Genomic DNA, 890,626 nt, shown 5'->3' on the forward strand with positions numbered 1-890,626 from the left:
CTGTACTGCATGCACATCTAATGACATCACTGTCCCTGGCACTATCTCTGGGCGTGCTATGGGACGGAAAACAAATTCTGCAGGCACCCTCCATTCCTAGCGCTTCAATTCTGGGACCACTTGTGCCAGTGTTTTCAACCCCTGAATAAACATGTCTGGGTCCACTGGTATTCCGTGTACTTCTGGCGCTGTTGCTCGTGTGTGTACTAACAACATCACTCGCAATGGGCAGATCCTGGGTGTCGAGAAAACTATCCCCCTTTTGGTAAAATAAATAGTCATGTTGAGCTTGCTGAGGAAGTCCCTCCCCAGCAAGTTTATCGGAGATTGTTCATAACACAACAGGGGAGCTAGTACTGTTTTACCCCCAACTGTTACATCCAAATCTTCTGTATAAGGAACTTCGACCACCGCCCCAGAGAACCCCTGCATCTCCAATTTACGATTAGATAGAAGAAACCTGCCTTCACGTAGGCATGATTTTTCAGCTCCCGAAACTACCATAAAAATGAATTGTTTGTTCCCTATCTCCGCCCCTATCAATGGTTCCTCTGATGCATCGAAGGTAGTCGATAGTACTGGACATGTAAGTGCTCTCTGTGGGCTGTCCTATGCCGGGTGTTTCGTGGTACCCTCTTGGCTGAAAACATTTCCTGATACCATGGCCACCCCTCCAAAGGGGGCAGGTACACCATTTGCGGTTGTGGCAAAAGGGTTGCCTTGGGTGTATGCCATGTGCTCGCGGCATTGTGGGTGTTGCTGGACATTATGTGTCTGCTCCCTACGTTCCTCTGGGCACCTTTGATCTTGCTGTCCTCGTCCCCCTCCACCACCCATTGGTAGCCCGTGTGGGCTCCCCGGGTGGGGGTGGCCATACTGCGGTTCATTTTGGTAATTATTAATTGGCTTGCTCCTACACTCTCGTGGGAAATGCCCCCACCTCCCGCAATTCCAACAATTTCCTTGTCCTCCCCTGGGTCCTGGTCGTCCATACCCGCCATTCCCTCCGTATCCTGGACTACCCCCTCTGTGCCCTCTGTACCCACCTCTTCCTCCCCAGTCGCTCCACACTTGCCACTGCGGTCCTCGTACTGTTCTTGTCCATTCCACTGTGACTGCCCGTTGCCTGCCCAATTTGCTGCCATTCTCCCTTGTATTGCTACTGACCCCTCCTCCTCCTCCGCGTCCCTATCTGTAGGGAGTGCAGCTACAGCTGCTGCGACCTTCACCAGTTTCGTTTGTATTCATTTTGCCTCGTCTGCCAACCTTCTGTGTGCTATCTCCTTCTCCCTTTCCTTGATCCTCTTGCAGTGGTGTACCATTATACTTTGTATTTCAGGGCAACCTTTTGCTTCAATCCCTGCTATTTTGTCAAGCGCTTTCTGAACTTCTTTTCGAAGCCCTCTCTTTATTATAAAGTCAAACAAAGATGTCGATTTATCCCAGGCCGTACCCGTTTCCGGTCTCCATATCTCCTGCACCCGTAAAACGAAATCCATGGCATCTTCCCCATCATTCATTGTACATTGCATTACTGACTGTAAATCTGGTGTGTCTGGGAAAGGTGTCTCTCAAGGATCCTTGCCCGTACTGTATTGAAAGAGGCACCATCATGGCAGTCACAATCTAATGTTATCTCTCGGAATCCGGCCTTTGCCCAAACCCTGTCAGCTTGATCACCCACTGCAGATACCAACAAACTTTTAACATCACCAACAGCTAGTGGAACCCCTGCTGTGTGATTCTCGAATGCATATATCCATTTACTTGCTCCCCCCGACAGCGGGGGCAGTAATTTCAACAAGTTGGCCTTATCCATCTGAGCCCAGGGTATGTTGTTTGGCCTCCCTCCTCCTCCTCTATGTATCAGGGGCAGCTGTAACCTATTTTTTGTTCCTTTCCCAATACTCATCTTTGACCCTTTCTTTCCTAATGCTGCCATTCTTCCCACTCTGTTCCTCAATATCCCAGACCATTCTTCTTTCATGGCCCTCCCCAGAGGTGTTTCATTTAGCCTCACTGGCATCCCTCCTGTTGCCAATCCCAGTCTTCTCCCTTGTAACTCATCTTCCGCTATGTCACACCACAACTCCTCCATTCCTCCTGTGGCCATTCCCTCGTCCCCTGTGTTTTCTCCGGGCGTGTGTTGTTCTGTCTCTATTATTCTGGTTGGCTCTTCCTGTATTCGGAATAGTATCTCCCCCTTTTTCCACCCTTCCTCTATGGACCAGTCAGGTGTCTGCACCCTCTGTGTTTGCTTGTTCCTGGACGTGCCTGATCCACTTTGCTCACATATATCTCGTAGCCTAGACAGTTCACTTCGGGCCATTAAGATTCGGGAATCTAAGTCTTCTGTTAATTTTTCAATATCTATTGTAGGAGTACTTACCTGTCCACTTGTTCTGGGGCAATCATATGGTGGGGCTGGAGTGGGTTGTAAGACAACTACGGGAGTTGGTGTGGACACATACACGGAATCACTATCTCCCTCAGCGGGCACTGGCTTATCTAGGAGGGGATACAACCGTGTTACCTCTATTGAGCCTTCCTTCCCTTTGCCCTATCTTTCACCTTCTTCTGCTGCCAGGGGAGATGTAGTTTGTTCTTGCACCATTTCCTTTCTTTTGATTGGGGGCACTTCTTCGAATAGCCTCTATAAGTCTAATATTTCTCTTCTATTGTGAAATTGTTTTCCTTTGTACTTTATGAACAAGCATGTGGCCACCATGTCCAACACGCTTTTATCAAACAACCCTCCTTGAGGCCATACCTGCGGTAGCCCTTCCCCCTTTAATTCTGTGACCCATTGGTCATGGTACTTGGTTATGCGTTCTGCATAGCCTGGTAAATTTTTACAAATATGGGCCAAGGGTGTTTCAGCCCCCATGCTGTTCCCCTATCGTCCACCCACTTGTGTCACCCTACGTTAATCGGGATACCTTGTGCGCACACTTATAATGATGGCAAATCTTAAATAGTTATATGTCTCTGTTACAACCTGGGTACTTAATTTCAAAAGGTCGCACTTACCATGACCATTTTTCACCAAATCCTGATACAATCAATTTATCACTTTGTCACAATATTGGCAGTTAAAAAAGGGAGCATAACATATTCAATACATGACGTTTTACTTACAACACATAACATATACCTCCCTTTCCTTCCTTCACAGTTTTCTTATTCAAAGGATCCCCTTTTACTCTGACCCATTTCACCCTGTGCCCCTTGAAATGTCGGAAATTCCCCTTATAGGTTAGAAAAGATGAGAAAGAAAAAGCGTTTTCTAACTTATACACCGAGTTTTCTACTCCACTGAGACTTACTTATATTTTCCCTTGTTTCACTTATTCCCAGTACTAGTCAAGATAGCACTATGCAGCGCCGCCTTCTACCCCCTTGCAGATCTAGGTTCCCGTCTTCCTCTTTCACCTTGTAATCTCCTTAACTTATCCTAATTGCCATATGCAACAGAAAAGGGAAAAGTATGAAATCAACAGTCAATTTACCCCTAAAAGAACCCTCTTTGGCTTAGCTTAACCTCGTACACTCCTATCAATATCCGACTCCTTTTAATGTCACTTGCACTTAATACTCGGTCCGTCCAAGCGGCGCTGCCTCACACTCAATGGACGCCCACGGCTCCGGCGAGCTGTACTAAGGGTTTTCTGAAGTGGGACCCGTACCCTCTTGCCCTACTTTGTGCGCACGTCTAAGCGTACCAGTTGCTGTAGGCAGGCAGCTCTCTTGAGGGGGCACGCCGTGTGTCTCCGCTGTGGCCGGGGACGTCTCGTGCCAAAAAAGGGACAAAAAGATGAATCATGTCTAAGGGGTCACCACTTGAAAGTGAGCATCCCCAATAAGGCAGTTAACCCCCTTCAATGAGAGGCAATAATGGACACACCCCAGCAAGGAATGAGACTAAGACCAAGTGCGGGTGAGATATAAAAGGCTTTATCTAAATCAATATAGGGCATGCAAAGGACTCTGCAAACTCTGAGAGCGCTCTGTCTGACAATAGCAAAGACAGTCATATTTATTATAAAAACACGTCATGCGCGAGATAAGCTATATGGGGCACATAGTCTTGGGGATTGGGTGGCGATGACTAGCTACTATGTATAATGTAGGTGCGGTGCTCCATGATTGGCGGAGATCCACGTGGTGGAATCACGGAGTGCTTGGGTCAGCTGGGCTCATCGAGGTGGAGTGTCAGGGTGCGAGCTGTCCATGTGGATACATTGCAGCAGTGCTAACAATTTGCCCTTGTGGCCATTCGTACACATTCATCACAAACTTCTATGTCAAGTTACCATATAAATCCTAAAGCACATCAATCTAATGCCAGGGAGGAGACACAAAAAAACAGTATGCATACGAGGCTTCCTTAATACATCATCATAAAGTTTCCATTAACAGAGGACCCAGTCTTGTGAGTCCAGGTGTCTTATCAGGGGGCACGAGTTAGGCACCTTTATCATTCTATTCTGTTAGATGTAGTGAGTGATAGTTTTACGTTATGTTAGTACAGGGGTGAATAACTGTCTCCATGGCCCATTAAGCTTAGAGTGAACTGATGGGACAGTAGGGGCACATAGCTGGCACCTCAAAAGGCGGTGGGATTTGGGACCGGGTGGCTCATAATTCTTCTCGGCCTGATCATGGTGGCACACAGTGATTTTATGATGGCATCAGGTGTCGGAGGTATGGGGGGAGGTAAATACTTGGTGCGGGCCCAGTAGGAATGCGGGAAGGTGTAGCTGTAATGTTCCAACAACAGAAAACCAGGGACCTTCAAGCGCGACCAAGCCTTGGGGGGAGGAAGGGGGTTGGATATGCAGCTCTCTAGAAGGAGGGGGAGATGGCCTTGTAACTTTTCGCGGGTCCCTGTTTATTGAGCAGCATTAATACCATTATAGAGACAGGTTGCTTAGACTTGGGGGCATTATGTAAATTGCACATCTCTACGACTCACATGTGCTCATGTTTACTGGATCAATAGAGAGGAAGTTTTCATTGGCATTATATCATACAACGTTCTTCATTCGGTTGCTTGGAGCCCATGAGTAAAGTTGACAAAAACGTGAGGTAGAACCAGGTTGATGAATGCATCGATTTCAGTGGCAAATTACAACATTATGCTTATGATCAGACTTGTGTACATACTCAAGAACGAGGAAACTACGAGTTCAACTAACATTTCAATCAACAGCAGGTGTGGTTCAGTACTTTAAATGGCTCACATGTGTCACAACACTTACAGTCATATCATACACGGGCATTTAAACATTGCTTTTTTAACCATTTTACAATAGCAGCAACCATTGGTCAGTAAATGGCAAGTCCGAGTGTACATGCGTTTGACACCATTATACAGCGATGTCCTGGGGTGGGCAAGGGTCGTATCATTTTAATATGAGCAATCAGCATTATGGGTTTTAAACCTTTTCACAAATGGCTTAGCAGCATAGATGAGACTGGGAGTCACAGGGGTTTAACATTCATGTTTACACTTCAGCCTGGGGAACAGGGTTGGGGGTCATGAGCACCATATATTATGGATGTGGGTGTCTGTGGGGGGTTGAGGTACACTTGATAGGGACAACTTTGTTCTTTCCCAGACTCCAACTAAAAGTCTGGTCACCACCAGGACACTGATGTACTGCAGAAGGTAAATGATACAGTGTTTGTTCTGTTACTTGTTCCCATCTAGCCGCTCGTGAGAACGGGCCTTCAGCAGAGCTGCCATGGGGAGGAGGCTGGGGAAGAGCAGGCTCGCTGTGCACGCTCAAGTGGGGGGTGAGCTGCAGCTTCTGCAGGCGGCCTGTTCCACAGAGGCCTTGGTTTAGTATACTCAAAATGGAGTCTAAGTGTATTATAAAATGGAGTCTATGTTATGCTACAAGGTGAGCCGTGCAGCCTCACGTATCGATCCGTAGCCATCCTGCATCTCGGGCCCAGGTGCATAGGTGGCTGCCGACGAGTCATAAGCCTCACGTAGGAGAGGGATGTGAGGGAGGGGGGTCCTTAAGACCTGTCCTCCCCCCTCAATTACAAAAATGGGCATTTAGGCCGCCCTTCCACCACTCGTAATCCCATGGAAAATTCATGGAGTGGCAGAAACAGTAATAGATTTTGTCGGTAATTTGGCAGATTTACCAGGAAATTGCTGCCAAATTCGTATTTAGTTTCTTTGTTCTGCACATTTCTGTTTTACACGCAAAAACTCAAGTAAACATAATTTAACAAACAACTTCTCCATTCCAGAACTATTGCCAATTCTTCAACTATTGTGCTCTAAAAATGAGATATTTCAGCATCTGGCTAAATATTACATCCGGTAATGTGAATTTCTTAATCAGTTTCCCACTTCTCCCGCTCTTTAATCAATGAAGAACAAGATCCATGCCCCGTATGACTCATGTTCAACAGATCATAAATCAATCCCTTAATGGTGACATTTAACCGGGTGTTCAGTCGGCTTCTGCAGTCACCCAGGTAAGCCTTCCTAACCACAGTGTCAAACTTTCCATATTCCCGAAAATGTTATTAAACCTGGGGTGTGTTGTTCCATACTTGTTGAAAGACATATATCTATTTCTCACACATAACCGTCCCATTCAATCTATTCCCTTGGCTCGGCTAACCTCTCACAGGAAACAGCGTAAACCAGTTATAAATATACAATTGCCCTCAATGGACTCGCAGGAAGACGCATTATCCTTTGCTCGCCTGCCTTTACCATTCATCCCAAACTGTTCAGATTGTAGCCAGAGCCAATGGGAGTTGCCCATTCACACCCCTTTCCTAACTTTGAGATCCCTACCAAGGATACTTCTGAATAACCTCTACTATCTGATTCATCCAGCCAGTAGTAAACATGGCCGTACCCACTGAAATACAGACGCTCTGTAATACGTCCTGATGGAAAACTTCTGCGTGAACATGGGCATTGCCTGGACAATATACAATTCCAGTCCTCCACATTCAGAGCATGCAACAACTATGCTAAAATTGCACAGGTCTGATCTTATTCTGACTGCATTCTGTTGGTATACTGCCTCGACACTGAAAACCTCCCGAGTGAAGTCAGAAATCCATGTATGGCTAATTTTGATTAACCTTCTTGACCCCTAGATTTCTTTCTGACATTTGATGTTCTGATCTCTTTTTTACCCCAGGGAGGTTTAATCCAAAACCTCAATGCAGTAAGCAAAGTATTTATTGTTTTGTGTCATAAAGCTACCAAGTACTTAAGTAGAGCTCCATTTTTATCCCAGGTCAGTCTCCTCACTGATATAATTTGTGAGTGTTGCAGGCTGGTGGAAGCTATTTACTTATTACTAAGTTGAAACACAGTTTTCCCTTTTTACTGATGTGGTAACAACATGCTCCCATCAAAAAAAGCAATAGGGGTACCTCATAACTATAGTCCATGTGGGTCTATGGCCCTTTGGGTGTCGTGCATGCAATGGATGGGTTGCAGAATAACCCAGACACCAACTCAGGAAGATGGCAAAGGTTGCCGTTTTATTAACAATTATCTAAATCAGGGAGTTACAACGGACATCAATAGACGTTCGCATGAGCTCTCAGTGAATTTTGCATAAAAACAACCTTATGTACAAGATATATGTCAGATGTGACATCACACTACGAGACAATTAAGAAAAACGTCTGAGGGGTTGTGATAGGCTGAAGGGGAACATCTAAGTATACTTTCTATAAGGCGGTGTTAGGGAGAATTCACCAGAATGGCTAATTTCCCTTACCTACTGAGTCCCTCAGCAGCTTTGCTGGATTTCTAGGATATATTTTTTTCACCTTACGTGTTGTTTGCTGTGTGTGTTTAACATTTTTTGTGTTCATAGATTGTGGAGCCTCACCTTCTCCATATGCATCATCTTTTTACTGTGTGTTACACAGCACCTTCAGTGCAGTAACACAGGGTTGTCTTTTTGGCTTCCCAACTTCAACTCCATTTTCTGGGACTGACTACTGTCTCCCAGAACATGTAAAGTTGCCATTGACTTTATTAGTCCCTTTTAAAAACTCACAGACCCAGTACAAACTATCTTAAATAGAGTTCTGGAAAGGGTTAATACTTATCCCTTTTTGTCTGTTTCTCTTGTCTGTTTCTCTTGGAGCATTGTGTTGCTCCCTTTTCATTAAGACTTGGCTGGTGGCAGTGGTTACTACCCTATTTTTCCTACCACGGTTATCTTAAATAGTCCTGGTATTGTTTTAGGCTCTCTTGGTAGCCTCGAACTTAAACCCGCTAGGCCATATACGTTTTTATACGGTTCCAGCTTGGTTTAGTCACCATTTATTTTTGTAAAAGTCTTTCTCATGTTTTACTCTGCGCGCCAAACCAAGTTTGGTTCCTTTGTAGGCCGTCCTTTTGCGAGCTTCTGCACAGAAGTCCTCCTTAGGCACCTGTATGTCTGGGGGGGACAGGATGTGAGGGAGGGGTTTAGGACTCCCTGCACAGGGTCTCCTTGAAGACCCATGTTGCACTCTGAACTGATTGGCTGTGGTGACTGTCCGGGCGGGACAGCCACCCTGCTGTGTGATTCACAGCCAGGCTGTGTGAATGGGGGGAAACTGCATAAAAAGCAGGTCTCTGGGGCTGGAAAGGCAGAGTCGCCACTGGAACAAAAGAACAGAAGAGGACCCCTGCAACGACTGAACCACCCGGTGAAGCCCTGCTGCAGGTCCGAATCTTCATACTCCAACAACAGGGAACATCTTCAAGGAATCTTCTCCTCTTGAGCTGGTGGGAACAACCAGTTTACCAAACTTCTCGCCAGGTCTCCTTTCTCTGGTTGAATTTGCTGTACAGAGCTACAGTGAACCGGATAGCCAGGTGGAACGGACGCTGCTTGCGTTTTAAGGAACGCACCTTTTATTTGTTGCTTTGCTCTGCTGCTGGTATCTTCCCTTGGCAGTGCAGGACCCTTCAGTCTTCCTACTTCGTGTCAGTCCGACAGTCGCTTCAGGAACCGTGAGCCTGCAGGACCTGCCAGGAATGTCTACCTCAGCTACAGCCTTCTTCTCCATTTAAGGTACTGTTTAAATCCGGTTGTTCGTTTTGTCCAGCCGCGGTGAAGGTGCGTGAAACCTTTTGCCAATCCAAGGGCTTGTCGTTCTCCATTCTTTAAACAAACTATTTGTCTGACCAACTTCGTCCTGAACTCTTGGCAAAGACTTAACCGCAAACTACCCTGAACTGTGTGATCTTGATCAAAGACTTTGGTCCATTGATTTTGGGCTAGGCCTCTTTAATTTGATTTCCTCACTGTAGTTCCTTTTTCTAGATTGCCCTGCTTACTTACTTGTTGGTGCTGCTCAATTCTTGTCTAACTTTGTCTTTCCATCCCTTTTGAATTACTGAAGTGCCATTTTGCTCAGACTTCATTTTGAGCCTAACTTGTTCAGAATCTATTGGGTGTGGTGTAGTGTATTAAGAGTGTGATTTTTCAACTGCTTTACTTTAGTGAAATGTTAAATCTACTTCCCACTCTAGAGATTTTGGCCTCTAGATATAGAGAAAGGAAAATAGACCCATACTGTGACAAATGGGTCTTGCAATCTTCTTAACATCTACTATCTAATTGCCAGGGTACTTGGAGTATGAGGGCCAGAAGATTTAGTAGGTTTGTCCATCAGCTATCCTGGCTTTGATTCTGATGAATTCTGGGGAAGAGTATCCTCCTGCCATGAATCTGCTCTCTCAATGGAACTTGCCAGAGCTTTGAGAGAAATTAATTTGATCGGTGAGCCAGTTTTGGATTCAAATTAATTTAGTCCTTAGTAACTAGAGTCATCATGGTCCGACCCAGTGTTTGAGGGTCTCTAATGGACTTTGTATAATGAAATTATTTTTCTGTATAGGTGATTTTTCTTTTTTGGAACCTGGATCCACTGATTATTTTTTTCTATGTCTGGTATTGCTTAACGTAGTCACAGTAGTCTTGTTTTTTTAATATATAATACATTTTAGTGTTTGTGATAAAAGTTAGTTTTTTCTTCTTCTCTTAATCTTTTTGTTTTAAAAGATGAAGATTTTACAGACATGAATTTTGAAAATTGATTGAAGTATTTTAGTTCTATTATTCTGTTGAATGATTATAAAGGTGTTAAAAGTCAACTATTGGCTATTGCATAATAAATAAAATAAAAATGTTTTACAACTGATGTGTAAATAAATGTATATTCTTTTACTCAGAAACCTTGAGTAAGTGTTTGTTTGAATCATCGTAATTGCTGTCCTTTGTGTAACTATTGATACTGTTGACTTACACTTGAGATAAGTCTGGCTGCTCAGCCATCGCTACCACTTTACTGTGTAGTACAGGCTTGTACCAAAGGTAAATTTGTACTGTCACTTGTAGTCTTAATTGTGTGTGGTGTTCCCAAAGGGTACTGCATATAATTCTACCTAACAGGCGGGGATTGTGATTGGTTATCTACTGTCAGGTAAGCAATTTATGCCTACCTCTAAAACATGTCACCTTCAACACTATTAAGTACACAATATATAATTGGTCTTCAAACTATAAGGCCCTTCGTTATACGGCACTGTACAATTGGTTGGCATGCTCGTGCCATGTCTGGAACATTCGGTTCACTAAGCAGCACATAAGCTCTGACCCAGGTGCCAGGAGGTGGCCTTGAGTTTACCTCCCCACCCAATTAGCCCATCCTCTCTCATCCCGCATGCCTTCTGCCATGAAGATTGTGTTTGAACTTGGCCTTGCAAAGTATTCTTGTCTCTGGGAACATAAGGGAGTGCGAGCATGCACTATCGATGTTCTAGGACTCCAAGCTCAACTCTCTTTCCATCCTTGACTCACATGACAGGAGACCACGATTTGGTCCATTTTGCAGCATTTAAATGTCTTAAATTAATACAACTTGGCATGCTTGGTGTTCTTTCTTTGTACCTTAACAAGGGATGATTCAGCTTCTCATGTTCATTGCCTTCAAGAATAGATAACTGACCTTGGCTTGCTTGTGCTTTGACACCAGGCCAGACAGATTTGCCATTCATTTCTACAATCTTAGCTTATTCTTGCTGCAACACAGTTCTCGGCCTTTCCTCTCCATGGATCTGGGCTTACTAAATTCATGACACCAATGTCCAATTTCTTTAAAATGGTGGCTTTGCCTGCAGTCTATATACTTCATATAGCCAGCTTCTATGATCACTTAGTCTACTTACATTACAGCATGTGTAATCATATTGAACGGCTTGGATTTTTGGCAGTGTTTCACACATGTGCAATCCTCTTTTTGCATATGAAAGTTTACTCAATTCTTAACTTTGTCATCAATTTCTGTAAGATCCATGCATTCTCTTCAGTCAGTATCCTCAGAGCGCCCTTCTCGTTTCTTGTGACGTCACTGGCTTCTCTTTTCCTCTTTTTCATATTCCTTCAGGGAGTTACTCCCTCAGATTGTCACTTCTTTGGGGATACATTTGATAAGGTATTCTCAGTGAGTATCTTCTTTCGAATATTCACTGTGGTATGGTCACAATAGCTGGTGTTAAGCATGGCACAATCTCAGGCTTCCAACATACAGGAGGTAGGGTGGCAGGATTTCCTGCAGAAGCATGTTATTGCTCCTCTACATTCCCCCCTCTGGTCGAGTGCTTGATATTTTCTCTTGAAGAAGCACTTCTTTGGAGTCCTGATCTTCATCACTGCCCTCAGGGTGCCAGCTGATTTGACATGCTCATCTACACTCCAGGTCATGTAGTTGCACTGTCCATTCAGATTACAATAGGCCCACCGTCCCACGTACTTATTATGATTCTTTGGATACAGGAACTTTGTTCCTTCAGGTGCTACAATACTGCCCTCTATGTATTTTCTGACTACTTCATCAGTCAACTCCTTGGGTCCAAACCCAGGTTCGACATGGATCATGATCTTCATTAGTACTGCTTTCTTTGCCATCTTCTTACATTGTGCAATTATTATTCTAATCACACAGAATCCAAACATCACCATGACCAATATTGCTTGAAGATGTTTGCCATCCATTGCAGAATCCATTGGAATATGGATGCAAACCAACTGTCAGCTATAATGTCCTCTGTCTCATATTCCATCGTGTTATGCAGGTTTGTTAGCAAAGTTATGGCCTATGCCAAGTTCCCATTCTTGTCATCATGAGAAGGTGTGAATGTGCAACATGATGGCCCGATTGTGGCACTAACTCCTCCTTCCATCACTGTGATCATGTCAAGGACATATCTATTCTGCAGGGGTCATTAATCGTATGGCCCTCAACTCTTCCTTGATAGCATTACATTCCTTTATGGTGGTGTTGATTGTCTGCAGAAGCTCCCATCTCGTAATTTGCAACTACTTGGAATTGGCCATTGTCTGAATCCCAGGCATGAATATAGTCGTAAATATTGAAGCAGTCTTGCTGAACAACTTTTGTTCATGCGGAATGAAGTGATACGCTTCTATTGACTTGGCTGAGAAGTCATTCCCTCTTCTGGTTCGATTGAGGAATTCAAGCGACCTTCTTTTTCTCAAAAGGGCATCTACCTTTGGAAATTCTCCAATGTTCAAGTCACTCTGAGGAATTACAAATGCTGGAACATGGATGAGCACCAAGGAACACATTCCTCCCCAATCCTTGGGTAGCTTCATGTAGGCCTTAGGCCCACAAGCCCAATATCAATCCATGAGGACAGCTGTCCTTGCTCCCATCCTGGAAACATCAACTGTAGGTTTGCAGTCTTTTTTTATCTCCCACATGATTCTTTTCATGTCTCCGGAAGTACAATGTTGCATTCGCCAATGGGATCACAACCATTGGACCTGATTCATCTACTACACATGTCAGTAGTATGGCATGTTTGGCCTTTGACTTCAAACATCCACCGTTCACTCTCTGCACCTCTTGTACATATTCTGGCTTCAGTAGAAGAGCTGCACAGGACATCAGTCCTTCTTCTCGTCCATAGACTAAGACTTGAGTTTGTTGCCAACAACCAGGCGATCCAGCTATTTCTGTCACATCAGGGCAGTTAATTTTCTTCATCTCTTCAAAGACCACCTCATCATGTCCTGCTGCGGGATACACAAGCACCTTGCTCTTCCATCCAGGTTCCTTTTCCATCTGTGTAGACTTGATATAATCATCATGGAATGAAAACAACCATTTTGACCTTCATCGCAAAGTGTTCCTGAAATTGTCCTCTGATCATACATGCTGCAAGATTAATAAGGCAACTAGCATTGTGTTCTGGCACTTCTCTGGAAATGGAAGTTCACACTGTATTCATAGCATAGGTTATGAGAGCACTATTCACAAATGGCAAGAATCAAGCTGGGAGGATCGTACACTTCTTACCACATGAGTAAGATATACATTCCACAAAAAGAAAATGTACTGAATAGTGTCTAAACCAACAAGGGTAAGATAACACACAATTAATGATATATATAATATCCAATTTTCATACATAGAAAAAACAACTTTTATTAAACACTTGAAACATGTTTGCACTCATAAAATGATCACATTACATAAAAAGAGATAAAAAACAACATATAAAACAATGTACAAAAACACAAGGGATACAGAAATGTGGGTTCACTTTTCTAATGTATTTGTCAACACTCTGTGTGATTCTTCACACTGGAGTTATTTTTCTTATTTTGAGAGGTTTATTACTATTCTCTAAAACCCAACTTGCACAAGTTTCTGACCATAAGCCACAAATAAATGTAGGACATTCATCAGGGGTGAAGTGTTTCTTGTCTTTATAATGGTGATAAGTCTTCTCTATTTTGACTTCTTATCTTCCCAACGTATTCAACAACACGATACCCTTTTGGTTAAAGACACTTATTTTGATATTTAACTATTGATAATTGATCTTATAAATAGATCTTTGAAGACCCCGATCCTCGTAGATCGCTAGATATGTTATAATCGTACATACCTTTTTGAAGTGGGGGAATTAGTCTACACAGTCTAGTAAACACCACAAATGGTTGTCAAGGTGATTTCCTTCTAATTGGGAATATCTACACAAAAGCCTTCTTCTATTCAACAATAAAAAAACACAGAGAGGAACACTATGTTGGATCTGCTGTATACCAACTTGTTTAAAATCCTGTATCCTATTATGGAAGGAACTTTTTACTTGGAGGGATTGCAAGGAACATCTTCTCCACACTTATAGTATGTCGGTAATTGTAGGGTCAGAGAAAAGGTGCTGTTGCTCCTATCTGCGGACAGGCTAGGAGAAAAACAGAGGGGAACACAAAAATGTGCGGAGGTTCCAAAAACGCTCTCCTAAGTATCATCATCAGTATTAACACTTTTTTCCATTATGGAAATAGCAATAGCATAAAGTCTCTCAAAACACTTACTTGGGCAGGCTTCCTGTGTATAGCTCTACCTCTCTGAATAAAGAGGGACAGGGGCCTCAAATCCACAAGATTTCCTGCCTGTTTGACAGTGATAAAAATTCTCCTTGTACCCAGATCTAGAGATAAAAAATCCCAAAACAACCTATTAATGGGAGTCTCCAGGGACATATGGTGTGACAAACAAAGGTAAACCTGAAAAATTGAAAGAAATAAGCACAGCCCACCTCAACCCGCATTTTCTCAAAGTGGAATGGCCATTGGAAAATAAGAAGTCAAAATAGAGAAGACTTATCACCAGTATAAACACAAGAAACACTTCACCCAGATGAATTTCCTACATTTATCTCCAGTGTGAAGAATCAAATGGAGAGTTGACAAATACATTAGAAAAGTGAACCCACATTCCTGTAACTCTGTGATCATTTTATGAGTGCGAAAAATATCTAAGTGTTTAATAAAAGTTGTTTTTTCTATGTGTGAAATTGGATATTAGATATATCATTAATTGTGTGTTATCTTTCTCTTGTTGGTTTAGAAACTATTCAGTACATTTTCTTTTTGTAGAAAGTATATAGGGTATGAGAACGCAGATGTAGCAACTCTCCTTAGATGTTCTCTCTCCCACCTTTCTCGTGTGCTGATACCACATGTTATTACCCAAGTGTGCTGCATTGTCTAGATATGTATTTATCCCCTCATTATCTTCCCCTGCATTTCTCTTATGTCTCCCATATTCAAATATTGTGTAATAATCATGAAACAAGTCAAAAGCAGTTCCCACAGTAGGGAGAACCATATGGGCCTCTTCCTCAGCGAGAGTAGTAACATGATAGAGACTGTGAAAATGAGGAACAGAAAGACAAAGAGTTTAATCGTGCTTGCATATATTATGCACAAAAACATTGGCATCCACTTTTCGCATCGTCCAGGTACTTGTTGAGCTTGTTCATTCTCTAGAACGTGCCAGCTTCTAAATTGTTCATCTTTAATATAATCATCACATTTCTTTATACTTGCAACTGTAAAATTTGCTTTATTATTGCAATGAGAAGCCTTCTTATTACTGGGCCATTTTTAAGATCCTGTAAAAAAGTGTGAATATCAACAGCTCTTGTGACAAGAGCAGGATAAGCTTGAAGTATAAACATAAAAACACCAAGTCGATGGACGTCACTGTTTGTAAGTGCCATATGGTTAGCTACTTAGAACAGGTATTTGCCATGAAATTAATTTGGATACTGATTTATTTTCCAATTTCTGATAAGAACTGAAGTTTAGTCTTAAGTTTGGTGCTTCAATGTATATTTCTAAAGTTCATTTTTCAGAGTTCCTGAAATTCTCAGCAAGTCTTTGCACTCCTGCATAATTATCTCTAATGAGTGTCCATTCGAATAACAGTTCAAATGCAAAATCTGCATTATTCACTGCTAATTGCTTAACGTCCTTCTTCTTCGTCATCAATCGAGTCTGCACAGGCTGAAATTCTTCTTCTTGTCTTGCTTCTGGGTCAGTAACGGTGGGAGTGCGGGTCTCACCTTTATAGGCTTTTACATCCCCTCGGTTGAAGCCAAGTTCATCTTCATTGGACCTTTACAGCTATAGGGTTTATATTCTCTTCGCAAAAGGGACCATTGAATCGTGGCTCATGCCACTTTATAGTAAAGTTTTTTTTATCAGCACTAGGTCGCTAACATATAACTTGGGTGCCAGTAGAAGTTGAGTTGGGTTGGTTGTTGAATTGTCTTCATCTGTGTTCTGAGACCAACACCCCTTGCGCTTAACTTTATCTGAAATAAGAGAGATGCTAGAGGTCATACATGTCAAACCGTCAATTCATCACCTAAAGTTTTAGCTATGCTCTGGGCATCACTTCTACTCCTAGATGGAGGTGTGAGAGGCGTTCTCATTTGCCACCCTGTCACTAGCTTGTAAGAGGTGAGGTGATGCCTGATCTGGGCTGATTCTGAACGACATATAAAGCTAAAGGTAGGCAATATATCCATCCCTTCTTCAAAGTCAATTTAATCTTAGCAATCCTTTCTTTAAGGAGGCCGTTGAGTCTCTCACATAGTCCATTCGCTTGCGGGTGATAAGCAGAAGAAAACCTGTGTTTTATATTCAAAAGAATTTGTTCAAATAGCTCATTAACAAAATGCGGCCCATTGTCGTATATCAGCACTTCAAACACAACCCATCTCAGAAAGACTCCATGCACTAAAACTTCACTGTGCAAGTGGCATCAGGGTGGGTACATGGACCTGCCTCGATCCACCTAGAAAAGAGACCCACCACCACTAATAGATACCTATATCCATTACACACCTGCAGCATATCGACATAATCGATATACAAATGCTGAAACAGACCATTCTGTCGAGGTATTACCCCTGTAATTGTTCTCAATGTAAGCCCAGCAGTAAACATTTGACACACAATGCAGTTTACCATAAATAATGCAACATGCTCCAACACATTTGGAATGAATCAGTCTTCTGCAATTATAGCAGCAAGACTCTTCCTATTTACATGCGCCGAGTAATGCAGCTGTTCAAGCACGACATTTAATAACGCTACTGGCATCACCAGTTTTCGAGTGTTGTCTTGTCGCCATAATGTTTCTGTGGGGGATAAAGAACACCCTCTTCGCTTCCATAATTCCTGCTCTTACTGCGGTGCACTTTCTTGAATTTCTATTAATTGGGTTATCAACAATTTATTAAACCCTTCTTCACTAACATGGTTGTAACTACTTTTTCCTTAATACTCTTAGTATCAAAATTTAAAATGTCTGGGGAATATGCAACCCATTTGGCTTCTTCCTCTGCGGCTTTGTTCCCGCAAGAGATACAATCTGTTTGCTTAGTATGAGCTGCACATTCAATGACTGTCATGGCCACTGGGAGTTGTAGTGCCTTAATAAGCCTGTCCAATAAGGATGCGTGCAGTACTGGAGAGCCATCCGCATGGTGGTAGCCCCTCCTTTTCCATCGTGCTAATCCTGCGTGTATGGTTGTCGTCATGTAGGCAAAGTCACGGTACACTGTCACTTCCTGTGACAATAAGTGCTACTAATTCTGCTGCTTGTGCTGAAAAGTGAGACAGTAGTCTTGCACTCGCTACAACTTCACATTTTCCATTTAATCTGTGTCTTACGTCTGCTGTGCCTGAATGCCTTTCCCACTAGTCTGATCAATTTTTAAAAAACCATCAAAAGAGAATTTCCCCTCCCGCCAAAGCATTTACCTCCACTCGAGGTATCTCATCATAAAATTCAACATAATTGCCACAGTCATGCACATGATCAACTTCTTTTAAGCGTGGCAGGATTCACTATTTTACATCTTACAGTCTTAATCATCGTATTAGAAATCATTACCCCATAAACTGAAGCTCTTTGGGTTGTCAATGTGCCTTAGGATTTCTCTAAAATGGCAAACAGAGCATGCTCCACGAAGAGGGCCATAGAGCAGCCCATAACAATACTTGTAGACTTCTCAATTGCGAATGCGGCAGATGTCAATGACTTTTCGCAGAGGAAGTGTCCTCTCATAGCTGGGTCTAAAATCCCACTGTAATACGCTAAAGACTCCAATATAGTTCTCTGTGTAAGCACTGCTCTCATGACTGTCCCATTTGTGTGCAGAAACAAATAAAATTCCTCAGCATAATTGGAAATTCCTAAAACAGGGGCTGTACACCTTTCTTTTTTCAGCTCCTCAAACCCATCCTCCATTTCTTCAGTCCATTATATTTTTACTTTATCCACTTGTGATTTCTTTAAAGCCTGCAAATGGGGTCTTGTGTATTTACTGTAATCAAACACCCAGAGGAACCCCAAAAACGGTTGCATTGTTGCATATGTTTCACTGTATTTGGCTTTGAGGTCTTCATAATTGCCTCAGCTCTTTCAGGTATCACCTTCTTTCCTTCATGTGAATCAACTGTCCTATGTACAACACCTTTTCTTGGCAGTATTGTAACTTCTCCTTGTCTACCTTATATCATTTGTCTGCTAGAATAGTCATCAACTGAATAGAATCTTGTCTGCACTCATCTTCCGGGGTGCTACAAATTAAAATGTCATTGATGTATTGTATCACTGCACTCTTATGATAACTATTGCCTAAATCCAACTGTAGGACTTTGTTAAAGATCAATGGGGACTCACAGTACCCATGGGGCAAAGGAGTATGTTTCAGTTGAGTTTGGCGGAACATAAAGGAAGACAAGTCTTGTGAATCTTTGTGCAATGGGATTGAGAAAAACGCATTTTCAAATCGATCACTGTGAACTATTGAGCTTCCCCCGGGATACTGCATAGTATTGTTGCCTGATTAGGATCTAAAGGAAACTCTACATGCCTGATTAGGATCTAAAGGAAACTCTACATCTACAATCTGGTTAATCAAACTCATATCTTGTATACATCTCCACACCCTCCTTTACATTTTTTGATCGGATACACTGCAGTGTTACATAACGATTTCGATGGCACTAGAATCCCTTGTTTCATCTGTGCCAAAATAGTCTGGAATATACCTTCATTAGCCGCTCGAGACATGGGGTACTGTTTTGCTCGAGGTAAAATCGCTCCTAGCTTCACCATTATTTTAACTTCTGCTGTTCCCTTTAATAAACCTACATCATAGGGGCCTGTGGTCCAAAGGACACTCAGCACCTTTTCCAAGTCTTCCTGATATAATGCCCGCCGCTGCTGCATTATCATCTTTCCCTGGGGGACTTCCCACTTTTCTATCCTTATCCAGTATGTTATGCTCATAAAGAACACCACTTCATCATTTTTCTGGTCTTCCCTGAATGTGTCGTCATCAGTTATGTCAGTCAATCTGTACCCTTCCTCGATAGCTATTCCTGTTCTCCATGGTCTACCCTCATCATCTACTCCTTCGAGCACTGCCATTTCCCTTGGTACTATGGCTGCTTCAAATTCTACAGGAATAATCTGTCCCCCCTCTTCGTCCATAGATATTCGTGGTCTAAACAAAAACTCATCAGGTATCCTCACAATTGTTCACACTATGCCAGGTAGCCATCTCAGTTGAATGCTCACTCCATACAGAAAAATCTCTGGATCTACTGGAACACCTCACAGAGCCACTTGCCCTGTGAACGCCAGTATACATTCGCCCACGTTTAACTAGTGTATTCCTGGAGTGGAACACACTATTCCTTGATCAGTAAATGAAATAGTCATGTTTAGTTTTGTCATCAAATCTCTTCCTAAAATATTAACCAGTGTCTGTCATGAATATAGCAAAGGAACAGGCATGTCACACTCTCCTATACAGACTGGCAATTCATTAGTAAAAGAAACTCAACTCGTAGCTAAAGAGAACCCTTGAGCATTCTTGGCAATTCCTGACATTGGATATTTTCCCTCTCTTATACATGAATGAGTATCTCCAGTGTCAACAAGAAAATAAAAGGATTTGCCTCCTATCGTCACATCGACCCTTGGTTCCTCTTGGGGGTCTGGTGTTACAGATAGTACTGAACACATCAAGTCACCCTGTGATCTGTCCTATTTTGGGTACAGGCTCATCCCTGTCCCTCTGAAAGGATTCCCTCCTACCACAGTGACACCTCCTATTCTGGGTGTCAGCACTTGTTCTGTGTTTGCATACTGCTTTGTCTGCATAGGAGCTTGTCGCGACTGCCCTTGTGGTGGATTCATTTTCACTCGCTCTTGTTGCTGCACCTGCTGTACTCGTGGTGCTTATGTCTGATAAACTGTGTGATCTTGGGCAAACCCTTCTCTAGTTTGTGTACTATATGGTGGAGGATAAGCCATCTTCCTCTTGGAAATGTGCCATTCTGTACATTCCCTTGCTCCCGCATATGCCTGCAATGTGCCCTGTCATACCACAAGTCCAACATACTGGGGGTGCTTGTCTGACAAGTCTGCCTTGGTTAAAGTCTCCCTGTGTACTCTGATTCTCATTTTGTGTATTCTGAAACCCACCTTGATTATATTGGAATCCACCTCCTCTTCCTCTATAGCCCATACCTGTGCCTCGTGGCACGAACCCATATCCACCTTGGTCCATCGGGCACTGATTACTCGCCTGTGATGCACCCATTGCTTCCTGCATTTCCAATCCTTCTCCACTTGTCAATACTGCCCCTTCTATAGAAAATGTTGACAATTGTTTCTGAACTAATTTGGCTTCCTCAATTTTCCTAGTCTCATCTTTCTTCTTATTTTTCTCTTGTAGGAACAGACAATGTTGTACTATCGTCAGCTGTATCTCAGCCCAAGACTTCACTTCCATCCCCACTTGTTTCTTCATCTGTCTCTGTACTGATACAGGCAACCCCTGACATAAAATGTGGTAAAATAATGCCACCGTCTTTTCCCACAGCTTGCGAGTTTCAAGTTAGCATTTCTCCTCAATGTCCTGATTGTAAGCAATAGGGTCTTCATCTTCCTTCATCTTACGTGTCAGATTTGCTCCTATATCTGATGTGTCGGGGTACTGTACCCTAAGATCCATCCACATGTCTGCTTTACAATTATTAAACGGTACTCCGTCATGCGCTGTGTTCTGTGCTGTCACACTTGAATATCCTTTTTTGTAATTCATATATCCATTTCCCAGCACCAGAAGTCAAACTCGGGAGCTTGCACCTTAAATTATCCTTGTTCATCTGCGGCCATGTGATATACTGTGGTCTTGCTCTCCCTTTTTCCAATAAGGGAAACTGCATAAACCCTGCCCCACAGTCGTATCCTACTATTAGTCTATCCATGGCAGGGAGAATCGTCGCTGTCTGTCTCCTTGGTGGTAGTGTAGAGGAGGAGCCAAGTACCCCTACTCCAACTGCCCTGCCCCCATTGCCTATAGAGTGGGAACCAAAGTATGTGACGTATGCTAAACAGTTGAACAGTTGAACCAACAAAGGGCAGAGCGTGGACTCTGTGCAGTACCATTTAGAATACCAATACCTAAGAGAATCTGGGAGGCAAGGCACTGATTGAGAAAGCCGTCCCTGCATACAAGACAATATGATGACCATTTGAATGTGATTCCTGAAGAAGCAGAGCAGATGAATGGCAAAGGAAAATGGTGACGTCACACAGAGAGAGATGACACACACAGGGGTCATTACAAGATGGGCGGTAGCCATGGTGCTGTTAGCACCATGGCTGCCTCCCATTACGTGTCCGAGTCTGGTCTTGTTCAATGGGGACTTAACAGTCCATCCCGATCCTGGAGGGACCGGTAAGTCCCCATTGAACAAACCATTCCCCATTCCCATTTGAGCCCCCATAGGGCTCAATGGGAATGGGGAGGGCGCTAATAATAGGCTTGTGACTAGCAAGCCCGTTATTAGCGCCCTGGTCCCTTAGCACCCTGGTCCCTTAGCCGGACCCATAAAGGATGTGTGGTCAGACCACACGTTCTTTGATGCTCCAGCTAAGGGACCTTGGAATTGGGCGGTAAGGGATTACCGGCACCGGTCTCCTTAACGGTGCCCGGTATCCCTTACCGCCCAACTCGGAATGACCCCCACAGAAGAGATGCAGAGATCAGAGATTGCAGATATTCTATAATGCATCGAGAAAGTACCAAGGATAAGTGACATCTTGGGATCAAGGTGAAGAAGCTTATGCCACAGAAACAGATGATATTAAGCTAGTTTATACATGTACAGATGCAACAGAAAAGCAAGTAGACAAAGTAATCATGAGGCTAGCTTTATAGTAAATAGATTGCGGTAAGCGCCAATATATATAGATGCATACGAACGAGTCAAGGATGGATGTTTCCACTACGCATTATAAGCAGTGCTGAACATTAAGCAAAAAGGCCATGTTTCAGTGTGTCGCAGTTAAAAAGCAAATTGAATTACAAATGAATCTCAGCAAAAGGAGTTGGATGAGCCAAGAAGCCATGGTCTTATCAAACTGGAATGGGCTGGCATTGGATACAAATCGTGTGGAAGAACAGAGACTCCAGTTCAGAAGGCTTGAGCAAAACAAAAGACGTCAGAGGATTATTAGAAAATAATATTAAATACACTAAAAGGCTTGATTCCATGGTCTCCAGTCACGTGGAAGAATGAAGTTGGATGATCGAGGGGGTCACACCTACGCATGAGGGCAGGCAGTGCCCACACTCCTTCAATTTCTCAGAGTACAGTACAAACTCAAGGCCAATTGTAGGGTACCACGTGATTAAGGGTCCTATAGTTTGTGTGGCCAATGGAATGTTGTGTATTTAGTGACGTTCATAGTGGCCATTTTGAGGGGAGGGCTTAGTTGCCCCACCTGATGTTAAGTACCCTGTCACTTTCCTTCATTGTTCTATACTGATATAGACATATACTTAGATATTCACTAATCTAGGTGGGCTCTTGCACTACATTAACACCATAAAATGCTATTAAAACAAGCAAAATATGGGGCATTTAGCAGAGTAACAGGTATTTTCACAGAGGTCGTGCTTCATGGGGTTTATTTTCCTCACATTTCTCAAATTTCAGTTAAAATCGATTTTAAAAAAGTCAGTAGTGGGTGTTAAATTGAGAGGAGTTCTCTCCCACCCTCCCATCCCTTTAGCTCCTGCTACCTGCATTGGCTGTTCTCTGGCTCTTGCCAAATCGGCTCTTTGGTTGCCTGTTATTCTATCCATGGTTTTCTGGCAGCTCTTCCAGAGACACTACAATTGGTCTGTGGATTTCTTCTGTGACTGGAACACTTACAAAAGAGGCTTCGGGAGCAAGATGACAGAGTTCTGGTTGGGCAACGACAATCTTTACCATCCAACGGCAACCATTAACGTCTTACTCACTTTCAACACCTTTCACTAATCTGTTTTCTATCTAATTTGTTCATTCCCTTTTGAGTTACTGGTCCAACAGGAGAATTGATGCATGGGAATCATTTAGGGGTTGCTTGGTTCATCAATTGCTGCCCCTATGATGCTTCTTGCAACCCCTGAATGCTAACCAAATTCATCTATTCAAAGTAAGACTTTCTAAACCAGCTCAAGTCTAATTAGATTTCATCTAAACAATGAGTGTTAGACTGATTTGAATCACTTGGTGCTGAAACTTGAAATGATTCAAAAGATTTAAAGGCAGATTCGAGTATCTCGGATTGTTGGCTAAACCAAGTTTGAAGTTTCTTCATATTTGTATGTTTTTATTTGATTTGGGCTTGTTCTTTTGAGCTTGTTTGATTTCATGTGTTATTTTTCCTGTATTATTCTGGTGTCAGACCAAGTGAATCAATTTGAGTTTGATTTAAGCCAATAGACATCTATAGTTCAAAGTGGTTCAGTTCAATTTGATACACAAATCAGACATAGCAGGTATGTTAATGCTCAATTCAAAACCTTTGCTGGATCACTAATATAGGGGGTTATACTGATTCTAAATGGTACAAACCTTTATTTTAATGATTCAATCCACGATTCAAGTCAAGCATGTTATGACGTGCTCACCACTAATATAAAGAAATACAGCTCTTGGTAGATTTAGTCCCTTTGTCGTTGCTCGCTGTCAGTCATTGTTTATTAAGCTGCAGCATCCTCAAGTTTTCAACCAAAAGACCTTGTGGTGTCACTTTCTATGATGTCTCTCATGACTCATGACCCAGCTACATCCACCTTTTTCTGACTAATTACCTCCCACTAGAGTCCTTCGATCCTTTAGTGCCAACTCTCTGCAGGTCAGATGTTTCTCCAAAGAGAGAGTGGGGGGTAGATCTCTTTTTTTTTCCAGCAGGTGCTTCCCTCTGGAATGGCCTCCTAGCCCCTCTCAGACTTGAGCCAGATCTCCTTAAGATCCAGAAGCTCCTCAGGACCTTCCTTTTCTCCTCCTGCTTCGCCCTCCCCTTCCCTTGCTGAAGACCCCTGTCATTGCAATTGGTTCCTGGTACCTTATGAGTCTTTGGGGCCAGGCCCTCCTCAATGAGTCCCCTCCAAACCCACTTAATCCGTACTTGCCCTCAGGTACCCTTCCCCGACTAGCCTACTGAGTCTGGTCCCCCTTACTCGCACTCGAATACCCCACGCCTGTTCCCCTGGCACTTGCCCTCCTGGCTCCCTTAGCACTTGCCTAGCCCCCGGGGTCCGTTCCACCCTGCAGTCACCCCTCCCCTTCCCTCATCCATCCTTCAACCCTGTCCTACCCACCCTTTATGCATTTCCTTTTCTGCACTTGCACGATCCGAATGTCACAAGGCCTAGTAAGGCCATTATTGTTTTTCTCCTGGTCCCCCAACCCTGTCTCGTGCTGCTTGGAAACTCCTTGGCTGTATAGGCGCCATACAAACGTCCAATAAATACATAAAATAAATAAAATTGAGAGCAGTCTAATGTCATTTCATGAACCCCATATGTTGTGTAAACTGATTCCACTGGAGGGATGACCAAGAAACATGGTTGGAGGTTGAGAATCAGTGTAACACCATGGAAAGGAGACCCAGTGAACTTGAGGGGATACATGTTTTTCAAGAGGAATATTTCACAAATCCTGGCGTAGAAAGGCAGTGAAACAAGCTGTACAGGGCCCGATGCCATACCTCCAATGAAGCAGTCATCAAGTGATGGAGAATAGTGTACGCCTATTGTAGCGTCCATGTACAAAATGCAGCTCAGGAAAATGACTGAAATAACTTTATGCCATGCCTCCCATTCTTGCCATGGTGATGGAGTAAAGCCAGTTTTGGGTGACTACATACATTAAAAACACGCAGAGTAAAAAAGAACAGATAGAACAATTAGACCATTGCACGTTAAAAGTTAATCAACAACTTTAAGTATTGATCATTTGATAATCATGAATCACTCACCCTATTGATTTTGATAGGGCGGCAGTCAGTGATATGGCCCTGATACGGAAAATAGAAGAAAAACAGCATAGAAAAACATGTGGATTTTGCATTCAAAATGGTTATAGTTGACACAATGTGCCCAACAAGTGCCAGTCTATTTATTTCATATTGACAAGAATCAGGCAAAGTCTTTTGAAATCTAACATAAATCTTGCACAGGATTGCGATTATTTCCTAAAGGTAATGAAATGGTGCAGTAAAAAACAACCATTGGCAAAGCCAACAGCTTTTCTAAAGACCGGCATGCCCCCTTAATCATATATTTATAACATTACAACTTTTATTCATTACAATTTGGTAAAACTCATCACCATAAAATGAATAACATGTTGCTGCAAGCCTTTACTTTTTGTAAACAAAAGAAAAATAATACAGTCATCCTCTCCTGTCATTTGCCCTACAGTATACCAACGGCAAAACTACTGACTTTTCAAATGCTTGCTATCATTTGAAGCAGTCAGAAGCAATGATGGTGAGGTGTATTCTGATAAAAAAAGACTAATTTACCTTTAGAAATCCGGGTCAATATATCTAAGTTTAAAAACCTCACATAGCCATTACCTTTGCACTTAGCTCTCTTACAATGGAACGAGCAGATGAAAAGCACTCTCGACCATGGAGTTTTTATTACACCGGAATCATGTTAGCATCCCAGTTACCCAATACATTTTTGGTAGTTGCTTTGCAGGAAGAAATGGCTGCTCAAAATGACGTTAATAGAACATGAAAGTAAATAACGGGGAAATGCCACAAGTCATTTGACTGGTGTGGAAAAGGCCCCTATGTTGCGTGGCCAGATGCCAGGACCAGAGCGGCGGGTGGGGGAGGGGGCATAGTAGATAAATGGAAAAGGCAGACCTGAGATGATATGCAATCTGCACAAACAGTGTGAAATCAGTAAAGAAAAAAAGCATGAAAAAACATACGACCAGCAACTGCCACAAGTGAGCATGTGTACAACCAACAATCAGAATCTTTAAGCTGATGCTAAGAAGATGTATCGAACAAGACTGCTAACCAATACCCATCAGCGACTACACAACGTCTGAACAAGGCATACATTGAAAAGGCTAAACAACTAGGTGGCATTTGGAATTTGATCAAATTAAATGCAAATGTAAAATAAAGGTAATTAGGGATTACTGCTTTATGGTCATTACACATTCAGACATGGGGCCTCATTACAACTCAGGCGGTAAGGGGTTTACGGCGCCGTAAACAGCGCCGACCCTTACCGCCTGAGTACGAGGTCCCTTAGCGCCATGGAGATCTTAACGGCTGATTTTTGCAGCCGTTAAGATCCATGGCGCTAAGGGACCATGGAGTTAATTACGCCACCGTAATTTACGGTGGCGTAATTAACGCCTTCCCCACTCCCATTATGCCCTATGGGGCAAAAATGGGAATGGGGAAGGGTAAATGGGGATTGGGGACTTACCGCCCCGCCAAGGTCGGAATGGGGCGATAAGTCCGCCAACCACCATGGCGTAAACATAGTTTACGCCATGGTGGTAAAGTCACGGCCCAGGCGGTAACTTACCGCCTGGGTCGTAATGAGGCCCATGGACTTCCAAAGAGGACAACAGTACCATGAGCAATGCTGAACAACTTCAGAGGGCATGAAAAACAATTAAACCTGTACTGTGGTTGCCTGGTGTTGATTACTGGGCCCGGGTGAACCACTTGGGGCAACCACTTTAGATCTTTCCCTTCTCCTTTTTGTCTCACCCCATCCCCTCTCCCCAGTCCCACTTTTCCTCATACTGATCTCACTCCTGCTCCTTCACTGTCTGCTTTTACTCTTCCTCCCCCTCCTCCATCCTCTCCCTCTCTCTTCCCTTTGCACTTTCCTCCTCATCCTGTCGCTCTCCAGCTTTTCTCTTTCTTTCTTGCTCCAACTCTCTGGAACACTGTCCCCTCTTCCACAAAGCTAGTGGAGACTGACTGCATTTCATTTTCTGCTTAATGGAGTGAGTGGATGAATAAAGGGGCTGATTGGCTCTGCTGTTTATTTATTTTTATTTGTCAGGCGCTTATATAACAAGTAAATTAAAGCGCCCACATGGCAACAGGTAGAGAACGTGGGATTGAAAACAATATATACACAGGAAGATAAAGACAAACCTAGTATGCCTTGTGAGTATTCAGAACGTGCAAGTGCAGAGAGAAGAGGGGAGAAGGGAGTGGGGGTAAGTGCAGGCATGTTGGTGCTCATAGGTGAGCAACAGATGTAAGTGCCTAGTATAGTAAAGTGCTAGCGAAGAGTAGAGCTGCAATATTGGGTAAGTGCAGGACTACAGTAGGCCAGTGGGTGCCGGGCAAGTGCTGTGTGTGGGTAAAAGCTGAGCCGATTGGGTGTGGGAGGCCAGGGTCTGAGGATAGACAAGGGCACAGGTCACCAATCATAGCGACTGTGAGGTTAGCAGAGGAGGGAAGGAGGAAGTGAAAATGAAAGTCTTCAGGACCATCTGGAATTTGAGGAGGTCCAGCTTAAGATGAAGAGGAAGGGGGAGGCTGTTCTACAAGAGGGAGCCTGCAGAAGCAAGAGAGTGGTCTCTGGCCGTCTGTTTGGCGAAATGCTTCTCACACACAGAGTTGGTGCCAGAGGAACGTAGAGGTCTAGAGGGAGAATATTTAGTAATAGCAAGTTGCAGATTGTCTGGTCCATGGCCCCAGACAGCCTTATGGATGATGCACAGGGATTTGAAATTAATCCGTGCAGCAACAGGGAGCCAGTGCAGAGTTTTTAGGGCAGGAGAGATGCGGTCCCTGGGCTTGAGGCCAAGAATAAGTCTTGCTCCCCTATTCTGGATTAGCTGGAGGGGTCGTAGAGAGGAAGATGGTAGGTTCAAGAGTAGGCTGTTGCACTAGTCAATCCTAGAGAGAACCAGATCTCGGGTAACATTGAGCTTCTGGGGGAAAGTAAGAAAAGGGAGAATTCCTTTGAGAATGAAGAGTTGAAATTTGGACTTCTTGGCAATGTCCTGGATGTGAGGGAGGAAGGAGAGAGAGGAGTCGAAGATGACTATCAGGTTTTTGGCTTCGGATCAAGGAGAATGGGGGGCATAGAGGATGGCCAGAGTGAGGGGAAGAAAGAGGGAGCAGGTGTCCCCATAGGAAGGATCTCAGTCTCGCTGGCATTGAGGCAAAGATCATTGAAAGTGCACCAGGACTGGATAGCAGACAGGCAGTCCGGGATTATGGAAGAAGCAAGAGGGTCATTCTCTGTTGCATTCTGATTTGCCATAGCCCCGATAGGCCCTGACCCTGAGTGCCCACCTCCTCCCTTTGTGCATAGACCCTACCCCTTCTTAACACCAGGTTAGGGGATTTCGCTAAAAGTTTATTTTGAGCACCAGGAACACCAAATCAGGGTCATGCAGGATTGTCGGGTCCTTTTCTGAGCCAGTGCTCTACCTGTCATTTTAATTGGGAAATGTCTCTCTAATACTAATAAGCATTCCAACTGGCAGGTTTTCAGGAAACTGGCACATGTTTCTAAGTATTTTCTAGTAATGGTTAACACACTCAACGTCAACATCCTCTTCCTGCAAATGTATAGGTGCCAAAGGTTTTGTTTTTGTCAATGCTTCACAGCTAATTCCTGTGTTGGGTCAGCCGACGTGTGCTGATGATTGAGTCCGATTACATGTACAGAACTGAAAACAGACTCTAAAGCATTGGGAAACCCCTGGTTTGCTCCTTGGGTTCCTACAATGCTCTGTGGGCCTAGATCTATTGGGGGGCTCTCTGTCATGGTCACCATAAGATCCCTGAACCCAGCCCTAGACCCTTTCTACCAGGATCTTGGTGGCAACTTTCTCTCTCATTGAAGCTCTTTCTCTGGCATGGATAATGGCCCATCCTCAGTGTCAACCAAGGTAGGACTAGGGCAGGTCTGGGGTATCGCTCATGTACTCCTTTCAAGTGTTGCACCACAGAGCGGGTAGCTCTCTTTGGCACCCAGGGTTCCTCAGTCTTCTCTGACTAGCAAGTGAATTCTAAAACAGGTAGTCAAAATAACTAAGCTTTCAACAGGCAAATACATTCTTTACACTACACCTTTACACTAAAATCAGGGAATTGGAGTGGATTCCCCAAAGAATCATCCTGTCTACACAGGTTTTATCATTTCTTTCGCCAGTTCGCTACACTGCGCTTCCTCCTTTTTCCCACAGCCATGCTGCTATTATTGTTATTGGTTTTCTTTTCCTCGTGATCTTTACTTCTCTCCAGTCTTCATCCAGCAAACTGTGAAGAAGTTCCAGGCACTGCTCCATTTCCAGGATTGTCTTAAATGCTTTTCCACTATTGAAAGTAACGAAATACACTGCTAGTTTGTGCTGTCCAAACAGGCACTGACGATTCACCTCATCCATTAAAGTATTTAGCATCACAGTATTCATTTGGTCTGTGCAATCATTTTGAATGGGGACAATGCTTGTAACAGAGCCCCTGTGCCACAGTGAGTGAGCAGAGGTATAATAGTTATGTGATTTGGGAACAGAGGTGCATATCTTAAATGAGGCCTCTGTGCCGGAGTGACTTGGCTGTCGCTGCAGCTGTCAAGAAGTCACACCTGCAATGTGCCCCTGGAGAGCAGGTGCTGCAGATCAGAATACTGATTCAGAAGGGTACAGGTGTACACTATGTTTTGGCATGGGGTTTGCTGAAAGGGGAGCCTGGTTCGTAGGCCCTTCTTTCTTAGACAGAATTACCTGCATCATTTTCTTATTAATAAAAATCGGAAAAAGCCAGGGCTTCTCCATCCGTGCCAGATGGCAATTCTTCACATTACTATACATGCTACAGAATCCTGTGTCCAGCAAAAATCACAGGTTATTATGCATTATTTTACACATCTGGTGTCAGCCACATATCAATTTCTTTTCACTCCGGTTCTTACTAAGAGAGCCACTTCTACAAGATCTCAAAGATGCAGGATGTGAATTGCAAAGAGTCATCTGAGGTGTGCACCATTAACCTGGGAGGAGCACATAATGAAAACCTGACATGGTCATGTTTGTGAAAGTTTAATTTAATGCCGGCTAATTACTCTGTTTGCTAACTTTGTTTCGTTTAGTTTTTCTGGCCCACGTTTAGAATGCAGTTTCACTCATATCTCAACCTACTCCTGATTTCCATGCCAATTTGAGTCTATGGGCCTCATTACAGGTCGGGCGGTCCGGAAATAACGGAGGCGTTAAACCCAGCCGCCACCGTTGTTTCCGGACCGCCTGATCCCGACTCCTGCAGGCGGGAGGTGATGTTCCCGCCAGGTTTGACCTGGCGGGTTTAACACCGCCCGCCTGCAGGCGGACGAGGAAACACCGGCAGCATTACGAGATGCTGCTGGTGTTTCCATGATCCCCATTCCCATTGAGTCCCATAGGATTCAATGGGAATGGGGATCGTATACCATTCCGCCTCCGTGATTACCGGAAAACCGGGGTTGTAAAGCCCCGGTAATTCCAGGAATCATGGAGGCGAATGGTAATACGAGTCCGGCGGTAACAAGGCGGTTTTATCGCCTCGGTTACCGCCGGACTCGTAATGAGGCCCTATGGCTCGTTTACTATTGACATCCTGAAGCCACAGTAGATATAAATGTGCATTCATGAACTTTGCTGCAGTTGAAATCAGCAAGATCTTTTGAGAAATCTTCATATTTGAAAACCACAGGCAGGGCCACAAAATCAACAAGCCCTGATTAGACCTCATTAAAAGTTTGTCAGTACTGGTGAACACAAGTGATAATAACGTTACCACCTGTTTTACCACTTGGTTGATTCTGGGTTTTGAAATCCCTTGGCAAGAAAGCCACCTACTTTTAATTGGAAGTATTCATTCCACTTAATATAACTGTAGTAACGGTGATGGCGGTAATGGACCATCTCCGCAGAATGGTGAGCAACAAGCACCTACAATCAGGCAATAACTGTAATTAATGCATGGAAACTGTTATTGACCTCCTCTCACCAATCCTAGTGTTTTGAGTGCAGTCAATAACTAATGCTATTGACTGCGCTCTGAACATTCTGGGGGTAATTCATGGAATAAATGTGCGCCGAAATCAGTGGCGCAAGCAGGCGCAAGCGTGAAAAAGCCAGCGCACGCGTGTGAATCGCACGCGTGTGATTCATGGAAGGACCTGCGCGTGTAATTTCTGGGATGTGCGCCAAATCCGCACGTGGTCACACCGGCGCATGCGTCATTTCCACATCCCGAACGCCGTGCGGAACGCGCACAGCGAAAGCGCACAATGTCATCGCACACATCAAAAAGGGGGCGGAACAACGGGCGGAACACGCAGAATGGGGAACAGCGCATGAAAATAAGGGCATAACAGGGGAAGTACCGCTGGGAAGTACACGGAACGCCCACACGAACGCGAACTACACGTATTCATGGAATCGAATAGGCAAAACCCGTGCACGTCAAAACACACGCACACGCACAATTATGTCCGTCACACGAAAGCAGGCGGAAGTGCCCTCGTGCAGCATAAAAGTGCGCACAAACAACAAACAAGCATATACAGCTACGATGAATGTCCCGTTCCTCGCAGCAGTGATCGTGGGACACCGCAGGAGGAGGAGAATAGCCAGGACCCGCATTTCTTTGCCCAGGACCAGCCTTTTTGGGATGCCTGATGACCAGGTCTATGATAGGTACAGGTTTCCACCTCATATCATCCTAGAGCTGGTCAGGGAGGGGGAGGATGAACTCACATCGCCCACTCTGTGCTCGAAAGCACTGAGCCCCTTGGAGAAGGTGCTCAATGTACTGCATTTTTTGGCCACTGGGTCATTTCAGCGGCACACTTCCCCAAAGTGCATGGTGCCATAGATTGCACCCATATGGCCCTAGGTCCACCTAGGGCCACAGAGCCCTAGGGCCACAGAGCACATCTATCGAAACCACAAGCACTGGCATTCCATCAATGTGCAGGTGGTATGCAATGCCAAGGGGATCATCACCTCTGTATATGCAAACTTTTCTGGGTCCACCCATGATAGTTTCATATTCAGAATGTCTGCCCTGAGCCGGGCCCTGGAAGCTGGGAAGCATGGCGACACATGGCTCCTATGTGAGTACAAATGCATGTGCACATGCATACATGTCACATACAGACAAATACAAAAGCCCCACTAATGACAACTATTATCACCTTACCAGGGGACAGTGCTCTGAGCACCTACATGATGACGCCCATACGGAACCCCACCACACCACCCCAGTTAAGATACAACACAGCCCATATTGCAACTAGGGCCATAGTGGAGCGCACATTCGGAGTGCTCAAGTCACGCTTTCGCTCCCTTGACCGCTCTGGTGGACAGCTACTATATGCACCCCCAGTAGTGTGCAGGATCATTGTGGCAGCATGTGTCCTGCACAACCTTGCAACACGGCTTGGCGTACCGGTGCACATGGTGGTGCCCCCACATCCCCAACCACACGTACGGCCGCTGCGCATAGGAGGGGAAAGGGCATGTGGCGAGGCAGCCTGTACCCAGCTTGTGGCCACATTTTCACCTAAACTCCAACCCCTGCAGAGTACACACAGGACTGGCACATACCAGGTCACAATCGATGATGATAAAGGGACAGTTAACTGTCACTACCTTAGCACCCTGAGAATGTGTCCACGGAAGTGCCACATTGTGTGCATTCATAGATACTTAAACACAAACAATCCCATGTGACCAAAGGGAATACATTCAAGGGATTCCCCCTCCGCCCCCCCTTGCTAAACAGGGCATGAAAGGACTGGCATGCCACCCAAACCCTCCCAACACTCCTTAACCCTGACTGCCACACCATAGCATGGCATGCAACGGCAAAACATCCAACCATATGCACAACACATGACACAACAGTCATGAAGTGCTGTTAGGAAAGATTTCTTAATTGTAGGTAATTTTCCTTCCATGTGGCAACCCCTAAACTTTTTGCTGTTGTTTTCACCCTGATCTAGACTTTGCCAGAGAAGCGCAGCCTTCTGCCGCACTCCTCTGGGCTTTCGCTCCATTCTTACGGGGAAACTGACATGCCCTTAAGACAGTCAATACCAGGGAACGTTGTTTTCCGTAGTTCTTTTATCATGTTGCAGCTTTCGCGCAACATGACACAAGAGGGCACTGTAAGCTAAGTTACTGCTCTCTTGGGTCTCTAATCACTCTACAGGCCCTAGACACTCTCTTTGGATTGTTAACGAATTGTGCAAGTGAATCACAGATGGAACTGGTGGCAGCGATCGTTTCTTTGTGTTTTGAGCTCCTTTTGGCTCTTTAAGCGTGTTTCTCGCGCTTAGCCCAAAATGGTGGCCTGGCTTCCAAAATGGCCAGACCACGAGGCTCTTTGTCCTGCCCGCTGACCGTCTTGCCCCCTTCACCTTCCCCAGGTCGAGCCGACCCAGGGCCTTCCTTATTTGGGCATGTACTTTACCGCGAAACACAGATGCTTTCGCGGGCTTCTACAGGCCTTGTGTGTGCCTCCAGGATGTGGGCTGGGATGTCTGGCCCCAATACACATCCTGGGTGCCACAGAGTCTAGTGTGTCTTGAATGCCTGGGACCACCGTGGTCTGTGATAGGTCCACGTATCGTGTGAGTGTTTTGTGAGCAGATCTCCCATTGGGTCCCCTCCGTTTTGGCACGAAGGGAACTCTGGATAAGAGGAGGCTGGAAACACCACTACCATGTCGATTTCCTGAGTTCTCACGAACGACAGAGACAGGAGCCTAGTATCCTGCAACTAAGAGGCTGAACTGAGGAATCGCTGGTGACCTGCTGAAGGACTGCTCCTCTGCACTGCTGTCGCTCTTGCTCTGTTACCGCCGTCAGGTTGTGTTGTATTCCGAGTCTTTAGCACTCTCACACGATTCGTACACTGGGCATTCCCAGGTCTGAAGTGAGAAGTGTCCATTGGGCTGAAATAAACACGGCCGCTTCGTTGCCCTGCTGTGGTAACAATCTGTGCAGATTCACTGCGTTTGGGACATCATCAACTCTAACTTTTGCTGCCGCGGAATCTACGCGACGCCGAGACGTCCCCTGCTCGTATCTGAACCTGCCAGCACTGAAAATGACGCGGATGAAGCCTGGGTCTGCCTGCATCGGGGACCGGTGAGTAGCAACGCTAGGAACTGGTCACCCTCCTGCAGTAGCCCGTAGCTTTTCCTCGCTGTGTTGAACAGCACACCTTTTTCACACTCGCGCTCTGCTTCTGCCCACAAGTGAAGGCCGCGCTTGAGTAGCGGAGATCTGTTCGCCCTTCTTTGTTCACCAGTCTGAACTGCCTGACTTCCTTGAAGAGACTCCCCTTGGCCCATTGGCACCAGCGTGTGCAGGTACTTTTGAGCACAAGGCTCCACTCTTCGTAGGGCTCGGACTTCCTTCTGGTTAGGTGGCCTCTGAAGGTGAACTGGGTCTAAACGATTACTTGCACTGCCTGTTTTCCTCCCCATCTAGGTGGTCTGCATATTTTGTGCTTCTATGCTTCTAACTCTTTAGACCCTTCGGTAATTGTATATATATTGTATTTGATGGTGATGTGGTGGTTTACTTGAGTTTTATTGTGATTCTTTGCTATGGTCGATATTAGAAAGGCCTTGTGATAAATGTGTCTATATTTTTAATATAACACCTGCTTGGAGTAATTTGCAAGCGTACTTGCTTTGTGTGCTCATTGCGGGCTTTCAGTCACCCTCACCCCTCTTGAGACCTAGTCTTGACTGCCGTGATCGCTAACTTGATTGGTCTGGCTTGTCCAGAGGTTACCCTGTTCCAAGAAACTAGGCTGGCCTTCTGAACCTCTGCCCCTCCAGGACAGAGTTCAGAAATCCATCTGAACAAATTGGTGTACAGCGGTGGGATACGACTGAAGGTATCCAGTGTTGCGCACGAGCGAAGGCATTTCAAGTTATTCCTACCAGGACACGTAGTGAATTGTCGTAGTATAACTTTTAAAAGGCCATAGTCCTATCTAACAGTATTGAAACAAATACCCTGTTAACTTTAAATGCTTCTAAATCCGAAACATTGAAAAAGATGTGTGCGGAGAGAGGTGTCTCCTCTCAAGGCACCAAATTGGATATGATCCAAAGAATCGTGGCGTGGCAAGAAGCTCAGCTTGATGCTATAACTTCTGAGGACAGTGCAGAAGGAGGTGGGGCTGCTCTCACTGGTAGAACCGACGGTTCTGCCACTGCACTGGTCCACCGCGACCCTGAGGACAGGGAGGATGAGATGTCTAATGTTTCCTCTGCCAGTGTCGATGGGGAGGCCATGCTTGAATTCAAGAAGCAAGAGCTGCTGGTTAGGCAGAAGAGGCTTGATTTCAACATGGCCAAACTAAAAATCGAACAGGCAGAAGAACAGAAAGGCAGGGATCACCAGTTGGAACTGGCCAAGCGTCAGGTTGCAAATGGATCCAAGTGTCCTGGACATGGGTCTGGGGCCTCCTCTCATCCAAGGTTTCCAAAAGATCTGCTCAGTGTGTATGAGGAAAAGAATGACATTATGGACTGGTTGAATACGTTTGAGTATGCATAGTTGACAATGATGATAAGATTGCCTGGTTACTCAGCAGACTGCCCCATTCTGGCTGCAGTGCCATTATGGAAATGTCGAAGGCTGAGCGAGCAGATTTTGCAATGTTGAAGCAAACTCTCATTTTAAAGCTTGGAAAGACTCCTGCCCAATATTTAAAACGATTCTGAGAGTATAAGAAAAAAGAAGGTGGTACTTGGGTATCTTATGTAACCGAATCCTTAAAAAACTTGACTGGCTGGGTCGAAGGTCATAAGGTTTCTATGTTTGAAGGCATGATAAGTCTTGTCATGCTGGAACATATTTTTGCATCTTCTTCCCCGGAGCTTAAGCAACATTTGGCAGATTCAAAGGAGATAGATCCTAAGAAGCTTGCCATTGCACCAGATTTATGGGTGTCACATCGAGTGTCCCATAAGGACAAAACTCATCCTGGTAAGCAGGAGGAAGGGAAAAAGTCCAAAGATAAGGAGGGTGGAGATCTGATAAATCTTCTTCTCAAAAGGGCCACAAAAAGAAAAATAAGGGTAAGACACAAGAGAACTCACAGGGTAGTGGAGGTCAGCCTCCGAAACAGAACTCTGGTTACAATAAGCCTCCCTATGTAAACAGACCCAATGGATCTTGTTTTGCTTGTGGAGCAACTGACCATGTGAAGGGGGATCCCCGGTGTAAGGTTAAACCTTTGGGGGTCCACTCCGCTAATCTGGCCTTCTCCTCCTACGAGGAAGAAGTGATTACAGGAGCATCCTTCCCCTCAGACTCCTTCCCCAGTGGGATAGAAGCTGAGGTAGTTTTAGTTTCCCTGGGTTCCTGGGAGCCTAAAGTGGCAGAGGCTTATGCTAGGATTCCAGATAACACCAAGCACTACTTTAAAGACAGTGTGTTGATCAATGGAGTAGATACTCGAGCTCCTAGGGATAGTGGGTGCAGTCGAACTGTAGTGGATTCTACCTTGGTAGACTCAGAGGAAGTTGCCAGAGCTACTCTGATGCCCACTAAGTTGGCTGACGGCCCACCTCGCATGTTTCCAGTAATACCTGTAAATCTTACTTTAAATGGTACAGCAGTCAGGATTCCAGTGAGCATTTAGAGAAACGTCCCAGGAAAGGTCTTGTTGGGCAACGATCTCAGAGCTTTAGGGCTCATAGGAGACACTGCTGACAGACCCTGCACACAGTCTCAAACACAGGCAGCATTGGCCAAGACCAATGCGCGGCCCCAGCCAAAGGGGAAACCCAAGGCTAAAGGAGTACGAAAACCAAAACGAGGGAAAGAAAATATTCCCCCGAACTCACCTACCACTGCGGTGGAGGAAGTTGGTCAATCTCCCGGGCCTGACGAGGAGGCGGCGATACATGAAGTATTTGATCCCAATGACCATCCTGAACTAAAAGACTTGTTAGTAGAAGGTGGTCCTGACAGGGAAGAATTCAGGAGAGGCCAACGTGAGTGCCCATCTCTGGAAGGCCTAAGGAGACAGGCCTGCTCCCAGCTTGAGGGTGAACCTCCTGGGAAGCATCGGATTTATTGGGAAGGTGGACTCCTGTACAGTGAACCCACAGAGTCTACAGAAGGAGACCATAAGAGGTTGGTGGTTCCCCTTGCTGTAAGACCCTTCCTCCTGCAGCTGGTGCATGAAGTGCCCCTTGCTGGTCACCTTGGTATTAAGAGGACCAAGCAAAGGTCATCCATGCACTTCTACTGGCTCAAGATGGGGGTGCAAGTAGAAAGTCACTGCAGGAGTTGTGCCTCCTGCCAGTTATCTGGTAAGAGTGGCTCAACAATCCTAGCTCCATTGGTACCACTCCCAGTTTTGGGAATACCATTCGAAAGGGTAGGGATCGACATCGTTGGTCCCCTTGACCCGCAGACATCCTCAGGCAATAGGTTTATCCTGGTGCTAGTCGACTATGCTACCAGATATCCTGAGGCCATCCTGTTGAAAACTGTAACTGCCAAGTCAGTTGCAAAAGCGTTACTTGGCATCTTTACTAGGGTGGGCTTCCCTAAAGAAGTTGTGTCTGACAGAGGCAGCAACTTTATGTCAAAGTATATGCAGGCTATGTGGAAAGAATGTGGGGTCACCTACAAGTTCTCTTCTGCATACCACCCCCAGACCAATGGTCTGGTGGAACGTTTCAACAGAACGATAAAGAGCATGATTTGGGCTCTGGAAGAACCTCAGAGAAGAAAATGGGATTTTCTTTTACCATGCTTACTGTTTGCCTACTGAGAGGTACCACAGGAGGGTGCTGGCTTCAGCCCCTTCGAACTTCTGTTTGGTCACCCTGTGCAGGGACCCTTAGCCATAGTCAAGGAGGGATGGGAGATGCCCACTCCCCCTATTACTACCAACGTAGTCGACTATGTGTTAGGGCTTAGAAAACGGATGGTACTTCTGATGGGTCTGGCTAGTGACAAGTTGAAGGCAGGACAAGCGCTGGTGAAACATTGGTACGACCAGAAAGCTTCCCTCATCAACTTTACACCTGGTCAGCAAGTCCTGATCATGAATCCCATAAGGCCTAGAGCTTTGCAGGACAAATGGTCAGGCCCTTACAAAGTGGTGGAGCCCCTGGGTGATTTTAACTATTTAGTGGACTTGGAAGGCCGGGACAGGCTCCAAAAATGTTCCACGTAAATAGGCTGAAGGCTTTCATCCCAAGAGTCGAAATTGCAGCACTGCTACTGGCTTCAGATGTTGAGGAAGAGGAGTCTGAACCTGTCATGATGCCTACCTCCAAGGAGCCAGGTCCGACCGAGCAACCCCAGAGGCAGACATCATTCCCCCCAGGGAAGTTCCAGCGGGCCCAAGCTGGGGCCCTTTGGACGCAGTCCTGGCGCCTTAGGCGCCAGGCTCATGTTGGACCCCAGTCCTGGCGCCTTAGGCGCCAGGCTCATAAAGCTGGACATGTGTTCAAGTGTTTTTATGTGCACTTACCTGATGCAGACCATGCTGCTACATCCAGGCCCTCTTGAGGCCTGAATGGGACTACTTTACCTGTGGGACTACTTTCCACCCGGGTGTGGTCGGGGAAGGATACATACCTGATCGGTGGAAGGATACATACCTCGAACTTCTTCCGAAGCTATTTAAACCCCACCCGAACAGCCACACGTGCTTCGCGTTGTTCTGCACCTAGCAGCTGGATGCTCACCGTGTCAGCTCCTGCTTCTGGACTTCAGCCACGCCTGTCAGCATCCTGGGACACCTGCAAAGGGTGATAAGAAGAGAATTGGGGAGGAAGAAGGCCTTACCTGCTAAACCTGCATCACGGAGACATCTCACCGACGATCCTGAAAATGAAGACATCATTTTTAAAAGCATTTCGCTCCGATCGCTGCAGCGCTGCATTTCACTCAGCTTTCTTGGGCGCCTCCATCTTCAGCAGCGATCATCTGGATTCGCAGCCACTTCCCAGAGCCTAGAGAGAAAAAGCCAAGAACACAAGGTGAGAGAAGGAAGGGAATAGGAAAAGCTCAGTTTCCTTCTAAGACTTACCTGTTGGGTCATTCCCATTTCATTTCGGGTCTTGCTGCTTCCAGGCATTTTCCGGACCCCGGCCCCTATGGGGAAAAAAGACAAAGACATCAATATGAGCGAATGCAAAAACATTACCTGAGCGCTCATCTAGGACTTACCAGATCTTTACTGGAACTGCACTTTTCATTTCGGGTCGGCGCCATATCTCCGACATTCCGAACCCCGGCCCCTATGGGGAAAAGACATCAACATTAGCGCTTTGTTGCAAGAAGTCTCCAAAGGAATCTTCTTTCATCACCTGAAAAAGACAATGAACATTATTATTTAAAGCTTGAACTTTTGAACTTGCAACAGAACTTTTACAGCGCCTTACCAGTATAATCAAGCTTACCTGAACTCCCATCCAACCTCAATCCAGTGAAGTAACTGGGTTCAACGCGCCCCTGCGTCAGAAGCAGGATGGAGAGCTCGTCCTTTCAGACCTTAAGGTGAGACTTCACGGGGGATCGTGGAAGGATATCGAGGAGGGTTGGAAGGATGTGGGAGGCTCGAGCATTATTCCATCAGATTGTAATACTCCCTTTTCACGTACAGGAGGATATTCCTGCGAGCCAGATTAGCCAGAGTAGAGGGGCCCGTCCTATCCATCTTCAGAGCCCTGCGCTTCACCATTGAAGAGGCATCAGCACTCGAAACCAGGCCAGCGCCCCCGTGGGAATCAGGTGAGCGTGACAGAGCGCGAAGCCTACCCACAATTTCCCACCCGGGCGCTATGGAGACTTCCGAGACTGACCAGCTGGCCCAGCTTTTGGGGGAATTACGGGCAGAGGTGCACTCAGCCCGCCAGGAGACTAACGCTCTCAAAAGAGAACTGATCCTATCCAAGGAAAGAACAGATGACCTGGCCAAAAGGTTATTGCAGGCCCAGGCAGGGCACATTCCTTTACCGAATTCCGGTGGTACTTCCACATCAATGGGTTTGAATAACCCGGTACAAATCAATCTACCTGGACACATGCCTTTGGCCCCGCCTGAACGTTTTGCGGGGGATCCCAAGAAATATGCCGTCTTTATGAACCAATGTCGTTTACACTTTCTATGAAGACCCGGGGGCTTCCCTAACGACCAGACCAAGGTAGCCTTTATACTATCTTACCTCAGTGGCAGTGCTGCCGATTGGTCTATTCCTTTGGTAAATCAGGATGATCCCATTCTCCAGGATTTTCAGAGCTTCCAGGCCAGCATGGAAAGATTGTTTGCTCGACACTCTCAAGGACAGGCCCTTGATAACAAACTGCTATCCTTACGACAAGGTAATCAGGATCTCCTGTCCTACATTGCCACCTTTAATAGACTGGTTGTGGAAACTGGATGGCCAGAAAATAAAAGGATCACATTGTTTCATCGAGGCCTGCGCGGGGAGATTAAAGATGTTCTCGCTCAGATAGTAAATCCACCCCAGGTCTGCGCAGACTACATAGACTTTGTGGTTCAACTTGATCACAGACTTCAAAATAGAAAAGCAGATCGGTTCAAGTACGAAACTCGAGTACCGATCAAAACCCACACTAACTCCAAGAGCGCCGATGTATCCGAACCTATGCAAATCGGCGGTGTTACAGGACCATTAACGCAGAAGGAACGAGAGAGAAGGCGGCAAATGCAACTTTGTCTGTATTGCGGGGCTTCCAGTCACTTTCTTCGAAATTGTCCGGTTAAACCACCTAAGAAGGTGGTTGGAGCCACTGATAACGATTTATTGACACCTGATTCGGGAAACGACTGTCATGATCTCTGCTTCCAAAAGGTCAGGGTTTTCCCAACTCCCTTGGAAGCAGATCCATAACCCAGGTTCCGAGTGCCAACCAGTCCCAATTGGGACCTTTTGGACCCAGTCCTGGCGCCAGTGGCACCAGGCTCATAAATATGCCCAGTCCCAGCGCTGGAAGCGCCGGGCTCATAATGCTTGGGTGGACTTACCTGCAGCAGACCATGCTGCTTACTTGCCTGCCAGTTGAGCCTCTGATCCTCTTCTGTTTGGAACTACTTTTCCTGTTGGGTGGGGCAGGAGCCACTCCCTAGGTTCAGAACACTGGAACTCTTCTGGAAAGCAGGAACTCTTTTCTTACCTAGGCGTGGCTGTGGAAGGAGACACCTAAGCACTACAGGAGGCTATTTAAACCACACCCGATGGATGAATCTTGCTTTGCGTTATTCTGCATCCTCTGCAGCAGAACGCTCATCGTGTCTTCTGCATCTGATCCTGGGCCTAAGAAAAAAGGCTTACCATCCTGAATCCAGTCTTCAGCAACACCTATAAAGACAAGAAAGAACAGGTTAGCATTACGGTCTTCAGTGACAGCGCTTCACTTACCTGGTCCATCGGCTGTCACCAACGCCTCGCGCTGCATTCCGGCATCTGAAAGACAAAGGCTTACCTACTCTTCGTGCGCTCCGGAGGTCTTCGCACTGCATTCCGGCATCTGAAAGACAAAAGCTTACCAACTCTTCGCACGCTCCGGAGGCCTTCGGCGCTGCATCCCGCATCTGAAAGAAAAAACAAGGTGCGTTTAAAGACATTGGGGAACTTTAATACTCACGTGCCATTACTCCTTTCCACATCTAACCCAGTGGGTATTCCGGCACCCTGCAGCCGCTCCGAACTTGTACCTGCAAGATAAAAAGACAGTTAGAGCGCATCGTGAAGCAGGCAACAAGCGCTTACTTACGTGCTTCCAGGCGCTTCTATTCATCACACGGGCTCCATCTTCAACTCACTTCAGCCCGTCATCCGCCATCGCCGGAACCCTGCAAAACAAGAGACATCATTACTAAAGACTTTTAAAGACATTAGAATTACTCGAAACTTACCGTTCGTGCAGTAAACGACGGACAGCAGTCCTCTGAAGTCAAGAGGCCTGCTCCCCTTATCCAGTGAAGAAACTGGTTACAGCACCCTGCCCCGAGGCAGATGGAGAGCACGGCGTTCACTTACCTAAGGTGAGAGCGTTAACCTTTGGGGTTCTACAGGAGAAGAGAAAGGGAAGAAGAGAGAGACATTCAATAACCCAGTTCATTAATCCCATATTTTCTATCTGCAGACATCTTACCCTTCGAGTCAGACATACAGTGCACAGAGGTCCAGCCCAAAGAGCCAGCCGTGTGTTACACATCACCTTTGAAGATACGGTATACGCCCAGTCAAGACCGGCGCCTCTACGGGAATCAGGTGAGCGTTACAGAACGCAAAGCCTACCGCAAAACTCCCGTCCAGGCGCTATGGAAACCTCGGATACCGACCAGCTAGCCCAGTTACTTGGGGAACTAAGGGCAGAAGTGCATGCAGCCCGTCAGGAAACGAACGCTCTAAGAAGGCGCACCGTGGAAGTACTTTTGAAGTACTGTTGACTGGTGCAGGGTGCTGACGGACGCTGCCGAAGTGGTGTGTGGAAGCTGTGCGAGCCCGCGCAGCCTGCAACTGACAGGAAGTCTTTATCGGTTGCACATACTCTGCCTGACCAAGGAAGGAAAAAGGAAGGAAAGAAAGGAAAAAAAAAAAAAGGTGTGTTTTCGTGGCGCTCCCCGCCCCTTGTTGTGGGCACACCTCCCGGCCTGCATAAAGAACGCGCACCTAGCGCACCCGCGCGCGCACCGTGGAAGTACTTTTGAAGTACTGTTGACTGTTCACGGTTCACGGGTCGCGGTGCGCGGGGCGTTATATGCGCACTAAGAGCTGAGTATTGGCAACTATTGAAGTTTACTCCTACAATACAAAACCAAGGTTGCTCTTCCAGGCTTTTTGGACGTAGATAAAATTGCTCTCAAAGGATGGTCTCTTCCTTCTAAAGCTACAGTGATTTTGCACTTAATACGTAAGTTTTTTGTAAGTTCACATTCTTCTAAAGGGCAGTGATACACTCGCAGCATAGTCCCTATGGTTTATTCCTTACGTAGTGGATGCCCCCGTTGTAAAACTGAAGACAACAAAAAATATTTAAAAAAACCAAAAAAAACAATAGCCTTAACCAATTTGGTACCAATTGTTGAGACGACTATTATGGACCAAAACCAGGTCGCAGTAACTAATCCATCTGGCCGATCACTCGAAGTGGTTAATGACACAATTTGCCACGAAGTGGCATTTGCATATGCACGATCACACTGCATGGGGGACGTAGAAACGTCAGTTATGCCGAAATTATCAAATGACACTGGAGAGGGTGGTCCAGGTTACTTGCACTATTCTAGGAAGAGTTTCATGAGTATGCGAATGGATGAACCAACAAGCATGGGGGAGGATAATGTAGGGAACATCTCACCATCTGACAATTCCATTCTTGCCCCGGCAGTTCTTGCGGCCCTTGAAAAACGGGTCAGCCTGTCCGATGGTCCTTCCACGCCGGTTAACGTACAGAGCTATAAAAGAGCTGATGTTCACCTGCATTGCAGAGAAAAGGCGTCTTTGGACACCTCTAATTTCATCCCCTGCACTGTGAGGTCTAGTAATCCCGCAACCAAAATGGAACCCCTTATGGAGCTACCTCTGTTGTTTTCAAAATCAGCTCAAATGGCTGCAGCAGCATCCTCTTCTCCTACCTTGAAGCCTGATATGCCTCCTTTAGGTTTTGATCTACTGGATCCCTCAGATGACCTGCAATCCTTAGAGGCCTCTTATCCAGTTCTAACACGCATACTGAATTTACTGGACAAGGGTCACGACTACACTCATTATGAGCTTAGGGATTGCAAGTCATCGCTGAATCAAATATTATTCAAACTTAACAAATTAGAGGGATACATTTTTGCTGAATCTCTCCGAAATGAGGGTACATATCCTAGTAATATTGCACAATCATCTGTAAAAACTGATACCATATCAAAGGTAGAAACCGAAAACATAGCTACACAAACTGAAACGAACGAACAAGGGGAAGTTGGAGCCACCATGCCCTCAACTCGGTTGCATAAATATTTATTTCCGCAATCCTTTGCCCAAACTGTTGCCAATTCTCAGGCGACGACGCAGTGTCACATCCTCACTCATGCCCAGTTATGTCAAATGGTTAGCAAGAATTCTGAAAAAATAGAACAATTACTCTTTTTTGTTCAAACTAATCCGGCTGAAAGCGCAATGGAGGAAAAAGAAATGCCAAAGAACTTAGAGGTAGAGTCAATTTGTCATCCGGATAGCCCTTCGGCCCTGACCAACCTCTTTATGGAGTCTGACATTGATCAAATGGGCCCAAATGGAAAAAGCAAGGCTAAGATGGGTGACTCAGCTAGTGCTGGAAAATTCTTTACCTCACGAAAAGAAAAGCGCCTATTTCTTAGAGCCCTAAAGCGAAAGGAAGGAAGGCAATCTCTGTTGTCCGAGGAGAAACTCCCTATTCCAAAAATAAACCCAAAAAAGAAAAATGATAATAACCAAAATAAAAATAATAGTGCAGTACAAAGTGTCACTCCTATTCATGAAGTCAAACAACCTTCAGTAAATGACTTGGGTACTCCTAAACATGCCTCCACAGACACACTAAAGGAAGCATTACAGTCCCCCCCTAAAAGCAGAGAGATGGGCACGCCATTTATAAGCAATAAGGGAAGAAAAGATGTGTGTAATCGCAAAGAATCAAAAGGAAGTACTCTTTGTGGACCTCCTGTGCCCCAATCCAAGCCAATAAATACTGCTCAAACACAATTATCAGCTTTTTTTAAGCCCATTCCGACCAAAGTATCATTGGCAGGCAATAAATTACCACATCCTTCTTCCACACACAGTGTATCAGAAACACAAAGTACAGAACTAGAGGAAAAAAATGCTCACTTTTATCCTATTCATCCCATGGGAAGGGAGTTAAATTCTGAGGAGCATGAGAGGATAAACATACACAATGTCTCGCAAAAGGAATGTCCAATGGTGGGCGAGCTACCTTCTGACGGTACAGACACCCTAAAATATAGGACCGATACCAATATATTGATACCTACCATTCTTGGATGGGAAACTGATCCCAACACATATGGAAATAAGCGTCTAAATCGCACTGCCTTGCTGAAAATATTCAAACAAATTCCAGCTTTTAGGACGCTGCAGTCCGAAGATATAGAATGGATCACTCTGCCCCAAATCCAAAACTTTAGGATGGTATGTAAGGTACAATCCACCATTATCTCAAATCTGATTTGGCAACATAGGACTGAACTCACCATGATTGGACTCCAACTTACACCATTCGAAATCCTTGATGAGGCAATAGTGTTTAATGAAACACCCTTGAGAGAACCCTCTCCACCCCCTAGGAACGAAATACCCCTCAAAGATCAGGGTGGTATTCATCCGGAAGTAATTAACCAACTGGTTGCCTTATCCAATGCTAGTAAGGACTGGTCCTGGCTAACCTCACTGGCTACCTCACTAAATCCTGCAATGGACAATATTCCCAAGCACTAAGCCTTACAGATTTACAGATTTACTATAATTTCATGGAACCCATGTGGTTTTTCTAATCTCTTTTCTTGGTTTAATAACAAATCCAACGACACAAACTGTGATATATTGCTATGTCAAGAAACTATGGCATTACATAATATCTCACTGTCTGGCTTTTTAGTACTGCAAAAAAAGGCTGAACGAGGTCCCAGTGGTCGTCCATATGGTGGTACTGCTATTTGTATTAATACTCAACTACACTTTCATATCCAGGAAGTGTATGAATCACCTTTGTATATAGCTGTTGTTATATCCTTTCAATCCTCTCCGGAGGACTTTTTTTTATGTGTTTCCCTATATCATAACCCAAACAGTGTTAACATTAATGACGCATTTGACCACTTGGACAAGCTCCTAGACAAAGTACTGATCAAATACATGACATGTAGGATAATCATTGGCGGTGACTTTAACGCTGAATGTCAGATGAAATCGGTTCACAGTTCAGCTAACGAACCATCCCAAACAGCATATGGAAGAGGAGAAAAGTGGAATCTGCACTTGGAATCTTGGGATATAACATTTGTTTCTTTCCAAAACACACGGCTTGATTATACTTGGAAGAGAGGCACACTCAGATCCAGGATAGACTATTTTGCTATTTCTGCAAATCTGTTAAACTGTTGTTCAGACACTCTTATAACTGACCCTGGACTCGGAGATCATATGTTAATTTCATTCACTTTATTTATAAATATGACCAAACTGGCTCAGGATCCGTAACAGGGACTATTGGAATGCGATAGACCACAACTTTCTATAAGATGGAATAATCGCTTATGCGATAGGGTCAATGCCCATATGGACAAATGGCTTGACGACTCGCTGGACAGTCATGGAATGTTGCAATTAAACTACAAAGATCTAGTAAACTATGTGCAGACACTAATGCAACTACTGGCTCGAACACATAGTGCAAACAGTAATGCGAACACAACAATCTCATCTAAGAGATGTTCAGATATTATAGTAGCAAAACGGAAAAAAAAGCAGAATTACGTAGCTTAATAAAAAAAAAAAAAATACATTTGCACGGTGGACGAATACACTCAGATGAAAACTTCAATCTGTACCATTTATCGTAACAAATGCAAAAATATCAAAAGCCACAAACATAATTTGATTAATCAACAGATAATCCATTCATTATGTCGTCACGATCGGAGATCAACGTGGGCAATCTTGCGATCGGATGCTTCCAAACTTGACAAGAGCCAAGCCTCAACGATTTCTGCTGCAATTTGGGAGAAATATTATGAGGAAAAATATGCAGTACCCACATGTTTTTCCAACATAAATGCTATTATTCCTCCTACTCCAAAATTGCCTCTAATTCCCTGGTCACTTCAGGATATTGAATGTGCCATCAATGCGCTGAACTATTCAAAGGCAGCTGGCCCGGATGGGATCCCTCCCTGTGTTCTGAAACGACAATCTTTACTCTGGGCTCATATTTTGAAATACCAATTTCATAAAATATTAGTGTCCTTGGTAATTCCGTCCTCTTGGCTGGGTTCTATTATCGTTCCCATTTACAAAAAGGGGGATAGGAGAAATCCAGCGAACTACAGGCCAATTGCTTTGATAGATGCATCTGCCAAAGTATTTGCTATTTTATTATTATGGGAACTCCAAGTATTCTTGAAAACAAATAATATTTTATCCCGATTCCAGATCGGCTTCAGAGCACAGATGGGAACTTCCCTTAACGCAACACTGATGGCTCACATACTTGCGAAATCGAAGATTCCGAACACAGGGCCAATATATATAGCCTCAGTGGATCTAACTGCAGCCTTTGACAAAGTACTACGTGGCTTGCTATGGCAAAAAATGCGGTCAATGGGAATTCCTGATCATCTTGTCTACTTAATCGCAAAACTGCACACCAACACTGTATATTTTATCAGAGTTAATATGGCTGGAGCCACCACGGGACCCATTTCGACCACATTAGGGGTTAAACAGGGATGCAATCTGGCTGCTACCCTGTTTAATATATATCTCTGTAATATCAATGAAATATGGACACAAAAAATTAGCTATCCTGTACGACTAGGCGAACTAAAAATCCAGTGGTTAGCTTTTGCGGATGATATACTAATTTTTGATCGAACTCCGTCAGGCCTCCAAACGAAGCTTTCATTGTTTGCCGTTTATTGTTTATCTCACAATCTGCAATTTAATGCAGATAAATCAAATATCTTCCTGCTCAATAACCTAAAGAAAAAAATATGCCCCAGAAATTGGACTATTGGACAGATTTCTATCCCACGGACGGCCAACATTCGATATTTAGGCTACTTAATTTCTGACTCAATTGCGTTAGCAATGTGGAAAAATACTCTGAACCAAAAAGCAAAAATACTAACGACTCAAATGCGCATGATTCTAGTGAAATACTGTAAGTTTTCTCTGGCTCCATTATTTGAGTTCTATACTCTTAAAGTCGAGGCAATTCTATTATATGCCCTTGATATGTGCCTGGCTAAAATAAATCCTTTTCTAGACCAATTACAGGGCTGCATTTGGAAAAATGTGTTGCGTCTAGCTAACTCACTTCCAAATGCAGTTCTACGACAAGAATTAGGACTGATATCATTATCCGCCCGATACAACTGGCGACAACTTACAAGTTATGCTAAAATGCTTTTTCCCCCCAACAATTCCTTATATGAAGACCTGGGGAAGATGATTAAAAACTGTAATCCAACTTCCATTGTAAATTACTACAAAAAAATGGAAGCTCTCTTGAATGAAATGGAATTGACTTCAGCTGACTTAGAATATCGCCAAGCACACATCAAAAATCGACTATATGCCCACGATTGGTGTAAAACCATTCACGCTATGGAAAAATATCAGTTATACAAAGAAGCTGGTAAATTTGCAACGGCGCGCTGTCCGCGCAAGACTTACCTTCAACAATTTCCGTGCCCCATAGCTAGAGGTATCTATCTAAGATTTAAATTAAATCAACTGCCGACATTACAAAGAATAAAAAACTGGTCAAACCTAGAGGAAACTGGGATTAGTGGTACATGCAGACTATGCAATGGGGCAGACTCTTACGAAACACTTAAACACTTGACCATTCAATGTACTTATTTCAATTTACAACGAAACGAAATATTTGAAACCAACTATGAGCATGATACAGCAGAAAGTAGAGAATGGCTGTGGATGGCATGTATGTGGGGATACTCAACGAAAGCTATATTGAGAACTACGCGCCTGGTTACCCTAGTGAATGATCAATTAGAAAAATTACATCTAACCCAATCAAATAGTGTAGTCTCAAAACAAAAACTGCTAAATGAAGAAGAGTCTGAAAAACAGGGAACCTGATAATAGACTCGTTTGTTTTGCAGCACAGATTTTATGTGAATTGTCAAAGTAAGTTTGAAATAATGGGCTATGAGCGGGGAACCGTTACTTTTTAAACTGTGGAAAATCAGAGTGTTTCCTTTTTAAGATTGGTTGTCGAACGGGAACAAATCGAACCCTTTTATTGGAAAAGACTGCACATTTAAAAATGTATATGATGATGGTATGAAAACTGTATGAAAAATGGTGGAATGTAAGAATATTGATGTTGTGAAAGTTTGTTAATCAAACTATAAACAACGGTTTGAATAAAAAAAAAAAAAAAAAAAAAAAAAGAAGGGAACTGATTATTTCCAAGGAGCGAACAGATGATCTCGCTAGACAATTGCTACAGTCACAAGCCGGACAGACCCTGTTACCCTCATCTGGGGGAAATCTTCCTTCTACATCCTCTATGAATCCAGTGCAGATCAACCTACCTGGGAATGTACCTCTGGCTCCGCCCGAACGATTTTCTGGTGACCCAAAGAGGTTTGCAGTATTTATCAATCAGTGCCGGTTGCATTTCTTATGTCGGCCAGCAGCCTTTCCAACTGATCAAGCTAAAGTAGCTTTCGTGCTTTCGTACCTTAGTGGCAATGCGGCAGACTGGTCGATCCCTCTAGTAAATCAAGATGATCCGGTCCTCCATGATTTTCAAGCTTTTCAGCTCAGTATGGAAAAACTGTTCGCAAGACATTCACAGGGGCAGGCCTTGGACAATGAGCTTCTTTCGTTGCGACAAGGTAATCAAGACCTTTTGGCTTATATTGCGTCTTTCAACAGACTGATAGTGGAAACTCAATGGCCTGAGGACAAAAGGATTACGCTGTTTTATAGAGGTCTACGTGGAGAGCTCAAAGATGTGTTAGCCCAAGTAGTGAATCCCCCACAAGATTGTTCGGACTATATAGACTTAGTCGTTCAAATAGATCACAGACTGCAGAACAGGAAGGCCGATCGTTCCAAGTTTGATGCTCGAGTATTTTCCAAACCGCCAACTCCTTCCAAAGGAGTAGACTCCGGGGAACCCATGCAAATAGGGGGCCTGAAAGGTCCTCTAACACAAAAGGAGCGGGAAAGGAGAAAACAGTTGCAATTATGCCTCTATTGCGGAAACTCAGGGCACTTTCTTCGAGACTGTCCGGTGAAACCTGCCAAGAAGGCAGTAGGAGCTGCAGTTACCAAAGTTACAAACTCTGAGCAGGGAAACGACCTCGCCCGACAAGAATAGAGGTCCTCTTGCCGAGCGTGAAAACCAGTTCCGTGACCTCGCATTTCGTGATACCTATGGTCCTCATTAGCCCTGATAATCCGGATCGATTACATGCAATTGAAGCTTACGTCGACAGCGGTGCCATCGGCAATTATGTGGATCATGAAATGGTTTTGAGGATGAATCTAACTCTTTGTCCCAAGGCTGTAAAGGACGTCATTACTACGGTGGATGGAACGGAGATAGCCTCCGGACCAGTAACGCATACCACTCAAGAAGTGACGCTAGTAAGTCAAGATGGACACCATGAGAAGATCGTGTTCGAAGTGATCAAGGCTCCTCAGTTTCAGATTATTCTAGGAATACCTTGGTTAGAGAAACACAACCCTCTGATCGATTGGCGAGCAAGAACGGTCCAGTTTCCAGAATGTGTCTCTACTTGTCACCCTCCACCTGGTGTTGCACTGGCAGCAATTTCTTCAGAGACTCCCCAGTTATCTCCCAAATACCTAGAATACCAAGATGTTTTCCGGAAGGATCAGGCTAACTCTCTACCTCCTCATAGGTCTTATGACTGCCAGATAGACCTGATACCTGGATCTACTCCTCCTTGTAGTAGAATTTATGCCCTCACCGAGCCTGAGAACCTTCACCTTCGACAATACCTGGATCAATACCTGGCAAATGGGTTTATTCGTCCTTCCAAGTCCCCTGCTTCTTCAGCTTTGTTCTTCGTTCCAAAAAAGGAAGGAGACCTTAGAACTTGTATAGATTATCGCTCCCTGAACCAGATCACCGTCAAGAATAGATATCCGTTACCTTTGATCCCTGAACTCCTGGACCAAGTCAGAAAAGCATGCATATATACAAAGCTGGATCTTAGAGGAGCCTACCACTTGGTACGAGTAAAAGAGGGCGATGAATGGAAGACGGCCTTCCGCACCAAATATGGGCTATTTGAATATCAGGTCATGCCCTTCGGACTTTGCAATGCCCCGGCCGCCTTTCAATATTTTATGAACGATGTCCTCAGAGAGCTCATAGATGTGTGTGTTGTTGTTTACATTGACGACATCCTCGTTTATTCTTCATCGGAATCTGAACATCGGAAACACGTGAAAATGGTCCTCGAAAGATTGCGTCAACACAAACTTTTCGCTAAGTTGGAAAAATGTGTTTTCAACGTGACTGAAGTTGAATTCTTGGGATTCATATTATCACCTAGCGGAGTGCGTATGGATTCAAAGAAGGTCGATGCAGTTCTCAAATGGCCATCACCATCCTCCGTAAAAGGTGTGCAAAGCATGTTAGGCTTCGCTAACTTTTACCGCAGGTTTATCCCCGAATTTTCTCGAATAGTCCAGCCCATCACTGCCTTGTTAAAGAAAAACAAACGTTTTGAATGGTCTACCAAGGCGGAACAAGCTTTCCAGGATTTGAAGACTAAATTTATCTCTGCACCAATCTTAAAACACCCTCGCCCCGAACTCCCCTTCATCGTGGAAACTGATGCTTCAAGCCTTGCCATGGGGGCAGTTCTATCACAAAAGGACCCGGTAACCAATCAGTTGCATCCCGTGGCATTTTGGTCCCGCAAATTCTCGCCTCCTGATATCAATTACACGATTACTGACAAGGAACTTCTGGCTATCAAGTCTGCCTTTAAGGCTTGGCGGCATTATCTGCTGGGGGCCCGACACACCGTTACTGTGATTACGGATCACCGAAACCTGCAATATTTGAAAACCGCAAAAGCCCAATCCTCTAGACAACTCCGTTGGGCATTATTCTTTGCCGAGTTTGACTTCATAATTACCTATCGACCTGGTACAAAAAACGGTAAAGCTGATGCCCTTTCTCGGATGGGAGTGGAAGAACACTTGATCAACCCTAAACCTGTACCAATCATTCCCGAACAAAGAATTCGGGGTGTAATCGCCACACAATCCATAGAGGAAATTAAGGATAAAGCCAGGCAACTTGTAACTCCAGCAGACATACAGAATTGGCATCTGCAGGGAAAGGACTTTGCAGTAAAGGACAACTTATTGTATTTCCAAGAACGATTATACCTGCCCAGCACAGATTTACAGAAAAAAGTAATCTCTTGTTATCACGATTCTTTAATGGAAGGACATCCCGGTATGGCCAAGACCTCAGAAAAGATCAAGCGCTACTTCTGGTGGCCGTCTTGGAAAAAAGATATCAGAGACTTTATAATGTCCTGTGGAGTATGCACCCAAAACAAGAGTCAAAAGGAAAGACCAGCAGGCCTCTTACGCCCTATTGACATCCCACCTCGCCCTTGGCATACGCTTTCTATGGACTTCATCACCGATCTACCTCCATGCTCCGGATACAATACGATTCTAGTAATCGTGGACTTATTCTCCAAGATGGCGCATTTCATTCCGCTCAAAGGCTTGCCAACAGCAGCAACTCTGGCCCGAGAATTTCTCGAAAACATTGTCCGATTGCACGGTTTTCCTTCGGTTCTAATTTCGGATCGAGGTAGTCAATTTATTTCTCATTTTTGGCGAAGTTGCTGTCGGTCGGCTCAAATTGATGTGAGACTATCGACCAGTCACCACCCTCAGACCGACGGACAAACCGAGAGGACCAATCAAACTCTGGAACAGTATTTACGCTGCATGCTGCAACAAACTGAAAAAACTTGGAAAGACATCCTTTGGATAGCCGAATATGCCTACAATAACTCTGTCCATTCGGGAACTGGGAAAACCCCGTTTTTTCTTTTATACGGCAGTCACCCTCGAACCTCGGAGTTGGATCCCCTCCAAGATCTTGAAACACCAGCAGTAGACTACCTGCATTCTACAATCACCCAAGCCTTTAAGGAAGCTGTTTCTCACCTTCAAAGGGCTAAAGAACAATACAAGAAAGGAGCAGATCAACATCGGAAGGAAGCCCCTCAATATCAAGTAGGGGATCAAGTCTGGTTATCCACCAAATATCTACCTCTAAAAGGGCCACGCACATTCAACCCAAGATACCTTGGTCCCTATTCCATCACTACCATAGTAAACCCAGTAGCGGTCAAGTTGGACTTGCCCCCGCACATGAAGATACATCCGGTCTTCCACGTTTCTCTGTTAAAACCCGTGCAACCTCAAACCCGACTAACTAAATCTCCAAAACCCATCCTAGTTGATGGAGAACTCGAGTTTGAAGTCAAAAGCATTCTGGACTCCAGGATCTCCAAATCTAAACTATTTTACCTAATTGACTGGAAAGGCTACGGCCCCCAAGAGAGATCCTGGGAACCTGCTGAATATGTCCACGCTCCTCGCCTAATCAAAAGATTTCACCAAACATTTCCTGACAAGCCAAAACCCCCGGAGAAGCCCGGTTTGGGAGGGGCCTTGAGGGGGGGTACTGTCATGATCTCTGCTTCCAAAAGGTCAGGGTTTTCCCAACTCCCTTGGAAGCAGATCCATAACCCAGGTTCCGAGTGCCAACCAGTCCCAATTGGGACCTTTTGGACCCAGTCCTGGCGCCAGTGGCACCAGGCTCATAAATATGCCCAGTCCCAGCGCTGGAAGCGCCGGGCTCATAATGCTTGGGTGGACTTACCTGCAGCAGACCATGCTGCTTACTTGCCTGCCAGTTGAGCCTCTGATCCTCTTCTGTTTGGAACTACTTTTCCTGTTGGGTGGGGCAGGAGCCACTCCCTAGGTTCAGAACACTGGAACTCTTCTGGAAAGCAGGAACTCTTTTCTTACCTAGGCGTGGCTGTGGAAGGAGACACCTAAGCACTACAGGAGGCTATTTAAACCACACCCGATGGATGAATCTTGCTTTGCGTTATTCTGCATCCTCTGCAGCAGAACGCTCATCGTGTCTTCTGCATCTGGTCCTGGGCCTAAGGAAAAAGGCTTACCATCCTGAATCCAGTCTTCAGCAACACCTATAAAGACAAGAAAGAACAGGTTAGCATTACGGTCTTCAGTGACAGCGCTTCACTTACCTGGTCCATCGGCTGTCACCAACGCCTCGCGCTGCATTCCGGCATCTGAAAGACAAAGGCTTACCTACTCTTTGTGCTCTCCGGAGGTCTTCGCACTGCATTCCGGCATCTGAAAGACAAAAGCTTACCAACTCTTCGCACGCTCCGGAGGCCTTCGGCGCTGCATCCCGCATCTGAAAGACAAAACAAGGTGCGTTTAAAGACATTGGGGAACTTTAATACTCACGTGCCATTACTCCTTTCCACATCTAACCCAGTGGGTATTCCGGCACCCTGCAGCCGCTCCGAACTTGTACCTGCAAGATAAAAAGACAGTTAGAGTGCATCGTGAAGCAGGCAACAAGTGCTTACTTACGTGCTTCCAGGCGCTTCTATTCATCACACGGGCTCCATCTTCAACTCACTTCAGCCCGTCATCCGCCATCGCCGGAACCCTGCAAAACAAGAGACATCATTACTAAAGACTTTTAAAGACATTAGAATTACTCGAAACTTACCGTTCGTGCAGTAAACGACGGACAGCAGTCCTCTGAAGTCAAGAGGCCTGCTCCCCTTATCCAGTGAAGAAACTGGTTACAGCACCCTGCCCCGAGGCAGATGGAGAGCACGGCGTTCACTTACCTAAGGTGAGAGCGTTAACCTTTGGGGTTCTACAGGAGAAGAGAAAGGGAAGAAGAGAGAGACATTCAATAACCCAGTTCATTAATCCCATATTTTCTATCTGCAGACATCTTACCCTTCAAGTCAGACATACAGTGCACAGAGGTCCAGCCCAAAGAGCCAGCCGTGTGTTACACATCACCTTTGAAGATACGGTATATGCCCAGTCAAGACCGGCGCCTCTACGGGAATCAGGTGAGCGTTACAACGACCTAGCCCGACAAGCGTAGGGGTCCGCTTGCTGAGCTTGAAAACAAACTCTTTGACCTCGCATTTTGTCATGCCAATGGTGCTCGTGGACCCAAAACAGCCTCAGCAGTTGCATGCTATAAAAGCATACATCGACAGTGGAGCTATTGGAAATTACGTAGACCGTGAATTGGCTTCCAGGATTAAGCTCCCTCTCCGCCCGAAAGTAACCCAAGATGTCATTACTACAATAGATGGAACCGAAATAGCCTCAGGGCCTGTAACGCATTCCACTGTTGAATTGACACTGGTGGGTCAGGATGGACATCGGGAAGCAATCGTGTTTGATGTGATCAAGGCCCCACAATTTCAAGTAATTCTTGGAATTCCTTGGTTAGAAACACATAATCCAAGAATAGACTGGCGAGCAAAGAAGATAAGTTTTCCTGATTGTGAACCAACTTGTTATCCAAGAAATCCAGCTATGGGTTTAGCCTCAGCAACTTCCACCTCTGTACAGCTACCGTCAGAATACCAAGAATTCCAAGACGTTTTTCAGAAAGAACAGGCTAACACGTTACCTCCCCATCGATCTTATGATTGCCAAATCGATCTGGTACCCAATGCTCAACTACCTTGTAGTAGGATTTATGCTCTTACGGAACCTGAGAACCTGCATTTGCGTCAGTATTTAGATCAGTACCTAGCCAATGGTTTTATTCGCCCGTCCAAGTCTCCTGTCTCTTCAGCTTTGTTCTTCGTGCCGAAAAAAGAGGGCGACCTTAGAACATGTATAGACTATCGCGTCCTAAAACAAATAACGATTAAGAATCGTTATCCTCTGCCCCTGATCCCTGAGCTTATCGACCAGGTGAAAGACGCTAGTGTGTACACCAAGTTAGATCTCCGAGGAGCTTATCACCTGGTGCGTATAAAAGAAGGCGACGAATGGAAGACTGCATTCCGCACCAAATTTGGGCTCTTCGAATATCAGGTGATGCCCTTCGGTTTGTGCAATGCACCTGCCGCCTTTCAGTACTTTATGAATGATGTTTTTCGGGAACTTATTGATGTCTGTGTCATTGTTTATATTGACGACATCCTGGTGTATTCTTCTTCAGAAGCCGATCACAGAAAACATGTTAGGGCAGTTCTTGAGAAATTGCACCAGCACAAACTATTTGCCAAGCTCGAAAAATGCGTTTTTCATACCACAGAAGTTGAGTTTCTCGGATTCATCCTGACACCTCAAGGAGTCCGAATGGACTCGCGAAAGGTGGACGCCATCCTCAAATGGCCATCTCCTAGCTCGGTGAAGGGAGTTCAGAGCATGCTTGGCTTTGCCAATTTCTATCGAAGATTCATCCCGGAATTTTCCCGAACAGTCCAACCCATCACAGCTCTCCTAAAGAAAAATAAACGCTTCGAATGGACTCTTGAGGCCGAACAAGCCTTTCAGGACCTGAAAACCAAATTCACCTCTGCACCTGTATTGAGGCACCCACACCCAGATCTCCCTTACATTGTGGAAACCGATGCATCCAGTTCGGCCATGGGAGCTGTCCTGTCGCAAAGAGACCCAGAAACCAACCAACTACACCTTGTGGCCTTTTGGTCCAGAAAATTCTCTCCTCCTGAAATCAACTACGCAATTACCGACAAAGAGTTACTGGCTATTAAATCTGCTTTCAAGGCTTGGCGTCACTACCTTCTCGGGGCAAGACACACCATCACTGTAATTACGGACCACAGAAATTTGCAGTATTTAAAGACGGCCAGAGCTCAATCTTCACGACAACTCTGATGGGCTCTATTCTTTGCGGAATTTGATTTTGTAATTACCTATCGCCCTGGCTGCAAGAATGGTAAAGCAGACGCCTTATCCCGGATTGGCATGGAAGAACCCAATTTGAGTTTAGAACCTGTGCCAATCATACCTGAACAAAGAATCTTAGGCTTAACTGCATTGCAAACTATTGAGGATATCCAAACGCAAGTAAAACAACTTCTAGACTCTTCAGCCTTACTGGAATGGAGTCAAAAGGGTCCTCATTACACCGTTAAGGATGATTTACCCTACTTCCAGGAGCGGTTGTTTCTGCCAAGTAAAGAATTGCAGGAACTTGTTATTGCCCATCATCATGAATCATTAATGGAAGGACACCCTGGTATCGCTAAAACGGAGGAAAAAATCAAACGCCACTTCTGGTGGCCTTCTTGGAGAAAAGACATAAAGTCTTTTGTGTTGTCTTGCGGAATTTGCGCCCAAAACAAGGGTCAAAAGAAAAGGACAGCCGGCCTACTTCAACCCTTGGATATTCCACCGGCACCATGGCACACCTTGTCAATGGACTTTATAACTGACCTGCCTCCTTGTGGTGGTTACAACACTATCCTTGTAATTGTGGATCTATTCTCCAAAATGGCCCACTTTATCCCTTTAAAAGGGTTGCCTTCAGCTTCCACCTTGGCCAAGGAATTTCTGGAGAATATAGTTCGCATACTTGGTTTCCCTTCCATATTAGTCTCGGATCGTGGAAGTCAATTTATCTCCCATTTTTGGAAGAAGTGTTGTCAACCAGCACAAATAGATGTGTGGTTATCCACCAGCCACCACCCCCAGACCGACGGACAAACCGAGAGAACCAATCAGACTCTCGAGCAATATCTTCGGTGCATGTTACACCAATCCGAGTTGAATTGGAAAGACATCCTTTGGATCGCAGAATATGCATACAACAATTCAGTGCATTCTGGAACCGGACAAACTCCTTTTTATACTTTGTATGGTCACCATCCTCGGACCTCTGACCTAGATCGACCTCTGACCCTGGAAATGCCCGCAGTAAATCATCTGCATTCCACAATAACCCGAGCCTTCAAAGAAGCTGCAACTCATTTACAGCAAGCCAAGAAAAAGTATAAAGAAAACGCTGATTTGCACCGAAGTAAAACTCCTCCTTACCAAGTAGGAGACCAGGTATGGCTAGCAACTAAACATTTACCCCTCAAGGGCCCGCGAACCTTCAATCCCAGATTCATAGGACCTTATCCCATCAAAGCTATAATCAACCCAGTGGCCTTTAAACTGGATTTACCGTCCAACATGCGTATTCATCCAGTTTTTCATGCGTCACTTTTGAAGCCAGTACAACCAGGAACCCGACTGTCCAAGCCTCCAGACCCAGTTCAAATTGAAGGGGAATTAGAATTCGAAGTTAAAGACATTTTAGACTCCAAGGTGTTAAAGTCGAAACTCTTCTATCTTGTTGACTGGAAGGGATATGGACCTCAGGAGAGATCGTGGGAGCCTAGTAACCATGTTCACGCACCTCGATTAATACAAAGGTTCCACCGGAGATTTCCGAACAAGCCAAAACCCCCGGAGGGAACAACCTTGGGAGGGGCCTTGAGGGGGGGTACTGTCATGATGCCTACCTCCAAGGAGCCAGGTCCGACCCAGCAACCCCAGAGGCAGGCATCATTCCCCCCAGGGAAGTTCCAGCGGGCCCAAGCTGGGGCCCTTTGGACGCAGTCCTGGCACCTTAGGCGCCAGGCTCATGTTGGACCCCAGTCCTGGTGCCTTAGGCGCCAGGCTCATAAAGCTGGACATGTGTTCAAGTGTTTTTATGTGCACTTACCTGATGCAGACCATGCTGCTACATCCAGGTCCTCTTGAGGCCTGAATGGGACTACTTTACCTGTGGGACTACTTTCCACCTGGGTGTGGTCGGGGAAGGATACATACCTGATCGGTGGAAGGATACATACCTGGAACTTCTCCCAAAGCTATTTAAACCCCACCCGAACAGCCACACGTGCTTCGCGTTGTTCTGCACCTAGCAGCTGGATGCTCACCGTGTCAGCTCCTGCTTCTGGACTTCAGCCACGCCTGTCAGCATCCTGGGACACCTGCAAAGGGTGATAAGAAGAGAATTGGGGAGGAAGAAGGCCTTACCTGCTAAACCTGCATCACGGAGACATCTCACCGACGATCCTGAAAATGAAGACATCATTTTTAAAAGCATTTCGCTCCGATCGCTGCAGCGCTGCATTTCACTCACCTTTCTTGGGCGCCTCCATCTTCAGCAGCGATCATCCGGATTCGCAGCCACTTCCCAGAGCCTAGAGAGAAAAAGACAAGAACACAAGGTGAGAGAAGGAAGGGAATAGGAAAAGCTCAGTTTCCTTCTAAGACTTACCTGTTGGGTCATTCCCATTTCATTTCGGGTCTTGCTGCTTCCAGGCATTTTCCGGACCCCGGCCCCTATGGGGAAAACATTACCTGAGCGCTCATCTAGGACTTACCAGATCTTTACTGGAACTGCACTTTTCACTTCGGGTCGGCGCCATATCTCCGGCATTCCGAACCCCGGCCCCTATGGGCAAAAGCCATCAACATTAGCACTTTGTTGCAAGAAGTCTCCAAAGGAATCTTCTTTCATCACCTGAAAAAGACAATGAACATTATTATTTAAAGCTTGAACTTTTGAACTTGCAACAGAACTTTTACAGCGCCTTACCAGTATAATCAAGCTTACCTGAACTCCCATCCAACCTCAATCCAGTGAGGTAACTGGGTTCAACGCACCCCTGCGTCAGAAGCAGGATGGAGAGCTTGTCCTTTCAGACCTTAAGGTGAGACTTCACGGGGGATCGTGGAAGGGTATCGAGGAGGGTTGGAAGGAAGTGGGAGGCTTGAGCATTATTCCGCCAGATTGTAATACTCCCTTTTCACGTACAGGAGGATATTCCTGCGAGCCAGATTAGCCAGAGTAGAGGGGCCCGTCCTATCCATCTTCAGAGCCCTGCGCTTCACCATTGAAGAGGCATCAGCACTCGAAACCAGGCCAGCGCCCCCGTGGGAATCAGGTGAGCGTGACAGAACCTCTCCCTGACCTGTTCCAAAGCGGTCCTTCAGATAGCTCCTTTGAGGGTGTCCGAGTGGCCCCTCACCTGACTTCTGATCAGCAGGCTGAGGTGAGAAGTTTCCTTAGGCAATTTCCCCCCCTGTTTTCGCAGTCCCCTGGTTTGACACCTTGGCGCAAACATAACATAGACACAGGAGACAGTGTTCCTACCAAAAGTAGAGGATACAGGATGTCAGACAAAGTACGGTCTTACATTAAGACAGAGGTCAACAAAATGTTAGATCTTGGGGTGATTGAACCCTCTAGTAGTCCTTGGTCCAGCCCTGTGGTTTTGGTTCCAAAAGCAGGCACTTCTGAATTGAGGTTGTGCGTGGATTACAGGGCTCTGAATGCTGTCACCAAGACAGATGCACACCCCTTGCCTTGAACGGATGAGCTGGTGGATACCTTGGGTGCCTCCAAGTACCTCAGCACGTTTGATCTCACTGGGGGCTATTGGCAAATAGCCTTAGCAGAACATGCCAAGGAGAAGACAGCGTTTTCCACTCCAGACGGTCTTTACCAATACAGGGTAATGCCTTTCGGATTGGAGAATGCACCTGCCACTTTCCAGAGGCTTGTGAATCATGTGTTGAATGGGTTGGATGAATTATGTCTGGCATATCTGGATGATATAGCAGTTTTCAGCGCCACCTGGGAAGACCATGTGAAACACCTCGGGATTGTGCTGCAGGCTCTTCAGAACACACACTTGACCATAAAGGCTAGTAAATGCCAGATTGGACAACGCTCAGTGGTTTACCTTGGACATGAAGTAGGTGGAGGGAGGATACAGCCTCTTCCCAGTAAAGTACAAGAAGTAAAAGACTAGCCTACCCCCACTACACAGACCCAAGTGAGAGCCTTCTTAGGACTCATGGCGTATTACTGCAACTTCATGGCAAAATATGGCACCATAGCTGCCCCTCTGACAGCCCTCACCACTCCGAAGAAACCCAAGAAGGTAACTTGGTCCGACAAGTGTGAGAAGGCCTTCAATGGCTTAAAACACTCCTTGTGCCAGGCTCCTGTCCTCAAGGCCCCTGATTATCAAAGACCTTTTATTGTGCAGACAGATGCCTCTGACACTGGGATAGGAGCTGTACTATCGCAAGTAGATGAGAAGGGTAAGGAACACCCTATTGGTTTCATTAGTCGCCAACTTAAGGACAGAGAGCTCAGATGGTCCACAGTGGAGAAAGAATGTTTCTCTGTTGTGTGGGCCCTACGGAAGCTGAGGCCCTACCTCTATGGGACCCAATTCACTGTGCAAATTGACCATAAGCCCTTAAAGTGGCTGATGAACATGAAGGGAGAGAATCCAAAGTTGCTTAGATGGTCCATAAGTCTACAAGGCTTTGACTTCACTATTGAGCATAGGCCAGGTGTCCAACATAGCAATGCTGATGGGTTGTCCAGAATGTTTAACCGACCTGAACAAGAGACTCATCCAGGGGTGGATTAGTTCCCCCTGTCCATATTCTGGGAAGGGCGAGTGTTAGGAAAGATTTCTTAATTGTAGGTAATTCTCCTTCCATGTGGCAACCCCTAAAGATTTTTGCTGTTGTTTTCACCCTGATCTAGACTTTGCCAGAGAAGCACGGCCTTCTGCCGCACTCCTCTGGGCTTTCAATCAATTCTTATGGGGAAACTGACATGCCCTTAAAACAGTCAGTACCGGGAAGCGTTGTTTTCCGTAGTTCTTTTATCATGTTGCAGCTTTCGCGCAACATGACACAAGAGGGCACTGTAAGCTAAGTTACTTCTCTCTTGGGTCTCTAGTCACTTTACAGGCCCTAGACACTCTCTTTGGATTGTTAATGAACGGTGCAAGTGAATCACGGACGGGACTGGTGGCAGCGATCGTTTCTTTGTGCTTTGAGCTCCTTTTGGCTGTTTAAGCGCGTTTCTCGCACTTAGCCCAAAATGGTGGCCTGGCTTCCAAAATGGCCAGACCACGAGGCTCTTTGTCCTGCCCGCTGACCGTCTTGCCCCCTTCACCTTCCCCAGGTCGAGCTGACCCAGGGCCTTCCTTATTTGGGCATATACTTTCCCACGAAACACAGATGCTTTTGCGGGCTTCTACAGGCCTTATGTGTGCCTCTAGGATGTCGTCTGGGATGTCTGGTCCCAATACACATCCTGGGTGCCAGAGAGTCTAGTGTGTCTTGAATGCCTGGGACCACCGTGGTCCGTGATAGGTCCACGTATGGTGTGAGTGTTTTGTGAGCAGATCTCCCATTGGGTCCCCTCCGTTTTGGCGCAAAGGGAACTCTGGATAAGAGGAGGCTGGAAACACCATTACCATGTTGATCTCCTGAGTTCTCACGAACAACGGATAAAGGAGCCAAGTATCCTGCAACTAAGAGGCTGAACCGAGGAATCGCTGGTGACCCGCTGAAGGACTGATGCTCTGCACTGCTGTCGCTCGCATGAAACTATTCTGCCTCTGATCGAACGAGAAGGCATGTACTGGTACGTCAACCCTTTGGAATAGTGGGAACAACTATTCTCGGCATTTTCATCATCTCCTGCACGTAAGCCTTCGGAAGCGTCCCTGGGCCATCCAGTGGACTGACCAGCCTACACAGGAGTCTTGCTCTGTTACCACCGTCAGGTTGTGTTGTATTCCGAGTCCTTAGTACTCTCACACGATTCGTACACTTGGCATTCCCAGGTCTGAAGTGAGAAGTGTTCATTGGGCTGAAATACACACGGCCGCTTCGTTGCCCTGCTGTGGTAACAATCTGTGCGGGTTCACTGCGTTTGGGACATCCTCAACTCTAACTTCTGCTCCTGCGGAATCTACACGACGCTGAGACGTCCCCTGCTCGTATCTGAACCTGCCAGCACTGAAACTGATGCGGAGAAACCTGGGTCTGCCTGCATCGGGGACCGGTGAGTAGCAACTCTAGGAACTCGTCGCCCTCCTGCAGTAGCCCATAGCTTTTCCTCGCTGTGTTAAACAGCACACCTTTTTAGCACTCGCGCTCTGCTTCTGCCCACAAGTGGAGGCCATGCTTGAGTAGCGGAGATCTGTTCGCCCTCCTTTGTTCAACACTCTGAACTGCCTGACTTCCTTGAAGAGACTCCCCTTGGCACATTGGCACCAGCGTGTGCAGGTACTTTTGAGCACAAGGCTCCACTCTTCGTAGGGCTCAGGCTTCCTTGTAGTTAGGTGGCCTCTGAAGGCAAACTGGATCTAAACAATTACTTGCACTGCCTGTTTTCCTCCCCATCTAGGTGGTCTGCATATTTTGTGCTTCTAACTCTTTAGACCCTTCGGTAATTGTATGTATATTGTATTTGATGGTGATGTGGTGGTTTACTTGAGTTTTATCGTGATTCTTTGCTATGGTCAATATTACAAAGGCCTTGTAATAAATGTGTCTATATTTTTAATATAACACCTGCTTGCAGTAATTTGTAAGCGTCCTTGCTTTGTGTGCTCATTGCGGGCTTTCAGTCACCCTCACCCCTCTTGAGACCTAGTCTTGACCGCCGTGATCGCTACCTTGATTGGTCTGGCTTGTCCAGAGGTTACCCTGTTCCAAGAAACTAGGCTGGCCTTCTGAACCTCTGCCCCTCCAGGACAGAGTTCAGAAATCCATCTTAACAAGTGCCATGTGAGAAATGTAAATAGTCACCAGACAATTATACTCCACATGGAATCGGAAGAAAGGAGTGACCAACATCTCACACCCTGAATACAGTGACACAAATGCATGCCACCAGTCGTTCAAGCAACAAAAGTTGGAATACCTTTTGCCATGCACACTGGACAATAGCAAATGGCCACATCAAACACTGCACACTGCACAGCACAGTGAGTGTGCATTGCATTGGTGAAAACCCCTCTGCATTATTTCAAAAAATGGCATACAACCAAATATCACCCTGTCATGCGTGTACACGAATAATGACTCGGAAGTGAACATGGATTGTCGTGACACAGCATGCATGAGAAGGCAATCTGGGTGCAATGTATTTGGGGGCGGTGTTCCCTAAGTGTATTCGTCCATATGGACATGTCTAGAATACATGCATGTGACATGAAGTGAATGCCAGTGTCCTGTACACAGCACATATGAACATAGCACCAAGGACCCCCCTGTGTCTCAAACCACACCCATCCCCTAACACATCAAAAGAAATCACTACATTGCATCAGCCATTGACCAGCAGAACATATCATGTACACAGTACACCACATTGGCAATGGCAGACAGTGACCCATCACTGATTCATAGAAATCGATTAAATGAACAACACACAAAATTCATCAAAGAGCATCAATGAGGGAGTGAATAAGGGAGAAGAACAATACATTCCTACATGTCCTTCAAACAGTCCACAGTGTGAGAAGGAACTGGAAAAGCAAAATACATATTATAAATGCCAGGACCAATGAGGGAGAGCCTAGGGAGTGAATGTAGGATGACAAAACTAGCATCAACATTCCTATGCCTGACGGGAATAGTCGCAGTGCAGGAGTCACATAAGGAGGGGAGTGACGGAAGAGGATGGAAGAGGTCAGGAGAGTAAAAAACAAGTGACAAACTGTGGTAGTTCTACAAAGAATCAACATAGTTCTGGGGAGGCGGAGAAGAAAGACAGAAGGGAAAGGGGGAAGAGATTACCTGTAATCATTGGTGGAGGGACTAATGATCAAATCAACTGTCAAAATAATACTTAAAATGGTGATGGTGGGGTGTGGAAGGACGGAGGCAGAAGGGAAAATATCTGCAAAGAACAAGCACCTATGTATCACCATGGTCAATGGCAATTGGGCTAGTGGCTGAAAATGACAGCCAGAGTACAAGGAGGAGGCCAAAGGGTGTTGGAGAGGGAGAGAGAGGAGAGAATGGAGGAGGGAGCCAAGCTCAAAATGACCAATGGGGAAGATGGTGAAAGAAAGCACACACAGGGGGCAGAGGGAAACCTGCCGGTAAGGAGAGTAGGGGATGTGATGATGAAGGGGGGGAGACAGAGGAACACTGACAGGGGCAGGGGAGACAGGGGGTCTTCAAGTGACTGAGAAGGCATGTGGACAGGTCTAAGCAGGGGCACCTTAGTGGGCTTTTGATAGTTGCAGGCGCAAGCATCCTGGTCGGCCGGATTGTCACAAGGGCCAAGTGCAAACAGTGGGGGGGGGAGCAGGTCCAGGACACAAACTGAAACTTTTAATGACAAACTATGTAGTCGTAACTCAGATGTCACATCCAAACACCAGCCAGGGCTGGGAAATGTCCAAAGTGGTGCTAGCAAGGAATGGGTGGTTGTTGAAATGCATGGTAACAGGGGTAACTCAGCGTGCAGCATTCATGTGGCATATCAAAATCACTGTGGGAAAACTGTCCCAATTCCACATTCTCAGCGCATGGACACCTCCCACCATCAGTGTGTTGTATGCAGCCAAAGGGTGCATGGTACCAGCTACAGCAGGAAGTGCATCAACAAAGACATTTAATACATAGCAAACATCTCAAGCAACATGATGAAATGCAAAGTCAGCTTAATACTCACCAAAGTGAAGTGCAGACATGCATTGGAGAACCCATCTGGAATACCCACTAGGGGTGTACACACACGTAGAACTACAGGCTGGCCACAGATATGATGGAAGCCCAATGCCCATGTGGGATATGCTGTTACACCGAGCCATCCTTGCGAGCCCATGGAAAAGGGAAGCAGGAGTAGCATATGTGTCAGGACCCTAATCAAAACACATACACAAGACAAGCCTGAATGGGCCCAGCAGGAACATACAGTGGATGCCTTCTGATGCCACAAAGCACCACACTGTCACATGTATGCACAATAGACAAAATAAAATTGAAAAAAATTGAATTCTAAAGAAAATACAAATAAAATCAAATAATCAATTGAAATAAATAAAATGAAAAGAGTCATGTATGAAACAAAAGCAAAATCAATAAAACAGAAGAAAACCTGAAAAAAAATAACAAATAAAAAGTGAAGTGAAATCATTGAAAAAGAACAGCAAAATAATGGAAACATTAAATCAAATGAAAAATGAAAATGAAAAGATAACATACTTACCAAAAAACATACAATTTCATGAAAAATCAGGAATATTTTCAGATTAAAAACTGCTGGAAAAAAGAAAAAAAAATGTGCAGGGAAAAAAATAAAAAATAGCCATATATGACCCAGGGGTGGGGGGGCACCCAGGAGGGGGGAGGTACAGGGTGCACCTCTACACCCACATGTGTAGATGTCAAGGTAAAAAAAAAAATCACTGGGCTCAGCGCCTGCACGGCCCAACCAATGTGGGAGATAGGTTGTCATCGTCACCCTCTGGTTCTGAATCAGAAGGTGGAGATGGTGCAGTTGACCCACCACACCTAGCCACACCTTGCCCCTCAATGGCAGCAAGTATGTGGGTCTGGTAAGCCAGATCCTGGTGGGCAATGAGACTGAAGTCAGCATGCATTACCTCGCGTGTCACACGTGCTTCCTCCTGCAGGGACTGACATGTGAGACAGAGTTCTGCTTGCATGGCCTCACATGACAAACGGAGTGACTCCTGGATTGCACGGAGTTCAGCCGAGATGGTTCTTTCAAGCTGTTCAAACCTTTCTTCTGTCCGCCTACTCTTGTCCATCATGAAGTCAGCTAGAGTAGATCGGAGGGCTTGTTGTTCTCCTCTCAGGGCTTCACGGTGTGCCTCTGCTTGAGCATTAAGTGTTTCACACAGAGCCACCATTTCAGCCTGGCACACCCTGTCATATGCCCTCATGCCCAGCCTGAGTGAGCGGCACATGGACTGCATAGCCCGCTGATGGAGCACCATTTGCCTAACAGAGGGGAGGCTGGAATGGGCCACACTTTCCATACCTTGAGCAATCATCTCAACTGGTCCCCCGTGTTGCTGTGCTATGGCAATCATGGAACACTCCCACTCAGTTGACCTCGGTGGCACACGGCCACTGCGTCGCCGGACACCACACCTGCTGGGCACAAGGAGACATAGTCCTTGCTGGGTTGGAGCCACCTGCGGCTGCAGGACTGCATCCCTCCGTCGACCTGATGCCCCAGGAACATGGCCAACTGGTGTTGAGTGTGACCGTGCACCCGTAACCACCACAGGTGGACATTCCAACCCTGCCTGGCCCCCTACTGCAGGTGTTACAGGTGTTGCAGACAGAAGACCATCCAACACAGGATCACTTACCGGCGATGACACATCATGATGCAGATCCAGCTCAACATAGTGGTCAGAGGATACATCAGAGCCTGACTCAGAGTCAGCTCTGGACACGATGGCCTGGAGCACCTGTGGGTTCTCGTGGGCTGCCACCCCATGACCACTGCTGGTGTCTGGTTGGTCATGTGATCTGACCACTGTGTCTGGTATGACATCTTCATCCTCTGCTGCCAGTGCGTCATCACCTGCAACATAAAAAAGAAAAACAACAACACGTACGTCAGTAGCACATACCACACACATACAGTTCACAACATTGACATACAAATAATGAAACAGCCATGTCACAGACAAATCAAACCCCAACATGCATCCAGTAGCATTGCAATGCAGGGCCATCCAAAAATCAGTAAAGGATGTGTGCAAAATGTGAATGCAACACATGTATTCCATGTTGCACATCACCTGCATCACACACAACCTCTAGAGGGCATACATGCAATTGAAAAATTAGAGATGGTAACAAATAGTCGGCACCTAGCATAAGCATGTGTTACCACGCAGATGGACACAGCTAGAAATGTAACCGAACACACCATGATACATGTAACATGCATGTTCATGTGCAGCACTCAACTACAATCAACTATGCACAGTACATGTGTCATAGGAGGCATCTACGCTAGTGCATTTCCAAACTGTGATGGGAGGGACATGGGTACATACATGTCAGGTCAACATCACACAGCACCATCATGATTGCACGTTGAAGGGCTTAACTTGGCATAGGAGTGGGTGTGTGTGTTGCAGTGCATGTGTAGCTCCTCAACTTACAATATCAAGATGTACTTAGTTCCACGCAGAACTGTGCATTGCCAGACAGTGTAGGCGTTTATTGCATTTTTGAGTCAAATGTCTCTACAACCAATGAGAAGTGGAGATGATGGAGGAGAGTTGAGGAACCATCCATAGTACATCCATGCATGTAGAAGACAACACCAGTTGAAAAGTGGTCATGGGCCTGTAACTGGGGGGTCCATGGCCATGATACAGATGTGCACAGCTCAAAGACGTGCGTGATGACACACAGACTTACAGTGAGCATGACATGGCTGTCCTAATGAGATGACACTTGGATCATCCTGGAAATATACAACAATGAGCAGATGGTGAAGGACACCTATGGGCATACATGGAATGCACATGTAACATGATCCTGCACATATGTGCATGGGGAGCCACTGCCATCAGCACACTTAGGGTGAGCCACACTGCACCAAGGACAAAGGGCGGTATGACATGATGTGACATCTCATCAAGATTGCACACGTACACAAGTGGCTCAGAGCGCAAACAAGCAAAGGGAGGGGAACAAGTGAGAAAAGGAATTCAAAACAATCATACTGGGCACAGTGACATACAGAACACGCTAGTGCATGGAGAAGGGATACAGGGTTAAAGACCCAGGAAGGGGGACAAGGCGAACGTGCCAAACAGAACAGACCAAAGAAGGAAAATGAAGTGCAATGATAGAATGTCCATTCAAATAGTGGTAGTGCAGCCAGAAAGTGGCAAGTGCAAGATGATTTGGACAGGGCATATCTGATGAGTACAGACAAAGAGTGCAGGACTGTATGGGGACAAGCACTGGACCCATTGATATGGGAGGCCTGTAGGCAGTGCAGCAGGGAGGCAGGGTGAGCAGGTACCTGATTCGATGGACAGAGTGTGTGCAGGGGCACAGTGCCAACAGAGGAAACTGTTCAGCTGGGTAGAAGAGGGGCTAATGCAGGAGCAAGAAGGAAGGTGTTGAGGTGCTACCAGAAGCAGATATATCTCCCCTCAGGATTCAACATGGCCAGTTGGCTGTTCAAAAGTGAGCTTCCAGCTGTACACACAGATCTGCTCCTACCTCATTTATTAAATTAACAACTGAGCTTGAGGGAGTGTGGGGTAGAGGAGCAAAGGACTCAAGGTGGGAGGAATTAGTAGAGGTATTGTCAAATGTATTTTATACCCAGTCACAAAGAAACCTTGTGCACAATGCAGAGGGTCTGAAGTAACATCCTTGCATCCACTGGCAGCCATTGAAGGGGTCACATAGCTGGAAAGATGGGATCCCAGGGCTTGTGGCCAAGGACACGTCTTGCAGTCCTGTACCGGATTAATGGTGGAGGGTGGAGGCCGGTCGATTATTGAATGAGACTGTCACAGTACCCCAGCCTTGAATGAACCAGAGCTTGACAGACAGTGAGCATGTAGGAGAATGTTAGGGAGGGCACAGTACCTTTGAGGTGGCGGAGCAAGAAGTTAATCCATTCCAAGATACATCACAAATGTTTGTGTAAAGGGATGTGTTGAGTCAAAGGTGACCCAGAGGTTCATGTCCTTGCAGGTGGAGGCAGGAGGAGGGGCATGTGGGCCTGGCCAGAGATTGATTGCAAAGGATGGAAAAGGTGCATCAATGAGGAGGATATCAGTCTTGCTAGCATTCAGACAGAGACCGTTGGTAGTACACCAAAAGCAAATGGCAATGAGGCTATCGGAAATAAGGGAGGGACAAGAGGTGCCCAAGGGCAGCCAGGAAATTAGTTGGTTGTCATCAGCATAGCACTAGAACTCGAAAAATTATAATGCAGTAGTTAAGAGCTGCCAGGTACTCTTTGCGAATTGAGGCCGAAAGTTCAGACCCCTGGTGAACAACACAAGTGGAGAGGGAGATTGAAGATAGGTAAGAGCCAACTTGTAGCTGGGTGGGTCACACATGCCAAACACACATGTCATTGAGTTACACGCATCAATACTCACCAGATGATGCATCATAGTCCATCCTCTCTCCCACTCCATGGATTTGTTCCTCCGGGATGAACTCTGAAGCGATCTCCTCGTGCTGAGTAAGTTCATCCTCCTCTGGTGGTGGCCCACCACCAGTCACCAGAGACATGGAGTAATTGGAGGCACGCTTTTGCTTAGCACTGCGTCTGAGGTCATTCCAGCGGTTGTAGCAGTCCTGAGCAGTGCGCACCTGGAATCCCATGGATGTCACACCATCCGCAACATGCTGCCAGTAGACCCAACGCTGGTGATGTGTTGTATGGCACTGTGGGCCCACAAGCATATCGTGTTGGTTTCCGACACGTAGCCCACAAGGAAGTCCAGTTCCTGATGGCAGAAAGGCTTCTTCCTTGACGTCCTGGAGGCCGGAGCCGTGTCTGGGGTCCCAGCCTCTTGTGCAGGAGCACGCTTCCTCCTTTTGGCCAGTGCTACTGGCCCTGAATGCGCAATGTGGCCCTGATCAGTGGGGGCAGTGGTGCTGGTGGACTGGACCAAGGCACTTGGTGTTGGTATAGGGACAGAAGGTCTGGCTTGGGTCTGACTCACTGCCTGGGTGGTGTTGGATGCATCTGCACATGCAGTTACCACCACCCGGCTGCTTGGGGCAGCAGATGTCATGACTAAACCAGATACGTGTGCCACAGTCATAGCCACAGTGGACACACATGACCCCAACCTCCGGACAAGATGGAAATCGTCCTGGGAGTCCTCGTCACACAACGCAACATGCATTGCCTGACCCAGAGCCCGGGTGGGTGTAGCCACAGCTACACCTGCAGCTACCACCACAGGTGGGCCTGTGACAGCAGATGTAATTTGCTGTTGGGTGATATGGGTGCCAGGTTGTGATGCAACAGCTGCATCACCAGGAACCACAGGTGGTGGTGGCATGTCTGCAACAGCACGTGGCTGGGCATCCCGTCTCAGAGGGGCACCCCTGCCTCTTCCACCCTTGTAGCCACCATGGCCACCCTGGACTTCCTGTCCTCCCTGGTCTCCGCGCCCACGTGCCCGACCACGTCCAGCCCTGGGAGGATGGCCAGCTTTGCCGCCCTTAGCCTTTGGTGGCCTCCCAACCATGGCACCGATGGAAAATGGGCTATGGGAGTTTCACTCAACAATTGTCCTGGACAATTGGCTAGAAGGGGGCAGGGTACTTGATGGAGTAGGTACCCCAATGCCCCTGCAAGGCTGTCTGTGACCCCTGGGGAGAAATGACGGGTCACGCAACGCTCAGGCACTCCCCCAAAAAAATGAAAACAGAATAAAACATTTAAAAAAAGAATTTAAACCCACAAAATTAAAAACATTTTTTTAAATGTGTGCACGCAACGCCAGTAGCCCACGTGCGGTACGGTGTGGCACCCAAGAACACAAAAAACACGTACACGTGGAACACACGGGCTACAATTTATTTATTTGTTTATTCAGATTTGTAGAGCGCACGTCAGCCCGGGGGCATCGTGGCGCTTGGTACAGACAATATCTTAGTTACATAGGATACAGTAATTACATACAAATACAGTATTTGCAGTAGACATGAATACATTAGCAATGCAGTATATTTACATGGATTCCTGAGAGTTTCCCAATTATTATGCAAGGAATGAGGTTTTCAGTTTCCTGCAAAAAATAGGGAGTGAGTTTTCCGCTCTAATGTCTGCAGGAAGAGCGTTCCAGGTGTTGGCTGCAATGTAGGAGAAACTTAGGCCTCCGGCTTTGGCTGTTTTGATGAGTGGGATGCAGATTAGGTTGGAGTATTGCGTCCTGGTGGGACGGGAGGAGGATGGTTTGAGGATGGTTTCTGATAGGAAGGACGGGGCGGAAAGAGAGAGGCATTTGTCAGTGAGGGTGAGGATTTTGAGAGTGATCCGCTCTTTGACTAGGAGCCATTGGGCTGAGTGCCTGGCCTGGGTGATATGCTCTCTTCTTGGGATACTAAGAGCGGCCCGGAGAGCATTGTTCTGCGTGATTTGTAGCCTGTTTAGGTTATTGGCTAATGTGCCTGCTAGGAGTGCATTGCAGTAGTCCAGTTTGGCTCCAATGGTTGCCCTCGCCATAGAGAGGCAGTTGGGTTTAGAGAGGTAGGGCTTGATGGCGTTTATGAGTTTGGTGGTGTGTGCAGATGCGGAAGTGATTGCGCTGACTTGTCTAGTCATAGATAGGGAAGAGTCAAGGTATACTCCCAGGGTCTTTACGGCTGTGGATACGGGGATGATGGAATTGTCAATGGAGAAGTTAGCGTACAGTTTGTCAAGTTTGTCTAGGGTGTTCTGTTGACCTAATATCATGATTTCAGTCTTGTCTCCATTGAGGCAAAGGCCATTAACTGCCATCCATGCCTTGATGATGGAGTAGATTGTGTGGAATGCCTTGGCGTCTTCGTTGTATGATCCTGATAGGGGTAGAAGTACTTGAGTGTCGTCCGCGTAGTTTGTGTATGTGATGCCGTATGAGTCAAGTTTGTCAAAGAGGGGCTTGGTGAACAAGTTATAGAGTGTGGGTGCAGTGCATGATCCTTGAGGGACCCGCAGTGGATTGTCGTGGGAGTGGCATTGGCGATGTCTGAGAAGACTTTCATGGCTCTTCCCTCTAGGAAGGAGGTGATCCAGAGGGCTGCATCTTTGGAGAAGTTGGCTGAGTGTGTGAGGTGTGAAGTGAGAGTCTTGTGATCAACCAGATTAAAAGCTGCTGAGAGATCTAAAAGGAGCAGAAGAGCAGGCTTGCCTTTGTCCATGATTTGAGTGATCTAACTCTTCAGATCTACCAGGGCTGTTTCTGTGCCATGTCCTTTCCGGAAGCCTGATTGCCTAGTCCCGAGGCTGGAGTGGGTTTCCAGAAAGTGTTGGACTTGGCAGTGTGCAGGGCTTTGTCCAGTAATTTCAGCAGGAATGGCACCGTGGTTATTGGTCTGTAGTTGTTTGGTTGTAAGGGGTCGAGAGTAGGTATTTTAGGAGAGGCCGGACCCAGGCCTCTTTGAGGTTAGCTGGGATGAAGCCTGCTAAAGGACGCATTGATGAATGCCGTGAAGAGCGGCGCAAAGCAGTCTGCGCAGTCTTTGACGAGTTTTGGTGGGCAAATATCGCCTTTACCGGGGGAGGGTTTGAGATTTTTTAGTAGGTTGATAACTTCTGATTCAGTGACGTCTCTGAAGGAGAAGTCAGGTATGGTGGGCTTGGACGAAGTGGGTGGGGTGTTGGTAGGTTTAGTTCCTGTCTGTTGAGGAAGTGCTTTGCAGTGGTCTTTGATTTTCTTTTGGAGAAGGTCAATTTTGTGTAACATGGCAGCTTGGATGCTGGTACACCAAGTTTCACCTTTGATTATTTCGTCCGGTGTATTGTGGGGGGGAGATGAGCTCATTAAAAATGGCGAAGATCTCTTCAGAGTGTGATTTGGCATTGGAGATTCGAGTGTTGAAGGCGTTGGCTTTGGCATCGGTGATAGCTGTCTTGTATTGGTGGGAGATTAAATTGAATTTGTTTTTGGTACTGGTGCAGGGGTCAGATTGCCAGTTTTTTAGTGCTGCTCTTTTTTGGGATTGCATTGAGCGCAGCTCTTCAGTAAACCATGAGTTGGTATGTAGGATTTATTCTCTTTTTTCCATTCGAGTGGTGCTATTTCATTGATAGCTTTGGTGATGACATCTTTGTAGATGTCTGCTAGTATATTGGGGTCATTAGCGAATGGGGGAGCTAACTCGGCCAATGACCTCTAAACAGTACGAATGCACAGGGGGAACGACAGAGGGAAAAAAGCGTATGCGACTCACCGTCTGCCTTGCGTGGAAAAACACACGCGCTTGTACGTGTAGGCAACACCCAACCAAAAGAAGAGGTACGGACTTCAGATGCTGTGATGGAATCGCGTGTGATTCCAGCAGAGTAAACACACGCGTCGGTCTCCACGAACAGCACGTACAGTGTTTTGCTGGCCCGCGCTCACCTTTAACCCGTGCAGAGAGCAACACCTACGCGCGTAACGTCACATACGCGCTTGGGCCCTTTCCTCGAATTACACGCATTCACATGCGGATGTGTTTTTTGGCACGTGCGGATGCACCCGTGCTGAGGGAAACGCCCACGCATATCACGTCACATACGCGCTTACGTGCTAAGGGCCTTACCACGAATTATCAAGCTGGCCACGCTACAACACATGGAAGACCATGCTCCTGCCGAGAAGGCCATTTTCCTGCCCCCCAGAGCCCTGAGCTCGCTCCCATCTGCCATCTGCTGCTGCCTGCCTACCTGCTGGCCACGTGCCCTGCAATTTGGTGCCTGCACGTCAGTCATCTGCAGGGGTCCAGTTGCTGTGACCACCCTTGCTGGAACAGAAGACTCCTGACTGGTATTCCATCGCTCCACAGCCCAGCAACACGACCCAGTTGCCCACCCACACCTGCTTCGGGGGTTGCCATGTCCGACACAACACCATCTGGCACCAGTGGCAACCCCCCAGCAGAGAGGCAGAGGGCTGCCAGCTTCAGTGCCAATGAAGTTGGCATCCTGGTGGAGCAAGTCCTGGGGTAGTATGATGCCCTCTTTGGAAGTTCACGCACCGACAATGAAGGATGGAAGAGGATCTGGAAGGACATCGTGGCTGTCATCAACGTGGAGGGGGTGGCAGCCCGCGACATGCAACACGTCCGGAAACGCTGGGAGGTCTTCAGGTCCAGGACCCTCAGCAAGGCCTGCCGCCTCTTGAAGGCAGCGGATGCTGAGGGGTGCCGGGTCCGCCTTACCAACAACCAGATGAGGGTCCTGGAACGTATACGCCCAGCGCTCCACCTCCAGGTCCTTGAGAGGCAGACCCGTCCGGAGTCTAGCAGTAAGTGTACATGCGTCCTGATTGGACTCTGTGCATGTTGAGGTGTGCCAGGCGTGTGCAGGTTGGACATATGTCTTGGTAGGCCCATGTATGGATGTGTTTGTACAGGCACATGAGCCTGCCACATGTGAGTCCTGTCATGTGTGAGGCACATCAAATGTGTATGTGTTCAAATGCATGGTGGCCAAATGCATGTGAGGGTGCACACATGTTTACATTTCTGTGTATGTACTGTGGCATGGTTGTGGTATGACACATGGATGCTGGTTCCACCTTCATGTATCTGCACAATGTACATGTGCATGTGTGTGTATTTGACAAGTGTGCAACTGTGATACACCATGGATGCATGTGATGGAGGCATGTGACACTGACATGTAGGAGGCTGATTGGCAGATGTGACATGGATGGCAATGATATCACTGTGGCAGGTTGTGGAGATGTACAGATGCATGTATGTCTGGTGGGGTGTGCATGTATTCTGCACTCCCCGTGTTGCATGTGACGTCAGGCTAACCTTCGGATGCTCATGCTGTTGTATGTGTATGGATGGTGCTGCCTGCTGCAACTTTCCTGTTGATTTGCACATGTGTGTGAGTTCAAATGATATGTGTGTTGGGGAGTGTGATGCCATGTGTGAGTTTTACACTGCCACTCATGTGCAACTGTCATGTGTGTATCAGACCATTGTACAGTGCCCTGATGCCTGTGTTCTGTCTCTCCCTGTCTGCAGTGTCAAGTGATGAAGAGGGCGGAGACGGTGCTGTGGAGCACAGCGGCAGGGATCGCATCGCCAGCCGGAGACGCAAGGCCCAGCTCCCCTCCCGGGTTGTCATCTCATCGGGAGTGAGGAGTCTAGTGCCGCGTCCGTGGCCGCAGCTGTCGAGGGTAGGTCGAAGAGGCAGAGGTCAGAGGTGGACTCCTTGGCAGCAGAAGGGGCAGCTGAGACCCCACAGGGACCTATGGAGGAAGATGGCACAGAGTCATCCAGGTTGGGTGGGGGTTTGGTTGTGGAGGAGGCTATGGAAGGGCCACACACGGGGTCTGGAGGAGGGGATTCCACTGGTGCTAGTGGTGCAGTCCAGGGGCAGGGACAGGAGGCAGCACAGGCCGCTGTGGAGGTGCCTGTGTGTAATCCTGTCCCTGATCCTGTGACTGCATCAACCCACACCAGCAGGGATGCCTTCGTCTAGACCCGTTCTCAGGGAGGGGATGCACGAACAACAACTGGCCTTGCTCTCCCTGCGGACGTGGCAATCCGGGACCGTGTTGAGCCTGTCCTGGATGGGGTGGCGTTGCGTCAACGTGGCATCCAGGATGACGTGCAGGGTTTTCGTGAGGACTCTGCACGTTATTTGGGATGCCTCAACGACCGCGTCGACCTACTAGGATGGGTCACCAGTGCTGGGTTCCCCCGTCTGCTGGACCTTGTACCGACCCCCTCCTCAACTGAACCCCCTATGCGCCAGTCATCCTCCCTGCCATCTTCCGGCCCAAGTATCACCTGGGTACCCTGCGGAGCTGCCTCTGACCCAGCAGCCAGGCTGGTGGAGGACACATCCCTGCCACAGTCGGAAGTCAGATGTCCAGCAGGGGTGGCCACCCCAGCAACTGAACCCCAGCAGGAGGAGGATGTGCAGGCATCAACAGGCAGGGCACATGACCGGCAGCAGCAGGCTCAAGGTGGGAGTGATGATGGCTCTGGGCCATCAACATCAGAGGGGCAGGCATCGGCCGGAGGGCAGGAGGACCCTGGATTGGGAGTGTCTTCTGTGTGGCAGCGGTTGGGCCAGCAAATAGATGCGGAGCGGCAGCAGGCAGAAGAGCAACAGCTCACTATGGTCAGGACACAGAACTCCATGTGCAGGGCACTGAGGCGGGCTGAGTGCCTCGAGGAAATTCGCAGGGAGTTGGAGCTGGACATGGCATTATCCCTGCGAGACCTCGGGGCCAGGGAACAGGCCCGCCTCCAGGACATTGAACAGGAGTTCGATGATGCCCAGGTCCGGGAAATCAACAAGTGAGCCGTAGGACTTGCCTGCCGCCATTGTATATAGTTAATTAGTGTTAGGTTTCCTTTCTATTTTTCTTTCATTTGGGGCGCATGGACTATGCCCCACCTTTTTGTATATAGTTAGGTAGGGTATTTTGTAGGTTTCCTATGGATTTTTGGGCTCATGGACCCTGGATTTTTACATTGTACATAGTTCTGGACTGGATTTGACTTGATTGATTTTTTTCACCCATGGAGCAATGGTTTTCTTTTTTGTTTACCTTTGGATTTGGTTTGATGGACGAACGCTTTGGAGCCTTTTTCTTTTGGATTTATTGGGATTCTGCATTCATATATTTTTCATTCATTTTGGACATGCAGCCTTTTGTTTATTATTTCTATTATTGTGTGATTTTCTTTCATTCCCTTGCTTTTGTATTTAATACATTTTGGTTTCATACTTCATTTGTGTGGTATTCTCTCATTGGTTTCATGCATGTCACGATGTGGCTTTTCTCATTCACTTGTACACATTGTGTGTGTGTGACAGACATGTATTGATTGATGTGCATACTTGCCATTTGGGATCTATCATGACATGGGGATTTCAATGTGGAGTGGATGGAATACTTGGTTGGGTGCTTGGACTGGGGTGGTGTGGGGTGGGGTTTGGGTGGCCTTAAGGTCCATGAGTGTGGATCGTGAAGATGTGTTGGGGGGGGACATGAGTGGGCCTGCTGGCAGGTGCCTGTCAATGCTGGGTGGGTGGAGGTGCAGGGGGACATGAGTCGGGCCTGCTGGCAGGTGCCCGTTAATGCTGGGTGGGTATGGGTGCAGGGGGACATGAGTCGGGGCCTGCTGGCAGGTGCTGTCACTGCTGGGTGGATGGGGGAGCAGGGGGACATGAGTCAGGGCCTGCTGGCAGGTGCCCGTCATTGCTGGGTGGGTGGGTGGGGGTTATGAGTCGGGGCCTGCTGGCAGGTGCCCGTCAATGCTGGGTGGGTGGGGGTGCAGGGAGACATGAGTCGGAGCCTGCTGGCATGTGCCCGTCACTGCTGGGTGGGTGGGGGTGCAGGGGGACATGAGTCGGGGCCTGCTGGCAGGTGCCCGTCAATGATGGGTGGGTGGGGATGTAGGGGGACATGAGTCGGGGCCTGCTGTCAGGTGCCCGTCAATGCTGGGTGGTTGGATGGGTGGGTGGGGGACATGAGTCGGGGCTCACAAGTGTGCTCACAAGTGTATGGTGCCATGTGGGCTGACTGCAGGGCATGGTGAGGGTTGTAGGGTAGTCCCTTGTGGTGTGGGAGGGGGGAAACCGCACGCCTGGCAGGGCCCACAATGCCAAATCGCTTGTGAATCTCCCTGCGTACCCCACAAATGCACGTACCCCGCTCGCACAGGGCCTATCGCATGTGAAACTCTCTGCCTACCCCACAAATACACGTACCCCACTCGCACAGGGCCTATCGCGTGTGAAACTCCACGCGAACCCTGCAAATACACGTACCCCGCTCACACAGGGCCTATCGCATGTGAAACTCCCCGCCTACCCCCTAAAAACACGTACCCTGCTCGCACAGGGCCTATCGCATGTGAAACTCCCCGCCTACCCCACAAATACACGTACCCCAGTCGCGCAGGGCCTATCGCATGTGAAACTTCCCACGCACCCCCGAAATTCACACAGGCTGCCCATCGACCCTCCCCACGCACCACAGGCAGCCCATCCACCCTGGCCATGCCCCACAGGCAGCCCACACCACAGGGGGGACTTTTTCCACACTAGTTACCTGGCGCGAGCGGGGTACGTGTATTCCGAGGGGTGCGCGGGGAGTTTTACACGCGATTTCGCTAGCGCGAGAGGGTACGTGTATTGTGAGGGGTGCGCCGGGACTTTTACACGCGTTTTCGTGGTTGGGGGGCTGTATGCTGGTCCACTGGCCTTTGCGCCATGTACTGGATTTGTGCGCTGTTCATGGCGCACGGAGCGGGGTTGGAGCGTAACTGGCTCTGCTGCAGGGTCGCTGCGCCACTCTGCGCCACGGCTGGTTATGGATGTTAAAATCCATGAATATGCTGTGCGCTGAAATCGGTTTTGGCGCACGTGGCTGGCGCAGTCTGCCACACGCGCACACTGTGCGCCAGCCGCGTGCGCCACTTGTGCGCTGATTTTTATGAATTACCCCCTCTATCTTCAGAAAAAGGCAGGTAAACAACAATACAATTTCCAGGAAAGATTTCTTTCAACAAGACACTTCCTCTCTCAAAGGGCCTTTTTGTTTTGCTACAACATTCTATTTAACGCATGAAAGAGAAAGCGTGTAAAATGCTTTCTCTTTCTTATAGGAAAGCTGTTTACTTTTTTAAATTTACAATTACAATGCTTAATTTATGAGGACAACTATATTTCAATATTACAAAATAAAAACACATTCAATTTACTTACTCAGTTACCTATTTACCCACCATTACATTTCTTTACTTTACCACCAAAATCCCAAGACATGTATTGCTACTATCACTATGTGCTAATAGCCTTATTGACCTTGGGAGGGGTCATTATCGCTTGGGGTAATGACCCTTTCCCAAGTTATCCCGCTATAATGAGGCCTCCCTCCTTCTATAATTGTACATTCAGTTTGGGGGCATCCACACTAATAATCCCGACAAGATCTTAATGTCATAATGCAGGCTGAGCAGTGAAAGGGCTATGGATAAAAACAAGCAACATTATGAACTGTAGGGAATAATTGTACCCGTGGCATGTGCCATATTAATCTATTAGAATAAACTCTAGCTGGAATGAAACAGTCTTCCTGACTCAACAGGTGCTAGGCTTTAATGGAGTGAAAAGTAAAACATCATGTACTTGATGAAAAAAGTGTACCCCCTGGTGATGCCACAGTGGTGTCAATTAATAACCACTGCATGCAATTCATTGATCCAGCTGAGGAACCACGAGACAAAATGTACTTGGAATCCATGTACACTTGTGATAAACTGTGTCTGGAGAAGCACAAACAACATCATGTATTGGCTGGAATGTGTGCAGTGATGGGTTGGCTCTTCAGTGGCATTACCAGAAGAGTTCTTGCGATGTTGCTGCTGCTACACAAGCTGCAAATTGAGCTAATGTGTCCAATTCTGTTCCCCAAATCACCCTGATAATTTCATACTATTGCAAGCATTCTTGAAACTAAATTAGCTGCATCATGAAAATCTATGTGGGAGACCTGACTCCCCACTTTCACGACCAGCACTTGTCCAACGGATGGGTCCCAATTTTGATATTTAACCTCTTTCTGACCTTCCCCTTCATGCCCCCGCTAATATATATTCTGCAGTTGTTCCTCTGAACACTAGATAAATTACCAATTAAAAGTCTTGTATATCCTCATCAAGACATAGATATCCATAAATAAGTATTCTTAAGTGAAAATGAAGGATTTACTCCAAACCCTACTGTGCAACTTGCAAGTGAAAAGGTATTCATTAGTGGGGCAGTGGGACCCTGTGGGAAAAGGGGGATTCAACCTACCAGAGATCCAACATACCAGACCAACTTTATTGGCATAAAGATGAACACATACGCATATTATTGCATGAGAACATCTATCAGGAGACGCTCAGTTCATCACCTATGAGCCACCAGATTCATGACAGGACACGTATGGAAAATGGTTCTCAGCTCCTTGTCCTTGTTTTCGACCCGCTTGGTTGTATTTCTTATACCTTGTAGAGCCCCGGGACCAGTTATGGCTCCAAGGAAAGGTTGAGTGGAATAACAAGCTATGCCTGGATGGAAAAACTCTACAGGTTGCCAGGATAGTTTTGTGGAATTCTCTGCCCAGACTCTGAGAGACATGCCCTTCTTAACTCTTTAAGAGGAAACAAAACATTATTTTCAAATTCTAATGATTTCATTACTTTCTGCTGTGGAGTTTGTATTTGGAGACTGAATGTGCAAATGTTTTTGTATGTTGTAAGATTGTATGTTTATTCATTCATGTACTGCTGTCTGTATGATGCTTATCACTGTTATGTATGCCATTCTTTAATGTGATGCCTCAGTTGAAAGGAATTTTGTATGGCACTGTTTGCACTTGACAAATAATATTTATAAACCTGTCAACCAACATTCTTGGATAAAGGCTTCATGAATTTCCTCACTCAGTGAAAATGGAATCCTTGGATGGAACAGTTGCATTGACAGAGACCTTTCTGTCATAATCATAAGATACAATAATACAGCGATATTAAGACTTATCGACCATCTATTCAGAAGGAGTATACCAAACTTGATTTTCTAGAGAGAGCATTTTAAGTCTGCACAACCTAGGGACTGATACAAATGATATTTTATTAATTATAAGAGGGACACAATTTTGCACACAGTTGAAACTAGTTGGGTCAACCCAAACAACAATGAAGTGGGTTTTGTTGTCTATTCTATTCGAATTCATGGGATAAAATAGGCTTTTTCGAGGGAAGAGGATGCAACTCAAAATGCTCCAAAAAACATCTACAGAAGTAGAAAAATGGTAAACGTGGTAAGCAAGCGATTTCTTTGCATCATTCATTTCGAACCAAAAGGGCTCCACGTAGCTTAACTATCAGTGATGCATTAAACTAACTCAATCACAGTTTTTGACAAAACCTCTGCCAACTGGCAAAACGTCCTTGGATCATTTCAGATGACAAATGGACGAAAATGCTCATAGCAATTCCCAAAATTGCTATACAACTAAACTTAGGGTGTGTAAGAAATTATTTCTCATTATAGTACCTTTCCTTCCATTTCTATGGACCCCGATTTTTGATTTTGACCTGCTCTTTTTACAATGCAGTGAACCCTTATCCTTCACTACACTGGCTTTTACACATTTTGTCATGGGGAAACTGACATGTCCTTCAGGCTGTCAGTACTGGGAAACATTGTTTCCCTTAGTCTTGTTACTTTGTTACTACTTTTGGTAACTTGTTATCACTTTTGGTAACTTTTATTATTGTACAATGTATCTACAAGGCAGTTGGTTTGTCGTAGATGATTTTCGGTTACTCTAGGTGTGCCTAAGGGACAAGCTGGTGGCAGCAGTTATATTTTCCTATGTTTTGGTGTAATTTACTTTAGCCTTAATGCATTTACTGTGTTTGGCTACCAACTGTGGCTAGTGTCCAAAGGTGGGCATGCTACATGGTTTTTCGTTGGTCCCTTCGCCATTTCTTGTCTTTGAACCTTCTTCCTGGCCTGTGAGGCCTGGAAAATCCTTATATGGACTTCCAGTGCCCGGGAAAGTAGCAACTATTGGCAGGCTATTGCAGGGCCATGGGTGTTTGCTGCTAAGAAGTGGGTTGGCACTGTCTGGTCCCAATCCACAAACTGTTTTCACTGTGCCTAATTGGTATTCATGAGTTGTGCCACCAGTGGCCCTGTTTGGACCACTGCTGCAGGGGGTTCGGGGGGTGAGGGTTAGCCAGAACTTTGATTGGCTAGTGGAAGTTTCAGCACTTACCTTGCTTTTTGGATAAGAAGAGGACCCCTCCACCCACTCTAGAGAGATCCTGGAAGAAACAAAAGGAGCCAAGAATCCTGTCCAGCTGCAAGACCTGCGAGGAGACCAGATACCCATTGGAAGAAGGCCTGGCAACCAGCTTCTGCTGCTGTCCTGGTAGAGCCCTGTCTTGTTGAAGATCTCCAGCAGTCCTGCAACAGATCTGTGACCATTGGAGTGGAGGGAACATCCAATCTTGATCTCATCTCAGAGTCCTAGGAAGAAGAGCCTTCAGAAGTACCCCTAGACCACCCAGTGGCTGACCAGCTCAGAGATTGGGCTACCGTGCTGTAGACATCGCTGTTCCAAGTTGAGGCCTTGAACTTGGGGGATGCTCAGCTTGTGCTATAAGAGTCACCACTGTGGAATTCTGTGGTCCTAACATTAAGGGGACCCGAGATAGGAGAGAAAGTCTGACCACAGCAAGTGAGCACTCCTGCATCACCGTGCATCAGTGAGCATCATCCAACACTGCTTACCTGCATCCAGTCCTGCACTGCATTGAGTACTTTTGCATTTCCCAACTTGAATACCTTGCACCAACATTTGTCGCGGACCGGAGAATCAGCAACTCATGGGGATCAAGGACTGAAGCTGATGGCAAGAAAAGCAACCTCTGACCCTCTTTAGAAGACCTGCCAAGTCCTACAAAGAATCATCAGAGTATGGGGTTGAGTTGTAGCAATACTTACCTCAACCCCTATCTCCCTCTTAGTTTTGATAAAATTTAGGACGTTATTTATAGTTTGGCTTTGCCATTGCTAGAACAACTTGTCCCCTACCAATTGGAACTGCTCATTGGACCCCAGGGACCCTACCTTCATTTTATTCAGCCTCACAAACTGTATGGAACTTTGCTGAACGTTTGGGCACAAGTCCCCATACATCTTAGGGATGGACATCTGAAGCTAGTATTGTATCTTTGTGGACCTGTAGTGCTTATACTAATCTGTACCATCCTTTTCAGGGGTTTGATATGTATGTTTCGCCTTACACCAGTGATTGTATATATGTATATTTGCATTTATTATGAGTGTTGTGTTATAATATTACCTGTTAGTAATCATTTCTTTCAGTGTTATATGACCATAAGTACATATTTGTAAAACTGATTGTCTAAGTGTAATCCCTGACTTTGCACTGTGTGTACTCATTGGGGACCCCTTACAAGCTCGCCACCTCTTGAGACTCAGCCTAGACCACTCGACCACCTACCTTGAACTCGCTCGGCTACCACTCAAAGAGTTGTCCCTGTCACTAAACTAGGTTGGCCTTCTATACTTCTGTCCACCAGGCCAGAGTATAGAAAATCAGTCCTAACAGGGTGTTCATAGAAGAAAGGCTGTCTTGGAATGACCACATGACACAGGTCGACAACACTTTGAATAGGTGTTTAGCTGCATTTTGATACTTCGGTTCACATCACTGCGGCTATTCACTTAAACATATAATTGACGTCTATAAAATTCAAATTGGTACCTTCTATGCTAAGGAGCTCTGGAAGCATCACATTTGGATTCATTTCATAAATTGAGGACAAAACCATTTCAGGCAATTATCAATAATGCATATGGATATGAATTCACCATGTTAGGTTAAACGAAATTACCATTAATGGTATTGCACACAACAGGCAAGGAAAGTGGTGTAAGAGCAACATCCTAGTTATTTGTTAAGTAATTAATAAACAAATGCCATTTCAATTCACATTTAGAAAAAGCATTTGGATTACAAGGCAAAATACATTTTTACATTCTATAGACATTGCAAACATTTTTCCACCAGCCAGATATTGTGATTTTTTAAAATGTTTTTTCCAATTGTATGTGATCAACCAGATTGCAACTGCAATAAATAAATCATATATAATTAATTAGTGATCAATACAAATTGAATTAAAAGATACACTTCATAATAGAATATTGGAAAAGGTGAGGGAAGTGCTAACATTAAATATCTGATTTAGGTAGGTCCAAATTGATGTCCAGAATATAAAACATGTCTAAATGAACCAGCAGTTCTCATCAGTTGCTAGTTTTCTCTCAAATATTCATGACGGAGTAATGAAGGCCATGTGATTGATTTTGATTGATTGATAGTTTATTTGTATAGCGCCTATACACAATGTGTTTCAAAGCGCTTCAAGGAAGGGAGGGAACATGGGAAAAATACAGTGAACATTCTTACAAGTCCTTGATACATTCAGAATGTGAAACAAAATCACCTATCATTATCAGCCTGGTGACATTTCAGATAGTGCAAGTGCTCAGAAAATGATGAGGATGGAAGGAAGAATGAGACAGACAAGCGGCTACATTACTATGCCTGATGGCAATTGAGGTAGTTAGGCATAGTTAGGCATAGTTACCCCCCTAAGGGTGGTTAGGGGGAATTGGAATGAAGGAGAAGGAGAAGAACAGAACAAGCAACTATTTTACTAGGTCTGATGACAATTCAGATAGTGCTGGAGGGGGGAGAGGAGGGGGCACATATGGGGTAAGGAGAGGAGACAAACAAGCTGCTATCAGATAGGTCAGGAGGACATAAATGAAAGAGTACGAGCAAATTGACATGATAGTGAGGGGAGGTGGGGTGGAACAGAGGATGAGACAGACAAGCAGCTACATTACTATGCCTGACGGCAATTGAGGTAGTGCTTGAATTTAACAAGAGATGTGGGGGTAGGAGGGGATTGGAATGAAGAAGAAGGAGATGGACAGAACAAGCGACTATTCACTAGGTCTGAGGTCAATTCAGATAGTGCTGGAGGGGGATGGAGAGGTGGGAACAAAAAATGTAGGGGGTAAATAAGGGGGCAATGGTGTGAGTAAATAAATATAATGTTTGAGTTACATTAGGTGATGTAGCACTTACCTAATTTTCTTCCAAATGACAAACCATTCAACAAATGTAAGTTCTATATTTCAATCATGCTCCTATTACACTTCACATAGCCATTTCATTTCTTGTAATCTGTTACCTGCAGTTAGCCAATAGAAATTTGGGGCTTTGTATACTGATATATAGTCAAGCTATTTCAAGTTTGACTGCTCAGAGATTGATACATTATTTTCCACTAAAATCAGCTTATCAATTCATGCATCTATAAGTTTAAAATATTGGTGAAGTTCAGAGTGAGAAATGGTAAATCTTGTCTTGAAAACATTGAAAGAGGGCGGATTGGAGCCTGCAAAGACCTGTTAAACATATTTGATGTCCTTTCTTAGCCAATATTTCAAAAGAAGGGATCTACCTCTCACCATAATGTTGTTATACCAAAGATAAGGTGAAATGGAGTTGTCCTGGTTATCAATATGTGAAAACAGAAATTCTTTGTGTATTGTTGTTGTTAATCAGATCGATTTAGAGTGTTCAACTAAGATTTATTGAAAATAAACACAAGATCGCTAACCGCTATAGGCTGAACCATTTGCCTTTCAACCACTAGCCAAACAGTTTTCAAAAAAGGTAGCAGGTGTCCCTCTCCAGAAAGAACACGGCATGATAACTTGTTCTGTGGTATTTCTCCCACTTTGAGAGTTCACAGCCATCGCTTTTTGCTCACTGTATCTTTCACAGCTGAGAAATATCCATTAGCCAAACAGGGATATCAACAGAAGTATCATTGGAAAATCAGAATTCAGCCTTTTTTTGTATAAATACCTCATGATAACATCTGAAATTAGGAAATCTGACTGCCCAATGCTCTTGAGAGTTGGATAATTTAGCCAGTGAGATTCTGTTTTCGTGGTGTTTGTTCCCCTTAGGAAATTACATAAGATAGTATTGATATCTTTAAAAAGGAAGATGGACTTGGATGAGTAAGCATCTTCAAATAAAATAAAATAACAGACATAACATAATTTACATGGTTCAAGTCTGCCCCACCAGGTTAAATATTGTGAAGACCAGGCAGCGATTAAGTCTTTAATACATTTCAATGAAGTATCAACATTGATTCTTATGGATTTTTCAACAGAGGAGAACATTGTAGTGCCCAAATATTTAATATGATTTTGCCACCATTCAAGGCCTCATAAATGTAATTCATGCTTGAGACACAATGAATTCAGGGGTAACATTTCTGATTTGGCTGTATTAAGCTTTTGTCCTGAGACATCAGAGAATAGTTGAATAATTTTGAGTATTGTTTTTTCATTAGGCAAATCAGAATGTTGTCTGCATAGGCTGCAACTTTAATCTGCATGTTTCGGCATGTTATACCAGGGATGTAGGGACACCTTTTAATAATCTCTAACAGGGGCTCAAAAGAGAGAATGAAAAGAATAGGTGATAAGGGGCACCTCTGATGAGTACCTCTATTTAATGAGAAATATGGGGAAAATTGTCGATTTATAACAATTGATGTTTTAAGATTGGAATAAAATAATTTAACAGGGGATATATAATGTGAGCCCAGACCATGCCATTAGAGAAATTAGAGAAATTAAAATAAAAAGTCCCACTTAACCCTATCAAAGGCTTTCTCTGTGTCAAAAGCAACTTCGGCATGGCTATCCTTTGGGTTATGAATGTTCTTGATCATTTGTAATGAGTGAAAAATAACCTAGTATTAGCAGACACAACCCACCCTTTAACAAAACCCACTTGTTCAGATTTAATTAATTTTGATAGGAAGGGTTCAACTCTATTGGCCAGTATTTTCAGGAATATTGTGTGATATCCTTACCCATCATGGGGAAGAGAATAAGCAGTGCTTCAGAGGTAGAGCCATTAGTATGCTCAATATCATAGAAGTGTGAGAATATTATAAAAAATGTAGGGACCAGACTTGATGAAAAATGGCTAAATAAATCTGTAGAAAAGCGATCAGATCCTGGTAGCCGTATGAATGGCCATTTCTGAGGCACTGAAGTCTAATTGAGGATAAGAGTGCCTAACCACCGAATGAAGAAGGACTTGAAGTCTAGAGTATCATTGTTATGTTCATATTCGTATAACATTTTATATAATTTTGTAAAGGTCTCTAAGTTGGATTTATCACCTACAACCACTGTATCCTGAACATCTCTAATCCCGACAAGATCTTAATGTCATAATGCAGGCTGAGCAGTGAAAGGGCTATGGATAAAAACAAGCAACATTATGAACTGTAGGGAATAATTGTACCCGTGGCATGTGCCATATTAATCTATTAGAATAAACTCTAGCTGGAATGAAACAGTCTTCCTGACTCAACAGGTGCTAGGCATTAATGGAGTGAAAAGTAAAACATCATGTACTTGATGGAAAAAGTGTACCCCTAGGTGATGCCACAGTGGTGTCAATTAATAACCACTGCATGCAATTCATTGATCCAGCTGAGGAACCACGAGACAAAATGTACTTGGAATCCATGTACACTTGTGATAAACTGTGTCTGGAGAAGCACAAACAACATCATGTATTGGCTGGAATGTGTGCAGTGATGGGGTGGCTCTTCAGTGGCATTACCAGAAGAGTTCTTGCGATGTTGCTGCTGCTACACAAGCTGCAAATTGAGCTAATGTGTCCAATTCTGTTCCCCAAATCACCCTGATAATTTCATACTATTGCAAGCATTCTTGAAACTAAATTAGCTGCATCATGAAAATCTATGTGGGAGACCTGACTCCCCACTTTCACGACCAGCACTTGTCCAACGGATGGGTCCCAATTTTGATATTAAACCTCTTTCTGACCTTCCCCTTCATGCCCCCACCTCACTCCATGTTTTTCCCAATGTCCAACTACACCTTTTCCCCATTGACCTCATCCTTTTTCTAAAATGTGTTATTGTTAACATTTCCTTTTTCTAGAACACATACCCTTAAAATGCAATTATTTAAAGTTCGGTTGAGATAATGACAGAATCCCCCAAGAAACGCTAATATATACTGCAGTTGTTCCTCTGAACACTAGATAAATTACCAATTAAAAGTCTTGTATATCCTCATCAAGACATAGATATCCATAAATAAGTATTCTTAAGTGAAAATGAAGGATTTACTCCAAACCCTACTGTGCAACTTGCAAGTGAAAAGGTATTCATTAGTGGGGCAGTGGAACCCTGTGGGAAAAGTGGGATTCAACCTACCAGAGATCCAACATACCAGACCAACTTTATTGGCATAAAGATGAACACATACGCATATTATTGCATGAGAACATCTATCAGGAGACGCTCAGTTCATCACCTATGAGCCACCAGAGTCATGACAGGACACGTATGGAAAATGGTTCTCAGCTCCTTGTCCTTGTTTTCGACCCGCTTGGTTGTATTTCTTATACCTTGTAGAGCCCCGGGACCAGTTATGGCTCCAAGGAAAGGTTGAGTGGAATAACAAGCTATGCCTGGATGGAAAAACTCTACAGGTTGCCAGGATAGTTTTGTGGAATTCTCTGCCCAGACTCTGAGAGACATGCCCTTCTTAACTCTTTAAGAGGAAACAAAACATTATTTTCAAATTCTAATGATTTTATTACTTTCTGCTGTGGAGTTTGTATTTGGAGACTGAATGTGCAAATGTTTTTGTATGTTGTAAGATTGTATGTTTATTCATTCATGTACTGCTGTCTGTATGATGCTTATCACTGTTATGTATGCCATTTTTTTATGTGATGCCTCAGTTGAAAGGAATTTTGTATGGCACTGTTTGCACTTGACAAATAATATTTATAAACCGGTCAACCAACATTCTTGGATAAAGGCTTCATGAATTTCCTCACTCAGTGAAAATGGAATCCTTGGATGGAACAGTTGCATTGACAGAGACCTTTCTGTCATAATCCTAAGATACAATAATACCGCGATATTAAGACTTATCGACCTTCTATTCAGAAGGAGTATACCAAACTTGATTTTCTAGAGAGAGCATTTTAAGTCTGCACAACCTAGGGACTGATACACATTATATTTTATTAATTATAAGAGGGACACAATTTTGCACACAGTTGAAACTAGTTGGGTCAACCCAAACAACAATGAAGTGGGTTTTGTTGTCTATTCTATTCGAATTCATGGGATAAAATAGGCTTTTTCGAGGGAAGAGGATGCAACTCAAAATGCTCCAAAAAACATCCACAGAAGTAGAAAAATGGTAAACGTGGTAAGCAAGCGATTTCTTTGCATCATTCATTTCGAACCAAAAGGGCTCCACGTAGCTTAACTATCAGTGATGCATTAAACTAACTCAATCACAGTTTTTGACAAAGGCTCTGCCAACTGGCAAAACGTCCTTGGATCATTTCAGATGACAAATGGACGAAAATGCTCATAGCAATTCCCAAAATTGCTATACAACTAAACTTAGGGTGTGTAAGAAATTATTTCTCATTATAGTACCTTTCCTTCCATTTCTATGGACCCCTATTTTTGATTTTGACCTGCTCTTTTTACAATGCAGTGAACCCTTATCCTTCACTACACTGGCTTTTACACATTTTGTCATGGGGAAACTGACATGTCCTTCAGGCTGTCAGTACTGGGAAACATTGTTTCCCTTAGTCTTGTTACTTTGTTACTACTTTTGGTAACTTGTTATCACTTTTGGTAACTTTTATTATTGTACAATGTATCTACAAGGCAGTTGGTTTGTCGTAGATGATTTTCGGTTACTCTAGGTGTGCCTAAGGGACAAGCTGGTGGCAGCAGTTATATTTTCCTATGTTTTGGTGTAATTTACTTTAGCCTTAATGCATTTACCGTGTTTGGCTACCAACTGTGGCTAGTGTCCAAAGGTGGGCATGCTACATGGTTTTTCGTTGGTCCCTTCGCCATTTCTTGTCTTTGAACCTTCTTCCTGGCCTGTGAGGCCTGGAAAATCCTTATATGGACTTCCAGTGCCCGGGAAAGTAGCACCTATTGGCAGGCTATTGCAGGGCCATGGGTGTTTGCTGCTAAGAAGTGGGTTGGCACTGTCTGGTCCCAACCCACAAACTGTTTTCACTGTGCCTAATTGGTATTCATGAGTTGTGCCACCAGTGGCCCTGATTGGACCACTGCTGCGCGGGGTTCGGGGGGTGAGGGTTAGCCAGAACTTTGATTGGCTAGTGGAAGTTTCAGCTCTTACCTTGCTTTTTGGAAAAAAAGAGGACCCCTCCACCCACTCTAGAGAGATCCTGGAAGAAACAAAAGGAGCCAAGAATCCTGTCCAGCTGCAAGACCTGCGAGGAGACCAGATACCCATTGGAAGAAGGCCTGGCAACCAGCTTCTGCTGCTGTCCTGGTAGAGCCCTGTCTTGTTGAAGATCTCCAGCAGTCCTGCAACAGATCTGTGACCATTGGAGTGGAGGGAACATCCAATCTTGATCTCATCTCAGAGTCCTAGGAAGAAGAGCCTTCAGAAGTACCCCTAGACCACCCAGTGGCTGACCAGCTCAGAGATTGGGCTACCGTGCTGTAGACATCGCTGTTCCAAGTTGAGGCCTTGAACTTGGGGGATGCTCAGCTTGTGCTATAAGAGTCACCTCTGTGGAATTCTGTGGTCCTAACATTAAGGGGACCCGAGATAGGAGAGAAAGTCTGACCACAGCAAGTGAGCACTCCTGCATCACCGTGCATCAGTGAGCATCATCCAACACTGCTTACCTGCATCCAGTCCTGCACTGCATTGAGTACTTTTGCATTTCCCAACTTGAATACCTTGCACCAACATTTGTCGCGGACCGGAGATTCAGCAACTCATGGGGATCAAGGACTGAAGCTGATGGCAAGAAAAGCAACCTCTGACCCTCTTTAGAAGACCTGCCAAGTCCTACAAAGAATCATCAGAGTATGGGGTTGAGTTGTAGCAATACTTACCTCAACCCCTATCTCCCTCTTAGTTTTGATAAAATTTAGGACGTTATTTATAGTTTGGCTTTGCCATTGCTAGAACAACTTGTCCCCTACCAATTGGAATTGCTCATTGGACCCCAGGGAACCTACCTTCATTTTATTCAGCCTCACAAACTGTATGGAACTTTGCTGAACGTTTGGGCACAAGTCCCCATACATCTTAGGGATGGACATCTGAAGCTAGTATTGTATCTTTGTGGACCTGTAGTGCTTATACTAATCTGTACCATCCTTTTCAGGGGTTTGATGTGTATGTTTCGCCTTACACCAGTGATTGTATATATGTATATTTGTATTTATTATGAGTGTTGTGTTATAATATTACCTGTTAGTAATCATTTCTGTCAGTGTTATATGACCATAAATACATATTTGTATAACTGATTGTCTAAGTGTAATCCCTGACTTTGCACTGTGTGTACTCATTGGGGACCCCTTACAAGCTCGCCACCTCTTGAGACTCAGCCTAGACCACTCGACCACCTACCTTGAACTCGCTCGGCTACCACTCAAAGGGTTGTCCCTGTCACTAAACTAGGTTGGCCTTCTATACTTCTGTCCACCAGGCCAGAGTATAGAAAATCAGTCCTAACAGGGTGTTCATAGAAGAAAGGCTGTCTTGGAATGACCACATGACACAGGTCGACAACACTTTGAATAGGTGTTTAGCTGCATTTTGATACTTCGGTTCACATCACTGCGGCTATTCACTTAAACATATAATTGACGTCTATAAAATTCAAATTGGTACCTTCTATGCTAAGGAGCTCTGGAAGCATCACATTTGGATTCATTTCATAAATTGAGGACAAAACCATTTCAGGCAATTATCAATAATGCATATGGATATGAATTCACCATGTTAGGTTAAACGAAATTACCATTAATGGTATTGCACACAACAGGCAAGGAAAGTGGTGTAAGAGCAACATCCTAGTTATTTGTTAAGTAATTAATAAACAAATGCCATTTCAATTCACATTTAGAAAAAGCATTTGGATTACAAGGCAAATACATTTTTACATTCTATAGACATTGCAAACATTTTTCCACCAGCCAGATATTGTGATTTTTTAAAATGTTTTTTCCAATTGTATGTGATCAACCAGATTGCAACTGCAATAAATAAATCATATATAATTAATTAGTGATCAATACAAATTGAATTAAAAGATACACTTCATAATAGAATATTGGAAAAGGTGAGGGAAGTGCTAACATTAAATATCTGATTTAGGTAGGTCCAAATTGATGTCCAGAATATAAAACATGTCTAAATGAACCAGCAGTTCTCATCAGTTGCTAGTTTTCTCTCAAATATTCATGACGGAGTAATGAAGGCCATGTGATTGATTTTGATTGATTGATAGTTTATTTGTAAGGCGCCTATACACAATGTGTTTCAAAGCGCCTCAAGGAAGGGGGGGAACATGGGAAAAATAGAGTGAACATTCTTACAAGTCCTTGATACATTCAGAATGTGAAACAAAATCACCTATCATTATCAGCCTGGTGACATTTCAGATAGTGCAAGTGCTCAGACAATGATGAGGAGGGAAGGAAGAATGAGACAGACAAGCGGCTACATTACTATGCCTGATGGCAATTGAGGTAGTTAGGCATAGTTAGGCATAGTTACCCCCCTAAGGGTGGTTAGGGGGAATTGGAATGAAGGAGAAGGAGAAGAACAGAACAAGCAACTATTTTACTAGGTCTGATGACAATTCAGATAGTGCTGGAGGGGGGAGAGGAGGGGGCACATATGGGGTAAGGAGAGGAGACAAACAAGCTGCTATCAGATAGGTCAGGAGGACATAAATGAAAGAGTACGAGCAAATTGACATGATAGGGAGGGGAGGTGGGGTGGAACAGAGGATGAGACAGAGAAGCAGCTACATTACTATGCCTGACGGCAATTGAGGTAGTGCTTGAATTTAACAAGAGATGTGGGGGTAGGAGGGGATTGGAATGAAGAAGAAGGAGATGGACAGAACAAGCGACTATTCACTAGGTCTGAGGACAATTCAGATAGTGCTGGAGGGGGATGGAGAGGTGGGAACAAAAAATGTAGGCGGTAAATAAGGGGGCAATGGTGTGAGTAAATAAATATAATGTTTGAGTTACATTAGGTGATGTAGCACTTACCTAATTTTCTTCCAAATGACAAACCATTCAACAAATGTAAGTTCTATATTTCAATCATGCTCCTATTACACTTCACATAGCCATTTCATTTCTTGTAATCTGTTACCTGCAGTTAGCCAATAGAAATTTGGGGCTTTGTATACTGATATATAGTCAAGCTATTTCAAGTTTGACTGCTCAGAGATTGATACATTATTTTCCACTAAAATCAGCTTATCAATTCATGCATCTATAAGTTTAAAATATTGGTGAAGTTCAGAGTGAGAAATGGTAAATCTTGTCTTGAAAACATTGAAAGAGGGCGGATTGGAGCCTGCAAAGACCTGTTAAACATATTTGATGCCCTTTCTTAGCCAATATTTCAAAAGAAGGGATCTACCTCTCACCATAATGTTGTTATACCAAAGCTAAGGTGAAATGGAGTTGTTCTGGTTATCAATATGTGAAAACAGAAATTCTTTGTGTATTGTTGTTGTTAATCAGATCGATTTAGAGTGTTCAACTAAGATTTAATGAAAATAAACACAAGATCGCTAACCGCTATAGGCTGAACCATTTGCCTTTCAACCACTAGCCAAACAGTTTTCAAAAAAGGTAGCAGGTGTCCCTCTCCAGAAAGAACACGGCATGATAACTTGTTCTGTGGTATTTCTCCCACTTTGAGAGTTCACAGCCATCGCTTTTTGCTCACTGTATCTTTCACAGCTGAGAAATATCCATTAGCCAAACAGGGATATCAACAGAAGTATCATTGGAAAATCAGAATTCAGCCTTTTTTTGTATAAATACCTCATGATAACATCTGAAATTAGGAAATCTGACTGCCCAATGCTTTTGAGAGTTGGATAATTTAGCCAGTGAGATTCTGTTTTCGTGGTGTTTGTTCCCCTTAGGAAATTACATAAGATAGTATTGATATCTTTAAAAAGGAAGATGGACTTGGATGAGTAAGCATCTTCAAATAAAATAAAATAACAGACATAACATAATTTACATGGTTCAAGTCTGCCCCACCAGGTTAAATATTGTGAAGACCAGGCAGCGATTAAGTCTTTAATACATTTCAATGAAGTATCAACATTGATTCTTATGGATTTTTCAACAGAGGAGAACATTGTAGTGCCCAAATATTTATTATGATTTTGGCACCATTCAAGGCCTCATAAATGTAATTCATGCTTGAGACACAATGAATTCAGGGGTAACATTTCTGATTTGGCTGTATTAAGCTTTTGTCCTGAGACATCAGAGAATAGTTGAATAATTTTGAGTATTGTTTTTTCATTAGGCAAATCAGAATGTTGTCTGCATAGGCTGCAACTTTAATCTGCATGTTTCGGCATGTTATACCAGGGATGGAGGGACACCTTCTAATAATCTCTAACAGGGGCTCAAAAGAGAGAATGAAAAGAATAGGTGATAAGGGGCACCTCTGATGAGTACCTCTATTTAATGAGAAATATGGGGAAAATTGTCGATTTATAACAATTGATGTTTTAAGATTGTAATAAAATAATTTAACAGGGGATATAAAATGTGAGCCCAGACCATGCCATTAGAGAAATTAGAGAAATTAAAATAAAAAGTCCCACTTAACCCTATCAAAGGCTTTCTCTGTGTCAAAAGCAACTTCGGCATGGCTATCCTTTGGGTTATGAATGTTCTTGATCATTTGTAATGAGTGAAAAATAACCTAGTATTAGCAGACACAACCCACCCTTTAACAAAACCCACTTGTTCAGATTTAATTAATTTTGATAGGAAGGGTTCAACTCTATTGGCCAGTATTTTCAGGAATATTGTGTGATATCCTTACCCATCATGGGGAAGAGAATAAGCAGTGCTTCAGAGATAGAGTCATTAGTATGCTCAATATCATAGAAGTGTGAGAATAATATAAAAAATGTAGGGACCAGACTTGATGAAAAATGGCTAAATAAATCTGTAGAAAAGCGATCAGATCCTGGTAGCCGTATGAATGGCCATTTCTGAGGCACTGAAGTCTAATTGAGGATAAGAGTGCCTAACCACCGAATGAAGAAGGACTTGAAGTCTAGAGTATCATTGTTATGTTCATATTCGTATAACATTTTATATAATTTTGTAAAGGTCTCTAAGTTGGATTTATCACCTACAACCACTGTATCCTGAACATCTCTAATCCCGACAAGATCTTAATGTCATAATGCAGGCTGAGCAGTGAAAGGGCTATGGATAAAAACAAGCAACATTATGAACTGTAGGGAATAATTGTACCCGTGGCATGTGCCATATTAATCTATTAGAATAAACTCTAGCTGGAATGAAACAGTCTTCCTGACTCAACAGGTGCTAGGCTTTAATGGAGTGAAAAGTAAAACATCATGTACTTGATGGAAACAGTGTACCCCTAGGTGATGCCACAGTGGTGTCAATTAATAACCACTGCATGCAATTCATTGATCCAGCTGAGGAACCACGAGACAAAATGTACTTGGAATCCATGTACACTTGTGATAAACTGTGTCTGGAGAAGCACAAACAACATCATGTATTGGCTGGAATGTGTGCAGTGATGGGTTGGCTCTTCAGTGGCATTACCAGAAGAGTTCTTGCGATGTTGCTGCTGCTACACAGGCTGCAATTTGAGATAATGTGTCCAATTCTGTTCCCCAAATCACCCTGATAATTTCATACTATTGCAAGCATTCTTGAAACTAAATTAGCTGCATCATGAAAATCTATGTGGGAGACCTGACTCCCCACTTTCACGACCAGCACTTGTCCAACGGATGGGTCCCAATTTTGATATTAAACCTCTTTCTGACCTTCCCCTTCATGCCCCCACCTCACTCCATGTTTTTCCCAATGTCCAACTACACCTTTTCCCCATTGACCTCATCCTTTTTCTAAAATGTGTTATTGTTAACATTTCCTTTTTCTGGAACACATACCCTTAAAATGCAATTATTTAAAGTTCGGTTGAGATAATGACAGAATCCCCCAAGAAACGCTAATATATACTGCAGTTGTTCCTCTGAACACTAGATAAATTACCAATTAAAAGTCTTGTATATCCTCATCAAGACATAGATATCCATAAATAAGTATTCTTAAGTGAAAATGAAGGATTTACTCCAAACCCTACTGTGCAACTTGCAAGTGAAAAGGTATTCATTAGTGGGGCAGTGGAACCCTGTGGGAAAAGGGGGATTCAACCTACCAGAGATCCAACATACCAGACCAACTTTATTGGCATAAAGATGAACACATACGCATATTATTGCATGAGAACATCTATCAGGAGACGCTCAGTTCATCACCTATGAGCCACCAGATTCATGACAGGACACGTATGGAAAATGGTTCTCAGCTCCTTGTCCTTGTTTTCGACCCGCTTGGTTGTATATCTTATACCTTGTAGAGCCCCGGGACCAGTTATGGCTCCAAGGAAAGGTTGAGTGGAATAACAAGCTATGCCTGGATGGAAAAACTCTACAGGTTGCCAGGATAGTTTTGTGGAATTCTCTGCCCAGACTCTGAGAGACATGCCCTTCTTAACTCTTTAAGAGGAAACAAAACATTATTTTCAAATTCTAATGATTTCATTACTTTCTGCTGTGGAGTTTGTATTTGGAGACTGAATGTGCAAATGTTTTTGTATGTTGTAAGATTGTATGTTTATTCATTCATGTACTGCTGTCTGTATGATGCTTATCACTGTTATGTATGCCATTTTTTAATGTGATGCCTCAGTTGAAAGGAATTTTGTATGGCACTGTTTGCACTTGACAAATAATATTTATAAACTGGTCAACCAACATTCTTGGATAAAGGCTTCATGAATTTCCTCACTCAGTGAAAATGGAATCCTTGGATGGAACAGTTGCATTGACAGAGACCTTTCTGTCATAATCATAAGATACAATAATACCGCGATATTAAGACTTATCGACCTTCTATTCAGAAGGAGTATACCAAACTTGATTTTCTAGAGAGAGCATTTTAAGTCTGCACAACCTAGGCACTGATACAAATTATATTTTATTAATTATAAGAGGGACACAATTTTGCACACAGTTGAAACTAGTTGGGTCAACCCAAACAACAATGAAGTGGGTTTTGTTGTCTATTCTATTCGAATTCATGGGATAAAATAGGCTTTTTCGAGGGAAGAGGATGCAACTCAAAATGCTCCAAAAAACATCTACAGAAGTAGAAAAATGGTAAACGTGGTAAGCAAGCGATTTCTTTGCATCATTCATTTCGAACCAAAAGGGCTCCACGTAGCTTAACTATCAGTGATGCATTAAACTAACTCAATCACAGTTTTTGACAAAGGCTCTGCCAACTGGCAAAACGTCCTTGGATCATTTCAGATGACAAATGGACGAAAATGCTCATAGCAATTCCCAAAATTGCTATACAACTAAACTTAGGGTGTGTAAGAAATTATTTCTCATTATAGTACCTTTCCTTCCATTTCTATGGACCACGATTTTTGATTTTGACCTGCTCTTTTTACAATGCAGTGAACCCTTATCCTTCACTACACTGGCTTTTACACATTTTGTCATGGGGAAACTGACATGTCCTTCAGGCTGTCAGTACTGGGAAACATTGTTTCCCTTAGTCTTGTTACTTTGTTACTACTTTTGGTAACTTGTTATTTTTTATTTTTTTTATTTTTTTATTTGTGTATGTTCATTTAGAACTTTACAAAAGGACGAGAAGATTTCTTGCGCAGAGAAAACAAAAAACAAAGTCCAGTGGCTGCACAAGGGTGGGACCGTCAACCCTCTATCCTCTGCAGAGTGTGTTGCAGTATTTTGATTGATGCTAGTAACCAGGAGGTTCGATCTCCTCATATCAGTCTGTTCCAGCAGGTGTCTTCGTCCCACCCATATTCCTCTGAGCTGAAATGCTTTATATAGGCCGATCTCAGGACTAGGGTTTCTGGGCATGAGAGCAGTAGGTGCCTGATGGATTCTATTTTGGCGTTGCACAGACGACACATGTTGGAGTCAGATAGGCCTCTGATGTTTAGAATCTCGTTAGTTTCCAGCAGATTCAGCCTGATTCTTAGCATGTAGTTTCTTGCCCTCCTATTTGGGAATTTTCGGAGGTATTGCATCGGCTCGTTTAGTTTAGAGAGCGTGGGAGGAAGATGGAGAAGAAGTTTATTTTTGGTGGCTAGATCTTGAGTCTGGATCCAGTCTAATTCTTTCACTTTCTTGTAAACTCTCAGAGGATTTGTAATACGGTCGGCTTCCGAGCACGTCACTGAATCTAAATGGGACATATTTTTACCTTTCCAGGTTTTTAGCATTTTGACTTTGCCACTTTGTAGTTCTTTGTTCAACAGGCCAAAGATTTGCTCACTGTCGGCCGTGATGCATTTCCTAAATAACCTAAGTGAGTTTAGGTTGACTGTTGCTGTTAGTGACAGTAAGCTAAGCTCCCGGCGGATTGCAGCAATAGATGTGGACTTTGGGAGACCCAGGACTGTTTTCCAGAACTTGCTCTTCAGTTTTTGCCAAGTTCTTTCTGGGATTGTTGGCATAGCCTCAGCTCCGTAGGTGATTGAAGGGACGACTTTTTTCTTATAAAAGTCTATTGCCGGGATGCACGAAAATTTACCAAATAGTAAGTCAATCGCCTTTGCTTGGGAGGCTAATTTCTTTAGCTTTGTTTCCAGGGCGATCTGCATGGATAATTCGTTTTTTGATGGGTCGATCTGGACGCCTAGATATTTATAGTCGGAGACCCTCTCAATCTCTTTTCCCTCAAGGCGCCATTTGAATTTTTCAGAGGATTTGTTTTTCTTCTGTCCTCCTTCCAGTATCATTATTTTTGTTTTTTCTTGGTTTATTTTTAAGTTGTTTTCAGCAGTGTAGCTCAGGAGGTTTGATAGTTGTCTCTGGAGGCCAATCTGGGTCTGATCCAGGAGAATTAGGTCGTCGGCATACAACAGATGGCTTATTTTCGAGGATGCAAGAGCCGGTGGAAAAGTATGTTCCAGATCTACTGAGTCCCCATAATCGCCAATGTATGCAAGAAACAGTGCAGGAGCTAGCGGGCATCCCTGTTTTACCCCTCGCCCAATCTGAATTTCGTCTGATAGGGCGCCTCTTTGTGAAAGTCGAACCCTGAGGGAAGTGTCCGTGTGGAGAGCTTTGATTGGTTGTAATATTTCTTGTGGGCAACTCCACCTCTCCAGTTTTTCCCATAAGCGGTGTCTGTCGACAAGATCGAACGCCTGTGAGAGGTCGATGAAGGCGATGAAGATTCGAGATTTTGTTTTCCCAAGCTTTGCTTTTTAGAGTGCTGATCGCTAAGATGTTCGCCGTCGTGCCCGTGTTTTTCTTGAAGCCCGATTGGTATTTATCGTTGCATGGGGCAGATTCAGCCCAAGATTGAAAGCGGTTCAGAAGTAAACTTCCAAAGACTTTGCCGATGCAATCCAACAGGGCAATTGGACGATAATTTCGGGGGTCAGTGATGTCCCCCTTTTTATAGATGGGAACGATGATAGCTTTTGTCCAGGACGGCGGCAGGGATTTCTGCTCAGAGCATTTCTGAAAGATGGAGGCTAACAGTGTTGCCCATTCCTGACAGTTGTTTTTCAGGTCGATGTTTGAGATCCCGTCCGGTCCCGCTGCTCTGGAGATCTTCATTTTTTTTATATGGTTGCTGATTTCTTGTCGGTCGTCCAATTGGATCCAGGCTGACGTCTGGTCTGTGATATCCCGGCAGGTGGTTTGAGCGGGGGCTCGGAAGACCGAAGAGAAGTGCGTGATCCATTTATGCTCCGGCATGGCGTTGATTGTAGAGTTGTTTATTGAAGGCTCCGCAGATTTCAGCAAAGACCAAAATTCTTTGGCTTTGTTGCCATTGATGGCTTTTAGCATAATTTCGGCATCTTGTTGGTATAGTCGGTGACAGTGTTCTTTCACCCATGATTTGTAGGTTACGATTGCCGATTTTAGTTTTTCTTTATTTGACGGATCGTTACCTAATTTTCTTTTAAGTTTTCGGAGCTCCCTTCGTTTTGTCACCAGGGTGGAATCATAAGCATGCTTTGGAGATGCGGAGGCCGGGGCTTTCTGTTTTACGTTCGTCCGATGTTTTAACAGCAGAGGAACATAATCGAGACTCTTTATGCCCTTAGACCTTTCTTCCCCGGTATAGTTTGCCAGCAGAGATTTAACCGCTTGAGTTGTCAGGTTTAGGCGGTTTCCACGGGCGTTTGATTCTACTTCCATGGTGTAAGGTTCAGGCGCCTTGTGGTGGTTTACCAGAGACATCATCAGCTGATTGTGATCGCTGGCTGTGGTCTGTCGGACTTCAAAGGTTTGTACTTTACTCAGAAGGGGTCTGGATACGTAGATGTAATCTATGGTCGCTTTTAGTGAGCCTTGTTCCCAGGTCGGCAGACGATTTTCATTTGGGAAGACGAAGTTCAGGTTTTCGAATTTTCTGGAGGACATCAAGGAAGACCATAGGTAACCTCTTTTCACTGCTGTTGTGGTTTGCGAGGATGCGTCCAGAGTTCGCACTTCCTTGGATCATTTGGCATTCAAGTCCCCGCAGATGATGATTGAAGAGACCTGTCGTGTTGCTTGAATTTCGTCGACCAGGTTTTCCATCATTGAAAGATAGGACTGGTGATTTATTGCCGCTGGGTTCCAGTAAGTGTTAATCACCGCTATTTGTGATGGACTGGAGGAGGGTTTTTCGGCCCATTCGAGTAGTACAGCTAATATTGAGAGATTTGCTTGAAGGATAGACTTGAGGGCCAGCCCGATTCCCTGTCGGCAGGCCAAAAGGAGGCCTGATGTCGGCCGACCTAGGGCTCCTTTGTTGGCTGGGGCCAGGATTGTGTCGTAACCATCCATAGCTGGGTTTTGTCTGAGCCAGGTCTCTTGGAGACAAATGATGTCGAATGATGGTAAGTTTGCGTCACCCGTTGTGGTAAGATGTAAGTATCCTCTCGTGTTCCATGAGCAAAGATGTAGTGAAGATATGAGGCGGTCGACATTCCGTTTTCCCATGAGTTCGGCAGGCCGACCTCCGAATTGCTATTTTGTCCCGTGGGATAAGGCCTTTGGGAGCCAGGCCCACAGCCCCTGTAGTTTCGCGGCTGATTTTGAGGCTGTAGAGGCGCTGTCTGTTGGGGTTCCGATGTTCGTCCTGTTACTTTGCGCCATAGACACGGTCTTAGTCAAATTGAGTAGGTCTACTTTTGGCTGTTGAGGCTTCGAGGTCGTCGCTTCTATGGGCTTTTGTGGCTTATCGCACCTGGGGATGACATGTTTAATTTATTTCTCGGTGGCTCTCATGTGACTTTGAGGATAAGTTTACCACTGTTCGGGTAAGTTCTGGAAGTCTTCGTGGCTCCGCTTTCTGCTCTTTTCCAAAGATTTTGTCCTTTCGGACCGATTTTCTTTCTGGGTTGGTTTTCTCCCCACTTTGCGAATTTTGAGGATCTCTTTGCACAATATAACCTAGCACAGCCAGGTCGTTTGTTGCGTCCGCGATTTTCCTCTTTGTGTGCTTTGAGACTGGGTAGATATAAGCTTTTGCTCTTTCATTAGAGTGGTATGGGTCGATGATTTTTAGATCAGAGGACTTGATCTTCCGGAGGGTTGGGATCAGGCTGAATAGCGTGAGGATCCCTCTTCTATTCAGAATGATGTCGTCGTTTTGAGCGTGTTGTTCGAGCTTCATCGGGGATTCCCTCACGGAGCCGTGTCTTTTCCGGTGTTGTTCAGTCCTTGAAATGAAGTGGGGACGCGGGTGTTGCCCCCTTTTGTCAGTTTTTCTTGGCTCCGAATATGTGTCTTCTTTGGACTTTAGGTGGGAGTCCTGAGTTTGTCGTGTCTGCTGTGAGCTGTATTGGACGCTGGAGGCTGACTTTTTGCAAGTTGGCCCCTCACGTGCTGGTGGGTATGTGAATGACACCGCTCTGGAGCTCGTAGGGCCGCGGGAGGTAGCGGGTTTCTGACAATGGAGGATTTTCCTACGCTCTTCCAAGGTGATGAAATTGTGCGGCGAGTCCTCTTCTGATGATTTCTTTGGGTTTTCTTTTTTCGCATTTTGTTCCACTTTGGGTAAAGGAGTCTGCGGATTTGGTGGTTGAGGCATTTTCTCATTTTTGTCAGGTGGTGGGTCTTGGGTGTCTTCGAAGTGTTGAGAGATGTTCATCAGGGCCTCATCTACTAGGAAGTCCTCTAGTGTTCTGGGGGAGGCTTTTGATGTTGGTTGGTTTGCGGCCGGACTCCGGGCCAGAATTCTTTCTTTCTCTTTCTTCTTTGTTGACCGTGAACTTAATTGCTTTGCTGAGTTTGGATTCTGGGTTTCGGATTTTCCCCCAGGGGGTTGTTTTTCTGGTCTCCTGCCTATGAACAAGGGATACGAGGGGTCTATCACCCTCACTATCGGTTTCGAGGGGAGCAAAGCGTTGGCTGTTTCATCTGTGATAACAATCACCTCTTGTGGGTCGGGAATTAGTAAGCTAAGGTCCAATAGCTTGTTGGGGACTATGCTAGAGGGTGGAGGTGAATGTTGTGCTGAGAAAATTTGGCCTCCCTGTTTATCCTCCAAGCAAGATGAGATGAGGAGGTTTGCCGTGTCTTTATGGCCTTTTTCCATAACCAGCTTTAGGGTTTTGAATTTGTCATCTAAGGCTGTGATGTATCCTTCCAGGAAGGTTAGTTTCGAGAGCATTGTAGCTTGCATCGCTGTGTTGTCTTTCAGATTTTCGTTGATGCCTTCATATAGTTTGGTAAACGGGTTCATTGCAATGGTGACAGCTGACATTATTGAGAGAAGGTCTCTCTTGTGTTGCGTTGCAGGCTCCATTGGCGAACCCTGGGGTGGAGGGCGCTGTTTAGGAGCTGGCGAAAATGAGTTGGACTCATTTAAGATCCGTCTTACTACAGGCGAAGGAGGTAGATCAGGGGGGCCACCACTGAGTCGCCCTGGTAGATGTGATTTTGGTGGGAGGGCGGTTGAAGCGCCGTCCTGCCGGGTGCCGATCGCCGTTCCTTATTTAATCTGGGCGTGGCTACATTGTTTGAGGGAGTTTCAGGCTTATGTTCAGTTTGCGGGGGGGTTGGCCTCTGTGTTTCGGTGGCTTGGTCTTGAGATGGCTGTGGCCCTATCTGCTCTGGAGTTTCGGGGAAAGCATTTGGATTCGGTTGGGTTGGATGTGGGAAGTCTTTACTAACTGGTTGTAAGGCTTTGTGGTTGACCGGAGCCGAGTTTTCCCTGGATGAGGCTGTATGCGTCACGCCGACGAGCTTTTCTATGGGTACGATAGCTCGGTTGGATTCAGCAGTTTGTTTCGGCGTAATTTCCCTATTAGAAGTGTGTTGAGGCCCCGGTACTCGGTATGGAGTCGGGTCAATTTGCTTTACTGATTTCTCCTGTAGGGCCTGTTTCAAAGGAGAAGTAGATTGTATGTCGTTTGCAGAGTTTTGGTGTTGAACACACGGGTTTGTCGGTGGGGTTTTTTTTCCTCGCTTTTTCAGGGGGTTGGCACGTTTTTATTGCCTCCAGTATTTCCTCATCAGTAAGGTCAGCTTGCCTGGAGTGAGGCTCTGGCGCGAAAGCATGAAAGAAGTCGGTTACGAGGGTGGCGACCGATGGTTTTATTGATTTCGAGCCCCTGGGTTTTTTTGATGCTTGACCGCTTTTTTGGTTTTTTGACGACTGTAGCCTGCTTGTGCTTTTTTGTGTTTTGTTTGTAGGTTTTGAAGGAGCTTTCTTCCAGGAGGGTCTTGAGTTTCCTGTGTCAGGAGACTCCGCCTCTTTCCTGGTGCGCTTTTTTTTGTTTGTCGACTCTGCCAGGGACGTGAGCAGTGGTGGCATGAACTTTTCCAGGCCAGGGACCTGGTCTTCGTTTCCTGGAGTCCCTGAGGCTCTGTGCTCGTCTACTGAGTGTCGAGGAAAAATTTTGGTGGCTTGCTAGAATGCACTTGAGCTTCGGTTTGTAGTGACACGTTGGTGTCTTGGTTTACCTTGATTGAATCTGCGTTACTTTCGGGACCTCTGTACTCTGTTAGACCATTTTGTGACCGGCAAGGTGGCTGCGAGTCCTCCTCAGTGGGGGGCGTGGCCTTGTGGCCGTCGAGCCCTTCCCCCTGTTTGTCACGTCCTGCCGGGGGATGAGCAGTGGAGCCTAGCTCCTCCCCCAGAAGGGCCCGTGGATGCGCAGCCTCTTTCGGGGCCATTTCCGGGAAGGCCGTTGCCGAGGGAGCAGGACTTCGTTCTCCCTCCAGGCTGACTCACGGCGTCTGTTCCGCGCTTTCCAATAGTGCGGACCTCTCCCCCCGTTCACGGTCCTCGATCCTCCCTCCGGAGGCCATCGGGTCCCGGGGCTGTGGGGGTGGGGGCCGCAGGCGAGGGAGCGCTGGCCGGGTGCTAGTGGAGGCCGTGGCCAGAGCAGGAACTCGTTGGCGCGAGCGCGGAAGCGCCGACGGGACGCCTTCAAGGTCCGGACTTAATGGGCCCGGCGCTGAAGACACGGCCTCAGGTGTCTGCTGATGCGGATCCTCTGCTTCCTCTGGATTTGTTTTTAGGCAAGTTGTTACAGGTTTTGATGTGTTTGGCCCAGATTTTTCAAGAAAGTCCTGTTTCAAATGGGCGTTTGCCATTATTGCTATTGGAGTTTTTAAATGCTTTTGGGGCGGACCCAGCGGGTGGTGAGGTTGTACGCTGCGATGTTGTAGGCTTTTTTCGGCAGCGGGGCGTGGGCACGCGCTTCGGAGCAGACGACCCTCCTGTATATCCGTGGCTTCTCGGTCCGTAGCTGTGTCCATGGAGGTGGGTTCCGCTGATGGTGTGGCCATTTCAGTTGTTTCAGACGTGCACAGACTGCCACAGACTGCAACTCTGCAGCCAACTCCGCGGCTGGGTGGGGGTTTTATGGATCCTCCCACGTGTGAGGCTGGACACAGTAGAGAGACTCCTGTCTCTGGAGAAAGGGTTGGAGTGATTGCCACAGACTGCAACTCTGCAGCCAACTCCGCGGCCGCTCCGCGGCTGGGTGGGGGTTTTATGGATCCTCCCACGTGTGAGGCTGGACACAGTAGAGAGACTCCTGTCTCTGGAGAAAGGGTTGGAGTGACTGCCACAGACTGCAACTCTGCAGCCAACTCCGCGGCCGCTCCGCGGCTGGGTGCGGGTTTTATGGATCCTCCCACGTGTGAGGCTGGACACAGTAGAGAGACTCCTGTCTCTGGAGAAAGGGTTGGAGTGACTGCCACAGACTGCCACTCTGCAGCCAACTCCGCGGCCGCTCCGCGGCTGGGTGGGGGTTTTATGGATCCTCCCACGTGTGAGGCTGGACACAGTAGAGAGACTCCTGTCTCTGGAGAAAGGGTTGGAGTGACTGCCACAGACTGCAACTCTGCAGCCAACTCCGTGGCCGCTCCGCGGCTGGGTGGGGGTTTTATGGATCCTCCCACTTGTGAGGCTGGACACAGTAGAGAGACTCCTGTCTCTGGAGAAAGGGTTGGAGAAAATCTATGTGGGAGACCTGACTCCCCACTTTCACGACCAGCACTTGTCCAACGGATGGGTCCCAATTTTGATATTAAACCTCTTTCTGACCTTCCTCTTCATGCCCCCACCTCACTCCATGTTTTTCCCAATGTCCAACTACACCTTTTCCCCAATTACCTCATCCTTTTTTGTAAAATGTGTTATTGTTAACATTTCCTTTTTCTAGAACACATACTCTTAAAATGCAATTAAAAGTTCGGTTGAGATAATGACAGAATCCCCCAAGAAACGCTAATATATACTGCAGTTGTTCCTCTGAACACTAGATAAATTACCAATTAAAAGTCTTGTATATCCTCATCAAGACATAGATATCCATAAATAAGTATTCTTAAGTGAAAATGAAGGATTTACTCCAAACCCTACTGTGCAACTTGCAAGTGAAAAGGTATTCATTAGTGGGGCAGTGGAACCCTGTGGGAAAAGGGGGATTCAACCTACCAGAGATCCAACATACCAGACCAACTTTATTGGCATAAAGATGAACACATACGCATATTATTGCATGAGAACATCTATCAGGAGACGCTCAGTTCATCACCTATGAGCCACCAGAGTCATGACAGGACACATATGGAAAATGGTTCTCAGCTCCTTGTCCTTGTTTTCGACCCGCTTGGTTGTATTTCTTATACCGTGTAGAGCCCCGGGACCAGTTATGGCTCCAAGGAAAGGTTGAGTGGAATAACAAGCTATGCCTGGATGGAAAAACTCTACAGGTTGCCAGGATAGTTTTGTGGAATTCTCTGCCCAGACTCTGAGAGACATGCCCTTCTTAACTCTTTAAGAGGAAACAAAACATTATTTTCAAATTCTAATGATTTTATTACTTTCTGCTGTGGAGTTTGTATTTGGAGACTGAATGTGCAAATGTTTTTGTATGTTGTAAGATTGTATGTTTATTCATTCATGTACTGCTGTCTGTATGATGCTTATCACTGTTATGTATGCCATTTTTTTATGTGATGCCTCAGTTGAAAGGAATTTTGTATGGCACTGTTTGCACTTGACAAATAATATTTATAAACCGGTCAACCAACATTCTTGGATAAAGGCTTCATGAATTTCCTCACTCAGTGAAAATGGAATCCTTGGATGGAACAGTTGCATTGACAGAGACCTTTCTGTCATAATCATAAGATACAATAATACCGCGATATTAAGACTTATCGACCTTCTATTCAGAAGGAGTATACCAAACTTGATTTTCTAGAGAGAGCATTTTAAGTCTGCACAACCTAGGGACTGATACACATTATATTTTATTAATTATAAGAGGGACACAATTTTGCACACAGTTGAAACTAGTTGGGTCAACCCAAACAACAATGAAGTGGGTTTTGTTGTCTATTCTATTCGAATTCATGGGATAAAATAGGCTTTTTCGAGGGAAGAGGATGCAACTCAAAATGCTCCAAAAAACATCTACAGAAGTAGAAAAATGGTAAACGTGGTAAGCAAGCGATTTCTTTGCATCATTCATTTCGAACCAAAAGGGCTCCACGTAGCTTAACTATCAGTGATGCATTAAACTAACTCAATCACAGTTTTTGACAAAGGCTCTGCCAACTGGCAAAACGTCCTTGGATCATTTCAGATGACAAATGGACGAAAATGCTCATAGCAATTCCCAAAATTGCTATACAACTAAACTTAGGGTGTGTAAGAAATTATTTCTCATTATAGTACCTTTCCTTCCATTTCTATGGACCCCTATTTTTGATTTTGACCTGCTCTTTTTACAATGCAGTGAACCCTTATCCTTCACTACACTGGCTTTTACACATTTTGTCATGGGGAAACTGACATGTCCTTCAGGCTGTCAGTACTGGGAAACATTGTTTCCCTTAGTCTTGTTACTTTGTTACTACTTTTGGTAACTTGTTATCACTTTTGGTAACTTTTATTATTGTACAATGTATCTACAAGGCAGTTGGTTTGTCGTAGATGGTTTTCGGTTACTCTAGGTGTGCCTAAGGGACAAGCTGGTGGCAGCAGTTATATTTTCCTATGTTTTGGTGTAATTTACTTTAGCCTTAATGCATTTACCGTGTTTGGCTACCAACTGTGGCTAGTGTCCAAAGGTGGGCATGCTACATGGTTTTTCGTTGGTCCCTTCGCCATTTCTTGTCTTTGAACCTTCTTCCTGGCCTGTGAGGCCTGGAAAATCCTTATATGGACTTCCAGTGCCCGGGAAAGTAGCACCTATTGGCAGGCTATTGCAGGGCCATGGGTGTTTGCTGCTAAGAAGTGGGTTGGCACTGTCTGGTCCCAACCCACAAACTGTTTTCACTGTGCCTAATTGGTATTCATGAGTTGTGCCACCAGTGGCCCTGATTGGACCACTGCTGCGCGGGGTTCGGGGGGTGAGGGTTAGCCAGAACTTTGATTGGCTAGTGGAAGTTTCAGCTCTTACCTTGCTTTTTGGAAAAAAAGAGGACCCCTCCACCCACTCTAGAGAGATCCTGGAAGAAACAAAAGGAGCCAAGAATCCTGTCCAGCTGCAAGACCTGCGAGGAGACCAGATACCCATTGGAAGAAGGCCTGGCAACCAGCTTCTGCTGCTGTCCTGGTAGAGCCCTGTCTTGTTGAAGATCTCCAGCAGTCCTGCAACAGATCTGTGACCATTGGAGTGGAGGGAACATCCAATCTTGATCTCATCTCAGAGTCCTAGGAAGAAGAGCCTTCAGAAGTACCCCTAGACCACCCAGTGGCTGACCAGCTCAGAGATTGGGCTACCATGATGTAGACATCGCTGTTCCAAGTTGAGGCCTTGAACTTGGGGGATGCTCAGCTTGTGCTATAAGAGTCACCTCTGTGGAATTCTGTGGTCCTAACATTAAGGGGACCCGAGATAGGAGAAAAAGTCTGACCACAGCAAGTGAGCACTCCTGCATCACCGTGCATCAGTGAGCATCATCCAACACTGCTTACCTGCATCCAGTCCTGCACTGCATTGAGTACTTTTGCATTTCCCAACTTGAATACCTTGCACCAACATTTGTCGCGGACCGGAGATTCAGCAACTCATGGGGATCAAAGACTGAAGCTGATGGCAAGAAAAGCAACCTCTGACCCTCTTTAGAAGACCTGCCAAGTCCTACAAAGAATCATCAGAGTATGGGGTTGAGTTGTAGCAATACTTACCTCAACCCCTATCTCCCTCTTAGTTTTGATAAAATTTAGGACGTTATTTATAGTTTGGCTTTGCCATTGCTAGAACAACTTGTCCCCTACCAATTGGAATTGCTCATTGGACCCCAGGGACCCTACCTTCATTTTATTCAGCCTCACAAACTGTATGGAACTTTGCTGAACGTTTGGGCACAAGTCCCCATACATCTTAGGGATGGACATCTGAAGCTAGTATTGTATCTTTGTGGACCTGTAGTGCTTATACTAATCTGTACCATCCTTTTCAGGGGTTTGATGTGTATGTTTCGCCTTACACCAGTGATTGTATATATGTATATTTGTATTTATTATGAGTGTTGTGTTATAATATTACCTGTTAGTAATCATTTCTGTCAGTGTTATATGACCATAAATACATATTTGTATAACTGATTGTCTAAGTGTAATCCCTGACTTTGCACTGTGTGTACTCATTGGGGACCCCTTACAAGCTCGCCACCTCTTGAGACTCAGCCTAGACCACTCGACCACCTACCTTGAACTCGCTCCGCTACCACTCAAGGGGTTGTCCCTGTCACTAAACTAGGTTGGCCTTCTATACTTCTGTCCACCAGGCCAGAGTATAGAAAATCAGTCCTAACAGGGTGTTCATAGAAGAAAGGCTGTCTTGGAATGACCACATGACACAGGTCGACAACACTTTGAATAGGTGTTTAGCTGCATTTTGATACTTCGGTTCACATCACTGCGGCTATTCACTTAAACATATAATTGACGTCTATAAAATTCAAATTGGTACCTTCTATGCTAAGGAGCTCTGGAAGTATCACATTTGGATTCATTTCATAAATTGAGGACAAAACCATTTCAGGCAATTATCAATAATGCATATGGATATGAATTCACCATGTTAGGTTAAACGAAATTACCATTAATGGTATTGCACACAACAGGCAAGGAAAGTGGTGTAAGAGCAACATCCTAGTTATTTGTTAAGTAATTAATAAACAAATGCCATTTCAATTCACATTTAGAAAAAGCATTTGGATTACAAGGCAAATACATTTTTACATTCTATAGACATTGCAAACATTTTTCCACCAGCCAGATATTGTGATTTTTTAAAATGTTTTTTCCAATTGTATGTGATCAACCAGATTGCAACTGCAATAAATAAATCATATATAATTAATTAGTGATCAATACAAATTGAATTAAAAGATACACTTCATAATAGAATATTGGAAAAGGTGAGGGAAGTGCTAACATTAAATGTCTGATTTAGGTAGGTCCAAATTGATGTCCAGAATATAAAACATGTCTAAATGAACCAGCAGTTCTCATCAGTTGCTAGTTTTCTCTCAAATATTCATGACGGAGTAATGAAGGCCATGTGATTGATTTTGATTGATTGATAGTTTATTTGTAAGGCGCCTATACACAATGTGTTTCAAAGCGCCTCAAGGAAGGGAGGGAACATGGGAAAAATAGAGTGAACATTCTTACAAGTCCTTGATACATTCAGAATGTGAAACAAAATCACCTATCATTATCAGCCTGGTGACATTTCAGATAGTGCAAGTGCTCAGACAATGATGAGGAGGGAAGGAAGAATGAGACAGACAAGCGGCTACATTACTATGCCTGATGGCAATTGAGGTAGTTAGGCATAGTTAGGCATAGTTACCCCCCTAAGGGTGGTTAGGGGGAATTGGAATGAAGGAGAAGGAGAAGAACAGAACAAGCAACTATTTTACTAGGTCTGATGACAATTCAGATAGTGCTGGAGGGGGGAGAGGAGGGGGCACATATGGGGTAAGGAGAGGAGACAAACAAGCTGCTATCAGATAGGTCAGGAAGACATAAATGAAAGAGTACGAGCAAATTGACATGATAGGGAGGGGAGGTGGGGTGGAACAGAGGATGAGACAGAGAAGCAGCTACATTACTATGCCTGACGGCAATTGAGGTAGTGCTTGAATTTAACAAGAGATGTGGGGGTAGGAGGGGATTGGAATGAAGAAGAAGGAGATGGACAGAACAAGCGACTATTCACTAGGTCTGAGGACAATTCAGATAGTGCTGGAGGGGGATGGAGAGGTGGGAACAAAAAATGTAGGCGGTAAATAAGGGGGCAATGGTGTGAGTAAATAAATATAATGTTTGAGTTACATTAGGTGATGTAGCACTTACCTAATTTTCTTCCAAATGACAAACCATTCAACAAATGTAAGTTCTATATTTCAATCATGCTCCTATTACACTTCACATAGCCATTTCATTTCTTGTAATCTGTTACCTGCAGTTAGCCAATAGAAATTTGGGGCTTTGTATACTGATATATAGTCAAGCTATTTCAAGTTTGACTGCTCAGAGATTGATACATTATTTTCCACTAAAATCAGCTTATCAATTCATGCATCTATAAGTTTAAAATATTGGTGAAGTTCAGAGTGAGAAATGGTAAATCTTGTCTTGAAAACATTGAAAGAGGGCCGATTGGAGCCTGCAAAGACCTGTTAAACATATTTGATGCCCTTTCTTAGCCAATATTTCAAAAGAAGGGATCTACCTCTCACCATAATGTTGTTATACCAAAGATAAGGTGAAATGGAGTTGTTCTGGTTATCAATATGTGAAAACAGAAATTCTTTGTGTATTGTTGTTGTTAATCAGATCGATTTAGAGTGTTCAACTAAGATTTATTGAAAATAAACACAAGATCGCTAACCGCTATAGGCTGAACCATTTGCCTTTCAACCACTAGCCAAACAGTTTTCAAAAAAGGTAGCAGGTGTCCCTCTCCAGAAAGAACACGGCATGATAACTTGTTCTGTGGTATTTCTCCCACTTTGAGAGTTCACAGCCATCGCTTTTTGCTCACTGTATCTTTCACAGCTGAGAAATATCCATTAGCCAAACAGGGATATCAACAGAAGTATCATTGGAAAATCAGAATTCAGCCTTTTTTTGTATAAATACCTCATGATAACATCTGAAATTAGGAAATCTGACTGCCCAATGCTCTTGAGAGTTGGATAATTTAGCCAGTGAGATTCTGTTTTCGTGGTGTTTGTTCCCCTTAGGAAATTACATAAGATAGTATTGATATCTTTAAAAAGGAAGATGGACTTGGATGAGTAAGCATCTTCAAATAAAATAAAATAACAGACATAACATAATTTACATGGTTCAAGTCTGCCCCACCAGGTTAAATATTGTGAAGACCAGGCAGCGATTAAGTCTTTAATACATTTCAATGAAGTATCAACATTGATTTTTATGGATTTTTCAACAGAGGAGAACATTGTAGTGCCCAAATATTTATTATGATTTTGGCACCATTCAAGGCCTCATAAATGTAATTCATGCTTGAGACACAATGAATTCAGGGGTAACATTTCTGATTTGGCTGTATTAAGCTTTTGTCCTGAGACATCAGAGAATAGTTGAATAATTTTGAGTATTGTTTTTTCATTAGGCAAATCAGAATGTTGTCTGCATAGGCTGCAACTTTAATCTGCATGTTTCGGCATGTTATACCAGGGATGGAGGGACACCTTCTAATAATCTCTAACAGGGGCTCAAAAGAGAGAATGAAAAGAATAGGTGATAAGGGGCACCTCTGATGAGTACCTCTATTTAATGAGAAATATGGGGAAAATTGTCGATTTATAACAATTGATGTTTTAAGATTGTAATAAAATAATTTAACAGGGGATATAAAATGTGAGCCCAGACCATGCCATTAGAGAAATTAGAGAAATTAAAATAAAAAGTCCCACTTAACCCTATCAAAGGCTTTCTCTGTGTCAAAAGCAACTTCGGCATGGCTATCCTTTGGGTTATGAATGTTCTTGATCATTTGTAATGAGTGAAAAATAACCTAGTATTAGCAGACACAACCCACCCTTTAACAAAACCCACTTGTTCAGATTTAATTAATTTTGATAGGAAGGGTTCAACTCTATTGGCCAGTATTTCCAGGAATATTGTGTGATATCCTTACCCATCATGGGGAAGAGAATAAGCAGTGCTTCAGAGATAGAGTCATTAGTATGCTCAATATCATAGAAGTGTGAGAATAATATAAAAAATGTAGGGACCAGACTTGATGAAAAATGGCTAAATAAATCTGTAGAAAAGCGATCAGATCCTGGTAGCCGTATGAATGGCCATTTCTGAGGCACTGAAGTCTAATTGAGGATAAGAGTGCCTAACCACCGAATGAAGAAGGACTTGAAGTCTAGAGTATCATTGTTATGTTCATATTCGTATAACATTTTATATAATTTTGTAAAGGTCTCTAAGTTGGATTTATCACCTACAACCACTGTATCCTGAACATCTCTAATCCCGACAAGATCTTAATGTCATAATGCAGGCTGAGCAGTGAAAGGGCTATGGATAAAAACAAGCAACATTATGAACTGTAGGGAATAATTGTACCCGTGGCATGTGCCATATTAATCTATTAGAATAAACTCTAGCTGGAATGAAACAGTCTTCCTGACTCAACAGGTGCTAGGCTTTAATGGAGTGAAAAGTAAAACATCATGTACTTGATGGAAAAAGTTTACCCCTAGGTGATGCCACAGTGGTGTCAATTAATAACCACTGCATGCAATTCATTGATCCAGCTGAGGAACCACGAGACAAAATGTACTTGGAATCCATGTACACTTGTGATAAACTGTGTCTGGAGAAGCACAAACAACATCATGTATTGGCTGGAATGTGTGCAGTGATGGGGTGGCTCTTCAGTGGCATTACCAGAAGAGTTCTTGCGATGTTGCTGCTGCTACACAGGCTGCAATTTGAGATAATGTGTCCAATTCTGTTCCCCAAATCACCCTGATAATTTCATACTATTGCAAGCATTCTTGAAACTAAATTAGCTGCATCATGAAAATCTATGTGGGAGACCTGACTCCCCACTTTCACGACCAGCACTTGTCCAACGGATGGGTCCCAATTTTGATATTAAACCTCTTTCTGACCTTCCCCTTCATGCCCCCACCTCACTCCATGTTTTTCCCAATGTCCAACTACACCTTTTCCCCATTGACCTCATCCTTTTTCTAAAATGTGTTATTGTTAACATTTCCTTTTTCTAGAACACATACCCTTAAAATGCAATTATTTAAAGTTCGGTTGAGATAATGACAGAATCCCCCAAGAAACGCTAATATATATTGCAGTTGTTCCTCTGAACACTAGATAAATTACCAATTAAAAGTCTTGTATATCCTCATCAAGACATAGATATCCATAAATAAGTATTCTTAAGTGAAAATGAAGGATTTACTCCAAACCCTACTGTGCAACTTGCAAGTGAAAAGGTATTCATTAGTGGGGCAGTGGAACCCTGTGGGAAAAGGGGGATTCAACCTACCAGAGATCCAACATACCAGACCAACTTTATTGGCATAAAGATGAACACATACGCATATTATTGCATGAGAACATCTATCAGGAGACGCTCAGTTCATCACCTATGAGCCACCAGATTCATGACAGGACACGTATGGAAAATGGTTCTCAGCTCCTTGTCCTTGTTTTCGACCCGCTTGGTTGTATATCTTATACCTTGTAGAGCCCCGGGACCAGTTATGGCTCCAAGGAAAGGTTGAGTGGAATAACAAGCTATGCCTGGATGGAAAAACTCTACAGGTTGCCAGGATAGTTTTGTGGAATTCTCTGCCCAGACTCTGAGAGACATGCCCTTCTTAACTCTTTAAGAGGAAACAAAACATCATTTTCAAATTCTAATGATTTCATTACTTTCTGCTGTGGAGTTTGTATTTGGAGACTGAATGTGCAAATGTTTTTGTATGTTGTAAGATTGTATGTTTATTCATTCATGTACTGCTGTCTGTATGATGCTTATCACTGTTATGTATGCCATTTTTTAATGTGATGCCTCAGTTGAAAGGAATTTTGTATGGCACTGTTTGCACTTGACAAATAATATTTATAAACCGGTCAACCAACATTCTTGGATAAAGGCTTCATGAATTTCCTCACTCAGTGAAAATGGAATCCTTGGATGGAACAGTTGCATTGACAGAGACCTTTCTGTCATAATCATAAGATACAATAATACCGCGATATTAAGACTTATCGACCTTCTATTCAGAAGGAGTATACCAAACTTGATTTTCTAGAGAGAGCATTTTAAGTCTGCACAACCTAGGCACTGATACAAATTATATTTTATTAATTATAAGAGGGACACAATTTTGCACACAGTTGAAACTAGTTGGGTCAACCCAAACAACAATGAAGTGGGTTTTGTTGTCTATTCTATTCGAATTCATGGGATAAAATAGGCTTTTTCGAGGGAAGAGGATGCAACTCAAAATGCTCCAAAAAACATCTACAGAAGTAGAAAAATGGTAAACGTGGTAAGCAAGCGATTTCTTTGCATCATTCATTTCGAACCAAAAGGGCTCCACGTAGCTTAACTATCAGTGATGCATTAAACTAACTCAATCACAGTTTTTGACAAAGGCTCTGCCAACTGGCAAAACGTCCTTGGATCATTTCAGATGACAAATGGACGAAAATGCTCATAGCAATTCCCAAAATTGCTATACAACTAAACTTAGGGTGTGTAAGAAATTATTTCTCATTATAGTACCTTTCCTTCCATTTCTATGGACCACGATTTTTGATTTTGACCTGCTCTTTTTACAATGCAGTGAACCCTTATCCTTCACTACACTGGCTTTTACACATTTTGTCATGGGGAAACTGACATGTCCTTCAGGCTGTCAGTACTGGGAAACATTGTTTCCCTTAGTCTTGTTACTTTGTTACTACTTTTGGTAACTTGTTATTTTTTATTTTTTTTATTTTTTTATTTGTGTATGTTCATTTAGAACTTTACAAAAGGACGAGAAGATTTCTTGCGCAGAGAAAACAAAAAACAAAGTCCAGTGGCTGCACAAGGGTGGGACCGTCAACCCTCTATCCTCTGCAGAGTGTGTTGCAGTATTTTGATTGATGCTAGTAACCAGGAGGTTCGATCTCCTCATATAAGTCTGTTCCAGCAGGTGTCTTCGTCCCACCCATATTCCTCTGAGCTGAAATGCTTTATATAGGCCGATCTCAGGACTAGGGTTTCTGGGCATGAGAGCAGTAGGTGCCTGATGGATTCTATTTTGGCGTTGCACAGACGACACATGTTGGAGTCAGATAGGCCTCTGATGTTTAGAATCTCGTTAGTTTCCAGCAGATTCAGCCTGATTCTTAGCATGTAGTTTCTTGCCCTCCTATTTGGGAATTTTCGGAGGTATTGCATCGGCTCGTTTAGTTTAGAGAGCGTGGGAGGAAGATGGAGAAGAAGTTTATTTTTGGTGGCTAGATCTTGAGTCTGGATCCAGTCTAATTCTTTCACTTTCTTGTAAACTCTCAGAGGATTTGTAATACGGTCGGCTTCCGAGCACGTCACTGAATCTAAAAGGGACATATTTTTGCCTTTCCAGGTTTTTAGCATTTTGACTTTGCCACTTTGTAGTTCTTTGTTCAACAGGCCAAAGATTTGCTCACTGTCGGCCGTGATGCATTTCCTAAATAACCTAAGTGAGTTTAGGTTGACTGTTGCTGTTAGTGACAGTAAGCTAAGCTCCCGGCGGATTGCAGCAATAGATGTGGACTTTGGGAGACCCAGGACTGTTTTCCAGAACTTGCTCTTCAGTTTTTGCCAAGTTCTTTCTGGGATTGTTGGCATAGCCTCAGCTCCGTAGGTGATTGAAGGGACGACTTTTTTCTTATAAAAGTCTATTGCCGGGATGCACGAAAATTTACCAAATTTTAAGTCAATCGCCTTTGCTTGGGAGGCTAATTTCTTTAGCTTTGTTTCCAGGGCGATCTGCATGGATAATTCGTTTTTTGATGGGTCGATCTGGACGCCTAGATATTTATAGTCGGAGACCCTCTCAATCTCTTTTCCCTCAAGGCGCCATTTGAATTTTTCAGAGGATTTGTTTTTCTTCTGTCCTCCTTCCAGTATCATTATTTTTGTTTTTTCTTGGTTTATTTTTAAGTTGTTTTCAGCAGTGTAGCTCAGGAGGTTTGATAGTTGTCTCTGGAGGCCAATCTGGGTCTGATCCAGGAGAATTAGGTCGTCGGCATACAACAGATGGCTTATTTTCGAGGATGCAAGAGCCGGTGGAAAAGAATGTTCCAGATCTACTGAGTCCCCATAATCGCCAATGTATGCAAGAAACAGTGCAGGAGCTAGCGGGCATCCCTGTTTTACCCCTCGCCCAATCTGAATTTCGTCTGATAGGGCGCCTCTTTGTGAAAGTCGAACCCTGAGGGAAGTGTCCGTGTGGAGAGCTTTGATTGGTTGTAATATTTCTTGTGGGCAACTCCACCTCTCCAGTTTTTCCCATAAGCGGTGTCTGTCGACAAGATCGAACGCCTGTGAGAGGTCGATGAAGGCGATGAAGATTCGAGATTTTGTTTTCCCAAGCTTTGCTTTTTAGAGTGCTGATCGCTAAGATGTTCGCCGTCGTGCCCGTGTTTTTCTTGAAGCCCGATTGGTATTTATCGTTGCATGGGGCAGATTCAGCCCAAGATTGAAAGCGGTTCAAAAGTAAACTTCCAAAGACTTTGCCGATGCAATCCAACAGAGCAATTGGACGATAATTTCGGGGGTCAGTGATGTCCCCCTTTTTATAGATGGGAACGATGATAGCTTTTGTCCAGGACGGCGGCAGGGATTTCTGCTCAGAGCATTTCTGAAAGATGGAGGCTAACAGTGTTGCCCATTCCTGACAGTTGTTTTTCAGGTCGATGTTTGAGATCCCGTCCGGTCCCACTGCTCTGGAGATCTTCATTTTTTTTATATGGTTGCTGATTTCTTGTCGGTCGTCCAATTGGATCCAGGCTGACGTCTGGTCTGTGATATCCCGGCAGGTGGTTTGAGCGGGGGCTCGGAAGACCGAAGAGAAGTGCGTGATCCATTTATGCTCCGGCATGGCGTTGATTGTAGAGTTGTTTATTGAAGGCTCCGCAGATTTCAGCAAAGACCAAAATTCTTTGGCTTTGTTGCCATTGATGGCTTTTAGCATAATTTCGGCATCTTGTTGGTATAGTCGGTGACAGTGTTCTTTCACCCATGATTTGTAGGTTACGATTGCCGATTTTAGTTTTTCTTTATTTGACGGATCGTTACCTAATTTTCTTTTAAGTTTTCGGAGCTCCCTTCGTTTTGTCACCAGGGTGGAATCATAAGCATGCTTTGGAGATGCGGAGGCCGGGGCTTTCTGTTTTACGTTCGTCCGATGTTTTAACAGCAGAGGAACATAATCGAGACTCTTTATGCCCTTAGATCTTTCTTCCCCGGTATAGTTTGCCAGCAGAGATTTAACCGCTTGAGTTGTCAGGTTTAGGCGGTTTCCACGGGCGTTTGATTCTACTTCCATGGTGTAAGGTTCAGGCGCCTTGTGGTGGTTTACCAGAGACATCATCAGCTGATTGTGATCGCTGGCTGTGGTCTGTCGGACTTCAAAGGTTTGTACTTTACTCAGAAGGGGTCTGGATACGTAGATGTAATCTATGGTCGCTTTTAGTGAGCCTTGTTCCCAGGTCGGCAGACGATTTTCATTTGGGAAGACGAAGTTCAGGTTTTCGAATTTTCTGGAGGACATCAAGGAAGACCATAGGTAACCTCTTTTCACTGCTGTTGTGGTTTGCGAGGATGCGTCCAGAGTTCGCACTTCCTTGGAGCATTTGGCATTCAAGTCCCCGCAGATGATGATTGAAGAGACCTGTCGTGTTGCTTGAATTTCGTCGACCAGGTTTTCCATCATTGAAAGATAGGACTGGTGATTTATTGCCGCTGGGTTCCAGTAAGTGTTAATCACCGCTATTTGTGATGGACTGGAGGAGGGTTTTTCGGCCCATTCGAGTAGTACAGCTAATATTGAGAGATTTGCTTGAAGGATAGACTTGAGGGCCAGCCCGATTCCCTGTCGGCAGGCCAAAAGGAGGCCTGATGTCGGCCGACCTAGGGCTCCTTTGTTGGCTGGGGCCAGGATTGTGTCGTAACCATCCATAGCTGGGTTTTGTCTGAGCCAGGTCTCTTGGAGACAAATGATGTCGAATGAGGGTAAGTTTGCGTCACCCGTTGTGGTAAGATGTAAGTATCCTCTCGTGTTCCATGAGCAAAGATGTAGTGAAGATATGAGGCGGTCGACATTCCGTTTTCCCATGAGTTCGGCAGGCCGACCTCCGAATTGCTATTTTGTCCCGTGGGATAAGGCCTTTGGGAGCCAGGCCCACAGCCCCTGTAGTTTCGCGGCTGATTTTGAGGCTGTAGAGGCGCTGTCTGTTGGGGTTCCGATGTTCGTCCTGTTACTTTGCGCCATAGACACGGTCTTAGTCAAATTGAGTAGGTCTACTTTTGGCTGTTGAGGCTTCGAGGTCGTCGCTTCTATGGGCTTTTGTGGCTTATCGCACCTGGGGATGACATGTTTAATTTATTTCTCGGTGGCTCTCATGTGACTTTGAGGATAAGTTTACCACTGTTCGGGTAAGTTCTGGAAGTCTTCGTGGCTCCGCTTTCTGCTCTTTTCCAAAGATTTTGTCCTTTCGGACCGATTTTCTTTCTGGGTTGGTTTTCTCCCCACTTTGCGAATTTTGAGGATCTCTTTGCACAATATAACCTAGCACAGCCAGGTCGTTTGTTGCGTCCGCGATTTTCCTCTTTGTGTGCTTTGAGACTGGGTAGATATAAGCTTTTGCTCTTTCATTAGAGTGGTATGGGTCGATGATTTTTAGATCAGAGGACTTGATCTTCCGGAGGGTTGGGATCAGGCTGAATAGCGTGAGGATCCCTCTTCTATTCAGAATGATGTCGTCGTTTTGAGCGTGTTGTTCGAGCTTCATCGGGGATTCCCTCACGGAGCCGTGTCTTTTCCGGTGTTGTTCAGTCCTTGAAATGAAGTGGGGACGCGGGTGTTGCCCCCTTTTGTCAGTTTTTCTTGGCTCCGAATATGTGTCTTCTTTGGACTTTAGGTGGGAGTCCTGAGTTTGTCGTGTCTGCTGTGAGCTGTATTGGACGCTGGAGGCTGACTTTTTGCAAGTTGGCCCCTCACGTGCTGGTGGGTATGTGAATGACACCGCTCTGGAGCTCGTAGGGCCGCGGGAGGTAGCGGGTTTCTGACAATGGAGGATTTTCCTACGCTCTTCCAAGGTGATGAAATTGTGCGGCGAGTCCTCTTCTGATGATTTCTTTGGGTTTTCTTTTTTCGCATTTTGTTCCACTTTGGGTAAAGGAGTCTGCGGATTTGGTGGTTGAGGCATTTTCTCATTTTTGTCAGGTGGTGGGTCTTGGGTGTCTTCGAAGTGTTGAGAGATGTTCATCAGGGCCTCATCTACTAGGAAGTCCTCTAGTGTTCTGGGGGAGGCTTTTGATGTTGGTTGGTTTGCGGCCGGACTCCGGGCCAGAATTCTTTCTTTCTCTTTCTTTTTTGTTGACCGTGAACTTAATTGCTTTGCTGAGTTTGGATTCTGGGTTTCGGATTTTCCCCCAGGGGGTTGTTTTTCTGGTCTCGTGCCTATGAACAAGGGATACGAGGGGTCTATCACCCTCACTATTGGTTTCGAGGGGAGCAAAGCGTTGGCTGTTTCATCTGTGATAACAATCACCTCTTGTTGGTCGGGAATTAGTAAGCTAAGGTCCAATAGCTTGTTGGGGACTATGCTAGAGGGTGGAGGTGAATGTTGTGCTGAGAAAATTTGGCCTCCCTGTTTATCCTCCAAGCAAGATGAGATGAGGAGGTTTGCCGTGTCTTTATGGCCTTTTTCCATAACCAGCTTTAGGGTTTTGAATTTGTCATCTAAGGCTGTGATGTATCCTTCCAGGAAGGTTAGTTTCGAGAGCATTGTAGCTTGCATCGCTGTGTTGTCTTTCAGATATTCGTTGATGCCTTCATATAGTTTGGTAAACGGGTTCATTGCAATGGTGACAGCTGACATTATTGAGAGAAGGTCTCTCTTGTGTTGCGTTGCAGGCTCCATTGGCGAACCCTGGGGTGGAGGGCGCTGTTTAGGAGCTGGCGAAAATGAGTTGGACTCATTTAAGATCCGTCTTACTACAGGCGAAGGAGGTAGATCAGGGGGGCCACCACTGAGTCGCCCTGGTAGATGTGATTTTGGTGGGAGGGCGGTTGAAGCGCCGTCCTGCCGGGTGCCGATCGCCGTTCCTTATTTAATCTGGGCGTGGCTACATTGTTTGAGGGAGTTTCAGGCTTATGTTCAGTTTGCGGGGGGGTTGGCCTCTGTGTTTCGGTGGCTTGGTCTTGAGATGGCTGTGGCCCTATCTGCTCTGGAGTTTCGGGGAAAGCATTTGGATTCGGTTGGGTTGGATGTGGGAAGTCTTTACTAACTGGTTGTAAGGCTTTGTGGTTGACCGGAGCCGAGTTTTCCCTGGATGAGGCTGTATGCGTCACGCCGACGAGCTTTTCTATGGGTACGATAGCTCGGTTGGATTCAGCAGTTTGTTTCGGCGTAATTTCCCTATTAGAAGTGTGTTGAGGCCCCGGTACTCGGTATGGAGTCGGGTCAATTTGCTTTACTGATTTCTCCTGTAGGGCCTGTTTCAAAGGAGAAGTAGATTGTATGTCGTTTGCAGAGTTTTGGTGTTGAACACACGGGTTTGTCGGTGGGGTTTTTTTCCTCGCTTTTTCAGGGGGTTGGCACGTTTTTATTGCCTCCAGTATTTCCTCATCAGTAAGGTCAGCTTGCCTGGAGTGAGGCTCTGGCGCGAAAGCATGAAAGAAGTCGGTTACAAGGGTGGCGACCGATGGTTTTATTGATTTCGAGCCCCTGGGTTTTTTTGATGCTTGACCGCTTTTTTGGTTTTTTGACGACTGTAGCCTGCTTGTGCTTTTTTGTGTTTTGTTTGTAGGTTTTGAAGGAGCTTTCTTCCAGGAGGGTCTTGAGTTTCCTGTGTCAGGAGACTCCGCCTCTTTCCTGGTGCGCTTTTTTTTGTTTGTCGACTCTGCCAGGGACGTGAGCAGTGGTGGCATGAACTTTTCCAGGCCAGGGACCTGGTCTTCGTTTCCTGGAGTCCCTGAGGCTCTGTGCTCGTCTACTGAGTGTCGAGGAAAAATTTTGGTGGCTTGCTAGAATGCACTTGAGCTTCGGTTTGTAGTGACACGTTGGTGTCTTTGTTTACCTTGATTGAATCTGCGTTACTTTCGGGACCTCTGTACTCTGTTAGACCATTTTGTGACCGGCAAGGTGGCTGCGAGTCCTCCTCAGTGGGGGGCGTGGCCTTGTGGCCGTCGAGCCCTTCCCCCTGTTTGTCACGTCCTGCCGGGGGATGAGCAGTGGAGCCTAGCTCCTCCCCCAGAAGGGCCCGCGGATGCGCAGCCTCTTTCGGGGCCATTTCCGGGAAGGCCGTTGCCGAGGGAGCAGGACTTCGTTCTCCCTCCAGGCTGACTCACGGCGTCTGTTCCGCGCTTTCCAATAGTGCGGACCTCTCCCCCCGTTCACGGTCCTCGATCCTCCCTCCGGAGGCCATCGGGTCCCGGGGCTGTGGGGGTGGGGGCCGCAGGCGAGGGAGCGCTGGCCGGGTGCTAGTGGAGGCCGTGGCCAGAGCAGGAACTCGTTGGCGCGAGCGCGGAAGCGCCGACGGGACGCCTTCAAGGTCCGGACTTAATGGGCCCGGCGCTGAAGACACGGCCTCAGGTGTCTGCTGATGCGGATCCTCTGCTTCCTCTGGATTTGTTTTTAGGCAAGTTGTTACAGGTTTTGATGTGTTTGGCCCAGATTTTTCAAGAAAGTCCTGTTTCAAATGGGCGTTTGCCATTATTGCTATTGGAGTTTTTAAATGCTTTTGGGGCGGACCCAGCGGGTGGTGAGGTTGTACGCTGCGATGTTGTAGGCTTTTTTCGGCAGCGGGGCGTGGGCACGCGCTTCGGAGCAGACGACCCTCCTGTATATCTGTGGCTTCTCGGTCCGTAGCTGTGTCCATGGAGGTGGGTTCCGCTGATGGTGTGGCCATTTCAGTTGTTTCAGACGTGCACAGACTGCCACAGACTGCAACTCTGCAGCCAACTCCGCGGCCGCTCCGCGGCTGGGTGGGGGTTTTATGGATCCTCCCACGTGTGAGGCTGGACACAGTAGAGAGACTCCTGTCTCTGGAGAAAGGGTTGGAGTGACTGCCACAGACTGCAACTCTGCAGCCAACTCCGCGGCCGCTCCGCGGCTGGGTGGGGGTTTTATGGATCCTCCCACGTGTGAGGCTGGACACAGTAGAGAGACTCCTGTCTCTGGAGAAAGGGTTGGAGTGACTGCCACAGACTGCAACTCTGCAGCCAACTCCGCGGCCGCTCCGCGGCTGGGTGCGGGTTTTATGGATCCTCCCACGTGTGAGGCTGGACACAGTAGAGAGACTCCTGTCTCTGGAGAAAGGGTTGGAGTGACTGCCACAGACTGCAACTCTGCAGCCAACTCCGCGGCCGCTCCGCGGCTGGGTGGGGGTTTTATGGATCCTCCCACGTGTGAGGCTGGACACAGTAGAGAGACTCCTGTCTCTGGAGAAAGGGTTGGAGTGACTGCCACAGACTGCAACTCTGCAGCCAACTCCGCGGCCGCTCCGCGGCTGGGTGGGGGTTTTATGGATCCTCCCACGTGTGAGGCTGGACACAGTAGAGAGACTCCTGTCTCTGGAGAAAGGGTTGGAGAAAATCTATGTGGGAGACCTGACTCCCCACTTTCACGACCAGCACTTGTCCAACGGATGGGTCCCAATTTTGATATTAAACCTCTTTCTGACCTTCCCCTTCATGCCCCCACCTCACTCCATGTTTTTCCCAATGTCCAACTACACCTTTTCCCCAATTACCTCATCCTTTTTGTAAAATGTGTTATTGTTAACATTTCCTTTTTCTAGAACACATACCCTTAAAATGCAATTAAAAGTTCGGTTGAGATAATGACAGAATCCCCCAAGAAACGCTAATATATACTGCAGTTGTTCCTCTGAACACTAGATAAATTACCAATTAAAAGTCTTGTATATCCTCATCAAGACATAGATATCCATAAAAAAGTATTCTTAAGTGAAAATGAAGGATTTACTCCAAAACCTACTATGCAACCTGCAAGTGAAAAGGTATTCATTAGTGGGGCAGTGGAACCCTGTGGGAAAAGGGGGATTCAACCTACCAGAGATCCAACATACCAGACCAACTTTATTGGCATAAAGATGAACACATACGCATATTATTGCATGAGAACATCTATCAGGAGACGCTCAGTTCATCACCTATGAGCCACCAGATTCATGACAGGACACGTATGGAAAATGGTTCTCAGCTCCTTGTCCTTGTTTTCGACCCGCTTGGTTGTATTTCTTATACCTTGTAGAGCCCCGGGACCAGTTATGGCTCCAAGGAAAGGTTGAGTGGAATAACAAGCTATGCCTGGATGGAAAAACTCTACAGGTTGCCAGGATAGTTTTGTGGAATTCTCTGCCCAGACTCTGAGAGACATGCCCTTCTTAACTCTTTAAGAGGAAACAAAACATTATTTTCAAATTCTAATGATTTCATTACTTTCTGCTGTGGAGTTTGTATTTGGAGACTGAATGTGCAAATGTTTTTGTATGTTGTAAGATTGTATGTTTATTCATTCATGTACTGCTGTCTGTATGATGCTTATCACTGTTATGTATGCCATTTTTTAATGTGATGCCTCAGTTGAAAGGAATTTTGTATGGCACTGTTTGCACTTGACAAATAATATTTATAAACCGGTCAACCAACATTCTTGGATAAAGGCTTCATGAATTTCCTCACTCAGTGAAAATGGAATCCTTGGATGGAACAGTTGCATTGACAGAGACCTTTCTGTCATAATCATAAGATACAATAATACCGCGATATTAAGACTTATCGACCTTCTATTCAGAAGGAGTATACCAAACTTGATTTTCTAGAGAGAGCATTTTAAGTCTGCACAACCTAGGGACTGATACACATTATATTTTATTAATTATAAGAGGGACACAATTTTGCACACAGTTGAAACTAGTTGGGTCAACCCAAACAACAATGAAGTGGGTTTTGTTGTGCATTCTATTCGAATTCATGGGATAAAATAGGCTTTTTCGAGGGAAGAGGATGCAACTCAAAATGCTCCAAAAAACATCTACAGAAGTAGAAAAATGGTAAACGTGGTAAGCAAGCGATTTCTTTGCATCATTCATTTCGAACCAAAAGGGCTCCACGTAGCTTAACTATCAGTGATGCATTAAACTAACTCAATCACAGTTTTTGACAAAGGCTCTGCCAACTGGCAAAACGTCCTTGGATCATTTCAGATGACAAATGGACGAAAATGCTCATAGCAATTCCCAAAATTGCTATACAACTAAACTTAGGGTGTGTAAGAAATTATTTCTCATTATAGTACCTTTCCTTCCATTTCTATGGACCCCGATTTTTGATTTTGACCTGCTCTTTTTACAATGCAGTGAACCCTTATCCTTCACTACACTGGCTTTTACACATTTTGTCATGGGGAAACTGACATGTCCTTCAGGCTGTCAGTACTGGGAAACATTGTTTCCCTTAGTCTTGTTACTTTGTTACTACTTTTGGTAACTTGTTATCACTTTTGGTAACTTTTATTATTGTACAATGTATCTACAATGCAGTTGGTTTGTCGTAGATGATTTTCGGTTACTCTAGGTGTGCCTAAGGGACAAGCTGGTGGCAGCAGTTATATTTTCCTATGTTTTGGTGTAATTTACTTTAGCCTTAATGCATTTACCGTGTTTGGCTACCAACTGTGGCGAGTGTCCAAAGGTGGGCATGCTACATGGTTTTTCGTTGGTCCCTTCTCCATTTCTTGTCTTTGAACCTTCTTCCTGGCCTGTGAGGCCTGGAAAATCCTTATATGGACTTCCAGTGCCCGGGAAAGTAGCACCTATTGGCAGGCTATTGCAGGGCCATGGGTGTTTGCTGCTAAGAAGAAGAGCCTTCAGAAGTACCCCTAGACCACCCAGTGGCTGACCGGCTCAGAGATTGGGCTACCGTGCTGTAGACATCGCTGTTCCAAGTTGAGGCCTTGAACTTGGGGGATGCTCAGCTTGTGCTATAAGAGTCACCTCTGTGGAATTCTGTGGTCCTAACATTAAGGGGACCCGAGATAGGAGAGAAAGTCTGACCACAGCAAGTGAGCACTCCTGCATCACCGTGCATCAGTGAGCATCATCCAACACTGCTTACCTGCATCCAGTCCTGCACTGCATTGAGCACTTTTGCATTTCCCAACTTGAATACCTTGCACCAACATTTGTCGCGGACCGGAGAATCTGCAACTCATGGGGATCAAGGACTGAAGCTGATGGCAAGAAAAGCAACCTCTGACCCTCTTTAGAAGACCTGCCAAGTCCTACAAAGAATCAGAGTATAGGGTTGAGTTGTAGCAATACTTACCTCAACCCCTATCTCCCTCTTAGTTTTGATAACATTTAGGACCTTATTTATAGTTTGGCTTTGCCATTGCTAGAACAACTTGTCCCCTACCAATTGGAACTGCTCATTGGACCCCAGGGACCTTACCTTCATTTTATTCAGCCTCACAAACTGTATGGAACTTTGCTGAACGTTTGGGCACTAGTCCCCATACATTTTAGGGATGGACATCTGAAGCTAGTATTGTATCTTTGTGGACCTGTAGTGCTTATACTAATCTGTACCATCCTTTTCAGGGGTTTGATATGTATGTTTCGCCTTACACCAGTGATTGTATATATGTATATTTGTATTTATTATGAGTGTTGTGTTATAATATTACCTGTTAGTAATCATTTCTTTCAGTGTTATATTACCATAAATACATATTTGTATAACTGATTGTCTAAGTGTAATCCCTGACTTTGCACTGTGTGTACTCATTAGGGACCCCTTACAAGCTCGCCACCTCTTGAGACTCAGCCTAGACTACTCGACCACCTACCTTGAACTCGCTCGGCTACCACTCAAAGAGTTGTCCCTGTCACTAAACTAGGTTGGCCTTCTATACTTCTGTCCACCAGGCCAGAGTATAGAAAATCAGTCCTAACAGGGTGTTCATAGAAGAAAGGCTGTCTTGGAATGACCACATGACACAGGTCGACAACACTTTGAATAGATGTTTAGCTGCATTTTGATACTTCGGTTCACATCACTGCGGCTATTCACTTAAACATATACTTGACTTCTATAAAATTCAAATTGGTACCTTCTATGCTAAGGAGCTCTGGAAGCATCACATTTGGATTCATTTCATGAATTGAGGACAAAACCATTTCAGGCAATTATCAATAATGCATATGGATATGAATTCACCATGTTAGGTTAAACGAAATTACCAATAATGGTATTGCACACAACAGGCAAGGAAAGTGGTGTAAGAGCAACATCCTAGTTATTTGTTAAGTAATTAATAAACAAATGCCATTTCAATTCACATTTAGAAAAAGCATTTGGATTACAAGGCAAATACATTTTTACATTCTATAGACATTGCAAACATTTTTCCACCAGCCAGATATTGTGATTTTTTAAAATGTTTTTCCAATTGTATGTGATCAACCAGATTGCAACTGCAATAAATAAATCATATATAATTAATTAGTGATCAATACAAATTGAATTAAAAGATACACTTCATAATAGAATATTGGAAAAGGTGAGGGAAGTGCTAACATTAAATATCTGATTTAGGTAGGTCCAAATTGATGTCCAGAATATAAAACATGTCTAAATGAACCAGCAGTTCTCATCAGTTGCTAGTTTTCTCTCAAATATTCATGACGGAGTAATGAAGGCCATGTGATTGATTTTGATTGATTGATAGTTTATTTGTATAGCGCCTATACACAATGTGTTTCAAAGCGCTTCAAGGAAGGGAGGGAACATGGGAAAAATACAGTGAACATTCTTACAAGTCCTTGATACATTCAGAATGTGAAACAAAATCACCTATCATTATCAGCCTGGTGACATTTCAGATAGTGCAAGTGCTCAGACAATGATGAGGAGGGAAGGAAGAATGAGACAGACAAGCGACTACATTACTATGCCTGATGGCAATTGAGGTAGTTAGGCATAGTTAGGCATAGTTACCCCCCTAAGGGTGGTTAGGGGGAATTGGAATGAAGGAGAAGGAGAAGAACAGAACAAGCAACTATTTTACTAGGTCTGATGACAATTCAGATAGTGCTGGAGGAAGGAGAGGAGGGAGCACATATGGGGTAAGGAGAGGAGACAAACAAGCTGCTATCAGATAGGTCAGGAGGACATAAATGAAAGAGTACGAGCAAATTGACATGATAGTGAGGGGAGGTGGGGTGGAACAGAGGATGAGACAGACAAGCAGCTACATTACTATGCCTGACGGCAATTGAGGTAGTGCTTGAATTTAACAAGAGGAGGGGGGTTAGGAGGGGATTGGAATGAAGGAGAAGGAGATGGACAGAACAAGCGACTATTCACTAGGTCTGACGACAATTCAGATAGTGCTGGAGGGGGATGGAGAGGTGGGAGCAAAAAATGTAGGGGGTAAATAAGGGGGCAAAGGTGTGAGTAAATAAATATAATGTTTGAGTTACATTAGGTGATGTAGCACTTACCTAATTTTCTTCCAAATGACAAACCATTCAACAAATGTAAGTTCTATATTTCAATCATGCTCCTATTACACTTCACATAGCCATTTCATTTCTTGTAATCTGTGACCTGCAGTTAGCCAATAGAAATTTGGGGCTTTGTATACTGATATATAGTCAAGCTATTTCAAGTTTGACTGCTCAGAGATTGATACATTATTTTCCACTAAAATCAGCTTATCAATTCATGCATCTATAAATTTAAAATATTGGTGAAGTTCAGAGTGAGAAATGGTAAATCTTGTCTTGAAAACATTGAAAGAGGGTGGATTGGAGCCTGCAAAGACCTGTTAAACATATTTAATGCCCTTTCTTAGCCAATATTTCAAAAGAAGGGATCTACCTCTCACCATAATTTTGTTATACCAAAGATAAGGTGAAATGGAGTTGTCCTGGTTATCAATATGTGAAAACAGAAATTCTTTGTGTATTGTTGTTGTTAATCAGATCGATTTAGAGTGTTCAACTAAGATTTATTGAAAATAAACACAAGATCGCTAACCGCTATAGGCTGAACCATTTGCCTTTCAACCACTAGCCAAACAGTTTTCAAAAAAGGTAGCAGGTGTCCCTCTCCAGAAAGAACACGGCATGATAACTTGTTCTGTGGTATTTCTCCCACTTTGAGAGTTCACAGCCATCGCTTTTTGCTCACTGTATCTTTCACAGATGAGAAATATCCATTAGCCAAACAGGGATATCAACAGAAGTATCATTGGAAAATCAGAATTCAGGCTTTTTTTGTATAAATACCTCATAATAACATCTGAAATTAGGAAATCTGACTGCCCAATGCTCTTGAGAGTTGGATAATTTAGCCAGTGAGATTCTGTTTTCGTGGTGTTTGTTCCCCTTAGGAAATTACATAAGATAGTATTGATATCTTTAAAAAGGAAGATGGACTTGGATGAATAAGCATCTTCAAATAAAATAAAATAACAGACATAACATAATTTACATGGTTCAAGTCTGCCCCACCAGGTTAAATATTGTGAAGACCAGGCAGCGATTAAGTCTTTAATACATTTCAATGAAGTATCAACATTGATTCTTATGGATTTTTCAACAGAGGAGAACATTGTAGTGCCCAAATATTTAATATGATTTTGGCACCATTCAAGGCCTCATAAATGTAATTCAGGCTTGAGACACAATGAATTCAGGGGTAACATTTCTGATCTGGCTGTATTAAGCGTTTGTCCTGATACATCAGAGAATAGTTGAATAATTTTGAGTATTGTTTTTTCATTAGGCAAATCAGAATGTTGTCTGCATAGGCTGCAACTTTAATCTGCATGTTTCGGCATGTTATACCAGGGATGGAGGGACACCGTCTAATAATCTCTAACAGGGGCTCAAAAGAGAGAATGAAAAGAATAGGTGATAAGGGGCACCTCTGATGGGTACCTCTATTTAATGAGAAATATGGGGAAAATTGTCGATTTATAACAATTGATGTTTTAAGATTGGAATAAAATAATTTAACAGGGGATATAAAATGTGAGCCCAGACCATGCCATTAGAGAAATTAGAGAAATTAAAATAAAAATCCCATTTAACCCTATCAAAGGCTTTCTCTGTGTCAAAAGCAACTTCGGCATGGCTATCCTTTGGGTTATGAATGTTCTTGATAATTTGTAATGAGTGAAAAATAACCTAGTATTAGCAGACACAACCCACCCTTTAACAAAACCCACTTGTTCAGATTTAATTAATTTTGATAGGAAGGGTTCAACTCTATTGGCCAGTATTTTCAGGAATATTGTGTGATATCCTTACCCATCATGGGGAAGAGAATAAGCAGTGCTTCAGAGATAGAGCCATTAGTATGCTCAATATCATAGAAGTGTGAGAATAATATAAAAAATGTAGGGACCAGACTTGATGAAAAATGGCTAAATAAATCTGTAGAAAAGCGATCAGATCCTGGTAGCCGTATGAATGGCCATTTCTGAGGCACTGAAGTCTAATTGAGGATAAGAGTGCCTAACCACCAAATGAAGAAGGACTTGAAGTCTAGAGTATCATTGTTATGTTCATATTCGTATAACATTTTATATAATTTTGTAAAGGTCTCTAAGTTGGCTTTATCACCTACAACCACTGTATCCTGAACATCTCTGATATATGAAATTCTTGTCTTGTCTCTTATTATTTTAAATATGAGACAAGTGCTTTACTAGTTGTAAAGTAGAACCCCAGCCGGCCCATAGAGCTGGGGGTGCCCCAACAGCACTTTAAGATGAGTAGCAGCACCCTCAAGATGGATGGGGATGCAGATTAATACTCTCACATCAAATCAATAATGACAACTCGATAGTTTGGCAAAGGGAGTCCGTTTATTGGCAAGTACAAAAAACGGGGAGTTTATGAATATTAGGAATTGCTCGATCTTCCTTCTCGCTTCAACTCCACTTGATTTAATAAAAACACATGTATACTAAAAACTTGCCATCACTGATGTGTAATATCTGTCATGGATTTCCCCCTTTCTCACCTGAGATCGATCCTCGCAGGATTTCTTTGGAGGAGTCTTCTTGCGCACGGATCGGGTTTTGTACAAGCCCGTGCAAGCCTCTTCTGGCTCCATCGTGCGTTCAGTGTTCCAGGATACTCTGAGGCTCCGGGAAGTCCAGGAAACGAGGAAGGTGTACACGAAGACCGCACACGAAATCCAGGAAGCAAGGTAGAGAGAAGAGGGAGGAAGGGAGATGGGATTTAGAGGGTTCGGGAACCAGGAACAGGAGAATAGTTCAGTGAACTACGGAGCACACATCTAGCCACTACCAGCGATAGTGTTGAGAAGCACGGGGCTGCGGGGGTGTGGTCTATTTGTAGAATACGCTACGTCCGACGTGGAGGCTGGTGGAAGGCCTACCACATTAGACGACCATGTTGGGAGTACGAAGGAGTGCAAGCCCTGTTGTGATAGGGACCAGGAAGTCCAAAAGGGGCGTGTTCTGTGGATCATGACAGCATGCCTCCTCCGAAAACCTGTTCCACCAGGTTTGCCCGGGTGTATGAGATGATACCTTCTGAGCAATCGAGGGGTATTCAGATTAGAAATTGATTCCCAGGTTCTTTCACTAGGAGGATATCCTTTCCACTCGACCAGGTATTGGAGTTGACCCTGTTTATACCTGGAGTCGCATATTCTGGAAACTTCATATTGCAGCTGGTCGTCCAGAACCACGGGGTTGGGTCTGCAGGATTTCCGGGAGGATCGGATGTAAGGTTTTAATAAAGAAGTGTGAAAAACTGGATGAATCTTCTTCCAGGAGTCTGGCAACTTGAGCCGGAATGAGACTGGGTTTATGATTTCCTTTATGGAAAAGAGGCCATAATATCAGGGGGCCAGTTTGTTTGGTCGTAAATGTTGAGGCAGTAGTTTCGAGGACAGCCAGACTTGATCACCGATGGCATAAGAAGGCCCTGGTCTTCTTTTGGTATCCCCATAATGCTTAGTGTGTGTTCGGGCCTTTTCTAAATGTTCTTTGGCTTCCTTGTGTACGTTGATGAGAGTTTCAATCCAGGAGTCGACGGTTGGTACAGGTGTGGGATGTGGGAGAATGGAAGGTAGAACTAACGGGTGGAATCCTTGGCTGCAATAAAGGGCTGGTCTTGACTGCCGAGTGATCAGAATTATTGTAGGTGAATTCAGCCATGGGTATAAGGAGCGACCAGTCGTCCTGTACCTTGGTGGCGAAACAACAAAGGTATTGTTCCAGGGTCTGGTTCACATGTTCCGTAGCTCTGTTAGTCTGTGGGTGGTATCCGGATGAGAAGGCACGTTGGATTCCTAGAATGCAACATAGATGTTTCCAGAATTGTGAGACGCATTGAGGTCCTCGGTCTGATATGATCTTGGAAGGGAGTCCATGAAGGCGAAATATATGTTCCAGGAAAATGCCAGCGAGTTCTGAGGAAGATGGCAACCTGTATAAGGGTGTAAAATGGGCCATGTGGGTGAATAAATCAATGGTGACCGTAATAGTTGTATAGCCCCTAGATGGTGGTAATTCCACGAGAAAGTCTGTAGCGATGAATTCCCAGGGCCTAGAAGGTAACATAGGTTGAAATAGGAGACTTGCCAGTTTCTTGTTATCATGCTTGTTTTGATTGCAGACTGCACAGGCTTGAATGTACCGTTGAACGTCAATTTTCATCTTAGGCCACCAAAATTGTCTTTGTATTAGACGGAGGGTGTTGGTGATATCACAGTGCCCAGAGTGAAGAGTGTCATGGCAGAGGTTAATGATCCGTAGTTGCAGCTTCTGTGTGGGAATGACTAGGGCATTGTGCTTGAACAGGTACCCGTCTTTAGTTCCAAGACTCCACCGATTTTTCCCCGTGAATTCTTTACAGATCTCAGAGGACTGGGTTTGCATTCGAATATCTTCCAGGAGACTGACTTCTTGGGCTACAAAGATTGTGTGGAGAAACATCTTTGGATAGGCCCGATCTTCAAGAGCTTCGAAATCCGGACGTCGAGATAAGGCGTCAGCAATTATGTTCTGTGATCCAGGGACATGATGGATGTGGAACTGGTACTGTGCAAAGAAGAAGGCCCAACGGGCTTGACGACTGTTCCTACACTCCAAAGATTGTAGAACTTGGAGATTTCGATGGTCCATACGGACCTGGACAGGATGTTTAGCTCCCAGAAGTAGATGTCGCCATTCTTTGAAGGCTTGGCGGATGGCTAACAGCTCCTTTTCCAAGACAGAATAATGAGTCTCGCCGGGAGTTAGGGTTCGTGAAAGATAAGCAATGGGGTGCTCCAATTTGCCCTCGAATTCCTACTTTAGCACTGCTCCTATGGCGTAGTTAGAGGCATCCGTCTCCACTAGGAATGGTCGATTAATATCGGGTTGAGCTAGGATGGGGGCTTGAGTAAACTCTGTTTTTAATCGTTGGAATGCCTTGTCTTGAGCTGAGGTCCAGAGAAAGGGAGTATCTTTCTTCAAAAGAGCAATGATCGGTTGAACTATCTCAGAAAAGGACGGTATGAACTTCCGGTAGAAATTGGCAAGCCCCAGGAAGGATTGAATCTGTTTCACGGAAGTGGAAACCGGCCAAGATAGTATGGCTTTTACCTTTGAATGGTCTATTCCAATTCCTTCTGGACTAAGGACAAATCCTAGGTAATGAACAGAAGTGACATGAAAAAGGCATTTCTCAGGTTTAGCTAGGAGTTTGTGTTCACGTAGCCGTTGCAAGACTGCCTTTACATGCTCTTCATGCTTTAGAAGGTCCTTGGAGTAAATCAAGATCTCGTCCAGGTAAACGATGACGAAAAGGAACAGCATGTCAGAAAACACCCTATCCATAAAACGCTGGAAGACCGCAGGGGCATTAGCAAGTCCAAAGGGCATGACCAAGTATTCAAAGTGACCAAAGGGTGTTCTAAAGGCTGTTTTCCATTCGTCTCCTTCCCTAATATGGATCAGATGGTAGGCACCCCAGAGATCCAATTTCGTGAAGATTACAGTTCCTCTCACCGCTTCCAGGATATCAGAGATTAAGGGCAAGGGGTAGCGGTCCTTGAGGGTGCATTGATTTAATCCACGATAATCAAGACAAGGTCTAAGCTCTTTAGTGGCTTTCTTAGGAACAAAAAACAATGAAGCTCCAGCTGGGGATTTAGATGGTCTTATGGTGCCATTTTCAAGGTTAGTATCCAAGTATTCTCAAAGGGCCCTTTTTTCCGGTTCGGATAGAATGAACATCCTTCCAAAAGGAATCACTGCTGAAGGTTCTGTATCTATAGCACAGTCTTCAGGTCTGTGAGGGGGTAGGACCTGGACTATAGCAGTTGAAAATACATCAGCGTATTCCTGATAGGCCTTAGGAACCTGTATGATATTAGAAACCATGAGTGGGCCTTGCTGGTCTATTGGCGTGTTTTCAGAAGATGTCAAGGAGGAATCCAGGAGTAGACAGTGAGACATGCAAAACTCAGAACCAAGAAAAAAGGATCCTGCTGCCCAGTTGATATATGGATTGTGTTTCTGTAACCAGGGCATTCCCAGTACCATGCGGTAATGAGCCGAATTAATGATGTCAAATTTGATCACCTCGTGGTGATGGTTTATCGAGAGTTGGATCTCTTTGGTCTGTAAGGTTATAGGTCCTGAAGTGAGAGGTCTTCCGTCGATCGCCTCCACAGGTTGCATGATGCTTCGTGTTTCGTATGGAATGTGGTGGCTAAAGACCCAATCTTGATCACTGAATATTCCCATAGCCCCACAATCCACCAAGGCCAAAATGGGGTAGGTCTCATTCTTGGATGGCGATAGGAAGGCCTGTAGAATCACTAGGTTGTTCTGTCCAGGAGAATTCAAGGATGGAATAGATGTAGAGCAAACATCTCTCTCCCGAAGCCTTGCTCCATCTAGGATCGGGAGCTGGCGTTTCCCGAACGCCGTGGAGGGGCTAGAGGGCACTCTCTAGCTAGGTGTTTATCCAAGGCACAATACATACATAACCCCGTATGGATCCTTCTCATCCTCTCTTGCGGGGATATGGGTCCACGGAAAGCCCCTATTTGCATGGGTTCTGGATCGTTGACAGAGACTGAAGTAGGGTCAGGTTTCGATGAGGTCTCTAAGGACACCTTCTGGAAGGGCATCTTGGACTTTTTCATCTCTGCCTTCCTTTCCTGGATACGAAAGTCTATCTGCATGGCAAGATCCATAGGGCCTGGAATGAACTTGGGCGAGCCACTCTGGCTAATTCGCCCTTGATCTCCTCATTTAACCCCCTTCAGAAAAGGGTAAAACTTGCTTCTGAAGACCAATCCGCTTCCTTAGCCAATTGTTTGAATCGAGTTAAATACGTAAGCATGTCCTGGGATCCTTGCTGAAAATCAAGTAGACGTTCCTGGGCGCTATAGACCTGTTCTGGGCGGTCAAACATGGTCTTAAGGGCCTGTATAAATCTGTCGTAATCATCCAGGAGGGTATCTCCAGAATTGACCAAAGGTCTAGCCGAGGTTAGTGCATTTCCGTAGAGGTGTGAGATTATAAAGCCCACCTTAGCCGTGGGAGTTGAAAAGTAGTAGGGCTTAAAGGTAAAGTGGACTAAACAGGAATCAAGGAATCTACGAAGGGTTTTTGCAGACCCATCATATTTGTCTACAATGCCTCCCAGTAGTAAGCTTTCCTTTGTGGCAGAATCACGGGACAAAACTAATTGTTTCAATGCAGCGTTTTCCGCCTTTAAATTCTGCACCTCAGTCGTTAATACTTGCATGCCATGCATGAGATCCTGAAGGGCCGCTTCCATGTTAAATTCAACTTCGGTCGTTTGGCGTCTCAAACTGTCATGGATTTCCCACTTTCTCACCTGAGATCGATCCTTGCAGGATTTCTTGGGAGGAGTCTTCTTGCGCACGGATCGGGTTTTGTACAAGCCTTCGCAAGCCTCTTCTGGCACCAGCGTGCGTTCAGTGTTCCAGGATACTCGGAGGCTCCGGAAAGTCCAGGAAACGAGGAAGGTGTACACGAAGACAGCACACGAAATCCGGGAAGCAAGGTAGAGAGAAGAGGGAGGAAGGGAGATGGGATTTGGAGGGTCCGGGAACCAGGAACAGGAGACAGCGAACTACGGAGCATACGTCTAGCCACTACCAGCGATAGCGTTGAGACGCGCAGGGCCGCGGGGGCGTGGTCTATTTGTAGGATACGATACATCCGACGTGGAGGCTGGTGGAAGGCGTACCACGTTAGACGGCCATGTTGGGAGTACCAAGGAGTGCAAGCCCCGTTGTGATAGAGATCAGGAAGTCCAAAAGGGGCGTGTTTTGTGGATCATGACAGTATCTCAAAACTCACGCACGCAACTTGATTGGTTCTAGGAAGGTAACTTTAATATAGGTACTATATCTGTATATGGTAATGAAGTGAGGGGGTTGGATAAACAGTGTCAGGTGGGGCATCTGAGCCCTTCCTTCAATATGGCAACTGTAGACATCACTAAAAGTATGACGTCTCGTTGGTTATACTAAATATAGGACCTTACCTAGATTACTTGGTCCACTATGATTGGGTTGGCATCTACCCCACTAATATTTTTCCACCAGCTTAGCAGCGTGCAGAATAGCTGGCCAGGTGCAGGGAGTTCGTTTGCACCCCCAGCCTCCCTCCAATTATTGCAACAATCAATCATCACTTCAGTGGTCATGTGTCAATAAGTTCTTTGTATTTTGGCCTCAAGACTGCTTCTTGGTCTTGAAAAATTATGGCGTCTGGGCATGGCACAAGTCCATGTGTAGGTGTGAAAGTTACATCCCTTCTGCTTGCTCGTTCACGTGATTTTGACACTGTGAAATTGTCTTATTCTCCATGAAATGTGTGCATTTGATTTAATTCTGCCAGCCATTTGCCTCTGTGGCTTATCTTGACCTTTCAGAATAGGATACTCTGTTCTTCTCTTCATTAATTGTATCTTCTGTGGGTCTATTTCAGCCGATACGACCTTGGCCTCTTGGCATGACTTGCCTTCGTCTGAGTTTGTCTCTGTCTTTAATTCTCGATTTGCTTGCTGCGAGGCTCTCCTCTTGAGACCTTTAATAACCTTTGGTTGATTCTGCTCTTGTGCATAGTGGAAGTATACTTGTATAAGGTGCTCATTTTGAGGTAGATATGTATAGGTGGCGCTTGCCGCTCTCTATCTTACTACTAAGCTTAAGCAAGTCTCACGATTTTCTTAGCTTCTCGGGGTTACTGTGCATATGTGCACATGTAGACTAGTTGAATAGCCTCATCACGCTCATGACATAAGTTTCTAACATTTGACATCACTTATTTCACTTTAGATTCGGGATGTCACTTATCCATGGTGTTTCGTCTCTTTTCATCATTCACAGGTCATCATATCTTCTATATGTGAGTCAGTCCGGGTTCTTGTGACGTCACCATTCGTCTTCTTTTAGTATCTTTTTGGCTTCTTCAGGTATTGCATTTTGACAATCATCATTCTGTCTCATTTGTCGGTATGGTTTTCTCAATGGCTACCTCACTGTCCAGGTTTTCTTAGGTGTCAGTACTTCAATAGGTGCTGTCAGTCTGATAGGTACTGGACAGAGCCCCACTGCGGCTCTCTGCTAGTTTATTTGCTCATCATACATCACATGTTTTGGCGTGAATGTTCCTAGTACTTCAAAATGGGCGGTGGGGTGCGAATCGTGCTTGGGACCTCCTCTACATAGTCTTAGTGAATGTCTGACACATTTCAGACGTATATTTGAGAATTGTCCCACAAGCTTGTTCAGTTAATTGTTTTTATTAATTTCTAGCACAGTGATCAAATGCTACGTAATACAACTTCATCGGGTTTGCTAATGTAAGTTTTTTGTAGTTTATTTAGTTTGCCGAAGAGCACTTACTTCTTTTTTATTTGTTTCTTTTCCTACTCGCGTATGATATGACCTCTTAATACCGCTGTATAAGTTTCCCAATTAGTAACAGGCAATGTATCATCATCTTTGTTATCTTCGAAATATTGCTGATGAAAGTTTAGATTCAATTGCACAAATCCATTGTCTACTAATAAAGTTGTTGAATCTCCATCAGTTTGTTTGCATGCAAACATAATCTAGGCCAAGTGCACAAACGACCCGTGCATGGTCTGAAATAACTGTGCCTTCAATATGGGAGTATACTAAAGCAATGGCTGATAACCTAGAAATATAAATATAATCAATGCGAGATTGAGTTTTGTGTGGAATTGAATGAAATATGCAATCTGAGTCAGTAGGATGAGCAAGCCTCCAAGTATCAATGAGACCTAGTTCTGTAAAGCAGTGCAGACATTCCTTATGTGTTATATTTTCTTTGTAAATACACTTGGATCTTCTATCTAAAAGTGATCTATTATATTTTTGAAATCTCCACACACCATGATATTGTGTAATTCAGATTATAGAGTGATTCCTATCAATGAGAGGAAACATTAACTGATTGAAACTACAAGCCCTCACCACAAATTGAACATTTGGACTAGAGCCAATAGGAGGTGTCACATTGCTCTGTGTTAAAGGATCATAAGGTGTGGGGATACCTTTAGGATCGACTAGAGCAGCAGCCCACTCCAGACACTAGAATCCCTCAGTGCAGCAGAATCTAGCATACCCCACTCTCTTGGTATACTAGATCAGATTATATAATGGTATTTTTGATATTGATCCAAAAGTCAGGATTAGTAGGGGCATATATGTCGAAGATAGATACTAATCGGGAGTCAATTTGAATCTCAACTAGAACCCATCTATTATATACATCCATAGCTCTATGTAAAATGTTATACTTTCGATTTTTGTTAATCAGAACAGCAATGCCATTTTTCATTTCCATCAGATTCACTTGAAATCACCTCCAAAACCCACCATTTCTTCAACTTATTGAACTCCTGCATACAAAGGTGGGCTTCTTGAATACAGGCAACCCAGGGTATGAACCTATTTAAGTATTCCAGCATTTTCTGCCTTTCCATTAGGTTATTTATGCCTTTAACGTTCCATGTTATACATCTAAATTTCATTTGACAGGTCTATATATAATCTATGTAAGAAATTGTTCCACATATAATGTAAGTAATAAGATGCATTATTGGTCAATGAAATAAAACAATTGACAAGAAACAAAAACACCAAGGACAAGTTCATCATATAATTAGATACCAAAACCAGAGCCTCAGATGAAGCTCAATCCTACTTGCAGATATGTGCGAGAATAGGAGATGGAGCACCTGGCCACATAAAGAAAGGGGTAAAATGGCACCCAATATCTCTCACCATACTATGTACTAAGATGATGAAGTAGTCTTTGCCAAGTCATAAAATGCATATCAATTATATAATCCTGTTAGCGGATGGGGTTTAAGGTTGCTGAAGTGGATGTGTACATATCTTTCATTTTGGCAACTCTAATAAAGGCCTTCAGGGTTTCCCTGCCTCTCCAAAACCAAAGGATGTCAGTGTCAGAATGTCCAAAAATATAAAGAGTGCTCCATCCTGTGTCCAAAATCCAATACTGACCCTTATAAGCTAAACCTAACAAAAGGTGTAAAGGGAAAAAAGTCTTTCAACTGGCCATCTGTAGTCTTCTTTAATATTCCAACATGAAGTTCCGACAGGTGCACAACTGAACAACTGATTACAGTTTCCCAAGGTTTCACAGTTCTCATAACGATGGGAGAAGGTCTTCCCTTCCTTCGAATGTTCAGCTTCTCTTCAGCTCTCTACCACAGTTATTTTCCTTGGCTAAAGACAACTTTCCAATGGAGGGGGTATGAGCCCTTTCCCCTTGCATCACACACTCAAGGGTTCTTCCTCACCCCTTGACTTAGTCTGCAGTTTTACAGTACATTACAGTTCACCGTTCTTTTACAACTATTCCACTCAAAGAGTAGGGCTCCTTTGCCCTAGATGTCACACTCTTAAAATGCTTGTCTGCCTGGACTCCACGATATTTGCACATTCAGTTTTTGTCTTGGTTTACTGTCCTACTAAGACTTCACAATATTTACTTCACATTCAGATTGGACTGGTTTACTCTCCTGCCAGGACTTCACGATATTTGTTTTACATTCAGACTTGCCTGGTATACTCCCCTGCCAGGATTTCACAACAAGTTACTGTTCCTTTCAGGGGCCCGTCTCCAGATTTGCTTTCACAATGTTCCACACATATATGCACAGTGCCTGGTTTACTCTCATGCCAGGACTTTTCACACTGTCTTTCACAACGTAGATAGGTTTCAGACTTGTACACTTTACTAGGCAACAGCCTTTTCCATGTCCTTTTCATCAACTGACTCAGCGATTTGTTACTTTCACTCTTTGTCACAGGGCTTTCCACCTGCTTTTTCAGACTCCTTAGCCTTCCCCACGGTGCCTTGCATTCTTCCTCAAGTGCCCCAGTGTCCTACTTTTCCCTTTTGGGCTCACTGGTTTGTTTTCGCTGCTCCGGCACTATTCGCATCGTCCCTCGGCTGCTGTGGCTTGCCGGTGGCTCAGTGCAGTGTTTGGCCTCTTCTGCCTCTTCTCTGCTTCTCACCTGATCTCCTACGTCTCCTGACAGCCTCCTTCTGCCCTTGATCTCACTACTGCAGACCTTTGGCTTCTCGGATTTGTCTGGACAGTGTTTCCAACAGCCTTCAAGCGCTCTGCTTGCTTTCCAGCTTTCAACCTGCTTGACATGCAGCGAGGTTGTCTCTGCATCATCTCTCTCCCTGCAGCTTCCCCTATTCGCACAGCTGACGGGTATTTCAACATTCCACTACCATGTAGCTCCCGCCAACAACCCGAACGTAGTGTAGACTTTCTGGTTCTAGTGATCTTCATCACTCCAGTCCTCTTTCTCGTCTTAGTACTTTGGTATAATTTGTCAGAGGAACCCTGATGTCAGTGTAAGATTGTTGGACGGGTTCAATATCACAATAATCATAACAGTCTGTGAATTTATGAGGGGTCATACCCAGAATGGAAAGGTGGGTGCCACGTTTCTTGTGACCAGCCTTTATCCCTCTCATGAGGGTCCTCTCTGCCCATATTATCCTGTATCGGTCTCTCCAATGACACTCATCTAAAAGACCACACCCCTTCATACGGACCCAGGAGGATCGAAACACCTGTTGACTGGAATTCAAATTGAAATAACCTTTCTGATTAACATAATTGGACTGGGTCTAATTCCTGTTAACCTTATTAACTCCTCCCTGCACTGAATGCTCACCCAGTGCTGTGGTGACCAGGGCACTACACTTGTATCTGCACAAAACAATTTAGGATGCAATGGCACTATCTCTCTTGAACCATGTCACAGGCAGCAGGGTCCAACCTTAAGGCTTTACTGATCAGCGCAGTGATCCACACATTCTGGTGCCCTACCCTTTCTCGTATATCTACTTAGACACATTGCTATTCTTTATTTATCTTGACAGTTCACAGCTCTCCTTTTGTGCAATCTAGCTTCCACACTTGGGTCCTAAACCCTGGCGGGGTCTTACTTTCTGTGTTTCTCTTCTACGATTTCTACTTTTTGGTTTGGTTCATCTCTTAACACCTAGTTTCCTACTTCCACCTGAATGAAATATGTTTTTGATGTTTGATCAATCTTTAAGTATTTTCAATACTCTGTAGCATTTTTTTTATTATTTTAGTCTTATTGTTTTACAGTAAACCTTCACGAAATATACGAAGTATTAATCCTTGCGGGAAAAAAAGAAAGTAGAGAGAGAGTATTTTACAAATTAAAGCAGTTCGTTTTACAACTTTATACAAATTTAGATAAAATTGCATTAACGACTTTAATGACGGCTAGAGTCAAAGGTATTGAATTAACTGCATAAAGTCTGTACCAAAACAGATCTTACATTAAACATTCTTCAGAGTTCACAAAATAATTTAAAAATAAACCACGAAATTTAAATGTACTTGGACAATCTATGTGCAGGTGTTTCTAAGAATCCATGAGGCCCACTCTGTTACGAAACCTACAAATTGGTGGCTTGTGTTTGATACTAGATCTGATGTTTAATATTTGACCAATTGGTAAGGTTAAAGCGGAATATGAGGAATAAACGTCTTAGTTATGCACTTGGAAATTGTACTAGGGAATGTAGCAACACACCTAGTTTCTTAGACTACAGACTTAAGTGAATATATAACTTGTATTTGGTCAATCCTTCCAGTGTTTTAATCCAGCCTTTTCCCAGAGCTTGTACTTAACTGAGTCTAGTATTCCCAAAAGATTAAGAGAGTTGGTGTTAAGATAAATTAAGAGACATTTACATTTCTTGGACATCTCTTTTTGCCAGATACTAGTACCAAGCGGCAGACATCTATTTAAATGCAAAAGAGTGAATTTGGAGCAGGGGATAAGATTTTAAGATAAAATGCTAAAGTGTTTCATTGAACTTTGTAGCAAATTATTGAATTCTTTACAGAGCTTCAGCGAAAGTACATTATAATAAATACAAAATAAAGAAATGGAATGAATGGCTATGCAAGAATGAATTCAGATGAAAGGAGGATCTGTCTTATGGACAAGAGGGCATATCTGGAATTACATGATTAGAAGGTTGATTATGCTATTACACCATACGCAACTGATGTAAAAGGTGTATATGGGATGGTACATGGGATGTGTCCTATACTTGTTTTGAACAGTTGAATTGTATGTTGTTTTGTCAAATCAAACAAAAGCAAAAAAAAAACATGTTACATCTCCTCTCAATTGGGATAGTAGTTGTAGCTCTGGTTGAAGGCATCATTTGCACATTCTAGAGATACATGACTTTTCTCTGTTAAAATGTTTATTTATTTTGTAACTAGACAGAGTGGGCATTGGTGGTCAAGCTTTCTATCAATAGAGGTATGCATTTCTGGTCAAGCTTCCTAACCACATGGGTACACGTTATTCATTGAGGAAGTATAGAAAGACATTTTGCTTCATTATGAGTTGGGCGGTGTTAGGAAAGATTTCATAATGGTATGTAATTTTCCCTCCATGTGGCAACCCCCAAACTTTTTGCTGTTGTTTTACACCCTGATCCACACTTTGCCAGAGAAGCGCAGCCTTCCGCCGCACTCCTTTGGGCTTTCGCTCAATTCTTATGGGGAAACTGACATGCCCTTAAGACAGTCAGTACCGGGAGACTTTGTTTCCCTTAGTCCTTTCCTCGTGTTGCATCTTTTGTGCAACATGAAACAAGAGTGCACCGTAACTTACATTACAGTGCTCCTGGGTCTCTAGTCATTCCAAGGGCCCTAAAAACTCTTGCTGGACTTATCATGAACTGTGCAAGTGTGTCACGGACGGGACTGGTGGCAGCTATCGTTTCTCTTGTGTTTTGAACCCTTTTTGCCATGTAACTGCGCTTACCGCGTTTGGCACGAATAGTGGCCTGGCTCCCAAAATGGCCATGCCACGAGGTTCTTTGTCCTGTCCGCTGAACGTCTTGCGCCTTCACCTTCCCCCAGGTCGAGCCGACCCGCGCAGTCCTTATTTGGTCATGCACTTTCCCGCGAAACACAACACTTTCGCGGGCTTCTGCATGCCGTGTGTGTGCCTCCAGGATGTGGGCTCAGACGTCTGGTCCCAATACACATCCTGGGTGCCAGAGAGTCTAGAGTGTCCTGAATGCCTGGGACCACTGTGGTCCGTGATAGGTCCACGTATGGAGTGAGTGTTTGTGAGCAGATCTCCCATTGGGCCCTCTCTGTTTTGGCGCAAAGGGAACTTTGGATAAGAGGAGGCTGAAAACACCACTACCACGTCGATCTCATGAGTTCACACTGAACAAGGGATAAGGAGCCAAGTATCCTGCAACAAGAAGCTGAGTCGAGGAACCGCTGGTGACCCGCTGAAGGTTTGGCACCCTGATCCGCTGTCGTCCTGCGAGACCCCTCTGCATCTGATCGTCCTAGAAGGTCTGCAAAGGCGCTTCGACCCATTGGAATAGTGGGATCAACTATTCCCGGCACCTTCATCAAACCCTGCAAGTAAGCCTCTTCGGAAGTGTCCCTGGGCCAACCAGTGGGCTGACCAGTTTACGCAGGACGCTTTGCTCTGTCACCGCCGCCGTTTCGGGGAAGCCCTCGAAACTTGGCCTACTGCTTGCTCTGCATCCACGGCACCCTCACACCGAATTCGTACACTTGGCATTCCCAGGTCTGAAGTGAGACGAGTGCGCCCAGACCAGAGTAAACGTGGTTGCCGTGTTGCCCTGCTGTGGTAACAACCTGTGCACGTCCGCTGCATTTGGGACACCCTCTACCCTGCATCCTGCTAAGCAGAGTCTACACGGTGTCGAGACATCCTGATCATCGCAGCTGAACCTGCAAGCAACGTGAACTGAACTGGAGAAGTCTGGGTCTGCCTGCGTCGGGGACCGGTGAGTAGTCCATACCCCAACCGGTGGCCTCTCGCGCAGGAGCCCATTTCTTTTCTACCGCTGTTACAAAATAGCGACTCTATCCCGCACTCTCACCCTGCCTCTGCCCACAAATGGAGGCCTTGCTTGAGTAGTGGGGACTTGTTCTGCATCGCTTCATTCACCTTCCTGAATGGCCTGATATCCTCGAAGAGGCCCTCTTTTGTCCATTGGCACAAGCGTATGCAGGTACTTTTGAGCATAAGGCTCCTCTCTTCGTAGGGCTCGGACTTCCCCCTAGTTAGGTGAATTTCAGAGGTCGAACTGGGCCTAATGATTACTTGCACTGCCTGTTTTCCTCCCCGTCTAGGTGGTCTACATATTACGTGCTCCTAACTCCTTAGACCCCTCGGTCTTGTATATATATTGTATTGATTGTGATGTGTTGGTTTACTTTAGTATTATTGTGATTCTTTGCTATGGTCGACGTTACAAAGGCCTTTTAATAAATGTGTCTATATTTTTAATATAACACCTGTCTGGAGTAATTTGTAAGTGTCCTTGCTTTGTTTGCTCATTGAGGTCTTTCCGTCACCCTCACCCCTCTTGAGACTTTGTCTTGACCGCCGCCATCGCTACCCTGATTGGTCTGGCTTCCGAAGAGGCTTAGTTGTTACCCTGTTCCAAGAAACTAGGCTGGCCTTCAGAACCTCTGCCCCTCCAGGTCAGAGTTCAGAAATCCATCTTAACAGGCGGTCTGCAAATAAGGGTGCCTGTAGCAACGTACTGGCAGGCTTTCCGAAATGCCAAACTAAGAGTCTGCCCGTAGGGGCACAGAACTTCCAGCAGGCCTTACCTGCCGGGAGTTCAGGCCCTACCGGAAGTGTCTTCACTGAAGCACCAGCACTGTTAGCAATGATGCTGGTGCTTCAGTGACCCTATGTGACTCCACAGGAATGGACATTTACAGTTTCTGCACCTGCCATGATATCCCAGTCAGTTTTAGACAAAGTTTGTATGCAGTACCCTCTGGGAACACTACAAACAACTCTGACTACAGGTATAGGAAACCCAACCTTTGGTATAAGCTTGTACTACACAGTTTTGGTAGCGTGTTGAGGATCCAGGCGTATCTCAAGAGGGGTCAATGTGAGCTGTATTGGAGTTACACAGAGATTTACAGTTAAAAGTATTCAAATAAACTCTTACACCCAAAGTTTTTAGAATAAATAATTATTAATGTATTTAGAATAAGCCTTCTTCAGAAGGGAGCAATATAAAAGTAACACGCAAATACACTTCAATACTCTATACTCTTAGTTTCTAAAGCAGTAAAGACCCTTTTGGGATGGCCCACAGACACAACCTACACCCTCAGGTGACTTCAATAGCTAGGGTGCTGGGGACATTAATATCTTACTGTTGACATTTAGAATACTGTTAAATTTAGTAAAAGGAAAAGGTTATTTTAGAACAACAAGAGACCACAAATATTCTTAAGCAGGCAATTACTTTTGGATCCCCAGAAGAGTCATTCAGTTCAACAGGCTAAGCCAAAGTCAATGGGCAAAAGTCTTATATAGGATGAAGCACTTCTGGTAGGTAAATAGAAAAGTCTTTGCACAATGTTTTAGAAGTCTTTGAAGAAAAGAAGAATCAAATGTAGGGCAACACGCTGATTAGACTTGTGAGTAGTAGAAGATGCAAGCAACTCTACAGTGAGAGGTAAGTTCTCTCAGGCTTTACAGTACCTTTGCATTGAAGAAAAAGTGCAGCAGATGACTTCTGTTCCTTTGCAGCTATGCAGATCTCTCTGTTCCTGGGCCTCAGTCGTGGGGACAAGAGGGAGGACTTTTATGGACTCCTGCCCTGCAATGGGATGGTCACTGCTCGCAACCAGCAATCTTCAAATCAGTGGCTGTTTAGTGTTTCAGCTCTCCTGTCTACCGCAAATAGCAACACTGCGGTTCCTGGCTGTCGAGATGGACTTTCCTTTCTACTGGGTTCCCACACTCTGTTGAGGGGGCTCAAGCTCGGTCAGTCCTGCTTCCTGGGAGTCCGGAGGATCTTCCTAAAGCTCTAGGCCAGCTTAAAAGCAACACACACAATCTGATGTTCCTTTCCCTGGCTATACGATTTCCAGCAGCAACTCTGTGGAAATTCAACGAGCTCTGAGATGGATGTCCAAGTGGCTTACTTTGGAGTTGATTGGTCCCACCAACTCAAACGGAGAAGTCGTCCTTGCAGGGGCTTCTCTGTTGATATGAATTTGGAGTTTCAGTACAGCAGCAGGGCTTCACCCGGCAAACCAATGGTCCAGGAGTTGCAGCAAGTGTCCTCTTCAAGTTCTTCTTCGTTTCCTTCGTCCAGCGGTCAACTCTGCCTTCCAAGCCAAAAGCCTTGCCTTTTATTCAGTTCTCTCCCATTCATTCCAGCCTAGCTGTCAGTCACCCTTGACGGACAGTCAGCTGGCCAATCACCACAGAGTGTATTTGGGTATCCTAGGAGACTAAGCACAGGGAGTTTCGGGCACCTCCCTCACTTCCTACCCCAGACACCCTGGAGCCAGAGGCGGGCTTCACTCCTGAATCCCGCCAGAGGCAAAGCGAACAATGGGACCAAACCTGGTTTGGCGCGCAGAGTAAAATACAAGAGAGAGTGGGGAAAGGGTTTCACTCTCTCCAGGTAAAAAAAATCAAGTCCTCAAAATCCAGCAAAGTTGCTGACGGTATCTATGGTGGAGGGAATTAGCACATTTCTGAGAACTCTCCCCAACAGTCAGGCGGCGGAAACAGTGTTATGGGGTTGCAAGTAACCCTCCACCTACCAGTCGGTTTTACCGGCAACCACTTAATGAGGCCCATTATCTCCCCACAGAGACAAGCATGCACGTCGAGGGCCACCATGACTTGCTTGCCTCAATTTCCAGGGCTGGCTTCCCGTCCCAGCTATAATATCCGAAAACCAAAAAGTAGTCTCATGATGCCAGTAGAGGGAACACTAATTTCCATTGGTAGCTCTGTGTGTCTCCTTTCAGGAAGTAGCAGGGTGTGAAGGTGAAGAGGTGTGCAGTGAAGGATTTCTCCAATGGACAGCATACTCCCCTTGCCTTTCCTGTGTAAAGTCAAATCCTCTGCAGCCCCCCTAGCGCTGACACAAAGGCACTATTCAGATCCCAATCAAAGGCAAACAGGATTAGTGGGTTTATGAGAATGGTAGAGAGAGTTACAAAGCAGACTCTTATTGGCAGTTCATAGAATGAGATGGGGGATAACTCCACTTTATTAGTGAAGAGCATCCTTTAGTATGAACAAGGTTAAAGCACTGCAACTTGCACAATGGACAGGTCTGGGAAACTGAAAGACCTGAAATCGAAATCTGCATTATCCAATCTCCTTGATGCTGCTATGCCAGATAACACTGATCAAAAAGAAACACTCTGTTGTGCTACTGGATAACCTAGACTCAGTATATGCACTTAGCAACCTCTTTGACTGCCATTATGGATACAGGATAGACAGAACCAACTTCTCGCAGGAATTCCTGCGCAACTGGAAATTTCAGAGCTGGAATCTGCACTTTGCAAATATCCTGATGTTTTAACGCTAGAAACCATTAAGCCAGAAACTCCATCTCCCAAGTTGCACTATGCTACATCAACGAAAGATCTGGAACTGGAATCGTTTATTTTCAAACTTCTCCATACTGAATTCCATGAAGCCAGAGGCTGCATTTCCCACAATGCATTGTGCAGGCTTTCTGAAAGTTACAGAGAAGAACTATTTCAAAATTTTCCCAAGCCAAGATGAAACACTGTCCCTCAGACCAGGGCAAGATGACGTGCATTCTTCCCTTTGAGCAAATAATCATGCAGAATATAGCTTTCTAACGGCTTATTATAATTTCGTCATTTAACGTTCCATGTGACTATCCTTTGAAAATAACCGTGCACTTCCTACAGGCTTTCTGAGAATAATACAGAGCAGATTTCAATTACTGTTCACATCTTCCTAGTTTCCCTAGTTTCCCTAGTTTCCCGGGTCCAGCTCATCGACATGCATACATACCGCTTTTTAATTTAAGCCAATGTAAAGTAGTATATTATTATCCTACGCTAGCATTAGGCTTATAGCCACTAACTTGTGCATTTGCTAGATACTTGTGGGAAGCAATAGATCATAGGTCTAGGTTGTTCTGGGGGAGGCCACAAGGATGTTAAGATTTGCATTCAGTGTTTTTGGGTTGTTTGTGTGAAATGTTTTTAGAGTATAAAATAATTTAAGATGGCTGATTGATCAATGTAATGATTGTATCTGTGATATTTGTATGTACTTTGATGGGCTATGTATTTCAATTAATAGTTCTCTTGTATGTCTAATGGTAGTAACTTGGATACATTGCCAACCTGATGCTTTATTTCTTTTCCCATTTTCCCAAGTGCGCATCAATAGGAACAGGCTGTGGAATATGAATCAAGCCGTTTCCGCGCCCTGCCCATTTCCACCAATCGATGCCTAGCACTGTTTAGAATGTATTCTATTCACTAAATGCACAGAAGCAAACTAACACGTTATACGTCCAGTACTGTCAATACCATTGTATACCTATGTTTGTTGTACCGCTGACGGCAATACACCGCATCCTTGTCTCGATATGCATCGCTGTTATAATAATATGTTAGCCTAATATTTGATACTCGCGCAGCTCTGACCATTAACTGCACACTTTGCAACACCAGCAACCTGCGAGCTAAACTTGGACAACATCCAACCAACCCCAGCAGAACTACCTCCACAGACCACCGTGCCATACCTTCCGCCCTACCACTGCGCCACAACACAACACATTATCCAGGGCACATTATCCATACACCCGCCCACTACTATAGCACCCCAGCTAAGCACTATCCACACCATCCATACTCCAAGCTATCCGCCACATACGGCCCATTTGCTATACCTCCTCACCTACGCACTACCAGCCACCCTCACAACATACCATACCACTTATCCCAATGCCTAAACACAAACACCAAATCACTGACGCACACCTGCTACAAAATACACATAATTGCAATAAGACCAGAGTAACACCTAGAGGTCGCGATCCCCACACACTCCTCATCTTTGCTCTTTCGCAACCTCTGCGATTCCCTCTCCCTCTCTATCCTCCCCTCTGGGCCAACGCACTGTGCAGGGCACACACTTGATGTCTTGATCTCCTCTAGCCTCCCCCTCTCTATCCCTCTCTCCACTCCCCTCTTTTGGAGTGACCACTACCTCCTCTCCTCTTATCTCTCTCTCTCTTCCCCACAAGCCAAGCAACACTGCCACCTACCTTCCTGGATATCCGGCCCATCAAGCGTGTGTCAGTCGAGGCTTTTGCTGCCACCTTCTTTCCCCCCCACTTCCTCTAGCTGACTCACACCCTGACACAGCCCTGTCTTTTCTCTATTCTTTTATTTCTGATACTCTTGATGTTCTTGCCCCTGTCATGAGGATCCGCCTAAAGTCTAAAGCCAAGTGCAATTCCTGGTATGACTCCGACCTAGCTACACTTAAACGTAAGTGTTGGGCGGTTGAGAGAAAATTGAGGGATTCCTGTTCATCCTCTAACAAACTGGCCTGTCGCCTACTCCAAAGGCAATACCGCCTCTCTGTCTGTACCAAGAAGAGAGTCCACATTCAAGCCTGTGTCTCTGTGGCATCTAACAGCTTGGCCGAACACTTTAAAATCTGCAAGGAGCTGGCCAACCCTGCTGCAGTGTCTACCCCTCCCCTTGCCTTTCAGGCTCTTTGCAATGCCCTGGCCTCTCATTTTATCTCAAAAACCTATGACATCTTGTCCACCCTCTCCTCCACTCCCTCTCCTCTCCCCTCTCCGTCTGTACTCACTGACCCTCCTCCAGCCATCCCCCCTCTCTCCTTCTCTTTCTTTCCTCTTTTCTCCCCTGGTGAGGTTGCTAGACAAGTCCGATCTATGAAAGCCTCGTCAAAACAGGTTCATCTCTATTCCTCTAAAACTATCAAGGACCACATTGATACCCTCGCTCCAGCCCTTGCCGATTTCTGCAACCACTCCTTTGCCTCAGGATCCTTCCCCTCCCCTCTTAAGCACTCCCTTGTGCATCCTCTCCTCAAGAAACCCACAGGTGATCCCTCTTGACCGGCCAACTATCGCCCAATTTCCATTACCCCCTTCTTGGGCAAACTCCTTGAAAAGCTGGCCATCTCTCAGCTAATCCTTCATTCTGACTCTGTTGGCTGTCTCCATGACCATCCGTCTGGCTTTAAATCTGGCAGAAGCACGGAAACTGCTCTCCTGAACATCGGTGAAGATCTGCTTTCCAATCTTGACTTTAGCATTCCCTCTGTCCTCATCCTACTCAATCTCTCCTCTGCCTTCGACACGGTCAACTGTACCATCCTGCTAAACTGTCTCCGTGATAACCTGGGCATCACCGATCAGGCTCTGGCCTGGCTGACCTCTTTCCTCTCTGATCGACCCTCCCAGGTCCAACTTGGGTCCTTCCTATCATCTATCTTCCTCTCCACCTGTGGTGTTCCCCAGGGGTCTAACCTCTCGCCGTGTCTTTTCAACCAATACCTAGCAACTCTCACCCGCTGTATTGCCATGTTCTGCTCAAATTTCCAGTGCTACGCGGATGACACTCAACTAGTTTTCAGGCTGCCCTCGTCCACCTCCTCCACCTCTCTCATCACTGATTGCCTAACTGCCATTCAAGATTGGTGTGCCGCCAACGATCCTTGTCTGAATGCCAGCAAGACTGAGATTCTCCTCATCGCAACACCATCACCTTCCTTTACCCTCACTCTCTGGTCGGCCTCCCTTGGCCATCCTCCTATACCCACCTGCGAGGCCAAGAACCTTGGAGTCACCTTTGATTCCACACTCTCCTTCTCCACCCATATCGCTGATGTATCAAAAAAGTCAAACTTCCTACTGCACCTCCTCAGCGGTACTCTTCCGTTCCTCTCAGTCCACCAGAAGCTCACTGTCTCCCAAGCTCTGGTTCTCTCTAAGTTGGACTATTGCCACAGCCTCTTTCTTAATCTACCTACCTCTACTCTCCGCCCTTTGCAACCTATCCAGAACAGGACTGCAAGACCTGTCCTTGGCCTCAAGCCCTGGGATCGTATCTCTCCAGCTCTGAAATCTCTCCATTGGCTCCCAGTGGATGCAAGGATTAAATTCAAAACCCTCTCCATTGTCCACCAGGCTATCCGGGGCCTGGGTCCAACATACCTTCAGCTATCCCTCCGCAAATACCTCCCATCTCGAGCACTCCGCTCCTCTACCTCTACCTTTAACTCCCTCAGGGTCAGTCATTTCTTAAAGAAACGAGCTGGGGGTAGATCTCTGTCTTCGGCTGGGGCCTCCCTCTGGAACAGTCTCCCTGCCACTCTAAAAGTTGAGGAGAACCATGTCCGGTTCCGGAAGCACCTCAAGACCTTCCTCTTTGCTTCTGCCTTCACCCTCCCTCTCCCCTGCTGATTCTACTCTCCCTCGGCACCATGCACCTGTCCACCCTCTTTCTTCCGGGCCCAGGTACCTGCTCCTCTTGCCACACACACGCACTGTCTCCGGGCCACCCCTTGCACTGGGGTCTGTATCTGTACCCATACAGCCCCCACCCCTTTTTTGTTCTTCCTGCACTTATCAGACCTACCCAGCCTGCTGCCTTAAACCCAGCACTTGCTACTTGCTGGCTGCACTCCCTCTGTTTGTTGCCTTTTTATTTATTAATTTATTATTGTTTATGTTTTTTTTCCTCCTTGCTCCTCACTCTCCTTTTGTTCCGCCTTCCATGCACTTCTCCCTCTCCCCCTCTACTATGCACTTGCCCGTTCTCAATGTCACTGGGCCTAGTAAGATTGTTGTTTTTGTTTCTCCTCTGTTCCCCTTCCCTTGCCTTGTTAGGCAGAATCATATGCAGTACCCTTTGGGAACACCACACACAATTAAGACTACAAGTGCAAGTACAAATTCACCTTTGGTACAAGCCTGTACTACACAGTAAAGTGGTAGCGATGGCTGAGCAGCCAGACTTATCTCAGTAAAGTGAGCAGTATCAATAGTTACACAAAGGACAGCAATTACTATGGTTCAAACAAACACTGACTCAACGTTTCTGAGAAAAAGAATATACATTTATATACACATCAGTTGTAAAACAATTCACTAAGGTAAGGCAGTAGAAAAATCACACTCTTAATATACTACTCACCACCCAATAGATTCTGGACAATTAAGCTCAAAATGAAGTGTGAGCAAAATGGCACTCCAGAATTTAAAAGGGAGGGAAAGACAAGGTTAGACAAAAATTGAGCAGCACCAACAAGTAATTAAGCAGGGCAATCTAGAAAAAGACTACTACGTTGAGGAAATCAAATCAAGAGGCTTGAGCCAAATTCAATGGACCAGAGTCTTTGCAGAGGATCACATAGTTCAGAGTAGTTCTCGGTTAAGTCTTTGGCAAGAGTTCGGACCGAAGTTGGTCAGAAGAAAAGTTATTTTAAAGAATAGAGAAGGACAAGCCCTTGGATTGGCAAAATATTTCAAACACTTTCACTGCGGTCGGACGGAACAAACAACTGAGTTTGAACACTACCTTAAATGGAGAAGAAGGCTGTAGCTGAGGCAGACGTTCCTGGCAGGTCCTGCAGGCTCACGGTTCCTGAAGCGACTGTCAGACTGACATGAAGTAAGAAGAGTGGAGGGTCCTGCACTGCCCAGGGAAGAAGCCAGCAGCAGAACAAACAACAAATAAAAGGTGCACTCCGTAAAACCCGAGCAGGGTCCGTTCCTACTGGCTATCAGGTTCACTGTAGCTGTGCAAAGCAAATTCGACCAGAGGACGGAGGCCTGGCTTGCAGTTTGGTGAATTGGTTGGTCCCACCAGCTCAAGTGGAGAAGATTCCTTGCAGATCTTCCCTGTCATCGAAGTTTGGAGATTCGTACCCGCAGCAGGGCTTCACCGGGCGGTTCAGTCGTGGTAGTGGTCCTCTTCTGTCAGCTTCTCATTGGTTCTCTCGATCCAGTGGCGACTCTGCCTTCTCAGTCCCAGAGACCTGCTTTGTATGCAGTTTTGCCCCATTTACACAGCCTGGCTGTCAATCACACAGCAGGGTGGCTGTCCCGGCAGGACAGTCACCACAGCCAATCATACAGAGTGCGACATGGGTCTCCAAGGAGACCCTGTGCAGGGAGTCTCAAACCTCTCCCTCACATCATGTCGCCCTCAGACCTTCAGGCAGCTAAGGAGGGCTTTTGTGCAGAAGCCCGCTGAAGGATGGTGAACAAAGGAACCAAACCTGGTTTGGCACGCAGAGTAAAACACGAGAAAGACTTTTACAAAAAGAAATGGCAAATAAACCCAGCTGCAGCCAAATAAAAGTAAATGGGGTCACGCGGATTTAAGTTCGATGCTACTAACTTAGCCTAAAACAGTACCAAGGCTATTTAAATAGACTGCAGTAGGAAAAATAGGGTAGATACCACTGCCACCAGCCAAATCTTAAAGAAAGGGGAACAAAATAATGTTTCATGAGAAACAGACAAAAAGAGATAACTATTAACCCTCTCCAGAACTCTATGTAAGATAGTTTGTACTGGGTCTGCGAATTTAAAAAAACGAATAAAGTCAATGGCAACTTTACATGTTCTGGGAGACAGTAGTCAGTCCCAGAAAATGGAGTTTAATGTGGGAAGTCTGAAAAAGACAACCCTGTGTCACTGCACTGGAGGTGCTGTGTAACACACAGAAAAAGATGATGCCTATGGAGTAGGTGAGGCTCCACAGTCTATGAACACAAAAATGTTAAACACACACAGCAAAACACATGTAAGAGTGGGGAAAAAAGGCTCACACTCTTACCAGGTGAAAAAAATAAATCCTAGAAATCCAGCAAGCTGCTGAGGGGCTCAGTAGGTAAGGGAAATTAGCCATTCTGGAGAATTCTCCCTAACAGATGTACACTGCATCAGGCCCACAAATCACATTAGCTATTCCTGAGGACTACACCCTCCTTCGAGCAGATCGTCTAGATGCCATAGGTGAAGGAGTGGCCATAATCCCCAAAACCTCACTACAATTCAGGGAATGCAAAATAGAGTCACTAGCGGGCAACAAAATCCTCACTCTCAAACTAGCCACCAGCTCAAAGTCAACTATTAACTTTCTAATAGTCTGCAGATCTTCTAGTACCTCCACCAACCCAGACATAGACATACCCTTATTAATTACACCATCGCTCAAACCTAATACAAAATATATATTTCTAGGAGACCTCAACCTAGGTTTCAATGACCCTCGAGACAACAAAGCTGCAGCCTGCCACAAGGCCTTCTGCGAAATACAATTCACTCAAATAGTGAATGGGCCTACCCACTCCAAAGGTAGAATCCTTGATTGGATACTCACCCTCAACACCACAGTAGCCATAGTAGACATTCACAAATGCTATGGACTGACCACCATTTAATTCATTTTAACATTAACCTAAATTCAGACCTAACAACTAAAACTCCTAAGCAAGCACGTATCCAAGTCAGAAACGCATGTAATCTCACCCCTGAGAATCTGAACCCACTCCTCAGCAAATTACTCAACTCCAAACCGCTTAACCTCTCTGATACTAATAACATCTCTGACAATTACCACTAATGTCTAAAATCTGCAATTGACGAAGTAGCCCCACTCAAAACTAAAATACCCAAACTCAAACGCAGCTCTCCTTGTTTTAACGATGATCTTAAAGAACTTAGAAGGGAAAAAAGAGCTCTGGGAACATTTAATTAGAAAAAAAACATTCCCCAGACCTCCAAATGAAACTACAACAACTGTCCAAAACGTACAAACGTAACATACTGTCATGACCACTGCTTCCAAGGAGTCAGAAGCAGCCCAACGGCCTTGGAAGCAGGCTCACAACATTGATTGCAGACGCCAGCAAGTCCCTTTAGGGACCTTTTGGGCCTTGTCCTGGCACCGGTGGTGCCAGGCTCATTGTAGGGACTGGTCCCGGCGCAAGAAGCGCCGGGCTCATAGCAAATACAGAAGTGCTTGGGTGGACCTACCTGCAGCAGACCATGCTGCTTCCTTACCGATAAGATGATGTCTTCATCCTCTTCTGGCAGGAACTACTTTTCCTCTGGGTGGGGCTGGCACCACTCCCTAGGACTGGAACTCTTCTGGAAACTGGAACTCTTTTTCTTACCTGGGCGAGGCTGTGGAAGAAGATGCCTAAGCACTCCTGTGCACTATTTAAACCACACCCGATTGGTGCAACGTGCTTCGCGTTATTCTGCATCAGCAGCAGGACGCTCACCGTGTCAGCTCCAGGGAATCTTCCATTCCGGCTCCTGTGAACGCGAAATCTCCGGATTTACCTGATGAGAATCCAATCTTCGGTCTTCAGCAGCATCTGCAAAACAAACAACAAAAACACATATTAGCAAAGTCAAGGTCAGCGCTTCAACTTACCCGATCCACCGGAGTGATTAAGGTATTTGCCGCATTCTTTCTCCGCCATCGAGCCCTGCAAAGACAAAAGAACATTGGTTAGTAACGTTCTGTTTCTGAACGGCTTACTTGTGCGACGTACGCTCCAAGGTCAGCTCGCACCGCATTCCGCCACCTGCAAGGCAAAAGAGAGACATTTAGGTGCGTTTAAAGGCCTAGAACAGACTTTCTACTTACGTGCCTTCCCATACTCCATCGTCTTGCTCACTCTTCGGCACAAACCTGGGCATCATCTCCGGCGCCTTCATCATTCTCCATCTGGAAAAGATATTAAGGTGCGCATTAAGGTACTGTGGCATCCATACTACTTACGTGCCTCCACGAACTTTGGCATTCTTTCGCCATCATTTCTTCTCAGTGAGCCCTGCAGAAAAAGGACGTTAAAAGAGAACATTAAGGACTTTGATACATACCAAAGATACGCTCGTGCAATTAACGGCGGCATCGCTCTCTACTTACCCTCTGCAATCAAGAGGCTGATCCCAAAATCCAGTGAAGTAACTGGACCCAGAGCCCCTGCACAAGACGCAGGATGGAGAGTCCGGCATTCGCCTATTTAAGGTGAGCACAGTTAGCAACCGAGTACCACGGGAGGAGAGAGTGTGGGGGTAGAGACTTCATCCCACCTTCCAGCTACTAACCCCCTGATTTTTCCACTTGTAGACATCTCACCCTCCAAGTCAAGTTTTCGGTGAGAAGGGGGCCAAACCAGGGAGCCAAACGAACCCTACGCCTAACATTGAAGACGGTTTCACCGCCCGGCCCAGACCCGCGCCTCCGAGGGAACCAGGTGAGCGTTACAGAACGCGAAGCCATTACCGCATATTTCCCGCCCAGGCGCAATGGACACCTCAGACACAGACCAATTGGCCCAGTTGCTTGGGGAGTTGAGGGCAGAAGTACACGCAGCACGCCAGGAAACGAATGCCTTAAGGAGAGAGTTAGTTGTTTCTAAGGAGCGAACTGATGATCTTGCCAGACAGTTGTTACAAGCCCAAGCGGGACAAACTCCTCTGCCCGCCTCGGGAGGGAGCCATGCTCCAACGACTTCCACTAATCCGGTGCAGATTAATCTACCAGGAAATGTACCTTTGACCCCGCCCGAGCGTTTTTCTGGTGATCCGAAGAGATTCGCTGTATTCTTCAATCAGTGTCGCTTGCACTTTTTGTGTAGACCCGCCGCATTCCCAACGGACCAGGCCAAGGTGGCCTTCGTGCTCTCATATCTTAGTGGCAGTGCCGCAGATTGGTCTATACCTTTAGTGACTCAGAATGACCCTGTTCTTCATAACTTCCAAGACTTTCAAGCTAGTATGGAGAGATTGTTCGCACGACACTCCCAGGGTCAGGCCTTGGATAATGAACTTCTTTCACTACGACAGGGTACTCAAGACCTCTTGGCTTACATTGCGTCATTTAACAGACTAGTAGTGGAAACCGGATGGCCGGAAGATAAGAGAATCACGCTTTTCTACAGGGGCCTGCGAAGGGAACTTAAAGACGTTCTGGCCCAGGTGGTAAATCCGCCACAAGACTGTTCTGAATATATCGATCTGGTGGTTCAATTAGATCACAGGCTACAGAATCGGAAGGCCGATCGTTCCAGATTTGAATCTCGTGTTTTTTCAAGACCACAGAGCTCCGCTAAAGGAAATGATTCTGTGGAACCCATGCAAATTGGGGTCGTGAAAGGACCCCTAACCCAAAAGGAACGGGAAAGGAGAAGACAATTGCAATTATGCCTCTATTGCGGAAATTCAGGACACTTTCTTCGAGATTGCCCGGTGAAACCAAATAAGAAGATGGTAGGACCATCCGATAAAGGTGCCGAAGGATCTGAGTCGGAAAACGACCTCGCCCGACAAGTGTAGAGGTCCGCTTGCCGAGCGTTAAAACCAGTTCTCTGACCTCGCATTTCGTCATGCCTATGTTCCTCGTGAGTCCAGAGCAGCCTAGTCGTATGCATGCCATAAAAGCATACATTGATAGTGGCACGATCGGCAATTACGTGGATTGTGAAATGGCTGCCAGGATGAATCTATCTTTTTGTCCTAAGACGGTGAGAGACGTCATTACCACCGTGGACGGTACGGAAATAGCTTCCGGACCAGTAACTCACACCACCTTGGAAGTGACGTTGGTAGGCCAAGATGGACATCAAGAGAAGATCGTGTTTGACGTGATCAAGGCCCCGCAGTTTCAAGTTATTCTGGGAATCCCTTGGTTGGAGAAGCACAATCCTCAAATCGACTGGCGAGCAAAGACAATTCGGTTTCCAGTATGTGCTCCCACCTGTTATCCTCAGCCTCCCAATAAGCTGGCAGCAATCTCCTCTGAGACTCCACAATTGCCTCCTGAATACCAGGGATATCATGATGTCTTTCGGAAAGATCAAGCTAACACCCTACCTCCTCACAGGTCATACGACTGTCAGATAGATCTAATTCCGGGATCTACTCCTCCGTGCAGTCGAATTTATGCCCTTACCGAACCAGAAAATCTTCACCTAAGGCAATATTTGGACCAATACCTGGCTAATGGATTTATCCGTCCTTCTAAGTCCCCAGCATCCTCAGCTCTGTTCTTCGTTCCGAAAAAGAGGGAGACCTGAGAACATGTATAGATTACCGTGCCCTGAATCAGATAACAATCAAGAACAGATATCCGCTACCATTGATCCCCGAACTACTTGACCAAGTTAAAAGTGCCTGTATTTATACTAAGTTGGACCTCCGAGGAGCTTACCATTTGGTACGAATAAAAGAGGGCGATGAATGGAAGACGGCCTTTCGTACTAAGTATGGATTATTCGAGTATCCAGTAATGCCCTTTGGATTGTGCAATGCACCGGCCGCTTTTCAGTACTTTATGAATGACGTCCTCAGAGAACTTATTGATGTGTGTGTAGTTTTCTATATTGATGACATTCTGGTCTACTCGACCTCTGAGGCTGATCATCGAAAACACGTCACAGCGGTACTGGAGAGGCTCCGTCAACACAGACTTTTTGCCAAGCTGGAGAAATGCGTTTTTCACGTTACTGAGGTCGAATTTTTGGGATTCATTTTGTCACCTAACGGAGTTCACATGGACTCAAGAAAAGTGGACGCTATTCTTAAGTGGCTCTCACCAACCTCAGTAAAAGGAGTCCAAAGCATGTTGGGCTTCGCCAACTTTTATCGTAGGTTTATTCCAGACTTCTCTCGAATAGTTCAACCCATTACAGCCCTTCTCAGAAAAAACAAACGTTTCGAATGGTCTACGGAGGCCGAACAAGCCTTTCAAGAACTGAAAACTAAATTCATCTCAGCTCCGGTTTTAAAACATCCCCGCCCGGAACTTCCCTATATTGTTGAGACCGATGCCTCCAGCCTCGCAATGGGAGCAGTGCTTTCGCAGAGGGACCCAGAAACAAACCAGTTGCACCCTGTGGCCTTTTGGTCCCGCAAATTTTCGGCTCCCGAAATCAACTATACCATTACCGATAAAGAACTTTTAGCTATTAAGTCCGCCTTTAAGGCCTGGCGGCATTATCTCCTGGGAGCCCGACACACAGTCACCGTCATTACGGATCATCGCAATTTACAATACTTGAAATCTGCCAAAGCTCAATCCTCTAGACAACTCCGTTGGGCTTTATTTTTCGCCGAATTCGACTTTGTCATTACTTACCGACCAGGCAACAAGAATGGAAAAGCAGATGCCCTCTCCCGAGTGGGAATAGATGAACTCACGACTAGTCCTGAACCCGTACCAATAATTCCGGAACAAAGAATCCTGGGTTTAATTAACACACAATCCCTTGAAGATATTGAAGCGAAAGTTAAAAAAACTTATAACTCCAGCAGGAATAAAAGATTGGGAACTCAAGGGGGAAGATTGTACAACGGAAAAAGACTTACCATACTTTCAAGGTAGACTATATCTGCCATGTACGGATTTACAATCACAGGTCATCTCATGTTACCATGACTCCTTAATGGAAGGGCATCCCGGCATTGCTAAAACGTCTGAAAAAATAAAAAGACATTTCTGGTGGCCATCTTGGAGGAAGGACATTAAAGATTTTGTAAGCTCCTGTGGTGTGTGCGCTCAAAACAAAAGTCAGAAGGAGAAACCATCAGGCCTCTTACATCCAATAGACATTCCTCCTCACCCGTGGCATACTCTCTCCATGGATTTCATCACGGATTTACCACCATGCTCCGGATATAATACGATCTTAGTAATTGTGGACCTATTTTCTAAAATGGCTCATTTTATTCCATTGAAGGGGTTACCCACAGCTTCAATTCTAGCCTGGGAATTCCTCGAGAACATCGTTCGGTTGCACGGCTTTCCTTCAGTTCTAATCTCGGATAGAGGAAGTCAGTTTATTTCCCACTTCTGGCGGAGTTGCTGTCGCTTAGCCCAAATTGACGTAAGGCTTTCAACCAGCCATCATCCCCAAACCGATGGGCAGACCGAGAGGACCAACCAGACTCTGGAACAATATCTACGCTGCATGTTACAGCAAGCAGAAGGCACTTGGAAAGAAATCCTCTGGATTGCAGAGTACGCTTATAATAATTCAGTCCATTCTGGAACTGGAAAAACCCCTTTTTTCCTCTTGTATGGAATCCACCCTCGCACCTCAAATCTCGATCCACCTCAGACTCTTGGAACACCTGCTGTAGATCACCTTCACTCTACAATCACTCAAGCCTTTAAGGAAGCCACTTCTCATCTTCAGCAAGCCAAGGAACGTTACAAGAAGGGTGCAGACCAACATCGAAAGGAAGCTCCCCAATATCAAGTGGGAGATCAAGTCTGGCTGTCCACCAAACATTTACCCTTAAAAGGACCACGTACTTTCAATCCACGATACCTGGGACCTTACCCAATCACTGCCATAATAAATCCAGTGGCAGTTAAATTGGGCCTACCTACTCATATGAGAGTTCATCCCGTCTTCCACGTTTCCTTACTGAAACCCATGCAGCCTGGAACCCGTTTGACAAAGTCTCCAGACCCTATCCTAGTGGAGGGAGAACAGGAGTTCGAAATTCAAAACATCCTAGACTCCAAGATTTCCAAATCAAAGCTATACTATCTGATTGACTGGAAAGGTTATGGCCCCCAGGAACGGTCTTGGGAACCATCGGAACATGTGCATGCACCCCGTCTGGTCAAGAAATTTCATCGAACTTTTCCCGACAAACCAAGACCCCCGGAGAAGACGAACTTGGGAGGGGCCTTGAGGGGGGGTGCTGTCATGACCACTGCTTCCAAGGAGTCAGAAGCAGCCCAACGCCCTTGGAAGCAGGCTCACAACATTGATTGCAGACGCCAGCAAGTCCCTTTAGGGACCTTTTGGGCCTTGTCCTGGCACCGGTGGTGCCAGGCTCATTGTAGGGACTGGTCCCGGCGCAAGAAGCGCCGGGCTCATAGCAAATACAGAAGTGCTTGGGTGGACCTACCTGCAGCAGACCATGCTGCTTCCTTACCGATAAGATGATGTCTTCATCCTCTTCTGGCAGGAACTACTTTTCCTCTGGGTGGGGCTGGAACCACTCCCTAGGACTGGAACTCTCCTTGAAACTGGAACTCTTTTTCTTACCAGAGCGAGGCTGTGGAAGAAGACGCCTAAGCACTCCTGTGCACTATTTAAACCACACCCGATTGGTGCAACGTGCTTTGCGTTATTCTGCATCAGCAGCAGGACGCTCACCGTGTCAGCTCCAGGGAATCTTCCATTCCGGCTCCTGTGAACGCGAAATCTCCGGATTTACCTGATGAGAATCCAATCTTCGGTCTTCAGCAGCATCTGCAAAACAACAAAAACACAGATTAGCAAAGTCAAGGTCAGCGCTTCAACTTACCCGATCCACCGGAGTGTTTAAGGTATTTGCCGCATTCTTTCTCCGCCATCGAGCCCTGCAAAGACAAAAGAACATTGGTTAGTAACGTTCTGTTTCTGAACGGCTTACTTGTGCGACGTACGCTCCAAGGTCAGCTCGCACCGCATTCCGCCACCTGCAAGGCAAAATAGAGACATTTAGGTGCGTTTAAAGGCCTAGAACAGACTTTCTACTTACATGCCTTCCCATACTCCATCGTCTTGCTCACTCTTCGGCACAAACCTGGGCATCATCTCCGGCGCCTTCATCATTCTCCATCTGGAAAAGACATTAAGGTGCGCATTAAGGTACTGTGGCATCCATACTACTTACGTGCCTCCACGAACTTTGGCATTCTTTCGCCATCATTTCTTCTCAGTGAACCCTGCAGAAAAAGGACGTTAAAAGAGAACATTAAGGACTTTGATAAATACCAAAGATATGCTCGTGCAATTAACGGCGGCATCGCTCTCTACTTACCCTCTGCAATCAAGAGGCTGATCCCAAAATCCAGTGAAGTAACTGGACCCAGAGCCCCTGCACAAGACGCAGGATGGAGAGTCCGGCATTCGCCTATTTAAGGTGAGCACAGTTAGCAACCGAGTACCACGGGAGGAGAGAGTGTGGGGGTAGAGACTTCATCCCACCTTCCAGCTACTAATCCCCTGATTTTTCCACTTGTAGACATCTCACCCTCCAAGTCAAGTTTTCGGTGAGAAGGGGGCCAAACCAGGGAGCCAAACGAACCCTACGCCTAACATTGAAGACGGTTTCACCGCCCAGCCCAGACCCGCGCCTCCGAGGGAACCAGGTGAGCGTTACACATACTCACCCAGAAAGCAGATTCACTCAACAACCGGGTAGCTAATGCAGCCTCTAACACAAAAGAATTGTTTACCATTATCGAAGAACTTGAATCCCCTATCCAACCTATCAGCCCTGTTACCATTAGCAAAGCATGGTGCACCACCATCCAGGATGCATTATCCTCCAAAGTGAACACACTCCAAAACAAAATAGCTGCCCAAAAATAATCTCCTTAAACCCACCACTACCCCATCCCAACAGCCTTACGCCAATCCTAAACCCAATGTACCGGAATTCCAATTTAAGCAAGTCACCAAGGAACAAGTTCTTAAAACTATAGCCTCCCTCAAGCCATCAAACTGCAAAGGCGACAACTTCCCTTTTAAAGTAGTCAAAGATTGTACCGCAACATTAGCCCCCATTATCACTAACTTCATTAATGAATCCTTCAATCCTTCAATTAATGAATCTTTCAAATCCAGCACAATACCAGCATCCATTAAATCAGCATGGGTCACACCTCTGCTCAAAAAACCCACACTAGGCCCCACTATCCCTACCAACTACAGGCCCATAACAACCGTACCCTTCCTCCATAAAATCATCGATAAAATAGCTCACTCCCAAGTACAAACTCATCTAGAACAGCACCATCTATTAGGGGACAGACAATCTGTATTGCGGCCCAGTCACAGCACTGAGACGGCCCTCCTCGATTTAAAAAAACAGATGGACTCTATCAGGAACTCTGGCAAACTGGGCATCCTACTATTATTGGATCCCTCTGCTGCGTTTGATCTAGTCGATCATGACAAATTTTGCAACACCTTCTCCACTAACTTCCACTTCTCTAAGAAAGCCACAAGCTGGATAAAATCTTTCCTCTCAGACCGTATGTCAAGAGTTGCCCTAGGAGAAGAAGCAGCCAATCCCATCCCAGTACCTTTGGGAGTACCACAAGGATCCTGCCTCTTCCCAACACTATACAATGCATACACCAAGCTACTCTTCGTGGCGCTAGATGCCATGGGAGTAATATATACCAACTTTGCCCACGATACGCAAATACTTATCCCCATTTCAGGCAAAACTGGATGGCGAATAATAACCTCTGCCTAAACGGGGAAAAAACTGATATCCTCATAATCGGTTCCCCAGCCAAACTCAGTAAACTACCGTCTGACTACACCTCCATCCTGATAGACGGCACCTCCATCTCCATCTCACACAAAGTCAAAATGTTAGAAGTCCACCTAAACTCCAACCTCACTATGAAAAATCATATTAACACACTTGCCTCCTCCACTGCATATACAACCAAGCTCGTTACCTTAAGCAAACATTTCCTCTCCACCCAAAACTGCCTGACGCTCGGCCAGAGCCCTAATCCTTACAAAACTATACTATTGCAATATTCTACTGCTAGGCACCTCAAATAAAAATGTAACCAAACTACAACTTTTGCAAAACAAAGCCCTTAGACCTACCCTAGGTATCAACAGAAGAGAACACATCTCCCAACACAGAAGAGACGCCCACTGGCTACCTATAAAAGCAAGAATCCTCCACAAAGCACTCACCACTACGCATAAATGCATTTCAAACATGGCACCAACTTACCTCAACCAAACCATATCCCGTAAAAGCCACTGGGAGAACTCTCAGGTCCAGTAACAACACACACCTCCAGACCCCACACTTCACCACCACCTGAGAAGGCAACTCCAGCTTCCCAATAGCAGCCCCGCGCTTCTGGAATGCACTCCCCACCCACCTCATCAACGAGACCTCCTTCCACAAGTTCCAGAAGCAACTAAAAACTTTGCTATTCAATAAATACTAACCAACTAAGCAAACTTCAACGCAACACTCACGCTATTGTAACAAGACTGTACCAACCGCAATATATGAATATGATGTAAATAACCATGTTATTGCAATTTAAGCTTTCAAGCTGGCAATACTGAAAATGTCTGTTCAAGATGTATATACGCCGTGATACCTAAGGGTTTGGGCGTGTAATCAAATGTAATAAATAAATAAATACACGTTTCTGTTGTGCCCTGACCTAATCCCAGAGTTTCAGACACAATAGTCGTGTAGTGTTGAGCACTCCATTTATCCTTTAGCCCTATTGCTCTAGAGCTGCGAGGGTCCCTTTTGCTTTCATCATTCAACACACACGACGGTGTATCCCCATGCAAAGACATAAAAACATTTTTGAAGAGGGGTTTTTCTCAGCTACTCAGCAGGTAGTTTCTATAGATCGGTTCTTTTCTATTCGTCAGAGCCCAGTTATCTTATGACAATGGTCTCTGATTGTATCATTGTGCATGTTTTAGTGGGTAAAAAACAAAAATCACTTGACGGGTTGGGTCCTTTTTAACAAAATGATTGCAGCCATTTCAAGTGAAATTCCTATGGCACACTGAGGACAAATGTTGGGATGGAAATGAGTATATCCCACCCCCCCTAAGCCCTTTCAGGTGAGGTCACTACCAATCCCCTATGAGGTAGTGTAGTGTATAAGGGGGAGAGAACCACACTATTAAACTCGGTGCGAAAGCAATATAGCACGAACAGCAGATTCATGGTATTAGGAAACACATTATATAGTTATAGCAAAAAATACAGGCTTGCATGACCGCGCAGCACCAGTCGAGCTCCATGGAAAGATTTTGCTAGGCCCAACATCATTAAGGCAGAATGAATCCGCCTCACCAGTTCTCACAGAAGTCCACTTCCCCCATGTCCCTTCACTGTTGCAAACATTCAGTATCCTTTAGAGCAATGCACCCTGAAAGAGCGTGAGACAACACCAGGCTCCGCGCAGTGCCCATCAATGTCCACTAAGCTGCCAGCAGGCTTCTAACCCCCACCCAGTCAGTCCCACACCACTGACTCAACCCCACACCCTGACATTCCATGATAAGCGAGTGACCCCCCTATCCTAGCACAAATCAAGCGACCATAAAAGATCTAAGCATGCACAACTGTTCCACCCCACAGCATTAAACACATCCTTTGTAACACAAGGTACAGGGAGGGATAAATGATAGATAAAACCCAGGGTAGTGACCTTGGGTGCAAGAGGAGCGTTATCAACGAAGCCCAGAATGTGTGGGTCAGTGTGACTGTATTTTAACCTCCCTTCCCACTGGCATCACTCCCCGCACCGCCCAGGTGCATGCCACAGTGATATAGTAAGCAGGCTGAACGTGCTAGTTTAGAAGAAATACTGTATTTTTATGAGTGACCCTATCTTCACCAGACTCAAAGATGAGCCCACTGGACCCACGTGGAGCCTGACCGAAAGTGGAAGAACCAACCAATTGTAGTCTGGCATCCCATATAAAGCAGGATTATGTGTACTGCCCGCCCAATGAAAAGTGCAAACTTAGACTCTATACGTGATGTCATCAGTGATGAGTTGGGCCCTTATAATGCATTGTCATGTCTTGTGGAAGCAGAACGTTCTCATGAAGCAGAGTCCTTTGCTGATATTTGTATTCTGTAATATTAAACCTTGTTATGCTTGCAAAGCTATCTCCTGGCTTATTTCTCTAGAGGGTTGTATTCACTCTGGAGTGTGCATTAAAAGGGGACTTGCCTTCATTTGGTAACGCTTCCGACGTGATTCCATTGCTCCCGTTCCTGCAGAGGTATCCATGCGGCCTCTCCGAAAGGGCTGTGCCCACCTATGGAGAATTCTGCCTGCTTGGTGGAGTGGGCTGCAGTCCCAAGGAGAGGTGAAGGCCTGTTGTGGATTGCCATGAACAGAAGCTTTCAGGAGGACGTGAACACGTCAGTATAGCCTGCAAGGGATAACAAAGTAGGGTTGGGTGTGTGGAACAGTGACATAAGGTGAACACGCAGTGAATAAAATTGAGAGTGTGTTTTGGTCTGTGGATTGTGTTGATTTTGTCTGGCCATTTTCCATTCACTTTTTTAAGGATATTAAGGATAAGGAAAAAGGAAAAAGGGAGCCCCCTGAGTAAGGGGGGAACTTGGCGGCACATGCACTGTCACGACCAGTGCAGGAGAAAAATAAGGAGAAATATAGAAGCTCCATATAATTAGAGAGCTCGGGAAAAGTAGTGGTTGTTGTTTTAGCTTGTTTTTTTAGTTTATTTTGTTGGCGTACTTTAAAGTGTATGGAGGAGGCCCAGGAGTGGTTGTATGATATACATGTGCGAGTCTATCAGGAGAGTGTGCAGTGGGTGTTTGAAGAAGCTTTATTGAGGAAAAGTGGGTTGGGACAAAAGGAACTGCATTTCCTTTAAACGTGTTGAACGATTTTATGCTTTGACTGTGACGCAGTAGAATAGGCATAGCCTCAACTCAAGATACACTACCAGATGCGACCATGGGGATGGACACGCCCTTAGACCATATACGTAAGGCTTTGCCCTTATATTGTGAGAAAATTAAAAAGTACCACATTCAATGGTTGACTGAGGCTAAAGGGGAGGGAATGCCCCATTCCTGGCCAGAGCAAGGATCCTTTGACAAATGTGCATTGGAACACATGTCTACCTTTGTGACAGCAAGAGGAGACGGTTACAAAATAGGAGGGACGTATTACACCACTGGAAAATGTTTGAAGAAACAAAGGAGTCGAAGGGAGAAGGGGCGACGCCGGACAGTAACAAGAAGAGGGGTGCAGGGGAGTGTGAGAAGAAAGGGGAGACTAAAAAGGGTATATACCCACTAGCAACGTGCCCAGCAGAAGGGTATATCAACCCGACATATGTTTTGGCGGGCACCATGGTTGCCACACACTGCACTGTCCCACCCCGGCCATATGTTTCACCACCGGAGGTTAATGCCCACACCGGGATGAGCACGAGAGACCTAGAGGTAGTCCTGACAGCCACACGCACTGAATTGGCAAGGTTATGGGCAGTATGTGAAGCGACTAGGGCGGGAGAGACAGCAGCGTTGCCCACATGGGCACACCAACAGCCACCCAGGGATGAGTGGATGTCAGGTGTCTTCCTATTTAGAATGGAGAGTGCACCAATAAGAACCATCCACATAGAGCAGGATGGCGAAACAGACAGCTTGGGGTACGAGAATGTAGAATGAATGGATGAGTGCGTAGTGCAGATGAGTGCGTAAAGCGGGCGAGTGTGTAAAGCAGATGAGTGCGCAGAGCGGTTCAGCGCCTAGAGCAGACGAGTTTGTTGAGCTGATGAATATGTAGAGCGCATGATTGCGTAGAATGGATGAGTGCGTAGAGCAGTTGATTGCGTAGAGCAGATGAATGCGTAGAGCGGATGAGTCCCTAGAACAGATGAGTCCGGAGAGCAGATGATTGCGTAGAGCAGATGAATGCGTAGAGCGGATGAGAGTGGAGAGCAGATGAATGCGGAGAGCGGATAAGTGCGGTGAGCGGATGACTGTGTAGAGCTGATGATTACATAGAGCAGATGAGTGCCTAGAGCAGATGAGGGCCTAGAGCGGATGAGTGCCTAGAGCGGATGAAGTGCCTAGAGCAGATGTAGTGCCTAGAGCGGATGTAGTGCCGAGAGCGGATGAGTGCCTAGAGCGGATGAGTACCTATAGCGGATGATTGCGTAGAGCAGACTTTTGCGTAGAGCGGTAAATGCCTAAGAGTGAGCAGATGAGTGCCTGAGTAGATGAGTGCCCAGACCGGATGAATGCCCAGAGTGGATGAGTACCCAGAGCGGATGAGTGCCCAGAGCGGATGAGTGCCCAGAGCGGATGAGTGCATAGAGCAGATGAGTGAGTAGAGCGGACGAGTGCGTAATGCGGTTGAGTGTGAAGAGTGGATGAGTGCGTAGAGCCGATGAGTGCATAGAGTGGATGAGTGCGTAGAGCGGACAAGTGCGTAATGCGGTTGATTGTGAAGAGTGGATGAGTGTATAGAGTGAATCAGTATGTAGAGCGGATGAGTGCATGGAGCGATAAGTGCGTAGAGCGGATTAGTGCGTAGAGCGGATGAGTGCGTAATGCGGTTGAGTGTGAAGAGTGGATGAGTGCGTAGCGTGGACGAGTGCGTAGAGCCAAAGAGTGCGTAGAGCGGACGAGTGCATAGAGCGGATGAGTGCCTAATGCGGTTGAGTATGAAGGGTGGATGAGTGTGTAGAGTGGATGTGTGCGCAAACCGGATGAGTACGTAGAGTGGATGAGTGCGTAGAGCGGATGAGTGCATAGAGCAGATGAGTGCGTAGAGCAGATGAGTGCGTAAAGCCAATGAGTATGTAGAGATGAGTGCATAGAGCGGATGAATGCGTAGAGCAGATGAGTGCATAGAGCGGATGAGTGTGAGGTCCGGATGAGCGCGTAGTGCAGATTAATAAAGGGCTCGATGTAGAGTGCATGGAACAAACTGGAGCACATAGAAATATGTGACATACATGGAATGGTTTAGAGTACATAGAACGTTTAAAGAGCATGTAAACCATCATATCACACCACCACACTTACTCTCTTCTTTACACCACCATCCAACTAGAACACTGAGATACTATGACACCATTCGGTATAGCTGTTCTCATACCAACATCTGCCTCATACTCCGCATCACTCTAACTAAAACACTGCTGGTTACACCCCTCCAGCCAGGTGTTCTCCTCAGGCCTAACGCAGCCAGAATCGGTCTGGATAAAACCTGCCAGAACGAACACATACTCCTGATCTCTAAAACCACCACACCTAACATTAAGAAGCAGCTACTACACGAATGCCACACCAGCTGCACATATATACGGTGCTTACACGCACCTTTGACTCTCTCTAATCTCTATAGAGACTTGAACTTCGGTTGCCGAGGGCGTTTAATCTAACAGCGCCTTGAGACTATACTAATGGTAAATAAGGCGCTATATAAATGCAAAGTAACATAACATAACTCAGCAGCAAGATGGTCATTAGAGACATGGAGGTAGGCGGGGCCGCTGACCATTTATCCTTGACAGAGCAGACTGAGTTCTGGAGGTTGGCAGTACGCCAACAGCGCTGCAGAATGGGTTCCGGCAAAATCTTGGGTGGAACGTGCTTTTGCAACAAACTACAGGTGACCAAATGATGGTCAGTCCAGACCATGGGTTCAACTGAATGAAAAGAAACCAGGGCTTTATTGGTGAGCACAACATCAAGAGACTTGTGAATAGATCCTAACACCTTTTGAGGCAGGTCTAAGTCAAGCAGACTATCATAAAAAAGATCCAGAGCCGCAGGCCTAGGCGAGTTAAATTTTAGATTCAGGTCACCAAGAATGATAAGATTAGTGTATTGTGCCTGTAGACCAGCAATAAAATCAGCCAGCAGTTCCAGTAGGCTGCCATAAACACCAGGAGGGTGGTAGATAAGCAGTATATGGCAGACCAAGGAAGAAGAAATGACACAGCAGAGTAATAAAGACTCGATATTGAGGCTATGTAGACAATCTAGTTGTGAGCAATGAAAGTCAGTTTAAAAATAATGGCATTCCCACCGCCATGGTGAGGGCCAGGCCGATCACAAGGAATAATATTATAGCCCTCTGGAATGGTCTGGGCCAGGACCGGGGCCGAATGGGTCTGAAGCCAGGTCTCTGTAAGGACTAGTAAGGCAGGGAATCGATCAGTTAAAAGATGCCAGTATAGTTATTACACACAGCTTTTGAGCAGTTGCATTACCCTTCTCATAGCTCTAAACAACATATTGCAGGAGACATTCAAGAGGATTGGTTTATCCCCAATTTGCAGGAACAAATCTCAACTATGGTTGTCCAAAGTACCACGTGCCAAGTATTTAGTACAGGAATGACCCTCAGAGCATTGCAAGGAACTCTGCCCCGCCCTGTCAGCCATTCCGTGAACTGCACATTGATTATGCAGACATGGGGGAACGATACAATGGGGCATGATATCGGACGGTAGTGGTGTGTTTGTTCTTAAGGTGGGTTGAGGCTGGCCCATGTGCCCACACAGATGCCAAATGTTCTGCAAAATTCCTCTCAGAGAGGTCTTCCCCTGCTGGGGAGTGTGCAACGTTTTGAGATCGAATAATGACACCCATTTATTCAATTCGCTTCTCAAGGAAATAACCACACTCCTAGGAATCAAACATTGTATGTGTTCCATTTAACACCCACAAGCAAATGGGGTGGTATAGAGGATAAACTGCCTCCTCAAGAGCAGACTCTCCAATCTATGTAACACCCTAAAAAAGAACTGGTTGTATTGCTTGCCCCTAGCACTGTTTCAGCTGCGCACGCAGCCCAGTAAGGACCAAAACCTGTCCCCCCATGAAATAGTGACTGGCAGTCGCATGCAGACTCCTATATCACCTGTAAGGAGTGCATCAGATGCTCATAGAGCAGCAGAAATTCTGGGGAAAGAATTCAAACAATATCTGTCCCAACTGACATGTCCGATAAGATGTATTGCAAAACAAATGGCTCCGCCAAACACAGAAAATGCGCAAACATCAAATGTGCCACAAACCGAAGCCACACCTGTACAACCACTGTTGCTGGATGAACTGGTCTATGTCAGAAGCTTTGTGCAAAAATGGAAGAAGCCCAGGTTCTATGGGCCCTACGTGGTCGTGTTTTCCACCCCCTCGCAGTAATGGTGAAGGGGCTCAGATATTGGATACACCTCTCTGACATTCGCAGGACCCCATCTGACTCGACACTAAGTGTTCTGAATGAAAACAACACAACTACCTAATTTTGCGTAGCTTGTGGCTGATCATAAGTGCATGTGATAAAGTACACAGTACATGCATTGCTTCTAGAGCACCCGCTATATGAATTAAAAATCTCTCTCTCTCTCTCTCTATCTCTCCCTCTCCCCTGCCCCTCGTGTTTTCCTTCCTTCCCCATTTCAAAACATACAGGTATAACAATGATGTAGATGATGACACCAAGATATTCTTCAAATGTAGATAGAAGTAGTATTAGTAGTACCAGAATGTACAGCTATGAGTGTGACCTCCATTTTGTGGCCCTTTTGTTTACAGTATTGATGTTTTTATTAGGATTTACTGGGGAGCGTCTTTTATCTGAGCTGGCCATCTAAAGAAGGGGCGGAAGGAACCATGGGGACCTGGAACATCAATATACTACCCAATGTCACTGAATTACCTGTTAATGTCACTGAATTACTATCGAACGTAACTGAATTACCTTCCAGTGTCACTGAATTGACCCTTGTACGCTCCAATATAACTGAATTCACCCCGACCCCCATTTCCTTCACTGGAATAACACTGAGTTCCAGCCTAAACCCTGACCCGAATGAAAGAACAAATGAAAGCGCACCATTCAATGTCACAGAAACAAACAATATAACAAAAGCAGGACCAATACATTATGTGATCACTGCAAATAGTAGCAGCTGTCATGCAACTGTATGTACAAGTAAAATGTTTCAAATACAAATGCCAAATGTAAAAAGCTCGTTGTGTAATGGAAGTAGAAATGTAAATATAACAAACAGCCGAAACCGGAGAAGAAAAGGAGTGAAAAGACACGCAAAAAACAAGGGGGGTCCTGGGAGTCTCTCTGCCAGCAATTAGTCCTGATAGGGAGAGCCTTACCCAGATTCTTTACCTCACTATCTTTCACAGAGGAAAAGTACCCTAAACATATCAGTCTTTGTCCTGCCCAGGAGCAGACCAGCACCGAAATGCTAGGCAATTCTCCTCTGAACAAGAGTACCATTAGCAACCCCAGACACATGTTTCGGTCTGGTTGAACCTCATCCGTAGGGTGGAGTTGTGCCTCTCTAAGAATAGTGAGCAAGGGGTCCACGTCTGGATTCCCCTAGTAACTTAGGGTAAGACCCAAAGTTATTTAAATATGCAAAAAACAAGGCAGGTCCTGGAAGTCTCTCTGCCAGACATTAGTTCTGGTTGCGAGAGCCTTACCCAGATTCTTTGGTATGCAGTGATAAAATCGCGCAAAAATGTCGCCTATACAAGAAATCGCTGCAAAAATGCTGTGGTTTGACCCGGTAAAGGTGAACCCCGTTATACCATTTAAGAGAAGCAGGGGTTGTGGGGGTGTCCCCCGCTCCCCTTAAATGTTATAATGGGTCTGGGGGTTGCAGGGGTGTCCCCGCATCCTTTACATGGATTGCAGCGGCAAAACCACAGCATTTTTCCCGCAATATTTTGCAACCACTGCAATTTTTGCCGCAATTTTAACACATGGAACCGACTCTTTAGCTCACTATCTTTCACAGAGGAGAAATATCCAAAACATTTCAGTCTTTGTCCTGCCTAGGGGCAGTCCAGCACCAAAATGCTAGACAATTCTCCTCTGAACAAGAGTACCAACAGCAACCCCTGGCATTCCATGAAAAGCGAGTCACCGCCATGTCCTAGCAAAAATCAAATGACCATAAAAGATCTAAGCATGAGTGACTGTTTCACCCCCAGCATAAAACACATCCTTTGTAACACAAGGTACAGGGAGGGATACATTATAGATCAAACCCAGGGTGGCGACCTTGGGTGAGAGAGGAGCGATATCAACAAAGCCCAGAATGTGTGGGTCAGTGTGACTGTATTTCATCCTCCCTTCTCCCTGGCACCACACCCTGTTCCACCCATGTGCATGCCACAGTGATGTAGTAAGCAGCTTTAGCGTGTTAGTTGAGAAGAAACACTGTATTTTTATGAGTGACCCGACCATCACCAGACTCCAAGATGAGCTCAGCTGACTGACATGGAGCCTGACCGACGGAGGAAGAACCAACCAATTGTTGCCTGGCATCCCATATGGAGTGGAATTATGTGTACTGCCTGCCCAAAGAAAAGTGCAAACTTAGACCCGATAAGTGATGTCATCAGTGATGAGTTGGGTCCTTATAGTTCTTATTTTTATTGTTATTGAGCTTATACCGCGCCAAAGCCCGTAGGCATCCAGATGCCGAAAGATAGAGTGATGAGGAAGCTGAAATTACATTGTCATGTCTTGTGGAACCAGAACATTCTCATGCAGCAGAGTCCTTTGCTGATATTTGTATTCTGTAATATTAAACCGTGTTATCCTTGCAAAGCTATCTCCTGGTTTATTTCCCTAGAAGGTTGTATTCACTCTGGAGTGTGCGTAAAAAGGCGACTTGCCTTCACATCATGTTGGGCACCCTTTTACCCTTTAAGAAATGTAAACATCCAAGGCAATCACAATTTAACATTTGAGAAAAGTTCCCTTGTTAATACCTGACTCACATATTATGAGGACAAACCTTGCCTTTCTTTCAGTACACCCTTCAATAAGATATAGATGGAATGAGGTAATCAAAGTTCTTTCCAGGCCGTATGTGTCTCCAGGGATCATTATGTATCTTGTTCTGAGTTTGTCACCCTCTTCTTGTTCAGTTTACAGCTTAAATCAATGCAATCCAAATAACAGGTATTTTTAATGATAGTGTTGAGGTTGGAGTGTATTGGAACTGTGGATCTCTGCGCTATGTTGTGAGTATTTGTTGGTTCTAGTTTGTTATGGTGGAAAAGGTTTCCTCCAGCTGCCTGTATGTGGGTTTCCAAATGGACAGAGCGCCTGCAGTCCAAGTTCTAGGAATGTACTTGTTGTGGGGATTGGAACTCTGTTGCACGCTGGTGCTGGATCGGGTTTTAACCCGTTGTCCTGTTATGGCATTTTTCAAAAATCTTTGACACTTTTTTTGGTTTTGAGAAAGTGTTGTTTTTATTGTGTCAGTTGGTCATTTAAGCTCATTGGTTAACATTGGTTGTTACTTGTGTGACATACATCCTGGTGTATTCATTGTTCAAAATGCAATCATAAGCTACGTGTTTTGTATTTGAGTGCCGACACATGTTTCAAACAATGGTTTTTCTCAAGGCTGTGCATTTAGGTGAGGTGAGTGTTAATGTGCAAAGTGATAGTGACATGTAGTGCCATTTACGTTGAACATTTCATTTGAATAGCGATACCAATTGTAATTAGTTGACACTGGGTACATTTATAGTGTACTTTTTTGAGGTATACCCATTTTAGTTAATCCAGTCAATGTTTAAACCATTGCATACTTTTCACATGTTAGTCCCATGTAGTTTATCAAGGTTAAGAGTTGTTTGCATCATTATTCATTCACGTATATAGTGCCATGCACATATAGCACAATTGAGGTAGTTATTTTTAATGTACACATGGAGAGAGAGAGTGAGAGACATAGAGATAGAGAGAAAGAGAGAGAGAGAGAGAGAGAGAAAGAGTGAGAGAGAGAGAGAGAGAGAGAGAGCTCGTATGGGACACCTCAAATGGGTCCATCTCCTTCCATTCTTACTTGACCTAAGGTCAATCTCAAGAATAGTGAGCAATGGGTCCACGCCTGGAATTCCCCTAGTAATTTAGGGTGAGACCCAAAGTTACTTAAATATGCAAAAAACAAGGGGGGTCCTGGGAGTCTCTCTACCAGACATTAGTCCTGGTTGCGAGAGCCTTACCCAGATTCTTTAGCTCACTATCTTTCACAGAGGAGAAATATCCAAACCATATCAGTCTTTGTCCTGCCCCTGGGCAGTCCAGCACCAAAATGCTAGGCAATTCTCCTCTGAACAAGAGTACCAACAGCAACCCCTGACATGTGTTTCAGTCTGGGTGAACCTCATCAGTAGGGTGGAGCTGTGCCAGTCTAAGAATAGTAAGCAAGGGGTCCATGTCTGGATTCCTCTAGTAACTTAGGGTGAGACCCAAAGTTACTTAAATATGCAAAAAAAACAGGGGGGTCCACATAATAACAGAGTGCTAAGAGAAGCACGCCAGCATAAATATGATGCATACCATGGTCTAGACTTCGATGCAGTAGAAGATATTGGTACTCTGACAGGTGTGCAATGGGAAGATGGACTACCAATGGGAGTTGCTACTTCTGTTCCTTAATACCTCACGCATCTGGGGCACCCAAGGTTTTAGGACCGCAAGAAGTACCCATGATAGAGACCCAATGCCTAATTCATCTTGCGCTATGTAGGATCAAAGACACTTTCCAGGTACGCAATGTCCACCTAGAACTCATAGATCCGGACCCTTGAAAGTGTAAAACTAGTTCCACTAACCCCAACTGTCTGAAAGAACCACATCTGGTGATTGAAGTGGCGAGATATGTCAACAATGAGTGGCAAGAAGCAACACACACGTGCGAAGTTGAAGGACTTTTAGGGTTGTCTGAAATATTTGTAGCACACGTGGAGTAGACAGTGTTAGGGAGAATTCTCCAGAATGGCTAATTTCCCTTACCTATTGAGTCCCTCGGCAGCTTTGCTGGATTTCTAGGGTTTAATTTTTTTCAGCTGGTAAGAGTGGGAGCCTTTTTTTCCCACTCTTGCATGTGTTTTGCTGTGTGTTGTAAAAGTTTTGCTCATGGACTATGGAGTCTCACCCACTCCATAGGCATCATCGTTTTACTGTGTGTCACACAGCACCTTTAGTGCAGTGACACAGGGTTGTGTTTTTAGACTTCCCACTTTAAACTCCATTTTCTGGGACTGACTACTGTCTCCCAGAACATGTAAAGTTGCCATTGACTTTACTAGTCTTTTTAAATTTACAGACCCAGTACAACCTATCTTCCAATAGAGTACTGGAAGGGTTAATAGTTATCCCTTTTTGTCTGATTCTCATGGAACATTATTTCCTTCACCTTTCTCTAAGATTTGGCTGGTGGCAGTGTTATCTTCAATTTGTATACTACTGCGAGCTATGAAAATAGCCTTTGTAACATTAAAGGCTATGGTGGTAGCCTCAAACTCTAACCCGCTGGACCCCTTTTATTTTATTTAGTTCCAGTCAGGTTTATCGCCATTTCTTTTTGTAAAGGTCTTTCTCGTGTTTTACTCTGCGTGCAAAACCAAGTTTGGTTCCTTTGAATCCTTTGGCACAGAAGCCCTCCTTAGGCGCCTGAGTGTCTGGGTGGACAGGATGTGAGGTAGGTGTTTGATGCCCCCTGCACAGTGACTCCTTTGAGGCCCAAGTCTAACTCTAGTTTCATTGGCTAGGTGGCTGTCCTGCGAGGACAGCCACCCTGCTGTGTGATTGACAGCCAGGCTGTGTGAATGGGGGATTTGGTGCATAAAAAGCCAGTCTCTGGGAATGGGAGGCAGAGTCGCCATGGATCGAGAGACCCAAAGAGAAGCTGAAGGAAGACAACTGCTGCAACTACTGGACATCCCAATGAAGCCCTACTGCATGGCCGAATCTCCAGAAACTTCGTCGACAGAGAAGATCTGCAAGGAATCTTCTTCCCTTGAGCTTGGTGGGACCAACCTGCTCAACAAACACCAAACACCGGCCTCCATCTCCTAATTGAATTTGCTGTGCATCGCTGCAGTGAACCGGATAGCCAGGAGGAACAGAACCTGTTTGGGTTTTAAGGAGCGCACCTTTTATTCAACATTTTGCTCCATTGCTGGCTTCTTCCCTGGGCAGTGCAGGACCCTCCAGCCTTCCTCCTTCTTGTCACCATGACAGTCGCTTCAGGAACCCTGAGCCTGCAGCTACAGCATTCTTCTTCATTTAAGGTACTGTGCAAATTCGGTTGTTCTTTCCGTCTGACCGCGGTGAAAGTCTTTGAAATCTTTTGCCTCTCCGAAGGTTTGTCCTTGTCTACTCTTTTGAATAACTTTTCCTCCGACCAACTTAGTTTTGAACTCCTGGCAAAGACTTAACCATGAACTACTCTGAACTGTGTGATCCTCTGCAAAGAATCTGAACCATTAACATCGCCCAGGCCTATTGACTTGAATCCACTTGTAGTAAGACTTTTCTAGATTGCCCTGCCTATGACTTGTTGGTGCTGTTGATTTCTGATCATCTTGTCTTTCCTCCCCTTTTAAATTGCTCGAGTGCCATTTTGCTCACACTTCATTTTGAGCTTAACGTGTCCAGAATTGATTGGGTGTTGTTGTAGTGTATGAAGACTGTGGGCCTCATTACACGGATGGCAGAGAACCATGGCGCTATTAGCGCCATGGTTCATGCCGGTAAAATACCGGCACTGCCTTGGCGGAAAGGGGAATTACCGCCCCATTCCAAGGTTGGCGGGGCGGTAATTCCCCCTTCCACCATTGCCCTTCCCCATTCCCATTTTTGCCCCATAGGGCTCAATGGGAATGGGGAAGGCGCTAATTACGGTACCGCAAACTGCGGTACCGTAATTAGCTCCCTGGGTCCCTTTGCGGGTTGGTTTTTAACGCCTGCAAAAAGCAGGCATTAAATCCCCCAACCCGCAAAGGGACCTCGTAGTAAGGCGGTAAGGATTTACCGGTACCGGTATTTTACTGGTACCAATAAATCCTTACCGTCATCCGTGTAATGAGGCCCTGTGATTTTCTTATTTAATGCTGATAATAGTGAACTGTTTTATAACTGATGGTGTAAATAAATGTATATTCTTTTACTCAGAAACCTTGAATCAGTGTTTGCTTGAATCATATTAATTGTTGTCCTTTGTGTAACGTCTTGTACTGCTCACTTTACTCTTGAGATAAGTCTGGCTGCTCAGCCATCGCTACCACTTTACTGTGTAGTACAGGCTTGTACTAAAGGTGAAATTGTACTTACACTTGTAGTCTTAATTTTATGTGGTGTTCCCAGAGGGTACTGCATATGATTCTGCCTAACAGACATGCGTACCAACATGGACAGAGTACATCACCAAATTAACGTGGATTGCAGCTATTAAGAAACCAGTAAAAATACATCAAGAAAAAACGTATGAACTATGCTTTTACAGTGAAGGAACTGTCTTGTTCTTATTAAACCAATGGTGTAATAGAAATATTCTAATCCCAGACCTCAGAAAAGGTACCTCAGCTCTGATGGACTATTACTGGGTCTGAGGCCAGCAAGCATACTTGCACCTCCCGCCTTCTTGGAGGGGCTACTGTTCGCTAGCAAGCTGCACTCTGCCCTATTAGTGGTACCAGAAAGACACCTGAAAGGGGGGCCTCTGCTTGGTGAAGCACCCACAGTGCCCCACGACAATCGAAGCACAGCACCCGATGCCACCACCAGACTTTTGCATCCTCCCTGAGAAAGAGTCTTATGACCAGCTGCAAAGAAGAAGATCCTCAAATTACCTATCTAAAGACTCATCCGAACTGCTTGCACAAACACCTAATGAATACAAGCTCTGGAATTCAGCATAGACATTTTTTTCATCCCTAATACCCAGCATCCAGACGTGAGCCAATGCAAAATGGCTCCAGATTGTGAGGTGGTTGCTGATACAGCTGGCTAACATCACTGAGCATGGGTTCAACATCAGAAACGTGGAGCTGAGTGCCCTAAGACTAAAGACAATGCAGAACCGGTACATTCTCTATCTCCTAAACGCCATGGAGGAAGGTGTTTGCAAAAAGATTGGGAGTTGATGTTGCACGTTCGTACCATCCAAAGATGCTGAAAATTGAACTTTGTCAGACATCATAAAGAAGCTGGGGTTCAAGAAGAAGATGGGTTCACCAGGGCCTTCAGGTGGGTCTCATGATGGCTTGGAACATTGGTGAAAATGTTGGTGCACATCATCGTGTTCATCTTGGAGATTTTCTGCACGTGCCAGTTGGGTCTCCGGTGTTGTGCTAAGGCAGTACCTAATAGCGCAATGATGATGGTCACTTGGTAATACTAAAGTACCCTGTGATACAAAGGAAGTAGAAATACAGACTGACCAGAATGACCACCCTGTTCACCACATGGTCCGAATCCCTGTTGGGGATGTAGTAGACTTCCTATACGAAACAGCCATTGTTGCTCCCCTGACCCTGAAAATTACAAAGAAGTATGGGTTGACTTGGCTGGGGGTGGGAGATGCATTTACATGACATGTACACCTGAGCAATACGCGCAAGCAGGGGAGCGTTTAAGACATGTGTGCAGAGCCTGGATGCCAATAAAGGGATCACCCACATGGGAGGAGGCAGTAAGGAGGGCCAACGAGCATAAATATGGGGGGGAGAATGTGTTACTGTAGAAGTAACGAAAGGGGGAATGCTGGGATGGAAATTAGTATATCCCACCCCTTAAGCGCTTTCAGGTAAGGCGAATCTCCTATGAGGTAGTGCAGTGTACCATGGGGGAGAGAACGGCACTATGAAACTCGGTGCAAAAGCAATATAGCACGAACAGCAGATGCATGGCATTAGGAAACACATAGAAAGAAATGTAATTTTGTAGTTATAGCGAAAATACAGGCTTGCATGACCACGCTGCACCAGTCGAGCTCCATGAAAAGATTTTACTAGACCCAACATCATTAAGGCAGATGAACCGCCTCACCAATTCTCACTGAAGTCCACTTCCCCCATGTCCCTTCACTGTTGCAAACATTCAGTATCATTTAGAGGAATGTGCCCTGCAACCGCGTGAGACAAGACCAGACTCTTGCCAGTGCCCATCCATCTCCCCTAAGCTGCTATAAGGCCTCTAACACCCACTCAGCCATCCCCAAACCACTGACTCAACCCCCACACCCTGACATTCCATGAAAAGGAGTCATCCTCCTGTCCTAGCAAAAATCAAGCGACAATAAAAGATCTAAGCATGTGCGACTGTTTCACGCCCAGCATAAAACACATCCTTTGTAACATAAGGTATAGGGAGGGATAAATTATAGATGAAACCCAGGGTGGCGACCTTGGGTGCGAGAAGAGCGGTATCAATGAAGCACAGAATGTGTGGGTCAGTGTGACTGTATTTCATCCTCAATTCCCCCTGGCACCACTCGCCCGCCGCCCAGGTGCATGCCACAGTGATATAGTAAGCAGGTTTAGCGTGTTAGTTTAGAAGAAACACTGTATTTTTATGAGTGACTCGATGTTCACCAGACTCCAAGATGAGCCCAGCTGACCCACATGGAGCCTGACCGACGGTGGAAGAATCAACCAAGTGTTGCCTGGCATCCCATATGGAGCGGGATTATGTGTACTGCCTGCCCAATGAAAAGTGAAAACTTAGACACTATACGTGATGTCATCAGTAATGAGTTGGGTCCTTATAATGCATTGTCATGTCTTGTGGAACCAGAACATTCTCATGCAGCAGAGTCCTTTTCTGATAGTTGTATTTTGTAACATTAAACCTTGTTATCCTTGCAAAGTTATCTCCTGGTTTATTACCCTAGAGGGTTGTATTCACTCTGGAGTGTGCGTAAAAAGGCGACTTGCCTTCACATCATGTTGGGCACCCTTTTACCCTTTAAGAAATGTAAACATCCACAACAATCACAATTTTACATTTAAGGAAAGTTCACTTGTTAATACCTGCCTCACATATTATGAGGACAAAGCTTACCTTTCTGTCAGTACATCCTTCAATAAGATATAGATGGAATGAGGTAATCAAAATTCTTTCCAGGCCGTATGTGTCACCAGGGATAATTATGTATCTGTTCTGAGTTTGTCACCCTCTTCTTGTTCAGCTTACGGCTTAAATCAATACAATCCAAATAACAGGTATTTTTAATGATAGTGTTGAGGTTGGAGTGTATTGGAACTGTGGATCTCTGCGCTATGTTGTGAGTATTTGTTGGTTCTAGTTTGTTATGGTGGAAAAGGTTTCCTCCAGCTGCCTGTGTGCAGGTTTCCAAATGGACAGAGCTCCTGCAGTCCAAGTTCTAGGAATGTACTTTTTGTGGGGATTGGAAACCCTGTTTTTCTCAATGGTTTTTCTCAAGGCTGTGCATTTGGGTGAGCTGAGTGTTAATGTTAATGTCCTTTCCTCTCCTTCCACCAGAAGCTCACTGTCTCCCAAGCTCTGGTTCTCTCTAGGTTGTACTATTGTAACAGCCTCTACTCTTCGCCCTCTGCAACTAATCAGGAACAGGACTGCGAGACTTGTCCTTGGCCTCAAGCCCTCGGATAGTATCTCTCCAGCTCTGAAATCTCTCCATTGGCGCCCAGTGGATGCAAGGATTAAATTAAAAACCATCTGCATTGTCCACAAGGCTTTCTGGGGCCTGGTCCCAAATTACCTTCAGCTATCCATCCGCAAATACCTCCCCTCTCGAGCCCTTCTCTCCTCTACCTCTAACTCCCTCAGGGTCAGTCATTTTTCAAAGAAACAAGCTGGGGGGAGATCTCTGTCTTCGGCTGGGGCCTCCCTCTGGAATATCCTCCCTGCCACACTAAAACTTGAGGAGAAACATCTCCGGTTCCGGAAATACCTCAAGACCTTCCTCTTGGCATCTGCCTTTGCTGCCCCTCCGCCCTGCTGAACTGCTCTCTTTGCACTGTGCACTTGGCCACCCTCTGTCCCCCGGGCCCAGGTACCTGCTCACCCTGCCATTCTTCTTCACTGCCTCCCAGCCACCCCTCACACTGGGGAATGTATCTGTAACCCCTACAGTCCCCCACTCCCCATTTTCTTCTTTTTATGCACTTATCAGACTTACCCAGTTCTGCTGCAGTAAACACAGCACTTACCACTTGCTGACCGCACTAACCCTGTTTATTGCTTCATTATCTATTTATTTGTATTTTTTATTATTTATCTGTTCTCCTCTGCTCTGCACTTTCCACTCTCCCCCTTCCATCTTCCATGCACTTTTCCCCTTTCCCTTTCCCATGCACTTGCACGTTCTCAATGTCACTTGGCCTAGTAAGATGGTTGTTTTGTTCTCTCCTGTTTCCCCTCCCTTGCCTTGTCGCGCTCTGAAACACTTGTGTACGAGCGCGATACAAATAAAATATCACATCATAAAGTGATAGTGACATGTAGTGCGATTTACGTTGAACATTTCATTTGAATAGCGAGACCAATTGTAATTAGTTGACATTGGGTACATTTATAGTGTACAGTTTTGAGGTATACCCATTTCAGTTAATTCAGTCAATTTTTAATCCATTGCATAGTTTCCACATGTTAGTCCCATGTAGTTTATCAAGGTTAAGAGTTGTTTGCATCATTATTCATTCACATATATAGTGCCATGCATATATCGATGCAAATGAGGTAGTTAATTTTAATGTACATAGAGAGAGAGAGAGAGAGAGAGAGAGAGAGAGAGAGAGAGAGAGAGAGAGAGAGAGAGAGAGCTCCTGTGGGACACCTCAAATGGGTCCATCTCCTTCCATTCTTACGTGACCTAAGGTCAGGCTCAGACCTGCCTAGGACACCAATGACAAATCGGCTCACACTCACGACTGGCAATTCATTAATTTGTTCGCAAGGGGGAGTTTTCTTTTCAAAATGTGTTAGAAATTCTGCATTTTAAAGAACATTTGAACACTGGTCCAAATTACTAGCTGCATAGTGACGTATCTCATGAAACTGCCCCACTATGGGCAAAGAACTGGCCCACTTTGGCCAAGCAAACAGGTCCACTTGAGCATGTTGGGCCTGCACTTTGGGGATTGCCTTATATGCCAGTCCGAGGCTGCTTACCTTTGGTCCTGAGTCAGATCATACCATAAAATTCCTTCAACTGATGTCCTACAATCGTCACTGCCATAGCACCTCAGCAACAACTGCCACTCACTTCTTCACCAGCCTGTCCCTATCTGTAAGCTTGCAGGTGCACAGCACTTCCCCTGATAGTTAATACTTACTTAAGAAACACACACTACCTGCTTTGAATTCAGCAACACAGTTTCATGGGCTATCTTTCACCCACTATTAACTCCGATTGGAGAAGACTATGGGCCTCATTACGACCCTGGAGGTAACCATGCTGCTTTTTGCAGTATGGCTACCCCCCATTCCGCGTACCGGGTCTGGGTTCCCTGAATGGGGAAATACCGGGCTATTCCGAGCTTTGAGGGCCTGGTATTTCCCCATTCAAGGAACCCAGACCCAGTACATCCGCATTTCCATTTTAGCCCCCATAGAGCTCAATAGGAATGGGGAGGATGCTAACAATGGGCCGTTAATGACGGGCCCGTTGTTAGCATCCTGGTCTGCTTGCGGGACCCGCTTAGGATGCCTGCTTTAAGCAGGCGTCCTTAGCGGGTCCCGCGAGCAAACCTCGTAATGAGGCGGTAGGGGGTTAACGGGGCAGGCAGCTCTACCTGCCCTGTTAACCCCTACCGCCAGGGTTGTAATGAGGCCCTATGTCTGATCCTCATTTGCAGCATGTTGGTTGTCCGTGTTACACCACCACCTTTTATTAAAACTATTTCAGTGCCTTGGTACACCACAGGGCCTCTTCACCGTGTTTAATCTGTCAGACTTCTAGGTACCTACATAATGTTTTCCTACCATAAATGTCACCTTTTCAGTGTTGTACCTTGAGGAGAAGAATAAGGAACCTACAGGGTCAATGGGGGAGAGTGTTGAGCAGGCCTCCTTATTACACATCTTCAGCAGCCTATCAGTCCCTCTCATCCATTCATCGCCACAGTCATTCTATATAGTGTTCATGGTTTTGATGTCACCATCAGTATAAAGAAAGTCTTGTCCAGCATCCACTCTAGGCTTGTGTCTCAAATACCAATCCATTAATATTTCTCACATGTCACTGTCCTCAATATCCATAACTGCTCGTACTTGCTCCTCTTCTACAACCTCCCTGAAATGCCCAGTAGTATTAATCTCAAATAGCACGAAAATGTTTCATCACTTAACCTAACTTTGCTGTAAATACAATCAATGATTAGAGAGTGCAAAAAAAGCACAATTACTCCCAACAAACACTCCCGGTAATCCATAATAAAGAGACATGCTCAAAGGCTTCACATATTTCATGTTTCCCTTTCCCTTTGGAAGAAGAATGAACAGGCATACACATGCAGGATTACATTTCTTACAGTGGGTCAAAGGAAGATTCATATTAAGTCAATTACCTCTCTGGCCCCTTACTTTGTCCTGGCGCACACGTTCTTGACATTTATGCATATCCCTCCCTTACATAACAATGGATCCACCTAACAGAAAATGTATTGAATATTGGGGTAAGCACCCGAGCTTTCTACAAAAACCAAACTGTTTACACCTATTGTGAACTAACAAGTCGTTGACATACTGCAGCTGTACGGTGAACCATCCCACATTGCTCCGGTGAACAGTTATTGCCTCAATCCCAAGGGACCTCCCATATGTAAAGGGAATGACACACCACCATGTGGGAAGCCATATAACACTTTAAAATGTCCACATTTTGTGGCCCCTCACAAACCATAAAAAAGGACCCTACTGTCGCAAGGAGCTGCAGATTGGTGAGAGATGGCAACTGAAAATAAACAATGCAAAAAGAATTAGAGACCCCTACTGATACCCATCGACATCATTAGGACGGAATGCACCTTTGATCCCCGTGGCATACTGTGATGTTGGAAATGCATCGGAGGGACAAGGCCTCCGTATCCTTGTCCTTTACTTCTTCTTATCGTGTTCTGTGGTGTTTTCCACGCAGGAGTTAATGTGGGACTCCTGGGGGTGCAGCTCTCTCTCTTGGTTTTGTGAACAGACCCATGGGATACCCTTATGGCACCCATGGGTAGGGGTGCAACCCTGTGCCCCTAGTGTATGTTTTTGGGCACCTGTAGGTGGCCCACACAGCAGGGTATGGGCTGATGGCAGCTCCGTGCTGAAATGACTGGTGCCCTGGGCGTCCTCCATTTTGGGATGCCCAGACCCTGTCATTGGAATCGGTAGATTCCTGTTGGAGACAGAATGGCCCCCATGGCCTCTTGCCTTCCATCGCCTGTTACCTTGATCTTCCCGAAATCCTGGGAAGCCCTGCCTCTGTCCCTTCCCCCTAACTGGCTGTTGGGTGGAAGTTCCATATATGGTAGTGTGGGGAAGTGCTGACCAGACTGGCTGGAGCCTTCCCAACGACCGTATGTTGTGGGTACGCCTGTGGGTGGGACCTGGGTGAATGGAGTGTGTGACGAATACGCATTCTATGTTGTGGGTGTCTAGTATCTGGTGGTTGACACAATGACTGAGACAGCCCTGCTCGAAACCGGTATGAATGCAGTATGAAGTGTTGAAAGGCTCGGTACTTGTCCCAATACACATAACCTGTTGTGACTGTCTGGAGAGAAGTGAATGGCTTGAATGCACTTTGTGCCTGATTGGTTGCCTGCCTGCATGAATGCCCTTCGTAGTGATTGGATGCTTCAGTGTGACCCAGCGGAATGAATGGGAGATCAACAGTATATCTGGGGACCTCTCACTGCTAGGAATCGTGTTCAGAAGTGTTCAGAGCTGAGGTCCAAACTACGAAGAGTAACTGGAGTGAAACTGACTCTTGACCTTGAAGCCCTGCTGGAAGAGAAGAATTGCTGTTGCTCTCCTTCACCATCTCAACATCATCACCAATCTCAATCTCTTCCATCTCTCCATTACTTCCATCCATAATTTATTTTCTGGCTGGTCACACCTGCTTGTTCCATAGCAACATCATCATCACTCTCCATCTCTTCCATCTCTCCATTACTTACATCCACAGCTTATCTTTTGCCTGGTCACACCTGCTTCTTCCATAGCAACATCATCATCACTCTTGGTCTCTTCCATCTCTCCATTACTTTCATCCATAGCCTATCTTCTTGCTGGTCACAACTGCTTCTTCCATAGCAACATCATCATCACTCGTAGTGTCTTCCATCTCTACATTACTTTCATCCATAGCTTATCTTCTGGCTGGTCACACCAGCTTCCTCCATAGCAACATCATCATCACTCTCAGTCTCTTCCATCTCTCCATTACTTTCATCCATAGCTTATCTTCTGGCTGGTCACGCCTGCTTCTTCCATAGCAACATCATCACCACTCTCAGTCTCTTCCATCTCTCCATTTCTTTCATCCATAGCTTATCTTCTGGCTGGTCACGCCTGCTTCTTCCATAACAACATCATCATCACTCTCAGTCTCTTCCATATCGCTATCACTTTCATCCATAGCTTGTGTTCTGGCTGGTCACGCCTGCTTCTTCCATAGCCATTTGTTGAGTCCCCTGGTTTTTATTCTGATCTATTGTTTCTTCTTTTCTATCATTAATTCTTTGCCTTCAGCGCCATTTCTTTGAATGGCTGATATGTTTAAAAAAAAATCACACTCTGATTCTAAAATTGTTTGTTAAAGAAGGAACCTGGAAAATAGGCACAATTTGGATGAAAGTCTGACTCTGATTTTTGTCCGTATAGAAAGCTTTAACAACTTGCCCTGTATGGCACATTCATAACATTTGTATAATGTTTTTGTACAGATTGACACATCTGATGGAGCTATTAGAGGACTAATGAAACAAGTTCAGCATGATTTTCAAACAGAGAACCCTACCATTTACTTATTACACACATTCTTACTTTTATCCCGGTATTCAGTAATATATGGGATAATGGACCCCTACTGTGCATTATAACGATATTGCAAGTCACCAAGGAGTTTCATACCAAAATAGAGGAACAGCCACAGCTTGAGATCCTTTGTATGGTCATGCAACCCCACAGAGACTTGCAGTATCCTTTTTTATGTATGGTAGGGTGTATTTTATAATACATGGCAACACACTGTCATTCCCCTTTAATACCTCAACTCTTGCTTAATATAATGTAAGAGATCATTTATTTGCTGATCCATATAATCAATATCGAATCTGTTTGGATTTAAAAAAGCAAAAATGCAGCTCCTAAGTTGTTGCAGAAAAGTAGTTCAAGCAGTTTAATAAAACGTATTGAAAAAACTTGCTCACATACGTTAAATTCCTGCAGTGCAAAAATCAAACATTGTACCTTAAAAAGTTGTCAATTACTGGATGCCAAGACCGAAAACGACTCTGCAAGCAAGGAATTTGAAAAGATTTTCACGATTTTAACTGGCTCACGCTGGAGGCATTGTGACATTACAACTGAAGTGCAATAACAGATTAATAAGAACATTATTGACAGGCTTTTATACAGATATTGTGGCCTACATACAGTAATAAGTGGCTATGCAAAGGGATTGCATTGAATGGAGGCAATTGCTATTGAGAACCTGCTTTCTATTTGAAAGTGACACAGTCATCACCATTTGCAAGAACTTCAATAGATGCAGTGCCAAAACAGTTGTCAGGGAGGTTGGTCATACTATTTATTTATTGCCTACAGCTAACAATAAGGCTGATTCCTTGTTTATAGCAAATATTTAGTTAACTCTTTTAGATGCAAAGCCTTACATTTCTATGGCTGAATATTTGGAAGTCATTCAATTTTTTTAGATGTCAAAATACTTTCATGGTAACTGATTTGGAAGTGAATATTTGGGTTTGAAGACAGATAGGATGGGGGTAACAAGCTCCTTGCAGTGTCCACTTCATGGCGGCACAGCATCCTGCGGCTCATCTCATCACATGCTCTAAGAACTTTGACCTCATCACCTTCACCTTGTGCAAATACATTGGCTCCCAGTTTGATCGGCCCAGGAATGTCCCAAATTACCCAGGAGACTTGGAGTCAATCCAAACCGGAATAAAAGAGGAAGTAGACAAAGTTTAAGGCAAAATCCAGCTTTATTATCATACAAATAAAGCAGGGACAGCATACAAGCATTACAATCTTGTTTCCCTTGCCGAGTCAATTACAAACAATGATTTAAGTAGTCCAACTTCGTCATAAATGACGTCTCCACATTTTATCAGTTTACAAAACCCTACAGGGAATGGGGATTGGTTGGTGGTGGTGGCTACATATACACTCTATATGGTTCAAACATTTAATTGGGTTTTACTTGTCTGATATCTCCTCCAGAGTCCACCACTTTATTGATAAAGGTAAAACTGTCACACTCACATGTGTCTCTGCAGGAGCGATGGTAACCACCTCCTGGTCCTGAGTACTTACTCCCCCTGATTCGGCATGGAAGATGTGTCTGTCAAGTGAAGAGATGCACACTAAGATCTGGAATAACTAGACCCCTTGAGCTCCCTCCCTTTCCACTTGGGATGCAATGAGATTTCATCCCTAAGGCTCACCTTTGCTCTTAGTTGGATGCACTCTCCATCCTGCTCTCCGCAGGGGCGCAATTGTCTTGGGAGGAATTCGTAGCCTTCCTCATGTAGGTATGATGGCCTATGTCTATTAAGCCAAAGTTCAAGGTGCCACACTGTTCTGACTTCACAGCGTGTGCTGAATAGTACAAATGCCAGATACTTCACTAGCAGAGGTTCCCGAACGGACTGCGGTAAGCGCCTCACTATAAGCGTAGCGTTAGGATTTGTACAGTTTTATAATTCTGTTCTGAACTGTCTTTCAGATGCTGCCAAGTGATATAAACACCAAAAGGTACCTTAGGTAAGTATGCGCAACGGGATGGAATTCAAAGGTTTGGTGAGTATGCCCAGCGTTGCTAATTCGCGAGCACCTAGTAATGTTCTTCTTGTCTTTTGCAGGTGCCGTAGAAGTTGTAAACCTCGAGTCAGAACGAAGAGTACTGCTCGGTGAATGCGCTATGAAGGATCCAGAGCAGATAAACCCAGAAGCTGAAGCTGAAGCACATGGACAGATCAGGAGCACACTGAGTGTGTTGCTTATGCAGCTACAGAAAGCAACACAAAGCGCTGGAGAAACCTGGGGCGTGGCTTATATAGCCTGCCACACCTGAACATGAGTTTTCATACACTTCCTTTGTGGCAGCAGGAAGTGGTTAAGCAATGAGCAGGAAGTGACTAAAATATACACAGGAAACAACCATGCAAGGCTAACTAGAGGGAGTCTACCCACTAGAGGTGTTTGTGTGTCAATGCCAGGCCTACCAAGCTCTTAACCACCTTGTCCCGACTACATACGCAGTATTCATGACAAAAACTATGTCATCTCTACAACAGGTAATTGGTTGGTACCTTACTCCATCGGTGGCATAACATTGGAGTTTTTAATTGGTTGGCTTCTTGCTAACCAACTTGAACACTTAACAGGCTGTCAAGACATGACCCAGACAAGGAGTAGGGGGAGAGATGTCCATAGACTGTTCATTGTTCATTAAAGAAGTTACCATCCCTCATTCCTAGGCCATGAGACCATGAACTTTCTTTGTATTTGAGCTTGTGCGGCACCTCTATTGTAACTATGTTTGTTTCTAAGAAATAGGCTGGGGTCTTTGATTATGAGTCACATGTGATGGGATTGTGTATGAAATGGGATTATCTCCTATTTATTATTTATTTATTTGGATTTCAGCTACTAATAATGTTGTGCTGTGTTTTCTGTTGCCAGTATGGACACTCTTGAGTTATTGTTCATGGAGTCTTTTAGCTTGCTGTGTTACTGCACCTGGTCTACAAAGGCTGGTTCTGCTCTTAGAACTTTTAATTAATGTGGGAGTATCAGATCGACGTCATGGGGATTAGTATCTTGTGCCTTCATTCTTCTGCTCCGATCCTCCCTTATTTACTCATAATCCTGGCACTTGTTGCCAACTCCTGTCTGAGCTCTGCACTGATATATAATTTTGTGGATTCTGGGTTTTGAGTTCTCTCAAAGTCTTGAGGCCTTTTATTTAATAAAAAGCATGCTGTGGCTTCCATTTGAAAGAACATGGCTGCCCAATGACCCTCTTGTTTGTATGTTAGTGAGCTATACTTGCATATTGTTTATGTTGCATTCATTTTATACATTCGGTATGTTAGTAGTATTCATGTCTTGTGGATGCTATGTTTTAATTCGTCATGTATAAATGTATATGTTACCTAGTGTATATGCTCTTCATGTTGAGTGCACATCTGCTTCATGTCTCACCTGTGCAGTATTGGCCCGGGATGGGGCAGAATCTACAGATGATGTATTCATCTTCCTGTCAGCATTCCCCCCTCTGGTCGAGTCCTCTACCACACTCTTCCTTCTGCTATCCCCTGAGTAGGGGCCCTTGGTTATCGATATCTAAGTCACCACCCTCAAGCTAGCTCCACGTCTCACATGCTCATCTGGACTCCAGGTCATATAGCAGCACTCCCCATGGGAATCACACTATACCCAGTGCTCAGTGTGAGGGTCCTGAAGATGTATATATTTTTTTTTACCCTGGAGGAGCAATAAGGCTATCCATTGCTTGGGTACTGGGGATGTCATCTGCATGTATGTACTCATGCATGTGAGTATCCAACTGTATTGTTATTTTCATTGTGGCTGTCCTTTTGCATTGGCTCATTGCTATTCATTGCTATTCTTAGAATGCAGAAAGCTAATAGTACTAGTACCAGTATGACCACTAGTATTCTGAATGCATTGCCCAACCAGGTGGGTATCCATGAGAACAGGTAATTGAACCAGTCATCAACCTTCAACGTCTTCCACCTACTCCACCGTTCTTGTGTGGATTTCTTTTAAGCTGGCTATTGCCTCTGTGAGATTCCCATTTTCGTCATCATGGGCAGGTAGTTATGTGCAACAAGTAGGCCAATGTGTGTACACACAACCCCATCCATGGCCATTATCAAATCAAGAACATTCCTGTTTTGGAGGCTCATGAATGTTATTGCTCTCAGTTCTTCCCTTATGACATTAAAGCCTTTTATAGTCATATTTATCGTCTCCAACAGCTCCCACTGGGTTATTTGCACCATTTGGCTTTCATATTGTCCTGCAACCTGGGAGAAAAGAAGATATAAAGAGCATCTCTGTTCTACTGAACAATGTATGCCCATCTGTTATGTTGTCATACTCATTTGCTATCTTTGCCAAATTATAGTTACCCCTTCCTGCGCACTTAAGTATAAGGGACCTCTTGTTTCTTATGTGTGTGTGTTCATTTTAGGGAAATCACAAATCCGCACCTCACTCTGGGATACAAATAAAGCCAGTGTACTTATTACCACCAGGGAGCACAGGCATCCCCAATTTGGTGGAAGTTTCATCACAGCACAGGAGCAGCGCAGGCATTTTTACAGTCAAGGTAATCCCTAATGGGCTATATGATTGGAATTTGGGCAAAATTCCAATTACGAGCAACAAGCATTCCACACGTGCAGCCTTTTGTTTGAAGAGCCTTATCATCCTCTCACTGGAAGCTTTTTTATGGGGCATACTTTGCTAAGGTGTATAACCTTGCTGAGGCCAGTTGGCTATTTGTTTACTAATTACCAAATTTGTTTTCAACATGGCTGCCGCCTCCTCGTGCAGAGTTTATACATTGCCTGGCCAGTTGCCTCTCGGATTGAGCAGTCTCACACACAAAGAGCCAAACCCAGGAGTTGGCAGGCAAAAGTCAGCCCCTCACCAAGGCCCCTCAGTAAGGCCACTGTCTGGACCTGTCTGGAGCTGGTGGGAGCTCCTCTACATGCAGCCGCTCCAGCATCCCTCCCCAGGCCCACACTGCACAATGAACACACTAACTTTACCCCTGCAATTCAGGACCATGATCAATGTGCTACTAGTTTCTACCGGTAAGCACCCCCGGAGCACATGCTCCAGGACCACAACCTACTACCTTGTTGCCTGCTGAATCCTGCCTCCCTTGCCCTAGAGCCTGACTTTAACCTTTATCTTATCCTCTGGCAAACGGGCCTGCCACCTGCTCCAAAAGCAATTTCTCTCCTCTATCCACTCCAGGAAGCAGGCCCACAGCCAAGCCCACATCTCTGGAGCCACTAACAACAGGGCAGAACTTTTCAAAATCTGCAAGGAACTTGCCAATCCACTTGCCGTCTTCACCTCTCTCCTTCTTTCCCAGGCTCTCTGCACCACCTTTGCCTCCCACTTCACATCCAAACCTCAGAACCTCCTGTCCTCACTTTCCTCCACCCCATCTCCTCTCCCATGACTGTTCCCCTGCTTCCCTTGGTCCCCCTCCCTTCACCACTCTCAGTCTCCTGCTTCCTACGCATAGCACCGGATGAGGTCTCTAAAGTAGTCTGCTCAATGAAGGCTTTCTCGAAACAGGTGGCCCCCTGCTCTTCCAGAACCATTAAGCACACCATCCTTCTTCTCGCCCGGCTCTTACTGACGTCTGTAACCACTCCTGGCTCTTTCCCTCTATCCCTCAAGTACTCCCTTGAGCACCCTCTCTTAAAAAGCCATCTACTGACCCCTCCTGCCTGGCTAACTATTGCCCTATCTCTACTACCCCCTTCCTGGATAACCTCTTGGAAAAGTTGCTCCTCCCCCAACTAACCCTCCACCCTGATCTCATTGGTTGCCTTCATGACCATCAATCTGGAATCTGGGCATCCAGAGGCATGGAAACTGCTGTCCTGAATACCTGTGAAACCATGCTCGCAAACCTTGACTTCATCTCTCCCACTATTCTCATTCTCCTCTATCTCTCCTCTGCCTTTGACACAGTCAACCATTCCATCCTTATAAAATGACTCTGTGACACCCCTGGCATCACTGACTGGGCATTGGATTGGCTGACCTCCTTCCTTACTAACTGTCCTTTCTAGCTACAACTGGGCCCTTTTTCCTCCACCACCACCCTCTTTACCTGTGGCATCCCCTAGGTCTCTAGCCTATAACCTTTGCTATTCAATTTCTATCTCAACCCTCTTGCTTACCTGCTCTACTCCTTCTTTCCCCATTTTCAGTGTTATGCCGATGACACACAGCTTTCCTTCAAATTTCCCTCTACTTCCCCCTCTTCCTCCTCTCTCATGCCCGACTCTACGTCCACAATTCAGGCATGGTGTGCAGCAAATGATCTCTGTCTCAATGCAAGTAAGACGGAGAGCCTCCTCATCGGGACACCTGTGCCCTCTTTTCCTCCTACCCTCGGGCCACCCTCACTGGGCCCTCTACCCCCCCATCTTGTGAGGCCAAAAATCTTGGGGTCATCTTCAACTCTGCCTTCTCCTTCACCCCTCACATCATGGACCTTACCAAGAAGTCCTACTTCCAGCTCCACCTCCTTAGAGGCATTCTTCATTTTCTCACCTTCCCCCAGAAGCCCAATGTCTCCCGAGCTCTGGTCCTCTCCAGGCTGGGCAACTGTAACAGACTCTATCTCAATCTCCCTCTTTACACCCTTCAACCCCTCCAGTTAATCCACAATTTGGCTGCAAGACTTATCCTTGGCCTCAAGCCCAGGGACCGCATCTATACAGCCCTAGAATCTCTCCACTGGCTGCTGGTGGCTACAAGGATCATATTCAAGACCTTCTGCATCATCAACAAGTCCTTCTGGGACCTGGGACCATGCTATCTCAAATTTTCTCTTCGTAAATACTCCCCTGCTAGAGCCCTACGCTCCTCTAATTCCAACTCTCTGACAGTCAAACGCTTCTCCAAGCAGAGAGTTGAGGGCAGGTCTCTCTCCCTGGCTGGTGCCTCCTTTGGAACAGCCTCCATGCCCATCTCAGACTTGAGCCAGACCTCCTCAAGTTCCAGAAACTACTCAAACCTCTGCTCTTCTCTACCTCTTTCCCTCAATTCCTTCCCTGCTAATCATCAAACTGCTGCTGTGATCAGTGGATTGATCCTCATCACAGGATCCCAAGCCCTTCCACCCAGTCATTACCAGCACCACTGCCCCACTGCACTGCCCTTCAGGCCCCTGCCTGGTGGCTCCACATACCACCCTTGAGAGCTGCCTGCATAAGTATTTAGCCTGAGTTCCTCCTCCTTGGCTCCCCTTAGCACTTTCCCCAGGCCCTTCTTCAGGACTTGTCCACCCCTCTGCTCCTCCTTCCATCCCCTTCCTCTACACTTCTCCACTATGCACTTGCATGGCCAAATGCCACAAGGCCTAGTAGGAGCATGACTGTACATTACTGTTTTTGCTATTGTTATTATTTTCTGTGTTCCCTTCCCATTTAGCCTTGTGGTTCTTTGAAACACAATTCTGTTGTATAAAGTGCCTTAAAATGGCTCAATAAAATAAAAAATAAATATAGGCTTTTGAACCACAAACCCAATGCTGGTCCATTAATACAGTTGTGCCAATTTGCATACCAGACACTTAAAAATGTGTTTGCACCCTTTATTTCTCCTACTTTTATTGTGCCCATATTTCTGATGCATAAAGTGGCATTTTACATGTGTATTGTTTGTAGGGGTCCTGCTTCATCCTCTACCCAAGTGAGCAATTTGGAACATTCAGTCCCTTCTTTGAGGCAAATCTCATTTGCATTCTTCATGAAGTCTGCTGGTACTGCTTGGAGTGCTTATGCTTTACAAGCTATTATCCCTTCGACCCATCCTTCTGAAGTAAACACCTGTCCGTAAATTTGTAATTGGGGTCTTTCCCAGCACCCAGGTATTTCTTTCCCTGCTGCATTGATTCATTGTAATAACTTATGATCTGGGCCTGCCAGTGTATAGCATCACATTATTTTTTGTTCTAGCATAATCCATTATTTCCTTTTGTTTTTTGTAGCTCTCTTCATAATGGAGTGTCATTTTTGTCATCCATCGCAAGGTGGCACATCTTCCTTGAAATTGTTCTCTAGTAGTGCATAGTGCTAAGCGCGTTAGACTGTGTGCTCCGTGTGCAGGTCTTTTCAGAAGCATCGTATGCAGACTGTTTCTCTCAGATTCAGTGCGGGGTGCCTCAAGGCTCTTCCTTGTCGCCTCTGCTTTTTAATCTTTATCTCCGGCCACTGGATAATTTACTTTAGTCATGCAGCGTACATTTCTATGTCTACGGTGATCATACTCAATACATTTTCAAACTGAATGCTTTGGCTTCTGATCCACAGACTAAGCTTAAATTGTGCCTTCTTGAGATCGACCGTTGGATGTCTCAGAACTGTCTGAGACTCAACGGCGACAAAACAGAGATAATGGTAGTTGGCCCCGCTGAGTTGCACACTTTGTGGCACTGTGATTTCTGGCCAGACACTTTTGGTCCCTTTACCGCTCCTAGTCTCTTGGTGAAGAGCCTAGGGGTGAAGTTGCTGTCCTCAGGCTCTAGAGAACAGCAGATTGCTGCAGTCTGCAGGTCAGGTTTCCATTTGACTTCTGAGAAAAGTACTCCCTTTTGTTCCTTTGCAGTTTCAGTCTTCGGTAGTCACTGCCTCCATTATGAGCACTTTAGACTACTGCAATGGGATTTATCTGGGTCACCTTGACTTTCGGATCCATCGTCTCCAAGCCCTCCAAAATGCTACTGCTCCCCTTGAGCTTAATGCACCATTTCGCTCCTCGGCCTCGCACTTGCTGGGCAAGCTTCACTGGCTTTCCGGTGAGGAGCAGGATAACATTTAAGACACAAATGGGCCTCATTACGACTCTCGCGCTGACAGAATGAAGGGGGATGGTACGGGTCCGGCCCCCTTCATTCCGTCAGGGCCGATTATGAGGTTCCCTTCGCGGGATCCGGATCAGACGTCTGGTAAAACCAGATGTCTTTTCCAGGTCCCGCAAGAGGAAGAGGGAGGTAACAACGGGGCACTCATAATGTCCCCATTGTTACTTCCATCCCCATTCCCATTGAGCCCTATGGGGGCTCAAATGGGAATGGGGAATGGTTCCTGCAAGTAGAAATTACTGTGTCCTCCTATGTCGGAATGACCCGGTAAGTCCTCATTGCAGGAACCAGGTAATGGAGCCCGGTTTCTAGGCATCCATGGTGCTAATAGCACCATGGCTACCTCCAAACTCGTAATGAGGCCCCTTGTATTATTCATCATGGTTTTTGTCATGCAAGACCCTCTTTTCTTCAAGGTAAATTGACACCTTACTGCCCACGGCATTTCCATCGATTCTCCTATGCAAATCTGTTGGTAGTAGCCCAGTTCCGTGAAGCCCAAGCTGGAGGACGCTCCTTTTCATTGCTCGCCCCTGCTCTGCGGTTCTCCCTGGCAGGCCCCCTAAGGGAGATGTCACACCATCTCCAATTCCGCACTGCACTTAAGTCTCTTTTGTTTTGAGCTCAGTAGGGCCTATTTCTCTGTTAGGGTTTTATCTTTCCCCTTCCTGCTGGTTTTGCTAGCCCCATATGCCTCCGGGCCGTGGTTTTCATGCTTTACAAATTGTATTACATTACATTTCTGTGGCCACAAATATCCTGGAGGCGCTCATGGTGTAGGGTATGAGGGAACACACAAAAGAACTCTCATCAGATGTCTCTCTCCATACTTTGCGCATGTGTTGACACCACAGGTTCTTGGTGACATGGGCAGAAATCAAAATATTTGTTCAGGTACCTCGAATCATCAAGCCCACTTCATTTCAGTATTTTAATCTGTGTGTTCACAATAGGGAATTGTTCTGGTGGCAATTCATGTGTCATTGTAACATTAGGTGTGGCCCTGTTTACTGGTCTAGCTACATTGTAAATGATCAGTTTTCTTAATGCCATGATAATAATCAAAATCATGGCTACAAAATGTAAAACTTTTGCTATTAGAATAATGACTGATGTGTCTACCTTTTTGCAAATAACTAGGAGTATTATTCCTTCTAAGTGGTAAAAGCGAATATCTAATGTTACTAAACAATCCTATTTTTTCCACCAGGAGAGAGTCTTTGGTTTTTTGAAAGAACAAGTATTCACAGGAGAAATATTGAATAACAATACTGTGAGGCAGATGTTCCAGATTCCTATAAAAGGAAAGGTTTTCATGAAGAACGATAAAACCAAGAAGAACAGAATAGCTATGGGGAACATTTGCTGATTCTTCTTTTACTTTGAACCGGTCACGCTTTACGCTTAGAAAAGTTTCCTTAAGGGTGATTGGGCCAATAGTTCTTGTGGGCAAAAAAAAGACTTGATGCTGTTTCTATTCTTCTTGTAGCTGCCTCGCTTTTGTCATCAATCTTGTTTGTGGTCAGCACACCTCTTCTTCATGTTCAGGCTCAGTAATTGCAGACAGGGGGGTCCCTCTTCTGTAGTGTTTGATCTTGCCGAGGTGGAGCCACGCGCGCCTTTGTTCGACCTTCACAGCAAATGGTGGAACGATCTCCACGATATACGGGCCTTTGAAGCGCAGTGTGTGGCACTTTCTTGTATAATTCCTGCACAAGACTCTGTCGCTTGGATACAATAACAATTGCACTTGTCAAGACATACATATGAGAGATTCCATCATAGCTGCCAAATAATCGTGCATTTTTGTCCCTAACACAATAGCAGCATTCTCTGCATCAGAATGAGCCCAAGTATGAGGAGCAATGGGTGTATGCATTCGGCATCCAACCACCCGCTCATGTGGAGTCAGAAGATGGTCAGAGCCTGGATGATTATGTAAGGTAAATAGGGCTAAAGGGAGGCAATGTAACCAACCCTTTTTCAAAGTCTCTTTTAGCTTATTAATTATTTCTTTCAGCAGGCCGTTGAGGGGTTGAGGGGCTCTCAAACACGGTTTGCTTGTTGGTGATAAGCTTATGAGAATGTATTCTTTATACCCAAAAGGATAGTTATGTGCCCAAATACCTCATTTACAAAGTATGGTCCGTTGTCGGAACATAGCACATCGCACAATCCCCACCTTGGAAATACTTCACATATGAGGAACTTTGCAGCACTTGTGGCATCTGGATGTGTGCATGGACCAGTTTTGATCCATCTGGAAATAGGACATACGACCACTAGAAAATACCTATAGCCGTTACAAATGTGGAGCATTTCAACCTAGTCGATATGGAAATGATGAAACGGTCCTGGAGGACAGGGTATTTTCTCCTCGCACTGTTCACTCTGATGTGAATTTCGGACATATCAAACAATTGATAAAAAAATAAGCAATGTGCTCTGCCAAATTAGGGACAAACCAGTCCTCTGAAATCAGTAGTGCAAGACTCTCTCTCGATGTGCGTGCTGGGTAGTGCAGCTGCTCTAACCCCACTGTAAGCAGCCCTGGGGGCATCATACATTTCCCTGGTCTGTCCTGCTGCCACATTGCATCTGTGGGGGACAAATAAGCACCCCCTTCTTTTCGATAGCTCCTGCTCTTCTTGCAGTGCCCTCCCCTGTAATTCGATAATTTATGCTATGGATAACGTATTAAAGCCTTCCTTCATCACCATGTTGCGTGCACATGTATTTTTGTTTGGTGCAGTGGCAATGTCAGATACTTCTAGAAAATATGCTGGTCTTTTTGCTTCTAGATCAGTGGTTTTGTTGCCATGAGAAATAAAATGCACACCTGTGATGTGCCTGCGCACTTCACTTCATTGATGGCCGATGGATGCCGAAGTCCTTCTATGAGCCTGTTTTATAATGGCGCATGCTGCATGTGTGGGCCTTCTTTGTGTATGAAGCCCTTCCTTTTCTAACATGACAGTCCTGCCTGTGCTGTTGACATCACATATAGATGGAGTCAGAATACACTGTTATCACCTCATCTTCATATGCTTCAAGTGCCATTATCAACGCTACCAAATCTGGCACTTGTGCTGAGAAATGCACAGGCAATCTCATACTTGTCACTGTCTCAAAGCTGTCACTCTCTCCTGCGTTCACCACTGCTGTGCCACTATGCCTCTCACGCTGTGGTCTATTGACGATGACCCATCAATGAAGAGCATTATCCCACCCTTCTAGGGCATTTTCTTTAACATGATTTTCAGTGTATTTGGTGCATTCATGCACATAAACTCCCTCCTTTACTAGTTCTGCTATGAATCTGACTGGGTTTAACACTCCAACACCTGACAATTTTGATTGTTGGATTTGATATAATTACCTCATAGCCTGATGCTCTCTGGGTAGTTAATGTATTATTGGGCTTGTCAAGGATGGCAAACAAAGCATGCTCAATGTATAACGTGAGCGGGCAACCCATTGTTATTCTGGATGACTTCTCAATTGCAAAGGCCGCAGCAGCCAATGCTTGCTCACATGGGTAATGGCTTCTCATTACTAGATCGAATATTCCACTGTGCAGTGCTAATGGTTTGTGTCCCATGGTAGTTTTCTGTGTGAGGACAGACATCATCACTATTACATTTCAATGGGAAACTAGAAAGCATTATTAATTGTAATCAGGTATCCCTAATACTGGAGCTGTGCTAATTGCTAAGTTCAGCTCATCAAAACCATCAATCATCCCATGCCCTACAATAATTGCTAAGGCCTAGAAATGTGTGTAATTCCTTCACTGTCTCTGGTATGCGTGTCATCATTATGGTTTCAGCTCTCTCAATTGTCACCTTCCTCCCTTCCTTCAATATCAGCTGGCCTATGTATAGGACCACCGCCAGGCAAATTTGCATTTTCTCTTTGTCTGCTTTGTACTCCTTCTCTGGCAATACTGTCATTAATTTCATTGAGTCTCTCCTACACTCTTGTTCCATGGTGCTACACACCAATATGTCATCCACATATTGGATGACTGTACTGTCAAGCTGTACATTCCCAAAGTCCATCTGCAACACTCGGTTGAAGACCGAGGGTGATGCACAGTACCCCTGGGGTAAACAAGTATATTTCAACTTAATTCTGGGGTATGCGAACAAGGTCAAATACTGTAACCCTTCATGCAAGGGATTGAAAAGAAAGCATTCTTTAAATCAATCACGGTAAAATATTTAGCTTTGGATGGGATGTTACACAATATTGTGGCTGGATTTGGCACTAATGGGAATTCTGCCTCAACAATATGGTTCAGGGGCTTAAATATAGAATACATTTCCATGACCCCCTGTTGCCTTTTTATCGGGTACACCGCTGTGTTATATGGGGATTCTGAAGGCACTAATATTCCATATTGAACTAAGGCAGCAATGGTTTCATAGATACCCTCGTCAGCTTCCATGGACATGGGATACTATCCTACTTGTGGTAAAAAAGCCCCCTTCTTTAGATTAATTTTAACAGCCCCTACTTCTTTTAGTAGACCAATGTCATATGGACTGCTGGTCCACAGTGTGTTTAATACGTGTACCAAATCCTCTTGGAGAAAGGATGGTACTTTCCTCAGTAATTACATTCTCTGGGGTATTTCCCCGCTCTCAAGTTGTAGCTGATATGTAAGACTGATGTTAAACACCACTTCGTCATCTGAGTCATCTGTAAATAATTTTTCATCTGTCAAGCCAGTCAGTCTTTGTGCTTCGTCAAGTGCTACTACTGTGTGCAAACATACCCCCTCATTGTCCACTCCATGGACAATCAATCTGTCTTCCCTTAGTATGGCCGCTTCTAGCTCGATTGTAATTATCTGTCCTTCGTCCATGTCCGTGGCTACTTCTGGTCAAAACATACATTCTGGAACCCCTGCCTGTGCTTTCTGTGCATACAATGCTGTTATAAATTCTTGTAAATTTATATCATGGATCCCTGGGATAGAACATATTATCCCCTGGTCAGTAAATTATATTGTCATGTTTAATTTACTCATCAAGTCTCTCCCCAATATGTTAACCAGCGTCAGGCGAAAATATAATATCGGCATATACATGTCAAGCTCTCCTATATTGATGGGTAAATTGTCAGTAAATGTAACCATAGTTGTCACCCCAGGAAATCCTTGTGCGTTCATGGCAATGCCCGACATTGAGATCTTCCCTTTCCTAACACAGGATTGAGTCAGCCCCTTATTTACCAAAAAGGAAAATGTTTTGTCACAAATTGTCACTCCGACCCTCAGTCTCTTGTGGGTCTGGTGAAATCGATAGGATCAAACCGTTCAAGTTTCTCTGTGGGCTGTCCTATTGTGGGTACATATTCAGTCCTGAGCTGGTGAAAGCATTCCCTCCTACTACTGTAACACTCACTATTCTAGATGTAGGTGCCTGAGGTATTATGTTCTCTGGCATTGATGCTGACTGTGTCTGCATCAGCGCTTGCTGTACTTGCATTGGTGTTTGCTGAGTTTGGGTTGACATCCCCTTTGGCGTCTCCTGTATTTGTGGTGCTTGTGCCTGATACTGCATGTGATCTTGGGCATAATATGTTGGTGGCTCTGTGCTATATGGTGGGTGGTATGCTGGCCCCCCTCTTATGTCTACGTGTTGCCAATTATGTTGCATTCCTCCCCTACTTCTGCACAGATGTGAGATGTGCCCAATTTTCCTGCATGTCCAACACTGTTGTGGTGGTTCTCCAAATCATGGTGGCCCCTTATCAGCCCCTCTTCCTTGCTGAGCTTGAAATCCAAACCCTCTGACTGAAAAATGTTCATTTGGCCCTGGCTGCACTTGCTGCACCTCTTGCACAGCATTTATTTCCCCTGCATTCGCTTACATAGCTCCTTCCATTGTCAGTTTTAATATCTTCTTTTGCACCAGCTTTGCTTCCACTATCTTCCTTTCCTCGACTTTCTTTCTGCCCTTCTCTTGTTTCAATCTACAATGATGGGAAATAGTCAATTGTATCTCAGGCCATGGTTTTACTTTGATCCTCACAATCTTTTTTAGTTGCCTTTGTACCTCTTTGGGAAATCCCTGACTCAAAATGTGATTACATTTTTTTAGAATTTGTATCCCATGGTTCTCTAGTCTCTAGCCTCCATATTTTCTTGAATGTCTTGTATATAAGCAGCGGGTCTTCATCAGGCCCCATTTCCCATGTCATGATTGCACCCATATGTGATGTTTCTGGATATTGTATTCTGAGTGCCCTCCAAACTTCTTCTCTTCAATTATTAAAAGGTTCCTCGTTGTGGCTAGGGTTTTGGGCTGTCACCCCAGGATATCATGCCTGCTTCCAAATGTCTTCTGATTGTTTGCCCAATATGGTGGGGAATAAGCTCTTTATGTTGCTTGCAGCTAGCGTCATCCTGGCTGTCATTCTTTCTAATTCATAAATCCACTTTCCCGCCCTTGCTGTGATGGTAATTTATAAATCAGGTTGTTTTTATCTGTCAGCGGCCATGATATATATTGTGCTAGACCTCCCCCTTTCACCAATAAGAAAAACTGCTTTGTCCTTGTGCCCATCCAATTGTCACAGCACCCTTTGTCTTTGATACTGCCTCAGTCATGTTAACTCTCTTCTGCCCTAGTACATTTCTCAGCCTGTTTACATATGGCGTTTGCTCTTCTAAACTGTTCGAGGACATCTTTGGGCATCTCGATTGTTGAACAAGCTCTGGCCTTATCAATGATTCCTCTATCTATGTCCACGCTACCTCTATCCCTATCTGTGTACACAATGCAGGGGCTTGTGCTGCTTCCTCTTTGCTTTCCCTGGCTTCTTCATCTTCAGACATTGCATCGTCGCTGTCTTCATGCTCATTTTCTTCTCTATCCTGAAAATCTAGTCATATCAGGGGAAGTCTCCTATATGTCCTACCCATCACTTCTTCCATTATGTTTCTGACTTCCTATGGCTTGCCTGCTGTCCAACCTCCTATTGCTCTAATGTCATTCTTTCTCTTCCTATCTAGGTTGCAACTTCTTTTTCTCATAACCCCTTCATCCTTGTTATCCGACAAGGCATGTCTTCTCATAATGTCGTCAACTTCCTTGTGGCGTCTCTCTAAGCTTCTCTCTCTTCCTTTCTGTTCCCATCTGTCTCTTTCTCTATATGGCAGTGTATGCCCCCTAATAATATCATTAACCTATTTGTGTCTCCTTTCCCTACTTCTTTCTGAATCTTGTTATCTCTCCCTTTCTCTTTGCTACTCTTTTTTACTTTCTCTTTCCCGCTCTTACATTCTTTGTTTATAATTCTTCCTTTCTTATTCTTGCCTTTTCTCACTTACTCTTTTGATCCCCCTTTCTTCTCCATCCCTTTTTTCTCTCTCTCTTTATTCTCTCTTTCACTCACTTGCTCTCCCCTCCATTCTCCTCCATTCTTTTCTCTTCTTCTCTCTCCTGCCATTTCCCTTGCCCTTGCATTAGACATCTCGCTGCTCTTTCCATCCAAATTAGGCATTATTTGCCCTGCTACCCACTCATTTGATACCGTTATACCATTACTGTCTCGGCCCTGTTGTCTTGCCTGTCGTTCTCTCTTTGGACCCCTTCCTCTGCTTCCATTAGCCTAGATTGCAAGTCACAGCGCTTATCAAATTCTACTATGTTGAACCCTATTTGTTTATTTTCTCTCCACTTATAATGTCTTCACTACGGTATGTAGGAGGTACATATGTGGGATTAGTATATCCTGCCGCTGCTTTTAATACATGTAATGGGTATAATCCCTGTGTACGTGAGGAGGAGGAGAAGCCGTGGGTGTCATACACCCTTCATCATGCTGATTAAGCACCCGTTCTTTTGTATTTGGCACCACTATCAGCCTCATAACAAGTCCGGCAATAACGCAGCCGGCGGGTTACCTCCGGACTTGCAATATTTTCCGGCGCCTGGTTTGCCGAAACACCGGGAATTATGACCCCGGTGTTCCTGGAAGTCAGGCGCCGTAAAATCCTTAATCCCAATTCCCATTGAGTACCATAGGACTCAATGGGAATGGGGATGACGGAAGCACTGTCACTGTTAATAACAGTGCTGTTGCTTCTGTGAAAGTCTGCGGCTGGCTGCCGGCCTGCTCACCATGTCAGGGAATAACAGTGCTGGTAGGCTTACCGGCACCATTGTTACCGGACCGGCACACTGCTGGCCCTATGTCTTTGGCCCTATGAGGCCCTATTTCTTTGTGCACTTTCCATAGTCAGTGTTTGTAGAAATGGGTACTCCCTGTTTTTTGATATCGAGTGGGAGGCTTATATGTCACAAAAAACAGTGGTAGGTCAACTACCCCTTCCTTTAATCCCTGAGTAACATCTGTGCTATCCACTTACAATCTAAATGGTGTGGTAACACCATACCTTCCATAGTAAATAGGAACAAATGCAAGTAAACAGGGAATAATGCTTAAAAACGGGAAAAGCAGTATAAAATACTGTTGACAAAATTAGTTTCTTCCTCAATTCTGGGATCAATGACCTTGATCCCTCCTGCATTCATGCATGCAACAGAGGTCTATAGAAGCAGTTGTTAATTTGTTCATTTAATATAACTCTTTTATAACCACTCTGTGTTGTTCTACAAAGTCGATATAGGGTATAAAGTTGTACATTCAACGAAAATACCCTTTTTAAGTTCTTGGTGTGAATTGAGAGATAGGAAAAAGGATGATAAAGATTTCCTAGTATAAAGTCGACATATGTTTCAGCCCTACTAACTCATACGGTTCACTCTCACAGTGTCGCTGGTTTTGTTGGTGATGGCCGTCTTCAGGACAGAATAACTAGTTTGTTCAAAAAGGTAGTTTATACTTTGCCAACTGCTTCTATTGCAATCTAGAAGAAATTTAAAAGAAAAGTTTTTTAAAAAGGCTCTTTTTCAGAGCTTAGCTTAAAAGTTGTTCTAATGGACTGTATTTACTCTGCCACTTCATGGACTAACATGTATATGAGTCAGATTTCTTCGGGACCTATTGGGAGGAATCTTAATAGGATGGTTCTTAACAACATCTGGCTCCTTAACGGATGCTTTATTCACAAGGTGTGTACATTCATCATCATACCTATGGATATACATGGCTTTATCGGTGTCATTCTCATTAAGAATAAAGTGGTATATCGTCTGGTGTACAATGCAGCAGTTAGTTAATAATATGGAAAGGTGCCTTAGGTATCTGTCAGAGGGCAGTAATTATTGTGCTGTCTCTGCGACGTTACACTGATAGGCTGGCTCAATTCTATCAGTACGTTGATAATTCCAACTTTTTTTTTTATTTCTGGGCTTGAAGAGGGTGTCATTACTCTACCGTGGGGGCGCATAATTCAAACTAAGCTTGGGCGGTGTCTGCCCCATTCTCCACCTCAGGTGCGTATTTATCCAGGAAGTCTGCCCATAGGGTATCACATTGAGACTACTTACCATGCAAGGATGCCGTTATTTTCTCCATAGTGCACATATTCATTGCCACATTAACCCATTCTTTTTCGGAAGGGGCCGTGGGGGATTTCCATTTTATTGTTATGAGCGCTCGAGCGGCAAGCAACAGATGCGGGTCCAGGCCCTGTACCTTTCTCCATTCATCCTCATCTTTTTCAAACCCAAAGAGAACTAGGTAAGGGTCTGCAAGTCTCTGGATACCATCTATGGCCCTGATTCATCCAAGGACTTCGTCCCAGTAACCCTTAATTCGTGGACATTCCCACCACATGTGCGAATAATCAGCAATTATTCCACACTCACGCCAGCACAAGGGGCTAGTTGTTTGATACATTCTGGATAGCCTGCTTGGATCATATTGCCACCTATGTAAGAGCTTAACAGCATGCATTTTATATTGAGAGGATATTGAGGTTTTGAATGTTGCGCAGCACATCTTATCCCATGTATCCCCATCTATGTCTGTCCTCAGGTCCCTCTCCCATCTTACCCTGAGATGTTCTGTATTTCCTTTTCCCGCCTCTATTAATGTCTTGTACATGATGGAAATTAGGCCCTTCATGGTTGTTCTGGAATCGAGTAGTTTCTCAAAGGGGGTGAGTTCTCCACTCAATTTCTCCTTCCATTCCTGTTTGGTCAAAACCCCTTTTATCTGTAAATAGTGCAATGTGGACAATACTCCTATTCCTAGCGCTTCTGTTAGCTCCGGCAGTGTTATGAAGAATTTGCTCCGCACCAGCTGACCCACCCTCTCAAACCCTGCTTCGTACCAAGTCTGGAATCTCTCAACGTTGGGGATATGATTATTTATGCCGGGGACCATAAGTGGATTAGGGGTGACGGCCATGTGGTGATCTTTTTCATCTCTGCACCCGCTTCCCATTTGTCCCAGATAGTTGCCAGTATCGGATGTGCCTTTGTTTTAGCCCGTATTCTCTTTCTTGGGGCCCACAACCACTCTGAGACTGTTGCCGGGTGGAAGTAATGGTTATCCATTTCAATCCATTGTGGTTTGCTCTGGTTTCGTAAATGGGGGATTAGCACTCGTAACTGGGCTGCCTTTTAATATTGTTTGAGGTCTGGGAGGCCTACCCCACCCTTTTCCTTCGGTAGTGTCAAAGTGTTATATGCTATCCTTGCCTTCTTCCCTTGCTACAGGAATTGTAGGATTGCCCTCTTAACCTCTAAAAAGTAGCTCTTTGGAATGTGAATGGGTAGCATTTGAAAGGGGTGTAGGAATCTGGGGAGACAGACCATTTTTATTGCGTTTAGGCGCCCCAACCAGGATATTGTTAATTTGTTCCATCTAACGAGGTCCACATGGAAGTTTTCAAGGAGTTTAGGGAAGTTGGCTTTAAAGGGTTTCAATGCCCTTTGTAATTTGTATCCCTAAATATTTCAACTCATTGTGCTTGATGCATAAACCAAGAAGGGAATATTTAATTTCATTTTCCTCCACAGACCCTTTCAGAGGGAACAGAATTGATTTAGAGCGATAGATCTTAAAACCAGAAATGGGCCCATATTCTTCGAGGAGGAACATGGCTCTGGGGACGGACGTCTCTGGGTTGGTCAGATGTAGGAGTATGTCGTCAGCATAAAGTGCCACTTTGTACTCTGCCTGTCCTAGGTGGATTCCCTCTATCTGTGTGTCACCTCTCATCTTTTGTGCGATTGGTTCAAGTGAGAGGGCAAACAGAATAGCTGACAGTGGGCATCCCTGCCTGGTACCTCGCTTTAGTTCAAACCACCTGGAATATTCTCCGTTGACGGATACTGACGCTCTAGGTGTTGTATATACTGCCTGGATTCCCCTTCTAAACCTGGGTCCTATGCCATTCTTGCGCAGGAGGTACATTAGAAAGTCCCAGTTGACCCTGTCGAAAGCTTTTTCTGCATCGATGGAGAGCAAGGTTGGGTCTCCCACCATGTTTGCAGAGGCATGTATTAGGTGTAGTGTCTTGCGCATAGTGTCGGCTCCTTGCCGGCCTGGTATGAAGCCTACTTGATCGGAGTGGACAAGATGGGGCATATGTGATTCAATTCTGGCAGAAAGGACTCTTGTGTAGATTTTCACGTCTACATTTAACAAAGATAAGGGATGATACGATCCACATTTTTTGGGGTCCTTTCCCTCCTTCGGGATCACCGTGATAAGGGCCCTAGCAAAGGAGTCAGGTGGTTTGCCTTTTTCCAGGATTTAGTTAAATAGCTCGACCAAGAAAGGGGTAAATTGGGAAACTAAATGACAATGTAAAAACCAGCCGTATATCCATCCTCTCCTGGGGATTTACCTAGGGTCAATCTTTTTATCGCATTTTATATTTCTTCCCCCGTTATGGGGGTTTCCAGGCAGGCTGACTCTGCAGAGGTTATTTTGGGAATTGCTATGTTGTTTAAATATGACTCAATGTCGTGCGAGTTCGGGGCTGTCTCCGGAGTGTACAGCGCTTCATAGAAGTCTGTGAATGCTTCAGGGATAGTAGTTTTGCTAACATCCGTGTCGGGGCCCCCCATCCACTATCTCTAGGACCCTGCGTTCTGCTCGTTGTTCCCTCAATCAGGCCGCTAATAATGCGTCCGCTTTATCCCCTTTCTCATAGAACCTTTGTTTTAATAGCAGGAGTTTGCGGGTGATTTGATCATGCTCTAGAAGGCGGAGCTCCTCTCTTTTCTTCCTTGCCTCATCTATCCTACTCTGGTCTGGTTTAGTCCCCCTCTTTCGCCTCTTTATCAAACCGGTGGATTTCCTCTCTGATTCTGTTTTCAATCAGTGTTCTCTCTCTTTTTTTCCGAGCGGCCTCTCTTACAAGGATACCTCTCCAAGTTGCTTTCCCCGCATCCCAAACACCTTCCTTGGAGACCTCGCCTGTGTTATTAATTCTAAAATGTTCGGTAATTTAGGTTTCCCACTCCATCTGAAAGACAGGGTCTTTCCACAGAGTTTTGTTACACCTCCATTTTCCATTTTTACACGGTAGATGCTCCCATTGGACATCGATGGTGACCATATCATGGTCAGACCATGTGATTGGGGTAATCTCTGAGTGTGTTGAGTGATTGTGGACTTCTTTGGTGAGGTAAATGTAATCAATGCGAGTAAAGGTATTGTGTGGGGGTGAAAAGAACGTATAGGCTTTCTCATTGGGGTGCATTTGTCTCCATACATCAACCATACCATACAGATTCATCATTTCGGCAAAACTAGTGTTTGCCTGTCTGGTAGTGTCTTGTGGTGTGGGGTTTGTAGTTTTGCGGTCTAGTGTGGGGTCGGCCCATATGTTGAAATCCCCTCCCAAGATGACATGGCCAGAGGATGCTAACATGATTTTGGGGATTATTTTAGTGAGAAATCTCATCCGGTTCACATTGGGGGTGTTTCCAATGGTTCCCGTCACTAGTAAAGCGTGACCCTCCATGTCTGACCAGGTCTTGGCAATATTGAAATCGATTCCTTTCCTAATGAGAATTCCCACACCCCCTTCCTCAATGGGCCTGAGCCCCAGAATACTATTCCACTTTGTGTTCCCAGTACGGGCCTCTCATCACCTTTCATGTACTTGGTCTCCTGTAAGAGGATGATGTCAATTTTGGTGCGATGAAATTCTCTATAGACCACTGATCTCTTGGTCTGTGATTTAAGACCCTTGACATTGAGCGTTCCCACCCTTATGGAGCCCCTGCTTTGGGATTCATCGGCAGCCATCTTTGTATAGTCCGAGATTATGCACATCATTCATTTGTGTCCGCCGACTTGTTCTAATTTCAAGTAGCCACGTGACATTTTTGTGCATTCGGTATTCTGCACTAGTCCATTCTTCAACTTTCCCCTTAGCCCGTGTTCCCCTCCTTGTCGCCTCCCCCCTCCCTCCACGTGGTGGCGTTCGACCGGTTCCAGTTGACTAAACTGTCCCGGCACCGAACCACTAGTGAGGACCGTTACCTCACGGTCCCTGTATAAAAAATATAACAACAAATTACTAATTGAGCCCCCAACTTTCCCTCTTTGGTATCATCTTGGCGTTCCAGTTCGAGCATCAGTCATTGAAATCTTACCTCAGACAATGTACATGCTCATCATTATCAAGCGACATATATGTCAAATATTCCATTTATTGAAATTCAGTCGCTGCCATCTGTTGATACGTTGCCTCTACGATATTTCCTCGAACCTTTCACCGTTTTACGTCTTGGGCCTTGGGTATGCCATGCCCTCCTCTCTCTTGCAGATTCCTGTCGATCTTCTCCATGGTCCTGTGTTCCAAGCAAATCCGATATGCATGTTTTAATATCTTTTTCTGAGTTCAGCCTGGTCCTTGTACCTTCGTGTTCAAAGGAGAGGGAGAAGGGGTATCCCCATCTGTATCGGGTATCTCGTTATTTCAGCCACATTGTGAGGGGTCTACAGATTTTCCTGAGAGCTAAGGTCAGGGAGGAGAGATCCTGATATATTGTTATTTGTGCTCCCCCTAGGGTGATGGTGCCTCCACTCCTCGCTTTCTCAAGGGCTCTGGTCTTATCTTGATAGCGGTGGAACCGCGCAAATACTGACCTCGGGCCCCCAGGCGGGCCACCTGCTCTATGGATGCGTTCCGTTTTGGGCTCATCAATGTTGTCATCTGTTACGAGAAGTTTGATAATATTGTGAAGCGTTGTTTTAAGGTCTGCCTCCGTCTCCCCCTCCTGCTCTGGGATTCCGAAAATGCGAAGGTTGTTCCTTCTCTCCGGATTTTCCAAATCGTCCGTCTTAAGCTTGATCTCCTCTTCTCTCTCCTCCAGACTCGTTATTCTGTGAGCCAGTTGCATCTCTAAAGTGTCTATTGAGGCTAGGTTGTTTTCCACTCCTTCAACCCTGTCTTCTATTTTATCCAGCCGTTGCGTGAGCTTGTCAATTTTGCTGCCAATACTGGCACTCATATTTTTGATTTCAGTCAGTAGCGCCGCTATGTCCCCTTTGGTGGCGGTAGTTTTGGCACCCAGAGTCCATGTGGAAGCCATCTTGGGGTCGGTAGAGTGGGAAGCAGTCGGGTTGTAAGCGTAGGTGGCTAGCTTCTGTTTCGCATTCATACACCTGGTTCAAGAAGCCCGATGCCGCTTCTCAAGTTTGGGGTTGAGGTGGCACGACCACCAGGAGCGTATGTGAGGAGGCACACGCCCTAGGTTTGGGGGCCCAACCCTCAGTCCTGGTGAAGTCATTCACCCATGTCCTGGGCTGTTCCCCTCTTGTTGTCCGCCCTGAGATATGTGTCACTGGGTGAGGAGCGCTAATTACTGGGTCACAGGGAGCGTTCGCCCTCTTGGTTTCACCAAATTTGGTCTCTATCTGTCTTCTGAGTTTTCAAGATCTGAGGGGTGTCTCTCTCTGTGGGTGGATTCAGCGTGGTTCCACGCATATATGAGTCTTTACTTTCGTTCAATGCCTCTCCTCTTTTACTTCCAACTAATATGCAAGGTTCACAGAGTGCCTACGGCTTATCTTATGTCCCCTGCCATATATACCATGCGTTTTTGCTTGCGAGGCCTCCGTTATAGTATGATATCCTTTATGGTGGTTGGGGGTGCTTGTGAAATCCCCCCTTCTGGGTCCGCTCACCCCGTGAGAGAGGGGTCTCGAGAGAGTAAGCAGAGGTGCGGGGGCGCGGTCACTCGGCCCTCGCAACTGCTCTGGTAGTATTGTTCTCGCCTGGGGTCGAATGCCGATTCTCACAATTGGCCCGGTTGGACGTGGCTGACTCTCCGCGCGGAGCGCCAGGTGTGTTTAAGCGGCACCGCTATGGGCTGCTATGAGGCTGAGAGGGCCGGGGCCGCGTAGTGTTTCAGTCCGGGGGTGTATTCAACTCACCGCGTATAGGCGCTGTGTTGTGTTTGATGTTGGTTGCTTGTGATCACCTTTTCAAATCGGTAGTGATGGTTCCGATTGATGTTCCCTCTCCACGACGTTTCTCAGCTTCCCTCCAGGCCGTTCCTATCCCTGTACAAGTTTCCAGTCGCCTCCGTAGTCTTCTGGAGTACATGTGCGTTGCGCAGTTAAGCCGGCCATCGGGACCTTCAACGTTTCTCTATGAATACTTGCACGATTTTCGCCAGATTATTTTTCCATGTCATGGTAGACGTCCTCTCTCACACCATTCCGTCGAGCGTACTTAAGGGGGGGTCTCAAGTGGGGGCTCAATCCACTTTTCTGGGACCTCGGGACGGAGCTCACATGAAGGAGTTGTTCATCCGTGTGCCCCCTGGTGGCCAAACGGATAATTCCATCTTTTAATGTGAAAGTGCACAAGCTAATATGAAACATAAACAACAGTTCATACTATCTTCATCTAGTGTGCCTTCGTACATATATCATAATCTGAAAGCCTTTTGCATGGGGAGGCAATTTAACTGTCATATAGGAGCCATTCAAAATATTGGCCCCCATCTATCTCGGGACTGTGTTTACTCGTCTGGGCTTATTACTTGCCAGGGAGCATGTAAAGTTGGGAAACCGCATACAAAGATTTGCAACCAAAATAGATGGTGGTGTGTAAAAAGGAAATCTCACTGCAAAAGCCCTCTTACCAACGTACGACAGAACGTGCCGATTTCCTAATTATGGCGCACATCTTTCATTTTAAATGTTTTCTAAAATGAAGACAACGTGGTAGTGCTTACCTAAAAATGCCGTGCCACCAGTTCCTAGTTGTAGCACGTGTCTGCTACGCAAGCGGTTTGGTCAGATCCATTCATTCCCTTCCTTATTTGCCAGAAGTGAAAGGAGCGATCACGTGATTCTGCGTCACGTGGGTGTATTGATATGCAGGACTACATGTCTAATGGGATATGTAGTTCAGTGTTACAGTTTCGGAACGATACATACTAAATATTAAACTTTCTAACTATCTAAGGTTAGTGAAGGTGTGGTATTGGGGTCGTACTGCACTGTCAGACCACTGTGATGTGACAACAAGGAAAGTCTTTGTTGAACAATATCAGCACGTAGGCATATTGACACAAAAGGACTACATGTCTGATGGAATATGTAGTTCGGTAGTATATCAACAGGATGCATAGTAAATATTTAGCTTTCTATCTAGAGGTGGTATAAATATGATATTGGAGCGACACTTCACTTTCGGGCGGCAGCAGCACGACGCAGGGAGAACCTTTGCTGGACAAAATCGTTAACATTAAGGGCAAGACATTGTCCCTATGTTTTATTTATTATTATTGTGCAAAGACCTGAACACTCCATGCAGAGTTAGAACCTTGTACTTGTGCTTGTGACAGATGTAGTCCAACTATGTTGTTACAGTTAGCTATTGGTCATATGGGCTGTATTAATGCCCGTACTTCTATGGAGATTTAATTTGACAATGTACAGCCCGGATACACTGGGCCTCATTACGAGTCAGGCGGTAAGGGGTTTACGGCGGCGTAAACAGCGCCGACCCTTACCGTCTGATTCTGAGGTCCCTTAGCGCCATGGAGGACTTAACACCTGCTTTTAGCAGGTGTTAAAATCCATGGCGCTAAGGGACCTTGTTGTTAATTACGCCACCGTAATTTACGTAATTAACGCCTTCCCCACTCCCATTATGCCCTATGGGGCAAAAATGGGAATGGGGAAGGGTAAATGGGGATTGGGGACTTACCCGCCAACTTCGGAATGGGGCGGTAAGTCCGCCAACCACCATGGCGTAAACGTAGTTTACGCCATGGTGGTAAAGGTACGACCCAGGCGGTAACTTACCGCCTGGGTCGTAATGAGGCCCACTTAGTATACGAGATTAGTCTAATTACATTCTGTATTTATCATATAGCATTTTGTAAGAGTCTGCAAGGGCATATATGAAGAGACAAGTGCTGATAGTGAGAGGTATCACTGCATCCTGCAAGGATGTGTACATACTGTAATTATTTGGATCGGTTCCCAATACAACTGCTGCATTGCAAAGGCAATAAAGGCAGTATTTGTAAGTTGTTGTTGTGAAAAAGAGGAAATTGGTCATAGCGGTACACTGGCATTGTTAAAAATGTCCAGCTGGTACAAGAAGGTGTACTTAAAAATATGTTCCAACTCCTAGAAGGTGGTTTTGTTCCAGATGGTGCTGAATTTGCAGATACGCTATTTTATCCAGGATTTTGAGTAGAAATGGCATTGTGGTTATAGGGCGGTAGTTAGTAGGGATAGATGGGTCGAAGGTGGAGGACCCAGGAGTGTTTCAGGTTATTGAGTATGGTACCTGATGTGAAGGAAGCGTTTATAAGTTTAGTGATGAAAGGGGAAAGTTCACGGGCAGCATCTTTTATGATTTGAGCTGGGCATGGGTCACCATGACAATTGGATGGTTTGAGGGTGAGGATAACTTTTTCGACTTCTTTGATAGATACTTTGTGGAAGTAGAAACAGGGAGTCGGTAGTGTAGGTGAGGTCAGGGTGGTCTGAGGTCCTGGTGTGGCAAATCGGCCAGTCTTGGTGGCTGTGGCATTGGTGCCAGTCTTGGAGGCAGTGAGAGTATCTTTTGTATTATTAATCTTCACCTGAAGAGTTGTTATATCGTTGGCCAGGGCATTTTGTATTCTCGTACACCAATTTTTGTCCCTGAGAGAAGAGTAAGGAACTTGAATTGGTGATTCTACCTCTTTAAGAATAGCAAACAGTTCTTTGGTATTCGATTTGGCTTGGGAGATTCGGAGTTTGTAAGATGCTTGTTTGGCTAGGGTGATTTCTTTTTTGTAGAGAGCGGCTAGTTTATTCATGTCATTCTCATTGAGATCTGAGGGGTCTAGTCTCCAGATTTTTTTGCTTAGACGTTTATCTTGTCTAATTGCTTTCAGATGGGGCGTAAACCACGTGTTTAAGTGTTGGCGGGGTTTACTCTTTCAAATTTTCAGTGGTGCTATGACGTCTAGAGATGCCAGCATCACTTTGTTGTACATTTCCACCATGGTAGAAGGGTCAGTCTGGTCTGGGATAGAGTTCAGTGTGGGAAGGATAAGGGGGATACGTTTGTCAGGAGTGATATTTCTTTTATTTATAGTAGGAACTGCGGGTGCTATACTACCAGTATTCGTGGGAGATGTGGCCTCTAACGTGAAAGATATCAGGTAATGGTCAGACCAGGGCTGAGGCAGTATAGAAGTGATAGTGGTTGGGCAATTGTGTTCAGCAATCCAGTGAAGGGTCCTTCCTTAAATGTGAGTGGGTTCTGTGACCTTTTGGGTGATTCCTAATTCTTCTAGAGAGTTGTTGATCTGTGAGGCATTCAGATCTACTATCGCGGAGTAGATACGTACTTGGTACTTACGGGGTAGGTTGAGGAGACAGCACAATAATGACTGCCCTATAACAGATACCTAAGGTACCTTTCCATATTATTAAATAACTGCTGCATTGTACATCAGATGATGTACCACTTTATTCTTAGTGAGAATGACACTGATAAAGCCATGTATAGCCATAGGAATGATGAATGTACACAACTTGTGAATCAAGCATCCGTTAAGGAGCCATATTTTGTTAAGAACCATCCTATTACGATTCCTCCTAATACGTCCCGAAGAAATCTGACTCATATACAGGTTAGTCCATGAAGTGGCAGAGTAAATACAGTCCATTACCACAACTTTTAAGCTGATCTCTGAAAAAGAGCCTTTTTTAAAAACTTTTCTTTTAAATTTCTTCTAGAGTGCAATAGAAGCACTTGGCAAAGTATAAACTACCTCTTTGAAGACGGCCAATCCCAACAAAACCAACAGCACTGTTAGAGTGAACCGTATGAGTTAGTAGGGCCGAAACATATGTTGACTTTATACAAGGAAATCTTTATCATCCTTTTTCCTATCTCTCAATTCACATCAAGAACTTAAAAAAGGGTATTTTTGTTGAATGTACAACTTTATACCCTATATCAACATTGTAGACCAACACAGAGTGGTTGTTAAAGAGTTATATTAAATGAACTAATTAACAACTGCTTCTATAGACCTCTGTTGCATGCCTGAATGCAGGAGGGATCAAGGTCATTGATCCCAGAATTGGTGAAGAAACAAATTTTGTAAACATTATTTTATAGTGCTTTTCCCGTTTTTAAGAATTATTCCTTGTTTAATTGCATTTGTTCCTATTCACTATGGAAGGTATGGTGGTACCACACCATTTAGATTGTAAGTGGATAGCACAGATTTGTTTGTTTTAGTTTTTTGTGTACAGGACTTATTTATAGTTCTTTTTTTAGTTTTGCATGAGATGCATCAAAATAAATGAATACGTTATTTCAAAGTCAAGAAGATGTGGGATCATTAATCTTAAAGCTAACTAGATTACCTTGGACTCAGCCTGGTGTTACTCAGGGATTAAAGGAAGGTAGTTGACCTATCACTGTTTTTTGCAACACTTTCCATAGTTCCATTACATATTTATTGGGATTTCATCGACTGCTAATGTGTGTGCTGTGTTTTCTGTTGCCACGGGGACACTCTTGAGTTATTGTTCATGGAGTCTTTTTGCTTGCCATGTTACTGCACCTGGCCTACAAAGCCTGGTTGTGCCTTTATAACTTTTAATTGATCTGGGACCATCCGGTCGACGTCCTGGGAATGACTATCTTCTGCCTTTGTTCTTCTGCTCCAACCTTCCGCTGTTTACTCATAACCTTGACCCTAGTTGCCAACTAGTGTCTGAGCTCTGCACGGATATATTTTTTTGTGGATTCAGCGTTTTGAGTTCTCTAGAAGTCTTGGGCCATTTGTTTAATTAAAAGCATGCTCTGGCTTCCATTTTAAAGATGACGACTGCCCAGTGACCCTCTTGTTTCTATGTTAGTGAGCTATATTTACGTATTCTTTATGTTGCATTCACTTTATTCATAAGGCATGTTAGTATTCTTCACGTTTTGTAGAAGCTATGTTAATATTCTTCATGTATAAATGCAGATTTTACCCAGTGTTTATGTTCTTCATGTTGAATACACATCTGCTTTGTGTATAATGCATGCGCTTGTTACTGTTACAACCGTATTTTGACTGCTTTTGCCATCTTCAGCCTGAATTGTATCTGTCCTGCTGTACCTGGGTGAGATAAGGGCAGTAAGGTGGCCTCATTGAGTAACGTATCTCGTTTGTGCAGTATTGGGCCAGGGGAGGGGCAGAAGCTTCAGGTGAAATATTCATCTACTTGTCAACATCCCCATCCCGGTAAGATCTGGTTCAAAACCACAAGCCACAACTACAAGGCAACCACTTCTGGTATCACAACATACCTCATGCCCAAACTAAAAACATTGGCCCTCATTACGACCTCGGTGGTAGCCATGCCGCTATTGGCGGCATGGCTGCAGCCGAAATCGCGTCCGGGTCCATTGAATGAGGAATTACCGGGCCATTCCGAGTTCGGAAGGCCCGGTAATTCCTCCCTCCAAGGACCTGGACCCAGTCCTTCACCTGCACTACTTTGCTTCATGTAGGTGGAATTAGGCAGTTTACTTGGTAACCAATTGGCTCACTCCAGCCCTACTGCCAAGTGCCATCATTAAGACTGCTTCTTCAAGCTACTTTATTAAGGTTAGCAACCGTCAATGCCCTATATTTGGCTCCTCACTCAAACTGATGAGGGATCGGAGTCCATTATTCAGACACCAAATGAGGGAGGTAGTCTCCACTTGAATGAGCTCAGCCCGAGAGTGACATCTCCGAGATAATGAGCAGTGGATCATTCTGGAGTAACGGAATGGCGCTTCTGAACCGAAAAGGGGTTGTGAAAAGTATGATGGCTTCTCTAAAATGAAAGGTAGAGTATTGTGAAAGTGACGATGCTCTGTACTGGTGGTTGCAGGAATGTGAAGTGTCACGATACCTTATGTCGTACCTTATGTCGGGGAGGTATAGTGTGACTGTTCAGTGCTGCACTTTCTCTGTGACTGTATACATTTGTAATTCTAAATGATACAATTTTTCCCAGCTGTTGGGGCGGAGTTTGAATGTAAAGTAAATTAAACGCAGGCCTTCTTAATTGGGATGGAGAGTGGGAGGCAGTGATACAGTTCTTGCTTGCTCAGAAGTAAAATTGACATTGGAAGAAGAGCAGGTCCAAGCAGCTTTGAGTGAAAGGGGGGTCAAAAATCAGGCAGAGCTTCTCGGCGAGGTAGACTTGGGGGTGACAACAAAACAACATCCCTCGACCCAACAGTGATTGTAAGTTAAATATAAACCAATTAAATCTTGTGGGCGTTATTCAGTACTTTATTCATCCTCCAATTATCAACATGTTCATTTATCAGAATATTACAATGCTTTTAACAGCTCCAATTTACACAACGTCATGTCTGAATATTATTAGACCTTTATATTAAAGAAGCAGCAGTATTGAGCAGTCATATTCCCATGCAACCAGGGTTCAGCAAAATAGACTATTGAGCAAAATTGCAGAAAATGCAGACATTAGCTACTGAGGCCGAGTTGCTGTGCCTAGTTTACCAGTATCATTTCTTTGGTTAGCAAACAGTTGATGTCTGGTTCTGTGCAGCAGATGGAGCAACTAGCTCTGCTCTAAATGAGCAGCGCAACATGGGTTAACTCTCATATAGTGGTTTGCTAAGTGACAGTGGCATGAAGCAAGAAAGCTGCTAATGAGCTGTGTTGCAGCAGTCTTCCACATCATTTCATAGGCATACAAGAACGAGAGAAGCCATTCGCCTAAGGCCCTTGCTCAGGGACGTCATTTCACCAAAATGCCAGGGGTAGTGTAAGTGACATCACACGGCACTTGACCTCCAATGACATCACATGAAGTGATATCGCGGGAAGTGATTGAACACGACCTTTCACCCCTTGGCAAAACAGGAAGTGGCATCACATAGCATTGTTCCTAAGTACACTCCGAAAAATATGGTTATGATATCACTATGAGGTGACATACATTTCATACAAGAATGGATCACCATATGCATCGTTAAGATCAGTGTTTATAGGCCCATATTACCAAATGACTCTGAATGCAAGCAGGCATCCACAACCAAATGATAATGATGTGTTATTATATAGCACTTACGCTTAAGTGCTTTATATAGAAAAATGATACATACAATATTACCCAACCTAGGTTGGTACTCATTTATCGACCTCAGAAGGATGAAAGGCTGAGTTGAGGTGTTTAAGAACAGACTAAATCAGTGACTCACCCCTTGAAGTGTGCCTGAAATAAACATTTAATGAGTCTAGCAATTATTGTATAGAATTCCAGAAAGACATATTTTTGGGTATTCCTATTCTTTCTTATTTAGGGTCATTGCTGAAAATGTTAGACTTGTGGAACCCCTGTTCTTTTTTTAATATTTTTAAGAGGCCTGAACAAGAAAGCCAGTCACTCCAGAAGCAAAGGCCCACATGGCGCTGGCATAACAAAAAAAATGTTTTCTTCATTTATTTAGGGGTAGCAAGGGGGACCTCACCCCTAAATGACTTCCCTTCCCTTGCTGTGTGGAAGGTAAGATAAAGTAATTCAGTACAATTCATATCGAACACATTTCTAAAATCTTTACAATGCTGGACTAGGACGCTAAATTCTGCAGTCCTTTGATGTTTAAATGCCCACACTTTACCTCTAGTAGGTAGGAGTGCAAATTCCATGTAATTTGCTTCACTAGCTTTTTTGCTGAGATAGTTCTATAAGCTGGTGATAGTTTTAAATGTTAGTTTTAAAATGCAAATCGTGGGACCTCTGAGAAGCTTGTGTACTGCATGTATTAAAAGGTCATTTGTCTTCTTGTGTTTTTATTAGACCTTTCTTTTCCAGAAAACAGTATTGAATACATACATTATGAATGACATTTGTTGATGGAGTAACATAATGGAGTCCAGTAGTTTCATATGATATAAAGTTTTATATAATGAGTCAAATGCAAGTGCATATGTTGAGCTCAGACTGTCTTGGTTTCACCATTCAATGCATTTTAGGAGAGGTATATTTCCCTGCCTACAGACAGCATAGTGTTGATTTCACTCCCCAATTGTAGCTGAACCCGGAGGCAGAAATACAGAATACGAGAGGTATTGACCTCTTCTAAACCAGGCACTGGGCGGACTGAGCCCTTGCTTTTACAACTACCCAGTAACTACCTGACCTGCCTGCAACAAGCAGGAACCAAGACAATCCCTCTATATTACCTACCAGCCTAGAAAAAGACCTGTTAGGTCGAAACACGTGTCGGCACCACCTGTTATATCATCAATTGATGAATTCGAAACAATAAAAGATTGGAAAAAATGCAAGTCACAAACCTTGTGGAACTACATTTTTCAAGCACGGCAAAAGGCAATGGGGTAAATCCCAGCATAAGAAATTGCACACGCGCCAAATGAGTGGAAACTATAACAATTCTCTCTGGATACACACAATAGGCACCACGAGCACAGGCCTTTTTTCAAGTTTCCACCAACTAGCTTCTATTGCCCCGATAACAAAGATGGAGGGCGCGGCAACCCATGGACCCTGGTGCTCTTAACGCTAGTGTTGACAATGTTTCGGCAATGTTTATTGTTACTGCTAGGGACTTCGTCGGGACAGAAAGTCACTGACTCATTAAATATTAAACATCAGCGCTCCAAATGTAGTGACAAGTCTTCATTCCGTAAATATGTGCTATCTCCAATGATCATTCAGAGTAATTCTGGAGTATGGAACAACCAAGAAATGCACCTGTAATCTTGAGTGTGGAGGGCTTCTAAGAGTCCGGCAGGTGCAAAAAATAAAGTAGTCTTATTTATTAGAAATACATTTTATACAGTTGATATAAGATACAACTTAAAAAAAAAATGGGAAGGAAACACAGTTGTCTGCTTACACGTCAATTATCTATTAGTAAAAAAGTACTTGAAAAATTGAGTTAACTTTCCTCCACAACAATGAGAGATGGAAGATTAAGCCTTCCGAATTTCCCATCATGTATGACCACCAGACCTCCTCCAGAGGTGAATATGGTGAATATCTGTGTGCCTACATTTCTAAATGCAATTATCCTTAAGGGGAGGAGTACTTCACAATATATTAGCGGTGCTTGATGGTTTCCACACAGTTATCACCATTATCACCACATAGCGGCACAGCCGATCCTCCTGAGGGATATTCTGCCAGGCACCAAAGACTTCAGAAGATCTAACACTCTTAAATTTGATTTTTAGGTAGTCCCACATTGCATAGTTTCCTAGAAAGCACTCAATATACCCTGGTTCCCTGGTACGAGCGGCATGATATTCAACAAAACATAGTGCCTGCATCCTGCCAGACAATTTAGTAATGCACTTTTCATGCCCCTTCTGGCGAAGGAGCAAGGTAATGTAGTTCTTCAATTTGCTTTGTGGCCAATGTATTCTATTATCCAGGTCGCCTGATAATTGTGCAAGGCAGCACTTTTCTTTTTCACCACATTACTGGGTAACATTAGGCTGCCCCTGGTTTGGACTGCGTCCAGAAGCAGATGTAACAAAGATCCTGCTTGAGCTGTGTGGATTTTCTGATAAAGCAAAGCACAGCATGATTTTAGTTTGGCCCAAATTGGTGTTAGATTGAATTTTCCTTCAAGCTTACCTAGACTGTCCACATGCCTCAAATCTTTCGAGTGAATCAGTGCCCAGATTTCTGCACCATACAGCATTATCAAGGTCACTTTTGCTGTATAGAGTTGTAATAGTATTTTTAGGTAAAAACCACCCCCTTTTTCTGGGTGTTTAACAGGCCAGTTGCCATAGCTGTTTTAAGGCAAACATGGACAATTTGTCGGTTCCTCTTAACTCTGCGTCCAGGTATACCCTGATATATTTAAAGCAGGTACCACCTTCACCTTGGAGCCCCCCCAGAAACCAGGTCACCTTCTTCACACCCCCGCCCCTCTTAACAAATGACATGCTTCTTGTTTTATCTGTGTTGATAGTTAATGTATTTCTGTCGGCATAGTTTGACAGCTTATTTAGTGTCATTTGTAAGCCTCATGGATTGGAGTCAAGGATGACAAGGTCATCTGCGTAATCCAGCCAGTTTAAGACAGTACCTCCCAATTTGGGTGGGCTTGCTGCAGGGTTGGACAGTTCTCAACCAGGGTCTGGAAGCTAGAGATTGAATAATATAGGTGCAAGACAGCATCCTTGCTTTAACCCTTTGTTTGTGACCACCCATCCTGTCGTCCTACTCATCTGGTCAATCCGGACCTTGACTTGTGTGTGGACAAACAGAAGGATGATCATTTTAAGTAACCCTGGTGGAATATCCCAGGCTATCAACTTGTCCCACAGTCTGGGTCTTTCCACTGTGTCGAACGCAGCACTAAACTCAATGAATGTGGCGTGCCCCGGTGTATTGCGAATGGCCCAGGATGGTTGTATGATCGCTACCATGGCAAGTGTGTTAATGGTGGTGTCACAGCCCTTCCTGAGCTCTATCTGATTGAGCAGAATGATGTTCTCATTCAGGGTCCAGTTCTCCAGTTCATCCAAGATGATATGTGCAAACATTTTTGCAGGGATATCCAGCATTGCCAGCAACCGGCAATTATTTGGATCTTGTAATCTCCCCTTTTTGTGGATCAGCACGTTGACACTATCTCACCAGGAATATGGGATGGGCTAAGTCCTTTAAATCCACGTGAACAGTCAGTGTAGAGCTTCTGCCCCCATATCTGGATCCTTCTTCAGAAGAGAACTACATGCTCCCTCCGGGCAGGGTGCTCGTGAACTCTTAGACAACCTAATGATTCCTTCTACATCAGGGATATCTTTAGAGTAATGCCACACCGCACTGTGTATATTATGCAAAATTACATATGAGGATTTACCCTTGAAGTATTGTGAGACAAATGCTTCCCAAACCTCACTAGGCACCCCATTCAGATCTCGATGTTGTGTAGCTTTTCCATTTACCATTTTCCAGAACAGCACAGGATCATTTGTTTTACATGACCACACATGAGTGCACCATTTGGCACACTCCATTGCAGTTTTGTGTTTTTCTAGTCATTTCCCATACAGTTTTTTCTCCGCTTTCACTGCCTCAGGATGTCCTTGAGCATCCAGCTCTCGATGGGCAATTGAGCAAAGCCCCAGGAATACAATGAAGAGAGCCCAAATTCCACGATTGTGGAGTCCTATCTTGTTTTTGGGACTTAAGGTTACACAAGACTCGAAAAGATAGGACTTAGTCCTTTATCATTCAGATGAATGGATAACTGTTGATAAAGGACTAAGTCCTATCTTTTCGAGTCTTGTGCAATTGAGCAAAGCTCCTGATGCAGCAATTTCTTCCTCGAATACATTTCAGGGTCGTAGCTGTGTATGTGAGCCTTGGAGTGGGCCTTACCCAGTCTGAGACAAGCTGATTGCCGTCCCATTGAGCAAGCTTTAATTTGTTCCCTGCAGTCTTCAAAGTGGGAAAAGTGGGAAAAGGTGCTAATGTACGGAGTGCTCCTATCTATAGTCCTGGTGTCACCCCAGGCCACACAAAATGTTCCCAGTGTAGACTGGGCTTTAGAAATAGCTTTTAGTATGTTGTTATCATGCCATGCGATCCTATTCAGGGTTTCATTCACAGAGAGTGAGCCTAGTTCTGCCCGGTTGTCAGTAATTAGTCTGATTTTAGTTTGATGAAAAGTGGGAAGTGGTCACTCTCAACCCAGTTACCAATACACATGTCTGAGACAGCCTGATCATGTTTCAGAACAAACACATATTCAATGATACTGCTGGCGACCCTCCCCACCGTTGTGTAGGCAGGGGGTGAGATTGAGGTAGTACTACCATTTATCATTGCACGTTTGTTAGAGTAAAGTACGTTTGCCCAATCCATTCCATTTTTGCAGCAGGAGGTTAAGCCAGCTATTTGGTTTCCATTGATATCATCAGGTTTACTCAGTATCTTGGCATTGAGATCAGCACATACTATGATCGGATAGATATTGCTGAGCTTAGATAATAGTGATCCCATACATGTTAACACCTCTTTGTGAGAAGATCTATAGAATCGCAGATGTTAATCACATAGATACACTTCTGGGCAATAACGGGCAGACAGGGCAGCCATTTAGTGTGACTTTACCAACAAGAATATTATGGTGGGTTGGCAAAATCAATTAAATTCCCAAGTTCCTCCATACGCCCAGCACCAAACTACCTTTAGGTCTTCCTGGCAGTCCCTCGATGGCCAATGATGAAAGAGTCTTCTGGCCATCTATCACCAGTTGAGTGGTCAACCACGTCCCTTGTAGGGCAATGATTTGAAATGATGAATGTTAGTTAGAAGGCCTCCTTGTTTGGAGAGATGTGTGTAGCCCCGTGTGTTCCAGCTGAGAAAGTAGGAGTAACTCCCTGCCTCTGGGCTAGGAATCTGACCTGCGGTGTTGGTTTATAAAATTGGCCAGCCAAGACCAGTGACTTTCATTGTCAGTGTTGATGTTTTGCTGGGTGTTGTGTTGACCCATAGGTTTAGAGGCCACCACAGGAGATCTATTGTACTGTTCTCCATGTTCTAATAAGGGCCGTTCTCTCCTATGTATACTAACATCACCATTTTTTTGATAGAGTTCTACCGATGTGCAATCATAGCCCAGCTTAAGTAATGCATTGCTGTCTTCAAGTACATAGGAGAGTGTTGCCTCAGAGGAGAAGAAGACATTGGAGATTGAATTTTCTTCCCTACCAGCAGATTCACATATATACAGAATGCAAATATCCTTGGAAAGGATAAAATGGAGGAAATACAGCTCGAAATAGTTCAAGTGCCCGACGCCTGTTTACATATGCACACTTTTCACATCCAAACACACTTTTTATCTGAAGGGCTGCAGTTGTCCTTTTCTCTGATTGACTAGGCATTCTTTCACCAGACTTGCAGAGTTAAAAGGGACATGCGCTCAAAAATGTTATTGTCCCGATCGTTCGGGCATGTATTTTTAAGCATATTGTAATCAATCTTAAAATTGTTTCCTATGCATCTTACCTTATTTTTGTTTTACCCACTTTTACACATGCGAAAAAAACAGGTATGGCTCAGCTATCTTGTGCTAATCTTATCTGTTGAGGCATCGCACCAACTTCAAGTGTGCTTGCGGCAAGAATACAGATCGCCCGCATTGACATCACAAGATGCGTACGGCCCTTTTCACAATGCCAATGCTCGCCTCGTGTCAACGTTCTCTGTGCGCAAGTTATTGATGTGTCTCTATGGAAATGGCAGATCGCCTCTTTCCTCAACAAGTATAAACAGACCCCTTCTCATCAGACAACATCAGAGTTGCTTTTCAATCGTTTCACTGTATTTTTTTGGGATCGCCTGTGATTCGTTTTTGATCTGTTCAGCTATCTTCATAGTACGAAGCCCCTGCAAATAGACACTTACACGATCATAACTATTGATTTCAATCGTTACTTGCATTTTATTTAAAAGTGTGTCATATAATGGCAGGAATACAGCCCTACTAGTACAAGCCTGAGTATTCAGAGGAGGAAGTAATTGAAAGAGAAAGATGTGGAAACGATGGGGAATCGAACGATAGTTGGGAAGATGAATCACCGGATCATGAGCCTGACCCCAGTCGCATGGAAGATGTTTCCACCTGGTGTACCTGAAATCGTTGCAAGGTCATGCCAACTGAGGTGGAAAACTGCTGCTGCCAAGAAAACTCTGGATGCTTGGCCTTCATATCAGAAGAAGACACACCACTGCTATGTTTTTCCGAGCTGCATAATTTCAGGGCAGCCTGCCTCACAAGGTCTGTGTTGAGGATTATGATGGTGCGTATGCACGACCTTCGTGCAACAGTTCGTCCTCGCAATCCAAGTAACGAGTAAGTGTACTCTAGATGTGATGTCATTTTGACCACTGAGGTGGGTGGGGATGGCCAGGGTGCCTAATACCATGTACAACGCAAAGGGATCCTCCAGACTCTCCTCTTCAAGACCACGCCCTTGTAAGCCACATGTGTTTGTCTCCCTTCAGCAGTGTTCAGGGCCTTTTGCGCTCACCTTCATGCCCATTCATCCCCCCTCCTGTATCAATGGCAGTTCGCCCCTGTGGTCATGCTCTCACAAGGGAGCTGGGAGGATGGGAACACACAAGGTGCCAGACACCATGTACACTTCAAAGGGATTTTCTGCAATGTGACCATTGTTCATATGGCCCCCCCAGACCCAGTGTCTCCAGACTCCCCTCTTCAAGACCCCGCCCCTACAATCCACATAAGTTTGTCTCCCTTCAGCAGTGTTAGGGGCCTTTTGTGCTCACCTCATGCCCATCCATCCCCTCTCCAGTATCAATGGCAGTTCGCACCTGTGAACAGGGTCGTACTGGGCCATAAGATTGTCTCGGGCACCGATGAAAAAGCGGCACACAGATCAGATTCCCTTTTCATTCCTTTCGGCTCCGTTTTAATATTAACCAAAAAGTATTTTGATGAAAGGTTGAGGCAAATTGTGCATTTAAAATAATATATATTCATCAACAGTGTTCACTACTACTAACCGGTTAATGAAGTAACTCATCAAACTGGCACACATGGCCCAATAATGTAGGCCACTTACACTAACAAAAAAAGACCAAAACAATAATTTTGCATTAGTGTTTCAACCCTGGCCCTATTACCCTATAGCTGTACGAGCATGCTGATTCCTGGGCACTCACAAGGGGGCAGGTAGGGATGTGTATGGCATATGTGAAATGTTGCCATCGAGGCTGAGTGGATGTCAGCAAACACGTTACACATTCACATACACACCCACTGTTCTAAACCTTTATAAACACCTAGACATTTAACAGGAGAACAACTCTGAGATCTACAACTTATCTCGTCATCATGCTACCTGTTCCCTGGATACCTGTTCCACGGCTACTTGATCCCCTGCTTGCTGAATCGGGGCATTTGTTTGTCCAGGTAAGGGTAGGTCACCTATTTACTTCTCTATATTCATCGATCGATGATCTCAAAGTTTCTATCTATTTCCACCTAATGAACCCTGTATTTTAATGTTCATTTATCTCAAAGACTTCACCATTATCTAATGTTTCAAGTATTTTGATATCGGTAAATAGCACATTGCATCACTGTGCATTGTAATAGAATGGAATCTTTCGTGGTCCATGTTTCCAGGCATGTTTTCATTTGATGCTTGAAAGTTCATTCAATGGACGAATAACACGTTACTTTTTGTGACATATCTATCAATTCTGTTAGAAAGTTATCAGTGTTCATTCGACTAGATTACACAGGTTTTCTTTCTTTAAGTAAAACATATATTGCAGACAAAACTGTGTTATAATTCCTTCAATAAAATGCATACAGTATTATTTTTTTAATTATTTATATTTTTTTATACAGATATTACAGACTTTTCAAGAATGCCTTCATGTATCATTTACAGTTGCCCTTCTGTGAACCATGCCAAAAGTCCTGCATACATTCCAGGATATTGATTTCCAGTGGACGAGATTGAAAGTAGAGCACAGACTGTCTTGGACGACGTGAGGGTCAATCGATTCCGCCTCTGCAGTCTGCAATTTACTGATGATACAATCAAAGTACACAAAAAAGGGTTGACCCAGAATTCTTTATAAATTGCTTCAAAATGCAATTCCAACTCTATTTCAGCAGACATTGGCTCAGGTGAGTCCTGGACGATGACTTAGTTATGTTTGCTGGTATGTAGGACAATGGTCTGCATAAATAAGTATTCTTAATGATCTCTCGATTTAATTATGGTAGTGTATTGAAAAGGTAACTTCATGAACGGGTTACAGCTTTCGTTGCATATTCATCCTAGCTTTGTCTTACTAAAGTTTCCATAGCAATCAGATTCTATTGAATTTTAAAATGTTTTACTTTACTATACTACATCCATCCCCACTTTCTGGAGCCTCTAATAAATCAGTGAATTGTGACCATTAGTAAACAATGCCATAGTGCACTTTTCAAATCGCATAATTTTTTGAAATCTGTTGCTTGACATATCCCTTTTTTGAAGAGCACACTGATGGAAGCACAGACTCTAACAAGTGACAAAACCACCACACGTCTAGTATCCCAATGGTGAGCCCTACCGACATGCACAAACTGATTTTTTCGAGCATTGCATCTGCCCACATATCTAATGCTACTTTAACTTTTCCCTTGTACTACTTTCTGACAATGCACTGAAAATGAAGGAGCAAGATTCAGCATCAATTACTTTTCCAGAGTCACCATCAAGCTCACTCGCCTATCAAGTAATTATATTATACTGGTCCTTTATGAGAAAATGTTTAGGTATAGTATCGGTTATTTACACTAAGTGGCATGTATGGGTGTCTCTTTATATGTACCATCATCTTCATCTCATTGTTTCAGTTCCATTTTGCTGTTTTAATCCTTACTAAAACAAGTACTGTTGTATAGGGAGATGCTGGAACTTCGACTACAATCACTTCCTCCTTTGCAACAGGTCCAGAGTATGAGGTATGCAAACTTACAGTTCCTTTCCATGAATGGAAGTAAATCCTACAGAGGATATTATTTGAGACTGAAATGCATGTAACCTTGCACTGTTTAAAATTGTTCTGATTTCGGTTCTAATGTTACACTTCATCCCTAATGCAGAATAGATTAAAGAACAAACATTGCAAAGCAAACTACTTTTTAATATGACATTACAATCAGTATGTTTTGCACGGTGATCTCAGATCAAGTACATGTGTCATCTCGGAAGGTTATCAGGTGAAATCTGAAATGTATATTATGACCAAATCATGTACACTGTTTTCGAGGGTGTGTTCATTTGAATGTTCTATTTGTGTTGCAACAACAAACTTATAGTATATGGTTTTTATTAATTTCATACTACTTTGTGTGTAAGTGCTCTGTGCGATGAAAGATTTTAATTTGCAGTACGATTGACTTTTTGTTTTTAATGAATTTTCTATTCAAGGAATGTACCCAAGGTGTGGAATTAGAAACGGAGGCACATGAACCAGAGGTGAACATAACCTAAAAATTGAACATAATTGGACATTACATTTCATTTGGAATACATTTTTATGTTGTAATGTTTTCAAGTCACACAAGTTGGTTCTGTTTGTAGATATGTACATATTTTTGTTTGCGTGCAAATGAAATTTGCTTTATTTAAACCTTATAAAAAAAACACTTTTTTCCGCTTGATGGTGCGGTGGGCAAAGAGAAGCCCAAGGTTTCGAAGCAAATTAAGAAAAAAGGATAAAGAACAAACAAGTTTGTTTTGGAGAAGTTTTTAAGTAGAGGTTATATTCATATTAGGTTTTTAGTTTTAAAAAGGTATCTGCTGTATTTGTGCTATACATTGAGCATGTTTTTCTACGCATCTGCTAGAGGCCCAAAAGGAAGAGAAGTATAAAGACTCAGACAACAAATGAAACCAAAGATGTTGCTTGCCAAACAGATTACACAATGGAGCAACTACTATTTGAGGCGCAGCGTGGTCCAGTCAATAACCAGACTTGTAATGCATATGTCCAGTGGCCAGAAAATTAATGGAATCTCACCTTCGAACCGTACAGACTGTCCCTGGATCATTGCTACTATGTGCCAAATCAACAAGTTCAAACTGAAGACAATGAAGATGCATTGCAATTGCTTGCAGACCCCTTGACACAATCTACACCCTCTAAAAATGTTCCACCCAAGAAACATTCAATGTTACCTGTTTCTCCAATACATGTGCAAATATCACAACATGAATTAACAGTGGCTGAAGCTTCAACTCAATTGACTGAGGAATCTGCTCAAGATCTCAACTTCATTTTGCCTAGTTTGGGGGAATTGTCCACCACTGTCGTATTGTACGTCGAGTCACAAAACACATTCATGCCGATGATTGGCTATTAAAGGAGCACAAATATATTTTTATTTGACAGCTGCCTGCTAGAGATTGTACAAATGCTTAAATGTGTCCATACATTAAGAGGGAACATTTGCGGGGAGCCATTGGTTAATGTGTCTCATGTATTACAAGGCACTAACCTGAAAATCCATGCCAGGTGTGTCCACCTCCATAATATATTTTTATGGTCCGCTCAACCGATGCTGGGCAAAGTGCCTGCTGGAAATCTACTATGTTCAGCAGCTTTACTTTTCAGCGGGTCGACATACGTTAAGATTTCCACTTTCTGTCATTTTGTGGGAGTTGAGTTCCTTGCTAAAACCCAGTACTACAAATATAATAGGGAATTCTTATTCCCTGCTATTAGTCAAGCCTGGAAAATCAAACAGATGTCAATGGAAAGTACATTCTCTGGCAAACGTTTCAGGCTAGCTGGCGACGGACAATGTGACAGTCACGGATTTTCCGCAAAGTACTGCACATACCACTTTCAAGACATGGAAAGTAAAACAAACTGTGAGTTTTGTGATCGTGCAGGATCTGAATGTACATCTTATTTAGCCATGGAGAAACATAGTTTCATCAAATCCATCGAACATCTTGAATCCAGGGGAATGCAAATAGACCTCATAGCCACTGACAGGCACATTTCAATAGCCAAGGCCATGCGAGAGCAGTTTCCACACATTCGGCATCAATTTGATCTACGGCACATTGCCAAATCAGTCAATAAAAACATTACAGCTGCTGGTAAAAAAAGAGTGTCTGGAAAATATTTTAAAGTGGTGTTAGTCCATCAGCAACCATCTTTGGCAGAGCTCCAAAACTTTTGATGGATCTGTAGAAATTCTACTTGAAAAATGGCGTTCACTGATGCACCATTGTTCCAACGTACACTCGTGGACAGAAAACCAACATTTCCATAAATATGCACATGGACCTTTATCGCTGGAGAAGGAACGCAAGAAGAAGTCGTTGGTGCCATATTCCCCACCCCACAAAGAACTTGAGAAGATTGTGTATGATAAAACGCTTTCAAGAGACCTGAAGGGTGTTAGGCAGAATCATATGCAGTACCCTTTGGGAACACCACACACAATTAAGACTACAAGTGCAAGTACAAATTCACCTTTGGCACAAGCCTCTACTACACAGTAAAGTGGTAGCGATGGCTGAGCAGCCAGACTTATTTCAAGAGTAAAGTGAGCAGTATCAGAAGTTACACAAAGGACAGCAATTGCTATGGTTCAAACAAACACTGACTCAAGGTTTCGGAGTAAAAGAATATTCATTTATTTACACAATCATTCGTAAAACAGATCACTAAGTAAAGCAGCAGAAAAATCACAATCTTAATATACTACACAACACCCAATCAATTCTGGACAAGTTAAGCTCAAAATGAAGTATGAGCAAAATGGCACTCAAGCAATTTAAAAAGGGGGAGGAAAGACAAGGTTATACAAAATTAAGCAGCGCCAACAAGTAAGTAGGCAGGGCAATCTACAAAAGGCTTACGACAATGAGGATTCAAATCAATAGGCCTGGGCCAATGTTAATGGTTCAGAGTCTTTGCAGAGGATCACACAGTTCAGAGTAGTTTCCGGTTAAGTCTTTGCCAAGAGTTCAAAACGAAGTTGGTCAGAAGAAAAGTTACTTAAAAGAGTAGAATGAACAACCGGGTTTGAACAGTAACTTAGAAGAAGAAGAATGCTATAGCTGAGGCAGAAGTTCCTGGCAGATCCTGCAGGCTCACGGTTCATGAAGCGACTGTCAGACTGACACGAAGGAGGAAGACTGGAGAGTCCTGCACTGCCCAGAGAAGAAACCAGCAGCAGAGCAAAGGAATAAATAAAAGGTGCGCTCCTTAAAACCCAAACAGGGTCCAGTCCTCCTAGCTATCCGGTTCACTGCAGCTGTGCACAGTAAATTCAACCAGGGGAGGAAGTCCTTGCTTGGTGTTTGGCGAAATGGTTGGTCCCACCACCTCAAGGGAAGAAGATTCCTTGCAGATCTACTCTGTCTTTGAAGTTTAGGGGATTCAGACCTGCAGCAGGGCTTCACTGGGAGGTTCAGTAGTTGCAGCAGTTCTCTTCCTTCAGCTTCTCTTCGGTTATCTAGATCCAATGGTGACTCTGCCTTCCAAGTCCCTGACCTGCTTTTTATGCAGTTTTCCCCCATTCACCCAGCTTGGCTGATAATCACACAGCAGGGTGGCTGTCCTGGCAGGACAGTAACCTAGCCAATCAAACAAGAGTTCGACTTGGGTCTCCAAGGAGACCCTGTGCAGGGGGCCTAAAACCCCTCCCTTACATCCTGTCTACCTAGACTCTCAGGCGCCTAAGGAGGGCTTCTGTGCAGAAGCCCGCCAAAGGATGGTGGAAAAAGGAGCCTGGTTTGGCACGCAGAGTAAAACACGTGAAATGCCTTTACAAAAATAAATGGCAAATAAACCCAGCCAGAACCAAATAAAAGTAAATGGGGTCCAGCGGATTAAAGTTTGAGGTTACTAACATAGCCTAAAACAGTACCAAGGCTATTTTCATAGACCACGGTAGGAATAATATGATAGATACCACTGCCACCAGCCAAATCTTAAAGAAAGGGGAAAAAAATAATGTTCCATGAGAGACAGACAAAAAGGGATAACTATTAACCCTTTTCACTACTCTATTTAAGATGGTTTGTACTGGGTCTGTGAATTTAAAAAGACTAATAAAGTCAATGGCAACTTTACATGTTCTGGGAGACAGTAGTCAGCCCCAGAAAATGGAGTTTAAAGTGGGAAGTCTGAAAAAGACAACCCTGTGTCACTGCACTAAACGTGCTGTGTGACTCACAGTAAAAAGATGATGCATATGGAGTAGGTGAGGCTCCACAGTCTATGAACACAAAAAATGTTAACCACACAGCAAAACACAAGTAAGAGTGGGAAAAAAGGCTCACACTCTTACCAGGTGAAAAAAAAATCATAGAAATCCGGCAAAGCTGCTGAGGGACTCAGTAGGTAAGGGAAAATAGCCATTCTGGAGAATTCTCCCTAACAAAGGGACTCACAGAATTCTGTCACACCGGAGATTTTAAGATGTTCCATAATAGGCCCAAAAGGTTTCATTTTGGCTTAGACAGTATGAAAGCCAGAACAATACTAGCTGTATGTGCGCACAACGAGACCGTTCGAAGCGAACAAGCTACAACTGCTGGAACCTTCGGGATGCTTCGTTAACTCATGGCCTTTACAAAACGAGGAAAACAATGGGAGGCCAAGCCAATAAACCAGGAAATGGAATTCAAGTTGGTGAAAGATCTAAAATTGACTGTGTTAGCCATGCATACTCATGAAATCAATCCTGATTTGGTTCCTAGGACACATACAATGCCACAAAACATTGCCATTGAGCCCTGTCCACCTAAAGAGGAACTTGTTGAAAAGTTGACTTCCAGCTTTAAATGATTTGTATCTGTCTTTATAATCTGCTCACAATAACATTTTTGATATGTTGCCCAATGTTTGGACATTGCACAGAAACAATTGAATGCTATTACACTCACAATTTCGATGCTAGAAAAAGTATTTTTAAAGTATTTAATCATGCCGATTTAATCGTGTGTACGATTCATTAATGTATATCTTTTACCGTCCCTATATTTCAGAAGAGGATTGGCCTAGCACATCCGAGCTGCACTGCCCATTTTGGTGGCAGAAATACTGATATGCAAATGGGTATTTTCCATAAGTCAAATGTACACAGAGGCTTGGTGTCTGTCAAACCTCTGCTAGTCCCAAACCACATCCACACATGCAGTGCATGGCAATGGCGTTGATGGCCTATGGTAGGTAAGATTTTCATAGTAATGATTAATCGCCTGACCTGTGTCAACCCCATAACTTCCAGAACTTTTTGCTTTACTGGTGTATTATTTTTTCATACACCTCTTTGAGTGGGCACCTTATTACACACTCACAGAGTATTATAGTGTTTTGATGGGTGTGATTTTTTGTGCTCTCCATAGCTCTACATAACTCTCCATAGCGTCCATATTGTCTTTTCAAATGTGTCCTCTTTTGCAACTTTTTGGCAATAAGCAGCAGGGTCAGCTCCAGTCAGACACACCTCCAAAAATAGACAAAATAGAAGAGGTATTCAGTGATGGACCACAGCAAGACCACTTTACCTTGCCACTTCTTTGCGCCACGTTCCACAGAGGGAATGAGTTTTTAGCACATACCAGCAGAGTCAGCTCCAGTGAGACACACCTAAAATAATAGACAGCATAGAAGAGGTATTCAGTGATGGACCACAGCAAGACCACTTTACCTCGCCACTTCTCTGCACTGCGTTCCATGGGGTGAATGAGTATTTAGCAGATAGCAGCAGGGTCAGCTCCAGTCAGACACGCCTCCAAAAATAGACAACATAGAAGAGGTATTCAGTGATCAACCACAGCAAGACCACTTTACCTCGCCACTTCTCAGTGCTGCGTTCCACAGGAAGAATTTGTTTTTAGCGGGTAGCAGCAAGGTCAGCTCCAGTGAGACACACCTCCAAACATCGACAGCTTAGAAGAGGTATTCAGTGATGGACCACAGCAAGATCACTTTACCTCGCCACTTCTCTGCACTGCGTTCCATGGGGAGAATGAGTATTTAGCAGATAGCAGCAGGGTCAGCTCCAGTCAGACACGCCTCCAAAAATAGACAGCATAGAAGAGGTATTCAGTGATCGACCACAGCAAGACCACTTTACCTCGCCACTTCTCAGTGCTGCGTTCCACAGGAAGAATTTGTTTTTAGCGGGTAGCAGCAAGGTCAGCTCCAGTGAGACACACCTCCAAACATCGACAGCATAGAAGAGGTATTCAGTGATGGACCACAGCAAGATCACTTTACCTCGCTTTTAAGTACCCAAACTCATCTGGTTTCCTTCGTTTTTAGGCAGCACTCTTATGAATGGTGCCTTCTCATACGTTGGCTGGCGCTTCTTTAGTTTAAAACATGTAACAATTTGTATTGGCAACAAATAGACATGGAAAGACAATTCAGGGCATCAAGTAACCTCAAGGATGTAAACTTCTATCTTCTTACTTGATTATAATTCAGAAACATTCCCATTTTCAATGCTATTACAAAGGTTCACAAACGAAGCAGGAATGCCATGAGAATCTACTATCATTGTGTGGGGGACAAGATGAATGTAGAAATTAAATGTGTATGGAAGAAATCATGAAGCAAAAAGAAAGATTGCCCAATGGCAAAACCAATGGAAGATTCCTAAAAAGGACAGATATCACTCAGATACCTTCATAAGTGCAGGAAGGGGGATTTCTGGTCAGCAGGGCACAGTTCACAGAGCCATTGCAAACAACCGGGGGCCTGTAGGAAAGAGTGAACTTGCTTCACCTCAAAATTGTTCTATGAAATCTTCAGCTGGTTTAGAGGGTCAACAAACACACATTTATTCCCTTGGTGCACAACCCCAGGCTTAGCAGGATTCCAAATCAAAGCAGCCATTTGCAGGGACACCTGTTCCCTTCTGTATTGCAACATCCTACTCCACTTGGTCACAGAAGTGAGTCTTTAATTGAGAAAAAAGAGAAGCTTGATACCATTCCAGGCTAGATCCTTATTACAGGCCACTTTATGAGTGGGCTTATCCCTAACTTGGGAATGCTGAGATACACCATCATCATTCCCAGACCACCTTATTTAGTGCACTAGGGTTTCTTTAAGGACAGTCAAAGTGCCTTTGTAACAGTGAAAGTTCACTTCCCCTCTGTTTCTGTGCAATTAGCCAGGAACATCTGCATCTCCTGTCCCAAGTCAGGCTATTCTCTCAGCTGGGGAACTCCTAAAACTCTCACATTACCAGCCCTTCCATAGTCTGCAAAGTGTTCCAGTTTGGTGCCCATCATCACCATTGCTTCAGCGATTCTCTCTTGGAATGCCCTGATATGCACGCCTTTCAATTCCACAGCACCCAAGCGGCCCTATATGTACTCTGTGTTCGTTTCCATACTCCAAAGCCCTGTTTCCACCCCAAGACCTGACCTTCAATTATTTGCATCCTATTCTCTGTAGATTTAACAGTCTTTTCTACTTTTTATGTTTTCTTATTGAGAGTATCGATGGAGGCTGATATTTCGCAAGGGGTATGATTAGTTTCCCAGTGGTCCGACTAATATCTGACCCCTTTTCCTGAGCCCTGGAAGAGCATGCATATGGCGCAGAAAAAAAGGGTTCTTTCCTTTTTGGGCAAGGATGAAGCCTGAGGAACGATCACCAACGTTCAAGTAGCTGCAGTGATGCACACACAAGTACTCTCCCTTCAGATACTCAACCCCCCTCTTATCTGTGGAGCCCCACCCTCTCCCAATATGTAGATGCAGTGCGGGAACATCGGTTAGACCTCTAATCTCAATGGGGTAAGGATGTCGGCATCTCTACTCACCCACCACATTCTGGGCTGCCACTGTACGGATCGCTCTCCCTACTCTTGACTCCTTCTGCAGCTTAACATGATTCTGAGAAGAGGCACCAGGTTGGATCTCTAGAGAGGACGGTGGGGAAGAAAGACGGAGGACAGCTTCCAAAACATGGCTCAAGCTCTGTAGATTCTGTTGTCTACCAATCTTCCTCTTTAGCACCAGCCCTGCAGTTGAGTAAGATCCTGCACAAGGCCCACACCACACGTTGGAAGTGCACAACAGGCACCCATTTCACCACATGGTCAGGAGCAAGTCTGGAGAATGGCCATATCCAGTGTTACTCGTCTCCGTTCCCTGGAGCATCCTTTAAAGCTCTCACATGATATGATATGATAGGTTATTTATAACGTGCTTAATATGCGGACCTGGGGATCAAACCTGTGTGGCTCTGTGCCGTCTTGCTTCCAAGACAGGCACGTTGCCGCTGAGCTATCCTTCGGAGACGTGGCAAATAAATAATATGGGTTTGCTCGTCATGCTGCACAGGTCGTTCACAAAGCAGAGTTTAATAGGAAACGGCCCCGTTTGCCTTCTGCAATTGCAAACATGAGCAGAGTGTCTTTTGAATAATTAGTGCAACAATCAGAACGCACTTCAACAGACAAGCCAGGCAATTTATGAAATGGTACCACTGGTGTGAGTACTACCTAGCAACCAAATCAAACAGAAGGGGGTTTGGCTACTGAAAAATCGAACTCTTGTTCTGTGGTCGCTAAGCTCTGAGAAGCTATTCACTCCAAATGCATAGTTTTTGGCAGATGCAGGGCCTCATTACGAGTCAGGCGTTAAGGGGTTAATGGCGCCGTAAACGGCGCCGACCCTTAACGCCTGCTTACGAGGTCCCTTAGCGCCATGGTGAGTTTAACGCCTGCTTTTTGCAGGCGTTAAAATCCATGGCGCTAAGGGACCTTGGAGATAATTACGCCACCGTAATTTACGGTGGCGTAATTATCTCCTTCCCCACTCCCATTATGCTCTATGGGGCAAAAATGGGAATGGGGAAGGGTAAATGGGAAATGGGGATTTACCGCCCCACTCACCTTGGAATGGGGCGTAAATTCGCCAACCACCATGGCATAAACATAGTTTACGCCATGGCGGTAAAGGTACGACCCAGGCGGTAACTTACCGCCTGGGTCGTAATGAGGCCCGCAATCTCTGGAAATATTATGAAATATCTTCACAATATCTCACCATTATGGAAAGAAGACAACCAGGCAATCATTTTTAACTGCAATTAACAATTTCTGTCCTGAAAAGGGCTTTCTCTGTCCAAATACATGTTGCTGGCGCATTGCCAGCCCACTCTGTGCAGGCAATGGGCTTAACTAACTAGAAGGAGACATGGCATGAACAAAGTCGGGCAGTCACAGACTAAGGACAACACTTCTTCCCACGTAAAACTACCAACCTTCCCCAGGGATAACATTTCAAGTTTTGCACAAGGCATACAAAGTCACAGGGGCCTCCCATACCTTCCCGTTCTTCATATGCACACAGCACAACATTTCTTACTCGCCAAGAGTCAACTATCTCTCGCAAACAGGCCAGTGGCGAGAGTAAATTCACAACTTAAATCCATCACCTGGTGCAATAGGTATGCATTGTGTACACTACTGTTTCTAAATGTAACTTCTAATAACGCACCATCCAATGAGATGGTTAACATAAAAACTCTTTGCATGCTAAACCTAACAGAAACCTATAGTTCTTCTTAGACAGAATTCATTGCGAGATTATCACCATAACTTTTCGTGAGTGTTTGTTTCCCTTGCTCAGCCCCTTCATACTAACACTGCATAACTAACATTTGAGTGTCTCCTCGTTCTACATGCACCTGCCAACAGGATTTCGATTATAGTCACACACAATACGGGAGGCTATACTCTCAATCTTTCGATGAATATCATTTTTATTAGATTAATGAAATCCGTATCTGAGGAACAGGCAATCCATAGGGAGTTAGCTCAGAGTCACAGCAAAGTCTTCTAGCAGTACACGAAAGCGATAGAACAGTCCCAGGTTCATCATGAAAGGAACCTGGGTAACAGTCAAACACTCAGCTTTACCAAAATGTCGCTCAGTATAACAGGGAAGTCACCTCAATATTATACAGAAGGTGGCCGGATACAGAGAAGTCACCCACTGTGACAAGAACGACACATACTGTGCCTAAGGGCTAAAGAGGTCGAATCTTCATCTCACTTGTCTTGTAGGAATACTTGTCTCCTTTGCCTGCCATCCAGTTGATGCCTATCTCTACGATTGTGTGCACACCACGCAGGTACAAACCATTGAGATTCGAACGAAGACAGTCATTGTACCACCAGCCCCCCTTTTTCCCCAAAGCACAGTTGTAATTTGGACTTTCGTCGTTATCCTTCTCTGCAGTACTGAATTGTTGGTTGTTGTGATATGTGAAGGAATCGCCTGTAAAAAGAAGCAGAACACTTCATGTATTAGCTGGCGTCTGGTTTACATTAATACAAAGGTATAGGTAGTTACTTAGAGGTTCAACGCAACAGTTCTGAGCAAAGTTCTGAGCAAAGGATGCAGTGCAACAAAGCAATATGAAGTGTTAACAACATGAACAAAATTGCAAGTGTTGTGGCCTGCTATCATAACCTGCTTGACAATCTGATCTAAATGTTTAAAATCAAAGCTGTGCCCCTCAGCCGAATGAAGCAGGCACCCAAACACACCATTGGCAATATATACATTGTAGCCAATGGTCTTAGCTGGAAACGACATTTCTGTCTTTTTGCATCAACAACATCTTTTATTGTTAAATTAAGAACAAGTACACACTTAAGGGAGCATCAGTAAACGTAGCTGAAAGTTGGGTTAAAATAAGGAAGGCATATGAACAAGTCAAAACAACAGCCTTGCGAATGTGAGTGACTTCCACAACTCCGGTACCAGGCACGAATGCAGCCCACACAGTTTTGAATGTCTTATTTGAGGTCTGTTTGGGCAACATGCCCTGAGTAGGATCTAAGACTGAAGATTTGAGGATGTAAGCCTCTAAGCAACTGACTCTGTGACTTTAATGTCCAATAACTAGTGATTGAGATTACAGGCCCAAAAAGAGTTGGTGCAATCTCATAGGTATCATTGAACACAAGAGCACAGTCCTATCCCCTGGGACTACATTGGCATGCATGCTATGACTATGGTCAAAGAGGGCATTTCCATTTCCAGGGTTGAATGAATCTCATGGGTGTGCTTAGATAAAAGAAACCAGTCTTTTCCCTGTGACTACGTTGGCATGCATGTTGATATCATGGTCAAAGAGGACATTGTGGTTGTGTACCTGGCTCATAGGTAGTAGAGCACATACATATGTAACGTAATCCATTGTACTCGCTCCCTGCCATGCAAGCATTTCAGGGACTGTGCGCAATCACAATTAAACCCATATGTCGGGAGGGTTTAATTTCAATTGGGAACACTGCTTACCATGCCAGCATGGCAAGTGATGCTCACAATAAAAAATAAAGGCTGCCTGGCATGCAGAGTGCAAATGTGAAGGGCAAAAGGTGGCGTACACGTTATTGTTAACATTCCTAAATGTTCCTTTAATATAATTTATGTAATTTATTTGATATGACATCCCTTCCTGAAGTCAATTTTTTGGCCAGATTTCTTATACTTTTTCAATATCTGGTTTCTCTACCTGCAATATGATGTTGTTTTCCTTAGCCAATTATTTAATTCAACATTTTCCACAGAAACTATTTAATTTTCAAACAGTATGGATAATCGCCATTACCTTTGATGACATGTCTGCCGGAGATGTCTATTCTCTCCTCTTCCCTCACTGCTGTCTATGCAGTTTATGACCCCTCTTTAATTGCACAGACTCTGTTATAGTTTGCCTTACATTTATTTGATAAACCAATAACTCCTGATCAATGTGTATGGCTAGAAACACTTTTTAGAAAAAAAATACGCAATGCGTACTTGTCCGCTAGAATATTAGGGTAACATGGTTTGTGCTTGCTGTGCATATTTCCATGTCTAATTATTTGAATACCGTTAGTCTTTTCCGGGTGCTTCTGTTACCCATTCTCAAACCTTCCCAATAAAAACCCAAGTAATTTGACTTTTAACATATGCTTGAAGGGCACTTACAGTATATGTTCAGTAATACAGTTTAATACACTGGGCCTCATTACGACCCTGGCGGAAGACCATGGTGCTATTAGCACCATGGTCCATGCCGGTATGTTACCGACTCCGCCATGGAGAAAGGGGGAATTACCACCCCATTACAAGGTTGGCGGGGCAGTAATTCCCCCTTCCTCCATGGCCCTTCCCCATTCCCATTTTTGCCCCATAGGGCTCAATGAGAATGGGGAAGGCGTTAAGTACGGTGCCGCAAATTGCGGCACCGTAATTAGCACCAAGGTCCCTTTGCGGGTCCCTACTTTAACGGCTGGTCTTCACCAGCCGTTAAGGTCGGGTCCCGCAAAGGGACCTCGTAATTAGGCGCTAATAGGTTAACGGCGCCGCAGCCTTTTACGGCGCCATTAACCCATTAGCGCCTGGGTCGTAATGAGGCCCACTGTCCACCTTTGCTTGTCTTAGACTGTGTTACTGAGAGCTACTACGATAGGACATTGGACAGCTGTTTTAATCAGAGGAATTTCCATCTCTACATTCTTTTTTATCTAAAATGGAACAAGAGCAGTCATCTATTTGTCGGTGAGAGTGAGTTATGAGAATGAAATAGGAAGCTCCATTTATATGGCAAGTGCTCTCTTGAAAAGTCTTGCAGCTTATAAGTGATCATAAACACTTTTTAAAAAAAAGAAAAATATTACATATAGACAATTACATCTGAAATATTTGAAAGTGGGCACAATTATAGAGTACACAATTCTTAGCACACTTTAAGATTGCTTATCTGACAATTCCACATTTCTATGTCATATATAAACATGATGATTTAGAAAAAAAAGGCAAATAACTGAATGGAGTACTCTGGAGACTGAAGGCACTCTACAGAAATACTAAAAAAACATTGCTTTTATCACCATGCAATATCTAAAGCCAAACTTAATTTTAAGGTTTGTCCCAAAGAAAGAAAATAAATGCAGAAAATTGCAATCCTAGTCTTGTGCAAATTGTGAATAATGACGTCAGCATTTGCAGTAATAAGCATTTTCACCATGCAAGGGGGCGCTGGCCAGTCAGGAAGCTCTGACGCTGAGTGTATTTGCTGGTATAATCCTGTGTTCCAAATAGCCTGAATGCTGTGGGCCTGCGCCCCCTTCGCTTCCCCGCTCCCCTTCCCTGTAACATTTGTGTAGTTCACATGCAGGTGCTATGGGTGTGTGGACATTTAAAAAAAAAAAGAAAATAGAAATCTTACTTTGTGGCTGAGAACATACAGCATTTTCGGAGTCTGTTTCCTTGTTGATAATGTAGACCTCATCAAAATAGAACAGGGACTTCAGAAATGTCACCAAAAGGTAAGATTTCTTTTGTTTTTTGTTGAGTTAAACATACACCTAATGCAAATGTAATCCTCTGGGCAGGGCTGACCTCAGCCGGTAATGTTCTGTTTTTAGGCCATGGGCTGTTACAGGCAGGGTCAGCCCACCCTGAGGGTTATATCGCCTCACAGTAACCAAAAAGCAGCTGCATCCGCCTCTTGAGATTATTATTACTGGAGACTATTGCAGTGTCAAAGGAGGAGTAAAGAATGTTAGCTCAATCTTAAAAGCAATACCAAAGTTATTAACCATAAGAATCTGAAAAGCTGATCACACATTGACTGAACTGAGATTTTAGATGCATTTATGAGAGAGGAATTCAAACTATGAGGCACTTGGGTAGCAATCAAACCTAATGGGCCTCATTACACGGTAGGCGGTAACCATGGCGCTATTAGCGCCATGGTTGCCGCTGGTATTTTACTGTGTCCGCCTTGGTGGATGGCGGAATTACCGCCCTACTCCAAGGTGAGCGGGGGCGGTAATTCCCCATTCACCAAGGCTCTTCCCCATTCCCATTTTTGTCCCCATAGGGCATAATGGGAATGGGGAAGGTTCTAATTACGGTACCGCAAATTGCGGTACCGTAATTAGCTCCGAGGTCCCTTTGCGGCACCCTACTTTAACGGCTGGTAAAACCAGCCGTTAAAGTTGGGTCCCGCAAAGGGTACTCGTAGTAAGGTGGTAGGGGTTTACCGGTACCGGTGCCCTTACCAGTACCGGTAAACCCCTACCGCCTACCGTGTAATGAGGCCCAATGACATTTGATGGCAGAAAATTCCCCAAATGTTTTCTCTTCTTTTTGCTTTGGCCTTGTCCATTGCTGATCCCATCTCGTTCCATTTAAATTTTTTAGTGATGCTGTCCCCTGTTAGGATTGATAAACCTGTCACTAGGATCGTAATGACAACACCATGGGCCTCATTACGACTCTGGCGGTACGGGGTAAACTGCGCCGTAAAAGGTGCCAGCGCCATTTACCCCGTACCGCCTCATTAGAAGGTCCCCTCGCGGGACCCAGGAAGTAACACCTGGTCAAACCAGGCATGCTTACCGGGTCCCGCGAGGAGAAGAGGGAGCAAACAACGGGCCAACTCGTAATGGCCTGTTGTTTGCTCCCTCTCCCATTCTCATTCAGCCCTATGGGGGCTGAAATGGGAATGGGGAAGGACCGGGTCCGGGTCCTTGGAGGGAGGAATTACCGGGCCTTGCGAACTCAGACTGGGGCCTTATTACGACAGCCGAGGTCATAATAAGGCCCCATATCTTTTACCCAGAAGGTTATGGCAACCTCAATGAATTAAAAGGTATGGTCCCTATTAGGTCCTTCCCCACTCAAAAATGGCCACTGTGTAATCCTGGGAACTGACAGCACACGTAACCCAGAACTTCATCCAGTCTGTCTGTTAACGTCCCGGGGTCAACAAAGCACTCGTCTTTCAAACAATTTGCCAACAAGACTTCATGGACGTCGTTAGGATCCAAAATCCTTCCTGTCGCTGTTTTCGCTCCAAGACACAGCAAGCAAAGCTCGGATGCATCAACAACACTACCAGTGAAACGCAAGTAACGCAGCTTGACATTTTGGTAGGTAATTAGTTGCATCAAACTAGTTCCTACTAAACCCATCAATCTTCACAACAGAGTGAATCTTGCAACACTTTATTTATTTATTTTATTATTCATGTATTTATTGTTTCCTTGTTAGGCGCTTATTCAGCAAGTAAAATACTGTATCAAAGCGCCCACAGGATAAGGGGAGGGAACAAGGGAGTGAAATACATTACAAAACACAATGGGCCTCATTACGAGGCTGGCGGTAGCCGTGCCTGTAGTACAGGCACGGCTGCCGCCGGTATCCATTTCTTTCCGGCACCCGAGAATGGGCAATTACTGGGTGATGCCGAGTTTGGCGGGCCCGGTATTTGCCCATTCGCAGGTGCCGGTAATAAGGGACTCCCCATCCCCATTCGGCCCCATAGGGCTGAATGGGAATGGGGAAGGTGGTAGCACCGGTGCTGTTAATAACGATACTGGTGCTACAGTCCTGTTCTGCTCGCGGGTGCTGGTACGGCCACCAGGTCAGACCTGGTGGCTGCAAAGGCACCCACGAGCAGAACTCGTAGTATGGCAGTATGGTAGCAACGGTGCCGGTAGCGCTACCGGTACTGTTGTTGCCTTACAGCCATACTTGTAATGAGGCCCAATATTTAATAAGAGCAGTAGAGGGGGAAAAAGGAAGAAAGGATGACCCTACTATGCCTTGTGAGTATTCAGAACGTTTGAGTGCAGCAAGGAAGAGGACAGAGGGGGTAAGTGCTGAGGAGTCTGAGTCACAGATGATGTGCTTGGGTTGTTGAGTGTTACACGTCCTGGAGCCACATTAGGTGTAAGTGGGAACCTCCAGGGTGGAGGGTGTGCCAAGGCAAGTGCTGAGGGTAGACAGGAGCTGGGCCAATTGGGTGTGGGTGGTCAGGGATCCCGAGGATGCATAAGGGCCCCGGACACCAATCACAGCAACTGGGATTAGCAGAGGAGCGAAGAAGGGAAGGCGCAGGTTTGGAGAGTTGTCTTGAGGAGCTTCTGGAATTTAAGAAAGTCATGCTCAGGGCACAGCGGCGGGGGAGGCTGTTCAGTAGGAGGGAGCCAGCTGAGGAAAGCGATCAACCACCTACCCTCTGTTTAGCAAAGTGCTTTACGCACAAAGAGTTGGTGCCAGAGGAACATAGTGGTCTAGAGGGAGAGTATTTAGTAAGATAAAGTTGAAGATAGTGTGGTCGCCGGGCCCAGACAGTCTTGTGGATAATGCAGAGGGATTTGAATGTAATCTTTACAGCAACCAGGAGACAGTGAAGACTTTTAATGGCAGGAGATATGCGGTACCTAAGCATTAATGGACAGAATCTAACACATATCGACCGTGTTCTATGCAATGTGCTCCCGTCCCATCTCAAGAACGCTTTAAACAGTATAAAACTAAACTCAGTAAAGAATGCTATTTCCCTCTCCCGTCTCCTTTGATACATAGAAGAGGCTACCTGAATACTGACGCTACAGTCGCCGGGGGGTACTATCAGATACATAGGGTGTTATAGGGGAGGATAAAGCAAATAGTAAACTAATACCTGTTTATGTCTCCCCTTGCTGCAGCTCTTCCGTCACCAAAGACCGCCCACCTGAATTTCCAGCACTCAAATTCTTTAAACCATTAAGGTGAGGGGAAAAATAGATTTTGTTGACTTTTGTCACAAAACCACCTTCGTTCCCTTTTCTTCTTGACTATCTTCCTGGTTTCTGAAGGCCAGGTTGGTATCCAGAAATTGCCTATTTGACACCCTTGTCCCTTTGTTGCACATGTCTGGCCCTGTTGCTGGGCTCCTCTATGTTTCCCTTTCTACAACATGCCTTCTCACACTAAATTTTTCTCTTGTTCTTTTGCGTTCTAAATACATGTTTATTTTATTTTTACATGTATAAAAGCTCACCAAGCCCTCGGACCGCATTGCCGCTCTCTGCCCCAACTTTCAGAGCTATGTGGATCACACTCAGCTCATTTCCAGGCTCCCTTCCGCCTCCTCTTCTCCTTCTCTCATCTCTGACTGTCTGTCCGCTATCCAGGAGTGGTGTACCGCTGATGTCTTTCGCTCTTTCGCAGCCACCTTGCTCTCTCCTCCTCCCCACCCCTTTTTATGTCCATTAGCACTTACTCTTATCATTTGTCCCATGACCTTTGATAGCTGCTTGTCTGTCTCCCCCTTCCATCCTTGTCTTCTCCTCCCAATCCCCCACCACTATTCTGAATCATCATCTGATCTAGTATGATAGTCGCTTGTTTTGTTCCTCTCCTTCCCCCTCACTCCATACCCCCTCCTCTTGTAATACTCATGCACTACATCAATTGTCGTTAGGCATAGTAATGTTACTGCTTGCTTTGTCTAATTTTTCCCTTCCCCTCTCCTCCTTAATTGTTCCTTGCACTTCCCTATCTGAAATGTCGCCAGGCTGATTATGAAAGCTATTTCACATTCTGAATTGTTTCAAGGACTTGTTATAATGTAATTGTATTCTCCCATGTTCCCTCCCTCCTTGGAGCACTTAGAAACACATTGTTTATAGGCGCTATACAAATACACAATCAATTCAATTCAATTCAATGATCTCTGCCTTAATGACAGTAAGACTGAGATTCTCCTCATCGGCACACCTGCTCCCTCCTTTCCTATCGCTTTCTGACCGGCCTCTTTTGGCCCTCTTCCTTCTCCCACCTGTGAGGCTAAAAACCTTGGGGTCATTGTTGTGATAAACTGCTAGGCACTTGCAGTAACCTGCACTTGCACTAACCCACTGAGCTATCTTGTGTGTATTAGAGCCTATTCGAAGCGTGGAGGAAAATGCTGACATCAACCAGGCCTCTCGAACTGGGTGAGCCTGCATGCTTGTAAGGGGTTAATTGAGAAGGCCTTTCCTAAAGACATAAAACATCTAGCATTTGCAAGAGGCTCTACGCAGCCCTTGGGAGCCAGGCACAGCTTTGCACAGCTTTGCTCGTCTTCGCTCTGCGAGTCAGGTGCACTGATAAGGCAAGAATGTCTGATCTTCTCAAAACACAGTGCACGAAGCCTGGGAGCCAAGACTGGCTGTTTCCAGTCTTTTAACTTTCCAAGCGAAAACATGTTTACTGCCCGGAAGGGTGAGCCCAGAAGCTTCTCAAAGAGCTGATAGGTCATGATGATTGACGTGCAGCCCCTAATAAGAGAACTATATTTGGACCAGTGAGGTAGGGACTCATCCTGGGCTGTTGGTGAGACGCACGTACCAAGAGGAACAGTGCCTGGACGACCAGCTGTGCACTATCTGGGCCGAGACTCCTAGCATCACACCCCCGCTCTGGTGTAGGACTGTGGGGGCTTGGCCAGTCCTCCCCTCCTCTCCCGAGGAGTGCCGGGCACCTGTAGCGGCGAGGGTCCCGGGTGTGATCTGATCGTACCTTCATCAACATTTTATTAGGAGCGTAAGACAAAATAATTGCATATTCATCTGTGATTGACAATTGGCATTATACAGCTTGCACTTTCTATTTCCATATTATTGTAAATTGCTGCTTAGTTCTCATTAGACACTGTAGTTAATAAATGCAAGCATCATATATTCTGTGTGATTGGCTTTCTTCCAGACTGAGTTCATCGTGCGTCATAAACCTTACTTGTGTGGGAAGGTAATTAGGAGTGATTTACTTTGCACAAAGGGCTGGATCCCAGGGGGTGCGGGTTCTGTTTATCACTATAGTCATATTCAACTTCACACTCTCTTTCTCTCCTCACATCTCTGAAAAGACACACTACAGACTGCACCTCCTCAGAGGTATTCTTCCTTTCCTCTCCTTCCCCCAGTATCTCACTGTCTCCAGAGCTCTGGTTCTCTCTAGGCTGGACTACTGCAACAGCCTCTGCAATACCAGCCAAAATACTCTTTAATGCTGCCGCCATTATCTATACATCAACCACCCCTGGTACAGCTGACTACCTAGCTGCGAAACTCTGTTGTTCGGGTGGGTCACACACCTCCAGGGGCCACGCCATCACTAAGCTTGAGACAAACCTGACACATAAGAAAACAATAGGAAAGGGGTTCCCTTTGTTTCTCTCCTGCCTCTTAGAACATCATCCTGGAGGCAATTCGGGTGGTGGCAATATTCTTGCAGCTCAGAAAGGAAGCCAAACATTACTTTTCAGTCAATAACGTGGTGTTACCTACAATCTTTACAATCCTGAGTCACATCCCAACCCCATTCTGTAACATCCCATGCCACAGTTGGTAACACAATTCCTTACCTCATATGTTACCCTCAATGAAACGTACAAGACTTGTTTGCTTTTCTAGCTACATTTGCGCTTTATAACTCAAAAATACATACATACATTCAAAAAATTTACTAAAAAACAGGAAGGTGCAAACGCAACAAAGAAATATAGCCCATGTTGAGGTTACAATGACTGCATGGCCATATATACAGCTGTTTTCTCTGCAGAATGACAATCTACAGAATTGTCTTTTCTTTCAGGAGTCCGAACAATGCAATATACTGGAAAGAAAGAAGATTTCTGCCCAGATCATGATTCTAAATTGGAGGTTGAGTGGGTTGGGCATTATGGTAGAGGATGCACTTTTTCAGGTGCAGCTATCAACGATGTATATGCCCCTTCTAACAGGCATTTGGATAAAATAAATATTTGAAGTTTGAGGCAGGTCTCAGCCTGCCAACTAACATACAAAGCTAGGTGATATAACCTCCGGTAGTTTTTATATCCCGGCCATCTCTTTTTCTGAACAAGAATTTGTGTGCCTTCGAGAGGCCCTAGTATTTGACTTGTTTAATAAATTGATCCCCCATGCAGATCCATGCTCTAATTTGCCGTTCAGTGGTCCTTGCTGCACAGTTGGGACAATTGTGCTATTTGATAGAGTTTGAGTGAGAGGGATTTGTGAGTGTCAAAGAAAGTAAGCATGTCTGCTGTCAGAAGACAGAGACAGGAATGTTAGAGGAGGTAACAATTGATGTATTATGCCTTTCCATGCCATGTTACTGCTTTATTTATGTATAAACAGGGTAACAAAAGAAGAAAAGGGCATCAGGGGGACATGAGGAACCAGCAGTCAATGACTGCAAATTAACAGAAAATTAGATTGTACACCTACAATAGTTGTCTGAAAGTCCTGACAAGCTTGTTACTTCACTGGGTAAACATATCAGCAAAAGAAAAGCATATATATATATATATATATATATATATATATATATATATATATATATATATATATATATATATATATATATATATATATATATATAATATTCAGTAAAAGAAAAGTTTGTTAAAGGGACTTTATGGTTAAGTTGCGCTACTAAAAACTTACAAAATTCATCCAAGTAAAACCGAAAACCCCCTGAAATGTGCAAGTTATGGTAAGCTAAGCCCTATGAGGGCTCAAATGGGAATGGGGATGTACTGGGTCCGGGTTCCTGGAATGGGGAAATACCAGGGAATGGGGAAATACTGGGCCCTCCAAGGTCAGAATGGCCCGGTATTTCCCTATTCCAGGAACCCGGACGTGGTACCCGGTATGGGGTAGCCATGCCGCTAGAAGCATGACTACCTCCATACCTGTAATGAGGCCCATTGTCTACATTAACAACAGTGCTATAAACACACATATTTACTAACTTCTTTCTTTTACAATGACAGTGAAAAGCACTCTCCTGAAAAACAGCAGTGTCTGAAGTACGAACAAGAATTTAGAAGAGACCTACTCTTTCCATACAAAAAAGTAAGTGCAGCACTACCATAATGTTTTAACTGTTACTCAAACACACTAGAATTCTAGTATTGTAGAACAAACAAATGTATTAACCTTGTACCATTAGATTTAGTATCAGTGCTTCCCCTCACCAGCTGCATACTTTGTATTGTCATCTGAACCCAAGTATAGTAACACACACATACAAGAAAAGCCTACCCACCTTGATGTAGCTGGCCATTGCACAATCACACACCTCGACATACATCCTTACCGTCATACTCAGACACTCATGCACAAAAAACACGTACACTGCACAACAGCACAACCCACACTTTCTTTTTTCTCCAGCAGACCCCAAAGAATGCCTACCAAAAGCAACTCCATAGAAAGTAACGCAGAAGTAGAGCAAATCAAAATAAAAGTGTCCAAAATAATTATCCATCTCTAGCAGAATTTGTACAAAAAGTTCAAACAAAACAGCTAATACAGTCATTAAGTGAAACAAAACAAACTTCCAGTACAGAAACTTTGCCTCCTCTTTCAAAATGTAAATCAAACAGAAAGTGATTAACAAGACTTCAGCTACCACTACTGCTAACACTGCACCTATAAATCTTGATGAAGTGGCAAGTAACCATATAAAAAAAAAATATATTTTACAAAAATTTTCCGCCACAAAGTCCTTCAGAACCTTATAAAAACAGGAGAGAAATCATGCACAACCCTGCAATCCTTCTCAAAAGGAAGTTATTTATTTTAGTTTTAAACAGAATGAAACCACTAACAAAACTAACTACTAAACTACAAAAAAGACTTCTCAATAAATCGAATATCAATAAAAATAGCTTTTTAAACATCTTTGGAGGTGAATGGAGTCACACCATGAGCACAGAACCATATTTTAATGAAGAAGCAAACAAACCCAAATGCCATACATAGCAGTGGACGAGGGTATGAAAAACGTAATAATACCATTATGGAACAAGAAACGCTACTCACAAAAATATCCCCAGAAAACTCAGAAATCACCTCTCCATTCCACTGAACCAAAACATCCAGTCTACAAATGGCTGTGCACATCAATGTGTAACATTGCCAAAAAATCTTTCAAATCATTATGCCAGTTCCTCAATCAGTATGTAAAAAGCTAAGACAAATTCTAAATGAAACAACTACAAAATAAGGATGCCTGTCCAGTGCGCAAATACACAGGACTACAAGGACATTCATTAGCCTGCATTTGAGGACCTATTTGCAAAAGCACCTTCCATCATATCAAAATGATATCAACACATCATTCAAATATAAGAAATCTGGTCCATAAACTCTACTATGCTAGAAGTCCTGCTTTAGCACTAGCCAGTTTAAATAACAATTTTCTACATGGTACAGCCAAACAACTACTCGAAGAAATAGAGAATATCCAGAGAAAATATTTTGGAAGTGAAAGCCACTTACAAAATGCAATAGCTTTACAACAAACTAGCAACTACTGTCCAAATAGCAACCTTCTATTACACACATACAAAAAAGAAATACTAAAGTTTAAAAGTACATACGCTAATTAGAAACCTAATGTAGATGAATGGCTGATGGAATTACATGTTTTGGCACAGTATGATAAGGTTTCATTTCATAATAAAGATAAGGATGAGGACTATTTGAATCTTTGGGGTCCCTTTATGGCTCTATGGCTCTATATGAGTGATGGGTAGATGGAAAAAAGGTGGGGTTTTTTTGTTTGTTTGTTTGTCCTGTCTTGTGTGGTTGTGGTTATCTTGCTGGTTATGCTTCACTAAGGTTGATTCCTTGTTTGAGCTGTATTGTCTATGAAGCTCTAGTCCTTTTGTAAATTTAACTTTTTCTGCTGATTGTGAAGCATTGTTACTTTTGCTATTAATGTTTATATGAAAAACAATAAAGTGTTGTTGAAAAAAAAAGAAGAAAAAAAAGTACATACGCTGAAATACCAAACCATGTGTGTGTGTGTGTTGCCGCAGGACTTTTTATGAAAGTAGCACAAAAACTGTAGACATAACATACAAAATGGAAGACAATGAAGATTCCAAATGGTTCCAATTAGCTTTCTACCTTATAGCAGAAAACAACTGCAAAATTCCTGACCCCTTAATACTTTGCCATTACTGCACTGCAAACCTTGACAACAAACAAACACCTTCACGTGCTATCACAAATAACTTGGAATTATTCCCACTACCAAAACCCCTCCAACAACTAAATTTATATGAGAGCATCATAATTCAGTCAGTGCACCCATTTCAAGCAATAATATGCCTCCAACCAAAAACAGCTGAATTTCCTCCCTCTGAATTAGTGAAAGGCATTCATGGCAAAGTAGTTTATTTACCATTAGATCTCAAAGAAAATGTACACACTCTGGGAGTGCAACATCCAATAGATCAATCTTTAATTGTCTTAGTAAATGGCGTACCTACAGAAGAAAAAAATATTTGGCAACAACTTGTGGACTTACATAAAGTTAGACAAGCCCTGCAATAGCTAAAAGACAACAATGAATACTACAAAGAAATTAATTTTGAAGAAAACCTGAGAGAAACCATTGAAATAATTCAAGAGTCACCAGAACCTGGTCAATTTCAACTTCTAGATCCTGCTACAGAATCCAATATTTTAGACCATTATACAATTAATCTATTACACTCTAAAGACACTATAGATGATGTACTGGAAATGTACCAAATGCGACATGCCAAAGGATCTCCAATCAGCATATGGGAAAAAAGTTTAGAAGCACGTGCCTTTCCTCTACTCTTTCCTACTGGGAAAGGAGGAAGGTATGATGATAGACCCACACAAATAACAGCATCAGAATATTGCTCTTTACGAATGTATTCTTATGACCCCAGATTCAGACAAAATGTGGAATACATTTTCCACCTTCTCTTTGAAAGTGAACAATCAACTCTATGCTACAGAGTTGCAGACACATTAAAATCAGGTACCCATTTTCAAAATATGTCAGCTACGCAATTACTACAAAAAGTCAAAGAAAAAGATGTGGTTTTACAGTCAAGTATTACAAATCTTTTAGCAAATATGCATGGTACAAAAGAATACTGATTCCGACGTCACAGAGATGTACGCTATTTGATAAGAAACCTTGGCCCACCCACTTGGTTTGTTACATTAAGTTGTGCAGAATATGTATGGGAAGATTTATACGATTTCCTCTGCATCGCAAACAAAAACAAAACAAACATAGACATTAAAACACCAGGAGAACTCTGCTCTCTAGATCCTGTAAATGTATCAAGAAGTTTCCATCATCGCTTCATTGCTATGCTACACTTTATTTGTAATAAAACTGTTCCTCCCTCGGCGAAGTACAAAACTTCTTTTGGAGAAACAAATACCAAGCCAGAAGAGCACCACACATCCACATGCTTTTATGGATTAAAGATGCTCCTAAATTTTGTCAATGCCACTGTTTTGCAGTTTATACAAAATATGTCACTTGTAAAATTCCTTGTAAAATTCCTTCACAAACAACAAATAGTGACCTTCATGCAAAAACTTTACAATGTCAAAGACATAAATGTGGGAAATATTGTCGTCGCAAATATAAAAACAAAGGAAAATACTATACCAAATGCCGCTTTGGTTTCCCTAGACCAGTTACAACAACAGGTCAAGTAAACATCTTCAGTTAGACATAGTGTCAAAGGTAAATCACCTAAGAACACATATTACATAAAAGAACAGAAGAATCAAAATATATCAATGATTACGATACAATCATTGCCCTCCTATGGAATGCATACATAGTACATTCCAGACAATTCCACTGCAGTTGCACAATATGTCACAGCCTACTTAACCAAAGCAGAAAAAACAGAGCTTCAAGACCTCTGGGATGACATATCATCTGACAAAACACTGTCAAAGAAATTGTACCGCTTAGGCATAAAAATGCTCTCTCATAGAGAATGTGGCTGCTATGAAGCTGCAGGCTGTTTAACCGATACTGCCTTGTAAGGAAAATCTGAAAACATATTATGGCTAAGTCTTGGTCCTGCTAAATGTAAAAAAAGAGTTCTCAAATCATATGAGGACATAGAAACAATAGCCAAAAATGATCCCAACAGCCAAGGCATTTTGAAAAACAATTTACTAGACACATACTACCCAAACAGGAGTACCACTTTGTAAACTATGTGTCTCTACCACGTATCCCAAAACTTCACATACAAAAATAATATAAAACCAGATGAAAAGAAAGAGAGATACAGAGTGGCAAATTGTGAACGCAGCTTAGTGAAACTTACCAAACAAAGCTTAATAAATCATATCAAATTATCACTCCTCAACATAAAGAACTGTATTACATGTCTCTCCTATAACTTTTTAAACCATGGAGAAAAGAAAAAGAGTTACTAGATACCTATGAGTCCTATGAAGACGCTTTCAAAGCAAATGAAAGTACTATAACAGATGTAAACTTTACACACTACAAAACAATGTTGCACAATCAACAGCAACACAAAGAGGAACTCCAGGCCCAGCTAGATGTGGACACTGCCGACAGTAGTCAACCTCTGTAACAGGAAGCCAAGAACCACTTGGACAACCACTAATAGCAAATGATGCAGAATTAGCCATGACAGAAGTAGAAAACACCATGTGTCAGAATGAACAATCTACAGAAGACTTCACTATACTAAAATCACAACTCAACAATGAGCAGCATAGCATTTTCCAAGAAATAACAAAACAAATTGAACATGGTCTGCAACATGATAATAAAAACTGTACCCGCCAAGACTACAAACCTATACTGCTATACGTCAGTGGTCAAGCTGGTTCAGGCAAAACATTCTTAATCAAAATCATCAGCAAGTTCCTCCAACAACTGACAAACAACAAACTGTCAGCTGTTATAACTGCCCCCACAGGTTTAGATGCCTACAACATAGACAGTGTCACTTTACAACGATGACTACTCCTTCCAGTAGAACACCAAAACAAACTAGACTATTACAAACTTTCTACAGAAGCTGCAATGGAACTACGCAGAGTTTTCAAACAAATGAAAATGCTACTAATAGATGAGGTGAGCATGGTCTCCAACCTAAGGTTGGCTTTGATTCACCTTAGATTACAAGAGGTCCTCAAAACAGACTAGAGAGAGCTCTTTGGAGGAAAACACATTATTGTTTTCACAGATCTTCTTCAATTAACACCAGTGAAAGCTGGACCTATTTTTAAAACATATGGGCACAAACTGTGCCGAATAACTCTTGGCAGCATAGGAAATGTCAACCTTTGGCAACATTTCCAATACAGAGAATTAACTGAAAACATGTACCAGTCTGCAGACCTCACATACGCCAACATTTTAGAAAGTATTAGAGTTGGTGTACTATCTAAAGAATCACAATCAATATTAAAAACCAGGCACATCCATGCACTCTATGGCCATAACTCATATGCCACTGATGTCAGGGAACAATTAGCACACATAAATGTCAATTGTATGTCCTTGATGCCAACTCTTGCAAGCTGTTCAAACTTCAATGAAACAATGTTGAAAAAAGAAATGCAACCAATAATTGAAATTTGCCCTACAGACACACTGGATGTACATGGCATGACACTACCCATGTGCCAACAAGCTACAACAAGACTAAATGCCTTAGAAAACTCTATCTACAACACAGCTGGTTTGGAGAAAACATTACAATTATCTTTAAACTGTACAGTAATGCTTAAACGTAACCTAGACATGGAGCAAGGACTAGTTAATGGAGCACTTGGTACAGTTGTTGGCTTTCAAACATACCCACGTGACAGAATCATTCCGTTTGTCAATATTCTCTTTGTCAAACTATCAGAAGTTAAAAATATAGGACACTCAACAGCCCGCTTCCTTCTTTTCAAAGACATGTATGTACGCAGAGAACAATTTTCACTAACTCTAGCATGTGCAGTCACCATTCACAAATCACAAGGTCTTACCCTAGATAAAGCATTGATAGATATTGGTAGCACAGTCTTTAAAGAAGGCATGAGCTATATAGCACTTTCACTCTTACGTACACTTGACAGACTATTTCTAATCATCATTGATGCAAGTAAAGTAAATGTTGATATTCCTTGCATTCTAGAATACAATAGACTGCGTTCACGCTATACCGCCCAACTAAAAACCTATCCTGTTCCACAAAAAGCAAAACATTGTAAAAGAAAACTACTTCAGACTGAAACAATAAAAGGTTTCACTGCAATTCCTCCAAAGAAAGTAAAAGAAGCTAATACTTCATCAAGTACCACAACTAAAGAAGAATCTACTGCTCAAAGTAACTCAACTACTTCTTCAAAGAAGCAACACACACTACAAACAAATAACTTCGACACAGAACTGTCAAGTCCATTCAAATCTTCAAATACAACTGGTGTAAATTGCTACGCAAATGTAGCAATAAATATTCTATTCCAATTGCCATCAATTCTTGACAACATTTACTTACACAGTAGCAATCAATTGTGTTTGCAAATGTTAGTCCTTCATAGAAATGCAACCAACAATCCTAACAACACTTACAGTGTTTCTGGAATAAGGCAGGAATTGGACTATTGTGCTGGAATGGTCAAATTCACTATAAACTCACAAGAAGATCGACAAGAATGTCTAATGTACTTACTAGAGGTACTGGAAAACAAAAACTTACCTATAAATGAAATCTTCCAGATTGCATACATGTGGAAACATACATGCACTCTCTGCAGCCATGTGGCACAGGAACAAGTCCCTAATGAACACTTTGTGTATGTATCCATACCGAACTGTGAATCCATTCCATTTCAGCATTTTGTACAAAATGCAAAGCATGGCAGATTATGTACTACCTGCAATTCAGATAATCACTCCACCTTACAAATACAAGCACATAGTAAATACGTAATAGTAATGCTTTTACGTTACAATGCAGATGGTACCAAAAACAACTGCAAGCTGATTGGATTCACACGTGGTCAAGTATCACTGTATGTCAAAACAATAGGAATAATCTACCATGCAGGAGCCACAACCAATGCAGGTCACTACACTACATATATAAAAAAGAAATGTGGATGGTTTGAATGTAATGATTCTACCATTACTCTAAAACAAAGATTACCAGCAAATCTTGATAACGCGTATTTAATATTCTTAAAACCAAAATTTAATAGCTAATCTGTGCATAAACATTAACAACACTTCAATTTCAAAACTATAAACAGTTAGAATACACCAACAGGTATCTAACTGGCCCAATATTCTGCAACAAGCAAACAGATAAATGAATACCACTAAAATGTAACAAGAAATAAACAGTTAGAATACGCCAAAAGTTATCTAACTGCCCCAAAATTCAGCAACAAACAAACCGATAAATAAATACCACTAAAATCAAACAAGACATATACAGTTAGAATACGTCAACAGGTATCTAACTGTCTCAAAAATCTGCAACAACCCAACAGATAGATGAATTGCATGAAACTAGAAATAAACAATTAGAATACGCCAACAGATAACTAACTGCCTCAAAAATCTGCAACAAGCCAACGTGAAAGAAATATATTTTACCACAAAATATAATGTTTTTTTTTAATTCAGCATGGATTTTTTTCCCTACAGACCCAATGATTTCATAAACAAACACAGGAACTGAGCAAATAGCACAGTACACTGGTTTGAACTATAGTACTTCTAAAGTACTAATTATGAGGGTCGAAAAAATACAGACATGTCTATTATGCAATGCAATAACTCATTATGAACATCCCACACTAACATATGATCTTTTTCTTTTATCACAGAGATTGAAAAATAATATCTGCTCCAATTACCCATGTCATGAAAAAACTGCATACAACCACAAAAATGCAAACAGTAAGTATAAATGCACTCACAAACACTGCTGCATAATACACCCATTCAAGCAAACATCTGACCATAGACCACAATCCAAAATGTTTACTTCCATGGTTATCTTATGCTGCAGTGTTTGTTACCAAACTCCACAATCTTAATTACATGGCATGGCCAAAACTTTACATACAGACTCTACAAATGAAACCGTACACAAACTTTTGAAAACATATATCCCCTATAAGCAGCCCACATACCACAGCCAAAATGTTTGATAGCATGGGTGTGTTATGCTGTGGTGGTTGTGGCTAGGGCCTAGAGTCTAGGGTGCATGGCCATGCACCCAAGACTCTAGGCCCTGGCCACAACCACCGCAGCATAACACACCCATACTACATAACATTTTGACTGTGGTATGTGGGCTGCTTATAGGGGGGTATATGTTCCATTGGACTATACATTATATTGAGAGATAAGATGCTCCACCGGCTTCCCTGGGTTCCTGAGGGGGTGCTTAGCCTCACTCCTTGAAGCTTAGCCTATGGGACCGGCCCCCTTCATTACGGAAGCACCGATTACGAGCTTCCCTTTGCAGGACCCGGATCAAACCCTGGTAAAACCAGGCGTCCTTTCCGGGTCCCACGAGGGGAAGAGGGAGGTAACAACGGGACACTTGTAATGTGCCAGTTGTTACCTCCAACTATGGGGGCTCAAATTGGAATGGGGATGGTTCCTGCAAGAAGGAATTACCGGGTCCTCCAATGTTGGAATGACCCGGTTATTTCTCATTGCAGGAACCCGGTATAGGAACCCGGTTTGGAGGCAGCCATGGAGCCAATAGCTCCATGGCTACCTCCAAACTCATAATGAGGCCCATTGTCTTCAGAGTCCAATTTACTCCACCAAGATGATAATGCAACTCAGCCACACACTTATATGCAAAGAAAGCTAGTTTCGGGAACTTTCGTGTGAATCCACTCTCCTATCTCTGAAAGGCAAAGCATGGGCATTGCTGCGGGTATCATTTCACAGTCAAGTTCAGTTTGCAGTCCAGTGCTGTAAGTGTACTGAATTTGTACTTCTGATTAGATGGAAAGTCACATTTACAAATTCATGTCCTGGACACAACCACCACAGCATAACACACCCATGCTACCAAATATTTCCACTGTGGTATGTGGGCCGCTTATAGGTGATATTAATTACAATCAATGCTCTACTAACAACCCAAAACAAACATCATACTAAAGGAAAATAGCTGGTAGAACGCCCAGTATTTAGTATGTCCGCGGACAGCTGCAGCAACCACGGACACCACAAACACATCATGGGCTCCTACCACCTAAACAAATACAGCATTTCACCCATCTCTTACTCCCCCACCCTCCCCAAGCACTCCTACACACCAACACACTCTCCAAAATTGCTTTTCTGCTCAGTTCGACAGCATGCTGTCCACCGACGTCCACGGATACAATATGGGGTACGCATCGAAATAATGTGATGCGCCTCATGCCTCATCCCAGCCAATCACAGAACACGTTGTGTGTCTGCGGACACAACGCAAGCCGATTAGCCAATTGGGTGTCCTGTCCGCGGAGCAAACAGGGAAGTGTGTCCACGGAGCAGACACAGATATCACAATTTTTTTTAAACCTACTTTTTGGTCATTTTTAAAAGAACACTGGACGGATTTCCACCAAATTTACAAAGGCATGCTTTCGGGACCAAGCTGCTAAATTTGGTGGAAATATGTCCAGCGGTTTGAGCTGTTGGCGTGAGCAAAGTTTTTTCTCCATTCAGACTATGAGAAAAAAATACATTTTGGGCCTCCCCCTATAACTTTGCCCCCCCTGGACCAAACCTCACCAAAATATTCAGAGTGAGCCATGTACTTTGTTTGCAAAGTTTGGTGAGGATTCATCCAGGGGGAGCAAAGTTATAAGCTGCCCAAAAAGTGCTCTTCATATGGGATTAGAAATTTAACCATAACTACAGAGCCACTACCGTGGGCCGTGTAATATATATAAACAAATAAAACACAGCAATTGGACATCCTAAATTATACAGAACTGGGGAGCAGATTGTTATGAATTACAGCATGGGTGGATATGACTACTACAATAGCATAAAGGACCTAACATCATGGGGTTTGCAGTGCAAGCCAGGATTGATTTTGGGGGACAAATTGAATGAACAGGTTCCATTCGAATAGGAATTTCGACATCTCCCCTTTAGGATTGGCCTCAATCTTGCACAAAGCCACGACAAACCATATTTTAACCCACCATTCCCTGATATGTGGTGTAGTGGTGGATTTCCAATTGTGTGCTACTATCACCCTGGCAGAAGAAATGTGTAAGCAAGCGAGACGATCTAACATCCAGATCATGATGCCCTTCTAAGTCCTCATCTCGCAATAGCACTACCAAGGGCTCCAGCAGGAGTTCATTACCAGTCATCCGCCTGATCTGTGCTAGGACCTCCTTCCAATTTGTTTGAATGAGCTCACAGGACCACTATATATGGAAGAGAGTTCCCGGGGGTTGCATACACCGCCAACATCAATCATATACTGCTGGCTGCATTTTGTGGAGCCGTACCGGGGTAATTACCACCATAACAACAATGTATAACTGTTCTCATGCAATTACACACATCTAGATGATTTACTAGGCCTAGTCCATACAGTATACCAAGCAAAATCCCCAACAGAGGTTTTTAGGTCTTCATCCCACTTTGCCATATAGAATGTGGGGGTTGAAACCGACAGGGTTAAGAACTCAATATAGTGTTGAGATATTCAGGGGAGGGGGATCCCCAATAAAGAGGTCTTCAAACTGGGTCATTTCACATTTAGCCTGCCGGTGCACGCTTGTGGTAGATATCCAGTGATGAAGTTGAATGTAGCCATATTTTTCCACATCCCGCACCATGAAGACCTGTTTGCATTTATAAAAGGTCAATGGCTGTTCTGACTCAAAAAACATTGTGCCAGTCATTCCAACCCCCTTCAACCCACCTTAGAAACGCACCCCGTTCACAGCCTGCCGGAAACCCAGGAATATTCCAGACTCGGGTAAGAGGGGAAGGGAACATGGTGCCTGAGTACTTTTGGGCTGCTTTGTCCCAGTAGGTCATCAGAACCCAGTTTGTCGGTAGGAGCTTGGTCTCTAGTCTCCAAACACTAGGAGATCTCCAGAATCAATCATACAGTGGAACTAAAGTCATATCCTGCGCAATATGTAACAAATTCTTGGGTTATGGGGCAAAGACATGCTGTCCAGTAAGGGAGCCAACAGAGCTGCTTAGATGTAGCTTTCTTTGTATGGGACACCTAGACCACCCTTATATTTAGCAGTCATCAGTGTATGCCTGGGGGCCCTTGGAAACTTATTTGCCCAAATAGACCTAAAAAGAAGAGATAGCAGTTCACGGAGTACCTGCTTGTCAATCCAAATTGGGAGGGCCTGAAAGATATACAACAAGCGTGGCAACAGCGTCATATTAAGACGACCCGCGACTGGCCCAAGCCAAGAAATGTCTGATTGCATCCAACGAAGATAGTCCGATTTAGCTGAGGAAATACAATCGGGGATATTCTTGGCATGTAGTTGAGAGTGTGATCTGGACCCCTAAATACTTTTATTGTATCTAAATATGTGCTCCGTAAAGCGCTTTGGTTTAAGGCGCTATATAAATAACACATCATTATCATTATCATTATCATTACTTGAGGCATACCGAACCCAAAACTATCCAATACTACAGAGATATGTCCAGTCCATACAATCGAATGCTTTTTCAGCATCAATAGATAGCACTTCCAGTTCCTGGCCATATCGGCTCTCATATTCGATCACATTCAGGGTCCTCTGCACGTTATCGAATGTCTGATGCCCCAGGACAAAACCTGACTTGTCAATCTGAACTATATTGGGGAGGAAATTGGTCAGTCTGGCTGTGAGAACCTTAGAATACAAATGAGCGTTATAGTTTAATATTGTAATGGGTTGGTAAGACGTGCAAAGAGAAGGGTCCTGGTCTGGTTGGCCAATAAGCGTTACTAGGGATTCACCCATAATAGGTAATATCGCCCTAATTGTAGTGAAACTGTTAAATAAAGTACCAAGATGAAGTGCAAGTAGATCGATGAAAAGAGTATAGTACCCATCGAGTCCCGGGGCCTTGTTATTAGGAAGGGATCAAATCACCTGGGGTACCTCGTCTAACGTGACTGGACTCTCCAGACTTTGCCGAACATCTGCTGTTATTGAGGATAGATTCGCCCTAGCACCAAAGTCTCTTTCAGCTTCTACATCCCATCTATCAGCCCCAAATAAAGAAGAGTAGTACCCCAACAGAGTGTGCATCTTAGAGGATTCATCCTCCACAAGCTGCTCAGTATCGTCTTGCTGTTGCACAATAGTATTTTTGGCTTTTTGGGACTTCAATTCCGAGGCTTTGTTAAAGGTGCTAAAATAAAACTGTTTGGTCTGTAGTAGTTTACATGAGAAGTCCGGTCCAAAAGCGCCATAAGCTCAGACCTAGCCACTTGAAGCTACCCTTCCCTGTTTAATCTGCTGGTCCATCTCTAATACTCTCGTCTCTTCCTCCTCCCTCTCAGACATCAGCATATGCACTCCCTTCCTGGGCAAGCTCCTAGAAAAGCTGGCCATCTCCCAGCTCAATCTTCACACTGAATCTGTTGGTTGTCTCCATGATCATCAGTCTGATTTCAGAGCTGCCAGAAGCACGAAAACTGCTCTAGTGAACATCCGTGAAGACCTGCTCTCAAACCTTGATTCCAACACCCCCTGTGTCCTCATCTTACTTGATCTCTCCTCTGCCTTTGACACTGTCAACCATGCTATCCTGTTCAATCGTCTCCGTGATAACCTGGGGATCACCAGTCAGGCCCTGGCGTGGCTGACGTCTTTCCTCTCTGATCGATCCTCCCAGGTTCAACTTGGGTCCCTCCTCTCCTCTATCTCTATCTCTACCTGTGGTGTTCCCCAGGGGTGCAACCTCTCTCCCTGGATGTTCAACCAATACCTGGCACTTCTTGCCCACCACATTGCTGCGCTCTGCCCTAACTTCCAGTGCTATGAGGATGACACTCAGCTCATTTTCAGGCTACCATCAGCCACCGCTTCTCCCTCTCTCATCTCTGACTGTCCGCCATCCAGGAGTGGTGTGCCGCCAATGATCTCTGCCTTAATGCCAGTAAGAATGAGATTCTCCTCAGCAGCACACCCACTCCCTCCTTTCCTGTCACTCTCTGGCCAGCCTCTCTTGGATCCTCTTCCTGCTCCCACCTGTTAGGCTAAAAACCTCTGGGTCATCTTCGACTCCACACTCTCCTTCTCTCTCCACATCTCTGACGTTTCTAAGAAGTCACACCACCAGCTGCACCTCCTCACAGGTATTCTTCCTTTCCTCTCCTTCCCCCAGAAGCTCACTATCTCTGGAGCTCGGGTTCTCTCTAGGCTGGAATACTGCAACAGCCTCTTTCTAAATCTACCTGCTTCTGCTCTCTGCCCTCTGCAACTCATCCAGAACAGGACAGCGAGACTTGACTTGGCCTCAAGCCCAGGGATCGTATCTCTCCAGGACTGAAATCTCTGCACTGGCTCCCAGTGGCTGCGAGGATTAAGTTAAAAACCCTGTGCATTGTCCACAAGGCCTTCTGGGGCCTGGGGCCTCAATACCTTGAACTCTCTCTTCCTAAATATCTTCCTTCTAGATCTCTTCGCTCATCCACCTCCAACTCCCTCAGGGCCAGTCGCTTCCCCAAGCAACGATTTGGTGTTAGATCGCCTCCCTGCCTCACTGAAACTTGAGGAGAATCATCTTCGGTTCCGGAAGCACCTCAAAACCTTTCTCTTTGCTTCTGCTTTTTCTCCTCCTCTCCCCTGCTGAATGCCTTGCTGAAACTGCACTGGTTACCTGGCCACCCTCTGAACTTGGGCCCAGGCCCCTCCCCCGCCAGTCACACACCTGCACAGCCTTCCTGGCAACCCCTGCACTTGGGGACTGTTTATGTATCCCTACAGTCCCACTATCAGCACTTGCCACCAGCTGACCGTACTTTTACTTACTGTTATTTATTCTATTATCCCATGTACTGCACTATCCCCTCCTCCTTCTCCCCTGTACTTTCCCATTTTCCCCTTCCCATGCACGATCTGAATGACACGTGACATAGTAGGATCGTTGTCTCTGTCTTCCCTCTGTTCCCCCTCCCTTGCATCGTCGCGCCTTGAAACACTTGTGTATAGGCGAGTTATAAATGCCATATCATATCATATCATATCATATCATGCTTCTTGGAAGTGGCTAGACTGATATGTTCCCCCTGTAGCGTGGGCTTAAACACGTTGCAAACTGTTGCAATTGGCATGCCTTCAGTGAGATTTTCCTGAAAAAATAAGGTCATCTTATCTGAAATGGCAGTGCTGTAAGCCACGTCAGTCAACAGTGAGCCATTAATCTTCCAAATATTGCTTTTCCTAGCACCCAGCGCTAAAGGGTCAACTCAGAGCATAATCGGAGCATGGTCAGAGACCACTGCTAGCTCTATGGCAGACTCCAAATCGAGTAGAGAGTGAGTGTGCTGTACATGGTAAAAATAGGTATAGTCCCTTGTAAGGTAGTCCTTCTCCTGATGAATGTTCTGGATTGATCACCCATATGAAATGAAACATGTTGAGAGTTGATACTGTATAATCGAAATGCAGTCCTAAATGGATGCAGCTAACCACCAAATGTTATGCATAGACCCAAGGTTTATTGAAGTTGTACAGAAGCAAGAGGTCAACAAATATTACAATTGAAGGTTGTTTGAAATACCCTTGCCACGGAGGTGGCAGTTTGTTAATGGGTTTTTTAACCCACAACCACATTGTGTTGTTTTAACTAATTTTAGGAAATACAACGTATAATGCTTTGATGTTATAATTTATGATGATTAAAATGGTTTTTAATTACTGAAAGCAATCCCACTTTCATCAGTCCACCACATCAGACTTTGCCTCCATCTCCTTTTTCTTCATGGTTAAACCCCCACCTGGGATTAGATAGAGGCAGCACTCTAACATATATTTAATGAGTGCACACTCGGGGTTCCTTCAATATCTAAGGGATCACTAAATAGCCACCAGTGTAGGTCGGCTGTTGCCCGCCCCAAGTATTCAGATTCTGCTCCCACTGCCACCTCCAACCTTGCCGGATCTATCTCGACCCCCTTTCAACACCACATTGAACTCGCCCCCCAATATCAGTTCCCCCAACCTGAAAATGGGTAATATGTGCGATAATACAGGTGAAGAAAGCATCTTGAGATTGGTTGGGGCCTTAAATGGAAAACAAAGTAAGATCTACAACACCCAAACGAATGTGGCGACCCAGATAACAACCCTGTTGGTCTCTGTTTTTTTAAAATAAGGTGAAGTTCAGAGAATAAGCAAACAAAACAGCCACCATCACATGCTTGGAGAAGATGCAAAATATGGACGAGAAAACCACCTAGAGCGAAGCCGAAACCAATCTGCCTGTAATAATTACCTATCTTGTAATAAGGCAATATCATTTAACTTAATCAGCTTGGACAACACACTATTGCGTTTCCTGGGGTAACTAAGCCCCTGCACAATTAACGAAAGCACCTTAAGATCAGTCATTCAAACAAACGCCCGCAATGCTATGATACCACCCCTCCAACATCCTGCTCTGTCACACTGATATAGGAACCAATGTCCAATCTTTCTCTCCTGGAGCGCATTCTGCACCAGTCCTTTTGAGAGCCATCCCGCTCAGGTTCCTCAGGTAGCTGTATCTGCGTCCAGGCGATATTTAACACCTCCAACTCTGCAGAAAGTGTTGCACATTGATATCAGGTTCCCTCATATGTGAACATTATGTGAAAGGGATAATCCCATCTACACGGAACATCCTTCATATTCAACCATTGTGTGAGTAGTTTCATCTGCCAGCCACGTTGTACAGTTCCTTGGGAAAAATCCTGGAATATCTGCAAGTCAGTGTCTCAAAAGGTAACGCTATGTTGTGCCTTGAGGATCTGAAAAATTAGTTCCTTGGTCCGGAAAAAGTGAACCGTAGAGAGAACATCTGGAAGAAGATTTTTACATTGCTGAAAATTGGAGAACACTCAGTGCGTGCGGTTCAACGTCAAATCTGCCCGTTCAGCATCCCCAAAGATAGTACAATATAGATCACTCACATATGCCTCCAAATTCCGGTCCAAGACCTCTGTTGGAATGCTGCAAATTATGACATTACATTATTCCTTCGAGAGCAATTTTCAATGTCCTCCATCCGTTCTTCTGTGATTTTATGCATTTATAAAACTGCCCCTCTTTTTCAAGCTGGTCATGGGAATTGGCTTAGTCGCAAAAGGTGGATTCCAAATCACTCAGCTGGTGTTCTGACTGCTGGACAGTGTGCGACAATTCCTTAAAGGAGCTTTTTAGTTCTTGAATGTTGGACGCCATCCTCTGTTGTGTGGACTGAACTAGTTGAGCTATGTCCGCTTTAGTGTCTGGTTGAGAGTTGCAAGCCGTAGTTGGAGCCGGATCCACTGCTAGCTGGCCATTTTTGTGGCAATTTGGAGCATTGTAGCAAGCCCTTGATGGAAGGCGTGGACTTATCCTTAGCCTTGGAGAATTTCATAGGCAGACTTCACACTGTGCACCCAGTGATATAAAACAAGCCACTCAACAGATGGATCATGGTAAGTAGCAAAAACGTCAATATGATGCTCTCAAAGAGAACACAAAGCAGAGGCTCCATCATCTTTAGTTGAAGGAGGGATCCTTAGAAGGCTATTCCAGGGAAATCGAGTCACTGGAGCCACCCAGGTGACTTCAGATAGTATGTAGACTGCTCCTAGGCCAAGCCAGGGCACCCATAGCACAAGTCAGCATCTCAACCCAGAGAGTACAGCTGGGTAATCATGGTATGAGAGGGGGGCACCCAGCTAGCTGAAAAACTGAGCTGTTCCTAAGGGGCAACCAATATTGTAGCTTGGAGAAGTACCACTAATGTGCAAAATCAGGGAAAGTATAGCATGCAACCCCTGGGATTTCTGTTACCACACACCTTGCAGCGTGACAGTGGAGATCCTCATTGAAGCAGCTCAGTGTGCCCAGAAGACCGTTAGTGAACCCGGAGAGAGGGACTGAAATGGGTCCGGTGATGCTGGCATCATGGTTGCTTGGTACCCACCTGACGGCGAGCGTGGATGACGAGGGTTTGGGTGCGTGCCAAGGTCCTGGAGAGTCTGGCACGGCCCAAGCAGCAATCCTCCCAGGGTGAACGAGCAGCCCGGGGTCTGGCAGTCTGATTTTCATCCACCGCAGCATGGACACAAGATCTGCCTGTCCTTCACACACTCTAGGTGAAAGATGCAGATGACGAGCACTCCAGGGAAGCCCAGGTCCTGCGGAGCACTAACCAACCATGGGCTCTTATCCGCTCCGATCAAGCAGAAGATCCAGCCTCTGCATCCGCCTTGTGAAGGCATCATGAAGATGGACACATACAACAGATTGCAAATTCAAAAACAACCAAGTTTATTAACTTAAATGACCGGATGGAAAAAGGCCTAACTTGCCCTATAATAAGATGGGATTTCCCCCCCTAAACTAAACTAAGCAAAGACTGAGTCAAAGAGTTCAATTTAGGAATCCGTCTGTGTCCAAAACTATGCCTGCCCTCACAACTAATCTATAGAATGTGTAGGGATGTCAGCAATCAAGAGAGAGCAGTGTTCACCATAAAGTTCTGAGCTTCTTCCAGCTCCTATTCTTCCTTTCAGCTTCATTCCCCAAGTATAAAACAGTTCCATACAGAAAAAAGTCTCAGGATTCCCATTCTTGGATTTAAGATGTAATAGTCTTTTCAGGTCTCGGAGTCCCCTTCCCCAAGTTGGGACTCAGAGTTTCCTTCCCCAAGTTCCAAGTCACACAGTTCAAATTACTTTGAAATGAAATGCTCCTGGTCAGAACTCAGGGTTCCATTCCCCAATTTTCAAATAACAGACTTCAACCAACCTGGAGATGAAAGGCTTCTAATCAGGACTCAGGGATGCCTTCCCCAAGTTCCAAGTGCCCCAATTCAAAACGAAGCACAAAAATGTCTTTGTCTTCCACAATTTAGTTATTGTTGTTGTCAAGTGCACATCCCTCCCTTCCTGGAATCACTTGGGAAAAAGCCTTAGTTAGAAAGGGGCCATTTCTTTGGGCTACAGCTACATCTGGAGGGGTAGTTGGTTCTCCCCGACCATCCTTTTCTGATTCAGGGTTGGAAGGGTCCTCCAAAGTCTCATTCACCTTTCCGAAACTCTGGGTTGCCCCATTAATGTTTCCCTTCCCTACTAATCTGGGAAGCATTACTCTTCCAATTACCCCTTGAGCAATCTTATGGCCTTGGTAAATTTGAAAGGGTTCCTCTCCGTTGTTCTGTAGTAACACTTTAACATCACCTCAGAAGTTTGGGTCTATTACCCCCGCTAAGACATCAATATCAAATCTCGATGCCAACCCTAACCTTGGTGCTAGTTTGATGTATGTATCAGGGGGTGGAATCAATATGAGTCTTTTTTCACCTGGAGGAATTATTGAATCCCTACTGCTACTGCTATCAAACTCGATTGAGCCCTTAATGGCTAATGAGGGGTCTGATGTTCGTGTACTTTATTTTTTCAAATTTTAGGGTTCTCCAACTTGTAATGATTGAGCCGCATACCTCTCCTGACACCATCTCTGAAGGCATCATGAAGAAGGACAAAGACAACAGATTCCAAATTCAAAAACAACCAAGGATATTAACTTAAATGTGAGAATGGAAAAAGGCCATACTAAGATGGGATTTCCCCACCTAAATAAAACTAAGCAAAGTCTGAGTCAAAGAGTTTAACTTAGGAATCTGTCTGTGTCCAAAACCTATGTTTGCCCTCACAAATAATCTATAGACTGTGTAGGGATGTCAGCAATCAAAAGAAAACAGTGTTCAACATAAAGTTCTGAACTTCTTCCAGCTCTCCACTTCCTTTCAACTCCCTTTTCAGATCTTGGGGTCTCCTCCCCAAAGGCAGGACTCTGGGTTCCCTTCCCCAAGTTCCCAGTCACACAGTTCAAATGACCTTGAAATGAACTACTCCTGGTCAGAACTCAGGGTTCCCTTCCCCAAGTTTCAAATCACCTAGCTCAAACAACCTTGAGATGAACAGCTTCTACTCAGGACTCAGGGTTTCCTTCCCCAAGTTCCAAGTGCCCCAATTCAAAAAGAAGCACACAAATGTATTTGTCTTCCACAATCTAGTCATTGTTATTTTCAAGTGCACACTTCAAAATGAAACACAAAATATCCTTCTCTCCACGGTACGATTGAATGTTGTTTTCAAATCATATTATATTTCAGCATACTGTGGCTGATGTAATTTTATATTCACTTTAGCACTTCAATGTTTGATGGTTAGCATGGATTGTTCAATTCATTGTTCCAATGTTCAGAGACCTTCAGAAACGTGCTTCTTGCCACATGCGACCACTCCAATACAAAATATTCCCTATTTGTTTAATAGTTGACACATATAACTGTTGACACATATAACTGTTAGTTTCACTTTAATTGAGCGATTCAATGTTCAGAAACCTTCTAAAACATGTTCCTGACCACACGGGACCACTCTGATAAAAAGTAATTCCCTTTGTTTGATAATGGGCAACCATAACTGTTTGTTTCACTTTAATTGAGCGGTTCAGAGACCTTCTAAAATGTGCTTCACAGGCAACCACTCTTATACAAAGTATTTCAGGAAATGTTCAAGTTCACACACGTGCACCAGTTTTATCAATCACCAGAAACTCACTGGTCGCTTTAAATGTTTGTATTGCAGCACGGATCACACAGTCTTCTTCCTTTCGTGTCAGGGTTTCAGTTCCTGCCCCTCAGACATTCCTGGGGTGGTCCTCCATAACAGGGGAACAAGCACGATAATTAGAAATGAAAGGAGCACTCTTCGAGCATGGCGCCCTGCACCTTTCCCAGTCTGCTCCAGGGAGTCCCTGCTCCCACGCCACGCTGTAGGGATCCATGCAGCCTGGATTAGCGTCCTGGTCCTTCTCCTGTCATTCTGTGTTGTCTCTGTTGCTGCTGGGCAGGGCTCCTTTTATACACCTGCAGCACCTTGACACGCTGCAGGTGTGAATGATTATTCAGCTTTGCCTGACCGCAATTAAAGGGACATACCTGACCTTCACTGCTCTTAGCTGGCATCTTCCTCATCCCAGTACTAGAGTGGTAAAAGAGCATAGTCTTCATTGCTCTTAGTTGCCTCTTGTTCGTCCCAGTACTGTCAAGAGTCAATTGTGGAGCAATAAGGGGATAGCCCATAAAGGTTGGAAAAGGACTGGGTTGGTTGTCACTGGGGAAAGGGGTACCACATCTCGCCCAAGGATACTCCACTCCCAGTTTCCAAGGACCCTCCACCCAGGTGATCTTCCCTCCCTTCTCCAGCCCCAGGGTTAGGACCCAATCGGGCTTTCCCTGGCCACCTGTGCAGAGGATCCAAGGGGTCTAGGAGTGAGAATACCCTGAGATTTCTCACAGCCCGCAGCCAAGCAGGGACTCCTGCAGCACCACCACTACAGGGGAGAAGGTGCCGAGTCCCGTGTACAGGCTGCTGCAGCCATCCTGACGTGGCAGGTAGGCCGGGAACCAGCCCACTGCAACAGGGTTACAGCAAGCCCAACCCTTTTCCTATGAAAACATGTGGAACTAAAATAGGGTACCACACAAATGAGCCACAGGGTGCAGAGGCCTACCGGGAAGTCTCCAGAGTTCCCTATAGGCCAGTGCAACCCTGGACTGCAAGTTTACCCTAGAGATGTGTCAAAGCTATGTTGTGGTCCCCCTTTTACTTAATTATTATTTTAACACACTGAAAGATGCTCTGTTTGCACAAAACCAGGATGCCCCTTCAGGATGGTGGGAGGAAAGTACCTACATTGAGTTATGCGGGTGATACTGTTGTTTTGGCTAGGACACACAAAGCATTGCAGCACCTATTAAACACTTACAGTGCATTCGTGAAGAGTTGGACATCTAAAGTCAATGTCAGCATGTCCAAGTGTATTGTCGTCATTAAGAGACATAACTTGAATTATGTATTCAATCATGAGGGGGAACACTTCGAAAGTGTCATGAGTTTCACATACCTTGCGGTCGTGTTCTCACAGAAACTCACAGACTTGCATCACAGCCTCAATCAAACAGCAAACATGGCTCAAGCAAATGGAGGTATACTGAGTGCTATGGAAAGCATACATTATTAATGCAAATTCGAATTTACAATGCCTTTTCTAAAGCCATAGGTTTGTATGGATTGGTAGCTTGACCATTCTCATGTGACAGGCAAGTTCATCAGTCAGAAGTCGTTAGTTTGAAAACAGGTATTGGTCATTCCCAAAGGGACGGCTGACTACCCAACTCATAGTGGGTTGGGAATATTATGTAGCTGTCTAGATACCAACATTAGGCAAGTGTTAGTTTGGCTATCTGTATGGTTTAACGTATCCGCTGTATTTACGCGTGGCATCCTTAATTATGCATTTGCCCGCAACTTCGTGTGGAAAATCCCATGACGTAATTTTGTCTTTACTGAGCTGAGGGCCGCAGGGAGCGCTCATCTTTTTAAATCCCCAACTTCAATAGTAAAAGGTGATTAACAAACAATAACAGCTGTTGTTTAGAGATCGATGTCAGGAAATTAAAGCGAACGTAGGGCTGTGCAAAAAGCAGAAACGTTGCCAATGTATTATTAACACATACAGTCAAAGTCGTACTTGACATGGATACCATCTAAAGGGTAGTTAATGGTAGATCAAGTTGAGGTTGGGACTGCTTCGTATGGGTCGAAAAAGTGTCTGCGCAGATAAAATTGAGTGAGAGAACTCAATATTTGTCCTTCTGCCCTGGTCAGGAAGAGTCTAACATTCACTTCATATTGTCATGTAGGAAATGTAGGCGTTTAAGGTCAAGTACATTAATTCTATTATTATTATTATTATTATTATTATTATTATTATTATTATTATTATTATTAGAGTACCAAGGTTCAAGCTGAAAAGAGCAGGGGGTAGTAGCTTTCCTGTCTTGGCGACCCAACTGTGGAACTCTCTACATCCCACCTTAAAAACTGACCAATCTTTCCACAAATTCAGGAAAAACTCTAAACTATGGCTTTCATCCAAAGATCTTGTGCCCTGCTAGATGGCCTCCTACTTCCGCACAACTGTATTATATTCTGTACATAGCTGGCTCTCTGCTCCTGTCCAACTGTACTGACACATACTGTTTTGTAACATATTCTTTTGCATTTTAGACCCTTCCCTTCTCCTTTGCAACTAATTTTCATCTTTGTACCATAACCTTGTACTACCTTTGTATTACTTTTTGTGATGTATTGTATCATGTCTCACTATTGTAACCAAGAAACTGCATTTTCTTGTATAGCGCCCAGATACCTACGGGTGGGGTGCAAACAAACGAAATCACCTAATTGAATGCAATGTCACCCTGACCTATTTCATTTAAAATGATTCCAGAAAGGGAAGTTGCCTGGGGCTTGCAGTACTACAATTACTACAGTACTGCAATTAGAATTTGACTGGACGTATAATTGGCTCTCCAGGTGGTAACTTGTAATTTTGTTTTATAGTATTTTCGTTGTCCATCTCTTTGGCAGTCTTTTGTGACATGTCATACTTTTCATCATTGTTTATTGACCTGTTCTTGCATTTGTGATTTTATGATGCCTGGATTTTTGTATAGCATAATATTTATTGGATTTTATGTTCTTTGACTGTTTTGACATGTTTGTCAACATAAAGTATTTTATTCATCCTGTTTTCACCACCAATGCTGCTGTTTGCTTTGCCTGAGGTCTCCTGACCGATAGCCATCCAATTTGCTTACAAGCTTTCCCTACAATCGCCATACCCATTACCCAGCTCCAACCACTTGTATTCCACCTGCAGTATGGTACTAATGGCCTACCTAAGTAGACAAATAAGCAACAACTTCCTTTAACTCTGTTCACCCTGCCATTTGTCCTCCTCAGCCCCTCTGCTACCTTTCTAGCTCCCGCTCCACCATTCTCCCTCTTTACTACTTCTCTACCTCTCTGTTTTATCGCTGCGCCTCTCATGAGGACCCTGTCTACCTGCAACATTTTTCATCTGGCTGTGCCCATATAGGTCCATGCTGGCACCACAAACATATGCTAGTATTCCCACATATGTTTATGTTTATTTTAATTGCATTTGTATTGGTTCACAAAGGAACCTTTACAAAACATACACATAGAACATTTACAGAACATACACATAAAAACCTTTACACAATTTCATGGATGTCTTGATCACATATATTACCTGATTTCTCTGAAATACACTCTAAAATACACTCTCAACCCTAAAATGTTTATGACCCTCTAAAAGTTGATTTAATAAATAAATAAAATCCATATGGACATAAAATCCATATGTCCATATGTCCAAGCTTAATCATTCATTACGTAACCCTCAATGAGTTCCTAAAATGTCTAAAATCAGCAATTTCATGTAGCTACTAGATCGTTTTTCATATTACTTCGTCAAACATTCAGGTATCACTTTCCAAACGTGGTATAACGCAATGTGCACAGATTCTAGTCAGTGTTTAAACAGTAGCCCCAAAATGTGTCACTCTTTATGGCCTTATAGCTCACAACAAACTGCCCCAGCTTTGTCATATAAGTAGATCCCATTTTAGGACATGATGTTAATACATGCCTAGGTGATTCAATATTCTCCTTTAACTTACAGATACAACATATTCGCTGTTCCGCTGGGAGCTTTATGTAGGCACCTTGTAGTGCTAACAGTGGCAACTGATTTGTATGCAACTTCAACACAAAGTTGCAGACTATTTGAAGTTATGTAGTGTTTGCAAATGTATTATTTAACCAGTCCCACTGCTCGACCTTTTTTTTATTGAGTGCCTTCAGCACCTCAGACTTTGTGCCATGCTCAAAAACAAGAGTCCACTCAATGTTAGTAAAACACTCCTCATTCAATGTTATATACATGTTAGAGCTACCTGTTGTATACGTCGAGCCAGTAAGTTGCAACAGTTGGCACATTGGCATATCTCTTATTTAATATAGAGTGTGTCACTTCGTATGTGGACTTCGCTCATGAGGGAAACCCTATCCCAATTCTAATCGCGGATAGGCCATTGGCCTGGTATGAGACAAATTCAAGAGTTTCCTCCAAAATTGTCCTTCCACCACATTTAGCCATGTCAAGTCCCTCATGGCTAATGTGTCGAGTCTAGCCAATATCCAGCTGCTTGTTTTGTAAATTTGTTAATTAGACAAGTTGTCTAGCTTTTCTTTTCTTACAATCAATAATAGGCCCATAGTCGCCATGGACAACCCAATGAACGCAACCTCTGCCATAGCCAAGCCTGATTTACTGTATCAAATGCCGCACTGAAGTCCACCCATATCAAATATAATGCAGGGTTTCCCCTATTGGCGGCTTCACCTATAACTATATCCAAGTACCTAATGTTGTTTTTTGATGGCAGACCCTGGGCGGAAGCCTCTTTGTTTAAAATCCAGTATGTTGTTTTGCCCCGCTCAGCCCTGCAAGGTGTGCACCACAAATGTACTGAAAAATGTAACCGTAACATCTAACAGTTATAGTAATCTTTAATTCACCAGGCATACACGATCACCCATTTTGCAAATTGGCAATCGGGTGGCCCTTAACCAAGTTGCAGGAACTGCTTTTTTTTCACACCTTTTCAAATAATATTTTCAACACTTGTGCCCATGCACTAGGGTCGGCTTTCGGTATGGCATTAGATAGCCCATTTGTCACCGGAGCTCTGGATTGTTTCAATTTTATTATAGCAGTGTAAATGTTATCAACACTTGGGGTTAGTAGCCATCGCCCCTCGTATCTTATTTCCAAATTTCCATCCACTGTAGTGGCGAAATTAGATCTAATGCACTCTATCCATTTGCACTCAGGTATAGGATTTATTATGGAAACCCGAGTATCTCCATTAACTTTGGACAGAGTTTGCCATAAAGATCTAACTTTTCTACAGCAAAGCACCGAAAACATCTGTTGCCACTGCCCGTTAAGGGCTGTGTACCTTCTTCTACTCAGCCAACATTTGTACTCTCTTTTTATTATTCTTATTTTAGCCTCCACGAGAGGTTTAGAGTAAGCCTCCCCTCTAACTTTTCTCATCTGTCTACAAATCAGCCTTTTAGCGTCTCATATTTTGATGTCAAAGGCCTTAGAGTGTTTGCCTTCATGAATAGCCAACTGGCTTTGTCTAATCGTCCCCAAATCAATGGCCAGCTGTTCCAACCATGTACCAATGTCTCTCCCACTCTGCCCTTGCCATAATACGACTTTTTGCGTAACAAGTTGGTTGACATATCTCGATGCCTTGCATGGATTTTGTGGCGTCCAACATATCCTGTTTTTCCCATAGTTGATCTCCAGGTCACACGCACCACCCGTGCTACCAGGTTTTGTTTGTAAATGAATAGTAAGTATAAGCATATTATGGTGACTATATCCTGTACTTCTGGATTCCAACAACAGCACTCTTTCGAAGCAGGCATTGGTACCAAAAAAGTTGTCTAATGTTGAGATTGTCTTTCCCATGGACCACATACCCTGACCCGGGCAATCACCCGGGGTACGTCCAATGTACATCAACATATCCCACTCCTTCAGCATATCAATCCGAACTTTCCCTTTTTTGTTCCCTCTAGGGTTTTTCATTGCACTCACTGGTTTGACACATCTGTATTTGGGACTAGTTTCCTTATCTCTACACCCTGCATTTGTATCTCCCACTAACAATACAAATTTGCGATCCCCAGCCAAAACCCAACATGATCATCTTTGGTCAATAATCTCATAGATCTCATTCAGGTTCTCAATATCTGGCGATTAATTAACAGTACCACCATTAGCTCGCCCGCTCCGTTCACCACTGCCTCAATAACTAATATGTTATTTGTGCTCATAATCACATTTACACTAGTCAGAGGGACCCCTTGCTTAATACCTATGATCAGACCACCAGATGGTCGACCATTAGGGCCCCTATTCGCAGTTTGCTGGAATAATCTGTATCCCTCAATATGGATCTTGGCTGTGAGCCAGGTTTCTTGTAGGAAAATTATATAAAATTAATTGAGTTGGGGAGAGAACCCATTGGGTGCATGAAGTGGATGTGTCTCCCTGGTGTTCCAACTAACTATCCTTAGATTTCACTTAGTTTCATTCAATTGCTCCATTTGGAACTTCCTGAACCATTCCCTTCCCAAGGCATCTTCAAGTACTACCTCTTTGTCCGCCACTCCCAACTTTGGGGCAGCTACCTCACATAATAACAGACTCCTGTTTGCTTTGCCCATAATGGCAGTAATAAATGCCATGCCACTGAATTAAATCATGTCCATTTTGGATGCAACAATGCAGGCTAGAATGCCCACATAAGAACATGCTTCATGTGGCCTTTGCTAATATTGCCAGTTAAAATGCAATGCCACAAAAAGAAAGCACCAATGAAGGCCATTATGGCCAGGTCAGAACACGTTGTGTGGGCTTTTCTATAATGTCAGTATAAAATGCCATGCCACTGTAAGAAAACATACCCATACTGTCTACACAAATGTATGCCCACATAAAAACATTCATCGTGTTGGCTTTGCCCATTATCCCTGTAATATTTTCCATGCAACTATGCAGATGCATCATTGCTGGCTGCCCCAATGTAGTTCCTCCTTTTCACACTCTTCCTCACCTTAGAACATTCATCAAGTTGGCTTGGCTCATAAGGCCAGTAAAAATGCAATGCCACATGAAGAGAATCCCAATGTAGACCGGAATGGCCATGCCAGAGCACATTGGGTTGGCTTTGCCATAATGCCAGTAAAACATGCCAGGCCAAAGTAAGAGGACATGTCCAAAGAGGCTACACTACCAATATAGGCCAGTTTGCATGCTTAAGAACACTCACTATATTGACTGATAGTGGCAGTAAAACAAGCCATCACTGTAAGTGAAAACTCCCTTACTGTCTACACTGCATTGTAGGCTGGTATACAGGTATAAGAGCACTTGTCATGTTTGCTTTGCTAATAATAACAGTAAGTGTGAGCAGAGTGTTTGCTGCTTGTTACTTTGAAACTTGAACTTTCCTTTGTTGCTGCTGTGCCTTCACAGACTGGAGTCTGTTCTTTGTGGCAACGGAATTCTGCAGTGAGAACAAGGCAGAGTTATAAAGCATCACCCCTCGGCGGAGCCGAGGCGGAGTGAATAGAGTGTTTGCTGCTCGTTACTTTGAAACTTGAACTTTCCTTTGTTGCTGCCCTGCCTTCACAGACCAGAGTCTATTCTTTGTGGCAACGGAATTCTACAGTGAGAACAAGGTGGAGTTATAAAGCATCACCCCTCGGCAGAGCCGAGGCGGAGTGAGCCGAGTGTTTGCTGTGTTCGCTGGGGTCACAGATGGTCACACGAGATCTTGCAGTGCAGCGGATACTCACCCCGACCACTCTACGCTCCCCCACTCCAAGGCACTGTAAATCTAAGACCGCTATTCCATGCCCACGTCCCCGTGAGAACAGCTGCTCGCTGCAAGTAAGTGAAATGGTGGACGGGGAACTGATGACCAAATGGGTACCGTCAGTAATGCCTTTAACCCAAGGATATTACTAACAATCAGGAAGGCGACATCTCCAACGATAATGTCAAAATGGGGGAGTCATTAATACTCCGGTTGTAGCAGAGCTCCCCAATCCAAAAACAGTCTTTCCGAATGTATTAGTGCGAAAGCTTTGAAACGTAACATCATTTGCGACACATTACGTGATCAGAACGACACTGGGAGGTAAATAAGCTCATTATCAATACTTGCACAACGAGCCCTCCTGCCCAAGTAAAGAACTTGTGAATAATAACAGTAATGATGACTTTGACAATACCTTGGAGTAATTTCAAAGTACATTGAAGTTAAAGACCCAGCCACCCCATGATGAGCGGCGTAACTGGCAATCAAGCAATGATGTATTTGAAAAAGCGCCACAAAATGCATTTGAAGAAATTGCGAGCCTGAAGGAGCTAACAAATGACGTTGTACACACCTTAGATCAAGAGAAGTGTAAAGCTGCTGGCTTGCCTTCGAGACGACGTGACTCCTTGGTAGTAGCCGACAAATTGATAGAAGATTTGAGAACCATCAATCAAGCAATTTCTTCTACACAACCTAAAAAAAACAACATGCCTCACGTGCTTCAGGACTCTGAATTACACATACCAGTTTGACCCTATTTTCCTGTACCTAGCAACACAACTAAAGCACAGAATGATGACCGCTGCAATCAAAGAAATACATTTCAACAACTTAAGTGCAGAAGAATGGACTATAGCTTTAACGGGAAAATTCCGTTATCACAAAAATGCTTAAGCACAGAGGAAACTCAATTAGAAACAAAGTGATGTCAAAACCTACAAAGAATTATGTCAATCACAGACTATACTCCAGTTTGGATACAAGCTCCTCAGATTCTGAATCCTCAGGTAATAGGAATAACACCACAAGTACAATCACAAACTCGCAAAGTACCCATACATATGACATCAATGGCATTCTTCATGGAAATGCACTACAATGTTTCAACTTAGTTGAACAAATCATCAACGAATTACACCCAAGCTTAACTTCGGCTCTGACAATCACAGTGGCTCCCTTAATTAAACTCTATGAACAGCTAAATGAGACGTGTCGAGACCAGACCACTCTGCTGGCGTTACTTAACACCAAAATGATAAACTGTGAGCACGAAATTAAAGGCTTAAAATCTCATATTAAAAATGACACAAAGTCCCACGGAACCTTTATGGAAATAATGAAAGAGCAACTAAAAACAAATGCTGATGACAAACGATTATTAGCAGAGGTGGCTCGGGAAACTGTTTTAATGATGAATAACCATCATATGATGATCAACAAACATTTATATAAAGAAGGAGCCTCAAAAGAAAAAGTACTGAAAGATCAAACACATAAAAGTGATGAGATCGAAAGTCTCGCAACACAACAACAACGTGCTCTATTGGAGGATAAAAACCTTAACACTGATGAAGACACCGTGATCTATGTAGAACATAATGATGTGCTTATAGCAGAGTCACGGGACGTTTTGCCCCAAGCTAAAAAACGATGGGCTTCCTAACAATGATACTCCATTAAAACATCACACCTTACCGGAAACTAACCATGAAAGTCTTCCCTCCACCTCCACCCAAGCTGATGGTGTTCCTTTTTTACCACAAGAACTTGTGCCTCTAGCAGATAGTGCAATTTAAACATCAGAGAAAAGTCAAAATAATTTCCCAATTTTTGAGAAAGCAATGCTCAAGAAGAGGCTACAGGAAAGAAAACCTGTATGAAACAACAAAGGAAATAAAAAAACATTCAAAGACGAAAACATTTTCAGGAACGAGGCTCATGTAAATTCCTAAGAAACGTGAAGACGTTAAGTGCACTGTTTCAGACTAGAGTGGACATTGAATCTACCGACAATATTAAAACAAAAGCCCAAGCTTAAATAGAGGATACAAACAGTAAAACAGATTCTGTAGATTCGAACATTGAGGAAACAATTGAAATCGTGGATGAAGAAGCTGCAGAAGCAGACATGATTGAGCTACTTGTAAATCTCTCCACACATGACGATCTTCATGAAAACATCATGAATATCTCACCACTGCCGGATCAAACAGAAAAGTCTGGAGAAAGTTGGGCCAAAATCCCGGTAGCAGTGCCCAAAAAGGTCAGCTTCATGGAAAATGTAGGTGCAAGGCCAAAGCGATCATGTGAAATAATCAAGCCGATCCCTGAGGATAAAGGCTCCTCAGCCAACCACGCTGAAGAAGTGCCCGTCGAGCCATCTATCTAACCTTAAGCGAGCAGTGAATTAGTATTGAAACGAAAAAAAGGTTCATTCCCCAACCTCCAAGTAATGCCGAAACTTGGAGACGGGAAGAGGACCGAATAAATGTACAATTAGACCTCCAAAATAATGAGAAATGCTGTTTGACTGGCAAGACACAGGGTGACACGTGCCCAAGTTATGAAGAAGGGGAAACTGCATTCTCGAAACATAGATGGACGCAGAAGATGCAAAGGACCCAACACCCAATAACTAAAGCAAAAAGTTCCTCGAGTTATTGTTTAATCTTGGAAAGAGTCTTAAGAGGAAAGGATGAATTAATCCTAAATCGTCGAACCATTCTACAATTGTTTAAACACATACCACAACTGAGATCCATTGCTTCTGCGGACATTAAGACAGTAGAATTTATTACCGAGAATATAATGGATCTGGTGAAACTCCACACTCATTCAAGAATTGTGCAAGATTTGTTGTTGAATAACAGCTCGGATTTAAACACCCTGGGATTTGATCTTTCGGAATGGCATGATAAGGGTATAGAGCAACCCAAAACATCTAGTGCGAACAGGGGAACTGACTACCCTAAAAGGTATGAGGATCTTTCTGAGATCCTTAGAAAAAATGTCACCCAAGGAAGCCAAGTGATACCCAAAACGACTGACTATTTACCAGGGACAAATGGCAAACTAATTTCCAATGAGGTGACAGTAAGAACAGCACATCGTGATGCAATTAAGGTTACTTTTGTGGCTAACGTGACCACTCCGAGCAATACCACAAAAATAGCCAGTACAGATATTTCCAAGGAGAAAGATTCTTGGTCCAGACTTGTGGGAGCCCTAAATGATAACTCTGAAGTATAACGCCAGAAGCAGCCGACAGACCAAAATATAAGGATTGGATCATGGAACACTCAAGGGTTTCTTCACCTTTATAACATGGTGCCAAACGAACTCGAATAATTGGACATAATATGTTTACAAGAAACTTGGGTTTCTGTATGGCCAGCTGTTTCAAACTATGAAATTGCCTTCAATCCAGCAGTAAAACAAAAAAAAAGACGACCGAAATCAGGTCTGATAACGTGAGTCAAAAGTGGAATGCAGATGTTCTTGAGATCTTCAAAAAATATACCGCCATACATCCAAGTTTCGGTAATCGAAATAGAGAGTGATCAAAACTGCCTAGGACAAAAAATTGCCATCATAAATTTATACTGGCAACACAGTGCGTCAGATGAATCAGACTTTGCAGATCAAATATGCAATCTGATCGACTCAATAGAAAGTGAAGAAAAGAAAGCCCAGATAATATTATGTGGCGATTTAAACATGACTTCACTTCACTTGGAAGATTCTAAAAAAATAAATCTGTGTGTTGACAACCGAAAGGATGAATATCTGATAAAATCAGCCTGGGTTGAAGAAATGGATGCAAGGAGAATGTTGCTCCTGAATGGAAACATACGCGGAGACAGTCTGCCGCAAAACACATGGAGTGACGGAAAGCACCAATCGATTGTAGACTATTTTTATGTATCAGACTCAATCCTTGGCCAAATTACAACCCTCAACGTCATCGAGATGAAACAAAGTGATCATAACCTAGTATTGGTCACAATAAATGGATTTCACCGAAATGATATAGAGCATTGGCTAACCCCGAATATTGTTGAACCTGGCAGAAACAGAATTCGATTGAATGAAAAGAAAATCTCAAAAACGTCAGAGGCACTGGAAAATATTCACAAGGATGGCATAGACAATGTTGACGAATATACCACATTGCTTGACCAATATTCTGAGAAGGATTACGGTTTAACAAAGCCCAAATTTAATCTCAAACACAAGTATGACCAAAATATTGTTTTAAGAAAACGAGAGCTGCAAAAAATTAAAAGGCAATTAAAGAGAGAAGGAAAATCGGAATGGAGGATCGAATTTAATAAGAGCAAAAACTATATAAAAATTGGTTAAAATCATATAAACAGAACATGCTGCAAGAAAAACAATGTTAATATTAATGTCAAATGGAAACCTGGGCAAATATTGGGCGGTCATATACAAAGTTGAGGCTCCACAAAGATCGCTTTTATCAAGTATGGTGTCAGAAGCACAGTGGATAACACACTATACCAAGCTGTTTTCTATACAAACTAAAAGTGTCTATGAACTACCTGAATTAAAAAAAGATTGGACCTTCCGAATTTCTGAAGAAGGCATTCGAAAGAACATTAAAGACCTCAGTTCTTCAAGAGCTCCAGGTCCTGACAGGCTCACAAATGATCTCCTTAAAGAACACCCTGAAGCCTGGTCAACATTCTGCTTCAATCTCTTCCTGAATATACAAAAGAAAAAAAGAGTTCCAACTTCATGGAAGAAGAGCATTATTGTGCCAATATTCAAAAAAGGAGACAGAGCCCATCCAGATCCTTAACCAACTAGTCAAATGAATAAAAGAAACAAAGACATACGATATCAGACAAACAGGGTTTGTGAGGGGAGTACGATGCTCCCTAAACCTGTTGATGCTAAACAGTCTAAAGATGGAAGCAATTAAGAAAAACAGTAAGGTATATGTAGCTTTCGTAGATTTAGCATATGCATTTGACAGTGTAGACCGACAAATTCTATGGCAAAAGCTCAAGCAGTTTGGCTGCCTAAGAAACCTTACCACAGCAATAAATAAATACCACAGTAGATAAATGATCTACACTCCGAGACATCAATCCGGATAAGATTAAACCAGGCCGGGCTTCTTTCCACCCCAATTCCGACATCTAGGGGTGTAAAGCAGGGATGTCCGCTCTGAGCCACGCTGTTTAAACTCCTAATTTCTGATGTGGACGAGGTTTTCTCAGAAGTGAGATCCCTTTCTCCCAAGATTAACGAAAGAGAATTGGGACACATGGTCTACGTAGACAATATGGTTATACTAGACCAAACCCCTATCGGACTGCAGCGGAAACTAACTGCTCAGAAAGCCTATACTGAAAAAAATGGTTTAACAATCAACCCAAGCAAAACAGAGATCTTGATCTTAAACCTGAGGAGTAAGAAGGGGAAGAAAAACACGAAAGACCCCAAGTGGTATATTGGAGTTGATTTAGTAGCTTCAGTAAAACAGGTGCAATACTTGGGTGTAACAATCAATTCGAATATAAATGATGATCCAATGATTCAAAGGATATGGCACAAGTGCAGAATGTTGATGGCCCAAGGGGCAGTAATTAACAGAAAATATGGCAAATTCAGTGAATTTGAAGCAAATTCAGCTTAAAACCAGTTATGGAATTTAATCGAGTCAAAGTGATACCATCACTTATCTTTGGAGCTGAAACTATGCTGGGCTGCACCCATAACATTTGGCCATGGTGTGAAAATACTTTTTGGACCAGGATTTTGCAACTACCGAAGGGAGCCCGATTGCGTGTCTCCGGTACGAACTCGGTATGATTTTGATAAATGACAGAATTCAATGGAACACCTTAATTCTATACCGGAAAATCATGGGGACTGATAAGCTGCCGCAGTTCCAAATATTAGATTCTATAAGATCTAAGCAGAGAAATTCCATATTTGAACTGTGGAAAGAAGCCTGTGAAAAAATACTAATACATCTGACATCTTATATCTACATGCTAATCCAGAACCCTAATAACATCAAACGGAAACTATGGGACCAAGATTGGTATGAAACAGCAGAACAACGAAGAGCACACCGCTGTATGAAGAACGCTCCTCCGGAAGCTCGTGACTGCCATAAACTGCCAAACTACCTTGAAAAATTTCCTTCCAAGTTTAAGAGAAGATCATTTAATATGTTTCGCTTAAACCTGTATCGAACTAAGGAAAAAAAGAATATCTGGAACAAAGGCTTAACAACCGATGAACATTGCCGTTTCTGTGAAAAAGCAAACGAATCGTTAAAACATTTGGTTTTGAACTGTCCTAAGTTTGAAGACATCAGACAAACCATCCTCAAGAGAGTAAACGTAATAAAAACCAGCCAAAATACGGAAGACGCTTTGAGTCTATTCCATGAAGGTGAAACTAAACAAGTGATGTTTGCCCTAACCCTCTTTTTGGAAACAATGGAAAAAACTTTAAGTAGTGTTGAAAATGTCACTCGACATCAGATGGACTTGTAACAGAAAAACAGAGAGAAAAAGTGTGATTCTTTTGTTCTTTTTTATTAGCCTTTTTAGTTTATATTTTAAAAGTTTGCAACAAACTATTGAAATAAAAATAAAATACCAGTAAAACATGACATGCTACTGTAAGATAACACTGAAATGGTGTAGGTTCCCTCTCCACAAAGCCCATCACACTGCAAAAATCATACCCACTTATCCCTCCCCCCGCCACTATGTGTGTGTTGGTGGGGTGTGGAGACACAGGCCTCAATGTGGCAATGCCTTTTCTCCCCTATTCCGCCACCCCAACACACCCTCACACATGTATGATGCACATTCACATGATGCAACACATTCACACATGCACAGAGAACTCCTCGCCCCCTCACTATCCCACAATAAAAACACAGCCAAACCAATTTTGTTTTCTGTAATTACCTGCTCACCGCTGTTGCCACCACTGCTGCTGCATAGTGAGTCTGAATACCTGCCCCTCAGACAGTGTGCTTCAGCGTGAGGATACCTGCTACTGGCCCAGGGATGCGAGGCCGGCAGGGCCACAATTCATACACCCCTCCAGCCTCTCAAATAGCTTGGTTTTCAGCTTCTGTGCAGAGCACATTGAGCTTCACTTGGAAAATGAAAATGTCCCGTAGCAAAGGTCCTGCGTCTGCCACTTAGATTATGATGCACTGGCAGGCGGGAGCATTGCCTTTCTTAGCACCACAAATGAGAGAGGCTCACGTAATAAAAGTGGGGTTGCACCTTTGCTTTAATAGACTAACTGCCACTATTTACAGGTGTTGTTTTCAATTTTTGAGAGGACTTTCAGGAAATGACAACTGCTAAAACATATTTACTGTTTTTAATGGCAAATTGATGAAAACCGTCATTATGTAGAATCAATAAACACATGTTTTACAGCATGAAACTATATGAGGGAGTTCCCTTTAATGTACATATGTATGAGTTGATGGAAGTGAATCATTTCTTTTAAAATGTCCCTATTTTGCTGTGCCTGGGTATTACTTTTAAGTACTATAATTACAAGTTAATTAAACCAGTATTTGAACTGAAATGTGTTTCTAATGTTGGTGCAGGGTTGTTGTGTGTGATTTGAAGTATGGGGGCATTCTAGTGTTCACCTTAGGTGCTAGGTTGTCTAGAAATTGCCCCGCGAGCACTCCTTTGAAAGGCCTGTCTCTCTTTTACCATGTTTTGGCACTATTTTGGCTATAAACCTTTATTCAAAATGAAAGGGGGTTGGAAAAGACCCCACTATCCCTACTCTCTGAGGTGTTCCCCTACCTCACCCAAAACTAAAGATATGTCCAGTGTCAAGATGTCCAAAACAAAATTTCCTGTGTCTGAAATCCTATCCTCGCCCTTGCATTCCACAAAACAAATGTAATATGTGAAGGGTTATGTCTTTGGACTTGTAAGTGCCCAAACGTTCAAGTTCAAAAGAAATGTATAACTCCAACACAAAAGTTCCCAATGGAAACACCTCCCATCTCCAGGTTTCTCTTCAAGACACTTCAAATTCCAAAGGGCATGAATCTTCCTTAGGGCTCTTTGTTCAACAAAATACGTGAATACAAAAGCCAACTTGGATGTAAGTTCCAACTTTGTAGGATACCTGGTGCACTCCACTTCCATGTTCCTTTACACCTGTTTAACTTTGCTTTCAGACTTGACTTTGCTTGGTGTATTCCCCTGCCAGGACCTCTTCATGTGATTGGTTTTGCACACCTGTGAACTTGAATTTGCCTGGTATCCTTTCTGCCAGGGCTTTTCATGTGATTGAATCCACACACTTGCAGACTTGCTTTTGCCTGGTTTACTCCCCTTCCAGGGCTTTTTGTCTGATTTACTTTATACTTTTGCAAACTTACTTTCGTTTGGTTTACTCTCCATCCAGGGATTTTCATCTGATTTTACTTTACTGGCTTATGCCTGGTTTATTCTCCTGCCAGGGCTTTTCATCTGATTTACTTTATACAATTGCAAAACTTGCTTTGAACTGGTTTACTCTCCTGCCAGGGCTTTTCATCAGATTTACTTTACACAATTGCAAATCTTGCTTTTCTCTCACATTCATCTGTAAACCCTTTTTGGTTAACATTGGATTTCATATTCCTGCTCATTCACTTCCTGCACTTTTGTCTTTCTTTGGCAGCATTGCCAAAGCACCGCAGTGACCCATTCTCTCTCTCTAGGACTCACCAGTTTCTTGTGGCGTAAATCTGTTCCCTCGCGGTAGACGGGAGGCAGCACTCCGATGTTCCGATTCCAGCTCGCTGGCTCCACTGGCTTCACTGAATAGCTTCCACTTCCTTCATGGTCCCGCTTTCCTCTGGACTCCCGCACTGTCTTCGGGTGGCCATGTGGCTGCTTAAGGTTCCTGTGGCCGCTAGGCAATTTCTTCTTCCTTCCCTTTCGCATTCAAAGGACGGTGAACAGTCTCTGCAGTCCTCTGTCTTCTTCCTTCCTCTCGAGCTTGCCGGCTCCACAGTCATTTTGACATCCTCACAGTCCCTCGGAGAACACTGAGATGGCTCAGCTTTCCTAGGTAGCGTTCTCCCACTTATTGCTGCTTAAAGCATTTAACTGTCCCGGGACGTATCATACACTCACAACCACTAGAGCGTACCTGGTGCTTCTCGTTCCTGGTGATGTGCAACACTCCATTCAGCCTCCTCGTCCCAGTATTCCTAGATGTATGGGAGTTGTAGACAGTTCTTGGTGTTTTATCTGTAGGGTATTGGAAGGTGTTCCCAGTAAGTCTTATGGATGGTTGAAGGGAATCAGCACAATATGCCATTAAGGCGTGGGAAATGGGAGGGGTATCACTAAAAAGGAAAGGGGGATACCATGTCTCATTTGATGACATACCGCCCCTCTGAGGGTCACCTCCCCCCCACCTGATCCTTACTCATATAGCCGCCTTCAGGGTCAGGATCAGGTAGCGGCTGCCATAGCCTGGCCACATTGGGGGAGGTTTCCCCCAGAGGAGGAGCGATGACATCATCAGATTCATTACAGCCACCTAGTATCATCCCAAGTGTAATGGCAAGAGCAGACAGCCCTAAATTGTGCCTATGTCGATCTGACAACCAACTTAATGACATTCAAATCTGGATACCCATCTCATTCGACAACATAGCACCAAAATGCCATTTAAACTCTTACGAATGAAACAAGTCACAAAACTTAATATGAACAAAAAGTAAACTGAAGGCCGGAGAAAATCTGTAAAAGCAATCATCATGCTATTGAGAAATTGGCCTAACCTTGACAACTTCAGTTCTACAGAGTGGAAACCATGAAATTAAAAGGCCCCCTCCTACAAGGACAACATCATCCCAGCCTCCACCCTGAAGAACATCACAGGAAAGGCTCACACTCCTCTCTTCCACACTATCAACACTTCATTCTTGCAAGGCATCTTCCCTGAGGCATTGAAAACTATGCGGATCCTACCCTACTAAGAAATCCCACACTCAATCGGGACTACATAGCAAACTACCACCCCATCACCCATTTACTCTTCATTGGAAAGATCACTAAGAAGATTGTCATGCTCCAACTACATAAGACAATGTCCAATACAATCTATTGCAGGAATACCAGAGTGCGTTCTGCCCAAGATGCAGCACCAAGGATGCCACCATCCAGGTCATCGACAAGGCACTTCTCATCATGGACGAGTGCGAACCCAGGCACCTGGTTCCGCTCAATCTCTCTTCCACTTTTGACATGTGGACCACAAAGCACTATTCCTGTTATCTCTCAAGGAATCAATGCAATAGTCCTTTGATGGTTTGAATTCTTCCTCACCGGCAGATACCAGTTCGTCCAGATAGACACATGCATATCCCAGCAATTCCCAGTGACCCGTTGATCCCCATAAGACTCCATCCTCTCCCCTGTCCTCTTCAACCTCTACATGGAGCCACTAGGAGGACTCCTGGCCATATTCTACATCACAATCTCCATGTATGCTAATGACACACATCTATACCTGAAGATCAACTGCTTTGACAACATTCACAAATTTAAACATTCACTCTCCAACAATGAAGCTTGGATGTCAAGTGAAACTCAGCCCTACCACAACTGAGTTCATCCTTCTTGGGGCACCACCAAATGCACCGAAGTTCAAAACTGCTGGCTCAAATGGATCTTGATGTCTTCTCCCCGATCCCAACACCAGTGCAAAGTCATGTGGCTTTAAAATCGATTGTGATCTCTTCTTTAAAGCACATGTCGCAAAGAAGACACAAACAGAATGCTACCAGCTCTCACTCCTGCGCTGAATCAAACCCTTCATCCATGCCTCATAATTCAGATCTTTCATACAAGCTTTATTGCTCTTCGACCTGGAATGCAGCAAGGTACTCCTGGCAGGTGTTCCTACCACTACTCTGGCCCCATTAAAAGCTGTCCAGCACACCCAGCATACCACTCTAGACGCATTAAACTGGTTACCGCTCCAAGAGTGCGTCACCTTCATGGCAGCCTACATCACCTAAAAAGTCCTAATCTCCAAGATGCCATCATACTGAGCTGAAAAGACCACAATTTAAGGAGGTAAACAAAACTACACAAGCCAGGATTTCACCAGATGAGAATCCAAGAAGACCAGAAAACAAGCCTTCTTCTTCAATTCTCCAAAGCTCTGGAACAACATTCCTGATAGGGTGGCTCCCTCCGCCCTGCAATTCAGGAATAATCTGAAGACCTGCCCTTCAAGGAACACTTCACCAGGACATGAGGACCATAGACCAACAAGGCAATCTTCCCCATTTATGTGCCACATCCTTTATTGTACAGCGTTCCACTGCTTTCTAGTTGGGTCTGTGCTATATAAATCATCTACATTCATAAATGCATACATGGGTCAAAACCTAATCCGCAAACAGTATAAACAAAGTGTAAATGAAACCGACACGTTGACACTGAGCCTTGTATATAGTGTTACAGTGCAATGTGATTATCACTTAGCATGACACACCACTTTGCTTTTGTTTTTTTAACCAAATGTTGTTTTCCCACTCTATTCAAAAAGATACTTTAAAAATCATGCCACTGTTACATAGGTTGTTTGGATGCCTAAGTGTTCATTGCCTTGAAATTTCAACCCAAATCTATTCCGGTTTGTTGTTCCATCGTGATCTTTGTGACAGGATCAGAGTCTTGAAACTGTCAAGGGGAAACAGTGAACCCTCCCAATCTGGTGTAGGTGGCCTAATAGGGCATAAAGAGATGATCATACCCCAGAAGAGGCGTGAGGGAATTGGGGTGGGGGCAGTCCTTCATCCCTCTGAGCGCTCTTTGCTTCCAGCCTCTTGTCTGACCAGAGTTCCTGTTTCTTCTTTTCAGGTCTAGAGCAGCCAAGAATCACTGAGACCACACGAGAACAAGCCAGACATGGACAAACAGATCCCAGCTGAGAGTGTCACGCTACCGTCGACCAGCTCAGCACCCTTCAAGCCACAGAGAGAAACTGGCTGGGGAAGAGAGACCAATTCGGCGAAGCCCAGTAACCCCACTGTGACCAGATGTAGTGGGCACCATTGAATGGAAAGCGGATGAAAAACTCAGGCACTAGACAGATAAAGATTGGCACAGCCAACAGGTGTCATGAAAGATCAATAGGAAGGGGGAGGAGGTGAACATATGGAAAATCAAAGCTATAAAAACAATGTGCTGAGATCCGTGGATGAGATGTGTTCAGTTGAGGTCCGGAGGAGAGGTAGTAGACCAAGTGATCAGGTGCTAGTGACCTGAAGGTGGAGTGGAGAAATGAGAAGGTTGTGGAAGAATTTGATGAGAGTGCAGGTAAGGAACTGAGAGTGAGCGAGCGGTACCAAACTTGGAGATACTGTAATAATTGTTAGTATATGTGTCAGAGTGTGTGAGGAGATAAAAGTGTGGGAGAGAGGGGTGAGAGTAGAGGGAGTGGTGAATGTAGAAAGGGGTAGAGGACAGTGGTGCATAGTGAAAGACAGAGAGGGGGTGTGTGATCGAGAGAGAGAGAGAGATGTAGGAGAGGGAAAGGTAGTGGGTGTACTGAGGAGGGACGAAGCAGTAGTAGTAGGAGGGGGGAGCAAGGAAGGACTGTGAGAAGATGTGAAGTGGGAGAGGGTAACAGAGAGAGAGAATGAAAGGAGTAGTAAGAGGAAATACAGAGAAGAGGAGTGGATGTGTAGGCAGAGAGGTGAGATAGAGTGGAGAGGGAGATTGAGAGCCTAGAAAGGTCAAAGGGGGAGGGATGAGAGAGAGAGAGAAGGAGGGAGGTGAAAGGGGGTGAAGGAAAGATAAAGTAGAGAAATAAAGGGAGGAAAGGGAGAGACAGTAAGAGAGTGAGAGATAGAAAGAGTGAGAGTGAGATAGAGTGGGAGAAAGAGAGTGTGTGAGAGAGAGAGAGTGAGAGAGCGAGAAAGAGAGAGTGAGAGAGAGAGAGAGAGAGAGAGAGAGAGAGAGAGAGAGAGAGAGAGAGAACTTGGGAAACCATCATCTTTATACCATTTATGCCAGTCTTAGGCAACCATCCATTTAGGGAATCCTTAGAAAGCCCCAGAGTGAGGAAAGAAGAGAAGGCTGGAGCTTTTAGACCCTCACTGCAGACTTGGACAAGACAATAGAGGTTGCCTTTCTCTAGTTGTGTACCACATCCTTTTGGGTAAGAAGGGCTCCTTGGCTAGGGTGGAGGGAGCACACAGGAGGGACGAGGGTGAGACTATGGACCCCATTAGTGTGGCATGCCTATAGTCATTCCACCATCAAGCCTGGGATATTAAAAATAAAATACCTATATTTCACACCTAAGTCCCTGAGTTATCACAGCCATGTGTGACAAGTGGTATCATTGTGGGATTTTTGAGGCCCTGATACATAGGTCACCAACTGATGTTGAGAAGCATCCAAATTACCAAGAAAGCCAGACTACCTACCAGAGCTACCCCGAGAGACGCCAGGAGTGATTTGTATGGAGATGAGAATCTAGTGTTTTCATGAAGAGGAAAGGCCCTAGTCAAGACTATAATCCGCAGAGAAGTACACAAGGGCACCTAAGGGAGAACAGCTCTGCAATCCAGGCTAGCACAAACATTCGCTAGATGTGGGAACAAGCGTTATAGATGGAGACTATCAGGGAGAAGTCAGGGTCATAATGGTTAACCTGGGAAAGAGCGCATATGTGATCATCCCATCACCCGGCTGGGAGAATTACATAGTCCCTGTCAATGAAGAGGTTGATGATCTTGGAAGAGAAGAGACAAAAGAAGCTATTTTTTGCCGAGATGACTGAGACATGAGGAGCGAGCCAAACCAAGATCATTATACCTGGTCCTGCATCCGTTGAGTACAGTGAAGCTCAGCGAGTAGACCTACGGCAGGAGCAGCGCCGGAAAACCCTGCTATCGGAGGAAGAAAGGAAGACACCGAGGGCCCCTTATTTCATCAAACAAAGGTTACTCTTCTACAGGGTTGATGTAAATTCCAAAGGAGATGGGATCAGCTACTATCACCTACTGGTCCCAAGATCCATCCAGAAAGCAGTGCTGGAGTTGGCTCACACTCACCTTGCAGCAGCATATATGGGGCTTGAGAAGATGCAAATTATTGTGTTAACTATATTCTATTGGCATGGAGTGCACACCCACATTAATAACTTATGTGTTGTATGTCTTACATGCCTGTAAAATCCCTGGATGAATGTACCGAAAGGCACATCTGCAAACGCTGCTTATTATTGAGGATCCATTCCATCAGATCAGTATGGATATTGTCGGCCCTCTTGAACAATCTCGAACTGGGAATTCAAATATATCCCCGTCATCGTGGATTATGCCACCTCGTACCCAGAGAATTTCCGGTATGAGTTATACCACGAAGGTGATCCTAAACGTGCTGGTCCCTTTCTTCACCCAGTGTTAAGGTGTGCGTCACGTGAACGTTGCGTACCTGTGTTTCCAGGAGATGTTCGCACTGGAGAAGCCAGACTGGTTGATCCGGGAGCAGGATGAAGAAAAGATGACGCAAGGAAGCAATTCCGACCAAGCCCTGATCATACAGGTGTGGATACACTTCCCTGTGGATTTACATGACGCCAAGACAGTGCAAGCACTGACAGGGAAGGTAGATGGTTTTTCAAGTAGAGAAGTGCTGACAAGTCCAAGGTGGTTGATTTGAAGAAAAATAAGTCTCTTTTCTGTGATCCAAAAAGGCAGATTGTAGGATTTCAATAAGGAATCCAGCAAAATGTAGAGACAGTTCAGGTTAGAATCCCAAGGGCTGGTATCCAGGTAAGGCAAGCCAGTAGCTGGTATCCAGGTGGAGCAAGCCAAGAGCAGGTACCCAGTTGTGACAGGCCAGGAGCTGGTACCCAGACTAGGCAAGACAGGAGCTGGTATCCAGGTGGAGCAAGCCAAGAGCAGGTACCCAGGTGTGAGAGGCCAGGAGCTGGTACTCAGGCTAGGCAAGCCAGGAACAAGAAAGAAACCACAATGGGGGAAGAGCGGGTGGAACCCAAGGGAAAGGCAGAGACCCAAGGGAAGAAACCCCGGGAACCAATCAGGGAACCCAGACCCAGGGAGGGGATCAGGACCCAGGAGGGGAGAGAACAGGACCAGGAAACAAGGAAGCCAAAAATGACAAGACTGGAACAGGAGCGGATCGAGGATCCAAGTGCAGAAGAGAGCCAGGAACAAACCGCTTTAAGACGCGGCTTGTTTCTGCACTCGAACGCTATTTAAAGCACTCAGCATGAAACCGAGGCTTGGAGTGCAGACCGACCCACGCATGCGCCGTGGCTGAGTGGGGACAGGAACGAGGCTTGGAACGCAAGCCAGTGCCGCCGACCACAGCCACCCGGGGCGCAAGCGTGTGCCTCCGATTATGTATCGGAAGCATGACTGTCGTCGGAGGACACCCTTCCTGGCAAGCCGGAACCGGGGGTAAAGCTGCCAGGCCCGGGAACGTCGTCCGGAGGCTGCCCAGGTAGGTGCCCTAACACCATGACCGTCCTTAGGAAGGCCAGGAGCACCCAGTTTCCAAGGATGACGGGAATAAAACTCCTGCACTAAAAGGGGAGCATGCACATTACCCACTGGTTCCCAAGTGCGATCACAGGCGGGATAACCCTTCCAATCTACCAGAAATAGTAACTTCCCCCAGAGATAACGGGAATCACATATTTCCTGGACCTCAAATTCAGGTGTAACCTCGATATCAATGGCAGCGGGAACAGGATCGACCATAGGGATCAGGCAGACAGGCCTTCAGCAGGAAAACATGAAAAACCGGGTGAACTCGCCAAGATGCTGGTAAAACCAGCCGAAAAGCCACCGGGGACACCTGATTAGTTATGCGGAAAGGGCCAAGAAATATGGGAGCCGATTTCAATGGTAGGTTCCAGGCTGGCAAATATTTGGAAGATAACTACACCAAATTCCCCACCCGAAATGGAGGATCAAGACTCTGATGTTTATCGGCTGTCTTCTTCATGCTCTCCCGTGCCTGAACCAGGGTACCAGCAGCTCGATGGTGGAGACTTTGAATCTCGGAGACCGGACGATCAGCTGAAGGAACAATACTGGGTTGGACAGGAGGAAGAGGCAGCAACTTGGGGTGAAGACCAGAGGAACAGAAAAAGGGACTCAGTACAGTTGCCGAGTGAACAGAATTGTTTTATGCCACTTCGGCCAAGGCAAGATGCAACATCCAGTCAGATTGAGAAGCATTGGTGAAACAGCGCAAATACTGCTCCAAGGTCTGGTTTGTTCTTGTGGTCTGTCCATTGGTTTGTGGATCATAACCAGAACTGAGAGCCCGATGGATACCCAGATGTTGGCAAAGCTGACACCAAAATGATGAAACAAACTGGGAACCCCGATCAGATATTATCTTTTCAGGTAATCCATGTAAGCGAAAGATGTTATGCAAAAAAGCTTGTGCCATCTGAACAGCCGTAGGAATCTTCTGAAAGGAAATGAAGTGAGCCAATTTGGTAAAACAGTCTACAACAACCATTATACAAGTGTGACCTTCGGAGGGTGGAAGATCCACAATAAAGTCTGTTGCAATCGTGTGCAAAGGATATGGTGTTATTTCTGTAGGTTGCAACAAGGCAAAAGGTCTCTTGCTCGGGGTCTTGACCTGGGCACAGATGTGGCAGATTTCTACATAGCGCTTGACTTGGGTAGCCCATCTTGGCCACCAAAATTGATGAGCAAGGAGTTATTGTGTTAACCGAATTCCACGGTGGCCTCCTATCTTAGAATCATGTAAACCCTGCAATATGGTCTTACGGAGGTCCTCCGTGGGCAGGTATCAATTATTCCGGAAAAATAGCAGGCCGTCCTATTCTCTCACTTGAGGGCGTCTCACCAATGTAGACCGTCTGGGGTCAGTTGAGGTTTCTTGAGCAATTTTCTGTAGATAGGGCATGAGAGCCAGGAGGAAATGCTTTGAAGCTATCACAGGCTGATTCTGAGCTTCTTGTTTAATGTCATCCTCCAAGGAACAAGATAATGCATCTGCTTTCACATTTCTAGTGTTGGGAACGTAGGTGATGTTGAAATCATAGTGTGAAAAGAAGAAGGCCCACCAAGCTTGCCGAGAGGTTCTACACTGAAGAGAACACAGGAATTGGAGATTACGACGGTCTGTGTGTACCTCCACAGGAAACCGGCCCCCCAGAAGATGATGCCGCCATTCTTCAAAGGCAGTCTTAATGGCCAGGAGTTCCTTTTCTCTAACCGGATAATTCTGTTCACTAGCTGTAAATTTCTTGGAATAGTATGCCACAGGAAATTCCATCTCCAATCTTGGGTCATTCTGTAGCAAAACGGCCCCAACTGCAAAATCTGAAGCATCTGCTTCCACAATAAATGGCCTATCGTCCTGATGATGAAGAAGTATTGGGGAAGTATTCAATGCTTCCTTAAGCTGTTCAAAAGATGCTGCAGCTTCCGACCCCCATACAAAGGGTTTCTTAGTACTGGTCAAACTAGATAGGTGGGGCAGTCAGCTTAGAAAAGGATGGAATGAAGCGGCGGTAAAAATTAATGAAACCAAGGAAGCACTGAAGAGATTGCAGATCACTAGTAGGTCTCCATTCCAGGATGGCACGTATCTTAGCGGGGTCCATATGTATGCCTGAAGCACTGATTACGTATCCAAGGAATTCAATTTGGTCTTGATGAAAAAGACACTTCTCAGCCTTGGCATATAAGTTGTTCTGATGTAACCGTCTGAGAACCTCCTTAACATGAGTTATGTGCTCCCTGAAATCTCTGGAAAATACCAACATGTCATCCAAATACACCCAGACAGATATCCCAATTAAATCAGTGAAAATATGGTCCATGAGTCGCTGGAAGACTGCAGGGGCGTTGCATAAACCAAAGGGCATGATTCGGTATTCATAGTGTCCTGATGGTGTCTTGAATGCTGTCTTCCATTCATCGCCGGGTTTTATGTGCACCAGATGATAGGCCCCTCATAGATCGAATTTGGTAAATACTTGTGCATTATGTAATGACTCCATTATAGTCCGTATCAGTGGAAGCAGATATCGATCCTTCCTGGTGATGTCATTCAGTTGCCTTTAATCGAGACATGGCCGAAGGGTACCCTCTTTCTTCTTGACAAAGAATAAGGGAAATCCCGCAGGAGAATTGGAAGGCGTAATATATCCTTTCGGGAGGCATTCCTCTAAATTCTCCTGTAACACTTCCTTCTAAAGTGTAGTTAGGGAATACAGCTTGCCATGTGGTATCACAGAGTCTGGTAACAGATCAATGGAGCAATCAAAGGTTCTGTGGGGAGGTAATGAAATGTCCTTTAGTTCAGAAAAGACCTCTTGAAACTCGGAATACTCAGGGGGTATTAAAGAAACAGAGTATAGGCAAGACATACCATTTCCATCAGTCTGAGTAGAAATAGACACTGTCATTGAAGAAGACTCAGTACCACAGCACTCCTGTACATAACGGTCTGACCAAAACCCTAATGTCTGAGTCACCCAATTGATGCTTGGAGTGTCATGTAACAACCACGGTAAACCCAAGATTATGGGGTATGAGGGTGTTTTGATAACATCTAAAGATATTTGTTCAAGATATCCCTCAATCTGTAATCTTAAAGTCCCACTGTGTTGATGAACAGGACCAGAAGACAAAGGAGTCCCATCAATGACCTCCACCATTGAAGCACAATTCTTCTCTAGCAAGGTTATACCATTCTTGGTAGCAAAATCGGCATCAATATAATTGCCAGAGGCACAGCAATCCATCAGCCCCAAAACCTTGATGGGCTATTTACCTGGCCAAGAGACCTTGATGCAGAAGGCCATGAGTACCACCGGCTGCATGGGTTGTCGGACCTGCTTAGAATCAGGAAGGGCTGAAGAAGAAGAAGGGCCCGTTGTTGCCTTCCCCATACACGACAGGCCATTTAGTTTTCCGATTTCTGAAGTGGTCGTAGAGGACAGGTACTGAGATAATGCCCGGAGGCCCCACAATACAGACACAATCGGAGGTCTCTTCTATGTTTTTTCTCAGCGTCAGATAAGGGGCCTCTGACTGCTCCCAATTGCATTGGTTCAGAAGTAGATTCAGAGGAATCAGAAACTTTAACTGGTACTGGCAAACATCTTGGAACTGTTCTCTCCGTCTCTCAGCCAACCTATGGTCAATCCGTAGAACCTGTTCCTTAAGGGACTGCAGAGTGTCTGGTTCAGGAATATGAAGCAACTCATCCTTGAATTCCTCCCTCAATCCCCGTCGAAAAAGAGTCTTCTGAGTGATTTCAGGCCATTGGGAATCAGTGGCGAATTGACGAAAGCGACTGATATAGGTAATAATGTCACTAGATCCTTGCCGTAAATCTATGAGCTGATTCTGAGCTGCCGCAGATAGATTCGGTAACTGAAATACTTCCAAGAAAGCCTTTTCAAACGCAACAAAATCCTCCAAAATTGGACTCTTAGCTACCACCAGGGGTGTATCCCAGGCCAATGCATTTCCAGTTAGACTTCCTAAAATATATCCGATCTTGGCCTTATCCTGATTGAAATGTGTTGGACGACACATGAAATGGATCCTACAATGGTTACAAAACTCAGCCATCCACCAAGGGTCACCATCAAACTTTACGGGACTGGTTTGTGCCATTACAGATTCAGCCGAAGTACTTGTACTGGCTCCTTGAGCCACCATCTGACATAAAGCAAGGTTTTCTAAATGCAAAGCCGTCATCTCGGTGCGTAAAGCCCTGATCTCATTCCTTAATTCTTGAGAGTCATCCATCTCCGAATCAGAACTGATGGTTAGGTGTCTTAATCTGTTAAGGTGTGCGTTACGTGGACGCTGCGTACCTGTGTTTCCAGGAGATGTACGCACCCGAGAAGCCAGACTGGTTGATCCGGGAGCAGGATGAAGAAAAGATGACGCAAGGAAGCAATCCCGACCCAGCCCTGATGATACAGGTGTGGATGGGGACCAACTCCTGACGGCACGGATACACTTCCCTGCGGATTTACGTGACGCCAAGACATTGCAAGCACTGACAGGGAAGGTAGATGGTTCTTCAAGTAGAGAAGTGCTGACAAGTCCAAGGTGGTTGATTTGAAGACAAGAAGTCTCTTTTCTGTGATCCAAGAAGGCAGATTGCAGGATTTCAATAAGGAATCCAGCAAAATGTAGAGACAGTTCAGGTTGGAATCCCAAGGGCTGGTATCCAGGTAAGGCAAGCCAGGAGCAGGTCCCCAGTTGTGACAGGCCAGGAGCTGGTACCCAGACTAGGCAAGACAGGAGTTGGTATCCAGGTGGAGCAAGCCAGGAACAAGAAAGAAACCAGACCGGAGGAAGAGCAGGGGGAACCCAAGGGCAAGGCAGAGACGTAAGGGAAGAAACCCCGGGAACCAATCAGGGAACCCAGACCCAGGGAGGGGATCAGGACCCAGGAGGGTAGAGAACAGGACCAGGAAACAAGGAAGACAAAAATGACAAGACTGGAACAGGAGCGGATTGAGGATGCAAGCGCAGAGGAGAGTCAGGAACAAACTGCGTTAAGACGCGGCTTGTTTCTGCACTCGAACGCTATTTAAAGCACTCGGCATGAAACCGAGGCTTGGAGCGCAGGCTGACCCAAGCATGCGCCGTGGCCGAGCGGAAACAGGAACGAGGCTTGGAACACAAGCCAGTACTGCCGACCACAGCCACCCGCGGTGCAAGCGTGTGCCTTCGATTATTTATCAGAAGCATGACCGTCTGTCGGAGGACACTCTTCCTGGCAAGCCGGATCCGGGGGTAAAGCTGCCAGGTCCGGGAACGTCCTCCAGAGGCTGCCCAGGTAGGTGCCCTAAGACCCAGGTTGGATTGCCTCATGGGATCCTGACAGATCAAGACAGTATTATCATGTGCACACTAATGCCACAGATGAAAGAGCTTATTAACATCAAAATCCCTTGCACGCATCAACCCAAACCAACAGACTTGTGGAAAAGTTCAACTAAATCAGGAAAAAAATCCTACAAAAATTATTCAATGCTGATGGGAACAATTAGGATGACTTGATTACCTAGCTCTTCTTCACCGTCAGGAAGACCCCAAAGCCCCAACGGGATTCATTTGTATTGGTCTGTGGCAGGAATCTACATTTTGTGCTAGAAATTGTATGCGAAGAATGGAAGGACTGGGAAAATCGACACACAAGTGACCATCCCTTGGCCAAAACATGCAGGAACATCTGGAAAAGGTTAGGGCAATTGTGAAGTCCCATCACTAAGTAGTACAGGCAAGGCAGGACAAAGCCCATAATCCGAAGGCCAAGTTAAGAATGTTGAATATGGGCGACAAGGTAATGGTTGTCCTTTTTACAACCCAAAAAAAGCTACCGGCTAAATGGCATGGATCATATGTCCTCACAGAACTAGTATCCAGCCAAACATATTAGGTTCAACGGACAGACCATAAGAACCCTTCACAACTCTATCATATCCACAAACTGCAAGCCTGGAAAGAGGACAGTAACCATTTTGCTGCTAGTTCTCTATGAAAACCACCGCAGGGAAATTCCCCTACATATGCAAGTCAATAGGGTGACCATTTCCCCTAGTCTACCAATTCGAAACCACAATGACCTGGCAGAGATTCTGTAATCCTTCCCGGATGTATTCTCAAAGAAAAAAGGGTGAATACAGAAATTATTTCATAAGATCAAAACCCAGCGCGGTATGGTAATCCGTCTGCAACCCTTTCGAATGTCAGAAGCATAAGAAAATGATATGCGGAAAGATAACCTCATAACAACAATCTTAATTATCAAGTTAAAATCCACCAAAAGCAAGATAAAAGCAATCCTTTTTAATTCTTATGATCTTTTTTAATTCTTATGGATCGGTTCTTGGAACCATCTGGAGGATTTGCAGGGGCCTATATTTACAACATTGTAGTTGTTGGTCTATCTTGGGAAGAACTCTTACAACATCTCCATGCAGTCTGTAATCCCCTGTGGAAACCCAGCCTAAGCGCAAATCGGGTCAAGAGTCATCTGGCACAGGATTTAAAAAAGTACCTAGGCTTTCAGGTTGGGAACAGAAATCTACTGCCCCATAAAACCAAGGTAGAAGCTGTTTAGAGTACTCCCCATCCAACATCCAAAAACGGACATCAAAGCTTTCCTGGGATTGGTCGGGTACTATTGTTGCTTTGTTCCCAACATCTCTACCCCACCTACACCACTAACAAATTGGAGAAAGGTCAGTCAAACCCCAAAGGTTGAGATGAACCAGTATAGGAAGCATTTGACCAACAAAAGGCCAACCTCTGTAACAGTCAGGTACTTGTCATGCCTGTTTTTCCCAAGAGTCATTTTATAGACAGATGCCTCCCTAGTCAGCCAAGGAACAGTCCTTTCGCAGAGAAAGGAGAGAAAAAACCCATCCTGTTTTTAAGACAAAAACCACAAACAAGTGAGTGAAAGTACTTCTTCATAGAATTGGAGTGTCTGGCAGTGAAATGAGCAGTGCACAGCTTAAAATATTTTTTGAATTCAGGCTAGCAACAGATCATGCACCCTTAGCTTGTATTGTGCATAATAATAGACGGACCCCAGAATGGTTCTAGACACTTCAGCATTATTCATTCACAATGTAGAACAGGGAAGGTCAGAAACAGGCCAATGTTGACATTGTTTCCCAGTACACCAAGGTACATACAAAGAAGGACGAGAAGGGAGACTTGGAAGAAGGGGTGGAGGTAACTGACAGTGTCTTAACCTTGTCAACTGGGAGCGGGGACCCCTCCCAACCAGGGGTAGGTGGCTTGCCAGGGTGTATGCTACAGCAAGTTCTACCCCAGAGATGGGTTGAGGGATTAAGGGGTGCCCAGTTCCTGATCCCCCACAGCGTGCAATGTACTGCAAAACCATTAGTACCACTTTCTTTCACACCTTGCCTTCTAGTCACGAGCCTAACATTTGGAAAAGTATCCAGGCTGCAAACCTCCAACCCCCGATGATCAGCTCAGTGCCCTTCAACCTGCAGAGAGCACTTGGCTGGGGAAGAGAGGCAAACACAACAAAGCCCAGTGACACCAAAATCGGTAAAATCGAGAGAGCGAAAAAATGGGGCAGGGCCAAGAGGGGTTTTAAAACATTTGTTTTCAGAGAGGCACAGCTCCACCTCACAGATGAGGCCCAACAATGCTGAAAAACATATATGGGGTTGCTGTTGGTACTCTTGTTCAGAAGGGAATTGCCATAGCATTTTGGTGCTGGACAAAGACTGATATGCAAATGGGTATTTCCAATCTGTGAAAGGCACAGTGAGCAAAACCCGTTGACTGCGAACTCTCAAAGTGGGAAAAAAAACACAGAACAGGTTATCATGCCATGTTCTTTCTGGAAATGGGTGCCTGCTACCTTTATTGAAACATTTTTGCGGAAAATGTCGGCTTGGTCACCCTGAGTTGCCTGGGGGAACCCAGTCGTGGACTCCCTGCTCACCGAGCTCAAAGAGGCACAGCTCCACCTCATTGATGTGCCCAATAAGGCTGAAACACGTGTATGGGGTTGCTGTTGGTACTCTTGTTCAGAAGGGAATTGCCATAGCATTTTGGTGCCGGACTGCTCCTGTGGGCGGGACAAAGACTGATATGCAAATGGATATTTCCCATCTGTGAAAGGTACAGTGAGCAAAAAGCGATAGCTGGAAACTCTTAAAGTGGTAAGAAAAAACACAGAACAATTTACCATGCCATGTTCTTTCTGGAAAGGGGCACCTGCTACCTTTTTTGAAAAATGTTTGCAAGGAACTTGGGGTTGGTCACTCTGAGTTACCTGAGGGAACTCAGACGTGGACTTCCTGCTCACTGTGCTCAGAGAGGAACAGCTCCATCTCACTGATGAGGCCCAACAAGGCTGAAACTCATGTATGGCGTTGCTGTTGGTACTCTTGTTCTGAAGGGAATTGTGATAGAATTTCAGTGCTGGACTGCCCATGTGGGCGGGACACAGACTGATATGCAAATGTATATTTCCCATCTGAGAAAGGTACAGTGAGCTAAAAGTGATGGCTGCAAACTCTCAATGTGGGACAAAACCACAGAACAGGTTAACATGCCATTTCTTTTCTGGAGAGGGGTGCCTGCTACCTTGTTCAAAAATATTTTGCTAGGAACTTGGGGTTGGTCATCCTGAGTTACCTGGGGGAACCCAGACATAGACTCCCTGCTCACTGTGCTCAGAGAGGCACAGCTCCACCTCACTGATGAGGTCCTACAAGGCTGAAACACACGTATGGAGCTGCTGTTGATACTCTTGTTCAGAAGGGAATTGCCATAGCATTTCGGTGCTGGACTGCCCATGTGGGCAGGACAAAGACTGATATGCAAATGGACAGTTCGCATCTGTGAAAAGTACAGGGAGCACAAAGCGATGGCTACGACCTCTCAAAGTGGGAAAAAAACTACAGAATAGGTTATCATGCCATGTTTTTTCTGGAGAGGGCGCCTGCTACATTTTTTGAAAAATGTTTGCAAGGTACTTGGGGTTGGTCACCCTGAGTTACCTGGGGTAACCCAGACATGGAATCCCTGCTCACTGTGCTCAGAGAGGCACTGCTCCACCTCTCTAATGAGGCCCAAGGCTGAAACACATGTATGGGCTTGCTGTTGTTACTCTTATTCAGAAGGGAACTGCCATAGCATTTCGGTGCTGGACTGCCCATGTGGGTGGGGCAAAGACTGATATGCAAATGGATAGCTCCCATCTGTGAAAGGTACAGTGAGCAAAAAGCGATGGCTGCAAACTTATCATGCCATGTTTTTTCTGGAGAGGGGCGCATGCTACCTTTTTTGAAAATTGTTTGCAAGGAACTTGGGGTTGGTCACCCTGAGTTACCTGGGGGAACTCAGAATGTGACTCCGGCTCATTGTGCTCTTTGGGATATTTGTACCCATGCCGAGGTGCCCCACTGTATCCCTTTGACAATGGAGAAAGAAACAGCCAAAAATGGATGGGCTAACACCTGTGTGCGCAAAAAATCTGCAAAACTGTTCATGGTCCGTAATCAAAAAATGCTGCGCACCCCTGCCACACAGTCAAAGTTGGTGTAAAAACATAACTCACTGCAGGAGAATGCCATGGGTGTTATTACATGTAATATGAAGCAAGGCCACAGAAGTGGGCTAGAAACCCAAAATCCCTTTTAAAATGCAGCTTTCCCAACCAATTGCAACCTTCAAAGTGCTGTTTTGGCACTAAATTCAGTCATTTTCCAAGTGAAACATTGAAATTAAAAGTGTGCGGAAATCACTGATCATCCAGTGCAGTCAGAAGAAACCGGGCCTCACTGACTGACAGCAGGTAAGAAATGTATTTCATGCAAAACAAATCTTAGCACTCAAAGACAGAATAATGCTGAGTTAAATGAGTGTGTGCTGCATAAGAAAATTAGGTGTAAAAAAAACTCAGTTTAAATGTTTTTTCTCTGAAGAAGTGCGAAATACGCCAGTTTAAAACATTTTTTTAAGGAATTAATTCCTTTAATTGTCAACATCCCATATAAACTGTGTTCATTTTATATCTTTTAAATGAAAGATTGTAGGAACATCTTAAAGTAACCCAGTTGGAGTTAACTGGTTCATTCTGATTGGACAGTGCCCAGCCTGGGAAATATGACTCTTCATGTTGACATTAAGCTGCTCCCAGGAAGGCTTAATGGATGCTGGAGGTTCCTGCATATTTAGAACAAAGACATCATTAGCCATTCGTCTTTGGCTGACCCAAAGACAAAGGACAGGCTGAGCATTGACCCCTTCTAAGGAGGGGCAGAATGTGGAGGAGGTTTCTCAGTGAACTTCAAAGGACTGGCCATTTGCTCACTTGGAAAGTAAGAAAAAAACCTGGCATGGATTTTGAATGGAAATTACTTATTTTGCCTCAGAAGTTTAAGACATTTAACATGGCAGCCAAAATAAGTAGACGAGTGAAAAATACATACTTATACATCTGAACTCATGCTACATAAGGAACCAAAGTCACACCAAAACCCTAATTGTGGCAAAACTATTAAGGTTGCAAATATGATATTGTATACCCATATTCTAGGGGTCATCGCCCAGATATGTAGTGAATTAGAAATTGTTAGGCCAAACTGTTATGATCAAAATTGACAAAATTCCACAGAATGACAAAGACAGCTCTCACAGAGATGGGAATTGGACGTAAGGATAACCCATAAAATATATAATGCATGTGTTTGATTGTAAGGGCATAATTATAAAAATGTTTATTCATGGGAATGTTAAATTATGGTTCAAATCAATGTGAGAGTTCCTCAATTGCATCATAAAATATGACATCTCTTTCTGACTGCCAACCAGAACAAGACAAGTGTCTTTGGCCACTCACAGCCGTGGGGGTGTGGTTTGAAATGATGGCATGTCACTTGGCATGATAAATATAGGAACTTCACCACACACAGAAACACACAGATTCCTGACTACCCCTGATTTCCGTGCAGCGCATTGTTCCTGACTTCTTCATCCTGTCCAGAACTTTTAATCTTGTCCTGATTCCAGACTTCTTTGCAAAAACCAAGGCCCAGCATTGCTGAACTCTTTTCAGCCAGACCCAAGACCAACCATCCCAAATTTAAGGGAAATTTATTCTGATCCAGTCTGGCTTGCTACCATCATGCTTGCCTGCTGAAACTCGCCATCACGCTAATCTACCGTGTCCAGTGACCAGAATGGCCAATTCAATTCAAATCCAGTCTGAAGTGCCAGTCCAATTGAACAGAACCACCCGCTGACCATCCTGCCAGAGGTTCCCTGCTGCCGGTAGACCCGTGATGACCAGAACCCTGACTGTAGAAAAAGAAAAAAGTGTCCACGGTCTGTGAAACACTTGCTTCCCCTGCACACCCGAAGGATTGTATGGTGACAAACAATTAGTCAATAACATTCATGGATGAGTTATTCTATACATTCAGGTTAGATGATACTTTTTCAGTAGTTTATACAAAGGAACTATTTCAATCGTCAGTATAGATAAATCCCAATCTTAATGGAATGGATAGATTGCAAAACATCTCTCAGTGAGTCAACTAAGTTGAACAATAAATTTAAAGTTTGACAAGATCTATTTAATGTAATTCAATGAAAAGGAGCAAAGAAAACATTCCAAATGATAATACAAGAATACAATATTAATTTCATATTGATATCATATGATCAGATCTAATGATTGCTAAAAACTCAACGCGTTTCGGAAATTCATTTCCTTCATCAGGAGTGGTTATTTGTAGCTATGTTCGCAAAATTCTTTAATCCAGATTTCTGATATCTGCAAATTATGAAACAAATAATATTTTCTTAGAATACATTTCTGAAATCGATACACTTATAGTTTTTTACGATTATATGAATCAGCTAAAGCTGACCCTACCTGGCATAGGTGCCCCACTGTGATTCTGTCTAGGAGTCACGGTCCAGTGGCTTAAGCAGAAGGACTACCTGTGGGTACCCCAAAGCTTCATAAGTCACTGGATTCGAGTTTGTCAGAAAACAAGGAATAACACAAGAATAAAGGTCATACATCAAGTAAAAAGTTGGATTTTCGATCTAGGGTTAGTGCATCAATTGTGGCTATTCATCCTTCTTAAAGACAATAATTCGAGATACCCATAACCAAGGTCATCTTACACTGAATCATAGCTGTAACCAAATGGGATAAAAATAAATATCAGATGTGATGGCCTTGGTGTATTGGAGGAGTAAGAATACAATTTAATCAAGCGTACCTCCCCATATGGAGCATTTGTCGTATATGTTGTTGGTCCTAAGATCTTCTGCACGTAATCCAGGATGGATATGGTAAACAACCCCTTGGGAGGTCACAAGTGCTCCTCAAGAACGGGCTCCTGTCCAAATGGTGAATGGAATTCTAATTGTGAAAAAAATAAGAAGAAAAGACTCTTCTACTATGCTCAGAATAATTGCCAAGTGTGGAGTTAACCCTGACTGTCCAATCTTAATTCACAGTGGACTGTAAGTATCAACAGGAATCATAGTAACCCATAGCATAAATTTGCCTTGTCCTACCCCAATCTCAACCATCCCATCTTTAACTTCAGAACCCTAATATTGTCAGAACCATTCTTGCGCTGATTTTTTCTCATTTGTTTCATTAAACCATAAGCCATTAGTGATTTGGATTACATAAAGTAATTTCCATACAGAACGAAAAACAGAGTATCATACGTGAAGAGTTACAAGCGGCCGTGCGTAACTGTGGAGATTCATGGGTGACATTCTCTTTTTCATAGTCAATAATATAGTTTAAATAACCCAATCTGTCATTTTTAAAACCAAATGTGTACTTTTCTCTGTTCTATTTTTTCAAAAACGCCTCTCACTTAAACTTCCATAACTCATTCAATTTTATAGATAGAAATGTAATTTCAACTCTTTAGTAAAAATCGCATAGTGAAATTTGTCCACAAATTTGCATTTTACTAAAGTTTTACATGTGTCTTTTCCCATCCAAAGTGTTTCTTAACTTCCATTCCGATATAAAGTGTGTACTGTTGTTTATCTTGTAGCTCATGGTTGTTAGGACCTGTTTAGTGTTGCTCTCATAAGAAATTCTATCAATTTAAGCATTTTTGCACATTTTCAACCTGTCGACAATAATAGAATACTGAACAAGGTCGAAGGCCGGTAGCATCAACAAGGCTGGGTGGCCTCCATCCACTATACCTGCCAGTGTGGTTTTTAATGCTACCAAGGCAGTCCCTGTCCCATTGCTTGCCCTAAAGCCTGATTTGTATGATCCCTAGATGTCATTATGCTTCACAAAATCCTGGAATTGAAGGTTAGCCACCCTGTCCAGGATCTTGAGGCGAAAGGGGACATTTGTGATAAGCCGGTAATTCTTGGCTAGGGCTGGATCTAATGAGCTTTTCTTCAGGAGGGGAGACACCCAAACTTCTTTGAATTTCGATTGAACTACTCCCTCCTGGAATGATAAGTTGGCCATCTTTGTGATCCATGGAGTAAGGAATGACATAGATTCCTTAATGATGGTTGCGGGACAGATATCACCCCTACAAGGGGTGGGTTTCGGATCAGTCACTCTGCTGCACATTTTTTACAATGGGGGGGGGGCAGATTTGACAATATTCATTATATCCAAATCCATTTCCAACTGTCAGTTTTTAAAGTGTCCAAGTACCAAAAAAGTTTTCTCTCTTGTTTGGGGAGGGAAGACTATATTCAAACACTGTACTCTGTTCTTTTATTCCTAAATACCTGCTGCTCCCTTACATTTGTGTAGAATTGCTCATGTGTGTTTTGCCGGGGGGAAATATTAACCTAAGCACTATCTTTTCACAAGCCAAAACTGTTCTTTTTCCTGTGTTTTATCTTCTATATTACTATAAGTGAATCCAATTGCCTTACTTATTTCTGAATTGTTTTGTCACCACATTGGTGATTGCTGCCATATATATATATATATATATATACTTGCGTGATTTGAATTTTAAATAAATTAATAAATATTTACCTTTAAAAACCAGCCTGATTCCTGGTCCACTCTGACCTGGGGGGTATTTTGAGATGGGTGTGATATGAGTGGTATATCACTCAGGATATTGAACCCATAGACATAATAAATAAGTATTTCATCTGTGCATCACATGCTAGGCGAGACCTGGGTGTGTGCCTGTTTGAAATCCTTAACAGATATTGGGGGCTCGTCCTGGATTCTGAGTTTGAGACACCTTGCTGGGTTGGTGTACTGTGCTACACTGTACAATCAACTCTCAAAATAAATACTCCAAAAATCAGGCCTGTTTGTAAAAGTAAATTAACCCTAAAATAAGTCATAAGGAAATTGATATTTCTAAAAGTAGAAACTTGTATTGCTAGCGAACACCACCTGCACAAACTGTTTGTCAGGGGTGAGTGGCCAGAACAGAATGAGCAGATCTGGCTGCAAGAAATCCAAGAACAGGTCACTGTCATGGACCTAGATACATGACATGACATGACAAGGGCCTATTACACCAAGCTCTTAGTGAACTGTACATGGTCCCAAAAGCTAAAGATGAGCAGACAGAAATTGCCGGGATAGCGGCCTACCTATACCTCCACATAGGAGTAATACAGGAAAAGCAGAAAACATAGTTCTGTCAAAGAAGCAAGTGGAAACACTACAGAAAATCCAAACTGATCTAGACTCTGCAGGGCAAAGGCTATAGAAGAGCCAAGAATTAGAGACAGAAGCTAGGCAGTATATTACCCAATTAAAAGAAGATCTGGCTCTCTTACAGCAAAAGAAGGCAGTGCAAGACACCCAATTACAGGTGGTGAACGAGGAGTGTAGAGAAAAGGTTGACTCTCTGCAAGAGAGTCACCAGAAGTTAATTCAAAAGTTAAATTATAACAGAGGATGTGCAGAACAGATAGTCACCTTACAAAACCGCACAGAATCCTTAAAAGAGAAAAACCATAAATTAATACTTAAAGATTTAGAATCTCAAACAGAATTTGATGAGGAGCGCCAGAAATCCCATGCATTTAAAAAACAAAGGGATGACCTGGCTGAACAGTGGGGCACTCTAAGTCAGGAGAGGGACGCCTTAGGCCAGGAAGTGAGACAATTAAAAACCAAGCTAGAGGAAAGAAAGCTGGCTCTCCAGGAACTCCATTAAGTAAAAACCGAATATGAGAAGCTACTAGAGCACACCAGGCAGGTAGAGGATGCTCTGGAAAAGAACACCCAGACCAATAATGATAAAAATCAGGAGGTTAGTCTCCTACAGCAGAAATTGGCCCAGTATTTACAACCAGGCAGGAAGCACAGAGAGACAATGAAGCTCTCTGTGAAAAGATTGATAGGCTCCACAAACAGATAGCCATGCACGAGCAAATTATTGAGACTAGTAAGTCATTGAACAGACGACCCGTATTTATGAAGTGCAGAAACCCATAGAGAAAAAAATAACAAATAAAAACCCCAAACCAGCCAACACCCCTGCTGCTGCTAAGGTGGCAGAGGTGAAGGTTGCCCCATTTTAGATCTGGAGATGGGGGAGCCTAAAAATATTCCTGTACAGAATCCATCTTCTAACCAAAGACTCAGTAGGCCCTGGGGCCAATCCCAATCAGATAGTCAGGGAGGTAATCCCACAAATGGGACCCCTAACACCCCTGATTATATTAGCCCCCGTTACAAGGGCAACAAACCCATCCTGAGGTATGTGTGGACTCCCCCAGCCCAAGGGGGATCCAATCAGGTAGGCACCGCCCCAGGAAATTTCCCTCCTAACTTTCCCCAGGAGGGCAGTAAACCCCCAAATGCCAAGTTGAGCTTCTTTCCCCAGTACCCGCAAAACTTCAACCCAGAAAACAACCTCCTTTCTTTCCCCACTTTCCTGAGCCCAGGCAGCCCAATCAGGGAGAGGGGAGGCGAAGGTTGGAGAGTTACCAGAACTATTCCAACCAAGGGTATTATGGGAGAAGGGATAGTTACCTTTCCCGTGATCCACCTAGGATGGACCAGAGACCCCCGTAACACCCAGAGCGGGTGTCCAACTGTAGCGCCAGGTCCAGAACATGTCCCAGGATCTGGCTCAGCAGAACCCTCTGATGAACATGGCAGCCCAGAACTCCACAAACCAAGGGTCTGGTACTCCAGAGCAATGACGGGGAGAGAACCCCGATAACCCACCGGTTCCAAAGGAGGAGGCACAGGGTGAAGGAGGGTGCAAAGCCTTGGAGGAAGCTTCCTTCCCCACCTGTGAAAAGCCCCTGGAAACCCAGGAACCGTAACCATAATCTCCTGTCCCCGAAAGTCTTCAATCTAAGGAACAGAGGGCGGCTAGGAGAAATAAAGGACTTAAAAAGACCCATTTTGTGGAGGAGGTTGGTGTCTTTCAATTTGAAGGAGAGGGGTCCTCCGAGGAATCTGGGAAAATGATCTTCTCCTTTAGGGATGGGGGAACTTCTCCCAAAGAAAAATGTGTCCCGAGAGATCCTAATCATGACTGGGTAAATGTGGGGACTGAGTTAGAACCGCCCATCTTTGAACCCCAGAATGACAAGCCAGAAAATCACCTTGCCCAAACTTACTCTTGGGAATGCCTCCAAAAAGGGGGGGGTGGCCCAGAATCAGAACCAGGGGAGCCTAAAACTCCCCCAATGTCCAACTGCCATATTTTTCTTACAGATCCCCAAGCGCTCACACTGAAACCTACCTGTGTGTCAGAATCAAGAGTCTAGAAATTAACCCACCAACTGGCCCAAAATGCACATTATCTTTGCCCCCTTGAGGAGGAGGGAAGATTTTATGCACCGGTCCAAATACAAGGGCAATGTACATTTTTGGCACTGGTGGAGACTGGATCCCAAGCCACCCTTCTGTTAAAGAGAGCCTTTGATCAGCTGAATTGAGGAAGGGGGGAGAGACACCAGATCCCTCTCACCCCTCTTCCTGGACAACTTCAGAACTTCAATGGGAATGAAATTACTGTCGAGGGGACTGCGGATTTGGAAATTAAAATTGGGTGACACAAGGTGAAACACCCGGTCATAGTTGTGACTCCGGAGGGCACACCATGTTTACTGGGGAATAACATACTCCGTAGACTGTCTCCCCTAATAGACTGTGTAAACAAGGCCCTCTGGACCCACCCTAACCGACCAATAAAATTAAAACACAGTGTCAACCATGTTAGTTTAAATGGAACATGCCACATGGTTGAACAAAAACCGTATCATATTGAATTCCATTTTCAAAACAACCAAATCCGTGACGTGATAGTAATTGCAGTAGGACAACAAACTGGTGATAGGAAGTCCTCTCTATTTTTGAAAATCAACCTTCATTCCAGTCTCAAGTGGCATTCCACACTGGAAGGAAATACTCTGAAATTCTATACCAATTCACAATCAGAAAATCCCACTTCTATAGTCCAACATGATGAGAAACCAGCTCAAAGTTTAGCTGATATTCAGAAAATTAGAAAACAGTTGTTTATTCCTATTCAGTTAAATGAAGGGAAGGACTCTGTTCTCGCCCGAGTGTGCGTGAACAACGGTAAGAGATTCATCAGCGAAGCCATGTTCCGAAAACTCCCAAAAGATCCAGCCATTCCCACATTTAAATTGATAGACAAATGGGAAATGGACCTGGAAACTCCCAATTCCAAACATCTCCTGCCTAGCAGATGCATGCTCAAAATTTCTATAGGCAACAAAAGTATAGACCATAACTGCTGGGTCGTGCGAGATGTCCATGCTGAATTTTATTCAGGCAGTGACATTCTCAATCCCTTTGCCATTTGTTTGGACCTGATAAACTTCAAAGCCTGGTCCCGCTTAACGGGTAATCCCATGGACTTTGATGATCCAGAGAAAGCATTCCGGTCAGCTCAACTGCTGCCATATGCAGTTGAAGTTCAGATTGGAGAGGAAGTCATCATCCCTGAAAGGACCCAACTATTCCCAATTAAAGTAAAAATTAAAAGAGGACAGAAACTGCAAAATCCTGATGCATGTGTTCACCTCAACGCCCATCTCCAACAGCAAGGGTTGGGGGTAAACCCAACACTATCAGTCAATACAGAACACAACACCATTCCAATAGTGGTGGATAACAGCGACCTTAGGAGTATCACTCTGGGAGCAGGCACCATTATTGGAATGGCGGTTGATGACCAACATTTTTCCATAGATTTAGGTAAAGGACTGATTGGACCCATCCTCAATGACTGTTTTGACAGTGATAACAACAATGACACAGCACCAGACCGGATCTTCACCCGGCATGGGGGGATTTTTTGGTGTACTCTTCCTGCCCTTATGGTAAGGAAGAGGTGACCTGTGATTTTAGGAGGGATGAGGTGATCTTCCAAGTCCACAACGACTGCATTCCCTGCCTGGAACACTCAGTCCAGGTCAATACTTTAACCAGGGACTTCTCCACCCAGCTGGAGGAGGCCGCTAAAATAGCTAAACCAGAAGTCTTTCCGGGCTTCAGGCAGATGGTTGAAGAGAGAGTCAACCTAGCTGATGCCTGCGAGACTCTGGAGCAAAAGGTAAAGTTGAAACAAGTTTTCTTAGATTTTCAGGATCTCTTTGCGGTGGACTCATAGACTGTGGTCGCACCAAAATCCATACAACAATCATTCCCACGGACCCTGGCATGACTCCAGTGTTTGTGAAGCAATACCGCTTGCCTCTGGCATCCACGGAGTCCCTCACAGAAATAACTAAATCCATGAGTCCCGTGGGATAATTCGTCCAGTCCACAGCACCTTTAACAATCCCGTGCTGGGGATTTTAAAACCGAAGGGCCAGTGGAGACTCTGTGCTGACCTAAGGGAGCTAAACAAATGGGTCCACATGTCCCAATGGCCTCTTCCCTACATTGACCAAGGGCTGGCACAGATCAAGGGGTCAAAAGTATACACCACAATTGACCTGACCAATGGGTACTGGACTGTACCTGTCATTAGGGAGTACCAATACAAGCTGGCCTTTACCTTCGGGGGGAAGCAGTACACATGGACCCGGACTCCCTTTGGATACATCAACTCCAGCAATGAAATTAATATCTTCTTTCATAAGGCCATGCCCGACTTTGGTGAAAGGGGTTACCTGGCCTATGTAGGTGACGTTCTGATCAAAAGCTCGACTGTGGAGGAACACATAGCGGAGATCCATTATGTTCTGACACAGTTGAGGGCTGCCGGAGCAAAACTATCTTTCCAAAAAGTACAGTGGTGCAGGATCCGTGTCAATTTCTTGGGGCATGAGATAACTCCTGAGGGTCTCTATCCCCAGGAAAAGAAAGTGGAAGCACTCCTGAAACTAAAACACCCCACAATTCTGCGTGAGGTAAGGAGCCTCCTTGGACTAACTAATTACAGTAGAAAGTTCATTGAGGATTACACAGATATCACAAGACCCCTGATCCATCTGTTGAAGGGGTGGGTCATGTGGGAGTGGGGTCCAGAACAAGCCGAGGCAGTAAGAAGCCTCTCACAAGCACCTTGCCTAGCTTACCCTGTCAAAAACAAGGAGTTCTTCTTGTAGACAGGGTTCTCAAATACATGCTTGAATGCAGTACTGTACCAAAAGCATGACAAGGTCAATAAAGTCATCTCCTATGCAAGTAAGGCTTTATCCTATGTGGAGGAAAAATTCAACTATTGGGAGAAGGCACTCCTGGAAATGGTGAGTGCATTGAAGAATTACCGCCCGTTCATCCAGGGGGAACACATCTTATTAGAGACTCCACACCAGCCTCTGCAATATCTTCAAAGTGACAGAATCCGGGCCGGAAATGTGAGTAATTCCTGAATTACTTCCTGGATTCTGTCAATGAAAGGCTTTCCTGTGGAGGTCAGATATGGTCAAAACAAGAAGTGTCCCCTTGTCCAAGGTCTGGCTGACTTGCATGATTGTGCCAGAGAAAACTGTCTCAAGAACAAAAGTCTTAAAATCAAGGACAACATGGAGGCGTACATCAATTCCCCACACAAAGTCTATGAAGAAGACAAGTGTGAGGGAATGCCCACTGTCAACGTGGATGGGTGCTCCTACCATGTTGGCAACAATGGGGAAAAGGAACTAGTGGCTGGTGTTGAGAATGCCTGGGTGAATGATGCCCCAGAACCCTCCGCTGGGAACAAAATTGGTCCCATAGTAGTCAAGTGGCAGAGCTGATGGCTGTGCATCAAGACATTCTCACTGCTGTCCAACACCAATTCCACAAACTGGTCATAATCACTGATTCAGATTATGTCCCGAACGGGTTTGTGGAGCACCTGGTTAATTGGAAAACCAGAGGCATGGTATGTGCTAACAACAAACCACTAAAACATGGAAACTGAATACAAAATATTGATGATCTGGTCACCTCTAGTGTTATGGCCACATACTGGAAAAAGATCAAGGGTCATTCCAAAGTAGAGGGACCAGACAAAACTGGAAATGACTTAGCTGATCAGCTGGCCAAAACCAGAGCCATCCAAGGGGATCTACTTGAGATCGAGTCCCTGTTGGGGGAAATCCAGGGCACAACTATTACTAGGCCCCAGACAAATGCTCACAATTAACTCTCAACTGCCCAGTGAAGTAAGGAGACCCCAGATGCTGATTTAGTCACGGCTCAAAATGGGGATCCAATAATTGGTAAGTTTTATCAACACATTGAGGACCCTGAGAACTTTCCCTTGACGGATACCGATTGCATTGGGAAGGAGGACCTGAGAGTGTTGATGAAATGTCCAAAAATGTTCCGAATCCAAGACAGTTTCTTGGTAAGGAGATCCATATCTGGCTGTGACCAGTGGTTGGGCCCTACCTCATTCCGAAGCCTGATGGTGTCACGCCCATGATGCGGCAACAGCGGTCATCGGGGGTTTCATACAACATTAGAAATCATGCGAGAGGTTGCATACTGGCTACACATGGGGCAGGACCTCGACCAATACTTAAAGGGGTGTCTTGTGTGCGCATAATTTCAGCCAACATCAGTCACACACCGTGCTCCCCTCCAAAAGAGGGGGATGACACTGCCTTGGTCAGATTTGCAAGTCAATTTCATCGGGCCCGTGATTTGCTCCTCGAGGGGGAACAAGTACATGTTAACCGTAACATGCTTGTTTACTAAGTGGGTGGAATGTCTCCCGGTACCCAAATTGCAAGGCAGAAACAGCAGCTGCCCTGATGATCAATCACATATTCTTGCGTTTTGGACTATCCCAAAGGATTGAGTCAGCCCGAGGTAATCACTTCACCACCAAAGTGATGACAAAGATGTGGGAGAAACTTGGGTAAAAAGGAAATGACAAATTGCATACCGCAGTCCTCTAGTGGTGGAGTTGAGAGGTACAATAAAACCATTGTGAGCATATTAAAAAAGTTTGTGGCAGACTTTTGGCCAAGTTGGGATATTCGATTACCCCTTGTCCTGATGGCCATCAGATCTACCCCTTCTTCTGTAACAAAAATGTCTCCACTTGAGCTGATGACTGGATGGTGGATGGTGCTACCCCAGCATCTGCTCTACAGAACCCAAGAGCAGACCTTGATAAATGCCTCCACAACTCATGAGTATGTTGAGAATCTGAGAAAACACCTTCAACATGCTTTTGCGTATGCTCAGTGGAATCTAGAAAGATCTGCAGACAGTGTGAAGACCCACTATGACCTTAAGAAAACCAAAAAGGAATATCAAGTAGGAGACAGGGTCTACTTGTACAATTTCCAAAGTAACCAAGCCAAAGAGCGCAAATTCCTGCCTAGCTGGCGAGACCATTTGAAATTGTGGACAGAATCTCAGCAGTCGCCTAACGAATCCGCATCCCCAAGGGAAATTTGACAGAAGGGGAAGACAAGTGGGTCCACATAAACCAGCTAAAGAGTTGCCATCCCAGGCATACTTTGCAGCAAATAGAAATGCAAAGAAATTGTTAAGACTGTCATTAAATGCATGCAGGGAATATTGTTAATTGTTATTGAATGCATGCGTCTATCCCACTGCTGAAATCCCCCTGGGAACATTAGTGGGAAATTTTTCATAACCGCGTTATGTTCTATTTTCAAGTACTGGGACTAAAATCCACCTAATCACCAAGGAGGACCTCCTCGGGGACCGGGAGGAAAAACCCAAGAAATCTGGAGTATTTTCCATCCCAACCAGAACCAGCGAGGAGAGCGTGTCACATCAATCGCTGACGGGAGAAGCAACTGGATTTCTTCACATGGACAGAAAGAAAAATCCCACGTGCCTGACTTCCCCACAACTGGAAGTCAAGCCGAAGTCAGGGGGGGCTTTGTGGGATATTTTTACCCATGCCGAGGTGCCCCACTGCACCGCTTTGCCAATGGGGAAAGAAACAGACAAAAATGGATGCGCTAACCCCTGTGTGTGCAAGGTTCCTAATTATAAAAGGCTGCAAACCCCTGCCACACAGTCAAAGTTGGTGTAAAAACAGAACTCACTGCAGGAGAATGCTAGTGGGTGCTGTTACATGTAACATGAAGCAAGGCCACAGAAGTGGGCTAAAAACCGAAAATTCCTTTTAAAGTGCAGCTTTTCCAACCAATTACAACCTTCAAAGTGTTGTTTTGGCACTAAATTCAGTAACTTTCTAAGTGAAACATTGAAACTAAAAGTGTGCTGAAATCACATATCATCCACGGAAGTCAGAAGAAACCGGGTTTCACTAACTGACAGCAGTTAAGAAATGTATTTCATGCAAAACAAATCCCATCACTCAAAGACAGAATAATGCTGAGTTAAATGTGTGTGTGCTGCATAAGAAAATTAGATGTTAAAAAAAATCTCAGTTTAAATGTGTTTTTTCTCTGAAGAAGTGCACAATTCGCCTGTTTGAAGCATTTATTTTGTGAAGGGCTTAATTCTTTTAATTGTCAACATCCCATATAAACTCTGTTCATTTTATATCTTTTAAATGAAAGATTGTAGGTGAATCTTAAAGTAATCCAGTTGGAGTTAACTGGTTAATTCTGATTGGACAGTGCCCAGCCTGGGAAAGATGACACTTCACGTTGGCATTAAGCTGCTCCCAGGAAGGTTTAATGGATGTTGGAGGTTCCCACACATTTAGAACAAAGACCTCATTAGCCATTCATCTTTGGCTGACCAAAGGACAGGCTGAGCATTGACCCCTTCTAAGGAGGGGCAGGATGTGGAGGAGGTTTCTCAGTGAACTTCAAAGGACTGCCCATTTGCTCACTTGGGAAGTAAGAAAAAAACTGGCATGGATTTTGAATGGAAATCACTTATTTTGCCTCAGAAGTTTAAGACATTTAACATGGCAGCCAAAATAAGTAGACGAGTGAAAAATACATACTTATACAACTGAACTCATGCTACATAAGGAACCAAAGTCACACCAAAACCCTAATTGTGGCAAAACTATTAAGGTTGCAAATATGATATTGCATACCCATGTTCTAGGGGTTATCACCCAGATATGTATTGAATTAGAAATTGTTAGGCCAAACTGTTATGATCAAAATTGACAAAATTCCACAGAACGACAAAGACGGCTCTCACAGAGATGGGAATTGGACGTAAGGATAACCCATAAAATATGTAATGCATGTGTTTGATTTTAGTAGAGGGCATAATTATAACAATGTGTATTCATGAGAAAGTTAAATTATGGTTCATATCGATGTGGGAATTCCTAAATCGCATCATAAAATATGACAGCTCTTTCTGACTGCCAACCAGAACAAGGCAAGTGCCTTTAGCCACTCACAGCCTGTGGTTTGAAATTCTACCCCTACCATAAACTTTGTGATGTCACTTGGCATGATAAATATAGGAACTTCACCACACACAGACACACACGGATTCCTGACTACCTCCTGATTTCCGTGCAGCGCTTTGTTCCTGACTTTTTCATCCTGTCCAGAACTTTTCATCTTGTCCTGATTCCAGACTTCTTTGCAAAAACCAAGGCCCAGCATTGCTGAACACTTTTCAGCTAGGCCCAAGGCCAACCATCCCAAACTTAATGGAAATTAATTCTGATCCAGTCTGGCTTGCTCCCATCACGCTTGCCTGCTGAAACTCGCCATCACGATAATCTACTTTGTCCAGTGATCACAAGGGCCAATCCAATCCAAATCCAGTCTGAGGAGCCAGTCCAATTGAACAGAACCACTCTTGCTTAAAGCTAAGATCTCTAGCTACATTCCAACTAATTCCGCAGAGCGAAACCAAGTATTTGACCCATTTTTAGTATAAATCGCATAGTGAAATTTTGCAGCGAATTCCCATTTTACAAAAGCTTTACACGTGTCTTTTCCCATCCAAAGTGTTTCTTAACTTCCATTCTGATCTTAAGTGTGTACTGTTGTTTATCTTGTAGCTCCTGTTTGTTAGGACCTGTTTAGTGTTGCTCTCATAAAGAATTCTATCAATGTAAGCATTTTTGCACATTTTTTGTTGTTTCACCAAGCCATTTCCAACTGTCAGTTATTAAAGTGTCCAAGTACCAAAAACGTTTTCTCTCTTGTTTGGGGAGTGAAGGCTATAAACACACACTGTACTCTGTTCTTTTATTCCTAAATACCTGCTGCTCACTTACACTTGTGTAGAATTGCTCATGTGTATTTTGCAGGGGGAAATGTTAACCTAAGTGCTATCTTTTCACAAGCCAAAATTGTTCTCTTTCCTGTGTTTTATCTTCTATATTGCTATAAGTCAATCCAATTGCCTTACTTATTTCTGAATTGTTTTGTCACCACATTGGTGATTGCTGCCCCATTACACAGCCACAGTAGTGGCTGTGTAGTTATGGTTAAGTTGCTAATCCCATAGGAAGAGCACTTTTTGGGTGGCTTTGCAAAACAAAGTATATAGCCCACTCTGAATTTTTTGCAAAGTTTGGTGAGGTTTGGCCCAGGGGGAGCAAAGTTATAGGGGGGGTCCCAAAATGTATTTTTTACCATAGAGTGAATGGGGAAAAAACTTTGTGCACGCCTACAGCCCAAAGCGCTCAATGGATTTTTACCAAATTTGTGGCAGGAGGACCGGCTTGGTTCCAAAAGCATGCTTTTGTAAATTTGGTGAAAATTCATCCAGTATTTTTTTTTTTAAATGATCAAAAAGTAGTTCTAAAAATGTTTTTGATATCTATGTCCGCTCTGCGGACACACTTCCTTGTTCACTCCGCGGGCAGGACACTGATTGTCTAATCGGCTCACGTCATGTCCAAATTGGACATGTGACGCGTTCGCTGATTGGATGTTGAAGAGCGCGAAGTGCGTCAGATTGTTCCGATGCACCGCCATCTTGGATCCACCGACAGCGCAGCAGCTAACAGAGGCGAAATGCAGTTTTGGGGAGTGTTTTGGTGTGCAAGAGTGCTTGGGGAGGTTTGGGGAGTAAGAGATGCGTCAAATACTGTATTTGTTTAGGTAGCAGGTGCTACTGATGTATTCGCCATGCCCGAGCTGTCCGGGATGTTCATGATTAGTGAAAATGAGGGGTGTCCTAAAGACAGTATTCCCGTCCGTGCTGTCCACACGCAAGTTGAAAATGTTCCAAGGACACGTGCGGTGTCAGCGGACATAAACATTGACCATATGCTGCAGTTAAAATGTTTGATTCTATGGGTGTGATATGCCGCGGTGGTTGTTGCCAGGGCCTAGAGTCTTGGGTGCATGGCCGAAGGGCATGCACCCAAGACCGAAGTTATAAGCACCGCAATTATAAGCCACCATGGGTGTGATATGCTGCAGTGGTTGTGGCCAGGGTCTACAGTATTGGGTGCATGGCCGAAGGGCATGCTTCCAAGTCCCAAGTTATAAGCACTGAAGTTATAAGACACCATGGGTGGCTTATAACTTTGCTCTCCCTTGATTAACCTCACTAAACTTTGTAAAAAGTGTGATATGGGTGGGTCCATATAGACAGTTAAAATGTTTGATTCTATGGGTGTGATCTATGGGTGTGATATGCTGCGGTGGTTGTGGCCAGGGCCCAGAGTAGGCTGTATGCACCCAAGACTTGAATATCTATCAAATATTTGTAAATCTACAGTTTGTGTACTGTTTGATTTGTATAGTTTGTATGTTTGTATGTGAAGTTTTGGCTATGTCATGTCATTAAGATTGCAGAGTTTGGTAATAAGCACTGTAGTGTAACATAACCATGGAAGTACATTTTGTATTGTGGTGTATGGTTATATGTTTGCTTCATTGGTTCTGTTATGCAGCAGTATTTATGTGCTCTATTAGAATATACTTACTGTTTGATTTTTTGAGATTGGATATATTTTTTTCATAAGATGGGTAACTGGAGCACATATTCTTTTTCAATGTCTCTGATAAAAGAAAAGAGCATGTTAGTGTATGTATTTTATAAAGACTTATTACATTGCATAATAGACATTTCAGCTTTTTTTCGACCCTCATATTTAGTAGTTTACAAACCAGTGTACTGTGCAATTTGCTCAGTTTCTGTGTTTGTTTTTCAAATCATTGGGTCTGTGGGGAAAAAAAATCCATGTTGGATTAAAAAAACGTTTTTTATTATGCTACAGTCTATTTGTTTGTTTGTTTTCAGTGTTCACTTGTTGTTTCTGGCTAATGTTCTATCTGTTGGCTTGTTGCAGATTTTTGGAGCAGTTAGATACCTGTTGGCATATTCTAACTGTCTATTTTTTGTTATAATTTAGTGGTATTGATTTATTTGTTTGGTTGTTGCAAAATCTTGGGGCTGTTAGATACCTGTTGGCATATTCTAACAGTTTATAGTTTTTTAATTGAAGTTTTGTTAATGTTTAAGGACAGATTAGTTCTTAAAGTTTGGTTTTAAGAAGATTAAATAAGCGTTTGTAAGATTTGCTGGTAATCTCTGCTTTAGAGTAATGGTATTATCATTACATTCGAACCATTCACATTTCTTTTTTATATATGCAGTGTAGTGATCTGCATTGGTTGTGGCTCCTGCGTGGTAGATTATACCTATTGTTGTGAAGGTTTTCTTACCAAGTGATACTTGACCATGTGTGAATCCAGTCAGCTTGCAGTTGTTTTTGGTTCCAGCTACATTGTAACGTAGAAGCATTAGTATTACGTACTTACTATGTGTTTGTACTAGTAAGGTAGAGCGATTATCTGAATTGCAGGTAGTACATAATCTACCATGGTTTGCATTTTGTACAAGTTGCTGAAATGGAACAGATTCACAATTAGGTATGGATACAAACACAAAGCGCTCATTAGGGATTCGTTCCTGTGCCACATTGTTGCAGAGAGTGCATGTATGTTTCCACATGTATGAAATCTGGAAGATTTCATTTATAGGTATGTTTTTGTTTTCCAGTACTTGTAGTAAGTTCATTAGAAATTCTTGTGGATCTTCTTGTGAGTTTATTGAGAATGTCACCATTCCAGCACAGTAGTCCAATTCTTGTCTTATTCCATGAACACTATACGTGTTGTCAGGATTATTTGTTGCGTTTCTAAGAAGTACTAACATTTGCAAACACAATTGGTCTGTACTGTGTAAGAAAATGTTGTCAACAATTGGTGGCAATTGAAATAGAATATTCATTGCAACATTTGCATAGCAATTTACACCATTTATATTAGAAAATTTGAATGGACCAGATAGTTCTGTGCCCAAGCCATTTTTTGGAGTGTGTGTTGCTTCTTTGAAGAAGTACCTGAGTTACTTTGGTAATTGATGAAGTATTAGCTTCTTTACTCTCTTATGAGGATTTGCAGTGAGATCCTGTTGCATTTCTGTTTGAATTAGTTTTCTTTTACAATGTTTTCCTTTTTGTGGAACAGGATATGTTTTTAGATGGGGGTGTATAGTGAACGTAGTCTATTGTATTTTAAAATGCAAGGAATATCAGCATTTACTTTACTTGCATCAAAGTTGATTAGAAATAGACCATCAAGTGTATGTACGCGTGATAGTGCTACATAGCTCATGCCTTCTTTGAAGACTGTCTTACCAATATCTATCAATGCTTTGTCTAGGGTAAGACCTTATGATTTGTGAATGGTGACTGCGTATGCTAGAGTTAGAGAAAATTGTTCTCTGCGTACATAGATGTCTTTGAAGAGAAGGAATCGAGCTGCTGAGTGCCCTATCCTTTTTACTTCTGAAAGTTTGTCGAAGAGAATATTGACAAAATGAATGTTGTTGTCACGTGGGTATATTGCAAAGCCAACAACTGGACCCAGTGCTCCATTAACTAGTCCTTGCTCCACGTCAAGGTTACGTTTAAACATTACTCTACAGTTTAAGGATAATTTTGATATTTTCTCCAAACCAGCTGTGTTGGAGAAAGAATGTTCTAAGGTATTTAGACTTGCTGTGGCTTATTGACACATGGGTAGTGTCATACCATGTACATCCAGTTTGTTTGAGGCGCAAATTACAATTATTGTTTGCATTTCTTTTTTCAACATTGTTTCATTGTAACAGCTTGCAAGAGTTGGCATTAAGGACATAAAATTGACATTTGTGTGTGCTAATTGTTCCATAACATCAGTAGCACATGAGTTATGGCCATAAAGTGCATGCATGTGCCGGGTTTTTAATATTGATTGTGCTTCTTGAGATAGTACACCAACTCTAATACTTTTTAAAATGTTGGAGTAAGTGAGGTCTGCAGATTGGCGCATGTTTTCTGTTAATTCTCTGTATTGGAAATTTTGCCAAGGGTTGACATTTCCTATGCTGCCAACAGTTTTACTGTAGAGTTTGTGACCTAAGGTTTTAAAAATAGGTTCACCTTTCACTGGTGTCAATTGAAGATCTCCGAAAACAATAATGTGTTTTCCTCCAAAGAGCTCTTCGTAGTTTGTTTTAAGTACTTCTTGCAATCTGAGTTGAATCAAAGCCGACATTAGGTTGGAGACCATGCTCACTTCATCTATTAGTAGCATTTTCATTTGTTTTAACACTCTGCGTAGATCCATTGCAGTTTCTGTAGAAAGTTTGTAATATTCTAATTTGTTTTGGTGTTCTACTGGAAGAAGTAGTAATCGGTGTAAAGTGACCCCACCTATGTTGTAGGCAGCTACACCTGTGGGGGCAGTTACAACAGCTGACAGTTGTTTGTCAATTGTTGAAGGAACTTGCTGATGATTTTGATTAAGAATGTTTTGCCTGAACCAGCTTCACCACTGACGTATAGTAGTATAGGTTTGTAATTTTGGCAGGTACATTCTTTATTTTCATGTTGTACAAAATGTGCAATTTCTTGTGTTACTTCTTGAAAAATGGTACGCTGCTCTTTGTTCAGTTTTGATTGTAGTACAGTTAAGTCTTCTGTATCTTCATCATAGTGAAAGATGGTGTTCTCTACTTCTGTCATAGCTAATTCTGCCTCATTTGCTATTAGTGGCTGTCCCAGTGGTTCTTGACTTCCTGTTGCAGGAAGTTGACTACTGTCGAGAGTGTCCTTATATAGTTGGGCCCGGAGTTCTTCTTCGTGTTGCTCTTCATTGTGCAACATTGTTTTGTACTGCGAAAAGGTTACATCGGTGATAGTGCTTTCATTTGCTTTGAAAGCATCTTCATAGGAGTCATAGTTTTCTAGTACCTCTTCTTGTAGCAGGGACATGATATATAGTTCTTTTTGTTGAGGAGTTTTTAATGACAATTTGATAAGATTAATTAAGCTTCGTTTGGTAAGTTTCACTAAGCTGCCTTCACAATCTGTCACTCTATATCTACCTTTTTTTCATCGGGTTTTATATTATTTTTGTATGTGAAGTTTTCGGCTATGTGGTATAGACACATGGTTTCCAAAGTGGTACTCCTGTTTGGGTAGTATGTGTCTAGTAAATTGTTTTTCAAAATGTCTTGGCTGTTGGGATCATTTTTGGCTAGTTTTTCTATTTCATCGTATGATTTGAGAACTCTTTTTCTAGATTTAGCAGGACCAAGACTTAGCATACTATATTTTCAGATTTTCCATACAAAGGAGCCACATTCTATATGAGAGAGCATGTTTATGCCTAAGCTGTACAATTTCTGATATAGTGTTTTGTCTGATGATAGGTAATTCCAGAGGTCTTGAAGCTCTATTTTTTCTGCATAAAGTGTAGCATAGCAATGAAACAATGATGTAATATCTTGAAAAATTAACAGGATCTATAGAGCAAAGTTCTCCAGGTGTTAGTATATCTATGTTTGTTTTGTTTTGTTTTGGTCTGATATGCGTAGGAAATCATGTAAATCTTCCCATGCATATTCTGCACAACTTAATGCAACAAACCAAGTGGGTGGGCCGAGATTTCTTATCATACAACATACATTTCCGTGATGCCGGAACCAGTACTCTTTCGTATCACGCATGTTTGCTAACAGATTTGTAATGCTTGATTGTAAAACCTCATCTTTTTCTTGCACTTTTTGTATTAATTGCATAGCTGACATATTTTGAAAGTGGGTTCCTGATTTCAATATGTGTGCAACTCCGTAACATAGAGTTGCTAGTTCACTTTCAAAGAGTAGGTGGAATATGTTTTCCACATTTTGTCTAAATCTGGGATCTTCAGAATACATTCCTAATGAGCGGTATTCTGATGCTGTTATCTGAGTGGGTCTATCATTGTACCTTCCTCCTTTGCCAGTAGGAAAGAGTAGAGGAAAAGCATATGCTTCTATACTTTTTTTCCCATATGCTGATTGGTGATTCTTTGGTTTGTTGCATTTGGCACATTTCTAGTACATCATCTATGGTGTCATTAGAGTGTAATGGATGAATTGTACAATGGTCTAAAATATTGGATACTGTACCAGGATCTAGAAGTTCAAATTGACCAGTTTCTGGTGACTCTTGAATTATTTCAGTTGTTTCCCTTAAGTTTTCTTCAATATTTTTTTCTTTGTAGTATTCATTATTGTCTTCTAGATATTGCAAGGCTTGTCTAACTTTATGTAAGTCTACGAGCTGTTGCCAATTTATTTTGTCTTTTGTTGGTACACCATTTACTTAGGCAATTAAAGATTGCTCTATTGGACGTTGCACTCCCAGAGTGTGCACATTTTCTTTAAAATCTAATGGTAAGTAAACTACTTTGCCACAAATGCCTTTCACCAATTCAGAGGGAAGTAATTTTGCTGTTTTTGGTTGAAGGTGTATTATTGCTTGAAATGGGTGCACTGTTTGAATTATGATGCTCTCATATACATTGAGTTGTTGCAGGGGTTTTGGTAGTGGGAATAATTCCAGGTTATTTGTGAAAGCACATGAAGGAGTTTGGTTGTTGTCAAGTTTTGTAGTGCAGTAACTGCAAATTATTAAGGGGTCAGTTATTTCGTATTTGTTTTCTGCTATAAGGTAGAAAGCTAATTCAAACTATTAGGAATCTTCATTGTCTTCTATTTTCTATGTTACGTCTATAGTTTTTGTGTTACTTTTATAAAAAGTTCTGCGGCAACACACACATATGGTTTGGTACTTCAGCGGATGTACTTTTACATTTTAGTATTTCTTTTTTGTATGTGTGTAGTAGAAGGTTGCCATGTGCAGAATTTTTGCTATTCTGTTGTAAAGCTATTGCATTTTTTAAGTGGCTTTCACTTCCAAATATTTTCTCTGGATATGGTTGATTTCTTCGAGTAGGTCTTTGGGTGTACCATGCAGAAGAGTGTTATTTAAATTGGCTAGTGCTAAAGCAGGACTTTTAGCATAGTACAGTTTATAGACTAGATTTCCTATAGTTGAATGATGTGTTGATATCATTTTCATATGATGGAAAGTGCTTTTGCAAATAGGTCATGAAATGCAGGCTAATGAATGTCCTTGTAGTCCTGTGTATTTGCGCGCTTGACAGGTATCCATATTTTGCAGCACTTTCATTTTTATTTTGTCTTTGCCTTTCACATACTGATTGAGGAACTGGCATAAAGATTTGAAAGACTTTTTGGGAATGTTGCACATTGATGTGCATGGCCATTTGTATACTGGACGTTCTGGTTCAGTCGAATGGAGAGGTAAGTCTGAGTTTTCTGGGGATATTTTTGTAAGCAGTATTTCTCGTTCCATTATGGTACTATACATTTTTTCATACCCTTGTCCACTGCTATGGATGGCAATTGTGTTTGTTTGGTTTTGTTTTTATGCTTCTTTAAAATATGGTTCTGTGCTCGTGGTGTGACTCCATTCACCTCCACAGATATTTAAGAAGTTATTTTTGTTGACATTCCATTTATTGAGAAGCTTTTTTTGTAATTTAGTAGTTAGATTTGTTAGTGCTTTCATTCTTTTTAAGACTAAAATGAATAACTTTCTTTTGAGAAGGATTGCACTGTCTATCAAAGCTTCTAAGCTGAATTTTTCAGTGTAGTTTTGAAGGGATGTGCATGATTTGTCTCCTGTTTTTATAAGATTCTAAAGGACTCTGTGGCAGAACATTTTTCCTAAAATACTTTTTTTGGTATGTTTAGTTGCTAGTATATCAAGATTCTTGGAGCAGTTTTAGCAGTAGTGGTAGACGAATTCTTTCTGTTTCGTTTTACCTTTTGATAGAGGATGCAAAGTTTGTGTACTGGAAGCTTGTTTTGTTTCGCTAAATGACTGAATTAGCTGTTTTGTTTGAATTTTTTGTACAAACCCTGGTAGAGATGGTTGCTTATTTTGGACACTTTTATTTTCATTTGCTCTATTTCTGCGTTGCTTTCTACAGACTTGCTTTTTGGTAGGCATTCTTTGGGGTCTGTTGAAAATAAAAAAGAAGGTATGGGTTGGGCCGTTCTGCAATGTATGTGTGCTCTGTGTGTGAGTGTCTGAGTATGATGGGAAAGATGTATGTGGTGGTGTGTGATTGTGTATTGGGCAACTACAATTAGTTGGGAAGGCTATTCTTCTATTTGTGTGTTGCTAAAACTGTGGTTCAGATGAGAGTAGAAAGTGAGCTAGTGGTGAGGAGAAGTATTAATAGTAAACCTAATGGTATAAAATTAAAACAGTTCTTTGTTTTGTAGTACTAACATTCTAAGGGTTGAGTATGTTAATTGTGTTCCAAAAAAACAGGGATTTTTGTGCCATTCTGTCTGCTAATCCGTGTTTAATATATGGGGATTTGTGGGCAGAATGGTTCAGAAATCGCTGTTATTTTTGGTGCGCAAATTACATGAATGAACCACACAGTGTGTTTGAGGAACAGTAAGAATATTGAGGTAGTATTGTACTTTTTCTTTGTTTGTGGAATGAGCAGGTTTCTTCGGATATGTTGTTTGTAGTTCAGATGCTGCTGATTTTCAGGAGAGTGGTCTTCACTGCAATTGTAAAAGTAAGAAGTTAGTAATTTTGTGTGTTTATAGCACTGATGTTAATGTAGATGTTGATTTTTATGTTTTTGTGGTAGTATTCTTGTTTGATATCTGAACAAAGTGTATGCATGCATTTCATTTGACTATGTGCAGCTTTTATATTTTATTTACAATATGTTAGTTCAACATGCTTTGCAAATGAGTAGAATTTTAAGTGCATGAAATTCACTTGGTTTTCTAAAGCTGTGTTCTAGATAGCAGACAGGTTTGGAAGTGACAGTTGATTATAGTAGATGGGAAAAATTTCAATAAGTTCATTTTATAGGTAGACATGCCTACAATCGGGAGCCCCTGAGAGGGAGATTTCACCACAGCAATCGGGAACATTTATTTTTCCCAAATCGGGATGGTTGGCATGTATGTATAAGTTATGCGGGATACAGTAAGAAATAGTGCGATTTTTCAATGAAAAAACAGGAGTCTCACGCTTAAATCGGGAGGGTTGGCATGTATGTATAGGCTATGCAGGTGTAGTGGCATTACTCAATTTATATATAAAATATGCATACCTGTAGTTTGTATTCATGCATGTGGATATGCATGCAGCTGTAAGTAGAAATCTTGGAGACTTGCAGAGTAGTTTTTGTAGTAGGTGCTTTACAATGATATGAGACTTGTACTCAGAGTGATCACAGTACATTTGAAGTGCAGGACTCTGATAATGGAGTTAGATGTAGAGGTCTTGGATGTGATTGGTGGATGGTTGTGTGACTGCTTAGCTGTATCCAATGATGGAATGGCACTAAAAGTTATGTGGAAAGGGTAGAAGGGCTGGCTAAGAGATACGCACCGGGCGGACACTGCGGCTATCCGTGGATAGGGCATGCCACACCCGGGGTTTTCCAGCAAATCCAGTTAGGAAAGGGGACTGTAGGGATCAGCCAATCAGATGTTGATGTTGTGGATTTGTGTAGAAAGAGAGTGTGTGTAGTGAAAATGGCAGAGGTGGAGAAAGTCAAGGTGTTGGTGCTCGGAGATATGTTTGTGCATGGTTCACAGCAGTATGCTGAATGCAGGCATGTGGCAAACAATTTTGATGTTAAAGGAGTGGAGGTGGTGTGGAGCGCTGTGCCTGGTTGCAATGTAGAGCGAATTCTACAAGTTTTTGAAGATATTCCAGGATGAACAGTCCCCATCTGGTAGTTTTGCACTATGGTGCTTTCCATTTGGGCTACGACAGTGCCCCTACTTTGTTGGCAGATTTGGAAAAGTTGGTTCAAGCAGTAATGAACATCATTCCAAATGTGAAAGTAATTTTTTCTGGATTACTACCTAGGACAATATGGGACAATAGTTCTGTTTTTGGTCCTCAGCAAAACATTGCTAGTTGTGCAATCAACAGAGGCATGTGTGCTTTCATGCTTAGAGCTGGTATGTTTTTTTTGTAATAATGAGAATAATGATTCGAGTAATGCTATTTATTTTGAAGAAGATGGCATTTCCTTATCTTTCTTGGGAAATGCCATGCTGTTTTGGAATGTAAGGGTTGCTTTGGAGAAGGTTATGTGAAGATTTTAGTAATAAAGTAAGAAGAAAAAAACCCCAACAAATACACAATAACAGGTGTCTGTCAGGCATATGCAAAAAAAAAAAGTCTCTTTTCAGAGCCCACCTCAAAGGGGAAATGGGGCACACTATTTAAATTTACATTCACCACGCTCAGATTTTCGATATGTCCGCGGACATGGCAGTAGTCTGCGGACAGTGTGTATTACATACGGGGATTCTGGGGTGGAGAGGCATGCAAATGTGAATAAGCAGAGCTAGCGATTGGTCAGTAAAGTTTACTGGGTGTGTTGTGTAAGGAGAGATTTAGTCAGAACGTCTTTTTCTAGAGAGAAGAACAGATAGCTATAGCTTTGTGTTTCCGAAAACAGATTATCTGGATTTTGGGAGACTCGTGGATACATTTGTTGGAGGTGCATGGAGAACGTTGTGGAGTAGCTGCAGGTCTTGGAATCCCTCATGTGGAAGTGCACTGGCATGGAGTGCGTGGAATGAAGTGGCTGGACTTGGTACCTCTCTGTGCTACTTTAGAGACAGAGCATCATCCAGACATAATTATAATTAATTGTGGAGGGAACAGTTTAGGACATGTGTCTGGAATTTATTTGCAATTTGCAATGAAAGAAGGACTTGAAAAGCTCATGTTTCCAAATTCCCAAGTAATTTTTTCTTGTATTGCGCAGACAAATGTGGCTGCGTTCTTCTTTATTTGGTCCACAAATAGAGAAAGCAAGGCGCAATGTTAATAAAGCTTTTTGTGCCTTTCTAAGAGATGTTGGCATGTCCTCTTTTCACAATGAAAATATTATATTTTGTAGCACATACATTTTTCGCAGAGATGGAGTCCATCTTGCTTATGCTGGCAATCAGATTTTTCTGAGAAATGTACAAAAAGCATTGCAACCTTTTTTGGAATTAGAGTCATCTATTTTGCAGTAGATGCTGACGATTTCAAGTTTTTCAAACACACAAAAACACCACCAAAAGGCTCTTTTCAGAGCCACCATTTCCTCCCAGAGAAAAGTGCATTGGTTCTGCTAGGGTAGCACCCTAAAACTTTATATGTCCTAGGACTGTCCGCGGACTTCCAAAAAATGCACAGGGCTCTGCCCTGTTTAACTGTTTATTTGCCACTTCTATTTTTAAACTGTGAAAGGTGGCTCTGAAAAGAGCCTTTTCTTTTGGATTTTTGTTGTTTTATATTTTTTTGGTTTTTTACACATGACACACTAGGAGAGGAGGGGAAAGGAGGGTAAGGAAGGGACACCAACCACGGGGATAAGAAAGGGCAGGTGGAGACAGGAAGATGTAGGGTGGGCCCTACTTAGGTAGGTAGCAGGTCTTCTCGTGCTCCGTGACCGTAGTCTCGAACGCACTTTGAAGACTCTCCCCCCTGCAGAGTACTGCATCGCAGTACATACACAATATTGTGACCCTAGAAAGGTAAGGGTCAACAGCATCGTGAATGGCCTGTGAAGCAGCTCTAGGGATGCGCTCTCCACACAGGAGTGTCTCTTGTGGTGAGAGGAGTGGAAACTGAGGATGCTGTAGAGGAACTCAACCTACTACGTTTATCACAAGGTACAACTTTGCGAATGTCCGCACTGTTGAACAACGTTAGGTTTCGCCTCATGGATGTCGTACCAAAGCTGTACGAACCACGTCTCCCATAACTCAGCACCATTTTGCACTGGTTGCAGGTGACCTTGTTCGCACATGCTTTTGGTACCTTACCATGAATGGTAAACAACCGCCACACCCAAGACTCCTGGCGAGTGCTGGTAGTAGGGAGTTCCTCGACCTCATTCTCTTCATCCTCTTCATCCTCGTTCTCTACATCCTCACGCCTGTTCCCTTCTGAAGGCCCTTGTTGAGGTGGTGGTGGTGGAGGGTTTGGGGGTGTTGCTGAGGCAGATGTAGCAACAGCAGCCATGGATACAATTAGGGTTGATGAGATAATCTCAGCAAGAGCAGCAAAGGCAGCAAAAGTAAATCTGCAATAGCCAGAAGTACAATAAAGATCAGCTCTGGGGTGTGGCATTTTATAGAGGTGACGGGGTGCTCGATTCGCGAACAGATCAAACACCCAAAAAGATTCAAAAAGTTCCAAAAAGTATGTGGAACGCCAGGGTCATTGTCTGAGACATGTGCAATGGTGAATATTTACTGTAAAATATTTTGGATTGTCTAAAAAAGTTCTTTTAAAATGTTGGGGAACCGGACAGTGTCTGCAAATTAGGACACACGCTCAACATGGGTGCGATCACATAATGACGTCGGAAACTCGTCCGCGAAGGGAACGGGTGTCCGTGGGACACCAAATGCACGGGAACGGCTGTGCGCATGCGCACGTGTGTTCTACGGACAGTGTTTGGGTCCTCAAACAAATTAAAAGTACGACACAAGTGAGATGGACAGTTACGGACAGGCGCAATGTTCGCAGGATTTAAGGATGTGGTGCACATGTGCGTAGATGTTCTGCCGACTGTACGGGCAGGTATAGTGTCCTTAGGACACCTCCATTTTGTTTGACTATGGACATCCCGGACACCGTGCGTGTTCTTAGAACAGTTTCAACTTGGCTGCGGACGGTACGGACAGGTATAGTGTCCTTAAGATTCCTCCAGTTTGTTCATTTATGGACATCCCGGACACCGGGTGTGTTCTAAGAATAGTTCCATCTATGCTGCAAATGGTACAGACAGGTATAGTGTCCTTAGGACATCACCATTTTGTTAATTACGGACAGCCCAGACAGGCGCGCTGTCCACAGACATTTTAACTGCTTTTTAAAAAAAAAATAAGACACAAAGAATTTCATTAAAGGAAAACATATTTTTTTTTTATTATATACATATACACAATTTATGAAAGAGAGGGGGGAGCAGAAACTGATAAAAAATACAGGGGAATTAGGAGTTTGGAGAGGATGGCTGGGAGGGGATGAAGGGGTGGAAGTCTCATCAAAACGTTTTTCTTGGTGTTGAGGGTTTGGGAATAGTTGACTGGGACATGGAGAGGGGGAACAGGTACATATGGGACAATGGTATTTTTTTTTCTTTTATGTGGTCCTCCACAAACTGTTTTAAAACATTGAAATTTTCCTTGAGCATGTCCATTTTCTGTTCCATGCGTTGCACAGTCTTTTTCAATGTGTCTTTTGGTGTATTATTTTCAATGTTTGTATGGTCTGTTAAAAATAAATATATATATATATGTTAAGTACACATAAAGTAATGATTATTAATTTGCTTATGTAGAGAAGTGTCTACCCTTATTATCATGGTCTTCAGACATTTCCTCATGTGGAAAATGTTCCTCAAGCCATTCCAAAGTACTGCACATTTCTGTGTGAAAACAAAAATATATTAATTGTAGTGTACCTAATACAAAAAGTTTAGAAATATATAAGAACAATGAAGTTTACTTACTAGTTTCTGGTAAGGTGTATTCGTACTGTTGTGTAGGTCTACTGTTGCTTCTAGCTGTGCAGTTTCTGTGAGGTAATTATGTTGGAGGCATATCTTTTTTGTTTTGGTATATTCCTTTTTACTACATATGGTATGTAAATGGATGGTTGATGTGTTAGATATATAGGTTACACTTCTTATTTATTATTACATATAATGTGTTTATGTGCTGCTTTTTGAACTTGTGCAGTGTTTATATGGCATGATAGAACAATTTAAAATACCCCCTGAGTGTTTGGTAGTGTTGATGTTGTCCGCGTCTGTTCACGGACATCGAAATCATTAGCAGGGGGTTCAGTATGTTCGATGTTACATGTATATAAAGTAAGGGAATCCTAGTAAACATCTATCAAATTCACACCATGAAAATGTATATTCAGTAAAAAAAGCTTTGTTAAAGGGACGTTATGGTTAAGTTGTGCTACTAAAAACCTATGAAATTCAGTAAAAAAACTTTGTTGAGGGGACGTTATGGTTAAGTTGCACTACTAAAAACCTATGAAATTCAGTAAAAAAACTTTGTTAAAGGGACGTTATGGTTCCAAGTAAAACCGAAAACCCCTGAAATTCGTAAGTTATGGTAAACTAAGCAACCATAACTCGCACCACCACCGTGTACTGCTAAGACTAACACCCAGGACATCAAAGATGACATCACAAATGTCATTGATGACATCACTGATGACATCACATGTGCATTTACTTTTCATGAAAAGTCTGTACAAAGGATTCTTATTATAATATTGAAAAAAAGTGTGAAGGATCATTGGAATAAATATCATGAGCTATGTAGTGCATTGATATAAATAGCATTATATTATGAAGTTTTATACGCTGTGAGTGGACGGACCCTAAGTGAATTATTGTAAGAACATATTTGAGGTAAGTATAGTAAGCTACTCATGTATAAACATAAGCATTGTGTACATCATACACGATGGAGGTCCAATATTCATAATCTTCCCATGTTGAATAGTGAAATGATAAATGCTTTATTATTAGAGTTCTGCGTACTGTGCAACATGTAATAAGTATCTAATAAAACCCACTTACTAAACCCACTTACTACATAATTTCATTATTATATACAAAACACAAAGACAGAACAACACATACAAATATGAGTATATAAAGGGAAAGTGAAGTACGCAAACAAAGCAGCAGTAGAACCAGAAAGTGTTCATGACCTAACTGATTATCTTCATGCACAAAAATGATTGCTCTGCTTCAAAGCTACTACTTCCCTATCTATAACTATCACATATTGTGACTAGACCCTAAGCCAAGTAGTGTAAGTGCAATGTGTACAAATATGAGCATATCCAGGGAAAGTACAGTAATAAAAAAGCAACAGAACTATAAGACAGTCTTGATAACCTTACTAATCACCTTCATACATAGAAAGCATTGCTGTCTTCCAAGTCTGTGTTTTCCCCTTTGTATATGTTTCATATGCTTTGAATTACTAAGTGAATTACTGTAAGAACATATTTGAAGTATAAGTCTACAAATATAGTACTTTGTACTATAGTAAAGTGAATTTTTAGTTCCTGACTGTTACTGGCCTAGATATATCAGTAAAGGAAAAAAGAGTGAGCCAGACATGTGATGTCATCAGTGATGTCATCAATGACATTTGTGATGTCATCTTTGAGGTCCTGGGTGTTAGTCTTAGCAGTGCACAGTGGTGGCGTGAGTTATGGTTGCTTAGTTTACCATAACTTACGAATTTTTTCGGTTTTACTTGGAACCATAACGTCCCTTTTTTATTTTTTATTTTTTTATTTGGTTGATTGAAATTAATCAACCTTTCAAATATGAAACAATCATGAATAAAAATGTAGACAACAAATTTGAAATGAGTAAAAAGCAAAAAGTGACAAAACAAGTTTCGAAGCAAATACAAATATAAAGCAAACAAATAAGCAAAGGGCTAGCAATGCACAGAGTCTAGCAACAAACAATTACAAAAATTAACAGTGGCTATTTGTATTGCTGTGCACGAAGAATTTAAAATTGCATGCAGCCCAACAATCTTGCGGGTCTAGATGACCTAAATAGTTGCAGTATTTTGAGAAGTGTGTCTCTCTTTCACCACGGAGAGGCACACATTCAGTAATCAAATGAATGAGAGTTTCAAGGGTATCAGGTGCCATACATAATCGGCAAATATTGCTTGATATAGGAAGGAGTTTGCATCTGACTTGTATGTCTCTTGTGAGGCATAGGTTAAATCTCAAGCGTAAAATACCTAAATGGTATTTCGGGGTAGGCGATAGCAGCAGATATGGAGCCACTGTACACATTTTTTTGTGAGGGAATCTTAGGCCATCTCCATCTTTATACTGAAGGCAGAGATCTCTTGTCAGAAGCCAATCAGATTCGTACATTTTTAATTTGGCTCTGTTGGGGTTTGTTAATAGAGTTTCAATTGAGACCTCTGCAATTATCAGAATATGATAGGCTTTTGTTAACCATGTGTGTATGAAAACATGTGTTACAGACAACATATAGTCAGATAACAATTTCAATATAGAAGTATGAGGAGTAGAGAGCAAACATTTCCTAAGAAGTGCACAAACACGCCAATTATAAAGAGCTTGCAATGAAACAAGACCCAACTCAAACCTGATCCATGGGCAAGGAGTGCATTGTGGTAAGTGTAACACTTTTCTCCAAAATTTGGCCTCCTAGTATATGAACAGCGATGATAGATCGTCATGAAGGGTTTCCAGGCCATAGAGTAAAGATGGAGTAACTTTCAAGTTCCAAAATTGCAGTACCGTAGTGATAGAGAATTTTCCATATTTAAACATTATAAGAGAGGCCTGCGAGATAGCAGTCTTCAATTTGTTACCTACATGAGCGAGGTGATTGTAAGCGTGAGACTTGCCCTCGAAAACCATTCCAAGATAAGTATATTGGGAAACCACAGAGAGAGAGATCTGATTAATGTGCCAAAGATGGAATAGAGGCCTTTGATTTCATGGACAGAATGTTACAATTTGTGTTTTGATGGTATTAACTTGTAATTCATTGCGATGAATATAGTCATGAAAGGCATTTAGGAGATTCTGTAAACCTGGAAATAAGCACCAGATCATCAGCATACATTAATGCTTTGACTTGGTGGTTATTGAATTTGGGTGAATCTGAGATGACATTTTCAAAGGCAAGTCTCACATCTTGAATGAAATAATTAAAGACAGCTGAGGCATAGAGGCAGCCTTGTTTTAAACCGCTAGCCGTAGGGATGCTTGAGGACATGCGCATGTCTAATGAGAGGCGGATTTGAATTGAAGTATTGGTGTGTAAAGATGAGATTATGTCAAAGAGAGTAGGCGGACAATGGTCGTGGAGTCATTTGGCAAATAAATGGGGTCTGCTGACAGAATCAAACGCAGCGTGCAGGTCCACAAAAGCAAAAACAATTGCTGTTTTGTGGCATGGCACTGTGCTTTGAGGGCATTTAGGCAAATTAAATTGATTGAAGTGCCTAAGCCTGCAACAAAACCTGATTGCTGGGGGTCGCACAGATAAGAATTTTTGGTCCATTGGTTGAAGTCCCGTAAAATGAATTTACAGAATAATTTACCCGGAGCATCCAGAAGGGCGATGGGGCATAAGTTAGATGGTAAACAGCGATCACCCTTTTTGAAGATCGGAATGATTGGTGAAGTCTTCTAGGAGGGAGGAATTGATTTGTGCCTTAGAATGTTAAGGAAAATGTTGCACAAAATATTGGCCCATTCAGACGGAAAGGCCTTGAAGATCATTTTAGAAAGGCCGTCTGGGCCCACTGCCCGAGACAAGCTTGCTTTTATGATTTGCTCTTGGATGTCAGCGATGGTGAACTCAACTCTCCAAGAACCAGAGGTAAGCAATTGAGGGCTATTATTGGAAAATTCTGGATCGGTGTAAAGGGATGAAAAGTGAGTTAGCCAAGCTAAGTCTGAAACTCCATTTATCTGCAGAGCACCTTGTGAATTGGATGTCAGGTTATGAAGAGGTTGCCACATAGTGCTAGAGTTTTTATTCTTCATAGCCCTGAACATCATTTCGCTGTCATGTTGATATAGTAGAGCTTTTTTTACTTCTAATCCAATTCTTGTGTCTGCATTTGAGCGTGGATAGGTCAGCGCTGAGGGAGAGGGAATTAGATCGTAGGATGGCTCTTCGAGCTCTTCGATAATCAGCTTTGGCCGCTTGAATGTCTGGGCCAAAAGCATGTGTATGGCAACCAGTCAGCCTTCTCGAAGTGCTCAAAGTATTGGCAAATGGGCGCAATAATTCAGAATAGTGTGAATGGTGGACCAGCTGAGCATGATAGTCCACACTATTTCCAAATGATAGCAGGGATGAAAGGTTTCAGCGCGCTCGAGATCCAACCATATTAACAAGTAGATTGGTGGAGAGATGGTGTGTTTCTTCCACAAGAGTAGGCCACTGAATCTTCAGGGAGAGTAAATTATGATCACTATGTGGGAGAGTAGTGATAATGAGGCTGTCTATGTGTTGGAACAATTTAGCATTCACATAAATGTAATCGATGATGCTTGAGTTAGTGCCGCGATGCCAAGTACTTTGGGGCAGGAGATCGCCCGGAACAGCCCCATTCACCATGTGGAAGTTGCGCTGCGTCATAAACGAGGACCACATAGAGGTTGCTTGATTTGAACGGGCTTGGTTCCAGCAATCAAGATAAATGCCACAGAGGACAATTGTATGTGATATATGAGGAGTTTGTGAGACCACATAAAGGATGGAAGCCAAACCATCATAGAAAGATTCATCGGTTTGTCCAAGAGGATTACGATAGATGTTGATGAGCGCAATTGTAAAGGTGCAATGTAAAATCTTCACTAATTGGATGTGGGCTTGCACTGATGCCCAGGGGAGAACAGAGAGGCCCAGCCGTGATTTAACTGCAACTAGCAGGCCAGAAGAAGGACGGCCTTTCGTTGGAAGGGCCAGGAGCAAAGTAAGATCAAATCCATCCCATACAGGGGGAATTAACAACCAATTTCCTGCAAGGCTATGATATGATGGGTAAAAGAAAGAGTAGACATAGAAATATGTAAGTGAGCATTGCCCTGAGTATTCCAACTAGCAAGGTTCAGGATGAGGAAAATACAGTAGTTGGTGGTTAGGATGCACTGAGCAGGGAGGATGTCAAACAGTTAGGGAATTTGTTCCCCAACCCTTGATAAATATTCACTTTCGGCTTTGATGATGAAGTGGAATGCAAGGAGGATTCAAGATCCAGCGCTAAGAGGAAACCCAACTCGAACAGTTGCATTTTGCAGCGCCAGATTGTATTTCACACTACAGCCGAAGGGATGCGAAGCCTGACCACCGAAGAACAAGTGTCAGAAACAAATTCTATCTGATCTATATCGTGGGTGGTAATGTCATTCAGGTCCTCAATGTCCCCAAATATGTTCAGAACACTTGCCCGATTTAGATCATATTTGGGAAAATTGCCATCTTGACATTTGAGAATAAAAGAGTGAAAAAGAGGGCGTGATGGTATTGATGATTTAGAGAAGGGCTTAGTTGTCGAACTTTGAAAAGGCCATTTTGACGATGGGGCCACTGGAACCGATCTAAGACATGAGCGTAAGATGCTTTCTTCCTCTTGCATGGTGAGCACTGTCGGGCATTGTGTGGGCAGCTCAGAGTCCTCATGACCCGACTGCGTTAAGCCTAATCGCGAAGCTAGATATGCATCAACACTAGCTTTTAGGTTAGGTAAGGCAGAAGCAGCAGGAATGGATGTCTGAGACAGAGTTGAGGCAGAAGATTGTCGAAAAGTGACATGGAGATTGCCTAATAGGAGCTAAGACAGGCATCCTGGGAGATGGTAAAAGTGAGGGATCTGTAGACATCCCCAGATTATACAAGCGTGAGGCTAAATAAGCATCAATACTTGCTTTGTAGTCAAAACGAGTTTCCGTGGAAGATGGAAGAGTAAGAACAATTGGTGAATTGGAGGAGAACTGGGATAGAGTGGTTTGGGATTGTGACGATGATGGCTGAACGACTGACTGGTGAGGTGGCTCATGATGTTCGATGGAATGAACTAACTGACTAAGTGGGGGAAGAGACTCTGGATGAGTTACTGAAGTCACAGAGAGTGAACTTGCAATAGTGGGCGCAAGAGAAGATTGCAGTTGAGGAGCCACAGAAGGATTAACGGGAGGTGCAGTAGATACTGAGGACTGCCCTAAGGCTTTAAAAAAAGCCGTGGGGTATGTTTAGAGTGCTTTGAGGCAGGCAGATTTTTGTTTTTTTTTAGCAGCCAGATGGATTCTTCGGGTTGGAGGCTTGACGATGGGAATGACATTTGGACCCATAGTGAGTGTGGAAGAAGAAGCTGAGATGGGTTGTTTGGGGTTGGTGGAGAGATGAGGACTGGTTCAGAAGACAAGACAAGAGCAGGTGTGGGTACAGGTATGGGGATGTGAGGAGCAAGTAAAGACGGAGCAGAAGGAAAAGACTCAGGAGCAACAGCAGAATGGATTGGGTCAATGGGCGCATCCTGAGAAGTGGGTACTAGTGGCAAAGGGGGAACAATGAGAGGTCTACTTATGCCAGGGATCGAAGGAAGATGACATGTGACAGGAACGATGAAACAATCTGAAGATGGTTGATTGGGTTCCTGTACATTCTCAGCGATATGATTAGGTTGATGAGTGGATTGTGTGTGTGAATGGATGGAAGGAGGATTAGTGGGAAGAGGAGGACCATGTGTATGCAGCCAGATGGCTACCTCTTCAAACAAGGCAGATTGATTGGAAAGTTTCTGATCTATGGTGTCATAAAGTTTACTCATGATTGAGATAACAAGATTAATAGAAGTGAGGGCAGCATGAAGGAATGCAAGTTGTTGAGACAAAGCAGTGGAAGACAGTGTTTGTGGGGCTCTAGGGGTGGGCATGGCAAAAGAGTCAATGAGCGAAGATGAACAGATGCCAGAGGAGTGGATGGAAATCTCAGCAGAAATTTCTTCATGTGGAGCTTCGATTTTTGATGAAATGGATGTCGGACTCGAAGGAGCATGAATGGAAATATCTGAAGCATCAGGCTGCAAGGAGGGGAACTTGATGGGAGAGAGAGACGTGCCCTTGTATGGGGGGTGAGAATGAGGATTGACTGAATTGAGCATAGTGATGTCAGACAATGGATGAGTGTTCATGCGCACCCTGGGGGGATTGGTGAGCAACTGGAGAATTGTTGACAGTAGAAGAAAGGGCATTAGATATAGGGGTTTTTGAGATTAGATGTTGGCTCAGGATCGGCATTTGAGATGTTTCGGTGGGGGCTGGCGGGAAGGGAAACTTGGCAGTCAGTATTGGGCCAGTAATGCGAGGTGCTAAAAAGGGAAACAGCGCGATGGCTGAAAGGAAGCTTGGAGATTAAACTGGCACTTGATGGCAAGCAGTAAGGTTGAGGCGAGCGCAAGCATTATTAGGCATGTTTGTCGTAAGTTTGTAAAGGTGAAACACCATTCAGTAATTTATCATAAGCAAAAATAATATTTGTTGTATTAAGAGTTGTACAGTAGATTTTAAAAAGTAACAGTAATTTTTTTTCCTCATTAAACAAATAGCAAGAATGGGCGAAAAAGAAAAAAGGAAAAAAAAAGTGGAGATGAAGAATGATGTAAGTTATGCCAAAAGAAAAAGGAGAAACGAAAAAGGTCAAAAAGCAAGGAAACAATTAGTATTAAACAAGAAAGTTGCATAAAAAAGTAATAGCAAATACTGAATAAAATATTCCAATCAAACCGCAAACGCAGACAACAGCTAACGCGGGTAAGCAGGAAAGTGGTACTTTAGCCGGTATTTTGCCCGTGTGCGCGCGCGAGCAATATGTAGCTATCAAGCTACAATAGGCTAGCAGCAACAGCCAATCCTTGCAAAAGTGAGGCGGGATTACTGAAAGAAATGTCAATCACTTTGGAAATGTGGATAGTGCGCTGAAGAAAGGCTGAAATAAGAAAAAGAGGCAGCGTCAGTAACAGTCACTGGATCCGTGCCAAGTGTTAGATGGTCGGAGTCATAAGTGTTCACCTTTCTTAGAAGTTTGCAGGACCGAGTGGAATCCAACAGCGTAGCAGGAGTGCAAGCGGGAAAGCGGTACTTTAGCCGGTACTTTTCCCGTGTGCGCGCGCGCTGTGAGTGTGCGCGAGCAATATGTAGCTAATAAGCTACAATAGGCTAGCAGCAACAGCCAATCCGTGCAAAAGTTAGGCGGGATTACTGAAAGAAATGTCAATCACTTTGGAAACGCTGATAGTGCGCTGAAGAAAGGCTGATAGTGTGCTTTCTTTGAAGTTTGCAGGACCGAGTGGAATCCAACAGCATAGCAGGAGTGCAAGCGGGAAAGCGGTACATTAGCCGGTACTTTGGCTGTGTCAACATCCCTTTAACAAAGTTATTTTACTGAATTTCATAGGTTTTTAGTAGCGCACTTAACCATAACGTCCCTTTAGCTATTTTTTTTTTACTGAATATATAAATATATATATATAAAAACTTGTGTGATTTCAATTTTAAATAAATAAATAAATATTTACCTTTAAAAACCAGCCTGATTCCTGGTCCAGTGTGACCTGGGGGTATTTTGAGACGGGTGTGATATGAGTGGTATATCACGCAGAATATTGAACCTATAGACATAATAAATGAGTATTTCATCTGTGCATCACATGCTAGTGGAGACCTGGGTGTGTGTCTGATTGAAATCCTTAACAGCTCAGAGAGGCACAGCTCCACCTCTCTGATGAGGCCCAACAAGGCTGAAACACATGTATGGGGTTGCTGTTGGTACTCTTGTTCAGAAGGGAATTGCCATAGCATTTCATTGCTGGACTGCTCATATGGTGGACTGCCCATATGGGCGGGACAAAGACTGATATGCAAATGGATAGTTCCCATCTGTGAAAGGTATAGTGAGCAAAAAGCGATGGCTGCAAACTCTCAAAGTGGGAAAAACCCACAGAACAGGTTATCATGCCATGTTTTTTCTGGAGAGGGGCGCATGCTACCTTTTTTGAAAAATGTTTGCAAGGAACTTGCGGTTGCTCACCCTGAGTTACCTGGGGGACCTCAGATGTGGATTCCCTGCTCACTGTGGAGAGGCACAGCTCCACCTCACTGATGAGGCCCAACTAGGCTGAAACATGTGCATGGGGTTGCTGTTGGTACTGTTGTTCAGAAGGGAATTGCCATAGCATTTTGGTGCTGGACTGCCCATGTGGGCGGGACAAAGGCTGATATGCAAATAGTTGGTCCCATCTATGAAAGGTTCAGTGAGCAAAAAGTGATGACTGCGAACTCTCTCAAAGTGGGAATAAACCACACAACAGGTTATCATGCCATGTTTTTTCTGGAGAGGGGTGCATGCTAACTTTTTTGAAAAATGTTTGCAATGAACTTGGGATTGGTCAACCTGAGTTACCTGGGGGAACCCAGCCGTGGACTCCCTGCTCACTGTGCAAAGGGAGGCATAGCTTAACCTCACTAATGAGGCCCAACAAGGCAGAAACAGTGTATGTGGTTGTTGTTGGTACTCTTGTTCAGAAGGGAATTGCCATAGCATTTCGGTGCTGGACTGCCCCTGTGGGCAGGACAAAGACTGATGAGCAAATGGATATTTCCCATCTGTGAAAGGTACAGTGAGCAAAAAGTGATGGCTGCGAATTGTCAAAGTGGGACAAAAACAAAGAACAGGTTATCATGCCATCGTTTTTCTGGGGAGGCGCGCCTGCTACCTTTTTTGAAAAGTTTTTGCAAGGAACTTGGGGTTGGTCATCCTGAGTTACCTGGGGAAACTCAGACGTGGACTACCTACTCACTGTGCTCAGAGAGGCACAGCTCCATCTCACTGATGAGGCCCAACAAGGCTGAAACTCGTGTATGGCGTTGCTGTTGGTACTCTTGTTCTAAAGGGAATTGCCATAGCATTTCAGTGCTGGACTGCCCATGTGGGCAGGACAAAGACTGATATGCAAATGTATATTTCCCTTCTGTGAAATGTATAGTGAAAAAAAGTGATGGCTGCAAACTCTCAAAGTTGGACAAAACCACAGAACAGGTTATCATGCATTGTTCTTTCTGGAGAGGGGCGCCTGCAGCCTTTTTTGAAAAATGTTTGCAAGGAACTTGGGGTTGGTCACCCTGAGTTACCTGGGGGAACCCAGACATGGACCCCCTGCTCACTGTGTTCAGGGAGGCACAGCTCCACCTCACTTATAAGGTGCAACAAGGCTGAAACACGTGTATGGGGTTGCTGTTGGTACTCTTGTTCAGAAGGGAATTGCCATAGCAGTTCGGTGATGGACTGCCCATGTGGGTGGGACAAAGACTGATATGCAAATGGGAGTTCCCATCTGTGAAAGGTACAGTGAGCCAAAAGTGATGGCTGCAAACTCACAAAGTGGGGAAAAAAAAACACAGTACAGGTTATAATGCCATGTTATTTCTGGAGAGGGGCAACTGCAACCTTTTTTGAAAATTTTTTGCAAGTTACTTGGGGCTGGTCACCCTGAGGTACCTGGGGGAACCCAGACGTGGCCTCCCTGCTCACTGTGCTCAGAGAGGCACAGCTCCACCTAACTGATGAGGTCCAACAAGGCTGAAGCATGTGTATGGGGTTGCTGTTGGTTCTCTTGTTCAGAAGGGAATTGCCATAGCATTTCAGTGCTGGATTACCCATGTGGGTGGGACAAAGACTGATATGCAAACGGATAGTTCCCATCTGTGAAAGGTACAGTGAGCAAAAAGTGATGACTGCGAACTCTCTCAAAGTGGGAATAAACGACACAACAGGTTATCATGCCATGTTTTTTCTGGAGAGGGGTGCATGCTAACTTTTTTGAAAAATGTTTGCAATGAACTTGGGGTTGGTCAACCTGAGTTACCTGGGGGAACCCAGCCGTGGACTCCCTGCTCACTGTGCTAAGGGAGGCATAGCTTCACCTCACTAATGAGGCCCAACAAGGCAGAAACAGTGTATGTGGTTGCTGTTGGTACTCTTGTTCAGAAGGGAATTGCCATAACATTTCGGTGCTGGACTGCCCCAGTGGGCAGGACAAAACTGATAAGCAAATGGATATTTCCCATCTGTGAAAGGTACAGTGAGCAAAAAGTGATGGCTGCGAATTCTCAAAGTGGGACAAAACCACAGAAGAGGTTATCATGCCATCTTTTTTCTGGGGAGGGGCGTCTGCTACCTTTTTTGAAAAGTTTTTGCAAGGAACTTGGGGTTGGTCATCCTGAGTTACCTGGGGAAACTCAAACATGGACTTCCTGCTCACTGTGCTCAGAGAGGCACAGCTCCATCTCACTGATGAGGACGAACAAGGCTGAAACACGTGTATGGGGTTGCTGTTGGTACTCTTGTTCTAAAGGGAATTGCCATAGCATTTCAGTGCTGGACTGCCCATGTAGGCAGGACAAACACTGAGATGCAAATGTATATTTCCCTTCTGTGAAATGTACAGTGAGCAAAAAGTGATGGCTGCGAACTCTCAAAGTTGGACAAAACCACAGAACAGGTTATCCTGCATTGTTCTTTCTGGAGAAGGGCGCCTGCAGCCCTTTTTGAAAAATGTTTGCAAGGAACTTGGGGTTCGTCACGCTGAGTTACCTGGGGGAACCCAGACGTGGACTTCCTGCTCACTCTGCTCAGAGAGGCACAGCTCCACCTCACTGATGAGGCCCAACAATGCTGACAAACATTTATGGGGTTGCTGTTGGTACTCTTGTTCAGAAGGGAATTGCCATAGCATTTTCGTGCTGGACTGCCAATGGGGGCGGGACAAAGACTGATATGCAAATGGGTAGTTCCCATCTGTGAAAGGTACAGTGAGCAAAAATCAATGTCTGTGAGCTCTCAAAGTGGGAAAAAACCACAGAACAGGTTATCATGCCATGTTCTTTCTGGGGAGGTGTGCCTGCTACCTTTTTTGAAAAATGTTTGAAAGGACCTAGATTTGGTCACCCTGAGTTACCTGGGGGAACCATGATGTGGACTCCTTGCTCACTGTGCTCAGAGAGGCACAGCTCCACCTCACTGATGAGGACGAACAAGGCTGAAACACGTGTATGGGGTTGCTGTTGGTTCTCTTGTTCAGAAGGGAATTGCCGTAGCATTTCAGTGCTGGATTACCCATGTGGGCGGGACACAGACTGATATGCAAACGGATAGTTCCCATCTGTGAAAGGTACAGTGAGCAAAAAGAGATGGCTGCGAACTCTCTCAAAGTGGGAATAAACCACACAACAAGTTATCATGCCATGTTTTTTTCTGGAGAGGGGTGCATGCTAACTTTTTTGAAAAATGTTTGCAATGAACTTGGGATTAGTCAACCTGAGTTACCTGGGGGAACCCAGCCGTGGACTCCCTGCTCACTGTGCTAAGGGAGGAATATCTTCACTTCACTAATGAGGCCCAACAAGGCAGAAACAGTGTATGTGGTTGCTGTTGGTACTCTTTTTCAGAAGGGACTTGCCATAGCATTTCGGTGCTGGACTGCCCATGTGGGCGGGACAAAGGCTGATATGCAAATAGTTGGTCCCATCTATGAAAGGTACAGTGAGCAAAAAGCGATGGCTGCAAACTCTCAAAGTGGGAAAAAACACAGAACAGGTTATCATGCCATATTTTATCTGGAGAGGGCCGACTGCAATCTTTTTTGAAAAATGTTTGCATGGAACTTGGGGTTCGTCACGCTGAGTTACCTGGGAGAACCCAGACGTGGACTCCCTGCTCACTCTGCTCAGAGAGGCACAGCTCCACCTCACTGATGAGGCCCAACAATGCTGACAAACATGTATGGGGTTGCTGTTGGTACTCTTGTTCAGAAGGGAATTGCTATAGCATTTTCGTGCTGGACTGCCCATGTGGGCGGGACAAAGACTGATATGCAAATGGGTAGTTCGCATCTGTGAAAGGTAAAGTGAGCAAAAATGAATGTCTGTGAGCTCTCAAAGTGGGAAAAAACCACAGAACAGGTTATCATGCCATGTTCTTTCTGGGGAGGTGTGCCTGCTACCTTTTTTGAAAAATGTTTGAAAGGAACCTAGATTTTGTCACCCTGAGTTCCCTGGGGGAACCAAAATGTGGACTCCCTGCTCACTGTGCTCAGAGAGGCACAGCTCCACCTCACTGATGAGGCCAAACAAGGCTGAAACACGTGTATGGGGTTGCTGTTGGTTCTCTTGTTCAGAAGGGAATTGCCATAGCATTTCAGTGCTGGATTACCCATGTGGGCGGGACAAAGACTGATATGCAAACGGATAGTTCCCATCTGTGAAAGGTACAGTGAGCAAAAAGTGATGGCTGCGAACTCTCTCAAAATGGGAATAAACCACACAACAGGTTATCATGCCATGTTTTTTTCTGGAGAGGGGTGCATGCTAACTTTTTTGAAAAATGTTTGCAATGAACTTGGGATTGGGCAACCTGAGTTACCTGGGGGAACCCAGCCGTGGACTCCCTGCTCACTCTGCTCAGAGAGGCACAGCTCCACCTCACTGATGAGGCCCAACAAGACTGACAAACATTTATGGGGTTGCTGTTGGTACTCTTGTTCAGAAGGGAATTGCCATAGCATTTTCGTACTGGATTGCCCATGTGGGCGGGACAAAGACTGATATGCAAATGGGTAGTTCCCATCTGTGAAAGGTACAGTGAGCAAAAATCAATGTGTCATATTCCATAGAAGGAGATGGTCATTGTGGCGCCGTTGGTCCCAATCACGGGTGGCGGCCATTTTTTCTCCCAAGATGGCGGCGCCGTCCGAGGGCGATGTTCCAGTCTTGCAAGAGTTGCTGGCTGTGGAGGCTCCTCCTCCTCAGCAGAGATCCGGTTATCTTGCGGCAGGCACAACGCTCGAGTGCGTTGCTACTCTTCCCAGTCAGCGCTTCGTAAGTTCGTCCCTAGGCTTACCACTATTTGCATTCTCATTTACTTCTTGCTAAACCTTCTTCTGTCTCTGTTTTTATAGAAGCCTTCTTGTTGCACTCCAAAGACAGAGATTCCGCTTCCTAAACTCTATTTACGAGTTCCAGTGCTGATCAAAACAGATCCTTCTCCTTTCTTCTACAACCGCTTCCATTCACACCAGGTTGGACAGTTTACACACATTGATTCGAGTCAGCTGTTTCACTCATTTCCCAGCCGCGTTGTTCGTAAGGCTTTTGCTTCGATTCGAATCTGCTGCCAGGTACCCTTCTCTCCTTCTCTTCTCGTTATTTAGAACTACCTGCCCGCCTTTTCTACCTTCTAGTCTCCTCACGCTTCCTTTTATATATATTAGGCTCCCGAAGTTACATCACGTTATCTACGAGTCATCACTCTCAACGTTCCACAGATGAAATCCGAACGTATGCAATCTTGAGGCAATATAGATCACAATCCTCTTTATACTGGTAACTATTAGGCTACCGACATCCGCTTCTGCTCTGTGTTTAAGCACATACTTACCTTTCTCTAATCTGTGCCTTTCTTATTTTTCTTTACGGTACCTGCATCCAGTCACCTGGAAATGTGTTAAAGACTCGCCCTTACCTGCTCACAGAGAAGACTTCCAACAACTGAGGCGGACAGGGTTTTCTTCCCCAGAGGGTTTCCCTGGGGAGTTCATTCCTTCCTGGTGTAAGCTATCACGGGATAGGAGGGGATTCCCCCGGGGGGGCTTCTCAAATTCCACACGTCCGGGCTACAGGATCAGGTCAGTGGGTGCATGTTTATAGGGAAACATTATTATTACTGGAAACGATAAATACTGAGCAGAAACATTACAGTTAGCAACGCCCAAATTATATATAGAGAGATTATCTTAGTCTCTTTTTTTTTACTCCCATTCGGTTTCCAGGCATAATTGTTCTTTCCCTTACGCTCACACTGAAATGGATCCGGCTCAACAACAACAATTACTGGCGGCGGTCCAGTCACTAACGGCCGAAGTCCAGGCACTTAAACAAGAGAATGCGGTGTTACGGCAACACATGGGGAGGTCCCCTAGTTGTTCCGAGCTACCTCCTGGACCTTTACCAGGGGGACGCTTTGATGGAGACCCGCATAAATTGAGAGAATTTTTAGAATCTTGCACAGTGCAGTTTACGTTTAAGACGGCATTCTTTCACACTGATAGGGATAAGGTGGGACACATGATTGCTCACCTTACCGGTCCCGCTCTAGCCTGGGCTACCCCTTTAGTCACTTCAAACAATCCAATTCTAGATTCATATCCCGCCTTTGTGAATAGTCTTAAGACCATGTTCGGGAGGCAGGAGGTCACAGTATCAGCTCAAGAACAACTATTAGACTTCCATCAGGGTTCTTTGGATCTCTTGGTTTATATTACCCGTTTCAAACAATTGGCAGCAGGCACGTCTTGGGCAGATGACGCCTTGATTACGCTTTTTAGACGGGGCTTGAATGAGGAACTAAAGGATGAGGTCTCTAGAGTTCCTCGCCCACCTAATTTGGCCGAATTAATATCCATGGTTATGCAGATGGACTATAGAATTTTGGAAAGACGTCAGGAAAAGAGACGGCAAAAGAATTTTAGGTCTCAGCCTGAAAAGTCAATGGTCTCCCCCAAGGGAAACTTCTCTGACGAACCAATGCAAATAGGAGCTGCTCGGGGTCCTTTGTCCACTGAGGAGCGGCTTCGACGTCGCACCTTAGGGCTATGCATGTACTGTGGTTCCAAGGAGCATTCCTTACAAAATTGTCCGATAATTCTCTCTCGGAAGCAGGGAAACGCTTGAACCCGACCGTAAGGGGAACCGCGGTTAGGGAATCAGTGAGCGGTTACCCTTCTTCCTCCATTTCATCCAATGGTACTGACGTCCCTGACACCTCTATGTTGGTTCTAAAGGTTACTTTTTCTTGTGATTCCTTGGGTTTAGTTGAAGTTCCCGCATTGGTGGATTGCGGGGCAGCAGGCAATTTTATTGATGACATTTGGGCGACCCAATTTAGAATTCCCCGTTCTTCCAAATCTATGCCTATTCCCGTTGAATCAGTTGATGGGAGTCCGTTGGTCTCAGGTCCCATTAAGGAGCAGACAGTTCCTTTACAGATGTCTATTGCTAATCATAGGGAAGTCATCACGTTAGACATTATCCGGACTGCCCATTATCCTGTGATATTGGGTTTACCTTGGCTTAGAGTGCACAACCCCTACATCAATTGGTCAGCGGGAACATTTTTTCTGGGTTCTGTTCACTGTCAAGCTCATTGTTTTATTCGTGGTACTGGTGAACTACTTTCTGCCTCGTCACGCGAAGGGGAGGGATTAAGAACCACTGTGCTAAATCAGATTCTGGGGATTCCTGAACCTTATCAATCTTTCCATAAAGTATTTTCTAATACTGAATATGCTGAACTGCCACCTCATCGTAGGGATGATTGTGCCATTGATCTACTTCCGGACCTCCCTATCCCATTTGGTCGCTTGTACGTGCTATCCGCGAGAGAAAAGGAGGTTCTTAAAGAGTATCTTCGCAAGAATATGCACAATGGTCTCATTGCCGAATCCACCTCCCCTGCTGGGGCTTCCTTGTTTTTTATTCCCAAAAAAGACTCTGCTGAACTCCGACCTTGCATAGACTTTCGCGGATTGAACAGGATTACGGTTCCTGATCGTTATCCGATGTCCCTAATCGCTGACATCCTTGAAGCCATAAAAGGAGCCAGGATTTTCACCAAGCTAGATCTGCGAGGAGCCTACCATCTCATCCGCATCAAATCGGGTGATGAATGGAAGACGGCTTTTCGGACGCCATTTGGTCATTATGAGTATCGCGTGATGCCTTTTGGATTGTCCAATGCTCCGGCAGTTTTTCAGCGCTTTATGGACCATTTATTCTCTGACATTCTCCTACATTCAGTTATTGTATATCTCGATGATATTTTGGTTTTTTCTAATACTCCCACTGAACACATTGGTCATGTTACGGATGTACTACAGCGCCTTCTAGACAATCATTTGTTCTGTAAGTTGGACAAGTGTGAGTTTCATCAAGACAGTGTGGCATATTTGGGCTTCATTCTATCCGCTCAGGGGGTTTCTATGGATCCCCGGAAGGTTTCTGCTATCCGAGACTGGGCTTCTCCAAATTGCGTTAAGGATATCCAGCGATTCCTGGGGTTTGCCAACTTCTATCGGCGATTTATTCCCAGATTCTCTGAGATCATCTTACCGTTAACGGCTCTCCTCAAGAAAGGGGTTCCATTCCATTGGTCCAAACAAGCAGAAGAAGCTTTCACCTCCCTGAAAGACTGTTTCATGACCGGGCCTATTCTACTCTCTCCTGATCAGGGAAAGCGATTTATCGTAGAATCGGATGCCTCCCACTTTGCCCTTGGAGCTATCCTTCTTCAAGAAGATGACCAGGGGGTGGAGTGTCCCGTGGCGTATATGTCTAAGACCCTTTCTCCTTCAGAACTGAACTATACAGTCCTTGAGAAGGAGTTACTTGCCATCAAACGGGCCTTTGAGGAATGGCGACATTTACTGCTAGGAGCCCAATTTCCGGTGGAGGTTCGGACTGACCACCACAATCTTCGAGCCCTTCAGAATGCACAAACTCGCAATAGCAGACAAGCCCGTTGGGCTCATTTTTTCTCTCCATATGAGATCGTGTTTACCTTCATTCCTGGCAAAAGTAATTTAAAGGCTGATGCCTTATCTAGGAAGGAATCTACTGAGTGGGCTCATTTCCGGGCCGAACCTTTATTTCCCAATGCTCGTTTTGTGCATGTGATATCCAGTTTTCTTCAATCCGTAGCAAGAGCTATGTCGGTTTTCCAACAGGATAACCCTGACCTGTTTCGGGCCCTGGGACTCATTGTATTTCAGGACTGTGCTTACCGACATCAGAAACTGTTTTTACCCTCAGCGGAACTCCAAAAGTCTGTTCTTACAATGTGTCATGACTCACTCATAGCTGGTCATCGAGGAGTCAACAATACTATGGAACTGGTCCGCCGCAACTTCTGGTGGCCTAGTCTTGTGGAAGATGTTAAACAATATGTGGCTGCCTGTACCGTCTGTTTACAATCAAAGGCACCTCGAGGTTCCCCCTTAGGTCTGCTCACGAGAATGCCCGTGCCGATTCGTCCATGGCAGATCATTTCCACGGACTTTGTAGTGGACCTTCCTAAATCAGCAGGATGTACGACCATTATGGTCACTATTGACTATTTCACTAAAATGGCCCACTTCGTGGCCTTGCCTAAAGTCAATACCTCAGCACAGATGGCAAGGATCTTTATTACGCATATCTTTTCTGTTCACGGCTTACCAGATACTATCGTTTCGGACAGAGGTCCCCAGTACACGTCTAGATATTGGCAGCAACTGTGCAAGATGCTTGGTGTTACCCGCGCCTTGAGCTCGGGTTTCCATCCGCAAACCAATGGACAGACGGAACGATTGAATCAGACCCTTGAGGGCTACCTCAGATGCTATGTTTCAGCATCTCAAGACAATTGGACGGAGTTATTGTCGTTGGCTGAATTTGCTTATAATAATGCGCATCACACATCATTGGGATCCAGTCCTTTTCACTGTTCCTATGGATTCCATCCTACCTGCTTCCCTGTGGGGGTGTCGTCTGCGTCTTCTTTCCCGGATGTAGTCTGTCTGCTGCAGGATATCCAGCAGGGTCACCAGAAGGCTCTATCTTCTCTTCAGAACGCTCAGGAACGAATCAAACGTTTTGCTGATCGCAGACGCTCTCCAGCTCCGGTTTTTGCATCCGGGGACAGGGTGTGGTTGGCCTCTCGTTTTCTTCCTCGACACCTGGTGCCTTCCAAACTTTCTCCTAAGTACTTTGGTCCGTTTCGTGTGCTTCAACGTCTGGGTGAGGCAGCCTATCGTCTACGTCTTCCTCCTTCTTGGTCCAGGATTCACCCAGTATTTCATGTTTCTCAGCTTAAACAGGACGTGGCGGATCGCTTTTCCCGTCATCGGATGGCTCGTCCTCCTCCTATTTCGACTCCTTCGGGGCCGGAGTTTGAAGTTGCCGGCATTTGCGATTCCCGTTACCACCGGGGCCGTCTTCAGTACTTGGTGGATTGGCGGGGGTATTCGCCGGCTGAACGGTCCTGGGAACCGGCTTCTGCCGTTCATGCTCCGCAACTGGTTCGCCGCTTTCATCGTTCTCATCCAGGCAAACCGGGTACGTCAGCTCTTTGGAGGGGGCATACTGTCATATTCCATAGAAGGAGATGGTCATTGTGGCGCCGTTGGTCCCAATCACGGGTGGCGGCCATTTTTTCTCCCAAGATGGCGGCGCCGTCCGAGGGCGATGTTCCAGTCTTGCAAGAGTTGCTGGCTGTGGAGGCTCCTCCTCCTCAGCAGAGATCCGGTTATCTTGCGGCAGGCACAACGCTCGAGTGCGTTGCTACTCTTCCCAGTCAGCGCTTCGTAAGTTCGTCCCTAGGCTTACCACTATTTGCATTCTCATTTACTTCTTGCTAAACCTTCTTCTGTCTCTGTTTTTATAGAAGCCTTCTTGTTGCACTCCAAAGACAGAGATTCCGCTTCCTAAACTCTATTTACGAGTTCCAGTGCTGATCAAAACAGATCATTCTCCTTTCTTCTACAACTGCTTCCATTCACACCAGGTTGGACAGTTTACACACATTGATTCGAGTCAGCTGTTTCACTCATTTCCCAGCCGCGTTGTTCGTAAGGCTTTTGCTTCGATTCGAATCTGCTGCCAGGTACCCTTCTCTCCTTCTCTTCTCGTTATTTAGAACTACCTGCCCGCCTTTTCTACCTTCTAGTCTCCTCACGCTTCCTTTTATATATATTAGGCTCCCGAAGTTACATCACGTTATCCACGAGTCATCACTCTCAACGTTCCACAGATGAAATCCGAACGTATGCAATCTTGAGGCAATATAGATCACAATCCTCTTTATACTGGTAACTATTAGGCTACTGACATCCGCTTCTGCTCTGTGTTTAAGCACATACTTACCTTTCTCTAATCTGTGCCTTTCTTATTTTTCTTTACGGTACCTGCATCCAGTCACCTGGAAATGTGTTAAAGACTCGCCCTTACCTGCTCACAGAGAAGACTTCCAACAACTGAGGCGGACAGGGTTTTCTTCCCCAGAGGGTTTCCCTGGGGAGTTCATTCCTTCCTGGTGTAAGCTATCACGGGATAGGAGGGGATTCCCCCGGGGGGGCTTCTCAAATTCCACACGTCCGGGCTACAGGATCAGGTCAGTGGGTGCATGTTTATAGGGAAACATTATTATTACTGGAAACGATAAATACTGAGCAGAAACATTACACAATGTCTGTGAGCTCTCAAAGTGGGAAAAAACCACAGAACAGGTTATCATGCCATGTTCTTTCTGGGGAGGTGTGCCTGCTACCTTTTTTGAAAAATGTTTGGAAGGACCTAGATTTGGTCACCCTGAGTTACCTGGGGGAACCATGATGTGGACTCCCTGCTCACTGTGCTCAGAGAGGCACAGCTCCACCTCACTGATGAGGACGAACAAGGCTGAAACACGTGTATGGGGTTGCTGTTGGTTCTCTTGTTCAGAAGGGAATTGCCATAGCATTTCAGTGCTGGATTACCCATGTGGGCGGGACACAGACTGATATGCAAACGGATAGTTCCCATCTGTGAAAGGTACAGTGAGCAAAAAGAGATGGCTGCGAACTCTCTCAAAGTGGGAATAAACCACACAACAAGTTATCATGCCATGTTATTTTCTGGAGAGGGGTGCATGCTAACTTTTTTGAAAAATGTTTGCAATGAACTTGAGATTGGTCAACCTGAGTTACCTGGGGGAACCCAGCCCTGGACTCCCTGCTCACTGTGCTAAGAGAGGCATATCTTCACTTCACTAATGAGGCCCAACAAGGCAGAAACAGTGTATGTGGTTGCTGTTGGTACTCTTGTTCAGAAGGGACTTGCCATAGCATTTCGGTGCTGGACTGCCCATGTGGGCGGGACAAAGACTGATATGCAAATGGGTAGTTCCCATCTGTGAAAGGTACAGTGAGCAAAAAGTGATGGCTGCGAATTCTCAAAGTGGGACAAAACCACAGAATAGGTTATCATGCCATCTTTTTTCTGGTGAGGGGCGACTGCTACCTTTTTTGAAAAGTTTTTGCAAGGAACTTGGGGTTGGTCATCCTGAGTTACCTGGGGAAATTCAGACATGGACTACCTGCTCACTGTGCTCAGAGAGGCACAGCTCCATCTCACTGATGAGGCCCAAGAAGGCTGAAACTCGTGTATGGCATTGCTGTTGGTACTCTTGTTCTAAAGGGAATTGCTATTGCATTTCAGTGCTGGACTGCCCATGTGGGCGGGACAAAGGCTGATATGCAAATAGTTGGTCCCATCTATGAAAGGTACAGTGAGCAAAAAGCGATGGCTGCAAACTCTCAAAGTGGGAAAAAACACAGAACAGGTTATCATGCCATATTTTATCTGGAGAGGGCCGACTGCAATCTTTTTTGAAAAATGTTTGCAAGGAACTTGGGGTTCGTCACGCTGAGTTACCTAGGGGAACCCAGACGTGGACTCCCTGCTCACTCTGCTCAGAGAGGCACAGCTCCACCTCACTGATGAGGCCCAACAAGTCTGACAAACATGTATGGGGTTGCTGTTGGTACTCTTGTTCAGAAGGGAATTGCTATAGCATTTTCGTGCTGGACTGCCCATGTGGGCGGGACAAAGACTGATATGCAAATGGGTAGTTCGCATCTGTGAAAGGTAAAGTGAGCAAAAATGAATGTCTCTGAGCTCTCAAAGTGGGAAAAAACCACAGAACAGGTTATCATGCCATGTTCTTTCTGGGGAGGTGTGCCTGCTACCTTTTTTGAAAAATGTTTGAAAGGAACCTAGATTTTGTCACCCTGAGTTCCCTGGGGGAACCAAAATGTGGACTCCCTGCTCACTGTGCTCAGAGAGGCACAGCTCCACCTCACTGATGAGGCCAAACAAGGCTGAAACACGTGTATGGGGTTGCTGTTGGTTCTCTTGTTCAGAAGGGAATTGCCATAGCATTTCAGTGCTGGATTACCCATGTGGGCGGGACAAAGACTGATATGCAAACGGATAGTTCCCATCTGTGAAAGGTACAGTGAGCAAAAAGTGATGGCTGCAAACTCTCTCAAAATGGGAATAAACCACACAACAGGTTATCATGCCATGTTTTTTTCTGGAGAGGGGTGCATGCTAACTTTCTTGAAAAATGTTTGCAAAGAACTTGGGATTGGGCAACCTGAGTTACCTGGGGGAACCCAGCCGTGGACTCCCTGCCCACTGTGCTAAGGGAGGCATAGCTTCACTTCACTAATGAGGCCCAACAAGGCAGAAACAGTGTATGTCGTTGCTGTTGGTACTCTTGTTCAGAAGCGACTTGCCATAGCATTACGGTGCTGGACTGCCGATGTGGGCGGGACAAAGACTGATATGCAAATGGTTAGTTCCCATCTGTCATCTGTGAAAGGTACAGTGAGCAAAAAGTGATTGCTGTGAATTCTCAAAGTGGGACAAAACCACAGAACAGGTTATCATGCCATCGTTTTTCTGGGGAGGGGCACCTGCTACCTTTTTTGAAAAGTTTTTGCAAGGAACTTGGGGTTGGTCATCCTGAGTTACCTGGGGAAACTCAGACATGGACTACCTGCTCACTGTGCTCAGAGAGGCACAGCTCCATCTCACTGATGAGGCCCAACACGGCTGAAACTCGTGTATAACATTGCTGTTGGTACTCTTGTTCTAAAGGGAATTGCTATAGCATTTCAGTGCTGGACTGCCCATGTGGGCGGGACAAAGGCTGATATGCAAATAGTTGGTCCCATCTATGAAAGGTACAGTGAGCAAAAAACAATAGCTGTGAACTCTCAAAGTGGGAAAAAAACACAGAACAGGTTATCATGCCATATTTTATCTGGATTGGGGCGCCTGCAATCTTTTTTGAAAAATGTTTGCAAGGAACTTGTCGTCACGCTGAGTTACCTGGGGGAACCCAGACGTGGACTCCCTGCTCACTCTGCTCAGAGAGGCACAGCTCCACCTCACTGATGAGGCCCAACAAGACTGACAAACATTCATGGGGTTTCTGTTGGTACTCTTGTTCAGAAGGGAATTGCCATAGCATTTTCGTGCTGGACTGCCCATGTGGGCGGGACAAAGACTGATATGCAAATTGGTAGTTCCCATCTGTGAAAGGTACAGTGAGCAAAAATCAATGTCTGTGAGCTCTCAAAGTGGGAAAAAACCACAGAACGGGTTATCATGCCATGTTCTTTCTGGGGAGGTGTGCCTACTACCTTTTTTGAAAAATGTTTGAAAGAACCTAGATTTGGTCACCCTGAGTTACCTGGGGGAACCAAGATGTGGACTCCCTGCTCACTGTGCTCAGAGAGGCACAGCTCCACCTCACTGATGAGGACGAACAAGGCTGAAACACGTGTATGGGGTTGCTGTTGGTTCTCTTGTTCAGAAGGGAATTGCCAAGCATTTCAGTGCTGGATTACCGATGTGGGCGGGACAAAGACTGATATGCAAACGGATAGTTCCCATCTGTGAAAGGTACAGTGAGCAAAAAGTGATGTCTGCGAACTCTCTCAAAGTGGGAATAAACCACACAACAGGTTATCATGCCATGTTTTTTTCTGGAGTAGGGTGCATGCTAACTTTTTTGAAAAATGTTTGCAATGAACTTGGGATTGGTCAACCTGAGTTACCTGGGGGAACCCAGCCGTGGACTCCCTGCTCACTGTGCTAAGGGAGGCATAGCTTCACTTCACTAATGAGGCCCAATAAGGCAGAAACAGTGTGTGTTGTTGCTGTTGGTACTCTTGTTCAGAAGGGACTTGCCATAGCATTTCGGTGCTGGACTGCCCATGTGGGCGGGACAAAGACTGATATGCACATGGGTAGTTCCCATCTGTGAAAGGTACAGCGAGCAAAAAGTGATGGCTACGAATTCTCAAAGTGGGACAAAACCACAGAACAGGTTATCATGCCATCTTTTTTCTGGGGAGGGGCGACTGCTACCTTTTTTGAAAAGTTTTTGCAAGGAACTTGGGGTTGGTCATCCTGAGTTACCTGGGGAAACTCAGACATGGACTACCTGCTCACTGTGCTCAGAGAGGCACAGCTCCATCTCACTGATGAGGCCCAACACGGCTGAAACTCGTGTATAGCATTGCTGTTGGTACTCTTGTTCTAAAGGGAATTGCTATAGCATTTCAGTGCTGGACTGCCCATGTGGGCGGGACAAAGGCTGATATGCAAATAGTTGGTCCCATCTATGAAAGGTACAGTGAGCAAAAAGCGATGGCTGCAAACTCTCAAAGTGGGAAAAAAACACAGAACAGGTTATCATGCCATATTTTATCTGGAGAGGGGCGCCTGCAATCTTTTTTGAAAAATGTTTGCAAGGAACTTGGGGTTTGTCACACTGAGTTACCTGGGGGAACCCAGACGTGGACTCCCTGCTCACTCTGCTCAGAGAGGCACAGCTCCACCTCACTGATGAGGCCCAACAAGGCTGACAAACATGTATGGGGTTGCTGTTGGTACTCTTGTTCAGAAGGGAATTGCCATAGCATTTTCGTGCTGGGCTGCCCATGTGGGTGGGACAAAGACTGATATGCAAATGTGTAGTTCCCATCTGTGAAAGGTACAGTGAGCAAAAATCAATGTCTGTGAGCTCTTAAAGTGGGAAAAAACCATAGAACTGGTTATCATGCCATGGTCTTTCTGGGGAGGTGTGCCTGCTACCTTTTTTGAAAAATGTTTGAAAGGAACCTAGATTTGGTCACCCTGAGTTACCAGGGGGAACCAATATGTGGACTCCCTGCTCACTATGCTCAGAGAGGCACAGCTCCACCTCACTGATGAGGCCGAACAAGGAAGAAACACGTGTATGGGGTTGCTGTTGGTTCTCTTTGTAAGAGGATTCAATTCAACACTACAGCTAAGTCAACGCCTAGTCTATAATACTGAATGAAAACCCTTATTGATATATCTTTAGGTCCAGTTCATGCGTTCTGGATGACTACCCCTATATAACACCCCTCTCTTGGAATCCCCCTGACCCCACTGAGCCAAGAAGTAGTTATGTTTTGCAAGTTTAAAAGGTTTATTTGATAATTTAAAATATATATATATCACACTTTATAATAAATTAATAATTGAATAGCACACTTAATCTGATATGATAAAGATCAACAACGGAGAATCTGGCACTAGCACACTTCTTATAATCACTAATGAGTTGACATGAAATGGATAAGGTAGCACACTGGTAAATAGGAACAAAAGTACAATGTGGTAGAGGATGCTTTATGTAAGCTCAGGTGGATGCAATATTCAATGAATGCAGTACAGAAAATACTCCATATGATTTCAACCAAACAATGTAATCACTTTTCTCTGGCAATCCCCTCCCCCCCTTGATGCAAGGCAAGGAAATGGAAGGAAAACACACAGTTCTCAGAAATGCAATCAATGTAAATCAGTTCACCCCAGCAAGCTTACACTACAGAAAACAGATAGGAGTTTTGAAAACACAGGCAAAATGCTTTGATATGTGCTAGCAATGGATGAGAAATATGCTGGAAATGCTTTTAATTCCCTTTCAGAGGTTCAGGGTGAGTGGTATCTAGTTAATATTAGTCCAGGCTCACACTAGCAATGAGGCAGGGATAGTTAGCAGGTTAAACGAATTTCTGGCAAATGGAAGGCAAGCAGCAGCAGTTTTTACATGTGAAGAAATTTGCAAATCGCGGTAAAATTCGCGAATGCGTGTTCCGCGATTGCGGTAAAACTATAAGGGGTAGGAATGCGGTTCTATGTTCGTAGGAAAGCCACGATTCTAACCTTTCAGATGAAAGTTATTGCAAGTCTCTAGCACAAACGGTTGCGGAGATATGAGCGATTTTGTGAAGGTCGTTTTTCAGATTTGAAATTTTAAAGTTCAAAAAGACAAGTGCAGCTTGAAACTAGGAAATGACAAGTGACAGCTTTACAAATGACAGGTGACAGTTAGGAGGCAGTTCTACTTAGATTAAATAGATTGAATTATATTATTTTAACTAGGAGATTGGTTCTGCACAGTTTTCTAGGTACTCACACTATATTCTTGAGTGAAATGGGCCTCGCCATGGATCTGGTCAGGGTTTTAAACTGGACTCTGGTCTGGTCTGGTCTGGTCTGGCCTCTGCACTTCACAGTGATCTGGGTCAGCTCTCTCTGCTGGTCTGGGCCTCTCTGGGTACAGCACTGCTTTCTCTCTGGGTACAGCACTGCTTTCTCTCTCTGGTCTCTTAGTTCTGGATAGATTGAAGTCTCTAGTTTGGCTTTCTGGAGGTTTGATGGAGGTAAGTATGGATTTTTCCGGCAGAGCGTCCCGCTGCAGATGGAATTGAAGGTCCCTATCTGTCCTGTCTGTCTGCTTTTATGTGTTTAGAATGTGGGTGTGTTCTAGCATCACTGACCCTACCTCTCTCTCAGCTTCTAATTGGTCAAACTTCCATTTATCATTTGATTGGGGAATGAACTGTGAGTCAGAGGGATGTCATTTTATGGCTTGCAGATAGGACACTCCTCTGTCAGATTGCACACATTCTATATTTGATAATAAAAGACATATTTCACAGTTACACAGTTGCTTGAAATTACATATACATGGTGTGGCTGAATTTAGCCATGTCTCTGTCCAAATCTGCTGTTTCTAAGAGCTTGCATTCAGAAATGGCACATAATTGACTTTTTAACTGATTTTTCAATTTCTGACATTGACCCAACTTTACATACATGTGCGCAGGGAGTATGGACATTAACTGATGAAGTTTCAGATTTTTAACATGCATACATTTAGAGTAATATCCACTTTTCCGCTAACACCCCCCTGAACATACCACCGGTTCTAAAAACCTCTTAAACTGTGGGCAGAAAAATCACAAGAATTATGGTATCATTTATAAAATTTTCACATGTCTGCTCTATGAGTTATTCATCTTTTTAGAGTTATGTTCTGGCTCCAAAGGGGTGTGGTTTCCTCTCAGCACAAGGTAGAAATACTGGTTTTTCCAGTTCTGCCAAGCCAGCTTGCTCTCACAGGCAGTGCCCCTCCCCTTTCCTCAGGAGGAAGCCACTTTTTACGACCATTTACGACTCCTGCCAATAAAACCTTTGCCTGAGCCAGGACAGGGCTTTGTTCACTTTCCTGCAGAGCACAGGTAATTCAATTATCAGATAGATGGCATATCCTTAGTGTGAGCAGCAAAAGGGCAGCTAGGCCTGGGAACACAGCTGTGACTCAAGTTTCACTCCTGATGGGGGTAGTTGCCAGGCAAATTGGAATCTCTTTAAGCTGTCATTTCTGTTCCCCAGTTTCTGCATTCAAATAAAACTAAACATTTTCACATATGCAGCTAGAAGGCTGAATCTAAGTTTAAAACTATGACATTTAAACAGTTACAAAGGCATGTGACACCAAACATAGGTCACTCATTTAATCTAAACATTTTCGATTTTAGTGTCTTTAAATCCAGTGCAACTTAAACTGCTGACTCCATAGCAGTTTTGTTATAAGCATTGTTTTGGGCTCTTCATTTCCCAGATTTTGTAGGCACACAACACTCCATTCTACCAAATGTCTGCTGGTGTCCAGTGAGTTTTTAGATGTGTTGCAATGTTTAAAATAGACAGTTTGAGCCTGCCTTCAGAGAAACACAGGGTGGTTTTAAACTGCCGGCTTTTGGATAGTGGTGAGTACTGGTACTGCACCCATTTTTGGGATTTAAGAAATGAATTCCCCACCATTCTAGGTTGCATTTGGCAATCAGCATTTCCATTCCCAATGGTTTCAGACTACTGTGCGGGTAGTCCAATGGTGGTTTTAGGCAGTGTCCTTCTGTGCCCACAACATCGGCAAAATGAGTGGCAGCCTATTCTTCATGCATTTCCCTGTGCATTTTCTGGGAAGCTCTGGCCATCATGAGGTTTTCCATGTCAGTACTGCACAGTTTTGAGGTAGGGCTCGGATGCATGGGTAAATACATCCCACAAGCCCCCCTCTTGCGATGGCCATTCTATTTCACGAATGGGACTCGCAAGACCTGGGATGTTTCCTCATCTTCTTCCAATAAATGGCACAGTTCAGCATCTTTTCCTCCATCCGGTCGGATCGATCGGTTCTCCTCGCCGGTCCTGATGGGAGTATTGGGCGGTCCACTGGGCCCATTGGATCTTCGTTCCCGGTCTCCGGATCGTCCTCCTTGGCCAGTCTCAAGGTCTTCTTTCTCCTAGGACGACAAAGGAAGAGCGGCAATACCTACTCATAGACGTTTTTCCACCACTGTTGAGATGGTGGGACAGCATATGCATTTCATCATGACGAAACATTACATTCTTATTTAAAAAAAAAACAGTATAACTAAGAGACAGTTTCATGCAAATCACAATATTTTAGAGACTAGATGTGGTATGTTTTATGATTGGAACAGAATTAGTCTGAGACAGTACCCGCTAGGATTCCAGAGGATTCCTCCAGTTGTTGCAGAGCGTGCCCGGGATGGCAACACTTCAACTGGTTTATGTGGACCCACTTGTCTTCTCCCTCTGCCGAACCGCCTTTGGGGATGTGGATTTTGTAGGCCACAGGTGAGATCTTGTCGATGATCTCAAAGGGTCCTTTCCATGTAGGCAAAAATTTGCGCTGCTTGGCCTGGTTCCTTGGGAGTTGTATAGATAGACCCGGTCTCCCACCTGATATTCCTTCCTGGAAGTTTTCAGGTCATAGTGGGTCTTCATGCTATCAGCTGATCTTTCTAGATTCCGCTGAGCATAAGCAAAAGCATGTTGGAGGTGTTTCCTTAAATTCTCTACATACTCATGAGTAGTGGAGGCATTTATCAGTGTCTGCTCTTGGGTCCTATAGAGCAAATGCTGAGGAAGCACCATCTTGCGCCCAGTCATCAACTCAAATGGTGACATTTTGGTTGCAGATGAAGGGGTAGATCTGATGGCCATTAGGACCAGAGGTAATCGGATATCCCAACTTGGCCCAGAATCTGCCACAAACTTCTTTAATATGCTCACAATTGTCCGATTATATCTCTCTACTGCCCCAGAAGAAGCTGGTCTATAAGCAATATGCAGCTTTCTCTTGACCCCCAGTATCTCCCACATCTTTGTCATTACTTCACTGGTGAAGTGGCTACCTCTGTCTGACTCAATCCTTTGAGGTAGACCAAAACGGGAAAAGATGTGGTTAATCATCAAGGCAGCTGCAGTTTCTGCCTTGCAGTTTGGGGCTGGGAGACATTCCACCCACTTGGTAAACAAGCATGTGACGGTCAACATGTACTTATTCCCCCTAGCAGAGCGAATCACGGGGCCTACAAAGTCGATTTGTAAATCTGACCATGGCAGTGTCATCCCCCTCTTTTGGAGAGGCGCACGGTGCGTGAGGGATGATGGCTGAAACTGTGCACACACAAGACAACCCTTCAAATATTGGTTGAGGTCCTGGCCCATGTGTGGCCAGTATGCAACCTCTCTTAAGATTTCCAATGTTGTGTGAAACCCCCTATGACCGGCAGTGGCCGCATCATGGGCGTGACTTAACATCAGGCTTCGGAATGAGGTAGGAACCACCCACTGATCGTGGCCAGCTTTGGATTTCCTTACCAGCAAACCGTCTTGGATTCGGAACATTTTTGGACATTTCATCAACACTCTTAGGTCCTCTTTCCCAATGTAATCGGTATCCGTCAGGGGAAAGTTCTCAGGGTCCTCAAGGTGCTGGTAAAATTTACCAATAATTGGATCCCCCTTCTGAGCAGTAATCAAATCATCATCAGGGGTCTCCTTACTCCATTGTGCAATTGAAAGGTCGTTGTGAGCATTTGTCTGGGACCTAGTGATAGCAGTGACCTGGATTTCCCCCAACAGGGACTCAATCTCAATTAGATCCCCTTGGATGGCTCCGGTTTTGGCCAGCTGATCAGCTAAGTCATTTCCAGTTTTGTCTGGTCCCTCTACTTTGGAATGACCCTTAATCTTCTTCCAATAGATGGTCATCCCATTCGATGTGACCAGATCATCAATGTTTTGGATCAACTTCCCATGTTTCAAGGGTTTGTTGTTAGCACATAACATGCCTCTGGTTTTCCAATTAACCAGGTGCTCCACGAACCCGTTCCGTACATAATCCGAATCTGTGATTATGACCAGTTCGTGGAGTTGATGCTGGACAGCAGTGAGGATGGCCTGATGCACAGCCATCAATTCTGCCACCTGACTACTTCGGGGACCAATTTTGTATCCAGCGGAGGGTTCTGGGGACTCATTCACCCATGCATTCCCTACGCCGGCCACCAGTTCTTTCTCCCCGTCGTTGTCAACATGGTAAGAGCATCCATCCACATAGACAGTGGGCATTCCCTCACACTTGTCCTCTTCAAAGACTTTGTGGGGGGAATTAAGGTATGCCTCCAGGTTGTCCTTTATTTTTAGACTTTCGTCCTCGAGACAGTTTTCTCTGGCACAATCATGCAAGTCAGCCAGGGGACTCTTCTTGTTTTGGCCATATCGGACCTCCACAGGAAAGCCTTGCATTGACAGAATCCAGGAAGTAATTCGGGAATTACTCACATTTCCGGCCCGGATTCTGTCACTTTGGAGATATTGCAGAGGCTGGTGTGGAGTCTCCACTATGATGTGTTCCCCCTGGATAAACGGGCGGTAATTCTTCAATGCCCACACCGTTGCCAGGAGTGCCTTCTCACATTCGTTGAATTTTTCCTCCACAGAGGATAAAGTTTTGCTCGCATAGGAGATTACTTTATTGACCTTGTCATGCTTTTGGTATAATACGGCCGTCAAGCACGTATTAGAGAACCCTGTCTCCAGGAAGAACTCCTTGTTTCTGACAGGGTAAGCTAGGCAAGGTGCTTGTGAGAGGCTTCTCTTGAGTTGTCTTACTGCCTCGGATTGTTCTGGACCCCATTCCCACTTGACCCCCCCCCTTTAGGAGATGAATCAGGGGTCTGGTGATCTCTGCGTAGCCCTCAATGAACTTTCTGCTGTAATTAGTCAGTCCAAGGAGGCTCCTTAGTTCCCGCAGAGTTGTGGGGTCTTTCAGTTTCTGAAGTGCTTCCACTTTCTTTTCCTGGGGACAGAGGCCCTGAGGAGTAATCTCATGCCCCAAGAAATTAACACGGGTTCTACACCACTGTGCTTTCTGAAAGGAAAGTTTTGCTCCGGCGGCCCTCAACTGTGTCAGAACATAACGGATCTCCGCTATGTGTTCCTCCACAGATGAACTTTTGATGAGGACATCATCTACATAAGCCAGGTTACCCCTCGCACCCAGGTCGGGCATGGCCTTATGTAGGAAAATGTTGAATTCATTGCCGGAGTTGAGGTATCCGAAGGGAGTCCGGGTCCATGTGTACTGCTGGCCCCCAAAGGTAAAAGCCAGTTTGTATTGGTCCTCCCTGCTGACAGGCACGGTCCAGTATCCATTGGTCAGGTCTATTGCAGTGAATACCTGTGACCCCTGAATCTGGGCCAGCACTTGGTCAATGTAGGGCAGAGGCCATCGGGAAGTATGGACCCGTTTGTTGAGCTCCCTAAGGTCGGCGCAGAGTCTCCACTGGCCGTTTGGCTTCAATATTCCCAGCACCGGATTATTGAAGGTGCTGTGGACAGGACGGATTATTCCCCGGGACTCAAGGTTCTTAATTATTTCGGTAAGGGACTCCATTGATGCGAGAGGCAAGCGATATTGCTTCACAAACACAGGAGTCATGCCAGGGTCCGTGGGGATTGTCGTTGTGTGGATGTCAGTGCGACCACAGTCATATGAGTCTACCGCAAAGAGATCTTGGAAATCCAAGAAAACTTGTTTCAACTTTTGCTTTTGTTCCAGAGTCACACAGGCATCAGCTAGGTTGACTCTCTCTTCCACCATCTGCCTGAAGCCTGGAAAGACTTCTGGTTTGGCTATCTCCGCGGCCTCCTCCAGCTGGGTGGAGAAGTCCCTGGTCAGAGTGCTGATTTGGACCGGAGGCTTCAGGTGGGCAAGGCAGCCTTCATGAACCTGGAAAATCACCTCATCCCTCCTGAAGTCACACGTCACATCTTCCTTACCATAGGGGCAGGAAGTGTACACCAGGAAGTTCCCCCCATGCCGGGTAAAGATCCTTTCTGGTGTTGCGTTGTCATCACTGTCACTGTCAAAACAGTCCTTGGGGATGGGTCCTAACAGTTCGTTACCTAAATCCATGGAAAAATGTCGGTCATCAACCGCCATTCCAATAATGGTGCCTGCGGCTAGAGTAATACTCTTTAAGTCGCTGTTATCCACCTCTATTGGAATGGTGTCATGTTCTATGTTGACTAATGGTGTTGGGTTTACCCCCAACCCTTGCTGTTGGAGAGAAGCATTTAGATGTATGTAAGCATCAGGGTTTTTCAACTCTTGTCCTCTTTTAACTTTCACTTCCAGGGAGAATTGTCGGGTCCTTTCTGGGATGGTGACTTCCTCTTTAGTCTGAATTTCAACTGCATAAGGTAGCAATTGAGCTGACCTAAATGCTTTTTCTGGATCATCAAAGCCCATGGGATTATCCGCTAATCGGGACCAAGCTTTGAAGTTTATTAGGTCCAAACTAATGGCAAAGCGATTGAGAATGTCACTGCCTAAGTAAAAGGCGGCAGGGACGTCTCGCACGACCCAACAATTGTGGACTATGCTCTTGTTGCCAATGGAGATTTTGAGCATACACCTGCTTGGCAGGAGATGTTTGGAATTAGGTGCTTCCAGGTCCATTTCCCATTTGTCTATCAGTTTGAAGGTGGGAATGGCTGGATCTTTTGGGAGTTGGCGGAACATGGCTTCGCTGATGAAGCTCTTACCGTTGTTCACACACACTCGAGCGAGAACATAGTCCTTCCCATCATTTAACTGAACAGGGATGAACAACTGCTCTCCAATTTGCTGAATATCAGCCAGGCTTTGAGCTGATTTCACATCTTTCTGGACTATAGGAGTGGGAGTTTCAGATTGTGGATTGGTATAGAATTTCAAAGTGTTTCCTTCCAGCGTGGAATACCACTTTAGACTGGAAGGAAGGTTGATTTTCAGGAATAGAGAGGACCCCCCATCACCAGTCTGTTGTCCTACTGCTATGACTGTCACGTCTGGAATTTGGTTGTTCTGGAAGTGAAATTCTACTTGGTCAGATTTTTGTTCAACCATGTGGCAGGTGCCGTTTAAACTAACATGGTTGACACTCTGTTTTAATTTTATCGGTCGGCTAGTCTGGGTCCAGAGGACCTTGTTTACGCAATCTATTAGGGGTGACAACCTTCTCAGGAGGTCATTCCCTAGTAAACAAGGGGTGCCCCCTGGGGTCACAACTATGACCGGGTGTTTCAACTTATGTCGCCCAATTTTAATGTCCAAATCTGCCGTCCCCTCGACGGGAATTTCCTTCCCGTCAAAGTTCTGTAGTTGTCCAGGAAGAGAGGTGAGAGGAATTTGGTAATTCTCTCCCCTTCCTGCATTCAGTTCGTCAAAGGCCCTTCTGGACAGAAGGGTAGCTTGAGATCCCGTGTCCACCAGTGCCGAGATTGTACCCTGCCCCTGTACTTGTACCGGGGCATAATATCTTCCCTCCTTCTCCTCAAGGGGGCACAGGTAATGTACATTTTTGGACAACTGGTGGGCTAACTTTCTGGTTTTGGACATTGCTAGCGAAGAGATTTGGGCAGAATTCTGTGGAGAGTCTTGGGAATCTGAAAGAAAAATTTGGCAACTGGAGATCAGAGCCATTGTGGGTTCCCCTGGTTCCAGTTCTGGGCCGCCCCCCCCCTTTTTGGAGGCAGTCCCCAGTATGGGTTTGAACCCGGGGATTTTCTTGCTGTTGGTTCTGGGATGAGATGGTGGGCGGCGGTAGCTCAGTCTCCACATCTCCCCAGTCTGGATTTGCATCCCTAGGGACCCATTTTTCTTTGGGAGGAGTTCCCCCCTCTCTGAAGGAGAAGATCCTTTTCCCAGGATCCTCTGAGGATCCCTCTCCCTCAAATTGGAAGATCTGTACCTCCTCCTCAAACTGAGTCTGTTTGGGTCTTTTGTTTCTCCTACCCCCCCCTCTGCTCCTTAGGAGGCAGACTTTCAGGGGCAAGAGATTTTGTTTCCAGTTCCTGGGTTTCCAGGGGCTGTTTACAAGTGAGGAAGGAAGCTTCCTCCAAGGCTTTACACCCCCCTTCCCTTTGTGCCTCCTCCCTGGGAACCGGTGAGTTATCGGGGTGCTGCCCCCGTCATTGTTCTGGAGCACCAGGTCCAGAGTTGGGTGCGTTCTGCGCCGGCACGCCCATCTGAGGGTTCTGCTGAGCCCTCAGTATGTGACCCAGGTCCCGCGCCATGTTTTGAACCTGGCGCTCTAACTGGGAAACCCGCTCAGGCTGATACAGGGCCCTGTTTTCTCCCCTGGGCTGATCCCGGGAAGGGTAGCTGTCCCTCCTCTGGTAATACCCCGGGTTGGGAAGATTTGGGTACCCCTCCACCCTTGGCCTCCCCTCTCCCGGATTCAGTGGTCTGGGCTCAGGGAATTGGGGAAAGAAGGATGGATGGTTTTGGGGCTGAAAGTCGGGTGGATATCTGGGGAAAAAGTTCTGCCCAGGGTTTGGTAAATTTCTGCCCTCCTGTGGGAAGTTTGGAGGGAAGTTCCCTGGGTTAGGTGCTTGTCTGGATCCCCCCCCTTGGGCTGGAGGAGTCCACACATAACCCAGGATGGGTCGATTTCCCTTGTAACGGGGACTTACATAATCAGGAGAGCGAGGGACCCCATTTGTGGGGCTGCCTCCTTGGCTCCCTGTCTGTGACTGACCCGAGGACCTCCTGGGCCTAGCATTATTAGGTGCAGGCAGGTTTTTAGGCCCCCCCATCTCCAAATCCAAAACGGGGGTGACCTTTACCTCTGCCACCTTGGCAGCAGCAGGGGTGCTGTTGGCTTTGGGGTTTTTCTGGGCATTACTTTTGCTATCTATCGGTTTCTGCACCTCATAGATCCGGGTAGCCTGTTCAATGACCCAGTCTAAAGATCTTTTCTCGTGAAAATCCCTCACGAGCTGGGTCATGATATATTTGGGCAAGGCATGGAAAAACGTATTAATAAATTCCCTGCTATCCGTGCGCACCCTTCTTGTGGTCTGTGCAAAAGCACGCTTTAACTCCTGCACAAATTCTTGTGGGGCCTGATCCTCCCCACATTGCAAATTGTAGGCTGCCTTGCGAGCCTCTTGAGGATTTCTGTGAACAGAAAAATGTTTCAAGATGGCCGCCTTATAGGTGGACCATCTTAAATGATTTTGGTCCTCCAGCCCCGCAAAGAAACTGGAGTATTCCGGGGAGAAGGTCCACTTTACATATTGAATACAGCTTTGGCTGTCCTTCAAATGGAAAGTCTCCATCATTTGTTCAAACAACTCTAAGTGCTCCCAAACAGAATACTTAGCGTTCTTATGGTAAGGCGTGATGACGCTCCTGATCGCCTTAATCTGCTTTAAGGGGTCCTTAAGCAAGGCCCTTTTTGCCTTATTGGCCTTTTTGGTTCGGGTAACCCTTGTCCATTCTTCCTCGGACTCAGAGGCACTGCTCCCAGAGGTTCCCGTCTGTTCTTCCAGGTTTTCCCGGATTCTGCGAGCCTGGGAATGGCTGGCAGAATGTGGGGACCTGGTCTCCTGTGTCCTGCGCAGTTCAGAGGAGTCTTCAGATTCCTCCTTGCTGCCAGGATTTGATGGGTACCCCCTCCACTGACCTAACTGGGCAGAGGTTTTCAGGATGCCCTTAATGGGCCTACTCTCCTGGGGTTCCCCATTGAACTGTACTGTACTTGGGTGCCCATACCCGGATGCCCACCCCTCCATTCCTGAGTGGTACTGGCCTATGAGCCCCATACTCTTAGCTGGATATTAATCTGCCATCCCTGCGGCCCTGTGCTCATGTGCGCCAGGGGACATGGGGGTGGTAGAGTCCAGGGACTGGGGGAGATGAAGGCCCCTGGTGTTAGGGCTCCTGCGGTTATGGTCAGGAGTCTCTCTTTCCCAGCGGACCTCATCTCTATCCGCCCCTGCTCCCTGTTGCAATGTAAGAGCCTGCATTTGTGCTTTCAGTTCCTCTGTTAAGGCCTTACTCGACTCTATCAGTCTCTCCTGCATCGCTACCTGTTGTTGGAGCCTATCATTGTGTTGACAGAGGGCCTCATTTTCCCTCTGTGCTTCCTGGTTGGTCCTGGAGAACTGGGCCAGTCTTTGCTGCAGGAGGGTTACCTCCTGAGCTGTGTCCCTATTGGCCTGCTCCTTTCTTGCTAGAGCATCCTCCACCCTCCTGGTGTGCTCTAGCAAGTTCTGGTGTTCTTTTTGGAGGTCACCCAGTCCCTGGTGGGCCAGGTGATTTTCTTCCATTTTTCTTTTTAAATGGCAGACTTCCTGGCCTAAGGCGTCTCTTTCCTGACTAAGAGCCTGCATTTGTGCCGCCAGGTCGTCCCTTTGCCGTTGAAGGGCACCAGCTTTTTGGCGCTCCTCATCAAACTCTGCCTGGGTATCCAGGTCTTTCAGAATTAGTTTGTTGCTCTCTGCCTTCACTCTATCTAGGTGGCCTTGCAGGGTGACTACCTGCTCAGCACATACCCTGTTGAAGTCCAGTTGTTGCTCCAGCTTTTTCTGGTTTTGCAGTAGGGAGTCCAAACCTTCTTGGTATTCCTTCTGCAAGGCCAGAAATCGGGTATCCTGTTCTACCTTTTCCTGTTGCAGCACATCCATATCCTTCTTTATTTTAATGATGTGCTGCCTACTATCATCTTCTGACTCCTGGCTCCTCTGCAGCCTCTGCTCAGAAGAGACCAGGTCAGATTGGGCCTTCTGTAATGCCATCTGTTGCCTATTTGCCAGATTTTGGCTTTCAGCACATCTATCCTGCATGTCTCCCATATATAGGTACAGGTATGCTGCTATCCTGGCAATCTTATTGTGTTCCTCTTTGGCTTTAGGAGCCATATATAGTTCACTCAGGGCCACATGTAAGGGACCCTGATCTCTATATATATCTGACCCTGTTTCAGTGACCTGTTGTGTGATGGCCTGCAACCACACATCCTGGCCCTGTTCGGTCCATTCACCTCTCACAAATAGCTTATGCAAGAGGTGCTCTCTGGCTATTTTCATGTCTACTAAGGTCGTCATTCTAGAGATTGGTCTCTGTCCTGACTTACAGAAGTTTGTATTTTATTTTTGCAGAACAGAACTTTTCTTGGAGTGTCCCTTTTGAGGAATGCTTCACAGCGTAATGCAGCGTGGTGATCCGACCGGATGTATGTATCCCGTCAGTTAGCACACTGTATTAAGCTGCACAAGTGGTAAATCTAACCCAACGTCTCGGCTCGAGCCCCCAATTTGTAAGAGGATTCAATTCAACACTACAGCTAAGTCAACGCCTAGTCTATAATACTGAATGAAAACCCTTATTGATATATCTTTAGGTCCAGTTCATGCGTTCTGGATGACTACCCCTATATAACACCCCTCTCTTGGAATCCCCCTGACCCCACTGAGCCAAGAAGTAGTTCTGTTTTGCAAGTTTAAAAGGTTTATTTGATAATGTAAAATATATATATATATCACACTTTATAATAAATTAATAATTGAATAGCACACTTAATCTGATATGATAAAGATCAACAACGGAGAATCTGGCACTAGCACACTTCTTATAATCACTAATGAGTTGACATGAAATGGATAAGGTAGCACACTGGTAAATAGGAACAAAAGTACAATGTGGTAGAGGATGCTTTATGTAAGCTCAGGTGGATGCAATATTCAATGAATGCAGTACAGAAAATACTCCATATGATTTCAACCAAACAATGTAATCACTTTTCTCTGGCAATCCCCTCCCCCCCTTTATGCAAGGCAAGGAAATGGAAGGAAAACACACAGTTCTCAGAAATGCAATCAATGTAAATCAGTTCACCCCAGCAAGCTTACACTACAGAAAACAGAAAGGAGTTTTGAAAACACAGGCAAAATGCTTTGATATGTGCTAGCAATGGATGAGAAATATGTTGGAAATGCTTTTAATTCCCTTTCAGAGGTTCAGGGTGAGTGGTATCTAGTTAATATTAGTCCAGGCTCACACTAGCAATGAGGCAGGGATAGTTAGCAGGTTAAACGAATTTCTGGCAAATGGAAGGCAAGCAGCAGCAGTTTTTACATGTGAAGAAATTTGCAAATCGCGGTAAAATTCGCGAATGCGTGTTCCGCGATTGCGGTAAAACTATAAGGGGTATGCGGTTCTATGTTCGTAGGAAAGCCACGATTCTAACCTTTCAGATGAAAGTTATTGCAAGTCTCTAGCACAAACGGTTGCGGAGATATGAGCGATTTTGTGAAGGTCGTTTTTCAGATTTGAAATTTTAAAGTTCAAAAAGACAAGTGCAGCTTGAAACTAGGAAATGACAAGTGACAGCTTTACAAATGACAGGTGACAGTTAGGAGGCAGTTCTACTTAGATTAAATAGATTGAATTATATTATTTTAACTAGGAGATTGGTTCTGCACAGTTTTCTAGGTACTCACACTATATTCTTGAGTGAAATGGGCCTCGCCATGGATCTGGTCAGGGTTTTAAACTGGACTCTGGTCTGGTCTGGTCTGGTCTGGCCTCTGCACTTCACAGTGATCTGGGTCAGCTCTCTCTGCTGGTCTGGGCCTCTCTGGGTACAGCACTGCTTTCTCTCTGGGTACAGCACTGCTTTCTCTCTCTGGTCTCTTAGTTCTGGATAGATTGAAGTCTCTAGTTTGGCTTTCTGGAGGTTTGATGGAGGTAAGTATGGATTTTTCCGGCAGAGCGTCCCGCTGCAGATGGAATTGAAGGTCCCTATCTGTCCTGTCTGTCTGCTTTTATGTGTTTAGAATGTGGGTGTGTTCTAGCATCACTGACCCTACCTCTCTCTCAGCTTCTAATTGGTCAAACTTCCATTTATCATTTGATTGGGGAATTAACTGTGAGTCAGAGGGATGTCATTTTATGGCTTGCAGATAGGACACTCCTCTGTCAGATTGCACACATTCTATATTTGATAATAAAAGACATATTTCACAGTTACACAGTTGCTTGAAATTACATATACATGGTGTGGCTGAATTTAGCCATGTCTCTGTCCAAATCTGCTGTTTCTAAGAGCTTGCATTCAGAAATGGCACATAATTGACTTTTTAACTGATTTTTCAATTTCTGACATTGACCCAACTTTACATACATGTGCGCAGGGAGTATGGACATTAACTGATGAAGTTTCAGATTTTTAACATGCATACATTTAGAGTAATATCCACTTTTCCGCTAACACCCCCCTGAACATACCACCGGTTCTAAAAACCTCTTAAACTGTGGGCAGAAAAATCACAAGAATTATGGTATCATTTATAAAATGTTCACATGTCTGCTCTATGAGTTATTCATCTTTTTAGAGTTATGTTCTGGCTCCAAAGGGGTGTGGTTTCCTCTCAGCACAAGGTAGAAATACTGGTTTTTCCAGTTCTGCCAAGCCAGCTTGCTCTCACAGGCAGTGCCCCTCCCCTTTCCTCAGGAGGAAGCCACTTTTTACGACCATTTACGACTCCTGCCAATAAAACCTTTGCCTGAGCCAGGACAGGGCTTTGTTCACTTTCCTGCAGAGCACAGGTAATTCAATTATCAGATAGATGGCATATCCTTAGTGTGAGCAGCAAAAGGGCAGCTAGGCCTGGGAACACAGCTGTGACTCAAGTTTCACTCCTGATGGGGGTAGTTGCCAGGCAAATTGGAATCTCTTTAAGCTGTCATTTCTGTTCCCCAGTTTCTGCATTCAAATAAAACTAAACATTTTCACATATGCAGCTAGAAGGCTGATTCTAAGTTTAAAACTATGACATTTAAACAGTTACAAAGGCATGTGACACCAAACATAGGTCACTCATTTAATCTAAACATTTTCGATTTTAGTGTCTTTAAATCCAGTGCAACTTAAACTGCTGACTCCATAGCAGTTTTGTTATAAGCATTGTTTTGGGCTCTTCATTTCCCAGATTTTGTAGGCACACAACACTCCATTCTACCAAATGTCTGCTGGTGTCCAGTGAGTTTTTAGATGTGTTGCAATGTTTAAAATAGACAGTTTGAGCCTGCCTTCAGAGAAACACAGGGTGGTTTTAAACTGCCGGCTTTTGGATAGTGGTGAGTACTGGTACTGCACCCATTTTTGGGATTTAAGAAATGAATTCCCCACCATTCTAGGTTGCATTTGGCAATCAGCATTTCCATTCCCAATGGTTTCAGACTACTGTGCGGGTAGTCCAATGGTGGTTTTAGGCAGTGTCCTTCTGTGCCCACAACATCGGCAAAATGAGTGGCAGCCTATTCTTCATGCATTTCCCTGTGCATTTTCTGGGAAGCTCTGGCCATCATGAGGTTTTCCATGTCAGTACTGCACAGTTTTGAGGTAGGGCTCGGATGCATGGGTAAATACATCCCACATCTTGTTCAGAAGGGAATTGCCATAGCATTTCAGTGCTGGATTACCCATGTGGGCGGGACAAAGACTGATATGCAAACGGATAGTTCCCATCTGTGAAAGGTACAGTGAGCAAAAAGTGATGGCTGCAAACTCTCTCAAAATGGGAATAAACCACACAACAGGTTATCATGCCATGTTTTTTTCTGGAGAGGGGTGCATGCTAACTTTTTTGAAAAATGTTTGCAATGAACTTGGGATTGGGCAACCTGAGTTACCTGGGGGAACCCAGCCGTGGACTCCCTGCTCACTGTGCTAAGGGAGGCATAGCTTCACTTCACTAATGAGGCCCAACAAGGCAGAAACAGTGTATGTCGTTGCTGTTGGTACTCTTGTTCCGAAGGGACTTGCCATAGCATTTCGGTGCTGGACTGCCCATGTGGGCGGGACAAAGACTGATATGCAAATGGGTAGTTCCCATCTGTCATCTGTGAAAGGTACAGTGAGCAAAAAGTGATGGCTGTGAATTCTCAAAGTGGGACAAAACCACAGAACAGGTTATTATGCCATCTTTTTTCTGGGGAGGGGCACCTGCTACCTTTTTTGAAAAGTTTTTGCAAGGAACTTGGGGTTGGTCATCCTGAGTTACCTGGGGAAACTCAGACATGGACTACCTGCTCACTGTGCTCAGAGAGGCACAGCTCCATCTCACTGATGAGGCCCAACACGGCTGAAACTCGTGTATAGCATTGCTGTTGGTACTCTTGTTCTAAAGGGAATTGCTATAGCATTTCAGTGCTGGACTGCCCATGTGGGCGGGACAAAGGCTGATATGCAAATAGTTGGTCCCATCTATGAAAGGTACAGTGAGCAAAAAGCAATAGCTGCAAACTCTCAAAGTGGGAAAAAAACACAGAACAGGTTATCATGCCATATTTTATCTGGAGAGGGGCGCCTGCAATCTTTTTTGAAAAATGTTTGCAAGGAACTTGTGGTTCGTCACGCTGAGTTACCTGGGGGAACCCAGACGTGGACTCCCTGCTCACTCTGCTCAGAGAGGCACAGCTCCACCTCACTGATGAGGCCCAACAAGACTGACAAACATTCATGGGGTTTCTGTTGGTACTCTTGTTCAGAAGGGAATTGCCATAGCATTTTCGTGCTGGACTGCCCATGTGGGCGGGACAAAGACTGATATGCAAATTGGTAGTTCCCATCTGTGAAAGGTACAGTGAGCAAAAATCAATGTCTGTGAGCTCTCAAAGTGGGAAAAAACCACAGAACGGGTTATCATGCCATGTTCTTTCTGGGGAGGTGTGCCTACTACCTTTTTTGAAAAATGTTTGAAAGAACCTAGATTTGGTCATCCTGAGTTACCTGGGGGAACCAAGATGTGGACTCCCTGCTCACTGTGCTCAGAGAGGCACAGCTCCACCTCACTGATGAGGAAGAACAAGGGTGAAACACGTGTATGGGGTTGCTGTTGGTTCTCTTGTTCAGAAGGGAATTGCCAAGCATTTCAGTGCTGGATTACCGATGTGGGCGGGACAAAGACTGATATGCAAACGGATATTTCCCATCTGTGAAAGGTACAGTGAGCAAAAAGTGATGGCTGCGAACTCTCTCAAAGTGGGAATAAACCACACAACAGGTTATCATGCCATGTTTTTTTCTGGAGAAGGGTGTCTGCTAACTTTTTTGAAAAATGTTTGCAATGAACTTGGGATTGGTCAACCTGAGTTACCTGGGGGAACCCAGCCGTGGACTCCCTGCTCACTGTGCTAAGGGAGGCATAGCTTCACTTCACTAATGAGGCCCAATAAGGCAGAAACAGTGTGTGTGGTTGCTGTTGGTACTCTTGTTCAGAAGGGACTTGCCATAGCATTTCGGTGCTGGACTGCCCATGTGGGCGGGACAAAGACTGATATGCACATGGGTAGTTCCCATCTGTGAAAGATACAGCGAGCAAAAAGTGATGGCTACGAATTCTCAAAGTGGGACAAAACCACAGAACAGGTTATCATGCCATCTTTTTTCTGGGGAGGGGCGACTGCTACCTTTTTTGAAAAGTTTTTGCAAGGAACTTGGGGTTGGTCATCCTGAGTTACCTGGGGAAACTCAGACATGGACTACCTGCTCATTGTGCTCAGAGAGGCACAGCTCCATCTCACTGATGAGGCCCAACACGGCTGAAACTCGTGTATAGCATTGCTGTTGGTACTCTTGTTCTAAAGGGAATTGCTATAGCATTTCAGTGCTGGACTGCCCATGTGGGCGGGACAAAGGCTGATATGCAAATAGTTGGTCCCATCTATGAAAGGTACAGTGAGCAAAAAGCGATGGCTGCGAACTCTCAAAGTGGGAAAAAAATACAGAACAGGTTATCATGCCATATTTTATCTGGAGAGGGGCGCCTGCAATCTTTTTTTAAAAATGTTTGCAAGGAACTTGGGGTTTGTCACACTGAGTTACCTGGGGGAACCCAGACGTGGACTCCCTGCTCACTCTGCTCAGAGAGGCACTGCTCCACCTCACTGATGAGGCCCAACAAGGCTGATAAACATGTATGGGGTTGCTGTTGGTACTCTTGTTCAGAAGGGAATTGCCATAGCATTTTCGTGCTGGACTGCCCATGTGGGTGGGACAAAGACTGATATGCAAATGTGTAGTTCCCATCTGTGAAAGGTACAGTGAGCAAAAATCAATGTCTGTGAGCTTTTAAAGTGGGAAAAAACCATAGAACAGGTTATCATGCCATGGTCTTTCTGGGGAGGTGTGCCTGCTACCTTTTTTGAAAAATGTTTGAAAGGAACCTAGATTTGGTCACCCTGAGTTACCAGGGGGAACCAATATGTGGACTCCCTGCTCACTATGCTCAGAGAGGCACAGCTCCACCTCACTGATGAGGCCGAACAAGGAAGAAACACGTGTATGGGGTTGCTGTTGGTTCTTTTGTTCAGAAGGGAATTGCCATAGCATTTCAGAGCTGGATTACCCATGTGGGCGGGACAAAGACTGATATGCAAACGGATAGTTCCCATCTGTGAAAGGTACAGTGAGCAAAATGTGATGGCTGCAAACTCTCAAAGTGGGAAAAAAAACACAGTACAGGTTATCGTGCCATGTTCTTTCTGGAGAGGGGCACCTACTACCTTTTTTGAAAAATGTTTGTAAGGAACTTGGGGTTGGTCACCCTGAGTTACCTGGGGGAACCCAGGTGTGGACTCCCTGCTCACTGTGCTCAGAGAGGCACAGCTCCACCTCACTGATGAGGCCCCTTCAAGGCTGAAACACATGTATGGGGTTGCTGTTGGTACTCTTGTTCAGCAGGGAATTGCCATAGCATTCCGGTGCTGGACTGCCCATGTGGGCGGGACAAACACTGATATGAAAATGGAAATTTCACATCTGGGAAAGGTACAGTGAGCTACAAGTGATGGCTGTCAACTCTCAAAGTGGGACAAACCCACAGAACAGGTTATCATTCCATGTTCTTTCTGGAGAGGGGCGCCTGCTACCTTTTTGAAAATAATTTCCTAGGAACTTGGGGTTGGTGACCCTGAGTTACCTTTGGAACCCAGACGTGGACTCCCTGCTCACTCTGTTCAGAGAGGCACAGCTCCACCTCACTGATGAGGCCTAACAAGGCTGAAACACGTATATTGGGTTGCTATTGGTACTCTTGTTCAGAAGAGAATTGCAATAGCATTTTGGTGCCGGACTGCACATGTGGGCGGGAAAAAGACTGATATGCAAACTGATATTTCCCATCTGTGAAAGGTAGAGTGAGCAAAAAGCGATGGCTGCAAACTGTCAAAGTGGGAAAAACCACAGTACAGGTTATTATTCCATGTTCTTTCTGGAGAGGGGCACCTACTACCTTTTTTGAAAAATGTTTGTAAGGAACTTGGGGTTGGTCACCCTGAGTTACCTGGGGGAACCCAGGTTTGGACTCCCTGCTCACTGTGCTCAGAGAGGCACAGCTCCACCTCACTGATGAGGCCCAACAAGGCTGAAACATGAGTATTGGGTTGCTGTTGTTACTCTTCTTCAGAAGGGAATTGCCATAGCATTTCGGTGCTGGACTGCCCATGTGGGCGGGACTAAGGCTGATATGCAAATATTTGGTCCCATCTATGAAAGGTACAGTGAGCAAAAAGCGATGGCTGCGAATTCTCAAAGTGGGACAAAACCACAGAACAGGTTATCATGCCATATTTTTTGTCTGGAGAGGGGCGCCTGCAACCTTTTTTGAAAAATGTTTGCAAGGAACTTGGGGTTTGTCACACTGAGTTACCTGGGGGAACCCAGACGTGGACTCCCTGCTCACTCTGCTCAGAGAGGCACAGCTCCACCTCACTGATGAGGCCCAACAAGGCTGACAAACATGTATGGGGGTGGTGCTGGTACTCTTGTTCAGAAGGGAATTGCCATAGCATTTTGGTGCTGGACTGCCCATGTGGGTGGGACAAAGACTGATATGCAAATGGGTAGTTCCCATCTGTGAAAGGTACAGTGAGCAAAAAACAATGGCTGAAAACTCACAAAGTGGAGGAAAAAACACAGAACAGGTTATCGTGCCATGTTCTTTCTGGAGAGGGGCGCCTGCTACCTTTTTTGAAAAATGTTTGAAAGGAACCTAGATTTGGTCACCCTGAGTTACCTGAGGGGACCAAGATGTGGACTCCCTGCTCACTGTGCTCAGAGAGGCACAGCTCCACCTCACTGATGAAGCCGAACAAGGCAGAAACATGTGTATGGGGTTGCTGTTGGTACACTTGTTCAGAAGGGAATTGCCATAGCATTTCGGTGCTGGACTGCCCATGTGGGCAGTACAAAGACTGATATGCAAATGGATAGTTCCCATCTGTGAAAGGTACAGTGAACAAAATGTGATGCCTGCAAACTCTCAAAGTGGGAAAAACCCATAGAACAGGTTCTCATGCCTTGTTTTTTCTGGAGAGGGGCGCCTGCTACCTTTTTTGAAAAATGTTTGCAAGGAACATGGGGTTGGTCATCCTGAGTTATCTGGGGGAACTCAGATGCGGACTCCCTGCTTACTGTGCTAGGAGAGGAACATCTCCACCTCATTGATGAGGCCCTACAAGGCTGAAACAAGTGTATGGGGTTGCTGTTGGTACTCTTGTTCAGAAGCGAATTGCCATAGCATTTCAGTGCTGGATTACCCATGTGGGCGGGACAAAGACTGATATGGAAATGTAGATTTCCCATCTGTAAAAAGTACAGTGAGCAAAAAGTGATGGCTGCGAACTCTCAAAGTTGGACAAAAACACAAAACAGGTTATTATGCCATGTTCTTTCTGGAGAGGGGCGCCTGCTGTTTTTTTTGAAAAATGTTTGCAAGGAAGTTGGGGTTGCTCACCCTGAGTTACCTTTTGGAACCCAGACATGGACTCCCTGCTCACTGTGTTCAGAGAAGCACAGCTCCACCTCACTGAAAAGACGCAACAAGGCTGAAACACGTGTATGGGGTTGCTGTTGGAACTCTTGTTCAGAAGGGAATTGCCATAGCATTTTGGTGCTGGACTGTCCATGTGGGCAGGACAAAGACTGACATGCAAATGCATAGTTCCCATCTGTGAAAGGTACAGTGAGCAAAATGTGATGGCTGCAAACTCTCAAAGTGGGAAAAAAACCACAGTACAGGTTATCGTGCCATGTTCTTTCTGGAGAGGGGCACCTACTACCTTTTTTGAAAAATGTTTGTAAGGAACTTGGGGTTGGTCATCCTGAGTTACCTGGGGGAACCCAGGTGTGGATTCCCTGCTCACTGTGCTCAGGGAGGCACAGCTCCACCTCACTGATGAGGCCCAACAAGGCTGAAACATGAGTATTGGGTTGCTGTTGGTACACTTGTTCAGAAGGGAATTGCCATAGCATTTCGGTGCTGGACTGCCCATGTGGGCAGTACAAAGACTGATATGCAAATGGATAGTTCCCATCTGTGAAAGGTACAGTGAACAAAATGTGATGCCTGCAAACTCTCAAAGTGGGAAAAACCCATAGAACAGGTTCTCATGCCTTGTTTTTTCTGGAGAGGGGCGCCTGCTACCTTTTTTGAAAAATGTTTGCAAGGAACATGGGGTTGGTCATCCTGAGTTATCTGGGGGAACTCAGATGCGGACTCCCTGCTTACTGTGCTAGGAGAGGAACATCTCCACCTCATTGATGAGGCCCTACAAGGCTGAAACAAGTGTATGGGGTTGCTGTTGGTACTCTTGTTCAGAAGCGAATTGCCATAGCATTTCAGTGCTGGATTACCCATGTGGGCGGGACAAAGACTGATATGGAAATGTAGATTTCCCATCTGTAAAAAGTACAGTGAGCAAAAAGTGATGGCTGCGAACTCTCAAAGTTGGACAAAAACACAAAACAGGTTATTATGCCATGTTCTTTCTGGAGAGGGGCGCCTGCTGTTTTTTTTGAAAAATGTTTGCAAGGAAGTTGGGGTTGCTCACCCTGAGTTACCTTTTGGAACCCAGACATGGACTCCCTGCTCACTGTGTTCAGAGAAGCACAGCTCCACCTCACTGAAAAGACGCAACAAGGCTGAAACACGTGTATGGGGTTGCTGTTGGAACTCTTGTTCAGAAGGGAATTGCCATAGCATTTTGGTGCTGGACTGTCCATGTGGGCAGGACAAAGACTGACATGCAAATGCATAGTTCCCATCTGTGAAAGGTACAGTGAGCAAAATGTGATGGCTGCAAACTCTCAAAGTGGGAAAAAAACCACAGTACAGGTTATCGTGCCATGTTCTTTCTGGAGAGGGGCACCTACTACCTTTTTTGAAAAATGTTTGTAAGGAACTTGGGGTTGGTCATCCTGAGTTACCTGGGGGAACCCAGGTGTGGACTCCCTGCTCACTGTGCTCAGAGAGGCACAGCTCCACCTCACTGATGAGGCCCAACAAGGCTGAAACATGAGTATTGGGTTGCTGTTGTTACTCTTCTTCAGAAGGGAATTGCCATAGCATTTCGGTGCTGGACTGCCCATGTGGGCGGGACTAAGGCTGATATGCAAATATTTGGTCCCATCTATGAAAGGTGCAGTGAGCAAAAAGCGATGGCTGCGAATTCTCAAAGTGGGACAAAACCACAGAACAGGTTATCATGCCATATTTTTTTGTCTGGAGAGGGGCGCCTGCAACCTTTTTTGAAAAATGTTTGCAAGGAACTTGAGGTTCGTCACCCTGAGTTACCTGGGGGAACACAGATGTGGACTCCCTGCTCACTGTGCTCAGAGAGGCACAGCTCCACCTCACTTATGAGGCCCAACAAGGCTGACAAACATGTATGGGGGTGGTGCTGGTACTCTTGTTAAGAAGGGAATTGCCATAGCATTTTGGCGCTGGACTGCCCATGTGGGTGGGACAAAGACTGATATGCAAATGGGTAGTTCCCATCTGTAAAAGGTACAGTGAGCAAAAAACAATGGCTGCAAACTCACAAAGTGGAGGAAAAAACACAGAACAGGTTATCGTGCCATGTTCTTTCTGGAGAGGGGCGCCTGCTACCTTTTTTGAAAAATGTTTGAAAGGAACCTAGATTTGGTCACCTTGAGTTACCTGGGGGAACCAAGATGTGGACTTCCTGCTCACTGTGCTCAGAGAGGCACAGCTCACCTCACTGATTAAGCTGAACAAGGCAGAAACATGTGTATGGGGTTGGTGTTGGTACTCTTGTTCAGAAGGGAATTGCCATAGCATTTCGGTGCTGGACTGCCCATGTGGGCAGGACAAAGACTGATATGCAAATGGATAGTTCCCATCTGTGAAAGGTACAGTGAACAAAATGTGATGCCTGCGAACTCTCAAAGTGGGAAAAACCCATAGAACAGGTTCTCATGCCTTGTTTTTTCTGGAGAGGGGCGCCTGCTACCTTTTTTGAAAAATGTTTGCAAGGAACATGGGGTTGGTCATCCTGAGTTATCTGGGGAACTCAGATGCGGACTCCCTGCTTACTGTACTAGGAGAGGGACATCTCCACCTCATTGATGAGGCCCAACAAGGCTGAAACACGTGTATGGGGTTGCTGTTGGTACTCTTGTTCAGAAGCGAATTGCCATAGCATTTCAGTGCTGGATTACCCATGTGGGCGGGACAAAGACTGATTTGGAAATGTATATTTCCCATCTGTAAAAAGTACAGTGAGCAAAAAGTGATGGCTGCGAACTCTCAAAGTTGGACAAAAACACAAAACAGGTTATTATGTCATGTTCTTTCTGGAGAGGGGCGCCTGCTGTCTTTTTTGAAAAATGTTTGCAAGGAAGTTGGGGTTGCTCACCCTGAGTTACCTTGTGGAACCCAGACATGGACTCCCTGCTCACTATGTTCAGAGAAGCACAGCTCCACCTCACTGAAAAGATGCAACAAGGCTGAAACACGTCTATGGGGTTGCTGTTGGTACTCTTGTTCAGAAGGGAATTGCCATAGCATTTTGGTGCTGGACTGTCCATGTGGGCAGGACAAAGACTGACATGCAAATGGTTAGTTCCCATCTGTGAAAGGTACAGTGAGCAAAATGTGATGGCTGCAAACTCTCAAAGTGGGAAAAAAAACCACAGTACAGGTTATCGTGCCATGTTCTTTCTGGAGAGGGACACCTACTACCTTTTTTGAAAAATGTTTGTAAGGAACTTGGGGTTGGTCACCCTGAGTTACCTGGGGGAACCCAGGTGTTGACTCCCTGCTCACTGTGCTCAGAGAGGCACAGCTCGACCTCACTGATGAGGCCCAACAAGGCTGAAACATGAGGATTGGGTTGCTGTTGTTACTCTTTTTCAGAAGGGAATTGCCATAGCATTTCGGTGCTGGACTGCCCATGTGTGCGGGACTAAGGCTGATATGCAAATATTTGGTCCCATCTATGAAAGCTACAGTGAGCAAAAAGCGATGGCTGCGAACTCTCAAAGTGGGACAAAACCACAGAACAGGTTATCATGCCTTATTTTTTGTCTGGAGAGGGGCGCCTGCAACCTTTTTTGAAAAATGTTTGCAAGGAACTTGAGGTTCGTCACCCTGAGTTACCTGGGGAACACAGATGTGGACTCCCTGCTCACTGTGCTCAGAGAGGCACAGCTCCACCTCACTGATGAGGCCCAACAAGGCTGCCAAACATGTATGGGGTGGTGCTGGTACTCTTGTTCAGAAGGGAATTGCCATAGCATTTTGGTGCTGGACTGCCCATGTGGGTGGGACAAAGACTGATATGCAAATGTGTAGTTCCCATCTGTGAAAGGTACAGTGAGCAAAAAACAATGGCTGCAAACTCACAAAGTGGAGGAAAAAACACAGAACAGGTTATCGTGCCATGTTCTTTCTGGAGAGGGGCGCCTGCTACCTTTTTTGAAAAATGTTTGAAAGGAACCTAGATTTGGTCACCCTGAGTTACCTGGGGGAACCAAGATGTGGACTCCCTGCTCACTGTGCTCAGAGAGGCACAGCTCCACCTCACTGATGAAGCCGAACAAGGCTGACAAACATGCATGGGGGTGGTGCTGGTACTCTTGTTCAGAAGAGAATTGCCATAGCATTCCTGTGCTGGACTGCCCATGTGGGCGGGACAAACACTGATATGCAAATGGGAATTTCCCATCTCAGAAAGGTACTGTGAGCTAAAAGTGATGGCTGTGAACTCTCAAAGTGGGAAAAAAAACACAGAACAGGTTATCATGCCATCTTTTTTTATGGAGAGTGGCGCCTGCTACTTTTTTTGAAAAGTTTTTGCAAGGAACTTGGGGTTGGTCATCCTGAGTTACCTGGGGGAACTCAGACGTGGACTCCCAGCTCACTGTGCTCAGAGAGGCACAGCTCCATCTCACTGATGAGGCCCAACAAGGCTGAAACTTGTATATGGCATTGCTGTTGGTACTCTTGTTCTGAAGGGAATCGCCATAGCATTTCAGTGCTGGACTGCCCATGTGGGCGGGACAAAGACTGATATGCAAATGTATATTTCCCTTCTGTGAAAGGTACAGTGAGCAAAAAGTGATGGCTGCAAACTCTCAAAGTTGGACAAAACCACAGAACAGGTTATAATGCCATGTTCTTTCTGGAGATGGGCACCTGCTGCCTTTTTTGAAAAACGTTTGCAAGGAACTTGCGGTTGGTCACTGAGTTACCTGGGGGAACCCAGACATGGACTCCCTGCTCACTGTGTTCAGAGAGGCACAGCTCCACCTCACTGATAAGGCGCAACAAGGCTGAAACACGTGTATGGGGTTGCTGTTGGAACTCTTGTTCAGAAGGGAATTGCCATAGCATTCCGGTGCTGGACTGCCCATGTGGGCAGGACAAACACTGATATGCAAATGTTAATTTCCCATCTGTGAAAGGTACAGTGAGCTAAAAGTGATGGCTGTGAACTCTCAAAGTGGGACAAAACCACAGAACAGGTTAGCATGCCATGTTCTTTCTGGAGAGGGGCGCCTACTACCTTTTTTTAAAAATGTTTGCAAGGAACTTGGGGTTGGTCACCCTGAGTTACCTGTGGGAACCCAGACGTGGACTTCCTGCTCACTGTGCTCAGAGAGGCACAGCTCCACCTCACTAATGAGGTTCAACAAGGCTGAAACATGTGTATGGGGATGCTGTTGGTACTGTTGTTCTGAAGGGAATTGCCATAGCATTTCGGTGCTGGACTGTCCATGTGGGCGGGACAAAGACTGATATGCAAATGGATAATTCCCATCTGTGAAAGGTACAGTGAGCAAAAAGCGATTGCTGCAAACTCTCAAAGTGTGAAAAAACCATAGTACAGGTTATCATGCCATGCTCTTTCTGGAGAGTGGCGCCCACTACCTTTTTTGAAAAATGTTTGCAAGGAACTTGGGGTTTGTCACCCTGAGTTATCTGGGGGAACACAGACGTGGACTCCCTGCTCACTGTGCTCAGCGAGGCACAGCTCGACCTCACTGATGAGGCCCAACAAGGCTTAAACACGTGTATGGGGTTGCTGTTGTTACTCTTCTTCAGAAGGGAATTGCCATAGCATTTCGGTGCTGGACTGCCCATGTGGGCTAGACAAAGAAGGATATTTTCCATCTGTGAAAGGTACAGTCAGCAAAAAGCGATGGCTCTGGTAAAAGGCCACAGAACAGATTATCGTGCCTTATTTTTTCTGGAGAGGGCGGCTACTACCTTTTTTGAAAAATGTTTGCAAGGAATTTGGGGTTGGTCACCCTGAGTTACCTACGGGATCTCAGGCGTGGACTCCTTGCTCACTGTGCTCAGAGAGGCAGAGCTCCACCTCACTGATGAGGCCCAACAAGACTGAAACATGTTCATGGGGTTGCTTTTGGTACTCTTGTTCAGAAGAGAAGTGCCATATCATTTCGGTGCAGGACTGCCCATGTGGGTGGGACAAAGACTGATATGCAAATGAATATTTACCATCTGTGAAAGGTACAGTGAGCTAAAAGTAATGGCTGCAAACTTTAAAGGTGGGAAAAACCACAAACAGGTTATCATGCCATGTTATTTCTGGAGAGTGGTGCCTGTTACCTTTTTTGAAAACTGTGTTGTATCATTTACCTGATAAATAGACTGCAAAGTAAGTGCATACCTTTTTATTAAAAGTTGGGGTATGCAACCTGTGACATGTCTAATCTTTTGGAGTACAACGCCCATGATCCCCAACCATTGACTATGGTAGCTGTAGTCCTAAACATCTGGACAGCCAATATAATATAGTGATAAGAAAGCCCTTGCATAATGCTAAGATACGCATTTCATGATTTCAGGTATTCTCTACCATTCTGAGAATGCTGGATTTAGTTAACTCCAAGCAGTGCCATACTCTGCAGATTCAGACATGTACGTCTTGTCTTTCAATGCAACAGCCACTATGTTCCCCAGAGCACAGCTTGCTATAATCACTCAATCAATGATTTTCAACTCTGAATGTTGCATTTTACATACACTACATGGTAAAAACATCAATTTAGTAACAAGGTTGTAGTCTGTAATGATCCATTCTCAATGTTATCATAGGTACATTGAAATGTCATGGTCACGCCCACCCCAATTCCATCCAACATTATAGACACTGGCGGAGGACAACTGCCAAATTAGGGAGTTGATTGGCATCCACATTCACTTTGGCGTCTTCTGGGCAGGTTAATGATCACTTTAATGGAACATCAAAGCAAAAGCAGATGTCTGATAGGAGCCAGCACAAGAGGAGAGGGTCACAGTTTATTGTGCTAGGCCCACAAGTGTCCATTAATTAAGACTAACTTCAAGGGACGTTACTAAAGTTGATGACAGTGGAGAGGCTTAAAGTCAGGTTTGAATGTGCCGCCATGCTCTAAGAGCAGTCAAAAGCGGCCCACTTTTTCAAATGTGACCCAGTTTCAACAGCAGGGACAGAGGGGAGTTGAGTGGGATTGAGAAGAGGGCAGCCTGAGATAAACACTGCTTTTGATCAAAATGGTAGATTGGGTTGCATCGGGAGGTGTGCTAGACAGTAGATTGTTTCTTTTTGTATTGTGTTATATGTAGTACATACCTCATAGATTCAATACGTAGTCAAAAACAGCAAGAGGTACATACTGCAAAAATAATAAATAATAAACTATTATCACCGTGCTGGCATTTATTTAGGTGTTCATTCCCTGCACCCCAAAATCAGTGTATATAAAATCATAGTGGATAAATAAAATAAACACATAATGCCAGTGATTTACTGAACACATTAAGTGACATCAGTGGAGTGGATCAAACCCTGGTCCACAAACCTGTCATGGATGCACAAGACAGAATTAATTCCCCTCTGAATGCCTTTGGGCTTTACAGGATGCTTAAGCCACACTCCTTTCTAGTTGAGGTGCACCTCAATGGCAAGAGGCCCACACATGGTGAAATGATAAACAGCACCTCAAAAGGCTATGTGTGACCAGCATTAAAGATACAATGGACACAACCAATCATTGAAATCTGTGGATGATGTGGGCGATTCAACCGATAAAAAGAAACTCACGAGGTTGGCGGTAAAAATCAGCCCATACCGGCATGCCGTTAATAACATGTCCGTCTTGGCTCCAACCCGCAAATAGCGGGCTATCAAGAGTGCGCGAGCACGCACACCCCTGCATGCCGGCAACGAACGTACCGGCATGCCGGTAATGCCCCTCAAACCCCCAGATAGCGGCATCGACGAATACGCACATAACGCCTTCGCCCTTAGAAACCCCTAAATAGCGCCACCGGTATTAACATAGTGCTAATAACGGGCCCGTCATTACCGGACCCGGAAGTAACGTCATTGCGCCGGAACGGGAAATGCCATGGCAGCCACCTTCAAAAACACAATCCATTGTCATCCTCCACATACTGGACCTTCACCACCACAACTCCTAGGCCACCACGGACAACATGTCGAAGGCCACCCAGAAAGGCACTGCCCACCTGCGCAAACCATGGTTCACGGATGATGAGCTGAACATGTTAGCTGACACCCTAGTGGCGAATGCTGAAGTGGTGTTCTGCAACGACCTCAGGCGTCCAGCCCAGCTGAAGAAGAAGGCCATCTGGGAAGAAGTAGCCCAGAAAGTAAGTGCAGTCGGCACCACCGCACGCACAGTGCGCGATTGTAAAAAACGGTGGGATGACCTCAGGCTGAGAGTCCAGACTATCTTGTCAGCCAATCGGAGCCAGGGGCTGGCAACAGGAGGAGGACCACACTCACCAATGAAATTGGCCAGATGGGAGGAGACCTGCAGCTCAGTCATAGATGTGGAGTCGATCGACGGAGTCGGTGGAGCAGAGTTTGGCGTGCCAAAATCGGCAGATGAAGGTGAGTGTCCCTACAAAAACACGACAACTAATCAACTTCATAGTCCTCCAAATGTGGCAGCAACGCTAGCCGATACATGGCCCATCATGCACACCTACACATATCCATATACACATGCTGGGGCCACCACTATCCCATCCCAATGCATGCTGCGCCCATACACGAATACACACCCGACACACAGATGACGTGCACGTGTCACCCAGGACGACACTCCCAACACACATCAAGGCCCAACAGCAGAAAACATGGTGTACATGCAAACACCTGTACGATTTCAAAATGCACCCTCCAACCTTGCATGTACACAGTACACCACAAAGCCAGGCATGCAACTGATCACATGGCGCCACATGCTCAAAGACTAATGCATGCATAATGCAAGCACCACCATCACTGAAGCCCTACCACTCTCTGTCCCCCACAGGTACGGATGCAGACAGTGATGAAGCACATGGGAGTGCACAATGCACAACAGCAGCCAAAAGACCAAGGAGGCAGGTGATGACACAGGTCCATCAACTTCAAGTGGACCAAGGATGGGCCAAGCGGCACGCGGGTCAACAACCAGTGCCAAAACAGCCACACAGACACCAACACAGGACGAGCAGACACCTGCCCCTGCACCCCTGGACACACTATCCACACAGGCTGAGGACACAACAGGCATGGACGATGGCACACAGTCTGCTGCTGCCAGCTCAATTGGGGAGATGGCTGCATCGGCACAGCATAGTGTTGATGAGGAAGCTGACCCGGACAATGAGGGCGATGCAGGACTTGTCCACTCAGAGCCTGCAGTTCACACACCAAGCATGCAGGTCACCCCACAGGACACACCTCGGCGGGACTCATCCGACCAGGGCAGCCATGAGGGACGTCTGTCCAGGATGGAGGCCCGGCAGGAGGCAATACAAGGCTATGTTCAGCAGTACCTTGCTGAAGGGGAGACAACACGCCGTATCATCCAGGACAGCACTGTGGCCGTAATCCAGGCCATCAACTCAAGTGCACAGCAAGTGCGCAATGGCTTCAATGCCTTGGGTCAGATCCTCACCAGGATTGCTGATGGCATGGAGCAGCGGCAAACCCTGCCTCTGGGCTCACAACCATCTGGCTCATCCGCATCAACCACGCCAGCTAGTTCGAGGCAGACCAGCCCCATGCTCATGTCCCAGCGAAGTTCGTGGCGCTCAGAGATCCAACCTCCACCTCCGAAGGGGGCTCCACAGTAGCAGGGCCAACCTGCAGAATCTCTTTGGTATAAATCCAGACACATGTCGTGCCATAGTTGACTTTAGGTGTTAGGGGGTGGGTGGAGGGTGGCAGTGGGTGTAGTGTGTGGTACAGGGGGTGCTGGGGGGCGTGGGAGTAGGGTGGGGGGTAGGTGGAGGGGCGGTGGGGGCGTGGGAGTAGGGTGGGGTGGGGTGAGGTGGAGGGGTGGTGGGGGCGTGGATTGTTGAATTATGTTGTACAAAATATCTTGCAAATACACCTGTTGTGTAGCAAACATCACATGAGTGGACTGATTGTTGTTTGTCACTTTATTGCTTCACAGTGAACTGTGCACATATGCCCACACACCCAGTGCCTACAGTTCCCAACACATGGCACCCTCTGCATCAAAGTACATCAGAATGATTGGTCTATGACCATTTGCCGCACTACGCAACCCTCACGTGTTTCACGTCCTGGCCTATGTCCTACATCTACTCCTTCTTCTCCTTCTACTTCACCAGGTGGTGGCAGCTCCACGTCAAGTGGTAGGGGTATGTTCCGCCGGATGCACATGTTATGCAGCATTGCACATGCCGTGATGATCTTGCTCACCTTCTCAGGCCCGTATATGCGAAACCGTGCCTTCAGAAGGCCAAACGTCTGCTCAATGACCACAAGCGTACGTGTATGTGCACGATTGAAGTCCTCCTCGTGCCAGTTCTGCGGGTTCCTGACAGGGGTGAGTAGCCACGCCTTCAGAGGATATCCAGCATCACCTACATGGGAGCAGAAGGAGGTATGTGTAAGGATGAAGCTCAGTTGACAAGTGTGCTCAGCCTGTACATCATTCAAGTTCATATGCACAATCTCGTCAATGGCAGCCTCATCCACATGACTGTCAGCCCTGTACAGTGCATGCCAATCCACGGAGGGAGCCTTGGGTGACATACACGACCTAGGGTCCTAGGCTTTTAAGCCACCAGGCCCCCCAATGTATGTCTTGGATAGGGGCATTTTGTATGCACATGTGAGGGCTGTGTGTCGGCGGATGACTCAAGAAATGTCCATTCCCCCACATCCCTCTCATCCCATGGCCCAGGGGGCATTTACCTTGCATATGTATGTAGCCCCCCATCCCTCTCCTGCCATGGCCCAGGGGGCATTTCCCTTGCATATGCATGTAGCCCCACCCATCCCCCTCCTCCCGTGGCCTACGGGGGCAGACTCACCCAACAGCCGGCCACTTCGTACAATGTCTCCTTCCATGTAGCGGGGTAGTGAGGAGTTCCGCAGCACCATGGCATCATGCGTGGATCCTGGGTATCTGGCACAGCAATGTGTTATTATTTGGCTGGCATCACACACCATCTGCACATTGATGGAATGGTATAGCTTCCGATTGCGGTACACCGCCTCCACGGCATGTGGGACTACCAACTCTACATGGGTGCAGTTGAGGGCACCGATTACATTGGGCATGCCTGCCAGTGCATGGAATGCTATTTTGGTGGCATTTACCTCCTGTGGTGTCCTTGGTAGGGATATGCAGGCACATGCGTGCTTCAGTAGTGCATCCAGCACTTGGTTTAACACAACAGAGAAACATGATTGCGACATGCCATGCATTTGGCCCACTGTGTGTTGGTAAGTGCCTGTGGCCAGGAAGTGGAGCACAGATGCCACCTTCAGCAAAGGGGGGATGGCTGTGCGGATGCTGATCAGGCTGACCAAGTCATCCTGTATTAATTCCACTATGTTGGTGATGGTGTCTCTGTCCAGCCGGTACAGGGTGTGGATCTGTGCTGGGGTTAAGTCAAATGGATTGGCCCTTATACGTGGAATTGTTGGCTGTCTGCGGGGAGCAACTACCTGCACTGGTGGGATTTGCTGGGCATGTCTCACACTCCTTCTCCTCCTGCGTCTCCTCTGTGTTTCCTGTTGTACTGCCTGCTCAAGGAGTAGCAGTGCAGGCATGTCCTCCAGGCCCAGTATGGCAAGTGCAAGTGGTAGCATTTTGGCTTGGAAGGGGGTGTGGTGTGTGGGTGTGCTCCTTTTGTGCTGACCCTGACTCCATTGCCGCCACCTGTGCTGATTGTGTGCACCTGTGGCACTTGGTTACACAGCAGTTTGCTGTTTACGGGTGGTCCGCAATGCCGGAATTGCCGGCATCATGGTGGCCCTTCTTACCAGCATCTCGATGCCAGTATGTACTTGTCCGTGCGACTCGTTGTGTCCCCTTCTTTGCGGGATGCCGGGATTACGTCCTCCACATCCGCGCGCGTGCCCGCATGCCGGTACTGTGGTGCATTGGCCACAGCAGGTCCTTGACTATGCCGGTAGCACCGGCATCTAGGGTCATGATACACCACCCCGGTAATGGATGCCAGTATTGCCTTACTGGTGTCATTATTACCGGAGGGCCAACCTTGTGATGTGGCCCTATATGTACAAACATTACTCTTCAAACTGTATCCAACTATGAAAACAGCACTGACAAAACCACACACACAGACTCTGGCAGCATGTTGTCCCTTGTCCACCAAGAACTTCCTACCCAAAGTGAATATTATGATCCAGCAGTGTCCGGTGTGTACAAAGCAAAACCCAAGAAGCCCACATGACCTGCCTTCATAGCCATCGTAAACACCTACATTGAGCAAGGGGGATCCCTCACTTTCAAAACAGGCTTGATTAAACTGCTCTTCAGAAAACCTACGGCTAACTCAAATGACCCAGCAAACAAGTGAGCAATCTTGAACACACCTTTGGTTGGCAAACTCCAGGAGACATTAGTCCACCAACAGCTATGGGAATTAGTAGAAAACAGCAACAGCCCCTACCAGTCAAAACACGGATTCGGGGCAATAAGAGGAATGTAATACACGCTTTACCCGAAACGAAGCATCCTAAAAACAACACATCCTGTGAACTCAGCTTGTTGGACATTTCTACCTCTTTCAGCCACACAATCGTACTAAAATGACTAGAAGACATTGGCATAAAAGACGGCTCTCTGTGCTGGCTTGCCTCATTTCTGACAAAGATGATTGAAACAATGCAGATTGCCCCTTTCAGGTCATATCCTTGCAAGTTAAAATATGAAGTAACCCGAGCACACGTACAATCTCTTGCATCTACTCTTCAAAATCTACATGACGCAGCTCATGAAATGTATTAATCACGCAGGCCTCACATGAAGCAATTACGCAGATGACACACATTATTTGCAACCTCCCAAACAACTCCACAACCAACACATAATGGGCATCAGTACATAGCTTGCATACATAAACTCTTGGATGACTACAAACAGTCTGACACTAAGCCCAACCAAAACAGATTTGATGATATATGGTGCAACACTACCAAACCCCTGACTGGATGCAATGGGATCGCCATGACGGACAGCAATCTCACACTGAAATCAGATGTTGAATCCATCATAAGAATACATTTCTTCCAGCACTGTACTATCAGATGCATAATTTCCTATTCAGCCATCATCAGCCTTTTACTCTCAAGGCTGGATTACACCAACAGCCCTTACCTTGGACTCCCAAAATATTTGCATTTGTATTTTTATTGTTCTTTATATAGCGCCTTTATTCAAAGCGCTTTACATAAGAGATCAACACTACATCAGAACAGTTGAGCAAACATGGATCAGGTACAGGTGGAACAATTAATAAGGGTACTAAAGCAGGTGAGTTTTTAAGGAGGGACGGAATAGAGGGTAAGAAGTAATAGAGAGAAGGGAAAGAGGGACCAAGTTCCTGTGAAGTGGGGGGGGAGCTGAAAAGAATGAAAGTTGTATTGAGCACAGGGAGGGAGAGGAACGGTCAGTCTAAAGAGATCCAAAGAGCAGAGAGAACAAGAGAGAGAGTAGAATGAAAGGAGAGATGCAAGATAGTCAGGGGCCAGTCCATAGAGAGATTTGAACACAAGGCAAAGAAAGATGTATTTAAGTTGAGAGTGGAAAGACAACCATCCAAGTGAGGTAAGAGAAGAAGAGATCAAGTCACGATAAGAGAGATTACAAAGTGAGCGTATGGCTGAATGATAGATAGATTTAAGAGGAGCAAGGCGTGAGAGGGGAAGACCAAAGAAGGATAAAGAGCATTAGAAAAGGAGATAGAAGATTAACAATGAGCTGATAAGTTTTGAGGCGTGGAAAGTAAAGAAAGGGTGGATTCTGCGAATGTTGTAGAGATGGAATCGACAGGTGTGGGATGTGAGAGAGATATGGTGAGCCAAGGAAATGTTAGAGTCAATGTAGATGCCGTACAAATCTATGGTAGAAAAATGCACTCAACAGACTGAAAGAGTCCAAATCGTGGCAATTCTACACTCCATGGCAAATGAAGATTTCACTTCAAAACTCTATTGATTTAATTTTTATGTTCTATATAAATTATGGAGGGATTAGCTGTTACATTTCCATTCTGGCATACACAGGTCCCGTCCTTGTCATTTTCCACTTTTCCACTGTGAAGTGCAATATGGGAGTGTAAAATGTGTGCACACTTGCATGTACATGCCCCCTTTGCACTCTGCAGTGCAAAATGAGCAAATGCTGCCTGCCATTTATGCATGGCAGGAAGTGTTTAAAGTGTTTAAAATGGAGTGCTATGGGATTTGTCTGCATTTTGCTTGTGCACAAATCAGGTAGATCCAATAGAAATCCACAGCATTGCATGGTGGAGGCGGATTTGTATCTTATGGTCGGTGCCTCCTCGCTGTCATAAAATGAACTAAAATGAGTCGTGACAAACCTAATCTGTAAACATTTTACAAAAGACTATCACGCATTAGAATTTCTTCATGACCCATTGAAAATGCACTCCATCTCAATGGCCACGAGCTCTCCAAAGGCAAGGGCTCTGAATTAATCACAAGGAAATTCAACAATCACCAACCATTAAGAACTCAATCATCCAAGGAAAATGTTAAAAGCAAGGAAGACCTGCCTTCTCCTTCCTCTCAACCAAACCCTGAAACTCTTTGACCAATCACATTTGCACAGAAGAGGGCCACCTAACCTTAAGAAAACCTCTAGACACCTGGGTATTCAACTAACATCAGCACAAGACCTCCACCAAATTGTTAACCAGATAAACAACATGAAGGCATCATTACGTACGACACTGACAACAGATTTCAAGTTAACACAAAGGATGTTTTTTAACTTAAATGTCAGGATGGTTGAAGGCTAACTTGTCTTATACTAAGGTGGGATTTCCATACCTAAATAAAATTAAGGAAAGTCAAAGAGTCCAACTTAAAAGTCTGCCTGTCTCCAAACCCTATCCCTGCCCTCACAACTACCATTAATCAATGTGCAGGTTTCAACCAGCTCACAGCTTTCATTCAGCTCCCCTTCCCAAAGCATAAGAAAGTTCCATGAAAAAGTCTTAAGTGTGCCCTTTCTCCAGTTCAAGGAAATATAGTTCATAACCAATCCTTGGGGTTCCCTTCCCCAAGTTTCAAGAAACACAATCCAAAGCAAAGGAGTCTTGAGACTCCGGTCACAAAACAATAAGTGTAGTCCTTTAGTACTCAGGATTCTCTTCCCCAAGACTTCAATACCTTTAGTTACACTTGTCTTAGTCTTTTCAAAAGTCTTTAACAAAACACCAGGTCAACCTGACCCTCGTCCTGGCTTGTATCACCAGCTCTTTTTGCAGTGGTTTTGGTGGGCTTGTCTCACTGTGTCCTTAGCGCTCACTATCTAGGGTTCTCTGGTCTAGGTGCGTTTGTCCAACCACACAGTACACCCATCACAGGTCATGAAAACAGGATACCTGGGCTCCTCAGCCCACACACACAGGTAACTTGGTATTTGTTATTGTGCATCAAGCCACTGTCACGTGTTCACATTTATTGGGCTCTTGGCATAGGGTGTATTCTTGTGCTCCTCTGGCTTCTCCTTGTTGTCTTGTTGTCTTGTGGCTCTACCACCATGTATCACACACTCCCTGCCAACCTGTAGCCATTTACTACTTAAAGTTCACTGTTTGGCTTCCCACAGCCTTAATGAATTGAGCGCTTTTGGCCTAGATGGAATTCTCAAATCTGGCCTGCGCCAAATCTAGACAGAAGTGTGATTCTTAGCCTGTGCCACACCTAGATGGAATTCTCAAATCTGGCCTGCGCCAAATCTAGACAGAAATGTGATTGTTAGCATATGCCACAACTAAATGGAGTTCTTAAGTTCGGCCTGCGCCAAATCTAGACGGAGATGTGATTATTAGCTTGTATCACACTTAGATGGAATTTCAGAAATTTGATTCTTAGCATATGCCATACTCAGATGGAACTTCAGAAATGTGTTTGTTAGCATATACCACACTTAGATGGAATTCCCAAGTTTAGCCTGCGCCAAATCTAGACAGAAATGTGAAGGTTAGCATATATCACACTTAGATGGAATTTCACAAATGTGATTGTCAGCATTTGTAACTCTTAGCATGCACCACACTTAAAATTGTGAACCTAGCTTGCGCGGCATCCAGATAGAATTGTGACTGTTAGCATGTACCGGACCTAGATGGAATCCCACAATTGCAAGAACAGCAATGCCAACTAACCAACCAACTAACAATTCCATACCTCTGCATACACCTCTCAAACTATAACCAAACACAACCACAAGCCTTAAACGCAGCATTCCGCACAAACGTCACAACAACGCAACAACAAAACAAACCACACATAGACTTGCACAACAGCACACGACGACTACGGACCATAAAACACCCCAAGACCAGCCGACGGACCCACCGGGCTGAGGCTGCCAACAGCACATCACTGCTCTCTTGCACTTTTCCAGCTTACTCCCACTAACCCACCCCCTCTACTCCCCTTTTTCAGAGCCGCCAGAGCGCCAGGGGACCACTTCGGTGGTGATAGTGCACGGTACAAATGTCCTTTAACATTAACATTAACATTAACATTAAGGTGTATTCTTGTGCTCCTCTGGCTTCCCCTTGGTTGCCTCATGGCTCTGCCACCAGGTATCACATACCCCCTGCCAACCTTTAGCCTTGCCACATTGCATTCATTCCTTAAAGTTCACTATTTGGCTTCCCTCAACCTTTAATGTTTTGGACTTCAAGGTTTGGGTTAATTCGTTGTGCCACATATATTTCAAGTTCACTTTCAGCTCAGAGGTCAATGCTCTCTTATGTTGTGTGATTAAGTTCAGTGTTCAATATATACTTGTCCGCTTGAAAGATAAATTGTTATTTAATTCGATATTCGATATGCGCTGGTTTTAATTCCAATGCTTAGTTTTTATTTAGTTCAGTATTCACTGTGCATTGGGTTTTCAATGTCCCATTTAATTCAATATGCATTGAGCTTTCAATGTTGAATTTCTGTTTAGTCTGGTATTCAATATAGGTTAAATATTTTCCCTCATGGACCATTACTCACTTATGGTCCTTTAGTAGTCCCTAGTGTCTGAGTGCCTCTCTGACACTTACCTGCCTTCTCACCGTCCTCCCGGTGGTTCACGCGACTTCCTTTCCCTCCTGAAGTCAGGAAAACCCACCGTTGTGAGCACCACTCGTTAATTGTGTGCTCTCTGCTTCACACTGGCACCTCCGACGCTTGTTTCCGGACATTCCGGGTTCCTTAGCAGCTCATTCTGCATGCACTGAAGCTTGGAGGCTCTCCAGGCTTGTGGGGAATACGGAGCCCACTTACATCACTTCCTTGAAGTCCTCTGGGACTTCTGCCGGCGTCCTGGTTCTTTATCCTGGGCCACCACGACTGCCTCCTTTCACAGGTCTCCTGCTGCTCCTCCACACTCAGGTTTCCCTGTTTATTCACCTGTCACCTCCTGCCCTGCTTGCTGGGAAAGTCTCCCTTTATACACCTGGATCCCCTTGACAGGCTGCAGGTGTGAAAGTCTGATTAGTCCTGCCTGACTACAATTAAAGGGACATGCCTGACTCTCGCACTTCCTTGCAGCCATTTTCTTCATCCCAGTACCAAAGTGGTGTAAAGGTATAGGGCCTCATTACGAGTCCAGTGGTAACCGTGGCGGTAAAACTGCCTGGTTACCGCTGGACTCGTATTATCACTCCGCCTCCGTGATTCCCGGAATTACCGGGGCATTACAACCCCGGTTTTCCGGGAATCACGGAGGCGGAATGCTGTTAATCTCCATTCCCATCGAGTCCTATAGGACTCGATGGGAATGGGGATCATGGAAACACCGGCAGCATCTCGTAATGCTGCTGGTGTTTCCTCGGCTGCCTGCAGGCGGGCGGTGTTAAACCCGCCAGGTCAGACCTGGCGGGAACATCACCTCCCGCCTGCAGGAGTCGGGATCAGGCGGTCCGGAAACAACGGTGGCGGCGGGTTTACCGCCACCATTATTTCCAGACCTCCTGAGTTATAATGAGGCCCATAGTCTTCATCATTCTTAGTTGACTCTTCTTCGTCTCTGGACTGTCAAGTATTACATGTAAAGATTTGAGGGAAAATGGCTTATCATAGCCCATAAGGGTTGGGCCAGGGTTAGGGTGGTTGTCAATAGGGAAAGGGGGTCCATGTTTCGCCCACCTTACATTTAACCCTTTTCCCTCTCTTTCTGGTACGTTTGGGTCGATGAAGTTTCATACTCCTTTCTTGGTCAATGAAACATGTATGACAATATCCCATTACTGCTCTTGGAATAGAGAGTTCTTCTTGGAAGGGATGGGGGAATACTGTGTCTGAGTATATCTCCACCCAGGTGATCTTCCCTCGCTTCGCCACCGACTGGGTCAGGATATAAAAGCGATGGCTTTTCCCTGGCCACCTGCATGGAGAATCCAAGGAAAGTAGATGTGAGAACATCCTCAGGTTTCTCACATCTACTCTCTGCAACTGTGACCCAAGGAGTACACCCCTAAATTATATTAATTTAGGAGGGACTCACGCACAAATCTCTTGACAACAGACAATCTGCAGAATGTACTTTCAGGTCAAACTGCAAAAATTGGAAATTGATTCTATTGAACACAACCATGAACAACCAACATACTACTCTAATCAATTCCCCAGATAGTGCTGTTTACTGCAATCCTCGGGGGCACCCTACGCTCTTTCCCCACTTTATGGACACTTCATTTGTCTAATCCCTCTTCTCCCCAAATAACTCACTTAGCTCGAAAATCTCCATGATCTTATGCTGCATGCACAACCCACCACACAGCTACCTGAGGCCTACGAGTAACTACATCTATAGAATAGGAAGAGCAACACAGTTTCCCAGACAGGTGACTACTCAGGAATCTATTATTACCAAAACACAACAGGCCACCTTCTGTGTTCCCCCTGTGTTCACTATAACACACACATATTTGTCATTAGTATAAAACTATAATCTTCATTTTCTCTTTATAGCAAGTTATCACAGAGAAAAATCTACAACTGTTCTCACTCTATAAATATATATAAATATATATTTTTAATTGTTATAATGATGTTTAAAAATGCTACCTTTGAAATGAATTTAAAGGAATGCATGACTTGTGGAGAGGTTTGATAATGCAACCTTGTTCTGCTAGTGAGGACTTTTAATGCCCGTGGCTATTTGACTATATCTGACCTAGATTTGGAAGATTATGAGACTTGGTCTATACCAATGCCAATTTTGTATTCTTTTTTTAAATAAATAAGATGGGGAAGAAACGTGTTAATCTTTTTTTGGATTGTAAACTATGTGTCCTGAATCGAACATTTCAACCAGATATTCGTGCATAAGGTACTTTTGTAAAGTTCACTCTAGCTCCAATCAATTATATTATTTCTTGATTAGAGGAATGGTGTGAAAGGATAACATTTCAGGTGGTTAGAAGACCAGAAAGTGATCACTTTCCACTTAATGTTACAGTATATTCTGTAGTGGGTAGCTATATTTCTATTTGATACCAGCCCAGACTGCTTTTACCCAATAACAATGGAAGACAACTTAAATTGTGTAATGAGAATAGTTACAAGTATTTAAAGGCAATTTGTAATACTGTTACAGCTGCTATCTTTCTATGTCTCGCACCTGAACAGTTCCACATACAAATGACTACTGCATTTGTCTCCCTTAACAATATAGTAAAAACAGCTATGAAAGACCTACACATTGTAATTCCTGCAAAGGCATGGGTGAGACATGATTTAATATGGACTGTAAAAGAGCAAAAAGGAATCTTCTGCAATGCTTAAAAGATGAGTCTCTGAATAGGACCAGGGCTATTAAAGCTAGATCTGAGTACAGATCAACCCTGGTGAAAGCCAATAAACTGGTTTAAAAGGCTGTATGGAATCGACTATTAGCCTCAAACTCTAACGACTGTATGGGTGGGCTCCTAATCACCTTCAGCCAAAGCAGGCACACCACGTAAGGAAAAATTGCAAGTTTGTACGTAAAGCAAGTTTATTGTACAATCGTCCAGGGAGTAGCTAGATGGCGTTGCGTGGCCAAACTGATCCAAAACTTGCCGAACCACATAAGTCGATACATTACATGCATTTTTGCAACAGTTAAAACAGTCCCATATATTTCATTGCAATCCACTCCCCACATGCGATTGGACAAAACTTATACAAAGAAATCCCTTCTTTCTCCGATTCTTCCATTCTCATTGGTCATTGATTATATTAACTACCATCTTCAGATCGTATTCATAGCATACCCCTTCTTAGGATTTGACTGTGGTAGGTCGTGACATCATGACATAATTATACATTCACATACAAACATATTCATTGCAATTCACAGCTGGCCTAAGCCCTTTAAACTTAAACATAATTACACATGGTTCAAATTGATACTTTAAGCAACATTGTTTCTTCCTGGCTCCTCTGGTCACACAGAGCCCTGCTGCCCTCGCTCCTGAGCATTTCTGTCCACCTGCAAGCAACTACAAGAAGCTAGTAATTTTTGCCGGGTAAGCACTTCATTTTGGCGACCATCGCGCCTGAAGCAGCATTTTCGTCATTTTGTAAGCAACATTGATTTTACATCTGCAGGCAACGTGCAGAATGCGTGAAGAGCAATCTCCTTTCTGTTCTTCAACCCAGTTCCTAGGTTTTGCTGCAATCTCGTTTTTGTGCACTGGTGCCTCATTGTGTTTCAGTGCCTTCAAGATGGCAGCACCACCTTACCTTCAGTAACTGCCTTGGGCTGGCCATTGGTCTCCTCTTCCCATTGGTTGCACAGGTCTAGATATACCAATCAGAGCTACCAGCAGGCGGAAGCCGGTACAAGCATCCAATGCCCACAATGAGGACCTTCATTCTTTCTACCTGGCTCCTCTGGTAACACAAAGCCCTGCTCCCCTTGCTCCTGAGCATTTCTGCCCACCTGCAAGCAAATACAAGAAGCTACTAATTTTTGCTGTGTAAATGCTTAATTTTGGCGGCAATCGCACCTGAAGCAGCGTTTTTGTCATTTTGTAAGCAAAATTGATTTTACATCTGCGGGCAACATGCACTTTGCATGAAGAGCAATCTCCTTTCTGTTCTTCAACCCAGTTCCTGGGTTTTGCTGCAATTTTGTTTTTGTGCACTTGTGCCTCATTGTGTTTCAATGCCTTCAAGATGGCGGCACCACCATACCTTCAGTAACTGCCTTGGTCTGGCCATTGGTATCCCTCTCCCATTGGTTGCACAGGTCTAGATAGACCAATCAGAAATACCAGAAGGCAGAAGCCAGTACCAGCATCCAAGGCCCACAACGGGGCCCTTCATTCTTTCTTCCTGGCTCCTCTGGTAACACAGAGCCCTGCTGCCCTCGCTCTTGAGCATTTCTGCCCACCTGCAAGCAACTACAAGAAGCTACTTATTTTTGCTGTGTAAGTGCTTCATTTTGGCGGCCATCGAACCTGAAGCAGCGTTTTTGTCATTTTGTAAGCAAAATTGACTTTACATCTACGGGAAACGTGCACTTTGTGGGAAGAGCAATCTCCTTTCTGTTCTTCAACCCAGTTCCTGGCTTTTGCTGCGATCTCGTTTTTGTGCACTGGTGCCTCAATGTGTTTCAGTGCCTTCAAGATGGCAGCACCACCTTACCTTCTGTAACGGCCTTGGGCTGGCCATTGGTCTCACCCTCCCATTGGTTGCACATGTCTAGATAGACCAATCAGAGTAACTGGGAGGCGGGATACAGCACCAGCATCTGGGGCCCACAAAAAAAGGCGCCTGTCTGTTCCTTGTCTGCTACCAGAATTCTATATGTGACTATTTCCACAACCCATCACCTGACCCCCCATGAAGTTGCAACCTCACTCTGCATTTGAAACTGGACTACCAAGAATTTCTTGCCTCATTTACTATGGGTTAGTTCCCTCCTTCTGATTGCCCTTTTTCCCTTTTCTGGACCTTCACTTCCTTCTATGCTTGTTCTCCCAGTTATGCTCTCCAATGCATTACATTTCTGCACTCACCTCTAACATCTGATTCATACAGTAATTCTATAACTACTGTGCCTTAGCATTTAATTTTGAATGTCAAACTTGGGGGTGCTTTTTGCATTAATTTTGAAAGTCAAACTTGTGTGAGTTTCACATTTAACTTTGAAAGTCAAACTTGGCTGTGCATTTGCATTCATTTTGAAAGTCAAACTTGGTGTGTTTTACATATAGTTTTGAAAGGCAAACTTGGCTGTACTTTTTGCATTTCTTTGCTTAGGCTACAGCTAGCTGTTTTTCTTGTGCAGAATTGCTGTGCCCTTTGCTTTCATTGAATGACTTCTCTGTAACCTGCTGGCCCAGTCACTGTTTCATACTGCTGTACTTGCCTACTCTTCCCACTGCTCCTCACTCAACTCACCCATGGCACTTTCTGTTTCTCCTATCTACTCCAACTGCTTCTGTATCAACTATCCTTCCCTTCTCACAAATCTGAAAGGAAGAAGTTTAAAAAGGATATCTTAGCCTCCAACCCAGGTTTCCCCATCGATGATACCTATTCCAGCGCTTCTTCCAGACAGACCCTCACCAACATCCTCTTTGTCGTTCCTTCGCAAGATCTATGGACCCTTCATATGAGCTCTGTGCTCTGTTCTGTCTCCTCTCTCCCTTTAATGGTGGCACCCACTGGGAAGGTCTCATGGCTTCCTTCAACTCCTCCAGAGTCATCATTGATGTCTACATTAATGGCACTGTCATGGTCCAAGGCCCTCAGGCAAATCTCCTCCTCTTTGATAGGCGCTTCCCTTACCTCATCAACTTCCTTTCATCTTCTGCTGTCCCCTCCTCCCATCCCTTGGGTACCTTGCCCTCTCTTCCCTCCTCCTCTGCCCCATGTCAGGGCTCCCTCCTTACCTCCTATGGGTGTACCTCTGATTTTTAGCCCTCTGCGGAAGGCCTTTAACGCTGGCAACCTTCTTCATCTTAAAAAAGAGAAGAATTAGAACCCAATCTGATCCTGGGTGTGCTAACTCCCTGTCCTCCTTTAGGAGTTACTCATAGCCTTGAGTCAAAAAAGTTAAATGTAAGTAAACTCATTAATAAAGTTCAATCCAGTCTGTATCGTGGTTGAACCACTTTCATATTTTTTTAATTTCAATCATTGAGGCATAAAGTGTGCCTGACTGTTCAGTGCCAAAAATTATAGATGCCGATGCATAGTCCATCGTCAGGGCTTAAGGGCACTGATTCACCTTGAGCGCGGTATTCACCAAGGTAAACCAGAATATGGCATGTATTACACACATTACGGCTTATGATTCTCTCTGGAAGTAAGTAAAATGGCACCTACCTGTGGGGTTTGTGGTGCTTGTATATTTAAGGAAACACACTCTGAAAACACACAAGGGTGATATCATACGTCACTATTTTTGTTAGCATTTACAGTATATCCTTGTCAGTAAGCACTTGTGTCCGCACATGTGGTAGCGCAATTGTACTTACCTAACTTCTGTTTATCAGAACGCATCCGCACGTCGTTCCGAAGAGCAGCCATCCGGTTTGCCTGTCACTAATGTAATGATTAACTCTGGTGTCTCGGAAGCGAACGCATGCACGTTCGTGTTCGAGTACCTTAGGTGTAAGAAATGTCATTACGGCGATCCATTGTTATCCTAAGAGTTGTATCTGTTTACTGATGTCCATACCAGTGTGAACAAAAACATAACCATAATCATCCTGACCCATAATGAATACATGTATTCTTCTAAGTTGGAACACTATACATTCGTACATGCGCGAGATACATTCCTTCGCCTTCTGTAGTTAACTCGATAGCCAACTTGCGTCTATAACGCTTAATGTGTAGCCTGGGTATGTTAATTGTGTGTAAGTCGATAATGAGTGTAGGAGGCAATGTGTGGCAATGAAGCGAGTCATTGCCTCACGTCCCACAGGGTCCTGAGGGGGCACAGCGGCAGGTGGCTCCCTGCACTCCTAATTGGACACACAAGGTGCCCCATCCAAAATAGGGGGTATTAACATGTCACAGTCACGCTCATTCATATACATTAGTAAGTAGCAAAGATCTTGTAAAATAACGATGAGCACACACTTGGCAATTCGAAACGAATGCGTTGCTGCTGGTGATGGGCAGTTGTAAATAATTATAAGGTGATATTAAACAGAACTATTAATACATGTTCCAAACTACATAACAGATAATGAGCAGTTATATCATCTGTAGTTTGATATTTAACAGAAACATTCTTAATATTCGAAATTGCATGACTAATAATGATGGATAATTATAGACCAACATAAAAAGATAAACAAAAATATGCTGTATAACCACTGTTCCTGGGATCTTCTTAACCTCAGTAGGTCTCTGTGGTCAGCATAACCCAGGATGTAAAGTCTTTTCAACTAGAAGTCCAATTAATTCATGTTGCAAGGGCGACCATTGTGTGCGGGTTGCACAATGTAAAGATAAAATCAAGAATCAAAATAAAAAGGTCCTTTACAAAAAGCATGTGTAGTTAATGTCTTCATTAATGCCCCCTGGTTTCAGGGAGTCAAGACGATCAATCCAGTATGTCTCTTTCTGGTTAATACGTCTACAAAGGTCCTCATGTGCATTCCGTTGTTGAATGACCGCTACCATCTATATCCTTAACTGGCTTATGTTATGCTTCAGAGAGTTCCAATGTCTTGCAACCGCAGAATTCAGATTATTTGTACGTATGCATGACCTGTGTTCATTCCACCGCTGTTTACCCGGTCTCTTAGACTGGCCCACATAATATATGCCACAAGGGCACTTAATAGCATATATAATGTTCGGTGTGTCGCACGTGGCATAGCTTTTGAGCTGGATCTTCTCCCCTTTGCGTGGATGGTTAATGCTGTTTCCTTTTGTTATGAAACTGCAATTGCTGCAGTGTAAACATGGATAGGTTCCCTTCCTGAGTGTAACTGGTGTGCGTCTTGGTGGTCGAGTCTTGACAAGCCTATCTCTCAAATTCGCACTCCTTTTGTATGCAAATATAGGCAAATCTTTAAATAAATGTTCCACCCTGCAGTCATTAGTTAAGGTACACCAATTTTTCTTTATTGCCGACTTGATTTGGTTACTCTGTATCGAATAGCAAGAGACGAACACCATTGATGCCCTGGCAGTATTGTCAGATCTTGTTGTATCTGAAGTTGAATCTAACTGTTCCTTAGCTGCTGTGATTTCCCCTGCTTTATATCCACGTGCCTCAAATCGCTTTCCCATATTGTCTATCTCTCTTGTGCAAGTTATTGGGTCACTCACTATTCTTTACACTCTCATCATCTGACTGTAAGGTAGATTCTTGATCAAGCTATGTTGATGACAGCTAAGGCGATGTAACAAATTGTTGCAATCTGTTTCTTTTCCGAATATGTTGGCTTGGAATTTCTCTTCATGTACGTGAATATGAACATCCAGAAAGTGTTTATCCGAAGTAGAACCTTCATGAGTAAATTGGATACGTTGGTCTATGGTGTTGAGATATATGAAGAAATCCTGTAAAGTTTCTGGTGTGCCTATCCAGATACCGAAAATGTCATCAATATAGCTTGTCCACATCGAAATTAAGTTCCTCCATACTGCATGATCCAAGGTGTGATCTTTCTCAAATTTGAACATGAAACTATTGGCATTGGAGGGGGCCATGCTAGCCCCCATTGATGTTCCAGAGGTCTGCAAAAAGAACTGACTCCTGTGTTGGAAGTAAGAATTTTGCGAGAAAAATTGAAGGATTGTCAAAATCAATTTCTTGATTGCCTTCATATCTCCTTCCTTCTGTACGAGCCATTCAATTGCTTTCATTCCCATATCGTGAGGGATCGAGGTGTATAGGCTTCTCACATCAATATTAAATAGAATAGAGTTATTGATATACTTTGTAGCATGTAGACGTTCGAGAAAATGAGTGGTGTCTTTAGTATATGTTTCAGTCTTTTGTATTAAAGTCTGGAGGAATTGATCAATATATTATCCCAAGGGTTGTAATAGACTCCAGATACAATTGGTCTGCCGGGTGGTTGTGTCAGATGTTTATGTACCTTAGGTAAGGTGTAAAGGTTCGGGATCCGTGGATGTTTATTGGCAAGAAACAGCTTGGTTTTGTCACTAATCCATCCCAAGACTTCTTCTTTTTGCAGAAGTATTTCTAGGTTGTGCAAAATCTCCATTGTAGGGTCTCCATCAAGTAATGCATATGTATTTGTGTTGCTCAATTGGCTCATGCATTCTTCATGGTAGTCTGTGCTGTTCATGATTACCAGCACCCCTCCTTTGTCTGCTGGTCTTATTGTACTGTTGTCATCCCCAAAAACATCTTTGAGTCATCCATATCCGTTTCAAATTACTGTGTCTAGGGTTTTTGAATGAAATCTTCTTTAAATCATTCAAAGTCTGATTGTGGCAAATGTCTATAGATGGTACACTTAGAGGAGGAATAAAGTAACTCTTTTTTCTGAATTCTTGTAGATCTTCTGTCTCTTGGTCTTTACTAGTCGAAGTATCCAACTCGTCAAAAAACACTTTCAATTTAAATTTTCTGATGAGTTTGAAAAGGTCAACTTTAGTCTCAAACAAGGTGGAACTGTGAGTAGGTACGAAACTCAGACCTTTCTGAAGGAGATTGGTTTCTGCTTGATTAAGCCTTCTCGATGATAGATTAATCACTCAGTTTTCTTTTGCTGAAGTCTTGTTACTCTGCTCTCTGTTCTTGTGCTTCCTCTTCGCACGTCTCATCCTCTTTCTTCTCCGGGGTGCCCTAAAAAAGGGGCCGATACTGTTGGTTCTTTATCAAAAGTAGAGGGTGTTTGTTCTCTGTGTTCTTCCGGGGGTGTTGTCTCTTTCGCTGATTCATACTGTAATTCTATAACTACTGTGCCTTAGCATTTAATTTTGAAAGTCAAACTTGGGGATGCTTTTTGCATTAATTTTGAAAGTCAAAATTGTGTGTGTTTCACATTTAACTTTGAAAGTCAAACTTGGCTGTGCATTTGCATTCATTTTGAAAGTCAAACTTGGTGTGTTTTACATATAACTTTGAAAGACAAATTTGGCTGTGCTTTTGCATTAATTTTGAAAGTCAAACTCTGGGGTGCTTTTTGCATTAATTTTGAAAGTCAAACTTTGGTGTGTTTTACATTTAACATTGAAAGTCACACTTGACTGTGCCTTAGGTTCTAACTTTGAAAGTCAAACCTGGGTGTGATTTTGCATTAATTTTGAAAGTCAAACTTGGGTGTTTTTTACATTTAACTTTGAAAGTCGAACTTGGCTGTGCTTTTTGCATTTCTTTGCATAGGCTACAGCTAGCTGTTTTTCTTGTGCAGACTTGCTCTGCCCTTTGCTTGCATTGAATGACTTCTCTGCAACCTACTGGCCCAGTGACTGTTTCATACTGCTGTACTTGCCTACTCTTCCCACTGCTCCTCTCTCAACTCACCCATGGCGCTTTCTTTTTCTCCTATCTACTCCAACTGCTTCTCTATCAACTATCCTTCCCTTCTCACAAATCTGAAAGGAAGACGTTTAAAAAGGATATCTTAGCCTCCAACCCAGGTCTCCCCATCAATGATACCTATTCCAGCCCTTCTTCCAGACAGACCCTCACCAACATCCTCTTTGTCGTTTCTTCGCCAGATCTATGGAACCTTCATATGAGCTCTGTGCTCTGTTCTGTCTCCTCTCTCCCATTAATGGTGGCACCCATGGGGAATGTCTCATGGCTTCCTTCAATTCCTCCAGAGTCATCATTGATGTCTACGTAAATGGCACTGTCATAGTCCAAGGCCCTCAGGCAAATCTCCTCCTCTTTGATAGGTGCTTCCCTTGCCTCATCAACTTCCTTTCATCTTCTGCTGTCCCCTCCTCCCATCCCTTGGCTACCTTGCCCTCTCTTCCCTCCTCCTCTGCCCCATGTCAGGGCTCCCTCCTTACCTCCGCTGGGCGTACCTCTGATTTTTAGCCCTCCACGGAAGGCCTTTTCGGCTGGCAACCTTCTTCATCTTAAAAAAGAGAAGAATTAGAACCCAATCTGATCCTGGGTGTGCTAACTCCCTGTCCTCCTTCAGGAGTTACTCATAGCCTTGAGAAAAAAGTTAAATGTAAGTAAACTCAATCATAAAGTACAATCTAGTCTGTAACGTGGTTGATCCACTTTCATATTTTTTAATTTTGATCATTGATGCATAAAGTGTGCCTGACTGTTCAGGGCCCAATGTATAGATGCCGATGCATTTCGGACATAGTCCATCGTCCGGGCTTAAGGGTACTGATTCATAGTTCACATAATCAATCACATGGAAACATATGTAAGGCAAACAATTTTTAATCCATTGCGTAGTCAATAATCGTTCACAATATATATATAACATAACCAGATAGATTCAAACAATAGTATAGCACATACCGTTTATGTAGATGAAGCGAAGGTCAAAGCATAAATCAAGACAAAAATAAATAAAATGAGCAAAAATAAGGATCTGGTTAGCCAATGTTATCTTACTTAACCATTCTGATGTTTAATGTAAAAAGATACCTGAATCAGTTGTTAAATGTTCATAACGCCAAAATTTCACCTTGAGCGCAGTAATCACCAAGGTAGAACAGAATATGGCATGTATTACAAACATTACGGCTTATGATTCTCTATGGAAGTAACTAAAATGGCGCCTACCTGTGGGGTTTGTGGTGCTTGTATATTTAAGGAAACACGCTCTGTGAAAACACACAAGAGTGATATCATACGTCACTATTTTTGTTAGCATTTACAGTATATCCTTGTCAGTAAGCACTTTTGTCCGCCCATGTGGTAGCGCAATTGTACTTACCTAACTTCTGTTTATCAGAACGCATCCGCACGCCGTTCCGAAGAGCAGTCATCCGGTTTGCCTGTCACTAATGTAATGATTCACTCTGGTGTCTCGGCAGCGAACGCATGCGGGTTCGTGTACCTTAGGTGTAAGAAATGTCATTACGGCGATCCATTGGTATCCTCAGAGATGTATCTGTTTACTGATATCCATACCAGTGTGAACAAAAACATAATCATAATCATCCTGACCCATAATGAATACATGTATTCTTCTAAGTTGGAACACTATACATTCGCGCATGCGCGAGATGCGTTCCTTCACCTTCTGTAGTTAACTCGATAGCCAACTTGCATCTATAACGCTTAATGTGTAGCCTGGGTATGTTAATTGTGTGTAAGTCGATAATGAGTGTAGGAGGCAATGTGTGGCAATGAAGCGAGTCATTGGCTCATGTCCCACAGGGTCCTGAGGGGGCACAGCGGCAGGTGGCTCCCTGCACTCCTAATTGGACACACAAGGTGCCCCATTCACAATAGGGAGTATTAACATGTCACAGTCACGCTCATTCATATACATTAGTAAGTAGCAAAGGTCTTGTAAAATAATGATGAGCACACACTTGGCAATTAGAAACAAATGCGTTGCTGCTGGTGATGGGCAGTTGTAAATATCTGTAAGGTGATATTAAACAGAACTATTAATAAATGTTCCAAACTACATAACAGAGAATGAGCAGTTATATCATCTGTAGTTTGATATTTAACAGAAAAATTCTTAATATTCGAAATTGCATGACTAATAATGATGGATAATTATAGACCAACATAAAAAGATAAACAAAAACAAGCTGTATAACCACTGTTCCTGGGACCTTCTTAACCTCAGTAGGTCTCTGTGGTCAGCATAACCCAGTATGTAAAGTCTTTTCAACTAGAAGTCCAGTTAACTCATGTTGCAAGGGCGACCATTGTGTGCCAGTTGCACAATGTAAAGATAAAATCAAGAATCAAAATAAAGAGGTCTTTTACAAAAAGCATGTGTAGTTAATGTCTTCATTAATGCCCCCTGGTTTCAGGGAGTCAAGCCGATCGATCCAGTATGTCTCTTGCTGGTTAATACGTCTACTCAGGTCCTCATGTGCATTCCGTTGTTGAATAACTGCTACCATCTATATCCTTATCTGGCTTATGTTATGCTTCATAGAGTTCCAATATCCTGCAACTGCAGAATTCATATTATTTGTACGTATGCATGACCTGTGTTCATTCCACCGCTGTTTACCCGGTCTCTTGGACTGGCCCACATAATATATGCCACAAGGGCACTCAATAGCATATATAATGTTCGGTGTGTCACACGTGGCATAGCTTTTGACCTGGATCTTCTCCCCTTTGCGTGGATGGTTAATGCTGTTGCCTTTCGTTATGAAACTGCAATTGCTGCCGTGTAAAGACGGATAGGTTCCCTTCCTGAGTGTAAGTGTAAGTGGTGTGCGTCTTGATGGTCGAGTTTTGATGAGCCTATCTCTCAAATTTGCACTCCTTTTGTATGCAAATATAGGCCAATCTTTAAATAAATGTTCCAACCTTCTTCATCTTGCCACTCTCAATTCTCGCTCTGCTGTTAAACACTCCTCTGACATCTGCCACCTCTTATAAGAACTTGACCTTGATGTCCACGGTCTTACAGAGACATGGTTTATGGCCAGCTCTGTCACAAGCTTTGACACTCTCCTCCTGATGACTACAAGATCTTGTCTATGCCCAGACCCACCCAGCCCGGAGGGGGTGTAGCCCTGATCTTTCTTGATCTGATTCCTGCCTGTATCATTCCCACGCAGACATACTACTCATTTGAATGCCTTGTCTTCAGGCTCTCTCTCCTAGCTACTCTCTTACTGTTGCTACTCTCTGCCGGCCCCCTGGTCAGGTCACCTCATTTCTCTCTGAGTGAACCTCTCCTCCTCCCTCCTGGCCTCAACCTCTCAACTCCTCCTCCTTGGTGACCTCAATATCCATCCAGATTTTCCCTGTTCCTCGTCTGTGCTCTTTTGTGACCTCTGCAATTCCCTCTTCTTTTCTATCCTCCCCTATGGCCCGACCCACTCTGCAGGACACACACTTGATATGTTGATCTCCACTGGCCTCTCCCTCTCCATCCCTCTGACCACTTCTCTCTCCTGGAGCGATCCCTCCCTCCTCTCATCTCTCCCTATTTTCCCCCCAGGCCAAGCCTACCCCAACACTGCCACCTACCTTTTCGGTCCCATGAAGCGTGTGTCAGTTGAAGCTTTCACCACCACCTTCTCTCCCCCTTCTCCACCTCTGGCTGACTCACATCCTGACACAGCCCTGTCTATGCTCTACTCACCTATCTCTGATGCTCTTGAGGCTCTTGTCCCTGTCATGGGGATCTGCTTGAAGTCAAAAGCCAAATGCAATATCTGGTATGACTCTGACCTTGCTAAATTTAAAAATAAGTGTAAGGGGCTGTGAGGAAATGGAGGGCCTCTTGTTCATCCTCTGATAAACTGGCCTGTCGCCTGCTCCAAAGGCAATACAGACTCTCTCTCCACAGTAAGAAGAGAGCCCACATCCAAGCCCGTGTCTCTGCGACATCGACCAACTCATCTGAACTCTTTAAAATCTGCCAGGAGCTGGCTAACCCTGCTGCAGTCTCCACCTCTCCTGTCGCTTCCCAGGCCCTTTGCATGGCCCTTGCCTCTGACATCATCTCTAAAATCCTGCTCTTCCTTCTGTGCACTCTGGTGCTCCTACAGCCATCCCCTCACCTTCCTTCTCGTCCTTTCCTCTTTTCTCCCCTAACAAGTTTTCTAGACAAGCCAGATCTATGAAAGCCTCATGAAAACAGGTTTTTCCTTGCTCTTCCAAAAGCGTCAAGGACCCTATTGGCACCCTTGCTCCTGCCCTGGCTGAATTTTTCAACCTCTCCTTTGCCTCGGGAGCCTTCCCTTCCCGCCTGAAGCACTCTCTTGTGCACTCTCTTCTTAAAAAACCGACAGCCGACCCTTCTTGCCCAGCTAACTATTGCTCATTCTCCATCACTCCCTTTCTGGGCAGAGTCCTTGAAATGCTGGCCATCTTGCAGCTTAAACTTCACTCTGATTCTATTGGTTGTCTCCACGACCATCAATCTGGTTATGGAGCTGCCAGAAGCACGGAAACTGCTCTCCTTAACATCCATGAAGATCTGCTCTCTAACCTTGACTCTAATATCCCCTCTGTCCTCATCCTACTTGATCTCTCTTCTGCCTTTGACACGGTCAACCATACCATCCTGCTCAACCATCTCTGTGACAACCTGGGTATCACCGATCAGGCTCTGGCCTGGCTGACCTCTTTCCTCTCTGATCGATCCTCCCAGGTCCAACTTGTGTCCTTCCTTTCATCTATCACCCTGTCTACCTGTGGTGTTCCCCAGGGGTCTAACCTCTTACCCTAGCTTTTTAACCAATACCTGGCAACTCTTGCTCATCGCCATTTCAGTTCTGTGCTGACGACACTCAACTCATTTTTAGGCTTCCCTTGGCCCCCTCCTCTCCTTCTCTCATCTCTGATTGCCTATCTGCCATTCAGGATTGGTGTGCCACCAATGATCTCTTCCTGAATGCTAGCAAGACAGAGATCCTCCGGCATCGGCACACCCCCACCCTCCTTTCCTCTCACTCTCTGGCTGGCCTCGCTTGGCGCTCCTCCTAACCCTACCTGCAAGGCTAAGAACCTCGGGGTCATCTTTGAATCCATGCTTTCCTTCTCTGCCCACATCTCTGACGTCTCTAAAAAGTCAAACTTCTGACTGCACCTCCTCAGAGGTATTCTGCCTTTCCTCTTCTCCCTGAAGCTCACTGTCTCTCTACCTCTAACTCCCTCAGGGTCAGTTGTTTGAGGTATATCTTTGTCTTTGGCTGGGGCCTCCCTTTGGAAAAGCCTCCCTGCCACTCTGAAAGTTGAGGAAAACCATCTCTGGTTCCGGAAGCACCTCAGGACCTTCCTCTTTGCTTCTGCCATCTCCCATCATCTCCCCTGCTGCTCTGTTCTCTCTTGCCACTGTGCACCTGCCCTACCTTCTGACTTCCAGGCCCAGGTACCTGCTCACCTTGCCATCCACCCACACTGCCTCCTGGCAATCCCTTGCACTGGGGCCTGTATCCGTAACCATACAGTACCCCCTTTTTTTCTTTCGAACTTACCAGACTCACCCTGCCTGTTACCTCAAAGGTAGCACTTGCCACCTGCTGGCTGCACGACCATTGTTTGTTGCTATTTATTTATTTATTTATTTATTTATTTATTTATTTAATTTATTTATTTATCTGTATTCTTTTGCTCTGCACTTTCCACTTCTCCCCCCTTCCATGCACTTTTCCCTTTTTTCCCTCTTCCATGCACTTGCGCGTTCTCAATGTCACTGGGCCTAGTAGGATTGTTTTTTTTGTTCTCCCTTGTTGTCCTCCCTTGCCTTGTCCTGCTCTGAAACACCTGTGTAGGAGTGTAATATAAATAAAATATCAATTGAATTCAATTCAACATGAGGAAAGGTGAGTAAACAAGTTCTTTTTAAACTGGCGATATCTATCTGATCTGCCCCGGCTTACTGGCTCCTTTGACACATTCTAATTTATATGACTACTACTTCAGCACGCATGCCTTGTCATTTCACCCTGAGAAAAATATTGAGTGTCGTACACTGTGGCCTTGGGCACCACTTCACGCCATATTTTTTGCTGGTCAAAGCAAATTGCCGGATCCCTTGCAAGACTTCAATGCATTTAAAGAGATTGCAACTGTTCCCTACGGAACTACTTAGCCCTAAACATTGTGTCCTGTTCAACGTCTGACCATCTGCTTGGTTGCTCATTGTTTCTCCGTCAACCCCCCAAGCCTGCAAAACTAGATTTTGCCAGCCAACTAAAATTCACTGCACAAACTGCTGTCTACAAAGTTTAAATTAATTCATAAAAGCTTACTACATACAGATTTATAAATTCCCTTTGTATGCTTCTCACTGTGCATGCATCTTTAATACATGTTATCTCTCCTTTACAGTGGGTTCTTCAGGACAGCCCCCCCCCCTTTCTCGCACGTGAATTATGAAGCTCCTTGTTGCCTGCTGCTGGCCACTCCATGGCACAACATGATTGAATTATATATTTCCTTTGTTAGTTTTAGCATTTTGTCTTTCTACGTGCATGCACATCTAATATGTATCAACTTAAACAAAATGTAGCACTAAAGTAACATATCTCATTCACATTTACCAGCATTGGATACATATGAAATTGTAACATTGCACCCAGTTTGCTGCACCCCTTGTCACAAATATGGTGCATGCAACATGCACCCCTCTTTATCGTGGGGACCTTTCCTGACCAATCCAACATTCCTCCCTTACTTAATACTTTAACTAACAAATCATAATCATATTCTTGGTGAACAACCCTACAATCATTGTCCATACCAGTCCCAATTTGGGCATACTCCTCTGCTGAACAAACCGAACCCGTCCCCCCACCATTTCTGCAATCTACCCACTGCTCCACAGAATCATCATGACTTGGTGGAGGACACAAAACAGCTTCAGGCTGAGTACCCATGTGAGATGAAATGGAAGTGATTCTAGCTTTGGACAGGTTCACAGTCATCATGGCAGCAGCTTTCGGTACCTGGGCAGAGCAACATCGTAAGAGCATTTGACAGTAACAGAAGAAAATAAGGAAAACTACCAAAATTGGTAGAAGAATCTTCACAGCGAGGCTAATCCAAGAAGGCACCCAGGAGAAAAGCGAATCTAACCATGAATAATTTGCAATTCTTGCCTCATTTTGCATGATCACTCAGAGCTTAATCAAGGCAGCAATAGTTTGTGTCAGGATCCCATTCTCTGAATCATTGTGATGCACCAATGTGCAGCACATACTCCCAATGTTCTGAAAAACCCCTCCCTCCATAGCTGTTAGGAGGTCAAGGATGTAGTGATTTTGTAAAGTCATGGCCTCAGTACGTGCAGCTCTTTTTTGAAGGCACTGTATGCTGACTAAGATGAATTGATAAACAGTAAAAGTTCATGACTGGTCACCTGGAGCCACTTGGCATTTGCTGCGATTTGGATGTGAGTTCCAGGAGAGAGGATAACAATGTCTCTTTGTGACTGAACCATCAGTACTGTTCAGGAATGTCCTTTAAAGCTTTTGATGATGCTTCCGAAAGAAGGTAGAAAGAATGCATAATCTGTTGCAATTGCTCCCGCTTCCTTTGGCCAAATAAAGTCATTGATTTGTCCATATGTGATGATGAAGGGGATGCAAGGGGCACTGGGGACAAAGGGAGTAGAGATGTAGCTTTGGGCATTGGCCGGTCCAAGTGTTGCTCAGGGACTATAAGGATTGGAACGTGAAGTGTAGTGGAACTGCATACACCTCGCCAGGCTGGAGGCAACTGCCTATAGGAAAAATGTACACATGTCCAAAAAGCATCCAAAAGGGCAGCTGTACCTCCAGTCAGATCAGTGATGCAAAGCACTGTGCAATCATCCTTAAAACACAGAGAAAAATTGATAAGTGTCTGTGTCTTAACAGGTTTTTCAAGCTCTTTAAGCCATGTCATATACTGCAGATAACTTTGCCACACATTTCCACATTCTTGGTTTATATGTGCCATCCCTTCTCCTGAGAATGCCCTCATTCCTCCAGCTCTGCAATTCTTCACCCCTTGCTCCCATCATTTCTTTAGTAAAAATAGCCTCTTTTAAACTCAATTGGGCTCTTTGTGTACTCTGAACATTCTTCTGCTCTTTACGATCTGTAACTGAACATACTTCATCGATAGGCAAAACCAATGCTGTAACTGATTGCCCTTTAAACTGCCCTTGGACCCTGCACAAGGCTAAGTGCACTAAGCATAGTGTGTTGACTATCTCTACTTTGCTTGGGATAAACAGAAGTGAGGGGGGTGAGGGAGTAAAGATAGCTATATCCTACTGATCTCTCTTTGCCAACTTTCCTCATATGACTGTATGATACATTGTTTACTTTAAAACCATGTGCATTTATTGTGGGATCTATTTGATCATCCCCATTATCCAAGAAATCCACAGCAATACTTCTTCTTACTCTTGATAATACATCCTCAGATTCTATAAAACTAGATATGTTTAAACTTTCTACATTTACACCTGTTGCCATCTTCCAACAAGATGACAACACCACCACAAAAATCATATGAACACTCATTCTAGCATTCATTATGAATTCAAATATTTTCTTTTCTTTTATAATCAAAAGAGATTCAAGTCTCACATTTCTGTTCATACCACCCTTTTCCACTGGAATGAACTGCAGACCTATAGGGCATACTTAAATTTGAGCCTGCTCCTGTGCTGGTGGAGGGGTACCGGTATCCCTTTGTATGACGCTGACGTGGATCCAGTTCTTGTTGTCCTCCACCTTCACAGTAGTAAGAGTCGCATAAATAACTCGGTGCGGCCCATGGAAACGCTGCTCATTCCAACGGCGTACAAAGGTACGGATAAAAATGTGGTCTTGCAGGAGCAGCAGTTGCTTGTATTGATCATCAATTTCCTTGCCACTTTCTTCTGTAGTCTGTAAGTGAGAAGACACACCCTGTGAAGATATCATTTTGACACTTTTAGTTAAAGCCCTAAAGTACTCCCTAGACCCCTCTCCTAGGACCTGTGCGGTCTTGTGTGCATCTAATGCAGTGTGTGCAGATGAAAGAGGTATGTGTAGCCTATGCCCTCTCACAATCTAATGGGGGCTCAAGTGATGTTATTTTCCTGGCTGATTTCTCAAATAGAACAGCGCAATGGGCAGGCAGTAATCCCATCACTTTCCTAAATTGTTGCATATTTTCAGCCTTTTCACAATTCCATTGGCCTGTGGGTGGTATACCGAGCACAACCTGTGCTTGATTCACAAAAGCAAAGTAATGTCTGCACTCAAGGCATTAAAAAAGTGGTTTCCATTGTCGGATTTTAAGAACTCGCAAATTCCCCACTGTGGAAATACCTCCCTCACCAAAAATCTTACTGCAGACTTAGCATCAGGATGTATGCAGGGACCAACCTCAAACCACCAGGAGAATGGACAATCACAATGAGATACTGATAATTGTTGCACTTTGTGATCATGTCCAAGAAGTCAATATGGAGCTCCCTGAATGGCCCAGAGGGCCGAGACAAGACTCCTCTTACTCACCTACTATCTGCTTCCCTGTTCCTGGTGGTTCAGCCTAAACCATTCCTCCTGGAGCTCTGCTGCAATTTGTCCCTGAGAAGTGTGCGACGGATGATCTAGTTACTCTAGAGCCATGAGGAACAGCTCTATGGGCATTACTACTTACCCTGTCAACTCCTGTCTCCACAGTAAATCTGTGGGCAAGAGGACACATCCTCTCTTTTCTTGAGCTCATGTTCTTCTCTAGGGGCTTTTCCTTGCATCTCTATGATTTGAAGCACCAGGACTGCAGTGTATGGGCTGGCAACTGTAACTGCTGGGACATGGTTTCAATATACTGGGAATCTATAAATGGTAATCATGCCGCTTCTTTTGCCTCCTTGTCTGTAGCATCATTCCCGAGGGCTATTGGATAGTACAGTTAGTGTGCGCAGGGCATTTAACTATGCCTACCTCCTCAGACAGGGTTAACGCTTTGATTGGTCTGAATAGCAGCACAGCATGCTGGACAGGGATCACATCAGATCTCCAAAACCCTCTTGCCTGCCACCTTAAGAACCCTGAATACACAGTGGAGGTGACATACTTTGAGTTGGAATAAATAGTGACTACCTTCCCCTTCCTCATTTCGAGCACCTCTATAAGTGCCACTAGTTCTGCTACTTGCATGGAGTAATGCAAAGGCAACAGTCTCTTCAGTCTGACCCGGTATTCCCCAACCACAAAGTCCACAACAGCTGCACCTGTATGCCTTTCACCAGTGTCCTGATTCATTATTGAAGACCCGTTGACAAACATTAGCTCACCTCTCCTCAAGGCATCCAGTTTAATGTTCATCCTCTCTTCCTCTTCTGCCTCATAGGTTGTACAATCATGAACAATATCATCAGGTTTCACTGGCTCTGCTACAAATGTTGCAGGATTGACTAGGTGACACTGCATGGGATGTATCGATGCGTTTGATAGAATTACCTCGTATCCCGAAACTCTTTGGGTGGTCAAAACCGGTTTGGACTTTTCCAAGATCACATAGACTGCATCCTCCACATACAGTATCACCGGGAAACCTATGGTAATGGTTGAAGACATTTGGATTGCAAAAGCTGCTGCCACTAAAGCTTGCTCACAACTGAATTATCCCTGCATCACTGGTTCTAGGAGTCTGCTTCAGTACGCTAAAGGTTTGTGCCCTAGCAATGTCTTCTGGGTCAGGACCGCTGTTTTCACCTGCTCATTTGAATGAGAAAACAAATAAAATAGTTTCTTTTAATTCAGGTTCGCCAAGACCGGAGCATTGCCAATTACAGCTTTGAGTTCCTGAAAGCAAGTAACCATTTCTTCAGACCAATTTATCGGACCTTTCACCTTCTGCACTTCCTTAAGGCCCTGCAGTAAGGGCCTCATGTAACTAGAGTAGTGAAAGATCCATGATTTACAATAGCTACGGAGCCCCAAAAACTGCTGCAACTGTTTCACCGTGACTAGCTAAGGCATATTCGGTACTGTGTTGGCTCTCTCTGGCATTACCTTCCTTCATGCGGGCAATATTACTTTCCCCAAATGTACTACCTCTCTGTGGCAGTACTGCAATTTTTCTTTGTCCACTGTGTACCCCTTCTCTACAAGCACGGTGAGGAGCGTTATTGAATATCCTTGACACTTCTCCTTTGAAGTGCTACAGACTGGCAAGTCATCCACATACTGGATTACTGTACTGAACACATGTACATTCCCCAAATCCATTTGAACCAGCCCGTTAAAGCCACTCAGAGATTCGCAGTACCTCTGGAGCAACCTTGTGTGTTCGAATCTCTGACCACTATACATAAATGCTCTGAGGTACTGAGAATTGGGCTGTAAGGGGACTGAGATAAATGTATTTTTCAAATCAATCACTGTGAAGTGGCTCAACCCAATAGGGATGTTACAGAGAATGGTGGCAGTATTTTGTACCACAGGAAATTCCGCCTCAAAAATAGGGGGTGCAAATCCTGGACCATCCTCCAACTGGACCCTTTCTTCACAGGGTAGATGGCTGTTACATGGGGACACAGAAGGTTGTATTATGCCTTGCTTCAACATCATCATAATTGTCTCATAAATCCCTTTGTCTGACGCTCTAGACATGGGGTAGTGCTTACCACATGGTGATATCCCACCAGGTTTCAATTGTATTCAGGCTGCTATAAGACTCTTTAGCAGTGCCACATCATGAGGAGTGCTGGTCCATAAATGGTCCAGAACCTTTTTCAAATCCTCCTTCCAACTGTGTGATGTTTTCCTAATGATGAGCATGGTTTGTGGTACTTCTCTTTGCTTGATTGCTATCTAGCATGCCACCCCAATCTCAAAGACCATCTCTACTGTATCTTCGGTGACTTCGAGCAATTGCTTGTCGGACACGTCACTTAGCGATTCGGTCGGATCGATGCAGAGCACTGTGCGTCACTCTCTGCCTGTCTCATCTGTGCCAGAGGGAACAACCCTGTTCTTCTTGATCACTTTTGCCTCTAAGACAATCATAACAATGGTGCCTGGTGATACCTCCTGTGGCACCCTACTCCACAAAACCATTACCCCATACACAAAGAAAGTCAAATATACAGGCACCCCCTTATTGCACTGTTGCTACAATATGCAGGGAAACACACTGCTTCTCTTACCAGATACAAACCTGGAGTTGATCATACTATGCTTTCCACCGTCATAGCAATCGACATCTGCAACCTGCTCTCTACCCAGAAGATTTCTTGGGGTATCTGTACAATATAAAAAAGGAGCTGATACATTTTGTGAACCTACCTTGACACATAGATCTTCAGAATAAGGAACCAGCAGGATATCCCCAGAGAATCCCTGGGTGTCCTTTGATTTGCCTGACAAGGGGAACTCCCCTTCCTTAATGCAAGATTTTGGAGTCCCTGTGTCGGCCATAAATTAGAACGTTTGGTCACCTACCTGCACACCTATCTGGGATTCCTCATCTGGATCAGTGGTAGCGCATAGGACTGGACACATCCGAAACCCCTGTGGGCTGTCCTACTCCTGGTACATATTAGCACTGAGGAGCAAAAAAGGAGTACCTCCAAAAATACTTGCTCCAGTGTAATGAGTAACTGTTCCTTCGGGAAAAGGGTTTATCTCCCATGTCTGTACTGGTGCTGGTGCTGGCATGATCGGTGGAATCCCATAGGTCCCTAGTTGCTGGATTCTATTCATCCCGTGCCTGCTGCGATTGCACAGAGCCTGGGGCATATGGCAGGGTGAGGGATTGCATCTGGTGAACTCCCACATTAAAATACTGCGCCCTATCTTGACAATCTCATGACACGTGTCACAACCTCCCACGCGACACTGACGGCCTATTTCTAAGGTGCATGCAAAAACACAGAAGTGTTCATCCATAAAGGATGAACACTTTCTTTCAAAGCACCCTATTCTGATGAGGTGCTAATGTGGCCAGCTGGCATCAAATCCACGACTTTAGCATGAGCCTGATTTAACAGCCTTGGCAACCATGGGAAATGCAGGCCGTGCACTGTGAGGGGATTCTGCTCTCAAGGGCACAGCTTCAGCACATCAATAAAAGTAGTTAAAATACGACACCAGTGAGGTGCTGTTAAATGCTGCTTCACACTTTTTCCTTTATAAAAAAGGCATTTCCAAGACTGCAGAACCACTTTTCTAGTTTAATGAAAGCTTAAGAAAACTTTCTTCAAATTGAAAAGTGCCTATCTTTTAGAAAATACTTGCAGCGCCACTGTACACATGTTTCTATGTACACAGTAGTTTTCTGCAGCTTTTGCTGCTTGGAAGCACATTTCCCCTCCAGTATTTCCACCCACCCCAGAATGGTGGTGCTGAAAACTGGAGGGGAGAATGTCAGCTTTCCACACTATAATTAGCATGAGCTCAGAGTAAGGCCCTCGAAACCCACCAAACAACCCATTTCCTCTTAGAAACCCTTCCATACTCTTCGGAAACCCTCTAATTTGCCTGAAACCGGGGGGGCATACCCATCCTTCCAGCCCTGTGTCATGCCTGATTCACCATGCCCCTGTTGTCCGCATTTGCCCCTACTGTCCCTCCATAAAGTAAGTAATTACTGCTCCTTCCAAACAAATCTTCGCCAATGTTTTTGAACACGCTTAGCCTCTGCTTTCTGTGCCTGTTCTCTACTCTTCTTTTCCTTTTCTTGCCTCCTTGTACAGAAATGCACTATGTGTGCTTGAATTTCCAGCCAACTTTTGGCCTCCATCTCTACCACTTTATCTAAATCATACTGAACTTCCTTGGGGAGTCCCTTCTTTAGCAGGTGGTAAAAAAATATTATTATTATTATTATTATTATTTTTAAATGTATAGAGTGCAAAACTAAGGCCCAAGGTGTCTAGGCGCTGAGGGTGGCAGGAGGCCCAGAGCAATCAATTGCCTCAATCATTAGCTGAGAGGAATAAAGAGACTAAACAAATGGATCTTCAGTGCCATCCTGAAGGGAAAACAGTGAACCATGCCACAATCTTGTCCCATGCTTCTCCCGTCTCTGCCCTCCACATCTCCTGAATTAACTGGATGTATGTAGAAGGATCATCATCCAATTTCCTCATTTTTGTTAAAATAGAATTTATTTCCGAAATATAGGGACACATAATCCTCAGGGCTCCCCATAATTGTTCCCTGTAATTATTAAAAGCTGATTCATCATGGGTATTTGTATTCAATTGAAATCCCAGAGACCACACTCTCCTCCAAAGCTTGTCTGACCGCTCCCCCATCAAAGCCATGATTAGGCTTTTCAAATCCCTTATGGCCAACATGACACCGGAAGTATGTTTCTCCAATGCAAAAAATCTACTTCTTCCTGAGCGAACGGAGTGCCTTCACTAAGTTATCCCAGTCCATGTGTGACTACGGGACATAATACGCCCTTTCCTGACCCTTCTGGAGTAACGGAAACTTAGTTATACCCGCTTCTACTGGGGCTTACCCATCTCTCCCCTGCTACTTGGTACGGCCATACGTGTACCGTTGCATGTCCTAAGACATGGTGTATTCACTGTTGCTGCTCCTGGAGCAGGAGGATGGGTGGCTACAGCCTAGCTCCCCTGCTCAACATCCGATTCCCATTCTTGTTCATCTCCCACTCCTGTCATTCCTACCCCTGACACTCCTACGGGCACAGCAGTTCCATACTCAAATCCTGTACCTGTGGCCATATTTCTGTTCTCCATGTCCACATTAACTTCCTTAATAATCAACTTCCTTAATAATCGATTTATCCAACCTAACAAGAAATTGCCCATGTCTTTACCTTCCTTCTTCTACATCCCTTACCTGTCTACTTCTTTCTTCCCACTCTTCATTTCTCTTCCACCATAGCAGCATTACTTCTTCTTCCTCTAGCCTCAGAGCTTCTTCCATTTTTTCGTGCTCTTGTGTCTCTACCACTCTTCTCAACCTATCCTCTATTCTAGCAGAAAAAGGCCTACTTTCCTTCTTCTCCCCCGGTCTCACTCCTTCAGCCATTCTTCTGACTACCGGCCTCACTATTTGTCACTCCTCCAGCCTAAATCTCTCTGCTAACCTAACAGTCGGGGGAGTTATTCCCTTCCCTCTCGATGTTCTCAAACTTTCAGCAGCCCTAACCATTGAAGAAGTAATCTTTCCACTTTCATCGATACCCCAATTTCTAGACATCGTAGCTGATGGAGCCGGTGCCTGATTTTGTCTCGCAACCACTGGAGTGGCAGCAGGGAAATATCGAGGGTCTCTATACCCATCTGCAGGTGACAAAGGACAGCACCCATATGGATGCGGTGCAGAAGGAATTCCTGAAACCTCCTTTTTTGGCCACCTCCTCCACAATTTTAACATTATGGGCCTTCCTGTCTTTTTCATACATCCTGAATAGCTTGAAGATTTTTAACAGCTTCTCTAGTTTCGTGCCCTGGTGCCTTCTAGTCAAAAAGGTATGCAGGTACTCCAATATCCCTTTATCAAAAGTTCCCTCCATAGGCCAAGAATATAGCATAATACCCTTAGTTTTCACAGCCATTCCGAATGGTATTTTAGAATCTTCACCTTATAGCCAGCAAGTACCTGACACAAATGACTCAGCTGAGTCTCCATACTCCAACCCAATTTACCCAAACCATTTTCACACAAAAAATAGCATTGAAGCCGAATCTGCAGCACACACAAATGTTCTCCCCCAAATAACCCCCTTCTTTCCCCTTCCCAGTTTCTTCCTTGTTACCCACAATCACTCACCATACTTGCTTTTACGTAACCACCTTGCTCAACTATTTGCTATAGTTTTACTTCTCACTCTTACACAAAAGACAGCATTTCATTAAAAAAAACACACGCCTCCCAATATTTCCAAGATATCTCATTTCCTCAAGCATACAAGGAGCCCAATGCTTTTCACTACAACCCTGCTGCTCTCACTCTCTTCATCACTAGTACGGTCTTCTCTAATGCAATTCTGTATTTCCCTGATGATAATTGAGTTGCGATTGTTTGCATGGATGTGTTTTTTCTCTCTCTCTGCAGGTGCAAAACCACAGATGTTGTGCAATATATATGTTATGTTGTATATGTTGTTTTTTTCTTTGCAGGTTGTATACGGTTTCTATGTGATTATTTTATATGAGGGACTTATAAAAAGGGGGCTGCAGGGATTGTGGAATGTGGGATGTGTTTGGGAACCAAACACACTAGGGGATAACACGTTTTAGTAGGGAAACTGAGGAGGAGAGGGAGTACAATCAGTATAAGGGTGTTACATTTGACAATATGGCCAATGTGCACCACCCTGAATCAGCTAACATGTGGTATAAACACCTGCACGATGTAGGGAGGGAGAGGACAAATGACAGCTGCTATGTATGCTCTCCATGCCTCATGCGTCCGGCTCACCAAAGTTGTTTATACCTCAAGAAATACTGCCTCTCATAGCCCAGTGCCTGGTACATTTGACCCTGGGCAGAGTACAGAGTCTTTTCCAAGTTCACATTGCCCAAGAGGTAATCATGGACAGGGACGATGAAGAATGTGCCAAGAAGAAAGAACAGGCCTCTGTAAAAGGAACAACCATTGTTGGAATTGGAAGGAGCTTTGTTTTTTGACAATAGATGGGTGGCAGGTGTAGTGAGCTGTACAGTGGGATGCTTACTGGGGTTTCCTGAACAGTCAAATGAAAACTGTGGCAAAATATGGGTTAACCTTGTGCCGAAACTGACCTGGATTTAACTAAATGAAACACCAGCCAAAGGCCAGCACAGTACTCTTTTTGATTTAGAGGAAATTGAACTTTACCTATAGGAACAAACAATAATTATCCCTGATCTAACTGATTTAACTGATGGCACAGCAGCATTAATGGACGTGTACTGTGTTTGTGGACAAAACGTGTATTTACATCTACCACCATCATGGAGGAGGGTGGGTTCGCTGACCACCCTACACTCCACGCTTCTAGTAGTTCCTGATTCTCATCTATCAGTTGTAAATGTGTCAGCCCCAGAACCAACTAAGCCCCCAAGTGTTAAACATGTTTGTCGCTCACTAAGAGGCTGTCATCAGAAGAAATCCAACTACCTGTCCAAAGACTCATCAGAGAAACTAAAGGCGATCACAGACGAATACTGGTTGTTTACCAAGACAAAAATGTTTACTTCCCTGTCGGTGCCGGGTATCCAGACTACAGCCAATAAAAAAATGACTGCAGATAACTAGATGGGAAATAATTCAGATGGCGAACCAGACTGAGCAGGCCCTTAACTCAATCAAGTGTGAGTTGAGAGCCATTACACGTATGACCCTCCAGAAACGATAAATTCTGGATTCACTCATGGCCATGGAAGGGGGCATACGTAAGAAAATGTAACTGTTTTGCTGTACATACATTCCCCAAACGATGCTGACAATGGATCGTTGTTCGATGCAATACGGGTCCTCCGAAAACTTGAAGATTGCTATGGAGAAAGAAACCGGAGTGAAGGCCGACGATTGGTTTGATGTCATGTTTTCCTGGGCCCCATCATGGTTAGAGATAGTGGTATAAATGCTTACATATAGCAATACAGAAAGAGCAACACTTAATGTTGTGGTTGTGGAGGTTGTAGATAGGGCAGAATTGGCTTGGTGTTTAGTTGATGTATTGTATTCATGTAGGATAACGTGATGTGCGGGCAGGAGTGACATAAGCGGAAGATGGAGTCAGTAAGGTAGTGTGGTAAACGCAAGGTTGTAGTATTAACTTGACAAATGCGATACCATTTTAGATGTTAAGGCCTAGTACATGATGAACTGAAGAAAACACAGGCCGTGGTGTGGAGTTGCGGCTCTGGTAGTTCAGCTCCAAAAAAAGTCCCTTTCTCCGTTCCCCAGGAGAGAAGCCGAAGTCAGAGGCACCTGTGATGCTCAGATAAGCACTAATTGTATCCAAGTGTGGTGCCTGGACATGATGGTAATGGAATGTTAGTAGATAGAAGAGCAGGAAGGGATGCACCTATCGAAGGACAAATTCATGACAATAAGGTATGATGCTCTGGGATGCCAATGTGCCAGTCTGAGATTTTGAACACTATTGGCCTTACTCCGGGGCAGACTCCCCATATGAATTACACCTAGCCACACAACTTAAGCAAGCAAATCCTTGTATTTCAGACTGGCCACGTCATCCCTGGGCACCTGGGCTTGGGAGGAGAAAAGGGGGAGAAGTATTTGGAACATCTTCTGATTCTGGACAGGAGGAGCAGAGGTGACGCCAATACATTTAGTACAAGGTCGGGGGTTCAGCTCGTGTGCATCATGGCATCTGGTTTAATGTGGAAGCCTATTTACTCAGGGAAAGCAGGGTTAGCCTAGCCAAGTTACTTTGATCGCATCTGGAACGGGAGGGTGCACATGAGAAGATGGTCCTGAATGTACAAAACAATTGATAAGAACCCACCAATCATATACCTGTGTTTGACAGTGACGATGCTTGATCTTGGGGTAATAGAGTCATCTATAAATCCATGGGCTAGTCCAGTTGTGCTAGCGCCAAATGCAGGATCCACAGAGTTGAGATTCTGTGTGGACTATAGAGCTCTAAATTCAGTTACCACAACTGATGCCCATCCTTTCCCTAAGACAGATGACCTGGTGGATAAACTTGGTTCAGCCAAGTGCCTCGGTACATTTGACCTAACATCAGGCTATTGGCAAATAGCTCTGAAAGACCATGCCAAGGAGAAAACTGTGTTTTCCACCCCAGGAGACCTCTACTAGTTTAAGGTTATCCCTTTTGGACTAAAAGAATGCACCTGCTACATTCCAGAGGATGGTAAATCATGTTTGGAATGGGATAGAGGACTTCTAAATGGCATACTTGGATGACATTGCAGTGTTCAGCCCCATTTGGGAAGAGCACATTGACTACCTAAGATATGTATTGCAGGCTCTTGAGCAGGCCCATCTGACCATAAAGGCAAGAAAGTGTCAAATTGGTTAGAGTAAAGTGGTCTACCGTGGACATGACATAGGAGGAGGTGAAATAAGGCCATTGCCTAGCAAAGTACAAGCTGTACAAGACTGGGCCACCCCTACTGCTCAAACCCAGGTGAGAGCCTTTTTCGGGTTCACTGGTTACTATAGGAACTTCTTTGATTACTATGGGACCATAATTTCTCCCTTGAATGTGAACACCTCACCCAAATTCCACAAGAAGGTCAGGTGGAATGAGGAGTGCACTAAGGCATTTCAAGGATTTAAGAAAGCCCTTTGTCAAGCTCCAGTCTTGAGAGCTCCTGACTACAACAATCCTTTATTGTACAAACTGATGCTTCCAATACAGGAATAGGTGCAGTTCTGAGTCCGCTGGATGAGAAAGGCAGGCACCACCTATCTGCTTCATCAGTAGGAAACTGAAGGACCGTGAAACAAGGTGGGCAACAATTGAAAGAGAATGTTTTGCAATTGTGTGGTCTTTGAAGAAGTTTAGACCATACTTTTATGGATCTACTTTTGTAATTCAAACATACCCCCAACCCTTGAGATGGTTAATGTAGATAAAGGGGGCAGAATCCTAAATTGTTAAGATGGCCAATCAGACTTCAGGGTTTTATTTCACCATTGAACACAGGTCAGGGTGTAATCACGAACATGTTGATGTTCCCTCCAGAAAGTGTGACTGACTGGAGTAAGGAGATTCATTCAGGAGTGGATTAAATCCTCCTGTCCCTTAGTATGAGGAGGACAAGTGTTAGGGACAATTCTGAGAAATGTGCTAATTCCCTTCTACCTTAGAGACCCCCATCTCTTTTAGCTGGACTTTAGGACTTTTAATTTCTAACCTGGAGAGAGTGAGACCTTTTTCCCACTCTCTCATGTATTTTTCTGTGATTTGGTGTTTCTTTTTGACTTTGGAGTCTGACAAACTCCATAGGCAACATATTTACATTGTGACAGCGACACGCAGCACCTTCACAGGGAAGTCTGTTTAGATTTCCCATAGGTTTAAATACCTTCTCTTGGTGAAACTACTGTTTCCAAGAGCAGTGAAGTGAAATTGACTTTAATTATGTTTTGTAACTTTCTAGACCCAGCACACACTATTTTACAATAGGGTGCTGGAGGAGTTACTTAGTATCCCCTTTTGTCTAGTTTCTCATGTAACATTTTTATGTTACCCTTTCTACAATTAATGGCTGGTGGCAGTGGTTTACTTTTTCCTACTATTGTGTGTTTCTACTGCGGGCTGCAATGCAGCTGCAGTAAAGCACCCATCGGTGCGCATTTTGTCAAAATGGCTTAGTCTTCTTTTTTCACGATTTCTTGTTGGAAAGGTCTTTCTTGAGATTTACTCTGCGTGCCAAACTAGGTTTGGTATCTTTGTTCATTTTGCCTTTGGTGGTATTCACTGGTAAAGCCTGCCTCTGGCTCCAGCGTATCTGGCAGGGGAGGAAGCGATGGAGGTGCCCCAAAACTCCCTCTTCTTAGTCTCCTTGGGGTCAGGAAGGCATTCAAAGGTGATTGGAGGTCTGTCCTCAGATGGCAGCCAACCTGCTGTGTGATTGACAGCTAGGCTGCAAATCAATGGGAGAAACCTGCATTAAAAGGCAAGGCTTTTTGCTTGGAAGGAAGAGTCGACCACTGGATGAAGGAATCTGAAGAAGAACTTGGAAGAGATGCCTGCTGCAACTCCTGGACTGGTGGTTTTCCCGGTGAAGCCCTCCTGCAGTGCTGAAGCTCTGAATTTGCCTCAACTAGAGACGACCTGCAAAGGACGACTTCTCCCCTTGGTTTGGTGGGCCCAATCGATCTGGAAATCCTCTTGGAGCTGGCTGCACTTCCTCTGCTGCTGCAGGAACCGATTGCCAGTGAGAGGCACAACAGAATGGAGTGAGTGTCTTTAAGTCAGACCCAAGCTCCAGGAAGATCCTCCGGACTCCCATGAAGCAGGACTGACCAAGCCTGAGCCACCTTAACAGAGTGCTGGACCCCAGATGTGAGGAAAGTCTATTAAGGTATCCGAGAACTGGGGTGGTGCTATTTGCAAGGGTCACAAGAAGCTGAAACCGCAAAGTGCTGCTGATCTGAAGTTTGCCCATTGCTGCCACCGACCTTCATTTCGTAGTGCAGGAGTCCCCAGATGTCCTCCCTCTTGTCCCATGACTGAGGTACAGGAACAACAGGATCTGCATCCCTACACAGGGGATCAGCTTGAACCAATTTCTTCTAACCAAAGGTACTGTAAAACTAAGGGGACTTACCTCTTGTCGTATAGCCTTGCTAGTTCTCAGTTGAGACTTATCGTGGTTGCTCTTGGAGAGTTGCTTGCAGCTTTGCCCCTCACAAGCCTCCCAGCTTGTGGTCCTTCAGTGATTTCATTTTCATACAAAAACTTCTAAAACTTTGTGCAAGACCTTGCACCCACCTTCAAGAAGTGCTTCAGCTGTCCTAGACTTTTGCCCAACTAACATTGGCTGTCCTGGCTCCCTGAAAGACTCTTCTTACCTCTGACTTTGTGCTTTACCTTTCCCCTGGGAAATGGTTAATTTACTTTGCATTGGATGGTTCAAAAAGTACTTACTTGCTTAAGAAAATGTAGCCATTGTTTTATTCCCTACATTTCTTCTTTTGACGCTAACCTCAGTATTGCTCTAAATGTACCAGTGATATTTTAATGTCCAAAGTGTCCTACTTATTTAAGTCACCTCAGGATGTGAGAAGAATCTGTGTGCCATCCCAAATGGTTATTTACTGATTTAAAGAAACTGAGAGTGTGTATTTTGAAGTATATTTGTGTGTTACTTGTATATTGCTCCCTTCTAAAGAAGGCTTACTCAACGGACTGTTACATAAATTAATAATTGTTTAATCAATAAACCTTGAGTGTAAATGTTTATTTGGTCACTGTGAATCTCTGTGTAACAACCTTACTGCTCACATTGCCCATCTTGAGATAGGCCTGGCTGCTCAGTCACTCTACCAACTTGTGTAGTACATGCTTATACCAGAGGTTGGGTTAATTATTGCCAAGAGGTCAAGCCTGGTGCAGTCTCCCATAGGGTACTGCATAAATCTTGCCTAACACAGAGACAGTATTAAAGGATAGACTAAATCTGAAAGTACATTTCACTAACAAAATCAATACATATAGAGGCCTTAGACAAGAATGTATCTTAGCCCCGAGTCTTTTTAATTTACATCTGGCAGATTTGGGTGAAGCCTTGAAAGAAAATGTTTTTATCTACCCTAATGTGTATGGGATAACGATTCTTTGGACCACAGAAGTTATTTAATTTGACTGTATTCAAATTGGTCTTCATTGAATGCTGAATGCATTCCAAGATTACACTATGAAAAATCACCTTATGATTAACAGTAATAAATCAAAAATCATGCCTTTTGCACCGGGGAGAACCAAAGTCAAATACAAGTGGTGGCTAGGAAACCATGATCTTGATATGGTTGATGATTTCAAGTACTTTGGACTCACCATTATGGCTAGACTATATAACGGATTTGTATTGGTTATACTTTTTTAAAAAAGCTATCCGATTAATGGCCCAAATGAAGAATTTTAACAATAGGTTTGGGAAACTCTATTACCAGCTCCATTACCAGCTATTACAATGTACAAATGAAACATTAATCCTTCTCTTATTCATGTCCTAGAATAACACCACCTTCTATTTGATCTAGGTCTGTCTCTATTAGAAGGAGTGATATGGAAAAATATGTTATCCCTATACCGATGACGGTTATTTGTTTTGTGTTAGGTATTACATCTGTCAATATGAGACTTACCTGAAATGTAGAAAGGAAGGCTTGGTTGTCAAACCTTGCTGCCGTACTTGTCTGGAGATATAGAATGTTAATGGTGCAGCTGCTGCAGGATGAGTAACACAAAAACATGTGTTACTAAAGTTTAAGTGTGAATTCTGAGGAGGTTCACCCCCCTACAGGTGCTCCAAATCAAAGTATTTCAAATAAAAAGGTATGTTTTTGTCCAGTTTATTGGCGACATAAACTAAACAAAGAAATTGCAGTTCCCGCAAACACTCATATTCTTTGCTGGGTGAAAGTGTTAGTACGTGGTTTATGGTGACATTCAATTTTCCTAAGAGAAATACATGATGTCTAGTGATATGTATAGCAATTGACTCCTACTGCTGGCAAGAAAAGAAAAAATACCAACAGTTTCACCTGTCTGGGCTTTATCAAGGCAGATACATTATATAGTTATTTTAACATTTTGCAGAGTCATTAGTCAAAGGTAAGGGCATAGTCAACCATTTCAAGTGGTCGTTGATAGGTCTTTGAGCGTGGTAGTTGGCTGGGTGCATAAGTTAAATGTTGGAATCCGTGCTTCTGCTGTATTGCGGTGATACATGTCATTTCATCTATAGGTTATTTAATTAGCATTTTGACCGGTGTGTCAGCAGTCATGCCCAAGGGCTGGTCCCCATGTGGATCATTGAGGTCTGTATCAGGATATTCTCATGATCTGACCAGGTTGGTGCCTGAGCACAGTTTGGCATGGCGCATTCCCATAGAGTTGAGGGAGGCCTGGAAACGTGTATTACTATGTAAGAATGTGTTACAAGCTCCGTCAAATGCCTTGTTTCAATGCTTTAATGAGTAAACTGTTTTAGTATGATCTTTATGAATGTTGTGTAATTTGTATTGGTAAAATAACATTGTGGTTTTTTGTACACATTGTGTAAGGTTTAATTTAAAACCATTAGCACAAATAAAAAATAAATGAAAAAGAATTAGGAAACAAGCTGTAGTTTACCAGAGTAACTCAAAATATGCAGATTTTGCTTTTTGAGAACATGGAATGAAAAACAAATATGACTTACAAAAAGCCATGAGTTTGAGAAGCTGCTGGCAGTGTATGAGTGATGCCTTGATGGGTGAAAAATGGGCAAAAGGTCTGTTTCAGATGAGCAGGATATTCTCGGCCAAACAGAAGAAGCTCTGATTTAGAAGTGTTTAATTTTAGACTGGCCCTTTCCCTCCAATCCTTTTACAGCAATATCTCCCCAGGTGATGAACATCCTCAGCTGTCCGCGCTTGAAGAAAAAGTTGCGTGTGCTGCCAGCATGCCAATCAATGAAGTTGACAATCCCCTGGCATTATGTCCACAAGTGGCTACATGTGGACATTGAAAAGTCCAAGAGAAAGGATGGACCCTGAGGCACTATGCATTGTACAAGAAAAGAAGAGGACCTGGCAGTGTCCACCCAGGCAGAACGGGATATATCTGAGAGGATTAACTTAAACCAATCCAGGAAAAATCCAGGACAATGGTCCTACTGCCCATATAGGGTAAAGAATGAATATGAAAGTAGCATGTGCACTTTATCAAAAGTTTTCAAGAGATTCTGGAGAATAAGCAGGCAGGCACCTCCACCATCAGTCATCTGGAGGATGTAATCAACCACCTGGAGAGTAGCTGTCTGCACTATGCTGCACTCAAAAACCTGATTTATAATTTATATTTTTTATTGTTTAAAGCTTGGACCAAGATCGAGAGCAGCAGAGCGCTGTACAGAGTGTGGGTAGCCAGCATTTGGGCTGGCATCTTTTAACAGTAGCGTAGTACTTTGAGGTCTGTGCGTCGGTATGTGTGCCCATTGGAATGAGTCCTTGGTCAGGTGTTGTTGAAAGAGCCATGTTTTGAAAGCATTGCGGAATTCGAGAACTGTGGGGGCATTCCGAGCTGACACTGGGATCGAGTTCCAGAGGGTGGGTGCATGACAAAAAAGGACTGTTTGTGGGTCCTCTCTTTGTGGACGAGTTGTGATTCAAGCCAATTGGTCGATTTTCAGGGCAATGAGCATGTGCCACCAGATATGTGGAGTTTAGCTGCCTGGTACGCTGGTGTGCAACTCATAACTGCTTTGTATATTATACAAGCAGTCTTGAACAGTGTCCTGGCTTCGAATTGAAGTCAATGTAGTTCACGTAGGATGTGGGTAATTCGGTCACATTTCCATTCTCCCGTAATAAGAAGTGCTGCAGTGTGGTGGACTGCTTTTAGGAGAGCCAAGTGAGCAGCTGGGAGCCCTGTCAGGAGAGCATTTCCCCGATAGATGTGCAAGACCACAAGGGCCTGCACTAAAGTCTGGAAGTCATACAGTAGGAAGAATGGTTTGATTTTTCGAAGGGTAGAGATTCTGAGCGAGGCTAATTGGGCCTTCTTGGCTATGTGCGTGCTTCTAGAAGGACAGGTTGCTGTCAATGGTAAAGCCTAAGAATTTTGCTGAGTCTGAGCGTTGTGGATCAAATTCTTCTAGCCGCATATCATTGAGCCATCGTTGGACAAGTTGTTTTTTTAGCTGGCGGACCGGTTAGGACGAATTCAGTCCTGGGTGGATTTGTTTGTGGTATGCAGTCAACATCCAAGACTGGATGATGGCTAGGTAGTAAAGGTTAAAAAGGATTGGTGAGAGAACTGAGCCTTGGGGAACTCTGCAGGAGACCTGGTGACGATCACAATGCAACAAGTTCATCTGGACAGCCTGGTGTTTGCTTGAGAGGTAGGAGGTAAACCAATTCAAGGCTGTGCCAGAGAATCCCATGCTGTCAGCAAGGAGGGAAATAAGGATGCAGTGATCAACTGTGTCGAATGCAGCTGAGAAGTCAAGGAGGACTAGAAGACATGAGTTGCCCGTATTCATGATTTGGAGGGCATCATCCAACACCTGGATGGTGACTGTCTCAATGCTACACTTGGGGTGGAACCCCGAATGAATCTCCTTTAGAAGGTGGAGTTGTTCGATTCCTGTTGTAGTTGCGTAGCAACTACTTTTCCAAGATTTTGCCAATAAAAGGGAGGTTCGTAATGGGCCGGTAGTTGGCCCGATCATCTGGATCTAAGATGACTTTTTCAAAAGATGTCGCATGAGACCAGTCTTGAGGGTGTCCCGGAATGATCCTTCTGCGAGGCATTGATGATTCAGAGCGCATTGAGTCAATTGTTTAATCATGGTGGCCAGGATTATATCATCAGAGTAAGAAGTAGGTTTGAGGGAAGCAATGATATTTAGGAGATCTGGGGGAAATTCGGTCCACAAGGGCAGTGTGCATGCACGGGTGCGGGGATGCAAATGCTGTGTGAGTTTAATTCGATAGTCTCTCAGATTTTGTCTTTTTTTATGAAAAATGCGTTGATTCCATCACATTTTTCCTGAGTTGCTGGTACCTCTGGGTCAGGTGAGGATTTGGTACAATGCTATACTACTTCAAAGAGGTCTTTTCTCCTGTTGGAGGCTGCCGAAATACTGTTGATGTAGTAAGGGATTATAGGATCATAAAAGATTGTGCCTGTCAATGTGAGATTGCAGAAATGTGACGAATCTCCAGATGTCATCACTTCTCCTCTAGGGTGAGCCTCTTTCCATGAGATCAGGGAGGTGAGCCGCTACCTGAGAGTCCCCCTGGCGGTGGTACTCAGTGCTGAATCTCATGGGAAAGGTAGCCACTTATGGGATTAGTGACGTCCTAGGGAGAACATGGAATCCCTACAACCCACCTTACACTAGCCCACCTTCCTCACCAACCCATGCCAGCACCATTCCTACTGTTCACATATGTTTCTCTTATACTTCCAGAATAGGAATTACTGGGAAGAGGAAGAGCAAGGACTATCCGAATAGAGTTCCCCTTCACAATACCAAGATAATGAAGGGCTGTATCAATTCCTAGGAGACTGACCCATTTAGTACTGGGACGAGGAAGAGTAAAGACTACCCAAATAGAGTTCCCCTTCCTAATACAAAGATGAGGATGAACTCTATTTCTTGGAAGACTGATCCATTTAGTACTGAGATGAGGAAGAGGCGTGGCGTACTAAGGAGTAACCCATGGAACCCAAGTGAGTAGTCTGGTCGGTCATGACATGACCGGTGTATAAAAGCTGCGGAAGAAATCAGAGTAACACCGAGTCCTCCCTGGAGGAGCCAGGAGTCCAGAGAAAGTAGCGCTGGAGAGAAGGCAGATCGGAACACCTCGAAAGAAGTGAGACACCGTAAGGAGTATCCGTTATTGAGAGACCACTCCATGAAGGCTGAGGAAGCAGCTCCTGGTGGCCCATTGTGATGGCAAACATGCAGGAGAGGATGCACGATCAGTGGAAGAAAATGTCCCTCGCGGAGCTGCTGCAAACAACCAGGGACCGCTGACCAGCAAGGGAACACTGAGGCGGGCCAGAAGCATCACATTCCTGTCTCTATGGCCTGCGAGCACTGCAGACCATAGAGACAGGAATGCAAGTGCAAGGGGAGATGAAAGGGCACAAGGCAATGGTGTAGAAGCTGGTAACCTGGTGGACAATGAGAGTCACAGGTATGGCACCACCAACCACGAGAATATAAGAAGTTCTGAAAACATCCAAGTTAATCAATATACTCTCAGTACCTGGCAGTTTAGTAAAACAGGTGGATTGAATATGGAAAGAAGAAAGAGTGAGTCTGGGATCCACACCCATAAAGGCAATCAAGGCCTCCAAATTAATTATCACAGTCACCACATCTGGCAGGAGAGTATACCAGGTGTACTTTATCTGCTAGTCTGGGACCTGCACCCATAGGAGCATCTTTGTCGATCCTCATAATAATAGTACCTGGCCCGGGAGTATACCAGGTGGATTGTGCATGCAAGTCTGGGACCCGCACCGATTGAAGTATACTCACCAATATTAACAGTCACAGTGCCTGACAGCGAAGGGAGTCAGGTTGATTGTGAGTACAAAAGCAAAACAAGGGAAAGGAAGCATTAACATTGACACAGTTTAATGAAAATTATAATAGCAAAATTCTGGCCAACTGAGAAACCAATTTGGTGGTAAGACCAGGAGAAGGGAGTGATACCCGCTGGTGCTTTATGAAAATGTTACCTACAGCCAAGAGAATGGAGTCAATCTCTCAGCACTATAAGAAGTAGAAAACCAGGGGAAGGGAATCATACCCCCGGGTGTGTTGTAAACACTCTGCAAAACCGCCAGGAGAGGAGAGTCAACTTCTTGGCACTATGAGACTTTGTTTTGTCCCTGGCGGGACAGCCACCTAGCCAATCAAACTAGCGTGTGATTTGGGTCTCCAAGGAGAACCTGTGCAGGGGGCCTCAATCCCCTCCCTCACATCCTGTCCACGCAGACACTCAGACACCTAAGGAGGGCTTCTGTGCAGGAGCCCCCCAAAGGACGTTGAACAAAAGACCAAAACGTGGTTTGGCATGCAGAGTAAAACACGAGAAAGACCTTTACAAAAAGAAATGGAGAATAAACCCGACCGGAAGCAAATAAAAATAAAAGGGGTCCAGCGGGTTAGAGTTTGAGGCTACCACTATAGCCTCTAACATTACCGAGGCTATTTTCATAGCTCGCGGTACAATAAAAATGGTAGATACCACTGCCAAAAGCCATATCTTAGAGAAAGGGGAACATAAAAATGTCCCATGAGAATCAGGCAACAGGGGGTAACTATTAATCCCTCAAGTACACTATTGGAAGATAGGCTGTACCGGGTCTGTAAATTTAAAAAGACTAGTAAAGTCAATGGCAACTTTACAACTTTATGGAGTTTAAAGTGGAAGTCTGAAAAGACAACCCTGTGTCACTGCACTAAGGGTGCTGTGTGACACACAGTAAAAAGATGATGCCTATGGAGTAGGTGAGACTTCATAGCCCATGAGCACAAAATGTACAACACACAGCAAAAACACCTGTAAGAGTGGGAAGAAAAGTGTCACACTCTTACCAGGTGAAATAATAAATCCTAGAAATCCAGCAAAGCTGCTGAGGGACTCAGTAGGTAAGGGAAATTAGCCATTCTGGAGAATTCTCCCTAACACCGTGTGATTCGTGCTGCCCATGGTCGAGGTTTGCAGCTGTGTAGGCGATTTCCAGGGGCTGCTACTGCCACACGTCTTTCTGTTCATTGAAAAGGCTCCCTGAGCCAAAGTGCCAAGATGTTTTGAAGTGCTGATGTTCATTCATCCATTTCCTCATTTGTATAGCATCTTTCACTATAGGTTTGGTCACAACTCGCTGTTCAGATTATTGATTTTTGTGAATGTGTAGACAGAGCACAATCTGCCTTTGTCATATGTTTTTGCCAGTGTGTGAAGGAAGAGTAGGATGGAGTGTGACTATGTAGTCCGTTTCCTTTGTGGGAACTCATGTCCGACAATGGGGCACAATTGTGTTATGTTCTGTAGGTATGTGTGCCGAGTAACTGTGAGATAACATCTCGCAGGCGTTATGAAGTGTTTTCATTCTCACCGTAAACTATTTGAGAATGGTAAAATGACGCAACTTACCATGTACTTCTGTTGTGCCGCCACAATATCATTGTAAGAATGTACACTGGTTTCTCTACGTTTGTGTCTCTGGCCCTATATTTTGAAAGTTTCATGATAAAGAGGGCAGAAGTGTTACCTCCTCACTCTGCCCACACGCTGCAAGCGTCCTTACCTTCACTTAGAAGAAATCTGTAGAGCAGGATGTGGTGGTGGCTCTCATGGCCAGCGCTATAGCCTTTCAACTTTTCAGTTGTATTGTGCCCAGGGATTTGTCCGGCCCGAGCATCTGACCCATGTTGACTGTCTCCTGACACAGAAACATAGTCCTTTATTTCAGGAAATTAAACGTGAGCCGCACGCAGGTTAAAGGCTGGCTTTTGCAGGCGCCATCGGGGCATCCTCTCCCTCTTATCAATCAGCTCGTTGCCTTTTTACTCTGGTTTCCTCAACATCAGGACCTTGCTGTCAAAAAGCACTTAAAAGCTTTCCGAAGTGTTTACGCTCCCACCTTGCCCGCTCCTGTGATAATCTGCAGCTTTTCTTTTGATTTAATACAATTGTAAACCCCCCACCCTTGACTCAGACTGTTTTTCCCAGTTTTCAATGTAATCCTTTATTGTGATACTGGTTGGGACTAGTCAACTTTACACAACACGACAAAAACGATCACAGTTAAGACGTATCACTATCAAATTAATCTTAAAATTTGAAAAATACAGACAAATACAAATATAGTATAAAAAGAAAAGTATAAATCTTTTAAGACAGGAGCTCACAAACACCATGTTGAAATGGGTCCTGACAGACCAGCCCAGACACCTATTTAGCCGGCATTGAGTCCTCTTCATGGTTTGGTAGAGGAAGTGAAGAAAACTCCTTTAATCTACTTCTACAGGCACACTTGTATTGTATTATTATTTATTTGATAATGGGCACAAAACCCAGGGGTAGCGGGCGCAGCAGTCATAAGAATACTTGAGTTTAGGTTACATACATGGAATACATACAGGGAGTGCAGTTCATGAAGAAATTACAGAGCAGGTATACAGAGTGCATTCGGTGCTGGATAAGTGAAGTACAAGTTCCTAGTTTGGTAAAAAGTTTTGATAGGTCCTGGCCTAACGCTAATGTAGTCGTCGTTGGTCCAAAGCCAACTTTTCACTTTGCATCTAAATCTGGTGTAGGGTAGGTTGGCTCTCAGTGCGGTGGGCAGTGCATTCCAGGCGTGAGCAGCTCTAACCGGGAAGCTTGCCCCACCCGCTTTGGATAGTCTGAATCTGGGTGTTTCAAGCAGAAATTGGTTAGCGGCTCTAGTGTGTTGAGTGGAGGATTTTCTTGTCAGTCTGGCCGAGATATATGGGGGCGCATTGTTATTCAGGCCTTTGTGGGTGAGGGATAGTGTCTTAAGAAGAACTCTATCACTGATTTTTAACCAATGCTGGCCTTTTCTGATGTTAGAGATGTGGGCTCTATGGGGTATGTCCAGAGCTGCTCTATGCGCATTATTCTGAAGTATTTGCATTTTGTTTATGGCAGTTTTGCTAGCTCCTGCATAGAGGGCGTTGCAATAGTCCAGTTTTGACATTACTAAGGCATTGGCTAGGGTGATGCAATTAGATTTCGAGAGGTAGGGTCTGCAGGCCCTGATTAATTTGCAAGTGTAAGCTGTGGAGGACGCAGGGGAATTAACTTGTTTTTTGAGAGATAGCGTGGAGTCGAGGTAGAAGCCTAGTGTGTTTACATCTGTTGCCACTTTGATTATGTTGCCATCAATGTTAAAGGCACAGTAGTTTGGGCTAAGTTTTCTAAGGTTGTAGTCGGAGCCCAGGATCAGTATCTCAGTTTTGTCGTCATTCAGACAGAGGCCGTGGGAGGCCATCCATGCCTGAATGATGAGGTAGATCTTATTTACTAGAGCTGTGTCTTCGACAAAGTTGCCAGATAGTGGTAAGAGGATTTGCGTATCGTCCGCATAGTTGGTATAGGTTACCCCTAGTCTGTCCAATTTGTCGAAGAGTGGCTTAGTAAAGATGTTGTACATGGTAGGTGAGACACATGAACCTTGTGGGACGTCACAGGTGATATGTTTTGGGTCCGCTGAGGCTAAAGGGGAGAACACTCTCATCGTACGTTTGGCTAGGAAGGATTGTACCCAGGCTATAGCTTCACTTGAGAAATGGGCGGCAGACGCTAGGTGGTTGCATAACACTGCGTGGTCCACCAGGTCGAAGGCCGCTGATAGATCAAGGAGGAGGAGCATAGCTGTTTTACCTTTATCCTTCAGCTCGTCGATTTGTGTTTTGAGATCGATAAGGGCTGTTTCAGAGCTATGTAATGGTCTGAAACCAGATTGGCGAGAACCTAGTAGTTAGTTTGTCTTCAGATAGTTTTGGATCTGGAGGTAGGCTACTCTATCAATGATTTTGAGGAGGAATGGGACTGTGGTGATTGGCCTATAGTTGGTAGGGATGGCTGGATCGAGGGTCTGTTTTTTAAGGAGGGGTAGTACCCAAGATTCTTTGAGGGTAGATGGTACAATGCTAGATTTAAATGAAGCATTAATTAGTTTAGAGATGAAGGGTGCTAAATCTCGTGCTGCGTCCTTAATGACTTGTGCAGGGCAGTTGTCACTGTGGCAGTTAGAGGGCTTTAGTGATAGGATCACCTTTTCGGTTTCTAGGATGCATATGTTGGTAAAACTGAAAGGTTGGCAATTGTATTGGGTGGCTGTTCGGTGTGAGTTAGTCGAGTGGATAGTGTGGGCTTTAGTAGGGCTCAAGGATGCTTTCTTCTTTGCAATTTTGGTTTGCAAAGTTGTAATTTTGTTAGCTAGGGCATTTTGGATGCTAGTGCACCACTGTTTATTTTTGGGGACGTTGTCTACGGAAGCAATAGGGTTTTCCATTTCCCGGTGGATGGAGAAGAGTTCTTTAGAATTAGAATTAGCCTTGCTAATTCTCTCATTGAATGTGTCTTTTTTGGTTTGGATTATTTCCTTCTTATATTTATTGGCAAAGTTGTTAAGGATGGTTTCATTCTCAGACAAGGGTGTATGCCTCCAGATAGCTTGGAGTTTGCGCTTTTGGATTCGTAGTTCTTTGAGGTGCCGGAACCGGAAATCGCATGGCTTTGTGCACACAAATTCAGTGTTGTGAAGCATGTAGTAAGGCCTTCTCAGCAGCAGCTGAAGGACAGCAATAATATGCGACCAACACGATCATTCAGTAAACAACAACCTCTTCCTTCTCCAACTCCAAAACTACCACGCTTTGTCATAGCTGGTCATGTGTTTCCGGTTCATGCAAGCATGACAGTGAAACAGGACTATAATGAGTATTCCCCTTCCCAAGACTAGAACGTTACAGAAGAGTATTGCAGGTGGCACGGGGTGCAGGAGAATCCTGGATATCTTTTCAGGTCCCTAGCAGCATTGCCCTGCCCAAAATGGAAACGGTCTGTTGTGGCCCTCAAGGACGACAGGACGCTTGGGTTGCTTCTAACCGCTTTTATTTAAAGGACATAACAGGGGGGCGTGGTCTGGACCGCCGACGATGCGGTCGCTCCTTTGACGGCCTCCGTGGGATGCCCGCTGCCGCGACGAATTGGGGCCAATATTAGGCTAGGATGATGGACCGAAATACAACCAAGGCTTGGTGAAACCCTGCTGCAGCAATGGCCGCGCTCAGGGGGTCTTCTGGGAACAAGCTGCGGAGATACAAAGCTTTCTGCTCCCCGCCCTCACCTTTCTCCAAGATGGCGGACGAGGGCTCAGAGGATTACAGAGGCCGAGGAGCAGCATAAAGAGGGGGAGGAGCTCCTGCCCCTGAGGGATCTTCGCGGCGGTCCCCTTCCAACACACCGACCCCCACATATATAACTCCCCTCGCCGGGGATTGCCTCCCCTTTCTCCCCCCCTGTCCTGTCTCTGCGGGCAATGCTAAGGCCACGACACAACAGCCCGACGCGGCCCGTGCGGCCTGGCCACGGCACGCGGGCCCCCTGGCTCCAGCTGCAGGGTGCTGGCGGCGGTGCGCCCGTGATCGGAGAGAAGGGGTCCTAGCAGGAGGATTCCGCTTTGGACGCGGCTCACTGCGCCAACAACAATAAGAAGAAGCCCCGGCCTGGAGTGGAGGTGAGCCGGAGGAGGGGGGACATCGGCGGCACTGCTCCAGTGCCTTCCCATACTGTACCACCGCAGCCAGCGGCGGCCACCATCCTTGGCGGCCTATAGCAATCCCCCCTCCCCACCATCGGAAGAGGCTGCCAGCAGCAGGGGGCCCCCGCTGGACCGCCGGAGCCCCCACCCTACGCCCAGACGTGGTAAAAATCTGATTCCCCCGATATCCCCCTACTACAGCTCCGCTCGGCTTCCGGGTGGGTCAAGCTACAGCTCTGGAGGCAGGTTAGGAGCTATGCAGCGGGGGTTGAGCAGGCCTGGTGAGCTCCCATCAGCGGCTAAGAGGGGGCGGCCAGATACTTTTTTATTTTTTTTATTTTGATGCAACTGACTTAATCAACTTTTCAAAATCAACAACAAATTTCAATTTACAATTTCATTTAGAACAAATAAGATTCAAACAAACTAGAAGAAGGTATTTACAAATTAAATCATGGAAAATGAGATGGAAAACGAGCAGTTAAATGAGGAAATCTAAAATTAAGCATCAGATACATTTCAAGATAATGATAATGATCATAAATTCTCAGTGCACAGGAAACGCTTTAGAGTGTGCTAACATTCACATCAAGATTGAATATATATTTCAACAGGTAAAACGGCTTCCAAAAAGTGCACCAAGGCCTTTATAACCAAAAATCTGATACTCTTAAATAAAATGCTCCATATCTCATTATCATCCATTTCCACATACAAATTCAACAAATTATTAAAATGTTTTTCTCGCATATCCTTCAGATTAGGGCAGGAAACAATTATATGTTGCAGGGTTTCTCTTACACTTTGATCCTTACAAAAACAACAGAAGTTTATATCAGCAGGAATAAGTTTACGCCTCGCTAAAACTTCTCTCGTCGACCATAAATTTAATCTCAACCACAAAAGTTTGTTTTGGACGTTTGTGGATGGACATTTCAAAAGATAGCCAGCCGCTTGGCCCACACGTTATATTGTCAAGAGGTTGACATCGAAATCTCGGTATTTCACACACAGATCATAGTTTTTAATCCAATCCCATTGGTAATACTTTGTTTTGGCACTGGCCGGGTTTTCAATAAGGAACTGTAATGATATGTCAGCTTCCACTAGGGTATCCAGAAGAAGATTTCACCATTTTAAAGGAAAGGCAAGAGAGGAAGCAGACAAATAGCGAGCCACCGTACTCAGTATGTTATTATTGGTCACACCAAGCAGACTTTTGCGAAAGAAGGAGCACATTTTCCATTTGACTCTGCTACATAGAGAATTCAAACCCAGTTCGAAACGCAATATAGGCAAAGATGAGCAGTTTGGAAGATGTAGAACCCTTTTCCAAAAAGTCGCCTCAAGTCTATTCCATGAGCCATCATTTGAGTATAGCTTGGATTCGGCACCGTAGAGGAGAATGGGAACAACCTTTTGCTCATAAAACATTAGAAGATGCTTCAACGTAAATTTCCCATACTTGTATACAATAATTTTAGCCTGTGATATCAAGGTTAGTAATTTTGACTGTAAAGTGAGCAGATATTTGCCATCACTAACGGTGTTTTGAATAAAGATGCCCAAATATTTATATTCCAAAACTATTTCCTTAGGTTCCTGTTGCAGGCGCCAAAACCCATTGTAAGTTTTGTGTTTTCCATGAGGTCTACAAACCAGGATCTGGGATTTGGACAGATTGACTGTGAGATAATTTATCTCAGCATAATCTGATCGGGCAGATAGCAAATTCTGTAACCCTCTAGGGGTTTGTGATATTAAAACAAGTTCATCAGCGTAAAGCATCCACGGAATACGCTGGCCACCCAACTCCGGTGCGTCTGCCATAATTCCAAGGAACGAGAGACCCATATCAAGGATAAACAAACTGAACAGTATGGACGCCAAAATGCATCCCTGCTTAAGTCCCACGAAAGTCAGAAATGAGGCAGACAGGAGACCTTCGAGGGAGAGCCTGACTCTCATGGAAGTCTCCTTATGTAACTGAATGATTAAAGCCAAAAGAGAGGATGGGCAACCAAGTGATTTTAACTTGAAAAATAGAAGGTCACGATTTATGGAATCAAAGGCTGATCGAAAATCGATAAACGCAAAATATAAAGATTGCTTCCTAGCCGCATACTGTGACTTAAGCATTTTGATGGAGATTATGTTAGGGATCGTACTAAGGTCACTAACAAAACCTGATTGAAGAGGATCCCTCTTAAAGTAATTTTTAGTCCAATCATTCAATTTTCTAAGGATCAGGCGACAAAAAATCTTACCCGACACATCGAGCAGAGAAATGGGTCTGTAGCTAGCCAGATTGGCCCGATCGCCCTTCTTATAAATGGGAATGACAATTGATTGTTTCCATGACATCTGAACTTTCTGAGAGGTGTTAATGGATTCAAACATGAGATATAATATATCTCCCCAGATGTCCGGGAATTGCTTCAATTGTATATCCGATAGGCCATCCGGGCCAGGTGCTCTCGAATTATTTGCTTGTTTAATAAAGTACAATATGTCATCTTTATCAAAGCATAGATGGAATGGAGGCTGAGACTCCGACAAGGGTGTGCTGAAATGTGCCAAAGGGAGAGCAAATAATTCAGAGTAGTAATGTACCCACATATCCTCAGACACATCGTTTGCTTGGACAGCAACCTGGTGACCTGCTGTTGCTTGATTTATAATGTTCCATGACTGAGAAGTATTTTTAGATGCCAGAGCTATCAACATATTACTTCCATCAGTTTGGCAAAGTTTAGTCTTCATGCCTCTGTGAAGAAGACCGGTGGGGGGTGTCTGTACTTCTGCTCTCTATATGGTAGAGGAGAGGCACAGAAGACCCCAGCCAAGATTCTCTATTACGGTAGCAATGGTCGAGCAATCAAGGCCTAGCTTCTCCGGAAGTGATGCAGGCTGGTTCTTAAGTACAGTGTAGTCCCCAAGCCCCCACAAAGGAATGTCCACACACTGTATTGGTTAGAACACAGTCTTTATATAATCAATATTACAGGTTATGTACACTTATCATAATAACTCACTTTGTACTCAGGAAAATCAACAATGGCAAATATATACAATTCTAAAGTGGTACCACCCTTTGTACTAGATCTTATTAAAGAGCATCAACAATACTGTAACAATGTCACACAGATCAATAGAGTGAAACCAGCAATAGAGAGAGGAGAGAAAATAAGATGGCTGAGCAATAGGCAGAATACTGGCCCCTACCACTAGACACAGTTCTGTGTGGAGATCCCCCCACCTGGGCAACCTGTAAAATAAAGATATAGCACAAGCCCAGTCCATATATTGTTCTGCAAGTCTTATTCCCTCCTATAATGTTTTTACCCCCCCAATGTACGTGGTGGAGTCGAGTTCTTCGAAGAGGCGTCGACAGATCCTTCTTGAGCGACCCCCTTTCAAGCGGGAATCACGGATCGTCGAGAAACGTCGAGAAACTCGGCGTTCAGCGACGGGGAATCGACAGCTCTTCTTGAATGCCTTCCCTTTCAAGCGGGAGGCACGGGGCGTCGAACGTCCGTCGACAAACAGGGTAGAGCGGCGTCGATGAGGCGGCAGCTTCGTCCGAGCGGTGCTCGTCGGCGTCGGAGCATCAGCGTCCTGCAAGGCAGAGGCGTGCGGGGCACCTCGGTGACAATAGTTCTGGACCGCAAAGATTGTGGAGACGGAGGCCCAGCAAGGGCGTCGAGTCGTTTGAGTCTTTGTGATCTTCGGGTTGCGGGAAACCCACCGGCAGGTTTCTCCTCGGCGCGTTGGTCATCCTCGACTTTCTCCGGCAGGATAAAGCGGTCGACGGTGCGGACGAGGGAGTCCTTCGATTCGAATGTTCTTAGGCAAAGGAGCGGACGGCTCCGGTCGTCGGCGGCACAGCGTCAAGTGGTTCCCACGGCTGGGCAACACAACTTCGACGGGCCTCCAGCGGTTACACAAACCTGCGGACCCTGGTCGACGACAATGGACTTCGACGGCGGTGATGTCCGGGTGCTTCACTTCGATCTCCTCGGCGGTCCCGTCTCGGGTCGACAGCCTTTTGAGGGTCTGTCTTCCAGGGCGCTTCGGCGAAGATGGAGCGGTGCTCGATGGTCCCTCGGAGCACGGGAAGAGGGCGCCTTACCAGGTCCTCTCTCGGGTCAGCCTTCGACGATTTCGGCAGCCTTCGGATCGGTCGAAGCCAATGCCACAGCAAGTCTTCTTCTTCCAGCTGGACGTCGAGGATCAGCAGTTCCAGTTACTCTTAGAGTGAAGACTCAGCTCCAGGATGCTTCTGAACGTTCCTGAACGTTCCTGAACTCTTACCAGTGGTGAGAGGTCCCCAGATATCCTATTCTGCCTCCCATCCACACTGCTGGCACACACTCAGCAGCCAATCATACAGAAGGGCATTCATGCAGTCTGTCAGCCAATCAGGCACACAGTGCATTCAGGCCACACTCCTCCCTTTCAGACACTCACAACAAGGAATGTGGATTGGGACAAGTACCTAGCCATTCAACACTACACACTGCATTCAGGCCAGTTTCGGGCAGGGCTGTCTCAGTCTTTGTCTCTCATGCCAGAAACCAGGCAACCACAACAAGGAGTGTATATTGGTCACACACTCCATTCACCCAGGTCCCACCCACAGGAGGTACCCACAACATACAGTCATTGGGAAGGCTCCAGTCAGTCTAGCTGGGCCTTCACAACAACACCATATATGGAACTTCCACCCAACAGCCAGTCAGGGGGAAGGGACAGAGTCAGGGCTTCCCAGGACTTTGGGAAAACAAGATAACAGGCAATAGAAAGCAAGAGGCCACAGGGGCCATCTTGTTTTCTATCAGGAATCAACTGATCCCAATGGCAGGGTCTGGGTATCCCAAAATGGAGGACACCCAGAGCACCTGTCAAATTCAGCATGGAGCTGCCACCAGCCCATACCCTGCTCTGGGGCCACCCACAGGTGCCCAAAAACATACACTAGGGGCACAGGGTTGTACCCCTACCCAAGGGTGCCATAAGGGTATCCCATGGGTCTGTTCACCAAACCAAAAGAGAGAGCTGCACTGCCAGGAGTCCCACATGGACTCCTGGGCAGAAAAAATGACAGAACACACGATAAAAAGCAGTAAAGGACAAGGATTCAGAGGCCCTGTCCCTCTGATGGATTTCCAGCATCACAGTCGCCCCCCCCCAGACTGAGGTGGAGGGTGTCTAATCTCCCACGGGATAGACACCCTCATCCAGACGGTCAACATTCCTTCTGGAAAGGCCATCTGCATTATCGTGACTCTTCCCTGGTCTGTGCTCTATGGTGAAGTCTAGCCCTTGCAGGCTAATGGACCACCTGAGCAATTTCGGATTCTCACCCTTCATCTGCATAAGCCACTTCAGGGGCTTATGATCTGTTTGGACCTTGAAGGTAGACCCCGTAAGGTAGGGCCTAAAATGCCTAAGGCTCCAAACTATGCTAAAACACTCCTTTTCAACAGTAGCCCACCTACGTTCTCTACCCTTGAGTTGTCTACTGATGAATATGATAGGATGTTCTCTCCCTTTGTCATCTAACTGGGACAAGACAGCTCCAATTCCGGTGTCGCAGGCATCCGTCTGGACGATAAAGGGTCGGCTGTAGTCAGGCGCACTCAACACAGGTGCCCTACACAGACTTTCTTTCAAGCCATCAAAGGCCCTCTGACAGTCTTCGGTCCAATTAACCTTCCTAGGCTGCTTGGGTGAGGTTAGAGCTGTCAGGGGTGCAGCTATGGTCCCATAGTCTGCCATGAAATTGCGCTAGTACCCAGTCAGGCCCAAAAAGGCCCTCACCTGGGTTTGAGTAGTGGGAGTCTCCCAGTTCTGTACATCCTGTACTTTACTGGAGAGAGGTTGGATTTGACCCCCTCCTACCTCATGACCAAGATAGGTAACTTTCCCCTGAGCTATCTGGCACTTGGTGGCCTTGATAGTGAGGTTAGCCCTTTTCAGGGCCTGCAACACCTTATCCAGATGTGTCAAATGCTCTTCCCAGGTGGAACTGTAGACGGCAATGTCGTCTAAGTAAGCCACACAAAAGGCTTCCAGCCCACTGAGCGCATGGTTGACCAATCTCTGGAAGGTGGCAGGGGCATTCTTCAACCCAAAAGGCATGACCCTAAACTGGTAGAGTCCCTCAGGTGTTGAGAAGGCCGTATTTTCCTTGCATGGTCCATCAGAGCTATTTGCCAATAGCCTGAGGTAAGGTCAAAGGTGCTCACAAATTTGGCAGCACCTATGGTGTCCACGAGCTCATCAGCCCTGGGCAATGGGTGCGCGTCAGTTTTGGTGACGGCATTGACTCCTCGGTAGTCCACACAGAACCTCCAATCCTTGGTACCCGCCTGGGAACTTGCCTTGGGGACAAGGACCACTGGACTGGACCAGGGGCTGGTTGTGGGCTCAATAACACCCAGATCCAACATCTTGGCGACCTCAGCCTGGATGTGGGTCTTGACGGTATCTGACATACGGTAGCACCTGCTTTTGACAGGCACACTGTCACCAGTGTCAATTTCATGCCTACACCATGGTGTAAGGCCTGGCGTCGGTGAAAACAGAGAGGCATACTGTTGGAGCAAAGCCCTGCAGGCCCTCTGTTGCTCTGTGGTCAAATCTGGAGAGAGATGTACTCCCTCCAATGAGCCATCCTGAGGGTTGCTATGCAGCAAATCAGGAAGGGGCTCACTCTCATCCTCTTCTTGCCCGGAAGCTAGCAAGAGACATGAGACTTCTGCTCGCCGGTGGAAAGGCTTGAGCCTGTTGACATGGAATATCTGAGGGGCTACCCCAGAGGCTCCCATGTCAACCAGATAATTGACTTCGCTCATCTTGGAGATGATCCTGAAGGGTCCAGTCCACTTGTCTGCCAAAGCTCTAGGCTTGGTAGGCTCCATCACAAGGATTTCCTGTCCCGGAGTCCAATCCACTTGCGAGGCTTTAAGGTCATGCCAGTACTTATTCAATTCCTGGCTGGCCTTGAGATTTGCTGTTGCCTGACCCATCATCTGTGTCATCCTCCGTCTGAGGCCTAACACATAGTCCCCCACTTGCTTGGCGGTACCTGGAGGGGTGGCTTCCAAGCCTTCTCTGATCAAGGCGAGGGGCCCCCTCACGGGATGTCCAAAGAGTAACTCAAAGGGGCTGAAACCAACACCCTCTTGAGGTACCTCCCTGTAAGCAAACAGCAGGCATGGCAGGAGGAGATCCCATTTCCTCCTTAGGGGTTCTTCCAAAGCCCCTAGCATGCCCTTGAGAGTTTTATTAAATCTCTCAACCAGACCATTGGTCTGGGGGTGGTAAGAGGTGGAGAACTTGTAGGTTACCCCGCACTCTTTCCACATGGTTTTCATGTAACTGGACATGATGTTGGATCCTCTGTCAGAGACAACCTCCTTGGGGAATCCAACACGGGTGAAAATGCCCAGGAGAGCCCTGGCAACCACCTTGGCAGTAACAGTCCGAAGGGGTATTGCCTCAGGGTACTTGGTGGCATGATCTACCAAGACCAGGATGAACCGATGTCCACCTGAAGTGGGAGGGTCAAGGGGACCGACGATGTCGATGCCCACCCTCTCAAATGGTGTGCCAACCACTGGCAATGGCTGCAGTGGGGCAATGACCCTGCCTCCAGTCTTGCCAGACAACTGACAAGTGGGGCAAGTCCTGCAGTGGGACTCCACCTCTACTCCCATCCGTGGCCAGTAGAAATGGGCAGAGAGCCTCTGCTTAGTCTTCTTGGTCCCAAGATGACCAGCCAAGGGCACCTCATGCGCCAACTGCAGTAGGAAGGGCCTGTAAACCTGGGGTACCACCAACCTCTTGAGGGCACCAGGTTCAGGCTTAGTGGGCTCGCTAACAAGGAGCTCACCCTCCCAATAAATCCGGAATGTCCTAGGCACTTCTCCTTGTGCCTGGGACAGGGCCTGTTTCCTCAGTCCCTCGAGAGAGTGGCACTCTCTCTGTCCCTTACAGAAGTCTGCCCGGGAGGGTCCCCCTTCAGCTAACAAGCATTGAAGGTCGGGATGATCCTCCGGGTTGAGAACCTCTCCCACAGGAGAGTCTTCTGTCTCTTCTCCCACAGGAGTTGAGTTTGGGTTGTCCACTGGACCCAGCCTGTCCGGAGCATGGATCCCAATGGGTGCTGTCGGAACAGCAGAAAGAGAAGGTGTTCCCCCCACAGAGGTGGCCTTCTTGGTCTTCCTTCTTCTTGCCTTAGGCCTCGCCTTTGGCTCGGGTACCTGACTCACAGCCAGACCCGGTGTCACCTGTGACCTAGTGACTGCAGCAGCAGTCATGGGAAGACCATCCGAGATCAACCCCAACCCTACTAGATCATTTCCTAACAGAATTTTAGCAGGGGCATTGTCCTGAACCAGGACAGGAAGCTTTGCTGTCTTGTCTCCAATCATGAGTGTGACTAAGGCTACAGGTGATAATTTGGGAAGCCCACCAGCTAACCTGGTGGTTCTCAGAGGAGCACCTACATAGTCCTCTGGCTTGAGCAGGGTCCTGTCCACCACTGTCATGCTTGCCCCAGTCTCTCTTAAACCAGTAGAAGGCTAGCCATTCAAGAGGACACTTCTCAAGAACCTACGGGTGTTCTGTGGGATAGTCGCCAGTACTTCTGCATACTGGTCCCAAGCCCCAAGGGACACTAAGGAAATCTCTACCGGAGCACCAAATGTGATCCCGGCAGAGGAGGGGAGGACAGTGGCCTCCACCTCAGACACGGGGTAAGGGTAGGTCAGGCTGACAGCCTGTACTCCAAGTGCCTTACCTTTACACTTGGGGTCACCCCTTTTGTGATCCAGAGCCCCACAGTCCCAACAAGCGCCAGGAGTGCGGGGTACGGTACTGGAACCACTGGGAGCCTGCTTTGCAGCAGGTGGACCACTACTCTTATTCCCACCCCCAGATGACTTATCCCCACTAGATTTTTGGGTCTTAGGAGGGGAAGGTTTTGCTTTACCCGACTGTGACTGCTTGGGGGACTCCTCAGCTTTCTGAGAGGCCCCCTTTTCTTTGTCCTTGTCCTTCCCACTGGAGTCCTTAGGGGACACCCGGTGGGAGACCCACTTGTCAGCCAACCTAGCCAGCTTAAAGGGGTCCAAAATGTTCTGGTCAGCCACATACTGACGCAACTCTGGTGAACAGGCTTCAGAGAAATGCTCAAAAAACAAGAGGTGGGACAATTCAACAAAAGTCTTAACCTTGTATCCATCGATCCACCCCATCATGTTCATGTGCGCAGCACTCACCCAGTCAACCCAAGACACATTCTCTCTTTTCTTAAAATCCCTGAACCTTCTAAGGTATTGGGTAGGTGTCTTGCCAAACTTGGCAATCAAAGCAGACTTCATACACTCATACTGACCCCTTTCTTCCACACTCAGCTTCAGAATACAGTCATATCCGGTTTGAGGCACTCTGCTTAACAAACACTTAGCCCAATCTCTTTTATCAACATCATGAATCGCACAAGCCATTTCAAACGCTTCGATCCATTGGAGGATATCTGAACCCTCCACGAATACACCAACCAAATCTTTCATAAACTTGGTGGCTGGGGACCTGACACTCTCACTGGTTTTAGCTGAAGTCTCCACTCTAGCTTTCTCTAGCTGGATTCTCTGACATTCAGTGTCCTGGCTCTTGAGTTCAAGGTCCTTATTTCTGAGTTCAAGATCCCTATTCTTGAGCTCCACTTGTTGAGCCAACTCCTCTTTCTTAAGTTCAGCATCTATTTCCAACTTGCGGTATTCAAAGGACAATTTCATCCTTAATAACTCAAGCTCCAAGGAATTGCTGGGGTTTGGAACAGAGGCAGCAGGAATGGCGGCATTCCCAGAAACAGATTCAGCAGAAACCCCAGGGGCAGAGTCCTCATTGGTTGCATTCCCCCCCTCATCAAGAGTTTCACTATCAGTCTGGTAGTCCACCAGGGCAGCTATCAGCTCAGCCCTGGACTTATCCACAAAGTCTAACTCCCTGGCTTCACAAGCACTCTGGAGAGCCTCCAAGCTCATCGGGCAGATATCCTTTGTAAGTGGCACGGTTATACACTGATTCTTAAAACCATAAGCATCCCACCGCTGCCACCAGTGTGAAGATGACCGGTGGGGGTGTCTGTACTTCTGCTCTCTATATGGTAGAGGAGAGGCACAGAAGACCCCAGCCAAGATTCTCTATTACGGTAGCAATGGTCGAGCAATCAAGGCCTAGCTTCTCAGGAGGTGATGCAGGCTGGTTCTTAAGTACAGTGTAGTCCCCAAGCCCCCACAAGGAATGTCCACACACTGTATTGGTTAGAACACAGTCTTTATATAATCAATATTCCAGGTTATGTACACTTATCATAATAACTCACTTTGTACTCAGGAAAATCAACAATGGCAAATATATACAATTCTAAAGTGGTACCACCCTTTGTACTAGATCTTATTAAAGTGCATCAACAATACTGTAACAATGTCACACAGATCAATAGAGTGAAACCAGCAATAGAGAGAGGAGAGAAAATAAGATGGCTGAGCAATAGGCAGAATACTGGCCCCTACCACTAGACACAGTTCTGTGTGGAGTTCCCACCACCTGGGCAACCTGTAAAATAAAGATATAGCACAAGCCCAGTCCATATATTGTTCTGCAAGTCTTATTCCCTCCTATAATGTTTTTACCCCCCCAATGTACCTGGTGGAGTCGAGTTCTTCGAAGAGGCGTCGACAGATCCTTCTTGAGCGACCCCCTTTCAAGCGGGAGGCACGGATCGTCGAGAAACGTCGAGAAACTCGGCGTTCGGCGACGGGGAATCGACGGCCCTTCTTGAATGCCTTCCCTTTCAAGCGGGAGGCACGGGGCGTCGAACGTCCGTCGACAAACAGGGTAGAGCGGCGTGGATGAGGCGGCAGCTTCGTCCGAGCGGTGCTCGTCGGCGTCAGAGCGTCGGCGTCCTGCAAGGCAGAGGCGTGCGGGGCACCTCGGTGACAATAGTTCTGGACCGCAAAGATTGTGGAGACGGAGGCCCAGCAAGGGCGTCGAGTCGTTTGAGTCTTTGTGATCTTCGGGTGGCGGGAAACCCACCGGCAGGTTTCTCCTCGGCGCGTTGGTCGTCCTCGACTTTCTCCGGCAGGATAAAGCGGTCGACGGTGCGGACGAGGGAATCCTTCGATTCGAATGTTCTTAGGCAAAGGAGCGGACGGCTCCGGTCGTCGGCGGCACGGCGGCAAGTGGTTCCCACGGCTGGGCAACACAACTTCAACGGGCCTCCAGCGGTTACACAAACCTGCGGACCCTGGTCGACGACAATGGACTTCGACGGCGGCGATGTCCGCGTGCTTCACTTTGATCTCCTCGGCGGCCTCCTCGGCTCCCCTCAGCCTTTTGAGGGTCTGTCTTCCAGGGCGCTTCGGCGAAGATGGAGCGGTGCTCGATGGTCCCTCGGAGCACGGGAAGAGGGCGCCTTACCAGGTCCTCTCTCGGGTCAGCCTTCGACGATTTCGGCAGCCTTCGGATCGGTCGAAGCCAATGCCACAGCAAGTCTTCTTCTTCCAGCTGGACGTCGAGGATCAGCAGTTCCAGTTACTCTTAGAGTGGAGACTCAGCTCCAGGATGCTTCTGAACGTTCCTGAACGTTCCTGAACTCTTACCAGTGGTGAGAGGTCCCCAGATATCCTATTCTGCCTCCCATCCACACTGCTGCCACACACTAAGCAGCCAATCATACAGAAGGGCATTCATGCAGTCAGTCAGCCAATCAGGCACACAGTGCATTCAGGCCACACTCCTCCCTTTCAGACACTCACAACAAGGAATGTGGATTGGGACAAGTACCCAGCCATTCAACACTACACACTGCATTCAGGCCAGTTTCGGGCAGGGCTGTCTCAGTCTTTGTCTCTCATGCCAGAAACCAGACAACCACAACAAGGAGTGTATATTGGTCACACACTCCATTCACCCAGGTCCCACCCACAGGAGGTACCCACAACATACAGTCACTGGGAAGGCTCCAGTCAGTCTAGCTGGGCCTTCACAACAACACCATATATGGAACTTCCACCCAACAGCCAGTCAGGGGGAAGGGACAGAGTCAGGGCTTCCCAGGACTTTGGGAAAACAAGATAACAGGCAATAGAAAGCAAGAGGCCACAGGGGCCATCTTGTTTTCTATCAGGAATCAACTGATCCCAATGGCAGGGTCTAGGTATCCCAAAATGGAGGACACCCAGAGCACCTATCAAATTCAGCATGGAGCTGCCACCAGCCCATACCCTGCTCTGGGGCCACCCACAGGTGCCCAAAAACATACACTAGGGGCACAGGGTTGTACCCCTACCCATGGGTGCCATAAGGGTATCCCATAGGTCTGTTCACCAAACCAAAAGAGAGAGCTGCACTGCCAGGAGTCCCACATGGACTCCTGGGCAGAAAACATGACAGAACACACGATAAAAAGCAGTAAAGGACAAGGATTCAGAGGCCCTGTCCCTCTGATGCATTTCCAGCATCACAGCCTCTTACCCAATTTCTATACTTGGTTTGTATGCGAGTGAGGGCAGCTAATCGTGAGTCTGCGGGGAGCTTTAGGGCTTTCCTCTTTTCAGCCCGAACCATAGATTTCTTAATTCTGATTTCATGGTCAGAAATGTGTAGATGCAGTATTTGTTTTTGTTTATGTGGAGTTGAGCTTGGTTGAAAAAGCTGCATTATATCGTAATATACAACATCTGACGGGAAATCACTAACAGCTTTGTTCTTCAATTCGGCATCATAGCATAGCCTAAAGGCTTTCAGGGAGATCTCAGACCACATTAGACGATTCCTAGCTGAGTTTACCCTGTAGGATACCATAAGACACGTGGATTTTGTATTGGGTGTAATCGAGTTCGAACAGCAAGTAGTATGCAAAATATTGTGGTCACTCACTTCTGAATCAATAATTTGAAAAGTTGTAACATTATTTAACATGTGTGCATTGACATAGATGAAATCAATAATCCCCTGGCTACGAGCACGGTGCCAAGTGGGTCTAGGTGGAGTATCCTGTGGAAAAGCACCATTTAACATGTAAAGATTGCGGGATTCAGTGAAAGTTAACCACTTGACAAGGCGTTTTTGCTCAGATTGACAAAACGGACCCAAACAATGTAGATTTAAGTCACCAGCTAAATAGATCAGGTCTGTATGCCCATCAAGAGTGACAATATCAATGGCCTTATTTACCGATTCCATAAAACAGTCATCAGAAATACCTAGAGGGTTCCTATAGATATTAATTGCAGCACATGAAAAACTTTCCCCAACAATTCTGGACATTTGTACAAATTTGTTGGGAGAGAACCAAGGTTTGATTTTTAAACAAGATGACTGCTTAACAGACCAGAAGTTGGACGCCCCAAAAGGCGTTTCACAGCAGGTACCAAAAAACATCATAGTTGTTCCATGATGGCGGACTGGTCAACCAGGATTCCTGATCAAAATTACATCATGGTCCAACAACTGCAAGGCACGATTATTCAATAAGTGCCGATTCCCTCTGGAATTCCAGCTGATTAGGGAGAGAGCGGATTTTGAAGGAATAAGCTGCTAACATTGATTGCTTTGACAGTCACAGTTACATGGTTGTGCAGATTGAACTTGGGTCTTATTTATATTTTGCTTTAGTTGTAAATCCTGATGTCTTGTAGGTAAGCTGTCAGGAGTTGGCAAAAGAGTAAAACCAAGCTCTGCAAATTGGGACTTCACGGCCCAGATAACATTAACCACAACCCTCGAATTAAGCCAGAGATTTACAGAGGACCGTGTTGATGGGTCTAGGAACTCGACAAGCTCAATATCTATGGTGCCGATGTCATCGAGCTCTGGGATCTCACGAAATAGTGACAGCACAGAAGCGCGATTGAGATTGTATTGTTTAGCAGACAAGGGCTTACAACTGAGAGCCAACGAGTGTACCGCCGGGCGCTTGAATCGCGCAGTCACAGGTTTCTGTTTATCTAAAGGTGGCAGATTATTGGGGATTGGGTGAGAAACACTACAAGCTTTAGTTTGTGAGGCAGTAGAGGCCTCCAAAAACTTGGTCAGAGTTGACTGTATCAATCTTTTCCACATCAACAGAGGCAACAAAATTAGAGGCAGTAACAATTTCTCCCTTCTGTGATGGCACCTGGGACCCAGTTTTCCCTGAATCAGACATATCAGACGCACCTGTTTTTTTCGCTTTCTGAGCCACTGGGGTAGGTGATTCCTGCGAAACAGCTGTTACACTCTGAGCAAATGTCAGATTTTTAGAGACAGATTTAGATGACAAATACTCATCAACTGCTTGCCTTATCTCTTTGCGACGGTTTTCACCATTCAGGGTGTCCAGGGCAATGGGAGCATTAAAAGTGAAACCATTTGCTGGTGGTTTGCTGGCGATGGGGGCATTAATGGTGAGGCTATTAGATGTTAATTTTTTGGGAGTTTTTTGTGACATCTGGGCAGCCACACTTATCAGTTTACTTAAAGGGCTGTATGCCATAACAGGGTCAGCTGAAGCAGGCGATAACTTTGCATTTTTTGCCTGCATTTGTTGGGAGTATTTTTTTGTTATTGATTTAGAGACAGAAACAGTGGATGTTACAGGAGTTGAGAGCTTCTTAATAAAAGCTTTGGTTTGAGAAGTACGCTTGGCCACAGTTTTAATATTTAAATTTTTTTTTCTTTTAACAAGGAAGTCTTTTTGGGCCCTAAATTCACTGCATCAGGAAGATTAATATTAGCACCAAAAAGTGAATAAGAGTGTTTTTCTGCTGATCGGCTGATGTTTCATTTACATTGCCTATTAAATCAATTATAGGGTCTAATATGAAAGGAATAGTCTGATAGGTATGAACAGATAAGGCAGCATCAGCGGGAGTCTGGGACATTACAGACCTTTTGATAATTGATATGTTATCCATCTATTTGAGTTGCTCAGCAGGTAACTGATTGAGCTGATTAGAGTGGACTTCAGCCTTTACAACTAGGACTTCAAACAACTTAGCCAAAGCTAAAATGGCAGTGTTCATAGAAGTAAGCGCAATACTGATATTTACATTCTGAGTATCAACGCAGCCAACATCAGGAGAGTCCTTTTCACCCACTTTTCTCGGGGTTGGGGCAATAAATGACAAATTTGCCACCGGACTGGCAGCACTGATATTTGAGAATAACATAGGTGATTTAGATAAATTGTCAGAGACAGTGTGAGCTGAAAAAGCAGAGGCATTTGTATCTAGGTCAATTACAGGTATATCCTTAGAGACAGACATAGAAGCTGTTTTAGCACTAGAAATATCACTTACAGATGAAACAGAGATGTTAGATACTTTAACAGATGGGGCCACAGCACCAGTTAACACGTTTTTTAGTATGATGCTATCTGTAAGAGAGACATTTTCTTTTGCAAAAGTAACTGTGGCACAGGACGTTGACACAGGTTTTAAAGTCTAACCAGAGAGTCCCTCCACTGTAGCCTTGGTGAACATTGTTTGTCCAGATGATCCCTCCACAGCAGTGTTTATGTTCGTTACTTGTCCATGCGAAGTGCCCTTTATAACGGCAGATACATTGTCCGCGCGGCCATGAGCTGCTACTGGGGGATTTCCATTGATGCATGCAGCATTTTCCAAACAGCTAGAGTCCCCGCAAAAGGGGCGAATATCCATGCCTAATAAAAGCTCGGCTCGACTCTTTGTATTAGATTTCATAGTGCCTATACGCGGGGTAGAGCTTAAACGAGTTTTTTTTGTTAATGTAGGTGATGAGTTATGGGAAAGGCTCGTACCATTGGAACTGTGTAGCGTGGTTACAACAGGCATTCCGGATTTTAAGGAGGTTATACCTCGTTTCATTTTGTAAAGGATTCAAGAAATACAGGATGGACACTATAAGGAAGATGGAAAATGTACTGCTAATAAACAAACAGACCTTCACCACTTACCGCGACGAACGCAGCGAAGCGGCAAAGCGGGACTTCAGGGACTTGCTGGGTGCGCGCGCAGCCTCCCTTAAATAGTCCCGCCTCTAAATCAGGGCAAAGCCTAAGAAAAAGAGAAATGCGAGTTAATGGAATAATCCAGTAGCACTGTAAGTGCTATATATAATGTCCGTTATAGTGTTCACCTTCTGGGAGATGTAGTGAAGTAAAAATCCAGGTAAGTCCAGGCAATCTAAAAGGTGCAGAGACTACACAGCAGCAGAGTCTCCCGCGGCAAAGCGGGACTTCAGGGACTTGTTGGGTGCGCGCGCATTGCGCACGCAGCCTCCCTTAAATAGTCCCGCCTCTAAATCAGGGCAAAGCCTAAGAAAAAGAGAAATGCGAGTTAATGGAATAATCCAGTAGCACTCTAAGTGCTATATATAATGTCCGTTATAGTGTTCACCTTCTGGGAGATGTAGTCCAGGTAAGTCCAGGCAATCTAAAAGGTGCACAGAGTACACAGCAGCAGAGTCTCCCGCGGCAAGGCGGGACTTCAGGGACTTGCTGGGTGCGCGCGCGTGGTGTGCGCGCTGCCTCCCTTAAATAGTCCCACCTCTAAATCAGGGCAAAGCCTTCTGGGAGATGTAGTGAAGTAAAAATCCAGGTAAGTCCAGGCAATCTAAAAGGTGCAGAGAGTACACAGCAGCAGAGTCTCCCGCAGCAAAGCGGGACTTCAGGGACTTGCTGGGTGCGCACCAGATACAACTGCCCCCTTGCCTACCTGACACACAAAAAGATCCTCCCATCTTGCTGGGGCACCCCGGCCCACCTTCTGCAACCCCCCATTCAACCACTGTGACTCTTTGGCCCCTAACACCGCCTAATCTTCCCCTCTACTTCGGGGTACACAGAAGCCCCATCTTGCCCAGGGGAACGAGATGTCCAAACAAGCCAAGACCGGCAAAAACGCAGACAATGCAACAATGCTGACGGCGACGGATAAGTCTAAAAACAAGAATCCCCTGGTTCCACCCCTCTAGCAGCCCCAGAGGATAAGGGTACTCTCGCTAAGAAAAATGATATTACGGCTTTCATGGCGGATATTAAATCAGAATTCAGACATGTATGCTGGAATTGTCTACCAAACTGGAAAACACCGACCAAAGGGTAACAGATGCCGTATAGAGAGAATTAGAAGACCGGATACAGGACCAAGCATCGTCCCTTGCAGAGTTTCAGCGCTCAATCAAACTCCTCCAGGATAAATGTGAAATATTAGAATTTAAACAAGAAGACCTAGAAAACAGGGCCTGATGCAACAACCTGCGCATCCAAGGCGTTCCAACCTCAGTTCCGGATAGAAACCTGGCGGAATATGTGCGGGTCCTATTCCAAGCTCTTCTACCGGATTTCGATAAGTCACAACTCCTCCTGGACCGCACTCACAGGATGCGCCCTCGCCAGGGAGTGGAAACGGACTCTCCACCAAAATCATTACCAGAGTGCACTTCTTCACGACAAAGGAAGCCATTTCTGCAATCAGTCGCTCTTGTGATTAAATAACTTTTCAGAGCATCCCCATCCAAATTTACCAAGATTTATCCATCCTCACTCTCCAGAAAAGACGAGCCCTTCGACCCCCAGCTGTCTTTCTACAAGACCAACAAATTTGTTATCGATGGCTCTTCCCCACGGCCCTACAGTTCTCCTACAAAGGCACTCAAAGAAGAATCAGCCACCTGGAGGACGCTGAGAAGATAATGAACCCGACGCCCTGTGAAGCGCGGTCACCCTTGAACTCTGAGAGGGCCTCTGACTCAGACCTCCCGAAATCGCCCATTGCTAAGGCAAACTCCTGGTCCAGAGTACCGAGGTTCAGAAAGAAGAAATAGCCACACCTAAAGTAACCTCACCATCCATAAGAAACGAAAGAAGACCTCGACGGTCGGGGCGGCGGGCCCCACCCCACGGCCCATGCCCGCTTCCGAGGATCAACCCATCTATATCCTTGAAAGGCGATACCTACAAGTTTAGCCATGTTGGCTATGAATAGTTACGTGGCCATGTTGGCCACATAAACCTGCCCCCCCAGTTAATTCTCCACCTCCCTGTTGGAGGCTGGAGCAAAAATCTCAATGGCAGGGAAGCACGCATCCGCAGTACCCACGAGAAGCTGGCTGACACAACCTCGTCCCCCGCACTCCCACCATATATTACGACTCCCTCGTCTAGCGTTCCAGACCACTCCACCCTGAACTTCATGCCACTGAATGTCAGAGGTCTAAACTCCCCAGCCAAACGCAAGTCAATATTGCAAAAACTTCAAAATGAAGGGGCGACGGTAGCCATGCTGCAGGGAACGCACTTATTACCAGCCGACTTTGGACGTCTACGCTCCCGTCTCTTCCCGAAACAATTTATTGCATCTGGAACTCCAAAAAAGGGGGCACAGCCATTCTCTTTGGGAAGGGAGTGGACACCCACATTCTCGACACAAAGCTTTGCCCGGCGGGCCGGTTTGTGGCTGTGAAATGCCTTCTACTTGGGGAACTATACTCCTTTGTGTCGGTATATGCTCCTAATTCGGCTCAACCCGCCTTCTACGAGGCCCTATGCGCTGCTCTCCCCTCCTTCCTAGAAGGCCAAGTTATCATTGGGGGCGACTTCAACGGAGTGTCGGACCCTACAATAGACAAGTCCCACCCCCCATCATCTGGGGACTTCACCTTAGCTTTGGCACTACTACAGCTATTCAGGACTCTGGACGTGGTAGACGAGTGGAGGGTTCTCCACCCCTCCGAAAAATACTTTTCATTCTACTCCCACGTCCACAGAACATTTTCAAGGATCGATCTCCTTCTGGTCTCCCCACAAATTCTCTCGTTTACCAACGAGGTCTCCATAGGCCCACAGATTCTATCAGACCATGGTCCAGTGTCCTTGGAAATCCGAATTTAGGGCCCTCCCCACCCGGTCCGACGTAGATGGACACTCTATGATCCAATTCTCAACGAAATGCCGCTTAAGGACTCGATCGCCACCACAATCAAGAATTTCTTTCTGGAAAACCCTGTAACGGACACATCGCCTGCCAACACTTGGGACGCTATGAAATCGGTTGTGAGGGTGGAGCTAATAGCACAGGGAATTGCCTGCCTCAAAGCCAGACGTCAAACCCGCTTGGCCCTCGAAGATGACCTCCGGAAGGCAGAACAAACTCATAAAGAAAAAGGATGGTCCCCGAGAACCCAACGAGCCAATCGCACAGCACAGAAGAAGATTGAGGTCCACTATGCCGAACACACAGCACATCAAATGGCCAAGGCCAAGCAATTCTATTATGCCAAAAACAATAAAGCAAATAAGCTACTGGTGGCCAAACTAGCCAAAGCAAGACGAAACAACATGGTTATTGGGCACCGAGACACACATGGTCGAATCCAATATGCAGAACAAGACAAACAATGCCTGGCAGCTAAACATCTGAAACAGATAATGAACGCTCCAACACGGGACGTGGGCGAACAAAGGGAATATCTTCGCAAAGCAGCACTTCCTCGAATACCGGATGCCACGCGAGACCTCCTGTACGCATCAATCTCTACTGAGGAGGTAGATGAGGCAATAAAATTGCTTAAATCTCGTGCACCAGGCCCAGATGGCTACACAGCCAGGTTCCACAGGGTTTTCAAGCACCAACTACTCACCCCACTGGTACAGCTGTTCAACTCTTTTAGAGAGACCGGCATGATAACCCCCTCCATGCAAGAGTCAATCACCATCCTGCTCCCCAAACCTGGAGGCGACCCGAGATGTCCAGCCTCATATAGACCCATCGCCCTCCTCAACATTGACGCCAATATCTACTCTAAAATTCTGCCGACTCGACTAGCTCACATACTCCCGGATATAATTCAGCCTGACCAGTGCGGCTTTCTGAAGAACCGATCTACGGCGGACAATAGCCGCAGAGCTCTGAACTTGGTGGATCTAGCCACACGTGGAGAAAGAGGGATGGCACTCTTGGCACTGAATGCAACCAAGGCGTTTGATAAGGTGGACTGGACATTTATGGGGCTTACCCTAGAGTCATTTGGATTTGGGCCGGAATTCCGCACAATGATTTTAGCCAACTACAAAGCACCCAGAACCCTACTTAGAATCAATGGCAATCTCATGGCCACCATACCGCTGACCTGCGGAACGAGACAGGGATGTCCACTGTCCCCACTCCTATTTGCCTTGATCATGGAGCCCTTCGCCCAAAGGATTAGGCTGAACCACTCAATTAAGGGTCTCCAGGTAGGACCCTCGCACCATAAACTGGCCTTCTACGCGGACAATGTCCTTTTAACTATCACTGACCCCCGCAGCTCCTTGGCACACGCCTTGGCTGAACTAAACAACTATGGAAGGGTCACGGGCTTCACTATTAACTTCAATAAATCAGCAGCGCTGGGAATAGGGATTTCAGTGAGAGAGCAAGAAAACCTAATTCCAATGTGCCTGATCCAATGGAAAACGAAGGCTATCAACTACTTGGGGTTCCATATTCCGGCTAAACCGACAGATGCCTACCCCATGAACTTCCATCCGCTTTTCTGAGAACTGGAGTCCGACCTGAAGCACTGGGCATCCCAGGAGATCTCCCTGATGGGCAGGATCACAGCATGTAAAATGAACCTGCTTGCAAGATTTCTGTATACATGTTCAGCCCTCCCAGTGATGATCCCAAACCATGCACTTCAGAACCTACAGAGGAAAATGCTGCAATTTATCTGGAGGGGGTAAAAAGCCAGAATACCAAGAGACTCGATGATGGGGAATGCAAGACTTGGCGGCCAGGGGGTCCCTGACCTCCAGAAATACCAGATAGCAGCCCAACTAGCGTGCACCCAAGCATTGCAAACAATTAACAATCGCCCTAGATGGTTGGACATGGAACAATCGCGCCTATCCCTTCCCCTACGCTTCCTTCCCCACATCTCAACGGCGGCCAGACGACCATGACAAGTGCTATTACTGACCCCCAGGCACACTGTGGCCATATGGGATAAGACGCTGAAGCAGAAGAAAATCCCAAGGGGACTTAACCCCTCATCCCCGGTCTTCCTGAACCCTGCCTTTTCCCCGGGAACAGCTCCCAAAAACTTCAAAAACTGGATCGTGGGAGGACTAGAGACCATAGGACAACTCTTCGAGGGAGGACAACCACTCTCGTACGAACAATGTAAAGATAGCTTCCACCTTCAAGAAACGGACAGGTTCACTTACCTCCAACTGCGGCGCTGGTGTTCCCACTCACAGATACGCCAAGCAGCAACCCGCCTTCCCACACCCATAGAACTTACTCTCAAAGACCTTCCACTCCGAGGTAAGATCTCAATATCAATAAGCTTCTCCAAAAAGACTGTCTTACCTCCAAATCCCGGGCAATGGCACAGTGGGAGGCGGACCTGGGACGCCCCATAGAGGACCAAGCCTGGGTGGTCATCTGGACCCACACCCAATCAGCATCCACTGTGTTACAAATAGAGAATGCGCCCACAAAATCTTACTATGCTGGTACTACCCCCCTTTAAGACTGCACCACATGAATCATTTGATGGACCCGGCCTGCTGGAGACGATGTGGACAAGTAGGATCCTTTTTCCACATGTGGTGGACTTGTCCCAAGGCCCAGAACTTCTGGAAAGAATGCCTAGGGGTGATTGCAGAAATCACGCACATTACACTCCCACTAGAGCCCAAACCTATTCTCTTGGGCGCCCCGGTCCCAGGGATTTACCCACGCACAGGCCCTAAAGCTAAACTGCTGTCCCAATGCATATTGGCGGGTAGAATAGTGGTGGGCCGCACATGGAAATCGGTGGAAGGCCCACTCCTGCCCTTGTGGTGGGTGAAACTGTGGGATGTACTCATCGCAGAGAAGGTGACCGCGGCCAGAGCAGGCCTCCTCCACCGCTTCCAGAACATTTGGAACCCGGTCCTCGAATTTGATCGAGACTTTCCAGCATTAACATACAAACCTCAGCTGGCCAGGAGGTTGCTGGAGAGCTGGCCCACCCCACAGGGACAGGAACAGGAGGAAGGGGAATGAACTACGAGATGAACTCGGGAGGGGGGGAAGCAGTACTCTCGTGTAATAATGCATACTGAATGTTGACCACAAGTGAATGTAATGTTTTCCTGCCTTGTTCAAAAATAAACATATTTTTTAAAAAAAGGACATAACAGGATGGGCATGGATTGTCCATATGCAGGGCAGGGGCAACTACTCACAGTTCAGTCATGGCCTCCCTGTTACTTCACTGGAGGCAGGATGTGCACATGGATGGCACGCTGTAAGCTTCCAGGGCCCCCAGGAGACCTCCTGTGGCATTGGACTTATGCCCTGGAAGCTGGCTGCATGGGCTCCTCTGGGCCCTAGTTATGGTGGCTCCTTATCAGGAGCAGCGCTGTCACCAGACCAGTAGTCTGGCCCTCCGCCAACTTCACGCTGCAACGTTCTCTCGCGGGCGCGGGGCGCGGGTCCGCGAGATCTCATTGTGCCGAGATCTCACGAGACCGTGCTGCCGCGATCACGTGACGTCCCCACACGGTCCTACTTTAGATGAGCATTTCTATTTTTTTAACACACTGTCCAAATGGAGGTTTAAATGTAAAAATTGCATTGAACTCAATGTGTCCACGTGGGTACGATGTTGACCTCAGCCCATGTGAAGGTCAGGGATCCAAAGCACGTTCAAGTACTGGGAACATGCCTGATGGATTAATAGGAATGAGAGCTAAAAGAGCCCCATGTGACCGCATCCAACCCATCGTTCACCTTGCGCAGCCCTTTGTTAACTACAGGGTAGTGGGTTGACAAGTGTGCATACAGACACACACAAACGACAAGTGGAGCAAGCTATTTTATAAATGCAGCTAATGATGAAGTGTGGGCTAGGGTTTCTCTAGTGGTTCGGCGCTGTAAGACCAATAACGTTCTTCATTATGACATCTCATGTGTCCAACAGATACTGTGGAATTCCTCACCTGCGTTACCAGCAGAAAAACTCCCAAGCGTCAATCTGTACTTGGCAGATTCCGGTGCCACTTTGAACAATTTGTAATTGGCAAAGGAGAATTGGTTTTCAAAATCTCGGAGTTCGATGCGAAGTTCATGGTTTACTATTAAAAAAAAATGTTCATATATGTTATGAATACTGTACAAATAGCCAGCACAATAATGTTTCCAAAATCATAAGAATAGAGTGAAGAATATCACACACATGTCCCTTGACTCTAAGGGCGTCACAGGAAGTGACATCACAACAGCTTTTTTACATTTTAAGACTCAATCTGAAATGAAAACATGAGGTAAAACCATGTTAGTAAACAGTAATTGATAACAGGCGCAGATAACCAGTTCCTAATATCCCAAAAGTGTTAGGTAGTTGTGCTTTCTTTCAAAAGTTCCATAATTAAATTGGGTTAAATCACAGATGCTGCAAACGATTCTGCAGCGGTTGCTATAAGCACCCCAACTGATACCAAGGTAAGTAGAACTTGTATAAGTGACTTTTATTACGCAGGCGTGTTGTGTTCTAAATGTAGATGATAAATCACCATGTGTTTGAAGTGTCAGATCGATGACTCTGTCCCAGTTTGGGCAAATGGTTCTGACCTAAGTGACAACTCCATGCGAAGGTTCGTTTTCTGGAAGAAATTCTGTATATCTCACAATATAGAAAATGTGCCATGTCTTTGAAAGTCGAAACCATTTTGCAATTTTATTATATGAAGCGAAATATGAGCAATATGGCATGGATGCTAGTCAATCTATAAATAAACACAAACACTTCCCTTCTTTACGTTTGATTTATTCTGAAGTATCTCATATGCTTGTTTAAGTTCACTTTCAGACATTTTTATTTTTATTTTGCAAAACAGAAAATAAGTGGGTAGTTCCCATGTACACCAGTAAAGGGTACATTACATTTAACTAATCATGTCTGTGCACATTTTGAGCAGTGCCACTTCTATGGGACCAGTTAGAAAAAACACATTTTGTCCGTGCCTTATGCTTAAACAGTCCCTTGAGAATGAGATGGAAAGCAAAGAAATGATACTGCATTCCTTCTGGCCACTTAATGGTCAAAGCATCTAACTGTAAAGTCAGTGAATCTGGACACATTGGGCCTCATTCTGAGATTGGAGGTAGCCATGGCGCTAGTAGCGCCATGGCTGCCTCCAATAACGGTACCGAGTCCGCCCTCATTCAATGGGGATTTACCGGTCTAGTCGGACCTTTGCGGGACTGGTAAGTCCCCATTGAAAATACCATTCCCCATCCCCATTTGAGCCCCCATAGGGCTCAAAGGGAATGGGGAAGGTGCAAATAATGGTACCGCAATTTGTGGTACCGTTATTTGCTCCCTTGACCCTTTGCGGCTCCCGCTAAGGCCGCCTGGTGAAACCAGGCGGCCTTAGCGGGACCCGCAAAGCGACCTCGGAATAGGGTGCAAAGGGATTACCGGCGGCGATGTCCTTAACGGTTCCCGGTATCCCTTTGCACCCTACTCGGAATGAGGCCCATTTACAAAACAGAAGTAACAATGCATTTTACATAGAAGCAAGCAGATCCAGGGTAGAGACAGTGGGCCTCATTACGAGTGCTGCGGTAAGGGGTTAACGGCACCAGTAAGGATGCAGGTGCTGTTAACCCCTTACTGCGCATTCTGAGGTCCCTTAGCGGGTCCCACTAAGGCCGGCTGGTTTTACCAGCTGCCCTTAGCGGGAGCCACTAAGGGACCAGGGAGCTATTAACGGGCCCGCAAATAGCGGGCCCGTTAATAGCTCCTTCCCCATTCCCATTGAGCCCTATGGGGGCTCGAATGGGAATGGGAAATGGTTTTCAGAATGGGGACTTACCGGGTCCTTCAAGGTTGGAATGACCCGGTAAGTCCCCATACTGAGAACCCGGACCCGGTATGCGGTAAGAGGGTAGCCATGGCGCTAATAGCGCCATGGCTACCTCCAACCTTGTAATGAGGCCCAGTGTGTTTTCTGCAAATCTCTTTAAACACTGCACTGGATAGACCATATCCCTAAGAAAAGGGGATAGTTCCACTCAGACCGTTGGCCATAGAGCTGTCCTTGCTTCCTTTTCAAGTCTGTGTTTGCTACCATGTCAGCAGCATCTTTTTTTCGATGTTTTCTGAAAAGTCAGAAGGCATGGTCAAACTGCCTTCAGATCTCTTCAGTAGGCTGTCTTCCAGGTAGGCAGTGGACCATCTTCCCTGTCTTCTAGGGTTGCTCTCGACGTGAAGCTGCTGGTATTGGTCGTAACCAATAATCATGTTTGTTGATCCAGGGGATTCTTTTCTCTAGGTGACCAGGGACCAGATACCATTACACTGCCCTTTGAAACGTTTCTGATATGCTAACTGTGACAAAATTATTGCTGGTAAGCAGATGTACAAGGCGGGGTGCAAAGGTTTCTAAGCGTTATGTCCAAGCATGTATTAAAACTTTTCTCAGAGGTGCTCCAATCAAACAAGTTAAACAAAAAAAGTAGGTAGGATCTCCTTTTGCCACAGCCAAAATGGCCAAGCGAAGGCTCTTCTCGCCACAGAGTTTGGTCAATGTTGAAACATTCAAAGAAGCATAGGTATTAAATAAAGTGAAAGGAGTGTATTCATTTGAAGAACAGGGATGCCCATGTCGATCAGGAATAATCTAAAATAACACCTTTACGATGGCAGAGGCACTCCCACAAAGGGTACCTGTATAATAGCACAAAAATGCGAAGGGGTGAGCCAGTTATGAAAGTGTAAAAAAGTGGAATATATACCTGTGGCAAAATAGAAAAAAATGATCTAAGAAAACAGATGATTTACACAGGTGACATTAGCCCAAGTGGACATCTTTCAGGTATGAAAGAGTCGAGAGCAGTTTCTTGTGTTTGTTCGCACTTTGTTCTTACATGCTGTCTCCTATTTTCCCTTTATGTTAATGGGAACAGTGATGTGATTTTTGGCTACTGCCTGAAGTTTTTCCATACGCTTTTCAGTGCTACTAATAACTTATTTTACTTTACCAAGAGGTGGATACGAAACTTGGGAATTTTCCCTCTTATTTTATTCTGTACTGGTTTTTCTTTAATGTACTACAATTACAACAATATGAACCGGGAGGCTAGCATTCTATATTTATTTATTTTATTTATTGCATTTGATTATACGCCCAAACCACAGGTGTCACAGCGTAGCTTGCAAAGATTAAATAAAGCTTTCTGGTCACAAGGAGAGAGAGTCAGGTAATGGCATTTGACATTGTGGTTACAGACATACATTCTGGGTTGACAATGTTATATGCTTACAGTTATTCGATACATCATGATAGGCAGGAGGGTTAGAATTTATTGAAACGCCAGGTTTTGAGTAGTTTCTTGAAATCAGCGTGGTAAGGCTCATTACTTATGTTGGAGGGGAGTGAGTTCCAGAATCTAGGCGCTGCTACAGGGAAGCTGGAGATACCCGTTCTTGTGTAATTGAAGCAGGGATGAGTATATGCGTGCTGGAGTTAGATCTGAGGGATCTAGTAGATGTTTTGCGAGTGAGGCATTGGTTTAGATATATTGGGGCGTTTTGGGTGATACATTTATGTGTAGTGGTGAGTGTTTTGTGTAATATTCTGGCTTATATAGGTAGCCAATGTACCTCCCTCTTTGTATGTGATATGTGATCTCTTTTTTTTGATGCCCAATGCTGCTCTTAGTGCTTTGTTTTGCAGTAGTTGTAGTTTTGCTAGATTTTTCTTGGTAGTGCTTAGCAGGAGTATGTTACAATAGTCTAGCTTGGACATAATGAGGGCTCTTGCTAATTTGATGCAGTTCTGAGGAGTAAGACAGACGGCCTCATTACACGGAAGCACCCTGGACCATGCCGGTAAATTACCGGCACCGCCTTGGCGGAAAGGGGATTTACCGCCCCATTCCAAGGTTCGTGGGGCGGTAAATCCCCCTTCCGCCATTGCCCTTCCCCATTCCCATTTCTGCCCCATAGGGCTCTATGGGAATGGGGAAGGCGCTAATTACGGCACCGCAATTTTGCGGTGCCGTAATTAGCTCTGAGGTCCCTTAGCGGGTTGGTTTTTAACGCCTGCAAAAAGCAGGCGTTAAAACACCAACCCGCTAAGGGACCTCGTAGTAAGGCGGTAATGGTTAACGGCCACCGTTACCATTAACGGATTTGTTAACCATTACCTCCTTCCGTGTAATGAGGCCCATTGTCGACTAAGGGCAACGAGTTTAGCTGTGTAGGCAGTGGATGAGGCGAGTGAGTTGATATGTTTGTTTATAAGTATAGATTCCTGTTCTTGATTGCCAGAGATTGAAATGAATTATCTGTGTATCATCCGCAAAGTTAGTATATATTACTCCCATGGCATCTAATGCTGGGAAGATAAGTTTTGTGTAGGCATTATAAAGGGTGGGGGAGAGGCACAAACCTTGAGGTTATTCCTATGGGCACTGTTATATAGCGAAAAGTGTCTCATTCGAAATTTAGATTTGTCTGCTTTTCTAATATGGGCTTCTTGGAGCATAAATATATCCATCAATCCCCTTCTTATCTGCATCTCCAGCTTTTTTCTCTGCGTCAGGGTATTCAATCCCTGTATGTTATGGGATAATATTCTTACAGCGTCCATAGCTTTATATGAAATGGTGTCTTTGTAATCTATATGTTTGATTAAGCCAATTAAACCTTATTCTGTATAACTGTGATATTTCCTCTTCCCAACCCTCCCACTTCCCTGTAACCAACCCATTTTCCCTCCCTACTCCCCACCCCTCCCTCTCCGGATCTGGGCCTGGTATCCTATGACTCATTCCAATACATCTTGGTAACTGGCCCATGTTCAAACACAGTACTAACTGTGAGAGAACTAACCTGTCAAAAGATTCCAACACCAAACAAATGACTTGATTCCAGCCCAACCTGCTCCTTCACTGACCAAGTCCAGCATCCTTTCGTGTCCCAGTCACTTTAGTCCCCCCACCCCCAAAACAAAATGGTATTATACACTGTTATTCTGTACATGTTCCATGAGCAAACCTCCTTATTCCATGAGTAAACCTCTTCCGACCGCGTCAGCATTTACCATCTCCTCGTGGTATGGTGGGGGGCCATTTTACATTCTCTCCTCTCCTCCCTATCGGCCCGGACGATTCCCAAGTTCTCCTTCCTTGCCCGAAGGGGCCCTGTCACTCCTCTCTTGTTACCACGTCGTCTTCTTCCAAACCTAAGATGTAAAGGCCTTCCGAACATGTGGTAGCCCTATGCTGTTTTCCATCCCAAGAGAACAGAATGCCAAAAGGAAATGTCAATTTGTAGGGAATCATTTTGTCTGACAGGGCCCTAGTGACTGGCCCCATCGCTCTCCTTTTCTGTGGCTTAGTTGCAGCCAGGTCTTGAAAAAGTAATACCTTTGATCCATTGACTGTAATGTCCACCTGTCCACGAGCCACCTTGACTAGTCCTTCCTTAACTTCGTATGACGCAAGCACAGCCAAAACATCACAGGGTCTGTCTCCCTGTCCGGATGTCCTTGGACCTACCCTGTGAATTTGGTTTATACGGATGTCTTCCGGTACAATGTCCAACAACACATTTTCAAAGCATTGTTGTGTTACAGTTTTTAAGTTGGCATCAGTGGTTGTTTCAGCCAATATTTGTATCCTGATGTTTGATCTCTGAGAGCGATTCTCCAAATCTTCTGTTTGGATTTCCAGATTGTGTGTAGCCCTTGAGATTTGTTCCAACAGTTCTGAGTTCTGTTTTACTTCGTTAGAGACCACTGCTATACCTTGCACCATGGTATCCACTCTGTTCCCCAAAGCCTTCATGTCTTCTCTAATCTCCCTCAGGGAGTTCTTTAGATCGTTCTTGAGACTCACAGTCTGATCCTGCAATGTCACTGTCATCCTTTCTTCCATTCCTCAAAGGCTAGCAGACAGGTCCTCCTTATTCAGTGTCATGTCCCTGCTTTCTCCAGGTTCCTCCTCCCTTCTACAGAGACTCTCACACTCACCTGTAGGGTTCTCTGCAGAATGTTGTTGCCAACACTTCTCTAATTGGCCCTCCTTTACGCCCCGAACCACACCCTTTTTCGCAGGGGTCACCTTCCCTTTTGATCCTGGCATGGAGGGGATTATGCAAGCCCCAGAGTGCTTTCACCGTCCCATTCGGGGGCGCTCTGACCAAGTGTTATGTTCTCGAAAAGGCAAGAATCACCTTGAACCCTCAGGGGCTTAAACCCCACTTCTGTGCCTCTCCAATTGAGTGATTGGTCCAATGCAGATCGCTCTGCGTATTTCCTGTAGGAGGAGGGCAGGGGCCATAACCACCTGTGGCATCCCTGCGTTGTGAGGCTCTCCTTCCCTGCCTGGATCATACGGTCTCGGGCCTCACCTCACTTCATTATGCTTCCACATTAGAGTCAAGCATTATTTCCCATCCTAACCAACTTGGAGGTCGTGGCAGTGGAAAACCTCTCACTGCACTTGCAATCACCAGTGTCTGTATCAAGTCTCCCACTGATTACCGGCGATGGCGTGGAGCAGACCTTTGGAAGCAGCATTGTTGGGGGCATACTCCTTTTGGTCCCTGTCACTGATTCCCTACGGATGCACCCCCGTCTTGAGTACCCCATGTTTGTCACAGCTTCCAGCTACCTCCAGCTCGCGGTCCCACTGCTACAATCCTCCTCTATGGATTGAGGTACTCCAAATCGCCTCTGCTTATCATACCCCATTCAAATACACTCCAGGGGTGGGGAGGACAACCCTCAATCAGTCCAGTGCATTATTTGGCCAGTTTTCTTCCCTTTTCTTTTGTTATTTGCTTCAATGGGCCTGGTACAGAGCTCGATAAAATGCTTCCTCACACTCTGGCGGTCCTCTTGGAATCGGGGGCATTCTTTATACATTTTTAACGGATAGCAGCCCAATTTAATTGGGATGAAAATATAAAGGTCTGTTTTCTGGCCCAATTATGAAAGGGAGAAATACAAGCTTTATACCAAAATACAAATCCCCAAGGGACGACCTCTTTCTCTGAATAAAAAAGGGCCCTGTTAGGTTGGGTAGGGCAGACACAGGCTTTTTATCTGCTAACATTTTGTAATCTTCAACTACTTCTGAATGAAAGCCACCTAGAACTAGCAGGCTGGTTACCAAATGTTGTTACCCAGTGGCTTGGGAGAACGACCTTATTGGAAGTTCTGGAAGCCCTTGCCTTAGAGCAGTTTGTGAGTGCCCTACCCCATCTATCCAGCGAGGTATATTAGAACAACCCTCCCTGGAAACTGCTATCCAGATTGCAGAGGCACATTATGAGGCCACCAAATATCTTAAGAATGCAAGCCATAGAATCAAGAAGAGACTTTAGACCACCTCCCAGAAAAACCCCATAGACTCGAGAGAATGTACCCTCAAGAAGCCCTACCCAAGGATGAAGTCACTAAAAGAAACCCATCCATGCCAATAATGACAGCCAGACCACCCCATAGAGAGGAGATGGGACGAGGAAAGCCACCCTTTCCCATTTCTCCCATCTGCTTCTCCTCTGGAGAAAACGGGCATGTTGTCCGATTCTATCCCAAAAACATCCCTGAGGAATCTATGTAAATAGGGTGGATAGCGGCAGAACAGTGGAGCTGGAATGAGGGGGAATTGGAGGATGATCCAGAAAAGATTGAGGTCTGCTATTGTGCACCACAGCCCTTCCAGAGTCAAGATGTCCGAGTTAATGGAGTCTGGGCTAAAACCCTTATTGACTCAGGGAGGAAAGAAACTGCCATATGAGCTAACCTAATGCTCTTCAAAAACATTCTGGGAGAACAAGCCATCAGGATCACATGTGTCCACGATGATGTTGAGATCTATCACAAAGTCCCTATGCTTTTAAGGGTCAGAGACCAACCCACGCCTATGAAAATGATGATGCCCGGTCTCCCCGAGGAAGCGATTATTGGTACCAACTTTCTCAGAGCTCCAAAATCCTCCTTCAAATCAGAGTACCTCAAAAAAACTATTTTCCCCTGTGGTTGTGAGAAACCTTCAACGACATCAAAGAATCACCTGTCTGGAACTGGGAGAAGACTATATCCAAAAGGGTTCAATCCTCTGAAGCGGCACCTAAAGTCTCAGGAATGAGAAAAGTCAAACATCCCTCGTTGATGATAGTGTACATCTTCTTCACAGAGGAGGGGAAGCTACACCCTTAAGGGGAATGGTATGTGACAAATCATGAGTATTCAATCCTTAACCCAAGGGGGGCAGCACACCCTTTGAGTCTAGGGAGGTGAGCCCTCTACGGAAGACCCTCTTGAGGGTCTGGGCAGTATCCTCCTGTTTCTAGGCAAGTAGCGCTAGTGTAAACGCATACAGTAAAATTTTGAGGAGTGAGTTTTTAGTTGGTGTGAGACCTGACCTATGTGTTGCACAGGTGATGGCTTAGAGGGTGTCCACAGGAGTGGTCTGTTTGACTTAATGTGTGTCTCCTCAGTGTGTTTGTTGCAGCACACCTGTAGAGCTCTTATTGGGGGTGTATGTGGAGCATGGTGGAGTGGATTCCTGTCCGTGTTGGCATAATGTGTGATGTTCCACTTTCTGCCTTTCAGAGTGTAGCTTGAATCTGTTTGTTCATTGTGTAAATGGCGATTTTGATTGAAGGGATGTTTATAGTGTGTGAGGAATTCGACCATCCGCTCACTGGTTGTGTGCTTGCCTGGGCTTTTTTGAAATTTTAAATGAAATTTAATGATGGTAGATCATCCTCTGCAAAATGTGTGGGGCTAATCCACACACATTTTCCTATGCTCACTGCATGACATACGCATAGACCTGTGTACTCCGGTGGAAACAGCCTACAGATGCAGTCCCCCTGTCCTATTCAGTTGGGATATGACTGGAAGAGTACACAACACATCTCCAGAAAGGGGGATGACCAAACCTTCCCCCTGCCATGGCCAACCAGATGAACTATCAAAGACTCCATGGATACACCCTGTCCTTTTGTTGGGAAATGTGGCTAGTGTCAGTAATCTGCATACTAATCAGAGAGTAATTCAAACAGCCCCACAAGGGGGCTGGCTGCAGAGGCTAACAAAGGAGACAGAAAACTCCAACAACCTTTCATGTGAACTGTGTGAACCTGAAGCCACCTCCTGCCTCTCAGTATTGATTGACAGTGAACTGTCAAGTCTGGGACTGCGTGTTTATGGAAGTCAACCCCACAGGGGGACCCCATTAATACGGTACGAGTATGTGGTTTGCAGGAGCCAGAATGTATGGTCTCACTGCAGCTTCAAGGGAGACCAATCACTTTAATCAGGAACCACAGAGAGCTCTATTATCCAGAGAGACCCTTTAATCCACAATAGACAGGAAGATGGTTGGGACTTAGTATTAGTATGTTCATCCCTTTACCTTTTCTGTTGCAAAGCACTCTGGTTATGACCTCACGCATACAGGAGATTGTTGGTGGGGACCCGGGATTGTTTCATTAAGGTAGGCATAGCCTACACCAATCCCTGTGGTCCATTTGGCTTTCAAAAAGGGCACAGCCCCTCTTTTGGCAGATCATCTGAAGGCTTCACCAGAAACTTAAAGAACTCATCATTGGATCTTGACTGAAGGTACAGTCTGCCTTACATCTTCCGCCAGTGAAGGAAGACCAGGACCTCCAAGAGGGAAGCAAGATCCCTCCCCTAAACATTTCCCAGGAAAATGAGGTAGATACCGAATCTAGAGGAACTGTCAGCAGCTCCAGAACATTACCCATCCAGCACACAAAGCGTGCCCTGTTAGGCTCTGCAGCAAGCTTCCTAGGTGGGAAGTGCCAGAGAGTCTCTGAACCCTAAACCAAGGATAAGGCAGCTGCCTGCAAGACACTCCTTAGCTTTGTGCCGCCCGCCTTAAAAGACGATAAAAGTCCCGTGAAGAAGCTAGGAGAAGTGCATCGACGAGCATCTACCGTCATCCGCCTTAAAGGACATTTTCGAGCCAGTCGAGTCCCTCGAGCTGCAACTGACTGCAACGCTAACTGTTGTTACGCTGCAGTCGCTTAAAGCCATCTGAGACATCTTAACCGGTGCTTCAGAACCGCCAACCAGCATTGAGACAACGATTCCTTACCCTGAGCCACTGTGTAGGGCAGCCTTCCGCTGTGTAGGCCAGCCTGCAGCCATTCGTCCAGCCTCACTCGCCAGACTGTTTGCTGCCGGATACCAGCAGCTAACTACCGTCTTGAACTCTGTTGCAGAAACTGCAAAACACCCTGAAACAGACTTGACCCTGTGGAGCACCAAGACCACCTACAATCACAGGGTACATTGTGGTTTTGTCCCCCTGGTCCTTCTCTGAAGGCCCCTAGAGACATTTTACGACCCATTGCTCTCTGTGCTCAAACCAAGTATCCTTGAACTGTTGCGATTATTTACTTCACCGACTACCCTCCTGTCAGTATCCAGAGTGCATCCCTTTTCCTTCTTTGAAACTGCAAGTCCTCTGCATTCCTTTACAAGTTGGGTTGTATTTCGTAGTGTTGCTAGAACTGTTTGTTGTGATGATAATAAAGTAGATATTTTGTATACAACCTTGACTGGACAGTCCCTTTTATCATATGGTAATAATTGTATTTTCGCTGTTTTGCAACTAACCAACGATCCACAACCTTTTCGGAGATAGGCCTGTCGTTCCGTCCACGTTACCAAAATTGGACAAGGAGGTTTATAATTTGCTTATGTTTCCAATCTGTTTGTGCCCCTTTCTGGTGTACTAGAGGTGTGGGGCTGATTGATGGTTTAGAAACCGATATTCATCACTGTACCACTGGTTCCACCGGAAGTTGATTTGTCACATAGAGGTTTTTTATTTTTGCTGCATTCTGAAACATGTTTATTTGATTTTGCATGAGTTTATTCCATATTTGCGATGGTGGAATTTCCACTGGCGATGTAACTTCCACCAAAGCATACACTTTTAAATTTCACGCATGCCTTCTATCAAAAAAGGAGTAAACCCTGTTTGTGAATTGCTGTAAATTTCACCAGTTTTTTGGCTTAGTCAAATGTATACCTTTTTTTGCTTACTGGTAAATCAGCTCATTTGGAGTTTCCAAAAGAACGGGATTCCTTGGAAAATTTTGGAAAGTTCATTTATATCTTTATATCAGAATTGCTAATGATCCATATAAGTTGATTAAAGACAAGATTCTGGCCCTCACAGATGAAGGTAATCAAGCAGGGTTCCTCTCTACAAAAGACATTGACCCAGGGTCTTAATACTCTGGAACCCTGGCATTCAGGGACATGACACCCTATCATTCCATGGACTGATCCACAGGCTATGGGATATATGAAAACCTACACACTGGGCCCAGTAATTGCCTGTCATAATTACTTTGCTAGTCATGTGATGATCATTACTTGATGTCTCCACTGCTTTTGTTCCATGGTGGCCCTTCATTCCCAATGCTTGCCAGGAGTCAATATTGACTGTTTTCCATTTCTTTGGCAATTCCATCCATCTGCCACACATAATAAGGCTATATACTATCATAGCTGATTTTAGGGTTAATAATACTAGTGTAATCCATTCGGCATATTTTTCCATCATTCTTATATTTGGAACTATCAAGACACATAATAAAACATAGACACACTTTCCTGATGTATTTAAATCATTTTTGTCACTCACTTCGGTTATTCACATTGACTTTAAGGCTGTGTGCTCCATTGGGTATGGTGCATAATGGCTGAGTAACGTTGTAGGTTCATTTTCGTTTGTTTCCATAGAAACCCACTAGAGTGCCGGCAGAAACGTTTGTGAGCACATCCACGTAATGTATGGGAACGTGGTGCTCACTTGTCCAAACAATCACGTGAGCGAATGGCCCACGTCAGCTCCACCCAAGTTTTGGAGCTGCATCACGTGATTAGTCATCTCACATTTAAACACACCAACAACTTAGTTGTTCAAATGCGTCACTACAGTCCCCAGAGTGAGTTGGACGAATCCTGAGGTTTTCAATTCCATCGCGGACTTCGGCTTCCATCGCTGCAGCGGTCACCTCGGTGTCAGCGTCCATTCGGGTAAGTGATTCCAAGGATATTCTAGCGCCATTGTTGTGCCCTTCCAGCTGGATACATACTTTTTCAGCTGTACGCTTGTTGAACCACACATATTAAATTATATATCCTTAGGCTGTTGCATTTTGCAACTGCCAGTCTCTCACTAACAGGTCATTTACATGGCTTACACTGGTTCAAATGACGGTATACAATTACTTATTAGTTCTTCTCTCTCTTGTTCGCTCTTGATGTTTTAGACGTGCAAGATTCAGGGCCCATCTCTCCTGAACTACGGGCCTCGCCAATAACATCTTGCTGTGGTGCACCATTACTTCCACTTGCACCCCTGCATTACCCGTTACTCTGGGTAAGAAAACAACCACTTGCCCCTTTCTCATTTACAGCTCCCCGTGTATCATTTACCTTTTTCATTGGATATGGCATCTGACAACATTATTTATATAAAATCTTTAGATTGGAGCTTCAAGCTGACCCATTTATCGCGCAGGATTTCTCATCTGGACTCTGCCTACTTTATGACAGTGGTTCCAGTACCACACATACAACGGATTGACTCCAATTGTACCCAGGTCACTCTGTAGTTTCTAGAAAAGGGACTTTTTACTTTTAAAAGGACCTCACTATTTGGGCTTCACGTATGGTTGGTGATCTACTTTACTCACAATGGATTTGATTTCAGCTATGATTCACTTTTTGCCTTGCCTAAGGACACTGATCCCGTCATGGCCGCACTCCCTGCATGACACCCTTGGTTTACCCCAGAGACATATAAGTTTTGGGCCACAAGCAGGACAAGAGTAGATCTTTTTATTCTACACTTTGAAATTGTTAAGTAATACATCCACACTTCCTTTCTTTCTTCTCATTTTCCTTCTCTCAATGATTCTTTTTGGGAATGTATGGCTTTATGCTTATTTTGCTTATAGAAACCCAATTACTATCTCCTGATGAAGATGTAACCCTAACAACGTTTATACGTCGAAACCGGTAGAGAAACAAACCTTGGATAAGGCCAACTTCAAAGATTTATCAACCTTGGCCTATCCCTACTGTTGACCACTTTTCTAAAATCTACTGGGGCTATGCATCTTGTTTTGCACAAAAAATCTTTTTTATAATAATTGGATGGATGGTTGATGAATTGTCATATGTTTTTATCTTATATTCATTGTTGGCTTGTTTGAGTGGATTGATGTATGTGGTATGGAAGTGGATGAATGCATTTAATAGTATGAATTTTATGAAATTTTGATGTTTTAAATGTATTCCTGCTATGTTAAATAAATAATTGCCTGAGTGCGGATTAAATCGTGATTAAACTCACATCAGATTATATGTATTAGGTATAATAAAATCCTTAATACGATATTTTCTAAATTGCATCCTCTGGATTTTCTTTCCGAGATGAACTATTGTACTAAAACCCTAATCTAGAGAGTGGGGTTGCCTGTGCCTTTCAGATATACTACTATGCATCTTCGTTAGCGAAATTGACCACTTTCTGATTAATTTATTACAGTTAATTGTCTATTTTCCACAGGTGACTCTCCTAGCTTTTCCTTTTTCCATAGTCCTTCTGATGCTACTGCTTTGTTGGGTTTTCTGAATCTAATCCTGAAATGCTGAATTTCCTTCTGCGCTACACTTGGAATATCTCCTAAACTACTTTACATTCTTTGGGCCAATACACAAAAATCTGTAGGGCACAGTGACCTTACATCTCTGTGCTCGCAGATTTTCGTGCATTGTTCCCGAAGAATGTGAAGTAGTTTAGGAGACAATACGTCATCTTCTTTGGGGACAATACAAGGAAATCTGTGAGCAGAGAGATGTTAGGGCACGTTGGACTTGCACCTCTCTGCCCACAGATTTCATCAATTCATTAAAGGAACTTGTGATGTGAGCCGATCTGGGTGAGGGCACAAGTGATTGGCGCCTCCATACATGTTCAAGTGTGCAAGTTGTTCCCAACACTTGAGCACGCACTGGATAACGGACCCTGCCTTTGTTTCACAGTCTGCTTGCATGCTGCTTCACAGAAGGACGGGGGTCATTATGAGTTTGGAGGTAGCCATGGCTCTATTAGCGCCATGGGTGCCTCCAAGCCCTGGTCTGGGTCCGGTCTGGCTGAATGGGGATTTACCGGGACATTCTGACCTATGCGGACCCGTTAAGTCCCCATTCAGTTAACCATTCCCCATTCCCATTGAGCCCCTATAGGGCTCAATGGGAATGGGGAAGGCACTTATAACGGGGCCGAAAATTGCGGGCCCGTCATTAGCACCAACGTCGCTTAACGGGACCCGCAGAGAACGGCTGGTCAGACCAGCCGTTCCCGCTGGCACCTGCTATGAGACCTCGGAATAGGGTGGTAAGGGTTTACTGGCACCGGCATCAGTACCGTTGACCGTTAACCCTTACCGCCCAACTCGTAATGACCCCCATTGCCTGTGCACCTGCGTGCGCTGCGCCCACAGATAACAGTAGTTTTTGTCACTTGTGCATACATAAATGGACTGATATCATATGATATGGCATTTATAACGCGCCTATACACAAGTGTTTCAAGGTGTGACATTATTTTGACTCAGGCTTCCCTTAATTGGGCCGCAGGCCATGGACTCATGCTAGGTTTTTTAGAACATGTTTTTCCTCTAAAACCAGTTTCGGATAGATTTAAAAGGGATGGCGATGATTAGTTAAAAAGCAATACAAGTGACCGATACTTTACCCCTTGATGTCAAAATGTTAAGATTGTCATTCCCCAACCAGAACTCTTCCATCCTGGTGCCAAAGCCTCTTTTGTATGCCTGCCAGTCGCGTTCGAAATTGACCAAACCATCCCAGCGTCTTTGGAATATCTGAGAAAAAAAGAAAAGGTTAAAAACGGAGTTGAACAAGTTTAAGAAAGGGCATATGAAAAAATATGTATTTATGGTAAAGCAAACACATCGTTTTCTTTGCCACTAACTTTGCGTTCTAATGGTTATTATGGACATGTTGTTTGTAACTTAACTTTGCATTTGAGAAAATTTACTCCAAAGAAGTTATCACGATTCTTAAATGCTCCCATAAAAGACATGCCTGGTATGTGGCCGTACTGTCTTTTTTCTTACTTTTCCACAGTTTTGAGCTAAGTGGCAGAGCCTACATTGCCAATCACACCATTGGAGCAGCCAAACTGATGAGTTGTGAAAGTTTCGACTGCAGGGAAGGTGCCAGGATATGACAAGAGCAGGAGGTGCGAATCATCGCCGGTCCTGATGGATGCCTTGACGCCTATCAGATCCGCACTATCAGGACTACATTATCCAGCATCCTCTGCAGCATGACGTGGAGAGCGCTGTGAGCCGTCAGCAACACAGAAGCCTGGTGAGGATGCTCCACGTTCACTTCTAGTAAAGCAACAAACGCAGCCCGAGCAGCGCCGCTCAAAGTATTTGTGAGTAGTGAAGTTTCTGACCTGGATTCCTTTTCCTAGTCCATAGCTGTACACACGCTGGAACTACCTTTGTTTTATCAAATATGATTATACTTGCTCGCAGGTGACCCATTGGATGTTATCTATGTAGTTATTCACCAAATGTGATTCAACTTGCTCCCAGGTGACAAGTTGGAGGTTATTTATTTATTTATTTACCAAATGTGATTTAACTTGCTCCCAGGTGACCCATTGGAGGTTATTTATTTGTTTACCAAATGTGATTAAATTTGTTCCCAGGTAGTCCAGAGTTGTTATTTAATATTTCAGTACCAGAGGTAATGGAACGCAGACCCTTATGTACTCATTCAGCTCAATAACTAAACAATAGTGCCTCAATTAGGGGTCCCTTGATGTAATATTACTCTGGCATACCGAGGACCTGGTTTTACATGTTTTGTTACATAAAGAAGGCTATCGGCTTGTGCCAAATGAAATGAAATAAGGCTCTGACTGGTTATTTCCTCTGGGGCACACAAATTATGGGCAGCCACCAGCGCTGACCATCCATTGGGAGAGGGCCCATTCACCTCACATGGCAGCCTGCGCCTTCAGAGGCCTGACCTAGGCCCTCATAGGAAGGTCTGTCATTCCCCCTCCTTGGTTTTGCATTCACGCATGGGTCAATAAGAGCACTTGAGGAAGAAACAGGCGAGGTCAATGTTCAGAGCCACTCTGTCCAAGGCAAGATCCCAGCCCCAACAATGCCATTTCGCAGCAGAAGCAGATTGAGGAGCTGCAACAACTGGTAAGGAAACTACAGACTCAGCTGCTAATCAGGGAGAGTCCTAATATGAATCACCAGCGAGTCAGAGATGTTTTTCCTCCATCACGTGAAAGAGAACACCAGGTATTTCAACGAGCTCAAGATCCTTGAGAATATTTTATCCAATCACCTGCACCCGTACCACCCTGGAGATTTTGCCATCAATGTGGGGATGACAGCTACTCCACTAGTCTGTGTGACCAAGATCAAGACTGTGACCGAGTAGATCCTCGATTTAATGCACTCAAACCAACTCCAGCCTGAGCACTGTCGGGAAACGCACAGCAGGTTGTAGCAGAGGAGCAGCTAGAACCTTGAACACAGGAGTAAGCTCCACGGCCAACAACTCCTGCTTCTCTATGAGGACACTGAATTCCAACTTATCAATTACCAAGCATCGCATTAAGGCTCAGGAGGCTCCCACAGCTGACCTTCTCCGCCTAGTCCCTAAGCTCTGAAACACCCAGAAAGGGTCACCAGCGACCTGCCACAAACTACAAACTCAAGCATGTCCACGCCAAGGCATTCCTGCTGGCCTCATTGGACTCATTGGGCCTCATTACGACCCTGGCGGATGGACCATGGTGCTAATAGCACCATGGTCCATGCCGGTAACTCTCCGACTTCGCCATGGGGGAATGGGGAATTACCACCCCATTCCGAGGTTGGCGGAGTGGTAATTCCCCCTTCCGCCATAGCCCTTCCCCATTCCCATTTTTGCCCCATAGGGCATAATGGGAATGCGGAAGGCGCTAAGTACTGTGCCGCAAATTGCGGCACCGTACTTAGCACCAAGGTCCCTTTGTGGCATGGTTTTTAACGCCTGCAAAAAGCAGGCGTTAAAATCACCATCCCGCAAAGGGACCTTGTAATCAGGCGTTAAGGGTCGGCGCCATTTACGGCACCGTAAAACCCTTAACGCCTGACTCGTAATGAGGCCCATTATGACCATTCCAGTTGATCTTGGAATTACTGGACAGTGGCTCCCAGGTCATCATTGTGTATGAGCCCTACTATCGACAATATATGTCACACCTGCCCTTAGAACCTATGGAGGGGCTAAATGTGATGGGAGTCGGAGATGCGGCCTGCCGACACCTGGGGTACATCCATGTGAAGATCCACTTAAATCAAAATGTGGCTGGAGTAAACACGACTTTGACCACTCTGGCATTAATGTGCACCACCAAGAACCAGAATGTGGAGGTATCCCATGTCATGGGCACCAACTCCGCCCTGTTTGGTACGTTAGCCAGGATGTGTATGGAGACTGCAGGTCTACACTTTGCACAATCATTGAAGATCCAACCCGCTTGCCAACAAGCCTACCTCAAGAAAAGCCGAGCGCCGGCGGAACAACCTGATGGACCCATGGGAGATGTGACCACCACCAATCACAGTCAACTAGACATACTGCCGGGTCGGGCAAAAATGGTGCCTGGCCATGTACAAATACAAGGACCAAACCGATACAGGAGGTTAGTGATGGAGGCACCAGAAGGTGAGGAACTGCCAGGAAGTCTGATGGTCCAACGCACTTTGCTCAGTGCCACTGGCCAAGGAGTAACGCACATTAGCGTCCCTATTACCTATATTACAGACAAAATCGTGCATCTGCCAGGGGTGCGGACAATCGCACAGCTTCACATTGCTGACTCGGCAGCCCAGGCAGCTGGTACCAGAGGCATATATTCTCCTTTGGATGTGGGAAAGATAAACTTTGGAGATTCCTCATTGTCATAACTCAAAAAAGATAATCTAAGTGACCAGCTGTCCATGCAGGCCAATGTGTTTTCAACCAGTGACTGGGACTTGGGGGAGGCCAAGGGAGCGAAGCATCATAACCGGTTGAACGATGTCACCCCCTTTCGAGAGAGGTCACGGCATCTAGCGGCAGCTGATGTGGAGGACGTGCAGCGTCATCTTGAAGAACTACTACAGGCCGGTATCATCCAGGCGTCAAGGAGCCCTTATGCGTCAGCCATTGCGGTGGCACGAAAGAAGAACTGTGACATACGACTGTGCAATGACTACAGGAGATTAAACAGCAGAACAGTGGTAGACCAATATACTAGGCCCCCCACTGAGTGGATGAGGCTCTTGACTGTCTGGTTGGGAAGAATGTGGTTCTCCGTCTTAGACCTCCAAAGTGGATATTATCAGAATCCCATGTTGCCCGAGGATATGGAGAAGACTGCATTCATCTGCCCCTTGGGGTTTTACCAGTTCACTAGAATGCCCCAGGGAATATCAGGAACGCTAGCCACATTTCAACGCCTGATGGAGAGAATGGTTGGTGATATGAACTTACTTGAGGTACTGGTCTACCTAGACGACGTGATTGTGTTTGGGAGGACCCTGGAAGAACATCACCAAAGGTTACTTAAAGTTTTGGATCATCTATGGCAGCAGGGACTGAAAGTATCCTTAGAAAAATGCCAGTTTTGCTGCACTAGTGTAACGTATATCGGCCATGTTGTGTCGGCTGAAGGAGTGCGTGTAGATCCTGCCAAGATGGAAGCCCTTGAGACTTGGCCCTGTCCGCAGAATCTGCGAGAGATGAGGAGTTTCCTGGGCTTCTGCAATTATTACCGCAGGTTCGTGCCAGGATTTGCCAACATAGCCCGACCCCTCACTGAAATGACCAAGGGTTATCCAGCCCCACAGAAGACTGTGGCTGACAGTGGGGCTCAGTCCAAAACCCAGTACCATCGCAAGGAGAACTTCGGCCTGCGATGGAGTGAACAGTGTGAGCATGCCTTTGTTCGGCTAAAAATACTCTTGCTGAATCGCCGGTCCTGCAGTATGCTGATCCACACCTGCCTTATATCTTACATGTGGATGCCAGCTGTGATGGGCTGGATGCCGTACTCTACCAAGAACAGCAGGGAACCGTCCGACCTGTGGCTTTTGCCAGCCACCGACTGAGTCCCTCTGAAATGAACTACGCCACCCACAAGCTGGAGTTTTTGGCCCTGAAGCGGGCAGTGTCCGAAAAACTGCATGACTATCTATACAGTGCTACGTTCACAGTGAGGACGGACAACAATCCAGTGACGTACATCCTCAATTCAGCCAAATTGGATGCTACTGGTCATCGAAGGTTGGCAGTGTTGTCCATGTACAACTTCCAGTTGGAATATCACCCTGGAGTCAATAACATAGATGGGGATGCACTGTCCTGATGACCCCCCACGGATGACAGCTCCAAGTCCCTCCCTAACGAGATGGTGTCTGTGGCCGCAATTAAAGCCCTTTTCAGGAAAGGAACTGGTCCATCTGCTGAACCAGCACGTATTATCGACTGCCTATGGGGGACTGAAAAAGGGGTCCCAGTGAGCTATTGGGACGCAACCCGTCTAATGGCTCCAGAACTGCTGCAGGACTGGGAATTACGTGAAGTGGTGCAAGGCAAGGAGAACGGTGCGACAGGGCCACCAGACAGCCAGAATCTGCCCAATCACCAGTTCTATCGCAAAGAATGGAAATCACTAGGATGAAGGGAGGAGTGCTGTGCAAGGAGAGTCAAATTCAAGGGCGACTTATACACTGACTTGTGCTGCCAGGCTCGTTACATCAACTGGCCCTGCGCGCCCTTCATGACCAACATGGACATCTGGGAAGTGAACTGACAATAGAGTTAGCACAAAGCCACTTTTACTGGCCACGCCTAGGCCCAGAAGTAGAAGAGTATTGCTGCACTTTTGCCCAATTCATCGCCCGGAAAACCCTCAGTCATCCAGCTGCAGCACTTCAATATCTACAGAGCTGTGGACCCACGGACTTAGTTTGTGTGGACTTCCTGAGCCTTGAAAATGACAGCAGCGGGATCCAGAACATCTTGGTAGTGACAGACCATTTTACCCGATATGCCCAAGCATACCCCACCAGAGATCACAAAGCAACTACCATAGCAAAAGTACTCTGGGACACATTCTTTGTGCATTATGGCTGGCCTGCTCGCGTACATTCCGTTCAAGGGCAAGATTTTGAATCCAAACTCATCAAAGAACTCAGGCAGCTGATTGGAGTAAAGAAAACCAGGACATCCCCCTACCACCCACAAGAGGATGTGCAAGCTGAACGCTTCACCTGCAGATTGTTGGGTATGCTGGGGATGCTGAGTGCCAAAGAGAAACTGAAGTAGAGCCAACATGTGTGCACCCTAGTACATGCCTACAAGTGCACAAAGAATGACAGCACTGGGTTCCCCGCATATGAGCTGATGTTCGGAAGACAGGCCAGGCTACCCATAGACTTGAGTTTTGGGGTCTCCTCTGATGGAACAGGTGTAGAAAATGACTGCAAGTACGTGAAAGACCTTCAAGACCAATTGTTTCAAACTTTCCAACTAGTGCAAGCCGCTGCCGAACTGAATGCACAGCAAAACAACAAAAGGTATGATGATATGGTCAGGTTCCACGACCTAGAACCCAGTGATCGGGTGCTCATCTGGAGTTTAGGGAAGAGAGGTCAAAAACAGCTTAGGGACCACTGAGAATCACAGCCATACCATATTGACCGACAGAAGACAGGGTTGCCTGTGTTCAGATTGAGACGGGAAGGCCCCCCGAGGGATATGAAGACCCTCCACTGGAATCACCTCCTACCCATAGGGGATGGTGTGGAAATGGATCTGGCTGTTGCCGAAGTTCCTCTTTCACCTAGTGAGAGGAGCATCAGGACTCATTCACAGAAGTCAATCCACAGGGAAGGCCTACACCCTGCAGGCCCAAGCACTGTACCATCCGTAGCCTCTAACTCGGGGAGAGAAGAAAAGTGCAGAGGACAGAGAGCCTTTCACCACTGAAGGAACCCAAAGGCCTGCAGACATTCAGTCTAGTCAGGAAGAAGAGGAAGGAGATGAAGGGTCTGAAGGCTCAGCCATAGCCTACTGGAATGGAAGTGAGGAAATACCTGCAGGTCCCTCAGGACAAGCTGAGAACAGAGGAGAGGTATCGCCTGTTAGGGACACCGACATTTTCATACCAACCCAAGAGGAATACTTATCTACGTCAGACTCTGTGACTATGGACAGGCCACCTGTCTCAGAGCCCTCGGAGGTATATGGGGAGCTCTGCCGTTCTTGCAGAGAGGTCAGGCCAGTTAGAATGCTGATCTATGATGCCCCTGGGGCCCAAACTGAAATTATCAGAAGGATATTTCCTGTTCATGCTACTACATGTACAGAGGCATATGCAAATGAACCAATCTGTTATACTAAACAATGGTGGAATATGCCATTGTTATGCAATGTAAAAATGTCCAATTATATTGTATGCACCTCTGGAGCTGATAAATCCTTAGGGACAAGGGTTTTCAGAGGAGAAGGGGGTGAGTGTAAACTCGCCTTTATTGTGGGTTTATGTGTATGAATGAGCACGGTGTCACTGTTGTCGGCCATTCGTTTTCTGTTGCCCTTTCTATTTTTTTCTTGTCATTTACCTTTGCGTTCTCAGTGTCAGGAGGCATTTGTTTCTGGCTGACATGGTATGATCCACCATCAGGGGGTGCGGGCCATGCCATGAGGAGATTTCACCTCAGTGGCAGCGGGTGCTCCCCTGCTGGTGAACTTTAGTGGAAGGTACCCGGGGAGCGTAAGAGCCCTGAGGGTAGCCTCGGACGAGAGAGCACCGTGAGAACACGAGAGGGAGAGACGAGGGAATTGTGAAAGTGGCGATGCTTTCCCGGAAGAAAACAGAACAGGGACGTCCTCATCGACGGTCCCCTCTCTGGGCCGGCAGCTCGCTCTCCTCTTCACATGGTCGAGTGCTGGAGCAATGCCGGTGCTGTGGGCCGTAGGGAGAAAGTTTAGCTGGTGTTTTATCCCACGAAGCTGGTGCGGCTGTGAGGGACTGGTCCAGGCCTCTATCTCCCCCTCGATGGGGTTGCCACTGATGTAGGAGTGGGAAAGAAAATAAACTGGGGAAGGAGCCTGCAAGGCAGCGCACTCTGTTTACTGAGCACCCATGTTTGATTGGTATCTCTCTCTCTCTCTGCCTCATGCATATGTGACAGAGGTGGGGGCATATTCCGGTATCATTTAAGGCGTAGACCTCTTGGATATTTCCTGATTGCCAAAATAATTTCACTTTCACATGCCAGTAAGACCGAGATTCTCCTCATCGGCACACCCACTCCCTCCTTTCCTGTCACTCTCTGGCCAGCCTCTCTTGGCCCTTTCTGTGCTCCCACCTGTGAGGCTAAAAACCTCAGGGTCATCTTCGACTCCACACTCTCCTTCTCTCCTCACATCTCTGATGTCTCTAAGAAGTCACACTACCAGCTGCACCTCCTCAGAGGTATTCTTCCTTTTCTCTCCTTCCCCAAGAAGCTCACTGTCTCCAGAGATCTGGTTCTCTCTAGGCTGGACTATTGCAACAGCCTCTTTCTAAATCTGACTGCTTCTACACTCCGCCATCAGCAATTCATCCAGAACAGGACTGTGAGACTTGTCCTTGGCCTCAAGCCCAGGGATCGTATCTCTCCAGCACTGAAATCTCTGCACTGCCTCCCAGTGGCTGCGAGGATAAAGTTCAAAACCCTTCCTCTCAAGCTCTTCGCTCATCCGCCTCCAAATCCCTCAGACTCAGTCGCTTCTCCAATCAATGAGTTGGTGGTAGATCTCTTTCTTTGGCTGGTGCCTCCAGCCTCCATCCCTCCCTGAAACCTGAGGAGAATCATTTCTGGAAGCACCTCAAAACATTTCTCTTTGCTTCTGCTTTTTCTCCTCCTCTCCCCTGCTGACTTTCTGGCTGAAACTGAATCTGCACTTGTAATCTAGCCACCCTCTGTTCTCGGGCCCAGGTCCCCTCCCCCACCAGTCGCACACCTGCATTGCCTTCCTGGCAACCCCCGCACTTTGGACTGTTTCTGTATCCCTACAGTCCCACTATCAGCACTTACATCTGATGTCTGCACTTACCCTTGCACTCGCCACCAGCTGGCTGTACCTTACTTACTTATTTATTCTATTATCCTATGTACTGCACTGTCCCTTCCCCCTTCCCATGCACTTGTGCGATCTGAATGACACCTGGCCTAGTAGGATCGTTGTCTGTCTTCCCTCTGGCCTCCCTCCCTTGCCTCGTCACGCCTTGAAACACTTGTGTATAGGCGTGTTATAAATGCCATAACATATCATATAATGGCCTTAGAGACACTCTGAGGCCTGGGTCAACAGGGTCTCGCTAGGGATATATTACTGAGGTGATGACCAACCAGTCAGACGTTGGGTGCCCCTCCAGAGACTCCCGTTTGTTTTTGCGACCTGAGTGTTTTGGTGGTTTCCTCCATAGCGCATGACCACGTACGATGCATTCTGCTCAGTGGGACGTGTTCCCATCCCGGCATCGGGATAGTTGGGCCTTAGAGAGGGATAATGGAGTGGTAGAGGAGGAAAGCCAAGGCTATTGGGGGTGGGGGGGCTTGTCCATGTGGCAGGCAAATTTTAAACCAGGTGGGTTATTAGGTAGGGACAGGCCTAGTGCCAGTTTGATGCACCCGCGTTTCTGCATCAAATATTAGGCAGTGTTTGTAGAATAAGGATTGCTCAGTTGAGTATGGATCCCTAGCTCCACTTAAGAGTAGAGGTAGTGGATCAGGTATCTCCAGGGTTAGGACAATGGTGTTGGTGTGTCTGTGATCGAATCGGAGTTAGACTATGTGGTAGTCTGCAGCTACCGGAATGTAGGGAGGTTGGCATGGTTAAGAATTATTTATTTACTAAATGTGATTTAACTTGCTCCAAGGTGACCCATTGGATGTTATCTATTTATTTATTCACCAAATGTGATTCCACTTGCTCCCAGCTGACCCATTGGAGGTTGTTTATTTATTATTTACCAAATGTGATTTAACTTGCTCCCAGGTGACCCATTGGATGTTATCTATTTATTCATCATATGTGATTCAACTTGCTCCCAGGTGTCCCATAGGACGTTATCTATTTATTTATTCATCAAATGTGATTCAACTTGCTCCCAGTGACCCATTGCTGGTTATTTATGTATTTATTTATTTACCAAATGTGATTTAATTTGCTGCCAGTTGATCCAATGAAGGTTATTTATTTATTTACCAAATGTGATTAAACTTGCTCCCAGGTAGTCCAGTGTTGTTATTTAATGTTTCTGTACCCGAGGAAATGGAAGGCAGACCCTTATGTACCCATTCAGCTCAATAACTAAATGGTAGTGCCTCAATTAGGGGTACCTTGATGTAATATTACTCGGGCATACTGAGGACCTGGTTTTACATTTTTTGTTGCATAAAGAAGGCTGTTGACTTATGCCAAATGAAATAAGGCTCTGACTGGTTATTTCCACCGGGCGCACAATTTATGGGCAACCACCATGGCTGACCATCCATCGGGAGAGGGCCCATTCACCTCACATGGCAGCCTGCGTCTTCAGAGGCCTGACCTAGGCCCTCATAGGAGGGTAAATCATTCCTCTCCCTGGGTTTTGCATTTGCGCATTGGCACGGTAAGATGTAAGTATCCCATACTCAGGACTCGTACAGGTTGCAACTCAACCATATATGAGCCATATATAGGGACAAACACCTTACACTCACATAACACTTGCCCCTTTTGGCTCTCTTAGTTGCGCCCTCATTCCGCCCAGGGATAGCTCTGATCTCGCAGCCTCATCTCTTTGATTGGAAACAGCTAGGAAAGGGGGATTGTTGGTAATATTACGTTAACCTGTCACTACTTTTCATGCATCCTGGCATTGGGCTAAGTAGCTATCTTCCTGGCCTTTCTGCTACCTATGTCATCAAGTAAACGGGGCGCGGCTCTCAGGAGGAAGGCCTGTTATGGTTTAGAGACCCCTGGTGTTGATGGGTACCAGCTCTTGTCAGAGGACCAGCTAGTGATTGTTGGAATTAGGGATTGACAAATTGGCCTGCATCAGAGTCAGCTCTATCAAAACAACAGAAGTTGACATCATTCTCGAATGGTTCATACCAACTAAACCTAAAACCTTAAGAGGTTTGAAAGATTCAAACCCTGGTCTTTCCGACTCAAATAGACAAGATTACCCATGTGTACAACCTGAATGAAACATTTGTCAGCATTCTCAGTTCTCACAGAATTCATTTTTATTATATTTGATTTTTCTCTTATATTACGCCTTTCCTCAGATTTCATTCTATGGGAACCGATTCAAACAAGTTCACATGAAATTCAAATGCCAACAAGGCGAACTGAAAATTGTAAGGCTGGGCTCAGATCTCATGGGGAGAATGCTCTATCATAGCTTCAATGATTCAGATTGACTTGATCTATGATTATACTGCCTGGAACCAGGATCCCAACCAGGCTTCCTGCCTAGCTCACCTATACCTTTAATATGTACCAATGTGCAGAAATATGCCATAGCACATCTGGGTGACAAGCATGGAAAGGTCCAAACTGCTTGAATATGGAAGACACGTCAAGGAATGGATGGGGGGTTCCTCGCTGGTATGCAAGTTGGCTTCTGTGTTGGCTGTCTGAGTTGTTTATGCTGTACATCCGGGCAACAGTGAACTAAAATATATAAATGCCGAAGCTCAACTGATTATATGTTCATTGAGAGAACTCAAAACCTATATTTAATTACACCTTAAATTTACTATTGGGTATATCACAGAAAGTAGTTGTTATCCAGTTGATAGCGTGAGTCATGCAAGGGTTGAATGGCACACCAGATTGGCTTATTTGAACTTATTTTACTGATCATAGTAATTTAGGAAAGAGCTTATGTTGCATTTATATTTTCAAAAACAAATCACATACATCTCAAAGACTAGTCCCAAAGTGAGCAGAATAAACATGTTGAACATCAATGAAACGTGAATTTCTCTGCCCAGGCCCTGAATATGCAGCTGCTTTGAGCTGTTGCACTGAGCTAGTGAAGTCAAATAGTGTGTGTGGCTCAGTAAATATTTGCACACTTTCACCCATTTAGTTGTACCTTAATTCTGATGTGAACACTTTCAATAAATGGTGGGGACATATGTGTGTGTGTGGGGTGTGGATCATCAAAGGAGAACTTAATTTATTTGGAGGTTAGAATCTTCTTCTAGTACAAGAAAGTGATGAAATATAAAGCAGCTGGGCACCTAAGAGTCTACACCAACCAAAAGCTCTGGTGCGGGCACTGCTATCTGAGAGCAGGTTACAGAATCAAGCAAATTAGGGCCCTGTGTTGGCTCCTCCGGTCTGCCTAAATTGCAGCTTTTTAGGCTACCTGACTGCACAAACTGTTTAACCAGGACCTTAATGCATGCTTGGTCGGTCTGAAATGGCACTTCAGAATGGATGGATGACATATGAGTTTATGGAAGGAACGACAGCCTGCAACGTGGCCTGGATCCCTGATTGTCCCGTTGAACTGAAAGAGTGGGATGGAGCTATCACTCTGCTCAGAGAGTGCTTCGAATCCTCAATTGCCTCCAACCAAATTCACATTTACCTTGAAATGCTGTCACAAATTCCTATCTGAAGGTGATTTGTGTCCCGGCCTTCACCTTTTTTTTTTGCCTTTATTCCTCCTTGCTCCCTCATTGTTGTCGACCACCTGTCCCCCGGATTTAGGATTACTGGTAGGATGCTCCCAAGAAGCAAAACCCAGAAAACCCTGAGTCACACAGACGTTTTTGATTATCGGGCCCATCCAAATGGGTGTTACAAAGAGTTCCCTCACTGTGGTGGAGACGGATAGTGGGAGGTGACCTTTCTCGAGGGTAGCAACATCCTTTGTATTTCTTTGAGAATTTTCGTGGAAAAAGTGGACTATTTTGAGGCTGTGTTGGCCACATAAGGGAGCGAGCTGGAGGCACTATCCGGATGGTTGGCGGCATTGGGTGCATCTGCCAGTAACTTGAGGGAGAGTTTGGTGGTGCTGGAAGTGTGAGTACTGCTGGGCGAGGAGCTGAAAACATTATGAAGCTGTGCCATTTCTGGGATCATAAATGTTGAAAACAGGGTAAGTTGTTTGAAAATAAACGTTAGGGGTCAACCGGGTGAATATTTGGATTCAAGAAAGCAGATGTAGATGCAAATGTCAAAAATATGTATGTTGGTAAAGTGGTGCTTAGGAAGATATCCCCATATTTGCGTTCGAAGTTATCATTAAGTCGATTATATAGAAATCACTGGGTGTTTGCAATTCCTAGCGGCAGAACAATGCATAAAAAGGGAGGGAGAATACTTAAGGGGAGCAAACCAATGATGTTGGAGACCTGATTATGGTCGACTGTAATTAACAAAGTGATTTCAGGCTATTGAAGTTCCCAGTTATTTGCTCAAGCTATATGTTCAAAAGAGAGAAGATGCTGATTATCCATACAGCGTTGTTACTAAAGGCACACTCATCTGTGCTGGAAGTTGAGGTTTTTTGCAACAGGCAATCATTTTTATTCCCAACATCCAAGGTGGCCAGTGATTTTTTGGAAGCGTTTGATAATACTCCAAAAGTATTATGTGGTTTATACTCTGCGTTGCTTTCCTTTTGTTAACTAATTGGGGTGCCCTGGCGTGGATGCTTAAACTTTCTTATTGATCACTTTCTGTAGAAGAGTATTTACATATTGATGTAGAAGCATGAAGTAACCAAGGTGGGGTTCTTTTTCTACACACCACACAGGAAATCAGGTAAGTTTATACGTTTATTCATGCACAAATGTACAACATAAGTCCTAGGGCCTCATTCCGAGTATGGAGGTAGCCATAGCGCTACTAGCGCCATGGCTGCCTCCAAACCCGGGTCCGGGTCTGGTGTGGCTGAATGGGGACTTACCGGATCATTCCGACCTTGGAGGACCCGGTAAGTCCCCATTCAGTACACCATTCCCCATTCCCATTTGAGCCCCCATAGAGCTCAATGGGAATGGGGAAGGCGCTAATTATGGGCCCGCAAATAGCGGTCCTGTAATTAGCGCCCTGGTCCCTTAGCGGGACCCGCTAAGGACGTGTGGTCAGACCACACGTTCTTTGTGGTTCCCGCTAAGGGACCTCGGAATAGAGCGGTAAGGGTTTACCGGCACCAGCATCCTTACCGGTGCCGGTAAACCCTTACCGCCCACCTCGGAATGAGGCCCCTAGTCTAGCACAGGAAAATCACTGGCCCATCCACACACCAGCTCAGGTCACTCTGTCACCCCCACACATCATCCTTCAAACAAGACCAACATTCCAATGGCACCATCACATTCCACTGACAGCGAAAAATGACATAATGTACAAGGGGCCACATTACTAAACTTCTCCCCCTGTTCATTCATCAAACACACCGTCATGATAATGTGACAGTAACCGTCATAACAATGGGCCTCATTACACGGTATGCGGTAACCATGGCGCTGTTAGCGCCATTGTTGCCGCCGGTATTTTACTGTGTCCGCCTTGGTGGATGGAGGAATTACCGCCCTACTCCAAGGTGAGTGGGGCGCAGTAATTCCCCATTCACCAAGACACTTCCCCATTCCCATTTTTGCCCCCATAGGGCTCAATGAGAATGGGGAAGGAGCTAATTACGGTACCGCAATTTGCGGTACCGTAATTAGCACCAAGGTCCCTTTGCGGGCCCGTTCCTTAACAGATGGTAAAACCAGCCGTTACGGTCGGGTCCCGCAAAGGGACCTCGTAGTAAGGCGGTAAGGGTTTACCGGTACCAGTGCCCTTATCAGTACCAGTAAACCCTTACCGCATTCCGTGTAATGAGGCCCAATGTAATAGTAGGCACATTACAACACCTCTCCTCCGTTCGTTCACCACAACACACGCAAATGTGGAACACTAGAAGTGGCATAATGTGTGCAAACCAAGATAGTGTAGAAATGGGGCACAATGCCCAAATGCACAACTGCACAAATGCCTGCAGAATTACCAGCAAACCAACCAAAACCAGAAATAGATTAAACATGCTCTCACATCACAACCAGAAACTTTCTGGCACCAAACATCACCGTGAGCAGTACACCTACTATTAGGTAACATTTAATTTACTGCTGCTTTACTTCTCTATTAGTGGACCCCCCCAACTTTTTGCTTCTGTTTTAACCTCCTGTCCTGACTTTCTGCCATTGGAGCACAGCCTTTTGCTGCACTCCACTGGGCTTTCACTCATCATTCTGGGGAAACTGACTTGTCCGTCTGACAGTGTGTACTGGGAAACATAGTTTCCCTTAGTGTTATGACTCTGTTGCCACTGGTGGCAACTGTATTTCAGTGTGCAATGTACATTACTGTACCGTGCACTGGGTCAATTGCATTTCCGGGGCCTTGACATCCTTTAAGAATTTTTGATAACTGCACAATGCGTTGAGGAGCAGACTGGTAGCAGCAGATGCTCATCATGCATTTTCATTAACTTTTACCAAGCCATTCCACCCTTACTGCATTTGGCTCATGACTGTGGCTACTGTCCATCATGGCCATGCCACAAGTTATTTTGTCTTCTCCTTTGGCCATTTCATCTGTTGGCCTCCCCCTTGCTCTTTGTGACCTGGGAAGTCCTTATATAGCCATGCATTCACCCGCGAAAGCTTGCGCTTTTCGTGGGCTAATGCAAGTCACGTGATAGGGTACCCAGGAAGTGGGCTGGGACTGGTCTGGGACTGTCTGGTCCCAATCCACACTCCTGGTGCCAGGATGTCTGGTGTGCATGAGTGCATGAGAACTGAGGTGGTCCCTGATTGGACCACTGCCATCGTGCATGAGTGGGGCAGATCTACTCATTGGCCAGCTGGGATGCAAACACTCACTGGATTCTAGGATATGAGGAGGGGCTATGAGTGGAGACCTGCATAACACCCTGAGGTCTGAATCGACCTCTACATGGAGCAAAGTATCCAGAGCAGCGAAGCAGATCCAAGGACTGTCAGGAACCGCACAGAGAAGGTTTGGCACCCTGAGCCTACTGTTGTCCCGGTAGAGTCCTGCTTTGCACTCGATCTCCGACGACCTGCAAAGGTGCTTCAACCCTTTCTAGTGGCGGGACCAATCACTCCCAATGCCTCCTTGGTTCCCTGCAAACACGCCTTCTCTGAAGTGTCCATTGGCCCTCCAGTGAACTGACCAGCTAATCCCTTGGCATCTGTGATGGAGCATTGTACCATCACGTTTCGGCTCGAGCTCTGGGAGAGCCCTAGTTCTCACTGTAAGGCACCTTCTTGTCACATTTCGTCATCCCTACAGCTTGGGGCCGCAAGAGAGAAGGGTGCATCCCTCTGTGAGACTTTGGTGTTCCTGTGTCACTGCTGGTGACTTTTCCGCCTTTCTCCAAGTGCCCCGAGACCAGCTGCACTGTGTCTTCATCGTCCTGCATTCAAGACATGAGATCCAGTCCCTGATGTAAATCGGACCTGCATCCGCACCCGCAGCACCTGTGCACTTAGGAGGCTAAACAAGGAGGGGATTTCCTAGTCCAGGCGACCTTCATCAAATCTGCAAAGTTTGACCCCAGAGTGAGCTAACGGTGGTGAGTATTAAGCCCACCTTTCTGCTTAGGAGACAGTTGAGGGGCCAATTTGACACCCTCAATGCATTCATCTGAAGGACTGCCTTGGAACAGGTCAGGGAGGGGTTCAGATTCCTCTTCCTCTCTGTCTGATGCCAAGAGCAGAGCAGCCATTTACACTCTAGTGATGAATGCCTTCAGTCTATTCACATGGGCTTAATCTGGACCCCCCAACTTTTTGCTTCTGTTTTAACCTCCTGTCCCGACTTTCTGCCTTTTGCTGCACTCCACTGGGCTTTCACTCATCGCTCTGATTTGAGATCTAGTCCCTGATGTAAATCAGACCTGCATCCGTACCCGCAGCACCTTTGCACTTTGGAGGCGAAACATGGAGGGGATTTCGTAGTCCAGGCAACCTTCATCAAACCTGTCAAGTGTGACCCCGGAGTGAGCTAAGGGCGGTGAGTAGTAAATCCACTTACTGGTGGCCCTTAGTTTATCCAATCAATTTTACGCACAAAGGATCCCCTCTGGTCCTTACTTCGTCCGTACGAAAGCTGGGGACACCTTTGTTCTCCACAGCAGACCCACCTCTGACTTTCGGAATCAAATTCCTCCTCTTCTAACTGGCCCATTTCATTGAAATCTATCCCTTGTGTCTGTTACGCATCACCAAGCACTTTTACGCACAAACATAACATTGAGCACTGTAAGGAACTCATGGTGGCAACAGTAAAGACAGACACAAGTGATCACAGTTCAAGGGTGTCTAGTGAACTATAAATGCAGGGTGGAAAAACACCTCTAACCTAAACCTAAATCTAAGATGGGAGTAAGCATCAACCATCAAATGAAAAATAAGCCAGTCCTAGTGGCGTCTTGCCAAATAAAAGGGCCTATACTAAAAAAAACTATTGCCAAATCCTTACAACTAATTACAGAAAGAGTGTGGGATAGGGTGTCAATAAAGAAATGAGTGTTCACAAATAATAAGTCAGGATGTGATTGCCAGGGGTCTCCCTACCCCACATTTTGAGCACGGGACAAAGTGGATATCTTGAGCACAGCACACGCTCGAGCTTTCCCAGCACAAGCTGACAGTTCCTTAACAGCTATCAGGTCCTTCGATGGCCAAGTCTCTTTTCGTTAAAAAGTCTCTTGCCTTCGAGGCCTGATGTATCCAACAAACAAACACAAAGTTCAGTTCCACGTATAATTTGGGTGCTAGCTTCACCCCTGTGTCTCTCTCTTCCGGGTGTAGACCCTTCACAAAATCGTATTTAACAAATTAACTAAACAGTTCCTTTTTCAGTAAACTTTGGGTGATAACTTTCCACCCCGGATCTCCCTCTTTCAGGCTCGGACCCCTTTCAGACGTTTGCCTCCCTCCTTCAGGTTCACCGTGGCTTTTCTTACTTTCACAAATCTTAATGTCTTTTAAACAGTTCTTAGGGCTTTGCCCCTTTTTGGCTTCCCTCTGCCGGGTTCACTCTTGCCAACTTTTACAACACACTCTTTATACGCTCATTTCAACAAACGCGACTAATTTCTCTCTTAGCTTCGCAATCATCTGTCGGTCAAAGATATTCGACGGTACAGAGGATTTTACAAGACCCCTGTATGACCACTTTGACCTCTTCTCCCCTCTTCCCCAGGGCTTCTGGTTAGGGTAGTTTCTACAATCGGTTAATCGCCCAGAGTTTCCTGCCTGAGCACCCATGTGTTGCCAGGCTCCTCTGCTGCTAGATTTCCCTGTCTTTTGTCAATTGTATCTTTAAGCTTCTCAAAAGTTAAAATTAGCCGTTGGCTATTTATCGTTCAACACAGTTTGGTTTCTCATTGACTCTTCCCTCGACTCACCGGCTGTGAAGAACCACCTGGCTTTCTTCTCCTTCGAGTCAAGGTTGGTACCACAGAGACCCACGTCACTCTTCAGCTTGGTTATCAGAGGAGGAGGGTCTCATGTACCGTAGAAATCTGCTCCAACACACACTGGCTCTTGTTCGCAGACTTATGATTCCCTCTGCGGAGGTTTCACAGGCCTTGGTCGGAAAGGGCAAGGTTGCTTCTCTCCTTGTCACCCTCTTGGTCTTCACTGTCTTTCTCTTCCTCTTGAACTGCCGTACTGAGTTAGCTCTCACATTGTGCGGTCATACTTGCCTGTCCTGTACTCTAGTGCTCCACATTTTATCCCTGTGTGGAATGGAAAGGGCCATCAGGTGTGTGTGATTTTGGTCAAGTGCCTGACTTTGCCTGACCCTTGTATTGGGACATGTCAGGTAAAAAGCTCTGGTGTTAGTCTGTTTTCTTTCGTGTTGTGCGAAAGTGTACATGTCGGAAAGGGGGGAATAGTGTTTTGGAATATCCTATGTGGTAGGTTGGGCAAAAGGTGTTGAAAGAAGGGAGATACTGCATCTCACCCATCGGTGTCACACTCCCACTCCAGGTGATCCTCCCTCACTAGTCCACCCCCAGGAACTGGATCCAATAGCGATGGCTGTGTCCTGGCCAACTGGATGACAGATCCCCGGGGACTAGCTAGGAGACACCTTCAGGTTTCTCACAGCACAAGGCTCCAATCTTCATAGGGCTGGACCTCTTAAGTTAGAGTTATCCTTTTCTGGAGTTGGCCAATGTGTTAAAGATTGTGTGTTTTCCCTCCTCACAGGTTTTGGCGGGAATCTGCACTTTGACTGCATTGTCAGAAAGTGACTGTGCATACGATTTCTTAGTGTGTGGGTTTTAGTGATAAGATTACTGTGGTTTTCATTATTAACTTGTGTTTTGTTAAAGGCCTAATAAATTGTATATTTTTATATATACTACTGTCTAAGGCTAATTCTTATGTCTTACTGTTTGTGCTCATCCGAGGCCTCAGATCACCCCAACTACTCCTGAGACTTAGCCTTGACTGCTCCCCAAGCTACCTTGATTTCTCCTGGCTAACTTCACAGAAGTGTTCCAGAATGGTGGCCTCCTGAACATCTGTCCACCTGAACAGAGTTAAGAAATCCAGTCTAACGTCTACCATGGGTCAAACTAAGATGTTAAAATACAAACAAATTGGAAAAGTGAGCTGCCGACCCAAATATAACAGCTAACCAACCACTGCAACACAGACAACCCATGCTGTCTACCGGGCACAGGAGATGACAGATGCCTGACAATGAAAAACTCCCTGACCCATCGTTCAACGGCACTGAACAAAACCGACCAGCGCCAGACAATTGGCCCACGCCATACTGTCTATGCAGTTGATCATGCCATTCTGCAATCCTGTTGGACAATGGCAACCTAATAGCATGGAAAGTCGATCCCAAACGCCAAACATATGGCAACCAAAACTCCAACACACAGCCTAGCTGACTGTAAACAAAAAGTCTAAACTCACCACAAACCACACCACGACTGTAACCAACAGTATAAACTCTAAACTCACCACAGACCACACTCCTGACTGTAACCAACAGCCTATACTCGCCCATCCACCACACCACAACTGTTACCAACAGTCCAAACAAAATCCCACACCACGCCACAATTGTAACCAATAGTCAAAACTCCCTGAATTCTAAACTCACCACACACAACCTCCCCGACTGTAACCAATAGTCAAAACTCCTGACTGTAACCAACAGTCTATACTCAGCAGACACCACACACCACAAGTGTAACCAACAGTCAAAACTCCTGATTGTAACCAACAGACTGTACTCCTCCACACACCAGCCACGACTGTAACCAACAGTCCGAACACCACCATGCACCACAACTGTAACCAACAGCCAAAATCCCGGCTGTAATCAATATCAATAGTCAAAACACCAGCACGCATGCCACTAACAACACAAACCCAAAACCCACATGTCCAAAATTCACCCCCTTAAAGGAAAACAAATGTTACTATTGCACGTGGGCAGGCAAATTACCATTTGCCACAGTGCACATTCTGTAAAGGAAAATAACAGTTAATACATATTACAAATCCTGACCACATCTACCATGGTACCCAGGAACCACTACATAAACACATTGCAGGCCCCAGGCATACAATAACCCCACTAAGGAAACACTAACCCCGAGACCACAACACACAAAAATGACTGGCCTCCCCCAGACACCTCTCCATCTGTCCTCTAATGGGGCAAGAGCTTTCAGCTGAACATAAAAGCCCCTTAAATCCGGGTCCAGTTCACAAGACCGCTGCACTCTCAACATAATTCTTCACAGGAAAACTCACCCACCATACATATGGGACAGCTCACCTTCCCTGAAGACACTCTGGAGACACAGTGTCTCTTTTGTTCTTGTTCCAGGCAGCCACATTCCACCAATGGATTCTCTGTGCCTGCGGGCTGCTACCTCTTATGATTCTTTGTATGTCTCGACTTATCCACTCAACGACATATTTCCAGTTACCTTAACCCAACTCTCTGCCTCTCCTGGGTTTCGCCACTGCTCCACCCAGCCCCAATCAGCAGTGGCCCCCAAGGAAAAGGGTTTCTGCCTCCTACGGCACCCGCCCCTTCTTCAATGTGCATCAAATCCCGCAGACACTGTGTCCACAGAGAATCAACTCTTTGTGCGCCGCCCAGCCACAGGACTGCTCATGCCAATCTGGTGGGGGGAATCCGTCCTGCTCCACCCAGATCACAGGCACCACGCTACCACAGCGCTCCACCACACATCTGTAGCAGGCAAACTCCTTCCTTCCCAAACCGCAGGCACAGTGCTGTTCAATCGGTCCGCTCAGTTTGGGTAAATGATCAGGACAGCACACCTGACAGTACCTTCTTGCACCGCTCGACCTGCAAGGCACCTGTGCCTTGATTGCTGATAATCCAGTGGATGGGAAACATTTTGGGGGCAGTGCCTGTGCCTTCTTGTGCTGCTCCCCAGCAGCAGCCCCTGGTTCTGAAATCAAACTCGTTGTCAGTGAAGTAACCAAGGTGGGGGTTCTTCTTCTACACACCACGTAGGAAATCAGATAAGCTGATAAATTGATAAGTTTATTCATGCTCAAATGTACACCATAAAGCCTAGACTAGCGCAGGAAAAACACTGGTCCATCCTCACACCATCTCAGGTCACCCTAAGTGTCACCCCCATACACCATTCTCCAAACAACACCAACATTTCAAGGACACCATCACATTCAACTGACAGCTAAACATGACGTAATGTACAGGGGGCACATTACTACATGGCACTATGATGAACTCATCCTTTCCTCTGCTTTTTCCTGCCACTTTTTTCAATGGGTTGGATATGGCAATTTGAAAACAAGTTAAAAGTCTTCTGGGGAAAACACATTCTGTTTGGTGGCATTGGACAGTGCTTTGGGGGTTAAACATGTTTAATCAACGAGCCGACTTACCTCTGTAGGTATGTTTGTATGTATGCGCTGGGTCTTAACAGAAAAAGGACTTTGCTGTGAAGCAATGGAGTGCTGTGAAACAAAGAAATCCAGCAGAGCGGTTCAATAATATTGATACATCAGAAGATTAAACATTAAAGGGTACAATTGGAAGGACGTGGAGATAGAGGAGAAAGTAGTCTGCAGGCAGTGCATAGAGGTAAGGGAAAAGACATCTGTCTTGGTATATTGTTTTGAAGATTTTGTAGCTTTGCATCCATTGGAGCTATAATCCTGTGAGTATCACACAATCTGCCCTTCCAAACTGCACTGCCGAGTCCTCTGGTCGGTATCAGTGATTGCCTGACTTCCTTGCCTTTTATTGCTCTGAGAAAGAAACCAAAGTGTCTTGTCCCACAGTGTTCCTGCCTTTCCTTTGCAAATGCATTCAGAAGCCGCTACAGGCAGTAGGTCACCCAGCAACTCCTCTTGCCTATGTACTACCATTTCCTATGGCACTGCTTACTAGTGTCAGAAAGTATCTCTTGGTTTTAATTTGTATGGGTTTCTCTGCAGGATGTCACACTTCTGAATATATTCAATTATTTCAAGTATACATTTTAATTGGCTATACATAGGAGAAAACATCCACTAGACAAACAATCCCAAACTATTGTAGGCCATCTATGTAATTAAATATGTCACCATCTGTTACACTAAAGTGGTCAATAGAAACAAGACATGGCCAGGTGGTTGGCCTTAAAAGAAAAGCAATAGAGCTATTATAAGTGTGGGAAAGAGCAGGGGGTCAACATAGATTTCAGGGGGCTATGAAGGACCTGTGGACCAAACCCCTACCACATCAGCACAGACATCACAGTTGTGCTATGTTAGAATAAAAACAGCTAAAACAATTGAACATACATGCAGAATTGCTCACAGCAGACAGGCTCACAGCAGCACATGAGTATGGCCCCCCTAAATCAGGTTTGGACGCAACGGCTTTAGCAGTGGGTTCACAGTTGTGTTTTTATGCAGCAAATACGGCAAAAAACAAATGAAAACAGAGGCAGAATTGCTCACTCCAGACAAGCCTCACAACATGATTCTGGACTCCTAAGATCAGAACAAACCCCAACAACAGTGGTGTTGTCCTGAGGGATTTAGAACAAGGTGTTACTCTTAGGCTAGGCACATACCTCACTGCCAGAAATATACATAACATAATCACAGACCAAAGAGACTTTAGAATAGTCTTCGTAAGAGCTGTCTGACCATCACATGTCCATCAGGACTCTCCATGCAGGGAATCTGTGTTCCCTGTGGAGTTGCAAAATTATAGACACTGTCACCGTGAAAGGTGATGTTCTTTGGGCAGTAAATAGAGTTGGAAATCCTTGAGAAAAAAAAAGAGTGTGTTTGCTCCATTACTGACTCCTAGATATGTTTAAAGGCATGTGGGTGGGTAAGAGAATGCAAGTTATTTGCTAGTCATGGAGAAAAGTTCAAATATCACAGACACCTTTAGATGTAGCAGGATGTTGCAAGCACCATAGAATATAGCAAACCTTGCATAACGCTCATTAGCACCCTGGGCGGAGGAGCCAGACAATCAGTTGGCTAGGAACACGGGCTGACACCACCAATGAAAGCCCGTGTTCCAAGCTGCCTGATGGCTGGCTCCCCCTCCCGCCATCTTCCCCTGCCAACCCTGTTTTATTGTTACATCTCCCTCCCCCACCCCACTTACCTGATTATGGCGTTGCTCGGGCCCTTAACTTGGGCGGCGGGCCATTACCCACAGAATGGGCCCGCCACCCCGTGGCATATCGCCTCAAAAAATGACATAATACAGCAGAGCGTGCCTTTAGGGGAGCGGAGACACAAGTGCATTTGCTTCTTTTCCTCCTCTCCCTCACTTCCCTTACCTTGCTCTCCACATCCACTCCCTCTCCCCCTTCTTCTAGATCCTCACTCCCTCCCACTCTCCTTTATTCCCTCCTCTCCTTGCTCTCCCTTACTCCCTGTGCCTCCCTTTTGAATACATCGCACACGTTCTGCAACAAGGATCAGAGCCTGGCATGTTAAGATGAGGGAACTCCCCTCATTTCCCCAAGGGTTTCCAAGTAAAACTCACTTTTAGAGTGAGCGAAAGTGCTCCCAAGGATATGAAAAAGGCAGTCGATTATTTCTCCTTACATAATGTGCAAGTGGCCACAGAGATCAATCTGTGGCCTCACACACCCTGCTACTGCACCCAGTGGGACCACCTACGCTTTTCAAAGGTCATCATGGAAAATCACAGCGCTTGCCTGGTGTTCCCCTAGTGGTTGGCGCTGGATCCTACTCCAGGTGTGGACTAGCCAATAGGAAACTCTGGAGAGTTCCTGATAGGCCTCTGCACCCTGGTTCTCTTTTGTGTGGTAACTTATTTTATTTCCAAATGTTCTCATAGGAAAAGGTTTGGGATTGCTTAAAACGTGTAATGTGGGACCATTTTAAAAATTATTTCCAGGGCCTCTTTCAGTTCCCAGTCCACTCCGTCCTACTCCCTGGCCATTTGCCCTGTAATACATACCTCAGTGATTCCTGCAAGCTGCAAGATTAGCTGGGTCGGAACTAATAAGCAATTAATGTATGATAGGAAGGCTGGCAAGGGACAGAGAGTTTTCAGGATTTGGGCTGCGTTTCAAAGGGTGGGAGAGCCAAGCTTAACATGCATCCAATCTCCTCAAAGCTGTGTTTTATATAGAGCACACCTAGCTGTGAAGAAACAAAGCACCGCACAACAAGAAGATATAGTTGCACGGAACAAACATAACAAGCCCATTTAACCTTTTAACTGCCATGTGTCCTCCCCTCGCCCCAGTGCCAAGGCCTTTTTTGGTGATTTTGGTATTTCGCCATTCAATGCCTTCTAACGTTTTCTGTTTCATTAACCCCTTAAGTGCTAAGGACGAGGTATCTCGTCCTTGGCAACAAGGGGGTAATCCCAATAGAGTGTTATATGATGGGGATAGAAGTTAGGGAGGAAAAGGTGACCCCCATCTTGAATAAGTGATATTATTTTGTTTTTGCTGCATCTTTTGTCCAAAACACATGTCCTTCATAAAACAAACGAATGAATCTGGCATAGTGCACACTGTTGGCCTAACCAGGTCTGGGTGCCCTCAATCTAAGGACAAAGACCAGAAAAAAACGATTTGGTGAGGGGACCTTTTCTCGATAGAATGGAAAAAGGAGTCCAACTAAGGGGACCGAGGAAGAAAAGGCCACATGGTTCTGTCTGTTATGAAAACAATTTCATGTAAGGAACTGTGATATTTGTGCACTCCTGCTAAGGCGCTTCAGCTGGTGGCTGTCTAGGTGAGTGACATGGTAGTTCATGCAATGCACCATTCCTCAATAAAGTGGTATCACACATTGAAGCCCAAGGGCACGCCACAGCTTATTGATAACTTACCAACCACCCTCCTCCGTCGGTGTCCATGTCACAGAGTACCGTCATGGGAGTACAGCCCTGAGGGTAGATGGTGTGCCAGCCCCCCACAGTGACCCCTCTTTGCAACAGCTCCTTGCAACTCTTTGCTCCTGCATGGATTGGGGGAGAGAGGATTAGTGGAAACATTGGGAGAAGTCAGTCACATCAATTTGCTATAATGACACACTAGGATTCTATCATTATAGGTTGCATGGGATGTAATCTCTCTCCTAAAATTGATCACAAAGGTCAACAAGAGAACACTTTATTTAAACTTTTATGAAATAATAAATATGGGGCTGATTGGGAAAAGCAATGTGGCTCGCTTCATGGCGATTAGCAGTCAGACAAAAAGAAAGAATCGATACATGTGGCACATGTTAAAGATGCAGTGGGTGTGTAAAGGTCTGAAGAAAACCTGCACGAGCCATAACTCTGGATTGGTACATGATCTTGCAGAGTGCAAGCAATACAACTCTTTGTTAGTACATCTTGCGGAGTGCATATAATACAACTCCTGGTAGAGTACACACCACAAGTGAAATAAGGAGGGGACACATGGGGAAAAATAGCAAAAAATGACACAAGCATTCCGGACTATTCTGTCAGATATTGCAGAGAGAACTTTTTTTTTTTTATTTTTTTTAAAAATGTTATTTAAGAATTAGACAGACATGTTACATTGCACCATAGACACGCACTATTCCAACCGCAATTAAACACAACAGTCGGTATTAGCTGTCCAACCTCAACAACGTAGGTCCATTTATATTGGACACAAACATAAATAAACTGAACCACTCAAGAGCCGCAGCATCTTATCCCCTTACCCTGTCAGTGTTCGTGAGAGGTAGTCCCAGAACATCCCCCAAATGTCTCCCGGTCTACACATCGGCACAACCATTGCAACATATCCCTCCTCCTTCACACTAGCGTACACCAACTCCTTAAGCCATTCTGTACATGTGAGAACTACTTTGGATTCCAATATTTCAATATGCATTTCTTGGCAATGATACAGCTCACGTTAAAATATCTATGCACAAGCACAGAGACCTTACCAATATCACCCAGGAGGTACTTAGCCCCTGCGCTCTCTCCCGCTATCTGCACTATGTCGTAGAAGACATCCGCCCCCTCCTGCCAAAAACGTTTGAGAACTTTTATTCTAATGAAGAATGCAGAGTTCTAATCAAATTATAGCATTTTAATTATTTTATCAATTACTCTAGGCCTTTGCCCAAAACACATTTTTGTGGAATACAGAAGACACTTACAGTGATTCCTTTTTCCCCAAGTAGCCACGTAAAAGCCTTGTAGGGCAGGTGATACATGGACTTACTTGTTAAAGCTAAAGAGAATCCTGCCTGCCCTGTTCTGAACTGTTTACATTGGCTTCAAGAGGAATCTTCATAGGCCCAAGTAGATCAAATAGCAGCTGTCTACGTTTCCCAGCACTAGTGCTTGAACTGGTTCCTTCTTGTGGATAGTGTTAAAAAGCGGTTGTATGAAGATGTACATGTGCGTTTTTGGTGAGGCAAGTAAATTGAGGTTTGAATTTAACAATTATCGCTAATTTCCTTGCTGATTCAGAAGGAGTGGATTTGGATTCTAGAATGTTAGGCACTGATAAAGGAAGGAAACAAACATGGGGTGTAGAGGTGCACTCTTATTATTTGCAAACTGTGGCTGTTCAATGGTTGAATGAAGTAACCCTTAATGTTGTTACAATTTAGGTGCTCCTGTGTGAGTCTTGGCTAAGAGACCATACAATAGAACTAGAGAAAAAGGTCCACCATTAACTTGGTGGGCAAACACAGGGCACACTTTTATCTGATGAACATCAGTAAATATTGTATAAATGTTTAAAGAAAATATACTGTTTAATTTGATTTAAGTTGCTTTACTTCAAGACAACTATTTTTTCAAGATGGTTTGTATCACAGGCACAAATTCCAACAAATAAATAAATAACTTGTGCGTTCCACAAGACAATAGTTTCAGCAATATGCAGTCATTATAGACAAACACATTTATAACATTGGTTTTTCCTTAATTACAACACATGAGATTACAGTTCTCACAAAACAGAGTGTACGACACGTTTCAGGACTAGCCCTTCTTCAGGTACAATTTTCAAGCTTTACTTTTCCTGTAAGTTGAAATAAAGATAAAAATATAGAACTTATATTTAATTTAATTAAAGCGTGTCTATTTAAGTTTTATAAAAGGTTGTGAAATAATCAGCCGAAAACACAACTGACCTGTGTTCTTAAAGTGCCAATGGTAACTGAACCAAGATATATAGGATCAACTAGCTGGTGAAATCTTCTAGGTGTTAGACACTGATGCCTAATAGAGAAATGCAAAAGAATTTTTCAAAAACTAATCATGTGTTTTATGTGTACAAGAACCGCGAGTGGGACCAAGTCGCTCTACAAAAGCGCTGGGTCCCACTCCACGGTAATTTCATCTGTTTTTTTTAAAAAGCATCACAATATGCTCACCATGTTCGCATATGCTGGTGGATTGAGAGTGGAAATGTTCATGTGCAGAAATGCACATTCTGGAATACAGTGCGCTCGTGTTTAACAACTTTCTCTCACCACAATAGAATTAATACAAAACAACGATACTCGAGATGCGGCAAGACACTACAAAATGGCGCTCTGCATTTGCAAACACTTTGGACCAGACTCAAATTACCCAATGTCCCTAGTGGTCACTCAGTTAACATTATCGTTTTAGTAGAAAGTAGAAAACGCTCACGCGTCCTCATCCGTGATGAAGAAATCAATGAGAAAGTCTCCAACAGGAACTTACAGCGAACCTTGTTTCTCCAGGCTGGAGTTGACATTGGAATGTCTACATCACGATTGCGGCATGAAGACGAGCACAACAAGCAGCAGTCCGTTCAAGGAAAACAAGTAAGCCGGCAGTACCATACATAGTGCTATTTACACGGCCAGTTATCCTTAAACAGTCTAGTCCAAGAGTTTTGAGATTATTACAATCCGCACTTTCTGTTACTATTTACAGAACGGCGAGGTGGATTATATTTAAAGACAAGTGTGGACAATACTTTCATTATCATGTAGATGAAAACGGTAAAGGATTCTCCGTGTCATATGAAAATTTCCACTCTCAATCCACCAGCATATGCGAACATGGTGAGCATTAAAAAAAAACAGATGAAATTACCGTGGAGTGGGACCCAGCACTTTTGTAGAGCGACTTGGTCCCACTCACGGTTCTTGTACACATAAAACACATGATTAGTTTTTGAAAAATTCTTTTGCATTTCTCTATTAGGCATCAGTGTCTAACACCTAGAAGATTTCACCAGCTAGTTGATCCTATATATCTTGGTTCAGTTACCATTGGCACTTTAAGAACACAGGTCAGTTGTGTTTTCGGCTGATTATTTCACAACCTTTTATAAAACTTAAATAGACACGCTTTAATTAAATTAAATATAAGTTCTATATTTTTATCTTTATTTCAACTTACAGGAAAAGTAAAGCTTGAAAATTGTACCTGAAGAAGGGCTAGTCCCGAAACGCGTCGTACACTCTGTTTTGTGAGAACTGTAATCTCATGTGTTGTGATTAAGGAAAAACCAATGTTATAAATTTGTTTGTCTATAATGACTGCATATTGCTGAAACTATTGTCTTGTGGAACGCACAAGTTATTTATTTATTTGTTGGAATTTGTACCTGTGATACAAACAATCTTGAAAAAATAGTTGTCTTGAAGTAAAGCAACTTAAATCAAATTAAACAGTATATTTTCTTTAAACATTTATACAACATTTACTGATGTTCATCAGATAAAAGTGTGCCCTGTGTTTGCCCACCAAGTTAATGGTGGACCTTTTCTCTAGTTCTACTGATAAAGGAAGGTTCATGAGGCAGATTCTATCCTACAATGACCAAGTCTGAGCTCTCTGGCCTTAGTTTCACCATGAATTAAATAAGATCAAGAATAGATATCGAAGCTGGCTAAAGAGCTGGAAATTCTCAGTGAGAAATATACATTGGCAGCGGATAATAGGGACTCGTCGTGTGGAAAACACAAGGCCAATATGCCAACTATTATCTGCCGTGAAAGGCCCAAAGGAAAATCAAATCATTGATCCTATTGGTGAGCAGGTTTGGTTGTACTATATAGGTGGAAAGATGAAGTCAACATCTGTGTTCCCTTCTTTTCAGACTACAGGGAACTTAGAGCGATGGCCGTTAGACACTTCCAGTCAGACCGTACTTGCTGCTATTATTAAACTAGCAAATGCTAGGGCTCCTGGTCCCAATGGGCTTGTAAATGCAGTCCTTAATAAGGATCCTGCAGGATGGGCTTTTCTCCTGGAGGTTCTGTTCGATAGGGTCTGTGCCGAGCACACAATACCGGCCACATGGTGGCAGTCTGTACTTATTCCTGTCTACAAGAAGGGAGACAGGAGTTTTCTGGAAACTTACAGACTGCAGTTCATGCTGGACATGACCTGTAACTTGTTCTCAGGCTTGGCCTTGAAGGAGATCCTGGCTTGGGTAGTGTCCAACAATATTCTATACGACCTCCAGAGGGCTTTCAGCTCGGTTCCTCCGCGATGCACAACATTTGAATGCTTGACTGTTTTACCCTTGACTCTTCACAAAAGGAAGCTCCAGTCCTATATTTATATAAGAGTCATCGACTTTAGGTCGGCTTTCGACCTTGTAAACAGGACAAGGCTCTGGGATAAAATGAAGACTCTCAGTTGTCTAGGGTTGCTTCTCACCATAATCCAGAGCCTACATGAAGATACGGGTGCCAGAGTTTGATTGGACAATGATGGTAGGGTGACCTCATCTCTAAAGTTAAGCAGGGGAGTCAAGCAAGGTTGTGTGCTGGCTCCCCTGCTATTCAATTTTTACATAGCAGACCTTCTAAAGCAGATGCAGGCCAGCTTAAACTGTCCTCCCCTCGTCATTTTCGATCATACTTTATCTGGATGAAGATCTATGTTGGAGGACTTGGCTAATTATTTGAAGGAGAATTATATCATAGTCAATGCAGAGAAAACCAAGACACTGTTAATTTCCAGCAAGAAGGTTAACAGAGTGGTGTTGACTTCTAAACTGGGGAATATTGACTATGTAGACCATTACCCTTATCTTGGGTTGAAGATGTGTGCACAGTGTGATTATCCTCATATCACTGCCATTAAGAAAAGCAAAGCTGCTTTATTATCCCACTTTTTTGCACGTTCCCACACCAGACTGCAGGCTACTCCCTTGAGGGTATATTAACTTTATATAAGCACTGCTTCTGCCCGGCCATTTTATATGGTCTTGAGGCACTGAGAATGAAGGACTTGAGCTGGCACAACAGCATGGAGGGAGTCTTCTGGAGGAAGATACTGAACTTAGACCAGCAGTATGTATGGAACTGTTGCATCTGGAACTTGGGCTGATCTCACTAGGAGTGCTGCTGGAAAGGAAGAGGGGAGAATTATACTTAAAGGCTAAGATGCCACCCACACACCCTATTTTGAAAATGTTGGGTAACAACTGTGGGAGGAATCATTTCACCAGTGGTGATAGTTTTGATGGTCTTGTAATGACTATATTCAAAATGATAAATTGGTACACAAACTGGAAAAGAAGGGGCAGCTATCAAGCTTTAAAAGCCTTGTTCAAAGTTAAATACGATCTATGGGATTGGAACAAAAATTGTGATCATATTTCCACCCTAAAAATTGGCAGTCGTGTCTCTAGAGAGATGCCCAGATTTAAATGTCCACAATCGGACATTATCCTGAGCCCCAATTCTGCAATACAAAGGCTCATATTGTGCCTACCAAAAAATCAGCTTCCATTGCTGTAAGTATTGGGCTTCCAAATGAAATTACTTTTAGATTAAAGAAATTACTGTGTTTGTTAAGCATCACGGTCTTTTAGAAACAGAGAAACATCTATTTACAGCGTGTACAATCTTGAGTACCTTTTACATGTGTGCCTATGATAATCTTGTAAATGACTGACTTTATAAAATCGGATGACTTTTGGAAATATTGTTCAAATTCTCCCTCAGTTTCAGTTCATATTACTCTTTTTAGGGTCTGGAAGCAAATAGGAAGGTTAATAGACATTGGAACAAACTTATTCAGATACTGATGGCAATAGTGTATATAAGTCTATTTGCTTGTTTTACAGCATGTAATTGAATGTATTTTTAGATGAATATTGATTCATTTGCACATTGATTATTTTGCCCACATTCAACAACTGTGGACTGATATTTCTGATTGCACTTTATCTACCAACTCGTATATTTGCACAGGATATTAGAACACTGTTAGTTTTGTTTGTTTGTTTGTTTGTTTATTTCTAATGCGCACCAGACCCGGAGGTAATAAGGGGCAGCAGTAAGAAGATGCAAAGCTTACAAAGTTACACATATGTACACGTTACAGAATAGTGCACAGAAACACAGAGTGAATTATAATAAACATTACAAATACAGTGACATTACAAGGCAGTGTAGCATTGATCACATACGATTCTAGGTATGCAGGTTATATACAGTTGAATTAGCTTAGACTAGTGGTCTAAAGCAACGTTGGTGCTAGGTGGAAGGGTGACTAGGGATCATTAGAGTTGATGTAGTTGATGTAGTTCTTTCTAAGGTGTAGGTAGGGTTGGTCTACTCTACGCTTATGGGGCAGGGGGTTCCAGAGTTTAGCAGCCTTCACCGGAAAGCTATTGCCTCCAATCTTAGTTCATCTGAATCTTGTTACTACAAGGCAATTGGTTAGCGGTTCTAGTTGGTCTGGTGGAAGTTCTTCTAGTTAGTTTATCCATGAGGTAACTAGGGGCAGCAATATTTAAGGGTTTATGAGTCAAGGAGATCATTTTTAAGAGATATGTACTGTTCTGTTTATGCCTATCGCAGCTCTTAGGGCATTGTTTTGCAGCGTTTGTAGCCTCTGGATGATGGCCTTGCTAGCACCGCTGTAAAGGGCGTTGCAGTGATCGAGTCTGGAGAGAATTAGAGCTCTAGCCAAAATCAAACAACTGCTATTTGAAAGGAAAGGCTTGCCAGCTCTTCTCAACTTGCAAGTGTAGGCAGTGGTCAAGGCCAGAGATTTCACTTGTTTATAGAAGGACATAGTGGAATCCAGGTAAAAACTAAGGGTTGATAATGTTTCCTTCGATATTAAAAGAGGCATATTCCAGTCCTGATTTGATAATGTAAGAGTGCATGCCCAGGATTATCAACTATGTCATATCATCATTCAGGCTGGTGTAGTGTGGAGAGTGTATACCTTGGTTTACAACAATATGTTTACACATTTATTTGTATATTGCATATTAAAGCTGTATTCTATCCTATTTATCTGCCTACTTTTGCACATGGTATATGAATTTATTATCAACTGCAATACGAGTACTATAAATGGGTATTTTTTATCAATTCTGTTTCAGGGTTTCTATTAAGCAGTATAATCAAGGGAAATAGTCTCATTTTTATCTGTATTCTTAAAGTTTTAAATTGGTTATGATGATTTTAGACTATGCAATGTCGTTTGGAAATCTGTGTAAGTATACGTGTTGATATTTTTGTTTATATGTATTAATGGTTTGTAAAAGGCCATTTGACTAATAACAATAAATAAATAAAAAATTAAAATACAAAATTACAATTTTCCTAGCATGGAGGCATATCTTGTTATCTTACAGCCAATTACACTATGAATGATTGTCTGGCATATTGCAATCAATATTTGGGTGCACCTCAAAAATAAAGTGAATGCCATCCATATCCATTCCACATTAATCCAGAATTTGACTGTGAAGATGCAGATTAGATGTGCTATGATAAAGCCAAACAAGACAGTTGAAGTCATTTTTCTACCGGGAGTAAGTTGCAAACTGTGCAAATAGGTCCCCTCCGGTCAATATTTGCATGCAAAGTGCAAAAAGCGGTGTGCAACATTCTGACAAAATTGCCTTTATGCCTCCCATTTGCACTTTGCAGTGCAAATTGAGTAACGACCACCTGCCATATGCGCACTGTGGAATCCGTATGTTTTTTGCTGCTGTAAAAATTAGGCAGATTGCATGGGAGTCCATAGCATTTACACTAGCATAATAATGCCATGGTGGCATAAACGCCGGTGTATTTGTATTGCAGCGAGAATGGGGTGGCAGAAATAGATATTCCATTCCGTGCCCCCTCTCTGCCATAACAATCAATGAAAATGTAGCATGGAGTAAAAATCATACATAACACATACAAACACATTTTACAATTGTTTCTCTATGTTGTAATGAAAATGACCGCCAGTATGTTACACCTGATCATGGAAGAACTTACTACCGTGTGTTCGGTATAAGGTTGGTATGAGGTTATGCACATGCGTGTAACCTTACACAGCATCAAGGTAGCAATAGGCCAGAAAAAGTGTCCATTCCAAGAGCTGTGTCTGTGGTTTGTCAGGAAGTATCAAAAGTTAAATTTAACGTCTATTCACAAATCTAACAAACTGTGTTAGAAACATATGTGAGTTTCTCAAGTTAAGTGTGGATTATGCAGAATATGAGTGGGGAAGTGAGTTTGTCAATCAAAAATGTATGTAAACTCATCGAATGTGTAGAGTAGGAAGGGAAATATTGTGTGAAACGTTTTTGGATGGAGCGTAACACGGTTTTCTAATACATTTTTGGTACTTTTTCCACCTCTCTGTTTTGACATGGCAGTGAACCTGGAGTAAGGCCAGTCCACTGAAACTGGGCATGAGTGGGCAATTGTTGTGTATCAGCTGTACCGTACATTTTTCTTTCTGACAACTGTAAATTGCACCTAATTGCTTTGTGAATTCAATTTATGGTACAAAGTTACTGTTACTGTGTTCGACACTCTGTTAGAGAACACATTACTAGACAGCATTTGTTATGTCATATCCGGCCCCATCCTCTCCTGGGATGTATAGAGCTCACACTTTGGCCCCAAACCTTTTGATCTCACAGCTTCCTTCCTGAACCGTGCACGTAGAGTTTTTAACTGTGTTGACATCTGGCTATGCACGCCATTCCTTACCTATACCCCACATAGAGAAAAAGACAGCAGTTTGGACATAGCTACGTCTCAAGCCCAGTCGCTTCATGTGTCTAGAAGAGCTGTGTTTCTCAATATATGACTCAATGGGAGTATTACAAACAGACTCACTCAGATAAGCTTGGCTTTGAACAAGTTGCCTGAACACAGAACTGGTATTCAAAGACTTTAAAGGCGTTTCCAGTATACAGCTCCACCAATTAGGCTCTTAGTTAAACCGGTGAAATGTGCCATGAGCCTTGCAGGGCCTGGACTCAAGACTTTACAATTCATACTGAATGCAGAGAGTGTGAATGGACAGTAGCTCTCATATTAAAGCATTTTAAAACATGTACCTATGTTGCAGTAGAGGTCTTCCAGAACAGCCGGGTCTGCATGAAAGAAAGAAAGGTTCATCATGTCATTTGGACACTTTAATTGTTATTCTGTAACCAGAGGATAAGTGAATCAGGATAAAGGAGTCAGGTGACAAAGCATAGGGAAAGGAAGGACCTACAGGAAGGTAAAGTAGTTTCTATGTATAAATGTCCCAAAAACAATATCTCAGACTGAAAATGAAAAAGTCAAAGAAGAGGTAAAACTAACGAATTTTACATTTAAACTTAGCATGAATAAATACATTTTTTATTTTTTTACTGTTTTAACAAAAATTATTAAAAAAAAGTAAATTATGTTGAAATGCAAGTATTTTGCTTTAAAAATGTGTTTTTGCCCTCCTATTCACGTAGCCTCCAGGCCCTCCAGCTCATTTCCGCATTCCCTCTTTTGTACTTCCCTATTTTCATCTGTCAACACAACCCTAACCTATTAACTGTACTGCTCCTGCCCAGGAGTGTTTTTCTTTCCGCTGATCTGTTATGATCCTTTGATTCAGGTTGGATTATGCGTGCTTGCTTGATTTTAGCTCATATATGAAACATTATCAAAAAGTGTCATGCAGGACATTCAAACTTGATTGGGGGAAATTCGGAAAGTTTGAGGTATCTGGCGGCCCATTCCAAAGCCCTGACAACACCTCAAATCTCGATGAAATGCAGGAACCTCAATGCATTTTGGGAGATTTGAGATGCTAAAAGGCAAGAACAAAAATATAAATGAGAAAGGCATTACAAGAACATTATTATAATCTCTAGAACATGTAAAATTACTTAAAATATATATGATTCAATTTTAATTACAAGTAAAAACTTTACAGCAGTAACAATATTAAAAATGCATAATTAAAAAGACCACATTTCAAGCACAGTTAAATGTTACAAGATATATTATTATGTGTAAAAATATCTTCACCCTGCCACACTAGGAGACTCATTGTTAGCGATGTTGGCAACCCAAGTAATCAGAAAGCTGCACTAATTTGGCCCCATACTAGGCCCTCTTGCATGCAAGGGTAGAGCTGAACAAGTGGGGGAGGCAGGGCCATCATTTGGGGGTCGCCTGAGGAGTCCTTGCTACCCCTGTGGTCTCCCTTGCTACTCCTAAAAAAACACATCTTTTTCTTTTTTTTTTAAACTTTCTTCATTAGGTTTTGGTTGGTAACAAACATAGAAGGCAATACAAAAACAACATGTCGGTAAACGAAACGACAGGTCCAAAATAGAATAACAAACCCTATGCATACCCCTCAGCCCCCAAACGGAAGTGCCAATATCAGACAAAGTATATTGGTGGAGACAATGAACATATGAAAAACACACAAACGAAAAAAGCAGGTTCAACTTCTCATACTGTCAAAGCAGGGACCACAATCAAATGAGGGAAGGGGGGGGGCATGCTATTGGATCAAGTCACCTAGGGTACTTGGGTGTGATCTGTCTTGGGCCTGGATCACGTAGCTTCTGAAGGGGGGCCAGTAAATGGAAGTAAATCAAAGTGTTGCCGAAAAATCTGTTAATGGGTGAGGGGGACGCCTCTGGTTCAATACAGGCCCATGTCAGGAGAGAACCAATCCGAGTGTGTAATTTCCTGCTGCAGAGCACTCTAGGCCCTCAATGTATTAGCTACAGGTTGTATCTGTTTCTCTTCTTTCACAGAAGTATCCCAGAGTTTCAAGAAGGATATGCGGAAGGTCAGGGGTTGGGGCCCACCACTATACAGAGTATTGGATCTGTGCTGCCAGAAAGTAGGACCATAAATCCGGATAGTCCAGACCTCCCTGTTCGTATGTTAAAATGAGTGTATCATAGGATATTGTCACCTGTCCCCCTGCCGACACGAGGCAAATCATCAAACTCCTAAGTCGGGACCAGAATGTGGACGGTGGCCATGAGGGGACATTATTAAAAATATATAAGAGTTTGGGGAGAATCACCATTTTGGCCAATGCCATGCGGGTCGCCTGTGTAATGGGTAGGCTTATCCACACGCCACACGTCGACTTTATGTTTGAGCTGTTCAAGAGCTTTAACGTAGTTAAGTTGAAATAGTGTGGAGGGTGGGGGTAGTCACCTGCACGCTCAAATAACAGATACCTTCTGGGCACCATTGGAAATCTTCGCCTATGTCTGATTGCAGCACACAAAGAATCAGGAGGAGGACCTCGGATTTGGACCAGTTTATCTTCAGGCAAAAGGAATCAAATTGGGCTATCTGCTCTACCAAAGGTGTCATATTGCATTTGGGATGTTTCAAGTACAGCAGCATGTCATCTGCATAAAGAGAAATTATAGACATATGGGATTGTATCCTAACTCCTCTGTGGGCGTGAAACTCGCTGATGGAGCACGCTATAGACTCAATAGCCAATGCAAAAAGGATTGGAGATAGTGGGCACCCTGACCTGTTCCCCGTGTCAGATGTATGCTATGCGACAGCATGCGGTTGGTATATATTTTGGCTATCGGGGCTGAGTACAACAGTCTGATCCAGCTGAGATAGCGGTGCCAAGGCCCAATCTTTGGTGTACTTCGAAGATTAATGCCCACTCCACCGAATCAAATGCCTTTTTGGTATCGAGCACGACAACTACTAATGGGATGGTCGTGTCTAAATTGTGGATGAGAGAGAACAGGCGGCATAGATTATTTTGGGTTGAGCGGCCGGGGACAATGCCTGCCTGGTCAGGGAGGGCCAATCTTTTTTAGTTTTTAAAGGAAGCTCCTTGGCTGTGGCCAGCACTATGTGGCTCTTTGTTTCTGGAGTGGCTGGCTTTCTTATTGGTTGGGTGATATTGTATGATATGATATGACATTTATAACGCGCCTGTACACAAGTATTTGTTCTGTATAAACCGCTTAAGTGTAAGTGCTATTTAATAGCACATCATTATCATTTGGCTTCGGATGTCTGCTTGCATTCACAGTAATTTGGTAATATGGGCCCATACACACTTATATTAGCAATACATATGATGATCCGTTATCACATTACAGTGATATCATAACTCTTTTTTTCGTATTGTACTTCGGAACAATGCTATGTGATGGCACTTCCTGTTTTGTCAAGGGGTACAAGGTTGTGTTCCCTCGCTTCCCGTGATGTCACTTCAGGGTGGGGTCAAATGACATCACTTCCTGTGATGTCATCAGAGGTCAAGGGTTGTGTGATGTCACCTACGCTACCACATACGTCATGTGATGTTATCGTCAAGGGCTGTGTGATGTCACATCCGCTAACCATGGCATTTTGGGGAAATGAGGTGCCTGGAGGGAGGGGGGGCGGCAGCACAGTACAGCAGCACATGTAATACAGGGAGGCTGACCCTCTGATTCCATGCCAGTGGAGCCATAACTACCGCCATATATCAAAAGGCAGCTTACACATTGATGGAGTGCATTGTGGAACCATACAAGTTCAATCAGGGGGTGGCCGGGTGGAACGCATTACATTACTTTACATCCAACCATCACAGAAATACATACATACATGAAGGAATCATGTGCACCATTCAGACCTGTCTTCATGCAGGCACAAAGCTGTATCTCCGAGAATAGACAGGCTAAGAACAACAGGGGCCAGATTACAGAAACTTTGCACTGGTGCAAGTGCAAAATTACTCTGTATCTGCACTAGGGCAAATTTTGCCCTATGTTTACTGGGACATATTGGAAAACCATTGCACCTGGACAAGTGCAGTTTGGCATGGTATAACCCCCAGGGCAAAAATTGCCCTAGTGCAAAAGATATATTTTTGATGCATTTTTGCACTAAGGTAATTTTTGCTATAGTGCTTGTAACATACCACACTGTAATTGCCATGTTGCAATGTTTTTTCTAATATGTCCCAGTGTTTTTAGAAACAGGGCAAAACTTTGCCATATTGCTAATACTATGCAACTTTGCACTTGCACCAGTGCTAAATTTCTGTAATCTGGCCCCAAGTATTTTAAAGTGACACGACAGGAGAGGGTTATTCCTAGAGGCAACTCCACTATGTACAGAAACAGGAGCTTAGTCACGGTGTCTGTAAGGAACACACACATCAACACTCCCTCTCGATCCACTAGCTTGGCATCCAGATCACAAGTGGTGTTTTGCTCAAACTCAAATCGATACATTCATTTCAGTGGGAACTTGCAGGTACACAAGTATGTGTCCTTGTAGTCTAGAATTGAAGACATCATTGACTTAAAGAACAGGGCCAGGGACAGGGCACAGTTTCTTGTCTGTAGACTTTGACCATCACATTGCCGGAGGCAGCCACAAGTGCCTCCTAACAACCTACGGCCAGTGCCTCATCAAGGCAATGCTGTAAAGCGGCCAATGTTTGCTGGTCTGATTGGGTGTGGGATTCTGCCAGCTAAAGTCTGCTGACTGTTGGCATGTAGGCCAAGCATTCAGTCACTCAAAGAAGCATCTATAGGCTCTCTATATCACTCACAATGTGTCCTGTCCATCCTTTACTACTGTGAAAACAATGGCCAACCTCGTCAAACTCACACCACACTTCAAAGGTCACCCATCCTGTTGTGTCACCTCCTGCTGATGTCCATTAATGCAAAGTCTGACTACTCTATGCAGCAGGCAGCGTATTCCAGGAAATTGGTGCCTTTTGTTATAGCACCTCTGTTCCAAGGGCCTCTATTTATTTTTTATTTTTATTGTTTATGGTTAAAAAAAACTTTTACAAATTACATATCAAAAATAACAATACAAAAACTTCCAAAAACAAGAAAAGATATGAACGATTATAACTCATCAACATCCACAATAAACAGAAAAAAAACACACAAGTAACAAAATATAAAAATACACCCATAACACGAATATACAATATAACATTATCACATACTACATGATTCATAACAATACAAATCACTATTTCATTATAATCAACAACCTCACTGGAACAAAATGAAAAGGAAAAAAGTGGTAAACAATGAGAATTAAAATTCATCAAAGTTCATCATCAACAAACTTCGTGATCACTGTTTATAATATTGCTAGACCCAATAGCCTCATTCAGATCAAATCTAAATCACAAAACAAAAATACAAGTTCAGCTGATATACATCTTTATGGCTCATAATAATCATTAGTATTAGGCTGATACTATCTCTAAAAGATCTAGATTGAGATATGTTACACAGAAATCAGAGAAAAATGAACATCAATTAGAATCATCATAGCATTCCATAGGAGCACTCAAGCTCTTCACCGTCCTCATCCAACATAATTCTTGACTTTTCAGTCAGTTTTTCTTCTAAAATAATCAAAAAGTTTGTTAAACTAAGAATAAGAGTTTGGCTCCTTCCCCACATACATCTTTGCCAAAGCGTCTCTCTACTCTTACTTAAGTCTCAGTCAAGGTGTTCACCAAATAAATGTTTTCTTTCAATTTCAAAATATAGACAGTACACAGTAAGATGTTTCAAGGTTTAGATAGTCGTATTGGTTTTGCAGAATCTACATTTGCCTCTGTTGGTCGTGTTTTTGTACTGATTCCATGACATAAATTTCTCATTTGTGAGTAGCTGATTCAAGCGAAATCTCAAATAGTATTTCCTGGCTAAATTACATGGAAAACTTTCCTGGTACTTGGGACGATAACCCCACTGCCTAGTAAATTTGGCATATTCATAAAAAGATTTATAGATGTTAATCTTCTCAATTAACAGGCACCAATAATACCGACAGCATTTAAGTTTACATGACGGCAGTCCTAATACCAGGTCATCATGATTAATCATAGTAGAAGATAACAATTCCTCCATTTTATTCCTAAATTTCAAGAACGAAGGAGGGTGTCCTTTAGCAATCATAATCGCCAGATCTTCATATAACGAATCCTTAGGGGAAGTCAGCATTTTCCCATAGTTTGAAAGTGAACGCCAATGCCATTTGACCGATAGCGGTAACAAACCCAACTCATGACAAATAATCGCATTAGGCGTAGATGATGCCAAACCCAATACACTTTTCAACATTTTGCCCTGGATAACGTCTAAAAGTCCCTCAAGTTCATGCAGACATATATCCAAGGCATAAAGTAGGATTGGTTCAATTTTTGGAAGATAAAATTTAATCATAGGGAGCAAGGAAAATTTCCCCAGTCGATGATGGATCAGTTTCATCTGTACAGTAAGCAATTTAGCTTTGGTGTTCAAAAACATCTTCCAACCATCAAGTGAGTATGTACTAGCTAGATGGTAGCCTAGATAACGCATGGAAGGTGACCTAGGAATGGAGATACCATTAAGGGACCATGTAAATTTGGCAGATCTTTTCCGTCCTTCAGCAAACGTAATAATGAAGGATTTTTCAGGATTTATTTGTAAATTATGTTTGCTGGCATATGAGTGCAATAAGCTCAACTTTGTCTGGAGCCCAAAAGGGGTCAGATCGAAAAATAATAGGTCATCTGCAAAGCATAACCAATTCAATAACAAGGATCCCAATTTAACAGGGAAAATAATGACCTCCTTCCATTGTTCATCTAGATCTAATAAATATAAATTGAACAGGACTGCAGCAAGGTTGCAGCCCTGCTTTAATCCTATTTCAGTGAAGATGGGATCTGTTAGGGCACCAACTTTTGTCAGGTGGATTCGATAAGTAGTTTGCTTATGTAAGGCAGCAATCATCACCACAGGTTGAGCAGAAAAGCCATATTTAATCAATTTTCTCCACAATAGTTCTCTAATTACTGAATCAAGGGCAGCAGTAAGATCCAGGGCTGCCGTATGAATTGGCCCTGAGTTGGACGATCTAGTCAACTGATACACATGGGCAATTATGGTGGCATTTAATTGATATCCCATGTGTCGGCGAAATCCTATCTGGAAATTCGGTAATAGATTGGACTTGTTAATGTGCTGGTGAATAAATTGAAGTAAAAGACCTGAAAAAATCTTAGCCGAAGCATCCATAAGCGCTATAGGCCCAAAGTTAGCTGGTTCATTCATGGGACCCTTTGTAGATCCGGATGATAATAGCCGAACACCAAGAGCTAGGAATATGTCCAAGGTAATAAATGGCATCAAATTTAATTTTGAAAATCCTAGCCCACAATTCAGCATTTAGTTTAATTAGACAATGTGGAATTCCATCAGCCCCCGGGGCTCTGGAGCCCTTTGATTTAATAATGGCCATATGTATGTCCTCAATTGTCCAAGGGCAACCACTAGCGGTGGGACTGAATGAGTTCATATGAGAATGTGGGCATAAACCTTGTGGCACAGCAATCTTGGATTTGATATAACTGACCCAAGTAAAAGCTGAGATAGCTGGTTCTACAATGGCCTCATAATTTCCAATCAAGGTGCGGATCATGGCCCAAACCTGTCTTGTGTTTTTCTTTAATAATAGAGCAATAAGGTTCTGGTTTTCAGTATTTATGAGTTCATACTTCAACATTTTTAATTGTCTTTTATAAGTCATAGCAATATGGGCTTTCAACACATGAAACTCATTAGAGTCAAGTGCACATGAGTCAAGTTGTCTGATCAAATACCGTTTCTCTTTACGTAGATTAACTACTTTCTGATTATAAAGGTGTCGATGCTTGGGCGGACAGCTAGTGTCCCTCGAGGTCATGATAAGTGTTACATGAACAGCAAGTCTAAAATTATTCTGCATTTCTGCAACAGCACAAGACGCTCCTTTTAAATTCTTACTCAAAATAAGTAGGTGATCTTCTTGCATATTAGTTATAACTGTCTTGCATCTTTTGGAAGTCCACTTGAGAGACAAGCGGTCTCGATGAAATTCAATGGCAGATAAATTCGGAGTAACGTCAAGGTCGCCGATTTTCTATCTAAGTTTTGTGTTCAAGGCAAAATGATCTCCCAAGGATAAGTTACTTATCAGTATTGTGTCAATCATTCGTAACAACCCTGTGGAAGCCAAGATATAATCAATCAATGTGGTCCAAGGGCCTCTTGCCCAAGTATAATGATAAGTTCCTATTTTAAAGGGGACCATTTGGATATCCCATGTCAGGAGAAAATCCAGCCACTTTTTACCATTCGCATTGGATTTCTTCTTCAGATCATGATGAAAATGTTTCCCCTCCTTATCTAAAGTTAGGCAGGAGGAATTAAAATCTCCCCCAATGATTACATTCAAACTCGAATTATGGAGAAACACCTGTTTAAAAATGTGGTTCAATCGATTTGTAATAGTTTCAAAAGAAATCTTAACATCTTTCCAGTATAGATTAATTACAAGAAAACCCTGACATCGTAACTCTTTAGACAGAATTTCAACCACCAACAGTGCAGCATCAGCCCACAACACAGAGGATTCCAATCTCACCTTTTTGTCAATTAAGTTAGCAAGGCCTCCAGCCGGTCGACCTAGTTGCCCTCTTAAAGCAGGCTGATGGTGGGAATAGAATCCCTCCAACTCCAAATCGCCCATTGTCATAGTTTCTTGTGTCAAACAAATCCCTGGGTGAGTACAATTGTCAAGCGATGCGCACCATGCCCTCAGGTTGGAACTTCCACATGAGTTCCATGACATGAAGGTCAACCCATGATTTGCATCCTACTGTTTATCCATTGCATTTGAAACTGGAGATGGAGTTAAAGGCCCCATGCCCATCATTCCCGATAAAGAAGCAGCAAAATTCATAAATTGTTTCAACACCTCCTCATTAATCAATGGTTGGCTTCCTGTCAGGTTAGAGGTCTGTGGAGGATCTGGCAGAGTTGCTATTAAAATGTCTGCTAGCTCATCGGAACTAAATAAACATAAACCTAATAATTCTAGATCATCACGCTGCGCCCAAATTAATCTTGTGATGATGTGCGAATGACAGCCGCAAATCATACGAGTCAGATTATTATGGGACAGGCAAACCCAATCAATATCATCACTTCTGATGGTGCGCAAGGCTGGGATAGGAGCGATTCAGACTCACTTTTACGGTGATTGGCGTCTTAGTTTCCCAGCCCATAATGGATGGCATGTCAGGTGTTAAAATCATTACCTCGGTCTTTGGCATAGGCTCATAAGTATTTGAATGTGATTCATGTATGCAAGCATGAGACTCTGCATTAGATCTATCCATAGCCATATTTGTGTTATTCTTGCAGTGGGACATACCTTGTGGTTCTACCTTAGCATCGTCATCATTGACCAAATGAGGTGCAAGTCCTTTTGCAGGTCCTTTTGCCACACTATTGGATGACACCCCCTGAGTAGAAGAGTTATTAATAGGTTCACAATCATGATTGATAAGTGGATTTGAGTTCTTATCATTGCATTGTTTGAGTTTCTTCGCCGATCTTTTGTTCAGCGATTTAGTAGGACCTGCTACTTTGATTTTGTTGGACGCCTTCTTCATATATAGGGTGGGAAAAAAGTTTAGCAGATCAGTTTGCTTTTGTTTCTCAGCACATACACCTTCCAGATGACTCACTTCTCCAATCCCTTTCCCAGTAAGTTTGTTCGCCGGCAACTTACATTTGTCAACAATATTCAAAAGAACCCTCGACTCTTGATTAAGTTGCTGAAGATCAATCTTCTCCTCTTCGGTCGTGGTATTCTTTGCATCAACCTTTAAAGTTTCTAGTAAACCCTTTGGTGGATTTTGTTTATTCATCACCTTTACATTTTTGTCTTGTTTAATCTTACGTTTGGTAGCTCTCAGCAAAAGTCTTTTTTGTTTCCTCGATAATACCGGTTTATAAGCCTGATCCTCAGCATTATTTTCTTTCGAAGACCCAGCCAAGTTATGGATTTTCTGTGCCTCGTCATCTAAATCAATTAAGTTGGTCAACGCCGAAGGGCTATCTAGGAGTTCATCTGTATTTGAACTAATCAACTGTGGTAGTGGATCAACCATCACATAAGCATTGGGAAGCTTGTCGCCTGGTAATTGGGGAATTGGGTGATCTTTGCTATAGCTAGTAGCATATGTTGTATTGCAACCGCTTCTGCTGATACCATCTAAATCAAATGATTTGCTGATTGAGATTAATCCCCATCTTCTTTCCTGGAGTCAGGCGCAGTGACCGCGGCAAAGGTAGACACTGCATTTGGACCCAGTCTTGAATCATATGGAGTTTGGGAGTCTTTATGGAACATTTGGGTACTCACCCTTGGTTTTGCCATTGCTAAGGCAGCAACAGCATCACAGGTGAATAGGAGACCTTCTATCCTATTGACCTTGGCTAGAAGCTCCATTATTAAACTTTGAAAATAGGTGATTTGTGCATGTGTATGTTCGTGTCCTTTATCAAGAAGGTTAAGAATCCTAGTCAAAACCGGAAGTCTACTCCGAGAGCAGAGGTCTCCATTAGATTACATTCTGCTTCAACCTCGAGTTCAGAAAGGTATGTTCGTTGTTCAACAGGAAAGGTCGACTTCACAGGTTTAGACCCAGAGGGACTATCAACCAAGTCACGACTATTTTCTATTTCTGATGGTGAGCTAGTCTCTAGATTTGAAAACCCCCTATTGGCCTCATTGTTCGTAGGGTGATAGTCAACAAATGTGTGTACCTGGACTTGCGTTGATAGCACATTACCAGGATCAGTATGCACATGCACATCTTCCATGCAATATCTACTAACTTTCACCGGAGTAGAGGGACCCCTGGAGAAGCGCATCCTCTTGTCCAGAAGTGCCTCAATGGCCGGGGCTATTATAGAGACATCAGAGACTCTGGGTTTAGTTGTCATAATACCCATCTTGGCTAATAATTCTCCATTTTCCGGTGCCTTGAGGCATCCACACACAACACCATTACCTTGGTCTTGATTCATATCTTTGAGTTTATAGGTCTTAGGTACCATTAAGGGGTCAATTTTGCCAGTGACTTGTATCAGTTATATTTCGTTTGTAGGCTCATTTACAGAGACCACCTCCAGTTGTAATAATTGTCTGCTGATTCACCCTGCAATTCTGCACACACAGACGTTCCCACCTCATTAGAAATATTAATTTCATTATTAAAGGCATGGTCTAGTAAAACATTTTATTGGCCCTACGGGTCGGCCATGTTTTTTTAAGCCTAAGTGGCTCGATTTTAGAAAACTTTCCTATGGACCTTACCCGAGTTTTCGTCCATTAAACGCACGCGAAAACAAGCACCAGGGAGCCGCCATTTTCTGATAATCCTATCGTTTCCCCGATCGCCTTGGCTGACCTGCTTTTGCGGCACTAAATCAATTCCCCCACCCCTGAGCCTGACATTATCAAAACATTCATATTCCCCGCCTCTCCCCGTGACGTTACTCTGCTGCGTAGGCAAACGCGCCCAGTCGTCTTCTGCGCGACTCCACACAGAACCCGGAAACCAACACAGATCAACTCACAACACAGCGCGCCACAATTCGGAATATGAAACTGTACTTTAAAATGAAACAGCAACACGGTACATTTATTTGACATTAAATGTTTAGAGAATATTCAGCAATTGCCATATGAACTCCGGAAGCCATTTATTTTCTTTTATCTGTATCCGCAATAACTGTTCCGTTTCATCTTGAGTCACGCGCTGTTCCTTTATGGTACACAGGGTGTTCATTTTCGTAAAAAGAATCACTTTGGAAGCACGGTGAACCGCAAGGCTGTTCCATCAACTAGGCACTAGTCCAGCCTAAAGGTTGTTATGTTGCTTCTAGCCACTAGTACAGCGTAAGGGCATGTGGGCCCTTGGCGATCGTCCCATAATATGGTGATCGTGCTCCAGTTGTTGACAGGAAGCTGCAGGTGTCTGCTGAAGAATCCATCCGCCGGTGTCTCAAACAGATGGCAGTGGCAGAATGGGATCAAATACCTGTTATGAAAACAAAAAAATGATAATTAGTCTCGCTAGCCGAACTTCATTAATAGTACTCATTTTATTTATTACGGTCGATCAGCAACTATTTGCTTGCAAGGATAGTTCAATGGAGTATGTTCGTCTCTAAAATCAATGCGAAAAGTAACGAGATTAATCGAGTCCAACACACAATGATAAACGACAGTTAGTCTACATGCGTAAGGAATGATATGATATATGATATGGCATTTGTAACGCGCCTATACTTAAGTGTTTCTAGGCGTGACGAGGCAGGTGGGGAACAAGGGCAGACAGACCACAATCCTACTGGTCCAGGTGTCTTTCTGATCGCGCATGGGTAAGGGCTGTACATGGATAGTTGAATACAAATTAAATAATAGGGCCAGCTGGTGGCAAGTGCAAGGTAAATGCCGGGAGAAGGGGCTGAAGGATACAGAGACAGTCCCGTAGTGCAGGTAGGCAGTGCAGGGAAAAGTGGCTGGGCCAAGGACTGAGATCGGTGAGACCAGTGGACCTGCATGCCCATGTGCCCACTACGAACAGTTTTACTTGCTTTTGCTAGCTCTTCATTCATTCATTTATTCATGCATCCATTCATTAAATCTTCATTCCGGTATAAAAGCGTGTAAAGATTTACTTACATTATATTTGAAATTTCCATTGTGTCTCTTCGTAATGCAGTCTGTAAAACGGACCGTGCTCTTGACAACGATTTTTCGTATACTGACCTAAAATGAAACTCGGTCTAGTTTCTGAATTTTCTGCCTTATCGTCTCTTACGTTATTGCGCACTCCCTTCAAATGTAGTTCTTTCGGCATGGTCCCTGTCTCAAGGTAAAAAAACAATAGACCCTTATACTTCCAGTGCGACTTGTGGGCCTCATCTGGGCGCTGTCCTTCGCATTCTTTATTTGCAACATCACGTAGTATAGGCATCTGTGAGAACTTGAAGTTTAGAATGCGTCTATGTAGTGCGCCTCAATGTGCAAATGCGAACTGGCTTCTCTCCCAAATGCCACGGCCCGCTTGGCTGGCGCGTTCTAAGTGCCCCAATTTTGTCCCCGTTGTCTGCAAGCTTTGCAGCCCAAATTGAGACATTTAATTTTTGGCGGAAGGTCAGGGAAAGTATAAAGTACCACAGGAGTTCAGATTTATTGTTTGTTTGTTTGTTTTATTATTTGCAATACGCAAGCCTACCCTCCGTTAACAGTGTGCAGCATTTACATTTACATGAGATGAGACATGAGAAAAATATATACATACACATATGTGAGGTGAATAGAGAGAATTCAAAGATGACACCCAGCTTGTTCGCCACCCATGATGGTGAAGGTAGGGGTTAGGTTTACAGGTACACTGTACAATAACATTTATTTACAAATAGACAATCGTATTGCAATTATTTAAACCGGGATTTGTACTTCACAATCAGCTGTGCTTCGGGTGGGCATGGCACAGTCGCAATGTTCGGTGGCAATGGATCACTGCTCTGCACAGAAACGTCCAAAATTCCATATCTGTGCTTCTCTAACACAACAACAATAAGGCCTTTCACAAAGTCGAACTGCATTTCATCATAGACTGGTTTGATCACCCATTGCTTACTTCGTTTTGAAAACACCTTAGTGTAGCGAGGCATCCTTAATTTACCCCTAGCCCTAGATTGTTCACGTCCGACATTGCTGTTATGGGCCAAGATCACTAGTAGAGTGCGATGTTTCATGCCCCGAAAGCTAAAATGCAAGCACTTTGGCCTGTACTTTAGGCACATATTGTGGAGCACCTCCAAATCTCCTGTGTGACAGAATTCTGTCAGTCCTCTCAAATCTCTTGATAGAGTTTTATCGAAAACAATCTTCTCAATGGCTTTGTGTGTCGGTGAAGATGGAATCAACCACTTCTTCTTCCGTGCCTCCTCTGGGGACAAAGGGCCATGTTCACATTGGTGGAAATGTTCATTTGCTGTCCAGCGGTGAACGTTGGTACAGTGATGCATCAGTGACCGCCATTTTTCAAGTAGTATTTCCACTGACCCCTCACAAGTTTTTGAGCTCCACCAAAGATGGTTGGTGATAGAATGTGACCACTGCAAAATACTTTCAAAACCTTTTTTTTTCCCTGAAGCCGAGATTTTCTTATTGATTGATTTAGCAAGATGCCATACGTCAAATTGATGTTTAATATGTGGGAACTGCTCTCTCATTGTCTTGGCAATTGAAACGTGTCTATCCGTGGCTATGAGGTCGATGTGCATTCCCCTCGATTGTAGATATTCCACTGATTTTATCTGATTTTATAAAACCTAGTTTCTCCATGGCCACTGAGGATGTACATTGTGTTACCTGCACGACCACCAAACTCACAATTTTCTTACTATCCATGTCCTGAAAGTGGAAGGTGCAGTACTTGGCAGAAAATCCAGGGCTGTCGCACTGTCCATCGCCGGCTAGCCTGAATCGTTTGCCTTCGAATGTACTTGCTAGAGACAATTGTTCAATTTTCCAAGCATCACTAATGGCCGGAAACAGATAATCACGTTGGTATATGTAGTACAGCACTTTGGAAATGAAATGGAGTCCCACAAACTGAAAGAAAGCCTCTAACTTTCTAAAACTGGAGCCACTAAAAAGTGATGCAGCTGCACACAGTAGATTGCCTGCTGGCAGTTTCCCCAGCATCGGTTGTGCAGACCATGAGAACCTATATTTAATCTACAGGCGGCATTTATTTTGACGTTGCTGCCTTTTATTTGACGAGTTACATTAATCAATGGCTTCCCACATACTTTCCCTCTAATGGAATGCACACATTTCAGCATACTTATAATTTCCATCAAACAACTGACGAATACAATGTATTTGCTCTCTTTCATTAGACTGTCATCCTGCTTCAACGTTGTTTCGGCCTTTGACGTTGTGGAGATTTCAACACATTGGAAAGTAATATCGCTGATACCAAGTTCTGATGCGTCTATGGATGCTGCGGCTGGTTCATTCTCTGTCATTTCAACATCTATTACTTCAACATTGATGGGAGAACACAACAATGTCAACAGGTTTTTTGGTGGCAAATTTTTGGCGGGTGTAGATTGTGTAAATTGATCTGCAACTACTTCAGAGCTATCTTCAATACATTCAATAACATCTTCTTGTGGTGGTGCGGTCGCACTGTAGATATGGTCCAATGCAACTTTGCTGTAGTCTCCAAACACAGTTAATTCATGTTCTGGCCATTGGACATGAGCATCTTGACCCTGAACACGCCTCGCCTCAATTAATAGTTCCTCCATAGTGTGCACGGTCTGGCAAGCCACATCTCTCATTCGCTTCACTGTCTGTGTGTGTATAGTTCTGACACCCACGGGTAACTGGAGGAGAGATTGGAAAAGGGATGTTCAGTTTAAACACAAGATGGAGTGTAGTAGAATTGACTGGAAAAAAACATAAAATAGTCCCCAGCACAAATTTTTTTTTAAAGTTATGAACTGTTTGTAAGTAAACTTCTGTCTTTTTTTTTTTCTTTGCAACTTTTTTGACTCGACCTTCAACATCTGCACGCTGTAGCTCCGATTCGTTTCCGCATGTCCTCCCTTCCTCTTGCGCTGCAACGACTATATTTTCTACGGAATGAGGCTCCATTGTCTCCCTGGAACATAGTACTTTCATTACTATGTATCAAAATATTGTTAGCATAAAACACACGTGAGGACGAACACACAGGTACATCTCAATAGCCAAACACGATTTAAACATTGTGTGCAACAATCAATCGACAAGTATTCGACCTGTGATGATCTATTTCGATGGAACTGTCAGTATCCATACCTCTGGCTCTGCATGGACTGCCATGAATGGTTGTATTGGAGAGGAGGCATCTGCATCTCCCTGAAACACAGTACTTGGATTAGTATGGTTTTCAATATTGGAAACATAACACACACTTGGGGTTGAACGCACAGGTACATATAAAGAGATAACCACAAATGATGCATTGTCCAAAAGAATCAAGGAAAATCCAAATATGATCACATTTCATCGACTTATTTCAACGATTCCTTTACATCTGCATCATCTAAATGAGATGTTGTGATTGTGGTGGAAGCTCCGGCGTCTCCCTGAAACACAGTAGTTGGATTAGTATGGTTTTTAATATTGGAAACATAACACACACTTGGGGTGGAACGCACAGGTACATATAAAGAGATAAATGCAAATGATGCATTGTCCAAAAGAATCAAGGAAAATCTAAATATGATCACATTTCATCGACTTTTTTCAACAAATTATTTACATCTGCATCATCTAAATGAGATGTTGTGATTGTGGTGGAAGCTCTGTCGTCTCCCTGAAACACAGTACTTGGATTAGTATGGTTTTCAATATTGGAAACATAACACACACTTCGGATCGAACGCACAGGTACATATAAAGAGATAACCGCAAATGATGCATTGTCCAAAAGAATCAAGGAAAATCTAAATGTGATCACATTTCATCGACTTTTTTCAACAAATTATTTACATCTGCATCATCTAAATTGGATGTTGTGATTGTAGTGGAAGCTTTGTCGTCTCCCTGAAACACAGCACTTGCGTTACTAGGGAAGAAAGTATAGCAAATGGAATCACGTTATATGATCATGCATGATGGAGCTGTCATTATCCATACCTCGTGCTGCTGAAGAATATCTATGGATGTTGCAAATGTAGTGCGCACTTCCGAAAGCTGTTCCGCCGATTCGTATACGCATGGTCCCGCTTCCACTTCCCCTGGAATTACTTGAATGTCAGGCTCTGCATCAAGTGCAGGGGTTGACGCTCCATCAACTGCCTGAAACATAGTACTTGCATTAGTGAGGATTACAATAGTGAAAACATAACACACACCTGGGGTCGACAGCACAGGTACATATCAACGGCTAACCACGAATGAAACATTGTGTAGAACAATCAAACGACAAGAATTCCAGCTCTGATGATGACTCTCGATGGAGCTGTCAGTATCCATACCACCTGCTGTTGAAGAACATCTAGAAATGTTGTAGATGTGGCGGACGCTTCAGCAATTCAGCATCTCCCTGAAAGACAGTACTTGCATTAGTATGGATAACACTAATTATAACCGAAAACAAACACCAGTGGACGATAACTAAGGTGTATATCAATTGGAAAGCACTAACCAAACATTCGGTAAAATTATTACACGATAACATAAAAATATTACTTGACATGCATAAAACAGGTCTGTAGCGGATTAGCCTAGTAAGATTACCTAGAAGTGGTTGATAACTGCGACCACGTCAAGGATGTAGAATGTTCTTGCTTCAGATTCAAGGGATAGTCAAGAAGTTGTAAAGGTAAATTAATGATTGATAATGAAATGCCAATATTAAAAATAGCCATGTAAGGCGACAGAATACTTGTAAAATGCTCAATGCAGCACAGTTCCCTGTTCCCATATATATATACATTGCGTTTGTGGGTTATGAAATCGAAAAAGAATATATTGGTAAATGTCATTATTCAAAAAACTATACAATCATATCAATATCGAAATTATTACAAGGGATAGAACACCTACAATATCAATTAATCCGTTCGGATACCTACACACTACCACAAGGCCTAAAGCTAAATCCGGACACTTGACTCACCGGTGGCGGAATGTAGACGAATAGAGTGGGAATACCGTTTTCAAGCAATTTCCGTGTCGTTCGCCGGTTATTCTTCTTTGTTACCCAAGATGTTGTGTACATGTCCAAGGAAAAGTGCCGGCTGCAGATGCGGTATCGATCACCCCTCTTGTCCTGTAAGACTTGTTGGACTCTACTTTCCAGCTCATCCAGTGGATATCCGCAATGTCTGACCCATTCTCTTATTCGATCAACAGTTTTCGGGAATACATGCATTGTAGTGCCTTCAGATTTCACATGGGTCTTCGAAGGGCAACCGCTAATCGAACAGGCAGGCATTGTTGATAAATCTGAAAAGTAAATATTGACATTATTATGCAATCTTCAAGAATAAAGATTTGATACAAAAGTAAATGAATCATACAATGATCAATGCAAGGTTTGTTTTGGTCGCAGGAACTATACCAGTTCATTATGTGCGGCTTAGTATTTGCATAAATTGCATAAATAGATCTATTGTTAGCATAGCAATGGAAATTCAAGTCAATAGCAATGAGACCAATGAACATAGCACTATTGGGTACTCTACTCGCAAATAGATAGAAATTTAAAAATCTGCGAAATATGACCAGGATACATGGCCTTACCTTGACCAACAAACAGTTGGATTCAGCAAGCAGAGCAGAATGTTGCAGGAGAAAAGGTGGATGGCACAGGTAGCGCACTCATGGGTATGCTCAAAGCGGTCACAGAAGTTCACGGATAGCACGACGACGAGCAGATTAGCATAGATCTCAGTGGTTCCCAGGTAGCACGTTCAGGAGTTGACTTGCAAAGCACAAAGATGTTCTCATGAGACATATCGAGTGGTTTTTAAAGTATTAGAAACTGGTGTGTGTTTGTGAATGAATGACGTAAGTATGTTGTGGTATTAGGGGGGCGGCCTGATTCAAGGGGAGGCCTGCCTGGAGACACAGGGTCTGAGGAGACCATGTGAACAATGGCCCCTTGGAGTGGGACACCTTTTGAAGTGTACATGTAGTTTGGCACCTTGCCCTTTCGCGCCCCTGACAGCCCCCCATGCCAGCGCGCATCCACCGGCGCGAACCGCCTTTGATACAGGGGGGTGGGATGGATGGGCCTGGGGCGTGCAGATAAGGAACAGGAAGAATGCTGAATGGAGACACACTTATGTGGATTGCAGGGGGGCGGCCTGCCTCAGCGGAGGCCTGCCTGGAGACACGGGGTCTGAGGAGAACATGTGAACAATGGCCCTTTGGTGTGGGACACCTTTTGAAGTGTACATATAGTTTGGCACCTTGGCCTTTCGTGCCCCTGACAGCCTCCCCCCCCATGCCAGCGCGCATCCACCGGCGCGAACAGCCTTTGATACAGGGGGGTGGGATGGATGGGCCTGGGGCGTGCAGATAAGGCACAGGAAGACTGCTGAATGGAGACACACTTATGTGGATTGCAGGGGGGCGGCCTGCCTCAGGGGAGGCCTGCCTGGAGACACAGGGTCTGAGGAGACCATGTGAACAATGGCCCTTTGGCGTGGGACACCTTTTGAAGTGTACATGTAGTTTGGCACCTTGGCCTTTCGCGCCCCTGACAGCCCCCATGCCAGCGCGCATCCACCGGCGCGAACCGCCTTTGATACAGGGGGTTGGGATGGATGGGCCTGGGGCGTGCAGATAAGGCACAGGAAGACTGCTGAATGGAGAAACACTTATGTGGATTGCAGTGGGGCGGCCTGCCTCAGGGGAGGCCTGCCTGGAGACACGGGGTCTGAGGAGACCATATGAACAATGGCCCCTTGGCGTGGGACACCTTTTGAAGTGTACATGTAGTTTGGCACCTTGGCCTTTCGCGCCCCTGACAGCCCCCCATGCCAGCGCGCATCCACCGGCGCGAACCGCCTTTATATCAATATATAGTATATTGCTTTTATATCAATGATAGTATATCGTTGCTTATCAATAACAAATGCCACATACCGGAGATTCTTGTGAGCACATCCCCACACTTCAACCGGTGTATTATAGTGGTCAAGACCCTAAGGCCTGTATAATCCCATGGTAATTGTTAGTATAGATATATGTGTGACTTTTATAGAGACATAACCTACTGAAAGACTTTGAACAAGTGTTATTTAGTGCATGCATTATCGAGAATATGTTATGTTAGCTTAGATAGATAGTGACCACCCTGCTTCACAGCGACCAGACCTTCACCCATTCGGAGCACAGATGTCTGACATCCATCCTTGAATGGAGACACACTTGATTCATTTAAAAAATCGAAACAAACGTTGTTAAAATATATGTGGTGTTTTATTTTGTATCTTATTTTCATGACACAAAAATACAAGACTTTAAAGATTACACAGGTCAGGTTGCAGCACAGCGAGAGACAGTCCCCTGTACTGACCGCTGTCACTCGGGAACGTGTCTCTAATGGCACGAACGGCACAGGCGGGTATCACTCTTCGAACGCGGTGTCCAAGCCTCCCGTGGAGCCACCATGTAAAGGAACGATAGGCCACCAGCCTGTACCACCTGTGAAAAGGAATGAAACAAACAGTTTTTAAATGACCAAGATAAGTTTAATAAACGTTTGTTGTCAATGACAATTCTTGTAACTAATGGCATTCTGCACAGACAAATGCTATCTAGACAATGCACACTATTGAACGACTTACATGCGTTACAATGATATGTAGATGTAATTCTGGATATAGTAGAAGATCATGAAATAGGAGTGGCATGACAAGCAGAGTATACTTACTCGTTACTCGGATTACGAGGACGAACAGTTGCGCGAAGTTCGTGCATAAGGACCATCATTCTCAACACGGCCCGTGTGAGGCAGGCTGCCCTGAAGTCTGGCAGCTCGGTGATGCATTGCGGTCGTGGCTCGCCTTCCGAAATGTAGGCCAGGCATCCCGAGTTTTCTCGGCAGCAGCAGTTCTCGTCCTCAGTTGGCATTAGCTTGCACCGATTGCATGTGCACCAGGTGGAGACGCCGTCCATTCGACTAGGCCCAGGCTCTTCATCTGTTGATTCGTCCTGCCAATTGCCGTCCGAATCCCCATCGTTTTTGCGTGCTTCCCTTTCCAGTAGTTCCTCCTCGGTATACTCGGGCTCGTACATGTAGGGCATTATTGTAGCCATTGTGTGTTAAACAAACTAAAATAATTTATACCGGTGGTACTGGTATCTGTTCACACGGGCTACAAGTGGCGAAGGTAGCTGACCAGAGCACTGAAACGAGTCACAGAATACTCAAAGTAACACAGAGAGAGGAATGGAATCGAAAATCTGCTGCTGTTTATACTTATTGAGTCTGCTGATGACAGGCTCAGGGGCGGGGGAATTGATTTAGTGCCGCAAAAGCAGGTCAGCCAGGGCGATCGGGGAAAAGATAGGATTATCAGAAAATGGCGGCTCCCTGGTGCTTGTTTTCGCGTGCGTTTAATGGACGAAAACTCGGGTTAGGTCCATAGGAAAGTTTTCTAAAATCGAGCCACTTAGGCTTAAAAAAACATGGCCGACCCGTAGGGACAATAAAAAATTTTACTAGACCATGCCTTTATCTACCATAATAGTATGATTTAATATAGAATAATTCATCATCTCAGTAGTAATATCATGGATCTTACGTCCACTGTGAAGTCCATTAACCATATTAATACCTGGCGTTGGCAATTCTGACAAAAATTTTAAAGCAGTCGAGCAGTCAAACTAGTTACAGCAACCTGCACCCCTCACTGCGCACCGTGAACAGTCAACGGTACTTCGAGTACTTCCACGGTGCGTGTGCGGTTGCGCAGGCTGCTGGAAGTATATAGAAACAGAAAAGGGGCGTCTGTATCCAAGGGGCGGGATCCCGGCCACAAAGACCTTAATCAAAAAAAAATAAACAAGGATTCAGGGATTAGGTAAATGCAGCAGAGCTTCGGAGAATAGACAGGGACAACGTACACAACGTACACTCTGTGCACGCGTTTGCGCAACAGTCACCTTTGTTTGTTTCTAGGAACCAGGCAACACAGTGTTCACAAATAAGACGTCCTCCAGAGGTCCTCCCGTAGGTTGTTCAATAGCGCTTCGCTTGCACTGCCGTAATAACGCACAATTCAAAGTCCACAGTTGAGTCTGCAACCAACGCGACGAACCAGTCAACAGTACCTCAAGTACTTCCACGGGCCTCTATTAATCACATGCCCCATCGACACATCTCAGCTGCATGTCTACATGTATGGACATACACCATAGTGCATGGACAGCCTGATACAAACACATCACATGTCCTACCAAATTTGGCTACAACTGAAGGCCAGTTGGACTGCCTGAGGTACATTACAAGCCTTCACGAGGTCCCACGCCATGATACTGCCGTTCAGCAAAAAAAACTGTTTACAGAATGTTGCAGCCCTTCTCTCCTGGTGCTTGGAGCACACACACAGGCAATGTTATTTGCTAAACTACAACTGAATTATGTCCCAAAACTTCTTGTGTGTATTGGGTACATGACAGTCAACTCCCTAGATCCGGGCCCAACTATCATTGCCACCTCCATTGTCAACATCACACTTTCACTCCATTAATGCTCCCAGAGGGTTCCTAATTCTAGGCTTGGTCACATGTGTAAGCTGTCCAGAGTGTGGCTGTCCATGTTGCCATGCCACAAATGTGAGATATACAGCCTGAATGGCATGGCATTCTTGTGAATCATAGTGACATTAAAACAAAAGAATATTTGTGTTGGTCAGTGGTCGGACAGAACTATTTTGAGCAATTGCAGACACATTTGAACCATTTTTGTGGTTGCCAATTCATGTCCTTGACCACTGACACATATTTGTACTTACAATAAATTGCTTTACATGGATTTTTAAGTGTCTCAGTTGGTGCCCACAGACCCTCTGTGTATGTGTATCTGTCTGGAGGAGTGCTGAAAAGTGCCAGCTACCTGATGGCTTTAAAACAGAAAGCTGTGTGAGTCTTCTATATAGGAGGCTTGCATGAGGCCACAGTGTCACGGTCATCTTCCAACCCCCTGTGGCTCTCTAGAGCTCCCAGGCCCCTTAATTCCTGCTTAGAACTGCCTTTCTTCAAGGAGAGTTTTAAAATTAGGAGCAATTTATAAGTGATGGCTCATTTAAGGGACCAAATTGTGGACAAGACGCTTGTAACATTTCCGTGTGAAGAATAAAGATTGCCCACGCTTACAGCTCAGGAATTCTTCATTGTATTAAAGACAAGGAGGCGAGCATTATGCTTTACTTTCTTTAATACTATCATCATAGCCTTTCAACTTATAACTTTTAAAACTTTAACATTTGTGCTTTTTTTCTCTGTAGTTCTGAAAATAGCCAATCTGAGGTTTAAAAGTTCCAAAACAGTGTATACTCTTTTGAGATCCGCTTGAACTAAAACTCCCATGAACCTTTGGGAATGTAGTAGTCCTGACTCTAGCTCTTGCTCCAATCCGGTGTCAGGTCAGCCTATAAGAACCCCCAGTCCCAGGTCCTTTCCTCTTCTTTTTTGCCTTTCATGTTCTTCGTAACAAACTCAAACAGTGTTATGAGCGGCCACCAACAAACTTCCAACACAACCGGCAACAGTGTCCTTGAACAGTAACTGCCCGGAATCCTTGGGCGAAGTAAACGAGCCTCTGCGATGATGTTTCACTGTCTGCAATCAGGCTGCTTTCTGATCGTCTCCTAGGAGAAACAGAGAAATGCTCATAAGGGCTGGCATCGAGACCCGGCTGAACATTTTATACACGATACATAGAGGTTGGTGTCAAGACAAAGTTGTACATTTTGCTTTACGATATACAATATCAACTTCCGTCCCTTCTGGGCCGGATATAATGCTCGCCTCCTTGTCTTTAATAGAATGAAGACTTCCTGAGCTGTAAGTGTGGGCAGTCTTTATTCTATGACAAGACAGGAGGCTCGCATTATGCTTATTCAAAGCTAGCCACCACTCTGTTCGTTATGTCAGACACTGGTTTGAAATAAAATGTCTTATAGGTCGATTCTGATGACCAATCGGCAGCTTTCATTATATCTTGAAGTGCCACTCCCGCTAAGAAGGCTCTAGAAGCCATTGCGCCCCTAGTAGAATGCGCGCCAAACTGGGACAAATCTATCCCTGCCCATTGCATCACTTCACGCACCCATCTTGCAATTGTCACTGTTGCTACTGCGTGATAAGGCTTTCTATGCGCTATTAACAACTGTGTTACGCCTGGCGGTCTGAACTGCGCTGTAACAGACTCGTAGTCCTTGATACACTGTGCTACACATAATTTCTTATTCTCAGTAAAATAGGGATATGCGATCACTCGAGAGTCTGATTTTGTCCGCTTAGCTATGGTGAAGGCTACCCCTTCTGGATAGAATATTTTCCTATGAATTTCTAGTGCTTTTACATCAGATACCCTTTGGCATGCCGTGAGACACAATAACATTGCTAGCTTGCCTGAAAGTTGTGATCGGGATAGATCTGTATTGTGTTACCACCTGAGAAATAGCTGAAAAACTTCTTTGACATCTCATAATGTCGTATATCTAGGCTCTTTGGGCTTCCTCAACTTCATCCCTCTCAATAGCCGCAAAACTGTCGGGTGTTCTCCAATGGCATTACCCTCTACTAGGTTACGTCCTGCTGAAATCACAGGCCGTAGAACTCCTATCGTTCGATAGGCGCTACCTCCTTGAAATCTCTCTGCCAAGAAATTTAATAACTGTACTACAGGGGCAGAAACGGGATCCAGACTGTGCTCTGAACACCAGTGTGTCCAACTCTTCCATGACGCGTTATAGCTCCTGACGGTGGAAGGCCTCATGAATCTCTGATACAGTCTGCAGCGAGTTGCGAAATGCCTGGCAACTCCCACTTTCTCTTGAAACCTTGCAGATCATCAGCCGCAATGTGCCCGTAGGTTCGAGCGGGTGAGTCCTCCCGGCTGAGTCGAGCAGAAGGTCTGGCTGGTGAGGAACTGTCCTTGGAAAATCCGTAGAAAGTTCCATCGCTACTGGAAACCAGGGCTGAGATTTCAAGAAGGGGAGCACCATTATTAGATCTGCTTGTTCCCAGCAGACTTTCGCCAGTGCTCTCGTGATCATGAGAAATGGAGGGAAGGCATCATTTAGTGTTCCGTTCCATGGTTGGAGAAAAGCGTCCGTGCGAGCTGCACCCGGGTCTATTCTCCAACTGAAATATGTCTGTGTTTGTGCGTTCAGTCTGGATGCAAATAGATCTATGTGAATGGGGCCCCAGAGGTGTTGTATCTTTTTGAATACTGTTGGGTGTAGCTTCCAATCGCTGGAATCTACAAGATATCATGAGTTCGAGTCCGCTATCTCGTTGAGTGACCCCGGCAGATACTCTGTTGTTACTTCGATCTGGTTCTGCAGGCAGTAATGCCAGACGTCCTTTGCCAATTCTGCTAGCATTCACAATCTCGTTCCCCCTAGCTTGTTGATATATCGCACCGCCGAGATGTTGTCCATCTTGAGCAGCACACAGCATCGTACTTTGTCTTTCGTAAAGGCACGTACTGCGAAAGAACCTGCTAATAGTTCGAGACAGTTTATGTGCATACATAGTTCTTTCTCTGACTACTTTCCTCCTGTCTCTATGTTCTCGCACCTGGTTCCCCAGCCCGACCTGTGGTATATGACTCTATAATGACGTCTGGGGTATCTCCGAAGATCGTACGGCCATTCCAGGCTTCCATGTTGTGGAGCCACCAATGAAGTTCCGAGATTGCTTCTTGGTCCAGGGTTACTAGCTGGTGGTAACCTAGCCCCCCTTGTAGATGTCTTATTTTGAGCCTCTCTAGAGCTCGATAGTGTAGCGGACTCAGGAAAATTGCATGGATTGAGGCCGCTAGAAGGCCCACTACTCTCGCAAGAGCTCAAAGAGATATATTCTTCTTCGCTATTATTATTCTGAGCTCCTTCTTTATCGCCTTCACCATGTGATGAGGAAGTTTGAGGGTCGCTTTGACAGTGTTTATATTGAAACCTAGAAACTCTATGGTCTGGACTGGTACCAGCTGGGACTTTTCCAAGTTTACTAAGAATCCTAGAGATAACAAGAGCGTGAAGAGCCATTGGACGTTTTAGGAGAGGGTAATCTTGTCTGCACCTAGGACGAGAATGTTGTCTAGGTAAGCGATTATGCAAATACCTCTCTCTCTTATGGCTGCTGCTACGGGCTTCATCAGCTTGGTGAAGGCCCAATGTGCTGATGCCAGACCGAATGGAAGACACGTGAATCACCATGTCTCTCCTCTCCATCGAAATTGGAGATATCTCCGGAACTCCTGAGCTATTGGGATCGTTAGGTAGGCATCTTTGAGGTCTAATCGTGCTAACCAGTCCCCCGTAAGGAGAAGATCCTGAAGAAGATGGATACCCTCCATCTTGAAGTGATTGTATACAACCCATTCGTTCAGGCCCTTCAGATTTATGACCGGTCGTATCTTGTCCCCTATATGTACCAGGAACATGTTGCTGAGGAACCCTGGTCCTCCCTTTGTATCTCTCTCTATAGCGTTTTTGTCTATCAAATTGAGAATTTCTTTGTGTAGCAACGCTCCCTCTTCTTGTGACACCCGAATAGGATGGGGTTCCGCATTCTGAAAGGGGTTCCCTACGAATTCTAGTCGCAGCCCCGCTACTGCTTGCAGTACCCATGCATCGCGCGATTGGAGAGTTCTCCCTCCTACTGGTAATGGAGTTGCACTCACCTCCTGCGGCGTTGGGTTGCCGATAGGCACCTCTTCCCCTTCGTCCCCTAGGGAATCTGGTTCTGGTCGGAAAGAACGTGTCCTGTTGTTTCCCTTCCCAGTACTGAGCACGTGGCCCCTGGGGTCTGCGTTGGTAGTTAAACCTACCGGACGAACGACCCCTGTAACGTCCGGTCCTGGAAAAAACTCGAGTAGGGAAGATTTTCTTGATCGAGCTTTGGGCTCTCTCTAGCGCTGAATAAGTACCTACTGCTTCGTAAGAGACTAAGGGCCTCATTACTCATTACACGGTAGGCGGTAGGGCTTTACCGGTACCGGTGAGGGCACCGGTACCGGTAAAGCCCTACCGCCTTACTACGAGTTCCCTTTGCGGGACCCGACCAGCCGTTAAAGTCGGGTGCCGCAAAGGGACCTCAGAGCTAATTACGGTACTGCAATTTGCGGTACCGTAATTAGCACCTTCCCCATTCCCATTATGCCCTATGGGGGCAAAAATGGGAATGGGGAAGAGCCTTGGTGAATGGGGAATTACCGCCCCCGCTCACATTGGAGTAGGGCGGTAATTCCGCCATCCACCAAGGCGGACACAGTAAAATACCGGCGGCAACCATGGCGCTAATAGCGCCATGGTTACCGCCTGCCATGTAATGAGGCCCTAAGTCACTTAACTTGTTATCAATCTTCAAAAGTACTCCTCTTCTCCTCTGAGAGGACAGAGCGCAGTTAGCGTTTCCCATAAGGCAGACCGGTCTTTGAGCCCGGTTGGCAAGGACAGAGGCATCTACCGGGGTTCCCGTGTCTCTCGCCTTCTCTGCTAAGTCCATTATTTTCACTAATGGGCCAGCGATGTTGAGGAGCTTATCTTGGCATCCTCGCCAGGCGCCGTCTATGCCCTTTCGTAAGTCTTTTGCTGTTTTTGTTACGAAAGTGACCATCTTTGGGTCTAATTCTGGCGTTTCTGCCAGCTTTCCTGGCACCTCTGGCCTAGGACACTCCAAACGCATGCGCGTCCTCACCTCTCTATCAAGAGGTTTTTGTATATGTTGCGCCATATAGGCAGCTACTCTGGGTGATGGGACCCATTCGGAGGACTCCGGGTGTCTGATGGCCTCTGGGTCAAACATGTCTGCTGTACCTTCTGGCTTTTGAGGATCCATGTCTTCCTCGTCGTCATGATCATCGTCTAATTCCTCCTCTTCATCGTCGGGCATATAGCCCTCATCATTGTCCCTGATTTGTCCACCCCTGGGGCAGGGGGTCTGTCCTGGGACAGTTTCTTCTCCAGGAAGGCTCTCTTTAGCCTGGCTATGGGGTCGCTTATTTCTTGGGGAGTGGAATTCTCTAGATTGCTCGGGGGGGGTCATAGCGTGTTTAGTCTTGCGAGCCGCTTTCCGCCCCTTTGGTTCAACCCCTTCCTCGGGGTGTCTGGCTGGCAGCTCTTTTTCTGGACTTTCTGTCCTTCTTTTTTGGTCAGTTGCATTTGCTGTTCATTAATCACAGCTTCTAACATGTCCAACCTCTGGGCAATAGGCTGTACTCCCTGAGACACAGCCTTTGCTAACTAATCTCTTAGCACCCTTTTAAAACTTTGTGAAAGGGCTGTGTCCTGCTGGTAAGGACTTTCTTCTTCCCACTCCTCCTCTTACCACTCTGGTGAGGTGGAAGGAGTGGCATCGGGCTCTCCACCATATGCCATAGTGTCAGCAAAGCTAACTTCACGTGCTGTCAGCAGGGCTTAAAAAGTTCCAGTTTTGGTGCTGTAACTAGGCAAAAAAAAGGGAGGTGGGATTTAAATAGGCGTTCATAATTTTTGGAAAAGGATTGAAACTTTATTTATTATTTTTATCTTTGTTTTTCCATTGTTCCGATATTTAACTTTAATAATAATATGGCCTTAAAATGGCGCCCAGTGACGTTTCGTTACTCGTTTAGCTGTGTTAGAATGTTGTGCTCCCTTGAATGCAAGCAGACTACATTCTCCACTGTAATTAAGTTGAGTAAAGCACCTGTTGTTTAATTGTCATGTTGCGTGGCAGGCGTCACGTAACGGGACGCACAAGACCTTCCTGCTTCCGGTTTTGGAATGCACGTCTAATCAACAGCCTTGAGGACCTGTAAGCTGTGTACAGCGATACAGTGTTTCATAGGATGGCGGATGGATATGGCAGAGGCCTCATTCGCTCTTGGCGGAATATGAGACATGCTTGAAGAGGTTTTGTTGCTTCGTGCTTCATGCTTCAGGGTAGTTGGCCGCATGTAAACAGGCCATGAAAAATGAAACACCCACAGTCTGGGTTATGTGTTAGGGAACACAGTTCTGACTGCCCCTTATGCAAGCCATTTGAAGACTACCCAATTTAGAAACTCCGGGCATGCTGATTCATGTTTATTGATGCATTTAAGTTCAGCGGGGAGGTGACATCGATCATCTACCTATTTGTGGGGGGTACTGCTGGCGTAGTTGGAAAATGCTGTTGACAGTTCTTGAGTGTATGAATAGTGAAAGATATAACGTGGTTCCAAGACAGATATTGTTAATATGCTAGTGCTATTTGGCGTGTTTGTGACTGAAAAGTGGTGCTTCATATGTGGTTTTTTGATCAGGTAAGGATTGTGGGGGGTTGTGGGAAGTGGATGTGATTTCTATTCATTTACAGAAATACCCATGTTAGTGTGCCTCGTAATTAATCTGAGGATGTCTGCATCGCCGCTGACATGGAGTCGGTTGCTGTCCTATTTATTTAATATTTACTCTTGAAGGTTAAGATGTGATTGTTTGAATATATTAGGTGAGTGGGTCTGTTCACCAATCATATGGCATTAGAGAAAGAGGCGGGTGTGAGGTCGGATTGGGTGATAAGGGGTATGGATGTCTATCAGATTGAATGGAATAGACTTCTGTGTTATGGTACGATTATATTGTGATTCACAGTGGTGGGTTTGTGAATGTTGGTCAGACTATACGCCTTTGGTTGTTATACCCTAAGTTGAAGCATTTGGTGTAGATGTCGGCTTAGGGAGGGACAAGATCATGATTTAGATGACATAGAAACGATAATAGGAAGAGAGACACTGTATTGGTTGCCTGTATATGATGGCTATCAGTGAAGGAGAGATGCTTCATTTATCGGTTGTTCACTGTTTTTTTAAATCTGGATCAATATTGATTTATGTTTTTGCTTAATTATATATATTACTTCTTTTATTTATTTATTCTTAATGTGAGTGATGGACTAGGGGGATCTGGTGTATTTTTCTTTTTTTTTGCTAGTTTGCTTATTGTGAACATTTTTACTTAACTTGTTTTATCCTGTAGGCCATAGGATGTATCTCTGGTGGGAATGGTTTGGGATAATGTTCTAGTTGTACATAACTTTACTTATTTTAAGTTCGATGTTTATCGGACTTTCAAATTTGTGAAATACTTTAGTTGTGTAGGTATGTGTTTTTTTTTATTGCTTTACTATCCTGCCACTGTATATTGACCACAGCATAGATATATTGAGCCTGAAGACTGTAGTATGGCTTTGTTGACTTTTGCTACGTGGAATGTTAAGGGGATGGGAGGTGCTATCAAGAGAGGTAAGGTTTTGGGGAGGGCTTCGAGGAGTGGAGCGGATGTGGTTATGCTTCAAGAAACTCATTTAACTGAGCAAAATGGAGGTTACTTGGTCAGCCCAAAATACTTGCAAGTAATTTCGAATTATTATGATTCTATATCAAGGGGAGTGAGTATATTGTTTCGGAATGGCTTTCAGGTGACAGTAAAAAAAAAAGAAAGATGATGAGGGACGCATTTTGCTGCTTGATCTCATTTATAATGGGAAAGTGATAACATTTGGGACAGTTTATGCTCTGTGTTTGCCAACTATTGATTTTCTCACCCAGTTAAACTTATTGCTGGATAAGATGGAGGGTGAGGTGATTATTCTAGGAGCGGACTTTAATGTAGTTATGGATAGTGGTCTGGATCGGAAATCTGATTGTGGGTATTCTGGGGAAAAGATAAGTGCTAAATTGCATGAATTAATATTTAAATATGAACTTGCAGATGTATGGAGGGAACTTCACCCGAATGAGAGAGAATATACATTTTATTCTTCTGTTCATAATTCTTACTCTAGGATAGATAATTTTTTCATGAGTAAGAAGTTCATTAATCAGGTGGAGAGCTCCAATATTAGGGAAAGGAATATTTCGGATCATGCTTTGATTGATATGCGGGTGAATTTTGGAGGGGTGGGTAAGGGACCTAGGAGATGGAGAATGCAGGCTGCTTTACTTAGAGACAATAGTGTTACATTGGGTTTAGGGGATTTTATTCGTTGTTTCTTTGAGGATAATAGGGGCTCGGCTGTGATTAAATCTGTTTGGGATTGTTTTAAGGCAGTCCTTAGAGGTGAACTGATAAGCAGAACGGCTCATGCTAGGAAGAAGGGTAGGGAGGAACTGCAGAAGTTGGAAGAGGGGGTACATTCTATGCAAAAGGTTTGTGCTGATAATGACTCAGAGTCAAACAGGATACGTTTTAGGAAATTAGAATCTGAAGTAAATGACCATGTCCAGATGTTGGCGGATAAAGGCTTGTTTTATTTAAAGCAACGGTTTTGGGAGTTTGGTGATAGGAATGGGAGGTTGTTGGCTAATAAGCTTAAAGGAATCGTGATGGATACGAATGTCTCATCCATTCGACGGATACTGGGGTTACTTTAAATAAATCGGATGACATTTGTGACCATTTCAGAAGTTTTTATGAACTTTTATATAGTGAGGATGTGCAACCTGATGCTGACAGTTTAACAGCTTTTTTTTAGTAAAATCACGCTTCCCAAGCTTTCTTTGGATAAGAGAAATCAGCTGGAGGCTATGATTGATGTGTCTGAAGTTAGCTTGGCGATCTCGCATATGAAAGATGGTAAATCCCTTGGATTGGATGTTATAGTTTCTGAATTTTATAAGAAATTTGAAGCAGATTTGGCTCCTATTTTATGTGAGGTCTATAATGTGCTCATGACATTGGGTGAGATGTGTGATTCGATGACAGAAGCATTGCTCATTGTGATACTGAAGCCAAATAAGGACAGTAAGCGGTGTGAACATTATAGGCCGATTTCACTGCTGAATGTGGACTTGAACATTTTCACTAAAATATGGGCCAATAGATTGAAGTCATGTATAGGTGATTTAATCGATGGGTAGGTTTTGTGCCCGGGCGTTTTGGCTATGATAATATTAGGACTGTGTTGGATGTAATTGGGACACATTATGGGAAGGACTCAGACAAACTTATTGGTTTTTTTGACGCAGAGAAAGCCTTTGACAGAGTCAACTGGAAATTCATGGAACATACATTGTTACTGATGGGTTTTAGGCCTGTGTTTATGATGATGATAAGATGTATCCATAAGGATGTTAGGGCTAGGTTATTGACTAATGGGGTTATGTCAAAGTTGTTTCACCTGTTCAGAGGTACGCGTCAGGGCTGCGCTTTGTCACCATTTTTGTTCAATTTAGCATTAGAACCACTTGCGGCATATATAAGACAATGTGAGCGAATAAAAGGGATTTGTGTGGGGAAAATTGAGGTTAAGCTTTTATCTTACGCTGATGATATGTTAATTTTGTTGTCCAATCCGGGTGAAAGTGGTACTGTGGTGAGAGAAATGTTTGAAGAGGTCGGTAAATTAGCAGGTCACAGAATTAATTGGGAAAAAACAGAAATGTTTCCGTTATCTAGAACATGTGATGCTGGAATTAGGGACATTTGGAATTGTAGATGGTCGCCTGGGGGAGTCACTTATTTGGAGGTTTGTGTTGTCGGAGATTTGAACAAAATAATACAATGTAATTTGGATAAGGTGTTAGCTAAGATGACCTTAATTGTTAGGAAATGGGAAAGATTGAACTTATCCCTGTGGGCGAAAATAAATGCCATTAAGATGGTTCTGTTGCCCAAAATATTGTATATTATTCAATCCATTCCTTTGTTGATTTATAAAAGACAATTTATGAAGATTGAGAAATTCTTTCAGACCTTTTTGTGGGGAGTTGGGAAAAGACCTTGTGTTCAGAAATGTATACTGATGCAGAAAGTGGATGAAGGGGGTTTTGGTTACCCAGATCTGATAACATATTATAGGTCCTTTATACTTAAGAAGCAGGAGCTAGGGTCAGGACTATTACATTCCCAAAGGTTCATAGGAGTTTTAGTTCAAGCGGATCTCAAAAGAGTATACACTGTTTTGGAATTTTTAAACCTCGGATTGGCTATTTTCAGAGCTGCAGAGAAAAAAAGCACAAAAGGTAAAGTTTTTAAAGTTATAAGTTGAAAAGCTATGATGACAGTATTAAAGAAAGTAAAGCATAATCCAAGCCTCCTATCTTGTCATAGAATGTAAATGGCCATTTCATTCTGAAAGCACACAGAAAGCACAAGTTGGTTGCCTAAATCTACACCCTCCTCAAAGCCAATATCACCCAGAACAATTTTAAACTAACTAACTAAATACATTATTTTTGGATTTTCATATTTAACATCAAAAAGTGTTTATTTTTGGTACATTTTAATATTTAAATCACATCATAGATGAACCCTGCATTTGTTAACCACTGAATCACAAATGGGCAAACCTTTCAGGCATTACATTTTTTTATAAGCCTTTCAAAACCCAAATGCAATTTGTTTGTCTCATGCTGAATTGCATTCTGGTATTTGTAGTAGTTAAGATGGCGGGAATAATGCCACAATTGTACACCTTTTGCCTAACATAGTTCTATAAGGATGTATATATTTGTGTGAGTACCTTACTATGGTATGTACACTTTTCAAGTTGTCATTATAAATCAGAGGATTGTGTAACTTTTTTTCAGAGGGCGGACGCAACTTCTTGGGTTATTTAGAGATTGCTCAAGTATTTGACTACCAGGAATGTATCCAGGTTGTCATTTTTCCAGTGCAGATGCTTACCCACAAGACCACACACACTTTGGGATTTTGTTATCTAGGGAATATTTCACTACATATTACTGGGTTTAAAAGGTGAGCACCTTCTATACTTTGCCAGCATATTTATTGGAACATTTCCTCTCTCTGGTTATTTTTCTGGTGTTCATTACTTCTTTTTAAAAGTCCAGTGCTTAAGGTCAATTGATCTACATTTGTATATTTCACTTTAAGATATGTTCACTGACTGTGCGTATATACAGGGTGCCAGCTTTTGATTTTTGCTATGGGGGAAAAGTACCTGGGCATAGGTTATACTTACAACCAGTCATTTTTTTCCCTTTTCAGTGCTGCTTAAATGCAGTTAGTTGGGGTCATGCGATGCATCACAACAGTCACCAAGAGACCAGCCATAAAACAAGGGGCTTCTAGCACGCTTCTTAATCAAAGTTTGTCATCCTTGGCAAATAATTGAATCTCACTGCGCACTGCCTAAAGAAATTAGAAGTTATCAAAGCCTACCATCTTTTAAACATAACAATACAGGTGTCAAAACAGGTCAACATCAGTCTGTGATCGATGGTCATCATTGAGCGATGGTTGCATTAGGGTGGATTTCGAGGTTAACCTCTCATACCTGGGCATATGTTATTCTTGCAGCCGGTCATGAGGGATTACCCTATTTATGCACACAATGAAACAATAAAAGAATATGTGTGTGTTTACACTGGAAAAAACAATTATCCACAATTTTTATGAAGTGGGCACACGGCAAAACACTGATAAACAGATTGTGACATTTTGTGAAAAATAACCCCTAAAACAGGATCCCCTATGAATAATCATCACATAGGTGAAATGCACTTACTTTAAATGTGTCCACAATGGCAAGGTGGCAATGAAAATGCATACTGTGACAACATAAACTCATACAGGGAATGTGTCTGATGGTACCAGAATTTGCAATTTTTTCCAGCAGGGTAGGCTGGCCTATATTACATCAAAAGTGCAACACCATGAGCCACAAATAATTTATATCTATGTTGTACCTGGCCTATTTCCATAAGCCTCAGTGATGCTATTGTTATCTGTAGAAGTTGGAGAATCCAAGCAAGCACTGGGTTTCCTTCACAATTGTTGAGTTGGGCAGCACAACACAGCCGAGTGTTCCCTAGGATTCATTGGCAACCGAGTAGCAGAAAGGACATGTCCAGATGTTCTGCTGATTCTTCTTGAATTTGCATTTCTCAGGTTTGACTGAAAGACGATTCTCATGGTTCCTTTGTAGGACTGTAATGACGTGCTGATGGTGTGGTCATTGAAACTGGGAGCAGATGAGGACATCCTCCAAATATACTAGTACAAATTGGTTTAGACGATCCCAAAACACTCTATTAATAAATAGTTGAAATATTTCTGGTGCATTGCAGAAGTCAAAAGGCATACCTCTGTACTCATAAGGGCCAAAATGGGGTACAGATCACTGTCTTTCATTCATCACCTTGCTTAATCTGGAACAGACAATAAGCCCAGAGCAGAGTGTGTGAATACATTTGCCATGTTATAGTTTACAGAATATATTCTATTACCAGCATTAGGTATTAATTAGTAATTGTCACAGCATTAGCCAATGAAGGCCAATAGATGTTTGTACCTCTTTGCTACAAAGAACAGAGGTGTGCCAACTGGAGGCCGAGATAGGGCTGTCAATTCACTCACTAAGTACTAATCCAAATAATGGCATAGAGTTTCTTTCTCCCAAATAGGCAGAATGGAAATCCTACAGTAGGGAACCACTGCTACAGGAACCAGATCTATTGTGCAATCAAACCTCCAATGCAGAGGTATCTTCTTTATTTTTTTGTTTCTAGAATAAGGATACACATGGTACTGGTGGGAACCAAAGACAGAGTTGCGAACTCAGCTTTTTTGCTTTACCGTGCTATTTCCGTTAGTAGGAAGTTGGAATTGAAATACTGATTGGACTGAGACAGTTAGCAAGGCATACATAGGCCGCCATAACGACTAAAGAAGCTGCACAATTCATGAAGGGGTTTTGTCTTTGTAACCATGGAAATCCCAGAATCAATGAATAGGCGGGAGCTGCTATCAAGTTGAATGAGAGAATCTTAGAATGAGGACTCCGAGAATTTGTATAAGTCTGATTTGAGTTGTAACCATATGGAAAGCCAGAATGGAAAGATTTACAAAAAGGACTCCTTCTGGAGGTTCCTCCAGGAAGAGATATAATGTTGTGTTGCCCTAGACAAATTCATGTAGACACTGGAAGCCCCTGAGTCCATCATAGTGGATCTCCCAACTTCTTTTCCATAATTTCAATGCATGATCACCATAAGAAATAGTAACCTTGATTACGGATGGCTTCCTTGACCGGGAGGAGCTGAGCGATTAGTTACACACACTTTGGCAGCATTCTCATTTCTTATCGCCTTTGACGACAAACCAGGCATATATAAGCACCACAAATATAAGCATAATTCAAAGGTATATCATCAAGGTTGTTCTTTATCCAAAAGGAGAGCATGCACTACTTCTTGCATAGCTTTTTCAGTAGAAGGCTGAGAGTTCTTATTTTCTACTTCTCAACTTTCCATTCTTGCAGTCGGAAGAAAATATGAAGAACCAGGTCAAACAAAACATGTAATGCAGTATAGAAAGCCACACATGCCAACTTGTCTTTGCAAACTTCTCTTAGCCCCATATGAAACAACGTATACTGGGTGCGATCTAGCCAAACCGTTTCTGTTGCTAATTGGCATAACTTGGTTATATGTGCCACGAGACCCAAGGATACTAGGTCAAAATCCATCAAGGCCTCGTCTTACAAACAGTTTGTCTTGGTCAACACATGTGGCCTTAAAAGCCATCAAGAAAAAGTCATAGTCACTGGGTGTAGCGTCATAAGCAGTCATATATGTTATATCCCAGACCAAACCACTACCTGAGCAACATTTTATTGTATGGCCACTTTGGCTCAGCTGGTAGAAAGGTGGTTGGGATAGAATGCAAATTAGACTCTACAGTAAGCCTATTTAGAAATTCAGATTGAACGAATGGGTTTCTGTCATATTTTTGTCCTTTCATGTATCCACTTCCTGGTATAGGGTGGTGTTTGCTCTCTCTAAATTATGAAACTCTACTGTGAGGTTCTGCACTGTGGCAACCAATTACAGCAACTGCTACATTAGAAATCTTCATGTGCAGTAATACTGTGCATGGCAACCTGTCAATGGTTGGACACAGGGGAAGTTTCTCCTTACCTCGTTCCATGTTCCCAGGTGGGCAAGAGTGATTCTTCCCTGAGAACACATCACCCTGGAATGAGAGCGAAAGGCATTTTCCTGAGTATGAACCCCACGTAGAGGAAAAAGTGGGATGGTAGAACACACTCTGATAACTGGTCTTATTAGCAGAAGGAAGGTGGCAGTCCACTGGTTGGCAGGATCATGATACGGCTGCTAGGACATTAGACCCTAGGCAACCAGAAGACCAGCAGTAGAGGTGCAGCACCAAAAACCCAAAAGGAGGCAGGAGGAGGACAAGACAAAACAGGGACAAAGTAAGACAATGGAACAGGTTGGCAGGGAAGCCCACTGAAGAGGTGGTGGAATGGAGTGGAGACAGGAAGACAGGTGGAACAGAAAAATAGCAGCTGTAAGAATAAGGTGGCTCATCAGAGCAGGCACAGGTATTGTGACATTCCAGGTTGTGGTAATCACCTCTTTTAATGCCATAGAGCTGTTTGTAGAAATTTGGCCTTGGCCACTGGAAAGCGCTTACAGGAGCCATCATGGTAGGGGCACAACCCACTTTAAATCCAGACAATATAGTGTGTGACCCTTTCCGAAGATGTCCACCACCCATGTAACAGACTCCGTCACTATCCCTGGTCTCTCTGTTTGCCCAGACCCATCACCACGTGCAGGCCCATCAGCTCTCGCAGACCCCTTAGTCCTCCCATGTTCCTCTGCTCTCTCAGGCCCCTCTGCTCTTTCAGACACCTCAGTTCAATGAGATGCCTCAGCTCAATCAGACCCCTCAACTCAATCCGTCCCCTCAGCTCAATCATGGCCCTTAGCTCATGCAGGCCTCTCAGTTCTCCAGGCCCTTCAGCTCTCTGTCCTCACCTTTCAAGTAACTGCATCTGGTTCTCTAGTTCCTCCAGCAATCAAACTTGTTTCTGCTTCCCTTCTCCCTGAATTTGGGAATAGAGTCTATTTTAAAAAATGTTTATTGTTTTTTTATTGATCTTCAAAACAAGAAAATAAACAACCCCCATCACCAGCCTCCCCATCCCACCCCAGCCAGAGGGATTGCAGAGTTTGGTCAATCGCATTAATTCTCTTCGGATATATCACACAATGCCCAAAATCCATATTCTATGCGGGCACCATTGAAGCATATCTGTCTTCCTCCCCAACCTCCAAAGACATCTCAGAACATCCTCCCAGTTCTGCTTAAAAGAGGCTTGGCCCCTTTGGACCGTGTGGGTTGTCCATTCCAGTGAGATGAAGGACCATACTTTCTGCAGCCAGTCTAGGTTTGTTGGCGTCTGTCTTTGTTTCCACTTTTATGCTACTACTAGCTATGCCGCAATAAGGAGAGTCATGAAACTGCGTTTCTGTCTATTTGAACATGTTTTCTGTTTCGAGACCCACAAACCGCATAGCCGCAGCCCTGTTTCTATTGTACCAATAGCAGGGAATTTCCCACCCATTTGTCCCTGCACCTCGTCCCAGTTCAATCTAATAACCAAGCATTCCCACCAGATGTGGCTCCAATCCCCCTTGATTTTACAACCCCTCCAACATAAATCCGATACCATCGAGTACATAATATGGAGTCGCTCAGGGGTATAATGCCATTGAAACATCCTTTTATACCACATTCTCCTCGTTTGAATGAAGCAAGTACGTTTAGGAATTATTCCCCATGAATGTTCCCATTGTTCTCTTGGTATGGTGTTGCCCAGTATGGCCTCCCATTTTTTAATATAGTTCCATTGAACTGATGTCGTGCTATTGTATAATAATTTGTATAGGTTTGAGATTAGCTTTCTCAAGCCAGTATGGGTCTTAATATACTTTTCGAAAGATGTCAGTTGTCACATGGCCACGGCTTTAAGCTGGTAAGATAGCTCAGTGGGTTGAGCGCTCACTGCTGTGATCTGATCGTGATCTGCAGGTTGCAGGTTTGAATCCCAGCAAGGCCAACTCCGCCTTTCATCCTTCCGAGGTTGATAAATGAGTGCCAATTTTGGTTGGGTGATATTGTATGTAAATATGTGCTCTGTAAAGCGCTTAAAGCGCTATATAAATCATACATCATTATCATTATTCTGCAGGCTTGTTAGCCAATGCCGAAGTTGGGTGTATTGGAATCTGTCCTCCTCCCCAACCCCCAAATCCTTTTTGCAGTCCTCGAAGGTGCTAAGATTCTAGCCCTAAAACATATCTCGTATTTTCAAACAACCCGCCTCCCTCCAGGATCTGAAAGCTCCAGGTTCTACCCCCCCCACCCCCCCCGCGGGACACTCTGGGTTCCGGAACATCAGGAGGAACAGGGAACGGAAAGTGGACAGTACCCCCTCTTTAATTTCTGAATCACAGACCTCGACTACCAGACCCACAATTTTACTGAGCTTCACATTAGGGGGTATGTGATTCCAATCTAGTCACAGTAGACCTGAAAGGGGTGTGCCAGCGACCACCCAATCCTGTCATGCCCATATCTTATGATCCACCCGCGAAGACCATTCCTTTATGGCCCGCAGTTGTGCAGCTGCATAGTAGCTATGAAGGTGTGGGAGTTCCAAGCCTCCCGATGTTTTGGAGCTGTGAGAGTGGACATTGCTACTCTGGGCGATGTGTCTTGCCACATGTATGCTGTTATACGTTTTGTTAGTGAGCTAAAAAAAAGGATCCGGGTACACGATGCAAAGTGCTTGAAAATGATATAAAATTCTGAGAAGAAGTACCATTTTAACTGCCATCAATCTCCCTAACCAGGATGTCGCTAGTGGGTTCCATCTTTGTAGGTCAGTTTTCACCATGGTGAGTAGTTGTGGAAAGTTTGCCCCGCACAGTTGTTCTGGCGTTTTTGCTAGGAACAAGCCCAGGTAAGTAATACCATTCTCCGCTAGAGACAGCTGGGTTGGGGATTGTAGGTGTTCCAAAATATCAGGGTTCACCGACACGTTCAGGATTTCTGATTTGGACCTATTTATTTTCAGCGCAGGCACAGCACCAAATTCGTCCAATTCATCCATAAATGAGGGTAATTAACTTGCTGGCTCTGCAATCGCTATAAGCACATCGTCAGCTAATGCCATTATTTTATGTTCTTCACCTGCCAGTGCTATACCTCTCACCTGATGTGAGTCCTGAAGCCGGGCCAACAAGTGTTCTAAATATATGGGGTACAATAAGGGTGACAAGGGGCATACTTGGTTAGTATCCTGTTTCATAGCTATATTACTAGAGAGAGGCCCATTTATAGTCTATCTAATTTGCAGGGAATAGTAGATTGCACGCACCATTTGTAGGAACCCCATTCCCATCCCCATGCACTCCATAGTTCTGAACTGAAAGGACCATTCGAGTCTATCGAATGCCTTTTCGCCATCCAGCGATACCAACAACGCCAGTGTGTGTGTTATAGCCATTTTTTCCAACAGGTGGCAAACTGGAACGCTCTTCCTGCAGACATTAGAGCGGAAAACTCACTCCCGATTTTTCACAGGAAACTGAAAACCTCATTCCTTGCAAATCAATAGGAAACTCTTGTGAACCCATGTAAATATACTGCATTGCTAATTTGTACATGTCTACTGTAAATATTGTATTTGTATGTAAATATTGTATCCTATGTAACTAAGATATTGTCTGTAACAAGCGCCACGATGCCCCCGGGCTGACGTGCACTCTACAAATCTGAATAAATAAATAAATAAACTCTATGAATATTTTCTTGCGTCTGTCTCTGTGGGATGCACCCAGACTGGTCCGGCCTATTAATTTTGGCAAAACCTCTGATAAACGGTTCGCCAAGACTTTAGTATATATTTCAGCATCTGTATTAATTAACGCTATAGGTCTATATGAACCGGTGGACGTTGCGTCTGTGCCTACCTTGGGAAACACTACTAGCTTAGCTTTGTTCATCGAGTTCATGACCGTGCCCTTAGCTCTGAAAGAATTGAAAAGCTTTGTGAGGTGTGGCGCTAATGTATCTTGATATTGTTTGTAAAAATTAACTGGATAGCCATCCGATCCCAGAGCCCTGTTTCTGGGTAGCGATTGGATCACTTTAGTCACCTCTCCCTCCTGGATTTCCCCCTCTAGCCTTTCCCTGTGCTCCTGTGTAATGTGTAGTAGGGGGACCCTCTCCAGATATTCTGCTTGCCTTATTCCTTTAGGGTTATCAGAAGCATAGAATGAGGTGTAAAAATCCCTAAATATCCCCAGAATTCCCTCATTTGTGGTTTCATATCTCCCTTCTTTATTTTTTAGTTTCAGGATTGTCCGGTCCCTATATCTATCTTTTAATTGCCTGGCCAGCAGCCGATCAGCTTTAATGGCTTTCACCCATAATAATGTTGTTTTGTAAATAACAATGCCTTTACGGCATGTTTTGTCCGAAGCATTTCCAGCTGGCCCTGAGTATGTTTCATCGCCCTCAGCAGTTTCCTAGTGGGGCCATTTGCCAATTCATCCTGAATATCTCGTAATTTCTTTTCTGGTTCCTCCTCCCACAGCTGCTTTGCCTATCCCTTCCCACCTTCATAGAATTCTAATGTCCTCTCAGGACCGCTTTAATGCATCCCATACTGTTTCCAGGGCCATGTCATGGGTATCGTTCTCATCAAAATAGTGTGTATCTTGTATTTAATTGAGTTAACTAGGATCGGATCCTGTAACAGGTCTGACAGGAATTGCCATTTCCAAATAGGTTCCAAGGCGCCCCCCAACGCGATGTGCATAGACAGTGGGCGTGAACGAAGAGGGATATAGAACCCAAGACCACCTCCCTGACCCTGCCCACTAAACGCATGGAGACCCAGATATCATAACTCCTTGTTACGGAAGAGTGCACATGGGAATAATATGTATACCCCTTGGCCTACCCTTTCAATGCTCGCCATATGCTGTGAAGGGCCAGCATGGTGATTTTCAACTTCAGCGACTTGGATGGCACTAAAATGTGATATGAGGTGCGTGTGCTCCTATCAACTTGGGGGGGCCCATGCCATATTGAAGCGTCCTGCCAGGATAATGTCAGCCTTGCCAGTACTCCCCTCGAAAAAAACGTCCTGTCCCATATTAGGTGCATATAGAGTCACTAATGTGTAAGTATATGACCCCAGATTGACATTTAGAAAAAGAAAGTGCCCATACCGGTCCAATCTACTGTCCAGGACCTGTGCAGCCAGCCTATGATTTATAGAAATAAGTACACCAGCAGGTGCATCTATGCCATTGGTTTGGTAAAGAAGGGAGTAGCCCCTCATTCTAAGCTTCCCTTTATCCTTCTTTCTAATATGTGTCTCTTGAAATATCAAAATATCTGGCTTTGACCCTTTCAAATATCCCTGTAATTTCTTCTTCTTAATTGGGGAGTTCATGCCTCTTACATTGTGCGACAAGACTTTAATGACCTTCATTTTAATTCTGTATACAATTGTATCCCTTTAACCCTTCATTCCCCTTCCCTTAATGACACTCGTGACCTTCTTCCCCCTGGTAGTGTAATACGATCCTGCCCCCTAAACGTCCACCTGTTCCCCCCAACTTAACATAACCCAACTCAAAACCCCCCCTCTACTTTACCTCATTCCCTGCGGGGGACCAAGGTTCCTAGGCCACAAGGGTGAAATGCCCGATGCCATTGCCTCCTAAAAAATACCCAGAGAAGTGTTGTGGGGAGTCCTAAACCCCACTCAGAGATTCTAACTAGCCGACCACTACCACATGGTCACCTTGGGCCTCATCTTACTTGATGTGCATGTTATCTCCATCTTTGACATCCTGGAGAGTCTCGGACGGAATGTAGCATTCCCCTTTCCTTCTAGACTCGTCATCCTCTTATGTCTTGTGTTAAACAGTAATCCGCCTGATCATGGGGATGCCCTGGATGCCGGACCATTTTTCATTTCCCATTGTCTCCTTTTGACAACATTCTCCATTCCCATGGTTTTCTGCCCCTCCTTTCCAGCCTGTCCGTCTTTCTGGAGATAGCTGAAGCCTTGTTTTTTACATCTTGCAGCTGTAGAATCTGTAATCCTTGGTCGCAGGTCGTTATCCGATGTTGCTGGTCTTCCCATTTAAAAACCAGTCTGAAGGGGCACGTCCACTTGTATCTTATTTGTTTTTGTGCTAGGAACCTTACTACTGGGTCCATTTCTCTCCTCTTTTGTAATGTTGACTGGGCTAAATCTTGATATAGCTGCTCTTCAGAGCCGTTGATAATCGTCGTGCCAATGTTCTTGCTGCTCTCAGTATCGCCTCCTTCTGAGCATAGGAAGTGATTGCCGCCAGCATATCCCTGGTTCCATTTGTCTCGGACCAACCCTATGTATCAAATCAATAATGATAGCTTCCTCATCCTCCCCAGAGAGGAGGTCTGCAAATCGATGTTGTGCAGTAGCTTTCAGGGTTTTGTTGTCAATGGTTTCCAATAAATTCTTAATCCGTATGTTGGATCTACGAGAGCGGTTCTTCAAATCCTCACAATGGAGTTCCAAGTTATGTGATATGTGGGAGAGGTGTGCTAGCACCTAGTCGTTCTTTTTTTTAATCATCTGCTAAGTCCTGCAGTGCTCTTTGCAATCAGTCCACCCTCCCCTCGAGCTTTGCAACCTCAACCTTTGCTTCCTGTAATGATTCCACCAGTTCTGTTTCTAGCTGCATGATTTGTGATTGAAATGTTTCCATGGAGTGTTCCTGGAATTCCTTAAAGCACTGCTGAAAGTTTTCCATCCGCATAGCCATTTTCCCAGTCTCTAAATTGGTCATCCGCTTTGTGCTTTGTTCAGCCTCCCCTGCGGTGGTCTGTGGTGAAGTCTCTGGGGTCTACAGCTTTTTGATACTATTGTCTAAACCCGTCTGAGAGTTTTTGGTGTCACGGATTGTGTTTTCCATCTACTCTTGGACTAGAGGGAGGTTTATTGGTCTTTTCTGTGCAAGCACTCTGTCAGCCACTAGACCCCGATATTGCTTTGGGTAGCAGAGTCTGTGTTTGGCAGGACATGGGCTAATCGAGGGATCAACAAATATAGTATGCCCTTTTGCGATACTGGTCTTCTCCAGAGCCGGGGTCTGGGTTATATAGCAGGTCTCTGGAAGTACCCCCGACTGTAACGCCACTATTTAGCCGCTCTTAGAGAGAGAGCCCACCCACAATGGGGGGGGAGAGCGAGAACTAGCGGACATTCTCTGTGTTGCTCCTCACCTTTCCGCAGTTCTGCATCCTTTCTGTGTTTCCTCTGATTTTGGAGGAAGATGGAAACTGATGGGATCCTCCAATGCGCTCACTGTATTCACTCTCTTGGTTCCCCCCGTGAGGTGAGCTGACAGGTCCCTCGTGCCTTCTTAATACTTTCTATATCTAGGGGATCCCTCAGACACACTACGAACATCGAGATGCTCTGCTTGTCACTCCATGACACTTTAGGCTCAGAAGGCTACTCCTTCTATTCCTCCCGCTGCTCATCTCCATGGGCACCGTTTCTTGTTCTCATCTGCTGCCATCTTGGGGCGGGCATATCTCCAGTCTCAAGTTCCAGCCTCTATCCCTCCTTCAATCCCCCGCAGGAATCGAGGGGTTGTTCCCACCTTAAGCACCATGAGCGAAGTTGTTTCCGGCCCCTTCTATCTTGCGCACCCTATGGTCCACGACCTGGAAAAGCCTCAATAGCTTCCGCGATACTCCTTGACGATTCGCCCATTCTCCTAATTGACTTGCGTTTTACCGTATTGCGGATCGAGATCTGGCTGCTGATCCTGGGCTGATAAATTATCACCAAACCTTAGAGTAGTCTCGCTGAAGGGTAACCTGCTTGCTTCATTGCCTGCATTGTAGTGCAGCCTGGTGGGGACGGAGCTGTTTACACACATCCAGCTCTGCCTGCCACCATATTGGAAACTAACAGAGTCTCTTTTATAGTGCCTGTGACAGATACTGACACCTGATTTGCTGGGGACAGTCTGGTGTTTCTTTGCAGTAATCTTATTTGCTGGGAGATTTTGTAGTCCCAGGCTGTTGGAGGATTTTTTTTTTTAACATTTTTTTTAACATTTTCATATTAATACAATCAATCACAACAAGAACAAATATAAATGCAAAAAAAGATTTTGCTAAACAAACCACATTAGAATCCTGATCCCCCTCAAAGACAATACACAAAACAAACACCAATACATGTCCACACAATCACTGTCAGGTAAACATATAATACCACTTCCCAACCCATACACATCCAAATTTAAAGATTCAGATTACCCATATAAATCATTGAAGTACATACATTTCTCAAAGTAGTCCTCAACCAAAAATCTTTCTGTAAATGAAATCTTCTTATAGTTTGACAAAATCTGTAATTCACAAATCCAATCAGCAGCCTACGGTTGTTTTCAGTGTTTTCCACACCTTCATTATTTGTTTGATAGCCACTATCAACGACCCATCTGTCCATTGGCTATTTGTTCGGGCTATAGTAGATCTTCTGGATTTTGGTAACAACACAGATGAAGCGGGAAGACGAGGAAAAGAAATACCCATTACCAGGTCCACCCTATCTATTATATCCTTGTAGGAGTCACATACTCGTGTACACTCCCATAACATATGTTGTTAAGTACCTGTCTCCAGACCACAACCCCAACACAAGTCGCTATCAACCAGCCCAGGTTTATAGATTTGTATTGGTATCCTATATAAACGACCTAGTACCTCCTCGTGAATCCGCCTCAAATGTAAATCCAGTTTTGCCCTAGAGCCTGCTCTCACAATATATTCCCAATTTTCTGGTGTAATCTCACACGTTAAATCTGCCTTCCATTCCCGTCCCAATTTGTCCAAACGATCCACAAATCCCAGTTCCATTGGGAATAACTTAAGAAAGGTAGAGACTAATCATGGAGGTGCAGGAAGTAAAAGTAGTGGGTGAAGGCTTGTGCATGCGCTCTGCACACTCTGCTTTAGTGATGGGATTGAGCTGCGTTGTGAATGTCAAGGCCAGATACCCACTAATTGCACGGAAAAATAGATAATTTGAACAATGTGACAAGCAAGACCGCGCTTTTGCCAGATTCCAGTCAAATATAATAATGTATGATGTCCAAAACATCTTACATTATTATATTTGACTGGAATCTGGGAAAAGTGTGGTCTTGCTTGTCACATTGTTCAAATAATCATGGAGGTGTGTTGAAGATTAACACAAGCCTGGTCTCCTAACAAGCAGTGATTGTAACAAACTCATTTTATGTGTGAGGCAGGCATGGTATCACATGTAAGGACACAGATACAAAGGTACAAGTTTCAACACCTTTATTAAGTTTGACAGTTGTTGGAGACGTTGTAACTGGCCCTAATTCTGTAATGGGAGTAGTCTCGACCATCAAAGTAAAATAAAATGGTCCAAGTCAGTCAGTCAAGCAAAGCAAAAGGTCTGTGTCAGAAACTTATACTTGCCCTCACCTTTCACAATAACTAAGTGTGGGAAATGGTATGAAAATAGTGTGTCAAAAGAATTTTGGGAATGGCAAAGAAAGTGGTTCACCACTCCCTTCCCCAACTTCAGTTTAATGGGGTTCTTACAAAGTTCCTTCAAGCTGGGTAGTATGCACAGTTTAAAGATTTCCCATAAATCTGTTAGGCTTCCATCGCCTATGTTAATTTCTGTTCAATATACATCACAGTTCTTCTTAATGGATTCTTTCTGGCTTCCCTGACCGGAATCGTACTAAAATGTCATCCTCATTTGTGCACCCCTAGAGTCTCTGCGTCTTTGGGGTAGCAAAGAATCCTGACTCCCATTGCTGCATCCAAGCAGAGCAAGGGTTGTGGCGGTGTCCCCTGCTCTTCTTGGTAGTAGTAACGTGAGTCGCGGTTTGTGGTAAGTGGGGCACTAGAAAGTAAAAAAAACATTTAAAAAAAGCACCCTGCAGCATCAGCTCTGACCCACGTAAGTGGGAGGAACCGATGCTGCAGGGATAGCAGGGAGTCATTGGCACACACAGTGTGCGCCGCAAATGTAAGTGGGGTGGGGGGTTCGGGTAAGGGATTCCAGGCTGTAGGACACGTATAAAGTGATCTATTTGATCACTGTGCCGTGCCGTAATTGACATTGAACTTTTCATCAGTGCAGTTACAGGCGGCGCAGTGACCACATACATTCCCCTGACACGTTCTCTCTAAGTTCCCTAAGCAGAATTTATATTTCAGTGCTTCAAAACGTAACATATTTTTCTTCTTTAAGATGTCATAGGGTTTGTCTCCAAAATAATTAGGATCAGGGGGTGGGACGCACTACGTTGTGACCCTTGCTATTGGATAAAGTTGATGCTGGTGGCGAATGACGGTCTTTGCTATGTATGACCGCCAGGTTGTGATGCGTATTTATGTACTTCCGGGTTCACTAGCAGCGTCTTTGGATGGGCCTTACTGCAATCAGAATGGATGATTTGACTGGAATCTGGGAAAAACGTGGTCTTGCTTGTCACATTGTTCAAATAATCATGGAGGTGTGTTGAAGATTTCACACAAACCTGGTCTCCTAACAAGCAGTGATTGTAACAAACTCATTTTATGTGTGAGGCAGGCATGGTATCACATGTAAGGACACAGATACAAAGGTACAGGTTTCAACACCTTTATTAAGTTTGACAGTTGTTGGAGACGTTGTAACTGGCCCTAATTCTATAATGGGAGTAGTCCCGACCATCCAAGTAAAATAAAATGGTCCAAGTCATTGCGGGATGATGCTGTTCAAGTGAAGGTTAGTTGACTTTTCGTTTTGTTGGGCAAGGTGAGACGGAGATGTACTGTGTTTTTACTCTTCATGTGATCGTGGTTTAGACGCAGTTCCATGATCCTGCTTCTTACTTATTGTTTAATCCTTCTGAGGCTCCATATGTGTGTTTTTCAATGGGCCGATAAATGGCTTTTCCTGTGACACTTTATCTCCCTTAAACCGAATTACGTTATATAAACGGAAATGGGTGCACAGTTTACATTTCCTGAATGAATGGCATTTCTGTACTCATAACGTGATGGGGCAGTATGATGTGGGTATTTACTTGGTGATTGATAGCTAGTAATTGTGTCTCTCATTGATGAGGCAACGTGCTTATGTTTTGGCAAAACAGGCTGTGAGTGGGGACGGAAAGTTACAGGTGTAATGATTCAATCAACGGGTACATGGTTGATGGGCTAATTAGATTGAATTACATAGAGTGGGTAGTTTGGAGCTTTTCCCGACAATAGGGACTGCAGGATGTATTGTAGGGTGGAGGGAACATTTTATAACACAGGTGTAGGATGTTCAGTGTGCAAGTGTGGAGTACAATTAATAAATAAGATGCATATAGTGTATGAATGCATCTTAGACAAATCTATTTTGTCTTTAAAGGTGCATTTGCATGCGCATGGTTAACTGAAGAACGTCTACACATGTTGCTCATGTTAACAGTTAATAGTAAGATGAGGGAATTGATCAGACAAGGTGTGGTGAGAATCCAAAACTATACTCGGTGGGATAAGAGGTGTCATAAGGGGTGACTTACCATTTCAAATATTAGAGGGTGTTTTACCAATTAAATAAGGGTGAAATGTATTGGGATACATTGATAGGTTGTGCGATGCTGGTTTTGATGAGTCGGACCGAAGAAATGGGAACCCAGACAAGGAAGGTTCGGAATTTTAAGTTTATATTAGGTTTATAGTTATAATTGGAATGATGGGAATACTTAAGAGGGAGTGGAGTAGTGTTTGTTTCTACATAATTGTGGAAGGGAAGTTCCAGGGGTTTGGGTTGAACAAATCCAAGGGTTTTGAGTATTTTTTCTTTTTTGTTAGTGTGTTTTTTGTTGTGTGGTATAGTGTGTCTGTAAGTTTAATCACAGAGTATACTATAGACAACTATTCCATGGCAATCACGCATAAGAGAGCTTGAGGGTAATTTCCTAGAATGTTGATGGGGTGAATTGTGTAAATAAGAGGAAAATGGTTTTGAAGAAGCTTGATGATTTGGGGGCTGATATTGCCTTTCTTCAAGAAACACATTTGACGTAGGTGGAAGCAGATAAATGGAAAAGAGAATGGGTCGGAAATGTGTTTTGTTCTTCTTTCTCCACTAGTTCAAGGGGTGTATGTACCTTAATCAGGAAAAATCTGACTATTTCCAAATTGTTGTGAAAAAGACAAGGAGGGTAGAATTGTATGTGTTAATCTGACGATTCAAAATGTTACTTACTGTTTCTGTAATGTCTATGCCCCCAATGGAGGGGATGGCGCCTTTTTTTTACACTCACACAGTTTCTACAAAAAGTTAATGAAAGGAATATTATTGTGGGGAGTGATTTTAATGTCTTACTTGACCCTCTGTTGGATAAGAGTGGGGAGATCTTACACAATGACAGCAAGTCTAAAAGGGAAGCCTTAAAGAAGCTAATGTTAGAGTGGAAAATGTATAGATGTCTGGAGACTACAGAATCCCCATCTCTGACAGTACTCCTTTTTTTCTGCAAGACATAAAAATTACTCTTGAATTTATCTGTTCTTGACGTTTGGTCTATGCACACAATGTTTTAACAGAGCTGATATCAAAAGTATAACAATCTCAGATCATGCTCCCATTTCGTTGGATCTGATTTTGACTTACCTGATGCCAAAACAAGTACATGGATTTTGATTGTGACTCTTCTTGATGACAATGACATAGTTCATAGGATAGTGAAAGAAGCCACATTATTTGTGGCGGAGAATTGGACAGGAGAAGTGAAGGTTGAATTTATATGGGAGGCCTTTATGGCCTATTTAAGAGGAATGTTAATAGGGCTCTCGAGCAAAGGGAAAATAAATAAAGACTATGGCCCTCATTACGACCCTGGCGGAGAGGGGTTTACGCCAGCGTAATGCATGGCGTACCTCTCCGCCAGATTACGACTTTCCGTAGCGCCATGGTGATTTTTACGCCCGGATTTTCCGGGCGGAAAAATCCATGGCGCTACGGGACCTCTCGTTAATTACGCCACCGTAATTTACGGTGGCGTAATTAACGCCTTCCCCACTCCCATTATGCCCTATGGGGCAAAAATGGGAATGGGGAAGGGTAAATGGGGATTGGGGACTTACCGCCCCGCCAAGGTCGGAATGGGGCGGTAAGTCCGCCAACCCCCATGGCGGAGTTGGCAGCTCTGCGCCATGGACCATGGTGCAAATTGCACCATGGATCTCCGCCAGGGTCGTAATGAGGGCCTATGAGATTTGAAATCTAAATGAAGAAATTAAGGTCCTTGAACGATAAAATATTCAACTGTTCTCAGAGAGTACCTTAGAATTGTTAAAGAGGAAGAAAGAAAAGTTAGATTTGCTTACTTCAAGAGTAGAGAATCTATTGTTGAGATCGAGATGCAAATATTATGAAAAAGGTGAAAAATGTGACAGACTCTTGGCACATCATCTCTGTGTACTAGACAATGAAAAGACCGTCAGTGCTATTGTAAATGAGGATGGAATTGTAACGTATGACTCTATTAAAATTAATGAAATATTCAGGGAATATTACTGCACGCTGTATTCCTTTGAGATCCATATAAGTAAGTAGGATTTATTGGCCTATGTGAACAGATGTAATTCCAAAAGACTGGACTCAAAATACATGGATGAACTTGAAAAATAACTAAGTGTGGAGGAACATAAAAGAGATGCTAGTATGCTAAACTCAGGAAAATGCCCTGGTCCAGATGGTCTGCCGGCCAAGTTGTATAAAATTCTACCGGATGAAGTGTACAATCTGATGTTGGCTATGTTACATGCTTCTCTAAAGGAAGGCCAATTACCAGCGACAAAAAGGCATGCCTCAATTTCTACCTTTTTGAAAGAAGGGAAATCGCCTGTGTTTATGAGCAGCTACCTGCCTATAAGCATGATTAATATGGACAATAAAATCTTTGCTAAAGTCCTAGCATTGAGAATGGAATGATTTATACCCTACAATCATAGACAAAAGTGAAGTGGGTTTTGTGAAGGGAAGGCATGCCACTGACAACATGAGAAGATTGCTGTTAACTTTGTTTGAGAGTTAAGAACTTCAGAAGGAGGTGGTGGTGGTGTCGTTGAATGCTGAGAAAGCCTTCGACAGGATAGAGTGGGAGTACCCCCTGGCAGCCCTGGATGGTTTTGGATTCGGTAATAACTGTAAAAACTGGATTAGACTCTTATACACTTCGCCAACTGCTTGTGTGAAAACAAATGGCTATGTCCCTGAGACGTTTTTTCTTGAGAGGGGAATGAGACAAGGCTGCCCGCTGTCTCCCATCTTATTCGTGATTGCAATGGAGCTACTTGTTGTCTGGATTAGAGAATCTGTGGAAATTGAAGGAGTACAGTTTGGAGAGGCCTGCCAGAAAGTTTGGCTCTACGCAGCTGACATTCTGCTGGTCTTGCAAAACATCAAATCATCTGTTCCGGCATCGATGGATCAAATTGAGGCTATCCATGGAGTCTCCGGATACAAAATCAATTGGATGAAGTCGGAGTCAATGCCAGCGTCAAGTTCCTGTTCGATCTTAAGTATGAGTACATATGGTTTTAATTGGTGTCCTGAAAAAATGTGTTATTTGGGTATCTGGTTGACAAAAGATGTGTCAAGAATGAGGGAGATCAATCTTGCTTGCATTATTCGAAATTTGGAATCAGATCTGAAAAGATGGAATGAACTGAAATTGAACCTTTGGGGTAGGGTCCATGCTATCATAATGACTTCAACTCCAAGAATCAATTATGTGCTGAGCATGATTCCTCTACAGATCACAAAAAGCTTCTTTAAGAAAATTGAGAGCTTGAGTCAAGCCTTTCTATGGGAAGGTAAGCTGCCACGATTGAAACTGTGGAAGCTGCAATTGTCTCAGGGGAGTGGTGGTCTAGGTGTTCCGGACTTTGACAACTATCTACTGGCGTTTGGTGCAAGACACCTGGTTCCTTTCATTGAAAACACAAATGATGTTTGAACACAGGCGGAGACAAGTAGATCTTCCCCTCTATCCCCTAGAGCTATTCTTACTTCAGTGGATGGAGCGGGCTGCAAATCCTTTCCGCCAACAACTTTTATCAGAACATGTTGGCGAGCTCTTATGAAGAAAAGCAAGCAAGATATAGTAGGTAATTCCATCACCACAATATGGCTGAATCCAAACATAAAGGTGGACGGGAAAGCCCTTGTGTGGCCAAACTGGCTGTTAGGGGGCATCCAGTGTCTGGCAGACCTAATGGATGGACAAACGTGGCTCAATTTCAACCAACTGTGTACGAGCAAAGGACTCTGGGATTGCACTCTGGGGGGATATAGAAAACTAAAAAAAGGCATTGATGTGCAAAACTCCTGATGCAAACACAAGATGGCATAGCTGGCTGAAGCAATACAAAGCAGAAGGCCACATGGCCTCAAGAGTCTACAAAAAGCTAAATCATATAAGGAGCCAAATTCAGAATTATTGGACAAATGGTCATAAACTCTAGACACTGAGATGAATGAAAATAGGTGGTTGAACATTTGCAAAAATGTGGCTTTAACATCTCTGAATCTGGGTGAAAGAAGCCGTCAGATCAGGATTTTGAATGGGGTTTTTTGGACACCTGAACGGCTTCATGTAAGGGGCCTTCCTGACTCAGAGGCGTGCTGGAGATGCAGACATTCTAAAGGAACGTTTCAACATATGATTTGGGAATGCTATGAACTGAGGCATTACTGGAGGAAGGTGTCACTGAAAATGAATGAGGTTCTCATGCATGCTTGATGTAGAGTTTGACTATGTAAGTGTGATTCTGGGTGAAGATGAATTGGTGGCTGATCTCACGTATCCTCAAGCTGCTGGTTCTACAGGGCCTCTAACTCTGCCAAAAAAGTTATTCTAAGGAAGTGGAAAGATATGGAAAGACCCAAGTTTGCAGAATAGGTCTCAGACCTATGACAGGTGGCCAGAATGGAAAGAATTATCCTTTTCAGAAACAAACAGATGCACTTATTTGATCAGATGTGGAGTAGGTTCCTAGATCTGCTTCCATAAGATTGTATTTTGACCCTCGACATGTTACCTAGTGATGTTTAACCTAATGTGATGAATCTTGAGATATTTGTTTGTATCGTTTTTGTTTTAATTGAAATGTTGTTTCTATGATGTATGTTATTGCTTATCTGTTTGATTGTAAATCTAATAAAAATGTAAATATTAAGAAGCGTTTAACAACGTGCCTTCTCACACGGCACCGCTCTGTTACTTTCTTTCTCATTGGCTATCTTGCCGCCCAAATACATGCAATCTTTGAGTTCAATGGCTTTATCCTTCAACATGTAGCCTTGCGTGCCACACTGTCGATTTCCACAATCCCGCGTATCACAAACCATGTTCTCCCGTTCTTTGAAGTCACCGGCTGTGATTGCTTTTGCACGTCCTACTGTTTTCAGTTCGTTGAGGTGTCAGGGTCTTGCCCACCTGCCCCTCAGAAACTCCCGGTCGGCCTTGCGGCCCAGGGGAGGAAACAACGATTCTGCTGGTGCATGGGGGAAAGGGACTAGCCGACCCCTCAGCTCCCTTCTCTGAACTCTCCTGGCTTCTTGGAGACACGGCTCCCTCGCAACGCTTTCTCCTGCCTCAACTGGCAGCCTGTCAGTGCCTCAGCATCCTGTTCTCCCTGTACTGGTTCTCTGCAGCTCTCTTCAGCTGCACCTCCGTCTCGCCATCCAGCTTGCCTTCCTTCTTGGGCCCTGTCTTCCTCCTCATGTCTTTCTGTGCTCCACCTTTTATAGTTCAAGAAACAGTCATGGGTTTCAGGTGTGTGTGATTGTGACTGAGTGCCTGACCTTGTCTGGCCTTATTATTGTGACAAGGCCAGTACATGTTACTAGTGGTAATCTTCCTAGTTTCTGTCTTCCTCTTCCTCGTCTCAGTAGGTGGGCCGATTAGGAAAGGAGGGGAACTATTGGAGTTTTAGTATCCCATAAAGGTAGAGGGAATATGGGGTAAATAACTGTCAGGAAATGAGGGATAGAATGTCTCACCTTCCAGTGTCTCCTCCCCAATGCCTGAGCACCCCCTACCCAGGGGATCCTCCCTCGCTTGTCCACCCCCACGGTCGGGATCCTATGTTATAGCGATGGCCCTTTCCTGGCCACCTGATTAAGGGATCCCAGCGGACTGAGTCCTGAAACACCGTCAAGTTTTTCACATATATAATAACAACCTATGGAGGATTATATACCTTTCTCTTTCTAATTTGCCTAAGCAGTATTTATATTTCAATGCTTCAAAACGTAAAATATTTTCTTTCTTTAAAATGTCACCAATCTTCATAATCCCTCTCAAAATTCAGCTCTTTCATTTCAGTGTTCGATTATCAATCTGCAGTGCAGGTATATTCCATATGGAAGCCTCATAAGCAAACCACCATTCCTGTTCATGCTCTTCAAACCAAGTAAACAACGCCACGTGAGTAGCGTTAATCAAGGGTAATAAATTACTTCAAGATTAATAAGATTAAGACTACTAGGAATGATGATTATTACTGGAATTTTACTTTTTTGGAAAAATGTCTTTGCAATTAAATCAAAATTAAAAAATTAAAAATAATTACTTGTAGAGTCTCGTTTATCCCTAGAATATACATTGTCTAATGAAAACGGTTTCACCACCTCCCTCTCCAAATCTACCCAACATGGAACCTTAACCCCGTCTGGCGTAAAATAATAAAATGCCTTTTTTAGCATGAACGCTCTTTGATACTTACCCAAATCAATAAAACCAAATCCACCTCCACTAACCCCTTGCATTAGCATGAATCTAAGAACTTCTGGTATTTTCCCACTGCCCCATATGTATTTCTGAAAAACTCTGTCAATCCGTCTCAAGTTTTTCTTTGTAAATTTCAAGGGTAAAGTCTGAATGAAATAGAGTACTTTTGGAAGGAGTGTCATTTTTATCACGTTTACTTTTGCTCAGAAACTTAACTTCAGCTTCTCCCATTTCCTTATATTTCCTGAAATCGTCTCTATCAATCTATCAACATTGTAATCCACAACCTTATTTTGGTTCCGCAAAATTAAAATTCCTAGATATTTCACCTGTTGATCTGACCATTTGCAGTCCCATGACTCAATCAATTCTTAGTACAAGTGGTTGATAAAGGAAAGACCTCAGTCTTATCCCGATTTATTTTGTGGCCAGGCACTTTTTCAACTTCCTCTAATACTTTCTTTAACAACGCACTACCTTCTCTTGGGTTAGTTAAAATCACAACCACATCATCGGCATGCAATAGTACCTTTTTTCCTGGCCCCCCACATAAATACCTCAAATACCAATCTCTTGTTTAATGCATGCTGCCAATGGCTCTAATGCCAAATTAAATAGAAAAGGGGAGAGCAGGCCACCTTGTCTAGTGCCTCTTGTTAAGCAAATTTCCTTAGCGATAACCCCATTCAACCAGATCCTTGCCTTGGCTCCTGCATGGAGACAATCTATTGTACCCAAACAAATCTCACCATAAATCAGGCATCATACTAATTTTGAAGATCCTACTTAATTCAGGGCACCTTTTTACATGAAAAAATATATTCAATCTTACGAAGTTAAACAACACCCCACATATATTCCACACCAACAAACAAGGATAACACAGGAAAACACAAATAGACATCAATATATACACTACCACCTGCATACAAACAAGCAGAATATAATGTTTAAAATTAAACTGAGAAAATTCAATTCTATATATGCCCTCCAGACTCTAAGCCTTCAAACTAGAGTATTAAAAATAAGTAATAAAAACACTCCCACCACCCTTTCCCTACTTAAGTGCAGTCACTTATTTTTTTAATATACATAATTAATTCCACCTTAACTAGATTAACTATAGGTCTAAGTGAGAATACACAATTTAACAATTATAAATATAGCTGTTTCAATGGAACATACATCAGTAGTACACCAAGGCAATCTCCTCATTATGTATTCCCCTAAGCCACCCACCAACCCCACCCAATGGGCCACTTACAACATAACACCTGTGAGTGATCCGCCCTCCAACAAGTAACTTTGTGCAATACAAGCTAGCATCCCACACTTCTTATTATATCTCCCCATTGCACCATACATAAGACGTTCAAATCATTAACCCCAAATCCTCACAGTCTAAAATATATTCAATTTATGGGTTAAACATCACATATATGCCCATTGCACCATAATCTGGGTGATTTCTATACTTAACCATCAACTTCTGCCATTCTCAATAAGCGAAAGAGAAAGGAGGAGCCACAGATATCCAAGCAGTTTATACCTTTATTTGCGTGTTCCTTCCTTTGAGCTGTATATACCAAAGATAAAGAAAGGACTTGCTTCATATATCAACTTTCAAGATGACGCGCCATGTCGCAATCCATCGAGAGAAGTAGACAGAGCCCTTGGATGCCTTCTTACCAAATGATCTAGACACCAATACAGGTAAGCCTGCAATCATTTTAAAGAATGCATTAACTTATACGATCCAGTGATGTTCTTAATAACTTTAAGTTGGATTTACTTACAACAAGAGCTCTAACATAAGTGTTTTCTTTATACTATAAGAGCGCAATTAAGGGACTCCTATAGACTCCGCGCAACTAAGACCAGCACTGATATCTAATAACAGAACCCTGGTATCATATTAACTCGACCAACAAATCTTATGAGATTTACAAAGAAGATAAGACTTGCTACCAATTGTATCTCAGATTCACTATTAAGCTAAATGTGAATACAGACCTAGAATACAATTAGGGGGCTAATGATACTTATCTTTTCCTCTATATGGGGCACACCAAGCCCCAGGTATATAAGATCCTGAATTTAGACATCTCCTAGAAAACACCTTGGAATACATAATCCAGTATCTGAAGGTAAATTTAAAATTTAAAATGTAATATGAAAGCGCCACACTTATTATAAAAATTAAAGTTTTGCCTCATAATCAACTCAAGATCTTTGAATGGTGATTTTTTGATTTCCCTAGAAACTGAAAGACACTTAGATGTTAAATGTAATCATCTAAGATTCACCAACACTTCCAAAAATACCCAAAGGACTGTACAAGTTTACAGGATAACCAGCTATGTGAATTCTGCCCCTACATCTCAAACTATATGTGACTTACTAGGGATACCAAAGGATGCACTGAAGTAGGAACTACCTAGACCAAGATAAGTAAAGATAATTCTTTTTGATACTCTTTTCTTGATCGATATATCGGCACAGATCGGCCAAATCGACCATTGATGAATAGTTCCTATAAACAAAGGGACAGCATCCACCAGAGACGAACCTTACGCTCATAAAGGTAATTTATTAACCTAGTTGAGCAATATAATAATAATAATAATCAAGAAAACAATATCGCAACTAAAGCTTCTCTTTTCCTTTTTGTTTGTTTTTCAACAGCTACACCATATTAAGAAAATCATCTACTTTTCGCCATTTGTCTAGTGTTTTAACTTGGTGTTCTGTATGTTTTAAACTTATCACAACTAATGTGACCATCCTCCTGACGAATGTTCCCACACCAGCTTATGAGAACAGAAACATGTTGAGTTCAAAGGTCTAGAATATTTAGGAACTGGATATAAAAACCTAGACTCCTTCCCTGAGTATATCAACAGGAAATTAGCAGATGTGCTTAATGTTGTTTACAAAACTGCTTTGTATATTCATTTGAACACTTGCCTTCATTCAAGATGCCACATTGGCACAATTAGGATTGTGTTTTAGTATGTTTTTACCATTATACAGACTAATCAAAATGTCTTTTATACTTACGAATTGAATCTTGAATAAATTAAATGTTTTGTACTTTGATCACTACCAGACTAATTGAATCCTTTCGTCTAACTGTTGCAAAACTAGCTAACTACCTCTTGTTATATGAATGGAATAGATAACATCATATGAGCCTCCTTGACCAACCTTTCCCGCATGCATCTCTGTATATCAGTGTGCCCACAAAGCCAACCAAAGGTTAATTTGCACAACTACTAGTAGGGCAGGATGCAGCAGTGCAGGGTCTGGCTCTCGGAAGAAGCGCTATCTCACCTGCAACAGTCACCACTATAGTCTTCTGACCCCAGAGTTTGCGCACCATAGAAGTGTTCTGCCATATATCACGTTGTTTCAAGTTAGGGGGCGCTCTCTTCTAACCCTCAATCTCGAGCTCTAACACAGAAATTCATAAACAAGTTTAAACCTCAACCAAAAAAGAAAAGTAACATTGAAAAATAAATACAATTGGATTATTGTAATAAAAAAAAGTCCATAACAATTACAAAAAACTGGATAAACCCAAGTACACTTCATTATATGTTGATGTACAAAACAGATTACAGAAAATCCACTACTTTTCTTCCTTGCTGTCCATAGTGCTGTATTGTCACAATGCTTCTGCTCCTCTGTGATTAGTGAATGAGTAAACTTGCCCCTCCATTATCACCCTGAACACTGAAGAAGTAAATGTTTACTTCTGGATTTGTCATTTGCTGTGTTGAAAGCACGTCTTCTATCCAGAATATATTTGCTTAACTCAGCAAAAGACATCACTTTATTGCCTCTATAGGCAATATTTCCCAATCCACAAGCTTTCCTAAGGACAAGTTCTTTAACTGGAAAGCGCATAAATTTGATTACAAAATGCCTTGGTATTTGTCCCATTGTAGGTTTGGGTCCCAATAATCTGTGTGCTCTCTCTATCTGACATTTTGTGATGTAGATTAAGCATTTTTGGAAAATTCTTCATTAGGAACTCAACTGGATTACAACGCTCTGAATTTTCAGGGATCTCAGCAATGCAGATATTGTTTCTGCGTGAAAGGTTTTCTTGCTCATATTGCTTAGCAGCCAGAGTCTCATTCCGAATTTACAGGTCTTGATCTGATCACACATCAATAGTACTTTCATATCCATCAAGTTCATGTGAGATTCAACTGAATTAACCTTAGTAGATAGATCCTGAAACTTCTCACCTGAGGCAAATATCTTAGTTTTGATCTCAGCGATGTCAGCAGTCCCTCTTGTCAGCAATTCCAACAACTTATCTTCCCTTTCTGTACCAGTGTCTTCCCCATCATCTCCTTCTACCCTTTAGCCGGTTGGGAAACATCCCAAGTGACAGACCGGCCAAAGTTAAGAGGTGGTTCAGGAGGCACAGAGCACAGCCTTCAACCTGCCAAATGCCATATCATATAATCTCAGAAGCCAGCAGTTCTAGAATTCGGGAGGAATATAGAAGGTAGGGAGATCGTGCTCTTATTGTTTGTTATGCTGGAAGTTTGTTTTTCTCCATCTGTTACTGTTTTTTACCTGCTGCTTTTAGGTAAGAGGGGGTGTTTCCGTGGGCTGAGGTCTTTTGTACCTCTTTTTTCAGAGTCCCATGTTGGCTGATGGCACTTGAGTAACCTTTGGGGCCTTGGACCACCACACATTCCATGATGCAAGCCCCGGAGGATGTATACAGATGATCCCCCAGGCTCCCAAGTCCATCCCCAGCCTTGTGTACCTCATTGTTCTCCTAGTAGCCTGGAATTATAGGAGAATGAGGTCCTAAAAGAAAACTGGCAGAAAGGCTACGGTAGGGATCAAATCGGGTCAAGATATAGAAAAAGAAGGTGGTCTGTGGATCAGAACAGCTAGTCATACCCAGTATATATGGCAGCTCTTTATACTACTTAGGGGAGGGTTAGGCTACAGTACAAAGCTCATTCATCCAGATTGACTCCCTGCTGGCAAAGGTATGTTTGGTTTGAATGGTATACTGAACACTGTACTCAAGAAGTACCCCATCATGTGAGAAGCGACAGCGCTATTATTATTTTGAAGAATAGTATCTGTCACAAAAATCAAAAGCGAAGCATTCTTGTCCAGCAAATATGGACACCCGCCGGTGCCCACAGAAAACAGGATGATGACATGACTGGCTAGTTTCAATGAAGATGCTCATCAGTAACTGCATGCTTACGCAACCCTACACAGTCAGTGTTCAAAAGCCTGTACATCAGTAAGTAAGTCCCAAACATACCTGTCAAAGTAAACAAGGAATTTCAGAAACTGCAATATTTCTGCATCTGCAAGCAGTCTGAAAGGAAATTTAGGACAGCAGTGAAAGGGAAGATACGGTTGAAGGACCATCTACAAGTAGGTTAACTGCACAGTACATTCTAGTACTGTGATGACTTCTGAGAAAAAGTTCGACTTCTTAAATTGCCATTGTTCAACCAATTGGATGCTGTTTCTTATTATGTAGGCCATTTGAGTGGAAGAGGTCCTAGAAAGAGGACAAAACAGACGAAGAGGGCGGGGCAGTAGAAGTAAGAACAGCAGACCTTTTTTACACCAGGGCAACAACCTGAGGCGAATTGGAAGACGAACAGAGACAAACGTGGAGGGGGTCTCGCTCGCAGTGAACATTATACCTTAACATCGGTTGAAGAACCAGCTCTGAACAAAGGTGTGGGATGTGTTTTCACTAAAGAACTTGACCTTTTCGAACTCCAAAGTGAATTCCTGATATGTATGAGAAAGATTCACATTAAGGAATTTGTTTAAAACAACGAAGACTTTCCCTATGCTAATGCCATGGGTTTAAGAAAACCCTCCACCTTCCTGACACCGTCTCGTACCCAGTTCTAGAACTCGGTGGCTCAAAGAAAAAGTTAGAAAAACTGACAAGCACCCCCAATGAAGGGTATACAGTTTTATTCTATTTGGGTAATTAAGTAGCTAAATTTGAGATCGGGGAACAAAAGTGTTTAGGCTCATATCTCAGCTTTTGCAGCAGATGATACTGTGATCATGGGCAAATAATCTCATCCCACATTCTGTACTGCTGACTTCTGAGAAAAAGTTTGACTTCTCAAATTGCCATTGTTCAACCAATTGGATGCTGTTTCTTATTATGTAGGCCATTTGAGTGGAAGAGGTCCTAGATACAACAACACCAGACAAATGTATTGGCCTCTGACTAGCTTATTTTCAAGCCTACATATTCGACATTTTTGTACAGTTTCAAATGTTGTCTGCACATGATGACAAATAATCCACAAGTCTGTATGTTGAGTGTATTAAAAGCTGTAAATAACAGTCAACACCAGATGAGATATTTTAGGCTCAAATTAATAATGATTCTGGTTTTTTAGTGCATTTGGTTAATGATGAAATGAATCTACAATCATTCTCCTTTTGCATAACATGTTTCTGTTTTAAAAAATATTGTTATACTAGGTTATTATGTGATTTGTCTAGTTTACAAGTCATATCTACAAAAGTGGTTAATATTTTAATTCGTGAAGTCAAACATTCACAAATAATTTCACATTGCTGTAATAAGAACCAAGACACAATATAGTGAAATACAGAAAAAGCAGAATGAGCTGATGTCCCAGCTTCACTTTACCAAATTGTGTGCTCTTGGGCAACTCATTCAAACTCATGGTGCATAATCTGTGAACATTGCCAGTCCCTAAATCTTTGAAACTTGTCAGCCCCTAAGAGTGATTTAGTTCTCAGGGCATGCTCTTCAGAAAAGCCTCACTCCTGGATTAAGTAGTTATAATGGGTTTGGGGTGAAAGCATTGCGTCCTAATTCGTAGCATGAGTTTATTGCGCATACCAAACGCTTGTATGGCAGGCATTGCATATATAAGTACTGTAAGTCAGGAATTGTCATCTTAGGAAACTGCCAAATTCAACACGATGTGCAATGGTGCCACCATGTGGAATTTGACAGTATTGTAAGATGACATTTCCAGACTTACAGGGCCCGATTCACGGAATGTTTGCAATGCTGAAAAGTGACTTTGCACTGCCGAGAAAAAACCCTGATTCATAGAACTGTGCACACCACAGACTTTCTTCCACATTCCCATCAGCACATTGCAGACATTCTTCCACATTCCCATCAGCACACCAAGTACGTCATTTAGGGGTCGCCAGAGGTCACAAGAGCGACTACTGCCGATAGACCAGCGACCTCTGTCAATCTTGTGCGACCTCTGTCTTCCTCCAATCAGAATGCAGGGTTTGGGGGGCGTGCCCACGGAGAGCAAGCACACGGTGCCGTGTGTGTAGGGTTCCTTCTCCATTTTGTCCACTGAGTCGCAGCGCACAGCACACGTGGTTTTTCCTGTCCTCGTGGCTGTCTGCACGTGAACTCGGAGCAAGCTCTGTGCTATGAACCACAAACACGGTAAAAACCGAGTGAGGCCCCTGACGGGTGGTGAGTGTGCTGACTGTAGTCTGTACTTGGGGAGGAAGGGCAGTTGCCAGTGGGTCGGTGCTGCTCATATATTATTCGAGCATGCTAATTACAAAAACAGAATACGTGGCCGCTTGACAAGAGCTAGAATTATACCCTTCCTTGCTGTTCAAAGGTGAAGAGCACACTTTTCTTTACCCACACAGCTAGCTTACAGCAAAACAGGCAAAAAGCATTAAACGGATGCAAGATTTAACAAGGCAATGATGATTAAAAGATACATTGGCAGCTGTGTGGCGTGCCGCTCTGCATAGCTCTCAACCATTTATGTTGCAAAGGCGGGTGTAAACACCCGATTTTATTTTTGGCGGGTGAGAGGCCCATTGAAATGAATGGACGTGCAGGAGACTTGGCGGGTGAGTCAGCTGTTTACAAGGTGACACCCGCCAAAAGCGTGTGAGTTGAGAGCTATGCGCTCTGTAGATCATTGTACAGAGGAATCAGAAAAATGCTCCACTGCCAACAACTAAGCTAAGGATATAATTTCACAACAAAAAAGAATTTTGTAGTTTACGCACACCGTCGTCCTGTGACAGAACTCAAGCGTGTAGATGCATGCACCCACTTTTCTAGGTGCTCGACTACATTCATGCTTAACGAAGTGCTCATTTCACAGTGTCGTTTTTTTGTTAAAGGTGGTTAAGAATATTTTGACGTCTGCATGTAATACATTAGCATTGGCATTCAGACAGAAATACAGTGCTAGATCCGCAGCTCTGCAGCTCAAGAGGAATGCAGAGATTTCCATGTTTTAATAGTTAAAGAAAGTTTCCTTTCCCTGCGTTTGCCGTGAGTCTTTGCCATTTTTTTTAAATACTGCGCCTTTTGGTGCCTCTGCGCAAGGCCAGCGCAGCAGAGACTGTAAGTGTGACACTGCCATGCACTGCTCTCCGTGTGGGTCTGCCGCCTTGCGCTGGATTTACTGGGTAATTCATAGAATTTCGTACAAAACTGCCACACGCGGCTGGCGCACAGTGTGTGCGCGCGAATGTCTGCGCCAGCCGCGTGCGCTATAATCGATTTCCGCGCACAGAGTATTCATGGGTTTTAGCCTCCAAAACCAGCCGTGGCGCAGAGTGGCGCAGTGACCCTGCAGCCCCCAAGAAAGCCCTTGCGCAAGGAAAAGCCATCAAAATCCCCAATTCAGCGCAAAGGGCCGCGCTAACCCTGGACCAGTTTACAGGGCTGCCAAACAGCAAAGCCAAGTGGGGAACGTGTATTCCTGCGGTTTGCGTGAAGTTTGACACACGAAAGGGCTCTGGGCGAGCGGGGTACGTGTATTATGGGGTTCGCGGGAAGTTTTACACTCGAAAGGGCCCTGTGCGAGTGGGGTTCGCGTGAAGTTTGACACACGAAAGGGCCCTGTGCGAGCGGGGTACGTGTATTATGTGGTTCGCGGGAAGTCTCAAATGCCATTTCAGCAGGGTACGTGTATTATGGGGTTCGCGGGAAGTCTCACACGCGAAAGGGCCCTGTGCGAGCGGGGTACGTGCATTACGGGGTTCGCGGGAAGTCTCACATGTGATTTCAGCAGGGTACATGTAACATGGGGTTCGCGGGAAGTCTCACACGCCATTTCAGCAGGGTATGTGTATAACTGGGGTTCGCAGGAAGTTTGACACGCGAAAGGGCCCTGTGCGAGCAGGGTACGCGTATTATGGGGTTCGCGGGAAGTCTCACACACCATTTCAGCAGGGTACATTTATAACTGGGGTTCGCGTGAAGTTTTACATACGAAAGGGCCCTGTGCAAGTGGTGTACGTGTATTCCTGGGGTTCGCGTGAAGTTTTACATGCAAAAGGGCCGTGTGCAAGTGCGGTACGTGTATTCCTGGGGTTCGCGTGACGTTTGACATGTGAAAGGGCAACGCCCGTGCGCGACACGTCATGGACGCGCTTACGCGCAAAAGGCCTTTGGTCCAATAAAATCGCGTACGTGTGCTGACCCGCTTATGCGCTAAGGGCCTTTCCTTGAATTACACGCTGACATGCACATTTTTCACGTGCCAAATCACTTTGTATCAAGCTGGCCACACATACACACACGGAAGACCAAGCTCCTGCCCTGAAGGCCTTTTTCCTGCCCCCCAGTGCCCTGAGCACGCTCCCACCTGCCATCTGCTGCTGCCTGACTGTCGGCTACCCACGTGCCCTGCTATTTGGTGCCTGCACATCAGCCATCTGCAGGGGTCCAGTTGCTGTGTCCACCCCTGCTGGAACAGAAGACTCCCGACTGGGATACCATCCCCCGCTCCACAGCCCCAGGACCCAGTTGCCCACCCACTCCTGCCTCTGGGGTTGCCATGTCGGGCACATCTCCATCTGGCACCACTGGCAACCCCCAGCCAGAGAGGCAGAGGGCCACCAGCGTCACTGCCACCGAAGTTGGTGTCCTGGTGGAGCATGTCCTGGGGCATTATGATGCCCTCTTCGGAACATCACGCGCCAACAAGGAAGGACGGAAGAGGATCTGGGACAACGTAGTCGTTGCCATCAACGCGGACGGGGTGGCAACCTGCAACATCAAGCACGTCAAGAAGCACAGGGACGACTTCAGGTCCAGGACCCTCCACAAGGCCCGGCGCCTCGCGGAGGGGGGCCGGGCACGCATGAGTAACATCCAGATGAGGGTCCTGGAACGTGTAAGCTCAGCGCTCCACGCCCTGATCCTTCGGAGGTAGACCCGTCCGGAGTTGAGCGGTAAGTGGCCAAGCATTGCTGTGTGAGACAGGGCATGTTGCAGTGTGCTGCTAGTCTGATGCTAGCCTGTATGTGTGACATAGGCCATGTATGGATGTGTGTGTGCAGGGACATCATGGTCATGCATGTGAGACCAGTTATGTGTGAACCACATGGTTGGTGCATGTGTTTTAATGCAACATGGGGGGCTCTATACGGAATGCACACATGAAAGCATGGCTGTCTCTGTTCCTGGACATGAAGGGGGGGTGTGGAATGGGTGCTGATGTCATGTACTTGTATGGTGCACGTGTGTGTGTGTGCCAGAGAAGTGTGTGTGTGTGACTTTGAAACGCCATGGCTGCATGTGACTTTGAAGGCAACATCTTGGTTTACAGTGGCCCTTCTACATGGATGTTGATGTTGATTGCAGGCGCCGGGACTGTTTCTGCATGTGTGTTGTGTGCATTGACCCATGGGTTGTGGAATTACAGGATGGAAGTGACATTTGACAGTGCCACTCATGTGTTATTGCTTCCTGTCTAGGGTATTTTGTACTGTACCCTGATGCTTGTGTTCTTTGTCTCCCTCTATGCAGCGTCAAGTGAAGAAGAGGGCGGAGACGGCACTGTGGAGCCAAGCGGCGGGGATGCCTCCACTTGGCGGCGACGCAAGGCCCAGCCACCCTCCCAGGAATTACCATCATCCGGGACTGAGGGGGCTGGTGCTGTGTCTGCCACAACGGCTGTGGCGGAAGGGCCGGGTGAGCCCCCACAGGGGCTTCCAATGGCGGAAGACGGTGTGGAGACATCCAGGTTGGTGGTCTCCACAGAGGAGGAGCAGCCCGCTACTGAGCCGCACATGGGGCCTGGTGGGGGTAGTACCACTGGTGCAAGTGGTGCAGTCCAGGGCCAGGGGCAGGAGGCAGCACAGGTCACTGCAGAGGGGCCTGTGCATGTCGCTGTCCCTGACCCTGTGACTGCACCATCATGCACCAGCAGGGAGGCAACGTCCCAGGCCCGTCCGCAGGTAGGGGAGAGTGCCATGTCATCTGCCTCTCAACTACCTGCGGACGAGGGATCCCACAAACGTATGGGCTCCGACCTGGTTGGTGGGTCCCTACATGTGTTGCGCGCTCTGGCAGGCCTCTCCTCCTCTATGGAGACTGGGGGGTGGGGGTGCAAGGGGACATGAGTGGGACATGAGTGGGGGCCTGCTGGCAGGTGCCCTGCACTGCTGGGGGGTGGGGGTGCAGGGGGACATGAGTGGGGGCCTGCTGGCAGGTGCCCTGCACTGCTGGGGGGTGGGGGTGCAGGGGGACATGAGTGGGGGCCTGCTGGCAGGTGCCCCTGACTGCTGGGGGGTGGGGGTGCAGGAGGACATGAGTGGGGGCCTGCTGGCAGGTGCCCCTGACTGCAGGGGGGTGGCGGTGCAGGGGCCATGAGTGGGGGCCTGCTGGCAGGTACCCCTGACTGCTGGGGGGTGGGGGTGCAGGGGGACATGAGTGGGGGCCTGCTGGCAGGTGCCCTGCACTGCTGGGGGGGTGGGGGTGCAGGGGGACATGAGTGGGGCCTGCTGGCAGGTACCCTGCACTGCTGGGGGGTGAGGGTGCAGAGGGACATGAGTGGGGGCCTGCTGGCAGGTGCCTTGCACTGCTGAGGGGTGGGGGTGCAGGGGGACATAAGTGGGGGCCTGCTGGCAGGTGCCCCTGCACTGCTGGGGGGTGGAGGTGCAGGGGGTCATGAGTGGGGGCCTGCTGGCAGGTGCCCTGTACTGCTGGTGGGTGGGGGTTCAGGGGGACATGAGTGGGGGCCTGCTGGCAGGTGCCCCTGCACTGCTGGAGGGTGGGGGTGCAGGGGGTCATGTGTTGTTGATCAGTAGTGCAAGGTGACATGTGGCTTGGCTGGGGGGCATGCCCATGGTGGATGGGCTGCCTGCGGAACATGACCAGGGGTGCAGGCTAGTCCCCTGTGGTGTGGGCTGCCTGCAGGGTCCGTGGAGGGTGTAGAGGGAACATCTGGGAAGACCCACACTGCCAAATCATGTGTAGGACTCCCCTGCACCCCTGAAATACACGTACCCTGCTGAAATCACGTGTGAGACTTCCCACGAACCCCAGTTATACACGTACCCTCCCGAAATCACGTGTAAGACTTCCTGCGAACCCCATAATACACGTACCCTGCTGAAATCGCGTGTGAGACTTCCCACAAACCCCATAATACACGTACCCCGCTCGCACAGGGCCCTTCCGCGTGTGAGACTTCCTGCGAACCCCATAATACACATACCCTGCTGAAATCGCGTGTGAGACTTCCCGCGAACCCAAGTTATACACGTACCCTGCTCGCACAGGGCCCTTTCGCATGTGAGACTTCCCGCGAACCCCATAATACACCTACCCTGCTGAAATCGTGTGTGAGACTTCACGCGAACCCCAGGAATATTGGCCCTGTGCGAGCGGGGTACGTGTATTACGGGGTTCACGGGAAGTCTCACATGCGATTTCAGCAGGGTACGTGTATTATGGGGTTCGTGGGAAGTCTCACACGTGATTTCAGCCGGGTACGTGTATAACAGGGGTTCGCGGGAAGTCTCACACGCGATTTCAGCAGGGTACGTGTATTATGGGGTTTGCGGGAAGTCTCACACGCGAAAGTGCCCTGTGCGAGCAGGGTACGTGTATTACGTGGTTCGCGGGAAGTCTCACACGCGATTTCAGCAGGGTGCGTGTATAACTGGGGTTCGTAGGAAGTCTCACACGTGATTTCAGCAGGGTACGTGTATTATGGGGTTTGCGGGAAGTCTCACACGCGATTTCAGCAGGGTACGTGTATTATGGGGTTTGCGGGAAGTCTCACACGTGATTTCAGCAGGGTACATGTATTATGGGGTTCGCGGGAAGTCTCACACGCAATTTCAGCAGGGTACGTGTATTATGGGATTCGCAGGAAGTCTCACACGCGAAAGGGCCCTGTGCGAGCGGGGTACGTGTATTACGGGGTTCGTGGGAAGTCTCACACGCGATTTCTGCATGGTATGTGTATTATGGGGTTCGCGGGAAGTCTCACACGCGATTTCAGCAGGGTACGTGTATTTCGGGGGTGCAGGGGAGTCCTACACGTGATTTGGCAGTGTGGGTCCTCCCAGGTGTTCCCTCTACACCCTCCACGGACCCTGCAGGTAGCCCACACCACAGGTGACTACCCTGCACCCCTGGTCATGTCCCGCAGGCAGCTCATCCACCCTGGGCATGCCCCCCAGCCAAGCCACATGTCACCTTGCACTACTGATCAACAACGCATGACCCCCTGGACCCCCACCCCCCAGCAGTGCAGGGGCACCTGCCAGCAGGCCCCCACTCATGTCCCCCTGCCCCATCACCCCCCAGCAGTGCAGGGCACATGCCAGCAGGCCCCCACTCATGACTCCCTGCACCCCCACCCCCAGCAGCGCAGGGCACCTGCCAGCAGGCCCCCACTCATGTCCCCCTGTACCCCCACCTCCCAGCAGTGCAGGGCACCTGCCAGCAGGCCCCCACTCATGTCCCCCTGCACCCCCACCCCCCAGCAGTGCAGGGCACCTGCGAGCAGGCCCCCACTCAGGTCCCCCTGCACCCCCACCCCCCAGCAGTGCAGGGCACCTGCCAGCAGGCCCCCACTCATTTCCCACTCATGTCCCCCTGCACCCCCACCCACCAGCAGTGCAGGGCACCTGCCAGAAGGCCCCCACTCATGTCCCACTCATGTCCCCCTGCACCCCCACCCCCCAGCAGTGCAGGGCACCTGCCAGCAGGCCCCCACTGATGTCCCCCTGCACCCCCACCCCCCAGCAGTGCAGGGCACCTGCCAGCAGGCCCCCACTCATGTCCCCCTGTACCCCCACCCCCCAGCAGTGCAGGGCACCTGCCAGCAGGCCCCCACTCATGTCCCCTGCACCCCCACCCCCCAGCAGTGCAGGGCACCTGCCAGCAGGACCCCACTCATGTCACACTCATGTCCCCCTGCACCCCCACCCCCCAGCAGTGCAGGGCACCTGCCAGCAGGCCCCCACTCATGTCCCCCTACACCCCCATCCCCCAGCAGTGCAGACCCCCTGCCAGCAGGCCCCCACTCATGTCCCCCTGCATCCCCACCCCCCAGCAGTGCAGGGCACCTGCCAGCAGGCCCCGACTCATGTCCCACTCATGTCCCCCTGCACCCCCCCCAGCAGTGCAGGGCACCTGCCAGCAGGCCCCCACTCATGTCCCCCTGCACCCCATCCCCCAGCAGTGAAATGCTGATCTCATGACACAAACCAAAAGTCAAAACTATGTACATCAACACATGTCCGTCACACACATACACTGGTTGGCATTGCTTGTGTAAACCCACATTTTCACATGCATCAAGCCAATGAGCAAATCCCACACATGGGACTAAAAAATGAAAATGTATTATGTACATGAAATCAAAAATGAAATGAAAGCATACCAAAATATGAAACATGAAATGAAAAGCATGTGAAAATGATGATTGAATGAAAATGATAACCAATCCATATGAATTTGAACGAAAAACAGTCCAAAGTCAGCCTCCAACAAGGCAAATCCAAAGGAAATGTAAAAAAAAAGAAATCCATTGCTTCATGTTCATAACCAAAAAAATGAGAAAAATCAATCCATAGTCAAACTATTTACAATCCATTGTCCGGGAAAAAAATCCATTGCTCCATGTCCATAATGCAATACAAAAAAAAGGATACATGATGAAACTATATACAATCCATTGTCCAAGGATGTAAAGGGTCCATGATCCCAACCAAACAAATGAAACCTACCTACCTACCTACCTAGAAATATGACTATGTACAAATTTGGGTGGTATTGTCCATTGACCACAAATAAAAGGAAAACATAAAGGAAACCTACCTCTAAAAACTATTTACAAGGGCAGCGGGCTAGTACGACGGCTCACTTTTGGATGTCCCGTCCCGGGCCAGGGCATCATCGAACTCCTGCTCAATGTCCTGGAGGCGGTCCTCTTCCTTGGCCCCGAGGGTTCGCAGGGACGACGACATGTTCTCCTCCAACTCCCTGCGAATTGCATCGAGGCACTCGGCCCGCCTCAGGGCCTTCCACATGGAGTTCTCCGCCTTGACCATCGTGAGCCGTGCCTCTTCTGCTCACTGCCGCTCCGCATCTATAGCATGACCTAACCGCTGCCACACGGAAGACACTTCCAGTCCTGGGTCCTCCTGCCCTCTGGCCGATGCCTGCCCCTCCGATGTCGAAGGCCCCCGAGCATTGATGGCTCCCACCTTGTTGCTGCTGCTGCTGTTCCTCTGCCTGTGCCCTGGCTCTTGCTGCCTGCACATCCTCCTCCAGCTGGGGTGCAGTTGTTGAGGTGGCCACCCCTGCTGGACGTCCGACTCCCGACTGTGGCAGGGATGTGTCCTCTACCAGCCTGGCCGCAGGGTCAGAGGCAGCTCCACAGGGTACCCATGTGATACATGGGTGGGAAGATGGCATGGAGGACGACTGGGGCATAGGGGGTTCAGTTGAGGAGGGGGTCGGAACAAGGTCCAGAAAACGGAGGAATCCGGCCCTGGTGAGCTGTCCCAGTAGCTCAACGCGGTCAACGAGCCATCCGAGAATACGTGCAGTCTCCTCATGAAAAGACTGCAGGTCAGCTTGCATGGCCCGTTGACGCAACTCCACCCCACCCAGGACAGGCTCAACCTGGTCCCGGATAGCCACATCCGCAGGGAGAGGAAGGCCAGTTGTTGTAAGTGGATCCCCTCCCTGAAAACGGGTCTGGACGTAGGCATCCTTGCTGGTGCGGGATGATGCAGTCACATGATCGGGGACAGGATTACAAACAGGCACCTCCGCGGTGGCCTGTGCTGCCTCCTGTCCCTGCCCCTGCACTGCACCACTAGCACCAGTGGAATCCCCACCTCCAGACCCCGTGTCTGTCCCTTGCACGGCCTCCTCCTCCACCAAACCCCCCACCAACCTGGATGACTCTGTGCCATCTTCCTCCGTCGCACCCTGTGGGGTCTCAGCTGCCCCTTCTGCTGCTGAGGAGTCCAACTCCAACCTCCGCCTCTTGGACCTACTCTCGGCAGCTGCGGCCTGGGACATGGCACCGGACTCCTCACTCCCCGACGAGATCACAACCACGGAGGGGAGCCGGGCCTTGCGTCTCCGGCTGGCGGTGCGATCCCTGCCGCTGTGCTCCACAGCACACTCTCCGCCCTCTTCATCAGTTGACGCTGCAGACAGGGAGAGATAGGAGATAGGCATCAGGGCACTGTACAATGGACTGATACACACATGACAGTTCCACATGAGTGGCAGCGTCAAACTTCAGACATGGCATCGCAATCCCCAACACACATGTCATTTCAACTCACACACATGAGCTATTCCACAGCCATATCACAACGGCCAGCAACATCCATACACATACAACAGCATGAGCAGCCAAAGGTGAGCCAGACATCACATGAAACACAGGGAGTGCACTAGACATGCACACACGCCACCACACTTACATGCATGTCTACATCTCCTGCAACTGTTTCTGTGAAGAGATCGCCATACATGTCACATCTGCCATTCATCCTTGTCCATATCAGTGTCACGTGCATCCATGATGCATCACATTTGCACACTTGTGAAATACACATAAATGCACATGTACACAGTGCGGATACATGAATTATGAACCACCATCCGTGCCACAACCATGCCAATGTACATACGGAGAGATTGAAACCTGTGTGCTCCCACACCTGCATATGCCCAGCATGCTCACCAACACATACACCATCAATGTGTCTCACACCTGAGAGGACTCACATGTGGCAGCCACACGCCCATGTTCATACACATCCCTACATGGCCCTACATAAACACATGTGCAACCTGCACACTACTGGCACAACACGACACGCACAGCATACCATCAACATGCATGTACACTTACCGCTCGACTCCAGACGGGTCTGCCTCTCAAGGATCTGGATGTAGAGCGCTGGGCATATGCGTTCCAGAACCCTCATTTGATGGTCTAACAGCTGGCCCCGGCGCCCCTTGGCATCCACTGCCTTAGTGAGGCGCCGGGCCGTGTTGAGGGTCCTGGACCTGAAGTCATCCCAGCGCTTCTTGACATGTTGTAAGTCGCGGACAGCCCCCTCGGCGCGCGAACTTCCAAAGAGGGCATCATACTGCCCCAGGACATGCTCCACCAGGACACCAACTTCGGTGGCACTGAAGCTGGTGGCCCTCTGCCTCTCTGGCTGGGGGTTGCCAGTGCTGCCAGATGGAGTAGTGCTGGACATGGCAACCCTAGAGGCAGGAGTAGGTGGGCAACTGGGTCCTGGGGCTGGGCTGTGGAGCGATGGAATCCCAGTCAGGAGTCTTCAGTTCCAGCAGGGGTGGTCACAGCAACTACACCCCTGGCTGACGTGCAGGCAGCAAATGGCAGGGCACGTGGGCAGCAGGCAGTCAGGCAGCAGCAGATGGCAGGTGGGAGCGTGCTCGGGTCTCTGGGGGGCAGTAATTCGGCCTTCAGGGCAGGAGCGTGGTCTTCCGTGTGTTTTCGCATGGCCAGCTTCATACGGAGTGTTTTGGCACGTGAAATTCTTGCACATCAGCGTGTAATTTGAGGAAAGGGCCTTAGCGCATCAGTGCGTCAGCAAACGCACGCGATTCCATTGGAGCAAAGGCCCTTAGTGCGTAAACGCGTAAGTTACATTACGTGCGCGGGTGTTTCCCTCATAGCACGTGATGACAGAGCACATGTGGAAAAACTGCACGTCCGAGTGTCATCACGTGTAATTGGAGGAAAGCGCCCGCGTACACGCGTCTCTGACATGTAATGTGTGGGCCGGTTTAAAAGCTGCGTGTAGGACGCCATTTCCTTGTACATGCTTTTTGTGGAGAGCGAGTGGGTGAAATCTGTACTTCTTGTCGGTTCACACGCGATTACTTCACAGCGTTTCTAGTTCGTACTCCCTGTTACCTCTGACAGATCTTTTCTGATTTTTTGTTGGTCCTGTTTCCTCAAACAGAGTTCACTTCTCCTTTTGTCCTGTCTCCTCAGACAGCGTACAATTCTTCTTTTGGCGGGGGTGTTGCCAACGCGCACACACGCGTATTTTTCACGTTTTATTCCAGGCAGACAGTGAGTTCCACATGTACTTAGCAACTGTGCTTGCCCCGTGTGTCGCGAACCCCTTCAGAGGTCATTGTAGGCTGCGTGTATTACACGTACGCTTATTTTTGTGTTTCTGGGTGCCACAGCGTAGTGCGGGTTCATTTTTTCACGCACGTGGTCTATGAAGGGTTGCGTGCATGTTTATTTTTGATTTTGGGCTGCCTGTGCTTTGCGTGACCCATCATCTTCCCCCAGGGGTCACAGACAGCCTTGTTAGAGCACTAGGGTGCGAATTCCATCTGGTATCCTACCCCTTTGGCCCCCAATTGCCCAGGACAATAGTTTACTGCAACTCCCATATGCACAACAACATCAGTGCCATGGTTGGGAGGCGACCAAGCAGTAAGGGAGGCAAAGGTGGCCGACCCTCAAGAGGTGGGCGTGGTGGGCGCGGTAGGGGACGTGGCCGGGACTTGCAGGGTGCCCCTATGCCCCCATGTGTGGAGGAACAATCAGGGACACCCATGCCCCCCCCATGGTTGAGGGAAATGTGGCTGACACCATCCAAGCTCAGCCCCTGTTGAACCAGCCCATTGTGGTACCTGACCTGGCACAGGTTGACTCCCTGGCTGACTTCCAGGTCAGCAAGTCTAGGCCACGTGTGGCAGTGCAAGTTGTTGTCACCAATCCACGTGGATCTGGGGCAGCTATGTCATCTGCTGCCTCAAGTATGCAGGGTGGGGAGGCTGTAGTGGCAGCTGCAGCTCCATCCGCCCCAGCTCTGACTCTCCCAGCCAGGACAGTGTCAGTCCAGGTCCATCAAACTGACGTTCCCCCTGCCAACATTACCCGGCAACCAATGCCTGCATCAAGACCTATGGTCATTGTGCATTCCCACACTCCTACGACCCAGTCCACCTGTGATTCTGCCCCTACTGACCAGAGCAGTGTAAGCCACTCTGGCTCTGCTCCACCTTTAAAGAAGAGGAAGAAGGGTGCTCTGGCACGACAGGCTGAGACCCCAGACACGGCTACACAGTCCGGTACCTCAAGGAAGCCTTGCTTTAATGAACCGGAACTTGATGCACTTGTGGGCTGTGTGTCGGCACATAGCCATGAAATGCTGGTGACTGCAGGGTGCATGACCACACCTAGACAACGTAAGGCATACTGGCAGACCATCGCTGACCACATAAGTGCCCTAGGATTTATGAGGTGCTCAGCTGATGATTGCTACAAGAGGTGGAATGACCTGAAACGCAGAGCAAAGAACAAGCTGGCCTCAAATCATGCTGCTACTCTGGTGACTGGCGGTGGGTCTCCACAAGAGGACAACAGACTCACTGAACATGAGTCTGTTGTTGGGGCCTTCGTCACAGAGGAACAGATCCAAGGTGTGGGAGGACTACCTGATTATGATGCATTGTCCAGTGTAATGCATGTGTATGGTGTTTGGGTGACGGGTTCTGATTGAGTGCCAGGTGAGGGTGTGTGTGCCTGAGTGGTATGGGTCACCCATGTGCTTCATCCAAAACATTCAGCGACCTTGGATTTGGGTGTGACAGTATCCCTTCTGCCCACATTAGTAATTTTGCTCAACATTACTGCAGTTGCTCTTGAAGTGGCATCTTGCAACAACATTGTTTGGATTTTTCAGTGTTCGTTTGGGCTGCCTGTTACAATTCTCCCACTTTTGCTACGCATTCCCCAGCCCCATTGTCACAATTGTGACATGCTTCTGTCATTGATGAACCCCACATTGGCCCACATGTGTTACCTTGTTAGATGAATGATTTGACCATTCCGGCTAATTGAGTATTGGCCTGATCACAGGAATTTTTGGGGCCTGTTTGAATGTGGAACATGATAGTTCTTTCCTCTCATGTTGAAGTGACCAACCATTGATGTGTACATCGGTCTGCAATCACTGTATTTTTGTACTCTGGATGTCTTGCAGTGTGTGGCACATGCCTATTTTGTCACACTATGTAGCATTTTTGATCTCATCATGTCCATCTGACATGGATGGCTGACAGTATTCATTCACTGACATACGGATGTACTTGTGGAATGTACCATGGCTATGGTACATCCCATCTGTGTGATGGCATGTGTCATGTATGTGTATTCGACATGCCACTCACAGGCCAATGTGTGATGGCAGTGCTACCCAGCATGCTCCAAATGTGTTGCTCTTCCATCTTGGTGTCATCAGTGTCTGCCTTTTGCCTCCCCTTCCAACTCAGTGACAGTGCATGCATGGGAGGGTTATAGTCATGTGGGACATGTGTAAATCATGTACTGGTTCTGTAGCTTGTCAGGCCTATTTGTGTGCTATGGTGCTAATGCCTGTTTCCATTTTTTGTCTTTCATGTTTTTGCAGGGGATGACGCACTTGATGCTGTTGAGGTTGAGGAAATGGTGCAGACCCAGGAGGAATCTCAGGCACGACCGGGCACCAGTCGGGGACGTGGTGTCATGGTGGGTGAGAACCCAATTTTGCTGCAGACCATTCTGTCGAGGGGTGCCTCTGGGGGCACCTCCCCAGACCTCTATTCAGGTGCTGATTCGGATGATGAGACCTATGTGGCGTCGCAGGTAAGTGTTTTTGGCAGGGATTCTGTTCTGTCCAACCCACCTGTACCAGGGGTAGAACCCTCTATGGGGATGTCAGTGTTGGTAAGTCCACCTTTGGCGGTTACGGATGCAGGGTCACACTCCACAACATCTGATCCTGTTCCTGGGCCAGCAGATCAGAGGGGGAATGCAGTCCTGCAGCCTCAGGCAGTGCCGGCACAGCAAGGCGCAGATCGCCTTGCCCCAAACAGGTGTGATGCCCGCCGACGCGGTGGCCGTACGCCACCAGGCAATACCACATGGGAACAATCCATTTATGGTATGGCAACCCAACAGGCAGCATCAGTTGAGATGATGGCTCAAGCAATGGAGAGGGTGGCCACTTCCATTGTCCCCCCGTAAAGGCAGATGGAGCAACTACAGCAGGCAACAGACTCCATTTGCCAATCACACAGGGAGGACATGTTGGCGTCCAACAGGGACAGACGGGCGGCACTGTAGACTCTATGCCAATCGATATCAATAGAGTCCCAGGGCCACACGGAAGCCCTGAGGGTAGAACTCCATCACCTCAGGGAGACTCTTGTTGACCTTGAGGCTTCCACTAACCTGAGGACAGAACAGCAGCTGGAGCAGCTCACACGTTCGCTCTCAGCTGAGATGCAGGCAACTCGGGAGGAGATCCAGGCATCACGTCAGGTCCTGCATGGGGATCTCCACACTATAATCCTCCAGAACGAGACCTTCCACACCCGCATGCTTGCTGCCATGGAGGACCATACCGGGGCTTTGCGTGGGCTGCCTGCCATAGCACCACACCTCCTGTGGCAGCACCACCTCCTGTGGCAGCAGCAGAGGTTGATGAGAGCGACAGCAGCAGTTCTCCCACATTGGCATAGCCGTGCAGGCCATGAGCCCATGGAGGTGTTATTTTTTTTCCAACATCCACACAAGTGGGTGTTGGTGTGCACCCTGTCCTCGGATCTCCTGGGTGGCCTCCACCCCCCGGCCCCCACATGGCCATTTTTGATTTTTGACTTTTGATTTTTTATTTTATTTTTGTTTTTTCACAGTGTGTTGCTCCCATGGGCATCCACTGTATTCCGGCTGGGCACATGCAGGCTTGTCCTGAGTTTGGGTTAGATACTTGGGTTCGTGAGACACACACCCCTCCTGTTTCCCGTTTCCATGGGCTTGCTAAGGGTGTGCCCAAGTGACATTGACTTACACGGTGACGTAGGACTCCCATGAGCTGTGTGGGCGTCTGTAGTCAATACTGTGTATACATTCCTAGTGGATATTGTTGTTCAATTGTACACTCCATGGTGTATTGCTATGTGCTTGTGCATCCATGTCTTTCGACTAATTAGCAGGTTAATTCCTCATGTCTTCACAAGGCCGTCTACTTTGGAGATGGGGTTCATGTTGTAAGCAGTGCACTTGGATATTTGCGTGGCAGCAGCACTGTACAGGTGGAAGTGGCCGATGTGCTGGCATGATCAGGTTGTAAGACTACCACTACTTTAACTTAGTACTGTCATGTTTATGCTATGTTTGAGGTTGTGTAGCTGCATTGTATTGTTGGTAAGTATTTGGTCATGTGTGTTGTTAGTTCTACATTACTGGGAGCATATTGTGTATGGGCAGTTTCCATTGGGTACACTGTACTTTGACACTTGTGTCATGTTTTGGGGATTGCTTTGTTTGCTCTCACATAGCATGACATGCCATGGTGTGTTGGGTTGCGGTGCTGGGGAGGGGTTGGGTGACATGGCACTGTTGTCATTTTGTATTTTGCAAGGGGGAAATGATTTTTGCAGCATAGAAGTGTGTCTTTTGATGACACATCATTGGTGGTGTTTGTGTAGGTAGGGATGCACACAATGTAACACTTCCAGGTGACCAATCTCAGGCTGGTATGGTTGTTACAGTTGACTGTCCCTTATGTCATCATCATTGATTGTCAGCTGGTATGTGCCAGGGCTGTGTGCACTCCACAGGGGTGTGATTTTAGGTGAAGTAATTAGCCACCATCTGCGTACGGGCTGCCTCACCCCGTGCCCTTTCCCCTCCCATGTGCAGCAGGCGTGCATGTGGTTGGGGATGTGGGGGCACCACCATGTCCACCGGCAGGCCCCGGCGTGTTGCAACGTTGTGCAGGACACATGCTGCCACTATGATCCTGCACACTACTGGGGGAGCGTATAACAGCTGCCCGCCAGAACGGTCAAGGGAGTGAAAGCGTGACTTGAGCACTCCGAATGTGCGCTCCACTATGCCCCGGGTTGCAATGTGGGCTGTGTTGTATCTTACCTCGGGTGGCATGGTGGGGTTCCGAATTGGCGTCATCATGTGGGTGCTCAGAGGGTAGGCACTGTCCCCTGGGGAGGTGGTGATGGGTATCATTAGTGGGGTTGTGACATTACTCAGTATCTGACAGGCATGCATGTGCTGTGGCATTTATACTCACCGAGCAGCCATGTATCGTCATGCCGCCCAGCTTCTAGGTCCCGGTTTAGGGTTGACATTCTGTAAATGAAACTGTCGTGGGTGGACCCTGGATAGTTGGCATATACTGAGGTGATGATTCCCTTGGCATCACATACTACCTGGACGTTGATGGAATGCCAGTGCTTGTGGTTTCTATAGATGTGCTCTGATGCCATGGGGGGACGTAGAGCCACATGGGTGCAGTCAATGGCACCTAGCACTTTGGGGAAGTGTGCCACCCCATAAAAATCCTGGACGACAGCCTGCCTTTCTGCAGGTGTTCTGGGCAGGTATATGTGCCTGTGGACTGATGGGCGTGCAGTCATGATGGCCAAGACCTGGTTTAGGCAGCGCGACTGCGTGGCCTGTGACACCCCCCCCCCACTGTAGCAGTTGTCCGTTGAAATTATCCAGTGGCCAAGAAGTGCAGTACATTGAGGACCTTATGCAGGGGGCTGAGTGCTTGGGAGCACAGGGTGGGTGATGTGAGGTCATCCTCCCACTCACTGACCAGGTCGAGTATTATGTGAGGTGGAAACCTGTACCTCCCATACACCTGGTCATCAGGCATCCCAAAAAGACTGGTTCTGGGTGTAAAAATTCTGGGCCTGACTATCCTCCTCCTCCTGCGGTATCCCACGACCACTGCTGCTAGGAACGGTATATTCATCCTGGTGTCTGTGCTTGTTTGTTGTTTGCGCGCACTTTTATGCTGTGCGGTTCCACGTACACCTGCTTCCTGCTGGCGTACGTGTTTCCTGATTAGCGCGTCATTTTTGGTGCACGCCTTAGCCCCGTTTGATTCCATGAATACGTGTTTTGAACGTGCGTGTGGGCGTTCCACGCACTTGCCTCCTGTACTTCCCCCGTGACGCCCACATTTTCACAAGTTGTTCCCCATTCCGTGTGACGCCCCCGTTCCTCCTAATTTTGTTGTGTGCGCCACGCTATGTGCGATTTCACTGTGCGCTTAGCGCACGCTGTTTGGAGACATGTGTGCCAGCATGCGCCACGCAGAAATTTGGCGCACATCCTGGGATTTCCATCCGCACGGACTTCCATGAATCGCTGTGCGTGAGTTTCGCAGCGATTTTTGCACTGGCACTGCAATTCGCACGCTTTCGCATGCTTGCACTGAAAATTTCAGCGCACATTAATTCCATGAATCGGCCTGTTAGTATCCTGCGGGCAGTGTGTTCCCCAGGAGACCTCATGGCTGCCTGGTCTTTTGAGCCGCAGGGATTCGACCTGTCTGATTGTGAAGTCTAGTGCTTTTGAGATAGCAGACTGGCTGTGTCTCGATGTCCGTGGAACTTGATATATGTTTTGTTATCTGTGCAGTGTGAAGCTTTATGGACAGACAGCTGCCAGAGCTCAGTAGTGTTTCGAGGGGTTTTGGGACAGTGTAGCTCTGGCAGCTTCCTGTATATGTAGAAACTCTGCCTCTTCAGCAATGTATTCTTGTCATGGTGCTTCAGGGCTTTAGGAATATGTATGTCTATAGCTTTAATCATGTGGCCTCTCCCAGAAGTCTCTTGGGCTTGATTTACATTTCAATGTGAAAACCTCATTGGTGCTACAGAGCACAAGCTGAGCCTGATTTACAAAAGCCTTTTTGAATGGGAAGGTCCCATTGAGAAAACGCGCTGTAAATCAGGCCCTGGTTGTCTTAATGTGTGTCTATGTTCAAGGACGTCTGCCCTTGTTTTAAGTGTGGAAATTCAGCAATATCTGGTTCTAAGTGTGCTGCTGCACTTCCAGAATACACCAGTTTATGTGCAATGTGACGTTTGGCCCATTTTAACACATTACCGAATACATAACGTTATTGGACTTCACGTACACTATATCCCATATTTTTTGAGTTGCTGCAGGGTGTCTTAGATTTTATGTGTACTGGGAGGCTTAAGGATGTTGATAATATACGAACTGGGAGAGAGAGAGAGAGAGAGAGAGAGAGAGAGAAAGAGAGAGAGAGAGAAGAGAAAAAGAGAGAGAGAGAGAGAGAGAGAGAGAGAGAGAGAGAGAGAGAGAGAGAGATCCATTCTTGTATGAAATGTCACAATGCAGTAATACCATGACCATATTTTTCTTAGTATCCTGAGGGATAATGCTTTATGATGTCACTTCCTGTGATGTCACATGGGGGGGACGTAGTCAGATGAGATCACTTTCTGTGGTGTCAATCTTGGGGGGCGTGGCAATGTGATATCACTTCCGCTACACCTGGCATTTTGGTGAAATGACGTCCCTGCAGCACACCACAGACCTGCTTCCATTACACAAGAGGATGTCGCCTAGAAACAATGCTATAAAAAGGATCTTATGTTTTTTCCTGTGTGGAATGATATATTTCCTGTGTTATTGATATTCATGGAGGGATGTAATCCATCACAAACGTGTAAAGCCAACATCCTTTGCTAGAGGTGTAAACATTGGCAACTTTGAAACTTCGTGTGAATGCATAGTCTGGAACTTCATAGCCCTATAAACATGTTTGTATGCCCCCAGGATGCACATCCACCCAGTTTAGACACAGAACAAATGCTGGAGGCAGAGCAGCTGCCCAAAGTACCAGGGTGGTGGTGCCAGTATTTCTTGAAGCTGAGGTGTGGCATCCTGACATCAACCACGAAAGGCAAGACATCATCTATGGTGGCTGAGAGAGAAGTGCAGGGCACTAAGTGCCCCAAGCACTGAGTGACCTGTTTTCTCACCAGAAAGGCAGACCATAAAGAAGAAGGGCATGGACTGGGGGCAGAGGTCCTACAAAGGACGCTCATTCATACAAGTTTCCTGGCTAAATACAGTTTTGCAAAAAGGAAACGACATCTAATCCCTTTTTTGGAGGTTAACTAGTTTTTAGTGAGCCTGCAGTATTGAAAAACAAATCAAATATGTCATCAACGAGAATACATATATAACTGTTTGAGGCACTCAAATCAAGCTGGATAACGATGAGATATCAAGAGATAACTGCTAGTATAAACTATTTTAAAATATTTGAGAATCATTCTAAACACCCCTATTCTCTGGGTCAAAGTGTTGAAGGGTGTCCTACCAAACCGATGTAAAATATGGAGTCATAGAGGAAATCCCGCAAACAGGTGCCCTTTGTGGTCTAGTAGTCAAACCACATTCATGGATCATAGCTTACAGAAAGCACAAAGTCGATGACTTTGCCATAGGGAGGATTTCCAAATAAAATGTCCATACCCAGAATTCTTACATTTTATGGATTTTAGATATTGCAGAGGGCAGTGGCACCACACATGCCAATGCCACGCAGAAACCTAGATCCTCACTGTCCTGGCAACTTTTGCCCTGTCTCTCTTCTACCTCACTATTCCCAAATCCTTCAGTGTGTATTTTTCAACCGACTCACTGAGTTCCTTGACAGACACAACCTCCCAGATCCTCGTTATTCTGGTTTCCGACCACTGCACTCTACTGAGTCATTTCTCTTCAATGTCAACAACTACATCTCTTCCACTAGCCATGCTAACCGTACATCTATTCCTATTCTACTCAACCTCTCTGCTGCCTTCGATACCGTCAACCATTCTGACCTTCTCTCAACGATATCTCTCCTAGGTATCAGTGACAAGGCCCTCACTTGGTTTGCTTCATATCTCACCTCCTGGCACTTCCAGGAGTCCTAGAACAGCCTTAACTCCCCACTCACCCTCCTTGGTGTAGGTGTTCCAGCGGGGTCAGTCCTGGGTCCACTTCTATTCACTTTCTATACCTTTGGCTTCTCCTATCAACTCTTTGCTGATGACACTCAGATCTTCTTCCCCTTTCCCTCCTTATCTGACGAGCTACGGTAATATATTTCCGTCTCTGCGCATTAAATACTGAATGGAATCTCACTCAGTCACTCGTTCACTGAGACTGAAGTTCTCTACTTCCCAAACAAACAGACTATCTCTTAATCTTAATCTTAATCTTAATCTTAATCCGTTTCTATTATTCTCTTCTGAGAACCTTCCCTGCTCTGCTTCTGCTCGCAATCTTGGTGTCGTCTTTCACCAATGTCACAACTTCACGCTCTTCATCACCAAATCTGCCACTGCGGCCAAATTTAATCTCCTCCACATTAGTAAAATAAGACTTCATCTTCCCTTCAACACTGCTAAACACCTAATCTCCTTTTTAGTACTCTTTGATCTGAGTACTGTGCCAGTCCACACTATGGCCTACACAACTATGCTTTATCACCTCTTGACAAAGTCCTCACCTTTGCTGATTGTACAGTCTTCAACCTTCCCTGCTTCACCTGCACCTCACTAGATAGGCATCAGTTAAGCTTGTTATCTATGAGAGGGCAAAGTATGAACTAATTCTCATCATCTTCAAAAATGTACACAGACTTGTCCCATCCTACCTATTGGCCAATCTCACTCCCTACTCACTCCATCTTACCCTGCGATCATTCTCATCACACCTCCCGGCCACCTCTCGTGCCCTTGCATTCCCTCTCATTTCCACTCTCTTCCTCTCCCTGCTCCCTTACTCTGGAGTGCTCTTCCTCTCCCTATCCGAGTACTCCTGCTCTATCTCTATTTAAATCCAACCTTTGTGCTCTCCTCCTTTCTGAAGAATTACTTGTGTAGCATTCTATGCCACCACATCACCCTGTTCTCCTCTCCCCGTTTCTACTCTCTGAAAATCCCACAGCACTGACCCCTCCCCCAATACTAAAATGTTGCACTTCCTCCACTATCCCGTTCCTATATCATGCTCTACTGCCCTTGTTCCTGGTTGTAACTGTAATAACGCGTGTGTTGCTCCACATCGTCTTGCTTCCAAGATGAGCGCGTTGCCCCTGAGCTGTCCTCTTGGTTCATGTTTCCACCTCCCCTGCATCATCTGAACTTTCATCCACATCCTCTCACACATTGTTAAGGACAGTGGTCCTCTGCTTGGTAAATCAATATGAGAAAGTTTTGTTTTCCCTGTAATTTTCATTAAGTAAAATACATTAAAAAATTCATTAAAAGCCATAAGCCCTCTTTATCAGTGGAAATGTGGCTGTTGGTGTCATTTTGTTAAAAAGCTAAAATCACACATGGCCTCATTCCGAGTACGGCGCTAACCAATGACGCTATTAACGCCTTGGTTGACGCCGTACCCGGACCGGCAGCGCCTTGGTGGATGGCGGAATCACCGCCCCATTCCAAGGTTAGCGGGGCGGTGATTCCCCATTCACCAAGGCTCTTCCCCATTCCCAAATGAGCCCCCATAGGGCTCAATGGGAATGGTGAAGATGCAAATAACGGTGACCGTTCATTACGGTCACCGTTATTGGCTTGGAGGCCCCTTTGCGCCCTCGACTTTAACACCTGCTCAAAGCAGGCGTTAAGGGCGAGGGCGCAGAGGGAACTCGGAGTATGGCGGTAAGGGAATACCGCCACCGGTCTCATTACCGGTGGCCGCTATCCCTTACCGCCATACCCGGAATGAGGCCCACAGTCTAGCAAATTGCAATGGGCGAGTTGAATGTCAGGGCCTATTGTGGACAAGACCAGGGCATTGTCCACTGCAGAGAGAAGTCACTGCATACATGCAATGACAGATCCAAAACGTTGGGAGCTCTCCCCCACTCGCAGTGACTCCTCAGTAGTCTCTGCACATTGCAGTGATGGAGCAGAGTGGACATGTATTATACCAACCATTTGTAGCAGTATCGTTGAACTAGTTCCTGGGGTGAATCTGGACTCTTCTAATGAGTCAGATGGTAGTTCTATCCCCTTAATATGATGAATTATAGGGGCGGTAGATCTTGGGTGTGTTATAGTGGAATTGGATGGGCATGGTGAAAGGGGATCTGCCAATACATTTGCCTCTCAGTGGGCTTTCCCTGCAATTCAAGAAATACTATCTGGACTTCTCAAAAAGAATCAACTATTGTGAAACAGGGGCAACATGATATGATATAATAGTTTATTTATATAGCGCCTATACACAATGTGTTTCAAAGTGCCTCAAGGCAAGGGAGGGAAAAAGGCAAAATACAATAACATTTTTACAGGCCATGAACAGTAAGGATGTGAAATGAACTATGCTGCTCGGTCTGACGACATTTCAGATAGTGCAAGAGCTACATGCACATACTAGCCCCCATTTTAAGAATGTGTGCAGGGTCTGTTCTTACCTATGGGAGCCGGCTCGCCTTGATTGCCTTTTGGACCTAAAGAAAGAAAACAGCATTTAATCAGATCACAGAGATCAAGACAACCAGGACACTGTTCTTGCATTTCACAATCCACCTCTTACTGCATTACCTCCTTTGATCTAAGTGATGGGCTAACTCTAATGACTCATGAGGCTCACCAGGGCTAGTCCTCACACCCACTCACCTGTTCCTCGTTACAAGGTACAAACCCAAAAATAGACACTTTGCATCTTTGCCTCTCTTAAATATCAACTTTGCCCAAAACAATTCAATGGAGATACGAGGTGGCAACTGGTCCATTTTATTTTTACCAACATGGCCATCTTTTTTTAGTTTTCTGGTGTTTGGAGTTCTGAGATTTTGGCAGAATGTTGTGTGTGAATCAGTGTCCAGAGTGGACATACTTAGAATATCATGGGCAGTCTGTGCTCACCGCAGGGCTATATATTGTGGCACACTGCCACTGCCAAATCAAAAGGGCACAATATGGGGTGTTCGGATTTTTCCCCAGGATTACCACATACAGTAATTGCAGTTACAGCAAAAGCCGACGAATAGATACCATTAAAATAATACTGATGGCATAGCAGAAACTGATCCAGGCATTCTCAAATACAGCATGCAGTATTTCTGAAAATCCACATTTAGTATTTAACTTTTTAAAATCCAATTCAACCCTTGTTTTGAAAATGGAAATGGTTTGGGTACTGTAGCAGGGAATACCACTACTGCACAATTCAAGATAATAAAGATAATGGTTCCTCATGAGCCTCATTGAACCTGCAACCACTACTGGGTGCTGGTAAAAACGGAAGTAATTGTTATTAGGTAATTGACCTCATTAAAAGCAAGCACTATTTGCTACACTGCCTGTTTCTACTGCTGCTTCAAAAGTCATTATGGGTCCCTCAGAGTTCTCACTTGCAGAAGGAAACCCTCAAACCAGGATTTCTTGTGCAAAAAAAGATATAACCAAGACAGGTGTGTAAATGAGGGCTAGACCACCAAACACATGAACACGGTCCAGAACATGCACAGGTTTGTCTGCACTATCCATTATCCCCCTAGACTCCTTAGCACAGCGCCATGTGCATCGGGGTAGCACAGCCTGCAGGACAGGTCTTTGGTGGCGTGGAGTGCATCTATGGCTAAACATGGTGCATGGCATGGTTTACAGGACAGATATAGGGGGGCTGACACATAAGCGAAGCTCTCAGGATTGCCCCTTCCCTGTATGAGACCATCTGTTCCTGCTTTTTTTTCTCCTTCTTCTTTTCTGGGACGTGTAATTTGTTTGTCTCCTTTATGCATTTAGAAAAACAACACAACCCAGGATTCCAAGAAAAACAGGACTGGGTGTGCTTTTCACCCATGGAAAGAGTCAACCTGAGAGCTTTGCATCTATCGGGAAGAAATGCGCTGCCCCTGGCTTCTCACCGGTAGGTCCTCGCAGTCCTGGAAGTCCTGGAAGTTCTGCAATGCCTGGAGGACCTATAAAAAAAACATTCAGTGATGACTTTATCAGAGCCCAGAGTTCACAATAATTCTATACGAAAATCAACCTGAGGGATAAGGAATAATGGCATATTTTATTATTTAGAGTGACCAGGTTATAACATTTTTGTAACTTTATTTTGGGGTTTTCCATAGTGCAAACATACCTAGGAATCCATGGAGCGCTGTACAAATCGCCGAGGGTAACAGTTTATGCCGTAAGGAGGGTGTTACAGGACCTAACACCTGCAGGCTTGCAGTACCTAGCAACTGTTATTTGCAGCCATATGAATGCCACAACTGTGGCAGCAGATTATGGTTATACAAGATAAGTGATCACTTTTATTTGTAGCCTAGCTAATTATGCAAGAAGATCTGCAAGTATCATGCTGAGAGAGCTCAGTGGGTTCGTGCTCCAAATAAAGAGATTCTTGTGCAATCTGGAAGTCACGGGGCCTGATTTACAAAGTGTTTTCAATGAGGTTGAGCCATTGTAAAACATAAATGGCTTGTTTCCGGTTCTGTTAAATTGAGGACCAGATAGCTGGTTGATTATAACATTTGTAAAATTGTATGCCGGGGCTTAGGTTAAATAAATATTTTTTAAAAAGGGCTCAACTACAAGAAAATATGTCCATCTTCGGTGTGCACTATGCAGGAGGATGGCTTGACAAAAACTAAATTGAATGAGCAAATGGATTTGCACGTTTAGTTTTAGCTTCTAAGAAAACACTATAGGTCTCATTATGAGTGTGGCGGAAAGGCAACAACGGCGCTGGTAGTGCTACCGGTGCCGTTGTTACCTCTCCACCACACTACAAGTTCTGCTCGCGGGTGCCGGGCTGCACGCTTGGTCTGACCAGGCGTGCATACCGGCACCCGCGAGCAGAACTCATGATTGCACCAGCACCGTTATAAACGGTGCCGGTGCAACCATGCTCCCGACCCCCATTCTTCCCTATGGGGCAGAATGGAGATCGGGAGGCCGGCCATAACGGCACCCGCGAATGGGCAATTACCGGGTCCACCAAACTCAGCATGACCCAGTTACTGCCCATTCGCGGGTGCCGGAAAAAAAACAACTCCGGCGGCTACCACCAGAGTTATAGTGAGGGCCAATCTGTTGTTTTAGGATCCAGTGCCTTTGGCACTCTTTCCATTACCTCTGGTCTACCATGCTGTAGGCTAGGCATAGTGGAACGTTTAGTGCAGACAAGGTTGGTTCCAGAATACATGTTTCCATTCATTTTAGGTTTTGGCTCATATGTGTCATCTTCATAAAATCTATTCAAGCAAAAAATAATATTGTTATGGATAGTGTTAGACATGCACTTAGTGATTTGTTACTATTGTCTCTTTTCTATGTTTCTCAAATTATAATTTGTTCAAAAGTTTGCATTCCATGCGTGCCTTAGTTGCAACTGTGTGACTGCTGGCACACACATCCAGTATGCCCATGAACACCAACAACACCCCTAACCAGGCAACTCTGGAACCAACAAACAAGACATACCCTCTTCTCACCAATTTTGACAGAAAGATTCTCCATCCTAGTGAACCAAAGCAACAGAGCAGGCTCACCAGTAGTCCCTCACCTGCAAGACATTTACAAGACTATACGACTACAATAAACACCTGCAGAATACTTCTGAAACCTCTTTAACCATTCACTGGCAACAGGAAATGCACCGCAAAGGTTCAAATTGGCATCCATAAAACCATTTTTCAAAGACCCCTCAGGAAAAAAAAGAAGACCTAACCAACTCCCGACTGATATCAAACATCCCATACCCAGCGAAAGTCCTAGAAAGCTACATATACAAACAAATCCTGGAATATGTAGACAATTGGATACTAGAACAGGCACAAGTCGGTTTCATGCCCATGAGAGGAACGGAAATAGCCCAACTATCCATCTGGGATGACCTAATAGCTAACATTGATTCCAACATCACCTCAGCGCTAGTACTGCTAGACCTTTCAGCAGCCTTTGACAGCGTCCACCACAAAACCCTTTTTAAAAGACTTGGAGAAATAGAAATCAGCAACACATCTCTATTAAGGATACAACCCTTACTGAGAGAAAGAACAGTAACAACGTGTCTAACCCTATTCAACTGAGCACCACATACAACAACCTGCAGAGTAACACAAGCCTCATCACTCTTGCCACTACTCTTCAACATTTACATGACCCCACTCCTCAATCTCATCAAAAAGACATGGCGTCACCTGCTACAACTATGCAGACGACACTCAATCATCTATAAAATCAACACTACTGTCCAACCCGATCAAACCCATATCAACTGCCTAACAGAAATAATCAAATAGACTAGCACCAACAGCCTAAATCTAAACCCCGCCAAAATAGAAATCATACAAACACCCAAAAGCCCATTGAACCAACATCACATTCCATGGTCCACCGAAATGGGAAAACTGAAACTTCCAAAGTAGTTAAAAACCTTGGAATATTAATGGACAATGACTTAACACTTGAGCCACAAGTGAAGGCACTTAAAACAAGAGCTCCTTCCATCTACGCACAATCAAACAGATGATACATTTCCTCACCTTCCCAAACAGAACTCTTCTCGTCATCTCCCTTGTCATGCCAAGGATAGATTACTCCAAAAGCATCTCGGAATGCCAGACAACCTCACCAAAAAACTACAGCAAATGCAGAAAGCAGCTGAAAGAGTACTCATCAGACTCACTAAGAGAAAACACATCACATCATCACTGTGCACCCTACACTGGCTAACAGTGGAAAAAAATGTTTTCTTCAAAGCACTCTGCATAACCCACAGAGCAATCCATGGCCAAAGAACTGAATTCACACCGGAAACAATCTCCATCTACAATTCTGAACATTGAGGTCCAGCAATGACATTCACCTCAGATCAAAACATTCTTCAAAGTTGAAATTTGGTCGATCAGAATTCTCCTGCATGTCCCTAAACTTTGAAACTTATTCCTCAAGGAAATATGAAAAACCAAAGAACACTTAATATTCAGAACATTTCTAAAAACATGGATCTTTAACTCGCAGAGCAAAACATGAAATACCATTGAAGAGAAACATCCAACCACAACACAAACCAGGATACACCAATGAAATAAAGCATTTGTAAGCAAAACCATCATGCAGGGATACTAGCACAGCCAAATCAACACAACCCTTGAAGAGAAGCAAACAGACCAATCTCATCACTAACCCTACTAAAAGTTTTTCAGTATCCTACATATCCTCACCCTCTACCACCCAACAAGAACACACATACCTCTACCACAGCAGAAAGCTGAAACCAACACAAACTGCACACACTTTGCAATACCCAACTCAACCCAACACACTACAGAAAACCAAACTACAGAAAATCAAACCACCCCATTTACACTCATGCACCAAAACACCACCAAACCCTGAACACCTAAAAAGCAAACACAGCACACAGTGGGCCTCATTAGGACCCTGGCGCTAAGTGATTAACGGCGCCGTAAAAGGCTGCGGCGCCATTAAACACTTAGCGCCTTGCTACGAGGTCCCTTTGCGGGTCCCGACCTGGTCTAGACCAGCCGTTAAAGTAGGGACCCGCAAAGGGACCTTGGTGCTAAGTACGGTACCGCAATTTGCGGTACCATACTTAGCGCCTTCCCCAGTCCCATTGAGGCCTATGGGGCAAAAATGGGAATGGGGAAGGGCCAATGTTCAATGGGGAATTACCGCCCCGGCAACCTTGGAATGGGTTGGTAATTCCCCATTGAACATTGGCAGACTTGTTACGATACCAGCACCAACCATGGTGCTAATAGCGCCATGGTTTAGCGCCAGTATCGCAGTGAGGGCCAGTGACTTTTATTTCCAAACAGTGGCTACCAATGGCACAACAAAGCTGTCTTGCACTCTCCCTCTCCATTCGACTAACTAACCCCCCCAAGCCCTCCTTCCTTTTCAGATCTGCTAGAGCGCCTGGTGTCGGGTGCATTTACAGGCCCTAACAGAAATCCCTTTCACCTAAAAAAATGCAGTTAAACATTGCCACAGAAAATGGCTGCATGTGTGTTCCCTGGCACATTTGTGGCAAGCAGTTCAACACTGCATTGAAAAACAGCTATACATTTGCTGTTCTATCATCTGAATAACAAAGTTGTGCACTGCATTCAAGACGGCCCTGTGTTTGATTTTTCTTTCATCTGAAATACCACAAAGTTATGCGCTGCATTAAAAAACAGCCCTGCGTGCTTCTTTCCATCTGAATGCCAAAGAGTTAGGCAATACAACAGAAAATAGCCTGGTTTTACTGTTCATTCACATGAGGGGCAAGGATTTCACATTGCAACCCAACACGGCTTTTGTTTTCCCTTTCACGTGAACGGCAGCACTCTGAAATACTGCAAATGAATGAAAAACGGCTTGGCTTTTTCTTCTGTGTCAAATCAAAAGAACCCTGTGCAGACGGTCTACCCCTCCGTGCCTATGGATCAACTACAAATGCAAACCCATTCAAGAAGGAAAAATCAAAAGAATCCCCTGACTTAGAACTGCATTTCAAACATTGGGTGAAATACGGCCTCCACATGTGTAAAATAGGAAAAAGTAAAATCCCTTTTAAAAGCCACCGTGTAAAGCTAGCTTTGCTTGCACAGAATTGTCAGTGAATATGTTGGGGGCACGAGGGCTGACAAAGCCATGTATATTATGTTTTTCCCCCCACAAGACTTCAATCAACTTGGCAGGGGCTCAGGAATACCAGAAAAACCAGTTTGGCTCAGGCAGGAAAAACTCAATTGGAAGTCTTACCTCCCCCTGGAAATCACATTTATAAGTGAACTATTCCGCAATTACACATGAGGTGGCTGAGGGCATGATAATTGCCTGTTATGCCAGACTAAAAGGCAGTACTAGCATAGGGGCCAAAGAAAGCCAGTGGGGCTAATGCTTAGCCAAGAAGTGCAAGTTCCTCCACCACCCAACCTGAGGGACATACTGAAAAACTTCAAAGGGGCAATAAACGTCTTTTATTGCAAGCTGAGCCAGGGGGAGACAGTTTGCTGTGGGGGATGAGGCACCACCCTCCCATATGTGACAGGCCATCCAAATAAAATATTGATTGATTTTAGGCATTTTTTCCAGCACTCAGAATAAGAAAAAAATGTTGTTTTCTGCTATTTTTCCATGCAATTTCCAGGCGGATGTTAAGAGACTAAGTACATTTTCCTAGCACTTTGTGGACTGAAATGGCCAGTAAAGACTTGTTTTCTAGCTGATGCATAAATGGGACAAAGAGGAGATGTGGTGGACAAATGAGGTTATGAACATGTTGAATTATTTGCAGAATTATAGCTATTATGCATTTAATGAAAAGGGCAAAAATGCACCAAAGAGCTATGCTACCTCGCACGGAGTTGGCGATTGGACTGTCTAATTCCCTGTGGCCCACTGAAACCGCCTATCTACTTCTTATGGCGCTGGCTAGTATACATTTGAAGTTATGATGCATAACTCAGTTTGGATAAAAAGTGGACCTGAGGAATAAAGAACTGTCACAAATGACCAAACAGACAAATGATGCTCTCTCCCCTGAACCAATAAAGCCAGGGGGCTGAGAGAGGAATGATAGACTGTCCGATTCTTGGGCAAGGGGTAATTTGAGAGTACTGCCCTAGATTGTAAAATGAGTGATGCCATTCAGGCTATATAAGAGAGGACTGTACTAGACTCATGATGAGACACACACACAATAATCCAGGGATACAGGAGAAAGAGGATGGAGATGAGGCAGCTGATCCCATCCAAGAGAGTGCAGAGACCAGACCCTTGCCTAGCTGTCCAGAGAGTCCTGAGATCCAGCCTGGCTATCCAGAATCCCATCCAGGAGAGTGCAGAGACCAGACCCCTTGTCTAGCTGTCCAGAGGGTCCTGAGATCCCGTTGACTTTCCAGAATCCCACACCAAGGCTTACTTTGTAAGTAGCAAATAACCCTGGCCCCGAATTGCATACCCCTCTCTTTTGTAACCTCAATCCCATAGAAAATCCTGTTGAAGATAGAGGAATCTGTATTAGATTGTGTATGTATTTGTATTCCTTTGAGAAATCTTTTAATTGCCTGTATAAGTCCTTAGTATCATTTTGAAATAAATCAATTAATTTCCCACTGAAATTCACGTTCGATATTGTTGTCATTCGAAATCTACCATTTTGTTTGGTGTTTTTACTAACTATAGTCATTAAAGTATAGCCTCAGCAGAGTTAGTCTCCTTGTCACTGAAAACCGAATTGGTCCTTGTATTGTGTGCATTCCTACGAATTCCTAATTTGCATCTGTCCCATTGAAAAACCCAAACTGTAATCATATCTGTTATGTGCCTCTGTCCTTGTCCTTAAAAATTGATTTCCGATTTTGAAAGCTAAACCCCTTTTCTTAGCTGCCTGTCATCTCAAACTCTGTGTAAAAACAAAATTCGATTGCTGTGTGTATTTTTCTTTTGCCTTTGCTTTCTTCTCCAAAACTGATTCTCCTACCTCGTTTTCACATTGCCCAGGTGTGCTGAGTAGTAGTCTTTAGGCTTTCTTAACTCCTCAAGTGTAGCAACACGAGCTTCCTTTCTAGCTGTCCCACCGCGGTTGGGAGCTGCTGTGCGATTAATAATCAAATCTGATTCTGCCATTGTGCTCCTCAAACAGGTTTTCATTTTCTTTTCTGACTTCCCTTCTTGGGGTGGTGTACTGTATTCCAAATCTGATTTTTCTCTCTTTATCCTTACTCCTTGCCACGGCCTTCCATCCAAAGGGAATTAGGTTAGCTGGTGTTTGGGGGTAAGTGTTGCAGGGGGAGTGCAATCACATGCTTTAAAACTATTTTTCCTGTTTGCCATTAAAGATTTATATGAACTGTGTTAGGATTTATGAACCAATTGTTCTTTAGGAAACATTGCATGGTGTGTCACAACATTAGTGGCTGTTGTCAAATTGTTTGATTTTTTTTTCCATTAAATAATAAATTAATACATATCTCATTGATACACACCGGCCTGGTTCCTTGTCCATTGTGACACAGGGTATTTGTAAAGGTGAGTGTGAGACGTATTGGAGGCCTACTCTAATAAAAGAACCCGTGGGTTATTCAAGATAAAAAGCATTTTTATTGGGCACCACATTCATGGTCAGGGAAAGGAGTCCCTGGCTGCAGTGTGCTGTGTTCTAAAACCGTGACACTGGAGAACATGAAAATGGCAGCGGTGCACGGTATAAATCACAATGACATAACTAAATGGAATGCAACCCATGTTTCCAGGCTTGACTTCAGTGTTGTTTTGTTCTACCAATTAATTTGAAGTGCTTGTCATGTTTTGTGTTAAGCGTATTAATTAAGCAATAAGCCCCTCGCCGCGGGGGCATTACCGAGTCAGGTAATGCCCCGGGGCCCATAGTTATAGGCGCCAGCGAAGTGGAGGAAAAAAATAAAAACATACCCGAATCCCCGGCAGGGGAGGATGGAAGCCACAAGCCGAGTGGAGGCTCGGAGCAGGGATGGCCCCGTTTCGAGCCTCCTCATTGGCTGAGGGGTTGCCACGCTCTCCCCACCCCCCGCCGGGGACGAAGGAATGGAATCTCGGCTGAGGGATTCCCGGTCAGGTAAAGCCCCAGCGAGGGCCAATCAGCATGTTTGTTACATTCTGATTGAGACTTGCGGGGTTCTAACGATTATTATCACCTGCAATGGTGTCTACTTTATTGCTGTCTGTAAGTCATGACATGTCGTTAATTTTGTTAACTGAATGCTATTGAAGAATGAATGCCTGCTGCACAATTGAAGTAAAGTGGGACAGAATCTGCTAATGTTATCTGTTAACTCAGCACAATGAGTAATGAAGCCCGTCGTATAGTTGCTGCAGGGTTGTGGTGACATTAGTGTGGTCTTTGAAGCTGCTCATACCATATGATGGCACCATTTGTACATGTGATGCTATATTTGGCCTATGAAGACTATATGCAACACTGAATAATAAGGGGTCCCCTCTTTCACGAGGTATCCTATTTGTACATTAAACCCTGTCATGCGTAGTACTATGCTGGTGGAAAACCAGAGAGAGATAGTCATTGAAGTTGTGGGTCTTTTGTTTGGTCATTTCTGCTCAAATTTATTTTGCTCGCTTTTCCTCCTCAAATTTTACCACCAAATATAGATGGTGGGTTGGGTCACGTAATATGGTGGAGGGTTTAAGGGTAGTGGGGGAGGGAGCATGGAACCCCCCCCACCACCATTCTTGAATAAAACATTTGAGAACAAAAACCAAGCAAAAGAAATTCGAACAGTTGTTTTCGAGCACTAGGAATATACCGGTAATTCAACTGTACTTTTATTGATAATATACACCAGACTAAAGTCTAAAATGTGAACATGGGTGTTTCCTAATCATTTTCTTTGGAAAATATTATTATATTTTCTTATATAAGTGTTACACGTTTATTATACATGCATAATACACATATGTCTAAAGAAGTAATTTATCACCCATGCATGTTTCAAATCCAGCATCCCTTTGTGGACTCTTCGTGTTGTGTCACCCAAAGGAGCTGCCACGCAGTCATATGGTCTCTGCCAAAGAAGATAATGTTTGGCTGCTTTGAAAGAAAGCCGGAAGTTAATGGTCAGGTGGACAGAGGGGGAGGGACTAAGACAGGGCATGTATGCACCAATCCTGTGAAGAATTATTCAGAGTTCTCACCTCCTTGTCACCTCCCAAATATATCATAAAAATCAGACAATACTACCAGACTCAAGTCAGAAAATTCCCAGTTGTCAATGATGAATAACAGTAATAAATACATTTATTATTCAGGATTGTTAAATTTACCGTCTGATTCATGATGGAAAATGCTTGTCTTTTAATCGGCCTCTACTTGTATCATAATGATTGATGCCTTGTTGTCTCTGTGCTTGTAACTGTATTGTACTCTGTAAGCAATGCCCCAGATACCTAAGGGTTAGGTGTGCTTTTAAAATAAATATGATTGGACCCAAAGCAATATATTTCTCTATCAAGTGCCAGGCCTTTTTCAAATATTGTGATTGGATCCAAAGCTCTGCTTTGCTTTGATTGCTTAAAAATAACTTTAAGGCCCATGCACACTTGTTTAAAGTCCATACTTCCCATGAAGAGGGACAAGCCATTTTAGCTGTAAACTCCTATACAAAGGACAGAGAAACAGAAAGTGTTTAATATCCTCAGCACTTTTCCCACACATTTTCACACTGCCCCATCACCTCTGCCCCGGGAGCTTGTAACCACTGCAAGTGGAAAAATCCCCAATCATGCTCCCAAAAACAAGGGTTGTGCCTCCTTATCTTCAATGTCAAAAATATTTCTTGGCCAAAGGATTGTTTCAGCTCAAGATACACTGCCTTTATACCAGCCCAGTCTATCTCAGAGAAACCTACTTTATAGTACCAATCCTTATACTTCTGCTTGATGTACTCTTTTGAAATTGAGGTAACCTGATGCACAGCGACAAAAATAGAGGGAAGGCCTAGTTTTGCACTCAGATCAGATATATAGCAGACGCATGGAAGCGCTCTTGCACCCTCATGGCCAAGGACCCTTTGTAGATAAGGGGCCTTGCAGGCATAGGCAGAAAGTGACTACAGTTGGTTCATAGGGTCATGTTGACCTCTGTGGGAAAACACAAACTCATCTCATCCTTCATTTTCTCTTCATATTACTTCTTTGTTGATGATGCCCAGATGTTAATTTCCTTTCCATCCTTCCCTCTGAATACTCTGAGCACACCAATAACTGTTTCTCCATCATCTGACATTGTACTTTGGATGGGACATTGTGGTGCCATTCTAAGTATATCTAAGACTGCAGTTATCTTTCTCCCCACCTCCAGTGCCAACCTCAATCTTCCATCCCCTATATTCTTTCCACCTGACCTCCCCAAATCGTCAACCAAAGTTTGCAATCTTAGCATCCTCTTTGACAGCACCTCCATTGCCAACCCCAATCTCCCATCCCCTATTTTACCACCTGACCTCCTTACATCATCAACTAAAGTTTGCAATATTAGGGTCCTCTTTGATGGAGCCTCCAGTGCCTACCCCAATCTCCCATCCCCTATCTTCTTTCCACCTGACCTCCTTACATAATCAACCAAAGTTTGCAATCTTAGGGTCCTCTTTGACAGCACAAAGAAATTAATGGCATGACTATCAAAGCAGTCAGAATCAGCCTTCTAACTATCAGAATGATCTGCCCATACCTCACCCACCACTCTGCCCAAAATCGTTATCTCCACCCAGGTTCCCAGTGGACTGTAGTCCTTTTACAGCTACTCCTGGGTTTCACTTTTGCTCCTCTTGATACATTATTCAACTTTGACACACTGCCACATGTACCCTCTATAACCTACCTAGATCCTATCCCGCACTGGTTACCTTCACCATGCTAGCTTGCTCTCAATGCACAACCAATCCCATTTCCAGTTTCTGCTCCATGCTTTCCCATCGGTCCATGGCCTAGCCCCAACCCATACTATCTGGCTGAATCTATTTCTCTCTACACTTCTACTCAGGCTGTCCATTTTCTAACCCTCACCAACCTCTTTTATCTACGTCCTCTCTGTTCAGCTACACCCTTTTGTTTCTTTACTGTCCTCTCACCACAGGAATTCTCCTCCATCTAACATCCAGGTAGTCCATTCAGAAAAGCAAACTATATGACCAAATGGTGAGATGGTGTCACCAGAAACAGAAGACGAGTCACTCTCATAATGTATGGCTAGATACATGCAGGAGTCGAGTGGTGACAGACTATTGGGGTGACCACAAGAACAGCCAAAGTTGATAGCATTACAGAGCATTATCAACAACTTGTATCAAATGTTACATTCAAGCCAATTCCGAAAAAATGCTAGACACGATACATGATCAGTGTCCGGTTGGTTGCATAGGGGACATGACGACCATCAAATGCATAAGGTTACCACAAACTCTTCACTAACGCTGCCCCCTGAGCAGGGTTGTCCTGTTAGGGCCCGTACCCTTTGGTCCCTTGCTCCACCTTTATTTTCTTAACCTGGGATACTGAGGAGAGAACTCACACACAGCTGCAAAGGCCATTTACACTGCATAGTTCTTTACCCTTTTTTATTCAAGTTTCATGTTCACAGAGTTTTTATGAGATAAAAGGTACTACTGACAACACTTCTAAGTGCTGCGACAGGTATCAGGTAATTTTGTCTCCGTATATAATGTTGCCATACATATAGTCACCGGGAAACGGGAGCGCGGGCGTTGCAGGGGTGTCCCCCGCTCCCTTTCAACAAAAAAATTATGTCCGGGGTGTCCCACATATGTTCCTAATGATGTCTCCGCAAAAAAGAAATGGCACCATTCTTGCATGGCAACATTTTTGCCGGGACATTATCACAAGGAACCCTGCAACAAAGGCAATAGCTTCTTCTTTGTTATCCTTTTTATATGTACAGCACATTGTGTCATTTGTGAACCTGTTTCTCCTGTGCAATATTCATTCCTCATTAGGACCCTTGACGGGGGAGCCAGCCAATCAGGAGGCACGGAATGTGGGCTGACACTGCTAGTGTTAGCCCGCATTCCAAGCAGCCTGATGTCCAGTTCTCTGCCTGCCATCTTCCCCCCAGCGACCCTGCTTTTATTTTTACCCCCCAATCCCACGTAGCTGATTGCGGCAGCCAGCAGCTCCTGCAGATCCATGCGGAGCCCCATCAACCTATTCCATGGTGGCCATGTTGGTATAGCACTTAAATATACACTGAGGTGCCACAAATATGAAGTGTTTCCTTTGTACCATGTTAACAGAACTGTGTTATCTTCACACTGTGGAAGGGAGTAATTTCCCTGCTGCTTTCTTGCATTTTGCGTATTATTAAATGCGGCTTGTTGGCACATTCTACTAGTTGTGCTTTTAACTCTGTTTTTATCTTTATTGCTGTTGAAAAAATGAACATATTTTAATAAAGATTGTATGTAGAAAAAACCTTTTAAAAACAATTCCAAAGGAAGAAAACGATAAAATAAAATTGATAAAGGCAAAATAAAAAATAAATAGTTAAGGCATGGTTCATCTATAAAAGGCGAACTATCCCTAAAACTGAAGGAAAGCAGAATGTTTCCCATCACACGGTGCCTGCAAAACAGCCATGTCTAGCTTTTGGTGGCTACCAGGGATGAGTTTGTGGATTTAAAAAGCTTTGGGCACGATTCATGGAATTTTGAGCGTGGTGCAAAGTGAAGCACTACCTTGAGGAGTTTCTGTTTGTGGGATGGACTGATAGGAAATAGAAAAGTGTCAATGTGTGTAAAAATGTGTCCAGATGTCGGAGTTAGGATATGGCATTGGCTCCAGAGAAGGCAGCAAGAAACTTCATAGAGGTTTACCTTTCTGGCCATTCAGGTAGACTCTAGCGAAATGCGTCGCTGAGTAACCTGGTGCACATCATGGTGTTTGGGGACAAATTTGTGCTAGAGACTGTCAATGATACAAAATAAGCTTTATTTACTTTTGCAGTGAGCGAGATTCCATAGGTTAACTTCTCATGGAGTTATGGATGCTGGGAGCTCAATTTTCTCAGCTTCCTGCCTCCAACTCTCTGCACCCACTGTTATCAACACTTCCTCCAACCTCCTCAATCTTCTCGTCCTCCAACTCTCTCCTCCATGTCTTCCTCTGATACACTTCTAGAATGTCAACCTATTCCAAATACCACCCTTCAGCTCATTGTCCAATGCCCCGCTCTGCCAGACTGAATTGGCTGCTATTTAAAGCTTTGACTCTTTTTACCTTTGATGGTGCTTGAAGGCATTGCTTGAACATAGGCTGTGTAGGTTTTGCTGGTTTGTGATAGGTCGATGTTTTTAGAGTTATGTGGGGTTACAATGTGGGTTGGCCTAATCTTTTTTCAAGTCCTGCACCCATTTTGGATTTTAGAATTGGGCTTGGTCTGTGGCAGGATTCCTCCTTCCTCCAGAAAGCTCCATTCAGTTCCCTGATTTATTCTACTCCTGTCTTATTGCCTAGCATGTGAACTCAGAAATGCTTATAAAAAGATCTGAAGCTGCTTGATAAATGTATACCTTCTTCATTGTGGGCTAGTGGCAACTTTGAAACTCTCACAACATTCACTAGAGTGGTAGAATACAGAAAGCAACATCAAGACTGCTTTCATGAATGGATAAATAACACCACATTAACACTACAACCACTGTATTGGCTGCCAGGCAGGCGAAGAATACAATTCAAATCCTTACAAGGCGGGGTGGAGGGTACATGATAAGTCCATTACAATCGATCAACCCTCACTGCAACAGGAAATAGAGAACTTCATTCTGAAAGGAATCCACACACTGCAGGATCACTCTACCTTCCAGAAACCATCCATGGCAGAATAAGACTACCTAATCCCACATTCCATGTAAATGATAAGGATCAATCAAACCAAGCCAAGAAAATACTCATGTTAAGACTCTTTTCCAAATCACTGCAGAGATTGAATATCGCTTGAGCAAGCCAATATGCACTCAAACAGACACCGAACAGACCCTAAAGAGGCAGGAACAAAATGGTAGACACTGATCAACCAGACATTTCTCCTGTGTAGGGCCAAACAACAAACAAAAAATAAACTGCATGACAGATATGATACCCAAGAATACCTAAGTGCACCAACATTGAAAGCAATGGAGCAATGGAGCAGACCGATGAAAGGAACTCAGGACAGAGCTTCACCCAAAGTCCATACAAAGTACCAATTTAACTTCCAGACCCCCTATCTTAACCATCCAGATCATTCACATCAACCTAACATGGACACATTTCTAATATAACACCCTTGACACAACTTCAAAGTGCATGACATGTATGCATGAACCCAACTGGATCACCACACAGAATCATTCTTGGTATCAACGATAACCACCCAGGATATGCACAGTCAGGGTCTCACCAGACAATGTGCCTCCAAAGCTTCCGAGAAACGTACCCTTAAACAGAATGCAATCGTCTTTCTAACTGTAGTAACTTCTGAGCCCAGCCAACTCAAACCCAACACGTCTCTTACCTTTTTTGTATTTTTGGAAGGAACTTGGTGTTGGTCACCCTAAGTTACCTGGGGGCAACCAGACGTGGTCTCCCTGCTCACTGTGCTCAGACAGGCGCAGCTTCACCTCACTGATGAGGCCCAACAAGGCTGAAACACGAGGATGGGGTTGCTGTTGGTACTCTTGTTCAGAAGGGAATTGCTATAGCATTTCGGTGCTGGACTGCCCATGTGGGTGGGACAAAGACTGATATACAAATGGATATTTCCCTTCTGTGAAAGGTACAGTGAGCAAAAAGCTGATGGCTGCGAACTCTCAAAGTGGGTAAAAACCACTGAACAGGTTATCATGCAATGCTCTTTCGAGAGCTGGGCGCCTGCTACCTTTTTTGTATTTTTGGAAGGAACTTGGGGTTGGTCACCCTAAGTTACCTGTGGGCAACCAGACGTGGTCTCCCTGCTCACTGTGCTCAGAGAGGCGCAGCTTCACCTCACTGATGAGGCCCAACAAGGCTGAAACACGTCTATGGGGTTGCTGTTGGTACTCTTGTTCAGAATGGAATTGCCATAACATTTCGGTGCTGGACTGCCCATGTGGGTGGGAATAAGGCTGATATGCAAATAGTTGGTCCCATCTATGAAAGGTACAGTGAGCAAAAAGCAGATGGCTGCGAATTCTCAAAGTGGTTAAAAACCACTGAACAGGTTATCATGCTGTGTTCTTTCGAGAGAGGGGCGCCTGCTACCTTTTTTGTACTCTTACAGATGTTGAAGCACCGAGAGGCTGTGCAAGCGTCAGAAGTTACCCTATGTAAGACTCAAAACCATAACATTTATTAAGAGTACAATTGCATTCTAATGGTTAGAAATGGATCATGGTTGGCACCAGTATGTTCAAAGTTCCTCAATTTGCATATTTCATGATTGTCTCAGATTGACTGATAATTTTCTCGGACATTGTTGACCTTGGAAAATGTGCAGGGTACAATGCAAACTCAGAAAATGTCTATGATGCTCATATCCAGCACAGCTCAAATACAGGAAATCTGGAAGATGATTCCGGAATGTTGGCCAAGGTGACAGCAGCTTGAACCTGCAGCTCCTGGTCCCCTCCCTGAAGCTATTTCATGGTTGATAATGAATTCAAAAAAGAAAATTCAGGAGCCAGAAAATCCTAATTCCAAATAACAGAAACAACTGATGGAGATGGAAGAGGAGAACCCGAGCAGTCATGACATTTATAAGCTTCTGAAGCAGGTGTCCATGGACATGGTAGAAGTGAAAACTACCTTGGCAGAACTGAACTCTAAGGTGTGCCATCTGGATGGTAGAGTGGAAGAGCTGGAAAAGAGATCACACTCAATGACTTCGGAGATGGCGGGAAGCTACAGGGCCTATAACAATTTAAAAAAGGACCTCCATGATGAAAAAGACCGGAGATTGGAAATAGATTTTAAACTGCGAGAAAGAAATGTCAGACTGGTTGGAGTAGAGGAAGACCCTGGAGTGGAGAAACTGATTTCAACAGTTGTTGGGATTTTTAAAGATTGCTTTGGTCTAGCGGTAATTAAGGAGGAGGATATAGACCATGTTTACAGGATTGGTAAGCAGCCTGGCTCCAGACCTAGGCATATCATGGTGGTCTTTGTTTTGACCAGGAGGAAAGAAGGGTTGCTGCTTGCTGCTCGGTCTAAGGGACCTACCTTCTACAAGGGTAAACCTATTTTTGTCTTCCCGGATTACCCTAAAGAAATCGTGGCAGCTCGGAAATGCTTTAAGGGTGTTAAAGACCTGGCGAAGTCCCTGAAGGTGAAGTCTTTCCTGAATAGATATAATGCTATGACCTTGATGTTGCCAGAGGGAGAGAGAATTACTTCTGACCCAAAAGAAGCCTTATCTTGGCTTGAGACATTACGGGATAATACTAGCACAATTGATGCTTGATTTGACGTCCTGTATTTCATAAGGAGCTTCCTCCCCCTCCTCGTATAAATTTTTTTTTTTTTTTTTAACATACATTTACATTGGTGGAGATGGCGCCGAGTGCTTACTACAGTTATACATTTGAAAATCGCCTACGTTCGATGTCGGAATGCAGCTCTTGCTTTCCTTTCCACGGGCGATACGTCTCTGAAGAAGGGACCTTCATTGCTGATGCGTGACGTACGGTGTTGCATTACGCTCCAGTACGCTCCGCATCACGTGTCTCTGCTTCGGCATTAAGGATGAGTCCGGAATATGGCTGGGATTCCGTATCGTGTTGGCAGATCGGCCTGCGACGTGGAATGAAGACGCATCCAGACTCTGCGGTGCCCCTTCTTTGATGGCAGTTTAGTGTTGTAGTTACACTTATAATGAGGAGGTACGTGAGGAATAGCTATTGGTCATTACATTTTGCCCGGGGAGTGACTTTTTTTGCTCCGGACTTGCTGGATAATGCTATAAATATAAGTGGACGGCTGCTCGTGGAAATGGCACGTGACGGCGTCCTTTACAAAAGCCCTCTTTGGATCGGTGGTATCTGTCAGGTGCACTATTGAAGAGCGTACCATATGATATCAGAGACAATGGGTGTGCAGCTGTGATAACATGAATATTACAATGAATTATGGCCATTATTATTGATGCTCTACTGCGGAGGTTTGTTCTACACTGTACATTAGCCTCATGGTGGATCCTGGAGCCGATATAGGATTGTTACTATTGATGCATCTGTTGTTTGGTCTGGGTGCAGGAATGGGCATGTTTCTGACCCATGAGGATATGTAATACCTTTCATTCTGCCATTGCAGAAGGTGACAATGTGGGTTGGAGGCCGCTCACTGTGCCCTGGTCCATGATACAACTGGGAAGGGCCAGGGGCAGAGACTTTACATTATGTCTGTCTGCTATGTACTTTGCTTTTTGTTTTACCCTTTTTGTGTTTTTTTATTTCACATTTTTGGAGGGGAGGGGGAGGTGATATCTCTGCTTATATGCTCTCCTGAGTGTTGTTTGGACTACCAGTGGTATGGTCCGCATGTTAATTTAGATATATTTGTTGTTGCACCCTTATCATCCGTTACATCTACCGGGGTGGCTTCTGAAAGGTTTCATGTTGTGCTGATATGTTATATGATATGTAAATCTTTGAGATTTACATGGGCTTTTTAATTTTAGGGTTTTCTGGTTGGTGATATTTATATGAGATTGGGAGGGGTACTGGGGGTGGCTTGGGCTTGTTCTGGTTGACGTTGGATTCATACTTCTGCAGGTGGGGGAGGGTGTTTAAGTTCTCTCAGTACAGAATTTTTGTTTTGGTTTTTTATTGCACTATTTTTTTTCTTGCAACGATGTCTGGGAGGAGTGACCAGTTGTCTGTTTCCTCGTGGAATATAAATGGACTGAACAATTCACTCAAAAGACAAACGATATTTAATTGTTTAAAAGATATGCACAGTGATGTACATTTTCTCCAAGAGACCCATTTACTGTTAGAGGATGCTAATATGCTGCGCAAAAGCTGGATTGGGGAATTTTTTGTCTCTTGCTATTCATCCAGGAGTAGGGGGGTGGCTATTTTGATTCGAAAGAACTCCCCGATTACGATACTGAAATCTCGCACTGATAAAGAGGGTAGGGTCGTCATGCTCTTGGTGGAAGTTCAGGGAGTACAGTTTATTCTTTGCAATGTTTATGCCCCTTCAGTGGACGATGGCACATTTTTTGGGACAATGGCTCAAATGCTACAGGATCTGGCTTGTCAGAATGTTATTATGGGAGGCGACTTTAATTTGGTTATTGATAATGTCAAAGATCGCAGCGGGCCACATATTGCTGTCAGGAGAGACCCGACTTTTTGTTCATTTAACTCACTTATTGCTGAATTTGCATTAGTGGACTGTTGGAGACTGCTTCATGAAGAATTGAGAGAATATACATTTTATTCTAGTTCTCATGGCTCGCATTCTCGTATAGATATGTTTTTCTCGGCTGGTACAGCAACCTTGTCTTTGAAAAGTTGTGAGATTGGTTGCATTGCTGTATCTGACCATGCACCAGTGTTTATGAATGTAGATTTGCGGTTTAGTATTCCTAGATCGTTCAGTTGGAGGATGAACACCTCAATTCTTCGGGATGAAAAGATTGTGGAGAAAATCAGAGCTGAGGCTGATCATTTTGTTATAGAGAACAGAACAGATGGTATTGCTGTTGGGACAGTATGGGAGGCATTTAAATGTACTATGCGGGGATTGATCTTGGGTTTGTCCAGTAGCAAGAGGAAATATACAGAGAGGAAAAGTTTGGAATTGGAACAAAATATTAAGCAGCTCTCAATGGATTTGATAAATGACCCAGTTAATCAAGAGAAAAGGAGAACACTTAGGGAACTGCAGAGGGAGTTGAATGAGACTTTGAAAGCTAGGTCTGAAAAGGATTTGTTCAGATTGAAATGCTCTTATTTTGAATATGGTGAAAAGTGCGATCGCTGGCTGGCCTATAGATTACGACAACAGCAATCAGAAAGATCTATTACTTCAATCAAAAGAGAGAATGGTCAGGTGACTTGTGATCCGGAATTGATTAATGAGACTTTTAGGGAGTATTATATGAAACTCTATCAAAGTGAGTTGGGTGTCAATGGAGTGAATGATTCCTTTCTTAATGGATTAGAGGTACCTAGAGTAAATGAGTTTGAGAATGCGATGCTGGGTGATGCTTTGACTGTGGATGAATTGAAAACTGCGATTGGGAAATTGAACTCGGGCAAGTCTCCGGGTCCGGATGGTCTGCCTACTGAATTTTATAAAATCTTACCTGATTCAGTGGTGGAACTTATGCGGGATATGTTTGTAGAATCCAGGGTGGGAGGTTTGCTTCCTGCTTCTACTAGTCAGGCCATTATATCAGTTTTTCTAAAAAAGGGTAAAGATGGTTGTTTGACTTCAAATTATCGTCCGATCAGTTTGATTAATACTGATAATAAGATCCTTGCAAAACTGTTGGCCCTTCGTTTGCAAAATCTTCTTGTGAAGTTAGTGCACACTGACCAGTCAGGCTTTGTTCATGGCCGGAGGACATCTAGCAATATTAGGAACTTATTGTTGTTGATGACACATGCACAGGATATGGATGATGATGTTGCGGTGCTTTCCTTGGACGCGGAGAAAGCGTTTGATCGTGTGGATTGGGACTATCTTTTTTCAGTATTGCGTGCCATGAATTTGGGAGAGGAATTTATTTCTTGGATCGCCTTGCTTTATGCTAGCCCGACTGCCGCTGTCAGAACTAATGGGCAATTGTCAGACACTTTTGTGCTACGGAGGGGTACGAGACAGGGATGTCCTTTATCCCCCCTGATATTTGTTTTGGCCATGGAACCATTGGCGATTGCCTTAAGGAGTGACGTGGGGATATCGGGTCTGAGTTTTCATGGTGCTGACCAAAAGTTGTGGTTTTATGCAGATGACCTACTTTTGTTGTTACGGAATTTGACGGTGTCCCTTCCGGCCTTGCTGAATGTTTTGGATAGATTTCATGCTGTATCTGGCTTTAAAGTTAACTGGTCTAAATCTGAGGTGTTGCCAATTTCAGGATATTGTGACAAGAATTTGATTACTGGGATAGGATTTCAATGGTGTGAAAGGAAACTAAAGTACCTGGGTATATGGCTAACCCCACTGGTGGATGAGATGGGTGTGGTGAACATGAACGAGGTTTGTGCTGATTTAAAAATGAGCATCTTGAGGTGGTCTTTGCTTCATTTGTCTCTATGGGGCAAAGTGAACGCTATCAAAATGAATGCAGCCCCAAAGATCAATTATGTTCTAGGTATGCTTCCGATAAAGATTGGTCAGCATTACTGGAAGAAAATTGATGGTTTGTTACAGTCATTCCTGTGGGATAATAAGCCGCCTAGGCTTAAATTGTGGAAACTTCAGTTACCAATAGAAAAAGGTGGTCTAGGAGTACCGAACTTCAGGGCATACCATTTAGCCTTTTCAAGTCATTTTATTGTGCCTTTTTTGATGGATTTGCCTGATCAATGGGTAATTGCAGAGGCTAGTATGTTGGGTCCGCTCCCTCCAAGGGCAATTCTCACAGCGACCAACAAGTCATGTAATAAATCACCTTTGACGGTTTTTCTGAGAGAGACGTGGAGACAGGTTCATGAATAGTTAGGCTCGGTTGCTTCAAGGACCATTCACTCATCCATCTGGTTGAATCCATTGATTGCTATCGGGGGCAGGTCTCTATTTTGGCCGGATTGGTTTCTAGGCAGAGTGCTCTGGATTGATGATGTTCTGGTGGACGGGGGGTGGATTGGGGAATGTGAGTTACGAGCAATGTTTCACATTGATAATTTCAGAACTGAAGACTTCAGGAAATTGAAAAGATGTATCGGAGATGTGGCGGAACTAGGAAGTTCAATGGTGAATCTTTATCTTATGGGAAGGGCGCCAGGTGGTTGTTCCATTGCTAGCAGGATATATAATTGTATTGTATCTGCTTATAAGGAAAATTCAAATTTGAGAGATGAATGGGGACGGAGGTTAGGGTGTGAGATTTCGCCTGAGATGTGGTTGGATATGTGTGCGAATGTTAAACTCTGTGCAATTGATATGGTGGAACGGTCAAGACAGATAAAGATCCTCAATAGAGTCTTTTGGAGCCCGGAGCGAATGTTTAAGAGGGGGCTGATGGACTCTGATGAATGCTGGTGTTGTGGGAATGGACAGGGAAGTCTGGAACATCTGTTGTGGGAATGTATGCGTGTACGGGGATTTTGGCACGAGGTTTGTGGTGCCTGTCTGCGTGTTTTGGATTTGGATGTTGAATTGGATTTTATGACGATGATTTTGGGAGGTGGTGAATTGCTGGATGATCTCTCTATGTCACGGAAAAAGTTTTTATTCCGTGGAGCTTGTATGGGCAAAAAGTTGGTCCTCAGGGGCTGGAAGTCACGGAATGCACCTTCTCTTGATGATTGGGTTGAGGGGATGTCTGCCCTTGCATCCATGGAAAGGGTGGTCTACAAGCGGCAAGGGAAGTTAAGGTTGTACGGAAAGGTGTGGGATGACTTTCTGAGTATTTATTGATTTATTGCAAGCTATGTATATGTAATTCTGTTATTCTATGTATTATTGCTGAGTATTTTTGTTCTGATTGTTTGATTGATTATTTATGTAAACTTTATAAATAAACAAATAAAAAAAAAAAAAAGGAAATCTGGAAGATGGAACGATAGTGGTGGACTTCCCAATGAGTAGGCCGAACTTGATGTACTAATTTCTCAATCCTTTACTTGACAGAATTACATTGGAATGTGACCTTTAGTGATTTTTGGACCTTGGGCCCTGGAAAAGGTGAATGTGATAAACATGGACATTCTCCCAAGAATACTGTACTAATTATTTAATGGGATTGTGCTGACAAAAATGCCATGCTTCTGCAAGATTGAAAAAATACTAAAATGTCAATTGTTTGCAGAGAAAATACAAAGACTAACATTGAAGAAACTATGCCCCACCTATTTGCAAACGTGACTATGGTATCCTGAACCTTCAATGCTACAACACATGTCTTGTAATTAAACAGACATTGAGATTCTGCATGAGTCATGGAGAAGAGATTACAGAACAGGTGTTCCTAGAAAGAGAGGCACAGACAGAAATCTTCCACTGAACCCGCCCATCAAGGCTTGTAAACTGCCCCGCACCTAAGGTTTAAGACTAGATTGGGCCTCATTATAAGTTTAGCGGTAGCTAAAAAGGCCATCAAGGCATCAAGCCATCAAGGCTTGTAAACTGCCCCGCACCCAAGGTTTAAGACTAGATTGGGCCTCATTATAAGTTTAGCGCTAGCCTTACCGGTAAAACCGGCAGGCTGTCGCCAAACTTGCGAAATCTTCCAGCACCCGCGAATGAGCAATTACCAGGTCAATACGGCCCCGCCGGACCAGGTATTTGCCCATTTGCGGGCGCCAGAAGATAATGAGGAGATCGCATACACCGGCACCATTCAGAATGGTACCAGTGCATCCGACATGCTCTGCTCGCGGGAAGGCACCCACAAGCAGAACTCGTAGTTTGCCGGACCGGCAAACTTATAATGAGGCCCATTGTGTCACTGCAAGCAGGACAATTGTTCGAAGTGGCCGATTCATCAATTTATTACAACCATGCAAAACATCAGAGGTTAAACATTTGTATAGGGAGGAGTGGATTTTAAAGGGCATAATCAATATATAATCAATATATATGATACACTGAAAGGGAAACATGTTTTCTAAATCATGGAACTGAAAGCAAAGTTTCACTTGCATGTCTTAGATGTCTGGAAATTCCTAAGGGAGAAATCAGCAATGGAGGTATTGTGAATGAGGGTTTGCTTTTGTGCAAACTATTTGAAGAGAAGGTGGTGGGGTGTGTGTGTGGCTGACATACATACATTTGTTAGCGTAAATTATTAACATTGCTTTAAAATGAATAGTACTAGGAGCATCACCTTTTGAACTTGTAGCCGGATGTGTGGGAAGGTCCTTTCTGATAACCTTAGGACGAATGTTGACCTGCAGAGGAGGTTGGTTCAATAGAAAGTTTGCATGGGACTTTACTGAATGTCCTCTTAAATGCATCACGAGAGTTTATCTGTCTCCAACAAATGCTGGCAATGTGTGTGAGGGTTGGCACCGTACAGACACATGACAGGCACATGCTCTATTTGTGTCCTAAACTTGATTCCTTTCGGTTAGAAGTCTTTTCAAGAGTGTGCTTTTTCAGTTACGCGGATCTGAAATTAGAACTCTATACGATTCATTTAATATTCTTACCAACCCCTCTCGAGGCCTGGGGACCAAACCCTGTAAATTAATACATTTCTAATGGGAGGTATGAAGATTACTCTTCAAATGTGGAAATTGGACAAGAGGACAACTTTTGGAATGTGGCAGAAAGAAATTTCAAAATTGGTATCCCTGGGGACAGTAACTTGAGTTTTGCGGTGGCGGGAAGATTGCTCTTAGGGGATTTAGTGCTAATATCTTCATTATATAAGGCTGATCTCCTTTAATCAAAAACTAAATTACGCCCGCGGAACTCTCTCTTTCCACTTGCTACATGAGACCTGTGGCTTTGGCTTTAATGCAAGCACTATGTAAGGAACTATTAAGAGATATGAATGCTGTGATCAAACAGGCCTTTCATAGTTCCACTTCAATTTAATTTGCTATCTGACTTATTTGATGCTCCAGTAATAAGTGCATTGATTTTATCCTAGTTCTTGTAATAAGCAAAATTAAGTATTGAAACAACAGTTTCCAATGAAGGATCTAAAATTGGTTTTGAGGGCAAGGACCAAAAGAGACTGAGGAAGGGGAAATAGGGGAGTTACATGGGTAGTGTGCACCCTGTAATTTTGCCTTTCAAACAAACACCCTTGTGTTGGACAAATAATTAAGATGGGTCATTGCTTAGACCAGAGTTAAATGAAAAGGTGAATTAGATGAATCATAGACCTTGGAGCAAACAGTGACAGTATAATTTCAAGGCTTTACAGCTAAAATGGACTGGTTGTCGAGGAAAGTGTGGAGTGCTACTGCTAACCATGACGGTGGAGATGCAGAAGGGTGGCGCCTGTTCGTAGTATGTTTGTCATGCATCTAAAGAGAATGATTTCGTTCAGGATGCAGGTTTGGAACATAATTGGGGTAAAGAGGAACTTGATCCAGATCAGACACGACTGTCAAGGTACTGAGTCTGTTTAAACCATTTTCTTTCCCAGAAGAGTTTAGAAGAAGTCCTGACAATTACTAAAAAATAGGCAATGCTTGCATAAAACTTAATCAGGGGTTGGGAATGTTTTGCAAGCAATGGACGATTAAAATTATGTTAATTTCAAGATCAAATATGAGTCAGTGACAATATTCTTACATTGTGGGGTCCATTTATGGTTAATGTGTGACAGATTTTTCTAACTGGAACTCATTAGATCGTTTTTTAGAAGAGGGATGTTTTCAGACTTTTTTGGAAGTGGATTGTTATTGAATTCTCTAGTAGACCCTAGTAGTCTGTTCAAATGGCGAGGACCTGCAAATCGTGAGCTTCGTCCACCAAGTCTCTTTTTCTTAAAAGTAGTAACCATGAGGGATGTACTGCAACAGGATCTCAGGTTTCAGTTGTAGGTGCTCTTCAAGTATCTGCTTCAGATAAAGTTGGCCGCTCTTTCAGTGGGGTCTGTAGAGGATGTAGGGTATTTTAATGTGAATGCGCATTTGGACAGATAGCCAATGCAAGGGCAGCAGGGCTACTGTGATGTGGTCTCTGGGTTTGAGGTTCACGATGAGTCTGGTTGCTTTTTTCCAGGCCACTTGTAGATGGTGAATGAGGTTTTTTGAAAGCCCCAGCAGGAGACTGCTTCAGCAGTTCACACTTGCAAGGACCAATGAAGAGGTGAACTGAACTTTTGGAGAGATGTTGCAGAGTGTAGTATTCATCTGACAGCGTGCAGCTGGAAGAGCAAGTTCTTTGGGAGTTCACAGGACTGAGGTGAAAAGGAAAGATGACTTTCCAGGGTGATATATAGATTGTTGGCAGAGGTCATTGTCTCGGGGATAGGATCAAATGAAGGTGATCAGGTCAAAGGAAAGGCAACTGGGCTGGAGCTACCACAATAGATAATTTCGGTTTTCTTGGCCTTCAGGCAGAGATTGTTTTCTAAATCTAATTCAATGCAAAGTTGAGCAAGCACTGCTATGGGCTGATAATGCAGTGTGTGTGGTGTGTATTCACATCAAGGGCTCTGGACCACGCCCTGCATCATCCTCTTGATTGTATCTACCTGTGCCCAACAGTGCAGCACCTGTAGGCCTTGGATTGTCTGGCGGTGGGGGAATACACACATTATAATCCATTATTCGTCATAGGAGGACGTTAAAATCAAAGGTGAGACCATATTGATTGCTGACTGCATGAAGATGTCTCTTCATATGAGGCAAAGCATCCATCTCCATCTTTTATCAAGTTTGCAAAAGAATCCTGGAGTATGGAAGCATCTTTGGGCCAGGCCTAAATATTGAAAAGTTTTTGCCACTCTCATGTTTTAAGAAGGGGTTCTGACCATGTGATAACAAGTAGGGAGTGTGGGGTCAGAGGCATCTTTAGCTATTCAGACAGAGTTACTACGTGATGGGAATCCAGGCACCAACAAACAATGCATTTATCTTGTTTATGGATTACTTTGAAGGCTACAGCAGATGCTCTGAAACCTCTGTCTATAGACATGTCATTCATCCTTTGCTTGCTTACCAACTTCACCAGGTAGACCTTGCCGGCCAGGAACGCCCACAGCTCCCTTTTCTCCTGTGTATGAAACAAATGTGAGGTGAGAAAATGCACTGTAGAAGAAATGTAGAATACAATCAAAGTATAAAACAAACGATGCACCCTAATTCCAATTGCGGTGGATGCAGGGAAACATGCAGCAAAAGATTTCCCCCGGGGTTTCCTGTGTGCCCGCCCCTCCCTGGAGTGGCTTTGCAGCATGGAGAGGGATGCCCAGCAGGGTAAGTGCACTGTGAATGGTGCTGCTTTGTGTAGGGCATCTTTATGCCTCTGCATGGGGTCACTAGTATTCTGAACTGTGCAGAGAGATGTGATCCCGATGCGCTGCTGTGTTAGCAGCCAAGAAACAGCAGCCGGAGTCGCTTGAAATCAACTGCAATGACTGCGGCAATGTATTTCATGGTGGCCCCCATTGCTGGTCTCCTCTGTACGCACATACAGATGCTTTTGAGACCCAGTTGGGTTTACCTCATGGTGGCAAATGAGTCGCAGGAACCTGGAAAATTCCCGGATCCCTGTGCCTGTTTTTGCTCCATATGGAAATCACTCACATCTGGCAGAGGACTATGATAGTGGAAGCAGTTGTGATCAGGGATTATCTGCCATGTTCTCTGGTTTCTTAGATGGGCCAAATACTCTCCTTAATTTACTGAAGTTGTTTGATTAATGATGACTGCTGCTGGGGACTTACTTCACAAAACACATGACCAATCTCTTATAAATCACAATTCCTCCAGATTGGGATGATATGTTATGCATGTACTTGTTTTCTTTGAAGCTACATCTGAGATCTCCCGCAGAGAACATCTGCAGGCAGCAAATGTTAGCTTGTACCTTGTTGCTCGAGGCGAAAGCCCTTCCAAAGAGTTCCACTGGGATGTAAATGGTCACAGGAAATTGATATCACAGCCCATGCTCGTTTTGCGTATGTTTTGCCAGACCATTAACTAGTTTGGTTTAACTCAGGACAGAAAGTGTACTTTGAAAATAATGTTGCACTTTCTGGATTACAGGGCACATAATGCCCCATTATGCTGGTGGGACCATCGCTTGCCTGATGGCAACCCTAGTTACAGCCTGGAGCAATGCCAATACCGGTCAGTAACCTTAGCTGCTGGCGTGTTGGGCCTTCCACCCATTGACAACTGAACAGTGCCCTCCACCAAATATAAAATACCTGCTCCCGAAGCCTGGAACACTGCTCTGCCAGATGGAGTGAAGCAGATCTGCAGAGAGCCGTGCCCCTAAGCAAATGCATTCCCTTACTTTTGCCCCACCACCTAATGCTGCCAGCATGGTCAACGGTTTTTGGAACCTGGTGCTGGCAAAATGAAAGTGAACACCATCTATCATTCCAAAGTTACAGCACCCTTTAGCTGGTCTAGTTCTGAGTGATGCTTGGGACACTATGAGGGCCCTCAGACACCCACAGGAGATAGGAAAGAGTTTCAGGTATCACTGCTTTGCCACATGGAAGGGGTACAGTGAGAGCCATAAACTGCGCAGAATCACAGTTTTCCTTTCACTCAGTTAAGTGATTCTCCAGAGGAGCTCTAGGCAAAATCAAACAATCAAGACGAAAATGGAATGAGGAGCCAATTTTCCTGTTCTGGTAGGCAGACAGTGAGGGACTACTTTCTGTAGTCTCTCTCCAGACAGGTTTACCTCCCAGGAAGCAGGAAATCCCATCCAGCCCAGCAACCATCATTTCCTCATCTAGGAGGCAAAAATGGGAAAGCCCCTCTACTCATTAAATACCCTGCTCTGTGGGAAGGTGTTCCCTCAAGAGGGTCTTCAGCTACACCTTAGTCCTCTGATCCTCAGTAGAAGAGAAATAGCCGTTTGCATATCAGTCTGGTCACTCCCACAAGGGCAGTCCAGTCAAGCGATACTCCACTGAGCCAGAGTACCAACAGCAACTCTCGACAGGCGTTCCTGCCTGCCTGAGCACCATCAGTGAGGTGAAGCTGCGTCTATCGGGGCACAGAGAGAAAGGGGTTCAAGTAAGGGTGGGTGAACCTTTATCCAGAGGAGATTGGACTAGCATATCGGTGGGTCCAGACTGATATCCAATCTGATATTTCATCCCTGTAAAAAGCATGGTGAGCTAAAACATGATTGTAGTGTCTCCTGGGTGGGCACATTCCCAGCAAGTTATTGGGCATGTATTGCAGCATTTACTCAACTATTTTTCATAATGTAGCTTAGAGAGAGAGAAAGAGAGATTCCTGTGTTGGGAATTGGTTCATTAGGATTTGCCTGTGTGGTTGAACAATCGCTAGAACCTTGAAATGCAGTAGCCAGAGCATACCCACCCCTGCCCCGCCCTCTATCACAAATCTACCTTTCACTCCCTCGATCCCTGGCTCCCCCTTGATGCCAGCAGTTCCAGGAAATCCAGGATATCCTTGGAGAAAGGTCACCTGGTCGTTTACGTCCAGACCAAGGAGGTTTGCCTCTGGAAAATGGAATGGACATGGTGAGAAATGCATTGCATGGATGTATTGGCAGAAATAACTGCTCAGACAAAGGAAAACTTGCAAACACATTTTTAATTATTTGTTACAAAAGGATCAAGCCATGCAACTTGTATACAATACATACATTCACATTGAAAATGCAATCATAAAAGGAATACAAAAATGAAGGAGAATTCTTTGGTTAGCAATTATATTTAAATTTAAAACAACAAAACAGCTCAATGCCACTATGAGGCCAGGATCTCTGGCTGTATTGAAAATGCAATCATAAAAGGAATACAAAAATGAAGGAGAATTCTTTGGTTAGCAATTATATTTAAATTTAAAAGAACTAAACAGCTCAATGCCACTATGAGGCCAGGATCTCTGACTGTAAGAGAATAGCCTAAAGAAAGGCTATTCTGCAAATTAAAAAAAAAAACGTTTAATCAAAATTGGTATCAGAAATCTACTTCTTGGCTTTTGCGGGACACAAACAAATGGCATGCATATGGATGCCAACAGTAAGGGTGCTGCCAGGACAAAAAGCAGAGAGGGCATCTGCTTTAGCCTGAGTGGCTCTATGTAGTTTGGTATCTAGATGTCCAAACTGAGCTAATGTTTTCATCATTCTAATCTTAGCTCATGTTGACCTATCCCAAAATAGCCCTCAAACCCAAATTCTATTTTTACGGGATAAAATGCCATTTCCATCTCTATTGGATTAAAACTGCTAAACATTCCAGCACTGACGCACATTTTTACAAACTCATTATATATGTGTTTCTCTTGGAATTTTAATCATGCCTCATATACAATAAGTGGGTATATTCCATCACTGTGAGGGTCCTTATAATACATTGTAGCCCTTGCACTTCACATCTCATGTCTTTGTTACAAGTCATCTAAAATCATATGAGTAAGAAAATCCAGTAGGTTAGCCATGAATCCACACAAGATTCTAGTGGTGCTGTTATCCATTAACCTATGAACTCCAAAATAGCGTCTCCTTATAGGCATCTAGGTGTTGATTTAGGGCCAACTACAATATTTTTCATGAGCTTAGTTTCGTGAGCGTTCAGATAACTATCTAGCCCATGACCCCAAACACTGCCTCCAGCCATCAAATGATTGCTTTGGGACATGGCCCTTCTAGAGTTTGTATAAATGTGTAATCGCCCGACTGCGTTTTGCAATTCTCCCTACTATTTCTTCCTATGTAGGCTCCAGGACAGGTTATCAGTTAAGGGCAAGTGAACTTATATCAACACTTGACTGTTTCCCATTTGGCACCATTAAGATTGATGGATCAGCTGTTAGGTCCGTGTTTGCCCATCCACACATGCAGATTTTGAGACATTATTATTCGGCTTCCTGGACTCTATAAATCCCTTGTAACTAGTCTGAGGGTTGACTGGGGTAGGCCCATTTAAAACTGCATCAGTACTGTATAATTATACTGTAATACACCGCTCCACATTCGGTAAGGCTTTTTACAAAATGTGCCAGATTCGGAATATGTTGCGTAGGGGGGGATATTAGGGGGGTGGAGCTTGTTTCATTTGCACTCTTTTCAGAAATGCTCTGGTCATCTTATTCACAAAGTTGACCTTTCGTGACCTGGGCATTTCTGGAGGTACTGCACTGTTTCGCAAATAAGTGTGGTCCAGCCTTCTTGCATATAACCGTGCCATTAGCAGGCTCCCGACATTAATGTATGACAGGTTGCCAGCAACCACGTGGCTGTTGGGAATGCATTTCACTGAGACAGGCAGTTAAAAGGGGAAATGACCGAAAAAAATAAAAGCATTTCCATTCCAGTTTGGGCGATGGAAATGGTAGTGTGACAGCTGTGGTTTAACCTGTGACTGTCACACTTCAAAAGAAAGTCACGACTGTGTCAGAGACATTTTCTACCTCTCCCTGCACCTATTCTAAACAGGTGCAATGGAATGACCCTTGCTTCTGGGAATTTTAAAGCGTATCTTAAAGCGTATGAACTCGGGATGCGCTTTAACATCCTTTAACATCCTCAGAAATGCCCTCTTATTTGCACGAGGGGAAATAGAGACAGCACATCTGCTCACTCGTGGCAAAAAAGGTTTGAGATTTTGTCCCAAAGTCTTTCCAAGTAGAGAACTCAATTGTGCAAGATGAAAAAGTGCTCTTTATAGTTGCGATTTTGTGGGAACATGGATGTAAAGCCCACAATCAGATAAACGCCATCATGTGATAAAATATTATTTTGAAAAGAAATCACCCATGCATGCATATGTAGGCCAAGAAAGCAACAGCCAATCTCAGGGGGATCTCTCACTGTTTCCCCAGGTAAATGTTAACCACTTAAAGCAATTGAGTTGTTTCTTGCATTCATTAGGACAACAAATATAAATTAACAATCGGTCTATAACTTCCAACAAGCTATTCCTGGGCTCCGAAATCTAAAAAGTAAACAAAGAAATCATTTTGTTACTTCTAATGCATTCCTGTAAATATTAATCAGTGCAATTACTGTAGGTAATGTGAACCTACACCATGAGGTCCCAAATAAAGTCACATGTAAAAGATCCATAAAGACCAGGCCCATATATCCTTGACTATTCTTTACATATATTGTCAAACCATGGTAACATTTAGGACCTGTTCTACGTCCGTATCCTTCTCCGGAAACAACATTAAGCATCTGTTAGGGTATGGCTGATATCACCCCATGCCCCCATCTAAATCAGGAAGAATGTACCCATAATCTTTATCAATGCATTACTTAGTTCACAGGTCCATAGGAAATTGACAGAGCAATTCCTAAAGAGGGGTGATATCCCCATACTTGACGGTGACTTGGGTATCTTTTGATTACAAAATAAACCCTTCAACAGATTAGCAATTAGTGATTCCCCCATGTCCAGATTTTCATTATATTAATCCAGAGTGGCCCGATCTGGGCTTGCCACATTCCCAGCTTTTTGGTCTCTAACTTCCTTTACCTGGTCAAAAGAAGAAGAAGGCAGAGCAGAAGAAGAAGAAGAAGAAGAACAGGAAGATGAAGAAGAAGAAGAAGATGAAGAAGAAGAAGAAGAAGAAGAATATCTTCATTAGGAGGCATCGACAGATAATAGAAGACTTAATAATTAAACACAAACTACAATAAAGACATTGCGTCTCATTAAAAGTGAGGCGGAACGGGTTAACGGAACCTTCTAAAGAAGTCGGACCTGTTAAACCCGTTCCGCCTCATTACAAGGTCCCCTCGCGGGACCCGGTAAGTAATGCCTGGTCAAACCAGGCATGCTTACTGGGTCCCGCGAGGCGAAGAGGGAGCAAACAACGAGCCACTCGTAATCGGCCCGTTGTTTGCTCCCTCGCCTATTCCCATTCAGCCCTATGGGGGCTGAAATGGGAATGGGGAAGGTCCGGGCCCGGGTTCCTGGAGGGAGGAATTACCGGACCCTCCCAACTCAAAATCGTAATGAGGCCCATAGTGACACGCCCTCAAAAAGGTCTCACACATCTTTTAAAAGAGGCTTTTACAAATTTGCAAACATCATAAATAAAATATATATCCTTAGAATTCATAAAAAGCCACATAGCATCTGCACAGGGCCTAACTTCATTTTCAAATAAAATGGGTCCTGAGTCATGACTGTCAACTGAGGTGATTTCAGCGGGGGCTGGCAATGGCTTTTCTTAATACCAGTGTGGTCTGTTTTTGTTAATCGGACCATTTGGATTATACAATGTGCATAAATGAATCACCCAGTGGTATATACACTGTCATATATCATATAATACCTGTTTACTATGTTTATGTAACCTACCTGTTTACAATCTGTATATATGTCTTACCCTGACCTTACCCTGTAATTCTATAAGCTTTGCATTGTCTTGCTGCTGCGCCCTGATACCTTCGGGTCTGGTGCATATAGAAATAAATAAACAAACAAGTGCCCCTCAGTAGAATTAGGCATGGCACCTTCCACAATCTAGGCTCAAACTGAAGGTGTATCTCTCGATGATGTTGCCATATTAAAGTATACCCATGGGTGAATAATAGCGTCTTTCCTGACCTGTTTATAACTTGCTTCGTGTTTGTGTCTTAGAACAGCTTACTTTGTCCTCCATTTGTGGCAGTTTTCGAAGCTATCTTTTTCCCCATGCATTTTTGTGAACCACTTATCCTCTGCAGTGTTTCCTTTTTTCTGTCTTTTTAGGCAGAGGCGTAACCAGGTCAATTGCTACTTAGGTCACATTCTCATTGGAAGCACTATATCATGCCAGAGACAGTCATATTAAAGACATTCCACCATATGCTTTTCCCAGACTCTTGCTAGATTCTGCCTGACCGTGCCAGGTGGCAGCACTTATGATAGCCACGCGATCTGCCTTTTCTGGCCATGTACCACTCTTGCTTCTATTTGTCATGTTCACCACCTCAAACCAAAAAAGTGTAAGTAATTACTAAAGCAGTATCTGCCTGATTAAAAGTGTGGTTTGCTGGCAAGCCACTAGAGACAAAGGCATTGATATCCTAAGTAGGTCCTGGCTTTGTATTTCAGGCAACGTTGGGCCATCCTTGCCTGACCTGTGCACAGTGATATTAATTGCAGACACTCCTATTTATATTTTCATTTGTGTCACTGTCGCAGTGGACTGGGAGCTTCCAGTGCCACACGTGTTACTAAAATCCCTGCCAATAATCAAGAGTGGGAGGTCAATAGTTGATCCATCTAAGATTCTGGGAGGGAGCAATACATTGTGCTGGGAAGGCCCTCTGTGGACCACCATCTCCTGGTGTACTTTTCGGTTTTTCATTTCAATAGGTCTGTATACCAGTCTAGGTTGGGGAATGACATCAGCAGCTATTCCTAAACTGTCAATGTGGGGGATTAGGCGGGTAAATGTGAGAGAATTGCAAGAGACTAATTCCTTCATAATGGAACTATTTATTAATCAATACAGCCTCCCCTATTATCCGCGTGTCTCCATCCAACACAATGCACTCTCCATACTATGATCAAATGTGCACAATTCATGTTATTATATCCCTAAACATTTATTATCCGGTGTAAGCTTTTCCACATCAATGCCGATGTATCCTCTTGGATAGCTAATGCTGGTTTATTATCATAAGTATGATAAACATAGTATGTGTCATGGAGATATAAAACATCTGTGCAAGGATTACTTTTCGATGATATGTGAAGGGTCCCCTCAGGAAGACACATGTGGCATCGACCAAAGCAACACAGGGAGCCTTCAATCCCCTTGGCCACTGTGATCCTGCGGCATCAGTTCTGTCTTCTCTGCATAGTAAAGCAGAGCCTTTGCCAGTGGCACCTATCACCAGCAGGACTATGCTACCACCACTAGAGCAGTGTGTAGCTGTTGGTGGTTGCATTGTTGGAGTGGTGGAATGTTTACAGAACAAGAGGAACTGAAGGATTTGGTATCCATGTAGGTACTACCTGTTATGCCTTATGATCATCGGTCTGGAGTAGCTGGACCACATGCATGGAAGATGCCATCACAATGCATATACTGCAGCGCCATCCTTCCCTCTTCTATATGACTGGCCAAAAGGAAAGGAAAATAAACATGGTGGAGTGACTGCCCTCAGACTCAGAGGGGTAGTCACCAAATATTGTGGGGCAGGCTCTAGGTGGGCCCTTCCATTGTGTGAGTGGTAAAGGGAGAGCCCCACAATCTGAAATACTTGCAGGAGCCTCTTTCAAAGCTTGTTGTTTTGTGTTATGCAACACTCTAACCAGCACTCTGCCAAGCACCACTGTCTGCTAATCTGTAAAAAGGCATTTACAAAATTGAAAAGGGAGTGAAGGAGTTAAAGGGGGTTGAAGTAGCTAATCCATGATCAATGCGTCCCAAATTTAAATGAACCATATTGTTGGTCCGCACATGATTGCAATGCTGTTATACCATCTTCTTAAGGCAGAAATATAATGAATTACAGTCTACCTTTACTTGCAAAGTGGTGCTAGCTGGAAATGAGTCCCAGGCATTATTCCTCTGTCATGAATGATATGATATGGCATTTATAACGTGCCTATACACAAGTGTTTCAAGGTGCGACGAGGCAAGGGAGGGGGAAGACAGACAACGATCCTACTAGGCCAGGTGACATTGAGATTGCGCAAGTGCAGGGGAGGGGGGAAGGGAAAAGTGCAGGGCAAAAGGGGGAGGGGCAGTGCAGTACATAGGATAACAATAAAATAAATAAAAGACAATAAATAAAAGTGCGGCCATCTGGTGACAAGGGTAAGTGCAGACATCAGGTGTCAAGTGCTGGAAGGGGGCTGTAGGGATAAAGAAACAGTCCCCGAGTGCAAGGGTTGCCAGGGGGGCAGTCCAGGTGTGCAACTAGTGTGGAGGGGACCTGGGCCCAAGATCAGAGGGTAGCCAGGTAACCAGTGCAGTTTCAGCCAGGAGATCAGCAAGGGGGGAGGAGAGAAAGCAGAAGCAAAGAGGAAGGTCTTGAGGTGCTTCCGGAACCAGTGATGGTTCTCCTGAAGTTTCAAAGAGGCAGTGAGGCTGTTCCAGAGGGAGGACCCAGCCGAAGAAAGAGATCTACCACCAACTCGTTGCTTGGAGAAGCGATAACCCTGAGGGAGTTGGAGGAGGATGAGCAAAAAGCTTGAGAAGGAAGATATTTTGGAATGAAAAGAAGCAAAATCTGTATTTGAAATGGTGGAGACTTTTGGCAAATTAAACAAACCACCACTTAGTCCAATGTAATGTTAACTGGGCTGGATTAAAAAGGAGGACAAATGTAACAATTGTAAGTGATTTCAATCCGGCACACACCCAAGTCAAAGCTCAGCATGTAGTGCACAACTGAAATCCTTATTTATTTAAAAGTATGATAAACATTGGTAATAAGCAAAACAAATGCAGCACAGAAAATAATACTTTTTTTGTGTTGGTTTAGATCAGATAGCACTGTGGTTAGCAGTTCCCCCTGCAACACCCCTCAAGCCCCCAATAGGCAATGTAAAAAGATAGGAGGAGAGAGCAGGTATTCAGGAATGGCACAAATCAAACAGAATATCAGTCCCACTTTCTCCCTTTCAAACACAAGAGAAAACGGAATTGACTGTCCAGCTGTCAGAATGGCTTTTAAGATTGTCTTCAGAATGGACTGAGCAAAACACCAAATATGTTCAAAAATACTGATTCAGATTTTTAAAATCGCGGCAAACTTTTCATTGCGCGATATTCGCGATAGCGGGAGAATCACACTGATTTTATGGATAGCTATGGATGTTGGCTACAAGTTGAAGTTGAAATTTCGTTTCTATCACAAAAACTGAGGGAGTTACAGAGGTTTTAGTAAAGGTTGTTTTTTCAAGATAGGCGAGAGAATGGAAAACGGGAATGCACTTTGAATTGACAGATAGGTTTTCTTATGCTATATTAAAGACTACCAAAAAGTAAAAAGCCACACAGGAAGGTCATTCACGGCCGCTCATAACAGTTCAGGTGTGATACTCTACTTTCTGTTTGGTTTGGGAATTACTTTCTTAATCAATCAATAGGAAGTTAGGGTTTAGGAACACATATGAGAGAAGAGTCCGCACACAGATAGTTCTAACAATACTGGTTCTGAATGAAAGATGGGATGGGTTTATGATAGGGACAAGACTATGCATGGTACATATGTTATGGGCCACAGTTCTTCCTATTCATTCTCACAGGATAAGTTTTAAATGGGACCGTCAGCTCTGGTCAGGGGATTGGATCAGGTCTAGGGAAGACAGCACCTCAGTCACAGTAATGGATCATCTTGGCCGGTCGCCGGATTGGCACAGGATCTGCTCTCCTAGTGTGTGGGCACTTGGATCAGCTGGATGGCGAGTTCCTCATTCAAGCTTAGTGGTGGCAAGCCAGAGAATTTCTGGATACCGGTTCAAAATGACCTTCTCACACCACACAGCACTTTACTGAGTGGAGAGAATAAATTTGAAGATTTGGGGCCTTGCTGGAAATCAATAGTTTCTATTGGTGGCAAGAGATTTTGGCATCTGGATCTGGAAGAATATTTAAAGCTGGATGTAGGAAGCTGGATCAGAGTGTTTAGCTGGAATCAGGAAAGTGGCTGGATCAGAGAGCCCCTATCTGCTGTCAGCTGTCTCTATTTATTCCTTGAACATGACATCACAAAGGGGTGGATGGGCCGGCTTAGCTAAGCTCGCCCCTGTGAAAGGTGATTGGGTCAGAGTCTACTCTCTGCATTGATAGGAGGAGAGAAACAGAGGGGGTAATTCATGGAATAAATGTGCGCTGAAATTTGTGGCGCAAGCATGAAAAAGGCCCTGCATGTGTTTTTTCTGGGATGTGCACCAAATCCACGGGTGGTGCACACGGGCACACACGTCACTGCAACATCCCGATAGCGTGCGTGACGTGCACAGCGAAAGCGCACAACATGTAGGGCACACACCAAAAAAGGGACAGAACACGGGGGGAACACGCGCAATGGGGAACAACACGTGAAAATGAAAGCGTAACTTGGGAAGTACTGCTGGGAAATACATGGAATGCCCACATGCACATGAACTACACGTATTCATGGAATCGAATAGGGGAAACCCGCGCACGCCAAAAGACACGCAGAGGCCTAAACACGTCCGCCACACAAAGGCAGGCGGAAACGTCCCCGCACAGTATAACAATGCGTGCAAACAACAAACACGTATATACAACTACGTAGAATGTCTCATTTCACGCAGCACTGATCATGGGACACCGCAGGAGGAGGAGAATAGCCAGGCCCGCATTTATTTTGCCCAGGACCAGCCTTTTTTGGGATGCCTGATGACCAGGTCTTTGGCAGGTATAGGTTTCCACCTCGTATCATCTTAGACCTGGTCCAGGAGTGGGAGGATGACCTCACATCACCCACCTTGTGCTCCGAAGCACTGAGGCCCTTGGAAAGGGTGCTCAATGTACTGCATTTCTTGGCCACTGGATCATTTCAGCGGACCACTGCCATTGGGGGGGGCTCACAGCCCACACAGTCACGCTGCCTACAACAGGTGTTGGCAATCATGACTGCGTGCCTCTCAGTCCGCAGGCACATATACATGCCCAGAACACCCTCAGAAAGGCAGGCCATGGTCCAGGACTTTTACAGGGTTGCACACTTCCCCAAAGTGCTTGGTGCCCTAGATTGCACCCATGTGGCCCTTCGTCCACCTAGGACCACGGAGAACATCCACCGCAACCGCAAGCACTGGCATACCATCAACGTGCAGGTTGTATGCGATGCACAGGGGATCATCACCTCTGTCCATGCTAACTATCCTTGGTCCACTCATGACAATTTCATATACAGAATGTCTGCCCTGAGCCGGGACTTGGAAGCTGTGAAGCATGGCGACACATGGCTCATTGGTGAGTACAAATGCCTGTGCACATGCATGCATGTCACACACAGACAAATACATAAACCAAACTAATGACAACCACTATCACCTCCCCAGGGGACAGTGCCTACCCTCTGAGCACCCATATGATGACACCAATACGGAACCGCACCACCTCACCCCAGGTAAGATACAATACAGCCCATATTGCAACCTGGGCCATAGTGGAGCGCACATTTGGAGTGCTGAAGTCACGCTTCTGCTCTCTTGACCGCTCTGGTGGGCAGCTACTCTATGCACCCCCAGTAGTGTGCGGGATCATTGTGGCAGCATGTGTCCTGCACAGTGTTGCAACACGGCGAGGCGTACCGGTGGACATGGTGGTGCCCTCACATCCCCAATCACAGGCGCTGCGCATGGGAGGGGAAAGGGCACGTGGAGGCTGCCCAACTGAGGCGCCCCTCACCTTATGTGGCCTCCCAACCATGGCACAGATGTACTGGTACCAATGGGAGGTGCACACAACAATTGTCCTGGGCAACTTGGGTGAGGGGGGCAAGGTTCGTGATGCAAACAGCACCCCTGTGCTCCTGCAAGACTGCCTGTGGCCCCTTAGGAAAAATGACAGCTCACGCAACGCTCAGGCATCCAAAAAAAGCAAGAAAAAGAGATACGGGACCCCTGTAGCCCACGTGTGTGTAAAAAAACACACGCAGTACGCTGTGCCAGCCAGGAACACAAAAAATGCATACGTAATCAACACGGAGGCTAGTATGCCCGAAAAAAAGGGGTACGTGACAAACAGGGACACCCGCATTGGGAAATATAGTGTGTGTGACTCACCGTCTGCCTTGCATGTAGAAGAAGAACGCGTAGCCAACACCCATGCCAAAAGAAGAAGTACGCACTGTAGCCGCTGTGAAGTAATCACGTGTGAACCCCAACATCTGGAAAACACATGCACCGCTCTCCACGAAAAGCACTTACAGAGCGATGGAAACCCACGTGGAACCTTTAACCCGTGCCAAGGGAAACGCCTGCGTGCTCGTTATGTCACCTACGCGCTTACGCTCTAAGGGCCTTTCCTCGGAATTCAAGTAAACGTGCTGATTTTCACATGCCAAATCACTCTGTATCAAGCTGGCCACGAGACAACACACGGAAGAACACGATCCTGCCCAGAAGGCCATATTACTGCCCCCCAGAGCCCCGAGAAGCCTCCCACGAGCCATCTGCTGCTGCCTGCCTGCCTGCTGCCACCGTGCCCTGCCATTTGGTGCCTGCACATCTGCCAGTTGCTGTGACCACCCCTGCTGGAATAGAAGACTCCCGACTGGTGTTCCATCACTCCACAGCCCAGCCCCAGGACCCAGTTGCCCACCCACACCTGCCTCAGGGGTTGCCATGTCCGATGCAACACCATCCGGCACCAGTGGCAACCCCCCAGCAGAGAGGCAGAGGGCTACCAGCTTCAGTGAAAAGGAAGTTGGTATCCTGGTGGAGCAAGTTCTGGGGCATTATGATGCCCTCTTCACACCATCGCGCGCCTACAAGGAAGGACGGAAGAGGATCTGGAAGGACATAGTGGGTGCCATCAACGCGGAGGGTGTGGCATCCCGCGACATCAAACACGTCCAGAAGCGCTGGGAGGACTACAAGTCCAGGACCATCAAGAAGGCCCACCGCCTCATGGACGCAGCGGATGCAGCGGGGCGCCGGGTCCAGCTTACCACCCAGCAGATGAGGGTCCTGGAGCGCATTCTCCCAGTGCTTCACCACCAGATCCTCAGGATGCATGCCCGTCTAGGGTCGAGCGGTAAGTGCCCATGCATTCACGTTTAAAACAGTGCATGTTGCAGTGTGGTGGTAATTAGCTACTTGGCTGCATGTGTGACATGGGTCATGTATGGATGTGTGTGTGCAGGGACATGATGATGCTGCATGTAAGTCCAGTCAGGCGTGACCCGCATGGATGGTGTATGTGTTACAATGCATCATGCGGTGCAGCATGCGGAATGCACACATGTGTGCATGCCTGTGTCTGTACATGGACATGTTTGGTGTGTGAGAGATGTGTGCTGCTGTCATGGACATGCATGGTGTACATGTCTGTGCGTCTGAGTAGTGTGTGCACCATGAATGCATGACATATGTCCGTGATGATGTGTTGATTCACTGATACAGCCTAGTCATCCTTGTATCCACTGTGTCTGTGGGTATACAGGGCCAGATGCATGACCCTCCAGTGATGTGTATGCATGTGATCAGCATGTCCCATAATGCATGTGAGTTTCAGCCCACCATTGGATGTTTCTATGGTGCCTTGGACACGGATGCAAATGTTTGTTGCATGTGCCATGCCTGTTCGTGCATGTGTGTTGCCTGCACTGACCTTTGTGTGGCGAGGGACATGATGGAAGTGACCTTTGGCAGTGCCACTCATGTGCTATTGCTTTCCGTCTAGGGGACTATTGTACAGTAGTTCAATGTCTTCCTTTACACAGCGGCGAGTGAAGAAGAGGGCGGAGATCGCGCTATGGAGGAAAGCGGCAGGGAAGCCTCCACCGGCCGGCGACGCAAGGCCCAGTCACTCTCCCTGGAAATTCCATCATCTGGGAGTGAGGGGACTGGTACCGCGTCCGCCACAACGGCTGCAGCGGAAGGGGCGGGTGAGCCCCCATAGGGGCTTGCGACAGCGGAAGATAGTGCAGAGCCATCCAGGTTGGTGGTGTGTGCGGAGGAGGAGGAGGCCGCTACAGAGCCGTACATGGGGCCTGGTGGGGTTGGTACCACTGGTGCAAGTGGTGCAGTCCAGGGGCAGGGGCAGGAGGCAGCACAGGTTGCCGCGGAGGGGCCTGTGCATGTCACTGTCCATGACACTGTGACTGCATCACCATGCACCAGCAGGGAAGCCCCGTCCCAGGCCCGTCCGAAGGTAGGGGGGAGGTCCACGCCATCTGGCACTCCTCTACCTGCGGACGTGGGGAACCGTGACAGGATTGAGTCCATCCTGTTTGGTGTCGCGTTGCACACACGTGACATTTGTGATGACATGCGTGCTTCCTGGGGGGACCACGTACACATCATCACGAAGAGCTGTGTGCCAATGTGGCCCAGTTGGAAGGGACCATGGTCGGGAGTTTCCTCTATGTGTCGGCCAGTCTTGCGGCCCTCTCCTCCTCTGTGCACACTATACGCCAGTCATTCTCCGTGCCGTCTTCCAGCCTAGATGCCACTAGGCCCCCTGTGGACCTGCCCCAACCAACGCAGCCAGCCTGGTGGAGATTCCATCCCTGCCACAGTCGGGAGTTGGAGGTCCAGCAGGGTTGGCCACCTCACCAACTGGACCCCAGCAGATGGAAGATGTGCCGGCATCATTGGGCAGGGCACGTGTACGACGGCGCCAGGGGATTCCATCAGCCCAGAAGCCGTTGTGGTGGCAGAGGCAATTGCGTCGGAGGCAGCAGCAGGCTCAGCGTGGGAGGCATCATGGCTCGGGGCCATCAACACCCCGTGGGCAGGCATCGGCCGAGGGGCAGGAGGACCCCGGACTGGAAGTGTCTTCCATGTGGCAGCGGTTGGGCTGGCAAATAGATGCGGAGAGGCGGCGGCGGAGAGGGCACGGCTCAGGATGGTCAGGGCGGAGAACTCAATGCACTGGGCTTTGAGGCGGGCAGAGGGCCTCGAGGATAATCGCAGGGCATTGAGGGATTCCATGGCTGCATCCCTGCGAGACCTCAAGGCCAGGGTACAGGCCTGCCTCTGGAACATCGACGTGGAGTTCGATGATGCCCTGACCCGGAACATCACTATATGAGCCATGTGACTGGCCCGCCGCCTTTGTAAATAGTTATTTAGGTGTAGGTTACCTTTGTATTTTTTTGTCCCTTTAGGCTGCATGGACAATGCCCCGCCTTTTTGTAAATAGTTATTTATTAGGTAGGTTTTTTGTTAGGTTTCCTTATTGGGCTCATGGACCCTTGATTTTACTTGTATATAGTTATGGACCTGATTTTACTGTATTTTTTTTACCATGGAGGAATGGTTTGCTTTTTTTTTAACTTTGGATTTTGTTTTAGGAACGGACGCTTTGGAGCCATTTTTCTTTGGATTTTATTGATTTCAGCATTAATTTTTTTTCATTTATTTTGGACATCCAGACTTTTATTTATTATTTATTTTCTTGTGTGATTGTTTCATTTATTCAGTTTTGTATAGAATACATTTTTATTTTTAAATTAATTTGTGTGGTCTTCTCTCATTGGTTTTGTGCATGTCACAATGTGGGTTTTCTCAGTCATGTGTCGCCATTGTGTGGGTCTGACGGACATGTATTCGTGGGATCTATCATGACATGGGGATTTCAATGTCGAGTGGATGCAATGCTTGGTTGGGTGTTTGGACTGGGGTGGCGTGGGGTGGGATTTGGGTGGCCATAAGGGCCATGGGTCTGGATTGTGATGACGTGTTGGGTGGGGGACATAAGTCAGGGCCTGCTGGCAGGTTGCCGTCACTGGGGGTGGGGGACATGAGTCGGGGCCTGCTGGCAGGTTGCCGTCACTGGGGGTGTGGTGGGGGACACGAGTCGGGGCCTGCTGGCAGGTTGCCGTCACTGGGGGTGGGGTGGGGGACATGTGTCAGGCTCCCAAGTGCATGGTGCCATTTGGGCTGTCTGGGGTCATGTGCTGCATGCGGGGCATGTCCAGGGGTGTAGGGTGGTCCCCTTTGGTGTGGGCTGCCTGCAGGGCATGAGGAGCGGGGTAGGGACACACCCGGGAGGGCCCACACCACCAAATCGCGTGTATTACTCCCCACGCACCCCCGGAATACACGTACCCCACTCGCGCCAGGCTAATTACGTGTATTTCTCCCCGCGCACCCCCTGAATACACGTACCCTGCTCGCACCAGTGAAATCGCGTGCAAAAAGTCCCCCCTGTGGTGTGTGCTGTCTGCGAGGCATGGTCAGGGTGGATGGGCTGCCTGCGGGACATGCCCAGGGTTGAAGGGCTGCCTGTGGGGCATGCCCAGGGTGGATGGGCTGCCTGCAGGGCATGCCCAGGGGTGAAGGGCTGACTGTGGGGCATGCCCAGGGTGGATGGGCTGCCTGTGGGGTATTCCCAAGGTGGATGGGCTGCTTGCGTGTATACTGGGGGTGCGCATGGAGTTTTACACGCGATTGGCCTGGCGCAAGCGGGGTACGTGTACTTCGGTGGTTCGCGAGTGCAGTTTTATACAAGATTGGCCTGGCACGACCAGGGTACGTGTATTCCGGGAGTGCGTGTGGAGTTTTACATGCAATTTCGCTGGCACGAGTGGGGTACGCATATTCCGGGGGTGCGTGTGGAGTTTTACTTGCGATTGTCCTGGAGCGAGCAGGGTACGTGTATTCCTGGGGTGCGTGTGGAGATTTACATGTGATTTCGCTGGCGCGAGTGGAGTACACGTATTCTGGGGGTGCACGTGGAGTTCTCCATGCGTTTTCAATGTTGAGAGCGGGGTACGCATATTCCGAGGGGTGCACAGCGAGTTTTCTACATATTTTCACTGGCGCGAGCCGGGTACATGTATTCCGGGGGTGCGCATAGAGTTTTACGCGCGATTTTTAGGTGCGATTTCGCTGGCGCAAGCGTATGCTGATCCACTGGCCTTGCGCCATGTACTGGATTAGTGCAATGTTTTTGGCGCACGGGGCGGGGTTTGGGGCGTAACTGGCGCTGCTGCATGGTCGTTGCGCCACCCTGCGCCACGGCTGATTATGGATGTTAGTATCCATGAATATGCTGTGTGTGTAAATGGGTTTTGGCACACGCGGCTGATGCAGACTGGTGCACGCTCCCTTTGTGTGCCAGCCGCGTGCCCCACTTGTGCGCTTAATTCTATGAATTAACCCCAGAGTGTCATCTTTATGGTGTAATTTTATGATGCTGAGAATCCACCACTAGCCACTGGAACACAAAGTCTAATTTTGGCAAAATGCATATTTACACATGTGCAACCTCTATAAAGATCACATACACAGATTGCATATTTTACATAGCAGCTATTCCTCAAAACCCTGTAGCTGTGGGATCTTGTCTCCGCTTTCCACAGAATGTTGCCCTTTTCGCTATGAACACAAGGGGCCTCATTACGAGTCAGGCATTAAGGGGTTAACGGCGCCGTAAACGGCACCGACCCTTAACGCCTGATTCCGAGGTCCCTTTGCGCCATGGTGAGTTTAACGCCTGCTTTTTGCAGGCGTTAAAATCCATGGCGCTAAGGGACCATGGTGCTAATTACGCCACCGTAATTTACGGTGGCGTAATTAGCGCCTTCCCCACTCCCATTATGCCCTATGGGGCAAAAATGGGAATGGGTAAGGGTAAATGGGAAATGGGGATTTACCGCCCCACTCACCTTGGAATGGGGCAGTAAATCCGCCATCCACCACGGTGTAAAGATAGTTTACACCATGGTGGTAAGGGTACGACCCAGGAGGTAACTTACCGCCTGGGTCGTAATGAGGCCCAATGTCAAATTTTTAAGCAAATTTCCACAAGTGTGTGTGTTTATGTCACAGGTTTCCCCCGTTCTCACCTGTTTTCGTTGCCTGTTGACTTCTTTAGGAGGAGTCTTCTATCGTATGGTTCAGGTCTTATACAAGCCCGCTCGGCCGTCCTCGGCTTCCAGTGTTCGTTCAGCTTCGATGTCCGGGATCAAGGGGAAACTCCAGGAAACTCAGAAAAAAGGATAAGGAGCACGCGGAGGCGTTGCAAGGATTCCAGGAAGGCTGGATAAGAAGGAGGGAAGGTAGATTGGAAGAAGGGTTTCCTGGAACCAGGAAACAACAGAATAGTAGAAGGAAGAGTACGGAGCACACGTCCGGTCACAGCTAGCAGCAGCGTTGAGACGTGCGGGGCTGCAGGGGTGTGGCCTCTGTATATAGAGCATGCTGTGTAGAACGCGAAGACTGGTGAGCAGCGTTCTGGGCTTGCAGCCATGTTGGTAGTATTATGGAGGGTAGACCCCGACGTGTCAGTGACCAGGAGGCCCAGAAAGGGCGAGTTCGATGGTTCATGACAGTTTAGCATAGGGATATGCGTGTACATTTTCACATTTCTAACAGTAATACATTTTGCATAAAATCACATATCGTTCCCATTCCTGTCCAGAACATGTCACACAGGTCTGGTGAATCTTCAAACGTGCAGCCAGAAATTAAATTAACAACTCTTTTAAAAAGTGTTCTTTGTTCCTGTTCAGCAGCAGATGGTGGCATGGCTTTGCCTCTTTTTGTCTCCCTGCAGTCCAGGGACATGCTCCTCCTTGGGGGAAGCTCCTTCCAGAGGCCATTTACGACCCTCTTCACACTTCTAGTTTCCTGAGCTGCAGTTTGTCATTGTTCCTTTGCTCTCTGTAGACAAGATTCTGTCCCAACCCTGCAATTAAAACCTCCCCGTGAGTTTTTGCTGAGGGGAGGCCCTCCTTCTGGGAAAAAACCTGCTTTCCCAGTTTTTTTTCAACTTCAGCCAAGCTAATTACTTAAACTTAACAAAACCCACATTTGTTGCATCACATACAAATACATTTCTTCCTTGGCCTTAAAATCTGTGGAATCAAAAACACAACTAAAATCAGTATTCCTTTTTGGCAACAATCCTGTTTATGTTTGCTAATCCAGCAGACTTTTGAGTTTTAGGTCATTTTAAATCTGCCTTAGTACTCCTCTGACAGCTGTCATTCAGGCAGGTACTGCACCCAGATTTTGGCATAGAGGCTGTCAGTTTTTCAGACTTTGTATGTTTCACAATGTTTCATTTCATACATGGATTTTAGCACCAGGCAAGATTGTGAATGTTGAAAAGTGTTGTGTTATAGGCATTTTGGAGTTTTGGGCAACAAAGCAAATGTCATTGTAGGCACATTTTTGGGTTTCCCTTGCAAAGTGCTGCTTTTCTCTCTGCACTCTGTTTGCTGGTTATGGGACCCACTGGCACATTTCTGCAGGGTGTGCTCCATTCCACTGCACATGCACCATGGGTGGCTGGTTGTGCATCCCTCTCTTTGTGTGCTGAAGCACACGGTTTTGGGGGGTTTTGTTGGTTTTGGCGCGCACAAGGGATTTGCCGCCATTGTTGCTGTTTCTTTCCCCATTACTGGCAGGGTGATGCTGTATAGCATAGCGGAGTGGGTCAATACATCCTACACAATGTGAAGAGGATGTGAGGTAATCAATAGAATACCAGATTGTCTAGTAAGGCATCTTCAGAATAATACTACATCCTACAGAGTTTCTATCTTGTCATTGATGGGATTCATGGTGCATTTTCTGAAGCAATTTTTCAGATGTTTACAATTTGAAAGTGTACCACAAAGTAGTAAATGCAGTACAACATGAAAATGCACCGTACACATTATTCCCGTTTTCGATTGCTAATATCTTTTGACTTGCTGGACGGATTTGGATGATGTTTTCCAAAACAAAGAGTTTGTCAAGACCACACCACCCCCCACCTCGGCCTCCTCACCCCGCTCAAGGGCACATTTTGGAAACAATACATTGTAAAATAAAAAGCTTATTAAGAAAAGAAAACTATGTTTACCAGACTTATACCTGTTCAGGTGTGTCTGCGAGACTCTTGGGAAAAATTGCAGAATAAATGGGTGATTGAGTTGGGGAGGGATATATTGGATACTGAATGGGCCAATGCTTGGAGGGTAACGGTAAGAGGCAATATGGATTTGACCTTGAGGTATGTTCATCAGTGAATCTTGGGGCGTATTTATTGGACACCAGTGAAGATGAAAGGGTGGGGTTTGCTAGAATCGTATTCCTGTTGGGGATGCTCTCGTTCAAAAGGAACTTATCTGCATATGCTCTGGGAGTGTGATAGGGTTCTTTCATTTTGGAAGGAGGTTATAAATCGGGTAGAGCTACTGATAGGTAAGTCATTCCCTCTGACTTTTATGTCTGCAGTTTTTCTTTCAAAGAAGGGTAGGTGTTGGGAAATGTGTGATGCCTCTAATTGGATTGACAGGGCATTATTAATGGCAATAAAACATATTATGAAAGTGTGCAAGTCATGTGAGAAGCCGCATACTGATAATTGGGTGGCGGATATGTGCACGCTTTCAAAGTATGAAAGGTCTCGAGCATTTCGACTTCATCGAGAGACTGAATACTGTGACAATTGGGATTCTTTTAATGAATTGTTTGAGTAAGGTATAGAATGAATATGTTTGCTGGATTGTGGGAGTGGGGTGGGGGTTAATATAATGTGTCTTTGCCTTTGGTCTTGTATGTGTATGAGTGTTGTTTGTGATGTTAAAGTTCAAATTGGGTTGTGAGGGGAGATTTTCAGATATGGAATTGTTGTTGACTAACGGTTATTATTGTCAAAGGAAATGTTATGTATATTGTTGCTTTCTTGCCTTTCACCAATATGTTTTATTTTTGTTCATGGTTTAAAATTAAATAAAGTTGATTAAAAAAAAGAAAAGAAAACATCACAGTTTCAAAGGGAAAAAGTGCAGTTTTTAAACAGCTGTAGCGCAAAAATCACTAGACCAAATAAAATAAAAATAAAAACATAATTCTGCTACAAAGCATTGAATTAAAATTCTTGACTGGTTTTGGGTAAATCCATCCAGTAGTTTTTAAAATATTTGACAGAGAAGGGAGTGCCCCTGCTCCTTAAAGCCTATATATCTGGGCCTGAGGAAGGCTTATAACCTTTCACTTGCTGGATGGATTAGGATGACATTTTCTACACAGTTCGTCAAGAGCCCTACTAAACAGGACATTTTGGGAGCTATTCGTTAGAAAATGGAAAAGTTACTGAACAAAACATAAAAACGCTGTTTTCAGCCTACATGCATTTATTTTCCCATGGAGAAAAGGTACAGTTTTTGAACAGCCGTAGCGTGAACACTGCTTGACAGATGTGGACCAGATAAAAAACAATTTGGGCACAAAGCATTGACTTATTTTCCTTGACTGGTTTGGGGTAAATCCATCCAGTAATTTTTAAAATATTCAACAGAGAACGGGGCCTTCACTGCACGTTAAAACCTTTATATCAGTTTTGGTGCTTTGCAGCAGAGAGGCTGAGAGAGGCTAATAACCTCTGACTTGCTGGATGTATTTGTAGGACATTTTCTAAACCAAGGGTTTGCCAAGGGCACCCCGAACTTGCTTTTATGGGGAAAAAGGTTTTATTTAAAAGAGAGATTTAACAAATTAGATTAAAACAAAAAAAGGTATTTTTACAACTACAATGGGGTGGGTGGTAATGAGTGTTGCTGAAGGCTATGGCTACTAGGTTACTTTAACAAACCGACTAGTGTGCTACAACGAAACCTGGTGGGCAACATGTCAAGGGTCTATGGCGAAAGGCCATGGCTAGTGTGCCTGTTTAGGGAACCTATTGGAGCAATATGTAGAATGGCCATGGCCGAAGGCATGGGTAGTGGAAATGGAAGAAAGCAGAGTTACTGCTGAGTTACTTGCAGTCTTGGCAATCCAGAGTCTGCTGTTTCTGTTTGCTGTTGGCCGGAGGTGTGGCCAAAACTACAAAGGCTGCTTTCCTATGCGGAGCATACCGCGGAGTTACTGCTGAGTTACTTGCAGTCTTGGCATCTCGGAGTCTGCTCTTTCTGTTTGCTGGAGGTGTGGTCAAAACTACAAAGGCTGCTTTCGCACGCGGAGTGTACCGCAGAGTTACTGCTGAGTTACTTGCAGTCTTGGCAGTCCAGGCAGACAGGGCAGCTGAGTCTGCTGCAGAACAGAGAATGCATGTCTACGAGGAGGGGTGTCGGCTGCGGAGCAGTCATCCCAGGAGAGAGGGTTCAGCCCATAAAGACGTCCCTTTGTCACCGTCCGCAGCCGTTCTCAAGCAGGTGGTGCCGGGGGAAGAAACAACAGACGGACTGGAAGAGGCAGGTAAAAAAAAAGCAACTGAATGCTGTGCCACCTCTTCCTGTATTGCCGCCCTCTTCCCTGGAAAGACGTCGCTTGGCCCAGCCGTTAAAGGCTTTCAAGTTAGGAAAAACTGTAGTCAGAGTAATTAAGTGAACAGGAAGAGGAGAGGTTTCCGATTACCCTACCAGTTCCTTTCTCTTTGCCACCAGGAGCTGCGAGGCTAGCGGGGAGGCTAGTGGGGTGAGAGATGATGACGGTGTACTAACCTTGGAAGTACCCCTCCAACAGTCACTGCCGGAATCAACCTCAAGACTACCACAAGCTCGAGAAAAATCAACACATAAAGTTGGTTCTAGTACGCCAGACCGGAGAAGTCAATTAACAGCTACCGGACCAGTCCCAGACTCGAACATTGGAGAAGCGTCTGGGTCTATTTTGCAACACTAAAGGAGTAACTCATGTTTACTCATGGAAAACCAGATGCATGACGCAAAGCTGGACATGGGAAACCAAGTGAAAACACAATTGCTAATACCAATCGATATACATCCCACCATTAAGAGGGAAGACTTGAAAAGCCTGCAGGACCTGAGCCCAATATTTTATAGCCCGATGGAAGAACTTACGGGCTCTTGGACCAAAAAGGGGAGAAAAACTTTTAACAGTGAACTAAACACCACAGAGCAAGAACTCAACCAGGGGAAATGTTCACGAACAGCCATTTCGGAGGCTGCAATTACCAAGGAGAAACCGTCAGTGAACGTGGAACCGATCATAGAAACACCATCTGAAATGCCAGACGTAGCCGAGAAGTCCGATGGGCAGTTTAAGATAAGAGGTCAGCAAAACGGAAATAGGCAGAACAATCGGCCGACCAACAAGCAAAAAGTTCCTTCAGTAATTAGAGCTCCTAGATCCAAGTGCAGTCGCAAGACAAGAAAAGCTTTTGAAAACCGCCGAACCCTGAAGATGTTCAGCCCACCAAAAGCATCTAAAAGTCTGGGGTCAAACCTCCTAATGAGCTTCTTCAAGAAAAGACGTGACGACCTTGAGTCAACACAGGAGGAGCCGTCGGACGCTGAACTATTAGAGAGTATGGAGAATTTACAAGAGTCTGTGGGCCTCATTACGAGTTTGGAGGCAGCCATGCCCTTAATAAGGGCATGGCTGCCTCCAAATTCGGGTCCGGGTTCCCTGAATGGGGAAATACCGGGCCTTTCCGACCTTGGAGGGCCCGGTATTTCCCCATTCAGGGAACCCGGACCATTCCCCATTCCCATTTGAGCCCCTATAGGGGGCCGTTAAAGACGGGCCTGTTGTTAGCATGCTGGGCCACTCGTGGGACCCTTTAAGGATGACTGGTAAAACCAGACGTCCTTAGTGTGTCCCCCGAGCGGCCCTCGCAATAGTGCGGTAAGGGATTAACAGCTCTGGCACCTTTACCGGGTTCGTTATCCCCTTACCGCCCACCTCGTAATGAGGCCCTGTATCTTTAACTACGAATGAGAAGGGTAAAAGTAAAAGAGACACAAGGAAACCTGTGGAAATTGAGACCGGAAACTTGCCAACACCTATAAAATGGCACTTTGGCAAGCCCCTGGGTGCTTCATTTAAAAATCAAGCAAAGGGAGAAAAAATTAAGCTTGGGGAGCTTAATACTCGTCCAGCTAACGTACATCAAAACAAAGGTAGACGAGAAACTTCACAGCTTGAAGGAACCCAACCCACGAAATCAAATAGATTGTCTAAAATGTTCCTAGAAGATGAAACCGCCCCAGAAGTGCAAGATGAAATTGAGACCGAAACAAACGTCAAAACTCACACTGCTGGGATCAGAGAGTCGAGGGTCAGAAGCAGTGACAGAATAAAATCTTCACGACTCACACAAAGAAGTCGTGAGGAAATAAATGCAACTGATGCCATTACCACATACAAACCTCATGCCCTTTTTGGTATGCCCCCACAAAACAGGAAATTAAGTGAAATCTCCAATAACGTTTCTAAAGATACACCATTGAAGAAAGTAGACTTGATGACGATCATGACCACAGTGACCATCGCATTAGCACCCTTCAGTAAGTTGTTTGAGGCATTAAATGACTCACTTAAGTACCAGACAACCCTGATCGTGCTATTGCATGCAAAGTAGGTATACTTGGAGGGCTATGTAATGGCAAAAGAAACAGAATTACAACAGAGAAGAGCGCAAGATCCAGAGAAACTTCAATGCTTTAGCGATGATCAGGACCTAGGCAGGAATCACCCAACTAACCGTAAAGGAACCCGGACAACGAGTTCTGAAACTACGGTGTCTTAGTCGAAGAGTCAGGCTCCATAAAGACACCGATTATCCCAGACCCAGCTATAAAAACAAACGAGATGGCACTACATCAGGTTCCTGGTGTAACAGCAGCACAGACGAAAGTGTCAAGTACTAGAAAAAAGGGTATTTCCCGAGTGAACATAAAAAGGCAGAGAAACCGACTAAACCAAATTATAATGGGTGCATAGTTACCGAGTCCCCAGAAAACTGACAAACTCGACAACAGGGAAAAAACAAAATAAAAACGTAGATGTCATAAGTGGAAACAGAGCAAAAAAATTGAGATGATATGGAATATTTACACAAACCAAGCAAATGGATCAGGGAAACAAACCCCAGTGGGAGTCTAAAATTAACCATCAGGAACAACGCTCAGTGGAAATACTCAAAGACAACTCCCTTTAAAAACACTAATGGTACTAGCAAGTTGGGAGCAACTTCAAGTACACAAAGTGTTGATGGGGAGGAGAATAAAAATGAAAGAGCAGGGGCAGTCAGCCCGAAGGAGATATAGAATGACTGCTCGTTGGATTTAATGGACATCAGCTTGTATACAGTGGAGGAGTCCGAATCCGAGCTTCATGAAACTCCTGGACAAAAAAGAAAAGCAAAGGAGCCACCTTCAAATACAGAGTATTTAGAACCAAAAAGGAAAGTCATAATAATTGCTCCTGTTTCGCCGATTTTCCGCACATTGGATGAAAAAAGGCAAAAACAACTCTGGAATCAATGTGACTAGTCTTCTGACTCTAACAAAGGTAAACTAAGCAGGAAACGGTCACCATTAGACCCGTGGAAGATAAAAAGTATCCCTATTCATCAACAGAAAATACAACGAGAGCTACAAAGCGGAAGACGGAAAGCACAAGTTATAAGCATCTAGAGTCTAACTCAATGAGAAGAAAGACAGCAGACCTAGATAGCTTAAGAGAAACTAGACCATCAAACATAACCGAAAAATCCAGGGCAGTTGTATTCTGAAAATGGATCGCCTTCTGGACCTTGACCCGGTTTAATCCTGAATAGGAAAACAATAATCGGACTCTTTAAGTATATTCCGAGCCTGAGAAATATCCACTCTGAAGATCGTCATATAGTGGAACCGTCAGAAAATGGCCACTTAGATTGCTCATACCTGCTTATTATTTTGCCAGTAGTGAAGAATTTGCTTCTGGAAGCTGCGGAAAACTAACTACTCTTGGGGTACGACTTGAGTGAAGTTGGAAAACCAACGGAGGGAAAACACCTTCGGGAAGACCAGGTGAATAACGGTACTGATAAAGGGAGCCATTGTGATATAACCAACAGAAGCTATAAAATAGAGAGAGATAGCCTAAAAAGCAGACGATTAACAAAGGTGATAGAAGAAGAGGAGTCTCCATACAAAAGGACCAGAAAAGGTCACACAATGAGGAAAATCCAGTCGCCTCTGCCCCTAGAAGAAAATGGAGTACAGGGAATCGGGATGATTCTACAGAAACAGTAAGAGACCTGGACAGAAGACCCCAGGGACCCCAACTGAACCTGAAAATAACAGTCTATCAAGACCCAACGAGGAAGAATGTGTCTAGATCATCAAAGGGATTGGTGTCTGATCGCCAAACCAGAGCACAAAGTAAATGGGCCTGGCTCACGGGTGCTCCTGACAATGACCTAAATAATTAGTCATCATTAATCAATTCAAACGTCCAGAAACAGGGAAAGCCATTAACAGAGGGGAAGGAATCAATGATAAATAAGCTGCTGTTGGCCTCCTGGAGCACTAGAGGCTTTAAACACCTCACTACAAAGAGTGATGATAATCTTGGTAAATTTGATGTTCTCTGCCTGCAGGAAACATGTCTCACTGCAAAACCACATTTGGATTGATACTCAATAGCCTTTACATCAGTGGTTAAGGGTGTGATAGGTCGCCCATCAGCTGGCCGGATCACGGCTATTCGTTCAGGTTGTGGTCTACAACTTAAAACAACGTTATCTGTTTCAGCCTTGACACAGATCAGCATAATTTCTTAGACTCTGCTTAATCCATCCAACAAATTTGTAGATGCCACTATTCTAGTGGTAAACACCTATTGGAATCCTAACACTGTATCAACGAAGTCTACTTTAAGGAAATCATTCTGGACGAAGCTTATATAACCCGCCAAATCGATCACATAATAATAAATGGAGATTTAATTTCAATCTGCCCGGAAATCAGGGAGCAAAAAGGCCCCCGATAAAATCACCCCTAGGTGTGGAGATAGGTAAGCAATGGGCAAAGCTTATGGATGCCCACGATCTACACAATCTCCACTGGCTAAGAACAAAAGCCAATCAGTTGATACCAATGTGGGAGCTTCAGAATCATCAGAGGGGCACTATTGATCATACATATGTCTCAAGATCTATGCTGGGGTTGATTGAATCTTTTAAGGTGCAAAAAACTAGAAAGAGTCACCATGACATTCTAATAAAAGCATGGAATGCACTGCAGGATCACAGAGACCACATGGTAGCAGTCTTGAAACGAACGAGGGAGGCACATGCCTCAAACCCTTGGAAAAGGCGATCACACAAATCTCAAGTCAATACGAACTCTATAAGACGGACCCAACAAACACTCCTATTGGTACATTGTCTTGGGGAAGCAACAAAAAGGGGTCCCTTGCAAACTTACAACCACACATATGATCAATAAGTGGTCAAACAAAGGAGAACTTTACGACAACTAAAGCAGCTATCAAGGAAATTCCGATCACCAGAAAATCTATTGAAGGAAAAGACGGCGGAAAAAGCATACAAAAACTGGCTGATCCAACATCGTTTAATAATGTACCAGCATGACGCAGAGGTGATGCTTCGAGTGATCAGTGAAAGAAAACCTCGAGGCTTTTGGTCCTTAGTAAGAACAACATAGAAAAAAACATCTCAAATAACGTGGGGGGAAAAACAATGGGTGAACCATTTTGATAATCTATATAAACAACCAGAAAAGGACGTCTTGGCATCACCGTCTCAGATTATAGGGTCATGGCTGGTTCCTTGCGACCCGTAGTCCATTATATTCAAAATTACTAAACTGTAGAATTCAAGGACAATGGGTCCGGATGGGATTTCTAATATAGATCTAAAAAAGTATCCCCAAGTATGAGCCGCATTCATGTAAAAAAAATTGAAAACTGCAAGAGATTCGATCTAATTCCCCCCACATGGAAAATGGTGAATGTAGTGCCTATATTCAAAAAGGGTGCTAAGGATGATCCACGCCAATATCAAACTATTGCATTGCTTGATGTGATTGGTAAAGTATTTGGGCCCCCTCCTTTTGGAAGAATTACAGATCTGGTTACACAAGTTTGGTTACATTGACCCATTTCAGACGGGGTTTGTGAAACACACAGGAACTACAGCCAACATTCTATTCCTAAGTAGCCTCAAAGCAAGAATCTTGCAGGCTAGACTGAGTGTATTTATGGTGCTCGTTGACTTAGTACAAGCTTTCGACCGGGTCAACCGGGACCATCTGTGGAGAAAACTGAAGCAAAGAAATAGTCCAGAATCTCTGTTAGGCCCACTTAAAGCCTTAAACAGGGCTTTCCACTCGTGCCGACTCTCTATAACATTTATATGCTGGACTTTGAGGACAGTGAAAAAGGAATAAGAGCCTTTGCACCGACAGTAGGCGTTGCAAAGATCTTGCGTCTGTTTTACACTGACGACATAATTTTGAGGGACCAAACCGAGGATGGCTTACAAAGGCAAATAAATGACTTAATGAATTATCTGACGGAAAATAACTTGGAACTAAATAAAATGAAAACAAAAATAACAACCTTTGAAAAGTTCTTCTGGAAAAAGTGTCAAACTTTAAATATCTGGGAATAACCTTAAATAACAATCCCTCTGAGAAACCTATGCAAATATACATCTATGCAAAAATGAAATCTCTAATATCGCAAGCGAAGGCGCTAGACAAGAAATGTTGTCACTTCTCTCTGATTCCGATCTTGAACTACTACAGGGTAAAAGTGGTCCTGAAGCTGTGCCAAAGATTCCGGCAAAGATACAGCCTAAACTCAAAGGTATGTTTTGGCGTCAGCTAATGGGTCTGCCAGCCTCTACCCCAGTGACTTTGGTTCAAAGAGAACTGTGCTTGACATCACTCAAAACAATAATTGAGCAAAACTCCTTGTTGGTGTATCGAAAGCTCATCTTACAATCGAAGCCAAACATTTTCGAAACAATTGCAAAATAACTTGAAGAAGGCAAAAATTACATGCTAACAAAATGGGATTTGGATAACATTCATCTATTGGAGGAAATATGTTCATCGGACGAGGAGCTTCTGAATAATCTGTGCAAAACTATAAAGAAGTTAATAGCATTAAATTGGAGTAAAACCTTAAAATAGGCGACAACCTATAAACTAGCTGTAAAGGTCTCTACTGATCTAAAGAAGGTTAATGAAGTAAGAGGTTACCAGAAAGAATTTCCAAACAAACAATTGAGTCGAACATTCATGTGGATGCGCCTAAACCTGCTAAAATCAGAGAAATAATGGCCATCAGAGATAAATCTATTGCAAACAACTGTCGTTTTTGCAAAAATACTAACCAAATAGAAACTATGCGACACCTCTTGCTGACCTGCAGTGGTACACGGGCAGCCAGAGAGATCTATTTGGGAAAAATCATGAGATCATTAAAATCGCTTGACGAAGAAGCATGGTGGTCCCTTCTGATGAGTGGAGAAAAAACACAGTGGGTGTTTGCTGTAACTTCATTTATGAAAAATGTTTGTCTGGAAAACCTAGACAGTTAATTAGGACTTTTCTCTGGGAGAAGACAGCTGGAGCCCGGACCATGAAGTGATGGATTTTAAGTGAAGATCAAGATGATCCAATATGGATCCAATATGGATTTCGTGATGTCTTCCTTTTGCAAAAATTGTAACACAATTAAAGCAATTAAAAAAAAAAAAGAAAGCCATTGGAGCAACATGTTGAGAGGCAACGGCCAAAGGCCATGGTGAGTGAGCGGGAAAGAAAGGTAGTGTTTTAAAAGATAAGCAGCCCAAAAGATATGTATAGTTGGCCATAGCCACCTAATGAGGCCAAAAAGGAAGATATTGGGGAAACATGTACAGTGGATACGGCGCATAGTGAGCAACATGTCAAGGGGCCACAGTGAATGGCTAGCCAATACTAGTGTGCCCGTTTAGGAAACCTACTGGAGCAATACGTAGAGTGGTGAAGGCAGAAGTCACTAGACATGGCCGAAGGCCATGGCTAGTGGGACCAGAAGAAAGCTATCAGGGCAATATGTGAAGGGACAGGGTCCGAAAATCGGCTCACTGGCCAGGGCCAAAGGACGTGGCTAGTGGGCCTGAACGACATGTACAGTGGCCACAGCCAAATCCTGTGGTCACCTAGTGGGTCCAAAAGGAAGATAGTTAGGGGATAATGTACTTTGGAGACGGCCAAAGGCCATGGCTAGTGGTCTGTGAAAAAACTGTCGTATAACAAAACACTTGAAATTCACTGAAAAACTTTAGTTAAAGTGTAGTTAAGTTGAGCAAATTTAACACAATAAAACCCTTGAAATTCAGTGGATGTTGGAAGTTATGGCCAGCTCAACATGTGTTCCCGTTGTAAAGCCCATGAGCACATAAATATTACAAGAGAAAAGAGTCATAATGATGTACAAAATGACATTATGGGAGATATTGCATTATGGGGAACATCAACGGGAGCGTGTCAAGTTAAACTGGTCATGAGTTCCAACATCCACTGAATTTCAAGGGTTTTGTTGTGATGAAACTGCTCAACTTAAAATGTTTTTTCAGTGAAAAAAAAAAAAAATATATATATATATATATACATATATATATATATATATATATATATATATATATATATATATATATATATATATATATATATATATATATGTATATATATATATATCACATGGCCACGGTAGTGGCCATGTAGTTATGGTTAAGTTGCTGTTTCCATAGGAAGAGCACTTTTTGGGTGGCTTATAACTTCGCTCTCCCTGGACGGATCCTCACCAAACTTTGCAAAAAAAAAAAGTATTTGGGTCACTCTGAATTATTTTGCAAAGTTTGGTGAGGATTCGTCCAGGGGGGCAAAGTTATAGGGGGGGTCCCAAAACTTTTTTTTCCCATAGACATAATGGGAAAAAACTTTGCTCACGCCTACAGCCCAAACCGCTGGACGGATTTACACCAAATTAGCGGCAGGAGCGGCAGCTTGGTCCCGAAAGCGTGCTTTGCTTTATTTGGTGTAAATCTGTCCAGTAGTTTTTTAAAAAATGACAAAAATGTAAGTGAAAACAATTAGTGATATCTGTGTTCGCTTCGCGGACACACTTCCCTGTTCGCTCCGCGGACAGGACGGTGATTGGGCAAGCAGCTTGCGTGATGTCCGCGGACATCTGACGTGCTCTCTCATTGGATGCGTGAAAGCGTGCAGTGCGTCTGGCTTCAGAGACGCCCGCCATCTTTGTTCCTCGCATGAGAGGCTTTGTATCCCGCCTGCACAGTAAGTCCCCCACCCCCGCTCATGCCCGTGTCTGTATCCTGTTCCTCCCACCCCCCGCTCATGTCCATGTGTCTTTCTCCCTCCCGCCCACCCCCCGCTCATGTCTGTGTGTCTTTCTCCCTCCCGCCCACCGCCGGCTCATGTCCGTGTGTCTTTCTCCCTCCCGCCCACCCCCCGCTCAAGTCTGTGTGTCTTTCTTCCTCCTGCCCACCGCCGGCTCATGTCCGTGTGTCTTTCTCCCTCCCGCCCAACCCCCGCTCATGTCCGTGTGTCTTTCTCCCTCCCGCCCACCCCCCGCTCATGTCCGTGTGTCTTTCTCCCTCCCGCCCACCCCCCGCTCATGTCCGTGTGTCTTTCTCCCTCCCACCCACCCCCCGCTCATGCCCCGCTCTTGCCCCGTGTGTCTCTCCCACCCCCCGTGTGTCTCTCCCACCCCCGCTCATGTCCGTGTGTCTTTCTCCCTCCCGCCCATCCCCCGCTCATGCCCCGCTCTTGCCCCGTGTGTCTCTCCCACCCCCCGTGTGTCTCTCCCACCCCCGCTCATGTCCGTGTGTCTCTCCCCACCAGCCGCCCACCCCCCGCTCATGTCCGTGTGTCTCTCCCCACCCGCCGCCCACCCCCGCTCATGTCCGTGTGTCTTTCTCCCTCCCGCCCACCCCCCGCTCATGTCCGTGTGTCTTTCTCCCTCCCGCCCACCGCCGGCTCATGTCTGTGTGTCTTTCTCCCTACCGCCCACCCCCCGCTCATGTCCGTGTGTCTTTCTCCCTCGCGCCCACCCCCCGCTCATGTCCGTGTGTCTTTTGACCTCCCGCCCACCCCCGCCCACCCCCTGCTCATGCCCCGCTCTTGCCCCATGTGTCTCTCCCACCCCCGTCTGTCTCTACCACCCGCTGCTCATGTCTGTGTGTTTCTCACCACCCGCCGTCCACCCCCCGCTCATGTCCGTATGACTCTCACCACCTGCCGCCCACCCCCGCTCATGTCCGTGTGTCTCTCCCCACCCGCCGCCCCCCGCTCATGCCCCGTGTGTCTCTCCCCCTCCCGCCCACCCCCGCTCATGTCCGTGTGTCTCTCCCCACCCGCCGCCCACCCCCCACTCATGTCCCGTGTGTCTCTCTCCCTCCCCCCACCCCCGCTCATGCCCCGTGTGTCTCTCCCCCTCCCGCCCACCCCCCGCTCATGCCCCTTGTGTCTCTCTCTCCTTCCCCCCACCCCCCACTCATGCCCCGTGTGTCTCTCCCCCCCACCCATGCCCCGTGTGTCTCTCCTTCCCCCCACCCCCCACTCATGCCCCGTGTGTCTCTCTCCCTCCCCCCACCCATGCCCCGTGTGTCTGTCTCCCTCCCTCCCACCCCCGCTCTTGCCCCGTGTGTCTGTCTCCCTCCCCCCACCCCCGCTCTTGCCCCGTGTGTCTTTCCCCCTCCCGCCCACCCCCGCTCTTGCCCCGTGTCTCTTTCCCCCTCCCGCCCACCCCCGCTCTTGCCCCGTGTCTCTTTCCCCCTCCAGCCCACCCCCGCTCTTGCCCCCTCCCGCTCTTGCCCCGTGTCTCTTTCCCCCTCCCGCCCACCCCCGCTCTTGCCCCGTGTCTCTTTCCCCCTCCCGCCCACCCCCGCTCTTGCCCCGTGTCTTTCCCCCTCCCTCCCACCCCCGCTCTTGCCCCGTGTCTTTCCCCCTCCCTCCCACCCCCGCTCTTGCCCCGTGTCTTTCCCCCTCCCTGCCACCCCCGCTCTTGTCCCGTGTCTTTCCCCCTCCCGCCCACCCCCGCTCATGTCCGTGTGTCTTTCTCCTTCCCGCCCACTGCCGGCTCATTTCCGTGTGTCTTTCTCCCTCCCGCCCACCCCCCGCTCATGTCCGTGTGTCTTTCTCCCTCCCACCCACCGCCGGCTCATGTCCGTGTGTCTTTCTCCCTCCCGCCCACCCCCCGCTCATGTCCGTGTGTCTTTCTCCCTCCCGCCCACCCCCGCTCATGTCCGTGTGTCTTTCTCCCTCCTGCCCACCCCCCGCTCATGTCCGTGTGTCTTTCTCCCTCCCGCCCACCCCCCGCTCATGTCCGTGTGTCTTTCTCCCTCCCGCCCGCCCCCCGCTCATGCCCCGCTCTTGCCCCGTGTGTCTCTCCCACCCCCCGAGTGTCTCTCCCACCCCCGCTCATGTCCGTGTGTCTCTCCCCACCAGCCACCCACCCCCTGCTCATGTCCGTGTGTCTCTCCCCACCCGCCGCCCACCTCCCGCTCATGTCCGTGTGTCTTTCTCCCTCCCGCCCACCCCCGCTCATGTCCGTGTGTCTTTCTCCCTCCTGCCCACCCCCTGCTCATGTCCGTGTGTCTTTCTCCCTCCCGCCCACCCCCCGCTCATGTCCGTGTGTCTTTCTCCCTCCCGCCCACCCCCCGCTCATGCCCCACTCATGCCCTGCTCTTGCCCCGTGTGTCTCTCCCACCCCCCGAGTGTCTCTCCCACCCCCGCTCATGTCCGTGTGTCTCTCCCCACCAGCCGCCCACCCCCTGCTCATGTCCGTGTGTCTCTCCCCACCCGCCGCCCACCCCCCGCTCATGTCCGTGTGTCTTTCTCCCTCCCGCCCACCCCCCGCTCATGTCCGTGTGTCTTTCTCCCTCCCACCCACCTCCGGCTCATGTCCGTGTGTCTTTCTCCCTCCCGCCCACCCCCCGCTCATGTCCGTGTGTCTTTCTCCCTCGCGCCCACCCCCCGCTCATGTCCGTGTGTCTTTCTCCCTCCCGCCCACCCCCCGCTCATGTCCGTGTGTCTTTCTCCCTCCCGCCCACCCCCCGCTCATGCCCCGCTCTTGCCCCGTGTGTCTCTCCCACCCCCGTGTGTCTCTACCACCCGCTGCTCATGTCTGTGTGTTTCTCACCACTCCCCGTCCACCCCCCGCTCATGTCCGTATGTCTCTCACCACCTGCCGCCCACCCCCCGCTCATGTCCGTGTGTCTCTCCCCACCTGCCGCCCCCCCGCTCATGCCCCGTGTGTCTCTCCCCCTCCCGCCCACCCCCGCTCATGTCCGTGTGTCTCTCCCCAAACGCCTGCCACCCCCCACTCATGTCCCGTGTGTCTCTCTCCCTCCCCCCACCCCCGCTCATGCCCCGTGTGTCTCTCCCCCTCCCGCCCACCCCCTGCTCATGCCCCATGTGTCTCTCTCTCTTTCCTCCCACCCCCCACTCATGCCCCGTGTGTCTCTCCCCCTCCCCCCCACCCATGCCCCGTGTGTCTCTCCTTCCCCCCACCCCCCACTCATGCCCCGTGTGTCTCTCTCCCTCCCCCCACCCATGCCCCGTGTGTCTGTCTCCCTCCCCCCCACCCCCGCTCTTGCCCCGTGTGTCTGTCTCCCTCCCCCCACCCCCGCTCTTGCCCCGTGTGTCTTTCCCCCTCCCGCCCACCCCCGCTCTTGCCCTGTGTCTCTTTCCCCCTCCCCCCCACCCCTGCTCTTGCCTCGTGTCTTTCCCCCTCCCTCCCACCCCCGCTCTTGCCCCGTGTCTTTCCCCCTCCCTGCCACCCCGCTTTTGTCCCGTGTCTTTCACCCTCCCGCCCACCACCGCTCTTGCCCCGTGTCTTTCTCCCTCCCGCCCACCCCCGCTCTTGCCCCGTGTCTTTCTCCATCCCGCCCACCCCCGCTCTTGCCCCGTGTCTTTCTCCCTCCCGCCCACCCCCGCTCTTGCCCCGTGTCTTTCTCCCTCCCACCCACCCCCGCTCTTGCCCGTGTCTTTCTCCCTCCCGCCCACCCCCGCTCTTGCCCCGTGTCTTTCTCCCTCCCGCCCACCCCCGCTCTTGCCCCGTGTCTTTCTCCCTCCCACCCACCCCCGCTCTTGCCCCGTGTCTTTCTCCCTTCCGCCCACCCCCGTTCTTGCCCCGTGTCTTTCACCCTCCCGCCCACCCCCGATCATGCCGCGTGCGTCTCTCTCCCCTCCCCCCCACCCCCCGCTCATGCCCTGTGTCTCTTTCCCCCTCCCGCCCACCCCCGCTCTTGCCCCGTGTCTCTTTCCCCCTCCCGCCCACCCCCGCTCTTGCCCCGTGTCTCTTTCCCCCTCCCGCCCACCCCCGCTCTAGCCCTGTGTCTCTTTCCCCCTCCCGCCCACCCCCGCTCTTGCCCCGTGTCTCTTTCCCCCTCCCGCCCACCCCCGCTCTTGCCCCGTGTTTCTCTTTCCCCCTCCCGCCCACCCCCGGTCTTGCCCCGTGTCTCTTTCTCCCTTCCCCCCACCCCCGCTCTTGCCCCGTGTCTCTTTCTCCCTCCCCCCGACCCCCGCTCTTGCCCTGTGTCTCTTTCCCCCTCCCGCCCACCCCCGCTCTTGCCCCGTGTCTCTTCCCCCTCTCGCCCACCCCCGCTATTGCCCCGTGTCTCTTGCCCCCTCCCGCCCCCCCGCTCTTGTCCCGTGTCTCTTTCCCCCTCCCGCCCACCCCCGCTCTTGCCCCGTGTCTCTTTCCCCCTCCCGCCCACCCCCGCTCTTGCCCTGTGTCTTTCCCCCTCCCTCCCACCCCCGCTCTTGCCCCGTGTCTTTCTCCCTGCCGCACACCCCCGCTCTTGCCCCGTGTCTTTTGCCCTCCCGCCCACCCCCGCTCTTGCCCCGTGTCTTTCACCCTCCCGCCCACCCCCGCTCTTGCCACGTGTCTTTCACCCTCCCGCCCAGCCCCGCTCTTGCCCCGTGTCTATCACCCTCCCGCCCACCCCCGCTCATGCCCCTTGTGTCTCTCCCCCTCCCGCCCACCCCCGATCATGCCCCATGTGTCTCTCTCCCCCCCACCCCCCGCTCATGCCGCGTGCGTCTCTCTCCCTCCCCCCCACGCCCGCTCATGCCCCGTGTGTCTCTCTCCCTCCCGCCCACCCCCCGCTCATGCCCCGTGTGTCTCTCTCCCTCCCCCCACCCCCGCTCATGCCCCGTGTGTCTCTCTCCCCTTCCCCCACCCCACGCTCATGCCCCATGTCTGTCTTCTGTTCCCCCGCTCATGCCCCGTGTCTGTCTCCTGTTTCCCCCCACCCCTCCCGCTCATGCCCCGTGTCTGTCTCCTGTTCCCCCCAACCGCTCATGCCCCGTGTCTGTCTCCTGTTCCCCCCACACGCTCATGCCCCGTGTCTCTCTCTTGTTGCCCCCCACCCTCCCGCTCATGTCCCGTGTTTGTCTCCTGTTCTCCCCACCCCCTGCTCATGCCCCGTGTCTTTTTCCTGTTCCTCCCACCCCCCGCTCATGCCCCGTGTCTGTTCTCCCCACCCCCGCTCATGCCCGTGTCTGTTGTTCCCCCACCCCCCGCTCATGCCCTGTGTCTGTCTCCTGTTCCTCCCACCCCTTGCTCATGCCCCGTGTCTGTCTCCTGTTCCCCCCACTCCCGCTCATGTCCCGTGTCTCTCCTGTTGCCCCCCACCCCCGCTCATGCCCCGTTTCTCTCCTTTTGCCCCCCACCCCCTGCTCATGCCCCGTGTCTGTCTCCTGTTGCCCCTCACCCCCCGCTCATGCCCCGTGTCTATCTCCTGTTCCCCCCACCCCCCACTCATGCCCCGTGTCTCTCTCCTGTTGCCCCCCACCCCCCGCTCATGCCCCATGTCTGTCTCCTGTACCCCCCACCGCCCTCTCATGCCCCGTATCTGTCTCCTGTTGCCCCCCCCCGCTCATGCCCCGTGTCTGTCTCCGGTTCCCCCCACCAGCTCATGTCCGTGTCTCTCTCCTGTTGCCCCCACCCCCCCGCTCATGCCACGTGTCTGTCTCATGTTGCCCCCCACCCCCCTCTCACGCCCCGTGACTGTCTCCTGTTCTCCCCACCCCCCGCTCATGCTCCGAGTCTGTCTCCTGTTCCCCCACCCCCTGCTCATGCCCCGTGTCTGTCTCCTGTTGCCCTCACCCCCCGCTCATGCCCCGTGTCTGTCTCCTGTTGCCCCCCAGCCCCCGCGCCTGCCCTGTGTCTCTCTCCTGTTCCCCCCACCCCCGCTCATGCCCCGTGTCTCTCTCCTGTTGCCCCCCACCCCCTGCTCATGCCCCATGTCTGTCTCCTGTACCCCCCACCCCCCGCTCATGCTCGTGTCTGTCTCCTGTACCCCCCCCACCCCCCGCTCATGCCCCATGTCTGTGTCCTGATCCCCCCACCCGCTCATGTCCCGTGTCTGTCTCTTGTACCCCCCACCCCCCCGCTCATGCCCTGTGTCTCTCTCCTGTTGCCCCCCACCCCCTGCTCATGCCCCGTGTCTGTCTCCTGTACCCCTCCACCCCCTGCTCATGCCCCATGTCTCTCTCCTGTTGCCCCCCACTACCCCGCTCATGCCCCGTGTCTGTCTTCTGTACCCCCCACCCCCCGCTCATGCCCCGTGTCTGTGTCCTGTTCCCCCCACCCCCCGCTCATGCCCCATGTCTGTCTCCTCTTGCTCCCACCCATGCCCCGTGTCTGTCTCCTGTACCCCCCACTCCGCGCTCATGCCCGTGTCTCTCTCCTGTTGCCCCCCACACCCCCGCTCATGCCCTGTGTCTGTCTCCTGTTGCCCCCCACCCCCTCGCTCATGCCCCGTGTCTGTCTCCTGTTCTCCCCACCCCCCGCTCATACCCCGTGTCTGTCTCCTGTTCCTCCCATCCCCGCTCATGCCCTGTGTCTGTCTCCTGTTGCCCCCCACCCCCCGCTCATGCCCCGTGTCTGTCTCCTGTTCTCCCCACCCCCCGCTCTTGCTCCGTGTCTGTCTCCTGTTCCCCCCCACCCCCCGCTCATGTCCCGTGTCTGTCTCCTGTTGCCCCCCACCCCCCGCTCATGCCCGTGTCTGTCTCCTGTTGCCCCCCAACCCCCACTCATGCCCCGTGTCTGTCTCCTGTTGCCCCCACCCCCTGCTCTTGCCCCGTGTCTGTCTCTGTTGTTCCCCCACCCCCTGCTCATGCCCCGTGTCTGTCTCTGTTGTTCCCCCACCCCCGCTCATGCCCCGTGTCTGTCTCCTGTTCCCCCCACCCCCCGCTCATGCCCCGTGTCTATCTCCTGTTGCCCCCCACCCCTCCCGCTCATGCCCCGTGTCTGTCTCCTGTTCCCCCCACCCGCTCATGCCCCGTGTCTGTCTCCTGTTCCCCCCACACGCTCATGCCCCGTGTCTCTCTCTTTTTGCCCCCCACCGCCCCGCTCATGTCCCGTGTTTGTCTCCTGTTCTCCCCACCCCCTGCTCATGCCCCGTGTCTTTTTCCTGTTCCTCCCACCCCCCACTCATGCCCCGTGTCTGTCTCCTGTTGCCCCCCACCGCCCTGCTCATGCCCCGTGTCTGTTCTCCCCACCCCCGCTCATGCCCGTGTCTGTTGTTCCCCCTCCCCCCGCTCATGCCCCGTGTCTGTCTCCTGTTCCCCCACCCCTCGCTCATGCCCGTGTCTGTCTCCTGTTCCCCCCACCCCCGCTCATGTCCCGTGTCTCTCCTGTTGCCCCCCACCCCCGCTCATGCCCCGTGTCTCTCCTTTTGCACCCCACCCCCTGCACATGCCCCGTGTCTGTCTCCTGTTGCCCCCACCCCCCGCTCATGCCCCATGTCTGTCTCCTGTTGCCCCTCACCCCCCGCTCATGCCCCGTGTCTATCTCCTGTTGCCCCCCACTCCCGCTCATGCCCCGTGTCTGTCTCCTGTTGCCCTCCACCCCCCGCTCATGCCCCGTGTCTGTCTCTGTTGTTCCCCCCACCCCCCGCTCATGCCCCATGTCTGTCTCCTCTTCCCCCCACCCCCGCTCATGCCCGTGTCTCTCTCCTGTTTCCCCCCACCCCCCGCTCATGCCCCATGTCTGTCTCCTGTACCCCCCACTGCCTGCTCATGCCCCGTGTCTGTCTCCTGTTGCCCCCCCGCTCATGCCCCGTGTCTGTCTCCGGTTCCCCCCACCCGCTCATGTCCCGTGTCTCTCTCCTGTTGCCCCTCACCCCCCGCTCATGCCCCGTGTCTGTCTCCTGTTGCCCCCCACCCCCCTCTCATGCCCCGTGTCTGTTTCCTGTTCTCCCCACCCCCCGCTCATGCTCCGTGTCTGTCTCCTGTTCCCCCCACCCCCTGCTCATGCCCCGTGTCTGTCTCCTGTTGCCCTCTCCCCCCGCTCATGCCCTGTGTCTGTCTCCTGTTGCCCCCCACCCCCCGCTCCTGCCCTGTGTCTCTCTCCTGTTCCCCCAACCCCCGCTCATGCCCCGTGTCTCTCTCCTGTTGCCCCCCACCCCCTGCTAATGCCCCGTGTCTGTCTTCTGTACCCCCCACCCCCCGCTCATGCTCGTGTCTGTCTCCTGTACCCCCCCACCCCCCCGCTCATGCCCCATGTCTGTCTCTTGTTGCCCCCCCTGCTCATGCCCCGTGTCTGTCTCCTGTTCCCCCCACACGCTCATGTCCCGTGTCTCTCTCCTGTTGCCCCCCACCCCCACTCATGCCCCGTGTCTGTCTCCTGAACCCCCCCCACGCCCCCGCTCATGCCCTGTGTCTCTCTCCTGTTGCCCCCCACCCCCTGCTCATGCCCCGTGTCTGTCTCCTGTACCCCCCCACCCCCTGCTCATGCCCCATGTCTCTCTCCTGTTGCCCCCCACTACCCCGCTCATGCCCCGTGTCTGTCTTCTGTACCCCCACCCCCGCTCATGCCCTGTGTCTGTCTCCTGTTCCCGCCACCCCCCGCTCATGCCCCATGTCTGTCTCCTCTTGCTCCCACCCATGCCCCGTGTCTGTCTCCTGTACCCCCCACTCCGCGCTCATGCACGTGTCTCTCTCCTGTTGCCCCCCACACCCCTGCTCATGCCCCGTGTCTGTCTCATGTTGCCCCCCACCCCCTCTCTCATGCCCCGTGTCTGTCTCCTGTTCTCCCCACCCCCGCTCATGCCCCGTGTCTGTCTCCTGTTCCTCCCACCCCCGCTCATGCCCTGTGTCTGTCTCCTGTTGCCCCCCACCCCCGCTCATGCCCCGTGTCTGTCTCCTGTTCTCCCCACCCCCCGCTCATGCTCCGTGTCTGTCTCCTGTTCCCCCCCACCCCCGCTCATGCCCCGTGTCTGTCTCCTGTTGCCCCCCACCCCCCGCTCATGCCCCGTGTCTGTCTCCTGTTGCCCCCCACCCCCCGCTCATGCCCCGTGTCTGTCTCCTGTTGCCCCCACCCCCTGCTCATGCCCCGTGTCTTTCTCTGTTGTTCCCCCACCCCCTGCTCATGCCCCGTGTCTGTCTCTGTTGTTCCCCCACCCCCGCTCATGCCCCGTGTCTGTCTCCTGTTCCCCCCACCCCCCGCTCATGCCCCGTGTCTCTCTCCTGTTGCCCCCCACCCCCCGCTCATGCCCCGTGTCTGTCTCCTGTACCCCCCCACCCCTGCTCATGCCCCGTGTCTGTCTCCTGTACCACCCCACCCCCAGCTCATGCCCCGTGTCTGTCTCCTGTTGCCCCCCCACTCATGCCCCGTGTCTGTCTCCTGTTCCCCCCACCGACTCATGTCCCGTGTCTCTCTCCTGTTGCCCCCCACCCCCCGCTCATTCCCCGTGTCTGTCTCCTGTACCCCCCACCCCACGCTCATGCCCCGTGTCTCTTTCCTGTTGCCCCCGACTCCCCCGCTCATGCCCCGTGTCTGTCTTCTGTTCCCCCCACCCCCCGCTCATGCCCCGTGTCTGTCTCCTGTTCCCCCACCCCCCGCTCATGCCCCGTGTCTGTCTCCTGTTGCCCCCACCCATGCCCAGTGTCTGTCTCCTGCATTCCCCCACTCCACGCTCATGCCCCGTGTCTCTCTCCTGTTGCCCACCACCCCCCGCTCATGCCCCTTGTCTGTCTCCTGTACCCCCCCACCCCCGCTCATGCCCCGTGTCTGTCTCCTGTACCCCCCCACCCCCCGCTCATGCCCCGTGTCTGTCTCCTGTTGCCCCCCACCCCTCGCTCATTCCCTGTGTATGTCTCCTGTTCCCCCCATCCCCCGCTCATGCCCCGTGTCTGTCTCCTGTTCTCCCCATCCCCCCGCTCATGCCCCGTGTCTGTCTCCTGTTGCCCCCCACCCCTCGCTCATTCCCTGTGTATGTCTCCTGTTCCCCCCATCCCCCGCTCATGCCCCTTGTCTGTCTCCTGTACCCCCCACCCCCGCTCATGCCCCGTGTCTGTCTCCTGTATCCCCCCACCCCCCGCTCATGCCCCGTGTCTGTCTCCTGTTGCCCCCCACCCCTCGCTCATTCCCTGTGTATGTCTCCTGTTCCCCCCATCCCCCGCTCATGCCCCGTGTCTGTCTCCTGTTCTCCCCATCCCCCCGCTCATGCCCCGTGTCTCTCTCCTGTTGACCCCACCCCCTGCTCATGCCCCGTGTATGTCTCCTGTTGCCCCCACCCCCTGCTCATGTGCTCATGCCCCGTGTCTCCCTCGTGTTCCCCCCACCCCCCGCTCATGCCCCGTGTTTCCCTCGTGTTACCCCCGGCCCCCGCTCATGCTCCGTGTCTCCCTCGTGTTCCCCCCACCCCCCGCTCATGCCCCTTGTCTCTCTCCTTTCCTCCCCACCCCCGCTCATGTCCCGTATGTGCCCTGTACCCCCCGCTCATGCCCTGTGTCTCCCTCGTGTTCCTCCCCACCCCCTGCTCATACCCCGTGTCTCCCTCATGTTCCTCCCCAACCGCTGCTCATGCCCCGTGTCTCTCTCGTGTTCCCCCCACCACCGCTCATGCCCTGTGTTTCCTTCCTTTTCCCCCCACCCCCTGCTCATGCCCCGTTTGTACCCTGTTCCCTCTCACCCCCCGCTCATGCCCATGTGTCTCCCCTGTCTCCCCCCAACCCCGCTCATGCGCCGTTGTGTTCTTTATACACCCCGCATTCCCTTTCCATGGTGGCCATCTTGGTAAAACATTTTCCTTCCTACACCGAGACGCCGCAGGCGTCCCCGCGTAGGAAGGAAAATCTTTTTGTTTTTTTACCACCCGGCATTCCCACTTTGAGGACATAAGATGTTAGTGGTCTTCCTCTATTGAAAAGGATGTTATGGTCACGTTGTACTAATAAAAACCTTTAAAATTTAGTAAATAAAAAAAATGTTACAGGGACGTTATGGTTAAGTTGCACTAATAAAAACCTATGAAATTCAATGAAAAAACTTTGTTAAAGGGACGTTATGGTTAAGTTGCGCTACTAAAAACCTATGAAATTCAGTGAAAAAACTTTGTTAAAGGGACGTTATGGTAAAGTTGCGCTACTAAAAACCTATGAAATTCAGTGAAAAAACTTTGTCAAAGAAACGTTATGGTTCCAAGTAAAACCGAAAAATCCTTGAAATTCGCCAGTTATGGTAAGCTAAGCAACCATAACTCGCGCCACCACCGTGCACAGCTAAGACTAACACCCAGGACATCAAAGAGGACATCACAAATGTCATTGATGACATCACTGATGACATCACATGTCTGGCTCACTCTTTTTTCTTTTGCTGACATATCTAGGCCCCATGGTTTTCTTCAGTAACAGTCAGAAACTAAACATTTTATTTTATTTGTAGACGTATCCTTCAAGTAGGTTCTTACAGTAATTCTGTTAGAGTCCAGACACATCATATGAAACATATACATACGGGAAGACCCAAGCTTGAAAGACAGCAATCCTTTTTGTGCATAAAGATAATCAATAGACTTATGAGCACTTTCTGATAGTTCTGTTGTTTTTTTTTATGGCTGTACTTTCCCTGTGGGTCCAATCACATCAAGTGATACATATACATAGGGTGAATAGCAGCTTTGAAACAGAGCAATCATTTATTTGCATGAAAATAATCAGTTAAGTTATGAATTGTTTGTGCTACTACTTGTGCTTTTTTGCTAACTTCACTTTCCCTGTATATACCCATATTGGTATGTGTTCTTGTGTCTTTGTGTTTTGTCTATAGTAATGTTTTATTAGCTACGTATTACATATTTCACAGTACACACAAATCTATTAAGAAAACAATTATCATTTCATTATTCAACATATTAACATTACAAATATTATACCTTCATCTTGTACACTGCACACCATGTTATGTTTCTGTATCAGTAGATTAGTATACTAGATAGAACCCCATAATAGAATGCTATTTATATCAATGCATCGTTCAATGCACTAATTAGGGTATGATATTTATTGCAATGATCCTTGACACTTGTTTCGCAACATTATAATAAGAATCCCTTGTACACATATTTCATGAAAAGTACATACACATGTGATGTCATCAGTGATGTCATCAATGACATTTGTGATGTCATCTTTGATGTCCTGGGTGTTAGTCTTAGCAGTGCACGGTGGTAGCGCGAGTTATGATTGCTTAGCTTACCATAACTGGCGAATTTCAAGGGTTTTTCGGTTTTACTTGGAACCATAACGTTCCTTTGACAAAGTTTTTTCACTGAATTTCATAGGTTTTTAGTAGCGCAACTTTACCATAACGTCCCTTTAACAAAGTTTTTTCACTGAATTTCATAGTTTTTAGTAGCGCAATTTAACCATAACGTCCCTTTAACAAAGTTTTTTCATTGAATATATATATATATATATATGTACAAACCCTCTATGGAGACTAGTTTGGGGTCACCAAATGTAACTAATCGACATTAATTAATCTTCAACATGCACTCTGATAATGTGAACACAGCCATTTGCTTTTCTGAGTACCTTTTGGCAATTCAAACAGTGATGATGGACAACAGTTTAACACTAAATCCCAGCTGAAACATACATTTTACTGGTTTGTGATTACTGTGGTTGTTGGCCTTTCTCCCTTTGGCCCATAGATATAGGGGCCACTCAAAGGATAATATTAGGAGTCCTGCTGGATTCCAGTCTTTTACTGGCACCAAAGGGTAGCAGAGTGTGAAGAAGGTATTTTCCCCCTCTGCCTTTTGTTCTTAGAATTCCCAATTTGAGTTCAGATGTCTATCAAATTGGCACTCTCCGTGAGCAACTATGTGAGTAGTGCATAACTTGGCATTCCCAGAGGTGTACGGAATAGTCTTCAGCATCCTTTGAAGGCTGCAGAATCTTTCTTATTTAGATTCAAGAAATGTGACCACATCTCCCCCATATTGGGACAAATACCTTGGCTCTCTTCCAAGGAAAAAGCAAAGTTTAAGTTTATCTGCTTGGTTTATAAAGCCATCCATGATTGACCGTGAAATTACCACCTGGTCAAAGCAAGCGGTTCCATAGGAATCCATTATAAATGCCTCCCACAATCGCTAATTGCTGGAGGCATTCACACTTTTCGCCAAACATAGTTGAAAAGTGATGTTTTCGTCTGAACTTTTCCACTGTGTGGTGGAAAAGTTGAATATTGCACAGATGGGACCGTCTGCTTAAGTATAAATGGAGGCACCCCCTATTTGCAATATATCTTTAATAGACCATGACCCCTATATATGGTGTGAAAGGAACAGTGTAAGCTGCAAAACACATCTGTACCTGTTATACTTTGCTTTAATCATTATTCACTATGACATCAGGGACATACTGTCCTTACCACTGTAAAGCTTGTACTCATCCATAAAGATGCCGAATTTAAATTCATATCAAATTTTCCTGAATTTGGAGAAGCAAAAAACAAATGATCCCTTCTAACCTGTATTCAAGCCACTCAATGTAAAAGAGGGGAATGCCGCTAGGAGGCAGGTTTCAAGTTGCAACCGTTCCCTGTTAACCCTCTCCTTTGTGTGCATTATTTCGTTATAGAACGTAATGAATTATCTTTCACAATGACTTTTGTCACTTTTAGCATTCACAACTATATAATGTACCTTTGCCTGATTCTATTATTGTATTAAAGTGACTTCTCTGCTTGAATCTAAATTAGTTATTTTTTGTTCATATAGGTAATCTTTATCAATCAAACTATTCCACACACAAAGAAATTAACCATTTTAGATTATTTCTCCATTTTGAGGGGGTGGTAACTGTTGACTGCTATGATGGAATGTACTGCTATGCGCATTGAACACTTTCAACCTATTAAATTGACAATCACAACAATGTTTTTGTACTCAAGGTCATTTGCATGTACTCCTTGTCATTTTAAAACACAATCCCTCATTACAAGTTTGGCGGTATTATGGCCAAATGGAATTACCATTATGGCCACTTGGTCTGGCAGATTTACCGCCAGATTACAAGTGGTGGTAGGCAGAGTTAGTCCCCATTTTCTGGAGTCCATAGACTCCATGCAGATTTCAGCAGAATTGCCACTGGCGGTAACTCTGCCGAATTTGCTTATTTTTAGTGGAAAGTTGGAAGATTTACCTCCCGCATGATGCTGGAGTAAAATCATTCACTCCAAGGCCAAACCCGGAATATGGCGGAGCAGTAAAAGTGGCAGTAATTCCGTTACGGCCACTTCTTTACCGGGCTGCCATATTCGTAATGAGGGCCAATGTATCTTGTTCTCCAAAAGAAAGCATTACGAATTTTGATGACCACACCCAATTCCTCTTACTCCATTATTTAGCATCAATTGATATTCATTCTCTTGCCACCTGACCCTCTTTTTTCGGTGATGATCTAAATTCTTTACTTCTTGTGTTGATTCCATCTGCATCTTCTTTCTTTTTACTTGGTGTCTTTAATCTTCATCTTCCTACTGCTCATATTTGCCCTCCCTTTTTCTCCTTATAGATTCCTTTCACCTTCCTCAAATTCCTACTCTTCCCTCTCATGTTTCTTGTTCTTGTCTTGATCTTACTTTACACATCTATTGATTAGTTCCCTTAAATTAGTCAGTGCATGCGCTATCCTATCTGCTGATCATCTTCTTCTCTCCTTTTCCTTTTCCCTTCCTCTATTAACACTCTGCTGCCTTTTTGCCCTGCTCTGTCTACCTTTTATCTTTGGGATCTTCTTTTCCCCCATCATCTACCTTTACTTTCTTTAAAGTTGATTTTTAGGGAGAATTCTCAGAAATGTGCTAATTCCTCTCTACCTTAGAGACCCCCAGCAACTTTGCTGGATTTTGAGGAATTGCATTGTTAACTCTCTTATGTATTTTAAATGTGATTTTGAACTCTGTGTTTCTTTTGGATTTGGAGTCTGACAAACTCAATAAGCATCATCTTTTACATTTTGTCACACAGCACCTTCAATGCAGTGGCACAGGGAAGTATTTTAGATTTCTGGAGGTTTAAATACCTTCTCTTGGAATAACTACTGTTTCCAAGAGCAGTGAAGTGAAATTGACTTTACTTACATTTTGTAACTTTCTAGACCCAGCACACACTATCTTACAATAGGGTGCTGGAGGGATTACTTAGTATCCCCTTAGTCTAGCTTCTCATGTAACAATTTTATGTTACCCATTTCTGGATGAATGGCTGGTGGCAGTTGTTTACTTTTAACTTCTGTGGTGTGCATTTACCTCTTTGGTATTCAATTCACAGTCTTGAACATGGATTGTCTTAGCTCGATTCTTTCAGCTAACAATCCCCACAATACACTACCTAACAACTTCACTTATGAGTTGCAGTGATGAGGACTTGTACACTAACAGGCATGAGTATCCTATGTATGCATGGACATCTCCGTTGATATTAGAATTAACTAGATGCCTTAAAAGTTTTTTTAAATTTTTACTTTACATCTGTTTGCTCCTCTGAAGAACGGTATATCCCCGAAACGTGTAGATCCTCAAGTTCCTCTGTTACAAGTTTTGTGTTGCTTTATATGTATCCCACTGATTGGGAGAAGGATCATATGAGGTATTGAATTCATGGGATTGCAGAAGTTTTTTTTTTTTTAATTAGATGTACTGTGTTTCCAGTATTATTTATGTAAGATGACATTACAAGTAAATTGATTTAATGTTTTCAAAAATGTTGACTGGTTTTCCAGTTTAATTGGTGTGCAGGCGACGGGAGTGTCTCTAATGGTAGACACTTTTTCTTATATTACATGTTGTGAGGGACCCGTGCCAGGGTTGGTTTTCCTCCACTGCACCCAAAGCCAATAATGTTGGGTATTAGATTGAATATTTATTGGATATACTCATAGGTGTGAACATATAGTCGAATAGGTTGTAAAGTCAGGAGTCTCCCTGTTAAAGGAAAGAAAAATGAACTTATGGCAAGATTGTTGAATCATCAAAGTCTGGATAGTAGGCCTGGCACACCTACTAACCCAGGAAATGTGGAAAATGATATTGGGGATGATAATGCAGAGTCTAACTCTGATGTCTTAGAGGAGTCAGAAGAGGGAGAGGAGTCTCAGGAAGAGAGTCCCTCTTTTCCTCAACAGGCCCTTTTGCCTCAACCTTTAGCCACTGGGACTCCACAAGGTCCATCACTGAGTCCAAAATGTGTGTCTCTTGAGAAAATGAGAGTTGAGTTAGAGTTGAAAAGATTACAAATCCAAGCTGAAACCAAACATCAGGTCATCAAACGAAGGGAAATGGAAATGCAGCATACTCTTGAAATGAAGAAAGTGTCTCTTGAAAATGTTTCTATCCGAGAGTGTTCTAGGGCTTCCAGTACAAAGAGACCTTGCATGCCTAAAGAAGCAGTGAGTATGTATGATGTGAAACTTGATATTTTGGATTGGTTGGGTGCTTTTCAATATAACTAGGGGATTCAGGGTTGCACAGGGAATCAGTTGATTCCTTGGTTTTTGTCTAGGCTCCCCCAGGTTGCAACTGATGCTGTAATGGAGGTGGGGGAACTTGAAAGATTGGACTATGAAAATGTGAAGCTAGCTTTGATAGCTAGATTTGGGAAAACTCCTTCCCAGTACCTTAAGAGGTTTAGGACCCTCAAAAAGACTGATGGTACCCCTTGGGCTACCTGGGTGTGTGAATGTTTGAAAAACGTAGATGGTTGGGTTAAGAATTACAGAGTGAACTCCTTTGAAGGAATGAGAAATCTACTTTTGTTGGTGTCTATTTTTGATACCTACTCTCTTGAGACAGCATTTGGCTGACTCAAAAGAGATTGATCCCAAGAAGCTAGCAAAAGTTGCTGACTTGTGGGTTGCCAATAGGGCCACTCACAAAGATTCTGAGGCCACTCACAAAAAGGATGCGGGGAAGCAGTACAAGAAAGATGACAAAGAGAATTCTAAAACCTCTCATCCAAAAGAGGGCCACAAACATAAGAAGGGTAAGCCATTTGGGAAACCAGGTCAGTCTAGTGAAATCTCTGGTGCCAAACCAGAGGGAGGTCAGCAGAAACCCCAATTCCAGAAATCATTTGCTAAATGTTATGCTTGTGCGTCTACTGATCATGTGAAAGGGGATCCCGGATGTAAGGGTAAACCTTCAGGAGTCCACGCTGCCTCCTTAGCCTCCATCCCTGAGGGAGAAGTACATATAGCAAGTGGAAACTTTCACCTATTGGCTGAAGATCCCATTGGAGTTTCAGAAAGTGTTTCTTTAGTGTCCCTGGGTCTGTAGGACCAGCAGAATTTAGATGTGTGTAACTTTATACCAGATAACACCAAAGAATATTAAAAGGACATTGTACTTGTGACTGGTCAGGAAACCCCTGCCATTAGAGACACTGGGGCCAGCATCACAGTGGTGGATGAAACCTTTTTCAAACCTGAGGATGCTGCTAAGGCACCCAAAGGCCCCACTAAGCTTGCTGGAGGCCCTATCCAGATGGTTCCAACACTATCAGCTCTCATCCAGTGCAACACTATGACTGTAAGAATACCTGTCAGTGTACAGAGAGAGGCGCCTGGGAGAGTTCTGTTGGGGAATGACTTAAAGAATCTTGGAACTGTATCAAGCACCCCAGACCTCCCTGTAAAAGGAAGCAGGACCAGACTAAGAAGGCCAGAGAGCTCACCCTAGATGACTCTCATTGGGTTCTTACAGAGGAACCTATAACACCCAGTACACGAAGAGCCAACGTCTACTTCCAGGAAGAAAGAGACAAAGAGGAAACCCAAGGTCCCAGGTAACAAGAAAAGTAGCACTCCTGTGCACAAAACCAGGACACCCCCGAGAGGACAGTCCCAAGTCACACCTGTGACTCCTCCACCAGCTGAGGCTGAGTGTGAGGTTCAACCAGAAGATGGTGAGTCAGCTACTGATGACACAGAGCTGGAAGAAGACCTCCCCCCTGTTGGAGATCTGGATCCTAAAAACCATCCTGAGCAGCAGACTTTACTTGCAGAAGGTGGCCCTTGTAGGGCAGACTTCAGCAAAGGTCAAAGAGAGTGTCCTACTCTTGAAGGTCTTCGCCAGCAGGCAGCTTCCCAGCTGAAAGGGCGAGAGCCAGGGAAGCACAGGTTATACTGGGAGGATGGCCTCCAATACAATGAACCTATTGAGTCTACCCCAGGGCACTACAGAAGACTTGTAGTGCCTCAGGAGGTGAGACCCCAGTTTCTACCGTTAGCCCGTGAGATTCCTTTAGCTGGTCACTTAAGTTTTAAGAAGACCAAGGAGAGGAATTCTCTGTATTTCTACTGGCCTAAGATGGGGTCTGATGTAGATAAGTTCTGTAGAAGCTGTCACGCTTGTCAGACATCTAGCAAGAGTGGAGCCAAGACCGTGGCACCTTTGGTGCCTCTCCCAGTGGTCGGAGTCCCTTTTGAGAGGGTAGGAATCAACTTTGTTGGCCCCTTAGACCCTCCCACATCTTCAGGCAACAGATTTTTATTGGTTGTGGTAGACCATGCCACCAGGTATCCTGAAGCCATACCTATGAGGACTGTTACTGCTCAGGCAGAGGCTAAGGCCCTCCTTGGTATTTTTTACCAGGGTAGGTTTTCCTAAGGAGGTTCTCTCAGACAGGGGGACCAATTTTATGTCCCACTACATGCAAGCCATGCGGAAATACTGTGGAATGACCTACACGTTCTCAACAGCCTCCCATCCCCAAACCAATGGATTGGTGGAGAAGTTTAATAGAACTATGAAGAGCATGATAGGTGCTATAGAAGAACCCCTTGGAAGAAAGTGGGACCTTCTACTGCCATGCCTTCTCTTTGCTTATAGAGAGGTCCCTCAAGAAAGGGTTGGATTCAGTCCCTTTGAGCTCCTCTATGGTCATCCGGTTAGAGGGCCATTGGCCCTAATCAAGGAGGGGTTGGAGAGTGCTCCTTCCCACAAGCCAGTAAGAGTCACTGACTATGTGTTAGGTCTCCGAAGGAGAATGATACACATGATGACAGAAGCTTCTGATAACTTGAAAGCAGGTCAGGCTCCGGTTAAACATTGGCATGACCAGAAGGCCAACATGGTTGAGTTTACTCAAGACCAGCTAATTGTAGTTATGGTACCTACAAGGGAGAGGGCCTTGAAGGACACATGGATTGGACCCTTCAAGGCTGTGGAAAAACTTGGAGTGGTCAATTATTTCGTGGACTTAGGCAAGGAGGCCCGCAGGGTCTTTCACACCAACCGCCTAAAGGCCTACGTCTCTAGACAAGTGCTGGGAGCTTTGCTTCTAGCCTCTGCTCAGGAGGAGGAGGAGCGTGAGCCTCTACCTGTCCTCCTCAGGGGCCAAACTTTAGATGGAAAGATAGAAGGAGTTAATCTCTCTTCTGATCTGACACTGGAACAACAGGAGGAATGAAACATTCTGTTAAATTAGTTTGCCCTCTGTTTTCTCGTTCACCAGGCTTAACCCCTTGGGACCAGCATGAGATTCTCACTGGTGACTGTTTACCTGTCAAAAACAGGGGTTACAGAATGTCAGACCATGTAAGAACCCATGTAAAGTTAGAGGTTAAGAAGATGCTTGATCTTGGGATAATAGAGCCATCTACAAGTCCATGGGCTAGTCCTGTTGTACTAGTACCCAAGGCAGGATCCAAGGAGTTGATATTCTGAGTGGACTATAGAGCTCTGAATTCAGTCACCATGACTGATTCCCATCCTTTACCTAGGACAGATGAGCTGGTGGACAAACTTGGTTCAGCCGAGTACCTCAGTACATTTGACCTAACTTCAGGCTATTGGCAAATAGCTCTGATTGACCATGCCACGGAGAAAACTGCATTTTCAACCCGAAGAGGCCTCTACCAGTTTAAGGTTATGCCTTTTGGATTACAGGATGCACCTGCTACATTCCAAAGGATGGTGAATCATGTTCTGAATGGGATGGAGGACTTCTGCTTGGCATACTTGGATGACATTGCAGTGTTCAGCCCTATTTGGAACATATTAACCATTTAGGATATGTATTGCAGGCTCTTGAGCAGGCCAGTCTGACCACAAAGGCAAGTAAATGTCAAATTGGTCAGAGTAAAGTGGTCTACCTTGGACATGAGGTAGGAGGAGGTGAAATAAGGCCATTACCTAGAAAAGTCCAAGCTGTACAAGACTGGGCCACCCCTACTACTCAAACCCAAGTGAAAGGCTTTCTAGGTCTCACAGGTTACTATAGGATCTTCATAGAGAACTATGGGACCATAGCTTCTCCCTTGAATGTAATCTCCTCACCCACATTCCCCAAGAAGGTCAGGTGGAATGAGGAGTGCAGTAAGGCATTTGAAGGACTTAAGAAAGCCCTTTGTCAAGCTCCAGTCCTAGGAGCTCCTGACTACAACTAATCCTTTATTGTACAAACGGATGCTTCTAATACAGGTATAAGTGCAGTTCTGAGTCAGCTGGATGAGAAAGGCAGAGAACACCTAATCTGCTTCATCAGTAGAAAACTGAAGGAACCTGAAACAAGGTGGGCAACCATAGAGCGTGAGTGTTTTGCCATCGTGTGGTCTTTCAAGAAGTTTTGACCATACTTTTTTGATTCAAACAGACAACCAACCCTTGAGATGGTTAATGCAGATGAAGAGGGAAAATCCTAAATTGTTAAAATGGTCAATCAGCCTATAGTGGATTGATTTTACCATAGAACACAGGTCAGCGTGTAATCACCAAAATGCTGATGGTCATTCCAGACAGTATGACCGACTAGAGTAAGGAGATTCATCCAGGGTTGGAATAAATCCTCCTGTCCCTTAGTCTGGGGGGGACGAGTGTTAGGGAAAATTCTCAGAAATGTGCAAATTCCTCTCTACCTTAGATACCCCAAGCAACTTTTCTGGATTTTGAGGACTTGAATTTTTAACCTGGAGAGAGACCCTTTTTCCCACTCTCTCATGTATTTTAAATGTGATTTTGAACTCTGTGTTTCTTTTGGTTATGGAGTTGGACAAACTCCATAGGCATCATTTTTTACATTGTGTCACACAGCACCTTCAGTGCAATGGCACAGGGAAGTCTTTTAGATGCCCCAAGGTTTAAATACCTTCTCTTGGATAAAGTACTGTTTCCAAAAGCAGTACAGTGAAAATGACTTTACTTGCATTTGTAACTTTCTAGACCCAGCACACACTATTTTACAATAGGGTGCAGTAGGGGTTATTTAGTATACCCTTTGTCTAGCTTCTTATGTAATAATTTATGTTACCCTTTCCTCGATGAATGGCTGGTGGCAGTGGTTTACTTTTAACTACTGTGGTGTGCATTTACCGCGGGCTGCGTTCCGAGCTGCAGTAAAGCACCCAAGGGTGTCATTTTTGTCAAAATGACCCTGGTCTTCTTTTTTCGCCATTTCTTTGTGGAAAGTTCCTTCTTGAGATTTACTTTGCACGCCAAACCAGGTTTGGTCCCTTTGTTCGTTTTGCCTTTGGTGGGATTCACAAGTGAAGCCTGCCTTTGGCTCCAGGGTGTCTGGCGGGAGCAGGAAGCGAGGGAGGTGCCTGAAACACCCTGTGCTTAGTTTCATAGGAGACAAAAATGCACTCTTAGGTGATTGGCCAGCTGGCTGTCTGGCAAGGACAGCCATCCTGCTGGGTGATTGACAGCTAGGCTGGAATGAATGGGAGAAACCTGCATAAAAGGTGAGGCTTTTGGCTTGGAAGGCAGAGTCGACCACCGGATGAAGGAATCCGAAGAAGAACTTGAAGAGGACACCTGCTGCAACTCCTGGACCATTGGTTTGCCCGGTGAAGCCCTGCTGCTGTGCTGAAACTCCAAATTGGTATCGACAGAGAAGCCCCTGCAAGGACGACTTCTCCCTTTGAGTTGGTGGGACCAATCAACTCCAAAGTAAGCCACCTGGACAGCCTATCAGAGCTGGTTGAAATTCCACAACAGTTACTGCTGGAACCGAATAGCCAGGGAGAGGAACACCAGATCGTGTGCGTTGCTTTTAAGCTGGCCAAGAGCTCCAGGAAGATCCTCCGGACTCCCAGGTAGCAGGACTGACCAAGCCTGAGCCCCCTCAACAGAGTGCGGGACCCCAGATGCAAGGAAAGCCCATCTCGACAGCTAGGAACCGCAGTGTTGCTATTTGCGGTAGATGCTGCTGGTTGTGAGCGGTGACCATCCCATTGCAGTGCAGGAGACCCCAGAAGTCCTCCCTCTTGTCCCCACAACTGAGGCCCAGGAACAGCAGGATCTGCAGAGCTGCCAGGAACAGAAGTCATTTACTGCACTTTTTCTTCATCCTAAAGGTACTGTAAAGTATGAGAGAACTTACGACTTGTTGTGCCACCTTGCTTGTCCTCTTTGGAGACTTGTCTCGGTTGCCTCTGTAGAGTTGCTAACAGCTTCTTTACCTCACAAGCCTACTGAGCTTGTGGCCCTACGTTGAATTTCTTCTTATTCTACAAAGACTTCTAAAACATTGTGCAAGACTTTTAGTTACCTGCAAGAAGTGCTTCAGTTCACCTTGACTTTTGCTAACTTAAACATTGGTTTGCCTGGCTCCCCGAATGACTCTTCTCTCCTCTGCTTAGCTGTTGTGTCTTCCTTCCAAGAAGGGGTTAACTAATTTTTCATTGGGGGTTACCAAAAGTACTTACCTCCTTCAGAATATTTGTGGGATCTCTTGTTCTGTTCTAATAACCTTTTTCCTTTGACATATTCCTAAATCAGATTCTAAATGCAACAGTGATATATTAATGTTCCCAGCACTCTAACTATTGAAGTCACCTGAGAGTGTAGGTTGTGTCTGTGGGCCATCCCTAAAGGGTACTTACTGATTTAGAAATCTTAAGAGTGTGTATTTTTGAAGGTTAGTTGAGTGTTACTGTTATATTGCCCCTTCTGAAGAAGGCCTATTCTAACTGACTGATAAATACATTAATAATTGTTTAATCAAGAAACCTTGTGTGTAAGAGTTTATTTGAATACTTGTTACTGTGAATCTCTATGTAACTCCCCTACAGCTCACATTGACCCCTCTTGAGATAGGCATGGCTGCTCAACACACTACCAACTTGTGTAGTACAGACTTATACCAAAGGTTGGCTTGCTATTGCCAGGAGGTCAGGGTTGTTGTAGTGCACCCAAAGGGTACTGCATACAATCTTGCCTAACACTGATACAGCAGCTTCTGCTTTTGCATCTTCTATTAGTTTGTTTGTTTGTTTTGTTTGTTTGTTTTGTTTGTTTGTTTGTTTTATTTATTTATATAGTGCACCTTAACACGGGGGTATCTGGGCACATTTGAGGTTACAGGGTTACAGACCTACAGATGATAAAACAGAAACAACATTTACAGAGGAAAACATAATAATTACATAATTACAACATTGCAGCATAAACAATACGATACTATGTTATTCACGTTTTGCGGTCATATTAGTGATTTAGAGGTAAACTGGTAGAGGGAAGTGTTAAGTTACTGCCATTTAATGGAATTGATGCTGAAGTTAGCAAAAGAGTTTGATTTTTTTAAGGATGTAGGGAGTGATTTCCACAGCTGGGCAGCCATGACTGGGAAGCTGATCCCGCCAGATTTTTGTAATTTGTATCTTGGGACTATTAGGCAGAGTATATTAGATGACCTGGTGGCTCGGGTAGAGGGATTTAATTAAAATGTTTCTGTGAGGTACAGGGGGGCAGCATGATTTAGTGCTTTATACGTGAGGGACATAGTTTTGAGTTGAATCTTGTCTTTGATTGACAGCCATTTATATTGTCTACTTGTTTCAGATATGTGAGCTCTCCTTGGGATGCTCAGTGCTGATCTGAGCGCATTGTTTTGCTAGTTTTGTAGTTTATTGAACACATATTTACTGGTTCCCAGATATAGTCCATTGCAATAATTCAGCTTGGACAGTATTAGAGCTCTGGCGAGTGTAATACAGTTTTCCTGGGAGAGTAGGGGTTTGCATGCCCTGATTAGTTTCCCGGTATATGCCGTGGCAGATGCCGTGGCATTCACCTGTTTATGCAGATTTAAGGTGGCGTTAAGATAGAAACCTAGGGCCTCATTATGAGGTGGGCGGTAAGGGGTTAATGGTGCCAGTAAAGGTGCCAGAGCCGTTAACCCCATACCGCCCTATTACGAGGGCCGCTCGCGGGACACACTCTGGACATCTGGTTTTACCAGACGTCCTTAGCGGGTCCCGCGAGTGGCCCTGCATGCTAATAACGGGGCCGTCATTAACGGGCCCATTGTTAGCATGCTCCCCATTCCCATTGAGCCCTATGGGGGCTCAAATGGGAATGGGGATGGTCCAGGTCGGGTTCCCTGCATGGGGAAATACCGGGCCCTCCAAGGTCGAAATGGCCCGGTATTTCCTCATTCAGGGAACCCGGACCCGAGTTTGGAGGCAGTCATGCCCTTTTTAAGGGCATGGCTGCCTCCAAACTCGTAATGAGGCCCCTAGTGTTTTTACCTCTTTGGCCACTGGGATCTTGTTTCCATCGATGTTGAAGGAGTTGTAGTCTGAGTTCTGTTTTTTTAGGTTAGCTGTAGATCCTACAATCAGTAATTCCTTTTTGTCATCATTCAGGCAGAGGCCGTGTGTGGCCATCCATGTCTGAATTTTGAGATACATTTTGTTCACTAATGCTACATCATCCCCGTAACTGAAGGAGGATCTGGGTGTCATCTGCATAGTTGGTGTAGGTGGCACCCAGACGATCCAGTTTGTCGAACAGGGGCTTAGTGAAGATGTTGTACATAGTGGGTGATACACAGGAGCCTTGGGGGAATACGCATGTGATGGGAATAGGGTTGGCTGCTGCTGAGGGGAGAAGACTCTCATAGTCCTATTATTTAGAAAGGATTAAATCCGGGTAATGGCATTCTGGGAAAAGTGGGCTGCAGATGCGAGGTGGTTGCATAGTACCTTGTGGTCAACCAAATGAAACGCGGCTGATAGGTCCAGCAACAGTAGTAGGGCCATTTTCCCATTGTCCTTTAGTTCGTCAATCTGAGCTTTTAGGTCGATGAGTGCCGTTTTGGTCCCATGTTGAGGTCTAAATCCCGATTGGCGAGTTCCTAGGAGGTGGTTAGTCTCAAGATATTCTTGGATTTATAGATAGGCTACGCTGTCCAGGATCTTTAATAAGAAAGTGACTGTGGTAATTGGCCTATAATTTGTATGGATGGTTGGGTCCAGAGTTTATTTATTTAAGTAGGGGTATAACCCAAGATTACTTTAGGCTACTAGATACTATACCTGACGTAAATGAGGCGTTGATTAGTTTGGCAATGAAAGGTGCTAGAACTCTAGCAGCATCTTTAATTATTTGTGCTGGACAACTGTCACCTTGGCATCGTGTGGGTTTGAGGGAGGCGATGATTTTTTGTACCTCCAAGGCAGAGATTTTATAAAATGTAAAGTCCTGGGGTGGTTTGGTGTTCGGTTCTGTGTCGTGGTGGGTGATGTCTATGTGTGAAAGTTTTTTCGTTATTCAGAGATTTTGGATTGCAGATTGGCTATTTTGTTGTTGAGGGCGTTCTGAATGTTCGTACACCAAAGTTGGTCCTTTGCACATGTAACCACTGGGGTAATAGGCGTCTCCATCTCTTTAAAGATCACAAATAGCTATTTGGTGCTAGAGCTGGCCTGATTATTTCTATTATTATATGATTCCCTTTTAGTGCTCAGTATTTCTTCCTTGTATTTAGCAGACATAGGGCCTCATTACGACCCTGGCAATAGGGGGTTAACGGTGCTGGTAGAGCTGCCGGTGCCGTTAACCCCTAACGCCTCATTACGAGATCCGCTCACGGGACCCGCTTAGGACGCCTGGTAAAACCAAGCGTCCTAAGCGGGTCCCGCGAGCAGACCAGGATGCTAACAACGGGCCCGTCATTAACGGGCCCGTTGTTAGCATCCTCCCCATTCCCATTGAGTCTTATGGGGGCTCGAATGGGAATGGGGATGTACCGGGTCTGGGTTCCCTGAATGGGGAAATACCGGGCCCTCCAAGGTCGGAATGACCTGGTATTTCCCCATTCAGGGAACCCAGGGTGCATGTTAGGTTATTCCCGCAGTATTTTAGCAAAGAAGCAGACCTTGGGCTGTAACCACGCAGTAGGTTAGCTCCAATTTGAGCAATGGGTTGGTGGGTACAACAGTGGCGTCACATGAGTGCCTGAGTAGAAACAGTTGTGCTATAGTTATGGTGCAGAGAGGTACAGCAGTTCTATTTATAGCACAAAATGCAGGTGCCGCACGATCACAATCGCCGAGTGCTGAATAGGTCCACAGTCATAGGGTGCAAATGGAGCATGGTGGCGGGAGCAAGTAAATGTTGTGGTTGGGCGGGACCTGCTCAGGCTCATTTGAGGATTGCTGCGAGCAAAGACCTGTGCATACATGCTGGGGCGTTGGGGTGTGATTGTTCCTGTGTGTAGGTCATGGGAGGTCGATGGCTGTGCTGGTGTAGCTCATGTGTGGGGAGACGTTTGTGGTTGTGAAGGTGGTGAGTGGGCAGTTGAGGGGGTGGTGAAGGATGCTCGTAATGAGGAGACGAGTACAGTACTCATGTGTGAAACATCTGATGGACTGTACGCGGCCCGTCACAGACAGGCACAGACAGACATGTGCCTTAATAGGCGGTGCCTTGAGACGGGAGGGCCAGCTTGCGCCTTGCGGTGGGGCCCCTTAAAAAAGTAATAGCGTTGCACCAATGAGGCTTCAGTGTGGTTGCTAGGCAACCAGATAAACAAGTGTGGCGGCGGCCATTTTCGATGGCTCCTCGTGGGCTGAAATGGCAATTTGGGCAAAATAATGCACATTCAGGCATTCGAGGATAAGTCCAGCGTGGCAGTAGATACCTGGACCCTCTTGGGTATGGTGAAGAGAGCAGCAGCAAGTTGCTCACCTACTCATCCCGGGGTGCTGGATGCAGCGTTGGCTCTTGTATCAGCTGAGCCGTTAGATATTGGCTGGCGAGGTCGATGCGGGCTGGGCTCATGCCTACCCGATGCTTGAGGAAGTGCCACACTGGACGCTTTCTATCCTTCTAGGGCTTTTATTTCTTCTCGTAAACCTCCTCAACCTTGGCTAACGTCAGCCCGTGGCACTCTCCACTTTTCACTTCGCTGCACTGAACGATTCTGGAGGAAGTTTAATTCTCTGTGTGATCTTAAGTTTCTCTTTCTTCTTTGCATTCTTCCAATGCTCAATCTCTTTTTCTTGCCAAAAGCAGTATTATTCTAACCATGTTAGGACTCGTTCCCCTCATCCACATTGACACTTAGGTTATTATGAATCAACAGTTGTCACCTTCTCATTCTGATACTTCTATTTCTTCTTTATCTGCACATGATATTGCAGCTTATTTTTCCTCCAAGGTAGAAACTTTCAATTCCTCCTTCTCCTCCCATTCTACTTTCTCTGCAAATGGCTCAGTTGTGATCCCTATGTATTTGGGTTCTCCCTCACTTCTATCAGATGTTGAAACCACTTCATTTTGCGAGCATGCTTGCCCCACTGCAGCCTCATCTGATTCCCTTCCTTCTCTTATTCCTATTATTTATTGTCTTGTGATTCCATGTCTTACTATTCTTCGTTATCTTTCCCCTCTTTCTAGGATACTTTTGTCTGATTTCAAACATGCTTCCACCCATTCCAATAAATCCATCCGTGTATTGTCTATTTCCTCTAATTTTCATTCTCTTTCCCTTGAACCTTTTCTTTCTAAAATTCTTGAGTGAGTGGTCCACTCACAGTTTGCATACATATTATCTTCTTCCTACTGTCCAATCTGGTTTTTAGCCTGTTCATTCTACTGTAAATGCTCGGTTTAGGTTGAAATGACTGAATAAAAAATCTCGAAACAACAAAAAGTTCGAAAAATGCTACCACCAAAGTATCGAACACCAAAAGTTCGATCCTCTGGTGGTAGCATTAAAAAAAACGGGGGCTGCGGGGGTGTCCCCCGCATTGCCCCGCTCACTATACTTTATGATATAGTGAGCGGGGGCAGCCGTCCGTGAAAAAAAGAAAAAAAAAAAAAAGAAAAATGAAACGGGGAAACAGGGGTTGCGGGGGTGTCCCCCGCTTTGCCCCGCTCACTATATTTTATGGTATAGTGAGCGGGGGCTGCGGGGGACACCCCCGCAGCCTTCCGTGTTAAAAAAAAAAAAGAAAAGGACCCTGCAGCGCCGGTTCCCTTTCACAGAAGTGAAAGGGAACCGGCGCTGCAGGAACCCAGCATGAAGACAAGGTAAGTGGGGTTTGTGTATGTTGGTGGTGTGGGTGGGGGTGTGCTGAAGGGGGGGGGGGGTTTGTGTGTGTGTGTGTGTGTGTGTGTGTGTGTGTGTGTTTTTTGCCAAATTATCGGGGCTGAAATGTCCAAAAACAAAGTGTTCGAACTTTTGGTAATTCGAACACTTTGTTTTTGGGTATATCAGCCTGGATAATTTTGACTTCGGTCAAATCACTGGGATTCAAATGCTCATGGTTTCAGTTCTCTCCATTCATCTCGTTACGCCATATGAGGTTTGATACTTGTATTGCTAAATCTTTCTGCAACTACTGACATGAGGTGCCATACTATTCTTAAGTCTCGTCTTTTATCAATAAGGGTTTTGACGATGGTTCTTCAATGGTTTTTTATCATAGCTTTCAGACAGAACTTAGTCAGTCTCTTAGGTTGGGAATATTTAATCTCTGAATCCCCTTCGCTATGGTGTCTCCAGGGTTTTGTTCCTTGTCCCTAACCCATTTCCATTAACACAGCTCCTGTCTCTGCTGATATTTCTTTGTTTAACCTGTAACACAATTTCTATGCTTATTTCCTTCCCAGTCTCTATTGACTCATTGTACACCAAATTTTGTTTTGTTTTTCAACTATTCAGTAGTGGATGTGTGCTCATTCTTTATAACTTAATTCCTCCAAAAGAGAAATCTTATATTTCCTTGCTATTGCCCCTTTGTAAAAGGCTCTCAAAGACAAGAGGTACAGCGGGTATTGGGGTAACACTCTCAGGACAGTACCAACTTCTTCCCACCCATGATATAACCCACAGAGATGTAGTACTAATGGGTACCCATGTGGATTGAAAGATAAGGAAGAAATGCCTCCTGGCATCCTCCCCAGGCTGTAATGAAAAGGACAGGTTTAGTACACCGATAACCACAATTATTCCTTCCACTTCTGTAAGACGTACAAGTACCTGATAATGAATACTTCCCAAAGGATTCACATAGAGTAGAGTGACCCATTCGGCCAGGGAAGGAGTCTATAGATAGAAAGAAAACCTGTCCCAAGTGCGTGAGGAGAGAATCAGGGAGATCAATTCAGGGTCAATTGGTAAGTAGGTGTTATCCCAGAAGACAAGTCCACCCAAACAACCAGTTGACTATAGTTCTGGGTTTCAAGTGTCGCTATAAATTCAGAATCAAGGAGAGGGTCAGTCTCTCTACAACAAGTTCCAATGTTTGAAATCACCTTGCCAAAAGACAATCCATAGCCAATCCACTATATATCCAAGTTCATAGGTGATCCAAAGTAAAGGGTGACCTTGCCAAAACACAATCCAAGGCTAGGCTGTTAGCAATGCTCAGTTTATAGAAAATCACTGAGTTACCAGGGTATCCTAGCAAAAGAGGAAGAACAGATCAGACTGACTGGGTGGAATATTGCGAATCTGGAAGTAACAGGGAGACCACTCGCCCTGCTTGCTCATTGAAGGAACCCAGTAATGGAGCCCGGTTTGGAGGCAGCCACAGTGCTAATAGAACCATAGCTGCCTCCAAGCTCGTAATGAGGCCCGACTTTCCAGGCCACTACATTTGTAAGTGCTGAAGAGGGAAAATGGGACGATCCCTTCGCCCGATTCTCATCCAGACCGTGGCCTAGGATATCACGACCCAAGCACCAACCCACGAGAGGAATTCGACCCACTCACGGCCCCCCAGACGTTAAGATCCACTGTGGCCATGCCCGACACAGCCAGGGAAGCTCCCCGTCAATCAAACCACGTGCTAAAACCTCCGATGGAGCTGACATCGATCGTATGGATCAACTCGATTAGACAGCAATCACAAATACCGCCATCGTTAGAGATGCCGTGACGACATAGCCAGTGGACAAGAATACACGTGCCACCAAGCACATGGTCATACACACACCAATCCACACGAAGAACATGCTCAGTGCTGTGACGTAGAGGACCACTTACACTCACACATGCATCGTTGTTATTTTTCACATAGGCCAGCTATAGTACCGCAGAAACGCAAGACGCTAGAAGAGCTTGTGTACATGCTTGCAGACGCTTCCTCACCACTAAAACCATGAAGATGTAACCCTGTATATGGAATAATGCATATGAATGTCTGTCGCCCCTCGTGACTCCATATTATGGACGATGTACCGCCACCCATAAGCCAGGCCGAGGTAGGCCGCAAAACCAGAGTGTCCAGGCCGGAGCAGCTCAGACAAAGCTGCAAGGTGCTGATCGCGAAGAACGAGACCTGACAAGAGCCCCAGCCAAGGCCGCAATGTTGCAATCTACATGCTGCGCTCCCCCGTGCCAAGGTTACACCTGCCACTGCTAAACGCTCCCCGAGCCGAAATACAAATCAAATGCTCATAATTCTGCTCCAGCCACGGTCCCGCAACACGTGAACAGGCCAACCTGATAAGATGCCAAGCTCCAGGGACCAGAGAAGCGCTGGGGTCTCATGTCTGGGACACAGACCGCAACAATGAAGTGACAAATTGGACACTGACAGCGATGGGAAAGACATGCACACCAGCCAATAGTCAGACCTGTCCATTGTCTGCCACTGACACATAGTCATACTTTGTTGCCAGCACCAGGTACACCGTGACCACGAACAACAATGGTCCCAGGCTTGGGGGCTCAGAATACGAGGGATACACTCGCCATTATAGTTTAGCCAATCACTAATCGTCCCCTTGTAACAATTCACTTGTAGCGATTATTAGGGATGGCCCAAGCGTACCACCTGACCCTTTCTCCATCACTAACTACCTTTCCTATATGTGTCTATACTGACCTCACCACTCGGGGAGCCAATCCGAGGTGGTGTTAGGTTTGGGGGCTAGTTCTCCCAGGTAACGCACGTAACCGCGTCATACAGCTAGAAAAAGGGCCTGTGAGCCCACCAAGATCGAGAGGTCTCTCGGATGCCTATGACCTGTGAGCCCGTCCCTGCATGCTTTTATGTAATAAACAGCAGTAACTTCTTGCTCTTGTGTGTGTCTCATACTCTGTTGGGACGCGGGAGGAGTTCGGACCTCCTCAACCCCAGAGGTCCACGGACGGCCCTGCCGGCCCCCGGGAAATTACCCTGACAAGTTGGAGGCACTGTTGAGATCACAGCGAGGCCGCTTGCATCAAGGTGGACCGGCAACGCGGCCCTCTCTGCCTCTTGGAGGACTACAGGACCATCGCAGAACTGCGAGACGACCGGACAGCGCAATCCAGAGATTGGCCGTTGGTGAGCCGAATTGAGAAGTATCCTGCCCGTGTCCAGACGTGGTCCAGACGAGGGGAGGTAGCGAGCTGATTGGGAGGGGTGCCCACGGTCGAGTGGCACCGGCAGGCGAGAACTCTATGTGAGTATGGCACACACAACCAGCAATACAATGCTGTGCGGGAGGTGGGAGGAACTGTAAACAGGGTGGAGGGTGGCTCTTACAGGGTGTTAAGAAAAGATTTTGGGCATCAAGTGATGATCGGTGTGTAAGGTGCAGCGGGGACTGGCACGAGGGCCGTCCCCTCTAGTGTTACAGAGCAGGCTGGGTGGGGCTTCGCACATCTGACTGATGGATCGCACTGATTGGTCGAGATCGCAGACACCTGTATAAGGCGGTGTGGCATTCCTATGAGTTGGCGTTGTAGATCAATGAATAGATGGACATTCCTATTGATTGCGTGTTTTAACTCTGTGAATAGACGACGTATTCCCGCAGGAGGTAGCTAGATTGTTTCTCAGTGCGCAAGATAATTGGCTTGTTAAGCTCCCCTAGAGAGGTGACGTAGTGTGCGCAGTACGATTATAATAACAAATTAATTGACGGATACTCCACTCCAGGTGTGGTGGGAAGACAGCTATGGGGATAACGGGGAATGGGTTTGTCAAATATGGCGCGCATTCATCCTTTGTTGTAATTGTACGTACCAGTAACTCCTTGAAGTAGTTGGTGACGTCACTCATAAAGCTTGCATAGGATACTGCGGTCTTCTTCCCCAAGAGTGATCTGGGATCGGGGCAGGGACACGCGGTAACAGAGAGGTGAAGGGGGAGAGGCGGCCACGCATGGAGAACGCCGTCACGTGCTCAACAACGGGGGTGGGAGGGGGATCAGAAGAGAGTACACTGACATGGGAGGGTACGCAAAAAAGAATTACATCAAAGGAAGAGGGTCTGAGATTGCTGAACATTCAGGATCAGGAAGATGAGCTACCGCAGGCCAGTGGCACGGTCCCACCACCAGAATGGATAAATGGGAATGGAATTTGAATAACAGAAGGAGGAGATGCCCCAGCAGAAAGAAATAACAATCTGGGAAGCACCCGTTAAAACAGGAGCTGAGAGATAACATAGCTGCAAGATTATGGAAACTCATCCGCTGCAGAAGAAGATCCGAGAGTCCAACCCACAGGTGCCGGGAGGGGAAGGGGGGAAGGACCCGGTCGCCTCTGAAGTCATGGGGAAGGGTTTAGGATTCCCTTCAAAGTTATCCCTGAGACTATGTGAGGGCGTGACACACAAAGGCGAGACGCCTGAGCGACCATAGGGAATCATGCCATCCTCAGGGTAGTTGGGGGGAAGGGGAATGCGCCAGTTGGGGGTTGCGAGACACAAAGTTGGGGGAGCGAGAGGGAGGAGCGGGGGACGACCGGGAAATTCTTTGAACATATAAAAAAGGGAAAGGAACCTAGTGAAAATGTTCTTCTACAAAAGGAGGTATGGGGCTAAAAATACTGACATACAATGTTAAGGGCCTAAATAAGCCAGTCAAGCGAAAAAAAAGTGGAGCAATTCCTCAGGCAGGGCGCCTACGATATTGTAATGCTTCAAGAAATACACATAAGAGCACAAGACAAACATAAAATGCGCATCAAAGGGTTTAATCAGATTCAACAGGCGAACGCACAAGAGAAAAAGGCTGGGGTGCTAATAGCGATACGCGATTCCCTGCATGTGTAAGTAAAGTACACCTGGGGAGACAAACAGGGGAGATTCCTGATGGTGACAATAGCAATTGAAGGCAGGCCCCTTACAATAGCCACTGTCTATGCCCCCAACACAGGCCAGGATGGCTTCCTAAGGGATATACTAGACAAAATAGAACACCAAGCCACGGGGGACATAGTGCTGGGAGGGGATTTCAACATGGCATGAGATTCTTCCTTAGACAGATCAGGACCTAAGCAACAGGATCAGGGTGACCGTCAAAGATATTAAAGCAGAAAATGACATGTCTGGCTGACGCATGGCGCAACATGTACGGTAAGCAGAAAAGCTATACATACTTCTCGCATGTACACAATACGGCCTCAACAATAGATTACTTATGGGTCTCGGTGAGAAACCTGGGGAAAACAAAACAGACAGAGATTGACCCCATTACACTTTTGGATCATGCCCCCTTGTCGGCGTCCATTAACTGGGTCAAAAATAACCCACGGCTATGGGCCTGGCGCCTCCCAGAGGACATAATTAGAGATGAAGTATTGGGACAGACACTTAGAGAACATATTGTGGAATACCTGGCTACTAACGACCTTCCGGATACAAATAAGGGAACACTGTGGGATGCCTTGAAGGCAGTTACAAGGAGGCACCTGATAGCACTCAAATCTCAGAGAGAGAAGATGAATCATCAATGGGAAAAGGAACTAGAGGCAAAAATAGGCGCGATCCAAGCTCAATTGATTCAGACCCCATCCAGGAAACTCACGCATTCATTACGACACGTCCAAGGGCAATTGGAAGCACTCTGTACTAAAAAGGCAGTGAGGGCTCTCCTCCATACAAAACACTGGTACTATATGAAGGTGAATAAAGCCAACAAACTCTTAGCGAGACAATTAAAAGGTAAACAGCAGGCACAGACAATAAAGGCTTTGAAAGACGAGTCAGGCCAGATTAAGACCCTAACCTTCGACATAGGAGATATATTCCAGAGATACTATCAGAAACTATATTTTTCGGACCACCTGAGAAAGGAACAGCAAGAAGCCTTCCTAGCAGGGGTACAGCTCCATTTGTTAGCAGAGGAAAACAAACAAACTCTGGATAGGGAAATCACATTAGAAGAGGTCTATGCCGCAATCCAGTCCATCCCGAAAAATAAAGCCCCGGGCCCGGACGGATATACTACACTTTTCTTTAAAACCTATAGAGATATCCTGGCCCCCCCACTCACAGCCATGTTTAAGAGGAAGGGAAATGTGACCCATACCATGAATGAGGCTAAGGTGTTGGTATTCCACAAAAAGGGGAAAGAGGAACAACTTCCCACTGCATACCGCCCTATAGCTCTAATCAACTTAGATGCAAAGCTATGCACTAAATCCTAGCAGATAGATTGGCACCACTCCTTCCAAAATTGATACATGAACACCAATCCGGGTTTGTCCCAAATAGACAAACTCATGATAATGTACGTAGAGTACTTCACCTGGTAGAAAAAATTTGATCAAACAGTCTCCAGCAGCCCTGGTAGCCCTAGACGCTGAGAAAGCATTTGATCGGGTAGAATGGTCCTTCCTATTTTGGGTACTCGAGAAAATGGGAATGGGGAGGGATACATAGATATGATCCGTGCCATCTACGACACCCCCTCCATAAGGATAGCAGTCAACGGAGGTCTATCGGAAATAGTGAGATTGGAAAGGGGGACAAAACAAGGGTGCCCGCTATCCCCCCTCCCATACGCAATCTACCTAGAACCTCTATTGGAATAAATTAGAGAAACCCCAGATATAAAAGGGATAGAAATGGCGGGACAGGCACACAAAGCGGTAGCTTACGCAGATGACATGCTAGTGGCACTGGGGGCCCCTTTGAAATCGCTCCCGCATTTGATGGACGTGATAGAAATTTTCAGGGGAACATCTGGGCTAAAAATAAACAGGCAGAAATATGAAATTCTGATCCTGGCGGGGAATAAAGAAGAAATCCGAGCAACCGCATCGGCACTTCAACTGAAAATTGCGACCACGGGACTCAAATATCTGGGAATCATGCTCACGGGAAAAATGGAAGAACTGTATGCCCATAATTACCCACAACTCTTAGCTAAGATTAAAAAAGACCTACTAAGTTGGAACCCATTGACAACATCTTGGTGGGGCAGAATTACTGCTGTAAAATTGACAACACTCCCAAAATTAATGTATCTATTTCAAGCCCTTCCAATAAGGCTTCCCCCAGAGTTCTTTAAGTCTCTCACCAAGATGGTCTCAAATTATGTATGGCAGAACAAAACCCCAAGAATCTGAAGCACGGTCCTGACGGCACACAGAAGGGAGGGGGGGTGCGCCTTACCACATTTCAAGAAATACTATGAAGCCGCTCAGCTCTGGGTGCTGAAGCAATGGATTCCGGAAAATGGGGAAAAAATCTGGGAGGTGCAGGATAGGGCAGTAGCAACAACCTCCACCAGACATCTGTTATGGATTAACAAAACATTCAGACACGCTAACACACATATCAGTGAGATAATGAAGGCAGCCCTGGGGTTGTGGGATGACGCTACAAAAAAAGAAACCCTAACTAAAGACCCAGCCCCTTTTATGCCACTGTTTGGAATCCCAGAATTTCCACCAGAAATGGAAAGCGGAGCATTCCGAAAATGGGAGGAGGCAGGATGCTCGAAGGTAGGAGATAGGCATCAAGATCAGCACATAAGGTCATTTGAGGAGTGCACAACACTAATGAACTTAACTTCCAAAGGCCGCTATAAATATGAACAACTTCACCATTGGCTAAGTTCACCCCGCATAAAAGAGGCAGCGTTCAGGGATTTGACTCCCCTTGAAACTTATATCATGAAACACACAGGTACGCACAAGTTCATCTCTAATTCTTACAAATATGTAAATGCGCAAGCAGAACCAGCCACTTGGCAATACATGAAAAGGTGGGAGAAATCCCTGGGATACACTCTACCTAGGGAACGATGGGAATACACATGGCGCATGATACCAAAACTGACGAGAGCCATCCAAACTAGATAATGTGGGTAAAAGTAATGCTGCAATGGCATTATACCCCGGAGAGACTGCATACGATGTACCGACCTCCACACATAGATGCTGGAGGGAATGCGGCGGGAAAGGTGACTGGCGACATATATGTTGGGAATGCCCGAAGCTGAGTCCATTTTGGGAAGAGATTAAAGCCCAAATGAAAAAAAGGTTCCCAGGGATTGAACATATAGGAGACGAAGTGTGGCTAGGGGGACTTTGGGATCCCAGGGATAAACAGCTGAATGTCACACAGAAAAGGAACTTCATGGGCCTCTTGATAGGGGCATGGCTGGAAATAGCATACAGCTGGAAATAAAAATCCCCACCACTTGCAGTGGACTGGAAGAGAAGGGTGTGGTCTCATATGGCCATGGAACTACTAAAATACAACATTCAGGGAGCACACGAAAGGTTCGGAAACGATTGGGGCCAGGTTCTGGAGTATCTCCAATCAGACTATAAAGAACAATGGTGCTTGCACAAAATAAGGATATTGGACCTGTTTCGGTGAAGAGCGTGTGAAACTTCCCAGAGAAGATGTACAATTCAGATAGTTCCCGGTCAGGGAGAGTGGGGGGATGTATACGGGGGATGTTTTGATATTGTTATGTTGTTTTGAAACACCACATGTGAAAAAGCAATGAAAATAATTTAAAATAAAAGAAGAGCGTACACTGTGCAGACAGTGAGGACAGATGAGAAGGAGGAGGAGTTAGAAGTATGTTGCAGGTGCGCCAAGTAGCGGTGGCACAGGAAAGGCACGGCAGCTTAGAAGCACGCCGCGTGGGGCACACAGTCGCAGGGGGCTTGGTGCGGCACAGGTCGAAGGGGGCCCTAGTTCTGGAAGGAGAAGCATAAAGGCAGGTGACACTGCTGTAGAAATAACGAGGACGGTGGCGCCCAGCACAAAAGTATTGTAATATAAATGTTTTCCTTGCAGCGGAAAATCGGAAGACCCCAGTTTACGGGGCCAGGTTACGGTGGTGCTGAGAAAGTAAAGTTTTAAAGATGTCTGTGTATTATGGGATAGGGGCAGGGTATAGGGCCAGCACTTTAACAACACCACTCCAACATATCTGTGCAACACTAACAAAGCACAGAGATAAAATAGTAAAGTACAGCATTGAATGGACACAAGGGTCAGAAAACAAAATAAGGATGCCATGGCCACCCAACAGCAGTTTTGACATGAGCACCCAACATTCACTACTAGCGTATTTACATAACACATACAAGGGGAAGAAGTTGGCGAGCCACCTAGAAGTTTTCGACCTCTGGAAAATGTTGCAGGGGTGTGTACCAGGGGTACCAGGGATGTTCACAATGCGGAGATTAAAGGAGGAAAAGGTGAGTGGAGAGGGTGGGTGCAGCGCGCCCGGGAAAACACCCAGTGCTGAGGAGAGTGAGGAAGAATCAGAAGGATCGTTCACGGTCACAGAGGTGAAGAAGGAAAGTGAGGAAATGACACCAATAAATAAAGAAATAAAGAAAGAAACAGGCGGGCTGTATCTGATGAGAGAGTTGAGGGAAGCCACACAATCACAACTAACAGCAGCTGAAGGATACTCTAACCCTACGTACAGCCCACCACCATACGCACCAGCATACACCTATCAACATGGGGTAGATACGAGGAGTGCAATAAATGCGAAACAAATACAGGTTAGAACCGGGGGAGAAAAGAGGGCACAAATAGAATTAGCAAATATAGGACCAGACAAATGGATAGCAGCCCAGGTGCTACTGAAGCTTCGAAGGACATTAGCAGGGGAGGAGGAAGGGGTAGTAACGAAGGTAAGTAAAGAAGAAACAGAATACACACAGAGGGGGTGTGGGGTAACTACAAAGGAGGAAGAGGAGGTGCTGGAGAAGAGATTAGCAGAACTAAGGGAGGCACGGAGCGCACTGATCTAAAATAGCAAGAGGAGGAGTGAAGGAAACAAGAAGAGGAACGCATAAGGGGAATTGCAGAAAGGTTGGCACGCATGGAGCAGCGGGAAGTAAGGAGAAGAGAAGAGGAACAAGAAGAAAATGACAGGGAGATGGAACTGTGGAGGAAGAAGATTATATCGGAAAGCGCATGAAAATATGAAGAGGCGAGAATTATCGAAAGTATACTGGCGAAGGAGGGAGGAATATGGAACAGCAAGGAGGAAGAAGAAAGAGTACTAGAACAGGTAAGCGACGCAATAATGAATGAACTTTGCAGAGCATGAGCGGAGGTATATAGTGAGGCGAGCCAGCAAAGCGATACAGCGCTGAGAGAGATGAACAAGGAACATGGGGTTAAGACATAGGCGTGTGGCACTAAGGAGGTAGTGTCAACACCGACCCAGAGGGGCGCAGAGAAAATAGGTGAGTACACAGACATAGGGCCTCATTCCGAGATTGGAGGTAGCCATGGCGCTATTTGCGCCATGGCTGCCTCCAATACCAGGTCCGGCACCGGTCTTGTTCAATGGGGACTTACCGGTGCAGTCCGACCCTGGCGGGACCGGTAAGTCCCCATTGAACAAACCATTCCCCATTCCCATTTGAGCCCGCATAGGGCTCAATGGGAATGGGGAGGGCGCTAATAACGGGCTCGCGACTAGCAAGCCCGTTATTAGCTCCCTGGTCCCTTAGCGGGACCCGTAAGGAACATGTGGTCAGCAGTACTGTCAGGAACAGGTGCTCTATATCGGGCAGATCATTTCACAAAAAGGAAGGAACATTGCACCACAAAGGGCACAAGCCATGACAAATACACAACAGCCACAGACAGTAAGAGAATTGCAGCAATTTCCGGGCCTATGCAACTACTGCAGGGCATGGGTCTTTGACTACAGCTCATACATAGGACCCCTGCTCGAGGCCCTTAGAGAAGCACAGAAGGGGGAAGGAAGTTGGGGTGGACGAGAGAAATGACAGAGGCATTCAATGAATTAAACCACGTCATCTCGACTCCACCAGTACTAGCTACCCCCAACTATGAGGAACAATTTTAAATATTTTCACATTGTGATACCACAGTAATGAAAGCAGTAGTGACACAAAAGACAAGCATGGGGCATAAACCAGTGGCATTTTACAGCTGCCATTTGGATCCTGTAATGATGGGCCCCTTCCTGTGCGAACAGAACCTATCTGCTGCAGCATTTGCAGTACAAAAATCTTCCTCAATAACAATGGTTTCCCCCCCCACACTGTACGTGGAGCACGCTCTCTTTGCAATACTAAACAGATCAAAATCCACACTGACCATACAAAGAGCTACAGGTTATGAGATTATACTCTCCAGACCGGAGCTCAAAATAGTAAGGTGCAGTAATGTTAACCCAGCATGATTCATAGCAGAAGTGGTGGAAGATGGAGAGTATACACACATGACTGCACCCAGGCTATTGAAATTTACTCAAACACCAGGAAGGTGGAAGAAAATGCCTAGGGGGGGGGATCATGTACATAGATGGGTCCTCAACAATTGACCAAAGTGATGGGATAAGAAGAACAGGAGCAGCAGTAGTACGTTTGAGGGAAGACTGTTCCTACATTCCAGCAAAGTGTGTACAATTACCACAACACTATTCAGCGCAAGCAGCAGAACTAGTAGCACTAATTTTGGCCTTAGAAGAAAGCAATGAGAAAAGAGTAACGATATACTCTGACAGTGCATATGTTTCATCAACAGTACACTCAGGATTGATAAAATGGCAAAGAAGAGGATTCAGAAGAGCAGACAGTACCCCGGTACAACATGCTCTCCTACTGGCTGAACTAATAAAAGTAATTAATTACCCAGAAGAAGTAGCATTGGTAAAGTGTCAGGCCCACACAAATGGGGATGACCAAATATCAAGAGGCAACAAGACAGCAGACACCCATGCAAAACATGCTGCGTACTTTGGCGAGGCATGGACCCTCCCAGAAAAACAAAAAGATAAGGGGGGGTAAAAAAGATGCTGATGACAGATGGGTACACACACATCCCAGAGACACAGAGTATGGAATTACAGGCAGCAGCACCAATGGCAGAAAATGAACTATGGGTCAGAAGAGGATGCACCATGTCCCCCACAGATGCATTATGGTGGCAGAATAATACAGGGAAAGTTGTGATGCCCCTGGCCCTATTGAAAATAGCTCTGACCCAGTTACACTGTCCCACACATACAGGGAAAGGAATAATTGCTGCACAGATAAAAGAATCATGGTTCTGCCCCAAACTATACTCACATGTTGCAAATTTCACCAGCAACTGCCTCACATGCCATCTATTTATGGCCGGTTGCATGCTGCAAGTGATCAAAGGTATCATACCCTGGCCTGAAGGACCTTTCCTGCACCTACACATTGACTACGTTGACATGATCCATATATGTTAAAGATACAGATACATGATTGTAGTAGTGTGCCCATTTTCAAGGTGGATCGAGGCTGGTCCCTGCTCTCATGCAGACGCGTTCAGAGCAGCAAAATTCCTGGTGAGGGAGGTTTTCCCGAGGTGGGGAGTATGCGAAGTGCTGCGGTCAGACAATGGCCCACACTTTGCCAGTTAACTGTTCCAGAACTTAACTGCCCTCTTGGGAATAAAACATAAGTTTGCATGCGCATATCACCCACAAGCAAATGGCGTTTGCGAATGCCTCAATGGCCTCCTAAAAGAAGAGATAGCAAAAATCCAACAAACAACCAAGAAGAGTTGGCTGTACTGCCTCCCCTTGGCTTTGTTTGAATTAAGGAACAGACCAGCGTCGGACCACCACCTCACACCCGACGAGGTAGTGACAAGACATCAAATGCACCTCCCACTCACACCACCATCAAGGGCCACAACTGACTGCCAAGCAACGAGCACTGTTTTTGGTGAAGAAATGCATGAATATGTCTCTTCCTTAGTTACTAGTGCCGCTTTTATCTCTCAACCGATCAAACTGACACAGGGCAGGTCAAAGAACCATTAGCAAGGAGAAGCAACCAACGAGGAACAAGAACAACAAGCACAGTGGACAGTGAAAGAGGGAGACCAGGTTCTCCTTAGAAATTTCTGCAGAAGTTGGAACAACCCTAGATTTACAGGTCTGTACTTGGTGGTCAAAATAGCCCCTAGAGCAGTGAAGCTCAGGGGTAAAGACATGTGGACGCACATCCACGACATGAAGCCCTACAAAGCGCAGACCCTCCCTCATCTCAGCGAAGGGGCCAACGCTTCATCAACAACAACTGACAACAACAACGAAAAAGTGCAGACATTAGATACCTCAATGGACATAACCGACCAATCACCCATAGCCCACCCTATGATCACGAGATCCCAGACAAAGCATATGAGTTAGCTAAAATTAACTCCATCACCACCAACTAATAAAGAACATTGTCAAACAATCTGCAACATACACCACACTGTGTATACACGTGCATGTTTTCTTCTCTTTCTGTCTCGCACATGCAGGTATTGCGTATTGCTACTGTGTATATAACAAAGATAAGAAATATATGTCTCTGCCCAGGAGTAAATGCTACCCGCGGACAATACACCCCAGAAGCACTGTCACACCAGTTTGTATATGTTATAAAAAGGCCTAAATACTTAAGAAGAAGAAGAATACGTGTATATTATAACACGTTCCTTATGATAATAGCTCAGTCATTTCCACACCTCCACACAGCACTACCTGCCCTAAGAGATCGCATATTTTGAGAGATTTTCAGGCGGGCACCTATATCATCTAAAGTAAAGGAACTGCAGGACAGCAGCAAAGGTAAGAGAGATATGCCGGTGGTATTAGCAACTGTAATAAAAATGTTAGGGATATTCTTTACCACTGGTCTGATTGCTGCCACTGTCTGGCAGGCAGACTATGCTTTCTATGTGATGGCATCTCCCTCTACTAACATCTCCCCTACCATGGCTGCAATGAGCACGGTGTCAGGTGGTACAAGTAGTATGGGGCCCAAAATAAAGAGGGATAAACATAGTGTCTCTATTGATGTACATGGGGCGGACACATACCTTACAGAATTCACACACGTCTCTAACAACATGTGGTACAAGCACATGTCCAGAATTGGTAAGGATACGACTAAGGACAACTGCTATGTGTGCTCGTTGATCCCATACACCGTGAGCGCCTCAAGAACATTTGTGGCAACTGAAGAACCTGCAACAACTGCTGAATACTTGTTGTATCTAGCATTGTTCCAAACACTTGGGCGATTCCAAGGGAAAAGAGCAACACTAAGATGGAAATCAAGGTCAACGTACCCCTATGAAGATAACTTCATTAAAACACTACCAATGTATGACGAATCGTGGCAACTGACCAAAGGGTTCAGTTACGTAACAGAGGGACCCAACAAAGGAGAGACAGAAGAAGTTATACTGAATTAGCTACCATGCGAGTGGTACGCAAAAGAAGTTGCTGGAGAACCAGGATGCTGGGAAAGGCCACTGATATTAATATATGGCAAGGTATACACTAAAGATGGATGGGTGGACGGGGTTGTAGGAAGCGAAATATTGACTTTGGCAAAGTCTCCGGTGATGACGGTGCAAGTAGAAAACGACAAATGCTACAAGGAATGGCCAAAGAGTGCAGCACTGGTGACACGGTTAGGTTAAGAGGATGAACCTATCACAATACTTCCACTCACTGCACCCACACTGTGTTACCAGCATGATGGAGAAGTTGACATTGGAGTAAATGAAGGTTGCAAGAGAACAATAAAGATTCCTGAGGGGGATGCAGGAACAGCAGTTCTGATGGATTACTATTGGGCCTGTGGATCGAAGGCATACAACAGCTTGCCACCGTTGTGGAATGGAGTGTGCACCATGGTACACATCAACGTACCATCACTGGGAGTACCACAGAAACACGTTAACATGGAGAGCTTCCCTAAGATGGTTGAAGGAAATAAAAGGAAGAAAAGGTCACTGAAGATGGGAGGAGGAAAGAAACAGAACAACACTGCCCATCTATCAAGAGAAAAAAGACAAGGAGAACCACTGACAGGGAACTACCTGTGGGGAAAGTCAGAAACTGCCCTAAGCGACATCCCACCAGCACACAGACTATTTAGCAGAGTGGCTATGTTATTTTCCTCCATCATACATCCAGGGGTACAGGCATATGTAAATGTGAAGTGGCTTCAGATCACTAGATGGGAGCTAATGATGACAATAAATTCCACGGTTAATGGATTCAACACAATAAAGGAAGAGCTAAGGGCAATCACGATGGTAGAAATGTGCCAGACCTCCTAAAAGAAATGGAAGGAGGTGTTTGCGCAAAAATTGAAAGCTTGTGTTGCACATTTATTCCTGCCAACGACGAGGACAATGGCACACTATCTGAGGCAGTGTCATGGCTGGCCAAGATGCATGCCAAGATGGAAGAAGAAGCAAAGGGAGTGAAGAAAGACTGTAGCTGGTTCTCTTACATGCGGTCATGGATGCCACCTTGGCTCTGAGATGGTCTAAAGGTTATGGCAGGATGCATGATTTTAGGAATGGCTTTTGTGATGGGGATAAAGGTATGGAAGGAAAGGACAAAAGTACTACCGAAGAAATGATTGGCATGCACGTCCTAATGCCAGCTGAAGATGACCAGCACACAGACGTCATTATTAAGGAACATGAACGACTGTGCCGGCAGATAGTAGCAGCAAGCCTGTACCCACCATCAATAAAGGTTGAGAACCCAAGAAACCCAAAAAGCTATGTTGGGAAATGGGTTTATTGCAAACCCGGTGTCAGATGTGTTTATATGTATTGGTCATTTGAAGATCATGTGGACCGGTACGGACACTTGGCCGGAATAACGAAAGTATGGCGAGTACGAGGAGATAAGAGAGTGGATAATTTTATGGTTGACAAGTCGACCAGAGGGGGGACTGAAGAGGGAAAATGGGATGATCCCTTCCCCCGATTCTCATCCAGACCATGGCCTAGGATGTCACGACCCAAGCACCCACCGCAAGAGGAATTCGACCCACTCACGGCCACCCCAGAAGTCAAGATCCAGTGTGGCCATGCCCCACACAGCCAGGGAGGCTGCCCGTCAATCAAACCACATGCTGGAACCTCAGATGGAGCCAACATCGATCGTATGGATCAACTCGATTAGACAGCAATCACACATACTGCCATCGTTAGAGATGCCATGACGACATAGCCAGCGGACAAGAACACAAGTGGCACCAAGCACATGGTCATACACACACCAATCCACATGAAGAACATGCTCAGTGCTGTGACGTAGAGGACCACTTACACTCACACATGCATCGTTGTCATTTTTCCTCACCACTAAAACCATGAAGATGTAACTTCGTATATGGACTAATGCATATGAATGTCTGTCGCCCCTCGTGACCCCACATTATAGACGATCTACTGCCACCCATAAACCAGGCCGAGATAGGCCGCAAAACCAGAGTGTCCAGGCCGGAGCAGCTCAGACTCAGCTGCAAGGTGCTGATTGCACAGAACGAGACCTGACAAGAGCCCCCAGCCAAGGCCGCAATGTTGCAATCTACATGCCGCTCTCCCCGCGCCAAGGTTACACCTGCCACTGCTAAACGCTCCCTGAGCCGAAATACAAATCAAATGCTCATAATTCTGCTCCAGCCACAGTCCTGAAGCACGTGACCAGGCCAACCTGATACGATGCTAAGCTCCAGGTACCAAAGAAGCACTGGGGTCTCACATCTGGGACACAGACCACAACAATGAAGTGACAAATTGGACACCAACAGCGATGTGAAAGACATGCACAGCAGCCAATAGTCAGTCCTGTCCATTGTCTGCCACTGACACATAGTCATACTTTGTTGCCAGCACCAGGTACACAGCAAGCTGGGAAGAATGATGGTCCTAGGCTTGGCTGCTCGTGAGTGAACCAATCAGAATACGAGGGGCACACCACTGATGCCATTATAGTTTAGCCAATCACTAATCGTCCCCTTGTAACAATTCACTTGTAGCGATTATTAGGGATGACCCAAGCGTACCACCTGACCCTTTCTCCACCACTAACTTTCCTATATGTGTCTATACTGACTCCACCACTCGGGGAGCCAATGTGGAGTTAGGTTTGGGGGCTAGTTCTCCCAGGTGACGCACGTAACTGCGTCATACAGCTAGAAAAAGGGCCTGCGAGCCCACCAAGATCGAAAGGTCTCTCTCTGCCGGCCCCCGGGAAATTACCCCGACAGTGCCACTCTTTTATTTTGTTGTGTCTTGGCTATTGCTTGTCTCCGTTGGTGGGCCTTTCCAGACACATTCGTATGCGTCTTTAGACGATCTTCAATTCTTCTATTCATTTTTCATTCTGCTTTCCCCCATTTCCATCTATTACTTTTCCTCTACTTTCTCTTTGATGGCTTCCTTTTCACTGAGGCATTCTTTGTAATTTTCTCTTTATTTTATGCAAATGCATTCATGGTCTTGCCCCTTTTTATCTTCCTCCCTTGATCCCTCGTTATTCTCGCTCATGTTCTCTTCTCTCCACCTACCAGTTTCTTCTCGCTGTCTCTTTCTCCCCCCCTGTAATCAATCAAGCTTCAGATCATTTTCCCTACTAGTGCACATCACTGGAACTCTGTGCCTTTTTGTGTCTTTTCTGCTTCTTCTTTGACTTGTTTTTGCTCTTTACTTAAAGAATACTTTCTTTATTCAACTTCTTTTCCTGACTAATTCTTGCTTTTAAAATCTCCAATTGACTGTAATTATATGCCCAAATGTATTACACAGTTTTTTTGTATCTATTGTGCAATGATTTGAAAATGTGCTTTATAAATTCAATTAAATACATATACAAATTGCAGAGAAACGCCAATAAAATGTTAAAAAGTACAGCACAACTCAGTATTAGCAATATTATAGTTGAATATAGTCCTAGCATCTTGTCATTCTCCTAGTCACTGCTTGGAAATGTAAACCATACAGGCAATCAATCATGTGTATAGCTGGCACTGTAAAATTAAAATATATACTCACACTGTAGTGCTGTCAGTATTTGTGGTCCGGTGAACAGTTGATTTCATTTCAACCATTTCAAACCCATTAAATGGAAATGGCTAAAAAACTCGCGGAAGCCCATTGCTTTAAAGGGAAATTACCTAAAAACTCTAAAGACATGGATTAACAATACAGGTGGAATAATTGAAATCCACCCACTGGAACACTCCCTTCCAACCATCAGTGCTTTTTTTTTTTTTAACTTTGGTTTTATTAGTAGTTTTTAGAAGAAAAAAACAAACGGCAACGCTGGGAGCGTTGTAATCATCACTTTTAACATTGTCATAAGACCCCCAGGTTCCCTCCCCCCCTCCCCCCCACCCCAACTCCTCCCCTCCCCCCAGATCAGAGTCACTTCAAAAGTCGGACAGCTGGAGCCGTCATCGTAGCTCGTTGTACGTTGCCACAGAGGTATGCTATACTCTCACGTCCAAATTGGCTGGATGAGATCCGCTGTCTCCCGGGTCCTGGGCTACTCCTACATCCTTGATTGATGCATTCCAAACCTACCCCCCGCCAACTCGCCAGAGTGTTCTCATGTTGTCAGTGGGGGTCCCAACCCCATGCCCCATAGACCCCATACCAGTTAACCTGAAAGGAGCCCAGTTCATTATTTACCATGGCCGTCAATTTGTCCATTAAGAACTGTTTTTGAGTTTCTTAAGCCACTCTCCTTTGGATGGGGTCTCTGGGCTCTTCCACCTTTGTGCAAGGGCCACTCTACCCGCTCGTAACATCGTCTCCCACATTCTTGGGTACCTATACAGTTCAGTGTCCTCCGGGGGGAGGCCCAGCAACATTGTTAGGGGGTTGAGTGGGATTAGTTCCTCGGTGACCTCGGCCATCCACCCCCGTACCTTCTCCCAGAACTCCTGCATCTTGGGGCAGGACCACCACATATGCCCCCTCGACCCCACTTGTCCACAGCCCCTTGGACACCTGGGGGACACTCCCAAAAACATCTTGGACAGTTTCAACGGGTCCCTGTGCCAGCCCTGTAGGATCTTGAAGTTGTGCTCCATGTCCGATGTGAATAGGTTCCCATGGAATGCTATCTTAAAGACTTTGGACCACGCCTCCTCTGTAAGTGGTTCTCCCGCCAGGTCGTCCCAAAACCCTCGAAACCCTCTTCTCCCCTCCAAGTTAACGGTGTTCAGTATTCGGTACATTTTGGAGACCGCCCCCTTCCTTGATGTGGCCGTGTCCAGAAATTTTTCGAAGGGGGTCAGCTGTCTCCGTAGGTTCTGGCCCCATGATTGGTCGCAAAGGATGCCTTTCAGGCGCAGATATTCAAAGATTGAGAGGGACTCCCCCCCAGTGCGTCTCGCAGGGCCTCGTATTCGAGGAACTCGCCCTCTTTGAACAGTTGTCCCGCCCATTCCAGACCCCCGTCCGACCAGGACTGGGCACTCCTGAAACCCCTGCTACCTAGTTTGAGCGGGTGGCCCCAAAGCGAAGACATTGGAGAGGGCCATGTCGTGAGGTATGAGGTTGTGGGTCCCTCTTTCCAGATTGTCCAAAGTATTCCCAGGGTTGGGTGGGCTTTCAGTTTGCTAGGGATGAGTCTGCGCGGCAGCCACAGGAGGTCGCGCACTTTCATAGGGTGGACATCCATATCCTCAAGGTATGACCAGTAGGTGCCCATCCCCTCCTTCATGTGCTCCAGCAAGACCCGCAGCTGGGCGGCCCGGTAGTAAAGGAGAAAGTCCGGTAGTCCGAACCCACCCTCCTCTCTGGGTAGTGTTAGGGTGGCCTTTCCTATCCTCGGGGCCCGCCCTTGCCATATAAACTCGCGGATTGCTTTTTGTAGATCGCGGAGCAACTGGGTGGGGACCTCCGTTGGGAGCGCGGTGAATAAATATAGTAATCTCGGCAGAACGTTCATCTTTATCGCTGTCATGCACCCATACCAGGACAGAATCATACCATCCCATCTCCTCAGATCTGACGTAACCCCCGCCAAGGTAGGCCCATAGTTCACCAGGGCCAGTCTCGAGAGATCTCTAGTCAGGGTTACCCCCAAGTACCTGATGGAATCCTTCCCCACCGCAATCCCCGCACACCTGTCCCGGGGGTCTAACCTCGGGTCCTGGACCCTCATGGATAGGAGCTTTGATTTTGCTGCATTTATTTTTAGTCCCGAGAACTGCCCGAAGGCTGTCATCAGACGCAATAGGGGGGGGAGCGAGGAGCTGGGCTCCACCAAGTACGCTAGGATGTCGTCAGCAAACAGGGAGAGCTTGAACTCTACTTCTCCCCTTTTGATCCCTTTGATGTCGGGGTGGGCCCGGACCGCTATGGCCAGAGGTTCCATCGTCAGGACGTATATTAACGGAGAGAGTGGGCACCCCTGTCGTGTTCCCCTCGTGAGGGGGAATGAGTCGGTGAGTTCCCCGTTCACCTGCACTCTCGCTGTTGGGGCTCCATAGAGGGCGGAAACCCAGGTCCTGACGTGAGGCCCGAAGCCCATTCGACGGAGGAGGAGTTGCATGTACCTCCACTCGACCCTGTCGAATGCCTTCTCGGAGTCCAAGGAAAGCAAACTAGCCTCTAGGTCTGATTCCTGGGCATAGTGGATTAGGTCAATAGTCTTCCTGATATTATCTGAGCCCTGCCTGCCCTTCATGAACCCCACTTGATCCCCGTGTACTAATTTGGGCATTATCCCCTCTAACCGTTTACCCATCACCTTGGCTAAGACCTTAACATCTATATTTAAGAGGGAGATCGGGCGGTAGGAGGAGCAGTCAGTGGGGTCCTTTCCTTCCTTGGGCAGTACCACTATGATGGCTCTCATCATTGTTTCCGGCAGGGTGCCCCCCTCCAGTACTGCATTGAACACCCTCGCCAGGTGTGTGGCCAAAATGGACCGGAACCTCTTATAGAAGAGTACTGAGAACCCATCTTCCCCCGGGGACGTTCCCGCCTTCATCCCACCGATTGCATTCTCCACTTCCTCCTCTGTGACCCCTCCCTCTAGACCTTCTGCCATTTCGCCTGTCAGGGACGGGATCTGGATGGAGTCCAGAAACTCCTCAATCTGAGTGTCTTCCCCGGCATATTCTGACGAATATAGTTGTTCATAGTAGCGTCGGAAGGCCGCTCCTATGACTGGGGTGCTATGGTCTAGTGAGCCCTGTTCGTTTCTGATCGCCCTCACCATTCTGCTTCTCTGGACCTCTCTGAGTTTCCAGGCCAGGATTTTATCGGCTCTATCCCCCTTCTCATAGTATTTTTGTTTCACTAGCTGGAGGTTGCGCTCAGTTTTATGCAACAAGAGATCTTTCAATTGAAGTTTGTAATTTTCTAAGGCAGTGATCTGTTCCATAGCCAAGGGTGCCTCCGGGGGGCCTCCCGGCTGGAGCTGTGCGATCTTTTCCCTAAGGGATTTTTCTTGGGCCTCCCTTTCCCTTTTTTTCTGAGCCCCCATTCTTATAAGAACCCCGCGTAAGGTCGCCTTGAAGGCGTCCCATAGCACGTGCGCACCCACCTCGCCATTGTCGTTCAGCTTGAAGTATTCCATAATGGCGTCCTGCACTTCCTGCGCCAGGACGTCGTCCTTCAGCAAGGAGTCGTTGCACTTCCATCGCCCTTTTCTGCCACCTCGCCATTCCCCTATAATGGTGGTACGGACCAGGTCATGGTCGGACCAGGGGACCGGGTCAACCTCATAGCCAGAGACATATGGGCGCAGGGACTCGTCTACCAGGATGTAGTCTATTCGGGAGTATGATGTGTGGATTGCAGAATAGTACGTGAAGGAGGGGTGTTCTGCCCTAGGGGTCGGGATGGTGTCCACTAGGCCCAGCTCCGTGTTCACCCTTTGGAAGGAGCGGGCCATCATTTCGTCTGCAGCCCTGGTGGGTTGGGATTCCATGCGTTTCCTATCAACTTTCGGGTCCAGGACCATGTTAAAGTCCCCCCCCACCACCATTAGCCCGCGTACGAATAATTTCAATCTGTCCTTCACTCCCTCCCAAAATTGCGCCTGGCCTTCATTGGGGCTGTACACAACTGCAAGTGTTAAAGGGGAGCCCCGCAGGGAGCCCCTCGTCAGCAGGAATCGTCTCTCTGGGTCTTTCAGTGAGGCTTCTACTTCAAAGCCAATGTCCCTCGCTAGCACTATGGCCACCCCCCTTTTCTTGGTCTTGTGGGAGGCGCTGAGGACTTCCCCAATCCCCCCCCGTAGCTTTGGTTCTTTCCCCTTCGCCCAGTGCGTCTCCTGAAGGAAAAGCACGTCTAGTTTAGCCCTCCTGAATTCCCTGCAGACCAGGGATCTTTTGGTGGGGGTGTTCAGTCCCCTCATGTTAAGGGAGCCCACGCCCAGGGTAGGCAGATCCTCAGCCATTGTCTAAGAATAACCAGCTACTGGATAGCTGACTCGTGGCACTTTCCTTGTCCGGCTCATTTCGTGTTATCCTCTGATCTCCCATTTCCCTTCCCCCCCCTCCCCCCAGGTGGTCCTGTAACCTTTCCCCAACTGACCCCTGGTCCCCCCTGTGAACGTAACAACATCAACAAACCCCCTACCCCCCTCCCCCCACCCCGGCGTCCAGCCAAATAGTTCTACCATTGTTGGTAACTGGCCGGACCACCAGCCTACCGCCTCCTGCTGGGTGAATATCCAAATTAGAGCCTCCATGAGCCCCCCCCTACCCCCTCTCCACCCCCCTCAATGTAAGTCTCATACTTGCTGTTCCGGGAGGATCCACACAAGTTCGGACCCCATGGTCCTGGAGCACGGCCTGTCTGCGGGCCGGAACAGATGGTGAGTCCCCGTGATGAATTCTTTGCACGGTTCCCCCGAGGCTGATGACGCCTGCCGTGAGATGCCTCAGCTCCCTTCCTCGCCCGGGTCCGACAGTCCCGCTCCACCCTGGCCGGGTTCCGTGTCATTCCTGTCCGTTGATGGGGACGGAGGGTTCAATTTTTTAAATTTCCGTGGGCCAGTCTTTTTTCTCCTCTCTCCTCGTGACCGGCGCGCTCTGGCTTCATCCTCGGCGAACCCAGAGGGTTCCCTCCGCGGGGTCGGGTCCGTTGCGTATTCCTGTATTGCTCCCCTTATATCTTCCTCTGTAATCAGGTTCACTCTTTGGCCTTCGTATACAAACATGAGGGAGAAGGGGAACCCCCATCTGTAGCGCACCCCTTTGTTTTCAGCATCTGGGTCAGCGGGCGGCACATCCTCCGTTTGGCCAGCGTGTATGATGAGAGGTCCTGGAAAATGACCACCTGAGCGTTGTTATAGATTATCTCCCGGGATTTCCTGGCCTCCTCTAGGACCTTCGCTTTTTCCGTGTAGTAGTGGAAGCGGACCAGAATTGACCGGGGGCCCCCAGCTCTTCCCCCCGCTCTATGGATCCGATCAAACGTCGGTTCGGTTGTCATCTCATCCGAGAAGAGGAGGGTAATGATGGCCCTCACTACCCTGGTCAAGTCTCTTTCCGTCTCCCCCTCCGACTCCGGCACCCCGAAAATTCTGAGGTTGTTCCTCCGCTCTCTATTTTCAAAGTCGTCCATTTGTCTTGCCCTCTCCTCATCTCTCTTTTCCAGGGCCGTTAGTCTCAGGGCCGTGTCCAGCTCCTGGGTCGCTGCTGAGGACTGGTTGGACTCTAGTTGTGACAGTCTATCCTCGACTTTGTCCACTCTGCGGTCCATGTTTTCCATTTTTTGGGCGATGTCTGCCCGCATGAGCCTAATCTCCTGCAAGACCGAGGCAAAGCCCTTTTCCATGGTGAGGGTGGGCAGGGGTGGGGTCTCGGAATGAGACATGCCGGCCCGTCGGTCTGGGTCGCTGTTCTCCCTGCTGGTGTCTTGGTAGCGGTACTCCTGGAGGGTATGGCGCCAACTCATTCGGTCCTCCTGCTTCTCCCCTCCGCTGGTGCGCCCCTGGGGGCAAGGGACAGAGCCCGGTCGGGGGACGCGCTCTCTCTCCTTCAGGTGTGGCCCTCTGTGGGGGGCCTCTCGTGGGCGGGCACTCGCCCCACCGACCTCCGGTGGGGGCCTCACACCCCCTCCCCCCCTTGTGTCCTCTGTCTTTGGTAGCAGTCCTTAGGGTGGGGGGGGAGCGGCCATGGCTGTCCAATAGCGGTTTGTTGGGGGGCTCTCAGGCGCGATTCCTCCAGCGAGAGCCCCCAGGCGGGCACTCGCCCTGGGATAGAGCCCAGGGGCCTCCACCTAGGAAAGTGATGGGCTCGAGGATACTCTCCTCCAAAAGATTTGTGACCCCTCCAGGGCTGGGGGCGTTTCCCCCCGCGTCTTCCCGACTTTTTTTCACTTCTTTTTTTTTTATTTTTTTTTTGGGGTGGGGGCTCGACAGGGGGGGGGGCGGGGCCGACTCGCCCCTCCGAGCCCACCGATGCGTCCCGCGGCTGGTCCCCCGGGGTCCTTGAGGGTTGCGTGGGGGCTGGGGTGGACTCCCCCCCACCTACCTCGGCACCGAGTTCGGGAGCGCGGGCAAGCCGCCTCTCCCTAAGCGGGTCGCGGCCCGCGTTTCTCCCAGCTCCTCAGCGGGGGACTTCCCCTCCGCGACGGCTCCTCGGTAGGGTGCTGCAGGGGTGTCGCCGGCGGGTCTTCTGCCGGGGCGCCGGCACGCTCCGTGTTCGGGGAGGAGAGGGGGTCGTGCGCGCCTCCGAATACAGGCCGCCACTTCCCCTCTCGAAGGTTGAGACGCTGCCTGGGGCTCTCCGGGGCTCCTCCCTTTGGGCCGCGGAGCTCGTTCTCGGGCCCCCGGGGGTCCCCAGATGCCGCTCTTTCGCCTCGGGGGGCACCCGAGGTTCACGGGTTCCATGGGCTGTGGATCTCCCGTGGGAGGGTCGCGGGGGGGCTCAATCCCTCTGCGTGTCCCAGTTACGGCGGGAGCGGCGTGTTCAGGCTGCCATTGCCTGTGCGCCCCCTGGTGGCCTCCACCATCAGTGCTTTTGTGGTTAAACTTATCCTGGTTAGGGGAGACGATGGTCTTAAATGTGCTTTGACCAGTCTAGCTCAGTGTTTCTCCACACATCATGGAACAAGTAGAAGGTATCCTACCTCTATGGAGCAGGCGCTCCCCTGGTCCACTGCAGGAGCAGTGGGTAACCGTGATGACCCAGCTGATGTCTTTCAGAAGCCGCGGTAAGCGCCCTGAAGATTGCGCATGCAATTCCAAAAAATAACGCTTACTGCAACATGCGCCAGAATCGCCATGATTTGCCACCACAATTGCCCTATTGTGCTTTATTGTACCTTGCCACCATGTCCCAGGCTCAGAGGCCCTGCACTGGTGCACACTCATAGTGTATGCCCAGAGGACTGCATTGCTCAACACGAGGAAGGAAGCACCTTCCAAGATGGCCGCCCACCGGGCTGAACAGCCATCCTCCACCTAATCCCAGCCTCAGGCTTCCCCACACGGCTCTGATTGGTTTTCAGGCCGTTTTAAGGAGCCTATCCTGTGAGCCAGCAGGTGGAAGCCGGCCCACGTCAGCAAGGCTCAGGGAGACAAGGCCAGCACCTGTCCACAGCCTGTCACCAGCCTTCATGCCATCTGCCAGAACCCTAGCATGATCCGGATGATCCCGAGCAATACAATATTAAGGTAACTTTCAACAGACCCGTGCCCTGCGGCTACCTTTTGCTTTCATCGACTTTCTGATTTGACCATCCAGTTTGTGCCCTTCTCATAGCACATTACCTCTGCATCCTTATTTTATGCCCGCGTCAGCCGATGCACCTGTTGCATATTAAGTAGTGCAAACAGTGACACCGTTCGAGTAATGCTCCTGAAGCTATGACTCTGTGATCTAGATTACTCGTGACCCATGTACTCTTACTCCACTACGTATATGCAATTCAACAACTACATATTTCGTTTGCACATTACTGTACCACAACTCGCATGACCGCTTGTATGCATCTCTGCCATCTGCACATTATGGTTTTATGCTCACCTACCTGCTCATCACCTAAGCATATCTGCATTTGCAATTTGTATATGGTACTGCCTACCTGTGTATGCTGATCAGACGCTTGCCTCACGATACATTAATGTTCTTCCCAATTCTCGTCCCTATATCTGACCTATGCACCTTAGGCGCCCTACCTGTATTGTATACCCATTGCTTTAGCTCTGACCTGGTCCCTGTGCCTCAAACTGTACTGCATAGCGATTGATTGTGCTCTGACTTACGTACCCTATGCGCCCTATTTGTATTCTATAGCCATTGTTTTAGCTTTGACCTGGTCCCTGTGCCTCAAACTGTACTGCATAGCTATTGATTGTGCTCTGACTTAAGCACCATATGCGCCTTATTTGCATTGTATAGCCATTGTTTTAGCTCTGACCTGGTCCTTGTGCCTCAAACTGTACTGCATAGCTATTGAATGGGCTCTGACTTACGCACCCTATGCACCCTATTCGTATTGTATAGGCATTGTTTTAGCTCTGACCTGGTCCCTGTTCCTCAAACTGTACTGCATAGCTATTGAATGCTCTTTGACCTATGCGTCCCATTTATATTGCATAAGTCAATGCTGCTAGCCTTGGCCTGGTCCCCTGTGTCTAAACTATATTGCATAAGTTATTGATTGAGCTCTGACCAATGCACACCACATGACCCATTTTTACTGTATAGTCATTTCTTCTAGACTTGGCCTGGTCCCTCGTGCCCTACCTGCACTGCATAGTTATCGTTTAGCTCTAGCCGGACCTAGGCACTAATTGCATTGTATATTCACCGCTCCTAGTATAGACCCTCAGGGACAGAAGTCTATACCTCCCTCCCATGCACCATATCTGATAGAAATTGTAAACTCCGCGCAAGACTCACTAAATTGTATGAACCACTGAGAAGAGCATTACCACCACCGAACTTGAAGACAAACTACCAGTACAATATGAAACAGAATCATACTAACATGCTACCTCCACCTTCGGCCTCTAATATAAACGCCACACAAACTAAAAGACATAAGTTCAAGTCCACGGATACTATTGCATCCACTCCTAGCCAGGTCAAAACCACAGATGAGATATTACCACTTAAAGGAGCACTTCTCAACGTGAGATCGCTTGTCGCCCATGCCCTTGACATAGCTGATCTAATCATAGAAAGTAATCTGGATTTCCTAGCGGTAACCAAGACTTGGCTACATAATGCAGCAGGCCCATCACTTATGTTAGCTATCCCAGAAGGCTACACTATAACCAGACAAGATCGAGATGGCTCTCGAGGTGGCAGAATTGCCATTATTTCCAAATTGAGCCTTTCTCTCAGAATAGCCCCCACTCAAACCTTGCAATCTTGTGCAAACCTTTCTGCTAAATTCCAGATAAACAATATACAATCACTGATCATTCATTTAATATACAGACCTCCAGGACCTCTCGGTACCTTTGAGGAGGATCTGCACAGTGTAATTACTAACAACCTCAAACCGACCTCTCAACTTCTCTTACTAGGAGATTTCAACTTAGGTTTTAACGATCCTACAGATAAACAAGCCATAGATATAGCCAATAACATTGACGCCTTAGGTCTGTCTCAAAAAGCAAATAAACCTACCCATATAAAGTGGAGAACATTGGACTGGTTAGCGGATTATAACTGCACAGTTACTATCTCTTCCATCTCTCCTCAACCCTGGACAGACCACTCACTAGTGTCTTTCAATCTATCAACATCCAGACCATCTCCTATGGCCCCGCTGTTAGCAGCACCTTGCTTAACTAGAAACAAAAAAGCATTACAGTGGACAAAGTTATCCCTGCCATCCTACCTACTATAAATGCATTGTCAGACAACTTAGACCCTAGCATTCTAGTCCATGAATATAATAATATCAAGCTCACTACACTGGATAAAATCGCCCCTCTTAAACTGAGAACAAGTAAACCCAAAGCCCACTTAAATAAATGGTTTACGCCACAATTAAGAGACCTACGCCTCTTAAAAAGAAAAAGGGAAAATACTTGGAGACTATGCCCTTCTAACGAAAACAAAGTAAAATTAACTTCCATCTCCTCGCATTATAAAAATGAAGTCTGCCTTGCAAAAAGGAACTCTCGTGATGAACGCATTGCCAATTCTAACTCCAGCATGAAGGAACTTTTCTCCATACTGAAAGAATTAGAGTCACCAATAGCCACACCTGATTTAGTTACCAAGGACAAGCCTTGGTGTGCAGATATCCAACATGCGCTAGCAAACAAAATAAACACGCTCCAAAACAAAATACAGCAAAAAAAGACATGCTAAACCCACAGCACATGCCCAATATCCCACTGTCTAGTGACTCGCTCGTGGCGCATAACAATAACGTTTTCCAAAACCTCTCCCTTAGAGGTAGAAAAAGTCATTCTCTCGCTCAAACCGTCTAACTGCAAAGGCGATATTTGCCCAGCACAGCTAATAAAAGACGCTGCTAGAGACTTATCACCATTCATTTCCAAATTGATTAATGCTTCCTTTGCAACAGGCATCATCCTAGCCAATTTAAAACACTCCTGGGTGCTCCCACTCCTTAAAAAGCAGACACTAGGCTGCTCATCCCGACTAATTACCGCCCTATTACCATGGTACCATTCCTCCTTAAAATACTGGACAAAGCCGCTTACATCCAGATTAAAAAATACCTTGATCTGCATAAGCTCCTAGGAGCCAGACAATCTGGCTTCCGTCCACTACACGGACGGAAACTGCCTTAATTGATTTAAAAACCCACATTGATGAGCTGAGAGATAAAGGTAGGACAGCACTCCTGCTCCTACTTGATCTCTAAGGCTTATCACCTACACTAACTATGCAGATTATACACAGATTCTCCTCCCACTTTCAGGGGATCACAGTAAGGACACAGAGTTGGTGAATAGGGTATATCTTATCATTCAAGCATGGATGGCCACCCATGGTCTGTGCTTGAATGATGATAAGACAGAGTTGATAATCTTGGGCACACATGCAAACATTAACAAACTAGGCCAGGAATTTTCTTCATTCAATATTGATGGAAATATTATCAAGGTTTCCAAGGAAGTAAAAACCCTTGGCTTCTACCTTGATTCCTCTCTGACATTCGACAAACAAGTAAAATCTCTGGCCTCCACCACTGCTTACACTTGCAAACTGATAAGCGCTGGCAAGCCATTCCTTTCTAATGACAGTTGTATGATCCTGGCTAGAGCCTTAATACTCTCTAGAATTGACTATTGCAATGCCCTCTACAGTGGTGCTAACAAAATTACTATTCAGAGACTACAAACACTACAAAATAACGCCTTGAGAGCAGCGCTTGGCATAAACAAAAGAGTACATATCTCCGCCATCAGACGCCAACATATATGGCGTTCCACAGATAATAAAATACAGTTACACATGATCTCACTGACCCATAAAGCTTTAAACAACGCTTCCCCCAGTTACCTTATGAATAGACTACATAAAAGAACCTCTATTAGAACAACCAGAGCTGGTAACGCCAATTGCCTAGTAGTACCTTGATATACGTTAACTACGATTGGTGGCAACAGTTTCCCAATGAAGGCTGCCAAAATTTGGAATTTACTACCATATAACTTGAGAGCAGTCCAACCCTACCCACACGTTAGAAGGAACGCCATCCAACACATCACATCCAATGAGCCCTAGTCACCCTATCTTCTAAGCCGCATCTGCCCTTTGGCCCACCCTATTTCTAGGCCATGGCACTATCCCACCATTCCTATACTCCTAGCTGAACTATGTCATACTATCGGCACTGCTATGTGTAATTTATTCTGCTACTTTGTGATTCCATGTACACAAGAGGAAAATGGTCAGACTGTATGCTTTACTAACTCTGTCCCATGCGGTAAGCGTTGTCTTAGTCTTCAGATTGATATATAGTGATATTCACCTGTCCCCTTTGGGCAGCCACAGTGCTCTCCATAGCAGAATGCCTCCCACCCCAGTGTCCATTGCCCACCATTGCTTATTATAGTCTACCTGGCACCATTCATGAAGGATTGTCAGTTGCGCTGCTTCATCGTACACTTGGAGATTTGGGCACTGCAAACCTCCCCTATCAGAAAGGGGTGGCCAAGATGTGCTTGGAAATCCTACTTTTCCTACCCTGCCAAATAAACATCATCACACACCTCTGCAGAGTCTTTCCTAGGAACCTGTACGGGTAATGCCTGAAATAAGTAGAGTAAGCGTGGAATGTTCATTTTGACAGTGTTAATTTTTCCCACCTTTCCAAGTCCTCCCTAATCTTGGCAGATAGGCCTCGATAATTTAAGCAGTATAACTTCCCATTGTCCACAGCCAGGTTAACCCCAAAGTACTTAATATGGCCACCGCCCATGTAAATGGATATACATTTTGTAGAAGTGTCTTCTGCTCCATGAGGGTCATTCAATTCAATGCTTCTGATTTGTTTAAGTTAACTTTGAAACCAGAGGCTCCCCCATTAACCTCTATCTCCCTTTAAACATGCAATAGGGCGGATCCTGGGTTCCTTAATGATAACAGTACATCATCTGCAAACATTCATACCAAACTTAATGCCCTGAACATCCGAATTCTCCTGAATTCTTCAAGCCAAAGGTTCCATAACTTAGGTGAATAGTAGCAGGGAGGGCGGCCAGTCCTGCCTGCTGGTTCTCCCTCCCCAGCCGGAATGTCTGCAATGGAATACCATTTACCCTAACCCTTGCTGTGGGCTCTGTATAAAGAGACATGACCCATCCAATAAAATCTTCCCCAAACCCTGACGCCTTTAGTAGGTGTTTCAGAATGCCCCAGTCAACTCTGCCAAAAGCGCTCTCTGCGTCAAGCAATAAAATCATTGTCAGATTCCTTACTGACCTCTTGGTTTTATCAATTAGGTGTATAACACTCCTAACATTATCAAAAGCGTGTCTCCCCATCACAAAACCTATTTGATCAGAGTGAATGAGTGATGGCAGCAGGGATTCCAATCTTAATGCTAAAACATTCACAAAGATCTTAATTTAGTTCTGGGTCTTTTCTGGTTTCTGGATTGCCTATATAGTAACCTCACTCATGGTTTTCTGTAATCGTTTTTCAATGCAAGAAGAAGTTAAATAAGTTGACCAGCGGTTTCAACAGTTCCCCCAAATTCTTTATAAAAGTGTCTCAAAAACCTATCTGTACCTGTGGTTTTATTGTCATTCAGTGTTTTTATAGCTAGTATGACTCCTTCTTTCTTTATGGGTTGATCTAATTGTTCCCTTTGATCAGCCAACAGTGTCCTCATCGTGGCCTTCGTATACACCCATTCCTAAAATCTTCATCTCCCTTTCAACTTTATGAAACTTTTCATAGTGTTTTCAAAATGCCTCTGGCCACGTTCAACTGCTTCCCCTCCTCAGTTCTCAGAGATCAGTTTCAAGATTGTGTTTGCTTAACCCTGAACGCATAAGTCAGACGCCTATCTGCCTTATTGGCTTTCTCATAAAAGGTGCGTTTTAGATTCAGTAGTGTCCTTTCCACTCTATTAGTCGCTAGTGTATTCATTTGTCTCCTGACTGCATTCATTTTCCTAAGGAAATACCAAAGTGGTGTGCCACTAAATTGAGTTCCCTTGTGTCTGCATATCCTCAACTTACTCCAGAGACATAGCGCTCTCTCCATGTGCAGGCCAGTGGTGTGCAGTTGGGTTCTGGAACAATGTGATCATTGGGTTTCAGTTTCAGTGTGAATAGACACTCCATCAATCACAGTATTAACAATCATTCCAGGGCATATATATTAAACAGACAGATCACCTCAGCAAAAATGAGCTTTGGGTTAGCTTTATTTGGGGGGACCTATCCCTTGGTGAAAAGAATGATCATGCCACCTAATCCCCCATCAGTATAAGGGCTGGTAAACAGATTAGGATTGAGAAAGGATCCAGAGACAATTCTAATCCAAGATGGACACTGCGAATAAAAAAGAGGCTTTGAACTGAAGCCTCGTTTTGAAAAGAGCATGACATTTTGTCCTATAGAGACCATGTTTTAAAGGCACAGGAAAGAAACGTGGTGTCTTTGTAACATGTTCATCTGCTGTGCTCAGGACATTGTTTCATGACTCCAGATATTTTGAGGCGTGTTATCAGCCTGCCTTTGTCTCTTCAGCTCTATCTATTCCTCCTACTACATCTGTTCAGCTCCAGCTTGTCATATTTACTCAGCTTTTTATGGCGTTTGGATTTACGGAAGGATCTCCTTTTTCACGATTCCAGAATTGTACCTATTCTAACCTCAGTCAGAAGACCATTATGACTCCTTGGAACATCTTACCCCTTACTTCTCATAAGGAGGTTTTGATCAGCACGTGTCTACTTTAGTTCGTGAGCAAACAGAAAGGTTAAAGAAAGCAAAGGTTGGAGCCATTGAGCCAACCAGCATTTCAAAGAAAGATGGCACCGCAGAGATAACCATAGTTCAAGGAAAAGCATTCCCTCCTTCTTTGATGGTGCTGTGTGCTGCAGAGAAGATGAGAACAGAGATGAACGAAGTGGCAGATATCTAAAGACTTTTTTAAGAAGCAGGAACACCAGCCACCGCAGGTCCTGGATTTCAAACAGGCCTCTCATCAGTCACCTCCCAGCTGCAACACGTGGCAATGGAAGCATGCTGCAAGAACCAAGTTTGCCTAGCCTTCTACCCAACATGCCATCTACAGTACTCTATGCATGGCTGCAGGTGTCATGACATGGAATAACTCTATGGGTCAAATCTGTAAAGTCCCTCATTTGATATCTCATTTCAAGTCTGTGGGGGAGACATCCCCTCTTTAAGCATGGACAGGATCTACTGCATCTGAGCACAACATGCTACGCACATGCTTTACTGTATGCATATGCTTTAGTTGCATGGGCAAGAATTGAATTGAGAAGCATGGGAGATGGGTAACGCATGCCATGCAACAAAATGGCATGAGCATTCCGTTTACCTGTTGCTGCCTCTTTCTGTTCACCTCTCATGCTCTGACCACAAGATGCTTGTGGTCACTTCATACATGGGGAATGTGGAAGCTATAGTGAGGACGTTGGCGAAGCGTGCGGGCTGTCCCGTGGAATTTTCACAGTGAAGGAGCCTTACCACATCACCCCGTATTTAATGGAGAAGAACCCACACGCAAAAGTACAGGGCATCCCCTACGGAGCATGAGCACGCGATCCAAAAGCAGAGAGCTCATCTGTCCGCTCAGGTGGGGGAACACGAATGGTCATCTGAGCGTGGGTCTGCAATACCTTGGTTCACTGCTTTGCTGCACTATTGGCAGAACTGAATACAAGATCTCCTTATGAAAGCCGAAGGGGCAAAGGTACTTGAATTTCAGTAGCTGTTTGCATGTACTTTACCAGGACTAAGTTTAGGTGCACTTAAAGATACAGTGGCATCGAAGGATTTCATTGAGTTTACCGAATTTCATTGATGAAGTTTGCCACCCATATATCTAGTTTCACTTCTGAGTGTTTCAAGCTTAATAGTCCAGCTTCCCACTTTTACTCACAGCAGCAACCTTACTGAGAGTCATTGGTTTAGATGTTTGGCCATGCAACATTGTCAGGGTACCTTTTGTGCCTTGATGAAGTTAAGCTCATGCTTTGACAGGAAAATGACAAAGTTCATATTCCATCAGGAATTCAATCTATGACTCTGTTTTTAACTTTGGACAACGTTTGTTCAAGCTAAGACTCATCAGGAAGCGGATCCAAGCCACACATAGGTAACTGTTAGCAGGACAACTAATTTAATTTAACACTGGTTGGATCTGCCCACTTTAAGTTATTGGCTCCCAATTTTCGCTCTCCCGATTGTATTGTGCTGTGGAGAGTATTTTTGGTTTTGGCAACTTTGGTGAAGCAAAGCGCCACAATACGGGAAAAATCATTGCTACAGGATGAAGATCGAAACAGGGAGTTGGAAATGGAATATATCTGGTTGGCATGGCCACGCTGAGTGATGCATCAGAAAAATCACAATGGCCCTCATTACGACCCTGGCGGAGAACCATGGTGCAATTTGCACCATGGTCCATGGCGCTAAGCTGCCAACTCCGCCATGGTGGTTGGCGGACTTACCGCCCCATTCCGACCTTGGTGGGGCGGTAAGTCCCCAATCCACATTTACCCTTCCCCATTCCCATTTTTGCCCCATAGGGTATAATGGGAGTGGGGAAGGCGTTAATTACGCCACCGTAAATTACGGTGGCGTAATTAACAACAAGTCCCGTAGCGCCATGGATTTTTCCGCCTGCAAAAAGCAGGCGTAAAAATCACCATGGCGCTACGGGAACTCGTACTCAGGCGGAAAGGGGCGCCATGGTTTACGCCGGCGTAAACCCCTTTCCGCCAGGGTCGTAATGAGGGCCAATGTGTTATTTGTTTCCTTCGGCCATTTTAGCAAATGAGCCTAGATTTAACAATAACTGGGCCAATTAGATGTTTCATATGTGTGCTTTCATGTCTGGGGGCACATTGATCCTTTGTGTTTGTTTGATGCAGAGTTCAGTTTCATTTTCTGTCAGGCGATCTAAAGGGGGAGGAGATTCCTGGCCGTGTTTGTCAGTTTGCACAGCCCACCCTATTTTCCCAACACCCATTACCCGAATGTCCGAGTGCTCGGTTCTAAGCACCTTTCCAATGGTCCCCTTACTCTCCCCTGCCTTCTTGCTAGGTCTGGAAAAGATCCAAGGCTATGCTAATGCCAGGACTGTCAGCACTCGGGCTAGGTAACCTTTTGGTTGTAGCCCCTGAGCTTCTTTCCGCGACTACAACCAAAAGACCTGAGGCTCTAGCCCCTCCAGCCCCCGCAGCGCTGCCTCTGCTCAACCCTATTAGCTTCCTGCAGGTTAGATCCCAAGGGCGTCATTTCACCAAAATGCCAGGGGTAGCGGCAGTGACATCACATGACCCTTCACCCCTGATGACATCACAGGAAGTGATGTCATTTGAGCACACCCCAAAGTGATATCACGGGAAGCGATGGAACACGACCGTTCACCCATTGGCAGAACAGGAAGTGGCATCACATAGCATTATACACTACGAAAAATATGGTTACGATATCACTATAATATGATGTACATTTCATACAAGAATGGACCGCCATATGTATCATTAAGATCAGTGTGTAGAGGCCCATATTACCAAATTACTGTGAATGCAAGCAGACGTCCATGACCAAATGATAATGATGTGTTATTATATAGCACTTACACTTAAGCGCTTTATATAGAAAGAATATACACCCAATATCACCCAACCTGTGTTGGTACTCATTTATCGACCTCAGAAGGATGAAAGGCTGAGTTGAGGCGTCTAAGAACAGACTACATCAGTGACTCACTCCCTGAAGTGTGCCTGAAATAAACACGTAAAGAGTCCATCAATTATTGTATAGAATCCCAGAAAGACACATTATTTGGTATTCCTATTCTTTCTTATTTAGGGTCAGTGCTAAAAATGTTACACTTGTGTCACTCCTGTTCTTATTGTTCTTCTTTTTTTAAGGGGCCCGAACAAGAAAGCCAGCCACTACAGAAGTAAAGAGCCACATGGTGCTGGCCAGAGCCCAGGAGCTTGCATTACAAAAAAAAAAAAAAAAGAGGTCGCAAGGGAGACCTCAGAGGTCACAGTTGTGACCTCTGGCGACCCCTAAATGACGTCCCTGTTAGATCCTCATGATGGACACAGAACCAACTTTGTTCCGATTGAGAGAGAATGCATCTGAACATTGGCATTTGCAAAAGTGTGGAGTGCTTGGGTGAAAGTGCGTAAATGACTGAAGGAAGATTAGTTCAATTTTTTTTTTTATTTAATTCATCTGGGAAAACAACAATTTCATGATGGCTGTCTCCATTCAGCATTGCTTGGCTGCTCGCTAGTTGCAACTTCCCATGCCATAAGCAGGCTGAATACTAGAGCTCTGTCATGGAGTTTATTATACCAGTCACAACTCTGGTAACAGCTCGGGGTCTGGGGAGATGCCCGTGGCAGGTGCAGTTTGGAAGCTTCCCAGTAACAGTTGGGGCTGCTCTGGATAACTCCAAGATGCCAGGTTCCAGTCTGTGCAATTTTAAATTGCTCCTGCCAACTATTGTTTTAGCTGGCATGAACAATTCAGAGATGATTTGGTATAAAACAGTTCGGCAAATCAGACACGTCCAGCTTTCAGAGCCCTCAAGGTTCCTGTGACCATGTGTGAGAAGGCCACCCAGTACTGTATTTTCACTTTAGATTCTGGGACTTGTAGTTTTCTCTTTCCCATTTGAAATTTAGAAAAACTACAAGTCCCAGAATTGCAAGCAAAAAAAAGACGGGATCACGTTCTCCTGCATGACCACGTGATAGTTGAGAGCCTCTGAGCTTTACTACCAGGCTTTCTCATTTGAGTGCTGTTGTGCTGTGGAGTAACCTTGCTGAAAAATGCTTGGGGGGAGGGACGTCTAAATGAAAGGGGCCCCTGCCAAATTAGTGGGACAAATGGTGTGCCACAAATGTTGGGGGGACAAACACCTTTGTCCTCCACTGGAAATCATGAGCTGAAGCAGCACACATTTGTATGTAACACACGTAGTTGCAATTTAAATACATGTAATCTATATGCACCACCAATCGATGTTGTGTGATAGAATGTGATTGTTTAATGATTTATCTATATAGAAATACTATTACAAGTGACCAGAATCATTTACTATGTCATTTCTTTATGGTTCTAGTTTTATTCAAAGTCTGTAAATTGTCAATATCTGTATCAAACTCAATATTTAAACAATAAAAATCATTAAAATAAAAAAGAATGTGATTGTTTGTTGCTGTCATAGAGACTCTCTCTCTCTCTCTCTCGCTCTCTCCCTGCCCCTCTCGGTTTTGACTTTCAGCCTCAGAGAATGATAAAATCATGAATCTATAATCCTCTAATACATCTGTCAGCCCCATGTTTATTTTAAAAGTCGACAATTAATCATATGGTCCCTTCTTTCTCGTTTACTATCAACCACACAAAAACGTTATTTTGCCTCTTTCGAAGGGACCTGCTACAGTGTTTATGCAACAGATGCTAATCAGTAGTTGCATATTCCCACCGTTGGCACAAGATCATTAATAAATGACAACACAAGCATAGCAGTCCCTATTCCCGCGGGAATGCATTCACCTGGAAATCCAGTCTTATTTTTTTGGTGCATTTTGAGATGTGTTCTCCACATGTTGTGTAGTGTAGCATAAGTGCTCCACTTAGCGCCTTTGTATATTGGTGAGCAGACAGATACTTGGTTAATAATGTAGTGTTCTTTCATTTTTGGCACCATACAGAAGCCTTCTGCGTAACAACTATGTTATAGCAGCTTTTATTTTTATTTTTTATTTGTGTAACACCCAACATATAGGCTGGGCGCTACACAATGGCCCAACCCATGGGTGTCACGGCGCTTGAACCAGTAAAGAATGCAAACATAATGGAGTGCCGTCAGTAAAGCAAGAGGTCTGTTAGTTTTATTTGTTAAAGAGTCAGGTTTTGAGTAGTTTCCTGAAAATCAGGTTTGAAGGTTTGTTTTTGACTAGAATCTGGGCGAGAGTTCCACAGGGTGAGTGCAGTGACTGTATCGCTGGAGCTACCTTCACGCTTGCTGTTAAATCTGGGAGTCTGAAGAGCAAGAGAGGAGGAAGAGTGTAGGGACTCCTATGGCAATGAGATGGGTGAGGTAGGGAGGTGCAGTGTTATCGATGCATCAGTGAGTAATGGAGAGGATTTTGAAGTCAATGCGTGCATTGATCGGTAGCCAGTGGGCATCGCGTCGAGCCTGTGATCTGTGGTCGCAGCGTTTAAGGCTCACTGCTGCTCATAGGCACTTCTTTTTAAAAAGTTGGGGTTTATTGAGATTTTTAGTAGAAGTGCCCATGAGCTGGGCATTACAGTAATTCAAGGTGCTGCCTGTAATGGCTCCGGCAAGCGTTGGACAGAGTTCTGGTGATAGACATTTCTGCAGACATTGATATGCTTAGATGTGTAAGCAGATGATGCTACAGAGTGCACATGTTTGGTCATATGAAGTTCAGCGTCGAGGAAATCAATGTGTTTCTTGACATGTGTGCATACAGGAATGGTGATGCCATCAATATCGAAGGAGGAGGAAGCAGGGTCAAGCTTCTTTAGTCAGTGAGTGGATCCCACTATGAGTAGTTCTGTTTTTTCTGGGGTTGAGTCAACGTTCGTTAAGAAATTAATGTATCCAGGGGGCTGCGTTTGTGGAAAAGTGAATTTTAGTAAAGGAATGTTGGCTAAGGATGTTGTAGTCAACAAGATAGAATGCCGTCGGAAGATCAAGGAGGATGAGGATCGTGAAATTACCTGAATCACGTACATGGTCAAGTTTTATTTTTAGGTCGAGTATTTCTGATTCCATCCTGTGTTTTTTTCTTCACGAGGGGGGTGATCATGACTCCTTAATGCTGGTGGGGACAGTGTTCGGTTTGAAGTACGCATTAATGAAGTTGCTAATGGTAGGGGCAAGTGTATTGGTGCAAAGCTTGACGATGTGCACCGGGCAGATGTCACCTTTAGAGTTGTAGGGTTTGAGTTTCCTGATTATATTGGTGATGTAAATGGAGTTGACCAGAGATAATTGGAAGGGTGTGATGGCTGTGTATGGCTCGTTTGTTGTGGGGTTAAGAGCCAAACTAATGGGCTGTTTTGCATAGAGTTGGGTTAGTTTAATAGTGTTTTTTTCTCTTTGTTTTAGTATTTTGTCAGAAAGAGCGGCCTGGAGGGAGGTGCACCAGGCCGAGGTGGTGAAAAGAAACTAGCTTCTGAGATAAGTGTGTTGTAGGAAATGGCTTTGGTAGTGATGAGTACATTTTTATAGGTGTTGGAGAAGGCATATTTGTTGGCTGGGGTGTTTTTTTCCAGATGTGTTCTTGGGAACGTTTTTTTCTTCCAAAGTAGGAGAAGTGCTTCAGACAACCATTTGTTATTGCACCGGCCCTGTTTAGGGAGTTTTAGTTTTAAAGGGGGCATATATGCCCAGTGTTTTTAGGAGAGTTTTGATGTAGTAAGTGACTAGCGTGGGGGTCCATGTCCATGGGGTCTTGAACTGAGAGTAGTTTTCGAATGTTGGGATCAGGGTGTCTTCTGTGAGTTTGCATGGGTTGTGTGCTGGGATCAGAATAGGTGTTGAAAGGAGCTTGGATGAGGTTGAATTTGATCAAGGAGTGGTCAGTCCAGGGTAATGAGAGAAGTGCAGTGATATGGATGTCCACATTATGTGTTAAAACTCATTCTACAGTATGGCCTTTGATGTGAGTGTGTCCAGTCACTATTTGGGTAAGGTTCCTGTCCGAGGAGGTGGTGAGCACATTTCCCTTTTTGTCTTAAAGCCCAGGTTGAAATCCTGAGTACTACGAATTTGGTAGAAGGTTTGATGAGAAGGGTGAGAAGCAGGAGAATATCGGATTCAGGGATGCCTTTTTTTATTGTTCATTTATAACACGCTTGTACCAGCGAGTGTTTTCGAAGCACGGGATTGAGGATTTTAACCACTGTTGTGCTGTGTTGTCTTCCTTCCAAGACAAACGTGTTGACCCTGGGCTATCTTTCCTCCCCTGCCTTGCAGGTTTAGATTGACGGTAAATGAGTAATAGGTTAATAGTGATATTAAGAATGCGTGTGATTTTATTGAGCAACATTTCATATCCTGGTATTGTAGGGGTGGCAATATTTCTGATGGATAGATCAGATTTGCTTATAAGTGCTAATCCGCCACCTGGATAGAGGGGACAATATGATCTGATCGTGGTGTATCCATGAGGAGTGGCTAGGGAGAGGGTGTTCCTGATGCCGGCTGGAGCCGATATTTGGCGATGGCAAGAATGTCCAGTAAGTTGTGTTCGATGGAGTTGTGGATGAGTGTTGCATGGGCGCTGAGGGAGCGAGCGTTAATGAGAGCCCATTTGAGGCTAGTGGTGTCAGCTTTAGGGGTGGGTCTTATGCTGGTTGGGGAGTGGGTGTGGGGTGAGGTGAGGCGAGGTGGAATCATAGGTACCATGGTGGAGGTGCTGTGTCGAAAGTCTGAGGCGTCTGAGGATGCCAGTGCAGGTATGTGGTCACTGATGAAGTGTGACATGAGCTTGGTGCGAGAACATAATTTATTCAACATTTGGGAACCAAGGCAGGGCAATCATGGTGCAGCCGGGGTGTGTGGGGCTCTGGGGGAGAAAGCAGGGTATAGCGTGATCTGTGGATGGTAAGTGATGAGGGACAGTAAAAAGTGTGTGGCACAAGGCAGTGGGAGAGAGGCAACATTGGTGGCATGAATGATAGAGGATAGCTGTCGGCTGAGAGGGAATGAAGAGGAGTGACGGTAGCCAGCGTGTAGGGTAAGGCAGCATACATGGTTCACATGTGGGGGCAGGCTTACAGTGAGCTGTGTTGTTATGAAGCAGGGTGTGATTGGAGGGGCATGAGACTGATGCAGGACATCATGTTAGAGGAGGTAGGAAGTTTGAGGGGGTAGGCAGGGGCTTGTTGGAGAGAGGAGACAGTTTATGCGAGATGTACAGGTAGCAAATCAGTGTTTTTATTTTTTAATAACACATTTTATTTCATTTATGTTCCATAATACAATAACATTCAAAACACAACCATATAACTTTGCATACAGAAGGCAGAGCCGTGTGAGCAGGTTCTATTTGGGTATAAGTGAATGTAGAAACACAGATGTTGTAAGATATAACTGAGGACAAGTCAACAATTGGTATTTGACATGCTGGTCTTATTCAAGCGGCATCAGGTGGTGATGATATAGCGCGTGTCCTTTGCAGAGTTGCACCCCAAAGTCCGTTGTCCATGCTGTACCCGATTTACAATGGCCCTCATTACGACCCTGGCGGATTCTTTCCGCTATCGACGGACTTTTCCGCCATGGCGTAAAGTCCGTTTACGCCATGGCGGATGGCGGACTTACCGCCCCATTCCGAGGTTGGCGGGGCGTTAAGTCCCCATTGACCCATTTACCCTTCCCCATTCCCATTTCGGCCCCATAGGGCTCAATGGGAGTGGGGAAGGCGTTAATTACGCCACCGTACATTACGGTGTCGTAATTAACACCAAGGTCCCATAGCGCCATGGATTTTTACGCCCGCAAAAAGCGGGCGTAAAAGTGACCATGGCGCTTTGGGAACTCGTAGTTGGCGGTAAGGGGTCGGCGCAGCTAACGCTGGCGTAAACCCCTTACCGCCAGGGTCCTAATGAGGGCCAATGTCTGTTCCCATTTCCCCCAGATTTTGTCTGCTTTGCCCGCACAGCCTCTTGCTTGGTAGACTCAGCGTTCCATTAGGATGATAGCGTCTACATCTGATATCCATTGATCATATTTCGGGGTGCTTTCTGAGCCCCACAGTTGCGCGATATTCCTTTTGGCAATTCCTGTGGCTGTCGAGAGAAGTAACTTTTCGAAGCAGGACATATCTACTTCATCTTCAGTACCCAGAAGAAGGAGTTTGGGATCTGTTGGGATCGGACGACACATGACTTTTGAGAGTCGCTCACTACACGTATGCCAGAAGTGTTGTATACGTGCACACTGCCATAGAATATGATAGAAGGTCCCTTCTTCTTTGCAGCGTAGGCAGTTGGGGTCGGTCGTTTTACCCCAATTATACAAAGCTACTCAGGGATACTATATCCTATGAAGTATCTTCAGTTGGACGAGCCTGATTCTCGCCGAGATTGCAGAGTCTCTAGGATACATCAGAGTCGAGATCCATTCTTCGGGTAATATTGGGCCCACATCTCTTTCCCATTTCATCTTCAGATTCAGCAGCTCTTTCATGGCAAACGAGGAGATAGCATTGTACATGGTAGATGTGACCTTATTACTCACACTGTCTATGACTATATTCCTTTCCCTGTGCACGGTGACACGAGCTCGGCAAACTGTATCATTTGGTCATTCACGAATACTTGCTGAATGGTTTGTATGCCAGCTGTTACCCAGTTCGGCCATTTCAGGAGATTACTGAGGTTCGTGAGGTGGGCATTGTTCCAGATGGGCTGGACTGGGGTAATTTTATTGTCCCATCCTAAATGTTTATGTACTTCCTTCCACACCAGGGCTGTGTGCGCTTCTATCGTGCATTCAGGAGGGCGAGTCTGTTTACAGTAGAGGCTTTCAATGGGGGACATGCCATGTCGTGCAGCTAATTCGGCCTTTATATGTGGGATGGTCTTGTCCCCATGCAGTATGTCATTGACTGTCGCCATCTGGGCCGCCCAGTAATAGATCTGGATGTTCGGAAGTCCTATTCCCCCCTCCCAGACTGAACGTTGAAGGGTTTTGAGAGCTATCTTCGGGTGTTTCCCATCCCACAGGAGTTTACGTGTTGTTCTGTCTATGCTATGGAACTCTTCAGTGGGGACATGAAGAGGGACATTTTGGAGGATGTACAAGAACTGGGGTAGGGCCAGCATTTTATAGAGCGCTGCCCTGCCTAACAATGTCAGTGGCAGTGCTTGCCAATGGGCTGCATCTTGCGTGTATCTTTTGATTAGTGGATGCAGGTTTTGCGTTACATAGCTAACCAGCCCATTTGTAATGAGAATGCCCAGGTAGAGGAACTGTGTGGTTTCGACTTGATATGGGGAACCAGATGCCGGTATACAGTCTACTCCTTTCACTGGAAACAGCACAGATTTGGACCAATTCACTCTTACGCCACTAAAGGCTCCATAGTTAATCAATATTTGAGTGACTACAGGGCAGGAGATTGCTGGGTCGCCCAGATATATTAAGAGGTCATCTGCGTAGAGGGATATTTTATCTTCCCAGTTCGAGCCACATCTGAAGCCAGCCCACGTAGTTGTACCCCGCAGAAGGGCTGCTAATGGCTTTATTATCAATGCAAACAGCAATGCTGAGAGTGGGCAACCTTGTCTGGTGCCCTTCCCCAGTTGGATGTTACACAAGGGCCACCCGTTCACTCTAACCTCCGCTAATGGCTTGTTGTAGAGGAGTTGCACTCATTTTATGAATGGTTCCCCAAATTGCATCTTTTGCATTATTGCCCATAAAGCCTCCCAATGAACTGAGTCGAATGCTTTTTCGAAATCTATGGCCAATAGTGCCAGTGATTGTTGCAGGGCAGGTGCTCTCTCCAGCGCCAGGTGCAGCCTGCGAATGTTCTTTCTTGTGGACCTTTGAGGCATGAAGCCGCATTGGTCTGGGTGGATCAATGCTGTGATGACCATTTGTAGTCTGTTGGCTAGTATTTTGGCTAGTATTTTAGCTTCGCTGTTGATTAGGAATATGGGCCGGTAGGAGGTGCATTCATCTGGGGGTTTGCCCTTTTTGGGGATCACTATAATGGTGGCCTTGCGGAGATCTGGTGGGAGCTCGCCCTTATTTAGGAAATGTTCAAACATGTTGAGCAAATGAGTGGGTATATCTAGATGATTTAGCTTTTTCCAAATGTCAAGTGGGAACCCATTGGGACCTGGGGTCTTGCCTGTCTGGAGTTGGGCGATGGCTGTTGATATTTTGTCAGCCGTTATTTTGTTATCCAAAGCGGTGGCTTGCTCCGTGGTAAGTGTAGGGAGATCGATACTGTTCAGGATGGTGCTGGCTGCTGCGTTGATAGGGGGTTTATAGAGGTCCTCGTAGAAATCAGCAAAGCGTTCTGCTATCTCTGCGTCAGAGAAGACTAGATCTGTGTTCGAGGTTCTAATGCACTTCACCTTCTGTTATCCTTCATCTGGGTTTTTCCCCCGTTTCATACAAATGTGCCTTCATGGCAATGTGTGCCTTTTTGGCACAGTCTAAGGATTAATTGTGCAGCTTCTTCTGTGCCAGTATAAGGTCTCTTTTCGTCTCAGGGGCCCTGACAATGTGAGCTGAATCCCTGGAAATGACTTCACTTTCGGCTTCGATGATCCTCTCGCATTGTGCCTTCTCCTTTGCCAATGTCCACGAGATGATTTCTCCACGTAGGACTGGCTTGTATGCCTCCCATAGTTTGTTAGGAGCCTGAATTTAATTCGAAGTAGTTGGAGGTGGCTGCCTCTATCTTCTCTTGTAGGTCTGGGAACCCCAGGTAGTAAGAGTTCAGCCGCCACGTGGGGGGTGGTCGTGGTCTCGCCGTTTTCAGTCAAGTAGCAGTGGGGAGTGGTCGGAGATTCCCCGCAGGAGGAAGGATGCGCTGCACATTTTATGAATATTTTGATGTGGTAAGAAGAAGGAATCTATTCTGGACATCGAGGCGTGAGCTCCGGAGTGGAAAGAATATTGACGAACCTCACCGTGCAGGTCTCGCCACGCCTCACACAGGCCCATTGCAGACACAAAGGAGGCCAATTTGGTAGTGGCGGCAGGATTCCTGGCTCTCAAGTGCTTGCAATCGAGGATATTGTCCATGACTTCATTGAAGTCCCCTCCTTTCACCCATGTGTCTGCAGGGTTTACTCCAAGGATGGGTGTAATCTCGGGTTAGCAGATTGTCAAGGAGAGTCAGCGGGGCGTACACTGCCATAGTGCCAGGGTTTGGCTCCAGAGCGTTGCTTGGACATGTACATAGCAACCTCCTCTGTCTTGCAGTATGTGCGTGATCTCCAGCGGAAGTCTTTTATGAATTAGTATGAGCACCCCTCTCACTCCCATGGAGAAACCCACATGTACCACTATGCGGTAATTAGATCTTTGGAAGAATTTGCATACATTTCCCACTAGATGCGTTTCGGACAGGAAGGCTATATCCGGGGAGTGCCTATTTATGTGCTGCAATACCTGTCTTCTTTTGTTACTGGATCCCAGCCTGTTCACATTCCATGACATGGGTTTGAGCCTTTTTTTGATTGCAGCAGTCTCAGGTGCCATTGGTTGTTTGGGGTATAGATTCGCACATGTGTTTCTTCGATTGTGGACGCAACAGATGTACAGCGTTTGATCTGTTCAGTGTGCTCACCGTACCATTGTATGCTAAACATTGAATAAAAACATTAAGTCCAACTCCACCCTCCCCATACTCCTCCCCCAACTGAAGCATCTGTCGTCCCGATATAAACTTCTAAACAATTGAACTTTATTCTACATATGCCCGCCTTGCGGCAACCAGGTTTTGCAGTTCGAATGTGCCGGGTTTTGTGGTTCGAATATAGCTTGGGGCTGGGCAGTAGAACACCACTTTACGGTGCTCTGAGTACTCTTTCTTGTCTGGGGTCGGCTATTTGGTTGGCCGCCAGCCATGCTGTTCATCGCACCTAAGTTTGCAATGTGCAGTGTGGCTCCTTTGCATTACATTTGCGGTGATTTGGACATTCTGAATACTGATGCTACTTATTATGCTACATCTTGCTGTGGGTTCTCCATATGTTGTTGCTGCTGCGGCTCCAGTTCAGGTGGGTTCTCAGGATGTGGTCTGTTGTGTTCCCCTCTCCTGCTCCCCTCAGTGCTCCAGTTGCCATCTATGTGCCTTTCGGCCCAGCTCCAAGCTTCCTTAGGATCTGTGAAATGCAACGTTGTGTTCTTGTGGAGTATTTTGAGCTGGGCGGGGAAGATTAGCCCGTATTTGTCTCCCATTGATTGCAGACGTTTCTTGAGCAGATCAAATGATTGGCTCGCTTTCTGTACTTCCTTGGTAAAGTCAGGGAAGAAGGCAATTCTTGATCCACTGTATGTGACAGTCCCTTTAGACCTCGCCAGCTGCAGTACTGTATCTCTGTCCCTATAGATAAGGAACCTTGCGATTTCTGTATGCGGTGGCGCACCCGGCGTGATCTTGCCGGTTGGGATGAGGTGGGCCCGCTCAATGGAAAAAAAACTGGAGAAGGACTTTGCGTCATATGTGTCTGCAAGCCATTCCTCAAGGAACAGTTCCATGTAAGCCCCTTCTGCCTTCTCGGGAAGGCCAAGTATGCAGACGATGTTCCGCCTAGACCTGCCTTCACTGTCGTCCTCTCTCAATTCCAGAAGCTTTACACGTGCCAACATGCCGGACATTTGGCGGTTTACTCCACGAAGACTGTCCTCAGTTTCCAAAATCCGTGCCTCCGTTTCCCCCATACGTGAGGTCAGCTTCTGGAGGTCGTGTCTTAACAAGGACACGTCCGCGCCAATACTGTCCATCTTCTTCTCCATGGAAGTTCTAGAACTGGCAATGGCGCTCATTATGTCTCTGAGGGAGATGTTTTCCTCCATACAGTCTGTATCAGACAGTGACGGCCTCTCTGGGGGGCGAGTCACTGGTGTGGTTGCATATTGCTCAAGTCTACTTTGTGTGGAGGTTTTCCTGGGCTTATCTTTCCCCATTTCCGATGTTCTGGTGTGATGGCTTTGAAGGTCCGTGTCTCTCCTGGAGGGAGACGCCAGTAAGAGAGTGGATAGGCAAATGTTATTGAGGGGGCCGACGGTGAGTGCACTGCACCTTTAGTGCTATGAGGGCGGTGGCCACGTGGATCCGTGTCGGAAATGTCTATAATGTATCGTTACCGCCTTATGGACAGAGTGATCACAGTGTGGAGGCTTTCGCCTGGGTTTGCGTTGGGTGTGAGCCTATACGTGGGCCCAGGCCTGCCGTAGGTTCGTGCTTCCATGCGCTTTGTTTGTTGTGGACGCCTTGCTTAGTTCCACTCGAATTTTTATGTTCGAGCGTTTCCGCAGTGTACAGGAGGGGAAAGCGGCGACAGGTTAGGCAAGCATGAGACCTCTGAAGCCTTGACAGCAATTTACTTTGGGCGCCAGAGCAGCAAAGGCAGCGGCCGCACGAGGCCTACTGGAGTTAGCCTGCACCCTTCACCTCCACTTTGTGATGGGGGTGACAATCGACTTTATGCTTACATGTGGGATACTTGTTGTCGTACTTCTTATTAAGTGTGGCCACCCGATCTGTCCCGCAGGTATTCTTCTGGTTTTCTGTCCCTTCTCCCTTTGATTGCCGAGCGGCGTTGGCTGCGTCCAACTGCCCAAACTGGCGGGGTTACTGGGGCGGAAGACTCACCTCCGTGATCATCTTGCCATGGACAAAGTGGTTGTGCTGCTCTATCGAGCACACTGCTTCTGGTGCGTGGCAGAACTAGTTTGCTGTGGCATGACTCCGCTTCTTGCACCAGCAGCACCCTTTTTGGAGCGAGGAGCTGCGTCTATATTTGGAGCCTCGCTAGTGGCACACTACAGTTGGATTGGGCAGGTCATGACACTTGCTTGGTTGTGGCGCGGGCGACATTGCCTGTCCATCTTTATCCCACATGCACTTCATGCAGTCGCCAGTCGGTATTTATGGGCTGAAGGAGCCATTGCATGTGAGCGAACCCATCAGCCTGGTCCGGCGTCGTCTGCACGGGGGGCGGGAGGGAGCCCAATCCCAGTTAGTCACCTCCGGTAGCTCGCTTTGCTGGATTAGTGTCTATTCAGTTCAGGGCAAGAATGCACACAGCGTCCACAGTTCATGCAGTGGGGGCCCAGGGGTAGCAATGTTCCGTGGGGGAACCATTTAGGAATGCCACACAGTGGTTCGAGCCCCAATCTCCCCCCCCCTTCCTCCTTACCGCCGAGTTGGGCAACAGTCATCTGCCGGGAGATGGGTGGGAGCCGCCCCGTGTGTCTAGCAGGCGCTCGACGCAGAGCGGAGCGCCCGTGATTCTGCTTCGGATCCGGGCAGCTTGATGGTGCTGTGGCTTCGTCTCTGAGGCGAGCTATGATGGTTCGTGGGCTCACACAACGCCGCGGCGGTGGTGTCTGCCGGAGGACCTATGCCCCTGTGAGTGCAGGTCGCCGATGGTGGATGCTCAGTGTCCGTCACTAGGGACACCCCGTCTCCGCTCTCCGACTCACAGCGGGGGAGGGAGACCGCCCGTCCCGGGCAGCTCCTGTAGGGGGAAACAGGGAGGCTCTCGCTGGATCTCGTCCGCTCGCATAAGGGGAGCAGCAACGGCGGTGGTCCCCACACTCCTCGGTCCGCACCCGGGCTCTCCCCAATGCTTCTCTTCACCCTGTCTCGTCGTTATCTCGCAGGAAGGGTCCGTCATCGGCGTGTGGCGCCCTCTGCACACCCGCAGCATGCGGCGGCCATTTTGATTGTCCTACGTCGCGTGGGCCCACTTCTTGTAGGCTTCGTAACTGGGTCTCCCGGCTCCGATTTCACTCTGGAACCAGGTAGAGATGCGCAGCAATGATACCCATGTTGATAAGGCGATTTAGGTCTTCTCAGGCAAGCAAATAGAGCCGGATTGGTACAGGATCTGGCTGGCGGCACGGGAGCGATGCGATCTCACGTCCGCATCGTTAACCTGCTGACCACGCCCCCCCCAGCAAATCAGTGTTGATGGGTTCTTACGTTCCCGGTTGTTCTGACCATGGGGTAGGCTATAAGAGGGTTGTAAACTCGTTTGCAGTGTCAGGGAACATACTGGTTGTTCAAACCCACCCATGCCTGGAAAGGCACAGACAGGCAGGGGCCTTCCGTGTGGGCCTTGGTCTGCTTCTTTCTTGAATTGGTGGAATCTTGAATGTAGTCAGGAGTGGGAGTCTTCCTCTGTGCAAATGCACAGACAGACAGGGGCAATTTGTATAGGCCTTTGTGTGCTGCAGGATTCGCCTGCCGGTGAGAGGGTGACTCTGGGATGAAAAGTGGAGTCAGCCAATCCGGTGGTGCAAGGGGCTGAGCTCCTGGGAATGCCGAATTAGGCTGGAGAGGGTCAGGCCGCAGTCCTCTTTAAAGGGAGCGAGGCCTCCTGAGAGGTTTTCCAGGGTCGGTGAGCTTCTTTCTTGAATCAGTGGAATCTTGAATTCAGTCAGGCAGGGGCGTCTTCCTCTGTGCAAGTGCACAGACAGGCAGGGGCCTTTCGTGTGGGCCTTTGTTTGCTGCCGGCAAGAGCGCTATTATTATTATATTTTTTTGTATTTATAGAGCGCAGACCTAGCTTTGAGAAGCAACAGAGCGCTTTACCGTGATGTACAACATTACAGTTTCATATCAGAGCGCTTTTCAGTGGTAACAACAGAACAGCTATACAACAGGGGGTAGGATAGTGAGGGGGACAGAGGAGAAGTACAGCTGAACCAAGTGGCGGCGAGGAGCGGGGCATGCAGCATCTAGCAAGTCAGGTGGGGCGAGAGGCAACGCAATGGCCTAGGTGTTGAGCAGAGACTCCTTGAAGAGGTGGGTCTTAAGTTATTTTCTGAATTGTAGGTACGTGGGGGCAAGTCTGATGCTGACGCAGAGGAAGTTGCATACCCCTATGGGGCAAAAATGGGAATGGGGAAGAGCCATGGCGGCATGGGGAATTACCGCCCCACCAACCTCGGAATTGGGTGGTAATCCCTCATTCCGCCATGGCGCACACCGCCATGGACCATGGTGCTAATAGCACCATGGTCCTCCGCCTGGGTCCTAATGAGGCCCAATGTTGTTAATGTTAAGTCTGGTACACGGCCATAAGGTCTTGTGTATGACTGCAAGGCCTCTGCCTGTCTTGTTCAGCCGGTCTCTGTATTGGATGCTGTAGCCGTCGGAGACAAGTACATCTAGGATGTGGGTGGAGGTGGGTGTCAGCCAGGAATAAGTGATGAAGATGGGGTCTAGGTTGTGTGTAGTGATGAGGTCTGCAATGTCTGCTGCATGGCTGATAGCTGAGCAGATGTTGGCAAGCATCAACTTCTGTGTTTTGGATGGGCAGGGGGTGTTGATGGGCTTGGGGCTGATGCAGGTGAGATTGCTGTATTGCAGAGTCCATGCCTTAGAGGAGGTGCAATGTCTTTGACATTGACATTGTCTGGTGATGGTGGGGATGGTCTGTGGGGACGGCAGGAAAAAACATATGTCATTGCGTGCTTACCTGTTGTCTGAGCAGGGATTTGGGTGCTGAGTCATGCTGGTCCAAACAGGTCCAAACTGTAATTGCCCTTTCTTCATCTGCCCTTCACTTTGGACGCCCGGGGGAGAGACACCCTTAATCTAAGAGTTCAGAGCAGAAAGGAAGAGACAGAGCTAAAAAGGTGGGTCGGGCTTAGGCCAGGTGACCTAGATCCACTTGCACCTACTTAGCAACTGCAAAGGAAAGAGACTGAAGAGCTGCTAAAGTAGGGAAAAAGGGCAGGAAAACAAGAAGGCGCCAACAGTTGAAGGTGATTGACAGGTGGGCAGGGGCTGCCTCTGGGATGAGAAGTGGAGGTAGCCAATCTGAGGGGTTAGGTGCAGGGCTCTTGGGATCACTGCAACAGGCTGGAGATTGTCAGCTGCCATCTTTAAAGGGAGTGTGGTCTCCTGAGAGGCCTTGCAAGGCCCGGGTGAGCGGGCCTTGGTCTGCTTCTTTCTTGAATCAGTGTCTTCTTGAATGCAGTCAGGAGTGGGAGCGTTCCTCGGAGCAACTGCAGAGACAGGCAGGGGTCTTTTGTGTGGACTTTTGTTTCCTGCCGGTGAAAGGCTGCCTCTGGAATGAGATGTGGAGGCAGCCAATCAGGTGGTGAAAGGGCAGGGCTCCTGGGAGCACTGCTTCAGGCTGGAGAGGGTCCGAGATGGCAGTGGCGATCTTTAAAGTGAGCGCGGGCTCTTGTGAGGCCTTGCAGGGCCCTGGTGAGCTGGCTTTGGTCTGCTTCTTTCTTGAATCTGTGGGTTCTTAAATGCAGTCAGGAGTGGGAGTTTTCCTCTGTGCAATTGCAGACAGGCAGGGGCCTTTCGTGTGAACTGAACTGTCTTGCTTGACTGCTGTATCCTTCTAATCTCGCCAGCTACCCTATACACAGTGCTTTAAGTGAGATAATAAATCGAGAGTTGGCTCTAGTGTGCTGTGATGCAACTTTGGAGGGGGGGCCTAAAAAGGTCTGGCGCACCCTCAAATCCCAATAGCCTTTAAAAGAGTTTGGCCTACACAATTAAGAGTCACCTAACAGACCCAATGGAGTTTTAATTTGTGCAATTAAAGGGGGTACATTTTTAAAAAATATATATATTGAATGTGCTTTAAATAATGACCCAGAAATATATATTCATAAATAAAATAGAACTGCAAATCATAATAGGTCACTGCATCATACAATCCCATGGATTGTTTGAAAGAAATCTGTGACTCTTATGTACTTGTTAACATAATTGTAACAACAATAGTATGATATATTGTGTTACAATCATCAAAACTGTTTGAAAACGACTTAATTCAAAATGTAATTAACTGATGTTGTAATTGTAAAACAATTGTAATTGTTACAATTGTTAATTGTAATGTTAAACATGGTTTATATTGACATCTGCTGGCCAGTAGCAGTATTGTCACTCGTCTTTGTATTTAAATCAATACAAGTAAGAGATCTGGTCGGGAAAGTCTGTTCAGAAAGCCAATGGCAATATTTCGAGACTGATGGGGCTTCGCACTGGCTAGCCCCAGTTCAAACCCCTAAACAATAAAAACCTGCCTATACCTTTACATGTGGTTTTCCTCCCTTTTTGTAGAAAACGTGTTCGCGTGCATGCCACAGACCGAACAGGAAATGTCCAAAGTAGTTGCCGTGGATTCCAAGGGCAATAAGTTCCCCTACACCAATGGGAAAATGTGCTAATCGTAAACACTGAGGTGACATTTCTGTAAACATGACTTCTATCCCTGCTCGTTTTCCTGTGTCGTGTCAATATTCTTGTTTTAGTGCTACTTTAATTATTTGCATGCCTTCACCTGCTAAATGTCAGTGGCCCTCATTACGACCCTGGCGGAAAGTGACTGACCGGACCGCCACAGCGTAAATAGCGTTTCCGCCATTGCACGAAGGAGCAAAGTGCGGCCCATTCCGACCCATCGGGCACGAGCACCACGGCATGGCGGAAGTGCAAAGTCCGCGATGGCGGAAATGACCCCAAAACGGCCCACACCGCCGCCGTACGGTGCCCTAGGTGCAATACCGCCACCCATCACAGCGGACACCGCAGTGTGCGCCTACCGGAAAGTACGGTGACCGGAAATATACGGAAACGGAAGTAAAAACATGGGCCCGGAACGGGAAACATCCCGCCGTACACCTATAAAACCACTAAAACCACACAACCACTAAAAACACTACCCTGAGACACACCCCAACCCGTCATCCACCCTAGCGAAACCAAGAAAAATGGGAAAAGTAGCGAAGAAAGCGTGCGACCGCAAGCGGCAGGTCCACTTCTCCCGTGAGGAACTCACCGTGCTAACAGAGACCCTCCAGGAGAATGCTGCCGTCGTCTTCTGCACACAAATGACCAGGACGGCACTTGCAAACAAGAAGGCCATATGGGCTCTGGTGGCACAGCGGGTAAGTGCGGTGGGGACCGCACCCCGCACCCCACAGCAATGCCGAAAGCGATGGGACGACCTGCGGATACGCGTCCGCAGCATACTCTCTGCCAACTGCAAAATTGCCACAGCCACCGGGGGAGGTCCTGAATCACCCATCAAGTTGACCCCCTGGGAAGAAATCTGTGCCTCCACCATCGGAATGGAGAGCATAGAGGGAGTCGGAGGGATGGAGAAAGGAGTGCAGACATCCGAAGATTCAGGTAGGTGGGCCAAATAAAACAATGCTAAATCCACAATGTCCAATCATGTGAAGTACCATGTGTCCACATACTGCAACAGAAACACATGTCCAGGAGAACGTCCACACACATCGGCCTGATAGCGCACTTTAAAACTCACAATAAATACATGAATAATTAAAAACCCCTAAAACACCCACTACACGTGCAGCAGGCACACCCTAACTGCAGGCTGCCAAACAACTGCACCCTCACTCCACACACAAATGAAAGCACCTCCAAGGCCCCGACCCAAATCACCCTCAGGTACCACCCCAATGCATGTGATACAATGCCATTCCAATACCCACAGACCCATTAATAACCCTCGCCCTCCTTTACTCCACCACAGGGTCCGATCCAATCGACGAGCATCAGGACACCCCTACCAGCACACCTGCAAAGAGGGCCAAGACCAACGGCCAAAGACCCTCCACCTCAGCTGCACGCATCAAGACACGGCAGCAGCACAAATCAGGTGGCAGCACAGAGGAGGGAACATCAACAGGCACCCCAGCAGCCAGCATGCCCACAACACCACCACCACAGGTCCCCCCAACGGATGCCACAGAAGGCACTGCCTCTGGTGGCAGCAGCACCATAGGTGATACCCCATTGATGGCAGCATGCTCCGACACAGAAGACGGGGATGTCAAAGTCAGATCCATCCATGACCTGTCCCAATCCCCCTGTCTGTCCCATCCCGTACAACATGAGGATACCACGCAGGGGCACCCACAAGACGACGACTGGCCATCCCCCACAAGCCCTGTGGCAAGGCAACATGAGGTCAACAGCCCCTCTGTGACACCCCCGCAAATGGCCATGGCCCAGCAGAGGCAACAGTCCCTCGACCAGTTAATCGTGCAACAGCAGCAACTGGCCACGCTCCTCAAGGACCATGCCGATGAATGTGGGGGCACTAAGGCAGACATAGAAACATCAACTGAGACACTTAGGGCAGAAATGGTGAGAAGTACAGAGACACTAAGGGCACAAATGGAGACTAGCACCGAGAGCCTGAGAGTCCAAATGGAGACTAGCACCGAGAGCCTGAGAGTCCAAATGGAGAGTGGCACCGAGAGCCTGAGAGTCCAAATGGAGAGAAGCACCGAGAGCCTGAGGGGGGAACTGCATGCGACGTCCACAGACGTATGTGCCGAACTTGCCGCAGTGCGCCGTGTGCTCACTGAGCTCTCACAAACCCTTAGGGACATGCATGGACGTGAGCAGGCAGAGACATCATCCGTTGCAAGTTCCGTCCAGGGCAGCCCCCAACGTAGATCTGGGAGGAACCTGCGCTCCACAGGCAGGGGTGCCCCTGATACCCGCAGAGGGGGCTTGCAATAGCGACAGCCCACTGACAATGAGCATCTTTGGACACTGGTGTTCGGGGGGGAGGTAGGAGGGTGGAGGGGGTGTGTTGGGCTCACTTGGGTGGCGGGTCGATAGGGTGTTCAATATGATATCACATATGCCATAAACAGTGCACGATCAACCAATGTGATGTGTGGACAATGATCATTGTGTACTAGGCCATCATAGGCGTACAGTCCATATTGTGCATGTACCAGACACACACAGTGCCACGAGTACCGTGTCCATGTATCAGCCACCAGGCGTGAGTGCTAGAAGCATGCATCAATGAGATGCTGACGAATGTCACGGCCCTCCGGTGCCTCGCAGACTCCTTGAGGTGCTGCCACATCCCCACCCTCATCATGACCATCATCAGGTGCTTGCAGTTCTGCGTCAGGGGGCATGGGCACATTTCTACGTACGCACATGTTGTGGAGCATGACACATGCCATCACCATCTTTGCAACCTTCTCATGGCGGTACAGGAGTGCCCCGCCAGACCTGCTGAGGCAGCGGAAACGAGTCTTCAGTAGGCCGAATGCCTGTTCAATGACTACACGGGTACGTGAGTGGGCATGGTTGTAGTCCTCCCCATGCTGGTCCCGTGGGTTCCGGACTGGTGTGAGGAGCCATCTCTTCAGTGGATATCCAGCATCACCTGTATGTGGACGATAAACGGATTATGTGGAATGCCATTGCTACGTACGCACACCACCCCCCCCCCCTTCCTGCCAGGTCATTGCCGAATCACATACCCCACATTATCATGCATGTAATGAGACTCACCGAGTAGCCAGGATCTGTTCCCTGCGTGTTGCTCCATGTAGCGTGGTATTGTAGAGTTCCTCAAGACCATAGAATCATGGGTTGATCCAGGGAATCGGGCACAACAATGTGTAATGATCCTGTTGGAGTCACACACCATTTGCACATTCAGGGAATGAAATTGTTTTCGGTTGCGGTACTGGGCCTCCATGGCATGTGGGACGACCAATTCAACATGGGTGCAGTCGATGGCACCAATGCAACCCGGTATGCCGCCAAGTGCATGGAATCCCACTTTCGTGTTTGTAATTTCCTGCTCCGAGCGTGGTAGGGAGATGTAGTCGTCTGCGTGCTCCAGGAGGGCATCGAGCACTTGCAATAGTGTCCGTGAGAACAGTGGCTGAGAAATGCCATGCAACTGTCCGACTGTGTGCTGGTAGGTGCCTGTGGCCAGGAAGTGGAGTACAGACACCACCTTCAGTAGGGGTGGGATGGCGGTTGGGCTATCTATCATGCTGACAAGGTCAGCCTGTGTCATGTCCACAATGGCGGCTATGGTGTCCCGGTCCAAACGGTAGAGGGTGTGGATCTGCTCATCAGTGAGGTTGAACGGATGTGCTCGGAGGCGTGGGATTGCGGCCTGCCTGCGTGGTGGTAGTGGCTGTGCTGGCGGCCCTTGCTGGCCCTGCCTTGCCCTCCTCCTCCTCCTGCGTCTCCTCCGTGCGGCCGGTTGTAGTTGGTGTTCGTCTTCTTCTTGGAGTTGGAGTACTTGCAGTGCTATCAGGTCCCCCAGGGCCAACATCGCGAGTCCTGCCGGTAGCATTTCGGAGTGGGTGTGGTTGTGGGAGGAGACTGGGTGTGCAATTTATGTGTTTTCAGGCTGTATGGCCTCCACCTGTGGTGATTCATTCCACCTGTGCAAGCTGCTCTCCCCTTTGGCCGAGCACGTCCCGCACACGACGCTGCAATTCGGTAATGGCATCTTGCTATTGCAATCATGTATTTGTACCCGATGGCCGTGTAACATTTGTTGATATGTACATTCGGCTATGGTCCCATTGTTTCACATACAATCTTTTCCGTCGCGAACAGACTTGTGAAGGGTCAGTGGAACGTAGTACTCGAGTAACGGTGGGCCCTCATGCATCACTGTACCGAGTTGCACCAACGGGCGGGGCGTCCCATTTGTGGGTGAAGGCAGTTGCCATTTTCACACACAGCCGCACTAGATGGATTAATTTGTGATTTCAAACGGCCACAGATGCCTTTTCGACGTGATGTTGCAAATGAGGAATTCGAAGGGCGGCGCTTTCGGTTTTCAGCTCGCGGCGAGGAGATGCCCACAGGTCTGACTGCAAATATAACGTTCTATTGTTCAATGTCCTTGAGACAGGGGCCATGGCGAGGAAGCAATGATTGATATGAATAGTTTGGGATGCGCAATAGCGACGTGGGCGATGAGGCCGGACGTTCCCAAATACATGTTACTTCACAACACTGGAATTACGGGCTGGGGCACTGTGGATTTTGCAGGCTGCATAACGCACAGACTCAATGGATATTTCTAATGTTATGTGAGTAAATGTTCAGGCGTTTTTATACCGGGATGAGGGAATGATGAATGGATGCATGGGCAGGTGATTTGATACAGAGTTTGCCATGTTCAGGGCTTCTTGGAATCTATCCGCCTCCCCTGCGCTATGTGATGCAGGGCTGCCATAGTGGGACCATCGTCTATCTGGCCTTGTTGAGCCCTCCCTTTCTCGACGCGCCTTCAGACACTTGTGTCCATGCACGTTAACAATCCCATCAGATGGATTCTGTTTTCACAGACGCATGCACAGGTACACTCGTTTGTGATGGTGTTTACACCTCGATATAGATGGTTATGAGTCGCAAGTGGTTTTGGGGTGGTGATGATCCTTTGGAGTGGGCTAGCATGCATATGGCTGTGGATTCAGTGTGATCATTGAAGTGAGTTGTTCGGATGTAGTTCTGATGGCCATTCTGTTCTTTTTCTTTTCTTTTGGTTGACAGGTATCTCCTCCCCTTTTGCCACTGCCATCTGTATGCCACTCCTGCAGATGGCTTTTACTCCCGACACCTGCTGCTTCGTGTTAATCAGTGGAGCAGCATTACGATCTTATGGGACGATCGCCAATGGGCCACATGCCCTTACGCAGTACTAGTGGCTCGGAGCAACATTTCGGCCTTTCAGCTGGACTAGTACCTCCCCATTGGGACGGCCCTGCGGTTCTGTGCGCTTCCATGTTGCCTTTTCGTACGTGAATGTGGCTCTGTATACCATGATGGAACAGGGCGTCACACAAGTAGTGGCTGGTCATTTCTTGCGGATGCAGCCCACAATGGTGAAATGTGTTTTGGAGTTCATGGCCTGATGGCTGTATGGGCTTGGTGATTTTGTTGTGCATTAAATTTCTATTCTGATTTGGCCCGTGTAGCGTTCTTCTTTGCAAGTGATGTGGCATATTCCTATTTGGGGAGCGATGTATTGTGAGGAGATCTGCATTGGGTTCCAGCTTCGGAGTTTAGTTGCGTGGTACTGTACTGGGTGCGTTTGCCTACGAAGCCCGTGAGGTCAGGGATGGGGGCTGCCAATATGACTGTTTGAATGTTGTCATGCTCAGGGGCGGGGGATTGGGTTTTGTGTGACAGATGCCGGTCAGCCAGGTGGACTGGTGGAATGATGTGATTTTAGGAATATTGCTGGTCACAGGTGCCTGTGTTTGCGTGCGTTTCTTGGTGGGGGACTGTGGTCATGTCCATTGGGATGGCTTCTGTATTCGTGCCATCTGTGCCCTGCAGCTCCCATTGGCCCCTCTTGTGTTTCATTTGTTCGTTGGCATGCATGGGTGACTTGTACATTTCAATGGTTGCATTGTGACTTCATTGCACCTACGGGGAGTTGTACTTTGTGGGCAGGGAGCGGTGTACAGGCACTCAGTGGGGCCGTTTACGGTTGATTCGCGATGCCGTACTTCTCACCATGGCGGAATGGTACATTCCGCCATGCTTGATGGCGTTAGGTACATGTCCGATAGGGTTGGAATTAGCGTACCCTTGCGCCATGGTGGTGTTTACGGTTTGGCATGGCGCGCGCGCGCGTGCTTGGTGCTGTTAGCGTTGGCGTTCACTACGGTGTCGCTAATGGCTTCGTACTTTGCGGTGACGGGTCATAGTCGCACCGAGCGCTATTCGATGGCGGTATTGCATTTCCGCCATCGTTTTCCGAATTCCGCCAGGGTCGTAATGAGGGCCAGTGTCTGTATGACATGACTACATGCACTCGACCTATCTCCCTCGCACCCACAATCATTCATGCACCAAAACCTACATAGGTGCCTGCACCTCTGCACCCATTCACCTGTCCTACCTCACCCCCTCCCTACATACCTAACCCGTGCCTATATCCATACAACTGCATACCCTACTTCTGCCCTGTCTGCCCCCAGCCTACCTCACCCGTTCTTACAAACACCCACTAATACTAATTCACCTGCTTAACCTCACCCCACTCTACCTCACCCCTGCCTACACACACGCACCCTACTTCACCCCTGCCTACTGCCACCCCTCCTGCTCCCTCCGGCTCCCTTCTACCCTTCTCCCACTGTTCTTTCTGACCCTAGCACAACTCTGCTCCTCATCCATCTAGGCACCCCCAAGGCGACACACGTGTCATGGTTCAACCCTACTCACCCACAGTAGCTCTCCAGTACAAAGCAACATTCTCACTTGGAAAGTTCCAAAGACTTTTGCAACTTAGTAATCAATGACAAGTCACATTAATAATGAATACAGTTAAAACGTGAAACTACAGCACCATGAACTGAAGACTTTTTACTATGTCGATTTGTGGGCATGTGTTGAATTACTGGGTATGTAGAGTCTAATTGTTTACTTGATTCTTGCCTATACATGTAACATGGAATAAATAACCACAATCGCCAAAACTATTGGCTTTGCCAATGTTTGTTTAATTTAAATGTATTTTCTTAACACACTGGGCCTCATTACGAGTTTGGAGATAGGGCATGCCTTCCTCCAAACTGGGGTCCGGGTTCCCTGAATGAGGAATTACCTGGGCCATTCCAACCTTGGAGGACCCGGTAATTCCTCATTCAATTTACCCATCCCCATTCCCATTCAAGCTCCCATAGGGCTCAATGGGAATGGGGAGGGAGGGTTATTAACGGGCCCGTTGTTAGCTCCCTGGTCCCCTTGCGGGACCCGCAAAGGATGTCTGGTCTTACCAGACGTCCAGAGCAGGTCCCGCAAGGCAACCTCGTAATAGGGCAAATGGATTTAACGGCAACGGCACCTTTGCCGGCACCGTTAAACCCATTCCGTCAGGGTCCTAATGAGGCCCCTTGAATACTTCTCCATTGTCTTTGTGTAAATACTCTATACGATTTGACCATGGAAAACTGTAAAGTGCCACATGGGCAGAGAGGACATATGCTCATGCCTGTAAGGAGCACATTTATGTATTTTATTTATTTGTATTTATTACATTTGTAGAGCGCCCAAAAAATCAAAGGCGTCAAGGCGCTGTGAGCATATAGGCATGGTTACAGATACGTACAAGTCAGGTATGCACATGGGGTTCCAAGTCAGATCAGTTTAGTTAAACAGAAATGTTTTAAGTTTTTTTCCGAAGATAGTCATCAGCTTCTCCAGTCTGAGGTGGGGTTGGAGGGAGTTCCAAAGTTTATGTTCCCAGATGCCCTCGGGCCAGGCGCGCTGTACAAACAAAAAAAATACAAAGTGCGGTGGCTTGGGCGGGGAAGTTGGAACCTTCTGCTCTGGTTCTTCTGAACTTGGGAGTGTGTAGGAGGTTGGCATAGGCAGTTCTGGTGGGTCTGAAAGCAATTGGTTTGGTGGCACGCTCTGAGAGGTATTGGGGAGCAGTGTTGTTGATGCATCGGTGGGTCAAGGTAAGAATTTTGAAGGCTATACAGTCCTTCACCGGTAGCCAGTGGACAGCTCTCCTGGCTTGAGAGATGTGGTCTGATTATTATAGACCCAGGGCAGCGATGAGGGCGTTGTTTTGAAAAGTTTGAAGTTTATGTAGGTTACCTTTGGAGGTGCCGGCGAGGAGGGAGTTGCAGTAATCCAACATGGAGCAGATGGTGGCTCGGGCAATGTTGATGCAGTTGTTGCTGGAGAGGTACAGTCGGCAGCCATTGATGAGTTTGGCGGTGTATACTGATGAGGAAGCAATGGAGTCCACATGCTTGGTGAGTGAAGGAGTGGAGTCCAGGTGGACGCCCAAGGTTTTGGCTACTGGGGAGACCGGAACAGTGTTTTTGTCAATGGTGAAGTGGGAGTATTCGGGTTCTAGGTTGGCTAGGTGGGCTCGGTTGCCGATAAGGAGCTCAGTTTTATCGTCATTAAGACAAAGCCCATGGGTCGCCATCCAGGATTGGACCGATTCATAAATGCAGTTAATTTTGGCCATGGATGCCGGAGCGGGGGAGAGAATCTGGGTGTCATCAGCGTAGTTGGAAAATTTGATTTGGCGGGAGTCGAGGAGGTCCAAGAGGGGCTTGGTGAAGATGTTGTAGAGGGTGTGGGAGATGCATGAACCTTGGGGGACCCCACAGGTTATGGTGGGGGTGGTGGAGGAGTGGTTACCAGCGAAAACATGTGAGGTGGGGTCGAACAAAAAGGATGAGATCTAGTAGCATGAGTAGAGAGAAAGGTTGGCAGAGTCACAAGAATCATCTAGTTGATTTTTTAGGTCCAGGAGGGCGAATTCAATGCTGTGACTGGGGCAGAAGCCGGATTGGCAGGGGGTGGGCTAAGGAGGTGGTGTTTTTCTAGGTCATCTTGGACCTGGATATAGGCAGCACAGTCTATTACTTTCAAGAGGAAAGGGACAGAAGTGATAGGTCTGTAGTTTACGGGGATGACAGGGCCCAGGGAGGGTTTCTTCAGGAGTGGGGTGATCCAGGCTTCTTTTATGGAGAAGGGGATGGAGCTGGAGTCGAATGATGCATTGATGATGGCAGTTATGAGGAGGAACAGGGACTTGGTGCATTCTTTGATGAGGGGAGCTGGGCCAATGTCTGCTTTGCGTATGGAAGGTTTAAGACTTTTGTGGAGTGATGCAACCTCCTCGGTGGTGACTTGGATGAATTTGAAAAGGGAGGTGCTGCACAGGTTTATCAGTATGAAGGGAGAAAGGGCTGAGGCAGGGGCGTTGAGTGAGGCACGTTTGTGCTGGATTTTGGTTTGAAGGAGGGAGATTTTGTCCGAGAGGCCTTGCTGCAAGCTATTGCACCAGGCATCATCTTTGGAGACAGTCGAGGGGGTAGGGGCAGGTGACTCCAGCCCTCTGAGGATTCAGAAGAGTTCACAAGAGTCTGATTTTGCATTGGCAATTCTGGAGGAGTAGGCGGTTGCTTTGGCGAGGTGGATGGCATTCATATAGGCTTTATCATTGAAGGCAAATCTGCTCTTGTTCTCAGTGGATGGGCATGTGAGCAAGGCGCGTTTGCTGGCCCACTTTTTGGAGTGCAGGGTGCAGGGCTCAGGGGTGTACCAGGTGTTGGTAGGAGAGGAGGGCTTGGGGGAGGCACAGCCGTGGTGAGGGTGTAGTTGTATAGGGTTACAAGTTTGTGGATGTCGTTCCCAGCAGTGGCGGTGTGGTAGGGTTTGAGGGGGGTAAGGATGTGGTCGCTGGCAAGGTTAGAAGTGCAGTGGGAGTAGGTGGGTGGGGGATGGAGGCGGCCTTGCAGGGGGCAGGTTGACTGGTGGGGATGGAGAAGAGGATGAGGTGGTGATCTGACCATGCGCATGGGGTGTTGTAGATGATGATGGGATGTCAGTTATCGTCGAGCAATCAGTCCAGGGTGCGGCCGAGGTAGTGTGTGGGATTGAGGGTCGTTTGAGAGAAGTTGAGAGTCCATAGTGTAGGAGAGGGATGTGGCATCTTTGTCAGATGGGTGTCCGTAACCCAGGTTGAAGTTGCCTAGGTTAAGAGATTTGTTATGGGGTTTAAGGATGTGCAGGAGGAGGTGAGAGAGATCATCCTCGAAAGGAGGAGGTGGGGCCTGATGAGACGTATATATCAGATGGATTTTGATGGTGCTGGTGGCAGACAGGGAGAGCTTGATGGATCAGGATTGGTAGTTTGTGAGGGGTGGTGTGGCGTTGCCACGGATGTAGAGAGTGTCTTTGAAGTTGAGTGCGACTCCACCAGCTTTTTTGGAGACACAGTCATTGCAAAGGATGGCAAAGCTGGGGGGTGGGGATGGAGAGGGAGGGGCCTGTGGCGTGATGGAGTCAGGTTTCGGTGATGGCCAGGAAGTCGAGGTTGTGGGAGATAATGAGTTTGTGGATGTCAACGGCATGTGCAAAGGCAGAGTGCTCCTTGATGAGGGCCCAGGAGATGGGGTGGTCATTGGGGGGACAGGAGTGGAGGGTTGGGTGGATGATGAGGAGGGGTTGAAGGGGCCAAAGGGGGGGTGAGCATATGCAGGCATTGTGCGATGCTGGCAGAGATGTTTGAGTGGGGAGTCGTGTGCATAGGTGGGAGTTGCGCAATGCTGCCATATGTGTCTGGGGGCCAGTGGGGAGCCATGTGCATAGGCGGGCTGATGTGCACTTCTGGCGTAGATGGTTGAGCAGGGAGTCATGCACATAGGCAGGTGTTGCAGGATGCTGGCGAAGGTGGTTGTGGGCCAGTGGGGAGTCAGGCACATGGGCGGGTGATGCACGATGCTGGCGTAGATGGTTGAGCGGGTATTCATGCGCATTGGTGGATGTTGCATGATGCTGGCATAGGTGGCTGGGGCCATTGGGAAGCCGTGCACATAGGTGGGTGATGTACAATGCTGGCATAGATATTTGAAGATATTTGAGCGGCGTGTCATGAGCATAGGCGGGCATTGCGCGATGCTGGCGTAGGTGGCTGGGGGCCAGTGGGGTGCCGTGCACATGGGCAGGTGATGCACGATGCTGGAGTACATGGTTCAGCAGGGAGTCATGCTCATAGGCAGACATTGTGCAATGCCGGTATAGGTGGCTGGGGGCCAGTGGGGAGTTGTGCGCATAGGTGGGCGTTGCGCGATGCTTGGTTGAGCGGGAAGTCGTGCACATAGTCAGGCTTTGCGCAATGCTGGTATAGGTGGCTGGGGGCCAGTGGGGAGCCGTGCGCATAGACGGGCGATGCGCGATGCTGGCGTAGGTGACTGAGTGGGGAGACATGTGCATAGGCAGGTGTTGCGCACTGCTGGTGCAAGTGGCTGAGTGAAGAGTCATGTGCATAGGCGGGCGTTGCGGGCGGCTGGCACAAGTGGGTGCAGAGAGCAGTTTTGCATTGGGTGGGTGCGAGAGTGGTAGTGTGGATAGGTAGTTGGAGGGGGACAGGAAAGGGGTGGGGTGTGGATGAGGGAGGTGCAATATAGGCAGTTGAAGAGTAGCCAGGCAGTGCATAGGGGCTTACCTTAGGATTTGGGTGGATAGTAGGCAGGTAAAAGCATTGCGGCAGGCCAAGGGCATGCAATGGTTGGGCTGAATAAGGCAAGCATTGCAGCAGGATGGAGGGATGACGTTATAGTCATGAGGATTAGGAGTGCGCTGCGCACCTTTAGCACCAAACATCTGCGGCTCACAACACTGCACCCTTGTCCTGCATGAGCTTTGCCGCAGAGGGTTCGATAGGCTGGTTTTAAAGGCAGGAAGGCATCAGCCGTCGAGGCATAGGATGCATGGCGTAGTCATAGCAGACGTTGATCGGGCAGCGTAATCTGCGGCGCACAACTCTGCGCCCTTGGAACATGTATACATGTGTTGTTCATGAACTCTGGAAAAGTAAACTTCCAAATCTATAATCTGTTTTCATATTCATAGATTCTTTATTAATGCATGCAATACCCTGTTCCTAATTTAAGAATATTGTCCATGGTGTGCATGAGCTTTATGGTATTCAGAGAGAGCATGCGTGAGTGGTACAGGTGGGTGCGTATAAGAGTGGACCGCAGTGAATTTAGTCGCGCCCCTCTGCCTTGTTAACCACGTCTACCCTAATGTCCATCTCTTGTTCCCTCTGCTGCAGTGTGGTCTAGTATGCCCCATGCATTTGTACACCACCAGGTACATCCTGCCCATCAGTAACCTCCCTATGTATCAATATTCCCCTCACATTGGCATATGTGTAAAGGGGAGAGATGTGCTAAGATGTGCTTGAATGCGTGAGCTCGTGTGAGTTATGCTATGCAAGGATGGATGCACGGGACCACGGATGATTAACCCATCGCAATGTTCCATCCGTGAAGACCTGCTCTACAACCATGATTCCAACACCCCATGTGTCATCATCTTGCTTAATCTCTCTTCTGACTTTGACACAATCAACCATGCCATCCTGTTCAACCGTCTCCGTGATAACCTGGGTATCACCGGTCAAGCCCTGGCGTGGCTGGCTTCCTTCCTCTCTGATCGACCCTCCCAGGTCCAATTTGGGATCCTTCCTCTCTTCTATCTTTATCTCTACCTGTGGTGTTCCCCAGGGGTCTAACCTCTCTCCCTGGCTGTTCAACCAATACCCAGCAATTCTTGCCCACTGCATTGCCGCTCTCTGCCCCAACTTCCAGTGCTATGCGATGACACTCAGCTCATTTTTAGGCTACCCTCAGCCACCTCTTCTCCTTCACTCATCTCTGACTGTCTGTCTGCTATCCAGGAGTGGTGTGCCGCCAATAATCTCTGCCTTAAAACCAGTTAGACTGAGATTCTCCTCATCAGCACATCCGCTCCCTCCTTTCCTGCCACTCTCTGGCCGGCCTCTCTTGGCCTTCCTCCTGCACTGGTTACCTAGCCACCCTTCTGATTTCGGGCCCAGGCCCCGCCAGTTGCACACCTGCACTGCCTCTCTGGCAACCACTGCACTTGGTGACAGTTTCTGTATCCCGCCACTCCCCCTACCAGCACTTATGTCTGCACTTACCTTTCATTTGCCCCAGTTGGACGTATTTGTATTTCTCTATTTATTCTTTTATCCCATGTACTGCACTGTCCCCTCCCTCTTCCCCCTCGCTCTTTTCCCCTTCCCCCTTCCTATGCACTTGCGCGATCTGAATGACACTGCGCCTAGTAAGATTGTTGTCTGCCTTCCCTCTCTTCCCCCTCCCTTGCCTCGTCACAACTTGAAACACTTGTGTATAGGCGTGTTATAAATGCCATATCATATCATATCATATGGCTTGGGGATAAGTGACTAAGCTGTGAGGTTAATCACATACTTGTAACCAGAGCCATATTGCAACCACGAAGAATAAAGAGTGAGATACCCTATGTATCCTGCCTCCTGAATGCTCATTTCAACCGAGGTTTGATCTTAGTGTACCTATGAAGGATGCACACACAATATATGATCATTGCTAAAGAGTCTCTTTGTGGTGGATTTGTTGTAAATGTAATGCAATATTGCTATTGAAATGTGTTCCCAAAGGGCTCAGTTGTGACTAGGGTGTTTAATTCCCGTGCCAGGCTCATACTGATGGCCGAAGTATTTAGAAAGAGGAGTATATTTACATGTATCTCCCTACAACATTTCGTAAATCTCTGATTGCTCTGTGGATCTTGTGGAAGGAATCATGGGAAGGACTTTGGAAGGGTCTGCTACTTAAAATAGTCCATTCGATGTGAAGTGTCCACCAGGACATCCAGAACAGCACAGAATCATGAAGTCTTCTTCACTTGCAAGAGTCATGGATGCAACCTGTGGTGCCATGGCACAGAGAAAGCGCAGAGAACCCAGAAGGAAGAGGCGTCCTGAGGGAGCAGCAGTGGTGGACAACATTTCGAAGCTTTCACAAGACCAAAAGATGAAACGGAGAACTGGCGGGGCCAACAGCGAGCCTCACCAATGAAATTAGCACTATATAAATACATTCAAAGAACCTGGCAGTGCTAAGACATAAGGGGAGCGAAAGGTGTGGGAGGACAGACAGTTTCTGTGGAAGACTAGATCTGTAGGAGAGCACTGGGACAGAGGTGTGCATGAGTTGTGCAGAGGAGAGCTAGAGAACAGGTAGTGAACAAACCCGACAGGAGCAAGAGGTTGGCTTATTCCACTCACTGGAGAGAGAAAACCAAGAATAGGGAAACAGGATGGAAGCGAGGGATGTGTGGCAACACCTGTCAAGGCTGTTTGACAAATGTAAGATTCAGAGGAGGGAGCCGATGAAGAACCCACTATTGAGAATGTGGTCAATAGGAGGCAAGCTGCATGCTGAACCTCAGAGAGAAAGTTCTGAGAGCCCTTTGAGAAAATTAGTGAATTAAGTAACATTCAATGCTGGAACTTGGAGGGAGGCTCTTAAAGCACCTTAAGACTGAAAACAAACGTGGTAATTTAAGTCATTTTCTTAAAGAAACTTGAAACTGAAATTGAAATGAGTCATGTTGAACCCTGGAACGTGGCTGGCAAGTTCCTAATACCTCGTCTAAAGGGATAACTAGTGGAATATGCATTCAAAGTCTGTGCTGGCACGAAAGGGATTCGTGAGAACTGCAGCTGATCCACAGAGAGATATTAGAGTTCCTGACCACCTCACAATCAATAATAAACCAATTTTTGAACTCCTTTCCTTTTATATAGCCTTAATTTTAAGAAATTACCACACATCATATTTGGCTTTACAAACCTGCACTAGATATTTGAATTACAAGACCTAGAATATCTTAACAATCCTTGTCTTGTGCTTGTTTTTCTTGCTCTGATACATTCTGGTGTACACATAACATGACTGATTACTTACAAAATCAAGACTGGACCTCATTACTGATGCCTGACTTCCCTGGTGACACCTGGCTATTCCAAGTCTGGTGGCGGGGAAGTCAGGCGCCGGGAATATTGTAAGTCCCCATTCTGATGGAGTCCCATAGGACCCCATGGTAATGGGGACCCGGGAGCGTTGCCGGTGCTCCTGTGAGAACTCTGCAAGCAGTTCCCGTCCCGCCCGGCTGGTCTGACCCTGGTGGGCGGGATGGCACTCGCCCGCAGAGTTGTACTGTACCAGTCCGGTAACAACGGTGCTGGTAGGCGTACCGGCACCGTTGCTGACGGACAGGCACAGTTGTAATGAGGCCCAACTGTCTTGTTTAGGTACAGGCACAGCTCCAGCTACGATTTTGAGGTGGGAGTATTTTACTTCCATTTTCTTTACATTGGGAGTACATTCATTTTTTAGGGAGTAAACACGTTATTCCCATTTTGAAAGGATCAGGTAAGGCAAAGTATATTTAACTCTAAAATAGATATATTTTTGTAACATTTTGTGTTGCACTTAGTAAACTATGCAGATGAAAAAATGCATTTATACCATTTCAACTCCTCTTAAGATCAGACAGGAAATATAGTAGTTCTCCCCCTGTGGTGCTGCTCTGCTAGCAACACTGACCTAGAAATATCCACAGGGTTGTGTGGGCGGAAGCAGGGTACAAGTGCCTGTCTGTCAGTTGATATTTATTTTTGTTGATAGTATTTTTGCTCGCTATACTTTTTTGTTGGTAGTATTTGTCGTGATTAAACGTGCCTGGTACGCAGCATATCTGCAGGGCTGCCTACAGAAGTTTCACAGGTCTGACTGAGCATCATTAAAACCGTTCTTCAGAAACTTCTCTGCCAGCTCCTGCTAATCAGATTCTCAGTTTGGGCTTGCAATGCATGGTCCACAATAAATATATGTATACCTTTTTTTTACTCTATTATTTTAGAGATTTCTTAAATGCTACTGGGTGTTTTGACACCATTCCACAAAATAACACAGGTCAAGGTAAGCGTCTCTACCAAATTAGGTGATGTTCCATTCAGCATTTTGCTTCTCAATGTTTGTGTTTGTGAAACTAGTGTAATTTTTAGACTCCCAATTTAAGTTTGACTCACTTGACCAACCCTGGCCAGACTCTGCATAGACATTTTGTATTGATCCTCATTTATTCATGAGAATTCCTGTAGCATAAGTGGGAAACACAAGAATAGGATGCAACGTGTACTATAATAACTGACGAGATGGGCAGTGGTTGCGCCATTGGAGGGTGGGGGTGGCCACCCTCCCTTGTTCCCTCCTGGTGCTCAGTGCGCCCCCTAGCTTCCCACTAGAGCCCTATTATTCCCCCTGCCCCCACCGAAACCCCCACCCCCCCCACCAAAAGCTGTCTCCGCTACCTGAGATGCGACCAAGTCATATGTTTACATGGGAAAGGTTTTCTCGGGACAGGCTTTGGAAAAAAGAAATAATAGTAAGAAAAATAGAATACAACAATACAACATCATCAGGGTGTCGCCGGAGAAAAAAAGACCACCAGGGGTCCACGAACAGGCCCGCAAAGTCAGCAGCGGAGTGCAGGAAGGGAAGTGGTAACCAAGGAATGTAACAGCACAGGAAGATGAAGCGAAAAAATAAGACCCCCCATTCTGACGAGATTGCTGGAATCTTCTTTTAAATCACTGCATCACGTGTAATGAATTGCACGGGCCGAGGGAAGCCAGAGGACTCTCGTGAAACGCTGAATATGACTGACCACGTGATCCTTCCCCGTGATTATGGTATACAGCAGGACGCATCTTTATCCTGCAGCCTGTGTCGCGCTGGCATGATTTCCTGCAAATCTCTGTGAGATTTGGGGCATGAGAAGCAGACTTATGAACGGATTTATGTAGTGAGCCTCTCGTTGCCGTGGTGGTTGGAAGATTGCAGCAGAAATGAGGTCTGCAAAGGCTGCGTGTCTGTCTTAACAACCCTGCCATTTGTGTATCTGATTTTGAAATGCATTACTGTTCTCGCAGTTTAGTTTATTAACCCTTCTGTCCCCAGTAATCTGTCCATATTCATACACATTGTGGAGCCAGAATGTTATCCCTATGATATTTTCTTTAAATGATTAAATGCACACGTGACCTTTTTTCTTTAATTCTTTAAACAGTTATTGCGTATTGTCACGTACTGCACTTTGTGTTGCTCTTTTTTGCTATTACACAACTGTTCTTCCTCTAAATAGATCTTAAATCTTAGACCCTAAACATTTTCCATTGCAAGCAGGATTCTCCAGACATGCTTGCATCAATAATTTGGGATCCCTGCTTCACTGCAACCTGATCATGAACTCTCAGGTAAATGCTGTTTACAATGTCGCATTCATCCCCCAAAGGACACCCTTGGCTATTACCCATCTATCCGAACTCCAAACCTGACTCTCCAACTCACTATTTGGTAGCCCGTCCGAATACCAGACTGATTACCTTCACATGGTCCAATATTCAGAGCTTTCAAGTTTCCTGTGACGATGTGTAAGGAGACTATTCAGTTCTAGTTTTGCATGGAATTCTGTGACTTGTAGTTTTCCTAAATTTCAAATGGCAAAGAAAAAACAAGTCCCAAAATCCAAAGGGAAAATATAAGGCTGGATGGTTGTCTGACTTATGCCATGGGAAACCTGAGAGGTCTGAAAATGACAGTTGTGAGCTCATTGTGAATTAAAATAAATATCCACTTGCTCCTAGCTTTGAATAACTCCGAAGCTGCATTAAGACGGTGCTCTGCTGAAGGACTTAGGTTATGAAAGGTGCCTTTTAAAGTACCACACAAGACTGCAGATAAAAGTTTCCCATTCCCCCGCAAATATGCTCTATGTGCCGTAAAAAGCAAATTGTATATCACACAAAAGACAAATGGGAGCCAGAACAGATCATCCAAATACTTTTTGTTTGCCCTTTAACTCCAGGGCTGGCCCCTTTAGGGGGACCCTGGTGATATCCAGGAGGGGGCCCTGGCTCTTTAAACAAGGAGACCTGTAACTGCTTTTAATTTCAAATATAAGCATCTCTGACAATAGAGTGGCCCACCAACAGAATTTTTTACTCGGGCTGGGGGCTCAGCATAAAAATATTTGTCTACCACTGTCATAGAGTGAGAAAGAAATGCTTAATGCACGAAACATGGAGCAACAATTTAGCACCTGCATACTGTGCCATGTAGAAGCTTTGCAAACTGCGCATTCCCGTAGGAGCCTCACCCCAAGGGCATGGATAAAAGTGCAGGTTTCTCACCCGAGCAGTTGCGCTGAGGAGACACGGTCCTCCAGAAGAGGAGGAAGACTGTTGGGTGGCAGAGAGTCCACATCGTTAGTGGTTTCTAAGAAGGAGCAGCCAGACCATAGATGCTCTCCCGGCTCTCAGGTTACAGCTTCACCAGCCGCCTCAGCGAGATGAATTTATAACTGAGGATACGTTTGTCACTCCTCCCACTCTGAGCCCGTGCCCAGATCCCCTCCCCGGAGCTGCCCTGAAGCTCACTTCAGCAGGATCCGGCGTTCATTTGCAATTATTTATAGCTGGGCAATGAGGGTTCCTCCCATGATGCTCTATGTTCCGGACACTGCTGAGGAAGAACAGGATGCAGGAAACAGGGAGGAAGCGCAGTGAAGCAAAGGTCTTCAATTGCGCATTACTGACCAGCCCTAGCCTTTTAGCTCCCTTTGCATTCACGTACCTTAAACATCTGACATGGGACATCCTTAGAGCTTTGGCCCAGGGTGGGATCATACTTGTGCACACACCCTCTGTTGGCGAGTAACACTCGCCATAGAGCCTGCCCTTCACCCGCCAATCGGCGTGCCCTTCTTCAGACTTCAATGGAGAAGTCACCTCACAAAAGCAAACTCTTCTTTCACCTGCCTTTTCATTTGAAAAGGCTGACAGGTATGCATGATGCACGCAGAAACAATGTCATTTCCTTTCAAATTCTGTTTATTTGCATCACGTGTACAACATATAATATGTAAAGGGTTACATTCGATATCAACAGGTAACAGTGGATATACATGTGCTATATATGTATAAAATTGAGATAATCATACAGACCGAAATTTGAACCAAGTTGAAGTGGCATATGACTTTAAAGAAGACTGCAATAGATGATGTGTTGATAGCCTTAACATCATTATTAAATGAAAATATAATGACAAGGCTGTCTTCGGAGGAGTGCGCAAGTAACTATGGAGACAGGACCAGTAGTCTTTTGAGTCTGGAATCAGTGGGGCCCAACTCCCTCACTAATTCCTCAGTCATTGTACCATGTTGATTACGTGTTATGTGGCCTTTCCACATCAATTGTTATGTGAAAATCCTCTGTGCAGGGCCTCTTCCACACATTCTATGATCTGTGGTCTCTACAAGGGAGACACCCAGTGCTTTAAGTGGGACCGTAAATCGAGGGGAGCTCTCGCTAGGGTCCATGGCCTAAGCATGTGTGTACTTAGGCCATGCCCCTAACTTGAGACAACCCTCGCCTAAGGCGGGTGAGGGGGCGCTGGTGAAAGACGGGGAGCTGGGGTAAACTGGCATTAGTATGGGCTGGACACACCAAAGTTTTGACAGCAGTACGCCTCAGCTCTTACACGCAGCAGGCAGCCCTTTCATTCATGGAGCCGTGTGGTTAAAAACCATGTGCTCCTTGAGTGAAAGATGTGTCTGCTGCATGATGTCTCTTTACTCAAAAAGAGGGATAACATTATGAAGCATAACATTCTGACTACACCATCTGTATAAATATGGAAAGATTACTGGGCACAGAAGGGTTAATAAACTAAACTGCGAGAACTGTAATGTAATTCAAAATCAGATATACATCCACACAAATGGCAGGGTTGTTAAGACAGACACGCAGCCTTTGCAGAACTCATTTCTGCAAAGGCTAAAGAGTAAAAAGTCATCACAAAGCATGAAGCCCTTTAACCAATCGGGCACTGAAGCCCTCCTCCTGTTTCTGAGTACAGAGTGACCAGAAAGCTCATGCAGCCGAAGCCATGGTTACAAAGGCTGTCTGCTGGTGTCAGTACTTTGGTTTAGAAAAAAAGAAAATGCAAAGCCTTTTCTTTTTCTAATTCGAAGTTCTGACACCTGCACACAGCACATGCAGCGCTTCGGCTACACGGGCTGCCTGAAGTGTCGGTGTGGCTGGGGCTAGTCAGTGGTGAGTCCTGGCAGGGCTCTGGCTCGGGAGCCCTTTTTGGTGACTGCCGGGGCTCGCCCCGGCAATCTGTGGCCCACTTAAAACCCCAGAGACGCTGATGTAAGCATCATCACATCAAAGTAATAATTAAGTGTTGCAGGATACACAAAGGCAGTCTGCGAGTGAGAACACGTTAACCATTAACCTGTGTGTGATTATTAATCCAGCAACAAACCAGGTGAGATGGTTCATGAGCTGTCGTATTTTTGGGTATGGCAACACCACATAGGCAATGAAGGAGGGGGTTTGTGTTGCTGGCGCACCAGCACACGCAAGACAGCTGATTTCCTTGGCAGCAACATAAGGGTGGCCCTTTAGTTGGGTGGAGGCAGTGGAGCTTAGCATTGTGTGAGCAGCGGAAAGCACCCGGGAGGATGTGGCTCGCTGCATGAAAACGATTAACTGTCTGGTGAGTCTACAATGGCTCACTTGTCCCAACTATTGATTGAGGTAGCAGCTCCTGAAGGGAGTGCTTGTGAGCCTTGTTCTGCGTCAAATTGGATACCAAGTCTGGTGGGATAAAATGTGTCATACAAAAAAAAGAAATAAAGAAATTGAGGAAAGAGCTTCTAGAATTGATCTGACCCATAAAGCTGTGTAATTGGATGAAGCTTATGCAATCACCAAAGGACAGCAGAAAAAAACACGAAATTAAGGATGCCTAAAATTGACTGCCCTAGTGACACGAGTAGCAACTGTTGTTACTGCAGGTACATTCTTCTTCATACCGCAGTATGTGCGGCTAAAGGCCATACATGTGGGCGTTGTGGACAGATATACCATTTTGCGAAGGCTTGTAGGAGACAGTTTCCACAAACTCAAAAATGAAAATCAAGTCCCATTCATTCTTTGCTAAGAGATGCCTGAAAATTGCACTCCATGAGGAAGCAAACTTGTCAGAAAAAGATTAAAAGGATGTGTTTTTTTTATCTCAAGCTCTCTAACTACAGTAAGGAAGCAAAACAGACAACCTAGGTGTATGGTAAAAATCAGGATACCAACACACCTGTCTTGATTGACAATGGAGCACATACATTTAATGGCCCTGTCCCATTTTTGAGGAATAGTGAATACCAAGGTTCGTATCTGCACAAATCGTCACTTTTGGAGGCTCAACGTCTATTCCCCTAAAGGGGGTGTATGGCAATTCCCAATCTCTGTAATCAAATCAATCCAAAGAGCCAAAAAAAGAATGTCCAATATTAGAAAAACAAAAAAATATTATAACACAGGCTAGGCCAGGAATTACCAAAGAGACATTCAACAATATGACAGAAAATTGCTAGTTGTATAGCAAATTACAGAAGAGAAATGACAACAAATGTTACAGGTTATTCTCATTTTTCCCAGCCTCTGATTGGACATCGTCATTTGCACTGTTGGTGAATCCATACACTGCCTAACTCTATTGGCTTATTCTACCCTCGTGACCAGCTGACAATGACAATGTATTAATTGTTTAACATTGAGATCATCTCCTTTTCCATGGTCCTGATTGGATTGTACTGTTTACAGTTTGTTTTTGCAAGACTTGATATTTGATTGGAAGTGTGGTTAGTGATTCCACATTGGACCTACATAGGACAGTTTCCACGCACGAGGCTGCTCTCTTTGTGCTGTGTGGCTTTTTACAATCACTTTTGAAGTTTGTATTTTCATGCACATTTGGGGCGTTGGATGTAGTCTGCAACATTAGTGTACTCCCCAACATTCCCCCCTTCATCCCATGAGCAAAAATCTCTCTATGTACTTTCTATTTTCTTTATCTGGCTCTTGGTTTCAGTAATAGATAGTTTTGGGCACCCATATTTTGCATACGTTTCTCAAATACCCTCCCCAACTACCATACTCCCATAGGTTACATTCTACAAAATGGCTTTCTCCATCTGCTGTGGGGTTAATTTAGCACTCTAAGCAATTTTCTGGATATGGGGGCAATCACCAAAGGGTGCCCTGTGGGCCCAGGCAGTGATCTATTGGGTATATTATTATTTCTCTTACCTTGGGTTGTGGGTCAGTTTGACAGCTTTCATCTTTCCAATGAGGAGTGGCATTACCTGTCATAACTGCAAGGCGGCTAGGTTTATTTCCATCAGACACACAAAAAGTTATTATTATTTGGTAAATACACCAGGTTATTATCAAAACAATAAGGATAGAACACAAAACTTGGCAGAAGTTGGTGAGCCACTGGGGCATCCACAAGGTAAGAACTGCTAACCAATTGTCATGTTTAATGATTCCCCTCCTACTTCCATGTCTTTCAACTTAGCCATTTGCTTTATTGCAAGAGTCTGTGTGCCACTGTCAGCATAATTAGGGAGCACGTCGGTGCAGCAAGTGATGCTGATCTTCCTGCCGACGCCGCCTTCCATTGCTGTTAGTAGGTCCAGCACCATTTGGTTCTGTAGTGCCATAAGCCTGAGCGCACAGAGATCCTCTCTGATTGCATTAAGACAATTTTCTGTGGTATTACAAAGTACCATCAGGTTCCAGCGGAAAATTTGCATCCATTTAAAGTTTTTGCAGTTTGTATTGCAGGAGCTAACAGTGAGGTGAAGAACACATTTGTTTTTGAAAACAGAATATATTGTGCTGGTATCTTTTCCAATGCCTCACCTGCTTCCTTTGATAAGTTGTTCAATCTTTTCCTTCTTCTCGCTCTCTGAGAGTTTGTTTGTCCTACTATAAATGGGGGTGAAGCAGTGGACTTGGATTGTCCCTTGGGCACTTTTACATGACTTTCCAGGATCATCATTACAGGGGCATGCATACTAATAATGAGCAAAGTCTGTTCCATGAGGGTGGTAGGTAGAATTAGGCCTTAGTTCCACATTGCAACACAAAGTCCATGATTTTGGCAGTTCCCTCATTTAGTGCTGGTATCACATATGTTTGATTGCAGTTGTTATTGCTTTCAACTGGCACGCTTCCTTTGTGCCTGAAACCAAACGAAGATCGAGTGAGTTACTGTACTTTTACAAGTTGTTCATGTTGATGCAGACTGGTCAATTTGTTTACACTCAATGCCCATACATTTCTGCAGCTTTCATCTGTTTGTATTATTTCTTCTTATGTAAATCTGATCAGTCCCTTGGCATAAAACACTGCCTACCCCTTCACCCATTTCTTGTTCCAAAATGTTGTTCCTTCTATGACCATCTACGGGTTTGTTGAACACTGTGCTCCTTCATATTTCCTCATCCATTCACATTCACCTTTGGATCTCTTTTCCATGTTTATTTGTACTGTGTGTTTCTGAAACTACCCTTGCATTCTACAAGTTATTAAGTGTGCTAATCACTGTGCCTCTAAAGTCGGCACTTCCTTAGAAAAGGACAGTCTGTGGGGGGCAACCGCTTGGGTGATAAACCCACATATGTTACATGACTCATTTAACTGCGCTCTACCAATGGCCTTCATGAGGTCATACCACACATTTGTACCATCGTCTCGGGAGGATAGCTCAGGGGCAATGTTCTTGTCTTGGAAGCAAGACGATGCAGCGCAACACAGGTTGGATCCCCCGGTCTGTGCTTAGAAACCTGTGGTTATTAAACGTGTTATAAATAACCAATTACAATTACAATGGTGTTCATCCAATACGTTGTTTACTTCTTTACTTAATTGTCATTTGTGTCTGGTCACAAGGTTATACTTAAGAGCAGGTACATGTTCTACTTGTGTATCATTATGCCTACTACCTCTAATACCTAGCTTCATTAATTCAGATAGTGAGAAAGAAAGAAGAAAAGAGAAGGGTAGAGAACATATCCCTATGAGCACATTCTTGAAATGTCTACGATTATTCATTTTGGCTTCTTGGACTTTCACTTCTGCACTTGCTCTGCTGTGCCCAAAAGGCGTCATTCTACTATTGTATGTTTCTAGATTCTTTTAGGAATGCTCAACTTTGGTTGTTGTATCTTGACTGAGTCCCAATGTCTTTTTGTTGTCAGTGCTGTGGTGTTGTGCTTATCTCTTTTTCGCAGATCAGTAAAATGGACCCAGGCACAAGGATTCATTATCTTTGCTGGAGTTGGTATTGCTTTCTCCACTGAGAAAGGCAAGTTGAATTTTGGTTTATTCCAACTTCGTGTATGCTGTGTGGCGTAGACTCTACTGTCGTGTTGTTGCTGAAGAACCTCTCCTGTTGCTGTGTCCTGCAGGTTGGTTGGGGCCCTATGGTGCACTTTGATGTCTATCTATAAAAAAATGAGCTTTGCAAAGGTTGACATATTCTTAAAATGTACATTAAATTCATCCCCCAGTAAATCTGCACTTATGTGTGAATCAGATGTTGTTCATGTGGGTGCAGCCGGGGTATGCATAAATGCAAGGTCCTGCTTCTCTCCACTGGGAAGGTATACAGTGTTTATAATTAAATAAAAATAACAACAAGCAGTGTAACCTAAATAAGGAAAACAATGTTGATTTGTTTGTAAAAGTATATATGGGGTGGGTAAGGGATTAAAAAGGGTAGGGGGAGATTAGGGAGGGGTAAAAAAAAGCTGTGGAAATGCAGGGATTAGAGGACGGGCCCCCAAATTAAAAAAGAGAAAAAAATGCAATATTTATTTGTTATTTTTATTTTACTGATTTTTTTGTTATTTATGTTGCCGTTATAAAGACATTGGACCCACTGAGAATGCTGGCACACTACTACTAGTACATACCTGTATGTGCTGCATCTGTGCACCAACTCAATATAATCGACATGGAGTTTCTTGACGGGCCTTGTGGGGTCGGACAATTGTTCCTTTAGTGTCTTGAGTCCATGTCCAAGATGAAACCAGTGGCACCTGGTATAATTTGCCACAAAAGAATCAACTTGTTCAGCCAAATTAGGCACAAACCAGTCCTCACTAATGGCAGAAGCAATGTGCTGCTTGTGTTCATGCGTAGGGAAGTGGAGCTGTTGTAAGGCAAAGTTTAGTAGCTCTATAGGAAGAACTACTTTACCTGTGCTGTTTTGTCTCCATATGATATCAGTGGGTGACAAAGTACATCCTCTTTTTACCCATAATGCTGTTTCTTCTGGTGGGGCTCTATCTTGAAACTCAATTATGTGTTCTCTTGATAATGCACTCCAAGCTTCTAGTCTTCCTTGCTGTACTGCTGTGACATGTGTTTAGCCTTCCTCTGGACAGGGCATATTAGCTGCATGTTTGGCAGCTGCATCTGCAGCTGTATTTTCACATGAAATCACGTCTTTGCCTTTAGAGTGCGGTCACACTTCACAGTTGCTATGTGAAGGGGACCTTTCAATGCTTCTATTAGCCTGGCTAACAAGATTGTATGTTGGACTGGTGACCCATATGCCCTTCTGTAACCTCATCTCTTTGTAAGGGAGGCATAGTATCACAAGTATGACACTGGGCGTCATTACGAGTGCAGCGGAAAGGGTTTAACAGCGCCACTAAGGATGCCGGTGCCATTAACCCCTTACCGCCGCATTACGAGGTCCCTTAGCGGGTCCTACTAAGGCTAGCTGGTAAAACCAGCCATCCTTAGTGGGAGCCACTAAGGGACCAGGGAGCTAATAACGGGCCCGTTATTAACGGCCCGTTATTAGCTCCCTGCCCATTCCCATTGAGCCTTATGGGGGATCGAATGGGAATGGGCAAGGATATTTTGAATGGGGACTTACTGAGTCCTCCAAGGTTGGAATGACCCGGTAAGTCCCCATTCAAAGAACCCAAACACAGACACGAGTTTGGAGGCAGCCATGGCGCTAATAACACCATGGCTACCTCCAAACTTGTAATGACACCCACTGACACAAAAGGTACAATTTGTAAAACCTTTATTGAAGTTTTCAATGGGGATGGAGAAACTCCTACTTTGCCCTAGAGCTAGGATGGGAGTAGTCACTACCATCAAATAATAAATTAAACAGTCTTAGTTGAATACGTCAATTCAAAATGGCCTATAGTGAAAAAAAAAAGAATGCCTGCCCTATCTCTTGTAAAAAAAGTGTGTAAAGGAGAATATGTATGCAAAGGAAAATCAATGTTAGAATATAAAGAATAAACATGACTGAGTCAGCTCTCCTCCCCACGTTGGACAGCACAGAGTAAGGCGGTTCCCGTAGACAGGATGACACACTCTGGCTCAGGTTCTCAAAAGAAAGGTGTTACGCTCACCTGATATCCCCAGGGGCGTCTGGAAGGCTCTGAGATCTGGAACCCTGGATGCGTTGTTGCCCAGTGCTGAATAATGAATCTGCAATTACAGAAGGGAGGATTTGTGATAACTGTCTCTAATGCGTGAATCTCCCACCTACCTCTGACCGATTCCCTTCCCACTGGTTCTTTTCTCACCTTAGTTATTTGTAGGGTGAGCTATCCGTCCTGAGTTTCTTGTGCAGGGCCGCTTGACGTTTGTTGGCCAGCTGCCTGAGTTGCTTCACTTGTGCAGTTCGCCTTTCTTGGGCCCAGGCCTGCTGTGACCCAGAATCTGCTGGTAGGCAGGTAGGTTTGTTAATAGTAAGTCTTTGTTCTGTTTATGGTGGGAATTCGTTAATGCCTTTATCTTCTTCCTTTCAGGTGCGAAGGTCTTGATGCTGGTGTGCCGGATGGAGAGGCACATTTTCTAGGTAAGAGAAAGCGCAAAGCGCAGCTCTTTTATTGTCTTTTAAAGCGAACCTGTGTTTTCTTCTTCTTCTCCTCACAGGCCGCTTTGGTGCTGCGAGTGGATGAGAGCGTGATGAAAAACAGGCCCCCAGAATCCGTTAAGGTAAGTACAGCGCTGTGCGGTTGTTTAATATTGAAATCAAACCTGAATATGTCTCTTTTCCGTTGCAGATGTTGCTGTGGTGCTCCAGATGGAAGCGTGGCTTAGCGCGATGGAATTCAGGTATGACTGATGGAATTCGATGTTTTGGAAGCGCGCGTTCTAATATTGTTTTTCCATTTCTAGTTATTGCAGGTCGCAATGTTCGAACAGCAGCTGTGGTAGTGGTTCGCTGGAAGTCCTTAAGCTAGTACTCACAGGTGAGTGATGTTTCTTCTTCTCTCGGTTTCCACAGATTGCAGCCCTGTTGAGATGCTGAGTGCTGGATGGTGTTTTCTCAGGTAAGACAGAATAATCTTGTTCTTGTTCTTGTAGGGTTACAGGAAGATGCTGAAGACCTGGAGCTGGACACGGTGAGCGTCACGCTGCGGGTTGCAGAATAACTCGAAGCGTGTTCTGTAGTCAGGGTGTGGTTTATATAGCCCAGGTAAAGTAGTACTAGGGAAAGTAGTTCCAGGCCTGCCACACCCAAAACACTAGACCCTATGGCTTGGTTCTTAGAACTAGACTGTGTGGGTGCGTCCATGTTGGATTTAAAGGCCCATGTACATAAATGGGACCTAGTTTGAACAGCCCTTCTTTCCTACATATGAGCCTGGTGCCAAAGGTGCCAGGACTGGCTCCAGGAGCCCTTTTGCTGTGGTTTTAAGGCCCTCAGTGTTCTGGTGGGAGCCTGCTTATGGCACAACTTGTGCCCCCTCACGGTGGTCATGACAGCAGGCAGTTCAAAAACATGGATCAAGGTCCGCCTGGCCTTCCACGTTAAAGTTTCCTTTTCCAGTTTTCAAAACACAGTTCAACAAAAAGCTCACACTGGTCTCCATCAGTCGGGTTCGGATCTTTGAAAGCACAAAGTTCACTGAGGTCTCCCTCCATTGGGCTCAGGGCTCAGGACCACTCCACTACTCAGTATCGCTGGTTTCACAGCTATCAGTATTTCAAAGTTAATTGCGTACTATCCAAATGCATGCAGCCTTCACTTTGTACGATATATTATGTTTATGTTTAAGCATTTGTATAGCGCACCAGGTACCCTAAGGCTTAAGGGCACTGAGAAATGTAAAACATATAAACAACACAGAAACAGAGAGCGAAGCCCAATCTAAGATAGGCTCCTAAGCAGTAATCAACTCGGACAGGATCAGGCCTAGGGAATGGTGTTCTATATAAAAAGTGCAGTTTTCAGCCCTTTTTTAAAGATTTCCACGGAGGAGGTGGTCCTCAGTGTGGCTGCTAGCGAATTCCATTTAAGGGGGGCTGCCGAGACAAAGGCTGATTCTCTGGATTTTTTAGTTTTCAAGCGTGGCATGGCCAAGGTGTTGGTTTCATCCGATCGGAGGGATCTGATGTTATTTTTTACCAAAACTAGTTCTTTCAAATAAAGAGACATAACTCCATGTTTGCATTTATGAGTAATGGGGAGAAGCCTAAACACACCCTGGCCTGCACCGGTAACCAGTGTAAACTACACCAAGCTTGCCACTTCAATCTTTCCTTAACACACACAGGTCTTTCATGTCGCTTACCAACTCACTGGCTGTGTGCGTTTCTTTCTTGTCTTTTATCACAAGTCCAGGTTAATACCACAGGCTTGTCCTCGCCTCCCCAACTCTGTCGTTCACCCAGGATGGTCGTTGGTGTCCTTGAAACACAATGCAGTCTTCTTGTCTGTTATTTGGCCTACTCCATGTGTTTCTGCAGCCTTTTGGAGGCAACAACCTCCTGCAGGGAACTCCTGTGGTTCTCTACCCATTTCTCTCATCCCTCGCTCTGTTGCTCTGCTCCAGTAGGATTGTCTTTGCCCCAGAAGTTCTGCTCTTACTCATGTTCCACCTTGCTCACAGTGTTCAGCTTTTTATCCCTGTGAGGAGAGCTAATTGATATCTGATGTATGTACTTAAAATCAAGTGTCTGACTTTGCCTGACCCAATTAGTGGGACATGTCCAATGTAATATGTAATGGTTCGCCTCTGTACTCTCAGTCATCCTCTTCCTCGGCCCAGTGTTTGTGTAGAAAGGGGGGAGTTGGGACATCAGAAAATCCTGTGAAGTAGGATGTGTCATGGGTATGGGAAAGGAGGGGAATACCATGTCTCACCATCAGTTGCCTCACCCCTACTCCCAGAGAACCCCTCACTAAGGTGAATCTCCCACACTAGTCCACCCCCAGGAACTGGATTCAAAAGTGATAACCGTGTCCTGGAACCTGGAAGACACGTTCCAGAGGACTAGCAAGTGAGAAACCCTGTGGCTTCTCATATCTTCCACCTGGATAATCCTGAATGCACTGTAGATGTCATGTATGCTGAGTCGGTATAGATGGTGACATCATTGTATGCTGATATTTCTAGGGCTTCTATGGGTGCTACAAGTTCTTCTGCTTGTGTTGAATAGTGTGAGGGTAATCTCTGTTGCACCACTATTTGGAATTCTTCTTCTTGGTCTTTCACATATTTCACTACTGCTGTGTGAAATATGTGCCTCGCACTCCGCCGTGTATGACACACAGGGCTGGAGGGTCCAGAGGAAGGGGGGGAGCAGAGGAAGCGGGTGTGGTGGATGGGGTGGAAGCTGTGGTCATTTGCACACCTTGTGCAGGTTGTGGGTGCTGCATGTGGAGCAGGATGGATGTGAGGACCTGTGTGATGACCCCCAGACAGTCTCTCATCAACAATGCCAAGCTGTTCGCGGCAGATGTGTTGGCAGCTATGGCGGCTGTGTTGGCGGCCATGGCGGCTGTGGTCCCCGCTATGGCCTGGGCTATCCCACGCCTCGTGTTCTCCCCATCGGCGATGTATTGCCGGAGCAGGTCCAACATAGACTCCTGTCTGGTCTCCACCCTCGCCAGCCGTGCCTCAAGGCAGATGGTTGGAGCAGCAGTGGTCGAGGGTGCTGTCACGGGGCCTGCATTAGCAGTGCTGTCCTCAGGGTAGGGGCTCAGATTGGAATCGTGCAGGCAGGGATCTGCACTGCTGCAGGTGGGTGAGGGCTTAATGTGGGGTTGGGGGGTGGGCACGGGGCTTGGGGAGTGTGGACACTCCACATGCGTCAGTCCTTCCTGGTCCACAAGCTCCTCCACTGCATCATCAGTGTTGGTCTGTTGGTCTACCCAGAATCTGCTGGTAGGCAGGTAGGTTTGTTAATAGTAAGTCTTTGTTCTGTTTATGGTGGGAATTCGTTAATGCCTTTATCTTCTTCTTTTCAGGTGCGAAGGTCTTGATGCTGGCGTGCCGGATGGAGAGGCACATTTTCTAGGTAAGAGAAAGCGCAAAGCGCAGCTCTTTTATTGTCTTTTAAAGCGAACCTGTGTTTTCTTCTTCTTCTCCTCACAGGCCGCTTTGGTGCTGCGAGTGGATGAGAGCGTGATGAAAAACAGGCCCCCGGAATCTGTTAAGGTAAGTACAGCGCTGTGCGGTTGTTTAATATTGAAAGCAAACCTGAATATGTCTCTTTTCCGTTGCAGATGTTGCTGTGGTGCTCCAGATGGAAGCGTGGCTTAGCGCGATGGAATTCAGGTATGACTGATGGAATTCGATGTTTTGGAAGCGCGCGTTCTAATATTGTTTTTCCCTTTCTAGTTATTGCAGGTCGCAATGTTCGAACAGCAGCTGTGGTAGTGGTTCGCTGGAAGTCCTTAAGCTAGTACTCACAGGTGAGTGATGTTTCTTCGTCTCTCGGTTTCCACAGATTGCAGCCCTGTTGAGATGCTGAGTGCTGGATGGTGTTTTCTCAGGTAAAACAGAATAATCTTGTTCTTGTTCTTGCAGGATTACAGGAAGATGCTGAAGACCTGGAGCTGGACATGGTGAGCGTCACGCTGCGGGTTGCAGAATAACTCGAAGCGTGTTCTGTAGTCAGGGTGTGGTTTATATAGCCCAGGTAAATTAGTACTAGGGAAAGTAGCTCCAGGCCTGCCACACCCAAAACACTAGAACGTATGGCTTGGTTCTTAGAACTAGACTGCGTGGGTGCGTCCATGTTGGATTTAAAGGCCCATGTACATAAATGGGACCTATTTTGAACAGCCCTTCTTTCCTACATATGAGCCTGGTGCCAAAGGTGCCAGGACTGGCTCCAGGAGCCCTTTTGCTGTGGTTTTAAGGCCCTCAGTGTTCTGGTGGGAGCCTGCTTATGGCAAAACTTGTGCCCCCTCACAGTGGTCATGACAGCAGGCAGTTCAAAAACATGGATCGAGGTCCGCCTGGCCTTCCACATTAAAGTTTCCTTTTCCAGTTTTCAAAACACAGTTCAACAAAAAGCTCACACTGGTCTCCATCAGTCGGGTTCGGATCTTTGAAAGCACAAAGTTCACTGAGGTCTCCCTCCATTGGGCTCAGGGCTCAGGACCACTTCACTACTCAGTATCGCTGGTTTCACAGCTATCAGTATTTCAAAGTTAATTGCGTACTATCCAAATGCATGCAGCCTTCACTTTGTACGATATATTATGTTTATGTTTAAGCATTGTATAGCGCACCAGGTACCCTAAGGCTTAAGGGCGCTGAGAAATGTAAAACATACAAACAACACAGAAACAGAGAGCGAAGCCCAATCTAAGATAGGCTCCTAAGCAGTAATCAACTCGGACAGGATCAGGCCTAGGGAATGGTGTTCTATATAAAAAGTGCGGTTTTCAGCCCTTTTTTAAAGATTTCCACGGAGGAGGTGGTCCTCAGTGTGGCTGCTAGCGAATTCCATTTAAGGGGGGCTGCTGAGACAAAGACTGATTCTCTGGATTTTTTAGTTTTCAAGCGTGGCATGGCCAAGGTGTTGGTTTCATCCGATCGGAGGGATCTGATGTTAATTTTTACTAAAACTAGTTCTTTCAAATAAAGAGACATAACTCCATGTTTGCATTTATGAGTAATGAGGAGAAGCCTAAACACAACCCTGGCCTGCACCGGTAACCAGTGTAAACTACACCAAGCTTGCCACTTCAATCTTTCCTTAACACACACAGGTCTTTCATGTCGCTTGCCAACTCACCGGCTGTGTGCGTTTCTTTCTTGTCTTTTATCACAAGTCCAGGTTAATACCACAGGCTTGTCCTCGCCTCCCCAACTCTGTCGTTCACCCAGGATGGTCGTTGCTGTCCTTGAAACACAATGCAGTCTTCTTGTCTGTTATTTGGCCTACTCCATGTGTTTCTGCAGCCTTTTGGAGGCAACAACCTCCTGCAGGGAACTCCTGTGGTTCTCTACCCATTTCTCTCATCCCTCGCTCTGTTGCTCTGCTCCAGTAGGATTGTCTTTGCCCCAGAAGTTCTGCTTTTACTCATGTTCCACCTTGCTCACAGTGTTCAGCTTTTTATCCCTGTGAGGAGAGCTAATTGATATCAGATGTATGTACTTAAAATCAAGTGTCTGACTTTGCCTGACCCAATTAGTGGGACATGTCCAATGTAATATGTAATGGTTCGCCTCTGTACTCTCAGTCATCCTCTTCCTCGGCCCAGTGTTTGTCTAGAAAGGGGGGGAGTTGGGACATCAGAAAATCCTGTGAAGTAGGATGGGTCATGGGTATGGGAAAGGAGGGGAATACCATGTCTCACCATCAGTTGCCTCACCCCTACTCCCAGAGAACCCCTCACCCAGGTGAATCTCCCGCACTAGTCCACTCCCAGAAACTGGATTCAAAAGTGATAACCGTGTCCTGGAACCTGGAAGACACGTTCCAGAGGACTAGCAAGTGAGAAACCCTGTGGCTTCTCATATCTTCCACCTGGATAATCCTGAATGTACTGTAGATGTCATGTATGTTGAGTCGGTATAGATGGTGACATCATTGTATGCTGATATTTCTAGGGCTTCTATGAGTGCTACAAGTTCTTCTGCTTGTGTTGAATAGTGTGAGGGTAATCTCTGTTGCACCACTATTTAGAATTCTTCTTCTTGGTCTTTCACATATTTCACTACTGCTGTGTGAAATATGTGCCTCGCACTCCGCCGTGTATGACACACAGGGCTGGAGTGTCCAGAGGAAGGGGGGAGCAGAGGAAGCGGGTGTGGTGGATGGGGAGGAAGCTGTGGTCATTTGCACACCTGGTGCAGGTTGTGGGTGCTGCATGTGGAGCAGGATGGATGTGAGGACCTGTGTGATGGCCCCCAGACAGTCTCTCATCAACAATGCCAAGCTGTTCGCGGCGGCTGTGTTGGCAGCTATGGCGGCTGTGTTGGCGGCCATGGCGGCTGTGGTCCCCGCTACGGCCTGGGCTATCCCACGCCTCGTGTCCTCCCCATCGGCGATGTATTGCCGGAGCAGGTCCAACATAGACTCCTGTCTGGTCTCCACCCTCGCCAGCCGTGCCTCAAGGCAGATGGTTGGGGCAGCAGTGGTCGAGGGTGCTGTCACGGGGCCTGCATTAGCAGTGCTGTCCTCAGGGTAGGGGCTCAGATTGGAATTGTGCAGGCAGGGATCCGCACTGCTGCAGGTGGGTGAGGGCTGAATGTGGGGTGGGGGGGTGGGCACGGGGCTTGGGGAGTATGGACACTCCACATGCGTCAGTCCTTCCTGGTCCACAAGCTCCTCCACTGCATCATCAGTGTTGGTCTGTTGTTCTACGGCCTCGCCTTCCACTGTTGTGGGTGTAGGTAGCTCAGTGTGCACGGTTTCAGGCACGCTGGGTGTAGGAGTGGGCTGCGAGGCAGCCCCGGAGGTGTTGTTATGGCTAGCCGTTGTCATTGGCTGGGACGTGGATGCCCTTGTGGTGTGATCCAGGCTGGCATCTTCTCCATCAGTGCCTAGGGGTGTAGAAGAGATGCAGGGCATCAGTGATGGTGTTACATGCTAGAGTGCATTATAGGGTGCTGTGGAGTATTTCATTTATCATGCATTCATATATTACAGGTTTGTCACACAGGGTAGTATGAAGGGGGCATTTTGGCATTTGCTGCATGACAGGTGGCATGCTGTTGCTTTGGGGTTTGTGTGATGTATTACATGGGCACGGTCCGTGTGTATTGGCTGTGTGTTGGTAATGGGATTGGCACTCAGCATGCATTTCAGTGTGGCAGGGTTTGGCCCTCCATCTGGTCAAGAATATGTTGATGTGTGTGTTGGGACATGCATTGCCTTGCCTAGACTCTCCTCCACATCAATTGTGCTACGTCATGGTTTTCCCTACAGGGATCTGCAGGGTCACTCACCTCCATCTGCAGTTTATGCCGCACCCGTCTCCATCTCCCCAAATCCCTCGATGGACTCCAGATTGATGAACATGCTTGCTGTCTCCTCCCAGGTGGTCAGTTTGGCAGGAGAGTGGGGAGCCCCGCCTGTAGCCATGGCCTCCATTCTGTTGCTTGACCGGATATTGCGAACCCTGAGGCGGAGGTCATCCCACCTTTTCTTGCAATCCTTCACTGTCTGTGGGGTGGTTCCAACAGTGGAGACCTTGCAGGCTACCTTCTGCCAGACCTCCTGCTTGCGCTGCGGCACCTCACGCTTCAGGTTCTGCTCATTTATCACATCAGCATGTGCAGCAAGGGTGTCTGCAAGCATGTTCAATTCTGCATCAGAAAAGCGCTTTTTCCGCAGGCGGGGGTAGTCTTTCGGGTTGCCTTCGACATGGTGAGAGTTTTGACACTGGTCGCTCCTATAAACAACTGGTGGTTTGGGAGGATTGCAATGGATTATGTTTTTAAAGATGGGCGCCGGCGCATTTCCCATTCCAACACAATGACGTTACTTCCGGGTCCGGTATTACGAGCCCGGTATTAGCATGCTGTTATTACCGGGTCGGTATTAAGGGGTTCCTCCTAGGCAGAGGCGGTATCAGCGGGTCCCGTGATGGCGCTATTGGTGGTTTGGAGGGCCTTTAGCGGCATGTCGGTATGGCCATTACTGGCATGGGGGTGCGCGCGTGCTCGCGCACATGTAATCACCCGCTATTAGCGGCATCATACGAGCACAGACCTGCTCGTACCTCCATGCCGGTAATGACCACGTTTTTACCGGGCTACTCGTAATGAGGCCCAGGGAGATAGAGTATGCTATACTCCCTTTATTCTCAAGCATGAAGAACAAACTCAAGGCCAATCTTCAAATGGCTAATTGACTGGGAGTCAGTAGTGTGATGATGGATAGAATACTAATTGGTGGGAAAATATGGTCAAGACCAATCCACCAGCACCTGGAGGCCAGCCTGCACGCTGCTGGTTTATGTGGAAAAGTACTGACGGATGTAAGGGTGCCAACCAATAATAGAGGGTCACGTAATAAAGAGCCCTATAGTTTGCATAACCAATAGGACATTGTGTATTTGATGATGTTCATAGTGACCTGTTTGAGAGGAGGGCTTAGTTGCCCCACCTGATACTAGAGACCCTATCACTCTCTTAGACAAGTATTTAACGTATACCTAGATGTTCCCTTAGACCCAATCACTTTCTCCAATAGATTTTTGCAGTTTTTCACGTGGGATGACTTCAGCAATGACAGGTTTTTGCTATTAAGATGCTTTTTATAAGATTGAGAGAGAGCAAGAAGATCGAACAAATTGTTGATGTTCGTTGTAACTCCCTGTTTTAGACAATTGCAAATAAAACAGCTTTGGTTTGCCAACTTCCTGAGTTAGTTTGATTATTGATGTTTGAGTATCATCTGCATCCCCATCCATCTAAAAGTATTGATACCTTGTCGTAAAGGGCTGGGTCGAGAATCCTGGTTCACTGTTATGGAGTGCGTGGCATGAAGTGGCTGGATTTGCTTCCCCTTTGTGCCACTTTGGTAAGGCAGGATCATCCAGCCATTATTAATGTTCATTGTGTAGGGAACAGGTTAGGCCATGTTACTGGAATCTCTCTGCAGTTTGCGATGAAGGAGACACTTGGGAAAGTCATGGACATCTTTCCAAACTCTTAAGTAATTTTTTCGTGCCCAGAGACAGATGTGGCTGCGCTCTTCCTCATTTGGTCCACAAATGGAGAAAGCCAGGTGCAATGTCAATAAGACTGTTTGCACATTTTTGCGAGATGCTGGTATGTCTTCCTTCCACAATGAAAACATTACATTTCGTAGCACCAACATTTGATGCATAGAGGGCATCCATCTTACTGGCATCCATCTTACTGATGCTGGCAATCACCTTTTTTTGTGCAATATCCAAAATGCTTTGCAGCCGTTCTTGCAAGTATATCAAGCATTTGTGCAGTAGGTGTTGGGCACTTCAAAACTTCAAAGAACAAAATAAAAATAAAAAGGCTCTTTTCAGAGCCACCACTTTCTCCTGGAAAAGAATGCAATGGTTTACATGCTGCCACCACCTGCATCCTTTGCAAGTCCGTGGACTACTGCGCTGTCCGTGGCCTTCACGGACTGCACAGGAGCCTGCACCATTTCATTGGAACTTCTATTTTTAAACTGTGAATGGTGGCTCTGAAAAGAGCTGTTTTTTGGTGTGTTTTCTTGGCTTATATTTTTGGGGGGATTTTTAACGTGACACACAAGGAAGGGAAGGGAGAGTAAGGAAGGGGTACCAACGACAGGGATATCATAATCATAGTAACTGGAAAGGGCAGTCATAATAACTAGCAAGGGCAGCCATAGTAACTGGCAAGGGCAGTCATACTAACTGGTAAAGGCAGCCATAGTAACTGGCAAGGGCAGTCATAGTAACTGGTAAGGGCAGCCATAGTAACTTGCAAGGGCAGTCATAGTAACTGGCATGGCATAATAATTCTCTGACAGTTTGCCTGTTTGGCCAGATAAGTAGCCCACTTACAGCAGGCTGAAGCAGGCAAACAACATGCAACCTAAACATTGTGCCAAGAATAAATGATCATTGTGGTAAGGTTGCAGAAGTTGTATTGGTGCACAGAAAATCACATTGCATGTTTTTGTCATTTGACAATATTGCCTTAAAACAAATTTGAAGGGATCTATTTGAATATGGAGAAAAAAAGTTACTGCATTCAAAAATGCTGATTTTTATTTTTGTGTTGCGTTATTATAGGTGGGGGAGAACACCCACAGCCCCCCCTTTGCCCCATAACACTCTTACATAATTAATGACCCTTGCCAACACCCGCGGATATAACTGTGCCATTACATAACAGGCATTTTTGCATTCAGTAGTTTTGAACTCGCAATAAACAATGAAATATACCTGACAAGAAAACACAACGACACTAAATAAGAACGCAGCTTGAACATGCCATGATATTGCCAAGATAAGGCCACGTTAATGGAGTAAAAAAGCCATTTCAAAGGTTGTAAATTACAGTCATTACAATTTGATGTTTATAAAAGTGAAGGGAACGAGTATCACAGGGAGGCAACAGGGAAGACGCATCAATTTACTTGGAACAAGAGAAAGGTTGCAGTTTCAAATTGTTACTTCATTTCGTTTTACCTAATGTTTTTACTACAATATATTTTAACACTGAACCATTCGGCGTCCAGCTGGGCTTGCACAAGGTTTCACTTTGCTTTGTTGCTTTAATTTCGTCCCCAAGGGCTCTCATTGAAAATATTCAAAAGCATTGCGCCTACTTGAAACCAATCTCTGAAAAGCGACGGGTAAGATTGCTAGTACAATCTGAGGGCCTTGCCAATTGCTGAAGCCTGCAGTTGCACCTTGACAAAACTACAGCTTTTATGCCAAACTGTCTCCACCAAGAGCATCCGTCAAGGTAATATGACTCCTTGGCATCCAATTTTCGAGAGAGGTGCTCCAGCTTAAGGGAGCCAAGCTCCATCACATCCGTTTAGTCCAGGGGTCTGCAAACTTTGGCTTTCCAGATGTTTTGAACTACCACTCCAATCAACCTTATTTGGCATAGTCAACTGCTGATAAATGTAACCATGACTATGACTCACATGATTCCTCACAGTCATGGTTACATTTATCAGCAGTCCGTAGCAGCACTGGTTTCTGGCCAAGTCCTCTCAGATCCAGTCATGTCACTTAATTTGGGTCCCTCTAAAAACACCCAAAAGGACACACAGAAGAAAGGAAATATTTACTATTCAGGAGAGTACAACATTTCCCTGCTTATCAGGCCTCAGTTAATATGGCCAAAGCTGACCCTTTAATCCATTTCCAAAAGTTAGAGGTGAGTTGTGAGTACTGTGATAAGGAAAGGGGTAATGAAGATTCATGGTGAAGAATCCTGCCATTAACTCCACATCCCTCTTGCTTGCCTCAGCCCTCATTTTAATGGAATACCAAATGGTTTAGAGAAAACATATACCACCATAGATTCTTCCACCACCCACCAGCACCCTTTTTTATTACACATGAAATAGTGTGTATCCAATCATGGAAAACAGCATTCAAGACACCTGTCCCAAACACAGTCACTCCTTGGTTAGGTAACTCCAACCAATAGTGTTTTGCAAACGTGTCCTGATATGCTAAAGTAGCTTCCTTGCAACTATCCTGGACGGGCCCACACAGAGCCTCTGCTTAAGACACTGACAAACACAAGGTCAGATCTCCCGTGAGTAATGTCATGTCCCGGCGGTGAAACCCATAGTGCAACATTTCAGAGGCATCCCATTCAACATCCAGCAACAAGTTGAAAAAGAACTACTATCACTGTTGGAAGGAGATATCATAGAGCCTGCCTCGGGGCCCACAATGTGGGGCTCGCCTCCGGTCCCAGTACCAAAAAGGAGTGCCAAGGGCCAAATAAGACTATGTGTCGACATGAGGCCCCCAAATCAAGCAATCTTACGAGAACACCATCAATCGCCCCGCATCATGGATATGATGCATCTGCTCAATGGAGCGACAGTGTATTCTTGCCTTGATCTGAACAAGGGCTATCACCAGATTGAACTCAGCGAGGAATCTGCTACATAACAACCTTCACCATGCGCCTAGGGTTGTTCAGATATAAGTGCTTAAGCTTCGGAATCTCGTCAGCAGCGGCTGACATTTTTCAAGAGGAGATAAGAAAGATCATACGTCACATGCCTCATTGCATCAATTACAGCGATGACATTCTCATATTTGGTCAATCAGAAGAAACCCACGATGCCACTCTGATGAAAGTATGTGCAGCACTCAGCGAGGCAAACCTCACTCTAAACAAGGACAAGTGCGACTTCAACAAAAGCACCCTTAAATTGTTTAGCCATATTTTCTCTCCGAAAGGCATTCAACCGACCCCGACAAATTAAAAGCACTGACGCAGGTGCTGCTTCCTGAAACTGTGGCCCAAGTACAATCATTCCTGGGACTGGCAAGTTATTGCACAGGATACCTTACACAATTTGCTACTAGAAGCGTATCCCTATGTGCACTCACAAAGCAAGATGCCAAGTTCGAATGTGGACCAATCCAACGGGGAGTTGTGACGCATTCCGGAGAGACATGGCCGCAGCAGTGTGCATGTCCTACTTTGACCCCAACTTACAGACAGAACTGACTCTGGACGCCAGTCCCGTAGTCCTGGGGCAGTCCTGGCACAATATTCGGGAAGTGAATATGCAAAACGGAAAATATTCTCCTATGCCAGCAGGAGTCTCAGAGAAACAGAGCAGAGGTATTCACAGGCGAAAAGGAGGCGCTGGTAGTTGTCTGGGCAACAGAGCATTTTCATTTATTTCTGTTCGGGGAAACCTTTCACAATAATCATGGACCATCAAGCACTTGCAACAATCTATGGCAAACCAAAGAGTCAAATTCTGCCAAGAATTGCAAGATGGGGGATACGCCTCCAAGAATTCAAGCGCACCATACTGCACAAACCAGGAAGATGAAAACCCAGCAGACTTCATTTTCACGACATCCGCTTGCAGGAAGGATAACCTCAAAAGACCGAGCAGATGGCTGCATAAATTACATAATACACCAGACAATACCACTGGCCATTCCCATGAAGAACATTGTGAAACACACAGCTGAGGATGCCACCCTCACCCTGGTAGCATCTTGCATCAACAATGGAAAATGGAAATTGGCGGAAGAGGCGATCCGAGGAAATCAAGCACTGGTTGAAAAACTATTCAAGACATTGTGAAGGTCAAAAGATGAACTGTCCATCTCACCATCGTCCCTGTTACTAAAAGGGGACCGAATAATTCTGCCAGAAGCACTCCATCAACGAATAATAGAAATAGCACATGAAAGCTACCGTGGAATTGTGTGCACAAAACGCATGCTGAGAAACAAGATATGGTTCCCCGGCAGGAACAAACTAATGGAAGAAACACTGAAATCATGCCATATCTGCCTAAGCTTACACAACACAGTGCTCTCGGAGCCCCTACACATGTCCAGACTCCCGAAAGGAATTTGGAAGGAAATGGCAATAGACTTCTTTAGGTCCCTCCGATCAGGTGAATATGTACTGGTAGCCCTAGACGAACACGCCCACTACCCGGAGATAGAAATAGTACCCTCCACGGCAGCCAGAGCACTCATACCAGCATTGGACCACATATTCTCAGCGTTTGGAGTGCCAAAGGTGGTCAAATCTGACAATGGCCCACCATTCACCAGCAAAGATTTTTGCGTCTTTGCTGACTACCTTGGATTCCATCACTGCAAAGTCACACCACTCTGGCCTCAAGCAAACGGAATAGTAGAACGTTTCATGGCCAACGTGAAGAGGGCCGTTCTCAGTGCAACGATCACACACATGCTGTCTGAACAGGCGCTTTGCCAACTCCTAACGGATTACCGCAATACCCTGCATGACTCCACAGGAACATGCCCGGCAGAACTCATATTTGGACGTCCAGTACGGATGAGAATTCCCTTGGGGGGCCAGAAAATAGAAGAGCTCGAGAGAATGGCAGAGGCCAGGTTAAAGGATCATTGAGGGAAAGAGAAGAAAGAGTATGCAGACAAAAGGAAAAGAGCACATGTTTCAGTCCTGACCATAGGAGAACAGGTATTGGTATGATAAACACAAGCACACAAGGACATACCACTGTTTGACCCACGACACTTGAAGGTCTCCCACATAAAGGGGTCCATGGTCACGGCAGAAAAAGATGGATGGATACTAACCGGAAATAGCTCCTTCTTCAGAAAAGCAGGAGGGGACACAATGCAGATGAATAGACAAAGGAGCAAAGAAGAAGAATAAGAAGAGAGCAAGGTGGCAAGGTGGATCAAGATACTCTGCAGATGAAGAGGAACCTGACAGAGATGAGCACAGCTGGGAACGGGAATGTCCAGATGAAAATGAGGAGCCGCCCTGACAAGGAAGGAGACCTTGATGATGGATTGAGGAAATGGAGTAGGACTGCATTTATTTTGGGGGGAGATGTAGGGTCGCGTGACGTCACCCTGCTGGGACTTACTGACCCGCATGGCGGTCATATGACCACAGAATATGTGCACGCCCAACCTGCCCCTCCTGTGTAAGGATCTCACATTATGGAACGTGCAAGAGGCACATTTTCAAAAAAAGAACCTGCAACGCAGTGCTGTTCTGTGCTGCAGCTCTGGTGAGGCAGTGAGGGAAGCGCCGGAAGACAGTTTGTCCAGAGCGCATTGGGGAGGATAACTATCCTTTGTCCTGGTGGTGGAGAAACACTGTTTGGGGAATCGGAGCAGTTTCAGAACAGAGGCTATCACCGGGTGGAGCGCCTGCAGAAGTAGCAGCCTCTCTTGATTCATAGCAGGGATCATCAGCGACAAGGAGATGCATGACATATGGCATATTTTCCAGCTGCTGGGCGGGCAGCTTGTGGAGACTTTTTACTCCTGGCCAGTGATAAAATTTCATGTATATTCAGATGGATGCGATGAAGTTAGAATTGTTGTAATTGTGTCATCAAGGCAATTTTAGTGTTTTGGTGCTGTAAGGGAAAATATTGATTTTTGTTATCAGTGCCTTCTCAGAATCAGAAGAGGTGTGTTGTTAACTTGGAATTAGACATATGAAGTCTGTGTGGAAGTTCCAAGCAAAAAAAAATAAAAGGCTGATGTGTGATAACTGAGAACCTGAATGTGTGGTGTATGTGGGGTGCATTTATGAGAACCAAGAGTGGGTGTAAAAAGTTAATTTTGGGAAAACTGAGATGTGTTGAGAAACGTTATGGTTAGGTTGCGATGAGTGTTTTCAGCAAGATCTTCTTTGAAGTGCTTTTGTGAGCAGTCTGACATGGGGGTGCTGACCTTGCTTTGTGTCCTAGTAAATTCTGGGAAATGTAGGTTGTAGTTCTCTGCAAGATCTTCCTTGACATGCGTTTGTGAGCAGTTTGCCATGGGGGCGTTAACTTTGTGATGCGTTCTAGCTGAATGTGCTGTGAGGTGCGAGTTGTTATTTTCACCAGGATCTTCTCTGACGGTCTTTTGTGAGCAGTCTGCCATGGGGGCATTGATCCTTTAGCTTTGTTGGTTTTAGACAATTTGGTGTCTATAGGGTTGGTGAATTGTGGTGTGTGAGTTGTGGGTCTCATCAGAACCTACTGTGATGTGTGTGTGTGAGCAGTCTCCCAACGGGGTGTGGATCTATTTGTTTTGTCGTGATTTAGCCAGTCTGGTGTCTGTAGGTTTGCTGAATTGTGGTGTGTGAGTTGTGGGTCTCATCAGGACCTACTGTGATGTACTTGTGTGATCAGTCTGCCTTTGGGGGCGTGGATCTATTTGTTTTGTTCTGTTTAACTTGGTTGGTGTCTTTAGTATATTAGGAATGCATATAGGTGACTTGCATGTGTCAGGAATCATTGTAGGAATTGTGTGACAACACTATCCTTAGTTGAATGTAGTGCAATTTAGTGACAATCTTGGTGTATTAAGTCAAGGAACTATGTGTTCTCCTGTTTGGTAGAGACAGTTGTGTGTGGTCTGTTATGGTCATACCAACCTTCAGCCTTGTCGGGTTAAAAATTGCTTGACGGGTTTTGACAACGTGTGTGTTTTAGTAAAACTATCATTGTATTGATGTTTTTTGTTAGGAGCAGGTGCACTTAAGGGTGATAACCTTGTGTTCCGATCCTGTGTACCTGTGTAGCATTTCTGTGTTGGTGCCTCTGGGTTCTGGCCTGCGTGCTTCAGTGGAGATTCTAGTTCCCCTGCCAGTGTTTTTGCAGGGTTATGCAAAGTATGGTGGTTGCTGGTAGTCATCAGTTTAGCACATTTTGTGGAAGTGTGGTAAGAGGTTGGTGTTATTTCCACACTGGTCGTTTGTGTTTTGTTGTGGAAGAGTTGTATTTAGACGGTTACAATTGTAGAGCCCGACAAGTGTAATGCGGTTTGTTATTTGGTGATGTGTTGTAGGGATCTATGTACGAATTTGGTAATGGTGTGTGGTGGTTTTTGTTTTGTGGTGTTTTTTTTCATGAGCTGTTGATTAGAAAGTGTATTGATAGAGAGTGGATCCAGAATATATTTTTTTCTGTTTTTAGTTCCCTAAGGAGGAGAGGTGTGTGTCTGGAGTTTAGTACACATAATCGTCTTATTGTGTGTGTGCTTTGTCATGGAGTTTTTACACTTAAGCATTGTGACATTTTTTAGGATGTTATGTGGGTGTATGGTAGAAGTAAGTTCTTCAGTAGAATTATTGTATGCGTATGGGGTGGATGTTAGTTCCAGCTTTTCAAATGTTTCTATCGCTCACCTTTGTAAGGGCGTTCCCCACTTTTTATTTATTTATATATTTACTTGTAGAAAGCATCTCACCCCGAGGCCTCAGTGCACACACAGAACTAACCAGGCAAACAACACCAAAAAGGAGGCATCCAGTGTGGAAAAGGCAGATTCAGGGGTACGGCAGACATATATGCTGATGTCATATATGGAACCTGGGAGCATCTTCCAATTCCGAGGTTCCAGGAGTGTCAGTTGAGAGAAGCTGGAGAAACGGCCTGGGTGGTGGGCACTGGTATCTTTCTAGCCATCCTTCTTCTCGGTATCATTTACCTGAGTCCTAGCCTGTACCTGAGAGGAGGAGTAATGCAGAGTTGCAACGCTCACCGCAGCATAGTGGCTCTCTATCTTGACTCCTGTCTACTTTACGGAGAATCACACAAGGTACACCCCTAGTACACAGCATAAAAGTGTGACACTTCCTGCTGAAAAAATCAAAAGGGCAGCATCCTGGCTATTGCTCCACAGGGCAGACGGTTAGCCTAGACAGCAATACACATCAGTCCAGTCATAGTTAAACCCTGCTCACAGAGAAGTCAATGGGGTGATATCACATTAATGTAGCTTAAGAATTGTATGCCCTTAGCAGTCAACATGTCACAATCAGGCAGGGCTTATTCTAAAAGGTTTATGGGCCACCAGACTGTCGAAGCTAGGCAATTACCAGAATTTAGTTCAGAGATTCAGAGATGCAGACAATTAAAATGATACTTCTGCCCGCAGGCACTTAGTGTTCAGCAGCTCTCAGGGATGCACATATGACCTTTGAACCTGCTCTGTGCCACTTCAGAACTGGTGCTGTAAGCTTCAGTAGACTGGTTACAGAAAGGCACGTGTATAATAGTTTTGTCATGGAGCATTTGGAAAGGGGGTATGATTGGTAGACCAACATTTCAGGAAATAAAATAACTGCATAATTTTAATGTTTGTTTAAAAAAAGCTCTGGCTACCCTGTGCTTACCAGATGGCATTCTGTCACCACAGCGGTAGCGTGTTGTGACTTCTTATCAGACCTGAGGGCAAAATTCCTCCAGTGTCTGTCATAACATTTAAGGGTATCAGGCCTCTTGGAGTTCTAGACTGCAGAGGAGTTAAACATTTACCCTGCAATTTTACGGCACCCATCTGAGAATGATGCACACCATTCGTTGTTGAGGATTCCTTAATGGCCAAGAGGTAATTGGAAAAGACAACTTTCGACACCTGCCAATTCAAACAGGACGGGGTACTAAAACCTCATCAGGCAGAATGGCACCAGAAGAAAAACCTTCAACTGGAAATCCCATGATTTCACAATGAGTCTGGGGAGAAAGAGCAGAGGAGGAAAGGCACAGAGTAGACCCAGAGGTCACCTGATCACCACACTGCCACCATGGCACCCACCCCACAAGCACCAGTGATTGGAAACCTGGAGCGGAACTGAGAAATTCTAAGGAGATGCAAAGAGACTGAATGACAGATTGACCAATTAAGAGAAGATCAGCTTGAACATCTCTGGGCATAATTCCCATGAAGCAGATGGACAGACTCTGGTCAGTTATCCTGACCTCATATTGTCCACACCCCTGAGGTGGATAGATTTTAGTGATGGTACATTGCTTTCTGCCCTGAGACCCAACTGCTTGCAGCGAGACAATAACCCTCGACCACCGGTTTGCATAGGTAATTGCTGTGGTATTTTCTGTCTCAGCCATCATTGCATTGTATGGAGTGGAAGAATGCCTTCAGAGCTCCAAAGATAGCTGCCAGTTTCCTTCAATTTGAGGACCGGGCTGCTTCGAGCAAGTTCCACCTCTTCAGGTATAGCCAGGTGTCCCAGGTTGCCCCCATTACATACCACGGGCATCTGTAGTAAATGTAATCAGTGAGGGCTCCTGCAAGGGAAAACCTGCTATAAAGTGAGTGCTGCTCTTGAGCAAGGTTCAGACTATAAGCAATATAATAAAATAAAATGTAAAAAAAAAAAACTTTTACCAGATTTATGAAGTCCGCTGGGACTGTGTGGATGCATTCTGACTAATGGCAATGCAGGCCTTGAATTTCTGTGAAGGAGAGAAATCACAGAGCACATGTGAAACTTTTCCCAGGGAACCATGGATACACAGGCCTCCATGTGGCCCAGGGCTTGAAGGACATTTTGAGAGGACAAACCCCGAACCGCTAGGAGATTCTTCAATAACACCTCTTGCCTGATTGCTCGAATCTGAAAGAAGGATCACCCCATCGAAGTCCAGCCATGTGACATGTAAATCTTTGAATGGGATTAGACAAGATTTCTCCAGATAGAGGATGAAGTCTATGGCTCAACCAGCCATTAAGTAATGGGAATGGGTATGTGTGAAGTCCATGAAAATAAATGAGAGCTACAACTAGTCCCAGAATATTAGTGAACATTCTGGGGGACGTTTTGAGGGCGAATGAAAGAGCTGTGAACTGGAAATGAACCCCAGCAATGGAGACTCTTAGGAACCTTTGAACATTTTGATGGATTAGAGTGTGGAAATGAGCGTCCTGAAGATTCGACCTTGCAAGAAATTCCCCCTCTACTATGAGAGGGAAAACCCTCTGAAGGTTCGCCATTTTGAATGAGTGGTCCAGAATAGAGATGTTCAATGTTCAATCTCTTCAAATCCAGAATTAACCGGAACTCTGCCATCTGTTTGGGGACCAGAAAAACAGCAGAGAAGCCCTGACCTTGCTGATGCAGAGTAGCTGGAATGATTGCCCCAACACCATAAATCATTTGCAGTCCTCTTGGCTCTGCCTCTCGGAAGTAGTGTTCAGGTCATGGCTGAGTCCTCTGGAGGAACAATGAGTTCCATTCTTTTGCCTTCTTGACCCAGGAATCCAATGGGAGCTTTTTCCATGTTTCTGGAACCAATGCTGCATGTCTCGGACACTCTTGGGATTGAAAATGGTTGCTTCTGGGGAGAAAAAAACCTTCCCTGCTTTCCCTTGACGACCAATTGTTTCGATATTGTCTTGGAGGAAGAATGTGGGTGCAAGCATCATCTTGTTCCACAATATCCAGGCTTGGATATCGCGCTAGGCATATTCCTGAGTTAATCCAAATGATTGTTGTCCTTGTCATTTCTATTTTTCTTCTTCTCCAAGGAATCACCAAACAGCATCATTGGTGTAGGATAAGCCCACCTTAATGAACCAATGCTGGGTCCCAGCAACAATCTTAAGTGATGCTTCAGGTCAGAACCAAGGCGATTGGCAACCAACAGGGGGTGGATGACAACATATACTACTAAGTCCCACCCATCTTCCTGTCTGCTGTACATCAACGTGTCTCCCTAATTAACTGAGCCCCATGAGGCGCTTGATCACAACACGTGCCTCCTTTGAAGTAGGGGTTGCAGGCAGACTTTCATCTCGTACAATACACATACTTCCTGGTCTGAAAAGAGTGGTTCTAGACAGGACATTCACTGCCCTTTTATACCAATGAGGGGTGTTACAACCAAATTGACACATTGCATTACAAAGAGGTGTCTGGTGTTTGGTCTCCATTGTCACTCCCTGCTCCCAGGCCTTCCTTGAGGCCCGCTAATTAACATTCTTCAGTATTCACCACCACCAGCAAGGTTTCACAATGGAGATGCAAGTCCATGGGGCCTAGAAATTCTAACAGGCTGCCCTTGGCCAAAGGCTTTGATGTACCCACAGCTGTCAGCTACACATAACAGGTGAGGACGGAGCTGGTAATCTGTGTCATGACTATTTTTCTGCTGTACGTTGAGCGTGGAAAACGTGCACGGGAATGGCCCCATCACTCATTCTTTTTTAAAACAATCAGAAAAGCCTGGGCAAGCACACTTTTCCCATGCAGATGGCTGGAATCCTCACACTATTATTTTTGAAAATATCCACAACTCCTCAATGCGGGCCAGTTTTGTGGGATGTATTGACCCACTCCGCTATGCTATGTGGCATCAGCCGCAGTTATGATCAAAGAAACAGCAACAATGGCGGCAAAACCCTTGTGCGTGCCAAAAACCTACAAAAACCTATAAAAACATGTGCTTCAGCACACAAAAATAGGGATGCACAACCTGCCACCCATGGTTAATGTGCGGTGGAATAGAGCACACCCTGCAGAAATGTCCCAGTGGGCTCCATAACCAGCAAACAGAGTGCAGAGAGAGATGCAGCACTTTGCAAGTGAAACCCTAAAATGGGCCTACAATTGACATCTGCTTTGTTGTTAAAAACTCCAAAATGCCTATAACACAACACTTCTCAACATTCCAAATCTTGCCTGGTGCTAAAATTCATGTATCTAATGAAGCATTGTGAAACATACAAAGTCTGAAACCTGACAGCCTATGCCAAAATCTGGGTGCAGTACCCGGGGCCACCTGAATGACAGCTGTCAGATGAGTTTCTGATGAAACTTTAAAAAGACCTAAAACTAAAAGTCTGCTGGATTAGCAGACATAAAAAGGATTGTTGCCAAAAAGGAATACAGATTTCTGTTGTGTTTTTGATCCTACATATTTTAAGGCTAAGATAGAAATGTATTTGTGTTTGATGCAACAAATTTGGGTTTGCTGGATTTATAAAGTTAATTAGCCTGACTGAGCTACAAGAACGGGAAAAGCAGGTTTCTCCCAGAAGGAGGGCCGTCCTCTCAGCAGAAACTCTCTGGGAGGTTCTAATTGCGGGTTAGAAGCAGACTTTTGTCTAGGGAAAGAGAAGGAACAATGACAGAGCTTCAGCCCAGAAAAATGGAGGTGTGAAGGTGGTTGTAAATACCTCCTGCAAGGAACAAACAAGGAGGGGGATGCCCCTGGACTGCAGGGAGACAAAAAGGGGTGGACCATCTGTTGCTAAACATGAACAAAGAACTGCATGACATGTTCTGGACAGGAATGGCAATATATGTGGTTTTATCCAAAATGTATTAATGTTAGAATTGTGAAAATGTACATGCAAATCCCTATGTTAAACACACACATTTGTGGAAATTTGCATAAAATTTGGAAATTGTGTTCATAGTAAAAAGGACAGCATTCTGTAGAAAGCTAAGACAAGATCCCACCACTGCAGAGTTTTGAGGAATAGCTGCTACATACAATATGGCATCTTTGTGTGTGGTTTGTATAAAGGTGACCAATGTAGAAATGTACATTTAGTATCAAATCCGATTTTGAGACCAGTGGCTAAAGGGAGGTCTCTGAGGATTGTAAAGCAAACTATAAAATGTGACACCATCTGGCCTTGATCCAATCACTCAAATTGCAAGGCGGAGATGAAGTGTGGTCCTATCCCAGCTCACAGGGGAAAGCTTAGCTAAAACGGCCCATACACCCCCTTTGTGATGTCATTTTATAGCATAAATAGAGACGGCTGAGAACACATAGAGACTCACAGATCCACTCACTTTCCAGATTCCGGCAAAACACTCTGATTCAGCATTCTACATCCATCTTTAATATTCTTCCAGATCCAGAGGCCAAAACTCTTGTCAGCAATAGAGAACTATTGATTTCCAGCAAGGCCCTAATCCTCAAATTTATTCTCTATACCCAGTGAAGCGCTGTGTGGTGTGAGAAGGCCTTTTGAACCAGTATCCTGAAATCCTCTGGCTTGCCACCACTAGTCTTTCCTGAGGAACTTACCAGCCAGCTGATTCAAACCCCCACAGACTAGGAGGGCAGATCCTGGGCAAATCCGGCGACCGGCCTAGCTGATCCAGTACCGTGCCTGATGTGCTGTCTTTCCTAGACCAGACCCAATCCATGACCAGAACTGACAGTCCAATTTAAAAACTTATCCTGTGAGTATTAATAAGAAGAACTGTGGCCCATAGTATATTTGCATTGTCTCTTCCCTATATCAAACTCATCATACCTTTCATTCAGAACCAGTATTGTTAGGAGTGGCTTTGCATTGTCTTATCTGTATCTCAAACCCATCCTAACTTTCATTCAGAACCGGTAATGTTAGGAGTATCTTTGCATTATTGTCTTATCCCTATCTCAAACCCATTTTATCTTTCATTCAGAACCAGTATTGTGAGATCCATCTTTGCACTGACTCTTTTCTCATCTGAAGAAGTCGAGTTTCCTCAGTAGGCGGGTTACACTGATCACGTAACTGTAAAATCCCTCTTTGGTATTTGCTTTTTTCATAGTTATCCTCTAGTGTAAGCAAACCCATTTGTCAATTTCAAAAGTGCATTTCTGTTTTCCATTCTCGCGCCTATTTTACAACAACGACCTTTACTAAAACCTCTATAACGCCCTCAGTTTTTGTGATAGAAATGAAATTTCAACTCCTTCTTGTACCTAACATCTGTAGCTATCAATAGAGCCCAGAACATTGCGATTCTCCCGTTATAGCAAAAATCGTGCAAGAAAAAGTTTGCCGCGATTTTAAAATTTGAAAGGTTTTACATGTGGGAAATAGCTCTAAAATTGTTCCCGACTTGGATTTTAAGATTGCAAATGTTTTCTGCTGACTAAATCATTGCTTATGATTGTGTGAAACTGTTCAAAGCGGCTCCCATAGGAATGTACCACAACTTCAGTATTTTTGACCATATTTGGTTTTTTGCCCAGTCAATTCTAAAGATAATTGAAAAGCCATCTGACAGATGAAAAGTCAATTACGTTTTTCTCTTGTGTTTTATGGGGGAAGGTGGTACTGATATTCTGTTTGATTTGTGCTATTCCTGAATACCTGCTCTCTCCTCACATCTATTAATTGCCTATTGGGGGTTGAGGGGTGTTGCAGGGGGAACCTCTAACCATAGTGCTATCTGATCTGAACCAATACAAAATTATTATTTTCTGTGCTGCATTTGCTTTGCTCATTACTTATTCCTAGTGTATTAAAGATATTATTCAGTGTTCTGTCACCCCATTGGTGATTGTTGTTTATCTATTAAAAGATATTGTGATTAAATTCTAAATACATAAATAAATATTTACCTTTGCAAACTAGCCTGATTCCTGGTTCAGTGTGACTGGGGGGGGGGGGGGTCTCAGGAGAAGGGTGTGATATGAGTGGTATATCGTTCAGAATATTGAACTTATAGACAAAAATAAATAAGGGTTCCAGTTTTGCACTATTTGCTGGGCTTTGACTTGGGTGTGTGCCGGACTGAAATCACTTACAGTTTCTAGAACATCAATGTTAGACAAAACTAATTTGGCTTAGATGTATCATCTGTTTTCGACATGCTGTTTCCTCGGTCTACTAAGATCTAATTCACATATGGTTCTTATTAGTAGGGGATAAAAAAGAATTCACAGTCTATGGGCCTCATCATGACTCCGGCGGTAGCCGTGCTTGTAAAAACGGCAGGCTGCCACCAGAGTCATGTTTTTTTTCCGGCGCCTGGCTTTAGGCAATAACCGGGGCATTACAGCCCCTGCGGTCCCTGAAGCCAGGCGCCAGAAATTGTTACTCCCCATTGCCATCTGAGTCCCACAGGACTCAATGGGAATAGGGAGGAAGGAATCTCTAGCACTGTTGTTAACTTCCGTCAAAGTCTGAGGGCGGGTGCCGTTCCACCCGCCAGGTCAGACCTGCCAGTTGGGACGGCACTCACCCGCAGAACTCGGAGTGTGACGGTCCGGTAACAACAGTGCTGGTAGCTTAGCAACACCATTGTTACCGGACCAGCATACTCATAATGATGCCCAATGTCTTCTCAAGCTCCAACTCAAACTCTATGGGGTGGGCTCAACTACACGTAAACATTAAGGACAACTACAAAACCTGTGAGCTCTATTCTTTAGCATAGATATCACCGATTGACTAACTACATCATTATGATGATTAATAGAGATCACCAACAGTACATCTGTCCTCTAAAAATACATAGGAGGACATTGATTGTGAAAACTTGTTTAGTCCTGATGAAGGTTTCATTTAATTAGCTTTGCTCTAAAGTATTTTGGCCATTGTTGTTTCATTTATTTGGTTTGATGAATTCATCTGATGAATTAATCTTTAGATTTGCTCCACCAGTGAAGAGAAGGTGAAATCAAAATAATATATATATTTTGATTGGTGCCCTGACATTATGTTTTATGAATTTCCCTAGCAGACTGGGCATGATATAGTTAAACTGTATAGTCTTTAGAAGGGACTCTTCCTCTCCTTTTAAAGCGTTTGATTTTGACATGAATCTGGGGACGCTGATTCTGTCTTCATGTAATCATACTTTCAGAATGCCCTCTTTAAGATCTTTCAAGAAAGGAAGTCAGGAGCTGAAGTAAGCAGTATCCTCCTGGATGTGTTTCTGCTTGGATGCACCCATGCAGGAGCAGGAGCACCTTTCCAGAACGGTGTCAGTATCCTACTAATAGCGTTGCCCATATTTCACACCAGAGTACAATTCACACCCAAGCTTCTCGCTGTAAGTAACCACAATATCCACAACCTTGACACACTCAGAGGGCCCTCACCAGAGACGTGCGAAGGCTTCCATCTCTAATTCCCCATTCTACTGAGAATATTTGCCTGTGTCATGGCACCCTTTGTTCACCCAGATTCCACCTACCAGTAAGAAAGGTTTGAATCATTATCATCGATCCTGAAAGGGAATACCTCCCCTCTGGTCATTCCTGTCCCCGGTCATGGAGTCAGACCTCCGCCTTGGGTGTGTTGTGCATCTGGTCCTCCCAGCAACTCCTCCAGAGCTCTTGTTCTTGCATCCCACAGTATTCAGGCCTGACGCATGGCCGCCCACAGTACTGAGACCCACTGGGACTGCATGACTGCAAACCACAAACTCTTTGTGGTATTCAGGGTGTCTTCTCTCCACACCACGACTACTTGCCATTCCGAGGGTAAATGATATGGGATGAGGGAACAACTTGTTGCCCCTTTAAGCCCATCCATTCTATCCAAAGTGAATGGCAGAGACATCTCAAGGAGCCTTGGTTCATCTTTGTGCTTGTGGGTTCATGGATTTGGGTGATGTACAAGCTCAATAACAGGGATGTCACAATGGCTTCCCTATTGCCTGGATTCAATATGCTCTAACACTTTTGGAGGGGTGCATGGTTTTAAAATCACAGTAAGTGTATTAGTGTTATTGCTATCTGCTTAAGAAGAGTGTATGGTTTTCTTAATTGCGAAACTTCGGCAAACATCATGTAAGCTGTCTAAAGTTGTGTGTGTTGCTAAACTTTTTTGTCTGAATTGCATGTCATGACTAGCTTTACTGCTCGTGATTAGAACATATTTTATATATTATGCACAATCTTCAGGGATAGGGTACCCAATCCTCAGGCCTCACGGCCCTGTGTACAGCGCTTTTAAAGGTATTCCTCACTCTTACTGAATGGCAATTTCATCAAATTCATTTTTGCCAAATTTATTTCCACTTTTTTAACCACAAACTTGATGATGGTATGTTTGGTGTAAGGTATATAGTACAGTCGGAGTGGGAGTGTAAGGAGTGGTGTGGGGGTCTCCCCAGCTGTTTGTGGTAAAATAAAAGATGCAATTTAGCGAAAACAAATTTGATGAAAATGCTGTTTGGCAAAAAACAAAAAGCAAACGTTCATAGAAGCCCATTGAAACAGATATAGAACAAAATAATTTTATTTAAACCTTTGGGTCTCCAAAATCTCTGGTTTCCTCATTTGGGCCTCAGGGAATAGTGGCACTTTCAGACATCTGAAGAGCAGAGATAGTGAATTGCAAATACACTTTATAGAACCTTTTTGGGTGCATTATTCCAGTACCTTACTGATGAAAGTGGGGTATGACCGTGCTTATAAAACTGAAATCCCCAAGAAGCCATGGATAACGAAAAACGTAATGGTTGGGAGGAAACACATGATCTTAAGGGAATGGAAAACCTGTGATCAAATCTCCATTGGCCCCTCGATGACAGAACTCACAAACCTGATTTCACCAGAGATCCTGTGTTACAATCCAAAAGGCAAGGACTATATGCACACGGTCATATGGAACACCTATTTTCATGCGACATCCAGAGACAACAACACACAGGAACTGTGAGAAACAATTAAGTAGTTGGAGAGAGTGAAGATTGGGGTTTTATTAGCTATACTATGCTAGCACCCCAACATGGTTACTCTTGTGCTTCTCCCCTTTTTCTCTTGTATTCTTCCCCCGTTGCCCTCATTGCTCTGTGCCCTGCCAGGAATCTATTTAGCAGGGTACCCTTTGAAAGTATAGTTCATGCTGGTTTTCCACAAACAAACTGCATGCTGGGCAATGACCTTGCACTGCGATGTACACTAATATAAATTTTATTAAGAAAAATGTGAATTAATACATTGGAATCCCAAATTGGTTGATTGCTTCTTAACCATGTTTCTTGATTGTGCTGGCCAGAGGCATTTGTTTTAAAATGCCACATTTGCTAATGCTAAAAGATCCTTGCATGCTTGACTTTCTTCTCCGCTTCTGTACATGCTACCGTGTCCCATTCTAGTCACAATATGCTTTTCCGGTACTAGTTTTAACTTTGCATTCTGGGACTTGTATACTGGATTTATAATGGGGATATCAAGGACTACAAGTCGTACAATACCAAGTAAAAAGCAGGACTGGACTACCATCTGCCAAATGCAATGGGGCATGGTGTCATGTATGTACTTATGAACCATATCGCAATTTGCAATGTTAACCCTCCTCAGCCCCAATTAATTACATTTAGCATGATGTCAATTATGAGTTTCAGTACAGATCACAGCAGTTCTAAACACTTACCATATAGTGGAAAATGACCATGCATATCCACAGCACTATTTTTAATTTCAACAGGGCAAGACACCACAAGCTATGACAAGCAAATTCTTGCCAGGAAAATGCACGTTTGAATCCCTGAACAATAGCACAATGGCCCTCATTCCGAGGTTGGTGCTAGTCATGGCGCTATTAGCGCCGTGACTAGCACCAATACCGGTACCGCCACCGACGTGGTGGTATGGGGACTTACCGGTACATTCCGCCCTTTGGGGGGCCGGTAAGTCCCCATTTGAAATGCCATTCCCCATTCCCACTTGTGCCCCCATAGGTCTCAATGGGAAGGCGGCAATAACGGTACCGCAAATTGCGCTACCGTTATTGACCTCGGTATCCCTTTGCGGGTCCCGTCCTTAACGCCTGCTAAAACCAGGCGTTAAGGAAGGACCCGCAAAGGGACCTCGGAATAGGGCGCAAAGGGATTCCCGGCACCGGTATCATTACCGGTGCCCGGTATCCCTTTGCGCCCGGGTCGTAATGACCCCCAATATCAAGATTTGCAGATATTAAAAGGACGTAGGGGATCAATGCACATCTGCCCAGGCAAATCTCTGAGCAGCGACAAGCAGCACCGTGTACTGGGGGAAGGAACTGTTCCCATGGGAGGTGCCAAGACGGTCTCACAGAATCAACTCTTGCTACAATTAACGGGCCAGGCGTAGGCAATGTGTTCATGGATGAACGGACATTTGGAGGGAACAGTTCTGGACAAGCACAACAGCATCATGTACCGGATGGAAGATGTGTACTCATAAATTGCAAGTGATGAATCAACATTTATTTAAACTCAAGATAAATATGTAGTGAAATGTCTGTCATCCAGTGGAAGCTGAATCTATGAGAAGATTTCACACTCTTAGAATTTATTCCAGGATGCATTAGCATCCGAATTCTTTGAAAGTAACATTCAGAAGGTTTCGTTTTTGCAATATTATTATCAAATAGGATACAATGGTCGTCACAAAGTTTCTCCTCCTTGGGCTTTCATTCTGTCTTTTGCCTGAATTTTAAATGGCATCACAGGACATATTGCAAACCCTTTCAAATGTCGGGGATCAACCATTGCTGTCTCTCTCACATTCTGGATCTCTGTTCTCACTCAGACTGTCTCACAGTGTTTCAATTGAGCCAAAGCTTTCAAAATTTCACAGCCTTATGGATTCAAAAGCTCTTTGTTAGCTCATAGCATCTCACAAAGCTAATGAGGATTTACAATCTCCCCATTCCTCAGTATATCAGCGTTCACAGTGATACTATCTGTACTGTCAAAATACAATCGTATCATGCCTCATAAGGCTTCCCCCCAAACCTATGCGGATGATACTCAAATCCCTTTCTCAACAGAAAAGGCCTACTTGTGATCTTTGCAACATCTGAGCCTGCTTACTCTAAATCAAAGACTGGATGATCGACAACCACCTTGCCTTAATGCATAACGACAGACATTATCATGCATGTGTGTCACCTGTTCTTTGAACGCCAAGTTCAGGAACTCTAGAAAAGTTTAACTTCTAGCTTCCCAACCTCAGGCATAGCTTCTGTCTGCTGAACATGTCCCAAAGAATCCACGTAATGTCTGATATTGTCCTCTCATGCTTGGATTTCAGTAATAACCTTCCCTAAAAATTAACCCAACAACTCCAGCTTTTACCAAATAAGGCAGCCAGGTTAATCATTGGATTTACATTGTGTGATGAGAGAAGTTGAAGAGGAGGTAGTGAAAGAAATTAAGGAGGTGGTGATGAGAGGAGCCACAGAATAGGAGGGTGAAAAAGGCAGCACTCAATATAGAGGTGACAAAGAAGGCAGGCCTAAAGGGAAGTTTGTAAATGGTGAGGAGGCTATTAAAGAGAAGATTTGGCGTAGTGGAGTGGAGAAGCAGAGAATCACCATGAAGAGGAGAGAGCAGGAGGGTTGCAAGAGAAAGTGTGGGATGGGTAGAGGAATGAAGATAAATATAGAGAAAAGTACAACTAAAGTTTTCTAGGTGTGAGATCCTGGTGGGACATTGAGGAGGCGAGGGAGCATTAGGTTAGGAGGCTAAAAATCAGGACAGTGAGTCAGAGACTTGTTGAGAGGCCAGAGATGACCTGGTAATGGCTATAGGGTGGGCTCCTGGCTTCCAGTGGCTTGACGCCTTAGTTTAAGGACAGCTCCATCAGGACCCCAAGTACAGAATCAACCATAAGGCTCCCAACAGACCTAATACCCAGAAGTCAGACATCCCATCATACCCTATCTACACAAGAAAATCACTGAGGAGGCTATGAACACCAGAGACTTTACAGACTGAAATAGCAAGATCGTGACTCGCTGGAGACATTTTTCTTGTCATTTGTTGTGCTTTATTTGAGACAGTGAGCACCTCAGCCCACTTTTAGTTTTGTTGACAAAAGCCACCATAAAGGACCAATGCTCAGAGCCCTAATTAGAACGGAAGGAACAACATTCCTGCCAGACACTGTTTTATTTTTTATGCAGGACTTTCATGATTAAGATTGAGTTAATTTTAAGCAGATTCTTAGTCCCTAAGAAAATTGGTTTAGTTTATCCTTGTAACCATAGTAAAGACCTGAGACCGATAGGGAAACATATTCCACAAATGGCTCATATCTAAGCCTTGCATGGAGTGCAGAGTACTTTCTCTCTGCAAAATCGTTTAAGAGAGCACGGCGCGTCAGGACGTCACAAAGAGGGAGAAACACAGAACCCAGAGAAAATACTTTTAAGTTATTGAACAGTTTGTTTTATACACCCATGGAGCTTACACACATTTGGGGATAAAGCAATAAACATTTCTCAGGGCAATGGGGCAGTAAACTAAAGCGATTCCTTCCGTCTTGTTTACTCTCTTCACAGTTTCCATCTACTGACAGTCTGTGGGACTGAATATCCAAACAATATGAATCATAAATATGGGTTGGGAGAACTCCTGTGAGAGCTAGCGGAGTCCTGACACAGCATTGATTATGCTTTGTATAGGCAAAACTAAATGTTTATATGTGTATACCCTGCTCTAGTTGTCCCGAGCCCCAAAAGTCAAAGCCCTGTTCTATGAACTTTGCCCTGGGGATTTACCCTTAGAGTAAGGTTCAACACATCTACTCACTGACTCAGGGAGTTATCGTGCCCCCAGAACCGTGTTGCCCTTGGTGGGGTTCCCTTTTCCAGGGCCCTGGTTGCTCCTCCTTGTATGTGGCTTGCTCGCGTCAACTCCTGGAATGATGATTGTCCATCTGTGGTCATTAGACTCCTTGCATTTTCCAGATTTGGAATGGACAGGTGCGTAATAATCCCTCCTGACCTGAGGATGTTCTTGGATTTACGGCCCCTACCTGGGACCACTCTGGTAAGTATCCCCCTGATCCAGGTGGTCTGGTTAGGATTTAATCCCCATTCCTGTGTATTAGCTCAATGGGCTTGGGACAGTGCTAAGAGCTCCCCCTTATCCACACTAATCTGAACTCCCACCCTGTACTCCGGGTCTCTCTGGTGCCCTTGATCTATTACATTTAAGGGGATATAGCACCCTTACTCAGCAACCTTAAAGGGATATAGCACCTCTTACTCTGTTAAGCAACTTTGAAGGGATTTAGTGCACCTGTCTCACTTAGCAACCTTAGGGAGATAACTGCCCCTGTCTCATTCGATAATGTTAAGAGGACGTAACACACATGTCTCCCACAGCAACCGTAAGGTAATACATTGCACTAAATTGGATTTTTATATTTCACTTCATGCCGGAGTCCAGCCTCTAAGTGCGGGATCAGGCATCAGACATGTGCTGCTCAGCACTGTCTTGTTTTCTTGAGAAGTGCTTGACCCCTGAGCTATCCTCCTGGCCCAATCACCTCTGTCTCACATCTGCGCCCAATTGCTCTATCCTGTAGTCTCTATACTATGCTGTGGTTGCCTGGTGTTGACTACTGGGCCCGGTGTTGACTACTGGGCCCGGGTGAACCACTTGGTGCAACCACTTTTAGCTCTTTCCCGCCTCCTTTTTGTCTCACTCCATCTCCTCTTCAGACTCCCACTTTTTTCTTCAAACTGATCTCACTCCTGCTCCTTCACTGTCTGCTCTTACTCTTCCTCCCCCTCCTCCATCCTCGCCCTCTCTCTTTCCTTTGCACTTTCCTCCTCATCCTGTCTCTCTCCACCTTTTCTCTTTTTTTCTTGCTCCAACTCTCTGAAACACTGTCCCCTCTTCCACAAGGCTAGTGGAGACTGACTGCATTTCATTTTCTGGTTAATGGAGTGAGTGGATGAATAAAGGGGCTGATTTGTCTATTTACTTGTATTTATTGTGCATTTGTTAGGAGCGTATACAACAAGTACTTTGGCCCTCATTACGAGTTTGGCGGCAGCCATGGAGCTACTAGCTCCATGGCTGCCACCATACCAGGCTCGTTTGCCGGGTTCCTGCAATGAGGAATAACCGGGTCATTCCAACATTGGAGGACCCTGTAATTCCTCCTTGCAGGAACCATTCCCCATTCCCATTTGAGCCCACGTAGGGCTCAATGGGAATGGGGAGGGAGGTAACAACGGGCACATTATAAGTGTCCCGTTGTTACCTCTTTCTTCCCCTTGCGGGACCCGGAAAGCACATCTGGTTTTACCAGGTGTGCGGTACGGGTCCCGTGATGGGAAGCTTGTAATCGGCCCTGACGGAATGAAGGGAGCCTGTCCCGTACCGGCACCCTTCATTCCGTAATGAGGCCCATTGAGTTTCAAAGCGCCCTTATTGTAACAGGGAGTGAACATGGGATTGAAAACAATATATACACCGGAGGATAAAGATGAACCTACTAGGCCTTGTGAGTATTCAGAACGTGCAAGTGCAGAGAGAAGAGGCCTGCTTAAAAGGTACAGATTTGCTTCCGATAGGCATCAGACCATGCATACAGGAAGATATCCAGCAGACCAACTCTTCTGCCGTTACTGTTGCCAAAGACTTGTATTCAGCATGCAAACCACTGCACCAGGCTCCAGCCTTGGTCAGATTCTTGTCAGACCAGCCCAGTCTGTTACCATTAGATGTAACTGTTACTTCGCCAGTCTTATGAAAAATCTGGACCACTTTTTCCTCTAGTTCAAAAGTACAAATCAAGATGGCATGGCCACTAATAGAATTACTCATAATTTGGAAGTCAGCCAATATGGAGTAGATCTTATCACTCAAGCACAGGTAATCCAAGGTAGAAGAGTACAGTCCATTGGACCATGTAGCCTATCATTGCCGAAACCATTGTCCAGCTGCAAATCTATATCGGCAATGAAGGTTTTCCACCTTTCATTTTTTAAATAGCCAGGGGAGGGGGCATCAGCATTGGTACATGTCAGTTGGGTATCTACAATGATATTCGCATTCAGGTCACCTAGTATGATAAGGTTAACATCATCACACATTGCAAAATTATCAATAATACATTAAAAAATGTTAAGTTGAATAGCCTCCCTGGAGTCATTGCCCAGAGGATCATAGACATTAGCCAGCAATATATGTATCCCCCCTTAGCTGTATTCCAACCATTAATACATTAGAGTTGCTCACATGTGGAATGCATTCAGTGGAGCATAGATCATTAGCAATCAAGATAGCCAAACCGCCATATGGCCTACCCTTTTCACCTTTCTTTGCGTGGTTGAAGTAGGATCTATACCAATAGAAATTAACCAAATTTAGTCTCCTGTAGAAATATAATTTCTGATTTTGCCAGGAGACTATATGAACCAGTAGGCCCAAAGAAATGGCAGTGGCCACGCGTGTGCCACGAGATCATTTCTATGTTACCTCATTTCAAGGTGGTTATTGGTGGTAAGAACGAGCAAAGCCACTCCCAATGGGATTTCACAGTAGCATCAGCCGTAGAAGGAGTTTTGGGTCTGATCTGTTGTAGAGACTCATTGTTCTTTTTGCCATTCCGCACCTCACGACCATTAATCTTACAACGACAGTCCAAATCATAACCATTCTTATTCAGCTCCAGGGGTGAATCCGTAATGAGGGCCACAAGCACTTCCGAGAAACAGTGTACCTTAGTTACCAGATTTGGACATGGTTCCACAACCTTGAAGTCACCACTTTTAATAATCCTCAGTGCTAGCTGAGAGTTAAGGACCTCCAGCAGTCTACTTCTATTTATGTTTTTTTTCTTCTTACTATCAGTGTAAGAAATAGTAAACGATCTCTTTGGGAGATAGTTATAGCTATTCTTATCACTTGCAAAATTCCCCCTTTCCTTAGGAATCTGTGGATATTTTAACAAAACTGACCTTGCACCCGGCCTATTCCTTCTCCTGGGTGCTTTTGGAGCAGGAGATTTGATAGAAATGACACTGCTATCTAAAGTAGTGTTAGTGTAGTTGGATGAGCTAGAGCTTGCCTCATCCTCAGTAACTTGAGGAACTTTAGATGGTGTTTTGGATTTCACCTTCTGTCCTGCTGATCCAAGCAACCAAGTTGTTAAGTTACCAGTTTTAAGCGCCACCTTTTTGGCTCGTCTGCCCACTTTCTTCCATGCACGTTTAGAGAGGCGTTGCTTATTGTGGACTATTAAGGGGTCATTATTATCCTTGTCTACCACATCAGGGGGCTGATTTACCATAAGATCGATATTGGGCCTCATTACGAGTATTACCTTAATAAGGGCATGGCTGCCTCCAAACTCGGGTCCAGGTCTGGGTTCCTTGAATGAGGAATTACCGGGCCATTCCAACCTTGGAGGACCCGGTAATTCCTCATTCAATGTACCCATCCCCATTCCCATTTGAGCCCCCATAGGGATCAATGGGAATGGGGAGGGAGCTAACAACGGGCCTGTTGGTAACGGGCCCGTTGTTAACTCCCTGGTCACCTCACGGGACCCGCAAAGGACGCCTGGTCTGACCAGATGTCCAGAGCGGTTCCCGCAAGGGAACCTCGTAATAGGGCAGAATGGGTTTAACGCCACCGGCAGTTCTACCAGTGCGTTAAACCCATTCCGCCAGGGTCGTAATGAGGCCCATTCTGGTTTAGCTTCCTTCCCCGATCTCTCTTTGTCAGTTGGCACTCAGCATTATCATCATGTTCACACCCTGGCAAAATCTCAAGTTGTGTAGATTCAAGGTTAATGGGTTCAGAGACAGCTGGATTGATTTTTTGTGACATGCTAGAATTGGATGTCAAGGGGGCAGCTACACTACCCACCTTATTCGTGTTCTGCATTTCTTTTAGCAATACTGAAATCTTCTCAACTTGGCAAGATATACTGTGGGACAGCTTCATAAGAATTTTTGAAGAAAACTGGTGGCAGTATTATGGGCATCGAGATCTTTAAACTTGTCACAATATGTATAGTTCTCACAATCATGGTTGTCCAACAGTGTTAACTGCTCAGGACTTTCAGCACTTCTGCCCAACGAGCCGTCAACCAGTCCTGTTAAACTGGGTGAGCAGGACAGCCTCTCAGGGGCAGGTATATTCGTATTTGCAGATAGATCAATGGGGCACATAGCTCGGTATTGTTGCCTCAGCAGATTAGAGATGTGACCCTCTAAGCTGTATCATAGATTCAGGAGATAATTGTTATTATAAAATTCAGTAGAGATGGAGGCAGCATCGTTGGTTGGGACGGTGAGAATTGCAGGCTCCTCAAGTCAGTGATCTTGTTTTCTTTAGCATTTACCGTTTGGGTACTCACTTCACCAGTGGCAGCAACCCCAGAACCCAAACGCTTTTTTTTGTTCACCTTTAATTTGCTTCTTAGCTACATGTTCGATTAAACCAATCAGGATTATAAACTACTGTCACTGCCACCAATTGAATTCTACCAAATGGCTCCAAGATATGAAGCAACGGTCTCCAAATGGGATGAGTAAGAGTGGTCACAGGCAGTTCCAAGATTGAATCAACAGTCACTGTGTGTGCAGCACTGAACAAACCTCACTGATTCACGTTTAATAGCCACAGGTGGCTAGACTTCCACCGGCGGCTCGAAGGCAAACAGCCACAATTACCGCAAATTATAAGCCAATGTCTCTGCCCCCGATAGTAATCCACCAAATGGCTCCAAGATAAAAATCAACGGTTACCAAATTGGATAAGCAGCAGTGAGAATCACAGAGTAGTCACAGGCGGTTCCAAGATAACATCAGCAGTCACCGCATGTGCAGCACACCATCTTTATGAAGTGTTATGCAAAACTCTGCGTTTAAATAGCTAGTAAGTAACATGTAGTTCAGAGACACACATCCTCACTTATAGCATTCCTCACACTGTGCAAGTGCTTCACCCGCGTGGGTTCATTGAGGATACAATTTGGGCAGCTACCGAGAGCTAAAGCAAGAACAGGATCTCACCAATAAAGTCTCATGTCACCCTCACCACCCACATAACACAAAACACACTGCTTGCACACCGTGCAGCGCTCCGCGCATGCACAGTGTGTATATAGTGAAATCCATTGCTGAAGAGGAAATGGGAGAAAGACTGCCGTATGTCCTCAATGCATTGGGTAAACACCAGAGCTTCACAGTATCAGTCCTCTTGCCACAATGTTACAAAATACACTGCTCACACACCGCGCAGCACTCCGCGCATGCACAGTCTGTATATAGGGAAATCCTTTGCTGAAGAGGATATAGGAGAACAACTGCCATAGGTCCTGAATGCACTGGGTAAACACTGGTGCGTCACATTATCAGTCCTCTCACCACAATGTTACAAAGCACACTACTCGCACACCGTGTGAGTCCCATTTCATGTATAGAACTGAAAACAGAGCCTAAATCATTGCAAAACCCCTGGTTTGCTCCTAGGGTTCCTACAATGTTCTTTGGGCCTATATCTATTGGGGGTTCTCTGTCATGGTCAACATAAGATCCCCTGCACCCATCCCTAGATCCTTTCTACCAGGATTTTGGTGGCACCTTTCTCCCTCATTGAAGATCTTTCCCTGGCATGGATAATGGCCTATCCTCACTCTCAACCAAGGTAAGACTAGGAGAGGTCTGGAGTATGGCTCATGTACTCCTTTCAAGTGTTGCATCCTGGAGCGGGTAGCTCCCTTTGGCACCCAGGGTTCCTCAGTCTTCTCTGACTAGCACGTGAATTCTAAGACAGGAACTCACAATAACTAAGCTTTCAACAGGCAAATACAGTCTTTAAACTACACCTTTACACCACAATCTGGGAATTGAAGTGGATTCCCCAAAGAATCACCCAAAATATTGTCTACACAGGTTTTATCATTTCTTTCGCCAGTTTGCTACACTGCGCTTCCTCCTTTTTCCCGCAGCCATGCTGCTATTATTGTTATTGGTTTTCTTTTCCTCGTGATCTTTACTTCTCTCCAGTCTTCATCCAGAAACTGTGAAGAAGTTCCAGGCACTGCTCCATTTCCAGGATTGTATAAAATGCTTTTCAAATATTGAAAGTAACGAAATACACTGCTAGTTTGTGCTGTCCAAACAGGCACTGACGATTCGCCTCATCCATTAAAGTATTTAGCATCACAGTATTCATTTGGTATGTGCAATCATTTTGAATGGGGACAATGCTTGTAACAGAGCCCCTGTGCCACAGTGAGTGAGCAGAGGTATAATAGTTATGTGATTTGGGAACAGAGGTGCATATCTTAAATGAGGCCTCTGTGCTGGAGTGACTTGGCTGTCGTTGCAGCTGTCAAGAAGTCACACCTGCACTGTGCCACTGGAGAGCAGGTGCTGCTGTTAGGGAGAATTCTCTGTTTAGGCTGAATTTCCTAACCTAGTGAGTCCCCCAGCAGCTTTGCTGGATTTGTGTTTTTTTTTTTCTCCTGTCAAGAGTGAGACTCTTTTACCCTCACTCTTGGGCATGATTTGAGTGTGTTTCTTTGACTCGAGATGTGTTTAATGGGCTATGGGGTCTTTTACTCCATAGGGCTTCTTGTGTTTTTGTGATGTGTGTTACACAGCACCCTCAGTGCAGTAACACAGGGGTGTCATAGTGACCCCCCAGTATAGACTCCATACCCTGGGACTGACTGCTGTCTCCCAGGGTATGTAAAGTCACCATTGACTTTACTAGTCTCAAATTCTGAACAGAACCAGTACAAACCATCATATTGTGGACATACTGGCCGGGGCAATTCGATTGCCGCGGGGCCTGTTAGTCGAGGGGGCATGTCTCCGTCCCCCCTGAAAGAGTTTTGGCTGGTGGCAGTGAATATTACTTTTTATATTCGACTGCAAATATATCTCTATGGGATTTCCCATTGTTCTAGGCTACCAACTTTAATTATTTAATTCCTATAGCCTCGAACATACCGCCGGTTTATTTATTTAATATTAATTCTCCGGTTGGTATTTTTTGCCAGAACTCGGTTTTAAAATGGCGTTTATGTTCGCTTCTGTGACTCCAACCCAAGGTGAGCCCTTTGTTCCACTTTTTTGGCGGGCTTCTCCACAGAAGCCCTCCAAAGTGGTGCCACTCTGTCTGGGGTACTTAGGAGGGGTGGAGGGGGATTTAGACACCCTGGACTGAGTTGCTTAGGCAACTCAAGTCACACTCTGTCCTGATTGGCCCAAGTGGTGAGCCGGCCGGCTCACCACTTAGCATGTTTGAGTGACAGCTAGGCTGAGTGAATGGGGGTTTTCTGCATAAAAGCAGGGCTTTGGGGACTGGAACTTTAGAAGTCGCCACAGGACCTAAGAATCTGACGAGGGAGAAGCTGAGCCGACCTGCTACGACGACATCACCGGTGGAGCCCTGCTGAACCGTCTCACCACTTTTCCCAACGACAGAGGAGATCTCCAGCCCAGAGAGTCTTCTTCCTTAGACTGGTGGGGATAACCAGTCTGCTTCCTTTTTCGCTTCCTGGAGCATCTCGTGGCCGCCTTGCCTGTGCCAAGCACCCCGGCAACCGGGATACCACGGTTTACCACTACCGCGAATCAAAGGGTAGTACCTTTAACCGGAAAACTCCACGGCTGGTTTCTTCCTTGGTAGTGCAAAGACCTTCATCTTTCCTCCACGTCGAGATCTTCTCTTCCTCTGGAAGAAGCCGTGACTTGCACCCACTGCAAGGAACAACTGTCCCTGCTGGAGGATCCTTTCCACATAAGGTACTGTGTTCCTCCTGGCTTCCCTTGCAACCGACTGTACGGGGTAGATTTAGCCCCCGGCTTTCGACTCTGGGTTAGCCTGGGACACCCTGGCTAAACTTTTCTGTGCCTAACGAAAACCTTTCTGAACTCCCTGCAAGTCTTTTTAAGCCTGTTGTCATTGTGTGATCTTGGGTACATTTGTGCCCTGCTCTCTCCAAGAGTGAGCCCGTCCTATGGACTTTGGCTCACAAGTAACTTTTGACTTTCCTGCCTTGCTTAAGAGTTCCTAAGTATTAGTGTGGTGTATTTTCCTACATTCTGCCTTTTTCCCTCCCTTTTTCGTTAACTTATTGGATTGCCATCTATAGTTAAGCACTCACCTCTGTCTGGAAATAAGTGGTGTTAAATAAGACTTGTCTGGTAAGGAATAAGGGATGTATATATAATGATAGTAACTGTGTTTAGAGTGATTTACAATAATAGTGCTGGAGTGTTTCAATAAATGTGTTTTTAATGAATAATTATATACCGTGATAACAAAGCTCTGATCAGTGTTTGCTTGTGCTATTGTGTCTGAGTGCCTATTGTGTATACTTTACATACTGCCTAATTCTTCTTGAGGGAAGTCTGACTGCTCAGCCACAGCTACCAGGTAAATCTGGGAGGTACAGACTGCTACCAAGTGGGTTTACTGCCAACATCTGTACTCCTAAATCTTTTGCAGTGGTCCCCAAGGGAACTGCACAGGTTTCTGCCTAACACTGGTGTACAGCGGTGGGATCTGTATTGAGTATACATTTTAGAGTGCTTTAGGATACTTTAGTGCAACTAACCACAAAGCTTAGCACTGAAAAAGTAATCTTTCTAACATGTCAACTATGGAAAATTATAGTCAAGAGTCCCTTGCTACAAAAACTGCTCATTGTTTAAGAGTTAAAACTGATTCAGAAGGGTACAGATGTACACTATGCTTTTGGCATGGGGTCTGGTTAATAGGCCCTTCTTTCTTAGACAGAATTACCTGCATCATTATCTTATTAATAAAAATCAGAAAAGCCAGGGCTTCTCCATCCGTGCCAAATGGCAATTCTTCATATTACTATACATGCTACAGAACCCTGTGTCCAGCAAAAATCCCAGGTTATTATGCATTATTTTACACATCTTGTGTCAGCAACATATCCGCTTCTTTTCACTCCAGTTCTAAGAGAGCTTCTTCTATAAGATCTCAGAGATGCAGGATGAGAATTGCAAAGAGCCATCCAAGGTGTGTGGATGAAATAAGTGTGCACCATTAACCTGGGAGGACCAAATAATGAAAACGGGATATGATCATGTTCGTGAAAGTTTAATTTAATGCCCGCTAATTACTCTGTTTGCTAACTTTGTTTAGTTTACTTTTTCTGGCATTTGGCACATGTTTGAATGCAGTTTCACTCATTTCTCAACATACTCCTGATTTCCATGCCAATTTGGCTTGTTTACGACTGACACCCTGAAACCACAGTAGATACAAATCTGCATTCATGATCTGTGTTGCAGTTGAAATCAGGTAGATCTTTTGAGAAATTTTCGTATTTGAAAACCGCAGGCCGGACCACAAAATCAACATGCCCCGATGTGACCTCATTGCAAGTTTGTCAGTAGTGGTGAACACAAGTGATAATAACGTTACCACCTGTTTTACCACTAAGGTTGCTTCTGGGTTTTGAAATCCCTGGCAAAGAAGGCCACCTGCTTTTAAGTGGAAGTATTAATTCCATAACTTATGCTATTGACTACACTCTGCGCTCCGAACATTCTATCTTCAGAAAAAGGCAGGTAAACAACAATACAATTTCCAGGAAAGATTTCTTTCAATAAGTCACTTCCCCTCTCAAAGGATCTTTTTGTTTTGCTACAACATTCTATTTAACACACGAAACAGTGTAAAATGCTTTCTAATTCTTATAGGGAAGCCGTTTACTTTACAATTACAAGGCTTAATTTATGAGGACAACTATATATACTGTACTTGATGGAAAAAGTGTACCCCCAGGTGATGCCCCATTGGTGTCGATTGATAACCACTGCATGCAATTCATTGTTCCAGCTGAGGAACCACGAGACAAAATGTACTTGGAATCCATGTACACTTGTGATAAACTGTGTCTGGAGAAGCACAAACAACATCATGTATTGGCTGGAATGTGTGCAGTGATGGGTTGGCTCTTCAGTGGCATTACCAGAAGAGTTCTTGCGATGTTGCTGCTGCTACACAGGCTGCAAATTGAGCTAATGTGTCCAATTCTGTTCCCCAAATCACCCTGATAATTTCATACTATTGCAAGCATTCTTGAAACTAAATTAGCTGCATCATGAAAATCTATGTGGGAGACCTGACTCCCCACTTTCACGACCAGCACTTGTCCAACGGATGGGTCCCAATTTTGATATTTAACCTCTTTCTGACCTTCCCCTTCATGCCCCCACCTCACTCCATGTTTTTTCCCAATGTCCACCTACACCTTTTCCCCCTTGACCTCATCCTGTAAAATGTGTTATTGTTAACATTTCCTTTTTCTAGAACACATACCCTTAAAATGCAATTATTTAAAGTTCTGTTGAGATAATGACCGAATCCCTCAAGAAACGGTAATATATATTGCAGTTGTTCTTCTGAACACTAAGTAAATTACCAGCACATAGATATTCATAAATAAGAATTCTTAAGTGAAAATAAAGGATTTACTCCAACACGTACTTTGCAACCTGCAAGTGAAAAGGTATTCATTAGTGGGGCAGTGGAACCCTGTGGGAAGAGGGGCTTCAACCTACCAAAGATCCAACATACCAGACCAACTCTATTGGCATAAGGATGAGCACATGCACATACTATTTCATGAGAACATCTATCAGGAGACGCTCAGTTCATCACCTGTGAGCCTCCAGATTCATGACAGGACAAGTATGGACAATGGTTCTCAGCTCTTTGTCCTTGTTTTCGACCAGCTTGTTAGTATTTCTCATACCTTGTAGAGCCCCGGGACCAGATATGGCTCCAAGGAAAGGCTAAGTGGAATAACAAGCTATGCCTGGATGGAAAAACTCTATGGAAAAACTCTACAGGTTGCCAGGATAGGTTTGTGGAATTATCTGCCCAGACTCTGAGAGAAATGTCCTTCCTGACTCTTTAAGAAGGAACAAAAGCATTATTTTCAAATTCTAATGATTTCATTACTTTCTGCTCTGGAATTTGTATTTGAAGCTTGAATGTGCTAGTGTTTTTGTATGTTGTAAGATTGTATGTTCATTCATTCATGTACTGCTGTCTGTATGAAGCTTATCACTTTGACGTATGCCATTTTTTATGTGATGCCTCAGTTGAAAGGAATTTTGTATGGCACTGTTTGCACTTGACAAATAATATTTATAAACCAGCAAACCAACATTCTTGGATAAAGGCTTCAAGAATGTCCTCACTCAGTGAAAATTGAATCCTTGGACGGAACAGTTGCATTGACAGAGACCTTTCTGTCATAATCATAGGATACAATAATATAGCAATATTTAGACTTACCGACCTTCTATTCAGAAGGAATACACCAAACTTGATTTTCTAGAGAGAGCATTTTAAATCTGCACAACTTAGGGACTAATGCAAATTACATTTTATTATTTATAAGATGGACATAATTGTGCACACAGTTGCAACTAGCTTGGTCAACCCAAACAACAATCAAGTGGGTTTTGTGCATTCTATTCGGATCATGGGATAAAATAGACATTGCGAGGGAAGAGGATGCAACGCAAGATGCTCAAACAAACTTCTGAAGAAATAGAAAAATGGTAAACCTGGTAAGCAAGTGATTTCTTTGCATCATTCATTTCGAACCAAAAGGCCTCCAAGTAGTTTAACTATCAGCGCTGCATTGAACCAACTCAATCACAGTTTTTGACAAAGGCTCCGCCAACTGGCAAAACATCCTTGGATCATTACAGAGGACAAATGGAAGAAAATGCTCATAGCAATCCCTAAAGTTGCTATACACCTACACTTGTGGTGTGTAAGGAATGATTTCTCGTTATAGTACCTTTCCTTTAATTTCTATGGACCCCCAAACTTGTTTTTATTTTTGATTCTAACCTGCTCATTTTACAATGCAGTGAATCCTTATCCTTCACTACACTGGCTTTTACTCATTTTGTCATGGAGAAACTGACATGTCCTTCAGGCTGTCAGTACTGGGAAACATTGTTTCCCTTAGTCTTGTTACTTTCTTATTACTTTTGGTAACTTGTTATCACTTTTGGTAACTTTTATCATTGTACAATGTATCTTACAATGCAGTACAATGGGGTACACTATTTGTTTTGCCGTAGAGGATTTTGGGATACTCTAGGTGTGCCTAAGGGACAGGCTGGTGGCAGCAGTTATATTTTCCTATGTTTTGGTGTAATTCACTTTAGCCTTAATGCATTTACCGTGTTTGGCTACCAACTTTGGCTAGTGTCCAAACATGGCCAAGCTACATGGGTTTTCGTTGGTTCCTTCGCCATCCTGTCTTTGAACCGTCTTCCTGGCGTGTGAGGCCTGGAAAATTTTTATATGGACTTCCAGTGCCCGGGAAAGTAGCAACTTTTGGCAGGTTACTGCAAGGCCATGGGTGTTTGCTGCCAGGAAGTGGGTTGGCACTGTCTGTTCCCAATCCACAAACTGGGTTCACTGTGTCTGAGTGGTATTCACGAGTTGTGCTACCAGTGGCCCTGATTGGACCACTGCTGGTGTGTGTCTGGGCCAGATCTTTGATTGGCTTTTGGGCGTTTCAGCTCTTACCTTGCTTTTTGGATAAGAAGAGGACCCCTCCACCCACTCTAGAGAGATCCTGGAAGAAACCAAAGGAGCCAAGAATCCTGTCCAGCTGCGATACCTGCGAGGAGACCAGAGACCCTTTGGAATAAGGGCTGGAAATCAACTTCTGCTGCTGTCCTGGTAGAGTCCTGTCTTGTTGAACATTTCCAGCAGTCCTGTGAAGGAGCTGTGACCCTTGGAGTGGAGGGAACATCCAATCTTGATGTCATGTCGGAGTCCTAGGAAGGTGAGCCTTCAGAAGTACCACTAGACCACCCAGTGGCTGACCAGCTCAGAGATTGTGCTACCGTGCTCTAGACATCGCTGTTCCAGGTTGAGGCCTTGAACTTGGGGGATCCTGAGCGTGTGCTCTAAGACTCACCTCTGTGAAATTCTGTGGTACTAGCATTAAGGGGACCCGAGATAGAAGGGAAAGTCTGACCACAGCAGGTGAGCCCTCCCGCGTCACCATCCATCAGTGACCATCATCAAAACTGCTTACCTCCGTCCAGTCCTGCCCTGCATTGAGTACTTCTGCATTTCCCAACTTGAATTCCTTTCACCAATATTTGTCGCAGACCGGAGAAATGCTCTAATCGGCAACCCATGGGATCAAGCACTGAAGCTGATGGCGAGAAAAGCAACCTCTGACCCTCTTTAGAAGAACTGCCAACTCCTACAAAGAATCAGAGTATGGGGTTGAGTTGTAGCAATACTTACCTCAACCCCTAACTCCCTCTTAAACGTTTTGATAACATTTAGAACCTTTTATATTGTTTGGCTTTGCCATTGCTTATTAGTTAGAACAACTTGTCCCCTACCACTTGGAACTGTTCATTGGTCCCCAGAGACTCTACGTTCATTTTATTCAGCCTCACAAACTGAATGGAACTTTGGTGAACTTTTGGGCACAAGGCCCCATTCATCTTAGGGATGGATTTCTAAAGCTAGTATTGTATCTCTGTGGACCTGTAGTGCTTATACTAATCTGTACCATCCTTTTCAGGGGTTTCATATGTATTTTCCCTACTCCAGTGATTGTATATATGTATATATGTATCTATTATGAGTGTTGTGTTATACGATTACCTGTTAGTAGTCATTTTTCTCAGTGTTATATGGCCATACATACATATTTGTATAACTGATTGACTAAGTGTAATCCCTGACTTTGCACTGTGTGTACTCTTTGGGGACCCCTTACAAGCTCACCACCTCTTGAAACTCAGTATAGACCACTCGTCCACCTACCTTGAACTGGCTTGGCTACAGCTCAAAGAGTTGTCCCTGTCACTAAACTAGGTTGGCCTTCTATGCCTCTGTCCACCAGGCCATAGTATAGAAAATCAGTCCTAACAGGGTGTTCATGGAAGAAAGGCTGTCTTGGAATGACCACAAGACACAGGTCGACAGCACTGTGAATCAGTGTTTAGCTGCATTTCGAAACTTCGGTTCACATCACTGCGGCTGTACACTTAAACATACAATTGATGTGTATACAATTAAAATTGGTACCTTCTATGCTAAGGAGCTCTGGAAGCATCACATTTGGATTAATTTCATAAATTGAGGACCACGCCATTTCAGGCACTTATCAATAAGAGAATAAAGAAGATATATATATATATATAGACAAATGTCTTTTTTAAAATGCATGCCTATAGAAACACATACACGCACATAAAAACAAGCAAGGATAATCGAAAACACACATACAGGATAAAGTCAATACATACTGTGGAACATAAAATACAACTAAGTGGCATATGGATATTAATTCATCATGTTAGGTTAAACGAAATTACCCACAAAGGTATTGCACAAAACAGGCAAGGAAAGTGGTGTAAGAGCAACATCCTAGTTATTTGTTAAGCAATAAATAAACAAATGGCGTCTTGATTCACGTTTAGAAAAAGCAGTTGGATTACAAGGCAAATACATTTTTACATTCTATGGACTTTGCAAACATTATGTTCCACCAGCCAGATATTGTGATTTTTAAAAAATGTTTTTCCAATTGGATGTGATGAAACAGATTACAATTCCAATAAATAAATCATATAGAATGCATTAGTGATCAATACAAATTGAATTAAAAGACACACTTCATAATAGAATATTGGAAAAGGCGAGGGGGTCCAAACTGATGTCCAGAATACAAAACATGTCTAAATGAACCAGCAGTTCTCATCAGTTGCTAGTTTTCTCTCAAATAATCATGACGGAGTAATGAAGGCCATGCGAGTAAATAAATATAATGTTTGAGTTACATTAGCTGATGTAGACACTAACCTAATTTTCTTCCAAATTACAAACCATTCAACACATTGAAGTTCTATACTGCTATCATGCTCCTATTACACTTCACATAGCCATGTAATTTCTTATCATTTCTTGTAATCTGTTTCCTGTAGTTAGCCGATAGAAATTTGGAGCTTTGTATACTGATATATAGTCAAGATATAAAAATGTTGACTGCTCAGGGAGTGATACATTTTTTTCCACTAACATCAGGTTTTCAATTCATACATCTATAAGTTTAAAATATTGGTGAAGTTCAGAGTGAGAAATGGTGAATCTTGTCTTGAAAACATTGAAAGAGAGGTGATTGGAGCCTGCAAAGACCTGATAAACATATATGATGCCCTTTCTTAGCTAAGATTTCGAAAGAAGGGATCTACCTCTCACAATAATTTTGTTATTCTGAAGATAAGGTGAAAGGGAGTTGACCTGGTTATCAATATGCGAAAACAGAAATTCTTTGAGTATTGTTGTTGCTAATCGGATCGATTTAGAGTGTTCAAACTAAGATTTATTGAAAATAAACACAAGATCGCTAACCGCTATATGCCGAACCATTTCCCTTTCAACCACTAGCCAAACAGTTTTCAAAAAAGGTAGCAGGAGCCCTTCTCCTGAAACAACACGGCATGATAACCTGTTCTGTGGTTTTTTCCCACTTTGAGAGTTTGCAACCATCGCCTTTTGCTCACTGTACTTTTCACAGATGGGAAATAAACATTTGCATATCAGTCTTTGTCCTGCCCACATGCGCATTCCAGCACCTAAATGCTATGGAAATTCTCTTCTGAACAAGAGTACCATCAGCAACCCCATACACGTGTTTCAGCCTTGTTGGGCCTCATCAGTGAGGTGGCGCTGTGCCTCTCTGAGCACGGTGAGCAGGGAGTCTACGTCTGGGTTCCCCCAGGTAACTCAGAGTGACCAACCCCAAATTCCTGGCAAACATTTTTCAAAAAGAGATAGCAGGCAGCTCTCTCCAGAAAGAACACAGCATGATAACCTGTTCTGTGTTTTTTTTCCCACTTTGATATGATATGATATGGCATTTATGATGGGCCTATAGATAAGTGTTTCAATGCACTATGAGGCATGGGAGGGGAAACAGAGGGAAGACAGAGACAACGATCCTACTAGGCCAGGAGACATTGAGATCGCGCAAGTGGAGGGAACGGGGGAAGGGGAAAAGTGCAGGGGGAAAGGGGAGGGGGAAGTGCAGTACAAAGGATAACAGTAAAATAAATAAAGACAATAAATAAACGTTCAGACATCAGGAGTCAAGTGCAAGTTGGGGCTGTAGGGATGCAGAAACAGTCCCTGAGTGCCAGGGTTGCCAGGGGGGCAGTGCCGGTGTGCAGCTGGTGGGGAGGGGTCCTGGCCCCGAGATCAGATGGTAACCAGGTAACCGGTGCAGTTTCAGATTCAGCCAGGAGATCAGCAGGGGACAGAAAGCAGAAGCAAATAGGAAGGTCTTGAGGTGCTTCCGGAACCGGAGATGGTTCTCCTCAAGTTTCACAGAGGCAGGACGCTGTTACAAATGGAGGCCCCAGCAGAAGAAAGAGATCTACCACCAACTCGCTGCTTGGAGAAGCGACGGACTCTGAGGGAGTTGGAGGCAGATGAGCCAAGAGCTTGAGAAGGAAAAGAGAGTTGAAGGTATTGAGGTCCTAGAATACCTCTGAGGAGGTGCAGCTGGTAGTGTGACTTCTCAAAGACGTCAGAGATGTGACGAGAGAAGGAAAGTGTGGAGTCGAAGATTACCCCAAGGATTTTAGCCTCACAGGTGGGAGCAGGAAGAGGGCCAAGAGAGGCCAGCCAAAGAGTAACAGGAAAGAAGATAGCAGGTGTCCCTATGAGGAGGTTCGCTGTCTTACTAGCATTAAGGCAAAGATCATTGGTGGCACACCACTCCTGGATGGCAGACAGTCAGAGATGATAGAAGGAGAAGAGGTGGCGGAAGGGAGCCTGAAAATGAGTTGAGTGCCATCTGAATAGCACTGAAAGTTGGGGCAAAGCACGGCAATGGGGTGGGCAAGAAGTCCAGGTATTGGTTGTACAGCCAGGGAGAGAGGTTAGACCCCTGGGGAACACCACAGGTAGAGAAAGAGATAGAGGAGTGGAAGGACCCAAGTTGGACATGGGTGGGTCGATCAGAGAGTTTGCAGCCATTGCTTTTTGCTCATTGTGCTTTTCACAAATGGGAAATATCCATTAGCCAAACAGGGATATCAACAGAAGTGTCATTGGAAAATCAAAAATTAGCCTTTTTGAGAATAAATACCCCATGATAACATCTGAAATTAGAAAATCTGACTGCCCAATGCTCTTGAGAGATGGATAATTTAGCCAGTGAGATTCTTTTTTGCAGTTTTTGTTACCCGTAGGAAATTCCATAAAATAGTATTGATATCTTTAAAAAGGAAGATGGACTAGGATTGAGTAAGCATCTTCAATTAAAATAAAATAACAGACATGACATAATTTAAACGGTTTCTGGTCTGCCCCACCATGTTAAATATTGTGAAGACCAGACAGCAATTAAGTCTTTAACACTTTTCAATGAAGTATCCACATTGATTTTTCAACAGAGGAGCACATTGCAGTGCCCAAATATTTAATATTATTTTGGTACCATTCAAGGCCTCATAAATGTAATTCATGCTTGGGACACAGTTAATTCAGGGGTAACATTTCTGATTTGGCTGTATTAAGCTTTTATCCTGAGACATCAGAGAATAGTTGAATCATTTTGAGGATTGTTTTTTTTATCAGGCAAACCTTCATGTTTCGGCCTGTTGTACTGCGGGGGTTGGGGGGGCACCTTCTAATAATCTCTAACAGGGGCTCAACATAGACAATGAAAAGAATAGGTGATAAGGGGCACCCCTGATGAGTACCTCTATTTAATGCAAAATATGGGGGAAAATGTTGATTTATAAAAACTGATGTTTTAGGATTGGAATAAAATAATTTAACAAGGGATATGAAATGTGAGCCCAGACCATGCCATTAGAGAAATTACAATAAAAAGTCCCACTCAACCATATGAAAGGCTTTCTCTTTGTAAAGTAGTATATTATTATCCTACGCTAGCATTAGACTTGTAGCCACAAACTTGTGCATTTGCGAGATACTTGTGGGAAGCAATAGATCATAGGTCTAGGTTGTCCTGGGGGAGGCCACAATGATGTTAAGGTTTGCATTCAGTGTTTTTGAGTTGTTTGTATGACAAGTTTTTAGCGTATTATAAAATAATTTAAGGTGGCTGATTGATCAATGTAATGATTGTGTCTGTGATAGTGTATGTACTTTGATGGGCTATGTATTTCAATTAAAGGATACATGTTCTCTTTTATGTCCAATGGCAGTAACTTGGACACATTGCCAACCTGATGCTTTATTTCTTTTCCCACTTTCCCATATCCGCATAAATAGGAACAGGCTGTGGAATGAACGTTTCTGTTGTGCCCCAAACTAATACCAGAGTTATGTATAAAGAGGCATTGGAAACAAACCATTCCTGTTAAGTAATTTCATCACACAAAGCATCGCCAGTTCTGCTGTAGTGAGTGTATGTGTGTTTTGTTGTGTTAGTATTTTTGTTTACTTTTTTTATTAAACAGTGCATTCGGAACATATTTGCAATATGGCTATTGAAAAATAACTCATTTGCATGAAGCACAGATCGTATGACTAGTGGTATACTTTCTTTATAGGCACTCCATCAACTGAATGAACTGCTGTTGGATACTACATTAGAATTGAAAAGGCCTTGAAATCTCCGAAGGACACAACACTGGGATTCCATGTCCAAGTGCAGAGAGATCACATTCCCTCAAAACCCTCAGGGACAGAACCGCTTCAGACACAATAGTCGTGTAGTGTTGACCACTCCATTCATCCTTTAGCCCTATTACTCTAGAGCTGCGAGACTCCCTTTTGCTTTCATCATTCAACACACACAAGTGTGGATCCCCATGCAAAGACATACAGTTTTTTTTGAAGGGTGATTTTTCTCAGCTAGTTAGCAGGTAGTTTCTCTAGATCGGTTCTTTTCTATTTGTCGGAGCCCAGTTATCTTATGATAATGGGTCTCTGATTGTATTATTTTATAATACTTAGTGGGTCCCAAAAAAAATCTCTTGACTGGTTGGGGCCTTTTTAACAAAATGATTCAGACCATTTCAAATGAAATTCCTATGGCACACTGCGAACAAATGTTGGGATGGAAATTAGTATATCCCACCACCCTAAGCGCTTTCAGGTGAGGCCACCACCAATCCCCTATGAGGCAGTGTAGTGTATAAGGGGGAGAGAACCGCACTATGAAACTCGGTGCAAAAGTAATATAGCACGAACAGCAGATGCATGGGATTAGGAAACACATAGAAAGAAACGCCATTTTGTAGTTATGGCGAAAATACAGGTTTGCATGACCGCGCTGCACCAGTCGAGCTCCATGGAAAGATTTTACTAGGCCCAACATCATTAAGGCAGAATGATTCCACCTCACCAATTCTCGCAGAAGTCCACTTCCACCATGTCCCTTCACTGTTGCAAACATTCAGTATCCTTTAGAGGAATGTGCCCTGCAAGAGCGTTAGACAACACCAGGCTCCGCGCAGTGCCCATCCATCTCCACTAAGCTGCAAGCAGGCTTCTAACCCCCACCCAGCCAGCCCCACACCAGTGACTCAAACCCACACCCTGACATTCCATGAAAAGTGAGTGAACCCCCTGTCCAAGCACAAATCAAGTGACCATAAAATATCTAAGCATGCACAACTGTTTCACCACCAGCATAAAACACATCCTTTGTAACACAAGGTACAGGGAGGGATAAATTATAGATCAAACCCAGGGTGGGAACCTTGGGTTGCAGAGGAGCGGTATCAACGAAACCCAGAATGTGTGGGTGCTCCCTTCCCACTGGCACCACTCCCGCGTCACCCAGGTGCATGCCACAGTGATATAGTAAGCAGGTTTAGCGTGTTAGTTTAGAAGAAACACTGTATTTGTATGAGTGACCCGACCTTCACCAGACTCCAAGATGAGCCCAGCTGGCCCACGTGGAGCTTAACCGACGGTGGAAGAACCAACCAATTTTTGCCTGGCATCCCATATAAAGCAGAATTATGTGTACTGCCGCCCAATGAAAAGTGCAAACTTAGATCCTATACGTGATGTTATCAGTGATATGTTGGGCCCTTATAATGCATTGTCATGTCTTGTGGAACCAGAAAGTTCTCATGCAGCAGAGTCCTTTGCTGATATTTGTATTCTGTAATATTAAACCTTGTTATACTTGCAAAGCTATCTCGTGGCTTATTTCCCTAGAGGGTTGTATTCACTCTGGAGTATGCGTAAAAATGGGACTTGCCTTCACATCATGTTGGGCACCCTTTTACCCTTAAAGACATTTAAACATCCAGGGCAATCACAATTTAACATTTAAGGACAATTCACTTGTCAATACCGGACTCACATTTTATGAGGACAAACCTTACCTTTCTGTCAGTACACCCTTCAATAAGATATGGGCCTCATTACACGGACAGTGGTAAGGGTTAACGGTCACCGTTAATGGCAATGGTGACCGTTAACCCTTACCGCCGTACTACGAGGTCCCTTTGCGGGTTGGAGGATTTAACGCCTGCTTCTTGCAGGCGTTAAAATTCAACCCGCTAAGGGACCTCGGAGCTAATTACGGCACCACAAAATTGCGGTGGCGTAATTAGCGCCTTCCCCATTTCCATAGAGCCCTATGGGGCAGAAATGGGAATGGGGAAGGGCAATGGCGGAAAGGGGATTTACCGCCCCTCCAACCTTGGAATGGGGCGGTAAATCCCCTTTCCGCCAAGGCGGTGCCGGTATTTTACCGGCATGAGCCATGGCGCTAATAGCACCATGGCTCACCACCTACCGTGTAATGAGGCCCATAGATGGAGTGTGGTCATCAGAGTTCTTTCCAGGCCGTATGCGTCACCAGGGATCATTATGTATCTGTTTTGAGTTTGTCACCCTCTTCTTGTTCAGCTTCCGGATTAAATCAATGCCATTCATGGAATCAGGAATAATAGGTATTTTTAACATACACATGGAGAGAGAGAGCCAGAGACAGAGAGAGAGAGAGAGAGAGAGAGGGTTTGTGTGAGAGAGTGAGAGAATAAGAGAGCGAGAAAGAGAGAGAGAGAGAGAGAGAGAGAGAGAGAGAGAGAGAGAGAGAGAGAAAGAGAGAGCGAGAGAGAGAGCTCCTGTGGGACACCTCAAATGGGTCCATCTCCTTCCATTCTTACTTGACCTAAGGCCAGGGTCAGACTGGAGCATAAAGTTGGCTACGGCACCAATTAATAAATGACTCACACTCACAACTGGCAATTCATTATTTCATCTGTTCCCAAGAGGGAGTTTTTTTTTCAAAATGTGTTACAAATTCTGCATTTTTAAGAACATTTGAACACTGGTCCAAATTACTAGCTGCATAGTGAAGTAACTCATGAAAATTCCCAACTATGGGCAAAGAACTGGGCCACTTTGGCCAAGCAAACAGGTCCACCCCAGCATGTTGGGCCTGCACTCCAGGGATTGCCCTAACTGCCAGTCCAAGGCTGTTGATATTTGGTCCTGAGTCAGATCATACCATAACATTCCTTCAACTGCTGCCCTACAATTGTCACTGCCCCAGCACATCAGCAACAGCTCCCACTCACCTATTCACCAACCTGTCCCCTTCTCTAAGATTGCAGGTGCTCAGAACTTCCCCAGATAGTTAATACTTACTTAAGAAACACACACTACCTGTTTTGTATACTTCAAACATGTCACCTATGAAATCAACAACACAGTTTCATTTCATACAAACCATGGGCTATCTTTCACCCACAATCAACTCTGTTTTGGTGAAGACTATGGCCATCATTACAAGTTAGCCGGTCTGGATTTAACAGTGCTGGTAAACCCGTACTGGCACCGTTCACCGGACCGACTCATTCTGACCCGCGATGCCAGAAACACCATCACCGCAAAGCGACACCCGCGGTGTCAACGCACCCGGTAACTCCGTGTACGTAAACAGCGGAACGACTCGCCGGCGCACCCCCAATCACCGGCAATGCGCAAAACCGGGCACATTATGAGTAGCACTGACATGGAAACACTACCATGATCATGGCGTAAACATTGTGAACACCGTGCCGGTACCGCCGGCACAGCAGACATGGCGTTAAAAAGTGGCAGGTGAGCTGAAAAAGGCTCCAGGTGTGCGCAATGAGGCCAGCTGCACATCATAGGCCACTGGGAGCCTACAAAGTGGCCACACCCACACCCAAGCCACCTTGCAACACAAGCATGCTGTCAGCCGCCCTAGCAGCATTTGGGATAGGGAACCTGCAAGCAGCATTGCAGATTGAGGCAGCACTGAGGCAGAGGAGGAGGAGGAGGAGGCGTAGGTGAAGGAGGCAAATCAGGAACCTGGTGGCCATCCAAAGCATCAAGGTGCAGCAGGTACCACCCCACAGGCAGCCAGCAATACCCTGCATCAGGGCCTCACCCTGGAACCTGATCCCAAGTCAAATCCGTCACATTATACCGGCTTGACAGGGCCTCAATCATATTTATCGTTACCCTCATTGAAGAGGACATCAGCAGCCGCATCGGCATCCAGACTGCAATTCCCCCCCCTGCTGAAGGTAGTCTCTGTACTGCATTTCCTCGCCACCGAACCTATCAGCACACCGATGGAGAGCTGCACGGGCTGTCACAACCCTGTTTTTCCAGGATACTGGTCAAGGTACTGGAAGTGCTGCTGCGCCATGCATCAGAGTACATTTCCCTACCCCGGACCCCTACCCAGGTCATTGGCAACAAAGTGGCCTTCCATGCCATTGCCGGCATGCCCATTTGCATAGGCGCATTAGATTGCACACACGTGGAAATGCAATTGAGTCGGTGTACCGCAATCAGAAGCAATTCCCCTCACTGAACGCCCAGATGGTCTGCGATGCCCAACAAGTGATCACGTATTGCTGTGTAAGTTTCCCGGGTCCACCCATGACTCTATGGTCTTGTGGAATTCAACATTGCCATGCTACATGGAACGTTATACGGGACAAAGCACATGGCTGTTGGGTGAGTACAACTGCCAATGCATGACCCCTGTGTATTGGGGGGGGGGGTGGTCAAGGCCCACAGTGTCCCAGGCATTTGGGCGAGCACAACTGCCAATGCATGACCCCTGTGTATTGGGGGGGGGGGGTAGTCAAGGCCCAGAATCCACACAGCTCACCGCAGCAACTTGAAAATTGCCCCACGCCATGTCACGCAAAAACATGCCCTGCCTATGTCCATGTACACCCTAGCCATGGGGTGGAACTACATGCAATATCAACCTGAGGATGTGAGTCCCTCCTCTGCCCAAAGTACATTTGCTACTCCCATGCTCACGATGGGCACACCTTGTGCTGTGTGCAGTGGTCACATCTTTGCAGTGATCTGTGTCTGCCTGATGCAGATCTGGCCATCACATCACGAGCCGGAGTCACCCACCACATCTGAACACATGTACATTTGGAACATGTCCTTGCCTAACATCACTCCACAAATCTAAGCATGCTCAATAGAGGATTCATACATCGGATTACCAGAACGGGCCTTTAGTGGACTGCATCTGATTCAGACAGTAATACCACAAACAGTAACATGATGCCGGTTATGTACTCACACCATGGCTGATGACACCCATACGACGACCATGGAACAGGCATGAGGAGGCCTACAACCGGGCACACATACGCACACGTTGTGTGATAGAGCGGACCTTTGGATTGCTGAAGGCCAGGTCCCGCTGCCTGTGCAAATCAAGTGGCGCATTGCAGTACAGCCCGGTGAAGACAGGGAAAATAGTACTTGCATGTGCTATTCTGCACAATCTGTGCGTATGCAGCAACATTCCACTGCCTCCAGACATCGAGGCAGCCTATGAGGAGGATGATGATGGTGATGGGATGGGTGCACTACCAGACCGGGCTGCCATTGATGGACAACATGCACATGCAGCACTCATACTCAATTTCTTCTGATACACTTCCTATGCACATTCTGCACTTCATGTGGTAGCACTACAGTAAATGGTTTGTATACACACGAAATGAGATTGTCCACTCATAATTTGTATTTTCACACCAGTGTATTTTAGAATTAACAGGGGAAACAGGTATTGGATTGCAATGAAGAACACACATGCTCCCACCACTTTCCCAATTTACCCACCCACCAACCAGGCCCATACTGACCAACCCCACTAAGGACCACCTCCACCTCCCCAATGTACCCACCCACCAACCTGGACCCCATCAAAACTAGTGGTACAACACTTCTGCAATACACAGCCTATTTTCTGGCCACACTTATGCCCATGGTTGTCCTTTCCAGAGCCTCCTGCCAGCCGTGATGACCTCCAACGAGCACTGCCAATCACTAAACTCGAGGGTGTGCTGCTGGCGGAGGGCAAAACAGGGTTTGTTGGTGGCACACAGCCCAGGAAAGCCTCCTGGGCAACCAACATTGTCTCAGCAATGTTGGACATGATATTGTTGCCCTCCCTGACCCGCTGTGATATCACCATGTTTGTCGTGGCAAACCGCCCGATCGCACGTGAGAGGCAACGCACAGAAGTGGCAGTGCTCTCCCATTGTAGACGGGCCTCCTCCCGTTGCAGCCTTGGCTCCTGGAGCTTTTGCTCGACAAGCTGCATCAGACTTGCCTGGTTCTCCTCAATGCGCTGTAGGCGCGTGCAGAGTTCTTTGATGGAAGGTGTGGGGGAGCGCAATGGACTGTAAAGTCCCATGGGGCTGAATATGGCCACCTGTTCTGGTGTGGTGTTGCCCCCGTCATCTGCATTCTCAGGTGCGTCAGCGCCCTGTTCTCCAGGCACGCTTTTGACGCTGGCTGTGTCAGTTGTTGCTGGTTGGTCGACGGACACTGGTGGGTGGAATGGAAGTGGCTGCAGGTGTATTTTGCATTGGTACATGCTGGATTTCAGGCGCAGTGGGGATGGTGTGTCATTGTCGTCAGGCACTGTCACTGTGGCAGATGCTTGTGTGCCGGAGGTGCTGGCAGTGGCGTCCTGGGATTACCTTGTGAGACCGTTGGCTGTTGTGCTGGGTCACTGTCAGTTGATGTGCCTGTGGGGGAATGTAGGGAATGTTGTTAGTCATTTGACAGGATGTGAATGGGGCAGTCACATGCAATGCACTCCTCATACGTGGTCCACTTGCATGTACACACATTGATGGGTGATGCACTCAGGTTTGTAGATCACGGCTTGCACACAGTTGCACCCCGTCTGCCTGTCCTGGTGGTGTAGTCACGTAGGGGTGTTGTGTGTGGGGGGGTCAATGGTGGATGTGTTGTGTGCCTCTAGGCACTGGCTGGGGGTTCAATGGTGGATGTGTTGTGTGCCTCTTGGCCCTGGCTGGGGCGGAGTCTTCGATCATTCGCACTCATGGCTTTGCACACTGTGTACTTACCGGACTCGCCAGGTGTGCCAGCTCCGACCTCTGATTGACCAACTCCCTCAATCCCCTCTAGGTGTATGATGCTGCTTCAGCTCGCCTCCCAGGTCTGGCGCTTCAGTTGGGAAGGTGGTCCCCCTCCTGTGCCAGTGTTGTGCTGCCTGTGTGCAGCCATCAGGTTACGGAAAAGCAGCCGCAGATTGTCCCAGCGCTTGTGGCACTCCTTCACCGTGCGCACTGTGACACCAACTGCTGTACACTTCTGTTCAGCGGCTGACCAGATATCCTTACGCTTTGCTGTGTACTGTGCCTTTGATCTGCACTGAGGAGTAGTGCTGCATTGTCCAAAATATGCTCCACAAGCACTGTCAGTTCCACCTCGCTGAAGCAGGGTTTGCGCTGGTGGGTGGCTGGAATCCTTGATGACATCTCAGTAGTTGTTTGTCAGCAGTCACAGGAGCTGCAGGCCCTGTGGTCACTGAGGATTGCAGTGGATTGAGGTTTAAGTAATGGCTACCGCTCTCTTTCCAGTTTTCGCGATCACAGTTTTTCTGGCACAGGTATTTCCGTTTCCGGTACGGACGTGGCAGAAACAGATGTACCACTACCACTGTACCCGGTACATCCGTCTCCGTGGGTGTTTGCGTGACGGCAGTTACACCGTTTCCGCAATGGTCTGGTGCACGCAAACGACAAACCGTAATCACACCTCACTTCTGCATGCTTGCGGTCGCGGAAACAGTGTCACCGCCTTCACAGTAAAACAGGATTCTGGACTGTCGAACTTGTAATGAGGGCCTATGTCCGATCCTCGTATGAGTTTAGTTAACTTTGCAATGTAAAAAAAATGTTTGTGGCATGTTGGTTGTCCGTGTTACACCTCCACCTTTTATTAAAACTATTTCAGTGCCTTTACACCACAGGGCCTCTTTACCCTGTTTAATCTGTCAGAATTCTAGGTCCCTATCTAATTTTTTCCTACCATAAATGTCACCTTTTTCTTGTTGTATCTTGAGGAAAAGAATAAGGAACTTACAGGGTCAATGGGGGAGATTATTGAGCGGGCCCCTCATTACACATCTTCAGCAGCCTATCAGTCCCTCTCATCCATTCATCGCCACAGTCATTCTTTATAGCGTTGAGGGCTTTGATGTCACCCTCATTATAAAGAAGTCTTTTCCAGCATCCACTCTAGGCTTGTGTCTCAAATGCCAATCCATTAATATTTCTCCTTTTTCACATGTCACTGCCCTCAATATCCATAACTGCTCATACTTGTTCCTCTTCTTCAATCTCCCTGAAATACCCAGTAGTATTAATCTCAAGTAGCACGAAAATGTTTCATCACTTAACCTAACTTTGCTGTAAATACAATCAATGGTTAGAGAGTGCAAAAAAAGCACAATTACACCCAACAAACACTCCTGGTAATCCATAATAAAGAGACACGCTGAAAGACTTCACATACTTCATTTTTCCCTTTCCCTTTGGAAGAAGCATGAACAGGCATACACATGCAGGATTACATTTCTCACAGTAGGCCAAAGGAAGATTCATAATTAAGTCAATTTCCTCTCTGGCCCATTACTTTGTCCCGGTACACATTGTTTTGGACACTTATGCATATCACCCCATCCCCCTTACATAACAATGGACCCACCTAACAGAAAATGCATTGAACATTAGGGTAAACACCGAGCTTTTTACAAAAACCAAACTGTTTACACATATTGCGAACTAACAAGTTGTTGGCATACTGCAGCTGTACCATGAACCATCCCACATTGCTCCGGTAAACAGTTATTGACTCAATCCCAAGGGACCCCCAATATGTAAAGGGAATGACACCCTACCAAATGGAAAGCATATAACACTTTAAAATGTCCAAAATCTGTGGCCCGCAAAAACCCTAAAAAGAACCCTACTTCCCCAAGGAGCTGCAGATTGGTGAGAGATGGCAACTGAAAATAAACAATGCAAAAATAATTGGAGACCCCTACTGATACCCATCGACATCATTAGGACCGAATACACCTTTGATCCCCCTGGCATACCCTCTTACATCACTGTGACTATGAATAGACCCCTTTCTTTTATTGGCACGCTCTGCAGTGGGTGGAGGTACGTGCCATGGGTGTCATTTGGGGCTAGCCAAAAGTAGTAGCTGCTACCTATAGTATTCACATTGGATCCCCTGGCATTGCACTTGCGACCCCTGGCTTATTACCCTTCACACTTAGGGCCTGATTTCCAAGGCGTTTTTCAATGGGATTGTAAAACACATTTGCAAAACGAGTCGGTAGATGATGTAAGGTGCAGGAGCACTGTTTGCATGAAACAGGATACTTTGGCTTTGACAGTTTCAGTGTGTTCGATCTCATTCATCTTTTCAAAATAGAAATTGCTTGTTCATTGGAAGCTGGCGCCACGGTAGATTCCTGCAGGCTATGAGGTGACCTTCTTGGCATGACCTTTTTCCACAGTACCACTTACAATGACATCCAAAGAATGATTTTGATAATAACGCATTATTGATGTAGTCTTTAACCAAAGCGCTGTTCATAGAAAATATTTAGATACAATGATCACCCACCTAAAATTGCTACTCATTCATGGAGCTCAGAAGGATGAAATTCTGAGTTGGCTCAGCTGAGATTTGAACCTGCAGATCACAGCTGCTAGCGCTCAACCATCTGAGCTATCTTACCTGCTGCTGCTTAGGGTGCTTACTTTGTCTGTGTAATTCCAACATGTTTTTCATCTGTTTAAAGTGTGCTTTAGTGTAATTCTTTATGTTCTATGTTATGTTATGTTATGTTATTTTGCACTTATATACCATTGGTATGGTCTGAAGGCGCTGGTAGGTTGAACGCCCTTGGGAACCGAAGTTCAGGTCAGTAGAGAGAGTAGGGAGAGTCTACAGCGCATGTGTGCACTGGGTATGTGTGCAGCTGGTGCGGTATTCGTGGAATAGCTGCTTCTTAGCGGTAGGTGTGGTGGTTGAGATCAGGGGTATGCGTTTGTTCTGGCAGGATTTATCCAGACCGACTGTGGCTGCGTTAGGCCTGAGGAGAACGCCTGGCTGGGGGTGTGTAACCAGCAGTGTTTACTTGAGCGGGAGGTGTTGGTATGAGAACAGTTATACCGAATGGTGTCATAGTATATCTGTGTTCTAGTTGAGTGGTGGTGTAAAGAAGAGAGTAAGCGTGGGGTGTGATATGATGGGTTACATGCTCTTTCAAACGTTCCCTGAAATCCAGACCATACTATGTACGTCGCGCGGTTCTATGCTCTCCAGTCTGTTCTATGGACTTTTATTCATTCAATGCGTCCCCGTCAGCGCTACATACTCTGGTCTGCTTGGCACACTCATGCATTCCGCGCGCTCCTGACTGCCCCTGCATGCACTCCTGTCTGCCCCCACGCATGCACTATGTCTGCCCCTGTATTCCGCATTCACCCACCCTACCCAGTCACCCGCTCCCCGCATTCACCCGCTCCCCGCACTCACCAGCTCACTGTACTCACCAGCTCCCCGCACTCACCAGCTCCTCGCACTCACCAGCTCCCCACACTCATCTGTTCCCCACACTCATCCGCTCCCCGCACTCAACCGCTCCCCGCACTCATCCGCTCTATGCACTCATCCGCTCTATGTACTCATCTGCTCTATCCACTTGTGCTTTCCACGCATTCAACTAATCCGCTCCCGCACTCATTTGCTCGCATCACTCATCTGCTCCCCGCGCTCAACAGTTCCTCGTACTCACCCTCTCACGGTACTCATCAGCTCCTCGTAATCATCCGCTCACGGTACTCATCCGCTCCCCGTACTCATCCGCTCCCCATGCTCATCCGCTCAGTGCACTTGTGCTTTCCATGCATTCAACTCATCCGCTCCCCGCACTCATCCACACCGCACACTCATCCGCTCCGCACACTCATCCCCTCTATGCACTCATGCTTTCCCCGCATTCAACATTAATATGCACTCATCAGCCCCTTAGAGTCATTCGTTAATACGCAGTAATCCTGTTCTATAAATTAATTTGCTCTCTGCACTCATCCGATCACTACACTCATCCGCTCTATACCCTCATTCACTCTATACCCTCATCCGCTCTTCACTCTCATCCACTCTACATACTCATCCACTCTACATACTCATCCACTCTACACGCTCATCCACTCTACATACTCATCCACTCTACATGCTCACCCACTCTACACACTCCTCCACTCTGCACGCTCCTCCACTCTACACGCTCCTCCGCTCCTCCACACTGCACGCTCCTCCACACTGCACGCTCCTCTACTCTACATGCTCCTCCACTCTACACGCTCCTCCACATTACACGCTCCTCCACTCTACATGCTCCTCCACTCTACACGCTCCTCCACTCTACATACTCATACGTTCTGTACAATCATCAGTTCTACATTCGCTTCTCTGTATTTATGCCCTCATCCGCCATACGCGCTCGTCCGATCTACATACCCAACCACTCTACACGCTCATCCGCTTAACATGTTAATCCATTCTATACCTTCCTCCGATCTACATACTCATTCGATTTACACACTCATTCGATTTACACTATGTAGTCATATGTTCCTCCACTCATGCATTCTTCCACTCAGTGCATTCAGCTGTTTACACTCAACCACTCTACACATTCAGCCGCTTAACATGTTCATCCATTCTATACACTTATCCGATGTACGTACTCATTCAATTTACACACTTATTCAATCAATATACTCATCTGCTCTTCCACTCATGCATTCTTTCACTCAGTGCATTCATCTGTTCAACACGCTTCATTGATTCTAACTATTTCATCGATGCCATTCACTTCGTTCCCTCCTCATGCATTATGTGCATTTCAGCAGTTTACATCTCCTTACTGTTTCCTATGATTTATTCTTATTACCCTCTTCACTGTTTTGATCTACTTTTACTTGTTTAATTCTGTTTTATCTTTCTAGTTTATATTCGAGTTATTAGCTTTCAGTTTCTCGCCTCAGGTAGGTTGTTGGGTTGGTGTCGTTGAGATGCTGTTTGTCTGTTTGGGTTAGTTTGGTTACCGGTTGGTTTTAGGGGAAGAGCCAGGTTTTCAGCAGTTTGCGGAAATATGTTAAATCCTCAGTTTGGCGGATGTGGGTTGGGAGTGAGTTCCACAGGGTGGGAGCCAAGGCTGAGAATGATGATCTGCCTAATCTGACTGAGTTTGTCATAGGTATGACTAGGAGGCCGGCTGAGCTTGATCTTAGGGTGCGAGGGGGGTGATAGGGTTTTAGTTTGTTTTGAAGGTATCAAGGTCCGGTTTTATGCAGTGCTCGATGGGAGATGCATAAGGTTTTGAAAGTCACCCTTTGGGCTACGGGAAGCCAGTGCAGCGTCTTAAGGGCTGGGGAGATGTGGTCTCTTGGGCCGAGTGCAAGTATCAATTTGGCTGCCACGTTTTGTGCCTTTTGGAGTTTATTCAGTTGGTACGCGTGGATTCCGAGGTATAGGGGGTTTTCATAGTCCAGTCTTGACATAACAATTGATTGGACCGCGGAGAGTCTGTTAGGAAAGGATAGATATGGAAAGATGCGCCTAAGGGTTTTAAGGTGGTAGTGGCAGGATTTTGAGACGTTGTTAACTTGTCGCGAGAGTGTTAGTTCAGAGTCAAGGATGCATCCAAGATTTTTCACTGATTTGCAGGGGGTCAGTGAGCTGCCCATTTTCAGGTGGCCAGCGTAGTGGTTGTGGAAGAAGCTTGGAGTTGCCACATACCATGATTTCCGTTTTGGAGGGGTTTAACAAGAGGTGGCTTTGGGTCATCCAGAGTTCTATGTCGAAGAGGCAGGAGGCCAGGTCAGGTCGGGAGTTGGGATTTGAGTTCATTAGTTTTAGAATTAGTTGAGTGTCATCGGTGTAGTTGAAACACAGGATGTTGTGTGAACGAACTATTGGAGGGAGGGTGATCAAGTAGAGATTGAACAGGAGGGCAGATAGGCATGCTCCTGGTGGGACTCCTGTGTCGACTGGTCGGGCTTGGGAGGTATAGGTGGAGAGTATCGTTATTTGGTACCTATCTTTGAGGAATGAAGCCATCTATTTAAGAGCGGTTCCATGAATTCCTAGGGAGTGGAGGCGGTCTAGGAGGATTGAGTGATTGATTGTGTCAAAGGCGGCGGATAGGTCAAGAAGGATTAGTGCCGCGCATCCCGCAGAGTCTGCTGTCATTTTAAGGTCATCCCAGATTGAGGTTAGGGTGGTTTCGGTTCCGTGACGGGCTCTGAAACCTGATTGTGCAGGGTCTAGGAGATTGTTGGCTTCGACAAAAGCATTTAGTTGGGAGTAGGCGGTTCGGTCAATGAATTTTGCAAAGAATCTGGTGTTTGAGATGGGGCAGTCGTTTTTGGGCTGGAGAGGGTCGAGGAAAGGCTTTTTAATTAGTGGTTTGACATGAACCGCTTCGAATGCGTCGGGAAAGATACCAGAGAAATGGTATTTAGTACTATTTGTTAGCATATTACCCTTACACTTGTAGGTATGTATTATTACAATGTGTGATAGGAGCCTAAAATCATATGCTATAACTTTCTGTGATGTCATCAAGGTCAACGGTCATGTGATGACACCTCCTATGATATCACCAGGCATGTGATGCCGCTTCTGCTACATCACATTTCGTCGAATTGTTGTCCCTGTTCTGTGCATATTTTAATAGTTTAAGTTCCCTTTTTATTTGTCCTTTTTTGATCACTCACACTTGCTCTGCCAGAAAGGCTTGCACAGCAGTTTCCATTTGTATTGCCTCTGCATCACCTTTCTTTACAAACATCATGGGTGGCTGGTAAAAACTCTTTTCATTATTCTACATGTGCTCCTATCACGTGGGCGTGCATAAGCTGAGAGCCCAGAGCAGTTCCTTCTCATTTTAATAGTATTCATCAGACATTATTTTTGAAAATGTGCCCCAGCTCCGGCATTGAACACCAACGCAGCTCGACATGCTTCTGTTTGCACCTATCACTTAACACATTTTCACTCCATGACACAATTTTCAGTTATCTATTTCTCTAGTCATATATGTATGATAGTTTTCTTTTTCAAGAATCCTTTTGATGGCTTTGCACCAATATTACCCTTTAGTTCACCTATCTTTTTCAAATCTATGTTCCTCCAACATAATATCCTTCTAAATAAATGACTGTAAGCTCTTGAATTCGGATTTCCATTCCCACGAGACCATTTCTTATCTTTCATGTCATACAAAGGCCCATGTTTGCAGGTTCGCTTTGGACATCCTGACTGTTTACCTTTCCTACAGCTGTTGGTTCATTTGCTCTGTCTTCTCTTTCTTACTAATGTCTACCTCATCTTTCACCTTCTGTCACCACATCCTCAGCTGATTTAGTCACTCTTTTTTCTACTTCCTTTTGAATTAGTTAAGTATTGATTCTGCTCAGCCTCATTAAACACATTAAACACATCTTGGATTTCCACCTTTTTTGCCCCCTTATCTTTACATGTATATTATTGAATGTTTACAAGTATTCTTGTTTTTGGTTCCTTGTTTTTGCTGGACTTGGCCTCAAATATACTCTTTGAATCTGTCCAACAATATCAGGAATTTCCTATGGTAGCAATATCAATTCCTATGATGAGGATATTGTCTTGAGGGCCTAATGTGCCCCTTCTGCCTTTTGTTTCCTTTATGGCCATCACAATTTCTACGACTTCCATACCACCCCCCTCTTCCATTGTATATAGCTTTGTCTCAAGGCCACATTGATCTTATAATGTACCTACGTTATCATCAAAGAGCTGCACTGATTGACCAAGGCTATTTAGTTGCTCTTTCATTTTAGTAGCACATTGCTGATTACTTATCACTGCTCATAACATTCTCATTATTTAATTACTTTGAGTAACCTTTATGGTGTATGCCACCAGAGGTCAAAGAAGGGCTCAACGAATGGTGGCTCTGTCTTGTTTTACTCCTCGCCCTCTTCTCACCTTTCACCAGACATTCTCGCTGTTTCACCATTTATCCCATGCTCTCCGACCTTCCTGAGAAGTAGTGTGCTTTTTCTCACACCAAGCCATTTGACAATTGCTCTTGCAGCATATTATTCATTAGTGTCTGAATGCTAGACTTTTCCTGGACTTCTAGAATGCCTGTATCCTCCTTTTCTACACTGTCCTCATTCTCAACATCATCAACAATCTCATTCTATTCCATCCCTCCATTACTTTCATTCATAGCTTATCTTCTGGCTGGTCACGCCTGCTTCTTCCATAGCAACATCATCATCACTCTCAGTCTCTTCCATCTGACCATTACTTTCATTCATAGCTCATCTTCTGGCTGGTCACACCAGCTTCTTCCATAACAACATCATCATCAGTCTCAGTCTCTTCCATCCCTCCATTACTTTCATTCATAGCTTATCTTCTGGCTGGTCACGCCTGCTTCTTCCATAGCAACATCATCATCACTCTCAGTCTCTTCCATCTGACCATTACTTTCATTCATAGCTCATCTTCTGGCTGGTCACACCAGCTTCTTCCATAACAACATCATCATCAGTCTCAGTCTCTTCCATCCATCCATTACTTTCAGCCATAGCTTATCTTCTGGCTGGTCATGCCTGCTTCTTCCATAGCAACATTATCATCACTCTCAGTCTCTTCCATCCCTCCATTACTTTCATCGATAGCTTGTCTTCTGGATGGTCACACCTGATTCTTTCATAGCCATTTGTTGAGTCCTTTCGTTTTTACTCTGATCTATTGCTTCTTCTTTTCCATCATTAAATATTTGCCTTCAGTGCCATTTCTTTTTCTCACTCTGCTTCTAAAATTGTTTGTTAAAGGAACCTGGAAAATAGGCATAATTTGGATGAAAATCTGACTGGGATTTGTGTCCGTATTAAAGCTTTAAAAACTTGCCCTGTATGGCACATTCATGATATTTGTATAATGTTTATGTACAAATTGACACACCTGATGGATTTATTAGAGGACTAGTGAAACGAGTTCAGAATGATTTTCAAACAGAGAACCCTATGATGTACTTATCACACACATTCTTACTTTTATGTGGGTATTCAGTAATATATGGGATAATGGACCCCTACTGTGCATTATAATGATATTGCCAGTCACCAAGGAGTTTCATACCCAAATAAAGGAACAGGCCAATGCTTGAGTTTGTTTGTACGGTCATGGAACTCCACAGTGACTTGCAATATCCTTTTTTAATGTATGGTAGGAGGTATATTATGATATGTGGCCACCCACTGTCATTGCATTTAATGCCTCGACTCTTGCTTGATATAATGTAAGAGATATCTTATTTGCAGATCCATATAATCAATATAGAATCTGTTTGGATTCAAAAAAGCAAAAATTCACCTCCTAATTTTTTGCAGAAAAATAGTTCAAGTAGTTTAATAAAAATGTATTGAAAAACTTTAATGTTGTGCTTTAAAATAAGTAATAACATGCAGATCCTTGCTCACATAATTTAACCTCCTGCAGTGCACAAATTAAACATTCTACCATAAAAAGTTCCTTGTCAATTACTAGATGCCTAGACAGAAAACTACTCTGCAAGCAAGGAATGTGAAAAGCTTTTCACGATTTTAACTGGCTCATGCTGGAGGCATTGTGATGTTACTACTGAAGTGCAATAACTGATTACGGAATGATTTTGATGTCTTTTTCTAATTACAGGTCAGTTTTGATGTCACAACTATCCTGTAATATGAACATTATTCCCAGGCTCGTATACAGATATTGTAGGCTACACACAGTATTCATTGACTATGAAAAAGGATTGCATTAAATGGAGGCAATTCCTATTGAGAGCCTGCTTTCTATTTGAAAGTGACACAGTCATCATAATTTGCAGGAACTTCAATAGTCACAGTGCCAAAACAGTTGTCACAGAGGATTGTCATACTATGTATTTATTGCCTACAGCTAACAATAAGGCTGAATCCCTGTTTATAGCAGATATTTAGTTAACTTTTTTTAGATGCAATTTAAGAGTAACTGACAACAGTGACAAAAACATGGAAGTGAATATTTAGGTTTGAAGAGAGATAGGAAGGGGGTAACAACCTCCTTGCGGATTCCTCTTCAAAGCGGTGCATCATGCCACAGCTCATCTCATCACAAGTTCTAAGACATTTTACCTCATCACCTTCACCTTGTGCAAATACATTGGCTCCCTGTTTAGATGGCCTAGGAAAGTCCCAAATTACCCAGAAGACTTGGAGTCAATCCAAACTGGACTCAAAGACGAGGTAGAGAAAGTGAAAGGCAAAATCCAGCTCCTCGAGTAGGGACAGAACGCGTGGCACAGAACAGTGGCTATGGAGCCCTGCCACAAGTTTGTAAGTCCATGCTGACTTGTATTATTTTAAATGTTGTTTAATACTGAATAAAAGTTACATTTTAGCACTATTGTGTGGGGCTGAATGCTTGTGTTTAAAGCTGTGTAGTGTTAAGAGTGTCTAATACAAGGCATCTATTCACAACATTACAGCAGTGGGTGCAAATATTGACCCTGGAGGAGCAATAGGGCTATCCATTGTTTGGATAAAGGGGATGCCATCCACTTGTGTGTACTCATGCACGTGAGTATCCAAATGTATTGTTATTTGCATTCCTACTGCTTTTGCGGTGGCTGTCCTTTTGCATTGGCTCATTGCTATTATTAGAACGCAGAAAGCTAATAAGACTAGTACTCATATAGCCACTAGTATTTGGAATGCATTGACCAACAAGGAGGGTATCCATGAGAACAGGTAATTGAACCAGTCATCAACCTGCGCTCCACCGTTCTTGTGTGGATTTCGTTTAAGACACTATTGCCTCTGTGAGATTTCCATTTTCCTCATAATGGGCAGGTGTGTATGTGTAGCAAGAAGGCCCAATGAGTGTGCACACAACCCCCTCCATGGCCATTATCAGATCAAAAACGTACTTGTTTTGGAGGCTCATGAATGTTATTGCTCTCAGCTCTTCCCTTATGCCATTAAAGCCTTTTATAGTCATATATATGGTGTGCAACAGCTCCCACTGGGTTATTTGTAACCATTTGGCATTCATATTGGCCTGCAATCTGGGAGTAAAGAAGATGTAAAGAGCATCTCTGTTCTACTGAACAATGTATGCCCATCTGGTATGTTGTCATACAAGTTTGCTATCTTTGCCAAATTATATTTACCCCTTCCTGTGCACTTATGTAAAGGGGACCTCTTGTTTCTTATGTGTGTATTCATCTTGGAGAAATCACAAATCCGCACCTCATTCTGAGGTACAAACAAAGCTGGTGTACTTATTATCACCAGGGAGCACAGGCCTCCCCGATTTGGATGAAGTTTCATCACAACATGCTGCAGGAGCAGCTCAGGCATTTCTACAGTCAAGGTAAGCCCTGATGGACTTGATTATTCTAATTTGGCGCTCCACACCTGCTGCATTTTGTTTGAAGAGCCTTATAATCCTCTCAGTGGAAGCGATTTGTGGGGCAAAATTTGCTGAGGTGCATAACCTTGCTGAGGCCAGTTGGCTATTTTATTCCCAAATTCATTTTCAACATGGGCACCGCCTCCTCGTGCAGAGGAGTTCATACCTTGATATTGATATTGATACTTTATTTGTATCGTGCTCGTACACAATTGTTATTGTTTCAGAGCACGACGAGGCAAGGGAGGGGAACAAGGGAGAACAAAAACAACAATCTTACTAGGCCCAGTGACATTGAGAATGTGCAAGTGCATGGGAGAAGGCGAGGGGTTAGTGCAAGGGAGAGGTAGAGGTGAAAGTACTTAGCAAATATAAAAATAAGTAAATAAAACATGAATACATTAATAAATAAACAAATAAACAATAAATAACAAAAAGCAACAGACAATGTTAGTGCAGCCAAGCAAGTGGCAAGTGCTAGGAATAATGCAACAGACAGGGTGTGCCTGAGTAAGTGCAGAAAAAGAAAAGGGAGGGACTGTAGGGTTACAGATACAGACCCCAGTGCAAGCGATTGTCCGGAGGCAGTGCAGGTGGGTGGCAGGGTGAGCAGGTACTTGGGCCCTAAAAACAGAGGGAGACCAGATACATGATGCCAAGACATAACAGATCAACAGGGAAGAGGAGAAGAGAAGGCAGAAGCAAAGAGGAAGGTATTGAGGTGCTTCCGGAACCAGAGGTGGTTCTCCTCAAGTTTCAGAGTAGCAGGGAGGCTGTTCCAGAAGGAGGCCCCAGCCGAATACAGAGATCTACCCACAGCTTGTTTCTTAGAAAAACAACAGACCCTGGGGGAGTTAAAGGTGGAGGAGCGAAGGGCTTGCATGGGAAGGTATTTATGGAGGGACAGCCGAAGGTATTTTGGACTCAGGCCCCGTAAAGCCTTGTGGACCATATAAAGTATCTTGAATGTAATCCTTGCAGCCACTGGGAGCCGGTGAAGAAATTTCCGGGCTGGAGAGGTACGATTCCAGGGCTTGAGGCCAAGGACAAGTCTTGCAGTCCTGTTCTGGATATGTTGCAAATGGTGGCGAGTAGAGGCAGGTAGATTTAGAAAGAGGCTGTTGCACTAGTCCAACCTTGAGAGAACCAGGGCTCGAGAGACAGTGAGCTTCTGGGGGAAGGAGAGAAAAGGAAGAATACCTCTGAAGAGGTGCAGTAGGAAGTTTGAATTTTTGAGACATCAGAGATGTGGGCAGAGAAGGAAAGAGTGGAGTCAAAGATTACCCCAAGATTCTTGACTTTGCAGGTGGGGGTAGGTAGGAGGGCCAATGGAGGCCGGCCAGAGAGTGATAGGAAAGGAGGATGAGGATTTGCTGATGAGGAGGATTTCAGTCTTCTTGGCATTCAGGCAGAGATTGTTGGCGGCATACCAATTCTGAATGGGAGATACACAGTTGAAGATGAGAGAAGGAGAAGAGGTGGCTAAGGGAAGCCTGAAAATGAGTTGAGTGTCATCACCATAGCACTGGAAATGTGAGCAGAAAATGGTAATGCAGTGGGCGAGAGTTGCCAGGTATTGGTTAAAGAGCCTGGGTGAGAGAATGGACCGCTGGGGAATGCAGCAGGTAGAGAGGGAGATAGAGGAAAGGAAGGACCCAAGTTGGACCTTGGAGGGTCGATCAGAGAGGAAAGAGATCAGCCAGGCCAGAGCCTGATCAGTGATGCCCAGGTTGTCACAGAGACAGTTGTGCAGGATGCTATGGTTGGCCGTGTCGAAGACAGAAGGGAGATTGAGTAGGATTAGGACAGAGGGAATGTCAGAGTCAAAGTTGGAGAACAAATCTTCATGGATGTTCAGGAGAGCAGTTGCCATGCTCATGGCAGCTCTAAAGCCAGACTGATGGTCGTGGAGACAGCCAAAAGAATCTGAGTGGAGGTAAGCTGAGAGATGGCCAGCTTTTCTAGGAGTTTTCCCAGAAAAGGAGTAATGCAACTTGGGTGATAGTTAGCCAGGCAAGAAGAATCAGCTGTGGGTTTCTTGAGACGAGGATGCACAAGAGAGTACTTCAGAGGAGAGTGGAAGTCTCCTGAGGCAAAGGAAAGGCTGCAGAAATCAGCAAGGGCAGGAGAGAGGGTGTCAATGTGGTCCTTTATGGTTTTAGAAGAACATGGATGAACCATAGACTGTCATAGATCACGCTTGTGTAGCGACCTTGTCAGGGGAGAAAAGAGGAAAGGAAGAGAATGAAGGTGGGGTTTGGGTGAAGGAGGGTCTGAGTTCACAGAAGGAGGGAGCAGAGGAGTGGGAAGGGAGGAGAGGGTGGACAGGATGTCCTGGGTTGTTGAGATGAAGTGAGAGGCAAGGGCTGTGCAAAGGGCCTATGAGGCGAAAGGATGGGTAGAGACTGCAGCAGGGTTGGCCAGCTCCTTGCAGATTTTAAAGAGTTTGTCCGAGTTGTTAGATGCCGCAGAGACACAGGCTTGGATGTGGGCTTTCTTCTTGGTTTGCATAGAGAGTCAATATTGCCTTTGGTGCAGGTGACAGGCCAGTTTGTCAGAGGATGAACAAGAAGCCCTACATTTCCTCTCAGCCACCCTACACTTACATGTAAGTGTAGGTAGGTCACAGTCATAACAATAATTGCACTTGGCTTTGGGCTTCAAATGGATCCTCATGACAGGGGCAAGAGCATCAAAAGTATCAGAAATAGAAGAGTAGAGTATAGACAGGGCTGTGCCAGGATGTGAGTCAGCCAGAGGTGGAGGGGGGGAGAAGGTGGAGGCGAAAGCCTTCAACGACACATGCTTCTTGGGCCAGATATCCAAGTAGGTTGGTGACAGTGTTGGGGTAGACTTGGCCCTGGGGAGCAGAGAGGGAGAAATGAGAGGAGAGGAGGGAGTGGTCGCTCCAGGTGAGAGGAGTGGTCTGAGGGATGTGAAGGGGGAGGTAAGAGGAGATCAAGACATCAAGTGTGTGCACTGCAGAGTGAGTCGGGCCAGAACTAGGATAGAAAGGCAGAGGGAGTTAAAGAGGTCACAGAAGAGTACAGAGAAGGAACAAGGAGTGTCAAGATGGCTATTGAGGTCACCAAGAAGAAGGAGTTGAGAGGTTGAGACCAGGAGGGAGGCAGAGAGGTCTGCCCAATCAGAGAGAAAAGAGGTGATCTGGCCAGGTGGCAGGTAGATGGTAGCCATGGTAAAAGAGTGGCTAGGAGAGAGAGCCTGCAGACAAGGCATTCAAAAGAGGAGTATATCTGTGTGGGAATTATAGGGCCAGGAATCCACTCAGGAAAGATCAGGGATACACCCCTTCCGGACTGGGTGGATCTGGGTGTGGAGAGGATCTTGTAGCCATTCGGGAGGAGAGTGTCAAAGCTTGTAAAAAAGCTGCCCGTGAACCATGTCTCAGTAAGACCGAGGACACCAAGGTCAAGTTCTTCCAGGAGGTGGCAGATATCAGAGGAGTATTTGACAGCAGAGCGACAGTTGAGAGTGGCTAGATGAAGGAGGTTTCCAGCCTTAAAGACCTTCCGGGGTGGGGTACAAATCAAAGGTACACCCTGCAGAGGTGAAGAAGGATCCCAAGTCGGGGCAGAGAAGGAGGGAAGAGAGGGCAAGGTAGCCAGGGGGGAGAGGAGGGGACAGCAGGAGATTAAAGAAAATTGATGAGGTGAGGGAAACGCCTGTCAAGGAGGAGGAGATTGGCCTGAGGGCCTTGGACCATGACGGTGTCATTAAGGTAGACAATAATGATGACTTTAGAGGAGTCGAAGGGTGCCATGAGAGCTTCCCATCAGATGCCACCATTAATGGGAGAGGAGGAGACAAGATAGAGCACAGGGATCATATAAAGAGTCCATAGATCCGGCGAAGGAACAACAAAGATGATGTTGTTGAGAGACTGTCTGGTGGAAGCACTGGAATAGGTGTCAGCAAAAGGGAGACCAGGGTTGGGGGCCAGGATATCCTTTTTGAACTTCTTCCTACCAGACTTGGTGAGAAGGGAAGGATAGTCAATGGAGAAGCAGTTGGAAATTATAGGAGAAACAGAAAGCGCCATGGGAGTGGTAGCATGAAGAATGCAGGGGTGGGGAAAGGCAGGTAAGAGTGGAACAAAGAGATTGGTGAAGTCACTGGGCCAGCAAGTTACATAAAAGCAACAATTACAAGCAGAATACAGAACAGGTTAGCAGAGTACATAGGCAAAACAGCAGGATTTGACTTTTAACCTAAAAACAAAAAAGCAGGATTTGACTTCTAAACCAAAAACAAAAACGGCCAGATTTAAATTTTAAACCAAAAATCAAAATCAGCAAGATTTGACTTTCAAGGCAAAAGCAAAAACAGCAAGATTTGACTTATAAACTAAAAAACATAAAAAGCAGAATTTGACCTCTAAACCAAAAAGCAAAACAGCAAGATTTGATTTCTAAACCAAAGCCAAAAACAGCAGGATTTGACTTCTAAACCAACAAGCAAAACAGCAAGAAGTGAGTTTACAACTAGGTTCAGATGCAAGCATAGGGTCAAAAACGCAATGCAATTCAGAGTGTGAACATGGGAGAAACAAGTAGAGAGGGTGATTGAAAGTCATCAGAAGTGGTAGGAGCGAGAACAGAGAGGAGGGAAGTAACCCATGATTAAGGAGGTGAAAATGTCAAGGCGGTCTGGATTTCTAAGAACGTGTGGTGGCAACATTATTGAAAGGTCTGGTGCCAGGGTGCAGAAAGGACATTGCCTGGCTAGTTGCCTCTCTGATATATCAGTCTCACACACAAAGAGCCAAACCTGAGAGCTGGCAGTCAAAAGACAGTCCCCTCACCAATGCCCCTCACTAAAGCTCCTGTCTGGACCTGTCTGGAGTTGGTGGGAGCCCCACTCCATGCCACCACTCCTGCATCTCTCCCCAGGCCCACACAGCACAATGAACAAACTTACTGTAAACCTGCAATTCGGGATCATGATCAATGTGCTACTACATTGTACTGGTAAGCACCCCCAGATCATATGCTCCAGGATCACAACCAACTACCTGGTTGCCTGCTGAATCCGGCCTCCTTTGCCCTGCAGCCTGACTGCAACCTGTATGTTATCCTCTGAAAAACTGGCCTGCCGCCTGTACCAAAGGCAATATCGCTCCTCTATCCACTCCAGGAAGCAGGCCTACAGACAAGCCTGCATCTCTGGAGCCACTAACAACATGGCAGAACTTTTCATAATCTGCAAGGAACTGGCCAATCCACTTGCAGTCTTCACCTCTCTCCTTCTTTCCCATGCTCTCTGCACCACCTTAGCCTCTCACATCACATCCAAAACTCAGGACATCCTGTCCTTATTCTCATCCACCTCATCTCCTCTCCCATACCTGTTCCCCAGCTTCCCTTGGCCGCCCTCCCCCCACCACTCTCACTCTCCTCCCTCCTACCCATAGCACTAGATGAGGTTTGTAAAGTGGTCTGCTCTATCAAGGCCTTCTCCAAACAGGTGCTCCCCTGCTCTTCCAGATTCATTAAGAACAACATCTCCTCTCTCGGCCCAGCTCTTGCTGACTTCTGTAACCACTCCCATGCCCCTGGCTCTTTCCCTCTATCCCTCAAGCACTCCCGTGTGCACCCTCTCTTAAAAACACCATCTGCTGACCCCTCCTGTCCGTCTAACTATCACCCTACATCTACTACCGCTGTCCTGGGAAGTAAACTCTAGGAAACGGTTGTCCTCCCCCAACTGACCCTCCACACTGATCTTCTTTGTTGCCTTCATGGCCATCAATCTGGATTTCCGGGCATCCACAGCATGAAAACATCTGTCCTGACCACCTGTGAAATATGCTTGCAAACCTTGACTCTAACTCACACGCTGTTCTCAAACTCCTCGATATCTCCTCAGCCTTTGACACAGTCAACCATTCTATCCTCATAAAATGACTCTGTGACACCCCTGGCATCACTGGGCATTGGATTGGCTGACCTCCTTCCTTACTAACCGTCTTTTCCATCTACAACTGGGCCCTTTTTCCTCCACCACCACCCTCTCTACCTGTGGTATCCCCTAGCGCTCTATCCTATCACTGGATCTTCAATATCTATCTTTCCCCTCTTGCTCACCTGATCTCCTCCTTCTTTCTCCATTTCCAGGGTTATGTCGATGACACACAGCTTTCCTTCAAACTTCCCTCTACTTCCCCCTCTTTCTCCTCTCTCACCCCCAACTGTCTGTCCACCATTCAGGCACTGTGTGCAGCAAATGATCTCTGTCTCAATGCAAGTAAGACAGAGAGCCTCTGCATCGGGACACCTGTGCCCTCTTTTCCTCATACCCTCTGGCCACCCTTTTTGTGCCCTCTTGTTAGGCCAGTAACATTTGGGACATCTTCAACTCTGCTCTCTCCTTCACCCCTCACATCATGGACCTTACCAAGAAGTCCTACTTCCAGCTCCAAGGCATTCTTCCTTTTTTCACTTTCCACCAGGAGCTCAATGTTCCAGAGCCATGGCCCTCTCCAGGTTGGGCTACCGCAACAGCCTCTTTCTCAATCTCCCTCTTTTGTCCCTTCACCTAATCCAGAATATGGTTGCAAGACCTATCCTTGGCCTCGAGCCCAGGGACTGCATCTCTCCAGCCCTAAAATCTCCCCACTGGCTCCCGGTGTCTGCAAGGATCAAATTCAAGACCCTCTGCATCATACACAAGTCCTACTGGGACCTGGGACAACGCTTTCTCAAATTTTCCCTCCCTAAATACTCCCCTGCTAGAGCCCTATGCTCTTCTAACTCCAACTCTCTGACGGTCAAATGCTTCTCCAAGCAGAGAGTGGGGGGCAAGTCCCTCTGCTCGACTGGTGCCTCCCTTTGGAACAGCCTCCTTGTCCCTATAAGACTTGAGCCAGATGTCCTTAAGTTCTGGAAACTGCTCAGAACTCGGCTCTTCCCTACTTCTTTTTCTTTTTCCCTTCCCTGCCTGCTAATCATCCCATTGCTGATGTGACCAGGGGCCTAATCCTCATGAATCTCACAGGATTCCAGGCCCTTCCGCCCAGTCATTACCAGCACCCCTGACTGGTGGCTCCACATACCATCCTTGAGAGCCACCTGCACTAGCATTTAGCTTGAGGTCCTCCTCCTTGGCTCCCCTTAGCACTTTCCCTGGGCCCTCCTCCAGCACTTGCCCTCCCCTCTGCTCCTCCTTCCATCCCCTTCCCTACACTTCTCCCCTATGCACATGCATGGCTGAATGCCACAATGCCTATTAGGAGCACAACTGTATATTACTGTTTTTTCTTTGTTATTATTTCCCACGTTCCCTTCCCATTTAGCCCTGTGGTGCTTTGAAACACAATTCTGTTGTATAAAGCGCCTTACAAATGCTCAATAAAATAACAAAATAAATATAGGCTTTTGAACCACAAGGCCAATGCTAGTCCATTAATACAGCTGTGCCTATTTTCATACCAAGCACATACAAATGTGTTGCACCCTTTATTTCCCCTATTTTTATGGTGCCCATATTTCTGAAGCGTAATGTGCCATTCTTCATGGGTATTGTGGGTAGAGGTACTGCTTCATCCTCTAACCACATGAGCAATTTGGAATATTCAGTCCATTCTTTGAGGCAAATACCATTTGCATTTTGCATGACATATGCTGGTACTGCTAGGAGTGCTTATGCTTAACAACCTATCCCTTCGACCCATCCTTCTGAGGTAAACACCTGTCCGTAAATTAGTAATTGGGGTCTTTCCGTGCACCAGGTATTTCTTTCCCTGCTGCATTAATGCATTGTAACAACTTATGATCTGTTATTTTAACCTCTTCTCTATTCGGGCCTGCCAGTGTATAGTATTACTTTATCTTTTGTTCTAGCATCATCGATCATTGCCTTTTGTTTTATGTAGCTCTCTTCATAAGGGAGCATCATTTTTGTCATCCATCGTAAGGTGGCCCACCTTCCTTGAAATTGCCCTCTAGTAGTGCAAAGTGCTAAGTTTTTTCTGAAGGATCGTATGCAGACTGTGTTTGTCTCAGGTTTCTCTGCACAGCCAATACAAATTCGGTGCGGGGTGCCTCAGGGCTCTTCCTTTCGCCTCTGCTTTTTAATCTTTATCTCCAGCCGCTGGCTAATTTAATTTAGTCATGCGGCTTACCTACGCTGATGATACTCAATAGATTTTTAAACACTTGCTTTGGCTTCTGATCCACTGACTAATCTTAAATCGTGCCTTCTTGAGATCGACCATTGGATGTCTCAGAACTGACTGAGACTCAACAGCGACAAAACAGAGATCATGATAGTTGGCCCCCATGAGTCGCACACTCTGTAGCACAGTGATTTCTGGCCAGACTCTTTTGGTCCCTTTAGCGCGCCTAGTCTCTCGGTGAAGAGCCTAGGGGTGAAGTTGCTTTCCTCAGGCTCTAGAGAAGGGCAGATTGCTGCAGTCTGCAGGTTGAGATTCCATAAACTTTGACTTCTAATAAAAGTACTCCCTTTTGTGCCTTTGCAGTTTTGGACTTCGATAGTCACTTCCCCATTATGGGCACTTTAAACTACTGCAATGAGATTTATCTGTGGCAACCTGTGGCAATCGTCTCCAAGTCCTCCAAAATGCTGCTGCTCACCAAGTGCTTAATGTTTCATTTCGGTCCTCAGCCTTGCACTATCTGGGCAAGCTTCACTGCCTTCTGGTAAGGAGCAGGATTACATTGAAGACACTTTGTATTGTTCATCGTGTTCTTTGTCATGTCGGACCCTCATTTCTTGAAGCTAAATGTACTCCTTTCTGCCGGGGCATCTCCTTCGATCCTCCTCTGCAAATTTGTTGGGGGTCCCTCAGTTCCGTAAAGCCTGAGCTGGAGGATGCTCCTTTTCAGTGCTCGCCCCTGCTCTGTGAGTCTCCCTGCCAGGCCCCCTAAGGGAGATGTCAGACCATCTCCAATTCCACAGAGCACTTAAGTCTCTCTTGTTTTGAGCTCAGTAGGACCTGTTTCACTGTCAGGGTTTTATCTTTTCCCCGCTTACTGGTTTTGCTAGCACACAGATGACTCTGTGCCATGGTTTTCATACTTTATAAATTGTATTACATTACATTACATTTCTGTGGCCACAAATACCCTGGAGGCACTCATGGTGTAGGGTATCAGCGAATGCACAAAACAACTCTCATCAGTTGTCTCTCTCCCTACTTTGTGCATTTGTTGATACCACAGGTTTGTGGTGACATAGGCAGAAATTCATATATTTATTCAGGTACCTTGAATCATCTAGCCCACTTCTTTTCAGTATTTTAATCTGTTTGTTCACAATAGGGAATTGTTCTGGTGGCATTTCATGTGTCATTGTAACAGTGGTTATGCTCCTTTTTCATGGTATAGTTACATTATGAATGATCAGTTCTCTTAATGCCATCATAATAATAAAATAAGGCTTCAAAATGTAAAGAGATTGCTATGAGCATTATGACTAATGTATCTACCTTTTGCAAATAACTAGGGGCATTATTCCTTCTTAGTGCTAAAAGCGAATATCTAATGTTGTTTAACAAATCCCATTTTTCCCACCAGGAGAGAGTCTTTGGTTTCTTGAAAGAACAAATATTCACACGAAAAGAATTGAAAGGACATTTCTTTCGAAAACAATGTAAGTTTTTAAACTGAATAACAGCACTGTTAGACAGATGTTCCAGATTCCTAGAAAATGAAAGGTTTTCACAAAGAATGATGAAACCAAGAAGAACAGGATAGCTATAGGGAACATTTGCTGTTTGTTCTTTTACTTTGAAAGGGTCACACTTTATTTTTAGACAAGTGTCCTTAAGGGTAGTTGGGCCAATAGTTCTTGTGGGCAAAAGAAAGACTTCATGCAGTTTTTATTCTTCTTGTTGCTGGCTGGTTTTTGTCATTGATCTCGTTTGGGGCCTGCACACCTCTTCTTCATGTTCGGGCTCAGTCATTTCAGACAGGGGGGTCCCTTTTCTGAAGTGTTTGATCTCGCTGAGGTGGAGCCAGGTGCGCCTTAGTTCGACCTTCAAAGAAAATGGTGAAATGGCCTCCACGATATATGGGGCTTGGAAGCATGGTGTATGGCACTTTCTTGTAAAATTCCAGCACAAGACTCTGTCACTTGGATACAATAACAACAAGTTAAACAAAATATCAGTGTTCACTGGTTCTTTATCTTCATCTGTGTTCTTTGAGCCCCCTGTTGCATTTGCATGTGTCATGACATACATTTGAGAGATTCGATCATAGCTGTCAAATAATCGTGCATTTCCATCCCTAACACAATTGCAGCATTATCTGCATCAGAATGTGTCAGAGTGGGAGGAGCAATGGGCGTATGCCTTCGGCATCCCGTCACCCGCTCATGTGGAGTCAGGTGATGGTCAGAGCATGGCTGATTATGTGTCATGATTCCTGCTCCTCATGTCCCCCTCCCTCCAAGATGTCAGGCTGGAGCCAGGCCACGATCACCTACATGGCCCTCAAGGGCCTCTCCATCCCCCCAACCCACTTGGAATCAGACTTGGCGCTTGTGGCACCAGACTCACTCACTCCCATAGGATAACATGGGGGATTGGACTTGTAGTGCATTGATGGGGACAAGATGGATGCCCCCACATATTCTGGTTCCTAGAACTGCATGTGCGGTCTAGTTTATTGGGTGTGGTTCAGACCAGATACACCTGGGATACCCAGAGACTATTTAAGCCACACCCAGGCTGAGAAACATGCTTTGTGTTTTCTGCACCTGCAGCGTGACACTCACCGTGTTCAGATCGGTCTCCAGTAGGCCTGCATCTTTCTTCTGCGATCAGCTCCTGCAAGAACAAGAACACCGTTAGGAACAGCCTTACCTTGCAGCGCTTCTGCCCATCATTCATCGCTCCTTCTGTTCTGCTGGCATCTTCGGCTGTGTCATTCCCATCCCGGCACGCTGCTTCCTAAAGAAAAGGTAAAAGAACAGAAGAAAGGCATTAGTAAGCATTCTGCAAATCTTTGCTTATTTTTAAATACTGTACGAGCTTCAAACACTTACCTGAATCCCAGCCGCTCTGGGGGAACTCTGTCTCCGGAACTTCTCATTCATCTGCAAGAGGGAAAAGACACTCCAGGTTAGCGTGGAAACATCTAGAGGCAACGCATACCGCGCTTACTCACCGCATTTGTTCTTCATAACCGGCATCCACGCTGAAAACGTTGCAGCACCTAAAAGACACAGGAAAAGAACTCAGTTCAATACAAATACGAAAGGGGTCCATCGCGCATCGCGCTCTCACTCACCTTCAGCGCTACTCATCTCAGCAGCATGCCGCCATCCCCGGACGCCGGCCATCATCTAAGGAAGGAAAGGAACAAAGTTAGAGAACTGTTCAAAAGACTCATTATATTTAACCTGTCAGACTCTTGCCAGTGAGGTAACTAGGCAGCAACAAGCCTGCTTCAATCAACGTGCCCCTGCGCTGAAAGCAGGATGGAGAGCACACTATCCAAGAAAGCAAAGTGAGCTGTGGATCAAAGGGAAGGCTTGGACCCGGGGAAGCAGGGGTTCAAGCACACAGAGACAATAGGGAGTTAAACTCTACCAATCCTGTGTTTCAGGCCCAGTCTCCAGTCGAATAGTCTCCAGGGAAGGGTTTGAGGTCGTCAGAGGTCAGAACAGGCTGAGTGACGTCCCCATGGATACCAGGTGAGCGTTACATTATGAAAGGCAAATAGGGCTAAAGAAAGGCAATATAACCACCCCTTTTTCAAAGTCTCTTTAGGTTGGTAATGTTTCTTTCAGGAGGCTGTTGAGTCGCTCACCAATGCTGTTTGCTTCTGGGTGATAAACTGCTGAGAATACTATACCCAAATACCTCATTTACAAAGTGTGGTCTATTGTTGGAACGTAGCATATCATACACTCCCCACCTGGGAAATACTTCACATATGAGGAACTTTGCAGCACTTGTGGCATCTGGAAGTGTGCATGGACCGGCTTCAATCCATCAGGAAAAATTACATACGACCACTAGCAAATACCTGTAGCCGTTACAAATTTGGAGCATATATACCTAGTCTATATGGAAATTATGAAAATGTAGAGGAGGTCCCAAATAAAGCCTGAACTCCAGTCGCCCCTTTTGAAGTACCAGGTACGTTCACACCGAGATATGTGAAGTATGAAGAGCAAATAAATCAGCAGAGAGCCGCAGAGGGGTTCTTCTCCCAGTACCTATCAGAAGAGCAACACCTATTGAAGTCCCAATACCCAAAAAAACCATGGACAGTAAGGTATCCATTAAGAAAACCCTATAAGCAAATGAGACGAAATGAAGATTGCCTCAGTACTGTCCTGGAAGAAACCAAAAAGGCCTTAACGGAAGACAAAGGGTAACGTCACGAGGACCCGGACAGACTCACAGATACAAGAAATGATGACCCGAGAATAACACACAGAGACACACAGAGACGAAACGCCATGAGTAAGGTTATCATGAACCTAAGATAAAAGATGATGTCCAAATGTAAGAGAATGAAGCTGTAAACAGGATGAAGATATTCACCCAGCTAACACCTGTAAATATGCTTGGAACCGCAAGAAAGCTAAGAAAACAGTGTGGCTTGCTATGCTAAGTAGAAGAATAGTGCGGTAAGCGCCATTATGCATAATCTACCTCAAAAGAAAGCAGAGTATTATGAGTGCAATTCCACTTTGTACGAAAAGCAGAAACAACTCAGGTTACTAGAGGCCAAACAAGACAAGATTTATATTCTAGCAAAACGAGAAGAGACGGCTGAAACAAAACTCGGCAGATGCAACTCATGCCAGGAGAGCCAAGGTCATACCAATAGAAGGAACAAACAGTAGCTACACGTAATTTAAACTTAACAGTAGAATATCCTGTCTCTGAGAGGCTAAGATAAGGAGGCGTAGGCAGGTGGCAAAGCTAAATAAGAATCAAATACACAAATTGAGAGAAACCAGACAAATTCACGGTGTGGGAAGCATGTGACCAGCAGAGCGAGAAGAAGCACAGGTTCACACCTACGCTTGGCAGCCTCCCAAGCAGAGATACTTTTCCAGACAGAAGATGCAGTTTTGAGGCCAACCACAGTGAAATAATTGACACATAGTTGCTGAAGCGATGATTGATTATAACCTCAATTGGAGGATAGGCCTGGTAACTGAGGTGCACCCCGCACCTGGCTGACCATTCTGCGTGCTGCTAAGCAAAGTGGAAAATTATGCATGTCAACCCAATCACAAAGGACCAAATAATCTAGGGCCCTATAGTTAGTAGAACCAATGGGACGTCATAATTCTAGTGATGTCTACAGTAGTCATTTTGAAGGAAGGGCTTAGATGCCCACCTGGCAGTGTTATACCCAATCCCCTCACTCTGTTACCATATACTGATATAGCACCTATATTAAAGTTACCTTTTCCTAACCAATAGAATTGCATGTTAACTTGTGAGTGTTACACATCAATTATGACAAGTTTTGAATATAAATGTGTAACTTGTATGAAGTTCATTGGAGTTGAAGCGAGAAGGACGATCGCATCAGTGCTGATTTCCATGACTCCCCGTTTTTTGTACTTGTCATTAAATGGACTCCCCTTGCCAAACCATTGAGTTGTCCTTATTGATTGGTGTTGGAGTAATAAATCTGCACCCCCTTCCATCTCTAGGGTGCAGCTATCTCATCTTAAAGTACTTCGGGGCAAACCTTGGCTGTATCGGCCGGCCGGGGGTCTCCGGAGTACACTTGGTAGCAGAGATTGATGGTTATCGATGATCAATTATTGATTAGAATAAGACACCCATTGACCGTCGACATAAAGTAACTCTAGGGCCCTCATTCCAACCCAGGTGGTTAGTTCCCTACTTTACCACTATGGTGTAAACTCTGTTTACACCATGGTGGATGGCGGATTTACCACCACATTCCAAGGTGAGTGGGCGGTAAATCCCCAAACCCCATTTACCCTTCCCCATTCCCATTTTTGCCCCATAGGGCATAATGGGAGTGGGGAAGGCGCTAATTACGGCACCGTAAATTACGGTGCCGTAATTAGCACCAAGGACGCTTAGCGCCTTGGTACTTAACGCCTGCTAAAAGCAGGCGTTAAGGTGGAAATCAGGCGTTAAGGGTTAACGGCGCCGACGGCGCCGTTAAACCCTTAAAGCCTGGGTTAGAATGAGGGCCAAGGTCTTCTGCAATATCACAAGTCCTTTGTTATTCTGCCGAGTAGAGCATAAAGCTCCCCGTAGACAGTGGTAGTGTAAGAAAATACTGCAGACCAGGGTGTGGAGGGACCCGTGTTTCCCACATTATCCCTTCCCATTCCTACGGGCAGCTCAGTGGGTGAAAAGCCGAAGAAGGCGGTAACAAAAGCAGTGATCCAGTGATCCTGAGGGTCCAGAGAGGAAATATGAGAAAAGTGAGTAAAAAAGATTGAATGTTTTGGAAAAAGTGCATGCTTTAGAACAAGTAAAGGGAAAAGGTAGTGGAGGAGATGGGAAAAAACAAAATATAGTTAGAAGTAGAGAAGAATGCATGTATATAAGGGAATAATGACTCAGGAATAATGAAGTAAATAAAGGTTACCGGGGAGGACACCCGAGAAGTGAGAGGATTCGCCTTATTCCTACGCTTTTAATACAAGCGTCTAGAAGAAACATGTATCCAGAGTCCCACATAATGGGGACCAAATAGACTACCACAGCGATTAAAGACGTGAAAGGAGTACGTTTAGATTCCATGAAGGGGTAATGATTAGAGGCAGAGATATCTGTGACCAGCTGGTGTTCGTCTAGTCTGTTAAGCGTCTGTCTTACATGTTTCTTATTGTGACGTCATACATCAAAACATTTTCCTTGAGAAAACTGATTTAAATTTTACGCAATTGTATAGCTTAAATAATATTGCATATGAATTGATGTTTTTTGAGCAAATTAGAAGGTATAAAATCTTGTGAAAAATTTGGATTGGAGCTTGCAGTCTTTGGTGCTCGCTCATATTGTTGGAACTGTTTGAGTCACACAAAAGTATTGACAAGTGTTATATAAGAGGAAAGGGAACAGATTTAAATATGGAAGACATGACACAATTGGCACACTTATGCAAACAGTTGCCAAAACACGCACCCAAGCTAAAGAAATACAGCACAGAATGGGTTAAAGGAACCGCCCACAAAATGTTTATGCCATGGCAACAAGGTGGGTCCTTATCTAAAGCTATCTCGCCACATATGACACCATATTTGCATGCCACATGCACAGGGCAGAAAGTTAGACAAACGCCTAGCTATTTTAGAACTTTGGAAAATGTATGAACAAGAAAAGGGAGAGGAGCCGCCTATAGATCGGATATTTAATGCATGCACGGAGGGGGGTGAGATGCTTACTGTGCCACTCGCCCCATCCGAAATGAAAGTTGAAGAAAGTAAAGAAGAGGGATTATACTCGCTGAGAGAACTTAAAGCAGCCACAGGGTATAGCAACCCCGCATACGAGTCACCTACATAAAGTAGTGATGAAAATCAAGGGAAAGATAAGGCTAAGGATATTACAAGCACAGTCCCACGGGACAAGGGGGAGACGAGGAAAGAAGGCATCAGGCACAGACAAGTGCATCTCTCGACAAAGAGAGAGAAGGCAAAAGATGGAAAGGAAGAGAAGACAGAACTGATGAGATAGCATTCGCAAAAAACATATGGATGGGAGGGCACATTTTATTGAAACTTGATGGCAAAAGCATTGATGTTGCGAGACAAAAAAAGAGGTTAGATGAGGCACAGAGAAAGGGGAAAGAGAAGGAGTTAAGAGACAAAAGAATAAGAAAGAAAGACAGACAAAGGCGAGTACAGCTATATCGCGAAGAGCAAGTAAGACAGATCAATAGCAAACCAAGAGTAGCCAATGATAAAGACAGACAGGAGCAGCAAAGGTCAGAGGAAAAGCAAAGGATACGTGAGAAAATAATAAAGAGACGAAGAGATGAGGAAATTTGAAGGGCAGATGAACGTAGAAATGAAAAGAAAATGGAAGAAGACAGAGTCAGAGAAGAGGCGAGGAAATGCAAAGAATTTGATGACGATGTAGAACGTAAGCGGAGACAGAGAGCATGCAATCTTGAAATTCAGGGGAGAGAGGTTAAAAAACCAGATCCAGTAGTAGATTGGGAAGACATCGAAGAATTCTTTCCTGCATACGATTCAGCACCAGGTACGTCTAGGGCAAATATGGAAGATGACTTTGATACCAGAAACATCAGAGAAACGATGGATAGAATATATGATGAAATGTGGTTAGAACAAACACCCCAAGGGGAGGGGGAAGACGAGTGCCTGGAGAGCATACAGCTTTACGACACTGAGGATGTCTCCCGAAGTAGTGGGGATAGAGAACTATCCCTGCATAGACTAGAAATAAGTAGGAGTAAAGAAGACATGAGAAGTTGCACGAGTTGGGCCCAGACAATGTCCGACTCAGAAAGGAAGGAGCGTGAGGAAAACTAGGAAAAGAGACGCAGCGAAAGACGACTCCCAAGGGAAAAGGGAATAAGATGGTCAGACACTAGCAAGTCTGCGCCGAGGGCATCAGAGTCAGCCACGCAGTCTGACCGACATGAAGAAGTATCTCACGGTCAGAGGGGGGTGTCTTCACCACCCTATGTAAACAGGCTCAGGACATTGCCAGGCAGACAGCGTTGCAGGAATATTACCCCAGCAATAGACAGAAGAACAATGAGAGAAGAGAGAGAGGGCTATGCATCCCAATTTCCGCTTCTCGAGAAGGGGGGAGTAAGACCACAATATATTCCATGGCCACATATGGATCGAGAAAACTTGAAAATCCAAGTCTCCTAATCGCCATACTTGGTGAGAGAGCAGATGATGTGTGGACACGAGCAGGCTATCCTGGTGTAACCGCAAATTATATCGCACATGACTGAGCTCCATTTAACAATTGTAGAGCCGCAGTATGGAAAGTGCTACGAGTGCTGTATCCAGACACTTCTGATTTAGGAGCTATAATGACACGAAAAATGAAGGAGTCTGAGGATCCGTTAATTTCTATACAGAATTTTCAAGACACATGGGTACTCGAGACTCATGAATCTTGGATGAAATCTATACCTGTGTTCTACTATACATTGTGCCAAGGGCTGCCAGAGCTGGTAAAGAAACAGCTAAAGAAATTGTTAGGAATCGAGGCTAAACCTTGGGCAGAAATACAGCTGACCATTGCACACTATTGCAAACTACTGCAATAAAAGAATTGCAAAAAGGAAGCTGCACGAAAGGGTGAGTAAATGAAATTGGTGCAGAAGAAATTGTCAAAATATGCTCCTGAGGGAGCCATGATAACTAACGCAGCTGAATCGAGCATGCAGCAGGTGACTAATCCACAGCAGAATGATCAGGGCATTACAGGGTTTTACCCACGGGGAAGAGTATTTAGGGGAAAAGGATGGCAGAGTAATCAGGGAGGCTTTCAGAATAACCAAGGAGGTTTCATGAATATGCAAAATGGCAATCAAGATATGTCAAATGGGCAATTGATCCGACCACCGCCAGTATGTTGGTTGTGTGGAATGAGAGGGCACTTAGCACGCACATGCAGAAAACAAGTCATGATGCAGAACGGCCAAGGGACAGAAGCAGGCATGGCAAATCCACCTGCAGTTTTACAGCAGGATGTTGCACAAAATCACACAGTGCAACAACAAGCATCAGGATCACAACAAGGCGTGCAGCCTCAGAATATGGGGAAGTTTCCACAAGGACAATCCCAACCGGCAGCGATGCAACTGTCACAGACAATCAGCACAGGGCAGACCATGAACCCTGGAATGGGGGAAATCCACATCACACAGTGGGCCAAAATTGTATATGGATTAGGACAGCTCACTGGGAACCCTGATGTGTTCTATCCTATGAGTGACACCAGACCCTCACAGGGAACCTATGGTGGATGTTGTTATAGGGGATAAAGAATATTCCTTCCTAGTTGACAGGGGTGCAACACGCTCGTGCATACGTGAAGGCAAGTATTCCTTGTCCGGCGAGGCCATAGATTCTCAGAGTTTTACAGGAGCTACAAGTCGTGTTCCCTTCACAAATGCACTTCCAGTCTCTATAGGAGAATGTGAAATGAATGTACCTTTACTATATTCACGTCAGACACCAGTAAACATTTTGGGTAGAGATTTAATGACAAAGTTAAACATGACAATCTTGTTCACGGAGGACTGCATAGAATGTTCAACTCCAGGAATGCACTATTCAAATGTATGCAAGATAATCAGAGCATACTCGCGACACACAGCCACAAGGGCTATACTATTAGAGCCAGAAATATTTGCATATTGTGTGCGTGTGCTCATGGCAGGACTACCAGGCCTTGCAGACAAAATCATGAGAACCCCTGATGAGTTCCTATTTAGACTAAGAATACCCATGCACGAAGAGAAGGGACAAGTATTTCCCTTGATAATACACACAGCTGCAGTACGAGGGAGAGTGGTCTTGATTGCCGGTTATGACAACGAAGGCTGACAGTGGTGCGCAGCAATCGCTATTGAAAAAGGATATCGATTGACTGACGTCACTGATGACGATCTGTTTGAAGAGCAAACAGATATGGGAGAGACAATGGTGGAAGTGAGCCTCACCTTTTGGGTGAGAATGATCAAAAGGGAAGTGCCTCAAAGAATGATGTTGGCATGAAACCGACCTGAATATTTTGATGGCGACATGGCCCAGGTGCCTGTCTCAGTGTGGACCACAGTCCCATAGGACGTAGGTCTATTGAATGGGTTGGGGGAAGTAAAAATTAAACTGAAACCAGGAGTAATTCTCCCAAGAGCACGATAATATCCCATGTCTAGAGAGGCAGATGAAGGGATTTTTAAGACAATTTCGGCTATCATGGAGCAGGGCATCTTAGTGACGTCAGAGTCGTCATGCAATACTTTGGTTATCCGATCAAGAAATCAAAAGGGGGTCTTGGAGGCTAACCCAGGATTTCCGCCCAATAAATGATATTGTTGAGGCCAGGTTCCCTTTAGTCCCTAACCTGGCTACAATTCTATGTAATATACGTGTTGAGGCAAAATATTTCACAGTGATTGACTTGAAAAATGTGTTTTTCTCAACCCCTTTGCACCGGGACTCACAAGACCTGACGCCATTCACATTCAGACAAATGCATCTGAAAAGCACAAGGCTGCCCTAGGGGTACTGTGAGTCTCCTTCTATTTTCAAAAGAGTCCTGCAGATGGACCTAAGCAATGTTGCATTAGAAAGTTGTTTTACAATATTTGGATGACATCTTAATTTGCAGTATAACGGAAGAGCAATGCAGGCACGATTCTGTTCAGCTATTGACTATACTGGCTGAGAAAGGATATAAGGTTGACAAGGAGAAGTTACAATATTGTTAACAGGAAGTGCTGTACATAGGCCAGCTGATCTCACATGAGGGAAAAAAAGTTACCCCAGAAAGGGCTGAAGCCATAGTTAACACGGCTAAGCAACACACGATAAAACAGATGCAGGGTTTTTTAGGCCTATGCAACTATGTCAGGGCAGGGGTCTTTGACTATAGCTCTTACACTAAGCCTTTACTTCAGGCCCTGAAGAAGGCCCAAGTAACAAAAGAAAGAATTGAATGGTCTGAGACCATGGAGAAAGGATTTGCTGAACTCAAAAAAGCCATTTGCACAGCACCAGTTCTAGGGATTCCTAATTACGCTGAGGAATTTTACCTGTTTTCACATACAAATGCCAGCGTTATGACGGCAGTGCTCACTCAGAGAACCACATTGGGGTGCAAGCCCCTAGCATAATATAGCAGAAATTTGTACCTAGTAATGAGAGGTCATTTCCTGTGCGAACAAAGTTTAGCTGCTGCAGTGTTCGCCATAGAGAAGGCTACAACCATTGTGATGGCATGCTCCATGACGTTGTACGTCGAACACTCACTATTTGCCATTCTAGAGAAACCAAATAGCACAATGACATCTCAGAGAGCTTCTGCTTATGAAGTGATCATAATAAAATCCATCGATTAAGGTAGTCCGATGTAAGATAGAGAATCCAGCTACATTTATAGCAGAGCCAGTCACTGAAGGAGAGCCAATACATGACTGGCAAGCTATGAAGAATTCTATGATGAAATTCCCAGAGTAAAGGAAAATGCCTCGGCAGACGGAGAGATCGTCTTTATTGACGGGTCTTCGAGAATCGATCAAAGTGATGGACAAAGATTTACAGGCGTTGCTGTGATGAAGCACACAGCAAATGGAGAATTTTGAGTACTTATTAGTGCGCGAATGCCATCTCATTATTCAGCACATGCTGCAGAATAATTGACATTGATACTCACCATCGAGAATCACGCAGACCAGGAAATAATGGTGTATAGTGACTCCCCCTATGTGACATCGACAGTGCACGCAGGCTTAGCGCGCTGGAAAAGGAGGGGCTACCTCCGAGCAGATGGCACACTTGTGCAGCACGCAGCCTTATGGGATAGGCTAATTAAGGCACTACAGCTCCCAGTGGGCAGAGCGGTCATAAAATACACCGCCCACATGAAAGGGATAGATTTTATCTCACACAGAAATCAAGCTGCAGACACAGAAGCCAAGCGTATGGCATCCAAAAATGAAACAACCATGGAAGAGGAAGTTTTCCATGCCAATGAGCGAATGATGGTTGCACGGATTGGGTAATTTGGGCCAAACACAGCTAATGGAGCTCCAAGGGGAGGCACCACAGGAGGAAAAATTGAGGGTGTTCTTAAAACCCCTCTGACAGCTTGTGGTGACAAGACAGCACTGGTAAACCAGTAATCCTTGTAGCCCTATTGAAAGTAGCGCTGGAGCAGTTACATTATCCAGCACATATGACAAAAGAGAATCTAGCAGCAACACTCGCAGAAGACTGGTTCATACCGAATTTGACCAAGCATGCTACATTTTTTTTATAGTAAACTGTATAATTTGCCAACAATTCACAGCTGGGCACACATTAAAATTAATGAGAGAAGTCATTTCAGGCCACATGGTCCTTTTCAGCTCTTGCAGACATGATTCAACTATGTAACGGGTACAGATACTTAATTGTTGTGGTGTGTCCATTCTCTAGATGGATTGAGGCAGGTCCCTGTACAAACCCAGACTCTACCTGTGCGGCCACATTTTTGGTGAGAGAAGTGTTCCCCAGGTGGGGGGTGTGCGAAGTCATGAGATCAGATAATGGCCCTGACTTTGTTAATGCAATATTCGAACAGATTAGCTTGCTGCTTGGTATAAAGCACATGTTCTCGTCAGCGTATCATCCGCAAGGTAAAGGAATCTGTGAGAAGCTCAATGGCTTATTAAAGGAAAGGATCTCCAAGTTGAAGCTTACTCTGAAGAAGGGATGTTGCACTGCCTTCCTTTGGCACTGTATGCACTTCGGATCCCAACCCTGTTCTGACCATCATTTTACGCCACACGAGATAGCCAAAGGAAGAAGAATGAGAACTCCCTTGACACCCCGAGATAGAGCTAGATGTGATGCCCAGTCAACAGGAGATATTTTAGGGTTGAAATGCAACACTACCTGAACTGCATGACATCTTGCCTTACTGTAATTTCAGACCAGCTGCAGCGACGATGAAAGCGATGCAGGGCAGCACAGAACACAGAAGGAGATACTACTACAGGCACAGCTCAAGAACTTTGTGTACCATCCATTTTCCCTGGAGATACCATCCTTGTAAGTAATCATACGAGGAAAAAGTGGGATGAGCCAAGATTTAATGGTCCCTTCACAGTGGAGGACTGCACTCTATCCGCAGTGAAACTACAAGGCAGGAGAGCTTAGATTTTTCTGGCCAATATCAAACCATACATCGGAGAAGGTCCCCTGCCTGCACCCCAATGAGAGAAGTCAACGAACGACGGGGAAGAACCGCAGCACGTGCAGACGAGATCCATGACAAGGAAGCAGGACGCATGACCATCCAAACAAAGACAAATAATTTTTTGCAAAATTGTGGCTTAAATTGGACACTTAGGGCATCATCAAGAGTTTGGCGGTAACCCTTAAATCCGGCGGTCGCGCTATTACCGCTGGATTTAAGGGTCCGCCAAATCAGGGCTTTGGCGGATTTCTCCCCAGCTCTGAGCTGGGGGGAAATCTGCTGAAAATTCACGCTATTACCGCCGGCGCTAAATCCGCCGGCGGTAAGGGTGCGAAAATTCCCCATTGAGCCCAATGGGGAATGGGGCATTCCCGAATGGGCTCAGTGGGGAATGGGGAATTCCATTACCGCCAAACCCGTGATCCGGCGCTAATAGCGCCGGGGGGTTTGGCAGTAGAGCTAATACCGCTGGCAGTAATACCGCCGGCGTTACCGCCCAACTCGTGATGAGGCCCTTAGTCTAAGCAAAAAAGGGGCTAAGGACATAAAAACAAATGACACTCTGTGCTTCCTAGTTGCAGGGTGAACAATTGCACGTATAAGCCACAACATAGTCTGTTGTCTTTGAACTTTGAACTAGGGCACACTTAAGCCTTGATGAGAAAATAAAATATGCCAAATTTTGTCCGAGGACACTTACATTGGAAACAAAAACAGTATCCCGACTCATTCCACACCGAGACCCTATTCGGAATCACTTATGGTGTTCCACAGTAGTGACATCACAAAGGACATAATAACTTACTTTAATCTAGTGCTAAGATCATACCCCTCATTGGTGGGAAGGCTCACCAATGTCACTGACTTTCTCCAAGATCCTGAAAATGAAAAAACTATAAAGAGATTGCCTACTGTTATTTCCGCGCAATTTCTCTTACTTCCTGAGTACAGTGAGGAAGAACCAAATGTCTCAAACACAGACGGAAATAAATGAGCTTATCAACACATTGTTCTTTCGTATAATCGAAGACTGTCCAACGCTTGTCAGAAGAACAACAGACACACTCAGGTCTGAAGTGAGTAGTGTACATTTGACTGAGATACACACGCCGCTCTGTTGCCCTGCTGTGGTAACAAACTGTGCGGGTTCACTTAGTTTGGGACATCTTTAACTCAACTCTGCTGCTGCAGACTCTACACGACGACGAGACGTCCCCTGCTCTCCTGAACCTGCCAGCGACTGAAACTGACGCGGAGAAGCCTGGGTCTGCTTGCATCGGGGACCGGTGAGTAGCATAGCTAGGAACTGGTCGCCCTCCTGCAGGAGCCCGTAGCTTTTCCCCGCTGTGTCAAAACAGCACGCCTTTCCGTACTCGCGCTCTGCTTCTGCCCACTGTGGAGGCTGCGCTTGAGTCGCAGAACTCTGTTCTTCTTCATTTGTGCACTAAACTGAACTGCCTGACTCCCTCGAAGAGACTCCCCTTTTTGCCCGTTGGCACCAGCGTGTGCAGGTACTTTTGAGCACAAGGCTCCACTCTTTGTAGGGCTCGGACTTCCTTTTAGTAAGGTGCCTCTGAAGGCGGACTGGGTCTAAGCATTATTTCGCACTGCCTGTTTTCCTTCCCTTTTAGAGTTGTATTGTGATTTCTTGCTACGGTCATTGTTTTAAAGGCCTTGGAATAAATGTGTATATATTTTTAATGTAACACCTGTTTGGAGTAGCTTGTAAGTGTCCTTGCTTTGTGTGCTCATTGCGGGCTTTCAGTCACCCTCACCCCTCTTGAGACCTAGTCTTGACTGCCGCGATCGCTAACCTGATTGGTCTGGCTTGTCCAGAGGTTACCCTGTTCCAAGTAATTAGGTTGGCCTTCTGAACTTCTGCGCCGCCAGGACAGAGTTCAGAAATCCGTCTTAACAAGAACACCTAAGCCATCTCCTAAACAAAATTGTAATTCTAGTTGCACTCCACGCGAACAGACAGTGCAGACATTGTTTACATTGAAGAGAGTATACAATCCTGGACCTCAGCAAGACAGGACGGATGCCCCTGTCACTAGAAGACAGCAGGTTGGCTCACAATGTCCTTTTTCGTCTAGTCACTGACTTTCTAGAGCTAGTGGGGAGACCGATCGATGTTGACGTCCTCACATTGATCAGAGATCCAGCTAATGTTGCACTGATGGGCATGCTCTTGCATGGAATCGTGTTACAAATAGAGCTCTCAAACCATCAATAGAACTATCTGAGGAGATTCTAGAAAGCTTTCCACCGAGGGACAGATCGAGGAAGCAGTGTCAAGAACTTCACTTATTGCATTTGATATTATTCTGTCCTTATTCTTCATATTGACCAGCATACAATATGTCCTCAGGACTGAAGCAAATCCGAGGAGTGGACTGGGAACGTACTTACTTTGAACATGCACAGTAAAAAGACTTACTGAGGTGTTAGTTGATTTGATTTTTCCCATAGTCTACCAAATTAACTGTATCCTGAGATAAGAGAAAACTCATCACCCACAAGAGAGGGGACACTTGTGGAGCACCTGACACTCTTAAACCCAGAACAGGAAAGACGATATTGGTTAAGGGAATACAATAAAATTGACATTTGGCGAATGATCGAGATGGGGATCCAGAGCAGCAATCTGGTCCTTCCGCAGGAGGAGAGACGACCTCGTTGCTCTGGAAGTAAATGCTGCTGCCTGACATATAGGGGCATAATGTATCTGTGTATCATATTCATCATTGTTTTACTGTCATTAACGATCAGAACTGCATTTTTTTGGTGCACAAAGCGTTCTAATTCCAGTGCACCCACCTAATGATGCACGCATGAAATCCACAAAAGTGCCCAAACCTTACATAGTCATTCCAGTCCCTAGAAGATCTGATGGTGAAGTGAATGAACTTGAAATTGATTTGATTAGCAATGATACACACACACGTGTGGTAACAAACAATAAGAAAAGCCGGAGACAAGGATGGCAAAGAATGTATCAAGAAAGATAACTGACAACCACACGCATGCAAACACTGAATGCACACTCAACAGGCCTATTGTCAATAACTGCAGAACCGCAAGCAAAAACAGTAGAGAAGAAGAGACTGCTTGCCATAAGAAACTCCACAGCAGGGGGTATGGGGAGACAAGGAGAGTTGGGAAGAAGGCCAACAGAAGCAGCCACGTCCAAAACTCTTAAGAAAACAAGAGCCAACTCGGAGGAGCTCTCTACACGAACACAACTGATCGTAGACTCATTATGGCCATTCATAGCCAAAGCAAGGAAAATACAAGAGGAACTGAAGAATAAAACTGCAGAGACTGTATTGCCAAGCATATATGTTCCAACTCAAGGGACAAGTACAATTTCTACGATACAACCATACGCCGGACCGGCGTCAGGGTGGTTGGAATGGGCATTTGTCACCAGCAGGAGAAGGATGTATGAAGAGAGGGAAAGAGCTGCCAGACGTTTGTCCACTCAAATGGTGCAGATGAGGAGACCTGCACTATGGAACGGGATTCCTGAGAATCCTCCAGCAAGAAAGAACCGTACAGATGCGTTCAGATATGTAGTGAGAGCAAACTACATGAAAACCTGGAGAATCAAGAGATGACAACGAACTTAACAACTATCTAGATAGCAAAGCACATCTGGGAAACAACATTTGATACCAGCACATGAAGGAAGTTGGAAGACGAAGTTCAGAAGGGGAGTGCTTTGTTTGTGCACTCCTACCATACAGCATGGGGAAGTTCAAGATCTTCCTAGCTGTAGAAATTGATGTCCAGACAGCACACTGTCTTTCACACGCAGCCATGTGCAAAACTACAGGCCAGTTTATGGGAAGTGATGCGTCCCTAATATGGGCAACTGAACCAGCTTATTCCTATGAAAATGATTATGTTCAAGACATTAAGACAAGAAACAGAGCTCATACGAGAAACCATGTAATCCGGTATGAGAAACCTGGAGTGAAAGGAGCAGAAGTAAGATGAACCTGAAACTAAATGTCCAAGGAAAAACTCCAGAAGAGGCTCAAAGTTGGAAAATCAGAGGCCAAACGCAGATTTGGGGAACAGTGCTTTCACCAGACGGTTGGGAGAAAGGAGTAGTGATTTGTAGAGCCTGGATGGTCATTGGAGCCTGCAAGGAGGCAAGTGAAAACTCACAAAGGCTATGCAAACTATTATGGCCAAAGCTTGCAAAATTATTGACATGGGTCGAAGACAGAGGAGGACCTTTGCAGATAATACCACTGGGGAGCTTGAATTGTGCTTCAGGAATAATGGCACAAGAAAATGGGAAAGAATCAGAATTGTGGACAAATCTTTGATGCCCCAGGAATGTTGAACGGAACTGCAGTGATTATGGACCAATTTTGGGCATGCGGATCCAAAGCATACATCAGACTGCCGAAGAATTGGTGAGGTATTTGTACCATAGTGAATGTCCACGTTCCAGCATTAGTGATCCCGAAAAGTGACCTGAATATTGACAGTTTCCCGAAAGCAGATGCTCGCATGAAGAAGAAGAGATCTGTGCAACTGCTAACCCAAATGAAGAGAGAGAATTACTTCTCTGCTAAATCAGAAGAAGCATTTCATGCAATCCCATATGAACACAGGCTGTTCAGCCTCACCTCATCAGTGTTCACAATAATTTTCGTACCAAGAATCCAAGTTGGAGTAAATACTAAATGGTTACAGGTAACCAGATGGGAGTTATTGCAGACCATCAACACAACCATAAAAGGATTCAATGCGATCAAGGAAGAATTAAGAGCCATCTGACTGATGACTCTCCAGAACAGATATGTCCTTGACATGATCACAGCTGTGGATGGAGGAGTTTGTGCAAAAATAGGAGAATCATGTTGCACATTTACACATTCTCATGATGAGGAAAATGGAACTTTAACAGAAGCTATAAGTATGCTGACAAATATGCAGAACCAGAAGATCGATGAAACTGATGAAGTTGATGATGACAGTTGGTTTGGATCACTGTTTTCTTGGGCCCCGCAATGGATGGCAGATGCATTCAAGTTCCTGCGAGCCCTGCTAGTGATAATATTACTAGGATTTTGTGTTATCAAGATAATAATATCTTAGTGCCAGAAGACTGCTAAAAAAGCCATAGAGATGAAGATCATGATTGATGTCAAGCCAGGATGGAAGCCCAAAGACCTGATTGAAGAAATAAGAGACTTTGTGAAGGCCAGCATTCATGCACCAGAAGGAACTAAGTTTCTCTAGCCCAGAAAGCACAGAAATTATGTAGGAAGATGGGTTTGCTGCAGCCCAAATGGACAATGTCAACTAATGACATGGAATAAAGACGAACATGTAAGAACAGCAGGAAGCTTGAAAGGAGTAATACAAATATGGACTCCGAAAAGAAACTTCTTCAAACCATCAGGTATAGATGCAGAAGAGGAACAAGGAATGTACCCACGTGACGGAATTAAGATAAATACAGAAGAATCGAGTAAGATAAATCCAAAGACGCAGGTGAAAGTGGTTGATGAATCGCCCAGAGGGGGGGTGTAGAGGAGGTCCCAAATAAAGCCTGCACTCCATTCACCCATTTTGAAGTACCAGGAATGCTCACACCAAGATATATGACGTATGATGAGCAAATAAACCAGCAGAGAACCGCAGTAGGGCTCTGCCCAGTATCTATCAGAAGAGCAACACCTATTGAAGTCCCAATACCCAGAAACCATGGACAGTAAGGTATCCATTAAGAAAACCCTATCAGCAAATGAGACAAAATGGAGATTGCTTCAGTACTGTCCCAGAAGAAACCAAAAAGGCCTTAATGGAAGACAAATTGTGACGTCACGAGGACCCGGACATACTCACAGATAGAAGAAATGACAACCCGAGAATGACACATAGAGATGAAACGCCATGACTAAGGATATCGTTGAAAGGGGCCCTTCGGGGTCCCTCGCGATATGGAAACAAGGCAATAACCATACACGAAAGGATGCGCCAGACGCGAGGTTAAAATTCTCAATAATAGGGTTTATTGCAAGCAAAATAGTCCCAATTGGCCAACTGTGGTCTCACGCCCCACGACGTGTATTCTCTAGACCTCGAGGGACGCAAGAAAGCGAATTACGTACATCAGTTACATATATACAAAATGCATATCATACAATCAGCTATGACATGTTTAACACCCCCCTTTTATTGAGTTTCTTTGAACTCGGGATGATGATTGACATTTCCGACGAACGTGACAATTATGACACTTTCGATGTCTATTCTAGTAACAATGTGCAATTTAGAAAGTGCAGAGGCATCTTCTAGTTGTTGAATAGAACACGGTGCTTCTGTTCTTAGAAGCAAGCTGCACACGGGGTAAGAGTCACATTCCAAACATTGCTATCTATGAGGTGCTATTCGTGTCCTGGGAGCCGACACGCTCTAAAGGGTTTTGTGAAGGGGGGCCATAAGAAGAGCATAATTCAAGCCTTTAGCTACTTTATTCTAACATATTCTACCACAGTACGAGACAGGCTGGCAGCTGTGAAATGATTAAATGCCCTGCAGCTCTCCCTCAAGGCTACAGAGAGGGAGCGTGGGCATTCCTTTCTGGGCTGCTCATGAGGAGTTTCAACGAACTCCTCAGTCCTGCGGCCTTGCCCTTTCATATTCAGACAACAATGTTAACAGTTGAGCAGAGTAAGCAGAATTTGCAAGAATTGCAAGCTGCAAAGCAGTTTAGACAGAAAGCAATGAGCAATGGTTAACAAGCAAAATGGAGATTCTTGCTACGTTTAAAATGGCCGCTTGTTGGTCAAGCATAGCAATCTGATCTGTATTTCTATAATTCTGTGCATAAGACGGTTGGCCTTCGGCCATCAAGATACGTCTATCATCCAAATGAAGGGTATTCACTTTTCCAGATTGATAAACCCTCCTTTTGGCCGTATGCCAAGCGTCTTATTCATTCATTGTATCCTCCTCTGAAGAGGATAAGTCTGGGGTATCTATGTCTGAACCTTTCATGCTATCATAAGCATCATCTTCATCATTAAAGGATAGTTCCGGGACTTTTTTTTATTGTTCCTATGGTTCGGCCATGTGTTTTTAAGCATAAATCGGTAGATCGTAGAAAACGTTCCTATGGACCTTACCCGACTTTTCGTCCATTAACGCACTCGAAAACAGCCACCATTTTCTGATAATCCTATCATTTCCCCCCATCGCCCTGGCTCACCTGCTTTTGCGGCACTAAATCAAATCCCCCGCCCCTGAGCCTGACATCAGCAGACGCGTACCGCCCATTTCCCAACGCCAAAGCACGTTACGTGTCAACAATCGCTGCGCCTCAGCTAATGAAGTGTCGCCATGGAAATGGCAGGACGCCTCTTTCCTCTATAAGTATAAACACACCGTTTCATAACACACAGCAGCAGATTTTCGATTCCATTACTCTCTCTGTGTTACTTTGAGTATTCTGTGACTCGTTTCTGTGCTCTGGTCAGCTACCTTCGCCGCTTCTAGGCCTTGTGAACACCTGTACCATCTCTGTAAATTATTTTACTTCTTTACCACACAATGGCTACAATAATGCCGTATATGTACGAGCCCGAGTACACCGAGTAAGAACTACTGGAAAGGCAAGCACGCGAAAACGATGGGGATTCGGACGGCAGTTGGGAGGACCAGTCAACGGATGAAGAGCCTGGACCATGTCGCATGGACGGCGTCTCCACCTGGTGCACGTGCAATCGGTGCGAGCTAATGCCAACTGAGGAGGAGAACTGCTGCTGCCGTGAAAATTCCGGGTGCTTGGCCTACATTTCGGAAGGCGAGCCAAGTCCGCAATGCATCACCGAGCTGCCAGAGTTCAGGGAAGCCTGCCTCTCACGGACCGTGTTGAGGATGATGATGGTGCTTATGCACGAACTTCGCGGCACTGTTCGTCCGCGTAATCCGAGTAACGAGTAAGTATACTCTGGTTGTGATGTCAGTGATGCCACTACTATGTCATGGTCGTCTCCCACATATAAAATTACATCTACATATCATTCGAATGCATGTAAAATGGTTCCATATCGTGCATTTTCTAGATAGAATTTTTTTCAAAGCAGAATGACATGTTTTACCTGAATCGACAGTGATAAGAAAGTTTTGTCATTTTAATACAGTTTGCATCTTTCATTTTCACAGGTGGTACAGGCTGGTGGCCTATCGTTGCTTCACTTGGTGGCTTCACGGGAGGCTCGGACACCGCGTTCGGAGAGTAATACCTGCCTGTGCGGTACTTGCCATTAGACAACATTTCCCCAGCGACAGTGGACAATACCGCAGATTTTCCCTGGATGTGCTGCAACCGGAACTTTACAATGTGTAATGTTTATTATTTATGTTCAATTGAAATTAAGATCTAAAATAAAACCCAACATATATTTTAACAGTGTTGTTTTGATTTTTTAAATGAATCTAGTGTGTCTCCATTGAATAGTCTTCCCGTGCCTTGTCTTGTCACACCACATGTCTCCGGCCAGCATCCTCCCTCACGCAGGCCGCCCAATAAATCATCCTTTTGGGCAGCGGGTACAGAGATGACCCCCTCTGGCCCGTGCCGCCTTGCCACCACAGGCCAGCCTGCTGCTGACTAACTGCCTAGGCATCCAGGGTCTCCAGGGTGAACTGCACCCATATATTCTCCTGGGAGGGTAAGGTATTTATAAACTCAACCCCTGCCTTCCATGTACTAGATCCTGCAGCCTGCCTCTTACATGCAGTTAGATGGCCTCTCCTTGGTGAGGCCCTGTGGCAAACGAGTCAGTTCGCACCGGGGTACTTGCGCTGGCAAGTGGAGCTGTCAGGGAGCGATAAAGGCCAAGAGGTGCCAAAGACCATGTACACTTCAAAGTGGTCTATAGAGCATGGGTTGTTGTTCCCATGTCTACCTCCAGACCCCGTGTCTCCTGCCAAGCATCCCCCCTCACGCTGGACGCCCCACTGCAATCCACATGTGTGTCTCCATTCACGAGTCTTCCTGTGTCTTGTCTGCACGACCACCGCCCCAATCCACCCCCTGCCCTATCAAAGGCAGTTCGCACCGGGGTACTTGCGCTGGCAAGTGGAGCTGTCAGGGAGCGATAAAGGCCAAGAGGTGCCAAAGACCATGTACAGTTCAAAGTGGTCTATAGAGCATGGGTTGTTGTTCCCATGTCTACCTCCAGACCCCGTGTCTCCTGCCAAGCATCCCCCCTCACGCTGGACGCCCCCCTGCAATCCACATAAGTGTGTCTCCATTCACGAGTCTTCCTGAGTCTTGTCTGCACGACCACCGCCCCAATCCACCCCCCGCCCTATCAAAGGCAGTTTGCACCGGGGTACTTGCGCTGGCAAGTGGAGCTGTCAGGGAGCGATAAAGGCCAAGAGGTGCCAAAGACCATGTACACTTCAAAGTGGTCTATAGAGCATGGGTTGTTGTTCCCATGTCTACCTCCAGACCCCGTGTCTCCTGCCAAGCATCCCCCCTCACGCTGGACGCCCCCCTGCAAACCGCATAATGCCACGACATATACACGTCATTCATTCACAAACACACCCCAGTTTCGAATCCTTTATAACCCACTTCATATTTCTAATGAGCACTTCTTTGCGCTTTGCTAGTCAACCCGTGAAGGTGCTGGTTATCTGCTCTTCGTCTCTGTGAACTTCCGTGACCACTTCGAGGAAACTCCTCAGTTTGCAACCTGTGAACTGCTCCCTGTTCTACGACAAGAAACTACTCTGATCCCTGCATCTAACTGTTTGTTCGTCAAGGTAAGGCCATGTACCATAATCATTTTGCGTCCAATTTCTTTTCGTTCAAGACAGTACATGCAAGGAACTAGTCACATGTTCTGAGTTTACATTGGTATTCATAGAGAATTGTTGATCTTTACTTTTCAGAACTTTCCACAATGCCTGCCTGTTCCATTGGCGGTTGCCCTTCGAAGACCCATAATAAATCTGAAGGTACTATAATGCATGTTTTCCCTAAGACAATAGATCAGATAAGAGAATGGGTCCGATATTGCGGATATCCACCGTCTGAGCTTGAAAGTAGAGTCATAGAAGTCTTTGCGGACAAGAGGGGTGATCGATACAGCATCTGCAGCAGGCACTTTACCTCTGACATGTACTCCACATCATTGCTAATAAAGAAGAACACACCGCGAGCGAGGCGAAAATTGCTCTCAACTGCTATTCCCACTCTATTCGTCCACATCCCTCCACTGGTATTTATCTCTCGGCCTTGGGTAGTGTGTAGCATTAGCTAACAATAATTTCCCCATTTATGTATCCACTGAATATGAAGGCGGAAGATTCTCCATCCGTGTCGTTATTGCAGTCATCAGCCACTTCAAGCGCCTATCGGGTAATCTAACTTGGCTATTCTGCCACTGACTTGTTTTAGGCATGTAAATCAATAGTTTTAATTTATCGTGTAATTATTTTACCTAATGGTACACCCTTGTACTCGTCCTCTAGTCTTTGTTTTCAGTTATAATTATTGTTATCCAAAATAATGCAAGTACTGTCTTTCAGGGAGATGCTGAGGAGTCCAACGTATTGACGACTACCGTTGATGTCACTCAGATGCTCGAGGTACGTTTCCGGACAGTTCCATCGATGGAGATCATCAGATCTTGCATTCTTGTAGCGTGATTGTTACACACAATGTTTCTTTCGTTTTTAGCCATTGATATGTCCTTCTGTCGACGCCCTCCTATGTGTCTTCTTTTTTCAATATTGTGTTCATTACTAATGAAAGTCCTATGTTTCAAGGAGTCGATGGAGCATTAGTCCAAGAAGAAGGGGGAGCATGCAGTTACGGGTCGGCGCAACAGCTTGCAGAAGTGTGCAACGCAGTTACATCGTCCCTTGATGTTCTTATGCATTTCGAGGTATGGATACTGACAGTTCGATCAAGCGAAATCATATGAAGTGATTACATCTGCTATACTTCCTTCTTTATTAACGCAAGTACTATGTTTCAGGGAGATGACGGACCTTCTTCTACAAGAACATCACCCCTAGTAGTTGATGCAGATCTCTGGGTGGTGACACTTCCAACGATCAAGCAAATCGAATCATATTTACATATCCATTATTTATTTTAGACAACTGATCATTTGTGCAGGTCTATTTAGATGAGCCGTTGACGCCTGCACAAAGTTTCTGTTCTTTTTATCAAAATAGAAAACCATACTAATGCAATTACTGTGTTTCAGGGAGTTACTGAAGCATCATCTTCAATAATATCATCAATGGAAGTCTATGAGGAGCCCGAGGTATGGATCTTGACAGTTCCATCTAACTAGATCAACAATGCGTGAATAATTGTCGTTTGAATGTTCTACACAAAGCGTTCATTCGTGTTTTGCTATTGAGATGTACGTGGGTATTGGTCCCCAAGTACATTTTGTGTTTTCAATATTATTATACATACTAATGAAAGTTCTATGTTTCAGGGAGTCGATGGAGCGTCAGTGCGTGACGGATGTGCTTATCATGAAAATATAGTCGTTGCAGCGCAAGAGGAAGTGGAGACATGCACACACGAGTCGGAGCAACAGCGTCCTGATGTTGAAGTTCGAGGCAAGAAAGTTTCAAAGAAAAGAAAGCAAAAGAAGGTTAGTGACCTGGTCACTATATTATGTTGTTTTTCACTGTTAATAGTTCAATACTGTAAGTTGTGTTTAAACTGAACATCCCTTTTCCAATCTGTCCTCTAGTTGCGAGTGGGTGTACGAACCAGATCTACACAGACAGTGAAGCGAACAAGAGATGTTGCTTGTCAAACCTTTTGGCAGGGACTTGAGACTGGAGATGCATCGTGCCAATGGGAAGAATATGAAGTGATTGACAACGGAGCTATACCACCACAAGCCATTGATAGTGAATGTCCTCCTGGTAGTTCGGATGCAGTCGGAGATCAATTCACAGAATCCACACCCGCAAAAACTAAGACCGCGAGAAAGTTGAAGAAATTGTCTTATTCACCCATCGCCGGAGAAGGAACAGATGTTGCAATGGAAGAGAATGAAGTGGACTACAATGAAACACCATCAATATCACTGAACATAGCGGAAGACGATATCAGAGATTCTACCTTTCATGTGAGTGACATGTCCTCAACGTTACAGGCCGAACCAGCTGGGATGCAGAGTGACAGTATAAGGAAAGAGGCCAAATTCATTGTATTCGATAGTTGTTTGATTGATATTATTATTCGGTTGAAATGTGGGCATTCGGTAGGTGGGGAAGTATGTGGGGAGCCATTGATTAATGTGACTCGTGCAATTCGAGGCACTAACCTTAAAATACATGCCACCTGTACAAAATATCATCCTTTCTCATGGTCTGCACAACCCATGCTGGGGCAACTGCCAGCAGGCAATCTACTTTGTGCAGCGGCTGCACTTTTTAGTGGTTCAACTTTTAAAAAGTTAGAGTCTTTCTTTCAGTTTGTGGGAATCCATTTCATTGCGAAAACTCAGTTCTACAAATACCAAACCGATTATCTATTTCCAGCCATTAGCGAAGCTTGGAGAATGGAAAAAATGTCTATTGATAGTACATTCGCGGGCAAACGGTTCAGGCTAGCCGGTGATGGACAGTGCGACAGCCCAGGATTTTCAGCCAAGTACTGCACCTACCACTTTCAGGACATGGAAAGTAAGAACATTTTGAGTTCGGTGGTGGTGCAGGTGTCACAAAGTACATCCTCAGTGGCCATGGAGAAAGTTGGCTTTGTAGCATCATTGCAAGAACTACAATCGCGGGGAATGGTGATCGACCTGATAGCCACGGACAGACACGTTTCAATTGCCAAGACAATGAGAGAAGAGTACAAAAATATAAATCACCAATTTGACGTTTGGCATCTTGCAAAAACAATCAATAAAAAAATGTCGGCTGCAGGTAAAAAAAAAGATATGCAAGGTATTTCACAGTGGTCCAAGTCAATCAGCAACCATCTTTGGTGGAGCTCAAAAACATGTGGAGGGTTGTTGGAAATTCTACTGGAAAAATGGCGGTCAGTAATGCTACACTGTACCAACTTTCACCGTTGGAACACAAACCAACATTTCCACAATTGTGAACATGGCCATTTGTCCACAGAGGAGGCACGGAAGAAGAAGTGGTTGATTCCTTCATCACCCACTCACAAAGCCATCGAAAAGATTGTATTTGATAAAACTATAACAAGAGATTTGAGGGGACTCACGGAATTCTGCCACACAGGAGATTTGGAGGTGTTCCACAATATGTGCCTAAAGTACAGGCCAAAACGATTGCATTTTGGCATGGAGGGCATGATAAATCGGACTCTTCTAGCGGTCTTGGCACATAACCATAATGTTGGCCGTCAACAAAGTAGGACGACCGGAACTTTAGGGACGCTTCGCTACAATAAGGCCTTCACTAAAAGAAGTAAACAATGGGTGATCAAACCAGTGTTTGAGGATATGCAATATGAGTTTATTGAGAGACTTATTGTTGACGTCCTAGATAGGCACATAAATGGAGTTGTGAACGAACCTGTGCAGGGGACAACTGCATTGCCACCCAACATTGCCTCTGTTCCATGTCCACCTAAAGAAGAGCTCATTGAGAAATACACATCACGGTTTAAATGATTGTAATTTGATTGTCTGTTCTCTCGAGTCTCCTCATGTCGCAGGCCCATTGAATATGTGTATCTATGTAATGTGTAAATAAAAGTGATTGCTCAGTGTACATGCAATGTGTATATCCAACCTTGTTCATTTGCGCATTAAATTAAACCAAACAGTATTATAAATCATTTTTCAAAAAATATAGAATGTCTCAGTATTTATGGTTCTCTGGGGCTGCAAAGCACGCAGACAAAATGCAAAGATGGAGTGTATATTTCAAGTCCTGTGAGATGGCCTTACACTGAATGTAGCTAACTAGGAATGTGTGCTCGTTCAAAGTGAAGGTCAGCTGCTTTGATTTTTTGCTCGGGTGCCGGAATGGCCCACGACTCAGTATAAGGTTCTATTGTTATTTGACCTTGACAGGCCTGGACCATCCCGAAAGACTTCTTTTTGGGGTTGTGGGGCAATAACGTAAGAAACGATAATGAATATAATTTCAGAAACGAAAGCCATTTCATGTTCGTTCATTAGAAGAAATAACGTCGGCATAGAAGGAGTGGTATTTCGGGGCTGCCCTACGCACAGACACAATGGAAAATGCAAATATAATGTAAGTAACTCTTTAGATGAGTTTATACCGCAATTTAATTACTATACAGTAGCTTTAAAGACGGGTTAAGTTGTACTTGTTCGTTCTATGTGGCATATTGTTTTGTACCGCGCACTATCTTGAGGAGAACCATCTCCTTTTACGGAAGCACCTCAAAACCTTCCTCTTTGCTTCTGCTTTCTCTCTCCCTCTCCCCTGCTACAACTGGTCCACTGTCTGCGACCTCGGTCCTGGGCCCTTCCACTCTCCACCTGCACTGTCTCCCTGTCAACCCCTGCACTGGGGGACTGTCTCAGTATCCTACAGCCCCCCCTTGACGTATAATACCCAGTTGCACTGTCCTAGCTATGAAATAATTTCCCGACCTAATATATAAAATGAATAATTTTAATAAAGATCTGATGGTGAGACTAATTTCATTTTTTATGTTTTTCAAACAGGTACATCATCCATTATTGTCTGTGTCACGAGTACCAGACACCGGCGGATGGGTTTTTCAACCGCCAGTTGCTTCTCCGCGTGAACAACGTTAACACCCTGACCATTTTATGGGACGATCGCCAAGTACAAGTATGCCCTTACGCGGTACTAACGGCTAGATGCAACATACAGACCGTTGTGGTGGCCTAGTGCCTCGTTGTTGGAACAGCCATGCGATTATCAGTGCGACCGAAGAGCTTATTTTATCGTAAACCAACACCCTGTGTACTGCACACGAACATCGCTTGCCTCAAGACGAACTATTTTGGATCGAGAGCAAATAAAAATGCAAATCGCTGAATATTCTCAAAACATTTGATGTCAAATAAATGTACTTTGCCAAATGTACAATCTTGCCGTTTGCTTTTAAACCACAGTTTCATATTCCGAATTATGGCGCTGTATTGTGAGATGATCTAAGACCCTGTGTACAGCAAAGGAACATCGTGTGCCTCAAAACGAACTTTTTGGAACGTGAGCAAATAAAAATGCAAATCGCTGAATATTCTCAAAACATTTGATGTCAAATAAATGTACTTTACCAAATTTACAATCTTGCGGTTTAATTTAAAAGTACAGTTTCATATTCCCAATTGTGGCGCGCTGTGTTGTGTGAGCTCATCTGTGTTGATTTCCTGGTTCTGTGTGGAGTCGCGTAGAAGACGCCTGGGCACGTTTGCCTACGCAGCTCAGTCACGTCACGGATAGAGGCGGGGAATATGAATGTTTTGATCAAGTCTGTTTCAGGGGCGGGGGATTTGATTTAGTGCCGCAAAAGCAGGTGAGCCAGGGCGATGGGGGGAAATGATGGGATTATCAGAAAATGGCGGCTGTTTTCGAGTGCGTTAATGGACGAAAAGTCGGGTAAGGTCCATAGGAAAGTTTTCTACGATCTACCGATTTATGCTTAAAAACACATGGCCGAACCATAGGAACAATAAAAAAAAAGTCCCGGAACTATCCTTTAATGTCTATAGCCATGAATTGTTTTACTGTTTTTGTTTCATCAGTTTCTCTGTTATTTCGGCCATGCGTTTGTTTTCCTCTCGACACCATGTGCATACATCCCTTAGTACATCCCTCAGTTATCTCAGTGCAATTTATTGGTAGGCATTGTATGCAACAGCAACATGTTATGAATATACCAAATACCACCATTAGTATCGAAATTAGCTTCCATCCCCAGGACCGCAATAGTCCCCAAAACCAGGATCCCATCCCCCAACCCCCTTCTTCAGTAGAGAGTGTGGAACTAAGGACATGTAGTTTCCTGATGGCTCTGAATATGGTAGGGGAGTAGTCATCTATGAATACACAGCATGCAGTTTTTACGAGTTTGCAAACTCCCCCACGATCAACTAATATTATATCAAGAGCCATTCTGTTTTGTAGTGCCATTAGTCTTATTCCTTTCTCTTCTAACATCATATTGAATAAAATATCTGTTGTTGAATCTATTGTATTTTTTAATATTCTAGACAGTTTTTTTATATTATAGGAAGTTGGGCCAAGAATGGTATAAACGATTTGGCTACATCCATTGCTATCATTCCATCCTCGCTACTCCTTTGAGTTCTACCTTTTGTTCGTCTGGCTACTTCTGCTGTTTCCAGAAGGAACACTCCTGGAAACAGTAGACCTAGGTAGCATGTACCTCCCTAGTTCCTAGGTAACCATGGATATGCTTTTCCCCACATATAAAGTAAACAGGGTCCCCTACGTACAAAGGTTCTATTTCGTGCTTTAAACCACTGTGTTCAGGCAGCTGCTAAACGTTCCTACTTTATAGGAACCTTTTTCCTTTAAACATAGGGGAGCAGTTTTGGGGCTGTAATCCACTGTATAGGCAGGGGACACAGCATCTCTATTCCATTCATCCCTCATTCGAAATGTCATTACTGATGTTTCTTCTGCTGGCGGGGTCTGTCTATTCTGCCTATGTAATCTATCTATTCTTGTTGTGTATTTTTCTCCTCATAGGATCTGGTGAAAACATGCAAGCTTTGTGGAATATGGAACAACCCACAGGTCTCATGATCACTTCCTCAAATTCATTCATATTGGTCTCATCTAGCTGACCCGTATTACTCTTGTTCCATTTCCCAAAGAACATTGCACTCAACGATACTTCACATGAATAAACCAATGATAACGGTTGTACATACCAGCCTATCCCTTTCCCACCGTGCTGTGGTAAATGGGCACAAACCCAGCAATCTTTTTTCTTTAAAACCGCATGGGTCATGTTCATGATGAGCAACAATGTATTGTTGCCATATCCTTCCCTATGTCTTTCTTCCATTGGGGACAAAGTACCAGTGATTACATGAACCGGGCTTTCAGTAGCTGCTTTTAGCAAAAGTGTTTCTAATGGGTGAGCGGACTCCAGGAACCATATTGTAATAGCTATTATTGTTGGTACTACCATACTTAGAGAACACAAGACCAATGTGCAAATCAGTACCTTATTCCTTTTACCATGCTTTTTCCCTAAATTTAGAGTCTCTAAAACTATCATCTTTTCAGCAGCAGTGCAGGAGGAAGCTGAAACCGGTCTTGATTTGTTCTTCATCGTCCTTCTTCTTGCTGGCAAAGTTCGTCGCAAATGTCTCTCGTTCTTGATCCCAGAAAACTTCAGCGGAAATGTCACAGTTCAATTCTGCCCGCTTTTCCCACAGCCTCAATCACTTATCCACTCCAAGCAAGATTAGTTGTCTTTTCTTCCACTGATCAAACTATTTCTGAACAGTTCTTTGTTGATGGAGTACTATGTGCATCCAGCTCTGGATTAGGACACATGTAGTCTATCAGCCTTAGTACTTATGTGCATCCAGCTTGTCCTGCACTGGCTCCTGACACATGTACTTTATTATAAGCGCACAGAGGAGCCGTGAGTCTTGAATTGTCCGACTTGCGCAACTCTCGCACTTCTCTCCTCTACGCCCCTGGTTCCTACTCCGTCCGTGAGTGAAACCAAAGGCAAAAGAAAAGCACCAAAGATCTGTGGATCACTTTGCCTGTCGAGGCAGCAAATTATACCGTTTCACTCCTGGTATTGTATGATCCGTGAATAGTGCTGTTGCACTACCAGTATCAGGCTCAGTGTCAGCCTGCGGCACAATGATGGGTAGCGATGAGCGCCGTGGCAACGATGTAGTTTCTTTCTCTGGCCTTGGTGCGTTTGCAGAAGCTGTTGGGCGCCAAAGGGGTACACGCGTTGTTTCTGCTCATGTTTGCAATGCAGAGTTTGTGTCACTCGGCAGTGATGTTGTTTCTGCTGAGCAACGTTGGGGCGCTTTTCGCCCTTTCCCCTACCTGGCAGCCTCCTCAGGCTCTGTTTCGAGCTTCACTTCTCGCTTAGGCTTTGTTTCAACTTTCACTTCTCGCTCAGGCTGATGCTGTGGCAGTGGACTGGCAACAGTTTCTTTCTTTTCCAGGATCGTTGTCTCTTTCTGGTCGTCTGGATCAGGCAAATTTTCAGTGAAGCTGGGAACTTTTTTGGCATGGGTAGCATGAATCCAGGCCTTGCGGCCGTCCACCCGTATGGCCGTCTGCGTCGCCAGCAACACTTGATAGGGGCCGTGCCACCTGGGTGGTAATGCTGTCTTACGCTCAAAATTTTTCAACAGCACCTGTCTCCTGGCTCCAGCGTGTGCCCTGGCCCTGTGTACCTCACTGGTAACGCCTCCTGCACCTGCTGATGAATCAAACGCAACTTCTGCATTAAAAGGCCACAGTACGCGCTTAACACAGGAAGCTCTACCTCGCGTAGTCTTTTGGGCTGAGGCACGCACCATACATTTGCTGGTCTCCCCATTATAATTTCATAGGGGGAAAGCCCAGTTTTAGCCTGCACAGACGTGCGCATGCACAATAGCGCTAGGGGTAATGCATCCACCCAACCCAACTTGCTCCAAGCACAGATTTTAGCTATCTTTGACTTTAAGATACCGTTATGTCTCTCAACAAGCCCGGCAGAACTGGGATGCCTGGAACTGTGGAATCGTTTCTCTATCTGTAGACCTGCACAGATCTGTAACACAACTGCGCCCACAAAATGTGGGCCGTTATCTGACCACAGGACACGGGGCAGCCCGAACCGGGAGAAATACTCTTTCAACATTACTTTTGCCGTTGACATGGCAGTACAGTCTTTTAAAGGATATGCCTCCACCCACTTGCTAAATGCACAAATCACCACTAACACATATTTGTAGTTCTGGCACCTTTCCATTTCTATAAAATCAAAATGGATCACCTCGAATGGCATAGAGGGTGGGCCAAAACTACCTACTGGAGTCACGGTTCCCTTCCCTAAATTTTGTTGCAGGCACGTAATACAATTTTGCACTAGCCTTTCTGCATTCTTTTTTATGTGCTCATTTTTCCATACTGTGGATAAATGCTGTACCATCTTCTTCGCGCAAATGTGGGTAGGGCTATGCGCCATTGTAACCATTGCGGTTACGTAACAATTTGGCAACATTCAGTTCTTGGTCTCTTTGTCCACCCAACATCCTTCCAAATCTAACTCAGCAGAGCCCTCAGCCCACCCCTGAATCTCTTCGGTCGTGGCCTCAGCCTGCATTTCTTTGACTGTGGCAACTCCATTCTCTATCATAGAAGGTACTTCCTCAGTCTGTACTGTCATCATTCTAGCCCTCAAATCAGTGGCTGTTTGTTTCGCCATCCTGTCTGCAAATGCGTTTCCCTCTCCCACTTTACATGTTACTTTTTTATGTGCCTCGCATTTTACTATTGCTAGGTGCTTTGGAAACGTAAGTGCAGACAACAATCGTACAATCAAAGGGCTTTGTTGAATCCTAGCTCCATGTGATGTCAAGAAACCCCTCTCAGCCCAGAGTCGACCAAAGTTATGAACCACCCCAAACGCGTACTGACTGTCAGTATATATGTTTACATTCAAATTTTCAGAGAGTTCACAGGCTCGGTCAGTGCTATTATTTCTGCGGCTTGTGCCGAATTGTAGGGGATTATTCTGCTTTCTACAACACTCTCTAGGGTAGTAATTGCATATGCAGCAGTTGATGTGCCATCAGGTAATTTAAAACAAGAGCCATCGCAAAACAACTCGCCATCTGGCTCTTTCTGTGGGGTGTCGCTCAAATCAATTCTTCCCTTTGTCTCTTCTTCAGTGACCATTAAACAATCATGGGGTGGTGATTCGTTGTCACCAATTTCTGCTATGGGCAATGGCATTAATTCTGCAGGATTCAATGCGCTACACCTCATAATTTGGATGTGGGGTGCAAACAAGATGAGCTCATATCTTGTTAGTCTAGCAGAGGTAAGGTGTTGCGTCTGTGTTCTGTTTAATAGAACATCTATGGCATGTGGCACCATCAGAATTAAAGTATGCCCCAATACCATTCCTCCCGTTTGTTTCACTGACGTAGCTGCTGCTGCAACAGATCGCAAACATCGTGGTAGTGCGCGCGCTACAGGGTCCAGCGCAGAAGAATAATAGCCGCACGGCCTATTTCTTTCACCTTGTTCCTATATCAAAACTGCCAATGCACATCCTTCACTCTCGCTCACAAATAGTCTAAATATTTTCTTGTAGTTTGGTGTGCCTAAAACTGGTGCAGAACATAATGCAACTTTCAATTGTTCAAACGCTTTCTGACATTCCTCATCCCACTGTAAAGGCATCACTGCATCCTTTTTAGTTAATTTTATCATCGGCTTCACAATCAATTCAAAATTACTGATCCACTGCCGACAATAAGAGCCATGCCTATTACAGCTCTCACTCCTTTTTGAGTTTTTGGAATAGGCATACTAGAAATACTTTCTATGTGTTCTGGTGTTAATCTTCTCCCTTCTCTCGAAAGTAGGTTACCCAAATAAGACACCTCCTTTTGATTATACTGGAATTTCTTCAAACTTGCCTTGTGACCATGGGTCGCTAGGTGTGTCAATAGTAATATAGTACTTTCTTTGCAGATCTCTTTTGTGTCAGCAGCTAGTAACAAGTCATCTATGTACTGCAAGAGTTCGCAACCTGTTGGTAGTTCTAGCATATCTAGCTGTTCCTTTAGTGCCCTGCTGTAAATGCTCGGGCTTTCTGTGTATCCTTGTGGAATGCGTGTGAATGTGAATGATCGACCTCCTAGAGTGAACGCGAACAGATATCTACTGCTTTTATCCACTGGAATGCTTAAGAAAGCGTTCTTCAAATCAACTACACTGAAGTATTCTGCAGTGGCCGGTATCATTGTCAGTATTGTTGTGACATCTGGGACCAAAGGGAATTGTGGGTCTACCACTTTGTTCAATGCGTGTAGATCAATTATGAAACGATATGGTACTTCATTGCCTCCTTTTTTGTAAACTGGAAGAATCGGGCTGTTGCACGTGCTAACTGCAAATTCTTCAACCACCCCCAATCTCACCAGGTCAGTAACAATACTCTTCAATCCCTTCTCACCTTCAACAGAAATTTTATACTGGGGAATTTGTGGTAATGTAACACCTTCTTTCAAAGTTATTTTTGCTGGCTCTATTTTCAAGCATCCTACATCGTTATCATGCATTGCCCACAGACAGGTTGGTACTCTACTTAGCTCTTCTGGTAACGTTTCTGACATAAATTCCGTCACCGGTGCATCGTGAGGCCAAATCGTGAGGAACACCCCATCTGCCGTACAATGTATAACTGCCCCCAATTTTCTCAACAAATGTAATCCTAGCAAGCTCTCCCCACAATTTTCTGTCAGAAGAAATGGACACTGTTCCGTAAATGGTCCTATTGCAATTGGGACAGCTTCGGACACGGGGTTAATTATTGGTGTGCCTGCGAACCCTACAGAAACATTCTTTTGCCCCGACAGTGGGATCTCCGGAACCAAGTGGTGGTCTATCAAACACTTTTGTGCCCCTGTATCTACAAGGAAACGGTGCTCCTTATTCCCGACTCTTATTTCTACATAGGGTCCTCTCTGATTCACGGGAATAGACCCTGGTTCCGACCCCTGCCGTGGGCTGTCCTATTGCAAAAATAACACATTGTCCGATGTGTAGTCACCGCTGCTGCTATAATATGTGTTTGGTTGTGCATCAAAAATATTCCCATTTCCCCCTCTGTGTCCTCCACTCTGATCATTTCTCTGTTGGCCCTGCCCGCCCTGATTTTGGTTCGGAACACTTTGGTTCACTGCCTGGTTCTGTTGAGCTTGGTTTTGACCTTGGGATTGGTTTTGATTACCTCCATTGGTATATACCTGCTGCTGCTGCATGCTATTTCTGCTTGGGCCATTTGACCCCTGATGTCCTCTATGAGGCCTTCTCTGGCCAAACCCACCTCTATTCTGTAGGTTGCGGGCATTGCGCTCGCCAGTGTCCTTCCTCTTTACAGTACGAACATTGATTTAATCCCAATGACACCCCGTGCATATTATTCAAATTTCCCCTGCCTTGTGCATTTCCTCTACCACTATTGTATCCAATTACCTGCTGCAGTAACACCCCTACTTTTGTTCCCATTGCTTTTATTCTCATTTGCACGGGGTACTCATTACACATCTCACTTACTTCCTCCACTGAAGTTTTCTTATTTGACATCCATCTCATTGTTTCCCCCACCCATGCTGGCAATCTCCTCTTATCACCTTTTTGCCCAGGTGGCGGCAAATGATTTGCACCACCTGGAAAAACTTTCGGCCACGATTTTTGCATATACAACCTTGACGCCTCCTTCCTACTTTTCTTAATACACTCCTGACTATATTCAGGTGTAGCAAACATTTCAGCATATCTATCTTCCATTTCATTTTTCAGTTCAATGAGTTTGTACACATGTTCTCTTACATCCTCATCTCTTTGCTCAATGCGTGCTAACTTATTCAAATCTAACAATTGTTGTGGCGGTAAATTCCCAAGTAACTTTTTCCATTCTCCCACCAAAAATTTCCCCATGTATTCCAACACTACCTGTCTCTCGTTGCTTCTTTGGTACCCATATAATGAGGCCAATGCTGCCGTCCCATCATTTCCTTCGATGTACATTTCTGCCTCTTGCTGTAATTCAACCTTTCTTTCTTTGCTGATCGCGCTGCGAGTTACCCGTCCAAATCCTGTTCCCTCAGCCCCGCCTCTCGCCTCCCCGGTCTCAATTTCGACTTCGGGAGGGGCGGATGGTGCTGAATCTGTCTCTGGAGCGGGAGGTGCGGATGGGACAAGTGACACAGGTGGCATCTGTGAAGGGCCTTCCTGGGTGCTGGGAAATTCCGCGTCTGCGGTCTGCGCTTGTGGGAGGGCTCGAGCTGTGGGTGGGGTGTGGGTTAACGCTTGCGTGAGGGGAAGTGCTTGGGCTGCGGGAGGGGGTATGAGAGGTACTGGTTGGGCCTGCGCAGTCACTACTGGCGTGTTTGGTTTCGATCCTGGTTTTGGGCCTCGAACCGTATGGGTTAACAAATGTTCCATTAATTCGTCTGCTATGTGTAGTTCCCGCTGCTGGTATATTCCTTCTATGTTCATTTGCTCACGTCTCCCTTCCCGTCTTAGACTTGCCGTCCACTCCTCCTCCTCCTTTTCTTCTGCTACCTCAAGCTTTGATTTGTGCCTACGCGCATGCTTCTCTCTACTCCTAAGTTGGAGCATTGCTTCCCTCCTCCAATCTTTGATAGTCTCAAAAGCTGCGGGTCGCGCTTTTTCCCTTGTCAACACCCTTTCTAGGTTATCTATCCTTGCAATCTCAAAGCTACCATTAATCGGCCACTGATGGTCCTGTTGCTTTCTAGCTTGCCTATGCCAGATTTCACAAAATATTATCGCACCCACACCATATTTTGCATACATGTCATAAGCCGGCGTTCCCCCAGGCGGTGCACTTTGGCCATTTTCCAAGGACTGTCTACCGCAGCGGAAAAGCCCTGCTAAAGTGGACAGTACACCAGGCATGTTTTTAACCTTCCCCTTGGTTAACCAACCTTACTCTGGATGTTTGAATTTGCAAAATCAACAATCTACCAATAATCAGGGTTTCGTTTGAATCGGGGAATGACTCACCTGATAAAACAAGTCGCCTGTGTCCTGATGCGACCCCTTCCAACGTCGTGTCTGCGCTTCTCTGGCTCCTGTCTCATTTCGGGACCCTCGCCTCCTTTGCCCTCTGGCCCGGTACGCCGATCAGGGATCAGATGTGTGCAGATCTGCGGAAGGAATCTCTCCTCACTTCTACAGGGCTCCCCGTACACCTCTTGATCCCGGCTCGGTCGTCCCGTCCTCGCCGTCTTCCGCCTTTACTCCGTTACAACGTCTACGAAGGGGCAAGTGGGGGAGGGTCCCTATTCGAGCGCCATCTTCAAAGGGGCCCTTAGGGGTCCCACGCGATATGGAAACAAGGCAATAACCATACACGAAAGGATGCGCCAGACACAAGGTTAAAATTCCCAATGCTAGGGTTTATTGCAAGCAAAATAGTCCCAATTGGCCAACTGTGGTCTCACGCCCCGCGACGTGTATTCTCTAGAGCTCGAGGGACGCAAGCGAGCGAATTACGTACATCAGTTACATATATACAAAATGCATATCATACAATCAGCTATGATATGTTTAACACCCCCCTTTTATTGAGGTTCTTTGAACTCGGGATGATGATGGACATTTTCAACGAATATGACAATTATGACACTTTCAATGTCTATTCTAGTAACAATGTGCAATTTAGAAAGTGCAGAGGCATCTTCTAGTTGTTGAACAGAGCACAGTGTTTCTGTTCTTGGAAACAAGTTGCACACGGGGGAAGAGTCACATTCCAAACTTTGCCCTCTATGAGGTGCTATTTGTGTCCTGGGAGCTGACGCGCTCTAAAGGGTTTTGTCAAGGGGGGCCGTAAGAAGAGCATAACTCAAGCCTTTAGCTGCTTTATTCTAACATATTCTACCACAGTACGAGACTGGCTGGCAGCTGTGAAATGATTAAATTCCCTGCAGCTCTCCCTCAAGGCTACAGAGAGGGAGCGTGGGCATTCCTTTCTGGGCTGCTCATGAGGAGTTTCAACGAACTCCTCAGTTCCGCGGCCTTGCCCTTTCATATTCAGACAACAATGTTAACAGTTGAGCAGAGTAAGCAGAATTTGCAAGAATTGCAAGTTGCAAAGCAGTTTAGACAGAAAGCAATGAGCAATGGTTAACAAGCAAAATGGCGATTCTTGCTACGTTTAAAATGGCCGCTCGTTGGTCAAGCATAGCAGTCTGTATTTCTATAATTCTGTGCATAAGACGGTTGGCCTTCGGCCATCAAGATACGTCTATCATCCAAATGAAGGGTATTCACTTTTCCAGATTGACATTGTGAACCTAAGATAAAAGATGATGTCCAAATGTAAGAGAATGAAGCTGTAAACAGGATGAAGATACTCAACCAGCTAACAGCTGTAAATATGCTTGGACTGCAAGAAAGCTAAGAAAACAGTGTGGCTTGCTATGCTAAGTAGAAGAATAGTGCGGCAAACGCCATTACACATAATCTACCTCAAAACGAAGCACAGTATTATAAGTGCGATTAAACAACTCGGATTACCAGAGGCCAAACAAGACAAGATTCATAGTCTAGCAAAACGAGAAGAGACAGCTGAATCGAAACTTGGCAGATGCAACTCGTGCCAGGAGATCCAAGGTCATACCAATAGAAGGAACAAACTGTAGCTACACGTAATTGAAACTTAAGAACAGAATATACTGTCTCTAAGAGGCTAAGATAAGGAGGTGTAGTGAGGTGGCAAGCTAAATAAGAATCAAATACACAAAATGAGAGAAACCAGACAAATTCACGGTGTGGGAAGCACGTGACCAGCGGAGCGAGAAGAAGCAAAGGTTCACACCTACGCTTGGCAGCCTCCCAAGCAGAGATATCAGAACTTTTCCTGACAGAACATGCAGTTTTGAGGCCAACCACAGTGAAATAATTGACACATAGTTGCTGAAGGGATGATTGATTGTAACCTTAATTGGAGGAAGGCCGGGTAACTGAGGAGCACCCCGCACCTGGCTGACCGTTCTGCGTGCCTCTAAGCAAAGTGGAAAATTATGCATGGGGTTGGTGCCAACCCAATCACAAAGGACCAAATAATCTAGGGTCCTATAGTTAGTAGAACCAATGGGACGTCATACTTTTAGTGACGTCTACAGTAGTCCTTTTGAAGGAAGGGCTTAGATGCCCACCTGACAGTGTTATACCCAATCCCCTCACTCCGTTACCATATACAGATATAGCACATATATATTAGTTACCTTTTCCTAACCAATAAAATTGCATGCTAACCTTTGAGTGTTAAACGTCAATTATGACAAGTTTTGAGTATAAATGTTGTAACTTCTATGAAGTTCGTTGGAGTTGAAGCGAGAAGGATGATCGCATCAGTGCTGATTTCCATGAATCGCTGTATGTTTGTACTTGTCATTAAATGGACTCCCTTTGCCAAACCATTGAGTTGATTGGTGTTGGAGTAATAAATCTGCACCCCCATCCGTCTCCAGGGTGCAGCTATCTCGTCTTAAAGTACTTCGGGACAAACCTTGGCTCTATGGGCCGGCTGGGGGGGTCTCCGGAGTACAAAAAGGTCCTGGAGGATGGGGAATTGCTCCTCTCACTGTTCGCAGAGTATGCCCTGCTGTGAATTTTAGAAATTTCATACAATTTATAACAAAATTAGCAATGTGCTCTGAAAACCAGTCCTCTGAAATCAGTACTGCAAGACTCTTGATGTGCATGCTGGGTAGTGCAGCTGCTCTAAGCCCACTGTAAGCAGCCCTAGGAGCATCATAGGTTTCCCGGGTCTGTCCTGCCACCACATTGCATCTTTGCGGGACAATGAGCACCCCTTCTTTCCCATAGCTCATGCTCTTCTAGCCGTACCCTCCCCTGTAATTCGATAAATTGTGCTATGGCTAGCGTATTAAAGCCTTCCTTCATCACCATGTTGCGTGCACATGTATGTTTGTTTGATGCAGTCGCAATGACAGATACTCCTGGAAAAAATGCTGCTCTTTTTTCTTCTAGATCAGTGTTTTCGTTGCCGTGAGAAATCAAGTGCATACCTGTGGTGTGCAATGCGCACTTCAGTTCGGCGATGGCCGATGAACACTGAAGTGCTTCTATTAGCCTGTCTAATGATGGCGCATGCTGCATGGATGGGCCTTCTTTTTGCATGAAGCTGTTCTTTTTCTAACGTGACAGTCCCCACTTTTGCTGAGAAATGCGTTGGGAATATCATACTTGTCACTGCCTCAAAGCTGTCACTCTCTCCTACCTTCACCACTGCTGTGCCACTATTCCTCTCACCCATGCTCTGACCCATCAATGAAGAGAATTATCCCACCCTCCTTTAACATGGGGTACCTCATCATGATTTTCAGTGTTGTTTGTGCAATCATGCATGTAATCTCCCTCCTTTACTGGTTCTGCTATGAATCTGGCTTGGTTTAACACTCAACACCTGACAATTTTGATTGATGGATTAGATAAAATTACCTCATAGCCTGATGCTTTCTGGCTAGTTACTTTACTATTGAGCTTGTCAAGGATGGCAAACATAGCCTGCTGAATGTATAATGTGAGTGGACAGCCCATTGTTATGCTGGATAACGTCTCAATTGCAAAGGCACTGCAGCCAGTGCTTGTTCACATGGGTTATGGCCTCTCATTACTGGATCTAATATTTCACTGTAAAATGCTAATGGTTTGTGTCCCATGGTAATTTTCTGTGTGAGGACAGATGTCATCACTATTTCATTTCAATGGGAAACTAGAAAGAATGTGTTATTGTAATCATGGATCCCTAACACTGGAGCTGTGCTAATTGTTAACTTCATCTAATCAAAGGCATCTATCATTACACCTGTCCAGGACATATCACTGTTGTCTTTCTGTGCTTCCTTGAGTCCTTTTAAGAGTGGTCTGAAATGTCCTGTAAACAAAGACCCATGCCCTACATTAATTGCAAAGGCCTAGAAATTGCTGTAATTCCTTCACTGCCTCTTGGCTGCATGTCTTCACTATGGCTTCTGCCCTCTCAGGTGTCACCTTCCTCCCTTCCTTCAATATCAGCTGACCTATGTTTAACCTCTGACAGGCAATTTCGCATGTTCTCTTTGTCAGCTTTTTACCCCTTCTCTGGCAATACTCTCATTAGTTTCATTGAGTCTCTCCTGCACGCTTGTTCCATGGTGCTACACACCAATATGTCATCCACATATTGGATGACTGTACTGTCAAACTTTCCATTCCCAAAGTCCATCTGCAACACTTGGTTGAAAACAGAGGGTGATGCACAGTACCCCTGGGGTAAACAAGTATGTTTCAACTTAATTCTGTGGTAAGTGAACAAGAACAAATGCTGTACTCCTTCATGCAAGGGGATTGAAAATAAAGCATTCATTAAATCAATCATGGTAAAATATTTAGCTTTGGATGCGATGTTACACAATATTGTGGCAGGATTTGGCACTAATTGGAATTCTGTCTCAACAATATTGTTCATTGGGCTTAAATTCAGAATAAATCTCTATGACCCCCCCTTTGCCTTTTTTTATTGGGTGCAGAGCAGTGTTACATGGGGGTTCTGAAGGCACTAATATTTCTTTTTGCACTAAGACAGCAATGGTTTCATAGATATCCTCATCAACTTCCTTAGACATGGGATTCTATCTTACTTGTGATAAAATAGCCCCCTTTTTTAGTTTAATTTAACATCCCCTACTCCTTTTAGTAGACTGATGTCATATGGACGGATGGTCCACAGTCTGTTTGGTATATGTACCAAATCCTCTCTAAAGAAAGGATGGTACTTTCCTCAGTAAATATATTTCTGGGTATTTCTCTGCTCTGAAGTTGGAGCTGATATGTAAGACTGATGTTAAACATCACTTCATCATCTGAGTTATCTGTAAATAAGGTGTCATCTATCAAGCCAGTCAGTCTATGTGCTTCGTCAAGTGCTACTACTGTGTGCAAACGTACCCCCTCATTGTCCACTCCATGGCAAATCAATCTCTTCCCTTACTATGTCTGCTTCTACTCGATTGTAATTATCTGTCCTTCTTCCATGTCCGTGGGTACTTCTGGTCAAAACAAAAATTCTGTGGGTAACCTCAATAATTTGTCTCATATTCGGGGATGGCATGCTAGCAATATTTGTACCCATAGAGGAATACTTCCGGGTCAAGTGGAATGCCTGTCTGTGCTTTCTGGGCATAAAATGCTGTTATGAGTTCTTGTACATTCACATAATGGTTCCCTGAGTTAGAACCTATTATCCTCTGGTCAGTGAATTATATTGTCATGTTTAATTTACTCATTAAGTCTCTCCCCAATATGTTAACCAGCATCTTGCGAGAATATAATATTGACATAGACATATCGTGCTCTCCTATAGTGATGGGTAAATCGACAGTAAATGGAACCGTAGTTGTCACCCCAGAAAACCCTTGTGCATTCATGACAATGCCTGACAATGGGAACTTCCTTTCTCTAACACAGGATCAAGTCACCCACAGTATCTACTGAGAAAGAAAATGTTTTGTCATCAATTGTCACTGCGACCCTCAGTTCCACTTGTGGGTCTGGTGAAATCGATAGGATTTAAAACATCATGTTTCTCAGTGGGCTGTCCTATTGAGGGCAAATATTCAGTCCTGTGCTGGTGAAAGGATTCCCTGCTACTACTGTTACACCCCCTATTCTCGATGTAGGTTCCTGAGGTATTATGTTTGCATTCCATGTTGTCACTGCATTTTGTTGTGCTAGTGCCTGTGCTAGCATGGATGCTGACTGTGGCTACATAAGCACTTGCTGTGTTTGCATTGGTGTTTTCTGAGTTTGGGTTGACATCCCATGTGGCATCTGCTGTATTTTTGGTACTTGTGCCTGATACTGCATGTGATCTTGGGCATAATATGTTGGTGGCTTTGGGCTATATGGTAGGTTGTATGCAGGCCCCCTCGTATGTCTACTTGTGCCATTTCTGTTGCATTCCTCCCCTACTCCTGCACACACGTGCGATGCGCCCCATTTTCCTGCATGTCCAACACTGGTGTGGTGGTTCTCCAAATATTGGTGGCCCCTTATTAACTCCTCCTCCTTGCTGCACTTGAAAGCCAAACCCTCTACCTGCAAAGTTTTCATTTTGTCCTGGCTGCACTTGCTGTGCCTCTTGCACAACATTTTTTTCCCTCCGCGTTCTCTTATATAGCTCCTTCCATTGTCAGTTTCAATAGCTTCTTTTGCACTAGCTTTGCTTCTGTTATCTTTCTTTCCTCGACTTTCTTTCTGCTCTTCTCTTGTTTCAGTCTGCAATGTTGGACAATAGTCAATTGTATCTCAGGCCATGGATTTGCTTTGATCCACACAATCCTATTAAATTGCCTTTGTACCTCTTGTAAGTCCCTGACTAAAATTGTGATAAAGAAATTATGATTTTTTTATCCTATTGTTCTCTAGTCTCTAGCCTCCATATTTCTTGAATGTCTTGTATATAAGCAGCAGGTCTTTATCAGGCCCAATTTTCCTGTCATGATTGCAACCATATCTGATGTTTCTGGGTATTGTATTTTGAGTGCCATCCAAACTTCTGCTCTGCAATTATTAAAAGGTTCCACGTTGTGGCTAGTGTTTTGGGCTCTCACCCCAGGATATCATGCCTGCTTCCAAATGTCTTCTGATTGTTCGCTCACTATGGCTGCAAATAGACTTTTTATGTTGCCCACTGCTAGCATCATCCTGGCTGTCATTCTTTCCAATTTATGAATCCACTTTGCTGCCTCTGCTGTAAGCGATGGTACATTATAATACAAGTTTTTTTTTATCTGTCTGCGGACATGATATATATTGTGCTAGTCCTCCCCCTTTCTCCAATAAGGCAAACTGTTTTGTCCCTGTGCCCATCCAATCGCGGCAACACCCTTTGTCTTTGTAACTGCATCTATCATGTTAGCTCTCTTCTGTCCTGGTAAATTTCTCAGCCTGTTTACATATTGCGTTTGCTCTTCTAAACTGTTCCAGCACATTGTCGGGAATCTCAATTGTTGAACAGGCTCTGGCCTTATCACTGGTTCCTCTATCTCTGTCCACGCTACCTCTCTCCCTATCTGTGTACACATGACAGGGCCTTGTGCTGCTTCCTCTTCCCTTTCCCTGGCTTCTTCATCTTCAGACATTGCATCATTGCTGTCTTCATTTTTTTCTTCTCTATCCTGAAAATCTAGTTGTCCCAGGGGAAGCCTCCCATATGTCCCATTCATCACTTCTTCCATTATATTTCTGCCTTCCTCTGGCTTGCCTGCTCTCCAACCTCCCACTGCTCCAATGTCATCCTTTCTCTTCCTATCTAAGCTGCAACTTCTTCTTATAACCCCTTCATCCTTGTTATCCGACAATGCATTTCTGCTCATATTGTCATCAACTTCCTTGTGACGTCTCTCTAAGATTCTCTCTCTTTCTTTCTGTTCCCGATCCCTGTGTCTTTCTCTGTCTGGCTGTGTATGCCCCCTAATAATATCATCAACTTATTTTCGCCTCCATTCCCTGCTGCTTTCAGAACCTTGTTGTCTCTCACTTTCCCTATCTTACTCTTTTTTACTTTATCTATCCCACTCTTCCCTTATTTGTTTATAATGTGTCCTTTCTTAATCTTGCCTTTCCTCTCTTACTCTTTCCTTCCGCCTTTGTTCTTCTTCCCTTTTTTGTCTCTCTTTGCTCTCTCTTTCGCTCACTTTCTCTCTCCTCCTCCATTCTTTTCTCTTCTTCTTTCTCCTGTGTTTCTGTAATTTCCCTTTCCCTTGCATTAGACTCCTCGCTGCTCTTTCCATCCAACCTAGGCATTATTTGCCCTCATATCCACTTATTTGATACCATTACTCTCTCAGCCTTGTTGTCTTGCCTATTGTTCTCTCTCTTTACACCTTTCTTTGCTTCTGTTAGCCTTACTTGCAAGTCATGGCGCTCATCATATTCTACATTTGTGGATGCTGGTCTCTGTGTTTTTATTTTCTCTCCACTTATAATGTCTTCACTACTGTATGTGGGAGGTGCATATGTGGGATTAGTATTTCCTGTCGATGCTTTTAATACAAGTAATGGGTATAATCCCTGTACAGGTGAGAAGACCCTTTGTCATGCTGATTAAGCACCCATTTTGTTGTATTTGGCATCACTATGTCTTTGTACACTTTCCATAGTTCCATTATATATTTATTGGGATTTTAGCTATTGCTAATGTGTGTGCAGTGTTTTCTGTTGCCACCGGGGTCACACTTTAGTTATTGTTCATGGAGTCTTTTGCTTTCCATGTTACCGCACCTGTCCTACAAAGCCTGGTTCTGCTCTTATAACTTTTAATTGATCTGGGAATGACTATCTTGTGCCTTTGTTCTTCTGCTCTGACCTTCCCTTGTTTACTCATAACATTGGCCCTAGTTACAAACTAGTGTCTGAGCTCTGCACAGATATATATTTTTGTGAATTCAGGGTTTTGAGTTCTCTAGAAGTCTTGGGCCTTTCATTTAAATAAAAGCATGTTGCGGCTTCCATTGTAAAGAAGATGACTGCCCAGTGACCCTTTAATTTCTATGTTAGTGAGCTATATTCGCGTATTGTTCATGTTGAATTCACCTTATACATTAGACATGTTGGTATTCTTCATGTCTTGTGGATGCTATGTTAATATTCTTCATGTATAAATGCATATTTTACCTAGTCTATATGTTCTTGATGTTGAATACACATCTGCTTTGTGTATAATGCATGCACTTGTTACTGTTACAACAATATTTTAACTGCTTTTGTCATCTTCAGCCTAAATTCTCTCTGTCCTGCCAAGCCTGCCAGGGATAAAGGCGATATGGTTGCCTCAGTGAGTAACGCTTCTCACCTTTGCAGTATTGGTCCGGGGGAAGGGCATAAGCTGCAGATCAAATAATCATCTGCCTGTCAACATCCCCATCCCGGTAAAGATCTGGTACCACAAGCCACATCTATAAGGCAACCTCTACTGGTATCCCAACATACCTCATGGCCAAACTCCACTTATAATGTGTGGCAAACACTGATTTTACAATAATACCATCACCAGACTGGAAACTAGACTGACTCGTATGGAGAAAACGAAATAACAGTCCCTCTCTCATGCTACGCTTGGGTACTCTGGAACACCAGGCTCCTTCAGTTTATTAAAACACTGAAGACCTGACTCTTCCAAGCTATCTGGTGAAAATCCCCTTTTGTCTATCGTACTGTCACAATTATTACAAATGTTGACTAAATGACTTGTTAAATTCTTGCCATCAGTGTTTTGCTCTATGAACTGTACGGCGCCCCATTGCTCCCTAGCTAGGTTCATGCAAAAAAATAAATATATTCATAATTATAATAATAGGTGATGGCCTGCAAAATGAGGGCAACAATTAATGTAAGGACAATGTAGAAAACGGTTGCACAGGAGGGTTTTGGGTTTCCAGTCAAACAGTGAGATTAGGTCCAGCCAGTGATGAAATGTTAAGAGGAAACCTTAAAAATTTATCAGAATATTACAATGCTTTTAACAGCTCTAATTTACACAATGTCACGTTTGAACATTTTTAGACCTTTATAAGAAGCAGCAGTATTGAGCAGTCATATTCCCGTGCAACCAGGGTTCAGCAAAATAGACTATTGAGCAAAACGGCAGAAAATGCAGGCAGTAGAGGCTAAGTTGCTGTGCCTAGCTTATTGGTATAATTTCTTTTGTTAGCGAACAGTTCATGTCTGATGGGGGCAACTAGCTGTGCGTTCACTCAATGTGCTTCAATTCTCACAGAAGCCACACCGCTACCACCCAGGGTCAGTCTCCAAGTGCTCGCGTGGCTCTGCAAGAGAGAGGATGGGGTTGGTTAGTGAGGGTAGGGTGATAGGATAGGTCCAGAACCAGGCTAAACTGGTGTCTGTGTGTGTTGGGTTGCTTGTGCACTGGCTTGCTGTATCCGTAAGGGTGAGGAGGCCCAGTGCCTGGGTTGTTTGTCTGTTATGATGGTGTGTGTTTTATGTGTTAGATTGGCCAGAATTTAAAGTTATGGTTGTGTGTGTGCACTTTGTTTTGTCCGTAGGGGTGAAGGCCAGTGCCTGGTGTTGTTGTGCTAGAGTTGGTTATGTTGGGTGTGTGATTGTGTGCAGTTTGTATAGTACATACGAGGTGTGTGGGAGGGGAGCAGGAAAGATGTGTTTATTTATATAGTGCCTTAACCCAAAGCACTTTAAAGAGTATATATTTACATACAATATCACCCAACCGAAACTGGTACTCATTTATCAACCTCAGAAGGATGAAAGGCTGAGTTGGCATTGCCAGGATTCAAACCTGCGACCTGCAGATCACGTGCAGACTGCAGCAGCAAGCGCTCAACCCGCTGCGCTATCGTACCAGCAATACATTGGGTACTTTCATAGTTCTTCTAGGTGGTTAATTTTCACAATTCTATCTAAATGTGAGGCATGGATAATTTTAACAATTCTATATAAATGTCTCACATGGGAACAGGGATTACCTCATCCTTAAGCAAAATCTCATATAGTGGTTTGCTAAGTGACAGTGGCAGGAAACAAGAAAGCCACTAATGAGCAGTGTTGCAGCAGTCTTCCACATCTTCCACATCATACCTCATCATACCTCAGGCATACAAGAATGAGAGAAGCCATTCTCCTAAGTCACTTGCTGTGGGGAAGGTACTATAAAGTAATTCAGTACAATTCACATTTAACACATTTCTAACATCTTTACAATGCTGGACTGTGACGCTAAATTCTGGATTCCTTTGATGCCAGATTTTCCTCTAGCAAGGTATGAGTTCAATTTGCTTCACTAGCTTTTCTGCTGAAATAGTTCTCTAAGCTGGTGATAGTTTTAAAAGTTAGTTTTAAAATGCAAATCGCTACTTAGTGGGACCTCTGAGAAGCTGGTGTGCTGCATGTATTAAAAAGTCATTTGGCTTCGTGTGTCTTTATTATGCCTTTCATTTCCAGAAAACATTATTGAATACATACATTGTGAATCACGCTTGATGATGGAGTAACATAACTGAGTCCCGCAATTTCATATGATATAAAGGTTTATATAATGAGTTAAATGCAAGTGGATATGTTAAGTTCAGACTGTCTTGGTTTCACCATTCCATGCATCCTAGGAGACGTATAGTTCCCTGCCTACAGACAGCATAGTGTTGACAATGTTTCGCCAATGTTTACTGTTACTGGGAGGGAGTTCCTTGGGACAGAAAGTCAATGGCCCTCATTACGAGTTTGGAGGTAAGTTACGGCCCTTACCGGCATGGAGCAAATACCATGTCCATGTTGCTACAAGGCCGCTATTAGAGAGTGATTACGAGTATGAGGGCACGAGCTTTGCGCCATGCCGGTAACAACCTTACCGCCCTGCTGTAAAAGGGCAAAAAATCCCCCTACTGTCATTGCGCGAAGCACAGATAGCTCCACCGCCATCCAAGCCATCGGCATTAGCGGTGACCGCAATTAGCGTTCACAGCTAATAAGCGGAACCGGAAGTAGCGTCATCGCACAGGAACGGGAAAGAGCTTGGTGGCCATCTTTAAAAACACAATCCATTACCATCCTCTGTAACCAGGACCCATATCACCACCACACTTCTACCACACCTCTACCTCTACCTGCAGCATATCACAATGCTCAAGGCACTCAAAAAACTGCAGAGCGCTTGCACAAGGAGTGCTTCTCACAAGAGGAGTTGAACATGCTGGCCGAGACGCTGCAAGAACATGTGGATGTCGTCTTCTCCACCAACATGTCTCGACCTGCAGTGCAGCGGAAGAAGGAGATATGGGCCAAGGTGGCGCAGAACGTGAGTGCCATTGGCACCACCCCCCACACTCCTAAAGATGTCCGGAAGCGCTGGGACGACCTGCGCTTACGCGTGCGGAACATCCTCGCGGCCATCCGCAAGTAGGGGATGGCAACATGTGGAGGTGCGGACTCCCCCATAAAGATGCAACCCAGGGAGGAGATCTGTGAAAGCACCATTGGGATGGAGGCTATCGAGAGAGTGGGGGACATGGAGTGAGGAGCCCCGTCATCGGCTGATGCAGGTAGGTGTCCCAAATGAAACACTGTAAAGACCAACACGATGATGTCCCGCTGGACTGACAGTGCAATGATGGAAAGCAGGGTCCAGCAGACACATATTTGCTAGACTGCCTACAGGCAGTGCACAGCACCATCTTGTCCACATGCATGATGCACTCCATATATGTTTCACCCCAGACACATCCCTGCATCACCCACCCAAAAGCCAAGCAACCCGTATGTCACTACCCCGATGCCAATCAACTGACATTCCATATAAATGCAGCTACCCCAATGCATGCCTGATGCATGTGTATGCATCACTAATCCTCTCCCTCTCTCGGTCCCCCACAGGCACGCAATCAGACAGCGATGACCTGGACCCCAGGGAGATGCTGCGACACCACACAAAAAGGCCAGGGGCATGGAGGGAGAAAACCGCCCCTCAACATCAAGCGGAAGAGGACAACCTGGACTACAGCGGAAGGGCAAGGCAACCCGAGAACCAACAGCACCAATGTGCACTACGGCCCTCACCACAGCACCTACACCAGCCACCAACACACAGGAGCCAGTGGCTGAAGGCACTGCATCAGCTGCCAGCAGTACTGTCGGGGAGACAGCTGCCACAGCAGCCATGTCCGATGACGAGGCAGATAGTCTGCCACATGGCACAACTACCGCGACCGGCCCCTCACATTCACCACACCTCTCCCCATCCAGCATACACAACAGCAACGGCCATGAGCTGTCTTCTGGGGAGTCATGGCCCGGTAGTTTCAGCCCCACGGCAAGCATGCATGAGGAACCAACCATGTTGGTAGCACCGCATACATCCACCAGTGTCCGGAACAGTCAAGAGGGGATCAGGGCAATCCAAAAGCATTAGGAGGAGCTGACAGGGCTGTTGACACAGCACATCACGGAATGTGGCCAGGCAAGGGAGGAAATAGAGCAATGCGCATCATCCCTCAAATCAGCAATTGAGACCACTTCAAAAGACATATGTACTGAATTGGCAGCTGTAAGGCAGGTCCTCACCCAAATGGTGGCAGCATTGGAGGCCATGCGTCCGGCACAGGTGATAGAACAACCTCGGACATCCTCAAATGCCAGCTCCACTAAGTCCAGCCCCCGACGCAGGTCTGTGCGGAACCTGCGCAGGTCAGACAGGGGTCCACCTGATGCCGGAAGAGGAGAAGGGGTGTAGGTTCAGCCAGGCATTCTGAACTCATGTACACTTATGGTGCATGCTAGTGCACACCATTTGTGGGGGAGTTGACGGGGGAGGGGGAGAGGGTGTTTGGGGGAGTTGAGGGGGGGAGGGGGCGTGGGGGAGTTGAGGGGGGAGGTGGAGGGGGGAGAGGGTGTGTGGGGGAGTTCAGGGGGGAGGCGGAGGGGGTAGAGGGTGTGTGGGGGAGTTCAGGGGGAGTAGAAGGGGGGATAGAGGGTGTGGGGGAGTTCAGAGGGGAGGGGGAGGGGTGAGAGGGTGTGTGGGGGAGTTGAGGGTGGAGGGGGAGGGGTGAGAGGGTGTGTGGGGTGGCAGGCTTGTGCACTTGTTATGTTATATTTCTTGAATACACCTGTTGTGAAATCAGTTTTCACATGTGCGGACATTGCTTATTGTGTACGTGTGCTTTATTGGTGAACAGTCTACAGTGTCCATGTCCCTGACACACCCAGTGCCCTGAGTCCCACATCCATGTCACACTCCCCATCCATGTGTGCTAGAAACATTGGTCAATCAGAGTCTGACACATGGCATGTCCCTCCTGTGCATCGCTGCCTCCCTGAAGGGCAGCCCTATCTCCACCCTCCTCATCCTCATTGTCAGTTGGTTGCAGTTCCGCATCAGGGGGCAGAGGCACATTCCGTCTGATGCACATATTGTGTAGCATGACACATGCCATGACGATCTTGCCCACCTTCTCATGGCCGTACAGGAGCGCCCCACCAGACCTGCTGAGGCAGCGAAACTGTGCCTTCAAGAGGCCAAATGTCTGCTCAATCACCACACGGGTACGTGTATGCGCATGATTGTTGTCCTCCTTGTGCCTGTTCTGTGGGTTCCTGACTGGGGTAAGGAGCCACCTCTTCAAGGGATAGCCTGCATCACCTGCATGTTGGCAACAATGATTATGTGTAAGTTATCACATCATATGGGACCTGTATCATTGACACCATAGCATGCATTTATTTCCTGTTTGCACCCACATATCCATGCATGAATAGAGACACATGATGTGACTGCTATGCATCCATTCCTCTTATCGACAGGTGTGCATGCCATCACCTAGTGGGCGCAGGGGGGTCCGTGGTAGCCCACGCTGGTTGTTCCCATGATCGCTGTCAGGGGTAAGACTGGCCTTAGGCCCAGGGACCATGAAGAAACCCAGATCCAGAGGGTTTCCGTACTTTAAAGGGCTGTTGTGCCCTTTCTGCAAACTGATCCAGCGTTCAGCCTGCCGGAACTACAATTCCCAGCAGGCTTCGCGGGCCCGCAAGCCAATGGGAAGCCGCGCTGGGTGTGGCGCGCGACGAATGCGCATGCGCAAGCCCCAAGGCACGGGGCTTGTGCTTGAGACGCCGAGGAGTGAGGACGTGAGCCCAACAGCTCCCCGGGATCCACACGCGAGGGGCCCAGAGCCTCTGGAACAGCGATCCGGCCCCTCACAGACAAAAGATAAGTACCGCTCAACTCGAGCAGATCCTGAAACCCTTGGGGAAAGCGCAGGGGGCATTTCCCGACCCCTTCAGAGCCCCTGCGCACCACGAAAAAGCTAAGTGGGCGGGTTCATGGGAGAGTTTTGACGCATGTGTGAAAGTCAACAAGAGAGTGTGTTATACTTTACTTTATATTCGTCCTGCGGAGAATACGCCGGAAAGGCGCCTGCGACGGATAAGTACATCTTACGGCACTCGGTCTGAAGAAAGACCGTGTTTGGGCCAACCGTAAAACCCCGGTCTAATAAAAGACTGCGTTTGTGCCAAACTGCAAAACCTGGAAATAGCAAGCCACGCGTGGCAACGCGCCCATAGCAATTTGAGAACCCTGAAGCACACTAAGTGTTGAATGCGTGTTTTACGAGTGAATGGGAGTGAGAGACCGACAGAGCCAAAAGGCATACGGTAATGCTTGTCCTTTGTTTTCTTTTAGTTTGAACCTGATTTGAACCTGGACTCAGATTGCAAGGACGTGGCACAGGACTCGACAGCCTTTGCAGGACAGGACTATAAAGACTGAAGCAAAAGCTAAGTGTGCTGTGCATGTGACTGTGCTCTTGAAACTGCGATGGGCTTTTGCCAATAATTGTTTGATGTTTAACATGTTCAGCCTTCGTGTTCATGGGGGGCACATACTGCTTTTTCAGAAAGGAAATGTGAAGGGAAACACCTTTACATGTGAAGGTGTTTAAAACTGAACCTTCAGCTAGTTTTAAGGAAAGTGTGCAGCCTTCGTTCACCCAAAAATCCCCATACCCATCCATAATCTCTCCCTAAACCTCAATCCGGTTACCCTAAAATCCCCCTACCTATCCATCCATCGAGATCCTAACCCTCCTTCCCCGCTCTGATTCAAGAGGCCTGTGTAAGCTTTGACTTGCAGGCACTGAGACCATTGAGGGGGTGGTTGGTACCTCGTCGCTCCTGCTCCTAGGACCCGGGCATCCTGACAGAAGCACAAGCCCACGTAATATTCAGGCGCCCGAGTGGCGTAGCCATCCCCAACGCTGTCATGGAGGAAATAGCCAAGGTCTTGCAAGACCTACAGGGAGAGTTGGCAGCGTCCAGACAGGACTATGCCACGCTGTCTGTGCAAGTACGTAGCCTGGCCGCCCAGACGGCACCCTTGCTTGGTCATACACCAGTACAGGTACAAGTCAACTCAGAGGCCGTGGTTCCCCTGGCACCACCAGAACGGTATGCGGGAGACCCGCAGAAATTTTACACTTTTATCACGCAATGCCGCCTCCATTTTCTTACGAAGCCGGCAGCATTCCGGTCCAATCAGGCTAGGACAGCATTCGTGATCTCCTATCTTACCAGAGATGCTGCAGCATGGGTGAACCCCTTAGTCCAAAAAGACAATACTCTCTTATATGATTGGGACGAGTTTCTCTGTGAATTCGAGAAAATGTTTAATCGTAGGGCCGCCACTTTATGTAAGGATCGGGAATTGCTGACCCTGAGGCAAGGAAATAAAGAGCTAGTGACATATGTCACCCAATTCAACCGATTGGTAGCAGAAGCCGAGTGGCCACGCGATAAATGTATGTCTCTATTTTATCAGGGACTGAGGGATGACATAAAAGATCTTATCGCCCAAGTTGACCCCCAACCCCAAGAATGTTTGGATATGATTGATCTGGCCATGCGGTTAGATCACCGTCAGGCTGAACGACGGGGGGACAGGAAAAAAGGGGAGTCGCGTCCTGTGGCAAGGTTTGACCAATTTAAAGGGACCCGAGGGTCAGTGGACAAGTCCGTTGGAGATGAGCCGATGCAAATTGGGTCGGTTTGAGGTCCCCTATCCAAAGAGGAAAAAGAACAAAGGAGGAAAGATGGTGTTTGCATGTATTGTGGGAAGTCAGGACATTTTGTTCGCGAATGCCCCACAAAGCCCCAGACTCAGGGAAACGCTTCGGCTCGTCGGTAGTGGGGGTCACCCGGTCGAGCCTAACAAATTGCAGGGCCCCAATTGACGGTAGTCCCAATTTTCCCCACATGTTTCATTAAGGGGGTGTCTAGGGTTTCGGGGAGTATCAAAAGAGATTACCATGTTGATTGACTCAGGGGCAACGGGAAATTTCATAGATATCCAGTTTGCGGCCAAGTTGGGTATTCCTATCCAGTTAAAGGCGAAGCCTGAACCCGTACATGCTGTCAATGGTACACCTCTGTGCTCTGGACCCATCACACATAATACTCACTTAGTGTCCTTAAGTTGTGGAGTTGGGCATTGGGAATTTATTACCTTTGATCTAATTGCTGCCCCGCAATTCGGCCTTATTTTAGGGTTGCCCTGGCTGAAAAAACATGACCCTCAGATTTGTTGGACATCCGGTTTGACAAAATTTAGCTCTCCTTACTGTCGAGAACATTGTGAGCGACCGGTGGCCGCAACTCCCCAAGTTGCAAGCGTTACAGGAATCCAATCCGAGGTACGCTCAGAAGAACTACCCGCAGAGTATTCTGACTGTGTAGATGTCTTCAATAAGAAAGCCGCTGAAACCCAACATCGGTCATTTGATTGCCGTATAGACCTAGAGCCAGGGGCAACATTACCATGCAGCCGTATATACGCCTTGACTGAGGCTGAGAACGAACACCTTCGGGAGAACATAACAGCTAATTTACAGAATGGCTTTATTAGACACTCTAATTCGCCGGTACCTTCCCCTCTGTTCTTCGTACCGAAGAAGTCCGGAGAACTTCGGACTTGTATAGATTACCGCGGGGTGAATCGGATAACCATCAAAAACCGTTACCCACTTTCACTCATCCCAGTCCTACTAGATCAGGTTAGGGACGCGGTCATCTATACTAAATTGGATCTTCGTGGAGCTTACCATCTAGTGCGGGTGCGCGAAGGTGACGAGTGGAAAACCGCCTTCCGAACAAAATTCGGATTGTATGAATATCAGGTTATGCCATTCGGTCTATGTAACGCACCTGCTGCTTTCCAACATTTCCTAGATGAAGTACTTCGAGAATACTTAGACATATGTGCAGTCGTGTACATAGATGACATCCTCATTTATTCTCACAGTCTTGAAGATCATGTCCAACATGTACGCACTGTTTTACAAAAGTTAAGGGAATACCATCTTTACGCCAAATTAGAGAAATGTGAATTCCACCGGACTACAGTGGAATTCTTGGGGTACTATCTTACTCCAACAGGCGTACAAATGGATCAGAAAAAGGTACAGGCCATTCTGGATTGGCCCCCACCAGCCAATGTAAAAGATGTGCAATCCTTCCTGGGTTTTGCAAATTTCTATAGACGGTTTGTCAAGAATTTCTCTGAGCTGGTTACCCCAATCACGAGACTTCTATGAAAAGGCTGCCCGTTTGTTTGGGACGTCTTGGCTGAGCAGGGATTTCAACGGCTCAAGAAGGCCTTTACCGACGCACCAGTACTAAAACACCCAGACTTGTCCCAGCCATTTATGGTGGAAACTGACGCCTCCAGCTATGCGCTGGGGGCCTTTCTCTCCCAACGGGATCCTCAGACGGGCCTTTTACACCCGGTAGCCTACTACTCTAGGAAACTGCTCCCCGCAGAAGTTAATTACATCATAGCAGACAGGGAACTATTGGCCATAAAGGCAGCCTTTGGCGAGTGGCGGCACTATTTGATGGGGGCACGTCACACAGTGACGGTTATCACCGACCACCGCAACCTTCAGTTTATTAGAACTGCCAAAACCTTGAGCCCACGTCAGCTGCGTTGGGCCCAATATTTCACAGAGTTTGACTTTATTATCACATACCGACCTGGAGCGAACAATCGGAAGGCTGACGTTTTGTCTCGCTACCCGGAGAAGGTCTCTGAGGAACTAGAAACTGTGTCTCGGCCAATAGTCTCCCCGGCACAAATAGTGGGTTTAACAACCAACATCTTTGAGACCATCCAAAAGGAACTTGCCATGCATGACCTTCACCAATGGTGCAAGCAGGACCCTCAGCACACCATTTTGGATGGGCTCCCATATCATGGGTAATCATTGTACTTGCCTACACCCCAGCTACGAGAAAAGGCGATGTCATGGTGCCACGATTCCTCTCTAGCGGGTCATCCCGGTAAGGCAAAAACTCTGGAATTGGTGGGGAGACATTTTTGGTGGCCAAAGTGGCGGCTTGATGTCCAGCACTACGTACAACAGTGTGCAATATGCGCTCGGAGCAAAGCCGATCACCAGAAACCGGCAGGCCTCCTACGTCCCCGGCCAACACCAACTACTCCATGGCATACAGTCACCATGGACCTAATAGTCGAATTTCCACAAGTGCAGGGCTATACCTCCATACTGGTAGTAGTGGATGCCT

General features: G+C 45.3%; 1 protein-coding gene across 1 annotated transcript; it reads right to left on the reverse strand.

Moving 5' to 3' along the window:
- Nucleotides 1–237,740: 237,740 nt before the first annotated feature.
- LOC138471865 (ficolin-2-like) lies at nucleotides 237,741–749,762 on the reverse strand. Its single transcript, XM_069609724.1, has 10 exons — nucleotides 749,602–749,762; nucleotides 622,324–622,437; nucleotides 619,944–619,997; nucleotides 594,515–594,568; nucleotides 593,057–593,092; nucleotides 509,253–509,288; nucleotides 499,799–499,926; nucleotides 475,014–475,143; nucleotides 460,175–460,309; nucleotides 237,741–238,276 (listed from the first exon to the last, which is right to left on the reverse strand). The coding sequence occupies exons 1-10, from the start codon at nucleotides 749,672–749,674 to the stop codon at nucleotides 238,026–238,028; spliced, it is 1,011 nt and encodes a 336-aa protein (XP_069465825.1). The 5' UTR covers nucleotides 749,675–749,762; the 3' UTR covers nucleotides 237,741–238,025.
- Between the last annotated feature and the right edge of the window lie 140,864 nt (nucleotides 749,763–890,626).

The sequence above is a fragment of the Ambystoma mexicanum genome, chromosome 8, assembly GCF_040938575.1.
Source record: "Ambystoma mexicanum isolate Mex_15411 chromosome 8, UKY_AmexF1_1, whole genome shotgun sequence".
In the NCBI taxonomy this organism is placed as follows: Eukaryota; Metazoa; Chordata; class Amphibia; order Caudata; family Ambystomatidae; genus Ambystoma; species Ambystoma mexicanum.

Coding starts and splice junctions, on each gene's coding strand:
- LOC138471865 (XM_069609724.1), bottom strand. CDS start 749,674: ATGTGGACTCTCTGCCACCCAACAGTCTTCCTCCTCTTCTGGAGGACC. Junction 509,289..593,056: donor AGGCGAGCCGGCTCCCATAG/GTAAGAACAGAC, acceptor TCTTTCATGCAG/ACCCGGCTGTTCTGGAAGAC. Junction 238,277..460,174: donor TTTTTCTGCTGGTAACGCAG/GTGAGGAATTCC, acceptor TTCTTTTTACAG/GCGATTCCTTCACATATCAC.